At 43.5% G+C, this 1,153,433-nt stretch overlaps 1 protein-coding gene, 1 long non-coding RNA gene, 1 other non-coding gene and 1 pseudogene across 3 annotated transcripts; all 4 read left to right on the top strand.

The window, feature by feature from the left end:
- Positions 1 to 10,154: 10,154 nt before the first annotated feature.
- Positions 10,155 to 34,661, top strand: LOC126412109 (uncharacterized). The gene is made up of 3 exons (XR_007575230.1): positions 10,155 to 10,236; positions 10,870 to 11,081; positions 34,624 to 34,661. It is a non-coding gene; the product is annotated as an uncharacterized LOC126412109 (long non-coding RNA).
- Positions 34,662 to 126,793: 92,132 nt separating this feature from the next.
- On the top strand, positions 126,794 to 126,868 carry Trnas-cga (transfer RNA serine (anticodon CGA)). Its single transcript has one exon. It is a non-coding gene; the product is annotated as a tRNA-Ser (tRNA).
- Positions 126,869 to 302,972: 176,104 nt separating this feature from the next.
- LOC126413042 (dendritic arbor reduction protein 1-like) lies at positions 302,973 to 1,055,746 on the top strand. Its single transcript, XM_050082938.1, has 8 exons — positions 302,973 to 303,279; positions 566,723 to 566,798; positions 695,551 to 695,605; positions 794,866 to 794,914; positions 875,851 to 875,992; positions 1,020,117 to 1,020,399; positions 1,041,092 to 1,041,111; positions 1,055,634 to 1,055,746. The coding sequence occupies exons 5-8, from the start codon at positions 875,893 to 875,895 to the stop codon at positions 1,055,744 to 1,055,746; spliced, it is 516 nt and encodes a 171-aa protein (XP_049938895.1). The 5' UTR covers positions 302,973 to 303,279; positions 566,723 to 566,798; positions 695,551 to 695,605; positions 794,866 to 794,914; positions 875,851 to 875,892.
- Positions 550,711 to 550,828, top strand: LOC126413563 (5S ribosomal RNA; annotated as a pseudogene).
- Positions 1,055,747 to 1,153,433: the final 97,687 nt, after the last annotated feature.

Raw genomic sequence — 1,153,433 nt, 5'->3', positions numbered from 1 at the left:
ACAATGTATTTACCTTAATAGTCATAATATATGCAGCAGTTCATGACAAGTTACAAAACTCCGCCATCTCTCTCACCACATCCACCACTGCTGGCGGCTCACCTCCAACTGCGCAACGCTACGCGCTGTTCACAGCCAGCTGCCTAACACTACAATGGCGAGTATTACAACAATGCAAAGCAGCCACAGACTGCACACAGCACAGCTAGTGATTTTCATACAGAGGTGGCGTTACCAATAAAAAAACCCAAACAGCCTACTTACAACAGAGAAGTTGCAGCATTAGAAAATTACAGCGAAATGCAGGAAGATCTGCAGCGGATAGGCACCTGGTGCAGGGAGTGGCAACTGACCCTGAACATAAACAAATGTAATGTATTACGAATACATAGAAAGAAGGATCCTTTATTGTATAATTATATGATAGTGGAACAAACACTGGTAGCAGTTACTTCTGTAAAATATCTGGGAGTATGCGTACGGAACGATTTGAAGTGGAACGATCATATAAAATTAATTGTTGGTAAGGCGGGTGCCAGGTTGAGATTCATTGGGAGAGTCCTTAGAAAATGTAGTGCATCAACAAATAAGGTGGCTTACAAAACATCCGTTCGACCTATACTTGAGTATTGCTCATCAGTGTGGGATCCGTACCAGATCGGTCTGACGGAGGAGATAGAGAAGACCCAAAGAAGAGCGGCGCGTTTCGTCACAGGGTTATTTGGTAACCGTGATAGCGTTACGGAGATGTATAGCAAACTCAAGTGGGAGAGACTGCAAGAGAGGCGCTCTGCATCGCGGTGTAGCTTGCTGTCCAGGTTTCGAGAGGGTGCGTTTCTGGATGAGGTATCGAATATATTGCTTCCCCCTACTTATACCTGCCGAGGATATCACGAACGTAAAATTAGAGAGATTCGAGCGCGCACGGAGACTTTCCGGCAGTCGTTCTTCCCGCGAACCAGACGCGACTGGAACAGGAAAGGGAGGTAATGACAGTGGCACGTAAAGTGCCCTCCGCCACACAATGTTGCGTGGCTTGCGGAGTATAAATGTAGATGTAGATGTAGAAATAACGAGAAGAGTAGATACGATATTGGAGTGCCTGCGTTGTTCAGAAGTACGATGCTATGTTTCTTCCGACATGCATGCACTGGCAGAGCTGCGACTACAGTCGTGAAATGCATGAAATATTTTCGCAGTTGTGAATATGGCCAACCATCAGCTGTATAACAGAATGACGACAATGAAAGTTTGTGCTGGCCCGGGATTCGGACACAGATTTCTCGCTTAATGTGAGCGATCGCCTTACCATTATGCATGCATGTGCGAAGGAACAATGCCTCGTATTTCTGAACAACGCAGGCACTGCAATAACGTATTTATCCGCCGACACCGGTCAGGAAACTTTCAGTTAAAATGTCTCCCCCGTACGGGAATGTACACAATACATGTACGAGTGCCGGTTTTAGACACATTGTTAACGACATATGGAAATTTGGAAGTGGCCTTGAGGCGTGCTTGGACATCCTGAAGGTAAGGTGACTGCTCGCAATAAGAGAGAAGTTCGGGATCGAGTGCTGGTCCTCCATAAATCTTCATTGTCGTCATTGTATTATTCAACTGATGGTTGTCCATATTCGCAAAACGATTAGGCTCCAAAAACACTTTAAAAAACAAAATACATATGCGACAACAATGTATTACTTTAAATTGCAAAAACTAAAAATTTTAAATCGAGAGAGTTTTTCACTTTAAATATTTAAGCGAAACAATCCAGCAGACATTCGCGGAAAAGATGAGCTATGGAACCCATTGCCACAGCATGGGAATAGCGTTCAAACCTACAAAATACATCTACAACAAAGACTGCATCTCAAAATACACAAAACTGAGACAACAGCATAGTCTTCACACTAGACTGTCTTTATGGGATTGAAACACTAATTTAAAACAGAAAAAGGAGCAATGAAGAAATCCAAAAGAGAGAACGAAATGTAATTAGGAAAAATAAGGTCCAAATTACACAGGAGAAGGAACTCAAGAGCAAATGAAGAAACTGAAAACCATGCCTATATTTACTCAGATGTGAAAATTGGAGGCTCATCTCTATAGGCGTATTAAAAGAATGGAACAAATATAATTAACTAGACACGTTGTGGAATTGATGGACAGGCGCAGCAAAGCTAAAATACATAGTAAAATGCACTGGTGCAGTGAAAGAGAATCTGAAGAAAACCAAACAGAAAAATTTTTAGGCAGAAAATTAATAACTGGATAGTTGGCCTAGCAGAAAACCGGTACAGCTTGGTGTGATGAAAGAGGAAGAGGCCGTAATGAAGGAATGAAAGTAATACGAGCACAAAGAAACTTCGAAATGTCCCTTGTTCAAAAATGGTTCAAATGGCTCTGAGCACTATGGGACTTAACATCTGAGGTCATCAGTCCCCTAGAACTTAGAACTACTTAAACCTAACTAACCTAAGGACATCACACACATCCATGCCCGAGGCAGGATTCGAACCTGCGACCGTAGCGTTCGGCGCGGTTCCAGACTGAAGCGCCTAGAACCGCGAAATGCCAATTAATTTAAACAGAACTACAGCCCATGATCAGGAATCTGAAAGGGTATAATAAACAAAATTAGACGGTTATAACCAAAGCCGTTACCCCCACATTATAAAAGGAAACGCAAAAACTAAACACTAGCACTAATCGTACCCAAGCTGGCATCAACTACACTGCGTTTCCTTTATGAGGGAGAAAACTAGAACAACATAAACTGACAAGCAAAATAAAAAAAAATAATTAAAAATACGATACTTGGCCGTCAGAAACGCACTCATAGGCAATTAAGTTACCCTGAAAAACTGCGTTTGATTGTTAAGGCTTGTTTGCTATCATGCCGTGCATATTGGTTGTTCATTTTAACTGAAGACACTGAAATATCTCGAAAACTACGCATCGGTTACAATCCCAGTTTGTATGTCTCGAAACGGAACATCTAATGATACAACACTAGACCCACCACACAATTCCGTGCGTGGGCGGCATGGGACAATTTCAAATCTTCAGTCCGGAACCGCGTTGCTGTTACGGTCGCAGGTTCGAATCCTGCCTTGGGCATGGATGTGTGTGATGTCCTTAGGTTAGTTAGGTTAACAGCGGGAGAGACAGGAGCATAGAAGAAGACAGCCCAGTTACATTCCGAACAAAAGATGTAAGAAAATGTCCAATTATAAGTGACAACAAGTGAAAAACAATAGGCGAGCTGAGTCAATTCTGGAATTCCACCTTTAGAAGAAGTGACCTGACTGCTATAAATAGCGCTACATATTTCTACAGGATTGGGCACTTTTTAGCAGGCAAGTTACTCCCCTATGTTCCAGCATATTCGATTCTGACATCTCACAGATGCGCCAGTAACCATTTAGGGAATTGAACAATACCCACGCATTTATCCCAGCCAAATCCAGCAAGTTGTAAAAATTGTGACCAGGCCAACGTCTCGATGGTGCTTTGACAGGGTATTTGCGAGCCATTTGGTCGACCACGTCCAGTATATATTTAGAGCAGTTATAAAACGTAACTGTATCTGGCTTCTTTTTTATACCATCCTCAATCGTCACATAAGGATGCATAGTGCTCAGAATTAGGACATTCTTGTTGCTCTTACCCTGATAAACAGTCAATGTGGTATCATCTTTTTTCAACGATACTGTGCTGTATAACTGCTCTCTTGCCTTCTTGATACAGACTGGTATTTCCCTGCGAGATCGATTTATTGTGCCCACAAGTCTCATAGAATTAGCTTTCAATGTCTCAGAGAGCGCTAAGGAGGTGAAAAAACTGTCACATGTGACATTTATTCCTTTGTTGAGGTAAGATTGCATCAATTTTTTTGCAACAGAGTCACCAAGACGCTCATCACTCCGCCTGGTGTCATCCTTTCCTAGACAAGGGATAGCATTCACAATATATTTTGAGTCTTTATCCACCGCCATACAATACTTTTGCCCGTATTTGTCCGGTTTTGCGGCCGTAAACTGCGTGAATCTGCAACGGCACTTTGAAGGAAAAAGCTGTTCGCCGATTGTTAATATGGACCCGGTGTATAGCTAGACTGTGCATTCGCAATGAACTCATTCCAGATTTCTGATACCAAAGCAAACTTGTCTTTTCTTAGTGGTTCTGATCTTGTGGATCTAATGTCAAATCTGAGATAACGCATTATCTCTCTGAATCTGTCACGAGCTATTGTTGATTTCACAAAATTATTTCCCCACTTCACTGACCACAATGTGTCTAGTTCTAAGCTCTTAGCTCCAATAGCACCACGGCCGTACAATATAGCTATAAAAGCTTACAGTTCTTCAATTTTTATAGTCCTCTGATCTGAGCTTGTAACAACAACGACGCTGTACTATTGTGCATATAAGTAAAATTTTTTCCATCTGATTTTTCGATAAATTAGTGATTGATGTTCTGATTTCATTTGTTTTTTTTTTTTTTGTTTCATGTCATTGTGTTAAGAAAACTGTAAACAAATTTCAATGTGAATATTAATGTTTTATGTCAAATGTCAAGCAATATTGCAATAGAATTGAAAGGTAACAAATGTTGAAACTGTTGTAACATGTTTAAAATTGTAACTGTGCGTCTGGTCCATACGTAGGCAATGTGTTAGGATATGTAGAATGCAAAACCTCGGATGAATACCCGGCTTGTAAGGGAGCGGTAAAAGGTGAATGGCAGGCGAGCGCGGGAAAATGCACGCGGGCACTGCACGGCACAACGGGCTCAGCAGTTGTAGTTGGAGTTTGGCATTGGTCTGAGCAACACGTTCTGGAGCGAGGAGGCTCTCCTGGAAGACGTAGTTTCATTGAGCCTCGGGTATGTTGTTCCAACGTCTATACAGCATGGCAAAATTCCATAGGCACTAAATGGAGAAGTATTGCGACGCTAAGAAGAAGTAAAGTGCCGATATATCAAGAGCCATAGCTGTGGTTGTATGTGTGCTCTGTGCCTCGCCATCTCGCCGCCCGCCAACCGCCGCATCGATACGAACAGGTTGAAACTTTTAATACTGTATTCGTCTGGACCAGTGTTACTTTTGTTCCATACTATTCAATAACAACTTAATAACAACTTAAATTTTACCAGAACTTTCCTATCATTTAATTATCCTCACAACTAACCTAGACAGGGTCCTTTCCAAATGTTATGCAATCCGAGTGTCCCGAGATGAAAAATTAAAGTTTGTGTTAATAATAATTACCTGCAGACCTAACTATGTTAGAATGGTGTTTAAAGAATTGTTTTGTTAATGAACCAGTAAATGAATAACGAAGGTCTGACAAAGTTGGAAGATAACTTTAATATTGAGTTAGTAATGAAGTTTAATTATTTCGAGACAGATATAAAGGCATTTAAATGAGTAGGAAATAAGATAAAGAGAGTAGTACTTATATATTGGAAATCTTGAGCGCATAATGGTGTCAGTAATTAATTTTTTAAATACAGTGATCATAACAGTTTCAAGGTCCCCCCCTTTTTTTTTATTCATTTGAATTCTGAAGTGTTCTAAATTGATTTGACCAGCAAAAGTTAAAGTCAATATAAAAGCCAAAATTTATCAGTGTTTTATCTTTATTAAAATTGACATTGTGTGTGTGACTCGAAAGTGCTGTTTCTAGGGTAACCTATGCCTGATTTTAATCAGTTCAATAGATTTTCTGGTTCTAAAATTCTACTATATTATGCAGTGTTACTACTTGCTGCTTTGCACGAATATCTGCCAGCTTGTACAGGGAAGAAACTCAGTTAATGCCCAATTAGGCTGGCGACCGTATTATTAGCAAATTGGTAGCATCTTCTGTGTTGTTTTTTTTTGTCCGTCCTGACGTGTAGTTGCATTTCGGACTTACTTGACGTATCGTTGTTATTACCGAGTGGGTGTAAGTCTGATTTGCCACCATTCAGGTACACGCGGTCAATATCTATACAAAAATCCTGTCTCGTAAGGTGAACCCCACTCACTTACCATAGCACAGGCTTTAATGAGTATTGTGTGCCTCGCGCGCACGTTACAAGCTCAGTACACGACGTGCTTCAGTTTCTGTACATTTTACAATATGTTTCAAAATTTTTTCCGTTATCATTAGATGCCATGCACTGTAACAAGTCGCATTCACGTTTCGTTTTGCATGCGGAGATGGTCCTGTCCTATCTTTGAAAACATTCTGTTGTCCGTATCTTCCAGCTGAACAGTCACCTACTACTCCAACGTTCCAGGTTGTTCCATCGGGTGCTACAGTATCGCTACCTGGAGGAAACTGAAGTAGTCCAGAACCCTGGGCATTTTGTTGTCCACGCCGACCTTGAGGACGTCCACTTCCTCGAGTTGACTTAGTCTTTGTGACAGCTGTTCCTGTAATAGTAATTATACGTATTAGAACGCGATTTAATATTGAATATATTGTCTAATATTAGAACAAAAAAACACCTTCATAAATGTAATATACAACTTGTAAAAATTCAACACGAAACAAAGTATAAACATAAGTGTTGCAATTGAAATTAGTGTCTATGCAACACATACATAAACAAAAATTATTACAAAACAAAGCCGGCCGGTGTGGCCGAGCGGTTCTAGGCGCTTCAATCTGGAACCGCGCGACCGCTACGGTCGCAGGTTCGAATCCTGCCTCGAGCATGGATGTGTGTGATGTCCTTAGGTTAGTTAGGTTTAATTAGTTCTAAGTTCTCGAATCCTGCCTCGGGCATGGACGTGTGTGATGTCCTTAGGTTAGTTAGGTTTAAGTAGTTCTAAGTTCTCGAATCCTGCCTCGGGCATGGACGTGTGTGATGTCCTTAGGTTAGTTAGGTTTAAGTAGTTCTAAGTTCTAGGGGACTGATGGCCACAGATGTTAAGTCCCATAGTGCTCAGAACCATTTCATTTCTAAGTTCTCGGGGACTGATGACCACAGATGTTAAGTTCCACAGTGCTCAGAGCCATTTGAAACAGCCGGCCGCGGTGGTCTAGCGGTTCTAGACGCTCAGTCGGGAACCGCGCGACTGCTACGGTCGCAGGTTCGAATCCTGCCTTGGGCATGGATGTGCGTGATGTCCTTAGATTAGTTAGGTTTAAGTAGTTCTAAGTTCTAGGGGACTGATGACCATAGATGTTAAGTCCCTTAGTGCTCAGAGCCATTTGAAACATTTTTATAAAACAAACACATAAACAAGCATACCTTTCTCATCAGCATTCAGTAGAACCTTCTCAGGAGTAACATCGTCTTCTGATGAAGAATCCGGAACTATTGGCGATGGAAATTCTTCCTCAGATGAAGACTCCAGCGGTTCGCCCTCAGATTCATTATCTAAAATCTCATTTAGAGCATTTATAATGTCCTCTTCTGTGCGTAGAAATTTGGCCATAATATATTCATAAGTTACAAGCACTATCTACACAGACAGAATGCACTACTAAACCCGTTTTCGTGCTACAAAACTCTGGGTGCGCAATATCTGCATACAAGGTCAGACTTGTCTGAACCTCTCTCCCTCTCGTCCCCTGCTGAAAGTTGGAACGTCAGCCGGAAGTGAAGGAAAAACGAGTTTTGCAATTGTTGACCAAACACACACTAACAATAGGCATGAATCTACATGAAAAATGCGATTGTTATAGCGACTGCGCCGGGCGGGTCAGAACTGACTCTTCCGAAATTCTTGGTAAATCTTCATATTTCTCTTTAATGTTTTCGCCATAAAATGTGAAATGAAGTATAATCACTAATTACCTTATTTCACAAAAAGTCACAGAAATGTAACACTCTAGGCAATAATACAAAAGACTGACAAACAAAAGAATTATCAAGTGGGTCACGAGTGACCCAGCCGCGGTTCTAGTGTTACGGTAAATACCGCGTGCAGAGGCGTGGTTCACCAGCTTCCATCCACTGTAAACTCGACCGACCTTGGGTAATCTTTAGCTCAGTTTGTCACGTAACTAACCATTCGCCGCGCAGGATTAGCCGAGCGGTCTAGGGCGCTACAGTCATTGACTGTGCGGCTGGTCCCGGCAGAGGTTCGAGTCCTCCCTCCGACATGGGTGTGTGTGTTTGTCCTTAGGATAATTTAGGTTAAGTAGCGTGTAAGCTTAGTTCCATAAGATTTCACACACATCTGAACATTTTTTTGAACCAACCATTCACTGTAGACTTGGTTGTCATCCTAAAAATAGTACCGAACTTTGAACCGGAATTGGATGATTTATTCATCTACATCTACATCTACATTTATACTCCGCAAGCCACCCAACGGTGTGTAGTACTGACCAACATCATTACGAAATCGTAAGAATAATTTTGTAAAGAAACATTTAGTTAATCTTTAATATTGTCGTGTTTAGGATAATTTAACTTTCTGAGAGTTAATATTTAATACCGTTGTGTTTAGGGTTATTTCACTTTTTGATGTTGACGAGATAAGTTATCCTGACAACTGCTTTAACATTGTCACATTGTAAACTGTGTAAAAGCGTGTATTTCTATGTAAATATTGCGACATTAAACGAGTCAGTACAACTTTCACAGTTGTCCTCAGTCATAGAATAAGAAAAAACGAATATATCACCTTACATATTCATAGAGAAGGCGAATCCTGAAGACACCGTCCTGCCCAGAAGATTTTCGGGTTGCAGAAGATAGGCCATGACACAGAGAGCAGTTAATTTCTTGGAAAATGTAACTCAAATTTCACATACTTTTGTTGTTATTGTTGTGGTCTTCAGTCCTGAGACTGGTATGATGCAGCTCTCCATGCTACTCTATCCTGTGGAAGCTTCATCATCTCCCAGTACTTACTGCAACCTACAGCCTTCTGAATCTGCTTAGTGTATTCATTTCTTGGTCTCCCTCTATGATTTTTACCCTCCACACTGCCCTCCAATGCTAAATTTGTGATCCTCTGATGCCTCAGAACATGCCCTACCAACCGGTCCCTTCTTCTTGTCAAGGTGCGCCACAAGCTCCCCTTCTCCCCAATTCTATTCAATACCTCCTCATTAGTTATGTGATCTACCCTTTTAATCTTCAGCACTCTTCTGCAGCACCACATTTCGAAACCTTCTATTCTCTTCTTGTCCAGACTATTTATCGTCCATGTTTCACTTCCATACATGGCTACACTCCATACAAACACTTTCAGAAACGACTTCCTGACACTTAAATCTATACTCGATGTTAACAAATTTCTCTTCTTCAGAAACGCCTTCCTTGTCATTGCCAGTCTACATTTTATATCCTCTCTGCTTCGACCATCATCTGTTATTTTGCTGCTTTAAGTGTCTCATTTCCTAATCTAATTCCCTCAACATCACCCGACTTAATTCGACTACATTCCATTACGCTCGTTTTACTTTTGTAGATGTTGATCTTATATTCTCCTTTCAAGACGCTGTCCATTCCGTTCAACTGCTCTTCCAAGTCCTTTGCCGTCTCTGACAGAATTACAATGTCATCGGCGAACCTCAAAGTTTTTATTTCTTCTCCATGGATTTTAATACCTATTCCGAATTTTTCTTTTGCTTCCTTTACTGCTAGCTCAATATACAGATTGAATAACATCGAGGAGAGGCCACAACCCTGTCTCTCTCCCCTCCCAACCACTGCTTTTGTATGGGCGCAAATTTCACTGGACGCAGTTTTCGTGCATCCCGCCAGATACCCCACTGCAAATAGCCGCTCCCGGAAGTGCAGACATTGGTGCCGGGCTGAGCAGCTACGGGAGCTGCCGATAACCGCGGCTGCTGCTGCAGTGTCTGGGCGACTTTTTGTGGCTGCGCTCGCGGGGCGGGCAGGCAGGAAGAGACGGAGTGGAGTGGAGGAATGCGGAGTAAAAATACCGCCACTCGCCAGCGCGCGCCGCCGCGCCCAAACAGCACGGCGCAGCGCCCCTCTCAACTGCTCACCCCGGGCAGGGCGAGAGCGTCGCACCCCCTCGCAAAGGTACAGTTTACTCCACCGACCTATAGACTGGCCAAACCGCCGCCATAATTGAAACCAAATGGATTCTTAGCCAACTTGTTCTGCTACGTCATGTTGAGTGATGCTAGTAGTCTTCTAGCACGGAATTACATGGTTTTGTTTGTTGCAGAAGAACATCTTCTTCTGGCGGTCCCGATTTCACTTCGTGATGTGCCAGCGGCTGAATTATTCTGGCGTCATTAACCTAAAGTAAACATAATTAATTTTGTAATTATCTATATATCTTTCCTTATAGATAATAGTGAATTTACCTATAATTTTTACCTATGACACGAAACATATTTCGTGTGCCTCACACTAGGAAGTGACAACTACCTACATGAACAACATCTTTAAAATATGCTTCTATCCCTGCTTGGCTTTTGGTGTTTATAGAGAAGGCAAACGATAATAGAAGTAAATAAACATTTAAAGACGTGACTCTTCAAGCTTTCCCGGCGGATGTGTCGTAAATAGTCTTCAAGGGGTTTGCCACCGCAAGACGTTGTGCAAATTCCACAAAATTTCTTCAAAGCAACTGTCCGACATCCTCAGGTGGTTAAACCTTACTGGTGGCTAGGTACAGCTGACGGTCGTATTTAAAGACGTGATTCGAAGGTTTAATTACCGTTAACTTTTGACATCAGTATGCACCAACAGCGGTCATACTTAATATTTTATAAAAATAAACAAATATATATAAAAAAAATTTATTACAAAAATTCGTTGCGTTGCTATCCAGAATACTTCCAGATGTGTTGACATTATGTTACATGAATGATAGTTAAATCTATCTATTAACTGGCCCCCAAAATCACCTGACCTTACACATTTAAATTTCAGTTTATGAGGTTAGATGAAATCAGAGGAGCACAAAGTGAAGGCAAATACACGAGATGAATTGCTTCGCCGCATCATGGACGCTGCAGAATTGGTTAGCAACCAACCACAGACAATTGAACAGGCAACACATGTTGTCGCTAGAGCGCAAAAGTGCATCGACGTTCATGGTGGGATATTCGAACCTGTTGTGTGAACTGTACAACATCTGTACGGTAAGTGTTAAAGCCGTTTGTAAAAGACGTGGTACGTCTTTTTCAACTTAATATATGTAACACGCATGTTGTAATGCATTATGAACTAAATATAAATAAACGTTATGTAAAAATGTGTAACATGACTGTACTTCTCTGTAACATTGCTTTCAAGAAAATCACGTTACCGTCCAGTTGTATTGCGTATACGTTCACGTTGTGCACATCAATTTTGCAGAATTAATGTTCCTTTCAATACCCATACCTCCCTAACGAAGCATTTGCGAACCTACGTTCATATAACATTTTTTGTTTGGAATTACTTATACTATCAGTGTGTAAAATATTGACCTTAACTCCCTCCCCCCCCCCCCCCCCGAAACACCCTGTATGACTATACTGAGTAGGTTACCACTTATCCCGTTTTATATTGGCTACCCATCGTTGTTAGCTCCTTGTTTTTCAGAGAAATAATAATAAAAAACCACTAGCCTAACTTCAGTATACATAAATGTAGTTTTAATCTGGACCCAGATATACCACCCATACATGAGACACATTAAATCACTAACTTTAGTAGAAAGTTAAGGGATGCGTTAATAAAATCATCTGCCTATCATTCCAGATGACAATGAAGACCCGGAAAATAAAATATAGAAATTTGTAAATACAAGAGTTACATACGAAAAATTATAAAAATGAAAACATCTTGACACGTGAAATATGATACTCGATCCGTCTCGTTAGTACAGTTTTACGCTGAACGTATACTGCGCATTATTTACGACGATAAAAGTACTTTTAAGTTATATTTTAATCACAAAAACGTAGGATTTTCCACCATCTGTTGCATCCTCCCAGCTTATATGTTCAGCACGCCCGACTTAACTAAATATGTTGACCAGTGTTACCTGTTGCTGCCACCCAGACCATTGTAAGGCATGTTGATTATATACCTCTGTGGTTTACTTCCTCCTTCCGGTCGGTCAGTCTTTTAGCGGCGCTAACCGGGCTCTTAACGCTAACAGAGAGATCTTTAATACCTTTCACAAAACCAAGTTGCAGTCTTTTGGCTGTCCTTACACTGGACGTGTTTCGCATAACGAAGCACACCTAACGGTACACGCTCAGAAAAGAGCAGAGACATTACACGGAACATGCTCTTTATCGTAATTTACGATTAACCGCTCTGCAGTGGCAGTTGTCTGCGATAACTTGTACGCATACCACACAGTTTGCTTACGAAAATGGACGCTCTTAAAGCTGCTACGAAAATAGAAACGCACATTTTTTCTGTGTCCATATGCTAGACATTTTATTCTGTGTTTAGTATGCATAAATAAAAACCCCAATATCCACGAAAATGGTACAAGGCGAAAAGGGAAGTTTCATGTCCAGTCAGCAAGGACATCAGCGTTTAAGACTTCCATTGCATGTAGTGCGATTCAAATTTACAATTCTATCCCACGTAAGGTAAAAATTATTTCAACACACCCACTTTTTAGTGAAACCCTAACATCATTCTTATTAGATAATTGTTTCTATTCAGTATCAGAATATTTAGAACACGTGCAATACAGAACTTTAAACAAGGAAGTGCAAAATATCGTGCTGTAGGTAGTGCAAACTCTTTTCTGGATAAAGAAAAACAGCTCATTTATTTACTGCCATATTACTGTCATATTTTCTGTGAGTCATGTAAACAATGCGTGCGTGAGTGCACGTGTGCGTGTGCGTGTGTGTGTGTGTGTGTGTGTGTGTGTGTGTGTGTGTGTGTGTGTGCGCGCGCGCGCGTTTATGTGTGTGTGTGTGTGTGTGTGTGTGTGTGTGTATGTGCTTGTGTTTGTGTGTATACAAGCATACACTATATTTATAAACGAATTTGTATTCCACAGTCTGGAAAGCTTTTGGGGAATAAATAAATAAACACTTATTTGCGATTGAGCCAGACAGAGGCTTAGAAAGCCGTCATGTAATTCATTGGTGCAATTTCACAAAATCGAGCAAAGTCTTACCTGAGAGAGAGCGCTCTTACACTCCTGGAAATTGAAATAAGAACACCGTGAATTCATTGTCCCAGGAAGGGGAAACTTTATTGACACATTCCTGGGGTCAGATACATCACATGATCACACTGACAGAACCACAGGAACATAGACACAGGCAACAGAGCAAGCACAATGTCGGCACTGGTACAGTGTATATCCACCTTTCGCAGCAATGCAGGCTGCTATTCTCCCATGGAGACGATCGTAGAGATGCTGGATGTAGTCCTGTGGAACGGCTTGCCATGCCATTTCCACCTGGCGCCTCAGTTGGACCAGCGTTCGTGCTGGACGTGCAGACCACGTGAGACGACGCTTCATCCAGTCCCAAACATGCTCAATGGGGGACAGATCCGGAGATCTTGCTGGCCAGGGTAGTTGACTTACACCTTCTAGAGCACGTTGGGTGGCACGGGATACATGCGGACGTGCATTGTCCTGTTGGAACAGCAAGTTCCCTTGCCGGTCTAGGAATGGTAGAACGATGGGTTCGATGACGGTTTGGATGTACCGTGCACTATTCAGTGTCCCCTCGACGATCACCAGTGGTGTACGGCCAGTGTAGGAGATCGCTCCCCACACCACGCTGCCGGGTGTTGGCCCTGTGTGCCTCGGTCGTATGCAGTCCTGATTGTGGCGCTCACCTGCACGGCGCCAAACACGCTTACGACCATCATTGGCACCAAGGCAGAAGCGACTCTCATCGCTGAAGACGACACGTCTCCATTCGTCCCTCCATTCACGCCTGTCGCGACACCACTGGAGGCGGGCTGCACGATGTTGGGGCGTGAGCGGAAGACGGCCTAACGGTGTGCGGGACCGTAGCCCAGCTTCATGGAGACGGTTGCGAATGGTCCTCGCCGATACCCCAGGAGCAACAGTGTCCCTAATTTGCTGGGAAGTGGCGGTGCGGTCCCCTACGGCACTGCGTAGGATCCTACGGTCTTGGCGTGCATCCGTGCGTCGCTGCGGTCCGGTCCCAGGTCGACGGGCACGTGCACCTTCCGCCGACCACTGGCGACAACATCGATGTACTGTGGAGACCTCACGCCCCACGTGTTGAGCAATTCGGCGGTACGTCCACCCGGCCTCCCGCATGCCCACTATTCGCCCTCGCTCAAAGTCACATACGGTTCACGTCCACGCTGCCGCGGCATGCTACCAGTGTTAAAGACTGCGATGGAGCTCCGTATGCCACGGCAAACTGGCTGACACTGACGGCGGCGGTGCACAAATGCTGCGCAGCTAGCGCCATTCGACGGCCAACACCGCGGTTCCTGGTGTGTCCGCTGTGCCGTGCGTGTGATCATTGCTTGTACAGCCCTCTCGCAGTGTCCGGAGCAAGTATGGTGGGTCTGACACACCGGTGTCAATGTGTTCTTTTTTCCATTTCCTGGAGTGTATATATACACATCATCACGTATTACAGTACATGCTTCTGCTAAAGTGCGTTTACAGGAGCCGTGCCGGCCGGAGTGGCCGTGCGGTTCTAAATAGGCGCTACAGTCTGGAACCGAGCGACCGCTACGGTCGCAGGTCCGAATTCTGCCTTGGGCATGGATGTGTGTGATGTCCTTAGGTTAGTTAGGTTTAATTAGTTCTAAGTTCTAGGCGACCTTAGGAGTAGGACGACAAAGTGTTTTGTTTCAAAGGAACGCCGGCCGATGTGGCCGAGCGGTTCTAGGCGCTACAGTCTTGCACCGCGTTACCGCTGCGGTCGGAGGTTCGAATCCTGCATCGGGCATGGATGTGTGTGATGTCCTTAGGTTAGTTAGGTTTAAGTAGTTCTAAGTTCTAGGGGACTGATGACCTCAGATGTTAAGTCCCATATTGCTCAGAGCCATTTGAACCTTTTTTTCTTTTTTTTTTTTTTTTCAAAGGAACTATCCGATTTTGCAATGGATATCTTTTACTCACATTCAACTGCGACATTTGCGTACTCCATACAAATATGTTAGCATCGAAGTTTTCATTTAAATCTCCCAGATATTTGATGTGCCTTCCATTTGACGCACGAGGAACATCCTGACGACAGTCAAACTCTTCCCATAGCTCATACAGCATGTCTGCTGTTGCTCCCACCCTTGTAGCGTCGCAGTTCACGCAAAACTGTTGGAAGAAGAGACACAAGGACTGAACTTTCAGAAATCCCCATAAAAAGTCACATATCGAGAGGTGAAGCAACCTTGAAGGTAAATGGTGCAGTGCGAAACCCATACGCGTATTACGGCCGATCCACGATTGAGGCAAGTCTTATTAAGAAATCGCTTTACAAGCAGAGCCAGTGCAGTAGTGCTCCGTCCTGTTGGAGAACGCCATTTTCGGCATGTTCTCGCAGTTGTGGAAAAAGCCTGATCTCCCACTTGTCCAGGTATGTAATTACTGTAACCGTCTTGTCTGCAGAAAGAAAAACGAATGGCTCATAAATCATTTCCCTGGAAACGGAGCTAAAAGCAATAGCTTTGGAGAGACTCACTTGTGTTCGACTATAGTATGTGACTGCTGTGTTCGCCATATTCTTGCGTTGCAGTGAATCACTTGTGACGTGACTGTTATATATCGCTACCATATTGTTTCATTTTCTGCCACTATTTCCAGGTTATTTTATTGAGTGCCTAGGAAGAAAGCTTTGCGTTTTTCTCACTAGGACGGTGCGCTCTCGGTGTGGTCTCAGTTCGTATTTGTCGTCAGGAGACTGCCAATGAGTCTTATTAGAAGAATGAGCATCACCGGATAGTTTTGTGGTTTTCGCAGAAGTTGGGCTGCGGCCTGCTCATTGCTTTTGTTGGCAGTGGAAGCCGTTCGCTACTGCTGTGCGCAGAGAATAATTGAGCATAACTTGTTTGCCTTTTCCATATGTACATCAAAGGATAGGACCGTGTGGCGCAACCAGACCAGTGCAGGAAGTCTGTTGCTTTCGCTGCAACATTTTTGTGTATCCAATACCGGGTTCGATTCCCGGCGGGGTCAGGGATTTTCTCTGCCTCGTGATGACTGGGTGTTGTGTGATGTCCTTAGGTTAGTTAGGTTTAAGTAGTTCTAAGTTCTAGGGGACTGATGACCATATATGTTAAGTCCCATAGTGCTCAGAGCCATTTGAACCATTTTTTGTGTGTATCCAATCAAATGAGTCACTCCCACCATCATGGTTGGCTTGAAGGAACTGACCTATCGAGGAGACTCTGTTTCAGAGGAATACCAAACTCATGTTTGTTAATGTGCGTTTTGTGCCCGCAACACTTAGTCGTCTCCTTCATGAAGACATTTTTTAAAGTTATCAGTTGAGTAATTACTAATGAGTAATTTTTGGAACACTTATCTTCAAGAACAGTGACCTAGCAAAAAGTAGCTTAAAAATGAACACAAACAGTATCGGACCGCAAAAAACCTTTATTTTGTGGTAACCGGTTACAACAAAATAAAGGTTTTCTGCTGTCGAGACTGTTCGTGTTCATTCTAAAGTTTTGGACTAATAGTCTGAGTAATTTGTCTCCCAGCTGCCGTCTGGTGCTGATCGGTGCAAACCAGCTGATTTATGGGGAAATGTGTGCCAGTTGCGGTAGCTCGAACCATATAGTGAGCAGCACGCTACTTACTTACTTTGCTATACAACTTCTGTTGCTTCATTGGTTACAATTTGTGACCTCCTTGCCTCGATAACTCTGAATTCAACAGTTCCCCAGATGAGGAGATATTGATGTGTTTTCTCTGTAAAGTCTGCCATATAATTTTCACCTGTCACAGTGTTAGCATCGTTTTGTAATTTTCATTTGGACTTTTAGAAAACTTTACTGGGTGTTGATTTCACGTGAAATTACAGGGGTCCAGTCCAAGACAACTACGGGTTATCACGATTGTGTCGAGCTGGGTACGACGAGGAGGATGTACTCACGCTCGGGAGTATGAAGTAAACATTAATCACATTGCAACATTTACATACATCAAAAAAGTTTTGCATCACCCCGTTTCCCAGAACTCCTGAAGATAGACGTTGACTGTGGATGTTGTATCACTGACACAGTGTCTTTGACTGTTCAGAGATGTCAGTAAACTCGCCCAAAGATGTAAAGAACCATGCATGAGCAGCGTCTATTAGACGGAGGGGGGTCGACAGCCGATCAGTTCCAGGAAGGATGTACGCGGTTCGTGTACTTCAACCATGCCTAGACGGTCAATACCGCCGTTCCATCGCGTCCGCATTGTTACTTTGTGCCAGGAAAGGCTCTCAACAAGGGAAGTGGCCAGGAATGAATCAAAGCGATGTTGCTCGGACGTGGAGGAGATACAGAGAGACAGAAACTGTATTACATGCCTCGCTCAGGACGGCCAAGGGCTACTACTGCAGTGGTTGATCGCTACCTACGGATTATGGCTCGGAGGAACCCTGACAGCAACGCCACAGTGTTGAATAATGCTTTTCGTGCAGACATACGACATCGTGTTACGAAATAAACTGTGCGCAATATTCTTCATGATGCGCAACTTCACTCCCAATGTCCATGGTGAGCTCCATCTTTGCAACCACGACACGATGCAGTGCGTTACAGATGGGCCCTGCAAGATGCCGAATAGACAGCTCAGGATTGGCATCACGTTGTCTTCACCGATGAGTGTCGCATGACAATCGTCGGCGACGTGTTTGGAGGTAACCCGGTCAGGCTGAACGCCTTAGACACACTGTCCAGGGAGTGCAGCAAGGTGGATGTTCCCTGCTGTTTTGGGGTGGCATTATGTGGGGCCAACGTACCGATAGTGCAATCATATCGACAGCATATTGAGGAGGAATTCGTCTTCATGGATGACAATTCGCGCCCCATCGTACACATATTGTGAATGACTTCCTTCAGGGTAACCACATCGCTCGACTGCAGTGGCGAGCATGTTCTCCAGACATGAAGCCTATCGAACATGCCTGGGATAGACTGAAAAGGGCTGTTTAAGGACAACATGACCCACCAACCACTTTGAGGGATCTACGCCGAATAGCCGTTGAGGAGTGAGACAATGTGGACCAACAGTGCCTTGATGAACTTGTGAATAGTATGCCACGACGAATACAGGCATGCATCAATGCAAGAGGACGTGCTATTGGATATTAGAGGTACCCGTTTGTACAGCAATCTGGACCACCACTTCTGAAGGTCTCACTGTGTGGCGGTACAACATGCAATGTGTGGGTTTTATGAGCATTAAAAAGGGCGGAAATAATGTTTGTGTTGATCTCTTTTCCAGTTTTCCGTGCAAAACATTTTTTATGTGTGTGTGAATCAGAAATACAGGATTGTCTTCCCCAGGCTCTGGAAGTTCAGTCGGGGTAGTAGTGTGCGAACCGAGTCAGCAATAGCGGGCGCGCATCGCTCAGCAGTTCTGCTACATCGTAGAACGCTAACATGGCAGCCATTACGTCACTGGTGGTTGATGGTCTCCCAGCTGTCACATCTGGCGGGACCTCCATGGACGGCGACGCAGCCGATCTCCGAAGCCCTCTCGCCGAGGACGTGCCCCAGGAGACTCGCCCTCCAGCCCAGCCTGCAGTAGTCGTCGTCATGTAGGGTTGGACCCACGGTCTCCACTTAGGAGTCTGGGGACGGAAGCATCAGTGTCGGCTATATCAATGGGGCGATCAGCAACAGTGGCTCTCCCTCATGATGGCCGATGCTGTACAGCTTCTTGGCTTGGTTGGTCAAGCCTCCAGTAGGTCTGCACAATGATTGTGGTCTCTGCACCACATCAGTGATGACTGGGAAGTAGGCGCTGCAGCTTACAGTGGCAGAGTCTTTCCAGCGAGACCTGTGACTCCATAGATGACCGTAAATGAGTAACCAAGCACAGGGTCGACTAACATAGTCTCCTCTGTACCAAGAGACAGCTGCAGCTGAGAATGAGATTAAGAGAGCCATAACCTGGCACTTGCCGTGCGCTCTGCTGCAGTGGCGGTAGCACTGACTTCATGTGTACTAGTTTTCTCATGTGATCAGCTCTCCCAGTGGCTTCTGGACCTTTGTCTTTCAGAGGCTCTCTTCTGCTGCAAATGTGCCTGAGTTGTTACTGTTGCTTTGTAACTGTACTTTCTTGCGACACACTGCTCTGTCACCAGTATAAATGTTAACATGACGTCATTGGGCTTCGTTTGCGGACTGGGGCGCTCGGTCAGTCCCGCTCGCCGCAATCACTTCCGTGTTTACCTCGGGCTGCTCAGCATATCCTCCAAGCCTGCAGTTTGCTGGTCATTGACTCAGGCATGTGACTTCTGTTGTCACCAGCAAAGAATTTTAACAAATTTTTAGTGTTAGCCTGCGGTACTATTTCGGGGTGCAACAGAAAATTACGTCAATCATTAAGAGCAAATAAATATCTATGACCCTCAGTTTTGACTTAGACTTCAAAATACGTTACTCTTCAAGTTTTCCATGGTTAGGTGACTAGAAATAATGAATCTTACCCATTGTGTTTCTAAGCTATTGATCTCACTATGATGGTGTCTTCGTTGTGCACAGGAGCCAAACTGAGCGACCACTTATTTAAAAATCAAGGAGATAGGGATGAGCGCGGCCCTCTTTCGTCCTGTATGATTATACATTTCTGTAGTGATCGCATGCATTTACCTGCAGGGGAACAGTGGCCATTGGCAGTTAAAATTCTAAAGCAGCCACAAGTCGCATTTCAGTTTTTTTTAAACATTTCACTCGATTGACACGAGCATCTCCAGAGCTGTTGGAATACAATGTGTTTCACCCCCAAACAATAAGATAAATTCAATTCAACATAGTGTGATACAGCACGTAGCCGAGGCCACACGCTACAAATTCGGGCTCTGTATAGTGCAGCCATCACATATACAATGGAATAAGTTGGTTGTGTACAGTTAATGTAAACTCTCTGGCCAAGTACATTCTAAGATTAAACAGCAAGACATATCACTTCTTGTTGAGTGAGTCAAAGCCATATCGATATGCGCTTTTGGTTTGAAACTACCTCATGAAGCCTGATGTGAAACGGTCTAATACACTAAACTATGGCAAATATCCGCCGGTCTTTCGGGCGTTCACACATACGGATCTAAAAAACATACCTGTTTATTAAAATAATTATAAAAGACTGTAAAATCAAAAATTCAAATTGTAATTGCCACTTTTACAGAAGTTAATATCCATACGCTTTTAGTATAACAGGTTGTTAATGCCGTTAAAAGTAACCCATGCTAACGTAGATTGAACATATCGTTCAGATATTGTGACATGATTATCGTAACGTCTACAACTATTAAAGTGGAGAGGAAGGTGTTTACAACATACATATTTATTTACATTACACAAATTTGGCACTTATACGTATTTGCGTATGGTCATGAAGGTAACGAATTTCAAATTGCATCTAATTTTGGTAGTTAAACCGGACGGTAATTAGAAAGATCATTCATGCTGACCCTGCTAATCTCATAAAGATGATAAAGAGTCGTTCCTTTTATGGGAATGAAAGAAAATTGCATGTGAAACTGTTCTACAATTTTAATCGATTTGTATAGTGACCAGAGAGTGGTTTCGGTTATCCCTTGGTCTGTAACAGCGATTTGGGTTGTTTCATGATACTACCACTAATGAACTTCAAGGAGATCATAGCTTTCACACGCTTCTGCCCAAATCGAATGTGGACTCATCCATCAACACTTAACGTGACCAGAATGAAATTTTGACTCTTCAGTGGAGTGTGCGCTGATATGGAACACCCTAGCGGGTTTAAACTGGGTGCTGCACCGAGACTCGGGCTCGGGACCTTTGCCTTTCGCAGGCAAGTGTTCTGCCGACTGAACTACCCAACAACGACTCACGACCCCTTCTGGCCACCCTACTTCCCCCAGTACCTCATCTCCTCCATTTCAAATGTCACAGACCTTCACCTGCGAAACTTGCAGGACGAGCACTCCTGGTTCAAAATGGTTCAAATGGTTCTGAGCGCTATGGGACTTAACCTCTGAGGTCATCAGTCCCCTAGAACTTAGAACTACTTAAACCTAACTAACCTAAGGACATCACACACATCCATGCCCGAGGCAGGATTCGAATCTGCGACCGTAGCGGTCGCGCGGTTCCAGACTGTAGCGCCTAGAACCGCTCGGCCACCCCGGCCGGAAGCACTCCTGGTAGAGCACTTTCCCGCATAAGGCAAAGGTCTCGAGTGCGAGTCTCAGGCTGGCACGCATTTTTAATCTGCCAGGAAGTGCAACAGTTAACGTAATTGAAACTGCTGTCTTCCGTCTGAAGCCGAGAACGAGTTACAGAGCTCTACATGTTCGTATTATCATAATAATGAAGGGCTTGTAGGAAATTAACTTTTACGACTTAATGTCCTTAGTGATTCTTTTTTTTGCATTAGGACGCGCTGCAATGCATATTTCTCTGTCTGTCGTTTCATCTTCCAATAGTGTTGTGCCTTAGACCAGGCCAAATGCCCCCCCCCCCCCCCCCCCCCAAAAAAAAGAAACACCAACGAGGCAAATAACGCACTTGAAAACTTGCATTGTATGACTGAATCATTTGTGGTGTGAAACACAACTGTCATCGCAGACCACGCCAGACAGACGCTTGAGGAATGGCTAACTCTCGGCAGACTTCTACGTACTGTGTGTGTTGAATGTGCTCTAAGTCCGGCGAGAGCACACGAGGGCGACTGACAGATTTCCTCTTAAATAAACGTCTAGTAGAACTGCTAGTACTCTCGCACCATGCTTTGAGCTATAGGAGGCGCCTGCACTCTCGATGAAAATCACGCTGCAACGGTCGTAAATGAATCGCTCCTGTTCAAATGCAGAACTCAAGGCGCCTTGTGTTGCTGTGCTGTCGTCCTCTAGACTCGACACAGACTAGGTAATGAGCGAAAGTGTGAGTTTTGTAGCTGTACCAGGTAGACTCCTATCGGTATCTTCCAGATGGCACCTAGATAAACATTGAGTATGGGTGCATAAGTAAAAATACACCCGAAGCACCTTTCTTCACTCATGTAGCTGCAGTCTTGTGAAATCAGATGAATCTTTTACGAACTTCCTGTAATATGCATATTCTATTGGGTGGAGTCCGCCTTTAGCAAAACACAATTTTTTCCTCATCTTCTTGACTGTCAAATTCTGTGTGACAGTGACAACTCACTACACAGAACTCGACAGTCAATAAGATAAGGAAAAAGAAAACATGACAAAATATAAAGGAAAACAGACAGTGTAAAAACGTAATACAGCAGGAAAACCGCACCATGTGGTAAGAAGCCACAAAATTCAAAATGTTCGAATGTGTGTGAAATCTTATGGGACTTAACTGCTAAGGCCATCAGTCCCTAAGCTTACACACTACTTAACGTAAATTATCCTAACGACAAACAGACACGCCCATGCCCGAGGGAGGCCTCGAACCTCCGCCGGGACCAGCCGCACAGTCCATGACTGCAGCGTTTCAGACCGCTCGGCTAATCCCGCGCGGCCACACAAAATAAAAAATCCACTGATGATGCTGCATCTTCAGTGAAACACTTCTGGGACAAAAAACAAAATTGTGTTTTGCTAAAGGTGGACCTCACCCAAAAACATATGCATCGTTAAAGCAAACGCAGACAAAAGAACTTCAACCTCAAGATGATTTCCTGTAATATGCATTGATCTGGCGAGGTTAAGGAGACCGAAAGGACGACCGGCTTAGTTAATTCTTCTTAGACTGTCCCATGGTCTAAGTAAAACTGGGGGCTGGTAGCTTACTCTTTGTGATGCGGCTCTGACTACTGAAAAAAAAACGGTTCAAACGGCTCTGAGCACTAAGGGACTCAACAGCTGTGGTCATAAACCCCCTAGAACTTAGAACTACTTAAACCTAACTAACCTAAGGACATCACACACATCCATGCCCGATGCAGGATTCGAACCTCCGACCGCAGCGGTAACGCGGTGCAAGACTGTAGCGCCTAGAACCGCTCGGCCACATCGACCGGCGTTCCTTTGAAACAAAACACTTTGTCGTCCTACTCCTAAGTTAAAATACAAACCAAGTTCCTGTCTTCATTCATGCAGAACACATAGTTGTGTGAAATCGGCTTAAACATTTTCAAAATCCGTGTCCTTTATTCGAGAAAGATTATTTCAGTACAACAAATATTCTTAACGTATCTCACAGAGGAGAAAGTCTTGCTTCCTTTTGTAAGAAAAAAAGGTCAAGCCAATCAAAGAACTACTATGCCACCGACAGTACACCAGAAAATAGTCGTTTAACTTTTTAATGGGTGCACATTTTTCTCCTAGACAAAAAATTCTGGAGACTCAAGTTGGCTGTAATTTTCCCCTGAAAATGAGTCGACATGTAGTTTAACGACATACCTTTCAATCGAGGAAAAGAACTGCATGGCTTTGAAGAAGGCAAAGAAATGCGGAAGGTACTTTCGCTTATGTAGTATCGAAAATATTGTTAGACTTGAAAATAATTTATTCTTTAATTTACGAGTCCTTGGGAGATACGAAAATACTTGCTATGGATACAATCAAACCCACTTCTCTGTGCTTCTTAATTTTTAATTATCATTAGTAGTGGGCTAGTTTAGTATTGCACATTCTTCCCTTTCAATATTTCAGCCCTTCCTGTCAGTCCGTTACAGTTCTGCAATTTATTATTTATTCCCATTTGAAGCTTTTCTCACATTTAGCGCAACGAATTTGCACTTAATGTTGATTTTAACATTACTTCTACAATAAGGGTGCATGCGATCGTATCAGCGACATGATGTTCTTAATCTTCATGTTTCTCATCTGTTTTTCCTCACTGGAAATCTCAGTACCTCTCCTGTCATAACATACGCCAGTGTCTGTATATTGACTGTGCCTATGAATAACTTTCAGTCTTACTGTACCTACCTAGCCATTTTAACTATACGTCTGTGAAAGAAACTATCAAAACATTCTGTATTGAGGACTTCAGCATTTCGTATTGTCATTCCCACTGCTTTCCTCTCGTTAGATCCAAACTCTCTTCCACTGCCAAACAAGCCACTATAAGCATCCCCATGCCACAACATGCTTCCAACTTTGCTCTTCCCGTTACCATCTGTCTCTTCCTGCCTTTTTTCCGTTCTCATTCTTCTTTATTGATTAACTCTTTAGCTGATTTATATCAAATCTGTCGGTTAACCTAAGATACCACTGCAATCAATTACATGTTATCCATCTCAAATAAATCTGTTTTAAATTCATCAAAAATTATAGAAGCGCACTGTAAGTTTGGATTGGCGGTATTTGTGCTCAAAAACGTCAATAAATAAATGAATAAAAATAAAGTTAGTCTATTACTTCTCGTTCTATGGCAGTGTAATTAATTTCTTCACCAAATTTTTTTCTTGCGTAATTTCTCTTATGCCTTTACTGCTGCCTGACAGATAGATGTATTAATCACAACATTAATAGACTTGGCATTATTGTAATAATTATGCCTATTGCTAAGTTATATTATTCTTATTGTATATAACTAATTCTATACTGCGCTTCACGAAACCTGATGAAAAAAAAATCTTTGTGGATAACAGATAAGATGTAAGAGACTAGCTAAATTTCATACCTTGTCAGATAAAACAATTGCAGAAACTAATAAACAACTTCTAGCAATGACAACAGATGATTTGTAGCGCTTTTTCGTCAATTTTATTGTTTTCTGATGACGTACACACCAAAAAAATGGCTCTGAGCACTATTGGACTTAACATCTATAGTCATCAGTCCCCTAGAACTTAGAACTACGTAAACCTAACTAACCTAAGGACATCACACAACACCCAGTCATCACGAGGCAGAGAAAATCCCTGACCCCGCCGGGACGTACACACCAATTTTCGCATAAAAAGAGTTAAAATCAGTAAACTCTGTGATGTAAGGAACTGATACTATACACACTATGCATGTAGCAGATATTAGTTGATTTTATAAAATCTGGCTGCAGCGTTTGTAAAATTACACTACGTGTCAGAGGATTTCCATTTCCTCTCATCCTCTCACAACTATGGATTTTGTTTTGAGTGTTCTATCGTACCCCGTTCTGAGTGTATACATTGTGCGCATAGACCGGGGCGGGGGGAGGGGGGGGGGGGTGATGAGCATCCACAAGAACACTGAAGTGTCTTTGCCTAAACGGTTCCATTCGAATAGGCCTCAGTCCTTCAGCTGTTTGTGTAGCAATCAGTTCGCATTAGTTTACAGTACATTGTGTGCATCTGATAGTGTGTTTGTGTCTCTCATCAGGTTCATATCTTATTACCTCCTAATGGGACGGAAGCAGGAGACTGGCATTGGCAAACGCGCTGTAATAATATTGTTGCTCAGCATCAGGAAGGCTCTTCCACTACAACAATAGCAACAAACACATCAAATGAATTCGGAATTGCGAATAAGGACTTGCATCAGCTGTACAATGGATTGACGACAATGAAAATTTGTGCCAGACCGGGACTCGAACACGGTTTTTCCGCTTACTGCGAGCGGTCGCCTTACATTCCGTATTACAGCTGACGGTAGTCCTTATTAGCAACTGCGAATTCACTTGATGTGTTTCGCAACGGCTGTGGTCGCCGCAGTGGCTGTTCCTTTGGACATGCATACATGCCCAAAAGAACTTTGTATCATAAACAGAATAACACAGGCACTTCAATATCGCAATAGCAACAAAAGCTGGCGTAGCCCAATCTACAGTGATGTGTTTCGCAACGGCTGTGGTCGCCGCAGTGGCTGTTCCTTTGGACATGCATACATGCCCAAAAGAACTTTGTATCATAAACAGAATAACACAGGCACTTCAATATCGCAATAGCAACAAAAGCTGGCGTAGCCCAATCTACAGTGGTATACACATTGCAGCAGTTCAATCAAACTGGTGCCGATGCAAGTGCTACGCGGTCTGGAAGATCCCGAGTAGCATCGTACATGCAAGATCAGTTCACATGAGTACATAGTAAACATCAGAGGACTTGTATTGCACCTGAAGTTCGCGAGGAAGTACAGGGTGGCGCACGAAATGTGTTACCATTTTGTTTTTGAATATAAACTTTATTGTCAATACAATCTGAAAGGAACGTATAACACAATGAAGAGCCGTCCATGGAGATTTGTTCTAACTCAGCACATGCTCAATATGTCCACCATTTCGCTTCCTAACGTCCTTCAAACGAACACTGAAGTTAGTGATTACTCTACGGCACATGTCTTCCGTAATTTCACTGCAAGCTTGAAGAATAAGTCTTCTGAGCTCCATTAAATCACGTGGACGTTTCGGGAAAATTTTTTCCTTTAGGTACACCCAAAGAAAAAAGTCACATGGATTGAGGTCTGGACTATTGGGGGGGGGGGGGGGCAATTTTGTCTTTCATTGAAGCGACCTGGAAAACTGAGTGAAATGATCCGCATGTCGAAATGCTCGTGTAAAAACTCCAACACAGTGTTTGCAGTATGTGGCCTTGCTCCATCTTGCATGAACCAGTGCGTGTTGAAGGGCAAGGCAATAGCAAGAAGCTGTCGAATGAAGGTAATTGCGAAGCATGTTCAGATAACGCTCGCTGTTCACAGTTTCTTCAAAGAAAAAGGGTCCAATAAGTCAGTGACTGGAAATTGCTGCCCTCGCTCCACGGAGCGTAATGTTGTCGTTCATGAAGCACTTGTAGGTTTTCAGTGGCCCAAAAGCGTACATTTTGTTTGTTAACCACACCGTCTAAAAGAAAATGCGCCTCATCTGAAAACCAACCGTTGTTGAGAGTTTTTTCCCTATTCTTCGCCCACTGAGCAAACAGTAGTCTGCTGCTTGTGTTCTTCAGTGAACGTCTGTGCAAAGGTCATCTTGTATGGGTACATATGGAGGTCACTTTTAAGAATGCGTTGAACGGAGCGTCTGGATATTCCCAGTTGCACTGCTGCCTTTCTACACAATTTCCCGGGACTTCTCTGTACAGCAACTCGTACCGCTTCAATAATCTCTGGCGAACAACCATGCTTAGGTCGAGGTCGCTTCGCTTCCAATACTGTTCCTTCCTGTAAAAATTTATCGCACAACCTGAGGATGGTCTTCTTGCAAGGGACCCATCGTGTGTTAAACTGTTGTCGAAAACGCCTCTGAGTCACAAGGCTTTTCGTTTCATGAAAAAGTAACACAATTGCCGATCGTTGCTGTGTCGTCAGTCTTCCATTGTCAGCCATTGCTGCTTACTAGTCTCCTAGCGGCAGTATCGTGAATTACACGTTATTTCGCAACTCATTTGTTTTTCCAAGCTCTGCTGGTACTCAAAAAAATGGTTCAAATGGCTCTGAGCACTATGGGACTCAACTGCCGAGGTCATTAGTCCCCTAGAACTTAGAACTAGTTAAACCTAACTAACCTAAGGACATCACAAACATCCATGCCCGAGGCAGGATTCGAACCTGCGACCGTAGCGGTCTTGCGGTTCCAGACTGCAGCGCCTTTAACCGCACGGCCACTTCGGCCGGCTCTGCTGGTACTGCTGCAGAGATCCCAACGGGATATCTAATGTGCGTCGTAAATTGTGAAAGAAACAATTGGTAACACATTTCGTGCGCCACCCTGTAGAAAGTATGCGAGCAGCTCCAATCTCTTGTCTCAACAGTGCAACACCGTCTTCATGAACACAGTTTAAAGAGGTGCAAAGCGGCCAAAAAGCCTTTATTAAGCAAACAGAGTAAGATGAAAAGATTGTAGTCGGTACTGCAACATAAAAACAGGAGCGTGCAACAGTGGTCCAATGTGTTATCCACGGACGAATCTAAGTCTGAAGTATTTGGAAGACATCGTCGAATGTTTGTTCGTCGACGTCATGGTTCTGAGTCAGTGTGTGACGCCAACGGTGAAGCATGGTGGAGGGTCTGTCTTGGTATGGGGATGTTTTGCGGGTGATGAGGCGGTGATCTACACAGAATTCGTGGAAGATTAAATAAGGAAGGATAGCACAGAATACTGATCAACAATGCGTTCCATCTAGCAGGAGACTTATTGCACCTGGGTTTGTTCTGCAACAGGACAATGATCGCTAACATGCTTCTAAATTGTGCAGAGGGTGTTTCAATATAAAAAAAAGAAAGTGGGAGAATATTATTTGGCTAAGTCAGTCACAGGACTTAAATCCCACTGAACTCTTATGGGATGAACATGACAGGGAGGTCAGAAGACTGAGGTCATCTAATGTTGAAGGTCTGTGGAATAATTTACAGATGTATTGGACTGCAATACCCGCAAAAACGCTACAAAATCTTATTCCCAGAATGCCAAGAGTTTATGCAGCTGTTCTGAGGGCAAAGTGTAAATTCTTTGATGAGCCTAAAATTTAAACCATATTGTATTGTACTTAATGATAGAGAGGTAAAATATCTATTTTGTTGGTCTGTTTACTTTTTGCTGTGTGTTTATACACTGAAATAAAGTATATACCTTTTATCATGGGTGATCGAAAACTTTTGACCGGTAGTGTATATCATTTTCAAAATACAGACTAAGCTGTTAGACTGATATGAAGTGGCACAAATTTCCTGCGGACTGTCACAAGAGGATCTGGAGACAGATCATACTTATCCTAAAAATCAAAAAGTGGCGCACAGCTCGTTTCGTCGGTAATGGTAAGCCAGGAGCAAGACGATCACCAGTCATTATGAAGTGGCAAGAAACTTCAGAGCCGCTCTGTGATAGATACGCCGTTGTATAATATTAACAGAATTGGTAATTGCCTTAAAGTATTTCTTCTGGAATAACCCCTGTATCCCACTTACTCATACACACACATTTTGACTATGTAACCCAGCATCACAGAACGGCGTAGGTATTATTTTCTACAGAAAATCACATTGTAATATTAAAATTACAGTTTTTACTTTTTATCACCAAATGATAGCAGTGCTATGCAATTTGGTGCATATAGTAACCCTCTCGAAAAGTACCAAATGGATCGCCGAAGTTAACGTTCCTATCCGATGGACGAATCGCCGTCAACAGTGTCACATGCCCTAACTTCATCATGCGCGACGGTGAGGACTGTAATGTAAAACAGGACACTGGCGCGAATTCTGATGGTAGGGAACTCCACATCATCAGACTGCTGAAGCTTTCTTCCAGCACCGGGATACGAACCGACTGCTCTTCTGAGTCTATTGCCTTCACGTAGGCAATTTTTAATAACCTGAACTGCACAGGCGGGTCAGTGCGTTCGGAAAAGATATGTTGCATGCTACCCTACCCTCTTCACCACCAACAACAGTATTCTTCCCAGAGACGGACAATGAAAACGACCAAGCCTATTTCCTTCGGTTATAGCTGCGAGCGTAAAACCCCTTTCGAGGGGCTCACACATGAGCACTAAGCCACATACGTCCGCTTCTTCTCCTCTTTTTGTGTGGTCCCTCACTCTTGCGTTATAAAACCAATGATTTACGATACACAGCCGTCAGCGTGTCGCCTCCTCAACGACAGCATTAGCGTAGTTCGTCGCCGTAAAGTAACACAAAGGACATATGTATATAAGGAGTCCCGTTTTACTGCTGCGCGACGTGAAGGAACGCAGTAGATAGGTAGGTGGGTTTATGCATAGCGAATGCGCTGGCGCCACTACTGCTAGCCATTCACGAAATCTTACTTCCTGGTGCGAAGTCTTTCCGGCGTTAAGCACAATGACGAAGTGAATCCAGTAGAACAAGAAAGAACGAAATTTACACTCCAGCTTTTAGAGAGACCAGCACTTCACCATCAGTGGTGGCGGATGAATTGATATGCTTCATCTGACTCATCACTGCTGCACCGTAATTATATTAAGCACCAACGTCACTGTTGATTACAGAGCCACACGACAGTAAGGTAAAACTATGATAGGATCAGAGCCATGATACTTTTCTGGAAGAAATTGCTATGCTATGAAGCAAAGAGTTATTTATTTATTTAGTTAGTTACCTATCTTGGCAATTAGGGACGTAAGACCGTCCATTACATCCAACCAGACATTGTTAATATGGCTGATATTTGATACATGGGCATGAAGGCCGTGGTCCAAGACATAATTCCCCACCTAACGTTTCGTCTTCCACCGCTCGAGACATCATCAGAAGCTCTAAGCCTCAGAAAGCTGTTACAGCCAAAACAAGCTCAGCAAGCCGAAATGTTTATATTTATCCACGCCACGGTCGTTTCGTGACGTCATCAGACCACCAAATTCGTTTCCCTGACATTGTAGTTTTAGCAAGAGCTAATAATTACTGCGCTAGGATGTACAGAGAGGCCACAGGAATTCAAATGTACGAAAACAGTATCAACAGAACAGAAGGACTGAAATTAGTCAAGTTGTGAGCCATAGTGCTAAATGAAACCAACAGTGCCAACTCATCCATACTACTAGCTCGACGCGACTCTGCCATCTTAGGCAGCGTTCTGATGACGTCACCAACGGACCGTTGTGTGAATACATTTAAACAGTTCGGCTTGCTGAGCTTGTTTTACATCTGCAACAGATTTCTACGTCTTTTAAGCATCTGATGAAGTGTCGATCAGTGTAAGACGAAACATTAGGCAGGGAATTGTGCCTTGGAACACAGCCTTATGCCCATAAATCAATTATCAGCAACAGCATAAACCTACGTAACCCCATGACATACTTTATTTCGCGCCAGCAGATGCATTCTTTGTCCTTGAATAAGACAGGCCTTCTGCACACGTCCTTTAACAATGGCAGGAATGTCTTAACACGGAAAGACATATTGGGGGGAATGAACGCTGTGTGCGGAACAGGTAGTTTATTGTTTGTTGTGTAGAGGGAAATATATCGTTTGCTGTGCTGATCCTGTAATATAAGTTCATTAACGCAACTTGTTCAAGTAATCAAACAATTACATGGAGTTGTATTACCAAGGGAACATACTAGTAATCTTAGTCATCGTAACTCGATTTAAATGCCTTGTTACTAAATCATTCGCTTAGGAAAACAACAACCACTCTTAAGTTTTATGTCAATTTCAGAGACAATGCTCCGTCTCTAAGAAAAGTGCGAATAAGCAGAAACCAAAAATGGGTTATGTGAGCAAGTGGAAGACAATCCTATTCAGCTGATGCCCTTCGTGGAGCGCTTCAGAAGATTTTGGAATAAAAGTAGTCGATAACACAAAACTGTTAAACGTTTCTTCATTCCATGCAGTACTTTAAAGGGCTACTCAGACCGCAGTGGCAATGACAGTGTTGTCGTTGTCAAAGTGGGTAGATCGTTCGCCGTTACGAGTGAAATGGAAATTAACAGTAGTTAACTTCATAATGCGAATGCAGGAAATAGGGTTCGCCCTGAACGTTAACCGAATAATCCACTAACCACTGTATCAGAGTGAAATCAGTGTCCAAGGGAACACAGAAGTCAAAGAACAAATGAAATAATGACACTTGCGCCACTTGTAACGAGAGCTGCAAGCGTGCAGAGAATAATAGTGCCTGGATTCTGTGTTGTTTTTGTCTGCGATGGTTCCATGAAAACTGTTGCAATTGTTAGCCCATCGATTTGCCTGGTGCTACGGTATTTAAGAGCAATATTTGTGTAAATGTTAATGACAGCGACACCGACGCTGAAAATGAATGAAAAGTGCCTTAAGTGAACTTTAACAACGCAAAAGAAAAATATAACGGAATTATGCACATTATCACGAAGTAAAGTACGCAGTGGCACAGAATTAGGTACGCTTTAACGAAATTAGGTAGCATGCCCAGTTTGTTTACTACATTTCATAACTTCAACAGTTTTTAATTTCTTAATTGTCTTGGACTGAATATTTCTTTTTTTTTATTGTACAATCTTTAATATCATGAAGTTGGATAGTTTTACTCTCCCAAATACCGGCCGTGAAAGCCTACATTGCATGACTGTTAATATTATTCATTGTAGTCATCATTACACATGCGTTATAAGAGATCGGACAATTCTTGTGATAAGTAAAACTTAGCAATAGGAGTGGTAAACATAATAAAGACAGTAACGACTAGAGTAGAAGAAAACTAATATTTGTATTTGTTTTTGAAAAATAGTGGAACAGAAGTAATTTACAGGCAGAAGATCTCGACTGTGGGCCATGATAGAAATGATCGTGATCAAAGAGATAGGAAAGAAATTAAGAGGAACCTGATGTGGTGATGGAACACAAGAAACAAATACAGGAGAAAAATATGACGGAACTGACAAATTAAAAAGAGAAAGGAACTTACGTGAGTTTTCATTTTGCTGTCGTACTGATCACTAATTTCGCTCTGTACAAAAGCAGCGTAGTGGCTATGTGGAGTGGGGCCAGGCTGTGGACTGTGCTGACATGAGGCTCAATTTGACGATTATTTTATTTAACATCAAAATACTTTTTTTACTCTAAATGCGAACATTTTAGGTTAGGCTTTACCGTGACTGTTATTGACATTACATGAAAGAACAAGTTTACTGTTACCAGTCACTGTTTGTTTATCTCCACGACGTGTTTCAAAGGTTTAAACCTCCGACATCAGGTGCATACACATTTGTTAGTGTGACATTTGTGTGTGTGTTTGCGTTTTGTGTTACGATTTTTGGAGTAAGTTGTGGCACTGTCTAGTGGAGAAACAAAACACTATTTCAGAACATGGTATTGGGTTTCTTTTGGGAAAAAGTGAAACGAATATCTAACGGCAAACGTAAAATAAGTACAATAGACTACCTCCAGTGGTCACAGGTTCATTTCAATGTCGTAACACATCACATGTCTACTGTCATATTTTGTAAACAAATATGGCGTCTGGAAACTACTGGGTGCAAGGATCGTATAACAAAAGAGAAAACATTATCACAAAGTACAAAGAATATACACTGTAACAACATTATTACAGAATAAATTTTAAAGGGCTTGGAAACGTTTGTTTTGAGGTGTCTAATACATGCAATGGAATAAATACTTCAGGTGGTATATAAATCCGATCTTCACAAGTTAAAATAGCTTAAATTTCATACTCGTTTATACAATCAGGTGAAATGCTACAGACTTAAAGTACAATAATCATATTGGCTACAGTGGTAAAATTCTGCACAAATAACAATTTTTGTTTGGATCCACAGATAAATATGAAAGGCTGGAGGCAGAGGGAGAGGAAGAGAAAGAGAAAGTGAGAGAGAGGCAGAGGGTGAAAAGAGTGATTGTATGAGAGCAAACTTTACAAAGTAGGAGATCTTAAGATTATATCTGTTACGTGTAATAACTGCCTAAACGTTTGGGTAATACATTGGTCAATGCTTTAAAGTATGCAGATGGATTTACAATTTGTGCCAGTAGTTGATGTACATATAGTTTCAAGCTGACAGGGGGTACAAGCTGTTGGTGTGATGATATATCTGTAAATAAGGTTAATCTCTTGTACATTTTGCGGCTGTCATGGTAACATTGCTAAATATTTATGGTAAATATTTGTGTGTGTGTGTTTGTGTGTGTGTTTGAGTGTGTGTGCATTGCAGTTTTAATGACGTAGGCTGTTGCTGAAAACAGAGATGACACTATTGTAAATATTGTAATTTTTGTCATTTAAGATGGATTCAGGTTGTTTTGTTTGGTGTTTGTATACTTGGAGTGTTTCGAGGATGTCTAGTTTTCTGCTTTTTGGTTGGATGTTTAGGATGCTGGTACTTGTGTTCTTAACATGGTATTTTGTTTCATGCAGGTGGGTGGCTATTGCTCATGTGTGGTATTTTTTGTTTTTCAGTGCTGCCATGTGTTTTTTGAATCTAATCTCAAATGATCTGCCTGTTTGGCCTATGCAGCAGCAGTCACAGACCAAACATTCGATTTTGTACACACTTGTGGGATGAAGTGGGTTTCGTGTGCTTCTGTTGTGGGGTAACTTCTGTCCAATCTTGTTGTCTGTGGTAAAGCGTATGCGTACGCCTTTTCGTTTGAAGACACTGGAAATCTGATATGAAATGTCACCTAGAAATGGGATTGTATGGAAGATGTTATTTTCTTCTTGTTTTTTGTGTTGTGATTGCTTTGTCATTATCGAGTGTTTTAGGGTGTCTACTATGGAGTTGTTATAATCATTTGCAGTAGCTGTTTGTCTTATTACTCCAATTTCTTGTTCACATTTGTCTTCAGAGAGTGGTAGTTGGATAGCTCTATTGATCATGTACCGGAATGCTGCCACTTTGTGGGCTATGGGGCGACAAGAGGAGTTGTGGATTGTAGTATGTGTTATGGTAGGCGTCCGATAAATTTTGATTACAGAACAGAAATGCACTTTTAATAAAACAAGTAGTATAGTGAAGTCCGGGAAAATCCTAAAACAGGGCTCCACACGATCAAAACTACGAAATGTCTATAAGGAATTAGATCCAATCTAACATACAAAGAGCGTTCAAAAAGTTTTGCACAGTCGTCTCTAATTTTTTTTATTTTTTGCAGGAGGAGGATGAAATTTTTTGTGAACATTCTTGGAACATTTAGCTATAAGTTGGAATATAAAAGTATTTTCTTTTATTTACAGGTGAGCCAAAATGGACCGTGAAGTAGATGTCAGGTTGCGACAACGGTTGGCGAAGGAGTTCTTCTTCAAGACCGGCGATGAGTCTGTCGCATCGATTCACAGGAAGTTGCTCCCTGTTTATGGGGAGGACACAGTGAATCGCAGCAGTATCCAGAGGTGGTTGAAGAGGTTTAAAGAAGGTGATTTGTCTCTACTGTACAATCCACGATGCACTAGACCACCGACGGCAGTGAGTGATATGGATAAGAGACCATTGATCAAATCATCTTAAATGACAGATGTGTGACGACACGACAGCTTGCTGAAGTGACGTGTTTGTCCTTGGGTAGCGTGGTATCACTGGTACAGTCACTAGAGTACAGAAAAATCTGTGCACATTGGGTGCCTAGATTACTGATTAGAGAAATGAAAACGATGAGGAAGAATGTGTGCGATGGTCTCATGAAGACTTTTACTGAAGAGTGGAAACAGTGTTTTGACGGGGTCATTACCCAGAATGAAACATGGTTGTTCTTGTCCGAACCTGAGAGCAAAACCCAATCCATGGAGTGGCGTCATCCAGGTTCCCCTTGGAAGAAGAAATCAAGATTTTCACGAACAGCAGGCTGAAAGGTTTTGGTCTCCTTCTTCTGGGATCAGTGTGGTGTCACTTTCATTGACTTTTTGGAACCTGGCTCCACAATTAACCGGGACCATTACTGTTTGTCATTGGACAAGCTGCGACGTGACATCACAACCCACAGACCACAGCTTCAGGGTCAGCCCATCAGACTACACAGTGACAATGCCAAACCCCATACAGCCCTTATGACGCAGGAGAAAATCAGGAAAATGGGTCGGAAAATTGTTCCTCATCCTCCCTACAGTCCGGACTTGGCTCTGTCTGATTTTTACCTGTTTGGTCGTCTGAAGGCCCACCTGCGAGGTAAAAAATTTGATAGTGACCTTATTTCGTGTGTCAAGCGATGGTGTAAAAATCAATCCCCTAAATTTTATCGAAGTGCATTTACATTGCGGAATGGACGTTGGGCCAGATGCGTCACAGCCGATGGAGTAGGCTCGATGTATAGCTAAATGATCCAAGTATGTTCACAAAAAATTTCATTCTTCTCTTGCAAAAAATAAAAAAAATAGAGACGACTGTGCAAAACTTTTTGAACGCCCTATATACACAAATGGGCAGCGATATTAACAAATTACAAGGCTTGGTCTTTGGCCACAACCAGTACTTATATCTGAGACAACTTCAGCAGTAAAACATTAGACGGAAAACAACTCTTAGACTTCACTAGGATCACATTTTACAACTAGGCACTGGTCTACTAATGCCACTATCTCCAGATAGCTACAGCGACAAGTTACACACAACGCTCTACACTGTACATACTCGAATATCATAAAAAAATTCTTGTACAATAATACAAAGAAGTGATTATTCACGTAGAACAAGCAAACAAGATGAATTTTTGGCAATCATGCATGTAATCTAGTTGAAACAAAGCACTTTATGATTAACAGCATTAATCACACTCACAGCGTGTAGTTAACGAGTAGAACTCTTCTCTCTCACGGCGGACACACCCGCACTCCTATGTGCCATCAACAAACAATCACAACTTATCACTCGACAAACAGAGAGATCTGTGCAGGGTGTTGTCGCTAGCAAATATACCCAATGCAACGCTCATGTACAATACAGTGCACTGGATCAATCCCAAAAAAAAAAAAAAGAAAAAAAAAAAAATGTTCAAATGTGCGTGAAATCTTATGGGACTTAACTGCTTAGGTCATAAGTCCCTAAGCTTACCCACTACTTAACCTAAATTATCACCAGGACAAACATACACACCCATGCCCGAGAGAGGACTCGGACCTCCGCCGGGACCAGCCGCACAAACTATGACTGCAGCGCCCTAGACCGCTCGGCTAATCCCGCGCGGCAATCACGAACTCTGCAGCGCGAAACTTAGGTAGTGCTCCTCTTGACAAGCAGAAGCACCTTTCTCTGCCTACAGTAGGATGGCTTTCTGTCCAGCCGGTATAACACACCAACTGCTCCAACAGGCTGTTGTGGCAACTCAGTAGCCACAACTCGCACAGTTCGTGATGACAGTACCGTAGAACATCAGTTTCTCGAGGCCCTCGTTGTCGGCTGTGACCACAAGTCGCTCGTTCGCCCCCGTGTAGCAACTGACTAGTCCTTTGCCATAGTTATGAACACCTCTACCGCCACTCCATCTGGTCTCTGGCGACGCGCCTTACGCTTGAGGGACGGCGCAAGCCACCAGAAAACGTTACTAGCTCCACTTCCTGCAGCTGAGCGACTGCACTGTTGTTCCGTCCTCGCCACCAGCCCAGCCTAGGCGGCGCTCATGGCAGTTCAAGTCTTTGCGCTGTCAGCCCTGTCACGCCACCCGCTTGATATTCCGCTCAAAATGGATCTCTGGAGGTGCAGAAATCAATCGTGCCATTCGAAAAGGCACACAAACTATCTCAATATCAAATGTAGTGTTAGAGACAAACTATTCGGTTTCAACTGCTTTACACAGCCGTCCGTGAAACACTTAATGAGAAAGATGGAAAATGCACTCAGAGACAAAAAAAGGAAAGAAAGAAAAGACGCACCGTGAAGGAGTTATGGAAACTGGGTCCCAAATTGATATTCACACGAGTATCGACCGAAAATGCAAAATTGTAAACTTTCCCGGCCGATAGATGAATGTGTAACGCTGCATCGCAATTTCACCGTGCAGCTGTCAAGGATAGTAAATGGGGTCATGCACACTGAAGAGCCAAAGAAACTGGTACACCTGCCAAATATTGCATAGGGCCCCCGCAGAAGTGCCGCGACAAGACGTGGCATGGACTCGACTACTGTCTGAAGTACTGCTGGAGGGAACCGAAATCATGAATACTGCAGGGCTGTCCATAAATCCGTAAGATTTCTTTTGAACTGAACGTTGCAAGGCATCCCAGATATGCTCAACAATGTTCATGTCTGGGCAGTTTGGTGGCCGGCGGGAGCGTTTAAACTCAGAAAAGTGTTCATGGAGCCACTTTGTAGCAACTCTGGACGTGTGGGGTGTCGCATTATCTTACTGAAATTGTCCAAATCCGGCGGTGTGCACATGTGTGGACTTGAATAGATGCAGGTGATCAGACAGGATGCTTAAGTACGTGTCGCCGGCCGGTGTGGCCGAGCGGTTCTAGGCGCTTCAGTCTGGAACCGCGTGACCGCTACGGCCGCAGGTTCGAATTCTGCCTCGGGCATGGATGTGTGTGATGTCCTTAGGTTAGTTAGGTTTAAGTAGTTCTAATTTCTAGGTGACTGATGACCTGAGATGTTAAGTCCCATAGTGCTCAGAGCCATTTGAACCACTTTACGTAGGTGTCAACTGTCAGAGTCGTCCCATATCACTCCAACTTACGTGCCCGACAGAATTGCAAGGCGTCCACCAGTTTGAACAGTTTCCTGCTGACATGCAGGGTCCAGGGATTCATGAGGTTGTCTCCATACCCGCACACGTCCATCCACTCAGTACAATTAAACGAGACACGTCCGACCAGTCACATGTTTCCAGTCATCAATACGCCAATGTCGGTGTTGACGGGCCCAGGCTAGGCGTAAAGCTTTCTGTCGTGCAGTCATCAAGTTTATACGAGTGGGCCTTCGGTTACGAAAGCCCATATCAATTATGTTTCGTTGAATGGTTCGCACGCTGACACTAGTTGATAGCCCAGCATGGAAGTCTGCAACAATTTGCGCAAGGTTTGCACTTCTGTCACGTTGAACGATTCTCTTCAGTCATCGTTGGTCCCGTTTTTGCAGGATCTTTTTCCTGCCGCAGAGATGTTGGAGATTTGATGTCTTACCAGATTCCTGGTATTCACGGTACACACCTGAAAAGATCGTACGTGAAAATTCCCACTTCACCTCTACCTCGGAAGTGCTGTGTCCCACCACTCGTGCGCCGACTATAACACCACGTTCAAGCTCACTTAAATCTTGATAACCTGCCATTGTAGCAGCAGTAACCGATCTAACAACTGCGCCAGACACTTGTCTTACATAGGCGTTGCCGACCACGCGCCTTGTTCTGCCTGAAATTGGAAATTTGTGGTAAGGTCTTACGGGATCAAACTGCTGAGGTCATCGGTCCCTAGGCTTACGCACTACTTAATCTAACTTAAACTAATTTATGCTAAGGACAACACGCACACCCATGCCTGAGGGAGGACTCGAATCTCCGAGGGGGGGAGCCGCGCGGTCCGGCGCCTCAGACTGCACGGCTACCCCGTGCGGCGATCTGTATTTGAATACGCATGCCTATACCAGTTTCTTTGGCGCTTTAGTTTAGATGCCAGGGTTAACATTATTGCGAATTTCATTCCGTGTACTCAGCTGGACAGTAATTACGCCTTGCAGACAGACGCATGAATAATGTACGTAGATGTCAGCAATGGGGAGTGAACGTCGTGTTGGGTTCAAAGAAGCCGATTGGAGTGATCGGCCAATCGCTCGGTATTTGAATAGGAGCGATGCTACTTTTCGATAATCTTGTCAGGAATGGGTGAACCATGGGCGAAAACGACCGCTAAGAAGGAGGTGGGCGACCTAGAGAGACGACAGAATGTGAGGACCGAGCAATCGTCAGAGAGGCATTCAGAGCCCTGCATTGATCATTATCATCCATCCGACGTGCATCTGGTGCCTCAGTGACCACAAGGACCATTAACAGCCAGCTCACAGAAAGAGGACTAATCTCACGGCAGTCCTTGCGCCGACTTCCATTGACATCTGTACGCTAACAGCCTCGACTGCAATGGTGTCGGGTACATTCGGCCTGAAATCTCATTGGATAGGATAGAAAATGCCTTGAGTGACGTGCCTTGAGCGATGTGTGTCCGCTTCGAATTGTGTCCAGATGACCAGCAAAGATTAGGCAGGAGACGCTCTATATAGTGGTGCGATACCAACCTGACTGTCGCACACCATATAGCCCGAGAAACATCATAGTGATACGCTGATGGTATTCTACGCTCCGTTTTGTTGCCCTTATGGCAAGCCATCCTGGGCTTACATGTCAACAAGATAATACCAGCCCGCAGTCGGCGAGAGTTTCTGCTGATTATATAGTGCTTGCCAAACGGTACCTTGGCCAGAAAGGTCGCTGTATCTCTCCCCAACTGAGAACGTTTGTAGTATTATGGGCAGGACCCTCCAAATCTGCTCGGGATTTTGACAGTCTAAGGCGCCAATTGGACAGAATTTGGCTCGCTGTCCTTCAAGAGGACATCCAGCAACTCTGCCACCCAATACCAAGGCGAATAACAACTGCTTGCATAAGAGCCAGAGGTGGACCAACGCATTTTATGCATGTCACGAACAATAGTTGGTTGGCGACGGTCAGTGGAAGCAGTCGCGTGTGCGATCGACGAGCTGATGGACCCGCCGTTTTGACGTACAACGCAATCTCGACTGGGATCTTGTGCGCGAAGCGACAGAGAGGAAGCGGCGGTGGCCGTCACAGTCAGGAAGTGCAATTAGGTTGATGCGGCATGACCCTGGCCCAACACACTTCGAGCCGAGGACAGCGGGTGATATATAAAGTTGTGTATCTTTCACTGTCCAGTTTAAAGCTGGCTGCAAGGTTCGGAGGCTTCTCATGGTTGTCCGTTGGTTTGTCTCCTTGTTTTTGGTTTAGTAAATGTCACAGTGTTTAATGTCCAAAAATTTTATTTGAACAGCCAGTACAAAACTGCATCGGTTTGAGAGTAACTGCCATAGTGTGTTAGCGAACGTAAATAAATTTGAACGTTTCTTACAAGTTAAAGAATAAATGTCACATTGTGTTAGTGGCTAGAAATGTCTTTTGAATAGGCGGTGTAAGGCTGTATCTGTTTTGAGAGTAACTGTCACAGTGTGTTAGTGTAAGTAAATACATATGAACATTTCTTGCAAGTTAAAGAATCGATGTCACAGTGTGTTAGTGGCCGGAAATGTCAGTTGGATAGCCAATAGAAAACTGTATCTGTTCTGAGAGCTACAGTCTGGTACCGCGCGACCGCTACGGTCGCAGGTTCGAATCCTGCCTCGGGCATAGATCTGTGTGATGTCCTTAGGTTAGTTAGGTTTAAGTAGTTCTAAGTTTTAGAGGACTGATATCCTCAGAAGTTAAGTCCCATACTGCTCAGAGCCATTTGAACCATTTTTTGTTCTGAGAGTAACTGCTACGGTGTGTTAGCGCACGTCAGTGCATTTGAACACTTGTTTCAAATTAGAGTATAAATGTCACACTGTGTTAATAGCGGAAAAGTTCACTGGAACGGCTAGCGCAAGCCGTTTCTAGTTGAAGTAGTTGTCACCGGGTGTTAGCGCCCGTAAATGCATTTGAATGTTTGTCTCTACTTAGAGAATACGGGCTGCTACTGTTTTTTTTCGGTTGAAACGTGTACGTTTCATATGTATTCATTACCAGCGATGGCGAGGCATGACAGAATCTCTGACCAGAGAGTTATTTATCGTTGCTAGTCTGCGCTTGACCACGCGAGAGTTCAGTTGCGTGTTGTACTCTGTCTGTAGTAGAAGTCAGTCGGCAGTAGTTGTACCGAGCGGACGGTTGTACTGAGCAGTCGTCGCCATGCGTCGACGGCGTGCTGTTATTCCGAATCTGGTCAGGATTGTGGTGGACGATGTGTATTATTATTGAAGGTAATGAAGCAGCATTGCGCTCAGCTAATAACGTGTGTTAATTGTAATTAATCTGTTCAAGAAATGCCCCTATAATAATTTTTTTATGAAGTAAATCTTTTAAAGAAAAGTAATCATTTCAACTTAAAGAATTTTTCCATTTTTTAAAGAAAAAGATTCATTTCTATTTAAAGAATATTTCCTATGCATTCCCTCCAAAAATCAAAATTAAATGTAGGCCAGCATTGCACGGAGCTGTGCCGAAAAATAAGAGCAGATATAGACGCAGTTTTACTGAGGTAAGAATTTATCAGGTTTAATTATTTCACAGGGCCGAAGGTCAGCGTTGCTGCCCTTATAAGATTTATCAGGTTTAATTATTTGTGTTGAGATGTTACATTCAGTTCATGGTTCATTATTTAATTAACATTATTGTGGGTTTAATGAGCAATCTTCATTCCTTAACTTTTGTGTGGAGTTTACGTTTGGGGCATTATTATTCTTTAATTTTGCAAGCAGGTTACGCTTGGCTCATTTTATTATTCAGTTAATATTGACTAACTTTAGTGCGGGAAAGTTACACTTGGCTCCATTTTCTTATTTTTTAAACATTAACATATCTGCGGGGAGGTTACACTTGGCGACATCCGGACCAGGATCGTATTTCTTTGAGAATCTTCTGAGAGGTAGTCAGATATCTGCTCTTATTTACTTAAATATAATTAGCATTTGGCGCAACGCTTTTACTAATTTTGTCACTTTCTTTCACAGATCATCGGCAATTGGTTGCTCTTTGTTGTAATAGTGTTTGTTGGATCTTGCATTGTCTTTGTTTCATTATTGAATAATTGTGATTTGTGTAAAAATGCCGCGAAAAACTGTTAATAGTACATCGCGAGGTATAGTGAGTGAAATAACCGAGTTAAACAACTTGACCGATAGTACTTGCGACATGCAGCATAATGATGACAATCCTCCGTTTACTGACAATCAGTGCGTACCGATCACTAATAGTGATTTTGATCCCAGTGATGAACAGACGAATTTAAGTGTGTCCTCTGATAATTTAACGACAATTGATGACGGGGGAATGACGGGGGACGTTCTATTGCAATGAGCGCTGCCCGGCTTAACACACCCGGTTTGCATGATTTAAGTAATGAACAGACAAATTTGTCTAATGAAAACGAACAGTGTAATCAGAATGCGTCGGATTTATTTAATTCCGATTTAGTGACCAACAGTATACATCCGATTAGCAAACATTTTCAAGAATCACAGAATGACCAAATGGTCACACAAAACGTGACAATTGCAGGTACAACATCAAACAGCACAAAGAATACAGTAGCTAATTTTGACATTGGTCGAATTATAGCATTAATGCTACAAACTAATGAAAATGTCAAACAAATTAGTGAACAGAACAAACAACTTAATGAAAAACAAGACAACCTTAATGAAGATTTCAAACAACTTATTAAAGAACAAGACGACTTTTTCAAAAAACTTGATGAACAGAACAAACAACTTAGTGAACAGAACAAACAGTTTAATGAAAGTTTTAAACAGCCGAACGAAAAACACGACAACGTTAATGAACAAAACAAACAACTTAGTGAACAGATTACAGCCGTTGCCGCGCAGTGTCGTGATACTAAAGTACAATTACGTGAGGATACTAAGGCTTGTGCTAGTAACAGTAATGAAGAAGTTGGAACTGTTGCACAAGAATTAGATAATAGACATTCAGCCACGACAGAGTCACATATAGATGAAATTAGTGCAGTCGCTGAACAATGTCCAGAAAACGCAACACAGATACGCGACGAGTTTAATTTAAAGCCTCCAGAAGTTTCACGCACTGTGGATATGGAAGTGGATAAGAAATGTGAACAACAGAACAATCAAATTGACGAACGTATTGTAGTGACAGAAATGAGAAATGTTTCAGTCACTAACACGTCACAGCGTACGGCACATCCCGATCGTTTCTCACACTCGTACAGCCAGTGTAACTTAAGCAATTTACAGAGACTACGCGACTTAAAATCCGAAAAGCTACGCGACTTAAAATCCGAAGTGACACAGACAAACAGATTCTTATGCAATCGTGAATCTGTTCACACATTCAGTGACGAGAACGTCGATTATAAGCAATTTTTATCTGTAAAAAAGTCTAAGGTATTTAATAATGACAGAGCACAGGTACACGCTTTGAACTGGATACGTCAATTTATTTTTGTATTTTTAACACCATTGCCTGTAATACAGAAACAACAATTAGCATGGATACAGCAATTTGCTTCCGAATTTTCACTAGCATTTCCTGTAACGCAAAAGCTAAAGTTTATCTGCAGCGCGTAATAGACCTCAGGGGATTCATTACGCTTTAATGAGTATGTGCCGTAGCGTGCACAGGGCCCCGAGCTGTAGTAGTGCTGTTTCATCTTTAGTTTTCTGCACTGCTGCCTTCTCTTCCACTATTCTTTATATCTATCAAAACAGCTCTTTAACTATTGCTCTATCTAGTATTAAGAATGTATAATGAAAACCCGATAAGACAAGTTTTTACCGAAAGTGACAATTTTTCATTAGACGCTCCAGAAATGACAAACACGAGAACTTTAATGACAAAAAATTTTTAATCATCAGTATGTGTAAAATTATCAGCAATAGCGAACGCATTTTGGTAACAATACACGTTTTTCACCACAACAGCATGAAAGCCAGCCGGTTAGCATACCTAACCAACAACGCAGTCTACAAGGTCAACCAAACGTTAATGTTTCGCCGCGTGCACGTATAGTCTCCGCTCCAACAAATAGTAACGCACATCAGCAAGGAAATGACTACGTGCAGAAAACACGGTACTTCAATTCCTATCGCAATGCACCGTATAGAAATGGCTATCACGACAGAGATAAAAATAATGAGCACAATTTGCAGCGTACATTTAATAACAGTCGATCTCATCAGCAGCAAGAACATCAGCAACAACATATTATCATGAATGAACCAGACAGTAGGTATCATCCATAGCGTAATACGTCAGGAAGAAATAACAGAACAGTACAAATAGTGGAACTGCCACAGCATCCTCCCGAAAATAATAACACGTCAGATAGAATTTGACTAAATACAGTACAGGTTGTATATTCCAGTAACGTAAGCAATACTTATGATACGCAGAATCTTGTTCACGAGAATGTTATTTGAAACATGCTTTGTTGAATGCACCACTTTTATCGCACCCAGATCGTACCAGAATTTTTTCCATTGCTACCGACAGTTCTAACACCGCTTTAGGCGTACACATTTTTCAGGAAATTGAAGAAGATGGTTGTACTGTAATTAAAAACATCGCATTTGCAAGTCGCATTCTGTCACCTGCTGAACGAAATTATTCTGTTACAGAACTGGAAACATTATGTGTTGTTTGGGCTTTTACGAGATTTCGACATTTTCTTTATGGAAGACATACCACCGTTTACACAGACCACAGAGCGATACAATTTTTACTTTCGGCTAAATTTACACACGACAGATTAAGCAGATGGAAACTTTATCTACAGGAATTTAATTTTACAATAGTTCACATTCCCGGCACACAAAATGTTGTAGCAGACGCACTATCTCGTTCTCTCGGCAACAATCAGCAAGACATCGCAACCAACTTCTGCAAAGCAAATTTCAGCGTCATGTACATTCAACAAGTTGCATTTGATAATTTCATTTCGTCGTCATTACAAGACATAGCACAAGAGCAAAGTAAAGACAACGTGTGGAAAGAGATTAAACACCTCTGGCAAGATAGGAATAATGTTACGATTAGAAACCATTACACTGTACGCAATGACATTCTGTTTCGCCGCTCTCATCCAGACAGCAACAATTGGTTATTATGCATTCCTGATGAACTTGTTAACAAATTAATCTGGTATACTCATTTAAGTTACGCACATTACGGAGCCAGAAAATGTTTTCTTATACTGAGACAGAACTGTTATTTTACGAACATGGAGAAACGTATACGACGAGTTTTAGCGTCATGTAAAATCTGCCAGAAAGCTAAATCAGATACGACTTCACATGTTCCTCCATTACATCTCATTGTACCTGTTAAATTAACACACATGGCCACTGTAGACATTTTTGGTCCGATTCCCAGAACTAATAGAGGTTTTTGTTACATCTTTGTCGCTGTTGAACTCACTTCGAAATTTGTAACCTTCACTCCGTTATGCAAAGCTACTGCTAAAACTGTTTCGAAAGCGTTTGTAAAACATTTTCTATTTCATGTAGGGCATGTGTTGAAAGTAATTTCTGACAATGGATCACAGTTTCGATCTGCTATATGGACACGTATGTTACGAGCTAGAAACATTTCTCCGATCTATATATCCAGGTACCATGCTTCTTCGAACCCTTGTGAACGATTAATGAAAGAAATTGGTAAACTGTGTAGAATTTACTGCCATAAAAAACATATTGATAGGGACACACACATACACTCATTCCAGGATGTAATTAATTCCATACCAAATGAATCCACTATGCTATCTCCGTCTGTTATACTGAAAAATGTTGAACCACATAACAAAATTAAAGAATTAGTAAACTTTCCTACATCTCGTCGACTATGACACCATGAAATAATTGACATTGCGCTGAACAACATCAAACGTGCCGCAGAGCTTCGGAGAAGACAACATAAACAGGTTTGTATACGCCGCGTCTTTCACGGTGTACAGAAGATATTAGTACGTACACACTATTTATCCAACAAAATAAAAGGTAGGTGCAGTAAATTTGAACTTCTACACGCAGGTCCATATCGGATTCCCAGCATTCCTCACCCCAATGTTGTACACGTCGAAACTTTGAGAACCAGAAAATCGAAAGGAAACCACCACATATCGAATATTAAACCTTTTATTGAATGAAAATACTTTATGATTTAACATGCTGTAGTGCCATGTCGTAATTTTTATGACTACTTATACAATTATATTCATGTGAATACTTACTGATGATTGTCGAATTTTTCTTGGCAAGTGCCCGGCAAGGTAAGGTTAGCAGGTCGCTTTTCTTGTCGTTACACATCAGACCGTGCACATTTTCCATTTTTTATGTATGTATGATTGTTTTCCTGTTTGTTTGTATGCATTATGAAATAGTTAAGATACAGCAAACACCAGTTGACGTTGACATTTTTGCCCTATGATATCTCAACATCGTGACTATTTTTACATTTTTTGCTGCTGCATTATGATATTCTGTGTACATTTTTGCATCTGGACACTGTCTATATTTTTTGACATAATACGTTTTCTGTCATGCTATGCTGTATGCTTAATTATATCACTATAAACCAGTTTTTATCTAATGGGTATATGAATTAAATGCAAGACATTAATCTTTGTTCATCATTTCCAGAAATAAATAACGTGTAAAGGAAATAAATTAAACAGAAATGGGAATTTCACCTACGGAATAAACGAAAGAAGAGGCAAAAACCTTATGAGGAAGAGTAAATGGATCAGAATTAACAAGCATTAACAAGAATATACTATACACATCGTAGAACAGCAGTCGTAACTAGTTTTTTCTTTCGGAATACGAAGTGATTGATGCAGGCTGTCAGACAGAACTTCACATCTTAGTTTTAGTGATAAAATATGCTAGGAATAAGGAATAATTGTATAATGAATAATGAAGTGATTTTTCCTTTTGCAGATGATAATGAATGATGATAAATAATGATGAAGAATATGCTAGTATGAATAATGAAGTTTTTCTTTACAGGTGATGATAATAATGGAGTTATGGTAATGAAGTGATGGATAATGAAGTTTTTTCTTTACAGATGAGGATGATGTTGAAGTTTATGTATTTATGGTATGTAGTTATTTAAGTATTTTTTGCAGTTCGTTTTGACAGTATGTGTTATATTGCATAGTAGGATGACTGAAGGTTTTGGAAAGGACAGCTAGGGAACACATTTTATACACATTTCACTACCTGTTAATTCGAAGTTCACTACTTTTCAGCATAAAATGCGTTTCTTCTTTCAGTCTAATAATCCATTTTTGTATATTTTGCAGGAGAAATTATTTATGAAATTAATGTGCTATAAGCAGTTGTTTATTAAACCCATGTCATTTATGAATGTGATTACATATACTCTACTTGTTTCATAATCTTGCTACAGCTGACTCATGGCGTATGACGTTACACATCTTCATTTGCAGCAATAACTCAAAAGCAAATATTGTTCTTAATTATCGAGCCCAACGCAATGCATTGCTAGCACAAAAGAATGCTTTGTAACTGGCAAATGAATGCCACTGATTAATGTAATAAGATGAACTATGAGGACAATGTTTACTATAATTAGATTAATTATGCCATTTATTAACTCATTTTCAATGATGACTTCTGATGGTTTATAATTAGGCAGTGAACGCCAATGTTCTCTGTAAATGACTTCTGATGATTTGTAATTAGGCAATGAGTGCCAATGTTCTCTGTAAATGACTTCTGATGGTTTGTGATTAGTCAATGAATGCCAATGTTCTCTGTAAATGACTTCTGATGGTTTGTAATTAGGCAATGAGTGCCAATGTTCTCTGTAAATGACTTCTGATGGTTTGTAATTAGGCAATGAGTGCCAATGTTCTCTGTAAAGTTACTCATGAACATAATTCTGTAATACTATGTACATGGTACAGAAATATTCAATGACTGGGCAATGAGTGCCACCCATTACTAGTGTAATTCTCAATGAAGACTAGTATGTGACTTAATGTCCTTCACCTTGTAACCTAATTACCTGGAATTATTGCAAAATCCGTTTGTCCTGTATATCCTCATGATCATGGAGCACTATATTTGGTTTCTGCACTAATTCTACGTTGCTGTAACAGACAAGAACGTGGTGTTGACACGACATGCTGTCCACCACAATGAGCGAGGAGATGTTATTATGGTCCCACTGTTTGGTGTACCTAATGTACTACCATAAGGATAACATGGAATATTACTACGGCACTTCAGTGTTTTGGCTACGCTGATTAATACTTCTGGGAAAAGAACTTTAGATTGCCTCACTTGGTGTTGTGCTTCTGTAGAAAGATATGGACTTTCAGTGGAGCTGCGTGCAACCTAAAGTGCTACAACTATTACGCAATCCTTCCCTTTCCTATCCTAATTCTTGTGACATAGTGAAAAAATCATTTTGTATTCATGATTTGTATTTATGGCCTATACATTTTTGTGATTTGTAAATATGTTCTGAACTACAGTGCATGTGCACTCTTGTCATTTGTGATTTCTACTCATTGCATATACATTTTTGTGATTTGCTCTCAACTACTGTGCGTGTGCACTTTTGCTATTTGTGAATATGTTTTGTACTTATTGTATATATTTTGTCTTTGCCTGATACGTTCTGTACTCAGTGCATGTGCACTATATTTACTTCATGTTCTACACCTATATATATCTGTATATATTCTGTAATTGTAAAGTTAATTAGTTAAGAAAAATTTTGTTGCTCATGGCAAGTCCAAATGGCTCACCATCGCTGCCAAATTTTTGCCCCCCCAGTGGAGGGTTATGAAACGCGTACGTTTCATATGTATTCATTACCAGCGATGGCGAGGCATGACAGAATCTCTGACCAGAGAGTTATTTATCGTTGCTAGTCTGCGCTTGACCACGCGAGAGTTCAGTTGCGTGTTGTACTCTGTCTGTAGTAGAAGTCAGTCGGCAGTAGTTGTACCGAGCGGACGGTTGTACTGAGCAGTCGTCGCCATGCGTCGACGGCGTGCTGTTATTCCGAATCTGGTCAGGATTGTGGTGGACGATGTGTATTATTATTGAAGGTAATGAAGCAGCATTGCGCTCAGCTAATAACGTGTGTTAGTTGTAATTAATCTGTTCAAGAAATGCCCCTATAATAATTTTTTTATAAAGTAAATCTTTTAAAGAAAAGTAATCATTTCAACTTAAAGAATTTTTCCATTTTTTAAAGAAAAAGATTCATTTCAATTTAAAGAATATTTCCTATGCATTCCCTCCAAAAATCAAAATTAAATGTAGGCCAGCATTGCACGGAGCTGTGCCGAAAAATAAGAGCAGATATAGACGCAGTTTTACTGAGGTAAGAATTTATCAGGTTTAATTATTTCACAGGGCCGAAGGTCAGCGTTGCTGCCCTTATAAGATTTATCAGGTTTAATTATTTGTGTTGAGATGTTACATTCAGTTCATGGTTCATTATTTAATTAACATTATTGTGGGTTTAATGAGCAATCTTCATTCCTTAACTTTTGTGTGGAGTTTACGTTTGGGGCATTATTATTCTTTAATTTTGCAAGCAGGTTACGCTTGGCTCATTTTATTATTCAGTTAATATTGACTAACTTTAGTGCGGGAAAGTTACACTTGGCTCCATTTTCTTATTTTTTAAACATTAACATTTTTGCGGGGAGGTTACACGGCCATCAGTCTTCTGACTGGTTAGACGCTGCCCGCCAAGGATTTCTCTTCGGTGCCAACCTCTTCATCTCAGAATAGCACTTGCAACCTACGTCCTCAATTATTTGCTGGATTTCTTCCTAACCTAGTCATCCTCTACAGTTTTTGCCCTCTACAGCTCCCTCTAGTACCATGGAAGTCATTCCCTGATGTCTTAACAGATGTCCTAACATCCTGCCCCTTCTCCTTGTAAGTGTTTTCTATATATTCATTTCCTCTCCGACTCTGCGCAGAACCTCCTCATTCCTTACCTTAACAGTCCACCTAATTTTCAACATTCGTCTCTAGCATCACATCTCAAATGCTTCGATTCTCTTCTGTTCCGGTTTTCTCACAGCCCATGTTTCACTACCATACAATGCTGTACTCCAGACGTACATTCTCAGAAATTTCTTCCTCAAATTAAGGCCTACATTTGATACTAGTAGACTTCTCTTGGCCAGGAATGCCCTTTTTGCCGAGTGCTAGCCTGATTTTGATGTCCTCCTTCCTTCGTCCGTCATTGGTTATTTTGCTGCTTAGGTAGCAAAATTCCTTAACTTTATCTACTTCGTGACCATTAATTCTGATGTTAAGTTTCTCACTATTCTCATTTCTGATTTTCTCATTACTTTCGTCTTTCTTCGGTTTACTCTCAATCATCAGATTGTTGATTCCATTCCGCGGATCATGTAATTCTTCTTCTCTTTCAGTCAGTATAGCAACGTAATCATCGAATCGTATCATTAATAGCCTTTCACCTTCAATTTTAATTCCACTCCTAAACTCTTATTGTATTTCCGTCATTGCTTCTTCGATGTGCAGATTGAACAGTAGGGGCGAAAGATTACATACCTGTCCTATACCCATTTTAATCCGAGCACTTTGTTCTCGGTCGTCCACTCACACTATTCCCTCTTGGCTCGTGTACATATTGTCTATTACCCGTCTCTCCTTATAGCTTATCACTATTTTTCGCAGAATTTCCAACATCTTGGCCGGCCGAAGTGGCCGCGCGGTTCTGACGCTGCAGTCTGGAACCGCGAGACCGCTACGGTCGCAGGTTCGAATCCTGCCTCAGGCATGGATGTGTGTGATGTCCTTAGGTTAGTTAGGTTTAACTAGTTCTAAGTTCTAGGGGACTAATGACCTTAGCAGTTGAGTCCCATAGTGCTCAGAGCCATTTTTTTCCAACATCTTGCACCATTTTACATTGTCGAACGCTTTTTCTAGGTCGACAAATCTATGAACGCGTCTTGATTTTTCTTTAGTCTTGCTTCCATTATCAACCGCAGCGCCGTAATTGCCTCTCTGGTGCCTTTACCTTTTCTAAAGTCGAACTGATGTCATCTAGCACATCCTCAATTTTCTTTTCCTTTCATCTGCACATTATTCTTGTCAGCATCTTGGATGCATGAGCTGTTAAACTGATTGTGCGATAATTCTCCCTCTTGTCAGCTCTTGCAGTCTTCGGAATGATGTGGATGATATTTTTCCGTAAGTCAGATGGTAAGTCGCCAGACTCATATACTCTACACACCAACGTGAATAGTCGTTTTGTTGCCGCATCCCCTAATGATTTTAGAAATTCTGATAGAATGTTATCCATCCCACCCACCTTATTTGATCTTAAGTCCTCCAAAGCTCTTTTAAATTCTGGTTCTAATACTGGATCCCCTACCTCTTCTAAGTCAACTCTTTTTTCTTCTTCTATCACATCAGACAAATATTGCCCCTCATAGAGATTTTCAATATACCCTTTCCACCTCTCCGCTCTTTCCTCTGCATTTAAGAGGGGAATTCCTATTGCACTCTTAATGTTACCACCCTTGCTTTTAATGTCACTGAAGGTTGTCTGACTTTCCTATATGCCAAGTCAGTCCTTCCGACAATCATTTCTTTTTCGATTTATTCACATTTTTCATGCAGCCTTTTCGGGTTAGCTTCCCTGCACTTCTTATTTATTTCATTTCTTAGCGTCCTGTATTTCTGTATTCCTCCTGAATTTCCATGAACATTTTTGTACTTCGTCCTTTCATCGATCAACTGAAGTGTTTCTTTTGTTACCCATAGTTTCTTCGCAGCTACCTTCTTTGTATCTATGTTTTTTTTACAACTTCTGTGATTGCCCTTTTTAGAGATGTCCGTTCCTCTTCAACTGTACCGCCTACTGAGCTAGTTATTATTGCTGAATCTATAGCCTTGGAAGCATATCTCTCATTCCTTAGTACTTCCGTATCCCACTTCTTTCCATATTGATTCTTCCTGACTAAGTCTTAAACTTCAGCGTACTCTTCATCACTACTACATTGTGATCTGGGTCTATATCTGCTCCTGGGTACGCCTTACAATCCAGTATCTGATTTCGGAATCTCTGTCTGACCATGATGTAATCTAACTGAAATCTTCCCGTACCACCCGACCTTTTCCAAGTATACCTCCTCCTCATGTGATTCTTGAACGGAATATTTGCTATTACTAGCTGAACTTTACTACAGAACTCAATTTGTCTTTCTTCTCTCTCATTCCTTGCCCCAAGCCCATATTCGCCTGTAACCTCTTAGTCTACTCCTTCGTCTACAACTGCATTTCAGTCACCCATCACTATTAGATTTTCATCTCCTTTTATATACTGTATTACCTTTTCAGTATCTTCATATACTTTCTCTGTCTCTTCATCTTCAGCTTGCAACGTCGGCATGTATACCTGAAGTTGTCGGTGTTGGTTTGCTGTCGATTCTGATAAGAAGAATCCTATGATTGAACTGATCACAGTAACACACTCTTTGCCCTACATTCCTATTCATAACGAATCCTACTCCTCCCGTTACGTGTTAAGGCAGTGGTTTCCATTGCCTTCTGCATACTTATGCCGTTACTGGTTAGTAGTGGTTGAATCATTTGACAAGCGCTGTGTGAAACTGTTACTGCTTTGGTAGTAACTGCTCCAGGCTTCAGCGTTCATATGTTGTTGTTGTTGTCTTCAGTCCTGAGACTGGTTTGTTGCAGCTCTGCATGCTACTCTATCCTATGCAAGCTTCTTCATCTCCCAGTACTTACTGAAACCTACATCCTTCTGAATCTGCTTAGTGTATTCATTTCTTGGTCTCCCTCTACGATTTTTACCCTCCACGCTGCCCTCCAATGCTAAATTTGTGATCCCTTGATGCCTCAGAACATGTCCTACCAACCGGTCCCTTCTTCTTGTCAAGTTGTGCCACAAACTCCTCTTCTCCCCAATTCTATTCAGTACCTCCTCATTAGTTATGTGACCTACCCACCTAATTTTCAGCATTCTTCTGTAGCACCATATTTCGAAAGCTTCTATTCTCTTCTTGTCCAAACTATTTATCGCTCATGTTTCACTTCCATACATGGCTACACTCCATACAAATACTTTCAGAAACGACTTCCTGACACTTAAATCTATACTCGATGTTAACAAATTTCTCTTCTTCAGAAACGCTTTCCTTGCCATTGCCAGTCTACATTTTATATCCTCTCTACTTCGACCATCATCAGTTATTTTGTTCCCCAAATAGCAAAACTCCTTTACTACTTTAAGTGTCTCATTTCCTAATCTAATTCCCGCAGCATCACCCGACTTAATTCGTCTACATTCCATTATCCTCGTTTTGCTTTTGTTGATGTCCATCTTATATCCTCCTTTCAAGACACTGTCCATTCCGTTCAACTGCTCTTCCAAGTCCTTTGCTGTCTCTGACAGAATTACAATGTCATCGGCAAACCTCAACGTTTTTATTTCTTCTCCATGGATTTTAATACCTACTCCAAATTTTTCTTTTGTTTCCTTTACTGCTTGCTCAGTATACAGATTGAATAACATCGAGGAGAGACTACAACCCTGTCTCACTCCCTTCCCAACCGCTGCTTCCCTTTAATGCCCCTCGACTCTTATAACTGCGATCTGGTTTCTGTACAAATTGTAAATAGCCTTTCGCTCTCTGTATTTTACCCCTACCACCTTCAGAATTTGAAAGAGAGTATTACAATCAACATTGTCGAAAGCTTTCTCTAAGTCTACAAATGCTAGAATCATAGGTTTGCTTTTCCTTAATCTAGCTTCTAAGACAAGTCGTAGGGTCAGTATTGCCTCACGTGTTCCAACATTTCTGCGGAATCCAAACTGATCTTCCCCGAGGTCGGCTTCTACCAGTTTTTCCATTCGTCTGTACAGAATTCGGATTAGTATTTTGCAGCTGTGACTTATTAAACTAATAGTTCGGTAATTTTCACATCTGTCAACACCTGCTTTCTTTGGGATTGGAATAATTATATTCTTCTTGAAGTCTGAGGGTATTTCACCTGTCTCATACATCTTGCTCAGCAGATGGTAGAGTTTTGTCAGGACTGGCTCTCCCAAGGCCGTCAGTAGTTCCAATGGAATTTTGTCTACTCCTGGGGCCTTGTTTCGACTCAGGTCTTTCAGTGCTCTGTCAAACTCTTCACGCATTATCGTATCTCCCAATTCATCTTCGTCTACATGCTCTTCCGTTTCTATAATATTGTCCTCAAGTACATCGCCCTTGTATAGACCCTCTATATACTCCTTCCACCTTTCTGCTTTCCCTTCTTTGCTTAGAAGTGGGTTTCCATCTGAGCTCTTGATATTCATACAAGTGGCTCTCTTTTCTCCAAAGGTCTCTTTAATTTTCCTGTAGGCAGTATCTATCTTACCCCTAGTGAAATAAGTCTCTACATCCTTACATTTCTCCTATGGCCATCCCTGCTTAGCCATTTTGCACTTCCTGTCGATCTCATTTTTGAGACGTTTGTATTCCTTTTCGCCTGCTTCATTTACTACATTTTTATATTTTCTCCTTTCATCAGTTAAATTCAATATTTCTTCTGTTACCCAAGGATTTCTACTAGCCCTCGTCTTTTTACCTACTTGATCCTCTGCTGCCTTCACTACTTCATCCCTCAAAGCTACCCATTCTTCTTCTACTGTATTTATTTCCCTCATTCCTGTCAATTGTTCCCTTATGCTCTCCCTGAAACACTGTACAACCTCTGGTTCTTTCAGTTTATCCAGGTCCCATCTCCTTAAATTCCCACCTTTTTGCAGTTTCTTCCGTTTTAATCTACAGTTCATAACCAATAGATTGTGGTCAGAGTCCACATCCGCCCCTGGAAGTGTCTTACAATTTAAAACCTGGTTCCTAAATCTCTGTCTTACCATTATAAAATCTATCTGATACCTTCTAGTATCTCCAGGATTCTTCCACGTATAGAACCTTTCTTTATGATTCATGAACCAAGTGTTAGCTATGATTGCTCTGTGCAAAATTCTACCAGATGGCTTCCTCTTTCATTTCTCTCCCCCAATCCATATTCACCCACTATGTTTCCTTCTCTCCCTTTTCCTACTCTCGAATTTCAGTCACCCGTGACTACTAAATTTTCGTCTCCCTTCACTACCTGAATAATTTCTCTTATTTCATCATACATTTCATCAATTTTTTCATCTACTGTAGTAGGCATGGGCTTCGTGTCTATCTTGGCAACAATAATGCGTTCACTATGCAGTTTGTAGTAGCTTACCCGCACTCCTATTTTTTGTTCATGATTAAACCTACTCCTGCATTACCCCTATTTGACTTTGTGTTTATAACCCTGTAGTCACTTGACCAGAAGTCTTGTTCCTCCTGCCAACGAACTTCACTAATTCCCACTATATCTAACTTTAACCTATCCATTTCCCTTTTTAAATTTTCTAACCTACCTGCCCGATTAAGGGATCTGACATTCCACGCTCCGATCCGTAGAACGCCAGCTTTCTTTCTCCTGATAACGACATCCTCTTGCGTAGTCCCCGCCCGGAGATCCGAATGGGGGACTATTTTACCTCCGGAATATTTTACCCAAGAGGACGCCATCATCATTTAACCATACAGTAAAGCTGCATGCCCTCAGGAAAAATTACGGCTGTAGTTTCCCCTTGCTTTCAGCCGTTCGCAGTACCAGCACAGCAAGGCCGTTTTGGTTAGGTTACAAGGCCAGATCAGTCAATCGTCCAGACTGTTGCTCCTGCAACTACTGAAAAGGTTGCTGCCCATCTTCAGGAACCACACGTTTGTCTGGCCTCTCAACAGATACCCCTCCGTTGTGGTTGCACCTACGGTACGGCCATCTGTATCGTTGAGGCACGCAAAGCCTCCCCACCAACGGCAAGGTCCATGGTTCATATGGGTAGCGTTCATAAGTGGAGTTGAATTCTGCGTCTTGTCAAAGTATGTCACACATGGTTAACGATCGGAAAGTTTGCACGGGTGTTTACACTGGTTCATTCTTTAAAGGCAACTGCTCCATTGTACCACTGACTTTAAGATCATTGGAAATTCAATACATTCTTTTCAAGGACGAGACGGAAGTTGGACCTCATACAGCGACCACCAGAGATGTGGACATGGGGGAATTCTGCACGCAGGAGCTACGTGAAACGCCCTGCTTAAGTCCGGAGGACAGAACAGGTAGTTGGAATTGTGGAACGGGGCCAAAAGCGGGCTGTCAGTTACACTCAAACACTTATAACTTTATTTAGTTGTCCAAACAATACAGCAAAATTTTTGAACTTAGTTACCGGCTGAATATGCCACACAACCACTTAAATTTAAAAAGGGCTGAAAGTCATTAACTTAAAATTCAGACTCAAAATAGAATATTTAGAAGGCAGAAGGCCTTACGTAAGTAAGTTCTATAACTTGACTGAAGGCCCAACAAATCCAACATTTGAAAACAAACAAGTTTAATTTAAAGACGGCTGAAGGCCCATGATTTAGGACTGCAGGTAAAATTAATCTTTAAAAAAAGCACAAGGCACAAGGCCTTACCTTCAATTAGGCTGAAGGCCCCACACAATCTGATACTTGAAAGACAAGAACTTTAATTTAAAGACGGCTGAAGGCCGACTACTTAAAACAACTAAAATAATTTTTAGTAGGCAGAAGGCCCAAAGCTTTATCTTTAAACAATGTTTTACACAGGCTGAAGGCCCAAACAATCTAAGATTTAACAAGTAAGGAATTTAAATTTTAAAGCGGTTGAAGTCCCATTATTGAAAAACACAACTACAATAAATCTTCAAAAGGCAGAAGGCCCAAAGCTTTATAAAAAAAAAAAAATATTTCAAATGATGCTGAAGGCCCAAACAATGCAAGACCTGACGAGGAAGGAAAGTTCAATTTTAAAGCGGCTGCAGGCCCATTATTTAAAACCCAACTAAAAGCATACAAATTCAAACCATCGGCTATAAGCTATTAAAGTACACAATCAAACGTCAATAAGAAAAGCCAGTACAGCCAGCGGCGCTCATAAGTTTCCGGGGATCGGTCTGCACTTGAAATATTAACGTTCGCTTAGGGGAGACAGGTAGTCGGCCCAACTATATCCGATCCGCCGGCAAACCAACCGACCGACGGTCAACGGACCCACCGACAAGATAACATGTCCCAACAGCCGACAACGGAATCCAAACGACACAATGGGAACAGTCGTGACTTGCTGGTAGACTAAGTCAAACTTAACTTTCGTGTCCAGGATCGGTGAGCCACGGACCTCGTAGCAATGGAACAGCAGCATACACTCCGACCACGCGCCGGCCGGGTGGCCGTGCGGTTCTAGGCGCAACAGTCTGGAACCGCGTGACCGCTACGGTCGCAGGTTCGAATCCTGCCTCGGGCATGGATGTGTGTGATCTCCTTAGGTTAGTTAGGTTTAAGTAGTTCTAAGTTCTAGGAGACTGATGACCTTAGACGTTAAGTCTCATAGTGCTCAGAGCCATTTGAGTCATTTTTTTCCGACCGCGTGTGGAGGCGGCCAGCGGGCTCGGCCAAAACACGCGCCGAGGTTTCCTCGCTGCTCCACGCCAACCGATCAACTGCCTGCTGGTCCGTCCGCGACTGCTGCCCCGTCGCGACTGCATTGCTGACACGTCTCCCACTCACTTCCAGACACACGACGGCGAAAATACTGGCTCGGACCCAACCATGCAGAGGAAACACGCCCACTGGCTAAGCGACATCCCTGCACCAGGAAAGGACCGACACAAGTTCCACAAGCTGGTAACTGAAGGGGCCCAGAAGCGCTCAGAGAACCAGTTACACGTCACCCGATGAGACGACCGACCTTTCAGAGCCAGTACGCCGACAACATTTAGAATAACTTGCCAATCAAACTCACACAAACTACACACAGTTTCACGAACACTTGCACGAAGAACTAGACAGTGCTAACGGCAGTGAGTGTACAATAACAGGGACGAATCACGAGTCGGCACACACAGCCAGCCGCGCGGGATTAGGGCGGTGCAGTCATGGACTGTGCGGCTGATCGCAGTGGAGGTTCGAGTCCTCCCTTGGGCATGGGTGTGTGTGTTTGTTCTTAGGATAATTTAGGTTAAGTAGTATGTAAGCTTAGGGACTGATGACCTCAGAAATTCAGTCCCATAAGATTTCACACACATTTGAACAACCCATAAGTAATCGCCGGCCAAATGCACGTCGTCCGGCAAGACGACCAACCGACGACCAATCAAAGTCTTCCCCACTCCAATCATGTGTGTCGGCAATAGTCGGGTGAGTCATGGCGGTCCAGACCTCACTGCCGCCGCGCCCTGGCTGAACTTGTGCCGCGTGCCAACTCAAACGCCGGCCAGAGTGGCCGAGCGGTTCTAGGCGCTACAGTCTGGAGCCGCGCGACCGCTACGTCGCAGGTTCGAATCCTCCCTCGGGCATGGATGTGTGTGATGTCCTTAGGTTAGTTAGGTTTAAGTAGTTCTAAGTTCTAGGGGACTCATGACCTCAGAAGTTAAGTCCCATAGTGTTCAGAGCCATTTGAACCATTTTTGAACCAACTCAAGCACTGCCAGGTCCGAACTGCACTGCTAGCGCCATGGCTCATATCGATAAGCGCTGCTGCTGCCGCTCACGGGTAGGCAAGGCGACAAATCAGTGACACCAGTATTTGAAATTAACATAACGAGGTGGTAGTACAGTAAAAACAGGATGTCAAATGAGATATGGCCCGAACACGAGCCACGCACGGCTCACTACGCTAGCGGATGCCCTCAGTTTGCTTAAGACTAGACACCAATCATTCGTCGACCCCAGCAAGCACGGTCACAGAACGCATACACAAAAGCGTAAAGAATGCACACATAGAGGCGCGTGAAACTACGGGACTGCAGGTGAAGAATCAGCCTGCTTAAAAAAATGGTTGCCTGACAGTAAGAAGGTTGTTTATAAATCACGAATACCACTACATTCTCAGATGAAGCACAATCATATGACACATGAGGTCGCAGATAGAGGCAGCCATTATAAATAACTATTGTGTGGCTGCGTTTGTCAGCTTCTAAGGAATGCCGAGAAACATCGAAACAATGTACTGGATTGAGTGAAACAAACACTGGGATCGGCCTCGACAGTGAAACGCGAGGAAAACGTCAGTTTCGGAGTCACACACCAGTCCATGCAACATAGAACATTTCCAACCTACTCTGGTCACGAAACAGCAATCAGTGTCTGGGTGGCAATGAGAATTTAGTCCGCCAATGACAACGCCGAGAGGAGGAAAAACTATAGGAGTATGCGAGATAAGTAGTCATGAGAAGTAAAGCGACAGACGGTGAGATGCTCTAAGGCAAGGCGACATGGAGGCTCGCTCTTCCACCCTTCACCTACTTAGTGCGCTTACTTTGATTCTGATCCTTACTCCCAACTGAATGTTGATCTCCTCTTTGTGACTTATTCTTATCCTGTTTGTGTTAAATGGCCGTATTCTTACTGTCCAGTGCTTGACAATGAAGCCCTCGAATGAACATTGCAATCGCTTTGCTAACAGTCCTCTCCCGACACCGTGATAACGGTGCTTTGGCTACGATAACCGCCTGTGAGCCGTCAACACGGAGACCACTCCAGGGCCTCAGCGGTAAGCCGCGGAACGCGGATGAGAGCTGCCGATTCGCCGCTACACAGCTACGATGCGACACGCCGTACCGACCAGTTGTCTGGCGCTGGCACCATCACACGACCAGTGACTACGAAGAAGAGTGAGGTGATTCATTTCCTTCTCCTTACTCTTAATAACTTAGTCATGGCCACGTCCAGTCAAATCGACCCTCAGATTTGTGATTTGTGTAAAGGGTACTGTAGTAATAACAAGCAGTTCACGTTTTAATCCTCTAATTCATCTGTTGGATTCGCATTTCAATCTCTTAAACTCATAATCTGTTGCTGTTTGAGTTCACTCATGACCATAGTAGTTAAATAACCGTTTCAGAAACTCTGACTACAAAAATGGTTCAAATGGCTCTAAGCACTAAGGGACTTAGCTTCTGAGGTTATCCGTCCCCTAGACTTAGAACTACTTAAACCATGCCCGAGGCAGGATTCCAACCTGCAACCGTAGCAGCAGCGCGGTTCCAGACTTAAGCTCCTAGAACCGCTCGGCCACGGCTGCCGGCCTTCTCTGGCTACAATTGTCTACATTAAATTGTCTCTCAGCTGTAACAGAAGTATTTTCTTTTTTTCAGTGGAAACAGGAGGTACACGTTTTTGAATGTTCAGCTTCTTCATCGTGGCAAGTGGTGCCAACTGTTAGGCAACAGTACGAAAATACAAGTCACTGTAGCTGTGCACAGCAACTCGTGACCACCAGAATACACGGATGTGGCCGGTTCCCTATACTCAACTGTATAACTAAATGTTGTTATTGTTATTTCGCATGATAATTATTGAATGATCATTTTACATTTATTACAATAGAGAATATTTCGTGATTGGTTATTTTAGTCCACAAAATGAAGCCAACTGTAAAAAGTATGTTTTGAAAAGGGCACATATTTTTGTATAAATCTAGCATCTAAAATCATTAAAAATCACCTAAGAGCATTAACACATAAATAAAAGTTTTTCTTCCTCCAGAAAAAAACTCAAGTCTGAAAGGGTTAATTATTGGCTCCCTGTAGGCGGACGATCTCTTTGGTAATCTGCATGTCATATCATGTTAGAGGTGAGAGTTTTGTGTTCGCTACACTACATAAAAACCAAGAGCACCACATAAACAAGGAGGAAATTGCGCTCTAGCAAACTATGACACAATTGTGTATATATAAATATTTACTCGTAATTCCTTGTTGTAGAAGTTGTTCGTAATGGTATCGTATTGTGTTTCTGATTATATTTACTGTAATATTTTTGTTAGAATGTTTTGTGACATGGATAAGTAACCAACATTAGGAGACGCTCATTTCAGTACGTTTAGTGTAAGAAAACAATGTACAGGGTGAGCTCAAAGTCTTGCCCTGATTATAACAACTTATTACAGAATAACCATCAGACATAATTATTTACATTTGTTGCCGTTACATAGGTTAGTGTTACCAATTTTTTTAAGACCACTTGCGTTAGTAAACATCAACGTGTGCTCCCTTGCTAGCTCGGAGAATGTCGGGGCCGTATTCCAGTTCCCGCCAGGTGTTCCGTAACATGTGTTCTGTCGCAGTACCCACAGCAGCTTGTATCCTAGCCTTCAGTTCTTTGACGTCAGCAACTGGTGTGACGAAAACTCTGTCCTTGATATAGCCCCAGAAAAAAAGTCAAGGGGTGCAATGTCTGGAGAGGGGAGTAATGTCCGGATCGGTGGATTGGAAGGAACGGTCCAACGACCTGGCCACCCCACTCTCCAGACATTACGCCCCTTGACTTTTTTTCTGGGGCTATATCAAGGACAGAGTCTTCGTCACACCAGTTGCTGACGTCGACGAACTGAAGTCTAGGATACAAGCTGCTGTGGGTACTGTGACAGAACACATGTTACGAAACAGTTGGCAAGAAGTGGAATACCGCCGTGACATTCTCCGAGCTACCAAGGGAGCACACTTTGATGTTTACTAACGTAAGTGCTCTTAAAAAAACTAGTAACACTAACCTATGTAACGGCAACAAATGTAAATTATTATGTCTAATGGTTATTCTGTAATAAGTTGTTATAATCGGGGCAAGACTTTGTGCTCACCCTGAATTTCCAATTATTGTCATTTTGGCATAACTTATTTAGAAGCTACGAACATGAATAGTGTAGTCTCGTTTCCGTGGTGTTACATATGAATCACTGCTGCGCCTTGTGGTCTTTTGTTCGCAGTCTTTTTCGTTACAGTCTGTTCCAGGCAGCCAGTTTGTTACGTTGGCATTGATTGGTGAGCCTGGGCAGTTTTCGGCAGGAGTTGAACGTAGTTTCTGGGCAGCATGTCAGCCGCGCCGTTTCAAAGCTTTGAATTTTTACATGCGACGAAGTTTGAACAGCGCTTGGGGATTTTGACGATTCTTTAAAGTGATGTATGCTTTTGCAATTGGGAAACTTTAATGTTGTGCGAGTGTTAATTTATTTCATGATGAAGTGCAGCTAATAGTAAAGCAGGATAACTCGTGAACTTCTACAATAATATGCAATCAGGACTAAGACTTTGTTTGGTTCCCAGGTAGCAGACTGAACTGGGGAAGCTGCCAAATATTACTAGCTATTCCACGCCGTCTTACCTACGCTATGCTACGATTTCAATTCTTAGACTTAAAGTGGAATTAATAATTAATTAATGGATTACTTGTAAGCAGGCTTACCTTATATCTTTTTGTATAGGAGATCGATGTGTCGATTCTTCTTGGTAGCAAAGGGGATAACAGAATGAGGTGGTGACAGGTAGGCCATCCGGCCGCCCTTTAAATTAACCGCACCAAATCCGCTTACAGCCGTGCTGAACTGCGCCGATGCGGGACAAAAGCACAAGAAAAAAAAGTATACACTGACTTTATCATTGTATTTAACTTATTTTATTATTTATTAATTATTGTTATACAAGTTAGACTTCATGTACGCTATCAATGCTTGTCTGTCAAAAGCTATTACAAACAGCTGGGGCTGTTATTACGGCAGCACAGCGGTTGATCACCCACACCTGTTGAAACGTCCCCTTTGAAAAATTAATGAATTACTGTGCTGGTAAACTTCTACGTTATTTGATTTTCAAACAGCTAAGCAAACCTGAACGTGCTCAAACATTACTGCCTTTACTTATTCTGATCAACACTAAACTGACACAACATTTTTAGCGCAACGCAATCTGACTTTCAATAATCCCTACAAAAGAATGGCCCTGACTAACAATAACCTATACCTTTCATGAATCACTTACCTCACAAAAATCTTCGTTACTCGAACTACTGCAATAGAGCGAGCGCCACTACTGCCAGCTAAATAAAAGATTCTAACTACTGAAGGCACTAACTACTGATAGGCATACTTAGCAAATGAAAAATTTTGATGGAAAGCAAACAATGTATTTACCTTAATAATGTTCAAAAGTCATCATATATATACAGGGTGATTCAAAAAGAATACCACAACTTTAGGAATTTAAAACTCTTCAACGACAAAAGGCAGAGCTAAGCACTATCTGTCGGCGAATTAAGGGAGCTATAAAGTTTCATTTAGTTGTACATTTGTTCGCTTGAGGCGCTGTTGACTAGGCTGAAAACCAAACTACCCGAGGCAGCCCGTGACAGAGCACTTCATCACTGGCCTCCAAGAAGCCCTGATCTTACCCCCTGCGATTTTTTCTTATGGGGGTATGTTAAGGATATGGTGTTTCGGCCACCTCTCCCAGCCACCATTGATGATTTGAAACGAGAAATAACAGCAGCTATCCAAACTGTTACGCCTGATATGCTACAGAGAGTGTGGAACGAGTTGGAGTATCGGGTTGATATTGCTCGTGTGTCTGGAGGGGGCCATATTGAACATCTCTGAACTTGTTTTTGAGCGAAAAAAAACCTTTTTAAATACTCTTTGTAATGATGTATAACAGAAGGTTATATTATGTTTCTTTCATTAAATACACATTTTTAAAGTTGTGGTATTCTTTTTGAATCACCCTGTATATCAGTTCATGATATACAGTATTACAAATTTACTGTTTCTGATGAACACACCTCCAGATCGTCCGCTCTCAAAATTCTGCCATTTCTCTCTCCACATCCACCACTGCTGGCCGCTCACCTCCAACTGCGCAACACTACGCCCTGTTCACACCCAACTGCCCAACACTACAACAGCGAATATTCCAACGATGCAAACCAGCCACAGACCGCACACAGCACAGTCAGTGATTTTCATACAGAGCGCTACTTGGCGTTACTAACATAAAAACCGAAACAGCCTACTTACACTGTGACTGTAGAGACAAACTTTGTCGTCAGGGTCGTTCACTCACCCACATTCGAATAAATACTAGAATCAATTTAGGACATAGGTGCACATCTTCGTGATTGTTTTCTCAACCAAGAAGGATCGACTTGCAACCAGCCAACACGTTGAAACGTGGTCGCTTCGTAGCGAGCTCCTTTCATGCGGTTCCCACTCGCACTACGCGTTAAATCACTTATTGATTCACAATCATTCTCTAGCCGTCCCTGTTCGAGAGATCGAAACATTTCCTCAGAAGCAGGAAGCAGGAGGATCTCTTGCTCCAAGGCTACAGCTCTGACAATGCCGTCCAATCACAGTTCTAGGAGCCCATATTTCGGTAGGTCCCCATAGGCAGTTTGAAACGTGAAGTCACTCTCGTCTTGTCTCTAAATATGGGTAGCATGCCGATGCATAGGGAAGGAAGATTAGAGTTCAACGTCCCGTCGACGTCGAGGTCATTAGAGACGGAGCACAAGCTCGTATTGTTTCAAGGATGGGGAAAGAGATCGGAAAGAGATCATCATGACATGCTCCTCGAACGTTTTAGGGAAACCACGGAAAACCTAAATCAGGATGGCCGGACGCCATTGCGCCACCTCGCTCTGTGACAGACACTTGTCTCATGTTTTTGACAGGGACGCATTAGACCAACGATTTTCAACATTAAGGAGTGATAGCAGTAAGCTGCGCGTGTTTGAGACGTATTCGCATGACTGGAAGGTGCAAAAGCATTTAAATTAGATAAAATTGTGTCCTTTCCGCGTTGCCTTTTACTTGTGGACTTTCGATGCATAATGCTGGGTCTTTGTTCAGGTTCTCAGCTGCTTCGCAACACAGTGTATAAAGTTATTTTTACTAACTGTTGTGCCATGATGTTCGGAAGAGATGTTAAACTTTCTGACTCGACGTTTGTTCGCTGCCACTCTTTTACATCAGATTTGTACATGTTTTTTATGCTGCATTTTTCATACATTTGGGTTTCACTAATACCCATGTCTTACAACTCTTTTTTTTTTTTTTTTTTTTTTTTTTTTTTTTTTTTTTTTTTTTTTGCAAAGTATACCGCGTTTACAATACCTCCATTTTCGAGTGTTTAATCATGGTTGCACACAAAAATGAAATCCATTCACTTGCACTGCATTTTCCTCACCGCTTACGCCACACACATTTGCAGTGTTAGCATTTATTTTCAGCGAGACAGTTTAGAATTCCAGGTAAGAAGACGCTGAATTATACGGCGGCGGAAGCGACATCACGGTAAATTATTGCTTTCATCACACCAGCTTTCTGTTTTCTGGTCTTTAGGTAATGTAGGCAACAAATGAGAAATATGTTTGTCCTGCACACGTCGAGCCTATAATACACCCTTTATTACCCTTTGAGGCAATATCGAATGAGTTTTGCAGATAATCTTCTAGTTCCATGTTCAGTCGTATTGCTTCTGGGTGACGCCCCTTTTCCTTGCGCTTTGCCATCTCCGAGCTGAACGGTCGAAGTGCTACGTCATTATACGCGAAAGAAGTGATTAAATATTTTCCATTCCAAGGCCGTGCCGTCCGGAATCGGTGTCCCAGACAAGCGAAATCGCGCTCAGCACTGAGGCAATCCTTCTACTGGCGTACCTGGTTGAAGATGTCCATTTGGGAAAACACCGCGTCCTGCTGCGTAACCGCCTGTTGCACATCCTCGTCAGACAGAAATAATCGACCCTTCAAGGCCTCCTTTCTTAATGGACTGAAGTCATGATAATCACATGGGTAGAATTCAGGACTGTAGGGCGCGTCTTCGAGTGTCTCCAACCTGTCTCCCAGCTGAGGCTGGCCTCCCAGATCGACGGGCGTCATCTGTCAAATCGCGATCAGCATGGACATACCGCCTCTTATACATTCTTGTCCGCCCCGACAGCTGATTGGCCAGCGTGACGGATTGCCGTCCTACGGGCCCGGGTTCGATTCCCGGCTGTGTCGGGAATTTTCTCCGCTCAGGGACTGGATGTTGTGTTTTCTTCATCATCATTTCATCCCCATCCGGCGCGCAGGTCGCCCAATGTGGCGTCGAATGTAATACGACCTGCACCACGGCGGCCGGACTTGCCCCGCAAAGGGACTCTCTACCAGTGACGCCAAAAGCTCATTTCCATATACATTCTTTATTCTCCAGTGGTTGTCTACCGGTGTTTGACCTTCGGCAACCAAGAAAAGAATAACAGCATGTTGGTCTTGTTTGGACAATTTTGCTAGAAAAGTCACCGTAGTTCACGTTTCCACATTTACCATACTCACATAGCAAAGACACGAATGCCATGCTAATCTTTTGCCTACATGTTGGTGCTTATGTACCCGCATCGGAGTTGCGTTACGCTGCATGTACGCTACAGCGACGACTTCAAACGGAGACTTTTTGATCGCGCCTTATAGTTCCTGTTGTAAGGTGTCAGGCAAATCCAACACCTTCCATGAAAACCCTGACATGATAGCAAATCCGGCAATATGTCACATAGCTCCGAATAAATCCTGACATTAAATTAACCAAAGCAATACGATCAACGAGTGAGCAAATGGAATACCACAGACTAACACAAGAACGTCTAAATGCATGTCATACCTTCCCACTGTGAAACACGCAGTTCTGAGGGGAGAAACTAGAACAGAAGCCGAGAGCAGAGCCGTGTGGGCTAGAAGGCCCTACGATAAGAGCGGGACAATGGGACACCCACATTGCCAGCCGACTGCCAAGAGGTCCATCCCCCAGCCCATGTTAAAAGATAGAGCTCTCCAGAAGAACAATATAAATCTTACGATAACACTAAAAGGGCTACAACAGCTGCAAGTTCTAGCATGAGACTATACATGTCTCTGTTACATAGCAATCATTAAAAACATTGCCCCACCATGAACAGTATAACGTTTCTCATTGGATAGACAGAACTTCTGTAGGCGGAGCTTATGTTTAAAACTGAGACACTGATTGGTCAGTTGAAAACACAGCCAGATACCTTTTTCTTAAACCAACTTCGGTAAACAGTAGTAAGGATAAGTTCAAGAGAGTTGCTACTGAGACGGTGAGGTGCGTGGAGCTGCGGCGCCAACTGCCCCTCACGCTGCCTAACCACCGACAAGGTAATGAACGCACGAGATGCCGCATTTTTGAGCGCATAAGGCTTCACTCAGAACTGCAGAAGTCTCATCTGTTACATCCCCTTTTTACGTAATACTACTGTCGATCATCAATTAAACTTCGTGGTATTCACATTTGCTACTTGAAGTTAAAATCTGAAATGCGATGATTTTTCTCTTGTATAATTATTGAGAAGCCACATCAGCCACTGTAATTTACAAGTTAAATAAGTAATTAAAGATAATTGAGGGTCACTGTAGACCATTTTTGGTAGTTTTCTCTTTTATGAAACTTAATTTAAACCTAGATTATAGATGTGATATGGCATAGGTCATCCTTCGATCCATTATAGAACTTGGAAACCCATTCCGGGAATATTCGTTCACATTTTTGTTGAACGCAGTTGGTTTTTATCATCCTGTATTAAAATATTTCCTTTTATGAATAGTACAATTAATAAACAATGTTTTGTGAGTAGAATAAAAATTCCAATGGTAAACTTAACTGCTTTTTCGACGTTATTTTACCATCTAACTAAAAATAGGAAAGCTTTGAACCCCTTCCACTACATTTAGTTAGTATTAAGATTCTTTTACAGGGAGTGCAGTGGAGCTGACCCTGAAATCAATAACTATTTGATTATATCATCACTAGTCTCACTGAACTCTTCTGAACTCTACAAGTCATGGGCGGTCTAGCGTCTCCTTACCAGCAACAGGTCCCAAGTTCAAACTAGTCAGTTCCCTAAAAAAACACGCTCAGAGCGTCGTTGCGCAAAAGTGGTAGGGAGACACGACGTGGAAGAAACAGACACCATGCAGAATGTTAGACTGTATCACATATCACTCGACACTTGCCAAATCTGCGTATAAAACTGCCTGGAAGGTAATTATACGGGTAGTGGAGTTACAGGACGCACCTTCAGCAATTCTGTCAGGGGTGGATTCCCTCGGTATGGCTCTGGTTACTTATTGGACGACATCACGCTGTAGAATTGTTACTGCAGCACCAGCTTGCGCTCAGAGCCGTGGGTCGAGAGAAAGGCGTCTTATCGTAGATATGAAAGATATAAGAACTCACATACATCTTCCTGATTTCTCTGTTAATTCCGACACCATCTGCCCTGTTCCGTTTCTTTCGGCCAGTTTTTGCGCCTCTAAGTGCCTGGGCCCTTGTCGAGTGCCTGTCTCGCTACCCCCTGTAATGGTACCATTACGGCACTCCTACCCCAGTTCACGATGACAGTAATATCGTACTACTTTTCTGCGAAGTAATAGACATATTTTTGTGACAATATTAACATTTGGTTTTATTAATGTATAGATACTCCGATGTATCGATATATTACAGTGATATGGTTCTTGTGTGTATTCATTTCTGTGAGACTGTCATCATCTTTGACTTACTTGTAACCGTTTTGGCGCGAATGCTCACAGAGCAGTCTTTGTTTCACTTTGGCAGAAGTTAAGTTGTTATTTCGCTTTGTAAAAGAACAGTCAAGTCTTGTGTTTGGTTAAAGTGGAAATTAAATATATGAAGATTGATACAAAACTGTTTTCTTGATGATTGTTCTGATGGGATTGTTTCCTGAAAAACGCATTTGTTAGGTCTTCAAATATTGCTAAAATACAGATCTGGACCTTCTAGCAGTTAAAGTGGAATCACCCTAGAATCAACAAGATGAGCCATAACAACTTCGACGAAATCTACGTGGGAATCCATTCAAGATATGTGCCAAAATTAATGACTTTTTTACAGTGACTTCATTATTTTCATTCTGACGATACCATCCACAGTCAATAACTTTGTTGTTGCCCGATACGTGAGCAACATTATTAATCTGATTTCTGATCTACTTTGAAAGTGGTGGTATTGTTAGACCCCTCAGTACAGCCTTGTCCCACAGTACCTGATGATAGCAACAAGTTACTGAAACACGTTGTACCTCGCATATAGAAAGCAACGTAGTGCAATAATTTGATTCTATACTTCACTTGCTCTACTGTACCGTCTGCTTGTCACTACCAAAGTGAGTGAGGCGAGGATAATCACATCATCTGAGCTGCAAGACGGACAGACTCTGATCAGATTGCGGGCAGGCGCCACCTGTGCCGCTCTGCCCATCAGTGATTGATCGCGGCGCCTTCTCCTGGAAGACTGCCAGCCTGCTGGAGCGACGCCTTCATAAATAATACGGATCGTCGCTCGCGCCCGTCGCTCCCGCAGTTCAATTCCACGCGTCAGACCTGCGCCCAGGAGGGGGCGTCCATTTCCGTGTCAGGTAACCGGATATCCCTGAGCGCCTCCAGCGTCACTTCGGTTCCGCTGAGATATTTATGGTTCAACTTCCTGGACTGTGGCATGCACCGTCAGCGAAGAAGTCGTACGATACTGTTATATGGGAGAGACTCTCACAAATGGTTTTCTTCCTCACCCACATACACAACTTTCTAAGGTAAATTGACGGAAAAAATCGCAACACCAAGAAGGAATAGAGCGACATAAACAGAAGTTGCTAAGCCTGTTTCTACATCTGTTTCTACACTATTGGCCATTAAAATTGCTACACCACGAAGATGACGTGCTACAGACGCGAAATTTAACCGACAGAAAGAAAATGCTGTGATATGCAAATGATCAGCTTTTCAGAGCATTCACACAGGGTTGGCGCCGGTGGCGACACCTACAACGTGATGACATGAGGAAAGTTTCCAACCGATTTCTCACACACAAACAGCAGGTGACTGGCGTTGCCTGATGAAACGTTGTTGTGATGCCTCGTGTCAGGACTTTGATAAACGTCGGATTGTAGCCTATCGCGATTTCGGTTTATCGTATCGCGACATTGCTGCTCGCGTTGGTCGAGATCCAATCACTGTTAGCAGAATATGGAATCGATGGGTTCAGAAGGGTAATACGGAACGCCATGCTGGATCCCAACGGCCTCGTACCACTAGCAGTCGAGATGACAGGCATCTTATCTACATGGCTGTAATGGATCGTGTAGCCACGTCTCGATCCCCGAGTCAACAGATAAGGCCGTTTGCAAGACAAGAACCATCTGCACGATCAGTTCGACAACGTTTGCAACAGCTTGGACTATCAACTCGGAGACCATGACTGCGGTTATTCTTGACGCTGCATCACAGACTGGAGCGCCTGCAATTGTGTACTCAACGACAAACCTGGGTGCACGAATGGCAAAACGTCATTTTTTCGGATGAATCCAGTTTCTGCTTACAGCGCCATAATGGCCGCATCCGTCTTTGGCGACATCGCGGTGAACACACATTGGAAGCGTGTATTCGTCATCGCCATACTGGCATATCACCCGGCGTGATGGTATGGGTTGCCGTTGATTACACGTCTCGGCCACTTCTTATTCGCATTGACGGTACTTTGAACAGTGGGCGTTACATTTCAGATGTGTTACGACCCGTGGCTATACTCTTCATTCGATCCCTGCGAAACCCTACATTTCAGCAGGATAATGCACGATGGCATGATGCAGGTCCTGTACTGGCCTTTCTGGATACAGAAAATGTTCGACTGCTGCCCTGGCCAGCACATTCTCCAGAGCTCTCACCAATTGAAAACGTCTGGTCAATGGTGCCCGAGGAACTGCCTCGTCACAATACGCCAGTCACTGCTCTAGATGAACTGTGGTATCGCGTTGAAGCTGCATGGGCAGCTGTACCTGTACACGCCATCCAAGCTCTGTTTGACTCAATGCTCAGGCATATCAAGGCCGTTATTACGGCCAGAGATGGTTGTTCTGATCTCAGGATCTATGCACCCAAATTGCGTGAAAATGTAATCACATGTCAGTTCTAGTATAGTATATTTGTCCAATTAATACCCGTTTATCATCTGCATTTCTTCTTGGTGTAGCAATTTTAATGGCCAGTAGTGTCATTTCTGCTCAAATTTTGCAAAAGAGTGGCGCTAGTAGAGCCACTATGAGGATGCATATCACATAGCTTTAAATTCACGCTGTAACGGTTGTAAGAGTTAGTTTCCTTTGATACTGGACGTGGCGATTTGTTGTTGGTCAAGAATGCCTTTAAGACGACAAAGCCACCATTATCAACATCTCACTAAGTTTGAACGAGGTGGTGTAATAGGACTACGAGAAGCTGGGTGTTTCTTCTACTATAACGCAGAAAGACTTGGTAGTGATGCAGCCACTGCACATGATTGCTGTCAGCGGTGGTCACAGGAATTTACGGCCGCAAGAAGACTGGGCTCCGGACTGTCACGTAGCACTGTCGAGTGGGAACACCTTTCTGTTTGGAGTATGGATCTGGCGCATCGTACTGCATCTGCAACAGCAATTTGAGCAGCAGTTGGCACCACAATAACACAACTATTACAAATTAATTATTTCAGGGACAGCTCTGAGCCGGACGCCCAACTGACCCCAACCACCGCCACTTGCGAGCCCACTGGTGTCAAGCGAGAGCTCATTGGAGGACTGGGTGGAGGTCTGTAGCGTTTTCTTATGAAAGTTAGTTCTTCCTCGATGCCAATGATGGCTGTGTATTGGTTAGAAGTAGGCCAATTGAAGGCTTGCAGCCGACCTGTCTGCGTGCTTGGCACACTGAAACTGCACCTGGAGCTGTAGTCTGGGATGCGCTTTCGTACGACAGCAGGAGCACTCTCGTGGTTATCCCACGACCCATGACTGCAAATTTGTACGTCAGTCAGGTGATTCCACCTGTTGGGCTGCCATTCATGAGAAGTATTGGTTCAAATGGCTCTAAGCACTCTGGGACTTTAACATCTGAGGTCATCATGAGCTCTGTCAGATCTTCACGAGATTTGGCAAGGTTTTGAAGATCGTCGCGTTCACCAAAAAAAAATACGTTCCAAGCTTTGATTCAGTATCCAGATGTAATCACAGCTCAAGCTGCCAAGCTGTCTTTGGATGGTCAGAACATCTACAACTCATGCTGCACTCTTCGGATTGAATACTCGAAGCTAACAAGTTCAAAAGTGAACTACAACAATGACAAAAGTCGTGACTACACTAATCCAAGCTTACCTAATGGTGATCCTGGCCTTGATGCAACACTGGCAGTTGGAGGTGAGCCGCCAGCAATGGTGGATGTGGGAAGAGAGATGGCGGCGTTTTGAGAGTGGATGATCTGGACGTGTGTCCATCAGAGACAGTAAATTTGTAGACTGGATGTCATGAACTTATACATATATTATGACTTTTGAACACTGCTAAGGTAAATACATTGTTTGTTCTCTATCAAAATCTTTCATTTGCTAACTATGCCCATCAGTAGTTAGTGCCTTCAGTAGTTTTATTTAGCTGGCAGTATTGGCGCTCGCTGTATTGCAGTAGTTCGAGTAACGAAGATTTTTGTGAGGTAAGTGATTCATGAAAGGTATAAGTTATTGTCAGTCAGGGCAATTCTTTTGTAGGGATTATTGAAAGTCAGACTGTGTTGCGCTAAAAATATTGTGTGTCAATTTAGTGTTGATCAGAATAAGTAGAGAGAGGAATGTCTGAGTACGTTCAGTTCTGCTCATCTGTTTGAAAATCAAATAACGTAAGGGGTTTACCAGCACAGTAATTCATTATTTTTCTAAGGGGACGTTTCATATGGTGACCCTGCCAGGATACCTCACTGGAATCTGCTGATTTTTTCTTGTAGTTTGTGTAATTAGTGTAGCTATTGCTTATTGCTAGTGCATAATTATAGGGAGAATTTCCTTTGTAGTTGTAGTTTTTCATTTTTGTACAGTAAAACAGTTGTGGCATGCATGTAGATTTGCAACAAGTATTTTGCAGCTGCACTTGCAATTAACTAGATATTATTTTCAGTGCAATGTAAATGTGTTTTTTTATTTTTGCTCTTCGAATTGTGCTTTTCTTGTTATCGTGTGGAATACGTGATAATTATAGCGTGTGAAAAACCTAACGCTAGGCTCCAAAGTAAATTGAGAAATGATATTGACGACGAGTGTAGCTTATCAGCACCACCGTGTAATGAATTAACAGGCATTCAATATAGTAATTTGGTAATTGTGCATAGGGAAATGGAGCGGGTGGCAAATAATGGTGTATACAGTGAAACAATTAGTGAACATGGAAGCATTATCGATCGATCGGTCGGCAACAGCTCGTCTCAGGAATCCGAATGACAGGACACAATCTTGCAAATACTGTAGATTCAGGTTTTGGGTCCTTACCGTTTTCTCAAATAAGTCAAGACACATTTTCCGCTTGTCAAAATGTGAATTTCTGGTGCAAATGCACTGCCGAAAAGAATAGAGGAACAGATTCCAGACACTAATACCATTATTATTGCAATTAATGCAACAAATGAAACAAAATCAGAGACAAACACAGGAAAAGTTAGACACAATGGAACAAAATCTTCAAAAGTTAGACACAATGGAACAACACCAGAGACAAACACAGCTACAGCTTCAAAAGTTAGACTCAATGGAACAAACGCTTGAACAAACACGTGAAGATTTAACTGCAGAGTTACTTAAAATCGAACATAAATGTCAAAAAGTCTGTAATGACGTAAAAACACAAATCTGTGAGCATTTTCAACCTATTTTTTCACGTCGTGAAAATGCATTACAGAATCGCGAAGCAGCCATAAAAGAACTGCAAACTATTGTTCATGAAAATCACGACACCTTGCAAGCCAAAATTGACTCAATTGCATCTACCGATTCGGTTACGCAACTTGCAAAAACTCAGGAAAACTTGAAGGACACAGTAGGTACGATTTCAACACAAATGGACACTGATGCTTGGTTCAGAAAAACACACTGACGAAATCAGTTCACTATCGGAGAAAGTAGCCGAACTTTCGGATCAGTTCACTAACTTATCTACAAGGGTAGATGATGATGTGAATGACGCAAGACCCATAGCCTTCACTGACACAGAAGAGTATGAACAAATTAGAAAATTCAAACAAAACCAAAATCAAATCAATACACAGTACAAAAGAGAAATCCGGGAAGTACAAGATCAGTTGACACAGGTAATACAAGAATTACATATTTCATAGGACACTCGCGCTCCAATACGGCAAGAGGGACATAGAAGTACGGAACAGGCACAAAATAATAACACAGGTCACTTCGGCAATTATGAAAGAAATTGGCAAGGTACACCGAAAATTGAGATGGAACCATCCGAAACGAAGTAACAATGACTGATATGCGACTCGCTGACATAATGATTTTGACTATAAGCTGTTCATTACTACACGTAAATTCAAAACATTTAAGAATTCTGGCAACGACATTCATCCACAAGCATGGCTTCTTCTATTCTATCATTGTTTTCCTCCCAACTGGTCATTGGAGCACAAGTTATAATTTGTGTGGCTACTTAGAGAATGAACCAGCTGTAAGAATGCGATCGGTCATTTACGATTGTCACAGTGAAGGAGGACTTTATCATGCCTTCCTCTCAGCATATTGGTCTCAAGCTACCCAAGACCGAGTAAAATATAACATCATAATGATGAAAGATTTCGAACAATCTGAATTTTCCAGTCTTGTCAAATATTTTGAAGACATGTTGCATAAGAATCAGTATCTTTAAAACCCATACAGCCCCTCAGAACTCATCCGCATTTGCTTAATCAAATTGCCTGAACATTTATGACATATTATTTTGGCATGATGTTGTAAAGACGACATTGAAGCTTTTCAGGAACTGTTACAAGAATTGGAAATTGACACTGACGATCGCGGGACGTGAAAACAGGAACACAACAATTACAGGTCACATCTGTCACAATTCCGCGATGAAAGAAATAATAACTGGACACGACAAGACTATTCTTACAACGCAAATCGTGACAAAACAGACACCACCCCATGACAACCGTTGGCAGAGTAGTAATAATTACAGGGAAAGATCACCTCTCCCCGTTCATGACTATGACAGAGACAATCAGAGAATCAGACATTATGGGAACCAAAATAATTATTATCAAGGGACACAGTATAATTTCAGACGCAACGGTCCACCGCGCAGTTACGATTCCGGGAGAAATCCTCCACCACATGACCGACAAACAAGAAACTATTGAAACTACCGACGTAACGACAGACCCGAATTTCATCAGAACTGGCGGGATTCAAACAGGGCACTGCCCTCTCGGCAAGGTGAATTTGTAGAAGTTAGGTCTCCTAATCCCAATACCGACGTACGCCAACAAAGAGACAGTAGACAATGACACACTGCTGGCAGCCGCAAAACGTACTTATGAAGCTGACGACGTAGCTGCCGTGGTTAGTAATTACGTAAAAATGGAAGCCATTAGGGACATCTTACTCCAGGAACACGACGTAAAACATAAGGAAATTGCATATCCTGTAATTCACATTACAGTAAATGACGTAAAATTTACAGCTGTACTAGACTCTGGCAGTCCCATTTCAGTAATTAGTGAAACAGCCTTTAGCAAATGCAACAAATCGAACGATTGCCCCACACTTCCGTTAGGTAAGATTAAATTAAAAGGTGCAATCGTTGGAAAAAGTGTAGATGTACGCTAACAAACCAACTTAGAATTCCTTTGTCAAAGCCACAGCTTCTCTATGAACTTCCTTATTGTTCCATTATTGTTGACGGAAATTATATTGGGAGTAGACTTTTTGAATGAATACAAAGTAATCTTAAACTTTCACGATGCTGAAATAAGTTTAGAGAAAGAAGGTAAGTCAATAGCTTTGAAATTTGAAGATTGGGTCTCAAACCATGACGAGGAAATTAATCGGCTTTTCCTCGTGTTAGACAACGCTTCGGAATTTTCGAAGGAACTTGGCGCTAACAATCACTCTGCAAGTATTGACAGGGATGATATCGACGGCGTATTTGATACTAATGAGTTAATTCAGAATAAAATTCAAACAATTGAGAATTGTAATGTCACTGATAGGCAGGACCTTTTTGAGATTTTTCAAGCACATTCCACAGTTTTTACTCACAAAACAAGAACAATCAAAGGATTTCAATACCAATTTCGTGTTCGTGAGCATACTAAATTTTGTGTTAGACTATACGTAATTCCGGCGCATTATAGGGACCGTGTTAGAACAGAAATACAATCTATGCTTGACGAGGGCATTATTGAACCTGCAGTAAGCTCAGACAACAATCCATTACATGTTGATGAGAAGAAAAATGGATCGATCAGACTTGTCTTAGATTCGAGACAAATCAATACTATCATAATTCCTGAAACAGACAGGCCGCAAACGTTGGACGAACTAAGTCAAAATTTTAATGGTGTAAAAGTGTTGTCTTCTATTGATCTCAGATCCAGCTTTTATCAGATCGAACTTCATCCAGGATTTAGAAAATACACAGCTTTTCTTTGTTTCGGCGTTTGTTATCAGTTTCGGAAGCTTCCTTTTGGTTTGAACATTTCACCGGCAGCATTCATTCGTGGGCTAAATTTCATATTACCTGAGTTCTTAACATGTCACATCACCTTATACGTGGACGATATTCTGACAGCAGAAGCCTCATGGGAATAACATAATCGCATCCTCAACAGTGTGTTACGTATTTTTGCAGAATCTGGAATTACAGTTAAATAGGAAAAGTCTGAATTCGGTAGGACAGAGGTGAAGTTTTTGGGACACACTATTTCTTCTGAAGGCATTCAGCCGGATCCTGAAAAGTTAGAAGCAATCAGAGCCATTCCAGTTCCATCCATGAAAAAACAAGTCGCAGTTTTCTAGGTCTCGTAAATTTTTACCGTCGTTTTCTGAATATGCAGATTCTAGTTACACCAAAACTTTGTTCTCTCACTGGAAAAAATACTATTTGGAACTGGGACGAACAGGCACAGTTGGAATTCAATTCTTTGAAAGAAGCGCTACTTACTGCGACAACACTAGCTCATCCAGATCTGTCACAAGATTTCTGCCTTAGCGCGGATTCTTCTAACGTCGGTCTTTGTGCCCATTTATTTCAAGAAGCCATAGAAAATGACACTACTGTTCAGAAAACCACTGCCTTTGCTAGCTGAGTGTTAACAAAATCTGAAAAAAATTTATTCCGTTACTGAATTAGAAGCTTTAGCTATCGTTTGGGCATTTAACAAATTCCGTTTCTTTCTTTCTGGTAAGCACGTAAAAGTATACAGTGGTCATCGTGCATTACAATTTGTTATGTCTTCAAAATTAAATAATGACAGGTTAAAACGTTGGGCATTGTTTCTGCAAGAATTCCACTTCACAATAGTCAACATTCCCGGCAAGGAGAACATTGCTGCGGACGCACTGTCACGCGCACCGGCTGGGCTTGAGAAAAGTAACACAGAAGGCAACCTCGAGAAAAATTTCAGTATTCTTTACATTGAGAAAGTCGCCTTTGAAAACTTCATCAGCACATCTTTAAAGGACATTACTCATGAACAAGATAAAGATCCGATTTGGAAAGACATCAAAAGCAAATGGCATGAAAAGACACACACACAGATTTGGCATTAATATCTGGTTAGAAACAACATACTCTTCAAACGCTGCACTGTTGATGACAAGCTATGGGTACTTTGCATTCCAGACGATTTTGTTAATAAGCTCATCTGGTTCATTCATTTCAGCTACGCACATTTTGGTCCAAGAAAATGTTATATATTCTTCGGACGACTTGTTATTTTAACAATATGGAAAAGAGAATTCGAAGAGTCTTGTCTATTTGTAAACTCTGTCAAAAGGCTAAACCATCTACTATCTCACATCGTGCTTCGTTGTTTCCCATCATTCCTTCTAAATTACAAGAATTTGCTGCCGTTGATCTCTTGGGACCGCTTGTCCGAACATCTAATGGATTTTCGTACATTCTAGTCGCTGTTGAACTTACTTCAAAATTTATTTCTTTCACTCCGTTACGTAAAGCCACTGGACAGACTGTATCCAACGCCTTTGTTAAAAATATCTTACGTGAAGTTGGCCACGTTAGTAAAGTGATTTCAGATAACGGACCGCAATTCAGATCTGCTGTTTGCTCACGCATGCTTGGGAATCATAAAATCACACCTGTTTTTATTTCACTGTACTCACCACGTTGTAACCTGTATGAACGGATTATGAAAGAAATCAATAAGCTTTGCAGACTTTATTGTCACAGAAAGCATCAGTATTGGGACATATATTTAAACTTATTTCAAAACGTGCTGAATGAAATGCCTCATGACTCCACTGCTTTACCAACTATTTTTGACAGAAGAATGAAGGACCATCGAACAGAACCAGAGAGCTTGTACCTTTTCCGAATACACGTAAACTTCGACGCAAAGACATAATTGATTTGGCTATTAAAAATATAATATCTACAGCAGACAAAAGGAGAAAATTACACGGTAAAGCAAATGCAAAGAAATTATATACTGGTCAGTAAGTTCTTATTTAAGCTCATTCATTGTCACTTAAGAAGAAACACTTGAGTCACAAGTTCTTTTTGATTTACAGTGGACCTTACAGAATCCGACCTATACCACATGATAATTGCGTTGAAGTTGAAACTCTGCATACTAGGAAGAGTAAAGGATTGCACTACATTTCACATGTAAAACCGTTTATTGAGAGATAATCGGCTTTTTAACTTAGTCTTTGATATAAAATTTATCACTTCACATTACTAGTACTCTTTGTCACACTTAGAAACTGTTAATATGCAACAATGTTTGAAGTTAACTATCCAGTCAAGAACCTAGGCAATTTATTTAGACAGTAATTACTAACGCATTTTTAAAGTGAACAGACGACACAGTGTTGTTATGTGTACATTCTTCCTTGTACACTGCATGATTACGTAACGACTATAAGGCTTACATACTTAGAATATATACCGGTTCTGCTAATGACATTGTAATGCAACATTTTGGTTTACTTGAAAATTCATTATGGATTTAAAGTACGTTCTGAGATATACCAGATGACACAGTGGTTAGTTTATTTGACAGCTACAAGATTATATCACGACGCTACTAACGAGTGACACAATTTATATTATTGCTTTTGCGCTGTATCTGTTTTACATCTGCACAGTTTTTCTGAAATCTTCTGGAAAGTAAAACACGTTTTAGTAGTAACTTTTGTGGTATAGCTACAATGAGACAGCCTTTTCATAGCACAACAATACATTACAGTATACTACTTTCATGATCACAGTAATGTACGTAATAACTACGATATCTATACACATAGCATTTCACTTTTGTTTATTACGAGGTAAGTACATTGACTTCTGCAGAACTTAGCTTACGGAGGACGATAACTATGACACTTCCACAGAACTATCTTACAGCAAGACGGACATTTAGCGCTAAAGGACACGCATTTGAGTGATTAATTTTAGTATTTAAAACATTTATTTTTAAAGATTTTTGAATCACAAAGGTACAAACAAAGTTTACGGGGATACATTTCATTCGATTGATGTAATCTGTAACACCTGAGGGAATAATTACATTAATCCTCAGGGGGGTACACGCTTACTTTGTATACCATGTGTGTGGCAAGCACAAGGAGCCCTAGCTAACATGGTATTTGCTTATACAACTTTACACATCGGTACCATATTTCTCTAACACACAATTACACAGCTATCTAATCACTTAACTGAGAGAGACAAACATTTTTTTTACTACATCAGTGACACATGTTTATGCAATTACACAGTTGGGTAACTTCACACTTATGAAATTGTATTTTGTCTGTATTTTGTGAACTGTTCGTATCTTTTCGGAACCATTGTGATACTATGAGAGCTTTGAATGCCGTATTTGGTAAGGGATCATGATTTTTGAAGTACGTTTGAGGTAGATGACTTTATTGAAGGTTTTGAAATTATTGAAAGAAGCTGAGACGATTTTGAGATGTGACTGATCTGTTATGATATTATTATTACGATGACGATGTGTATTATGCAGCTGAGGTATGTTTATGATCAATAAGCTGATGCTAACTGAGGAATATGATTATGCTATGCATTTATTATGATGAAATATTGAAGAAGTGTTGACGAATATGTATATGTGTAATAAGGCAAGGAATAATGAGTAGTGGTTAGGAACTCTGATTTGTGAAAGAGGATGCTGGAAGCCAAGAATCGTACTTTGTTATGAAATGTGTGTACATGTGTGAATGTATCACAATGCTGGCGAAAATTTTTTGGACACTGTTATATTTATAGCATTTTGTTTCTACACATTTGTAAAGCAAATTCTTGACCTGTGAAATTTTTTTATATGAGACTGTCACTGTAGTGGACACTGCTGTCATATATTTTTGGGTAAGGAAGCTAAGTGACCTTGACGTAATGCGTTGTTGGCACCCAGCTGCTCCAGTCACCTGGAGAAAAAGCCATTAGGTGGAGAAAAAAGAGGCCATTAACCTTGCTACTGACATTCTTTTGTAGAAAGCGTCACAAATACGACATGCTCATTACTTGGAAACATATGATTTTACTGTGGACCTCGTACTTTGTGCTGCTTACTGAAATGCTTATGAACTGATGGGAAATATTCTTACATCTGCACACCTGATTATCACAAGTGTCTTTCGACAAGAGTTGAGAGAACTTCTACTGACTTATGAAATGCCACATGGCTATTGAATGATGTTTTTATCCTTTGCTTTGTACATAGTTGCTTATTTCATTTGATATCTGGTTTCCAGCTGTGTTACAGCATTGGTTTTCTTCTTCTTCTTCTGCTTTTACGGCCTCATTGGACCACTTCAGTCAATCATTTCTGGTCCTCTTCTTTGCTATTTTCCCCTTCCGAGTGGCCCAGTATCTCTTCATTCGTTCCGATGCTTTTCGTCGTTCCTCATCTGTAAATACCCTTCTCATTGTATGTCGTTTGTCAATTTTTGGTTTAAATCTTATTTCTGTGTCCCTCAAGTTCTTTAAATTTGGTGTTTTGTTCTGCAAATCATCCAGAGTTATTTCCAGTTCTTCCATATCCTCTCTTATTTCCTTAAGCCATCCTCCTTGTTGTTTCAAATTCCAGAGTTTCTCAATTATTTTCCTTGATAATCTGGTTTCTGGTGTCCTCAGAATGTGACCACAAAAAGAGATCCTTTTCTTTCGTATAGTATCGGTGATGGGCTCCAGTTCTCTGTATACCACTTCATTTGGAACTATCCGCCATTGCCCAGCTTTTTGATATTTCTAATTTATGCATGTTCTAGCAATTCTTCTCTCTACTTTTAAAATTTTGTCAATTCTGTTTTTCTGGGTGACTTTAAAAAGAGTTTCACTTCCGTATGTAACCTCTGGTTGAACCACCGTTTTGTAATGTTTTAATTTTGTTTTAATTGATAGACATTTTTTATTGTACGTAGACCATGTTAGTTTTTGAGCTTTTATCATTTTATTAGTTCTTGCTTGCCATGCAGGTTTCTCGTCCAATTTATGTGTTATAATTTCACCCAGGTATTTAAATTGTTTCACTATTTTAATTTCCCTATTGTTCACTGTGATGTGATCAATTACAAGTGGATCCGTTACCATTATTTCAGTCTTTTCAATTGGTTTTATAAAATAAAATTAAATGCATTTACTAATGTGAACACTTTCTGTCAACAGATCTGTTAAGTAAAAATTTTATGATCCACATTCTTGGAAAAAGGAGCACTCAGAAAGGAAAGAACAATAAGAATGGACTAATAACAGTAACTGCATACATAATTTTCTTTTCAAGTACTTGGTAATTGTTTTTTAGAATTAGTTGTTGTGGTGCACCGCTTTATTGACATAGACATTAAGATGTGAATAGACATTTCCTTTATCTGCATTGTTGTCTTTTGTGTACTATTTTTTCTGCTTGAGCTATGTCATATTTAGGTATAAGTTATTGCATTTACTGCTGCTGTTTGCCAGGCATAGTGCTACTGAATTTCACTTTGTATTACTCTGTTAAGCCAGTTTTACTACTGATTTATTTTTCTTGTTGCTGCACATTGGCTCATATTAGTTGTAATGTTGCATTTGCGTTGCTAATTTAGATATACTGCTGCTTGCTTTGACAATTTGCATTTTTTTGTCATTGCTGTTAGTGTTAATTTTTTTGCTGCTGCATTGCTTCATCCCTTAGTATATATGTCTGAGCTCAGTAGATTTAAGTTAAGAAGGGGTAGGCTATATAAGAGAATGAGTTGTGATGAATAGAAAAGCAACTGGAATCACTCAATAGAGGAAAGTCCACTGGACCTGACGGGATACCAATTCGATTCTACACAGAGTACGCGAAAGAACTTGCCCCCCTTCTAACAGCCGTGTACCGCAAGTCTCTAGAGGAACGGAGGGTTCCAAATGATTGGAAAAGAGCACAGATAGTTCCAGTCTTCAAGAAGGGTCGTCGAGCAGATGCGCAAAACTATAGACCTATATCTCTTATGTCGATCTCTAGTAGAATTTTAGATCATGTTTTTTGCTCGCGTATCATGTCATTTCTGGAAACCCAGAATCTACTATGTAGGAATCAACATGGATTCCGGAAACAGCGATCGTGTGAGACCCAACTCGCCTTATTTGTTCATGAGACCCAGAAAATATTAGATACAGGCTCCCAGGTAGATGCTATTTTTCTTGTCTTCCGGAAGGCGTTCGATACAGTTCCGCACTGTCGCCTGATAAACAAAGTAAGAGCCTACGGAATATCAGACCAGCTGTGTGGCTGGATTGAAGAGTTTTTAGCAAACAGAACACAGCATGTTATTATCAATGGAGAGACGTCTACAGACGTTAAAGTAACCTCTGGCGTGCCACAGGGGAGTGTTATGGGACCATTGCTTTTCACAATATATATAAATGACTTAGTAGATAGTGTCGGAAGTTCCATGTGGCTTTTCGCGGATGATGCTGTAGTATACAGAGAAGTTGCAGCATTAGAAAATTGTAGCGAAATGCAGGAAGATCTGCAGCGGATAGGCACTTGGTGCAGGGAGTGGCAACTGACCCTTAACATAGACAAATGTAATGTATTGCGAATACATAGATAGAAGGATCCTTTATTGTATGATTATATGATAGCGGAACAAACACTGGTAGCAGTTACTTCTGTAAAATATCTGGGAGTATGCGTGCGGAACGATTTGAAGTGGAATGATCATATAAAATTAATTGTTGGTAAGGCGGGTACCAGGTTGAGATTCATTGGGAGAGTGCTTAGAAAATGTAGTCCATCAACAAAGGTGGTGGCTTACAAAACACTCGTTCGACCTATACTTGAGTATTGCTCATCAGTGTGGGATCCGTACCAGATCGGTTTGACGGAGGAGATAGAGAAGATCCAAAGAACAGCGGCGCGTTTCGTCACAGGGTTATTTGGTAACCGTGATAGCGTTACGGAGATGTTTAATAAACTCAAGTGGCAGACTCTGCAAGAGAGGCGCTCTGCATCGCGGTGTAGCTTGCTCGCCAGGTTTCGAGAGGGTGCGTTTCTGGATGAGGTATCGAATATATTGCTTCCCCCTACTTATACCTCCCGAGGAGATCACGAATGTAAAATTAGAGAGATTAGAGCGCGCACGGAGGCTTTCAGACAGTCGTTCTTCCCGCGAACCATACGCGACTGGAACAGGAAAGGGAGGTAATGACAGTGGCACGTAAAGTGCCCTCCGCCACACACCGTTGGGTGGCTTGCGGAGTATCAATGTAGATGTAGATGTAGATGTAGAATTGGAAGAAATGCATTGAGAAGCTATAAGAAAATGGTTTGGCCAAAAAAGTAGTGTACAGTGGAGAATAATTATTTTGAAAGAGGATATGAACAAAACAATATGCTTTAGTGGCAGCAGGTTTGGATAGGATTTTTTTGTGGGACAAATGTTGAAATAAGAGGAAAGATTTATGAAATGAAGTTTTGGGTTGGACTGCAGTACCAGACGTCTCACTGAAAACAAACCCTGTCCTTTCCTTTTGTGTTATTCTGCTATGTGTTTGTGTGCCCTTGTGTATTTGTGTTCTTCCTGTCTTTATGTGTTTTCTGATAAGAGTTATGTTGTACAATTTTTCTAATACTATGTTATTTACTTTGTAGAGATTTTTAGACGTTGTTAATTCTGTTCTGTTTCAATGCTCATGTGTGAAATTAATGTTTCAAAAACTATTCTCTTTATTTTATTTATTACTTATGTCATAATTCCTATAACACTGATGTATATGTTTATTTCTATTCATTTGTAAAGCCTGTACTACTACAAACGTTATCTGCATTGTTATGTTCTTTAATTATGTATTTTGTACCTTTCTAATTGTATTCTTGTGTTGTAAATTTATAATTGTATAGACACCAGTTCTTCAAATTAACTTTCATTTCACTGCACACATTTTTGTTGGTCATAGTATATGCGCAATATGTGAGAAGTTGGGACTGTTAGTGTTTGCACGTGTGTTAATAATTCAGCAATGGGCTGGTTATCAGCATTGCTGGATCTAAGGACAATTCCAAAAACTTTGTGAGTGCACAAGTGGTGGTTTATGGACTTGCTATATCGTCCACAAGACTCTTCGATGGTGATTGTGCACCTACACAGTCGCAACAGATGGCTGCTGGCTGTCTCTACAATGACTACAATGGGTCTGCTCCTTTTATGGCCCACCAGTACGATACTCTCTACCAGGACTACAGTGGGTCTTCTCTGTGATGACCTACCAACCAATATTCTTCAAACCTGCGACTGACTATGCTGTGGGTTTGCTCTGTTGTGGCCCATTACCTGTCTGCATGTCAAGAGAGAGCACTGTCTTTGCATTGGAAGGACAATACTACTTCTTCAACATAGCATGGAAATCCACTACTTCCGTGTGCATTTTCTTTTACGGCTCAGACTTTGAGAAAAAAAAGAAAACTGTAATTACTATCGTGATGAATGATCAGTACTGTCTTTATGAGAACAATTTTTGCTTTTGACTAGCAGTGTATCAATAAATGTGTGCATTTGATATCTTTGTTATTGTAATTACGAAAAATTTTATCAAATCATTATTGGCCACTGCCCAAAACGATTTGTAAAATTTTTTGTGGGGGCCATGGGGGCTATGTAAGTAGGCTGTTTAGGTTTTTATGTTGCTAACGCCACGTAACGCTATATGTGAAAATCACTGTCTGTGCTGTGTGAAGTCTGTGGGTGGTTTGCATTGTTGGAATATTTGCTATTGTAGTGTTGGGCAGTTGGATGTGAACAACGCGTAGCGTTACGAAGTTGGAGGTGAGCCGCCAGCAGTGGTGGATGTGGGGAGAGAGATGGCAAAATTTTGAGAACGGACGATCTGGACGTGTGTCCATCAGAAAGAGCGAATTTGTTATACTGGATATATATACACTCCTGGAAATTGAAATAAGAACACCGTGAATTCATTGTCCCAGGAAGGGGAAACTTTATTGACACATTCCTGGGGTCAGATACATCACATGATCACACTGACAGAACCACAGGCACATAGACACAGGCAACAGAGCATGCACAATATCGGCACTAGTACAGTGTATATCCACCTTTCGCAGCAATGCAGGCTGCTATTCTCCCATGTAGACGATCGTAGAGATGCTGGATGTAATCCTGTGGAACGGCTTGCCATGCCATTTCCACCTGGCGCCTCAGTTGGACCAGCGTTCGTGCTGGACGTGCAGACCGCGTGAGACGACGCTTCATCCAGTCCCAAACATGCTCAATGGGGGACAGATCCGGAGATCTTGCTGGCCAGGGTAGTTGACTTACACCTTCTAGAGCACGTTGGGTGGCACGGGATACATGCGGACGTGCATTGTCCTGTTGGAACAGCAAGTTCCCTTGCCGGTCTAGGAATGGTAGAACGATGGGTTCGATGACGGTTTGGATGTACCGTGCACTATTCAGTGTACCCTCGACGATCACCAGTGGTGTACGGCCAGTGTAGGAGATCGCTCCCCACACCATGATGCCGGGTGTTGGCCCTGTGTGCCTCGGTCGTATGCAGTCCTGATTGTGGCGCTCACCTGCACGGCGCCAAACACGCATACGACCATCATTGGCACCAAGGCAGAAGCGACTCTCATCGCTGAAGACGACACGTCTCCATTCGTCCCTCCATTCACGCCTGTCGCGACACCACTGGAGGCGGGCTGCACGATGTTGGGGCGTGAGCGGAAGACGGCCTAACGGTATGCGGAACCGTAGCCCAGTTTCATGGAGACGGTTGCGAATGGTCCTCGCCGATACCCCAGGAGCAACAGTGTCCCTAATTTGCTGGGAAGTGGCGGTGCGGTCCCCTACGGCACTGCGTAGGATCCTACGGTCTTGGCGTGCATCCGTGCGTCGCTGCGGTCCGGTCCCAGGTCGACGGGCACGTGCACCTTCCGCCGACCACTGGCGACAACATCGATGTACTGTGGAGACCTCACGCCCCACGTGTTGAGCAATTCGGCGGTACGTCCACCCGGCCTCCCGCATGCCCACTATACGCCCTCGCTCAAAGTCCGTCAACTGCACATCCGGTTCACGTCCATGCTGTCGCGGCATGCTACCAGTGTTAAAGACTGCGATGGAGCTCCGTATGCCACGACCAACCGGCTGACACTGACGGCGGCGGTGCACAAATGCTGCGCAGCTAGCGCCATTCGACGGCCAACACCGCGGTTCCTGGTGTGTCCGCTGTGCCGTGCGTGTGATCATTGCTTGTACAGCCCTCTCGCAGTGTCCGGAGCAAGTATGGTGGGTCTGACACACCGGTGTCAATGTGTTCTTTTTTCCATTTCCAGGAGTGTATATCAAAATCTTTCATTTGCTAACTATGCCTATCAGTAGTTCGTGCCTTCAGTAGTTAGAATCTTTTATTTAGCTGGCAGTATTGGCGCTCGTTGTATTGCAGTAGTTCGAGCAACGAAGATTTTTGTGAGGTAAGTGATTCATGAAAGGTATAGGTTATTGTTAGTCAGAGCCATTCTTTCGTATGGATTATTGAAAGTCAGACTGCGTTGCGCTAAAAATATTGTGTGTCAGTTTAGTGTTGATCAGAATAAGTAAAGAGAGAAATGTCTGAGTACGTTCAGTTCTGCTCATCTGTTTGAAAATCAAATAACGTATTGGGTTTACCAGCACAGTAATTCATTATTTTTCAAAGGGAATGTTTCAACCTAACTAACCTATGGACATCACACACATCCATGTATGAGGCAGGATTCGAACCCGCGACCTTAGCAGCATCTCGGTTCCGGACTTAAGCGCCTAGAACTGCTCGGCGAAGCAGCTGGTTCATGAGAAGTATTCCAGGAGGTGTTTTCCAACAGCATAAAGCTCCGTCACATACCGCTGTTGTAACCCATCATGCTCTACGAAGTACTGAAATGTTGCTTCAGCCTGCTTGATCAGCAGATCTGTCTCCAATCGAGCTCAAATGGGTATCATCGGACGACAACTCCAGCGCCATCCACAAACAGCATTAACTGTTCCTCTATTGAATGACGGGGTGCAACAGGCATGGAACTCAATCCCACAAACTGACATCCGGCATCTGTGCAGCACAATCCATGCATGGTTGCATGCTTACATTCAACAATTTGGTGGTTATTAATGTATCAGCATTTCACATTGGAATGGCTTATCTAGCACTTACATTAACATGTGATCTTGCAGTGTTAATTGGTTTAATATGTTACCTAGACAAATGTATTTCCGAAGCTCCATTACTCTACATTAATTATTTTTTAGTTTTGCTATTTTTTCTCCGTTATTGTATATTTTATGAGGCTCATACACAGTCTTGAGCAACTCATTTTCATGAACATTTTTTTTTACCTGGTATGTACTGTCCGATCCTGGGGACAGAGTGCGTAACCAGTTCAGTGTGCACTGTAGCTTAGTCTAGAGTAAAATACATTTCCTCCCCAAAAAAGTGAAGCAACCACATGGGGAGGACGAAACAAATTGAAATATCATAGAATGTCGAATCAAACACCTTTCAGCCGTCTAAATTTCCAATTGTTATTTCATTTGAGCAACCAGTTTCGGCGCTACGTTACGCCATTTACAGACCCTCCTGCCAAACGTGTAGGAAGATGCCCACCTCTGATCCAGTCAAAATGTGGGCTGGCTAGCATTCAGTGACTGGTATTCGTAGATTCTTGGCACAGCGATCCGTTCGATCATTACTCCCGCAACCATCTGTATATAGATGAACTTACAGAGAGTTGAGGTTGAGCGGGTAAGTGATGTGATTTCATTGATCACAAAATCGAGTCAAATTTACAAACAACTGGGTAGTACGATCCCACTTATCAGTATGACGATCACCCCCCCCCCCCCCTCTGCCAGTGATGTATGCACTGATTCGATTCGGCAGTGTGTGATAAGACCGTTGTATCCTCTCATGAGGCAAACTGGCCCACAACTGTAGTACCTGGTCCTTGATATCCTGGATAATGGCACTAGGACAGAGTTGACGTCCTTGATCCCACACATGTCCTATCAGGGAGAGTTCTGCGGATCTTGCTGGCCACAGTACTACCTGAACACGACGAACATTGTTCACAGAGCAATGTCATGCTGAAAAATGGGACCACTATGCCGTCGCATGAAAGGTAGGACATGAGGACGCAGGATGTCCGTGACCTACCGTTGTGGTGCCATTGTTCCCTCAATCACTACCACACATTACCTAAACTCATACCCGATGGCTCCCCACAACATTCACCATTACTCCAGCTGTAAGACCACTGTGCCTCTCGAAAACATTGAGAATGCGACCTCCAGTCCCCCTGCCCGTCCTTTCACCGCTATACCAGCCAACGATGGACATCCAGGGTAGTGCAGAAACGCGATTCCTTGCCGGAAACCATGTGACACCCTTCATCAGCAACGCATCCATTCGTGTTGTGGTATTAACGCAGTCTACGCACGGGACAGGAATTCCCTAGTCTGACTGCTACTAGTCTCCCTCCAGTACTACGGCATGAGACAGTATGTTGCAGAGAGTCCATTACTTATTCTCAGATTGCAGGCATAGATTGAAGGGGCTTATGATGTGCTTGGTGCACAATACGGCGATGCTACCACGTGGTGGCCAGATAGGGTTGACTGTAACGTAAGCGACGAGTTTGTACGCCCTCACTTTCCCATGTGATTCACATCCGAATACGCCACAAATGTGAACGTTGCGCGATTCGACCAGCGATGAAAAAGGAGACCCATAATTAGGCCCCTTCCGAACTCCATCAGCTGCTGATAACGCTGTTTCACACGAGTACGCGGTATCCTCATGTCCTTTACAGTGATCACTCAAGATCTGACGCAGTTCATGCTTTTTATATAACCTACCAGCCTGGTAACAACACTAATCACGAACATTACTATTGTAGTCTGGTGACCATTCTACCTTCCTAGATATTTGTCGATGGTTTGTACATCTACAAAGTTACAATGACATCTGACCGTATGTTCCGGGTGCCTGACTTATTTTGTCTGGCGGTGTACATTCAGACCCAATTCACAACCCACTCTCCCAACTTTACTTCCGCTGGTACTCATCTGTTACCTTCCAAACCCCACAGAAGTTCTCGTGAATACGTTGTGTTACTGTCACTCATGGAAGGAAGGATATTGCGGAGAAATGCCTTACCCACAGTATAAGCTTTTCTCTCCGCAGTGGAGTGTCCACTATCTGGAAACTTACTGGCAACATTGTCAGCAATGAGCAAGGTACCGGGTCGAGCCCCAGTCCAGAAAATAGTTTTACTCCGCCAGGAAACAATGCACACTCTGGGGTAGAGTGAAAGACTCATTCTAGAGCAGCTGACCCTGAAGGTAAATGAAAGTAATGTCATTGTTGTAGTTATCTTCAGTCAAAAGACTGATCTGATGCAACAGTCGACACTACTTTAACCTGTGCAAGCCTCTTCATCTCTGCACAACCGTCACAACCTACGTCTATTTGAACCTGCTTACTACACTGAAGCCTTTATATCCCTCTACAGTTTTACCCCCTCCCCCTGTGAGCGGCGGCGGCGGGTGCTATTCTGTTATTTTGCGCAACAGATTAATCTGAGATGTACCCTTTACCTTGTGGCTCCTGCAAGATGCAATTCCTCCCCCCCCCCCCCCCCCCCACACTACTACAGAAGTCAGACAGATGCTCCTAACGTTCTAAAGGGAAATTCCTGAAAAACTTTCAGCAATAAATATCTTCTAGAGTCGTCCGCTGAGAGGGAAATGACACAAAAATTCACAAAATTTCTTACGTAACTAGTGGGATACTTGGGTACTGGAATAGTGCTAGTTAGTGTAAGAAAAACATGAAACTAACGAAAATTATTATTTATTTTGCAAAAATTGTGAGAAATCACAATGGAACTTTTAGTTACGAATTGAACAAGTTATATCCTGGTTCTTTTCGGAATGTGAAGTTACCTCTCCAGGATAGGATTCGCTAATGAAATTTCTATACAAAGTTTAAAATTGTTATTGACTTGGCAGAATGGCTGAGAGCCGCGCCTACTCAACTTGAATACTTATCCGTTAGAATGTTGCTAAGTACGGTCAAGGCTGTCGCGTGTGAAATGCAATGAAGTGTACTGTTGTGGAGGAAATATGGGGCTCACAAGAGCTGTAGCGCACAATAGCGTAAGCTGCTATGACTGCTGTCTGCGCCGCTCGTTTCTGACAAATAAGATAACTCTCATCCTATCTAGATTGACCTTCGCCAATCAAACTCTCCCTACGCCTTGATGAAGTCAAGGACTCCTATTCGCCCTTAGTCTAACTATTGGTGTGGTACACTGGTCAGATAACCAGTCCACCACGATGCCACTCAAAATTCGCTCGCAGGTGTTTAACTATAACTCTGTCCGTTCACACCGCACAATAAGTGTGTCCGCCAACAATGTGAACAACACTTAATCGCAAGGACTCAATATAGAGTCGCACTTCAATTCGCTCTTGACAGAGGTGCTCTCCCAGTGAAGTACTGAGGAGAGACTTGTTCCTCGCTCTTTGAGTACACGTATGAGCGCACACGCTCTCGTTACGTGATCTCGCTGCAAGAGCGACAACGGAATGGCCCCTCTCCACACCAGACGTGAAGGGGTATATCTTTCGGGCTCTTCCATTATTCCTTCAGCTCAAGGCGTCAGAAATATTGTCTGCCAATCAGCGTTGCTCTTCTAAAACAGGAGAATGACGTTTTGTTTAAGGCGACCAATCCAGAAATCCATAGTATCAGCATTTGGCGTTTGCTGTCTCCCTGTGAAAATCTCTGAAACTGCGTGGTATGTGTAAAGAATGTGTATGCTGGCCGCTCCCACACAATGTAGCGGAATTTGTTTTTAAGCTGAACATGGGGTCGTCGTTTCACTCGGGCAAACGCTGTCTGCTCTATGGGCAGTCACCAGCCGACGTAGATGGATTGGGACCGGTCTCCAGGCGTGCGGTTGCCTCTCTCGAACTAAAAGCTGCTGTGACCGTCGTGTCTGGAATGTATGTGTGTACGCGAGCCTCGATTATTTCAACTACGGTGCATACTTGCGATTTATTAGTTATTTGCATATCGTTTACATGAATTTATACAACACTGACTTTATCTTATCGAGTTTGGGTTCGAATGAAGTGTCTTGATGTGCGGAATATGATTGTGAGGGAGGAATATGTAAGCAATGAAGGTCAGGAGACCACGACGTCTTACACCCCTACACACACTTCCTTGCATTGCCAATCTGACAATTTCTTAAGCCTCGGGATGAGCCTCATCAACTTGATCACTTTTCTTGGTGAAATTGTGCCATAAATTTCTTTTTGCCAATTTCGATTCAGTACGTCCCCATTTGTTATTATTGTGCATAAACAGGCGAATGAATCCACTGCTATACGATTACACTATTGGCGGCAACTCAGTGGAATAATCACGTAAAACAAATAGTAGGAAAAGCTTATGCCAGGCTGAGATTCATAGGAAGAGTCGTAAGGAAGTGGAACTCGTCCACGAAAGGCGTGGCTTACAAAACACTTTTTTTGGCCGATTCCTGGGCATTGCTCATCAATCTTAGACCTCACCAAACAGGATTAATGAAAGTGGTAGCGAACATCTAACGAAGAGCGGAGCATTCGTGACGAGATCGTTTAGTCGGCGCGAGAGCGTTACGGAGACACTGAACAAACTCCAGTGGCAGACGCTACAGGAGAGGCGTTGTGTATCGTGGAGACATTTACTATTACAATTCCGAGAGAAAATGTCTCGCAAAATGAGCACAACGAGAAAACCCGAGAAATTAGAGATATACGGCGGTTTACTAATAATCATTTTCCCCATGCGCCATTGGTGAATGAAACAGAGAGGAGGAGGGATGAAACAGATAGTGATCCAGCTCACATGAGATCGAATATTATGCGATCTCGTGGAAAGGTGGAACCGTGTTGCCAGATGTACGACTTGGAAACAAGCACAAAATACCTTCCTCCCTGTCCTGACCGAACCCAAGGCATCAAATTCATTTTCTTCTACATTTCCTACTATACCTTGTATACACGATCATAAGGAAGTTTACCTACGCGATGGTAGGATAAGGACAGAAGGTGGTAGCAGAACTCCCCAGATGTACGGGAAGAGAGTCAGTGAGGTTTCGTAAAGTACAGACAGGGATGTGAAGCCATGCCGAAACCAGTGAAGAGGCCAGCTGGGCTAGGCTTCTCAGTTGCAGGTCTACGACGAGTACAGCCCTATCGAAGTGGACCCACAGGTACACAGTTGTGTTTAAACACGGGTGCTCTTCGAACCATGCACGTAAACTGTGAGCTGTGTGACACGTTCTACATCTACATCTACATACATACTCCGCATTCCACCATACGGTGCCTGGCGGAGGGTACCTCGTACCACAACTAGCATCTTTTCTGCCTGTTCCACTCCCAAACAGAACGAGGGAAAAATGACTGCCTATATGCCTCTGTACGAGCCCTAATCTCTCTTATCTTATCTTTATGGCGGCAGTAAAATTGTACTGCAGTCAGCCTCAAATGCTGGTTCTCGAAGTTTCCTCAGTAGCGATTCACGAAAAGAACGCCCCCTTTCCTCTAGAGACTTCCACCCGAGTTCCTGAAGAATTTCCGTAACACTCGCGTGATGATCAAACCTACCAGTAACAAATCTAGCAGCACGCCGCTGAATTGCTTCTATGTCCTCCCTCAATCCGACATGATAGGGATCCCAAACGCTCGAGCAGTACTCAACAATAGGTCGTAGTAGTGTTTTATAAGCGGTCTCCGTTACAGATGAACCACATCTTCCAAAAATTCTACCAATGAACCGAAGATGACTATCCGCCTTACCCACAACTGCCATTACATGCTTGTCCCACTTCATATCGCTCTGCAATGTTACGCCCAAATATTTAATCGACGTGACTGTGTCAAGCGCTACACTACTAATGGAGTATTCAAACATTACGGGATTCTTTTTCCTATTTATCTGCATTAATTTACATTTATCTATATTTAGAGTTAGCTGCCATTCTTTATACCAATCGCAAATCCTATCCAAGTCATCTTGTATCCTCCTACAGTCACTCAACGACGACACCTTCCCGTACACCACAGCATCATCAGCAAACAGCCGCACATTGAAACTTCCTGGCAGATTAAAACTGTGTGCCCGACCGAGACTCGAACTCGGGACCTTTGCCTTTCGCGGGCAAATGCTCTACCATCTGAGCTACCGAAGCACGACTCACGCCCGGTACTCACAGCTTTACTTCTGCCAGTATCTCGTCTCCTACCTTCCAAACTTTACAGAAGCTCTCCTGCGAACCTAGCAGAACTAGCACTCCTGAAAGAAAGGATACTTCGGAGACATGGCTTAGCCACAGCCTAGGGGATGTTTCCAGAATGAGATTTTTACTCTGCAGCGGAGTGTGCGCTGATTTGAAACTTCCTGGCAGATTAAGGTCCCGATTTCGAGTCTCGGTCGGGCACACAGTTTTAATCTACCAGGAAGTTTCAAATCAGTGCACACTCCGCTGCAGTGTGAAAATCTCATTCAGCCGCACATTGCTAACCACCCTATCCAAAAGATCATTTATGTAGGTAGAAAACAACAGCGGACCTACCACACTTCCCTGGGGCACTCCAGATGATACCCTCACCTCCTATGAACACTCTCCATCGAGGATTACGTACTGGGTTGTATTACTTAAGAAGTCTTCGAGCCACTCACATTTTGGGAACCAATCCCATATGCTCATACCTTAGTTAGAAGTCTGCAGTGTGGCACCGAGTCAAACGCTTTCTGGAAGTCAAGGAATATGGCATCCGTCTGATACCCTTCATCCATGGTTCGCAAGATATCATGTGAAAAAACAGCGAGTTGCGTTTCGCAGGAGCGATACTCTCTAAAGCAGTGCTGATGCATGGACAGCAACTTCTCTGTCTCAAGGAAATTCATTATATACGAACTGAGAATATGTTCGAGAATCCAGCAACAAACCGATGTTAAGGATATTGGTTTGTAATTTTGAGGATCCGTCCTTCTACCTTTCTTATATACAGGCGTCACCTGCGCTTTTTTCCAGTCGCTCGGGACTTTACGTTGGGCAAGAGATTCGCAATAAATGCGAGCTAAGCAAGGAACCAATGCAGTAGAGTACTCTCTGTGAAACCGAATTGGAATCCCATCAGGACTTGGCGATTTATTTATTTTCGACCCATTCAGCTGCTTCCCAACCCCAGGGATGTCTATCACTATGTCCTCCATACGGGAATCTGTACGAGACTCAAACGGCGGTATGTTTGTACGATCCTCCTGCGTGAAAGATTTCTCAAATGCTAAATTTAAAATTTCAGCTTTCGTTTTGCTGTCTGCCGTTGCCAGGCCAGACTGATCAGTGAGTGACTGGATGGAAGCCTTCGACCTGCTTACCGATTTTACGCAAGACCAGAATTTCCTTGGGTTTTCAACAAGATCTTTTGCTAAGGTATGACGGTGGTAGTTGTTGTGTGCTTCGTGCATCGCTCTTTTTACAGCAGCACGAATCTCTACTAACTTTTGCCTGTCCTCATTCTCCCGATCTTTCTTGTACCACGAGTGCAACTGCCTTTACTTCCTGAGCATTCTCCGAATTGATCTGTTAAACCACGGTGGGTCTTTTCCGTCCGTAACCCACTTTTTCGGCACATACTTGTCCAACGCGTGATTTACAATGCGTTTAAAATTTGCCCATAATTCTTCCACGTCCATCGTACCGGAAGTAAATGAAGTCGATTTATTTACTAAGCTGATGACAGACGCCAACGTGCTGAGGAAAAACAGTCTGCATGTAGGGGTGGACGTGGTCCTCAAGTACCGATATATACTCGCGGTGATCCATTGTGCCATCTATAATGACGAGATCTCCTTTTCCATGACTTTGACACATGCAGTGTGTTTGTTTTCAGACTTTTCACTCCATACACGCCAACAGCCATCTGTCCGATGGAGCATAAAATGTTTTTCACCTGAAAATCCCGTCTGTTGTCATTCAATGGACGCCCAGTTGCGGTATTGGAGCGCAAATTCCAGCCTTCGTCGCCGATGAGCAACGTTCATCATGGGCGCTTGCTTTGGAGGTCCATACGCAGCAACGGTCACAGAGTAGGTACTGTTGGTAGCCCCCTTGGTTCGCCTGTACGGTCAGTTGCTCAGTAATTGCACGTCTAATCTCCCGTATACATCTCCATAGCTGTCGTTCATCCCTGTTATCTGTAGCCCGTACTGCACTACAGTTGCCTCAGCGTCATTTTTGGGTAGCGTCATTTTGCCATGCACGGTATACGTTAACCACGGCGCACGCTTTAGCCATTTCTACGCGCTCACCCCCACCTCTCCCGCCCGCCAACGCATTTTATATACCCTTCACTGCTAGTGCTGGCGCCTGCCGTCTGAGATCGGTTACTGCATGTTGACACCGAACGTAGTTGGTGCTCACTATAATGTGAGTGGCCTGTGTAATAGTTGACTACGGACTATTTTAAGCAGCTACAATTTGGAAAGAAATTACCACAGTTGCATGAATAATGGAGATACACAAAGTTAGAAGGTATTGAAATCGGCGGAGGAGTGCATGGATGCAAAACAATGTTTGTAGGACTGGGAGACGACTCTCGGTCAGTCAAGAAAAACTGCACACATAAATTATTGAAAGAACACATGTATAAGAAAAAGAAAAAGACGTAACGGCGAGCAGGAGATTTACAGTCTATGAGGGTATACGACAGCAAACGAGGCAGATTACCTTAAGAGCGGCCAGTCACTGTGGCCGAGCGGTTCTAGGCGCTTCAGTCTGGAACCGCGCGACTGCTACGGTCGCAGGTTCGAATCCTGCCTCGGGCATGGATGTGTGTGATGTCCTTAGGTTAGTTAGGTTTAAGTAGTTCTAAGTTCTGGGGGACTGATGACCTCAGATGTTATGTCCTATAGTGCTCCGAGCCATTTGAATCTTAAGGGCGGGATGGTGGTGTCGTTGGTCGAGCTGCGATCGTAATTACGAGCGGACATCGTAATTTGAGATGGTCAGCAAACGGGCAACAAGATTCTCCGACTAACCTGTAATATTTCTTCGACTCATGATGCCTCTAGCACGCAGTTGAACTATCTGCACCTGAACGGTGGGGAAATGTTGTCTGGAGACTGTCTTTACCAACCACAAAACACGTCTTGACTGGAGGAAACGTCAGGTTCTAGTGAGGCAGAGAACTTGCAGTGGGAGTTATTTAACACCACAGATTTCGCAGAAACCGTCCGTCTGTGCGGAGGGCTCTGCTTTTCATACCGATCCCAACTGTGCTCATCGGCACAGTTTTGGGCCAGTTACAAAATAGGCTGGCAAGCGTTGCCCTCCGCTAACCTCAGGATCGCTTCTGTGGTGCCTCTGTGGTATATCCATGCGCGAAGGACCGTTCAAACTAGGGCGCAGAGGGCTCTTTTATAACCGACAACGCCACCTTGGCGAATATTAGCAACTTCTGAATTAATGGCAATCACGACATGCAAAATTTACGGATAATACTTCATTAATTTCTGTTGGTATCTCTCGTTGCCATCGCTACATACATAAAATCACAAAATAAATTAAGTTAATATCAATTATTTTATATAGGGATATCTTTAATAGTCTCAAAGATTTATTAAGCTGTAATCAGACTACTTCAGATTATGTGACATCAGTTTGCTAGCGCTGGGGAGTGCGGCATCACAGCTTAGGGCAGTGGAAACAGGAGTACTCTCCGCCACATACTGTAAAATGTCAAGTAGAGTATAAATGTAGATGTAGAAATACTAGGCACTGCCCTAAAAAGATTATTGTTAAAGCTACTGCGACAGTATTGAGTAACTGGTTTGTTTATGTACTAGTGACGCATCATCACATTTTTTTGGTGTACTGATACATTTTTTTACATTTTTTGTAGATGCTCATAGCTCGTATACCGGGTGTCCCTGCAGGAATGGTCAGTATTTGGAGGATATGACAGGAACACTCATTTGAAGCAGTAAACTTCTTTATTAAAAATCCTTTTCTGCTTCTATTTCTTAATGAAATGGGAAGTTGAAGCTTCTACGTTATTTAATTCTGAAACAGCTGAGTAAAACTGAACGTACTGAGCCTACTTTCTCTTTTCTTTTCATATCATCTCAACACTGACCCACAATATTCTAGCGCAACACAAACTGTCTGCTAAAAAAAAGAGATAACTTGACTTCAAATAATTAATTCAAAAGAATGGCTCTGACTAAAAATAAATCCTAACAATAATCTATACATTTCATTAAGCACTTACCTCATTCTCTTCATTAAGCGAACTACTGAAAAACAGCGAGCGTAAATACTGCCAGCTAAATAAAAGATTCGAACTACTAAAGCCATTAACTACTAATAGGCATGTGGTTAGCAAAGGAAAGATTTTGTTGCAAACCAAAGAATGTATTTTTTACCTTAATAATGTGACATCAATCAAAGATATATAATCATGAATAATATTCCGTCTCTATGTCGAACAAGTACAGATCGTTAGCCTACGCTAACACTTCTGACCTCTACCCTCCATCAATGCTAACTTCTCACATGTAACATCTATCACTGCTGGCTGTTCACCTCCAACTGCTCAACAGTACTTCCATCAGTGCTGGCATCTAACTTCCAACTGCCCAGCACTACTGGTTATTAACCTGCAACAATGAGTCCAACCAGCTCAGAGTCTCTTACAAAGAAAGCGCAGTCAGAGATCCAATGTAAAGCGTTACACAGCGCTGCCAACACAGCAGCAGCCCACTTACAGCAGAAACCTCTATATAGTCATATACCCTACTCCGAATTGTTTCTGATATACAACACATTTAATTTACATTTGTTTTTGGTGTGGTGGTGCGCACTTACGTGTCTTACCCACCCAGTCTCTTTGACGTTTTACTCTAGCCCAATCTACCTCATTGCTTTCAACCTCTTTGCTGTCATTAAATTAGCCCGTTGTACGTACAGTTGTCCGTGGTGGTGGTGTGTTGTGACTGAAGTTGTACGAGAGGAAGAGGGTGTATTAGAGAGAAACATCGGTTAACTGCAATTGTACACACGCTGCCTACAATACGACACACCTACACTAATGGGGAATAGGTAGGTATGGTGTAAGTTTACGACTTCTGCGATGGGAGTGATGCTGTCGAAGAAAACCGTCGGCGCTTTCCTGCACCTCCAATACCTGACCGCAGATTGTTTACCATAGTTTTCACCACATTGCGTGGAACAGGTATTCTTCCAAGTTGCCATTTTTCTAATGAACGTGTATTTCAACAACCTGGGATCGAACAGCGACGTACTGTTGAAGTGGTACAGCGTAGTTCTACTACCAGCACATGGTGACTTTCTGTGCATGTAATGTAAGTTGCACATTGTTGTTGCGGTCTTCGTCCAAGAACCAGTTTGATGCAGCTCTCTATGCTACTATATCCTGCGGAAGCCTCTTCATCTCCGAGAAAATACTGCAACCTACATCCTCCTGGATATGCTTAGTGTATTTATCTCTTGGTCTTCTACGATTTTTACTCTCTGCGCTTCCCTCTAACACTGAAATGGTAATCCCTTGATGCTTCAGAACCTTTCCTACAAACCAATCTCTTCTTCTGGTCAGGTTGTGCCACAAATTACTCTTCTCCTCAATTCTATTCAGTGCCTCCTCATTAGTTACTTGATCGACCCATATAATCTTCAGTATTCTTCCGTAGCAACACATTTCAAAAACTTTTATTCTCTTCTTATCTAAACTGTCTATCGTCCATGTTTCATTTCCATACACTCCATACAAATACTTTCCGAAAATACTTCCTGACAGTTAAATATATACCTTATGTTAACAAATTTCTCTTCTTCAGAAACGCTTTCCTTTCTATCATTTTCTTTCCTCTCTACTTCGACCACCATCAATTACTTTGCTGCGCAATTAGCAAATCTTATCTAATACATTAAGTGTCTCATTTCATAATTTAATTCCCTCCACATCATCTGATTTAATTCGGGTACATTCCATTATCTTTGTTTTGCTTTTGTTGATGTTCATCTTATATCCTCCTTTCAAGACACTGTCCATTCCATTCAACTGCTCCTCGAAGACCTTTGCTGTCTCTTACACAATTACGATGTCATCAGCAAACCTCAAAGTTTTTATTTCTTTTCCCTGGATTTTAATCCCTACTCCGAATTTTTCTTTTGTTTCCATTACTGCTTGCTCGATATACAGATTGAATAACATTAGGGATAGGCTACAAATATGTCTCATTTCCTTTTCAACCACAGCTTCCCTTTCATGCCCTCGACTCTTATAACTGCCGTCTGGTTTCTGTAAAAATTGTGAATAGCGATTCACTCACAGTGTTTTACCCCCGCCATCTTTAGAATTTGAAAAAGAGTATTCCAGTCAACATTGTCAAAGGCTTTCTCTAAGTCTACAAATGCTAGAAACGTAGTTTTGCCTTTCCTTAACCTATCTTCTTATATAAATCGTAAGATTAGTATTGCGTCGAGTGTTCCCACATGTCTATGGAATCCAAACTTACCTTCCCTGATGTCGGCTTCTACCAGTTTTTCCATTCGTCTGTAAAGAATTCGTGTTCTATTCCATTTCCATAATATTGCCCTCAAGTACACCGCCCTTGTATAGACGCTCTATATACTCCTGTTTTCTGCTTTCTTTTCTTTGCGTAGAACTGGTTTTCCAACTGAGCTCTTCACATTCATACAGGTATTTCTCTTTTCTCCAAAGGTCTTATTAATTTTCCTGTAGACTGCATCTATCTTACCTCTAGTGATATATGCTTCTAATCCTTACATTTGTCCTCTAGCCATTCCTGTTTAGCCATTTTGCACTTCTTGTCGATCTCAGTTTTGAGACGTTTGTATTACTTTTCGCCTGCTTCATATACCGCATTTTTGTATTTTCTCCATTCATCAATTAAGTTCAATATCTCTTGTGTTACTCGAGGATTTCCACTAGCCCTCGTTTTTTTGCCTACTTGATCCTCTGCTGCCATCACTATTTTATCTCTCAAAGCTACCCATTCTTCTTCTAATGTATTCTTTTCCCCTTCCTTGTCAATCGTTCCCTATTGCTCCTTCTGAAACGCTCTACAGCCTCTGGTTCTTTCGATTTATCTAGGTCCCATGTCCTTAAATTCCTACTTTTTTGCAGTTTCTTCAATTTTAATCTACAGTTCATAACCAACAAATTATGGTCAGAGTCCATATCTGTCCCTCGAAGTGTCTTACAATTTAAACCTGGTTCCTAAATCTCTGTCTTAGGGTTATATAGTCTATCTGAAGCGTTCTGCTGTCTCCACGCCCCTTCCACGTATGCAACCCCCATTCATGATCCGTAAGGGGGAATGTAATAGATTTTGATCCAAAAGATCGATTTTTAAAAAATATTATTTTGTTAATCGACAAAGTGTATGTTGTATGTGAATTTTATGGTGATAGCAGCTTTAGAAATGCCTTTAAATTGTTAAGCTGATTAACTCTCCACTGGCAGCCACTCCCACCATTTCCGACATTTGGGAAACTGCTTGCTTCAACGGTATTTTTGTCGGTGTGAAGGCTATTTTCTTTCGATATCTTTGGTTGCCATCTATATCTCTGGCTAACATCTATATCTTTGCCTGAAAACTTTCTTGCATGCGATAATTTATGTTTTGACCATACTAACACATATTAGTAGGTGGAAGGTTGAATTCCTAATCTCTATGTGGAATTCAAGACTTATGCATAATGGGTGGTGGAAAAACTGTGTTTAGGAAGAGGAGGTTTCATGGAAATCGGTTTACCAACAAAAAAGGAAGTAGCTCGAAATGAAGAACATACGCTCTGACCTTCAGCATAGAAACTTGGATCAGGAGAATTGTACAGGTGCGTGAATGATGTTGATTTACATTCCACTGGATTCAGACTTATTGATTTAGAGCTTCTCTGCCAGGTTATAAAGTTTTCATGTTCATGTGTTAGCTGTAAAAAAAAAAACAGAATGCAAGATTATTGTTGAAGAAAGAAAAGTGGGAATAGCTTGTGATGTTAAATTAATCTGTAATTCTTGTGGCTCTGAAATTTCATTTTCTTCCTCCAAAAAAATTGACACTGGTACCTATGAAAGCAATTTTAGGTTAGCGTATGCTGTGAGATGCTTTGGACAGGGCACGGAAGGAGTTAATTTATTGTTTGGTTTTCTGAACATGGCTCCACCTTGTGCAGGGTTTGAAAAAATAAATAAAGAAATGTCTGATATTGTATGTCATACTGCCAAAGTTTCTATGAAGAAAGCAGTGGAAATAAACCAAAAAGAAATAGATCCTTTGGTAGATATTCATGACAGTGAATCTCCGACAAATGTGACTGAGCTGTATGTGTCTGCAGATGCGACCTGGATTAAAAGGGGTCACATATCTCTGTATGGAGTTGCATCTGTTATTGGTATTGACTCAGGTAAGGTTTTAGATGTAGAAATTATGTCTAAATACTGCCACCAATATGCAACGAGGAAAATGTCCAACAATGAAGACAGTGAGAAACTGTGGCAAGAAAAGCATGCAGTAGCTTGCTCTAGAAATTATAGTGGCTCAAGTGGAGGCATGGAGGCTGCTGCAGTTGTGAGGATGTTCTCCAGATCTGAGGACCAATATGGTGTTAGATATACTAAATACCTTGGTGATGAGGACTCCCGTTCATTCAAAGCTGTAACAGGTAAGAATCCGTACAATACAACAATAGAAAAGTTGGAATGTGTTGGCCACATCCAAACGAGGCTTGGTGGTAAGCATCGTCACATGCTGAAGGAGAAGAAATGTGAAGTACTTGAGGATGGAAAACCAGTAGGAGGAAAAGGCAGGCTTACTCTGAAAGAAACTGATTCTCTTCAGTTATTTTATGGGAGAGCTATCAGGAAAACCACACAGAATTTAGTGGCAATGAGGCGTGCTGTGTGGGCAATTTTTTCCACGAACTATCCACTGACCAAACACCAATGCACAATCTGTGTTGGTAAGACGATTGGTGTAAGCCCAACAACAGAGATGAGACGTCTTCACATAAACACTCATTACCAGAACCTGTTATGAACGTAATTAAGCCCACATTCATGTTTCTTGCAAACCCTGATTTATTGAGGAAGTGTCTTCATGGAAAGACACAAAATGCACAAGAAATAATTTAACTTGGATTAGATGCTCAAAAAGGACATTCTGTGGACTTGAAGTACTCAAAATAGGCGTCCATGATGCAGTTTTATGTTACAATAACGGAAATAATGGCAGAGGTGAAGTGCAGAAGAGGGTTGGTATAGATCCTGGTGTGTTTACAACAAAACCATTTTACACCATCGACGAGGGCAGGGACAAAAAACCTATCAGTGTATTACCTGCAAATACAGGCCAGGCAGATTTGAAGAGGAGAGACTGGGAGGATGAGGGGTATCAGTGTGGAGGATTTTAAAATTGAGGTAAGCTTATTACATATAGAAGTATAAGAAGAAAATCTTTGAACCTCATTTTCTCTGTTTTACATTTTTTACGTTATTAGAAGACTTTTCTCAAAAAGTATATGTGCTAATGCTATGAAATGTTCAAGAACTGTTCGAAGCCTGTTTGCTGTCTCCCTGGAACAAATAAAAACGAAATGCATCAATTACATTCTGATTTTTAGATGATTGGATGTGCAGAATTAAAAACTCTGTTAATGATATGCTTTGTGCCATAAATTAATAACTGTAGTTCAGTGGTCTTATAATCTTCTCAGGACACTGCAATAAAATTTTCATATTAATTGCGTGACTAGAATTTGAGTTATGGCTTTTCATATAAAAAACATTAAAAAAAATAAAAATTCAAATTTATGGAAAAATATAAATCCTACATATTTTATTATATTTTTCCGTTAAAACACAGTTATTTTGCTTTACACATGCAAAATTTTAGATTTGTATATTAATAAATCTGGCCATAATGATTTTTCAAATGTTTACATTTCCGTTGCATCCCCCGTTAAAGTAAAGCTATGATTAAGTTATGCTTTGTGCAGAATTGTAATAGGCGGCTTCCTCTTTCATTCCTTACCCAAGGTCCATGTTCACCTACTACTTTCCTTCCCTTCCTTTTCCTACTGTTGAGTTACAGTCCCCCATGACTATTAAATTTTCGTTTCCCTTAACTGTCCGAATAATTTCTTTTATCGCATCATACATTTCTTCATCTCTTCATCATCTGCGGAGCTAGCTGACATTCAAACTTGTACTACTGTGGCGTGGGCTTCGTGTCTATCTTAGCTATAATAATGCGTTCACTATGCTGTTCGTAGTGGCTTATCCGCGTTCCTATTATTTTTATTGATTACTAAACCTACTCCTGCGTTACCCATGTCTGATTTTGTATTTATAACCCTCTATTCACCTGGCCAGATGTCTTGTTCCTTCTGCCACGATCGTCACTGTATCTAACTTTAACCTATCCATTTCCCTTTTTAAGTTTTCTATTCTAGCTGTCCGATTAAGTGCTGTGACATTCTACGCTCTGATCCATAGAACGCCAGTTTTGTTCCTCCTGATAACGACGTCCTTCTGAATAGTCCTCACCAGGACTTCCGAATGGGGGACTATTTTACCTGCGGAATATTTTACCCAAGAGGACTCCATCATCATTTAACCATACAGTAAAGTTGATTGCCGTCAGGAAAAATTACACGTGTTCACAGCCGTTCACAGTACCAGGCCGCAATGGTGTTTTGGTTGATGTTGCAAGGCCAGTTCAATCAATCATCCAGACTCTTGCCCCGGGAACTGCTGAAAAGGCTGCTGCGGAAAACTATAGCCATTTCACATACAGCGTGTCCACAATTTTTGCATTAGCGGCAAAGCCCATTACTTCAGTTTTCTCACTGATTAAATGACAGTCGTTATTTATTTCCATTAATACTATTCACCAATGAAGCCACATTTACATGGAATGGAATCATCAACACACGTAATAACCATCGGTGATTTCAAATGGGTCAAATGGTTCTGAGCACTATGGGGCTTAACATCTGAGGTCATCAGTCCCCTAGAACTTAAAACTACTTAAACCTAACTAACCTGAGGACATCACACACATCCATGCCCGAGGCAGGATTCGAACCTGCGGCCGTAGCGGTCGCGCGGACTGAAGCGCCTAGAATCGCTCGGCCACCGCGGCCGTCTCATCGGTGATTGCAGGAAAATTTATACACTACAGTGGAAAGCAACTTCCAAGTTCGGTTTTCGATCGGTGTTTGATGCGGCGTAATCAATAACATGTTGATAGGTTGTAATCTCCCAACAGTGAATATATATAATTATATCATTGACATTCAGCGTAACCTCCCAATAAAAACTTTGACTCGTATATAACCATTCAATAATTATATGACTGTGAATCTAAACTGATAAATTTGGACGTCAGCAGTGCTGCGTCATGGCTCTGAAAGATCATACTGAATAAATTGAAAATTCTTACCTCAATGAAGTCGGCGGATAACGCGTATATATCTGCTCCTATAAGAAATTTTTCTGGCGCAACCCAATGCAATGCTGGCCGATAGACTTGTCATGTATAAAAAGAAACAACTGATTTTTCTTTACAATAATCGGGTTGACCATGGATTGGAGAAATTAGTTGTTGTTGTTGTTGTTGTTGTGGTCTTCAGTCCTGAGACTGGTTTGATGCAGCTCTCCATGCTACTCTATCCTGTGCAAGCTTTTCCATCTCCCAGTACCTACTGCAACCTACATCCTTCTGAATCTGCTTAGTGTATTCATCTCTTGGTCTCCCTTCTTCTCGTCAAGTTGTGCCACAAACTTCTCTTCTCCCCAATCCTATTCAATACTTCCTCATTAGTTATGTGATCTACCCATCTAATCTTCAGCATTCTTCTGTAGCACCACATTTCGAAAGCTTCTATTCTCTTCTTGTCCAAACTATTTATCGTCCATGTTTCACTTCCATACATGGATACACTCCGTACGAATACTTTCAGAAATGACTTCCTGACACTTAAATCAATACTGGATGTTAACAGATTTCTCTTCTTCAGAAACGCTTTCCTTGCTATTGCCAGCCTACATTTTATATGCTCTCTACTTCGACCATCATCAGTTATTTTGCTCCCCAAATAGCAAAACTCCTTTACTACTTTGAGTGCCTCATTTCCTAATCTAACTCCCTCAGCATCACCAGACTTAATTAGACTACATTCCATTATCCTTGTTTTGCTTTTGTTGATGTTCATCTTATATCCTCCTTTCAAGACTGTCCATTCCATTCAACTGCTCTTCCAAGTCCTTTGCTGTCTCTGACAGAATTACAATGTCATCGTCGAACCTCAAAGTTTTTACTTCTTCTCCATGAATTTTAATACCTACTCCGAATTTTTCTTTTGTTTCCTTTACTGCTTGCTCAATATACAGATTGAACAACATCGGGGAGAGGCTACAACCCTGTCTTACTCCCTTCCCAACCACTGCTTCCGTTTCATGTCCCTCGACTCTTATAACTGCCATCTGGTTTCGGTACAAATTGTAAATAGCCTTTCGCTCCCTGTATTTTACCCCTGCCACCTTTAGAATTTGAAAGAGAGTATTCCAGTCAACATTGTCAAAAGCTTTCTCTAAGTCTACAAATGCTAGAAACGTAGGTTTGCCTTTCCTTAATCTTTCTTCTAAGATAAGTCGTAAGGTCAGTATTGCCTCACGTGTTCCAGTGTTTCTACGGAATCCAAACTGATCTTCCCCGAGGTTGGCTTCTACTAGTTTTTCCATTCGTCTGTAAAGAATTCGTGTTAGTATTTTGCAGCTGTGACTTATTAAACTGATAGTTCGGTAATTTTCACATCTGTCAACACCTGCTTTCTTTGGGATTGGAATTATTATATTCTTCTTGAAGTCTGAGGGTATTTCGCCTGTTTCATACATCTTGCTCACCAGATGGTAGAGTTTTGTCAGGACTGGCTCTCCCAAGGCCGTCAGTACTTCCAATGGAATGTTGTCTACTCCGGGGGCCTTATTTCGACTCAGGTCTTTCAGTGCTCTGTCGAACTCTTCACGCTGTATCACATCTCCAATTTCATCTTCATCTACATCCTCTTCCATTTCCATAATATTGTCCTCAAGTACATCGCCTTTGTATAGACCCTCCATATACTCCTTCCACCTTTCTGCTTTCCCTTCTTTGGTTAGAACTGGGTTTCCATCTGAGCTCTTGATATTCATACAAGTGGTTCTCTTATCTCCAAAGGTCTCTTTAATTTTCCTGTAGGCAGTATCTATCTTACCCCTAGTGAGACAAGCCTCTACATCCTTACATTTGTCCTCTAGCCATCCCTGCTTAGCCATTTTGCACTTGCTGTCGATCTCATTTTTGAGACGTTTGTACTCCTTTTTGCCTGCTTCATTTACTGCATTTTTATATTTTCTCCTTTCATCAATTAAATTCAATATTTCTCCTGTTACCCAAGGATTTCTACTAGCCCTCGTCTTTTTACCTACTTGATTCCCTGCTGCCTTCGCTACTTCATTCCTCAAAGCTACCCATTCTTCTTCTACTGTGTTTCTTTCCCCCATTCCTGTCAGGTGTTCCCTTATGCTCTCCCTGAAACTCTGTACAACCTCTGGTTCTTTCAGTTCATCCAGGTCCCATCTCATTAAATTCCCACCTTTTTGCAGTTTCTTCAGTTTTAATCTACAGGTCATAACCAATAGATTGTGGTCAGAGTCCACATCTGCCCCTGGAAATGTCTTACAATTTAATACCTGGTTCCTAAATCTCTGTCTTACCATTATATAATCTATCTGATAACTTCTAGTATTTCCAGGATTCTTCCATGTGTACAACCTTCTTTTATGATTCTTGAACCAAGTGTTAGCTATGATTAAGTTACGCTCTGTGCAAAATTCTACTAGACAGCTTCCTCTTTCACTCCTTTCCCTCAGTCCATATTCACCTACTATGTTTCCTTCTCTCCCTTCTCCTACTCTCGAATTTCAGTCACCCATGACTAGTAAATTTTCGTCTCCCTTCACTACCTGAATAATTTCTTTTATCTCATCATACATTTCATCAATTTCTTCATCATCTGCAGAGGTAGTTGGCATATAAACTTGTACTATTGTAGTAGTTGTGGGCTTCGTATTTATCTTGGCCACAATAATGCATTCACTATGCTGTTTGTAGTAGCTTACCCGCATTCCTATTTTCCTATTCATTATTAAACCTACTCCTGCATTACCCCTATTTGATTTTGTGTTTATAACCCTGTAGTCACCTGACCACAAGTCTTGTTCCTCTTGCCACCGAACTTCACTAATTCCCACTATATCTAACTTTAACCTATCCATTTCCCTTTTTAAATTTTCTAACCTACCTACCCGATTAAGGGATCTGACATTCCACGCTCCGATCCGTAGAACGCCAGTTTTCTTTCTCCTGTTAACGACATCCTATTGAGTAGTCCCCGCCCGGAGATCCGAATGGGGGACTATTTTACCTCCGGAATATTTTACCCAAGAGGACGCCATCATCATTTAATCATACAGTAAAGCTGCACACCCTCGGGAAAAATTGCAGCTGTAGTTTCCCCTTGCTTTCAGCCGTTCGCAGTACCAGCACAGCAAGGCCGTTTTGGTTATTATTACAAGGCCAGATCAGTCAATCATCCAGACTGTTGCCCTTGCAACTACTGTAAAGGCTGCTGCCCCTCTTCAGAAACCACACGTTTGTTTGTCCTCTCCGTTGTGGTTGCACCTACGGTACGGCTATCTGTATCGCTGAGGCACACAAGCCTCCCCACCAACGGCAAGGTCCATGGTTCATGGGGGGGGGGGAGAAATGGTGAAATTGAGATGAATGATTGTCAAAAGTTAATTTTTATAAGAAGATAATAATTAAGAGGTTTTTTTTTAAAACATTTACATGAGACTTGATATAACAATAGTACATATGCGCGAGGCCGCTTTTACCTTATACTACACTGCTCAGGCACCGCCATCGCTCCCCACGACCGGCTCAGCCAACTCCATACACACGGCTCCTAGCTACTACTTACATATCGCAGGCAGTGCGTGAGCAATCCATCGAAATTACATCTGCTCGAGTGCGCTAGCAAAAAATTCCTTAGTCATGGATCTCTTACATAAACCTCCACTGGGGGGGAGGGGGGCAAAAATTTGGCAGCGATGGTGAGTCAATTGAACTTGCCATACGCAACAAAAATTTTTCTATAATCTATTTAGTTTACTAAGTCTACAGTCACAGAGTATATACATGTATATAAGATTATTGATAACTAATATAAGTACAGAACATATAAAGAAATGAAATAGGGTGTACATGCAATGAGTACAGAACATATTAAGAAATGAAATAGAGTGCACACGCACTGAGTACAGAACATACTAAGAAGTGACAAAGTGTATACGCAGTGAGTCAAAATATATTAACAAATGACATAAAGTGCACACGCACTGTATAAGTCTTTAGCATATTTAGGAGAACTGATCATATTAACAAATTAAATGAAGTGCACTTGCGCTGTATAAGCCTTTAGCATTTTTTTACATGAATCAAACATATCAAGGAGTGAAATAAAGTGCACATGCACTGTAGATGTCTTTAACATCTTTATATGAACTAATCACATTAAGAGATGAAACAAAGTGCATACGCACTGTATAAGTCTCTAACATTTTACAAGAACTAGGAAAGGAATGGGAAGGATAGCATCATGGTTGTAGCACAGTGGGTTGCACGTAGCTGCACTGAAAGTCCATAGCTTTCTACAGAAGCACAACACCAAGTGAGACAATCTGAAGTTCTCTTCCCTGAAATATTTATCAGTGTAGCCGAGACACTGAAATGTTGCGTTAATATTGTATGTTATCATTTTGGTAGTACATAAGGTACACGAAACAATATGACCATAATAACATCTCCATCGTTCTAGGTGGTGGACAGCTTGATATGTCAACACCACATTCTTGTAGAATCCATACTCTTACACCAACACAGAATTAGCGCAAAAACCAAATAGAGTGCTCCCTGATCATGTGGATGGACAGGACATACAGATATCGCAGTAATTGCTGGAAATTAGGTCGGAAGGTGAAGGACATTAAGTCTTATGTTAATCATCATTCAGAATTACACTAGTGTATCAACCGGTTTGAATAATTATTGGCACTCATTGGCTAGTTACTAAACATTTATGTCGTATATATGGAGTATTACAGAACATTATTCATAAGTCATTACAGTAATTATTGACATAGCATTTACACATAAGTCATCTCATTACAGTAATCATTGGCATAGCATTTATGCATAAGTCATCTCATTATAGTAATCATTGGCATTCATTTATGCAGTATTATAAACCATCATTCAATGTTATTCAGAAGTCATCATTCAAAACACGAGTTATTGTGCATAGCATCAAGCTGCTAGTGTTTATATATGATATCATGCAAGTGACAGAAGACGTACTTAAAATGTAAGACATTGGAACAAGTATTCAAGGTGTTAGTCCAATAATATATAAACATAATGGAATCAATACATCAGAAAAATCTGCATTGTATTTAGGACTAGAAATATATCTTAAACTGGTAGTATTATTTAGTTGTATACTGGTAATAATTGGGACTGATAATAATTTTTTTGTGCTTGCAATGCATTGTATTGGGATCGATAGTCAATTGCTGGAGCATGAAAATATGTGCTTTTGACTTATTGCTGGAAATAAGGATTAATAACGTCATTCGTCATGAGTCAGCTGTAGCAAGGTTATGAAACAAGTAGAGTATATGTGATAACATTCATGAATGATACACAACTGGGTAAAAAAAATGCAAGTACTAGAACAGGTTTCATAACTAAGTGCTTATAGTATATTAATATCACGAAAAGCTTCTCCTGGAAAAAATACAAAGTGAATTATTGACCTGAAAGAAAAAAAATGTATATTATGTTGAAAAGTAGTAAACATCGAATTAACTGGTAATGAAACGTGTACTTAGTATGTGTGTACTCTAGCTGTCTTTCCCAAAAGATTCAGTTATTATACTATGTGACATAAGACATACTGTCAAAAGGAACTGCAACAAATACTTAAATAACTACATAGCATTTCTTAACTAATAGAAAATATATAAACTTCATCATTATCATCATCTGAAAAGAAAAATGTCATTATTCATATTACCATAACTTCATCATTATCATCATCTGCAAAGAAAAACTTCATTATTCGTATTACTATATTCTTAATATAACTATTCATCATCATTTATTATCATCTGCAAAAAAATAAACACTTCATTATTCATATTACCAATTTTCTCATACAACTATTCATTATCATTCACTATTTCATATATTATAGAGTTTCTTACTTCTAGCATATTTCATCACTAAAATTAACATGTGTAGTTTTGTCTGACAGCCTGCATCAATCGCCTCATATTCTGAAAGAAAAATAATCAGTTAAGACTGCTATTATACAGGGTGTATAATATATTCTTGTTAATGTTTATTAATTCTGATCCATTTACTCTTCATGACAAGGTATTGCATTTTCTTTCTTTCATTTTGATGGTAAAATTTCCATTTCATAGTAAACCACTGTGGTTTGTTTAATTTATTTCTTTTACAGGTTATTGCTTTCTGAAAATGATGAATATGGATTAATATCTTGCATTTAAATCATATACCCATTAAATGAAAACTTGTTTCTAGTGTTATAACTAAGCATGCAGCACAGTATGACAGAAAATGTATTACGTCAAAACCATAGACAATTTTCAAGTGCCTAAAATGTACACACAGTATCGTAATGTGGTAGCAAAAAATGTAGAATAGTCAAGATATTGAGATATCATAAGGCAAAAATGTCAAAGTCAACTTGTTTGTTATGTCTTGAAGATTTCATAGTGCATACAGACAAAAATTCTACTTTCGATAGGAAAACCATCATATATATACAAAAAATGGAAAATGTGCACAGTCTGATATACAGTGACAAGAAAAGCGACCTGCTAACCTTACCTTGCCGGGCACTTGCCAAGAAAAATTATAATCGTCATCAGTAAGTGGTCATATAAATATCTGGAAATGGCATTACTGTGTGATAAATCATAAAGTATGTTCATTCAATAAAGGGTTTAATATTGGAAATATGGTGATTGCCCTTGGTTTTTCTTGTTCTCAAAGTTTCGACGTGTACTACATGGAGATGAGGAATGCTGCGAATTCTATATGGACCTGGCGTATAGAAGCTCAAATTTACTGCATCTACTCTTTCCTCTGCTGGATAAATAGTGTGTGCGTACTAATATCTTCTGTCCAATGTGGAAGTCACGGCGTGTACAAACCTGTTTTTGCTATCTTCTCGGCACGTTTGATGTTGTTGAGAGCAATGTCAATTATTTCATGGTGGTGTAGTCGACGAGATGTAGGAAAAGATACCAATTCTTTAATTTTTTTGGGTAGTTCGACATTTTTCAATATAACAGTCGGAGATCGCATAGTAGATTCATTTGGTGTGGAGTTAATTACATCCTGGAATGAGAGTATGTGTGTATCCCAATCAAAATGTTTTTTATGGCAGTGTATTCTACATAGTTTACCAATTTCTTTCATCAGTCGTTCAGAAGGGTTCGAAGAAGCGTAATACCTGGATATATAAATCGGAGAAATGTTTCTTGCTCGTAAGATACGTTTCCACATCGCAGATCGAAATTGTGGTCAGTTGTCGGAAATTACTTTCAATACATGCCCTACATGAAATAAAAAATGTTTTACAAATGCATTCGAAATAGATTTAGCAACAGCTTTGCGTAAGGGAGTGAAGGTAACAAATTTCGAAGTGAGTTCAACAGCGACAAAGATGTAACAAAAACCTCTACTAGATCTGGGAAACGGACCAAAAATGTCTACAGCGGCCATGTGTCTCAATTTAACGGGTACAATGGGATGTAACGGAGGAATATGTGAGGTCGTGTCTGATTTAGCTTTCTGGGAGATTTTACATGACGCTAAAACTCGTCGCATACGTTTATCCATGTTGGCAAACTAACAGTTCTGTCTCAGTATAAGAAAACATTTTCTGGCTCCATAATGTGCGTAACTTAAATGAGTATACCAAATTAATTTGTTAACAAGTTCGTTAGGAATACATAATAACCAGTAGTTGCTGTCAGGGTGAGAGCGGCGAAACAGAATGTTCTTGCGTACAGTGTAATGGTTTCTAATGGTAACGTTATTCCTATCTTGCGAAAGGTGTTTAATTTCTTTCCGTACGTTGTCTTTGCTCTGCTCTTGTGCTGTCTCGTAATGACGACGAAATGAAATTTTCAAATGCAACTCGTTGAATCTACAAGACGCTAGAATTTGCTTGGCAGAAGTTGGTTGCGATGTCTTGCTGATCGTTGCTGAGAGAACGGGATAGTGCGTCTGCTACAATATTTTGTGGACGGATATTCAGAATAGGATAACGTTTAGCTTTAAATGTGTCGTGCTGTTTAACTTGAAATTTATACATAAAACCGGACATAGTACCAGGGATGTTGTGAAAAACTGGAGCTTGCTGTAAAAGAATTTTGCGTAGCTCTGTACGTTCATCATCTGTATTTGCACTACTCTGTTTACCTTCTGAGAAATCATTTGCATAACGTCATAGTCGGCTTCGTCTAGTGTATTGTAGTTGTGTACGTACGTACCAGTGAACAATGTGGAATGACAGTCCGTGTTACGCGATGTAGAAATGACCTCTGTTCGATTAATTGCCCGTTCATCTGCAGATAAAGCGTGCTGAAATTCTAATGCGAGTTTTACTTTTTCATCCTTTAACATTAAATGGGAATTTTGAAAGTCAATAATTGTGTCATGTTGTACCAAAAACTTCGTACCTAAAATAACGTCTGTTGTCAATAAGGGAACAATCCAAAAATTTCAGTGGAACGTATGATCTGCAATACAAAATGATAAGTGTGTCTGTAATTTTACATCTACTCCTTTACCAGATACTGCTCCTTTTACTTTAGTTTTGCCTAATGGTAACGTAGGATAAGAATTCTCTTTGTTACATTTGTTGAAAGTTTCTTCATTTATAACTGACATAGGTGATCTACAATAAATTACTGCTGATAATGTGGATGATCCAATCTTTACTTCAATAATAGGGTGGGAAATGGTTTTTTGAATAACTGGTTTTTCATGTAAAAGTGTGTCTCGGATGTCGTCAAAACTAATAACATTTCCGTGAACAAGATTCTGTGTGTCAAAAGTATTGCGTGCGTTGCTGGAAGATGCAACCTGTACTGTATCTAGTCAAATTCTTTCTGACATGCTGTTATTTGCGGGAGGATGCTGTGGCATTTCGGCTATTTGTACTGTTCTGTTACTTCGTCCTGACGTATTAGGTTCGGGATGATACCGACTGTCTGGTTCATTCATGATAATCTGTTGTTGCGGATGATTCTGCTGCTGGTAAGGCCGACTGTTACGCTGAAAACTGTACTCATTACTATTACGCCTGTCATAATAATCATTGCTATACTGCGCATTGCGATAGGAATTGAAATGATGTGTCTTTTGTACGTACTGATTTCCTTGTTGCTGTGCGTTACTATTTGGTGGAGCCGGCGCTATATGTGTAGGCGGCGAAACATTAAAGCTTGGTTGACCTTGCACATTATATTGTTGGTTAGGTTTGCCAACTGGCTGGTGTTGTTGCTGTTGTGGTGAAAACCCTCTATTGTTGCCAAAATGTGTCTGCGATTGCTGAAAATTTTGTACATACTGATGATTAAAATTGCGTCTGTTATTAAAATTATGCTGGTATTTCTTGTCAATTCGGGAGAGTCTAATGAAAACTGTCACGTTCGGTGAAACTTTTCATATCAGGTTTTCTTTACTCATTCATAATCCTAGATAGATCGATAGTTGAAGAGCTGTTTTGATAGATATAAAGGATAGTAAAAGAGTAGGCAGCAGTGCAGAAAACTAAAGACGAAATAGCACTACTATGGCTCGGGGTCCTGTGCGCGCTACGGCACATATTCATCGAAGTTTAATGAATCCCCTGAGGTCTCTTACGCGCTGCAAATAAATTTTAGTTTCTGGCTTACAGGCCAAGCCAGTGGAAATGCAAAAGCAAATCGTTGTATCCAATCCAAAGGGTGTATTTGTGTTCTGTCATTCTTAAATGCATTAAATTTTTTCAGGGATAGAAAGTGCTTCTAATCAAAACTATCGTCTCTGAATGTCTGAAATGGTTGAGGATTATATGATAATCCGTTTGTCTGTGTCTGCCCGGAATCCAAGTCACGTACTCTCTGTAAATTACCTAAGTTGCACTGGCTGTGTGAGTGTGACAAATGCTCAAGATGTGGTATATGCTGTGACGTGTTAGAGACTCAAACATTTTTCATTTCTGTCACTTTAAAACGTTCGTCAATTTGGCTGTTCTGTTGTTCAAATTTCTTATCGACTTTCGCATCCAGAGTGCGTGAAAGTTCTGCTGACATTAATTTAAACTCGTCGCGTAACTGTGTTGCGTTTTCAGAACATTGTTTAGCAACTGCAATGATTTCATCTCTAAGTAATTTCGTTGTGGCTGCATGTGTATTACTCACTTCTTGTGCAACGGATCTAATTTCTTCACTACCATTCCTAGCACTAGCCATAATTTCCTCACGTAACTGTGTTTTAATTTCGTTACATTGCTCGGCAACGGCTGTAATCTGTTCAGTAGGCTGTTTGTAACTGTTGTCTTGTTTTTAATTAAGTTGTCTATAATGATTGTTTTTCGTTAAGTTGTTTGAAATTGTTGTTTTGTTTTTCATTCGACTGTTTGAGATTTTCATTAAGTTGTTTGTACGATTCATTAAGTTACTTGAAATTGTCTTGTTTTTCATTCGACTGTTTGAGAGTTTCATTAAGTTGTTTGTACGATTCATCAAGTTGTTTGTACGACTCATCAAGATGTTTGTACGATTCATCAAGTTGTTTGTACGATTCATCAAGTTGTTTGTACCGTTCATTAAGCTGTTTGTTCGATTCATTAAGTTATAGCAATAATACCACAACTTGATCCATGCCAAAATTACCGACTCTGTTTTCTGTGCTGTGTGATGGTGTATCTGCATGTGTCACGTTTTGTGTAACCATTTGTTCATTGTCTGACTCACGAAAACATTTGCTAATTGGATGTGCCCTGTGGGCCACTACATCGGAATCAAATAAATCTAGGCGCTACAGTCTGGAACCGAGCGACCGCTATGGTCGTAGGTTCGAATCCTGCCTCGGGCATGGATGTGTGTGATGTACTTAGGTTAGTTTTAATTAGTTCTAAGTTCTAGGCGACTGATGACCCCAGAAGTTAAGTCGCATAGTGCTCAGAGCCAGCCAAATAAATCTGACGTATTTTGACTACATTGTTACTACATTGTTCATTTTCGTCAGAAATATTTATCTGTTCACTGCGTAAATTTTCCAAATCAGGCGTGTCAAACTGGGTAGCGTTCATTGTCACGGAACGTGTCGCGTCATCAATTGTCGTTAAATTTAGTGTGGGCATAATTGAATTTGTTTGTTCATGATTTGAAACAAAATCATTACTGGTGGTCGGCACCCACTGATTATCTATAATTGGAGGCTTATCATTATGGCACTGAGTGTCGTTAGTATTATCAGTGAAATTATTCAAGTCGGCTTTTTCACTCATTGCGCATCGCGATGTACTGTTAGCAGTTTTTCGCGGCATTTTCACAAGTCAAAGGTAAGCACAAAAGCGAAGACAAAGCAAAAATGGAACAAATACAATAACAACAAAGAGCAACAAATTGCCGATGATCTGCGAAAGAAGGAGTGACAAGTTAGTAAATGCGTTGCGCCAGATGCAAACTACATTTAACATTAAATAAATAAGAGCAGATATATCACTGACTACTTCTCAGAAATTCACAAAAATACGATCCTGGCCGATTGTCACCAAGTGTAACCTCCCAACAGTAAATATATATAATTATATCATTGACATCCAGCGTAACCTCCCAATAAAAAATGTGACTCATAAATTGAAAATTCTGACCTCAATGAAGTCGCCGGATAACGCGTATATATCTGCTCCTATAAGAAATTTTTCTGGCGCAGCCCAGTGCAATGCTGGCCGATAGACTTGTCGTGTATAAAAAGAAACAACTGATTTTTCTTTACAATAATCGGGATGACCATGGATTGGAGAAATTAGTAAATTCTTTAAATTGAGATGAATGATTGTCAAAGTTGATTTTTATAAGAAAGATTATTAATAGGAGATTTTTTTTAAAACATTTACATGGGACTTGGTATAACAATAGTACAGATGTGCGAGGCTTCTTTTGCCTTATACTACATCGCTCAGGCACCGCCGTCGCTCCCCACAACCGGCCCAGCCAACTCCATACACACGACTCCTAGCTACTACTTACTCCTACTGCCACACAGTTCTTCCTGCAGCTATGGTCTGAGATTCTGTTATAGCTTACATATCGCAGGCAGCGCTTGAACAATCCATCGAAATTACATCTGCTCGAGTGTGCTAGCATCAAATTCCTTAGTCATGGACCCCTTACAAGGTCCAGTCATTTTAGAAGAGCGAATGACGGGACAGAATTACTTGCATTGTTTGGGAAGATTGTTGAATGGGACTGGACGAAGTGTGTGATTTGCAAACGATGAATACGCGAGATAAACTGCTTGGTAATAGCATGGACGCTGCTTCCTTCAATCGGAACTTGCAGGTTCATTCAAACAACACGAAATGTTCTCCCAAGAGTACACAAATGCATTTAGTTGACGGTAGGGCATTCGAACATTTATTGTGGTCCGTAGAACGCCTGTGATGTAACGAGTAAAATAATTCTTAGATGTTAATACACTCCTGGAAATGGAAAAAAGAACACACTGACCCGGTGTGTCAGACCCACCATACTTGCTCCGGACACTGCGAGAGGGCTGTACAAGCAATGATCACACGCACGGCACAGCGGACACACCAGGAACCGCGGTGTTGGCCGTCGAATGGCGCTAGCTGCGCAGCATTTGTGCACCGCCGCCGTCAGTGTCAGCCAGTTTGCCGTGGCATACGGAGCTCCATCGCAGTCTTTAACACTGGTAGCATGCCGCGACAGCGTGGACGTGAACCGTATGTGCAGTTGACGGACTTTGAGCGAGGGCGTATAGTGGGCATGCGGGAGGCCGGGTGGACGTACCGCCGAATTGCTCAACACGTGGGGTGTTGAGGTCTCCACAGTACATCGATGTTGTCGCCAGTGGTCGGCGGAAGGTGCACGTGCCCGTCGACCTGGGACCGGACCGCAGCGACGCACGGATGCACGCCAAGACCGTAGGATCCTACGCAGTGCCGTAGGGGACCGCACCGCCACTTCCCAGCAAATTAGGGACACTGTTGCTCCTGGGCTACGGTCCCGCACACCGTTAGGCCGTCTTCCGCTCACGCCCCAACATCGTGCAGCCCGCCTCCAGTGGTGTCGCGACAGGCGTGAATGGAGGGACGAATGGAGACGTGTCGTCTTCAGCGATGAGAGTCGCTTCTGCCTTGGTGCCAATGATGGTCGTATGCGTGTTTGGCGCCGTGCAGGTGAGCACCACAATCAGGACTGCATACGACCGAGGCACACAGGGCCAACACCCGGCATCATGGTGTGGGGAGCGATCTCCTAGACTGGCCGTACACCACTGGTGATCGTCGAGGGGACACTGAATAGTGCACGGTACATCCAAACCGTCATCGAACCCATCGTTCTACCATTCCTAGACCGGCAAGGGACCTTGCTGTTCCAACAGGACAATGCACGTCCGCATGTATCCCGTGCCACCCAACGTGCTCTAGAAGGTGTAAGTCAACTACCCTGGCCAGTAAGATCTCCGGATCTGTCCCCCATTGAGCATGTTTGGGACTGGATGAAGCGTCGTCTCACGCGGTCTGCACGTCTAGCACGAACGCTGGTCCAACTGAGGCGCCAGGTGGAAATGGCATGGCAAGCCGTTCCGCAGGACTACATCCAGCATCTCTACGATCGTCTCCATGGGAGAATAGCAGCCTGCATTGCTGCGAAAGGTGGATATACACTGTACTAGTGCCGACATTGTGCATGCTCTGTTGCCTGTGTCTATGTGCCTGTGGTTCTGTCAGTGTGATCATGTGATGTATCTGACCCCAGGAATGTGTCAATAAAGTTTCCCCTTCCTGGGACAATGAATTCACGGTGTTCTTATTTCAATTTCCAGGAGTGTATATTAAAAATACGTATTTTTCAACCTATACTTTGTGAAACGCGTGTTGTATTGTTTGCTAGCTACTGTACAAGATGTAGGCGTTTAAACTATGAGGTGTTTCTTTAGAAAATATACGTCTTTTTTCTTGTTGATATTAAGACTAGAGTCCGCATGCATACTATGAAAGATACCAGCGATCGGTATTTCAAGTCAGAACTTTCTGGATGTTCACAGATGTACGGAATTCGTTTGATAAAACAAAAAAATGCAAAGTTTTTTTGACAATTTTCGGAGCGCTGGCTTCCTTGCGGTCTTCGATATTCGGCTCAGCAGAGTTAACTTATTCAGTAAGTGTCTGACCGTGTACCCATTTTTCGATGGCTTCAAATAGGATTAAACTTGTGTATGTGATTTGCTCTATTTTCATAATTATAGAAAAATTTCCTTTCCCCGAAGTTTGACTTGTACTGGTATTTATTCACTATGTTTTTGGAATATTCAACGGCTGAAACAGGGAAGTCGGTAGCGAACTGTTGGGAAATGAAACGTTCAAAAGGTCATCAATTTCTTTGAAAAGAATACAAAGCGGTAGCTTACTGAGAATTATTTTTGTTATTGGACTCTAATCAACGATGTTGGCCGACCGTTGTGGCCGAGCGGTTATTGGCGCTTTAGTCCGGAACCGCGCTGCTGCTACTGTCGCAGGTTCGAATCCTGCCTCGGGCATATATGCGTGTGTGATCTCCTTAGGTTAGTTAGGTTTAAGTAATTCTAAGTCTAGGGGACTGATGACCTCAGATGTTAAGTCCCATAGTGCTCAGAGCCATATGAACCATCAACGATGTTGTCGACTTGCAGTACCAGTCAGACATAGACCCCGCTGTACTAAGAGCAGCGCTCAGTAAGTTATCCAACACTTTTTTTCTGAAGGAAAGTTGGTTTTATCCAGTATTCCAATACATAATATTATTCCCCACTCTTTTGGCAGCAAAACCCTGTTTTTCAACATAATCTCTGTTCAATGTGACAGCCTTAGGCCACCTTACTGAGAGGGCCTGTATGTCCAAATGGTGCCACTCAAATGGTCGATGTTGGAGCAAACGTCTTGCTGCACCAATGACTTCCCCATCATCCACGTACTGCTTGCTTTGGAGTGCATACTTCATTGGGGCAAACGCATGGAAGTGGGAAGATGCGAGATCCGGATCCGGACTGTAGGGTGGATGAGGAAGAACAATCTAATTAAGTTCTGTGAGCTCCTTCTCGGGTGCGCAGACCTATGCGAGGTCATGCGTTGCTACGCAGAAGAAGAAGAAGTTCGTTTGCATATTTTCTTCAGTTTCTTGAAGGTAGCACAATACACTTTTTCCAAAGCTGTTTCACAGAGGAAGACTGCACTGCAGTTCCTTCTCCAGACTGTCGCACAGATGACAAAATGGTAGATATCAAAATAGACGACAGAGGGACAGAGAAACAATTAAAATCGCTCAAAAGAGGAAAGGCCGCTGGACCTGATGGGATACCAGTTCGATTTTACACAGAGTACGCAAAGGAACTTGCCCACCTTCTTGCAGCGGTGTATCGTAGGTCTCTAGAAGAGAAGACGTTCCAAAGGATTGGAAAAGGGCACAGGTTATCCCCGTTTTCAAGAAGGAACGTCGAACAGATGTGCAGAACTATAGACCTATACCTCTAACGTCGATCATTTGAAGAATTTTGGAACGCGTATTATGTTCGAGTATAATGACTTTTCTGGAAACGAGAAATCTACTCTGTAGGAATCAGCATGGGTTTCGAAAAAGGCGATCGTGTAAAACCGAGCTCGCGCTGTTCGTCCACGAGACTCAGAGGGCCTTAGACACGGGTTCCCAGGTAGATGCCGTGTTTCTTGGCTTCCGCAAGGCGTTCGCTACAGTTCCCCACAGTCGTTTAATGAACAAAGTAAGAGCAATTGTGTGATTGAAGAGTTCCTAGATAACAGAACGCAGCATGTCATTCTCAATGGAGAGAAGTCTTCCGAAGTAAGAGTGATTTCAGGTTTGCCGCAGGGGAGTGTCGTCGGACCGTTGCTATTCACAATATACATAAATGACCTTGTGGATGACATCGGAAGTTCACTGAGGCTTCTAGCGGATGATGCTGTTGTATATCGAGAGGTTGTAACAATGGAAAATTGTACTGAAATGCAGGAGGATCTGCAACGAATTGACGCATGGTGCACGGAATGGCAATCGAATCTCAATGTAGACAAGTGTAATGTGCTGCGAATACATAGAAAGAAAGATCTCATATCATTTAGCTACAATACAGCAGGTCAGCAACTGGAAGCAGTTAATTCCATAAATTATATAGGAGTACGCATTAGGAGTGATTTAAAATGGAGTGATCATATAGAGTTGATCGTCGGTAAAGCAGATGCCAGACTGAGATTCATTGGAAGAATCCTAAGGAAATGCAATCCGAAAACAAAGAAAGTATGTTACAGTACACTTATTCGCCCACTGCTTGAATACTGCTCAGCAGTGTGGGATCCGTACCAGATAGGTTTGATAGAAGAGATAGAGATGATCCAACGGAGAGCAGCGCGCTTCATTACAGGATAATTTAGTAATCGCGAAAGCGTTACGGAGATGATAGATAAACTCCAGTGGAAGACTCTGCAGGAGAGACGCTCAGTAGCGCGGTACGGGCTTTTTTTGAAGTTTCGAGAACATACCTTCACCGAGGAGTCAAACAGTATATTGCTCCCTCCTACGTATATCTCGCGAAGAGACCATGAGGATAAAATCAGAGAGATTAGATCCCACACGCATGCCGAAAATCCTTCTTTCCACGAACAACTCGAGACTGGAATAGAAGGGAGAACCGATAGAGGTACTCAAGGTACCCTCCGCCACACACCGTCAGGTGGCTTGCGGAGTATGGATGTAGATGTAGAACTGATAGGACAACAAACATCACAACCCCTTCAGAGCCCCAGAAGACCTGTTGAGGATATGGCTTTGAATTTTATCTTCAGAGGAGAGATGCTGTGGCGCCAGCCCATGGATTTCCCGTTTTCTTTCGTGTTCGAAACGACGAACCGGTGTATCATCGCCTGTGAAGATGTTCAACAAGAAACTGTCACGATCAGCCTCGTAAGCGGCGAGGAACACACTGGGCGCCCACCGTTGAGTACCCCAAATGGTGACGACTCGCTAGGACTACCAACAGCGATGCCCAGTCGAGCAGCAAGGAGTTTGATTGTGATCCGTCGATCACCTCGAAAGAGAGAGTCCGCACTTTCCAACAACGTTGGACCCACAGCTGTGTGCGGCCGGCTGGTACCGGCAGATCAGACAGGTTTACGTGATGTTGCTGCGATGATGAAGACGCCTCACCCAACGATTCACCGTACTTTGTTCATCGCCAGGTATCCGTAGACATTCTGTAAGCATTTATGAATATCTGTGGTGCTCTGGTTTTCTGCCAAAAGAAACTCAGTGACAGTTCTCTACTTGCAACGCACCTCCAATGTTGTTTGTTGTTATGGTCTTCAGTCCTGAGACTGGTTTGATGCAGCTCTCCATGCTACTGTATCCTGTGCAAGCTTCTTCATCTCCCAGTACCTACTAAGCCTACATCCTTCTGAATCTGCTTAGTGTATTCATCTCTTGGTCTCCCTCTACGATTTTTACCCTCCACGCTGCCCTCCAATGCTAAATTTGTGATCCCTTGATGCCTCAGAACATGTCCTACCAACCGGTCCCGTCTTCTTGTCAAGTTGTGCCACAAACTCCTCTTCTCCCCAATTCTATTCAGTACCTCCTCATTAGTTATGTGATCTACCCACCTAATTTTCAGCATTCTTCTGTAGCACCACGTTTCGAAAGCTTCTATTCTCTTCTTGTCCAAACTATTTATCGTTCATATTTCACTTCCATTCATGGCTACACTCCATACAAATACTTTCAGAAACGACTTCCTGACACTTAAATCTATACTCGATGTTAACAAATTTCTCTTCTTCAGAAACGCTTTCTTGCCATTGCCAGTCTACATTTTATATCCTCTTTACTTCGACCATGGCAACGGCCTTGCCGCAGTGGATACACCGGTTCCCTTGAGATCACCGAATTTAAGCAGTGTCGGGCGTGGCCGGCGCTTGGATGGGTGACCATCCAGCCGCCATGCGCTTTGCTATTTTTCGGGGTGCACTCAGCCTCGTGATGCCAATTGAGGAGCTACTCGACCGAATAGTAGCGGCTCCGGCCGAAGAAAACCATCATAACGACCGGGAGAGCGGTGTGCTGACCACACGCCCCTCCTATCCGCATCCTCATCTGAGGATGATACGGCGGTCGGATGGTCCCGATGGGCCACTTGTGGCCTGAAGACGGAGTGTTACTTCGACCATCATCAGTTATTTTGCTCCCCAAATAGCAAAATTAATCTACCACTTTAAGTGTTTCATTTCCTAATCTGATTCCCTCAGCAGCACCTGAATCAATTCGACTACATTCCATTATCCTCGTTTTGCTGTTGTTAATGTTCATCTTATATCCTCCTTCCAAGACACTGTCCATTCCGTTCAACTGTACTTCCAAGTCCTTTGCTATCTCTGACAGAATTACAGTCATTACAAAACCTCCACGTTTTTATTTCTTCTCCCTGGATTTTAATACCTACTACAAATTTTTCTTTTGTTTCCTTCACTGCTTGCTCAATATACAGATTGAATAACATCGGGGAGAGGCTACAACCCATTCTCACTCCCTTCCCAACCACTGCTTCCCTTTCGTGTCCCTCGACTCTTATAACTGCCATCTGGTTTCTGTACAAATTGTAAATAGCCTTTCGCTCCCTGTATTTTACCCCTGCCACCTTCAGAATTTGAAAGAGAGTATACCAGTCAACGTTGTCAAAAGCTTTCTCTAAGTCTACAAATGCTAGAAACATAGGTTTGCCTTTCCTTAATCTAGCTTCTAAGATAAGTCGTTGGGTGAAACGGTTCAAATGGCTCTGAGCACTATGGGACTTAACATCTGTGGTCATCAGTCGCCTAGAACTTAGGACTACTTAAACCTAACTAACCTAAGGACATTACACACTTCCATGCCCGAGGCAGGATTCGAACCTACGACCGTAGCGGTCACGCGGTTCCAGACTGAAGCGCCACACCGGCCGGCTTCGTAGGGTCAGTATTGCCTCACGTGTTCCAATATTTCTACGGAATCCAAACTGATCTCCCTTGAGGTCGGTTTCTTCCAGTTTTTCCATTCCTCTGTAAAAGAATTCGAGTTAGTATTTTGCAGCCGTGACTTATTAAACTGATAGTTCGGTAATTTTCACTTCTGTCAACACCTGCTTTCTTTGGGATTGGAATTATTATATTCCTCTTGAAGTCTGGGCGTATATCGCCTGTCTCATATATCTTGCTCACCAGATGGTAGAGTTTTGTCAGGACTGGCTCTCCCAAGGCTGTCAGTAGTTCTAATGGAATGTTGTCTACTCCTGGGGCACCTCCGACACAGAGGCAAATTTGAAGGTTACGATAGCACCGCCACCTGTGGGAACTTCTTGAAACTATAGTGGCTGAAGCGGGAATATTATACAATGTCCCACAACAAATTCCGTATTTTTTTCCACCGTAACTGGCCGAGAAAGAAATGTGTTGCATTTCTTATTGGACGTAACCTCTTACGTAAAAATGAAGAACAAAAGTGATGATCCAGATTTTTCGCGAGAAGGTGCGCAGCAGAGGATAATTCAGACCAGCCAGGGGTGTGACGTGAGACGAGCGTCGGCGCGGCCAGTAAACTTTGGCATCGGCGCCGCCGCCGGCGACTGCCGATGAGGTGTGCGCTCATCTGTATGGCCCCCGCGCTGCCCAGGCGCACGTGACCCGCATGGGGTCCAGCCCTAACTGGGCGCGCCCAACACGGCCGAGGGCTGGAGTTGCTGCAGCACCGGGGGCAGAGGTAACGGACGCAGATGGCTGCCGTCTGGCGCTGACGACGGGGAACCAGCCTGTCTGTCGCCGGGCCCTTTCCCTCCAAGGTCAGGTTGGCAAAGTGAAGCCCTATCCCATCCCCCGTCTTCTCACTAGCTTCGCTGTGTTGCGGAAGGGTTTCAAATCGCCTTCCTCCCAGTCCGGCTACATCTACATCCATTCTCTCCTTTCCGCTGTGATGTGTACTGCACAAGGTACTTCCTGTTGTAGCACGAACTGCTATTTCTTCCACTTCCTTTCACGTACGGAGCGCGGGAAGATTGCCCGGTTAAATGCCTGCAATTAGTCTAGTCTTCTCTTCGCTGACCCTACGGTAACGATTTTACAAAGATTAAACCAAACAACTTTCTCCCCTTGTAGCAGCAGAATATCGTAGATCCCCGGAGTAATGAAAGGTAACTAGCGACTGGAAAAAAGGTCAGGTCATTCCCGCTTTCAAGAAGGGCCGTAGGGCGCATAGTTGTAGGACTGTATCGTTCACTTCGATCGGTTGCAGAATTATGAAACGTGTTTTATGCTGAAGAATCATGACTTTTTGGAGAGCAAAAATCAACGTGGTTCCGCAAACAAGTGTCTTGCGAAACTCAGCACGCTCTGTTCCTCCATGGGGGCCATAGCGCTGTAGACAACGGCACTCGTGTTTATGTCGTGTTCATTGACTTCAAGAAGGCATTTGACAGCGTTCTGCGCTGTTCTTTAGTGCAAAAAGTACGAAATTACTGAGTATCGGACCAGATTTGCGAATGGATTCAAGACTTCCTTGCAGACAGAACTCAGCACGTCGCTCTTAACGGAATAAAATCGACAGTTGTAAATATAATTTCCGGAGTATCCCAAGAAAGTGTGATAGGACCGTTACTGTTTACAATGTATATAAATGATGTAGTTGATAGTGTTGGAATCAGACTGTTTGCAGAGCGTGCTGTTGTCTGTAAGGAAGTAGCTACTCCAGAAGACAGTACTGATTTGCGGAATGACATGCAGAGAACTGATGAATAGTGCAGGCTCTGGCAGTTGACCCTTACCGTAAATAAAAGAACATATTGCGGATTGCATGAAGGAAGGAACAATATTGCTAAAGAACCAACCTTAAGAGAAGAATGAATCTAAAAAAATTTGTATTATTAAAGATTGGCAGAGAAAATAAAAGAGAAACCCTGCAATGTAGAGGACAATGTAGTTCATGTTTGAGAGAAAATGAAAAAAAGTATTGAAATAGCGGCTCAAGAAGCACTAGGTATCTATTTGAAACATAAAACTCTCTAAACACAAGAGGCTTATGAATATTACAAAAGATCTCGAAATGAGAGAAGAGGACGAGTGAATTGTTTTAAACAGCAACACAGATAAATATTTTCTAAAAATTTAGGAGTTATATGAGTTGCACACGACGCCAGAGGATAGAATTAAATGAAATTTTGAAAGTGGAAGACGTTAATTATGAATCATGGATTAAATATTTAACTGTGTTGTATAAAGCCAAAAAAACACTAGAGAACAAAGAGATCACAGATCAGGATACAGGTAAATGATGGTGTAACTGCCGGCCGGAGTGGCCGAGCGGTTCTAGGCGCTACAGTCTGGAACCACGTGACCGCTACGGTCGCAGGTTCGAATTCTGCCTCGGGCATGAATGTGTGTGATGTCCTTAGGTTAGTTAGGTTTAAGTTCTGCAAGGTTCGCAGGAGAGCTTCTGTAAAGTTTGGAAGGTAGGAGACGAGGTACTGGCGGAAGTAAAGCTGGGAGTACCGGGCGTGAGTCGTGCTTCGATAGCTCAGTTGGTAGAGCACTTGTCCGCGAAAGGCAAAGGTCCCGAGTTCGAGTCTCGGTCGGGCACACAGTTTTAATCTGCCAGGAAGTTTCATATCAGCGCACACTCCGCTGCAGAGTGAAAATCTCATTCTTGAAACATCCCCCAGGCTGTGGCTACGCTATGTCTCCGCAATATCCTTTCTTTCAGGAGTGCTAGTTCTGCATGGTTCGCAGGAGAGCTTCTGTAAAGTTTGGAAGGTAGGAGACGAGGTACTGGCAGAAGTAAAGCTGTGAGTACCGGCCGTGAGTCGTGCTTCGGTAGTTCAGTTGGTAGAGCACTTGCCCGCGAAAGGCAAAGGTCCCGAGCTCGAGTCTCGGTCGGGCACACAGTTTTAATCTGCCAGGAAGTTTCATATCAGCGCACACTCCGCTGCAGAGTGAAAATCTCATTCTGGCAACAGTGGAAATGTTGAGAAGGAAATTAGAGAACAAGTATCGAAAGCAAACAAAGTGCCAGGATGTTTACATGATAGTATATGGGAAAACAGCCATACAGGAAAAGACCGAAAGGCAGACTACACAAAACAACAGCTAGACCAACAAAGAGATACACAGCTGAGACAAGACCAGATACATCAAAAAGAGAAAGACTTTTTTTGCGAAGGATTACAGGGAAAACATTGAGAGATACAGAGAGAAGTGAAAGCTTTAGAATAGGATCTAAAGTGGACTCTCTTAATGAGTGGGTATATAAGACGATGATACTGTTTGGTTTGTGGGGCACTTAAAGACATGGTTATTAGAGCCCGTATAAATTCCGAATACTTACTATGTCCAGTCTCGTCATTTTCCCGAATGATGATTAAATGATGAGGAAATGACAAATATCCAGCCCCGGGCGGATAAAATCGTCGATCCGGCCTGGAATCGAACTCGGGACCCTGTGATCCAGGGGTACATAAGATAAAACATGAGTGAAATATTGTGAAAATCGTAAGAAATAAATCAGCAGCTTGTAAAAGAAAGATTGGCTTTCTAAGGGAAAGATGGCGTGACAACATCAAGGTTGACTGTGCGACACTGAAGGAAACAGGCTTTAGCCTCTGAAGAAAGGAAAAAGTGGAAGAGAAGAGAGAGAAGACTGATTTAATACTTACAATCCAGTTTGTGGTTAGTTTCTTCTACCTGGAGGTGCTAGATCTCTGATGATGCTTCATCATGATGATCAACTTTCCGCTATGGAATATGGAGCAGAAGTGGTGGGTCTCCTTAATGGTTAGTAAACCTGTACAATGAGGATGAGAGATGGGCGGCAGACGACTGCAGCGCTACGGAAACTGCAAATACTACTTTGGACTTAACCCGTATCTCCAGGTAGCCATCTTCAATTATGACGTCATTGAAGACGTTAGGGATTGTAAGCGTAGAACCGTGCAGATTAGTAATGTATGTGTGAAATCTTATGGGACTTAACTGCTAAGGTCATCAGTCCCTAAGCTTACACACTACTTAACCTAAATTATCCTAAGGACAAACATACACACCCATGCCCGAGGGAGGACTCGAACCTCCGCCGGGACCAGCCTCACAGTCCATGACTTCAGCGGCAGGTTAGTACCTGTAGGGCGACAGCATCGAAATACTAGTCCTCTGCTCAGTGGTTTACTGTGTAAGAATGTCACATGTGAATAACACGCTAGAAATTCAGAGCAGATACTTCTTCCTCTTCTGAAGTGTACTGATAAATACGAAATGTTTCGGGTGAAGTTAAGTTTAGACTTTTAGGAATTTATATTAAGCAGGAAACTGATTAATGGTGACCAATAACATTTTACCACATACATGTTACATCAAAGTACATTGTATCAAGATGTTACCAAACTGTCACGAAAATGTACAGTAAAATACGCTCCATCTGTAGCAGAATGCTTCCCAAGCTACAGCTACCGTCATCATTATTAGCATCCTCAGTACTCGAGCATCCAATACTTTAGAGTGCCAGTTGATGATCTGTGAGTACCACCAGTGCAATGGAGTCTTATATCAGGGTGGTCAAGTTGCCCGATATATTCTTGATGGGTAGTACGCCTGGTGAGTAGTGGACAGAAAACTGATAGAAATATTAGAAGTCTTATGTAAAAAGTAAGTGAGGAATCACTTAAAAATGCAGCGTTAGGCAGAACATTAGATCCCATTCTGTTTATAGGATTGATGGTTGGAGCTCAACGTTTCATCTACATCGATATCAAATTTCCATCACACCAATGCGTACTTAAGACGAAAATTGGTATCAGTTAAAAAAAGCGTACTGCCACTCTTCAGAAGAGTGTGTGAGGCGTTATGGTATGGATGGTTGCGAACATATTGCAATCTGAATTCGCCTTGATCTGTTGTTTGAATCTATAGAAACCTGTAGTAGTTGCAGACTATAAAATATACTCAGAATTACTGAGGAACATTATATTTTAAAGAATCAAGGAACATGCACATACTGTCAGAAATCAGTAGTTTCAATGACAGACTTAAGGCTACATGGAATGTAGTGAAATGGGAGATGGGGCGACCAGCTACAGAACAGGATAACATCACTACTGAATTGAATGGAAGAGCTGTAAATGATGAGTCACAGGTAGCAAACGTACGTAACAAAAATTTTTAAACAGGGTAAACAGAATAGGGGCAGACATCTAAAGACCAAAATCACAGAAGTGTGTTGAAAAAGTAGTCTCATAAAATTTAATCATATGAATGTTTCAAAAACTTTTTTTGAAATTAAGAAAATTATACATTCTTTCCAAGCTCATATGGTTTTGGGAGTGTTTCCAGTACAGTACTAAAGACCTGTTTCCATATAACAGGCCCAGTCTTATCTGAAATACGCGTACGTAATGCATTACTACAACAAAGCATTTTTCCAGAGAAACTGAAATACACCGTTGTTAAATCCCTCTTTAAGAAAGGCAGTAAGAGAGATGATAGTAACTACCAATCTGTTTCATTGCTGACATCATTTTCCAAAATTTTTGAGAAAGCGATGCTTTCTAGAATAGCAACTCACCTTAGCAGCAATATTACCCACAGCAAATCACAGTTTGGGTTTCAGAAGATTTTCTCTACTTGGAATGCTATTTACGTGTTCACTCAACAAATTTTACAAGCATTAAATAATAAAATGGCGCCAGTAGGTATTTTCTGCAACCTGTGTGGGACATTTGAATGTGTGATTCACAGTATTCTCCAAGATAAATTGAAGTTTTATGAGACTGATAGTATAGACAACCAACTTCTGTCAGATCTAAGCAGAAGAATGCAGAAAGTTGTGCTTAGAATTCAACAAATACAGTCCGGGAATAAATCACATATGTGATTCCCTAAGGCTCAATCATAGATCCACCATTGTTCCTCAAATACGTAAACGCTATTTCATCTAATATACAACAAGCAAAATTAGTTCTTTTCTCAAGCGACACTAGTGTTGTAATCAGTCCAAAAAAAAAAGGCAGAAACAGAAGAAATGGTAAACAATGTTCTTAAAAGTATCATTGACTGTTTCTGATGAATGGTCTCACCCTCAATTTTAAAAATACACCTTTTCAGTTCTACACATCTAGAGGCTCTACGCCAGTGACAAGTGTAACACGTGGTGAGGAAGCAATAAATAATGTGAAAACTTCAAAATTCTTAGGTGTCCATATTGATGAGAATTTAAACTGGAAAAAGCTCGTTTTGGAATTACTGAAACAACTTAGTTCAGCCATATTTACACTTAGAAGCATTTCAGATTTTGGGGAAACACAAATCAATAGGTAGACATACTTTGCATATTTTCATTCAATAATGTAGTATGGATTAATCTTCTGGAGTAGCTGATTTTTAAGAAAGAAACTCATCGTTGTTCAAAAACATGCAGTAAAAACAATATGCGGTGCTCACCCACGATCATCTTGTAGACAGTTGTTAGAGGAGTTGGGTATTCTGATTACTGCTCCACAGTATACTTATTCCCTCACAAAGTTGTAAATAATTCGCTACAGTTCAAAAGGAACAATGCTGTACATAATTACAATACCACAAGAATAAATGACATTAATTACACCACATTAAGGTAGTCTTTACCACAAAAGGGGTGCACAATCCAGCAACTAAAAATTTTAATCACTTACCCAGGGATACAAAATGACTGACAGACAGCAAAGTGAAATACGAAAAGAAATTGGAAGTTTCTCCTTGACAACTTCTTGTATTCTGTGGAGGAGTTTCTACTATTATTAGTGTAAAATGTGATGGTTAGACTTACTAAGTCACACCCGTATGTTGAAAAAATTAGTAAGTTTATACACTAAAGAGTCACAGAACAGGTACACCGGCACAATATCGTGTAGGGCCCCTGCGGGCACGCAGAAGTGCCGTAACACGACGTGGCATGGACTAAAATCTGAAGTAGTGCTGGAGGGAACCTGACACCATGAATTCTGCAGGTCTCTCCATAAATCCGTAAGAGTACGAGGAGGTGGAGATCTCTTCTGAACAGCACCTTGCAAGGCATCCCAGATGTGCTCAATAATGTTCATGTCTGCGGACTTTCGTGGCCAGCGGAAGTGTATAAACTCAGAAGAGTGTTCCTGGAGCCACTCTCTAGCAATTCTGGATGTGTGGGATGTCGCATTGTCCTGCTGGAATAGCCTACGTCCGTCGGAATGGTCTACGGACATGAATGGATGCAGGATGCTTACGTACATGTCACTGTCAGAGTAGTATCTAGACGTATCAGTGGTCCCTTATCACTGCAACTGCACAAGTACCAACAGTATTACAAAGCTTCCACCAGCTTCAACAGTCCCCTGCTGACATTTAGGGTCCATAGATTCATGAGGTTGTCTCCATACCCGTACACGTCCATCCGGTCGATACAATTTGAAACGAGACTCGTCCGATCAGACAACATGTTCCCAGTCATCAACAGTCCAATGTTGGTGTTAACGGGCCCGAGCGAGGCGTAATCCTTTGTGTTGTGCAGTCATCAAGGGTACACAATGGTCCTTAGGCTCCAAAATCCCATAACGATGTAGGCTTGCAAAGTGTTGAGAATATTTCACAAGTTCCGTTCGTGGTCAAATACAGTAGCGTTAACCTGCAGGCTTGGCTAAAATCTGCATTTATGTTCAAACATGCATATCTCGCAGCGTTTCCATACATTTGTCCAACCCCTGTATCTCGCCTTGACTGTTTACGATGTATTGCTGGCAATGTGCCTGATGTCGCAACATTCCGCAGTCGTGTATACTGATTTATCGCCTACCGTTTCAGTTTCAGATGATAATGCCGGCGTTTTGTTCCAGTCCTGTAGAATGATTACTATACTTCCTGTTTCCTCGTCCGCCTAAGTATCTGTACACCATTAGTTATGACACACGATTTATTCTGCATCTTATAGAACTTCGCTGGTCCGCTAATTTCACAGCGGCAAAAGCTGATGTGACGGCAAATACAACGAACTTAGTGCGAGGCCCTGAGGTTTACGTTATTGACTGCTGGAGTCGTAGGTCCTGTGTTTGATTTCTGGCGACCACCTCAAATTCTTCTCTGGTGTAAACGTCTAGACGAAGGTCGATGTAGTCTTATGAGGCTGAATGAGACAATTTTTGAAAGTAAAAGCAGCGTAGCTTGTAACCTCCCCACCGTAATTTAAAAGAAAAAAGACAATACTTAATACAAATGGGAGCCGAGTGTAACCTCCCCACAAAAATTTGAAAGAAAGAAACACGACAATATTTAATTATGAATGCTAATGGACACTGCTCTAAGCGTAACCTGCCCACAATGAAATGTACTGACAATGGCAACAAAATGTGAAATTCGCAATCTGACTCAAATATAAATTCTTCACCCAAAATTAAAGTCCATTCAGTGATAAGAAAATTCAATTAAACCGAAATATCGGTCTTTGGCCCTGTGCAAAAATCAAAATTAAATTCTTACCTCATTGCAACACCTAGTCAAATTTCTGCTCTTGTTGTTGCGCACCGCTTGGAGGAACTGCATTGCAAATAATAATATTCCTTTTTTTTTTTTGTAATCTAATTGAAAACTGAAACTTTTGTTTAAGGGAAGTGGAACGAAATAGTTCCTTCAATAAAAAATGAAAATTTTATGTAAAATTGCTTTTGAAACAAAGTTATTATTGGGGGCACTTGTTGAAAATTAGTTACAATAGTTAAACTCTACATTATCCGATGATTATCTTAATTAACAGTATACCTCATTCAGTAGCTTGACCAGTGTTGTCGCCAGACCACATCACGCAATCCCACTGGACTGCTACCACTGACCGACCGCTCTGCATGACGACTGCTAGCGTACTGCACGCGACGACTACTGACAGAGTACTGCCCTCAACTAGACAGAGCTACAGACTCGCAACGACTGAATGACAGACTGAGAACCGCTCGCAACACTCGCGCGGTCAAGCGCATACTCTCTGGTCACAGATGCTACAATGCCTCGCCATCGCTGCTATGTTACATACGTGTTTCATAACCCTCCACTGGGGGGGCAAAAATTTGGCAGCGATGGTGAGTCATTTGGACTTGCCAAGCGCGGCAAAATTTTTCTTTAATTAACAAAATTCTACAACTTACAGAATATTTAAATGTTGTGCACACGCACTAAGTACAAAATATATCAGACAAAGACAAAATGTGAGTACAAAACATAGTAGCAAATCAGAAAAATGTATATACAAATTATTTGACAGATAACAAAGTGCACAGGCACTGAAAAAAAAAATTCTTTAGCATATTCAGAACAAATAAACAGACTGGCAAAATATTATGTTGACAAGTGACATGAGTGCACATGCACTGCAGTTGAGAACATATCAGTAATTGATGAAATGTATGTACAATTAGTAACAAATGACATAAGTGCATTCGCATTAAAGTATTGAATATACAGAATAGTAGAAATCATATTGAAAAATGAGAAAAGTGTACAGGGACTGAAGTTCAGTAGAAAACATATTAACACCTAACAGAAGTGCTCATGCACTGTAGTTCAGAAAATAAAAAATGTATATACAATATAAAAGACAAAAGTGCACATATACTGTACTTCAGAACAAATCAAAAAAATGTCTTTAGCATTTTGGCAATAAATAAACATAATAGCAAAAAAATCATGTCGACCAGCGACATAAGTGTACTCGCACTGGAGTTTAGCGAATTGAAAAAATGTATAGCCATGAACATAAATGATGTTACCAAAAGATGATTTTCACTATGTGACAAGAATTAGGATAGGAAAGGGAAGGATTGCATCATGGTTGTAGCACTTTAGATTGCACATAGCTGTTCTGAAAGTCCATATCTTTCCACAGTAGTACAACACCAAGTGACACAACTTGAAGTTCTTTTCCCATCAGAATTTATCAGTGTAGCCAAGACACTGAACTGTCGTAGTAATGTTCCATGTTTTCATTTTGGCAGTACATTACGTACACCAAACAGTGGGACCATAATAATGTCTTCATCGCTCACGGTGGTGGACAGCATGTCGTGTCAACACCACGCTCTTACAAGGCACACCCACGTAGAATTAGTGCAAAACCAAAGATAGTGCTCCATGATCACTAGGATAAACAGGACAAATGGACATTGCAGTAATTCAGGGTAGTCAGCTTATGAGGTGAAGGACATCAAGTCACATAATATTGACAATTACAGTCTTCATGAGTAGTTTGTGGCATTCATAGCCTAGTTATTGAACATTTCTGTACCAAGTATGTAGTATTACAGAAAAATGTTCATTAATTGTTTTACATAGAATCAGTAGCCTTCTTTTCCTGGTTACAAAGTATTATGAAATAATCGCATTCTTTTCAGTTACAGAGTATAATTAAGAATCATTAACCTTCTCCTAATTACAGTTAATTAATCATTTGTCATTCCAATAATAATCATTAGCCTTTTCCTAATTACAGTTAATTAATCATTTGTCGTTAATTAATCATTTGTCTAATTACAGTTAATTAATCATTTGTCGTTAATTAATCATTTGTCATTCCAAAAGTAAGAATCATTAGTCTTCTCCTAATTACAAAGCATTATTAAACAGTCACATTCCTTTCTGGTTACAAAGTATCAACATTGGAAACAAGAGCTAATCAATGGCATAATTAATAACAATTCGTGGAGTGACATTAATTATTGGCACTCAGTGGCCAGCAAGTATTGAATATAATAAAACATAGTTCATCATTCAATATTATTCAGATCATTACGAAGTCATTATTAAAAATCAGTTAATTAGTCATAGCATTAATAATCGTGGGCATTATAAGTAGTCTCATTACAATAAACAGTGTTTCTCATTCAGTAGTATTCAGATCATTACAAAGTCATTATTAAAATCAGTAAATTACAGTCATAGCATTAATAATCATGGGCATTATAAGTAGTCTCATTACAATAAACAGTGGCAGTTATTAGCTAGTGACAAAGCGTTATTTTAAATTTATACATTTTTTTGTCTCATTAAGAAGTCATTACTCAAGTGACATACTATTCAGAGCTAATCAGTATTATTCAGAATTTTCTCAAACTGGTATCACTACTTGGGACTGGTAATACATTTTTTTTTTGTTAGCAACGCATTGCGTTGGGATCGTTAATTAATTGCTGAGGCATAACACTATTTGTTTTTGACCTATTGCTGCAAATGAGGATAGATAACGTCATTCAGCATGAGTCAGCTGTAGCAAGGTTATGTAACAAGGCAGTATATGTGATCACATTTATAAGTGATAAACACAAATGGGTAAAAAATAAAAAATGCAAGTACTAGGACAGGTATAATAACTAACAGGTTTAGTAAGTATCATGAAAAGCTTCTCCTGGAAAAAATACAAAAACGGATTATTGACCTGAAAGAAGAAACGCACACTATGCTGAAAAGTAGTGAACTTCGAATTAACAGGTAGTGAAATGTGTATAAAATGTGTTCCATAGCTGTCCTTTCCAAAACTTTCTGTCATCCTACTATGCAATGTAACACCTGCTGTCAAAGCAAACTGCAACAAATACTTAAATAACTACGTAGCATAAATACATAACTTCAACATTATCCTCATCTGCAAAGAAAAAACTTCATTATCCACCACTTCATTATCCATATTATCATAACTTCATTATTATCATCACCTGTAAAGAAAAACTTCACTTCATTACTCATTATACAACTATTCCTTATCTCTAGCATATTTCATCACTAAAACTAAGATGTGTAGTTCAGTCTGACAGCCTGCATCAATCACTTTGTATTCTGAAAGAAAAAATTAGTTAAGACTGCTATTCTATGATGAGTATAGTATATTCTTGTTAATGCTTGTTAATCCTGATCCATTTACTCTTCCTCATAAAGTTATCGCATCTCCTTTCGTTTATTCCGTAGGTGAAATTCCCATTTCTGTTGAATTTATTTCTTACATACATCATTTCTTTCTGAAATTGATGAACAAAGATTAATGTCCTGCATTTAAATCATATACCCACCAAATAATGACTGGTTTATGGTAACATACTTAAGCATACAGCATAACATGACAGAAAACGTAATATGTCAAAGACATTGACAGTGTTCAGATGCAAAAATGTACACAGAATAATACGATGCAGCAGCAAAAATGTAAAACAGTCACGATCTTGAGATGTCATTGGGCAAAAAGAATGTCAAAATCAACTGGTGTGTGTTATATCTTAACTATTTCACAGTGCATACAAACAAAACTCGAGTACAATCATACACACAAAAAATGGAAAATGTGCACGGTCTGAAGTGTAACGACAAGAAAAGCGACCTGCTAACCTTACCTTGCCGGGCACTTGCCAAGAAAAAATACGATAATCATCAGTAATTAGTCAGGTGAAATAATTGCGTTAGTAAATGGCATCATAGTGTGTTGAATCATACAGTGGTTTCACTCAATAAACGGTTTAATGTTTGATATATGGTGATTGCCTTTCGATTTTCTAGTTCTCAAAGTTTCGACATGTACAACATTGGGGTGAGGGATGCTGCGAATCCGATATGGACCTGCGTATAGAAGTTCAAATTTACTGCACTTACCTTTTAATTTGCTGGATAAATAGTGTGTACGTACTAGTATCTTCTGTCCAACGTGAAAGTCACGGCGTGTACAAACCTGTTTTTGCTGTCTTCTCCGGCGCTCTGCGGCACGTTTGATGTTGTTCAGCGCAATGTCAATTATTTCGTGGTGTCGTAATCGACGAGATGTAGGAAATGTTATTAATTCTTTAATTTTGTTAGGTGGTTCAGCATTTTTCAGTATAACAGACGGAGATAGCATAGTGGATTCATTTGGAATGGAATTAATTACATCTTGGAATGAGAATATGTGTGTGTCCCAATCAATATGTCTTTTGTGGCAGTATATTCGGCACAGTTTACCAATTTCTTTCATTAATCTTTCACAAGGGTTCGAAGAAGCGTGGTACTTGGATATATATAGATCGGAGAAACGTTTCTGGCTCGTAACATGCGTGTCCATACGCTACTACGAAATTGAGATCCATTGTCAGAAATTACTTTCATTACATGCCCTACATGAGATAGAAAATGTTTTACAAATGCTTTCGAAACAGTTTTAGCAGTAGCTTTGCGTAATGGAGTGAAAGTAACAAATTTTGAAGTAAGCTCAACAGCGACAAATATGTAGCAAAAACCTCTGTTAGTTCTGGGAATCGGACCAAAAATATCTACAGCGGCCATATGTCTTAATTTAACAGGTATAATGGGATATAATGGAGGAATATGTGAAGTGGTGTCTGATTTAGCTTTCTGGCAAATTTTACAAGACGCTAAAACTCGTCGTATACGTTTCTCCATGTTGGTAAAATAACAGTTCTGTCTCAGTATAAGAAAACATTTTCTTGCTCCGTAATGTGCGTAACTTAAATGAGTGTACCAAATTAGTTTGTTAACCAGTTCGTCAGGAATGCATAATAACCAATTGTTGCTGTCAGGATGAGAGCGGCGAAACAGAATGTCATTGCGTACAGTGTAATGGTTTCTAATCGTAACATTATTCCTATCTTGCCAAAGGTGTTTAATTTCTTTCCACACGTTGTCTTTATTTTGCTCTTTTGCTATGTCCTGTAATGACGACGAAATAAAATTTTCAAATGCTACTTGTTGAATGTACATGACACTGAAATTTGCTTTGCAGAAGTTGGTTGCTACGTCTTGCTGATTGTTGCCGAGAGAACGCGATAGTGCGTCTGCTATAACATTTTGTGTGCCGGGAATGTGAACAATCGTAAAATTAAATTCCTGTAAATACAGTTTCCATCTGCTTAATCTATCGTGAGTGAATTTGGCCGAAAGTAAAAATTGTATCGCTCTGTGGTCAGTGTAAACAGTGGTATGTCTGCCATAAAGAAAGTGCCTAAATCTCGTGAAAGCCCATACAACACATAATGTTTCAAGTTCTGTAACAGAATAATTTCGTTCAGCGGGTGACAAAATGCGGCTTGCAAATGCGATGTTTTTAATTACTGTAGAACCATCTTCTTCAATTTCCTGGAAAATGTGTACGCCTAAAGCGGTGTTAGAACTGTCGGTGGCAATGGAAAAATTTCTGGTAAGATCTGGGTGCGATAAAAGTGGAGCATTCAACAAAGCATGTTTCAAATAACATTCTCGTGAACAAAATTCTGCGTGTCAAAAGTAATGTTTGCGTTACTGTAATATGCAATCTGTGCTGTATCTGGTTAAAATCTATCGTACGTGTTATTATTTACGGGAGAATGTTGTGGCATATCCACTATATGAACTGTTCTGTTATTTCTTACTGACGTGTTACGCTATGGATGACACCTATTGTCTGTTTCATTCATGATTATTTGTTGTTGCTGATGTTGTTGCTGCTGATAAGATCGACTGTTATTAAATGTACGCTGAAAATTGTGCTCATCATTTTTTTTTTTTTTTTTTTTTTTTTTTACGTCTGTCATGATAGTAATTTCTATACGGCGCATTGCGATACGAGTTGAAATAGTGTGTTATCTGTACGTAGTTATTTCTTTGCTGCCATGCGTTACTATTTGTTGGAGCTGGGACTATACGTGCACGCGGCGAAACATTAAAAGTTTGGTTGACCTTGTAGACTGCATTGTTGGTTAGGTATGCTAAGCGGTTGACTTTCATGCTATTGTATTGAAAAACATCTATTGTTACAAAAATGTGGTCCTGTTACTAATAATTTTACACATACTGATGATTACGATTTTATCTGTAATTAAAATTACGCTGGTTTTGGAGTGCCTAAAGAATGTTGTCACTTTCCGTAAAAATTTGTCTTATCGGGTTTTCATTACATATTCTTAATTCTAGATAGAGCAATAGTTAAAGAGCTATTTTAGATAGATATAAAGGATAGTAGAAGAAAAGGCAGCAGTGCAGAAAACTAAAGATGAAACAGCACTACTACAGCTCGGGGCCCTATGCTCGCTACGGCACATATTCATTAAAGCGTAATGAATCCCCTGAGGTCAATTACGCACTGAGAATAAATTTTAGTTTTTGCGTTACAGGCAATGGCGGTAAAATTCCAAAGGCAAATTGTTGTATCCGTGCTAATTCAAATTTGTGCATTATAGGCAATGCTGTTGTAAATACAAAAATAAATTGTCGCATCTGGTTCAAAGCTAGTTTCTGCATTACAGGTAACAGCGGTGAAAGTACAAAGATAAATTGTCGTATACAGTGCAAAGCGTGTATCTGTGTTCTGCCATTATTAAATTCCTTAGATTTTCTTACAAATGCAAATTGCTCGAAATCTACATTCTCGTCACTCAGTTTGAGACCACGTTCAGGTTTGTGTGTGAATATGTTCGTCTGTGTCATTTCGGATTTCAAGTTGCGTAGCTTTTCAGATTTTAAGTCGCGTGGCTTTTCGGATTTTAAGTCTCGTAGTCTCTGTAAATTGCTCACATTATACGCGCTGCGTAAGTCTGACAAATGTTCACTAAGTGGTGTCTGTTGTGGTACGTTATTAACCGAAATGTTTTTCATCTCTGTTACTTCTTGTTGTAAACTTGACAACTTCCTACGTAACGTATTGTTAGATGAATCGATCTCATTAATTGTCTGTTGTGAGTTTTGAAATTCAGGTGTTTGGTTAAATGAAATCGGTGCAGTATCGTCTGATTTATTGTCATGAGTATTTTCGATAACATCAATGCGACTGGCCAATTCATCATATTTTTCAGTCAGTATTTTTGCCTGATCGTCAGTTTTAGTGTCAGTAGCATTAATCCGTTTTTGCAATTTACGCGTAGTTTCATTCAGTTTTTTAACGTCAGATTTGACGACATCGGAATTCTGTGCTAGTTCTAATTGTTCTAGTCTGTCGGTCACTGTTTGAAAATCGGTTGTGTATGTGTCTGTATTCGACTTAAGATTGGAAATTTCGTCACGTAATTCTGTGTTCGACTGTTTGATGGAATTAATTTCGTCGGACACTGTAGCAATATTATTGTCTACATACGTTTTTGCCTTCGCAAACATTTTACGTTTGTCTTCTTGTCTCTGAGCCGTGATTGTTTCCATGACTTGTCGTTTTACTTTGTTTTGATCCTGAATAAATTTGTGGAAGCGCGTATCACTGTTCTGTATGTGTTGATTAAAGCGCTCGTTAATCTGAGTGTTCTGTTGGTCGAATTTCGCGTCGATCTTTTCATCCATTGTGCGCGAAAGTTCTGCTGTCATTGCTTTAAACTCGTCGCGTAATTGTGTAGCTTTTTCAGAGCATTGTTTAGCGACTCCGCTAATTTCGTCTCTGAGTGTTTCTGTTGCGGCTGTTTGCATTTCCCTTAATTCTTGCGCAACAGACTTAATTTCTTCGCTATTTTTTCGTGAACAAGCCTCAATTTCCGTGCGCAACTGTTCCTTAGTGTCATGACACTGCGCGGCAACGGCTCTAATTTGTTCACTAAGCTGTCTGGAATTGTCGTCTAATTTTTCATTTAACTGTCTGGAATTGTCGTCTAATTTTTTATTAAGCTGTTTGTTCTGTTCCCTAAGTTGTTTGAAATTTTCGTCATTATTGTCAAGTTTTTCATTTAAGTGTTTGGCCTGTTCACTAAGTTGTTGTTTGAGATCTTTACTACTGTTGTCTATTTTCTCACTTTGCTGTTGTAGCAAACTTCTCATAATTCGTACCAAGTCAAAACTAGCGTTTATATTCTCAGTGCTGTTTAGTGGTGGATCTGGAATTTTCTCGTTTTGCGTGACCATTTGGTCATTCTGTAATTTACAGAAAGGTTTATCAGTCAAACATACACTGTCAGTCCCTATTTCGGAATTAAATAAATCCGTCGTACTTTGAGTATCCTGTTCATTTTCATTAGACAAATTTGTCTGTACGTTATCTGAATTTTCCAAATCGGGTATGTTAAGCTGGGTAGCGCGCATTACAATAGAGCGTTCTGCGTCATCAATTGTCGTTAAATTAACAGACGAGACAATTGGATTCGTTTGTTCATCATTAAGGTAAAAGTCATCATTAGTGGTTGTAATGCACTGATTGTTGGTGAACGCAGGATTGTCATCATTACACTGCGTGTCACAATTACTATCGGTCACGCTGTTCAAGTCGGTAATTTCATTCAAAATACCTCGCGATACACTATTCATAGTCTTTCGCGGCATTTTCACAATAGTCACAAATATTCACAAAACAATTAAGCACATATGCAAAAGCAACACACAAATACAATAGAGCAAACGAATTGTCGTTGATCTGTGGAAAGAAAGTCACAAAATTAGTAAAAGCGTAGCGCCAAATCCTAATTATACTTAAGCAAATAAGAGCAGATATCTGACTGTTTTTCAAAAGATTCTCAACGAAATACGATCCTGGACTGGGTGTCGCCAAGTGTAACCTCCCCACCGTAATTTAAAAGAAAAAAGACAATACTTAATACAAATGGGAGCCGAGTGTAACCTCCCCACAAAAATTTGAAAGAAAGAAACACGACAATATTTAATTATGAATGCTAATGGACACTGCTCTAAGCGTAACCTGCCCACAATGAAATGTACTGACAATGGCAACAAAATGTGAAATTCGCAATCTGACTCAAATATAAATTCTTCACCCAAAATTAAAGTCCATTCAGTGATAAGAAAATTCAATTAAACCGAAATATCGGTCTTTGGCCCTGTGCAAAAATCAAAATTAAATTCTTACCTCATTGCAACACCTAGTCAAATTTCTGCTCTTGTTGTTGCGCACCGCTTGGAGGAACTGCATTGCAAATAATAATATTCCTTTTTTTTTTTTTGTAATCTAATTGAAAACTGAAACTTTTGTTTAAGGGAAGTGGAACGAAATAGTTCCTTCAATAAAAAATGAAAATTTTATGTAAAATTGCTTTTGAAACAAAGTTATTATTGGGGGCACTTGTTGAAAATTAGTTACAATAGTTAAACTCTACATTATCCGATGATTATCTTAATTAACAGTATACCTCATTCAGTAGCTTGACCAGTGTTGTCGCCAGACCACATCACGCAATCCCACTGGACTGCTACCACTGACCGACCGCTCTGCATGACGACTGCTAGCGTACTGCACGCGACGACTACTGACAGAGTACTGCCCTCAACTAGACAGAGCTACAGACTCGCAACGACTGAATGACAGACTGAGAACCGCTCGCAACACTCGCGCGGTCAAGCGCATACTCTCTGGTCACAGATGCTACAATGCCTCGCCATCGCTGCTATGTTACATACGTGTTTCAAGCTGACACACAAATCATGGACGTGGCGTTACGTCGAAACGCTTATACCAGGCTGCTTTACACACTAAGATCATTTTTTAGCAGCAGTAATGTGAGCTGTTATTTGTTTCAGGTTAGAGAGCAAGATGCTTCACGTATTATCACTACAGATCCTATTCTCTTCAAGATTACAGACCAGATGTATGGCATTTCGGTCTAAATGATAACGCGGCAGCAGTACGGGAACAAGTTTGTTAGGAACTTTCGTCGATGGAGTAAATAGGAGACGGTTGGTGCTCATTGATTAATGCCAAAGGTTCGGCTTTCCTTGTCTACAAATTGTTAACTTTCTTCTGTGAATTTTTGAAAACCAGTCTAAAATTTTGCTGATACAGCCGCTCAGAAGAAGTGAACAGGGAACGAATCTCGTATCATTTCATGCACTCACAAGATGGCCGAAACAACAGATACCACGCGAAATCCACACATAATTAAACGTTAACTGGCACTGATGTTTGACAACATTACTCTCCACATGCTGACACTTTAGTAACATTTATTCACAATGTAATATGTATGAATCCACGTGTTGTCTGAATATATCACTGGTCGCTTTAATTCTGATGCTTTGTTTTTTCGAAAAAAACCTAATATAATTTAAAAAGTCTAATCTTGTGTTTATTTCGTTCACACAAGATCACTACTTTATTTAAGCACATTTTAAAACCAATCCCACTACTGAAATAGTTTTTCTTAGAATCTTTTGCTAGCCTGTGTGCTATGTCGAACTATCTCAGCTCCTCTTCTTTATTTGTTTGTGTTTCTTTCCTTCCGTCTCAACTGCTAACTTCAGTTTTTTTCTGTTTCTTCCCCGAACCAGTCGACTTGCACATTTGATACCTTCTGTACTGTTTCTACTTGATTTTTGTTAGTATGTCATTGTTCCAATTCTACAGGAGCGTTATGTTACACGAAAATTGGTTAATAGAATGCTAATGGGACTGATATTATTGCGATACCATTTATTCATAAATATAAATATTACTACGGCAATTTTTGGTAGTAGTTTACGTAGAGATCACGTACTGTGGCAATGCGGTATTAACTGCCTAAGGATATTTACTTAGACACTAGAGAGGACCTGAAGACTCTATGCTTGCTACATGACTTAAATGTAAAATAAATAAAAATATGCCGGCTCGGGTGGCCGAGCGGTTCTAGGCGCTACAGTCTGGAACCGCGCGACCGCTACTGTCGCAGGTTCGAATCCTGCCTCGGGCATGGATGTGTGTGATGTCCTTAGGTTAGTTAGGTTTAAGTAGTTCTAAGTTCTAGGGGACTGATGACCTTAGAAGTTAAGTCCCATAGTGCTCAGAGTCATTTGAACCAAATAGAAATATTACAATACACGACAGGGGCATTTAAAGTGTCGCTGTGTGTTGTTTACCTCCAGAATCACATACAACCCGGGACCAACAGAACAACATAGCAAAGTGAACTGTCGACACACTCTCGGTGATACTTCAAACATTATTTTTGGCCGTTCCGCTTGCAGCCAGAAGATTATACGATATTGCGCGTAGCGAATACATAGAAAGAAGGATCCTTTATTGTATGATTATATGATAGCGGAACAAACACTGGTAGCAGTTACTTCTGTAAAATATCTGGGAGTATGCGTACGGAACGATTTGAAGTGGAATGATCATATAAAACTAATTGTTGGTAAGGCGGGTACCAGGTTGAGATTCATTGGGAGAGTGCTTAGAAAATGTAGTCCATCAACAAAGGAGGTGGCTTACAAAACACTCGTTCGACCTATACTTGAGTATTGCTCATCAGTGTGGGATCCGTACCAGATCGGTCTGACGGAGGAGATAGAGAAGATCCAAAGAAGAGCGGCGCGTTTCGTCACAGGGTTATTTGGTAACCGTGATAGCGTTACGGAGATGTTTAATAAACTCAAGTGGCAGACTCTGCAAGAGAGGCGCTCTGCATCGCGGTGTAGCTTGCTCGCCAGGTTTCGAGAGGATGCGTTTCTGGATGAGGTATCGAATATATTGCTTCCCCCTACTTATACTTCCCGAGGAGATCACGAATGTAAAATTAGAGAGATTAGAGCGCGCACGGAGGCTTTCAGACAGTCGTTCTTCCCGCGAACCATACGCGACTGGAACAGGAAAGGGAGGTAATGACAGTGGCACGTAAGGTGCCCTCCGCCACACACCGTTGGGTGGCTTGCGGAGTATCAATGTAGATGTAGATGTAGATGTCTATAAATTCAGCTGTTTCAAAACTGGAAGCGATCCTTGAGGTGATCCACTTTTTAAGAGCGTCCATTGTATTGATTTTGTGTTCATACAGTAAAATGCCTATTGGTCAACAGTTCTTCAGGTGGATGGCTGGTTTCTGTGATGGTACTACTTCTCAATGCATCCAGTAGCTCGCCAATATAGGGGTACCCATAGTGCTGAATCGAGGATCATGATGCGTTGTTGGCACAGGCGTAACACTGACTCCGTGTCCACTACCCTCTCCTCTCCCGCTCGGAGGGGGCAGCAACTGTTTGCCTTCTGCCCAGCCCCCACCTGCCGTATCGATCTCCGCAGGTCTGTGACGTCACGATACGACGCACGGTGCCAGGCACGGATCCCAGTGCCTTTCTGGTGTCTGGCAACGGAAGCCTTGAACCTGATGGCAGTGCTGCTGGCTGTCAAGTTCGCTCGTCGCTACCTACCCCACGCGACGGATCCAGGTCAACGCCATCGCGGTTCGTAGAATCCGGGATTTCTGAAAATTAGGTTTTTGCTGTTGTTTTGTTGATGCTGTTGTCGTTGGCCTTCAGTCCGAAGCCTCATTTGATGCACCTCTCGGTGCTAGTCTATCATGGGACCTTCTTGAAATCTGCGTAACAAGTGCAATGTGCACTGAGATGACTAGTCATGTCATAGCGATATACACAAAAACAAGATGGCAGTAGTATCGCCTACACTAGGTATAAAAGGGCAGTGCATCGGTGGAACTGCCATTTGTACTCAGGTGATTCATGTGAAAAAGTGTCCGACGTAATTATGGCCGAATGACAGGAATTAACAGACTTTGAACGAGGGATGATAGTTAGATCCCCGTGGCTTGGTCAGGTGAGTCCCGATTTCATCTGGTAAGAGCTGATGGCAGAAACTTCCTGGCAGATTAAAACTGTGTGCAGGACAGAGACTCGAACTCTGGACCTTTAACTTTCGCGGGCAAATGCTATACCATTTTTTTCTTCTTTTCATCAGAATGGCTTGGTACTATCATGACACTTCAGTAGACCACAGTCAAATCATCATGTAATATAAGCTGCAAATGGAAGAAAAATTAATTATTATAAGAGAATAATAAGTAAAAGAGAAAGGAAAAAAAACGAGACTTGGCTGACAAGCAACCGACAAGCTCTCATATACGTATCAACAATTGTTTTTATATAGTTTTTTTAGATTTTAGTATTTTTTAATTTTATATTTTGTATTTTTTTATTTTTAGTTTTTATGTAGAATCTAGAAGCAGAAGGACAAGGAAATCAGATTACATTCTAAATAGCGAACTAGGAAAGATTCCTATTTGACTGCAAGGATTGTATATGCTTATGTGTATATGTACTTCAGATATACACATTTTACAATAGAACTGCAGCGACGCTGAGTCAAAACACAAAACAGAACGAACAGGAAAACCAGGAGGAAAAAAGCCGAAGTAAATCAGATGGGAATATACATGACAAAGCAAAACACCTATCGTCAGAAAAATGAAATTAAACAACACCTTGCGGACGGAAAACAAGATTCAACATATTGGCATGTCCAATAGGCAGTGATCATGTACTGAATGAAGTTCATGTGATCTTCCCCATCGCCTTCTACAACATAATGAACGAAGTGCCCTAGCAACCACATGACGGTATAGGTTTTCGACCGTGGAAAGAAGGGCGCCATGTGATGTCCATAGTGTATACAGTCTCAGAAGGTCGAGTAAGGAAGGCCAATTGCGTCCTAATCCAAGATCAATTTGTCATATGACCTCCACAAGTAAAAAGATGTATCGTATCTGTGAACGTACAACGACTACATAAATCCATGTCGCTATTTCCAATACGGAAAAGTCGCTCATTCGTTGGAATCAAATTATTTGGTACATTATACCACGAACACGCTACGCGAATCGGCAAAATCAGGAGACTGATATTGAACCAAACTGTCGTCCAAGTTGTATGCGGCGATTCTCTTTCAACGAGGTTCGGGCAAGGGACTGCTTCACATCGAGTCTTTAGGAATTTCGTCGTGAGGACGGGTCTCCATAAAATGTCAGCCCCTAAATAGCTCACCACAAGATAGAAGTCACGAATGTGTTTTAACATATAATTTATGCTACCAACATCAATAGGGGTTCATGACTAGCAGGACGGACACAGATAATTAAACGAGACGTGAATGTGTGAGTTTCTTCAGCCATTGTCAAAACAGCACGACGCACATACAGCATCTGCGTCTTCCTTCGTTTATCAGTCAGGCCCAACCCCCAAAGGAACAAGGCCTCGTGATCACCTTATACCGTAAGCGAAATATATGTCTTTTCCATAAGAAACGACCAGTTTCTTCGCCATCATCGAGGGAAGCGGATAAACTTGGACCAAATAATAATCTTTGCATAAGACATGTGTATCGAGTGTTCGGACCTTCTGGAGTAGAGTAATAGCACGCCTTTCATGCTCTAGTGTAGCTCCCTGAATTTTTTCCGTAACAGACTTCCAGTTGAGCACCCCCATTTTGAGTGGACAATGATCAATGATGTTACCGAGAGACGTATGCCGACCCAACGCAGTAGCCCACGGAACAACCGCGTCATCAAAACCTCGCAAGGTAAGAAGCCTGCATTTACCTTCATTACGTAGTCCACCTGCTCCTACAAAAATCATCAAGTACAGCCTTTAGTCGAGGTATCTCCGAGGGGTTGCGAAGCAGAACCATCCGAGTATGCACGAACAGCTATAGCCCCCCGGAAAGCGTCCAACCTGTCAGCTGCGATGCTAACATCCCAAGTAGGGTCTCCAGAGGCAAGACAAACAAAGTCACTGACAGCGGGCTTCCTTGAGTCACTCCCCTAAGGGTATTTATCGGGAGCGTCAGTTGGCCATTAACAACCACCGAAGCCGAAATACCCGTAAATAGATTTGAGAGCACTCGCCGTGTGTCAGCAGTAAAACAAACTGTCCCCAGAATTCGAAAGAAAAAGTCGTGATTAACACGATCAAATGTCTTATCGAAGTCTAGAAAACCAAGGGCACAAGGGACGGACGTTACAGCAGCTACCGAAAGCACGTCACGACATCCGACTTTAGGAGTAAGAATGGTGCGACAACATGCGCAGCCTTATTGTTTTGCGACAATCGTCTCCGTCAAAGCCGACATCGTACTATTAACTGCCCTCGCCACAGTCTTATAATCAAAGTTTAACAAAGAAACTGGGCGAAAGTTCACAGGGGCAGCCGGCCCAGGACGTTTCGGGATTAAAACAATTTTTCCCACTTTGAACGATGTCGGTACTACTCTACCCTGTAACACTCCTTCAAACGGGACGTAAAGGGAGCAACCAACAACGGACAAAACCGCACGTAAAATTCCATGGGACGTCCATCCAGACCCGGGGACTCTTGTGAAGGCGATCCCACAATAAGTTTGTAAACTTCCTCAGGCTGAAAGCCAGCTAAAAGCGTTGCATTATATTTGGGTGTAATTGTCGTATCCAAGATGCTGATTAGTGGGTCGTAAAATGTTTCACTGGACACATCGATGTCGTAGGTATCTACATAGTACTGGTGTAAGATACACACTATCTCAGCTTTCGCCATTACGATACGTCCATTATTTGTCGTGAGAGAATGAATACAAGCGCGTCAGCGACACGTCTGATGCCGAAGTAAATGATATAAGGAAGTCAGTTCTTACGTTACCAATGAACGCGGCTTCGATCGGATTTTCAAACCTTCCATTTGTATTTTCTTCGAGGTCAACAATTTGCACGTCTAACATCCGCAATTCGCAGAGGGGCGTGATCCGAAGCAGCATAAAATTCACGCAGGAATTTTCGTAAGTTCTCCGAAAGTCTCGCGCTTTGGTAGCATAGAAAAGTATCAAAGTTTGCCCTAGCCTCGGTTTTGCCAGTTGTGTCCACCAGTGAGGCGTGGAAGAGTATTTCTCAGTGGGCCGTAGAGTACGCTGCCACATGGCTCGCATCACGTCATCGAGAGTGGGGTCAGCTACGTGTGCGACATCTAATATCAACGAAGGGCGAAACAATTTCACTGGTTGCCGTTCAGGGTTGAGGGTTGTAGTAACAGCACAGTGATCCGTAAAGGAATCTGGGATGACTTAAACATTAAGAATACTATCGCTCAGGCAGTCTGATAAGTAAAACCTATCCAACCTGCTACTAGAAGTCGCAATAAAGTGGGTAAATTTAACTAAAGTCGGGTATTGATATATCCAGACGTCTTTCAGGCGTAAGGTGCGGACCAATTTATGTAACTGACGAGAGAAATTAAAATTTGGAGATAGATCTGCAAGACGCAACACACGGTTAAAATCACCACCCACCAGAATACCCAGAGGATTCTTGCGCACCAGATAAACAATTTCCTATTTGTAAAAACGCGAACGATATACCATGCGACCAGTGCCAGAAGGGGCATATAAAAGAACAAAGGTAAGATTAAAAAGTTGACAACAGCCGGCCGGAGTGGCCGCGCGGTTAAAGGCGCTTCAGTCTGGAACCGGACGACCGCTACGTCGCAGGTTCGAATCCTGCCTCGGGCATAGATGTGTGTGACGTCCTTAGGTTAGTTAGGTTTAAGTAGTTCTAAGTTCTAGGGGACTGATGACCTCAGAAGTTGAGTCCCATAGTACTCAGAGCCATTTTTGAGTTGACAACACATGCCCCTCCCAGAATTCAACATTTCCACCTCAGCAATAGGTATGCCTTCGTGAAAGAATAAGGCGGGCCCCGTAGAATATTCGGGTGTTACATTAAAGATCATACGAAAACCAGGAAAGGAGAAATTCCTAAATAACACCTCCTGTAAGAACACTATGTCCGCACATGAATTATAAATGAACTGACGCAGCAAAGCCAATCCCAGTTTTGATTCCACGCGATTAACATTTAAGGAAAGGAACGTGTAGGCTTGGGTCATTGAACACAGCTATACCGGGATATACGGAACGTATCGAGCAGAATTAGGTAGAGAGCTGAGGATCAAGGTCCATTGCGGAGTCCACAGATGAATCAGACGTCGGGAGACCAGAACCCCCGTCATCATAACCTTTTTTCATAGATTCATTCGCCGCCGCACGGTCAGGTTGTATACGCTGTTTCTGTCGGCTATTTGGCATGGCGGCCTCTGCAGACGGAAGTGTGGGAGGGGATATAGGCACAGCTTCCTGCCCCTCAGAACAAGGGACTTGTAATGCAGGTCCAGTCACTAGGGCGGAAGCATTCTGTGGAACTACTGATGCAATAGGTGATACTTGGTCGCTAACTTTATTCTCCTCGGGAGTTGGTGTAGGCGGCAAATTTGGGAAAACGTCGGTGGCTGAGGACGAAGAAGCAGGAAGATATTGCATTGTGTCAGACTGTAACGGAGGACACAAAGACGCAGGGGGAGACTCCGCTCCCTCTACACACACAGGCAGCTCAGAAGGAGCCACTTCGCGAGCAGGAGAATTGTTGGAGATAACTTCTTCGCCACTCATCGTGCCACGGACGGGAGGCATCGTAACATCGAGAGGAGCAGGGGGCACAATCGATGTGGAGGAGGTTGGGACAGAAGGCACAGTCGAATCCTCACCGTCACCATCTTGATAGCGATGAACCTTGTTTGTTACTGTTACAGGCTGTATCCTGGAGGCAATAGGATTCTGAACCTGTCGCGGAGGTAAAGGTGGTATTCATTTAAACTGTTATCAGAACTGACTTTTTGTTAATTATGCTCTGAAGCAGAAGTAGGTCTGACGTCGGAAGTGGAAGGAACCAAATCAGTAAAAGTCAGTTTGCTGCATTAATGACGGCTTTATTAAATGTTCAAATGTGTGTGAATTCCTAAGGGACGAAACTGCGGAGGTCATCGGTCCCTAGACTTACACACTACTTAAACAAACTTAAACTAAATTACGCTAAGAACAACACACACACTCATGCCCGGAGGGCTCGAACCTCCTGCGCGAGGGGACGCTCAATCCGTGTCATTGCGCCTCAAACCGCGCGGTCACTACTCGCGGCGGCTTTAATACAAAAATTCCTCCGTCGGCAGTTAGACCGAAGATGTCCACTTTCATTACTTAAGCAGCAAGTTCTCTCTTGACCAGTATACATGACAGGAACGGGGTAACCACACACTCGTAAATGTGACGGAATATTGAATTTCCACGGAACGAATTCCACTAAAACACTGTAATCTGTGTTGAGCAGACCGGTGTTCACGACGGACGTTTTTCACGTTACCATAAGCAGTCAATATGTCATTTAGAAGGTTGTCATCAACCTCCGGGAAGAGGTTGAACACTCGAACATAAGTATAGTGAATTTTAGCATCTACGAGTGAGATGCTTGAACGGAAGTTGTGAACCACGTCGCGACAGTAATCTTTCAATGTGAAGGGGATTTGACGTAAAACATTTACTCGTCTGCGCCATATAAGCAGTGTGGACCTGAGCAGAGTTCACATGAATTTTATCGACAAGCCAATACTGGATTTCTATAGACCCGAACTGCACATGTCGTACTGTTTTATCGAAAGTAAAGGTCACAATACCTTCTCGTGGAATACACACGGAAACCATGGTTGCCATAGCGGAGCGTCGACGCCGCTGTAAGTAGTCAAACACAAACAGACAGTAAGGCGAAGCGTAGGCGCTATGACGCACTCGGCGGACTGATCAACACTAACGAGGAAATCTTCACACAAGCGACGCTGCGGCAAGTGAAGTAAACAAGAACCTTCCTGTTCGGCGCTCGAAGCGGAATGTCTCGAAAGATATCGATCTCTCGAAAAACACCTATGCTTCAATAAATATCGATGTCTCGCAAAATGTAGACATCCAAAAAATTATCGATTTCTAAAACTATTAACATTTTGATGTTTTTCATGATATCGATAGTATGCAGATACCAAATATTTCGAGGTACTATATTTTCGAGAGATCAATATCTCACTATGTACCGATATCTCTCAAGGTAAAGATATCCCTTGATTTCTCGACAGCATTCGTGTTATATGTATCTTTCGAGATATCGATATGTTCCGAGAGATTAACCACATTCTAGGTAACGAAATCTTACGAGGTATCGATATCTGTCGAGAGAACAACAACTTTAGTGAAATACCAATCCCTCTCGAAATGTATCGATTGCTCGAAACATAACTGCACGATAACAAACGTCGATACCTAGAAAGATATCGATACATGAGAGGAAAACGCTTAAAAGGATATCGATACCTCGAAAGATATCATTACCTTCAAAGTTTTACGTATCTCGAAATATAATGATAACTCGACCGATATCAAACTAATAAACTATATCGATCTCCTGAAAGATATCGATCTATCTAAAGGCATGGATCTCCAGAAACTTATCGATCTCCTAATAAGCATACTTCTCCCAAAAAACACTGATACCTCGAAAATAACGATACCTCGAAAACTATCGGTACCTTGATAAAAACTCTCTCTAAAAATATCTCTCTCGAAATATATCTATCTCTCAAGAAAAATCTAACTCTCGAGAAATATCTATCTCTCGAAAAATTTTGACGCCTCGAAAAACTCCGATAGCTCCAAAAATATCGATACCGGATGTAATATCTCTCTAGAGACATATCGACTTCTCGAAAACTATCGATAATTCGAAATACGCAGCCTCCTGAAAATAACGATCGTACGAAGATAACCGATAACTAGACAGATATCGACAACTCTGAATATTCTGGTACAGCGCAAAATATCGATACCTCGAAAAGTGTCGAAATCTCTGAGAATATGGGGACGTCGCAAAATATCGGGATCCCGGAAAATATCGAGGTTTCCGAAAATATGGGTACCTTGGAAAATATCGGTACCTCGATAAATAACTGTATATCAGACAATAACGATACCTCGGAATATACCAGCCCCTCGAAAGATATCGATATCTTGAAAGATATCGTTTCCAGGGGGATATCGATCCACCGAATAACGTTCTCATGAAAGATATCGATCTGTCAAAAGACACAGATCATACAAACGATCTATAAACTACGAAATATATCGACACCGTGCACAATAGCGATACATCGAAAGTTACCTATCTATCGGCAATATACACTCCTGGAAATGGAAAAAAGAACACATTGACACCGGTGTGTCAGACCCACCATACTTGCTCCGGACACTGCGAGAGGGCTGTACAAGCAATGATCACACGCACGGCACAGCGGACACACCAGGAACCGCGGTGTTGGCCGTCGAATGGCACTAGCTGCGCAGCATTTGTGCACCGCCGCCGTCAGTGTCAGCCAGTTTGCCGTGGCATACGGAGCTCCATCGCAGTCTTTAACACTGGTAGCATGCCGCGACAGCGTGGACGTGAACCGTATGTGCAGTTGACGGACTTTGAGCGAGGGCGTATAGTGGGCATGCGGGAGGCCGGGTGGACGTACCGCCGAATTGCTCAACACGTGGGGCGTGAGGTCTCCACAGTACATCGATGTTGTCGCCAGTGGTCGGCGGTAGGTGCACGTGCCCGTCGACCTGGGACCGGACCGCAGCGACGCACGGATGCACGCCAAGACCGTAGGATCCTACGCAGTGCCGTAGGGGACCGCACCGCCACTTTCCAGCAAATTAGGGACACTGTTGCTCCTGGGGTATCGGCGAGGACCATTCGCAACCGTCTCCATGAAGCTGGGCTACGGTCCTGCACACCGTTAGGCCGTCTTCCGCTCACGCCCCAACATCGTGCAGCCCGCCTCCAGTGGTGTCGCGACAGGCGTGAATGGAGGGACGAATGGAGACGTGTCGTCTTCAGCGATGAGAGTCGCTTCTGCCTTGGTGCCAGTGATGGTCGTATGCGTGTTTGGCGCCGTGCAGGTGAGCGCCACAATCAGGACTGCATACGACCGAGGCACACAGGGCCAACACCCGGCATCATGGTGTGGGGAGCGATCTCCTACACTGGCCGTACACCACTGGTGATCGTCGAGGGGACACTGAATAGTGCACGGTGCATCCAAACCGTCATCGAACCCATCGTTCTACCATTCCTAGACCGGCATGGGAACTTGCTGTTCCAACAGGACAATGCACGTCCGCATGTATTCCGTGCCACCCAACGTGCTCTAGAAGGTGTAAGTCAACTACCCTGGCCAGCATCTCCGGATCTGTCCCCCATTGAGCATGTTTGGGACTGGATGAAGCGTCGTCTCACGCGGTCTGCACGTCCAGCACGAACGCTGGTCCAACTGAGGCGCCAGGTGGAAATGGCATGGCAAGCCGTTCCACAGGACTACATCCAGCATCTCTACGATCGTCTCCATGGGAGAATAGCAGCCTGCATTGCTGCGAAAGGTGGATATACACTGTACTAGTGCCGACATTGTGGATGCTCTGTTGCCTGTGTCTATGTGCCTGTGGTTCTGTCAGTGTGATCATGTGATGTATCTGACCCCAGGAATGTATCAATAAAGTTTCCCCTTCCTGGGACAATGAATTCACGGTGTTCTTATTTCAATTTCCGGGAGTGTAGATTTCCGAAAAAATTTCGATCTCTCCAAAAATTTCATGTTTTGAAAAATATACGATGACTCGCAGGATATCGATATCTCTAGAGATATAGATGCATTGGCATATATCGATTATCGATATCTTTCGAGGGGAAGGTATATTCGTGGTATCAATATATTTCGAGGTATCTCTATATCTGAGTGAAACGTTACCTTTAGATGTAACGATATTCTTCGATCTATCCATATCTGTAGAAGTACCTTTTGAAGTATCAATTATCTCTTAGGTATCGATATTTATCGTATGTCGATATTTTAGAAGTTCTCGATATCTTACGATGTTTATATATCTCTCGTTGTGTTGATATATCTTTATGTTCGATACCTATCGAGGTATCGATATCTAAGGATGGGACAGTATCCTTAAATATCGACATCTTTCGAGTGCTCTATATCTTGTGACGTATCAATATCTTTCGTGGTATTAATTTCTTATGTGTATCGTTATATTTCGATATATCGATAATTATCTATTTCTCAGTCGCCATAGTGGTATTGATATTATTTGAGGTATCAATGTCTCTAAGGTTTCGATATATTTTTAGGTATGTGTGTATCGATATATCTGTTTTTTCTTGAGGTCGATATTTTTCGTAGGTGTGTTTTTCGGGGTATATTCTTTACTATTTATCGATATATTTCGATTTATCGAACCTCTTCGAGGTGTCGATATTTTTCGGGAGATCCTGGGGAGGAGGAGATGGACAGAGAGAGGGAGATGTGGAGGTGATGGAGTGAGACAGAGGGATGGTGGATGGAAAGAACAGGGAGGAGATGTGGATAAGGAGGTGATAGGTCGAGAGAGGGGAGAGGAGGAGATGGTTGGAGAGAAGGGGAGGTAAGAGATAGACAGAGAGAACAGACAAGAGGGATGAAGAGAGAGAGAGAGAGAGAGAGAGAGAGAGAGAGAGAGGGAGAGAGAGGTGAGGAGGAGATTGACTAAGAGAAGAGTAAGTAAATAACCAGGCATCACTGTGTTTTGCAGCTAGTTTATCTATAAAAATACAGGAGGTACTGACCGAGCTGCAGGTACGAGGGTTGTTTTTTAAGTAAGGGCCGTTCGCGCGTATAGTCCCGCAGTTCGCGCGGACACCGCAACAAGCCACCGCGCCACTTGCCGGCATCCTTCCCGTTCACACTGATGCAAGTTGCAGCTCTGTAGCTGACGTGTACGCATCGCTGTGCTACTTTATAATGTTTACGATTATTGAATCGCCCGCCGTGTGTGAGATACGGTCAGTGATACGTTTTTTGACCGCGAGAAGCCTATCAGCTGCAGAAATTCATCGTCAGTTAACAGAAGTTTATGGCTTGAATGCAATGAGTGAAGGTAAAGTGCGTCAATGGGCTAGAGAGTTTAAAAATGGCCGTCAAAACGTCCATGACGAAGAACGCTCAGGCCGGCCCTCTGTGATCACTGATGATTTGGTGGCTGCAGTCGAAACAAAGATTCGTCAGGACAGAAGATCCACAGTTTCCACTCTTTCTTTGGAATTTCCACAAGTTTCAAGATCGGTTTTGTACAAAATTGCGTCTGAAAACCTAAACCTTAAGAAGCTATGTTTTCGGTAGGTACCCAGACTCCTCACAGAGGACCACAAAGGGAAGAGATTGGCCACGTCATTGGACTTTTTGATTCGTTACGAGGAAGAAGGGGATGACATGTTGAGTCAAATTGTCACTGGAGATGAAACATGGGTATCCCATATCACTCCCGAAAGCAAGCGACAATCGATGGAATGGCGACACACAACCTCATCCGTCAAAGTGCAAGATTATGGCAACTGCCTTCTGGGACCGGCGCGGTGTTTTGCTAGTGGACTTTATGCCACGAGGAACGACAATCAACTCAGATGCCTACTGTGCAACTCTAAAGAAGCTCCGCAGAGCAATTCAAAACAAAAGGCGCGTCATGCTGACAAAAGGAGTTTTGCTCCTGCACGATAACGCTAGGCCTCACACCTCTCAAAAGACTCGGGATTTGATTGATTCTTTTGGCTGGGAAGTTTTGGACCATGCACCATACAGCCCCGACCTTGCTCCTAGCGATTTTCACCTTTTCCGGTACCTGAAACACCATCTTGGCGGGCAGCGCTTCAATGACGACGATGAAGTGAAAGCGGCCGTGAACTCTTGGCTGTCGGAGCAGGCGGCCGAATTCTTTGAAGAGGGAATTAAAAACTTAGTTGTACGGCATGACAAGTGCTTAAATAAACAAGGCAACTATGTAGAAAAATAGGTAAAAGTGTGTAGAATCATAAAATAAAAGTTTTTTTACAAAAGTATTTGTATCTTTTTTTAAAAATAAAAACGGCCCTTACTTAAAAAACAACAGTCGTACGTTTGTGATCAATCATACCCAAACCATTCATTAATCCTATCACGAGTGGTGGTTTTGTAGGGCTGGATCATTATTCCCTGCGCACAAGATGTTACATACACTATGTGACCAAAAGTATCCGGACATCCCCAAAAATATACGTCTTTCATATTACGTGCATTGTGCTGTCATCTACCGCCAGGTACTCCATATCAGCGACCTACCTCAATAGCCATTACACAACATGAGAGAGCAGAATGGGGCGCTCCGCGAAACTCACGGACTTCGAACGTGGTCAGGTGATTGGGTGTCACTTGTGTCATACGTCTGTACGCGAGATTTCCACACTTCCAAACATCCCTAGGTCCATTGTTTCCGATGTGATAGTGAAGTGGAAACATGAAGGGACACGTACAGCACAAAAGCGTACAAGCCGACCTCGTCTGTTGACTGACAGAGAGCGCCGTTGAAGGGGATCGTAAAATGTAATAGGCAGAGATCTATCCAATCAGAGAGGAATTCCAAACTGCATCAGGATCCACTGCAAGTATTATGGCAGGCGGCAGGTGAGAAAACTTGGATTTCATGGTAGAACGGCTGCTCATAAGCCACACATCACACCTGTAAAAACCAAACGAAACCTCGCTTGGTGTAAGGAGGGTAAACATTGAACGATTGAACAGTGGAAAACGTTATGTGGAGTGACGAATCACGGTACACAATGCGGCGATCCGATGGCAGGATGTGCGTATGGCAAATGGCCGGTGAACGTCACCTGTCAACGTGTATAGTGCCAACAGTAAAATTCGGAGGCGGTGGTGTTATAGTGTGGCCGTGTTTTTCATGGAGGGGGCTCGGACCCCTTGTTGTCTTGCATGGCACCACCACATCACAGGCCTACACTGACGTTTTAAGCACCTTCTTGTTTCCCATTGTTGAAGAGCTATTCGGGGATGGCAACTGCGTCTTTCAACACGATCGAGCATCTGTTCATAAGGCACGGCCTGTGGCGGAGTGGTTACACGACAGTAATGGACGGGCCTGCAGCTGAATCCTATAGAACATCTTTGGAATGTTTTGGAACGCCGACTTCGTACCAGGCCTCACCGGCTGACATAGATACCTCTCCTCAGTGCAGCACTCCGTGAAGAATGGGCTGCAATTCCCTAAGAAACCTTCCAGCACCTGATTGAACGTATGCCTGCGAGAGTGGAAGCTATGATCAGGATTAAGGGTGGGCCAACACTGTGTTGAATTCCAACAGTACCGATGGAGGGCGCCACAAACTTGTTAGTCATTTCCAGCCAGGTGTCCGGATACTTTTGATCACATAGTGTACTGTTACCCAACTTCTGGGTTTTAATACACTCCAGATCATTTCATGTCAAGGAGACACTCTAAATGTTACGCAGAAATCTTATGATTAGTTGCTACACACCAATCAGTACAGTAAAATACACAGATACAATTCTTCGCAGAAGCACAGGAGAACAAAATACCAAACTAAATCGTGTAGATAAAGAGAAAATGCAGCTGCTGCAGGCGCTTCATCTCGACTCCGCGGCTGCTGCTACACGGTTACAAGGAATGAGCGCGACGGTGACTAATTTTTGATCCCGTGTGCTTACGCGGGTACAATGAGAAGTCTGCCTTTCACTTCACAGTAGTTTGCAGGGTATGGATGTAGGTGCAGATTTAGAAATGAATGACTGGGTGATAAGGCTTGCTCGGGCAATTTTCCCCGTCCTCGGAGACTGAAGTGAGGACGCGTCTCGGACTTTAATACTGTAGCACCGCGAAGTGGCAGGATTTGAGAAGTGCTGGCGTGGCAGGCGTGGAGTGGAGGGTCGCTGGCAGCGCAGAGCGGAGCAGAGATCACAGGGCCCTGAGGGGCCGCCACCGGAAAAGGGCAAGCCCTTGTCTCTCCCTCGCCCCGCGACGAGAGCAGCCATTGCGTCGAAAGGCGGAAGGGGGGAGGGGCGGTAGCTGTTTCTGGAGCAGTGGGCCGCGCCGCACCCTCTGCCCGCCGGCAGCTGGCATTTCACAGAGGGGCAGCCGAGCTCGATGTGCTGGATTGCAACAAGTAGTCTCCCCTTCCACTTCAAGGACGCGGCCGAACGTCTCACTACGCTTCATTTTGGTGCATCCAAACCATCTTTCCAAGGAGGAACTCGAAGCATTTAAATCTCGGTACGAGCATGTAAATGAAGGAACTGGGACGCAAGTTTTAAAGAGGAAATGCTTGGGATTCAAGCACCCCTCCTACTTTTTTAACTCTTTCGTGGGCAAAATTATTGAGCAGTTTTTTTTAAGGAATGGAGAGCAGATAGTAGTTAACAGATAGGTATATTTATTATACAGAATATCAAATTTGCTCCAACTGTGAAAGTGACGTCACACAACAAGGTGGGAAGTGTTGTTCCCAGTGCCCTTCCTTGGAGTTAAATGAGAAAAACAACTTTTTCAGTATATGTCATATTTTGATAAATTTGTTTCTCTTGTTACAATAATTGTTCACCATTACTTGCCATGAAATTTTCTGAAACATGGGCCTATGAAAAGTGGTATTTGACAATATGTACAAACACAGCGAGTGCTCTTTTCCGTAGCTTTGGTACTACAATGACGGCACGTCCAGTAGGTTTCTCCTAAAATGGGTTGATGCTCCCCTACAGCCACATGACGAAAATCTTCAGGTACATTACCCCTTTTTGCCAGAGGCACAGGTTTTTGTCCGCGCCTTTTTTGGGATGAGAAGCCAGCGATCAATTGTCTGGCTAGACGGATCCTGTATGTGAGCCGATCATGCTGTGCACTTTCTCTTTTACTTATTTTCCGCAGGATAAAAGTGTTCACTGCAGCAACGTCCACCAGGAAATAAAATATTCTGTGCCACCATTTTACAGAATGTCCGCCAATAGCATACCTTTCTCCTAATTGATCAAACTTATCGACACCACACATTATTTTGTTGTATTCTGCCACAACGTCAGGACAAGAAATCTCTGTACTAGCACCATCCTTGTTTTTCCTTTTCACTGTGGCTGTTTCACACGGGTCATGAATTGAGGACGGTTATCCATCCGTTTTACTGCAGAAATGGCTCCTCGTTCCAATTTTACGTTTTCCTTCATAAATTTGGGTAAATACGAGGGCAGTTCAATAAGTAATGCAACACATTTTTTTTCTCGGCCAATTTTGGTTGAAAAAACCGGAAATTTCTTGTGGAATATTTTCAAACATTCCCGCTTCGTCTCGTATAGTTTCATTGACTTCCGACAGGTGGCAGCGCTGTACGGAGCTGTTAAAATGGCGTCTGTAACGGATGTGCGTTGCAAACAACGGGCAGTGATCGAGTTTCTTTTGGCGGAAAACCAGGGCATCTCAGATATTCATAGGCGCTTGCAGAATGTCTACGGTGATCTGGCAGTGGACAAAAGCACGGTGAGTCGTTGGGCAAAGCGTGTGTCATCATCGCCGCAAGGTCAAGCAAGACTGTCTGATCTCCCGCGTGCGGGCCGGCCGTGCACAGCTGTGACTCCTGCAATGGCGGAGCGTGCGAACACACTCGTTCGAGATGATCGACGGATCACCATCAAACAACTCAGTGCTCAACTTGACATCTCTGTTGGTAGTGCTGTCACAATTGTTCACCAGTTGGGATATTCAACGGTTTGTTCCCGCTGGGTCCCTCGTTGTCTAACCGAACACCATAAAGAGCAAAGGAGAACCATCTGTGCGGAATTGCTTGCTCGTCATGTGGCTGAGGGTGACAATTTCTTGTCAAAGATTGTTACAGGTGATGAAACATGGGTTCATCACTTCGAACCTGAAACAAAACGGCAATCAATGGAGTGGCGCCACACCCACTCCCCTACCAAGAAAAAGTTTAAAGCCATACCCTCAGCCGGTAAAGTCATGGTTACAGTCTTCTGGGACGCTGAAGGGGTTATACTGTTCGATGTCCTTCCCCTGGTCAAACGATCAACTCTGAAGTGTATTGTGCTACTCTTCAGAAATTGAAAAAAACGACTTCAGCGTGTTCGTAGGCACAAAAATCTGAACGAACTTCTCCTTCTTCATGACAACGCAAGACCTCACACAAGTCTTCGTACCCGAGAGGAGCTCACAAAACTTCAGTGGACTGTTCTTCCTCATGCACCCTACAGCCCCGATCTCGCACCGTCGGATTTCCATATGTTTGGCCCAATGAAGGACGCAATCCATGGGAGGCACTACGCGGATGATGAAGAAGTTATTGATGCAGTACGACGTTGGCTCCGACATCGACCAGTGGAATGGTACCGTGCAGGCATACAGACCCTCATTTCAAGGTGGCGTAAGGCCGTAGCATTGAATGGAGATTACGTTGAAAAATAGTGTTGTGTAGGTAAAAGATTGGGGAATAACCTGGTGTATTTCAATGCTGAATAAAACAACCCCTGTTTCAGAAAAAAAAATGTGTTGCATTACTTATTGAACTGCCCTCGTACTATAGCTTTGAGGAAAAAATCACAAAATGTCACGCAAACAGCACTGAAAGGCTCCTCTACAGAGCAACACTCAGTTATACAATGCCTCTGCGCGAAGGTACAGCAAAAACGGCGGGAACTTCCGATTGGAAGTAGTACCCTATACTGTTCACTAGGTGGTAGCACCGTACAGAGGTGGGAACTGTGAATCCCACTTGACTAGGAGCGAGTTCATCGTAGTGGGAAGCAAGTTTCCCACGGCTCACGAAAGGGTTAATACTACCCCGTGATATTGTGTGTGTTGTCGTGGTCTTCAGTCCAAAGACTGCTTACCATGCTACTCTCTCTCTCTCCTGCACGAGCCCCTTCATCTCTGAATAATTGCTGCAATCCACAGCCTCCTGAATCTGCTTATTGTATTCATGTCTTGGTCTCTCTCAAAAATTTTTACACCCTGCTTTTTCCTCCACTACTAAAAGATGACCCTCAGGTGCCCGAGAACGTCTCCTATTTAGTCAAATTGTGCCACAAATTTCTTGCGTCCCTAATTCTGTTCTCCTAATAGAGTACATTGAAGGCTCCTATGACGAAGGAGACGTGTCAGATGACGCGACAGAACAAGAGACAGAAGTCGATAGACAAGAGATAAGGAATTTAGTATTAGAATCAAAATTTAAAAGAACTTTTGAAGATTTAAGATCAAATAAGGCACAATAATATTTTCTCAAAAAAATGTTCAAATGTGTGGGAAATCTTATGGGACTTAACTGCTAAGGTCATCAGTCCCTAAGCTTACACACTACTTAATTTATCCTAAGGATAAACACACTCACCCATGCCCGAGGGAGGACTCGAACCTCCGCCGGGATCAGCCGCACAATCCATGACTGAAGCGCCTTAGACCGCTCAGCTAAATATTTTATCAGAATTCCTAAACTCATTGGGGAAAGTAGCAATAAAACGACATTTACGTTGGTGTGTAGAACGTTTGAGTCTGGCGATATACCATCTGACGATATACCATCTGACTTTCGGAAAAACATCATCCACACAATTCCGGAAATACAGGGAGTGGCGGGTGACGAACAATATGTACAAGAACAAAGAGGGAACAATAAGAGTGCGAAACGAATAAAGAAGTGATCGGATTAAAAAGACTGTAAGACAGGGATTTAGGCTTTTGTACCTCTTGTCCAATCTATACAGGGTGTTACAAAAAGCTACGGCCAAACTTTCAGGAAACATTCCTCACACACAAATAAAGGAAAGATGTTATGTGGACATGTGTCCGGAAACGCTTAATTTCCATGTTAGAGCTCATTTTAGTTTCGTCTACCTACGCTCAATGGAGCACGTTATCATAATTTCGTACAGGATACTCTATCTGTGCTGCTAGAACATGTGCCTTTACATGTAAGACACAACATGTGGTTCGTGCGCGATGGAGCTCCTGCACATTTCAGTCGAAGTGTTCGTACGCTTCTCAACAACAGATTCGGTGACCGATGGATTGGTAGAGGCGGACCAGTTCCATGGCCTCCACGCTCTCTTGACCTCAACCCTCTTGACTTTCATTTATGGGGGCATTTGAAAGCTCTTGTCTACGCAACCTCGGTACCGAATGCAAAGACTCTTCGTGCTCGTATTGTGGACGGCTGTGATACAATACGCCATTCTCCAGGGCTGCATCAGGGCATCAGGGATTCCATGCGACGGAAGGTGGATGCGTGTATCCTCGCTAACGGAGAACATTTTGAACATTTCCTGTGACAAAGTGTTTGAAGTCACGCTGGTACGTTCTGTTGCTGTGTGTTTCCATTCCACGATTAATGTGATTTGAAGAGAAGTAATAAAATGAGCTGTAACATGGAAAGTAAGCGTTTCCGGACACATGTCCACGTAACATATTTTCTTTCTTTGTGTGTGAGGAATGTTTCCTGAAAGTTTGGCCGTACCTTTTTGTAACACCCTGTACATCTAAAAAGCAATGACGGAAGTAAAAGATAAGATTTGCTGATGGCTTTGTTATCCTCAGTGAAAGTAAGGAAGAGTTACGGGATCTGCTGAATGGAATGAACAGTCTAATGAGTACAGAATATGGATTGAGAATAAAGCGCAAAACACGAAAGTACCGAGAAGTACCAGAAATGAGAACAGCAAGAAACTTAACTTCAGAATTGGCGATCATGAAGCAGATGAAGTTAATAAATCATGGTACGTAAGCAGCAAACTAATCCATGACATTCGGAGCAAAGAGAACATCAAAAGCAGATTATCACTGGCAAAAAGAGCATTCCTGCCCAAGAGAAGTCTACTGATATTAAACATAGACCTTAATTTGAGGAAGAAATTTCTGAGAATGTAATTTGGAGTACGCCATTGTGTGGTAGTGGAAACGAGAACAGAAGAGAATCGAATCATTTGATACGTGGTGCTACAGAAGGATGTTGATACTTAGATGGACTGATAAAGTAAGCAATGAGGAGGTCCTGCAGAGAATCGGTGAGGAAAGGAATATATGAGAAACATTGGCAAGTAAAAGGGCAGGATGGTAGGACACCTCTTACGATATAATGGAGTAATTTCCATGGTGGTAGAGGGAGATGTAGAGGGCAAAAATTGTAGAAGAAAACGGAGATTGGAATACATGCAGCAAATTACTGAGAACATAGGTTGAAAGTGCTACTCTTAGACAAAGACGTTGGCACAGGTGAAAAATTCATGGCGGCGGACTGTAGCAAACGAGTCAGAAAACTGATGACTCAGAAAAATGCAGCACCACATTTCAAAAACTTATGATCTATTCTTGTCTAAACTGTTTATTGTCCACGTTTCAATTCCATACAAGGCTACACTTTCAGAAAAGATTTCCTAACACATTTACATTCTATGTTAACAAATTTCTCTTCTTCAGAACGTTTTTCTTGCCATTTCCAGTCTACATTTTATATCCTCTCTACTTCCACCATCATCAGTTACTTTGCTGCCTAAATAGCAAAACACATCTACTACTTTAAGTGTGTCGTTTCCTAATCTAATTTCCTCATCATCACGTAACTTTATTTGATGACATTCCATTGTCCTTATTTTACTTCTGTTGATGTTAATCTTAAATCCTTGTTTCAAGATGCTGTCCATTGCGTTCAAGTGGTCTCCCAAATGTCATCGGCAAACCTCAAAGTTTCTATTTCTTCTCCCAGAACTTTAACTCCTACTCCAAATTTTTCTTTGGTTTCCTTTACTGCTTGCCCAACGTACAGAATGAATAACATCGTGGATAGGCTGCAATCCTGTCTCACTCCTGTTCCAATGGTATCATCGTCGCCTGTTTCTCCCTTTATTGTTATTTCATGCCTCAGCTGAGGTGGGCCAGCAGCGGCCTACATGTGCCACTCTTCGGCCAAGAGATACACCATATAGACACGGAAGACAGAGAAAACATAAAAAGCATGGTAAACATATGAGGAAAACTGCACAATAAATTAGAAGTTGTTCGATGGAAGACAATGTGCATGAAGGGTGGCACCAGTTGAACAGACAAAGACATCCAGGTGGAGACGCGAACGTAGTAGAAAACACTGATGAAAGCACTGTACACAAACAGAGAGTCACTGACGCACGGAAGACACCGGCGATGATCATCGGCGAAGCACTCACACTGACTATGGAGGGAGGGGGGGGGAACTGCCTCCAGGTCAAAGGGAGAGATAGGAGGGTGGGAAGGAGGGGGGTGGAGCCAGTGGAAGAAAGAAGGGAGAGTGGGAGGAGGAGAGAGGGGAGGGTTTGGAAGCCCAGGGAGAGGGGTGGAAGTGGGATATGTGGGAGAGAGGAGTGGGGAAGGAAGGTGAGGAGGGGGAGAGGGAGCCCCAGGGGAAAAGGGGAGAATGGAAGAGTCAGAGCTGGTAGGAGAGGTAGATGGATGGGACAAGGACATCATCAGGGGGGGGGGGGAGTTGACGGAAGCCACCTTGGGAAAGGATATGGAGGGTGTGAAGATGGAGAGCAGGGGGTACAAGAATAAAGGTGTGGCAGTGGGCTGGGATGGTTGAGGATTGGAGAAGCAAGTGGGTGTGGGTGATCGAGCTTGTGGGAGGTGTAAAGAATCTGTATCCATTCGAGGAAAAGGAAAAGGTGTGGGAAGGGAATCAAGTTGTATAGCATCCACATGGGGGTTGGGAGACAAATGTGATAGGCGAGGCAGAGCACGTGGCATTCAAGGATTTGGAGGGACTTATAGTAGGCGGAAGGGGTGGAGATCGAGGTGGGATGGGCATAGCAGAGGATGAGGTGGATAAGGGATTTATAAGTGTGGAGGATAGTGGAGGGGTCCAGACCCCATGCTTGTCCAGAAAGGAGTTTGAGGAGGCAGAGTCAGGAACATGCCTTGGCTTGGATCGTCCGGAGACGGGGGGTCCAAGAAAGGCGACAGTCAAAGGTGACACCAAGGTACTTGAGGGTGGGGGTGAGGTGAATAAGACGGCCGTAGGTGGTGACATAAAAATCAAGGAGGCGGAAGGAAGGAGTCGTTTTGCCTAGAATCATTGCATGGGTTTTGGAAGGATTGACCTTGAGCAATCACTGTTTACACACAAGTGGTGAAGCAGGCAAGATGGGATTGGAGAAGGTGCTGGGAGCGTTGCAGTGTGGGGGCAATGGCAAGGAAGGCAGTATCATCAGCATACTGGAGAAGATGGAATGGGGCGTGAAGGCAGCAGCATGTCCACCATATAGAGAAGGTAGAGAAGAGGGAAGAGGACGGAATCTTGGGGCACACTGGCAGAAGGTGTAGGAATCCGTGTTATGGATGGTGACACAGGAAGGACGGTGGGAAAGATAGGAGGCAATCAGACGGACGTTGTTAATAGGAAGGGCGAAGGTTTGGAGCTTGCAGAGGAGACTGGGATGCCATACATGGTCGTAGGCCCATTCAAGATCGAGGGAGAGAAAGATGGTGGAGTGACAGCAGTTGAGTAGTTCAGAGAGGAGGGGAGTGAGGTGAAAGAGGTCATCAGCAGAGAAGGATGGCCAAAAACCACATTGGGTAGTGGGAAGGAGGTGATGCTGGTGGAGATGCTGGTGGATGCATCAGGTGAGGATGGATTCCAGGACCTTGCTGAAGACCGAGGTAAGGCTGATGGGATGGTAGGAGGAGACAGCAGATGATGGTTTGTCAGGTTTGAGGAACATCAGGATCCAGAAGGTTTTCCACAGGTCGGGGTAGAAGCCGGTGGACAAGACCATATTATAAAGTCTGGCCAGGGTGGAGAGGTAGGAGCTTCACGGAGGTGACAATAGGTAAAACGGTTGTGACTGGGAGCGGTGTTGCATTTCGTGTGGAGTGTAGATATGATACCTTGAGTAGTGATTGGGGCATTGAGTTCAGTGTGTGTAATGTCCAAGTACTGGAAGCCAGGAGCGATTGCCGGCCAGGATGGCCAAGCAGTTCTAGGCGCTACGGTCGCAGGTTCGAATCTTGCCCCGGGCGTGGATGTGTGAGATGTCCTTAGGTTAGTTAGGTTTAAACAGTTCTAAGTTCCAGAGGACTGATGACCTCAGAAGTTAAGTCCCATAGTGCTCAGAGCCATTTGAACCAGGAGCAATTGGAGGGGCAGAGGTGTCAGTTCGATCGTGGACGTAAGGGAAGTGGGAGTAATCGAACTGGGGATCATCAGGGAGGATAAAAACATTGGAGAGGTAAGAAGCAAAATGGTTGGCCTTACTAACGTTATCAGAAAAGGAGTGGTCATCATGAAGTAGAGGGTAGTAGTGGGGTTTAGATCCAGTAAGGTGACAGAAGGTTGACCAGTACCTAGACGAGTTGACAGGTAGGGTAGCATTAAGACGGAGGCATGTCTGTTGCCAGTGCTGGCGTTTCTTGGCTGCAAGCAAGTTTTGGACATGTCATTGGAGTTGCCGGTGGCGTCGTTGTGTGTCCCGGTGATGCTTGTGAAGGAAGGTGTGGTAGAGACAGCAGGATTCATGGAGGAGGAGGACGGCCTGTGGGGGTGAAGTGGGACGGTGCTGGTGTATGGTGAGGGTAGGGATGTGAACCTCCATGGCCTCAGACAAGGTCTGCTGGAGAAAGGAGGCAGCACGGGTAGCATCATCAGAGTGGTGGTAGGCCAGGGGGTGGCTATTGATCTGGGTTGTGAGGGTATCCCGGTAGGCATTCCAGTTGGCACAGGAATAATCGTGGAAATACTTCGGGGGGGGGGGGGGGGGGGGGTTGACGCAAGGGTCGGGATGGGGCGACGACCGTCCAGTATGGTGAGGAGGACAGGGAGATGTTCACTGCCAATAGGGTCGAGGAAGTCCACTGCTACGCGGCCAAGGAGGTTAGGGGAAGCCAGGACGACAACGTGAGTGGTATTGGATTGAGGGCAGGTGTGTTGGGAAATGGGAATGAGGTTACCTTGGAGGGTGAAGAGGAGCCAATGCCACCGCCATAGCTGGGCAGCAGAACGACTATGGAGGTCGGTGGCAATCACGTAGAGGGAGAAGGCACGATCAATGTGGGAAAGGAAGTTGAAAGGTATAGGAGCATAGAGGCTGACAGATGGTGGTGCAGGTAATGGTAAGGCCGGGGAAGAAGAAACTGAGGATCAGGTGTTCCATGGGGTTGGGAAGGAGGGGTTGGAGTGGAACAGGGATTTCGTGGTGGTGGCCGATGGCTACCCCACCATGCACTATCGGGAGGGGATTATCAGAGTGGTGAAGGAGGTAAGGCCACATGTGTTCAGGATGTTGGGGCTGGAGAAAGTTTTCGTTCAGGAGGAAGGTCATGAGGGTATACATAAGGAGGTTCTTGTTAACGGGAGGGAAGCAGATGTTGTTGAACAAGATATGGTGCTGTCACGCCATGGTGGGGTTTAAACGAGAGTTTCAGGATGGGAGAAAGTAAAGTCGGCTAGGTTGTGGGAGTAGGTGGCGAAGGTGTTGAGTTGAAAGACAAAATGGGCAGCTAGTGAGATCTGTTGGAGGGTATGGGGGCGCTGAAAGGGGTGGATATTTTGAAGAACGATGGTTACGAATCTGATGATGTCCTCGGCTGTGGGGTGGGGGTGAAGGGTGTTACCAGGAGGGATGGGATCATCAATGGGATGGACGAGGACTGAGTTTGGGAGAGACTGGAAGGGACCGGGCCTTACATTTTTGGGAGTAGGTGGGCTGAGGAAGGCTACAGGTGTTGCACATGGGGGGGATTTGGGGTTAGGACACTGCCAGAGGAAATGTGCATTTGCAGTGAGGGCAGACGGGGCCCTCGTGACACTTAGATGTATGGTGCACATTGTACTGGAGGCACCTCTGGCAGCAAACAAACTGGGGAGGGAAAAGGGAAGGGTTGACTTTGTAGCGGCAGTTGAACAACAGGGCGCCCTCTTTGAGGAGATGGTCAATGGAGGGGGCAGCCTCAGAGAAGAGCCGCAAGAGGAAGGTGGGGCCAGCGGAATTATAGATGTGGCGGGCCACACGGATTTCAAGGTGGGGATGAGTGTTAAGCTCTGCCAACACCTCCTCCTCCGTGATCACCAGGCTAAGCAGAGTGATCACAGTGGTGAGGATCTGCGGGCAGTGCGGGGGTTGGGGTTAGTAGGAGGAGGGGAAGGTTGGAGCAGGGGTGAGGGATGCACTGGGGCCAAAGTGGATATGAGGGATTCTGGCGGGGATATCAGTATGGAGGGTGGGGCTGGGAGAGGAGATAAGGATAGTGTCCCTACGAGGGGTAAGGAGGGAGATAGAGGCACTAGGGTAGTACTTCCAGAGAAGCATGGTAAGGTTACAGGCTTCCAGGAGGGATGGGTCACGATTGGATAGGACAAACCAGTAGGTAGAGGTAGGGAAGGAGGCTGAGGGGAGGAGAGGGGAGGAGGAGGCGGGAGGCATGACGTCCATGGCGTCAGGGGATGGGGGAGGAGGGAGAGGCTGCGATTTTTTAGGTTTGGAGGCGGTGGGGGCTGCGTTAGGGTGCTTAACCGCAGTGGAGGGGTGAGAGGAGGTTTGGGGGACAGGAGCAACTGGGAGATAGCAGGAGGAGGCAGGTCCCGGTGATGGTGTGATGGCAGCGTGGGTCGTGGCCCATCGAGTGACGATCCTGGTGGGGCCCGTAATAGCTGACATAGTGGCGGGGGACGGGGGGAAGTGGAAGGAAGGGACCAGAAGAGGGTGAAGCGGTTTGCTGAGCTGGAGCAGGAGCAGGAGCGGTATCAAATTGTTCAAATGGCTCTGAGCACTATGGGACGTAACATCTGTGGTCATCAGTCCCCTAGAACTTAGAACTACTTAAACCTAACCAACCTAAGGACATCACACACATCCATGCCCGAGGCAGGATTCGAACCTGCAACTGTAGCAGTCGCGCGGTTCCGGACTGAGCGCCTAGAACCGATAGACTACCGCGGCCGGCCGGAACGGGATCAGGAGCAGGAGACAGGGCAAGAAAGGTCGTAGGGGTTGTAAGGGTGAGGAGGGGCAGATGTATTGGGGAGGGTGCGACTGTGTGCAACAAGTAATGGTGGTGGCGGTGGCTGATGGGGAGGTGTATACTATTGCGGCTGTGGTGGTGGTGAGGGTAGCCATTGTGAGGGATTACCAGGGGAAAAACAGCATGGGAGAACCGGAACAATAAGGGACGAAAACAGTAACGAATCACACACGAAGATGAGGACTACGAAGACAAGGACATGGGCTGCTGGGCTGCTGGGCTACTGGAACTGGTGAGGGCTGCTGGCGTAAACTGGCTGTCACGGCTGTCACAAGTGGCACGGCTGGAAACTGGCTGGGTTGCTGGCCCTACCGGAGCTCGAAACTGGACGTGGTACTGGCGTCACTGCTGGGCTGCTGGATGCGATGATGGCTGCTGCACCTGCGACAAGTTCTAGCACTTCAACGATTGTGGCCAACAATCCTTGAAGGACGAAACTCTCTCGAGCTCAGCCGAAGATGTATCATCACCACATGTCTGATGCTTTTGAATGCCGCGCGCAACCTTCCTACTCCGGTAGTACAGTGTGGCGCGACCAGCGCCACTCGGGTGTCGCCACGAGGGATGGCTGGAGTCAGCTACGAGGAGAATGGTTGCAACTAGGAAGAGAGACAGAAGAGTGGAGCCCTGGACTGCGTCAACATGCTAAATGTCGTGTTCTGGACAGAAGATGCGTTTGGTTGGTATCGGTGACACCATGGATAGTACCGATCGTAAACCTTTTAGAGTTATAGTGAGCTGCGGTGATTGGAACGGTTGTCGCCCAGGGGTCTGAATATTGGGCGTGTTCTATGTGGCTCAGCTGTGACGTATATTTAACAAAGAGAACTCTGCGGGAGGAGGAGTCCGAAAATTTGTTATGCTACTCATATGTAATGTATTCAGATGGTTATTTTTGTGTCCCTTCCAGAGACACATTCTGATAGTTATTTTCTTTTGTAACAGTTTGCATTGAGCAAAGGTAGACGAATGAGGAACGGCAGTAAATTTTGATAGGATGAGCGCATGTGTTATATTCACTTCTGGTTGTAAAGATTTTCTTGGCCAAGGTACCACATTAAACGTTTCATTGTAAAGTTTTTTACCATATTGTTTTAGATCAATTATTTCGTGCTTTTAAAAGTTTGGTTTTAAAAGTATCAGTGGATTATACTGGATGGTTAGTTACAATAAAATTATGCTTATAACTGTTGTATTACACCTACCTCCTCACCCCCCGCCGTACCACATAATGATCTGATAAATCGTGGTAGCAGAGAGTGGTTGTGGTGTGAGGACTTAGGGGTGGTACGAAGTACATTTTTGTGAATGACGGTTCCCTAAGATTTACATGAACGCGCGAGGTATTATAACGAGTGTACAGACCTCCGATTAGTCAGTCTGCACCAGTCTGTACCAGTCTGCATTTGGCTGCACCAGTCTGTAGCAGTCTGCATTAGTCTGTACCAGTCTATAGTCAAGTTTCAGTCTGCACCTAATAAGATTACCATATTCCTGTACATAGTCTTGAAGATAAATGAATAGACACTTTGTCAAGTATCAGAGATATGTGAGAATAAGATTAACGTACCAAGACCAAAGGAACTTCAGATTGTCAATTGTAAATAGCATCCAGAATCAAGTTACGTAAGGTTTATGCATGTTACTACTTTAATAAATGTGTGTGAAAATTAATCAAGTTCTGTTTAAAGTTGGTCACCGTCAGTCTGCTACTCTAACAGTGTTATATTTTGTTTCAGCATGGCAGCCAGGGAGGTGATTGGGGTGTTGGAGTTGCGGAAGAAAGAACTGTTTTACGAAGTAAGTGTACGGGCTACCATTACATCGGGCAGTGTGGCCGAGTTACAAGTTGTTGACCGTCCGGTTGTACCATCGCAGCTGGAGGAAAGCGAGGTGAGTGACGCCGTATCCAGCATTAAGTGTGCGCTAGGCGAGTTACAGTCAATCGTTTCCTTCTTTGAGTTCAGTGAGGCGTCACGGTCACAGATTAATAGTGAGAGCTCGGATTACACACTGTATTGGTAGTGCGCACGATCTGTGTACCGTCAACCCGTCCAACACCCAGTGTAAAGAATTGTCTGAATAGTTAACCGCATTTTTAAGAAGTACCCAGGTGATGTTAGTACGTGGAGAACCCATGGGCGGAGAATTATCATCCTACCTTAGGACAAAGTTGCGAGCGAGGCCCCGTATATTCCTTCTATAAAAGGTACTGATATTTTCGCTAAGATGCCCAACTCTTTAGAAAAATTACTGTGGGTGGCAAGTATGTTATTAGATTCAATTGATCAGGTACTTAGCGCTTTGCATTTTCTGTCAAGGTTTAAGGATAGAGAGGAATTTTTTGACTTGTCTGTCATCTTTACCAGTTATTGAGTCCAATAGTGAGTGGGCGTCTTGAACAACTGTTAACGGAAGCTAGGCGTTGTGGGTTGTCGTTTAGTGCATTTCGGGAGTTAATCTGCCTTAATTATTTGTGTTTCCCCCCCCCCCCCCTCCGGAATGTGACATGAAGCTATTGGCAGAGGATATCTTGAAGTCCAGCACAACGAGCTATTAGAGAAGTACGTAAGGCTTATGTCTTAATTGTAGTGAAGCGGAGGAAGTCGAGAATATTCTCTAAGGGATGCGTCCTAGTGACCGTTGCAGGGCTCTGTTTTGTGAACGCCCACAGAGCTTTAGGCAGTTAGATGAATTGATCAATAGGGTAAAAATAGGGTAAAAGTTCTCGTTTACGCCGACTGACAACGGGGAAATGGAAAAGGTTCTCAACAGTAAGAGCTGGATAATTTTTAGCCTCATACGACAGGCGAGTTCCATGTGTAAGTAGGCTGTTTAGGTTTTTATGTTGGTAACGCCACGTAGCGCTCTATATGAAAATCACTGACTGTGCTGTGTGAAGGATGTGGTTGGTTTGCATTGTTGTAATATTCGCTATTGTAGTGTTGGGCAGTTGGATGTGAACAGCGCATAGCGTTGCGCAGTTGGAGGTGAGCCACCAGCAGTGGTGGATGTGGGGAGAGAGATGGCGGAATTTTGAGAGCGAACGATCTGGACGTGTGTCCATCAGAGACAGTAAATTTGTAAGACTGGATTTCATGACCTGATATATATATATTATGACTTTTGAACACTATTAAGGTAAATACATTGTTTGTTCTCTATCAAAATCTTTCATTTGCTAACTATGCCTATCAGTAGTTAGTGCCTTCAGTAGTTTGAATCTTTTATTTAGCTGGCAGTATTGGCGCTCGCTGTATTGCAGTAGTTCGAGTAAGGAAGATTTTTGTGAGGTAAGTGATTTGTGAAACGTATAGGTTAATGTCAGTCAGGGCCATTCTTTTGTAGAGATTATTGAAAGTCAGATTGCGTTGCGATAAAAATATTGTGTCAGTTTAGTGTTGATCAGAATAGTAAAGAGAGAAATGTCTGAATATGTTCAGTTCTGCTCAGCTGTTTTAAAATCAAATAACGTAAGGGGCTTACCAGCACAGTAATTCATTAATTTTTCTAAGGGGACGTTTCACATGTGACTCAGATGGTTTGAGTGTAAGAGCAGTGGGCATGTTGTTAGGAACTGTCTTACAGTAGGGTTTCAAGTGCAAGAACAGGGAGATATTGTCGAGAATTGTCCTTAAAAGGGGGAGAAGAAAAATTTATGACGGCATTGTAAGTGGGGATTACGTGATGGGGGTTCTGTTGGAGAACTGAAGGGGTTCTCAAAGACAGTTTTGTTTGCGCAGCACTAAATGAGGAACCTGTATGCTCTGCTGGACACAGGTTGTTCCACATCTTTAATGGATAAAGATGGGTGCCCGTACATCATGGACACGGCAAGTTGCAGGACGTATCAGCAAAATTGGCTATTGCCTACTAGCCAACTCAGAGCAAATGCAAATTTTGGGGACAATTAAGGTTAAAATCCGAATCGGTGAGTTCACGTGGAAATTTCCTGTCCAAGTGGCTCGTAGTCTCTCGGTACCGGCTATACTGGATAGGCCTAACGGTTCGACAAGTAATGAACGCAGTGGAAACCGTTTCTGTGAATGACCTGGAGCATTTGTTGCCAGAGCAGAGACAGCAGATTGTCGAGTTGTGTACCGATTTCGGTGATGTGCTAACCGATCAGTTAGGTGAGATTAAAGAAACCGAGTATAAGATAGAATTAACGGATAACGTTCCCGTAACGTGCCCACCATATAGATTATCCCCACCTCGTATGAAACCGTTAAGGCAAACTATTAGGAAAATGTTGCAGGACGGAGTGATTAGACCATCTAAATCTCCATCCTCTTCACCTATATTTGCTGTGCCCAAACTACAGGTAGTGGATTATAGGGCTCTTAATAAAAATATTTGTGCCACGGTCTATACCTCTCGCTGATTTGTATTCGTGGTTTTTCTGGTTCCACAAGGCAAATGTTTTCAGTACCTTCGACTTGAACCAGGAGTATTCTCAAGTGCCTCTATCGGAACCGGTGACAGTCTTTGCGACCGACTGGACACTTGAGTACAATAGTTCCACTTGGGTCATCGACAGGTACAGCTGTGTTGGCCGATATCCTCGACAGTTTTTTCGGGTGTTAAGTTGGAGTGTGTATCATTATTTGAATCATTTGGTGAAAAGCATGGTGTGCATGTTCGCGAGGTACTACAAAAGTTGCGAAAAGCCGGATGTACTGTCAGACCATTTAAATTTGCGCAGCCTGAAATATCCTTTCTGGGGCATATTGTCTCCCAGAACGGAGTGCGAATTGACCAAAGTCGTACTGTTGAATGATTCCTGTACATAATTGACAGTTTCCTGTTACGAGGAAGGTTCGTTTCATGAAACTATCTTTGACAATGAAACAAGTAGAACGATTCCTGGTCATGTGGAGGGTTAATAAAAGGTTTCTCCTTCTAATGCTTCTACACTAATGGCCATTAAAATTGCTACACCAAGAAGAAATGCAGATGATAAACGGGTATTCATTGGAAAAGTATAATATACTAGAACTGACATGTGATTTCATTTTTTTGTAATTTGGGTGCATAGATCCTGATAAATCAGTACCCAGAACAACCACCTCTGGCCGTAATAACGGCCTTGACACGCCTGGGCATTGAGTCAAACAGAGCTTGGATGGCGTGTACAGGTACAGCTGTCCATGCAGCTTCAACACATACCACATTTCATCAAGAGTAGTGACTGGCGTATTGTAACGATCCAGTTGCTCCCCCACCATTGACCAGACTTTGCAATTGGTGAGAGATGTGGAGAAGGTGCTGGCCAGGGTAGCAGTCGAACATTTTCTGTATCCAGAAAGGCCCATACAGGACCTGCAACATGAGGTCGTGCATTATCCTGCTGAAATGTAGTTTCGCAGGGATCGAATGAAGGGTAGAGCCACGGGTCGTAACACATCTGAAATGTAACGTTCACTGTTCAAAGTGCAGTCAATGCGAACAAGAGGTGACCGAGACGTGTAACCAATGGCACCCCATACCATCACGCCTGGTGGCCATTATGGCGATGACGAATACACGCTTCCAACGTGCGTTCACTGCGATGTCACCAAACACGGATGCGACCATCATGATGCTCTAAACAGAACCTGGATTCATCAGAAAAAATGACGTTTTGCCATTCGTGCACCCAGGTTCGTTGCTGAGTACACCATCGCAGGCGCTCTGCGATGCAGCGTCAAGGGTAACTGCAGCCACGGTCTCCGAGCTGATAGTCCATGCTGCTGCATGCGTCGTCGAACTGTTCGGGCAGATGGTTGTTGTCTTGCAAACGTCCCCATCTGTTGACTCGGGGATCGAGACGTGGCTGCACGATCCGTTACAGCCATGCAGATAAGATGCCTGTCATCTCGACTGCTAGTGATAGGAGGCCGTTGGGATCTAGCACGGCCTTCCGTATTACCCTCCTAAACCCACCGATCCATATTCTGTTAACAGTCATTGAATCTCGACCAACGCGAGCAGCAATGTCGCGATACGATAAACCGCAATCGGGGTAGGCTACAATTAGACCTTCATCAAAGTCGGAAACGTGATGGTACGCATTTCTCCTCCTTACACGACGCATCACAACAACGTTTCACCAGGCAACGCCGGTCAACTGCTGTTTGTGTACGAGAAATCGGTTGGAAACGTTCCTCATGTCAGCACGTTGTAGATGTTGCCACCGGCGCCAACCTTGCGTGAATGCTCTGAAAAGCTAATCATTTGCATATCAGAGCATCTTATTCCTGTCCGTTGTATTTCACGTCTGTAGCACGTCATCTTCGTGGTGTAGCAGTTTTAATATACAGTAGTGTAGCTTATTTATCATTCTCTCTTTTTCTGATAATTACTTCTGATTTTCATTCTCGTTATAAATACGGGATTCTATTTTAATTGTTTGGAACACTAGCAATCCAATGAATTAAACATTAATTTATTTTACTGATTGCAACATTTAACATCTCGATAATAATGTCAATCTCCTGGGTGCCTTTACAATTATAAGCCAAAGGATAATTTACTCAGGTAATGGATGAGAACTGGATGTATTCACATTCATGCTAGTACTGGTGTGCTACTCATACAGTTACTGCACACCGGATTTTATTTCATGCATCACGTTTAGTATGGTGCCACAAGTTACAAGTAATGCAGCACAGTCGAACGCTATCTGGACTTGATTATGAAGTTCCGAGCTAATGTGCGTTCCGCGATTCTAAATTAGCAGAGGTCTGGCCGAAAGCTGCGCACACTAACGAGCCGCTGCACATCGCTTAGCGGGCCCCCTTTTGCTCGATTCCAAGACGTCGGATTTCCCCAGAACGACCAGAATTCGGGCCAGCGCAGCCTCTGTCCCTTCTGCAGAACGCGGTACTTTACCTCGCAGCCTAACTCCTTTCAGACTCCAACGCTAAGAGGGTTCCTTAAGCAAACTGCCGACTAGGGTCTGTTCCTGCGGTGAAGCCGCACGTGTACCTTAACTAGGAGAAACTGTCCAAGAATGGAATATGCTTTCGCTACTCACAACGCTAATAAGACAGTCTAATTCACGTACGGCACGTGGCATTTCCTGGACTATAAGATCGAACCCACGCGTTACTTGGAAGCTTTATAAACATTACTCACATGATTATTATTAAAATCGCCTTACAGTATATTAATTCTAGCATCCTAACTAATTCACTGTATTAAGCAAACGGTGGATCAACAAATTGCCTACCACGTGGCCACCAAGTCCACGTGTTCTACATCTACTTCTACATACATACTCTTCAATCCACCATACGATGCGTGGCGGTGGGTACTTCATACCACAACTAGCATCTTCTCTCCCTGTTCCACTCCCAAACAGAACGAGGGAAAAATGACTGCCTATATGCTTCTGTACGAGCCCTAATCTCTTTTTGGTCTTTCCGCGAAATATAAGTTGGCGACAGTAAAATTGTACTGCAGTCAGCCTCAAATGCTGGTTCTCTAAATTTCCTCAGTAGCGATTCACGAAAAGAACGCCTCCTTTCCTCTAGAGAATCCCACCCGAGTTCCTGAAGCACTTCCGTAATACTCGCGTGATGATCAAACCTACCAGTAACAGATCTAGCAGCCCGCCTCTGAATTGCTTCTATGTCCTCCCTCAATCCGACCTGTTAGGTATCCCAAACGCTCGAGCAGCACTCAAGAATAGGTCGTATTAGTGTTTTATAAGCGGTCTCCTTTACAGATGAACCACATCTTCCCAAAATTCTACCAATGAACCGAAGACGACTATCCGCCTTCCCCACAACTGCCATTACATGCTTGCCCCACTTCATATCGCTCTGCAATGTTACGCCCAAATATTTAATCGACGTGACTGTGTCAAGCGCTACACTACTAATGGAGTATTCAAACATTACGTGATTCTTTTTCTTATTCATTTGCATTAATTTACACTTATCTATATTTAGAGTTAGCTGCCATTTTTTACACCAATCACAAATCCTGTCCAAGTCATCTTGTATCCTCCTACAGTCACTCAACGACGACACCTTCCCGTACACCACAGCATCATCAGCAAACAGCCGCACATTGCTATCCACCCTATCCAAAAGATCTTTTATGTAGATAGAAAACAACAGCGGACCTACCACATTTCCCTGGGGCACTCCAGATGATACCCTCACCTCCGATGAACACTCACCATCGAGGACAACGTACTGGATTCTATTACTTAAGAAGTGTTCGAGCCACTCACATATTTGGGAACCAATCCCATATGCTCGTACCTTAGTTAGGAGTCTGCAGTGGGGCACCGAGTCAAACGCTTTCCGGAAGTCAAGGAATATGGCATCCGTTTGATACCCTTCATTCATGGTTCGCAAGATATCATGTGAAAAAAGGGCGAGTTGCGTTTCACAGGAGCGATGCTTTCTAAAGCCGTTCTGATGCATGGACAGCAACTTCTCTGTCTCAAGGAAATTCATTATATTCGAACTGAGAATATGTTCGAGAATCCTGCAGCAAACTGATGTTAAGGATATTGGTCTGTAATTTTGAGGATCCTTCCTTCTACCCTTCTTATATACAGGCGTCACCTGTGCTTTTTTCCAGTCGCTCGGGACTTTACGTTGGGCAAGAGATTCGCGATAAATGCAAGCTAAGTAAGGAGCCAATGCAGTAGAGTACTCTCTGTGAAACCGAATTGTAATCCCATCATGACCTGGCGATTTATGTATTTTCAACCCATTCAGCTGCTTCACAACCCCAAGGATGTCTATCACTATGTCCTCCATACGGGAATCTGTACAAGACTCAAACGGCGGTATGTTGTAGCCTTCGTGTTAGCCTACTATTCAAATTAAATCTCGGGATCGAGATTACTGTTCCCTTCTTTCGCGATACACAAATTCCCAGAACACATAACCATTTCACAAACATGGAAACACATTACACACGTCTTGTTGTCGCCACTGGGGCGCTCGTGCACAATGAATCTATAAGTCACTCGTGTTATTCTATTCAGTCTCAAAACACGAACGGTATCTCACACAAGCATCTTAATTTAAGGTATATCCTGACCTTAAGCTTTACCAGCTGTGTTTTACCGTTTCATCGTCCTCTTGTGCAACACGACTCAGAGATTTAGCATTACAAAGCTTCACACTCTGTCTTAAAATAGTCAAAAGATTCTTAAATATTTCACACACGCATCTTAATTGAAAACCTATCCTGATTTCTTAACACTGAAATAAGAGTTAGTATCGTTATGGATCGCTTAAGGTGAACTCACCAACCATGCCACGCTTTCTTAGCGGAGCTACCCAACACGTCCACTCACCATGAAGTCCGCTGCCAGAGTGCTTTAGAACAGCACATTACCCAGAATTCTTTGTTCGCCCTGGAAGTCCTCCAAAGCAACTTAAAAGAACCTCCCCTCTTACTGCCAACCTTACTCATCTCTGCTTGACCAAGACCTGAAGTTTCGACTAGCTGTTGCTCTCTTTGGAGCACCCTTACATCTCTGTCCAGCAGACGCTATCAATTCCTGTAATACTGAAATCCTGCAAATCTCTCTCTCTCTCTCTCTCTCTCACATACACACACACGCAAACACACACACACAAAAATGGGATATTGATTTAGCGAATTACACAGGAAATGTGGGCTTTACAAGGTATAACATTAATAAATGACCATTGGTTTTGCCTTCCTTGAGTTTGCTATTACATTTTCTGTTCCAACTGAGTATACTTTTATAATTGTCATTACAAACTGAGTTTATTTGAATGAGAGGGTCCAAGGAGGGACGTCTGAGGCCATTCATTCGTTCGCAACCCCTAAAAATGTGAAGACCGTGGCTCGTTTTATAGGGATGATTAATTTCTTTCGCAAATTCATTGTTATTTTTACCCAGTTAGGTGCCCCCTTAAACGAGCTTCGGAAGAAGAAGAGAAAATTTGAGTGTGGACCTTCGCAGTAGGCATCATTCGAGGCTTTAAAGAAAGTGTTGGCCACCGTCGCTGTTAGCGATGGCCAATTTCAACAAGGAGTTTATAGTTCCCATGTCGGGAGTTGCTGCAGTTCTTTTGCAAGACGACGACTCGAGAAGACGCCCTATAGCTTACGCTTGTAACCTTCCCACAAAAATGAAAGATAATTTTTAAATGTGAATATTCATTCTGCTAAGTGTAACCTTCCCGTAAAAATGAAAGATAGTTTTTAAATGTGAATATTCATTCTGCTAAGTGTAACCTTCCCGTAATTATTATTAAATGATATGAATTGAATGAAAATGCAATTGGACCCAAATGTTAGGTTCCCACAGTAATAAAACTCAATGATAATAAAAATGTGCAAAAATGTAAAGTCCCTACAAAATTAACGTTAAGATCAACCTGCTAAATTAAATCTGGGAGGAAAAGCAAAGGAAATATTATTTCATATTGTAATGATTATTTTCTTAAAAGATTGCTTTCAGAACAAAATTATTATTGGGGCATTTCTAGAACAAATTAATTACAATTGACATACATTACATTATCAGATGTGCGCAATGCTGCTTCATTACCTTATTTAACAATATACCTCGTCCTGAACCTTGACCAGAGACCCATGTCGACGCCCGCCGACTCCTCACACACATCTCCGACTCGTAACTGAGTCCAACACGCAACAGCGTCCAACTCGGAACTGCTAACTCGCAACTACATGCTCTCGCGACTCGCTACGTACAACAACTGCCTCGCAACAGAACTACCAACTACCTACATGCAACTCAACTCTCGCGCGGTCAAGCGCAGACTAACCACGATAAATAACTCTCTGGTCAAAGATTCTGTCATGCCTCGCCATCGCTGGTACTGAATACATGAATACGTACGCGCTTCATAACCCTCCACTGCGGGGGCAAAAATTTGGCAGCGATGGTGAGTCATTTGGACTTGCCATGTGCAACAAATTTTATCTTAATTAATTAACTTTTACAATTTACAGATTATTCAGATGTAGAACATGAATTAAATGTGATGCACATACGCCGAGTACAAAACATTTCAGACAATGACAAAAAATATATACAATGAGTACAGAATATATCAGCAAATCAGAAAAATGTATATACAGATCATATTGATAAATGACAAAAGTACACACTTGCTGACATGCAGCATAAAACATATTAACACATGACATAAGTGCACATGCACTGAAAAATTCTTCAACGTTTTCACAACAAATAAATGTAATGGCAAAAAATCATCAAATCCCAAAATGTATATACAATATAAATGACAAGAGTGCACATATACTGTACTTCAACAAATCGAAAAAAAATGTCTTTAGCATTTTCACAACAAATAAACATAATGGCAAAAAAAATCATGTTGACAAGTGACATAAGTGCACTCGCACTGGAGTTCAGCAAATCGAAAAAATGTATAGGCCATGAATATAAATGATGTTAGCAAAAAAGATTTTCACTATGTTACAAGAATTAGGATAGGAAAGGGAAGGATTGCATCATGGTTGTAGCACTTTAGGCTGCACACAGCTGCTCTGAAAGTCCATATCTTTCCACAGAAGTACAACACCAAGTGACACAATTTGAAGTTCTTTTCCCAGAAGTATTTATCAGCGTAGCCAAGACACTGAAATGTCGTAGTAATATTCCATGTTATCATTTCGGCAGTACATCAGGTACACCAAACAGTGGGACCATAATAACGTCTCCATCGCTCATGGTGGTGGACAGCATGTCGTGTCAACACCACGCTCTTACAAGGCACACCAACGTAGAATTAGTGCAAAACCAAATATAGTGCTCCATGATCATGAGGATAGACAGGACAAATGGATATTGCAGTAATTTCTGGTAATTAGGTCAGAAGGTGAAGGACATTAAGTCACATACTAGTCTTCATTGAGAATTACATTAGTCTAACAGCTGATTTAAGTAGTTGGTGGAACTCATTGCCCAGTTACTGAACATTTCTGTACCATGTGTGAAGTATTACAGAATAATGTTGATAAATCATCTGATTATATTGAACATCATAAGTCATAATTGAAAATGAGAGTCAATTATTGGCATAGCATTAACATAATTCATTTAGTTATACTAATTATTGGCACTCATTGGCCAGCAAGTATTGAATAGTACAAAACTTTTTAATTATTGGCACTCATTGGCCAGTTACAAAACATGAGAAGTCATCATTGAAAACAGGAGCTAATGAATGACATAGTATTAACATAATTCATTTAGTTATACTAATTATTGGCACTCATTGGCCAGCAAGTATTGAATAGTACAAAACATTTTTAATTATTGGCACTCATTGGCCAGTTACAAAACATGAGAAGTCATCATTGAAAACAGGAGCTAATGAATGGCATAGTATTAACATAATTCATTTAGTTATACTAATTATTGGCACTCATTGGCCAGCAAGTATTGAATAGTACAAAACATTTTTAATTATTGACAGTCATTGGCCAGCAAGTATTGAACAGTACAAAACATTTTTAATTATTGGCAGTCATTGGCCAGTTACAAAACATAAGAAGTCATCATTGAAAACAGGAGCTAATGAATGGCATAGTATTAACATAATTCATTTAGTTATACTAATTATTGGCACTCATTGGCCAGTTACCAAAACATCAGAAGTCATAATTGAAAACAGGAGCTAATGAATGGCATAGTATTAATATAATTCATTTAGTTATACTAATTATTGGCACTCATTGGCCAGCAAGTATTGAATAGTACAAAACATTTTTCATCATTCAGTATTATCAGAACTCTCTTAAATGGGTAGCATTATTTGGACCTGGTGATACATTTTTTTTTGTTAGCAATGCATTGCTTTGGGTAATTATAAGGGAAAGCAAGAAAAGAAAAAGAAAAAAAATTTGCTTCTGGGTTGTTCCTGTAAATGAAAATGTGTAACGTCATTTGCCATGAGTCAGCAGTAACAAGGTTATGAAACAAGCAGAGTATATGTAATGACATACATTTAATGAACAACTGCTTATAGCACATTAATTTCACAAATAATGTCTCCTGCAAAATATATATAAAAAATGGATTATTAAGCTGAAAGAAGAAATGCATTTTGTGCTGAAAAATAGTGAACTTCGAATTAACAGGTAGTGAAATGTGTATAAAAATGTGTTTCATAGCTGTCCTTTCCAAAACCTTCAGTCATTATACTATGCAATATAACACCTGCTGTCAAAGCGAACTGCAACAAATACTTAAATAACTACATAGCATAAATACATAACTTCAATATTATCCTCATCTGCAAAGAAAACTTCATTATCCACATCATCATAACTCCATTATCATCACCACCTGTAAAGAAAAACTTCATTATTCATAGTAGCATATTCTTCATCATTATTCATCAGCATTCATTATCATCTGCAAAAAATCACATCATTACTCATTATACAACTATTCCTTGTCTCTAGCATATTCCATCACTAAAAACTAAGAAGTGTAGTTCTGTCTGACAGCCTGCATCAATCGCTTCGTATTCTGAAAGAAAAAATTAGTTAAGACTGCTATTCTATGATGTATAATATATTCTTGTTAATGCTTGTTAATGCTGATCCATTTACTCTTCCTCATAAGGTTTTTGCATCTTCTTTCGTCTATTCCGTAGTTGATATTCCCATTTCTGTTTAATCTATTTCCTTTACGCATCATTTCTTTCTGAAATCGATGAACAAAGATTAATGTCTTGCATTTAAATCATATACCCACTAAACAATGACTGGTTTATAGTGACATAATTAAGCATACAGCATAACATGACAGAAAACGCAATATGTCAAAAGCATAGACAGTGTTCAAAGGCAAAAAGGTACAGAGAATATCACAATGCAGCCGCAAAAAAAGAAAAATGTAAAACAGTCACGATGTTGAGATATCATCGGGCAAAAAATGTCAAAGTCAACTCGTGTGTGTTATACCTTAACTATTTCACAGTGCATACAAACAAAACGTGAAAACAATCGTACATACATAAGAAAGACAAAATGTGACGTTCGTTGTGTTCAGCTTGTATGTAGTGTAGTTAATAGAGGCGAGAATTAAAGACTTTAATGGAGAGAGAATTTGATAAAATTAATACGTCACTACATAGAATTGCATAATTATTCATAAAATACGTAAGTTTGTCTGGAAAAATATGCACGGTCTGATGTGTAACGACAAGAAGAGCGACCTGCTAACCTTACCTTGCCGGGCACTTGCCAAAAAAAATACGATAATCATCAGTAACTGTTCATGTGAATATAATTTCAGAAATGATCATAAAAATTAGTAAATACCATTACAGTGTGATAAATCATAAAGTATGTTCACTCAATAAAGGGTTTTATGTTGGATAAGTGGTGGTTTTCTTTCGATTTTCTGGTTCTCAGAGTTTCGACATGTACAACATTGGGGTGAGGAATGCTGCGAATCCGATATGGACCTGCGTATAGAAGTTCAAATTTACTGCACTTACCTTTTATTCTACTGGATAAATAGTGTGCACGTACTAATATCTTCTGTCCAATGTGAAAGTCACGGCGTATACAAACCTGTTTTTGCTGTCTTCTCCGACGCTCTGCGGCACGTTTGATGTTGTTCAGCGCAATGTTAATTATTTCATGGCGTCGTAGTCGACGAGATGTAGGAAAGTTTACTAATTCTGTAATTTTGTTAGGTGGTTCAACATTTTTCAGTATAACAGACGGAGATAGCATAGTGGATTCATTTGGTATGGAATTAATTACTTCTTGGAATCAAAAATGGCTCTGAGCACTATGGGACTCAACTGCTGTGGTCATAAGTCCCTTAGAACTTAGAACTACTTAAACCTAACTAACCTAAGGACAGCACACAACACCCAGCCATCACGAGGCAGAGAAAATTCCTGACCCCGCCGGGAATCGAACCCGGGAACCCGGGCGTGGGAAGCGAGAACGCTGCCGCACGACCACGAGATGCGGGCACTTCTTGGAATGAGAATATGTGTGTGTCCCAATCAATATGTCTTTTGTGGCAGTATATTCTACACAGTTTACCAATTTCTTTCATTAATCGTTCACAAGGGTTCGAAGAAGCATGGTACCTGGATATATAGATCGGAGAAATGTTTCTAGTTCATAACATACGTGTCCATATAGCAGAACGAAATTGTGATCCATTGTCAGAAATTACTTTCAACACATGCCCTACATGAAATAGAAAATGCTTTACAAATGCTTTCGAAACGGTTTTAGCAGTAGCTTTGCGTAACGGAGTGAAAGTAACAAATTTTGAAGTGAGTTCAACAGCGACAAAGATGTAGCAAAAACCTCTATTAGTTCTGGGAATCGGACCAAAAATGTCTACAGTGGCCATATGTCTTAATTTAACAGGTACAATGGGATATAATGGAGGAATATGTGAAGTCGTGTCTGACTTAGCTTTCTGGCAAATTTTACATGACGCTAAAACTCGTCGAATACGTTTCTCCATGTTGGTAAAATAACAGTTCTGTCTCAGTATAAGAAAACATTTTCTGGCTCCGTAATGTGCGTAACTTAAATGAGTATACCAGATCAATTTGTTAACCAGTTCGTCAGGAATGCATAATAACCAAATGTTGCTGTCTGAATGAGAGCGGCGAAACAGAATGTCATTGCGTACAGTGTAGTGATTTCTAATCGTAACATTATTCTTATCTTGCCAAAGGTGTTTAATTTCTTTCCACACATTGTCTTTATTCTGCTCTTTTGCCATGTCCTGTAATGACGATGAAACAAAATTTTCAAATGCAACTTGCTGAATGTACATGACCTGAAATTTGCTTTGCAGAAGTTGGTTGCGACGTCTTGCTGATAGAACGAGATAGTGCGTCTGCTACAACATTTTGTGTGCCGGGAATGTGAACTATTGTAAAATTAAATTCTTGCAAGTAAAGTTTCCATCTGCTTAATCTGTCATGAGTGAATTTAGCCGAAAGTAAGAATTGTATAGCTCTATGGTCTGTGTAAACGGTAGTATGTCTGCCATAATGAAAATGTCTAAATCCCGTGAAAGCCCATACAACACATAACGTTTCCAGTTCTGTAACAGAATAATTTCGTTCAGCAGGTGACAGAATGCGACTTGCAAATGCGATGTTTTTAATTACTGTTGAGCCGTCTTCTTCAATTTCCTGAAAAATATGTACGCCTAAAGCGGTGTTAGAACTATCGGTGGCAACGGAAAAATTTCTGGTAAGGTCTGGGTGCGATAAAAGTGGTGCATTCAACAGAGCATGTTTCAGGTTCATAAATTCAGAATGTGCTTGCTTATCCCAGGACCAAATAGTGTTTTTACCTGTCATTTGGCATAATCTAGGTGTGTCTAAAGCAGAGTGATGAATAAATTTACGAAAAAAGTTAATTAAGCCCAAAAAACTGCGTAATTGCTTTTTCGTTGTAGGAACAGTAATGTCACGCAAAGCCTGAAGTTTTTCCGGGTCAGGCGCAATGCCTTCTGCTGAAATTATGTGTCCAAGAAATTTTATAGAAGTTTTACCAAAATGCGATTTACTGAGATTAATTGTGAGTCCTTGTGCATGAAAAGTTTGCAACAGTTGTTCTAGAATCAGATTGTGTTCAGACCAGTTAGCTTCTGCAATAAGAATGTCGTCTACGTACGTCGTGATAATATTTTTCACGTGTGTCGGATGGCGTCAAAATTAATAACATTTTTCGTGAACAAGATTCTGCGTGTCAAAATTATTGCTTACGTTACTGGAATATGCAACCTGTACTGTACGTGGTCAAATTCTATCGTACGTGCTGTTATTTATTTTACGGGAGGATGCTGTGGCATATCCACTATTTGAACTGCTCTGTTATTTCTTACTGACGTGTTACGCTATAGATGACACCTATTGTCTGGTTCATTCATCAGAATGTGTTGTTGCTGATCATTTTGCTACTGATAGGACCGACTGTTATTAAATGTACGCTGAAAATTGTGCTCATTATTTTTACGTTGGTCATGATAGTCACTTCTATACGGTGCATTGCGACAGGAATTGAAATACTGTGTTTTCTATACGTAGTTATTTCCTTGCTGCTGTGCGTTACTATTTGTTGTAGCTGAGACTATACGTGCACGCGGCGAAACATCAAAGTTTGGTTGACCTTGTGTATTACCTTGTTGGTCACGTATGCTAAGCGGCTGACTTTCATGCTGTTGTGGTGAAAAACGTCTATTGTTATTAAAATGTGGTCCCTGTTACTAATAATTTTACAGATACTGATGATTATGATTTTATCTGTTATCAAAATTACGGCGGTAGTTGTCATTACGCAAGTGCCTAATAAAAATTGTCACATTCGGTAAAAATTTGTCATATCCGGTTTTCATTACATATTCTTAATCCTAGATAGAGCAATAGTTAATGAGTGTTTTGATAGATATAAAGGATAGTAGAAGAGAAGGCAGCAGTGCAGAAAACTAAAGATGAAACAGCACTACTACAGCTCGGGGCCCTATGCACGCTACGGCACATATTCATTAAAGCGTAATGAATCCCCTGAGGTCTATTACGCACTACAAATAAATTTTAGCTTTTGCGTTACAGGCAATAGGGGTGAAAGTACAAAAATAAATTGTCTTATACAGTGCAAATCGTGTATCTGTGCTCTGTCATTATTAAATTCCTTTGATTTTATTACGGATAAAAACTGCTCATAATCTACGTTCTCGTCACTGAATTTGAGAACACGTTCAGGTTTGTGTGAGAATCTATTTGTCTGTGTCCGTTCTGAATCCAAGCCCCGTACTCTTTGTAGATTGCCCAAATTATACGCGCTGCGTGAGTCTGACAAATGTTCGCAAAGTGGCATCTGCTGTGATGTGTTATTAACTGAAATATTTTTCATCTCAGTTATCTCTTGCTGTAAACTTGACAATTTTCTACGCAATGTGTTATTAGATGAATCTATCTCATTAATTGTCTGCTGTAAATTTTGAAATTCTGGTGTTTGGTTAAACGAAATCGGTGCAGTATCATCTGATTTATTGTCATTACTACTTTCAATAACATCAATACGACTGGCCAATTCATCACATTTTTCAGTCAGTATTTTTACCTGATCATCGGTCTTAGTGTCAGAAGTATTAATCTGCTTTTGTAATTTACGTGTGGTTTCGTTCAATTTTTTAACGTCAGCTTTGACGACATCGGAATCCTGTGTTAGTTCTAATTGTTCGAATCTGTCTGTCACGGTCTGAATATCTGCTGTGTGTGTATCTGTTTTTGATTTAAGATCGGAAATTTAATCACGTAATTCTGTGTTCAACTGTTTGATGGTATTAATTTCGTCGGACACTGTAGCAATATTGTTGTCTACGTATGTCTTTGCTTTCGCGAACAATTTACGTTTGTCTTCCTGTCTTTGTGCTGTGATTGTTTCCATTACTTGTCGTTTTACTTTATTCTGATCCTGTATAAATTTGCGGAAACGCGTATCACTATTTTATAGGTGAAGATTAAAACGTTCGTCAATTTGAGTGTTCTGTTGGTCGAATTTCGCGTCAATCTTTTCATCCATTGCGCGCGAAAGTTGTGCTGTCATTGCTTTAAACTCGTCGCGTAATTGTGTAGCCTTTTCAGAGCATTGTTTAGCGACTCCGCTAATTTCGTTTCTAAGTGTTTCTGTTGTAGCTGTTTGCATTTCCCTTAATTCTTGCACAACAGATCTAATTTCTTCGCTACTTTTTCTTGAACAAGCTTCAATTTCCTCGCGTAACTGTTCCTTAGTGTCATGACACTGCGCAGCAACGGCTGTAATCTGCTCGCTAATCTGTCTAGAATTGTTGTCTAATTTTTCATTAAGGCTGTCATGTTTTTCATTAAGCTATTTGATCTGTTCGCTAAGCTGTCTGGAATTGTTGTCTAATTTTTCATTTAAGTGTTGTTTGAGATTTTCGTTATATTGTTTGTTCTGTTCTCTAAGTTGTCTGAAATCTTCACTCTGTTGTCTGACCTGTTCACTAAGTTGTTTGAAATCTTCTTTAAATTGTTTGTTATTTTCACTAAATTGTTGTTGTAGCAACCTTGCCATAATTTGTTCAAAGTCAATATTAGCTTTTCTATTCTCCGTGCTGTTTAGTGGTGTACCTGCAATTGTCACATTTTGTGTGACCATTTGGTCATTCTGTGATTCTCGAAAAGGTCTGCTTATCGAATGTGCACTGTGCGTCGGTATTTCGGAATTAAATGTATCCGTCGTACTTTCCGTACACTGTCCATTTTCATTAGACAAATTTGTCTGTTCGTCACTTGAATTTAGTAAACCGGTTTTGTTAAGCTGGGCAGCGCTCAGTACAATAGAGCGCCCCGCGTCATCGATTGTCGTCAAATCAACAGAGGACATAACCGAGTTCGTTTGTTCATTATTAAGACAAAAATCATCATTAGTGGTTGGAACGCACTGATTGTCAGTGAACGCAGGATTGTCATCATTACACTGCGTGTCACAAGTCCTATCGGTGAAGTTGTTTAAGTTTGTAATTTCATTCATAATACCTCGCGATACACTATTCACAGTCCTTCGAGGCATTATTACAATAGTCACAATTATTCACAAATGAAATAAGCACAATGCAAAACGCAACAAACATAAATACAACAGAGCAACGAATTGCCGATGATCTGAGGAAAGAAAGTCATAAAATTAGTAAAAGTGTTGCGCCAAATGCTAATTATATTAAGTAAATAAGAGCAAATATCTGACTACTTCTCAGAAGATTCTCAACGAAATACGATCCTGGACCGGATGTCGCCAAGTGTAACCTTCCCGCAAAAATGAAAGATAATTTTTAAATGTGAGTATTCATTCTGCTAAGTGTAACCTTCCCATAATTATTATTAAATGATATGAATTGAATGAAAATGCAATTGGACCCAAATGTTAGGTTCCCACAGTAATAAAACTCAATGATAATAAAAATGTCCAAAAATGTTAAGTCCCTACAAAATTAACGTTAAGATCAACCTGCTAAATTAAATCTGGGAGGAAAAGCAAAGGAAATATTATTTCATATTGTAATGATTATTTTCTTAAAAGATTGCTTTCAGAACAAAATTATTATTGGGGCATTTCTTGAACAAATTAATTACAATTGACATACATTACATTATCAGATGTGCGCAATGCTGTTTCATTACCTTATTTAACAATATACCTCGTCCCGAACCTTGACCAGAGACCCATGTCGACGCCCGCCAACTCCTCACACACATGTCCGACTCGTAACGGAGTCCAACACGCAACAGCGTCCAACTCGGAACTGCTAACTCGCAACTACATGCTCTCGCGACTCGCTACGTACAACAACTGCCTCGCAACAGAACTACCGACTACCTACATGCAACTCAACTCTCGCGCGGTCAAGCGCAGACTAACCACGATAAATAACTCTCTGGTCAAAGATTCTGTCATGCCTCGCCATCGCTGGTACTGAATACATGAATACGTACGCGTTTCACGCTTCACGCTGTCTTTCTCCGTTAGAAGCAGAGTATTCTGTATACGAAATTGAGGCCTTATCAGCCCTGTTCGCGCTCAAAAAATTTAAGTTATATCTGGAACACTAACCATTTCTGTTGAAAACGGACAATCAAGCGCTTAGTTTGGTGCTTGCAAGACCGAGACGGACAGAATAGCGAGGTGGGCGATACGAATTTCGGCGTTCAAGTTCAGGGTTAAGAATATTAGGGGCTTGCAGAAAGTTGTGGCTGAAAACTTAAGCCGAGTATTCGAGACGGAGTTAGAGGAGCAGCATGACCAAGAGGAAGGTTTCGGAGAGGCCAGCGGTTGGGATAACAGCAACTGTGTGGTTCTGGATGATGGGGTTCTGTCGCGAGAGTTCAGTGAGCTCCGTTGTGCCATTTTGCTGTTCAAAGATGTCGCTTTGCAGCAGCAAGAAGACCCCGTACTCCACAAGCTTAAACAGAGTACACAGCGCGGGGAGGTTGTTAGGCCCTGTTGCCTAAAGGGAAACGTTTTGTTGTGTGATTTCGCCGGCTCTACTATTTGCTTTGTTTCATTATTACTCGCGTAACAACTAATATATGAGATAAAACATGTTGCTACGAAAAGAGCCCCGAAATACCTTTTAGTGAGGCTATGGTGTGACTTTCTTTGGATCATTAATTTTCAACAAAACAAAATATATTATGTTCTTATTATTCTGGATCTGGCTTTGTATTAAAGGAACATTTTTTCGTTACTGTAACTCGCCTTAAAGCTCAGCATATCTTCCTTATAGTTATTGAAAAGGTTAACGAAAATTACTTCGTTATCAATACTGATGTTACAGTACGCAATGATTGTTCAACATCAAAATTTTGCAGTGGATTTTTGTTAACAGTAAAACACCAATAAATACCACGACTAACACGAGAACATGAGACTATTATCATATAAAAAGATATTTTTGCTATAAGGTTTGACAGACCAGAACTACGCACAGCAAGATTTCTTTTATGTTATGAAGGTTAATTATCTTTTTGCACTGTTAGTAATATATCATCAGCAGCCCGCGTCAACCTGTAAAACACATCATAAAATCTGCTGCTCTGCTCTGCAATTCCGAAAGCTGAAAGAAATAATTTTAGTTCACTATTACCTGCCCACTTCTTTGCGGTAAGATTGATTTCATTTAATGCAGTTTGAATGCGCCGCGGCAGCGGCTCGTTCGTTCGTAGCGCAGCTCTGCACAACGAATAATATTTAAATAACTGAAAATGTCTTAAAGGGATGGGATAAAATGCCAGGCAAGCTTATTACAAATCATAACGAAAGTTTTCACTAAGTAACTCTATTCAAAACATTTAAACAGATTAAGTTATTACACACCTTTACAAATCAATGTCTAATGGCGTCCCTCTCACAATCTTGACAAAAGAATGCCACGCAAGCGTACAATATAACGTCACAGACTCTTCCTACTCACGTAACTCCAAGAAGAAGACGGAGAAATTAATGTTCGGTCTTTACTATTTATAGTAGTCACATATTCTCATCTTTGTTTGATATTTAATAAGTATAATCTATGGCGGTTTCAGTACTCGCCGACACAGATATTATTAAAAAGAAAAACAGTACATAATTCTATACAAGAACAAAACATGACACATAATGCTTTCTCTTTATTACACAAGGTTCACACAATCGTTGTCCATGCAATTACAATCATCCAGTTCAATTATTCTTTTCTTCTTTTCTTTTTTACCACCTATAATATGTCTTTTCCTAAGAGACGTTAGTGACGCGTGAGAAGGGTGACCACAAGGTAGTGCTGCCTCAAACTTCACCCCTATGGTCTTCAAATGCTATCATGAAACACCAGTTGGTGGACACTTGGGGTTTTTTAAGACTCGCATGAAAAGTAACAAGCATTTTACTTGTAAAAGCATGGAGTAGCAGATTAAGCAAATGGTATCAGAGGGTAAAACGTGTGGGCTTAGCAAGCCAGTGGGGAGCGCCAAGCAGGGGTTCTTAGCTCCGGAAGAGGCGAGGGAGCCCGTGGAGAGGTTGTATATTGGTTATGCAGGAGCCTTTTCGCGTTCGAAAGTTGGAAATCGTTATATCTTTGTTTGTGTGGATGCGTTCACGCGTTTTTGCTGGCAGATGCCTACCCGCAATGTAAGCTCGCAAGCCTCAATACGGTGCTTACAGAGTATGTTTGGGGGTCCTTGGACCCTGTCCTGTGTTGGCTTCAGACAGTGCAACGTGCTTTAAGTCCAGTTTTGTTTCGAAGTGGGAGTGGCTCATACTACCACACCATATTATCCGAACCCGTCTATGACAGAACAGGTGAACCGGAACTTGAGGACAGGACTGATCGCATTCCACCATGATTAGGCTCTCTGCGATAGTTCCTTGTCATGGTGAGGGTGTGCCTTCAGTACTGCTACCCATAAGGCCACCTGCGCGAGGTTAATGTTTACTTCTAAACCTAATTCGCCCCTGGCGAATTTGTTGTCACTTTGTGATCTGTTGCCAGAAAGTGTGGACGGTGCACAAATACGCGCAAACTGGAAGCGTACAAGCGAGAATTTGCGTAAGAGTCAAGAGCAAATGGAAAGGCGTTATAATACTGTTAGACGGCCGATCACACTGAAGGCGGGCGACCTGGCTTGGGTAAATAATTTTGATGCAGAAAGTCGGGCGGCGGATGAAAACACGGGGAATCTGTTGCCCCGGTTCGTCAGTCCTGTACAAATCTTGCGCTTCGTCACCCCAGTCACCTTGCTGGTGCAAAATAATTTTTCGTGTCACATATTGCAAGTTAAGCCGTACGCTAAGGGCTGGGCACATCCATATAGTTTTGTTACGTTTCTGTGCTGAAAATTGTGTATCTTGAATGTGTGGATACCTTAGAGTCTATTAGTCTCTTAAAACATAACGTTCGTGGGGATACACAATATTATGTGTTGTACTGGACTGAGTCATGCTTTTCTGCGCAAAGTGAATTTAAACATTGCTATCATTGACCCTCAATCACATACCCGGGGAGATTCTCTATACACCTTGTCTCCATGTGAATAATTTCATGTGGAGTCACTTGATCGTGCTCTTCGCCTGCTCAGACTACTCTCAGAATATCTTAGCAATCAGGCCGGTAAGGCTAATGCATGGTCCAAGTTGCAGAGGTGGACTTGGTATTGGCGGGGGAGGATGTGCCGATGGCATCAACGCCCCATGTCCGACGCCTTAGAATGCCGCGCGCAACCTTCTCGCGCCGGTACTACAGCGCCGCTGAGGTGTCGCCCTCTGCCGACTGCCATGAGGGACGGCCGGAGTCAGCTACGAGGAGAACGGTTGCAACCAGGAAGCGAGATGGAAGAGCGGAGCCCCGGACTGCGTCAACCTGCTACATGACTTGTTCCGGACGGAAGATGCCTTTGGTCGGTGTCGGTGACACCATGGATAGTACTGATCATTAACGTTTTTGAGTTATTGAGCTGTGGAGATTGAAATGGTCGTCGCCCAGGGATCTGAATACCGGGAGTGTTCTATGTGACATATATTTAACTAAAAGAACTCTGCGGGAAGGGGAATCCGAAAACTTGTTATGCTACTCATATGTATACAGGGTGTTACAAAAAGGTACGGCCAAACTTTCAGGAAACATTCCTCACACACAAAGAAAGAAAATATGTTACGTGGACATGTGTCCGGAAAGGCTTACTTTCCATGTTACAGCTCATTTTATTACTTCTCTTCAAATCACATTAATCATGGAATGGAAACACACAGCAACAGAACGTACCAGCGTGACTTCAAACACTTTGTTACAGGAAATGTTCAAAATGTCCTCCGTTAGCGAGGATACATGCATCCACCCTCCGTCGCATGGAATCCCTGATGCGCTGATGCAGCCGTGGGAATGGCGTATTGTATCACAGCCGTCCACAATACGAGCACGAAGGGTCTCTACATTTGGTACCGGGGTTGCGTAGAATAGAGCTTTCAAATGCCCCACTAATGAAAGTCAGGAGGGTTGAGGTCAGGGAAGCGTGGAAGCCATGAAATTGGTCCGCCTCTACCAATCCATCGGTCACCGAATCTGTTGTTAAGCGTACGAACACTTCGACTGAAATGTGCAGGAGCTCCATCGTGCATGAACCACATGTTGTGTCGTACTTGTAAAGGCACATGTTCTAGAGGAGGAGGAGGATATTAGTGTTTAACGTCCCGTCGACAACGAGGTCATTAGAGACGGAGCACAAGCTCGGATTAAGGAAGGATGGGGAAGGAAATCGGCCGTGCCCTTTCAAAGGAACCATCCCGGCATTCGCCTGAAGCGATTTTAGGGAAATCACGGAAAACCTAAATCAGGATGGCCGGAGACGGGATTGAACCGTCGTCCTCCCGCATGTTCTAGAAGCACAGGTAGAGTATCCCGTATGAAATGATGATAACGTGCTCCACTGAGCGTACGTGGAAGAACATAGGGCCCAATCAAGACATCACCAACGATGCCTGCCCAAACGTTCACAGAAAATCTGTTTTGGTGACGTGATTGCACAATTGCGTGCGGATTCTCGTCAGCCCACACATGTTGATTGTGAAAATTCACAATTTGAACCCGTTGGAATGAAGCCTCGTCCGTAAAGAGAACATTTGCACTGAAATGAGGATTGACACATTGTTGGATGAACCATTCGCAGAAGTGTACCCGTGGAGGCCCATCAGCTGCTATAGTGCCTGCACACGCTGTACATGGTACGGAAACAACTGGTTCTCCCGTAGCACTCTGCATACAGTGACGTCGTTAACGTTACCTTGTACAGCAGCAACTTCTCTGACGCTGACATTAGGGTTATCGTCAACTGCACGAAGAATTGCCTCGTCCATTGCAGGTGTCCTCGTCGTTCTAGGTCTTCCCCTGTCGCGAGTCATAGGCTGGAATGTTCCGTGCATCCTAAGACGCCGATCAATTGCTTCGAACGTCTTCCTGTCGGGACACCTTCGTTCTGGAAATCTGTCTCGATACAAACGTACCACGCCACGGCTATTGCCCCGTGCTAATCCATACATCAAATGGGCATCTGCCAATTCCGCGTTTGTAAACATTGCACTGACTGCAAAACCACGTTCGTGATGAACACTAAGCTATTGATGCTACGTACTGATGTGCTTGATGCTAGTACTGTAGAGCATTGAGTCGCATGTCAACACAAGCACCGAAGTCTACATTACCTTCCTTCAATTGTGCCAACTGGTGGTGAATCGAGGAAGTACAGTACATACTGACGAAACTAAAATGAGCTCTAACATGGAAATTGAGCGTTTCCGGACACATGTTCACATAACATCTTTTCTTTATTTGTGTGTGAGAAATGTTTCCAGAAAGTTTGGCCGTACCTTTTTGTAACACCCTGTATGTATCCTGATGGTTATTTTCGTGTCCCTTCCAGAGACACATTCTGATAGTTGTGTTTTCTTTTGTAACTGTTTGTATTGAGCAAAGATAGACGAATGAGGAACGGCAGTAAATTTTGGTAGGATGAGCCCATGTGTTATATTCACTTCTGGTTGTAAAGTTTTTCTTTGCCAAGGTACCACATTAAATTAAATTAAACGTTTCATTGTAAAGTTTTTTGACATATTGTTTTAAATCAATTATTTCGTGTTTTTAAAAGTTTGGTTTTAAGAGTATCAGTAGATTTTGCTGGATGGTTAGTTACAATAAAATTATGCATAGAACTGTTGTATTACGCCTACCTCCTCACCCCCAGCCCTTCCGCTTAATGCTGTTACACTCTCCTGTCAACCGCTGGTCTTTTTTTTTTAATTATTTTACAACGTTCATCATTCACCAATAACCCACTACCTAACTAGTTAGTGGATCCTGCAATATACTACAATGTCACATGCAGCAACGATAGGGCTTGATTAATTCTAATGGGCAAGCTAACAACCTTATTTACTCTACTGGGAACTACAACTTAGACAACTGTTCTACTGCACTACACTACCTGTAGCGTTACGTGTGTGCCAGTAAAACTATTAACCTACTCTTGTGATCGTGCCTCCGAGCTAATCCCAGTGGGCATGCACCTGGTACTGGGCTGGCCCTAAGACTGTACTATCGCTGCAGGATCACAATCACTGGTTTCAAAAACCTATTTCTATTAAGCTACCTATATTACTATCTTAATAACCTAGTGCTATGTTAATCGCTGTGACACGCACCATCCTCCCAATCCGTGACGTAGCGGTTTCCGACCACAACGGCGGTCGGCCAGTCCTCTTTCTAACAATACCACCACTTGCAAAGTAGGTTAGAAATCAGATTAATAATGTTGCTGAAGCAGCATATGTTCGCTTTATCGGGCAACAACAAAGTTATTGACTGTGGTTGGTATCGTCCGAATGGAAATAATGAAGTCACTGTAAAAAAAGTCATTAATTTTGGCACTTATCTTGAATGGATTCCTACGTAGATTTCGTCGAAGTTGTTATGGCTCATCTTTTGATTCTAGGGTGATTCCACTTTGACTGCTAGAAGGTCCAGATCTGAATTTTAGCAACATTTGAAGACCTAACAAATGAGTTTTTCAGGAAATTCTTAATGATCAAACAATCCCAGATCAGAACAATGGTATGGTAGAAATAATTTTTGACTTGGTGTTCACGATCCACATTTTCATTAAACTTCTTGTAAATTCACATATACACTCCTGGAAATGGAAAATAGAACATATTGACACCGGTGTGTCAGACCCACCATACTTGCTCCGGACACTGCGAGAGGGCTGTACAAGCAATGATCACACGCACGGCACAGCGGACACACCAGGAACCGCGGTGTTGGCCGTCGAATGGCGCTGGCTGCGCAGCATTTGTGCACCGCCGCCGTCAGTGTCAGCCAGTTTGCCGTGGCATACGGAGCTCCATCGCAGTCTTTAACACTGGTAGCATGCCGCGACAGCGTGGACGTGAACCGTATGTGCAGTTGACGGACATTGAGCGAGGACGTATAGTGGGCATGCGGGAGGCCGGGGGGACGTACCGCCGAATTGCTCAACACGTGGGGCGTGAGGTCTCCACAGTACATCGATGTTGTCGCCAGTGGTCGGCGGAAGGTGCACGTGCCCGTCGACCTGGGACCGGACCGCAGCGACGCACGGATGCACGCCAAGACCGTAGGATCCTACGCAGTGTTGTAGGGGACCGCACCGCCACTTCCCAGCAAATTAGGGACACTGTTGCTCCTGAGGTATCGGCGAGGACCATTCGCAACCGTCTCCATGAAGCTGGGCTACGGTCCCGAACACCGTTAAGCCGTCTTCCGCTCACGCCCCAACATCGTGCAGCCCGCCTCCAGTGGTGTCGCGACAGGCGTGAATGGAGGGACGAATGGAGACGTGTCGTCTTCAGCGATGAGAGTCGCTTCTGCCTTGGTGCCAATGATGGTCGTATGCGTGTTTGGCGCCGTGCAGGTGAGCGCCACAATCAGGACTGCATACGACCGAGGCACACAGGGCCAACACCCGGCATCATGGTGTGGGGAGCGATCTCCTACACTGGCCGTACACCACTGGTGATCGTCGAGGGGACACTGAATAGTGCACGGTACATCCAAACCGTCATCGAACCCATCGTTCTACCATTCCTAGACCGGCAAGGGAACTTGCTGTTCTAACAGGACAATGCACGTCCGCATGTATCCCGTGCCACCCAACGAGCTCTAGAAGGTGTAAGTCAACTACCCTGGCCAACAAGATCTCCGGATCTGTCCCCCATTGAGCATGTTTGGGACTGGATGAAGCGTCGTCTCACGCGGTCTGCACGTCCAGCACGAACGCTGGTCCAACTGAGGCGCCAGGTGGAAATGGCATGGCAAGCCGTTCCACAGGACTACATCCAGCATCTCTACGATCGTCTCCATGGGAGAATAGCAGCCTGCATTGCTGCGAAAGGGGGATATACACTGTACTAGTGCCGACATTGTGCATGCTCTGTTGCCTGTGTCTATGTGCCTGTGGTTCTGTCAGTGTGATCATGTGATGTATCTGACCCCAGGAATGTGTCAATAAAGTTTCCCCTTCCTGGGACAATGAATTCACGGTGTTCTTATTTCAATTTCCAGGAGTGTACTTCTTAAATGTCACATCATCAAGAAAACAGTTTTGTATCAATCTTCATATATTTAATTTCCACTTTAAGCAAACACAAGACTTGCCTGTTCTTTTAGAAAGCGAAATAACAACTTAACTTCTGCAAAGTGAAACAAAGACCGCTCTGTGAGTCTCAAAGAAATGAATACATACAAGAGCCATATCACTATAATATATCGATACATCGGAGTACCTGTACATTAATAAAACCGAATGTGAATATTGTCACAAAAATATGTCTGTTACTTCGCAGAAAAGTAGTACTATATTACTGTCATCGTGAACTGGGGTTGGAGTGCTGTAATGGTCACGTAAATAAAGAACCATTACAACTTCCCGGCAGTTTAGGCAGGTGCGTAGTTACTTCTTCCAACAATTCTTTACCTCCATAGAGTATCCCTCAGATATTCCCTTAATATCTTGGTGTAAACCTCGTCAGCCAAGCTGTTGAGGATCTCAAAGGTGTTCTGATGTCTTACTATGTGATATGTGTCGTGATTTGACACTCGGCTGCTGCATAGTCTTGTATGGGGCACTCATAGATCACGTGGTCCGTGTGCCCTCGTAGATTTCACAGTCGCAAAAAGACGTTGTCCGCTTTTCAAACTGACACAAGTATGCCGGATAGTGCCCATGACCTGTGAGAAAGTGCAACAGATCTTTCCTAGGTTGAAGATACTTAAGTTTCAGTCGTTCTGAAATGCTTGGTAAAAATTGATATATCCTGAATCCAGTCTCTCAGGTCTCATGCCATAATACCAACCCCCATCGTTGTCTGAAACTTTTTCCCGTATCTGAACCCCCATAATCTGTTGTCTTTTCAATATTCCCCCTCTTTACCCAGTACCAGGCTGCCTGCTCCCGTGTTTTAATGTCATTGGGTAGAGCCCCATTACAACTAGCAGGGCCCCACCTAGATTTGTTCTGTATGCCCCACTTGACGTCATCAGCATGTTCCGCTTCACTCTTCACACGGCCGTGGGAGGCACAACCCTGGTGAGTCTGTGAGCCCACACTCCAGAGCCGTAACCCACTATCGAGGTAAGGATAATGTTGTGACACAGTCGAATTAAATTCGCTGGCATGTTAATTCTTGTGTCCAGTTCTAATGAGATCTTTCAGTACCTCAATCGATCTCTAGGTCACCTTCTCGATATGTGTGACGAAGTTCCGTCTCTCGTCTACGATGACGCTCTTCGCTGAAGAAATGAGGAGCCATCGGTTCTGACGATTGGGTTTATAACTGTCCTAACAGTACATACGTAGACTTATTCGGGGCAATCATCTTAGCTTTCCAACACCACTCAGATAGCAGAGCTATTGCATGTTCTGTATTTTGTTCCAGGTTCTTGCGGCTACGGCCGCCTACCAGCGGGAGGTGGACGTCTACATACGCTGTCACCTCTAGCACATCATAACTGCTGTTTAATCCGTCCAATAGAGGTTCCATATTGATATCCCATCGTCACTCCCTGAGAATAGCTCCTTAGACAGCCATATAGTGGCACTGGACACTTGTCCCGCAAGCAGAAGAGCAAAGGCCACCACAGGTAATCAAAGGCGACGCTGATACCCACCATGATGCCGAAAATACACTTGTGCGGAGATGAGCCACAGACCTCGGCCGCCAGGGCAATAGACACTGATCGCCCCGGCCAAACGCCGAGTTGCCTGTCGCTCATCCCGCACAGCACTCTGCGTGTTGCCAGTCTGTCAGCTAACAGATTTCCAAACACTTTTCCAAGAATATCTAACAGGCAAATAGGCCTGTACGGTTCTGCCAGCGTCGGATCCTTGTCGGGACATTTTTCTTACCATACTACTAGCCATTACAATTTTTATACCAAGAAGAAATGCACATGATAAACGGGTATTCATATATTATACTAGAACTGACATATGGTTACATTTTCAAGCAATTTGGGTGCATAGATGCTGAGAAATCAGTACCCAGAACAACTACCTCTGGCCATAATAACGGCCTTGATACGCCTGGGCATTGAGTCGAACAGAGCTTGGATGGCGTGTACAGGTACAACTGCCCATGCAGCTTCAACACTATACCACAGTTCATCAGGAGTAGTGACTGGCGTATTGTGACGATCCAGTTGCTCGGCCACCATTGACCAGACGTTTTCAATTGGTGAGAGATCTGGAGAATGTGCTGGCCAGGGCAGCAGTCGAACATTTACTGTATCCAGAAAGGCCCGTACAGGACCTGCAACATGCGGTCGTGCATTAGCCTGCTGAAATGTAGGGTTTCGCAGGGATCGAATGAAGTGTAGAGCCACGGGTCGTAACACATCTGAAATGTAACGTCCACTGTTCAAAGTGCCGTCAATGCGAACAAGAGGTGACCGAGACGTGTAACTAATGGCACCCCATACCATCACACCAGGTGATACGCCAGTATGACGAATACACGCTTACAATGTGCGTTTACCGCGATGTCGCCAAACACGGATGCGACCATCATGATGCTGTAAACAGAACCTGGATTCATCAGAAAAAATGACGTTTTGCCATTCGTGCACCCAGGTTTGTCATTGAGTATACCATCGCAGGCGCTGCTGTCTGTGATGCAGCGTCAAGGGTAACCGCAGCCACGGTCTCCGAGCTGATAATCCATGCTGCTGCAAACGTTGTCGAACTGTTCGTGCAGACGGTTGTTGTCTTGCAAACGTCCCCATCTGTTGACTCAGGGATCAAGACGTGCCTGCACGATCCGTTACATCCATGCGGATAAGATGCCTGTCATCTCAACTGCTAGTGATACGAGGCCGTTGGGATCCAGCACGGCATTCCGAATTACTCTCCTGAACCCACCGATTCCATATTCTGCTAACAGTCATTGGATCTCGACCAACGCGAGCAGCAATGTCGCGATACGATAAACCGCAATCGCGATAGGCTACAATCCAACCTTTATCAAAGTCGGAAATGTGATGGTACGCATTTCTTCTCCTTACACGAGGCATCACAAAAGCGTTTCACCAAGCAACGCTAGTCAACTGCTGTTTGTGTATGAGAAATCGGTTGTGAACTTTCCTCATGCCAGCACGTTGTAGGTGTCGCCACCGGCGCCAACCTTGTGTGAATGCTCTGAAAAGCTAATCATTTGCATATCACAGCATCTTCTTCCTGTCGGTTAAATTTCGCATCTGTAGCACGTCATCTTCGTGGTGTAGCAATTTTAGTGGCCAGCAGTGTACGTTTACTTCCTTCCAGAGGGTCGGGAGTTTGTGTAGCCTTTGGCATTCGTTGTACTGCCTTATTAGGGGCGCAACGAGCTGTGGGACGAGGAACGGCACCATCTCCATTATGATGCCGTCTGGCTCTGGGGCTTTACCTCTTTAAGGATTTGATTTACGCGGCCACCTCCTCTTCCGCAAAGTGGTATACCACACCTTCGCTAACATATTCTGTTTGACCTTCTCTGCGACGTTGGTTATCCGTATCTACTTCCGCATCGTCAGGCAACAAGGACCGGAACAGAACCTCAGCAGTTTCCCGCCAGGACTCCGTCATCGTGTCCCCGTCCCTGTCGGTGGACAGCACTATGGGCGACTTAATTTTTTCTCTCACTAATTTGTAAGGAACGCCCCAAGAGTCAATAGCCAGCTGGTCAAGCACATACCGCTCCCAGCTGCGCATGTGTATGTCGGCTGAGGTTCGGGTTGTCTAGACTTTTCTTGGGACTTCTCGCAAATTCTCTGTACACCACGCCATTTTATCTAGCATTATAGTGCGGCAGTTTGCTGTGTGTACTAATTTCTTCAGTCGTCAGAATCGTGGTGTCAACGCTGTTTAACTTTCGCTATTTGTTTGTAGCATGAAAATTCTCAGGTCCAATAGCTCTTCGTACGAAACAGGAAGTCTAGCAACCTTTCGCCAGAAGCCTTCAAAAATGAATGGGAATGACTGAAGAGGACAAAAATTTTCAATATTTATTAGGCGATGTACAGTCGCATAATGGACACGCACCGAAAATTTGCTACGGAACATTAGAACACAACGCTGAAATAATTTATAGATTTAGTTGACGATGAAAGAGCAAAAAACTGCAAGGCCGATAGCCAGGATTCCGCGTTCTTTACATCAAGAAACACTTTGTACTAAATTTGCTGGCGTGGAGCTCGTGATGTAATTGTTGGTACGAATAGTATATTTTCTGAAGTCACACGCATTATTCCACTGGCAGATGCATCAGTTTTCGATGCAACTGACAAGAGCATGAGGACTTGATGTATTACTGTAGAGTACGTTGGTTAAGTCAAGAGGTTTGCTCGGAATGACCTTTCTGATATGAAGCTCGCTATTGTTGAAATTACGAAAGATAAAGAAGAACAGAAACGAGAATTAAAGCATCTAGAATGGATTGTAGACCTCACATTTTATATGGATTTAAGTGCACAGTGCCCACAGTAAACCCCTGCACGGTGAGAGAAAAATTACGTCTGGTTTGATGCGGACACATTTAAAAATAAAATCGCATTGTAGAAGGGACAAATTCTGACAGTCAGGTTCCTTAAGCTCACTGGCGTTATAGGAAACACGAGATCTGACGATTTCATTGTGGACTTCAAATAATTGCACGAATAGTTTTCTAAACTTTTTGGGGACACTGCTAACCTTACATATGTTTCTGAGCTATTTTCGAGACTTTCAGGTGAAAGTGCCCCTGTGCATGTGCAGATGGAATTGATTGATGTGGAATGTAACTCCCGTTTAAAAGTCAAATTCTTTAGGTTAAAAATGTCCAGAACGTCTATTTTGTTTTCTTAGGGAACAGTTACCACGTCTCCAAAATCAGGTTTCAAATATTTTGATCTACATATGTGTGTGAAAGGCTTTTTTCCATTATGAAACTGAGTAAGTCATGATTACGTGGTACACTGCAAGTGAAAAATCTGCGTCTGTCCGTAGGCAGACAGAGTGTACATCTAAGAAAAATGTTTAACTTAATGCCCTTCATTATTTCAGAAAACTAGAAATAGTTATGTTGCACTACAAGCAAAATTATTTGTAACGTAGTAAAACAAAAAGTAGTCATAAACCATGTCTCCAATTTCCCACATTGGTTTTGAAAGAACTAACACACCAATCGGATTGATTTTGAATGAGTGTGCAAAGCTTAAACATGTCGAGAAAGAATAACTGCGTCACGCCACTTTCATGGAGTAGGAGACTGAAAGTACAGTAATTTGAAGAGTAGTGATGAAGTTGGGTATCACGAACCCAAGACTGGCACAACTGGGAACCGGATGACAGCTCGGCCGAGACCTCTACACGGTGAGAAACACCACTGATAGGACTGACGAATTACAAGTTCGACTTTGGATGCTACTTAGTAATGAAATGTTGTAAAATGTATGTATGTACAGTTTAATTTTATTTTTTAAACTATATATTTTACTTTCACTTCACTTTAAAACAAAGATATTGTACTGATATGTACACTGATGAAATTTCTGTTGCCAGTAACACTGCGATGTAGAGTCTTCTTTCCGCGTTCATTCCCTGGCGTGCCCAGACATTTTCCAATAAATAAACATCAGCTCGCTTCAATGTAACTACAGTGGGCCATACACTTGAAAGGTCTCTGTTGAATTCTTTTCATGTTAATTTCTTAAATCTGTTGTCATTTACGGCATACATTCCACTTCTAAATTTACTGTGGTGTTTCTGACTCTATCTGGGAGGAGACTGAGCAGTGGAACGTGTTACTTTTACACATAAACAAGAACGATCTGTCACACTGCTACACTTTAAAACACAGTTTGTAGGTAATTCATGCCACACAGTCTCATATGGAACCTACGTCCGCTTTCTTTTATATAGTGTATATGAGAAGATACTGTCATCCCCCTTCCCCTCTGTGTGAAATGATGAATGAGTAAATGTATTTCTAGTTGCATGCTTGTTGGCAGCAGACAAGCCTGTCTGCTAGAGAACAGTAGGACCAACATCAGAACAGGTAGCTACGCTTTCTAAAACCAAAGAGGTTTCTATTCTTGGTATGGTCCTGTCTGTCCCTTGTCATGTTGGTATAGGAAGCTGCCTCTCTGGTCACTTCCGTTTGTACCTGTGAGGCACCCTCGGTAGGGGCCCACACCAGTCGGTCCGCAGCCAGCGTTTGAAGTGGTAAGATCTCCAGCTAAGCATGTCTCTGCTAAGTCTGTAGGACAATGGATTTCTTAAGTTCAGCCTAACTGAAAATTTAATCACTTTTGTTTCAGGTTTAGATCTAAAATATCTTATGTTATCTTAAATTGCAACGCAGTGTAATTCGAGTGTGAAGTTCAGAATATCTTCCAGTAGTTGCTTTGTCACTACTTCGTGAACAAAGTGGAACCACGTGTTGATGATCCGTAACTCTAACTAAGATCATCAATCTTGAATGGGAATGTGCGTGAGATTATAACGTCTCGTCTTGACAATATTTTTCAATATAGCAACTTTTCTTTATGTTCAACCCATATGGGGTGTCCTTTGTGAGACCAGTACCACATGCTTATATCATTGTTTGACCCATCAGGTTAATAGTATGACGACAGTAACCAATTGGAGGTTTTTCTTTTGTAAATTGTGTTTCGAAGTAATTTATTTTAATTATCAAAATTATTGTGGAGTAACACTCTTTGTGTAAACCAAGTTGACCACGTGAAGCATGTGGTGTAATCATCAAAGTAGCCCTCAGCTATTCTTTTCGAGAAGATTTCACAGATAATTAGTATGAATTTAGTATACCAGTTCGTGGTAATTTCATGACAGACAGGATTGCACTGCGACCGTAACTTCTTTGGGTGAAAATTGGATCGGTTGTGGTTAATTTCCTCTTGCATATGTTTCAACGTTCTTCGTGTGTTATTTTATGAATGCAGTGTTGTATGCAGTCTCCCAATCTTGGCTCCATATTTGATGTGTTCTGTAAGATTACAAACTCACATTTTCACAATCCTAAATAAGGCACCAGTTTAGTTGTGAATCAAGTTTAATATGCTGAAATTCTAACGGAACAATGATCAACGTTAAAATAAATGTCCAAATATAAACTGATTTATTTCTATTTATTTAAATTCTCTTTATATATATATATATATATATATATATATATATATATATATATATATATATATATATCAACGGTTGTCGTAAGATGACTATTAAAAGATTATAATTAATGTCAGTCTGGTTGGCAATTTGGTAAACTAGACTGAATACCTGGTGAAACAGTTGCTCAGTAATGCCAGGATAACTTCCCCAGATAACTCACAGCTTTTAACGGGCTTTTATTATCTTGAATATCAGTACCGCTTTCAGAACAACTTAATGCATCAACTTTACACACTGAAGAGCCAAAGGAATTGGTTACCTGCCTCATATCATGTAGGGCCGTCGTGATCACGAAGAGCCGCAGCACGAGGTGACACAGACTCGAGAACAACAGAGGTCCTGTCACACTTCCCTGGGGTACTCCTTGTCAAATAATATTCAGTTGCCAAGGTCCTCAAATCTGAGAGACGTTATTGATGTGTAGTTGATCTGAGACAGTTTTTAACATGAGCCATAGTACTTAATGACCTTTCTGCGTTAGCTACGTCGCTGGAATAGTATTAAAGAAGCGAGTAGCTACATATATAGTCGGAAGTAAGCTCTAAATGTGAAGATTTTAATGTATTCAAAGTTTGGAGTATGGATTGTTTTCAAATGTTTCATTTCCTCTTCTAAAACTGTTGTGACGTAATTATGCTATTCAATGGTAAATAAGATGCATGTCGCAGAGACCTGACATCAGCCATCTTTGAGTATTTCCATAAAAATCGAAACGTTTCATCTAAAATCCTTTGTTTCATATCTGTTTTTCCAGTTACGCACTAGACTGTCAATAATGACATAAAGATATATCTTCTGAATTAAAATCTGTCATTTCATTCGTGGTTTCATCATGAAATGATTTCCTATTCCTAGTGCGCACATCTAGAAATTCAGAATCGAAATTAATTGCACTAGCAACAACTTTTGATTCAGCGAGCAGGGTGTCTCAATTTCCGCTAAAATAGTTTTAATCATTTAATAAGCTCTGTGTCCTACCTCAGTGTCAGTGTTAATACTTCGAACTTGTAGTACACTACTGGCCATTAAAATTGCTACACCACGAAGATGACGGTCTACAAACGCGAAATTTAACCGACAGGAAGAAGATGCTGCGATATGCAAATGATTAGCTTTTCAGAGCATTCACACAAGGTTGGCGCCGGTGGCGACACCTACAACGTGCTGACATGAGGAAAGTTTCCAACCGATTTCTCACACACAAACAGCAGTTGACCGGCGTTGCCTGGTGAAACGTTGTTGTGATACCTCGTGTAAGGAGGAGAAATGCGTACGATCACGTTTCCGACTTTGATAAAGGTCGGATTGTAGCCTATCGCGATTGCGGTTTATCGTATCGCTACATTGCTGCTCACGTTGGTGGAGATCCATTGACTGTTAGCAGAATACGGAATCGGTGGGTTCAGGAGGGTATTACGGAACGCCGTGCTGGATCCCAACGGCCTCGTATCACCTGCAGTCGAGATGACAAGTATCTTATCCGCCTGGTTGTAACAGATCGTGCAGCCACGTCTCGATTCCTGAGTCAACAGAGCAAGAGAACAACCATCTGCACCAACAGTTCGACGACGTTTGCAGCAGCATGGACTATCAGCTCCGAGACCGTGGCTGCGGTTACCCTTGACGCTGCATCACAGACAGGAGCGCCTGCTATGGTGTACTCAGCAACGAACCTGTGTGCACGAATGGCAAAACGTCCTTTTTTTCTGATGAATCCAGGTTTTGTTTACAGCATCCCGATGGTCGCATCCGTGTTTGGTGACATCGCGGTGAACGCACGTTGGAAGCGTGTATTCGTCATCGTCATACTGGCGTATCACCCGGCGAGATTTTATGGGGTGCCATTGGTTACACGTCTCGGTCACCTCTTGTCCGCACTAACGGCACTTTGAACAGTGAACTTTACATTTCAGATTTGTTACGACCCGTAGCTGTAACCTTCATTCGATCCCTGCGAAACCCTACATTTCAGCAGGATAACGCACGACCGCATGTTGCAGGTCCTGTACGGGCCATTCTGGATAAAGAAAATGTTCGACTGCTGCCTGGCCAGCACATTCTCCAGATCTCTCACAAACTGAAAACGTCTGGTCAATGGTGCCTGAGCAACTGGCTCGTCACAATACGCCAGTCACTACTATTGATGAACTGTGGTATCGTGTTGAAGCTGCATGGGCAGCTGTACCTGTACACGCCATCCAAGCTCTTTTTGACTCAATGCCCAGGCTTATCAAGGCCGTTATTACGGCCAGAGATGGTTGCTTTGGGTACAAATTGCTCAGGATCTATGCACCCAAATTGCGTGAAAATGTAAACACATGTAAGTTCTAGTATAATATATTAGTCCAATGAATACCTGTTTATCATCTGCATTTCTTCTTCTTGGTGTAGCGATTTTAACGGCCAGTAGTGAGGAACAAGACTTTTGGTCAAGTGAATACAGGGTTATAAATACAAAATCAAAAAGGGGTAATGCAGGAGTAGGTTTAATAATGAATAAAAAAATAGGAGTGCGGGTAAGATACTACGAAGAGCATAGTGAACGCTTTATTGTGGCCAAGATGCACACGAAACCCACGCCTACTACAGTAGTACAAGTTTATATGCCAACTAGCTCTGCAGATGACGAAGAAATTGATGAAATTTATGATGAGATAAAATAAATTATTCAGGTAGTGAAGGGAGATCATAATTTAATAGTCATGGGTGACTGGAATTCGAGAGTAGGAAAAGGGAGAGAAGGAAACGTAGTAGGTGAATATGGATTGGGGCTAAGAAATGAAAGAGGAAGCCGCCTGGTACAATTTTGCGCAGAGCATAACTTAATCATAGCTAATACTTGGTTCAAGTATCATGAAAGAAGGTTGTATACATTGAATAACCCTGGAGATACTAAAAGGTATCAGATAGATTATATAATGGTAAGGCAGAGATTTAGGAACTAGATTTTAAACTGTAAGACATATTCAGGAGCAGATGTGGACTCTGACCACAATCTATTGGTTATGAACTGTAGATTAAAACTGAAGAAACTGCAAAAAAGTGGGAATTTAAGGAGATGGGACCTGGATAAACTGAAAGAACCAGAGGTTGTACAGTGTTTCAGGGAGAGCATAAGGGAACAATTGACAGGAATGGGGGAAAGAAATACAGTAGAAGAAGAATGGGTAGCTTTGAGGGATGAAATAGTGAAGGCAGCAGAAGAGCAAATAGGTAAAAAAACGAGGGATAGTAGAAACCCTTGGGTAACAGAAGAAGTATTGAATGTAATTGATAAAAGGAGAAAATATATTAATGCAGTAAATGAAGCAGGAAAAAAGGAATACAAACGTCTCAAAAATGAGATCGACAGGAAGTGCAAAGTTGCTAAGCAGACATGGCTAGAGGACAAGTGTAAGGATGTAGAGGCTTATCTCACTAGGGATATGATAGATACAGCCTACAGGAAAATTAAGGAGACCTTTGGAGAAAAGAGAACCACTTGCACAAATATCAAGAGCTCAGATGGAAAACCAGTTCTAAGCAATGAAGGGAAAGCAGAAAGGTGGAAGGAGTATATAGAAGGTCTATACAAGGGCGAAGTACTTGAGGACAATATTATGGAAATGGAAGAGGATGTAGATGAAGATGAAATGGGAGATATGATACTGCGTAAAGAGTTTGACAGAGCACTGAAAGACCCAAGTCGAAACAAGGCCCGGGAGTAGACAACATTCCATTAGAACTACAGACAGCAATGGGAGAGCCAGTCCTGACAAATCTCTACCATCTGGTGAGCAAGATGTATGAGACAGGCGAAATACCCTCAGACTTCAAGAAGAATATAGTAATTCCAATTCCAAAGAAAGCAGGTGTCGACAGATGTGATAATTACCGAACTATCAGTTTAATAAGTCACAGCTGCAAAATACTAACGCGAATTCTTCACAGACGAATGGAGAAACTGGTAGAAGCCGACCTCGGGGAAGATCAGTTTGGATTCCGTAGAAATGTTGGAACACGTGAGGCAATACTGACCTTACGACTTATCTTAGAAGAAAGATGAAGGATAGGAAAACCTACGTTTCTAGCATTTGTAGACTTAGAGAAAGCTTTTGTCGATGTTAACTGGAATACTCTCTTTCAAAATCTGAAGGTGGCAGGGGTAATATACAGGGAGCGAAAGGCTATTTACAATTTGTACAGAAACCAGATGGCAGTTATAAGAGTCGAGGGGCATGAGAGGGAAGCAGTGGTTGGGGAGGGAGTGAGACAGGGTTGTAACCTCTCCCCGATGTTATTCAATCTCTATATTGAGCAAGCAATGAAGGAAACAAAAGAAAAATTCGGAGTAGGTATTAAAATCCATGGAGAAGAAATAAATACATTGAGGTCCGCCGATGACTTTGTAATTCTGTCAGAGACAGCAAGGGACTTGGAAGAGCAGTTGAACGGAATGGACAGTGTCTTGAAAGGAGGGTATAAGATGAACATCAACAAAAGCAAAACGAGGATAATGGAATGTAGTCGAATTAAGTCGGGTGATGCTGAGGGAATTAGATTAGGAAATGAGACACTTAAAGTAGTAAAGGAGTTTTGCTATTTGGGGAGCAAAATAACTGATGATGGTCAAAATAGAGAGGATATAAAATGTAGACTGGCAATGGCAAGGAAAGCGTTTCTGAAGAAGAAAAATTTGTTAACATCGAGTATAGATTTAAATGTCAGGAAGTCGTTTCTGAAAGTATTTGTATGGAGTGTAGCCATGTATGGAAGTGAAACGTGGACGATAAATAGTTTAGACAAGAAGAAAATAGAAGCTTTCGAAATGTAGTGCTACAGAAGGATGCTGAAGATTAGTTGGGTAGATCACATAACTGAAGAGGAGGTACTGAATAGGATTGGGGAGAAGAGGAGTTTGTGGCACAACTTGAGTAGAAGAAGGGATCGTTTGGTAGGACATGTTCTGAGACATCGAGGGATCACCAATTTAGTATTTGAGGGCAGTGTGGAGAGTAAAAATCGTAGAGGGAGACCAAGAGGTGAATACACTAAGCAGATTCAGAAGGATGTGGGCTGCAGTAGGTACCGGGAGATGAAGAAGCTTGCACAGGATAGAGGAACATGGAGAACTGCATCAAACCAGTCTCAGGACTGAAGACCACAACAACAACAGTGTAATTTTATTCTGTTGTCTGTTTGGTACTAACAACTGCAGCCTAACTGACGTCATGATTAAATACTTGAAAGATATCACGTAATCCAAAACACCCCTTACCGTGGAACGTGTTTCAGATAACGTGTTTAACTTACTGATAGCTTCTAGAGCAATGGCAATCTCATCCAAGTGAGCTGCAACTGGTCTTGCAGCGTTAACTCTCACCGCAGCTGATGCCAGACGTGGAAAATAATTTCTCATCGTTGTGGACTGAAACCGAACAAGTTGTGAAGAAGACGAAGCACTCAAAAAAAAGAAAGAAAAAAAACTGCTTCATGACAACTGTCAGCTGCATGTCCTCTGCAGAAGTTAAGGCTCTGACGAGTACACGTAGAAAACGTTACAAGCGTACTTAGCTCTTTCATAAGACCCCTCCCACATTACCTTGACCGCAGTATTCAATGATGGGAGCACAGGGTTTCACAATCATTGATCGAATTAAATGCTGAACGGCGACTCCTGTCTTATGATCACTTTCTACGAGTTCCACAGACCATTCATTTATTCCATATTTATTTCATATTAATTTCCATATTGAAGTAAATACTACGTAGGATGCATGTTGTTTGTTCTACATGATTTGAATCAGGAATTGAATAATTCCTCTCATTTTCCGTTTCAAGATGTCACTCCTGACATGATGGGTACAATTATAAATAAAATCATTCGCTCATTTGAGAAATAATATACTCGTAAACGCTTTCCAGCATTTGTCCGTCTCTGACCTTGCTAATGTGTTTTGCAAAAACTGGGTCGTAGAGACCAAAGAGCTCTAATATCCCGAGGAAATTTCCATTATTTGGATCTACAGTTTTCCGGTATGAACCTCTAAAGGCCAAGTCTATGACTAAGAAATAATCTCACATCAAGTAATATGAGAGTTCCCGTGTAATTTGGCTATTCTACGAACAAAAGAACATTACCCCTTTACTTGCGAGCATGAGCGAGGCCAGTGTACCTTTTTCATGTCATTTTATTTCTTCACTTTTACTATTCTTCCAGGACAACTACATAGTAATATATTTTATTTTGTGCTTACTTTTCAATGCAAAATATTTTCTGCATATTTCGTATAAGATCACCTTATGACGGAATTATAAGTGCCTTATCTTTGAGTGTTGCTGACAATCCTAAAAAATTTGACTTTTCAGAGCCGTTGCCGTGTACGTTTGTTGGAGAAATGTTTTGGTAGGATTTCCAACATCATTTAAGGAAAGCGCATTTTCGACACCATCACAATGTGGTTAGCACACCATGTCTAAAGAAAATATTGTGCATTCAAGGTTAAACACGAAATAGAATTGTATGCCGCTGACCTGTAAGAATCAAAGAATTGATAAGTAATGCTGTAATGCTGGCTATGCTGGTGCTGGTGACGGGGTGGGGAGGGGGGGGGGGGGGAGGGAGGGTTCCACGGATATAAGATTGGGGTGGCCGTCATTAGAACAAAGACGTTTTCTTTGCGGCCGCATCTTCTCATGAAATTTCAATCACTAGTTTTTTCTTCCGCATGCGAAAATATTTCGTTGACGCCTAACTGCATAGGAAGAAACGATCATCGTAATAAAATAAGAAATACTAGAGCTTGCACGGAAAGATTCAAGTGTTCGTCGCTAGGAACAATGGATAAACTGTGGCGCGCCTAGTTACTCTTTATCTCTCAAGCAGAGAAATTACTGACTTATTTACGGCTAGAAATTTATTGAAAGGCTACGTCGTAAGTTTGTGTAGTAAAAAAGAAAGTTAATGTTTTTAGATGGTTGTAAATGGTTCAAATGAACAACTTACGTTAAAAGGTAGAAAACGTATCATTTGTCTGAAGACCGATGGAGTGTCTAAGAATCTACACGTACATCTACATCTACATCCACACTCCGCAAGCCACCTGACGGTGTGTGGCGGAGGGTACCTTGAGTACCTCTATCGGTTCTCCCTTCTATTCCAGTCTCGTATTGTTCGTGGAAAGAAGGATTGTCGGTATGCCTCTGTGTGGGCTCTAATCTCTCTGATTTTATCCTCATGGTCTCTTCGCGAGATATACGTAGGAGGGAGCAATATACTGCTTGACTCCTCGGTGAAGGTATGTTCTCAATGTTGTGTCTAGAGAGCCAAAGCTTCTTTCTCTATCTGTGAATAATTTCTTTGCGCAGATGAGAGCAATTTGGACACAAAGGCAATAGGGCGATCATGCGATCCATCTTTGTGCGCAAGCACAGCACCGATCCCGAAATCCGATGCATCTACCATCAACAAAAGGGGTTTCTGGGGATCGAATGGCGTAAGTATTTGAAAGCAACGCCGATTTCAACTGGCGAAAGGCGCGTTCGCATTCCGTCGTCCAGACGAACGGAACACCTTTACGGCGTAAGCGATGAAGCGGAGCTGAAATGGAAGAGGCATGCGCACATTCACTCACGCCTTGTGATTCTAAATCGTGAAATGTTCTTGCGACCCCATCACGCAATGCGTGGGGAACATTGCGCGCTCTGAAAAATTTCGGTTGCGCGTTTACTTTCAGTTCCAAATGTGCTTCATAGTTCTTAGCGCAACCAAGGCCCGGTGCAAAAATGTCTGCAAATTCGTCACATAGACGAGAAACTCTGGCTGAAGGCACAGTCTGGTTCACTGATAGGACCTGATTTACAATAGACATGTTAAACAATTGAAATAAATCTAAACCAAACAAGTTCACTGCAGTAGAAGAACGAAGAACGTAAAATGACACAAGTTTTGTTTGTCCCTTGTATGTTGCAAGAAGAGTGCACTATCCTAACACAGGGATATTCTGACCTGAATAACTATTTAACTGAACATTTGCGGCACGCAACGGAGGTTTGCCCAGTTGTTTGTACGTGTCATGATTGAGCAATGAAACTGCAGCTCCGGTATCGAGCTGGAATGGTATGACCTTGCCATTAAAGTCCAAATCTACAAAAAGTTTATTGTCCTACCGACGACAAGAGCGACTGTCTTGTGCAATTTGAACTGACACTGGTACAGAAGCACTTGCGACTTGACGCGATTTCCGGCGACGTCGACGCACAGTATTTGTGGGACGAACACAGTCACTGTTAGAGACAGTGGCACTGGATGAAGTGGAATTAACTACATGAATGTCAATGGGCGAAGGTCCACGAGCCTGAGTGTCCTTGGTTCGATTCCGGCGCGAAGCAAAGGGCCTGGAATGATGAAGAGTGTCTGATCTGAGCTTTTTCTGGCAAACACTTTGAAAATGTCCTTTCTTATTACAGAAAAAGCAAATAGCTTGGCGTGACGGGCAATTGTCACGCGAATGTCTAGTTGCACACCGGGGGCATGATTTCACTGCATTTGTATGCTGGGGCGGCACACCTGGTTTAGAGCGTTTCGGCAGCTGCATGGACGTGCGCGAGGGTAGTCGACCGTTCTGTGCAGCGCGCCCGGCGGGCCGGTTAACTTGACACACGGCTGGCGAAGTTGCAAATGATTCCTGAGCAAATTCAAGCGTGTCTTGTCTATCTAATATGTCTACCACTTGTTGAAGGGAGGGATTGACTAGTTTCAAAATCTGCTCCCGTATACGAACATCAGAAACGTTCTGTGCTATTGCATCACGTACCATTGTATCTGAATAAGGGAGTCCACATTCACACTCAAAAGCACAATCCCGAGTAAGGCCTTGCAATGTTGCAACCCACTCCCTATTAGTTTGACCGGCCGTACGTTTTGTACGAAAAAACGTATACCGTTTGACAACGACATTGACTGTTTCTTTGAAATAGGCGTCCAATGCCGACAAAATTTCTTCGTAGGACAGAGTTGCTACGTCGCGTCGGGGAAATAATTTCACTATCACACGGTACGGTTGCACCCCTACACACGCCAATAAATGAGGCAGCCGCTCGTTACCTTGAATTCTGTAGGCGGCGAGATGAAATCCAAACTGGCGTGACCACTCCGTCCATGTTTCCCTAGCTGGTTCATATTGCCGGAACGTGGGTGCAACAGCATGTTGTGGCTGCGGTAGCGGTGAAGCGGCGGCGGCCGCATCGTTTTGCAGTGCACGTTGACCCTGGACGAGCTGTCTAAGGGCATCCAATAATGCCTGCGTCTGCTGATTCTGCAAGCGATAAAATTCGGACAGTACATCTGGCGAAGCCATGACACAAGTAAATGTAAGCAATTAGAAAGAACAAGACCCTTTCCGTTGACTCGTTGCTAAAAATGTTGTGTCTAGACAAGACAGCCTAGACACAATGAGAGGAAGCCGAAAGGCACGCGTTTAGCAGGCAAGAGATAGGTCTGTAACAGGATACGTAATGAATGCTATAAAGAAAAGTACCTAGCTTCTGTAATACTTAACTTTAATCCATCCTTTTGGTACATCTGGAGATTGTGGCGATACAAGTGAGACTCTTTAGATACATGGAATGTTACTAATGGCGTCTTGCTAGGTCATAGCCATTGACTTAGCTGAAGGCTATTCTAACTATCGGCTCGGCAAAGGAGCGAGGCTTCGTCAGTATAGTCGCTAGCTACGTCGTCCGTACAACTGGGGCGAGTGCTAGTCCGTATCTCGAGACCTGCCTTGTGGTGGCGCTCGGTCTGCGATCACACAGTGGCGACACGCGGGTCCGACATGTACTAATGGACCGCGGCCGATTTAAAACTACCACCTAGCAAGTGTGGTGTCTGGCGGTGACACCACACTCGAAACTTCAACAAAAGCCCGTACCGAGCTACTGAGCGTCTCTCCTGCAGAGTCTTCCACTGGAGTTTATCTATCATCTCCGTAACGCTTTCGCGACTACTAAATCTTCCTGTAACGAAGAGCTCTGCTCTCCGTTGGATCTTCTCTATCTCTTCTATCAACCCTATCTGGTACAGGTCCCACACTGCTGAGCAGTATTCAAGCAGTGGGCGAACAAACGTACTGTAACCTACTTCCTTTGTTTTCGGATTGCATTTCCTTAGGATTCTTCCAATGAATCTCAGTCTGGCATCTGCTTTACCGACGATCAACTTTATATGATCATTCCATTTTAATTCACTCCTAATGCGTACTCCCAGATAATTTATGGAATTAACTGCTTCCAGTTTCTGACCTGCTATATTGTAGCTAAATGATAAGGGATCTTTCTTTCTATGTATTCACAGCACGTTACACTTGTCTACATTGAGATTCAATTGCCACTCCCTGCACCATGCGTCAATTTGCTGCAGATCCTCCTGCATTTCAGTACAATTTTCCATTGTTACAACCTCTCGATACACCACAGCATCATCTGCAAAAAGCCTCAGTGAACTTCCAATGTCATCCACAAGGTCATTTATGTATATTATGAATAGCAACGGTCCTATGACACTCCCCTGCGGCACACCTGAAATCACTCTTACTTCGGAAGACTTCTCTCCATTGAGAATGACATGCTGCGTTCTGTTATCTAGGAACTCTTCAATCCAATCACACAATTAGTCTGATAGTCCATATGCTCTTACTTTGTTCATTAAACGACTGTGGGGAAGTGTATCGAATGCCTTGCGGAAGTCAAGAAACACGGCATCTATCTGGGAACCCCTGTCTATGGCCCTCTGAGTCTCGTGGACGAATAGCGCGAGCTGGGTTTCACACGATCGTCTTTTTCGAAACCCATGCTGATTCCTACAGAGTAGATTTCTAGTCTCCAGAAAAGTCATTATACTCGAACATAATAGTTGTTCCAAAATTCTGCAACTGCATACATGCATGGACAGTTGCCTCCAATGAAGACTGATTGTCAGTTCGAGCCTGCACACGGTCCAGTTCCAACGAATTAGATCCCTTTTCAACGGGACTATCTTCAAATAGTGAAGCTTTCTCTCAGTCGGAAGCCAACTTTCAATTTTCACTGGAGGGCACTACATTGCATCTACTCCTTGCATCTACTCCCGCAGTCTGCGAATTGTCTAGCGTAAATCTTGAATAACGAGAACTTGAGTTACAGATATCTACGGAGTTCAGCAGCAACGACAGTGCTGTGCCGAAGAGAATCCTCGAGTTGTACAATTTTTTGCTCTCAGCTCTACAAATCTACGGCGACTGTGATATTCAAGTCTTATAAATTTACTATAAAAAGGGGCTAGTCCAACTCAAGAGTTTAGATCTTATGCTTCTTTCTTTAGGTCAGGTAAATAGCAATAAAATTAACTGAACCCATACTTCCATGTTGTTAAGTAATATTTTAAGTCAGTTAACGAAATCAGCCTCTTCATTTTTTTGCAAAGAACATTTAAATTACACATTCCAAGCAAATACTTTTTCGTAAATAGAAACCATTGCTAAGATCTTTTTTAAACGGTAGAGAAATAGTTTGAAGGTGATTCGACGAACACTCTGCCACTTACTTCAATGTGAATTGCAAAATAGTCATGTAGATGGAGATCAGGCCATTCCAGCTTTCAAGAAGAGTCTCCGGACACATGTGTCTATTCACAGGCCTATAGTGCTGACGTCAGTCTGTTACAAAATTGTTGACGACGCTTCATGTACGCTCATGACATTTTTGGAGAACAAAGACTGCCTCTATAATGATCAACAAGGATTCCGCAAACAGAAATCGTGCGAACCTTAGTCTGCCCTCTGCTCGTCCCTGAGATTCAGAGCTTCGACCATAGATACTAGTAGACTGACCTTGCTGTGCAGAAGCTATAGGGCTGGCGTGGCTCCAACATAAACCACGTGACTGTTGGCAAAATGTGGCGGGATTTCAAATCAGCGGTCTACCATCCTATGTTTGTATCGTTTTTTACCCACATTTCTCAGTTGACTGTCAAACCCTTCCAACAAAAATTACTTTTGTATTTGCGAAAAATTATGTCAGAACTACATTTGACCTGGATTTGTTCACCGTACCATTTATAAAGTCTAACAAATACATCGAACGCCCTTCTGGTGGGCAGCGGGACGAAATTACTATAAACTATCAATTAAAGTAAAATGTCGCTAAAATTCTTTTAAACAGTAAGAGTGGGCTCATGCCAAAACTTTAAACATTGGATTCGCCGCGTTTTGAGCTCTAGGCACTTATAAAAGAAAATGGGATATGGGAATTATGTCAACTATAGGTGCCAAAATTGTCGACTTTAGGAGCAGGTCAATTTTAGAGTATCAATTTTAGATGCACTTCAAAGGTTCAGTTCCTACTATTTTTACAAAAGTTTAAACTATCAGTTTAAAAAAAAATGATATTTTAGATGAAAGGTGAGACTTTGAAGTTTCAGAAAATAATTTTGGAGCCTACGTTTATTCAATAGTATTTAATAGTATTCTCTTCATATGTCGACTATTGGTGCTCGTACCTTATTATAATTTCACTTATATATACGAAAAGGCGTGTATGTGCAGATGGCTTAAAGTTTTTCCGTTTCAGGGCCTGTATCCAAAGCTGCCTTCGGTTTTCATCCTTAGGGAACCTATGAGTGGGAACGAGAAACAGTTATACTTACTTCTGTAACCGAATTATCACAGATACTTTCCAAAATATAATATGAGTCTGACTTTACAGGCATCACTTTCAACACTTTAATTTACGTGATACTCTATTTGAAGTGTAAAAAACATATAAAAGTTACGTCAGCAGATTTCAATAAACGCACCTGCACTATCATAGAAACACTTACACGTGAAATGTAATGCCATTTCCCCCGAAAAAACGCTGAGTACAGCCATAACCACAACACGAAACAACCATGTTTTGCCAACATTCACTTGACTTTAGCCCAGTGATGTTGGAGCCACGAAAATGACGTCAGGGCCAGTCTATTATATTTATGGTCGAAGATTCAGAGCGCCTTAGGCATCGGCGCACAAGTTACCGCTGTGATCCTTGACTTCAGGTAGACCCTTTGTGCAGTCCCGCACTGTTGTTTATTGAACAAAGTAAGAGCGGGAAGACCTGCAGACGTTCCAAGATTGGTGCAGGAACTGGCAGTTGATCCTGAACGTAAATAAATGTAACGTATTGCACATAAATAGGCGAAGAGATACATTGCTGTTTGTCAATGGTGACAAATCACTTGAAACGATAACTATCGTTGAATACCAACTGGAGCAACTGCATGGGGGCTTAATTATATAAATATGAAATGCAAATACTTTTAATTTTTTTAGTCGCTGTCTGTCCGATTACGAAGTCTCGTAAACGGTTGGCCCTGACTAGTTTTAGTACGCAATCTGACTGCATAGAATAACAACAAAGAATGAAAGAAAATTTCCGTTAACACAATTAATTAATTTAGTCCCCAGCAACTATAAAACGTACGAAACCAAAGCACAAGTGTAACTGTTCTGTGTGTGGAAGTGTGATTCAACGTACACGTCTGGCACGGTTCTTCTTCAATAAGACAAGAAATTTTAAATACCATTTATACTGAAGTAATTAAAAAAAATAGAAATACTATAATTGCGCAAGAAAACCAGAATTACACTCTAATACAAGAACACAAGCCAGATGCTTTGTTGACTGAACCTGTAATGACGCATTATTTAAGACATTGAAATAATGAAAAAAAAGGGAATTTTTTTACCTTCATATATATTGACGAAAAGAACTCTGATCATTACAATATCTCCATTCGAACAACATCTGTTGTCTAGCCCATCAAACAACTGCATAAAACATGGCCTCAAATAGTACAGCTATGAATATCCTCTCAGCAAGATCTGCACAACCACTCACTACGACGACATCTCAACAACGACTGACTCCTACTACTTCTCAACAAGCACTGACTACTGCCACATCTCGACAAGCACTGCCAGTGGAGGCGGCGGAATAAAACTCTTTGGCGCAATCTCTGGCGCTGTGGCTCAGTGCAGCCACCTTTCACAACCTAAAGTGATATGACCACATAATACACTTTAATGTGACCACACACAGTCGGCAGGTTCAGCAGTAGGAGTGGAGGGTGCATTAAGCTTGTCAGGGGGGACACACAAAAGTTAGTCGTTGTGTATTGCGGAAATGGATAGGTTTATGTGATGTTCAATATGACATCGTCATTAGCTTTCGGGCCAAGGATAGAATAATTTGTGAAATGACTAAGTTTGTAAACTGTTCGCGTACTGCCGTGGTTAACCCTCGCATTACCAAGAGGAGTATTCTGACTACCCCAGGTTGATTTTTTCCCTATAATAATGTTATCTGAAGGGCCACATGCCTGTGGTTTCATGATTTTGTACTAAAATGATTGACGTTGAATTCACACTCATGACTGTCTAATTTTTTTGGCTTTATCATTGCTAGTCAAGTCATTTATTGGTGGGATTGTGAGATTACCCCGCTTGGTATGAAACGTCTTATTTTCTTATTTGTAGAAAACGAAGATTTTGGGAAATATATCTGTCATTCATCTTCTTTGTTGAGTTTTGCCATAGATTCAATGTTTCTTATTGTTGCTGGTTACTATTGTTGAGTTGAATTTGACGTTCACTGTTGCGCTGACATTACGCGAGTCAGTATTTCATTTGCAAGTAAGGATGTCCAAAGGACTTTCTAGCGAAGAGATATGGAAATTCTATACAATTCTGATGTCAGTGACGATGAAAATGAATGGGACATTGATAATGAACTGAATGAACATACGGAACCTTGTGACAAAGACCATATCATAGCATCAGATGAAGCTGATGATAAAATATCAGAAGACACTACACATTCACGTAAACAAGTAGAAGAAGAAGAAGAGGATGATGATGAAGAAGAAGAAGAAGACAAAGACACTGGAGATTTGTTTGATTCTAGAAGTGGACTACAACTTTTTAGTGGATCACCAAAAAGTGGGCGGCGTCGACGTTGTAACATTTTGAACGTAACACCTGGCCCAGTGAATGATGGAAAAACACTCAAAACAATAACAGTCATTTTTATTATTTATCTCGCCAGAAATCGTGAGCATCATTCTAGAAGAAACGAACAGGGAAGCCAAACGAGTAATTTCTTCGTGAAATGCAGCTCATTCTTTGAACAAAACGACATGGAGAGATACAAATGCAACTGAAGTGTACGCTGTATTAGCAATTCTAATAGAAGCTGATCGAACTCATGGGCATCGCACAAGTGCTTCCGATCTGTGGGTAGGTAATGTTGCCTTTCGGCAACCATTCTTTTCTGCTGCCATGTCAAGAAACCGATTTTTATCTATACTGAAATTCTTGCGATTTGACAACAGAGACACAAGAGCACAGAGAATTGAAGAAACCAAGGACAAGCTACCAGCCATCAGGCTAGTGTTCGACAAATTTCAATTTAACTTGTGCAAGAACTTCTATCCTTATGAACTCGTGACTATTGATGAACGATTAGCAACGTACCGAGGAAACTGCCCTTTTACGGTTTATATGAAGAGCAAGCCTGGCAAGTAGGGCATTCAAATTTGGGTTTGTGCTGATGTGAAGACATCTTACTTATTACGGATCCAAATTTACACAGGAGTGGTGGACAATACTCGGGAAGAGAATGAAGGACAGAGAGTTGTTTTGGATCTGATGGAACCATTTCTGAATAACGGTCATGGTATAACAACCGATAATTTTTTCACCAGTTTTCCATTGGTTGTTGAACAACTAAAACGAAACACGACGTTAGTTGGTGCCTTGCGTTCCAGTAAGAAAGAGATTTCGAAGGAATTCTTGCCAAACAGAAAGAGAGAAGTTCACTCTTCAGTGTTTGGTTTCATAAATAAGTTGACCCTAGTTTCCTATGTTCCAAAGAAGGGAAAGGCAGTAATACTACTCTCTACTCAGCATAATGAGAGACAAGTGAGTGGTGAAGAAAGTGCACACAAACCCGAAATCATACTGCACTACAACAAAACCAAAGGTGCTGTAGATAAAATGACAAGAGAATACAGTTGTGTTAGAGGAACGAGGCGGTGGCCACTAAGAATCTTCATGGAAATGATAGATATTGCAGCACTGATTGCATATATTCTGTACACTCAAAGATTTCCTCAATGGGAGAAGAATAACGGAAGCCGACGTAAACTCTTCACGACTGAACTGGCATTTGGACTCTGGAAAGGCAACATGGAAGAAAGAGCCAAAAATGTCAACGGTCTTCATAAAGATGTACAAGATGCACTGAAAGCTTGTGGTATTGCAGTTCCTACAGCAGTGATCCAGACCCAGTGTTCTAAGTTACCAACACCACAATGATGTCAAGATTGCAAGAGAAACGAAGAACGGAAAACAAGATTCTGGTGTGTAACGTGCAAGAAACCTGTTTGTAATACACACAGAGGAGAAACTATCACTGTGAAGTGCATGCAGTGCAAAAATGTGCTTGACTGAAAAGTTGAAAAAAGTCTTGTGTTATTTTACTGCAGCGACTGTTGAGGTACATAGATTATTAATTTTCTGTTCGTTGATCACTGAATTTAATGAAAGATATAAAAAAATTTTTGTACTTTGTATCTGTGATCTGATTAAATACTTCTAATAACCTGAAAAGCTGTTTTTCAATACTAAATAAACCCATTCAATGTAAATAACGAAATCTGAGAACAAATATTAAAATAAAACATAACTCTTTTGGGGTAGTCCAAATACCACAAAGACCACAAAGACAAGATAAGAGAGATTAGGGCTCGTACAGAGGCATATATGCAGTCATTTTTCCCTCGTTCTGTTTGGGAGTGGAACAGGGAGAGAAGATGCTAGTTGTGGTATGAGGTACCCTCCGCCACGCACCGTATGGTGGATTGCGGAGTATGTATGTAGATGTAGAGGGCATCATTCCCTGGGTGATCTCGTGATTCTGGAAGGGGCACTGGATCAACATAGGTATGCATCTATCCTTTTAAATCATGTTCATACCTACCTGCAGCTTGCTCTTCCTCGGCATGATGGCATCTACGAGCAGGTCAATGCAACGTGCCACGCTGTTGTTAGTTTATGTGCGTGGTTCGAGGGGTCCCCTGGCCGTCAAACTTTCCGCATTCAAACCCAATGGAGAATTTGTGGGACCACCTCGATCGGGCTGTTCGCGCCATGGATTCTCAATCAAGAAACTTGGCACAGCTGGCTACAGCACCGGTGTCGGTATGGCTTTAACACCATGGCTCTACTGATTTACTGATTTATTTTGCCTTTTTGTTTTATTTAATATTACATCATTGAGTTTCTGTAAATGTTGTTGGATTGAATCCATACTATGGGAGTGTTTATTCTATTCTCTGTTACAAACTTGATGTCTTTTGGAATGTGAGAAGTTTGACCTATGTAATATATGTACGATATGAGCAAATGATATGTTTGTCTTTCTCACTTAATGTCTTTGGTTATCTTTTAGATTGAATAATTTTGTTTAAATAATGTTTTTTAGAAATACCAATGTATGCAAATGTTCTGTTTTAGTTAATATGTTTGGCTGTTGTTATGTATTTGCTGATCCTCACTTAGGGTTCTTAGTTATTTTGTATGTAAAAGGTGTTGTGGTTCCTCTCGGGAACGGAACTATGTAGCACGCGGAAATTGTGGTTGGCCTAGGTAGAAAAGGTGGAACCAAGAGTCAGTCGGGAACGAGCTACCAAACTGTGAACTGCCCATGTAAAAGTTATATATTGTGCTGGTTCCGAGAGAGGCTTTTCCTGACGCTTTCCAGTGCCTTGGTTGGATGGATAAAGAGCTGGAACTATTCTGAAATTGGTGTCTATCATCGCCACCAAGAAATGACAGAGTCCAACATTTCTACCTGCAACTTCACCTACCAACATGCAATCGCCAACACATTGCGCAACCACTGTAACGGAACACTATAGTAATGTACAGTGAAGGACCAGCGCATTGGATGTTTAGTATACTCAAATACAAGGTAAATTTTAACTGAACTCTTGTACCTACCGTGTTTTATCCTCAGTCACATATCCACGTAGGGTCCCTCCCACGCTAAAGTGCTTACCGAGTGTCCTTTATTGAAAGAAAGTTAAAGTTACTGTGGCACGAGAGTGAGCTAAAGTACATGATGCTTGTTGAAAATAATTATCCTATTAAGACTGCTTATTAATATGTTGTTGCCAACTTCAAAATTAAAAGTTCTTAAAACTGGGGCTTATAAAGTTTTGCTTAGTAAATGATCACATTTATGCCTGTTGTAAGTGGCAAAAGGTCAGTCACTATCTTACAAATATGTTAATTTTGTGTCTCACTGTAGTAAAAGTGGAAAACTGCAATAGTGAAAAGTTATATACTCATGATTGCTAAGCACTTGTTTCTTTTGGGTATTGAAAGAACATATTATTAGTGTAATAGAATCCACAGGTTATTCTTTATGCTCATGATAAATAACAATTAATAGAAAGACCACTATTTATGAAAACAATAATTTCTTTATTCAAAAGACAGTAAGAAGTAACCTGTTAGTGAATTCCAATTAACTTTCATTCTAAATAGAATAGTAGTTAGTTGAGAGAGACGTAACCTGTGATCAGTTCATAATTTTGCAGTGAACTACATTTACAATTTTATGTCAGCTAGGAAAATGTGTGAAAAGTAATACCGAACCTATGTCCAATTTACGATTCTACAGTGAATATTAATAGTAATGTTATAAAGACCATTCAGTTTGAATAAGCCCTGTAGGTAATAGTGTGCAGTGTTATAAGGTTATATTTATGCAAATAGTTTGTTCTGATCTGTTAGCTCCAACCTTAACCTGAACATACTGTATTCAGGTGCCAGGGTTCATTGCACTCGCGTGTGGCGAAGTGTAGGTTGTGTTTGTCCGTTAAAGTTACTCATACCTGTTTTCTTGAACAAGAATGTCAATCATTCTCTTGCCTAATTAGGCTGGCGGCCGTTTTCATTATTCTTTGAACAGTGTAGATAGGTAACATATTGTTTGTTACTGTTTAAATACGTACATAATTCTGACTTCCACTTCCGATAAGGCACCTCCGTTAGGTACAACACGGTTTACATAACAAAATTTCTCTCAGAGGGTAACACTGCTCTGCTTCTTTATACTATAATTGCTTGAATAAAAATAATTTAACTATACGAACTGCCGCCAGCTTTGAGGTTAGAGTATAACAGTAGCAGACGGTAGTGTTATAGGCTCCATATCCCTGTCAGCACCTTCCAAAACCTCAATGACTTCCTTCCCGCACGTTTTGCGCTGCTTTTGACAGGTAGTCACATAAACGTGAATGAACAGTGTATACTCACAAGTGAAACTAAAAAAATAGCAGATTATTTAAGTAGTCTTTACCGCTGTCGTGGATGCTAAAATCTCATTCATTCATCAGAACACTGCGAAGTGGAACCCGTTGTGAAAAACGACTGCAATACCACTGAATTTCAGAAGTGTACAACTGTACCTTATACACAATTTAATACGGATTCGCACTGTTTGGAATATGTCCAGTGTATGTAAACAGTTGTGCTTCTGTGTACCGTGTTTGTATGATGCAACAAGCAACTGTGGGCAATACGTATTTGGGTGTAGCCTGTTGCACAAGGTGCTTCATGTGTTTTAAACGTTTTAACGATAGCAAACTTTTTATAATGTGCTATTTTTATCCACTTGACATCACGTGCGCGAAGTCCGCTCAAAAGGAACATGATTTACAACAAAGAGATTTCAAGACCTTAAGATGACAGCACTGTCTGTTGAAACCGGTTGTCTTAAATTTAAAAACATATTTTATGCGATCTTCGCTGTTGAATGGTTTTTAACAATTAAACAGATCGCCCTTCAGCTCTCGCAGAATGAGAAAACTGAATCAATTTCAGAATGGCAAAAACCCAGAGAATCTCCAGCCCCTACGCATTAGTTGAGTCAGAAGCCATCCTGCATCTTGAAAAAATCGAGTTTTCTGTCGGTAATTTTGACGTTATAGTTTGCGTTATTCATTTTTATATTGTTACAGTGTCATTGTTCATTCCGACATAATTTACATCTTGTACAATTACAATACAAAAATGTTACACAGTACATATAGCGTTAGATATTAGTTTGAAGAGGAGGGAGGGCAATAGGAAGAGAGAAGGTGGGACTAAACTTACGCCTAGTGAGGGAGGTGAGAGTAGCAGAAGGTACTTACAAGTAAAGGTACATGCGAATATCTAGGATATCTAGGGATAGTGGCCCCTTAGTTGACTTTGTGTTGCCATCAGTATGTACAGTACTTACATCATAACGTTTGAGTTTATATTTATGAAATGATGGCAGGTAATATTGTGTGATACAGATTGAAGACACTTAGCTATTATTTACAACTTGTAATTACTTAGAGCTAGTGGAAGCACCTTGAGAGGGTCATCGTAGTGTGTTGGTTTTTGGTGGTGGTGGTGGTGTGTGTGTGTGTGTGTGTGTGTGAGAGAGAGAGAGAGAGAGAGAGAGAGAGAGAGAGAGAGAGAGAGAATGTGTGTGAATTATCTGTTCTATCATCTAGGTGAGATGGGATAGCAGTGTTGTTCCACGATGGTGACTAGGTTTTGGCAGTGCTCTGGGCTGTTGTGCTGGAAGAGGTGATGTGCTTGACATTGGGTTTTCGTCGGGTCATGTTGTCGGTGGAGACGAGGTCTCACATATCAGGTTTTATGTTCAATGTTTGTCTATGTAAAGTGCTCTTAGCTTGAGCAGGCTGTTTTAAAAGGGTCTATGTTGGATGTTCGGTAGACTTAGCTGCTTAGTGTAACGTACGAGAGTTTCGATGTTAGGTAGATCAGGTAGACCTCGTTGCTTGGTGTGAGATACGAGAGTATTGCACAGGAGTCTCCTCTCCCTGCTCGCTATTTGGGAGTGTATGTCTCCCAGGGGGGCTGTTGATGCTCCATTACCGGTCGTTTGAATGTAATATAGATGTGGACTGCAGTTTGTGTGCTGGAGCCGTCGAAGCGCCCTTGTACCTGCCGGATTAGGTTTTGTCTTAGTCTGGTTGGTTGGTTGGTTGCTTTGGTGAAGGAGACCAGACAGCGAGGTCATCGGTCTCATCGGATTAGGGAAGGACGGGGAAGGAAGTCGGCCGTGCCCTTTTAAAGGAACCATCCCGGCATTTGCCTGGAGCGATTTAGGGAAATCACGGAAAACCTAAATCAGGATGGCCGGACGCGGGATTGAACCGTCGTCCTTCCGAATGCGAGTCCAGTGTCTAACTCTTAGTCTGGTCCTCTTCAGGAGTGGGTCAGGTGCGTCTTGCAGATTAGCTGTTAGTCCAGATAGACCATTTGTTACCTGTGTGATTTTGGGTTAAGGGGTGTCCCATAACGTAAGTCTGATGTCGTCTTCGTTTTGTTGTCTTTTTTATATCGATGTCTGAAAAAGACTGTCTGAGTTTTACTCGGGTTTGGTCGTATCTTCCATTTCGCCATCCATATTTCTAGGTGTTCGAGGTACGAGTGTTGAATGGTTGTTGTTGGTAGCATTGTGACACAGTAGGTGTATACTCCTGTCGGTTCGTTTTGATCCAAAAATGGTTCAAATGGCTCTGAGCACTATGGGACTTAACATCTATGGTCATCAGTCCCCTAGAACTTAGAACTACTTAAACCTAACTGACCTAAGGACAGCACACAACACCCAGTCATCACGAGGTAGAGAAAATCCCTGACCCCGCCGGGAATCGAACCCGGGAACCCGGGCGCGGGAAGCGAGAACGCTACCGCACGAACACGAGCTGCGGACCATTTTAATCCGTTATGGTAGGTACGTCAGCTTTGTATAAGGTGTATAGGAAGAGGGGGGGGGCAGATATAATCCTGAGGGACGCCAGCTCGTGGGGTGTAGGTTACAGAAGCTTGGTTAGCTACACACACTTTGTAGGTCTGCTGGGTAACGGAGGCCTTGATCAACAATAATAGCTGGGATACCGATGTTAGTCGGTAATGGCTTTTATGTAATCAATAGTTGAAAATGAAGGACAGGATGGGAAGGAGCTTTTTGAAGATGTATAAGGTCTAATGTGTTTTTGTCTTGTGGCTTCGTTGCGTTCAGAGTACACTGCGTCCTCAGTTTCTCCGTCTGATACGTCTTTGGTGACAGCTTGCTGCTCTTCGGCTTCAGTGGTTGGGGCATCTAGCAGCAGTGACAGCTGGGTGTCTACTTCGAACCTAAAACGACCATCGAATTTATTAACGTGGGGGAAGGAGAATACTTCCTGGAGGACTTGCTTAAAGACTTCTGCCTGTTCGAGTGAGTTTGTTGTGGGTTCGTCGTTTACGATTAGGGTGTTGGTGGCTGATTGGCGTTACCCTGCTAACGTTCTCAATCACCTCAAAAAATTTCCCCCATTTCTGTAGTCAAGTCTACCGCAAGTATCGCCCCATTATTGTTGTCTATGTTCGGAAATCATTCTTATAATCCTGGCATTGAGTCTGTTCCATTGTCTTTTAAGTCAGGGTTGTCATTTCGGCTCATTTGTCGTTGTAGTTGCTTCTTTTGTCGAATTAGGACTAGTGCTGCTTGGAGGATAGATGGTCTCCACTCTTCTGCGCTCCTTTTTTGATTGCTGTTTCGAGTCTGTGGGTCATTTGCTGCAAGTCGTTGTCCTCAGTGATGGTCATGGGGACGGAATGTTCTTCGATCAGTCCTGATATCTGTTCCAGTCCGCACTGGCTTGTTTTAGGACGGTTCGTCTGTTGGGGTGTGGGGGAGGGGGGCCTACATTGGTGTTTTTGCAGTTTGGTCGCAGTTTTGTCTCCTTCCCAAATCAACCCAACCCGTGTCAGCCTCAGCCTTTAGGCGTCACTGGATGCAGAAATGGAGGAGCGCGTAGTCAGCACACCACTCTCCCGGCCGTAGTCAGTTTTCTTGACCGGAGCCGCTACTTCTCAGTCAAATAGCTCCTCAATTTGCCTCACAAGGGATGAGTGTCAACACCGCGCGGCAGACAGGACGGTCACCCATTCAGATGCTAGCCAAGCCTAACAGTGCTTAACTTCGGTGATCTTATAACACCCCCCTGCTTCCCGGGATTTGCGAAATTACAAGTTAACAATGACCGTCAATTATGAATTTTGACCCGTGTCGGGACAAGGCATCCGAATCCGAAGTAAATAATGATTATTCCGCGGGAAACAGGAGACGTTATGACTTGATCGTTACTGAATCAGTAATTTCATTCAATAACGATCGGTAAATGAAATAATGGAAATAATTTGGAAATAAATTTGCCAGTGGAAATTTTGTCGAAAGAAATGATTAAGCTGTAAAAGCTATTAAAAAATTGGTTACCAGCTCAACTGATGAGCGACAGTACTGTTAAGTACGTGAATAATTGTGTCAAAAATGAAGTTTACCTGTTTGTAGCGCAGCAGGTGGAACGGGAACTTTTACGTAAATGCTGTGTCAGGCTCAGTAGTCATATAAAATAATGTCATAACAATCTAACTACACTTAAACATTAGTGGTTAACTTTCAATAAGCATTTTGATAGTTATTTTGTTCATAATTTGTCAGCTAAGTGCAATGCTGACAACACAGATAATTATCTATCGAGATTTTGAATAATGGACTGTCATTCTGTCTTGAAAATTAAGTACTCTGCACAGTTTAATCTACTGACAATGAAATACATTGCCAATAATTGATTAACTATGTTTTGAATGATAATGATTCATTAATTGGGCGATTGTCAGGTGGAATAAGCTTTACAGTTTCATGAAATATCCTTGAACTAACTTCAGCTGAATATGCATTGAAATAAATCTTAATGAACAAATTTATTGGTTCAAATGGCTCTGAGCACTATGGGACTTAACATCTGTGGTCATCAGTCCCCTAGAACTTAGAACTACTTAAACCTAACTAACCTAAGGACATCACACACATCCATGCCCGAGGCAGGATTCGAACCTGCGACCGTAGCGGTCACGCGGTTCCAGACTGAAGCGCCTAGAACCGCACGGCCACACCGTCCGGCAAACAAATTTATTACTTCAGTCTATTATTAAGTTACTACGGTTGGCGTAAGCTTATTAAGTGCAACAATTAACTACGATAACCAATCATTCAAAACAGTCTGAAATTTACTCTTCACCGTCTATGCAAATAATTTGATAATTAACATATTTTCTCTTGATAACAGCGTGACACACTCGGTTCAATAAGGTAAGGATCGGAAGGAACCTACCTGGTGTTATTGTCGGGTGGAATGTAACTGCAACACTTCGATTATAAAGTGCTTGTTATTAATTGTTCAACTTCAGAGAAAAGCACAGTCACTGGCAAGACTTCTACAATTTTATCCTACGAAAATTACGTAGATCTTACTTCCCTCGTTGTCGGTGGATCGACGGAAGTCCACGGCGGCGACACAATGTAGCAGCGGGCTTTTACTGTTGCGACTTGGGCCCACAGTGCGCTTCACATTTAAGCCCTCGTTTCTTCAGCACTATGCCCATTAATCCATAATAACTTGCCCGGCCATGCTTCCAGATATGCCGACCATTACTTTCCCGTCGTACTTAGATCCACACAATAGCTGTTAGATGTAACACAGCAGTCGACTGTACGTCTTACTCCGAGCACGGCGTCACTGCTACTACTGCCCGCTGGCACGCTCACGCACCCAGCGGCACGACAAAACAATGTCTCTGACTTCAACGTTAACTAAATATGCCCTGACTTGCCAGTGTTAAATACTGCATAATTTAAACATAGTATTTACAATACATATTTACACAAGACAATACATCGAATACAAACAGTTTTATGTGTTAAATAAGCGCAAAAATTCATAGCAAGAACTGTGTTGTAGCGTCACAATCTGACGGGAACCGGGAACCGGTGTTACCACTGTGCCAAGGCCGTTGTCACTAAGGCTTAGAGTAAACAAAAAATTATACGACGCAGTGTCACTTCACGGCATCGTTCACGAGTGGAGTGCACTCAGCCCTTGTGAGGCCGGCCAGTTAGCTACTTGAACGAGAAGTAGGGACTCCAGTCGCGACAGCTAATAATGGCTGGGTGATCGGGTGTGGTGACCACAGGCCCCTCCACATCCGCATCCAATGACGCCTATCGGCGGAGGATGACACGGTGATCGATCGGTACCGTTTGGCCTTCAGACGGAGAGTCGGTTGAATGGTACTTTATGTAACTCTCTTAAGAGATTCTGAAAATTTCAGAAAATCACGATTTAAGTGTTAACGCAGAGATGCGAAAGTTAAACAAGGCATGACAGGCCAAACCTACTGAACAGAGGATTAGATTAGATTAGATTAGATTTACTTTCATTCCAATTGATCCTTAGTGAGGAGGTCCTGCAGGATGTAGAACATGTCAGAAAAACAATACATGACAAATATTTACAACTAAAACAAATAAGCTAATGTACCATACAACAGGTCCCAAGTGGAATGATCGTCATTTTTTAATGAACACTGTATGAAAGAGTCATTTTACATATACTAATGCACTGAATGTAAAATAAAAAGGTTTTTTATTTATAAGGTAATAAACATGCAATACAACTACTATAATACTTACTTACAATGAACACATTACTGCACTGAAATGGTGCAGAAGTTAGATTTTACTTACACACACACACACACACACACACACACACACACACACACACACACACATTAACAATGAGCACATTACTGCACTGAAATTGTGCAGAAGTTTATATATATATATATATATATATATATATATATATATATATATATATATATATAAATCAGTTGGTTTTACTGAGAAATTCATCAGTGGAGTAGAAGGAGTTGGCCACCAATAAATCCTTTAGGCTTCTCTTAAACTGAATTTAATTGGTTGTTACGCTTTTTATGGCGGCTGTCAAGTTATTGAAAATGTGTATTCCTGAATAATGCACACCTTTTTGTACAAGACTAAATACCTTTAAATCTTTGTGAAGATTATTCTTATTTCTAGTATTGATTTCATGAATTGAGCTGTTGGTTTGAAAAAGTGATATATTTTTAATGACAAATTTCATTAAGAAATAAATATATTGGGAAGCAGTAGTTAGTATCCTTAGATCCCTAAACAGGCTTCTGTAGGATGTTCTTGAGTTCACACCACATATAACTCTTACTGGACGTTTTTGTGCCCGAAAAAATTTAACTTTGCTTGATGAATCAGTCCAAAATATAATCCCAAATGACATTATGGGATGAAAGTAAGCATAGTATGCCAGCTTTTTCATTTTTATATTCCCTATGTGCTACACAATTCGCTTTGCAAATAGAGATTTGTTAAGACGCTTCAGCAGTTCTGTGGTGTGCTCCTCCTAGTTGAATTTATTATTCCACTTTGCTCTGGCCATGAAGGTAAGTATGTGTGATGGTGATGTAACATTGAGTGCCCCGATGAAAACTACTACTGGGGCGTGAGATAGTGACGCCCACTATTGTTGTGATGTTGGGTAGCATGTTTTTGATGGTGGAACTGCGATTCCAATCTTAATATTCACATTTTCGTGGTAAAACCTGTGAGCTGGCTTCCACCTCCACTCACTCAAATGTTTCAAATAAAACTTCACCAGAATGAAGTTTGTAAGTGTCGCACATGGGTTTTGGGAGCGGCACAACGGAGGATGCGGACCGATGAAATTTTAGAAAATGTAAACTGCGTATCGCGATTTGATAACAGCTCCATGATGTATGATTGAAAAAAAAGACCTACGATTTTTTCTCGGAATGACTGGAGGCTCTGGTCGTACGATAAGCAAAAATTAACACTGTAAATTTGTAACCACTGCAAAGTGCCACATGAAAGTGTTGTCCTCCCCGCGAGAAAAGCTGAAAAATAAAACTCGTATCACAATGAATATTGAGATAAACACATGATCTAGCGTATTACTGAAGATACAACACGTTGCAAAGTCTTATCAGTTCCTTACATTAAATACCATTTATAGCTACAGGCCACGATGCATTCTGATGGCGTAGCTTAGAAAGACGACTGCCAACAGCCAGGCTTCTCCTAAGCGCTTTCTAAAAACTCTGAAGGCTGCATCTTATTTAGTTGCGCATGAAATCTCTGACTGTTAATCGACACATCGGATTTTTTACACGTATTAAAAAATAATTTTGTAGGAAAGGTCATTACAAACCATTACTGTACATTGCAGAATCACGTCACATTATTAGCAATAAGCACTGAACAAGAAGCAGCGCCGGCTGGAGTGGCCGAGCGGTCCTAGGCGCTACAGTCTGGAACCGCGCGACCGCTAAGGTCGCAGGTTCGAATCCTGCCTCGGGCATGGATGTGTGTGATGTCCTTAGGTTAGTTAGGTTTAAGTAGTTCTAAGTTCTAGGGGACTGATGACCTCAGAAGTTAAGTCCGATAGTGCCCAGAGCCATTTGAATCAAGAAGCAGCTTTCTGCTGTATTTTCGGATTTTTTCACTGCACGTGGCTATAATTTCGCACCTTACAAACACCCATCCACATACTTTGTCGTGATCTACAAATGCAATTAGGTATCATGTGATAAAAATTACAATGAAATGAACACCCTTAGCTGCTTACAGGCGTTGACATACGTCAACAGGTACAGAGGTTTGTTTTTCCGCTTTTTTTTATTTTTATACAAATGGATAAAAGGAAGGCCGTTCCTCTTCGGCTACATAAACAGAATAATAGGAAGTCGTCCCGTTACGACAAAGGATGCTCCATACTATAGCCCGCTGCGAATTTTTCAGTGACTGTCCCCTCGTTGCTGTGTTGTTTCTGTTGTTTGTTCAATCTCATAAAAAAAGGAACTGGGAAGAGGTGCTATGGTTATCTTCTCATGTCATCGATAATCCAGCTGCGAGGCGGATTATGGAATCGCTCCAAAGAAAATTAGAAAAATATTGCCTATATTTAGGGTTCTTGACGATCGCACAATGTCATTCGTTGAGGTAATACCAAAAATCGGGCACTGTATTTTCGCCATTACCGAATAGGTAGTGAACAGCGTGGCCGCTGATCCACGTCACAGAGTTCATTTTTGCTCTTGGGAAATACATCTCATCGGGGAAAAGAAGTGATCGGGTAGTTATCCTGTCGGGAGTATTGCGCGTGAGAAAAGCCATTATCTGACGCACCAAATACCAAACGTCCTTTGCCGACCCGCATTCGAAACAATGGCTGGTTCAAATGGCTCTGAGCACTATGGGGCTCAACATCTGTGGTCATCAGTCCCCTAGAACTTAGAACTACTTAAACCTAACTAACCTAAGGACATCACATACATCCATGCCCGAGGCAGGATTCGAACCTGCGACCGTAGCAGTCGCGCTCGAAACGATGTTCATCCGTGTCAATCACTTGGCATGTGGCACACAAGGGTGAATCATCGTGGTGGATGTGATGTAGGCGGGACTGGCACAACTATTTCCCATTAACAGTTACGTACCATGCAGATTGCACGTCAGTGCCTGCCACACAGCGCGCCACTTTGTAGTGGGGTGTTTGCTTTCAATCACATTCGGCGTCCTGTTCATTTGCATGGCAGCATATATCGACCTCGTCATCATCAAGCGTGTGGGTAGTAGTGCGGTGCGTATGTAGCTTAATTCAAGAAGAATTGGCTAATGTAGAAGAAAGGTGCTGGGATGTCCGATATCATCACAGGGGGTGCGAGTGAGATTGGTTGGTTGTTGGTTGTTTTGGGGAAGGAGACCAGACAGCGAGGTCATCGGTCTCATCGGATTAGGGAAGGACGGGGAAGAAAGTCGGCCGTGCCCTTTGAAAGGAACCATCCCGGCATTTGCCTGAAGCGATTTAGGGAAATCACGGAAAACCTAAATCAGGATGGCCGGACGCGGGATTGAACCGTCGTCCTCCCGAATGCGAGTCCAGTGTCTAACCACTGCGCCACCTCGCTTGGTGAGATTGGTCGTAAGGCTTCCAGTAAGAGACTTGTGAGGCACGTCGAACTTCGTCGCCACAGTTGCAGGTGACAGCTGACGAACAGGGCCTTCACTCTGTTCTGAACATGACAAAGGCCTAAACCTCCTCTGCTCCTCGGGAGGGTTAGGGTCCATCTGAGCCACCGAGGATGTAGAGGATAGCGCGACTGCAGGGATTTATCTCTGGCACGCCTCCCGCGAAACCCACATTCTCAACGTATTGTCCTTCACTACATTCGTAGTGCACCCGCCCATTATAGTCATTACTCGCGGCGCATTGCCGATTCCCGTAAGAGTTCGGGCACTGTTTGTGCATTCGCACAGAAGAAGAAGATGGTCAAGTGGCCGGTGAACCTTAACTATATATACATACACTAAGATGGTATGTCCGAAAGAACAGATACCATCTTAGTACATATCACGTGATAGGTTGTACATCGTATATATGAATATATAAAGGAGACTGACATTGTCATGTACGCCTTGTAAATAATTGTTAACGCTTATTGCATGGAAGGTGACAGAGTGTCTTTATTATCATATTAGTAGAGGTTGGAGTGACAGTGGAAATGAAACAGCAGGCAGAACTCAAGCCCTGGGTGAAAGGCCCACACAGTGTGTTGGTGCTGCTTAAACACAGGAAGTAGCAAGACGAACGTTGGGACACCTGAGTGCTTGAGGACAATAGAGTCGCAACCGGCCGTGTTTGTAGTAGGGCCGAAAGGATAATCGGATAATACTCCCGAACTCCGTAAATCTTGGACGCAGGTGAGAGGAACGAAGAAGCGGCACCTCGAAAACCATGAAGGCTGGTTTATTTCCGCTGATTTTTACTGAGAAGCGTACCATTGTACGAGTATAGGTTTCTCCTCGCAAGCTTTCCGCGCTGGACGACAAAAGAGTAAAATGTGGTTGGTCGGCGTAAGGAAGAATCTATAGAGAGGGAGAATATTCAGTGGTTTCGGGAATCTGATTCGTTTCCGGAATTATGATGGTTGGGAGCCGAGCCTTGCTGGGAGGCCAGCGGTGGAGAGACGAGGTTTCCCGATGTGAGCGCCCGTGTGTGACGGTCGCTCGATAAAAATGGTTCAAATGGCTCTGAGCACTATGGGACTTAACTTCTGAGGTCATCAGTCCCCTAGAACTTAGAACTACTTAAACCTAACCAACCTAAGGACAGCACAATACCACAGGTGGAAACACAAGCGGCCAAAGACACTGCTAGCTAGGGCATAACCACCTATGGTAAACTAACATACACAAACAGCGACGAACGCCGGTAAGCCCCTGCATATCAGCAACACTGACTGGCAACTACCAGCTGCTATTAGAGCCAACCAACAGGCCACAGCAGGGACACCGACGAGCTCGCCCACAGACGCACGAACAATCTGCCAACTCTCCCTCACACTGTGCCTCCGGTATATGACCTATCGGACACAAGACCGATAACAAACCTAACTGTTGCAGGTTGCAGGACGCTGAACGAGGACTCTGTACCAGCACCCAGCGCCAGCCGCCGAGCAGCACAAACGCACAACGTCAAGGTATCGACATGCATGATACCCACTACTAACAAAGCCTATCCTTACACAACCTATCGCAGGCAGCAAGACAACCGCTACTGCTCTTGCCGCCCGACCTAACTTTCGCAGAGGTTTTTTTCCCTTGGCTCTTGCTTTGGCCCTTTTTTTCCTCTGCCCTTCAAACCGCTACCCTTCGTCAGATTTCGACCAATCTATCTCCAGATGAGCGCGTATTAATGGTTAATCCTAATCAGACGTACGCAGACATCGCAGTACCCACATCCTGCGACACCTCACTTTAGTGAATACTAACCCTTATGCAGAGATGGCAGTAGACCTTTTGTGTTGGCCATCATGCCGTTGTGGGCGTGGAGGGGCTCCACCTCTCATAAAAAAAAAAAAAGGACAGCACACACATCCATGCCCGAGGCAGGATTCGAACCTGCGACCGTAGCGGTCGTGCGGTTCCAGACTGTAGCGCCTAGAACCGCTCGGCCACTCTGGCCGGCGGTCGCTCGATATCAGCTTTATTTGTTACAGACACACTTGCTGTCTTTGCACTCAGGAGAGTTTATAGTTCGAACAGTTAGGCACTGTACCGTTGCGAACCTATACGATTCTGGACTTCACCTCTGGGTTGAAATTCGTCGTTGAGTCCGCAGCGTTCAGTAATTGAGAGCACTTCCTCTGCCTATACTTACGTTGAGACGTTATCTGAACTCCGTCCTTGTGGCTGGGAGTTGGCGTTTCTCGTCTGTAGAACACAGAGAGGAGAGGACAGTATTAGAGTGTATTAGAGGACCACCTTCTGCCGTCCTAGTGTTTGAAAGAGTTTATTTGTGACTGACTGTTACAGGAAAAAATAATTTCTGAAAATCATACACTCCATTGCCACACGTTTGTGCGGCTCCTCTGGCAGTTATTTTCCATCCTCTCAAATTTTATTCTGGCGGCTGTCACTGAAATTCCCGGGCCGCTCGTACGTTCCGGCTGACCCTGCTCCGCCTGCTGTCAGCTGGCAGCCCGCCGTCGTGAGCCGCCTACGCCAGAGTCCCGCGGGAGGAAAATGGGAAGGAGGTGGAGGAGCGCGGGCGTCTTCGATCGCTGGAGCCATCTTCACTGCCTGCGAAAGGCCACAGTCTCCAGTCAGGGGGTCACAGTGTGCGGCTGGCGCCGATCACGCGCAGACGCAGGTGACCAAACCGACATTCCGTTGCACTGGCCTTTCAATTATAATATCAACTTTTCTTGTCTGATCTGACAGGTCAATATGTTTACGTAAAACTATTAACCTTGGTAGTTATGTATACTAGTGGTGCGCCACTGGTTGACCAACTATTATACCAGGTGGTCGGAAATTCCCGTTACAAAGTTCTTGGACGTGTAGAGGATAGTGAGTACATAACATTCTGAATAGGAACCCATGTCCGGAAACGTATCGTTTCCGTTCTTCGACAGTTTCAATGTAGATGATTATCTCATACATATCCACGTGAGGATTGTACTTAGGCGTGACCCAGTACAATTGTTGCTATCCATTTGGAAAGAGTACTGACTCGTTTCGTTTTTACTTTGCATTACAACTTAAACCTTATGGTTTACATAAGTCGACAACAACAAGAACCCGGCATCTACGGCACCAGCCGCAACGTACCGAAGCATTACGACAGCGGCTCGATGTGGCGATTACGATCGTTGTTACACACATTATACCTCCGAAGCATCTTCTACTACACTCTCTCCATCCCACCTGGTGTCTCTTCAATGTCTTGTGCAGAGGCGAGAACTCGTGCCAGCAAATCTTCCTCTGTCTCTACAGGTGTCTCTCAAATTAGGCTCTTCATACGACCCCACAAGAAGAAGTCCATAGGGGTTAAATCCTGCGATCGTTGCGGCCACGCAGTTGGACTCCCACGGCCTATCCATCTTTCACCATACCGTCTGTTGCGATGTGTCCAGACAGCCAGTGAAAAGTGATGTTGTGGTCCATCATGCTGAAACCACATTTCCTGACGGACATTCAATGGCACAGCTTCCATGAACGGGTCCATTGCGTGTCGTAGGAAGACTAAGCATGCGGGCCCCGTGAAGTTGGACGGATGGAGGTATGGTACAATCACATGACCGTCCAGAATACCTGCCCACACGTTAATTGCAAACCTGTCTTGAAATCCCTGAACATGCGTGGCATGAGGGTTTTCGTATGCCCAGACATGGCTATTTCGAGCATTCACAACACAATCCCTTGTGAACCTACATTCATCTGTGAAGAGAACTCGAAGTGGAAACAGGGGCGCGTCGATGCAACGGTGCAAAAACCTTGTGCAGAAGGCGACGCGTTGTGGAAAGTCTGCTGGACCCATAGCGTGTACCCTCTGTAAGTGGTGCGGATGTAATTGTTGCTCATGCGGGAAGTCCAAGACGGTACTGTGACTAACAAGTTCAACCATTGCACGCGCAATTATACGTGATCTCGTTGGCGGGCTGTCTTCAATGCGACGCAGTACACCTTCTTCAAATTCGGGAGTGCGGCGTCGCCGTGGAGCACCACAGTCCTGCCTCCTCGCGGTGAAGGTACCCGATTCTCGTAGCCGTTGTGTAACTTGACCAAACAGTTTGTGCGATGGAGTGTGACGGAGTGGAAAACGTTCGTGATACAGCCGACTAGCAGCTCTTCCGTTACCTCCAGCTTCGGCATACACAAGGAACATGTCTGCGTATTCCGCAAATGTGTTCTGCACGATGTTTCCTCTATCGGTGATGCACAGGTATTGACTCGGTCTCACAGCAAAGCGGACAATAAGCGACATCTGGGGATCGTTTGACGTAGTACACGTCATCGTGTCTACCCTGTTCCATACCAGGACAGGGAACTCTGAGACGTTTCTCTTGCCCTAAGCAGACGTTGACGAGGTACACATCTGAACTGAAACTGTCGTAGAATGGAAAGATACGATTCCGGACATGGGTTCCTATTCAAAATGTTATGTACTCACTACCCTGTATATGTCCTAAAATTTTGTAACGGGAATTTCCGACCACCCTGTGTGAGTACTATGTCGCAACTGTAATATGCGCTTTGTGCGCTAGTTATTCTTTAATACAAAGTATTGTGACATATCCACGTACGGAATGGAGTGGTAGCTTTTGCATCTCCTTGGTATGGATAACTGTAAATGGAGTTGTTAACGAGCGATCGAAAGTATTTTGCTATTACATATTAACTGAATGGAAATGAGTTGTCAAGAGAGAGGAGTAAAATAAACGATCGATGGCGAGAGACAAATTAAATTATATCGGCTACTTATTTTACTAAAAAGTCGTTATGGCTTCACTTACATCAATTTAAACTCATTAATAATCAAGCAAAAAATATCGTATGAGATAATTCAACTATACTTGTGATACTACTAAAAATTGTGCAAATGCAGGATATGTTAGAATAATTACTGCAGTTTGCAGACAGTTCCTTTCCTGCAAGATTTAACTCTAGGCCCCCTCACAAATTGCATCTAGTAATAATCTAGAAGGAATGCGCAAGGCATGTTATCTTCCACATTCAATATGTTAACCATGAAGACAGAATAGGATGTCTATTGATGAGGTTTTAAACTCTTTCTTCCAAAAATATACTAGGCATGAGGGATCGGGCTGTAACACAGAAATCGTGAATTACTTTTCAACATGTGGTTCGAATGGTTTGTAACACAATTTGATTCCACGAACACCAAGAACAGACAAAACAACAGCACGTACAAAAATAAAGTTTAGTGGGGGCTTCCACTCTACACGAGGTTTCAACGAAATACACCATTGCACCACGTCCCAACAATATTGTGGGGTGATTCGAATATCGAAGGAATTAGGTAAGCGAATCTAGCTCTCGTTTACTCTCTCATACCACAACAACCGAAATAAACTCCGGATTATTACCACCAAAATTACCACAAAACCTGATGGATACTCATCAGAGAGTATATTGGCTAGAGAAGTGAGACAGGGCATGGGCTGATCAATGGCACAATACATACAAAGTCCCGAGCGACTGGAAAAAAGCGCCTGTATATAAGAAGGGTAGAAGGACGGATCCTCAAAATTACGGACCAATATCCTTAACATCGGTATGTTGCAGGATTCTCGAACATATTCTCAGTTCGAGTATAATGAATTTCCTTGAGACAGAGAAGTTGCTGTCCATGCATCAGCACGGCTTTAGAAAGCATCTCTCCTGCTAAACGCAACTCGCCCTTTTTTCACATGATATCTTGCGACCCATGGATGAAGGGTATCAGACGGATGCCATATTCCTTGACTTCCGGAAAGCGTTTGACTCGGTGCCCCACTGCAGACTCCTAACTAAGGTACGAGCATACGGGATTGGTTCCCAAATGTGTGAGTGGCTCGAAGATTTCTTAAGTAATACAACCTAGTACGTTGTCCTCGATGGTGAGTGTTCATCGGAGGTGAGGGTATCATCTGGAGTGCCCCAGGGAAGTGTGGTAGGTCCACTGTTATACCTACATAAATGATCTTTTTGATAGGGTGGATAGCAATGTGCAGCTGTTTGCTGATGATGCTGTGGTGTACGGGAAGGTGTCGTCGTTGAGTGACTGTAGGAGGATACAAGATGACTTGGACAGGATTTGTGATTGGTGTAAAAAATGGCAGCTAACTCTAAATATAGATAAATGTAAATTAATGCAGATGAATAGGAAAAAGAATCCTGTAATGTTTGAATACTCCATTAGGAGTGTAGCGCTTGACACAGTTACGTTGATTAAATATTTGGACGTAACATTGCGGAGCGATGTGAAGTGGGACAAGCATGTAATGGCAGTTGTGGGGAAGGCGGATAGTCGTCTTCGGTTCATTGGTGGAATTTTGGGAAGATGTGGTTCATCTGTAAAGCAGACCGCTTATAAAACACTAATACGACCTATTCTTGAGTACTGCTCGAGCGTTTGGGATCCGTATCAGGTCGGATAGAGGGAGGACATAGAAGCAATTGGTTTTGTTACTGCTGCGTTTGATCATCACGCGAGTGCTACGGATATGCTTCAGGAACTCGGGTGGGAGTCTCTGGAGGAAAGGAGGCGTTCTTTTCGTGAATCGTTACTGAGGAAATTTAGAGAACCTGCATTTGAGGCTGACTGCAGTACAATTTTATTGCCACCAACGTATATTTCGCGCAAAGACCACAACGATAGGGTAAGAGAGATTAGGGCTCGTACAGAGGCATATAGGCAGTCATTTTTCGCTCGTTCTGTTTGGGAGTGGAACAAGGAGAGAAGATGCTAGTTGTGGTACGAGGTACCCTCCGCCACGCACCGTATGGTGGATTGCGGAGTATATATGTAGATGTAGATGTTAGAAGAAAAGCCCCGGTTAGAGCTTTGAGTATCATAAAGCGCACAAACGATCCACGAACGCTAAAGAAGAGAATTTTTTTTAAATTAATGAAGCAACCAATTAAATGCGACTAAACTGCGCTAACCGCGAAAGTATTTATTCCAGACTACAGATTGAGTTCAGTCGACTGATTGACTGTAAAGACGCAATTCACATTGCTATGCCCTTATCTGGTTGAGAAACCCAGATTCCCACAGTGAAAAAGCATTGATTTACCACAAAAAAAAAATCAATAAAAGCTTGGAATGCACTTCATACAACACTCAAACACTGATGGAGCACACATTTGCTGTAGGTCAACAACGAAAGGGGTTAGACTCTACCACTGAACACGTTCCACAGTGGCTCCACAAAGCAACCGACTTTCGAGTTAGGAACACTCACGAACGACCTAAAATTCAGTCTCGCATCTCTCATAAGATATTTACCCCATGCATTGGTAATGAGTCCATTACACTACTGGTCTGGAAAGCCAAAGTCTGTTTGTCCTACCCTACACATGGAGCCTAGTTCATTCATACGCGAAGCAGTCGTACTAAAAAGCAAAAAACTCAAGAACAATGTTAAACCTTCGCATGACATTATTCCCACGATATCTAGCTTGACTGTTCCTGACTACCAAAAGAAATGAAAAAAAGATTGAAATTCACACACTAAGTCAAATATCTCCACACATGAAGCGTCCAGAGATCAGCTCCTACTCCCCAAGCTCCTGCAGAACAGCAATCGCACAAAAGCCTAACCGCTTGCGCTCCTCTATGGTGGAGGAGTCCCCCAAAGATGCGAACGTCATTAGCTTCCAACTTAGCTCTTTGACTTGATACTGTAACAGCTCTGTTGGACCAGCTAGACTTCTCTGCCTTTCTGTTTGCACTAAAACTAGCGGCGTAACCGGAGCAGCAGACGACACTGCAGCAGCAGACATTCAGCTAATCTACCCGTTTCAATCAAGCACAACAGTTTAAGTTCAAACGGCTCTAAGCACTACGGGACTTAACATCTGAGGTCATCAGTCCCCTACACTTAGAACTACTTAAACCTAACTAACCTAAGGACATCACACACATCCACGCCCGAGGCAGGATTCCAACCTGCGACCGTAGCAGTAGCGCGGTTCCGGACTGTAGCGCCTAGAACCGCTCGGCCACAGTGGCCGGCACAGTTTAAGTGATGAAACAAGAATATGGGACTAATTCAGGTGCCCCATTTGCGGTAACATAAAATAAAGAATGGAAACAACACACATCTCTCCGAGAGGCTAGTGGCACAGAAAGATAACAGATACAAGAAATACTCACAAGCGGAAATATGTTTTTATACATGAGATGGATCTGAAGGATCTCTCTCACTCGTTGCTGATCCCAAGGATATCCGAATCCTATTATGGAAAAAATGAAACAGATAAAGACATAAGTTACACATAATATAATCATCCCTAATAATTATTAATAATATATGTGTGAAATCTTATGGGACTTAACTGCTAAGGTCATCAGTCCCTAAGCTTACACACTACTTAACCTAAATGATCCTAAGGACAAACACACACACACACACCGATGCCCGAGGGAGGACTCGAACCTCCGCCGGGACCAGCCGCACAGTCCATCACTGCAGCGCCCTAGACCGCTCGGCTAATCCCGCGCGGCAATAAGTATTAAGAAACTTCGAAAAACCACCTATGACAAAACTATCTCCCTTGTTATGCAAGATTTATGAGACAAGGGAAATACCTTCTAATTATAAGAAAGTATTATAACCTCAGTTACAAAGGAGATAGGTGACAACATGTGTGAATTTTACTGTACAACGGCTGCAGAATACTGGCATGAATTATTTACAGAATAATGGAAAGAACTTGTAGAAGACGACCTCGGGAAGGATCCGATAAGGTTCTGGAGGCTACACTGACACTATGACTTATCTTAGACCTACATTTGTAGCATTTAAAATAACCAGCGGCCTTGCCGCAGTAATGGCACCGGTTCTCGTCATACCACCGCTATCGGGCTGGGCTAGTGCTTGAATGGGTGACCATCCGGTCTGCCGAGCGCTGTTGAGAAGCGGGGTGCACTCAGCCCTTGTGAGGCAAACTGAGGAGCTACCTGATTGAGAAGTAGCGCCTCCGGTCTCGTAAACTGACACGCGGCCGAGAGAGCGGTGTGCTGACCACATGGCCCCACATCTCCGCATCTAGTGACGCCTGGGGGCTGAGGATGACACGGCGGTCGGTTGGAACCGTTCGGCCTTCATGGCCTGTTCGGGAGGAGTTTAGTTTCTAGATTTAGAATAAGCTTCCAACGGTGTTGACTGGAATACACACATTGAAAGAATTTGACTTAACAATTATTTCGGAGTTATAATTGGCCGCCGTCTTCAGTTGCGAAATGGAACTGGTGAGAAGATAGAGCCGTCACCACTTTACAGGGTTATTCGTAAGTAGCTCTGGGGTATCAGAAGACGACTGAGTGAACGCTACAAGACGTACGTAAAATACGCACATACCAGTTGACAGAGTATCTCTCCAAGCTTTTAACTCACATTGCAGGTGCCAGATGCGTGTACTGTTTGTGTGTGCCACATGTGTGTGTGTGTGTGTCTGTGTGTGTGTGTGTGTAACGAGAGCTGCCCGCTTGGACTGTCTACCTGCAGGCGCGAACTAATTAGATGCAACAGTGCGCAGCAGATGATTTGGCAAAGTGTTCTGACACGCCTGCCCCCTAGTGGCACGCTCTACAACTGCGCCATGGACCGCATTACGAATCGAAACTTTGACAGATGATGTGTTCACTGATACGCATGGGTATCTGCCGAAGTTTATCCATGAACGGGGCAGCTTCCAATAGTGTCACTTTTGATATAACTGAATAGTTGAATTTGAGGATGCGTCGTGCCCCAAAAATAAATTTGACAGGAAGTACACAAGGCTTATTCCCAACCGGCTAGCCACGCGGTCTCACGCGCTGCTTCCCGAGCGGATAGGCGTACCGGTCCCCGGCACAAATCCGCCCGGCGTATTAATGTCGACGTCCGTTTTGCCAGCCAGCCTGTGGATAGTTTGTACGCCGTTTCCCATTTGCCTCGGCGCTTGCGGGCTCGGTCCCCTTATTCCGCTTCATTCACACTATGTCGGCGATTGCTGCGTAAACACTGTCTCCATCTACGCATACACCATCATTACTCTACCACGCAAACATTTGGGGTACACTCATCTGGTATGAGACGCTCCCGGGAGGAGAGGGTGGGCCCACTGGGGGCCGAACCGCACAATAACCCTGGGTTCGGTGTAGGGCGGCGGTGGAGTGAGTGGCTGCTGTAGCCTGCTGTTGGGTTGTGAACCACTGAGGACAACGGCGGGACGAAGCCTCTCCGTCGTCTCTAGATCCCCGGTTCAATACACACAACACACAATACACACACAAAGCTTCTTACCATATCTCAAACATTGGAAATTATCCATTAAATTCTTTTTGGATTCAGATCGCTGTTATACCTTAAAAGCAAGCATAGTTCATTAGTACATCAAAAGTACATTTTATTATATTATTAATATGCTCTTTTTCTTAAAGTTTGAAGCTCATCTTTATGTTGTTCCGTGTCTGCGATTTAAAAACTGGATTGTTTTGAAAATCAGCCTTATGCAAACACAATTAGTTTATTTTTTACATTTACCTAGACATATTTCGACAGCTACGTGTCATCTTCTGTGGGCCAAATTTTTTACCGCAAATTTTTAATGTATCGTCAGAACTAGAGTAGTGTGTCTCCAGTTCTGACGAAACATTCAAAATTCGCGCTAAAAAATTTGATCCACAGAAGATAACATCCATGTGTCGAAACATGTCTGGGTAAATATAAAAATAAACTAATTGTGTTTGCATAAGGCTGATTTTCAAAACAACCAAGTTATTAATATGATATTGGATGTAGGAAACCATCGAAAACTACTACTAAATTGGTCGGTATAAACAAGTATTAAGAGCGTAGTACTGACCCAAAATGGTCCTCGTCTCCCTGCTTAGCCACGTAATTGTGTAGCCATGGCAACTAGACTACAGAACCATAACTCTCTTTATGGTTGTCGCACTGGTTTGCATAGCTTAAGAACCATATCGTTTAAGATGGCCCCTGACACCTGTTCGACCCTCATATATCATCTTTTCCGATCTGCAGCGCAGAAACTCATATTACTTCGGCCTTTGAGTCCATAGATGTATAGGTAAACAAACCTACAGTATACCATGGGCTTGTTCTTCAAACTCTACTATAGTCGCTCTACAGTCTAAAACTGAATGAAGTCTCGGCAAGCCTTGACAGTTCAAATGGAAATCCACTCTTGACGATAAGATTTGAGGCAGGCGTAGGGGAAGTTCTTGGGGCATTTGGTGACGGGTCCGGAAGGTACATTGCTGCTATTTTTATACTGAGCTGGGTGTTGGAAGCGTCCCTGTATATGGCTTCTTATGGGCTGTACAGGGGAGCGACTGAGAAAAGATAGATACTCTATTTCGGCAATGTTCTGTAAAGTTTCAAATCTGCCAGGACTGCAGCCACCGACCAGAGAACAAATCGGTATATTTTGCGTGAACAACGAGAGCGCCAAATAATCTAATGTTTACAAAAATTACAGTTTCCCTTATCATCTGGTTGTTCTGAATCTGCTGTTGAGTGGAATCTGAGACAATCTTTTCTAGATGTTTGTGGTGAGAATTCTTAAATTAATAAAAAGGGGGAAAGTGCCCAGTATGTCCACACCCCTCATCCCACTCCCATTGTGAATGCCTATCGGACATGTGCTGCTTTTCTGTATGTCTTGCAGTTTTCGTGTAGTAGTGTTCTGAAAGCCCAGAAAGTTTCTTTACAAAACTATTAGTTTAATCCATAGTTTCTATTTACTGATTTAATATTGGCAATAGCTTTGCTTGGATTGTCTGAAAGGTTGTTTGCGAAGTTGCATCTACTGTAAACAATGAATCGAAACAGAAGTTAATCTGACTGCGTGATTTCCAAAAAACTGTACTCAGTCGGCTAATAAAGAAAACCAGGTTCTACCTAAGTTCCGTTCATAAATCGTAACATTGTTTCATACTTCTTTACTTCTCTGACAGGAAATTTGACAGAACCTTAACTAAGTTCGAGTCGTACGAAAGAAGTCCCTCGAAATCTGTAGTGTATTTTTTTTTCTTTTGGCTTACTTGTGGCAACGAGTAACGGTCAGGCAAGTGCTCTCTGGAAACTTCTGCTACGGCTGCTGCTGCTGCCATTGAAAGCCACTAAAAGGCGCGTGTCATTTACTGGGCGGCAAACTATCTACAGGTGAACTCCACCTAATGTGTCTGCATTTTAAATTGCGCTTCTAAAAGACTGGCAAATGAATGATAACGTGGTAAATTACGTTAATGCTGATTCCTTCAAAAGGTGTGTTAGCAAATTTAGAAAAGTCACTTTACAAAATTATAATCGAGAATCGCAAAGAAACGACAAACTCTGAAAATACTTTAACGTGGCTCGCTCAACAGCGTCACGTTCAAAGAATTATTGAAAAATGCGTATGTTTATCATAGATTACATAAGGTTGTATTAACTGAGTTAATTTTCCCTGAACTGTCACTAATGTTACCTAATTAAGAAGAGGGGAATGTTCTACGTTGGATACTTAAGTGTTATCTTGGTACGTAGGCAGCATCTCGCGCGCAATTAAGACAAACAAAATTAATATTACCTTATTATGAAGTCTTCATCAAATCAATCAAAAAATCTTCTCTCTTGTGGTAAAGATGTTAGCATCATTCTTGTCATGCCGCTTTGTTGGCCGGCACTTCACTGTTACACAATGCGGAATGTCTGTTTCTGTGATCAGCACCCGTGAGAAGCGGCCGACGCAGAATGTTATTGTAGACGCGCAATGTCACAGATGATATTGCGTGCTGTCTGTGTCCAAGTTATAAGGGAAGCTAATATAGAACAAATATCAACACCCCTTTCACAATCCCCTGGCCTCTCCGGCCAGAATTTTGCAGAATAAGTTTTGAACACGACGAGGCTTAGTCTGCAAAATTCGCAAACGGAGTTACGGAAAAAAAACTTCTATTGCGTACAGAATTGAACTGATACAATTGTTCAAATAAAGCTACAGAGTGGCAGAAAAAGTTCTCAAATTACAAGTAACCTTGGAAGATAGACAATGGAAGCACATGCTTCAAGAACTGTAACGTATAAAAGGTCTTTATGACTGTAGCACATCACATTGAAACGTATGGTGCTTTTTTGTTTTCACAGGAATTACAAAATGTATAATTATGAATGTTTACAATGTTGTTGTTGTGGTCTTGAGTCCAGAGACTGGTTTGATGGAGCTCTCCATGCTACTCTGTCCTGTGCAAACTTCATCATCTCCCAGTACCTACTGCAACCTACATTCTTCTGAATATGCTTAGTGTATTCATCTCTTGGTCTCCCTCTACGATTTTTATTCTCCATGCTGCCCTCAAATGGTAAATTGGTGATCCCTTGATGCTTCAGAACATGTCCTACCAACCGATCCCTTCTACTAGTCAAGTTGTGCCACAAACTCCTCCCCAATTCTGTTCAATACTTCCTCATTAGTTATGTGATATACCCACCTAATCTTCAGCATTCTTTTGTAGCACCACATTTCGGAAGCTTCCATCCTCTTCTTGTCGAAACTATTTATCGTCCGTGTGTCACTTCCGCACATCGCTACACTCCATACAAATACTTTCAGAAACGACTTCCTGACACTTAAATCTATATTCGATGTTAACAAATTTCTCTTCTTCAGAAACGCTTTCGTTGCCGTTGCCAGTCCTCTCTACTTTGACCATCATCAGTTATTTTGCTCCCCATACAGCAAAACCCATTTACTACTTTAAGTGTCTCATTTCCTTACCTAATTCTCTCAGCATCACCCGACTAAATTCGATTACATTCCATTATCCTCGTTTTCTACTGTATTTCTTTCCCCCATTCCTGTCAATTGTTCCCTTATGCTCTCCCTGAAACTCTGTAGAACCTCCGGTTCTTTCAGTTTATCCAGGTCCCATCTCCTTAAACTCCTACCTTTTTGCAGTTTCTTCAGTTTTAATCGACAGTTCATAACCAATAGACTGTGGTCAGTGTCCACATCTGCCCCTGAAAATGTCTTACAATTTAAAATCTGGTTCCTAAATCTCTGTCTTACCATTATATAATCTACCTGATACCTTCAGGTATTTCCAGGCTTCTTCCATCTATACAACCTTCTTTCATGATTCTTGAACCAAGTGATAGCTGTGAATAAGTTATGCTCTGTGCAAAATTCTACCAGGCGGCTTCCTCTTTCATTTCTTAACCCCAATCCATATTCACCTGCTACGTTTCCTTTTCTTCCTTTTCCTACCTTCGTATTCCAGTCGCCCATGACTATTAAATTTTCGTCTCCCTTCACTACCTGAATAATTTCTTTTATCTCCTCATACATTTCATCAATTTCTTCGTCATCTACAGAGATAGTTGGCATATAAACTTGTATTACTGTAATAGGCGTGGGCTTCGTGTCTATCTTGGCCACGATAAGGCGTTCACGATGCTGTTTTTAGTAGCTTACCTGCACTCCTATTTTTTTATTCATTATTAAACCTACTCCTGCCTTACCCCTATTTGATTTTGTATTTATAACCCTGTATTCACCTGACCAAGAGTCTTGTTCCTCCTGCTACCGAACTTCACTAATTCCCACTACATCTAACTTTAACCTATCCATTTCCCTTTCTAAATTTTGTAACTTACTTGCCCGATTAAGGGATCTGACATTCCACGCTCCGATCCGTAGAACGCCAGTTTTCTTTCTCCTGATAACGACGTCCTCTTGAGTAGTCCCTGTCCGGAGTTCCGAATGGGGGAATTTTACCTCCGGAATAGTTTAACCAAGAGAATTCCATCATCATTTAACCATACAGTAAAGCTGTAGTTTCCCCTTGCTTTCAGCCGTTCGCAGTACCAGCACAGCACATAGTTTTGGTTAGTGTTTCAAGGCCAGATCAGTCAATCATCCAGACTGTTGCCCCTGCAACTACTGAAAAGGCTGCTGCCCCTCTTCAGGAACCACACGTTTGTCTGGCCTCTCAACAGATACCCCTCCGTTGTGGTTGCACCTACGACACGGCTATCTGTATAGCTGAGGCACGGAAGCCTCCCCACCAACGGCAAGGTCCATGGTTCATGGGGGAGGACTATATAGGTGTATAGTGTATATATATACTATGTTCTGCTAACAGAATTGAAGTTCATAGAACAACACGAAAGGGCGTAGCGCATTATCATCATAGTAACCTTCGCCGGAAGATTCAGTGTGCGATTGAATTCTAGACGTGCTCCACTGACATCCACAAAGAATCGTTTGTAAACTTGGTCCATAGATGAATTGAGTAAGAGAAGGCTCAGAGGATGTTAAAAATATCAGTTCATGTATGCATCTTTCTGAAAACTCAGACATCCAAATTATTGTTACGTGGTGTGGGTCCAACCGAAGTAAAAAATTGTAGATCCAGTCCATCAAGCGTCTTGTAATAATTGGTAGATATGTTATACAACCTTTCTAAGAGCAGACTCAGAGGATGAGGTACCAGTCTCTAGATCTCCGCTGATAGCTCAAAACTCAAATGTTTATCAGTTAGACAGCATGGTGTAAACAAACATTGAGAACTAGACGATCTGCCAGTCCACTAAATGTTCGCGTGCAATTATTAAAGTAGTCGTAGCATTTTGCTATAAACGTGACAATTTCTTCGGTAAAAGTGTGTTACTTGCTTACACTGTGTCTTATAGCTATGTCACTTTGATAATGCCCCAAATTATTGAAAGGAGGCTACAAATAGTATTAAAATGTGTAGACAAGTGATTCCAAAAAAAAAAAAAAATCTTAATTACAGAAAATGTATAATGTATGGTCATTATGCACAGCAGTGCGGCAAAACGTAGACTTAGAAATTACGTGTTATGACGTAGAAATTACATGTTATATACATATTCACAAACTAATACAAACCTTCTGCGTGGCAATAATTTATGACAAAATTATTTCTTACATACAAACGTGTAGAGGAAAATGGGCACAAAATTCCACAAAACATTGTGGCTTTAGTCATGTTCAAAATTTTCTTTGCTGGATAGGAAAATGTTGATTCATAAAACAGCGTTCAAGTTGTATTTGCGTGTGTGAAAGTCTGTTGTGTGAAGCTAAATACATCAATAATGACGACAATTCAGAGTATTACTTTCTACAGTATGCTCGAGTTCAAGTTATTACTTAAGTATACAGGATCAGTTCTGGGAAAGAAAGGCTTTGTGCAGAAATTGTTTATGGTAGAAGAATGCAGTAATCATTAAGGTTAGTCAGTTGTGTGTCACATATGCAGTACAGCTGTAACAAAATTAAATTCTTAACCTCTCCGCCTGCCTACTAGAAATAGTAAACTGTCATTAACATCCTTATTCAACCCCACAAAATAGAAGTTTAGAAGGTCAAACATGCCTTAACGTTACAGACAGAGTTAAATATTTGTGAACCTGAATGACTATAAACTTAATTCACTAACAGTAAGCAGACAATAACAGAAAATGTGGGAAAGGACAATAACTTATGGGATAACACACCTAAAATTTTCATGTTACACATTACCTGACGTTATGTGGTAAAATTACCGCCCTCTGTAAGGAAAGACTAAGTTGTCTTCTGTCACATTATTTCATGTTATTTATCTAGTCTTACATTCTCTGCTATAATTACCGAGGAGAAGGAGGTGTAAGAACAAACAGAAATAAATTCTCAAAAGTTATCATCGCAGGTAAACTCCTTCACATCAATCTGTGTGTCTGTCTACTAGAAAGCTGTCTTGCACAGAGAATAAATACTTATTACTGAAGTACAACACCAAAGAATATTATTACACATCGAATGCATAGAGCAAATAGCAAGTCTGTGAAAAGAAACATCATCGCATAACTAAAGGAAACTCCTTTGTACCTATGAAGAATATTGCTTAATTGTATTTCAAAGTATTTACTACACTACTGGTCATTAAAATTGCTACACCAAGAAGAAATGCAGATGATAAACGGGTATTCGTTGGACAAATATATTATACTAGAACTGACATGTGATTACATTTTCACGCAATTTGGGTGCATAGATCCTGAGAAATCAGTACCCTGAACAACCACCTCTGGCCGTACTAACGGCCTTGATACGCCTGGGCATTGAGTCAAACAGAGATTGGGTGGCGTGTACAGGTACAGCTGCCCATGCAGCTTCAACACGATACCACAGTTCATCAAGAGTAGTGAGGGACCTGCAACATGCGGTCGTGCATTATCCTGCTGAAATGTAGGTTTACGCAGGGGTCGGATGAAGGGGAGAGCCACGGGTCGTAACACATCTGAAATGTAACGTCCACTATTCAAGGTGCCGTCAATGCGAACAAGAGGAGACCGAGACGTGTAACCAATGGCACCCCATACCATCACGCCGGGTGATAACGCCAGTATGGCGATGACGAATATACGCTTCCAATGTGCGTTCACCGCGATGTCGCCAAACACGGATGCGACCATCATGTTGCTGTAAACAGAAACCTGGATTCATCCGAAAAAATGACGTTTTACCATTCGTGCACCCAGGTTTGTTGTTGAGTACACCATCGCAGGCGCTCCTGCCAGTGATGCAGCGTCAAGGGTAACCGCAGCCATGGTCTCCTAGCTGATAGTCCATGCTGCTTCAAACGTCGTTGAACTGTTCGTGCAGATGGTTGTTGTCTTGCAAACATCCCCATCTGTTGACTCAGGGATCGAGACGTGGCTGCACGATCCGTTGCAGCCATGCGGATAAGATGCCTGTCATCTCGACTGCTAGTGATACGAGGCCGTTGGAATCCAGCACGGCGTTCCGTACCACCCTCCTGAACTCACCGATTCCATATTCTGCTAACAGTCATTGGATCTCGACGAACGCGAGCAGCAATGTCGCGATACGATAAACCGCAATCGTGATAGGCTACAATCCGACCTTTATCAAAGTCGGAAACGTGATGGTACGCATTTCTTCTCCTTACAGGAGGCGTCACAACCAAGTTTCACTAGGCAACGCCGGTCAACTGCTGTTTGTGTATCAGAAATCGGTTGGAAACTTTCCTAATGTCAGCACGTTGCTGCTGTCGCCATCGGCACCAGCCTTGTGTGAATGCTCTGAAAAGCTTATCATTTGCAAATCACAGCATTTTCTTCCTGGCGGTTAAATTTCGCGTCTGTAGCACGTCATCTTCGTGGTGTAGCAATTTTAATGACCAGTAGTGTACAAAACAATCATCATAAGATCCCTATAGTACCTAACTCAGCTTCTTATCTCTCATCATCTTCGTCAGGAACATATCGTAGGATGACTTCGTAATTATGTAACATTTTCTTGGCAAAATCTTTAGTCATGGATTCATCATAATCACGATCATTGTCTCTATCCGTAATATACCTATTTCAACATCGTCAATTCCACCTAGCAAAAAAATTCCTTATTTCTCTCAGCTTGTAGCCTCGACCTTGTCCTACCCTGTTACAAGATCTTTCATCCAATAGAAAATTACCTCCTTCAATCATCCATCCAATTCTAAACAAAGCAAACGCTGTACATCCACACAGGCTCACGTGATAGAAAAAGCTATGATTCTTCCCACATCTGCCAAATATTAGATGTTATCTCTCCCTGGAAAGAAAACTTCATTAGTAGATAGCATTCCTGTTTGAAGAAGTCTTCAGTTAAAATGGTACAAAAATGTGCATTTCTAGCAAAATTATGGTAGTATGGTCATTCTCTGCAGTAGTAAAAGTACATATGTGATTATGAGTTCCTGATGTGAAAAAGAGTACAGAATCTAACATTCTCTCATAGTAATACATGTAAGAATAGGACAATTTTACCGAACTTTACTTAAGCCTACAAATAAAAATCCATAAAATACTGTTTACTAAAATACAAGTAAAATACTTTATGGCAAATCATGTGTGAGAGCTTACAGTTTCTCCATAATAATGAAATTCCATTGCATAAGAAGCAAATGTGGTAAAACATGTATAAATCTTTCTGTTTTCTTCAATAAGATTTCCTCGTCTGACATGCCTGTAAAATCTTGTCTCAATCGACAAAAGTCTTAACGTTGGAAATGTGGTTCGCAACGTTTCTGCGTGAACTGCATTGGGATGGGCAATCAGTCGAATCCAAAAAAGGTCATCGTACAACAGAAAGAATTTCTGACACTGGCCTGTAGCTTTGTGAAATAGACGATGCAAGCGAACGTTTTGACGTACTTGAAGTACTTTATTGTTCATTTTTTATCTTTGAGAACTTTTCCTCTTTTCTGCTGCTTTATTAATGTCCTTGATAGCAATGTCACTGATTTCGTGATGTCGTAAACGTTGTTACTGAGGAAAATGAATAATGGTGGCAGCTTGTTTTTCAACACTAAATGAAGAGACAGCAGTGTGCAGTCGTTTGGCAAAGAATTTATTATTTCCTGGAATATATATCCCATTCAGTATGTTTCCTGTGACAATACATTCTACACAATTTCTTTAATTCCTTCATTAAACGTCTTTGCGATTTGATTGTGTGTGGTACTGGGAAATAAAGATGGATTGAGTTTTTCTGTTTTTCAAAATGTTGTAACCTCTCCACACAAAAAAATGTTATATTAAAAAATGGAAATGGAGCCAAGTGTAACCTCTCCGCAAAATATGTTAAATTAAAAAATGGAAATGGAGCCAAGTGTAACCTCTCCGCAAAATATGTTAAATAATTAAATGAAATGGGAGCCTTGCGTAACCTCCCCACAGAAATCAAAGATTGCAAATTGACCAAAAACCAATAACAATATTATTAATTAAATAATGAACCATGAACGAAATATAACCTCTTAACAGAAATAATAATATCTGGTAAATTTTATAAGGACAGCATCGCTGACCTTCGGCCCTGTGAAATAATTAAACCTGATAAATTTTTATAAGGACAGCAGCACTGACCTTCGGCCCTGTATTCTGAATAACAAAAGCAAAATTCTTACCTCAATAAACTGCAACTATATCTGCTCTTATCTATCGACACAGCTTTGTGCAATGCTGGCGTATATTTAATTTTTTGATTCTTGGAGGAAATGCATAGGAAATATTCTTTAAATTGAAATGAGTGTTTTTCTTTAAAAGAGTTACTTTATAAAAAAATTATTATTGGTGTATTTTTTGAACAAATTAATTACAATTAACATACATTACTAGATGTGCGCAATGCTGCTTCATTACCTTCTACAACAATACTCATCGTCCACCACAATCCTGACCAGAGTCGCAAGAAGAGCACGCCGCCGACGCATGCCGACGTCTGCTACCGTATCCAACTGACTACTACTACAGACAGAGTACAACTTAACTCTCGCGCGGTCAAGCGCAGACTAGCAACGATAAATAACTCTCTGGTCAGAGATTCTGTCATGCCTCGCCATCGCTGGTAATGAATACATACGTGTTTCATAACCCTCCACTGGGGGGGGGGGGGGGGGGGGGGGCAAAAATTTGACAGCGATGGTGAGCCATTTGGACTTGCCATGAGCAACAAGTTTTTGTTAACTAACTAACTTTACAATCACAGTATATACAGATATATAGGTGTAGAACATGAAGTAAATATAGTGTACATGCACCGAGTACAGAACGTATCAGGTAATGACAAAGTATATATACAATGAGTACAAAACAAATTAACAAATGACATAAGTGCACATGCACTGTAGTTCAGAACATATCAGCAAATCAAAAAATGTATAGGCAATTAGTAGAAATCATGTTAACAAATGACAAAAATGCACACGCACTGTAGTTCAGAACATATCAGCAAATCAAAAAATGTATAGATCATGAATACAAATCATGTTAGCAAAAATGATTTTCACTATGTTACAAGAATTAGGATAGGAAAGGGAAGGATTGCATCATGGTTGTAGCACTTTAGGTTGCACGCAGCTGCACTGAAAGTCCATATCTTTCTACAGAAGCGCAACGCCAAGTGAGACAATCTGAAGTTCTTTTCCCAGAAGTACTAATCAGCGAAGCCAAGACACTGAAATGTCGTAGTAATATTCCATGTTATTTTTTTGGTAGTACATTAGGTACACCAAACAGTGGGACCATAATAGCATCTCCATCGCTCAAGGTAGTGGACAGCATGTCGTGTCAACACCACGTTCTTGTAAGGTACACCAACGTAGAATTAGTGCAAAAACCAAATATAGTGCTCCATGATCATGAGGATATACAGGACAAACGGATATTGCAGTAATTCCAGGTAATTAGGTCAGAAGGTGAAGGACATTAAGTCACATACTAGTCTTCATTGAGAATTACACTAATAGTTGGTGGCACTCATTGCCCAGTTATTGAACATTTCTGTACCATGTATGTAGTATTACAGAATAATGTTCGTGAGTTGTTTTACAGAGAACATTGGCACTCATTGCCTAATTATAAACCATCAGAAGTCATCACTGAAAACAGGAGCTAATAAGCGGCATAGTATTACAGAATAATGTTCATGAGTCGTTTGACAGAGAATATTGGCACTCATTGCCTAATTATAAACCATCAGAGGTCATCATAGAAAACAGGAGCTCATAAATGACATAGTATTACAGAATAATGTATATAAATCGTTTTACAGAGAACATTGGCACTCATTGCCTAATTACAAACCATCAAAGTCATTATTGAAAACAGGAGCTAATAAGTGGCATAGTATTACAGAATAATGTTCATGAGTCGTTTTACTGAGAACATTGGCACTCATTGCCTAATTATAAACCATCACAGGTCATCATTGAAAACAGGAGCTAATAAATGACGTAGTATTACAGAATAATATACATAAATCGTTTTACAGAGAACATTGGCACTCATTGTCTAATTATAAACCATCAGAAGTCATCACTGAAAACAGGAGCTAATAAGCGGCATAGTATTACAGAATAATGTTCATGAGTCGTTTGACAGAGAATATTGGCACTCATTGCCTAATTATAAACCATCAGAGGTCATCATAGAAAACAGGAGCTCATAAATGACATAGTATTACAGAATAATGTACATAAATCGTTTTACAGAGAACATTGGCACTCATTGCCTAATTACAAACCATCAGAAGTCATTATTGAAAACAGGAGCTAATAAATGACATAGCATTACAGAATAATGTTCATGAGTCGTTTTACAGAGAACATTGGCACTCATTGCCTAATTACAAACCATCAGAAGTCATAATTGAAAACAGGAGCTAATAAGTGGCATAGTATTACAGAATAATGCTCATGAGTCGTTTTACTGAGAACATTGGCACTCATTGCCTAATTATAAACCATCACAAGTCATCATTGAAAACAGGAGCTAATAAATGACATAGCATTACAGAATAATGTTCATGAGTCGTTTTACAGAGAACATTGGCACTCATTGCCTAATTACAAACCATCAGAAGTCATCATTGAAAACAGGAGGTAATAAACAACATAGTATTACAGAATAATGTACATAAATCGTTTTACAGAGAACATTGGCACTCATTGCCTAATTGCAAAGCAATATATATATATATAAGCAATCCATTGCATTGGGTAATTACTGAAGAATGAAAATATTTGCTTTTGAGTTGTTGCTGCAAATGAAGATGTGTAACGTCATTCGTCATGAGTCAGCTGTAGCAAGATTATGAAACAAGTAGAGTACATGTAATCACATTCATAAATGACATAGGTTTAATGAACAACTGCTTATAGCACATTAATTTCATAAATAATTTCTCCTGCAAAATACAAAAATGGATTATTAAACTGAAAGAAGAAACGCATTTTATGCTGAAAAGTAGTGAACTTCGAATTAACAGGTAGTGAAATGTGTATTAAAAAAAATGTGTTCCCTAGCTGTCCTTTCCAAAACCTTCAGTCATCATACTGTGCAATATAACACATACTGTCAAAACGAACTGCAACAAATACTTACATAACTACATAGCATCTCTTAACTAACAGCAAATATGTAAACTTCATCATTATTTTCATCTGCAAAGAAAAACTTCATTATCCATATCACCATAACTCCATTATTATCATCACCTGTAAAGAAAAACTTCATTATCCATAGTAGCATATTCTTCATCATTATTCATCACCATTCATTATCATCTGCAAAAAAGGTCACTTCATTACTCATTACACAACTATTCCTTATTTCTAGCATATTTCATCACTAAAACTAAGATGTGCAGTTCTGTCTGACAGCCTGCATCAATCGCCTTGTATACTGAAAGAAAAAATTAGTTAAGACTGCTATTCTACGATGTGTATAGTATATTCTTGTTAATGCTTGTTAATCCTGATCCATTTACTCTTCCTCATGAGGTTTTTTTGCATCTTCTTTCGTTCATTCCGAAAGTGAAGTTCCCATTTCTGTTTAATTTATTTCTTTTACACGTTATTTCTTTCTGAAAATGATGAACAAAGATTAATGTCTTGCATTTAAATCATATACTCATTAAATAAAAACTGGTTTATAGTAGCATAATTGAGCATACAGCATACCATGAGAGAAAACGTAATACGTCAAAAACATAGATAGTGTTCAGAGGCAAAAATGTACACAGTGTATCACAATGTAGCAGCAAAAAAAAAAAAGAAGTAAAGTAGTCACGATGTTGATATATAATAAGGCAAAATGTCAAAATCAAGTGGTGTTTGCTATATCTTAACTATTTCATAGTGAATACAAACAAAACAGGAAAACAATCGTACATACATAAAAAATGATGACAAGAAATGTGACTTTCTTTGTGTTCAGCTTGTATGTTGTGTAGTTAATAGAGGCGAGAATTAAAGACTTTAATGGAGAGAGAATTTAATAAAATTAATATGTCACTAGATAAAATTGCATAATTATTCATAAGATACGCAAGTTTATCTGGAAAAATGTGCACGGTCTGATGTGTAACGACAAGAAGAGCGACCTGCTAACCTTACCTTGCCGGGCACTTGCCAAGAAAAAATACGACAATCATCAGTAAGTAGTCACATGAATATTATTGCATAAATGGTCATAAAATGTGTAAGTTCATCTGGAAAAATATGCACAGTCTGATGTGTAACGACAAGAAGAGCAACCTGCTAACTTTACCTTGCTGGGCACTTGCCAAGAAAAAATACGACAATCATCAGTAAGTATTCATGTGAATATAATTGCATAAGTGGTCATAAAAATTTGCAAATGGCATTACAGCATGTTAAATCATAAAGTATCTTCATTCAATAAAAGGTTTGATATTCGATATGTGGTGGTTTCCTTTCGTTTTTCTGGTTCTCAAAGTTAAGACGTGTACAACATTGGGGTGAGGAATGCTGCGAATCCGATATGGACCTGCGTATAGAAGTTCAAATTTACTGCACCTACCTTTTACTCTATTGGATAAATAGTGTGTACGTACTAATATCTTCTGTCCAATGTGAAAGTCACGGCATGTACAAACCTGTTTCTGCTGTCTTCTCCGGCGCTCTGCGGCACGTTTGATGTTGTTCAGCGCAATGTCAATTATTTCATGGTGTCGTAGTCGACGAGATGTAGGAAATATTACTAATTCTTTAATTTTGTTAGGTGGTTCAACATTTTTCAGTATAACAGACGGAGATAGCATAGTGGATTCATTTGGTATGGAATTAATTACATCCTGGAATGAGAGTGTGTGTGTGTCCGAATCAATATGTCTTTTATGGCAGTATATTCTACATAGTTTACCAATTTCCTTCATTAATCGTTCACAAGGGTTCGAATAAGCATGGTACCTGGATATATAGATCGGAGAAATGTTTCTAGCTCCTAACATACGTGTCCATATAGCAGATCGAAACTGTGATCCATTTCCGGAAATTACTTTCAACACATGCCCTACATGAAATAGAAAATGTTTTACAAATGCTTTCGAAACAGTTTTAGCAGTAGCTTTGCGTAACGGAGTGAAGGTAACAAATTTTGAAGTGAGTTCAACAGCAACAAAGATGTAGCAAAATGGCTCTGAGCACTAAGGGACCCAGCATCCTAGGTCATCAGTCCCCTAGAACTTAGAACTAGTTAAACCTAACTAACCTAAGGACATCACACACGTCCATGCCCGCGGCAGGATTCGAACCTGCGACCGTAGCAGTCGCGCGGTTCCGGACTGCGCGCCTAGAACCGCGAGACCACCGCGGTCGGCAAAGATGTAGCAAAAACCTCTATTAGTTCTGGGAATCGGACCAAAAATGTCTACAGCGGCAATATGTCTCAATTTAACAGGTACAATGGGATGTAATGGAGGAATATGTGAAGTCGTATCTGATTTAGCTTTCTGACAGATTTTACATGACGCTAAAACTCGTCGAATACGTTTCTCCATGTTCGTAAAATAACAGTTCTGTCTCAGTATAAGAAAACATTTTTTGGCTCCGTAATGTGCGTAACTTAAATGAGTATACCAGATTAATTTGTTAACAAGTTCGTCAGAAATGCATAATAACCAATTGTTGCTGTCAGGATGAGAGCGGCGAAACAGAATGTCATTGCGTACAGTGTAATGGTTTCTAATGGTAACATTATTCCTATCTTGCCAAAGGTGTTTAATCTCTTTCCATACGTTGTCTTTATTCTGCTGTTGTGCTATGTCTTGTAATGACGACGAAATGAAATTTTCAAATGCAACTTGTTGAATGTACATGACGCTGAAATTTGTTTTGCAGACGTTGGTTGCGATGCCTTGCTGATTGTTGCTAAGAGAACGAGAAAGTGCGTCTGCTACAACATTTTGTGTGCCGGGAATGTGAACAATTGTAAAATTAAATTCCTGCAAGTAAAGTTTCCATCTGCTTAATCTGTCGTGTGTAAATTTAGCCGAAAGTAAAAATTGTATCGCTCTGTGGTCTGTGTAAACGGTCGTATGTCTTCCATAAAGAAAATGCCGAAATCTCGTAAAAGCCCATACAACACATAATGTTTCAAGTTCTGTAACACAACAATTTCGTTCAGCAGGTGACAGAATGCGACTTGCAAAAGCGATGTTTTTAATTACTGTACAACCATCTTCTTCAATTTCCTGAAAAATATGTACGCCTAAAGCGGTGTTAGAACTGTCGGTGGCAACAGAAAAATTTGTGGTAAGATCTGGGTGCGATAAAAGTGGTGCATTCAACAAAGCGTGTTTCAAATAACGTTTTCGTGAACAAGATTCTGCGTGTCAAAAGTATTGCTCGCGTTACTGGAATATACAACCTGCACTGTATTTAATCAAATTCTATCTGGCGTGTTATTATTTTCAGGAGGATGCTGTGCCACTTCCTCTATTTGTACTGTTCTGTTATTTCTTCCTAACGTCTTACGTTCTGGATGATATCTACTGTCTGGTACATTCATGATTATTTGTTGTTGCTAATGTTCTTGCTGCTGATAAGATAGACTGTTATTAAATGTACGCTGAAAATTGTGCTCATTAATTTTACATCTGTCATGATAGTCATTTCTATACGGTGCATTGCGATAGGAACTGAAATACTGTGTTTTCTGTACGTAGTTATTTCTTTGCTGCCGTGCGTTACTATTTGTTGGACCTGAGACTATACGTGCATGCGGCGAGAGATTAAAGCTTGGTTGACCTTGTAGACTACATCGTTGGTTAGGTATGCTAACCGGCTGGTTTTGTTGCTGTTGTTGGGAAAAACCTCTATTGTTATTAAAATGCGTTTGCTGTTGCTGATAATTTTGACGATACTGATGATTAAAATTTTCTTTGATATTAATGTTACGGCGATAGTTGTCATTTTGGGAGTGGCTAAAGAGAACTGTCTTATTGGGTTTTCTTTACTCATTTTTAATCCTAGATAGGGCAATAGTTAAAGAGCTGTTTTAATAGATATAAAGGATAGTAGAAGAGAAGGCAGCAGTGCAGAAAACTAAAGATGAAACAGCACTACTACGGCTCGGGGCCCTGTGCACGCTACGGCACATACTCATTAAAGCGTAATGAATCCCCTGAGGTCTATTACGCGCTACAAATAAATTTCAGATTTTGCGTTACAGGCAATGGCGGTAAAAATTCAGAAGTAAATTGCTGTATCCAATCCAAGGAGTGAATCTGTGTTCTGTCATTTTTAAATACTTTAAATTTTCTCACTGATAGAAAATGTTTGTAATCAAAATTATCGTCTCTGTATGTCTGAACAGGTTCAGGATTGTATGAGAATCTATTTGCCTGTGATTGTTCGAAATCTAAGTCACATATTCTCTGTAAATTACTCAAATTATACTGGCTGTATGATTGTGAGAAATGTTCGGAATGTGCTGTACGCTGTGACGTGTTATTAACTGAAATATTTTTTATCTCTGTCACTTCTTGCTGTAAAGTTGACAATTTTCTACGCAATGTATTATTAGACGAATCTATCTCACTGATCGTCTGCTGTAAATTTTGGAGTTCAGGTGTTTGATTAAACGAAATCGGCGAAGTGTCGTCTGATTTGCTGTCATTATTACATTCAATAGCGTCAATACGACTGGCCAATTCATCATATTTTTCAGTCAGTATTTTTACCTGATCTTCGTTTTTAGTGTCAGAAGCATTAATCTGTTTTTGTATTTTATGTGTGGTTTCGCTCAATTTTTTAATGTCTGGTTTAATGACATCGGAATCCTGTGTTAGTTCTAATTGTTCGAGTCTGTCTGTCACTGTCTGAAAGTCTGCTGTGTGTGTGTCTGTTTTCGATTTAAGTTCGGAAATTTCATCACGTAATTCTGTGTTCAGCTGTTTAATGGTATTAATTTCGTCCGATACTGTAGCAATATTATTGTCTACATATGTTTTAGCTTTCGCAAACAATTTACGTTTATCTTCCTGTCTCTGTGCGGTGATTGTTTCCATGATTTGTCGTTTTACTTTATTCTGTTCCTGTATAAATTTACGGAAACGCGTATCACTGTTTTGTAGGTGGTGATTAAAACGCTCGTCAATTTGACTATTCTGTTGGTCGAATTTCGCGTCTACTTTTGCATCCAGTGTACGCGAAAGTTCTGCTGTCATTAACTTAAACTCGTCCCGTAACTGTGTTGCTTTTTCAGAGCATTGTTTACCGACTGCACTAATTTCGTCTCTAAGTATTTCTGTTGTAGCTGTTTGCATATCCCTTAATTCTTAGGCAACAGATCTAATTTCTTCACTACTTTTCCTAGCACAAGCCTCAATTTCCTCACGTAATTGTTCTTTGGTATCATGACATTGTGCGGCAACGGCTGTAATCTGTTCACTAAGCTGTCTGGAATTGTTGTCTAATTTTTCATGAAGGTTGTCTTGTTTTTCATTAAGTTGTTTGAAATTTTCTTTAAATTGTTTGTTCTGTTCACTAAGTTGTTTGAGATTTTCATTAAGGTTGTCTTGTTTTTCATTAAATTGTTTGTTCTGTTCACTAAATTGTTGTTTGAAATTTTCATTCTGTTGTTGTTTGAGATCTTCACTAAGTTGTTTGGACTTGTTGTCCTGTTTTTCATCCATTTGTCGTAAAAATGCCATAACTTGATCCCAGCCAAAATTATCGGCTCTATTCTCCGTGCTGTGTGATGGCGTACCTGCAATTGTCACGTTTTGTGTGACCATTTGGTCATTCTGTGATTCACCAAAAGGTTTGCCCATCGGATGCGCACTGTTAGTCACTACCTCGGAATTAAATAAATCCGACTCATTCTGATTACACTGTTCGTTTTCATTAAAAAAATCTGTCCTTTCGTCACGTAAATCCTGCAAACCGGGTGTGTTAAGCTGGGCAGCGCTCATTGCAACAGAACGTCCCGCGTCATCAATTGTCGTCAAATTAACAGAGGACACAACTGAATTTATTTGCATATCATTAGCAATAAAATCAGGACCGGTGATTAGTACGCATTGATTGTCTGTAAATGGAGGATTGTCATCATTACACTGCGTGTCGCAAGTACTATCGGTCAAGTTGTTTAAGTCGGTTATTTCACTCATTATACATCGCAATGTACTGTTGACAGTTTTTCGCGGCATTTTTACACTAATCAAAATTATTCACAAATGAAACAGAGACAATACAAAATGCAACAAACACAAATACAACAGAGAGCAAGAAATTGCCGATGATGTGTAGAAGAAAGAGTGACAAATTAGAAAATGCGTTGCGCCAAGTGCTAATTACATTTAAGCAAATAAGAGCAGATATTTGACTACTTCTCAGAACATTCACAAAGAAATACGATCCTGGCCGGATGTCGCCAAGTGTAACCTCTCCACACAAAAAATGTTAAATTAAAAAATGGAAATGGAGCCAAGTGTAACCTCTCCGCAAAATATGTTAAATTAAAAAATGGAACTGGAGCCAAGTGTAACCTCTCCGCAAAATATGTTAAATAATTAAATGAAATGGGAGCCAGGCGTAACCTCCCCACAGAAATCAAAGAATGCAAATTGACCAAAAACCAATAACAATATTATTAATTAAATAATGAACCATGAACGAAATATAACCTCCTAACAGAAATAATAATATCTGGTAAATTTTATAAGGACAGCATCGCTGACCTTCGGCCCTGTGAAATAATTAAACCTTACAAATTTTTATAAGGACAGCTGCGCTGACCTTCGGCCCTGTATTCTGAATAACAAAAGCAAAATTCTTACCTCAATAAACTGCAACTATATCTGCTCTTATCTATCGACACAGCTTTGTGCAATGCTGGCGTATATTTAATTTTTTGATTCTTGGAGGAAATGTATAGGAAATATTCTTTAAATTGAAATGAATGTTTTTCTTTAAAAGAGTTACTTTATAAAAAAATTATTATTGGGGCATTTTTTGAACAAATTAATTACAATTAACATACATTACTAGATGTGCGCAATGCTGCTTCATTACCTTCTACAACAATACTCATCGTCCACCACAATCCTGACCAGAGTCGCAAGAAGAGCACGCCGCCGACGCATGCCGACGTCTGCTACCGTATCCGACTGACTACTACTACAGACAGAGTACAACTTAACTCTCGCGCGGTCAAGCGCAGACTAGCAACGATAAATAACTCTCTGGTCAGAGATTCTGTCATGCCTCGCCATCGCTGGCAATGAATACATACGTGTTTCAATGTGAATCCGAAAACTAGATCGAAATTGTGATTCATTCTCAGTAATTACTTTGTCTACACGACCTGCTTCTCGTAAGAAATTTTTAACAAAGACTACAGATATTGTTTTGGCTGTTGATTTTCGTAAAGGTGTGAAAGAAATAAATTTACAAGTTAACTCTAATGCAATGAAATTGGAAGAAAATCCTTGTTTTGTCATTGGGACTGGTCCGTATATCAACTGCGGCTAGATGACGTAAAAATGCGAGCGAAATGTGAGACTGAATGGTTTAGCTTTCTGACAAAGTTTGGATTTAGCAGGATAACGATGAATACGCTTTTCAATGTTGAAGTAATAAGAAGTTTGACTCAGTATGAGGAAACATTTTCTTGCACCATAATCAGTATAGCACACTAGATAGTTTATTAGATTTTCTGGAATGCTTGACTAATGTTGTTGCTGTTGTGGTCTTCAGTCCTGAGACTGGTTTGATGCAGCTCTCCGTGCTACTCTATCCTGTGCAAGCTTCTTCATCTCCCAGTACCTACTTCAACCTACATCCTTCTGAATCTGCTTAGTGTATTCATACCTTGGTCTCCCTCTACGATTTTTACCCTCCACGCTGCCCTCCAATGCTAAATTTGTGATCCCTTGATGCCTCAGAACATGTCCTACCAACCGGTCCCTTCTTCTCGTCAAGTTGTGCCACAAACTCCTTTTCTCCCCGATTCTATTCAATACCTCCTCATTAGTTATGTGATCTACCCATCTAATCTTCAGCATTCTTCTGTAGCACCACATTTCGAAAGCTTCTATTCTCCTCCTGTTCGAACTATTTATCGTCCATGTTTCACTTCCATACATGGCTACACTCCATACAAATAATTTCAGAAACGACTTCCTGACACTTAAATCTATACTCGATGTTAACAAATTTTTCTTCTTCAGAAACGATTTCCTTGCCATTGCCAGTCTCCATTTTATATCCTCTCTACTTCGACCATCATCAGTTATTTTACTCCCTTAATAGCAAAACTCCTTTACTACTTTAAGTGTCTCATTTCCTTACCTAATTCCCTCAGCATCACCCGATTTAATTTGACTACTTTCCCTTATCCTCGTTTTGCTTTTGTTGATGTTCATCTTACATCCTCCTTTCAAGACACTGTCCATTCCGTTCAACTGCTCTTCCAAGTCCTTTGCTGTCTCTGACAGAATTACAATGTCATCGGCGAACCTCAAAGTTTTTACTTCTTCTCCATGAATTTTAATACCTACTCCGAATTTTTCTTTTGTTTCCTTTACTGCTTGCTCAATATACAGATTGAATAACATCGGGGAGAGGCTACAACCCTGTCTCACTGCTTTCCCAACCACTGCTTCCCTTTCATGCCCCTCGACTCTTATAACTGCCATCTGGTTCCTGTACAAATTGTAAATAGCCTTTCGCTCCCTGTATTTTACCCCTGCCACCTTCAGAATTTGAAAGAGAGTATTCCAGTTAACATTGTCAAAAGCTTTCTCTAAGTCTACAAATGATAGGAACGTAGGTTTGCCTTTTCTTAATCTTTCTTCTAAGATAAGTCGTAAGGTTAGTATTGCCTCACGTGTTCCAACATTTCTACGGAATCCAAACTGATCTTCCCCGAGGTCCGCTTCTACCAGTTTTTCCATTCATCTGTAAAGAATTCGCGTTAGTATTTTGCAGCTGTGACTTATTAAACTGATAGTTCGGTAATTTTCACATATGTTAACACCTGCTTTCTTTGGGATTGGAATTATTATATTCTTCTTGAAGTCTGAGGGTATTTCGCCTGTTTCATACGTCTTGCTCACCAGATGGTAGAGTTTTGCCATGACTGGCTCTCCCAAGGCCATCAGTAGTTCTAATGGAATGTTGTCTACTCTTGGGGCCTTGTTTCGATTCAGATCTATCAGTGCTCTGTCAAACTCTTCACGCAGTACCTTATCTCCCATTTCGTCTTCATCTACATCCTCTTCCATTTCCATAATATTGTCCTCAAGTACACTGCCCTTGTATAAACCCTCTATATACTCCTTCCACCTTTCTGCCTTCCCTTCTTTGCTCAGAACTGGGTTGGCATCTGAGCTCTTGATATTCATATAAGTGGTTCTCTTCTCTCCAAAGGTCTCTTTAATTTTCCTGTAGGCAGTATCTATCTTACCCCTAGTGAGACAAGCCTCTACATCTCTACATTTGTCCTCTAGCCATCCCTGCTTAGCCGTTTTGCACTTGCTGTCGATCTCATTTTTGAGACGTTTGTATTCCTTTTTGCCTGCTTCATTTACTGCATTTTTATATTTTCTCCTTTCATCAATTAAATTCCATATTTCTTCTGTTACTCAAGGATTATTATTAGCCCTCGTCTTTTTACCTACTTGATCGTGTGCTGCCTTCACTACTTCATCCCTCAGAGCTACCCATTCTTCTTCTACTGTATTTCTTTCCCCCATTCCTGTCAATTGTTCCCTTATGCTCTCCCTGAAACTCTCTACAACCTCTGATTCTTTCAGTTTATCCAGGTCCCATTTCCTTAAATTCCTTGACTAATACTTGAACTGAATTTTCTTCTTATCGGAACTTGTAATTTGCATTCCACTGAGTGTAACGTATTGTCTCCCGCCCCCCTCCCTCCCCCTTTTCCTTGGGGAGTGGGTGTCATCAGTCCTTTGACTCGTTTTATGCGGTCCGCCTCTTTTTTGCCCAGCGTCTCCTTCTCAGAGTAGGACATGTGGTATCAATAGCTACGATGCCACAACGTAGGTGCGCTTTGCTAGGTTGGCACTACCACAGACTCCGACTACAGCGCACTGTAACCGGAGCGGGAGAGCTCTACGAGCTCCGCTCCAGATTCTTCCCATTTGATGAAGAGCAGACGGCCGGGACACTTCGCTTGCTATTGAGACTATGTACTACTTACGACGGGTCTAAGGCTGCACACCTCAGTGCAAAGTTATGTATTCAGTTAATATTGTGATCTAGTAAAACCATCTCTAAGAGCAGTACCGAGAGATTTTCACCTTTTCCTGCTCGTACTCACTTCCCACGTTCGGCCTACCCTTCAGTTCAGAGCAGCAGACCCACGCGCCGCCTTCCAGGCGGGATACAAAAGGACATACACCCAACGTCCTCAATTTTGTATTGAATGTATTCCAATCTCGGTCTTCCCCTACAGTTTTTAACCTCTACAGCTTCTTATGTTACCGTGAAAATTATTTCCTCATGTCTTAACACATGACCTATCATCACGTCTCTTCTTCTTGTCAGCGTTCTCCATACGTTCCTTTCTTCGTCGATTCTGTAGAGAACTTCTTCGTTCTTTATCTTATCATCCCAGCTAATTTTCAGCATCCTTGTACAGACAACTTCTCAAATGCTTCGCTTCTCTTCTTTTCCACTCATCCCGTAATCCATGATTCACTGTGATACGTACATTCTCAGAAATTGCTTCCTCAAATTAAAGCCTATGATAGCTGCTAGCAGACTTCTGTTGGCCAGTAATGCACTCTTCGCCTCTACTAGTATACTCCTCACATCCATCTTGCATCGTTTGTAATGCATTATTTTGCTTTCAACGCAACAGAATTTCTTAAACTGGTCTGCTTCGTAGTTCAATTTTGAATAAAAGTTTATCGTTAGTTTCATTTAGAGCACTCCTTATTACTGTCATCTTTCTTCGGGATGCTCTTAATCTATATTCTGCAGACATTAGATTCAATTATTCAAAATGACAGTCACAATCGCATTATTTATTTTGCCACCAACCGGTTTCAACTCGCGCTGGGGTCATCTTCAGGGCAATTTGCACTGTAAAGTTATAATACTAGTAAGTAATCATGTACGTAATGTACAAGCAATTTGTCAAAGTTACATAAATAAGCAGATTTTTATACCCATTTGGTCGCTCGCTGGAGTTGTCACCCTGCCTGTGCACGGTTGGTGACTATGCATGGTTGGCTCCCTGCATGAGCTTAAATAACGGCCAACAATACTTGGACAGACCATAACGCCCTCCACGGTGACCAACGGTAGTTACATGCTTAAGCAAGAAATCGTAAATTTTAAACTTTGTTCCAGTTGTAATACAAAACATAATAAATATAACTAATTAAACCTCGAGAAATTCACAATTATTTAAAATTCAGGTAACTGTTGTCCCATTCATTTTTCACATCATTTGTGGATAGAGCATAGCCGTCTATCTTTTGTGGTAGGGACGCTGTTACCAAGGGCGACAGTATATATCAAGCGCCCCCTAGCCTGTGTGGTTGGGACGCTTCGTCAAAGTCGTGTGCTGTAATACCATCTTTGCGTGGCGTTCGTTGTTATGGTAACGGCGTACCATAACCATTCTTCCGCCATGTTGTTAATCCATGTGGTCTTCTGCTGCCCACGTGTTGTTGGCCGTTATTTAAGCTCATGCAGAGAGCCAACCATACATAGTTACCAACCGTGCACGGGCAGGGTGACGACACCAGCGAGCGACCAAATGGGTATAAAAATCTGTTTATTTATGTAACTTCGACAAATTGCTTATAGATTACGTACATGATTACTTACTAATATTATAACTTTACAGTGTAAATTGCCCTGAAGATGAACCCATTGCGGGTTGAAACCGGTTGGCGGCAAAATAAGTAATGCGATTGTGACTGTCATTTTGAATAATTGATTATAAGTAAATTAATCGCTGTTTATCTCAATGCAACTATGTTGTCTAAAAATTTAGACATTAGACTGTTCACTCTTCTTCACTTTCAAATGGTTCAAATGGGTCTGAGCACTATGGGACTCAACATCTTAGGTCGTAAGTCCCCTAGAACTTAGAACTACTTAAACCTAACTAACTTAAGAACATCACACACACCCATGCCCGAGGCAGGATTCGAACCTGCGACCGTAGCAGCCCCGCGGTTCCGGACTGCAGCGCCAGAACCGCACGGCCACCGCGGCCGGCTCTTCACTTTCACCGAGAACAGCAATGTCATCAGCGAATCTTATCACTGTTATTTTTTCACCTTGAATTTTAGTGCCGCTCTTGAATCTTTCTTTTATTTCTGTTATTACTTCTTCGACGTGTGCAGTGAGCAGTGGGGGAGAAAGAATGCACGGTGTCTTACAACCTTTTTCATCTGATCACTTCGCTCTTGGCCTGTCAGGCTTATTGTTTCCTCTTGGTTCTTGTACATAATGTATATCATCGTCTTTTCCCTTGCTCATATCTTTCTCAGAATTTTGAACTGTTTCCACCATTTTACGTTGTCGATCGAGTTTTCCATGCAGAGGAACCTAATAGTTGTCTATAGATGTCAAAAGAGCTGAACTAGTTTCCTCTCGCTTATTTTGGCGGGATTACAGACTAGGGCGTCTTGTGAAGGAGTTTCAGGATATGCCAGTGCGGAATATCAAAAGCGGAAGTAGAAAGGTTACTTGTGAATAGTGATAGTGATGATGAATCTGATTTTTCTGTCGACCTAGAATGACGATACCGTCGCTATCGTCGAGCCTGTTATTCTCAAGACCAAGATAATCGTTCTTCACTTTTCCTACGGTCGCCTTCCCGAGAGTAGGAAATCGACAGAGAAAGTTGGCCTATGGTCTTTGGACAATTTTCAGCGCCAGGCAAAGAACAGAATTGGCCAGCAGAGCGGGAAATGGCGTGATACACGCCGCAGCAACAAGCGTACCGCTAGTACCGACGCAGCAGCGAAAGAGTTAATACTACAGGGCCTGTCATATTTCTGATACGCCCGATAACTTTTAGTCTTCTCTCATAATTACTGAAAGAGATTTTATGGATTTTCCTATCGAGCAATGGGAAATCAAATGAAATTATCACATACTGGGTACGGTCAAATGTTAATCATGTACTTCGCTCATGAAATGTACGTTAGTTCACTACACGCTGACAAAAGTCGTGGGATACCTCCTAATATCGTTTCAGGCCTTCTTTTTGTCGGCGTAGTACAGAAACTCGACGTGGCAGGGACTCAACAAGTCGCTGGAAGTCCCCTGCAGATATACTGAGCCTTGCTGGCTATACAGGGTGAAAAGCATTTAAACCGACAAACTGTGGGAGGTTGTAGGGGACATCAAAACAAATATTTTTCCCTAATGTCATTTTTTCCTATGAGGATTATTTAAATCAGTGGAGGCCGTCCTCTTCAGTTGTTAGAAGCTGCATTACGATATTCAGTTGTTAGAGGGCGTGTTACGCTCTTCAGTTGTAGGCAACTGCTGACCACCAGTGCAGTAGTGCATTGTCTCTGTTTACTAATGTAGCGACACACCTGGAGTGAGTACACTGATATGGTTGGTGCGTACTACGTAGCGCACCACAATGGACGAGCTGCACAGCGGGTTTATCAACAACAATATCGTAACCGACGTATCCCGCATCATACGACCTTTGCTGCTGTGTACCAACGTCTGCGTGAGACCAGGTCAATTAGCAGATTACCTGGACAGGGACGCCGTCACACTGTAAGAACGTTGCAATTTGAGGAACATGTCTCGCAGCATGTGGAGCGGGATCCTTCAATCAGCATTCGTGCAATTGCACGTAACATCGGGACGAATCAGGCGAATGTAAGAACAGTACTTCGAGAGCAATTGTTACGTCCATTTCGCTTACAGCGTGTCCACAACCTGAATCAGTTGATTGTCCACCCACAGCACAGTTTTCGCAGTAGTATCTGGAACAGTGTGAAATGCATGCTACATTTGCATCCTCTGTGTTGTATAACGATGAAGCAACGTTCGGGCGTGATGGAGTCTTCAACATCCATAATTCGCATGTTTGGAGTGAGGATAACTCACATGCCACAGTTACTAGCACTCATCAAGTGCGGTTCTTCGTTAATGCGTGGGGCGGTGTTGTTGGGGACTGTTTAATTGGGCCGTATCTGCTACCTAGGCCATTAAATGGCAGGCACTATTACAATTTTCTCGCCAGAGCATTGCCAGAATTGCTGGAAGACGTCACGCTCCTTACAAGACAACGCATGCGGTTCCAACATGGCGGGGCGTCGGCACATTTCAGTTGTCGTGTGCGTAGATTCCTGGACCGACGGTTCCCAGAAGAGTGGATTGGCAGAGGTGGTCCTGTACCATAGCTTGCTCGATAGCCAGATATGACCCCTCTGGGCTTTTTTTGTGTGAGGAGAGATGCGCAACATTGTTTACGTAACTCCTGTTGCATCAGAAGAGGTTCTGGTTGTCCGGATAGTAGCAGCAGCAGAAACAATTCAGGATACTCCTGGGGTTTTTGCCCGTGTCAGACAGAACATGATCCGACGGTGTAACCTTTATTTACGTGTCAGTGGAGGCATTTTTGAAAATCTACTGTAATTGAAATTGGGTTGTGTTAATGTGTTGTGTCTTGGTCATAAAAAATGGAAAAGTGTTTGTTGGTTTAATTAATTTGCCACCAGAGAAATCTTCCTCTGCCGGTTTAAATACTCCTCATAGGAGAAAATGACATTAGGGAAAAATATTTGTTTTGATGTCCCCTACAACCTCCCAGAGTTTGTCAGTTTAAATACTTTTCACCCTGTACAGCCGTCTACAATTGCGCAAGTGTTGCCGGTGCGGGACTAACCTATCAATTATGTCCCATAAATGTTCGACGCGATTCATATCGGGCGATCTGAATGGCCAACAATTCGCTCGAACTGTCCAGAATGTTCTTCAAACAAATCACGAACAACTGTGGTCCGGTGACATAGCGCATTGTCGTCACCCATAGAAATCCCTTCGTTGTTTGGATGTATGACGTCCATGAAATGCTGAAAATGGTCTCCAAGTAGCCGAACATAACCAGAACCCAGTCAATCCCATGTAAACACAGCCCAACACCATTATGGAGCCGCCACCAGCTTGCACGATGCCTTGTTAACAACTTGCGTCCATGCCTTCGAGGGTCTTGCGCTACATTGGAACCCAACCATCGGCTCTTACCATCTGAAATGGGGACTCATCTGACCAGGTCACGGTTTTGCAGTAGTCTAGGGTCCAACCAATAGGATCACGAACCCGAGAGAGGCCCTGAAGGTGATGTCGTGCTGTTAGAAAAGACGCTCTCGTCGGTCGACTACTGCCATAGCCCATTAAAGCCAAATCTGCCACACTGTTCTAATTGTCACGCTCGTCGTGCGTCCCATAATGATTTCTGCTGTCATTTCACGCAGTGTTGCTTGTCTGTTAGCACTGACAACCCTGCGCAAACGCCGCAGCAGATGGTAGTCGTGAGGTGTAATGCCTGAAAATTGGTATTCGAAACGGAATACCCCATGTGTCTAGGTCCAACTGCCTTTCCGAAATCCGAATCCGTTAATTCGTGTTGTGCGGTCATAATCACTTGGGGAACCTTTCACATGAATCAACTAAGTACAAATGACAGCATCGTCAATGCACTGCCCTTCTATACCTCGTGGACGTTATACTACCGGCATCTGTATATGTGCATGTCGCTGTGCCATGACGTTTCTACCCTCAGTTTAATATTAAATCGTGTTAACGAGTATCACTTCTCAATTTAATAAATCTTACAAATAAGTACTTGCAAATATAGTAAGAAAAAAGTTGAGAGATTTTATAACCTACATTGTTTATGTCGTATGTGAAATACAAACAGCAGTCAGAATGAGGAATAAGCTCAGAATGATAGATTGCTTGAAGCATCTTTAAAGTTACTTTGTGGCAGCTTTCGGTAACTGAATAAGTGACAGCTGTTAAGTGCAAACAAAACAGGAATGAGTCAGGTTTATGGCAGCTGTTGGTATGACGGAAATACGATGTGCTGGAAATCAGGAAGAATTCCATATCGCCATCTTCAGCTCTTGCCTATATCAACAACGGGTCTACCCTCTCCAGGACACTGCACTTTGCAGCCACCGTAGTGGCATTCTGTCGCGAATCAGTGGTAATAGTGTAACGTCCCCTTAAAAAAATTGTATAAATGACTGTGCTGGTAAACCTCTACGTTATTTGATTTTCAAACAGCTGAGGAAAACTGATCGTACTCAGACATTTCTCTCTTTACTTAATCTGATCATCACTAAACTGACACACAATATTTTTAGCGCAACGCAGTCTGACTTTCAATAATCCCTACAAAAGAATTGCCCTGACTAACAATAACCTATACAGGGTGATTCAAAAAGAATACCACAACTTTAGGAATTTAAAACTCTGCAACGACAAAAGGCAGAGCTAAGCACTATCTGTCGGCGAATTAAGGGAGCTATAAAGTTTCATTTAGTTGTACATTTGTTCGCCATTTCAGCCAATAAAGTTTTTGGTCCCTTTTTCTTCGAAGGTGCTACTGTAACTGGACTACAGTATCTGGAGATGTTAGAGAATTGGCTGTTCCCTCAGCTCGAACAAGAAGCACAACAATTCATATTTCAGCAGGATGGAGCGCCACCACATTGGCACTTATCTGTCCGTAACTACCTGAACGTCAACTACCCGAGGCGATGGATCGGCCGCCAGGCAGCCCGTGACAGAGCACTTCATCACTGGCCTCCAAGAAGCCCTGATCTTACCCCCTGCGATTTTTTCTTATGGGGGTATGTTAAGGATATGGTGTTTCGGCCACCTCTCCCAGCCACCATTGATGATTTGAAACGAGAAATAACAGCAGCTATCCAAACTGTTACGCCTGATACGCTACAGAGAGTGTGGAACGAGTTGGAGTATCGGGTTGATATTGCTCGTGTGTCTGAAGGGGGCCATATTGAACATCTCTGAACTTGTTTTTGAGTGAAAAAAAAACTTTTTTAAATACTCTTTGTAATGATGTATAACAGAAGGTTATATTATGTTTCTTTCATTAAATACACATTTTTAAAGTTGTGGTATTCTTTTTGAATCACCCTGTACTTTTCATGACTCACTTACCTCACAAAAATCTTCGTTACGCGAACTACTGCAATATAGCGAGCGCCAATACTGCCAGCTAAATAAAGATTCTAACTACTGAAGGCACTAACTACTGATAGGCATAGTTAGCAAATGAAAGATTTTGATGGAGAACAAACAATGTATTTACATTAATAATGTTCAAAAGTCATCACGATATCCAGTATTACAAATTTACTATTTCTGATGGACACACGTCCAGATCGTCCGCTCTCAAAATTCTGCCATCTCTCTCCCCACATCCACCACTGCTGGCGGCTCACCTCCAACTGCGCAACGCTACGCGATGTTCACATCCAGCTGCCCAACATTACAATAGCCAATAATCTAACAATGCAAACCAGCCACAGACTGCACACAGCACAGTCAGTGATTTTCATACAGAGCGCTACGTGACGTTACCAACTTAAACACCTAAACAGCCTACTCACAATAGTAGTGACTTGAAACATAATAACTATTGCACTGCTGGCCACTAAAATAACCACAGTATGAAGATGGCATAAAAAAAACATCAAACTGGCATGCAGTATACAACATGCCCTGTTGTGCAAATAATTAGCATTTCAGTGCCACCACACAAGGTAGATACATTCTGTACATAAGGAACAATGATACAGCAGATTTCTCGTGGTGCGTCGGCCATTGTGGTTTATAAAATTACAATTAAAGCAACTGTCCCCGTAGGTGTATATCAACGCCTGTCAACAGCTAATGGTATTGCTTTAATTGTAATTTCATTCTGGAGAGCTGCACGGTCACCAATATCTTCATATTGTGATTTATTGTTCCGTGACGTTGCTGCTTGCGTTAGTCGAGAACCCCCAACTGCCATACCAATGTGGAACCGATGGGTTAAGGAGCGTCAGTCTCAACGCCTTGCTGCTTCTCATGGTGCCACGCAACCAGAATCCTATTGGAAAGACCTACTGTACGCATGCGACAGCGTGTGCTACCTAATATGTTCCAAAACACCGCTTACAAAAACTGGATTTTATTGGGTCGTATAGCTGGGGGTCTGTTGGTGATAGGAAGTCAGGGTCTAGTGTCTTGGACAGCCGTTGGGCAAGGGACCATTTGTATACCCAACAGAAGGATCGTCTAACGGTAACTATCCTTCAGTACAGCATCAGCGTTTGAATATTAGCGGCGCGGAGTGACTTCACGATTAGAGGCGCCATGGCACTGACCGCGAGGCCCCTTTCTCCGGAAGTTCGAGTCCTCCCTCGGGCATGGGTGTGTGTGTTATTCTTAGCATAAGTTAGTTTAAGTAGTGTGTAAGTCTAGGGATCGATGACCTCAGCAGTTTGGTCCCTTAGGAATTCACACGCATTTAGTTTGAATATTGCACACTTCCTCCACCTTAGGCAAATGGAGAATATAGGCTGGTTCTTTTCGTCTCAAGGGGCTTATGGAGCCACCATTTAGTTCATGGGTGGGTCCAGAGAAAACCCGAAAAACATAGTTTTTGGCTAAAAAAAAATTGGTTCAATTGGCTCTGAGCACTATGGGAATTAACATCTGAGGTCATCAGTCCCCTAGAACTTAGAACTACTTAAACCTAACTAATCTAAGGACATCACACACATCCATGACCGAGGCAGGATTCGAACCTGCGACCGTAGCGGTCACGCGGTTCCAAACTGAAGCGCCTAGAACCGCACGGCCACACCGGCCGGCTGGCTACCAAAACAGAGCCGTGGATTTCAAGGCGGGTATGCATAGCAAATGGCTGAAATTTTTATGATATGTTCCTAATATCCATATCTCCAACTGTCTTGAAAGTTTTCTTGATATCTTTATACTCGCTTCCCAGGTACAGAAGCTCAACGTTACCCTACTTCGACACTTTCCTTCGTAACTGTCCCGAGTTTCTTTTCCGAAAAATTTTCGAAGACTATAACGAACAAAACGAGAAAAGAATTATGCATTTCCATCGTTCGAATCGTGAGTTATGTTCATCACGTCATACAAAAAAAAAAAAAAAAAAAAAAAAAAAAGAAAGAAAAAACCAGAATGAAAGTACTTTCTAATTTTCCCAATTTTTCGTGCAACTTTTCCAACTTTTATTTCACTAAAAAGCTTAATCGCATTACTACGAACATTTAAAAAAATCCAAATAGATCCAGCCGTTCTCAACTGAAGCGTTTACCAAATAACAGCATTTAATTTTTGTTTGTATACATAATAAATACAACAAAATAATAGGCTAACAGAAAAAATATTTATTTGTGTCCTGCAGAGCTAAACTTTACATGTCAGCACGGGTATCATTGTTGTGGTTTCCCTGGGCGCGGCCGGAGACAAGAGTCGCTCCGACGGCAGTGCAGCCATAGGAGTGGGAGGCACCACGTCGTCTTTTCAGAGGAGTTCCACTTCAACGTACCGCATTACAATTAACGTACCCATCTGTGGAGACTCTGAGGAGAAAGAGTGCCACTAAACTGCACTACTCTTCCCCACAGGGCACCAGCAACTGGCGCGATTATACGGGGTACCTTTAGGTTCACAACACACTCGTTACTGCTGGTTACTGTAGTCGGCAATGTGGAAGGCAGGCGTTACGTTTCTAATGCGTGTTCTATCATCAAAGTCTCCGAAAATCCATCTTTGAACAAGATAACGCAAGTGTTACAGTGCTATGCTGAGCTACTTCTATGCAGAAATGTTCAACTGTTGGACTGGTCGGTGCGTTTTCCAATCTCTCACCCACTGAATGCAACTGGTCATTGCTTGCTGAGGGACAGGTGCACCATCACTCACCATCCAAAACCATTGACGAAGTCTGAGCTGAAGAATCATGAAACGACTTTCTCGTATCTGTCATCCAGGCACATTTCGAACCAGTGCTCAACAGGCTTAGAGCCATTCTTACTGCCTGAGGTGCCTGGTCTGTGTACACCTTGTATACCCAAATCACCTACAAATGTTGCGGCAGTACTGTCAAGTATCGCTTTGCAATATGTATTCATTTCGGAGTCAGCATATTTTTCCATTTTTCGCTGTTGGTCTGAGGACTTATGTTGATGTTTCCTCTTAGTTCACATTCTATTAGAAAACAGAGGGGAATGTAAAATTCTGAGATCAAGATCAAGGATCAAATCTTCCGCCATTTGATTTCGGTGCTTGGAGCAGCTGCAGACCCTCCTGAACTGATGTATTGGGGGCTTAGAACCATTCTGGGCTAATTTGAACAACGCCACTGACGAGGGTCGTTGGTTCTACCAATGATCTATTCCGCAGCCCTTGAATCATCACCTGCAATGCTATGGTGAGGTCGTACTACAGATGCGAGATGAAGTGTAGTGAAATTAAAGTCGCTTTTTCATGATCAGATTATTTCAAGATTCGCTCAGAAGACTTGCATTTTGTAAATAATAAACACTTTCCTTTCGGCTTCCCCGACTGGTGTGACGCTTTTTCCTTCTGTAGTACGACTCCCATTAACCTTAGGACAATCACTAGGCTTCCGCGATTATAAGTAAATTTCTTGCTAGGTATTAGCTTTTCCCCACGACTTGCACGTCGGATATGCCAAGAATATTAAAGTTGCCACAGTTTACCATTCAACTGTTTATTTGTTTATGATGTTGTCTTGTTAATATTAAGACAGGTTGTACGAGGGTCGGTCAAAAAGTAATGCCTCCCATTTTTTTTCTACTTAAAGAAATTAAGTTAAGTGAAAAATTTGAATTTGGCGCCATTCCTCAAACCTTCTTCTGCAATCCACTGCAGTAGTAACTTTCTGTGTCAACAGGTGGCAGCACAGCAGAAGTTTGTAAGATGGCCGACATCGATGTTCGTTTGAGACAGCGTTGTGTGATTGAATTCTTGAATGCAGAAGGTGAAACGCCCATACGCATTCATGAAAGACTGAAGAAGGTGTATGGTGTTGTGACAGTGGATGTCAGCACTGTTAGACGATGGGTTCGTCGTTGTAAGGAAGCTGAAGGGCAAACACCGTTGACTGACGAAAAGCGGAGCGGCAGGCCGGTGAGTGCAGTGACTCCACACAACATTCAGCAAGTTGATGACATCATTCGTGGTGACCGTCGGGTGACTGCAGATGAAGTGTGTCGCATTATTTCTCTTAGTAAAGGCAGTGTGATCACGATTATTAAACGATTGGGGTACTCAAAAGTTTGTGCACGGTGGGTTCCAAGAATGTTAACCGATCAGAATAAAGAGGCAAGGAAAACAATAGCCTCCCAACACTTGCAGCGCTTCCGTTTGGAGGGAGATGAGTTTCTGAAAAAAATTGTGACCGGGGACGAAACATGGGTGCATTTTTTTGAACCCGAATCAAAGAGGCAGTCAATGGAGTGGCGTCACACAAGCTCGCCGAGGAAGAAAAAATTCAAAACTGTGCGATCGGCAGGGAAAGTTATGGCAACAGTTTTCTGGGATACAGAGGGTGTGATTCTGGTTGATTTTTTGGAGCAGGGATGCACAATAAATTCTGTTCAATACGTCACAACCCTCAACAAACTTAAAGCACGTCTTCAGCGAGTTCGCCCAACAAAATCAATGGCAGATGTTCTTCTTTTGCATGACAATGCAAGACCACACACCAGTCGTCACACCTCTGACGAGATTGTCAAAATTGGATGGGAAGTTTTGCCTCATCCCCATACAGCCCTGACCTGGCACCATCAGACTTCCATCTGTTCGGGCCACTAAAAGAAGCTCATCGTGGGATTCATTTTGAAGATGAGGAGGCCGTCAAAACATCCGTGCGTCAATGGCTTAGGAAGCAGAGCTGAGATTTTTACCGTGCTGGGATACATGCCCTTGTTCAAAGATGGACCAAAACTGTAGAGATGGGCGGAGATTACATTGAAAAATGACAAAATGATCCTCAATGTTGTGGTTTTCAACCTATGTAATTGCATTTAAATTTCCTGACAATTAAACGTAGAAAAAAAAATAGGAGGCATTACTTTTTGACTGACCCTCGTAATATTTAATATTCATTCGTCATTCATTTAATATTCGTAAGTTCCCGAGTGACAGTTTTGGAGGGGACATTTCCATTGGTTTTATCGATGTCTACGAAAATTCAATTCATTAACGTGGAACGTCAGCTCCCCCTCCCCCCCCCCCTTCGAGTAGACGGAAGAATAAAAAATAATAAGATCTATCAAAAAGTTAGCTGTCTTTTCCCAGATTATTTGAAATTTTTGTAGCATATCGCCGCTATCACGTTGGCAATATTACAGAATTAGCTCCTCCTCCTGTGAGTTTTGAGAAGTGGGAAATTGGGCAGGAGCAACGAATTTTTTGGGAGTTGGGAACAGAGGCGCCGTCTGTAGCTTTCTGTGCAGGACTCTGCTCATTGGAGCAGAGGTTAGTTTTCACAGTCCGTGGTAGCACTTTTCATACACTCAGAAACGCCAGAGAAACTGGTATAGGCATTCGTATTCAACACGCAGCATTTCGGCGCTGCGGTCGGCAACGCCTATGTAGACAAGTGTCTGGGGCAGTTGTTAGATCGATTACTGCTGCTACAATGGCAGGTTATCAAGATTTAAGTGAATTCGAACGTGGCGTTATAGTCGGCGCACGAGCGATAGGACACAGCATCTCCCAGGTAGCGACGAAGTTGGGATTTTCCCGTACGACCATTCCACGAGTGTACCGTGAATATTAGGAATCCGGTATAGCAAATCTCCGACATTGCTGCGGCCGCAGGAAGATCCTACAAGAACGGGACCATTGACGACTGAAGAGAATCGTTCAACGTGACAGAAATGCAACCCTACCGCAAGTTGCTGCAGATTTCAGTGCTGGACCATCAACAGGAGTCAGCGTGCGACCCATTCAATGAAACGTCATCGATAAGGGCTTTAGAAGCTGAAGGCTCACTCGTGTACACTTGACGACTGCACGATACAAAGCTTTACGCCTCGTCTGCCCCGTCAACACCGACGTTGGACTGTTGATGACTGGAAACAAGCTGTGCCTGTCTGTGCCGAGTCTCGTTTCAAATTGTATCTAGCGGATGGACGTGTACCGGTATGGAGACGGCCTCGTGAATCCATGGACCCTGCATGTCAGCAGGGGACTGTTCAAGCTGATGGAAGCTCCGTGATGGTGTGAGGCGTGTGCAGTTGGAGTGATATGGGACCCCTGATGCATCTAGATACGACTCTGACAGGTGACACGTACGTAACCATTATGTCTGATCACCTGCATCCATTCATGTTCATTGTTCCGACGGACTTTGGCAATTCCAGCAGGACAATGCGACACCCTACACGTCCAGAATTGCTACTGAGTGGCTCCAGGAACACTCATCTGAGTTTAAACACTTCCCCTGGCCGCCAAACTCCTTGGACATGAACATTACTGAGCATGTCTGGGATGCCTTGCAACGTGCTGTTCAGAAGAGATCTCCACCCCATCGTACTCTTACTGATTTACGGACAGCCCTGCAGGATTCATGGCGTCAGTTCTCTCCAACTCTACGTCAGACATTAGTCGAATCCATGCCAAGTCCTTTGGCGGCACTTCTGCGCGCTCGCGGGGACTAAACGACATTAGGCAGGAGTACCAGTTTCTTTGCTTATTGAATCTTTACGTACTAAACAAATATATATGTATGTGATGTATAAAGAGGAAACTTTGTTACCAAAAGTCTTGAGAAGTTTTTTTTTATTTACTTCGCATTTTTCCACGATACGATATTAAACTTACATACGGGCATAGGCTACATTTTTTCTTCTTTTAATTTACGGGTTTCCTCTTAATAACGATTTCTATCGGAATCTGAACCTTCCGGGACTACGGAATCCTACCCATTCGCAGATCAGAAGTATGCAAAATATCATCATTGAAGCTACTGTCCCCACTGGTCCAGCTGCAGGGAGATATGTCTCATATCCCGTGTACCAATGACCCCAACCGATCTGCCCATTTATTTTAAACGATTTCAATTCCCAATTAAGGATTAGTTTGCAATAACAATAAAGAAGGCTCAAGATCAGAGAGAGGGATAGACAGAAAGGTTGGGGAGGTGAGGAAGAGGGGATGGACAAGAGACGAGGCTGGACGAGACAGACAGAGAGAAGGGAAGGAGTCTAAGACGTACATCCAATTGGCCAGTTTTCAAGTATACTCACGGATATCCGAATCGGCTTTGATGTTTATCCACGAAGTAATTATTACTGTGGGTATCGGCTGACTTTGGCATCAGGCAGCAGTTACATCGCCGAGCGCAGAGCTCGACGGGCTCGGTCGGGTATGGCTGGCTGATAACGGGCGCCGGTAGGGGTGTCCTCGGAAGGCGTGGGATGAGTCACGGGGGCGAAGGAGACGTGCGGGAAGACGGCGACAGGTGCCGTCTCTGTCGGCCGGCGCTTCTATTTCTGTCAGCAGCTGGCAGCTGGCAGCTGGCGGGCCACGGGCGATAACTCTCTCCTCTCCGGTCTGCCACACACCCGCCAACCCGAGCGGAGCGTGTCGGTGGAGCACCAAACCAGACAACTGCACGGTCGCGTGCTTTTCCGATACTCGCTGTGAAACTTACTTTGGCGTCCTTGGTAGAGAAATCACCACTTCGGTGTCTTTTTAGGTCTCAGTAGAGTGCTTACGTCTGATGCCTGAAAGTGACACTGACAATGGGACCATCAGAGCCTCAATCACCGATTCTGAGGAGTCTTAGGTATGTTGTAGAAAGTAGCTATCTAGCGGATTTCCATGTAACCCCTTACAGATTCTAACAACCCTACCACAACAAAGGTCAAAAATTAATTCTGATTGTAGTGCTGCTCACGCTGCTAAATATTGCATTTTCGAGCAACAACAAAGTTCTATTATATGCCAGGTGTCATTAGAGCACAGTTAATAAAGTCATTTCTTGAAATAATGGATAAACTAGGCACTCATCTTTTCGTGTTTCCCACGCTGGTCTCGTTGTGAACTCATGGCTCAGTCGCCGAAACTCTAGGTAGTGATGCTCCAAGCTCGGATGCAAAGAGGCCTAGGTGTTATTCTGCGATATTCAAAAGTTTTATAGATGTGTTTCTAAACCATTCTTGAAGATTAAACTTTTGCAGGTTAGGACAATGATGATGTAAAAAAGTAATCAGCACTCCGATTTTAAGTTACACTTCTTTTTTATTACTTTTGTTGCAATATCACGTGACTCGTTCCAAAACATCACTTCACAATATAAAACATACTTGAAAATATCTTCCTCACTGTTAAAGTTCACATTTCATAAACTGACTACAATTTGCGTCTTTTTAACATGACTACCAAAGCTTGGCTCTCTAATAATCGCTTTCGCGCCCAAAGATCAGAGTTACAAGCACGTCAAAGATCATAGTGACAAAAGAAAGAATACACATAAGAATAATATCATTGCTATATATACATATCGATGTATCGAAGTACCTCTACATTAATGAAATCCAATCTGAATGTTGTCACACAAATATGTTAACTATTTTACAGAAACACAGTAGAATATTGCTGGTATCGAGAGGTTGAGGTGAGGTGCCGTAATGGTTACGTAATTCAAGTACCATTACAAGCTGTAATATTACTCATGTTTGACCAGCGAGTGTAGCGCTGCGGCTAAGGTTCACGACTACCATGTTGGTGGTCCGGGTTCAAATCTACATCTACATCTACATTGATACTCCGCAAGCCACCCAACGGTGTGTGGCGGAGGGCACTTTACGTGCCACTGTCATTACCTCCCGTTCCTGTTCCAGTCGCGTATGGTTCGCGGGAAGAACGACTGTCTGAAAGCCTCCGTGCGCGCTCTAATCTCTCTAATTTTACATTCGTGATCTCCTCGGGAGGTATAAGTAGGGGGAAGCAATATATTCGATACCTCATCCAGAAACGCACCCTCTCGAAACCTGGCGAGCAAGCTACACCGCGATGCAGAGCGCCTCTCTTGCAGAGTCTGCCACTTGAGTTTATTAAACATCTCCGTAACGCTATCACGGTTACCAAATAACTCTGTGACGAAACGCGCCGCTCTTCTTTGGATCTTCTCTATCTCCTCCGTCAGACCGATCTGGTACGGATCCCACACTGATGAGCAATACTCAAGCATAGGTCGAACGAGTGTTTTGTAAGCCACCTCCTTTGTTGATGGACTACATTTTCTAAGCACTCTCCCAATGAATCTCAACCTGGCACCCGCCTTACCAACAATTAATTTTATATGATCATTCCACTTCAAATCGTGCCCAAGTAGTTTTTTATCGTATAGAATATTATTAAAAGCATGGTATAAGTCATGCAGAATTATTCAAAAACAGTCGTTTTCGCCGTAGTAATTTCGTTAATATCTCAAGCATCACAGTAAACTTTCCTCAAATGTACACTACTGGCCATTAAAATTGCTACACCACGAAAATGACGTGCTACAGACGCGAAATTTAACCGACAGGAAGAAGATGCTGTGATATGCAAATGATTATCTTTTCAGAGCGTTCACACAAGATGGACGCCGGTGGTGACACCTACGACGTGCTAACATGAGGAAAGTTTCCAACCGATTTCTCATACACAAACAGCAGTTGACCGGCGTTGCCTGGTGAAACGTTGTTGTGATGCCTCGTGTAAGGAGGAGAAATGCGTACCATCACGTTTCCGACTTTGATAAAGGTCGGATTGTAGCCTATCGCGATTGCGGTTTATCGTATCGCGACATTGCTGCTCGCGTTGGTCGAGATCCAATGACTGTTAGAAGAATATGGAATCGGTGGGTTCAGGAGGGTAATACGGAACGCCGTGCTGGATCCCAACGGCCTCGTATCACTAGCAGTCGAGATGACAGGCATCAGGCATCTTATCCGCATGGCTGTAACGGATCGTGCAGCCACGTCTCGATCCCTGAGTCAACAGATGGGGACGTTTGCAAGACAAAAACCATCTGCACGAACAGTTCGACGACGTTTGCAGCAGCATGGACTATCAGCTCTGAGACCATGGCTGCGGTTACCCTTGACGCTGCCTCAAAGACAGGAGCGCCTGCGTTGGTGTACTCAACGACGAACCTGGGTGCAAGAATAGCAAAACGTCATTTTTTCGGATGAATTAAGGTTCAGTTTACAGCATCATGATGGTCGCATCCGTGTTTGGCGACATCGCGGTGAACGCACATTGGAAGCGTGTATTTGTTATCGCCATACTGGCGTATCATCCAGCGTGATGGTATGGGGTGCCATTGGTCACACGTCCCGGTCACCTCTTGTTCGCACTGACGGTACTTTGAACAGTGGATGTTACATTTCAGGTGTGTTCCACCCGTGGCTACCCTTCATTCGATCCCTGTGAAACCCTAAATCTCAGCAGGATAATGCACGACCGCATGTTGCCGGTCCTGTACGGGTCTTTCTGGATACAGAAAATGTTCGACTGCTGCCCTGGCCAGCACATTCTCCAGATCTCTCACCAATTGAAACCGTTTGGTCAATGGTGGCCGAGCAACTGGCTCGTCTTAATACGCCAGTCACTACTCTTGATGAACTATGGTATCGTGTTGAAGCTGCATGGGCAGCTGTACCTGTACACGCCATCCCAGCTCTGTTTGACTCAATGCCCAGGCGCATCAAGGCCGTTCTTACGGCCAGAGGTTATTGTTCTGGGTACTGATTTCTCAGGATCTATGCACCCAAATTGCGTGAAAATGTAATCACATGTCAGTTCTAGTATAATATATTTGTCCAATGAATACCCGTTTATCATCTGCATTTGTTCTTGGTGTAGCAATTTTAATGGCCAGTAGTGTATATTTCGTTTGTTACAGAATACGTCCATTAAATCACCCGAAATCATTATCCGTCTTTCGCGCAATAGACCTTGCATTGCCCTCGATGTCGCATCTCAAATTGCAACGGAATTAGCGGAAATCCTGCTCGGATATGTATTTCCAAGAATATTCAAATCGTGAAACAATCTTCTGCTGCATCTGATGCTGTTAATGAGTTCTTCCTTCGATTGCTCATAAGAGTCCTCTACTTCTGACGGGTCTTCTTTTGGCTGCCCTCCTGTAGAAACGCTTGCTTCTTCCATTTCCTCCCTATTTTTGACACACACTGCATCGAAGACACGTTTCGAATAACGGTGCAGTGTTACAGAAGCCACAGACAACCAACGAGCGCAGTGTAGGAGTGCCAAGCGAAGACTACTCTACGTCGTCAGGACTGTGTTGGTAACCTCTACGGGGCGATCCTAATTAGATATGGGCGGCATGGAGGAAACGGGATTCTTTTGGGCGAATGAGAGTCACACTAAATGAACATCTCTGCATTTTCTGAAGATTCACAATGTAATGCGACTCCTCAGGACGGATTTCAGTTACCTCATCTGCCAGTCACCAGGCAACAAGGGCACAACAATTAAAAGATACTAGAAAGGAACAGAGTTGTTATAGGGTGAATGCAGAACAATGCAAGGAGAGTGAGGCAGGTGCACGTTACAGCAGGGACAGGGGAAGAGCTAAAACACAGAGAGCGAGTCTCAGAAGCGTTTCTGTGCAGGCAGACGTGGGAGGCAGTCACATGCGTTCTCTCCCACGCCTTCTGGTTGGTTATTAAGGAGAACGAAAACCTCCCTTATAAAAATCAAAACAGATTGCGCAAACAAAGCTCTTGCGAAACGCCGGCCGTTGTGGCCGAGCGGTTCTAGGCGGTTCAGTCCGGAACTGCGCTGCTGCTACGGTCGCAGGTTCGAATCCTGCCTCGGGCATGGATGTATGTGATGTCCTTAGGTTAGTTAGGTTTAAGTAGTTCTAAGTCTACGGGACTGATGACCTCAGATGTTAAGTTCCATAGTGCTTAAAGCCATTTGAATTTTCTGGATTTCCATGGTGCTGACACAGGTAACAAGACCGTAACTTGGGGCAACCTACAAGCTTCACTTCATCAAAATCAGGTTACGAAATAAAATATCGTGATTTAAAGTTTTATATAAAACTGTCGAGTATGTCTATGTGTCTGAATACATTAATATCCAAAACTACTAAACGAATTTTCATATGATTTCCGCAAGTAACTCTAGCTTAGCTTGGAGCAACATATATGCTTTATTTAATCAAAATGGGGTCCCGGAAAAAAGATATTGTTATTTAAATTTGATCTAAAATCGTCTGCTCAGTTTAGATGATGTTTAATCAACAATTCATAGTGCACCAAAGAATCGATAGATGGCGCTGTTAGTTTCGAAGTACCCAGAGAAACAATAGATGGAGGTGTTAGTCTCATAGTACACCAAAGTACCATAGATGCCACCGACAGTTTTACTCATTGCATTTTTGAACTCGGTGACAGCTGTATTTTCGGAAGTTTAGGTCATCGGCAGAATTAAGCACCGCAATCTTCTTTTTACCTACACGAACCATCATTAATTTACTTGGGTATATGAATTTACCGATTTCGCTTTGCATATCACAAAATTAACGATATTCCTTTGCTTCCTTCGATAGATTTTCTTCATATTCTTTGCCAGGAAACGCGGATTTATTGTGTTTGCGTTGTGATGTTGGTCCCTGGTCATTACATTTAGTTTTGTTTACGAATAAAACTGCCTAGAAACGGTCGAGACTTTGTGAATACACTAGAACGGCTAAATGACTGAGGAATGTGCAGTCTCCAGGATCTAACGAAGATCGTGAGATGAGACTTGCTGCAGCTCAAGAACGTCAGGCTTTATCTTGCTCTTTGAGAACTTCTTCCGAAATCAAGGAAAAACTTAATTCATTAACATTATCTCACTCCTCAAAACCCATAACTCACAGAAGCTTTAAGCTGCTTGTCTCCTATGTAACATGAAAACTCTGACGAGAAGTGGCACAAGTGAGTGAGTTTTAAATCCCGAATGCCACTTATTCCTAACAATTTACCGTTTGGCTTTAAATGGGTGGAACTCCCCGTGAGCTTGTGTTATGCCGTGATCATAAACAAAACACAAGGCCAGACACGGCATGCTGTGGGCGAGGATCTTATTGTCAGTTCTTTCCGCATGACTGGCTTTAAGTAGCTCTCCCCGTCTAAATGAAGCAAACAAACTCTTCATTGATGCCCTCAATCATAAATACTACTGAAATGTTGTGTAAAAAGAAGATTTATAAGTAAAAAATAAATTCCACAGTTACGAAATGGTGGGTGTAGCTATAAAGAAATGCCCTGGCAACGCTGGGTTTCTCTGCTAGCCATTGAATATGTTACAATGTGGCGAATGAGAGGATTCGCCATTCGTCTATGTTCTGCTTGTGTTCTTTCCTTACACGTGCCTGCAGCACGACCAGGCGGCATGCAACCTCTTAGTGGGCTTTGTTGGCTCATCAGTGTACATTCCCACTGGAAGGAGAAAGGTTAAGGTTTACCTTTCTGTCGATGTTGGTGTCATTACAGTACTTTCCCACTAGTCTGTTTGCAGGTGAAATGATTGCTCACAGAAAATTACCACCGCTGAGAAACTGTAGGAAATTACATGATATGCTTTCCGTGGAGGAAGATAAGGTTAGGGTGAAACACAGCAAGCCCTTTGGCAAGCGTCTTGTCATTCTCTTTGGGCTCCTTTAACTACGCAAATCTAGGATAGTTAAATTAGGCAGACGGGATATATATTATCATAGTAATGGGATGTTATAAATTCACTTCCCATTCTTAATTTTCTTATAATCTAACTCGTTGCTGGGTATTTTCAATTGCTTTCTGGGTTTATTTTAGAAGTGAGGAGTTCTGCGAAGATGAGACTGTCATCATTTTCCGAGGTCCGGTGAAATGAGCCATTGGGGGCGCGGGGCAGCTCTGGCCCTTTGCAGAAACAGGGAAGAATGGCAGGTGGGACACCCGCCTCGTGCCCAGGGATGAAAGTCGCTTGAACGGACGGAGCGCTGGCGGGCAAGCCGTTGTCCATTTATAACGGTCAGCGGGGAGCCGAGATAAAAAGGCCTTCATTCCAAAAAACTCGAAAATGGCTCTGACCTACTTTACAGATGGGCCCTGTAGCAGCGTCAGCTACTAGCCTCTTTCTAAGCTTTTTACGTTTTCACAGGGACCTGTAATACGAAAATAGCTGGTGGCAGAATGAGCGCCGATTAGCGTGTTAGTTGTCACGTCATGTGGACATAATACACGACAGCAAGTTTTTTGGAAAAGAGGGAAATAAATGTGATTCATTGGCCTGTTGCCGTTCCGGGTTTTTTGGGCGCGAAATCATGCCTATGAAACAATTAGCCGCTGTGCGCCGCTGGCAACATTTTAGAGAACTGGTGGATGCGCAGTGTTGGTGGAAAGACAGCAGGAAGCTTCACTTTTAGAGACGCAAGAAAGGGTATCGGTGGGAAGACGAGACCGAAGAGAGTCGACAGGAAGACATGGATGAGGAAAGTCATTTTCTGGACACGGAAGAGTAGAATCGATCGAGAGACGTGACGGCCAGATTGCGGCTTCGATCATGAGTCACAGAGTTGCTGTGTTTCCACTATGGTCACAGTTCAGTGAAACTCCGACATAGTAGGGAACCGAGAGTACTGTAGTTTAATTGCAAGTCAGCTGCTTCTGACTCATTTATCAGCACTTCACAGTTCTGTGGGATCTTTAAGTATTGGTTCCAGACAATCTACAACTGTGATCATCATAGGCTGGCTACTGTGCCGATTTCACAGAATTAGATCCGAGATTTGATGCAGTTCCACCTCTTTCAGTATCTTTGCCAACTCAGAGTCATAGTTAGCAATACATTAGTACAGTACAGCTTTGTAACGTTCCCGTCATCATAACTGTGTTTTAGTGCATTAATACTTAAATGTTTTTGATGACAAACTATACTGTTATTTCAGTCTTCAGTTCATTATCATAACAAATTCCTTTCATGATGATATTATGTCAGTTCCCCACTTTCAGATATTTCGCTGGCGCCATCAATTAAAGCGTTAGTAAATGCGCACACTAACTTTAGAACTGGGTCTCAAAGGTGTGCCTGATTTTCCGTTAATCTCAGGTTCAGACAGATGTGGCATTTCTCTCACACGCTGGGTTCTGTAATGTTAAGTTGAGAGAGTGAGGTAAGATGAGATAGGATGCTTGAAATATTTAGGATCATAAAATTAAGAATCATAAACAGAAGTTACTGCAAAAATTAAGTGGTAACTATACGCTAGTACAGTTTGTAGTGAAGTACAAACAATTTGGTATACGTGTTCAGTTATGTACAAAGCTGTCTTTTTTAATAAAACGACGATACTTCATCTTGCCCACCATACTGAGGGAAAACCGCTGGGAGCAAGATGGGGTGAGTCTTTGCGTAGCCCACAAACGTAGCCTGCCTCATCGTCTATATCTTCGTCTCCTGCACAGGAGCAATGAGCCGATTTTTTTAATATCCAGCACAGAATCCATCCTTCAGTAGCGTGTGACTAAAAGTAGCAACAGTAAAGAGAGTGTTAAAATTCTGATGAAGATATTACCCGCTTACATTTACAGTTAGTTCTGTAAGTTTCTTTGCCTTTTCTCTGCACTTCCTTCTCACTACTCAACTTCTTTTGCAATGCTCGTTTGGCATTAGTATCATTTCCCTTAGTTAAAACAAATCTCTGGTAGAGTTTAGCTTAGCTTTTCCATTTTCTTCATTTATTTTTCTTTTTTAATTTATTTCTACTTGCAAATCATTTATCTAGGGGGATACGATAGAAACGTGTTTTGGCATGCTTTCAGCTCTTCTTTATCAAATGGAGGCCACTTCAAGAGGAAATCGTCAGAATGGCCTCTGCTGTTGGAAAAGGTTACGGTCTTTCAAGTGCTTGGAGTGACATTAATTTGTGTAGAAACAGGCTGAAGATGCTCTATCGGAGCAACAAACTGAAGTGTTTTATGTGCACCATCAACATGGAGAATGTAATTTCTTAGACTTCCCGGCGATTCGTTGTCTTCTCGTGGAATCGGGTGTGCTGCCGGGAGTCTGCGTATTCCCGACGCAATATTTTTCGACGTCGTAACTCGGCGCCTTCGTCGGGTTTTTCCTGCGAGTCTCAAGAAACACCCGATGAAGACGACGAGTCACGACGTCGAAATATTGTGTTGGCAAGATGCAGACCACCGGCACTACACCTGATTCCACGAGATAATAAAATGGAGGATGCTGGAGGCAACAGCTGGAGTGATATTGAATTCAGTACGGGATCTTCTCATGAAATTTCAATCACCAGTATTCTCCTCCGATTGCGAAAACATTCTGTTGCCACCCACCTACATAGGGAGAAATGATCATCACGATAAAATAAGAGAAATCAGGGCTCGCAAGAAAAATTTAAGTGCTCGTTTCTCCCACGTGCCGTTCGAGAGAACGGTAGAGGGACAGCTTGAAGGTGGTTCATTGAACCCTCAGCCAGGGTATTTATTGTGAATAACAGAGTAATCACGTAGATGTAGCAGCGGACTGAGGTGAACAGGAGGCAACAGCGGGCTGAGTTGAGTTAAAGCAGCAGGAGCTGGTGTTTGTTCGTAGCCCCAAACGTTGAGTGTTCATTATCTATCACAGATAGTGGCCTGTCTGTGTTCCAAATGGAGTGTAATCATGGTCACTGAACTCGTTCCGAACAGACTTTGGAAGGCCCAAGGGTACCCACCGACCGCCGTGTCATCCTTATCCGATAGACGTCACTGGATGCGGATGTGGAAGGGCAGGTTGTCAGCACACTGCTTTTTTAGCTGTTGACAGTTTTCTTGACCCAAGCTGTTACTTCTTGATCAAATAGCTCCTCAATTGGCCCCCCAAGTGCTGAGTGCACCCCGCTTACCAACAGCCCTCGTCAGGCACAGATGATTACCCATCCAAGTGTTGGCCAAGCCCGACAGTGCTTAACTTCGGTGATCTGACAGGGACTGGTGTAACCACTGCGGTAGGTCGTAGGCATGGTCTAGGAAAATTCTTTGCTAAACGGACCAAACGCTAGTATTGCAAAATCGTTTAGTCCCCCTGAACATAGCCATTCCATGTATCTCAGCTGTTTAGAATACAGACACAACACGGCCGGATTTGACTTTATCCAGCGTGAGACTTCCTGGTCGCAAAATACACCCACAGGTTTCATAAAGCTTACATCGAGAGGCTGTAAACGATGAGAGCAAAGAGATGCGAATCAAATGAACACTACATCATTTTTCCCTAACATCCACGTCTTTGTTGTGGATATAATGCTCATCGAGAAGCAGAACTGGCCTAACGTTAGTACCAGGGCTCCATTCAATAAAATTTCTTAAACCATTAATATATATATATATATATATATATATATATATATATATATATATATATATATATATATTGGATTGCATTTAACAGCTTGGGTGATATACCGCCCAGGATCCATGATGACTGTCACTCATTAACTGATCGTTACTTTGAACTGGTGGCAAGCTGAATAGATGAAGCATATATGACCCAGCAGCACTGAAACGTATTTCTGTTGTTATAGAATTGTCTGTTTCAGCGGATGATAAAACCCAATTTATTTCCTACCTTTCAAAGACAGGATTTTTAACCATTGCTTCGATACTATGGTTAACCCTGTCTCATCACAATTATGTATTCCGTCATGGGTAAATTTGTGTGCATCAACAAGTCGAGTTAGCAAATCGAAAAGTTATATAGGTTAATTACTGTCATTTGTAGCTGCAATGAAAGTCTTATGAAGACCAAACGTGTTTATTTTTATGCTAAATTATCTACAGTGGTCACCGTAACAGCAAGGCTTTTTCCTCTTACAGAATGAACTTTCTAAATAAGGTGTAAGGAACACAAAAGAGAATGGAAGTATGAAACCAGCCATTCAACATTTGCAGAGCACTACCTGTAAGAAAACCAGCACCCTACCACAGTAGAAAAGAACGTGAAAATAGTCAGTTTCAGCAACAAGAAACTTCTCTTAAATCTACAAGAGACCCTCGAAATGTAAAAAGCAATAACAAAAAAGAAATTTCAGAAAATGACCAGACGAACATTAGCAACTTTATCCTGTTCAAACTAATAAAACATATTGAAGAGAAAGAACAAACCCTCTAGACACCACAAAGTAATATTGGAAACTACGCCTTCCCCACCCAACATCGTCCATCACCGTCCCACAGTAAAGCAATAACCTAAACACACAGTAATTAGGACTCTCTTCAAATACACACACACACACACACACACACACACACACAAACAAGGTTAACAACCCTCTTATTAAGGCAACCTGGGATATATTTACCAAAACAATCAAAAGACCAACACATTCCACAACAAAAAAACAAAACGCACGAAATAGTAAGATGACCGTGATTCTTCACAACACAGAAACGTGAATGTATTTAGTGCAGAGAAAGTGGTGTGTGCTAAAATCCAACACATACGCGTGGAAGAACAGGAAGAATGAAGTAAACAACAAAAAATCGTGACTAACGATAAGAATTAGTAACGACGATAAGAATTAGTAACGATAAGAACTAACACTGCTTATTGTAGTAAGTAAAGCATGGGACTGTTCACGATCGTAGCAAACAAAATATTAACAGAAAAAACCATATTGTTAAAGTGGCCACTGAAGATGCTTTAGAAGAATGCGAAATGCGTTTGGTCTTAGTAACACATTCACTACAGTTGCAAGTGACGGTAATTAACTTATACATCTAAATAAATGTTCAAAACAACAAGTTCACACACTTCATAAAAACAACAAACTAAAAATGATGTAGTGTGATCTCGTCTTGAATTAAAATAGATACACTACTGGCCATTAAAATTGCTACACCACGAAGATGACGTGCTACAGACGCGAAATTTAACCGACAGGAAGAAGATGCTGTGATATGCAAATGATTAACTTTTCAGAGCGTTCAAACAAGATGGACGCCGGTGGTGACACCTACAACGTGCTAACATGAGGAAAGTTTCCAACCGATTTCTCATACACAAACAGCAGTTGACCGGCGTTGCCTGGTGAAACGTTGTTGTGATGCCTCGTGTAAGGAGGAGAAATGCGTACCATCACGTTTCCGACTTTGATAAAGGTCGGATTGTAGCCTATCGCGATTGCGGTTTATCGTATCGCGACATTGCTGCTCGCGTTGGTCGAGATCCAATGACTGTTAGAAGAATATGGAATCGGTGGGTTCAGGAGGGTAATACGGAACGCCGTGCTGGATCCCAACGGCCTCGTATCACTAGCAGTCGAGATGACAGGCATCAGGCATCTTATCCGCATGGCTGTAACGGATCATGAAGCCACGTCTCGATCCCTGAGTCAACAGATGGGGACGTTTGCAAGACAACAACCATCTGCACGAACAGTTCACGACGTTTGCAGGAGCATGGACGATCAGCTCGGAGACCATGGCTGCGGTTACCCTTGACGCTGCATCACAGACAGGAGCGCCTGCGATGGTGTACTCAACGACGAGCCTGGGTGCACGAATGGCAAAACGTCATTTTTTCGGATGAATCCAGGTTCTGTTTATAGCATCATGATGGTCGCATCCGTGTTCGGCGACATCGCGGTGAACGCATGTTGGAAGCGTGTATCCGTCTTCGCCATACTGGCGTATCACCCAGCGTGATGGTATGGGGTGCCATTGGTACACGTCTCGGTCACCTCTTGTTCGCATTGACGGCACTTTGAACAGTGGACATTACATTTGAGATGTGTTACAACCCGTGGCTCTACCCATCATTCGATCCGATCCCTGCGAAACCCTAAATCTCAGCAGGATAATGCACGACCGCATGTTGCAGGTCCTGTACGGGCCTTTCTGGATACAGAAAATGTTCGACTGTTGCCCTGGCAAGCACATTCTCCAGATTTCTCACCAACTGAAAACGTCTTGTCAATGGTGGCTGAGCAACTGGCTCGTCACAATACGCCAGTCACTACTCTTGATGAACTGTGGTATCGTGTTGAAGCTGCCTGGGCAGTTGTACCTGTACACGCCATGCAAGCTCTGTTTGACTCAATGCCCAGGCGTATCAAGGCCGTTATTACGGCCAGAGGTGATTGTTCTGGGTGCTGATTTCTCAGGATCTATGCACCCAAATTGCGTGAAAATATAATAACATGTCAGTTCTAGTATAATACACTTGTCCAATGAATACCCGTTTATCATTTGCATTTGTTCTTGGTGTAGCAATTTTAATGGCCAGTAGTTTATATTTAAGTAAACTAAATAATCTTGGAAAACAACTTACCAATAAACTGCATAATGACACCATATTAACATAAGTACTGCACGAAGTCGTTTACAGTTTACGAAATCAACGTATGTCACACGAACTTACAAGTCAGGCGTCCTGGGAGAACACCGAAAGACTTCTGAGACCCGCCAGAGTAGAGGTAAATTACAGGGGCGGCCTGTAGAGGGCTGGTAGACAAGCAGGCAGAGGCAAGTGATGAAGTAAAAGTTAAAAAAATGCTTTGGATGTAAAATAAAATACAGAACTTAATGGTATTTAAAAGACTGACGTGGAGATATAAAAAGTATTATTACGAAAAGAAAAAGGACAACAGACGACGCTCATAGGTCCTATGATGAACGAAAAATTCATCTACGAAACAAACGATGGCAAACAACAGGAAGTAACGAAAGGTATGTCTGCATACAAACTCGATGTTAACGCGACATGCGTCGTGAAGGGAGGGGGGAGGGGGTGGAGGGAAAGGAGATGAGCAAGAGAAAAATATTGAATAATCAACAAAACGGTAGCACCTGGCTGGGGAATGTCAGAAATCTTGAAGTTACACGGAAGCTACAAAATCTGAAAAGAAAAATGCGAAGGCTCATATTGGAAATAGTAGATGAATATGGTGTAACATCAACAGCAGCAGAAAACAGTACAGGATGTTTCAAAAAGTATGATATGATTTCAAAACTCCATATTGATTGATAAAAACATTGTACAAGCATGGGACAGATTGAAAATATACCCACAAAATCTTAAAATTTTAGCTGTGCTGTTATAAATCCTCTATGAGTCCAGCAGCAGCACGAACAACATCTGGACGACACCTAATTTCATCATGAAGTTTACCCAATGAATCTAGCTTTACAGAAATTATGGCGGCTGTTATTGTGTTCTTCATTTCTTCTACGTCAAGAGGTAAAGGGAAAATGAACATACTTTCCTTCACATATACCAACAAGAAAAAATCGGATGGGGTCATGTCTGGTTCTCTTGGAGGCCAAGAATGCAGGACCGTGTTTCGGGATCTCGTGCTCCCTACCCAGTGTTGAGACAGAGTGTCATTAGAAACTAAGGTACGTTGTTGGTCAACGTGGTGGTGCTCCATCCTGTTGGAAAACGAAGTCATCGGAGTCCTCCTGAAATTGTGGGAAAACCCAGTTCTGCAGTATTTGAAGATAACTTATTCCAGTTACTGTGTTTTCCTCTTGGAGGTACCGTACACTTTTTCACGAGAAGTGGCACCAACAACGGTCACTTAGGTGAGTCTTTTTCGTGCTCAGTAATGTCATGAAGGTTCTGGAGGCCCAATATGCGCAAGTTATGTCGGTTTACTTTATCGCTAAGATGAAATGTTTCTTTATCACTGAAAATTAACTACGGTACACATGTATCGGCTTCCATGTCCTCTAGTAGAACGCTGCTGAAGTCAACCCGTGTCCTTTTATCATCAGCCCGAAGAGCCTGCACTAATTGTAGTCTGTACAGTTTAGAGACCAAACGAGGCCTTAATACTCGCCAGATAGTCGTATGAGGCACTGCCAGTTCTTTGCTTGCACGGAAAGTAGGCTTTTGTGGACTCCGCTCAAACGTTTGCCGAATTCTTTCCACCACTTCATCAGATGTGTGAGGTCGACCTGGACTCTTACCTTTCCACAAGCATCCTGTCTCTTCAAATTCGCGATACCAACGACGAATGTTTTTGGGTGCAGGCGGATCAATGCCAAAACGACGATGAAAAGCACGCTGGAGCGAAATCACTGACTCACTCTTTGCAAACTGCAGCACACAAAACGCCTTCTATTGAGCGGATCCTATCTTACTTCTGACTGATTGCATACTGAGAAGGAGCATCTAACGGCGATTTTTTAGGCCAAGTCCATTCAAACAACTCACATTTCTCGCTGGTACGTCTCATGTTTCGCTAATTATTACCGTCCAGAATCAGATGATTCTTTTTGAAACATCCTTGTAAAGGGAGTATGACTAGTTGTGAAACTGAGCAAAAGAGAAAGAGAGAGAGAGAGAGAGAGAGAGAGAGAGTTACTGTGAACAGTTCAACGATAGGATTATTCTCATCAAAACCGACACCAAACGGGTGTCAACAAAATTAGTGCAGGCACACAAGCCGATATGACAAGCAGAAAATGAAAGAAATGGAAGTCTTTCAGAACACTGAACAGGTAATTTAGTATGTCAAGCAACGTGAATATCATGGGCCATTGGAACGCTGTAGTAGAGGACAAAATAGAAAACAAAGCTATGGGAAACTATAGGCTCGGTAACAGGACTGAGATAGGAGAAAAACTGACTGAGTTCTGTAATAAATTTCGGCTACTAATTCTAAACACACTGTTCAAAAATTACGAGAGGTGGCTTTATACTTGGAAAAGGTTAAGTTGAAACAGAGATTTCGGTGTCAGAGATTGGTCTGTACAGAGTTCCCAGGAGCAGATCTTGACTCAGAAAACTATTCAGCATCGATATCTCTCAGAGACTTATCGAAAAGTCCATATATCGATAATTTTGTCATCTCTGTTCTCTATACATGATAGCGGCTTCTTGCACCCCCACAGGAAGGATGTGGGTCTGATGTTCTGATCATCGGTTGTTGTTGTTGTTGTTGTTGTTGTCCAGAACTCAGACTGTTTCGTTTCGCTTTGGACCATCTACCCGCTGTTGTAGTCACGCGAAAATCAACGACGACTCTTGTCACTTACACATTGCTGGCCAACACAGGTGATTATGGCGGGGTCAGTTTCCTCTGAATCGACGATACTCGCGGTAGATCCTAGCACGTGGTTGTATTTGATTCTGGCTGTCAAAGAACTCAGGTGCTTCGAGATTGAGTGGAAAAGTAATTACTTAGACTGAGGAATCATTGTATGTATTATTGCACTGGTCTTTGTGTCTTGCTGTCTGTTCCCGTTCTCAGTTACCAGTCCTCTGTTCATTACCACCTTCTTCTGCACGTATTACACTTTGTCTCGTACGACTACTTAAAGAGATTAGTTCAACTCCTTTCATCCGGTTTTTGGTTTTCCTGTGTTTCCTTGCTCTGTGAGTTTGCATTTTGTGTGGTGTTTTTGATAGCCTGACATCCCTCTTCCTACTACCATGGTCTTTCCGTTTCCTTCTGTGTTCTTTTCTTAATTGCATGTGGAATTAAACTTAATTCTGCTCTTATTTCTGTATTTCACTTTCCTCTTGCCTAGTGAATCCCGCTACATATCTGGGAAATCTCATTTCCGCACTTTGGATTCTTAGTGTGTCCTTTTTTGTTATTAATGTCTCGTTTCGATACATCCTCTACAATCATCAGGAAAGACGAGACACTTACATTTCCACCCTGAAAGACACTACATCGGTACCAGAGCACATCTAACATAGTATCGGGACATCTTAAAAGTCTGGTAACGATTCTTGACAGTATGAGGACAACAATGGTTAGCATACTGTAACGATTTGCGGGGGAAGAAGTAAGAGCAAATAGAGAATAAAATGTAGTGAGTAACATACAGCAGGACGAAGTTGTACAATAAAACAGTGCACTATTATGCCTCTAAATATTCTTTCGTGGGATTATTGTTAAAAGTACGGTCCCCGCTGCAACATATTTAGCGAAGAACTGAAAAATGCATTTTGTCTCCTACGTCGTCTTAAAGTAAGTCAGGTCACAATTTAGCATGAGTATTGCTTTTATCTATGAAATGACACAATTTCAGAGACTTTACTGGCCTCATACAGATACCATTTTATGTATATACACCGAAGCAGCGAATGAAAATTTGTACCCAGGCCGGGAATCGAACCTCTGTCTCCCGCTTACTAGACAGTTGCGTTGTAATTGTGTCATTTCATTTGTGTAAGTACCCACACCTGGGTTTGAGGCTGGCTCCCCCATTTACTTCGAGGCTGAGGTGCTATTACAAAACATGGAGAGCCTCGGCAATTCTGTTCGTGTGTAAGGGGCAATGCAAAGTAGACTCTTATGGTACAGTGCGATATCGGGAACAACAGTACTACCAGCTGGGATGTTAAGAGGCAGTTTCTCTTCTTACAATTTGTGATAATTATCCTGATTCATATCATCGTGATAATCTCGGAATTTAGACTGCCAACCATAAACTAAGTATACTCCCACTGTGAAACTTATTGCTGCTCCAACGTGGACAGCAATAGCTCGTTGGCCTGCACTGCTGTCAGTCATTACACCAGGAACATATTCATACAGCCAGCCCTTTTTCATGGTGTAATGCGTATGCACCCAAGTTTCGTCTGTGAATACCATTGGTTTATTTGCCCCCTTTTATTATTTCTGATTGCTCTCCAGTATTCCACACGTTTTATTCCGCATGCTTTGCAGCAATATCGAAAGGTTCTGTTAGGACAGTTCTCTTATTTTTACATTGTTTAAAAGGAAATCCCACCTGTTTCAAGACTTTCCGCAATGTTTCTCTTTCCCCCCGAAAATTTATCTCAGTTTTTGAAAATATAAACAGCTTTCGCAACATTGGGATTTCCTTCTTCTGTTCATTCCATTCCAAAAACATTCATCAAATAAATGTTTTATCGAAGTGTTCTGGAGAAGCTATTTTTCTAGAACGCCTTTTGTTTGCTAGGAATTGTAACTGGCTCTAAGCACTAAGGGACTTAACATCTGATGTCATCAGTCCCTTAGACTTAGAACTACTTAAACCTAACTAACCTAAGGACATCACACACATCCATGCCCGAGGCAGGATTCGAACCTGCGACCGTAACAGCCGCGTGGTTCTGGACTGAAGCGCCTAGAACCGCTCATCCACAGCGGCCGGCGGAGTTGTAACTACTTTCCCGGTTTCTTACGCTTTCCAAAAATCTATCAAAATCTATTTTACTGTTCTTTCTGACTTCTTACCACTTTTGCTGCCCACAAGATTGCTTTCTGTTGAGGTATCATTACAGAGCCTCCTCTTTTTTTTCTGGCGAAATTATGCAATTTTGAATATATGCTCTTTCTAACCTGAGTGTGTCCATCTTCGCGCAATCTTTCTCTGTTTACCTTCCCAGGAGGGTTCGTGATTTTGGATAACACCACACTGCACTGCACTGCTTGCAATATTTCACGATGATACGCTTATAACTGCTGTAACGTAATATTTGCGGCAGTTCCCAAAAGATGTTACTTGACGATATTTAGTCTAATTTTAAATCACCAAGAACACACGCCACTTTGCCTGCTTAAGACTTCTTTATTGACGTTTTACGTAGCAGCTATCCCAGAATCATCACATCTTTGCTACCAAAGAAGAAACAAACAAACAAAATTTAAAGATATTACATCGTGTTATCAGTAACGAAATATAACTATTAACGGTCTTGGCAACTTCAAAAATGGTTCAAATGGCTCTGAGCACTATGGGACTTAACAGCTGAGGTCATCAGTCCCCTAGAACTTAGAACTACTTAAACCTAACTAACCTAAGGACATCACACACATCCATGCCCGAGGCAAGATTCGAACCTGCGACGTAGTGGTCGCGCAGTTTCAGGCTGAAGCGCCTAGAACCGCTCGGCCACCACGGCCGGCCCTTGGCAACTTCATAAAATATAAAAATTCTATTTAGATTTCATCACTGTTGCCTTTACACTACTCCCCCACCAGTAACATGGTTACGAATTAATACATGGTGATGAAGGAATTTTCTTAAAAAAAAAATCTGCACAATATTAACATAAAACAATAAAACAAACATATTGGAATGACAAAAGATATGATTCAAAATAATTACAAAAACTTTTTACAATGTCTGGTATGATATTTGATTAATTCTCCGCAGAGACAACTGCTCTAAGAATTGAGGTGGGAACTTTAAAATCCGTCCTGACTTTGATACTCTGATATTTGGAGATGGTTCCTCTGTGGGATGTTGTGATTCAGTATCCTTGGAAAAGTTTGGAAGTTCCTTCTTTAATTCCCATTTTTCTTGCAGGAGGTAAGCTGGTTTAAGTCTGTCCACTGACACATTTATGTGTTTGCACTTCCTTTTAATAGCGAAATATTTTTCATGTCTTGAAATAACAGGAAAGGGACCATCATATGTAGGTTCTGATGGTTTTATAACCCTGTCACATCTCAGGAAGACATGGGAACGGGTTTGCAGATCTTTTGGAACAAATACTGATCTTGATTTGCTTTGTGTAGGCCTACTAGGTTTCAGATGAAGCATTTGCTTTTGCAAATTAGATGCAAATGAATCAAGGTCAATCTTTGTAGTGGGCTCTTCAAAAAATTCACCAGGAAGTCTTATAGTTTTTCCATATACCATCTGTGCCATGGAGTGGTTCGATGTTTCTCGCACTGCAGTGCGCAACCCCAATAGAACAGTAGGCAGAATTTCTGCCCAATTAGAACTGTTATGGGCCTTGATTGCAGACTTCAGAGTTCTATGTAGTCGCTCAATTTTACCATTGCATTGAGGATGATATGGCGTTGTGTGCTGAATTTTCATTCCACATACTATGCCCAAATTATTAAACAACTGCGATCGAAACTGTGTTCCTTGGTCAGTGATTACCTGTGATGGTACACCAAATCTTGCAAACCAGTGCTGGTAGAAGGCTGTTGCCACTTTTTCAGCTGAAATATCTTCAAGTGGTATGACTTCCATCCAAGATGTGAAACGGTCAATAGAAGTTAAACAATAAGTCATGCCATTAGGAGGAGGAAAGGGTCCGATGAGGTCAATGTGTACAACACTGAAACGTTCGTCAGGTTCTTCAAACTTCTCTAGCAGTGATTTTGTTTGGCGAGTGACCTTGGTTTTCTGACAACTGACACAGGATTTAGTCCACCTTTTCGAGTCCCTCATCACTGACAATTAAAATGTTCCTTATAGAATCCGGAAGTTTTTCTAGCCAAAGTGTCTTTAGGACTTTTTCTGACACATCTACACCTGCCAAGGCCTGCATTTTGCGTAATAACTGACTAGGTTTTTGGTCTCCCAAATCAATTCCAGTAACTAATCTCTTAATACGCTTATCTTCACTTTCTTTGAAAATATTCAGTAGACATTCCTTAGCCAAAGAATATTTATTCGCATCTGTGCCGCAAATAATGTCCCAAATATTCTCGATGTATTTTGGTTCTAATTGTGACACTAGGTGGTTAAATTTACTTTCTTCTGTAACAATTTTGCAAATGCTGAGCAGTGCTTCTGCTTGATAGAACCAAATTTCGGGTTTTTCACTCCAAAAAGGCGGAATTTTGATGCTAACTTTGTTTGCTTCCAGGCGATCTTCGGAAACGCTCCCGTTTGTCGTCATATCTTCTTATTATCACGTCGGCGTCACCAAATATAACTGCTGTAACGTAATATTTGCCGCAGTTCCCAAAGGAAGTTGCTTGACGATATTTAGTCTAATTTTAAATCACCAAGAACACACGCCACTTGGCCTCTTTAAGACTTTTTCATTGACTTTTTGCTTAGCAGCTATCCCAGAATCATCACAGCTTTGCTACCAAAGAATAAACAAAAAAAATTTAAAGATATTACATCATGTTATCAGTAATGAACTTTAACTATTAACGGTCTTGGCAACTTCATAAAGTATAAAAATTCTATTTAGATTTCATCACTGTTGCCTTTACGCGCTGAGCCACTTGACAGCGGGCGCACTACTGAGCTGACAGCATTGGCATTGCGATACGTTTCCTTTACTCACCACTGAACTTGGTTACCATATGTCACCACGTGTTCCCGTTAAAGCAAAGCGCAATAATTGCGTGGTCGGGTAGTATTAAGAAAAACTGATGTTAGTAACACCCCTGTTTTAGTGGTCATGTAAGGCTGTATTCAATGAACACTGCGGTAGGAGTACTGCTGGATCGTAACTAGTTCATACATAGCAGTTCACACTTTGCCCTATACACAGATTTAATAGTGCTGAATTAACTGCATTCTGGCGCTGTTATGTTTCCATGGTAACGTAGCTGGAGGCCTGCCATCTGTCGGCATACGCGGCAACTGCGTGGGACAGGTCATCGGCAGCTGCTGTGGTGGGGTACGCGCCGCTGATCCTTGGGTGGGGAGTAAGGATAAGTGGGTGGTGGGGATGGGGGGAGGGGAGGGGCTGAACTTTCCCTGCCAGCAGCCGCGAGTCCTGGGGCTCCACATTCCGCGACCGTCCGTCGGCCGTGCGGTGGTGTGACGTCGCAGGTTTAGTTCGCGTTATCAGCCTCCCGGTCTGTGCCGCGTCGCCGTTCGAATTTTTTTTACCACTTGTTGGGTGGCGGTTGTTCCCAAGCCGGCGCCGAGTGTAGTGATCCAGTGCTGTTCAGTGTCTGTCCCGCATTTCTTCGCGCCCAGTGACTGGAAGCTGTATATATACATATCTCTCTGTCCCTTTGTTTTTGTTTTTCTCCACTTCCGTCGAGCGTAATCCGGCAGCGCAGGCTACGAAGCACACCTGCGTCTGGGAGCGAGCATCGGCTATCGGTGAGTGCAGTTAAAGCAGTACCTGTCTGATTACTTAGAGGAAAAGAGCTCTCGGTCGTCTCGCCTTTAATTGGAAGGATGCGAGCGCAGAGCTACCTGTAGCGTGACTGACGTGTTCTCGATGTGCCGTGGCCATGACGTGCTTCTCGGCTAACGGCTTTCAGGGCGACGGAAAACAGCCTACTGCTCCCTAGTAGTACCACACTGGGAAACGGAAAAGGAACAACGCAGAGTAGTGTGTGGCTTCAATAGTGCCTCGCAAGTACGGTAAAGATTTTTAGTGGCGGTCTCCGGTACACACGGCTCCAGATCCAACCACTGCATAGCTAAACGCGTCGGATGTTTATGCTCCACGTAGAGCTTTTTGCGCAACAAAATGTCGTAATGGTGTTCCGTAAATCAAAGTTAGGTTGTGACATTTTACACAGTTTTCACCGTCTGACATTTCACCTTACAGCGGCTGGGTAACGGGGCTGTAAATGCCAATGTATTGCATAAAACACTACAGCATGCTGTATTTACTTTTTGTGGGTTCGTTCGCTCATAAACTTTCAGTACCCCGGACAGCATTTCTGATGAAGCAGCAACTAATTCTCCTCAATAAGCGATGCGCTATTATACACCTTCTATCAGTGCAGAAGAATGTTACTATTGAGCTGTGAACTTGTTTACAAACTTCATGAAAAAGTATAGCATTAAGATTATTCTCTATATTAACTGCTGTTTTATATAGCCAAAATTTTTGGCATGTATATTCGCGGACGAAAGAAGACAGACGTTGCAGCTATGGGCCATAACACCAGCAACTTCAAAAAATAAAGGAATAAGAAAAAAAAAACATACGATGAAGTAATAGGGGTCATATGTTAGGTCCAAATAGGTATGTAATTTGTTGATTTACGAAGAGGATGTGTAGGTTGCTACATGGTTCCAATTATTCTATAAGTTGTAAAAAATCAAATTGCAAATGCAGAATGCTTGTGTGTGTTTATTTCTGTAAAATGCTGGGGTTCGTTGTCTTCAGAATAAAACCAATAGAAAGATTTTTCTGTAAGCGGACTAACGAAACTGAGTTTTTCTGTTGCTCTTCCTTTTCCGTTGAATTACTGACCGTAAGTGACTCTCTACGAAATTGAGCTGTTTGTGGTAAATTACTGGTGAACGACAACAAACAGCCTACGTCATTATACAATAACGTTGTAGAGTATTTCGTTTTAATTGCTGCATAAAGCGTTTTCTTTAGCTTTATTTCGCTCTACATATTATCCTAGAACACATTTATTATGTGATCTGTGATATTGCTTACTAAAGCTTCATTTCCTAGTTTAAAGTCCCAAACAAGCAAATGTTTTCAACGACTTACTTTCCTTCCACGTTCTCGGATCTCAAACAAGATACCTATTCAGTCGTGGATGATTCGAAGTTGTAGCAGTATCTTATGCAGCTTATCCTATGCGCTTCAATACTTACAACTTTTTCTATCGGCACACTTTTTTCCTGATATAGTACGCCATAGTACTACAAACTAGTGAAAGTCCATCTGGAAACCATAGATCGTAAATAACTGAACGATTGAGAAGCCGGCATTTGTCTTGTTATCCCGAACCTGCTGTGGAACTCTATGGAATGATTTTGCGGAACCGTAAATATGAGGTCTTGGATTACAATTGAAAAGTCGACCCCCGCGTCAATAGAACGAAAGTGGTCTATTAAAACTGCCTGTTCGACATCCTTTAGGAATATGCTACTGAAGTTAGCGAATGTGTGTCAGAGAGTGCGCCTTATAACAACATAACAAACGCAATCTTCGTCACAGATAAAACAGAATACACTGTATCTATCCGTCTGTTTCCTTGATTACGAATCTGACTGCAGATACAGACGGTATAGATTATGCAGTCCTGCAATTGCATATTTATCAACTAAATTCAAAACTATTTTTTATTATAACTGTTTCATTATTTATGCGGAAAGAAACGAAATTAGTGCGTGACTGCTGTGCGTATTAATGTAAAAATAATTCAATGAAAACTGGTTTTGTAATTTTCTATAAACAATCGTGCAGGACGCATTGAAGCTCTATTTTCATGAGTATGCTGAACACAGCTATTAAGCATTTCAATAATACTCTGGACAAACTGATGTTTATCTGTGCTTTCTCTTCCTCCAAGCATATTCGATACTGCTATTTCAATACACTAGCAATATTCCATAAAAGACCGCAGAAAATCTTTGCAAGCAGATTGCGTCGAAGACGAGCTACAATTGGCCAGTACTTTATCCATGAGCTGGAATGCAATTCTGCGACGTAAACACAGAAAAAGACTCAGAATCCTCTAAAGAGGTGCTTGCGCTAAAGCAGTTAACTAGTCCACCTTTTACGTGAATTCTCAGAACACTGCGCTTTACTTTAATGCTAACGAAGTGAGACTGTCATCGGCATGTAGTAAATGTTCTTGAACGTAGGCCAGGGAATGACGTGCACTTCCACGAGAGATACAGAAAGTCGACCGTATGTTACATATGTTACAAGATGTTATCGTGTGTGTTACGCAAGATGTGGCCTTGCTGGGCGTCATTCACTGCGGAGAAAGTGCTTGACAGTTGCCGAGACATTAGACATGTGGGGTTGGAGAGTATCAGCGTCTACTGTAAACACACTAATTGCACACTTTCGATTCTGATGCCTTCTCAAGACGTTACGTTCTTATCATCAAGTAATTTGCTATACATGTTGCAAGATCGCTGCAATTCAGAATCTAAAATCCTTATTTTGTGATTAAATCATTCTATCCGACACGTTTACATCTTCCAGCACGTAATGAGACATTAAAAAACACACATAAAATTCTCAGTTTTAATTTTATTACACTTAACAATTCCATAAGTTGTTTGAAGTTCTTACAAATGAAATAGAACTCAAGCTGTGACTTACGTTTTAACAATTTCATATTAATTATTACAGGATTTTGTTGTGCATAATAATAAGCAGCCAATTTGGCCAGAATTAGCTCAACATTTTTCTTTAAGAATGACTTTGATACGTGTTTCGTCATGATAATATGACTTTTTAGACTGTGTGTTTGTATCCAGAAAACTGAAATCGAAAAAATTTTAGTTCTTGATTGATCTGATAGTTTATCACCGTACGTCGCCTAGCATGGGTTTGCTCTGAGAATAAAAATTGTGGGATGGCCGTGACAGAACAGTCGCATCCTCGAGGAAGTTGAAGAAATGTTTACATCGTAATTCCAAGTGACAATACATTTTGCTGAAGAGAAGTTGTAACTTCCTGTCGTTTATTGCTCCGGTCAGACATAAACATAAATACAGCGAAAAGAAAATATAAAAAGTGCCGATACTATTCAAATGAAAACAGTCTTCGGACGTTACTGGTCCTCTTGCATTTTGTATTAGTGAATTCCAGTAAGTGGATAACTCTGAAAGCTGTAGATACGGAAATAATAACCAGAATACCCAAGTTCTTGTGTTTTTATGTGTCTGAAGATGATAGCTTGTTCTTCTGAAATGTGAGAGTTTTAATGTGACTAACCGTATAAATGTGATTTAGTCGAATTATTCTCTTAAGCTGTCGAATTACGAACGCGACATCGCCTCTGTCGATCTGTTGATAAAGTACACGTGCAGTAAAACAAATGGCTCATGAATAAAGCTGGATTGTGATACAAGTGTAACGAAAGTAAAGAGATTAAACTGGTGTAACGTACTTCACAGATTAAACTGGTGTAACGCACTTTTTAATATGCTGTGGTATTTTCTGCTACTTATTGCCCCGTCTAAGTTGAATATCTTTTTAAATGATCGTTTTGTAAGACTTTTTTGCATAAATTCTATCTGTGATCTAGAAATCTTGAATGGCAGCGTTGCTCACCACAACTTCGACATTTGCTGAACCGTAACTTCTTTGGTGATAAATCGGCATTTCCGTACCGAAAAACAATCACTCTTTATGGCCATTGGCTGAAACATGCTCACAATACCTTAATTTGTAACCGTATATTGTAAAGTATCATCACCTAAATATAATCTGAAATAAAGGCAATATGTACCGAATCTAAAGTAGTCAGTTTACACTGCAATGTTTTAAAAGCGCTATTTTAACGTGGATATGAACCATTTTCTCTAACCACTCTGGGAAAAAATAGTACTTCAATCGTGGATGTTAACTTTAACATGTGCATCAACTTCGTTGCACGTTAACCAGTCACTTCAAAACGTTGATCGTTACAAAAGCCAGGAACATTAAGTAACCCGTGAGGCAGGAAATAAATTTTTTACGATCATTTAACTTAGTACAGCTGGATGTTTCAGTGGTTAAGTGCCCAACTAAGGATCCAAACGTCAAGGTTTCGATGTCTGGCAGTCCTGAAACTTTTATCTCTGTTATCATTTCCATCACGTCTCGCATTGTTTCTTGATGTGGAAATGCTGAGTTGCACCGAGGTCTGGAGCCCACTGTGAACTGTAGATTCCACTATAACTGGCTGGGTAAGTCAAGGATAGAAGAAGGCAACGGAGCCGGCCGCAGTGGGCGAGCGGTTCTAGGCGCTTCAGTCCGGAACCACGCGGCTACTATGGTCGCAGGTTTGAATCCTGCCTCAGGCATTGATGTGTGTGATGTCCTTGGCTTAGTTAGGTTTAAGTAGTTCTAAGTTTAGGGGACTGATGACCTCAGCTGTTAAGTCCCATAGTGCTTAGAGCCATTTGAACCATTTTTTGAAAGCAACAGATTGCCATTTCCAATAGGACCATGCCTAGTAAAGCAACTATGACGTTCAAACCAACCACTGGGCCGATGACAACGTTACCTTTAAGGTCTCTGCAAACGATAAAATGAGTCTGTGAAATGCGCTGTTTCGCTGTTTCCTTTCCAAGTGCTTGTCAAACAAGTGCACGGTTATAAAAACAAAATTTGTCAAATTTCATCTCATTCTTAAAGTAGCTGTCAAGCCGTGCATATCATATCGAGAAGTATTTGACAGGAGTGGAGATGGCTACCAAGGCAGGCAAAGCATTTCTTGCTCTGGCTTCAGCGCTGTGAGTAAAGAAGAAAAAGAAAGTAAGATGCTGGTCTATGGATTGGTTGAAATCTCTTCTCTATATACGCAAACTGAAGTCACTTTCTCGCATCTTTCTTTATATCCAGGCTAGGAATTTTGATCCGGTTTTGACTGATAGGTGCACTAACTCATACTGTCTGAAGTACGATGAATTAAAGTTAAATTGTGAAAACGACGCCAATGCCACCTAGTGAAGATCTGCCAAAACTCGAGAGAGCAGCAGTATTGCGAGTATACAGCAAGTGGGATGTAATTTAACATCTGCTGCGGTCGTCTAGCGGTAGAGTTCACGGCTGGTAACCGAAAGGTTGTGAGGTCCAATCCTGGCTTGGTCACCTACTTTCACTCTGCATTTTAACCTGGCATTCACCTTTTCACCTCCCAATGATATGGAAATACGTATTTCGAAATAGGACGGATTTTCAGACTTCCAGTTTCTGCTTCCCTCACATTATCAATCACATTTCATTCTTCATATTCTCCAACCAATGGGCAGTGAGTAACTTTGAAGTATCGTAATGAAAAGTCTAGTACCTGCTAGGTAATCTTCCCTGCAATCGTTTCAGAACAGGCGAATCCAAAATAGTGCTGCAGCAACTTTGCTTTGTTTACGTATAGTACGTACTTTCATCCGAGCAGCAAAAGATTCAAGTTTTAGCTTTCTGCCCTCCTTGAATGAAACTTACATTTGGCTACGATTCTCCGAGCGGCATTGCGAAGAAGTCTGCGATAAATAGTCCACGACAAAAAGTCTCAACAATGCTTCCCAGTGCGTACTAAGCTTCTCCAAGAGGAGTGCTGTAACACGAGCTAAACGTTAACATCATGCGTGTCTTTTCTTTTATTTGTGCCACCTCAGCCAGTCTCCGCTACGTACTGAGTCACTCACAGACACACACACGTCCATGATTCGCATACAATATTTACATTGGTTGTATTCATATAACTTAAATCACGATGAGCTACGATCGTTGTCATGACGTCACTCCAAACGCCAATTTAATGTTCAACACATAAGTCATGCCGTCAGGCAACTTTCCTGCTGAGCGCTGCTTACAACGTGTGAGTTATGTGACAGTGATGATATTCAGTTACATAACGTTGTTCTCTGAAATTTATTCATAACTCTACCCACTGGCCGGCAGATAAAACAACGCTGTGCTACACTAATCGTCTGGCCGTTGATACTTAATGCAGCCTGTGTGAAGCCAGACTGAGCTACTAGTTGAGAGGTAAATGAAAATGAAAATCTGCCAAAGGAAAAATTGCACTTAGAACCTGATGATTACATTAACTATCTCCCAATGGGCAATAACACTTTTAATGACTTATTCGCGTTATTTCACACTTACATTGGAAAAGAAGACATAATTATGCGAAAATACAGAGGGGTCCAAAAAAAAAAAATATATCCACTGTTTAGAAGTCCATAACTAGCAGACTAATTGATGGAGTTGTCTCATCTTTGGTAGTGTGATAGTTTGAAGTTCCAGCAATCGCCAGACAAGCGTTGTATTGCGTTTTTCTGTTTTGTCAGATGACAGTCGCTAGATAGTCAGTATTTTGTTCTTAGTTGCACCTAGTTACTCGAGTAAACATGGCTGACGCAAGGCTTACATTCGATGAAAGGAAGTTAGTTCTGAAGTGGTATTTTAAGTACGAAAACATTAATGAGGTTCAACGGCAATGGCGAAATAAGTATCAGATAGAGCCACCGACACGTTTAACGATACGTCGCATTCGAGAAAAATTTGAACCCGAAGGCTGTGTTAAAGATGTACACAAAGAACGATCTGGATGACCTGTAACAGTAACAAGTCCAGCTAATGCCCGTCGCGTGTTATAACAATTCACTCGCTCACCACAGAAGTCTGTGAGACAGTGCGCCCGTGAAACTGGAGTGAGTCGCTCAAGTGTTCGGCGAATTTTAAAGAGAGCAAAGTGGAAGTGCTACATCCCAAAATTGCTACACGCAATGAACGAGGTCGACCCAGATCGTAGAATGGAGTACTGAGAGTGGTTTACTTAACATGGTGCGCAATGACGAAGAGTTTGCAGAGATGATTGTGTGGTCTGATGAGGCACAGTTCAAACTCAATGGTACGGTAAATAGCCACAATTGCATCTACTGGGCCGCCGAAAATCCGAAAGTCCATGTAGCCAGGAGTAAATGTGTGGTGTGGGTTGTCTTAGGGGGCTTGATTGGGCCATTCTTCTTTGACGGCACAGTTACCGGTGAGGTGTATCTTCAGAAGCTTCAGACATCCATTTTACCTGCCATCCGAGACTTGTATGGAGACGGAATAGTTTACTTTCAACAAGATGGTGCCCCAGCCCACTACCAAAATCGTGTTAGGGCGTATCTCGACAAAAATCTACCAGGAAGATGGATAGGCCGTAGAGGTGCTGTGGAGTATCTCCACCACGTTACCCAGACATAAATCCCCTGGATTTTTACCTGTGGGGAACACTAAAGGTCGTCGTTTATCGACAAAAGCCACGTACATTGGATGAACTTCGAGAATCCATCGTACATTCATGTGCAAATATCCAACTGAACACGTGCAGTCAGTAGTTCGTGCTGCAGTTCGGCGGCATCGTTTGTGTGTAGATGTTAATGGTGACCATGTCGAATACCTACAGTGATATCTTTAAGTTGGACTTTAAGCTACACTTTTACCAAAAATGAGACAACTCCGTCAATTAGTTTGCAAGCTATGGACTTTTAAATAGTGGATGCATTTTTTTGGACCCCTCTGTATATTCTTTTACGTATCACAGCCTGGAAACATATATGGACCCTCTAAAATCTCCTGTATTTTTCGGTATATAGGAGAAAAATAATTTGCAGATGGAAACCTGTGTCTGAAACGGTCATCCACCAAGGCAACAGAGCACTGCACTCGTAGGAGACAAGGCCTGGCTATGAAGCAGATAGCTCCATTTTCTCCACTGCCGATCGTGGAAATCGGCCGTGTTCACTGAAAAACAAACAACATTGCGAGACGTTCCGCCTACGGTCTGTTAGTGCGCGAAGTCACTTTTACCGCCAAACTCAGTAACAACAATGATACGTCAAGCAAGTCTGAAGTGCAACTACACGTTAGGACGGACAAGAAACAACACATCAGATGCTACCAAATTGTTAATAATACGGTCGCCAGCCTAATTAGGCATTAACTGAGTTTCTTTCCAGTACAAGTAGAAGTACGTTCATACAAAACAACACGTAATAACACTGCATACTATGGTAAATTTTAGAACCAGAAAATTTACTAAACTAATGATTTCACTTTCTGTACTAATATGGACAAGCCATAAATACACAACAATACACTATAATGTTTACTACAGACTTCGTACTGTCTATTGATCTGATTAAAATCGGACATAGGTTACCCTAGAAATAGCACTTTCGAAACACACATACAATACAGGTAAAACACTAATAAATTTTGGTTTTGTATCGACTTTAACTTTGCTGGTCAAATCAGTTCAGGACACTTCAGAATTTAAATGAATAGAAAAGAAAAAGGGGGGGGGGGTGACCCTGAAACTGTTATGATCACTGTATTGAAACTATTAACTATTGAAAGCATTAAGCATTCAAGATTTCCAATATATGAATTACCACTCTTTTTATCATATTTCCTGCTCATTTAACTACCATTATTTTTGTCTCAAATTAATTAAACTTCATTACTAAACCAATTTCAACATTATCTTCCAACTTTGTCAGATCTACATTATTTGTCTATTGTTTCATTAACAACAAAGTTCTTTAAACATCATTCTAACATAGCTAGGTCTGCAGGTAATTATTATTAACATAAATTTTAATTCTTCATCTCGGGACACTCGGATTGCACAACATGTGGAAAGGACCCTGTCTAGGTTAGTGATGAGGATAATTAAATGATAGGACAGTTCTGGTAAAAAGTTAAGTTGTTATTGAACAGTCAGGAACAAAAGTAACACTGGTCCACACGAATACAGTACTAAAAGTTTCAACCTGTTCGTATCGCAGCGGCGGTTGGCGGGCGGCGAGATGACTAGGCGCAGAGCACACATACAAGCACAGCTATGGCTCTTGATGTATCGGCACTTTGCTTCTTCTTAGCGTCGCAATACCTTTCCGTTTAGTGCTTATGGAATATAGCCATGCTGTATAGTCGTCGGAAACGGCACATCCGAGGCTCAATGAAATCACGTTTTCCAGGAGAGCCTCCTCGATCCAGAGCGTGTTTCTCAGACCAATGCCCAACTCCGACTACCACTGCTGAGCCCGTTATGCCGTGCCGCGCCCGCGTGCATTTTCACGCGCTCGCCTGCCATCCACCTTTTACCGCTCCCCTACAGACAGGGTATTCACCAAAGGTTTTGCATTCTACATATCTTAATACATTGCCTACGTATGGACCAGGCGCACAATTACAACTTTAACATCTTACAACAGTTTCAACATTTCTTACATTTCAATTTTGTTATAATATTACTTGCAATTTGACATAAACATTAATATTCACATCGAAAGTTGTTTATAGCTTCCTCAACACAATGACATGAAAAGAAAAAGAAATGAAAACAGAACATCGATTACACTAATTTATCGAAAATCAGAAGAAAATATTATTGTATGTACAGTTGTTGTTGTTACAAACTGTCAGTGCTCGTTTGATTTTTATCCTCGATCGGTATTTCCAAATTGTAGAAATTCACAACACAGTAGGGTAAATTGTTGGTAGGGTAATTCTAAAAACCTTTTCTCACTAGACATCAACATAAAAGAAGTCCACCTTTCTGTGAAACTGTCCGTCAAACGCGTGAAATACAGTATACGTTTGACAAGCACATCATACAAAGCCGTACACTGCCAAATAATTTAACCAACAAGTGAAGTTTGACAAATCGTTTGATTACTTGCAGGTGTCTTTAATCTAACGTCTACTAAAGTGTGTTGATTTGGCACTGTGCCTTAATTCTTTCGTGGCTGTAACTATATCCATGTTTAATTTATTATTTTGTCATTCGAAACTTTATTATAGTATCATGCATGATTAGGCTCGCGAGGTTGGACAGTTGTACCGAGGAGTAAGCTTTCCAGACGCCAATTTTAAAAACTGGAGTTTTCATGCATGATTAGGCTCGCGAGGTTGGACAGTTGTACCGAGGAGTAAGCTTTCCAGACGCCAATTTTAAAAATTGGAGACCGAGTATCGTATCCAGTGGTATGTTTTGCAGGTTTCCTTATACTGCTTCATCATGACACGCCAAACGTCGCAGCAGCACATGAAGTGCCTTTTCACGGTTCCTACACAGCGGAAGCGTAACAGTAAATCTCAGTTCTTTTAGGAGTGCGGTGAATGCAACGGGCGACCGACATTCCTTCCGCGCGTTCGTTTCTGACCTCAGCCGACAGTTATTTGACAGGAACACGGCCGCGGTACAGAAATAAATCATGTCCGGCGAGTTATTAAGGCGAGATTTACGGGCCATTGTGGCGTCGAACTCAGGATACATTGCTGCGGAGGCGTCTGGCACAACACAGTGCCTAATGGGCAACCAGTGAATGGACGAAGCATGAATGAGTGTGGGCTTCGGCTTGTCGGCGGGAAGTATGCGAAGCACTTTATATACGTGACAGCGATTAGTTAGGTATATGTACCGTAGACCACTTGAGCGACAACATATGAGGCAAGTCACTTTAAAGGCTTTTATCATAATTCTGTTTTATACGAAGACACATTGTGTATATTTTGAAGTGAGTAAGCCGAACAGTGAAACTACAACAAGCATGCATGTTATTTTTTGTACACCCTATATACTGTACAATGTGTTCGGAAAATATTCATCCTATTTAACAAGACTGCACCTTTTACTTGGACGAAAGTAGAGACTTGAGGTGAATTTTAACTTATGCAAAGAAACTAAAAGTTTACCTTGGAGCCAGTTGTAAGTTTCCGGTTCTTCTGGTTCCCTGTAAAGGGTCTCTCTGGCGGAGCTAGCTCGCCTACAGTAATTACCTATGTGGATACGTTGAAGATCTGGCTTTTTTCCATAATTGCAAGAATATATCGAAGACTTTTTTTTCAACAAGACTGAACATCAACATGGCATTTGCGTGTAGAACATGTCTTAACAACAACTCTGACTCTTTAAGGAATAAGACTCACATCTATAAAACAGCTTCAGACATCTGATTACTTTACAAATGAGTAAGTATTTGACGTTAAGCTGTAAACGAGCAAAAGTTAAAACATTGTTTGAAGTTATATTGAAAGTTTGTTGGAAGCCCCTAAGTAATTATCAAACACCAGATGAATACAGTCTGGGTAATTCGCACTCCATTTTCAGCAAAAACTACGAGGGCTATTCGGAAAGTAAGGAACGATAGGTGCCGAAATGGAAACCACAGTGAAAATCAAAACTGTTTTATTTGCAACAGTTAGCTACAACTTTCAGCTACTTCTCTCCATAGTCGCCGGACCGACTAAGACGTCTGTCGTAGCGTTGTACCAACTTTCCAATACCCTGGTTGCAGAAGGCAGCCGCCAGTGCTTTCCGCCAATTCTCTACGCTGGCCTACAGCTCGTTGTCTGTGCCAAAATGTTGTCCTCATAGCCAGCGGTTCATGTGAGCAGAGATGAAATTCAGAGGGAGACAATTACGGGCTATATTGTGGGTAATGAAACATTTCTATTTTGAAACGGTGCAGGAGCATCCCCACTGCCCCCGCAGAATGCGGCTGAGAATTGTCTTGAAGAAGAAAGCGCACGACAGTTATGTAATGTTGGCTGCATAGCTTCAGGCGAAATTTCTCACCAAGCCCTCGTGCTTGGCGGGAGACACTATTCTTCTAGGTATCTTTATGTGCTCCCTGTGTGCTCAGAACTAAAAAGAACGATCTAACGCGATCGATGGACGTACTAGAGACACTGCCCAACACACCTGTGCAAAACTTCATCAGATTTTCACTGTGGTTTGCATTGCGCGACCTATCGTTCCCTACTTTCCGAATAACCCTCGTAATTTTTCACAAATCACATTGTTTATGACGTCATATCTCCTGAACTATGGACTGTACAATGATACAATTTTACTGGTGCATTCAGTGGTGATCACTATTCAGTCGCATTAATGTGACCACCTGTAAACCCATGAGTAACCATTTTTCGCAGCGCAGACCCCTGCGACAAGTGCAGGACGAGAGTCATTGTGGTTTTGTAAAGTGTCGACTGACATCTGGAACCATGCCGACTCAAGTGCCATAGCAAGCTGCGTTAAGTTTCTCGGTTGACTATGCAAGGCGCCAATAGCCTAACCGAGGTGGTCCCACAAGTTTGCGACTGTGATTTAATACGAGTCTGGTGGCCAGGGGTGTACGGTAAATTCATCCTGGTGCGTTTCGAATCACGTACGTATACTGCGAGCTGCATGTCACGTAGCCGGCCGGTGTAGCCGAGCGGTCCTAGGCACTTCAGTCTGGAACCGCGCGACCGCTACGGTCGCAGGTTCGAATCCTGCCTCGGGCATGGATGTGTGTGATGTCCTTAGGTTAGTTAGGTTTAAGTAGTTATAAGTTCTAGGGGACTGATGACCTTAGATGTTAAGTCCCATAGTGCTCAGAGCCATTTGAACCATTTTTTGCATGTCACGTAGAACTGCCTTCGCAGTAGATTCCATCGTGCCAAGGAAAAACCAAACTGCGTGTGGGATTGGACATGGCCCACAGAATAGATGCGGTACTTGTGTTGATGCATTGTACCTTCCAGAATGACAAGATCATCCAGGAAATGCCACGAAAACAATCAAATGGTTGAAATGGCTCTGAGCAGTATGGGACTTAACATCTGAGGTCATCAGTCCCCTAGAACTTAGAACTACGTAAACCTAACTAACCTAAGGACATCACACACAACCATGCCCGAGGCAGGATTCGAACCTGCGACCGTAGCAGTCGCGCGGTTCCGGACTGAGCGCCTAGAACCGCACGGCCACCGCGGCCGGTGAAAATAATCCCAAGACCATAACGCTCCGATGGCTGTTGCAGAATGTTTCTTTCCAAACTTTTCACGCCGTACAAACGAACAGCCATCTGTTCAATTGAGTCTAAAACGTGATTCGTCTGAAAAAGGCCACCTGTCGGCACTCAGTGAACGTCCAGACGCGTTACTGGAGTGCAAATTCCAGCCTTCGTCGCCGTGAGCAGCAGTCAGCATAAGTGTATGAACCAGATGCCTGCAGCAGAGGCGCATACTCGGGAACGGTCGTTGGGGAGACGCTGTTGGTAGTTCGTTGGTTCATTTGGGCGATCAGCTGCCCAACACTTGCCCGTACACGTCTCCGCTGCCGTTGTTCACCCTGCCATCTACACTCCGTGCTGCACCACACTTGCCTCAGCACTGATTTTGGATTTCGCCATATTGCCATTCACGGTATACAGTACTTTAAACACGACGGAAAGCGAGCAGTTTACAAACTTAGCCATTTCGGAAATGCTTGTACCATTGGCCCGAAAATCAGTGCTCAAGCTTTTTGAAAGTCAGATAAATCACTCCGTTTCCGTCTTACTACTACGACTGCACAGTTTTCTGCGTTTCCTCGAAACGTTTTGTATACCTTCCACCTGCCATAGTGAGTGGTTATTTCATGTCGACGGCGAACGTAGGCGGTAGTCACATTAATCTGATTGACCCATGTGTGTAGATACTGTCCGAAAAGTGTGTTGCGAATAGAGTTGGTGGCAAAGAAAAAATAAATTAAAACGTCATAACTGAAACTGAAATTTTACTGCATCAACAGCTAAAATGTAGTAAGCGGCAAACTCTTTTCCGATTCATCATTTTTGCGGATTGTCAGCGGTGAATTGTGTGTAATGTTTTTTGGATAACGCAAAGAGCTTTTATTATCGAATACCGTATGAATATAGTCTGGATAATTTGCACATTGTCAGTTACGCAGCCTCGAGACAGGCCTGTGCATCAGGTTAGCCGTTTAGTAAAATGGATGAGCTACCCCGATGATGGATCAGCCGGAGCGGGCGTAAGGATCTCGCAGTGAACTACTGGCTCGTCTCAGCTCACACTAACTCATATTTTTGTTTGTAAGGGTGTGTGAAATTGTCTATCTCTGTGCCTCCTCTTCCAACAGCTTTAGGTGATTACTGTTAAATGTGCGGTGTCTGTTCTTTCGAACATGTCAGACATACACCGAAGAGCCAAAGAAACTCGTACACCTGCACAATACCATATAGGGCCCCCGCGAGTATGCAGAAGTGCCGGAACACGACGTGGCACGGACTCGACTAATGTCTGAAGTAGTGCTGGAGGGAAGTGACACCGTGAATCCTTAAGGGCTGTCACTAAATTCGTGAGGTACGAGGGGGTGGAGATCTCTTCCGAACAGTACTTTCCAGGGCATCCCAGATATGTTCAATAACGTCATAACTGAAACCGAAATTTTACTGCATCAACAGCTAAAATGTAGTAAGCGGCAAACTCTTTTCCGATTCATCATTTTTGCGGATTGTCAGCGGTGAATTGTGTGTAATGTTTTTTGGATAACGCCAAGAGCTTTTATTATCGAATACCGTATGAATATAGTCTGGGGAGTTTGGTGGCCAGTGGAAGTGTTTAAACTCAGAAGAGTATTCCTGAAGCAAGTCCGCAGCAGGTTTGGACGTGTGGGGTGTCGCATTGTCCTGCTATAATTTCCGAAATACGTCGAATGCACAATGGAGATGAATGAATGCAGGTGTCAGACAGGATGCTTACGTACGTGTCACATGTCAGAGTCGTATCTAGATGCATCAGGGGTCTCGTATCACTTCCACTGCACGTGCCCCACACCGATGCAGAGCCTCCACCAGCTTGAGCAGTCTCCTGCTGACATCCAAGACCAATGGATTCATGAGGTTGTTTCCACACCCTTAGACGTCCATCCGTTTGACACAATTTGAAACTAGACTCGTTGGACTAGACAACATGTTTCTAGTCATCAACAGTCCAATTCAGTGTTGACGGGACCAGGCGAGGCGTAAGGCTTCGTGTCTTGCAGTCATCAAGGGTACACGAGATGGCCTTCGGCTCCGAAAGCACATATCGTCGATGTTTCGTTGAATGGTTCGTACGCTAACACTTGTAGATGGCCCGGTACTGAAATCTGCAGCAGTTTGCGGAAGGGTTGCACTTATGCCACGTTGAACGATTCTCTTCGGTCGTCGTTGGTCCCGTTCTTTCAGGGCCTTTTTCCGGCCGCAGCCATATCGGAGATTTAATGTCTTACCGGATTTATGATATTCACGGTGCACTCGTCAAATGGTCGGACGGGAAAATTTCCACTACATCTCTACCTCAGAGATGCTGGGTCCCATCGCACGTGCGCCGACTATAACACCAAGTGCAAACTCACTTAAATTTTGACAAACTGCATCAACAGTGTGGCCGCGCCCAAGTTCTGATCTCTTGTGCGGGAGAGGGGGGGGGGGGGAGGGGGCATACAGAAGCAAGTTGTAAATTTCAATTTGAAGAGAAGCGCGCTTGGATAGCCGAAGCGCTTAAGGCAAGCTATCGCGTGAAACAGGAAATCCGGTTTCAGGTCCCGGTCCGGCGTAAATTTTCACTCCTTGCCGTTGGAATATTCCAGTGTCCTCCTGTGGCTGTCCTCGGTATTTCTCTTTCATCGAGTTTGGGTGCAATATGCCATCGCTCAACAAGAGCAGTGAATGTATACAAGATTGAGAAACAAGAATGAGATTTTTACTCTGCAGTGGAGTGTGCGCTGATATGAAACTTCCTGGCAGATTAAAACTGTGTGCCAGGCCGACACTCGAACTCGGGACCTTTGCCTTTCGCGGGCAAGTGCTCTACCATCTGAGCTACCCAAGCATGAGTCGTCCCGTCCTCACAGCTTTACTTCTGCCAGTACCTCGTCTCCTATTCCAAACTTTACAGAAGCTCTCCTGCGAACCTTGCAGAACGAGCACTCCTGAAAGAAAGGATATTGCGGAGATATGGCTTAGTCACAGCCTGGGGGATGTTTCCAGAATGAGAAACTGGCAGAAGTAAAGCTGTGAGGGGGAGGGGGGGGGGGGGCGTGAGTCGTGCTTGGGTAGCTCAGATGGTAGAGCGCTTGCCCGCGAAAGGCAAAGGTCCCTAGTTCGAGTCTCGGCCTGGCACACAGTTTTAATGTGCCAGGAAGTTTCAAGATTGCGAAAGTATGGGACGAGGCTGACTACCATCTGGATGTTTCAAAATTCAAATGGTTCAAATGGCTCTGAGCACTATGGGACTTAACATCTATGGTCATCAGTCCCCTAGAACTTAGAACTACTTAAACCTAACTAACCTAAGGACAGCACACAACACCCAGTCATCACGAGGCACAGAAAATCCCTGACCCCGCCGGGAATCGAACCCGGGAACCCGGGGGTGGGACGCGAGAACGCTACCGCACGACCACGAGATGCGGGCCATCTGGATGTTTGTCTAGCATCTGGTGGAAGGCACATTGAACATCTGTGAAAGGAGAATACCAAATCTTGTTGTAACTGTAATAACAAGAATTACCCCAATAATGTAGGCATGCACGTAGAACATTTATATCCCTGTGAAATCAGATGATCCTTTGCAAAATAAAAACTTACTAGCCTTATGCATAAGTTAAAATTTATAGCAAATTTCTATCTTCTTCGTGTGAAAGATCTAGTCTTGTGATATCAGACGGATGTTTAGCAAACACCCTGGTGCTACAAATGTCTAAATAAAAATTAGCGTATGTGACGGTAAGAGGTGTCAAACAGATATTAAGTGTAGCTTTTCCAGCCAGCAAGCCACTGCAGAATCTTCACGGGACGCACTTTAGTTGTCAGTTGGTGAGTCAAGCAAAATGGAAAGGAAATGAGAGCAGTTCAATAACTGTTTCGGGTAAGACTGGCCTGTGTCGCAGCTGACTATGTAGTGTGAGAACAGCTGCAGATACTCAGCGCCCCACAGTCCACGTATGCTCTCCCAGTGTGGAGAACGAGGCGCGTAACATGATGCAGCTGTGGGCGGCCGTCTCGTCTTTTTCTGGTGTAACCCGGAACCTCCGCGGTTGAGTTTTTCTGGAGCGCGGGGCTGCGGATAATGAGAGAAACGGCGCGGCTGGGACCGCCACTTTCAGCCGATCACTGGAGGGAGGTGGGGAGGGGGGGAGGGGGGGGGTGCGTCGAAGATCGGGCAAGCGAAAGTGGCTGCCGCAGGAAGCACTCGTAACCCGCAGAGGCGACGCCGCTTTGTTCCGGACGCTGACAGTGCAGACGCGCGCTCGCTGCCTCCGCCTGAGTGACGTCATCGCACTCTTTTTCCTGCCGTCCGGAAGTGTCTCGTACAGACTGCGATGTTACGCTGCTAACTAATAATGAAATCCAGTAACGGAAAGAGAAAATGTACCGAGAAACCGCCAGTAACGGCGTGTTATTTACTGCTGCACTGCTGTGCAGAACTCAAGGGCGAAAGTAACTTATGCATGATGTCAGTGCCCAGTAACAAAGCTCGATGAAATGGGACCCTACACAAAAGGAACTTCTACAGTATAGTGCGGCAGCTAACTGAAAGAAATATGCGCTGGGATGAATAGCTAGCTGCTGTGTAGAAGGGCCTCGTCTTTTATGTACATGATGTTTTGTTGCCTGGATGGATCACTGTTTAGGACATGGTTTACATCTGCAATTTATTTTTTGGTCTGGAACTCTCTAACATCTCCAGTGTTATCAGTAATACAGCAGAAAAATAGACTGTGATAGAAACCCAAGTCCAGAAGCGTCATCCACCAACGCTTTCGCAGGAGACAAGGCCATTCTACACGGCAGTTAGCTCGATCTTCTCCACTGGCGATCATGGCAATCAGTCGCGATCATCGAATAACAAACAACATTGTGAGGTGTTTCGCCTACGGTCCGTCAGCGACAAAGTCAGTTTTGGTGCGAAAGGGCTGGTCTATTCTAAGGGCAGGCTCCAGCCCCTGTAACTTCGAAGCTCTGTGGTGTCGTTGGATGACATACCTGTCCTCGATTTGTTCCTCAAGACGCTTTCTACAACCGCTTAAGGATTGTCGCAAAATTTCCAGAACACCCTGTGTATATCTCTTTTTTTTATAAGGAGATAACCTTTTGAAATGTGGTACTACAGAAGAATGCTGAAGATCAGACGGGTAGATCACGTAGCTAATGAGGAGGTACTGAACAGAATTGGGGAGAAGAGGAATTTGTGGCACAACTTGACTAGAAGAAGGGATCGCTTAGTAGAACACGTTCTGAGGCTTCAAGGGATCACCAATTTAGTATTGGAGGGAAGCGTGGAGGGTAAAAATCGTAGAGGGAGACTAAGTGATGAATACACCAAGCAGATTCAGAGGGATGTAGGTTGCAGTAGTTACTTGGAGATGAAGAAGCTTGCACAGGATAAAGTCACATGGAGAGCTGCATCAAACCAGTCTCTGGACTGAAGACTACAAGTGTGTGTGTGTGTGTGTGTGTGTGTGTGTGTGTGTGTGTGTGTTAGCAGAGCTAGTATAACTCCCGTTTATATAAATTACTGCTTTACTGTGGTACAGTGGTGGGTAATCTAGGGTGGGTGTAGTGCCTTGTTGATGAGATACAATTTTTGTTGTGTCTAAGGGGTGCTGCTCTTTGTTTACTACATCAGTTTAAATAGCATTTGGTTGCTAATGTTTATTTGGCAATTTATTAAATGTTTCTATTCTATTATTGCCTTTTGGATTTGGAAGTTCTGTTGTGGTGTCAGGAGATATTTGTCGTTACTGAACCTGACTATTTTTATGTCTTTACTGATGTGGTAGTGTGATGGTTTTCTTGTTGAAGGTGTTATGTAAATTTAGAAAGGCAAAGGCTGGTGCCACATTCCCCTGTTCTTTAATGTCCTTTATAGCCTATTTCGAATGTTCTACGGTCTGGCCTAACTATAGAGCATCACAACTGTTACACTAGGGTTGGTAAATGCCATATTTTTGCTGTATGTCAGTGTCATCTTCCTTATCTAGACAGTTCTGTATTGAACAATTGCTTTAGTATGCTATTTATTTCCTTGTTTCTTGAGGATAGTCCCAATTCTGCGTGTCAGTCCGTTTCTGTATGTGAGTCTGTACCAAGAGTAGTGTTACAATAACGCTGACCACTGTGTTTACCGTGAGTGGTCGAAGATTTGGAGATAAGTTTCTGTGCTGTGATCTTGTCGTGTTATGGTATTGTTGTTGGTGTGCGTGTTTCATCTACATCTACATCTACATGGTTACTCTCCAATTCACACTCAAGTTCCTGGCAGAGAGTTCATGGAACTATTTTCATACTACTTCTCTGCCATTCCACTCTCGAACAACGCGTGGGCAAAAGGAACATCTAAGTCTTTCCGTTCGAGCTCTGATTTCTCTTATTTTATTATGATGATCATTTCTCCCTACATAGGTGGGTGTCAACAAAATATTTTTTCGCATTCGGAAGAGAAAGTTGGTGATTGAAATTTCGTAAATAGATATCGCCGCAAATAAAACCGCCTTTAGAATGGAATTTTCACTCTACAGCGGAGTGTTCGCTGATATGAAACTTCCTGGCAGATTAAAACTGTGTGCCGAACCGAGACTCAAAACTCGGGACCTTTGCCTTGCGCGGGCAAGTGCTCTACCAACTGAGCTGCCCAAGCTCTAGAAACAACCCCCAGGCTGTGGCTAAGCCATGTCTCCGCAATATCCTTTCTTCCAGGAGTGCTAGTTCTGCAAGGTTCGCAGGAGAGCTTCTGTGAAGTTTGGAAAGTAGGAGGCGAGGTACAGGCGGAATTAAAGCTGTGAGGACGGGTCGTTAGTCGTGCTTGGGTAGCTCAGTTGGTAAAGCTCTTTCCCACGCAAGGCAGAGGTCCCGAGTTCGAGTCTCGGTCCGGCACACAGTTTTAATCTGCCAGGAAGTTTGAAAACCGCCTTTGTTTCAGTGATTGCCACCCCAACTCGCATATCTCATCAGTGACACTCTCATCCCTATTGCGCGAAAACACGAAACGAGCTGCCCTTCTTTGCACTTTTTCGATGTCCTCCGTCAGTCCTACCTGGTAAAGATCCCACACCGCGCAGCAAATTCCAGCAGAGAACGGACAGGTGTAACGTAGGCTGTCTCTTTAGCGGGTCTGTTGCATCTTCTAAGTGTTCTGCCAGCAAAGCGGAGTCTTTGTTTAACCTTTCCCACAATTTGTGGTGAGTGTTGTGGGTCTTTGGACTCATGCAGTGTTTTGTGAAACTCCATTCATGTTTGTAAAACAAAGAAGACATCAACAGTCAAACTGAAATCGTCGCGATTTACGATGGTCCCCTGGACACTACAAAAAGGGGGAAATAGTTCTGAATGGGATGTGTGATCACCACGGACGGCTGTGCATGATGTGCAACGTGCTCCCATGCTGATCACAACGTGGGTACTGAGTTTTTGCGGTCATATGTTCCATTCCTCCACCATCGCGGTTTCGCGGTTGACAGCTGTTGGATGGTCACTGGTGCATGTGAACGTGCTGCAATTCGTCTCCCAACGCACCCTACTCGTGTTCAATGGCGATTTAAGTCTGGAGGGGGGGGGGGGGGGGGCGGGGAGGCAGGCCAGTGCATTATTCGCCGAATACACTCCTGGAAATTGAAATAAGAACACCGTGAATTCATTGTCCCAGGAAGGGGAAACTTTATTGATACATTCCTGGGGTCAGATACATCACATGATCACACTGACAGAACCACAGGCACATAGACACAGGCAACAGAGCATGCACAATGTCGGCACTAGTACAGTGTATATCCACCTTTCGCAGCAATGCAGGCTGCTATTCTCCCATGGAGACGATCGTAGAGATGCTGGATGTAGTCCTGTGGAACGGCTTGCCATGCCATTTCCACCTGGCGCCTCAGTTGGACCAGCGTTCGTGCTGGACGTGCAGACCGCGTGAGACGACGCTTCATCCAGTCCCAAACATGCTCCATGGGGGACAGATCCGGAGATCTTGCTGGCCAGGGTAGTTGACTTACACCTTCTAGAGCGCGTTGGGTGGCACGGGATAGATGCGGACGTGCATTGTCCTGCTGGAACAGCAAGTTCCCTTGCCGGTCTAGGAATGGTAGAACGATGGGTTCGATGACGGTTTGGATGTACCGTGCACTATTCAGTGTCCCCTTACGATCACCAGTGGTGTACGGCCAGTGTAGGAGATCGCTCCCCACACCATGATGCCGGGTGTTGGCCCTGTGTGCCTCGGTCGTGTGCAGTCCTGATTGTGGCGCTCACCTGCACGGCGCCAAACACGCATACGACCATCATTGGCACCAAGGCAGAAGCGACTCTCATCGCTGAAGACGACACGTCTCCATTCGTCCCCTCCATTCACGCCTGTCGCGACACCACTGGAGGCGGGCTGCACGATGTTGGGGCGTGAGCGGAAGACGGCCTAACGGTGTGCGGGACCATAGCCCAGCTTCATGGAGACGGTTGCGAATGGTCCTCGCCGATACCCCAGGAGCAACAGTGTCCCTAATTTGCTGGGAAGTGGCGGTGCGGTCCCCTACGACACTGCGTAGGATCCTACGGTCTTGGCGTGCATCCGTGCGTCGCTGCGGTCCGGTCCCAGGTCGACGGGCACGTGCGCCTTCCGCCGACCACTGGCGACAACATCGATGTACTGTGGAGACCTCACGCCCCACGTGTTGAGCAATTCGGCGGTACGTCCACCCGGCCTCCCGCATGCCCACTATACGCCCTCGCTCAAAGTCCGTGAACTGCACATACGGTTCACGTCCACGCTGTCGCGGCATGCTACCAGTGTTAAAGACTGCGATGGAGCTCCGTATGCCACGGCAAACTGGCTGACACTGACGGCGGTGGTGCACAAATGCTGCGCAGCTAGCGCCATTCGACGGCCAACACCGCGGTTCCTGGTGTGTCCGCTGTGCCGTGCGCGTGATCATTGCTTGTACAGCCCTCTCGCAGTGTCCGGAGCAAGTATGGTGGGTCTGACACACCGGTGTCAATGTGTTCTTTTTTCCATTTCCAGGAGTGTATTTTCTCGTTCCAGGAGCTCTTCCACCAGCGCTGTTCGATGCGGTCGCGCAGTGGCATCCATAAAAATGAAGGTGCGGGATAATGCAGTGCTCAATAGATGCAAATGGGGAAAGAGTACAGTGTCACAGTAGCGTTGGTTAGTGAGTAAACCGTGAATGTTCAAAGATTTGGGGACCAGTACGCCTATGCAACATAATGCCACCCCACGGCATAACGTCTGGGCCACCAAAACGATCACACTCGACAGTGTTTCTGAGTGCATTACGTATTTGCACCTCTCACCATACTAAGGTACGTCCCGAATCACTGCTCAGTCTGACCCTGCTCTCGTTCGAGAAGAGTACGCGATATTACTCCCCTCTGGTCAAGTCCCTTCGCTTTTGTGCACCGTCGCAAACGGTGCCTCCAATTTTCAGACGTCAACTGAATACAGACCAATCCTGTGTAGTCGCCGTATCACTGTGGAGGGGGAGAGTGAGTGTCTTGCAATCCTGTGCCGGCCGCTGTGGCCGAGCGGTTCTAGGCGTTTCAGTCCGGAACCGCACTGCTGCTACGGTCGTAGGTTCGAATCCTGCCTCGGGCATGGATGTGTGTGATCTCCTTACGTTAGTTAGGTTTAAGTAGTTCTAAGTCTAGGGGACTGATGACCTCAGATGTTAAGTCCCACAGTGCTTAGAGCCATTTCAACCATTTGCAATCGTGTCAGATGTGGTTGCAATGCCACCCGCCATCTGACTTGGGTTCCGTCTTACCTGTTGCACGATGCATCGTTCGTCTGCTGTTGCAGTTGATCGTGGTCGACCACCTCCTCTCCTTCGGGCAGCAATGCATGTGGTTTGGAACGCTCCACAACCTCAGAAAACAATGCTGCGAGCAATACCAAAATCCTGGGCTTCGCTCTGCACACGTCGTCTGTGTTCCAGTTTCTCTGTTATTCTTCACTGCATGAAGTCATCCTAATGTTGTCTCTCGGCCCCGTTGTACTGAACAAGACCACGACACTGCCCCGTAACTGCTCGCTGACTGACACAGGTTGACTTTTGTCGTTTCTTCAACTGCCTCCTGTTGTGGGGCCAGCCCCATTTGGTGCTACAGTCACGCTGACCTCACGCCATGCGGCGTCCAACTTTCTGTGCACGAATGCGAGACCTCTGGCAACATTCTCCCGCACTTTGTTCCAGTTCCACCGAGTAGTTAATATCAGGATTTCACGAAGTACATGAAGTTAAGGAATTCTCCTGCCTAGGCAGTAAAATAACGGATAACGGACGGAGCAAGAAGGCCATCAAAAGCAGACTAGCAATGGAAAAAAGGGCACTTCTGACCAAGAGAAGTCTGCTAGTATCAAATATAGGCCTTAATTTGAGGGAGAAATTTCTGGGAATGTACGTCTGGAGTACGTCATTGTATGGTAGTGAAATATGGATTGCAGGAAAACCGGAACAGAAGGGAATCTAAGCATTTGAGATGTGGTGCTAAAGACGAATGTTGAAAATTAAGTGGACTGATAAGGTAAGGAATGAGGAGGTTCTGAGCAGAATCGGAGAGGAATGGAATATATGGAAAACACTGATAAGGAGAAGGGACAGTATGATAGGACATCGGTTAAGACATGATGGCATGAATTCCATTATACTAGAAGGAGCTGTAGAGGGCGAAAACCGTAGAGGAAGACAGAGACTGGAATACATCCACCAAATTATAGAGGACGTAGATTACAACTGTTACTCTGAGATGAAGAGGTTGGCGCAGGAGAGGAATTCGTGGCGGGCCGCATCAAACCAGTCAGAAGACTGATGACCCCCCCCCCCCCCCCCCCCCCAAAAAAAAGTTAGTATGTTACTCTACCTTATTTATATAGAGCTTAAGTTTTGCAGATCAGTGTAGTTCGACTCAGAAGACGCGAGCATCTCCAGATGTCAAGGGTGGATCCAGGGTGAGGAGCGCGGGGGGGGGGGGGGGGGGGGGGCAGGGCGAAAATCATGTCATTTTATTAAATTTGTTTGTATTTTTACATATAACAGTTTTCAAATTATTCATCTAATTTTTGGAGAGTAGCCCGCATGAAAACTCGAAAATGGCAAGAAGTTCTGCAAAACTGAATGCTGCTTTTAGTGCAGGATACTTTTCAGCTGCTTGCCTGACGTATTCCCCATGTGGAATGGCTCGCGGCCTGACCTCCACGAAACAGAAACCACTCACTTTCCCAAGTGATAAACGTCGTAACATTCGTGCTCAACTCGGTTCATCTGTAAACTATATTACAACAGATATGAATTGACACGATGCACTAAGGTATTTTATTAGGTATTCTGATGACGATTTATGCCCGAAACGCACAAATAGTTTCAATAACAAGTGGACTGTTGTTATTATCGACCGAAAAGAAGTGATAAAGACTTGTGCTCATACACTGAGAAGAGGACTCCTATATATTGAAACCTGCGCATTGCAGTAGAGCTGCTCTGTCACAGCCCATTGGAGCTATATACTAATGGAGTGAAGAGTGAAGCACTGAAGAAGCGGATGACGGTACTGCAAGCATTCTTACAGAGCGCCGACTGAACCCACAGCAGTGAGTCGCTGGGCTTGCTGGGCTAGCAGTATTGTGCTGGCAAGGCCATAGCGCCTCCTGAGAGTGCGGACAGCCATTACCGCAGGCCGCCAGGCGCCCGGCCTAAATTGGACCTGACCGGTGCGTGACAGCACTGAAATTGCTAACCGGCTGCCGTTGGGCGCCCCGGCAGCCACAAGAGCCTTGCTTCTTGAAACTCAATGGTGTCCTGCATGTCATTTTTCTGCCTTTGTGAATGGTGCAGGGGTGTTCCTTTGTAGCCTTCCACACTTAACAGTACACGGTAATGGGAACATATAACTCGTATGAAAATAAAATCACACAAAGTGGGATGCCTGCTGAAACTGTTCGTTGCACCATTTCTGTTATCTTTATTTATCACTAACCTTTTCCCAATTGCTTTGTCCGTGTATGTGTTTGATATATACACTGAAGAGCCAAAGAAACTGGAACACATGCCTAATATCATGTAGCGCGCCAGCGAGCACGCAGAAATGCCTCAACACGACGTGGCATGGACTCGACTAATGTCTGAAGTAGAGCTGGAGGGAAATGACGCCATGAATCCTGCAGGGCTGTCTATAAATTCGTAAGACTACGACAGGGTGGAGATCTCTTCCGAACAGCACGTTGCAACACTTCCCAGATATGATCAATAATGTTCATCTCTGGGGAGTTTAGTCGCCATCAGAAGTGTTTAATCTCAGAAGAGTGTTTCTGGAACCACTGTGTAGTAGTTCTGGACGTGTGGGTTGTCTCACTGTCCTGCTGGATTTGCACAATGGACACGAATGGATGCAGGTGATCAGGCAGGATGCTTACCTAAGTGTCGCCTGTCAGAGTCGTATCTCGACGTATCAGGGGCCCACATCACTCCAACTGCATACGTCCCACACAATTACAGAGCGTCCACCAGGTTCAACAGTCCTCTGCTGGTATTCAGGCCCCATTGTATCATGAGGTTGTTACCATACCCGTACACGACCATCCACTCGATGCAATTTGAAACGAGACTCGTCCGATCAGGCAACATATCTCCAGTAAAAAAAAAATGGTTCAAGTGGCTATGAGCACTATGGGACTCAACTGCTGTGGTTATTAGTCCCCTAGAACTTAGAACTACTTAAACCTAACTAATCTAAGGACATCACACACATCCATGCCCGAGGCAGGATTCGAACCTGCGACCGTAGCGGTCGCACGGTTCCGGACTGCGCGCCTAGAACCGCGAGACCACCGTGGCCGGCTCTCCAGTCATCAACAGTCCTTTTGACAGGCACAGGCAAAGCGTAGAGCTTTGTGTCGTGCTGTCAGTCATCAAGGGTACACGAGTGGGGCTTCGGCTCCGAAAGCCCGTATCGATGATGTTTCGTTGAATGGTTCGCACGCTGACACTTGTTGATGGCTCAGTATTGAAATCTGCAGCAGTTTGCGGAAGGATTGCACTTCTGTCACGTTGAACGATTCAAAACGGTTCAAATAGCTCTGAGCACTATGGGACTTAACATCTATGGTCGTCAGTCCTCTAGAACTTAGAACTACTTAAACCTAACTAACCTAAGGACATCACACAACACCCAGTCATCACGAGGCAGAGAAAATCCTTTAACGATTCCCTTCAGTCGCTGTTGGTCCTGTTCTTGCAGGATCTTTTTCCCGGTCCATTATGTCGGAGATGTGTTGTGTTACCGGATTCCTGATATTCACGGCACACTCGCGAAATGGTCGTACGGGAAAATCCCCACGTATTGCTACGTCGTAGCTGCTGTCTCCTATCGCTCGTGCGCTGACTTAAACACAACGTCCAAACTCACTTAAATCTTGCTAATTTGCCATTGTAGAAGCAATACCCGATCTAACAAGTGCGACAGTCACTTGTTGCCGACCGCAAGGCCGTATTGTGCCTCTTTAAATATCTCTGTATTTAAATACGCATGCATATACCAGTTTCTCTGGCGCTTCAGTGTGTATTGAACACACCTACTCCTTCCCCATTCTATGTCCACCTCTTCTTCTCTGTGTCTGACCACCTCATCCACCGACCTCTACCTGTCTGCATCTCCCCATTCTGTCTGTATATCTCCTCCAACCCTTCACCTTGACCATACTTTCCTCCACCCACCCCCTGACCATACACGTCTCCTACCCTCTCTTTCTGTCTCAACATTCCCCTCTTCCTTTTCCATCTGCTCACCTCCCATTTGCGCCAGCAGTGGCCAAGATTTCGACTCACGGGCCATATCTGGGAGCGAGTGCCAAAGCTCTTACAAGGGAACCTCCCCATCGCACCCCCCTCAGATTTAGTTATAAGTTGGCACAGTGGATAGGCCTTGAAAAACTGAACACAGATCAATCAAGAAAACAGGAAGAAGTTGTGTGGAACTATGAATGAAAAAGCAAAATATTCAAACTGAGTAGTCTATGTGCAAGATAGGCAAGTTTAAGAAGAGTGTGAGATCAGGAGCGCCGTGGTCCCGTGGTTAGCGTGAGCAGCTATGGAGCGAGAGGTCCTTGGTTCAAGTCCTCCCTCGAGCGAAAAGTTTAATTTCTTTATTTTCGCAGTTATGATCTGTCCGTTCGTTCATTGACGTCTCTGTTCACTGTAATAAGTTTAGTGTCTGTGTTTCGCGACCGCACCGCAAAACCTCGCGATTAGTAGACGAAAGGACGTGCTTCTCCAATGGGAACAGAAAACATTTGATCGCAAAGTCATAGGTCAACCGATTCCTCCACAGGAAAACACGTCTGATATGTTCTATACGACACTGGTGACGGCATGTGCGTCACATGACAGGAATATGTTGTCGACCCACCTAACTTGTACACTTGGCGAATGGGTAAAAAGATTCTTGTACCTTGCCCGATTTAGGTTTTCTTGTGGATGTGATAATCACTCCCAAAAAAGTGATGAAAACATAAGAGTTTGTCACATAAACTGCAACAAATGAATGCAACAGTTTCACAGTCGCACAGTTTTCCCTGTGCTCTGTCAAAACATATATTTTTAACGTTTTCAAATTTTTCCGTGTGTAGACCGTCAAATCCTGCATATATCCAAGCAAATCTGAACATGTCCTGGAATTTTGGAGAGTGAAGTTGATTATGTGTGTGTGCCTGAACTTTGATAATTGTCTGAAAATAAAAAATAAAAATTTCCACTCAAGGGAAGACTTGAACCAAGCATCTCTCGTGCCACAGCTGCTCACGCTAACCACAGGACCACGGCGCTACTGAGCTAGTATTCTCCTTAATGTTGCCTATCTTGAGCATGGACTACTCAGTTTGAATATTTTGCTTATTTTTTCATAGTTACACACAACTTCTTCCTGTTTTCTCGTTTGGTCTGTGTTCAGATTTTCAAGGCCTATCCACTGTGCCAACTTATAACTAAATCTAAGGGGGGTGCGATGGGGAGGTTCCCTTGTTAGCTTTTCTTCACATTTCCCCAACGCCACGCTGCGCTGTCTGAGCTTGAGGAGGGGCAAGAGGGGAAAACAGCGAACGCGCCACATTTTAACGGCAGTGCAGTATGTATCCACTATTAATTAATTAATTATTTTTGGCACGCTGAAGACATATTATAATTTTTAAATAGTACAAAATGTCGCCAAATGGCATATGCAAACAATTTCAATGAGTTTCTCACTCATGTTGCCACGTAATCGTGACTTATTTAGTTTCATAAACGAAAACAGGTCTTTCACAGAAACATTTCCATCGGACTACTGTAGCACTTTTGCAACCTCGTTATGGAGACAGAAAATCTACCCGAGAAAACTAATGTAGACGTCCTGGACAATTTTAATGTAAAAAGATTTGTAATAATACTGCAATTATCTTGCTGGTCAGTCAGTTATATCTGCACATGCACAGGAATGATTTCAACTGAAACAGCAAACGGTCTCGAAAACAGATGTAAGATTGACAGCGTCTACAAAACCTTTATAAAACTAACGTTGCAATTCTTGCAAGGGCACACTGAATAATTCAGACCTCGCGCATTCCTCAACGCCAGTGAGTTTAGGGAACTGAATTGTCTTTGTGGGAATATGTCCCTTCTAAAACAGCAATTTTCTTTTTAAATGGATCCACATCATATCAGAAGGAAGTCTTACTGTGAGCAGTGTGCAGTCAAGTCCACTTAAAATGCGAGGTCTGCATCCGTTCTTGATATTCTAATTTTCTTTCCTGCATTCCTTTTTCCGTCATAAATTCAACAACAGCAATATTTAAATCGAAAAATGATTTCAGACGTGCCCCTTCACTTAACCAACGCACTTTGCAATAGTATACGAAGTCTCCACACTCTTCGTTCATTTCAGTTGACAACTGTTGCAAATGAAAATGCAATATAGGTGCGACATCAAAACTTTTACTATTTGTTCCACCAACTTCTTCGCATGCTCCATAACTGCAAATTTAGCACAAAGTGCTTCAATGATGTACAGAACAATGAATCCCGTCTGTCATCTAAAAGTCTCAGTTCTTTCTGCATTGCAGTATAATGGTCGTTTCGTAGTAAATAATCGGTACCCATCACTTATGCGAACTGAGAATTCTCGTCTCTCTCTTCTGTCATTCTCATTCATTTTAGAGTATTGTAATGATAGATTGTTAGACTGCCTCTTTTTGTGCAAACAGCCACTGGACCTGTGAACGTCCTTCATAAAACCCCGAATGTACCGTATTTCCGAACAGGGGCAAAACTTGATAGTGGCACCCTGCCCCTTCGAGCGTTTGACATAGGACGTCAAAAACAGTTCATTTTGTAGTGCACATCTTTCTGAAGAGTTTCATGTATAAAAATATATGTTCGAGGAAACGTGAGACCTGTTATTCGGTCTTTGGCACGCCTCTTGACGCAGCATTCTTCTATGGCACGTCACTGTATTTCGCTCAGTGGAATTGAAACGTGTATATTTTGCAACGAAAGCCATCAAACCTATATTTAGCACAGTGGAAATTAAAATGTCCTGTTGTGTCTCTCCTGCTCCCTGTCGGCCTGTTTGACCTTCCCCCCCCCCCCCTTAAAAAAAACTCACTATTAATGCTGGGTGAGATTATTTGTGGCCAGGAAAGAAGAACTCTTCAGAAAATTTGCACTCTTTATTGCCCATTGGCTAATAACGTTCTCTTTTGTCGTACAAAATTAAGTATAGGAAACGTAAAACCAGTAAAGACAAGTGGCAAGCAAGACAGTACACATTTCTTCAGTCCATAATACCCAGCATTCTTTACTCTCTACTTCTACTCTTGCTACAGCTTTACACGGCGTACTTTCCTTTCTGTGAAAGAATCTATTACCTCATCAAAGTTCGTCAAAGGTTTTGCTACATGAAAAATCAAAATTTCGTTGTCTGAAACTGACAAAACTGTTAATTCGAATAGTACCCAAGACCGACGTGGTTTCTCGATTTGATTACATCTATTTTGTCACTATCAGCTAGATAAAACGAAATACGCCTTTTTAACATTGCAGCAATTGTGACACACACGCCAAATAAACGAGACTGTTTGGCACAAATAGTCATTTTTGTGTACCTCACATACATAAATAGCACGACAGAACGTAATTCGCGATGTACCAATATCAAATGCCTGTTAGGCCTAATGCAAGCAGAAAGTTTAATGTTGGGAAATAGTTTCACATTTCATTCATAAGCTCCAGTTTCTCAACCATGAGATCGAAAAGTAGCAGTAAGAAATTCTTATATATATATTTGGGATCGTCATACTCTTCCGTATAATTTGTATGACGTCCTCGTTTCTTCTCCTTCCTCGTTTAACAAACAATCTTGTCATCACTAATTTGTAACTATTCCTGCCATTGTCAAAACGTATTCTCCGGTTAGCTTCATTAGCCCTGCCAGAATCACAGGTTCAGTTATACCGCGTTTATTCTCTGGTTAGGCGTTATTACGTGTTCGTACAACGCGTTTTCCGCGTTATTCCGAGAATAGAAGTTAAAGCGGCTGCTAACTGGTGAGTGTACAATTGGTAGCGTAGCGATCTGGCAAAAATTTTCTATCAAAATTTCATTTTCTTGAATACACCGAGATGATAATATGTAACCTTTACTATCCGCTACTCTTGTTAGTCGTTTATTTCCACTCGGTAGTCTGAATCTGTGGATTTCGCTAATAATTGCAGCAACGCTGATCATTCGCGCATCCAATTAATCACACAAACAAACAGCGATTGGCATTCACCAATTCGGGTTTATTCGGCACAGCTCGTATAGCCCCTTCACCTTTTGTCTACAGGAAAGCTTTTTTATTTCTAGATGCGACAGGGATTTCCCTGGCAGAGACATCACGTACACTACGCACACAGTCAAAAATCAACTTACAGATCGTTCAGAAATCAGCGTAGAATGTGTTGAAAAATGATCAGAAACCAACTGCGATTCGGTTTAAAATCATATCAATAATCGATAGACCAATGTGCGGTGAATGTTAGGCGATTTGTGAAATAAGGTTTTTTTCTTGGAGAATATGAATTTGGCGTGATTCTGCCGAACTCAGATGATTGTACCGGCCGCGAAATGCCGCACTGCAATGCTAAACGAAATGTCACGCCATTCCGGCACCGAGCAAAGCCAAGTGCCATGCCAGGCCTTGGACCACATGTGGCCCGCACACACTGCATACATGAAGTTTGTCATGTTGGGGCCAGCCCTGCTCTACACCTTCCACCTGCCTCATGCATTTTCCCCTCCTTCCCTCATCTGTCATTTTTTTTCCTCCTCCTTATACTGTGCATCCCCTTCTCTATCACAACTTGTCCCCAGTAATGATCATTGGCACATATAGCCCAGCAATACAATTCGGTAAGTCAGGCCAATATTATTCCAACAGAACATACAGGGCAGGCTACATGTCAGGGCCTGGAGAACTGTTCTGTGCCTCTGACATATAGGCTGCCCTGGAAAGCAGGTTGATTTGGCAGATCAATAATTTTCCCAGACAATACACCTGTCATTCAGGTTGGCCTACACACTAGGGGCTGGGAAAAAACATGTTTTGCCTGTACCTCGCCTCCTACTGAAGCTGGGAGGTTATATACCCTACAGTGCTGATATTTGTGGGGTGAGTAGTTTCTGTGCCAAATTTGGTTCAAATCACCCAGGGGGTTTGGGAGGAGATCTCAGACACACACACACACACACACACACACACACACACACACACACACACAAACTTCTTTATAGTTACAAGTTTTGTACACTTGGAGAGTTCGGCATACAACGCAATCTTCTGGCTGGCTGTGGCTGCATGAAGAATGAATGCTGTGAAATACTAAAAGTCTATGAACAAGCCCAAGTGTATTGTATTGCTATGAGAAATGCAGCCAGTCAGACACCAAAAAAAAGCTCAAGCTCACGCTGTAGGCTGTCAGCAAGAACATAGCAAGAATGTATGCTGCAAGTGTGTACACCGAAAATGACACTGGATTGTTGTGTTTGCATGGGTACTTTTATCCTGCTTCAGAAATCACTACATGTATCCAATTATGGAGATCACTGGATCATGCCATGTGATTTGATGTGGCATAGGAATGCGTGTCTCCAGGTTGTTCCAGTGTACTTACTGCCTGTTACGATATAATTTCAGAATCGGTTGTCAGTTATTGTAGCTCAACTATGGAAAAACAACAAGGACCATAGAAATCTGGTATTGCACTGTTTCTCTCCAACACGCCTCACGTTATGCGATTTTGATCATTTATTTTGGCCCTAAATGTAATTGTAAAAGATATCCCGAAGTTATATATGCACACATTTAAATGTATACCCTTGTGAAATTCGATAGTCCTGTGCTTAAGGTAACGTTTACCTTACGTATCTAGTTTCGTGTATGCGCATAGGGATTTACGAAAGTAAATTATACATGTAGTTACACACTAAGATCGTTGCGCAACAAGATTCCTGCGTGGGCAGCAGTGAGTAAATTTTCTGGATTCCTGCAATACAGATCTATTGCCGTTTCGATAATGGATGCTTCCCAGCGCGACTGAAATGGCGAGACAATTGGAAACGTATTCCAAAGTCGAAGTACGTGGGACAATAAGATTCTTGAGGGCAAATCGTTTCAACTGTACACAGCTGAACAGAAAATTCTGGCGGTATGTGGCATGTGGACTAAATGAAATGTCGTAATGAAATGTTAACTACAATTTGACCAAGACCGCACACACGTCGATGATGGTGATTGGGCACGACCAGGCTGAAAGAAAAGAACATCTGCGGGGTGTTGAGGGGGGGGGGCAGAGGGAGGGGAAGACGTTTTCCAATGATGAAGGTGTTTACACACAGGTACTCGAATGTCCCCGTGAGGAAGGTGCGGATTTCTAGCGTCTAGGAACTGAACAACTGGTAAAAAGAACTCTGGCAGTTGTTTTAACTGTGCTGAAAAGTAGTGCAATATATGTCTGTCATACTCAAGTGTAGTGCAGCAAACTGTACAAGTTACTTGACATGCAATAAGGATGTGTAACGTACTTTCTGAAGTCCCCTCGTGCCGCGCAGGATAGCCGATCGGTCTAGGGCGCCTTGTCACGGTCCGCGCGGTTCCCCCCGTCGGAGGTTCGAATCCTCCCTCGGGCACGGGTGTGTGTTGTCCATAGCGTAAGTTAGTGTAAGTTAGATTAAGTAGTGAGTAAGCTTAGGGACCGATGACCTCAGCAGTTTGGTCTCATAAGACCTTACCACAATTTCCAATTTCCAGTCCCCTCGTGGAAGATATCGTCTTGCGAAACAGGATGAATCTTTCAAAAAAATCATACACACGGCTACTATAAATTATTCGTTTGTTTTCAGAGTTACGTATTTTTCAAAAGTTTTACATGTACAAATATGGCTCCAAGCTCATATTCAGCGACGAAACTACCTTCCGTTTATCTGGAAAGAATAATCGCCGCTACGTGACAGTCTGGGGTACTGAAAATCCCAAACTAAATGTGGTGTAAGAACGAAATTCGCCGAAGGTTAATGTTTTCTGCGCGACGTCACAAAAGAAGCTATAGGGGCTGTTTTTCTTCTGTGAGAGGGCTGTGACGGGTATCTTCGATATGTTGTAGTTGTCGTTGTTTCCACAACTGGCCGCTGATTCAAACAAGACGGGTTACCCCCTCATTGGAGCATCGATGTTTGTTGCTACCTAAATGGCGAACTTCCGCATCGCTGGATTGGGCGTAGAGGTGAAGATGATGTGGCTGTGTTTCTTTGACCCCTAACGCCTTGTGATTTTTTTTTTTTTTTTTTTTTTTTTTAGGTTCATTAAGGACCGTGTTTACGTATCCCCACCACCCGGACGGTGTAACAGCTCACAGATCGCATCAATGATGCTATGCGGACCATTGACTGGATGTTGCTACATACGGTATGGAACGAACTTGACTACAGCTTGAACGCGTGACGGGTTACCAGAGGGGCAGTCATAGAATACTTGTAAGGTGCAAAATGAAAACTCGGTTAGTTAACGGCTCTGTTCAGGCGTCAACCACATTTGTCCATGTAACACTTCCGAAAATATAGAAACTTGAAAACGAATGAACCATTTATACGTACATGCATCGGATTTTATCCGAGTTGGTAATAAACTTCCGCATTCCAAACTCTACATACTATCCATCATCTCCACAGATATGTACTATTGATATGGAAACTCACAGCAACCATCACTAACGAGCTTTAGTACGCAGCAAGCGATGAATACAGTAAGGTTAGAGCGCAGAGCTAAAAGCACTGAACGGCGTTCAACGTTAACGTACGAGTCGCGGCTTCTTGGAAGGCCGGCTGCGCACGGCTTGCTTGTTACGGCTCGGCACTGGCTCGTAATCTATGCGGAGGCGACGTTGCTTGCCTAGGGAGTTGGAGCGACGTCTTTAATTGCAGAGTTCACGACCCGCCGCAAGCACGCTCGCTTAAATTGGAGTTGACCTACTGACACTGGCGCAGCTATTACCCGTTTACTGCACTTTCCGCGAATTCACACGGATCTGAAACACTTTGCCGTTGCGAAACTCCGCGGTGTAATACCCCGTAGGAATCAGCACGACAGCGGCTGGATTTTTTCCTTTGTTGGATTCTCCAAACCTTCCTAGACATGTCCGACCCGTATACATTACTCCAACTGCAGATTTAAAAATTAACTTTCTGGCGCTGTTTTTGTTTCGCAATATTTCTGCACTGTCTCGTTTTGTTACGCAATTAGCGTGGTAGACTTCTGCAGATGACAAGGCAGACGTCTAAGGTTTACACGATCCAGTCACATTAATAAGACCGCACACTACGTTCGGCGTTAACGTGCGGTAACCACTCACAGTCGCCAGGTGGCAGCACTAGCTGTGGAGGGTATATACAATGTGTAGGAGGCGACGCGGAAAACAGCGCAGTCGTTGTCAGAAACGCAACGATTTATCTGACGTCCAAAAGGGCACGATCATTCACTTTCGGGCCAAGGGTCAAAGCATTTCCGAAACGGCTGAGTTAGTAAACTGTTCACGTGCCGCCGTGGTTGAAGTGTACCATGCATGGCAAAATGGCACTATCCAAAACCGGCGCCAAGGTAGCTGTGGTGCACTGGCTAATAGACGTGCAACTGTTGAGCAAATGACCGCCTAGATGAACCAACAGTGTCACCTCAACGACCGTTCCGCAAACTTTCCTGTGTGTGGATCAACAGAAGTATGGGTCTATCCTTCGGGAACGTGTCCACATCTGTATGCAATATGTTTTTCCTTGGCACGATGGCATTTACCAGCAGGATAATGCAACGTGTCACACAGGTCGCACTACGTGCGTGGTTCGAAGAGTGCCAGCCATGATTTTACTGTACTCGCCAGCTCACCAAACTCCCTGCATTCAAACATCATCGAGGATCTGTGTGACCACTTCGATTGGTGATCGGACAGTGTGCTTCACCCATAGTTTTCCAATTACGAGCTTGTACGCCCTCTGTGACGATCTTAATCTTCCTTCCATTTCTATGGTTGGCGTTAGAAATGCATCCAGATCTTTCGGAGGTGGTAAGCTGCTTAGCTCACTTTTCGTTTACTGTAACAGTTTCTCGCTGTGTCTGAGATATCACATGTTTTGGGAGACTCATTATATAAATACTACACATCCACATGAAAAGAGCCATGCATGTAAACTGTAGCTATTGTCGCATGATCATCCTTTACCCTGTAAGTGCGGCTAACAATAACCCTCTTTACGCTTATTAATGCAGGCTTCGTGATTCTGAACCTCCTGCCGTACGACGGCGGGTTCTTCCAGTTTATCCATGAGTCATTTCCGAGGCAGAAGACTGGCTCTTTCATCGCCTATTTTATTATTCCGTTGGCTGATCTCTGGCTTTGTCCCTCCTCGATCAATCATTCCTCGCCTCTACACTGGTGTTCACTTATCTCATCAGTCATTCTCTAGTCCCTTTTATTCCACTTCATTGTCTGCGTACTTCTCCTCTCCTATAATTTGTTGTAATTTTTTCGTCTTTTGTTCTCTTGAAGAGAGGGAACCCCGAAATCCATAGCACCATAGACAAAGGCTCCCAAATTGGAGTAGCGCTGGGTCATTGGAACGCGCTAGGTGGTGATATGTTACTGTATTCTAGTGCACTCTAGTGAAACGTTTGCAGAGTTAGCATGTCTTATATGTTGGATAGTATTACCAACACCAGAAACAAAAACATCTTTAATACTATCAAAACATTAATATTAAACTCTGGTTAATGACCGATCAAAGCACAGAACAGACACACACAGGGAGAGGAATTTGAGACTGAGGGTTCAGCTGCTCTATTGATTCCCCTTCTTTGTAAACAGTAGAACCTAAAAATGGTGTATAGTTTGTACGACGCCTTTAGGCTTGTTCACAGTTGTGGAACATATTCGAAATCATTCTTGATAATTTAAATTCTGTAAAATATTATTGAAAATATATTTTAAAATATCTTTTGGGGTAGCTCGAACAAGCAAATTCCGTATTATCAAAACTTCGGGAATTCATACTTAAAATATGAGGCAGGCAAGGAAATTCTGTATTATCAAAATTTTTAACAGTAGTCTTAGAACAGATTACCAGATCTCTATAAAAGCGAAAACAAGGAAGAAGTACATGTAGGTGGTAGATATTTGATCCACCTAAGTGTTACTGATCTCAAATTTTTTGTCTGGAGTACAGGTGAACTTCAAGAAGGAATAGAAAACCTGAATGGAGAAAAGTTCGAGAGTCGGCCTGAAAATCGATGATAATAAGATTAAAATGGACGGTGCAGCGTTTTCCAAATAAATACTCTGGAAGATGCGCGGTTTAGTGGCGAAAAAGCTTTAGTGCCAAAACAGTTGACTCTCTTGCGAACGAGTGGTACTGCACTGTGCGGAGCAGCTGCCCGTCATCATTGGGAGAGATCTACGGGCTGTCGCTCTTCATAGCGGACCTGTCTGCGAACACTGGTCAATCTGATTTTGCGGTGGGTCGTAAATACCTGTCGTAGTATAGTGAATACTCCCGTTACTCTTTCTGCATGAACTTCTTTTATTGAACCTGAACGTGCTATTAACTAGATAGAGTGTAATTATCTCTTTGCTAAAATGGCAAACGCTCCGTGGATCAACATACATGAAGAAAGTCTCAACACAGACGTGTGGCAACATACGGTCTTTCCCACAGATATATCCTCCACGCTCCCCAAACTTCTATGTTTGGAGCTATGGTTTTGGAACTACTTGATGTGTTGTTGCTGTGGTCTCCAGACCAAAGACTAATCTGATGCAGCTCTCCCGGGTAATCTATTCTGTACAAGATTTTTCATTTTTGGGTAGTTGCAACAACCTGCCTCAGCTTCTACCTGTATATTGCAATCAATATTTCACAGATACACTAGGTACACTATACATGTGAAGAAACTCATCGACGTTTATCTGTGTACACATAAACAAACACAATTAGACGTACAATAATCTTTCATGTTTTTTTGTTTGGGAGATACTGCCCCACGATTAACTTAATCATAGGCCCCATTTCCTAGTTCTGATCAAGGCTTTCGGGAGATTTCCCTTGCTATTAATGTAACTGCCGAAACTAAGAATCCACTTACAAAATATTCCCAATTGGGGCTGCCTCTTCCCGACTAAAAGGCCATCTAATACTTGTCCGGAAAAAGATTGACTCTGTGTGTCAGAACTGGAGCAGTCCACGCTACCGTTAAGGGTAAAAAGTGAAAAATATAGGAAAACGCCAGTACCATTCACAGTTTTCTACAGAATGTGATTCCATGATGATGTTACAAGCTTTGAGGAACGATGGAGAAGGGTAAATGTCTCAATTTGAGGTCCGGAAACGACGAAAATCGGTCTGAAACTTTTGAAGGTGGAACTGTTCTACTACAGGCTCTTCTTGCTTTCCATGTTTTGAAGGAGATAGTATGGACCAAAACAAGAAAATGTGTCCAGTTAAAACGGACTCTAAAGTGCTGCTACGAGCAGTTGTAGATCTTAGCTACTGTGAAGCACATCTCTTCTACTCATAATTCTTATTGTATGCACTTTAGAGTCCATTTCTATTGGACTTTTTTCGTATTTGTCCGTAGTATCTCCTCGCAAAATACGGAGCTTGCAGTGGAAGGGGTCCACTGTCAGAATTATCGGAACGATTTTCGCTTTCGACTCGATCGTTTCCGGACTAGTGTCTCTGACCTCAAATTTGCACATTTAACCTTCTCCATCATCCCTGAAACTTCGTGACGTCATCACTGCATCACCCTGTACATACATATCTGCCCCTCTTTATTTCTGTCGTAATATTCTTTATTCTTTATCTGTCACAGACAGTGCTTCTTTTTCTGCTACTTCTTCATCATCACTCCTGCCCAGTCCCGTTCGATTACAGGCTCGGCTTCTTACACAGGTTAAAGCAATGTCAGTGACAATGAATATTCGGATGCCCTTCCGGACGCCCGCTCCTACCCCTGCCCTCACCAGGGGCCCGGAATCTGTGTGACCGTGAGTCTGCGTAGTGTAAAGCACATTTTCAAGTGGGAGATCGTTCAATTGATAATGGCGCATCGCGTGTTTGAGGCGGGGTACTTGGGAACCGATCCGGTACTTACATATTCGGATGTGGGAAACCGACTAAAAACTAAATTAAGGCTGGTCAACACAAAAAACGCTCGTCGTTTATTCGCCGGGCGTATTCAGTCCGGGGCCGGTGCGTCTTCTCGAATCCCGGAAGCGATATCTTAACGAGCTCGACTATCCGCGCTTGTCAGCGACGGTTCTTGCTCAGTTTTTTTATAACGTCTTCCAAGAATCCGAACGCTTTATGAAATTCATTTACAATAAATCCGATGACAGCAGACAGCTACAACCAGAGTTCGTATAAAACGTCGCAGCCTTTTGAGGATGAGCGCACACACGGGTAGCAAAAAGTTTCCAGGTTTCGCTATTGCGCCAATATTGTAGCTGGATTACTCCCAAGCTTTCAGAAAAGGTTCACTACTTGGTACGTTCAGTTTACAATCCGAGCAACACCTGTACGTAGGTGTAGCGTATTTTACTTTTAGATCACCCTATGTACAACGTATATCAAAAACAATGGGACATGCTGTAAGACATATAAATATGGCTCAACGTGAAGGGAATACGTCATGCAAACATAAGCATAATCCTCAGCTGTTTCTGACTTAATATTCTAAGGATCTGTAGGGATTTTGTTTATTTTCGCGTCACAAAAGTACATATTATTTTTCCTCAAAACCTGGCCGCTTCCAGTACATCTTTTGTTTCTTTGTGAAGTTCATCTTCTGTGCATGACAGTGGACACAGCAGGCATTGAAGCGTGTAGTTTGGTCTTCTCCACAGTTACACTGAGTATCAGCTTGATCAGTGTAGCACCATCTTGCCAAACTAACCTTCTACCTGCCAATTCCAGATTTCACTCGTCCATTTCTCATCACAGCCAGTAGGTAGAGTTTCTGAAACTCGTTTCCAGCCAGAGGGAAGGTAGGTAGTAGCTCTCCATGATTGCAACCTAGATTTTTCTCCAGTGGTTCTGAGTGCCGTCGATTTTCTAAGGAAACTTCTCCATCATTCGTTGCGGCTGCGATTCGTTCCCATACAGAGGATGCGTTCTTTCCTGCCCCACTCTCTTTCTTCGAATAGGAAGTGGTGCTATTCCTGCGAGGTGGTAAAGCCATTCGACTGGAGTAGATTTCGAGATCGCTGTAAGCTTGTTGACACCAGTGCCTACCAATTTAAATTATATATTACAGCACTGACGATGGTCACTAAGTGACCGAAAATCGATTTTGCGTTTAATAAAACAAAAAAATACGACCAATGCTGTCTCTCCTTCCAAGATTTCGAGAAACCCCATACGATTCTGCAGGTGTCATTAAGAGCTGTATGTAGATCTGTTTGGCATGTGTTGAATTGTACCAAACATGACACGCATACTCTAGCGCAGAGTTGCATCGTGCCATTGCAGAGGTTCGTAGAGTTTCAGGTTGACTTCTCCACTGTGATCTGATCAGTTTTCATAGAAGAGTGTTCCCTGTGGAAACTTCTGATTTGCAGTTCATGCAGTGCGTCTTGAAACTAAGAGATCGAGCAAGATGTTTTGATATCTTATAGTCTCACAGTGTTCCACTTCGACACTGTCTTTTGGGGACTGGAAAGACACACGTGAGAGAAAGTCAAAATATTGTTATTTACTGTATTTTATTGGCATTTCCATTGACTACGTGTGCTTAAGTTTCTGAACGCCAATTTAAATTGATTTTGCAACTCATGTACACGAGACTTTGGTGCTAAATCAGTTTTGGTGTCACACAATCTGACAATTTCATATCACAGCCTATTCAGGAACGTCCAACTTCTCCATTTCTCATCACATCCACGAGACAGCATTTCTATAACTTTTTTCCAGCCAGTAGGGAGATAGGTCGTAGACGTTCATAATTGCACCCTAGTCTTTTCTGCAGTGGCTACAAGCGCCGTCGATGTTCTAAGGGAAAGAAAGGAAGAAAGAATAAAATATTTTTGTGCAGACGTTAGGTAAACTTGTGGGCGTGGACACAGGCACATTATTTGTGCGGTTTCTTGAAGGTCAAGAACTACAGGTAGAAAGAAGACACGAAAAGTTAGTCTCCCTCGAGATACATCGCGCTATTCCCGTGTAACACTGGCTCTTGCCTTCATAATAATCTGAATGTAGCGAACACAGTAGCCCGTTCGACAGGAGATTCGTAGCTAAAGATAACGAATTTGCACATGCCAACCAGCACTCAAGAAAAGAAATAGAAGTAATGCGCAGAAATACAGACCCATATCAGCAACGTCGATTTGCTGAAGGATAGTGAAGACGGATTCAGAAAATATCGTTCTCGTAAAACATAACTATCTCTTTATTCACGTAAAGTAATGAGTGCTGTTGGCAGGTGAACTCAAACTGATTCCGTATTTCTAGATTTACAGCAGGCTGTTCACAAGCGGCATCTAATCAAATTGCGTGCCTACCGAGCATCAGAGCTGTTGCGCAACTGAATTCGCGATTTCCTGCCAGAAAGGTCATAATTCGTAGTAACTGACGGAAAACCATCGAGTAAAACAGAAGTGAAATCTGGCGTTCCCCAAGGAAGTTTTATAGGCCCCCTGCTCTTCCTAATCTGTATAAATGACAATATGAACAGCCCAGTTAAATTGTTTGCAGAAGACGCTGTCATTTATTGTTGCTTAAAGTGATCAGATAATGAAAACTAAATTGAAAAATGATTTAGACAAGATCTTTGTGTGGTGCGAAAAGTGGCAATTTTCCCTAAATAATTAAAAGTGTGAAGCCATCCACAGTACTAAAGAAATTTGCCAAATTTCGGCTAGACGATAAATCACACAAATCAAAAGTCTGTGAATTCAGCTAAATACTTAGGTATTACAGTTACGAATAACTTAAACTGGAACGATCACACAGATAAAATGTGGCAGAAAGTAACCAAAGGCTGCGATTTATTGGCATAACACTCAGAAGATGCTACAGATCTACTACAGAGACTGTCTACACTATGCTTTTCCGTTCTCCTCTTGAGTATTGCTAGGTGCTGTGGGATCCGCGTCGGATAGTAGGCTACTGACGGAAAACATGGAACAAAGTTTAAAGAAGGACAGCTCGTTTTGCATTATCGTGAAATAGAGGAGAGAGTGTCACGGACATGATACGTGTATTGTGTAGTGATAAGTTCCTATGGGACCAAACTGCTGAGGTAATCGGTAACGTGTATTGGTATGGCAATAATTAAAATAAAGGCATTTTTCGTCGCGGCGATATCTTTTCACGAAATTTCGGTCAGTAGTTTTTCCTCCAAATGCGAAAATATTATACTAGCTTCCACCAACACAGGAACAAATGATCATTGTAATAAAATAAGAGAAATCGGAGCTCGCACAGAAAGATTTAACTGTTCATTTTCCCAGCGTACTGTTGGAGAGTAGAACGGTAGAGAAATAGCTTGAAGGTGGTTCAAATGGCTCTAAGCACTATGGGACTTAACATCTGAGGTCATCAATCCCCTAAAACTTAGAGCTACTTAAACCTAAATAACCTAAGGACATCACACACATCCATGCTCGAGGCAGGATTCGAAGCTGCGACCGTAGCAGCAGGGTGGTTCTGGACTGAAGCGCCTAGAACCGCTCGGTCACAGCAGCCGGCCGAAGGTGGTTCAAATGGTTCAAATGGCTCTGAGCACTATGGGACTTAACATCTATGGTCATCAGTCCCCTAGAACTTAGAACTACTTAAACCTAACTAACCTAAAGACAGCACACAACACCCAGCCATCACGAGGCAGAGAAAATCCCTGACCCCGCCGGGAATCGAACCCGGGAACCCGGGCGTGGGAAGCGAGAACGCTACCGCACGACCACGAGATGCGGGCAAAGGTGGTTCAATCAGCCCTGTGCCACGCACTTCATTGCGAATTCCAGACTAGTCATATTGATGATGTATGTTGTGCCGGACGAAATAACACTCGTCAGCACAATGGTGGGTTCTTAGAGTTAGTTCTGAAGGAGGCCGAGCTGATACTATAACCTAAACAAAATATTGGGTCACTTTGTTATAACATGAACAAGATGGAATATTGCATTGGTACAGGAATGTAACGTCCATTTATTACAGTCACTGAACACTAACGTATCACTTGATACAGATATTTCTGTCTATTTGAACTCTCGTTCTGCTGGCTGCAGAGAGACGATACTGTCGTCTTCGGCAATTATAGCAAAGTGGGGCTGAGCGGTAATCCGCTCTCACTTAAGGGGGAACGACAGGATGACGGACGAGAATATTGCTCAGATTCAGGATTTTTTTCTGCGTACTGGGGAATGTGGTAGAGAAATGAGGTTTGGAGCAATGAACAAAGCAGACATTCAAGTTTTATTGTTATTTTTATTGACAAATATTAATATCTACACTGTGTAATTGGGATTTTCCCGAGGCAGCTCTGACAGGAGGCAGACCGACGGTTGTCGCTGTAACTACTGTTGTGGTTATCTGAAACACGAAATTAACATATCACCCTGATCCTTACAGATGTGATTTTGGTTCGTCGTAGGGACCTGCAAAAAAAAAAAAATTTTTTTTGACGGAATTATAGAATTTGAAAAAAATTGCCATTTTTGGAACTTGTTTTGGCCGAAATAGGTACCATCAACAATAAACGGCTACAATGAACTGAAGAGAATTAAATCTACTTCAAGGGAGACCAAAAATCATTAAAATAGGATTAAAATTGTAGCGTGGACGACGGTAACCATGCCGAAAAACATGGTTTAGAGGAATGCGTTTAAAGTCTGACAAGTGTTTATCGTATAAAAAGAAAGGGGCAAAGCTTGAAACTTACAGGGGTTTTATCGATGCCTGCCTCGTTCATAATAACTGTCGCCCTGCCTGGTGAATGGCCACATTCTGCTACTTTGATTTGATAAACTCTCACTTTCCCCCTCAAAGCCCTTTTCGTCGCTGAGCGCGTCGCCGTTGGCGTGTCTATCTTCACACAATCGGCGCATTTCATTGCCGATTTTGATTTGAACGGCATTTACCACGTGCAGTAATGCAGTATGGCCTAAATTAAATAGACATGCGGCCAAATTTGAAGCAACGTTGACAATTTCGCGAAGGTCCGAGTCCTCCCTCGGGCATGGGTGTGTGTTTGTCCTTAGGATAATTTAGGTTAAGTAGTGTGTAAGCTTAGGGACTGATGACCTTAGCAGTTAAGTCCCATAAGATTTCACACACATTTCAACATTTTTTTTGACAATTTCGCAGCGAATGGATGTCAGTTTTGGATCATATCTCCAAGTGAAATTATATTGAAACTTCCGTTCACATTTTGAGTAAACCTGCCCAAAGAACTCTCCAGCAAATCAAGTGTACTCAAATCGATGTAGATGGGGGTGATGGCAGCGACTACGACTTGTGGCAATTGCGTTTTGTATTGTGCACGCTCGGTTTCAAACGCTCACATAATCATTACTCTTTGGAGTTAGCGCATAATATTTTGGGGAATAATTCTTCAATGTATATACATTCAAATTCCGTAATAAAAGAATTTCGAGTATTTTGTAACGTCAGCCTGTCGTTCCTCTTTAAGCAAGCATGCTGCAGAGGCGGCGTATCGAATTCTTGAGAGCGTGACGACGCCGACGTCTGCCATCCGTCTCTGCGTCTGGCAGCGACTGAGCTTACCTGTCGTTCCTTTGTTAGGTACCAATTTTGCCACTGCACTTAGTTCTTCCGACGGCACAACCATGTAAACGTAGTTAGGTCGCTATATCCAGTTGCTCCCTCCTTCACGCCCATCTCCACATACCGTTGCCCGTGTCCCGTCAAGTGGAGACGGTCGATTTTTATTTTTCTCTTTTTTTTTTTGTTGCTTTTTCTAGAGCGTTTTGTAAACTAGGTAGTTGAACATAAAATTTGAAACGGAAATAGATTTTTTGCTGACGTGACTCCTACAGAATGAGAACATCACGCTGCCCAGGGAAGAGGCTGCAACTCGTCTGCGCGCGTGCGGACTGAGGCGGAAGCGCCGCTGGCGAGGCACGTAACAGGCGGAGCTTCTGCCTGGCGGCGAGACGGCGCGCGCGACACAGCTGCTTGTTGGGGCGCGGTAAACACCGTGTCGGCTCCGGCCTTCCGCCGCCCCCGCCTGGCCTGTTTACTCCGTTTCCAGGACAGGGCGGCCAATGTCAGGGTCTGCAGACACGCCCAGCCGCGCGGCTTCCGCCACTATTTCAGGCTCCGCCTCGCCCACCACACCGCGCCTGTCGAACGCGGCGCCGTTACTCGAACCCCGCCGACCTCGGCCAGAGGGAGGCGTAGGAGGCCTTTAAAAGCCGCCATCACACGGGACGTCAAAGCGCTCTAGGACGCGCGGAGTTCGTCGAGCTTTTGTTACGCCACAACACGGAATATCGCGTTCCACAGCATTTCAGCATTTCGAAGTGTAAAATCTGGCCGGCCGGTGTGGCCAAGCGGTTCTAGGCGCTTCAGTGTGGAACCGCACGACCGCTACGGTCGTAGGTTCGAATCCTACCTAGGGCATGGATGTGTGTGATGTCCTAAGGTTAGTTAGGTTTAAGCAGTTCTAAGTTCTGTGGGACTGATGACTTCAGATGTTAAGTATCATAGTGCTCAGAGCCATTTGAACCATTTCTAAAATCTGGCTAATACAAGTGAGATTTTCTGCTTCGTGAAGAGGAGCGTGGCCTACTAGATGCAAGAAGGCGTTCAAAGTCACTAGCAGTCTACATCTACATGGATACTCTGCAAATCACATTTAAGTGCCTGGCAGAGGGTTTATCGAACCACCTTCACAATTGTCTATTATTCCAATCTCGTATAACGCGCGGAAAGAACGAACACCCATATCTTCCCGTACGGGCTCTGATTTCCCTTATTTTATCGTGGTGATCGTTTCTTCCTATGTACGTCGGTGACAACAAAATATTTTCGCATTGGGAGTAGGAAGTTGGTGACTGAAATTACGTGAGAAGATTTCGTTGCAACGAAAAACGCCATGGTTTTAATGATGTCCAGCCCAAATCCTGTATCATTTCAGTGATACTCTCTCCCATATTTCGCGATAATAATGCAGTTCCGACCCACACGGAATGGAGTCTTAGATTGGCCCCTTGGACAGTTAAGGCACAACTAAACTGGGTGTATTACAAAATTGTCAAGGCTTTCGTGTCCACTTGTTGACAAACTATCTGTTGGCTTCTGTCTCGGGTTCTTCGGCCGACGTTTGATTGATGACTATTTCTGGTGTTTCGCCAGCACGCGTGGCTCGCATTGTCAAAGCTTCACCCTCCATTGCTGGTGGTGGTCTGCAGCCGAGCTCGCGGCCACATACTATACGTACATTTCGCACCAATGTCCAAGGGCATCTCCGCGGTCATTTCCGGTGTGTTTCTCCTCTTGCTACCTGCAAGGGTCGTTTGTTGCAGCACGTGAATCCAGGATCCGTGCACCTTTAGGCTTTCTTCTTTCTTGCTGAAGCTATTCTCATGTTTGCGTATTTCTGTAGCTTCTCTGAACAAGCGGGTGTGACAGCCAGAACTTCTGTGCCGGCGAATTTTACTATGTGGTCGGCCTCACATAGCGCGTGGTCTGCCACGGCCGAATTCTCCACCTGCCCCAACCTGCAATGCCACTCCTATTACGTAATCCTGACGTTGATTGACTGTCCAGTCATTCCAATATAAACTTTTCCTCGCCCGCATCTCGTGGTCGTGCGGTAGCGTTCTCGCTTCCCACGCCCGGGTTCCCGGGTTCGATTCCCGGCGGGGTCAGGGATTTTCTCTGCCTCGTGATGGCTGGGTGTTGTGTGATGTCCTTAGGTTAGTTAGGTTTAAGTAGTTCTAAGTTCTAGGGGACTGATGACCTAAGATGTTAAGTCCCATAGTGCTCAGAGCCAGCCATAAACTTTTCCTCATGTGCATGATATGCGGTGTATTTCCGACATTGCAAGTGTATAAGATCGGCAAAGGAGGAAAGGGACCCAGCTTTGATAATGCCAGCCATCTCGTGCTGGCGTAGCGTCAGAAAAATCATCAGTCAAACGTCGGATGAAGAACCCGAGGCAGAAACCAGCAGGCAGTTTCTCAGAAGGTACATTGTAAAATCTCAAGGGCAGCCAGAATTGGCCACAAATAACCTACATAGCGGAATTTTAAGGATCCCTTTTAACAACTGAGCAACAATACCTTAAATAATGAAACCTTTAAAGTTTAACTCTGCTCAATAAAAAACTTTTTAAAACAAGGAACCTAAAAAAACTAAGCAACAAGTGAAATTTGAGACTTGCTATCTTAATTGTAGGTAACAAACTCCTTAAGAACATTTAAATAATACATACTTACTGGAAAATCTGGTGAGCAAGATGTATGAGACAGGCGAAATACCCTCAGACTTTAAGAAGAATATAATAATTCCAGTCACAAAGAAAGCAGGTGTTGACAGATGTGAAAATTACCGAACTATCAGTTTAATGAGCCACGGCTGCAAAATACTAACACGAATTCTTTACAGACGAATGGAAGAACTGATAGAAGCCGACCTCGGGGAAGATCATTTTGTATTCCGTAGAAATGTTGGAACACGTGAGGCAATACTGACCCTACGACTTCTCTTAGAAGAAAGATTAAGGAAAGGCAAACCTACGTTTCTAGCATTTGTAGACTTAGAGGAAGCTTTTGACAATGTTGACTGGAATACTCTCTTTCAAATTCAGAAGGTGGCAGGGATAAAATACAGGGAGCGACAGGCTATTTACAATTTGTGCAGAAACCAAATGGCAGTTATAAGAATCGAGGGACATGAAAGGGAAGCAGTGGCTGGGAAGAGAGTGAGACAGAGTTGTTGCCTATCCCCGATGTTATTTAATCTGTATATTGAGCAAGCAGTGAAGGAAACAAAAGAAAAATTCGGAGTAGGTATTAAAATCCATGGAGAAGAAATAAAAACTTTGAGGTTCGCCGATGACATTGTAATTCTGTCAGAGACAGCAAAGGACTTGGAAGAGCAGTTGAATGGAATGGACAGTGTCTTGAAACGAGGATATAAGATGAACATAATCAAAAGCAAAACGAGGATAATGGAATGTAGTCGAATTAAATCGGGTGGTGCTGAGGGAATTAGATTAGGAAATGAGACACTTAATGTAGTAAATGAGTTTTGCTATTTTGGGCGCAAAATAACTGATGATGGTCGAAGTAGAGAGGATATAAAACGTAGACTGGCAATGGCAAGGAAAGCGTTTCTGAAGAAGAGAAATTTTTGTTAACATCGAGCATAGATTTAAGTGTCAGGAAGTCGTTTCTGAAAGTATTTGTGTGGAGTGTAGCCATGTATGGAAGTGAAACATGGACGATAAATAGTTTAGACAAGAAGAAAATAGAAGCTTTCGAAATGTGGTGCTACAGAGGAATGCTGAAGGCTAGATGGGTGGTAGATCACGTAACTAATGAGGAGGTACTGAATAGAATTGGGGAGAAGAGGAGTTTGTGGCACAACTTGACTAGGAGAAGGGACCGGTCGGTAGGACATGTTCTGAGGCATGAAGTGATCACCAATTTAGTATTGGAGGGCAGCATGGAGGTAAAAATCGTAGAGGGAGACCAAGAGATGAATCACTAAACGGATTCAGAAGGATGTAGGTTGTAGTAGGTACTGGGAGATGAAGAAGCTTGCACAGGATAGAGTAGCATGGAGGGCTGCATCAAACCAGTCTCAGGACCGAAGACCACAACAACAACAACTGGAAAACTACATCTTCATGAATTTATCCGAGTTAAACTTTACAGCAAACTCAATAATTATGTTGTTGAATCACAACAGAGAAATGATTTATGGCAAACAGCTTACGTACATGCGATAGCGCACAACAGTTCACAACTAGGTAAGCAAGAAATTTGGGTTCCAAAACTTACAGACATTGGTAAGACTGGTGTCCGACAACTCAGAAGTTAAACAGAGAACACTTGGAAATCAGAAACCGATAGTTAAAACCACAATAAAATATACCAATGGTATTCAAGGAGATTCATTACGACAATAACATGCGGAGAAAGTGGCCCAGGCAAACAGTTTATTTTCAAGGGAACAGCTCAAGCGTCGAACTAAAGCTATGTTCATCTTTTGCTAACAGCACCCTGCCAAACGATGCATCCAGCGGTACGAATCAACAGTTTCCACAAATGACTCCTTGATCTGCGGCCACCATACTGCACAGTGTACCAGCTCTCACCTCGTCCCAAAATAACAAAGTACGTTCGAGTCTAACAAACGGCTCAGCTCTACCAAGACAGCATCACGACACGTAAAATCACAAGTTATGCCGGACACGAGGAGACACAAGCTGTCCGTAGCAGAGTGAGAATGAGGTTTGCTCCTTGCATCTACCAGACTCGGACATGAGTGTTACCACGGCTGCGCATGTATTCTTTACGACACTGCGCGCAACTCCACAGATACAGATTCACTGATGCCGACAAAAAGTCAGTCTTGGGGCAGAACTTGAATGTATCGCTTCCCTGGCCGACTCCAAGCGAGCACCTCAGCTCACAGCTAGAAGAACCTCGCCAAAACCCACGGCTACGTCACCAGAGCTGCCGCTGCCAACTTTAAGCGAATGATAGGACATATGAAGTCAAATCGAGCTATCGCACTCGAGATCGAGAGCACCAAACTGACTCATTTAGAAAAATTAATTCTTACTGCACAAGAGCTTTTAGTAAACACTGATCGGCGAGAACAGTATGACAACCGACCTAGTATCGATGTAAACCCAGCAATAGCAGCGTCACCTGGCAAGGAAAGACTGTTAATCAGACACACGCACAGTGCATGTAGTAGCAGTGAGTGACTGTGCTGTCCGAGAGTAGAATGGGTAAGACGCGCGATGTGTCTGAGATTAAACGAGGGCAAATTAACATGGCCCGGAGGCTCGGCACGAACATTTCGAAAACTGGACAACTTGACGGATGTTCGAGGTGTGCTATGATGAGTGTCTTCAACACGTGGCGAAACCAAGGTGAAACAACGTTCTAACGTCGTGGCATTGGGTGGCCAGCCCTCATTACAGATGTCGAACGTCGTAGGTTGGGCAGATTGGTAAAGAAGGACAGGCGGTGAACTGTGGTGGAACTAACATCAGACTATAATACTGGGCAGAGTACAAGTTTGTCTGAACACACAGTGCACCTAACACTCCTAACGATGGGTCTTCGCAGCCGACAGCCCACGCATGTGTCCATGGTAACACCACAACATCGGCAACTTCAACTGAAATGGGCACATGACCATCGGCACTGGATGTTGGCACAGTAGCAGAGCGTTGCTTGGTTTGATGAAACTCGATACCTTCTTCATCACGCCGATGGGAGGGCACGAATCCGTCGTCTTCCAGAGGAACAGTTCTTTGACAATTGTATTGCAGGTTCGCAACAAGCTAGTGGCGGCTCCATTATGCTTTGGGGGACATTCACGTGGACATCCATGGGTCCAGTGGAGACATTCAAGGAGTATCATACACTAGTCTCAGATCATTTACACCCTTTCATGGCGAACATGTTTCCCGACGGCAGTGGCATTTTTCAACAAGATAATGCGCCATGTCACAAGGCCAGAAGTATGATGAAATGGTTAGAGGAACACAGTGGCGAGTTTTATTTGATGTGCTAGGCCCTCAGCTTGCCAGATCTGAACCCAATCGAACACATCTGTGTAAATGAACGTATTGTCAGAGCTCAACGCCCCCCTCCCCGGAATTTAGGGGAATTGTGACTTGTGTCTACAGATGTGGTGCCAACTGCCCCCACAGACCTTCCAAGGTCTCATTGCTTCCATTCCACGACGCATCGCCGCTGTTATCCGCACCAAAGGTGGACACTCGTGCTGATCGATAGGTGGCCACAATTTTCTGGCTGATCATTGTGTATAATTAGTTACCCTTGTATATATTCGTTCAGTGGTGTCATTTTTTATTAACCAAGACCCAAAAAAATTGAAAGTTCTTTTCAAAAAATGATGGAGGTGAATGTTCCCCCGGTCTCCTCCCAGCGGTGACTCCCGTGGTCAAGGTGCATCTCCGGTCACAAGACCGTAAAAAGCTGCTAGAGATGGTCAAACAAGATGGCGCAGCCCGTTGATGACGTAGAGTAGCGTGCAGTTATTGGTTTTCGGCAGCAGCGGATGTGTCGCAGCTGCGCCGGGCCAGTGACTTCTTTAGCCATCTGGAACGGCCCGCCTGACGTCATTGCGGCATTATGCTGCTGCTACACGGGACGCCACACTTTGTCAACGAGTTGCGCCGTTTTTGTTTCCGTTCCCGTTCATCTTAAGGCGCGCTACTGAACTGCACTCGGGAATTTCTCTGTGTGCCAGGTCTGAAAAGTGTACCTCCAACGAAACAAAAAATTGAATGCCGGTACATAACTTTATTTTTTTGAGGTAATGATTGAAACGCCATGACTACTCCTCGTACCCAATTATAAGGGTCATTCGGAAAGTGTCTTCCGTTTTCAATTACGACGTGAAATAGTGGGGAAAACGGAACAGTCGCTACAGTGACTCAAGCCGTATGTCACTGCGCTTAGAGCTGGGATAGCTAGAAAGTCACATCGCTTCTCGTTTGTTTACGCTGTGGTTCCTGCTGCTCTGTCTTCAGTCTGAAGACAATAATTTGTTATACCTCTCCACACCAGTGTATCTTGTGCAAGCCTCTTCTTCTCTGCATAACAACTGCATTGCAAAAGAAAATGGTTCAAATGGCTCTGAGCACTATGGGACTTAACATCTGAGGTCATCAGTCCCTTAGAACTTAGAACTACTTAAACCTAACTAACCTAAGGACATCACACACATCCATATCCGAGACAGGATTCGAACCTGCGACCGTAGCAGTCGCGCGGTTCCGGACTGAAGCGCCTAGAACCGGCAGCTGCATTCCACATCCATTTCAACCTACTTATTATAGTCATGCCTTGGCCTTCCTCTATAGATTTTTTCATTGCAGTCCCCCCCAGCCACACCGTCCTCCAATTTCCACCCCACACACTTCCCTTCGTTATTAAAATAATGATTCTTTGCTGCCTTAGGATGCGTCCTGCCAAGCGATCACTTCTTTTAGTAAAGTTGTGTCGGAAATTTCTTATCTGTTCATTTCGATTCAGCACCTCTTCATTAATTAGCCAATCTGCCCATCTAATATTCATTATTCTTCTGTAACACCACTTTTCAAAACCTTGTGTAGTCTTCCTGTCTGAACCGTTTATCGTCCACGTTTCACTTCTGTATAAGGCTGTACTCCAGTCAAATACCTTCAGTACAGATTTCCTAACAAGTAAATTTATATTCGACGTTAACAAATTCTGCTTTTAAGAAATACTTTCCTTACTGTTGGAAGTCTGATTTTATACAATGTCTACGTCGTCCATTATCACTTATTCTGGTGTCCGACTAGCAAAACTCATCTACCGATAAAATGTTTTTTACTGTCTCATTTCTTAGTCTAATTCCCTCAGCATCGTCTGATTTTAATCAACTACATTTCATTGCACTGATTCTGCATCTGCAGATATTCATACTGCAAACTCTCTTCAAGACACTTTCCATTCCTTTGAGCTCATCTTCGAATTCCTATGGTATCTCTGACAGAATTACGTCATCTTCAAGCCTCAGGGTTATTACTTCTTCTCCCTGAACTTCGATTCTCTTTCCAAATTTCTCATTTGTTTTCCTTATCACTTCCTCAACGTACAGAATGGATAATATTGGGGATAAGCTACAACTGTGTCTCATTCCCTTCTCAACTTCTGCTTTCCTTTCACGTCCTTCGACTCTTGTAACGACAGTCTGATTGATTTCTACACAAGGTGTAGAAAACATTACACTCTGTGCATTTTATCCCTCCTATCTTCACAATTTCAAACAGTGTGTCCTTACAGAAAGTACCCAGAATCACGGTTCCAATTGAAAATCCCATGAAAAGTGAAATTCATTATCCCTACAGGAAGTACCCACAATGAGGGTTCCAACTGAGAATCAGCAGTCGGACGTTCGAGTCCTCCCTCGGGTGTGGGTGTGTGTGTTGTACTCAGCGTAAGTAAGTTTGAGTTTCATTAAGTAGTTTGTATGCTTAGGGACCGTTGACTCAGCAGTTTGGTCCCATAGGAATTCACACACATTTGAACTTTTTTTTTAAGTCCCACGAAAAGTGAAATCCATTGAGTAATACGATATTTAGTGCCACTAAATCTCAAAGTTGTTAGCACTGATCTCGAAATTTGCGTTTTATGAGGACCGAATGTGACGAGTGTAGTTGGACGTCAATGTTATTGTTTGTTTGAAAGTGGATGGGCAAGTGTTCGTGGTTTCTATGCTAAAGAGTAGACAAACCAGCAGTCATCTGGTGGTGGGGGGAGATACTGTCTCGTCAAACAAACAAAGTAAGCACGGCAAACTCTTTTCTTTTACGGTAAAGGAATTTTGTTTGTGGATTTCATGGAGCGTGAAAGAACTACCAATTCCGAAGCTACTGTGAGACATTATGAAAATTTAGAAGAGCTATTGAAAATGAACGACCTTTTCTCTTGGCTACCGGTCTAGTGCTTTGCACAACGATGCTTGATTACACACTGACCAGCAAGCACAATAATTATCGAGTCACTTTAAGTGAGTCGTTTTTAACATCCGCTCTACAGCCCATAGTTGCATCCTCTTCATGCACACAGAAAAGTAGCTTGCTTTCCAACGCTCTGACTACGGCTAAGAACTTAAATATGCTACCACATGCTGGTTCCAGTCAAATGGGGGCAGAATTTTATCCCCAGGGAATACGTCATTTCTTAAAACTTACGATAAATACTTATATTCGATTATTATGATGAGTAATATCAACTTGTAATTGTGGGATTTTACTAGTACTCGTATATTTGCTTTTAACTATTCCAGTTTTATTTACACCAGCGGAAAAAGCTCCTATCGAGTACAGAAATAGCGAATATGATCCTGTTTATTTAAAGGACTCTGACTGAAACGTAGGGCACCAACTGCCTCTTCTACCATCCTCAGCATCTTTAAAAAAATTCACAAAAATTTTGGCATGCGAAAATATTCGCGCTTTTTTAACGTGAAACTCATATCAAACTCCCAAAAGTTACCATAACTGTAACTCAATCACAGTCACTTGTCCATCGCTGCAAGTCGCTCATATCCATCCAATCCCAGTTGCCCTTTCTCATAAATTCAGGCCTGCTCATTGCCATTAATTCTTTGTGTCTCTCTGTCATTGTCTCCAGTCTCTACTATTGCTGTCTTCTCCCGCTGTCACTGTGTCTCTCTTGCTCTCTCTCACTGCTAATATCTCAATCCTTCCTTCTTGCTGTCTGTTCTCACTGTCACTGCCTCTCTCTGCCTTGTGGTCACTGTCATATAGTCTGTGTCTTATTATCACTGGCTCTCACCCACTTCCACTTTCACTTTCTGTTTATACCTCCGCCTCTCCTCACTGCACTGTCTTCTTCACTCTTTTTGTAGCTCTGTTCTGCCACTGTCAACTGTGTTTCACTACCACTGTACCTATCTTTTTCTCTCACACTGCCTTTATCTCCTTCGCTCTTTCTACAGCGCAACCAATGTCTACTATCTTCCATTATTTATCTTTGCTTCTCTTTGGCACTGCCACGGTGTTCTTCTCTCTCAGCATAGTAAAGCGAGAATATGTTCGCAGGAAGGTATAATGAGGCAGCTGGTACCCCACTTTTCAGTTAGAATCTTTTAAATAAATAGAAACATATTCGCATTTTTTGTGCTCCGATAGCAGTACTTTTCCGCTGGTTCAATTCCCTGAACTCATATGAAAAGAAATGTATTGGTCGATAAGGTTTAGATTATTTCCTTAAGTGAAACTGAAATAACACAAAACTAATTTTACACCTCAGACGGATTTTACGTGGAAAGAAGTTTGCGTGTGCTTCCGTACTGCAACATATGGTTCCCAGATGATAATGAAGACACTTAACAGCATGTAAATCTGAAGAAGAATCTGAAAAGATTCGAAAACTGGTTCATGGAATAATAAATAACTATTCAAAAAAGTGACTGGTTGCAGTTTTGTGTATTTACATTCAATTAACAGTCACGGGTTCTAAGGTATCCGTAATGGATAAGCTTGATACTTTACAGCATGTTTTCCGTACTGCGTCACTTTATAAATTACGTTTTCGTCTCATACCGGATTTTACGTGCGCATTTCATGTGTACAAGCAGGGTAACTTTGAACCTCTGTATCTCGGAAACGGATAATTATATGCAGAGAAGTTTCAAGATTGTTTGAGATTGGGATCTTAGGAATACAACAAGTTTTTGGAGTTTTTCTCGATAACAGATAGAGATATTTGAAAATGAGGAGGTCACTCTTCTATATAAATGTCTGGAGAATATACCGTTAAAATCTGAACAATATGCTGTGGTTATTTATTATTTAAATTTCGCCTCATACCGGATTTTACGTGAAAAAGTAGGACAATTTTGAACCTCTGTATCTTGGAAACTGATTAAGATATCAAGAAAATTTTGAAGGTTGTTGGAGATCGGGATCTTAGGAACGCTGCGTAAAAATTTCAGCCGCTTTCTGTTCATAGCCCTCTTGGAATCCTCTGTTGGGTTTTGGTACCATGATGACGACGAAAATATAGTAAAAAGTCTTTTTTGGGATCCGCCGAGAATTTTCCCGTGAACTAATAGTGCCTCCGTAAGTCCCATCGAGCCCATGGTAGACCACATCAAACGAAAAAAAAAAAAAAAAAACGATTTGCTCCATTTCCCTAAGCGGAGGAAGTGTGTAATATTCATATTTCGTCTCTGTACTGTAGGACAGTGACACCAAGATAATCTTTTTCTTGAGTATACAAATGATGCCTAGCCCAAGGGCCAACCAAATCACTTGACCCTACCTTTTCGTCACCTATAGAAACCGAGGTAAGAGCACAGGAAAATCCCGTTTTCAAGTGAGGCGTTTTGGAACATATTAGGTGTGCATGCTATCGCATGCATACCTATAGCGCAATTATTTTTCAGTTAGCGCTCGTAGTTTCTCCAGATTTGGTTCCATGGGGATCCACAATATCTTCAAATTGTTTGAAGAATGACATTATTTCCACCAAGACAATATATTTGTCGAGAATAGTATTTGTCTATATCATTATTGGGCAGTTTTGACTACAGAGCCATTTTCAGGTAGGCATGACGGAGACCACTAGTAGAAGCCATATTACGCCGCAAGAGCACACATTTACCACTATAGGTCAATCACAGCGGTATCAAACCATGCGGGGTTTCACAGCAGCGATATTTCGAGTATGAAGCTGATAAAACCAATCACAGTACATGTTCTTCCTCGAGCTTCTGAAAAAACAACTCTTTCTTAGTACTAAAACATGCAGAGACATTATTTAACAATCAACCCTCGTATTGTAAGATTAACATTCTTCAGCTGTTTAGTCGCTGTCTGTTATGAGCAATGCTTTTCTGTTCCCTATTAATGAACCAGTGACAAGTTATAATTCAAAAGATTTCTATTCAACAGTTGGATAGTGTGGGTCGTAAAACACGTCTTAGCATCTAAGTCAAGCTTATTCAGTGTAAAATGCGCGTCACCATACACAATTATACTCTGTAAGTAAATAGTGCCAGACGTGGTAGAAGGCATTTCGTAGTTTTGTTTTCGTTCACGAGCGCTCTCAGCGAAGAATGAGTACGCAGTATGCATCCGCAAGCGCTCTAATCTTCCTTACCTTGCAGGAACACCCTTGCATATAATATGCGATGTAGACTCAACAATCGTTTCTCACTGTCTACCGAGTACTTATTTTCTTTCTTTTATTATTTTCTTCATGACAGCAGCACCGGCAACCATTACGAAATTGTCTCGAATGAAAAACAGCCCACAGTTGAACTAATTATGTTAATTCTAAATCTTGACCATAGTTTCATCTATAATAATACAGCGTTCTTCAGAAGTCCTAAAAGTGAACAAAATAATATCTAGACCAGTAATACAATCTATACATAAACTTCTAAAATTACATATGTGATAACATATTACTTACACAATCCTTTAAAAATGAAAATCGTCTTAGCCCAGCGGCTGCTTCAAGATAAATACAATAAAATAATTCAACAGACATAAGCCTGCTACGATCATAAGTGAAACTACATAAGGCACCGTATGTCCTCCGCTACTACGTTTGTCACACTAGGTGCACGTTCGTCAAATGCGCTACATCCTGCGCGCCATAGGTGGCGCTCCCCACATTGAGCTACAACGCACCGTTTATCAGGAAACTAGTTGATATCTACGATTAAATAGTAAACACAAGCCTACAAATGAAACTGAAGGACCATATACTTATTAATACGACTACCCAACAGTTAAAATGCTGTTGCATACGATCATTAAAGTGGTCCAACATTAACAAATTCATATAACAAAGTTTGAATCACTATCTGAAGCATCATTCAAAAACGGACCCATATTGGGCATAGCAGATAGCCGCTAGTGGTGACTCGATTGTGCCATATTATTATATGAGATAATGCTCCAGTAGGAAATTGTCGTAAAGAGGCATGAGCTATTATTATGTTAACAGTAGTTTGTGTTGAGACAGTTATGTTAACGTGCCTTTCATTGTCTTGTGCCATGTCACCGCACTTATGCACTAGACTGCTATTCGTAGAACTATCGTCATTCATTAGTGGAGTGCCTATGTACAACGACTAAGGTCGGCTGGTAGAATTAGCCCTATAAGCCGTTAGAGCGTATGATGTAAGCTGGAGTTTTATTTGCATATAATAGCACCGTTTTTGAATGATGCTTCAAATATTGATGCAGACTTTATTATATGAATTTGTTAATGTTTGACCACTTTAATGATCGTATGCAGCAGCATTTTAACTATGGGGCAGTCGTATTAATAAGTATGTGGTCCTTCAGTTGCACTTGTAGGCTTGAGATTACTATTTAATCGTAGATATCAACTAGTTTCCTGATCAACGGTGCATTGTAGCACCTATGGCGCGCAGGATGTAGCGCATTTGACGAACGTGCGCCTAGTATAACAGACAGTGGCGGAGGACATACGGTGCCATATGTAGTTTTTCTTATGATCGAAACAGGCTTATGTCTGTTGAAGGTATTTTTATTTCATTGATCTTGACGCAGTCGCTGGGCTAAGAAGTTTTTCATTTTTAAAGGCTTGTGTAAGTAGTATGTTATCACATATGTAATTTTAGAAGTTTATGTAGAGATTGTATTACTGGTCTAGATATTATTTTGTTCACTTTTAGGACTTCTGAAGAAGGCTATATTATTATAGTTGAAACCATGGTCCAGATTTAGAATTAACATAATTAGTGCAACTGTGGGCTGTTTTTTATTCGAGACTACTTATTTTCTCACTTTATGCAATAGCCGCTCTTGAGATTCGCTTCATTTTTTTTTTCAAACAGTAGGATTCGTAAGTTACTCCTTTGTTTAACGACTTTCTCTCCCCTCCTTAGATTATAAGAGTTCGAATTTAAAGTTGTCATAAACGACGGATAAATCACGCAGAAGGAAGAAAAGGTTTGTTGATGTAAAGTAAGACACAATGACAAATTTTTGCAGATGATTTGTGGGAACCGTTTTTAGTAGCGTTGTTGAGGACGTCATCTTTCTGATACTCCAGATCATTACGCGCCGCAGTTCTTCGCCAGCAAAGAAAATTTGAGACATGTTCTACTCGCTCAAAAGATTTTACAAAGTAACTCGATTCTGCGACACGACTCTCATTCTGCATTTCTCCTATCATACCTCTCGAGCAAACTGCCAAAGAGAACAATTGATGTTTTATTACAGAAGAAGTGAATCTCTAGTTTAAACAGCGTATTATGATTCTTGACGGAAGGAAGGGAAATTACATAGTGTTTAATATACCACTGACGTCACAAGCCAGAAGTGGGCAAGGATAGGGAAGAAAAATGTTCACGAAACGATTATAACAAATGCCGGTGAGGGTGGGACGTCGGGTGGAATTAAACAGGAACACTACGTGTCTTCCTTCGGACACTGTACAATGATTTGTGAAATACATACGTAGAACTGAAAACCTACGAATGTATGTCAGTCAAAAGACTACAAGTGTACTCACATACATGTGCGTTGTATTTTGCTCAAATTCATGTACATCCTGTGCATCTCTTTTAGCGATGCTGTTAGAAGTGCCCCTCGTTTGTAGAACTGTGTAGCCTATATGTTTCGATTACTGCCGCGTAAGAACCTTCATAAGTGGTTCGTATACATGGCGCGACTAGACTACCGCGTTGCACTGCTGTGGCAATGTGTTCTGTAGTCAGCGAATTTTTTCAGAAGGCAGCGACGGTTCCCGGTGTCAGCTTTGGTCTGCCCGCAATAATGTGCGTCAGAATGGCGCCAATTTCGCTACTGTATATGTGTACTGTTAGCAGTTTACGTCATTCAGAAAGAAATTAGCCTTCTGCAGAAATGTAGCATCGAAATGCATATGTATAGGTTAGCTTCTTTAACGCTTACCGTAGACATAACAGTCGGACTCACGGCGTTATCATAAATAGACGTAATGCATCATTGCTGTCTGGTTACACTAGTGGCGATTTATTCAATGACAACAACAACCATTACATATTTACGGACATGCGACCGCAGGCACTGAAAATGGGACGATCGCGTAAAACTAGTTCTACGATGGGCACTACCAGGTATGACATTCAGTGGAAGAAATTCAAAGAAAATTCATTTAATCTGCGGAGAGGTGACTTGCAAAATCCTCATTCGAATGGTTCTTGCGACTTGCTTGTCAGTCTTGGTGCCGTACCAGGAAGTATTAATAAACGATACCTGGACTATCCGAAGAAGATTGATGCTTTCCGTCATGAGCGCGCTCAATAAGCGCGAAATCCTCAGGCTCATGCCCACATAACTCCTATGGTAGACGCGACCTTGAATACACAGAGATGTAAGTACCCGGCAGAATCCGAGGTACAATAGAGGCATTGTGCACCACGGAGAGGTTTACTGTTGAAATTCCTCACTGCACGTGCGGAGAAGATATACGCAGCAGTTTACTCCCTCTCGTTATATGAACGTGACGGTGAACTCAGAGAACTTGAAGTTCGGATGGAGGGCTACAGACAGTCGTTCTAGCCTCGAATTAATTATTCGAACGAGCGACGTGGCTCAGTGGTAAGGTACTCACCAGGGACACCTTCAGCTTCTAACGTTCGGAACCGCACGAAGCCATGCTTAGAATAACCCTTGATCATTTGCATGCAAAACGTTGTTTTCTACCACAAGTGACAGTTTAATAGATAGAAACAAAGTGACAAGATATCAATACCGTAGGAGGGAAATTATGCGTGATTCAATAACGTCAGTGCATCATTAAATTTTCATTCAACAGTGCCAAAAACCCTCTGTTTATAGCAATCAAAATGCGGCACACACGCTTCCTGTAAGATCTTTGAAGTTAATACTGCATGGAAACCATCGTCTGGGGTGTTACTGTTGCTCAAATGTATCAATCACAACATTCTGGATGCATCACTAACCTGTCCAAGTTTCTCTTACTACACTCATGTCGCAACCACTGCATTGATGTTTTTCATGGTTGCCACGTGAGCGTAATAAAAGAAACTTGGACAGGTTAGTGATACATGTAGAACGTTGTGATTGACATATCTGACGAACAGTAATGTCTCAGTAACAGTATTAATAGAATCAACTTCACAGGGTTTACAAAAAAGTGTATAGGCCGCATTTTTAGTAAGTATTCACATGCATCCAATTATAAAAAGTGTGTTAGTAACAAGCAACATAAATGATGTTTGCCTCAATACTAAGGCATCACGCAGCAAAATGTTATAACCAGAAACCACATTTGCCAGCATGCAAAACATTTAAAAAATTGTATAATTTTCATAAACTTTTTTACAACTTGACACTGATATCTGTCGGTATTGTTCATAATTATGAGGCACCAGAAAATGCACCATATACCGACATATACCGAAACTAATAGGAGATTTTAGTAAAGTTTATACTGTAGTTGACGATATAGCTACATAATTATATCCTTCATTAAACATACAGAAAGTGAACAAAATATGGAACCATAGAAAAACAACCCATTACCATGGCGATTAGGGAAAACGGCTGGCATTCGAAAGAACTTCCAGTCGTCTCGAAATGGATAACTGCAAGTCCTGTATGGCTTTTAGGGAAATCGCGATCGCGCACCTTCTCTCCAAAATAGACTACAAAGTACAAAATTGTTAAGGCTTTCGTGGCCACTTGTTGACAAACTGCCTATTGGCTTCTGTCTCGGGTTCTTCGGCCGACGTTCATCTAATGATTTTACTGACGTTTCGTCAACACGAGTGGCTGGCGATACGTCAGTAAAATCATTAGATGAACGTCGGCCGAAGAACCCGACACAGAAGCCAATAGGCAGTTTGTCAGACTACAAATTCTCAATAATATCAAGGTCTGGTGACTATGGTAGCCAGGGGAAATGCGACAATTCATCCTCGTGCTCACAAAACCAGTCTAGACGATGCAAGCTGTGTAAAGAGCCGTCCTGTCGGCTTAGAACACAGCCTTGCCATTGGAGAACAGATATTGAACCAAGGGATGGACCTGATCGGCCAGGACACTCACATATTCCTATTTTCTTAGGCGGTCGTATTCATATTCACATGCTTCTTCCTCGAAATGCCCCAACTTTTTCTCTAACAGTCCATTCACCCTGACTGCGGTCTCTTTCTCTGGCTCTTATTCAGTTCGCACATCTCTACAGATCTGCAGTAGTACACTCGAATAAGTTATTAAACACTACGAGTATTTTTAAATTCTTTAAAACCGGTTTTTACGTGTGTTTAGACAGGGACCACAGTGCTGTTATGATAGGCAGTCTAACATACACACCAGTAGTTATTTCATCGTAGTTACTTCATCGTGCTTGTTGATTATGGCTTAATAAAGAAGATTATTGTAGGCTGAGAGTATTTTGTGCACTGTTTTATTACCAAAAATGGTTCAAATGGCTCTGAGGACTATGGGACTTAACATCTGTGGTCATCAGTCCCCTAGAACTTAGAACTACTTAAACCTAACTAACCTAAGGACATCACACACATCCATGCCCGAGGCAGGATTCGAACCTGCGACCGTAGCAGTCGCGCGGTTCCGGACTGAGCGCCTAGAACCGCGAGACCACCGCGGCCGGCTTTCATTACCAGTTGCTTTCGCATCTCTTTTGGTGTAATACTTTTGGTATGCATGTAATGCTTTTGATAAGTGTATCGTAATTTTCCGTCGCCTTTGACAGTTTGATCTATTACCTTACATTGTCTGATATCAACGACATCTCATTCTTCGCTGGAAACTTCTTGTGCCTGGCCCGTCATTTTGCCAGCTCAAAATTTGATGGCGAAAAACTTGATCTTTTCACTCAGTTAGCTAAGTGGCGTTTCAGTTCGCAGTACCAAATTGCCGTGAAACTCGAACTAGTGAAGTCTCGTTTGGTTAAAGTTTACTGTACTTGGGGGAATGAAGCTACCGAGTGAGGTGGCGTAGTGGTTAGCATACTGGACTGCCATTCGGGAATACAATGGTTCAAACACGCGTCCGGCCATCCTGATTTAGGTTTTGCGTGATTTCTCTAAATCGCTTCATGCAAATGTTGGGATGGTTCCTTTGAAAGGGCCAAGACGTCTTAATTCCTCTCCCTAATCCGATGGGAACGATGACCTCGCTCGTTGGATCCCACCCCAAGATCAACTAACCAACCAAATGAAGCTGCGAGGGGTGTTGAGAGTCGTGAGAGCCGGCCGCTGTGGCCGAGTGGTTCTAGGTGCTTCAGCCCGGAATCGCGCTGCTGCTACGGTAGCAGTTTCGAATCCTGGCTCGGGTATAGATGTGTGTGATGTCCTTAAGTTGGTTAGGTTTAAGTAGTTCTAAGTCTAGGGGACTGATGATCTCAGTTGATAAGTCCCATAATAGATTAAAACTGTGTGCCCGACCGAGACTCGAACTCGGGACCTTTGCCTTTCGCGGGCAAGTGCTCTACCGTCTGAGCTACCGAAGCACGACTCACGCCCGGTCCTCACAGCTGTACTTCTGCCAGTATCTCGTCTCCTAATTTCCAAACTTTACAGAAGCTCTCCTGCGAACCTTGCAGGAGTGCTAGTTCTGCAAGGTTCGCAGGAGAGCTTCTGTAAAGTTTGTAAGGTAGGAGGCGAGATACTGGCAGAAGTAAAGCTGTCAGGACCGGGTGTGAGTCGTGCTTCGGTAGCTCAGATGATAAAGCACTTGCCCGCGAAAGGCAAAGGTCCCGAGTTCGAGTCTCCGTCGGGCACACAGTTTTAATCTGCCAGGAAGTTTCATATCAGCGCACACTCCGCTGCAGAGTGAAAATCTCATTCAAGTCCCATAGTGCTTAGAGCCATTTGAGACTCGCGAGAGCTTTGTTCGCGAAAGGCGAGGTTTCCACTTCGAGTCTAGGTACGGGTTACAGTTTTAATATGCCAAGAAATGTCACCGATGGAAAGTGTTCCGCTTGATGCGCACTGTCTTTACCGGCGCAGCGTTCAGTCGGTGTTCGCGAGACGTCAGCGGACTGCCTGGCCCGCGTCGTCCTGTCCGCCTGTTCCGGCGGCAGCCACGGCGCCTCACCTGCTGCCAGTAACGGGACCGCACGGCGAGCAGCAAGTGCAAAAACGCAGAACCGTGCCGCGAGCGCAACAGACCTCCAGCGAGGCGGGCGAGGGAGGTCACCCGACGAGCGGAGACGTCTCCGCTAGGTTTCCTGCTCTGGCAGGATTTCCTCGGGCTCTGCGCTCATCCTTCGCTCAAACGCTGTTGTAGGAAGACGAAGAGGTAGGCGACCTCCACAACGGCCTCTGCTTTCATGGCGCTTCCTCCTCCGGCGAATCGAATTCTCTCCTCCTCCTTGAAATATCCTCAAATAAGCGAAGGTGGTGCTCTACAGCTTTAATAAGAAAAAGCCGTGATGAATCCACTCTCGAACACAAATACAAATGCTAGCTAGGCTTGCAGGTTGCGCTGTTGTATTTGACCACGAATGGCAACCGTGGAGTACCCTAAATTAGGTTAAATAAATGGCTCTGAGCACTATGGGACTTAACATCTGAGGTCATCAGTCCCCTAGAACTTAGAACTACTTAAACCTAACTAACCTAAGGACATCACACACATCCATGCCCTTGGCAGGATTCGAACCTGCGACCGTAGCAGTCGCGCGGTTTCAGACTGATGAGCCTAGAACCGCTCGGCCACTCCGGCCGGCTAAATAAGGTTACAAGTGTCAGTCGTGCTCAGAACAGAGTTCCGATTAGCTGTGAGTGCATTATGTCGGAGTTAAGAGAATTCGAATGTGGACAAATTGTTGGTGTTCAAATGGTGGGCATTTCCGTAACCAAGGGAGTAGTATCGAAGATTTATGCAGCATAAAGGGCAAACTGGTAGAAGCCGATCTCGGGGTAGATCAATTTGGATTCCGCAGACATGTTTGAACACGTGAGGCAATACTGACACTACGACTTATCTTAGAAAATAGATCAATGAAAGGCAAACCTACGTTTCTAGCATTTATAGACTTAGAGAAAGCTTTTGACAATGTTGACTAGAATACTCTCAAATTCTGAAGCTGTCAGGGGTAAAATACAGGGAGCGAAAGGCTATTTACCATTTGTACAGAAACCAGATGGCCGTTATAAAAGTCGAGGGGCATGAAAGGGAAGCAGTGCTTCGGAAGGGAATGAGACAGGGTTGTAGCCTCTCCCCGATGTTGTTCAATCAGTGTATTGAGCAAGCAGTAAAGGAAACAAAAGAAAAATACGGAGTAGGTATTAAAATCCATGGAGAAGAAATAAAAACTTTGAGGTTCGCCGATGACATTGTAATTCTGTCAGAGGCAGCAAAGGACCTGGAAGAGCAGTTGAATGGAATGGACAATGTCTTGAAAGGACGATATAAGATGAACATCAGCAAAAGCAAAACGAGGATAATGGAATGTAGTCGAATTAAATCGGGTGATGCTGCCGGAATTAGATTAGGAAATGAGACACTTAAAGTAGTAAAGGAGTTTTGCTATTTGGGGAGCAAAATAACTGATGATGGTCGAAGTAGAGAGGATACAAAATGTAGATTGGCAATGGCAAGGAAAGCGTTTCTGAAGAAGAGAAATTTGTTAACATCGAGTATAGATTTAAGTGTCACGAAGTCGTTTCTGAAAGTATTTGTATGGTGTGTAGCCATGTATGGAAGTGAACCTTGGACGACAAATAGTTTAGACAAGAAGAGAATAGAAGCTTTCGAAATCTGGTGCTACAGAAGAATGCTGAAGATTAGATGGGTAGACCACATAACTAATGAGGAGGTACTGAACAGAATTGGCGAGAAGAGAAATTTGTGGCACAACGTGACTAGAAGAAGTGATCGGTTGGTAGGGGATATTGTGAGGCATCAAGGGATCACCAATTTAGTATTGGAGGGCAGCGTGGAGGGTAAAAATCGTAGAGGGAGACCAAGGGATGAGTACACTAAACAGATTCAAAAGGATGTTGGGTGCAGTAGGTACTGGGAGATGAAGAAGCTTGCACAGGATAGAGTAGCATGGATAGCTGCATCAAACCAGTGTCTGGACTGAAGACCACATAAACAACGAAGGGGAAACGAAAAAAAAGAACACCGTAGTCACAACCTGTACGCAAGTGGGTGTTGAGTTATCGTCAAAGACGGTCATTGAAGAGAATGGCGACGAAAAATAACACGACAGCCGCAAAAGTCACTGCAGAACTGAGTGTCGCATTCGCAAACCCTATCAGTAAAAAAAAATAAATAAAAAAAAGAGGCTAGAGAAGCGTGCAATCATGTCCCCGAAGGAACATTACACCGTACTTTTTAATAACACAGGCAGCGTTATGTCGTACTTATTCGGCTATACCAGGCGCTCGACTCTCAATAAATAGGTCCTTCCTGGACCGTAATATACACTCACGCTCATAAATTAAGGATAATGCTGACACATGGTGAAACAACGCTCTGGTGAGCTTAAATCACCTCGCGGTATGACCATGCTCTGCATTTGACCTGCGGTCGTCTCACGGTGGCGCTGGCAGCAGTCGACATACGCAGAGGTGTGTTGGTGTATGTCAGAGTACGGTGCAGCGAGTAAGTGTACAGACGTTTTCAGACGTCCTAATGGTGACTGTGTGTTGAAATGGGCCGGCCGCAGTGGCCGTGCGGTTCTCGGCGCTGCAGTCCGGAACCGCGGGACTGCTACGGTCGCAGGTTCGAATCCTGCCTCGGGCATGGATGTGTGTGATGTCCATAGGTTAGTTAGGTTTAAGTAGTTCTAAGTTGTAGGGGACTGATGACCTAAGATTTTAAGTCCCATAGTGCTCAGAGCCATTTGAACCATTTTTGTTGAAATGGCTCAAAGAACACACATTGTTGACGTTATGAGGGGTAGAATACTAGGACGACTAGAGGCTGGTCAAACACAGCAGGTCGCAGCACCGGCCCTCCGTGTGCCACAAAGTGTGATCTCAAGATTAGGGCAACGGTTCCAGCAGACAGGAAACGTGTCCAGGTGCTACAGTACGGGATGTCCACAACACCACAAGAAGACCGATATCTCACCATCAGTGCCCTCAGACGGTCACAGACTATTGCAGGTAGCCTTGCACGGTACCTTACCGCAGCCACTGGAACAGTTGTCTCCAGACATACAGTCTACAGAAGAATCAACAGAGACCTGCAAGGTGCATTCCACTGACCCTTGGCGACAAGAGAGCTCGTAAAGCTTGGTGTCAAAAGCACAGTACTTGGTCATTGGAACAGTGGTCCCAGGTTCTGTTCACGGACGAGTCCAGGTATAGTCTGAACAGTGATTCCCGCTGGGTTTTCATCTGACGTGAACCAGGAACCAGATACGAACCCCTTAATGTCCTTGAAAGGGACCGGTATGGAGGTCGTGGTTTGATAGTGTGGGGTGGGATTATGATTGGTGCATATCTTTGACAGAGGAACTGTAACAGGTCAGGTGTATCGGGACGTCATTCTGCACCAGTATGGCCGCCTTTTCAAGGGTGCAGTGGGTCCCAACTTCCTCCTGATGGATGATGACGCACGACCCCACCGATCTGCCATCGTGGAGGAGTACCTTGAAACAGAATCAGGCGAATGGAGTGACCTGCCTGTTCTCCAGACCTAAACCCCATCTGGCACGGCTGGGATATTCTCGGTCGACGTATCACTGCACGTCTTCAAACCCCTACGACACTTCAGGAGCTCCGACAGCCACTGGACCAAGAATGGGAGGCTATACCCCAGCACCTGCTCGACCATCTGATACAGAGTATGCCAATCCGTTGTGCGGCCTGTGTACGTGTGAATAGTGATCTTATCCCAGACAGATGTCGGGTACATGCGCAGGAAACTGTGGCGTTTTTGTAGCACATGTGTTTCGGGACGGTTTTCTCAACTTATCACAAATGCCGTGGACTTAGAGATCTGTGTCGTGTGTGTTCCCTATGTGCCTATGCTATTAGCGCCAGTTTTGTGTAGTGCCACGTTGTGTGGCATCACATTCTGCAATTATCCTTAATTTATGAGCATGAGTGTACGTAACGTACGAGTGCAGATTGTGACACATGGACGACGACATATGGAAGTTTGGGTCTGGCTGTGATTCGTGCTCGGTTGGAAGAACCGGTTAAGGCGACCGCTCGCGTGAAGCGGAAAATCCGGGTTCGAGTCTAAGGCCGGCGCACATTTTTACTGTTGTCATTCCAATATACAGCCGAAGATGGTTCATATATCCTGTACTTCAGGAAAGAGACTGTATCAATAGAAGAGGACGGAAAAATGGAAGGCGAGAGGGGCGACAGGCACAAATAACACTCGCGATATGATACTATAACGACGGGACATTCAGCTTGAGGAGCAGCGTCTTATAATGCAACGGCCAAGGTCTTTGACTTTGAAGTCAGCGGAAACAACAATAGTCATGTCTTGCGAGAGAGAGTGCTCATGTTATGCGTGAAAGAAAATATTTGCTCTTGAGAGACTGTTGAAGCCCGGTGTGGGTCTCTGCACTGCACATCATTCTGACTGTGCCCTTTCTAGTGTTGGAAGTTCCTAAGGTCTTCTGTCTGTCGGAGGAAAACGGCTTTGCTATAACGGGATAGCGTGTTCGTCTCTGGCCGCACATTTTGCTCCCATGATTGTGCCAGTCTCCTTGTCGCATACGTTAGTGTGTAGATTTTCACACGGATAGCTCAAGTGGAGCTGCAAACGCCCGGAAAGCTGAGCCCATTCGTAGGGGCACCAGAATCCCACGAGAGCGCTCTCCAAAACTCTTCCGCATTGTTTCAAGGCTGTTGTGTTGCTAATCTCCGGGGACCATCGCGAAGGCCTGGAATGTCTTGTTTCCAGTGGACCACTAACTCTAGCGGTATTGTGGCGAACTGCGGACGCTAAGACGTTCTCTGTAAGGAGCGCAGCAGATACTTCCTGATATATCTGTTTGAATAATTCTGTTGATGTTACCTCGGTTTCCCTATTTTCAAACCTTTATAAGCGTACCATCCATTTCCGAAGAATTTCTTTCTTCCATTTCTTGAATATCATTTCTTTTCACGTTTTTGATTCAGGCTATTGTGTATTTATTTTTCCAGAGATATTTTAATATCGTTTGGTTAATCTACCTCACTCGTTCCTCGAAGATGTTCAAACTCCATTTTCTCAAAAATTCTGACATCTCTGAATACTGCGATAGATTTCTTCATTACTTCTAATTTCCTTCCATCCTTTGTTTGTACTACACCCATTATTTTTCTTGAAATTCATCTTTCTAGATGATCCAGTCAGTCAAGCATGTAAATAACTTTTAAATTTTCGCACACACATGAGCATTCTGTTCTAAGTACTGGGTCATAATCACTTAGATTCACATTTCTGGTGACAGTTTCCTTATTTTCCAAATTCTTTCTTAGTTGACCCTTTATTTTGTGATAGCAGGGGACTGTTGTACGTGGAGGGTGATGTTCCTAGGAACACATGTTTCCTGGTCGATGTTTCAATGTGGTGACTTATTTAATAATCATTGAAGGAATGAGGACTGTAAACCGCCACACGCAGATTCGTGCATTATCTACTTGTGAGGCATGAGGTTGTGTTTGTGCAGAGTTTATAAGTATTATGTGTTCTGCATATGTAAGTGCTGTACAGCTATTTTGGAATATTTCAGAATGAAAATGATCTCGGTTGTAAAATTATTTAATATCAGTGGCGCGTTCCATCCTTTTGGGGCATCATCAGATTGTGTAAAAGTAGTTGAATATAAAACCAATATTTCATAGAGACACATAAAATGAAAAATGGAGGCAACAGTAACGGGATATCCAGTTACTGTTGCTCCCATTTTCCATTTTGTACATCTTTAGGATGGATGGGTTACACATCCCGCTAAATCTGATGATGCTCCAAAGGTGTGAAACGCGTCACTGACATTAAATAATTTCGCAAGCGAGACTATTTTCATTCCGAAATAATTCGAAACTGGTTGCTGTAGCACTCTGCCATAATGGAATGAAATAATATTTATGTTCGGAGAATATCGTTAATTCTTCAATGGCTGAATTTTTGTGGGAAGAAAAATTCGATATATTTTTAAAACTGGTTGCATAACGTGTGAATCTTTAAGCCATACATCGTCGTTCGTGCACCATCTTGTATCCCGGAAAGGAAGAAGGTCTTCTTCTATGGAACAGTTGATATTTGCAAATGACTTGAGTTTCTTTAACGCCTTGACAATTCTCCCTGTCTTCGAAATGGAAATTTGTCTCAGTAACCAATAGCTTCTATGTTTTTAACTTATAACTGGTTTTTAATGATAGTTCTTCTGAATGTATTTTCTCTTACTAGTTACTGATGTGTAGTAGATTAATAAAGTAATACATAGACTATTAAATACAGTTCTAACAAGACTTTTTCGAGTGCATCACTTTCGAATTTGAATGAAATATTTGTTCCGTACAGGACCACGTTGTACCTTGGAGGAGGTTTTCAAATCTGGAAGAGTCTTAATTCTGCCGAATAATTTTTGTCATTTCACAAAAATACTGCAGCACACCTACAGTGATTGCTATCATTTCAAAATGGAAGAAGAAAATATATGAAATTCACATTACAAGGCTGACATTGTGCGGAAGTTTGAAACGTGGTTTAACCCTTTGACTACCATTTTTATTTCAAAAACATTAATGTATAGTTATTTTACTTACTGTGTTAGTCAGAAGTAACAATATGAAACGAATGTATTCCGCTTTTTCGTTTCCCAGTAGGATTGGGGAATACACTATACAGCATTATTCATAAGTACCTCGAAGATTTCAGAAGATTACCGCGCAAAAAATACAAGACATACTGAAAAGAGACACGTTACAGGTACTTAGTGCCAGCTTCGTTTGAGATGTGGCAAGCGTCAGTTTGTGGGAACAAGTCGTTGACGTGATGTTTCCGGGAAGGCGAGAGGGCAGTCCACTTTGCGAATGTGGTAATTAGGTTGCCTATCTGTGGGTGCGAACTAGTTCGCTCTGACAATACGGAGAATAGGGTCAATAATGGAATTAGACAAAGCACACCCCATAGGTGCAATCTGTAATCATAACAACTCTGATAAACGACAGTACGCTTCCCTTTACCAGTGGGACACTGATACATGGTAATAACATGCATGATAACCTATCGCGGGACACACGCTCCCTGTGGTAGTCAAAGAGTTAAGGTAGAAGACTCTCCCCTAGTTAAAAGTGATAATTTTTAATACATCCCTATTTTCAACGTCAGTTCCTTATCGAAGTGGTACACCAAGTCTCTGACTTTCGAGGGACAGCAGACGCAGTCAGTAACAACTGATAGATTACTCACAACAGTGTGCTGCGCACTCCACTGTTTTCAGCGAGTGTGGTTCAACGTTTGTTTGTTTCGCATGATAAAGTATTTGTATTTTAGTTCAAGAGAAATTTCACGCACGGGTTAGTGCACAGTTCCCTCCATTATGAAATTAACGATTCCTTGGTCTCTTAGGATGTGTTCTATCAAGTGATCCGTTCGTTTCGTCAATTTATGCCATAAAACTGTCATTCCCCGATTCAGTTCAGCTCCTTACATAGTTATCCCATGCATCTATCCAATCTTCACTTCCTTCTGAACTCCACATTTCAAAAGCTTCTCTGTCTTCTTTTCTGCACCGCTATCGTCGACGTTTCTCTTCTACAAAAGGTTATACTTTCAGAATACGTAAATGTATATCAGAGATTGTATTTCTTCAAAAACGACTATCAGGTTCGCTCGGCTTTAACAGCTGTCTGCCCATCCGGATACTGAACTTTCAAACATCTATTATTGTTTCTTTTTTCTATAAATAAAGCGAAAGTTGTCATCAGACGGATGCTTGGTCTGACCACCAAAGAGCTCTTAGTCGTACTAGCTACGATGCTGTTGGAGAGGCTATGTCACTACCTTTGTGCTGGGTTAGAATGCTAGAGAGTGTGGAATATTCGAAAATTTTCATTGTTTTGAACTGTTTTGTTTTTCTTTGCCAAGATCCCAGGGAGGATAGCTTAATTGCCATCGTGCCTGTGATTATGTCCGCTCAAGGTTCGAATTCCTGCAGTATTTAACGCATGGCTGTCTGGGAACAATTTCAAGCCTGAGGACACTTGAGATGTAACCAACACGAAGAAATTCTTCAGAGGAACGGACAGGGACATGGAGGATTGTGCCAAAAACATCTTGTTTTAGTGTTCATGGTCTACTGTCGTTCAAAATTTCTTACACAACAAGTATCGAAGCGGACATCTCTGCGTGAGGTGGAGTGTGCCCGACAAGAGCTAACGACTTCGGCTGCACTTGTGAGAAGATGGAGTCTAAATCTCTTTTTACAAGCATATAGCTTCCATTAAAGCATCCATCAACTTGTACAGCCCCTTAAAGGCCATCACTTTTTGTAAACGAGAGTGGCCAGGTCACACCCGAGGTGACCGAGTTTGTCACAAGGCGCAGTGCCTGGTGACCGCTTCTGCTCTACAGCTTGGTGCGTGTTGGTAATTGAGGGCACTTGCGAGAGGTGTCATCGCCATTAGCGGCCATTATCTGACGTCACGCTAGCCGGGTGCTGTCGGACTCGTAAATGTTATAAGCCCGTGAAACCGGAAGTAGGATTTACAGTAAATGCACTTGATGGCTCCCAAGCGGACACCGTTGAAGCTATGCTGTTTGGCTGCAAATAACTTCATATGTTTCCGGGTCGAACTCCGGTGTTATGTCTCTGCATTGCTCTATAGGAAGTATGCCAGAGTATGATGTTACAACCTTTAAGTCGGTGGCACGCCACAAGCAACCACGCTAGAGAGGCGCTACAGCTGCATCTAGCCTACATACACTAACGAAAAATAAAATTGCAACACCAAGAAGGGTTGTGCGGCATAAACGAAAATTGGCAGGCGTGTTTCTGCAGCTGAAATATGACGTCCATTCAAATTTCGCGCCAGTCACGTAAGAGTGGCGCCAGTAACACCACTATGAGGATGCAAATCAGATAAGCTTTAAATTCACGCTGTAACGGTCCTGAGTGTTAGTTACCTTTGAGATTGGCCATGGAGAGTTGATGTTAGTCAAGAATGCTTTTGAGGCGACGAAGACGCCATTATTACGCCATTATCGAGATCTCACTTTGTTTTAATGAGGTCGTGTAATAGGGCCACGAGAAACTGGATGTCCCTACTTCGATATTTCATAAAGAAATGGCAGGAATGTAGCCATTGTACATGACTGGTGCCAGCGTTGCTCACAAGAACTTACGATCGCAAGAAGACCAGGTTTTGGACGGTCACATGGCACTACCGAGAGTGAAGACCATCGTGTTCGGAGTATGGATCTGGCGCCTCGTACTGCATCTGCAGCTGCAACTTCAGCGGCAGTTGGCACCACAGTGACACAACAAACTGTTACAAAACGGTTACTTCTTTAAGGACAAATCCGAGCCAGCCGCCCTGTAGCGTGTGTTCCACTGACCCCAAAGCACCACCATTTGAGACTTCAAGCGACAGATCATTGGAGGGCGGGGTGGAGGTCTGTTGCGTTTTCTGACGAAAGGTGGTTATGCCACAGTGCCAGCGATGGCAGTGTGTTGGTTAGGAGGAGACCAGTTGAGGAGCTGCCCCAACATGTCTGCGTGCTGGACGCACTGTACCCATACCTTGAATTATGGTCTGGGTTTCGGTTTCGTATGACAGCGGGAGCGCTCTTGTCGTTACCCCATGTACCCTGACTGCAGATATGTACGTCAGTCTGGTGATTCGACCTGATGCGCTGCCATTCATGAACAGCATCCCAGGGGGCGTTTTCCAATAGGATAACGCTCGCTCTGATACCGCTGTTGTAAGCCCACATACTCTACAGAGTGTCACCATATTGCCTTGGCCTGCTCGACCACCAGATCTGTCTGAAATCGAGCTCATATGGGACTTCAATGGACAACAACTTTTGCGCCATCAACAAACCGCATTAACCGTCCCTGTACTGATCGACCAAGTGCAACAGGCATGGAACTCCTTCCCACAAACTGACATCTGGCAACCGTACAACAAAACGCATGCACGTTTGCATGCTTGAATTCTAAATTCTGGAGGTTACACCGTTTTTAATGCCCCAGCATTGGTATATTGCAATGGCTTATCTCGCGCTTGCATGTACCTGTGATTTTGGAACGTTAATCACTTAAATATGTTACCTAGACAAATGCATTCCCGGAATTCCATTTCTCTGCATTAATTATTATTTCCTCTGTTACGACCTTTTTTCCGTCATTGTATACACTCCTAAAGTAAACTTATGCTGCATGGCGGAGGGTACTTCGTGTAGCACTGTTACTTCCAGCATTTTCTGATTCAGCCACAAATGGTGGCCAGGAAGAACGATTGTCGGTAGGTCTCTCTCATTTTACCACCCATGGTCCTTTCGCGAGATATACGTTAGAGAAACCAATCAACTGTTTGGCTCTTCTAGAGGCGTAATTATCTCGTCGAAAGTATCCGGACAGCTATTAGTGGACTTTAATATGAGATGTGTTACCCGTTTGCCTTTATGACAAGTTGATCTGTGCAGGAGACACTTCGGGGGAAGTGTCTGAATGGCTGTTGAGGATAGCAGCCCATTTTTTCCTCAATGATCGAAACCATAGAGGTAGTGATGTTGGACGCTAGGGATCTAACTCATCCCAAAGATTTTCCATTGGTTCAGGTCGGGACTCTGGGCAGGCCAGTCCATTTTAGGAATGTTATTGTTCGCCAGATGCTGCCTCACAGATGCTGCTATTATGACAAGGTCCACTGTCATGCTGATACAACACAGTCATTGTCCCCGAACTGTACATCAACTATACGCAATAAACAACGCTGTAAAATGTGTTCATATTCTTCGGCATTTGGCGTTTTCTTAAGCTCATAAGAGGACCATACCCTAACCTCGAAAAATACCCCATCGCGTAATCCTAACCCCTTTGTACTTTACTACTGGTGCGACCGATTATGGCACGTAGAGTTTTCCAGGCATTCGCCAAACCCAAAGCCGTCCATCGGAGTGACTCAGTGTATAGCGTGATTCATCACTTTAAATTTCTCGTTTCCAGTCATCCACTGCCCAGCGGCGTCACCCGTTACGCCTAGTCCGCCCCGGTAGCTGAGTGGTCAGCGTGACAGACTGTCAATCCTAAGGGCCCGGGTTCGATTCCCGGCTGGGTCGGAAATTTTCTCCGCTCAGGGACTGGGTGTTGTGTTGTCCTAATCATCATCATTTCATCCCCATCGACACGCAGGTCGCCGAAGTGGCGTCAAATCGAAAGACCTGCACCAGGCGAACGGTCTACCCGACGGGAGGCCCTAGCCACACGACATTTCCATTTATTACCCGTTACGCCACCTTAAGCGTCGCTTAGCACTGAATACAGACACGTCTGACTTACGTGATGCTGCCAGACCATTGTCAGGAGTGGTCCAATGATAGGATCATTGTTGCTGTCTACACATAAACTGTCTGGCGGGCAGGGTGAACAGCAATCTGTGGCTGTTTGCTGCTGATGCAGTCGTGTACGGGAAGGCGTTATCGTTGAGTGACTGTAGGAGGATACAGGATGACTTAGACAAAATTTCTATTTAGTGTGATGAATGGAAAAATGTAAGTAAATGTAATGGAAAAATGTAAGTAAATGAGGCTGCGTAGGAAAAAAACCGTAATATTTGAATACGCCATTAGTAGTGTGCTGCTTGACATGGTCTCGTGGATTAAATGTCTGGAGGTAACGTTGCCAAGCGATACGAAATGGAACGAACACGTAAGGACTGTAGTAGGGAAGGGGAATGGTCGATTTTGGTTTATTGGGAGACTTTTAGGGAAGTCTGGTTTATAAGTAAAGTAGACCGCATGTAGGACACCAATGCGACCCATTCTTGATTACTGTAAGAGTGTTTGGGATCCACACCAGGTCGGATTGAAGGAAGACACCGAAGCATTTCAGAGGCGAACTGCCTGATTTATTACCGGTAGGTTCTAACAACAGGCAAGTATTATGGAAATGCTTCGGGAACTGAAATGGGAATCCCTGGAGGAAAGGCGACGTTCTTTTCGAGGAACACTGTTGAGAAAATTTAGAGAACCGGCATTTGAAACTGCCTGCAGAACGGTTCTACTGCCGCCAAGGTAAATTTCGCTTAAGAGCCACAAAGATAAGATTTGAGAAATCAGGGGTCTTACGGAGACATATAGACAGTCCTTTTCTTTCGCTCTATTTGCGTGTGGAACAGGAAGGGAAATCACTAGTAGTGGCATAGCTTGCCTTACCCCACGCACCGCACGGTGGCTTGAGAAGTATATGTGTAGACGTGGATGTAGATGTAGGTCATACGCAGCATACTGTTTGAAGAAGTATCGTTTGTCATTGCAGACCACCCACCGAACGAAGCTTCGGCAGGCCAGCTAGTCATCCACGCTGCCTGCTACAGTCAACTGTCGTGTGTGCTCTCAAGCAAACGAAGGTCAAAACTTGCTCGAAGCAATGGCGAAGCGGGCGGGGCACGCGCCTGGCCAGTACGTTGCGACCCTATTGCCACTTGACGCCTGCTGGGCGATGACGTGGCGCTCGCGAGAAACTGGAGACTTAGGGGAAACTCGAGACCCGCGGAAAACGTTACTCCTCTCTGACCCTCCTGTTCTTCCCACCTAGGTCAACCAGTTCGGGCTGCGAAGCGTGGAAATAATCAGACTTCTCGGTCTCGTGGGATGTAATTACAGTAATTGTTTTATCCAAATGCCATTTCTTTCGTGAAACTTTGTACATAAACAATTTATTACTCAAGCGATGAACTGAAGGAAAGTAATTAATTCTCATTTTTTACTTCGAAGGAAGGAAGTAATACTTTGATTTGACGTTCCTTCGAAGACTGTCTCTTCAGGGACGGAACAGAAACAAGACCTGGACTAATATTAAAGGTGTATCCGGTCCGTATTTTTAACGTGAAATATCTTGTAGTTGGCTTAGTTGATTTCTCGAACGCAGTAGCATAGTTAATCTGCCACGTCGTTCGGTTGCTTTGATACAAATATCTGGGAATTTGGTTACGGTATCCATTGTTGTTTCATCAGCAAGACCTTAATACTCGTCGATATCTATAACGATTAGCTTTTAGACAAGTCTTTCACGTGTCAGGTGCTAATCCCTCCTCAACCATTCTGTTCTGCTCTTTCTTTGAGCTTGTATATTCAAAGTTGTTTTCATGTTGCTGGAGTTTACAGCTCAAACACTGGTATGATGGATGTCTCCGTGCAAGCCTACCGTGATGAAAGTCTCATTATTTCTTCACAACAACTATGTTCACTTGAATCTGTTTGCTGTATTCAGACCTTAATCTCTCGCTGCAAACTTTACCACTTCAACTTCCTTCCATTACCAAATTAATGTCCACAGCTCGTGGTCGTGCGGTAGCGTTCTCGCTTCCCACGCCCGGGTTCACGGGTTCGATTCCCGGCGGGGTCAAGGATTTTTTCTGCCTCGTGATGACTAGGTGTTGTGTGCCGTCCTTAGGTTAGTTAGGTTTAAGTAGTTCTAAGTTCTAGGGGACTGATGACCATAGATGTTAAGTCCCATAGTGCTCAGAGCCATTTGAACCAAATTAACTGTTCCTTGAATCCCCATAACGTGTGCTATCAAGCTACAGCAGCTTTTAGTCGCTTTATGCCCAAAAACTGCCTTTCCCCGATTCATTTCAGTACCTCTTCATTGGTAACCCTGTGTATCTAATCATCGCATTCTTATGTAACACCACATTTCAAAGGTTCTATTCTTATCTGTACCGCTTCTCGACGACTTTTCACTTCAATATTAGACTACACTGAAGAAAAATACTTTCAGAAACGACTTCCTCATTCATAGATATACACTGGTGTCCAAAAGTAAACTAACAAACGGAAATTTTGCAAGGCTGCGTTTATGTTGCCACAAAACAGTATAAACAGGTGATAGTAAAGTAGAAAGAATGCATAGAATTCAGAACTTAAACAATAGCAACATGCATAACGGTAGACAAAAGTGTTATTCATTTTTTCCAACTTAACGGATTTGGACACAGATTCCGACAAGTTAATGTGCTTAGTAAGGGGTGGCACCACCTCTGCAAGCAATACCGGCCCATCAACGATGAGGCATGCTGTGAATGATGTGATCAAAATGGTTCAAATGGCTCTGAGCACTATAGGACTTAATATCTAAGGACATCAGTCCCCTAGACTTAGAACTACTTAAACCTAACTAAGGACATCACACACATCCATGCCCGAGGCAGGATTCGAACCTGCGACCGTAGCAGCAGCGCGGTTCCGGACTGGAGTGCCTAGAACAGCTCGGCTGACGTCCATTCTTCCTGGATCCTGACGTGATGCAAGCCATCTCCCTAGAGCATAACGGACATGCTCTATGGGATTCAAATCGGGAGAGCGAGCTGGCCACACTATGTGGGCAATATCTTCCGTTTCCAGGAAGAAGCACATACGTAGGAAGAAGCACTGGTTAACTATTTTAGGAACGTTGCACTTTCGAAACATTCAACAGAAAATCACATAAGGATGGAGGGGGCACGTCTTGCGGCATCTGGCACTGGAGTTGGCTGAATATTTCCATGACGCTTTTGCGCTCACTAAATGAACTTGGAACGATACGTGCTGCTATCGTTTCTACTTCCGCTATCAATCCAATCTGGTACGGATCTCACATTGGCGAGCAATATTCAAGTATCGGTCGAAGCTCCTTTGTGGGTCGACTATACTTCCTGCAGATTCTTCTAATGAATGTCTAGCATCTGGTTTTCCTGAAATTACTTTCATGTGTCACTCCTCGCATACTGCTAGAATGTCTTCATTTATCATTTTATTTATTGCAGTGTCTGGCTGAGTTTCAGCCAGAATGACATAGTTATATGGAACACCGTCGCCGATATTTCTTTCACCTTCAGCCCTACTACTAAATACACTGATCGTCTCTTCCGCTGTTTGTACGACGTAAAAATTTGAAAGCATCAGTGAATATCTTCATTCTCGCTATATGACTTTTAGCAAAAGAGTATCTTTTTTACGCTGCAGTTCTCATTCTCTCAGCTTTGTCTTGGTAGACAAAGTATATCATTCGTCTACCTCTACGCTTCACTTCTGTCCTCCGTAGAAACCCATAAATGTTAATTTATTTTTACGATGTACGCAATTTTCACTAAACTGTCGCAGGTTTTCTTTTTTCTGCCAACATCTGCCCCCCCCCCCCCCCCCACCTCAACCATTTCCCATATCGCTATAATCTATTACGAAAGGTTCCACAAGAGTTGCTTTTCGGGTATCCTAGCTTTCCCGAAGCTGACCTAGTCAACGTTACCGCAGTTTTTTCCCTTTCTCTTTTATATACTCTGATGGAGAAAAAACGCAACACCATAAGGAGTTGTGCAACCCAAACGAAAGTTGGTAGGCTTGTTTAAACATCTGAAAGATGAAGTCTCTTCAAATAAGCGTGGCCCTAACAGTGCCACAATGAGGATGCAAATCAGGTTTGCTTAAAATACACACTGTAACCGGCCGTGGGCGTCAGTTACCATTGGGATTGGACGTGGTGAGCTGATGTTAGTCAAGAATGTCTATAAGACGACAAAGATGCCACTTTCAACACTTCAATGAGTTTGAACGAGGTCATATAGTAGTCCTATGACAAGCTGGGTTGTTCCGTCTGCGATATTGCAGAAAGACTTGGCAGGATTGTAGCCACCATACACGACTGGGGGCGGCTGTGGTCACGAGAATGTACGATCGCAGCAAGACCGGGCTACCGACGGCCACGTGACACGACCAAGAGGGAAGACCATCATGCTCGGCGTATGGCTAAGTACCACACCTACAACAGCAATTTCAACAGCAGTGATGCAACGAACTGATACAAATCATTTACCTCAAGGACAGCTCCGAGCTAATCGCGCTGTAGCGTGCCTTCCACTGCTCCCAGACCACCGCCATTTGCGACCTCGGTAGTATCAAGCGAGAGCTCATTGGAGGCCTGTTGTGTTTCCTAATGAGAGATGGTTCTTCCTCGGTGCCAGTGAAGTCAGTATGTTAGTTGGAAGAAGACTAATTGACGACCTCCAACCAACCTGTCTGCGTGATGGACGCACTGGACCTAAACCTGGAGTTATGTTCTGGGATGCTATTTCGTATGACTGTAGGAACACTCTCGTGGTTATCCCGCGGTCTTTGAGTGTAAATCTGTACGTCAGTCTGATGATATGACCTGCTGTCATTCATGAACACCACTTCAGAGGGTGTTTTCCAACAGGATAACGGTCGTCAGTATACCGCTGTTGTAACCCAACATGCTGTACAGGGTTTCGAAATGTTGCCCTGGTCTGCTCGGTCACCAGATCTGCCTTCCATTGAGCCCATATTGGACATCATCGGACGATAACTCCAGTGTCATCCACAAACAGCATCAACCGTTCCTGTACTGGCCGACCAAGTGCAACAGGCATACCACTCCATCCCACAAACTGACGTCCGGAAGCTGTACAATACAATGCATGCTTGCATTCAACATTCTGGTGGTTGCACCGGTGATTAAAGTACCAGAATTTCACATCTTCGATGGCTTACCTCGCCCTTATATTAACTTGTGGTCTTTCAGTGTTAGTCACTTAAATACTGTATGTTACCTAGACAAATGTATTCCCGATTTTTCATTGCTCTACATTAATTACTTTTTCTTTTTGCGTTTTTTTTTCGTTAGTGCATTTTTCTTATGAACAGTCTAGTTCTCACTTGTACCTGCTGTGTTTTCTCCGGCGAAGCAGGACTACTGTTCTTGTGGAAATCTGAAGTATTCTCTCCTACTTCAAAGATTATCGATCTCAAACTAAATTACGTTCCAGCACTTTCCCTCACTTCGAATGTGTTTCGTAAACTCCTTCCTAGCTTGAGCTTATGTCTTTGGTTATCGATTTCAGACTGCAAGGCTATCTAATTTTCAACCTGTCCAATTCTTTCTGTAGAAAAAAGTCTTGTGAATTTTCACAGGCGAGGAAGATTGCCTCAGTTAAATGTCAGCATTTATTCAGATAGTTCAGAAACATAGCGTTTTCACTCGATGTCGTAAGCTTTCCAGGTATTTCATGTCCTTGTCGTTGAGAGTGGAGATCCTACGTCAGTTACTTTCACTAGCTCCTATCTGAACTGGCAGTTTAAGAAAATCTCACAAGTTTGCCTCTGAGAGCGTGTGTGTTCGACATTAACTTCGTTCAATAGCAATTCATGTTTCTTGGTATTTATCAACTTCATCAGGCATTGGACATACTCTGCAGAATTTTCCATGCATTAAGGTGTTCAGCATCCAACCATGTTGCTCCAGTGTGTTTCCAGCGTTACCTACCTTCGCTGCATTAGGTCGTACCTTCGTTCTCATCCTATTTCTTGGAATCCAGGCAGGATTATGTGGCAGCCATAGTGATACTGAAAGTATCTTTCGCCACACACCGTATGTCACTTGGAAATGTAGGCTAATAGAAGAACTGAGCAAAGTGGAAGCGCATAAAGGTGTAGTTTGAATGATTAGATCATCTGTATACAGTAAAGAGTTTGTTACAAAAATGTGTTTTACATTTTCTGAGGTGGCGTCAGCGTACATCTTTTTAGGAACATCAGATGCCTGTTGGAACAGCGACCAATGCATAAAATAGTATTTTAGCCTATACTCTCAGTTTTTTTTATTTTGCCTACTGCCTACCGGTTTCCATAGTACCAAATTTATGGCAGCCTATGATCAAAATATCACTGTACATAGTCAAAATAACAATGTGAGACACATTTACATAATGTTTTCTCTCTATAACAGCAAATGAATGGTATTAACTGCAACCATGAAATACACTCCTGGAAATTGAAATAAGAACACCGTGAATTCATTGTCCCAGGAAGGGGAAACTTTATTGACACATTCCTGGGGTCAGATACATCACATGATCACACTGACAGAACCACAGGCACATAGACACAGGCAACAGAGCATGCACAATGTCGGCACTAGTACAGTGTATATCCACCTTTCGCAGCAATGCAGGCTGCTATTCTCCCATGGAGACGATCGTACAGATGCTGGATGTAGTCCTGTGGAACGGCTTGCCATGCCATTTCCACCTGGCGCCTCAGTTGGACCAGCGTTCGTGCTGGACGTGCAGACCGCGTGAGACGACGCTTCATCCAGTCACAAACATGCTCAATGGGGGACAGATCCGGAGATCTTGCTGGCCAGGGTAGTTGACTTACACCTTCTAGAGCACGTTGGGTGGCACGGGATACATGCGGACGTGCGTTGTCCTGTTGGAACAGCAAGTTCCCTTCCCGGTCTAGGAATGGTAGAACGATGGGTTCGATGACGGTTTGGATGTACCGTGCACTATTCAGTGTCCCCTCGACGATCACCAGTGGTGTACGGCCAGTGTAGGAGATCGCTCCCCACACCATGATGCCGGGTGTTGGCCCAGTGTGCCTCGGTCGTATGCAGTCCTGATTGTGGCGCTCACCTGCACGGCGCCAAACACGCATACGATCATCATTGGCACCAAGGCAGAAGCGACTCTCATCGCTGAAGACGACACGTCTCCATTCGTCCCTCCATTCACGCCTGTCGCGACACCACTGGAGGCGGGCTGCACGATGTTGGGGCGTGAGCGGAAGACGGCCTAACGGTGTGCGGGACCGTAGCCCAGCTTCATGGAGACGGTTGCGAATGGTCCTCGCCGATACCCCAGGAGCAACAGTGTCCCTAATTTGCTGGGAAGTGGCGGTGCGGTCCTCTACGGCACTGAGTAGGATCCTACGGTCTTGGCGTGCATCCGTGCGTCGCTGCGGTCCGGTCCCAGGTCGACGGGCACGTGCACCTTCCGCCGACCACTGGCGACAACATCGATGTACTGTGGAGACCTCATGCCCCACGTGTTGAGCAATTCGGCGATACGTCCACCCGGCCTCCCGCATGCCCACTATACGCCCTCGCTCAAAGTCCGTCAACTGCACATACGGTTCACGTCCACGCTGTCGCGGCATGCTACCAGTGTTAAAGACTGCGATGGAGCTCCGTATGCCACGGCAAACTGGCTGACACTGACGGCGGCGGTGCACAAATGCTGCGCAGCTAGCGCCATTCGACGGCCAACACCGCGGTTCCTGGTGTGTCCGCTGTGCCGTGCGTGTGATCATTGCTTGTACAGCCCTCTCGCAGTGTCCGGAGCAAGTATGGTGGGTCTGACACACCGGTGTCAATGTGTTCTTTTTTCCATTTCCAGGAGTGTATATAGGCATCCCCTTAACACTGGCACTTAGTCGTCACACATACTTTCCAAGTAATTGTGTCGAATACTAAAAGTCAGTGTTAAGCTTTAAATAGATGCAGACTGAGGCCAGCATGATAAGAGTGCCTTCTATGTAAAGAGTTTGTTTGTCTTTCTTCGTAAAACTAATGAAACTGGAACAAAATCTAAAGAATAAAAGTAGGACAAAATACGAATTTAACAAAATCACATAATAAAATAAAGAATTGTTTGAAGGTTTTATTGGCGGTAGCTGCATTTGGGCATTCAAATGTATCAGCGGTAACAGATGAAAATTTGTGCTGTACGACGACTGCAACTCAGATCTAGAGTTTTACGCTAGCAGTCGCCTTATCTGCCTCAGCCATCTGAGCACACTTCCTTTCAGGCCACAATTCCCAGCCTGTTATCACTACTGACGTGGCGACACCTACCCGTGAACCTCTTACTCGCAGTTCCTGATTCCCTTAAGAGATCGGGCATGATTTATTTTGTGTCGTCATTGCCACTGTACAGTCTTGTACCAGGAGAAGGTAAGGGAGAGGATGTTTGATGGCCGATACCCTCTCTCTACAACACAACTGCACACCTGTATTAACAGGGTTCTTTATTGACAAGAAGCTACTTATCTTTAAGCAAGTTGTTGTGGTACAAGCTCTTCCATAACAGTCCATTTTAGCCTCACTGCTGGTGAAGTATAAGTCCCGCTATAACCAGTACATTCTCGTAGCCAGTGATGTAAACTGACAGATGCTAACTAGAATAGTGACTGAGCTAGTAACTGAGCTGACTGCGACTGTGACTTACTCTGCCTGCGACTGGGCTGACTGTCTGTGACTGACTGGGCCTCCAGTCTGCAACGGTGATCTGAATACTGGAGGTCGAGAGTGCGTTGGCGGATCGTTGCTTGCGAGTTTGTCTTTGTCTCTCGCCTGATAGGTGCGCCTATTACCGATCTTCTTGCAACCTCTTTGCCAACCGGTGTGCAGGCGACTGCTTAGCCAGCACAGTGTACATGTGCACTGAAAGAGAGGATCATTGGTCGTCGTCAGATTTGATGTAAAACATTTACAGCACGACGTGGTTGCATGAATTAGTGTTGTGACCTTTCCTCATACGAAAGTTCATAGATGAAACCTGTCACAACAGCACAGTACATATATACATACATGTGGGCAGTGGTCATTACTGTAGTGGCGAGTTGATGAGCTGCAGCACAGTGTGGAGGAAGCACAATGCGGCGACACCAAGAGTGACATCCCAGGGTGCACGAGGGCCTGCTGAGATAAACAGGGGACTGGGAATGCGACCAAAGATCGTCAGTTGATGGTTGCAGAGTAGTAAATTCCGGGTTTTCGGTGTGTAATGCTGTTATTGTGATGATACTTCATTAGATGATTTATGGTCTTTCTGATGTTTTGTAGTGATTTAAGCTGTATCAAGACGGTGAATGTAAATATGGCTAACGAGATTTTCTATTTTGCGTTTAATGTTTTATTACAGTGGGAACTATTTTATTCTTTGTTTTATTACGTCAAAACGTAAATTTCGTATTTTGTGATATTTTTATTCTTTAGACATTTTTTTACAGTGCTACTCTTTTTGAAGACGAGAAACAACTCTGTTCATAGGGGGCATTCCTTGTAACTTCTGGCCGCAGTTTGCATTTGTTTAAAGCTTAGAACTGACTTTTACTATTTGACACACATACTTGGGAAGCCAGAATGACGACTGTGTGTCAAGGGTAATGGACTACCTATATATTTTGAGGTTGTCCTTAATGCCATACTTTTGTTATTACAGAGAGAAAATGTTTTGTGTTTCTCACATTATTATTTTAACTACATACTACGGTTTTTTGATCATAGGATTGCCTGAAGATGCTACTCTGTACCGAATCGTTAGACAGAACGCAAAATAAAAATTGCAGCTACAGACTAAAACAAATACTTTTCTCAAAAATTGGTTTTCTAGAATCATTTTGTAACCCTGATTCTGAAAATTACTTTCATTTTTTTCCATCACATCAAGATTTTCACCAAAATAAGATCTCGCGTTTCAATATTAAAGGGTTTGAAGCATAAATATTTAAAAATATATTACAATCAAGCTCAATATTTTTATAATTTTTTGGCATATAGTAAAAGTACTACAAACAGTTGTCTTAGCAACATTATGAATGCTCTGTTACATTTAATTTTCAAATGTTCTCTTTTTTTTATTTCCTCGCTCCGCCTTAATCCTTACTGCCCCTCGTCAACATCCAACAATACGTAGACATTATACTTTCATTCCACCTTCGCTGATTGCTGTACTCCACCTCGTTAATTTCCTGATGGAAGCGCTTTCCTTGCTCCACACCATTTGGTCCTATATTTTCAGGGAAGCTGTCGATGTGTGAATGTAGGAAGTGGACTATTACGCTTGTATTACAAACTGACTTCCTGAAATTTTCCAACATATTTGTGACAACGTTCTTGTAATCTGGATGTTTATTATCACTAAGAAAAACTTTTAGTACAATAGTTGAAGGTAGTGGATGCAGCTTTTTCTCTAACATTCAATGTGTTCTCACATTCGTCGACATACATCGGTTTCTGAAATTAAGGACTAGTAGAAATAGTAGCTTTAATTCTGATTGACTGATGATGGTAAATTTCAAAGAAAGGTACTTTAAACAGTATTTGTGTTGTAGTAGAGCCCTTAGGAACTGCTTCATCAAGGCGAATTTGATATGCAGTGATGAAAGTAATATTTTTTGTGGTTTTCAAGAGGTTCATGGAAGATATTTGAAGTTTCCTACACAAAATGTCTCAGATTTGGGGCGAAAATATTGCTTTACTCCTTTACACGACTCTCATTAAAAGCAGGGCATTTTTATGCAACCAGATTACCGTACTAATAAAATTCTCATCACTAAAAGTAAAATAAATTTAATTATATTGTGAAAAATACTGAACATATTAGAAGAGAACCAAAACAGTTTTGAAGTCAACGTAAAAATGTTAACTGAGTGTAAATATAATGTCATCTGATATCATGCAAAAGAGTGTATTTAAGAAGAAACAGGGTATTTCTGATTGTTTCTGCAGTGAGAGTTCGGTCTGTATTTGCTGTGAAACGAACATCCAGCTCGAGACACCTAGCCCATCTATTGAAGGACTGGCAGACAAGTAAAAGCTAATTTAACAGCAAATGCGGCGCTCATAAAGATATATGACAATCGTATTCACCTTGGCGTGGGCATTGTTCTATTGAAAGCTGCACCCACTCTCTTGTGAACCGTTTCACTGCAGCAGCTAAAGTGTTCCTGCAGTCGATGGCACTTTCTAACAGGTGTAAACCGTTGCGGAAAAAAGCCCTCTGGGAATTAAATCTTGACATTTTTTGAACGACTGAGCCACGAGACTATAGTCAGAAATGATACAAAACGAACATTTTTATGCAGAAGAAGACTGTGCGTCTATCACTCTGTCATTTTTAAGGTATCTTCCTCGCTAAACGAGTAAGGTAGTTGCGAAAGTCAAGATTCTCTACCTCGTCTCACAAGCCCTAAGCGGATTTATTAAAAGTCACTTGCGGTTTATTGATCCGTAGATATCGTTATCTTATAAGGATTCCATTACGCTCGTCTTCAAAGTCTTCCTTTCTGTGACGTCATTGTTAATCCTATAGGTCGCGGTAGCCTTTGTAGACGAGAAGAATATCGTTGCGATATACCTACGCTTCCATCTCTGAATCGTTGAGATTCAAAAAAATGGTTCAAATGGCTCTGAGCACTATGGGACTTAACATCTGTGGTCATCAGTCCCCTAGAACTTAGAACTACTTAAACCTAACTAACCTAAGGACATCACACACATCCATGCCCGAGGCAGGATTCGAACCTGCGACCGTAGCAGTCGCGCGGCTCCGGACTGAGCGCCTAGAACCGCGAGACCACCGCGGCCGGAATCGTTGAGGAAGTTAAACTATTTGGGAGATTTTCAGATGCGTAACTTCCGTCACTGATGGACCTACTACACGCGGACCAGTCTCATTAATGTCACCACAACTTATGTCCGACGTCAACGTGTAGAAACCACTCAGAGACGGCAGGTGGAAACAACAGCAGTGGAGGGTTTATAAAGCGTGTCAGGGACGCGGACAACAGTGCAGTCGTTGTCGTAATGCGGAAATGGAGCGATTTATTTGACGTCGAAAAGGGCATGGTCATTTGCTTTTGGGCCAAAGGTGGAAGCATTTTCGAAACGGCTAAGTTTTTGAACAGTTCGCGTGCCGACCTGATTAAAGAATACCGTGCATGGCGAAATGGCGCTATATAAATTCGGCATCGAGGCAGTTGCGGTGGACGACGAACCATAGATGACAGGGGTGAAACGACAACTGCGTGCATGTGTACAGGCGAACATACATGAAACTCGAACAGTCCACGGATGTGTCCAACGGGCTCAATATTTCGGCGATCAGACATGTCGCCATCGTCAGGTGCGCTGACGAATTGGGCTCCTGAGAGAGGGCGGCCGTCTTAAATCCCCAGCCCCTGCAAGACGTTCTCTCCGCGGGCCGCTGGGTACGTCACTAAGAAAGAGAATACAGCATTTTCAGTTGTTAAACGACTTTCAAAGCCGAACTGTACATTTGATAGCAAATTATGTGATATAAAATGATCAATTATCCTCGCACACCCAGCCATTTCAATAACCTTAGTAAGCGCTGATGGCATAGAACTAGGTCTAAAATTGTCTAAATTATCCCTTTCTCCCTTTTCATAAAGCGGCTTTACTACTAAGTACTTTAATCGTTCGGGAAACTGACCATTCCTGAAGGAAAAATTACAAATATGGCTAAGTTCAAGGCTAACATGTGCAGCACAGTACTTTAATATTCTGCTAGGCACTCCACCGTAATCATGACATTCTTTAGTCTTCAGTGATTTAATTATTGACTCAATCTCCCCTTTGTCTGTATCACAGAGGAATATTTCAAACATCAATCAAAGGCATTTGCCACGAGAGTTATATGATTCCCTGTAGAGACTAAATTTTTATTTAATTCAGCAGCAATGCTCAGAAAATATTAGTTAAATACTGAACATGTATCTGATTTATCAATAACATAAATATTTTTACTACGAACTACCTTTATATCGTCGACCTTTTGCTGCTGACCAGACACTTCCTTCAAAACTGACCATATGGTTTTAATTTTATCCTGTGAACTAGCTATTTTATTTGCGTATCACATACTCATTGCATTCCTTATAACATTTTTAATCACCTTACAATACTGTTTGTAACGGGCTACTGTAGCTTGATTGTGACAACTTCTAACATTTTGAAATAATTTCCGCTTTGTTCTACATGATATCCTTATCCCACTAGTCAGCCATCCAGGCTGCCTTTTATTGATAGTACACCGTTTAGAACGTTCGCTCTGCAAAAGGTAGCTATTCAGGCTTTTGAAAGGTTGTCACATTAATGTGACTGGGCACTGTATAAAAGGTGCTTCTTTTCTTGGGATAATGTGTTGCGCTTTTGCGATTTCCATGTTCGGCAGTAAAACTACCGTCAAGTCGTCGATGCTTCCGCAGCAATAGTGCACTCTGGCCGTAAACTGTCATCCCGTGAGGCGCCAGACTTGCCGAGTAATAATTTTACTCCAACCTCTACATTTGCCGACTGTCTGACTGCAAGGCTAGCGAGATGGCGCTACATTCGCATCCGCGGGGAACGAGGACTGCTTGCCCTTTCGCAGTAGTGCTTAATGCTATCACAACTGCCTATGCTCATGATGGTTAAAGAGTCGCAGCAGTAACAACACTTTCTGTTTACCTATTACCTTCAATAGGATTTCAGTGTTTTTCGCCGTTTCCAGTACAGAATTATAAGGTTGCAGAAGAAATAAAATAATAGACTTGTTTCGAGTTTCAAGTAGTCCTAAAACTAAAAAACTAAACTCCGTCCAAACAGGCCTTGGAAGCCCCAGAGGTACCGACCGGCCGCCGTATCATCCTCAACCCACAGGCGTCACTGGATGCTGATACGGAGGGGTATATGGTCAGCACACCTCTTCCCTGCCGTATGTCAGTTTACGAGACCGGAGCCACTTAGGAGTCAAGGAAGCGAGAACTTACAGCATTTTGCGGTGGAGACCTATCGTTCTTAAACTGTTTCGAATTGGTGTTTGAAGCCGAACTGCGGTACTGTGCTAAATCAGATTACTTGGACAGCTCCATATAATGTTTTTCAAAGCAAGTATTTTCAGTATGGCAGAGTTGCAGTCCACTTTGTATAATGCGCATGTGAGTTGTTAACCCGAGATACGGCTGAGAAGAGAATGTGAACGGAGATCCTCCACCTAAGATAGTTGTTTCACCTCAGCTTGTTGGAAATTGTACTTTTGTACGAAGTCAATAATAAAGTCATGTTTGTGACATAGAGATACCACGGGCGGCGAAAGCCAATACCCTGTGCTGTGGTTATAGTGGACATTCGTCTGGCTACGACAGTTTCTGTACCTGGATCATAGTTGTGGAGTCGTTTGAACTAATCTTACAGTCTGTAGAGGCTGGATGCCATTCTATTATCGTATATACGAAGAAGAGACTTCTAGTTTCCTGATTCTTCTTAAATGCATTCAGTACTCTATCCTTTTGGGTAGGAGTACCTTGTCTCTCAAGGAACCCCTGGAGCGCCAGGTCACAAGTTCAATCTTTATTAATGCTCATTTGAAAGCGTTGAGTTAACTATTATGACAGCATGAATATTAGTTGCTATTGACTCTCCATATCGGTCGCTGGTTCGAATCCTGCCTCGGGCATGGATGCGTGTGATGTCCTTAGGTTAGTTAGGTTTAAGTAGTTCTAAGTTCTAGGGGACTGATGACCTTAGAAGTTAAGTCCCATAGTGCTCAGCGCCATTTGAATCATTTTGAACTCTCCATGTGCATCAGGAAGACGACAGAAAAGGAGTGTCCGGTAGGTACAGAGATCTACCTTCTATTGGATATATGTATTATACTTCACAAAATGGGCCTCGTCGACATTCAAGAAATTGATCTAGGTGTTCCAGGCGGTATGAATTGCAATGTCACACACTTTTGAGGAGGATAGTTTGCTCTAAAAGAGTGCGATTTTCATACGCGGACCTGGAATCAAGCAAAAGCAGGTTATTTTGACCACCTATTGGCCAAAATCAGTGCTCATGCCATAGCTGTAGTTCTCTTAGGGTCATTTACCCCTATTTCTTGCTGTGACGTAAGTATTCTCTACTGCTATGGAAGATCACGCAAGCGAGAAAGAATCGTATGGGGCAGAGCACCTCCAGCTTCTCGCAACGCAAAAAATAACTTTCCAGCTAATTTACCATCCACATTAACAGTCCACCCAATTGTATACGAATGCTTTAAGACACTGATGTTAGTTAATCTTGATACGACTCTCTTGGAATTAACAGTAATACCTTAATGAAGTGGCGCTCTCTAGGCTCCCATTGGTCCTTACACAGATGTGAAGGTTCCGCCTTTGTACTTAACGCTCACGATTGCGCTTGCCGGATGCCACACTGATTACGCTGTTGTTCGTCTATGGCATATAAGTAAACATCAGCGCTATTAATCGTCATTTCCTCCCGTTTCGTTTCACCCTTCCCTTCCTCTGTCGCCTCTTTACCCCCATAAATTTCTCTCTTATCACTTATCAGCCAATTGAGTTTAACGGAACTGGAACACGAGTTGTTGTAGTAACTAACACTTCCCGTTTTAAAATGTCTGGAGTTCCGCTACTAATCTCAGTGCTGCTCGTGAACGGCCCGTCCCGTTTCCCCTGCTTCACTGGATGGAGAGCTTTAACAGCTCGTAAAACAAATCCTTACGATCACGCTGGATAAACGTTTACTGGCCCACATTCCAGGATTTCACATCCTATTAACTCACATGACCTACTTGCCTTCGTCAGAGTCGGCTTGGGGGTGAAAAGGCATTTGAATTTTTCTGGTGCGCCAGCTAATTGTAACAGAGTCTTAATAGTATAGGCGCAGGATGCGACTAGGATTATCTACACTGTACGCCGTACGAGTGAACAATGCGGAAACGTTGCGCGGTCTCTTGGCAACAATCTTCTAGGCGTGACTTGCTGACGCCATTTTCAGACTTGTACTGAAAGGTGCGACCGAGGTTACGTGGTTGTTATGGGGGCATGCCAAGTGTAACGATACGCTTGCCTGGTTTAAGCGGACCGTGGAATCAGGGGCAGTAAGTACTTAACCATCTTTTTCAATATTGTAGTTCTTTTGAGGTATATACATGCGAAAAAATGGAGAAATCTATATCGCACATTCGTCTTATCTAAGATCTTGTTAATTTTCCGTCCATCCATCTATGTGGTGGCATACCATAAGCTGTCTTCATTGAGTTGTCAATTTACTTTTTTGGCCTTGAAATTTTATCGAAGCTTAACAATTTGTGAAGAAGTAAAAACTGTCTTACATGGTTTTAAGTAAAATGCCAGGATAACCATTTTTGCATAGAGTGCCATTCACAGGCTGTTTCCGAAATACTTTTACATACTCTGAGGACAGGTTACGCCACAACAAAAAAAAAAAGTTCATATGGACATTTGTACGGACATTCTTCGTTTTCACACTCTTGATGAAAGTTGACGTTCAACGGCTTTCAGGGTAAAGTCCAACACCTGCACTTTGCTATGCACCCGCTTGACTCATTGTATTCAGATGGCGTTGTGTTGCCAAGGACTTGTTTACATTTGTCACTCGTCCGTCGTCAACATACCCCATTGTGTACTTGTACTACAGGTAATGCATTAACTGGAATTGCTCCGTTCAAACATGGCAGGATATTCATTTAGTGAGCAGGCAGATATTCATTATTTTTATGTACGGTGGCGCGAATGGTAATGGACACGTGGTTGCACAGCTTTATCAGACAGTGTTTCCAGACCGAAGACAGCCGCGTCAGCCACCCTTGGGTGCTGAGTATCGTCACTTTGTCGACAGGGAATTCGTAGCACCACAGACTATTGATCGAGGAAGACCACGTGTTTCTCGTACGCTTGCACGTGCAGTTTTGACGAAGAAGAGCCAGGTATCAGTGCAAGACAAGTGGCCCTGGCATGTTGTACATCTACAAATTCAACATGGAGGATATCTCACGAACAATCATGTATCCATATCGTCTTCAAGGTGTGCAGGGCCTTGCGCCTGCCGATCATACATCGCGGGTGAACTTTTGCCGATGGTTTGTTAAACAAACTGCCAATCCACTGCTTGTTTCTTCAGTTTTGTTTACAGACGAAGCAGAGTTTAGAAGAGATGGAATAACAAATTTCCACAACCAGCACATTAGGTCCGATGCATCAGTTTAACGTGTGGGCTGGAACTGTAGGTGACTGTCTTGTAGGATCATAAATTCTCCCAGCTTGCATTACAGGTACTGCCTACAAGGACATCCTCCAAGACCTATTAGAACAGTGGTTCCCAACCTGAGGTGTAAAATAAAATTTCGTGAGGGGTAGAAACTAAACGATTTGTTTCTGTTTCATTCACGATACTGAATTATTTTCAAAAGGTCACTACTATTATCACAATTTTGTGAGATTCTAATATTGATTGTATAAGTTATAAATAATTATTTTTTCTCAATTAGTAGCATTAATGTGTTAGAAGTTACGTTTCTTCACATAGTCCACCTACTTCATACGTATGTTGTGCTTTGTTTCGTACATCACTCATGATAAAAGTGAGGCATATACAGGGTGTTTCAAAAATGACCGGTATATTTGAAACGGCAATAAAAATTAAACGAGCAGCGATAGAAATACACCGTTTGTTGCAATATGCTTGGGACAACAGTACATTTTCAGGCGGACAAACTTTCGAAATTACAGTAGTTACAATTTTCAACAACAGATGGCGCTGCAAGTGATGTGAAAGATAAAGAAGACAACGCAGTCTATGGGTGCGCCATTCTGTACGTCGTCTTTCTGCTGTAAGCGTGTGCTGTTCACAACGTGCAAGTGTGCGGTAGACAACATGGTTTATTCCTTAGAACAGAGGATTTTTCTGGTGTTGGAATTCCACCGCCTAGAACACAGTGTTGTTGCAACAAGACGAAGTTTTCAACGGAGGTTTAATGTAACCAAAGGACCGAAAAGCGATACAATAAAGGATCTGTTTGAAAAATTTCAACGGACTAGGAACGTGACGGATGAACGTGCTGGAAAGGTAGGGCGACCGCGTACGGCAACCACAGAGGGCAACACGCAGCTAGTGCAGCAGGTGATCCAACAGCGGCCTCGGGTTTCCGTTCGCCGTGTTGCAGCTGCGGTCCAAATGACGCCAACGTCCACGTATCGTCTCATGCGCCAGAGTTTACACCTCTATCCATACAAAATTCAAACGCGGCAACCCCTCAGCGCCGCTACCATCGCCGCACGAGAGACATTCGCTAACGATATAGTGCACAGGATTGATGACGGCGATATGCATGTGGGCAGCATTTGGTTTACTGACGAAGCTTATTTTTACCTGGACGGCTTCGTCAATAAACAGAACTGGCGCATATGGGGGACCGAAAAGCCCCATGTTGCAGTCCCATCGTCCCTGCATCCTCAAAAAGTACTGGTCTGGGCCGCCATTTCTTCCAAAGGAATCATTGGCCCATTTTTCAGATCCGAAACGATTACTGCATCACGCTATCTGGACATTCTTCGTGAATTTGTGGCGGTACAAACTGCCTTAGACGACACTGCGAACACCTCGTGGTTTATGCAAGATGGTGCCCGGCCACATCGCACGGCCGACGTCTTTAATTTCCTGAATGAATATTTCGATGATCGTGTGATTGCTTTGGGCTATCCGAAACATACTGGAGGCGGCGTGGATTGGCCTCCTTATTCGCCAGACATGAACCCCTGTGACTTCTTTCTGTGGGGACACTTGAAAGACCAGGTGTACCGCCAGAATCCAGAAACAATTGAACAGCTGAAGCAGTACATCTCATCTGCATGTGAAGCCATTCCGCCAGACACGTTGTCAAAGGTTTCGGGTAATTTCATTCAGAGACTACGCCATATTATTGCTACGCATGTTGGATATGTGGAAAATATCGCACTATAGAGTTTCCCAGACCGCAGCGCCATCTGTTGTTGAAAATTGTAACTACTGTAATTTCGAAAGTTTGTCTGCCTGAAAATGTACTGTTGTCCCAAGCATATTGCAACAAACGGTGTATTTCTATCGCTGCTCGTTTAGTTTTTGTTGCCGTTTCAAATATACCGGTCATTTTTGAAACACCCTGTATGTAACAAATGCTAAATGTCTCGAGAAAATGCCTTCTCCAGTACTCCAGAAATTGCTTCATTACTCGCTTCGAACTGGTAAATGAATTACTTGACAGCACGACATAGCAATAACTGTATAAGGGCCACTGTAGTGCTGTACACAGTTTTGTTATCAATAATGATAATAATAGAGTAGTTAGACACAAAGCATTAACATCCTGAAGTCGTCCTATTTCCGCCAGTTCAGAAGTAACGAGTGGAGCAATGAAATGATTTACGAACAGCAAGTATAGTGCACAGATAAGAAATTGTTTGATTTTAAATGGAGTTGCAGTGTGCAGTCAAGTAAGTGCCGCTATGGAGAGGAGTAATGCAGGGGAGTAGTAGTAGTAGTAGTAGTAGAGGGGTTTTTGGGCGCACGACAGCAAGGTCTTCAGCGCCCGTTCAGTAACATAGGGAGACGGGTGTCAAGAAAAATCCCAGAACAGGAATATAAAACGGAACATAAAACACGGGTAACAATCGTTGAAAAATATGTGCTCATCCACACCGAAGCCTGGGACGAAGCAGGGTGTCAACAGTAAAACATGGACAACACAGGAAGAAAATGATAGAGGGAGCTAAAACAATGTAGCAGATGGAAGTGGCTGGCTGACCACAAGGAAAAAAGGGGAGGAGTCAGCCACTCAGCAATACACTAAAACCTCCAGTCTAAAAGTTTAGGCCAGAGTCCAGACACGTCACAAAACTTAAAAATCCTAGACACACACGTCTCATCATTAGCTAAAACAGAAGGCAGATCCCATCAACTTGTGCTTCTGCCCGTGCATCACGGTATAAAATGCAGTCTTCTAAAATGTGCCGGACAGAGATGTGCACACCACAAGCATCACAAAACGGAGGATCCTCCCGCCGTAATAAAAAGCTATATGTGAGAGGACAGTGCCCGATCCGAAGACGTGTGAGGGCCACCTCTTCCCGCCTGAGCAACCGGCAGGAGGAACGCCACGGCCGAGTTGTTGACTTCACCAACCGTAGTTTATTGGCCGTCACCGCCAGCCATTCGTCCTCCCACAACTCCATGCACTTCCTGTGGAGTGCAGAGATGACAGACTGCAAGGGGATAGGACACTGGACCACATCCTGCTCTCTGCAGGCCTCCTTGGCAGCCCGATCGGCCTGTTCATTGCCCCATATGCCGACATGACCAGGCACCCAGCAGAAGGATACCTCTTTACCCCGCCGTTGGAGCAAGTACAGTTGGTCATATATCAGCTGGACCATCTCCTCAGTCGGGTATAAGTTCTGCAGTGATTGTAAGGCACTAAGAGAATCGGAGCAGAGAAGAAATCCATCGCCCCGAACACGATGCATCAGCTCCAGTGCCTTCAGAATCGCGTGGAGCTCCGCTGCGAAAACGGTATATTCAGCAGGGAGGCGAATCCGGGTGACATGATCAGGGAACACCACAGAACAGCCAAGGATATTCTCCTGTTTGGAGCCATCAGTGTAAACGACAGTGAAACCGTGATGCACATCTAAAATGTTAAAAAACAGTGACTGGAATGTAAAATCTGGCGTGCCATCCTTCTTAAAACGAGTCAAATCTAAAATAAGTTTGGGTCTCCGGAGGAGCCAAGGTGGAGATGTGCTCCAACCGCGACGTAAAACACGAAGACCAGCCATAGACATCGCAGCGAGGCAATCCTGTGCGCGAATCCCATAGGGCTGCGTCGCACGTTGCCGGTTATGAAATAACCGTGACAGAGGAGGCTGAGCAACTGTATGGTACGCAGGTGTGTATGGCGTGGACAAAGTTTTATACGCCTGGCGTACCGTAAGTAGCCGTCGCCGCATATGAAGTGGCGGTTCACCTGCCTCTGCACGGGGAAGCATGTTTTGTGACAGGTGTATGTTCCCTCACTGTGGACAGTTAGCTTTCTCTTCTGAGAAGGAGTTGTGCTTAGCACTTGCAATGTACCGAAAATTCCTTCGTCATTCGATCTAAAACACACACACAAAAACTAAATGTCTTCTATCTTTCATCATTTTAAAAATGAAAGTGTTCCAAGAAGAACCTATAATTCTACAGTTTAATAAAAGAGCTAAGGTTGGTGATAATGTGGGGGAGTGAACGGGGCAACGTGGGGGAGGGGAGGGGAAGGCGAGGGTATTAGCTAATGTCTGATTGCACTCAGGAATAACGGTATAAGAAAGGTTGTGAACAACTCTACGACAAGATGTGCCCCAGCAAATAAGAAGGTGATGAAGCTCCAGCACATTTCCTTCTCAGTGTTCGAGTTGCACTGGTTGGTGTCTACCATGACAGATAGATAGGTAGAAGAGGACCACTTCCATGGCCTGCACGTTCCCCCACCCCAGTCCTTTGGATTCTGATCTCTGGGGGCACCTTAAACAATAGGACTGTGCAGCAGACCATCCGGATCCAGAAACTCTCCGTCGACGTGTCATGGAAGCTTGCGAAACCGTTAGAAACCGTCATCAAGTATTTGAAATGGTGCGACAGTCCACGATTCGACGCGTGCATGCACGTTTAGAAGCAAAAGAACATTTCGAGCTTTTATTGTAAATTTACGTGTCGATAAGCCCCAATCACCAAAATTATAAACTTTCATTAATAACTCGAAAGCGAAGGATTTTCGGGCATATGTTTATCTGGAAATTTTTCTTTGTTTTGGTGTAAGAAACCTGTACCCAAAGTTTGTAAAAGTAGTTTTGATATACCCTGTATAATAATGCAGACATTGTTCAGCGCCAGCCGTAGGATCTATAGATGTTCTCAGTAAAGACTAGGATAAATTAAGACGTGAAAGCGTGCCCAATGGCAGACTGTATCAGACAGGCATTGTGCATCACGAAGAAAATTATTGTCAAAATTCCGAGAGCATACTTTCAGAGAATGTTCGACCAATATATTATTGCTCCCTCCTACATATACTTCGCCGTAAGACCATGAAGGTATCATCACAGAAAGTCGATCTTACACGGAGACTTGTTAGTTCTTAGCAATCATCTTTCCGCACCCCGACTGGAACAGGAAAAGAGGGAAGTGAAAATCATCGTATGGAATTATTCGCTGCAATGACTCTGTTGCGCAAAGTACCCTTCGTCACACACCGGAATGTGACTTGCGGAATATAGTTGTAGATTTAGATATAGAACTGAATTCTAGGCATCGCTAAGTAACAGATTCTCAATTAAAAGGACGACAGGTCTTTCTCTGGTAGCCAAGGTTCTGAGAAAGGCAATGCTACTAATAGCCTTTTAATTGTACAGCCTGTTTATGGAGTGTGGTGTCACCGCCAGACACCACACTTGCTAGGTGGTAGCCTTTAAATCGGCCGCGGTCCGGTAGTATACGTCGGACCCGCGTATCGCCACTATCAGTGATTGCAGACCGAGCGCCGCCACACGGCAGGTCTAGAGAGACTTCCTAGCACTCGCCCCAGTTGTACAACCGACTTTGCTAGCGATGGTTCACTGCCTATTTACGTTCTCATTTGCCGAGACGATAGTTTAGCATAGCCTTCAGCTACGTCATTTCCTACAACCTAGCAAGGCGCCATTATCAGTTACTATTGATATTGTGAATCATGTACCGTCAAAACCGACGTTCATCATTAATGGATTAAAGTTAAGTATTCCACCAGCTACGTCCGTTTTTCTAAATTCTAATTTCCTTGTCCTGTTCCAGACCTCACGCCAGCCTGCGTGAGATAAAACGCGTGCATTTCGGCCTCCTCTAGTAACACGGTGTTGGCTCTCCTGCCAACCACAACATGAAGTCCCTTTACACCTGTAACAAATACGTTTAACAGTGTAAGACGGGAGATATTCCAGATTTGAACGTCGGATCCTGATCACTGACATGCCAAAAGTGCTGCTCACATGAATTGCAATGTCATTGCCGCTTAACTCCCGGAGAGGAGGACAAAGTCTGTGCGTTGACCAGTTCATGAATCGTGTTTTCGTGTTTGGTGAGGAAGAATGACAAATACCAGCAATTTCACTTCGTAGGAGCGCTTAGTGGAACATGTGTGTGAGCGGAAGCACGAAAACGAAAGTTTTTACACAAGTGGTGGATAGGTTTCGTCAGCGATTCGGTAAGGAGCCATCAAATTGTCAGACTCTCTTTAGGTGGGAGAAGAAAGCTCTTCGCCGCGGCGCGGATGTGTTTTTAGGATGTCCCCCCCTCCCCCCCCCCCCCTACCAACCACTCACTCACCCAGCCGCTCTGGTCTTCCATCAATCCGAAGGGATACGTGTGCTGAAGTTAACGCGTCGATGGTTACTGATGCGTTCACACTACGGAGCCGGCTAGAATGCAAGCTGCAGAAGGTGGAATTAAAAGGACCACAAGGCAATTTCACACGCAAATGGACACTGCACTGCTAAAGTGGACATGGAAGCATTATGAAGCTATGCAAGGATAATGGCGGTGAACACACGGTTGTCTTGAACACGCGCAGAGGGACTGTCTTGTCATCCTGTATGACGATTCTTGTTATCATTTTCATATACTTGTTACGAAAATCGGTAAATGGTAGTCCACGTTCATCAGTTGGCCCTCCGAACTTGAATCCTCCTTCCTGAATATGAAATACTTCGTTCGACAGCGTACCAATGAGAAGTCGCGACCAGTTTCTTTAATAAAGCGAGACACGTTCTCTTTCGCACATTCAAACTTTCCCCGTTTCCTTATACAAATTGTGGGTCTTAGCAAATTCGCCGGAGCAGATTTCACTTGCAACTTAAGTGTCGCAGTGGGCGACCCGGCCCTGCTCATAAAAGCCATTGAGAGATTCCGGCTCTGGTTCCCCTGATTCGATCCTTTTGCAAGGATGTAGGCGTGGAGGTGGCCCCGTTAGATCCACCACGCAGAGGCGTCAAATATTGAGGAAAAACTGCTCACTATCGACAAGATGGGTGTCCTGCCTACTTTCTTGGCCATTGCCCATACATCCACTTCGTTAACGAGATATAATGTGTATTGTGTGGCCGGCCGGAGTGGCCGTGCGGTTCTAGGCGCTACAGTCTGGAACCGAGCGACCGCTACGGTCGCAGGTTCGAATCCTGCCTCGGGCATGGATATGTGATGTCCTTAGGTTAGTTAGGTTTAATTAGTTCCAAGTTCTAGGCGACCGATGACCTCAGAAGTTAAGTCGCATAGTGCTCAGAGCTATTTTTTTGTATTGTGTGCTACAACACTAGTTCGCTAGTAATACCATTTCATCTTGGATTAGAAAGTAGGAAATTTTTATACATTTACGATGGAAAATCAAAAATGGACCAGCTTCAAGTTTTTTGACAGCTACATTTGGCAATAAATACCCTCATCTGCAGAGTTTCGAAAAGAACTTCTAACACACTACAATGCAGTTACACGGTCCAAACACGTTAACATGACCAGCAGGACGAAAGTGCAAGTAGAGTGTCAGTGAGTTCCTGGAAGGAACCGACAGATATGTGGAGCCATGCTGGCTCCTTTTGCGGTGGCCAGCTACGTTAGGTTCCCCGGTTCAGAATCCATGACGTGAACTTCCCGATCGAGGTGGTCTCACAGATTCTCGATTAGGTTTAAATGCGGTGGGTTTGGTGGCCAGGGGAGTGCAGTAGACTCCTACTGTTGCTCCTAGAACTACGTACGTACACTGCAAGCTGTGTGACTCACTGCATTGTCCTGCTGGTAGATGCGATCTTGACGAGGAAAAACAAACTGCATGTAGGGGTGGACATGGTGCCCAAGGATACTTCCATGTTTGTGTTGGTGTACCGGGTGATCAAAAAGTCAGCATAAATTTGAAAACGGAATAAATCACGGAATAATGTAGATAGAGAGCTACAATTTGACACACATGCTTGGAATGACATGGGGTTTTATTAGAACAAAAAAAATACTCAAGTTCAAAAAATGTCCGACAGATGGCGCTTCATCTGATCAGAATATCAATAATTAGCATAACAAAGTAAGACAAAGCAAAGATGATGTTCTTTACAGGAAATGCTCAATATGTCCACCTTCATTCCTCAACAATAGCTGTAGTCGAGGAATAATGTTGTGAACAGCACTTTAAAGCATGTCCGGAGTTATGGTGAGGCATTGGCGTCGGATGTTGTCTTTCAACATCCTTAGAGATGTCGGTCGATCACGATACACTTCAGGTAACCACAAAGCCAAAAATCGCGTGGATTGAGGTCTGGGGACCTGGGAGGCCAAGCACGACGAAAGTGGCGCTTGAGCACACGATCATCACCAAACGACGCGCGCTAGAGATCTTTCACGCGTCTAGCAATATGGGGTGGAGCGCCATCCTGCATAAACATCGTACGTTCCAGCAGGTGTTTATTAGCCAGGATGGGGATGATGCGATTCAGTAACATATCGGCGTACCTCTCACCCGTCACGGTAGCAGTTACAAAACCATAATCACTCATTTCCTCGAAGAAAAAAGGCCCGATAACGGTAGATATGGTAAATACAACCCATACCGTGACTTTCTCGTCGTGTAATGGAGTTTCCCCCACAGTTCTAGGATTTTCGGTAGCCCAAATTCTGCAGTTGTGGGCGTTGACAGATCCTCGAAGCGTAAAATGAGCTTCGTTTGTCCACAACACGTTACTCAGCCAATCGTCATCTTCCGCCATCTTTTGAAACGCCCACACCGCAAATGCCCTCCGCATCACTAAATCGCCAGGTAACAGTTCATGATGCCGATTGATTTTGTACGGATAGCATCGGAGGGTACGCCTCAGTGCCAACAAAACAGTAGTGTATGGAATGCCGGTGCGACGTACGACTGCACAAGCGCTGACTTCCCCGTGCATAGACGAAGCCGCTACAGTCTCCATTTCTTCCTGAACTGTCTCAGCAGCATTACGCCTTGTGCTCGGTCGGCCACTACGGGGTCTATCGTCTAAAAAACCCGTGGCTTCGAACTTCGAAATCATTCTCGCCACAGCTGCATTTGTCAATGGACCTTTACCCGTTCGAATTCCTTTCGTATGGCGATAGGATCGTAACGCTGAACTAGCACATTCCCCTTTCTGATAATACAGCTTCACTAAAAGCGCCTTTTCTGGTAACGTCAACATGCTGCGACTGCTGGTGCATCTGATTCTCTCTCTCATTACAGCTCCTTTTATAAACAATTGTCATGCGCAGTCACTAACGTTTTGCTGTCCAGCGCCATCTGTCGGACATTTTGTGAACTTTGTTTTTTTTCTAGCAAAACCCCACGTCATTCCAAGCATTTGTGTCAATTTTTATCTCTCTACCTACATTATTCCGTGGTTTATTAAGTTTTCAAATTTATACTGACTTTCTGATCACCCGGTATTATGCCTTCTAGAATGACGAGATCAGTTAGGGAACGCCACGGAAACAGACCATAAAACTGTTTCCTCCAGCCGACGGTTGTTTCAGTGTGTTCGCTTTCAGACGTTTCACGCCGTACACGGCAACGACAGTGTTTCTGATGGAGCATAAAAGGCGTTTCATCTGAAAACGTCTCCAGTCGCCACTCAGTTACAGTATTGGCGCGCAAATTCCAGCCTTCGTCGCCGATGAACAGCAGTCACGTGGGTGCATAAAACAGGCGCCTGCTGCCATATGCATTAACGTTCTTTGAACGGTTGTTGAGGAGACGCTGTTGGTGGCCTCTTGGTTCATCTGGACGGACAGTTGCTCAACAGTTGCACGTCTGTACACCAGTACATTTCTCCACAGCCGTCCTTCACCCCTATCATGTAAGAACAAACTTGCACCGTCGCCGGTTTTTGATAGCGCCATTTTGCCATACACGATGTATTATAACCATGGCGGACGCAAGCTGTTTGTAAACTTACCCGTTTCGGAAATACCTCCAACCTTGTCCCGAAAGCCAATGATCATGACCTTATGGACGTCCGATAAATCGCTCCGTTTCCACATAATGATGACGACTCCACCTTTTACCTTTACAGTTTAGGGTCTAAAATCCAAACCAATGTTGTATTTCTGTGACCTCTTCATTATCTGATGAGTTACTTTTTTAATAAAAGGGAGAGAAATTATGTACTTCCATCACTGAGATAGTCCTTGACCCTGCGCCCCAAGATCTTCGAAGACAAAATGCCCTTCCCAAGGAATATGAAAAATGAATTAAGATTTCTCAGCTCCCAATCCACTCTGATGTGCCTGCACTTAGAGCGAGCCGATTAAACCCGGGCAGCACCTATCATATTCACAGAATCAATGCAAGCCGTGGATTTCAGCTGGAGCGGAAAGTGGTCAGAAACGTGGAATAATATAGGCCTTGAGGAATATCAGACTCTCGTAATACTTGGCACAACACCAGCTGGCATGGAGTTACCACTATGCACATGGAAAACAATTAACAGGAGTAGTACAGGCCATAGCATCTATTCGGAAAGCCTCCACCGTTGGGGAAAGGTTCTTCTTCCCAGTGTCACTTTGGCAGTTAATTCCATAAGTTATCTGGGAGTATGCATTAGGAGTGATTTAAAATGGAATGATCATATAAAGTTGATCGTCGGTAAAGCAGATGCCACACTGAGATTCATTGGAAGAATCCTAAGGAAATGCAACCCGAAAACAAAGGAATTAGGTTACAGTACGCTTGTTCGCCCACTGCTTGAATACTGCTCAGCAGTGTGGGATCCGTACCAGATAGGATTGATAGAAGAAATAGAGAAGATCCAAAGGAGAGCAGCGCGCTTCGTTACAGGACCATTTAGTAATCGCGAAAGCGTTACGGAGATGATAGATAAACTCCAGTGGAAGACTCTGCAGCAGAGACGCTCAGTAGCTCGGTGCGGGCTTTTGTTGAAGTTCGAGAACATACCTTCACCGAGGAGTCAAGCAGTATATTGCTCCCTCCTACGTATATCTCGCGAAGAGACCATGAGGATAAAATCAGAGAGATTAGAGCCCACACAGAGGCATACCGACAATCCTTCTTTCCACGAACAATACGAGACTGGAATAGAAGGGAGAACCGATAGAGGTACTCAAGGTACCCTCCGCCACACACCGTCAGGTGGCTTGCAGAGTATGGATGTAGATGTAGATCAGACCATCAAACACATTGTAACAAGCTGCAGCAGATGGAAATTTATGAGATTTCTTTGAAGTGACAGAGGCAACCCTTGAAATAATAGAAAATTTAGATATTAATTTATAGATTTAGTTGTTTAACTATATTTTGTAAAATAAAGCAATTCATGAATTTTAGTTTCAGGTCAGTTTGTATTGCCATACGCTAGTTAAATAAATAATTCTTGTCCTTCTGCCTGCTGTTATTTCGTCCTATAACTCTCCTTGTTTTCCCGAATAGCCATTTTTCTCGCTCTCGACGTGTTCCGGCGTGAAATTCTTTTAGCTGTCGATAAGACTTTTAATAATAACCCTCTTATGTCGTGAATGATGGTTGGAGTTCATGCGTAAATATCTATACGTATGTGTGATTTTCCGATGAACTTTATGTTCGAACCTTCCCTCGGTCTGCCTCCTAACTAAAACATTCTAGAAGGACGAAAGGCTAGGAACGATCAAGTTTCATGGGCGATGACCATATTACTTAGAAGCTTTGGCAGCAACTATGGCATCCGGTCGTGATAGTCTACAGTGTAAGGTCCCAGAGAAATGTGCAACTGCGGGCATGTTGACTGCTGCGTTTCAGTACTGAGAATGTTACGCCACCAGTTGTCAAATGTGTGATATTTTTTCGCACAAAATGTTTCAAGACTTCGTTATCCCATTATTAAATGCTATAAAACAAGGAAACCAGTCAATAAATAGCTATGCGACACGTGCTAACCACTACAAATACTTATATCGTTCTGTAGTATAAGATACGTTGAAGCTTCTGTGTCATCAGGCACCGTCAAAAGTAAAAATCCAGCAGCGAACATGCATTCTCAAACGTAAAATTCTTCTTAGAAGATCTCATGTTCGGTTGTTATACTCTCAAAGCACAGTTGTAAACTAAAGGCAGCCGCTATCACCTACCAAAAATAGTACTGTTCCACAGCGCATATCAGAACCCTCAGCTTGCTACTTTCTATCATAAAATCTATCACCATTATATGTCTAGCCCTAGTAAGTTTAAATAGCGTCGGTATGTTAAATGAGAAGACGGAAGTGTCAAAGGGGTGTTTCTGGCCCACTTTAGCGATATGCTCCTTGGGAAGCAACCACCAACTTTGTCGGATTAGTTGCGTTAGGTTTTATGGTTTTCAGTTGGCTATTCTATATGGATGCACAAGATGCAACATAGGTGTAGTATTGTTATTTAGACTTTGTTAGGACTTGGCGTATAATGGTCGTAGTTTTTCTGATAGAAAGTAACTGTGACATGCGTTGCAGGATAGTGTTTCCTTGGCGGGTGAAAGTGGCTGCCTTTAGTTTACAACTGTACCTGGAGTGTATAGCGCGCAAACATGAGAAGTTGTGGGAAGAATTTTATGTCTGACAATGCATGTTTACCGCTGGATTTTACTTTTGACGGTGCCTAATGGCATAGAAACTTTAAGGCGTGTTGTACTACAGGACGATATGAATATTTTTATATGGTTGTTCAGTACGCGTCGTATTGCCATTTATTTATTGGTTTCCTCGTTTTATAGCATTTGACAATGGGATAACGTAGTCTAGAAACATGTTGTGCAAAAAGTATCACACATTTAACAGCTGGTGGCGTAAAGTTCTCAGTATCAATTCATGAGACAGCTGGATGGTGGCTTCACAACAGATAATCTGCTACGTTTCACTTGCTGTTTAAAATAGTCCGAGACATTTTCTAATGGATTAAGCTCAAATGGTTCAAATGGCTCTGAGCACTATGCGACTTAACTTCTGAGGTCATCAGTCGCCTAGAACTTAGAACTACTTAAACCTAACTAGCCTAAGGACATCACACACATCCATGCCCGAGGCAGGATTCGAACCTGCGACCGTAGCGGTCACCAGGTTCCAGACTGTAGCGCCTAGAAACGCACGGCCACTCCGGCCAGCAATGGATTAAGATCGTAGGATTTATGACGTAACGAAACTACAATCGTCTGAACACGACTGTGGATTCTTTGTTTGCTCTGAGAGACAACTGATCGGAACTACAACATATGAAACATTAGTTCACTTTATCGCAAGAATAATAAAAAGATGTACTTCACTTTTTGCAATCCATTGGCGCAGGAGTATCTCGAATATTTACAGCTGTCTTTGAAGAGTGAAGCATAACCTGATGCACCCAACTGCAAACTCTTCTCTTGAGGCACAAGTTCAACAGTCAAAAAAGTGCAATTCCATCTCAGATTTGAAAAACACTGGCGTCCCAGTTATCGGAGATTACGAACTGGGCGAAGCACTTCCATGCTCGACTTCCGAGCGATGGTTCAAATGGTTCAAATGGCTCTGAGCACTATGGGCCTTAACATCTGAGGTCTTCAGTCCCCTAGAACTTAGAACTACTTAAACCTAACTAATCTAAGGACATCACACACATCCATGCCCGAGGCAGGATTCGAACCTGCGACCGTAGCGGTCGCGCGGTTCCAGACTGAAGCGCCTAAAACCGCTCGAGTGATGGTGCTATGGTGTTTAGAAAGAGGGCGTGTCTTCAGAAACGTGTCCCACTTGTCGTTGCGGACTGCAGCGATATCGCGAATGTATGTGGTATCGATGCAAGTAACGACTTTGGTGCGGCACTGCGTTCTTTGGACGATTCTACGACTCCCAAGTCATGGTATAAAATATACTGCATAAACATCACAAAACCACCTTCAACTTTAAGTACGCCCTCTACAACACTCCAGGTTAAGTGCCTCAGTTGGGAGTCATTGTACTCGGCGCTCATCATTTAAAAAGAGGCAAAATCGCGACGCGCTGAACTACACTACCCATCTCCAGTCAGGTACTGTACAATTTGTGTGTTGCTCGGAACACTCAAGGGAGGTAGGTTTATATGAGGAAAGGTCTTTTTTTAGGTACCCGACTCCACATGTCCAGTGGAAAGTGGTTGTGATGGATGTTGATTCTCCGACAGCAGCAATTGTTGTCGAGTTTGAAACCAGCTGTCATTGACTGGAGATGACAGTCGTCACTGACATCTGTTTGTTAGGATCTTACTGTCGATCCATCTTGCTGTGCTGTTTTCTACAAGCGACTGCCACATACGTACCACTTCAGTGCCAAGACTTACGATAGCAGTTACATGACCACCTCGTACCAGTTCTACATCACCTACAGCGTTCCAGAGCAACCAATGAGCTGAACGGAAACAGCCCATATATACAAGAAACCTGCAGGGAGGTGGACAGAAATATGGAAACACAAAAGACACATCACATGCCCATGTCTAATACGGCGTAGGAGACTGGTTGGCGCTCGAAACAGCTTCCAGTCGTCCCGCAACAGATGATTACAGGTCTAGTATGGTTTTCAAGGGAATATTACACCATTCTTCCTGCAGAATAATGGAACGTTCAGGTCACGATGGACGTGGATGGCGATCAAGGACCCTTCTCTCCAAAGTACATCACAAAGGCTCAATAGCATTAAGATCTGGTGACTAATGGTCGTCGAAGATGCGACAATCAACCTCGTGGTCAGAAAACCAATCCTGCACAATGCAAGTTGTATGCCCAGCGGCCCCGTCGTTTTGGAACACAGCATAATCACTGGGGAAGAAACATTGTACCAGGGGATGGACTGCATCAGCCAAAATGGTCTCGTAATCCTTAGCAGTAATGCGACCTTTCAGAATAACCATAGAGTACCAAGATACGCCTGCCAAAATCATCACCAAACCCCCGCTGTGTTTCTCTCTTCGGACGTAAACTTGGCTCAAAATTGTGAACACTGTGAAACAAGACTCATACGACCAAATGACTTTCCACAGTCCGGCTTTCGTGGCTACGGCTCCAGGTTTTCCTGTTTCTGGCATCTACATCGTTGATGACTGGTTCTGGAAAACCAGCATTTCCTGCCATACTCTGCTTATGGATCTGACTTCGTGTTGTTTCGGTGCAGAGGGGGTTCGCGAATGCGACATTCAGTTTTGCAGTGACTTTTGCAGATGTTGTCCACTTATTTTATGTCACAGTCCTCTCCAGTGAACATCAGTCACGATCGCTCAGCATTCCCTTTCGTCCTCGTTGTGACTTAGCGGATGATGTTTTCACACTTCCCTTTATGCGGTATAAATCTTCCATACTGTGCCTGTTGAAAAACAAAACACTTCGGGTACCTCGGTTACGGAAAGGTCCACCATGAAAGCACCAACAAATTACCCACGTTCGAAGTCAGACAGCTCCGGCATACGTACCCATAACTACACAGAACTCTGTTCTGTCCACGACGGACACTTGCAACGTTATTACGTCATTGCACCGGTGCCGTTCGTGGTCAAATACAACAGCGCAACCTGCCGCTTGTCTATCAGCTCCATTTATGTTCAAGCATACGTTTCTCGCACTGTTTCAATATTTTTGTCCAACCCCTGTATATGAGCAAGTCACAGAAACAGTGCCACACACACTGGAAAGTATTCAAAGACACAAGATTCGTACCTTCCAAATAAAAACCTATATCTGAAGGCGGAACAACGAATTACTTTATTAGCAGCGTCCCGATAACGTCCACGTCAGCCAAACCGTTTCTTCCAGAGAGCAATGGCAATAAAACGATAGTCATCCACATTGTATGAAGGTCTTTGGCGAATTCCTGCCGCTCATCGCAACAATTAACCTCACGCTACACAAATATTCCTTACCTCACACAGCCAACGGGCTCCATTTGTCGTTTTCCAAGTCTTTCGTCGCAGTTCTAAAAAAAAAATTGTTGGGCGTTAGATAGCTTTTCACAGATTTTAAATTTCACTGATATTTACATCTACATCTACATCTACATTTATACTCCGCAAGCCACCCAACGGTGTGTGGCGGAGGGCCGAACGAGTGTTTTGTAAGCCACCTCCTTTGTTGACAGACTACATTTTCTAAGGACTCTCCCAATGAATCTCAACCTGGCACCCGCCTTACCAACAATTAATTTTATATGATCATTGCACTTCAAATCGTACCGTACGCATGCTCCCAGATATTTTACAGAAGTAACTGCTACCAGTATTTGTTCCGCTATCATATGATCATACAATAAAGGATCCTTCTTTGTATGTATTCGCAATACATTTCATTTGTCTATGTTAAGGGTCAGTTGCCACTCCCTGCACTAAGTGCCTATTCGCTGCAGATCTTCCTGCATTTCGCTGCAATTTTGTAATGCTGCATTTTCTCTGTATACTACAGCATCATCCACGAAAAGCCGCATAGAACTTCCGACACTATCTACTAGGTCATTTAAATTTAATTTCATTAGCAATAGTAATGGAAACGAGAAAGTTGTTAACAAATAAATTATCTGTTAGGAAGTCATTTCTGAAGGTATTTGTCTGGAGCAGAGGCTTCTACGGAAGGGAAACGTGGGCGATAAATAGTTCAGACAAAAGAGAATAAAAGTTTTTGAAATATGGTGCTAGAGAAGAATGCCGGAGATTAGATGAATAGATCTAATGAAGTGGTACTGAATCGAATTGGGAAGAAATTGAATTTATGGCACAACTTGATTAAAAGAATGGAGCGTTTGATACAGCACGTCCTGAGCATCAAGAAATCCGTAATTTGGTAATGAAGTGAAATGTGTATTGGAGGGGAGGGGGGTGTAAACTATAGAGTGAGACTGAATAATTCAGTAAGCAGCTTTAAATGAATGAAGGTTGCAGTAGTTATGCAGAAATGAAGTATAGCATACACATGGCGCGGAGAACTGCATCCCAATAGTCTTCGGACTGAAGATCACAACAACAATTTCCTTGAAATAATTGTTTTTCGTATGTACGAGTAAACTCCCTTAATCATTTCAGTAATTCAGTACTCTGTCACACACGTATTTTGAATCGCGTTGCCTGGAAACCTTGCAGCCCATTTGTACACTCCTGTTTCTCACACTGCAACGCGGGAACTCAGCTGCCCGCACGCACATACTGTTCGCACCCCCCAGATCTCTTTTCAAGAGGCCGGCTGGTCTGTCCGACATTATTCTCTCCCGCATGCGGCAACAAAGGCCATCCTCTCCCACCAACTATTCCGTTCTTTGCAAAGGCTGTCGCATTACCGATACAGTAGAGGCGAAAGCGGTTCGAGCTGGGAGCTATGCACTCCGGCTGCAGCAGCCTTTTCTATTATACATGCACTCTACATAGAGACACGCATTGAATGTGTATAGGCAGGGCTTTCTCGAGGCCATACGACGCTCCCAATAGTTGTACGTGTTCCTGCATAGCTCATTCCTCGAGTATGGCAGATAAATACGTAAATCATTATCAGGTTGCGGTTTCTTTCGTTGTTACTGTTGGTAGCTTTGTTTTATTTAACAATGTATATTGTAAGTAGGCTGTTTTAGGTTTTTATATTGGTAACGCCACGTAGCGCTCTGTATGAAAATCACTGGCTGTGCTGTGTGCAGTCTGTGGCTGGTTAGCATTGTTGTAATATTCGCTATTGTAGTGTTGGGCAGTTGGCTGTTAACAGCGCGTAGCGTTGCGCAGTTGGAGGTGAGCCGCCAGTAGTGGTGGATGTGGGGGGGGGGGGGGGGGGGGGGGGAGAGATGGCGAATTTTGAGAGCGGATAATCTGGACGTGTGTCCATCAGTGACAGTAAATTTTTAAGACTGGATGTCATGAGCTGATATATATATTATGACTTTTGAACACTATTAAGGTAAATACATTGTTTGTTCTCTATTAAAATCTTTCATTTGCTAACTATGCCTATCAGTAGTTAGTGCCTTCCGTAGTTTGAATCTTTTATTTAGCTGGCAGTAGTGGCGCTCGCTGTATAGCAGTAGTTCGAGTAACGAAGATTTTTGTGAGGTAAGTGACTTGTGAAACGTATAGGTTAATGTTAGTCAGGGTCATTCTTTTGTAGGGATTATTGAAAGTCAGATTGCGTTGCGCTAAAAACATTGTGTGTCAGTTTAGTGATGATCAGAATAAGTAAAGAGAGAAATGTCTGAGTACGTTCAGTTCTGCTCAGCTGTTTGAAAATCAAATAACGTAAGGGGTTTACCAGGACAATCATTCATAAATTTTTCTAAGGGGACGTTTCGATGTAAAACTTTAACTGTTTACATATGCTATTAAACGTTGTGAGGTATGGAGGCGCATGGGATCAGCACACCGGACTCCGGGCCGTCGCCAAATTTCCAGGACTTGGAGCCGCCACTTACTACTCAAGTAGCTCCACAGTTGTCCTCACGAGGCTGAGGACAACCAACACCGACAAGGCCAAACAACCGTATCGTGACGTCAAAGCCAAGCGGCGATCGTAATATAAAGCAACCAACACAAAAAGAATTGTGTGGCTCGTAAATTTAGCGATTTTTGAGTTGATACTTGAATGAGGTTAGTTAACAGAGAAAACACATGTAGTCGTTTATATGGAAATGAGGCAAAAACAATTAAGAACGCGTAACACTGATTAAGTTAGTGCATATCATATACAATGTGACAAGCAGATCTGTAAACAAAGCGGCTGACGTCCTTGGAAAAAAAAAATGCGTTGTTAACGTGTGTAGTAACTGTGATGAGTATCTGGAGAATTTGTAAGTGTACAGCAGTTGTTTAGTAAAACATTCACATATTTACAAATAAAATTTTTATGTAAAACACTGAGGCATGTACATCACAGTCGGCTGTATTCACACAATTTTCTGTTACCAGCACAACTTCAAGAACAAATTCAGTGACTGCAATTTTGTTTGAATTGACCTCCACTTTCAAAAGATTATCAGTCACAAAGTAGACTAAGTAATTGGACTTCACAGATAGGTCTACACACCTAAAAACAATACAAACTTTCTCTTTTCACATAGTTCTTCTGTTAAGATATTACATTAACTATATGGAATAAAACAGCCAACAGTTGCGGAAGGTAGTACTCTTGACCCAGGTTTCAATTATAATTGTCAATTATGATTATGACTAAGCCTATTAGCGTCGCATTATGGTCAGCTTGTAAAACGTAATAAGACTTTTGAAGAAGGCCCATTTAAATGGGTTGATACCTAGGTCAACAGCTTTTTACTACAACCTTCCGCAACTGGTGGTTGTTTCTATTTCATACACTCCTGGAAATTGAAATAAGAACACCGTGAATTCATTGTCCCAGGAAGGGGAAACTTTATTGACACATTCCTGGGGTCGATACATCACATGATCACACTGACAGAACCACAGGCACATAGACACAGGCAACAGAGCATGCACAGTGTCGGCACTAGTACAGTGTATATCCACCTTTCGCAGCAATGCAGGCTGCTATTCTCCCATGGAGACGATCGTAGAGATGCTGGATGTAGTCCTGTGGAACGGCTTGCCATGCCATTTCCACCTGGCGCCTCAGTTGGACCAGCGTTCGTGCTGGACGTGCAGACCGCGTGAGACGACGCTTCATCTAGTCCCAAACATGCTCAATGGGGGACAGATCCGGAGATCTTGCTGGCCAGGGTAGTTGACTTACATCTTCTAGAGCACGTTGGGTGGCACGGGATACATGCGGACGTGCATTGTCCTGTTGGAACAGCAAGTTCCCTTGCCGGTCTAGGAATGGTAGAACGATGGGTTCGATGACGGTTTGGATGTACCGTGCACTATTCAGTGTCCCCTCGACGATCACCAGTGGTGTACGGCCAGTGTAGGTGATCGCTCCCCACACCATGATGCCGGGTGCTGGCCCTGTGTGCCTCGGTCGTATGCAGTCCTGATTGTGGCGCTCACCTGCACGGCGCCAAACACGCATACGACCATCATTGGCACCAAGGCAGAAGCGACTCTCATCGCTGAAGACGACACGTCTCCATTCGTCCCTCCATTCACGCCTGTCGCGACACCACTGGAGGCGGGCTGCACGATGTTGGGGCGTGAACGGAAGACGGCCTAACGGTGTGCGGGACCGTAGCCCAGCTTCATGGAGACGGTTGCGAATGGTCCTCGCCGATACCCCAGGAGCAACAGTGTCCCTAATTTGCTGGGAAATGGCGGTGCGGTCCCCTACGGCACTGCGTAGGATCCTACGGTCTTGGCGTGCATCCGTGCGTCGCTGCGGTCCGGTCCCAGGTCGACGGGCACGTGCACCTTCCGCCGACCACTGGCGACAACATCGATGTACTGTGGAGACCTCACGCCCCACGTGTTGAGCAATTCGGCGGTACGTCCACCCGGCCTCCCGCATGCCCACTATACGCCCTCGCTCAAAGTCCGTCAACTGCACATACGGTTCACGTCCACGTTATCGCGGCATGCTACCAGTGTTAAAGACTGCGATGGAGCTCCGTATGCCACGGCAAACTGGCTGACACTGACGGCGGCGGTGCACAAATGCTGCGCAGCTAGCGCCATTCGACGGCCAACACCGCGGTTCCTGGTGTGTCCGCTGTGCCGTGCGTGTGATCATTGCTTGTACAGCCCTCTCGCAGTGTCCGGAGCAAGTATGGTGGGTCTGACACACCGGTGTCAATGTGTTCTTTTTTCCATTTCCAGGAGTGTATATTACATTTGCGGAATTGCTGCTGCAACCATGCTTACGATTCTAGTATTACATTAACATTATCTTTCAGTTTCTAAAGGCTGCTATATAAAATTCTTTTTAAATACTCTTTATGGCTGGATACACTAATATCGATGGCTAACCATAATATTGATGCCTCCAATGTGCTAATTTTTTCTTCTGGTTCCTAAGTGGATCGTCGTGCGGCTGAAGATAGACAAGCTGGATAGATCGGAAAAATGCCTAGCGCGGCATTTGAATCAAACCGTGGTTTTGAAAGTGGAGCAATTATGGTTGTTCCATCTGTGGCAGATACTTCCTTACAGTCGCTAGCTTTGAAATGCCTGTGACACACCTGAAAAATAACCACTACAGTACATGAATCGTAACATACTCGAGCCAAGTGATACGCCAAACAACAATAAACTGTAGTCTGAAAATGCACTACTAAATTGTGTTCAAAACAAAACTTACCACGGGATAATTAATAACTGCCAAATCCTGCCTTGGAATTGAATGGAACCAATTCTGTCTTATTACAGCGTTTTTAGGAAACTTGAACACTTGAACCTTGTGTCCTGCTGTGTAACTTCCATAACGTTTTAGTAAACAACACTTCATAACTTTAATGAAGATGAAAATGCATAAAAGCTTACGATGTTGCGTTAAGCTCACGCAAACACCACTTAGTAACACATAATATGATTTCTGTGTACTTAAATAACGATCTCGTAACGGTCACATAGCACAACGATTTTTTTTACATCCAACACGTTGTTGATGTAACACAAGACAGTTTTGGACTTTCACCGCTTCTCGCTGACGTCGCATCTTCGAGTTCTCGCACTTGCTCTGCGTTTCCACCTGAGTGGTGTCGATAGAACCTGCTCCGGTCCTCACACGAGCAGAAATTCCTGACAGTACAGTGCCAGGAACTGAAACCGGGTCTTCTACATGGCAGTCAGACACGCAGACTGCTCAACTGTAGTGTCTTACCATAACCGATTTTCAAGCGTACTTTGACACATGCTCTATCAACCTCTTCAGTCCTTCACGCTTATCTGCACTAGACAAGTGTGGTAGCACGTGACTGTTTTCCGACGTTGGCCTGTGTCCCCCTATTGTGGCAGATTTCGTCGAAATGAAATCAACTCCGTGGCAGTGGCTCATATTTATACTACAAGCGTGTCCTTACCCTCTGCGGGAAGGCAAGAACGCCAGATGTCTTGCTCAACAGAATCCGCTTGCTTCCTGGAATCCCACATCCTCCGGTGTCCAGCGGGATGATACTTCTCCGATTGTCGTTGGACATGTGTAGGGTATCCTGTATGTTTTGGACCTCTTTGTCTGCTGGTTGCATTTGCTGAATGGGCTTTAGGACATTTAGTGATTGAGATGAGACGATAAAATAAACACATCGATTGCACTTCATGCAGACCAGTGCCTACTGCAGAAAAGCGTGCTTGCCATGGCGATCATTCTTCGAGTCACGCAGAACGAAAGAAGTGACATTAACACGATTGACAATACGGCCCCGTCCTTTGATACAGAAACCTTCCCCGGTGAGAGGGCATGACCTGTAAATGCATTGTGTGTTCATATGCGTACATTCTGGAATGACATTGATTACAATATTAATAGCAGTGAAACATTGAGTAGATAGAAATTAGAGGACTGGCGTTATGTGGAACAGTGCTGAATATATTAGCTAAGCAACTAATGTAGACGACATGCAAAGTAGGAGGAATGTGGTGAGATAAGGATTATTAATTAGTTATAAGAATGAAAAGATTGTGAACAGCGAGTTATTAAAAAAGTAAACGTGACTCAAGAGGTTAAAGTTGTTAAAAGCGCATCACATACGATGTTTCAGCTAAAGTTTCGTGGTTTTCACGGAGAATAGACCAGAATGATATTAACTATGGTGAAAGTGGTAGAGGATATTCGTGTGACGTTGGTGCCTGGAGCTACCACAGGGGTGCGTTCAGCGATCTATGCTAACAATGATAAGTGTGTCTGCTTTGGGTCTTAAGTATGTCTGTTGGGTGTAGGCTACCGTACTGGATGTCCTGTGTTGTCACGTTCGTTATGATGATGATGATGATGAGAAGGGAGAGAGTGAAAACAGGTGCCGTTACACAGTGTACACCACTTGAATAGCACCAAGCGCGTCGCCCAGCTTACCTCCCCATCCGACGGACCCCATCAACACTGTCACATGCCCTCACTTCATGAGACACTGCAGAAGGATTTTCACTTTGACCGAGGACATCTGCGCAAAAGATTAATGATCAGGAACTTGATACCACCAACTTTCCTCTTCTTGCAGTCAGTTGCTCGCGGTGAAACTAATAAAGGTGGTACTGGACCGTAATAGTATAACGAGTGTAAGTACCAATTTGAAATGTTAGAATACAAAGTCTCGTCAAATATACACCGTGTCTCTCCTAAGAGTCGTCAGGAGCCCTTTCTCTGGTGTTTCAGCAGGTGCTTGTCATTTCTTTCGTGCATTGTGTAGCTGGAGTCAGCCTAACCAATCACGCCTTCAGTTGCCGAGAATTCTTCCGGGTTGTATGGCCGCGGTCCATGGAACTCTTCTATCCCTGACGTTTCGTCCAAAGCTACGTTGGTCATCTTCGAAGGTGCTCCTGGTTGTGCGGAGTCTTGCCGACTGAAGAGTCGGGCGTCGAAGAGCGGCCTAAATGCCGCGGAAAGTGGGCGTGGTCTGGATTTCACGTGTTAGCAGAATAAACCTTGTCAAAGATAAAATATGACTGTCGATCATAGTACGTCAAAGATAAAAACTTCTCATCGATTCTGTAGCGCCACTGTCCATATATCGCTGAGTTTCATGGCTTCTTTTCTGTTAAAATTATCCCCGTGTTTATACAGAGTGTTACAAAAAGGTACGGCCAAACTTTCAGGAAACACTCCTCACACACAAATAAAGAAAAGATGTTATGTGGACATGTGTCCGGAAACGCTTAATGTCCATGTTAGAGCTCATTTTAGTTTCGTCAGTATGTACTGTACTTCCTCGATTCACCGCCAGTTGGCCCAATTGAAGGAAGGTAATGTTGACTTCGGTGCTTGTGTTGACATGCGACTCATTGCTCTACAGTACTAGCATCAAGCACATCAGTACGTAACATCAACAGGTTAGTGTTCATCACGAACGTGGTTTTGCAGTCAGTGCAATGTTTACAAATGCGGAGTTGGCAGATGCCCATTGATGTATGGATTAGCACGGGGCAATAGCCGTGGCGCGGTACGTTTGTATTCAGAACGAAGGTGTCGAGACAGGAAGACGTTCGAAGCAATTGATCGGCGTCTTAGGGAGCACGGAACATTCCAGCCTATGACTCGCGACTGGGGAAGACCTAGAACGACGAGGACACCTGCAATGGACGAGGCAATTCTTCGTGCAGTTGACGATAACCCTAATGTCAGCGTCAGAGAAGTTGCTGCTGTACAACGTAACGTTGACTACGTCACTGTATGGAGAGTGCTACGAGAGAACCAGTTGTTCCCGTACCATGTGCAGCGTGTGCAGGTACTATCAGCAGCTGATTGGTCTCCACGGGTACACTTCTGCGAATGGTTCATCCAACCATGTGTCAGTCCTCATTTCAGTGCAAATGTTCTCTTCACGGACGAGGCTTCATTCCAACGTGATCAAATTGTAAATTTTCACAATCAACATGTGTGGGCTGACAAGAATCCGCATGCAATTGTGCAATCACGTCATCAACACAGATTTTCTGTGAAGGTTTGGGCTGGCATCGTTGGTGATGTCTTGATTGGGCCCCATGTTCTTCCACCTACGCTCAATGGAGCACGTTATCATGATTTCATACGGGATACTCTACCTGTGCTGCTAGAATATGTGCCTTTACAAGTACGACGCAACATGTGGTTCATGCACGATGGAGCTCCTGCACATTTCAGTCGAAGTGTTCGTACGCTTCTCAACAACAGATTTGGTGACCGATGGATTGGTAGAGGCGGACCAATTCCATGGCCTCCACGCTCTCCTGACCTCAACCCTCTTGACTTTCATTTATGGGGGCATTTGAAAGCTCTTGTCTACGCAACCCCGGCACCAAATATAGAGACTCTTCGTGCTCGTATCGTGGACGGCTGTGATACAATACGCCATTCTCCAGGGCTGCATCAGCGCATCAGGGATTCCATGCGACGGAGGGTGGATGCATGTATTCTCGCTAACGGAGGACATTTTGAACATTTCCTGTAACAAAGTGTTTGAAGTCACGCTGGTACGTTCTGTTGCTGTGTGTTTCCATTCCATGATTAATGTGATTTGAAGAGAAGTAATAAAATGAGCTGTAACATGCAAAGTAAGCGTTTCCGGACACATGTAGACATAACATATTTTCTTTCTTTGTGTGTGAGAAATGTTTCCTGAAAGTTTGGCCGTACCTTTTTGTAACACCCTGTATATTTCGATGGCTTCTCTATATAGCCGTGGAAGCCCAGTGTCGATGGAAAGCATCCTTTTCTTTTCTCGTTACAAGTAAAATTATTTTAAAAGTGATATTTTAAGTTCCCAGAGCAGCCCCAAATTACTGTAGTACGACATTCCCTTCATCGATGTGTATTAACAGGGAGAGTAAAACACAAAGAACAAACCAGTACTCCAGCAGTGAGAGCACCGCCCCCGTCCGCGCTGACTGCTACCGCCATGCACAAGCGGTGCTCAGTCATCCACAGAATGAATAACGAACTAGACTGGTTTGGGACCGCTCTATCGACTGGGCACATCGAACTCCAATTTAGAAATCATTTTGTTTGTAATGGATGAGAGACATCATGAGCAAGATATCTTTGGTATGACTATAGCTACACATTGCAAAAACTGAACTGCAAATATCTGCCGAAACGCAACCGAAAATGCGTCTGAAGGACCCATAGGAGAGACACCTGCCATACTTATTTCCGTAGTCTGCTTGTTCTGGGGTAAACAGTACTAACCATTCTCGTACTATAGACTTTTTCAATTAAAAAGACTAATGATCAAACTGTATTTAAATCGAAACAATGACAGGTCAGGGACGCTAGCCACAGGGCAACAGTTCTTAACATTCCGCTGTTTACCAGTATGCGAGCTCTACCCTCCAACTAAATTAGGTTCGAATGCCTACAATTAAATTTGTGACCGATTATATGCTGGAAATATTGGTTCCAAATAGGATCGTCCAAGACACGCATAAAACTATACACCTTTATCTCCGATGTCAGTCCGTTGTAAACTTTTGGAACACAGTTTTTTCAATTGTATTATGACCTGTCAAGAAGGGATCAACATGGATTCCACCAAAAAGATCGTGTGACACTCAGATTCCTCTGTTCGTACACGACTCCCACAAGCCAGAAGGTACTGGTGCCTGTCTTCTGGAAGGCGTTAGATCCAGTTTCTCGTTACCGCCTAGAGAACAAAATACGATCGTTCGGAGTATCAGGCAAGTTTTGTCATTGGACTGAAGAATTCCTAAGAATAGAACACAACGTGTTATTCGCAACAGAGAGAGGGAGACATCTTCAGACGTAAAAGTAACTTCAGGCGTACACCAGGAAAGTGATACCTGAGCTTTACTGTTCGCAATATATGTAAGTCACCTACTGAGGAACTTCGGAAGCCCCATGACACGTTCTCACATACAATTGGTTCAAATGGCTCTGAGTACTATGGGACTCAGCTTCTGAGGTCATCAGTCCCCTAGATCTTAGAACTACTTAAACCTAACTAACCTAAGGACATCACACACATCCATGCCCGAGGCAGGATTCGAACCTGCGACCGTAGCGGTCGCGCGGTTCCAGGCTATACCGCCTAGAACCGCTCGGCCACTCCGGCAGGCTCTCATATACAGGTGTTGCATATAGCGAGAGAACTTGCGAAACACTCGTTCGACCGATACTTGACTGTTGACAGTCAGTTTAGTAGCCATACTGGATAGTTTTCGTAAACAGAGAGGATCCAAAGAAAAGCAGCACGTTTCGTCGCAAGTTAATCTAGTACCCGCGAAAGCGTCACGGAAATGCTCAGTAAACTCCAGAACTCCAGTGGCAGACGCTATAAGAGAGATGTTGTGCATCACTGTGTGATTCAATGTTGGCACTCCAGAGTGCTACGTTGCTAGACGAGTCAACGAATATATTTCTCACTCCAGTGTACATCTCACGAAAAAACTATGTAGGTAGAATTAGAGAGTAATTTGAAGACATAGTGACTATTAATCGACCGTGATTGATTCAAAAATAAGAAAAGATTTGCAAATAGCGCAACCAGTCACAAAATTTGTACAAATAAATTGTTCATTTAGCGACATGTTTCGAGATGAAACCTCGTCATGAGGCTATAGTGGCATCCCAAAAACATTTAATACACGTTTATGCAGCTACTACAGCTTCTTTATATGACTGCTGTGATCATCCTGTGGAGAGAGAGAGAAGGGTAACCAAGTAAGAGGCGATGTCACTTAGTGTATTGGTCTTCTGTCCACATCAGAATTTTGTAAAACAGTCTCGTGGCTTGGCAATTTTCTTCTGATGTATTGAGGCATCACAATTGCCATGGCTCTTTTGGACTTCTTCACCACTGTTCACTGATTTCACAACTCTGCGATACACTGCAAGGTGACTTGCGGAGCGTAGATGTAGATGTAAGCAGAGATGTACGTGAAGGTGTAGTACTAGAGTTGGGGTGAAAATTTAAATGTTCCACAGTTTAAGAAGACAGTTGAAGGTCCAATGCAGAGTCGTACTATTACGTCGCGACAAGTAGTTCCGTTGTAATGCGGCCAGTGTTGAGTCGAAGTAGTATTTAACCAACCACATTCACAGTGTACCTGTGGCTGTAATCGTTTACGTGTCATGTCCGCTTTGAAAGTCTCTCTGCAGCCGCATGTTCCAATCTCGGCGCGCTTACCAGTAGCGGGCTGGCCGTAACGACTTGTGCACGCGGCATGCGCGGGCAGCGTCGAGTCTTATTTACTAGCGGCATAGCTGAGGTAGCGTACACAGAGGCAGGCAGCGGTGGGCGTCGGCCAGACGCAGCTAGTGGAAGGGGTCGGTGTGGGGGGGGGGGGGGGAGGGAGGGAGAAGGTCACGGTTGCCAGAGACCGGTCGCCGGCACTTTCTCCTCCGCTGCCTGGAACCTCGAGCCTGGAGCCTGCCCCCTCGCGCTTCCAGCCGCTGACACGTCGCTCCACAAGACACTCACTGACACCGCGTAGCTGCCTCTCATCTGACTGGTGGCAAATACCACTCATTCCATGACTCCACAGTTGCGCCACACCTACGTTTCGTGGTTGAAAACTGGACTCTACTGGACTCTCAGGACTCCCGTCTCTCATTTGGGTGCCTACAGGGGGCGGGGGGGGGGGGGGGGGGGGGGGGAAGAGGACTCATTCGGCAATCCAGTAAGAAGTTTTCAATGATTTGCCAAAACGTTTGACGTGAAATTCCTCGAGGGATTCTTTGAAAAAAGCACCTTCTTCTTGTTGACTTCAGAAGTAGCAGCTTAGCTCTTAATTTAATCGAGGGCGGGGGGAGGGATGATGGGAGGAATTCACGCACCCATTAGGCCATTGAGGTTAAGGTTTTCTGCCGGCCGCTGTAGCCGAGCGGTTCTAGGCGCTTCAGTCCGGAACCGCGCTGCTGCTACGGTCGCAGGTTCGAATCCTGCCTCGGGCATGGATGTGTGTGATGTTCTTAGATTAGTTAGATTTAAGTAGGCTAAGTTTAGGGGACTGATGACCTCAGATGTTATCTCCCATAGTCCTTAGAGCCATTTGAACCATAAGGTTTTCTATCATTCCTTAAATGTCTTACGTTAGGCGTGAGGAATCCTTTGCAAAGAATATTTTGATGCGGTAGTAGTCTTTGGTCCAAGACTGGCTTTAAAGTACATTCTTTTTTATTTTAAGAATTATTATTTAAAGTACTTTTGTTTGGTTTATAGTTTAGAACTAGAAGTTATGTAGATCTCTCGTTACATATTAGTTAAAGAGCATTAACTTAACTAACGAACGACGATACCTGTAGAAAGCTCACTAACAGCTCAAAATGCCATGAGTCGTCGACATGCTTTCAGTCGAGTCTCGTGGTTCCTCAGCGACGATGCTAGGAAAGCTTGTGCACCTGTGATCTAAAGTGTCAGTTTTATCCGTCCTCATAAAGTGATAGGAGTCTACAAGTGCTAGTACAGCTGTTTGATGAGATTTGGATGACATATTTCGGCACGCATAGGATTTCATACATCAGAAACGGGATAACAATAATTCGCAAAGAATTAATTACCGTGTATGCATGTTCGACCGTTCTATGCATCCAGTAATCATCAATACTAACAGACTCATTATCCACGATAATGGTTCTGGCTAAAGTAAACTATACTGTATCTTTTCAAACTGACAACTATAGTATTCTGCAACTGCCTTTACATTGGCTCGTAGACAGACAAATATCTGCCGCCATTTGCGTCGACGAGAATCAAGTTAGATAACTTCCAACAACTCGAAAAATTATCAATGGCTGCTGCCCTGCACCAATGCTTTCCTTACGTAAAATAAAACTAATCGCGATACACGTACTTTTCGCTCCAAGCTCAAGACGAAAGTGTTTCTTTTAGCATTGTGAATAATGATAACCTCTACGGAGTACCTCAACAGTCCAAAGAGTATCTAACACTCTTAGTTTTCTTTGTTGATTTATTAATGCCGATGTTAAACGCATCACAAGAAAAATTTTAAAATAAAATAATGGTTTTTTAGACAAAAATTGCGTGTTTTGCGGAATAATGCATGTTGTCGATGTTTATTGTGCTCCCTTTGTAAGACTAATTTTAGAACCATCGCAATACATCCAATTTTAGAATGTTTTCGGTTGTAAGTTTTTGTTTTTTGAATGTCTTACTGAATTCTGACCAGCTTTAAACTGTCATAAGTCGGATACATGTTTCACATGATTAAACTTGTTTTAAACTATTCATATGAGAATATTTTAATGAACTGTACTTTTAAATGAACTCCATTGTAACTACTTTGTATAATTATCTGCGCTGTATGCATGCATCAACTACCTCTAGGGTAGCTTGGCACCGTATATAACTGGTTCAGTCATGCATAGCAGTTTTGACTAGTGTTATTTTTACATATAGTTACAATGCGGCAGAATGAGAGGTATATCGTGTTTTAGTTGTAACTTCTGTCAGTTCTTTTAATGTTACTTCCATTGCAGAGTCTGACGATGGCTACTGCGTAGCCGAAACCGGTAATTCCATTGAAAAAACTTCGCAATCCAGACAGTTATTTAAAATTATGGATATTCAAATACTGGAACTGATACGAGAATCACTGTTAAATAAACGAAGCGGCGTGAAAATCTTCTTTCTAAAGGTAGGATTGGTCTACAATGACAGGGTTGATCAACTGGAGAAGGAGGCCAGTATCTCTGGTTCTGTAATGAACGTCAGTCTACCAACCTCCGATTTCAAGTTATGGATGCGGCAAGAAAATGGGCAGAGGACTGGTGGCTTTCATTGTGCCATGACGGTCAATACTACACTGCGATCGAACCAGTAACTAGAAACACCCTATAGTTCGAAAATATCAGTCGACTATGAAGCTGATAACGACATTGATACGAATGGCTAACAACAGTGGTTCAACTCCTTCCCAGTTATATCGTTTAAGGATCAAGGGTAGTCATTTTGCGACTGTCAGAAGAAAGAAGAATTGTTTTGTATGCCCATCCTTCTGATTAGAGGTTTGAGGGACTTCGGCCGTTCACTTATGTAATGAAACAACAGCTACAGCCGTCCTTACGATATTATTTATTACGAGGATTGCCCAGAAAGTAATGCACCGCAGTTTTTTCTTCAACAATTCTTTATTGAACATAATGAGAATTAAACACCCGAAAGAATGGTGTTTTATCTACACACCCTATTTTTCCACGTAATCTCCATCCCGTTCTGTGGCCTTCCTGCAACACGAAACAAGAACTTGTATGCCCTGTCGGTGCCAATCCTCACCCTGGTAGAGGAGCCAGTGCTTCACTGTGTGAATCACCTCCTCATCGTCCTCAAAATGTCTTCCACAAATGGCTTCCTTTAATGGCCCCAACAAGTGAAAGTCCGAGGGGCTAGGTCGGGACTGTCACGTGTGACAGCCGTGGATGGTCTACTCGGCCGCTGCAAGTCGTCGAATTCCGCCGAACCGCCTTTGATGACCTCACCCTCCGTGCCCAGAGACTAACTGTACTTCTGTCGACAGCAGATGCTCCATAGACTTTGCACAAGTGTTTATGAATATTCCCCCCAGTTTCTTTCTCTGGCATTCAGTGACGGCACGTTGCTTGTAACGTACATCACCAACAGACACCATTTTCAAACTGTCCTGCAGCTACGCTATCTGTCGAAAGAGACGGAAACTAGGAGACTTCAAATAATACATACGTAACGCTTCGCATTCATAGCATTGTTTTCGGGAGAAAAACAAAATGCGCTGCATTACTTTCAGAGTAACCGTCGTATATAGCTACTAGTTACGCTGCTTCAGTACACCATCTCCAACATTAACTGACACTCAGGGGGTTAACTCCAGTTGTATACACGGTCCATAAGTGGCCAACATCTATGAACTTGTAGTCGCAGACTACGTATAACAACAGTGTTATGTCTCCAACCATCAAGTACCAGTAGTTGGTACTTGATAGTTGGAAACACAACATAGTTGTTGTAGGTAGTCTGCGACAACCAGTTCAAAGATGTTGGCCACTGATGAATTGTCCGCCCCCGGTAGCTGAATGGTCAGCGTGACGGATTCATAATCCTATGGGCCCGGGTTCGATTCCCGGCTGGGTCGGGCAATTTTCTCCGCCAGGGACTGGGTGTTGTGCTGTCCCCATCATCATCCTTTCACACTCATCGACTGCAGGTTACCGAAATGGCGTCAAGTTGAAAGACCGGTACCCGGCGAACGGTCTGCCCTTAGGTGGGCCCTAGCCATACGATAAAATAAAAATAAAACTGATGAATTGTGTATACGATTGAAGTTAAGTCGTCAGTTAAGGCCTGAAGATGGTGTACTGAAGCACCGAAACTGGTAGCCATTTAAGAAATAACATCGTAAGGACGGCTGTAGGTGTTCCATATTATTACACGAAAGAAGAAGGAAATATCAACCACTTGCTCTTTTCCCGGAGTTTCTTCGAAACACAGCAAAATTGCTGACTGCAGTTCCAGCATAAGATGCGACTTAGTGATGGCGGTGTTGATAAAAAGCCATCCACCCCTGTGGACGGCCCGCTGGGGCGGTGGCTTTCACGGGAACAAAACGGCGGAAGGGATGGGTCTGGGGATGGAGAGCAGTCGACCATCCGCCGAGGGTCGGCGCCGGCGATTGTTCTGAACAGCGGCGCCGGGGGGCGACACAATGGGAACTTCCCTCCAGTGACACGTTCCCAGAGCCGTACGAAAGCCACGCACGTGCGGCGAGCCTCCGCCGCTTCCCGGCACACACGTGCGTCGCTCAGCCGGTAGTAGCAGATATGACACGCTAAAAGCCGACAGTGTTTGACAAGAGTCCCAGATTAAACACTAAGATGACGTGTAATCAACGGCCTCGTGCCGATGTTACGACACGGGTGAGCGGGAGACAAGAAACACTGTCAGATTCAGTGGATTCGCGCACTACGTTCTATTGTCTGGTCCATCTTTCACCGTTAATACTTTCCCTAGCCTAGAGGTACATTAGACAGTGCCGTAAATGAAGTATGAAGGGCCAACAGGAAGTATTGATCCCTAGCAATGTACTGACTGACTCGAAAAGTCACAAATACTTCAGTAGATACCAGTAATCCACCGATTCTTTAAAGAATCGAACTCTCATCCATCAATCAGCTTCAAACGTCTGATTACTTCACAAATCAGTTGATGTGTTAAATACGAGGCGTGTTTTAAGTAAGTACCGTTTTGAAATTAAAAAACTCGTGCTAAGATATCTGACTACTTTTATTTTTACATGAAAAACTGTACCTCAATCTACTTTTCTACATGTTTCCGTCAATATTGAGGCACTTGTCATAACGTTGTACCAATTTTTGAATACCCTCTTCACAGAAGTCTGCCACCTGACTTGTTAATCACTGCATCACCACTGTTTTGACTTCGTCATCGTCTTGAAGGCGCTGACCGACAAGGTGTTTCTTCAAGTGCAGGAACAGATGGTAGTTACTGGCCGCAAGATCGGGGCTGTACGGAGGATGATCTAGAGTTTCACATCGAAAAGATGTGATGAGATCTTTGGTCGGATTCGCCGCATGCAGACGGGCATTGCCTTGCAGCAAGAGAATGCCCTTGCTCAACTTCCATGGACTGTTGCTTTGATTCTGGTGTGACGTAGGCCACCCATGTTTCTTCACGCGTAGCAGTCTGGCTTAAGAAATCATCACCGTCGTTGTGGTACCGCTCAAGGAAAGTCAATGCACTGTTTAAACGTTTGGTTTTGTGCACATCCGTCAACATTTTACGTGCGCACAATTTTCGGTAATTCAAGTGCCCTGTCACAATGCCATACAAAACACTACGAGAAACATAAGGAAAGTCATCCCGCAAGGAGGAAATAGTAAAGCCTCTGTTTTCTCTCACCTTATTGTCCACTTCCTGCACCAAACTTTCATTAACGATCGAAGGACGCCCATCATGCACATTTGTGCGGCCATCTTTAAATGCTCTCACCCACTTTCTTACCATTCCATCACTCATAATATTTTCTCCGTAAACGGCACCGATTTCATGATGAATATCGATTGCTTTTAGGCCTTTAGCACTAAGAAATCTTATAACAGCTCGTACTTCACAGTCGGCGGGCCGCGTGGGATCAGCCGAGCGGTCTAGGGCGCAGCAGTCATGGACTGTGCGGCTGGTCCCGGCGGAGGTTCGAGCATGGGTGTGTGTATGTGTGTGTGTGTGTGTGTGTTTGTGTTTGTCCTTAGGATAATTTAGGTTAAGTAGTGTGTAAGCTTAGGGACTGATGATGACCTTAGCAGTTAAGTCCCATAAGATTTCACACACATTGGAACAGTCGGCGGGACTCACGATTATCGGAGGCATCTTAAACACTCAGTACACAACGTAAACAAAGAAGAATCAGGCTGTAATGTCGTCAGTGCGTACATTAAGGTACAGGCTTTCATGTAAAAATAAAATTATTGAGATATCTTAGCACGTCTTTTTTTAATTTCAAAACGGTACTTACTTAAAAAACACGCCTCGCATTTGACGTTAAGCATGTAAGCAAGATAACATTTAGAAGAGGTCTGAAATTATCTTTAAAGTTTTTTGGATGTTTCTAAATACTTTCATTATCAAATACAGGTTGAATATACCAGGTGATTCAAAAAGATGGACACAGTTTCAGTTGGCTGTATTTCCTGAACTGTAGACTGTATTTTCATTTGGTAAATTACGTTTGGTAATACATACATAAAAGTTTTCAGATAGTTAATATGTCCCCCTCCATCTGCAAAGTAAGACACGGACGGTAGCTGAATTCATCCCACACTCTATGACAAATGTGTTGTGTCACTCTGTTCACCGCAGCTGTGATGGGCTTTCTTTGGTCATTTAAATGCGTAGAAATAAATGGTATGCAAACTGTATCTTTCACGGGCCCCCATCATTGAGGTAGAGACCCATTCAAAAAATGTGGAACATTCAGGTGCCAGTGGGGTGTAGGTACGTCTTGGTGGTAAATGTAATCTTCTGAATCTTCATTCATCTGGGGAAAAAGCTACGTTCAAAGCTCACTCGAATCCTCTCCACATGATCTTCCGATACACACGTTTGGCCTGGGCTTATATCTATACAGACGGAGCCAGTTCCGTGAAATAATTTGTTCCAGGGATTCATGTACTTCCTCGTTGGAGGCTCGACGTTAAACTTACCCTGAAATGCACGCTGCATCGCAGTCGCAGATGAGCTTTTACTAAATTCAGGACTGCAAAAAACCTCGTACTGCATAGGAGACATCTCGCTTACGACTGAAGCCATATACGCTACAGGCAGTGCGGTGCTGGAGCGCTCTGGCGGTAGTACTCGAAACTTTAAAACATCCTCTTTCAAATATATTCGACAGAATCCAAGTACACTCGTATAAGGTGTGCCCAGTTAGAAAGCAGACTACAGATATATGTTAAGAAGTTTTAATAACAATACTACAGTTACAGTCCACATCGAATGGTGAACAACACACAACTGTCATTGAGACTGATACACCGATCCCACCAGGTACGTTGGTAGTGGATGGTTTGAAGAAACTCCTGGGTTGCTGATAGTTCCACCCCCACACTGAGATACCTTGGCCTCACCCTCGACTGTAACCTCACCTGGACCCCTCACCTCCTGACCATCCAGCAGAAAGCCCATTCCCACCTCCACATCCTGAAACTCCTGTCTGGCCAGACAAGGGGATTGCAACCTTCCACCATCCTCCACACCTACAAATTCCTTATCCATCCTATCCTCTGTTATGCCAGCGTTGCCTGGATCTCTGCACCCACCTGCTTTTACAAGGCTCTCCAAATCCTCGAATGCCATGCACTCCGCCTTCCTTGCCTTCCGTATCCACCTTCCTTCCCGCACATGGCTCCTGTATGACCTCATCCCCTTCCTCCACCTCCTCCTTTCCCTCCACATCCTTTACACTGTTCGCAGGCTTGATCCCCCTCCCACCCCCTGGTTTTATCCTTCCTCTCCACCACCCGCCTGTTGCCGCGCCTCTATCGCCGTATTCCTCACTCTCTCCATTTCCGCACCCTTCACCTACTTCATCACAGCAATTTCCAGCATCTCCCTCTTCCAGATGATGAACTTCGCCGTTACGTATACCCTTCCTTCCAACTGTAACCTGGCCTTGTTGCCCCCCTCTTCTCAGGGCCCCACTTTTTCCTCTCCCCTCCTTCTCCCAGAGCGGATTTTCCTCCTTCCGTCCCTGAGTCCCTGCAATCCCTCCTCGGCTGTTTTCCTCTCCCGTCCCTTCCCTTCGGAGCTCTCCTTTGGCGCGCCCCCACCTCATCCCCCTTTCTCTCCCCTCCTCCTCGCCTCCTTCCCCCTTCTTCCCATTTCCCTTGTCCCCTCCCCCCCCCCTCACTTGCAGATTCTCCCAGGTTTTTATTCGTTATCAGTGTGCTACGTTAGTGTTGTGTTTCGGTGCCGTTATACAGTTTCATCTAGCGATGTGGGTTTTAATTGTGTGCTCGACCTGTTTCTCGTCCATGACAGTTCCTTGCTACGCCGTCCGTCATGTGGCTGATTTACTCGTTCTATGAACTTTTATGCTCCAGCTGTACTTTGCCTGGTGCCTTTTAATGGAGTGTGTGGTTTTTTTGTGTAACATACTTTTTTAGTTTTTATCTCCGATTTACAGTCACCGCTTAGTATGTCTTCTTTGCTTCTGTTCACCCTTTTTTTCTATATTTCGCCATGTTATCTCCATTACATTGTTTTTAAATGTCTTCCGTCTATTTATGTCTCTTGGCTGAAGAGTAGCGCTTTTGCTGCTGCCAGCCCGCTCCTGATGGGGAATGGAAATGACAATAAAGGGAAAAAAAACAGATAGTTCCAGTTTTCCACGGTGTCCTGCACTTCTTGTGTCAGAAGTGAGTCTCTGACCTTTCAGAGATTAATTTAAGGGGCTGGAGATACGCGAGTCACGTGGGGAACTGGAGGGTCTTCTTGGCCAAATGTTCCACCTCATAACGGTGACACCGCAGGAATATTGTGCACTGTGCGGGACGCTGCTCCCCATACACCCCTTTCATCTTGACATAAATCTGTGAACCTTACTTCCCTCTTGCGCGAAGACGTTGGATAACAGTTCTTTTTGCTGATCAGGAGGAATCCATAGTACATGAACTGGGAGAACAACTCTCTGGAAATAGGAAATTGCTGGGAAACCGTTAACAGCACTTGTACAACTGAGAACACCACCAAACCATCTCCTGGTAAAAACATTCACCCACTGGGATAATATACGTACAATGCCGTTACAGCGAAAGTTTCCTTTTCAATTGGGCATACCTTACGGAAAAAACAATGAACGAAAAATTCCCAGAGGACATCACGCTAACTCCATGTAAAACCGCATAAACTCTTGATAACAACCTTAATTCGGCGAGGAAGAGAGTTTACAAGTCCCCCGTTTTTTTTTCGGACATGCTATATCCAGCCGAAGCCAGCTTCGAGGGTAAGCGGAAAAACAGTGCAATAGTTGTCGTAATGTGGAAACTGAAGGATTTATCTACATCCGAAAGCGCACGATCATTGGTTCTCGTGCCAAAGGTGGAAGCATTTCCGAAATGGCAAAGTTTGTGCAGTATTCTCCCGCCACCTCGGTTAAAAAATACCGAGCATGGCAAATTGGCGCTATCAAAAACCATCGTCACAGTAACTGTAGTGTACCACGGGCAATAGATGACAGGGGTGAATGACGGTGCGAAAATTTGTGCGGGTGTATAGACGTGCAACTGTTGAGCAACTGACCGCCCAGATCAACGCTACCGACATCGTCATATCAACCACCGTTCCGTGAACATTGTTGTGTATGGACCGCCGCAGCACGGGCCTGGTTCATGCACCTACGCTGACTGCTGTTCGTCGGCAACGATTGCTGGAATTGGTATGCCAGTCCTGCATCTGGACGTCCACTGAGCGGCAACTCGTTGCCTTTTCAGATGACTGATGGCAGTTGCCAGGTGCGGCATGAAACTTCCGAAAGCGATCGTCCTGTAGTAATCATCGGAAGGGGCCAGGCTGGAGGACTGAGCCTTATGGTCTGGGGAATGTTTTCGTGGTATTCCCCAGTGATCTCCTCATTCTGGAAGACACAGTGGATCATCAAAAATACGCACCTATCCTTGAGGACAGTGTCCATCCGTACATGCAGTTTGTTTTTCTTTGGCCCGATGGGATCTACCAGCAGGACGATGCAGTGTGTCTCAGAGCTCGCAGTATTCGACCGTCGTTCGAAGAGCACCAGGATGAGGTGACTGTACCCCCCTAGCCATCAAACTTTCCCGATTTAAACCCAATCGAGAATCTGTCGGACAACCTCGATCGGACTGTTCACGCCATGTCCTCAACCGAGAAATCTATCGCAGCTGTTCACAGCGCTGGACCCACATCCTTGACGGCATCTTTCAGAACCTCACTGACACTCCTCCTGCACCTTTCGCAGCGGTCTGCGCTGCAAATGGTGGTTAGTTGGGCTTTTGACAGGTGGTCACATTAATCTGGCCGGGCACTGAGAGATGAATGGTATAGTATTACTAGTGATCTGCTTGACCCAGTCAAGTCCTTTCAATATCTGGGCGTAACGTTGTAAAGCGATATAAAATGGAACGGGCATGTGAGAACTGTGGTTGGGGAGGCGAGTGGTAGACTTTAGTGTATTGGGAGAATTTTAGGAAAGACTGAAACCTGCAAAGGAGACCGCATATAGGATACTGGCGGAAGTTATTCGTGAGTACTGCTCGAGTATTTGGGACCCGTACCAGACCGGATTGTTGGCAGATATCGAAGCAATTCAGAAGCGCGTTGCTGGATTTGTTACGGGCAGTTTCGAACAACACGCAAGCGTTCGCACATGCTTCGGGAACTCAAATAGGAATCCCTGGAGGGAAAGCGACGTTCCTTTCTAGAAACACTATTGAGAAAATTTAGAGAACTGCCATTTGAAGCTGGCTGCCATACGATTCTACTGCCGCCAACATAAATCGTGCATAAGGACCGCGAAGATAAGATAGGAGAAATTAGGGCTCATAAGAGGCTTATAGATAGTCGTTTTTCCCTCGATCTATTTGTGAGTGGAACAGGAAAGGAAATTACATCTACATCTACATTTATACTCCGCAAGCCACCCAAAGGTGTGTGGCGGAGGGCATTTTACGTGCCACTGTCATTACCTCCCTTTCCTGTTCCAGTCGCGTATGGTTCGCGGGAAGAACGACTGTCTGAAAGCCTCCGTGCGCACTCTAATCTCTCTAATTTTACATTCGTGATCTCCTCGCGAGGTATAAGTAGGGGGGGGAGCAATATATTCGATACCTCATCCAGAAACGCACCCTCTCGAAACCTGGCGAGCAATCTACACCGCGATGCAGAGCGCCTCTCTTGCAGAGTCTGCCACTTGAGTTTATTAAACATCTCCGTAACGCTATCACGGTTACCAAATAACCCTGTGACGAAACGCGCCGCTCTTCTTTGGATCTTCTCTATCTCCTCCGTCAAACCGATCTGGTACGGATCCCACACTGATAAGCAATACTCAAGTATAGGTCGAACGAGAGTTTTGTAAGCCACCTCCTTTGTTGATGGACTACATTTTCTAAGCACTCTCCCAATGAATCTCAACCTGGTACCCGCCTTACCAACAATTAATTTTATATGATCATTCCACTTCAAATCGTTCCGCACACATACTCCCAGATATTTTACAGAACTAACTGCTACCAGTGTTTGTTCCGCTATCATATAATCATACAATAAAGGATCCTTCTTTCTATGTATTCGCAATACATTACATTTGTCTATGTTAAGGGACAGTTGCCACTCCCTGCACCAAGTGCCTATCTGCTGCAGATCTTCCTGCATTTCGCTACAATTCTCTAATGCTGCAACTTCTCTGTATACTACAGCATCATCCGCGAAAAGCCACATGGAACTTCCGACACTATCTACTAGGTCATTTATATATATTGTGAAAAGCAACGGTCCCATAACACTCCCCTGTGGCACGCCAGAGGTTACTTTAACGTCTGTAGACGTCTCTCCATTGATAACAACATGCTGTGTTCTGTTTGCTAAAAACTCTTCAATCCAGCCACACAGCTGGTCTGATATTCCGTAGGCTCTTACTTTGTTTATCAGGCGACAGTGCGGAACTGTATCGAACGCCTTCCGGAAGTCAAGAAAAATAGCATCTACCTGGGAGCCTGTATCTAATATTTTCTGGGTCTCATGAACAAATAAAGCGAGTTGGGTCTCACACGATCGCTGTTTCCGGAATCCATGTTGATTCCTACATAGTAGATTCTGGGTTTCCAGAAACGACATGATACTCGAGCAAAAAACATGTTCTAAAATTCTACAACATCTAAAATTCTACAACAAATTACTAGTAGTGGTACACGGTCCTCTCCGCCACGCACCGTACTGTGGCTTTGGAGTATCTATGTAAATGTAGACCCCCTAGACCTACTTCGCTGCGGGGTGATGAGTGTTAGGTTGACCCGCTGTTGCAAATAGCCCTAGACAACTCTTACGTTTTTGAGATCGGGCTCTTTGCTGAGCCAGTGTAGGTGCGACAGCATGCCTGAGCGTTCGTGAAACCAGAAACGTGTATATGCAGCCCTGTGACCAAAGCGTAGTTCTTATCTTGGTAGAAGAAGGGGCAACACATGGTATCCGAGAATGTTAAAAAAAACATCTCACCTCATGTTCACGGTAACCTGATGAGTGGACCCAGGACATGGCACGAAAGCACCCTCAAAACATCGCACAGCTACCTCAGGCATGAATTAATTATACACTCGACATACTGTGGACCTAACACGTCATTGGTCCGTCGGGTCATTCGACGCCTTCCATCGTTTGAAAAGAGGCAAAACGACAACTCTTCGATCCACACTTTGCGCCTCCACCCAACTTATCATCCAGTTTCTGTGTTGTCTAGCCTATTGAAGTTTTACAGCTTAATGTGTCACTGTGAGCTTTGACCTTCGGTCTGGTACTCGACTCCAAATGTCTACTGCATATAGTTCCCCTCGCAGTGTGAATACTAAGCAAACAATGATAAAAATGACCATGCTAGTTTACAAGGACGAGGCTATTAAAATTGGGGAACAAGATTTTGAATTGTGTACCGACACTATTTGCCAAATAACTAACTGTTTCTGAATACAATCGTTACGTGTGTCTGTGCGATTTAGGCTTCACGTGCTGTGGGGTATTGCCCACTCGTCTCGTTTAGGGCTCCTAAAGAATGCTGCATTCTCGGAATACTAGCCAATAATTCAAGCAAGTAACAGTAGTAATTTTATTTCAGTAAAGTAGATTTGACAATACTTTGGGATTTGCAAGGAGTAGTCGCAAGTGATGGGCGACATACAAACAGTATACAGAAACTGTCGAAGTAAGCAACTGATACGAATCACTACTAACTGCTTTCGTAGCACTCTCTGCTAGGCCGTGCTAATACTCGGCGAATACTGTCCAGCCGAGGCTGGCAGGAGAGGCGCTTACAATCTCTTCGGGTAGACGCCGCTCCTATCGTGGTGACGTCCTGATCAGTTCGCTATTGGCCGACTCGCCCCACCGCCTTCTCTGGTCTTGCTTTCTTCTTCTTCGTTCGGGTGCTTGTGGTTACGCCAGAACACATACCATTATGCGTTGTTTATAAAATTTTAACTTACAACTGCACTACACACTGTCATAGTGTTTCAGCGCAGTTTCTTCCTCCTGTAGACAAAGTTATTCCTAACAACAACCAAATAAACATGTTAAGAATTAACGATTGTAAACAGCATACCCAACGTAATTTGAGCTAAACTACTTTCTTATCTTGTTTCAGGTGAGTTACTGCTGCAACGTAAAGTAAACAAACTGTGAGTATTTGTATGTCTTATATGAATGATGCATGAAGTTATAGGGACGCCGATAACGGCACTGTTGGATGCAACACTACGTACTACAAATGAAAAAGTGTTGAAAGTATCTGTTTATTAACTATTGTTTAGGGTAACTAGTCTTCTACCAGACAGGAGAAAGAATCAAATCTACCCATCATGCAAAATAAAAGCAGTTTTTTTATGTTTTAAGAGTATAGACGAAAAAAGACAACAGCCAGTAATTGGCTGTAAACAGTTTAACTTTCACCGTGGACACATCATGGGCAATTGTTTTTTGTTTTTTAAGAGTGGTGACCAAAGCAGGAAAATTTTTTAAGAATAAAAGAAGTTTCAGTTGAAGAAGCAAAAGAATTTATTAAAAATGTTACTCCATAAAACTTTAAGTACTGGAACTAGCAGAAACATCCTTCACTGAAATTAATATAATTATAAAAATTCCAAAAAAACAAGTGCTCATATGGTTATGATGACATTTCCAACAAAATTCTGGAAAGTTGTTCTAAATAAGTAACATCCTTAGTGATATATATATATAATGTATTACTGGCACAGAGAATCATTCCAGACAGATGAAAATATGCACCTGTTGAACTTCTTCAAAAACAAAAAATAAAATTTAAAAAACCAAAATAAGGTGACAAGAGGGACAAGGAAGACTTAAATAATTATCGTCCGGTTTCCTTACTGACGTCTTTTTCCAAAAACATTCTAAAAACTAACGTAGTCAAGAACAGTCCCACAGAAACAGGTTACTTAAAATATCACAGTATGGGTTTCAGAAGGGTTGCTGGACTCATAATTTCAATTATACACTCACTCATCAAATATTGCAAGCTTCAGACAATAGAATATCGTCACCTGGATTTTTTTTATGATGTTGCCAGGGCATTAGATAGTGTAGATCATGTTACACATTTGCAAAAACTCAAGTTTTACGGAACGGATGGCATTACACACAACTGATTGGTATCATACTTCACAAACATAATATAAAAATTTGTGATGAATACTTCAATCAATGTTGGAAGGGTAGAAAATTTTAGTGACTGAGGAGAAATCACAAAGGGAGCCCCACGGGGCTCAATTTTGGATCCATTCATATTCCTTGCAGATGTGAATGTCCTTACACTTACCATTCACCAAGCAGAATTGGTACATTTTGCTGATGTTACTAGTGTTATAATATATCCTGTTAGAGAGATAGCAACAAAAGAGCTGGTAAATGATATTTTCCAAAGAATTTTCAAGTGGTTTTCAAACAATGAACTCTCTTAATTGTGAAAAAAAGCAAACTGTATTTAGCTCTGTACAACAAATAGTCATGCTAACAATTGATCAGCACATGAGCAGGTGTCACTAAAAAGGGTAGACCGCTCCAAGCTTTTGGGTGTACATACTGATGAAAGTAGAAGAAGCATGGTAAAAAGCTTCTCAACCAATTAAGCTCAACTACTTTTGCTCTTCGTATAATTACTAGTCCTGGAAACAAACGAATCATTCTCCAGAGTTGTTTCGCGTGATTCTGCTTAGTGCTATGGAATATCTTTCTGTGGTAACTCACCATTTAAAAGCAAGTATTGTACGCTCGAAAGCGAGGTGCAAGATTAATGTGTGGTGTTTACGAGTGGTCGTCATGTTGGTACCGCTTCAATAGGTATGTTAACTGCAGCATCACAGTACATATATTCGTCGATGAAATTTATCGTAAATAGTCCATCGCAATTTGAGAAAAACAATGCCCATACCTACGTCACTACAAGAAAAAGTGCCCTTTATTACCTGTTGTTAAAGCCAACAGTGGCTGAGAAGGAGCTCAATACATAGCAACACCAATTTCTGTTCATTTGTCAGTGACATAAAATGTCTGACAGGCATCAAAGCAAGTGTAAATGTTACATAAATCATTTCTCCTGGAAAACTTGTTCCATTCCATGGATGTACCTGCATTTCTATTTAAAAACCGGTAGCCTCAAAAAGCACGTTTTTATGTGTAGCTGCATGAGCAAGAGTAAACATTAATGTGATATTTCAAAAATGGTTCAAATGGCTCTGAGCACTATGGGACTTAACATCTGTGGTCATCAGTCCCCTAGAACTTAGAACTACTTAAACCTAACTAACCTAAGGACATCACACACATCCATGCCCGAGGCAGGATTCGAATCTGCAACCGTAGCGGCCACGCGGTTCCAGACTGAAGCGCCTAGAACCGCAAGGCCACACCGGCCGGCAATGTGATCTTTAATGTTAACATTCGCCATGTATACATATCCTGTAAACTGACTTGTTCCACATCACTTCGATAAAAGAATCGTTCAGATGATCTAAGGAACATGTAAGTAACTAACTTTGTAAACAAGGACCTCACTCTCGTAACTCATTTAATATCTCGCAGAGCCTGACACATTTATAGCTATACTCCGGAAGCTGACTTACTTTGTATAGCGGAGGGTACTGTCACTTACGTACCCGATGATTTCCTATTCCAGATGCGAAGGGTGCGCAGGGCGAACAATGATTGTTAGTAAGTGTGACAGTAGAGGAAGAAGATGGAGTGGTGGTGCTGTGTTCGAGAGGTTTGCATAACATTATTCCACAAACAACCATTTTTTATTTCAACACACTAAACAAAGCATTATGGTGTATACCTAATCAAGAGGCGAGCCACAGAATTACAGTTTTACAATCAGCATATACAGTGGTTCCCGAAATGTACAACCATTTAAAACAATACAATTAGCACAACTCAGGAATTTATAATAACTTCACATAGTGACCCCAAAATTTACAATAATTTAAACAACAGCAAATACTATTACGCAAGAAGTTGTGCAACCCTTTCAAGGCAAGAACCAAATTAAAGACATAACCTGATGCCCACACTCCCTTACAACAATAACAGTACATAACACTCTGATATAATTTAAATACCAAGTTGACATTAAACCAATCACTTCAAATCGGCCTCCACGTTATATGTGATAGAACCTCGCTTTAAATAAAGGGGGCACAGGAAAATATACAGCTACCAAAACGAATCTTAGAAGCAACTGATATTGCTGAATGATCTTGAATTAACACACAGTGCAGGTTGCCACTGTAGCGACTTTCTATCAAGCCTATCGTCACTTGTAGAGGAGCAGAGCAAGCTCATGTCCCGACATGCATTCCAGGTTGTCACAAATTGGACTGCATGGATCGTCTTGCTGGATATACCAACCTGACGAGAACTGGGAATCGTTAACAAATCTTCCATCCAGGATATCATGTCAGGACATGAGCTTGCTCAGTTTCTCTTGACTATATGCAGTGTCTGGCTAGCTGGAAAGTTAGTACACTGCTCTGGTTCACTGACGCTGGCCGTTAATCACACAAGATGAATGTGTGCATTACGTCTTAGTTGACATTAAGATACTTGTGTTATCTTGTGTTGCCCGTTGGACGGCCGTCACTGAACGTCAATTCAACATCATTCAGCAGTATCAGTTGTTTCAAATCCCTGCTCGAAGCATCGATCCTGTGCAGATCTTCCTGCGTTCCACTGCAATTTTCTATCGTTGCCTAGTTACGACTTCTTCATATACGAGTCTATCATCCGCAAACAGCTCCATGAAGCTTCCGACATTATCCATTAAGACATCTACATACACATGGTGGTTATAATTAGACTTTCGCTACTTGAGAACGCCCCCATAAAGAGTAAGTGACCGTAGGACAATGATACTTAGTGGAAACATTGTAAGGACATGTAGAAGAGAAATTACGAACAAACCATCGAAAGAAACACATTTTAATTTCCACATTAGAGTGTTCAAATCTGGTGACATTCGTGGTTACACAGTTCGTAACGATTGGCCGTTTTGTTTCCCGATATCTTAACAGATGTCCTATTATCCTGTCCCTTCTTCTTGCGAGCGTTTTCCAAATATTTCTTTCCTCGACAATTCTGCGCAGAATCTCTTCATTCCTTACTTTATCAGTGCACCTCATTTTCAACATTCTTCTGTAGCACCACATCTCAAATTGTACGATTCTCTTCTGTTCTGGCTTTCCCACAGTCCATGTCTCACTACCAAACAAATTGTGCTCCAAAATTACATTCTCAAAAATTTGATCCTCAAACTAAGACATACGTTTGATACTAGTAGACATCTCTTTTGTCCAAAGACTGCCCTTTTTTTCTAGTTCTGGTCTGCTTTCCCCTTCTTCCTTGCTCCGTCCGCCATGGATTATTATGCTGCCTAGGTAGCACAGCCAATGGCCTAGCCGCAGTGGTAACACCGGTTCCCGTCAGATCACCGAAGTTAAGCACTGTCGGGTCGGGCTAGCACTTGGATGTGTGACCAACCGGTCTGCCGGCCGCTTTTGGCGAGCGAGATGCACTCAGCCGTTGTGAGGCAAACTGAGGAGCTATTTGATTGAGAAGTAGCGGCTCCGGTCACGTAAACTGACAAACGTCCGGGAGAGCGGTGTGCTGACCACATACCCCTCCATATCCGCGTCCAATGACGCCTGTAGTCTGAGGATGACACGGTGGCCGGTCGGTACCGTTGGGCCTTCCAAGGCTTGTTCTGACGGAGTTAGGCAACAGAATTCAACTTACTTCATAATCACCAACCCTGATGTTAAGTTTCACGCTGTTCTAGTTTCTGATACATCTCCTTACTTTCGCCTCTCTTCGATTTACTATCATTCCATATTCTATCCGTCCCCGGTAGTTGATTGGTCAGCGCGAAAGAACGTCAATCCTAAGGGCCTGGGTTCGATTCCCGGCTGGGTCGGAGATTTTCTCCGATCAGGGACCGGGTGTTGTGTTGTCCTAATCGTCATCATTTCATCCCCATCGACGTGCAAGTCGCCGAAGTGGCGTCAAATCGAAAGACTTGCACCCGGCGAACGGTCTGCCCGACGGGAGGCCCTAGTCACACGACATTTTAGTTATTCCATATTCTATACTTCATTCATTCCTTCCTACAGATCATGTAATTCTTCTTCACTTTGACTGAGGATAGCAATATCATCAGCGACTCTTATCGCTGTTATCCTTTCACCTTGAATTTAATCCCCCCTTTGAACCTCTCTTGTATTTCCGCCATTGCTTCTTCAATGTAGAGATTGACCAGTAGGGGCGAAATACTACATCCCTGTCCTTTTTAATCCGAGCACTTCGTTCTCGGTTTTCCAATTCCCTCTTGGTTCTTGTACATATTGTATATTACCCGACCTTCCGATAGCTTACTCCTACATTTCTCAGAATTTCGAACATCGTGCACCATTTTACGTTGCTGAACGCTTTTTCCAGAACCTATGAACGTGTCTTGATTTTTTGTCAGTCTTGCTTACATTCTCAACCGCAAACGCCTGCCTCTCTGATGCTTATACCTTTCCTAAGGCCAAACTGATCGACATCTCACTGTTCCTCAGACTTCTATGTCATTCTTCTGTATATTAATTGCAAGGTACCCACACTAGAAATCCGTTTTGGTTTTTAAAACTGCCAAAAAGAGAAAATTGAGAAGTTCGGTTACATAAACGGCATCGTTAGAAGACCCCTTTGAAATGAAGTAAATACAGAAACGTATTTTAAATTGTCGATACCGACATTGTTGTACCGGAATGCTTCTTGGGTAATGGGAAAAAAAGATTAAATATGACTACAGGGGAATGAAATGTATTATATCAGGAAAATAGAAGGATACACAATGTGACGTTAAAAAAGAAATATAGAATTAAAAATATAAGGGGTGATAAAAAAGAATGTATTATATCAGGAAAATAGAAGGATACACAATGTGACGTTAAAAAAGAAATATAGAATTAAAAATATAAGGGGTGATCAAAAAGTTTCGGTTCGAAGACCGTATAGTTCAGAATCGGTATGCCAGTCAAACAAAATTGCCGTCATCACTAATGCAATCATCCTACCAACGTATCAAGTTGAAGATACCTGTTCCGTTCAAAAATGTTTCAAACGGCTCTGAGCATTATGCGACTTAACTTCTGAGGTCATCAGTCGCCTAGAACTTAGAACTAATTAAACCTAACTAACCTAAGGACATCACACACCTGTTTAGTAAAACCCAGTGTCCTGTTGCGTGCTGCACATCCTAGTACAGCAGGAATAATCAACCCTTCGGGCCGAGCGAGGTGGCGCAGTGGTTAGCACACTGGACTCGCATTCGGGACGACGTCGGTACAATCCCGCTTACGGCCAGCCTGACTTAGGTTTTTTTTTTTTTTTTTAAAAAAAAATTCTTTATTAAGATAACCATTATAATTTATACAAGTTAACCCACTTCCTTAGCTCATTAGTGGGTCCTAACAGTTATACATTTATATTAAATTGTGCAGCTAGTTTTTTAGTTTTATGGTGAACTACAGTTATTAACAACAATGGGCATTTAATATCTACATCTACTGTTAATACCTAATTCCTATAGCTAATTGAATTTATATATATGTTCTGCAGCGTCACATGTGTGCCAGTAAGAATATAAACCTACTATAATATGCCTTGTTCTTCGAGCTAATCCCGAAGAACATGCCCCTGGCACTGGGCAGGCCTCGACGTTATAATTCGCTGCAGTACCTATCCTAATTTCCTATGTCTAAGTCCTACAAACTAACTTATCCTACGTCATGTCTGGTGTGTGTCATAATCGGTGGTTGATCCCTACTCCCCCTAGTCCTGCACATGGCGGATTCCAACTCGGATGAAGTCGGCCAGTCCACGCACAGGCGGCATGGGAATAGGGCTCTTGGTCGAAATCGGTGATTATTGTCCTTGTTATTTACTGTATCTCTCTTAGATATTCAATTAGAACTTTTCGAGATACCTCGTTTGCCAAGGTGTATAGGGTCTGAAAAGTTTCCTCTCGTCTGAGCAGTTGATACGTGTCATGGTTGGGAAGTCTGTCTCGTAGTGTGTTTGCGACATCATTAAAGAGGGGACATTCGTAAACAACATGCTCGGGGGTACCCTCTGGATCGCCACAGTCACACGCTGGTGTTGCCCTTTTCCCAAATCGACATAAGTACGTCGGGCAGGGTCCATGGCCAGTGAGAAAGTGAATCAGACCTCGTGTAGGCTCGAAGTACTTCATTCCCAGGCGTTCCCTCACATCAGGTAGAAACTGGAAGGTTCGTCGTCCAGCCTCTTCTATCACCCAAGTCTCCTGCCAGAGCTCCTCCCCTCTTTTCCTTATTTCTCTTTTATCCCCCACCCTAATACCCATAATATCTACAATCTTCTCGTAATTACCCTTTTTGGCCCAATACCAGGCCGCCCGTTCCCTTATCTTTATGTCCAGAGGGCAGAGCCCCATTATGACTAATAGGGCCCCCCCTGGAGATGTTCTGTAGGCACCCACAGCTCTTAGTATCATGCTTCTCTGGACCCTTCTCACTGCCATGGCGGGTACCACCCTCGTGAGCCTGTGCGCCCAGACTCCCGAGCCGTAGCCCACAACTGAGGTTAGGATACTGTTATGATAAAGTCTAATTAGGTGTGGAGGAAGATGGAATCTTTTATGGCCTATTGAGATGAGGTTGTTCAGTATCTGAAGGGCTCTCTGGGTGACGGTTTCAATGTGTTTTCCGAAACTCCACCTCTCGTCAATGATGACTCCTAGGTAGCGTGTCTCACGTCGTCTGAGAACTGGTGAACCATCTATTCTGACAGTCGGATTTCTAATGAGATGTCCTTTTAGCAGTAGGTAAGTAGATTTGCTGGGTGATATCGTCATTTTAGTCGCGTGGCACCACTGTTGGAGTTTATCTAATGCAGTCTCTATTTTCGGTTCGATGTCTTCGCGGCTGCGGCCGCCAACCAACAGGAGGAGGTCATCCGCATAGGCTATCACCTCTAGCACCTCTTCACTCTGTTGTAAACTATCTAACAAAGGCTCCATATGGATGTCCCAGAAGAGGGGTCCTAAGACGGAACCTTGGGGACATCCTTTAGTAATTGTCTTTCCAACTCTTTCGCTAGAGGATGATAGCCAGACCTCCCGATCCTCGCAATAGCTCCTCAGGCAACCATATAGCAGCCCTGGACACTCTTTCTCCCGCAGGCAGGAGAAGAGCGAAGGCCACTACAGGTTGTCGAAGGCGCCACTGATGTCAACCATGATGCCAACCACGTATTTGTGCGGGGTCGAGCCACAGACCTCGGCCGCCAGGGCGATTGCATCAGATGCCGACCGCCCCGGCCTGAACCCGAACTGCCTGTCACTCATCCCGCACAACACTCGTTGTGCTGTCAATCTGTCAGCCAGCAATTTCTCCAATATTTTGCCAAATATATCCAGCAGGCAAATCGGCCTGTAAGATTTCACTTCTGCAGGATCCTTATCTGGACCTTTCTTTATGACAACTACATGTGCCATATTCCATTTCTTTGGGAATTTTCTCTGTCTGAGGCATTCATTGTACAGATGTGTTAGTGGCGCAGTCAGCTGAGGCGCCAGAAACTGCACCACCTCCGCCACAATGCCGTCTGGCCCAGGTGCTTTTCCTCTTTGCAGAGATCTTATATGGGTTGCTACCTCCTCCTCTGAGAAGGGGTAGACAGCCGTCTCATTGGTGTATATTTCTTGGTCTTGATCTCTGAGTTGCTGCTGCCCCTCTGTCTCCCCATCCGCATTGTCGTCAGGCAGCAGGGAGTGGAGGAGGACCCCCGCAGTCTCCTGCCAGGACTCCGTCATCCTATCCCCGTACCTGACTGTTGATAGCTCCAGAGGAGAGCGGATTTTTTCTCTCACCAACTTATATGGGAGCCCCCACGGGTCTGTGACTAGCAGTTTGAGCACAAAGTTTTCCCAACTTCTCATTCTAACTTCCCGCAGTTCCTTTTGGAATTTCTGCTTTTCCTCCCTGTACAGCAACTGCCACCTTTGTCGTTCCTGCCAGACGACACTGCGCTGATAATACCTCCGTAGCCTTCTGACAGACTGACGCAGTTCTCCTAGTTCGGCAGACCATGGTGACGGGGAGGCCGCCATGGCCCTCCTCCTAGTAGGTACGGCTGCCCACACCGCACTTGTCACTGCAGTCATCAGTTCCTCTGCCCTCTGGTCTACGTCCATGTCCAAGTGCACGTCATCTTCCGGTGATGGAGGAATGTCACACTCCCTCGCTAAGCGTTCCCAGTCGGCTCTTCTATAATTTAGTTGTACTTCCCATCCTGTGGCCCAGCGGCACTCTCTTTCTCCTATGGTGAAAGTTATCAGATTGTGGTCGCTTGTGGTGGCATTCTCAGTGACTCTCCAGTTTTGAAGATTGTTAGCTGTGTTCGGAGTTACTAGGGTGACATCGATGTTTGTGCCCTGTCCTCCACCTGCAGCGTCGGTGGGAGGATTGCCGGGTCTGTTAGCCACCACAAGTTGTGATGCCATAATAAGTTCTGCAACCTTTTCGCCATTAGCATCTCTTGTGCCACTGTACCACAGGGGGGATTTTGCGTTAATGTCGGCAGGTTTTCCGTGATTTCCCTAAAATTGCGCCAGCCGGGGTGGCGAGCGGTTCTAGGCGCTACAGTCTGGAACCGCGCGACCGCTATGGTCGCAGGTTCGAATCCTGCCTCGGGCATGGATGTGTGTGATGTCCTTAGGTAAGTTAGGTTTAAGTAGTTCTAAGTTCTCGGGGACTGATGACCTCAGGTGTTAAGTCCCATAGTGCTCAGAGCCATTTTTGAACCCTAAAATCGCTCCAGTCAAATGCCGGGATGGTTCCTTTGAAAGGACACGGCCGACTTCCTTCCCCGTCCTTTCCTACTCCGATGAGACCGATGACCTCGCTTTTTGGTCTCTTTACCCAAACAACCCAATCCGATCCTTCGGGTCCAAAGGCGTAATAATAGATATTTGCGATACGGGGAGGTGGGTTCCCGTGAAGCAGCAACCCCCTTGTTGCAGTTTTTCATGTTATCAGTGCCTTTGAAATCAATAAGCAATGGGCCCCAGTAATCAAAGAACAGGGTGAGCATCACATTTTCAACAGATAGCTGGCTCTTGAATCTCTTGGGACGGTTACCTTGATCATACGTAGAAAAGGATCATGTGTTTCAGGCAAAGAGCCATCCGGTTTCTTTTTTGTTCGGCTTTCAACGCCCAGGGCAGCCATTGGCTACAGACTTTACGGCAGCCTAACTCCTGCCAAATAACATACTGCACGCTACCGAAACTGATGCCGAGATCCTTTGCTAGTGTACTAATGGTTTTACGCCGGTCTGCCCTAATCGCATCATCAACCACCCGCTTGTTGTCCGTAATTGGTGAAGCTGGCTGGCCTCCCAGGTCGAGAATCGCGACCAGCGTGGAACTTGGCGACCCATTCCACAATAGTGGTTTCGACAGACATGCTGCCCCACACGCATTCTTCATCCTCCGATGGATGTCCACTGGCGTTTGTCCTTCGGACACCAATAAAAGAATAACAGCAGTTGGTCCGTCTGGACACATGTGGTAATAACGTTGTCATAGATCACGTTTCCGCATTTACCGCACGCACGTTGGTATGACATGAATGCCACCCTAATCCCTGCCTCTATCTCCCTCAAACGGAAACTTTTTGATCGACTCTTATGTTTGATGTAAACGAAAAGGTTGAAGGAAACAGACAAAAACAGATACGCCGTTTTTTGCGGCATCTGTTGCGAATGGAGGAGCCAAGACTAGCAGCACATATGTGGCAGTACCTTCCTCAAGGTAAAAGATGCACTGGAAAACCAGCAAAAAGATGGAAGGACCAAATGTAGCTGCAACAGATCAAGAAACTGATTGTCATTGACAAAGTCTCTTTCAGTTAGCATCTTTCGAAGGCCATTGTGCGTTTGCTGTGCTACACAAGTATGAGTGGTACAGCATTTCTTATAGACACGTTGAACCATAATGAGAGTCCTGCTAGCAGTTAGCGTTAAGGAATGCAATTTATGCATTGAAAAAAGATGTATTCATCGTCCACTCAAACAGACATTAATTCTCTACACAAAAATGCTGATTATGCTGACTGTGATTGTTAGAAAAGCCGACCACGAGGAGGTAGTCTCTCTTCGTTCGAGGTAGTCTCTCTTCATTCCCCATTATATTTATTTACAATATTTACAGGATGATTATTTCTTTACAATTTTTACAATAGGGCGATCGGCGTGAACTGGACCCCTTTTCAGTATTTACAAGTGGTGTTGTAGCTTCAGCAATTTCCTTTTCATTGTAATTTCTGTGCATAGGCCACGCAAGTAAGAAATGATTTTATATTGCCGTCAACTTGGATTCTTGTAAGGGCCTTAGAAACTATCTGATCTGTCTTAATTGCGGACTTCTTTCTTCTTCTCACACCTAGATTTAAAACTAGTCAGTCAAATTGGTGCCCATGATATTCTGCGTCCTCTCTGAGAATTTTTACTAAGGAGTAAAAATTTGGATGAACCTTCGAAATTAATGTATTTATTCTCAGATTCCATCCATCTGGAACATTGTTGGTGCGGTGACGCCTTCCTGCGCAGTTCCAAATATCTCTTGGCATGTCTTCATTATCCAGCCATTGTTCATCAAAATAGTCGTAAAAATCCCGCAGTTTTTCGTTATCTGGCGTGCTCTCCTGAATGCATAGCCACCCGTCATCTAATATGTCCAGGGGAATGTGAGCCAAAGCGGAACACAATCTTATGTGAAAACGAATTTCTTCTTTTTCCTTGTAGGCAGCAACAAGGCCGCAATTCTGCCCTTGTCTCCACAAGCACTGATTGAAATGGTAGTTGCAGCCATTAATCTTTGCATCAGGAAACAAATGTGTTACTGATTGGATGACTGCAGCTTCAAAATCCGTCATGATAGCTATAGGATTCCATCTATGTACGTTGCTCTTAACAGCTGTAAAAAACCGATCGTACGTTTCTCGCTTTTTATTGGGTAGCGAGGCGTACACGGTTGGAATTGTGTTTGCTTCCTCCTCAGAACTAGAAATATAGTCATGAACAATAAAATAACTGTCCAAACTGTTTGCTGGAGCTTTTGAACGTTCCATCGACAAAGAACGAATTGCAGTGTGTTGAACAGGATTTTCCCCTTTCGCTGGCGAACACCAATATCCTATCATTTGGTCCTCTGTCGTCATCTGCAAGTAAAAATTTGCTCCCATCATTCATTAGCAAATGATGTTCTTGCAGAAATATTCCTGCAGCATGGGTCGGATCTTGTGTAGATCCAATGCTTTTTTGCCTGATGCGTTGCAGCGATCGTTTTGTACTCCTGTGTGACGGCAGTGATGTGACGATGTCGTATCCTTGATTGAACAGCGGCCCTACTTCTTCGGCGTAAATAGAAGAAATTGAAGTGTCCGTTTCTTTTGTAGGCCTTTTGGCGTTTGCCACAGTTAATGAAGTGCTTCATTAGCCGCAACGTCCGGAATACATGTATGGCAGCCTTCGCCTAAAACTAAGTTGTTTCTGGTGGACAGTCTTCCTTTACCTGTTTGGTGTCCACAGCAGTACTGAACTGCGGTGCGCTACCTGTTTGGTGTCCCTGTAGACCGCCTGCTACCTGTTCGGCCGGGTCTCCTCACAAGTGTCGCTCCTCACAATTGTCTCTCCTCACAAATGTCCCAACCCCGACCAAACACGATAGCTACTTTGTGCCGTTCTATCAAGTCTCTATGTCGACCCATATTACTACGCCGATTCAATTCAACCAACCGGCACATACCCATCACTCCACTGTCATGGCTTGCATCAGCTGTGCAAGCCCACATAACCGCTTGGTACCAGCTGTAAACCATCTAGAGTGCTTGAAAGCGATCAGAGAGTCCGTGCGTGGGGCTAACTGATATTTTATTCCACGAGGCTGTCTCAGTATGGAAAACACGAACGCACTGTAACGGTATTCTGCTTCCCCCTCGCCCCTCGTCCCCTTTCTCTCTGGCTGGAGAGCATCAGTCCCTCGACCCTTGCCTTGTAATGTAGTAAGCCCGCCTAGGCGGCGGCCGGCCCCTGCAGTTTTCGCTTTCAGACAGCTCCGCCAGGAACCTGTCTGACGTGGATCTTTTCACCACTGCCTGGGGCGACCGAATCGCCTCCCAGGAGAACTGCTGGCTGTCAGCTACAAAGGACGCCGTCGCTTTCCAGAACGAAATACGAACCCGTCACCAGCTGAAATAACGGGTGAAAGCGAAAGGCGGGGAAATTATTGTAGAAGAAAGGGAAAATACAGCTGGCAACATCTCGTAATACAGCGAAAGCAGTTGTGGAGATATTTGCGATTCGGCGAGATAGCATAGCAATGTGGACCTCTGAACAGGATTTCCATATTCCATGCATTGAATATCTTTGAGTTCACTCGGGCAAACGTCCTACCTTCAAAGAAGATATACAGTTAAGGCGTGGACGGCCAATGGTCTCTCCAGTGCAGATGCGCACCAAGCTCTAACTCTTACGGAAATCGCCGAAATGCCGCGAATAATGAGGATAATGAAACTTCCTGGCAGATTAAAACTTGTGCCGGACCGAGACTCGAACTCGGAACCTTTGCCTTTCGCGGGCAAGTGCTCTACCATCTGAGCTACCCAAGCACGACTCAAGACCCGTTCCCACAGCTTCAATTCTGCCAATACCTCGTCTCGTACCTTCCAAACTTCACAGAAACTCTTCTGCGAACCTTGCAGAACTAGCACTCCTGTAGGAAAGTATATTGCGGAGACATGGCTTAGCCACAGCCTGGGGGATGTCTCCAGACTGAGATTTTCACTCTGCAACGGAGTGTGCGCTGATATGAATCTTCCTGGCAGATTAAAACTATGTGCCAGAACGAGGCTCGAACTCGGGAACTGTTCCTTTCGCGGGTAAGTGCTTTACCATCTGAGCTACCCAAGCACGACTCACGACCCGTCCCCATAGCTTCAATTCTGCCAGTACCTCGCTTCCTACCTTCTAAACTTCACAGAAGCTCTTCTGCGAACCTTGCAGAACTAGCACTCCTGGAAGAAAGGATATTGCGGAGACATGGCTTAGCCACAGCCTGGGGGATGTTTCCAGATCTCCATGAGGATAATGGTCAAGGGGCACTACATTGGCAGTGTGCGGATAAGTTGAGAATTTGTGTGTAATGAGAGGCGTGCTAGGGAAGCCTGTGGAGTTGTGATGCTCACTATGCTCGGATGGCGTGACGGTCAGTGAATCTCCTTAGTAAGCAGGAGGCCCGGTTTCAGATCCCGATCGTGTGCAATTTTTCAACTTTTCCCTCTGATTTAAATCAATTCCCACTGGCAGCTAATGCCTTTCATTCCTTTGTGTCGTTACATAACAGATAATTAATACACTGCCCAGTCACATTAATGTGCCCATCTGTCAAAAGCCGAAATAACCATCTTGGTGCCGACGTGGGTGGGAAGCCGAGCCGACTTCAGCGCCGTTGCCGGCTGCTCTGGGTCTCTCAGTTGAGGATCCACAGCACAAACTGCCCGATCGAGCTGGTCCCACAGATGATCAAATGATTCAAATGGCTCTAAGCACTATGGGACTCAACATCTGAGGCCAGCAGGCCCCTAGAACTTGGAACTACTTAAACCTAACTAACCTAAGGACATGACACACATCCATGCCCGAGGCAGGGTTCGAACCTGCGACCGTAACAAAAAAAATGGTTCAAATGGCTCTGAGCACTATGGGACTCAACTGCTGAGGTCATTAGTCCCCTAGAACTTAGAACTAGTTAAACCTAACTAACCTAAGGACATCACAAACATCCATGCCCAAGGCAGGATTCGAACCTGCGACCGTAGCGGTCTTGCGGTTCCAGACTGCAGCGCCTTTAACCGCACGGCCACTTCGGCCGGCCGACCGTAACAGCAGCGCGGTTCCGGACTGAAGCGCCTAGAACCGTTCGGCCCGAGCTGCCGGCCACAGATTATCCATTGGATTTTAATCAGGGAAGTTTGGTGGTCATGGGAGTACGGTAAACTCATAGTGGCGCCTACCTAATCAAGCACGCACATTTCGAGCTGTGTGACACGTTGCATTGCCCTGCTGGTACACGCCATCGTGCTGAGAAACAACAAACTGCATGTAGCGTTGCACATGGTCCCCACGTACAGATGTATGCTTTTGTTGATCCATTGTGCTTTCCAAAATGACGAGGTCATGCAGGGAATGCCCTGAAATTATTCCCCAGACCATAATACTCGTTCCTACGGCCTGGACCCTCCCGAATATTATTGCAGGAAGTCTGCTTTCAGATGTTTAACTCCGATGGAGCATAAAACGTGATTCATCTGAAAGGACTACTAATCGCCACTCAGTGGACGTCCAGTTGCGATATTGGCGTGCAAATTCCAGCCTTCATTGGCGATGAACAGCAGCCAGTCTGGATGCGTGAACAAGACGTCGGCTGCGGTGGCCCACACGCAACAACGTTCGCTGAACGGTCGTTGAGGAGACACTGTTGGTAGCCCCTTGGGACATCTGGGTTGTCAGTTGCTCAACAGCTGCCCGTCTCTTCTCCCGAACACATCTCCGCGGCCGTCGTTCACCCCTGTCATCTATGATCCGTGGTGCATCACAGTTGCATAGGCGCCGGTTTTGAATAGCACCATTTTTTCACCCACAGTAGGGGACTGATGACCTCAGGTGTTACGTCCCATGGTTCTCAGAGCCATTTCAACCATTTGAACCACCCAAAGTATATTTTAACCATGGCGACACGCGAATTGTTTACAGGCTTAATCTTTTCGGAATTTTTCCACCCTTGGCCCGAAAGACAATGATCACGCCCTTTGGACGTCAGATAAATCATCCCTTTTTAATATTATGGCAAAGACTGCTCTCTTTTTCTGAGTCCTCCCCAACCCGCCCCACAACTCCCCAACAGGCTTTACATGCCATCCACTGCCAGTGCTGCCACGTGCGATCTGTGAGTGGTTATTGCACGTTGACGTCGAATACAGGTCAACTGTCCAATTCTGATAAGTTTCGCTTTAAAGATTGCAGTATATACGTCGTAATTTATAACTCAAGAAAAGCATTTTATTTAACATTTTTGATGACTTAAGATCACATTCAATTATAAACAAATACATTTCAGTTTCAAATAATATCTTTGCCAAGAGCCACATCTTTTTTCATTTAATAAAACTGAATTTCCAAGGAGAAGACGGTATGGCTAACAATAAAAACAGGTATTTTTTCCGAAATATTTAAAATTATCAAATTAATTTACAGATGCATGTCATTCACGTGCATTATGCTTATTTCCGGCAGTGAAACTTCCTGTGATGAATGTTCGTGAAGTGAATATTGCTGTAATATGGCTATATTAATTAATTCAATTTCAATTAAAATATAGCCTTGTACTCGCATTCCATCGCCTGTAATAATGTTGTCCGACATCTTGCGTCTCTTACAGTAGCACTGACATGTAATGTTATCAAAAGTATGTAATTCGATCAACACTAATCGCCACATATGAAGTATGACGGATCATCTGAGCCTGTTGTGTCATCTTGAACTATGTTTATTGATATTTTACAATATTGTTATTATATTTTTGTCGGTACATACAACAAAGAACAAAACGGTTATGTTGGATTCAATCATGGACACCCACACGAGAAAGTGTATTCACTGTGTTCGGTATCGAACCAATTAGAAACTAACAAGTTAAGTTAATCTGTTATCAGAACAGAACTATAAGTTGTGCGAAATAAAAACTGAAATGAAATATTATTTAAATGTAATTTTAAGTAAAAGTCTGAGAGAAAAGAGTTTCGCATCGGGAATCGTTTATCCGAATTCACATGTATTAAAATTTTGCAAATCATTTCTATTCGCCAGAACTGTGGTGGGATGTTTATTCGTGACCTAAATTCTCGTCAGCGATAATCAGACATCGTTATTTACTTTCAGGTGTCTCAATGATATTTTAACCACCGCAGGCTGTCAGTTTTATTCCTTTAGTGCACCGTGCATATATATTATGTTACTGGCTAGTTTCGGCCTTATTATCACTTGGCTGCAAATAATACCAAAAGCACTGTACATAAGTGAATAACTTTACGCTTGCGCATTGCAATTGATTTTAGTGGATAACATTAAGCATGCTCATTATAATTGTTGTTCAGATCGTTTACATGATATTGACAATGTGTGAATTACATTTTAAAAATTTGTTTCGTGTTACGTGGGCGCAGACGGGTTCCGAAATGTACACATGTCGAATGTTACAGATATGGTCTTGCACATATCAGTCAGCGTACAAGGGCAACTTTCACAACACGTCATATAGGCAAAAACCTTAATCACAGGTAACTTATTCACTCTTGCACATTCGTTTTGCAGCATACCATGTACTTTTCCGCACTCATACATACACGTAACTGTTACAAATTGCTCGAAACATGTATCAATCAAAGAGCATGCTGAGGCCTGTCGTTTTGCAGAGACAAAGCTCTCGTCAGGAGGAGCTACAGTCACGTGATCACCGTCTTGCGTACAAGTTAATTCTCATTCAACTTCTTAGATTATGGACTTTGACAATGCTTATAATAATTACAGGTATAATTAAACTTCTGTTATTGTTGCAGTAATATTACGTTGTCTTACTACATCTTTTTAAAAATGGTCTCAGTTTTATATTCTATTGCTGAAAATAGCCTTTGTACTTGTTGTCATTACACAAATTATAAAGTGTCACAACGTTACTGTCCCTCGCTACCGTAGTAAAACTGTCCTTACAGTTGATCACAGTCTAATGTCACGTTGATCTGTAAACTTACAAAATTATTCACAATAATGTTAAAATTCTTTACACTACTATCGAATACTAAAACGATGTACATTCGTTATTGCTGTATGAAAATAAGAGTCTTTCTGGCTATATCTTTCGCTGAAGTAGTCTCACGTATTTGTACTCTTAAATTAATGTATTTAGATTAACAGTTTTCGTCTTTAGTAAAATTACAAATCAGTGATACGGTACTGCTCTGCAACCACCAATCAAATTTCACGGCGGTGAGATCAGTCACTCCTGTTACCTAATTCTCATAGTTCGTAGAATTCGATTAAAATTGTCTAAAAATCTTCTATTACGCAAGTCTGTATGCTCATTTGACATTTCTATTGGCTTTATGAGGTGCTCATATATCTCAATCTCTTCCAGGATATCCATGGTTTTTCTCTTATCTGCTCTGCGTAATATTTTTGATGTTTTGTTTACGTCTAATGTAGAGTGGCTGCTTTCTGTCAAATGGATAATAATATTTACTGTGCTTTCGGTATTATTTGCAGGCATCTGATAATGGCCTAAGGCTGAAACTGGCCCGTAATGTGATTTAAATGCACAATGCACTGAAGGAATAAAACTGACACCCTACAATGGTTAAAATGGTTCCATCATTTAGACGATACATTGAGGCTGTAGAACGAGATATGAAGAAATTATGTCCAGTTGACTAAGAAAGTAGAGACCGATCACAACCATATTTTGATACAGCACAGCCTGTCATATTCTTGATATGTTCCATAAGTTACAGTCCGTCGTAATTTATGAAATGGATTTTGTAAATTTTCTGCGCAATGTTCCCGTGACATTGAGAAGTGAAATTATGTCATGTCCCATCACTTACTGTATACTGCGAAAATTTAGTCATATAGTTTATTTATCAAATTACGTCATTCAGTGCTGTGTTAATCATATTAACGTAGCTACATTTCTCAGTGTTACAAGCATGTCATTGTGTTCTTGTAAATAATATTATAGAGGAAGTGTGCAGATACACGATTTTGTACCAAAAATTACTTATGTCGTATGTGGTACATACAATCAGGAGTCAACGGTGAAACGCAGATTGTAAACACTGGCTTGTCGTATAGCAGCCTAAGTATCGCTTTGTGGCTGCTTTCAGTAACTGCGAACCTGAGCTGTGTTAACTGCAAAAGAAACAGGAATCATTCTAATGCAAGACAGCTGCTGGACCTACGGGAACAGAACAAACTTGTAATAGCTCGGAAAGCCAGGAAGAAGGGCATGTCACCATCTGTAGCCCTTGTAGACATCAACAATGTAACTACCGTTTCCAGTACATTGCGCGCTGAAGTCAATGTAGTGGCACTCCGCCCCAAAAGGGTAACAACAGTGACGTGAAAACGATAATTGTAACCATCCATCGCATGTAATGGAAACAGACGACAATAGTAATGTTTACTCTGTCCTTTAACTCGGGTATCCGCAGATACACCCGCATATATGAGCATCGGTACAGGCTTTCATTCGCAAAGTATTTATTGCTGCGGATATCCACACCTGCACAAGCCTCTATTTACAAGTCAAAGATATTTCAATCCGGAGCGTCCAATCAGTTATCGACCTTCCATACGCAGTCGATCTTTCATGCACGCAAGTCACAGATAACTGGAATTACATGATAACATTTACAGGGTGGTCCAAAAGTCCGGATACACCCTGATAAAATTCTAATGGAGTGGCAAACAAGGAAACAGAGTCCCTACACTCGAGAAACGGGAAGGGGGAAACTTTATAGGCTATGCCACCAACATGGCGGCCGTCTTGAAAGCCGCCATCTTAGAATCAACTCCAAAATTTTAAATGGGAATGTGGTCATGTGACATATCAAACAGATAGAGAATTTCACCAGAAAAACAATGCCGTTGTTATTTTAAACGTAGCTTTATTCGTTCTCGGGTTATAGCCAGTTACATGTGGCAGCGGTGGGACGCTCGGCAGCATGTGTGTTATGTGCCGAAGAGACATTACGCCGATGTTACACAGTCCCGAGAGACCACCAACAGCCATAGGAATGGCTCGATATGTTGCCCACTATGTTGGATTGTTAATGCTATCCTGATGAACTTTCACCAACACATCTGGCTGAATTTGACCACACGCATCAACAATGCGCTGCTTCAGACGATGCAAATCCCGTATTTTCACAGAATAAACCAGTGCTTTGGCATGACCCCAAAGATAAAAATCCAAGGGAGTCAAATCTGGTGAACGTGGTGGCCACTCCACAGCACCCCTACGACCAATCCACTTTTGAGGGAACTGCACATCCAGGTATGCTCGCACATTGTGTCCATAATGTGGTGGGGCTCCATGCTGGAAGAATTCCGGAAATGTCCCATCCTCCGTTAACAACGAGGGAAACACTTCTTCATCCAGTACCCTCAGATAACCGTTGGCTATTAACGTACCATCAATAAAAAAAGGTCCAACGACTTTGGTACACCACACACCACACCAGACCATCACTTTTTGTGAGTCGACCATTTTGGAAGCATCAATCCAGTGCGGATTTGTGTCGAACCAGTGTCCGGGATTCTGCTTGTTCACTTCACCATTGATAAAGAAATTCGCTTCATCACTGAACAGCACCTGACAGGAGAAACGTAGGTTTATCTGCAGCTGCTGTGTCACCCATTCTGCGAACTGTACCCGACGGTCTGGGTCATCCTCGTTCAGGTGTTGGAGCAGCTGAATTTTGTACGGGTGCCATTTGTGTTGCGAAAAAATTCGCAGTATGGAAGTACGGCTAACCTCACATTCTTGTGACAGGCGACGAGTACTCCGGTGCGGACTCTTGCTAAATGATGCCAACGCGCTCACTATTGTTGTTTCATCGGTGGCGGATTTTGGTCTTCCAGCCTTAGGTTTATCTGCGACAGAACCTGTAGCTCGGAATTTGGTCAAGTTTGGCAACTGTGCTGTGAGTGATGGGCTGTCTGGTTGGGTGACGACTCTTGAAATCCTCAGCAATGACCCGTGTGCTTCTTTCTCCTGATATCAAGGTGATTTCAATGCGTTCTTCATGTGTTAAGGACATTTTGTAACCTGTAAATAAGGAAACAATGATTAAAACGTTAGCATGACTAAATGATACCTAACAGTTAAACACATGTAACATATCAGGCATGGGATAGTCAGTGCACCGTTTCAGACTCCATTTCATGACTTCTCAGTACGTAATACTCACGCTGCCGAGCGTCCCACTGCTGCCGCGAATAATTGGCTCTAACCAGAGAATGAATAAAGCTATGTTTAAAATAACAACGGCATTGTTTCTCTGGTGAAATTCTCTATCTGTTTGATATGTCGCATGGCCACATTCGCATTTGAAATTTTGGAGTTGAATCCAAGATGGCAGCTTTCAAGATGGCCGCCATGTCGGTGGCATAGCCTATAAAGTTTCCCCCTTCCCGTTCCTCCTGTGTAGGGACTCTGTTTCCTTGTTTGCTACTCCATTTAGATTTTATCAGAGTGTTTCCCAACTTTTGGACCACCCTGTACTTCCAGAAGTCGTTCACGGATATTTTTTCTGATTTGTTGGCCACAAAGAGCCTGTTGGTTTTCTATTCATCTTTATATAATCATTTTATCAGGTGTGTTAGACGTGTTTCAGCGATCGCGTTACACCGAAATCCAAGTAAATCGATCAGTTAGGACTGTGTGGCCAAAAAGAACGTAATGAGTTCGTAAGTAAGGTAACAGCCTGCAGACAAAACCCTGTACACTGTTGCTACAGCACTGTTCACTGTTTGTCCTGTCACTGGTGAAGAGGACGGTAAAGCAATCGTCTAGTGACGCATTGGGAGGAAGTATATAGAATACTGATAGGCTGAAAACCAGACTCTTAGTACGTAGAGCGAAAGTGTTCTTTAGAGAGAACACAAATGTCACGCCGGAAACTGTTTATCCTAACCCTCGAAGTGGGTTAAGGCCGTATCTCACATGCTGCGCAGCGGGTACATGGCTCATGACAACCACGTGTTCACATGTGGGGCGCGTCTTTCATCTTTCATGCGGATACACAAATACCGTTCTGGTTTTTGTCGTTTTTCAGGGAAGATGCACTCAGCCAGATGTTTTGTCTGTCACAGTGTCCCCATTGATACAGTATAAAACTGTTTGTCACTGAAACATGTAGCGAAGTACTTACAAGAACGGAGCAAAGCATAAAACGTTGCCGGCCGGAGTGGCCGAGCGGTTCTGGTCGCTATAGTTTGGAACGGCGCGATCGCTACGGTCACAGGTTCGAATCCTGCCTCGGGCATGGATGTGTGTGATGTCCTTAGGTTAGTTAGATTTAAGTAGTTCTACGTTCTAGGGGACTGATGACTTCAGAAGTTAAGTCCCATAGTGCTCAGAGCCATTTGAACCATAAAACGTTGTTAATTATAACCATTGTTTACTAATGTTTGTGAATAATGGGACAGCAAGGAAAAAGCACATGACTGAAATGAACTTTCAAATGGTTCAAATGGCTCTGAGCACTATGGGACTCAACTGCTGAGGTCATTAGTCCCCTAGAACTTAGAACTAGTGAAACCTAACTAATCTAAGGACATCACAAACATCCACGCCCGAGGCAGGATTCGAACCTGCGACCGTAGCGGTCTTGCGGTTCCAGACTGCAGCGCCTTTAACCGCACGGCCACTTCGGCCGGCGAAATGAACTTTATACCACATTTTATGAACGCCACAATGGATAAACTATTAAGATTATGGAACTGTGTGTGATAAGCATAAGTAAAATTACTCCACTACTCTGTAATACGTAGAAATAAGTCACCAAACACTCATTCAAATTCCCTCATCACATACTGTAAATGAAAACCAATGAAATTATGAACAGTAAATACGTTTTTCCAGACCAAAGCCGGACGCTGTGGTCGAGCGGTTCTATGCGCTTCATTCCGGAACCACGCGGCTGCTGCGATCGCAGCTTCGAATCCTGCCTCGGGCATGAATGTGTGTGATGTCCTTAGGTTAGTTAGGTTTACGTAATTCTAAGTCTAGGGGACTGATGACCTCAGATGTTAAGTCCCATAGTGCTTAGTCATTTGAACCATTTTTGAACCAGATCAAAGCACCTTGGTTGCTCAACGTAATATGTGACTTCCTTTAAGTGAAAATCAAACAATCTCAGGTTATAATATTCTTACAAAGCTGTAATATGCATGCATGGTAATCGAGAATTCGCAGGATCGAATCCCCGTTGGACCACGGATTGCCGAGTCTGCATTTTAACCTAGTGTTCGCCTCTCAATGATGTGGAGTTTCGCAAGAAACGACGTATGTTTTGGATTCCACGTTAAACTGTAGGCCCTCTTTCCCTGGGGTAGGTTAGGGACACGCAGGTCAGCGAAGTGATGTCCAATTGAAAGACTTCTACCACGCCATTGAGCCACACGAAATTATTTTTATATTCTGACCTACCGCAATTAATTACACTCCATCACATAAAGAAAACTACGCACCACGAAGGAGTTACCCGAATGGCATGGAAATCGGTAGTTGTGATTAACATTTACAAATAAACAAATGATTTGAACGAAAACGTTTAGCTCTGGTTTGCAGGAGGTTTAAGGGAAAACATAGTTACGATAATGTAGCTGAACAGATTGTTGACATTCATTCTGAATTAGATTTGAAACTGGCAAAAATCATGAAAACTATAATCGGCAATGAATGAAATATGGTCAAAGCTTTAAAATAAATAGGAAAGATCATATACAGAATCAAGTGAAAGAGATTGAACACATATTCATAGTATTACAATTTCAGGAAAACTGGCTAAATTATTCAAGAGAAGTAGCTTAACAAATTGAGGAAATCGGTAACGCGCTGGTCCACATATGGCCTTTATGCAAGCAGTTATTCGGCTTGACATTGATTGATAACAGTTGCTGGATGTCCTCGTGAGGGATATCGTGCCAAATTCTCTTTAGCTGGCGTGTCAGATCGTCTAAAACCCGAGCTGGTTGGGGAGCCCTGCTGAAAATCTCATCTTTCACGGGGCCCGCATCGAGTGGCGGTCCAATGTCCAGTGAACACGTGTCTGGACACGCCCCCGGCAGTGGAGGTATACCGATCTACTGACGCCCGCTATACGGTCCGAGAACCATGAGTGACGGTATGGGCTGCCATTTCACTTCGTAGCAGGACCCCTTTGATTGCCTTCCACGGCACCCTTCCAGCACAGCAGTACGTCGATGATATTCTGTCCCGTTTTCCCACCCCTCAAGACAAGCCATCCTGGGCTTACATTTCAGCAAGACAATCCCCGTCCGCACACAATGAAAGTTTCTGTTACTTGTCTCGATGCTTACCAAACCCTATTTTGGCCAGCAAAGTCTTCGGGTCTTTCCCCAAAAGAGAACATGTGGAGCATTATGGGCGGGGTCTTTCAGCCAGCTCGGGATTTTGACGATCTCACGCGTTAGTTGGACAGAATTTGGAACGATAACCCCAGGACATCCAACAGCCCTATCAGTGCCAAACCGAGTAACTGCTAGCGTAAATCAATTATCCAAAAACAGTCTTAATTGAATTTATTATTATTATACCGCCAACCGGTTTCAACCCGACGTAGGGGTCATCTTCTGGGAGTTTACACTGTGAAAGTGTAGATATCCGTCAGAAAGACTCCATTATACAACAGCTAAAATAATGTAAATTTTAAAATATGTTACCCATTGGTCGACTGCTGGTGGTGTCACTCCTGTCTACATAAAGGAAGGAAATTATGCGAGACTAACCCTTCGTAAGGGCTTAAATAGTGTGCTGAGATCACGTGAATAGACGGCAACACCCCCAGCGGCGATCAACGGCATTTAATACAGTTTCTTGTATGTAATTACTAGTCACCTTGGTTTAACATAAATTTAAGTGACAGTAAATAAAAGAAAACGTGATCTCAGCACGCTATTTAAGCCAATACGAAGTGTTAGTCTCGCATAGTTTCCTGCCGTTATGTAGACAGGAGTGACATCACCAGCAGTCGACCAATGGGTAACATATTTTAAAATTTACGTAATTTTAGCTGTTGTATAATGGAGTCTTTCTGACGGATATCTATAATTTCACAGTGTAAACGCCCAGAAGATGACCCCTACGTCGGGTTGAAACCGGTTGGCGGTATAATAATAATAAATGCGATTAAGACTGTTTTTGAATAATTGATTAATCACACTAATCGCTGCTTCATCTCCACAACCATGTTGTCCAAAAATGCTAGCATAAAGGCCAGAGGTGGACCAACGCGTTGTTTAAAAATGTTCAAATGTGTGTGAAATCTTATGGGACTTAACTGCTAAGGTCATCACTCCCTTAGCTTACACACTACTTAACCTAAATTATCCTAAGGACGAACACACACACCCATGCCCAAGGGAGGACTCGAACCTCCGCCGGGACCAGCCGCCCAGTCCAGGACTGAAGCGCCTGAGACCGCTCGGCTAATCCCTCGCGGCCGCGTTTTTTACTTACCCAATTTGTACAGCTCTATTTCTTGAATAAGTCTTCCATTTTTTCCGAAATTGCAATCATTTGTTTCTGTGTACATGTACACCACATCTACCGAATTCCATCCCCTTCGGGTAATTATCTCTTGGTGCGTCGTTTTTTATGTGATAGTGTTGTCGACGACATGCAACAAAAATGGTTCATATGGCTCTGAGCACTATGGGACTTAACATCTGAGGTCATCAGTCCCCTAGAACTTAGAACTACTTAAACCTAACTAACACAAGGACATCACAAACATCCATGCCCGAGGCAGGATTCTAACCTGCGATCGTAGCGGTCGCGCAGTTCCAGACTGAAGCGCATAGAACCGCTCGACCACCCAACGACCAGCTGACATGCAACTTTTTTTTCCAGGAAACAATTAATAATAGAATATTAACAGAACTTTTTCTTTCTGGCAGTCTTTATTCCATCACTTGAAGAACATTTTGAATGCACCTTTCCAATAACACGTTTTAGGATAATAATGTGATGGGGAATAAAAAACCCATATGTACAGCGCATGTAGTCAGCCAGTTACACACTGATCACTGCGACATATGCACGTAATTTGGGAATAATTAGCCTAGAGCTGGAACAAGCAGTATTGGGAAGAAACAATAAGGACATATAAGATTATAGTACGTGAAACAGACTACAGCGGATGCTGAGTGTTTGATAGTTACGTAGAGGTGGAAATGTAAGCACAAAATAGGAGAAAGATGGAATATACCGTGAAACCGTTTGGAAGACTGGTGATTTTATAAAGATAAAAAATTACGTGATCTGCCACCAGAGCACCTGAAGTACATAGCTGATTACAAACAGTTCGATCTGACATCACTACGAAGGCTTTCGTGCCAACTTTCTTTACGTTTGGCCGGCCGGGGTGGCCGGGCGGTTCTAGGCGCAACAGTCTGGAACCGCGTGACCGCTACGGTCGCAGGTTCGAATCCTGCCTCGAGCATGGATGTGTGTGATGTCCTTAGGTTAGTTAGGTTTCAGTAGTTCTAAGTTCCAGGGGACTGATGACCTCAGAAGTCAAGTCCCATAGTGCTCAGAGTCATTTGAACCATTTTTTCTTTACGTTTGGTTCACGACGCCGACTGGAGCCTTTCCAGACTTTTCAACCACAAAAGAAAAAAAGACCATGACGTGCTCACTGAGAATGGATCCCGCAACCTGCGCGTTCGGGCGAATCCCACCCATCATGAAGACACTCGGCTCGGGGACAAGCAGGATTAGTAACAGCCGCAAGACAGAATACGGCTGATACTGGCTTATTTTTGGATGACTGCCAACATTAGCCCAGCGTACCATGAAGTCATTGTACATTGATACTGCTGTCACCATTCTCTATTGTCTTCGCTGTTCTGCATTTTATTTATTTATTTATTTTTTTGCTTGTCGTTAGCTCCACTTATCCCATCTGCTTTCGTATACAAAAGATATATTTTAAACGCTGTTTGTCACTGATTCTTCGTCACAAGGAGGATTTCATACCCGCATGCGTTTTTTACAAGGATTTTCTCCTTACCCAATAGTGCTGTATTTAAAAAGTGGGCAATAAAACCGGAATCGATGGTAAAATTCTTGGAAAATTGAGAAACGGAAGCTAGAACATCTCCACTGCCAAGCTTTAAGTGAATAAGTTGAAAATGGTTTGCTGATAAAAATTCATTTATTAGTTGCATACACAGTTATTACTGCTAGTAAGATAGCCATCTTCATCAGTGTACACTACACACGTCTCTTATGGGGACAGCGAAAGACGACACAGCAAGCTGACAATGAAGTCTGTTAGTAGGGCAGTATTTTTTGGACGGTCGTTAGCACTGACTGTAGGCAGCCGCGGCACGGAAGTGGGCGATGGGAAAAATTGTTTTCCCGAATACTAACTTATCCACAGCAGGCACTTTCCTGCGTACCTACTTTTCATATGGTTGTAGAACGTCTCCGAGGTGGTGATTTCTGTTTATAGTGCCCTTAGTGCGTACGAGTTAAGGTCATACGTCGTATCTGTTAGCTTCCCAAATGCATAACACTTGGCGTTTCTTCTCTATACGGCTTGAACAACTCAGCTGTCAGATAGGGGTCACAATGTGGAGCGAAATGTGTATTAGCCTTCACTGTCTCACAGGTTGAAGAAGACCACTACACGCTGCCACTCATGACACGAAGGCTATGTTCAACGTTGCCTACAGCATTTTGAGGCGTTCTGTTTCTGAACGGTGTAAGACGAGATAATGGTATGAGTGCTACCAGTCCATCCCACAGCTGATAGCTCCGAATCGCCTTATCAGACGGGTCCACATCCGCTGCAGGGCTCCAACGTCGAGCCAACACTGTGGACGGAGCTGTATGGGCCGTTAACGCCATACTGTGACGTCCGATGCTCCATGGGGCTGTTTGCTTCCAGTGATTGTTCGCAGTCACATTCTTTAATTATGTGCACAGAGCGATTTAAAATGAAACTATCACACAAAAGTAATCGTAGGAAAGGCAGACGCCAGGCTTGACATTCATTGAAAGTATCCTCAGAGGATGAAAGCCATTGGCTAACGAGGTCGCTTATGAACACCTCGTTCGCCCGATTCTTGAATATCGCTCCTCATGGGACAGTTTTCAGGCAGGATTCATAGAGGAAATAGAGGAAATTCAAGCGCGTTTCGTCACAGGTTTGTTCACTAAAAGCGAAAGGGTCACAGAGATGGTCATCTAACTCCAGTGAGAGACCCTGCAAATGAAAGGTTTTGCGCATCGCGCTATGATTTACTGAAATTCCGATAGCATATTTCTTATGTGCACAACGCTGTGGGACACTTTCTGCCCAGTGGTAAAGACAGCACTCCAGCTTTGGAAAAGAGTGGAATACACAAAATTGTTACTGTCGACGATTTATAGCGGGAACACAGTAAATTCAAGCGCATTTCGTCACAGGTTCGTTCACTATAAGCGAAAGGGTCACAGAAATGATCATCTTACTCCAGTGAGAGACCCAGCAAATGAGAGGTGTTGCGCATCGCGCTATGGTTTACTGAAATTCCGATAGCATATATCTTATATGCATAACGCTGTAGGACACTTTCTGCCCAATGGTAAAGACAGCACTCCAGCTTTGGAAAAGAGTAGAACACACAAAATCAGTTGTAATTGTGGCAAATTATATATAGAAATTCTGGCGGGGCAGCATGCATGCGTTTGAAGGAACGCGTCAGAAACTTAGAAAATGAGACTCTACTTTTGCAGACCACCTGCTTAAAGAAGGCCAGAGATACAAAGTGAACATGAAATATAACACCACATACATAAAGGAAAGAAGATGAACTATCCTGAAATAATGGAAATTAATAAACTTTTTTCCGTAAGGCCAAGCTTGGTACTGAACGACCAGACACAGTTCTCCAGTTCTCTTAGTCGCCACGTCTAACGGAAGATACCATGGAAAATCCAATCCTGGTCAGGTTGTAAGTTACCCGTCTTACTCACATGCTCCGTTTTCCTTTACTTCAGTAACTATAATTTCTCATGTTGTCTAAAAAAAAATTACTTTGTATAGTTACAACTACTTCACTTACCTGCTTAATCTCGCTAGTATATAACTTACGTGTTTGTAATTTAGATCCTATTAAAGACAATATTGTTTTGTTCAGTAACACCTTTGGATCATGTCACCAAAGTTTGTGTTCAGTTTAGTTTCTTCTATGAACAACGGTTGTAAAGTGTACATTGTTCATTAGTTAATGTGTCATATTTTATCTTAGTTAAATAATTTTACATCACATTTACAACTGAAATAATACCCCTTGTTTTACTCCTAAACGTAACTTTAACATTTTACATCTCTGTAAACAGAGATACTCTATAGATACACTAGTTTAAAATCTTTGATGCAACAAAATTTCACTGCACCACATATTATTTTGTACCTGATGGTGACGTAATAGCCGAAAGATATTGCAGAATATTACACTAGCGTAGTGTTTCAAAAAACAGTTCAAATGTGTGTTAATTCCTAAACTACCTTAAACTAGCTCATACCCGAGGGAGGACTCTGAATCTCCAGCAGGAGGGGCCGTGCAATCCGTGACATGGCGCCTCAAACCACGCGACCACTCCGCGCGGCGCGTAGTGTTTGTTTTTATTCATAATGTATAAATATTCTATCAGCAATCTACAGACAGTTAGCAATGTATTGCTTTCGCTCAAGTGTGGCTCGCTAGATCATCAAGATAAAATTACAGATATTCGAGCTCACACACAGGCGTACCAACTATAGTTCGTCTCGCACACCCTTCACGACTGGAACAGGAAAGCGGAGAAATGGCAGTGATGTAGAAAGTGCATTTCGTCACAGGCTCGCTTATACCGCTAAAATTTTGATAGCGTATTGTCCTAGAACAGTCAACCAATATATTGCTTCCTCCTTCATATATCTCGCAAGAAGAGCATGAAGGTAAAACTAGGGAGAATCAAGGTCACACGTTGGCTTACATCCAACTATTTTTTCCGTGCACTAATAGCGACAGGAACAGGAAAGGAGGGATGGCGGTACGGAAGGTACGCTCCGTCACACACCCAAAGGTGGCTTGCAAATATATAGTGTGTTAATGAAGTATTCTATATTTTGAGAGGGCCAAACCAAGAAAAAAAATCCAGTAAACAGGGGCTCTAAAGTGCATACTTTAAGGGGGGTACCTATGAGAGAAACCACAGGCTAATGTAACCTATCCTATGTGAGAGATAAGCACTTATTGTCATTATGTTATTGATTATAATCTGCATTTTTCAATTTATTGTCAAATAATTTAATCAGTACCTTGCTGGATACTTTTAAAACACATATTACCACACGAGGAACATTTTCTCGGAAGTTACCTTACTCATCACGTTCAAAATGGAGTAGGTTATTCTCAGCAATTCCATAGACATATATGTATACCAGTCTTTTAGTATCAGTCTTAGAATTCCCGCACCGGTTTTTTAACTTTGTGTGTGTGATACATAGCAACTTTTATTTCGCAAAAATTTAAATATATTTGACAATAAAACGTTCTGAAAAATTTCGTACCACAGGAAGTTCAGCAGAAAATGTTACTTGTACACGGAAAAATGGAAGCTGGAAAGAAAAAAGATATTCTGAGCCTGTAGCTTTTTTCTTCCACTCTGATCCTTCTAGCCGGCCGTGGTGGCCGAGCGGTTAAAGGCGCTACAGTCTGGAACCGCACGACCGCTACGGTCGCAGGTTCGAATCCTGCCTCGGGCATGGATGTGTGTGATGTCCTTAGGTTAGTTAGGTTTAAGTAGTTCTAAGTTCTAGGGGACTTATGACCACAGCAGTTGAGTCCCATAGTGCTCAGAGCCATTTGAACCATTTTTTTCTGATCCTTCTGGCGTGCCTTTTTGGCAGTATCCTTCATACATTTCAGAACTAGCAATGCGCACGTCAACAACCTTCTTTAATAGGTTTTCAAGGAAGCGAACTACATTAAAAACTTGTCTCATAATCATTCTGATTCTTCCAGTGTTACCGTCACTGAACACCAGACAAGCGTCGTATGTGAAAATCTTAACAACAGTAGATGGGAAAAATGTTTTCTTTGGATGTCTCATCTAATTGAGGTTATTAACGTATTGATTAGGGTTTTGTGTCTACCATTTCTTTAATAAATCGGAAGTAACTGCATCGTAAATGAGCTCAAAAACTCCTATATTCTACAGATGATTTTTCTGATGTCAGGAAATAATAAAATATCTCAAACAAGGACAGAGTGCTAGAGAAAATGTGGCGTGATACTGCGCATGGGTTGAAACAAGGTCATTTTAACATCAATTTTAGCTCGACTTAAACTTTGAAAATTATAGACAATGTCTCTGATACTCTGCAGAACTATATGGTGGCCAATGACCATATTTAACCAATTTTACATACATCCGCCCTTAAGAGCGCTTGTTCATCTTCGCAGATGCAAAATACATCTCTTCTGCTGTAGGGTCTTTGCTTTCCGTACTTTGAGAGGCGGTAGTAAGTACCAATCAAAAAACGTCTACTAAATATGGACACTAAACGCAAGCCGTAAGATATAAGAACAGTGGTTCAATTGAAGAGATGTATTTCACAGTAGCGAAGATGAACAAGTGTTTACAGCTCTTAAGGTATGCATTTTAGAGCTCATGTTTACTGGACGTTTTTATCTTGTTTTGGTGGGTACTGCCACCTTGAAAAATGTGGTATGGTGTTTTATTAACACTCTGTATAGATGTAGCTGCAGAAATTCTACGGTATGACAATACACTTCCTGGAGACTGATCATTCAGTCACATTCGTACGCACACGCGAAATGGTGATGCATACTTTTTCCTGCGTCGATGAACTATGTGGTTAATTTAGAAAATTGGGATTTAACGTCTTTTACGCGACGTGGTCATTAGAGAGGGTGCACATCCTCGTTTTGAAGAAGGAAATCGGCCATGCCCATTTGAAGGAACCATTCCAACATTTGTCTTAAACAACGTAGAGAAATCCTGGAAAAGCTACTCTCCTGGAAATTGAAATAAGAACACCGTGAATTCATTGTCCCAGGAAGGGGAAACTTTATTGACACATTCCTGGGGTCAGATACATCACATGATCACACTGACAGAACCACAGGCACATAGACACAGGCAACAGAGCATGCACAATGTCGGCACTAGTACAATGTATATCCACCTTTCGCAGCAATGCAGGCTGCTATTCTCCCATGGAGACGATCGTAGAGATGCTGGATGTAGTCCTGTGGAACGGCTTGCCATGCCATTTCCACCTGGCGCCTCAGTTGGACCAGCGTTCGTGCTGGACGTGCAGACCGCGTGAGACGACGCTTCATCCAGTCCCAAACATGCTCAATGGGGGACAGATCCGGAGATCTTGCTGGCCAGGGTAGTTGACTTACACCTTCTAGAGCACGTTGGGTGGCACGGGATACATGCGGACGTGCATTGTCCTGTTGGAACAGCAAGTTCCCTTGCCGGTCTAGGAATGGTAGAACGATGGGTTCGATGACGGTTTGGATGTACCGTGCACTATTCAGTGTCCCCTCGACGATCACCAGTGGTAGGAGATCGCTCCCCACACCATGATGCCGGGTGTTGGCCCTGTGTGCCTCGGTCGTATGCAGTCCTGATTGTGGCGCTCACCTGCACGGCGCCAAACACGCATACGACCATCATTGGCACCAAGGCAGAAGCGACTCTCATCGCTGAAGACGACACGTCTCCATTCGTCCCTCCATTCACGCCTGTCGCGACACCACTGGAGGCGGGCTGCACGATGTTGGGGCGTGAGCGGAAGACGGCCTAACGGTGTGCGGGACCGTAGCCCAGCTTCATGGAGACGGTTGCGAATGGTCCTCGCCGATACCCCAGGAGCAACAGTGTCCCTAATTTGCTGGGAAGTGGCGGTGCGGTCCCCTACGGCACTGCGTAGGATCCTACGGTCTTGGCGTGCATCCGTGCGTCGCTGCGGTCCGGTCCCAGGTCGACGGGCACGTGCACCTTCCGCCGACCACTGGCGATAACATGATGTACTGTGGAGACCTCACGCCCCACGTGTTGAGCAATTCGGCGGTACGTCCACCCGGCCTCCCGCATGCCCACTATACGCCCTCGCTCAAAGTCCGTCAACTGCACATACGGTTCACGTCCACGCTGTCGCGGCATGCTACCAGTGTTAAAGACTGCGATGGAGCTCCGTATGCCACGGCAAACTGGCTGACACTGACGGCGGCGGTGCACAAATGCTGCGCAGCTAGCGCCATTCGACGGCCAACACCGCGGTTCCTGGTGTGTCCGCTGTGCCGTGCGTGTGATCATTGGTTGTACAGCCCTCTCGCAGTGTCCGGAGCAAGTATGGTGGGTCTGACACACCGGTGTCAATGTGTTCTTTTTTCCATTTCCAGGAGTGTATTTGTAGAAGGACGTGTGGAGATTTAAACCGCCCTCCTCTCGAATACCAGTGCTCCACCTCGCTCGGTTTGCATTCATTTGAGCAGTTCGTTCAGCAACCCTTCATACCCGGGACGGTATAAAAACGGCTTGCACATTATAGATACGGCACTGGGCTTCTTTTACCAGTCTTGCAATTGTGATGATAGTGCCAAAAATTATCCTAATACAATTTTCGAAGTAGGACTGCATGTTCTGCCTTATTATTTGGGCGTGTAGCTGAGAAAGCGTTTAATTCCGTTGCCTTATTAGCAGATGTCAGGCGGCTGTCGCTTATCGCTAGGTAGACGTTGCAGGCAGGTGGACGGTGCTCTTAAAGCGAGACAGCCCAGCAGCAATTTCCTGGCGGCGTCTGCATCCGCCTGCAAGCGTCGCCTTTTTGAAATGCCAGCTCCCTGCGGTTATGTGCGGGTAGGGGCGGCTGCGTGTTTTTAGTGGTCTGCCGCGAACGACTCGTGGCAATTCGCGCTACGACGGGCGTCACTTCAGCTCCACCACAACACATGGAAGAAATGACGGCCTGGCAATATCGTTGTTCCACAGTACCACTCCACTTTCTGGCACGAGCAAAAGAGTCGTCCACGTCGTAACCCGGTAGTGGGTGCTACAGCACCAAAAACGGCAAACATGACTGAAATGAATGTTATACATCCATGTATAAGCCATTTCAGAATATATCTTTTCACTTCTTCGTGCTCTTGTATTTAACAGCGCGGGAGACACGTTTGGACGACCAAACACAGAAAGTTCAGACAGTGTAAGATTCTCAGGAATAAGGAGAATATGATAAGGCACCCGCTTGAGATCTAAACTATCTGATAAAAAGTATCCGGGCATGTATTAATGGACATTAATATCCGGTGTGTCCATTCCTCGCCTTTATGGCATTTATAGTGATGTATCTTAATGCCCGTGGAGGAGTGAAACTCCATTCGTCGTCAAGATCTGTTAGACTGCGGGGTCTGGAGCGAAATCGATGTTCTAATCATCCCATAGGATCCCATTGGGTTCAGGTCGGGACTCTGGGGAGGCCAGTTCATTTCAGGAGTATTATCCGCAATCCATTGCCTTACGCTGCTTTATGACAAGGTTGATTGCCATCATCACCGAAGTGCTCGTCTACTGTACACAGTACATGTGTTCATATCCCTCCGCATTTAGCGTTTTCTCAAGCGCAGTAAGATGACCACACCCTAACTACGAAACACACACCCATAGCGTAACACCAGTTCATCTATCCCTCACTGTTCGGCAGTACACATGACGGCTTTTGTAAACCCTGGTCACCAGTTTTGTAAAGCCCTCGTCGCTATTGCTGTGGAGGCCGAGTCGCCACTGTTGTTTCGGTAATCCGAGTTTGTGAGTTCGCGAAACGGCTTATGGTGCAGTACACCGTTAAGACAATTTCTCCCTGCTACACAGCTATGCGCCAGGGTCAGGTAACAGGATAGGAGAACGAAGGTTGTACAACACTCCAACAAATTAGTAACGAAGTCGCACTAATGAGTTAAAAGGTTTACTTATCTTTGTAATTAGTTGAATAATCAAGTCCGCATCGCTGCTTGGCCGGACGCTGTGGCCGAGCGGTTCTAGGCGCTTCAGTCCGGAACCGCACTGCTATTACAGTTGCAGGTTCGAATCCTGCCTCGGGCATGGATGTGTGTGATGTCCTTAGGTTAGTTAGCTTTAAGTAGTTCTAAGTCTAGGGGACTGATGACCTCAGATGTTAAGTGTGGTGTCACCGCCAGACACAACACTTGCTAGGTGGTAGCCTTTAAATCGGCCGCGGTCCGTTAGTATACGTCGGACCCGCGTGTCGCCACTATCAGTGATTGCAGACCGAGCGCCGCCACACGGCAGGTCTAGTCTGGAGAGACTCCCTAGCACTCGCCCCAGTTGTACGGCCGACTTTGCTAGCTATGGTTCACTGACTACATACGCTCTCATTTGCAGAGACGACAGTTTAGCATAGCCTTCAGCTACGTCATTTGCTACGACCTAGCAAGGCGCCATATTCAGTTACTATGTATCCTGAACAGATAATATTGTGAATCATGTACCGTCAAGAGCGACGTGCATCATTAATGGATTAAAGTTAAGTATCAAACTAATTATGTCCTCTTTCTGAATTCTCATTCCTTGTCATGTTCCAGACCTCACGTCAGTATATTTCTTCCCTCTTCACGCCAGCCTGCGTGAGCTAAAACGCGTGCATTTCGGCCTCCACTAGTAACACGGTGTTGGCTATTCTGCCAACACAACATTAAGTCCCATAGTGCTTAGAGCCATTTGAACCATTTGAACACTGCTTGTAATATAGGCCTAACACAAAAATGCACTCAATGGCTAAGTGAAAGTTATCATAGGTAAACTTCACAGTACGTAGCAAATGGAATTTACAACAACTGTCTGTTCACTTCTAAGGGTTCATTAAATGACGTTCGCAGTCTAAGTCAGTCCTGGACGATGATCTATAGCCAAGTGGGTGAGAGCTGCTCTCCTGTCTTCCGAGTAGGCTTCTGTCCATTGTCGTCTCGTCATTGGCGGATAGTGCTCGGCCGGCAGTTGGCCGATGCGAAGTCGATATCTTCATCATCAGCGCCGCCCGTGGCGCTGGAGGAACTCGCGCAAGTGACGAGTCTCTATTGCACTGGCACCAGCTCTCATCTTTGCGGCTGTGGTGCTTTTTCCCAGGCTGTGTCTTGTTCGGATGCCACAACAACGGCAAGTAACGTTGTCCAGGCGTGCGCCAGACCCAGACCCTTCCATCGCATTGCCCTAGAGTATAGCGCGACTGGATCACTTGTCAACTGTCCAGTAGCGTCTCACTCTGCATCACCTTAAGCGTCAATTAGCACTGACTACAGAAATGTGTCGTTTATGAGGAGCTACCCGACCATTGCACTCCATTTTTGTAACTCTCTACGCACAATAATTGTGCTATATGGACTGCTGGTGGCAGTTTGGAACTCACGAGTTATTCCTTCCGCTGATTTCATTCGATTTTTTTACAATTACCCTGTGCAATCTACATCTACATCAACATGCATACTCCGCAATCCACCATACGGTGCGTGGCGGAGGGTACCTCGTACCACAACTAGCATCTTCTCTCCCTGTTCCACTCCCAAACAGAATGAGGGAAAAATGACTGCCTATATGCCTGTGTACGAGCCCTAATCTCTCTTATCTTATCTTTGTGGTCTTTCCGCGAAATGTAAGTTGGCGGCAGTAAAATTGTACTGCAGTCAGCCTCAAATGCTGGTTCTCTAAATTTCCTCAGTAGCGATTCACGAAAAGAACGCCTCCTTTCCTCTAGAGACTCCCACTCGAGTTCCTGTAGCATTTCCGTAACACTGGCGTGATGATCAAACCTACCAGTAACAAATCTAGCAGCCCGCCTCTGAATTGCTTCTATGTCCTCCCTCAATCCGACCTGATATGGATCCCAAACGCTCGAGCAGTACTCAAAAATAGGTCGTATTAGTATTTTATAAGCCGTCTCCTTTACAGATGGACCACATCTTCCCAAAATTCTACCAATGAACCGAAGACGACTATCCACCTTCCCCATAATTGCCATTACATGCGTGTCCCACTTCATATCTCTCTGCAATGTTACGCACAAACATTTAATCGACGTGACTGTGTCAAGCGCTACACTACTAATGGAGTATTCAAACATTACAGGATTCTTTTTCCTATTCACCTGCATTAATTTACATTTATCTATATTTAGAGTTAGCTGCCATTCTTTACACAAATCACAAATCCTGTCCAAGTCATCTTGTATCCTCCTACAGTCATTCAACGACGACACATTCCCATACACCACAGCATCATCAGCAAACAGCCGCACATTGCTATCCACCCTATCCAAAAGATCATTTATGTAGATAGAAAACAACAGCGTACCTACCACACTTCCCTGGGGCACTCCAGATGATACCCTCACCTCCGATGAACACTCACCATCGAGGACAACGTACTGGGTTCTATTACTTAAGAAATCTTCGAGCCACTCACATACTTGGGAACCAATCCCATATGCTCGTTCCTTAGTTAGGAGTCTGCAGTGGGGCACCGAGTCAAACGCTTTCCGAAAGTCAAGGAATATGGCATCCGTCTGATACCCCTTCATACTCAACGGTCCTCGGCTGTCGGTACATGTGATCTGCCTGGTGTTGGGTTAGCTCTGTTAGTTTCGCAATGACGACACCAACACTTGACATTGGCAAGTTTAGAAGGGCTGAAGTGTCCCTGATGGATTTGTTACTCAGGTGACGTCGAAAGTAGTTCACGTTCGAAGTTGATGAGGTCTCCTGAATGAACCGTTCTGCTGCTACTGCTACTCCACTGACAACACAACATTACCCCGCTCCTTTCATACTGGCAGACGTTTCCGCACTACGTAGGGCTGCCTGAATACTTTTGAACAGATTGTGTATAAAATAAAAGCAGAAACTTGAGAGGAAATGGTTGATAAGTTCCTAGTTGCTCGTCTCATTGCGTAACAAACAGGGAAATTTGAGAGAGTGACACAGAGTTTATGCGTCGTTGTAATGCATATATTGAGACTTGCGATCATCATTCTGGAAAGTTAATTAGGTTGTTACTTAAAGGTACAGCAGGAAACTAAATATTCATTTCTGACCATTGGTTTCCTATCTCGAAAACATCGCCCATCTTCACAATTCTGACCGTTAAGGCTTTAGAAATTCTGTATTTTTCGTCAATATGTGTTCATCATCTGCGTTTCGAACCCTGCGTCCCACCTCATGTTACACGGAGTAACTAGTGGATGAGAAAATACGGATTTGGTCGGCAGCGCACTGCGACTGACTCGTTGCAGGTTGCTGCATAGACAATGCAGTGAGCGCACTCGGTGGCCCAGATTCGAGCTCGGGACCTCGGAGAACGGAGGCTAACCCGTCTGACCGCTTCGCCAAGGACAGCGGGTGAGCTGTACCTACGGAGCGCGCAGCTCCGCAGAAGCGGGCAAATGTTTACCTTCCTCGTGGTCCCTTCAGTGTGGTCGGCGGTAGCACCATCAGTCCAAACTCAACTGCGTCCTCCGAGGTAAAAAAAAAAAAAAAAAGAATACTTTTGTTTACTATTATTTTTCACCCAAGAGAGAGGTGACCCGACACTTGCATAACATTTCGATATCAGGACAACTGTAGGATTGATGGCTTAGATTGGTTCGAGTCCCAAGCAGAGTGATCGAGAATCTGTTTCCATACTTATGCATGCAGTGTTACCCGCTATCGAGACCGGGAAATGGGCCAAACCTGGGCCGAGTCCGTGAGATGGATTAATGACTTTTAGTCCTATTTCATCATTACGTAGGAGTTGCTTAGCACATTTTAAAAATTCGATAATGATAGTCTCCTCTTTTAATCTGAAGATGACCACTGGTTCGCCGAAATGATTACGGTATTATGAAATACCCAACTGGAATAAACAAGCTGGAACTAGCATACCAGCTGACCAAGAGCATGTATAGCGAAAAGTGTCTCTCCCGTAACAGAAAAATGAAGCACTACCAGATAGTCATTCTCCCTGAAGCCCTGTATGCTTCAGATTTCTAGTACTCAACAAGAAGCGTCTCACAGGCAGACTTGAAATCCAGGAGAGAAAGATAATGAGGAGATTCTGGGACCAGTGAAGAAAGGAAACGACTGTAAAAACGATAACACCAGAAATTCTGAAAGAATCACGGACGAGGCTAGGAAGATACGTCTTGCCTTATACCAATATATCTGTATGATTCATCGTAGACTGAACAGTCAGCTTCTCACATACTCGCACAGGAATAAGTCACCACGGTTGATGGATGTGATAAAAGATCTAGAGGTACTGGGAGGTACAGAAAGGGACTTAAAAGACCAGACATTTCTCAGGAGAACGCTTAAGCAAGTTAAGTTCCAGGACAGACCACCAAGAAAGAAGACAGATGCCTTGTGGACAAAGGAGAGGAAGGAACAACACAACCAGAGGATGCACAACTAATGGGATTACACCAAAACCTACTTCAAACACAGTAGTTGAATGTTGTGATCCTCAGGTGGCCTACACGAAATACGAAGAAGTAAAGAAGAGGTTTAATGACACTTGGTCTGATACACCGACCATACCAACCATAAGTTTCTTTTTAGGTGGTTTTCCCCACTCGTTCAGGCAAGGGCTGGGTGGGTCTCCAATCATCGCTTCAGAAAATGGATAAATGAACAGTTAAAATACGCACACACTCAGAACAAAGTGTACATGATTCTCACACTAATGTTGAACACGGCTTCCTTTCTTAGGTTAACTGAGCTCTGTGCCGCCAGAAAAGACATTACAGTCACCAAGTTAAAAGCCCTCCCGGTTGGCCGTGTGGTCTAACGCACGGCTTTCCAGGCGGGAAGGAGCGCCTGGTCCCCGGCACGAATCCGCCCGGCGCATTTGTATCGAGGTCCGGTGAACCGGCCAGTCTGTGGATGTTTTTAGGCGGTTTTCCATCTGCCTCGGCAAATGTGGGCTGGTTCCCCTTATTCCGCCTCAGTTACACTACGTCGGCGATTGCTGCGCAAACAAGTTCCCCACGTACGCGTCCACCACCATTACTCTACCACGCAAACATAGTGGTTACACTCGTCTGGTGTGAGACGTTCCCTGGGGGGTCCACCGGGGACCGAACCGCACAATAACCGTGGGTTCGGTGTGGGGCGGCGGAGGGGCGAAGTGGACTGCGGCCACTGCGGCTACGGCTGCGGCGGGGACGGAGCCTCTCCGTCGTTTCTAGATCCCCGGTTAACATACAATACAATACAATACACCAAGCTAAAACAAAATAAGTTTTTCATATCATGGAAACAACGCACAGATTACGATGAGATAAACGCTAGGAAGGAAATGGGGACTGATGGTGGTGCCATATGTGGTATAAAGCATGGCGAGCCTCGACGTGCCAAATCGGACGTGGGCCGAGTCTGCGGGCCACGGGTGGGCCAAGGCTCGGCGTGTCCTGGCTTTGTTTGTTTCTTCCCGTAAGTATTCGGTACAGCGTAACAGTTTATTTGGTACTACGCTATGGCATTTTTCGGTCGATACAACTCTTTTCCATTCGGCAGAATGTTGGTGTCAGCTCTGTTTTCCCTTTACTGTTTGTTTGTGGTATGAAGGAGTACCAAGGAGCAATGGCTGTTCACATAAAAAGAGGCAGTCTAGCCTTTAAAACTGAACGGAAATGGCAGAACAGACGGATGAGAATTCTCAACATGTATTATGCGGTCGCATAATCGACGAGTACTGCAAATTTGCTACGAAACGGTAGTACAGTACTGTGCAGAAACGATTTAAAAGTTTAGTTGTCAATGAGGAAGCAAAAAATCACAACCATAGACAGACGAGATTTATTGCTCTGCACATCAAGAAGCCCTCGTACTAAATTTGAAGGTATGGAGCACATGAAGAATTGGAGGTACGAATATTAAAATTTCTGAAGTTGCACGCCTTGTTCCACTGTCAGTTCGAACAGCTTTCGATGGAACTGAAGGAGTAGTACGGAGAATTTATATGTTACTGCAAAGTACGTTAGATAAGTCAAGGGGCATGCCTGGAATGATTTTTTGATTTAAAACCCACAGTTGTTGAATTTGTGAAGGAAAAAAGAGTTCAAGGACGAAAATTACACTACTGGCCATTAAAATTGCTACACCACGAAGAAATGCAGATGATAAACGGGTATTCGTTGGACAGATATATTATACTAGAACTGACATGTGATTACATTTTCACGCAATATGGCTGCATAGATCCTGAGAAATCAGCACACAGAACAACCATCTCTGGCCGTAATAAAGGACTTGATACGCCTGGGCATTAGGTCAAACAGAGCTTGAATGGCGTGTACAGGTACAGCTGCCCACGCAGCTTCAACACGATACCACAGTTCATCAAGAGAAGTGTCTGGCGTATTGTGACGAGCCAGTTGCTCGACCACCATTGACCAGACGTTTTCAATTGGTGAGAGATCTGGAGAATTTGCTGGCCAGGGCAGCAGTCGAACTTTTTCTGTATCCAGAAAGGCCCGTACAGGACCAGCAACATGCGGTCGCGCATTATCCTGCTGAAATGTAGGGTTTCGCAGGGATCGAATGAAGGGTAGAGGGCCGGCCGGAGTGGCCGTGCGGTTCTAGGCGCTACAGTCTGTAACCGAGCGCCGCTACGGTCGTAGGTTCGAATCCTGCATCTGGCATGGATGTGTATGATGTCCTTAGGTTAGTTAGGTTTAATTAGTCCTAAATTTTAGGCGACTGATGACCTCAGAAGTTAAGTCGCATATTGCTCGGAGCCGTTTGAACCATTTTGAAGGGCAGAGCCATGGGTCTAACAAATCTGAAATGTGACGTCCACTGTTCAAAGTGCCGTCAGTGCGAACAAGAGGTGACCGAGACGTGTAAACAATGGCACCCCATACCATCACGCTGGGTGATACGCCAGTATGGCGATGACGAATACACGCTTCCAATGTGCCTTCACCGCGATGTCGCCAAACACTGATGCGACCATCATGATGCTGTAAACAGAACCTGGATTCATCCGAAAAAATGACGTTTTGCCATTCGTGCACCCAGGTTCGTCGTTGAGTGCACCATCGCAGGCGTTCCTGTCTGTGATGCAGCGTCAAGGGTAACCGCAGTCATGGTCTCCGAGCTGATACTCCATGCTGCTGCAAGCGTCGTCGAACTGTTCGTGCAGATGGTTGTTGTCTTGTAAACGTTCCCATCTGTTGACTCAGGGATCGAGACGTGGCTGGACTATCCGTTACAGCCATGCAGATAAGATGCCTGTCATCTCGACTGCTAGTGATACGAGGCCGTTGGGATCCAGCACGGCGTTCCGTATTACCCTCCTAAACCCACCGCTTCCATATTCTGCTAACAGTCATTGGATCTCGACCATCGCCAGCAGCAATGTCGCGATGCGATAAACCGCAATCGCGATAGGCTATAATCCGACCTTTATCAAAGTCGGAAACGTGATGGTACGCATTTCTCCTCCTTACACGAGGCATCGCAACAACGTTTCACCAGGGAACGCCGGTCAACTGGTGTTTGTGTATGAGAAATCGGTTGGAAACTTTCCTCATGTCAGCACGTTGTAGGTGTCGCCACCGGCGCCAACCTTGTGTGAATGCTCTGGAAAGCTAATCATTTGCATATCACAGCATCTTCTTCCTGTCGGTTAAATGTAGCGCCTGTAGCACGTCTTGATCGTGGTGTAGCAATTTTAATGGCCGATAGTGTAGAACATCTGGAATGGATTTCAAATCTCACATTTTAAGTGGACTTGAGTGCACACTGCCCACTGTAAGATACTGCAAGGCGAGAAACAGCGTATTTATGACTTGATGGGGATGCATTTAAAATTAATATCGCATGTTAGAAGTGAGAAATTCTGACATACACAATCCAGTTCCCCAAGCTCAGTGGCATTAAAGAAAACTCGAGGTTTGAAGAGTTCGTTGAGGCCTTGAAACAATTACAAGTCTAGTTTTCTAAAATTTTGAGGACACTGCCAGTCTTACATCTGTTTCAGAGACCGTTTGACGTGTAAATCGAAAGTGACCCTGTGCATGTGCAGCTCTAACTGACTGGTCTGTAACGTGATCCCCGTTTTAAAGACAAATCTTTTTACGTTAAAACTGTGCAGGATGTTGTTTTCCTCAGGTATAGTTTCGAAGTCTCCATAACGAGGTTGCAAAAGTGCTACAATATTTCGCGTGTGTGAAATACCTTATTCGATTACAAAACTAAATAAGTCACGATGGCATGGGAAGCTGAGTGCAAAAATCTGCGATACTGTGTGCTTTTGACTGTATGTCGAGAGTTTGCAGCAGATAAAAATTATATTATGCCTTCACCACATCAAAAATAAATAATAATGAAAGTCTGTTTTTATTTGTGATGTTCTAGAGAAATGTGAAATATAAAACCAAGTCATATGCAGTGTAACTGGATTACCATTTAAACGCAGTGCATTCGCATTTCCCCCTCTGCCCCGTCCTCTCGTCCAGACAGCGTGCCGTGTCGGTGCGGGAAGGAAGCAGATAGGCTGAGCACTACGGCACTCGTGCCAGGCCGTGTTTCGCTATCTGAATTCTTGGCAGCCTCTGTTGTAAAGGATACTGAAAGGACTGAGCTGAGATGGCTGGTGTGTAGTTCTAAGTCATGGGGAAATCATATCAAAGCAAAATGTGTTGAGAGAAAAAAGTTGTTCTCTATTACAAATCGGAAAGTCCGAGGTTCGATATCTGTTAGGCCCCGAGATATTTTTTCTGTCTGTACCCCTTTTTTACCCTCTGACGTCCATTTGTGAAAGTGAGAAGTGTCAAACTGCACCTTGTTTCGAAGTCCAGATTAAACTGTAAATGCCAATAATTCTCCAAAGCTCAAAGGAAGGCAGAGATATATCGCCTCCAATGCGACCACTTACAATAATGAAATGTAGCGTTCAACCGAACCGTCAGCATGTGGAGGTCTTTAATTATTTATTCAGGGCGGACCCCGTCCTGTTCTGTAGGAATCTTTTTTCATCAATGGGGACATAAAAATTTTCCCACAACGGATAACATGAAAATATTGGTTTTTAGCAAAAGAGTGCGAATTCGATGATTTTTACATGTTATCGCGGTATTTGTAATTTAACCATATAAAAATGTTATAATTCTGCCAAGAGTAGTTTACTAATATTTATAACTGATATTTATTGAAAGTTAAAATTGCATTTTGTCTACTAATCTCCTCAAACCTGAGTTTCCTGTATCTTAAAATAGTGGTTCATTTCCTGTGGACAAATTTTGACGTGGCGACGAAAACAGCACCGAATTTAGCAAAAAGTAACGCCGAATTCGACAAAAAGGGAACATCAACAATTTTAGCCAGATATAATGTCAAATTTGGCAAAACACACGAAATCTGGCAAAATACCAAATTTAGCAAAAACTGACGAAAAGAAAACACCAAATTTGGCAAAACACTGGATCTAGTGAAAACTTCGAATTTGGCGAAAAAGCCGAATCTTGCAAAAATAAAACCGAATTTGGCAAAAAATTAAACAGAATTCGGCAGAACGATAACACCAAATTTGGCAAAACGAAAACATCGTCGATATTAGCAAAATATATCATCGAATTTGAGAAAAATGTGAAATTTGTGAGAAATTTGAAATTTTGCAAAAATACTAAATTTAGCAAAAACTGGCGAAAAACTCACACAAAATTTGGCGAAAAACACCAAATTTGGCAAAAAGCCGAATTTGGCAAAAAATTAGACTGAATTTAGCAAAAAATTAGATCGAATTTGCTAAAAATACACTGAATTCGACAAAAGAATGACACGAACTTTGCCAAAAAGCACTGAAGTTGACAAAAAATAACACCGAATTTCGAAATAAATTCACGGAATTTGGCAAAAAAATAACACTGCTTTTGGTAAAAAATTACAATGAGTGTGACAAAAAATATCACACAATTTGACAAAAAATAGAACCGAATATCTCAAAAACACGTAATTTGGCAAAAAGAAGACTGAATTTCACAAAATCATCGAATTTGGCAAAAAATAACAAAAATTTCTGAATAATAACAACGAATCTAGACAAAATAGCACCGAATTTGACAAGAAATGCCACTATATTTGGCAAAAAATAACAGCGACTTTCGCCTCAAATTAAAACGAATCTTTCCTGTCAGACTGATGACTTTCATACCGCTCTCCACGACTTCCTCTTTCGTTCCAACCTCCTCATCTCAGATTAGCAACTACACCCAGCTTCTTCTTATTTCTTTTCTCTATCGTTTGTCCTGTCAAGTAATGGAACCGTCTTGCACGATGTGACAAATTTTATTATATTATTTAATTTTGCGACCGGATAAGCTTCCAGACGACACCGTCGTGAATGGTGAAAAATTTTGTTTGGGTGTTGCCATATTTTAACTGTTCGTGTATCAGAGGCGGAGTTTGGTGACCAGCCAGTATTTGCCTAACAGTGATTATGAAACCACCTTAAAAACCACTCTCGTGGTGGCCGATATACCAGCGCACGGTCACTAATCCGACACGGATTCGATACGTGTCTGACTCACCACCCTCTCTCGCAAGGTAGCGCGCTGCGAATGACGCTGTACGAGCACGTCGAGTAGCAGTTACACCCAGCTTCCGCGGCTATCTGAGTGACACCTTCTGGTCTCTATTTTCTTCTACAGTTTTTCCCCTCTACCGTTCCCAGTAGTAACATGGAAGCTATTCCTTGACGTCTTAACAAATGTCCTAGCACCTGTCTCATATCGAGTCAGTGTTTTTCAAACGTTTCTTTCCTCGACGATTCTGCGGAGAACTTAATTTTTTATCTTTTCAGTATATTCACCACATCTCAGACGCTTCGATTCTCTTTTATTCCGGTTCGCGAAAAGACACGGTTCACTTCCATACAAAGCCATGCTCCAGACGTCCATTCTAAGACATTTCTTCCTCAAATTAAGATTTATGTAGACTACTTTTAGCGAGAATAGCCCTCTTTGCCTGCACTGATCTGCTTTTTATCTCCTCCTTACTTAGCCAGTCGTACGTTATTTTGCTTCTTAGGTAACAGAATTCCTACACTTCAATCTATTACATAACACCCAATTCTGGTCTTAAGAGTATCGCTAATGTCACTTCCCTTTCCATTCATTCTTTTTTATCTTTCTTTGGATCACGCTCAATCCGTATTCTGTGCTCATTAATAGTGTGAGCGTATGTTGAAACGAACACTTCTGGAAGATTACAATCTTGTGTCTGCCACAATAGAATTACTCATTTGCTTGAGTACAGGGACAGGAAAATCGCCAAGAAATGTCAAAATAAAGCCACCCTGCTGCTTCACTTTTCTTTTCAAGGTGCATCTGGCTAGAGCAGTAATATATTTTTCAAATTTTCACAACTATCTTCCGTCGAAAGGCGAGACAGTGCGCACAGTAAATGTCCTGACTTTTTCACCAGTACTCGTAAAACATTACTCAAGGAATTATTTCCCGATCCTCACTGTCAGTGAGAGATGAAATCAAGCGGTTAAAATTTATGTTACGCTTATTTATCATCATAATGCAGTTTATGTCTATGGAGGAGGTTCGCAGCTTCAGTAAAACATGATCTTCGCATTAAATTTCATTCCATTGCTTTCTGCAAACATACGTTTCTGTTGTATCATACAAAATCATAAGAGCGTTAAGGTTTTCGAAAGAAAATGGCGCTTTGGGACAATAAAAATTTTAGGACAATTTACGCATGAGCTGTTTATCCATAACGCGCATTAAATGTAAGAAAGAAGTTTGTAGCTATATGGTACTCTGAAGGGAATTGTTAACGCTAAAGACTTCGAACACCTTTCACATACCAGAGGTTTCTAAAATTTATTCTATCTGTATGTATAATTTCAGAAGCTTTTACATTTTTGGACACGATTTCCTTGTACAGTAACCCACGTCATCCAGCGATGCTCAGTGCCGTCACCACTTGATTAACGTCTGCAAAGTATTCTTTACAGCCGGCTTCATGGATTCCAGGGAAAAGTAAACCACCGACAGATTGGCTGATTCTGAGAATGACCTGGAAATTCGAAAGATTCAAGCTTAGCTGATAGGACGTATGCTCGAGGTGTCATATTATAGAGCACCATTTTCACTGCGTCAAAACATGCCTGTGGATATGTGCACTGCCTGTTAAACAGTAAGATTTTTCTTTGTGAAGTTGGCTTCTTCTCATAGATAAGGAGAAGAAGAACGTATGGTTGCCCTAAAAAGCTACTCATTTGAATAGCCAAAATATCGTTCGATGTACCGCTGCGCTGTAAGGGCACAGAGGATGGCTACCAAAGCGATCCTCCTATGAAACACAATGATCCCACATCCACCGCTTCTGGGGTTGTCGGACCGTACAAGCGACAATCGGGTTGGTATCCCATCGCTGTCCAGGGCTTCTCCAGACACATCTTCGGCCTAGAATCTCATTGACTGGAGTAGAATTGTCTTCAGTGATGAGCCCCGATGACCAGCAGAGACGTGGGATGCCAACCTGTCTGTCGCCAGCTATACGGCCCGACAACCAGGTGTGATGGTCTGGGGCGTCAGTTCATTTCATAGCAGGACCCCTTTCGTTGTCATCCGCGGCACCTTTACCGTACAAGGGTACGCTGACGTTATTCTACGCCCCATTCAGGTCTATTCGTAGCAACCCATGCTGGGCTTACATTTCAGCAAGATAATGGCCGCCCGCACACGGTGAGAGTTTCTACCGCTTGTCTTCGTGCTTGCCAAACCCTACCATGACCAGCAAGGTTGCCAGATCTCCCCACAGTTAGACAGTTTGGAAAATATGGGCAGGGTCCTCCAATCAGTTCAGGATTTTGATGATCTAACGCTCCAACTGGGCAGAATTTGTCACGATATCTCTTAGGGGGTCATCCAACAACTCTGTCAAACAATGCCAAGCCGAATAACTGCCTGCATAAGGGTCAGAATTAGACCTGACCTAACTGACTTGTATTGTATTGTATTGTATGTTAACCGGGGACCTAGAAACGACGGAGAGGCTCCGACCCCGCCGCCGCCGCAGTGGTCCACAACCCCACGACGACTACCGCAGTCCACTTCACCCCTCTGCCGCCCCACATCGAACCCAGGGTTATTGTGCGGTTTGATCCCCGGTGGACCCCCCAGGGAACGTCTCACACCAGACGAGTGTAGCCCCTATGTTTGCGTGGTAGAGTAATGGTGGTGTACGCGTACGTGGAGAACTTGTTTGCGCAGCAATCGCCGACATAGTGTAAGTGAGGCGGAATAAGGGGAACCAGCCCACATTTGCCGAGGCAGATGGAAAACCGCCTAGAACCATCCACAGACTGGCCGGTTCACCGGACCTCGATACAAATGCGCCGGGCGGATTCGTGCCGGGGACCAGGCGCTCCTTCCCGCCTGGAAAGCCGTGCGTTAGACCACACGGCCAACCGGGCGGGGCCTACTGACTTGCTCAATTTGTAAAGCTTTTTCTCTTGAATAAATCATACGATTTTTCTGAAATGGTAATTATTTGCTTATGTGTGCATGGACATCACATCTACCGCTTTCCGTCTCATTCGGAAGTTTCCTTCGAGGTGCGTCGGTTTCCTTTGTCTTAGAGTGTGTTAGTTGTATTAGTAATAGTAGTAGCAGTAACGATAGAAGATGTTGATGATGATGATGATGATGATGATGATGCGGATTGTGTCGGTAATGATGAATGAGTAGTAGAGTGGTGGAAAGAAAAGAGGAACTAAAGGAATGTGAAAGAACAGTAAAAAAAAAAAAAAAAAAAAAAGAGTGGCCAGTAAATAAGAAAAATAAGAAATAGTAGAGGGAGAGGTTTGCGTTGAGGAAGATAGCGGACATTAAGGAAGAAAAAGAATAAAGAAGAAAGGGAGAAAATAAGTGAAAATAGAACCTAGTAAAGTTAGAAAGTGCATTGATATAGTACACTCCTGGAAATGGAAAAAAGAACACATTGACACCGGTGTGTCAGACCTACCATACTTGCTCCGGACACTGCGAGAGGGCTGTACAAGCAATGATCACACGCACGGCACAGCGGACACACCAGGAACCGCGGTGTTGGCCGTCGAATGGCGCTAGCTGCGCAGCATTTATGCACCACCGCCGTCAGTGTCAGCCAGTTTGCCGTGGCATACGGAGCTCCATCGCAGTCTTTAACACTGGTAGCATGCCGCGACAGCGTGGACGTGAACCGTATGTGCAGTTGACGGACTTTGAGCGAGGGCGTATAGTGGGCATGTGGGAGGCCGGGTGGACGTACCGCCGAATTGCTCAACACGTGGGTCGTGAGGTCTCCACAGTACATCGATGTTGTCGCCAGTGGTCGGCGGAAGGTGCACGTGCCCGTCGACCAGGGACCGGACCGCAGCGACGCACGGATGCACGCCAAGACCGTAGGATCCTACGCAGTGCCGTAGGGGACCGCACCGCCACTTCCCAGCAAATTAGGGACACTGTTGCTCCTGGGGTATCGGCGAGGACCACTCGCAACCGTCTCCATGAAGCTGGGCTACGGTCCCGCACACCGTTAGGCCGTCTTCCGCTCACGCCCCAACATCGTGCAGCCCGCCTCCAGTGGTGTCGCGACAGGCGTGAATGGAGGGACGAATGGAGACGTGTCGTCTTCAGCGATGACAGTCGCTTCTGCCTTGGTGCCAATGATGGTCGTATGCGTGTTTGGCGCCGTGCAGGTGAGCGCCGCAATCAGGACTGCATACGACCGAGGCACACAGGGCCAACACCCGGCATCATGGTGTGGGGAGCGATCTCCTACACTGGCCGTACACCACTGGTGATCGTCGAGGGGACACTGAATAGTGCACGGTACATCCAAACCGTCATCGAACCCATCGTTCTACCATTCCTAGACCGGCAAGGGAACTTGCTGTTCCAACAGGACAATGCACGTCCGCATGTATCCCGTGCCACCCAACGTGCTCTAGAAGGTGTAAGTTAACTACCCTGGCCAGCAAGATCTCCGGATCTGTCCCCCATTGAGCATGTTTGGGACTGGATGAAGCGTCGTCTCACGCGGTCTGCACGTCCAGCACGAACGCTGGTCCAACTGAGGCGCCAGGTGGAAATGGCATGGCAAGCCGTTCCACAGGACTACATCCAGCATCTCTACGATCGTCTCCATGGGAGAATAGCAGCCTGCATTGCTGCGAAAGGTGGATATACACTGTACTAGTGCCGACATTGTGCATGCTCTGTTGCCTGTGTCTATGTGCCTGTGGTTCTGTCAGTGTGATCATGTGATGTATCTGACCCCAGGAATGTGTCAATAAAGTTTCCCCTTCCTGGGACAATGAATTCACGGTGTTCTTATTTCAATTTCCAGGAGTGTAGAATGCAATAGGAGAAGAACTTAGAAGAAGAAAGCCAAAGGAGAAGAAGGAGATGAATGTGGTACTGGAGACTGGAAGATGTGGGTGAAGGGTGTACAACAGCCTACATCGACGCTGCAGAGCTACCACAAGCCAGCCGCAGCCTCCACGCAGGCGCTGAAGCATTCCCAGGCCGCAGACGTGTCCTGGTGACACAGGCAGCCAGTCCGTATCTCGTCGCTCATATCTGTCGGCGGAAGCGCGGGCGGATCGCCGCAAAGGGCCCACTATCGCCGCCCTGCTGTCCCCAGTGGCAGGACGTCCGCCCAGGAAGCGAGGGCGGTCTGGCAGGCAGCAGCAACAACAGCAGCAGCAGCACCAGCCCTTCACGGCCATCCAGCCACTCCAGTGGCAGGGGCGTTTCTACTGTGTCTCCTGTTGCTTGCTACCGAATACTGGATTATGTTGTTGCGCCAACTCATAACCGATTTCTTTCCTAACCCTGCCATAATCTGGCCGACTGCTCAGGGCACAGCGATCAATTCAAGTGCTCAACCGCGCACATACTGCCTCTACGTGAGCATAAGGAAATAGCGATCAGAGCGCCATTTATGTTTCAAACGGGAAGCGTACGTAAATGTAGATTAACATAAGGACGTGACAGAGTGGCAAAAAGGGACAATCGTGTTTGGCCGTGCCAATGGCTATACAGTGCTTGAAGTAGCTGGATTTATTGGTGTTTCGCGGCGGCCTGTTGTACGTGCGTACAAACGTGGCCACGAAACACGACGTCAGAATTGTGGTGGCAAAAGGTCTTGGCTGAGGGGAACAGGAGACTCGTTACACGGCTTGTGATCAAAATCGCTTCCAAACCCAATTGTAACTCCGGTGGGCAATGAATGAAGGTCTATCTCAACCTGTTAGCGAGAGAAAATTGCGACGGGAACTGCATGTTACGAACGTTTATAGTCAGTTTGTACAGTAAGAGACCATTGCTCGCTCAGGCACATAAAGCTGCGCGTCTCCAAGGAGCTAGAAATCCTCGAACGTGGACTATAGCTGACTGGCGGAACATAATGTGGTCTGACGAATCATGCTTTTTTCTGTATTCAAATGTCCATATTCCAAATGAAGCATTTCGTCCTGAATGTGTGCGAGGTCATGTTCAAGTCACAGATCGGTCTGTGACTTTTTGGGAGTGGTGATCACTAACATGAACCATCATATTTCTTTAAACATACTGAATGAACAGCTGTTGCCTTACAGTCAACATCTTCGTGATGATTGTGTGCTACTGATACACCTATTACATCGTGACTGGCCAGCGAAATCGCCTAACTTGAACCGCATAGAAAATCTGTGGGACATCTTGCAACAGCAGGTAAAACCCAGACATGAGCACCCCAGCAATTTGGTGGAATTGCGTGACCAAATCCTGAAAGTGGATGCGGCAAACCTGCACAACACTGCGGGATTAACTTAATTCAGGTGGTTATCACGTCCAGGGGCGGAACTAAATGATCAGTGTAATTATTTCTCTAGGGGTTACTAATTTTTTATCCAATGGGCTTAGGTGAACTCTGCTGATTATAATGATCAGGAATAAAACAGACTGCGACTTTCCTGTGTGTCATATCTATTTGTTATGACCCATTGCTGTAGGCCATTACGTCAATTACATGACTAAATTAATAAAAAGCAGGGAACGCACGTCTAACGTTTTCATTTGGGAGAACTTATCGATTTAAGGAATTTAGTGAAGTGCCAGATAGTGTATTTCGCTATAGTTATACCCCCCCCCCCCCCCGCCCTAAGCGCCCAGTGGAGGCTAATTACTGGGGATAAGGCACATTATCTACACGCACCATTGTCAACATAACAGCTCGTCGATGAAGGGGCTATTAAGTCTATTAGAGATAGAATACAATTGCGGATTGACAAGAATCAGTGCGAAACTTATGCGTTTCCATTTAAAACGAGTCGTCTCGGCATGGACCTCAGTCGCTATGGGGAAACCATGGAAATCCTGTATCTGGATGTTCAGGTGAAGATTTCGACCTCTTTCCTCCCTAAAGCAAGTCCATTACCGTACTACTGCGTCAATACTCTCCCGCGCGTACTCGGTAAATGTTGCTACTCATGTCCATTGCTGTGCACAAACAACTCTGCCTTTCACCGTGAGACATCCGTATAGATTACTCCTAGATTGGAATGTACGAGGGCTGAAAAGTAATTCCTTGGAATGCTTTATGTGAAAAACTAGAGCTTTCTACATAAATCAACTTTATTTTACTCTAAATTTTTATTCTTCATGACTACATATTTATTTCTCAAAATAGTCAGGCTGGCGACGAACACATATCTCCCAACGAGAAACCAGTTTGTGTACACTCTCACTGTAGAATGTTTGATTTTGTTGACAAATGGTTCAAATGGCTCTGAGAACTATGGGACTTAACATCTGAAGTCATCAGTCCCCTAGAACTTAGAACTACTTAAACCTAATTAACCTAAGGACATCACACACATCCATGCCCGAGGCAAGATTCGAACCTGCGACCGTAGTGGTCGCGCGGTTCCAGACTGTAGCGCCTACAACCGCTCGGCCAGTCCGGCCGGCTTTTGTTGACAGAGTCCCAACCTCACCTCTGCTTGCACCGCTACGTTCTTTAAGTTTTGTAAACAGATGAAAATTAGATGTGGCCAAGTTGGGACTGTATGGAGGATGATCGATGACAGTGAACTCAGGGTTTCGGATTGTTGTAGATGTCGCAGCGCTCTTATGTGGTCTGGTATTGTAATGCTAAAGGAGAGGGTGCTCCACTAGCGACAACTCGACTACAGCACGCTGTTTGTCACGCAACCACTTAGTTACGTTCACACCCCCCACGTTACCCGTTGCAATTCTGTGCTCTCTACCGGCGGATGGCTACAGATGTGTACACATGATTCAAAAGCTTTTAGAGTTAACACATAAAAAATTCGGAGGCACTATTTTTCCAGCGCACCCTCATACATTAATTATTACTGAAAGCAGTAGCTGTGTCTACTCGAAGAGATTTGGCCACCGGAACAGGCGGAAACATGCTACACGCAGCTCCGCCTGCCAAGGAGGTACCTACGAGTGGACTATATGGATCGATTTTAGTGGAAGACGTATTAACACTTGCGGCCACATTCGCCGTCGGTTTTTCAGCCTTGAGACTGTTTGTAGAGATTATTTTGTCACGTTTTACGAGTTCTAGTCTCTAATGAACTCATCATTGACGAGACGTTCAACTCTATCTTTCATGCTCTTTTTTCCTCTTAATGATTTGGAGTAACAAATATATTAATGAGTAACGAGAAGTGTGAACGAAGATAACTACTAAATTTTCCTTGAATGTATGCTCCCATAACTCCTGAAAAATTTCTTGTTAGTACTTGATAGTCGTATGTGGTTTCAAGAAGCGAGAGCGCCTCTGTTGCAGTTCGTCCACTATCTTAAGACCACCTCGTTGTAACAACTGTATTTGTGAAGAGTTGAATAAGAAAACAGACTTCGCAGTCTATAAGCACGCTACGCCATTACGCAGTTAAATCACGAACTAGTCTAAATGTTGTAGGGCAAAAAGGAAAAAGATTGAATCAAGATAATTTACAATCGAAATTACGTAAAATCCTTAGCAGAAACGAGCACAGATTGGTAGGACGTGCACTGATGCCTCTGGAATAGCTAACGTGACTCTAGAGGGAAGACCTGAGGATGGTAAAAATTGCAGAGTGACAAATATAAAACAAATTCAATGCACAGCAGAAATTACCAGGAACATTGCCTGAACAGCGTTTGGTGAAAGTATCCGAACACCCATTGGTGGACATCAATATGGAGTGTGCTCATTGGTTCAAATGGCTCTGAGCACTATGGGACTTAACTTCTGAGGTCATCAGCCCCTAGAACTTAGAACTACTTAAACCTAACTAACCTAAGGACATCACACACACCCATACCCCGAGGCAGGATTCGAACCTGCGACCGTAGCGTTCTCGCGGTTCCAGATTGTAGCGCCTAGAACCGCTCGGCCACCCCGGCCGGCAGTGTGTTCATTCTTTGCCTGTGTGACGACTTGACTGGGGACACTTTCAATGAGGTGTCTGCATGTCTGTAGAAATATGGCAGCCCATTCGTCCTGAAGAGCCGAAACTAGAGATGGTAGCATTGTTGGACGACAGGGTCTGAATCGTTCGACGTTCTAACTTATCCCAAAAATATTCCATTAGCTTCATGTCAGGCCCCTGGTCACGGCAGTTCGTTTCAGGAATCTTACTATCTACAAACCATTCCCTCATAAATGATGCTTTATGAAAGGTGCACTGTCACGCTGATAGAAACTATTACCGTCTCCGAACGGTTCCTCTACTGTACGCAACACACAGTGCTGTAGAAGGTGTTCATCTCTTTCCGGAATTAGTATTTTCTTGTGCATAATAAGAGGGCCACACAACCTAACCACCCACAACGTAACTCCACCTAGCTAGCTGGGCCGCTGCCACTTCGATTCCTTCCGCTGATTTCATGCGATTTTTTTACAACCACCTTCTGCAGCGGGCGATGATACGTGTCCGTGAGTACTGACGTCTGGTTGGCATTTGATTAGCTGTGGTCGTTTCTTCTCAATGATTTTACCGACAGTCGACATGAGCAGGTTTAGAAGGGTTCAAAAGCCCCTGCCGGATTAGTTACTCATGTGACATCCAATGACTGAGCTGTCCTGCTCTATTGCTTCTCTACTGACAACACAATACTCCACACCTCTATTTAGCCAGTCAGTCTGTCGCTCGTAACGTCTCTTGGTGCCGCTCGGAGTGGCCGCGCCGTTTGAGGCGCCATGTCACGGATTGCGCGGCCCCTCCCGCCGGAGGTTCGAGTCCTCCCTCGGGCATGGGTGTGTGTGTGTGTTGTTCTTAGCATAACTTAGTTTAAGTAGGGTATAAGTCTAGGGACCGATGACCTTAGCAGTTTGGTCGCTTAGGAATTCTCACACATCTGAACATTTCGAACGTCTCTTGGTTAATCCCGCATTATGTAGGGTTTTCCGGATGCTTTTGACCAGGTAGCGTACGTGAACGGAGATATTGGTCTAGTACCAAAGCAAAGGAAGGAGAAGGTAAAGCTAGCCGAAACACTGTTTTACATAGTAGCCTTTCTCTCTTTCAAATGTAGTTGTGCTGTGCGTTGTTAAACCTCACTAATGTATGACGCTTATTGCAGCAAATCTAAGACTGCCGCAGTTTCCTGGAGGTTCCACTGTTTTCGTTGCCTCGTTTCCCACAGGGCAGAATTCCGTTCACGCTGCCAGAATCTGATTACATGCGTAACGAATTACGTGGAGCTTTGCCAGATGGCGAGTGAATCGTGAAGCACGGTGGTCCAGGGCACCACAACGTCCACTGTGGCGGCTACGGGCTAGTTTTCCTATTAATTTCCTTCCGACTGCATCACGCGAGATGCGAGGGGTGGCGCGTTTGTCGCTGGTATCCTGGTGATAACTTTTTCTCGTTAACTTCAAAATACACTGCTGGCCACCGTAAATGCAACACCAAGAAAGACAAGAGGTAGCACAACAAAATTTATTTTGTAGGTAACATGTTGACCAAGTATCAAATGATTACGTTTACAGACGTCTGTGACATGTGGTTCCTGCCAGAATCAGTAGCCAGAGTAGCCGCCATTGTTGGAGATCACCGCTGCCACACGTCTCGGCATTGAGTCAAAGAGACGTTGGATGTGTTCCTGGGGTACAGCAGCCCAAGCAGCTTCCACACGTTGCCAAAGATCATCTGGTGTGACAGCTGGGGATGTAATCTGGGTCTCTCGTTGAGCAACCGTGGACCACATGTTTTCTATCGGCGAAAGATCCGGAGAGCGAGCCGGCCAGGGAAACAATTCAATCTGGTTATTGACGAAGAACCTTTGGACAATGCGTGCCACGGGTGGTCGCGCATTATCCTGTTGAAATATGGCTGTGGCCGAGCCCTGAAGGTAAAGAAGGACAACTGGCTCCAGCACCTCGGATATGTAGCGCCGGCTATTTAAAGTACCGGCAATGCGTACTAGAGGCGTGCGAGAGTAATATCCAACACCGCCCCATACCATAATACCCGGTGCAAGACCAGTGTGGCGGTGCATAATGCTGCTGTCCAGCATCCTCTCTCCACGGTGTCTCCACACTCGAATCCGACCATCGTGGTGCTGCAGACAGAAGCGTGCCTCGTCAGTAAAGATAACATCATTCCATTCTGCCGTCCACATCCGTCTGTCATCACACCATTGGCGACGGAGACGTCTGTGGTTCTGCGTCAATGGTAGACGAAGCAATGGACGTCTTGCGGACAGACCACTCTGCTGTAAACGGCGTCGAATGGTACGCGCAGACACTGGATGATGCGTTACAGACGCAATGTGCTGTGCTATGGTTCGGGATGTCACTGAGCGATCCGTCACTGCCATGCGCACAATTTGCCTATCAGCACGTGCAGTGGTGCACCGAGGTGAATGCGATCGACCACGTCGGTCCGTCGTACCCTCCTGCATCCAACGGTCACATATCCGCATTACAGTTGTTTGGTTTCGTCCAACACGACTAGCGATTTCTCTGTATGATAATCCACAATCTCGGTAAGCCACTATCCTTCCTCTGTCGAACTCGGATACTTGATCAAAAGATGTTCGCTGTTGTCTACGAGGCATAACTGATCGTCTTGTGAAACAACCACAAGGTAAACACACGTGCCGAACGTACACTCGTCGAAATCGCCAACCCTTAAATGGCGCATGAGGTGGCACCACAGGCGCGCGTGATGTGCGTCTGCGCTGAAATTGTAATCAGTTGCATATCTCATCGCTGCAAACTCATGGTGTAAATTTCACTTGATTCGGATGCTTCCTTCAGGGTGTTGCATTTACGGTGGCCAGCAGTGTATTATGAGATTTTATAACTAGACACGTTCCCTTATACTTACGTGGGTGTGCTGAAAAGTAATGCTTCCATACTTTTTTATACGAAAACTCTTAAAAACTTTTCAAATAAAACGAACTTTATTAACTTTCTAGATCTTTATTGTTCATGTCTACATATTTATTTTTGGACGTAGTCGCCCTGGCGACGAACACATTTCTCCCAATGAGAGACCAGGTTTTTGATACCGTCACTGTAAGATGTTTTACTTTGCACCCAGGGCGTCGGATTGGTGCAGATGTCGCAGCGATCGTCTGTAGTCCGGCATTGTCATCCTGAAGGGTACGGTGCTCCATGTGCGGACGAACTCTCCGAATTTGAAACTCGATTACAGCACACTCTTTCTCATGCACCGATATAATTTTGTTACACGTTACAGTTCGGAGTCCTCTAGCGGCACAGGGCTGAAAACAGACGTGAAGAGTATAGATGTAGAATATTAATAAGGTGTGTTTGATTTAAAAATTATTAAGGTATTTTATATAAAAAATTCAGGGACATTTCTTCTCAGCACGCCATCGTATTTGAACTCTTTCACACGCTTCTACCTGGTACAGTTCTCCGTTAGATCTTGGCAGTTACGGATCTTCTTCCGTGTGGTCATATACTCCGTCTTTTCGGTACTAATTTGTAACTCGAACCTGGATGCCAATAATTCAAGGATCTGAATACTCATTTTGAAACATCCCCTTAGAAAAATTACTGAATTACTGTGCTGATAAACCTCTTACGTTATTTGATTTTCAAACAGCTGAGCTGAACTGAACGTACTCAGTCATTTCTCTCTTTACTTATTCTGATCAACACTAAACTGACACACAATATTTTTAGCGCAACGCAATCTTAATTTCAATAATCCCTACAAAAGAATGGCCCTGACTAACAATAACCTATACGTTTCATGAATCACTTACCGCACAAAAATCTTCGTTACTTGAACTACTGCAATACAGCGAGCGCCAATACTGCTAGCTAAATAAAAGATTCTAACTACTGAACGCACTAACTACTGATAGTCATAGTTATCAAATGAAAGATTTTGATAGAGAACAAACAATGCATTTACCTTAATAATATTAAAAAGTTGTCATATATATATATATATATATATATATATCAGTTCATGAGTTCATGATATGCAGTATTACAAATTTACTCTTTCTCATGGACACACGTCCAGATCGTCCGCTCTCAAAATTCTGCCATCTCTCTCCCCACATCCACCACTGCCGGCGGCTCACCTCCAACTCCGCAACGCTACGCTCTGTTAACAGCCAACTGGCCGACACTACAATAGCAAAAATTCCAGCAATGCAAACCAGCCACAGACTGCACACAGCACAATCTGTGATTTTCATACAGAGCGCTACGTGGCTTACCAACATGAAAACCTAAACTTCCTACTTACAATTTTCGGGTCTTCTTGTGTAAATGCTTGTGGAGCAATGACATCTGCGTAAGCCAGATATGTAATATTTTTACTGTCGACTTGAAAATTCTCCTTGTTGAACTCCCGCATTACATTTTCGTGTGGCAGATTGAAAACGACAGCGGATAACCCATGTCCTTGTCTTAATCATGTTTCCACTAGGAAACCTTGTCATTTTATTATCTGTGTCAGCCTATGGTATCGAGTCACTTAAGTGTATCTCTACAGTACATTAGTGCAGAGTCTGTATTTTACAGTGTCAGTTTAGTTCGATGAAAAGGTCCCTCGGACATGCATATATGCCCGAAGGAACAGAGATTGCGAAGATTGACAAGTGTATTGAATTATGAAATGGATATGTTACCGGTAAAATCAGTAAAATTTATAGCAGTCGTACAATCGTGTTCGCAATTTTCGAATGCATTTCATATTTTAATACGTTTGTCAACCATCAATAGGACCATTACATCAACCGAAACCGACACTATAAAATGCGAACACTGCACTACTGCATTTCCTGCCAAACCATGATCTAACGTTTAAAATAATTTCTTCCCCATTAGTTTATTCACATTGAGTTCGTAGGGGCGATCTGTAGTGATTACGTAGGAGAAGAGGAATGTCTTAGTCAATATCACTATAAAAAAACTTTATTGTAGATAACTGATTTCGGTAAAACTAAGTGTTCATCTTTGGATCTTGATACACGTTATGAACATCTTGTGCCAGCTACACACAAAATCTTCCCATTGAATTTCCAGGAACATAAAACATGAAATGAGCGATGCGTCGCCACCTCGAAATTAAAATTACTATATACGTCACAATTCGCCAAAACATCGTTCCCGTAACGCAACACATGGCAATTCAATGGAAAGATTTCGTATGTAGATGGCACAAGATGTTTGTAATAACCCTTAGAAAGATCTGAAGATGGTAACTTAGTTTTACCGAAACCGGTTATCTACACAACTGGACATTAAAACTGCTACACCACGAAGATGACGTGCTATAGGCGCAAAATTTAACCGACAGGAAGAAGATGCTGCGACATGCAAATGACTAGCATTTCAGAGCAGTCACACAAGGTTGGCGCCGGTGGCGACACCTACAACGTGCTGACATGAGGAAAGTTTCCAACCGATTTCTCATACACAAACAGCAGTTGACCACCGTTGCCTGGTGAAACGTTGTTGTGATGCCTCGTGTAAGGAGGAGAAATCCGTACCATCACGTTTCCGACTTTGATAAAGGTCGGATTGTAGCCTATCGCGATTGCGGTTTATCGTATCGCAACATTGCTGCTCGCGCGGTGGAGATCTAACGACTGCTAGCAGAATATGGAATCGGTGTGTTCAGGAGGGTAATATGGAACGCCGTGCTGGATCCCAACGGCCTCGTATCACTAGCAGTCGAGATGACAGGCATCTATCTGCATGGCTGTAACGGATGGTGCAGCCAAGTCTCGATCCCTGAGTCAACAGATGGGGACGTTTGCAAGACAACAACCACCTGCGCGAATAGTTCGACGACGTTTGCAGCAGCATGGACTATCAAGTCGGAGGCCATGGCTGCGGTTACCCTTGACGCTGCATTGCAGACAGGAGCACCTGCGATGGTGTACTCAACGACGAACCTGGGTGCACGAATGGCAAAACGTCATTTTTTCGGATGAATCCAGGTTCTGTTTACAGCATCATGTTGGTCGCATCCGTGTTTGGCGACATCGCGGTGAAGGCATATTGGAAGCGTGTATTCGTCATCGCCATACTGGCGTATCACCCGGCGTGATGGTATGGGGTGCCATTTGTTATACCTGTTGGTCACCTCTTATTCGCATTGACGGCACTTTTGAACAGTGGACGTTACATTTCAGATGTGTTACGACCCGTGGCTCTACCCTTCATTAGATCCCTGCGAAACGGTACATTTCAGCAGGATAATGCACGACCGCATGTTGCAGGTCCTGTACGGGCCTTTTTGGATACAGAAAATGTTCGACTGCTGCCCTGGCCAGCAGTTTCTCCAGATCTCTCACCAACTGAAAACGTCTGATCAATGGTGGTCGAGCAACTGGCTCGTCACAATACGCCAGTCACTACTCTTGATGAACTGTGGTATCGTGTTGAAGCTTCATGGGCAACTGTACCTGTACACGCCATCCAAGCTCTGTTTGACTCAATGCCCAGGCGTATCAAGGCCGTTATTTCGGCCAGAGGTGGTTGTTCTGGATACTGATTTCTCAGGATCTATGCTCCCATATTGCATGAAAATTTAATCACATGTCAGTTCTAGTATAATATATTTGTGCAATGAATACCCATTTATCATCTGCATTTCTTCTTGGTATAGCAATTTTAATGGCCAGTAGTGTACAATAAAGTTTTTATAGCGATACGGGCTAAGTAGTTCTTCTTGTTCTAAGCAATTTCTCCTTCTGCAGGAATCATACGATTTTTGTGCGGGCGCTATGGGTCGTAGGCGCTATGACACATGGGGGTTTAAGTCGGTCCTGGAAGCGAGCTCGGATAGCTTAAGTCTTTAAGGCGACTGCTGGCGTAAAAGTGTGAAATCCGGGTTCGACTCTCGCTCCGGCACAAATTTTCACATGTTACTAGTAAATCGTATCGCTATTGTACAATCCTATTCACAATTTGGGAATGCATTTCATATTATCTCCATGAGTCTAAACAGTTTGTTTCCAAATGTTTCTTCAGTTTTCATGACGGTTGCTGTACCGTAGCGCGTTAAGTCTACACGGCAACGGGGCGAGAGAGTGTCTAGCCGGCTGAAATGTCAGCGGCGACATAATTGGGGAGCGGGCGCAGCTAGTCAGCGGCGGCACCTGCAGCTATGCGATGCCCGCTGCGGATTACGACGCAGCCGGCAGCCGGCTGCTGGACGCTCAGTGCTGGCATTTGGAGCGGGCGCCGTGGAATGCCGGCGCGGCGCATTCCCGCCCCGTTATTGGCAGCGCCGACAGGGAGGGGGCGTGGCCAGCGAGCGCCCACAGCTGAGCTGGGCGTCGACTCCTTATACACAGCGCGTCAGCCGCCGGCCGGTCCGCTCCACATTCCAGTCGCCGCGAGAAAAGTGTCGAGCGGGAGAAAGTGCGGCCTGGAAAGAGAAGAGTGCGAGGCGCGAGGGGACTTAACAACAGAATGTCGCCACTGACGCGAGTACCAAAGGCATCGCCCGGGAGGTCAGAGCAGCTGGCGGGGGACCAACGGAGGAGCCGGTAGCAGATGCCCTGAGATGTGAGGGAAAGAGTGCTGTTAAGCACAAGTACGTATCATGAAATACGTGGATTGTCGAAATATGCTGTTATCACACGTTGGAGTTGCGCTTTATAAACAACGTGGTGGAACAGTGCAGGCGAGAAGTTAAAAATACACTCCTGGAAATGGAAAAAAGAACACATTGACACCGGTGTGTCAGACCCACCATACTTGCTCCGGACACTGCGAGAGGGCTGTACAAGCAATGATCACACGCACGGCACAGCGGACACACCAGGAACCGCGGTGTTGGCCGTCGAATGGCGCTAGCTGCGCAGCATTTGTGCACCGCCGCCGTCAGTGTCAGCCAGTTTGCCGTGGCATACGGAGCTCCATCGCAGTCTTTAACACTGGTAGCATGCCGCGACAGCGTGGACGTGAACCGTATGTGCAGTTGACGGACTTTGAGCGAGGGCGTATAGTGGGCATGCGGGAGGCCGGGTGGACGTACCGCCGAATTGCTCAACACGTGGGGCGTGAGGTCTCCACAGTACATCGATGTTGTCGCCAGTGGTCGGCGGAAGGTGCACGTGCCCGTCGACCTGGGACCGGACCGCAGCGACGCACGGATGCACGCCAAGACCGTAGGATCCTACGCAGTGCCATAGGGGACCGCACCGCCACTTCCCAGCAAATTAGGGACACTGTTGCTCCTGGGTTATCGGCGAGGACCATTCGCAACCGTCTCCATGAAGCTGGGCTACGGTCCCGCACACCGTTAGGCCGTCTTCCGCTCACGCCCCAACATCGTGCAGCCCGCCTCCAGTGGTGTCGCGACAGGCGTGAATGGAGGGACGAATGGAGACGTGTCGTCTTCAGCGATGAGAGTCGCTTCTGCCTTGGTGCCAGTGATGGTCGTATGCGTGTTTGGCGCCGTGCAGGTGAGCGCCACAATCAGGACTGCATACGACCGAGGCACACAGGGCCAACACCCGGCATCATGGTGTGGGGAGCGATCTCCTACACTGGCCGTACACCACTGGTGATCGTCGAGGGGACACTGAATAGTGCACGGTACATCCAAACCGTCATCGAACCCATCGTTCTACCATTCCTAGACCGGCAAGGGAACTTGCTGTTCCAACAGGACAATGCACGTCCGCATGTATCCCGTGCCACCCAACGTGCTCTAGAAGGTGTAAGTCAACTACCCTGGCCAGCAAGATCTCCGGATCTGTCCCCCATTGAGCATGTTTGGGACTGGATGAAGCGTCGTCTCACGCGGTCTGCACGTCCAGCACGAACGCTGGTCCAACTGAGGCGCCAGGTGGAAATGGCATGGCAAGCCGTTCCACAGGACTACATCCAGCATCTCTACGATCGTCTCCATGGGAGAATAGCAGCCTGCATTGCTGCGAAAGGTGGATATACACTGTACTAGTGCCGACATTGTGCATGCTCTGTTGCCTGTGTCTATGTGCCTGTGGTTCTGTCAGTGTGATCATGTGATGCATCTGACCCCAGGAATGTGTCAATAAAGTTTCCCCTTCCTGGGACAATGAATTCACGGTGTTCTTATTTCAATTTCCAGGAGTGTAAATTTCCAGCAGAAAACAGCAGCGGAACGTGAGAGAATGAAGCTAGGAAGCGGAATTTTTGATAAATGAGGGGTTCGAGTATTTTTTTTTTGTAAAGGAGTGCGTTTGTTTTGTTCTAGGTCAAAAATGAACTTTGAGAAATACACACTAACTGTAAAAAAGGCTGGAAACTTGATATAGGAACACAAACTTAATTGAAAATCTTGTATGCTTGGTACTCCACAGCTTGTAAGTATTTGTTAAATAAGGCCTTGCTAATACCTGCTGTTAATAAGGTGTCTTAACAGAAACGTTATTGGTAATAAAACAGTAAACTGGCAGCCTAGATCGCAGGAATTCTTTTTATTCTAAGATTACCGGTTTCGGCAAAACTAAAGCCGCCATCGTCGCATCTTAGGACACATATAGGTTACAAGATCAAGGAAAACAATGGTGATATTAATAGTTGCCTATAACACGCAGGCCTTACAAAATTGTTGTGAGTAGCACATAGGCGTCCGAGTGAGATCATTATAAATGTTAATTGTCTCCACCACATACAAGCGCAAGCTAGGCACTACCTAGTATTTTAATACTTGCGCTTGGTGTGGCCCATCTGTCCGCTGTTACAGCCCGTGGTAGCTGACACAAACCCATCTCAGCAACACGACGCGTTGGTGTGTAATCCTCGGGATATGACCGATGGACATCGTGGTACGATTCAGGGCAGCGCTGTAATAGTAGAGGCCTATGTCCTATAATGCTCGCACAATTGTGTGATTTCCACACAGCGAAAGACTTATTACTCGTCAGTTTGTCTTAGCTTTGGCATGAAATTTATTAGTACAGTGTCTGTATAGTTCGATGCAATGTTCATCTGGACATACATGCATACACATACACTGCTGACGATTTATAGGCATACTTAATACTGAAATGTATTCGCAAATTTCGAATATGTTCTCGTTACAGCTATTCAATTTAATGGAAACAAATGAAAATTTGTTCGGGACTGGGATTCAAGCCAGGATTTCCCACTTTACGCGAGCTTTGCTTTAAGATTTTCGGCTAACCAAGCACGCTTTACAGACAGACCACAATGTATTTCATGCCAAAGCCAAGACAACCTGACGAGAAAACTGAACGAGTGTCTACCTGTGCTGGAATCACGTAATTGTGGGAGCACTATGGGAAGGAGACATTGGCACATATAGAAGTTTGGGCCTGTATATGAAGCTTGCTACGATAGCCGAAGAAGTTAAGGAGACTGCTCGTGGAAAGCGAGAAATCTGGGTTCGAGTCGCGGTCCAACACAAATTTCCATTTGTTTCCGGTAAATAGTGTAGTCATGGTGAAACCGTATTCTCGATTTGCGAATGCATTTCAAGATTTAATACGGCTCTCAATTGTCAGCAGTGTCCGTTCTGCGGACATACTTGGAAGTCCGAAGGGACGTCGGATCGAATTTTACAGTGTCTGCTCTAATGGTCGCACCAGCATCTAGTTTGGAAGCAGCAGGACTCCTATGTGCAATCTGCGCTCTGAATCGTAAGCTCAATAGACAAGTAATTAGTCACCGCCTTAAAAGAACGCAGTGGTAGCTTTGGAGCGCTGAAGATGTTGGAGAACTGGTACCAGGCGGTCTTGTGACCTTATCACGCGTCAACCGAATTTATGATAAATTCGGAACAGTTTTAGCCGTTACGTAGTGCGCCCGTCCATCGCAGCTAGCGAAAACACTAGTGAAGTAACGTAGCGACACTCTGAGTTTCTGTTAACTCTGGACTCTCAGATTTAGCCGTAAACATCAAATCAGCACTGTCCCATCATCCAACTGGGAACTAATTACATTTGGGGTCCCACAAGGTTCCATTTTAGGGCCCTTACTTTTTCTTGTGTATATCAATGACCTTTCATCAGTAACATTACCAGACGCCAAGTTCGTTTTATTTGCCGATCATACAAACATTGCAACAAATAGCAAATCAAGTGTAGTCTTAGAGAGATCGGCTAGTAAAATAGTTGTGCACATTAATCACTGGTTCCTAGCCAATCCTTTGTCACTAAGCTTAGAAAAAACACACTATATGCAGTTCTGAACTTGTAAGGTGAGTCCCCCCCCCCCTAACATACGATGACAGGCAGATACAGGAAGTGCACAGTGTTAAATTCCTGGGATTACAGCTTGATAATAAATTCAACTGGGAGGAGCACCACACCACAGAACTGCTGAAGCGTCTTAACAAATCTCTATTTGCAATGCGAATTGTGTCAGACATAGGGGATATGGAAATGAAAAAGCTGGTATACCATGCTTACTTTCATTCCATAATGTCATATGGGATTATTTTTTGGGGTGATTCATCAAGCCAAGCTAAAGTTTTCCGGACGCAAAAACGTGAAGTAAGAGTTATATGTGATGTGAACTGAAGAACATCCTGCAGAAGCCTGTTTAGGGAGCTAGGGACACTAACTACTGCTTCCCAATATATTTATTCCTTAATGAAATTTGTCATTAAAAATATGTCACTTTTTCAAACCAACAGCTCAATTCATGGAATCAATACTAGAAATAAGAATAATCTTCACAGGGATTTGAATTCACATACTCTTGTACAAAAAAATGTGCATTATTCAGGAACACACATTTTTAATAACTTGCCAGCAGCCATGAAATGCTTAACAACCAATGAAATTCAGTTTAAGAGAAGCCTAAAGGATTTATTGGTGGCCAACTCCTTCTACTCCATTGATGAATTTCTCAGTAGAACCAACTGAATATACCTTCTGCACAATTTCAGTGCAGTAATGTGTTCATTGTAAATGTGTGTGTGTGTGTGTGTGTGTGTGTGTGTGTAAGTACAATCTAACTTCTGCACCATTTCATGTAAATAAGTGTTACAGTACTTCTATTACATGTTTTTACCTTATAAATAAAAAAACTTTATTTTAAATTTAGTGCATTAATGTTTGTAAAATGATTCTTTCATATTGTGTTTATTAAAAAAATGGCGATTATTCCACTTGGGACCTGTGGAATGGTACATTAGCTTATTTGTTTGAGTTGTAAATATTTGTCATGTATTATTGTTTTCTGATATTTTCTACATCCTTAGAGGACCTCCTCACTACGGATCGATCGGAATGAAAGTAAATCTAATCTAATCAAAATTTCTTGAGCCCCTAGTACTGCGTGAAGTCAAAAATTCCACTTCCCAGATTCATTCTCTCAGGTTCCACTGTTGCTTTCTGCTGGAAATTTGTTTTTAACACCTCGTCTGCACTGTTTCATTACATTAGTTATAGAGCGCAACTCCATCGTCTGATAACAGCATATTTCGACAATCCATGCTCAAGCAGTTACATACCAAGGAAAAAATTTTTTTTTTGAATCTTAAAATATTTTATAATATTCATTCATAACTCATTCCCATTACGTTAATAAATCTGCTGAAGGATAGAAAAATGAAAGAAGAAAAATATTATGTTTCGTCCAGTTATGTCAGGGGGACGGTATGCACTGTCATGACCTTCCACTGCTGGCATACGTCTTGGCAGTGAAATGATTGGTATCAGACAGTCGGTTGCACGGAATCAATGCAGTTAGATATGTAGACCTCGGGACAACAGGGAATCGCACAAAGGAGCCATACCATCGCTTGTGCCCACGACTACACGGCGAATGAAGATAACACGAGTTGCCGAAACTGTCTAACAAGAAATGTTACACCACTCGCAGCCTTGTAACATGATGTGTCAACAGTGGTCGTAAAAAATCCTAATCGACAGGCTGTTGCCGGTGATAATCGGTTCCACTCCCGACAGGAGCTGCTATTTTCAGTGAATCCATGTCCATCCCAAACAGTTTCCAACCGATCTTTGCGAAGGGGACTGCACTCCAAGAGACAGTAGAAGTCGAGTGATTCGCGAAAGTCCGTTGCTCACAGTGACACTTACAGCAGCACGACTTCGATGGACCAAATTACCCAGAAGTTCGATAGTAGCTGATTGAAGGTTATAGTTGTATCCGACTGGTCGCCTTTTTGCCTCTTTTTCAAATGCTACAAGGCATCGTGTGCAGCGACAGCACAATGAGGCGTATAAACTGCAGTGTGTGGAGAGTGTATTGCACGTCGGAGGTGATTTTGTGAGCTGTAGGGGATGCTTTTCGTCCGATGACTTGGGCCTGCTCCTTTAGGTCTATTTCAACATTCTTTGTGCGATGTCGTCCAAAACTCGCGGTGCCACGCCGCAGTCGGCAACACGCGTCGATACCACAGACATTAGCGTTGTCCCGCTGCAATCCTCAATGACGAATGGAAGGCGCTCCAGAAGAAAAGCCCTCTCTCTCAACACAACAGCGCCCTCGCACAGATGTCAATATACGGCCGAACATGGAAGCGTTCTGCCCAGTTCGTAACCTCAATTGACGCAGTCAACATCATCGTGTAGGGCTAAAGAGCTATTTAAGTCTCAGATGGGACTGTGCTTTTCTGAATGTTGAACACTGCACTTCTAGAAAAGATTTGTATTTCTATGCATCAGCTGATGCTGAATAGTCAATGACAGTTGTAGCTTATCAAGCACTCCTGTGGCGAAGGACTACATCAAGTTAAGTAATTTCTTTTATTCTTTCATGTAATAAATTGAACCAATATTACATGTGTTATAGTTCCAATGAGCCATCTCCTAGACCAATCAATGAACGCACAGTTCTGGCTGCACGATTGTAGTTTTGCTAGTCATAACGCTTACTGAGTATGAGAGCACAAAGCAACCTAACACATTATTTCTAACCCTTTCGAAACATTTTCTCGCAAACCCTTCTCCCACCCGCTCACAAAAAATGAGAGAAAAAAAGAGTTTATCGCTTACTACATATTCATTACTCATGCAGCAAAACTGTACCGTCAAGCATAACATTCACAACACATTTTGCAGATAGTATCCACATATACCGCTGAGAGTTTCGCATCTTCAAAAAAATGGCTCAAATGGCTCTGAGCACTATGGGACTTAACATCTATGGTCATCAGTCCCCTAGAACTTAGAACTACTTAAACCTAACTAACCTAAGGACAGCACACAACACCCAGCCATCACGAGGCAGAGAAAATCCCTGACCCCTCCGGGAATCGAACCCGGGAACCCGGGCGTGGGAAGCGAGAACGCTACCGCACGACCACGAGATGCGGGCTCGCATCTTCAACTATAATTGTTTTACATGCTTAACGCCAAATATTTAGCATATTAACTCATTTGTAAATTAATCAGACGTTTGAAGCTGTTTTATACATGAGAGATCGATTCTTTAAGGAATCGTGGTGGGAGCTATTGATGTCATTACTAACATCTCTTTTCACAAAAATAATCTTACAAAAATTTCAAGGATTTAACAGTAGTGCAGGAAGAAGTCATATTAATGGCGACAAAGGGGTTCGATAACCTGTCAGAACTTATTGTTGTATTTTGGGAAATACAGTGAAGTTTAAGAGAGCTTCATTCAGTTCGAGTTCAACACTACAGTAACATGCCACTTAGAGGCATACAACATTTCGATAGAGTCAGGATAGTGCCTTTACTTTCAGCACATCATAAACAACAAGATGTTGTAGATCGTTTACATATCACTCAAAGCTGTGTGTCTAAGGTGTGAAGAAAGTGCAGAGAGATGGGAAATGTCAACGATAAACCTCACAGTGGTCGTCCTCGAATGACAACACCAATACTGGATCGTTTCCCTTTAACTGTCGGCTTGCAGGGGCCGAACAGCAGCTGCCAGAAAAATTGGAAATGGCATCTCTCGGACAACAGGGATTCGTATCTCAAACTAAACAGTGCGTAGAAGGGTGGTCTTCATTCCAGAAGACCCATGAGAAGTTTTGTACTGAACCAACGGAACCGACGTAATCGAAGGACCTAGGCTTTTGCACATCAACATCGGAACGTTGCAAAATGGAGTAATGTCATGTTTGCTGACGAGACCAGGATTGGTTTACGACCGGACAGAAGACGTGTTAGGGTCTGAAGAACCGCTGCGACGCCAGGAACGCCGACACGTTCAGGAAGTCCATACGTTTGCAGGTGGAAGTGTCATGTTCTGGACGTCAAAAATTATGGGACGGTGGGCCAGTCTAATTCTGACAACTTCTTCCCAGTCAATGACAATGAAAGACTGCACCGCACTCTAGCAGTATCTCTGTACCTTCGGAGATGCAACATCAAACTAATGCATTGGCCAGAACAGTCCCCGGACGTGAATGCAATTGAGCAATCATAGGACCTGTTGAAAGTGGCCATTTCACGGCGTCCGAATCCACCTGACAATCTTTAGGACCTAACTGAAATTGCCATTGAGTAGTGGAACCTCGTGCCCCAAGACAAACTTGATAGTTTCATCCAGAGCATGCCTCGCAGAGTGGAAGAACTCATCCGCGTGCGGTGATGGCATACTCAATGCTAAAGACTGATGGAAAATGAAAATGAGCATGTGGCGTCATTGGCCGGGAGGCCCCTTACGAGGCAGGTCTGGCCGCCTTGGTGCAGGTCTTATTACATAAACGGAGAAAATCCCCGACCCAGTCGAGAATCGAACCCGGGCCCTTAGGACGGCAATCCGTCATTCTGACCACTCAGCTATCGGGGCGGACGCTAAAGACTGATAATCATCATGATGAGAGAAAGATTTTCACTGTTTTTGTTTTCAAGGTGCACACTTAGGAGAGCGCCTGAATTGTTTTGTAATTTTTTTTTTTGTAACTAACCAAAATCGTTCTTTTTGTGAAGGAATTATGTTTATTTAGTTAATAAGGTAATGTACAAACCTCAATGGGTGCACATTACCTTCTATAAGAAGTCATTGTAGTAAACTCTGTGGTATTCCAAACTTTTGTTGAGGTGTGTAATTCTCTACTGGTTAACTTCTTTTAGCTACACTGAGGACCATCTTCACATGGATTCTTACAATTTGTGTACTGGATTATAAATTAATTTATGCCAACACCGTAATACGAGTATCATAATATTTCACAAAGTTAAGACAAGCCGTTTTATTGCACTTAAACAAAATGAACATCGTTCAATTCTTTCCACATCCCAAAGACCTCTCTCCACAAGTTCTAGGGAATACCATTCAAGCAAAATTTTCCACTTGTACATCCAAGTGCACATCAAGGTTCAAGAGTGGGATTAAAATTAAGGATGAAAAGATATCTATGAAAAGATTCGCCGATGACATTGCTATCCTCAGCGAAGGTGAAGAAGAATTATAGGACCTCTTCAATAGAATGGTCTGTTCAGTACAGGATATGGATAGAAAGTAAATTGAAGTAAGACGACAGTAACGATAAGCAGCAGAAATGAGAATACTGAGAAACTTAACATCAGAATTGGGGATCACGAAGTACACGAAATCAACGAATTCTGTTATCTAGGCAGGAAAATAACCCTTGACGGATGGAGCAAGCCCAAGAGAAGTCTATTAGTATCAGACACAGGCCTTCATTTGAGGAAGAAATGTCTGAGAATGTACGTTTGGAGCATAGCATTGTATGGTAGTGAGATGCGGACTTTGAGGAAACCGAAACAGGAGAGAGTCGAGGCGTTTGAGATGTAATGCTACGGAAGAATGTTGAAAATTAAATGGACTGATAAGGTAGGAACTGAGTAGGTTCTCCGCAGTATAAGCAGGGAAAGGAATACATGGGAAACACTGACAAGAAAAAGAGAGAGGGTGGTAGCATATCCGCTAAGACATTAGGGAATAACTTTCATCGTCCAGTCAGAAGAGTGATGACAACAAGACACATCACGTGACATGTAACCATTCTATTTAGAAGGCGATCTTCATAATGAGATTCCATGGTGAAGTTCACATCTGTAAGGTACCTATGGACACTGCGAGGTACGTAACCGTATGTATAACTGAGTTAATGAAAACATTTTAAGGTGTCAAACACTTCCGATTGACACTATTCGATTGGCACGACGCATTTAAAAGATACACTCCTCTTATTGGGTGTCTTCGTGTTATATTGTTTCTCCTCGTTTTTTTTCCCAAAACTATTCCGTGTTTAGAATGGCATCGTGGAACCTAAATTAGAAAACAGGAAAATAAAAAAATACAATAAAAACTGCGTGTAGCAGTCACTACGTGGTCATTATTGTGTAGGCACCTGATAACGCCATGCTCTCGAAACGCATTGTGACAATAAAAAATTCGTAACAGAGGAAAAAAAGAAGCGTAAGATATTTTTGTAGGAGATCCTCAGTGATAGATTCAGCCATGTAATAGGGAAGCACACGTGGTCCCATTCCACACAATGTGTGACATCTGTGTCTTACGTGTAACTGTTGAGTGTGGGCCACTGTAAAGGATGCGTGCACAGTATGGTGTGGTATTTGAGTACTATGGTGATGAGAGAAGGGAGACGGTGGAGCTTGGTTTCGGCACTTAGGCTATTTTCCTCGAACTGCACCAAGGGGGTCGCCATCCGACGGATGGATCACAAGCAACAATGTCATTATGAAATACATGTGATTTGAAATTATACTATGTTTAAAAATTAATAATTCAATAATACTAAAAGGAGAACATTTAAACTAGGACTGTTAATTAAAATAGTTACGTTGAATCAAAATCCAACGTCTAGTGAATGTAGCCAGCTGATGGCAGAGCAAGCCGCATGGTCCTCGATACTTTTTCAGAGGACAGCTTCTGTTAATATGCTGAATGGTTTATTCTTGGGGCCCACAATCACAGGCTGGACAGTTTCGGAGTCCCCACTTGTGCATCATAGCATTGCACCTGGCGTGACCGCTTCATATGTTGTTCAACCTTGTCCACTCACTTCTCTTCAGATCAAATCCTTGAAAGCTGACAGATGGCTCTTTAACACATTGATGTTTTATTGTTGCAGCATTTCATCTCTTGCACCACTCTTCTTTCATGTCAAACTTCTTGTTGTTTCTTCCATTATGCACAGTGAAGTGCGTGATATAAAGCGGTCTGGAGGAGGCTCATTTAAGACTGTATGTATTGGAAGACCTCGGAGGTAGTCGGAGTGACGCAGCTTCCTCCATCCTCGATTGGCTGCTTCTTGTCATCGCAGTTCAGGTGGTGGATTGTTACTGATGGTGTGCAACCAAGTGGTCGGTGTCGATTTTAGTGCACCCGCAATAATTCTCATTGATTCAGTCAGATGGATGTCCAGTTTCTTTGTATGAGCACCGGACTGCCGTACTAGGGCACAGTATACAGCTGCTGGGCATACTAATGTCAAAGCTGTAGTCCGTAGAGTGGAAATTTGTGCAAGTCAGTTTATGTTGTCATTTCGGGTTCTTAGCTTTTGGCTAATGTTATCCAAATGTCGTATGTGTCAAAAACTGACTGACAAGGGGAGGCCGTCAATTGTGAAATTCAGATTCGATTCATGCTGCGCATAATAAAAGCTCATGGCCAAAGGTGTAATGTGGCAAAGCACCAAGATGCACTTCTCAGCCGTTGTCGAGAAAATCGACAGTTAAAAGAAACCGTTGCAGAGAAATGCTCTCTACGATTAATAATTTTCTACAGCGTCGTGGCGCAGCGGAAAGCGCTCGGGTTCGTAATCCGAAGGTCGCCGGATCGAATCTCGCACCATGCAACTTTTTTTATTATTAGTTTTTGTAATTCATATATATGAATTGCTTATGCATGTTGGTGAAGGCGGATCGCTCTCCAATTGTACCGCCTCCATTTTTCCCTTTTTTTTAACAGGGTGTACCAAAGCTCTCCCGTCCGCACTGATTTTCGACGATGTTATAAGTTGCGCTAGGGACCGCATCTACCTTCTTTCGAAGTTAGCACGCAACTACGCTGTTATGCGGCGGCTCGTTTCGGCCCATTCAACATCTGTCCTTCAAGTGTAACGAGCGAGTAACGGAGTTTATATTTCATACCTGCCACAGCAAATTTGTGTTCGTGGTGTCTCTATTCTAATTCGAACGTTTGACTTACGCTATACGTATTCGTTTCGGAATATCGTTTCTACGTCTTCCGTTAACTATACGTGGATAACATTATGAAGATAATTAATAACATTTGTGAAATACAACTTTGTTTGCGGAAAACATAATGATGTTCGAAGTCGCCAGTTTTTCCACGACAAACGACTTCCAACATCTTATTATACGCATAATTGTTGCAACTGATTGTCGGGAATTATATATATATATATATATATATATATATATATATTAATTACAACAAACAAATACAAAAAAAACCGTTACATGGCGCGAGATTCGATCCGGCGACCTTCGGATTACGAACCCGAGCGCTTACCGCTGCGCCACGACGCTGCAGAAATTTTTTTGATCGTAGAGAGTATTTCACCGCAACGGTTTATATTAACTGTCGATTTTCTCTACAACGGCTGAGAAGTGCATCTTGGTGCTTTGCCACATTACACCTCTGGCCATGGGCTTTTATTACGCGCAGTATGAATCGAATCTGAATTTCACAATTGGCGGCCTCCCCTTGTGAGTGTGACACCAAGGTATTGATCAAACAGTACTTGTAGTGGAAATTTCTTCAACCACCAAGGTACTACCTGGCTACCTCGGAGTGGATGTCACCGCACAGGCCTCCGATAGTGACCTCGCCAAAGGAAGCGAGAAGTAATCACAACATAGTGACAAACGCAGCAAAACCATTGTTCCTGAAACGTAATGAGGCTATACCGACTGCTTACCATTCGGTGCCAAAGTCTTGCTGTTCTCTCTCTCTCTCTCTCTCTCTCTCTCTCTCTCTCTCTCTCTCTCTCTCTCACACACACACACACACACACACATACACACACACAAGCTTTCCGCCGGGGCTGAACACGCTTGCTACGGCTCGCGCAACATGCCAACTGCAACCCTGTAGCGGGGACAGCAAACCGCTACCGAAGGCGCCACTTGTCGGGCTGGCCTTTTCACATGGACGTGGAGGCTCGCGTGATAGAGATCGTGCGTGACGCAGCCCTACAGAGCGGCCGACCCGACGGTAAACAGTGTGCTGTGTGACGGCTCCTTCTTGCTTTCTACACATCATACGCTCTATCACTTAGCGTAATCTGCATGCCTGCAACGCAGCAAAATGCCGCAGAGTCCCGACTTCCTCGTAAAATACCGGAACTCAGAGGCCTCCAGACGCTGCTGGGCTGATGCTAGATTACGCCAGGCGAGTATAATGTGAAGGGGTCACAATAAACAGAAATACCGATATCAGTCGACGGCATCAGATGTTTAGGTGATAATAGCGTTGAGCCCACTACAGTAGCGGACGATGCCACCATTGTTTCATACATTAGCGGTGATCAAAATGTTTCTGTTCGAAGGCCGTACAGTCCAGAATCGGTGTACCAATCAGACAAAATAGCCGTGAGCACTGAGGCAAGCCTCCCACCGACGCACCGGGTTGAAGATAGCTGGTTGGCAGAACACCGTGTCCTGCTGCATGAAAGTGTCCGTAACTGCCTGCTGTCATGCCCTACCGACAGGAATCACCGACATTTGAAGGCATTTTTTAAGAGACCGATGGCGTGATAATCGCATCGGTAAAGATCAGGCCTATAGGGCGAGTGGCCTAGTGTCTCCCACTTAGGTTGGCATCATCCTTAATGTATGAGGCTGGCCTTCCAGATAGACTGGCGTATTGTGTCGAGTTCCGACCAGAAGGGAACTTGGCGCACCATTTCACAGCGGTGGTTTTCGAGAGACATACTGCCCCATACACATTCTTCATTCTCTAATGCGTATCTACCGGTGTTTGTCCTTCGGCAGCCCAGAAAATAGTAACAGCGCGTTGGTCCTGTTTTTTCACATTATTGCATTTACTGCACGCATGTCAGAAAGACACGAATGCCTCACTAATCCCCTGCCTACATACCGCTGCTTATATACCTACATAGGAGTCGCACTACTACAGCAACACCCTCAAACGGAAAATGTTTGATAGTCCTTTACGTAAGGTAAATTCTAGATACTGTTAGTAAATCAGTCGATGCGATTTTTCATATTTGAAAGGTACTAGGTTTGGAACTCTTGACACTATAGCTGTGGACAGTTTTCATTCTTATGTGCTCTTTGAATATACACTCCTGGAAATGGAAAAAAGAACACATTGACACCGGTGTGTCAGACCCACCATACTTGCTCCGGACACTGCGAGAGGGCTGTACAAGCAATGATCACACGCACGGCACAGCGGATACACCAGGAACCGCGGTGTTGGCCGTCGAATGGCGCTAGCTGCGCAGCATTTGTGCACCGCCGCCGTCAGTGTCAGCCAGTTTGCCGTGGCATACGGAGCTCCATCGCAGTCTTTAACACTGGTAGCATGCCGCGACAGCGTGGACGTGAACCGTATGTGCAGTTGACGGACTTTGAGCGAGGGCGTATAGTGGGTATGCGGGAGGCCGGGTGGACGTACCGCCGAATTGCTCAACACGTGGGGCGTGAGGTCTCCACAGTACATCGATGTTGTCGCCAGTGGTCGGCGGAAGGTGCACGTGCCCGTCGACCTGGGACCGGACCGCAGCGACGCACGGATGCACGCCAAGACCGTAGGATCCTACGCAGTGCCGTAGGGGACCGCACCGCCACTTCCCAGCAAATTAGGGACACTGTTGCTCCTGGGGTATCGGCGAGGACCATTCGCAACCGTCTCCATGAAGCTGGGCTCCGGTCCCGCACACCGTTAGGCCGTCTTCCGCTCACGCCCCAACATCGTGCAGCCCGCCTCCAGTGGTGTCGCGACAGGCGTGAATGGAGGGACGAATGGAGACGTGTCGTCTTCAGCGATGAGAGTCGCTTCTGCCTTGGTGCCATTGATGGTCGTATGCGTGTTTGGCGCCGTGCAGTTGAGCGCCACAATCAGGACTGCATACGACCGAGGCACACAGGGCCAACACCCGGCATCATGGTGTGGGGAGCGATCTCCTACACTGGCCGTACACCACTGGTGATCGTCGAGGGGACACTGAATAGTGCACGGTACATCCAAACCGTCATCGAACCCATCGTTCTACCATTCCTAGACCGGCAAGGGAACTTGCTGTTCCAACAGGACAATGCACGTCCGCATGTATCCCGTGCCACCCAACGTGCTCTAGAAGGTGTAAGTCAACTACCCTGGCCAGCAAGAGCTCCGGATCTGTCCCCCATTGAGCATGTTTGGGACTGGATGAAGCGTCGTCTCACGCGGTCTGCACGTCCAGCACGAACGCTGGTCCAACTGAGGAGCCAGGTGGAAATGGCATGGCAAGCCGTTCCACAGGACTACATCCAGCATCTCTACGATCGTCTCCATGGGAGAATAGCAGCCTGCATTGCTGCGAAAGGTGGATATACACTGTACTAGTGCCGACATTGTGCATGCTCTGTTGCCTGTGTCTATGTGCCTGTGGTTCTGTCAGTGTGATCATGTGATGTATCTGACCCCAGGAATGTGTCAATAAAGTTTCCCCTTCCTGGGACAATAAATTCACGGTGTTCTTATTTCAATTTCCAGGAGTGTAAATAGTATAAAGATAAATTCTCAGTTGTTTGGCACGTGGTTAACGTGAAATCACTTTAGATCAACATATTAGGGTTTAATTCCTTTTTTTATATTTTTATCAATGACCACTTCACGCCACCGCATATGAGGCGTATGTACGGACATAAATAGTTTAATGGGCCACATGATATTTCCGAGAGCAAACTGACACTTGGCTTTAACATTGCTGAATCTCTCTGGCAAGTTATTTATCTTCTGCAACTGAAACGTAGTTTCCATGCGAGCTACAGTATGTGCCTCGTGTAGTGGCGGTATTAAATGGTAGTGCAACTACTATTGAGATATGCTCTTTGTGCAAAGTCACGATCCTAGCCGTACTAACTACTCGACTCTGAATGTAAGGTAAGGAGACTGGAGCTCGAAGTCTTATTGATGGCGTGATAATACAAGACTGAACATTCCTTTGGGGAAGGCTGAAGGGAAATGATCGTCATAGTGTTCGACTAAGCTGAGATAGAAATGCAGTTTCAGCGGTCACGGGAAACTGGAAGCGCTGCTGTACGTATAGGATAAGGTGGTGTTACGTTCACATTTGCAGCGTAGATGGATAATACACGGTTCAAATACGGTGCAGTCATTTTAATGTGTCCACCACCTATAGGGTGACAATTATTGAACTACATGAAAAAACCTAAATTAGTTAAAAACTACGGCGTGCACACATTTTATTCAACACAAAATCGTCACTATTCAAGTTTGGGTTATGAAATGTGTGATATGCCTGCCATCATTGACGATGATATGGCACAGCGAAATTCTGCATCTGGTGAAGTGTCGGAACATCGATGGAGTCGATGACCTCCTGAATGGCTGTTTTCAGCCCAGAAATGGTTGTGGTACTATTTCTGTACACATCGTCTTTAACATAGCCCCACAAAAAAGAGTTGCATGCTTTCAGACCCGGAGAATACGGCGGCCAATCGAGGCCCATGCCAATGGCCTCTGAGAACCCAGAGCCAGAATACGGTCCCCAAAGCGCTCCTCCAGAGCATCAAACACTCTTCTGTTTCGATGGTGTCGAGCTCCGCCTTACATGAACCGCATCTTCTCGATGCCAGGATCACTTTGGGTAATGGGGATGAAATCGTCTTGCAATACCTTCACGTACCGTTCCGTGTCACCGTGCCATTAAGGAATATCCTACCGACTATTCCGTGACTGGACATTGTACAACATACAGTCACCCGTTGAGGGTGAAGAGACTTCTCAATCGCGAAATGAGGATCCTCAGTCCCCCAAATGAGCCAATTTTGGTTATTGACGAATCCATCCAAATGAAAGTGGGCTTCATCGTTAAACCAAATCATACAGCCCATATTAATTGCCGTCATGCTCCGCGGCCAACCGTGCAGTTTGAACGTCCCAACGCAAACAGTTCAGAAGTTATGACGACTTTATTTCACATGGTCAAATAATTGTCACTTTGTAAGTTCGACGTCCAACGTGCAATAACCACTCAAACATGGCAGGTGGCAACACTAGCAGTGGAAAGCATATAAAGCGTGCTGGAGGGACGCCCAAAACAGTGCAGTCCGTTGTAATGCGGAAACAGGTGCGATTTATCCGATGTGCAGAATGGCATTCGGGGCAAAGGTGAAAGCACTTCCGAAACGGCTGAGGTCGTAAACTGTTCATACCCCACCGTGGTTAAAGTATACCGTGCATGAAAAAGTGGCGGTATACAAACCGGCGCACACGCTACAGTGGTGCAACACGGGCCAGGGATCACAGAGGTGAACGACGGCTGCGGAGGTGTGTATGGGTAAATAGACGTGTAACTGTTGAGCAACTGACCAGCCTGATGAACGAACGGGCTACCAACAGTGTCTCCTCAACGACCGTTCTACGACCGTTCTACGACCGTTCTACGACCCTTCAACGACCCTTCAACGACCGTTGCTGTGTACGGGCTTCCACAACAGGTGCCTGGTTCACGCACCGCTGGTGACCGCTATTCTTCGCGGCAAAGGCTGCAGTTTGCACGCCAGTAACTGGACGTCCACTGGATTGCGACAGGTGACTTTTTCACAAGAATCACATTCTATGCTCCATCGGACAGATGGTCGTTAGTGTGTACTGCGTGAAACATCTAAAAGCGAACACTCTGCAATCACAAGGAAACGCTATGGTTTGGGTAATGTTTTCATGGCATTCACAGTGATTCAACACAAGTATGCACCTATCCTTGGGGACCACGTCCACCTCTAAATTCATATTGTTTCTCCTGGGCACGATGGCATCTACCAGGAGAACAACATGTCACATATCTCGCGGCGTACGTGCTTGTTTCGAAGAGCCACAGAATGAGTTTACCATACTCCACTGCCCACCAAATTCCCTGGATTTAAATCCAACCTGAAATCTGTGGAACCACCTCGATCGGGCTGTTCGCGCTGTGGATCCTCAACCGAGAAACCTGGAACACTTGGCCACGCTCCTGGAGTCGGCATGGCTTCGTATCAGTACCTTCCACAGCCTTATTTACTCTCTTCCTGTACGTCTCACGGCGGTTCTCGCTGGAAAAACTTTGTTATTCAGGCTTTTGATGGGTGGTCACATTAACGTGACTGGAGTCTACTTTTTGTAAGAAAATTTTTCCAAATTGCTGTTTATTTATGTACAAGATACCTCAAAAATGCAGTACAGTAGGGTAACGAAATTAACGTGTACGAAAGGTTTTTGGCTTGCACCATTCACAAACTGGAACAGTTCTTTTTTAGACTACACTGATGGGCCATAACATTATTATTGGCGCCGGCCGCGAAATTTAATGATGTCGTTACTGGCGTGGAAGCGTAAAGAAAGAGTATCGACGGAACAGAGACGAAACGGGAATCATTCCAGCGACTGTGCGAGCGGCAAAAGGGGAAATTCACTGATATAAGCGACTGAGACAAAAATTTTATGCCCCGACGCCTGGGGACGAGAATCACGGATACGGTGAAGTTGCTCCGCTAATCGCGTGCTGTAGAAGCGAGCAACTATGAAAAGTGGTTGAAGGACGGTGAAAGCCGAATGGGCGACAAGGTATTGGGATTTCACGCTCCATTACAGGACGTGGAGGACGGAGCATTGCCCATTCTGTAAAGCAGGAGAGGTGGAGATCTGTGTCAGATCTCACGACTGATCGCAGTGCTGCTGCAGGCACGAGTGTTTTGGCGCACTTCGTTCACCGCACATTGTCGAAAGTGAGCTCCGCGGCAGTAGATACCTACGTGCCCCCTGTTAGCTCAACTATATCGTCAGTTACGAGCTCGGGACCATAGAAACTTGAGCATACGTCAGTGGAAACGTGTCGCTTGAACAGATGAAACATGTTTGTTACTAAGATCGTGTCCATATTCGCCGTCATCCACGCGAACGGTCGCTCGGAAGATGCACCGAGCCACAGACGCAGGGCGGAAGGGACAGTATTAAGCTATGGGACACATTATCTGAGCTTCCAAAGGACCTGCCATAGTAATCTAAGACACCGTGAGAGCTGTGGGCTCCGTGAGCGTTACTGCGCATCCCTTCATGCAACTCTACATGCTTTTGACGTCTTCTCCGACGACGATGGGAACTTCTATCAGGGTAACAGTTGGTGTCACAAGGCCGCAATCGTGCTACAGTGGTTCTAGGATCACAAAATGGAACTCATGTCGATGTGCTTTATTTATATGTAACATTAGGCGAGCAAAATGTACAACTTTTTGTTGTTCTGTTTTCTACAGAAACATGTCATCATAAACATGCTGTAACAAGTTAGAATATTTTTAATTTAGTTGGTGAGTAACCTGAAGTCTTAAAAATGAGCAAATGAAATCAGATGTTCATGAAAAACACCAGAATTTCACAATATTCAGCTGTAGCGTCTGCGATGACTGGTTAACTGTTTGTCAGCATCACTATTGTTAGAAAAGGAGTACAAGTTCGTTTATTTTTAACACTTGTCATTGTCTTCCCCGACTAGTAGAGCGAGCTGCGTGAAATTCGGTGGTCTATAGAGCCTCGATTTTTCTCAGCCAAACACTAGACGGTCTGATTATGGGGCGGAGGGATCACATATACATATTTTTTGGGAGGGGCTGGGCTTGGGGAAGCGGGCATTACCATTTGCGGCGGTAGCTTTATACCCAAGAGAAACCACCCGAAAACCTTGGTCGGAAAAGGGTATTAGACTGCTTTTATCAGAGACAAGAATACGAAAGTCTGGCATGTGTTAGTATATCTGTTTCTGTATCTGGAAAACTGTGAAGCTGATGACTTTCTCACGTATGCAGTGTAGAAAAGAGCCGCGCAAAGATGGCCGGCAAAGCGGCCACTGGGGTTTTGTGAGCTATAAGTTTCTGACATGCTGCGTAAAATTCTTTAATTATTATTCCTGGAGGGCCCAATCACACCATGAGGTCTAACCCGACTGCTATGCCGGTCCTCAGAGTTATACTAATATTTGTGGATTTTAATTATCCTAACGTAAGGCAAGTGGTCAGTTTGTGTATTTATTGCGGAAAGGGAACGTGACTTACGTACTTGTATGCAATTTTTTTGAAAGCGCCATATCTTAACTGCATAATACACTTTAGTTATTGATAGTTCGCCGGCCGTTGTGGCCGAGCGGTTCTAGGCGCTTCAGTCTGGAACCGCGTGACCGCTACGGACGCAGGTTCGAATCCTTCCTCTTGCATGGATGAGTGTGATGTCCTTAGGTTAGTTAGGTTTAAGTAGTTCTAAGTTCTAGGGGACTGATGACGTCAGATGTTAAGTCCCATAGTGCTCACAGCAATTTGAACCATTTTGAAAGTTCGGTCATGCTATTTGAGGTTATACACCTTTTGTGTAATGGCGTCAATGCGAGTAAAGTGACCATCTTGGAGGTGGCTTCTGACCACTTTGTGTGTGCGTGTGTGTGTGTGTGTGGGGGGGGGGGGGGGGGGGGGGAGGATAACGTAAGAGCAGCGGGCGAAAGAAGGTCTTCGTTGCGATACTTACACCAAGTCCTTATACGGGTCAACTAGAGGAGGCAAATAAAAAAAGAAATTAAAAAGAAAGGAAAACAGAAGTTACCGAAGGGAAGAAAGGCAGTAAAAGGAAGAGTACGAAGACTAGAAAACCTAACTGTAGAGGAGTTGTTTTTGACAACGATGAAGACAGAGAGTGCGTGTACTGCGAAGAAAAATTTTTCGAATTCTATTCCAGATGTGCTCCCTACGGGTCCTTGAACACTCTACAGGAGTTGAGGAAAGCAGTTTGACTTTTATTTAGGAAAAGTGTAAATAATTTAGTTCGGACCATGTTTTACAATGAAATACGTGTAGTGCTTGTTTAAAGCAATTTTTATCTCTTATTTCTGAGTTAAAATGTGTGAAAATTGAATTGTTTAAAGTACTTAATTTGATCCTAAGGTAATTGAACCATTCGACATTATACGTCAGTAGTTACACATTATAGTCGCTTATTTCGAGGCATTTCCGGTTTGTTGCTACTGGGCCTAAAAATAGGAATATCTCAGCCTGGCCACAATAGCCGGCTATCCCCTACCTAGCGCCGTGATGATGGAAGTAAGTCTTGCTACAAGAACAATATAAATATTCGCCTGAAATGTTTCACGCTAATTATAGAAATCCAAAATCCGGATACTCTCCCGAAGCCACATCCAGACTCTTAAGGTACGATTCCGACCACGGTGACAGCGACCGACCATATCTACAATCCCTGCACAATTTGTTAGGGTCCTAGAGTTTACTTGTTCATAAATCATTAATAGGTTCTTCTAAATATATAAAAACTGTACGAGTACCTAAAATAAATTTTAAAGGGTTCGTGGACGGAAGTGCTAACCCTGAATTCAGCTGGGATTTCTCTGATCACGGTATCTGTTTTGTTTTCGAATGCGCCATACGGTACTAGAGAGTACGAAGGTGGTTTGAAATATTCTCGGAATCACCACGAGAGATCAGCGCTATTTGTTCACGTGATATTTATTGGAGTGTTGCCTGTAAACACGCGCTCTTGGAAGAGAGCTGTGGCGGTAACGTGGCTCTGTTGTTGTTCCCGCATAATGATCTGCGAAGATGGAAAAAAATCGAGATTCGAGCAGTAATTAAGTACTTGGTGAAGAAAGGCATGAAAGCAAAGGACATTCATGCTGATTTTCAGAATACACTGGGGAACTCTGCTCCTTCATATTCAGCTGTTGCCAAGTGGACAAATGAATTTAAATTTGGTTGGGAGAGCTTAGATGATGATCCGCGCAGTGGTCGGCCAAGATGTGTCACTGCTTCAGAAATCATTGCAAAACTGCACAAAATGGTCATGCAGGATCGCCGATTGAAAGTGCGTGAAATTGCTCGCGCTTGCCAGATGTTGCTCGCGCTTGCCAGATGTCATCTGAAATGGTACATCATTTTAACTGAAGAATTAGAAATGAGAAAGTTATCTGCAAGGTTTGTGCCGCGAGTCTTGACGCTGGATCAAAAACGCATGAGAATGGACATATAGGAGCAATGTTTGGCCCATTTTAGGAGAAACGAACAGGATTTTTTGCGCCGGTTTGTGACCGCAGATGAAACTTGGATACATTACTGTACCCCAGAGACAAAACAGTCAAAGCAGTGGAAACATGTTGATTCTCCGCCACCAAAGAAAGCAAAGACAATTCCTTCGGCGGGAAAGGCCATGGGATCAGTGTTCTGGGATCAGAAAGGGATTGCGTTTGTACATTATCTCCCCACTGGGAAAATAATTACTGGAGAATACTATGCTAGCCTCCTGGACAAATTGCATCAAAAGATACGCGAAAAAATGCCAGGTTTAGCAAGGAAGAAAGTTGGGTTGGATTGTTTGGGGGAAGAGACCAAACTGCGAGGTCATCGGTCTCATCGGTTTAGGGAAGGACGGGGAGGGATGTCGCCCGTGCCCTTTCAAAGGAACCATCCCGGCATTTGCCTGGAGCGATTTAAGGAAATCACGGAAAACCTAAATCAGGATGGCCGGACGCGGGATTGAACCGTCGTCCTCCCGAATGCGAGTTTAGTGTGCTAACCACTGCGCCACCTCGCTCGGTAAGGAAGAAAGTCATCCTCCATCAAGACAATGGGCGCCCGCACACATGTGTCGTCGCCATGGCAAAATTACACGATCTAAGGTATGAATTGCTGCCACACGCGCCTTATTCACCTGATATGGCTCCGTCAGACTTCCATCTCTTCCCAAAAAAATTTTCTTGGCGGGCAAAGATTCACTTCAAACGAAGAATTGATAGCCGGAGTTGACAACTGTTTTGCAGGCTGGGGGAAACTTAGTTTCGAGATGGGATCAAGGCACTGGAACATCTTTGGACCAAGTGCCTTAATCTACATGGAGACTACATTGAAAAATAAAAAAGTTTCAGTGTTGTAAGTACTTTTTTTCTATTCCGTTCCGAGAACTTTTCAAACCACCCTCGTAGTTCTACTTGAACCGTTCGAACGAACTGTCTGCTATATGAAATGATCTGTTTTATTGTGTTACTGTTATTGTATTTGGATTTAACTGACATATAACACTGAATAATTCAGTATTATGCTCTCGTGAGCAGCCGACCCCTTCATTTATTCTCCATTGTTGAGAGAAATTGATGGTATGGGAAATGATGAGGGTGACTCCCGCATGTGGTCAGAGGTCACTAAACACTACTTGTGCGCCTGCTTCCGCGCACAGATGCGTCATCGTGCACACTCAGGACCGGTGTATTGAGTTGAGGCCCTCGGTTTATCGGAGGGTGGGCCCGCAGAGTAAGCGACGTATCGGTGGGCAGGCGCAGATGGGCACCCATTGTGTCGTCACTGGGAGAGGGGCCGACAGCTGCCCTGCTGCGAGGTGCTGTGTTTTGTGTGCCGACTCGTCCGTCACACATGTTACAACGCTGCGCCGAGCCGCCATTCCAGGAAGACCTCCGAGTGGCCACGAAGGCGCGTGTCGCGGTCCCTCTGAAGAACATGCTGCCAGCCCGTAGCGCACAAAGTGCTGTTCGTAAGGATCCGGCGCCCTTGTCCAACGGTAATGTCATAGCCTGTGACACGGGCTAATAGTTCCGTGTAGGGACATTCCAACCCCCAATTCGACACGTATTTGATGTCGATACCAATAGCTAAAATTGTATAGGTATCTTGATAAAATGGGAATGAAAGTATCCATCCCGACACAATCGCAGCAAGCTCTTGGTATATATTACTGAAATCTATTGTTTAATTATAGCTTGAAGATGCTATGTAATTTTTACGTCTGCACAAGTCCCGTGTGTACTACATAGACACAGCAAACATGTACATTGTCAGTAAACTAGAAGTAAGAAGTAACATATTTAGCAATGCCGTTCAATATTTCTGATACCATAAACCAGATAATTGTTAATAAGCTGTGAAACTATCGACTACTAGGGATCACTACTGACATTTTAGGTATTAACATAAAAGAACCAGTATTTAATCCTGTACTAATACTAGTCTATTTGGGAGTGGTGGGAGGGGCATCTGAAAATGTGAGAGTTGTGTTAAATATAGTTCTTATAGAAAGAAGCCTGAAAACACCTTAGTTCAGTACTGCCAGGACGGAAATTTCGAACCGTAAAAATCACAACAGAGAAAAAAGTCATAAGAATTAGCTTACTAAATGCATAAAATTGAATAATACATAAGTGAACATAAAAACTCTATTTTCCGTTTACACTGCCATGTCAATAACTTGCTGTTTAGCTATTCTCAACGTGAAAGTAGGTATGGTGGTATTGCCACTGTCTTTCTTTGACTCATGTAGCAAGTTATAGCGTAACGCACAGGTTAACATGAACCACTAACAATGCAACTTGGGACATTTTAAATTACATAATCATTGTCAGTGGTGATGAAAAAGCGACAATTAATAGAAGAAATTCCTAGAATTGACTAAGGCTGAAAGTCTGGATATTCGAGCCTGGAACTTCAACCACATAACAGATGACTGTAATTACAACGTGTGCAGTCAAGCTAGACATTCATCGTAACTCCTCGTTAAACAGGATACATGAGAGCAGAAGACAACAATTACACCATTCACTCCAACTGCAGATACATATTCGGAGAGTGCCTGCCATACTACCGTATTTGTTTGGCACATAGTTTCGTTTTCGGTTGACGCAATTCCGCTGGTGGCTGCCCTTGTGGCTAGATTGGTCTCCCAGACCATGAACTCACTATTGTAGTATATCCTTCCTTCCAACTACAGCCCAGCCAATCCCAAATGCCAGCTTGAACCTATCATTTCCGTGACCAGTTACCATCGCATTCACCCCGTAACACCTAAATTCCATCTACCTGTTTGTTCACAGATCCCAAAACCCTACGAACAGTTAACAGGAGCTCTCATCGTTAGCACGTTCACAATAAAGAGAACGCCATCACATTACTATCGTCTTGTCAATATCATCATCTATTTTCCTTCTGACATTTTTATATGCAAATTGCAACTTTGTATAGTTAACGTCTGAAGAGCCGCAGTTTGAACACCGTCAGCTCGCTCCCCAGTAGGAAGAATGTAAATAATCGTGTAAGATAAAACTAAAGGGTGGATCGGCAGTTTGTATCTCGTTACGGAAGCCTCTGCACGCCACTTGCCGAATACAGCTTTATGTAGCTTTCAGAATCTGATGGTTAAATGGCTCTGAGCACTATGGGACTTAACTTCTGAGGCCATCAGTCCCCTAGAACTTAGAACTACTTAAACCTAACTAACCTAAGGACATCACACACATCCATGCCCGAGGCAGGACTCGAACCTGCGACCGTATCGGTCGCGCGGTTCCAGACTGTAGCACCTAGAAACGCTCGACCGCACCGGCCGGCTCAGAATCTGAACTTTGACGTGGAAATCATGATTGTACATTGCTGTTAGAGAGGATTCTATCTGTCGTATTACTTGCAGTCGTAATCTTGTTACTGTACTGCGTTCTCGGTCATCAACTTTGTATCGATCTCAGTGTCCACACGGTACGCGTTTCGTAGCGTAATGTCGTGCCTCTTTTGTATTAGGGACCGACACGCGGACATGCATCGGCCGAATGTGCAGTGGGGCCCACATCGCTGTCTTCATTCACTGCATCCAGAACACACACATGATTCACCGTCTGAGTTAGTGACACCTATCTACACTGTCCAATCACATTAATACGACCACCTGTCAAAAGCGTGAAGAACCACAGTTTGCAGCGCGGACTGCTCCAGGAGTGCGGGAAGAGTCAGTGATATGCTGGAAGGTACCGACAGGATGTGGAGCCATGCCGACTCCAGTGCGTGGCGACCTGTGCTAGGTTTCTCATTTGAGGATTCATCACACGTACAACCCGTTAGAGATTGTTACACAGATTGTTGACTGGGTATTAATCCAGGGAATTTTGTGACCAGATTTATTTAGCGTATGGCTAACACAGACATATCATGAAATTAAATTACATTTACATATGTACGTATTGACACACAAGAAACTTAAGTTCGTCTTTACAACGGAATATCCAGTCCTTCAGTCCAGCGCACTGCATCTGGAGTTGCTAGCAGGAAGTCCTCTTTGGCGCCGTGATAGGCTCGAATCCTGCATTCACTGACAATGTGGTGAACAGTCTGGTATGGAGCCCCGCAGTCACAGGCTGGATCAGGCAGCTTCTTCCACTTAAAGAGAGCATCGCAGCATCGGCCATGGCCGGTACGAAGAGAAGCACGGTAAACTCGTCACGGTGCCCTTCAGACCACACAAGTACACTACGGGCTGCGTGACGCGTTGTCCTGCTGGTAGATGCTGTCGAGCCAAGGAAAAAAAGTTGCATGTAGGGGTTGACATGGTCCCCAATGATAGATGCGTCCACGAAAACATTCCCGATAACACAACTCTCCTTCCTCTGGTCTCGACTGTTCAGACGAGTGTTGCAAGCTGTTTGCTCTGAGAGATTTCACGGCTTACACGACAATGGCCATCTGTCGGATAGAGCATAAAACCCGATTCCACCACCTGTCGCCACTCGGTGGACGTCCACTTGCATCACTAGCGTGCAAATTCCAGCCCTCGTCGCCAACGAACAGCTGTTAGCTTGGGCGCATAAACCAGGCGCCTGCAGCGGAGGCCCATGCGTAGCAAGCTTGCTGAACTGTTGTTAAGGAGACATTGTCGCTAGCACCGTGGTTCGCCTGGGCGGTCAGTTGCCAATCAGTAGCGGTAAACATCTCCGCAGCCCTCGTTCGCCCCTATCATTCTACATCTACATCTACATCCATACTCCGCAAGCCACCTGACGGTGTGTGGCGGAGGGTACCTTGAGTACCTCTATCGGTTCTCCCTTCTATTCCAGTCTCGTATTGTTCGTGGAAAGAAGGATTGTCGGTATGACTCTGTGTGGGCTCTAATCTCTCTGATTTTATCCTCATGGTCTCTTCGCGAGATATACGTAGGAGGGAGCAATATACTGCTGGACTCTTCGGTGAAGGTATGTTCTCGAAACTTTAACAAAAGCTCATACCGAGCTACTGAGCGTCTCCCCTGCAGAGTCTTCCACTGGAGTTTATCTATCATCTCCATAACGCTTTTGCGGTTACTAAATGATCCTGTAACGAAGCGCACTGCTCTCCGTTGGATATTCTCTATCTCTTCTATCAACCCTATCTGGTACGGATCCCACACTGCTGAGCAGTATTCAAGCAGTGGGCAAACAAGCGTACTGTAACCTACTTCCTTTGTTTTCGGATTGCATTTCCTTAGGATTCTTCCAATGAATCTCAGTCTGGCATCTGCTTTACCGACGATCAACATTATATGATCATTCCATTTTAAATCACTCCTAATGCGTACTCCCAGATAATTCATGGAATTAACTGCTTCCAGTTGCTGACCTGCTATTTTGTAGCTAAATGATAAAGGATCTATCTTTCTGTGTATTCGCAGCACATTACACTTGTCTACATTGAGATTCAATTGCCATTCCCTGCACCATGCGTCAATTCGCTGAAGATCCTCCTGCATTTCAGTACAATTTTCCATTGTTACAACCTCTCGATACACCACAGCATCATCTGCAAAAAGCCTCAGTGAACTTCCGATGTCATCCACCATGTCATTTATGTATATTGTGAATAGCAACGGTCCTATGACACTCCCCTGCGGCACACCTGAAATCACTCTTACTTCGGAAGACTTCTCTCCATTGAGAATGACATGCTGCGTTCTGTTATCTAGAAACTCTGCAATCCAATCACACAATTGGTCTGATAGTCCATATGCTCTTACTTTGTTCATTAAACGACTGTGGGGAACTGTATCGAAAGCCTTTCGGAAGTCAAGAAACACGGCATCTACCTGTGAACCCTTGTCTATGACCCTCTGAGTCTCGTGGACGAATAGCGCGAGCTGGGTTTCACATGACCGTCTTTTTCGAAACCCATGCTGATTCCTACAGAGTAGATTTGTAGTCTCCAGAAAAGTCATTATACTCGAACACAATACGTGTTCCAAAATTCTACAACTGATCGACGTTAGAGATATAGGTCTATAGTTCTGCACATCTGTTCGACGTCCCTTCTTGAAAACGGGGATGACCTGTGCCCTTTTCCAATCCTTTGGAACGCTACGCTCTTCTAGAGACCTACGGTACACCGCTGCAAGAAGGGGGGCAAGTTCCTTCGCGTACTCTGTGTAAAATCGAACTGGTATCCCATCAGGTCCAGAGGCCTTTCCTCCTTTGAGCGATTTTAATTGTTTCTCTATCCCGCTGTCGTCTATTTCAATATCTACCATTTTGTCATCGTGTCATCAATGGCACCGCAGCTCCCTCGACACCGGTGAAATGCCTGGGCTAGCAGGACAGAGCGGATTAGGTTGTGGAAAGGGGCCAAAATAAGTTGCTGCCAGTTGCACTCAACATACGAACTTTATTTATCAACACACATTATTACAACAAGGATGCAAAACACTCAAAACTTTGATCGAACTCCTTTGATTAACTTTAGATCGGCTGAAGGCCACAATCAAAATCCAAGACACAAGGCCTAAGCAAGAAATTGAAATACAAGGTTCTTCCGGAGGTTTCACCCAAAGATATTTCCTAAATCTTCAATCTAAACAGGCTGAGGCCTTAGCAATTTAATTTTAATGGAACTTGGCTGGAGGCCGCATATTAAGCAATAAGAAGAGCTTCAATCAAAAGGCAGAAGGCCTTATCTTAAAACATTTCATGCAAGATTTGGCTGAAGACCCCATACAACAGCGTAACAATCTTATGTCTTAAGGGCAAGACAAGAACATTAATTTAAGAGATATTGATACTCGGCTGAAGGCCACACATCAACCAAATAACTAAAACCCAAACAGGGAAATTACTATGAAACACACAAGGAACTGCGCTCAGAAGTTTCCAAGGGTCGGCCTGGGATTGTAACATTAACGCTTGTGCAGGTGAGACAGGCAGCCTGTCCAACGACTTCTTAATCTGAAGGCAACCCAATCGACAGACAGCCGACCAACCAATCAACAAAATCAGTTTCGCTCCACGCAACCAGCAAAACGACCACAAGATTTCAATACTACTACACACAGAATATTGGCGCCCACAACGACCAACAACACCTCAGCTGTCAAACTACACGCCGCGCTGGACAGCGACAACACGATCAGGAAAACACACTGCCGAAAATCACGTCAACGACCAACGTCAACGGTCACAAAACAGAAGATACCGCTGGTCAACTTCAATAAAAGGGAATAAATTAAGCTAAATTAAACTCCACAGGAAGACGACTGCAATCTTAGACAACGTGAATGCACACACGTTGTTGCTCGCGGGAATGTCCCAAAAGCGACAACCAGGATCAAACGAAGAAATGTTAACAGTTGAGGCTCGATAGTATGTTAAGTGAGGACTCAACTTTCATGTCCAAGATCGGTGGGCGACGAACTTCGTAGCACTCGCAAGCAGCACCTCACACTCCAACCGCGCGTGCACACCGCCAGCGGCCCCGGCCAGAGTACGCGCGACAGAGACTTCCTTGCTGCTCCACACCAACCGACCGACTGCCTGCCTGCCCAGGCCCGGAAACGGTGAAAGGACCAAATATACGTCGGGCGATGAAACGACCAGCCGAACGTCCAACCAACGGTCGTCCCACTCCAGTCTCCCTCCGTCGGACAGTCCATGTGTGTCGCCAGCGGTCGGCGGGCACTGGCTGTCTGCGCCTCACCGGCGCTGTCACCCGACTACACTGCTGCTCCGTCTCCAACTGACTGCCAGACACACGACGACCCGGAAAACTATCGGTCGCCCCAGAGATGGTACGACAGTGCACTTATCGATATGCGCTGCTGCTGCTGCTGCTGCTGCCACTCATGGACAAGTAAGATAGGAAGTTAGTGGCGCCACTAAATGGAATAAGAAAACGAGGCGGCAGTACCGTAATAGAAGATGACAAACAATAAATGGCATGAAAACGAGATTTTTGATAACATAATTTTTCCATGCTTAGTATATTTTTACCACAACGGCAGGCAAAGTTTACGAACTTAGCGTTTTGGAAATGCTTCCACTCTTGGAACAAAAGCAAATGATCATGATCTCTTTTGGACGTCAGATAAATCGCTCCGTTTCCATCTTGGGAAAACTGCACATTTTCCTCGTCTTTCCCCGAAACGCTTTGTATGCCCTCCACTGCTAATGCCGCCACCTGCAGTCTGTGAGTGTTCGACGTCGAACATACGTGTAGTAGCGTGTAACATTACTTTTGATCCAATTATGGCGGCAACAAACGTGGTGTATAGTGTAGCGAGACTGTTACCTACTGAGAAAAATTGTAAAAGCCTCGAACGGGTGTCTACCGAGCTCTGACGCAAAAATAAAACGCCGCTTCTAAAATAAAGAGCGCAATTGGCAGACAAGCTTCAAAACGGCATCAGATCGAAGGTCTCGTACCAAGCTGGAAGTGCGAAAGTCGTCACTGTTTGTCGGAATCGCTGTACGAGGTGCATTCAAGTTCTAAGGCCTCCGATTTTTTTTCTAATTAACTACTCACCCGAAATCGATGAAACTGGCGTTACTTCTCGACGTAATCGCCCTGCAGACGTACACATTTTTCACAACGCTGACGCCATGATTTCATGGCAGCGGCGAAGGCTTCTTTAGGAGTCTGTTTTGACGACTGGAAAATCGCTGAGGCAATGGCAGCACGGCTGGTGAATGTGCGGCCACGGAGAGTGTCTTTCATTGTTGGAAAAAGACAAAAGTCACTAGGATCCAGGTCAGGTGAGTAGGGAGCATGAGGAATCACTTCAAAGTTGTTATCACGAAGAAACTGTTGCGTAACGTTAGCTCGATGTGCGGGTGCGTTGTCTTGGTGAAACAGCACACGCGCAGCCCTTCCCGGACGTTTCTGTTGTAGTGCAGGAATGATTTTGTTCATCAAAACATTTTCGTAGGCTGCACTTGTTACCGTAGTGCCCTTTGGAACGCAATGGGTAAGGATTACGCCCTCGCTGTCCCAGAACATGGACACCATCATTTTTTCAGCACTGGCGGTTACCCGAAATTTTTTTGGTGGCGTCTGTGTGCTTCCATTGAGCTGACTGGCGCTTTGTTTCTGGATTGAAAAATGGCATCCACGTCTCATCCATTGTCACAACCGACGAAAAGAAAGTCCCATTCATGCTGTCGTTGCGCGTCAACATTGCTTGGCAACATGCCACACGGGCAGCCATGTGGTCGTCCGTCAGCATTCGTGGCACCCACCTGGATGACACTTTTCGCATTTTCAGGTCGTCATGCAGGATTGTGTGCACAGAACCCACAGAAATGCCAACTCTGGAGGCGATCTGTTCAACATTCATTCGGCGATCCCCCAAAGCAATTCTCTCCACTTTCTCGATCATGTCGTCAGACCAGCTTTTGCGAGCCCGAGGTTTTTTCGGTTTGTTGTCACACGATTTTCTGCCTTCATTAAACTGTCGCACCCACGAACGCACTTTCGACACATCCATAGCTCCATCACCACATGTCTCCTTCAACTGTCGATGAATTTCAATTGGTTTGACACCACGCAAATTCAGAAAACGAATGATTGCACGCTGTTCAAGTAAGGAAAACGTCGCCGTTTTAAGTATTTAAAACAGTTCTCATTCTCGCCGCTGGCGGTAAAATTCCATCTGCCGTACGATGCTGCCATCTCTGGGACGTATTGACAATGAACGGGGCCTCATTTTAAAACAATACGCATGTTTCTATCTCTTTCCAGTCCGGAGAAAAAAATTGGAGGCCTTAGGACTTGATTGCACCTCGTAGTGGCAAGCGGGCAGCAACAGCAGTGCGTCGTTCACAGACACCGCCGCTCGCCTCCGCAGCGCCCGAGAGCAGCTTGCCGTAAAAGGCAGAAACTAGACGCAGTAGCGGCGGCGGACGGCGGGGGGAGATGAAAAGCGGCGCGTCGAGGAGTTACGGCCGCGTGTGGTATGCGGCGGTGTGTCTCAGCACAATACGGGCGTTCATCAGCAGCGTGCGCGCCCCCTTAATGAAAAATCACAGTCGGCGCCGGGCGCCTGTTTCCCGGACTAACTTATTTCACGGTCTCTTCGCTCGGACACTGCGTTCTCCGCCTGGTCGGAGCGGCGTCTCTGTATGCTCACAGCTCTCCCGTTATGTCTGCCCAGTCGGCGGGAATCCGTCCGTTTTCTGGAACAACATTTAAGAGTAGTAGTTGTTCGCCGTCTTCTGAGGAGAAGACTCGAATTGTTAATTCAATTCGGCATCTGTCCTCTGCAAATATTTATGAAGTGATTACGAATATGACTACGAGGTCTTTCGCGACGGAGTCCTTGCATAAAAAGTTCTCGGTTTACTTGCCGCGTCAAATTTGGATAAAATCCCAAGCTTTCGATGACTACCTCCGTCATTTTCTTCAGGGGTAAAACTGACTGTCGTGGACCAGTGAGGTTTCCGCTTTAATAAGCAGTGGACGGCTTCTCATTGGCTGGATGACGTCACGGTGAAAACGGCGCGTACGGAGGTGGCGGCCTCTATGTCCATAGATTTTGTTTGCTTGCTTAACCCAGCGTTGCATGCAGCGCCATCCATCGCAACAGGCGGAGAACTGCGAGGAAGGTAAGAAGTCTCGCTCTGCGCTCTTTCTTTATCAACTGCGCGCTTCCATGCATTGCTGAGTGCATAACCGGAGTCTCTGTTGAAATTATGTCCACAGAGTCTAATTTCAACTGCTTCCCTGATGACAGAGTCCCAATAGTTTGAAGCGTGATCAAGTAGTCTTGTTTCATCGAATAAAATCTTATGTTTTTTTAACAAACTGTGCTCAGCCACCGCTGATTTGTCAACATACCTGTATTTCAGGTGACGCTGATGTTCGACACAGCGATCGGCATCAGTTCTTATAGACTGGTCCACATAATTTTTGCCACACTCGCAAGGAATGCTGTTAATTCCCGGTACTCTCAGGCCGAGATTATGTTTCACGGGTCGCAACATTTCCTTAATCTTCCTGGGTGGCCGGAAGACTGGTCTGATTCCCTGCCGGCTGAGGACTCTGCTGATACTTGCTGGTCGTTACACCACAGAATGGTAGCCCCGCGATGTGTTGGTCCTCTTGATTTGTTCGAACAGCGTCCTTCTTAGGTTTCTTCGCCAGAGTAGATCTGATATCACGATCAGAATATCTAGTTTTTCTGAATACCGTAGTCAGATGGTTAATGTCGGAGCCGAGATGATCCTTGTCCGAAATAGTCCTTGCTATGTGTACGAAGGTATTTAGCATAGCTCTCTTCTGAGCTGGGTGGTGAAAACTACGCGCGTTTAGATATAAATCTGTATGCGTCGGTTTTCTGTACACAGAATGTCCGAGACGTCCATCTGATTTTCGCTCCACCAGCACATCTAAGAAGGGTAACTTCCCATCCTTTCCCATCTCCACTGTAAATCTTATGTTCTGATGTATACCATTCAAATGATCAACAAACTGCTGCAGTGCCTCATTGCCATGTGGCCAGATTAAAAATGAATCGTCAACATACCTGAAGAAGCAGGATCGACGTAAGGGAGCACTGTTCAATACTCGTTCTTCGAAATCCTCCATGAAAAAGTTCGCTATGGCTGGAGACAGCGGCGAACTCTTGGTTGTTCAGTCAGTTCATTGCAAGGGGTTCCTCCCTAATGAGGGTTTCAACCCATTCCATTCGCGTATGGATCACTTGAATGATTGCTTAGATACCATTGTGCATCTTTTAATTAGTCTAACACTGTATTCGCGGTGCCGGAGCAATACGTAGAGACCGTAGTACATTCCTAGATGCTTAAAACTAATTCGTTAAACGCTACCCCCTAATCAACAAAATACTTGCGTTCGGGAAATCAGACCAGGTTTGAGAGTGGACTGAAGAGTTCTTACCAGACAGGACATTAGCATGTCGTACTTAACAAAGCTATACGGAGTGATCAAAAAGTTTCCGTTTGAGGCGTTGCTACAGCGTGTATCCAGCATAGCGCGACTCCGATACGCGAACATAAGCACCGCCATGTAGCCAAGGGCTCAGTGTGACATTCATCTCTTTCCGACGTGCGTGCGGTAAATGCGGACTTATGAACTATGGCGATACTATTACCAAATGCGTTCAGAAAGGACCAACGTGCTGTTATTCTGTCCTTGGTTGCTGAATAACAGACACCGCTAGATATGTATCAAAGAGTGAAGGATGTGAATGGGACAGCACGTCTGTCAAAAGCGCGTTTGTGGAATGGGGCGCCAAGCTCATGATAACACACGTCCCCATAGCGGAAATGGTTCAAATGGCTCTGAGCACTGTGGGACTTAACATCCGAGGTCATCAGTCTCCTAGACTTACAACTACTGAAACCTGGCTAACCTAAGGGCATCACACACATCCATGCCCGAGACAGGATTCGAACCTGCGACCGTAGCAGCATCGCGATTCCGGATTGAAGCGCCTAGAACCGCTCGACCACAGCGGCCGGTTTCGCTGAAGGGAGGAAAAGAGAGGGAAGGGAGCTAAAGAACGATGACACCATACATGTCCTGTAGAATCCATGGGAGCTCCGTCAGGGTAATCTAGTGCCGGAATGGGTCTGCAAGAATGTCCACATGATGTGGAACTGGTACTGGTTTCTGCAACCAGGAAATGGGGCGCAATTACGACCACGTGAATATAGCCTCCACCTGTTAGGATGCAACCTTGTGATGTATACGGCACATCCTCGCGCACCAATCAGCTGCAAGCAGCTGAAACCGATCCGCGTCGGACCACGGACCAGGGACGGTGTTCGCGGGCCCCCATACAGATGTTGAGCTCTGTGTTGAGCAAAGGAATGCGTGTCAGTGGTCGCATTTGGTTTAGTACACTAGTAGCAGAAATGGATTCCTGACGCTCCACGTTCAAACCGGTGGTGATCTACTCACAGCAGACAGCCGACTGACCGCTACGGCTCTGTGGAGGTAACGTGACTTGTGTTCGTTAAACGCTTGAGGCCGTCCTGTGCGACGTTTTACGAGTGTGGAGTCATTGTCTCGGCGATATTAGGAATCAACCCTAGACACTGTTGATCTTGCAAATCCAAATTCTTTTATAAACTTCGATGTCCTACGACCTATGTTTCTTGCACTGATTATCACTAGACAACAAGTTTTAACTTCTCTGTTTTTTCGATGGCCAAATAGTTAATACATATGGATTTTATCACGGTATAACTATATAAATATGGGTGTGGGTCCACTTATCACGTGATAATTACACATTTTTATTTTTATGATTATATATTTTATGATTTTGGTTGGGATGGCTTTAAATATTGTGGGCTAGCATGAGACTTTTAATTAACTGATAGCGCGATAACACTCGTACGGACATCGGCTGCCCCGAAGTACGTACGATATAATATTTTTGAAACACAACGCGCGACTCACCGTCTTCTAATAAATAGTTCGCGTGAGCGCTGCTATTTAGAAAAGTAAATATGCATATTCTTACGCAAACTGTAATTATTAATATGGGTCTCAGGGGCTACTGGTTATTTATGTGCCAAACTACATAAAAATTAACTGAGATATTACGGAGCCTATTGAATGAAAATATTTTCAATATTTCTTGTTCATTATTTGCAAGGCAAAACTGAAGAGAATCTCATCTGCCGTTAGGCGACCAAACTCGAAACATACTGAACTCATTCGGTATTCTAAATATTAAGAAACGAAATCTATTTTTACTCTGTTAACTCTGAGACTACTGTAAGATCGAGGTAGAGAAACCTCTCACATTTACAATTAATATTATGACATGAATTTTTAATTAAATAATACAGTCAGCGTAATGGCCGACTATATTCTGCTAGGGGACATGAGCTCCCTGCACTACGAAGTTCTGTAAAAAACTTGTTTAATGAAAATTAATGGTTGCGACCATGAGAGGTGACAACTAAGTCAATAATACACACTTTCTAATAATTTCTGTTATATTTTGCAAAAAAATACAGAAAAATTTACATTAATTACTATCTAGCGCTACAATAGCGGCCTACCGCTAGCCAAAACAAAAAAAAAAAGGAGCACTTCCAATAAAGCAATAGTCTGTGGTCATGTTCATTTTCATTACACAGATAAAAAGAATGTTCTTTTATTTTTACATCACATCGCTGTTTGTGATTTTTGGTGATATTATTTAACTTTTTTAATCTTTGGCTGGTTCAAATGGCTCTGAGCACTATGGGACGTAACTTCTAAGGTCAGCACTCCCCTAGAACTTAGAACTACTTAAACCTAACTAACCTAAGGACATCACACACATCCATGCCCGAGGCAGGATTCGAACCTGCGACCGTAGCGGTCGCGCGGTTCCAGACTGTAGCGCCTTTAACCGCTTGGCCACCCCGGCCGGCTTTTAATCTTTCTTACACATCGCGCACACGTACACAGTCTTGAAATAATTTATAATTCACAAGCCGCACAACAAAAAATTCCTTTCCCTTTCTCCAAATGTCCATTTATGTGACGTACCGTCACAATTTGAGTGCGTTCAAGACGAAAATGACAGTTAAAAATCCCTGTTATTTCATGTATCGAAGCTATTGGAGTTTCGGTCTCTTCACATGTTACAGGGTCCAGTCATATTAAATTGACAACCGCCTACGATCGACGTCAACCGGCCTATACGGCACGTGGCAGCACTAGCCGTGAAGCCGGCCGCGGTGGTCTCGCAGTTCTAGGCGCGCAGTCCGGAACCGCGCGACTGCTACGGTCGCAGGTTCGAATCCTGCCTCGGGCATGGATGTGTATGATGTCCTTAGGTTAGTTAGGTTTAAGTAGTTCTAAGTTCTAGGGGACTGATGACCACTGCTGTTAAGTCCCGTAGTGCTCAGAGCCATTTGAATTTGAACTAGCCGTGAAAGGTAAATAAAGCGCGTCGAGAGGGACCCGGAAGGAAGTCCAGTCGTCGTCTTAATGCGGAAACAAAATGACTTATCTGATGTCCAAAAGGGCATGATTATTAGCCTTCGTGCGAAAGGTGGAGGCAGTTACGAAACGGCTAAGTCTGTAAACCGTTCGCATGCGGCCATACAGCGTATGACAAAATGGCGCTATCCAAAACTGGCGCTGAAGCATCTATGGCGCACCACGGGCCATATATGACAGGGGTGAACGACGGCTATGGAAATGTGTACCGGCGAATAGTTGTGAAGCTGAAACTTCCTGGCAGATTAAAACTGTGTGCCGGACCGAGACTCGAACTCGGGACCTTTGCCTTTCGCGGGGAAGTGCTCTACCAACTGAGCTACCCAAGCACGACTCACGCCCCGTCTTCACAGCTTTACTTCTGCCAGTACCTCGTCTCCTACCTTCCAAATTTAACAGAAGCTCTCCTGCGAACCTTGCAGAACCAGCACTCCTGAAAGAAAGGATATTGCGAAGACATCGCTTAGCCATAGCCTGGGGGATGTTTCCAGAATGTTTCTATTATATTTTTCAAAAAATACAGAGAAACTTACATTAATTATTATCCAGCGCCACAATGGCAGCCTACCGCTGGACGAAACAAAAAAAAGCGCTCATTCTGGAAACATCCCTCAGGCTGTGGCTAAGCCATGTCTCCGCAGTATCCTTTCTTTCAGGAGTGCTGGTTCTGCAAGGTTCGCAGGAGAGCTGTTAAATTTGGAAGGTAGGAGACGAGGTACTGGCAGAAGTAAAGCTGTGAGGAAGGGGCGTGAGTCGTGCTTGGGTAGCTCAGTTGGCAGAGCACTTGCCCGCGAAAGGCAAAGGTCCCGAGTTCGAGTCTCGGTCCGCCACACAGTTTTAATCTGCCAGGAAGTTTCATATCAGCGCACACTCCGCTGCAGAGTGAAAATCTCATTCAGTTGTGCAGCTGTTGAGCAGCTGACGGCGCTTATGAACCACGACGCTACCAACAGGGTCTTCAACGATAGGTCAGCGAACACTGCTACGTTTGGGCCTCTGCAGCAGACTCTTGCTTCATGCACCTATGCTGATTGCTGTTCTTCGGCGTGGAAGGCTGGTATTTGAACGGTAATATGACAACTGCACGTCCACTGAGTGGCGACAGTTGGCCTTTGCAGGCCAGTCACGTTTTATGCTCCATACTACAGATGGGTTTTTTCATGTACGGCCCTGCAGCGTTCGTCGGAAGGTTACAGGCCGGAGGAGTATTATGGTCTGCGGAATATTTTCGTGACATTCCGTGGTTGTTTCGTCACTATGGAAGGCACAGTGGATCACCACAAGTATGTATATATCCTTGGGAACCATTTTCAACCCTACATCCTGTTTGTTCACGGCACGATAGCATCTACCAGCAGGACAATGCAACGTGTTACAGAATTCGCGTTGTACGTGCGTGGGTCGAATAACACCAGGATCAGTTTACCGCATCCCCTTGGCCATTAAACTCGCCGAATTTAAACTCATTTGGTAATTTGTGGGTCCACCTCTATCGGTCTCTTCGCGTCATGGAACCTCATTGACTCTCTTTCTGCACGTCCGCAATGCAAAACATCGTTTCTCGGGCTTTTAACAGATGGTCATATTAACACTTTGCCGTCCGCATGTCTCGTACAGTATCATTCGCTTGGCTCCGGCAGCACTAATTCGGATTACTTGGCTTGTCGTCGGCCGCTTGTCCCCTTTCCGTTGACGACAAACTTCAAACAAATTGACTTTTACGCGTTTAATTTTTCCGGAAATCCTCTATTTTGCCGTATCGTTGCACAAACTCGAATTTTCTTTTCACTGGTATAATAATTATCCATGTAGAGGTGATGCCACTTTCCATAAGAAGGTATCAGTAGTTCCATCACTGTTTTTGCTAAGGTTGTCCAGGGCTGCAATATATCTTGAATGAGGAAATGTATCCCGTACTCGAATCATACAGCATCCGAATGAATATGCCGTGTTTCGTAATTTTCGACGGATTGTAAACTATAAAATTTAACTGTCCATGCCACGGTATCATTCCTTCGTCAATTGAGACATTTTGACTTAGATTAAACGTTTCTTTAAACTTTTTGGAAAAATAATCAGTCACAAATTGCACTCTGAAAAGCCGGTCGGCATTATCCGGTTTATTGTTGTTGTCGAAAAAATGAAAAATTATAATATTTCTCTGAATCGGTTGCGGGACATCGTTTCGCGAAATATCTGTGTGTCTATTAACGGATTCGTTGACCAGTAATCATCGATCCTTGTTTTCTTTACAGTTCATTTAAGGATAACAAGCCCAAATCATTTTCTAAGTTCCGGTCCCGTAACGTCGACAAATTCGGTACTTTTTTTATCCAGTTTCCTTCTATTGCAATTTTGACTGTAATACTTGTTGGTTTCGTTGCTAATATATTTAAATAGATCGTTCCCACTGTATAACTCTACGATGTCCACGACGCTCTATGTATCTTTGGGAAATATGTGTCGACCCGGAGATTCTTCAAATTTATTATTGATCTACAGTAAATCATAGTCTGTCTTCTTCGTCAGATTCATCCGAATCAGTTGGCTACTGTAGCGTTCGCTGAACTCTTTTTGGACGATTTCACTATCTTCCGACGATTCTGCTTCACTTTCTTTTTTTCATATCCAATGTCTTCTTCCCAGTCGGCCAAGTCGTCCGGAATGACAGACAAGACGTCCGCGCATTCATCGTAAATAATCGTATCGTCTCTTTCGTCTGCCATAATGAAACGGCACAAGTACTTATAAAAACAAAAAACTTGATGTGTGTAACTTATTGTTACCTAAACAAAACACCAGCAGAATGAAAAAGATACTAAAGTGCTGTCACCGGCCACTGATCGATGCTATGCTCACGACACCACTGTGGTGTCGCCGGCCGTTGACCGCTATTTCGCGCACGACACCACTGGTGTCGGCGGACGGCACAGTGTTAATGTGACTGGACCATACTGTATCTTCAAGCTTCTCCCACTTCACTTCTTTCAGCATCTCCGTGGCACTCTCCGATAGATCAAACATATGACCTTTCTTGCTGGTCTGTGCGTACGTTCAGTATTCCCTGTTAGCCCATTTCGCGAGCTGCGAGCATCTCCATGAAATTATTTAACATTTTGTGCCTTCAGCCAATCAGAAACAGGAGCAGAACAGATACATTTTCGTTGGCCGTTTCCTGTTTCCAATTTTAATTCTTCTGTAGTTGCTATTCCCAGCGAGGGTTTCCCTAAGTTTTCAACTACGGGGAAATCGGTTCATATGCCCAGACTACTGCAACCTGTCGTAGACAATATCCACCGGCAGAGAAAAATGACCCAGTCCAGAAACGAAATGGCAGTTTTCACGAGTAGACAGAGATTCTACCTTTTCTCTTCCGCGAATGGAGGACGAAGCGAAATGACTGAGGCTGTAAAGCGTCTGACTTACGAAGCATCAGTGTCGATGTAGTCGCAGATGGACTGCGTATCTTCGTTTAAGCGAAAGAGGCGTACTTACTGCAAATCGTATTGCAACAGCGTTGCGAGACACCATGTCCCGCACAGGGCCGGCGGAGATACGGCAAGCGCCGCTATCTCGTCGGCAGGCAAACACGGCGTCACTCAGTGTTTGTACTTCTGATGTTCAGAGGATACGCTGCTATAGCTTTACTTCAAAGGAAGGAAGTAATAGTGCTAGAAGTGGTCTGTGATAAGTTATTCTCACGAGGAAGTTGCGGTAATTCTGTCTAACGCGGAAGATCGAAGTCCTGATTCACGGATACACTTTTAAATACGAACGACATTTTTGGGACAGAAAGCAATAAGCATCCAACGCTGCATCTGTCTTCGGGACTCTCTGTGACTAAATCAACAGCGATTACTTCGTGTCTGCTCTACAGAGCGTAAGTTAAACATTTAAACTGTTACCTGTCTAACACTATAGTCACGATGTAGAGATGCAGTGCTGTTTCTGATTTCAATAATTACCCGGTGCAAAACCTTTAGTATAAAATTAGCATGCTGCCTCTTGAACTCATGGTATAACCTGTAGTGCCTGTTACTTTGTTCAATGCGTACCTGATTTCGTCAACCTTTCCAGAAGTTTTCCCGCTGTCACAGAATTTATTCTGAACCGCCATTTCATTTATTGACTGTAGGTGTCATTACAGATGCTCTGTTGTTCATCTCCCTGGGCAGCGATTCACATTTAAGCATACTGCGGGTTCCCTTAAACCTTTATAGGCTAACGATGAGTTGATATTTTTTAAAAGAATAACCTTCTCATCTATGTCTAACTGAACCTTATGTCCCTCCTATAATGCTCTCGTCATATTTTTCTTGTACATTACGTGGCTATTACTGACACCCGTCGAATGACTCATTCTCTGCATAAATTCTAAACTCTAATATCGATGATATTCAGTCCATTATTTTAAAATATTTTGTTTAGTTCTTATTCTTACAGAGGACTGTAATATAAAGCGCTGTTTTGAGTTGATTGTTTGTTGGCTCATTATATCTTTTTCTGAAGTGAAATATTACGTGACTGCAATAAGCATAATTCTACTGCGTGATTAATACCTTTACTGTAGGTCTTACCTTCTTGGGTTCCGGAGTAATGTAGAAACACGAAAACCAATACTGACTATCATTTATCTCAGAATAAGGACTGAAAATAGGCAAACCTATATGCACAGTATTTGTAGATTTAGAGAAAGCTTTCGACAATGTTCACTACAATACTCTTTGAATTTCTAAAGATGGCAGCGATGAAATACAGTGACTGAAAGGTTATACAGAACTTACATAGAAGTTAGGATGCGGTTATAAGAGTGGAAGAATAAGAAAGAGAATCAGTACTTCGGAAGTAAATGAGACAGTCTTATTGTCTATCTCTGATGTTATTCGATCTGTACATTGAGCACATGGTAAAGGAAGCCAAAGATAAATTTGAAAAGGGGGTTAAAGTTCATGGAGAAGTAATAAATGTTTTTAAATTCGCTGATGACGGATTAATGCTGTCAGGGACGGCAAAGAGTGGAAAGATCATGTGAATAGAGCCGATGAATATCATCAATAAACATAAAAGCGTAGGTAAGAAAATTTAGTCCACATAAATCGGGCGATGCTGAGGAAACTAGATTAAGAACTGAGACACTAAAAGTAGTAAATGAGTTTTACTATTTAAGTAGCAAAATAACTGACGATGGCCAGAGAGAAGATACAGAATGTAGTCTGGCAACAGCAACAAAATCGTTTCAGCAAAAGAGGAACTGATTAACATCGAATATACGCTAACCAATCATATTAGTGTGACAAGTGTCAAAAGCTTGAATAACCACATCCTGAAGCGCGGGCCGCTGCGAGACGTGAAGAAGGAGAGTCAGCGAGGCTCTGGCAGGTGCCGAAAGCAATATTGAGTCACGCAGACTCCAGTACCGTGTCCAACTGCGTTAGGTGTTTTGGTTGGCGATCCATGGCTCGAACAGGCCGATCGAGGTCGTCCTACAGATTCTCGAGTGGGTTTAAATCCGGTATATAATTATATATATATATATATATATATATATATATATATATATATATATATATAACTTGCATCGAACAGGTATGAAACTTAAAAACTTAAAAACAATTTTGCAAATGAGAAGATGTAGAAATACCTTGGTAACTCGTCGATTTTAAAAAGTCTTACGATTCAATAGAAAGACAAACATTGTTCCACACTTTAGAGGAGTTCAGGATTGACAGGAAAACAAGGTCAGTTATTCAACAGGCATTAACAGATACAACCACCAAAGTTAAATTCTTGGGAGAAACATCAGAAGCATTTCATATCCCTACTTGTGTTCGCCAAGGAGATGGAATGTCACCCTTTCTATTTAACATGGTTCTGGAAAAAAAACTGTGAGGACATGGGAAAAGGAAATAAAAGGAATTCAGCTTGGGATTAAAAAAGAGCACAGAATCAGGGTGAAGTGTCTGGCTTTCGCGGACGATCTTGTTATTCTAACGAACAAAAGACAGGAAGCCAAACTTGCACTGGAAAAACTACACGAAATCTCACAGAAAACTGGGCTACAAATCTCGTACGAGAAAACACAATATATGGAAAACAAACCTGTAGATAATCTCCCCATTACTACTCAATACGCAACAGTGGCACAAGTTGCTCACTTCAGATACCTGGGAGAGATAATCCAACCATCAGGACTACTGATCTCAATAGCCAATAAAGATAGACTCCCTACTTTACAAAAATCATATAAGCTCACTTGGAATCACTATAATAAGAAATCTATTTCTGTCAATGCAAAACTAAAGCATTACATCACAGTAGTCCTACCAGAAGCACTTTATGCTGCAGAAACTACAGTGATTCATGGTCATCACAGAGATTGAAAAGCAGGAAAGAAAAATTGTGAGGAAAATATATGGACCAGTGTTTCGGGAAGGAATTTGGATGAAGAGGCCAACTAGAGAGATTTACAAACACATAGAAACAACAACAGACACCATTAGAAAGACAAGGATGAAATTTTATGGACGTATCAGCAGGATGAATAAAAGTAGGTTCACAAGGCAAATCTTTGAGATAGTAAACAAAAGCAAAAACAAGACAAAGTGAATCACTGAAACAGAATAAGACGTTAAAGAACTGGGGATCACACAAGACAACATGAACAACACAGAACAGTTTAGAAACATCATAAAGAAAAACACACTTAAACAAGAACACACGGAGAACAGAACGTCCGCAGCTCGTGGTCGTGCGGTAGCGTTCTCGCTTCCCACGCCCGGGTTCCCGGGTTCGATTCCCGGCGGGGTCAGGGATTTTCTCTGCCTCGTGATGACTGGGTGTTGTGTGATGTCCTTAGATTAGTTAGGTTTAAGTAGTACTAAGTTCTAGGGGCTGATGACCATAGATGTTAAGTCCCATAGTGCTCAGAGCCATTTGAGAACAGAACGGGAAATAAAATGGTCGGAAGAACACAAGAGAGAACACAGTGAACGTATGAAGAGGATTTGGGAAGAACGAAGAAAGAAAAAGAAATCTTGACTACTCAAGTTCAATCGCTCTCTTAAAAGGGAATAATCGAAAATAATAATAATAATAGTGAACTTAACATAACCGAAAAACTACAGGGAAGGATTCCTGACTGGAAATGAAGGAAAAAAGCTCCTAGGAACATGGGTCCGAAATGGTCGGTGTACCAGCAACGATAACAAATCGTCCCGGAACACAGTGCAGAGCTGCATCGCATCCATGAAATGAAATGTCGTGTGGCTAAGGCCTCCCGTCGGGTAGACCGTTCGCCTGGTGCAGGTCTTTCGATTTGACGCCACGTCGGCGACCTGCGCGTCGATAGGGATGAAATGATGATGATTAGGACAACACAACACTCAGTTCCTGAGCGGAGAAAATCTCCAACCCAGCCGGGAATCGAAGCCGGGACCTTAGGATTGACATTCCGTCACGCTGACCACTCAGCTACCGGGGCCGGACATCGCATCCATGTCACGACAGATGTTCAAATTGGCCGCCAGGGGAATCTATAACGTCGCATCATGGACTGCTGCTCTTCAAAGAGAGTCACAGGCGTCATGAAGACGCTGATGAAGTGTCTGAATGTCAGGAACTGGTTCAGCATTCACAGCGCTTTTCAGATGCCCCCAGAGGTAAAATTGTAGGAGATTTAAGTCCAATGATCTGGCAGGTCATGCTACAGGTCCTCTTCGTCCTATCCGAGAAGATGTTGTCAAGGTGTCTTCGAACTATACTGTGGAAGTGGAGTGGTGCACCGGTATGCAGAACCCACATAAACTGTAGTATTTGCCAAATGCATGTTCTCAAGTAGCCCAGGCAGAGTTTTCTGCAGGAAGTACAGGTATGTTCCTCCGTCGAGGAGTTGTTTGATAATGGCCGGTCCAAATATGTGGTATCCCAAGACTCCCTGCCCGCTCATTGATACTGATGAGACGCCGTAACTATTCCCTGAGGATTGTCTGTAGCCCACAGATGCCGACTATGCAGACTGATGTTGCCAGTTCTGGTAAAGGTTGGTTCACTGGTAAAGAGGAATGAGGACGGAAATCTCATAATTGTGTTGGTCTGGTGCAAAAAGCATCGAAAAAATCCTTCCCGTAAATGGAAATCCGCTGCTGAAAATCCCCACACTCGTTGCTGGTGATAGGGCTAGTAGCGGTTATAATGCGGGATAAATATAAACTTACTCTGGCTTACACGATGTTGGCTGGCCACTCCGCTTGTACTTTGGTTCGTCTCAATACGCTGTAGAACTCGGTACTCCAAATCCGGTGTAAGCACAGAACGCCACCTCCCTATACGTTCGTATGTCTGAAAGGAATAATGATCACACAAACGCCCGAAAAGGTCTTGAAATATTGTGTGATGTGGTTGGTGTCAGAGAGAGTACTTTTTTAGGTATGGCCGTGCTGCCTCTCGACCGTTTCCATCTTCTTGGACGTACACAAACACCATCTCGGCTTCTTCCCAACATCAATACCGGTCCACTCTGTTGCTTACAGTGCGTTGCGTCAATCACACAGCTTGCAACGTAGAAGAAACCATGGCACATGGGCAGAGGAACTTCCGGACCCATATTCATAGGACTTTTTTTCTTCCTTTTCCTTTCAGGAATCCGTCCCAGTTTGTCGGTTTTATTAATGTTCACCCTATAAATACTCGTACATTTTTATTTCCAATAGAAATCAAATAATCTTACTTAAATTGTTATAAAATCTTATTTTTAGAAAGGAATGTATAACGTAACACTGATAATTAAGCAGTACAAAACAGTAAAAATTAATTAAGAAATATCTGTACCTAGCCACAAATTGGTAACCAAATAATTTTTTAAAAGCCATTATTTTCGAAATAAAACAAGGTAACAACTACGCTAAAATGCTAAAATCACAAAAGCGTTTTATTTTCTTTCAGTTCTGCAAACTTTATTACATCTTTTATACTTACTTGATCAGCAATTTTATGCTAAACTACCTAAATGGCCAAACCATTAAGATGGTTTTCTGTAATCGAACTTAAAATGGTTTTAATTAATTTTAACTTAGAGAAACTACCTTAGGTGCTTGCAACAGTTGTTGGTATCGTTGGCAGTTTTCTCAAAGCACTAGTAAGATTTGGGGCAAGATTTAGCTTCACAATTAAACTCGGTACACTGGTTAGGTTTTCTTTTTTGCTCAAGAGCGCAGATATGCCGAATCCTACCCCATTTATGCCAACAGAATCAACATCAGTTAAAATACGTTCTTAATGCTTGCAGTGTTTTGGAAGCATTTCTTTGGACATGATATACAGGAAGGTCGGATTTCCCGTTACAGGCTTCTGAGACTTGTAGAGGGGAGTGAGTACATCGTATTTTGAATCTGAACCCATGTCCGGAAACGTTATCTAACGAGACTACAGAGCGTCACAGTTATAGGCGCCGGCGTATGTAAATGTATGTATACACGGGGTGATTCCGTGATGATGTTACGGACTTTTTAATTTGAAGTAAGGATCCCTGTACCGGAAACGAACCAGTCGAAAGTTATAAACGAAAACCGTTCTGATACCTCTGACAGTTGAATATATGTACCGGTTCTTGTGTTACGAAGAGTGTAGGGCTGGTAACTTTCAGTGGTGGCAGTGTGGACAAAAACGAGCAAAAATGTCCAGTAAACGTGGGCTCTAAAGTGCTTACCTTAACAGCTATGAACACTTGCTCAGTAGAGGAGATGTGTTTCACTTTATCGAAGATGAACGATTGGTCATAGCTCCTCAGGATAATTCCAGCAAGACAATGCGACACCCCACATATCCAGAATTGCTACAGAGTGACTTCAAGAACCCTCTTCCACTGGCTACCAAACTCCCCAGACATGAACATTATTGAGCACATCTGGGAGCCTTGCAACATGCTGTTCGGAAGAGATCTCCACTCCCTACTACTCTTACGGATTTATGGACAGCCTTGCAGGATCCATGGTGTTAGTTCCCTCCAGCACTACTTCAGAAGTTAGTTGAGTCCATGCTACGTCTTGTGGCACTTCTGCGTGCTCGTGGGGGTCCTACACGGTATTAGGCAGGTCTACCAGTTTCTTTGGCTTTTCAGTGTACATGACCCAAGGTGCACCACAGTTGCTTCAGCGCCAGTTTTGGACGGCGCCGTTTTGCCGTGCAGGATATACTTTAACCACGGCGGCACGCGAACAGTTTACAGACTCAGCGGTTTCGGATGTGTTTCTACCCTTGGCTCGAAAGCCAATGATCATGCCGTTTTGGACGTCAGATAAATCGCTCTTTTTCCGCATTATGACGACGAACGGACTGTTCACCACGTCCCTACAGTGTGCTTCATATACCGCCTACCGTCTGCGAGTGGTTATTCAACGCTGACGATGAACATGCGCGATGGTCACATTAATGTGACTGGATCGTGTAAATATAAGGGTTACAAAGTCTTTTCTGAACGTGTTTGTCGGGACTGTAGCCTCATTCCGAAAGGAAACGTGGATAGTAGACATTTCGGACAGTATAAGAATAGATGCTTTTGAAATATTTTGCTACAGAAAAATGGTGAGGATTAATAGGGTAAATCGGTTAACCAATGAAGAGGTACAGAATAAAATTGGAAAGAAGAGGAATTCATGGCACAACGTGACTAAAAGGTGTCGGTTGATGGGACACATCCTGAGTGATGAAGGAGTCGTCTAAAAAGGTAATTGAGTTAAGTATGGGATGTAAGAAATCGTAGAACGAGAAGAAGTCTTGATGCAGTAAGAGAGTACAATAGTTGTCCATACATGAAGAGGCATGCAGAAGATAGCCTTCGAAGTGAAGTCCTCAATCACAGTACCGACTAGGTCACCCGAAAATAACGAAGTGAATGATTGAAGAAATATTGCTTTCAGACCACGGATGCTTTCTCAAAATATTATAAGCCATATTTTCATTTACATAGTTATGTGCGTTAACACACACATTAAATCAAATGTGGCCCTCGGCAGCCACGGTAGGATTAGTACCCAGTTAGCATTATTTTTCCCAACTTTAAATCAGTTTAAATAACGATCTGCTTTGGTCGTGGAACAGAAGCAGCGCTAGTTGACGCTGTAAAAATTAATTGTTCATGTAACAAACTATGATCATTGTTAAGTCGATAGCGCCAAAGTATTTTCTTCCAGTCACATCGGAAATACATTGTGTTTCATTACTTTTCTCGCTATGCCTTTTCCTGAAACGTTTTTCAGTTTACATGTTGACTGCCTGTTAATTGTTGAAGGAAGCCTAAATATCATGTTTAAAATCTTAAATAAATCTTAAATGAAAATGATTTCTTCAGCCACATAAAACACTTAGAAGCACATCACAACAGTACTGTGAATTTTTACGTCGGTTGCAGCGTACTTCACGGTCCACATGAAAAGTATTAGACTATTAATAGGCTTCTAGAACATATTACCTAGTTGAAACTGGGATTTTGTAACCTATTACTCGTAATAAGTTTTTCCCAGTAATTTGCAGTTTGGGCATTATCGCCCCCGTAGGAGACATTTTCACTTCTCGAGGGAATGATGAGTATAAAAAGGGATAGGAAGGTGAGCGCTGCAGAGAGAAGTGGATCCTGGGGGAGGCTTTCTTTGCTTTGTTCTCTTACACACTAAATGACAAAAATGAACGCGAATTTAATGTCCTAATTAATTGCCACGATAATAACTTAGTTGTATGTTTCGTGGATCGTAATGGCGACCTCTCGTTGTGATATGGAACAAGATAGTTATACAGTTATAGCACATCTTCAGAAATTCTTCTGTGGAGTAAAAGGAGTTGTCAAGCAGGTATGATGTCAGTTTGCGTTTGAAGTTAATTTAATCATCCATTACATTCTTTGCATCACAGAGAAGTGGTCAAAGATTTTATGGTTGAATACCTCACTCCTTTGTGTGCCACACTATGGCTAAGTGATGCTTAGTGTAAATCGTTTCTCCTTCTGACATTATATATGTATGTGTTACTGTTTTCGTATTGTGATTGATTGTCGACAATAAACTGAAACACTTGTCAGTGTGCCCAGCTGCTTGAAGAACTATCTAAAATAGTTTCCATAGTGGACACCACATATTATCCTCTGAATGCTTCTGCAAAATAAACATTTTTCTCCTCAATGCCGATTCACATCAGAAAATCAAGCTATAAGACAATAGTGACTTAAAATAGGAAATGTAAGTCAACTTTTTAACATTTTCATCTAAAAAATCTGATGTTATCCGATAAGAAAATTTTGTAGAGCTCTGACTTTTAAGAAGATCTGTAACATTGTAATACTAGTTTAGATTCGTATCATTCTGTATTTCTCTCAATACGGCATTGAATATACAATATTAAACATATGCAGCTAAAACCTAAGGCCTTATTAACAGAAAAATGTAAAAATGAAAGAAAAAAAGAACAGGAAGTAGTTGCAAAAGAAAACCTACGACCACACGGCTCTCTATCCCTATTCTGTTACAATGGTACCACTCTTGGAATGGCTCAAGATAGCTGAGCATGCAGTTCTCTACATGTATATTTATCCGTATACTAAGCTACTGCTGAATGATTCTGCGTGGCTGCAGAGAACTTTAGCTGTCTCATTACTATTTGGGTTCCTATGTCTGATGTGTATTGTGTGCGATTTATCCTACTATTTACTAGTATTAGATGGACCACGGTGAAAATCTGCGGTGTCTAGTTAGTGACAAAACCAATGAATTTTGTAATAATTTTCTCAACATGGCTGAAAACAAAGAAGAGCCGAAAAATGTGAACTTTGGAAATGTTCTACTGTCAGTGGATGATCTTATAGCAGTACAATAAAAGAGAGGATGAACTTCGAAGATCTGTACAGACTTGAACAAATTGTCAAAGAATATAACTTCGAAATTTCGGTACCTGTAACTAGAGTAATGACATTTCAGCGAAAAGGCCTTATTAACAGAACCGAACAGTGGTGTACCGTAGGTCTCTAGAAGAGCGTAGCGTTCCAAAGCATTGGAAAAGGTCACAGGTCATCCCCGTTTTCAAGAAGGGACGTCGAACAGATGTGCAGAACTATAGACCTCTCTCTCTAACGTCGATCAGTTGTAGAATTTTGGAACACGTGTTATGTTCGAATATAATGACTTTTCTGGAGACTAGAAATCTACTCTGTAGGAATCAGCATGGGTTTCGAAAAAGACGATCGTGTGAAACCCAGCTCGCGCTATTCGTCCACGAGACTCAGAGGGCCATAGAAACGGGTTCACAGGTAGATGACGTGTTTCTTTACTTCCGCAAGGCGTTCGATACAGTTTCCCACAGTCGTTTAATGAACAAAGTAAGAGCATATGGACTATCAGACCAATTGTGTGATTGGATTGAAGAGTTCCTATATAACAGAACGCAGCATGTCATTCTCAATGGAGAGAAGTCTTCCGAAGTAAGAGTGATTTCAGGTGTGCCGCAGGGGAGTGTCGTAAAGACCGTTGCTATTCACAATATACATAAATGACCTTGTGGATGACATCGGAAGTTCACTGAGGCTTTTTGCAGATGATGCTGTGGTGTATCGATAGGTTTTAACAAAGGAAAATTGTACTGAAATGCAGGAGGATCTGCAGCGAATTGACGCATGGTGCAGGGAATGGCAATTGAATCTCAATGTAGACAAGTGTAATGTGCTGAGAATACATACAAAGAAAGATCCCTTATCATTTAGCTACAAAATAGCAGGTCAGCAACTGGAAGCAGTTAATTCCATGAATTATCTGGGAGTACGCATTAGGAGTGATTTAAAATGGAATGATCATATAAAGTTGATTGTCGGTAAAGCAGATGCCAGACAGATTCATTGGAAGAATCCTAAGGAAATGCAATCCGAAAACAAAGGAAGTAGGTTACAGTACGCTTGTTTGCCCACTGCTTGAATACTGCTCAGCAGTGTGGGATCCGTACCAGATAGGGTTGATAGAAGAGATAGAGAAGATCCAACGGAGAGCAGCGCGCTTCGTTACAGGATCATTTAGTAATCGCGAAAGCGTTACGGAGATAATAGATAAACTCCAGTGGAAGACTCTGCAGGAGAGACGCTCAGTAGCTCGGTACGGGCTTTTGTTAAAGTTTCGAGAACATACCTTCACCGAAGAGTCAAGCAGTATAAGACCATGAGGATAAAATCAGAGAGATTAGAGCCCACACAGAAGCATACCGACAATCCTTCTTTCCACGAACAATACGAGACTGGAATAGAAGGGAGAACCGATAGAGGTACTCAGGGTACCCTCCGCCATACACCGTCAGGTGGCTTGCGGAGTATGGATGTAGATGTAGAAAATACGCATTCCATTCATAGATAGTTATCAACTGAAGACCCATAGAACAAATCTTTTATTTCTGCTGTCTAAGTGCATATACCATTTACATTAAAGATCGAGACATAGAAACTACAATTCAACTTTTTTAACGCGTAAGTGGTACATATGACGCTATGAACGTTAAATAACAAGACAAGGAAGACCACCAGAATCAAAATTTATAAAGCAGTGTCAACAGTATGATATGACCGATAGTACTTTCTATATACCTAAATGATCTTGTGATGAATGGCAGCTAGTTCTAAATGTAGAAAAAATATAAGTTAATGCCAATGAGAAGGAAAAACAAAGCCATAATGTTCGAATGCAACATTATTGACACAGTCAAGTCGTTTAAATATCTGGGTGTAACGTTGCAGAGCGATATGACATGGAACGAGCATGTTAGGGTTGTGGTAACGAAGGGGAATGGTCGACTTCGGTTTATTGGAAGAATCTTAGGAAAGTGCGGTTCATCAGTAAAGGAGAGAGCATATAGGACGCTAATGCCTATTCTTGAGTACTGGTCGAATGTTTGTATGCGCACCAGGTCGAATTAAAGGAAGACATAGAAGTAATTCGGAGGCCGGCTGCCATATTTGTTAAAGGTACCTTCGAACAAGAGGCAAGTGTTACAGGATGCTTCGGAAACTCAAACGGGAATCCTTGGAGGGGAAGCGCCATTTTTTCCGAGGAGTGCTATTGAGAAAATTTAGAAAAGCGCCATTTGAAGGTCACTGCCGAACGATTCTACTGCCGTCAACAAACATTTCGCGTCAGGACCACGTAGAGAAGATACGAGAAATTAGGGCTCATACTGAGATATATACACGGCCGTCTTTTTCTCACTATTGGCAACTGGAACAGGAGAGGAAATGACATGTAGTGGTATAGGGTGCCCTCAGCCGGGCACCATACGGTGGCTTGTGGAGTTTTTATGTAGATGTAGATGTAAAAAAGAATTTGAAGTCGGAACAGGCATTTTGCCTAGAACATGAAGTGCAGAAGAAGAAGTAGACGAAAAATATTTTTGTACATCTTAATTTAATTTACACTAATATGAAGCTGTTACATATAAAAACTACGCAACGGCCTTGCCGCAGTGGCTACACCGGTTCCCGTGAGATCACCGAAGTTAAGCGCTGTCGGGCGTGGTCGGCACTTGGATGGGTGACCATCCAGGCCGCCATGCGCTGTTGCCATTTTTTCCGGAATGCACTCAGCCTCGTGATGCCAATTGAGGAGCTACTCGACCGAATAGTAGCGGCCTCGGTCTAGAATACCATAATAACGACCGGGAGAGCGTTGTGCTGATCCCACGCCCCCTCCTATCCGCATCCTCTACTGAAGATGAGACGGCGGTCGGATGGTCCCTGTGGGCCACTCGTGGCCTGAAGACGGAGTGCTTTTGTTATGTATAAAAACTATCCAAGTTTTTCAGCTGTGTGTACGGAAATACCTTTTACCTAGCAAGAGTTTTGTAGAAGGTAAAGTTCGACTGTGTTTAAATCAGGAAGACTTGAGGTCAAGAGGGAGATGTGTTGGGAGCTCTTTGGCACAATTCTAAGGCACAGTGGCGCGCTTAGCTGAAAATCATTGAAAGCCACTGCTTTAGCCCATTCCCAGTGTAAACCAGTAGGAAACACCGAGTAGATTCGAGGTCAGTGATTGGGCGACAGCCGGCAGGTGTGGTGACACGGACGGCGGCCACCTGTTGCTGAGCTGCAGTAGCTGTTCAGACAGGCGGTGAGCATGTCGGAGCCTGGTGTGCCCCCGTCAGGTGTCGATCGCGTGGGCAGGAATGAGGGCGCGGTCCTGTGCAGCGCGGTGCTCAGGCCGTGTCGATGCCGCTCGGGATAAGAGAACCGGCCGGCGACGGACACGCCCCCTGGCTGCAGGTGGCAAAGCTGCCATCCGTGCAAGTGGAGCACGCGAACCCGCCGCCAGGAACCACTTGCTGTTATTTCGGCAGCAACTGCGGAACAGCGATGAACACTTCCTGCAAGCGAACCGGTAGATTCTGTGGCATTTTCAACAAAAGATCAAACACATTTGACAGATATAACTGCAGATGAACGTCATCTTGAGGAAATTTAAAAGTGGACATGTTCAAGTCAATTTTTGTATCTGGTCCTTGGAAGGTTTTACATGCTGCCTACATTGCTTTCTGTGGTGTGCGTACTGTAAGACCTTCGGTACACACACCATCAGATTATTTGACTTGTCAGCAACATGTCTCGTGGTCTTATCGTGGCGTGTTTATCTTCTGCCGTTAGGTCAGACGATAGAAATGCCACTTGCACGCTTAGAGTAGCAGATTGACGGTGACCAACTTTAAACAGAACTTGATTAATTTTCACACACATTTATTAAAATAATAAAAAGCATAGACATTACGTAACTTTATTCTGGATGCTGTTTACAATTGACAATCTGAAGTTCCTTTGGTCTTGGTACGTTAATCTTATTCTCACATTTCTCTGATACTTAAAGTGTCTATACATTTATCTTCATGGCTATGTACAAGAATATGGTAATCTTATTATGCGCAGACTGAAACGTGACTATAGACTGGTACAGACTAATGCAAACTGGTACAGACTGGTGCAGACAAATGCAGACTGACTAATCGGAGGTCTGTACACTCGTTATAATGCCTCACGCGTCCAGGTATCACTGTGCGAGTGTGATCTGCGAGGAGAAAAGGTTCTACGTTAGCAACAATCTCATTGACTGCGTTACGTATTAATACACGGATCGACGGAAGCAGAATTTGGTCCATCTCTAAGGCAGCGCCATCTCGTAGTGCGGAGACAGAGCGCTGCGCCTGTGCTGTTGTGCTTAGCGGGGCGCTCTAGTGAGAAAGTTGTGTACGCGCTGACTACGCGGAACTATGTACACAACACTTTCGGAACACGACTCTTTTCTCCGGGTTCTCCTAAACGAAGAAAACTAAAATTTTCCGGATTGTAAAATTGTTGTGGGTGACTGTCATAACATATGTTCACATTCTTAACTTCTGTATTCTTAAACACTTCCGACAAATGGTTGACAATCACCTTAGTTCTGTTCCCACTACTTGCAATCTCAAAGTGCACACAAAATATATCCACCCTTACAAATGACTTCTTGTGACACCCTCACACAGCTGCTCTTCCCACCAAATGTTTGACGGAAAAAATCTAACTACTTACATCGCTGGCAGGGACAGTATTTGAAATAACTGCCAAATATTCTCTGCGTGAAAGTTGACAAAATTAATTGGAAATACTGTAAATAACTATATAAAATAAACAATTACGTTTCCATTCACGCCGAATGCAAGCAGTGATGCACAAAATATAAAATAATTCATATAAAAAAGTTTTGAATGAGATTGTTGTACAAATGAAATTATCGATATCCAACGGTATCAGAGAATTCTTCATTATATCGCAGACACAAGAGAGCGTATTAAGACCTCCAGTGTTCTTAATAGACACTGCTGGCCGTTAAAATTGCAACATCAGGACAAACAGCAAATAACGAAATTTTAATAACATTTCGTATATAGTTCACTAGGGAGAATAGATGATAAAATTTCTAGTAGAAATCTAGTAGATTTGAGAGTATAGATGGTGCATAATTTAGTATACAAGGCAGCCACAAAACAACGCCAGTTGGTATTTTTTGTGATTTTTCGCAAGCGTTTGATTGTGTAGATCCTCTTTGAAAAACACAAGTTATATGGAATTGATGGTTTTACACATATCTGATTTGAACCATACCTAACAAACACAATGCAGCCATCTATAGACCATCACACAGGAATTCCAAACGGCATCAGGATCAACTGCAAGTACTATGATAATTAGGCGGGAGGTGAGAAAACTGATTTCATGGTCGAGCGGCTGCTCATAAGCCACACATCATGCCGTAAAAGCCAAATGACGCCTCGCTTGTTGTAAGGAGCGTAAAGATTGGACGATTCAACAGTGGAAAAACGTTGTGTGGAGTGACGAATCACGGTACACAATGTGGTTATCGGAGAGCAGGGTGTGGGTATGACGAATGCCTGGTAAACGTCATCTGCCAGCGTGTGTAGTGCCAACAGTAGCATTCGGAGGCGGTGGTGTTATGGTGTGGTGTTTTTCATGGAGGGGGCTTGCACCCCTTGTTGTTTTGCGTGGCACTATCACAGCACACGCCTACATTGATGTTTTAAGCATCTTCTTGCTTCTCACTGTTGAGCGATTCGGGAATGGCGACTGCATCTTTCAACACGATCGAGCACCTGTTCATAATGGACAGCCTGTGGCGGAATGGTTACACGACAGTAACATTCCTGTAATGGACTGGCCTGCACAGAGTCCTGACCTGAATCCTAGAGAACACCTTTGGGATGTTTTGGAACGCCGACTTTGTGCCAGGCCTCACCGACCGACATTGATACCTCTCTGCAGTGCAGCACTCCATGAAGAACGCGCTGCTATTCCCTAAGAAACCTTCCAGTACCTGATTGAACATATGCCTGAGAGAGTGGAAGCTGTCACCAACGCTAAGGGTGGGACAACTCCATATTGAATTCTAGCATTACCGATGGAGAGCTCCACGAACTTTTAAGTCATTTTCAGCCAGGTGTCTGGATACTTTTGATCACATAGTGTATTATCTGGAAAGGTGTACAGTGGGGTGTCACATAGATCCCATAGGGGTGAAAAGCTGTTGGTAATTCCTGTCATCTTGGCTGCCCTGCACGACTATCGAGTTACATGAGGAGCTTCAGAACGTGTTCCATGGGCTAAAAGTGTAGAAGAGCATGGCTGAGCAGAGAGAAGGACAAGGTGGAAAGAGAGGAGTGGGGGAGGAGGAAGGGGAGGAGGAGGAAAGGGATAGGGGATGAAGGAGTTGGGCAAATAGATGGGGAAGAAGAGGATGGAAAGAGAGAGGAGGAGATGGGCAGAGAGAGGGAGGAGGAGGAGATGTGGGCAATACATGCGCTGTATGTGAACATGGTTGAAGATCTGGGTAAAAGGGTAGGACATAATACAGGTGATGTTGCTCCTTCCTACTTCACGCCGTTGCGCTGAAATGTTTACTACTTACATATCCAAGTATGTCTTACACTTCATGCCAATTTGACGTTCGTTCTAAGCCACCATAATAGTGTTGCTACTTTAACAGCTAAAATTATAATATGGTTAAATTTCTTCAATATACAGTTTAAACTTTCTGCTCAAATGACCTGTGTATTACGTTATTACCATTCTGGTGCTATTGTATCCCACGGACATGAAGTAAAGCGTTTTGTTGCCTTCACATTATCTGCGAAGAGACGTTGCGCCTCTGTCCATCATCCAGCTCCAGAGGCGTGTGGGTATTGAAGTGCCTGAAGAGTCTGCGTGGTACTGTGGTGGAGCTTGGCGAGTCGGGAGGAGGGGGATGGGACACCCCACCCCTGCTCGCAAAAGAGGATTGGCCGACGTGCTATCGCATGACGGCCCTCCTTGGCCGTAGCTTTCTCATTAAACGTTCAATTAGCATGAGTGAGGCTGATTGAGATATCCTGCACAGAGGGTACATTAGAGCTGTTCTGTAGGCCCCAAGGGTTCGTCTAGTGAGCCGCATGTTTGTGCCAGGCAAGACAGTAAACGTGCATAGGAACAAACAACTGGGTCTTACCAACGGTAGAGCGGACGGGATTTAAGAGACTACACACTTGTTTGCTATTATATAATACAACGACAATCGACAATAAATAATCACATTTCTTATTGTTCTGTTTTTGTTATAATGTTTGGCTTGTATTCAGGTCTTTTGGTAAAGACTTTCTTCAAACTACGAATAATTCTGAATACAAATAAACAGTATTAGCATACAGTTTCTTACGTATTATTAGTAAAAGGAGGGGGGGAGGGGTTGTGGAAAGTACGAAATAAGATTTGTATGGCACTATATGTACTACGTATAATCAAAAAGTAAGAGATTTTTGTGATTTTGCATGTTGAATGAGTCCGATTTGCGGGAGTTTTTCGTTGTTGGTTTTGTAGGTGAGCATGCCTGACTATTTGTGCTGTGTTAGCGATGTCGGGTATTCAGTTTGGTGTCAACTGTCAAGAAGATTACATGTGCTTTGCTAGTATCTGCGATTGTTTATTTTGTTTAAAAATGGATCAAAAAACTTGTGTTAAATTTTGCCATACGAATGGAACAAAGTAAAGCGAAGTTTTAAAAATGTTAAATATTCCTCTTGCTGAGCCTTCTGTAAGTAAAACACGGCTTGAGGAGTGGTATAAGCGTTTAGAAGAAGGCCGTGAAGACGTTAAAGACGACGAGCTCCCTTGGACGCCCAGCATATCGTCAGGTGGCGGAATTGTGGACAAAAACTAATGAACGATTGCCGAAACAGTGTTGGCAAATCATTTAGTTCTTTACACGAATCTTTTTCCAGACTTTGTGGGTTAAATATGTAAGGGAAAAGCTGTTGAATTTCGAATGAAAACAGCGGCAAAATCAAAAAGGTCTGGAGTCGCTAAGTGAACCGCGATGCAGAACTACTGACACGTATTGTAACAGATGCTAAAAAATTGGTTTACAGGTATGACGTTGAAGCTAAGGCACAGTCTGTATCCCAAGACCGGAAAAAGCTCGGCAAATGCGGTCAAATGTAATCTTAAGTTATAATGACATAGTGCGCCATAAGCTTTTGCCACAAGGTCGAACGATCAATAAGGAGTACTACTTACAAGTTCAAAGTCTTTGCGTGAAGCAGTCAGAAAAAAACAACATCCGGATTTGTGGCGAAACAGTTCACGGCTTTCGCACTACAATAATGCACTTGCTCAGACTTCGTCGCATAATCGCGAATTTTTGGCGAAAGCAGTACTGTAATGAGACCCCATATAAAAGTGGTCCCATGTGACTTTACTTTTACCAAAAATAAAGAAAACCTTAAAGCAATTTCGTTTTTTAAGCATAGACGTGATTAAAACCACATCGCTAACAGAGGTAGAAGCCATCTGGAAGATCGAGTTCTTAAAGTGTCTCGGACACCGGAAAGAGCACTGACATGTGTATAATATGTAATTGGGACTATTTTTGAGGGGACGAGATTGGTGTAGACGGATAATTAAAATTCTCCGAACACACATTTCATAGATGGGAAAAAGGAGATCCCAGTCTGTGACCAGGTTACTCGTTCCATTTCAGATGTAAAAAACCGTTTGTTTGTAATATTTCTGTAAAGAAACATGGAATAATCTGCGTAAATTTAGCACGAGCGAGAGGAAAATGAGACTAGGATTTAGCATCCCGTAGATGACGAAGTCATTACAGACGGACTGAGGGAAGATTGTGGAGGATAGTCTTTTTCAAGGTATGATCCCTGCATTTATCTGCACCTAATCTAACCAAAAGTATCTAGATGCGATCTATGTAATGCGGAGTCGACCGCTACACACCGCGAGAGGCGCACCCCTCAGTATAAAAGGATGCAGGAATTATTGTGTTGTCAGCAGAGAAGTACTAACGGCAGAGTGGGTTGATCAGGAGAGCTCAGTGACTTCGAACGGGGATGCCACCACAGTAACAACCATCAGGGACATTTCGACCCTTCTAAAGCTGTCAAAGCCAACAGCTGTGATTGTGAAGTGAAAGCGCGAAGGAACAGCCACAGCTAAATCAAAACCAGGCCGTACTCATGTACTGACTGACGAGAAGCGTTGAACGTGGCACACCTTCGTTCCGCAGTCTGGCTTTCGCGGCCCGTCCTCTACGAGCCCGATGGCTGTCCCCGGCTTCTCCGTATGACTGCCTTGAGACGCACAAAACACCTGAATGGATAAAATACGTCAAACTGTGGTTCGTTGTAGAAAAACAAGAAAAGCCTTAGTCCCTCTTTAAAAGGATCGTTCTTAGTAGGGAACTGTAGTATTAAAACCAACATTCAAGTAAAATTATTTCTTTACCCGCAGTACTCACATTGGCGGGAAGTGAATTTCCAAGTGGCAGCCTTATCAATTCATTACAGATTTTTCATTATGTATCTCGTTGATTTCGAGGATCAAATGGTTAATGAATGGAAGCATTTCAGAAATTGCAAAGAACAAGTGAAAAGCACGTACAGCTTTGTTATCCTGTCCAACCGTTCCACTTAGTTTTGAGACCCAAAAGAAGGATCATGATTAATTTAAGAAAAACACGTGAAAGGGTGGCCCAACTTGATGCGTCGTTTCTTGGTCCCAAACAATTATTTTTATTTAATAACAATTCAATCACTGAGTCAACAGACAGTTACCAAAATTCTTATGAAGTTCATACAAATGGTTAACATTTTTAAAATAAACTTACGATGATAAGGACATTTGCAGTATACGTAAAATTAAGAACTATAAATGGTGCTCAAAAATGTCAACTGTGCAACACAATGGAGGTCCGACTACAAACAGTTAATTAAATAAACCTGCTGCAGCGCTCTGTTCCCGCAACTAGATTACGACTGGTTTAACCCACAACAGGTTCAGCAAACATTGAATAAAAAACAACGAAATGCATACATCTCCACTGGTTATTTTGCGCTTATACAGACGAATACGGCCAAGTTGCCCACAGGGTACCGCATGTAAAATCGAAGCAACAGTAGTACTTCACTGATAGGCCACATAAATCACGTTAAGAACTTAAATGAACTACCGGGCCCCCTAAAACAATTAAAACGATAATGACAATTAAACCATCAATTTATTAAAGACATCAAGAAACACAATACTCAGTTTGTCCAAAAACTTTCACCACACGCTCACAAGGGTCTTACAATAACAGAATTATCCGCATCTCGTGGTCGTGCGGTAGCGTTCTAGCTTCCCGCGCCCGGGTTCGATTCCCGGCGGGGTCAGGGATTTTCTCTGCCTCTTGATGACTGGGTGTTGTGTGATGTCCTTAGGTTAGTTAGGTTTAAGTAGTTCTAAGTTCAAGGGGACTGATGACCATAGATGTTACGTCCCATAGTGCTCAGAGCCATTTGAACAACATAGTTACTGAGTCAATTACTTCCTAATCCGGCTACAGAAAAGAACAACAAAAGACTACTCAAATTTAGGCTGAAACGGGAGATCCGCAGAATCGCGTGTGACCTGCCAACACTTAGGCAGAAGGAAAACGTGTCCCTGCCCCGGACCAGCAGAGCAGCAACGCGTCAACCGCTTCCGATGCAACGTTTCTAACGTACACCAAACAACAAACAGCGAAACAAATTTGATAAAAATTAACGTACACAGTAACACTTAAATGGGCAACTGAAAATTCATCTATTAAAACATCAGCATGGGAGCGACCCGCTCATAACATCGTAAGTTAACTTTCCCAGCAATAACAAGAAGCCATGTACAAGGTCATTTAAAGACGAATTACGTAATAATTGAAGCAAGATTTTTAAAACAATCAAGGTATGCCTTTACTTGGGACTCTTAGAGGCTAATAGACACTGTAATTGGAATACGCACCAAATGGCAGATGGCCGGTTAAATTGTACCCTACAACCCGAAGGGCTTCTCAAGACGGTGTAAGAGTGTGTGCAAGTACAAGTACACACACACACACACACACACACACACACACACACACACACACACGACCCATAAGTGCGTACCTTTAGGCTGAGCGCACAAAACATTAGTCACTGACCAAATCCAATAACTCGCCCCAGGAAGGGCCATAAGGTCTGCAACAAACAGAAATTACAATCAGTAGTATCAAATACTGAGTAAGAATAAATCGTGATTTAAAGTATAAGATTAATTTTGCCACATACTAGCCTGGCGCATACAGTACCCTCCAGACTGAGACACACAGCCACAAAGCGGTCACCGAAAGGCACAAGAAACTGGATTCCTGGCCAGCTCACACCGGGCAGAGTTCACAATCTTTAAGTACAGTGCTTACTAGACATCTTCGTAGATAATTTCAAACAAATGCCAAGGAGGCCATTAGCTTCGGGACGCCAGTTAGGCCCCGGATAATACTGCCCTGCTGCTCGTGGCCGCTAACAAGTTGTTCAATACATCTCTGCGTGTTTAGCACACCACGACTGACTGATGCACGTCGTAACCGGGTTGCACGCGACGAGAGCCGCTCCTTGTCCACTAAACTCGCCGGTAGCATCAGTCAACGCTGCAGGAAAACGCGGGCCCCATAGCCCAACGGACAACGGTGTTAACTCGTTGCAATCGCCAGGACGACGAATACTCAGGCACACCGGGTCAGCACGGCACTCATTACCTCACAGCCGCAAAGGAAACACGTGACCCAGCAAAGACGATACGGTTAAAGGCGCTGCAGTCTGGAACCGCAAGACCGCTACGGTCGCAGGTTCGAATCCTGCCTCGGGCATGGATGTGTGTGATGTCCTTGGGTTAGTTAGGTTTAACTAGTTCTAAGTTCTAGGGGACTAATGACCTCAGCAGTTGAGTCCCATAGTGCTCAGAGCCATTTGAACCAAAGACGATACGGCGAAGGCCAGAGTCGATGGTATGCGCGCATAAGTGGCGCCAGTACGATGACGCGGAAGCCGAAATGGCTCAAATTTAATAAAAATATCGACAAAGTTCCCTCTGTTCCAGCCGAAATTAAATTTTTAAGTTCGCTACGTGACACGCTACTTCCAGATTTTATTTTCACAGCCACCCATGGCGACTTGGAAGATAATGTTTAGTAGTAACGGCGAACACAGCTTAATACGTCTGGGACGGACCACATTGTTATTAAAATGGGACTATATTGTTATTAAAACGTTGAAGCTGGAACATTCAGAATAAAAATGCCAACTAAACTGACTGACAAAAAAAGTGTATCACCCAGAAGATACCCAATGGTGGAACGTAAATGATTAGTGTTGTATTTCCTTACGCAAGGGGCAACGGCCTTGCCGCAGTGGATACACCGGTTCCCGTCAGTTAAGCGCTGTCGGGCGTGTCTAGCACTTGGATGGGTGACCATCCGGGCCGCCATGCGCTGTTGCCATTTTTCGGGGTGCACTCAGCGTCGTGATGCCAATTGAGGAGCTACTCGATCGAATAGTAGCGGCTCCGGTCAAAGAAAACCATCATAACGACCGGAAGAGCGGTGTGCTGACCACACGCCCCTCCTATCCGCATCCTGAGCTGAAGATGACACGGCTGTCCCGCTGGGCCAATTGTGGCCTGAAGACGGAGTGCTCTTTACGCTAGGTGCACCATAGTGTATTAGGTTTTTTCGTGTTTAGATTTGTTACCAGGCCTGACAGGGCATATAACGGGCGTAAGCAGTGTCAAAGGATGAGTTATTACTGTCAAGAGCACGGAGATCCAGCGTCCTCCCATGAGACAGCATTGTCAGTGCGTAACGGAATTTGATAGGGGTATCGCTGTGTGTGTCTGTATGGACGGTTGGTCGAATCGTGCACTATCCAGATTTGTGGGGCATTCGTGTCTGACAGTCACCCGATACCGAGCACCGCGGGACTGTCAAGTCACGGCATACTCGTCGTCAAGTTACCTGTCGAACACATCTGACCACCACTTCACGTCTGCGTCTGCCACACGACAACCAATAATGGACTGAATGCAACGTTCTGTCATTCCGCACCGTTGGTAAGAGACTAGCTGCAGCCGGACTAGGAAATTACCGACCCCTGCGTAGGCTGCTGTTAACATAGGTGGCTGCATTTGGAATGGTGCCGTGACATACGGGTCTCGATCGCGATACCTCGCATTCGGACGTCACGCATCTTACCGCTAGACCACGTACACAGGCGGAACAAACTCGCCCGAACTGGAGGCAAGACCCTCCTGCAGGAAGTTCCGCAGCATACAGTGTTGCCAGATCGTGCAGATGGCCGAACTTTGTGAAGAGTGGATTTTTGATGAATAATGTCGCGTTGTGTTGAGCAGAGAATCACGATTCTGAACTACCTCGGATAACCATCGTCAGCTGGTATGGCGGCAATCTGAACAGAGGTCCTCTTATTCCACTGTCTCTGGGAGGGTCAGCGATGGTACTCCTGCGGTCATGGTGAGGAGAGCCAGGGCTGGTAGTGACTGAGGATGAGTCCAACGGGACAACGGAACGTGACGCACATCCTGGATCCTCACGTGTTACCTCTCATGCGACGGTAAAGTAGGCCATTTTTCAACATGACAATCCCCTTCCAGACACGGCACCTGTCCCTCTGATCTGTCTAATTAATATTGACGTACTCCTGTGGGGCAGTGAGATCCTAGGAACTACCCGCGATAGAACATGTGTGGGACCAGCTCGGATGTCAGCACTGTCCCAGTGTCAATATCCAGGATATCAAGGGCCACTTACAACAGTTGCGGGCCGTCTTGCCTCATGTGAGTATATAATAGCCTTATGACACCCTTCCCAATTCAATCACTGCACGCATCGAAGCCAGAATAGGTGTAACACCAAACTAATAAATGTGGTCATATGCTTAATTCTTTGTAAATTTCAGTTGATTTTGTAGTCGCTGGAATGACATCACACACCTTCTCAGCCCGTGAAGCTTCATTTCGTTTCTCCGTCCCCTTCCAGATGCTTCACTTTTTCTGTCGTGCAGTGTATTATCACCTTCAATTTACAGCGTGACAGTTATTGAACTATATGAAATAAAATCGTCATAACTTCTGAGAAGTTTGCGTTAGGGCGTTGAAACTGCACGATTGGCCGCGGGGCATGATGGGAATTAGTATACGCAGGCACTTTTGGTTTAGCGATGAAGCCCACTTTCAATTGGATGGTTTCGTCAATAAGCAAAACTGGTTCATTTGGGGGGACTGGAAAACCGCATTTCGCGATCGAGAAGTCTCTTTACCCTCAACGGGTGATTGTGTGGTATGAAATGTCCAGTCACGGAATAATTGGTGCCATATTCCTTGATGGCACGGTGACTACCGAACGGTACGTGGAGGTTTTGGAAGATGATATCATCCACATTTTCCAAAGTGACCCTGATTTCGACAAGATGTAATTCATGCAGGACTGAGCTCGACCCCATCGAAGCAGGAGAGTGCTTGATGTCCTGGAGGACCACTTTGGGGACCGCACTCTGGCACTGGGGTACCCTGAGGCTACTGGCATGGTCCTCGATTGGTCACCATATTCTCCGGATCTAAACACACGCGACTCCTTTTTGTGGGGCTATATTAAAGACAAGGTGTACAGCTATAACCCCAAAACCATTTCTGAACTGAAAACAGGCATTCAGGAGGCCATCGATATCATCGATGTTCCGACACTTCAGCGGGTCATGCAGAATTTCGCTATTCGTCTGCACCACGTCAACGACAATGGTGGCAGGCATATCGAACATGTCATAACCTAAATCCGAATATCTGTAATGAGGTTTACGTGTTGAATAAAGTGTGTGCACGTCGCAGTTTGTGACTAATTTACGTTTATTTTCATATAGCTCAACAGTTGTCACCCTCTATCAATGTCAGTATTCACTAATAGAAAATAAGTGTCTAATTTGCTTGCGAATAGACGGACTAAAATCAATGTAGAATACTGAGTAATGTTTTGCCTGCAATTTCAAAATCGCCGTAGTGAGAGGTAGAAGACGAAATATTTACGCTATTGGAAGAAGTTTTATCTAAAATTATCTTTCAAGGATACAGCTTGGCACCTTTACTCTGCAAACAGGCGATGCCTTTGTAGGCATCAAGCTAAAATGTTACCACAAGGGATGGGTCCGAGTTATCTCGGCAGGCGGGTGGGTACTTTTGTTGAGATAACTGAAGGTGAATCGCGTGTGATGCCGGTAAGTCAACATGGACTGTGTGAGTCGACTTCTACCTCTGCTCACTAAATAAGTGCCGAAGCTGTTTAATAATGTACGATGTAACTGTCCAGGATTGGTGTTGGGAGCAGCGTAACTGAAGATGTGAACCGGTGTAATTACTGAAATGTAAGTTGCGTATCACGATCTGGTAATGGCTCTGAGCTGTGTAATTAGTGAAAATTCTCGGACGGCAGGTTCAGGCCGTGCAATAAGTGGAAAAGAGATACTGGAAATTCGTAAGAAAGTCACACCAATGGCTGATCGGTGCCACATCGAAATGTGTCGTCTGCCCCACAAAAGGCTGAAAAATGAAACTGTTAGTACATTGATAGTTAACTTAAATATGTGTACTGTTATTGTAATAAAGTACTCGAACGCATTTTGATTGATAATTAGCTTAATATATCATAAATTATTCAGAGCTACGTGGGCTCACGCGCACCGAGGGCTGCTTGACGGGAGTGAGGTAGTCATGCTGTTTACATGGCGAGATCAAGTTGGCAAAAGACACAAGTGAACATCCAGGTAACTCTTAGCTGGCCTGGAAAGAGGTGAAGGCCGCGCCTTCGTTTATTTGTACAGATAACGTAAATGCTAACGTCTGGACTCTTTGGTCCGGAATCGTTACACAAAATTTTACACACAACTATTTTTAGAAAGGGGTATCACAACTGCTTTTCAAATCATGGATCACAATGTTGAACCGAATGTTCAATATTAAACTTCAGTTAATGACGCGTCAAAGCATAAGAGAGAGAGAAAGAGAGAGAGAGAGAGAGAGAGAGAGAGAGAGTGGAGGTTCAGGAACTGGTTATTCGAGGTCTGGATTTATTTGGGGAAGAGACCAAACAGCGAGGTCATCGGTCTCATTAGATTAAGGAAGTATTGGGTAGGTAGTCGGTCGTGCTCTGTCAAAGGAACCATCTAGACATGTGCCTGAAGCGATTTAGGGAAATCACGGAAAACCTACATCAGGATGACTGGACGCGGGATTGAACCGTCGTCCTCCCGAATGCGAGTCCAGTGTGCTAACCACTGCGCCACCTCGCTCGGTTTATTCTCCTTAGGTGTAGTAAAATAGGGGTAAGCTATAGGGAAAGACGCGTAACATGTAATATGTACAAGAACCAAGAGGAAACAATGCGAGTGGAAGACCAAGAACGAAGTGGTCGGATTGGAAAGGGTGTAAGAAAGGGATTTAGTCTTTTACCCTTACTGTTGAGTATATCCATCGAAGAAGCAATGATGGAAATAAAAGAAAGTTTCAAGAATGGGATTAAAATTCAGGATGAAGGGATATGAATGATATGATTGGCTGACTACATTTCTATCCTCAATAAAAGTGAAGAGGAATTACAGGATCTGCTAAATGGAATGAACAGACCAATGAGTACAGAATGTAGATTTAGAGTAAATCGAAGAAAGATGAAAGTAATGAGAAGTAGCAGAAATGAGAAAAGCGAGAAACTTAACATCGGGATTGGTGATCACAAAGTAGATGAAGGAATTCTGCTACCTAGGCAGCAAAATGACCCTTGACCGACGGAGCAAGAGGGTCACGAAAAGTAGATTAGCCTGTCAAAAAGTGCATTGCTGGACAAGAGGTGAGGTGAGGAAGGAACTTCTGAGGATGTAAGTTTGGAGCACAGCGTCGTATGGTAGTGATACATGGACTGTGGGAAAGCCAGAACAGTAGAGAATCGAAGCTTTTGAGACGTGGTGCTACGGAAGAATGTTGAAAATTAGGTGGGCTGATAAGGTAATGAATGAGGAGGTTCTTCGCGGAATGGGAGAGGAAAAAAATAAATGAAAAATGAAGAAGGGACAGGATGATAGGACATTTTCTAAGTCATCATGGAATAACTTCCACGGTACTAGAGGGAACTGTAGAGGGTAAAAAATGAAGACTGAGATTGGGATACATCCTGCAAATAATTGAGGACGTAGGCTGCAAGTGCTGCTTTGAGTTGAAAAGGTTGGCACACGAGAGGAATCCGTTGAGCGCCACATCAAATCAGTCAGAAAACTGATGACTCAGAGAAGAAAAAGTTGTTCTAGTGTAACGTGAAAATCACGTAGAGGCTTGTGCGACTCTGTTAGGCTCAGCTAGTTAGGCCGTCTAGAAGCTAGTAAGACCAGTACTCCGAAGAATCCACGCTCCAGACATATGGCATTTTAAGGCGCAGCTTTGGAACATACAGTGTGGTCAGAAACAGTCTGAAAACTTGAAGGGTGTTGTTTCTGAGGCGAAACAATTGTTAAGAAAAAACTTCGACACGTTGCAGTATTTCCGAATTAATTAGCGCTGAAGTTAGCCATCAGGCCGTTTCGCGCAAATTCAAGGGGCCCACCAGATACAGATTGTGTCAATTGTTCTCATGTTGTAGAAACTGCTCAGCCTGAGGCCCGGGTTCGATCCTTAACACCGTCCCAGGTCAAATTTTTGTGTCGCTGTCTTGTTCGGTTTTACGAAATCAGTCGAACACGTTTGGCAACACTGATTCCAAAAATGGTTCAAATGGCTCTGAGCACTATGGGACTTAACATCTGAGGTCATCAGTCCCCTAGAACTTAGAACTACTTAAACCTAACTAACCTAAGGACTTCACACACATCCATGCCCGAGGCAGGATTCGAACCTGCGACCGTAGCGGTCGCGCGGTTCCAGACTGAAGCGCCTAGAACCGCTCGTCCACACAGGCCGGCGACACTGATTCTGAAGGGCCTCTTGAACTGTCACGTTCTTGACTAACGTTAGGTCACTACCTCCAATTCCGAAGGTAGCTAAAGCTCACGACCCTTACAGTGCATATTTAAAGCAAACCTGATTTGCATCCTCATATCGGTGGTTCTAGCGCCACTGGTAAGTGACTGTCGCGGTATTTGAATGGACGTCATCTTTCATGTGTGTAAACAAGCTAACCAACTTTCGTTCATCTCGCGAGCTCCTTCTTGGTGCTGGAATTTTCTTTTTCGTCAGTATGTAGGCACAAGCCCAAGGACTCGAAAGCAGACTAATTAGACAAGATACACCAAACTGTAGTCGTTAACGTAGTTAATAGAATACTTAATAATATTTTCGTATTACGTACTTACATTTTCCCGCCTTATGCGAATGACATAATTCTGCAGGTGTTTCTTTATGTATCTGAAATTCTATGTTAGAACTCGAAGTAACAACACGACTGATGAAATATCGTTCATGAGATACAACGATAGATTACTACCAATAGGCAAGTATTATAGCACACTCACATATTGTTACATTCAGATTGTTTGACAAATTTTTCTTTTTCAGGCATTCCCCATCGGTTATTCCAACTGTCGTCGTCGAGCATAGAAGAATAAGTGACAAGAGTTCTGTGCAGCATAAGGTACAATTAGTCTTCTGCTTATTTACTTGGTTCACTGGAATCGAGAGTTCCACATTTACACTCGTAAGCAATTGAATTATATACAGGCACCTTCCTAGCAGTGTAATGCTGTTCGTTAAATTAAGTAGTTAAAATTACGAATCCAGAGGTCCAGAGTTCAAGTCTTAGTTGGTCCTAGGTGTTTTTAAGTCACTTATTACTTTTTCGACTTCGGAAATGATTAGTGTGTATAAAAATGCAAAGCTGTACTATAGTTCTCTGTCCACATTGATCTGTAGGCCACCTGTTATCTTGATGGGTAAGTCAGTTCGTGTGTCGAAGAAAGGCAGCGGCATATCACCTTCAGTAGCACCATTGCCGTTAAAGCACTGAGATATTCAAACTAAATTTCGAGTTGACGAGAGCTCAATAACACACTTTGTGTGTAAGGAAAGATAAACGTTTTCATCTTCATATATTCCCCATTCAGTGTTCTGCACATATAAGTGTAGCTTTTGGTATGATACTTTCTCTGCATTAGTATCGCTTTTGATTTTTTTGCTTGAGTTTTCTCTGCTGTAACTGAATTATATTCTTTTTTCTTTATTATGGGACTTGCAGCATGTATTATGTCACAGTAGGAGATTATGCAGAGAATTAGTAGACAGTATGCTTCTTGATATTTTATAACGTTTTATAATATACATGCAACATCATATCATCGAACAACGGTAAAACATTACTGAAAAATATTACATCCAACGAATACGGACGGCAGTAACAGTTTACTCAAAGATGATAAATGTCCATCTACAATGTCAGAACATGTACTGATGAGGGCAATAAAGCCGTAATAAGCTTACACACTAAAATAAAATTCTCTAGCAGCATAATGTTCACTAATTCTTTGCATAAATTATCTTCGTTCTACCTTTTATCAGGGCTGATTTCACTGACCACTTCTATCTACGAAATTGCTTTCCCACGATGAACAATTGCCCTTTGTTATACACTACTAAACACCAAGGTTGGACGTGAGCGCCGAGATAAATGTTACATTCGGCGCTTCGGGTACTCTGGGCTTTTACCACTGTCTTTCGTTACATTATTAGTATTGCATTCAGGCAAAGCCTACTTGATCAGATATGATAATGTGACATAATGATGCAAACAGATCTACCAAAATACTCAGAGTACGGATAGTTTTATCGGGTTCGAAATTTGAGTAGGACGATGCGCAATTGTTTTATCGGAGTCGGAGGTGGTATTTATGTAATTTTCCCATCTGAGTAACAATAGAAGCGTGTACATTATCAGTTTCTTCATATATGCAAAGTAACGAGTTTCCTCGCACATTGCTTGTAAAAGAAGAAGTAACGTGTACAAAATATACACTACTGTGCTTTACAAAAAAACTTGAAGCATCCACGAAACATGGTTGGATACCGATGTAACTTCGTATACGTACAAAACATCGGAGAATATGTGAATGATTAGAATTGCAATTCTCTGGGACAGGACGATTACTGTTATTCGTGTTGAGTGTTGTCACCAAGCCTCGTACGGTATACAGGGGGGAGGGGGGGGGGTGAAGAACGCCAGGTGCTGAGTGATCGCTGTGAACGACCGGGGATGCCGCGTACTCATGTGAGACAACGTAATCAGCACCTGACAGTTTCAAAGGAATTTCACTGTGGGTCTGCATTTGGCCGACTGGCTGAATCGTACAACATACGGATTTAAGGAGCAGTGATAGTGGCCCGATGTCGGACTGTATGGGAACGTCATGGCAGCCTTACTCATGGTCAAGGACTCTTTGCAACATTCTTAGAGTTGATATTGGCGTCATGGTGTGGGGAGCCATTTGGTATGACTTAGGTCCCAGCTGGTAGTGTTTGGCGGAACAGTGACGGCACAACGATAGGTCGCAGGAATGCTGCTTTCTCGTTTGTTACCTCTCCTGCGACAGTATAGCGGTGCCATTTTTCAACAGGACAATGCTTCCTATGGCACGTATCTCTATGAACGGTATGTGTGATGAGGTACACCCGTGGCCAGCAGGATTCCAAGATCTGTGCCCGTTAGGACATATGTGGCACCAGTTCTGAAGTCAACTGCGTAGGATATCAAGGAACGGTTTGGGGTTGCGCTATTTGGGGGGGGAGGCCAGACAGCGAGGTCATCGGTCTCATCGGATTAGGGAAGGATGGGGAAGAAAGTCGGCCGTGCCCTTTCAGAGGAACCATCCCGGCATTTGCCTGGAGCGATTTAGGGAAATCCCGGAAAAACGAAATCAGGATGACTGGACGCGGTATCAAGGACCGTTACAACAGTTGCGAACGATCTTGCTTCAGGAGAGGATACAAAGACTTTATGGTACTCTTCCTAACTGAATCAGTGTACGCATCCAGTCAAGAGTGGATGAAACATCACACTGATAGTGGGCTCATACTGTCAAGTTATTTGTAAATTTATCTCAGTAATCACCGAAGTATCGTGACGTACGCTTTCAACCCCTTAAGTTTCATATCTTTTCCTTTCTGGGTGATTTATTTATCAGGCTACGACGGAGTTACTCTGATCATTATCATTAATAATAGTTACTGAAGCAGGACACCAAGTGAAGCAGAAAACATCAGCTGCTTTCGTTGACGGAAGTGGGGCATATGATACGGCTTGGAGGCAAGGGTCTTTTTTATAAATTATTACAACTTACTCCATGCAGACGAACACCATAAGTAGTTGACAACATATTAGTTGGAAGGAGATTTGCTATAACGACAGCAAAAGACACTAGCTGCCCAAAAGTAATGAATAATGGCTTACCGCAGTGATCTGTCCTCGCATCTCTCTTGTTTACGTCATATGATATTTCTCCTATACAGTGACTATGTGGATGAGTGGGCAATAGCCACCCAACACAAAACGTTCGTAACACCTGGAGAAATCCCTACCTCTGTTCTAGATATCTTAAGCCTATATTTCCATAAATTGAGGTTACAGTCTAACTCACACACAACATAAGTTACATTTTGGAAAAATAATTTTGGGTATTGGCTGCGTCATTGTGAACTACTGAAAGAGCTAAACTATTTTATCCGAAATGACACCGGCCGCGGAAGCCTACGAACTTATACCAGAAGTTGGATGTTTCCATCTGCCTATTAAATGGCGTATAGAGCATTAATGTTGATTTTGAGGGAGACAAACTTTTTCATAATATACACTGGACGTACCTTAGGATCGCGTTATACAGAATACTTTCTCTTAAGGAGCAGTTTTAATTATTTTGTAGAATTTTTAGTCCGGTAGTTCTGTGTGTTAAAATGGCAAGTCGCATATTGTGACGTCACGCACAGTAGTGCTGTTCAATGTACTGCACAATACAAGAGTTTCACTGCAGAGCTTATCTACTACAAAGTTTTGTTTTCTGATTATTTTGGTAATTATTCAAATAGATTTTCACAGTTTTTGACTGATTCGGCGACTCTTATCATCTGATGGTGTTTACGTGATTACACCATCGTTCAGGCGTACAACACAAACACGGACGAAGTTAAAGAGTAGGAAACCAGGTCAGTTGAAGCTTTCGTTCACAACATGAAAACAAACAAGTTACTTTTTAACACAAGTCACAATCTGCACGATGAGTGTGCTGTACACACTCCCGTCTCCTAAGATAATAACAGTCGTGTTCACACGCCCACGCTTCCCATCGCATTCGAGTGCCCTCCATATCACCAGGTACTTACCCCGAAAATGTCTGGACTATGTGGAACTGCGGATGAGACGTATCAGTCTATATACCCTCAGTTTGGTAGGTTGCGGTATCTAACAATCAATTAGTGGCTTCAGCCGAACGTGACGTGCCTGAAGCATCTTCTGGACGCTCGTCCTCGCCGAATCGAGGTCATCCTCAAGTCTACAGGCGGTGTTACACGGTACTAGCGTGACGTCTTCTGAGGCTGACAAGTTTTTTGTTCAGTGTGCTTCAGTAAAAGCCGACCGCCCAGGATAATGAGCTGTATTGACTGGGAAGTAGGACCTACCTAGTAGACGAGCGTTACGGAGTGTCCGGGGAGAAAGGCGAAGTGTTCCGGACAATGCGGGCGGGCGTCCATTGTTCGCGCCGGCCCGGAGACTTGTCTCAGTCTGTTTCCAGGGCCGTTAGGCGGTGCCGGGTCGCCGCAGATGCCGCCTGGCCACCGTGGGGTCATTAAGGTCGCTGGCGCTCAACAGTCCTAAGGAAGAAGGTCGACCGTGGCGCCAGAACACTTTATATGCTCAATTTACACACTAGAATATGGTCGCTGCCATCTAGAGACAATGCTGACGTTAATTACCTCCTCTTACTGAGGTCAGACGCTTTTGTTACCATTTTTAGGGTCCCTTTCCCCAACCAATATAACGGAGCCTTTATAGGATCACTCTGTTTCCTTCTTTCCTCCGACTGTTAAGGAGGGTAGGACGTCAAACAGGACTACTTGGAGCAGGAGAGGCACCACAGAACAATTTAATTTCCAGTGCCTATACTTCTACAAATAAATTCATAAAACTTTATCAGCATGACTAGCAAGGATTCAGGATTCACACTCATAGCAGTGGAAGTTCAAAAACATTACAAAATAAATTTTTTTTACATGTGAAATTTCATCATTTTTTCAGTTACTATTGGCTGCATTTGTTGCTATAGGTACTCTTTTCTTCATAAGTAAGAGAGACTGTTCGATGAATTTTGTACAGCATACAAACCATACTTAGAGGTGTCTGAAACTCTAGAATCTATTTAATTTATGAAACAATGAATGGGCTGTTACATTTTAAACTTTATGTTTAGAAAAAAATCAAATTTTGTAGTTAATTATCTCAGTTTTTAGCACAGTTTTTAATAGATTTAGAAAATTCTAGAGTTTCATACACCTGTAAGTATACTTTGTATGCTGTGCAATATTCATCGAAGAATCTCTCTTACTTGTGAAGAAAAATGTACCTATAGCAACAAATGCAGCCCATAGTAAGTGAAAAAATGATGAAATTTCACACGTAAAAAAATTTATTTTGTTATGTTTTTGAACTTCCATTGCTATGATTGTGAATCCCGAATTCTTCCTGGTCATGCTGACAAAGTTTTATGAATTTGTCTGTAAAAGTATAGACAGTGGAAATTAAAATGTCCTGTGGTGCCTCTCCTGCTCCAAGTCGGCCCGTTTGACGTCCTACCCCCCCCCCCCCCCCTTAAGACATCTTTTCTCAGGAAGGGGTTGAGGAATCAAGTTGAAATTTGTCTCACATGCTAAAGTATACGGTCCCATGTCAGCGAGAAAATTTTAAGCTTGTAAGTTAAAGCAGACAAAAGATACGCTATTTACGTCACTTATTTCGATACAACCTCACTCATCAAAACTTGTAAAGGTACTTTCCGTTGATCTAGAATCATAAAATTTTGCAAGAGGTTTCACAGAAAACTAAAGGGAAAAATCCTAATTGTTAATTTGTAATTATACAATTTTTTTAGCATTTGCTGTCCATCTGTCTCCACTCCACTTGCACATGCCCCACACCATTACAGAGCCTCCACCAGCTTGAACAGTCCCCTGCTGATGGGTTCATGAGGTTCATGAGGTTGTCTCCATACCCGTACACGACCATTCGCTCGATACAATCTGAAACGAGACTCGTCCGAACAGGCGACATGTTTCCGGTCATCAACTGTTCAAAAATGGTTCAAATGGCTCTGAGCACTATGGGACTCAACTGCTGGGGTCATAAGTCCCCTAGAACTTAGAACTACTTAAACCTAACTAACCTAAGGACAGCACACAACACCCAGCCATCACGAGGCAGAGAAAATCCCTGACCCCGCCGGGAATCGAACCCGGGAACCCGGGCGTGGGAAGCGAGAACGCTACCGCACGACCACGAGATGCGGGCATCATCAACTGTCCATTGTCGGTGCTGACGGGCCCAAGCGAGACGTAGAGCTCAAGGGTACACGAGTGGGCCTTCGGCTCCGAAAGCCTGTATCGATGATGTTTCGTTGAATGGTTCGCACGCTGACATTTGTTGATGGTGCAGCATTGAAATCTGCAGCAATTTGCGTAAGTGTTGCACTTCTGTCACTTTGAACGATCCTCTTCAGTCATCGTTGGTCCCGTTCTTGCAAGATGTTTTTCCAGCCACAGCGATGTCGGAGATTTGATGTTTTACCGGATTCCTGATATTCAGGGTACACTCGTGAAATGGTCGTACGGGAAAATTCGCATTTCAGCACTATCTGGAGGTGCTGTGTGCCATCGCTCGTGCACCGACTATGACACCACGTTCAAACTCATTTAAATCTTGATAACCTGCCATGGTAGGATCAATAACCGATCTAACAGCAGCGCCAGACACTTGTTGTCTCATGTAGGCCCGCAGCGCCGTATTCTGCCTGTTTACATATCTCTGTATTTCAATACGGATCCGTATATCGGTTTCTTTGGCGCTTCAGTGTATGTCATTCCACAGAATATTTTCCGTAAATAGTGCTGCACAATTTCAATGTCGTAAAACAACGGCATCAGGAAACCATCAAAAGCTTCTGTAACGTGCATTTCGGTACGAATAACCACTTGCGGTCAAGCGACCATCTTCAAGCCACGGATACCATTACACTAGGTTAAAGAAAGGTTGTTTGGTATCCAATAGATAGTTATGATCGGTTGCAGCATTTTCAAGTGTGATCCGCCAAATTAGAGACCCATATCACTGACATCAATATGCAGTAACATTCGTGAACGTATACGGCGTTTGAGCGTCATGAAATGTCAGGAAGAATGAGTGCTGTCGACAGGGCATCTAGAGTTGATTCCATATTTACAGATTTCGAGAAGGCTTCTGCCATCCTTGCTCACAACCAGCGGCTTCTAATCAAACTGCATGTCTATCGAGCATCGATTCAGTTGTGTGAGTTGATTGGTGATTTCCTGTTAGAAAGGGCATAGGTCTTGGTAACTGACGGGAATTTGAGTGTAACAAAAGTGGCATCTGGCTTTCTCCAAGCAAGTGTTATAGCCCCACTGCTGTTCCTAATCTGTAAAATAGGTGTAAAAGATCTGAGCAGCCCTCTCAGATTGTTTGCAGATGATGCTGTCGTTTACCTTCTAGTAAAATCATCGCAAATCAAACCCATATGCAAAATGATTTAGAAAAGATATCTGTTTGATGTGAAAAGTGGCGATTACCCTAAATAATCCCGGCCGCTGTGGCCGAGCGGTTCTAGGCGCTTCAGTCCGGAACCGCGCTGCTGCAACGGTAACAGGTTCGAATCCTGCCTCGGGCATTGATGTGTGTGATGTCCTTCGGTTAGTTAGGCTTAAGTAGTTCTAAGTCTAGGGGAGTGATGACCTCAGATGTTAAGTCCCATAGTGCTTAGAGCCATTTGAGCCTAAATAATGGATGTTGTGAGGTCTTCTAATAGAGTAATTACAAAAATTTCTTTAATTTTCGGTTCCACCCTACATCACACGAATTTAAATGTTGTTCATTCAACTAAATACCTAGGGATTACGATTACGAAAAACTTAAATCGGAACGATCACACAGAAAATGTTGTGGGGAAGGCGAATCAAAGACTGCATGTCACTGGCAGAGCAATAAATCAAGTAAAGAGACTGCCTGCACTACGCTTGTCCGTCCCTTTTCTGAAGTACTGCTGCGCGGTATGCGACTCCTACCAGGTAGGAATGACGGATTATATCGAAAAATTTCAAAGAAGGGCAGCACGGTTCGTATTAATGCGAAATAGGGGAGAGAGTGTCAGGGATACGATAAGCACGCTTTGTTGTTCCCTACTGACTCGTCAAATATGGGGGGGGGGGGGGGGGGCTAGGAAACCTGCTTTGTTGGATCGCTAGACAACAATTCAAGCAAATCGTATTAATGAAGTTTATTACAAAAGGAAATTATTACAATATTTAACTTTGTGAAATAAAGATGTGTCGCACGCAAAGGGCGACAGACAAAATAAGATAGACAACGCTACAAAGTACAAGCACCACGGCTAGTCTTGATGCATTTATTGAACTCGCTGCTGTAGAAATTGTAGAACCCGCAGAACTGGGCCGCGGCCAGGCGGCGCGGCGCTTATGTCCTCTTCATGTAAATTGAACCTAATACATACCGTTACATAGTTAGTGACAAGTGGCGGCTTTTTAAAACTTGCATGGGAGAATCCAGACATTTCTTCAGTGAACACAGGTATATATCGAGGATAAAGTGCAGCGTACACCCTATCAAGAAATTTTCAGTCCATCTGCAAACCTGGCGCTTGACTACACGCCGGAACACGTTTGATGTTTTAATCATTACAACAAAAGCGGTTTTCGTCGTGGAAAGATCTTTTCACAAAATTACAGTTACTAACTTTCCTCTCCGAATGCGAAAGTATTTTGTTGGCTCCCACCTACATTGGGAAAAATAACTATCTTAATGAAGTAAGAGAAATCAGAGTTTGCACGGCACGATTTAGGCGTTCATTTTGCCCATAAGCTATTCGAGAGTGGACCGATCGAGAAACAATTTGTAAGTGGTTCTGTGAACCCTCTGCAATCACTTGGGTGTGAATTGCAGAGTAGTAATGTACATGGAGGTTGTCGTAAATCATATGTTTTATTTGCAAGATTAGAGTCTGTTCGATGCTTTTAGTTTTAATTTCCAAGTTATTCCGCTCTGTCATCTTTTCTGCGGCCATGTTTGGCGATGTTGCCTACAGGGAGGTGGCAACAGCAGAAGACCGTAGCGAAATGCGTTTGGCGAAACATGACCGTCTAAGCTTTTTTGGTATGCAGTCAAGTTCCAAGGAACTTCCTATTGACTCTTTAGCAATATAGCCTTTCCATTTCATATCGCTACACATTGTTACTCTCATACACTGTTTTTATTTGTGACTAATTGTTTCAGTGCTCCAAGGGCAAATGTTTTGCCTTGAAATGCGCAACTTTTCATATCACGAGCGTCAAGAGTTCGCTGGCAGTTATTATTGAACTCTGTCAATACTGCGTCATCTACAACTAAATTGAACCTAATACTTACCGTTACATAGTTAGTGACAAGTAGTGGCATTTTAAAACTTGCATGGGAGAACCCAGACATTTCTTCAGTGAACACAGGTACATACCGAGGATGAAGTGCAGCGTACACCCTATCAAGAAATTTTCAGTCCATCTGCAAACCTGGCGCCAAATTCCTTAGAATACATGAAGTGCGTTAATTCAATATAATGGTTCTGAAATATTTTTTCTGCGTAGTTTACTTTATTACTTTCCGGACAACCTTCGTATGCACGACATACGATGAAGTCTCGGAATCCGTTTATTGAGTGCTCGCTGTTTAAAATCAGGCTATGCTATAACTTAGACACATTTTCCGTTACAGGATGTAGAAAACTGAGTAAGACTTAAGGTACCTTTAGTTCGGCATTCCGTCTCAAAATTAATTTCTTGGATAGTTTTAGAACCTTAAGTCTAACTACCACAATTCAGGATTATTACAAATGATTGAAGCGATTACACAGCTCTACAATAACTTTATTATTTGAGATATTTTCACAATGCTTTGCACACACATACAAAAACTCAAAAAGTTTTTTTAGGCATTCACAAATGTTCGATATGTGCCCCTTTAGCGATTCGGCAGACATCAAGCCGATAATCAAGTTCCTTCCACACTCGGCGCAGCATGTCCCCATCAATGAGTTTGAAAGCATCGTTGATGCGAGCTCGCAGTTCTGGCACGTTTCTTGGTAGAGGAGATTTAAACACTGAATCTTTCACATAACCCCACAGAAAGAAATCGCATGGGGTTAAGTCGGGAGAGCGTGGAGGCCATGACATGAATTGCTGATCATGATCTCCACCACGACCGATCCATCGGTTTTCCAATCTCCTGTTTAAGAAATGCCGAACATCATGATGGAAGTGCGGTGGAGCACCATCCTATGGCACGTTTAGCTCCCTGCTTGCTTTATTCGTCGACTTCCACGGGCTACGCGTGAAACTTGCCCGCACGCGTTCAACCGTTTCTTCGGTCACTACAGGCCGACCCGTTGATTTCCCCTTACAGAGGTATCCAGAAGCTTTAAACTGCGCATACCATCGCCGAATGGAGTTAGCAAGTGGTGGATCTTTGTTGAACTTCGTCCTGAAGTGTCGTTGCACTGTTATGACTGACTGGTGTGAGTGCATTTCAAGCACGACATACGCTTTCTCGGCTCCTGTCGCCATTTTGTCTCACTGCGCTCTCGAGCGCTCTGGCGGCAGAAACGTGAAGTGCGGCTTCAGCCGAACAAAACTTTATGAGTTTTTCTACGTATCTGTAGTGTGTCGTGACCATATGTCAATGAATGGAGCTACAGTGAATTTATGAAATCGCTTCAATCATTTGTAATAGCCCTGTATTAGTGTCGCAATCTAGTCGTCTTCGTTAGTGTTCAGATTTTAATCGTATGGCTAGGGCCCCCCGTCGGGCAGGTCGTTCGCCGGGTGTCGGTCTTTCAATTTGACGCCACTTCGGCGATCTGCAGTCGATGAGGATGATGGGATGATGATGAGGACAGCACAACACCCTGGGAGGAGAAAATTCCCCGAACCAGCCGGGAATCGAACCCGGGCCCAGAGGATTGACGATCCGTCACGCTGACCATTCAGCTACTGGGGGCGTTGTCATGAGTGACCTTAGTGGTCTTTGAATATAGCCGTCACACACATAGTAGATTTCCTCATTATCATTAATTTTCGTGTCTTACACTACATTTGAGTAGGACACCAACAGCAGTAATTCGCTTAAATTGTCACTGTAGATTTTCCCCTGATATTTAGCCAAAAATAGTTCAAATGGCTCTGAGCACTATGGGACTTAACTTCTGAGGTCATCAGTCCCCTAGAACTTAGAATTACTTAAACCTAACTAACCTAAGGACATCACACGCATCCATACCCGAGGCAGGATTCGAACCTGCGACCGTAGCGGTCGCGCGGTTCCATACTGTAGCGCCTAGAACCGCTCGGACACACCGATAATTTAGTCCATCACATTATAACTTTCGTATTACGGAAGTATTTCTTTATCATTTAACTGCAAAGTCTCTTTTCTGTCGTCAGGTGATGTACTAAGTAGCTACAACCTCTCGTTAGCTGTCTCGTAAGTATTCTGCTGTTCAAATCGCAGTCGCAATAGAAAAACTAGGAAGACATGAGACCAAAATTTGTGCGACGAATAATAATGAAACTGGTGTGAAAATTTAGTTCTTATGTATTATATAATACACAAGCAGCTTCATTCAACCAGTGTGACAACTTGAGAGACGAGAAAGTGGACTTGATGTGCGCCGCATTTGCGCAATTGATGAACAGTCGTTGCGTGGGAGTCTACTCACTATCGCGCAAAAACCGAACTGCACGTCAGAAAGGTTTTCTGAACTACTTATTGTTTTGTGCAGGTGGTGCTCCATTGTTCGAACGTATTTGAAGATAGCAATATTTAACAAACAACAAACGCGGCCGATAAAATAACCTTTTAATCACCATCAGTTTTTATCAATAACTTAAAATCATTTACATCGGCCTGTGAGATATCGCTGTAAGTGCGACGTCAACAGTAAAATGCATTAATACAGTAAACAGTAAAACGCATAAGAATATTGTATTAACGAATTTTTCTGGTAATACTTAGCGTTGCGAAGATAGCTGCATGGTGAGCTAGCTACCAAAGGCACTAAAAAGAAGAACGTTCTGTTTTTGAAGGAGATACGCTGGTGAGTGTAAGACGAAGAGGAAGCCTGAATCAAAGCAGAGAGAAGTAGGTAATTATAGAGAGGGTTTAGAGGGGGACAGAGCAATGGGGACGGGCAAAAAAGAAAGGGCAGAGATTAAGAGAATTTACGTTCTGTAGGATCTTAAATGTGAGGCTTCGCTGCCGAGTTTAAAAAGCGCACGTAGACGCAGCTTGTTACAGACGCCGCCTATGTCGGTAAAACCTCATCATATTCTTTTGAGCAAAGTGAAAAACTCAGCTAAAAACCAAATGCTCTCTCTCTCTCTCTCTGGTATCAGCGCTGAAAAGTGTGAGCCTCGTCTGGTTTTGTGGGACACGGAGAGCGGGAAGAGTCACGTGACACACCGGAAATTAAATCCCCCTCTCCTTTCCTCCTCTCCACTACTCTCCTCACAGCCACTTTTTCTCTCGTTCGTTGCGAGATGTTTTACGCATGCGCGCTGGTTGGCGTCAGCGTAGTGGTGAAAGTGGTACAACGAAACGCTGTGGCCACAAAATGCCTAAGTAGCTATAAACTAGTACTGAAGGACCACGTGTTAAGTTACTGGCGGAAACCATTTGCATACGGGTAAGGTTACACAGCCGACTGTTTACAGGTCGGCCGTTGTGGCCGAGTGGTTCTAGGCGCTTCAGTCTGGAACCGAGCGATCGCTACGGTCGCAGGTTCGAATCCTGCCTCGGGCGTGGATGTGTGTGATATCCTTAGGTTAGTTACGTTTATGTAGTTCTAAGCTCTAGGGGCCTGACGATCTCAGATGTTAAGTCCCATAGTGCTCAGAGCCATCTGAACCATTTTTTTGATGTTTACAAACCTTCGTAAACAATGCGTGTTTACGTTGTCACGTGCATACAAAAAAATGGTTCAAATGGCTCTGAGCACTATGGAACTCAACTGCTGAGGTCATTAGTCCCCTAGAACTTAGAACTAGTTAAACCTAACTAACCTAAGGACATCACAAACATCCATGCCCGAGGCAGCATTCGAACCTGCGACCGTAGCGGTCTCACGTGCATACAGAATGGGGTTGTAGTTTCCACGTGGTATTGTTTATCCGTGATACGTTTTCAATCAGTGTCACTCGTTAAAGGTAAAGCAATGTCTAAGTGTGTATAATTTTAGGGTTGTAGGTTTAAAGACGCAGAAAAATGTAGTTGTATATGAATTTTATCCATGGTGGAGGCTGTCGAACTCCGTGACTGTTCCCTTATGGGGTTGTAGAAAAATAGTGACTGGTAGTTGTATATATTTTCAGTAACAATACTTTTAGCTGTACATTTTGAAAGCTTTCACCACTTTATGCTTTAACCTGTGAGTTCATAAGAAACTCTGACCCCTCTTTTCAGTGACTTTAAGCAATCACCTTTATACGAAATCTCACCCACAAGAGAACAAACGCAATCCTGCTTTGTTTTAAATTTCGTAGTGACAAGGAACTTTTGTCAACGAGCAAAATAATATTCAAAATGGGATTTAACGTTAGCTAAACAGAGACGACAATGAAACCATAATCCTTACAATACAACTGCTGTAGCTACTCGCTATCTGTGTATATGAACACATAGTATGTAGGTGTAATTCGTGCAGTGCAAATATGCTTGCTCCCTGTGTCGTACAACGTCTAATACCTTGAAAAGATGCGTGCTGGTGTGATAGCTAAATATCGAAGTATCTGTCACTGCGTCCATTTTCCATGAAGTTACACTGCAACACCAACTTACCTGGCTACCTGAAAAATTTCATTTAAAAACAAGAAAGTGCCGTTACCGCTAAAGGCAGTTTGTTCTCTCTCTGTTGAAATCTAATGAAAGCAGAACGTAATTCGTTCGAAAACGTAGTTCTTAAGTGAACCCATCTAATGATTTGAACGAAGCTCAGAACGGTGAGAAATAAGTTCGTAAGAATCCCATATTGTATGAGGTCTGAATAACCTGTATATTGTCCAGAAAATTTATATAAAATCTCTTGTTGTACAACCAAGAAACCTTCAACGCACCACGCGACTTTATGTGGTCATACATATACAAACGAGAGGAAAATCACCCTATATTGGAATTAACGCCAGTGAGTGGAAAAGCAACGAGATAATCAACTTCCAAGCCCGAATGACTGGAAAGAAATTGAATATTGGTTCCCATGCATTGTATCGAAACTATGAATCCGAACAGAGAACTAATTAGTTAGCTACATGTTCCTTAGACCATTAAATCATTTGAACAATCCTTTTATCAAAATATGTGCTGACATTAATGAATACTTATTTTTCGTCCTGCTCTTGCAACTACACTTAAAAACATAGTTTTTACTTATGTTTTTATTGGCTAACAGTTTTAAGAAAATATTTGTCAATGGAACAGAAGGAGTTGTCCAGGAGAAGTGGAGTTAAGTTAGATTTGAAACTTGCTTTGCTGCCCGCCAGACATTTTATTTTATAGGGCAGGGGACCAAAAAAGTTTTTGTTGCTCCATATGGAACTCCTTTATGAGCTACTGACAGCTTTAATAATGAGTAATGAAGGTCATTATTCCCCTCTAGTATTGCAGATGTGGACATCATTGTTCTTCTCAAACTGGGATGAACTATTTGCGCTGAATTTCATTAACGTTCTAGGCGCTCAGTCCGGAACCGCGGGACTGCTACGGTCGCAGGTTCGAATCCTGCCTCGGGCATGGATGTGTGTGATGTCCTTAGGTTAGTTAGGTTTAAGTAGTTCTAAGTTCTAGGGGACTGATGACCACAGATGTTAAGTCCCATAGTGCTCAGAGCCATTTGAACCATTTTTTCCATTAACGAATATATGTACAATGACGGCACAGCTAAAATGCCCAGCCCCTCTTAATAGAAGAGGTACCTATACGGTATTCGGGAGTGAACACCACATATTATTCTTACTGAACATGTTTGTGCAAGTGTATAAGGCTGTACTGCGTGGAAATATGCAAAATATGTCAGAAGGTCAATTCGTTTTTTTTTCGAAGACTAGAAATTACACGAAGAGCAAGAGTGGCTGAGCTTAATTTTTTGAGAAGCTCAGTAGTATGCTTCTTCCAATTCAAGTTTCCATCAATATGTAATCCCAAAAATTTTGAGCATTCTGCCCTATTTACTGGTCCCTGACCATGTGCTACATCAGTAGTTGTTATTTGTTACAGAGAACTGAATATAATGCGTGTTTTTTTTTTCAATATTTATGGAAAGTCTATTTTCTTAGAACCACGTTATAATTCTTTGGATACTATCATATACAACCTCTTGTATTGCTTTCTGTTTAATGGAATTTAGTAGAACACTAGTATCGTCTGCAAAAAGTAGAAATTCTGCTTGTTGAGTGTTAAGTGGAAGATCATTCACATATGCAAGGAATAGGGTTGGACTCAGAATTGAATCCCGTAGGACTCACTGTGTGATTTCTCCTCAGTCACTAAAATTTTCTACCCTTCCAACATAGCATGAATCACTCAGCACAAATTTTGAATTCTGTTTGCCAAGTATGACTGAAACCAACTACACACATAACGATCAATTCCATAAACTTGAGTTTTTATAAGACAGTACTGTGATCTGCATAATGAAACGCCTTGGAAAGATCACAGAAAATACCAACTGGCCATATATTATTATTTAAGGCTTGTACTATTTGATGAGTGAACGTATAAATAGCATACTCAGTCGAGCAGCCCTTCTGGAATCCGAGTTGTGATATGTTAAGTAAACTATTTATACTTCACTGTGAGACTTCCCTTGGGTTCATTACATTCTCGATTTCTTGAGGAAGATGTTATCGCCGCCGGGGAAGATATCAAACATGAATGGATGCTTGTGTTCCCCAATGATGTTCACGTAGTCCACAGTTGTCAGGGCACCTTCGATTACTACCAGAGGTTCCATGGAATCCCAGACGAATGTGCCCCATAACATGATACTGTCGCCACCGACCTGCGTCCATGGGGTGGTGCCTGTTCCGAGCAGTCATTGACTGGGTGACGCCGTATCCGGACACGGCCACCGCACTGCTGCTGTAAGAAATGTGATCTATCCAAACAGTGATACATTTCCATTTAACTTCTTTCTAACCTCCACAATACCGTGCCTAATGTAATCGTATTTGAAAACGCAGCTGCAGTCTGCTGCGAAATCTCATGTTCAACAATTTGCGCTGAACTGCGAGCTCCAGAAGAGTTGTGCATGCATCAGCACTGTATCCCTACTTTGTTGTCAGTCCTGTCAGCAAGCTCCGATCTCCATGTTCTGTGATGAGGTCGGACGTCAAACACCTTATTTCCTGCTTGTTACTTCTCCGACCTTCAACCTCTTTGCAATTGACGCTCACGTTAGTAGCACGCGAACGGCCGTCGAATGCCTTTTCTGAGATGCCCATTCCCAGATGCCGGACCACGAATTTCTGTCCCCTGCTACAATAGCTGATATCACTATCATCGCTAGAATGATTCCCCATTTGTCTGCGTCCGCGTATATTATTTCCTTACCGCGTCACCTGCCCACAACGGTCCAGGTGGCATTCAATCTCGAAATTGACAGTGATCATAATGTTTCGGCTCATCCACGTCGATTTATTACTCATTACTAAGGACTACTCAAGAGGACGTCGTTTCAGGAGAAAGAAAACTGGCGTTCTACAGATCCCTTAATCGGGCAGGTAGGTTAGAAAATTTAAAAAGGGAAATGGATAGGTTAAAGTTAGATATAGTGGGAATTAGTGAAGTTCAGTAGCAGGAGGAACAAGACTTTTGGTCAGGTGATTACAGGGTTATAAATACAAAATCAAATAGGGGTAATGCAGGAGTAGGTTTAATAATGAATAAAAAAATAGGAGTGCGGGTTAGCTACTACAAACAGCATACTGAACGCATTATTGTGGCCAAGATAGACACAAAGCCCATGCCTACTACAGTAGTACAAGTTTATATGCCAACTAGCTCTGCAGATGATGAAGAAATAGATGAAATGTATGACGAGATAAAAGAAATTATTCAGGTAGTGAAGGGAGACGAAAATTTAATAGTCATGGGTGACTGGAATTCATCAGTAGGAAAAGGGAGAGAAGGAAACATAGTAGGTGAATATGGATTGGGGGGAAGAAATGAAAGAGGAAGCCGCCTTGTAGAATTTTGCACAGAGCATAACTTAATCATAGCTAACACTTGGTTCAAGAATCATAAAAGAAGGTTGTATACATGGAAGAATCCTGGAGATACTAAAAGGTATCAGATAGATTATATAATGGTAAGACAGAGATTTAGGAACCAGGTATTAAATTGTAAGACATTTCCAGGGGCAGATGTGGATTCTGACCACAATCTATTGGTTATGAACTGCAGATTGAAACTGAAGAAACTGCAAAAAGGTGGGAATTTAAGGAGATGGGACCTGGGTAAACTGAAAGAACCAGAGGTTGTAGAGAGTTTCAGGGAGAGCATAAGGGAACAATTGACAGGAATGGGGGAAAGAAATACAGTAGAAGAAGAATGGGTAGCTCTGAGGGATGAAGTAGTGAAGGCAGCAGAGGATCAAGTAGGTAAAAAGACGAGGGCTGATAGAAATCCTTGGGTAACAGAAGAAATATTGAATTTAATTGATGAAAGGAGAAAATATAAAAATGCAGTAAATGAAGCAGGCAAAAAGGAATAGAAACGTCTCAAAAATGAGATCGATAGGAAGTGCAAAATAGCTAAGCAGGGATGGCTAGAGGACAAATGTAAGGATGTAGGGGCTTGTCTCACTAGGGGTAAGATAGATATTGCCTACAGGAAAATTAAAGAGAACTTTGGAGAGAAGAGAACCACTTGTATGAATATCAAGAGCTCAGATGGCAACCCAGTTCTAAGCAAAGAAGGGAAGGCAGAAAGGTGGAAGGAGTATATAGAGGGTTTATACAAGGGCGATGTACTTGAAGACAATATTATGGAAATGGAAGAGGATGTAGATGAAGATGAAATGGGAGATAAAAATTCTGCGTGAAGAGTTTGACAGAGCACTGAAAGACCTGAGTCGAAACAAGGCCCCGGGAGTAGACAACATTCCATTAAAACTACTGATGGCCTTGGGAGAGCCAGTCATGACAAAACTCTACCATCTGGTGGGCAAGATGTATGAGACAGGCGAAATACCCACAGACTTCAAGAAGAATATAATAATTCCAATCCCAAAGAAAGCAGGTGTTGACAGATGTGAAAATTACCGAACTATCAGTTTAATAAGTCAGAGCTGCAAAATACTAACGCGAATTCTTTACAGACGAATGGAAAAACTGGTAGAAGCGGACCTCGGGAAAGATCAGTTTGGATTCCGTAGAAATGTTGGAACACATGAGGCAATACTAACCTTACGACTTATCTTAGAAGAAAGATTAAGAAAAGGCAAACCTACGTTTCTAGCATTTGTAGACTTAGAAAAAGCTTTTGACAACGTTAACTGGAATACTCTCTTTCAAATTCTGAAGTTGACAGGGGTAAAATACAAGGAGCGAAAGGCTATTTACAATTTGTACAGAAACCAGATGGCAGTTATAAGAGTCGAGGGACATGAAAGGGAAGCAGTGGTTGGGAAAGGAGTGAGACAGGGTTGTAGTCTCTCCCCGATGTTATTCAATCTGTATATTGAGCAACCAGTAAAGGAAACAAAAGAAAAATTCGGAGTAGGTATTAAAATTCATGGAGAAGAAGTAAAAACTTTGAGGTTCGCCGATGACATTGTAATTCTGTCAGAGACAGCAAAGGACTTGGAAGAGCAGTTGAACGGAATGGACAGTGTCTTGAAAGGAGGATATAAGAGGAACATCAACAAAAGCAAAACGAGGATAATGGAATGTAGTCAAATCAAATCGGGTGATGCTGAAGGGATAAGATTAGGAAATGAGACACTTAAAGTAGTAAAGGAGTTTTGCTATTTAGGGAGTAAAATAACTGATGATGGTCAAAGTAGAGAGGATATAAAATGTAGACTGGCAATGGCAAGGAAATCGTTTCTGAAGAAGAGAAATTTGTTAACATCGAGTATAGATTTAAGTGTCAGGAAGGCGTTTCTGAAAGTATTTGTATGGAGTGTAGCCATGTATGGAAGTGAAACATGGACGATAACCAGTTTGGACAAGAAGAGAATAGAAGCTTTCGAAATGTGGTGCTACAGAAGAATGCTGAAGATAAGGTGGGTAGATCACGTAACTAATGAGGAGGTATTGAATCGGATTGGGGAGAAGAGAAGTTTGTGGCACAACTTGACTAGAAGAAGGGATCGGTTGGTAGGACATGTTTTGAGGCATCAAGGGATCACAAATTTAGCATTGGAGGGCAGCGTGGAGGGTAAAAATCGTAGAGGGAGACCAAGAGATGAATACACTAAGCAGATTCAGAAGGATGTAGGTTGCAGTAGGTACTGGGAGATGAAGAAGCTTGCACTGGATAGAGTAGCATGGAGAGCTGCATCAAACCAGTCTCAGGACTGAAGACCACAACAACAACAACAAACTAAGGACTTTGGGTGCAACGAGTATGCAAGAATGAAGACTTTCTTACAGGACGGAGAAACACTGTGGAAGACGTTGAACTAGTCTCGAAGACTAAAATAAAGGAACTGTCATTATTTAGAAATGTGTTATTTACCGTAGACATATCTCGCAAATGCTTCGTCTCTTGACTATGAATTGTAAAATGGTTAAAAAAAATCCTTAGCGAGGGCTCTGTAAGTAAAGCGGTGCACACGTTTAACTTCAGTCTTGCCTTTATTTCTCTAAACTAGAAGAAACGTCATGTTCCTACCCGCCTGGCGCCAGGCTTTCGATCTGATACCACATCGGCGATTTGTGTGCCAGTTACGCTACCAGATTCTCATTTGACATCACATAGTTGAGTTGACCTTTATACTACAGAAGCAGTTTTGGGCCTGCGTCATAGCGCCTTGTCACCCACATCGACGTTCCATAAGGTAATCTACTTTAGCGATAATTTGTTTAGACGGTATAAATGCAATAAAAAACAAAAAAAGCATGAAAACCTGGAAACTTCTTGTCATTACTCTTTCTCTGGAATACTCTTAAGTGAAACGTTCAGCAGCACAGTTGAACGTGGAAGACTCTGCGACTCAGTCACGCGAACGTGTCTGATGTTAACATACAAAAAGAAAACCGCTTCACGCGAAACTTCACGCAGCGAGTTAAAGGAGATGTGTCCGCCGTGCGGCGAAGAGGCGCACGCATTTCGCACTTGGGGCAGGCGCGGACGAGCTGGTGACGTCAGAGTCGCGAGCGACTCGTCTCACCTGGCGTGCTGGGTGACTCGATCGCGAAGGAGCCAGCCAGTGGAGCTGATGGCAAAGCTACAGTCTTCCAGAGCGTCCGAGTGGTACACTTAAGCACCGCACCCAATGTCGAACTATTGGAAGTCATGTACACCTTGGGTCTGTCATTCCCGAGCAGGCCCAACGTCTTTTCCTAGGTACGTACACGTCGAAATGCAGTGAGTTTCCTCAAGGCTATATCTTCTTAACTGATGAAGAAAGAAATTTGCGGTAAATTTTAACATACGCATAGAACTACAACGATTTTTTTTCTTTTCAAACGAACCATCTGATATCACAACGGTATACCTGCCCATAAAACCATGTGGTAATTTTTAAAATTGCATTCAAGATCTATATTTTCGTTTAGTTTTCATAGATTCCCAATGTTCACTCCACTGAACGCACAACGAACATAGAGACAATATTTAAACTCGTTCCACACTACTGCGAACATATCTGGTTGCTACGCAACTGCTATGCGGCTTCCCGCGTTTCATTTTTTTATTTTTATTTATTTATTTTTTACTGGTCAAGTGTGAGTGTAGGACTTGCGCTTTGAGGATTGCGTACTAACTTAATTGTCTATATACGAGGGTTGGAACTTAAATAGTGGCAACTATTTAATCACAACCGATACAAAAGAGTTACATTTTTGCACCTGTTACTGTCCTTCAGAGTAGTTACCAGCGATGTGCAGAACCTGTTGCGAGCGATGTGGAAGGCGTAGTATACCGTTAGCAGAGCCTGTTCTGTTGATGGTGTGAACAAAGCGGTCTACTACTTGCGGAATCTCTGGAACAGTTCTGAAGCGAATGCCACGAAGTGGTTCCTTCATATTCGGAATTAAATCAAATTCACAAGGACGTAAGTCCAGGGAATATGGTGGATGGTACAGTACTTCCCAGTCCCATCGACCGAACAGAGCAGTTACAGCTTGAGCTGTATGCGTCCGCGCATTGTCGTGCAAAATTATGGGTGGGTTGCGCACAAAGTGTCGCCACTTCTTTCGCAAAGATGGTCTCAGGTGATGCTCCAAAAACGAACAGTAATACTGTGCATTGACGGGCTGCCGTGGAGGAACGTAATGCGTTAGGATAACACCATCACTGTCGTACACAATAATCACCATCACTTTCACCATACTGGGGCTCTGACGCACTTTCGACTTTCGCGGTGACCCCTAATGACGCCATTCGTTGGACTGGGGTTTCGGTTTTGGGTTCGTGGCATTCGCTTCAGATAACGGTATACTACGCCTTCCACATCGCTGGCAGCGTGTTCTGCACATCTCTGGTAACTACTCTGAAGGACAGTAACAGGTGCAAAAATGTAACTCTTTTGTATCGGTTATGAATAAATAGTTGCCATTATTTAAGTTCCAACCCTCGAATTTTGTCGATTCCTCTACCTGTTCCTGGCAAAATGGGTCTTAAGAGACGGGTAGAGGAGCAGATAATAAAGTGATCCGACAGAGGTACAGAACCCTAAAAAAGAGACCTTGGCAGCCAACGGTGCAATGGTACATGCGTATTCTGCTTAAGGCCAATCCACCGTTGAAACAATTTACTTTTGCGGATTACATCCGGGTGATGCTGCATCCTATCACAATATGAAATTTCTGGCATGTTTTCGCCATTGTGGGAGAATCCAGATGTTGAATATCTACGGGTACGTGATTTCTGTAACCATCTTTCTGCAAAAAAGAATGGGCCACCAGTTTTTCCTCGGGAAACGATGCAAAACACACGAAGCTTTGGGGACTCTCTCTCGTGATGTCTGGCTACTGGGTAAACAACATTCTTACGTGTAGTCAATATTCTTATTCTCTCTCTCGTGGTGTCCGGCTACTGTTGAAACTACTTCTTTAATTATTTTTTATTAAACACTTATCTAGAGAATTTTCCCTGACAAAGACAACTCAAACTTTACCTATTCATTTATTACCTACAATATACAAGCACAACGTCATCTGATTGCTATATATTGACAACATGACTTCCAATAACTAGCAAAAGAATGGTCCTGAATTACAAGAAATTCTAACAATAATACAAATCTAAAAAATATGAAATTAAAGAAATGTGGAACTATCTCCATTTCTGTTAATTGCCTAAACTCATTTCAGTTACGAATCCCAAAAGCGCAAATCCCATTCTTTTTCATAAGTCACTCACCTCACAAATCTCCTTAACATGAACTACAGATACAAAAGCAAGTAGCAACTACAGCCAGCTAAATAAAAGATTCTAACTACTAAAGACTAACTACTAGAAGACATATGATTAGGGAAAGAAAGATTTTGTTGAAGAGCAAACAATGCACTGTATTTAGATAATTTTACCTTATTCGTGTGACATCCAGTTACAAAAATTATATCGTTGTCAACAATTCCACTGACCAAACATTATCAACCAAATATCCATCATCATGCATTTGCTTACGTATTTTCTTATAAATGTCATCTCACTTTACAATGTATGACCTACCAACACACAGCTTCCACTAAGAACATCATGTCCATACACTTCCCTATCCACACGTTAACTGCTCGTCTGTCCAACCACTGTCTCTCTTGCCGAGGGCGCAGAGCGCTGTCAGCGATATTAACACAGTCTCTAGCGGTGCCAACATACAAACAATATTCTTATGTTGTGGAGTTGTACTTTTCCGTTTCAATCGAAATCAGCCTCATCGTTGCACACTAAATGAGAAAGGAAATTGTTATCTTCCATCTATATTGCCTGAGTGAGTTCACGAAAGCCTACACGCTGCTGTTTATTACCACCATGAAGGGTTCGTAAGCAGCTGGGATCTGAATGGTTTGAAACACAAACGTTGCTGCAGAAGACGTCTGGCAGAGACATGGCTAACTCTCGGCTGCAATGGCGTGCAAACTTACATTAACAACCAGTGTCTTAATTCTGGTGGTGCCACCGTCGAAGCTGTAGGAGGTCCAGTGACGTTTTACCGACGAAAATCACACGGCATGGTGGAAAGGACGATTGCAAAATGTCTCGTGCTGGTGTGTTATTACCATGTCTTCTTGACGCACTTTGGTTAGTGAACGTTTGAGCAAGCGAGCTACACTAGGGAGACTTCCACCGACGGCTTAAAACAGGCGCCAAGGTAAACTTTTAGTGCCGGTGACTAAGTTAAAATTTATCGCAGGTTTCTGTCGTTAAAGAAAAGGAGCCGTGTATTTCTGCCAAGCAGACCTATGCCTCTTTCTTTTTGTATCGAATTAGTCTACAAGTAGTCGATGTCTCAGTTACATGCTCCCTTTTCAATTTGATTACTAGTTTAGGCTTTGCAGTCATCATAATATCTAATGGAAATGGAAATAAGCGTTTGGCGTCATTTGCTGGGAGGCCCCTTGCGGGGCAGGTTCGGCCGCCTTGGTGCAGGTCTTATTACTTTCGACGCCACATTGGGCGACCTGCGCGCCGCATGGGAATGAAATGATGATGAAGACAGCACAACACCCAGTCTCTGAGCGGAGAAAATCCCCGACCCAACCAGGAATCGAACCGGGCCCGTAGGACGGCAATCCGTCATGCTGACCACTCAGCTATCGGGGCGGACATAATATCTAATGACGACTGGAGAGGAGAAATGGCAGTCAAATTTTAATGAACTATCATGTGACTAAGATATCTTATTCCATCGTTATTCATGTAAAAGATATACTCTTGTGAAATCAGGTTAGTCTTTTTGAAATGCCTTTTCTTCATTCTTACGTGATAGGTCGAACGAATTATTTTTGAAGTGAATTCGAAATGCTGCATCATAATAGTCGATCGACTAAGTATCTTTGCTTTCCTTTGTGCAAAAGAAATGATTGGTTCAGTGTATTTACTTGTGACACATATTACTTATAGATCAAAAAAACAAAAATCTGACTAGTGTGACATGACAGTGCATTTAACGAAAAAAAGTCGCTTCACAATGAATGCGGTATGTTGCTAGCAGGTCTAAAGGCTGCGAGGAGTGAAAGGACCAAGTCCGTAGAGGATTCCCAACGACAAACTTTATTCACCAGACATCGAAACAAACAGCTCTGGTAACAGCACAAAGACACAATGATACTAAAATTTACAATTTGTTCAAGTAATACATAAAGTGGAAAATTCAGATAAATTCTTGCAGAGCAACAAGGTTAACGTTTAAGAATATATATTTCATTTTAAGACAAATGGCAGTGACTTTTTTTTTAAACTTGGAACTTATACTTTTGCTTGTGATTAAACATAGATGCAAAATACAGCTTTCTTTTTTAAAAAAAAAAGTTGTAAGAAAAGACATTACTGATGCTTTACTTGTTCAATACAAATTATTCAGACAAAATTATTTTACAGAGGACTAACAAGCTTGGCGGTCTGAAATATTTTGAATAGTTTAAAACATCAAAAACATTATTTACAAACTACAATTTTAAATCAGAAAAAATTTCTTAAAGGTAGAATACATGCATCAGTGCCGGCCGGTGTGGCCGAGTCGTTCTAGTCGCTTCCGTCTGGAACCGCGCGACGGCTACGGTCGCAGGTTCGAATCCTGCCTCGGGCATGGATGTGTGTGATGTCCTTAGGTTAGTTAGGTTTAAGTAGTTCTAAGTTCTAGGGGACTGATGACCTCAGTGATTTGACTGACTCACAGTTAAGACTACACAACATACTTGAAACAACATAACTGACTTTACCACACTCGAGCTTATAGAACTTGTCAGGCACTGGGCTATAAATAAACAGATATTGCTCCAGCAAAATTTCCCGGACGCAAGCTCTATACAGTGCTCAGAGCCATTTGAACCATTTGAACATGCATCAGTCTCAGTACTGTTCAAACGTAATAGCCTACCCACCTACTTTTAATGGTCACGCGGCAACGCGTGGGGCTCAGCCCAGCCGGCTTAGAAAACAATAACTTCCTTCTATAACACATCAAACAAACTATTAGAACATGGCTCGTTTTACGCCCACTGTGAAGCCAGGCAACCTTTTGCACGCAAGATGGTAAATCAGATATTAACATACAGCCTTTCAAACAGTCAATAAGCCCGAAGTTCTCAATTGAAACTGCAATATTTTAAAGCACGTAAGACATTTTCACTGCAATTTTATCTATCAAATGATTTAAGTAGGTGGCCTATTGAAATACTCTATCAGTGCCCAAAGCAGTAAAAGCATAGCTCATTATACGGTTAAGATAAAATTACACCTTTCAGATTACAACTAAAACGGCTTTGCATAATTTGAGCTGCTTGGCCACACAGTTGAGCAGAGGTAACCAGTACGTAATCAAGTACTGCAAGAGCCAACGTTACCAGTGATTTGACTGACTCACAGTTAAGACTACACACGCTGCTGATCAATACAACATACTTGAAACAACATAACAGACTTTATCACAATCGAGCTTATAGAACTTGTCAGGCACTGGGCTATAAACAAACAGATATTACTCCAGCAAAATTTCCCGGACTCAAGCTCTATACAGTTTGAACAATTTGCACAGCTTTCGTAAGTTAGACCCAGTAAATTACGCAGTAGACGCAGGTGATACTCGTAAGCGAAACAGTACCTACAGGGCGAGGAACTCCAACACATACAACGTGACAGCACATCTGAGGTATCACAGCTCAACGCGAAAGCCGTAAAGGGCCAACCAACAGTTAATCGTACAAGAACGATCCTGGATGGGAAAACAGCTTACCCACCAGAAATGACACAGCTGAAGGTGGCAGCGGCAGACGGAAGTCTAGGCATGGTGATAGGACACAGACAACCGTGTTGAGGCCTCTGCACGTCTGCACTGTGCTCCAGACGTAGCGAGGCCTCAGTTCCACTATTAGCGTGAAACCTCACGCCACGACGTTCACTCACAAGCGCTGCTTCCGTACTCGGCCAAAACAACCTCCGGGTGCGTACGGCCCACCACCGGCCCACGGCACGACCAGCACCGCAGCGACGACGACGACGGACACAGTCATTGCCCTCTCGCGGTAACCATCGTAGCTTCCACCGCGTCTCGCTGCTACGCCGACTCCCTTCGCATCGTTCCTTGCGCGCTTATACATGCGATCGCGACCAATCGCTCCGCGGCAAAGCGCGGGCACATGAAAGAGCCGACACACTAACCGCCCCAAAGATAAGTTACGGCTCAGAACGTAGAGGCCGCTTCTTAATGAATTTAGAGAATATGCTCTGCAGAGTTCTTACTATACGGTTCCAAATACACCGAAGCACCAAAGAAACTGGTATAGGCATGCGTATTCAAATACGGCGCTACGGTAAGACAGCAAGTGTCTGGCACAGTTGTTAGATTGGCTACTGCTGCTACAATGGCAGGTTATCAAGATTTAAGTGAGTCTGAACGTGGTCTTATAGTCGGCGTACGAGCGATGACACACACCATCTCCGAGGTAGCGGTGAAGTGGGGATGTTCCCATACGACCATTTCACGAGTGTACCGTGAATATCAGGAATTCGGTAAACATCAAATCTCCGACATCGCTGCGGCTGGTAAAGGATCCTGTAAGAACTGGACCAACGACAATTGAAGAGAAACGTTCAACCTGACAGAAGTGCGACCCTTCCGCAAATTGCTGCAGATTTCAATGCTGGGCCACCAGCAACTGTCAGCGTGCGAACCACTCAACGAAACGTCGACGACTACACAACACAAAGCTTTACGCCTCTCCTGGGCCCTTCAACATCGACATAGGACTGTTGATGACTGGAAACAAGATGCCTGCTCGGACGAGTCTAGTTTCAAATTGTATCTAGCGGATGGACGTGTACCGATATGGAGACAATCTCATGAATCCATGTCAGCAGCAGACTGTTGAAGCTGGTGGAGGCTCGGTAATGGTGTGGAGCGTGTGCAGTTGGAGTATTATGGGACCCCTGATACGTCTAGACACGTCTCTGACAGGTGACACGGACGTAAGCATCCTGTCTGATCACCTGCAGCCATTCATGTCCATTGTGCATTCCGACGGACTTGGGCAGTTCCAGAATTGCTACAAATCGGTTCCAGGAACACTTTTCAGAGTTTAAACACTTCCGCTGGCCACCAGATTGCCCAGACATGAACATTATTGAGCATATCTTGGATGCCTTGCAAACATGCTGTTCAGAAGAGATATCCACCCCTTCGTACTCTTACGGATTTATGGACAGCCCTGTATGATTCACGGTGTCAGTTTCCTCCAGCACTACTTCAGACATTGGTCGAGTCCACGCCACGTTATGTTGCGGCACTTCTGCTTGCTCGCGTGGGCCCTACACGATATTAGGTAGGTATACCAGTTTCTTTGGTTATTCAGTATAATTAGAAATAATAGTCACCTGAGAATGACAAGGAAAGACGGTAAAGCGATAAACATCAGAATGTGTTTTTTATGATTATTGTTATACTATAGCGCTGACGGAGTATCCGTTAATGTTATCTAACATGTTAGGCAGGACTCGAGTAATTCTGCGTAATTTGCACGTGATAACTAGCAGCGGCGACTGTTTTCCAAAAGACTACTAACTCTAGTATGTTAAAACGAGTTATTGATGATACTGTGTGTTTCAAAATGAGTAGCTGAGGTTTTAAGGCTTTGTAGCATTAATTATACTCAACTTGCAATTATAATGTGATATTGCAGTGCCTTTGTCGTTCGGAAGAGTGATGCAAAGTTCTTTCGGGTATGCATGTATGTCCGAAGGAAGAGGTCCTGTGGCGACTACAGCCGTTATGAAATACGTGTAAGGTATTCGCATTTGCAAATATATTCTACCTCAGCTGTGTAATGGAACGACGATAGTGAAAATCTGTACTGGACCGAGACTCGAACCCAGATTTACTGCTTTACGCGAGCGGTAGCCTTCCCATTAGGCTATCCGAATACGACGCACGGCTAGACTCAAACTTCCGTATGTTGTCAACAATGTGACTGCAACCTACACTCGTACACTCATTACCTTTATTCCCGTTCAGGGAAGACATTTCAGTTAAAATATCTCTCCTGTACAGAAATATGCGTAGTGAATGTACGAGTGCAAGTTGAGACACATTCTTGACAACACGTGGAAGTTTGCGTCTGGTCATGAGTGTGCTCCGTTAGCCTAATGGGAAGGCAATCACTAGCGTAAAGCGGTAAACATGGGTTCGATTCTCGACCCGGTACAGATTTTCATTGTCGTCATTCCGTTATACAGCAGATGGATGTCCATATTCGCAAATGCGAGTACATTTCATTGTTACGACTGTAAACGATATACATCAAATGGAAGTCCAACTCAAACAGTGTTGTTTGTATACTTTTGCACGTGCGCATGCATTCTGTCATCTCTATTCCCAGACTGAAGGACGTGTTGAATGAGTGACAAAGGCTCACGTGTAGCCCCAAGAAATCAGTTCGCAATGACAGTGAATTAGATATTCCAGTGTCGTTGTGTAGACACTTTTAACGAGACGCTTACCACCACGTCCTTATCGTTTGCAGTCGTTAGCTCTAAAGCTTACAGACTACAGCCTAAGTGCCAACTTTGAAAACGAATTGTTTCTGCATGACGATGAAGATTTTCTGGATCGTGTCGTCGTCAATGATAAATGAGCATTTCACCTAAGTTCAAATGATTCAAATGGCTCTAAGCACTATGGGACTTACCATCATCAGTCATCAGTCCCCTAGACTTAGAACTACGTAAACCTAACTAAGCTGAGGACATCACACACATCCATGTCCGAGGCAGGATTCGAACCTGCGACCGTAGCAGCAGCGCGGTTCCAGACTGAAGCGCCTAGACCCGCTCGGTCACAGCGGTCGGCTTCACGTAAGTGTAAATGTGAACACATAAAACGGGTATAAGTGCAGATATTTTTATTTGTGTACCTTAATACGTAAACACGTGTGTTAATTGTTTTTTCTCTGTGTGAACAGTCTTCCGACAAAAACGTCACGAACTTTACGACCTGACGCTTTCTACCCGGTCGTAACTGCTCTACTAAGTGGACTACGCCTGTCAGTATAGGCTAACCATTATACATCCACGTGTCCACACATAAACACCTGACCAGCAGCTCATAGGAAAATAAGCTTTAATGGCTTGCCCTTGCCACATGCACTTGGAGGTAATAACGAACCCAAAAACAGAATACTTGTAGCAGCTATAATTATTAGCCTACAAATGACGTAAATACTGACTTAATGGTGTCCAGTACACCGTCCTAAGTCACCAATTGAAAAATTTGCACTTACACCCATTACGCCCTGTCTGTGCGTTACACACCAACGAAGGTGAAAGTGTACAGAGAAAGAGGCAGGAAATACATTACGATGTCCTGTCAGAGGAACGTATGAATAATGTACCCAGCGACAAATGTAGGACGTGAGAAGCGGAAAACACGAGTCGGAAAGAACTGTCGTGAAGCGGAATGAGCTATGAGCCTGACAGGCTTTTGTTGTGCGTTGCGTGCTCGCGCGCCCGATCTCCCTCGTTTCTCCAGTGCAGAGACTGTCGGCAATTATGCACAGTAGTATGTTAAGAGCGTCTTGTAGAGGTAATTGCTTGTCACTAGACGGCGGAAACTGCAGTTGTGCTCCGTGAGGAGCTAAGTGCGCGTGTTGTGCAAACCAACCGTGACGGTTACACCTCTTCGTGCTGGGAGAGGATTTGATCTATATATACGAAGGAGTTCGACAAGTGATGCAACACATTTATTTCTGAAAGCAGGTTGATTTTATTCCCAACTGTTTTGGCTTTAAAACTTCCATTTTTCAACAACATCTCTGTTCAGTGCAGTGGATTACTCCATCTTACAGGGAGGGCCTATTTGCCCACATGGTAACACTCTACTGGTCGACGTCGGAGCGAGCGTCTTGCTGCTTCAATAAGATGCTCATCATCCACGAACTGTTTCCTGCAGAGTGCATCTTTCATTGGACCAAACAGACAGAAGTCGGAAAGTGCGAAATCTGGACTATAGGGCGGTTGAGGAAGAATAGTCCAATGAAGTTTTGTGAGCTCCTCTCGAGTGCGCAGCCTTGCGCTAGGTCTTGGTTGTTATGGAGAAGGAGAAGCTCGTTTGCGTTTTTGTGGCGGCGAACACGCTCACGTCCTTTCTGCAGTTTACTAGGGTGGCGCAATACACTTTAGAGTTGATCGTTGCACCATGAGGGAGGACGTCAAACAGAATAACCCCTTGAGATACCCAGAAGGCCGCCTCCATGACTTTATCGGCTGAGGATGCGGCGTTGAACTTCTTCAGAGAAGAGGCAGTATAACACCGTTCCATGGACTGCCGTTTTGTTTCCGGTTCGCAGTGATGAACCGATGTTCCGTCGCCTGTGGGGACATTCGACAAAAAATAGTGACGATCAGCCTGGTAACGCGCAATTAATACCGCACGCATGGTCCTTCGATGCTCTTTATGTACGTTTATTAGGCGGAGAGGAACCCAGCGGATTGCAACACTGCACGAGTCACAGAAGTGTGCGGCCGCCCGGCACGCGGGAGATCCGACAGGTTTGCGCGACCTTGTTCTGATGAAGACAGACGTCTCGCTCAACGACTCACCAAGCTTTTATCCATGCAAGGTCTCCGTGGACATTCTGCAAGCCTCTATGAATGTCTAAGATGCTCTAGTTTTCCGCCAAAAGAAACTCAACGACAGCTTTCTGTTTGGAAAGAACATCAATTACAGACGCCATTTTGAAGGCTACGTATAGCGCCGCCGTCTGTCGTAACTTCATGAAACTAAAAGGGCTGAGGTGGAAATACTCCACTATGTCGCTCTACAAATTCTGCATTTTTCCGACCAAAACTTGCTGAGAAAAAACAAAAAAAAGAAAAACAAAAAAAAAAAAACACGTTACTTAGTGAACGCCCCTCGTAGAAAGTCTGCTGTTTTCCGTCAGTTGAATGTTAATGAGTGTGCGGAATAAATATTTTCGTTCACATAATTAAATTTGACTACGTTTATGAATGAAATACGAATGTAAGGAAAGTTACTGAACGAGACTGCTCCATGCGAACGATACTGCCATTCCCAAGCAGTTCTCTTGTGAATGTGTCTTCTTCTTCGTTTCACGAACTGTGCTGCAGGTCTTGTAATAAAAATCTGTTCTTTATTACGTTAATAAGAGTTTGAGTTATGATAGAGTGCGTCGATCCTTTCCTGAGGTAAACTTTTATATCAATAATTTATTGAAATAGGAGAGACAGACACTCGTTCCTTTCGCATCATCACTTATTATAAGGGACAATCAGAAAGGCCGTACAGTCCAGAACTGGTACACCAGTCAGGCAAAATCGCTGTCAGCATTGAGGCAATGATTCCAAGGACGCACTAGGTTGACGATACCTCTTTCGTAAAATATCGTGGCTACCTGCGCGAAGATGTTCGTTACTGCCTGCTACATATTCTCGTCCAGCAAGAATCGTCGAGCCTACAATGCCTTTTTTAAACAACTGCAGTGTGATAATAACATGAGGAGAGACCATAACTGTATGACAGGTGCTTGAGTATTTCCCACTGTAGTTGGTGTAACGTCTGCATTACGACATCTGCGATATGGGGAAGTGCGGTATCATCAAGCAGCGACACCCCTGTCGCAGTTTTCCCCAACATTTCAACCGAATTGCCGATAGATATTCTTCTTTCTTAGATGGATGTCTTTCGATATTTGTCCATCGGCAATAAAAAAAAAATGGTTCAAAAGGCTCTGAGCACTATGGGACTTAACGTCTGAGGTCATCAGTCCCCTAGAACTTAGAACTACTTAAACCTAACTAACCTAAGGATATCACACACATCCATGCCCGAGGCAGGATTCGAACCTGCGACCGTAGCAGTCGTGCGGTTCCGGACTGCGCGCCTAGAACCGCTAGAGCACCGCGGCCGGCATCGGCAATCAAGAAAAATGTAACAGCGCTTTGGCCCTTTTTGGACGCATTTGGTAATAACGTCACTTAAGGTCACGTTTCCTCATTTATCGCACACACGTCGAAAAGACACGAATGCCTCACTAATGCCTTGCCTACATGTCGGTGTTTATATACCCGCCTCGGAGTCGCGCAACGTTGCACATAAGCCCACGCTGCAGCAAAGTACTCAAACGGAATCTTTTTAATTGTTCCTTGCATTTTCACTGTTATATCACAACTGTAACTGTTACCAGATACTGTATGTTACCTGTCGCACTACATTTTTCCATAAGTTGCTCTTTGTCAAAATTAAAGTAGTTCGAGTTGTTTTATACTCAATACTTAGCAGTACCTTCCGCCCAGCACTACCTTCCGCCCTCAGTACTCTATCTCGAAACTGTTAATTACCTCACCGTTTCTTCGCATGATTCTACCTCACTCGCCAACGTTCACTCGCACTCAGCTGCTATCTGTCTCCAACTCTCTGGCTTAGGTATCACTCTCCAGGGTTAATCTTTCCTCGGCTGACGCCACTGGTGAGCGCCTGTGTGTCATATGTGATGGTTTACACTTATTACTACAACATATGGCTTCACAAATTTCACGATAAATTCAATACTCTTTCAATAATTTAATTTTTTGAGTGGTGTTTTATTCTAATCAAACTGCATCATATTCTGACGGCTTTAGCCCAGGTATAATAACATGTTATTTAATTACATGTTACTTTACATATACAAAGTTTTGTTGTTTGTCACTGAATGAAACGTAAAGTGATATCGGAGGTTTCCGTAGATATGCTCACCTTACGGGACGTGGTAGTCGCCGTAGCAATCTGATCCTGGCAAAAGGAGACTCAGCCCATGACAATAGTACCCGTAGGACACTGATCGGCTCAGTTATCGTGCAAAGAGTTAAGTCCATTCCACAGGAACGACATCCTGGTCGGTATAGACTACCCGCGGTGCGTGCGCAACACGTGCTCGCGTGTGAATCTGCCGCTAATGACATCGCCATTAGGTAAGTGATCAACTGATTAAGCCGACGTTCTGAAATCCTGCTTGTACTGAAGAGCGCATATACATGGAAGCAGGAGAAAGCGGCAGCGTCGTATGCTAACGTCAGAAGTCAACAAATACGTTCAATATATCGGTATGTTCCCCACCTTGCTGTAAACACATTGCCAAACGCCTCCATATTTTCTTGACATATTTTCGAGCATGTTCGGTGTCACACTGCGAAATGCATCCTCAGCAACTTAATGAGTTACCATAACGAGTTGTCAGGTGTGGTGCGGTCAGGACTTCATGGCGGCCGTTTCAAGCGAGTTGGTGTTGCTGATGAACCACAAGCTATCCACCGTCCTGCAAAGTGATCACTTAGAAACTCGTGGACTCCAAAAGCATAGAGAGAAGACGCTCCGTCTCGCTGCAACCATCCGCGTTCTATTATACCCCTTTCCTCAAGGTGAGGTATTAATCGGTTTCATAACATGTGTAAATAATATTAGCCATTCACAGTCCCTTCAAAACAGTGCGGTACAGGCATACGTCGTGATGTCAACGGTGCCCATGTCATTGCGTAAGAGGGGTTTCTTCCTTACTCGACTGTGTAATGAGGATTCTCTTTGGTCTAGGCGATACTATTTCTAGCACGTGAGCTGCGATAAATGGCGTGATCATATGAAAATATGATCTTGGCACGGTTCACTGCATTTGGAAATTGAATTAACAAAGCGCGACATGCTGAAATGCGCTCATTCCCGTCTGTGTCCGACAACTCATTTACGAACGACAGTCGAAAAGGTCCGACCTTCAGATATTGTTTCATGAGATCTCGCATTGTTTCTTACGTGTACCGAGTTCGGAAGCAAGTTTATGCGTCGACTTCACAGGTGATTGTTCAACCGCTGCTGAGACACAAGCATATGTTTCTTCTAGCGTCTTCTTCCTATCACTCTGCGACATGTCTCTAATACTGCCAAAAGCAAGAGTACGTCTTTGGCGACCCACAAATGTTGCCTTTCGAGTGGAGCTCTAATTATTCTTTCGTGGAAAGCTCTCATAATGTTTCTCATGGTCTGCCTTTGTGTGTTGCTCGTGCACCCACAGCCTTGTCACTAAGCGCTTCTCTATGGTATAATTATGGCCGGCCGATGTGGCCGAGCGGTTCTAGGCGCTTCAGTCTGGAACCGCGCGACCGCTACGGTCGCAGGTTCGAATCCTGCCTCGGGCATGGATGTGTGTGATGTCCTTAGGTTGGTTAGGTTTAAGTATTTCTAAGTTCTAGGGGACTGATGACCTCAGATGTTAACTCCCATAGTGCTCAGAGCCATTTGTATAACTATGACCGCTCACATCTGCCGTAGCTACGTATTAAAGCTCGAATGCCACTGGGAAAACATGTAAACATGAATTCCAACTATGGATTCGAACAACTGATAAGAAGCAACATAGCTATTTACCTGCACAAGAACATTTGATAGATAATTGGGTTTACAGGGGTACAGGGAGTTCTCGCCACCCTGTAGTATTGTTGAGTAACAATGGGAATTGCGCAGGAGAAGCAGGTAGTTGTCGCCGTGACGCGGTCTGAGCTCAGTGGACCTATCCAGGCTATCCAGTCTCAACGTTACCGCGATCTACCGGAAGTGCGCCCGCTAGCTATTAGTTGGTCGCGACCGACTGTTTGGCGATAGCTGCTCTAGATCTACAAATGCAATAAGCGTAGGTTAGCCTTTAGTAAGTCTGTATTCTAAGGTAAGGCCAGTATTGACTACTGTGTTCCTACATTTCTCAAATGGTTCAAATGGCTCTGAGCACTATGGGACTTAACAGCTGTGGTCATCAGTCCCCGAGAACTTAGAACTACTTAAACCTAACTAACCTAAGGACATCACACACATCCATGCCCGAGGCAGGATTCGAACCCGCGACCGTAGCAGTCGCGCGGTTCCGGACTGCGCGCCTAGAACCGCGAGACCACCGCGGCCGGCCTACATTTCTCCGGAACCCAAACTGATATTCCCCAAGATCGAACTATACCAATTTTTCCATTATTCTAAAAGTAGTCAGCTTTTTGCAACCATGACTCATTGATTGGGTAGTTCGTAATATTCACACTTGCGAGTACGTGCTTATTTTTGGAATTGGTTTTACGAAGCCGTGAATAGAGGACTAAAAATGGCCCCAACGCACGGTCCCAGCCGCACCGCGCGTCGGCCGCGCGCCCGTGATCTGCTGCCAAGTCGACCCGTGGCCGGCGATGACGCAACCGGTCACGTGACGACGCCGCTGCTCTGGTAACTGCGGCCAGCGCGCTTTCCCCTGCGGAGCCACGGCCAACCGGCACCTCAGAGTTCGCTCGGTGAGCGGCGACTGCCTCCAGCGCTCGTCTGACCTCGACGCCACCTTTCCGATACCAGTGCCTCCAGCGTCTCGCTGTAGCTTGGCTCCGTGCATGCTGCGCGTAAACAGGCGGAATGACCCGTTATCGTTTGACTGCGCCGAGTGTGCGTTCAGAGCAGCCTAAAGTAGTCGTAAGGGAATTAGGTGCCAAATAATTATTTGTTGCACCAATCTCAAGGGGATGTTTCAGAAACGACTCCTCGTGTCCATACACAGACCATAGACAACATAGACTGCTACCGTTTTGAGGTCTGAAGCCAACATGTAAGTCACGTGACTCGCGGCAGAAAGCCGAGATCCTGTCATTAAGTGAGGCAAAAGCGTAAACCATTATTCTCTCATAATCAAATAAAACAGGTCTGTAAAGTAGTTGTTTTGGAGGTCGGCGAGTCAAATGTTAATTGATCGAACAGGTTCGATATTGTATCGAACGCTGCGACGTATCGGGAAAACTGTGTCGTTTGCCCAATCCTAAACCACACTGTGATGTGCAGGGTATCCGTTGAGTTCTTCTACGTTTTGAAAAAAATCATAACTTGTATCTTTTAGAGATAGAGATCGTGGTATGTCGTAAACGTTTAGCAGCTCTCAAAGCTTTTTTTTTTTTTTCCTTCTTCCAGAATGTCAAAGTGTCACCTCACTCGCCGCTCGTAGACCATCAAGGTGATATTCGAGCTCTGCCTATGTGTGTGGAATCAACAGTTCGAGTACTTCATTGAGTCGATAGGAATCTCACAGATTTGGACGTAACCTGACAAAAGGAAATCTAATGGCGTGACATCGAAAGAGCGCGAGGGCCATGCGATGGGACCATCGCGACCCCTCCAGCCTCTCATGTAATATGTCGTTCAGAACATCCCCCACGTCCGAAGTTCAGTGTGAAGATGCACCATCATACTGGAACTGCTGCAGCTGTTCGATCTGTGCCTAGCAGGAACCGTTCGGTGATGACTGGGTGATGTGTGATGTCCTTAGGTTAGTTAGGTTTAAGTAGTTCTAAGTGTTCTAGTGCTCAGAGCCATGGTGCTCAGAGCCAGGAACCGTTCGAGCATGTCCAGGTAAAAATTTCCCGTTAAGGATTTTTCTGCGAAGGAAGAAGGGCCTACATCGTGCATTAGGCCACACCAAACATTAACCTTCGGGCTATCGGCGATAAGCTCAAGTGTGTTGTGTTGGTTTTCGGAGCCCCAAATCCTAACCGTTTTGCCGTTCACATACCCAGAAATGCAGAGCGTTGCTTCATCTAAAAACAGGCACTTTTTCAGAGAGTCATTGTTAGCATTTACGGAGGCCACAATGGAATGGGCAAATGCATGGCGCAGAGGACACTCGTAAGGATACAATGCTTGGGAAATTTGCACTTTGTACGCAAAAAGAGGTAACCGTTCACTTAACAGCTTCCCGCAATTCGTGTGATGCGCGACGAATTGACTTTTGGGGACTGCGTTGAAATGCAGCTCGCAGTCTGTTAACATGTGCTTGAGACACAAGCGGACGCCCACTTCGTTGCCTGTCTCTTTAAAGTTCTGAATCACTTCATTATACTTGTTTTCAAAAAATGGTGCAAATGGCTCTAAGCGCTTTGGGACTTAAAATCGGGGGTCATCAGTCCCCTACACTTAGAACTACTTAAACCTAACTAACCTAAGGACATCACACACACCCATGCCCGAGGCAGGATTCGAACCCGCGACCGTAGGAGCAGCGCGGTTCCGGACTGAAGTGCCTAGAACCGTTCGGCCACAACAGCCGGCTATACTTGTTTTTGCCAATGGTTCCCTCCCACAGTGGAGTCGATAATTCCGAAGTACCGTTGTCACAGATCTCGGTTTTACATACCAGATAAAAAATTGCGCTTTCTCCCGATCTTTGAAATGTAAGTGACTTAATGGAGACCCTGTTCAACCCCTCTCTTATAGCATCTGCCACTAGAATTGGATGAGCATCTCCGTGATGCTTTCATGCTTGCTAAACACGAACCTGTAACGAAGTTTGCTGCTCTACTTTGGATCTTCTCCTTTTTATTTATCAATCCTATACGGGAAGGGTCTCAGACTTGTGGGAAATACTCGAGTGTTGGCGAACGAGGATTCCGTAACCTGTCTCCTTCGTGGGGAGGCTACACTTACTAAGGGTTCTTCCAACTAATCCCGCTTTTGTTACGACTAGTTTTACGTGCTCTTTGTGCTTTAAACAGCTCCGTACGCGTACCCCAGGGTATTTGATGGTGATGAAGTCCCATACTCCTTGACAGAGCATAGGAGAATGATGCGGGAGACCTGCACCGCCGTACCAGGCAAGGTCCTAGTGGAAGTAGTTTGCCATTGCCTTCCTACGGCCGTAATGGGGATGAATGATGATGACGATGAAGACTACATAACAACACCCAGTCATCTCGAGGCAGGTGAAAATCCCTGAACCCGACGGGAATCGATCCTGGGACCCTGTGCTCGGGAGGTGAGAAAGCTACCCTGAGACCACGAGCTGCGAACCCAACGTATTTAATGTGTGGTATCACATACCGATACCACTCAACTAGCTTCTTCAAGTTAGCAATAGAAGTGCAAATTTCCGTCAGACGCTGATAGCTGTCGTGTGGGACTGGGTGGACCCAGTGGAGCGTTCCCGCTGAGCCACGCCTGCTGAGCGACTCCTCGAGCAGCTCGGTACCACGAACGCTCTCCGCCATGTAGGACGGACGGCAGCAACCAGACTGCCCACTCACACTTGAAGCCTCTTCACCACAGATGCTACGCAGTCGCCATCTTATCGCAGCTCCGACGCCATCACTCACGCATAGTTCAGAAGGCCTCTCCCTTGTTGAAATTGTGATAACCGGATTCTGTTTCTTGCTGCATTATGTGTAACGAGTCCTCGTACATTTGGAGAAATGCAAGTTAAGTAAATCTTCTGTTTACTGTGTTAACTTGTTCGCTTATCATTTCTGATCCTGTCCAGCTTTCTTACGACAGTTGCCACACCACTCTGTAGCCCACCTCTCCTTACCGTTGTGTGCGAAGTCGTAAACAACATAATGGACCAGATTTCTTTCACTGATTGTTCGGCGATGGATTTATGCGCAGTACGTTACATTTGTTGATGTTGAGAGTGAGCTGCCAACCCCAGTACGAAGTGTCAACATTCTGTAGGTCCTCCAACATTTCGCTACAATTTTCCATTTTTGTTTCGTCTCCATACTGAACACAATCATCCACGAACAGCCTCATGGACCTTTCGATACTATCCACTATGTGATATACGAGGTGGAATCCAAAATTTTCGGGAGTGGTGCTGCCATCTGGAAAGTAGGAGCAGTAAATCTTTGCACCGCTAGGTGGCGAGAGCTGCACATCTGATGACTCAGTGTGCGAAGTGTCCTCCGCCGATAGTAGAGTGGTCAGCTCGACAGAACGTCAATCCTAAGGGCCCGGGTTCGATTCCCGGATGGGTCGGAGATTTTCTCCTCTCTGGGAGTGGGTGTTGTGTTGTCCTAATCATCACCATTTCATCCCCATCGACTGGCGAGTCGCCGAAGTGGCGTTAAATCGAAATACTTGCATCCGGCGAACGGTCTACCCGACGGGAAGCCCTAGCCACACGACATTTACATTTAGTGTGCGGAGTGGCATTCAGCTGGGAGGACGTGTTGCTTGTCAACAGTGATTTCCGTAATACTTTGTATTTGGCGTGTGGCGATTTTACGATGAATCCGCAAATAGAACGGCGCGTCAGACCGCATCTGATGATCCAACCTTCTTGTCACGGGTTATCACCGGCGACGAGACGTGGATTTACGGTTTTGACCAGAGACAAAGCAGCAATCGTCCCAATGGAAGAGTCTGGGCTCCCCAAGACCCAAAATAAGTAAGACAGGTGAAGAGCAAAGTGAAGAGCATGATCATCGTTTTCTTTGATACAGAGGGAATTGTGCACAAAGAGTTCGTTCGACCCAACCAAATAGTGAATTCTGCGTACTACTGTGACGTTTTGCGACTGCTCCGTGTAAACGTGCGGCGACGACGGCCCGAAATTTGGCGTCAAGGGAACTGGCTGCTGCATCACGAGAACGCGCCCTATCACACGTCCTTGCTCACCGGTAGCTTTTTGGAAAAAAAAAGCAACATGGCGGTTGTACCCCACCCACTGTACTCGCCAGATTTGGCACCTTGCGACTTACGCGCTTTTCCCAAAACTGAAACTCATGTTGAAAGGCCCTCGGTTCGACAATCTAGAGAGGATTCAAGAAGCATCGCTGGCGGTGATAAACACCTTCAAAGAACAGGACTTCCAGAAAACTTTGACCAGTGGCAGAAGCGCTGAGACCGGTGTGTACGTGCGGATGGGAACTACTTCGAGGGTGATTGTGACCATTAGTTCAAAGGTAAGGTTTTCAACAGATGGCAGGACCAGTCCAGAAAATTTTGGATAGCACCTCGTATATATATTGTGAATAGTAATGGTCCTGTAATACTCCCTTGGTGTACGTCCGAAACGACTTTTATGTATGAATATTACTCCCCCTTAAGAGTGACATGTACAGTTCTGCTAGAAACTCTTGAATCCAATAAGGAAGTTTGTCTGATATTCTACAAGTTCGTATTTTTTTAATTGAAGAACAGTACGTAATTGTGTCGAATGCCTTCCGGAAACCAAGGAACACGATTTCAGCCTGAGCGCTGGTAATTACTACATTCTGGCTCTACTGTACCAACAGAGCAGAAGGGTCGTAAACAACATTCCTGCAGAGGAGATACCCGGTCTCCAGATACAGCGGTGGGAAAAAAATGGAAAAACCGCGAGAAAAGGATGCTTGAAACATAAATGCAGATGGTAACCAAATGTGCAGGTTGCACTGTTGTGTTTGATCATCAGCAGCATGAATGTAATGTTCTCAATACGCTGCAAATGTCAGTCGTGATCAAAACATTGTTTTGTGTAGTTGTGAGTGCATTACGTCAGAGCTAAACGAATTCGAAATTGGGAAAATTGTTCGTGTTCGTATCATGGATGCTTATGTAACCAATTGAGGCTAAGTTTTTGGGATTTGAAGAGGTACCGTATCGCAGTTTTCTACCAATTACAGGGAAAGCGGGAAAACATCAGCCTCTACGTCACACCGCGCGCGAAAGTGTGTGTTGACTGACAGTGACAGGCGGCCATTGAAGAGAACTGTGACGAAAAATAAGTGGACGGCAGCTGCAAAAGTCGCTGCAGAACTGTACATCGCACTCGTGAAAACTGTTGGACCGCGCGACTGCTACGGTCGCAGGTTCTAATCCTGCCTCGGGCATGGATGTGTGTGATGTCCTTAGGTTAGTTAGGTTTAGGTAGTTCTAAGTTCTAGGGGACTGATGACCGTAGAAGTTAAGTCCCATAGTGCTCAGAGCCATTTGAACCATTTTTGAACCAAACGTGTTGGGGCCAAAACAAAACGAAGGGACCTCCAGAAGCAAGGAATTGCATTGCGAGCTGGAATTTCAAAAACACTCATTAGTGACGTAAATGCCAGTAACAGGAAAATGTGGGGACGAAGCTATAAAGCCGGGAATATGAAGCAATGAAAGGAACTTATTTGGTTGGACGGGTGTCGTTTTAAACTGTTTTCATCTTGTGGTCGAGTTTACGTCCCAAGAGTAAAATATGGCGAGTGTTCGGTGACGACTTGTGCAGCACGGTACGCCATGGGCTCCTTGGTTACTCCCCAAGGTCGTATTACTGCCAACGACTGTGTGACAATTTGCCTGATCGGGTCCAGCCCATGGTACAATGTTTGCTCTCCGGTGGTACCGAGAGAGGTGTCGCAGTGGTTAGCACACTGGACTCGCGTTCGGGAGGACGATGGTTCAAACTCGCGTCCGGCCATCCTGATTTAGGTTTTCCGCGATTTCCCTAAATTGCTTGAGGGAAATACCGGGATGGTTCCTTTGAAAGGCACGGCCGGCTTCAAAAATGGCTCTGAGCCCTATGGGACTTAAATGCTATGATCGTCAGTCCCCTAGAACTTAGAACTACTTAAACCTAACTAACCTAAGGACATCACACACTTCCATGCCCGAGGCAGGATTCGAACCTGCGACAGTAGCGGTCACGCGGTTCCAGACTGTAGCGCCTAGAACCCACGCCCGGCTTCCTTCCCCATACTGCCCTAATCCGATGGGACCGATGACCTCGCTGTTTGGCCCCCTGCCCCAAATCAAGCAACCAATCCCCGGTGGTGATGCTGTATTCCAAGACGACAGGACCTCTTTTCATGCAGCTCACATCGCCCACGACTGGTTTCGTGAGCACGAAGACGAATTGTCGCTTCTTCTCTTCCACCACAGTTACCAGATCTCAATATTATTGAGCCACAGTGCTCTGCTTTGGAGACAAAGCTGCGTGATTGCTATCCGAACTCCATAATCACTATCTGAAATTGCCATTATTTCACACGAAAAATGGTATAAGATCCACTTGAAAGCCTTAGAGGACTGGTATTTACCCATTCCGAGATGCTGAAAGCTGTTTTAAATGCCAGTGGTCTTCCTACACCGTATTAGACATCGTATGTGTTGTGTTTTAGTGTTTCCGTATTTTTGTCCTCCTACTGTACTTTGAAAGTGATGGTGCTAAAAAAGATATACACTCATGCTCATAAATTAAGGGTAATGCTGATACATGGTGAAACAACGCTCTGGTGACCGGTTTGCGGGTTTAAATGACCTCGGGGTATGGCCATGTGGTGCATTTGACCTGCGGTCGTCGCACGGTGGCGCTGGCAGCAGTCCACATACGCAGAGGTGTGTTGGTGCATGTCAGAGTACGCTGTAGTGAGTAAATGTGCAGACGTTTTCAGACGTGCTAATGGTGACTGTGTGTTGAAAATGGGTCAAAGAACACATTTTGATGACGTTGTGAGGGGTAGAATACTAGGGCGACTGAAGGCTGGTCAAACACAGCAGGTCGTAGCATAGGCCCTCCGTGTGCCACAAAGTGTGATCTCAAGAGTTTGGCAACAATTCCAGCAGACAGAAAATCCGTCCAGGCGCTACCGTACGGAACGTCCATAGTGTGCAACACCACAAGAAGACCGATATCTAATCATCAGTGTCCACAGACGGCGACGGAGTATTGCAGGTAGCCTTGCTCTGGACCTTACCGCAGCCACTGGAACAGTTGTCTCCAGACACAGTCTACAGACGACAGAACAGACATGGTTTATTCGCCCGGAGACCTGCAAGTTCCATTCCACTGACCCCTGGTCACAGGAGAGGCTGTAAAGCATAGTGTCAAGAACACAGTCATTGAAACAGTGGTCCCAGGTTATGTTTATGGCCGAGTCCAGATATAGTCTGAACAGTGATTCTCGCCGGGTTTTCATCTGGCGTGAACCAGGAACCAGATACCAAACCCTTAATGTCCTTGAAAGGAATCTGTATGGAGGTCGTGGTTTGATGGTGTGGGGTGGGATTATGATTGGTGCACGTCCACCCGGGCATGACTTTGACAGAGGAACTGTAACAGGTCAGTTGTATCGGGACGCTATTTGCACCAGGGGTGCAGTGCGTCCCACCTTCCTCCTGATGGATGGTAACGCACGGCCCCACCGATCTGCCATCGTGGAGTAGTACCTTGAAACAGAATATATCAGGTGAATGGAGTGGCCTGCCTGTTCTCCATACTTAAACCCCATAGAGCATGTCTGGGATGCTCTCGGTCGACGAATCGCTGCACGTCTTCAAACCCCTACGACACTTCAGGAGCTCCGACAGGCACTGGTGCAAGAACGGGAGGCTATACCCCAGCAGCTGCTCGACCGCCTGATCCAGAGTATGCTAACCCGTTGTGCGGCCTCTGTACGTGTGCATACTGATCATATCCCAAATGGTTCAAATGGCTCTGAGCACTATGGGACTCAACTGCTGTGGTCATAAGTCCCCTAGAACTTAGAACTACTTAAACCTAACTAACCTAAGGACAGCACACAACACCCAGCCATCACGAGGCAGAGAAAATCCCTGACCCCGCCGGGAATCGAACCCGGGAACCCGGGCGTGGGAAGCGAGAACGCTACCGCACGACCACGAGATGCGGGCGATCATATCCCATATTGATGTCGGGGTACATGTGCAGGAAATAGTTGCGTTTTGTAGCACATGTGTCTCTGGACGTTTTCTGAAGTTATCACCAATACCGTGGACTTACAGATCTGTGTCTTGCGTGTTCCCTATGTGCCTATGCTATTAGTGCCAGTTTTGTGTAGTGCCACGTTGTGTGGCACCACATTCTACAATTATCCTTAATTTACGATTATGAGTGTATGTAAGACGTAATAGTTTTAATGAAGACGCGTCTGCAACATGTAGATGCAACCACGTATTTTCAGTGGGCGCTTGCGTCCTTCGGCGGGCCGACGCAGAACACAGCAGTGCTGGCAGCTGCCGGCTTCGGAGCTGCGTCGTGGCGAGGCGGTGTGTGCTTCGCGCTGTGTTTCGTGCCGTACCGCGCTGCGCTGCGCTGCGCCGCCCTCGAACGAGGCCGCGTTGCAAAACTGGACTGGCCGAAACGGGGCCTGGCTGCGCCAGCGATCACGCTCCGCCGGCCGATCTAGGGCTCTGCCACCCACCCACTGCCGCCGCGCACTGCGCGAGCCAATGAGTTTGACAATATGTTGCAAGGTGTTCGAAATTTTAAGAAAAAAAGGTGTAAGCTGCAGGAAAAGACGGCTAATACACAGGGTGACTTTTCCATCGTGTGCAAACTCTAGAGACTGACTGATGATAGGATACGGAACAAAACATGTCTGCTGAACTTACGTCCGGTAACCCATGGTTTTAATGCGAGAGACCACTTGTTCAATCATACATTGTTATAGGTTCAAATGGCTCTAACCACTATGGGACTTAACATCTGAGGTCATCAGTCCCCTAGACTCAGAACTACTTAAACTTAATTAACCTAAGAACATCACACACATCCAAGCCCGAGGCAGGATTCGAACCTGCGACCGAGCAGCAGCTCGGTTCTGGACTGAAGCGCCAAGAACCTCTCGGCCACATGGTCCGGCGGTGGTGTTATGGTGTAATCGTGTTTTTCACGGAGGGGGCTATCACCCCTTGTTGTCTTGCTTGGCACTATCACAGCACAGGCTTACATTAATGTTCTAAGCACCTTCTTGCCTCCCACAGTTGAAGAGCAATTCGGGGATGGCGATTGCATCTTTCAACACGATCGAACACCTGTTCATAATGCACATCTTGTAGCGGAGTGTTTACACGACAATAACACCCCTGTAATAGACTGTCCTACACAGAGTGCTGACCTGAATCCTATAGAACACCTTTGGGATGTTTTGGAACGGCAACTTCGTGCCAGGCGTCACTGACCGACATCGATACCTCTCCTCAGTGCAGCACTCCGTGAAGAATGGGTTGCCATTCCCCAAGAAACCTTCCAGCACCCGATTGAACGTCTGTCTGCGAGAGTGGAAGCCGTCTTCAAGGCCAAGGGTGGGCCAACACCATATTGAATTCCAGCATTACCGATGTAGGGCGCCACGAACTTGTAAGTGATTTTGAGCCAGGTGTCCGGATACTTTTGATCACAATATGTATGTAGGTAGACCAACAACGAAGTTTTCGGATGAAAAAGGATATAAGGCAGCGATGTAGCCTTAGATACCTAATGTTCAATTTATACACTGAAGGAGCAATGACGGCAGTAAAAGAAAGGGATTAAAATTCAACGTGCAAGTGCGGTGCCGTCGAGTTTCGAGAGCGCTGAAAGAAGTATCGACCACCACAGTGATGCTGCACAGCAAAACGGTATCACGAAGACCCCATGAGACGCTGGGAAAAACCCGTACCTGCCGTAGTTCCGAGGCACCACCGCTGCGCCACTGCCGTAGAATAACATCGCCAGAGGCCAGAAGCTACCTATGCAGCTAACTATCCCATGATGGACAGAGCAAGGAAGGTATAAAAAGCAGACTAGCTCAGGCAAAAAGGGCATTCCTGGCCAAGGGAAGTATGCTGATATCAAACATAGGCCTAAATTTGTGGAAAAAATTTCTGAGAATGTACGTTAGGAGTATGTATGGTAGTGAAACACAGACTGTGGAGAAACCGGAAAGAAAGAGGGTCGAAGAAGCATCTGATATGTGGTGCTACAGAAACATGTCTCCGCGGAATCGGCGAGGAAAGGAATATATGGAAAACACTGACAAGAAGAAGGGACAGGATGGCAGGACACCTGTTTAAGACATCAGGGAATGACTTCCATGGTACTAAGAGGGAGCTGTAGAGGCCAAAAACTGTAGAGGAAGACAGAGACTGGAATACATCCAGCCGGCCGTTGTGGCAGAGCGGTTCTAGGCGCTTCAGTCCGGAACCACGCGACTGCTACGGTCGCAGGTTCGAATCGTGCCTCGGGCATGGATGTGTGTGATGTCCTTAGGTTAGTTAGCTTTAAGTGGTTCTAAGTTTAAGGGGACTAATGACCTCAGATGTTAAGTCCCATAGTGCTCAGAGCCATTTGAACCATTTTTGAATACATCCAATAGAGAACTGAGGACGTAGGTTGCAACTGCTACAGTGAGATGAATAGGTTGGCGGGAATTCTTGGGGGGCTCACCAGACCACTCAAAAGACTTATGGCCCTCCAAAAAAAATTGAAATATGGTGTGACGAATTATTTAACAGGGCTTAAACTTTGTAAAGAAAATACTGAAATCAAAATAATAGGTTTCCTTATATTTATTTAATGCACATTTACACACATCACAACCACCGATCCAGCTACATTCAACACACAAAGTAAAAATTCTTCCAAAGCTTAGCTGAAAGTAAGTGATCCAATAACAAATCCATCTGTAGATTATGAATGCCGATTGTAAACCTCTGGCGTGCGCTGGTATCGACCGTGATTTTGTGTGCAAGCAATCGGGTTCAAATGGCTCTGAGCACTATGGGACTTAACATCTGAGGTCATCAGTCCCCTAGAACTTAAAACTACTTAAACCTAACTAACCTAAGGACATCACACACATCCACGCCCGAGGCAGGATTCGAACCTGCGACCGTAGCGGTCGCGCGGCTCCGGACTGAAGCGCCTAGAACCGCACGGCCACCGCGGCCGGCCAAGCAATCGGAAATACATTGATTCCGAATAAGATAAACGGAAATGACGTGGAAGGGAGTACAACTAATCGTTAATGTGACAACTGGGTACACTGGCTTTTTAACAAATGAGTGCAAACGCAATTAACTACAAAGATTATTTCTTAATAGTTAGTCGAGTTTGACATCAATGAAAAAACTACAGTCCAATGGAAGTTTAATCACATAAAGAAATTGCACAGTCGTCAGCTGTAAAGTGGAAAACTTATACCTGAAATTAATTAGTTTTAATTGAATTTAAGTATACGAAACGATCAGTAATACATGTAAGCGTGATAACTGTAGTTGCTCACGCGAGAGCTACTCTGTGTGGGCAAGTAATTGCAAAATTAATCAAATCCAGTTACATAATCAAAACTTCACTGTTCGTTAAAGTATTTATATAAAAAAAGAATTCTTTATTGCACTACGCAACGCTGTAATAATTACGTGACATAGCCTTATGGTACTATGTATTGTTATTAATTCTGATTGAGCAACCCTTCCAGATAATTCACTCTCAAATATGTGACAGTTAAATGAAAATCACTAAAATTAAAAACAACATACCACTGCAGCTCTTACAAGACTACATCCAAAACATTTATATATAAAAGTAGTCGATATAGTTGTGAGAAAGATAAAATTCATCATACAGGAAATGTATTCGCAACTGCTAATGTGAACCACCGACGGCTGTATATCGGAATGACGACAAATAAAAATTTGTGCCAGACCGGGACTCGAACCCGAATATCCCACTTCACGAGAGTGGTCACCCTAATCGCTTCGGCTATCCGTGCACGAATGACCACCAGACGCAAACTTCCATAGGTTGTCGTCGATGTGTTACAACTTGCATTCGTATGTTATGCATATTCCCGTCCAGAAAGGAGATATCTATTGAGAGTCGAGCTCCTGGTATTGGCGAATAAATAGGAAATAGCAGTGCCTGTTTTGTTAAGAATAACGATGCAGTGTTCCTTCGGACATGCATGAATCTCCGAAAGGAACACTGACTGCATCGTACTTCTCAATAACACAGGCACTGCTATTTCGTAAAATCCATTATGATATGCTGGGATCAACAGTTTTCTGTGGATATTACAAATACTACATTCAAAACTTAATCATGATTGTTACAGTTCAGTATTTACATAATGACTGATTAATTTTCAAGAAATGAGCTTTTAGTTCAAGAGGAAATTTAACTATACGGCTTAGCAAAATTACGATATTTCACACTACCATATTTCCTTTTCATTCGCAAAAAAGTGATTTTTGCAATTTAGATAACTGAGATTGGATCCTATTTATGGCGACAGTGCTTCGTTCTATAACAGGCAGACTGAGAGTTCCGTCTTGTAACCGTTACGCACACGGGTGGCGCAGTGGCTAGCACACTGGACTCGCATTCGGGAGGACGACGGTTCAATCCCGTGTCCGGCCATCCTGATTTAGGTTTTCCGTGATTTCCCTAAATCGCTCCAGGCAAATGCCGGGATGGTTCCTTCGAAAGGGCACGGCCGACTTCCTTTCCTAATTCGATGAGACCGTTACGCACACGGGTTATCTTACGGTCAGGCTCATACCGGCGCTCCTTGAACGTCTCGTATGCGGGACTGAAAAGTATGCAGGAGCACTTCATTTGGGTTTGGAAGATAGGACAGAGGTGCTGGCGAAAGTAAAGATTTGGCGGCGAGGCGTGAGAAGTGGATTGGTTAATCGGTAAGAGCATTGCCTGCCAAAAGCAAGGTACTAAGCGCAAATCCTGGTCCGGTAAACTTAACCAGCGAAGTGAGTTTCAGGCGAATCCTCGTGATAATTAAAAAATTTTGGAGTTACGTACTTTTAACTGGAAACTGCCCTTGCGTCAGTTCTCGGAGTACTGTGACTTCTGAATGAAACAGGTAATGTGCCTTGTGGTTATAATTAAAGTGCAGCTACTGACGGAGATCGAGTGTGGGCCGTAATTATTGTATGGCTGTCCGCCCAGATAGCTGAGTGGTCAGCGTGACAGATTGCCGTCCTACGGGCCTGGGTTCGATACCCGGCTGGGTCGGGGACTTTTCTCCGCTCAGGGACTGGGTGTTGTGCCGTCTTCATCATCATTTCATCCCCATCCGGCGCGCAGGTCGCCCAATGTGGTGTCGCATGTAATAAGACCTTCACCAAGGCGGCCGGACCTGCCCCGTAAGGGGCCTCCCGATCAATGACGCCAAACGCTCATTTCCATTTCCATCGTATGGCTTCTCAAATGACAGCGTGGATGTCATACCGTAATACAAACAGTTTACAGCGCCAAATTTGCACCTGGTGGCCAAAATTCAAACTTTTTTTTTCAGCGTAAATCGGTTGCCCTTTGAGGCGTTAGCGTATTTACACTACTGGTTCAAATGGCTCTGAGCACTATGGCACTTAACTTTTGAGGTCATCAGTCCCCTAGAACTTAGAACTACTTAAACCTAACTAACCTAAGGACATCACACACACCGATGCCCGAGGCAGGATTCGAACCTGCGACCGTAGCGGTCGCGCGGTTCCAGACTGTAGTGCCTAGAACCACAGGGCCACCACGGCCGGCGGCTAACCGCAGCCACGGTCTCCGAGCTGATAGTCCATGCTGCTGCAAACGTCGTCGAACTGTTCGTGCAGATGGTTGTTGTCTTGCAAACGTCCCCTTCGGTTGACTCAGGGATCGAGACGTGGCTGCACGATCCGTTACAGCCATGCGGATAAGATGCCTGTCATCTCGACTGCTAGTGATGCGAGGCCGTTGGGATCCAGCACGGCATTCCGTATTACCCTCGTGAACTCACAGATTCCATATTCTGCTAACAGTCATTGGATCTCGACCAACGCGAGCAGCAATGTCGCGGTACGATAAACCGCAATCGCGATAGTCTACAATCCGACCTTTATCAAAGTCGGAAACGTGATGGTACGCATTTCTCCTCCTTAAACGAGGCATCACAACAACGCTTCACCAGGCAACGCCGGTCAACTGCTGTTTGTGTATGAGAAATCGGTTGGAAACTTTTCTCATGTCAGCACGTTGTAGGTGTCGCCACCGGCGCCAGCCTTGTGTGAATGCTCTGAAAAGCTAATCATTTGCATATCACAGCATCTTTTTTCTGTCGGTTATATTTCGCGACTGTAGCACGTCATCTTCGTGGTGTAGCAATTTTAATGGCCAGTGGTGTACCAAGTTTCCCTGCCATACCATAATTACAGCCCACCAAGGATCTCCCTGAGTTGCTGCACTTTAGTCACGACCACGGGGTACTACTGCGTCCGCTGAGTGGCGAAGTGTCTGAGGACATGCGCGGTGGCGGCGGAAACGCGGACCACGCAGCCGCGTCTAAAGTTAGCGGTGCCTTTTATCTACACGCGGTGGGCGGCAGTCGCAGAAGCAGGCCACGGCCCGCCAGGCTGTTACACGGCCGGCGGACCTTGGAGGGCAGACAAGCAGGCAGGCGCCGCCGCCGCCGTGTTGCACACCGGAAGGTTTCGCCCGGCCGCTGACATAACTGCCGGCGGCATTCTGCGGTACACTGCGGCGTTCCCGTCTGCGTCCGCGCGGGCCTCCACCGAAGCTCAAATTCTGCTTCACGTCTCTCTTCTTCTTGCCGTTTTCCTACCGTTTCACGTCGTCCTACAAACGTTGCGGATGTCAGTAGCTACAATCTCGTCGAGTTTAATGCACCCAGCTGAAACAAAACACTACTTTAAGGCGGGTGTACTTTGATCATTCATACAACAGAAGTTTACAGCCCCTCTGCTGGCTCGCAGTTGATTGTTTAATATACTATGCTGTCTGGTGGTAAAGTTCCACTAATATACGCTAAATGGGGCGATATAGTGCCGATTTTCTTGCGGAGTAGTTGGCGAACATGTTACGACCTTTAACTGTGTATGAAAAAAAAATGGTTAAAAAGGCTCTGAGCACTACGGGACTTTTCATGCTTGATCTGCGTTCAGTTTTTGACGGGCTATCCACTGGGTCATCTTACCACTAAATATGATCTGTACTTACATTGATATGGTGTCTGTTCTTTCGGACAAGTCCTAAAGAACAGACATCATATCTATATAAGTATATAGTTCTGGCAATACCGGCCATGACCTTCTTCTTCTGTGCGGATGCACATATACACTCCTGGAAATGGAAAAAAGAACACATTGACACCGGTGTGTCAGACCCACCATACTTGCTCCGGACACTGCGAGAGGGCTGCACAAGCGATGATCACACGCACGGCACAGCGGACACACCAGGAACCGCGGTGTTGGCCGTCGAATGGCGCTAGCTGCGCAGCATTTGTGCACCGCCGCCGTCAGTGTCAGCCAGTTTGCCGTGGCATACGGAGCTCCATCGCAGTCTTTAACACTGGTAGCATGCCGCGACAGCGTGGACGTGAACCGTATGTGCAGTTGACGGACTTTGAGCGAGGGCGTATAGTGGGCATGCGGGAGGCCGGGTGGACGTACCGCCGAATTGCTCAACACGTGGGGCGTGAGGTCTCCACAGTACATCGATGTTGTCGCCAGTGGTCGGCGGAAGGTGCACGTGCCCGTCGACCTGGGACCGGACCGCAGCGACGCACGGATGCACGCCAAGACCTTAGGATCCTACGCAGTGCCGTAGGAGACCGCACCGCCACTTCCCAGCAAATTAGGGACACTGCTGCTCCTGGGGTATCGGCGAGGACCATTCACAACCGTCTCCATGAAGCTGGGCTACGGCCCCGCACACCGTTAGGCCGTCTTCCGCTCACGCCCCAACATCGTGCAGCCCGCCTCCAGTGGTGTCGCGACAGGCGTGAATGGAGGGACGAATGGAGACGTGTCGTCTTCAGCGATGAGAGTCGCTTCTGCCTTGGTGCCAATGATGGTCGTATGCGTGTTTGGCGCCGTGCAGGTGAGCGCCACAATCAGGACTGCATACGACCGAGGCACACAGGGCCAACACCCGGCATCATGGTGTGGGGAGCGATCTCCTACACTGGCCGTACACCACTGGTGGTCGTCGAGGGGACACTGAATAGTGCACGGTACATCCAAACCGTCATCGAACCCATCGTTCTACCATTCCTAGACCGGCAAGGGAACTTGCTGTTCCAACAGGACAATGCACGTCCGCATGTATCCCGTGCCACCCAACGTGCTCTAGAAGGTGTAAGTCAACTACCCTGGCCAGCAAGATCTCCGGATCTGTCCCCCATTGAGCATGTTTGGGACTGGATGAAGCGTCGTCTCACGCGGTCTGCACGTCCAGCACGAACGCTGGTCCAACTGAGGCGCCAGGTGGAAATGGCATGGCAAGCCGTTCCACAGGACTACATCCAGCATCTCTACGATCGTCTCCATGGGAGAATAGCAGCCTGCATTGCTGCGAAAGGTGGATATACACTGTACTAGTGCCGACATTGTGCATGCTCTGTTGCCTGTGTCTATGTGCCTGTGGTTCTGTCAGTGTGATCATGTGATGTATCTGACCCCAGGAATGTGTCAATAAAGTTTCCCCTTCCTGGGACAATGAATTCACGGTGTTCTTATTTCAATTTCCAGGAGTGTATTACGGGACTTGGTAAGAATGTCTCCCACGAGTAATGAGTGTGTTGGGTAGGGACACTAAGAACGTAGTGTGTGGACATATAAGGTGAGAATGGGGGTCTCATGCGAGGCGTGCGCGAGATAGTCCTTGCAGTCGCACTATCCTATGTGCCCTCGGTGGCACAGCTGGACGCCGGTACGGTAGCTCAGCGTGTTGGGTCAGAGAGATGCCTGGCCTCTGTAATAAAAAACTGAGTGGAAGAATCAACAAACGAATATGAACGGATGTCATGTGACGTCCGCAACGACCAAACACAACGATCAATAACGGACAAAATGCAAGAAAATAAGTAAATAAATAATAAAAACAGATAGATAGAGCCTCTGCCATGTAAGCACGAGATCCCGGGTTCGAGTCCCGGTTGGGGCACACATTTTAACCTGTCCCCGTTGATATATATCAACGCTCGCCAGCAGCTGAAGGTATTAATATATAATTCTAAATATGATGAGGGTGAGACTGGGACTTTCCCTTGTTATCATTTTTAGGCTTAGTAGAGATATTCGGGAATCGATATATGTAAAAATACAGGGTCCAATCTCATTAATATGTATGTTCGACGTCAAAATGCAATAACCACACACAGACGGCAGATATCAGCACTAGCAGTGGAGAGGGTACAAAGCGTTTCGAGGGACACGGAAACCAGTGCAGTCGTTGTCATAATGCGAAACGGAGTGATTAATCTGATGCCCAAAAGGGCATCATCATTTGTTTTCGGGCCAAGGGTGGAATCATTTCCGAAACGGCTGAGTTTGTAAACTGTTCGCGTGCAGCCATGGTAAAAGTATACCGTGCATGGCAAAACGGCGCTATCCAAAACAGGCTCTGAGGCAACTGTGCTGCACCACAGGCCATAGATGTTGGGTGAAAAACAGCTGTGGAGATGTTTACGGGCCAATAGACATACAATGGCTGAGCAACTGACCGCCCTAATAACCCAAGGATCTACAAACAGTGTCTTTTCAAAGACCGTTCAGCAAACGTTGCTGTGTATGGTCTTCGCAGCAGGCGCCTGGTTCGTACACACATGCTGACTTGCCGATGAAGGCAGGACCGCAGCTGCACATCCATTGAGTTGCAACAGGTGGCCGTTTCGGATGAATGACGTTTTATGCTCCATCTGACAGATGGCCGTTGACGGGTATGGTGTGAAATATCTGATGGCTAACACTCTGCAATAATCATTGAAAGGGTCCGGCCTGGAGGAGGTAGCGTTATGGTATGGGATATGCTTTCGTTGCATTCACTGGGTGATCCCGTCATTCTGAAAGGTACAGTCGATCAACACAAGTTCGGATACATCTTTTGGAGATCATGTCCTCCCCTACACGAGCAACTGACCGCCGTAAAGAACCAAGGGGCAACAAACAGTGTCTTCTCAAACACCGTTCAGCAAAAGTTGCTGCGTACAAATCTCAGCAGCAGGCACCTGGTTTATGTACACATCCTTACTGCTGTAATCGGCAATCAAGGCTGGTTCAAAAATGGTTCAAATGGCTCTGAGCACTATGGGACTTAACTTCTGCGGTCATCAGTCCCCTAGAACTTAGAACTACTTAAACCTAACTAACCTAAGGACATCACACACATCCATACCCAAGGCAGGATTCGAACCTGCGACCGTAGCGGTCGCGCGGTTCCAGACTGAAGCGCCCAGATCCGCTCGGCTACTCCGGCCGGCCAATCAAGGCTGGAATTTTCATGCCAGTACCTCAACTGGACGTCCACTGAGTTGCAACAGATGACTGTTTCAGATTAATGATGTTTTATGCTTTATGAAACAGATGGCCAAGGGTGGGTATGGCGTGAAACATCTGATGGCTAACACCCTGCAGCATCCGTTGAAAAGGTCTTTGCTGGAGGAAGAAGTGTTATGGTTTGGGGAATGTTTTCGTGGCATTCACTAGGTGATCTCGTCATTCTGGAAGTTACAGTGGATTAACACAAGTGTGGATACGTCGATGGAGGGGACTGATGACCTCAGATGTTGAGTCTCATAGTGCTTAGAGCCATTTGAGCTATTTTTGCCATTTTTGATACGTCGATGGAGACTATGCCCACCCCTACACGAAATTCGTTTTTTATTGGCACGATGGGATCTACCAGCAGGACGATGCAACGTGTCACACAACTCAGTGTCTGTGCATGTTTCAGAGATCGCAAGGATAAGTTTACCATTGTATTGTATATATTGTATATTAACCGGAGACCTAGAAACGACGGAGAGGCTCCGTCCCCGTCGCAGCCGCAGTGGTCCACTCCCCCACGACGACTACCGCAGTCCACTTTACCCTTCCGCCGCCCCACACCGAACCCAGGGTTATTGTGCGGTTCGGCCCCCGGCGGACCCCCCAGGGAACTCACACCAAACGAGTGTAACCCCTATGATTGCGTGGTAGAGTAATGGTGGTGTACGCGTACGTGGAGAACTTGTTTGCACAGCAATCGCTGTAACTGAGGCGGAATAAGGGGAAACAGCCTGCATTCGCCGAGGCAGATGGAAAACCACCTAAAAACCATCCACAGACTGGCTGGTTCATCGGACCTCGACACAAATCCGCCGGGCGGATTCGTGCCGGGGACCAAGACCTCCTTCCCTCCCGGAAAGTCGTGCGTTAGACCGCGCGGCCAACCGGGCGGGCTAAGTTTACCATACTCCCTTGGCTACTAAACTCCCCAGATTTAAAGCCAATCGAGAATCCGTGGGACCACTCGATTGGGCTCTATACGCTATGTTTCCTCAGCTGTGAAACGTAGCGCAGCTGGTCACGGCACTGAAGTCAGCATGGTCCCACATTCCTGTCAGCATCTTCCAGAACCTGCATGACAGTCCCGCAGCGATCTGAACTGCAAAAGGTGGTTATTGATGCTTTTGACAGGTGGTTAGCGTATAAATAGTTTTAGTAAAATGTCTTTTACTTAGAACTGCCTCCACAGACGAAGACCAGCGTCGTTGTGTGCAATTCCCAGTGCCTCCCCAGGTTTATTCTGAGGTAGGGGGATCGGGAACAGGGTCCCGTCGGGTTCGCGATGCCAAATGAGGAACTGGTTGAAGAAAGAAACAGCGGCAGCAACAACATTCAAGTACTGCAATAATGACTGGACGGGTATGATGATCACATGTCGCACAGTCATAGATTGCTCCTTGTACTGCGTTATAGGCAGAAGTCTGCCACTCTGAACGGGTTCAAATGGCTCTAAGCACTATGGGACTTAACTGCTGAGGTCATCAGTCCCCTAGAACTTAGAACTACTTAAACCTAACTAACCTAAGGAGATCACACACATCCATGCCCCAGGCAGGATTCGAACCTGTGACCGTAGCGGTTTCGCGGTTCCGGACTGAAGTGCCTAGAACCGCTCGGCCACTAAAACCAGATCCCTGAAAGGGTTTTACATATTTTTTATTTTGGACGAGAGGTGACATGCCTATAAAAGGTGCAGGATTTCGCATTCTTTGTCTCTTTTTGCCCTGTTTGGGGAGTGAGGCAGCAACAGGAGGAAGTGGTGTCCCGCGAGAAGCAGAGCGCTTCTGCGGAGCTCGACGTGAGTGCCGCATCCATCAATGGGCGACACTCCAGCACGAGAGCAGAGCGCGGCGCCCCGGCGGCGCCTTTGTGCTGGTGGGCGGCCGGGCAACGCCCAGTTAGCCCCTCACAGCTGGCTGGCTGGCTGGCTGGCTGCGCGCTTTTCAAAGCTCTCCACGGCCCGGACGCTCCATTAAACCGAGGCAAACACGCCGTCGCCTATTGAAGGCCCACGCCCTGCCCTGCCTATAGCATCGATCCCCATTCTGTGGGCCAGGCAGACCATCCAAGGGCGGAGATAGGCGCTCGTTTATTGCGACGAGGTCGCTGGAGCTAATCCACGAGCCGCTCTAATTAGAGTGGAGTTTACAGTGGAAACTTGTCGTTTCGTCTTACGACCGCAGATTTCGATGATTCACCAACAGGATCTGTGCGACCATAGCATCATCGTCGTCGTTAGCCGTTTGATAAATGTTTGTATCTTCACGGATTGAGACCTTCAACTCTCTCTAAGCAAGCATAAAACGTAAGCTATCTGGGTCGTCAACAGTGGAGATTAAAGGAAATTCACAATCATGGTCTAGACAGAAGATACCAGGCATTCACGCGTCGTCATCTAGTAGAACAACAGTTCTACGAGGGTTGCCCAGAAAGTAATGCACCGCATTTGTTTTCTTCAACAATTCTTTACTGAACATAATGACAATTACACACACGAAAGAATAGTGCTTTATCTACACACCCTATTTTTCCATATAATCTCCATGTATGACCTCCTCATCGTCCTCAAAATGCCTTACAGGAATGGCATCCTTTAATGGCCCAAGCAAGTGGGCGTCCGAAGGGGCTAGGTCAGGGCTGTCAGGTGTGACAGCCGTGGATGGTCTCCCCGACCGCTGAAAATCGTGGAGCTCCGTCGAACCGCCTTCTGATGACCTCACCCTACGTTCCCAGCGACTAACTATACTTCTGTCGACAGCAGATGCTCCATAGATTTTCCACAAGCGTATGTGAATATTCCCCACGGTTTCTTTCTCTGCAGAGAGAAATTCAATGGCGATACATCACCTACAGACACCACTTTGAAACTGTCCTGCAGCTACGCTGTCTGTCAGAAGTGACGGAAACTTGGCGCGCTCACTCATGAGACTTCAAGTAATATATACGTAACGTTTTTTTTTCGTAGCATTGTTTGCTGCTGAGAAAAAAAAAGGCGGTCCATTACTTTCTGGGCAACCTTCGTAACATCCAAGTCCGTAGCCAGGCGTATGTTGATGTTACGTGGAGCATGTGTAATGGTCGGCAGAACAAACGACGAATCATCAGAAAAGCTTCCGATAACAGCTGATCTGGCGTTAGCAGCGGCTGCGCCTATACTGTCTGATCGTAAGAATACGGACAGCCCCGTGTAATGTGGAATGGACCACCAGATGCCACGAGACGCTGCCGTGGAAGTATAAAAGGAGGCCGGGACTGTTGTGTTACCAATACGGCAGCAATGAGAACAGGATGGGTCGGTCAGGCAAGGTCAGTGACTTAGAACGGACGGCCGCAGTGGCCGAGCGGCTCTACGCTCTTCAGTCTGGAACCGCGCGACCGCTACGGTCGCAGGTTCGAATCCTGCCTCGTGCATGGATGTGTGTGATGTCCTTAGGTTAGTTAGGTTTAAGCAGTTCTAAGTTCTAGGGGACTGATGACCTCAGATGTTAAATCCCATAGTGCTCGGAGCCATTTGAACCATTTTTTGACTTCGAACGAGGACTAGTGATTGGATGTCACTTGAGTAACAAATCCACCAGCGACGTTTTCGGTCTTCTGAAGGTGCCCTAGTCGACTGCTGGTTATGTGGCTGTGCAGCGGAAACGCGAAATAACCACCACAGTAAACCAAGACCAGGAAGATCTCATGTACTAACCTAAGGACATCACATACATCCATGCCCGAGGTCGGATTCGAACCTGCGACCGTAGTAGTCACGCGGTTCCGGACTGAAGTGCCTAGAACTGCACGGCCACCGCAGCCGGCTCGCACCAGATCCCAGCGTCCAACATCACTGCCTGATCTGGTTTTGGCTCTTGAGGAAGAATGGGATGCCATTCTTTCAGAGACTTACAAAACCTTCGTTGAAAGAATCCCCAGCGGAATTCGTCACAAAGACGACGGACGGACACATATATTAAAGTCCACTAATATGTGTCCGGATAGTTTTGATAGTATGTGCTATGCAACATCCTTAACCGCAAACAGCAAGACGTTATGTGAGCAGCGCGTTGATCTCCTCAGTGCTAATTCCCAGTCACATCTAAACCCACACTCACTACTTATTGGTTACTGTAACGCCAGAAAAGGCATTATGGGCAATCAAGAGACACTCTGTGAAAGAAAGCTTTTTTTTTTTTTTTAATTCGACCTGCTTTTTATTTCACTCTCTTCTATGAGGTATATGAAGATGGTATGTGTTCTTTCGAACATGTCCGAAAGAACAGGTACCATCGGTGACCATGCAGCTTGTTAAAATGAAATTACAATGAAATGAATACACCTAGCTGCATACAGGCGTTGATGTAAATCGACGGGGACAGTTGAAAATGTGTGCCCCGACCGGGACTGGAACCCGGGATCTCCTGCTTACATGGCAGACGCTCTATCCATCTTTTTTTTCGTGTTTGGTCGTTGCGGACGTCAAATGACACCCGGTCAAGTTCGTTTGTTGATCCTTCTACTCAGTTTTGTATTACAGAGACCAACCAGCTCTCTGACCAAACACGTTGAGCTACCGGGCCGGCATCCATCTGGGCCACCGAGGACACAGAGGATAGTGCGACTGCAGGGACTTATCTCTGGCACGCCTCCCGTGAGACCCACATTTCCAACTTATTGTCCCGCACTATATTCATAGTGCCGCTGCCCATTATACTCATTACTGTGTCCTCGGTGGCTCCTATGGATAGTGCGCCTGCCATGTAAGCAGGAGATCCCGGGTTCCAGTCCTGGTCGGGGCAAACATTTTCAACTGTCCCCATTGATTTATATCAACTCCTGTATGCAGCTAGGGGTATTCATTTCATTGTAACTTCTTTTCTACGAGATCACTGGTATAGCCACGTCTGAAGCCCCGCTGCCATCCAAATACTTATTCTTCCAACTATCCACGCATCGGTGAGACAGAGCAAGCTTTGACTCAGCAGTTAATTTCCGTGGCAGGCTATCGATATGGGGGCCGTGGGAAGGGACGCAGTGGCGGATCAGCGCTGGTCGATGAGCGGGGTGACTGAACTCGAGCGGTGTTGGTAAACATGGCTTACGCAACAGCCTGCATTTCGCTTTGCTTTGTGCCACGAGCATTCAGCCGCTGCCCCCTCTCACTGATTAACTGCCTCCCACTGACTTCGCACACGTACAAAAGGGAGCGCTGTAGCCAATGCAGTACTTTACGAACTGTCGGGTAACACTCAGTGCACAACACCTGAGGCGAACGTGGCATCATTTTGACCTGACACGCTGTGTCGAGGACCACAGGAGCTGCTATCGTGTTTCGTAATTTGGTGTTGTCTGCACACTCTGGACCGCACGGTCTAGTTTATTTATAATGGAAGACACTGCTTTTCATTTTTTCACCTAAACATCGAATTTTACGTCATTACTCACAATAATAAAAGGAGTTATCCAAGTAATTCGCTTATCCAGTCCTGGAAGAAAGATATGTAATATCCCACCTGTTCAATATACGAACTCCTGAAAATTATTTTTCCGTTGCTCTAAAAATACACTTACGTTGTTGATACATGTTAACAAACACTGTTGAATATATATGTTGTTGGATTCAATGGTGACCGGCTCCAACTCGCTTTTTGGTTGTAAGTCAGCAATGCGTCTCACTTTCGCGGTTGATGAAGGACTCTTAGGAAAACCTGATAATACAGCATTTTCAGTACGTTTCGCAATTATTCTTGCGAATACTTCAACTTCTGTCTTAAATCCGCAATTCTGTCTACGTGAATGTAGAACTTAACAAATGTATAAACAACTGAAGTTCGAGCTAAACTTACTCAGCGGTGAAGGAAAAGCGTAACCTCCACTTCAGTCCGACGCGAATGTTTTGAACGTCACGTCCATCTCACGCGTTGTGGAGCGAACGATCACGAACGTGTGACGTCAATCTATTAGAAACTCAAAGGTGAATAAAAAAAGGATTTGGCAGTAATGGGACGCGAACATGTTTTTATCCATTACACTACGGTGGTTTCATGCAACTGGCGATTGTGACTTAAATCTCATGAAGGCTTGAACTGAGCATATGTCATTATCTGACGTTTAATTATAACAAATAGTACGAAAAACAACGTTTTTTGATAATTCTTCAATGTGCCGTTGCTTGAAACAATTTACATATATTCATAACACACTGGTTATAATAAGAAAACAATCAAAGACGAAAATTCTTTATCCACTAATAAGGCGTTTTCTCCAATGTATTAAAGAAAATTTCACCAATACCGGCATGTCTGCGGGAGATTCTCATTTTTCTGGTGTTCTGAAAATTTTATTCATAGGACACAAGTTACTATACAAAACTCACCTAAAACGAACTTCAATTAAAAACGACGAAATCCAGTAAGGAGTCTCCCAAATTCCGAAGGACCGTGAAAGTCGGGGCCTCAGGAGTTGCGAATTCTTACCCCGAAATGTCTCTCCAGACACTACAAGGGATACTCAAAATAGCAACAACGGTGTAGGTAGGTGATACTGTGGTCAATAGGGCAATAAATTCGCAGATAAAAGTGGAAATGCGGCTATAACAAGGGTTTTTCTAGAACACTACTGTACCTAATATCGCTGACTAATTGCTGTTTTCAGAAGGTATCAGTCAACAAGAAGGATTGAGAATGGAAACTATCACCCCACTTTTTTATTTTCATTCTCTGTTCCAAAGTGTATAGCATGCTCTTTGGGATCCGCCCTATTATGGAGTCTCACTTCCTCTCAGGAGCCAAATACCAGATGAGTTAGAAGTATGGCAGAGGAATTTGAAATGGTAATGAATAAGTCGAATTACCATCTCTGACATTTTCCGTACATCCAAGGGAAACCTACCGATAACCTTGGTCGGGACTGATAGTGATTGAACTTATTTTATTTCCGGGTCAGTGTTGACCATTGCCTCAGACAAAATTCAAAACTGTGTGTATGTGCGTCTAAAATTTGTTGCTGTTGTTTTCTCATTCCCCACCCTCAAAGGTAGAGTGGGCTATTTGAGTAATGACCCGTTGGAGGCTCAGAAACTTTGCTACCAAGTAGCAGACTAGCTGATTGTGGGGCAAAGGAAGTCCCAAATGGGAACATTTGGAAGGGTTATCAGTTTCTGCATGTGTCTTTCAAACAAGAGAAACCTTCTGAACTCCGTGGTCAGAACCAGGCGATAGGGTCTACTTTTAATTTCATTCCGGTACAATATGCCTCAAGTAAAAAATGTGACAGCCTAGTGTATGAATAGGTGTTAATGTTTTTGCGTGAAAAGGGTGAAGTTGATAGTGAAGTTGTGAGTGAGAATGACTTTTCTTGTTGCAAACAAACAGGACCAACCTCCTTAAGCAGCTCTATAGTTTGGATGTCGAGAGCTCCTTGTACCAACTAAACTGGCTGAACATTGAGCGTAGCGTGAAATTATCAAAGTCGACCTGTACATTTTCCGAGAATGGACTGAATGAAGGTCATGACTACCGGACACATTATAGTATCCGCCAATCAGGATACAAATTATGAAAGTCATTGGGATCTACAAGCCTATTATTTATTTTCTTCTAAACTTAATCAAATTCTCTGAAACATTACACTACACTTCCCATAATATCCAAAATATTTTACTCAATCATTTTTAAAACAATCTTTTTTGGTTTTCAGCGTATTTTAATCTGCCAAATACACTCCTGGAAATGGAAAAAAGAACACATTGACACCGGTGTGTCAGACCCACCATACTTGCTCCGGACACTGCGAGAGGGCTGTACAAGCAATGATCACACGGACGGCACAGCGGACACACCAGGAACCGCGGTGTTGGCCGTCGAATGGCGCTAGCTGCGCAGCATGTGTGCACCGCCGCCGTCAGTGTCAGCCAGTTTGCCGTGGCATACGGAGCTCCATCGCAGTCTTTAACACTGGTAGCATGCCGCGACAGCGTGGATGTGAACCGTATGTGCAGTTGACGGACTTTGAGCGAGGGCGTATAGTGGGCATGTGGGAGGCCGGGTGGACGTACCGCCGAATTGCTCAACACGTGGGGCGTGAGGTCTCCACAGTACATCGATGTTGTCGCCAGTGGTCGGCGGAAGGTGCACGTGCCCGTCGACCTGGGACCGGACCGCAGCGACGCACGGATGCACGCCAAGACCGTAGGATCCTACGCAGTGCCGTAGGGGACCGCACCGACACTTCCCAGCAAATTAGGGACACTGTTGCTCCTGGGGTATCGGCGAGGACCATTCGCAACCGTCTCCATGAAGCTGGGCTACGGTCCCGCACACCGTTAGGCCGTCTTCCGCTCACGCCCCAACATCGTGCAGCCCGCCTCCAGTGGTGTCGCGACAGGCGTGAATGGAGGGACGAATGGAGACGTGTTGTCTTCAGCGATGAGAGTCGCTTCTGCCTTGGTGCCAATGATGGTCGTATGCGTGTTTGGCGCCGTGCAGGTGAGCGCCACAATCAGGACTGCATACGACCGAGGCACACAGGGCCAACACCCGGCATCATGGTGTGGGGAGCGATCTCCTACACTGGCCGTACACCACTGGTGATCGTCGAGGGGACACTGAATAGTGCACAGTACATCCAAACCGTCATCGAACCCATCGTTCTACCATTCCTAGACAGGCAAGGGAACTTGCTGTTCCAACAGGACAATGCACGTCCGCATGTATCCCGTGCCACCCAACGTGCTCTAGAAGGTGTAAGTCAACTACCCTGGCCAGCAAGATCTCCGGATCTGTCCCCCATTGAGCATGTTTGGGACTGGATGAAGCGTCGTCTCACGCGGTCTGCACGTCCAGCACGAACGCTGGTCCAACTGAGGCGCCAGGTGGAAATGGCATGGCAAGCCGTTCCACAGGACTACATCCAGCATCTCTACGACCGTCTCCATGGGAGAATAGCAGCCTGCATTGCTGCGAAAGGTGGATATACACTGTACTAGTGCCGACATTGTGCATGCTCTGTTGCCTGTGTCTATGTGCCTGTGGTTCTGTCAGTGTGATCATGTGATGTATCTGACCCCAGGAATGTGTCAATAAAGTTTCCCCTTCCTGGGACAATGAATTCACGGTGTTCTTATTTCAATTTCCAGGAGTGTAGTATGATGCTTTACCTTCAGCCCCTGTTTCGTCTTGAATTATGCCATTTGTCACTCGTTCGACCTATGTCTGTCTTTCCTGTTGGTTTCTAATTGATTACTTGTTTAATAATTCTGTCTTCCCCAAATATGTTGACATTTTGTTTCCTTTCTATATATTGTGCCATTGCTTGTTCATTCACACAGTATTAAGTCCTTGTCTTATAATATTGTTATGTGTTTACCTTCTAGGATTACATCTTCCTACTTCTTTACAAGTGTCGTTTCAGCCAACTGTATTCTTCTTTTTTAATCATAAGTCATCTTCACGTCTGTGTGCTGTTATGGAGAAAGCTATTGGGTTATAAAATTTTAAATTTGTACCTTTTAATGTCGTGCCACCTAACGTTCTGTGCGTTATTGGACATGTTATTTTAAACTTATTCAGTTTATTAGTGCCATCGTTTTCACATGTAATATGAAATCCGAACAGCTGAAAGTGTACGATTTTTCTATCAGTTGGTTGTCTGTTACTGTTTTTGAAAGTTTTGAAAATTTCTTCTTACAGGCGTTTAGTTTACTTTTAACAAAATTTTTAGATGGTATTTCTTATTTATATAGACCTGCCATTTATTTATGAGTTATTACAGTTAATTAATCAGTTACAAATTTCTGTTTAGTTGAAAAGTATTTTATACTATAGTCCAAATCTGATACCTCTGTTCATTACACCCTACCTTTTTATTTATTCAGTAATAGCAATTAGCGTTGTATGCTACTACTCCGTTGCACTTCTCAAGACTCCTGTTACTTGGAAAAAGATGTTAAATTTAAAACGTCATTTTGGGAAAATATCAAAGTTGTTCACCAACATGCTGTTGTTTCTGAGGATGATACTGCTTAAAAAATTTATTGCTACTGTAGAACATCCGTAGTTTGTATTAAAAAAATTTAGTCAATATTTATATTGTAGGACAATTCACGTAGAAGACTAGGTGTCCAAATTATCGCAGCGTACGCAACTGCCTCGTATCTTGTTAGTTTGCTATCTGGAGCCTAATCTCTAGAAACCTATTTGCTTTTTCTGTTACGACTGCCATTTCACGACCGTTAACACAAGAATTTGTGTAATATTTCGCTTTTCAAGAAAAAAATGTTGAAATAATCTTATTGGTAGCTAGTTACATGTCGGTTTTTAGGAGTAAAAAGAGACGCTTTCAAATAGGGAATTCGTGGAAAGATTGGGTGAAAAAACGGAGAAAAGGCTATAGTTTAGGTGCATCAAGCAGTAGTTATGCTAGGCATAACCCTATTCAAGGCATCGACGTGATATTTGCCTGAAATGGTTCAGGAAGAATTATTCTAGCCAGGCAAGAAGTCTCGCCTCACAACCACCTAAGTCTTTGTATGAGGACCAACTTATCCAATTTTTAAAACGAAGCAGGATTAACACCTAACGTTCCGTCGACTGTGTGACCATTCAGGGACGGAGGCAGCTTTGGGACGATACCTCTCTTCTGGGACAACGTAGTAAGCTCCCATCTAAAAGAACTGTTTAACTCACCTCTTGCAATGTCTGCTGGTAGCGGGAGCTACGTTCACTGTTTTGTTTCTAAATCCAGCACCCACCCTCTCACAAACTGTCTCTTGGACTCTGTCTCTTCATAGAATGTTGAACGTACACACTGGCTGGGGAATACGCTGATCCAGCTTTCGGGTGACCATTAGTGTTTCCCTAGTGCCTGGCACCCCATGTACTTGTGCGGGCAGCGCCAGCCGCAAGCTGGAACGGTCGTTGCCCCCGCACTTCTTGTCTGATCTGAGTAGAGCGAGCCAACCGCGAGGGTTCTTTGCTGTTTGGCGAAAGTCTTCCGGTGTCACTCTGAGGGAGCTGAGGTGCTTTACGCCCATTTCTGCCGATCTTCGTGCAACATTTCATTAATTGAACCGTTTATTACAGCTGCCAGAACAAAAACAGCTTCCTGCATTTGTAATGATGAATACTCACGAGTGTGGAATTACGACTTTTTTGACTAACTACGAGGGTAATCCCAAAACTAAGGTCTCCTATTTTTTTGTAAGTGCATAGACCTGTTTATTTCTAAAATGGTTTACATCAGTTTACAGCTTGAACATTTAACTATTTTTCGAGATAATCGCCACTTCTGTCGATGCAATTTTGTAGACGCTGTGACAGTTTTTGTATGCCCATGTTATACCAGCTCGCCGCCTTGCTGATCAGAAAGTTATGAACCTCTTCTTTCACCTCGTCGTCGGAGCTGAATCGCTTTCCGGTGAAATGTTCTTTTAACCTAGGGAACAGTTGATAGTCACTGAGCGCCAAGTCAGGACTACAGGGTGAGTGGGTGATTACGTTCCACTGAAACTGTTGCAGGAGAACAACGGTTTGCCGAGCGATCTGTGGGCGAGCGTTTTCATGGAGAATGTGTACGCCCTTGCTTCCTCTTCTCCGGTTCTGGATTGTCAGTTTGAGTTTTTTCAGAGTCTCACAGTACCAGTCAGCGTTAATTGTGGTCCCAGCGATTCAGCTCCGACGACGAGGTGAAAAAAGAGGTTCATAACTTTCTGAATAGCATGGCGGCGAGCTGGTATGACATGGGCATACAAAAACTGCCACAGCGTCTACAAAAATGCATCGACAGAAATGGTGATTATGTCGAAAAGTAGCTAAATGTTCAAGCTGTAAACTGATGTAAGCCATTGTAAAATTAAACAGGTATGTGTATTTATAAAAAAATAGGCCTTACTTTTGGGATTACCCTCGTATGGTTGACCGCTAATGTTTATCTTTAATATTAAGCATATTTGCCATTCTGTCACTCAATATGCCCTTGGCAGACGGTTTCCGAGTATGCCTCACAGATAATTATACTAAAAATCCACTGTTTACAGCTGCTTAGTACACTTTATATACATTTGTGAAGTCGCTGACGTTAAGACATGCGTTCTTGATAAGAACTTCAAACAATGCAACAATAATTTAGAATTAGTTGCACTAGGAAGTGTGATTTCCTTTGCAGATACGTTGCCTTTTCTCACAATACTTCCAACGTATTAAAGTGCTATATTCGCCTTCCCTAATACTGGTGATACGTGATCGTCTCATTTCATATTTCTTCTTAGCATTATCCCAAAATACACTCTAAGATGAAAAAAAATTGCACCACGAAGAAATTATCCGAATGGGACGGAAATCGGAAGATATCATGTACATATACAGACAGGAAAATAAGTACAATTTCAGAAAAATTGGATGATTTATTCAAGAGAAAGAGCCTCATAAGTTGAGCAAGTCAGTAAAGTGTTGGTCCACCGCTGGCCCTTATGAAAGCAATTATTCGGCTTTCAATTGATTAACACTGTTATTGGATGTTCTACTAAGGGATCTATTATCTATCTATATCCGGACCCCGTTCCACCTACTGCCGGGTCTGGGTGCTGACGAGTCCTCTCCATTTGGCTCGGTCCTCCCACCACTTTTCCTCCTCTACTTGCTGCCAGGTCACACCTCTCCTTTCCACAGATATTCTCACCCCCATTTTCCATCGTGTTCTTGGGCGCCCTCTAGGTCTTTTCCCATCCATATTTAGTTCTTCCATAATTTTGGGGAGTTTCTGCCCATGCATTCTCTTAACATGCCCATCAATCCTAATCTCTTTTTTTTTTCAATTTCTTTTCTCCTACTTTCTTGTTTAAGGCCCTTTCTAATCTCTATATTCCTTACTCTGTCCGTTCTTGTTTTTTCCTTAACTGCTCTGAGAAATTTCATTTCCCCTGCTTGCAGTCTGCTCCGGGCCCTTCCTGTCATTGTCCATGTTTCTCCACCATATGTGACAATAGGGAACTAATAATTCGTATACATAATGAGTTTTGCCTTTTCTGAAACTTCCTTATTCCGTGTCAGGTGTTTTATTGTTTGGTAGAAATTGCCTCCCTTCTGTAACCTCCTATTAATTTCGTTGGTTATTCTTCCATCCTTAGATATTTGACTCCCTAAATAAGTGAAACTTTCTGCCACTTTGACAGGTTCTCCATTCAAGGTAATATTTCCGTTGATCCCTTTCTCTCTTCCAAATACCATTAATTCACTCTTATCTTTATTTATTTTTAATCCATACCTTTCCATTATTTCCTTCCACGCATCAAGTTGTAACTGTACATCTACCTCTTATCACCCCATAATACTATATCATCTGCAAAAATAATCTTTTCGTCCTTTTCTTTTACTATATCTTTAACTGCCCTATTCATTCCCTCCACCACAACATTAAAAAGTGCAGTAGATAGAAGAGCTATTGTGCCAAATTGTGCCCAACTGGCGCTTTACATCGCCAAAATCCCGACTGGTTGGAGGGTGCTGCCCATAATACTCCAAACGTTCTCAGTTGGGGAGAGATCCACCGATCTATCCAGCTAAGGAAAGGTTTACAAGCAAGAAAGCAAACCGTAGAAACTCCCGCCGTGTGTGGGTGAGCATTGTCTGGCTGAAGTGTAAGTCCAGGATGGCTTGCTACGAAGGGCGTTAAAACGGCGCATAGAGTATCGTCGACGTACCGTTGTGCTGTAAATGCCGCGGATGACAACCAATGACGCCCTGCCATGAAAGGAAGTGACACCCCGGCCCATCACTCCTGTTTATCAGATCGTATAACGGGCGACAGTCAGTTTGGTATCCCACCGCCGTCTGGGGCGTCTCTAGAAATATTTTCGCTGTTCATCGGGGCTCTGTTCGAAGTGGAACTGATCACTGACGAGAATTCTACTACAGTCAATGAGGTTCCAAGCCGAAGACGCGTCTAAGAACGCCCTGAACAGCGATGGGGTACCAGCCTGACTGTTGCCCACCAGACGACTCGACAGCCGGGAGTGATGATGCTCTGGGGTGCCATTTCATTTCATAGCAGGACCCGGTTGCTTGTCATCCATCGCACCCTTTCAGCAGAGTGGTAAGTCGACGATATTCTACGTCCCGTTCTATTGCCCTGAATAACAAGCCATCCTTGGCTTACATTTCAGCAAGATAACGCCTGCCCCACACGACGATAGTTTCTACTGCTCGCCTTCTTCCTTGCCAAACCCTACTTTGATCAACAAGATCGCCCTTGTTGAGAACGTCTGGACCATTATAGACAGGGTCCTCCATGAAGCTCAGTATTTTGACGAGGTAACTCGCCAACTGGACACGGTTTCGCACTATATCCCTCAGAAGTAGATCCAACAGCCCTATCAATCAGTGCCAATCCGAATAACTGGACCAACACTTCATTGACATTTGTGAAGCTCGTTCTCTCGAGTAAATCATTTAATTTTTCTGGAATTGTGATCATTTGTTTGTCTGTACATGTACATCACATCTACCGATTTACGTCCCATTCGGACAATTTCTTCGTGGTGTGTCATCTTTGTTTTTTTTCTGTCTCAGAGTGTATTTAACACATTAATTCATCTGTAAACAAATCAGTCGTCTGAAGCTGTTTTATTCATGAAAGCTAGATTCTTTCAGGAATTGGGAGCTTAAAGGTTGGTGTATGTTGTGAAAAGTCATGGTCCTATAGCACTTCTTTGTGGTTCGCTCGACGTTTGTTTTTCGTCTGTCGACATCTCTCCGTTGAAAATCAAATGCTATGTTCTGTTTGCTACAAACTCTTCAGTCCAGTCGCGCAATTGCTCTGATACTCCATGTCCCCGTATTTTATTCAAGAGGCAACAGTGTGAAACTGTCAAGAAACGAGGCACCTACCTGGCGGCCAGTTATGCTGTGTTCCTAGAGCTCTGGAAGAAATTCGCAGTCGTCAAAGAAACATTTATTATGAAACTATTTTTTGTAAGTGGTAATGAAAACTTTACGACTATACCTCTTATTACACTCCTGGTCATTAAAATTGCTACACCACGAAGATGACGTGCTACAGACGCGAAATTTAATCGACAGGAAGAAGATGCTGTGATATGCAAATGATTAGCTTTTCAGAGCATTCACACACGGCGCGCTGACATGAGGAAAGGTTCCAACCGATTTCTCATACGCAAACAGCAGTTGACCGGCGTTGCCTGGTGAAACGTTGTTTGATGCCTCGTGTAAGGAGGAGAAATGCGTACCATCACGTTTCCGACTTTGATAAAGGTCGGATTGTAGCCTATCGCGATTGCAGTTTATCGTATCGCGACATTGCTGCTCGCGTTGGTCGAGATCCAATGACTGTTAACAGAATATGGAATCGGTGGATTCAGGAGGGTAATACGGAAGGCCGTGCTGGATCCCAACGGCCTCGTATCACTAGCAGTCGATCCGCGTCTGATCCGCATGGCTGTAACGGATCGTGCAGCCACGTCTCGATTCCTGAGTTAACAGATGGGGACGTTTGCAAGACAACAACCATCTGCACGAACAGTTCGACGACGTTTGCAGCAGCATGGACTATATCAGCTCGGAGACCATTGCTTCGGTTACCCTTGACGCTGCATCACAGACAGGAGCGCCTGCGATGGTGTACTCAACGACGAACCTGGGTGCATGAATGGCAAAACGTCATTTTTTCGGATGAATCCAGGTTCTGTATACAGCATCATGATGGTCGCATTCGTGTTTGGCGATATCGCGGTGAACGCACATTGGAAGCGTGTATTCGTCATCGCCATACTGGCGTATCACGCGGCGTGATGGTATGGGGTGCCATTGGTTACACGTCTCGGTCACCTCTTGTTCGCACTGACGGCACTTTGAACAGTGAACGTTACATTTCAGATGTGTTACGACCCGTGGCTCTACCCTTCATTCGATCCCTGCGAAACCCTACATTTTAGCAGGATAATGCACGACCGCATGTTGCAGGTCCTGCACGGGCCTTTCTGCATACAGAAAATGTTGTGGACTGGCAAGACAGCCAATCCACAGTGACGGGTAACCGAAAGGCACGCGCTTAAACTCACGCAGGCTGGCGTGAGGTCTGAAACAGGATACGTAATGAATGCTGTAAAGAAAAGTACGTAGCTGCTGGAATACTTTAATCGACAATTGGTGAACGTTGGTCTTGTTCATACAGTATATGCGTCATTAGATACATAGCAAAGGATAATTGGCGCCTTGCTAGGTCGTAGCAATTGACTTAGCTGAAGGCTATGCTAACTATCGTCTCGGCAAATGAGAGCGTAATTCTCAGTGAACCTTTCAAAGCAACGTCGGCTGTACAACTGAGGCGAGTGCTAGGACGTCTCTCTAGACCTGCCGTGTGCTGGCGCTCGGTCTGCTATCACTGACAGTGGCGACACGCGGGTGACGTATACTACCGGACCGCGGCCGATTTAAAAGCTACCACCTAGCAAGTGTGGTGTCTGGCGGTGACGCCACAGAAAATGTTCGACTGCTGTCCTGGCCAGCACATTCTCCAGATCTCTCCCCAATTGAAAACGTGTGGTTTATGGTGGCCGAGCAACTGGCTCGTCACAATACGGCAGTCACTACTCTTGATGAACTGTGGTATCGTGTTGAAGCTGCATGGGCAGCTGTACCTGTACACGGCATCCAAGCTCTGTTTGACTCAATGCCCAGGCGTATCAAGGCCGTTATTACGGCCAGAGGTGATTGTTCTGGGTACTGATTTCTCAAGATCTGTGCACCCAAATTTCGTGAAAATGTAATCACATGTCAGTTCTAGTATAGTATATTTGTCCAATGAATACTCGTTTATCATCTGCATTTCTTCTTGGTGTAGCAATTTTAATGGCTGGTAGTGTACAATTACTCCGCTGATAGAAGTAGCCTCTTAACTACTCGTAGCAGGGTCGCGTTAGTCGCGGACACCTGTAGTGCGTATGCCACGGTACGAACGTGCTTCCGCGCTGCTAGGGGAAGCGCTCCAGCGGGAGGCGGCGCCTCCAGCTGGAGAGGATGGTTCTCCAGCGGAGTCGCGCACCGGCGGAGCGAGGCCGGCGCCTCGGAGCAGAACAGTCACCTTGCGGGGCCATTCGCATTCCGAGCCGCAGACACCGCAACAGCTGGTAGCCGGCGAGTGCAGAGGCTGCACAGGACGCGCACTGAAGTCCTCGCCATCTCACGAGGTGGAGAGAGACATTACCTATATCGTGATAGACGGTAAGGTAAAGCGCCCATTAACACGAAATTTGGACTGCAGACAGCAGTTGTCCCTATTGGAAGCACTACGCAGAACTTTGAACTGTTTTCTTGTGCTGTGATCAGTCCGAGGTCTGGTGAATGCAACTCTTCTTAAGCCTGAGGGTTTAGTATCCTTTCACAACAGTTTGTGTAGATAACCAGTTTCAGCCAGTTCAAAATGGTTCAAATGGCTCTTAGAACTACTTAAACCTAACTAACCTAAGGACATCACACACATCCATGCCCGAGGCAGGATTCGAACCTGCGACCGTAGCAGTTCCGGACAGCAGCGCCTAGAACCGCACGGCCACCGCGGCCGGCTCAGCCAGTTCAGTGGCCCCCTTCAGATCAATAATCAATGAACTTTCAACTACCAGACATTGTGTAGAGTGCTGAGCACTCTCCTTAAGCCTGTTTTTCTCTGTGCAGCTACTTGTAAATGTATACAAGACTTGGGAAAGGGGCGAGGTGGTTGTTACATATGCCTCGTGGCGGCAGTGTGCAGGAGGTCGAGCGATTAGAATTTGATAGTGGGCATCCAGGGCTGCCGTTAAATGACAAAACAGGGAATTAGGTACAATAAATAGGATGTATTTCAATGTACGGTGTACAAGGGTCGTGCCTAGGGTCGGAAGTTACCAAGTTTAGGCCAGTCTAGGAGGTCGAACAATTAATTGAAATGTGCAACGAAAGAGGAAGCGGTTCATGTTAACTTACGTTGGTGGCCGGCTGTGATAAGCAGAGCCAGAGGCTCTGCCTTCCAAAAAGACGTCTGTTCTGCTCGAGGTCTGGATTACAAGAGAGAGAAGCAACTGCGTTCGGCTCCGCAAAACACTCCAGAGTCCACATACGTGATCAGTAGGCCGCGCACGCTATTGGCTAAAACAAATGGCAGCTAGCAGTTTCAGCAGAGGACTCAAGGCGTCACTTGTCAGCAGCTTTAACTGTACAGAACTGCCTCGGTTTTGAAGGCGTAAGTTACTCGGGGAGAACACTTGTAAAGATTTGACTAGACCTTTGAAATAAATTTCTTAAACCAATTCCCTAAAATATTTCTTGACTGGCTGCCAGACGATTTTTTGTGCCTCGAGTGTTTATCAGAGACAAGAAGATCGTCAGGAGTGCCCCAGGGATGTATGGCTGGTCCGCTCTTGTTCTCTGCATACAAAAATGATCTGATTGACAGGGTCAATAGCAATCTGCGACGCTTTGCTGATGACACTGTAGTACACGGGAAAGTATCGTTGTTGAGTGACTGTAGCAGGATACAGGAAAGTTAGACAGAACTTATATTTGGTGTGAAGAATGGCAGCTTCTCCTGTTCAAAATGTTCAGATGTGTGTGAAACCTTATGGCACTTAACTGCTAAGGTCTTCAGTCCCTAAGCTTACACACTACTTAACCTAAATTATCCTAAGGACAAACACACATACCCATGCCAGAGGGAGGACTCGAACCTCCGCCGGGACCAGCTTCTCCTGGATAAAAAAGTAAGTAGTGGTGCGCTGCTTGACATAGTCATATCCGTTAAATATGTAGACGTAATGTTACAAATTGACAAGAAAGTGAACGAGCGCGAAACGTCAGTTGTTGGGAAGGCGAATGGCCGACTCCAGTTTATTGGGGGAGCACTAGCAAGGTGTTGCTCATCTGTAAATAAGACCGCGCACAGAACACTTGTCCGACCCATTCCTGAGTGCTGCTCGAGTGTTTGGGATCCCCATGTCGGATTAAAGGAAGACAAAAAATAAAAATGTTTCAATTGGCTCTGAGCACTATGGGACTTCACATCTGAGGTCATCAGTCCCATAGACCTTAGAACTACTTAAACCTAACTAATCTAAGGACATCACACACATCCATGCCCGAGGTAGGATTCGAACCTGCGACCGTAGCGGTAGCGCGGGTCCAGACTGAATCGCCTAGAACCACTCGGCCACACCGGCCAGCTTAAAGGAAGACATCGAAGCAGTTCAGAAGCGTGTTGCTAGGTTTTTGATCGGTATGATCAACACGGGAGTTTTACGGAGATACTTTGTGAAATCTGATGGAAATCCATGAAGGGAAGACGACGTTCTTTTCGAGAAGAACTGTTCATAAAATTTAGAGAATCGGCGCAATGATTCTGCTGCCGTTAATGTACATTTAGCTTAAGGACCTCGAAACCAAGATAGGTGGCATAAAGATAGTCCTTCTTCTCTCGCTCGCATTTCAGAGTGGGACAACAAAGGAAATTACCAGTAGTGTTATAAAGTACCCTCTGTCGTGGACCGTTAGGCGGCTTGCGGAATATATAGACGTGTCGTATCGGCCGAGCTCTTATTTTAGTCGCGTTGTGAGATAAATTTCCTTTTCCCCATTCAATGCGGTGCCTCTTGATTAGTTCACTAGTTATTCGATCTACGCATCACACCATCAGCATTCTTCTGTAGCACAACATTTCGAAAACTTCTACACTTCTCTTGTCCGAACTGTTTGTCGACAATGTTTCGTTTTCATACAGTCCTACACTCAGACAAATGTCATCGCAAAAGACCTGCTAACACTTATATTAATATTCGATGATCAAAAATTCTTCTTTTTCAGGAATGCTTTTCCTCTTATTGCCAGTCTGCATTTTTGTTTTACATTAATAATCACCAGTGATTTTGCTGGCCAAATATCAAAACTCTTTTATTACTTTTAATGTCTAATTCCCTCAGCGTTCCATGATTTAATTCGACTAGTTTCCATTATTCCTTTTTTTTCTTTTGTTGATGTTCATCCTATTACCACTTTTCAGACCATTATCTATTCTGTTCATTTGCTTTTTTAAATCCTCAACCTTCTCTAACAGAATTACAAAGTTTTCAGCAGATCTCAAACTTTCTATTTCTTCTCCCTGAATTTTAATCCCCTTTTCCGAATTTCTTCCCAGTTTCCTTCACAGCATACCCATTGAACAGACTGAATGACGTCAGAGATTGGATACAACATTGTCTCACCACCTTCTCTCTAGTGCTGTTCTTTCACGTCCTTCAACCTTTAACTCAACTTTGGTTCTTGTATAATTTGTATATTTATCCCGACTTACTGAGCAAGCTACGGCGGCACCCTCAGTTCTTCTTGTGCTCAGAATCACGTCAGAATCACGGGGCAAGCAGTATATTCCCCAACTGCTAATCAGTAAGTAACAGAAAAGACTCTTAGTGCATACTAGAGTAGAGCCCTTGATACCTGTATTTATGCTCGAATCTTACCTTCAGATACACCGAGGAAGTCTGTTTGGGAATAATTGTAATCTATAAGCAACAGAAAGTGAAAATCTAGCTCATGATCACCATCCAGCACTAGATTTCCGCACCACCCAATTTGGTCTTTCATCAGAAGGAACTCAACCACCGAAACTTATAGCAAAATATTGAATCTTAGTCTCTATTATTAATTTTCTTACGCTGCAATTAAATTATAATTGATAAATTCAAAATTCCATCACAACGTAACTGGTGCCCAATATGGACCTATTATTAAAATCCATTTATTTCATAACTGGGACCCAAAGGGGAGTCTAGCATAGCAGACTCACTACACGATTGGTGCCGAGTTGCGGCCATAATAAATTTCATAATAAGCACCTAAAACCAGTTTTTATGAGATTATTACGTTTCTGTAGGCAGGAAACTTTCAGATACGTGTGAATGCTTCGTGTGTTCCCAGTTTTCGTAGATTTTGGCATTGGTTCATAACGCAAAAAGAAACATCGCTAACTGAAGGTACAGCTCTTATGGAAGCTTTTAGACTCCAGAGGCATCTCCTATTTTGAGCTGCAATGAGAACAGAGACGAATGCAAAACAGTTTTAGTCAGATTTCACCGTAATAGCTCTCCTTACACTTTCCATTACACGTAATTGCTTTCTTGAAACTGATATTGAGTTTGGAATAAATTTTTTTCGACATTAGGACGCGCTGTTTTGATACTTTTCAAATCGACGTTTCGACTGTCTTTGCTGCGATCTTCTCTTCAGGGCGACTAAACTGCTGGTTCCTGCAGATGTTCTTCGCTATTCTGATTGTCACGTGACAGCCTACGGCGTTTTCTTGGACGTCGTTGGACAGTTCAGAGTCGTGATACGCCTGTTTCGTGGCGACTGTAAGGAAGGCCGTTGCCTCGGCTAACCTAGCAGGTGACTGGCAGGCAACAGTGATTCAGCAGCTTGTGACCGGGGACGGCGTTTCGCGGCGACGAGACGTCGGTGCCAACGGCAGTTCTGTCGTGACCGCTTGTTTATGCTAGCGTACCCAGGTTTTGGGAGGCTGCTGGCTAGGATTGCTGGCAGCCATGCTGTCGGCAACTTGTGGCCAACCACTCTGTGCATTCTGCTGGGGCACTGGATGCACCCGTTATTAGTAACAGTCCATTATGTATTCCTTCTTTCTCCAAAGTGAAACTGAATTGTTATGTCTGACTGTGTGGGGGAAACGATACAAAATCGACTTGCGAAATTGGGAGGGGGTGGGGAAGGGGAGCTGGGAGCCAGCTACTCACCCGTTCCCCTCGCTGGGCTCGCCCTTCCGCACGTGGACATTTCGGCGGCGGAAGCAGGCGAAGCCGTGGTTTGTGATTCGGAACGATTGTGGAGCATGATGGGAAGGGCGTCCTTGGTTTTGTGGTCGCCGCGACTATCGTCCGGCAACCAGAATAGCGCGGAGCAAGGTCGCCGCTGATGGCCGGTCGACCTTGGTGTGCTCTGGGCGGCAATGGCTGCGTCCACCCGTGGCTGCCATCAGTAACGGGCAGCCCTGCGCGCAGCCCTTTCACAACACCGCTCTGCCGCTCAATAGCGACCTCAACAGCAGGTGTACTACGCCGTAACGCCAAATTCCCCCGTCAAACTGTTTCGCATTCGCCTACGATTCAGCAGCTTCCCAGGGTTTACAAATGCGACAGTTCAGTTCGACAGCCGTCACACAGACTTTTGTGTCCACTTTGTTGTACGATAGAGTGCTGATAACTCCTCGGCTTTTCCTAGTTAAAACTGATGCCGATGAAATATGGTGTTTTGACATGAAACCTGGTTGTTTACATTGTATGTGATTGTAATTGCTTAGCGGTAACAATGGTTTTTATTTTTCTTCTTCCGGAAGAAGCGGAAGCTTTTGACATGCATGGCTTACGTTAAACCGTCGCGTAACATGCAACTTGCGTTAGTGTCCGATTACACTCAGAACTAACGAACAAATTAAAACAGTTGAGACAGTTCATGTGACAGTTAAGTGGACATCGTGAACCGCAAGAATGGGCAGCCAGCACAGCAATTACCGGCATCGTGGTTTTATTTAAATAATTCTTAAAATGTGGAGTAAAATTAGCATTCAATCACTTCGAAAATATTTAACTATGTTTAGAACGATATCGTTCATAATCGAGTGGCGCACAGTTTTCTATATACAAATGAATTTACGTGTTGCTGGAGAGTGTCAGTACTGGACATGAGGTCTATTTAAGTGCACATTGACGTACTTTACTGTGATGGTTGAATATTCACATGTTAGTTAAACATACGATAATATGACAGAGAATGACTGCCTCGCTGATTTCTGCGTGTTGCATGATTGAAATTCCGTAAATGTATGTGTGGCTTTTCGCCCTGAATAGCATATTGAGGCTCAACACTGATGGAAAAAAACCACAACACCAAAAAGCAATTAATGTAGAGTAATGAAATTTCGGGAACACGTTTGTCTAGGAAACATGTTGAAGTGATTAACGTTAGAAGATCACAGGTTAATGCAAGCGAGAGATAAGCCTTTGAAAATGTGAAGTTCTGGTACAATAATAACCGGTATACCTGCATTCATGCAAACGTGCATGCATTGTGCCCTATGTCAGGTTGTGGGATGAAGTCCCACGTGCCGGCCGTAGTGGCCGAGCGGTTCTAGGCACTTCAGTATGGAACCGCCTGACCGCTACGGCAGCAGGTTCGAATCCTGCATCCTGCATGGATGTGTGTGATGTCCTTAGGTTAGTTAAGTTTAAGCAGTTCTAAGTTCTGGGGGGCTGATGACTTCAGATGTTAAGTCCCATAGTGCTCAGAGCCAAGTTCCACGTCTGTTGCACTTGGTCGGTCAATACAGCGACGGTTGACGCTGGTTGTGGATGTCGCTGGAGTTGTCGTCCGATAATGCCCCATATGTGCTCAACTGGTGACAGGCCAAGGCAACACGTAGAGCTCTGCAGGGCATATTGGGTTGCAACAGCGAAATGTGGGCCAGCGTTATCCTGTTGGAAAACACCCTCTGGAATACTGTTCGTGAATGGCAGCACAACAGGTCGAATCGCCAGATCGACGTACAAATCTGCAGTCAGAGTGCGTGGCAAAACCACGATAGTGTTCCTGAAGTCATACGAAACCGCACTCCAGACAACTCCAGGTGTAGGTCCAGCGTGTGCAGCTCGCGGGCAGGTTGGTTGCAGGCCCCCAACAGGCCTCCTTCTGACCAACACACGGCTGTCATTGGCACCGAGGCAAAAACAGCTTTCATCAGAAACCACAACAGACCTTCACCCTGTCCTCCAGTGAGCTCTCGCTTGACACCAATGAAGTCGCAAATCGTGGTGGTGGTGTGGTGGTGGTGCTGCTGCTGGTGGTGGTGGTGGTGGTGGTGGTGGTGGTGGTGGTGGTGGTGGTCGTGGTTTGGGTTCAGCAGAATGCATGTTACAGAGCGTCTATTCGGAGCTGCCATTGAACGATCTGTAACAGTTCTTTGTGTCACTGTGGTGGCAATTGCTGCTCAAATTGCTGCTGCAGATGCAGTACGATGCGCCACAGCCGTTCATGGAACACGATGGTCTTCTCTCTCGTTAATGCCTCGTGGTCGTCCGGAGATCGGCATTCTTGCGATCGTACAGTCCCGTGATCACCATTGCCAGCACAGTGGCCACATTCCTGCCAAGTCTTTCTGCAGTATCGCAGAAGGAACATCCAGCTTCTCTTAGCCCTATTACACGACCTCGTTCAAATTCAGTGAGGTGTTGGTAATGCCTTCTTTGGCGCCCTAAAGGCACTCTCGAGTAACATCAGCTAACCACGTCTAATTGTAACAAACGCTCACCACCGTTACAGCGTCTATTGAAAGCAAAGCTGATTTGTATCTTCATAGTGGCGCTTCTAACGTCACTCTTGTGCGACTGGCGTGAAATCTGAATAGACTTCTTCTTTCAGATTGTAATATCTCTGTATATTCGATGAATTATTCTGATACAATTCTACCCTTCAATGACGTTTACTAATTTTATATCTTCATACTCGCAGAATCCATGCGCAAAGTAGATTCATACAATAGTTATGCCATGAGCGCACAATTATTCTTTGTAGTACTCTCTCTTGTGGTTGTTAGAAAAAAGCTTCCGAAATTGTCTTCGTGTCGATTAGCCTGAGCATTGTTTGAAGAATTGTAATCCGAATATTGAGATTTATGACAAAAGATAACTGATACGAAATTGTACGATTAAAAGGGAAATATATATATATTGCTCCTTCATACAAAAGGTGTGTAACAATTTACATTACTTGACATTTGAGAATTAATGATATTCATCGATATATTGCGTAGTTGTTAATCAGAAGGGAACTTCCGAAAGACTGGGTACGAAACTGCATTTAATAATCCAAGAGCTCCATTACTTCTTCGGAAGGTTGAACTTCATCAAAGCCAAATATCCGCTTGATCTGAGGTTTCCCGACTGATTATACAACGCTCCCAAAAATACGAGGCATTTTATTTGTACAGATTAGCAGACTGCCTCAAAGCACGAGCCTGCAGAGAAGAAGAATCATCGCCTGATTTCATTCTAACAAGTAAAATTTCTGAATCATTTTGAGTGACTGAGTTATGACTATGTTTCCTATTATGAATGATTGATTGCTCGAACGAATTGAGAACTACATAACTACATAATTACATAGATAGGAGGAAAAATTACGAGATGTAGAAACACGCCTACCAACTTCCGATTATGTCACACAATTCCTCCCTGGAGTTGCGATGTTTTTCCGTCAGTATGTTTGCCACGCTCTCGATTTCTGCACATTTTAATGGTTCTTATAGCGTCCAGGAAGTTAGATGTAACTCCAGCGTATCTCTTCCTGCTGTTACAGTTGAGGACTGCATGATCGCAGGGTATATACAGGGTGTTTCAAAAATGACCGGTATATTTGAAACGGCAATAAAAACTAAACGAGCAGCGATAGAAATACACCGTTTGTTGCAATATGCTTGGGACAACAGTACATTTTCACGCAGACAAACTTTCGAAATTACAGTAGTTACAATTTTCAACAACAGATGGCGCTGCGGTCTGGGAAACTCTATAGTACGATATTTTCCACATATCCACCATGCGTAGCAATAATATGGCGTAGTCTCTGAATGAAATTACCCGAAACCTTCGACAACGTGTCTGGCGGAATGGCTTCACATGCAGATGAGATGTACTGCTTCAGCTGTTCAATTGTTTCTGGATTCTGGTGGTACACCTGGTCTTTCACGTGTCCCCACAGAAAGAAGTCACAGGGGTTCATGTCTGGCGAATAGGGAGGCCAATCCACGCCGCCTCCTGTGTGTTTCGGATAGCCCAAAGCAATCACACGATCATCGAAATATTCATTCAGGAAATTAAAGACGTCGGCCGTGCGATGTGGCCGGGCACCATCTTGCATAAACCACGAGGTGTTCGCAGTGTCGTCTAAGGCAGTTTGTACCGCCACAAATTCACGAAGAATGTCCAGATAGCGTGATGCAGTAATAGTTTCGGATCTGAAAAATGGGCCAATGATTCCTTTGGAAGAAATGGCGGCCCAGACCAGTACTTTTTGAGGATGCAGGGACGATGGGACTGCAACATGGGGCTTTTCGGTTCCCCATATGCGCCAGTTCTCTTTATTGACGAAGCCGTCCAGGTAAAAATACGCTTCGTCAGTAAACCAAATGCTGCCCACATGCATATCGCCGTCATCAGTCCTGTGCACTATATCGTTAGCGAATGTCTCTCGTGCAGCAATGGTAGCGGCGCTGAGGGGTTGCCGCGTTTGAATTTTGTATGGATAGAGGTGTAAACTTTGGCGCATGAGACGATACGTGGACGTTGGCGTCATTTGGACCGCAGCTGCAACACGGCGAACGGAAACCCGAGGCCGCTGTTGGATCACCTGCTGCACTAGCTGCGCGGTGCCCTCTGTGGTTGCCATACGCGGTCGCCCTACCTTTCCAGCACGTTCATCCGTCACGTTCCCAGTCCGTTGAAATTTTTCAAACAGATCCTTTATTGTATCGCTTTTCGGTCCTTTGGTTACATTAAACCTCAGTTGAAAACTTCGTCTTGTTGCAACAACACTGTGTTCTAGGCGGTGGAATTCCAACACCAGAAAAATCCTCTGTTCTAAGGAATAAACCATGTTGTCTACAGCACACTTGCACGTTGTAAACAGCACACGCTTACAGCAGAAGGACGACGTACAGAATGGCGCACCCACAGACTGCGTTGTCTTCTATATCTTTCACATCACTTGCAGCGCCATCTGTTGTTGAAAATTGTAACTACTGTAATTTCGAAAGTTTGTCCGCCTGAAAATGTACTGTTGTCCCAAGCATATTGCAACAAACGGTGTATTTCTATCGCTGCTCGTTTAGTTTTTATTGCCGTTTCAAATATACCGGTCATTTTTGAAACACCCTGTACTCCCGTAGCTACGCATCATACTTTTTAAATCTATAGGACGCGGTTCGCTTTCCGGTAAGAAGTCCACAATGCCCTAACTGAAATCGACATGGTAAATTTTGAACCACTTGCTGTTGTTGAAGAATAATCAGTCTATTCTCCTTCCTTTAACGATTTGCCCCACATCCTTTGCCATGATTCGTTATCCAATTTTTAAGTTCGAACTTGTTAGCTATGCTTCAGTGACACTCCAGGCTTGGTTACCCATTATCAGCAATACACATACTCCGAGACGAATGCAGATTGTCTCAGAAATGTTGCGATAAACTTCTAGGGGAGGTGGCGATCATCATAAAGATTGAGAATTACGTAGCAACCCATAGGCACAACCGTCAGGTATAAGTGGTAGCAGCGGTCGACGATCGGAAGGAAAGCAAGAGAGTGTTTCATTTGGACATAATGGGTACACATGGTGCACGACATGAATATAGCCCTAACGGTACAGCAGATGCTCGACGTCTGCAACAACAAATGAAACGCATGCCTCTCACCGACTGAGCGCTGACTGCCGCACACACTCGAACACAGCGGCAGGTTCTTTGGTTGTAGCAGCCTGATGCACCGAGAGGTTCTTTGATTGTAGCAGCTGCTCGGACTGCCCTTGCGACGAGATACATTGCTGGCTCCATAGGATCGCGATACGTGAGAGATTTCCTGGCGCCCCACAGAAAGAAATCAAGGCTCCATATATATCTGGTGAGCATGAGGATCAAGGAACTGGTCCGCCACGCCCACTCCATCCATGTGGGAATGACGTGTTGAAGTGCCTACGAACGGCCAGTGCGAAATTAGCAGGCTCCCCATCTTGTTGGAACAACATGCTGCACGTCACATTTGCTAAAACATCTTCATGCAAGCCAGGAAGAACCTGTTCTAGAAAGGTCTGTTAATTTGCGGCAGTCAAGAGGGATCGTAAAACGTACGGCCCGACTAAGCAGTCGCCGATAAAACCCTCTCACAGATTGACTGTGAAGCGATGTTGCGCCGCGTGGTGGCACGCACCGAGGGTGATTTCTGGTACCCACAAGTGCTCACTGTGGTGGCTGAATACCCCATCCGTAGTAAATGTGGCCTTATCAGTGAACAACACATAAGCTGGGAAATGCATATCCCGGCCAATTTGTTGCAGAAACCACTGTACGAAACGCACTCGTGCAAGATGGTCATCAGGGTGCAAGAACTGCACCCTATGGAAATGAAGGGCGTGTGAGGACACTGCGTCCAAAGCATGCCAGACGCTGCTACGGTACAGTCTTAAGTCAGAACTACCGGCATGTATGCTGGAACCTGGATTAGTCTCTACGGCATTGAACACACTTTCTTCCCTAACGGCAGAACGTGCCTTCGTGGCTTGCTCTCACTAGCCATGCCACTTCTTAATGGCCCGTAATCGCACAAATTTCGATCTAGATGTACAAACAAACTGTGGCGCCGTTCATGTCTGCCTGATAACTGTTCTCCATAAATACATGCAGCGGCTCGTCCATTGCATTCACAAGGAACCACTTGAGCGCGAGATCACAAGTTCAGTCTTTAGTAAGGCTTACTTGAAAATGTTGTGTTTACAAATATTAGCTGCTAGTGACTCACCATGTGATTCAGGAGGGCGACAAAAAATGAGTCTCCGGGAGGCACAGAGATCAACCTTCTATGGGCTGATGCATTATAATTCACAAAATGGACATCATCGACATTCAGGAAGTGATCAAAACAAAAAACACCGAATGAAAAATGGCGCGCCACACAGATTATAGAGTTTCGCACCGTCAAGATCGAAGGCGAACTCCTTGGGACTTATAAACGAACAGGACGTTCAGCTAGATATCCACTCTTAAGAAATGCCCAGAAAATCATGTTAGTGTAACGGGGTGATGCGAACTGCTGGAATGTAATGGCATACAATCGAATGCGAATCAGTACGTCGTGGAGCTTATTGTGAAACCGGCTATCCTTTGAGGCGCAGCTGCAGATAGTGCGATGATATGTTTTCTAGACACGGAAAAAACAAACATTCAGAGGCTAAATTTGTCCAGTGGTTCCAGGTGGTATGAACTACAATGTCACAAACTTTTCAGTAGTACGATTTTTATACGCAGGCCAGGAATCAAGCGAAAGCAAGTTATTTTAACCAGCTATTGGCCAAAAGCAGTGCGCGTACCATAGTTGCAGTTCACTTTGGCCCATTTTCCCACTCCCACTGCACTAGCAAGATCACGCTCACGAGAAAGAATCGTAGGTGGGACAGCACCTCCAACTTCTCGCAGCATAGTAAATAACTTTCCAGACAATTTGCCATCCAGATTAACAGTAGGCACAATAGTATACAGATGCGTTATGGCATTGATGTCTGTTGACCTTGATACAACTCTCTTGGTACCTCTAATTTCCAGGGTTCCTTTCATACGCATTTCCTCTTTAAATCCCGACTGGCCGGTGTTAAAAACAAATTCCGTACAAAACGATGTGATAAGTTTGTTTATCTCATCTACAAATTTTCGGGCCGATTCCGCAGTTTGCTGTCCATCGTCAACTTGACGATTTGTTCGAAAGTTCGTTACCCTAAGTCTTCCAATTCTGTAACACTGTCTGAAGTTACGCAGCCGTCCACTGCTTCCCTTGAAATCACTGTATTCTATGTCGTGCGCAATATGTTGTGAATAACATAGGAGGTCACTAAAAAGCACATCCTGTAAAATGTATCGAGCAGCTTTGAAACGCGCAAACATCAGTTTTGTAACAAATGCGCCTTGTTCTCTCTTGAATATCAGTAATTTTTCTTATGCAATACACGGCCATATTGCTGCTGGCTTCTTCGAAATATATTCATAATTGTTTTTTTACTATGCTGCGGATGAAAAAAATGGCTCTGAGCACTATGGGACTTAACTTCTAAGGTCATCAGTCCCCTAGAACTTAGAACTACTTAAACCTAACCAACCTAAGGACATCACACACATCCATGGCCGAGGCAGGATTCGAACCTGAGACCGTAGCAGTCGCGCGGTTCCAGACTGTAGCGCCTAGAACCGCTCGGCCACCCTGGCCGGCGCTGCGGATGATCTTACGTGTACGTAATTATGTTTAGTACCCGCTCCTTTGACGACGACTGTCCCTTAATACATTTAATTGGAGACTGAATTTGGGGCTCCCTGTCCGCCGAGGACGTTGAACGACATGTGTCGACACCTGTTTCAGCATCATTTTCACTTGTTAATCACGTATAGTCATCATTGTACTCCTCGTGTACATTCCCCGCACGGTCGATCGTATACGACACATATTCCATTGAAACGCTTGCAGAAACTCTAACTTTTCATATGCGAAATTCCTTGGGTTCCTTTCTGACGAAATATCAATTCGTCAACTGTTTCAGATATGATGCAATGTTTGCTTTCTTTATCCTTGCCATTGCTCTGCTTTCTATCAATACCACTATCACCGTAGCACTGTTGTGAGTTACTCGTCGACTAAGCAGTTCAGCTACGCTCCGCAGTCTGATGCTGTTGTCACCACTGGATACCTTCAGCCCCGACCCATACTGCCATCAGCAGCAAACATTGCGGTTGCATGGTACACAATAGGTGGGGAGTCGAATGCTGTAAACATCATTGGCCTTTTGGCCTTTTTACGACCTCACATTCAATGGGTTCCTTGTCAGCCATTCAACACATTAAGTGCATGTCTGGAACCGAGTCCTCGAATGAGGATGTACTCACATTCCTCACAAGTACTCTCGCGTACAACACTATCTAACGGCGCTCCCTGCCAATACTCTCGTCCACAGCGCCACGTACCGGCGTACGACGACATTCGCGGCCGTGGATTGCTATGCAGTTCTCAATCCTTATCATGTGCCCCACCTCTCCTAGAAGTTTGTCGCAACATTTCTGGGACACAGCGTATATTTGGTGTGAGAGCAGTGGATGCAAGAGAGAGAGTGTGTTCACACGACGGTACTTTCCACTGTCCGGCGAGTGCTGCGTAACGCACGTGGGCTGGCGAGCAACGCGCGAAAGTAGACACTGCGTGCGAGAGCAACGAAATCTCTGGCAGCATTCCCAAAAAAATCGACAAATGCGAGTTTTCACACTTTTACTTCTCGGAGTCAGCTAAACCGTTCGGAATAATGCTTCCAGTGGACATTAAGTACTGTTAATTCTTCGACTCTTGTCCACAAAAGGTGCGAATTAAGAGTGTATCGTCACGTCGACATCCAGATTGTTAGAGACAGGCCAATGGCAGCGTTGGAAGCTACAGGTGATCTGATTTTCCCGTGGTTCTCCTAAGTCACTTGAAACGAACGTTAGGATTATGTTTTAAACAAGACCAGTACAGAATTCATTTACCAACCACGTTCAAATGGTCTTCATTTCTAATGTCATTGATGTCGACGGTCTGGTACACTCAAACATTATTTCCTGTTGCCCTGTCGGAGCTCCAGAGCGAGATTCTCTTTCGGTTCGTATTATTAGTGACTGATGGTGTAATATTCATCATCGTAATAACATGTATAACGTCACATAAGTCTTCTGATATTCGTAAAGGGTATGTACTGACATTTGCAATCCGTAATAATGAGACGCATATCTTAAATGCGCTAGCCACTCAAAAACAGGGAGTTGCTCTACGAATTGTGGAGAAAAGTGTGTTGAGATTATTGAGAAAATACTGAAACACTATTTTTTTTTGGAAAAGAACAGTGACAAGAGTTTACGTTGTAATAGTAACCGTTCGAAGCTGAAATGGAGATGAGCGGAGACCATCATCAGATGCACGGACCTAGAAAATTCTTTGCTAGATTCCTCCTGGTATGACGCGACTAGGGTAAGACAATAATGCAGGATGAACAGACAGAAAGACAGAAGTCAAACTTGGAATCGTAAACTTGAAAATAGCACTGTGCACTCCTGACTATACCTAACGCTGATGAACACCCGTCGTCAAGGACAACGTACTGGGTTCTGTTACTTCAGAAGTCTTCGAGACATATATCTGGGAACCTAGTCCAAATGTTCCTACCTTCGCTAACAATCTGCAGTTGGGCACCGTTTCAAATGATGTCCTCAAATCTAGGAACATGGAACCTGCGTGTAGTTTTCCATTTTCTTTTTCCTTGGTCTCATTCTTGAATTTCCGTAATCTGACGATCGCTCCAGCGGCAGCTTTCAGCTGACCTATAAGCGACAGAAGAAACTGCTGTGACAGAATCCTTCACGATTTTCATTCTTCCTGTATGGTAACTAAAGGTAATGCAACTGTTTGTTACAGACGCGGGGGAGTAGCTATTCGTTTATCGCTTTCAACTTACAACTTATTATTATTATTATTATTGTTATAGGTTGTTTGGCCCTATTGGATCAAGAAAAGCTGTATAATTGATTTTTTCTTAATTGTCACGAAAATTTCATTTTTTTCTCCGTGAATTCTCTGTCTTTCGTCAGTCAGTTTTGTTACTGCTTCGTTCACTGCTTAGCTCTAAGACTGAACTCCCACCTGTCAGTTTTTTGCTGTACGAGCTTCTGTCTAAAACTTCCGACGGATCCAGGATATAGTCTTCAGAGTTAAGTGTATAATAAATATTCTTTGTTGTGCAGTATCTTCTTGCTGCGAGTTTACGGATGTTCCACAAAATTTTAATTTCTATCTGCCGCGAGGCTGAATAATTTTCCTGTTGTTTTCGGGAATTTTATTCTGTAGCCGTCTTCCGTTCTGTTTGGGCCGAGAATGTTCTTGTAATTTTGCATTCCACTTTCAGGATGTTTTTCGTGTTACATTTTATGTGAAGTACTCGTATGTTTTTGTCTGGTACACAGGGCGTCTGGTTTGATAACTACATTGTAATGTCATATTTTTTTACGTGTAGAGGGACATTGTTTGTTGTAGCTTTCGGGAATTCTTCCGTAGGCTCTCCTGAGTTCCTGTAGGCGAATATTCTGCACTATTTTTTTCTCCCCCAGTTGGTTCACGGATCGTGTTTTATTATTAGTGTCACTACCATATTTTAAACGTTTCGGTAACAGCCAGGTCACTGAGAATGTGTATTAGATCAGTTTATTTGAATAATCAATCTTACCTTTTTATAGAGTGACCTACAGACCCCCAGAATCTTCAGCCCGAAAGACCTTTTTGATATATTAGTGACACTTTTTTATGCTTAATTTTTTGGATCATCAGTCTTCTGGATGGCATGATGTGGCCCTCCACTCTTTTTCTTAGAGTTGCAATTGCACCATATGCTCTCAGTTATTTGTTGAATGTATTCCAATATCTGTCTTTACCTACAGTTTTTATTCTCTACAGCTCTCATTATAACCGTGCAAGCCCTTTAAAACATGTTCCACTATCCTGTCCCTTCATCTTGTTAGCATTCTCCACATAATCCTTTCCTCGTTTTTTCTACGGAGAACTTCCTAATTCCTCATCATATCTTTCAGTAGCAGAATATCTCAGAAACTTCGATTCTCTTCTTTTCCTGTTTGCCTATAGCCTGTCGTTCACGACCACACAATGCTGAGCTCAAGACGTATATTCTCAGAAATTTTTTCTTCAAATTAAGGTCTATGTTTGGTAAATAGTCGAAAAATGTGTGTAAATTCCTAAGCGACTAAACTGCTGAGGTCATCCATCCCGAGACTTACGCACTATTTAAACTAACTTTTGCTAGGAACAACAAACACACACACACACACACGCATGCCCGAGGGTGTACTCGAACCTTCGGCGGGAGGGGATGCACAGTCCGTAACATGGCGCCTCTAACCACGCAGCCACTCCGCGCGTCACTCAGTAGATTTCTTTTGGCCAGGAATACCCTCTTTGCCTGGACTAGTCTGCTTTTTGTGTTCTCCTTGCTTCGTACGTCATGTGTTACTACTCTTCCAAGGTAGCAGAAGAATTCCCTCACTTCGTCTACATATTCGCCTCTAAGTTTGATGTTTAACGTAAATCTCATTTCCACTACCCCTCATTACTTTTATCTTTCTTCGGTTTGCTCTCATTTCATTCAACGGGTCGTGCAGCTCTACTTCAGTTTCGCTGAGGATAGCAAGTCATCAGCTAAACTTATCACCGATATCTTTTCATACTAAATTTTAATCCCACTCTTGAGCCTTAACTGGAATTCATGTCACATAGCATAAAGAATCGTTACTTAAGAACATGCTGCTGCGTGCGTCTCACGGGCAACTCGCGAGTAGAACGGAACTAACTGGGAGCTGGCTATACAAAGTCAGTACTGAGTCACCGCCAGCGCAAAGTGCAGAAGTGTTGGCGCACTGCCGAGAACGACCTATGACGATTGCAGCGGTTTTGTTTATTTGGAAGAGCTGATATAACTTATCAAACACACGACTGACTTATTTTAAAACAAGTCGTTGAACTATAAGGAAAAGCGAACGTTTGCGATGATGTTATTTTCAGTTTCAGAATGTCCTCACAGTTTGAGAAGTTGTATAGTCGATGAAGAGCGTCTAGGTTGTCTGTCTCTCTCTCTCTCTCTCTCTCTCTCTCTCTCTCTCTCTCTCTCTCCCTCTCTCCCTCCCTTCCTCACATTTGAGTAACTACATACAAGGGCTGTGTTGCCTTCAACGCGAACATCACATGAACACTGAAGACGCATACTGGAGATTGTTCAACATCTGAGGTAATTCTGATTATCAGCAGAGAAGTATTTGCCTTGCTTGTATTCTTTGACTCATAAAGACGTAACTGTGTGATCAGTTATTTCCTTCAAATGTCGAGTGAAAAAGAAGAACATTCCTTAAGGCTATATCGGAGATTGTACCAGTAAATAGGAGACGACCTTCGTCTACGGATGACAGTGTTAGTTCATTTAATGACTGTTTCATTTAAGGTCAGAGTAAAATATCTAACATCAATAAATCAGACTGTTTCATTGGCTTAAGGCTAAAATGATTTAATAGCATTTAATTCAACGACAACGAACCTGCTGCGACCTGACAAAGTCAACGTATTATTCTCACTGGTCAGGTCAGAAGAAGATGTGGGCTTTGTAGTAATAAAAGTTTCAAAATGTGCCGCGAATATAACGTAAATTTGCAAAACAAATGCTTTGCAGAGTTTCATGCCTAATGATACTATGTTTTACGTTCCTTATCTACCTAATATGATAGTTCATAACTTGTAACAATAAACACTGACTATCGAACTCCTAATAATGAAGAGTGATTGGTGTAAAGTAAGTTTTATTTTGATTATTTCCTGTTCCGTAGCAGTGTACGACCTTACGTGCTCGAGAGGTCATCGTAGATCTACTGCGAGAAACCTCCTTAGGGAACTGACTACTACAAATTACTGTTACGTACTCCGTGGTTACTAATAAGTGACAAACCTGAAAGTTATAAGACTCGGTATTAAAAAAGTTATGGGCATTTATGGCTTAACCCAACAATAAAATTTCAAAGAGCCTTATTACAATTTTTGAGAAGTCTCAAGGATCTTTCAGTAAAACCTAATGCGTCCAATATTCAAGAGAAGAAATTTAAGTTCGTATACCACTACATTAATTTTTGAATAGTTTTAAATCTCTTTAAAATTCATGTACTTGTCCATTTTTTCTTTTTACAATTTCTCTGTTATGACTTGTACAATAGGTAACGAGAATTTAGCGCTTCCCAGTAGGAGCGTTCGTTTTACGGAAGTCACTTGTAGTTCCAGTCGATAGCCAACATTGGGAAAACTTGAAAATGTTTTTCAAAATGTAAATTAAAAACGAAGTAATGGATGTTACAGTTACTTCGAGTGGTTTTGCAGTAACTCATACGTTACATGGATGGGAGAAGATATTGAGAATGGGCTTTGGAAACATTACAGCTTCTATCTGATGTGGTCTAGGGAAATCGTAGAAAGCTTAACACAGTGTCTAGACAAAGTTTTGAACGTTGCTCCTATCAAATACTCATTTTGTGTGTTGGGCTGTTCTTTTTCTATATAAGATCTTAGTTACTGATGATGTGTAAGGTTGGTATTATAAAACCTTGGATGTTGTACTAAGGAAATTGGAATGTGGTTGTAGCGTTTATGAAGTTCTGTCAACGATTTTTGGCACTGTAATAACAACCTTAGTACCCTGCGCCACATTAATGAGAAGTTACGAGAATCCTTCCAGGTGATATTTTATTCCTGCTGGTCAACATTCTTTTCCAGTAGCTATTGTGCTGTATCCACATATTGTTGTTCCTCAACTTGTCATAGAAAATCTTTTCGCTGGGCTGAAAGACTGTCGAGAACCGATTTATTGGATGACAGATTCACATAGGTACTATCTCATCTCTGACAATCTGATACTGTTAATCATAGTCTGCTGACGGCTTTTTAAGATGAAAACTGTCCAATGAAATAAATAACCACAGTAGAACATGCACATTTTTAGGATTTTGACTTTTAATTTGAGACTGCAGCTAGTACTGTCTGCTAAATCATTAATATGAAATTTTAGTGGTGATGGGGCAAACAATTCCTTGGGCGCATACTAAATGTGTATCTGAGGATTTCTCTCCGTCGCAGATAGTTTGCTCGCAGCACAAAATCACCAAAACAGCCACAAACGTCCCCAGGTAACCCATGTGAGATTATGTTTTTTGTCACTTGGCACGTGACTCGAGCTTCTCGAAAATTTAACACATAGAATCCATGTAGGTACATATTTTCTCGGCTTTGTGTGATTTAATGCTCAACCTAAGCTATAATGGTAGATCTAGACTCAATAGTGTCGAGCTGGAAGTTAGTTAGAAATGCTAGACAGGAGAGAGACCTATGCCCTAATTGGTCCTTAAGAAATTTTTATTATCTGTCCGCTCAATGATGGCTGTAAAGTTTCGCTGGACCAAATGTCGATAAATTAAGTTGAAAAACTGAAGAAAAATTAGATTCTAGGCCGTAAGAGCAAGGACATGAAAATTATTATCCCCTTTCTCTCACCTCCTCCCACTTACTTTAACAAAAGGTGGAAACGGTATGTTCCAAAATGCAAAGAAGCGGATCCTGCTAAAGCGAATGACGATAGGATGATCAAGATGCATGAATAGCTTTGTATCAGAAAATCGTGTTGCATAGAGTTGGTAGTGTCAATCGCAACCCCATCTGTAGTAGTAATAGAGGCAGTAGTAGCTTTATTCATCCGTAGATGTCTTTTTACAAAGATATAGGATATGTCAAAGTATTTACAAGTTTAGACCAATTTAAAATAAGCTAATTCGTATACACATACATTTACAGACTTCTAGTTAGAGACAATCATTATATTTACTCCTAGTATACAATACTTTTTTACAAATAGCGTAATGCCATACTGTTCACTCTTATCTCACTATTAGTCACTGCACACACTATACACACATTGTTTCATAACACTTCACTCACTACACACACACACACACACACACACACACACACACACACACACTGGTGATCTCTGGGCCATTTTCTGTACCACAACTTCCCATTTGCTATCCTGAAAAACTGAGTCAGCATCCCTCTATAATGAGCTCAGAAACAGGAAGAGGTGTTAGTATTGTGCAATGCATAGCTTGGGGGTAAGTTTTTCTAGAAAAGGAAAAGAAACGTAATGTGAAGGTTTTATGTGGAATGCTGAATGTTTTATAATCATGATTATTATTTATTTGTGAAACATTTTATTTTACCAAACCCCTACTCTGTTTTATCTATGTAATTCTTCAGGGCTACTGCAGGTGACTGGTCTAACGTAATATTAAGCATAATGGACGGCAGAACTGTCGAAAGTTAGAAGGACTGTGCTAATTCTGGGTGTTCTTGTCACGCAAGTCGATAAATTGACGAAGTTGAAACCTGTAATCGCCGATTTTTCTTCTTCGAATTTGCATTAATTTGCGTAGGAAACGCATAGCTGGCACGAATGAGAAATAGTCTGCTGACATTCCATGACTGCGCAGAAAGGAGGGCGTTCATTCGTGTTTTGAGGCATCGTCGGCAGTATTGCACACACGCAACATTTTGCAATTGGTGTCATAGAACAGCATCAGTCGAAGCACTGTGCTCTGCGTTGCTACCTGTATCGCTTGGCCAGATTGCCGACGGCACGTCACTGTAATGACTGACAGGCCTACACTCATCCGCAGCTGAGACTACAGCGCCGTGGCTACAGAGTTCTAGAGAACCGATCTGAAACACGGGTCATCCCCGTTTAAAAAAAAAAAAAAAGTTGAGATGGCTCTAAGCACTATGGGACTTAACATCTGAGGTCATCAGTCCCCTAGACTTAGAACTACTTAAAGCTAACTAACCTAAGGACATCACACACATTCGTGCCCGAGGCAGGATTCGAACCTGTGACCGCAGCAGCAGTGCGGTTCTGGACTGAAGCGCCTAGAACCGCTCGGCCTCCCCATTTTTAAGAAAGCTCGTAGAACAGATATATACACTGGTGTCCAAAATTAAAGCAACAAACCGCTATTTTCCCGTCCTGTGCCTAATTCATGGTTTAATAATACAAATTGTCAACCGATGTTCATACGGTCGTGTTCTCCACGAAAGATGGCATTCCGGTCAACGGACAACGACGCCAGCGATGACGTCAGGGTACCTTCAAACGAGGTAGTGTTTGCCGGGTAGTCCGACATCCACAATCTCTGTGTACACAGTCACAGACGGTGCAGTATGGCACAGAAAAGATGCCTACAAACTCTCTACTGTGGAGGGCCACAGGAAGAATGGAAGCAGGACAGTCGCAAACTGATGTGACCCGATGGCTTGATGTGAATCGTTCTGTTGTTTCTCGTATGTGGCAACAGTTTATAGAGACCGAAACTGTATCCCGAAGACTAGTACAGGGCCGACCACGAGTGACCTCAGAAAGGGAGGACAGTTATTTGGCTGCAAGGGCATGACGGTGCCGCCTTAGTACCGAACGCCGATTGGCATCTGACCTCGCAGCGTCAGTTGGACGTGTCGTATCGAGGCAAGCGATGTACATAGGGCTTCAGGAGAGTGACCTTTACTGTCGGAGAGCTGCTGTATGTGTACCTCTGACGCGTCTCCACAGAAGGAAACGTCTCAAGTGGAGTCGTCAACATGCCTCCTGGACTGTCGAACAGTGTACCAATGTTCTTTTTACAGATGAATCTCTATTTTGTCTAAAGAGAGATTGTCGATGGATTCGCGTCTGGGGGGAATGTGGAACACGGTTTAAGGACCCAGACATTGTGGACAGAGACTGGTATTGAGGGGGCTCCCGTGTGGTATGACCCAAACACCTCTTCATGAAATGGTACGGGAGAATCGGCAAGGTATCGTGACGAGATCTCGGAACCTCATGAGCGGTTGTTGCGAGGTGCTGTGGGCCCAGATTTCTCACTGCTGGACGGTAATGCTCGACTTTATAGAGCGCGGGTGGTTGATGTTTCCTTGGAAACGGAAGGTATTGCACGCATGGCGTGGCCTGCTCGCTCTCCCGATTTGAATCCCATAGAGCACGTCTGCGATGCACTAGGAAGAAGGCTCGCATCACGTCAACATCCACAAACCACTTTCCAAGACTTGCGAGCATCTCTGCAGAAAGAATGGGCGTTATTGCCTGAACATGAGATTGATGATATCATTCACAGCATGCCCCATCTTTATCAGGCGTGTATTGCTCCCAGAAGTGGTTACACCCCATACAGAGCACATTAACCAGTTGTCGGAAAGTGTGTGCAAATCCGTTATGTTGGAAAAAAATGAAAAACATTTATGTCTACCGTTATGCATGTTGCTATTGTTTACATTTTGAATTCTATGCATTCCTTCTACTTTACTATCACCTGTTTATACTGTTTTGTGACAACATAAACGCAGCCTTGCAAAATTTACGTTTGTTGCTTTAATTCTGGACAACAGTGTATATTTATGAATTAGGAAGTAGTTTCTGAAAGTCTATTTCTCGAGTGTAGTCTAATATGTAAGTGAGAAGTCGTCGAGAAGCGGTACAGATAAGAAGAGAATAGAAACCTTTGAAATGTGGTGTTACATAAGAATTCGATGATTAGCTAGACACATAGGGTTACCAAAGAAGAGGTGCTGAAATGAATCGGGGAAATGCAGTTTTAGGGCATAAATCGACTAAAAGATGATATAGGTTGGTAGGACACGTTATGAGGATTCAAGGAGTAGTTAATTTGGCAATGGAGGGAAGTTGAAGGGATAAAATTTGCAGCGGGAGATTAAGGCTTGAATACAACAAACAGATTCAAATGAACATAATTGTTGTGAAGAAACGATTAGCCTTTCATCACGGTAGACGTGCACGAAGAGATCCATCAGACCAGTGTTTGAGCTGCAAACTCCAGCAACATGAAAACAACTTTGAATATACGAGCACAGAGAAAGAACAGAACAGAATGTTTGAGGAGGGATTAGCACCTGAGACGCGAAAGACTTGTCTAATAGCTAATCGTTATGCATGTTGCAGTTGTTTACGCTCTGTATTCTTTACATTCTTCCTACTTTATCACCTGTTTATATTGTTTTGCAGCAACATAAACGCAGCCTTGCAAAATTTCCAGTTTTTGCTTTAATTTTCGACACCAGTGTATAATTATAGGCCTATATTACCGTCTTCTATTTTGGCGACAGGAAGGGCATCCGGCCACCCCTTAAAATTAACACGCCAAATCCGGTTAACCATAACAGCAGACCCCGCAAGTCGGGATAAATGCTTGGAACATGTTTTACGCTCACAAATTATGATGTTTTGGGAGAACGAAGATTTCCTCAGCACGCTTCGTTCGTGTAAGGGATCGAGAGTGCCATAGGCAACAGGGTCCAGGCCGATATCGCGTTCTTTGACTTCACGGAGGCAATTGATACTGTTCACTGTAAAATACGAGCTTACCGACTATCCATCGGTTTTCTAAGTGGATGCAGATAGAACACAACACATCGCTCTTTATGGAAAAGAATCGTCAGATGTGGAGGTAATTTGAGGAGTATAGCAACGAAGTGTGGAAGGACCGTTACCATTTACAATATACGAGGTCAATTCAAGAAATAACCGGTCCGCAGCTCGTGGTCTTGCGGTAGCATTCTCGCTTCCCACGCCCGGGTTCCCGGGTTCGATTCCCGTCGGGGTCAGGGATTTTCTATGCCTCGTGATGACTGGGTGTTGTGTGATGTCCTTAGGCTAGTTAGGTTTAAGTAGTTCAAAGTGCTAGGGGACTGATGACCATAGATGTTAAGTCTCATAGTGCTCAGAGCCATTTGAACCAAATAACCGGAAAAGTTGTGTAAAAATACGGAAGTTTTCCCTTCTTTGTTGTTTTTGTTGGTTTCCTAGAACTATTGTCAAATGGGGCTGGCACGCCTACCTCGCGAACAGAATGCGGGGAATCATTGAACCAAAATGGCGACACGCTTGCTGGTTTGCACCATCCTGGAGCAATTGAGTGTCGTTAGATTTCTGTTAACTCAAGGGCTGGAACCTGTCGAAATTCACCGTAGTATGGCACTGCAACACGGTGAAAGTTCTGTAAGTGATCGGATAAGTTCGTGCGGTGTGTAACAAGTGTTGAATATTCGCCACAACCAGGTCGCTCTGCCTGCGCGGTTACGGAAAACAACAATGCCTGAGTTCATGAGTTTACACGGGAAACCGAGAGTATTAAGGTGAGTGGTATAGCAACGACGATGAACATTAGTGTCGGATCAGCCCACCATATTGTTCATGATGCACTGTTGTTGAAGAAAGTGTACGCGAGATGGGTCCCAAGATATCTGACATCAGAAATGAAAGAAAAGCGCAAGGATATGTGCGGGGACATTTGAAGTTCGTCTGCTTACCTCAACCCTCGTATTCCCCTCATCTGACACCTTCCGGCCGGCCGTAGTGGCCGAGCGGTTCTAGGCGCTACAGTCTGGAACCGCGCGACTGCTGCGGTCGCAGGTTCGAATCCTGCCTCGGGCATGGATGTGTGTGTTGTCCTTAGGTTAGTTACGTTTAAGTAGTTCTAAGTTCTAGGGGACTGATGACCTCAGAAGTTAAGTCCCATAGTGCTCAGAGCCATTTGACACCTTCCAAATGGTTCAAATGGCTCTGAGACTTAACATCTGAGGTCATCACTCCCCTAGAACTTAGAACTACTTAAACCTAACTAATCTAAAAACATCACACACATCTATGCCTTAGGCAGGATTCGAACCTGCGACCGTAGCGGTCGCGCGGTTCCAGGCTGAAGCGCCTAGAACCGCTCGGTCACAATGGTGGCCTGCCACCTTCGGATTATCGCAATTTTAACCTAGTGAAAGAACCTTTTAGTGGGTCGAAGTTCGCTGATGATGAGGAAATCCAGGCAGTAGTGCGTAACTGGTTACTTACACACACGCCCCCAAGAACTCCTTACACATGGAATTGAGGGGCTTGCCAGTGCTGGCATAAGAGCATAGAATTCGAGGGAAATTACGTTGAAAATTAAATAATTGTTATATTCCATTCTTGTAATATATATATATTTTTAAAAAATCCTTTTTTATTGACTGACCATCTATATAAATAAAAATGCAAATGTTCGTCTGTTCAAAATTGTGTATCTCCTAAAGTTCTTGACTGATTGCTTTGAAATTTTGACACATCGTTGACGCCAAATACGCGCGTGCTTTTAGATAGCTAATCATTCAATATATATATATATATATATATATATATATATATATATATATATATATATATATATAATATAAAAGTATTTATATTTAATGTATGAAGCGGAAATATTGTTACCAAAAATTTCAATAAATACGAGTACCTTTCCTATTTACTTCAAGTTTTTACACGATACCATAATAAACGTTTAGACACATATAGAATATATGCTTTTCAATACGTAAATTATACAATAGTGAAACGTTGTTAGCAAACAAGAAAGTGTATTTAGGGATTATGGGTTTATGATTAGAATACTACTAAAGAATCTGAATTTGCAATAACAATAAGCAACCCTCAGGCTCCGAGAGAGAGGACAAGAGGAGGTGGACTGAATGGTGGCACGAAATGGACATAGAAAACGGGAAGTAGGAAGTGGACAGAGAGAGGGGGGAAGACGAGATGGGGAGAGAGTGGTGGTGGGGTAAAGGAGGAAGGAGGTGACAGACCGAAAAAGGGGGAGGGAGAGGAGCAGAAGGAGATGGAGAGGGGGAGAAGTTGGACAGAGAGAGGCTGAGGAGGTGGTGGGCAGAGAAACGGGGAAGGAGGAGGAGATGGAGAGAGAGGGGGGGGGGGGGAGGGAGAGATGGATAGAGATAGAGGAGTGAACGAGATTAGGACATACAGTAGGACTTATGTCTAATTCTCATACATGTTAGAACGTGTGTATTCTCTTTTCTTTCTTTTCCACTTAAGCAAAGAGAGCCGCAGCGAAGCATGGCCGGGTACAGATAGTTGTACGTAAGTTGTCTAGTAGATAAAATCGGAAGCTCCTTAAGGCTGTTCGCAGACAATGCAGTTGACTATAGGGAGGAAGCAAATCTGAAATGATCTAAAGTGGAATGACCACATAAAATAAACTATAGTAAAAGAGGGCGGCTGGCGGATTTCATTAAAGGCATCTTAAGAAAATTTAATTTATTTACGAAAGAAGAGTCTTACATAACATTTTTTCGAACGATTCGCTAGTATTTCTCATTAGTCTATGACCTTTACCAGGTTGAAATTACAGAAGAGATAGACAAAATCCAACGTACGGAAATGCTCAACTAACTCTAGTGGCAGAATAAGTTTTAGATGGCATTGATCCACCGTCACACAACAGTTTTTAAAAGAGTAAACCGCCATTTGGCTGTGCATTATTATTATTATTATTTTTTTTTTAACTGTCATATTTCGGCTTTTCTGCCCCTATCAAGTACGATGCTAGAAGACTTAGACCATTATTAAGTCATTTATGTTAAGGCAGTCTAAAGCAGATAAACAAGGCTAACACATCTCTTTAAGATGCATATATCAAAGAATGGCATAAAAATTGAAATCTGGATAGTAAAAAAGATAAATATAATAGGCAGTGAAATGGATGTTTACTCTTTTTGTTTTAAAAAAAAAAAAAAGAATCCAGTGGTAGTCGCTGCAAGAGAGGCGTTGTGCATCACTGGGGGTGGGGAGGTCTACTGTTGAAGTTTCGAGAGAGTAGGTTCAGAGAAGAGGCGGGCAACATCTTACTCTCGCCCTTACGCGTCTCGCGAAATGATCACTACAAGAAAATTCGAGAAATTAGAGCTCATATGGAGATCGTTCTTGCTACGCGCCATTCGTGAATGGAAGAGGGAAGGGGGACAGTGCTTACCAGAAATACAGTGCGCCGAACACATTCGGTGGATCGCTTAGTGTGTATGTGGATCCTGTTGGCGGAAAAAATGGCGCTGCTCGTTCACACTCAGTAATTCATCCTCAGCAGTAGCTGTTTGTATAACAGTTATTATCGACCTTTCCTGTCTTAAGCGTATTGTAAATTAGGAAACATTCTCACGAGACGTGTTTTGCTTTATTGGTAAAGCATCATCAGTGGTGATTCCGTAATTGTTTTACATACATAATGCTTTTCACATTTCGGTTCCTTTAGAGTTAAAACCATAAGTATGTGATGTTTTACGTGCGCACTTGCGACACTGATTGCTCCTTTCTACTTGAGAAGACAACTGCTTTCTCTTCTTGTTGACGGAAGAGTTCAGTCGACAAATGTTTGATTTCCTTTCCTCCATTCGCTTTTTTCGGCTTTTGAAAATGCGCTTTTCCGTTATCTGCATTTGTTTTTTCCTGCACCCTTCTTTAGTTTCGTAAAAATTCACAAATACTGACCTCATATAAACTGAAGGGCTTATTTCAATAGTGGTACAAGTCCATTTTTGTTCATTTTGAGATACAGAGTGTTGAAGTTAAATGAGCGCTGAAAAATCTGCAGTTGAGATACCAGAAATATTCAAGCGCATGGCTTCTTGCTAGAGATGAACCTTTCTTTCTGTTTGTTTGGATCATTAATTTCAGGTGCATTATAGGCAGAAAAGTGGAGGTAATGGACTTGCACCACTATTAAAATAAGCCCTTCAACTGTACTGTGTCTGCAGACATTTTGTTCTCGGGTTTGTGTCAAACATACATTTGGTTTTCGTGTATGTTGTTGGTTTGCCAAGCTTCTGACTTCTCAAGAAAGTGCACTAACTTGAATTTAACAGCCCAGCGGTGTTCTGTAGGGAAACTGGGCGGTAAAATTTTAACTGGCGAATGCCACAGTGACATATTATTGCTTTACAATGCAGTGCGTGGAGTTACTCTTCATTGTTTCTCCGATAAGACGAACTTTACGACTGACCCGAAATGTGCACGACTAATTCGAATTACTGCACTTTTCTGAAAGAGCAGTTTAGATTGTGGTCACAATCCAAGTCTGTTAGCCGGCCGGGTGGCCGAGTGGTTCTAGGCGCTACAGTCTGGAACCGCGCGACCGCTACGGCCGCAGGTTCGAATCCCGCCTCTGGCCCGGCGGGATCAGGGATTTCTCTGCCTCGAGATGACTGGGTGTTGTGTGATGTCCTTAGGTTAGTTAGGTTTAAGTAGTTCTAAGTTATAGGGAACTGATGACCACACTGAATTAGTATACTGATAGAATAACTGCACTGTAATAGTATTTTTCATATTGCTTTATTGTGTTTGGTGTGTTCGACATTGAAATAAGCACTCCATCTTCAGGCCACAAATGACCCATCGGGACCATCCGACCGCCCTGTCATCCTCATGGAGGATGCGGATAGGAGGGGCGTGTGGTCGTTATGATGGTTTTCTTTGACCGGAGCCGCTACTATTCGGTCGAGTAGCTCCTCAATTGGCATCACGAGGCTGAGTGCACCCCGAAAAATGGCAACAGTGCATGGCGGCTGGATGGTCACCCATCCAAGTGCCGGCCACGCCCGACAGCGCTTAACTTCGGTGATATCACGGGAACCGGTGTATCCACTGCGGCAAGGCAGTATACTGATAGAATAACTGCACTGTAATAGTATTTTTCATATTGCTTTATTGTGTTTGGTGTGTTCGACATTGAAATAAGCACTCCATCTTCAGGCCACAAATGACCCATCGGGACCATCCGACCGCCCTGTCATCCTCATGGAGGATGCGGATAGGAGGGGCGTGTGGTCGTTATGATGGTTTTCTTTCACCGGAGCCGCTACTATTCGGTCGAGTAGCTCCTCAATTGGCATCACGAGGCTGAGTGCACCCCGAAAAATGGCAACAGTGCATGGCGGCTGGATGGTCACCCATCCAAGTGCCGGCCACGCCCGACAGCGCTTAACTTCGGTGATATCACGGGAACCGGTGTATCCACTGCGGCAAGGCCGTTGCCTTCGACATTGAAATGGTGACTTGCTATTTGTGATGTAGCGTGTGCCATACTGCAAGCAAGATAAAAAAAATTCTGTATTTTTGTGAACATACGAGGGGTACTCAATAAGTGATGCAACATATCTATTTCTAGGCCAGTTTCGGTACAAAAAATGCGGAATTTGCTGTGGAACATCGCGATATATTCTCCGTTCAGTCACTATAGTTTCATGGGGTTCCGGATAGGTGGCAGCACTATTTGTAGCCTTCAAAATGGCGTCTTTAGTGGAGGTGCATTCCAAGAAGAGAGCTCTCATTAAGTTTCTTTTGGCGGAAAACCAGAGTATCACAGATACTCAGAGGCGATTGCAGAGTGTCTACGGAGGCCTGGCAGCGAACAAAAGCGTGGTGGGTCGTTGGGCGAGGTGTCTGTCATCATTGCAACTAGGTCGCGCAAACCTGTCCGATCTACGAAGTATGTTGTGCTACTCTCAAGAAATTGTAAAAACGAATCCAGTGTGTCCGAAATGGAAAGATTTCTAATCACTAACAGTATTCAACATTATACTGACTGCAACTGTAGTTTTGGAAGAAAGGGGTACAACGTTTGGGTACACAGGAACGTGACGCCTGTGCTGTAGAAACAGCTGCGCACGCAAAGTACCTCGATTTCACGGTCGATTTGGCTACCGATCATTCGTCGAGTACGTGACGCGATGGTCGTGATCCGATATGATGTGGTGGCCAGTTGAAAGATAATACATCGGGGACGAAAATGTAACATGGGATGCTATCTGAACGTCAGCCGTGTAGAAGCTATCAACGGTATAGCCTCAGAAACGCCCAGTAAGGCAGGAGTTCGTGTCGGTATTGCCGCTTGGCCGGAGAAGTCAATGCCCACCTTAACGAAGAGGGCGAGGAGTGCATGAGGGCGATTGTCACTCCTTTAGATCAACGTCTGACGTTTCAGGCGAGTATGCCCAGAAGAGCAAAAAGCGAACGCTATTCTGTGAAATGGATTATCGGCTTTGAGTACGAATTGAGGAAGTATTCTCTTCCTGCTGCTTGATAATTGACCCTTTCGTTTCAGTGTACTCTTGTATCACACATCACAGACGATCCGGCTTATGCGGGGTATCCCAGGAGGAAAGGTCGGTATCCAGAGATATGACCGAAATACTGATATGAAGCAGAAAACTTCGTATGGACATGTGGCATATTTCGAGTGGTTTCTGAGGTAGAACACATTTAATGTACTTTGTTGTTTGCGGAACTGATGGCGTTACACACAACTGACTTGAATCTTACTTAACGAACAGAATGCAAGAAGGTGTGCTGAATAATTCGAGCAATACTGGACGGGTAGAAAATTTTAGTGACTGGGGAGATATCTCAAACAGAGTCCCACAGGGTTTAGCTTTGGGTCCACTCCTATTTCTACTGCAGAAAGTCATCAGCAGCAAACAGGTTGAAAGCAACGAGCTAGGTTGGACTAGAAGAAAACGTCAAAGACGTTAGGTGGGATGGACATGCACACTACTAGCCCAAAAACAAATGAGCATTAAATGTGGTCTATCTCGGAAGCAATTCGGAATAGGGCATCTGCCCGTCATGGTTCGTGGACACATTCCTGGAATGGACTTCCCTGCGCAGCGTCCCGACTTGACCCCAGTGGAACACCTTTGGGTTGGCTTAGAATGGCGACTTCGTTCCAGACCCCATCGTCCAACATCATTACCCGTGGTTTCGGCTGTTCAGTAAGAATGGGTAGCCATTCCCCCACAGACGTTCAGGCACCTCGTTGAAAGTGTCCGCAGCAGAGTTCAAGACCTCACTAAGACTAAGCCTCGACACACTCCATATTAAAGCTCATAAACAAGTGTTCGGATACTTCTGATCAGACAGTGTATTTAGGTTTAGAGTCATTTTTCATGCGCTGTATCAGGCGCTAATCGTCTACTGGTCTCTGCTTTTCGTAGCTGTTTCCTAACGATGTAACCGCTGTGCACAAAACTCCTCATGTGCAAACGCCCTCACAGGCCTACGTACGTTATTCACCAGTAGATACGTATATTGTACATCGCGAACCCTCCCGGTCACAATTTTGTCGTTTAGAAGCACCCTCAATCAATCACGCTTATGTAAGGTGCACCGGACGATAGTCGGTTTCCTTTTATGACCGTTCCCCTCCATTTCACGTACTGCCTTTTATCTGCTAGCAAGACTTTAGTCCAGTCGCAAATCTTTTCAGTTATTCCGTATACACTTATTTTGTCTAATATATGGAAGTGCTGGATTGAGTCGAAAGTCTTTTTGAAAGTCTGGAAACATAAGACCCGCAACCTACTGCCTACTGGCCCTCGAGAATGAAGAGACAAAAATTAGAGATTACACTTCTTTTCACGCACAGCTTTCCTTCCTTTGAGTTCTTACTTAATGAAACAATTTTTTGAGAGGCAAACCTCTATTGTATACAGTAATTATGAGTTTCTCGCGTCTGGAGTGACATCTTGACGTCTCATACCAATGATGGGAACCACGACTTGATCATCGACAGAGGAGACGGTACCTGTCGGGCTGTAGCGTAAACTGTCGCCGTTATCTTCATAGTGGAGCGAATCTGGACCAGAATATTGAGTAAATCATAAATAGATATGGCCACAATTTGCGCATTATTCGTACGGAGGAACAATGAAATGTAGTTTTGGAAGGAGATCAAAGACGTGTTCAAATTCAGATTTTAGTTTGAGAGAGTTGTCTATTGTCTGACCTCTAGAGGAGACATGGGTTAAACGAAGAGTCACACATCCGTAACATTTTGTCGTAACGTATAGCGAAGTAAAACACTTCGTCTGTCAGAAGTTTGAGCCGGAAGCATGTAATTTGTGATATATGTTTTGGGGATAAATTAGAGTAATCGCGCCAGATGTAGAAAAGTGAAATTTAGTTTGGTAGGTGAAAACTGACGCCTACGATCAAAGATCACATTTGTAATAATACTCGTATTTTGTAGGGCAGGTACGAGGAAAAAGGCAGTAGGTAGAACTGAAAATTGAATTATTTTATCGCTCAGGATACTACTCCGGCTGTAAATGAAACAAATAAGTAAAGTATAACGAGCAGTCAAATCAAAACGAAGCAGATGGGAAAAGTAAGTAAACTGTTCATTGTCTCAAAATTAATCACCATACCTGTTAATACATCTCTCTGAGACAAGACAGATAATGCCTTCATGGAAAATAGTTCGCTGTTGCCTATGGAACCACGATTCTACCCAGACGTGCACCTCCTCGTCCGAAGAAAATCTACAACGAATGTCTTTCTACAGGGCTCCAAAAATATGGAAGTTGCATGGGGAGAAGTCGGGGCTCTTATGGAACATGTGTAAGGGCTTCCCAGCGAAATTTCTGCAGCTTGGGTCCGCCAATATTTTGCCAAGAGTGTTTGGAATTCGCTGCAGAAGTTTTACTGGGAAGCCTTCACACATCTTTAATACAGTCCCGATTTCTCCCCATGCCATTTCCATATTTTTGGAGCCCTGCAGAAAGACATTCGTTGCCGTCGATTTGCTTAAGACGAAGAACTGCATGTCTGGGTACAGTCGTGGTTCCATAGACAACCGCAAACTTTTTCCGTGAAGGCATTCACCGTCTTGTCTCACAGTGGGATAAATGTACTAACAATTATTGCTGTTATTTTTGAAGTTCCACTGGGAGCCTTTACACATCTTTCATACAATCCCGATTTCTCCCCATTTTTCCCATGTGTCTCCTCTTCATTTGACTGCCCCTTATAGCAAAACTGAATTTTCAATAGTAGAGAGGACCCATCAACATTTCTGTCACTGATTTTTTTAAGCAATCTGCGCTGATAGATATGTATTTGGCTCAGTCTCATATTCTGATCTGAAATAAAGAGCATATTCATTACTGTAATGTGTGGGATTAAATATTAATGAACGTAATTGAATCTGCGCTTTAAAAACTGGTTTAATTTAAAAGAAAAGAAGACCCAAGATGGTGACTTTTTATTCAGGGTATCATTATTACTGATATGTAAGATAAAAGTTCATAAAAAATTATTCCTGGTAAAGAATCTCCAAACATATTTGAAGTTCTGACAGTAGAATGACTTTCATTTAAAAATCAGTAACAAGTTTCCAACATTCTGCGTGGTGTCTGTTTGTTCTATATCGTGTCTCCCTACCACTTTCGCGCAACGACGCTCTGAGCGTGTTTTTTTAGGGAATTGACTAGTTTGAACCTGGGACCTGTTGCTGGTAAGGAGACGCCAGACCACACATGACATGTAGAGTTCAGAAGAGTTCAATGAGACTAGCGATGATATAACCAAATACTTAATGATTTCAGCGTCAGCTCCACTGCACTCCCTGTAAAAGAATCTTAGTACGAACTAAATTTAGTGGAAGGGGTTCAAGGCTTTCCTATTTTTATTTAGCTGGTAAAATAACGTCGAAAAAGCAGTTAAGTTTACCGTTGGAAATTTTATTCTACTCACAAAACATTGTTTATAAATTGCACTATTGATAAAAGGAAATGTTTTAATACAGGATGGTAAAACCAACTGCGTTCAACAAAAATGTGAACGAATATTCCCTGAATGGGTTTCCAAGTTGTACAATGGATCGAAGGATGACCTATGCCATATCACATCTATAATCTAGGTTTAAATTAAGTTTCACAAAAGAGAAAACTATCAAAATGGTCTACAGTGACCCTCAATTATCTTTAATTACTTATCTAACTTGTCGTAAATTACAGTGGCTGATGTGGCTTCTCAATAACTATATAACAGAAAAATCATCGCGTTTCAGATTTTTACTTCAAGTGGCAAATGTGAACACCATGAGCTTTAATTGACGATCGACACTAGTATTACGCAAAAAGGGGTGTAACTAATGAGACTTCTTCAGTTCTGAGTGAAGCTTTATGCGCTGTTATGCGGCATCGCGTGCGTTCATTACCTTGTCGGTGTTCGTCAGGGGGCGACGGGCAGCACACCTCCGCTCACCTCGCCGTCTCGGAAGCAACTCTCTCCTAACTTCTCCTTACTACAATTTACCGAAGTTGGTTTAAAAAAAACTATCTGGCTGTGTTTTCATCTGACCAATCAGGGTCTCAATGTTAACCTTAAGCTCTGCCTACAAAAATTCTGTCCATCCAATGAGAAACGTTATACTTTTTGTGGTGGGGGAATGTTTTTAAAGTTTGCAACGTAAGGAGACGCGAAAAAGTCTCACGCTAAAACTTGCAGCTAGTGTGGTCCTTTTAGCGTTATCGTAAGATCTATACTGTTCTTCTGGAGGGCTCTGTCTTTTAACATGGGCTGGGGGGTGGTCCTGAAGTAACAGAAATGCGAAAAAGTCTCACGCTAAAACTTGCGGGTGGTGTGGCCCTTTTTGTGTTATCGTAAGATCTATACTGTTCTTCTGGAGGGATCTATCTTTTAACATGGGCTGGGGGGTGGTCCTGACGTAAAAGAGACGCGAAAAAGTCTCACGCTAAAACTTGCGGCTGGGGTGTGGTCCTAGCGGTTAGCTGGCCACGTGGGTGTCCGTCCCTTATCGTAGGGCCTTCCAGCTTAATACGGTTCTGCTCTCGGATTCTGTTCTCGTTTCTCCCCTCGGAACTGCGTCTGTCTCACGGTGGGAAGGTATGACATGCATTTAGGCATTCTTGTGTTAGTCTGTGGTATTCCATTTGCTCACTCGTTACTCGTATTACTTTGGTTAATTTAATGTCACGATTTATTCGGAGCTATGTGACATACTACTGGATTTGCTTATCATGTCAGGGTTTTCATGGAAGGTGTTGGATTTGCCTGACACCTTACAAGTTCTACAAAAATATCAGGTGGATGCGTTTTTCCAGGCTAAGCGGTTTAAAAGAACCGGCGTGCATAAAAGTGAAGTTAGATGGGTTCGCTGGTGCTGTCTTTTAATAACATGAACACAGTGAATCGGAATCATAGAAGCACAAAGTGGAACTCAGATGATGTCACAGACACGAAGCCGACGTATACCATGTAGACTGCCCCAAACATTATATTCTGGTGGAAGTGATTTGATTAAAAATGCTTGCTTGCGTCATTTACTGGTTCACTAAACGTTCTGATTAAAGTCTAAAATGTAAAGTAATCACATTTCATTCGTAATTTGACTCGTTCAAACGCTATTTTCTTTTATATACATGAATTTTGATTGCGCTGATAACTTTCACTCTAGCGGTTTATTTCTGTCATTCGACTTGATGCTTCCTGACAGTCCAACTTTAAAAGCTCTTTGGGTGAGCGCTGTGAGAATGAAAGTTTCTAAACTGACCAAAACATAGCAAGATGTGTTGTCAATGCTTTCAGAAAAACATATACACCGAACAAAAGTTTCGTCAGTCCATATTAAGGAAAATGCTAGACTAAGAAAGAAGCCAAGTTAAATTACATGTTTTTTCCACTGTTTATTCGAAACAACGTTGTGGAGTGTATCATAATAACTGCTACCTGTCACAATAAAAGGTTATTTTATTTAACAGACGACCGGTTTCGGGCTTGTACTGATCTTCAGTTTGTTTACATTCATTTACATGTTTCAGTGTTCAGTGTCGAAGGTCACTGTTTAAACAAAAAGCGAGTAATATGATGATGACTAAACATACCCAACTGAAACAGTTGGAAGCGACATGTGTTGTAAAGTATTATGCTACTTACATACAGCTGGATATCCATGTCGTCTCCGCATACATTCATTATATTTTTAGAAGAATACTCGTTGTTTTGCACATTGACTGTATATTACGCATTAATATATTAATGTGTAAAAATCGAAATTTTTTTTAACAATGTGATGAATGTAACGTGGGAACGACTTGGATACTCCAGGTGTATGCAAGCACTACAATACCTTACAACACATGCCACTTAGAAACTTATAGTTGCTCCAGTTGGGTCGATTTAGTCATCAGTTATTAATTGTTTTTTATTTAAACAGTAATCTCCAACATTGAGCACAGAAACATATAATTCAGTGTAAACAATCTGAAGATGGGCACAAGCCCGTGATGGGCCATACAATAAATAAAATCACTTTCTATTGAGTCCGCCTCTGGTAACTGAGTGGTTAGCGCGACGGAATGTCATACCTAACGGCCAAGATTCGATTCCCGGCTTGATGGGAGATTTTCTCCGTTCAAGGACTCGGTGTTGCGTTGTCCTTATCATCATCATTTCATCCCCATCGACACGCAAGTCGCCGAAGTGGCGTCGGCTCGAAAGACTTCCACCAGGCGAACGGTCTACCTGACGGGAGGCCCTAGCCACACGGCATTTACATTTTACTTTCTATTGTGACTGGTAGCGCTCATTACTCTACACCCTACAACAGAACAGTCACGGAGTTCAACTGCATACATTATGGATAAAACTCGCAAAAAACAAAGTTACACTAACGAGACTAAATGCGCCGTATTACTGGATCAAATAGACATTTAAACCGGAAAAAGTCTTAAAATTTCTTGTTGATGCTGTGTTATTTACCAGAGCACTGGAACATTTACTATTTGAAACAACTGTTGCGTGCAAATGACAAAAATTAAGAACAAGAAGCAATCGTAGTCTGCTAATGCTTGGTGGCATCCAATATGAAGGCACCGGCTTCAAAGCAACGTATAGTGTTAGTCTGTAGCTCTTCATAATACACACATCAAAAAAAATTTGGCATCAGCCCGTTCCCAGAACTCCTGGAGATAGACATTGGCTGTGGATATTGGATCACAGACACAGTCCCTTTGACTGTTCAGAGATGTCACTAAACCCTCCCAAAGATGTAAACAACCATGCATGAACAGCGCCTATTAAATGGAGGGGGTCCAACAGCCGATCAGTGCCACTCATTCCACCAGGATGGAGGTACACGGCTAGTGTTGTCTGTACTTCAACTATGCCTAGACGGTCAATACCGTGGTTCGATCGCTTCCATATTGGTGCTTTGTGCCAGTAAGGGCTCTCAACAAGCGAAGTGTCCAGCCGTCTCGGAATGAAACAAAACGATGTTGTTCGGACATGGAGGAGATACAGAGAGACAGGAACTGTCGATGACATGCCTCGCTCAGGCCGTCCAAGGGCTACTCAAAATGGCTCTGAGCCCTATGGGACGTAACTTCTGTGGTCATCAGTCCCCTAGAACTTAGAACTACTTAAACCTAACTAACCTAAGGACATCACACACATCCATGCCCGAGGCAGGATTCGAACCTGCGACCGTAGCGGTCGCGTGGCTCCAGACTGTAGCGCCTAGAACCGCTCGGCAACACCGGCCGGCCCCAAGTGGATGACCTCTACCTACGGATTATGGCTCGGAGGAACCCTGGCAGCAACGCTACCATTTTGAATAATGCTTTTCGTGCAGCCACAGGACGTCGTGTCGCGACTCAAACTGTGTGAAATAGGCTGCATGACGCGCAACTTCACTCCCGACGTCCATGGCGAGGTCCATCTTTGCAACCACGGCACCATGCAGCGCTGTGCAGATGGGGCCAACAACATGCCGAATGGACCGCTGAGGACTGGCATGACGTTCTCTTCACCGATGAGTGGCGCATATGCCTTCAACCAGACAATTATCGGAGGCGTGTTTGGAGGTAGATCGGTGAGGCTGAACGCATTAGACAAACTGTGCAGCGAGTGCAGCAAGGTGAAAGTTTGCTACTGTTTTGCGGTGGCATTATGTGGGGCCGACGTACACCGCTGGTGGTCATGGAAGGCGCCGTAACGGCAGTACGACACGTGAATGCCATCCTCCGACCGATAGTGCAACCATATCGGCAGCATATTGGCGAGGTATTCGTCTTCATGGACGACAATTCGCACCCCCATTGTGTACATCTTGTGAATGACTTCCTTCAGGATAACGACATCGCTCGACTAGAGTGACCAGCATGTTCTTCAGACATGAAACCTATCGAACATACCTGGGATAGATGGAAAAGAGTTGTCTGTCGACGACGTGACTCACCAACCATCCTAAGGGATCTATGCCGAATCATTGTTGAGGAGCGGAACAATTTGGACCAACAGTGCCTTCGTGAACTTGTGGATAGTATGCCACGACGAATACAGGCATGCATCAATGCAAGATGACGTGCTACTGGATATTAGAGGTGCCGGTGTGTACAGCAGTCTGGACCACCACCTCTGAGGATCTCACTGTATTGTGGTACAACATGCAATGTGTGGTTTTCATGAGCAATAAAAAGGGCGGAAATGATGTTTATGTTGATCTCTACTCCAGTTTTCTGTACAGGTTCCGGAACTATCGGAACCGAGGTGATGTAAAACTTTTTTTATGTGTGTATATCTCCATGATCGGAATATTTTTGCCACTCGACGCAATAATATCGCCGGGGTATGTGATAGTGTAAAATTACGCGATGTAGCTATAGCGACGATTAAAGAGACAAATATCCAGCAATCTTTACTCAATAACCAGCATTTACGCTCCCCGACGTGTTTTTTTAACGTTATCAAAGAAATATTTTCAGTGATAACCGTTTGTACTTGTTTCTGACATTCAGTTGCAGAGTAAATCCATGAAGTTTAGCCCCCGTGCCATGTTGGGTTAACGTTGCGCACTAAAAAATAAAACTGTGAAGAGAGAACCCAACTTACAGCCCTGCAGTAGTTTTCAGGTACACACTTAGAAACGCCAGTTTTAATATCCTCTGCGGAAGTGTTGGAAACCAGATTACACTTGTAAGGGACGCTTTCAAAGAGAAGACTGTAGAGAGCTCAGTGTTCTTTGAAGAAATGAGGCTCTTACTGGAGCAGAATAAGAGGCTGGGTATTTAGGACGAACGATTACCGCAGCAGGCGAAGAGCACACAGCGCTTTGGACTCTCCGAGTGTCGGGTAATCACAGAGTGCCCTTACAGCTACACAGGACGCAGACTGCGCAGTTACTACGATCGCTCTGTGGTGCGCGAGGTTTCCTGCTTTAGTCTCAGCGCGCTTTGCTCTTGTGCGCATACACTGTTAATCGCAGACCATTGGGCGCTTAGCTCAGTGTGTTTCTCCACTGCCGGGACGGATCTGTAGCCTGTGTCTGCGAACGGGACATGTCTGGCGAACAGGGAGCGATGTTCAAGTGCCTACTCTCCGGCACAAAGGCCACGACTACTAACAATATCTTGGTTGGTGTTGAGTATATCTTGTCCACCTCAAACATCTTTTTTCCAGAAGCAAAATAAAAAAAAGTACCAAACAAATGTTGTTTATCTGCCAGGGCTACAGCCAGCGTAATCGCCATTCTTGTATGAGGAGCGCTCAATAACTAATGCAACACATGTTTTTCTCGGACAGTTCGGTTGAAGGAAAAGTATTTGTTGCGGGACTTCGTGGATTATTTCCGTTTCAGCTCCTGGCAATACTGACCATACGACTTATCTTAGAAGAAAGATTAAGGAAAGGCAAGGCTACGTTTCTAGCATGTGTAGACTTAGAGAAAGCTTTTGACAATGTTGACTGGAATACTCTCTTTCAAATTCTAAAGGTGGCAAGGATAAAATACAGGGAGCGAAAGGCTATTTACAGTTTGTACAGAAACCATATGCCATTTATAAGAGTCCCCCCCCCCCCCCCATGGACCATGGACCTTGCCGTTGGTGGGGAGGCTTGCGGGCCTCAGCGATACAGATGGCCGTACCGTAGGTGCAACCACAACGGAGGGGCATCTGTTGAGAGGCCAGACAAACGTGTGGTTCCTGAAGAGGGGCAGCAGCCTTTTCAGTAGTTGCAGGGGCAACAGTCTGGATGATTGACTGATCTGGCCTTGCAACACTAATCAAAACGGCCTTGCTGTGCTGGTACTGCGAACGGCTGAAAGCAAGGGGAAACTACAGCCGTAATTTTTCCCGAGGGCATGCAGCTTTACTGTATGGTTAAATGATGATGGCGTTCTCTTGGGTAAAATATTCCGGAGGTAAAATAGTCCCCCATTCGGATCTCCGGGCGGGGACTACTCAAGAGGACGTCGTTATGAGGAGAAGGAAAACTGGCGTTCTACGGATCGGAGCGTGGAACGTCAGCTCCTTTAATCGGGCAGGTAGGTTAGAAAATTTAAAAAAGGAAATGGATAGGTTGAAGTTAGATATAGTGGGAATTAGTGAAGTTCGGTGGCAGGAGAAAAAGACTTTTGGTCGGGTGAATAGAGGGTTATAAATATAAAATCAAATAGAGGTAATGCAGGAGTAGGTTTAATAATGAATAAAAAAATAGGAGTGCGTGTAGGCTACTACCAACAGCACAGTGAACGCATTATTGTGGCCACGATAGACACGAAGCCCATGCCTACTACAGTAGTACAAGTTTATATGCCAACTGGCACTGCAGATGATGAAGAAATTGATGAAATGTATGATGAGATAAAAGAAATTATTCAGGTAGTGAAGGGAGACAAAAATTTAATAGTCATGAGTGACTGGAATTCGAGAGTAGGAAAAGGGAGAGAAGGAAACATAGTGGGTGAATATGGATTGGGGGAGAGAAATGAGAGAGGAAGCCGTCTGGTAGAATTTTGCACAGAGCATAACTTAATCATAGCTAACACTTGGTTCAAGAATCATAAAAGAAGGTTGTATACATGGAAGAATCCTGGAGATACTAGAAGGTATCAGACAGATTATATAATGGTAAGACAGAGATTTAGGAATCAGGTTTTAAATTGTAAGACATTTTCAGGGGCAGGTGTGGACTTTGACCACAATCTATTGGTTATGCACTGTAGATTAAAACTGAAGAAACTGCAAAAAGGTGGGAATTTAAGGAGACGGGACCTGGATAAACTGACTAAACCAGAGGTTGTACAGAGTTTCAGGGAGAGCATAAGGAAACAATTGACGAGAATGGGGGAAAGAAATACAGTAGAAAAGGAATGGGTAGCTCTGAGGTATGAAGTAATGAAGGCAGCATAGGATCAAGTAGGTAAAAAGATGAGGGCCAGTAGAAATCCTTGGGTAACAGAAGAAATATTGCATTTAATTGATGAAAGCAGAAAATATAAAACCGCAGTAAATGAAGCAGGCAAAAAGGAATACAAACGTCTCAAAAATGAGATCGACAGGAAGTGCAAAATGGCTAAGCAGGGATGGCTAGAGGACAAATGTAAGGATGTAGAGGCTTACCTCACTAGGGGTAAGATAGATACTGCCTACAGGAAAATTAAAGAGACCTTTGGAGAAAAGAGAGCCACTTGTGTGAATATCAAGAGCTCAGATGGAAACCCAGTTCTAAGCAAAGAAGGGAAAGCAGAAAGGTGGAAGGAGTTTATAGAGGGTCTATACAAGGGCGATGTACTTGAGGACAATATTTTGGAAATGGAAGAGGATGTAGATGAAGATGAAGATGAAATGGGAGATACAGTACTGCGTGAAGAGTTTGACAGAGCACTGAAAGACCTAAGTCGAAACAAGGCCCTGGGAGTAGACAACATTCCATTAGAACTACTGACGGCCTTTTGAGAGCCACTCCTGACAAAACTCTACCATCTGGTGAGCAAGATGTATGAGACAGGCGAAATACCCTCAGACTTCAAGAAGAATATAATAATTCCAATCCCAAAGAAAGCAGGTGTTGACAGATGTGAAAATTACCGAACTATCAGTTCAATAAGTCACAGCTGCAAAATACTAACCCGAATTCTTTACAGAGGAATGGAAATCTAGTAGAAGCCGAACTCGGCGAAGATCAGTTTGGATTCCGCAGAAATGTTGGAACACATGAGGCAATACTGACCCTACGACTTATCTTAGAAGAAAGATTAAGGAAAGGCAAACCTACGTTTCTAGCATTTGTAGACTTAGAGAAAGCTTTTGACAATGTTGACTGGAATACTCTCTTTCAAATTCTAAAGGTGGCAGGGGTAAAATACTGGGAGCGAAAGGCTATTTACAATTTGTACAGAAACCAGATGGCAGTTATAAGAGTCGAGGGACATGAAAGGAAAGCAGTGGTTGAGAAGGGAGTGAGACAAGGTTGTAGCCTGTCCCCGTTGTTATTCAATTTGTATATTGAGCAAGCAGTAAAGGAAACAAAAGAAAAATTCGGAGTAGGTATTAAAGTCCATGGAGAAGAAGTAAAAACGTTGAGGTTCGCTGATGACATTGTAGTTCTGTCAGAGACAGCAAAGGACTTGGAAGAGCAGTTGAACGGAATGGACAGTGTCTTGAAAGGAGGGTATAAAATGAACATCAACAAAAGCAAAACGAGGATAATGGAATGTAGTCGAATTAAATCGGGTGATGTCGAGGGAATTAGATTAGGAAATGAGACACTTAAAGTAGTAAAGGAGTTCTGTTATTTGGGGAGCAAAATAACTGATGATGGTCGAAGTAGAGAGGATATAAAATGTAGACTGGCAATGGCAAGGAAAGCGTTTCTGAAGAAGAGAAATTTGTTAACATCGAGTATAGATTTAAGTGTCAGGAAGTCGTTTCTGAAAGTACACTCCTGGAAATGGAAAAAAGAACACAATGACACCGGTGTGTCAGACCCACCATACTTGCTCCGGACACTGCGAGAGGGCTGTACAAGCAATGATCACACGCACGGTACAGCGGACACACCAGGAACCGCGGTGTTGGCCGTCGAATGGCGCTAGCTGCGCAGCATTTGTGCACCGCCGCCGTCAGTGTCAGCCAGTTTGCCGTGGCATACGGAGCTCCATCGCAGTCTTTAACACTGGTAGCATGCCGCGACAGCGTGGACGTGAACCGTATGTGCAATTGACGGACTTTGAGCGAGGGCGTATAGTGGGCATGCGGGAGGCCGGGTGGACGTACCGCCGAATTGCTCAACACGTGGGGCGTGAGGTCTCCACAGTACATCGATGTTGTCGCCAGTGGTCGGCGGAAGGTGCACGTGCCCGTCGACCTGGGACCGGACCGCAGCGACGCACGGATGCACGCCAAGACCGTAGGATCCTACGCGGTGCCGTAGGGGACCGCACCGCCACTTTCCAGCAAATTAGGGACACTGTTGCTCCTGGGGTATCGGCGAGGACCATTCGCAACCGTCTCCATGAAGCTGGGCTACGGTCCCGCACACCGTTAGGCCGTCTTCCGCTCACGCCCCAACATCGTGCAGCCCGCCTCCAGTGGTGTCGCGACAGGCGTGAATGGAGGGACGAATGGAGACGTGTCGTCTTCAGCGATGGGAGTCGCTTCTGCCTTGGTGCCAATGATGGTCGTATGCGTGTTTGGCGCCGTGCAGGTGAGCGCCACAATCAGGACTGCATACGACCGAGGCACACAGGGCCAACACCCGGCATCATGGTGTGGGGAGCGATCTCCTACACTGGCCGTACACCACTGGTGATCGTCGAGGGGACACTGAATAGTGCACGGTACATCCAAACCGTCATCGAACCCATCGTTCTACCATTCCTAGACCGGCAAGGGAACTTGCTGTTCCAACAGGACAATGCACGTCCGCATGTATCCCGTGCCACCCAACGTGCTCTAGAAGGTGTAAGTCAACTACCCTGCCCAGCAAGATCTCCGGATCTGTCCCCCATTGAGCATGTTTGGGACTGGATGAAGCGTCGTCTCACGCGGTCAGCACGTCCAGCACGAACGCTGGTCCAACTGAGGCGCCAGGTGGAAATGGCATGGCAAGCCGTTCCACAGGACTACATCCAGCATCTCTACGATCGTCTCCATGGGAGAATAGCAGCCTGCATTGCTGCGAAAGGTGGATATACACTGTACTAGTGCCGACATTGTGCATGCTCTGTTGCCTGTGTCTATGTGCCTGTGGTTCTGTCAGTGTGATCATGTGATGTATCTGACCCCAGGAATGTGTCAATAAAGTTTCCCCTTCCTGGGACAATGAATTCACGGTGTTCTTATTTCAATTTCCAGGAGTGTATTTGTATGGAGTGTAGCCATGTATGGAAGTGAAACATGGACGATAAATAGTTTGGATAGAAGCTTTCGAAATGTGGTGCTACAGAAGAATGCTGAAGATTAGATGGGTAGATCACATAACTAATGAGGAGGTACTGAATAGAATGGGGGAGAAGAGGAGCTTGTGGCACAACTTGACAAGAAGAAGGGACCGGTTGGTAGGACATGTTCTGAGGCATCAAGGGATCACAAATTTAGCAGCGTGTAGGGTAAAAATCGTAGAGGGAGACCAGGAGATGAATACACTAAGCAGATTCAGAAGGATGTAGGTTGCAGTAAGTACTGGGAGATGAAAAAGCTTGCACGGGATAGAGTAGCATGCAGAGCTGCATCAAACCAGCCTCAGGACTGCTGAAGACCACAACAACAACTCCTATAGTTTCTTAAACTTCCGATAGCTGGTGGCACTACGCGTAGCCTTCAAAATGGAGTCTGTAACGGAGGTACCTTCGGAACAGAGAGCTATCTCTGAATATCTTTTGGAGGAAAACCTGAGCATTGCAGATATTTACGGGTCTACGGAAATCTGGCCGAGAAGAAAAGCACGGAGAGTCGTTGGGCGAGACGCCGGTCATCATCGCACAAACCTGTCCGATCTCTTTTGTGCCGGTCGGCCGCACACAACTGTGACTACTATGGTGTTGGAACGTGCAGACATTCTGATTCAGTCGAGGTGAACGACGGATCACAAACATCTCGTAGCAGAACTGGACGTCTCTGTTGTTAGTGCTGACTCACTCGTCCACCAGTTGGGGTACTCAAAGGTGATACCCACTAGGTTCCTCGCCAACTAACAGAAGCCCATAAAGAGCAACGAAGGACCATCAGTGCGGAGTTGCTTGCGCTTTGCGAGGCTGATCGTGACAATTTCTTATCGAACATCGTCACAGGTGATGAAACATGGGTTCATCACTTCTAACCGGAAGCAAAACGGAAATCCATGGAATGGCACCGCACCACCTTTCTTCTGAAGAAAAAGTTCAAAGCCGCGCCCTCAGCCAGCCACTGTGGCCTGGCGGTTCTAGGCGCTTCAGTCTGGAACCGCGTTGCTGCTACGGTCGCAGGTTCGAATCCTGCCTCGGGCATGGATGTGTGTGATGTCCTTAGGTTATTTAGGTTTAAGTAGTTCTAAGTCTAGGGGACTGATGGCCTCAGATGTTAAGTCCCATAGTGCTTAGAGCCATTTGAACCATTTTGAACCGCGCTCTCATCTGGTAAAGTCACGGCTACCGCCTTCTGCGACCCTGAAGGCGTTATTCTGTTTGTTGTCCTCCCTCATGGTGCAAAGATCAGCTCGGAAGTGTATTGCGCTACCCTCAGCAAACTGAAGAAACGACTTCAGCAGTTGCCACAAAAATGCGAACGAACTTCTTCGTGACAAAGCAAGGTCTCACCCAAGCCTGTGCACCCGGGAGGAGCCCACAAAACTTCGTTGGCCTCCTCTTTGTCATCCACCTTACAGCTTGGATCTCGCACTTTCTGATTTCCAGGAGTTTGGCCCAATGAAGGGTGCACTCCGCAGGAAGCAGTACGAAGATGATGGGGAGGTCACTGATGCAGCAGGACGTTGGCTCCGACGTCGGCCAGTCGAGGTGTATCATTTGGGCGTACAGCCCCTCCCAGTAAGATGGCGTAACACCGGCACATTGAAGAGAGGTGACGGTAAAAACAGGGTTTTGCTGCCAAAAGAGTGGGGAATAATATGGTGTATTGCATTCCTGAAATAAACCAACCTGCTTTCGCAATAAATGTGGAGCATTAATTATTGGACGCCCCTCGCATCTTTGTTCATTATGAAGATATGAACAGAAGAACGCATTTTTAAAAATACAATCCTACATCTTTTTGACAAACTGCCTATTGGCTTCTGACTCGGGTTCTTCAGCCGACGTTCATCTAATGATTTTTCTGACGTTTCGCCAGCACGAGTGGCTGGCATTGTCAAAGCTTCACCCTTCATTGCCGGTGGTGAACTGGAGCCGAGCTCGCGGGCGCAGACTATATGTACCTGGCGCGCCAACGTCCGAGGGCTTCTCCGCGGTCATTTCCGATGCGATTCTCCTCTTGCTACCTGCGACGGTCGTTCGCTGCAGTACGGGAAGCCAGGATCCGTTTACCTTAAGGCTTTCATCTTTCTTGTTCAAACTGTTCGCGTGTTTTTGTATTTCTACAGCTTCTCTGAACAAGCGCCTGTGATAGTGCTTCTCTACAGCCAGAACTTCCGTGTCGGCGAATTTTATTACGTGGTCGGTCTCATTCAGTGCGTGTTCTGCCACGGCCGATTTCTCCACCTGCCCCAACCTGCAATATCGCTTATGCTCTTTGATCCTGGCGTTAATTGATCGTCCAGTCATTCCGACATAAACTTTTCCGCATGTGTATGGTATGCGATATATTCCCGACATTGCAAATGGGTCTCTTTTCTCCTTCGCCGATCTAAGACAGTCTTTGATCTTCCTTGTCAGTTTGAAAATCGTCTTTACGCCATGTTTGCGCAATATACGGCCGATTCTGTCCGTCACTCTGGGAATGTACGGCAGAAAGGCCGTACCCGACATTTCTTTTTCTGGTTCCTTACTTCGCCGAGTGTGTGGCTCTGTTACACTTCTAATATAATTTGTGGAGTACCCATTGCTCCTCAGGACAGTTTCCAGGTGTTGCATTTCTCGTTTGAGGTGTTATGGCTCACATATTCGTCCTGCTCTGGTTACGAGCGTACTAATCATGCCTCTTTTCTGGTTCGGGTGGTGGTTTGACAGTTTGTGCAGGTATCAGTCCGTGTGAGTCGGTTTTCGATACACGCTGTGTCCCAGGTTTTCGCCGTCCCTTGTGACCAGCACATCTAGAAATCGCAGTTTCTTGTCCTTTTCTACTTCCATGGTAAATGTTATGTTGGCATGGAGGCTGTTCAAGTGTCTTAGGAAGTCACCGAGCTGTTCTTCACCATGGCTCCACACCACGAAAGTATCATCGACGTACCTGTACCACATCTTAGGTTTACAAGTCGCCGAGTCCAGTGCCTGTGCTTCGAATTGTTCCATGAAGAAGTTGGCCACCACTGGACTGAGAGGACTATCCATGGCGACGCCTTCCAGCTGTTCGTAGAAATCGCCATTCCACGTGAAATAGCTCGTGGTGACACATGCATGGAAGAGCTTTCTGATGTCTAACGGAAAAATGGAACCGATGTGCTCCAGAGCGTCACTGAGTGGCACTTTCGTAAATAACGAAACAACATCAAAGCTGACCAGGATGTCGTTTGCTGCAAGTTTCAGTTTCTTCAGCTTCTCAATGAAATGTCCTAAGTCCTTAATGTATGTGTCGGTCTTCCCCACATGTGGCTATTATATTAGAAGTGTAACAGAGCCAAACACTCGGCGAAGTAAGGAACCAGAAAAAGAAATGTCGGGTACGGCCTTTCTGCCGTACATTCCCAGGGTGACGGACAGAATCGGCCGTATATTGCGCAAACATGGCGTAAAGACGATTTTCAAACCGACAAGGAAGATCAAAGAGTGTCTTAGATCAGCGAAGGAGAAAAGAGACCCACTTGCAATGTCGGGAATATACCGCATACCATGCACATGCGGAAAAGTTTATGTCGGAATGACTGGACGATCAATTAACAAAATGGTTCAAATGGCTCTGAGCCCTACGGGACTCAACTGCTGAGGTCATTAGTCCCCTAGAACTTAGAACTAGTTAAACCTAACTAACCTAAGGACATCACAAACATCCATGCCCGAGGCAGGATTCGAACCTGCGACCGTAGCGGTCTTGCGGTTCCAGACTGCAGCGCCTTTAACCGCACGGCCACTTCGATCAATTAACACCAGGATCAAAGAGCATAAGCGACATTGCAGGTTGGGGCAGGTGGAGAAATCGGCCGTGGCAGAGCACGCACTGAATGAGACCGACCACGTAATAAAATTCGCCGACACGGAAGTTCTGGCTGTAGAGAACCACTATCACACGCGGTTGTTCAGAGAAGCTGTAGAAATACAAAAACACGCGAACAGTTTGAACAAGAAAGATGAAAGCCTTAAGGTAAACGGATCCTGGCTTCCCGTACTGCAGCGAACGACCGTCGCAGGTAGCAAGAGGAGAACCGCACCGGAAATGACCGCGGAGAAGCCCTCGGACGTTGGCGCTCCAGGTACATATAGTCTGTAACGCCCCCGAGCTCGGCTCCAGTTCACCACCGGCAATGGAGGGTGAAGCTTTGACAATGCCAGCCACTCGTGCTGGCGAAACGTCAGAAAAATCATTAGATGAGTGTCGGCGAAAAACCCGAGACAGAAGCCAATAGGCAGTTTGTCAACAAGTGGCCACGAAAGCCTCAACAATTTTGTACTACATCTTTTTCTTCGGTAATCCACTTCCCCTCTTCAAAGGCACTTCAGAAGCGTAGCACAGTGGGCCACTCATGTGAACATGACGTCATTAAAAAGTAACACAAAACTGACTTCGACACTTCTGAATTAACACACACTACAGGTACCCACACAACAAATACCCATCGTAACGTAAGTTATCTGCTGGCTGGAGCTGACGGTAAACAAGTCGAAACACAAGGACAATCCACTCCGATGATTGCTGTTCTCTTAACCTAAATTCACTATAGAAGAGTAGCAATATTTACTGTCTTTTCCTTGGTTTATGGGGGTGAGACAGTAATATGGAAACATCGAGAGGAATGCATGTTTGAGCATAGACTAGCCAAGCTGGCAAGTAACGCCGCTGTATTGGACCACGAACGGCGCCTGTCCAATACCCTCATTACGTTGCAAGTGTCAGTCGTGATCAGAACAATATTCTGTGTAGTTGTGGGTGCATTATGCCGGAGCTGAGTGAATTCGTCCGTGGGCAAATTGTCGCTGGGTTTTCCGTTAATCAAGGGAGCCGAAGTATTTGGTGTTTCAAGCGGCACCGCATACGTGGAAGGCAGAAAAACATCATTCGCTAAATCAAAACTCGAAAGGAAGTGACAGACGGTCATTGAAGAGGATTGTGTGGAAAGTATGAGAACGATAGTTGTATCAGCGATGCAAATGCCCATGACAATGCAAGAATGTGATTTGGTCGGATGAGTGTTGTTTCACACTCTCCATCTCCTGGTCAATTTCGCGTCCCAAAAAAGAAACGTGGCAGGGTTCAGTGATCATTTAGGCAGCCATATCGTGGTATTTCGTGCACCCCTTGAGTACTCTGCAAGGTTGCATTACTACCAATGATTATTTGACCATTTTGGCCGATCAAGTCCATCACATCGTACAATGTTTATTCCCCAGTTGTGAATCTGTGTTCCAAGACGACAGGACCCTGTTCACACAGCTCTCATCGTCCAGGACTGGTTTTGTGACCACGAGGATGAATAGTCAGATCTTCTCTATCCACACAGTCGGTCGGTCTCAGTATCATTGAGCCTTTGTGGAATTTTTTTTGGAAATTTGTGGTAAGGTCTTATGGGACCAAACCGCTGAGGTGATCGGTCCCTAAGCCTACACATTATTCAATCTAACTTTAACTAACTTACGCTAAGGACAACACACACACCCATGCCCGAGGGAGGACTCGAACCTCCGACGCGGGGAGCCGCACGGACCGTGACAAGGGCCTAAGACTGCGCGGCTACTCCGCGCGGTGAGCTTTTATGGTCTGCTTTGAAAAGAAGGGGGCATGATCGGTACCCACCTCCATCGTCTTTACCTGAACCTTCCACTATTTTGCAGCAAGAATGGTACGAGGCACCGTTGAATACCATACGGGATACTTATTCACTCCGAGACGATTGGAAGCTGTTCTGAATGCCAACGGTTTTCTGCATTCTATTAAGACCGGTAATGTGTTGTGTTCTGGTGTTTCCATATTTTTATCCTTAAAGTAGTCACCAGCTCTCCTGCGAACCGCAGGAGAGCTTCTATAAAGTTTGAAAGGTAGGAGGCGAGATACTGGCAGAAGTAAAGCTGTGAGGACGGGGTGTGAGTCGTGCTTGGGTAGCTCAGTTGGTAGAGCACTTGCCCACGAAAGGCAAAGTTCCCGAGTTCGTGTCTCGGTCCGGTACACAGTTTTAATCTGCCAGGAAGTTTCATATCAGCGCACACTCCGCTGCAGAGTGAAAATCTCGTTCTGGAAGAGAAATTTGTTAACATCGAGTATAGATTTAAGTGTCAGGAAATCGTTTCTTAAAGTATTTGTATGGAGTGTGGCCGCGTATGAAAGTGTAACGTGGGTGATAAATAGTTTGGACAAGAAGAGAATAGAAGCTTTCGAAATGTGGTGCTACAGAAGAATGCTGAAGATTAGGAGGTATTGAATAGAATTAGGGAGAAGAGAAATTTGTGGCACACCTTGACTAGAAGAAGGGTTTGGTCGGTAGGACATGTTCTGAGGCATCAAGGGATCACCAATTTAGTATTGAAGGGCAGCGTGGAGGGTAAAAATTGTAGATGGAGACCAAGAGATGAATACGCAAAGCAGATTCAGAAGGATGTAGTTTGGAGTAGGTACTGGGAGATGAAGAAGCTTGCACAGGATAGAGTAGCATGGAGAGCTGCACGAAACCATTCTTTGGACTGAAGACCACAACAACAACAACAACAACAACAACTTCCTGGCAATGCAATTCTGTATCTTCAGCGAAATTATTCCTCTACACATATAGTCCACACGAAGCGAACGTTCGGCTGCATGGACTTTACGCCGCATTGAGTTCTGAGGTCTTTGAACTGGTCGCATGATCGAAGTTGATCGATCGAACAGCTGACGGTCGTCGCGTGAGTGCCAGCTGCAGTTGCGTGCGTAGTCCATCAAGAACGGGGCGCGTGGCTTGTCGCTGGTGCGTGCTCTGCTGGCGTGGGTTGGAGCAGGCCTCCCACTCTCCATCCCTCCCTGCCCCTTCCACCCCCAATATACCACCGGCTGTCCTCCCGCTAAGAGGGTGGACCGGTACTGCAGTCGCCATCATTTATGCAGCAACGGCACCTAGCCCGTGGCCTCCTTCATGAAATATTTTACGGCCTGAAACCCGTGACCTGCAAGTTCCACTCCACAGCGGCACACAGGCGTCTGTCATTGTCGCGCCAGTCACACGAGAATAAACTACTGGCGCCAGTACTCGCAAAAATTGCCAGGTAGGTAGCCATACTACTACGGGCCGTAGGGCACTCGAAATTAATATTTCATAGCTATGAGCTCCCACGTATCTCTCTAACAGCAATGCCCTACATCCTCATCCTTCTCTCTCTCTCTCTCTCTCTCCTCTCTGCCTCTGCATCCCTACGGAAATCTCTTTTCTTCCGAGAACTCTTAATAAAACCGACTTTCATACTTTTTACACAGAATATAAATTATCTTTTCCAGTTTTGTGTGGTAGTACATAAAATAAAATAAGGCAAATGCCAGGATGATTTCTTTGAAAAGAACATAGCACGTGTCCCACCCTTCCACAGTCCAATCTTCTTTTCTGTCACTAACCGTCTCGTCGTTAAACTCAAAGCTTTCTTTCTACCTTGCTTCCGCGGGACCTCTGTGTTCTTGTATGTTCTCTTCAACCTTCCATAGGATAAATGGAAACTCGTCGAATGATTTGAAGCATTATCAGAGCTAAATCCAAACATAGTGGCCCATTCAGACACCTGTCGTTTTATACATTCGTGATTTATCCATCCACCAATCGGCGTTTATTTCTGGCAATAACGGCGCAACTTGGCGATTTCTGTTTCCCAGAAAAGCAAACTGAGCAATTTTTCCTACCAGAGTAAATGAAAAACGACTATATATCACTTTTTTACAGTCCATCTTAATGTCCACCTCAGAGAAGGAACATGGTATGTTTGTTATTAAGTTCCACAACAGCACACTGTCTTTCCTGGACCACTTCCTGCAGCCACGCTATATCAGTGTCATTATTATGATCTGCTTCTTGGATTAAACCTGCGGGCCTGTAACAGTGTATTGCACTTTTTATTTTGTCTTCGGAAAAATCTTTTAGCGTTTTTGGTATTCTGGTACGTCCTCTCTTAGAAGGTACACACGTATAAAAAAATATGAATATGTAAAGATCTAGATTCACTGGCAATGTGGTAGACACTTTTTATTTTCGTGCTAAATTCTCGAGCGAGGTGACCTACCATTGACTTCCTGTGCAGAGTCGTCTTTGTACTGTGATGCATAAATCTGGAATGACAAGGAAAAGGATGGGTGGTATGCATTTTCATTCTTCTGATAACTGAAGTTGTAAGAAAATTGTACTACATTTAGACTAACAACCTATTGCAATTTAGTTCACCTAAGTCCTTATATTATAGTAAATTATCAGCTAGTGAATATAATTAATAGAATACTTTCAACTACAGTTGATATAAATCTACGATATTCTTCACATACAGCTCTCCGTTTTGCAGAGAACAAGCCAGGACGGTTTTTATAATCCTTCATTAAGACGGTAGTCCTGTATCCTGAGGATCACAGTGCCGAAGGGACTTTCGACTGAATACTAAAGAACAGAAGCTACCAGAGCTTGCAATTCAATATTTCAAGGAGATAATTCAAAAAAGTTTGGAGCTATGACGCTAAATATAGGTCAGTTGAACGGATACTGACACGGAAGTTTCACTTCGTCCTCTTATTTCAATACATACTGAATAACACTTGAGCAGAGCGATAAGACGTTACATTCTTGAAAAAGCTTGTAAACGTCCGGGTCTCCCGTGCTCGCTTTCATATTCTCGCTTAATAAGCTCACCTCAAGCAAGCCTACATCAGTTACGATATTCACTTTTGGAAAGTTTTACATGTTCTTTAGGCTCATCTTCATCCTCCAGGTGCGTTTCCTCCTTGAGAATCCCTAACGATACACCGTATTTCGTGTTTCCAGGTGCTTCATACAGGCATTAATTTCAAGATTCAGAGCCTCTCAATGACGTGGGATACCGGTTCAACTGTAGCTCCATAAAAATGATTTTAACGTCTACTTTCGAATAGCTTCCTCCTCGAATACTGCTACCTCCAACTGCACATTAGATCCGGCACTTTATTTCGAAATCAATGTAGAAATGTACCTGAGAATAAATTGTCTTGGTAATGGGACTTAGCTGCTGCTTCCCTTTCATATCATTCAACTCTTGTAACTGTAGTCTTGTTTTTGTACAAGTTGTAGATTATTTTTAACTTCCCATATTTTATCTTCGCTGCCTTCAGAATACCGACATCTACAATTAGTATAAATAGGTTTGCCTTTCTTTATCCTACCTTTTAAGATAAGTCGTACGGTCAGTAATAATTTCTATCGACCTCAAACTGATCTCCGAGGTCGGCCTTATCAGTTTCTCCTTTCTTCTGTAAGTGATTCGTATAAGAATTTTGTAGTCATTATTTATTAAACTGATAGCTCGGGAACATTCACACCTGTCCGCACTGTTTGAATCTATTTCACCTGTGTCAGATATCTTGCCAACCACGTGCAATAGGTTTCTCAAGGCTGGTTTTCCGAAGTATCTCAATACTTCCGATGGAGCATTGTGCACTCTATGGTCTTGTTGCGACTTGGATCTGTAAGTGCTCTGTCAAAATATTCTCGCAATATCATGTCTATCAGGTCACTTTCAACTACTACCTCCTCCCTTTCTATAATATTATCTTTATTTTCATTCCACTTGTATAATCCTTCTACACATTCTTCTCAGCCTTCTTTCAGCTTTTTCTTCTTTGCTTAGTTCTGGCTTGCTATCAGAACTCTTGATAATCATACAGCTGCTTCTTTTTTCTCCAAAGGACTCTTTAATTTTCCTGTAGGTGGTCTTCATCTTTCCTCTTTATTTATCCTCTGGCCACAGGGTAACAGATTAAATTATAAGAGGCGATCAAATAGTTTCAATTTGAGGATGTTGCTCCAGTATATATGCAACTTAGACCTATCGGCAAGGGAATAGTGTGGCATTCGTGTCCTTCCGGAGTGCTTGCGGTAAATACGGACATGTAAACTACGGCGACGTCATTACTAAGTGTTTCCAAACAGGACCAACGTGCGGTTATTCTTTTCTTGGCTGCCGAAGGACAAACACAGGTAGACATCCGTCGAACAATGAAGAATGTGTTTGAGCAATTAAGGCGAATTTCTGGGAAAACTGCCACAAAGATAGCTGCTGCTTCTTCATAGCGCACGTCCCCATATTGCAAATGCTGGAACGCAGAAGCGGCCCCAATTCAAGTAGGAGGCATTCGAGCATTCGCCCTATAGTTCTGATCTCTGCGCTTGCGACCATCAAGCCTTCACTCCCTTGGAAAAGGGCCTTGGAGGGTCAACGACTGCTGTTAAAATGGTTCTGAGCATTATGGGACTTAACATCTGAGGTCATCAGTTCCCTAGACTTAGAACTACTTAAACCTAACTAACCGAAGGGCATCACACACACCCACGCCCGAGGCAGGATTCGACGACTCCTGTCGGACGACAGCTTGCAGTTGGGGAATCTTCAGGTAGCAGGACACGGTGTTTTGCCAAGCTGGTATCTTCAACATGGTGAGTCGATCGGATGATTTCCTCAGTGCTCACGGAACTTTTGTCTGTTCGGGACACCGATCCTATACTACACGACCTCCGAACGAGAACTTTTAAATCGCCGTCTATATAAAGCTGTCTTCAGTGAATTACGGTGTGAAGGAATAGGACACTTCTGTAAGCATCCATTCGAATGTTCTTCATTGCCACTTCCCAAGGTGAATAGATGTTAACAAATATCGAAAAAAGAGGATGAAAACCCATAGTTAATCTCGGTTTGGAACTGCCCTGTTCGATAGGGCTGAAGGCAATGTGAAACAACCTACATCTCCTAGATTCTTCGCATTGTCAGTCGTATAGCACTGATATGTTTTCTCTCTCTGGTGATTTTTTTTATATACAGTGGGATCTCCAAAAGGAATAAGTCCCAGACCAAAGATTCTTAACCGGGGGCATGAGCGAGACAGTTGTATAAGGGGTTAGCAACTGCATCTAGAAAGGTTTAGGCCAAAAAGTTTCTCAGCGAATACGTTCAAATGTTTGGATTAGATTCACGTAGCATACAGTCAGAACATATCTTGAAGGAGGAAACGTGTCTTGACTTCGATGGTTTTGTTGTTTCGCTGTTCTGCGAGATGAGCTGACCACGTAGATGTCGGCAAGTGAAACGTTGTTGGTTTTGCGGGGACAGAAAACGTGCCATTTAGATTCACGATCTGTCGATAGATTAACTCCCAGCAACTTTTAGAATAACAGCAGCTTTCAGAATATCTGAAGCGGAAGACCAAATTGAATTTATGTAAATGAATTAGAAGTATGGGAAGAATGTTTCTCAAACAACAATTACAATGCATTTTCCAGTTCCAAGAATGAGCCTAAATGTACGAAAACAACGAAGTTGCAGTTAGCTCCCTCTAGTAGGCATCTGCCACACCATTTTACCGATTTAGGAGAAAGTTTCGTGAATACCACCTACGACAGGTGTTAGTCGATGCGGGTTGGGTAGTCTATAAGTGTGCTAATTCGCTCTGTTATCTGACAGAGATTAATTACAAACCCTCTGAAATGTAGAATTAGGAATTGAATGGCTACTAAATGAAACAAAAAGCACAATTATTACATCAAAGTGAGTCATAAATAGTGGGACGATCAGTAGCATTTCTAAAGTAAAACCTTGACTCATCTGATGGAAGAGAATGAGATAAAATAATATAATCGTATATCAAAATCAAACAATTGTATCGGTGAAGTAGTACCGTGATGGTCGTAATGTTAGTGTAAAAGATGGATAGCGCTAGAGAAGGGAATGCGTTGCACCTGTGGCCGGAGGTAAAAGCATATTTGTCATACAAATCTGAAAGCAAATCTTCAGAGTGAAGCCTGAAGTTCTATAAAAAGACTTTACTGTCCGTATGAATCACCTAGGTGTCACCGTTCAAACTTACCATATCAGTACGTACGTGAAGGCTGAAGCGGCTGCAGAATCAGTAATTGGCGGCCCACCAGTGATCCGTGCTTGTGGCTAAGTTTAAGTCAGCTCGAAATCTTTGTGGATCCCTTAGCTAATCTACTTGAAGATGGACCCCGTTGGCTATGGAGGCCGAAGATGAACCAACTGCTCTTAAAAAGGGAGACACATATTTCTGTGATTTGCATTATTTACTTTGTTCGGATTGGTTGGACTGCAGGTATTCTGAGTGCTGACCAGTAAAAAGATTCCTTAAAAGATACTGGTCCTCTTTCCTGTGTTTTACTTCAGGCGGTTAATCAGCAACGTGCTTCCTACCATTTTGTACTGCAAAAAGGCCTTTCACTCTCTTTCTATCTCTTCCTATGGCTAATGAAGTTGGATCTCAGTAAAACAGTCAAGTTTCCTTCTCTCACGTCTAGTTTATTTACATTCGTCAATCCCGACAAATCTTATAATGCTTAAGCATTTAGTTGTTGTGGACCCAATCTTCGGCAGAGTCCCATTCTTACAAAGATATTCCGAACTGCAGGCTCTCACTCAATTTTCTAGATGTTATACGAGGATTGGAACTTTGATACTGACAACTATTTATTTACAGCTCGTAAAAATAGATACGTGTTCAAAGTTTTACTGACCTTCAAAGTAGTCACCAGCATTGTGTATAACCCGTTGCCAGCGATATGGAAGTCGTAGGATACTCTTAGCAGTGCCAGTTGTGTTGACAGTTCGCGCGGCGCGGTCTATTGCCCGACGATTTGTAGCAGTTATGAAGTGAATGCAATGAAGTGTTTCCTTCAGTTTAGAAATTGAGTTGAACTCACGAGGGCGTAAGTCAGGGGAGTGCAGTAGGTGGTATAGCACTTAGCAGCCCCATCAGTCAAACAAATCAGTAAAAAATAACAGCTTGCACTGTATGTGCTTGAGCACTGTCTTGCAAAATGATGGTGAGGTCCTGCAGAAAGTGTCATCACTTCTGTCTTTAGGCCGTTCACTTATGGAACACAACCTACGACCAGCTTAGAGACAGAAGTGATGACACTTTCTGCAGGACCTGACCATTATTTCCGTGATTTCCCTAAATCGCTCCAGGCAAATACTGGGATGGTTCCTTTGAAAGGGCACGGCCCACTTCCTTCCCCGTCCTTCCCTACTCCGATGACACCGGAGACCTCGCTGTTTGGTCTTCTCCCCCCAAACAACCCAACTCATCCAAATGACCACTGATTGACTGCAAAAACATTAAGCATTTTAAGAATAATAGTTTCAATGACCATTTTATTACATTCAAGCCATGAGCCAAGGCATTCCTGTCGTTTCAGTGAAATTAAGAGAATACATAGGTACTGTAGTTGCGATTGGCTGGTCAAAGATATGTATCCCGCTTCTCCAAACTGTTACTCCAGTGCTTTGAGCACTACATCAACTCTCTTGCTGGTTCACAATGTGTCTTTTGAAATAGATGAACCACCTATGTGGTCTGCCACTACCGAAAAGAAAGGAGAATTTAGAGTTAGGGCAGTATACGACCGCCTAATTTTACTGTACACTAATACATTTCTTCTTCATGTGCAGGTTGCTGTGCTGAAGGATATGCCCAGACAGCAATTGGGATCTTAAGCAGGCCAAGGTGAGTACCCTCAAAGAGCTTACAATCACATGTAAACTTCTTCAACCTGTAGTATGGAAGGTACAAACAAGGAAACAGTGCAGCTTAATTCACACGAGTACGACCTAAAAAATGGCGCTGTTAGCTTACTACTTGATGGCGCTGTTTTCGGTGACATAGAAAACAGCTTCATTTTAAAAATCGAAAGCATCTATTTTTTAATAAAATATTCGTGTGCTACGAGAAAAAGTAACTTTATACAGAATCTTCTTCTACGACTCTTTCCCTCTTCACATGCGGTTTAAAATGAAAATTAAAAAGGAATAATACTTGTAAGTAGGGACTTCCGAAAATAAGTTAGACATGTCGTCCCACGCTAAGACCAATGCGCAACAAGAGTGACGCATTGTCTGAAGAGTGCACCTGTTCCGGGTTTCCTACAGACACATTCTGCTGGGTTACGGACAACAGTTGTGTCACAGTGTGGGGATGAAGTTGCGCGGCAACTGGAAAAGTGCTCCAAAGCTGAAGTAAGTGACCCAGTACGATTCTCGTGGGCAAAGAATCTAAATTGCACACATATTCAACATGAAATTCTGGCAGTATATGGACAAAATGAAATGTCCACATCCAGGAGGATCCCCTCTTTTGTGGGTCTATGGAATTAATAATTAATCTAATCTAATCTAATCTAATCTAAACGGTACCAATAATTTGTCTTATGACGCACAGACGTGGATGATGCGAACGATTGGTAAAAGATTCTTACCTTTGTTTGCAGACACTTGGTGATTGTCTTGAAAATAGTGACATGTATCTGTATCAGTCTACCGTGTAGTACAGCACTCAGTAACATATGCTTGGCCTGTCATAATAAGGTGTAATTTACGTTCTGAAGGCCGCCATTCCCGAAGCCTCCTCTGATTTGTTCAGTGGTAGGGAGGTGTCGAACGGGTTCCTCCCAGCCTCGTAACGAAAAAAAAAAAGAGCTGCATGAATAAAGAAGTAACGGCATCACCAAGATGCTACTTAAACCTAACTAACCTAAGGACAGCACACAACACCCAGCCATCACGAGGCAGAGAAAATCCCTGACCCCACCGGGAATCGAACCCGGGAACCCGGGCGTGGGAAACGAGAACGCTACCGCACGACCACGAGATGCGGGCGTTGGATTTATTTCTCCGCTGCTCTGAGCCTTGCCGTCATTGTTGGGAGGAAGGTTTCGCTTAGCGCCCGTTGTCGTCTGAGTTGTTTGTCCTCCTCCTGGTCTGTTGTCCGCTGTCTGTCCGTCGCATTTCGCTCGAATACTGTTAGTCACTCTATCGCAGACGCCTCTCCCTCCTCCGTTTCTCCCTTTTCTTCCGGAGCTCCGACACGCACACCGATTTTCAGCTACCCGTTACAACAATAGATCACTGCTCGCACTTCCTTGTAGGCAGCAGTCGGCCACGCCTAATCCGTGAGAGATATTTATGTTTACTTTTTGAAGTCTCAAAAAAATGGTTCAAATGGCTCTGAGCACTATGGGACTCAACTGCTGAGGTCATTAGTCCCCTAGAACTTAGAACTAGTTAAACCTAACTAACCTAAGGACATCATACACATCCATGCCCGAGGCAGGATTCGAACCTGCGACCGTAGCGGTCTCGCGGTTCCAGACTGCGGCGCCAGAACCGCGCGGTCACTTCGGCCGGCTTTGAAGTCTCCTCCTACAAAGTTTGTGTGAAAGGTTATAACGACTCTACCACAATACTGATGGTGAGGAGATTGTGTGTTAAATTCTATTTCTGATAAAAATGTTACTGAGGATTAGTTCTGTAACGTTTTTTATTCATTCTGCCTTGTGCTACACTCTCATGTTGTTGGTAGGCTTTCATTATAGACCCTCCGGGTATAAATCACTTAAAGTCGAAACGATTTTTCTCTTTTACCGTTAGTCCATGTTATGGACTACCATAGCAATACAAGACTTTCATTAGAACTGTTGTTAGCAGGTATCAGTACTTTTAGGAGGAAGGGAGAGGTAATATTATGTTGAAGAACAAATTAAAATGATTTTAATTTATGGTGGATCCGAAAGAGACATTACAAATTCTTTCACAGTTTATGCTGGACGGTATGTGCTTCTTTTTAAAGCTCTATGAAACAAGCTGTAAACAATGGAAACAGCTGAAGAAATGGATACGTGGTGTAACTGTAGCGGGAGGAAGTAGTGAGGCTGTCGTTAGATGTTGTTGATATAAACCATCGTATATGTTGAACCTGATTCTTGAACCTACCACTTTTTTGCTTGAATTTTAACTTTTGTTTTGTGTCTCATAATAAAAAATGTTTCGGTGCAGTCTCAAGGAGTAATTTTTTCTTCTCGTGGTTGAACACAAGGGCTCCCATAAAAAAAAAGGAAAAAAAGAGTGACAATACGAGTCGCAGGTTCGTCTTCAGTACAATAAATACACTACTCTGAGTTCAATGGCAGCAGGGTATAATACATATGTGCATGGTGAGGGATTGTAGCGGTAGATTCATTCGTCGCCGGCCAGTGTAGCCGAGCGGTTCTAGGCGCTTCAGTCTGGAACCGTGCGACCGCTACGGTCGCAGGTTCGAATCCTGCCTCGGGCATGGATGTGTGTGATGTCCTTAGGTTAGTTAGGTTTAAGTAGTTCTACGTTCTAGGGGACTGATGACCTCAGATGTTACGTCCCATAGTGCTCAGAGCCATTCATTCGTCACAGTGTCAGGGATCAGATGTCGCTCAGGAGTCCTGCCTCTGAGCCCACAGTTTTGACTCTGCAGGCAATAAGTGTGTTAAGAGCAGATCAGTGTTCGCAACATTCATTCTACAGAACAATCAATTCTTACCGACGAGTTCGTACTCCTTTTGAAGAACCTTAGCTATCTGAACGACGTCGCATTGTGGAGCAATGGGAAACTAGATGAACGTATCGACTGATTGCTGCACATGTTGGGCACTCTGTATCGGTTGGTGTGTCACTGCTTTCAACAGTGGTTTATGGAACATTCCCACACCTGTAGAGCAGTTTCTGGACTCCCACTTGGTATAGATGCACGTCTAGGCCAACACATTGTGTGAGCGGAAGTGGCTGATTGAATATCATCCAGGGAAGACATGCTGCCACATATTGCATCTCTTGTATTACCAATGACAATTGGAAGCCGTCTGCTTGCAGCAGAACTAAGATCACGTGTGCCTCTGGCCACGCTACACTGATTCCACGACACCGCCACGTACAGCTACTCTGGTGCCACGGAAGAGTCGACTGGAGTGGAATGATACTCTGTTGTCTTTAGTGACGAGAATACGTTCTATCCATACACTAGTGATGGACGTATACGTGTACGGCGTAAACCTGCTGAGCGGCGTGTTCCAGATTGCAGTCTCTCAGTACACGTATGTCCCACTCCAGGTTTGATGGTGTACAGGGTGGTCGGAAATTCCCGTTACAAACTTGTAGGACATGTAGAGGGTAGTGAGTACATAACATTTTGAATAGGAACCCATGTCCGGAAACGTATCGTTTCCGATTTACGACAGTTTCAATACAGATGGTTATCTCATCCACACCCACGTGAGGAATGTGCTTAGGCGTGACCCAGTACAATTATTGCAATCCTTTTGAAAAGAATACTGAATCGTTCCGTTATTACTTACGCATTTGCATTACAACTTACACCTAATGGTTTACATTAGTCGACAATAACAAGAACCCAGCATCTAAGGCACCAGCCGCAACGTACCGATGCATTATAACAGCGGCTCGATGTGGCGACCACCAACGTTGTTACACACATTGTACCTCCGAAGCGTGTTCTGGTACGCTCTCTCCATCCCACCTGGTGGCTCTTCAATGTCTTGTGCAGCCTCCAGAACTCGTGCCAGCAGATCTTCCTCTGTCTCTACAGGTGTCTCATAAATTAGGCTCTTCATACGACCCGACAAGAAGTAGTCCATAGGGGTTAAATCCGGCGATCGTGGCGGCGACGCGGTTGAACCACCACGGCCTGTCCACCGTCTTTTGAGATGTCTCCGGACAGCCAGTGAAAAGTGAGGTGGTGCTCCATCATGCTGAAACCACATTTCCTGACGGACATTCAATGGCACAGCTTCCAAGAACGGGTCCATTATGTGAGGTAGGAAGGCATAGTATGCGAGACCCGTGAGCTTGGATGGAATGGGTATGGTCCAATCACATGGCGTTCCAGTATATCTGCCCACACGTTAATTCCAAACCTGTCTTGAAATCCCTGAACATGAGGGTTTTCGTCTGCCCAGACATAGCTATTTCTAGCATTCAGAACACAATCCCTTGTGAACCATTTCGAGCATTCAGAACACAATCCCTTGTGAACCTACCTTCATCTGTGAAGAGAACTCGACGTAGAAACAGGGACGCTTCGATGCAACGGTGCAGGAACCATGTACAGAAGGCGACGCGTTTAGGAAAGTCAGCTGGGCCCATAGCGTGTAACCTTTGTAAGTGGTACGGATGTAATTGTTGCTCATGCAGGACGTCCAAGACGGTACTGTGACTAACAGCCATTGCACGCGCAATTGTTCGCCAACTCTTTGGCGGACTACCTTCAATGCGACGCAGTACACCTTCTTCACATTCGGGAGGGCGGCGTCGCCGTGGAGCACCACAGTCCTGCCTCCTCCCGGTGAAGGTAGCCGTTGTGTAACTTGCGCAAACAGTTTGTGCGATGGAGTGTGACGGTGTGGAAAACGTTCGTGATAGAGCCGACTAGCAGCTCTTCCGTTACCTCCAGCTTCGGCATACACAAGGAACATGTCTGTGTATTCCGCAAACGTGTCCTGCACGATGTTTCCTCTATCGGTGATGCACAGGTATTGACTCGGTCTCACAGCAAAGCGGACAATAAGTGACATCTGGGGATCGTTTGACGTAGTACACGTCATCGTGTCTACCCTGTTGCACACCAGGATAGGGAACTCTGAGACGTTTCTCTTGCTCTAAGCAGACGTTGACGAGGTACACATCTCAATTGAAGCTGTCTTAGAATGGAAACTATACGATTCCGGACATTGGTTCTTTTTCAAAATGTTCTGTACTCACTACCCTGTATATGTCCTAGAAGTTTGTAACGGAAATTTCCGACCACCCTGTGTACGTGTGGGATTGGGGGGGGGGGGGGGGGTGGCATCAGTTACAACTCGCGGTCACATTTGTGTTTCTGCAGGGCTGAGTAACCAGTGCCTACTAAATTGGACAGTGACTACTGCCATTTTCTTCTACAGGAACATTACATCCTTTTCCAGTGGAACAATGCACGCCCACATACGGCTGCCGCAACCCAACGCGCTCTTTGTGGTGTACAACTGCCATGATCAGCAAGATTACCTGATCTCTCGCCAATTGAACTTTTCGATCTCCAGAGGCTACAGAACCATTGCTGACTTGCAACAAAAGGTGCCACATGCTTGGGATGCAGAACGTCATTTGGCACCTTTATGACCGTTTGCATGCGAGAATACACACTGTGTTGTCGCTGTGTGTTGAAGCGACTGTTTTGGCACCCTTTACCGCGATATCTATATTTAGTTTGGTTAGAATTCTGTCACATACTTCTATAATGACGAATTTACCTCTCATGTCACTTCTCAATAAAATGATCTTGACCTTGAGCGTGATGCTTTCTTCCGTCAGTCTAGTTACATTCAGGATGGTTCGGCTGCCTCTCTCTATGAGTTGTATGCAACCTGCAACACCTTCAAAAACCATGCTTCATTTTCTCTCGTTCAGTACCAATAAGTGAGAGATCTACAGAAAAGAAGGGCAGGTGCTTTTCGTAGGAAATTTAATGCAGTGAAATTTTGTACTGGGATACGTTTTCACTGGAGGCAACAGATTTCGAATTATTAAAGAAAAACGTACTTAAGTGACCTTCAGACACGTTTTTCTTGAACAACTCGAACTCGTGGCCTCCAGGGAAAACATATCCGAGTACAAAATTGAACTAAATTAAATTTGCTACAAAAAGTCCTGTTCATTTTACCTGCAGGACTAATAGTCTGCGCATAGCGAGTGAAAGAATCTGAAAAACTTGTACGTGTTATTCGAAGGCGTTGTGGGTTGCTAAAACCCATTGGTAACAGCAGCTGAATCAACGTGTGGATGTTATGTTGCAATGGTGCAAAGAGCGCACCCTATGTAGCTGGCGGATGTGGCATCAGGCAAGTGGTGTGAGAGGGAGTCTCAAAGGGCTGGACAGTAACTCTGTTGTTGACAGCCATGAGTGTAACATGTTGTATACTGTGAGACTAGCCATTGTGTTTAATAAATATGTTTCCATTATTCCGGCTTTTATTTGACCTATTGCGACAAACATTCAAATATTTAACAGTTAGTATTTTAAAAACTGTACGAGAACTTCGTAATTTGTAATGTCCATACAGGATTTGTCTGACGAAATCGCAGGCTAGTCCAGATTAATGAACGAGTCAGAACTAGATGCAGATGTCGGTAAATTCAAGAGGGTCGTTTTGAATTTCAAACGACTTATGAAGCGACATCGTGGAACATCATGATATGAGTTGCCCTCTGTTTAGCCGACAACAGTGCTATCTAGTAGGATCTGGATGGTATCATGTTCAGACTCCCGTCCTTCACACTGATTTCGCCTTTACCACTTTTTTTTTTGGGAGGAAAATTTCTCGAGATATTTGATGTGTCAACTTAAATAACCCGCTCTGTATATGTGTAACAAATCATTACATCTCACTAAAGTAAGAACCTAGTTAGTAGTGGAGTGCTCATGCTTTGTTTAACTTTAAGTCTTTTGTAAACCCTCGTCGCCATTTTTGTAAAGGCCTCGTCGTTACTGCTGTGGAGGCTGAGTTTGTGAGTTCGTGAAACGGTCTGTTGTCGTACACCGCTAATACAATTTCTCCCTGTCACTGTTACACAGCTATGTCCCAGGGTCAGGTAACAGAATAGGAGAACCAAGGTTGTACAACACTCCAACAAATTAGAACAAAGTGACACAAATGAGTCAAAAATGTTTACTTATCTTTGTGGCTTGTTGAATGATTAAATCTGCAACACTGCATGTAATGTAACACAAAAAAGGTCCTCAATGGCTAAGTGCAAATAATCGTAGGTAAACTTCACAGTACATAGCAAATGCAGTTACAACAACTGTCTGTTCACTTCTAAGTGTTCACTAAACGACGTTCCGTGTCTAAGTCAGCCCTGGACGGGAGCTACCCTTCTGTCTTCCGAGCAGGGTTCTGTCCGTTGTCGTTCGGTCATTGGCGGATTACACTCGGCCTGCAATTGGCCGAGGCGAAGTCAACATCTTCATCCTCGGCGCTGGTGGAACTCGCGCAATTGGCGAGTCTCTATGTCACTGGCACCAGCCCGCATCTTTGCCCCTGAAGTGCTTTTGACCTGGCTGCCTCTCCCTCAGACTACACAGCAATATCAAACTGTTAAGTTCGAATTTAGGAGGAAGAGTATCCACGGATCAATAAAAAGTTGTAGGCCTAAAAATGAAACGATATTTCATGCTTTGTAACGTTCAAAGATAGTGACACTATTAAACTGTGGAGCGATTTCCAAGCCGTCAATGGGCACTGCTTTTCCTGTGCGAGTCCGCAGCTCGTGGTCGTGCGGTAGCGTTCTCGCTTCCCACGCCCGGGTTCCCGGGTTCGATTCCCGGCGGGGTCAGGGATTTTCTCTGCCTCGTGATGACTGGGTGTTGTGTGCTGTCCTTAGGTTAGTTAGGTTTAAGTAGTTCTAGGGGACTGATGACCATAGATGTTAAGTCCCATAGTGCTCAGAGCCATTTGAACAATTTCCTGTGCGACAAAGTAAACATATTTTACGGACAGACTCAAAGGCTTTTTCTTGACACTCTTCTCTTTGGAGAAGTATTCGTTATGTGATATTTGCCACAAGCTGACACTGTGAGTTGGTCCGAAAGGCCATTGTTTGCGGAATGCTGCTTGGTCATGGACTGCAATACTGGATCAGTTTTAACGTGGGTTAAATATTCAGTTGTGGTTTATTATTTTTGTGAAGCAAGCATGAAACGTTTTGAGTGAGCTTTACTCCTTATTTGGAACATTTCTGAAGTGACATGTACAGAAAATAAACGTACTAAATGGAAAATTAATCAGAGTGTTCTTATGAATTTGTGTTAAGGTTTGCACGGACAGTTGTACAGTGCGATAGATTGTATAGATCTGCTACCGTCAAATTCTCAGAGATGATCACCAACAAAAACGTGTTGTCATTGCGATTGAAGAATTGTAGTGTTATGAGAACGTCTGTTTTAGGTGTACCATTGTGATTTTTTTTATCTTACCAAACAGAAGATGTTGGTGTTGTGGTCTCCAGTCCAGAGACTGGTTTGATGCAGATCTCCATCCTAGTCTGCCTCAACATTTTTGCATAACGACTTGCAATCTACATCCATTTGAACCTGATTACTGTATTCAACATCTCGGTCTCTCCCTCAACAATCTATGCCCCCCTCACCCGCCCCCCTTCCAACTTCCCTCTATCACCAAATTAACGAGACCTTGACGTCTCAGGAAGCATCCTATCAACTGATTCCTTCTTTTAGTCACGTTGTCCCATAAACTCCTATACTCCTCTGTTCGATTCAGTGCCATTTCATTAGTTACTCTATTTACTTATATAATCTCCGGAATTCTTCTATTCTAACACAATTCGAAACCTTCTATTCTTTTCTTGTCTGAACTGTTTACTGCCCACGTTTCACTTCCTTACAAGGCTACGCTCCAGGCAAATACTTCCAGTAAACGCAATACTTAAATTTGTATTAAACTTTAAAATATTTGTGTTTCTCAGAAATGCTTTTTTTGCTATTGTCAGTCAGAATTGTATATCTCCGCCACTGACCAAATAGCAGAAGTCATTTACTACTTCTAGTGTCTAATTTCCTAATATAATTACCCCCCCATCGCCTGACTTAATTCTACTACACTCTAGTCCCCTTTGTTATTTTTGTTGGTATTCACCTGAAAACCTCTGTTCAGGGCACTGTCCCGTCCTTTCAGAGGTGCTGATGTGACAGAATTACAACATCGTTGGCAACCTTTACATTTTTATTTATTCTCCTGGTACATTAATTCCCTTTCCGACCTTATCTTTGGTTCAGTTTTCTGCATGCTCAGTGTACTGATTGAATAGCAGGGGAAGAGGTGGGGGGCGTAAGATAAAACCCTTTGTCACACCTTTCTCAATCACTCCTTCCATTTCGCGTCTTCGACTTCTATGTTTGGTTTCTGTACAAGTAGTGCATAACCTTTCGCCTTCTGTATTTTATCGGTACTGCCTCAGGATTTCAAATAGTGTATAATAGTCAACACTCTCAAGAGCTTTCCCTAAATCTAAAAATGCTATAAATGCAGGTTTGTCCTTGTTAAACTACTCCTCAGCGACACGTCGTAGGATCAGTTTTGCCTGACTTGATCCTACATTTCTGCGAAATTTGATATGATGTTTACCGAGCTCGGCTTCCACAAGTCCTTCAATTGCTCTACAAATAATTCGTGTTCGTATTTCGCAGCCAATCATGTGCATTAAACCGATGGTGACATAATACTGACACCTGTCTTGCTTCAGATTTGGATTATTATATTCCACTTGAAGACTAAGCTATCTTAAAACCAGAAAAGCGTCAAGGAGCATTACTGCTTTTCCACCAATGGCGACTGTCAGTGTCGTATATGTTGATGATGAAGTACTGGTAAGCATTAAAAATTCTTTCCCTTTAAATTAAACACACGCGGGCTGAAACGAAGCTGGTCCAAAGTGCTGGTGTGAAAATTCCGCACTTAGATAAAGATGCTTAAAAAAAACACGGTATTTGTTTCTAAGTCCTAAAGGTTAGTTAGTTTTTCGCTTTTGCTACTAAATTGACCAGCGTCCCTCAAGTTAGTAGTCGCCCGCAAAGTAATTAAGCACCGCAGACTTGAAATTTATTACTTTTTTCTTTATTTCTCACTTGCGCGGGAATTTCATCTCTTCGTTGACTTTTCTAAAGAGCTTCTCTTTTCCGCTTCCGATTCCGAGCAGCGAAATTCTCAACGTAATGGGAAATTATCGAGGCGGCACTAAGCTCGTTTCAGTCAATCTCTCGAGCTTAACCCGCATCCATTTGAGTGCCGCACAAAGGGCTGGACGGAAGAGACGAGCATTCCTGCACCCGACACTCACTGCTATTTCCCTAACCGAAGCGAAGAGCCGAGTACTTCTATACCCACATCCGTTCTCTAAAAACCCACTGCGAAATGCATGGCAGACGGTGCCCCCACTGTACGAGGACTTGCTGAAAAGTAATCTACGAATCTCTTAAGGTTTTTTAAAACAAACAAACAATACTAACATTGTAACATCTTTCTTCTTCATGTTTACATATTTACAGCCGTCTGCCGCTAGAGGGCTCTGAATTACAGCGTGTAACATGGCTGTGTGTGGCGTAACTATCGTCCTCCGTACAATCCCATCGGCTTTTCACCTGTTTGCAGGACTTAAAGAACATCTTCGAGGACTTCACTTTGATAGTGATACGGCGGTGCATGCAGAGGTGAGAGGTTGTGGCTCCGTCAAGAAATTCAAATATTCTTCAGTAACGGTATTAACAAACTGATCTCTTAGTGGGAGAAGAGTGTTCGTCGCCAAGGTGACTATGCTGAGAAATAGATACGTAGACATGAAGAATAGAGATGTAGAATATTAAGAACATTTGTTTTATTTAAAAAGCTTTAAGAGTTTTCACATAAAAAATTTTGGGGCAGCACTTTCCAGCACGCCTTCGTACGTGACGAACAGCTGTGCCCTGTTATGTACAAAGTCTGGAAGTTCTCGTCAAGCCTGGCTCTCTATCCCACATTGCCTGCTGCCCTTGGATGTGTTACTCACCAAATAATGGTCCTCGATGATTTCTAAATACGTTACGAGGAATCGTTGACGTCTATTTTCAAGCGTCAGCCAGTCCTACATCTACAAATATACTCCACAAGTCACTGTACAGTGCATGGCCGAGGGTACATCGTACCAAAATTATTCATCCTCTATTTTATCACATTGCGTGTTGAAGCAGGGCAAAGTGGCTGTGTATATGCTTCGTTGTATATCTCGTGTAAGGTTCATGAGAATAAGGATAAGCTATCGTGGAGAACTACATAAATCATTTCTTTCTACTGAAGACCAGAGTAATGATTAACAGGATACCACCGTTTTGCGTTTTGTAAAGTTCGCAGTTTTATATTTCTGAACATTAAAGCAAGCTGTCAAGCTTTGTCCCACTCTGAAATCTTATCAAGATCTAAATGAATTTCTTGCAGCATTTTTCCGATAGTACTTCATTATACAGCGTGATTTTTTCCACCGTGTGCAAACTCTAGGGATTGGTCGATGAGAGGATAGGGAACAAAAAAAGGACTAATTAACCATGTCCGGAAATGCATGGTTTCCATGCCAGAGACCATTTATTCAGTCATACTTTGTTACAGAGACTGCGGTCTAATACGCGCTGTACCATGCTGCCACAGTTACAGTAAGCATGGTTTCCTCCTAGAGGGGGGTACTGTTCCTCATACTTCATGCCCTAGCGCCCTCTCCTGCCGTAGTAACAGGTAATGTATCCGATTCACTTCTCTTGCTGACTCACCCTGTAGTGTATGTGATGTAGCGTTGTACATAATGGTTCCGTATTCGAATCGAGAGCTTGCCGACATTATATTTACTTATGGAAAGACAAATGGCAACGGGTGGCCGGGATGATTGGCGACCGTATTTTGGGATCAGCCTTCCTTCCACGTCGCCTAACTGGCCGGAACTATTGGCGTTTCTTGCAGGTGACTTTGCCTTGCCTGGTCGAAGAAGTGCCACTGATGATTCGAAGTGTTATGAGGCTGCTACGTGGTGGTGCTCCAGCCCGCTTCGCCATGAACGTCGGGACGCAACTCAATCGTGTCTTCCCTGGTCGATGGATCGGACGTGGGGGTCCAGTTGCATGGCCTGTTCGTTCACCGGATCTCACTCGGTGAGATTTTTGTTTATGGGGTCATCTCAAAAGCATCGTGTATGGAGAGCCCATTCCAGATGTGGAGACACTGGAGCAACGTATTCATGCTGCCTTTGGAACTGTCCGGATGCAGCCTAGCCGATGTCAACGTGTGAGACAGAACATGCTACGGCGCGTACCCGCATGCGTCGAGGCACATGGAAACCATTTTCAACACATAATGCAACAATGGCTACATCGTACAGCACGTATTAGAACGAAGTCTCTGCAATTACGTATGATACTGTGCCATTTCTGTATCTTCTGTACAACTAAGATCTGTGCAAGGCCGCACGTCATGTTTATCTCTGTTCGCGACAGTCAGTTGTCACCTGAAGATGGCCTGAGAAGCCGAAAGCCGGTTCGAGACCAAATGAAAATAATTTTGCAGAACATTATGAGGTGTTTTCGTTTCTAATTTGAAATTAGTAGTTTACTCCGCTGACGTTCCCTTTGATACGAGTAAGCTGGAGAGTTGCGACAGGTAGCGAGGCAGTCAGCTCGGCCCTCCCTGGAGACTGGACGGCGCGATAGCTTGGCAGACGGGCCGGTGCTGCCGCTGCTCGCACGGCACAGCGCGTCGCGTGGGAGGCGGCCCGCATTCCTGCGAGTCAGCTGAGCGTCCGCGACGTGGCGTCGAGCCGGCGGCCGGGAAGGGCCGTGTGCGGCGCGGCGCAGTGCGTTGCCGCGCCGGCTTACGTAACCGAGGAATGCGCGCAGCTGGTGACGCCTTTTCTGACCCGAGCCACACTTCCTCCTCTGCGCCCCTCTCTCACTGGGGCCACGGCAATTCACGTCTACTGCACGCTTTCCCCTAGTAGCGTGCTGCAGCTTCTGTAGACCGTACTTGAAATGTGTCACTGAAGCACGTCTCGGCGGCCAGTTGCTACTCAACCACGATATCATTGATCTTCATCATTGTAGGAAACACGCTGTGACGTTACTACAATAAACAAGTACAGTATTGACAAAGGAAAACTCATTGCACTATCAACGCTTTCAGGCCAGTTCTGCATTTACATCTACATCTACATCTACGTGATTACTCTGCTATTCACAATAAAGTTCCTGGCAGAGGGTTCAATGAACCACCTTCACGCTGTCTCTCTACCGTTCCACTCTCGAACGGCACGCGGGAAAAAAGAGCACTTAAATTTTTCCGTGCGAACCCTTATATCTCTTATTTTATCGTGATGATCATTTCTCCCTATGTAGGTGGGTGCCAACAGAATGTTTTCGCAATCGGAGGAGAAAACTGGTGATTGAAATTTCATGAGAAGATCCCGTCGCAACGGGAAACGCCTTTGTTTTAGTGATTGCCACTCCAATTCACTTATCATGTCTGTGACACTATCTCCCCTATTTCGCGATAATACAAAACGAGCTCCTCGTCTCTGTACTTTTTCGATGTCATCCGTCAGTCCCACCTGATGCGGATCTCACACCGCACAGCACTTCTCTTTAGTAGACCTGTAGCACCTTCTAAGTGTTCTGCCAATGAATCGCAGTCTTTTGTTTGCTCTACCCACAATATTATCTATGTGATCGTTCCAATTTAGGTTATTTGTAATTGTAACCCCAAAGTATTTAGTTTAATTTACAGCCTTCACATTTGTGTGACTTATCACGTAATCGAAATTTAGCTGATTTCTTTTAGTACTGATGTGAATAACTTCGCACTTTTCTTTATTCATGGTCAGTTGCCACTTTCCGCACCATACAGATATCTTATCTAAATCATATTGCAAGTCGTTTTGATCGTCTGATGACTTAACAAGACGGTAAATGACAGCATCATCTGCAAACAATCTAAGAGGGCTACTCAGATTGTCTCCTACGTCATTAATACAGGTCAGGAACAATAGAGGGCCTATAACACTTAGTCGTTGGGGAACGCCGGATATTACTTCTGTTTTACTCGATGACTTTGCCTCTATTACTACGAACTGTGACCTTTCTGACAGGGAAACACGAATCCAGTCGCACAACTGAGGCGATACTCCGTAGGCACGCAGTTTGATTAGAAGACGCTTGTGAGGAACGGTGTCGAAAGCCTTCTGGAAATCTAAAAATATGGAATGAATTTGACACTCCCTGTCGATAGCACTTATTACTTCATGAGTATAAAGAGCTAGTTGTGTTTCACAAGAACGATATTTTCTGAATCCGTGCTGACTATGTGTCAATAAATCGTTTTCTTCGAGGTACTTCATAATGTTCGAATACAGTATATGTTCTAAAAGCCTACTGCAAATCGACGTTAGTGATATAGGCCTGTAGTTCAGCGGATTACTCCTACTTCCATTTTTGGGTATTGATGTGACTTGAGCAATTTTCCGGTCTTTAGGTAAGTGTCGTTCTGTGAGCGAGTTGTTGTATATAAGTGCTAAATATGGAGCTATTTCATCAGCATACTCTGAGAGGAACCTATCGAATTCGGTCACTCGCTCACTCGCGATAAGCCGACCGGAGCGTCTTCACTCCCAGGAGCAGTAATATTTTACTCGACTAATAGAACGAAACAGAATGTTGCGTAAACAAAACGCTTTATCGTAACCAGCCTTCGTAGCCGGCCGCCGCGGTAGCTCAGCGCGTCCTTTCAGGGTGCAGCCCCACACACTGTAATAAAATGAATGGTCAGGTGTTAGTAAGACTGGCGCTCTGAGGGTTCAGTACAAACGTAATTATTTATGTAGAGACAGGTCATCCATTCAGGGAATCGAGAATCTCGACGATTTTTTTCCTGTTGTCGACATGGATACTAGCAAGATATCAATCCGGGGAATTCCAAGATTTTCGAGAACGTTTTAAGTTTAAAGTCGGATAACAAATGAAAAACAAATATTTTTCCCGTGTGATAGAATTACAGATTATTGATTCTCTGATTTTTATTTCTTTACTTGTATTGTGAAACCTTGCTCTCTGCCACATTTCATGATTCTAGGTCTCGTAAAGTATTATATAGTTTTTGATAAGTGAGTTAGCGATTTTCAAAATATGTGACATAAGTGGCAGTATCTTTTGATTGAATTGACTTAGACCAGTGGTTCTCAACCTTTCTTAGAACATTACCCCTGAGTACATTACAATCAGACATTAGTTAGTACCCCTCTTCCCTTACTATTTGTTCCTCTCCTTCCACAGCATCAACTTTAGCACCCAACTAAACTGTAGAATGAAAGACTTTTCTTCTTGGAACACTTTTATTTTTAAAATGATGAAAGATGAATGACATTTAGTTTGTGTGTGTGTGACGGGGAAGCGTTAGATTGAATGATGAAAGATAGCGCTACCCACATTTTTTTCTCAGATTAGAAAGCTAAATGCCCACAGTTTGTGCTACAAAACATACTTCTCCTGCATTACTCTTCTTCATTTCAGCATTTGCTTGACCTGTATACTGCAACCCTATTTAACATCAACCAAGTTCAAATGTGTGCACTATACTTACCGTTTGTCAATCACATGTTTGCTGGACTTCTTACTTCTGACGTGTCACAAACTGGAGGACTTCAGGCTGTTAATGCTGTGTGTCTAACCAGTCTAATAACAATAATAATAATAATAATACTATGTACAGCCTTACGTAGTTATTGTTGTGTCGTGCTGTCAATTTTTTTTGGTAAGCACTATAGGACTTAACATCGGAGGTCATCAGTCCCATACACTTAGAAATACTTACACCTAACTAACCTCAGGACATCACACACATCCATGCCCAAGGCAGGATTCGAACGTGCCATCGTAGCAGCAGCGCGGTTTCGGACTGAATCGCCTACAACCGCTCAGCCATAGCGGCCGTCGTCAATTATTTCATTTATCTGCTTCGAAGACAGTAATGAAGCAATTTCTGGACTACTGCAGGTTCTACCTACAATTTAGCATTTGTCACGTGTGCGTCTTACTTTTAAAATGGTTCAAATGGCTCTGAGCACTATCGGACTTAACTTCTTAGGTCACCAGTCCCCTAGAACTTAGAACTACTTAAACCTAACTAACCTAAGGACATCACACACATCCATGCCCGAGGCAGGATTCGAACCTGCGACCGTAGCGGACGCGCGGTTCCAGACTGAAGCGCCTAGAACCGCATGGCCACCCCACCCAGCTGTCTTACTTTTATCATCAGCAATGTACAAGACAAAGCACAACATATATGTGTAGTGGGTGGACTATGTGAGGAACCTGTAACCTGCAGAGGATTAATGCTGCTAATGAAGAAAAAGTGTTTATTGATAACTTATATAATCAATATGAGTCTTACAAAATTGTGATAACACTAGTGATCTTTTGAAAATAATTTAGTTCCGTGACCGAAACAGAATCGAATCTTTCAGTTTTTATACGTCGTAAAGTTTTATTTTACCCATCGGGAGGTAATTACACCTAGGTTGGGAACCACTGACTTAGACTCTTCAATTTCGCACACCACCAACGGACCGTAGAGCTTAGTGTGCGACATAGTTTTCAACTTCATACCTCTATCCGTTCAGAAGAAACGGACGGACAGACAGTTGGTTAGCAAATGATAAAAAAAATTAGTGTGTTATAATTATAGATTTCCAATTTTCGAATTTTCCCTTTAGTTGTACACTGAAACCTTCGTTCTCGCCAAATTTCATGATTCTGGATCAGAGGGTTTTGATGAGTGAGTTTGCGAATATCAAAATGTGTGACATAAATGGCCGTATCTTTAGATTGCACTGACTTACAAGGAACCATAGCCTTGGTGTGCGGCATAAATTTCAACTTGGTACGTCTTCCCGTTTCTAAAAAAAAGGGGTTTGTAGCAGTCCGACAGAGAAACAGATGGACAGTAAAGTGATCTTACAAGGTTTCCGTTTTTTTTTGTTTTTTTGTTGTTTTTTTTGTTTTTTTTTTTTTTTTTAGCCCGCATCTCGTGGTCGTGCGGTAGCGTTCTCGCTTCCCACGCCCGGGTTCCCGGGTTCGATTCCCGACGGGGTCAGGGATTTTCTCTGCCTCGTGATGGCTGGGTGTTGTGTGCTGTCCTTAGGTTAGTTAGGTTTAAGTAGTTCTAAGTTCTAGGGGACTTATGACCACAGCAGTTGAGTCCCATAGTGCTCAGAGCCATTTGAACCATTTTTCCGTTTTTACCGATTGATGTACGGAAAACTAAAAACTGAGAAATGTTTTGATAGATTGGCTGTCAGAAACGTCTTGTGACAATTCTACAGAACCGATCTCTCCCAGACGACGAAAGACGACGAGGAAACAGAGGAAGAAGCTTAGCTAAGGTCACTAAAACCTGTGCGGTGGCGCGCGACTCGGAAATAAGCTCGTTCAATTCCTGGTGATGGATGGAATTTTCTCTGCCAGTACCTGGCCAGCAAGGAGAGGAGAGAAGATGGTGTAAAGTTCCTGACCATCTTTACGCCAATGTCCTGGATTACATTCCAAACCTCTCTGCACGATCTCGTGAAGTGATGACATGTGACGCTCAAGTTTGTTGTGTGGCCATCCTCCGGAGCAAGCATATAAATACTTGTTTTGTAAATAAAACTGCCTTTTCCTGCTGCTAGTTACTTTATTTATCCCATACGCGTTTCGCCTTCTCCTGTTCTAAGGCATCATCAGTGAGATCTATAGCGATACAGTTTTGTTAGTTATAGATTATCAAACAGTTCACTTCGCGATTTTTTGTAAAAAAAGTAATTACTTACGATTTGCTGATCGGCGTTCCCTCACATCTGGTCTGGAGGTCGCACTACCACTTTTACCACTGCACTGGTAGTGCGACCTCCAGACCAGATGTGAGGGAACGCCGATCAGCAAATCGTAAGTAATTATTTTTTTACAAAAAATCGCGAAGTGAACTGTTTGATAATCTGTAACTAACAAAACTGTATCGTTATAGATTCCACTGATGATGCCTTAGAACAGGAGAAGGCGAAACGTGTGTGGGATAAATAAAGTAAGTAGCAGCAGGAAAAGGCAGTTTTATTTACAAAACAAGTATTTACATGTGACGCTGTTGCTAGTGATCCGCCAGTCGGATGCGGACGTTAAGCTCGAAGGCCCCCTGGTCCTATTCGAGAAGAGCAGCCATGTGCCGACATCAGGTTTCACCTTGATCCCCTCCTTCTCATCATCATACAACACAAACATATTTGTGTCCTTTACACACGTCCATAATACCCAGCTACACTCTGACTAAGTGTGATACAATTCAGTTACATCCTGAAGGACAGGAGTCGGCGTGTGAGGAGGAAGGACACCCTGACCCACAGGCCGCTGAATCCACTGTGCGAGATATCCTAGACAACAATTCCGTATGCGACTTACATTTTCTTTTTTTAATTTATCATAAACTTGATTAATGGCCGTGGACTATGTTTATACATAGCGTCCGTCTCTGATGAGATAAAAGCAACACGAAAAATTATACGAAATTCTTGGAGAACCAACGACAAATCCATCAGTAATTCGGAATGTAATCAAATCTGAACATATTTATTACAGGGAGTTATCCGCGATATTTATAAAAATAGGCTTATTTTCTGTCTGTCGATCGCTGATTGTATTTAAAAGTCACTGGTTTCGCCAATGTCACCCATTTTCAGGTCATATTTCGTAGTTACAGAGTATTATAGTTACCTACGTAAAATGAGACAATACTTTCGTTAATGGAGACTTCAAATGATCCCAAACAAAACTGAATCCACTTGCTTTTATCAGAGTAATAGTACAGCCAACCAAGAATTGGACATAAAGACTGCAGCTAAATTGAGCTCAAGAAATAATATTCTGCAAAAAATTACGTGGTACCGCAGCTTCGACCTAATGATCATCCGCCCTCGGCCTTGTGTACTCAAAGGCAGAGTGTTGCAGCCGGTCTGGATAAATAACAGCCTCACTTAGCTGGTATACAGGGTGGTCCATTGACAGTGACCAGGCCAAATATCTCACGAAATAAGCGTCAAACGGAAAAACTACAAAGAACGAAACTCGTCTATCTTGAAGGGGGAGACCAGATGGCGCTATGGTTGGCCCGTTAGATGGCGCTGCCGTAGGTCAAACGGATATCAACTGCGTTTTTTAAAAATAGGAACCCCCATTTTTATTACATATTCGTGTAGTACGTAAAGAAATATGAATGTTTTAGTTGGACCACTTTTTTCGCTTTGTGAAAGATGGCGCTGTAATAGTCACAAACGTAAGTACGTGGTATCACGTAACATCCCGCCAGTACGGACGGTATTTGCTTCGTGATGCATTACCCGTGTTAAAATAGACCGTTTACCAATTGCGGAAAAGGTCGATATTGTGTTGATGTATGGCTATTGTGATCAAAACGTCCAACGAGCGTGTGCTATGTATGGTGCTCGGTATCCTGGACGACATCATTGAAGTGTCCGGACCGTTCGTCGGATAGTTACGATATTTGAGGAAGGAGAAAGTGTTCAGCCACTATCTGCAACAAACGATGATGTTTTAGCTGCTGTCGCGGCTAATCCGCACATCAGTAGCAGACAAACTGCACGAGAATCGGGAATCCCAAAAACGTCGGTGTTGAGAATGCTACATCAACATCGATTGCACCCATACCATATTTCTATGCACCAGGAATTACATGGCGACAGCTTTGAACGTCGTGTACAGTTCTGCCACTGGGTACATGAGAAATTACGGGACGATGACATACTTTTTGCACGCGTTCTATTTAGCGACGAAGCGTCATTCACCAACAGCGGTTACGTAAACCGGCATAATATGCACTATTGGGCAACGGAAAATCCACAATGGCTGCGACAAGTGGAACATCAGCGATCTTGGCGGGTTAATGTGTGGTGCGGCATTATGGGAGGATGGATAATTGGCCCCCATTTTATCGATGCCAATCTAAATGGTGCAATGTATGCTGATTTCCTACGTAATGATCTACCGATGTTACTACAAGATGTTTCACTGCATGACAGAATGGCGATGTACTTCATACATGATGGATGTCCGGTACATAGGTCGCGTGCGGTTGAAGCGTTATTGAATAGCATATTTCATGACAGGTGGATTGGTCGTCGAAGCACCATACCAAGGCCCGCACGTTCACCGGATCTGCCGGTCGGAGTGGCCGAGTGGTTCTAGGCGCTACAGTCTGGAACCGCGCGACCGCTACGGTCGCAGGTTCGAATCCTGCCTCGGGCGTGGATGTGTGTGATGTCCTTAGGTTAGTTAGGTTTAAGTAGTTCTAAGTCCTAGGGGACTGATGACCTCAGCAGTTAAGTCCCATAGTGCTCAGAGCCATTTGAACCATTTCACCGGATCTGACGCCCCCGGATTTCTTTCTGTGGGTAAAGTTGAAGGATATTTGCTATCGTGATCCACCGACAACGCCTGACAGCATGCGTCAGCGCATTGTCAATACATGTGCGAACATTACTCAAGGCGAACTACTCGCTGTTGAGAGGAATGTCGTTACACGTATTGCCAAATGCATTGAGGTTGACGGTCATCATTTTGAACATTTATTGCATTAATGTGGTATTTACAGGTAATCATGCTGTAACAGCATGCGTTCTCAAAAAATTATAAGTTCACAAAGGTACATGTATCACATTGGAACAACCGAAATAAAATGTTCAAACTTTCTGTATTTTAATTTAAAAAACCTACCTGTTACCAACTGTTCGCCTAAAATTGTGAGGCTAATGTTTGTGACTATTACAGCGCCATCTATCACAAGGTGAAAAAAGTGGTCCAACTAAAACATTCATATTTTTATTTACGTACTACACGAATATGTAATAAAAAATGGGGGTTCCTATTTAGAAAAACGAAGTTGATATCCGTTTGACCTATGGCAGCGCCATCTAGCGGGACAACCATAGCGCCATCTGGTTTACCCCTTCAAGCTAGAGAAGTTTCGTTCTTTTTAGTTTTTTCGTTTGACGCTTATTTCGTGAGATATTTGTCCCGGTCACGATCAATGGACCACCCTGTATACTCAACTCAGTCAAACAATGCAGATTGTTACTGGCAAATCCAAGATTATCGTCCGTAACGTCTATGGAAGACGGCTCAGGAAACGTTGCACATGCTAAATATTGAAATAGATAAATTTCATGGATATCCCGATTATCTTCCTTTTATCATTCACTCTGTAAGGGTGTGGTGGTCTATATTTTAAACTTAATATACTTCTGCGTAATTTATGTTATGTCGATTGCAGACAACCCTGTGTTTTATAGAGATTTTACGTTGTTGTAGATTATCGAGGCTAACACTTTATTACTCTGTTCTGAACAGCTGTAGCATTTTATACTAATTATCGACAATATAAGTGTAATGCTTAACAACATCGACGGATGTAATCCAATGCTGCCACAGAGAGAACTCCGCAGTCACAGACAATCCATCAGCTTTTTCGCAACTCAGCTCCCCATTGTTCTCTATGCCATCAGCAAGGAAAACAGTGATATCCTGGACAAGCAGTTGTGTTTGCTGTTTACACGAATCACAGACCGCTGACGACAAGGCAGACACTCTGCTGTGAGCGATAAGGTCACACAACACTCCACGCTAAATTCGGCGCAAACGATAGGAAGATTCCTGTAGAACGTGTTTCCGTAACTCTGTGGCACTTGTAAGTGCATTTACTATAGTGTATGTCTCACAAGCAGTCGATTTATTCTTTGTAGATGCAATTTAGTATAAACATAACCCCGTTAAGTCATCATAAACTCGCCCTAGTTTAGACAGAGCTGTTGTACACCATCGTTGTACGAATAAATTTACACCTGAAAATTCCGCAAGACGGCAATATACAAGGTGCTTGAAGATGAAAAGGACAAAAATAAATTATACTTGTGACTACAGTAATGACTTTATTTCATAAATACACATATAGACTGAAACAATTAAAAGTTGCCGCTGTTGGTCATCACCGGCGTTAGTGATCTAAATGCATGCTTTCACAATAGAAAAGGAGCTTTGTCACAGAATTCGCAAAACATCATCAATAATCGTTGTTCAAAGACATTTGGGACCAAGTTTGGTAAAGTGGCACCACACAGTCAGAAGATTCACAGATAGGCAAAGCAAACCGAGGAGACAGCATATGTATGCATGAAGAAAACCATAGGACGGCCATCTGTCAGGAGTGAAGTGGTGGGGAACATTCGTACGATATACGAAAGCAGCTCCAGAAAATCCACGCGAACTGCCAGCACAGAAGTGAATGCGTCGCAGTCAAAAGTATGGCGCGTGTTGCACAAGCGTCTGAATTTCAAAGCCTGTTGTTGGTGTTGCAGTAGTGGTCTTCAGTTCGAAGGCTAGTTTGATGCAGCTCTCCATGCTACTCTAACCTGTGCAAGCCTCTTATTTTATTTTATTTCATTTTATTTTATTATTTAACACGTCTAGTTCCGTAGAACCAAATTGAAGAGCAAGCCTCCAAGGTCATGGAACGTGTCAGTACATGAAATTACAACATAAACGAAATTACAACATAAACGTAATAACAGTTAAAATAAAATGTTTATGAACCCAAATGTCATAAGTTTATGTAAACGTAATCATCAATATAGCATAGGAATCAGCTTTATTTTTCAAGGATCTCCCCAACAGGATAAAGGCAGTGACCAATGTGGAAACTCTTCAGTTTCGATTTGAAAACTAAGATTTTTGAATTCTTGTGGTAGCTTACTGAAAATGGATGCAGCAGTATACTACACGCCTTTCTGCACAAGAGTCAAGAAAGTGCGATCCAAATGCAGGTTGGATTTCTGCCTAGTATTAACTGAGTGAAAGCTGCTAATTCTTGGGAGTCAGCTGATATTGTTAACAAGAAACGACAATAAAGAATGTGTGTATTGAGAGACCAATGTCAGAATACCAAGACTAGTGAACAGGGGTCTACAAGAGATTCGCAAACTTACGCCATCTACGAATAATTACTCCAACCTACATATTTCTGAATCTGCTTGCTATCTTCATCTCTTGGTCTCCCTCTTCAATTTTTACCGTCCACACCTCCCTCCAACACTAAAATGGTGATCCTTTGATGTCCCACAACGTGTCTTATCAACCGATCCCTTCTTTTGGTCATGTTGTGCCACAAATTTGTCTCCCCATTTCTATTCAGTATCTCCTCGTTAGTTCGTGATGGACCCGTTCAGCATTCTTCAGTAACACAACATTTCAAAAGTTTCTATTCTATTTTTATCTAAATTATATGTCGTCCACGTTTCAGAAAATACTTGCTTACGCTTAAATCTGTATTCGTTGTTAACAATTTTTTCTTCTTCAGAAGTGGTTTTCTTGCCATTGTCAGTCTACAGTTTCTATCCTCTCTACTTCGGCCATCATCAGTTATTTTGCTGCCCAAATAGCAAAACTACTTAAAGTACTTTCCTAATCCGATTCCCTTAGCATCGCCTGATTTAATTCGACTACATTCTATTGTCGTTGTTTTGCTTTTGTTGATGTTCATCTTATATCCTTCTTTCAACATACTGTCCACTCCGTTCAGGTGCCCTTCCAAGCCCTTTGCTGTCTTTGGCAGAAGTACTGTGCCATTAGCAAACTTCAAAGTTTTTATTTCTTCTACCTCAACTTTAATTCCCACTCCAAATTATTCTTTAGTTCCTTTACTGCTTGTTCAATGTAGACCTACCTATTGAATAAAATCGGGGATCGGCTAAAACACTATTTCACCCCCTCTTCAACCACTGCTTTCCTTCCATGGCTCTCGGCTCTTGTAACTGCTGTCTGTTTTCTGCGCAAGTTGTAAATAGCGTTTAGCTTCCTATATTTTACCACCGCTACCTCCAGAATTTCTAAGAGAGTATTCCAGTTAATATTATCAAACGTTAATCTAGGTCTACAGATGCTAAAAATGCAGGCTTGTCTTTCCTTGAACTATCTTCTAAGATAAGTTGAAGGTTAGTATTACCTCGCTTGTTCCTATATTTTTTCGGAATCCAAACTGATCTTCCCCGCGGTCGGCTTCTGTAAAGAATTCGTGTTCGTATTTTTCAACCATGACTTATTATACTAATAATTCGGTAATTTTCTCATCTTTCAGCAACTGCTTTCTTTGCAGGCTTAATTACCGCATTCTTCTTGAAGTCTGAAGGTATTTCGCCTGACTCATACATACTTCACACCAAATGGAAGAGCTATGTCATGACTGGCTCTCCCAAGGCTATCAGTAGTTCTGAAGGAATATCCTCTACTCTCAGAACCTTGTTTCAACTTAGATCTTTCAGAGCCTTGTCAAATTCTTCTCGCAGTATCATATCTCCCATCTCATCTACATCTACATCCACTTCCCTTTCTATTATATTTCTTTTAAGTTCATCTCACTTGTATAAATATTCCTTGCACTCTTCACTCTTCCATTCTTTACTCAGAATCGGTTTACCATCTGTGCTCCTGATATTCTTAAAGCTGCTTCTGTTTTCCTCAATGGTCTCTCTATTTTTTCCTGTAAACCTAACTAAGCTAAGGACATCACACACATCCATGCCCGAGGCAGGATTCGAACCTGCGACCGTAGCGGTCGCGCGGTTCCGGACTGAAGCGCCTAGAACCGCTCGGCCACAAACATCAACAGCAAAAGCGATTAATTAATAGTACTAAATAGACAAAGAAACATGTTCAAAATCAGAGAACTATGAAATAAACAAATAATTGAAACCCCTATTTGCAGAGGGGCACAACTTACCAAATTGGGACCGAGCAGTCAGTCAGGTTTGGTAGTATCAGGAAGTGTTGAGCAGCTGAAGCCTGTTCAGTTGTTGTCCATGATGGCTCTGGTGTCATTGACAGTTTCTGCCCATTGTGCCCAGAGTGCAATGTTTCTGCGAACAAGATACTTTTACTTAGATAAACATTTCAGCCCTAACAGTTTCAGTTCCCACTGGCATTCGTCACAATTGTTTAGTACTGTTTTCACACTAATTAGTGTCATTCTAGAATGTTACCCGTGAAAACTACAAAATTTTGGATGAAACGGTGTCATTCTGGAAAATTACTATAAAAAACACGAAAATTTGGATGAAATATGGTACAATAATAATTATCTCTTGTATTTCATATCGATTATTACCTTAAATCACAAGAACCACTTAAATCTGAGCATTACATCCTGAACAACTCCTTATTACTATCTTTCTCATCAATATTAAAGATTGATATTCCTCCTCTCGTTTCACCCACTAATCAATCTTCTGCATTAATTTCACACTTTATATTCATTAAAATTCCATGTAACGTCGGTCCTCAAAAATTGGCTGCCTCCACTACTCTCCAGCGACCCGCCAACTAAATGGAATCATTTGCACAATCAAATCAAAATAATTCACACATCCACATTGTCAGCACTCTAATACCAAACGAAATGCTTAACGGAATAAAGTTGGTAGAGAGCTACAAATTGACACACGTGCTTGAAGTGACATGGGGTTTTATCGAATCCGTCGCGAGGTTTGAGGCATCATGTCACGGACTGCGTGGCCCCTCCCGCCGGAGGTTCGAGTCCTCCCTAGGGCGTGTGTGTGTGTGTTGTTCTTAGCATAGGTTAGTTTAACTTACTTTAAGTAGTATGTAAGTCTAGGAACCGATAACCTAAGCAGTTTGGTCCCTTAGGAATTCACACACATTTTAAAATTTTTTTTATAGAATCCAAAAAATTGCGCAAAATTACGAACAGATGGCAGTCATATGCTAATTATCGCTTTTGTATCATTAAAATTGATTTTTAGCAAAGACTATGTTCTATATAACAGCTCCATCATTCATCAATAATACCTGTAATCAAGGGGCAATGTTGTGAATAGCACTATACAACATATCAGTAGGCATGGTGAGAAATTGCCGTCGGATATCTTTTAGCATTCCTAATTAAGTCAGATGATCGTGGTAGATTAGCGTCTTCACGTAATATCACGTCTAGAGTTGTAAAACTACCGTAGGCTACAATAGACCATATAAGCAAGTCTGCAGTACGATAGTTTTCCTAGTGGCCCTGGTCAGTTAAGATCTTGCCCTCGTTACCTGTATCTTAGATGTCTGTGCTGCATACCTGTCGGACTGTTCGTCATATCGATCACTTTGTTTACGTATGTGATCAGTGTCTAACTAGATTTTCCTAGTAACCGGAAGCGGTGAACCGTCTAGAAACTGAGTGAGGATATACAAAGGGCAGCGTAACCTATGGAACATTTTTGTTCTACATCGTTATCGTCCTGTCTATTACTTGAAAATAAACAGTTTTTGTCGCAAAATTGAAATCATCGATGTTCAATTCTGGTTTCATTCGAAAGCTGTTGATTAGTAACATGAAACCGAGGGATCCTGTAGAAAAAATACAGATTTATCGTATAGCACTAAAAACTAAATTTCCTCAAAATATAGAAAATTAAAAAAACTAAAAACAAAAATATATCAAACATCGTTTCAATACTTCGTCGAGTTTATATAAAACGTGTTTCTGTTACTCATAAACAACTTTCGCATTTATCAATAATAACAGGAAACTCTTGCCTTTGAACATGATGAAGAACGTTCCACTGAGCCCACAAGAATTGTAAAGATTTTTTAAAATATATTTATGCATGTAAACTGTACTTGTAACCGCTTTAGTATCATAAAAGCGCAGAAGTTATGCGATCAACTAATTTGTATTACTTATAAAATGCGATTTATTCTCTATAAGGACATGAAGTACGCAGTGGACTATCACTGAATATGTGCGGTTCTAGCTATGTGCAAAACAAACGACTAAACAAAAAACAAAGAAAAATGGTCGACGCTCCGTTCTTCACAATCACATTTACTTATCTTTCTTTCCCTAGCAGTACTACCGGTATTCTTAACATTAACTGCGTCATTTATGTACGGCACCAAAAGTACCGAACCGTAGTTTTGGTAGAGCGCAACTCTACCCACAATCATTAATTACACAGACTGAAGTCTGGGGACCTGGAAGGCCAATCATGACGGAAGTGGCGGCCCAACACGCGATACTCACCAAACGGTGTGCGCAAGAGATCTCTCCAAGTGTAGCAATACGGGGTGGACCGCCATCCTCCATAAAGGTCGTACTTTCAAGCAGGTGGCCGTCAGCTAGGTTAGAGATGATGCGATTCTGTCACATAGTGGTGTACCTCGCACTCTTCACGCTGACAGTCTGAGAACCAGCACCCCGTATTCGCTCGAAGAAATAAGGTCCTGTCACGATTGATGTGATAAATCCACGTCACATCGTAACTATCTCGCCATGCAGTGCGGTTTCCACGACAGTTCTAGGACTTTCGGTATCTTAAATTTTGCAGTGTGAGCGTTCTCATACGGCTTCACTGACGTGTTGCTGTCCAGCGCCATCTGTTAGCTATTTTTTGCTCTCGTTTCTGGTTTCAGTCAAACTTATTGTCATTTCAGGCATGTGTGTCAAGTTTTATCCGTCTACCTACTTTATGACGTGAATCAGTGTATTTTCAAATGTTAACGGATTTTTGGGTCACCCTGTACTTTTTATGGCCTCTTATTGGCAGAACTTTAAGCCCCAATCTTCCTAATATTCTCGAGTCTAGGGGCTACCAAGCACATAAAAGGACAATAGAGCACGTACGGTGTTGGGCGATGCGAATACTATCGACTCAGACAACCAACAGGTGTCCGTCCTACCCCGTCCTCGTAACAGCCACCTGGAGCCAGCACTGCGCTGCTACCCACGAGATAAGGTTTCCATTTCAGTTCCCGTGTTTATCCCAGGGACATCCGCTGTACACGCAACAACGTCCCAGTGACAATCGCGCATCTGGATGCTTCACTACAAGAACAGAGGATACGAGCCAACTATCCGCAAACAACTTCCATCGGATAAACTTGATTAGTTTAGTTGGTCCAGCAAGTGTGACAGGATAATTTCAAAACTTCGGCTCTACCACTGGCCCGTATCTTAGGCGTGTCAGCTGTAGCACTTGGTGTTTGAGTATCCGTTGTGCACAGAATGGGAAAAACTTCAACTCAAAAATCATTCCGCTACAAAAATGTGAATACATTGTGAATCTACGAACTTAATTGTTGATTTTTGTACCTCGTGAACTTTTATTTCGTACTAGGTGGCGGGGGTATTCATTCTTCCACTTTTCTATTAGAAACGAAAACAAAAAATGAACTGTGTTCGCAGTGTGCTATGGAAAAAAATTCATGTCCATTTATTCCTGAAAATACGTTTAGAATTATGAAGCAGTCATAAAAAAATTGCATAATGTACAGATGTCTAATCAGAGTACGCAAATTAAGAAATATAGTGTTTCTGTGAGCTGGAAGCTGCTATTCCGCATGTCTAGAACGCGATTTTATGAACTTTTCTATGGCAACGCTTCTTCATAGTTCCATAGGCGGTTATTTTTTTCGTATACATCAGTTTGCGCTTCGCAGTTGAAAGCTGTCAGAAGCCCTGCCACGTGTGAGGGATTTCGTTATGTTGACGCGTCTGTAAGAATGTCATGGTGCTACACAATAGATGTATTAAAACTTCATGCATGACGCGGCATATTTTTCTCTCATCTCCGTATTTATGACGTCATATCTCCCGATCGATGAGTCATGCAGTGACACAATTTTTTAGGTGCGTTTAGCGTCGTATGTAAATACCGTCTGCGAAATTTATTGCGAATACAATTTGTAGTACAGAAGTAAAAAAATTTTAACTTCGTGCATGATGCAGCAGTTTTTCACGTGTCTCATTCCTTATGGCGTCGTATCTCCTGAACTATGATGGGTAAAGGATTCTTACTCGCACTGCGATTGTTGCCTGACAGTACGGGATATGTGTACCACGTTTGGCTGAAATCGGTCCACTTATTTAGGAGGAGAAGAGGAACATACGTACTTACTTACATACATACGTTTGTATAGATTCACAGCTTTCATTCGTTGGCTTTTCTAAATACACATTAAACAACAACCGAAATGAAGTGCAATTCGGAATTAATCGTTCATCAAAGGCCTTTTTGAAAGTTGTTCAGGTGTATTTTTCTGAGCATTTTGGCATAATTTACCTTTGGTCTCCCGTGGTTGTTTATACAGAGTAACTGGATTTCGTTTGATTTCTCCCTCTCCCTTCCCCCCTCTTTCCTTTGCATCTGTTTTACACTGCAAGTATCTGGACAACAGTGTGAGCATGCCAGCTTTGTTCTTAGCAGCAGGGATGGTCAAGGTTTTAGGCTTTTCCTGGTTGGAATGTTTTTGCAGCGCAGAAGGTCGCTAACGAATTCACGTGGACTGCCCAGTGAGAATCAACTGAAAAGTAAACTGTTTTAAAGAATCCTGTAACATTTCAGAATTTCTTGCGTTTTCAGTACTCTTAATTCTTACTATACAGTACTCTTCGAAAGTTATCTGAAAAACGTAGAAATAAATATGTGTAAAAATATAAAAACCCAATCTACTTTTACCAACGGCATGGGTGCGACAAGTTATGGTCAAGAGACTGTCCGTCTAAAAAGTTGCGAGATTAATTTTATTCCTGGCGTATAAGCAACGGTAGCGCAATACATACGGTGGCAGTTTGAACTATCAACTTTAAACAACAGATCTGCTTTCAGACCAGTCATTTATGAGCAGGCAGCCGGCCGATGTGGCCGTGCGGTTAAAGGCGCTGCAGTCTAGAACCGCAAGACCGCTACGGTCGCAGGTTCGAATCCTGCCTCGGGCATGGATGTTTGTGATGTCCTTAGGTTAGTTAGGTTTAACTAGTTCTAAGTTCTAGGGGACTAATGACCTCCGCAGTTGAGTCCCACAGTGCTCAGAGCCATTTGAACCATATTTATGAGCAGGCAGTCCTAAATAGAAGATGTGCGGCCACAGTGTGTCAACGTTCTTGTGTCACAGACCGCAACTGAAGAACACCTGTACATCAAGTGTTCATGACATTCTCCAGAATGTTCTGAAGAAGGGAAAAGTGTGTGCAAAGTTTGTCCTATACAACCTTCACCCTACAACAAAAGCAACGTCAATATGAACGCCAGCAGTGACTTGATTGAAATGCAAAAGGCAGACAATTTCTTTTTCCTTAGAAAAAATCACCACAGGTGACTAGATTTTGTGTTATCAGTACGAATCTATCAGTAAACGGTGTAGTCAATACGAACCTACCACAAAACGACAGTGTAGGGTCAACGCCTTGATGACATAACCGATATTGGAGCCATTGAGACGAGCGACCTGAATAACATCCCGAAGAAACATTTTTCTGACGGCTTCACAAGATTGTATGAATGTTCTACGCACTGTACTCAAGTGAGGGGAGCCTGCGTAGAGTACCTGTAGCAGTAAGACAACTGTCTTAACTTTCCTTTTTTTTTTTTTTTTTTTTTTTTTTATTAATCCAGTCTCGAAATTTTGAATTGACGGGGCATACAGTAGAGAAGCTGACAGGGTCTCCAATTGGATCTAAGGTCTTAATGAGTCTTAGTTGTTTAAGCTGCTTCCCAGATTCAATTTTCGTGGTTAATAAGGTGTGAATGACAGCTATCGTGTGGGCTAGCTCGAATTGTGAAAACTTTTGGACAGACCAACGTCTAACAATCCATTCGCCAGTTCAGGGCTGTATGATAACATGGTACAAGTCGTGTCAGTGTGAGGTGCAGCAGCTGCGATCCTGCGCAATCATCATATTTATCCGACAGTAAAACGAACCTGGAAGTAAGAAGAAAAAGAAAAAAAAATACACTTTGAGAAGGCTTCAACTTTATCTACATTTCACGAACTCTCATCAATCAATCCGACAACTTGTCTCATTGATATATAATATTTAAGACACCCTAAAAGGGTAACAATATTACTTTTAAACTATCGCTAATCATTAGTTGCTTGAGTTATCGTTATATAAGAAGAAACAATGTCCATATGGGCAACGCCCGTCAAACAGCCGTTTATTTTGATTTGACGGGAATGGTTACAGTCGAGATAAATGACTGAGCGTTCTTTGTCGGAAGCCACGGTATTTTTCATTAGACTGATTAGTTGATGCTGAAAATCAGTTAGCTCCCCCATACAACACCGCGGGAAGTAGCTGGGCTACCATTGTACTTGGCCGCTAGGCAAGCCCCTCCCTCTTCGTCATCCCGGCACAATAGCCATTACTCGCTTTGAATTCCTCGCCTGCTGATGGAAAATTCTTCTTTACCACCAGCGCCTTCATTCTGATAACACCTCGAGGAATTTGGGAGCCTTGCTACGTTTCTCTCGCACGCATTTCAAAACCTGCTGCTCAATACAAGCAACTTTTCCTGCTAAGACCGCTTGAAATTCTTGTGAACGGAGTTGACGTTCACGAATGTACTCTTCAAATAATGCCATCGACGAACATATACCTGTGCGTCGCAATATTTTCTTCCTGCTCCAGCATTAACTGTCCAGCAATGAAACGCCACGGTAAATATTCGAAAGCAATAAAAGTAGAAGGGTTGGTGCACGGTTGAACATAAATGCAGATGCTAGCTAAGCGTGATGTTTGTGCTGTTGTATTTGAACACTGTTGTATTTGACCACGAACGGCATCTGTGCAATGTGCTCCATACGTCTCAAGTGTCAATCGTGCTCAGAACAGTGTTTTGTGTAGTTGTGAGTGGCGTCAGTACAGAAGAAGCACAATAGGTCGATTACTATGAAGCGTGGACTAGTCATTGGATGACACCTGACCACAAATGCAAGATGGGCATTTTAACTCTTCTGAAACTCCTCAAGTCGACTGTTGGTGATTTTATTGTAAGGTGGAAACGTGAAGCAACAAACGCAGCTAAACCAAGAACAGGCAGACTTCATGCAATGCCGGACAACGACAGTCGATCACTATGGAGGATGGTTCTAAAAAAAGGCACGAAGTCAGCGGAAGGAATCACTCGTGTCTGGCAAATTCTACCAGCAATTCTGCTAGCACAGTGAATTTGCGCAGGGAATTAAGAGATTGTGTTATAGTGATCGAGCAGCTCCTCATAATGCACACATTTCTGTAGTCAAAGCTACACGACCGTTTACACAGTGTAGAGCGCCGCCACTGTACAGTAGATGACTGCAAACGAGTGATTTGGAGTGATAAATCACGTTATACCCTGTGGTATACCGATAGTAGGGTTTGGGTTTGAGGAATGACTAGAGTACGTTACCTGCCAGCATGTGTAGTAGCCGGCCGGTGTGGCCGTGCGGTTAAAGGCGCTTCAGTCTGGAACCGCGTGACCGCTACGGTCGCAGGTTCGAATCCTGCCTCGGGCATGGATGTGTGTGATGTCCTTAGGTTTGTTAGGTTTAAGTAGTTCTAAGTTCTAGGCGACTGATGACCTCAGAAGTTAAGTCGCATAGTGCTCAGAGCCATTTGAACCAAGCATGTGTAGTGCCAACAGCCAAGTTCGGAGGAGGCGGTGTTACGGTATGGGGGTGTTTTGCGTGTTTAACGTATGGTATCATTATTGCCCTTTAGAAAACGCTAAATCAGGAAGGACGTGAACACGTCTTACAGAACTGTGCTCTGCATACAGTAGAGGATCAGTTCGAAGACGATGATCGTGTCAGTATGACAACGCACACTGTCATAAAGTAGCGTACGTCAGGCAACGTTTTGTAGGCAATAACAGTCCTGACTCGCCTGCCCGGAGTGCTGATGTCAACGCGATGGAACACCTTTAAGATGAGTAAGAACGTCGAATTTGCTCCAGACCCCAGCGTCAATCACCACTACATTCTCTGGCTTTGGCTCTTGAGGAAGAATAGCCTTCGATTCTTCCACAGGCATCCAGACACCCCATTGAAAGTCTCCCCACCAGAATTTACGTCGTTATAAAGGTGAAGTGTAGACACAACCCATATTAATGGACATCAGCCGCGGTGGTAACACCGGTTTCTGTCAAATCGCGGAAGTTAGGCGCTGTCGGGCTGGGCTAGCACTTGGATAGGTGACCATCCGGTCTGCCGAGCACTATTGGCAAGCAGGGTGCACTCAGCCCGTGTGAGTCAGACGGAGGAGCTACTTAATTGAGAAGTAGCGTCCCCGGTCTCGTAAGCTGACTTACGGCCGGGAGACCGATGTGCTGACCACATGTGTCTCCATATTAGCATCCAGTGACGCCTTTGGGCCGAAGATGACACGGTGGCCGGTCAGTACCGTTGGGCCTCCGTGGCCTGTTTGGGTGGAGTTTAGTTCTTTTAATTTTAACGCTACTAACAAGTGCCCGGATACTGTTGATCAGATTGCATAAATGACAAATCGGAAGGACATAAAACTAGCGAGTTTATAGTTATAAGAATCACATTACAATGATTTCATGGTCACAAAACGCACAAGAAGTATCAGTAGTGGACCAAGCGGAGACGGATCGTAATTTTGTAAATACGATACTTCCTCCAGGCTCGGCTGGCAGAGTTATTTGCTTAGCGTCGTCGAGCGAATTGAGCATATTTTAACTTGTACGCAACCATCGCGTGTTGTTAACACGAACCAGGAAGTGCCGCATGCGGCTGATTGTTCCGACATCCACTCCCCACTGACTTGCGATCACAATCATTTTCCGAAGGTCATTCCTACACACAAAAAACTCTGACCTAAGTTTTTGACTGAAAAGCTGGTCAAATACAACTGAAAGAGGCATTTTAGGTAGCAAATTATATGTTCTTTGAGCAGGCGATGTTTCCGTAGTTGTCCCAAAGTCGGCCTGAGGGTATACGTAAGTGGTTCCACAGAGTTATGAGACAAACAATTATCCATCTGAGATAGAGTAATTAGGTTGTAATCTTCATCAAGGAGATCCAGCCCTCTGGGAAGTGAGTCCCACTCGGTAGATTAGCTTTTCTCCTTCGCTTAGTGTCCGAACATAATCTCATTTACCAGCGCGACCTATACAGGGACCAGGCATGTAAAAGGATTAAGAGGACAAAGGAGGGCGGCATTCGAAGCGACGGCCGTCCTGCTACGCGCAGCATTCTCCTCGCGAAAGAGCCGGGTTAAAAACAGCAGAAGTTTCCTCATTACTGTAATAGACGGGAAACTATATCATTCCAGTAGCTGTCGTCACAGAGGCTCCATTATTTCTTCGCGAAGGAAGCAGACATAGGAATGAGCTTCACAATAAAAGCGTGTTAATGCAAAGTAGACGTTTTATTCGTGTCATAGAATTTAGTACACGACAATATGCCACGATGCATTCCTTTACCAGAATGATTTTGCTGTCAGAATAGTACGAGACAATGCACCACTATTTAGTGTCACGTAATTGCACTCGTATGCTGCTTCAAGCACTCCTAGCCAAGTATGATGGAAGCATTGTATTCTGATGCGCGGGTAATACCACATATAACGACAGGAAATGCGATTACGAAGTAATATTACCTCTAATGAAAGCCTCACTTTTATTATTATGTATTTATTATGAGGTTGAACACCACTCTTATGTAACAGTTCGCTGTTAAGTACATTTTCTCACCTTTCCGGTTAGTTGTTCGAGTTCAATAACCTCGTGTCTACATCTGTCTCACTTCATGCTGCTAGCCTTTCCGACGTCTGTTAACGAAGAGCAGCAGTAAATCCGCAGTAACGGAAATGAGAAAATTTTTAATGTTGCGTCACTGCACTACAAGAAGACAAGCGCAAAAAGGACATACTTTAAACGGAAGGAGCCTCTGAATACCTAGTTCAGTCTTAAATTAAGTTGCTGTATGCTTGAACAATAAAAAAAATTTAATATCGGACAAGTAAGATAATATGTCGGGGAAACAAATTATCGAGTTCTCAAACGGAGGTTAGCAGCGCATCCACACACACGTGCATAATGACTAACGTCATTTTGTCTCCCCTCTTTGTCGAAGTGATAGTGTATAACAGGAAGTCAAACCGCAGAAATGAACATCAGAACAAGTACAGGGTGTACATTAAGTCCGGGAACACTTTCAATTATTTATTGCACAAGAACTAAACATTGTACAGATGTCATACATATTGCATTTTGAAGAGAAACTCTGAAAGGTTTTTTTCACAAACATTCGATATGCGAACCATGAGTGACCCGGCGGACGTCAACACGGTAATCGAATTCTTGCCTTACCCGTCCCAGCACGGCATCGTCGACTGTGGCCGTCGCTTCCCGTATTCTCTTCCGGAGCTCTGCTACAACATGTGGTAGAGACGGTACATACAGCAGATCTTTAATGTGTCCCCACAGAAAAAAATCACACAGAAAGAGATCTCGTGATCGGAAACGTCATTTCATGAAACAGCCCTCCCCTTCTGTAGCACGGCTTGCTCCGCACCTGAACTCGTCATGTTTTTGCGACTAGCACTGACTATAGACAAATTACCAAACTACGCTGTGGCGGTATACATGAAAAAAAAAACTTTCAGGTTTTCTCCTCAAAATGACATTGTATGATATCTGTACAATGTTTCGTTCTTGTGCGATAAATAACTGAAAGTGTTCCCGGACTTTATGTACACCCTGCATTAACTAATGCACCATGTATGGCCTTCGAAAAAGCAAAAAGAATGTCAAGAAGAAGAGCGAAATGAAACGAACAATGAAGGTGGTCATTTCAGGTCTCGTCGACGGCTAGGTTGCTGCAAAAGGAGCTCAAGGGCGGGCTGAATTAGAATAAGGCGATCAATCGGCTGTGACCCGATCGACGGGAACCAATTCCACATTCCGGAAACTGATTTAGAGGAAACCATGTAAAACTTAAATCTGGATGGTCGGATCGGCTATTTTGGCAATATTCGTCACAAAGCGTCTTAACTGCTGCCCTACATCACTCTGTAAGAATAAGGAGAAGAAGAAGCACCTTAGGCCTCGGGCATCTACACACTTATTATCTTTATTAACCATACTTCGATAAACGCAACCGGTTGTAAACGTAAACCTATATGACCCACAAGTCCTGTACCTACATCAGTCTTGTTGCTCCACAGGCTTCCAATATAATAACACTTAAAAAAAAATAAAAAAATTAAAAAAAATCCGTTTCTGATCTTGAATTACGTGTTACTGTGTATTTGCGTCATGATTCCAACATATTATTAACGAGAATAATGATAAATACTCTGATGACTCGAACAGTCCACGGGTATACTGCCGGTTCATAGTGTCCAATGGGCACAATATTTCGGCGATCAGACATGTCGCCATCGTCAGGTGCGCTGACGAACTGAGCTCCTGAGGGTGAGCGGCCGATTTAAATCCCCTCCCCCCGCGGGCCGCTCTCTTCGCCGTCCGCGCCCCCGCGCCGGCGGTCGCGAAGACGTGGCCGTCAGAATCTGTCGTAGCGTCGATGTGGTTGCTACGCCCGCCCTGGTCGCCAGTTCGTACTTCTTGCTGAGAGTCTTCTTAATTACATTCAATGCCGCGGCCCAAGCCTTGCTGAGATTGTAGCCGCAATCTCGGTTCATAAGATCTTCTCTGGTGCGAATTTCGATAGCCTCCCTTATATCGCTGTCCCAATATTTAGATGTCTGAGCCAGGATCTTGGTATGCTCATAATCCATCTCGTGTTTCTCGGACAAACAGTGCTCTGCTGCCGGCCGCGGTGGTCTCGCGGTTCTAGGCGCGCAGTCCGGAACCGCGCGACTGCTACGGTCGCAGGTTCGAATCCTGCCTCGGGCATGGATGTGTGTGATGTCCTTAGGTTAGTTATGTTTAAGTAGTTCTAAGTTCTAGGGGACTGATGACCACAGCTGTTAAGTTCCATAGTGCTCAGAGACATTTTTGAAGTGCTCTGCTGCCGCCGACTTATTTGGATATTTCAGTCGAGTGTGCCTTTGATGTTCTCGGCAACGATCTTCGATGGTGCGTACTGTTTGTCCGATATAAGTCTTCCCACACTCACAGGGAATTTGGTATATGCCGGCCTTCCTCAAACCGAGGTCATCTTTCACACATCCCAGTAATGCCCGTGTTTTATTGGGCGGGCAGAAGACGGTTTTAACTCGGTGTTTCTTTTATATACGGCCGATTTTTCGGATAGTGCGCTATTGTACGGAATAAAGGCAGTGGCTACCTCTTCTTCCGTGACTTCATCCGGCTCCACAGGTTGTGCTGTGGTGGTGTGACGGAGAGCGCGTCTAATCTGCCATGTGTCGGAAGTCCCATGCGGCTTTTCGCGGATGATGCTGTAGTATACAGAGAAGTTGCAGCATTAGAAAATTGTAGCGAAATGCAGGAAGATCTGCAGCGGATAGGCCTTTGATGCAGGGAGTGGCAACTGACCCTTAACATAGACAAATGTAATGTATTGCGAATACATACAAATTAGGATCCTTTATTGTATGATTATATGATAGCGGAACAAACACTGGTAGCAGTTACTTCTGTAAAATATCTGGGAGTATGCGTGCGGAACAATTTGAAGTGGAATGATCATATAAAATTAATTGTTGGTAAGGCGGGTACCAGGTTGAGATTCATTGGGAGAGTCCTTAGAAAATGCAGTCCATCAATAAAGGAGGTGGCTTACAAAACACTCGTTCGACCTATACTTGAGTATTGCTCATCAGTGTGGGATCCGTACCAGATCGGGTTGACGGAGGAGATAGAGAAGATCCAAAGAAGAGCGGCGCGTTTCGTCACAGGGTTATTTGGTAATCGTGATAGCGTTACGGAGATGTTTAACAAACTCAAGTGGCATACTCTGCAAGAGAGGCGCTCTGCATCGCGGTGTAGCTTGCTCGCCAGGTTTCGAGAGGGTGCGTTTCTGGATGAGGTATCGAATATATTGCTTCCCCCTACTTATACCTCCCGAGGAGATCACGAATGTAAAATTAGAGAGATTAGAGCGCGCACGGAGGCTTTCAGACAGTCGTTCTTCCTGCGAACCATACGCGACTGGAACAGGAAAGGGAGGTAATGACAGTGGCACGTAAAGTGCCCTCCGCCACACACCGTTGGGTGGCTTGCGGAGTATAAATGTAGATGTAGATGTAGATTCCGAGTACCCGTTTTTTCGGAACAAGGTTTTGATGTGTTCCAATTCCTGGGGCATATTCTCTGCGTCTGAGATGCTGCGCGCCCTGTGTACTAGTGTTTTTAGTACTCCATTCCTCTGAGAAGGGTGGTGGCAGCTGTCTGCGTGCAGGTGCAGGTCGGTGTGCGTTTTCTTCCTGAACACACCGTGGCTCAGGGTACCATCAGCTCTTCTCTTGACCATCACGTCCAGGAATGGTAATCTTCCTTCTGCTTCGATCTCCATAGTGAATTTGATGTTTGGATGTATGGAGTTTAGGTGGGTAAGGAAATCCAGGAGCTTGTCCCTACCATGGGGTCAGATGACGAACGTGTCATCGACATAACGGAAGAAACAAGTAGGTTTCCAATTGGATGACGCCAAGGCTTCCTCCTCGAAGTGCTCTATGTACAAATTCGCGACCACCGGCGAGAGTGGGCTGCCCATTGCGACTCCATCCGCTTGCTCATAGTATTCCCCATTAAACAGAAAGCCGGTCGGGGTGGCCGAGCGGTTCTCGGCGCTACAGTCTGGAACCGCGCGACCGCTACGGTCGCAGGTTCGAATCCTGCCTCGGGCATGGATGTGTGTGATGTCCTTAGGTTAGTTAGGTTTAAGTAGTTCTAAGTTCTAGGGGACTGATGACCTCAGAAGTTAAGTCCCATAGTGCTCAGAGTCATTTGAACCATTTTTTTTTTCAAACAGAAAATGCGTTGAGGTCAAGACATGCCTAAAGAGTTCGGTGGTCTTCTCGTCAAATTTCTGCCCAATAAGCTCGACTGACTCTCGTAGAATCTTCTCAATGTAGCCCGCACACGGAAAGAGTTTCTACGCTTGCTTCCGTGATGAGCAAACCCTACCTTAGCCAGCAAGGTCACCAGATCTCTCCCCAGTTGAGAACGTCTGGAGCGTTATACGCAAGGCACCCCAACCAGTCCGGGATTTTGACAATCTAAGGCTCCAATTAGACAGAATTTGACACGATATCCCTCAGTACGCATTATTGACTTGCACAGTTTGTGAAGCTCTCTCTTGAATAAATCATCCAATGTTTCTGAAATTCTAATCATTTGCTTGTCTGCACATGTACATCACATGTACCGATTCCTTCGTTGTGTGACGTCTTTTTCTTCCCTTAGAAGATATGTCTCCAAACGCACATACCCTACAAATCAGCTTGAGCACTCATTTGGCTGGGTAACAAATCAACAACAGATTGTCAATGAAGAGATATGGTTGATCGGAGGACTCACTCAGCATATACCTCTGACAATCCTTTGGGTAGGAGCCTGGAAACCTCGAATTTATCGTTCGTGTTACAATTATACGAGGTATGTCCACAAACTAAGTTCCATTTGGTTATATAAAACAAATACAAAAAAATATTTATTGTAGAAGAATCTACAACTGTTAAACTACTTTTCTACATATCTTCCGAAATTTTGTAGGCACTTGTCGTAGCGTGGCACAAGTTTTTGTACGCCTTCTTCATAGAAGGTTGCCGCTTGTGTATTCAACCATGTGGTAACATGTTCTTTCAGCTCATCTTCATCGAAGTGCTGACCACCAAGGACAGATTTTAGGTGTGAGAAGAGATGAAAGTCGCTAGGAGCGAGGTTCGGACTGTAAGGAGGATGATCAAACGCGTCCCAGTGAAATTCCTGTAAGAGTTGTTTGGTCACAATTCGCTTTGTGAGGTCCGGTATTATCATGAAAAAAAAGACAACACCTTTTGACATTAATCCACGGTGGTGTTCTGTATTGCGTGGCGCAATTTCTTAATGGTCTCGCAGTAACCAAGTGCACTGATTGTTTCGTCTCTTGGTAAGAAATTAATCAGCAAAATGCCTTTTCTGTCCCAAAAATCGGTGCACATGAATTTTCGAGGTGTGAAGATTTGCTTGGATTTGCTCATGCTTAACTTTTGTTGGGGATGAAGTGTGCCTCCATTCCATTGATTGCCGTTTTGTTTCAGGGGTGCTGCGCGATACCCTAGTTTCATCACCCGCGACTATCTGGGAAAAGTAAACCGTCGCCTTCTTCATTGCAGGGTGTCAAAATCTGAAGTGCACTGCCCATCCGTCGTTTTTGTGTCGTTCAGTAAGGATTTTGGGTACCCAACCTGAGCAAAGTTTTCGAAACTTCAGTTTTTCAATAACAATTTCATGAATGAGTGATCGTGAGATTTGCGGAACTTCCATAGCAAGGTAACTAGGTGTAAACTTACGGTTGTGCTTGATCTTCTCTTCAATTGTGCGAACCAGTTCATCAGTAACCACAGACGGCCGTCCACTTCGTTCTTCATCGTGCACTTGATCACGTCCAGTGAACAGTCTGACCCATCTTGTAGCCATTGATTAACTGATAGCATTTTGTCCGTAAACCTCGCAGATTTGCCGATGAATTTCCTTTGGTTTAACTGTCTTTGCATTTAGAAAACGAATCACAGATCTGATTTCACACGCGGCGGCATTTTCAATTACGGCTAACATTATAAAGAAGCACTACAAAGGACGCGTCGGTAGCAGCGATCTAAAAATGGCGTACATGTCTTCTCCTTGAGTCAGAGTAACTGCTGCGCATGCTCGGAACTGCGATCGTAGCGCTGCCGCGGATAGAAATAGAAACGGAACTTACTTTGTGGACGACCCTCGTATATGCATCATCTCTACTACTCTGTGAGTGAAAGAGAAATTTGAGGAAGATCCAAGTCGGGATGCAGTGTTGGCAGTTTTCCCACGTTGTGAATGCTACAGAAACGTCAATGTTTGTGAGGCAGGAGGAGGTCGCCTCCTGAGGTATGGGTCTCACGCCGCCCCACAGGGGCTGTGAGCGACATCAAAGTGTGTCGGTAGGTACTGTACAGGGCTGAGCACAGCACAGCACAAGGCCAGCGGCTCGGGCTGTCGCCGTCTAATGAGCGGCGCGCTGATTAAAACCTCGCACTCCGCGAGATAAAAGAGATTGGCCGCATGCCTGCCGCGCGACCGCCTGTTAGTCCGGCCACTGCAGCGGACGAGAGATCCTCCAAGCTAACGAAGCCCACAATGGCGCACGAGCCGCCCCGGCAAGCCCCAGGCGCCCAGCCTGCAGGGGTAGGCGCTTACACCTCTGTTGCTACTGTTGGTCGACTCCCGCGACTGTAGTGGCAGCTCGTGACGGGTGTAAGTTCTTTCACATGGGTGCCAGAGCCACAAGTTTATTAAAAGACACATTTTCCTCCTTTGCTGGGCTCTTTGGACTGCTGTTTACTCTAGACTGGACAGTGTCAGTGCAGCCCGAGGATACAGTATTCTGTGCAGTGTATCGAGAGATTCATACATACGTTGTTGACATATCATTTCCTGACCGCATCTGTTTGCAAGTCCTGCGCGCTAGTGTGGATGCCAGGGCCGATTTTCCAGTTGCAGGTGGAAGGGATTTTTCTTTCGACCTGAAGTGGATGGGTCGGTCTTTCACTAATCGTCCTAAATTGGTGACGATAGGGGCCGAGTACGCTGATTCCAGGGGCATTCCAGTGACGGCCGATGTTTTTTAACAGAAGTAGTGGCAGGAAGTAGCACTGAAACTTTTGTGTAAGCAGAAGAGCCAACACCGTGTTACGAGTGGAGGCCGAAGTGCACGCGTTTTAGCTCACGCAGGCTGGCGTGAGGAGGGAAGAACTATACTGACGTGAGGTCTGGGACATGACAAGGAATGAGAATTCAGAAAGCGGACATAATTAGTTTGATAGTTAACTTTAATCCATTAATGATGAACGTCGCTCTTGACGGTACATGAGTCACAATATTATCTGTTCAGAAGACATTCTTGAAGATATACTTATGGTAACTGAATATGGCGTCTTGCTAGGTCGTAGCAAATGACGTAGCTGAAGACTATGCTAAACTGTCGTCTCTGCAAATGAGAGCGTATGTAGAAAGCGAACCATCGCTAGCAAAGTCGGCTGTACAACTGGGCGAGTGCTAGGGAGTCTCTGTAGACTAGACCTGCCGTGTGGCGGCGCTCGGTCTGCAATCACTGATAGTGGCGACACGCGGGTCCGACGAATACTAACGGACCGCGGGCGATGTAAAGGCTACCACCTAGCAAGTGTGGTGTCTGGCGCTGACGCCACAGAAACAAGTACGTTTGAAATAGGAATGACATGTGAACGTGTATTTTATCTCGTCGCTTATACGCTTTGCCCCGTACGGAACTTTTCTGACTGCGAAATGTAAATTGTCAATAACTTTAAGCCAAACCAAAACTGCATGGAGTTAACGTAAACAAAACTGAATCTGATGCAACACTATTGATTTGAAATTGGCCCTGGTAATATAACAAAACTTGATCAATTTGTAAATAATGGTCCCTGTGCTCAGTGAATCCTATCCCTGGACTAAACCTTTATAAGCGCAATGATAAAACTGTTCCCACTGATCTCTGTTAGTGGTTTAAATTGTATAGTTAGCAAACAGCTATTGTGCAATTGTTGCTTGGCATACATTTAAATTAAATCGAATGTGACTGGGACAATAATTTATTGAGAAAAATAGTTAATCTTAAACGACATGGATCTGGGAACTGGTGTTGACTTGTGGTATATAACAATGTGGCACTAACTTTAAAACTTGTACTCTAACTCTTTGAAAATTAATAATGCTCACAATTAACATACACATTAACTGATTATAAATTAACAATTAGCTTTACAAAATCATTGCATGTGAGTGCTGTATACTGTCTCAATCATCACTTATGAATACGCGCATTGCATTAGTAACAAAAAAACTTTCTTTGCCTTAATTATTTCCAGTATAGTATCTTGCAAATAAAAAAAAATCATTACTGCCTGTAGCGAGTAAGAATGTATCGAGCAAACATCAGATACAACACGACTTTACACTTGAGAGTCCCCCATACATCTCTCGATCTAAAGTTATTCTAACTCATTACCGTAACACCAATCAGCGATACATTAGATCATCTCTGGTTCAATACAATCTTTTCTTAAACAACTTTACTCTGTGTACATACTTTTCATCGTCTTACAGGGGAGCTGTAAGTGGGAGCAGGAAAGGAGCACTGAAAAGTCTACATTCTGGTCCCGGAAGATCTAAATGCAAAATAATTTCGACAGTTGGTCTGAAAGAACAGAGATATGTTGTTTCGACGAACAAATGTCAGAGACAGGTCGGACATATCTTAACATTTCAGCACGCACGCTACAAAGCCGAAATCATGATTGCGTAAAATAAGTGAACAATTAACAGTCAAATAGCGAAAATTTCTTTCAAAAAATATCTTTGGGTGTTTTGGGATCTCGCCAGGTCGAGTAGTCGTCCGGTAGACCTCGTGGTGGGTAGACGTCGTGTGCCATCTGTTTTTTCTTTCAGAATTGATTTACATTTAACACTTGCACATAACCACATCACATAGCACGACGTAATGGAAAACAAACTCTTTTTATAAATAATTACACAGGGTGACACACCTGCCCCTACCGATGTCATTTCATGCAGCCCTCACTACGTCTTTATCAGGAACGGCATAAAGACAGGCATCGGCAATGTAATCGATTTAAGTTGTTCCTCAGAGCTGTGGGCGACTGTATCAAGCGGAATTATACTGTAAAAAATACAAGTGAGCACTGACGATGAGTCACATGTGAAACGTCCCCTTCGAAAATTAAGAATGACTGTGCTGGCAAACTTATACGTTATTTGATACTGAAATAGCTGAGTAAAACTGAACGTACTCAGATAGTTTTCTCTTTACTTATTCTGATCATCACTAAACTGACACACAATTTTTTAGCGCAACGCAATCTGACTTTCAATAATCCCTACAAAAGAATAGCCCTGACTAACAATAACCTATACCCTTCATGAATGACTTACCTCACGAAAATCTTCGTTACTCGAACTACTGCTATACAGCGAGCGCCAATACTGGCAGCTAAATAAAAGATTCTAACTAGTGAAGGCACTAACTACTGATGGGGCCCGCCCGGTTGGCCATGCGGTCTAACGCACGGCTTTCCGGGCGGGAAGGAGCGCCTGGTCCCCGGCACGAATCCGCCCGGCGGATTTGTGTCGAGGTCCGGTGAACCGGCCAGTCTGTGGATAGTTTTTAGGCGGTTTTCCATCTACCTCGGCGAATGCGGGCTGGTTCCCCTTATTCCGCTTCAGTTACACTATGTCGGCGATTGCTGCGTGAACAAGTTCTCCACGTACGCGTACACCACCATTACTATAGTGGTTACACTCGTCTGGTGTGAGACGTTCCCTTGGGGGGGGGGGGGGGTCCACCGGGGGCCGAACCGCACGATAACCCTGGGGTCCACCGGGGGCCGAACCGCACGATAACCCTGGGTTCGGTGTGGGGCGGCGGAGGGGTGAAGTGGACTGCGGTAGTCATCGTGGGGTTGTGGACCACTGCGGCTGCGGCGGGGACGGAGCCTCTCCTTCGTTTCTAGGTCCCCGGTTAACATACAAGACAACTGCTGATAGGCATGTAGTTAGCAAATGAAAGATTTTGATAGAGAGCACACAATGTATATACCTTAATAGTGTTCAGAATTCATTATATATATAATCAGTGTAGTCGCACAGGTTTTGGATGTCTCTTAATTTATTCCATTTATAGTACTTAATCTTTCGTAAATGGTTGGGAACTTGCCTTATAATTCGTGTTCCACCAGCGGAAACAACGAGAGTAGCAGGAGGTACCAAAAAGGGAAGTGTGGAAGTAAAAACTTTCTGGTATATAACCCAATGAAAAGACTAATACATGACTCGCCCTTCTTCATACACTTTATCAGTAACTGTACAACATTCTGACAACGTGTTTCACATCTCCAGTTCGAACAGGCCAATAACATTGTTCTGTCGTGTGGTGTTGCATAAGACGACATCGGTAGGGGGAGTTGAATCGTACTGTATATTCTATCACAGACACAGAAAAAATAGCAGGTAAAATCCTCAGAAAATGCTTTGGAGCAGTATGCGGAGATGGTTTATGAATGGAGAAATCAACAAAAGAATTATACGAACACAAAGACAGACTAACAGACATGATCAGAAACCATATTAACATTCTATCGACACATAGATAGAATGAACAAAAAAAGACACGAAGAGGAGTTTTGTGTAGTTAACAATTGAGGGAAATAAGGAAAAAATCAAGTGGTTTTAAGAAAACGAAGCAGACGTAAAACAAAGATCAGGTGGGAAATGACAAATGAAAGAGAAATTCAGAACCAAATCTATAAATACGAAATCTAAAGTAAAAATAGGAAGGAAACAGGGAAAATATGGACAGGGCAAAGGAAACAGGAACATTGTCAAAGAATGAAGGGATTTGGGGAAGAGAAAAAGAAGAAACAAAGAATAAGAAAGTGTAACGTTCAACGGAAACACTGTCTGAAGAGCAAAAATCTATAATAATAATAAGAATAAGAATAATATATTCTTCAACACATTCACATTTCAGTCTACAATATGGAAACCTGTAAGAAATTGTCCATTGAGTCATTTCTTAGGTGATACTGTTTCGGAATTGACTTTGCAGTCCTTACGAGGAAGAATGCCTATTTTTCAAGGTTACCATTAATTTGTTGTAGTTTGGGGTATTGCGTTGCTAGGTATAACCATAAATCTTCTTCACTTCTGTCCCTTATTGCGAATATGTAAAATATTGTATGTCCCTTTAGTTGACGGCATTTTTCTTCATTTTCGGGGGAAGGTTATTCATCTGGACGTAGAAGGCTCCTAAGTGTTATCGTGCTGGGCGATGTCCTTTAGATACCAGTTATTTTTTTCTGGTGTACAACGGAGTGAAGGTGGTGTATTCGTTGTTTATTTCAGAAATCGGGAGAAGATGGTCCTTTTCGTGACCAGCGGAGTCATTTCTTACTGCACGGGAAACTGAGAGAGTGCGAAAGTGCGTCTCCGTGAGCGGGCGTGGATTTTGGGTTGAACCACTCCAGTTTTCTGGGCGAGTGTGCCGTTTAGCAAATGTGTAGACGCTTGATGGGCACGGACATCAAATTAGGTTGTTGAGCCAAGTAGCTAGCTGGCTGTGATGTTCCGTGGACTAAGCAGATTTGGAGAGGTTTTCAATCAAGCCAGGAAATTATATGGGTTCCATGGAAATTCGAGTGTGGCGTAGTGTCAATATTCCGATTTAAGTAAAAATTTTTTAATAGTCTTTATAGCAACTTAGTAACGATGTTACTACGGCCAACAGTGTACTTATATGGTGATTATTTAGTAAGTATGGTATAGAAGTTAACTTAGTAACGATGGTATTGTTGCTAACATTGTACATGCATACTGATTCTTTAGTAAGCTTGATCTAAAGATGGTTTTTAATCTAATGAAACTGGTAATCAGTATATTGTAATTTTATTGTTTATTATCAAGACAACTAATGGTTTGAACAAGTAATACAGATCTGTGATCTCCTTCACGCGACGATGGGGTCTTACTTCGTCATTGATTTTGAATTGTATTCCTGTTTAGCTGTTCTGATTACCGGGGAGCGTTGTTAGTAGCCCGCTGGAGGCGGTTTGCTGAACTGTTAGCAGTGAAAATAATCCAGTCCAGTGGTCGTAATAGGAATAGTTCCTGAAAATAGCTAGATAGCTACAGGGCTTTAATTATTGAATTGAAGTTTATCCCTGTCTCCAGGGTCAAAGCGAGGCTGGCGATCCTTATTTAAATTGGTTTGATAGTGCAGCAGAGCGAAGAATTAATCCGGATCTGCTTATAAAGTTTTTAGCTTTTCAGTGTTTAGTAAACATTGTGAACTGAAACTGGAGCAAATTGAACTGTTATTCTTTATTACTCGTGTACCTGTGTTGTTGCCTTGAACAACACAAGTGGTGTAATTACGGGAACGCTATTTGAGACGCCAAAACTGAAACTGAATAAATGAATTTTTAATTAGCTTTGCCAAAGTCGTTAGAAAACGTAACAAGATATTAAATAAGCTGTTCTGTGAAATTTTGTTATGCAGTATAGCGATCTTCACAAATCGGGACTTGCAATTCCAACACACAAGTTAACAGACTGAAAATGCTACATAAAATCATGAATCATATTTGTGAAGGAACAGATCACAAAAACAATTCCGTAAAAATGGCCTGTAAATTTTCGTACTCATAACTGACTAACAGATTTCTAACACTGAATAATACACACGCCAATGTAACACTGCACTGTGATAGTAACACTCTGAGAAGAAATTCAGTCCTATCTGAACTTTGCCTCTGCTGAACCAGATAACAATTTCTGAAAGCAATGCTTAACACTGAATGTTCTCACTGTATCCTGATTGTAATGTAACTGGCCCTAACAATCTTTTATGACTTACGTGTAGCAACGGAAGCTTGGTACTGCTCGAAGTGACGAACATAAAGTATGCAGCGCAGCAGCAAGCAAACTACAATGAAAGAAAAGCCTTGCGTAGTGCAGTGCAATGATACGTAACTATTCTAGAAAGATCTTATGAGTCAATCTTAACAGTGCTCCGCAAAGAGCAATGCAGCGACACAAATAGTGAGAAAATATGAAATTCTTTCATGAGAGAATGGTAACGGAATCTGAATGTGCTAAATGATTGACAGCAATTTAGCCTTTAAAAAACCCTCTTACGAAAACTGATAGTCATTCTTTAACAATTACTATGATCTTTACAAAAATTATCCATCGTAACAAAAATTTCTCTGCCATGAAATCAATTATTGAAAATGGTAAAGGAGCGGTAAAACTAACTTCTGAGTGAAAACCATGTGAAGTAATAACTTATTCTTGGTCGAGTGCGAACAATGAATCTAACTAACTCAAACGAATAAATAATTATTCCATTAAAATCTTCAGTAATTCAGACACATCATAACTATATGCAGGCAGCAGTGCAGCGAAATCATTACCTCATAATCTTCACTTGTCCAATTAATCTTTACCAAATCACAATTCACGATTCATCATTCTCTGTATCTTTATCTCTGTGCTCTACTAGCTATGTCCATGCCCTCAGTAGCATAGCCAACACCCAACTCTCTTACTGGCTTCTCTTGGAATGCACAAAGAAACGACAATCCTACTGACAACTAAACGTCACACTGCTGGTACTCAGATCCTCCCTGGCATGACTTTATCAACAGTCGAAAACTGCTGCTCGAAAAATAAACTAGAAACTTTACAACTTTTCTGATTGAAGCGGCTGAGCTGTACGTCGCGAAATTCGTCTGGCACCCCACACATCGCCGCGACTACACCCGCACGCATATCCGTTTCCGGGACGTCGTGCCGCGCCGGACCAGCTTCGATTCCGCCCGGCGGATTAACGCTGAGGGCCGGTGTGCCGGGCAGCCTGGATGTGGTTTTTTAGGCGATTTCCCACACCCATCTTGCTGAAGGCAGGGATAATACCCACGTCCCGCCTAAGCTACACGCTACGCAAACATTTAGAAACCTTTCTCATCCTCGTACAAAGAATTAATTTACTCTAACAAGGAGAGGTCCCAGCGGTGCGATCGACTTTTTTAAAATCTGCAGCCATTCACCATGGTGGGCTCTCGTTTGCAAGTGATTGACGAAAAAATATTCAGAACTTTATGTGATACTCAATAACGTTAAAAAACGGGTATTGTATAGTGTGCTTTCTTGGTGTAATGGGTAGGATGACAGCTTCACCTATTGGACGTAGAGGCTTCGAATCTCATTAGGTCAGAAGCTTTTCTTTCTACCTTTATCTAAATTACTTCGATCATTATTTTTATTCAAGTAATTGGTTGAAATGTAATTTTTTTATTTCTCTTCCCTTGTCACATCTTTTTAACCGCCATATGAACTTCTTCATTTGTTTCTACAGGGTGAAGTGAAATTCGCTCACTCGGGCTTCGCAGCGCGACTCCTCACACGCCAGCGATAAAAGAAAATTGTCTCTCACAAAATTTCGTCTGACGAGTACATCCGGCAGAAAAAGGACGTTGAAGATTGGCAGCCAGGCAACACGGTAATCACATGTGTGCTAACTACTTCTGTCAGCACAGCTGAGTCGTGCTTTATTTTTTTTTTTTTTTTTAATGTAGTCCAGGTGGTACGGTATCTGGCATCTTAATCGTCAACAGCGATTGCAGCGAGTCCTCTAGAAAACATTTGCATTTACGTACTACAGTCGTAGAAATGGAAGATTGGTCAGCTTTGAAAGAAGCCGTTTACACGTCGTGGGCGTGAATTTGTTCGCACCACTTCATCTGCTAGACGCGAAACCTGTTTTCTTTGCACCCTCCTCCAATGGTCCCTTAGATTAGTACCAACTATTAATTTTGCCTCGTTCAGATCCATTACGTTTCGTTAGGGCCTTACCAGTAGGACTAGCAACGTCCTTTGGGAATAATGTCCGAACTCGGTCACTGTTTGTATGTGTTATCTCCACGGTCCCACTAATCATGCCGTTCAACGTTGAGTCTGGTAACTGCATGCTGTTTAGTACGTATCTCAATGCATTATTATTATTACTATTATTATTATTATTCTATTGATAGGATTGTGGAAACATCATGTCTATTACCGTTAGGGAAACAACGTAATTCGAAACCGAACGTTTCACAAGTAGCTGTATCGGGATGAATCATGAAGAACAACATCTGTCATAGGGGTAATACGCGTTAGGTGGAACAGCGCATAGGAGTGACGGCGTGTTTATGCTGTATGCGCTGTCCACCAGACAGCGAATAGTTGCTAGCGGAGTAACGCGCCCGTGAGAGACTCCAGTGTACGTGCATACATGTATCGAATTTTCTCATTGTAAATCTCTAAACCAGTATGGCAGACGTATGAAATACACAAACGATGAATATGTGGATATGCTTCTGGTCCTTGTTCATATGGTAACCGGGCTAGTGTTGCTGCTCGTGAATATGCTGCTAGGTCCTCGTCGTCGCCATTTACATAAAAATGTGTTTCGTCGTCTGGAGCTGCGCCTTCAGCAGTCAGGTTCTCTCCTTCCACCATCGCGTGACAGAGGTCGTCCACGGACTTGTCGTACTCCGGCTACTAAGGAAGCCATTTGGAGGTCATACACCAAGAACCTCAGTGAAGTACACGCAGCGTAGCAAATGGTTCAAATGGCTCTGAGCACTATGGGACTTAACTTCTAAGGTCATCAGTCCCCTAGAACTTAGAACTACTTAAACCTAACTAACCTAAGGACATCACAAACATCCATGTCCGAGGCAGGATTCGAACCTGCGACCGTAGCGGTCGCGCAGTTCCAGACTGAAGCGCCTAGAACCGCTCGGCCACTTTCGCCGGCGCAACGTAGCAAGGCAGGTGCGTGTCTCGCAACGCACTGCACGAGCATGGGCTGCACCCCTATCATTATGCTTTCACGCAACACCTGCACCCTGCAGATCGCCATCAGTAGGTGCAATTCTGTGAATGGTTCCAACAAGAACAGGAAGCCAACGGTGACTTCGTGAACACCGTAATAAGGTCGGATGAAGCAGCATTCAATCGTGAGTGTGTCTTCAACATGCACAATGCCCACAATTGGTGTGAGGTTAACCCGCATATCACCCGCAACCGTGGAGATCAAGTTCACTTTGGTATCAACGTGTGGATCGGAATATTGGGCGACAGGTGTTTGGATCCCTACATCCACGACTATCACACTTGACACACCTGACCTGATCTTCTCGGATTTCACTTGTTTGAGCCATTAAATGATGTCATTTGTGGAAGACACTTTGAGGACGATGAGGAGGTGATTCACACAGCGATTCACTGGTTCCGCCACCAGGTCAAGGATTGGTACCGACAGAGCATACACGCCCTTGTTTCGCGTTTGAGGAAGGCCATAGAACTGGATGGGGATTACGTGGAAAAACAGGGTATGTCGATAAAACATCATTCTTTCGTGTGTGTAATTGTCTTTCTGTTCAATAAAGAATAGCTGAAGAAAAAATGCGGTGCATTACTTTCTGGGTAACCCTTCTACTTCCGATAAATTGAACGGTCTATTAAAAGAGTGCTTCAGGATAATCAGCTGAGTTGTTGTTTGCATTTTTTGTCTTAAGGTTGTGCGAGGTATGAAGTCGTGTGTACTCGATGCCGGGACTCCAACCTGTACCCTTCGGTAACATGCTGCGATCTTGAAAGTTGCTGATGGTGTTATACGTTCCCCAAATATTCACCCTTCAAAGAGGCATACGTTTAGCGACGATGACTGAGTTGACGGAGATCTTTATCGTAAAAATGTGTATTTTGTCTGTTCACGGTATTTTCTACCTCTAAAAGAACTCGCCGCCGTTATTCGGGAAATGCCTGTCACGCACCGATTTGTCCATATGAGGAAAGAGGAAGAATCTCTGATCCCCATTCAGGAGTATAGTGGGAATGGGGGTGGGGGAGGAGGAGGGAGTGAAGCAAAATTTGATAGTTCAAAGAAGCAACTAGTACGACTCAGTCAGCAGCAAAACGAACTGGGACGTTGTTGTGAAGCAAAAACCCGTGCTTGGACAGCTTCCTGTGCCGCTTCGTCATGACAAGCCTCCCATAGCCCCGTCAGAAGCTTGCGGTTGATTGCTCCTGTAACAGTTGGCCCCTTACGATCTTAATCTGTTAGTATCACAGCAAGGCATTTCCAAATCAGCCCCTCACGATCACAATTTACTAGCACCACACCATGGCAGTCCCAAGTAACACTCCGCATCACCTTGCCCGCTCATTGTTGGACCTTCGCCTTTTTCGTCTGTGGTAAATCCAAATTTTTAAACTCCTTGCGTTACTGTTTTGTATCAGGGTCATAGCGATACATCCAGCACTAATTTCTGGTGATTAAGTGGCTGAAGAAGTCATCTGGGTTTGCCGACTAGTCTCTCTGACAGGGCGTGTGCAGTCACAGAACCCGGTGGGCGGTGACCTCTTTCATGTTCGTAATGTCGTGCAAGACGTTGAAAAGTGGATCAGGACTGAATTTTCACTTTTTCCACTCTATCGTTTTTATGATACGTCGGTTTTCGAGCACGAGAACCACCGCTTCTCTTTGGATTCCCGGTTCTTCAGAGACAGGGAGATGGTTTGCCAAATTGTTCTTCCACATTCAGGCCCTCTAACCTCTGTGTCATTTGATGTTGCGCTGTTGCCGTACACTTCCACGAACTCAGACTGAATTATTGCAGCGATTTTCCCCTTGATGTGCTGAAAACGAATAGCCGCACAGTTCTCAACTTTATCAATGGGCTGCAGCATTTTGTATTGGTTTGTGTAGCGGCTTTCTACGGTACTGCGGTGTGATGATATCAATGTACCTGCACGTACCTGCAAAAACAATACAAAGCTACCGAAATTTATTATTTCGAGTGATAATTAAAAAAAACCTTTACTTATTTCTTGAGACAGTCACTGTCGAAAAATAGTCAAAATGGCTTCAAATTCTGATAATTAAGAGTTTGATTACTGTTAGTATTTTTTAGTGGATCTACACTTTAGAGCAATGGCTCCCAAAAATTAAGGTTTTTGAGGGGGTGAAAACCAAAACGGTTTGGTTGTTATTATTTTTAAAAGATCATCACCGTTATCACAATTTTATAAGAGTCTAATACTGATTATATAAGTTATCATCGATTACTTTTTTGTCAATTACTAGCATCAATACGTCAGACTATGTGGCGGAAGTTACAGGTTCGTCCACTACACATATACTATTGAGCTCCGTAATTCACTTTGTAAGTAGGCTGTTTAGGTTTTTATGTTGCTAACGCCATGTAGCGCTCTATATGAAAATCACTGAATGTGCTGTGTGCACTCTGTGGCTGGTTTGCATTGTTGGAATTTGCTATTGTAGTGTTGGGCAGTTGGCTGTTAACAGCGCGTGGCGTTGCGCAGTTGGAGGTGAGCCGCCAGCAGTGGCGGATATGGTGAGAGAGATGGCGGAGTTTTGAGAGCGGATGATCTGGACGTGTGTCCATCAGAGACAGTAAATTTGTGAGACTGGATGTCATGAACTGATATATATATATATATATATATATATATATATATATATATATATATATATATATATAATGACTTTTGAACACTATTAAGGTAAATACATTGTTTGTTCTCTATCAAAATCTTTCATTTGGTAACTATGCCTTCAGTGGTTAGAATCTTTTATTCAGCTGGCAGTATTGGCGCACGCTGTTTTGCAGTAGTTTGAGTAACGAAGATTTTTGTGAGGTAATTCATGAAAGGTATAAGTTATTATTAGTTAAGGCCATTCTGTTGTAGGGATTTTTGAAAGTCAGATTGCGTTGCGCTAAAAGTATGGTATGTCACTGTAGTGTTGATTAAAATAGGTAAAGAGCGAAATGTCTGAGTACGTTCAGTTCTGCTCAGCTGTTTGAAAATCAAATAATGTAAGAGGTTTATCAGCACAGTCATTCATAAATTTTTCTAAGGGGACGTTTCAACTTGCCACTAAGTGCCACCTAGCGGCATTTTGCAAACCGGGCAGGACAGTCTGTCCAGCATAATCCGTTCCCTGTCGGGAAATATTGTGACTTTGTGCGTGCGGAACTGCAAGTTCCAGATCCTTTGTTCACGCAGTAAGTAGGCTGTTTAGGCTTTTATGTCAGTAAGTAGGCTGTTTAGGCTTTTATGTTGCTAACGACACCGTTGAGATGGTGGTGGTGGTGGTTAGTGTTTAACGTCCCGTCGACAACGAGGTTGCCGGCCGAAGTGGCCGTGCGGTTAAAGGCGCTGCATTCTGGAACCGCAAGACCGCTACGGTCGCAGGTTCGAATCCTGCTTCGGGCATGGATGTTTGTGATGTCCTTAGGTTAATTAGGTTTAACTAGTTCTAAGTTCTAGGGGACTAATGACCTCAGCAGTTGAGTCCCATAGTGCTCAGAGCCATTTGAACAACGAGGTCATTAGAGACGGAGCGCAAGCTCGGGTTAGGGAAGGATTGGGACGGAAATCGGCCGTGCCCTTTCAAAGGAACCATCCCGGCATTTGCCTGAAACGATTTAGGGAAATCACGGAAAACCTAAATCAGGATGGCTGGAGACGGGATTGAACCGTCGTCCTCCCGAATGCATCCGTTGAGAGCGGAAGCCTCGGGTAGCCTGGAAACACTGAAGCCAGCAGACGAAAGTCTCGATCAGTCAGCGTCGCAGCTCGCGTGCAACTTTTGATGTATTATTGAATACCACTTTGTGGACTTGTAAGGTAGTACGGAATAAAATATTTTCGCGCAAAAGTTGTGTTCCGTCTCATCATTGGGGAATGGATATAAGGGAAGGGCAGTGAGTCCTCTCGTATTACACACACCAAACTTAAATTTACCAGTACAGACCAGAGGCTTGCAAGTGACCCGCGTACACATAGTTTGTGTTATATAAGATACATCGATGATGGTTGGAATACGAGGGGTTCTCGACAAGTAATGCAACACATTTTTCTTATCAGGCAATTTCGGCTGAAAAAATTTGTAGTAGGACACCGTGGAATATTCCTGCTTCACCCTTAACAGTTTCATGAAGTTCCGGTCGGTGGCGGCGCTGTACGTAGCGTTCAAAATGGCGTCTGTAAAGGAGGTGAGTAGGTTCTAGGCGCAGTCCGGAACCGCGCGACTGCTACGGTCGCAGGTTCGAATCCTGCCTCGGGCATGGATGTGTGTGATGTCCTTAGGTTAGTTAGGTTTAAGTAATTCTAAGTTCTAGGGGACTGATGACAACAAATGTTAAGTCCCATAGTGCTCAGAGCCAAAGGAGGTGAGTACCAGCCAGATCACTGTCAATGAGTTTCTTTGGCGCAAAACCAGAACATCACAAATATTCACAGGCGCTTGCCGAGTGTCTACAGAGACCTGACAGTGAACAAAGTCACGGTGAGTCTTTGGGCGAGGCTTCTGTCATTATTTCAACAATGTCGCTCTACAGCCCGGATCTCACACGTCCCAACTTTCAACTGCTTGGCCCAATGATTGGTCGGTTGGTTGGTATGTTGATTTGGGGGAGGGGACCAAACAGCGAGGTGATCGGCCCCATCGGATTAGAGAAGGATGGGGAAGGAAATCTGTCATGCCTTATCAAAGGAACCATCACGGAATTTGACTGAGGTTTCCAGAATGAGATTTTCACTCTGCAGCGGAGTGTGCGCTGATATGAAACTTCCTAGCAGATAAAAACTGTGTTCCCGACCGAGACTCGAACTCGGGACCTTTGCCTTTCGCGGGCAAGTGCTCTACCATCTGAGCTACCGAAGCACGACTCACGCCCGGTCCTCACAGCTTTACTTCTGCCAGTGTCTCGTCTCCTACCTTCCAAACTTTACAGAAGCTCTGCCGGCCGAAGTGGCCGCGCGGTTCTGGCGCTGCAGTCTGGAACCGCGAGACCGCTACGGTCGCAGGTTCGAATCCTGCCTCGGGCATGGATGTGTGTGATGTCCTTAGGTTAGTTAGGTTTAACTAGTTCTAAGTTCTAGGGGACTAATGACCTCAGCAGTTGAGTCCCATAGTGCTCAGAGCCATTTGAACCATTTTTGAACAGAAGCTCTCCTGCGAACCTTGCAGGACTAGCACTCCTGAAAGAAAGGATATTGCGGAGACATGGCTTAGCCACAGCCTGGGGGATGTTTCCAGAATGAGATTTTCACTCTGCAGCGGAGTGTGCGCTGATATGAAACTTCCTAGCAGATTAAAACTGTGTTTCCGACCGATACTCGAACTCGGGACCTTTGCCTTTCGCGGGCAAGTGCTCTACCATCTGAGCTACCGAAGCACGAATCACGCCCGGTCCTCACAGCTTTACTTCTGCCAGTATCTCGTCTCCTACCTTCCAAACTTTACAGAAGCTCTCCTGCGCAGGAGAGCTTCTGTAAAGTTTGGAAGGTAGGAGACGAGATATTGACTGAGGTGTTTTAGGGAAAACACGGAAAACCTATACCAGCAGGGCCGGACGCTGGTCTGAACCGTCGTCTTCCCGAATGCGAGTCCAGTTTGCTAACCATTGGGCCACCTCGCTCTGTTTAGCCCAATGAAGGAGATACTCCGCGGGAAGCAGTACGTGGGTGATGGGAAGATCATTGATGCAGCAAGACGATGGTTCCTACGCCGAACAGTAGAATGGTACTACGCTGGCATACAGGGCCTTCCAGAACGGTGGAGTAAGACCGTCGCACTGAGCTGAGATTATGTTCAAAACTTTAATTCTTTAGACAGAAGTGTGGGGAATAATGTGGTGTATTGGATTCCTGAATAAAACCCACGTGCTTTCAGAAACAATGAGTTCTACATCTACATTTATACTCCGCAAGCCACCCAACGGTGTGTGGCGGAGCGCACTTTACGTGCCACTATCATTACCTCCCTTTCCTGTTCCAGTCGCGTATGGTTCGCGGGAAGAACGACTGCCGGAAAGCCTCCGTGCACGCTCAAATCTCTCTGATTTTACATTCGTGATCTCCTCCTTTGTTGATGGACTACATTTTCTAAGGACTCTCCCAATGAATCTTAACCCGGCACCCGCCTTACCAACAATTAATTTTATATGATCATTCCACTTCAAATCGTTCCGTACGCATACTGTTCAAAATGTTCAAACGTGTGTGAAATCTTATGAGACTTAACTGCTAAGGTCATCAGTCCCTAAGCTTACACACTACTTAACCTGAATAATCCTAAGGACAAACACACACACCCATGCCCGAGGGAGGACTCGAACCTCCGCCGGGACCAGCCGTACGCATTCTCCCAGATATTTTACAGAAGTAACTCTTACCATGTTCCGCTATCATATAATCATACAATAAAGGATCCTTCTTTCTATGTATTCTCAATACATTACATTTGTCTATGTTAAGGGTCAATTGCCACTCCTTGCACCAAGTGCCTATCCGCTGCAGATCTTCCTGCATTTCGCTGCAATTTTCTAATGATGCAGCTTCTCTGTATACTACAGCATCATCCGCGAAAAGCCGCATGGAACTACCGACACTATCTACTAGCTCATTTATGTATATTGTGAAAAGCAATGGTCCCATAACACTCCCCTGTGGCACGCCAGAGGTTACTTTGACTTCTGTAGACGTCTCTCCATTGAGAACAACATGCTGTGTTCTGTTTGCTAAAAACTCTTCAATCCGGCCACACAGCTGGTCTGATATTTCGTAGGCTCTTACTTTGTTTATCAGGCGACAGTGCGGAACTGTATCGAACGCCTTCCGGAAGTCAAGGAAAATGGCATCTATCTGGGAGCTAGTATCTAATATTTTCTGGGTCTCATGACCAACACCCCTCATATACACGTAAGAGATATCGCATGAAAATGTCTTTCCAAATTATAGATTGATCCTGCAATAGAGCGGAATCGACAGCATGACACAGGAGTAACTACATAAGGGATAATAGAGTGGTGCATACGTATTATTATTATTAGAATGGTCAGGCACAAAGCTTTAACTGTCTTCCAATTTCTGCCTTTTCAGCAACAAGGAGTCCAGCAGTCGAGTGACTAACAAATAATAATTACAGAGCACACTTCTTAACTTGGTTGATTTTAAATCGGGGATACGGGGTGCAAGTGAAACACATTCCGCCAGCGAGAGTAGTAGTGCAGGGGTAACATGTTTGGCAACAAGTGTCTGCCCTCACTGTGAGGTAGCTGGGTAGTTACTTTTCTTATCTGAGAAGGTGCTGTAGGTAGCAGTCATGATGTATCGGGAATTGCGTCATCATTCATTCTGACACACACACACACACACACACACACACAAATTGGTTCAAATGGCTCTGAACACTATGGGACTTAACTTCTGAGGTCATCAGTCCCCTAGAACTTAGAACTAATTATAGCTAACTAACCTAAGGACATCACACACATCCATGCCCGAGGCAGGATTCGAACCTGCGACTGTAGCGGTCGCGCGGTTCCATCCTGTAGCGCCACGAACCGTTCGGCCACCTCGGCCGGTGACACACACACACACACACACACACACACACACACACACACACACACATACACACACACGCCGGCCGGTGTGGCCGAGCGGTTCTAGGCACTTCAGTCTACGGTCGCAGGTTCGAATCCTGCCTCGGGCATGGATGTGTGTGATGTCCTTAGGTTAGTAAGGTTTAAGTAGTTCTAAGGTGTAGGGAACTGATGACCTCAGATGTTAAGTCCCATAGTGCTCAAAGCCATTTGAACACACACACACACACACATATATATATATATATATATATATATATATATATATATATATATATTCTCTCTCCCTTTCTTTCTCTCTTTCTACACGAACACAACATACGACACGGAAAGGAAATGTGGCAGTCAAGATAAAACACCCTCAAATACTTAATAGCATTCATCTTTCATCAGTTTATTTTAAAGCTAAAAGTGTTAAAAAAATTCTTTTTTCATTCCAAAGGTTAGGTAGTCACTAAAGTTCGTGATGTGAGGGGAGTGAAAAGAGGGAGGGGCGATTGCACTTAGGGGTAACGGCCTAGAGAAGGTTGGGAACCACTGCTCTAGATTCTAGAGGTATTATGTGAGCACGTGAGTTTCTTCTTGTCGAATTGTGCAGCTGCTTTACCTGGGAAGTCCTCGCAGCAGACAGGAACGAGAGCGGGTCACGCCGCGTCTGGGAAGAAGCGACTCGCGAGGCGCGACGGCGGAGCGCCGCTAATTGCCGAGAACGGGTTGCACTGCTGGCGGAGCTAACGGCTCTCGCAGACCGACCGAGCGACCGAGCGGGCTACACCAGTCCTGTCCCGTCTGCCTGCCTGCCGCTAACCGCGACCGCAAAAACTGTCGCTCGGAATGGCGTCCCTCAAGACACTGTCTTCCACAGTCACGACAGCAGTGGCGAAGAGGGACACGACAGCGCGTCTGCGGGTCTGACCCGCGCCTCAAGAGACTGGCTGTGGACGGCGTACTACCGGAGGCACCGATAGGTGTCTCTGCGGTCGGCCAGGCTGTCGTGATCCTACACGCCGGTAGCCATTCTAGCAGACGAAGTAAAGAACTTGCTCGTTAAATCTTCAAGTGTTACTTTCGTTGCAATCTTGGAGGCTATTGCTGGTTTTTTATTACTTCGTAACTGATAATCTGCCAGCTACATTCTCGCGACTTCCTTGAGTTTTATAAAAAGAAATTTTCCTCCCACAGGTAAACGACTGTATGCCTGATAATACCTGTGGAGTTGGGTCGCTCCACTAGTAAATATTGTAATGTGAAACGAAAGTTCTGGGCATTGTCTTGCTGAAAAATGGCGTCTGGGGTGTCGTGCATAAAGTGTATAGCTACGAGTCGTAGGATGTCTTCCACGTAGGTCACACTGATCACAGTGCAGTGCTGTGCACATGCAAAAACTGTGAGCTATAGTTGTACCTAATATCGACCTACACCACAAGGCCTTGAGTTGGCACAGTACGTCCTGTGCGAATGCCGTCACTGTGATGCCGCTCCCCCTGCCTGAGGCGAACCAAAATGAGGCCATCATTTTGAAACAAACGTAACTTGAATTCGTCCGAAAACACTGTCTAATGCCATTCCCGTTGCCAGTCACGTCGTTCCGTACACCACTGCCGTCCAGCTTGTTTCAGCGCATTCGTCAAAGATAGGTTGGGAAGTGGACGACGCGCACATAAGCCATGCCGTAATAAACGGCGACGGACTGTCACCCCTCATAGTGTACGATGTGTTACACAGTTTCACTAGAGCAGAGGAAGACTCAGACCTGTCCTGAAAAGCCATTCGGATGAGGTGATGATCTTCTAGGAAGGAAGGGGTAGGGGGGTGGGGCCGGGTGGTGCGAACTGACAAATTTCGTCGTGGTCTACGGTGTTCTGTGAACCATTCTGCACACACCCGTTGCAATGCCGCAACATTTCGTCCCACACGAGCAGCAATTGCCCGTATGCATGCATCACATTATCTCATGCCAGTTCAAACTCACTGATTTGACGGTACAGCCGGCCGCTGTGGTCGAGCGGTTCTAGGCGCTTCAGCCCTGAACCGCACTGCTGCTACGGTTGCAGGTTCAAATCCTGCCTCGGGCATGGATGTTTGTGATGTCCGTAGGTTAGTTAGGTTTAAGTAGTTCTAAGTCTAGGGGACTGATGACCTCAGATGTTAAGTTCCTTAGTGCTTGGAGCCATTTGAAACATTTTTGAACGATACGGTTCGCGCGTACTTCTTCGAGGCGTCCTGCGCGTCTGGTCAAATCACACTGATCCATTGTCTTCGATTTATGGCGACAACGAGAGACACAAGCACATTTTACCGGTAGGTGGTGTTGCGCCGCGATATCGATGTTGTCCTTGAACCTGCGAGCCGACACGGTTCAAATGCTAATCAGCTGTGCAGAACGTACTAATGTACACGTCCTGTGAACACGAACATCCTATCTCTAGTGGTTCAAGGTGTTCTGTTTCTTTTTATGAATATGAATGTAGTTCGGAAACGGCCTCATGTTGGACCTGTGTATGATCGACTGGTAGAGCCGTTCAGTATTCAGATTTGTGGGGTATTCAGATGTGAAAGAGCCCAATGTTGGACTGCATAGGAAATGGGGATAGGCATGCTCCGGTCGACCACGTCTGACCACCGCTAGGAACGACTGCCGTATTGTGCACCACCCAAATCGCAACCCCCTTCACAAATGCGTCTGCCGTCAGAGAACAAGTAAAGAAATCCCTGCAACATTCTGTGTCACTCACAACATTGGTCGAAGGCTAACAGCAGTCCGACTAGAGAATTACCGTCCCAGGCGTAGGTTGCTGTTAACACCCAACACAATGGCTGCGTGGTACCATGACTGGGAAGCATCGACTACTGATGTGTTGAGCAGCGAATCGTGGTTCTGCACTGCCTCGGACCTCCATCATCGGTGAATGTGGCGGCGACCTGGAAAGGAATCTCATTCTTGGAGACGCACGGAAGTGTTACACCTGGCGTCATGGTGCGGGTAGCCATCAGGTGTGACTTCTGGTCACGGCTTGTAGTGACTGAGGCAACTCCCACGAGACAACGCTACGTCACAGACTTCCTGCGTCCACATGTCTTCAGCACTCAGGCGACTGTAACAAAGTGTTCGCAGCTCATGGTTTAGTGGCTAGCATTGCTGCTTTTGGATCACAAGATTGGGGTTCGATTCCCGGCCGCATCGGGCATTTTGTCCGTCGGGGGAATGGCGTTTGTATTGTCCTCATCATTTCATCTTCATTCGGGTAGTGGCGATACTGGACAATGAAAAGATTGGGTATTTCTGCGGGCTAATAACCACACAGTTGAGCGCTCCCCAAACCAGATATCATCAGTATGATGGTGCCATTTTTCAACAGGACACTGCTCGTCCACACAAGGCTCGTGACTCTATGAACTGTGTGTGATTTTGATGTACTCCCATGGCCCCGACAGAACTCGTGTGGTGCCACCTCGTAGCTCAACATCCCAGTGCCTCTATCCAGGATATCAGGAATCAGTTACCACTGTTGTGGTACAGTTTGCCTCAGGAGAAGATAACGACGGCTTAATGATACACTTCGCAAACGAATTAGCGCAAGCGATGCAACGTCACACTAATATGTAGACTCATACTGCTATATTCTTAGTAAATTTGACTCCATATTGTAATCACTGAAATAACATCACACACCCTCTCAACCTCTTGAAGTTATCATTTCATTTTCACCTCCTTTGTTGAGTGCTTCACTTTCTTGCCAGGCAATGTGTCAGACTGCCGTAATGACTAGTAACTCAACTCATAACTTGAATGATAACTAAGTTATGCAATTCACGAATGTTACCCTCTGACACGGCATTAATGAGTACAGCATTGGTCACTTGACATAAAATTTTCTGCGTACCAGTGAGTGGTGGTATGAGGTGGAACGTTCACATTGGCTTGGTTTTAGATAAAGCAAATGGTAAGCTATGGCTTTCTAAGGATACTGAGAAACTGCAGTTTGTCTATGAACGAGACTGCATACGAAACACTTGTACCGCCTATCGAACCACATTCGAATGCTGCTCACATTTTGATTGGCTAAACATGGAACATCGAGCATGCGGATGGTAACAGCAGTGTCTCACAGGGGAGAGTGTAACATAAATGATGAAAACTTTGTGGCAGACTCCCTAAGAAATATGCCGCGCGGGATTAGCCGAGCGGTCTAGGGAGCTGCAGTCATGGACTGTGCGGCTGGTCCCGACGGAGGTTCGAGTCCTCCCTCGGGCATGGATGTGTGTGTTTGTCCTTAGGATAATTTAGGTTAAGTAGTGTGTAAGCTTAGGGACTGATGACCTTAGCAGTTAAGACCCATAAGATTTCACACACATTTGATTCCCTAAGAAATACACTTTCGTGAGTGACCTTGTAAGCCCCCTATTCTTTCTTGTAACTGAACTAAGTACATGAGAACATGGGACTTACAGTAAAATTCCCTGAATATGTGCCACATTTATACAAACTTTTGACTCAAGAAATAATTTATAACGCTATCTGAGTACCGTTTTATAAACATACTGAAGAGTAGGTGATGCTTACATTGCGAACGGAAAGAAATGGAGCATGTATGAACGTCTGAATGAATTTAAAATCACCATTATTTCTCGAAGTTCAATAACCTGATTAGGAGGACGTATAATTGATGTGTCCTGGAAGTAAATCAAGTCCTATGGGAATGTGACCCTCAGTCTGATAGCTTAACACCTTCCCCTCTCGAGAATGTGTAATATAATAATCACACCGAACATAACCTGTTAAACAGCAGAGTTTCTCAACCACTACTTAGCTGTAAATACGTGTAAATAAATGGAAAAAGGCTTCTGCTGTATGCAGTTTGATTTTGCACTGATCGATATGGAACATTAACATGGTCATCATTAAGTGACGGGGGTAGGAAAACAAGTAATTATTTTGGCTGAATTCTGATTATTGAGACTCAAAGGTAACAACAGAAGAGATTATACTTGTCCTGTGATAGACCACGTGGTATAACGGAATACTATACATAAAAATTGAACCAAGTAAAATTCTAGACACGTCACCAAATCCTGAACACATATCAGTTAATGGTAATATGCAGCCAGCACGCATACCGTACGGATGAACGAACAAAAAATCGAAACTGTACTACGTGCATTAACAGCGATCTGTCTCTTTGAACAACGGAAGTCTGAACACGAGTGATAGCACGTTTAAAATGCTGCAAATAAAGTATTACGCTCAGCTGCAAGTGCAAGCCGCCGCTTCACTGTAATCCACAAGCAAGCTGCCACACCAATCGTCCATAGCAAAATGTGGAAGTGCCGAGACGAGCAAACAGCCAAGATAACCACCCGAAGCAGAATCAGAAAACAGAATGCAGAGTGCTTCGTTCATGCTCAACGGGCTTCACAAATACGTTATTCTTGGTAGGGAGGATAATATTAATAGTAACCTCAGATTTTTCGCAGTTGATGCAGTTATTTACAAGGAAGTATAGTCTGAACGAAGCTGTAAGATTTTCAGTCAGACCTCGATAAGACTTCAAAGTGGTGAAAAGATTGGTCACTTGCTTTAAGTTCTCAGGAATGTAAAATTGGGAAGGAAAAAACATAATATTCTACGAACATAATATCAGTGAGACGGTGAGAATCTGTAAACTCCTACAAATATCTGGGTGTACCAGGAGTGCTTAGTAGGGACATAAAATGGGACTACCGCATAGATTCAGTCGTGGGTAAAGTAGGTTTACTGGTAGAATACACTCGTGCGACCCATCCTAAGATATTGCTCAAATGTGTAGGATCCGTACCAAAGAGGACTAGCAGATGGTATTGAATGTTTACAGAGGAGGACAGCATGAATTATTACAGGTTTATCTTACACGTGGGAGAGCGTCACGAAGATGACGAAAGAACTAAATGGACAGACTCTTGAAGACAGACGGAAATCGTACCGAGAAAGTCTGCTAACAAAGTCTCAAGAACCGGCTTTCAATGATCAGTCTAAGAATATACTGCAACCCCTTGCATATCGCTCCCACAGGGATCGTGAAGATGAGATAGATTAACTACAGCGCGCCTAGACGCATTTAAACAGTCTTTCTTCCCTCACTCGATGAGTGAATGGAACGCGAAAAAGCCCTAATAACTCTGCAATGCACTTCGCAGTGGTTCGCAGAGTATAGTTGTAAATGTAGATAAATCTAACGCAGATCTATGAACAGACCGTACACAATGCCGCCTCCCAAGTATATATTAGCAGGCGTACCTTTATTCGAGTAATCTACGTCTGTAACATATTAGGCAATCGATAACCTGGTACTTGACGCCTTTACAGGAGAGTTGCGATTTGGAAGTCGCGTAAGAATGGCTTGATAAATGACAAATTAATGAACGACTTTGAACCTGCTTAGGAAACTTCAAGCATCATCTCTCTGCCCCATATGTGTCAGTGTCGGAGAGATCGTGCAGAAAAATTTAGGGGGAGAAAGGTATTGCCAGAATAGAAGCTGAGAAGGTGCTGTGAGATGTAACGGGATAGAGCAACCGGTAGGACCATTGCCTGTGAAAGGTTAGACTCCACGCTCGAATCGTGGCGCAGCATACAGTTTTAATCCGTCAGAAAATTTCAAAATTTGCCCATTAAGAGCTCGGGCGGAGGCGTACTGTCAGACATTCGCACCATTTACCATTCAATGGAACGAGCTGGATCTTTAATACATGGTAAAATGAAAAGTAACAGCTAACATACTCTTCACAGTGATTCGGAAAGTATAGATGTAGCCATGTCTCATGCTCTTGAAGCTGTACAGCAAGCAGTCCAACGGATTACTTTAGTTGGCAGTCAAACAAGTCTCCATTCAATTTAGTAAAACGTGCACCACTCGATTCACGTTGTCTGCCTACACGTCGACTCTGAAATATGTACTACGCGCAGCGTTAGTGGTCATGTTTAAAGACATGCCTGCTGACGTCATTACAAAACTGCCAGGTCAGATCGCTGCTGAGCCCGAGGGACGGGGCGGTATACTTTGGCAGAGTGACTCTCAGAAGAAACCTGTCGTCCTCTTCGGCGATCGTCGTCTTCGCCGGTGCGGGTGCAGCCACCGCGAGCCGCTCTGGATAAGAAACGTACGCATCGCGTGTTCAGTGGCAGGCGGGTTCCGGCACACGGCGCATTCCGTAGCGGTAGCCAGGTTCAAGGACAGCCACGATACATAGCCGAGTCTCGCGCTCAGTCGCTCTCTTAGCGTCTCGCCAAACCTACTTCATCCCATTTTCCGCTCAGCCCTCTACTACATATATCACCGGCGGATACTTAAAATGAAATATTGCTACATTCTCCAAACACCTTAAGCATAGCACAAGCAAGTATTGTAACATATCATTCCTGGCCGCAACCATAGACCCTTCCTCTGTCCTTTTGTGGATGCCTGAGTTTGTTATCAGTATCCCTGAGAGAGGAGTCTATGTCCAGCCTTGAGATGAAGGGTCGATTTTGCGACTTTCCCACAGGGAAGGCGTTTTGTACCACCTGTTCCAAAGAAACTTTTTAAAGTTCCTTGAGGAAAGCAATACAATCCAGAGAATCTATTAGCAGAAGTAAGAATTCGCCAATGACAGTGCTTATATCCTGCTCCAAAGGCTGATTGGCTGAAAGTCCGGGATGCTGAAGAAATTACGCGGAGCTGGTGGGAGATCGCGAAAACAGGACGCCGGCCGACAGCTCTGGCGAGTGTGGGAAGCCCCTATGGGGAGGAGGTGATGGTGTGAGAGTCTTGTTTGTATCGAGTAGCTACTGAGGGATCCTCGGCGATGTGTGAAGCTGTTCTGCGACTACAGAAAGCTTTGGAATACACGATCCAATCACATTACGGTGACCACCGCCTATGTTCGACATCATCGTGCAGTAACCACTCACAGACAGCAGGTGGCAGCACTAGCAGCGGAGGGTATATAAAGCGTGTCGGGAACACGCGAAAAAAGTGCAGTCTTTGTCGTAAGGGCATGATCATTGGCTTTCAGGATGAGGGTGGAAGTATTTCCAACCAGCTAAGTATGTATACAGTTCGTGTGCCACAGTGGTTGAAGTATACAGCGAATGGCAAAATAGCGCCGAGGCAAATGTGATGCACCACGGTCCAGAAATGACAGGCGTGAATAACGGCTGCGGAGCATACTCTACACCTCCCGCCGCCTTGATCCCCCTTATCCCTTGGTTGCTCCTCTCCTCTCCAACCCCCACTCTCTTCCACGCCTTCACTGTTGTGTCCCCCCTACCCTCCATCTCTACACCCTTCATCTCCTTTCCCAAGGTGGCTTCCATCAACTAACCCTCCCAGATGATGCCCTCTCTCCCTCCATTTATCCCTCCTATCAACTCTGATCCTCATCTCCCCTTCCTTTCCTCTGTCCTTTCCTCAGGCTCCCTCTTCCCCCTCTTCCATCCTGTTTTTTACCTGCCATCCTCTCTCTGCTTCCCTTCTCCCCCCCCCCCCCCCCTCCCAGAGTCCTCTTGCATTCCCCTCCTCTGCCTTTTCCCACTCCCTCTCGCGTCTGCCCAGCCCCCCTCCCATCTTATGTGTCTTCGTCCTCCGGCTGCTCCTTCCCCCCCCCCCTCTCCCCCAACTTCCTTTTTCCTCTCCTTCCCCCCTTTTCTTTCCCATCATCTGTCCAAATTCCCCCCGTCTGCCCTCGGCTGTGTTGTGACATATTTGTGCCAACTTTTTAGTGCAGTGTTCAAGTGAGTTTTCAGTGTTGTGCTTCTTTCCAAAGTGTTGCGAAAAGAAATCATATTGTCGCTGGGTGTGATTTTTATCCTTCTTGCGAACAGAAACCAGACTGTCGCCGTGTTTTTAATTGTCTGTCTATTATCATACCTGTCTCCTTCCTGTGTATTTCATTAGCATCACCAACCGTTTGTTTTATGTATTAAGTTCCACAGTTTTCGTCCATTTTATCATTTAAGTCATCGATTTTATCGCCTGCTTTTATTATTTATTATCTTCATTTTTTTTATAACAAAGTCTGTAGGCTGAAGAGCGGCGTACTAAGCTGCTGCCAGCCCGCCCCCTTCAGGGGGAATTGAAACTCAATAAATAAATTTAAAAAAAAGGAACGGCCGTAGAGATGTGTATGGGCGAATAGACGTGCAACTGTTGGGCGACTGACCGCCCAGATGAACCAAGGGAATACCAACAGAATCTCCTCAACGACCGTTCAAGAAACGTTGCTGCATATGGGCCTCCGCAGAAGGCGCATGGTTCATGCACCTATGATGACTGCTCTTCATCAGCGACGTAGGCTGAAATTTGCACGCCAGTATCGCACCTGGGCGTACACTGAGTGGCGACAGTTGTCTTTTTCAAATGAATTACGATTTATGCTCATCGGACAGATTGCCGGTGGCGTGTGCGGCGCGAAACGTCTAATAGCAAACACGGTGCAACAATCGTCGTAAGCGTTCAGGTCGCAGGAGGGAGCATTGTAATTTGGGGAATTTTCTCTGGCATCTCTTGGGTGAGATATCATTCTCGATGGCACAACGGATCAACACAAGTTTGCATCTATCCTTGGGGACCATGTACACCCTAACATGCAATTTGTTTTTCCCCAGCACGATGGCATTTACCAGCAGGACAATGGAACGTGTTACAGTCTTTAAGTCTACATGAGTGCTTCGTAGAGCACCAGGATGACTTTACCGTACTCTCCTGGCCACCAAACTGCCCGTATTTAATCTTACTCCAGAATCTATGGGATCACCTCGATCAGGCTGTTCTCGCCGTGGATCCTCAGCAGAAACCTAGCGGAGCTGTCACTGGAGTCAACATAGCTCCACATCCATGTCCATACTTTCAGGAGCCTCCCTGACATTCTTCCTGCACACCTCACAGTGGTTCGGAGAGCAGAAGGTGGCTATTTAGGCTTTTGACTGGTGGTCATACTAGTGTGGGTAGACAGCGTAATTAAAAAGTCTGGTCATGCGTGGGAGCAGAGAAATTCCGCTTTTCTAATTTTCTGGACGAGTGTATCGATTTAGTGAGCGAGCAAGTGTTCACCAGTCACAAGCCTCCTATCAGACACAGAGCCAGCAGCTAGCTGGATGTGGCGTTTGATAGAAGTGGCGGACCTGGCGTGCTGTAATTGAAGACAAACAATTTCAGTTCCCTGGAAACTATTATGCATGGGGCTTTTGTGTGACTTTTTTCTCTACTGCCTTTCAACTGTTATCCTACCTTTTTTATGGATATTATTGGTGGATGCTGCTAGTAGCAGCTCCAGATCGCGTGTGAAGTGTTAGCGGTGCTCATTTACCAGAATTGGCTTGCGGAGTCTTTCTGAAAGCAGCTGGATGGCTGCAGGGTATCTCGTGGGTCAAAGTGAGGCTAGCGAAGCATTCTTATTTTACAAAATGCATTACAAAATGGTTCAAATGGCTCTGAGCACTATGGGACTTAACATCTTAGGTCATCAGTCCCCTAGAACTTAGAACTACCTAAACCTAACCAACCTAAAGACATCAAACACATCCATGCCCGAGGCAGGATTCGAACCTGCGACCGTAGCAGTCCCGCCGTTCCGGACTGCAGCGCCTAGAACCGCAAGACCACCGCGGCCGGCAAAATGCATTACACTATGCTGTCTGTGATAATGATATTTATTCTGCTACTGGTCTCTGTCTTAAAACATCTTCGGCGGCAAAAAGCTTATCGCAGATTTAACACATGTCATAAGTGCTTTGACATACATTACTTCTGAAAAGCATTCGCTGAAAACCTATGTGTGGGGTTTTTGTATGATTTCTTTCTCTACTGCCTTTCAACTGTTACCCTGTCTTTTCTTTTTGGTGGATATTATCGGCGGATGCTGCTAGTAGCAGCTGCAGGTCGTGTGTGATGTGTTAGCAGTGCTCATTTTGCAGCATTTGTAACCAGTTTTAAGAATGTTGCAGTAATGGAAATTAATCCGAATCCAGGCACCGCACGTCCTTAAGGCAGAGTGTTTCCAGTCGTGGCTGTGGGTCACGCTACCTCACTGGAGCTCAGAGTAAGAAATAGAATCAATGTTTCATGATAACGAGATTGAAGATACATTACCTGTGCATAAGGCAAACGCCTTTACGGGCGACTGGATACCAGTGTATGAGATAAAAACAGTACTGATCTAGGTACCTGTTATTATCATTGTAATTATGTTAGTGACAGTGTTACAAGGTGACAGGAGTTGTGTATGATTTTGTATACAACGGTAAGGAGAGGTGGGCTACAGGGTAGCGCGGCAGCTGTTGTTATAGGAAAGCTGGGCAGGAGCAGAAATGATTAGCGGACAAGTTAATGACAGTAAACAGAAGATTTATTTCACTTATGTTTCTCCAAGCGAACAAAGACTGATTACAAATGATGCAGCAAGATAGTGTCCAGCTCATCAACATCCACAAGTAGGAGGCTCCCTGCATTGAAGCACAAACGATGGCGTCGGAGTGGCGACTAGACGGCGTCTGCATAGCGAAGTGGCTCCGATCGTGAGTGGACTGAGTAGCTGTCTTTGGTCGTCTTATACTGCGGCGGCAGAGTGCGCACGTGGGAGCGAGCTGCTGCAGGCTTGGCGCAGCGGGCGCGCACCATTGGATCCACCTGATCCCGCGCGACCGCTATCGGCATCTAACGGCAACTTGCAATTCCGTTGATATGAACCTGCTGGGTAGTATCGATACGTGATACCACAATCGGAATTGTCAAAAAGTATAATGAGACAAATGAGTAATTTACAGTTTTTTATACAACAGTGAAGACTGATAAAGATGAGAAGATTTGAAAAACGCCAGCATGTACACTAATCGATCAAAACTGTTCAGACACCCGTTATAATAAGACACGAGGAGCACCGTCCGCCAATATAATGTAAATGTAATATGACTAGGGCCTCCCGTTGGGTAGACCATTTGCTGGGTGCGAGTCTTTCGATTTGACGCCACTTCGGCGATTTGCGCGTCGATGGCGATGAAATGATGATGATTAGGACAACACAGCACCCAGTCCCGGAGCGGAGAAAATCTACGACCCAACCGGAAATCGAACCTGGTCCCTTAGGATTGACAGTCTGTCGCGCTGACCACTCAGCTACCGGGGGTGGACCGCCAATATAGACACAAGAAGTATTGTGCTATTAGGAGAGAGGCAGTAACAGCAGAATTGGTAGGTTAGCAGAGCTCAGTGACATCGAAAGTGCGCAAGTCGTTAGATGAGACCTGAGTAGCACATCCAACAGAAACATTTCAACCCTTCTAAGGCTGCCCAAGTCGACAAACACAGCTAAACAAAGACCAGGCAGACATCCTGCACTGACAGACAGGGACTATCGAGGCTAGCAGTGGGTGTGGTTTGAAAAAAATGCATGAAACCAGCGGAAGGAATCACTCAAGAGTTCCAAAGCGCTTCCATCAGTCCAGCTAGCACAATGTGCATAGAGACTTAAAAAGAATGGGGACCAACGGTCGAACACTTCTTTATAAGTGACACTTGAGATGGTGTAAACAGCGACATCACTGGAAATTGGATGCGTGAAAACCAATGATTTGGCGTGATGACTCACCTATACATTGTGGCAGTCCGATGAAGTGGTTTATGTTTTGGAACATTCAGTACCTAAAGGACGATGCTTGCTATCATGCGTAGGTAGTGCCATCAGTGAAGTACGGATCAGTGGTGTTACAGTATAGGGGTATTTTTCGTGGTTAGGATGTTGTCTCCTTAGTGCACTTAAGAAGATGTTAAATGTGGAAGGATCTGAATACATGTTACAGCGTTTTGTACTGCATGTTGCAGAAGAATACTTCAATGACTGTGACAGATTTATCGGTATGACAATCCATCCTGTCATAAAGCAACACCTGTGAGGCAATAGTTGTGGTTAATAACATTCCCGAAATGGACTGACCTGAGCAGAAGCCCGACTTGAAACCAATGGATCACCTTTGGAACGAATTAGAATGTCGATTTTGCCCCAGGCGCCATACATTCTCTCGTTTCAGGTCTTCAGGAAGAATGAGCTGCCATTCCAGCACAGACATTCGGACACCTGACTGAAAGCGTTCTCACCAGAGTTCAACCTGTCACAAAGGCGAAGGGTCACACACCCCCATATAAATGTCCGCTAGTAGGTGTCCGGATACTTTTGATCAGATAGCATACTACAGATTGTGTAAGAGAGGGATTATGTTTACCTTCCTTCTTCTGTGTAGAATACGTCAAGCATAAACTGGGAAATATGTGAAAAAGACATAGACGCCAAGGAATTTAATACTGCTTCGCTATCCTCAAGGCAACGCCTTTGTCAGTTGAAACAAGGTAACAAACCTCCGAAATGGCATAAACAGGTTGCCAGGCACTGGTTTCTACTTAAGAACATAAAAGAAGAATAACTGTAGAACGAAAAATTACAAAAGATACCCAAAATGAGAGATTAATTCAGACGAAGTATGCTTTCTCCTTAACAAACACTACAGTTCTTAGAGAATGGGCTGCAACTTAGAAAATTTTTTCGATCTGTAAGCCTATAACACAGAACAACACGGAAGAGTAACTTTGAAAATTGCACGACGAAAATGTAGAAACCCAAGGTTTCTAAAACTTAGTGCTGCCCAAGGAAGTTATAAAGCCAAGTGAACAAATAAAATACAATGTTAAAAGTCGTTGAACAGAATTAGTGCTGCTAGAAATCTGCAGAAGTTTAGTAAAGGTAGGGACGTATTCCCTTACAGAATTTCACAATAAAGCGTTGATATGATCGGTGGGGGAGAAGGTGTGACATATTTCAAATAGACTCCAGTCTACCTACATACAAATTATACAAAGAGTATTATACTCCAGTATACGTTGAGCTAGTTTTCCTCGTTATACGGAAACGCAAATATAACTGTAACTACGTGCAAGGGAAGTTAGTTACTTAATTTTAACTAGAGTAGTATTCTTCCAGCAATAAATTACAATAGATCGAACTCCTCCCCCCACCCTCCCCCGCTTTAGATACCAAGGAAACTCTGAAACACCCTAAAAACCCTTGCCTTATTGCCAACGTATTGGGATGTACCTGGAAGGAACCCAGAGCTGTAGAAGAGCTTGCTCTACACATTCGTTATGGAATTAAATATGCACAAAACTCTGTACAAGATGCATATTAGGCGCAGTTTCTTATTTCTGACACCATTGTACTTAAAGAACTAAACCAGCTGTATTAGTAATCAATTTATTTTAGTGTGGTGACGGGTCAGCTTCATAGTGATGTTCGCATATGTTATCGCGGAAATCGCATGAGATATTTCTGGTGGTACTGTGTTCATAGATACGGATCACAAACAGGAGCGGAGTCTGCCATCCACTATACTTGCACTCCCTGAGGTAGTTAACACTTTGCATGTTTATAGCAACAATATTTGTCTTGGTTTGTGTTTCCAGATACCTGTTGTAGCTCCTAATTAACGAGAGAGCTCTGAAACAATCACACCGCAATTTGTTCCCCTTTGTGGAAAACTCTAAAGCTTGAGTTACTAACTTTGCTAAATCTCATTCTTCAGCCCTATCCTCAAGAACTCAGCTTTATTACGTAATCTCTGTCAAATCCTGCAGTATTCCATTCTTCCGGAGAATTCATTTGTAGTTTTGTCAGGACTGTCTCTAAAGGAACGCCCTTAATTGACTTTCGCTCGTTATGAATGTCTACTTCTATTACTCAAGAAACAGAGAAATTCTTAACCTGTGTTTCCACAAATTTAGTTTGTTCGCAAAGCCACGCAGTGTCAGAGTATCTGTTGTTCTTGTGGCATTATCGCTGGGCTTTCCGAGCTTCATTATTCTGAGAATTACTTTTTAGCCTCACTATAACTGTGCGAAGCGGTCTTTTAATTTAATATGAATTGTAATGAAAAGTGTAAACCTCTAACGAGTTTTCGGTAACAACCAGAAGTTTCATCTCCCGGGACGTTCCTGTTCTCTGCGCCTGACTCCACAGCAGAGAAAGGTTTGCTGTGCGGTATTCTGTGTGAGTAAACTTCACGTTTTCGTGGTCTCCCTAAATCATTTTAATTTCATACTGTAATGGTTTCTCCACACGGACCGTAACTACATTCGTTCCACTTTTTTTCCCTGCATAAGCTAGTGTTCCGTCTTTTGTGATTTCTGCGTCGTGGGGATAGTTAAATTTTTAACATTCAAGTCACGAAATCTTTAGGTACGGAATGTGATCTGGAACAAATGAAAAGGAAGTAAGTAGAATGAGATTTTCACTCTGCAGCGGAGTGTGCGCTGATATGAAACTTCCTGGAAGATTAAAACTGTGTGCCCGACCGAGACTCGAACTCGGGAACTTGCTAAGCCATGTCTCCGCAATATCCTTTCTTTCAGGAGCGCTAGTTCTGCAAGGTTCGCAGGAGAGCTTCTGTAAAGTTTGGAAGGTACGAGACGAGGTACTGGCAGGAGTAAAGCTGTGAGTACCGGGCGTGGGTCGTGCTTCGGTAGCTCTGTTGGTAGAGCACTTGCCCGCGAAAGGCAAAGGTCCCGAGTTCGAGTCTCGGTCGGGCACACAGTTTTAATCTGCCAGGAAGTTTCAGGAAGTAAGTAAGTGATATTTTCGAAAAGGTGAGACAAGAATAGAACCACTCAACTAAAACGCTGTGGAATGTTACTAAACCTGGAATGCACAGATAAAATTCTAAATAAAAATATCATGAAAAGAATTTTGAAAGACATGTATGATAACCAGTAGCACAAGTTGCTTGAAGGTAAATGTTCTAAGGGACCAAGAAATTTGTTTTACTCTGCTGGAATAAACGGAACAAAGCTTTTAGGCACACGCCAGATTAAGATATAACTATACAACGTAGATATTAAGGACCTACAGGTGTACTTATATTCAGAGATTATTTTCTACAACAGACTTCGACTGGAGGCTAACCGTCTTCGTGTTTCCATGAAGTGTCGTACATAGATTATAAATGCATCTGCTGCACCTCATATTGAAAGTAGCTAAATAATGTCAGAACACAGAAGTACACATCACGTCCAATTTCTATATGCACGTTATAGGAAAAACAAGTGCATGTTGACGAATTTCCAACATGCTGGAGTAATTGCTCGGCATCAGTTTGTGTTGATCAATACAACGGAGAAGACAGACAAAATTGCAAATTTCACTTTTATTTACTTGATGACTCGTTTCTGGTCGATACCCATTTTCATGTCATCCAGTAATCAAAATGATATTTCCCAAAATATAAGAACCATGTCAAGATAAACACACGTATAACAATGTGCAAATGAACAGTGACAGATCACACAGATATGCTGTAAATGTTGCAGAGGTGCTTCGGGAATTCAAATGGGAATCCCTGGAGGGAAGGCGACGTTCTTTACGAGAAACACTATGGAGAAACTTTGAGAACGGGCGGTTGAGGCTGACTGACGAACGAGTCTACTGCCGCCAACATACATTGAGCATAAGGATCACGAAGATAAGGCTCGAGAAATTAGGGCTCATACGGAGGCATATAGACAGTCGTTTCTCCCTCGCTCTATTTGCGTGTGGAACAGGAAATGACTAGTAGTGGTACCGGGAAACCTCCGCCACGCACCGCGATGTACAGTGGCTTGCGGAGTATCTATGCAGATGTGGAGGACACAGGCACTGGACGGTAATTGACTGAAGACGGGTACTGTTATTCTCTTTGCCTCTTTTCGACTGACAGTACGCCGAGTACACGGGCCTCTCAATGAGGCGTTTAACCTCGATGTGTGGAGAGTAGAACTCAGACCGAAGGTGGCGATGAGGAGGTGTTTTTAGTACAGAGCCTTGGGCCTACTCTTTTAGGTTACCGCTAACATCAACCAGGGTGTTAATTTAAACGTTCTTATAGTTACCCTTTCTTCTGCATCTTCACTATGAGCATGCTGTGGACACTCCTGTCTTACCACATGACGTCAGCCGTTGTCACAGGGCTGCACACTCGCATTCAAGGTTTGACAAACACTCAGGTACGCTAGTCCATTGGCTCTTTAAATCACTCTGTCCTAACCCACATTAAAGTCTGAATCTATTTGGAAGAGCACGTGGAACATAGTAGTCGACATCCCTTCAAGCTTAGCACCACAGAACCGGTCAGACAATGAGTGGCTTCAGCTGGACAGGGATCACTCAAAGAAGCCTGTGGACACCCTTAATCGCTGAATTCAGGCCATGATGATGATGATGATGATGATGATGATGTCTGGATTTGCTGGGCGCTCAACTGCGCGGTCATCAACGCCCATGCAAAGTCCCAATTTTTCACGCAGTTCAGTTTCTTTACTCAGTCCAATTTAGCCATTGTCAAGAACGATGATGAGCATGAAATGATGAGCACAACACACACACCCAGTCCCCGGGCAGAGAAAATCCCCAGCTCGGTCGGGAATCGAACCTGGGACCCCGCGATCCAAGGGCAGCAACGCTAGCCATTAGACCACGAGCTGCCGACGAATTGAGGCCATGATTAGATCTAGAGGCGATGTTACACAGTATTAGCGTGCCGTCTCCTAGAGGCGACTAGTATTTCGTTCTTTGGTGCAAAAAGAAGTCCCGGTCGTAAACAGTGAAAAAGGGGAGTGCTACCGAAAATGTAAACGTTTCTCTAAAAACTCTTTGGAGTCACAGTTGCTAGGGTAGAGATCTTAAATTTTGCACCTACAAAGAAAAACAGCTATATTTTAATCGGAAAATATAGTAAAATATCCTGGATTAGTATTTTACCACAAATACTGTATTCTAAATTTTAGATTGCCTTTTTATAAAAATCCATAATTGAATTTATAATCATGAAATCAATTTGAAAATTTTACTGTACTGTCCTAAAACTGTTATAATATCCTTGAAATACTGTAATGAATCTCTGTTTAAAATTTTATTATTTACAATGTTTTGAATTTTGCACAATCAAAATCAAGTTATTTTTCTAACCTGCCAGCCTTTAAATCAGGATTTAATTAAAGGATATTATATTCTTTAATTCCAATGAGACAGCGATATGCTTTAAACAGCTCCCGAAAATTTCATTGCTTTAGTTAATAAATTTTGTGAGAAAAGGTTTCTAATAACGAAAAAATATAAAACAGAAGAAGTAGTGTAAAGGTTTAGTTCATATACAATATTTCAACATATAATAGACTTATCTATATTTTAAAATCTTCTATACTGATACGCCTGATCCCCGAGGTTTCTCTGCTCTCCCCTTGTAATCTATATGGCCGGTATTTGCACATCAGACAGTGCTCTGTCAGCTCTGTTGATCCTGCGGTGATCGATGGTGCAAAACTCTTCTACAGTAAACTTTAACTCCACACAGCATTTCATATTTGCCATCATTTCCCTCACTGAAATATAAAACTTCATTTTACAGATATATTTTTAGTTTATTTAGTCCACAGAATGTCCTCTTTGAGCATCTGATCCAACTGAAATTATTTAGGCGTACGTTTGCATTATGTGTTTACCCGTGAAAGCAGTTTCTCAGTATATGAAGATTCGCAAGAAAGTGAATGTGAGCTTAATTTTATTTATAACACGTTGCTGTAGTGAATGCTTGTGTGAATAGGTTCCACTTCTTATGTTGTGCTTACACAAATCATCTGCGCATAAATTATGCGCCGGCGTTTAGGCGGTGCATAGTTTTTGTAAATAAATTACCCACGAAACACGTCTTTTTGCCTCTAAACTGTTTCCATTGAACCTGCATTTCTTATACGCAGTTTACCACATCCCATTGTGAAGACCTGCATCTGTTCACCTCCACGTAAAGGTTCAAATGCCTCTGAGTACTATGGGACTTAACTTTTGAGGTCATCACTCCTCTAGAACTTAGAACTACTTAAATCTAACGACATCACGCACATCCATGCCCGAGGCAGGATTCGAACCTGCGACCGTAGCGGTCGCGCGGTTCCAGACTGTAGCGCCTAGAACCGCACGGCCACTCTGGCCGGCTCCACGTAAAGGTTTTGCATATTTGTTCACCATATACGTATAAATACGTGTTCGTATTATCGAAACGTACGCAAACAACACGCATGGAAGTTGTCAGCCAAAGATATAGATTTCAGCGAAAGATGTAGTTGTGAACCAAAGATATCGGAAGGAAAAAGCATTTACACTCATAAAAAAACTGCTTGAAACAATGAGTTTCCCAAATGTCTGAAAAGGTGGGCTTGGCTACAAATGCAGAGAAAAAAATTTTAATATTTTAAAGGTATTTCTATTGCTACTCCCAGACAATTTTTACACAACATAAAATAAACTCTATATTAACAGAATCTTCCGTCGGTTCTTGGCATAACAACATTATAATAAATGAAAAGCACCAGTTTGCTTTTGTTCTACAATATTACTTTTATTGTTAACCGGTTTTCGGCTTACAAGGCCATCTTCAGACATTTACTGAGTATTATCACCAAAGAAGTTAAATGTTAGCAAACAACATTGGAAGAGAAGTAACACATCTAGACTGAGTAGAAACATACAGTAAGTAACATCTTTGCAATGAAAAAGTAAAAACTGAGCAGTACATAAATAACAATGGAGTAGACAGGAAAACCTTTAGTTCAAAATAGGAATAGCATGCCTACATAACAGTTTCTATTAATAAACAAAACTAATAAAATAAAATAAAATTAGTACTAGACAAGGCTGCATCATGAGGTATGAAACATGGAGAGTGATACACAACCAATTAAAATAAGATAGTTATCAATGTAAATACAGAATACATAAGGAACTTAAGCAATATCAATACGATAAACAGAAATAATCAAATGCAGGAAAATGGAGGTGTTTGAGAGAACCTACAATTTGAGAGTGTGGTGGTACTGCATTTTAACATTAACATTATAATCAAAGCAGTGGATATGTAACAGTTTTCATTAAATAAATGAGCAAAGTAAAATCTGAACAGTATTTGATGAGACAACTACAAGGGGTGTTAAACATGGACAGTAATACAAGTACCAGTTAAAAGAAAGCCTTAACTATTGAAACTACAGTCTATGTCGAATACAAAGACAACTTCAACAAAACAAAACCACTTAATGAATACAGGAAAATGGGAATATGTAGGAAGAGAGACTGTGGGAAGTAATGAACAACAAAGATGATTATATGAAGTTTAGGAGAGGGGAAGTGTTGAGCTGTGTCTGGTCATTTAGGATGAGATCAGGACTGTGAGCAAGATGTTAACTTCCAGGGCTTCCAGCAGGTTGGGTTTATGGCCTTTGTTTGCTAAGTGGAGTACATGGGACACTGGCTGGTAGTTGTGACCCTCACTCAGTACATGCTTAGCAAATGCAGAATCTGAATTCTGCAACCTCCAGCTGCGTTCATGTTCAGCCACCCTAGTTGATATGTCTCTGCCTGACTGACCAATATAAAATTTGTCACAATCAGAACAGGTGATTTTTGTATACCGCACTGTTGGCTAATAACTAGATCTTGTCTTTGCTATTAAAAACACACTGGGCTGTAGTGTTCCTGACATGGTAGGAAATTCTATACTTGCAGGAATTCAGTGCTTTGGCTACAATCTAAAGTTGAAGATAAAACATTTTTGAGAAATGGACTTTTAAAACCCAAATCCGTCACATCCCCCCCTTCAATAAAAAAATGAGTAGTAGACATCGTAACGTCCTTAGATGGTCAGCTCTCGTAAGCGGAGCCGGTGTGGTACTTCCCACGGCGTTCCCTTGCATTCCGCCAGGCCGCTGACAGGCCCTTGGTGCAGCGCCGCGGCGGTAATCAGGAAGTGACGACCCTCCGGTCAATTGTCTACGCAGGCCATCTCACCCAGTGCTGCTGCTGTTGTCGCCCGACATCTAGAGGCCTGTGACACAAGCACGAGTACAGTCTGTACTTTTAGCGAACACAAAGAAGCTTCCTGTAAATGGCGTACGGATGAAAGAACATCTAACAAACTAATTAACGCGATACATCGAAACTCAGGAATATTGACTCTCCCTCGTACATCTCTGAGTAATTAACTTCCCCGCTTCTACAGGGCGTTTGAATAAGTAAAACGAAAGGGGCGGGCAGAAGAAGTAAATAATCCTAATAAATGTAAGTCCTGAACCAAAGTGATACGACCTTTGCAAGTGTGTAATCATGCCACAGTTGCAACATTGTTAATTTCTATGTTTTATGTACCAGTTCCCAAACTGAACAGCAAACTCTGTGCACGTGTAGCATTTGAAGCGGTTGCCTTGGCTCCATTCGCATTTTCAAATGAAATGGCTGACATCCACTTCATGTGTAGGCATGCTGATGCAATGCGAGGTAGGCAGCGCGATATTATCACGAAGCGTACCCTCAGAGAAGACAGCCTGACAGCGTAGTGCTCACTAAGTAACACCTGCGTTTCTGTTAAAACCCTACAAGCAGCATGCAGGCAGACCACGAACGGTGTCGACATTTCGAATGGACGAGCGTGTATTACAAGCCGAGCAGTGCCGTGCACTTGTCCTACAAGGTCCAATCACGTTAATGGGGCCACCTCGCAAAAGCCTGAATAGAAACCTATTGCAGCGCGGACCGTTGCGACACGTACAGGAGGAGAGTGAGGCTCTGGAAGGTCCTGGCACGCTTGTGGAGCTATGGCGACTCCAGTGCAGTGGCCAGCACCGCTTAGTTGAGAGTCCATGGCGAGATTTCGTGTCCACGAATGTACGGTAAGTTCTGGTGCTCTTGGAAGCACGCAACTATTCTGCAAGCCGTGCTGACCATGGCCATGCTGGTAGATGCAATCGTGCCGAGAAAAAAAAAATACTGTATACAGAGCTGGACATGGTCGCCAATTATAGATGTACACTACTGGCCATTGAAATTCCTACACCAAGAAAAATGCAGATGATAAATGGGTATTCATTGGACAAATATATTGTACTAGAACTGACATGTGATTACATTTTCACGAAATTTGGGTGCATAGATCCTGAGAAATCAGCACCCAGAACAACCATCTATGGCCGTAATAACGCCCTTGATACGCCAGGGCATTGAGTCAAACAGAGCTTAGATGGCGAGTACAGGTACAGCTGCCCATGCAGCTTCAACACGATACCACAGTTCATCAAGAGTAGTGACTGGCGTATTGCGACGAGCCAGTTGCTCGGCCACCATTGACCAGACGTTTTTAGTTGGTGAGATATCTGGAGAATGCGCTGGCCAGGGCAGCAGTCGAACATTTTTTGTGTCCAGAAAGGCCCGTACAGGACCTGTAACATGCGGTCCTGCATTATCCTGCTGAAATGTAGGGTTTCGCAGGGATCGAATGATAGGTCGTAACACATCTGAAATGTAACGTCCACTGTTCAAAGTGCCGTCAATGCGAACAATAGGTGACCGAGACGTGTAACCAATGGCACCCCATACCATCACGCCGGGTGATACGCCAGTATGGCGATGACGAATACTCGCTTCCAAAGTGCGTTCACCGCGATGACGCCAAACACGGATGCGACCATCATGATGCTGTAAACAGAACCTGGATTCATCCGAAAAAATTACGTTTTGTCATTCGTGCACCCAGGTTCGTCGTTGAGTACGCCATCGCAGGCGCTCCTGTCTGTGATGCAGCGTCAGTTGGTAGCCGCAGCCATGGTCTCCGAGCTGATGGTCCATGCTGTTGCAAACGTCGTCGAACTGTTCGTGCAGATGGTTGTTGTCTTGCAAACGTCTCCATGTTGACTCAGGGATCAAGACGTGGCTGCACGATCCGTTACAGCCATGCGGATAAGATGCTTGTCATCTCGACTGCTAGTGATACGAGGCCGTTGGGATCCAGCACGGCGTTCCGTATTACCCTCCTGAACCCACCGATTCCGTATTCTGCTAACAGTCATTGGGTCTCGACCAACGCGAGCAGCAATGTCGCGATACGATAAACCGCAATCGCGATAGGCTACAATCCGACCTTTATCAAAGTCGGAAACGTGATGGTACGCATTTCTCCTCCTTACACGAGGCATCACAACAACGTTTCACCAGGAAACGCCGGTCAACTGCTGTTTGTTTATGAGAAATCGTTTGGAAACTTTCCTCATGTCAGCACGTTGAAGGTGTCGCCACCGGCGCCAACCTTGTGTGAATTCTCTAAAAGCTAATCATTTGCATATCACAGTATCTTCTTCCTGTCGGTTAAATTTCGCGTCTGTAGCACGTCATCTTCGTGGTGTAGCAATTTTAATGGCCAGTAGTGTATATTTGTGTTTGTATGCTGTGCCTTCCAGAGCATCGAGCCCACCCATGGAGTGCCACGAAAATATTCTCCACATAATAGCGCTCCCTCCTCCGGCCTAGACGTTCCACAATTGTTGCAGTGTGTTCGCTTTCAGACGTTTCACGCCGTTCACGCCAGTGGCAACCGGTCCGATGAGCTTAAAACATTCATCCGAAAACGCCACCTGTCGCCTCTCAGTGGGGCCCAGGTGTGGTACTAGCGTGCAAATTCCAGTCTTCGTCGCGGATGAACGTCAGCATGGATGCGTGAACCAGGCGCGTGATGCTGAAGTCCATATGCGGCAACGTTCACTGAACGGACGTTGAGAATATACTGTTGGTAGCCGCTTGGTTAATGTGGACGGTCAGATGTTCAACAGTTGCGTGTCTATTCTTCCGTACACATCCCCGCAGCCGTCGTTCACCCCTGTCATCTATGGGCCATGGTGCACTACAGTTGCCTCGGTGCCGGTTTTGATAGCGCCATTTTGCCATACACGGCATGCTTTAAACACGACATCACGGCAATAATCTTCAAAATTAGCCGTTTCGGAAATACTTCCACACTTGGCCAGAAATCCAGTAATCGTGACCTTTCGGACGTCAGATAAATTACCCGTTTCCGCCTTACGACAGTGACTGTACTGTTTTCAGTTAACCCCCGACTCGTTTTATATATCCTCCACCGCTTATGCTTCCATCTGTTGTCTCTGAGTGGTTATCGCGTTCCCGTCGAACATAGGTGATGGCCGGACCGTGTAGAAGTACTGCTGTAGCAGAACGCGTTTCGTCCTCCGCCATATGGCGGATACTACATGAGGAACACGCGGTTGGATGGTTGGCTGATTTGAGGAAGGGGACCAAACAGCGAGGTCATCGGTCCCATCGGATTAGGGAAGGATGGGGAAGGAAGTCGGTCGTGGCATTCAAAGGATCTATCCCAGATTTGCCTGAAGCGATTTAGGGAAATCACAGAAAGTCTAAATCAGGATGGCCGGACGCGGATTTGAACCATCGTCCTATGTGGTAACCACTGCGCCACCTCGCTCGGTCGGGAACACTTGTGCCTATGTTATGTACAAAGTGTGCAAGCCCTTATCGCGAGCGACTTTCCAGCTCGCGTTGCTTCTTGTCGGTGGGTCCTTACACAATGTGGACAGGACTCAGAGTTCCTTGTGCACGTGTAATTTATAAACGAAGTATGTTTCGCCCGAATATACACATTTGGATCCAAAAATGGCCATTTTTCACGATATCTGTAATATCGCCTTTTTTTTAATTTTCAAATCCCTACGATGAACTAAAATTACGCGTACAAGGAACAGTGATCACAACAAACGGAGTTACAGCGACAACAGTCGATCTACCTCCTTTCAGAGCTGCCTCGGGAAAATAGCAATTACACAGTGAAGACATTAATATTTCTCAATAAAAATAACAATAAAAACTTCAAAAAGTTCAAATAGCTCTGAGCACTATGGGACTTAACATCTGAGGTCGTCAGTCCCATAGAACGTGAAACTACTGAAGCCCCTAGAACCGCACGGCCACACCGGCCGGCAATAAAACTTCAATGTATGCTTTATTCATTTCAGGAAACCCCATTTGTCTGCTACATTGCAGTACAGAGAAAAAAAGCCTGAATTCCAGCAATATTTTCGTCCTGCCACGTTTTCCTAGGTTCCCTATCCTCTTTGAGTTACCAGTTTGTACTGCCAAACTGTCTTACCTACCCTATATTCAAGCGTGCGCTAGAAATTTTGTAACCAGCTTTTCCTGTATTTCCTTATTTTATCGACGATGCTATCAACTCCCAGCTCTTCTCGTATGCCTTCACTTCTTTTGTGAACGAGCAGTGAACCCCCGCTACGAATCGCAGAGATTTAACTCAAATGACTGTACAGGGCGAATCACCTATATAGAACTTGCCCCGCAAATATTACGGAAATGGAAAGCGCTATCGATGTGCGAGTTTCACAGAATGAATTGGCAGTCTGCCGCTCGTATTGTTAGGCAATCAACAGATTGTCATAATTCTTACAAATCGAATTTTTGGGCAAATATACACTTTGTAATTGAACCATGACTGTTGAAATTAACAAGCAAAAAGTAAGGTAAATCAGAACGTCAATGGTGTATGTTGCAAGATTGTAGAGGGAGTTGTTTACGTAGTATCGTATTTTGAAAAGTTCCAACACCGACAGTTGTACAATATATGTGTGAGCATACGCTATAGAGCAACACAAGTGCATACACTAGTTATGTGGATTCTGACCAGTAACGATACAACTGACCGTCACAGTTTGTGTTTAGAATGACAACCGGCAGTGGCGATACTCGCTTCCAGCCTGGTGTGGAACGACTGTTGCACACGTGCTAGCATTTTAGCGGAGATTCCCGAGTAAGCTGCCGCAATACGTCGTTGCATATCAGGCTGTAGCTGGTATCTCCTTACAGACAACGTCTTTCAGCTTTCCCCACAGGAAAAAGTCTACTGGCGTCAAACCCGGGCAAAGGTTCCGCCAAGCCACAGGTTCTCTGTGTTCAGTCCTACGATTTGGAAACAATTCGTTAAGACATGCTGTAGTTCTTCATGGGGACTGGGCAGCCATCTTGTTGGCACCACAGGTTCCTCCTAGTCTGCGGATGTACGTCTCTTAGCATCCGTGGAAGATGTTACGTTAGGAGGCTCCGATACTTGTGCACGTTCGGTACTCCGTCCATGAAACATGGGCCTGTGAGCTGATGGTTCACCATCCCACACCAGACGTTTACACTCCTTGGACGCCGACGGTCCGCCTGACAAAGCCAATAGGGATTGCAACAGACCAATAATGTATGTTTAGGCGGTTTACCTGACCATGATTGGTGTATGTGGCTTATCGCTAAACAAGATACATGATAGATTTGGAGTATTCTGTATTAATGCCCAGGTACAGAAGCTAACACTATTTTCACATTCGTTTCCGTGCAGATCTTGATGGAGAGATATGTGATAGGGATGGAGAGTGTGTAGGACACTTGCCTAACTCACGCCGCTTCCTCGTGCCATTGCGCGTGAGCTAATGTGCGGATGAACTGCAACAGCAGCAAGGACGTTAATTTCCCCCTCTTCGTCGTCAGTTGTTTCCTTCTGTTACGTTGTGTAGCTGTTACTCTACCATTTTTACGTAACCGGTTGTAGATGTTGATAAAAAATTTGCGACGTCTGTTGTGATATCCTGCCGTATTCTATGTACAAGAACGAATTGCATTATTCCCACATTCTCCACACAACATGAGCAATGGTAAATCCCGTCGTCCATTCAAGAGCTGCTGCTTAAAGTGCCAGGCACTAACTGACTACCAAGTCACAATGCTCTCAAGGAACATACAACTTACAGCTGTAAGCAAACAAAACACATCGTACTTAGTGACTACGCAGGTTGGATTGCACAGATGTGTTTCAAATTACAATATCCCGTAAACGATCCGCACTAGAATCCTGCAAAAAACACCACTGACTTTCTAATTTACCCTGCTTTTAGTTTGTTAATACGGTCTTGCCGCAGTGGATACACCGGTTCCCGTGAGATCACCGAGGTTAAGCGCTCTCGGCCGTGGTCGGCACTTGGATGGGTGACCATCCAGGCCGCAATGAGCTGTTGCTATGTTTCGGGGTGCACTCAGCCTCGTGATGCCAATTGAGGAGCTGCTCGACCGAATAGTAGCGCCTTCGGTCAAGAATACCATCATAAAGACCGGGAGAGCGGTGTGCTGACCCCACGCCCTCCTATCCGCATCCTCCTCTGAGGATGACACGGCGGTCGGATGGTCCCGGTAGGCCACTCGTGGCCTGAACACGGAGTGCTTTTTTTTAGTTGGTTAATGTCAGTAGGTATTTTTCCAATTAAAAAGTTACGTGTTTGCGCAATAAATGCATTTTCAAAGTATTACAACGATCTGTTGACTGGCTAACGATAAGTCTGTTGATTGGCAGTCGATTTCAGCCCCTGATTATCCATTCTGTGAAAACCGCACATCAGTAGCACTTTCCATTTCCGCAATTTGGCGGTGCAATTTTTAGATGGTTCACCCTGTTTATAGCTGATGGTACAGTCCACAGTGTGATAATGTCAGAATAAAGCTGGCAATTCCGCCTGAGATCTCCTTTAAAAAATTTTTTTTGAAACTTGTTGTCAGATTAAAAATCTCGCCGCCCCTTGAGTTGATCTCAGACGTAAGAGATATGCGGTCACAGCTTAAACGTCGAGAATCCAGGTGAATGCATCACTGTCAGTGACTCCTCGGTATGACTTTCCGCTGGTTACCAGGATAAATGGAATATGGAACAAGGAACTGGTGGATGCAGCAGCCAAAGACGCCTGCACTGTACGTACAGTGGTGTAATATAAGGCTCCTTGTCCCACTGCTACCTGCCTAGGGGAGAGCTGAATCGCGCATCACTGGGAAGAGGACTGCCTGGAAAGGCGGAAGAACAAACTGTGGGTGGTCAAGTCAACTGCCCGACTGTGACGTAGTTCTTTCCGGTCAGTGAGGAGAAAGTAAATCCTGTTAACTCGCCTCTGTATAGGCCATTTTCTCTGGTGCATTCTCGTAGTTTCTTATTCACAAATAGGACCCAGAAACTTTCTTTACGCCATATTTTAACTGAATATATTTTATATTACGGCAAGAGGGCAAAAGTTAGTTTAACAGCTGACCACTCCATGTTAGGTAGCACTGTGACGAACATGATACAGGTTTTGAGACGATGTGTTATCTATGATCTCCTCCCTAAATTATGACGTAGGGGAAATTACATAACAGTTCAATGTAGAAAACATTAATCGGCGGTCTAGGTTCACCATTCTGCACTTCCACATTTGTGATTCAGTTTTCGTAAGGGTCATCATACGAGGTGCGGCTAGAAAAAAACCGGACTGATGCTGGAAAAAACATTTATTTACAATTATTTACAATTTCATGTTATCTCCTTCAATGTACTCTCCTCCTCAGTCTCTACACCGCTCCATACGAATTTTCCACTGTTCATAGCAATGCTACAGATCATTTTCGGTAAGTCCATACATTACTTCCGTCGCTTTTTCTTTTACTGCTTCAACAGTCTCAAATCTAGTTCCTTTCAAAGCTGACTTGACTTTAGGGAAAAGAAAAAAGTCACAGGGGGCCAAATCAGGTGAGTAGGGTGGATGATCTAAGATGGGAATGTGTTTTGCCAAAAACGTCTTCACTGACAACGCACTGTAAGCTGGGCCATTGTCTTGGTAAAGGATCCATGACTTTTTTCTCCACAAATCGTTCCGTTTTCTCCGTACTCGCTCACGTAGGGTAGCCAGGACGCTAATGTAGTAATGCTGATTCACTGTTTGTCCCTCTGATTGTTAAACGGCGATCTTGTCGAACAAGTTTACCGATTTTTTCAATGTTTGCATCAGTTTTTGCTGACAATGATCTGCCAGTGCGAGTGTCATCACTGGTGTCTTCGCGGCCATCTTTAAATCGTTTAAACCACTCAAACACTTGCGTTCGCGATAAACAATCATCGCCGTACACTTGTTGTAACATTACAAACGTTTCACTTGCAGATTTTCCTAGTTTGAAACAAAATTTGATGTTAACACGCTGTTCTTTCTGTACACTCAACATTTTCCGACGCACAGACAAAACGTCAACTACTTAAAACAGACGCCACGGGCAGACTGAGTGCAGGAGGCAGATGAAACTCGAGCAGTAGGCGGAGCGAGAGTCACGTGACAGGCCACGCGACTTTCAGCCTTATTGCATTCGTTTTATTGTTTCACCAGTACTAGTCCGGTTTTTTTCTAGCGACACCTCGTACATGTTCTGATCAGCCGGCCGCGGTGGGCGAGCGGTTCTAGACGCTTCAGTCCGGAACCGCGCTGCTGTTACGGTCGCAGGTTCTAATCTTGCCTCGGGCATGGATGTGTGTGATGTCCTTAGGTTAGTTAGGTTTAAGTAGTTCTAAGTCTAGGGGACTGATGACCTCAGATGTTAAGTCCCATAGTGCTTAGAGCCATTTGAACCATTTTTTTTTCTGATCTACGACATGCAGTACCCTAACAGTGGAATAGTTTCTGGGTGATTTCACGACGTAGATAACTATATACAAAGTACAGTAATCTCATAAACAACATCTTTCGCGATTTTTCTATACCTTTCCGTGAACTGAAACTTTCCAGTTTCCTTTACCCCGATTATATACGTGAAACATCATTTTCCTTTCCCCCGATTATATACGTGAAACAATGGTTACATTTCTACGTTTTGTCCTCCACAGCTCACATTTATTTGCATTTACAATTAGCTGTCAATCTCTGCGACAGGTTAAAGTAATGGCAACATTTAACTTTATATAAAAGTACGTAGGCCTTCGCGGCCGATATCGATAACGTTACTTTGTCGCACTTGCAAAATTTTCCGATCCGACGTTCCAGTCTTCTTGCTGAGGCCTTCTTCCGGGAACTAACTACTCACTTGGGTGCTCTGTGAAACTTGCACTGATTGCAGTATTTCATGATTTTTCGTGATTTATGTCGTTCATTAGCTGTTGAATCCCGTTTCCGTGACTGCTGGAAGCGTTCACCAAGTGGCACCTTGTTTGAGTTTACTTTTGCATACGCAGACAACGTCCGCTGTAGAACTGAGGCCAGGTAGCCATGCCGCCGGTATTTTAAAGACCTCATCATTAATAGTACTGTTCGGGCGTTTAGCAATCTCGACTGTCTCTTTAACTTTTGGTTTACATTCATATGGTGGTTTTGCTGAAACGCAACCATTAACGAAGTCCAAAGGGTAACACCTACACTCCTGGAAATTGAAATAAGAACACCGTGAATTCATTGTCCCAGGAAGGGGAAACTTTATTGACACATTCCTGGGGTCAGATACATCACATGATCACACTGACAGAACCACAGGCACATACTAACAGGCAACAGAGCATGCACAATGTCGGCACTAGTACAGTGTATATCCACCTTTCGCAGCAATGCAGGTTGCTATTCTTCCATGGAGACGATCGTAGAGATGCTGGATGTAGTCCTGTGGAACGGCTTGCCATGCCATTTCCACCTGGCGCCTCAGTTGGACCAGCGTTCGTGCTGGACGTGCAGACCGCGTGAGACGACGCTTCATCCAGTCCCAAACATGCTCAATGGGGGACAGATCCGGAGATCTTGCTGGCCAGGGTAGTTGACTTACACCTTCTAGAGCACGTTGGGTGGCACGGGATACATGCGGACGTGCATTGTCCTGTTGGAACAGCAAGTTCCCTTGCCGGTCTAGGAATGGTAGAACGATGGGTTCGATGACGGTTTGGATGTACCGTGCACTATTCAGTGTCCCCTCGACGATCACCAGTGGTGTACGGCCAGTGTAGGAGATCGCTCCCCACACCATGATGCCGGGTGTTGGCCCTGTGTGCCTCGGTCGTATGCAGTCCTGATTGTGGCGCTCACCTGCACGGCGCCAAACACGCATACGACCATCATTGGCACCAAGGCAGAAGCGACTCTCATCGCTGAAGACGACACGTCTCCATTCGTCCCTCCATTCACGCCTGTCGCGACACCACTGGAGGCGGGCTGCACGATGTTGGGGCGTGAGCGGAAGACGGCCTAACGGTGTGCGGGACCGTAGCCCAGCTTCATGGAGACGGTTGCGAATGGTCCTCGCCGATACCCCAGGAGCAACAGTGTCCCTAATTTGCTGGGAAGTGGCGGTGCGGTCCCCTACGGCACTGCGTAGGATCCTACGGTCTTGGCGTGCATCCGTGCGTCGCTGCGGTCCGGTCCCAGGTCGACGGGCACGTGCACCTTCCGCCGACCACTGGCGACAACTTCGATGTACTGTGGAGACCTCACGCCCCACGTGTTGAGCATTTCGGCGGTACGTCGACCCGGCCTCCCGCATGCCCACTATACGCCCTCGCTCAAAGTCCGTCAACTGCACATACGGTTCACGTCCACGCTGTCGCGGCATGCTACCAGTGTTAAAGACTGCGATGGAGCTCCGTATGCCACGGCAAACTGGCTGACACTGACGGCGGCGGTGCACAAATGCTGCGCAGCTAGCGCCATTCGACGGCCAACACCGCGGTTCCTGGTGTGTCCGCTGTGCCGTGCGTGTGATCATTGCTTGTACAGCCCTCTCGCAGTGTCCGGAGCAAGTATGGTGGGTCTGACACACCGGTGTCAATGTGTTCTTTTTTCCATTTCCAGGAGTGTATTTCGTTCGCTCTAGCAACCTGTAGTGGTTGTGTTTCGTCTCAAGGTCAATGTAAAATCAAGCAAAACCGTTACAGTCTGCTGGTGTGTACGATTGGCAGTTACTTTGGGTCTGTACCTTCGTTATAAGCGATAGCAAATTGTACTCACTACCATGACACATGACGCTGTCGCAAGAATACAATGACAATAACTAACATACAGAAACACTAAATACGCATAAAACAGAAAATAATGCCTCAGAAAAGTCAGAAAACGTACAACGTGATATTAAGTAACTGGAAAAACTTCAGGAGTTGATTTCTGACAGGACATTGAACAAAATTTTATATCTAAATACGCTCGGAGGTAGAATAAAGCACTTGTTAGCGTTGTTGCATGTGACTCACGTGCAGGAGACTGTGTTTTTTCGTAATACGACAGGTAATGTGGCTGATGCATAATGGAGTACTACCCCATTTCCGAATCATTGCTCGCCAAGACCTCAAAAACATCTTCCCCAGGAAATAGTTAGGACGAGGAGGTGCTTGTGCCTAGCCACCTCTATCACCGTACTTAAATCTCGATTTTTTACTTGTGAGGGCATCGGAAAAATTATTTGTGTACCGAACCAGTCACTGATATAGAGACCCTCGAACAACATCTCCGTGTAGCATGTGATGCTATACGGCAGCAGCCTCGGCGTTCGCAATGGTGAGCAGTCCATGATGTGACGTGTGGACGCTTGCATTGCATCCAATGGCGGTCACTAACTTTTTTGTAAGGTGGAAGAAATTAATACCACGTAATGTGTAATGTAATGTACTAATTGCTTCACTGCAGACTCACCTTCCATTTCGGGACACATGAACTTTTTTATTCCCGTTACTGTCAGGAATCACCGTTTGTAACTTGTTTCCTCACTCCGTACTCATCCTGTGTGTGGCTTAACCATTGAACTGCTTCTTGCAAGGCACGGCTGTGAAAGACAAATCGAGACGTCGCTTGTATCAGACGGTCGCTTTAGCTGATGTCGCGAACCACCCTTACGATTCCCAAACGGTAATTAGAAACGTTTCACAATGAGTCGGACAATTTTTTTAATGTTATTTAAATACTTTTTACACTCATACAGCAGAACCACTCTTACTTTGCCCTGAGTGTTATTTTTAAACGATGTTCGTTTCCTTTGGTCTGCCATTTGAACTGCAAAAAACCTGGACTTTGCTAGCCATATGCAACTTAACGGCACTGCTGGCGACATAAAATTGTCAGGGAATAATAAGTGTTCAGGTGTGTGTTAAATCCTAAGGACCCAAACTGCTGAGGTCATCGGTCCCTAGACTCACACACTACTTGCACTAATTTAAACAAACTTATACTGAGAACAACACATACACCCATGCCCGAGGGGGGACTCGAACCTCCGGCGGGAGGGGCCGCGCAATCCGTGACAAGGCTCCTCAAACCGCGCGGCCAGGACCTAAATTCCCGTACTACCGTTTTAAAGGAAACTTAAGTTAAGGCTATGGTAAAGTACTCACTCTTTTTCTTTTAAAGAGAAACTATACAACATCTTTTTTGCGGAATCTCGTGATGCAATGAGAGTTCGGCTACATTTACTCACCATTCTATGTTGCGCCAGCTCGCATAAGAAAGTGAGACATCAGGGTTCAGAGTGATTCGAAGTTAAATGATAATTACACAGATTGTTTCTTGTGACATTCTGTAAAAATTTCGTCATGGCATAAATAATTTTGAAAGAGCTTTGGTAAACCGTTCAATAGGCTGCACGTTTTCTTCAAGAAATAATCAGATAAGAAAAGATAAAAAATTTTCAGTTAATTATGATCACATTCTCGTTAAAAGAAAGAAAAATTATTTCTTTCACTCTTTAGATCATAATAGTTCCTTTGTAACTTTAAAGGCGACAGACCGCTCTGTTTTTTGTCGAAAAATGGTTACTAATTTAAACAAACTGAAAAATAAGGGATTAATTATCGTCATGTTTAAATAACAATACTGATTCAAACCATTAGAATTATAATTAATTACATTTTACTCTACAGACCACAAAAATGATAGTTGCCTCACAGTTGCTTGACACACACCAAAACGCTAATCAGCGTAATTATTTCCATAGGAACTACATAAGTAAAACATGAATAGTATCCTTCACGGGATAAAGCAAATACTTAAATACTATGAGCTCAGCAATATATAAGCAGTTGTATTTTACGAGATACACATAACCTATTAGGATCATTTAGAAGACACGAGGAAAGAATAGCTAGTTAATAATATCTTATTCCAAATTACAGTTCTCAGCATTAATGAAAACAGTGGAGCTTATCTGTAACCTGTAAGACAAAAGTTAACAGGTGTGAAATGTGTATCTTCTTTTTTCTTTTTATTCGGTAACATAATGTAAGATCCATATTGTGTAGCAGTTCCATTTGGTGGTAAACATGCTAGACATAGTTCGACTGGTCTCTTCCAAATGTCACCAACGGTGAAGTATCCCTTTCCACAAATGGAAAAAAAATAGTGTTTGTAACATGTTATTAGTTTAAAAATTCTACACTGTAAATTGATAGTAGCCAATATTATTAAGTAGTACAATGAAGAATGTATTCCACAGCATACGAGGAAGAAAGGCGATGATACTAATGCAATGAACTCACACACGCTGTCCTCATTGGAAATGAAGAGAATCGACACATTGTCATTGAATCACTAGACCACATGTCCTCGCAATGTGTCTCTCTCGCCGGCTGATTCATAACAATGAGCAGAGAGGAAGGACAGGTTACAGACAAGTAAGTAACGTAGGAACTACCGACAAAATGTAATATTTACCATCCGAATTCAGGCTATCGCTGTGAAAAGCAGCATTGGACTCGAGCATTGAGTTCGCCCTCCTCTTTCCCAAGCTTTATCTGTTCCTTTTGCCATGAATGTGTCTTCCTCCATGGTAAGTCTCGCATTACCTCAGTGCCCGTTCGTCGCTTTCCGCGGCAGAGAAAGCTCGCCTTGCGAACGACAGGGCCGCACTGAAAGGGTTTTGTGAGAAAGTGAAAGGGAGCGAGGACCTGAGGCGAGGCAGAATGCTTGTCTGCTGGTTCTAGCGACGTGTTCCGCTCGCTTCCTTGCGCCGTATGAAATCGCAATTGTTTCACAGCAGAATTCCGCCTCTTCGATTTGTATGCGCGTTTTATAGACATCTGGAGTGTCTTCGTAATGCGCTCGACAAAGAGGGGGAGTGAGAATGAGTTTCTAACACAATACCGGTATCGGCATCCGGCCTGTTTGATGCAAGCGGCACTCTTTCGTCGTCGAACCCTTTTAGCATTAGAAAAGAGAGTGGAACTGCGGTTCCACGGAGTCTTTTGTTAGCACAGGAACCTTACGTGATCTATTATTTTATTCGCTGTTTACTTCAGGCTTCTCAATAACGTAAATTATGAACTGAACACCACTGTATACCACTACTGGTAGAACTAACTGAAAAGAACTCGGGATACCCATTAGCACCTTTTAAGACTGTCTCAACTCGGGGATAATTTAACGTGCCTGTTCTTTCCCAGCTCATTTTCTTACTCCAACACCGCATTCACTCGTTAACAACAGAGTAGCTGGGAGCATTGTAGAGAACAACTGTTGACGGTGTGGGCGCGTAGCGTGCAAACCATTCCTCTCAACTGACCTTGCACGCCAATCCCCTGGCCAAGAGAGCAACGTCAAACTTTCCAGCTGGAGAACATTTGAAGAACGGAAATGGAAAATCTCACATTTGTAGGGAGAATAGAAAAACAATATATCTCTGTTTGTACATAACTGAGCTGTATCCAAAAACGTTGCGAAGGTATTCTGATATCACAGAATTATGCTGGTCACCACACCTCCACAAAGGAAATAATTAAGAAAATAAATACTTCATTAAGAACGTTCTAGATGTTGTACCAGGAACCTAACTGGTTATACGTACCAATAAGAAAGTTTTTACAAGTTGATTCTTCAAAAGAAGAAAAAAGCAACCAGCCACGATTAATCGTCATCATCATCATCATCAACAACAACATCATCTTGAACCATTTCTAGTCCAAGGCTGGGTCTGTTAGGAACATAGGTCTCACCATATTTCTGTGTTCACTCTTTTCCAATCCTCGCCTCTTTTTTCAACACACTCCTGCAAACCTTCAGCCGTGCATCCCTTAGTCTTCCTCTTGGTTCGAATCTTCATTTCGTGTATCTTCTTTATCATTTTCTTAACGTGCCAATACCATCTTCGCCTTGATGTTTTTATCCTTCTCTGCAAGGGTTCCTCTTTCAGTATTTCCCTTACCCTTTAATTCCTCATCGTATCTCTCTTTGTTGCTCAAACCCTTCTTCTGAGGAACTTCATTTCCCATGCCTGTTGTCTGCTTACATCTCTTTTCTTCATTACCCACGTTTCATATGCTAGGTCAGTATTGAAATGTAACTTTTGTATATCACTTAATTGCTTTTTTTGTGACATCTTTGTTGCAAACCAGGTTCCTAACACTTCGCACGAATGATTCTGCCTGTCGGCCACGTTTGCTGATCACTTTTCCATTTCTTCCATTCTCCTCTATAGCACTTCCCGTCTTCTTCAACAGTTCACCTCCAAGTACGTGATACTTCCCGTCTTCTACAATGGCTCACCTCCTGTCCTTATTGCACTAGTTGGTCTATCTTTATTTCCAGTTGTAACTGTTAATAACAATATTTACTTACACGGAGCTCCATTACTCGTATGTAACAGACAGGTTAACTTCAGGCAACTGTTGACGTTTATATTACATCTGTTGTAGTTTACATGAGCTGTTGCTATTTTTTCCAACAACTAATGTCAACAACGAAAGTAATATGAATGCGAACAGCAGTCTGAAGATGAGCTTGTCGGTTCGAAATCGGTAACGGCTCTATTTGTGTAAATAAACAGCGTTATTAATAGCGATTGTTTTCTTCTACATAACAATCACCTTGTATTTTACGTATACATGGTCTCAAAAAACCTCAGTTCTCCGTAAAGTAGCAGTAAGAATGTTTTCGTTCTAAGTGAAAATTTTTGTGACAATGTATGAACAGAAGTGAAGCATTAACTTTTAATTAGTGGAACTGTGCCGGTCGGAGTGGCCGTGCGGTTCTAGGCGCTACTGTCTGGAGCCGAGCGACCGCTACGGTCGCAGGTTCGAATTCTGCCTCGGGCATGGATGTATGTGATGTCCTTAGGTTCGTTAGGTTTAATTAGTTCTATGTTATAGGCGACTGATGACCTCAGAAGTTAAGTCGCATAGTGCTCAGAGCCATTTGAACCATTTAGTGGAACTGTAATGAACAAAAACCACTTCTGGTATCTTTTAAACTTTGGGAATCTGGAGGGAATCTGGACTTTCTCTATAGTTTGGCATCTGGATCAAGTCTAAGGATGTGCAACTGGTTACCGACAACGCAGTAGCACGGTGCATGGGGGCTTAATTAAAATGTCCGGTTACGAACCCTGCATAAAGACAAGAAATTTCCGTTAACACAATTGATTAATTAAGTCCCCTGCAACTATAAAAGCTACGAAACAACAAAGCACAAGTGTAACTGTTTGTGGTAGTGTGATTCAGCGTACATGTATCTGGCACGTTTCTTCCTCAATATGACAAGATAATTCAAACACCATTTACAATGAACTAATTGAAAAACCAGAAATACTATAATTGCACAGAGAAGCCAGAATTGCAAGTCTAATACATGAACACGAGCCAGATGCTTTGTTGACTGAACCTGTGACCAAGAGGCACTGTCATTAAAGAAATGTGAAATAATTTTTTTTACCTCATTATACAGTGACGAAAAATACACTGTGATCATTGCAACATCTTCCATCTATACATTACACCAACCGAACAGCATCTACTCTCTCGCCCAACAGAAGAACAGCTGCACTCGACATCCTCTGAACTAGTATTGCTCTCGACATTCTCTCAACAAGTACTGCCCACGGCAACCTCTGAACTACTACTGCACCAGTGGAGGCGGCGGAATAATAATCTTTGGCGCAATCTCTGGCGCTGTGACCCAGTGTAGCCACCTTTCAACGGAAAACACGTTTTTGAAAAAGTTGCACTTAAAAGTCTTACATTTCCATTCTACATTTGATCAGCTTGGTTTCGACATTGGTCAGTATCACATAGGAAACAATAGCAACAACAGATAAAATATTAATGCCGGAAATTAAGAATAGAAACGAAAGAAAATCCAGATTCGCAAAGAACGACCCCACAGCGTAACAAGGTACCTAAAGCGTAGTGCAAGAGGCAAGTGTTGTTGTGGTGGGGAAGAAGATTTGACAACAGTGGTCGCTTGCTGTCGACTGGCCGAATTTGTGTCCTGAGTCCCGCGTGAGCTTCCCCTCACTACATCTTTCCCAGTTGCCAATGTTAAAGTAATTTTGAATGGAGTATAGCAATGAATAAAAGTACTTAGCAGCGGCAATATCCTTGGATGTCCTGGCGCCTATTGTTTAAGAAGCATCATCTGTTAGTGATTAGTGATGTACTCTTTTAATAATACACACATCAAAAACAGTTTCGCACCACCTCGGTTTCGAGAGGTTCGGAACCTGTACAGAAAATTGGAATAGAGATCATCATAAACATCATTTCCGACCTTTTTATTGCCCGTGAAAACCACACATTGCATGTTGTACCACCATACAGCGTGACCTTCAGAGGTGGTGCTCCAGATTGCTGTACATACCGGTAACTCTAATACCCAGTAGCACGTCTTCTTGCACTGATGCGCGCCTGTAGCCGTCGTAGCGTACTATCCACAAGTTCATCAAGACACTGTTGGTCCAGGTTGTCCCACTCCTCAACAGCGACTCGGCGTAGATCCCTCATAGTGGTTGGTGGGTCACGTCGTCCATAAAGAGTCCTTTGCAATCCATCCCAGGCATGTTCGATTGGGTTCATGTCTGGAGAACATGTTAGCCACTCTAGTCGAGAGATGTCGTTATCCTAAAGGAAGTCATTCACAAGATGCGCACGTGAATTATCGTCCATGAAGAAGAATGGCTCGCCAACATGCTGCCGATATGGTTGCACTATGGGTCGGAGGATGGCATTCACGTATCGTACAGCCATTACGGCGCCTTCCATGTCCACCAGTGGCGTACGTCAGCCCCACAGAATGCCACACCAAAACAACAGGGAACCTCCGCCCTGCTGCACTCGCTGGACAGTGTGTCTTAGGCGTTCAGCCTCACCGGGTTGCCTCCAAACACGTCTCCGACGGTTGTCTGGTTGAAAATATATGCGACAATCGTCGGTGAAGAGAACGTGATGCCAATCCTGAGCGGCGCATTCAGCATGTTGTTGGGCCCACCTGTACCGCGCTGCATGGTGTCGTGTTGCAAAGATGGACCTTGCCATGGACATGGGTAGTGAAGTTGCGGATGATACAGCCTATTGCGCACAGTGTGAGTCGTAACACGACGTCCTGGGGCTGCAAGACAAGCATTATTCAACATGGTGGCGTTGTTGTCAGGGTTCCTCCGAGCCTCCGTAGGTAGCGGTCATCCACTGCAGTAATAGCCCTTGGGCGGCCTGAGCGAGGCATGTCATCGACAGTTCCTCTCTGTATCTCCTCCATGTCCGAACAACATCGCTTTGGTTCAGACGAGATGCCTGGACAGTTCCGTTGTTAAGAGCTCTTCCTGACAGAAAGTAACAATGCGGACTTGATCGAACCGCAATGTTGACCGTCTAGGCATGGTTGAGACGACACGAGCCGTGTACCTCCTTCCTGGTGGAATGACTGGAACTGGTTGGATGTCGGACCCCCTCCGTTTAATATGCGCTGCTCATACATGCTTATTTACACCTTTGGGCGCGCTTAGTGACATCTCTGAACGTTCAAAGGGACACTGCCTGTGATACAATATCCACAGTCAACGTATTTTTTCAGGAGTTCTGGGAACTGGCCTGATGCAAAACTTTTTCTCGAAATTCTGTTTCGCGGAGTAAAGAAGTGTGTTTTTGAATTTGATTTCTATAAAACTGCGAACGAAAGAAAAAAAAAAACAACAGCGTGTATTATTCAGAGTAATACTGCTACTTCATTCATTAGTCGATTTTCCCCTTTAGACAATCTATATTTATTTTCATCCCTATTAAATTAAAAATACCACTGAAATCACCACAAGTGGGTAATAAATTAAAAGAGTGCAAAAATTCTATTTTTTTTATTGCAGCTCCGACTACACGTTTACAGTATTGCTGAAAATGTCTGGGAGTTTTGATTAAGATCTCGTGGATCAGAACGTTTCTGAAAACAATTCAACTGTAATAGCAACATCTTTTACATATGCTTTTATTCCAATATGTGGCCTGCGGCCTTGCCACAGTGGTAACACCGGTTTCCGTCAGATCACTGTATTTTAGCACTGTCAGGGTTGACTAGCACTTGGATGGGTCACCGTCCGGGTTTGCTGAGTGCTGTTGGCAAGTGGGGTGCATTCAATCCCTGTGAGCCCAATTGAGGAGCTGCTTGACTGAGAGGTAGCGGCACCGGTCACGAAAACTGACAACGGCCAGCCAGTTGAGTGGTGTGCTGAGGACATGTTCCTCCGTATACCCATCCAGTTATACCTAAAGCCTGAAAATGACACGAGGCCGGTCGGTATCGTTGGGCCTTCAGGGCTTGTTCTGACGTCTGACGGTGTTTGTTTTTTGTTTATATTTAAATATGTTGCTGTATTTTTGGTCGTAATTACAAGATACACTCCAAGAATATTTTAAGGAGCGCTCCACTAGTTATTTCAGCATTAAGATTCTTACTTCTCCTCGCTCAGATTTAATTATCTCTCAGTTTTTTTCCCATCGTCAAAAAAGAAGGAAGGTAGGAGGGAAAAAATCACGCTGTAATCTTTGTTGGCTTTGGAGTGCCATCTTGTCAGATGAGACAGTCATCAGCCGGGACGAGACAGCTTCTTCATATGTAGCAAATGCTTGAGTACAGCCCACACAAGATATCCGAAAGTTGGGCGGGGAGGGGGTGGGGTCTGGAGGGGGGGCCCTTGGGTCACGCCGACCCTACATCGAATCCACCCTGCACGTTAACAACGAGGACCATTGTGCCGCCCACACTGGATGTGGTTTTTAGGCTGTGTATCACATCTAATTAGGTGAATACTGGGCTGGTACCCTAGACCCGCCTCTGTTACACGATACGCGAACATTTCGAAAAAGTTCTCATATTTCACGTGGCTTACACTGGATGCAGACAGATGGGGTAGACGAATGCCATAGCGGGAAAGGGTGTAGCGGGGGGAGGGGGGGGGGGGCTTGGGAAGACCTGGCGACTGGTCGATCCAGATTAATATTAACTCTATGAAGATGTGGGGTAAAGGCCAAGTAAAAGGTAAAAGAGGAAGATATTGCACAAATATAAACCTGCTAACCCAAATAATGGCAGACCTTAACAAGTTTTTAATTTTTGCCTGTAACTGCAACTAATTTAATTATTTTAAGTTCCACTCCCTTGACACTTCTATATTATTCCACCTCCGTCATCCTCTCTATTATCTATTTTGTTTTGTGCTTGCGAAGTGCTGTACATCAACATGCAGAAATCGTTCCTCTAAGTGATTTCATCCATAGCAGATGTTAGAATTAATGAACCATAACTGCAGGAAAATATGTAACAATTTATATCATAGCATTTGCTTACTTTTGTTTCAGGGGAATGTGTCTCTACGTGCTGGCTGCACAAGATGAGCTAAGCCGGGAGGTGAGTAGGCCAACTGTAAGTTCAAACTTCTCAGCATTTTATTTTCGATATGTCTGGAACCGCGAGACCTCTACGGTCGCAGGTTCGAATCCTGCCTCGGGCATGGATGTGTGTGATGTCCTTAGATTGGTCAGGTTTAAGTAGTTCTAAGTTCTAGGGGACTGATTACCTCAGAAGTTGAGTCCCATAGTGCTCAGTGCCATTTGAACCATTTTTTTATTTTCGATATGGAAACAATTGTAAACAGATTGTCTTGTTTGATGAACTGAGGTAACAGTGGAAGTTCTTGATTGTTGTTGTTTCATTACTAATGGTTGAAGAGATGACCTACTCATCGGCAGGCTTTTGCTCTATAGGGGTAATAGGTCGTTAATATTTTATCAGGAGTTAAATTTGAGTTTTGTCTCATGTGAAAACTGAGTGTTCAGCAGAGTTTCAATGTTTTGTTGATATAGGATACTAAAAACCGTATGTTCATTAAAATCGTTCACAGCAAAAAATCTTTTTCTATATTATTATCGCTGTTATTAAAAACCACGCTGCAGATATTGGTTTATGTCCATGCTATTGTAAGATAGTTTTCCACGAAATACGAGTACATCTATGTGTTTCATGTTCTGCACAACATTTATTGGCGCAAAATATTGCGTTCATCTGGATGTTTGCAAAGGCCTCAACCGAGAAAGAAATCTTTATATCTTTGTATAATTTCTTCCATAGCTACTCAGTGGCACGTCGAATTCTCGCAGTAAACATTAAGAACTGGGACATAATTCAAACCATCTTGAATATCTGCAACTGGTCTCACAGCTTCGCGGTACTCACTTAAAGATTTGTCGGAGATAAGAAAGATACAATTTTTCTCCATCAACAGACAAATACCTTTTGCCACTGCTGTGACATCGTCAATAATGCCTTCGTGATCGATTGTGAAATTAACGTTAATAGCGCTTACAAGTGTTACCAATATCAGAATAAATCGTAGAAAACCCACAAACGGTGCTGCAGCTGGTATTAAACATGTTTGATTGAAGACGTAAAGGAGCTATATTTTTATAAGATGAATTAATTTAAAGGACAAAGAGAAAAAATACTAATAAAATACATATTTAATAAAACGGTATCTGTTTCACTTGCTTCAATCTGCTAATGTAACACTATTTGGAGATAAGCTCCAAAGTAAGAACGTAAGTTGATATACTTCGTGACCTTTTTAATATTCCTCATTATATGCAATAAAAGTTGCAGCAAGGAATTTTTCGTGTTTTAATACTTCGGGTCCTCGTCCGCTCACATCTATTCAAATTGCGTATGGTTTCTTGAAGTTAACGATGGAAAGGTTCCTAGCTTACAGCTGCATTGGTTATATACCCTGCCTCCCGCAATCCCGCCGAACTGGTCAAATGTTCTGCCTCTAAAGCGATCGGAAAATCGTGACTCTCTAAGTTTTTCCTCGAATTAACAAAATAAATAAATAACTTACGACGTTATAGGAGCCTAAGTAGAATAGAAGGATCATGTTGTATATATCAGAGACAGAAACTATGAGCACGAAGAGGTTTACTCAGCCAGTTGTGACAGATGAGAATGCAGGGTATTGATGCAACTATGTGGGCAACTAATGTGTTGACGGGGATTAAGATCTAACTAAGAGCTGTGCAAGAGCCAATGAAATCATCAGTTAGAAACAGAAGGCCGCTATTCTACAAGCATATGTACAGAATGAACATATACCAGATGATTCAAAGGATCTGTAAAATTCCAACATTAAAGAAAATAAAATTGATATGTTTTCAGGAATACGGATAAGGTCTACAATAAGTATGAATTCCAGGAAAAACAGTAGGAAACTGAGACAAAATCAGGGAGATGCTACACAATTACCATGGATTTAGAACCGCAAAAGAATCTAGGACGCGTAGAGAGCCTCTGTCAACTGAAAAGACGCTTTGATCGAAAGGCTCAAGAGATAACGGCAGTGTGTCAAGACTCGCACGAAAACGTGACTTAAGCATGGAAGATGATTTTGATTGTTTTACGCTGGTGTGTGAAACTCAAGGACGCAACCAACTTCCGCATGACGTGACACTACTAAGTAACATAGCTCGATGAATCTTGGATCATACATAGGAAGAACTGATAAGTGTACTACATAAGGTAACTGAAATAAATAAGCTGAACACGAAGACAAATGGCACTTTTATTCAAAGACAATAATTACTCTGAAACTTCCTGGCAGATTAAAACCGTGTGCCGGACCGAGACTCGAACTCGGGACCTTTGCCTTTCGCGGGCAAGTGCTGTACCAACTGAGCTACCCAAGCACGACTCACGACCCGTCCTCAGAGTTTTACTTCTGCCAGTACCTCGTCTTCTACCTACCAAACGTGTGAGGACGGGTCGTGAGTCGTGCTTGGGTAGCTCAGTTGGTAGAGGACTTGCACGCGAAAAGCAAAAATCCTGAGTTCGAGTCTCGGTCCGACATACAGTTTTAATCTGCCAGGAAGTTTCATATCAGCGCACAATCGGCTGCAGAGTGAAAATCTCTTTCTGGAATAATTGCACTGGATTCAACGTGAATCATGGTGATCCCCTCGACATTGCAGAAGGCAGGATATGATTCTCAAACGGATGTGTGAGCGCCAGGAACGGTAGTGTGTGCTTTGCAACGTGCTGCAATGCTGGCCACAACGTTGGTAAGGAGTTCTCGTGGTAAGGGGTTCCATTTCCTCCATCAGCGCGGTTGACAACCGCTGGATGATCGATGGTGTATGTGGACGTGGTGCAGTACGTCTGCCCAACGCATCCCACACGAGCTCGATGGAATTTAGAATGGAACGGGGAGGCCAGTCCATTCAACTAATGTCCTCTCGTTCCAAGAGCCTCACTGCGCAGTTTGACGCGGTCGAGCATTGTCATCCATAAGAAAGGAGTCAGGGCCAAATGCACCCCTGAAAAGACGCAAGTGGGGAAGAAGTACAGTGTCACAATCACGTTGACCAGTGGCTGTACCATGTTCAAAGATTTGGATATTAGTACGACCATGCAACATTATGCCTCTCCACAGCATAACACCTGGTCCACCAACCCGATTATGTTCGGCAGTGCTCCCCGGTGCATCACGTACTCTCGAACGACGAGAGGCGGGAACACGCAATGCACCAAGGAACACTGTCGAGAATGAACTGGTAGTCCATGTGTTATGGTGTGAGGAGACAATGTCGCCTGGATGTACTCTCATCTCCAAATCTTCGAACATGGTTCACTCCCCCCTCGACCTTATTGTGACATTGTACTCCTTTCTCATCTTCTTTCAGCCATGGCTTCGTTTATATGGACCACAACGCGCGACCACATCGAACTGCCTGCCCAGGTGGAGGAGCTCTTGGAACGAGAGGATAGTCGGCGAATGGATTGACCCACCCATTCCGCCCACTTAAATCCCACCCAGTACATGTGGAATGCATCGGGGAGACCTATTGGAGCACGTCCACATGCACCAACGCCCTTCCAGCATTTTTCAACCACTCTGGTGCAAGAATAGAACGCCCTATCACAAGATCTTCAATCAACTTAGTGGCCAGCCTGTGAGCATGTTGTAGAGCATAGACTGCCGTCCGTGGTGATCACACGTCCTATTAAGAATGTAATGTGCAGGGGATGATTATAAATCGCGGTGACTTTATTGTAATCATTTTCTTTGAGTAAAAAATCATTAGTGTTCATCTCACTGTGTATTTCTTTGAATCTCCTTTTATGTGACAGCTTGCTGAAAAGTAATACCTCCGTGATTTTTGTGTCAAAACTCTAAACTCATTTTAAATAAAACGATTATTATTAACACTGTACATATTATTCTCGGTGTCTACATATTTGGGCCCTCTGCCGCTAGAGGGCTTCGAATTCTAGTCTGTGGCATGGTGGTGTATAAATTAACTATGTCGGTGCTTCAGAAACAGCGTGCTGTAATCGGGTTTCGTATTCGCAGACTCCTTCCACATATCTGAGCACCCTCTCATTCAGCATGTCAATGCCAGACATCACACGAACGCTGCGACCTCTGGAACAGTCCGATGCTTTGTAGTCACTGTCTCGAGCAGCCTCCATACAGTCCCGACTGGCACCATCCAGTTTTCATCTGTTTCCAGAACTTAAGGAACACCTTCGAGGATTTCATTTTAATACTGATGAAGCTGCGCAGACAGAGGTAGGCTTGTGGCCCCGTCAAAGAAGTTCAAATGGTTCAAATGGCTCTGAGCACTATGCGACTTAACTTCTGAGGTCATCAGTCGCCTAGAACTTAGAACTAATTAAACCTAACTAACCTGACGACATCACACACATCCATGCCCGAGGCAGGATTCGAACCTGCGATCGTAGCGGTCGCTCGGTTCCAGACTGTAGCGCCTAGAACCGCACGGTCACTCCGACCGGCTGTCAAAGAAGTCAGACATTCTACAGTGACGGTATCAACAAACTGGTCTCTCGTTGGGAGAAATGTGTCCGATGCCAGGGTGACTACAGAAATAACAATGTAGACATGAAGAATAAAAATGTAGAATGTTAATAACGTTTGTTATATTTTAAAAATTCGGAAGCTTTACTTTTCAGTACACACTCGTATTGTACTGTAGCAGTTGTTTCTGTGAATGGTCGAAGCTTGGCTGAGGCACATTTCGTGTAAGTTTTGCACACCAACGTACGGAATCCTCAGTGCCCGAGTCCTATTCGCATTTGGCTTATTTTTTTATGAAATTCAGATTGTGCGTTATAGCGGGCCATTCAAGGTAGCACAAGGTGCCTAAGTGTTTGTCAAACCAGGAATGTATGCGTTCAGACCCGCAAATATGGCTGTTGTCATCGCAGAAGTGACTAGCGTCCACAGTATACTCATCACGCTGATTTAGAAGTCAGGGCAACATTTGATTACCGATAATACTGAAACAAATAACCTGTATCATGGTCACGTGTATCTTACGGTGTCTTTCAAAGTCATTGTACGAAATGCAGTCCCAAAAGATCACACAGCCTCCTGTGGCTTGAGTCATATCCTCCACAACGCGGACTCAAGGGTATCTAATCACCAATGAGCATCTTCAGCTGGATATAGTATATCCGAAGAAACTTGTTGACTCTGTTCCTCGATGTCATGGAGACTAGAGATAGTGTCACAAGGCATTATATTGATGTCCTCTGTGTGTAATTCCTTTTTTTTTTTTTTTTGCATCGTGTTTATTTCTTGATATTATGAAGTTCGCTATTTTTCTCTTGGTCACTGTATTGGGAACAAATAGAACAACATTTGCATTTGTTTTGTAACACAACACAGCAGTGTACTGAGGAGGGCAGAATTTTGCCGCTTGCGTGCATGCACCTGCTACCCAGCTGTCAGATCCGGCGCAGTGGGGGATGCCCAGTACCTCGCGTGCTGCTAACTGCCGTCAGATCGAGCACAGCTACGTCTGAGATTACGCTGTCTCTCTCTATCGTTATCGCGCTGGATTAAGCGGCGCATTTTAGGGGCACGGTCGGTCATTACAGAGTTAACGGTACATTGGGGATAAGTAATTCAGTAACCGTTTTAATTTTGTAGCACAAACACTGACGAAAAGCGAAGAAAAGGGGCATTCTGCAAGCAATACACAATCAGTCTGCGGTCCAACAAATACAGACCTCACATTTATTTCTCTGGAAGTTTATACGACAACAGTAAGTTCAATGCAACGATATACACTCCTGGAAATTGAAATAAGAACACCGTGAATTCATTGTCCCAGGAAGGGGAAACTTTATTGACACATTCCTGGGGTCAGATACATCACATGATCACACTGACAGAACCACAGGCACATAGACACAGGCAACAGAGCATGCACAATGTCGCCACTAGTACAGTGTATATCCACCTTTCGCAGCAATGCAGGCTGCTATTCTCCCATGGAGACGATCGTAGAGATGCTGGATGTAGTCCTGTGGAACGGCTTGCCATGCCATTTCCACCTGGCGCCTCAGTTGGACCAGCGTTCGTGCTGGACGTACAGACCGCGTGAGACGACGCTTCATCCAGTCCCAAACATGCTCAATGGGGGACAGATCCGGAGATCTTGCTGGCCAGGGTAGTTGACTTACACCTTCTAGAGCACCTTGGGTGGTACGGGATACATGCGGACGTGCATTGTCCTGTTGGAACAGCAAGTTCCCTTGCCGGTCTAGGAATGGTAGAACGATGGGTTCGATGACGGTTTGGATGTACCGTGCACTATTCAGTATCCCCTCGACGATCACCAGTGGTGTACGGCCAGTGTAGGAGATCACTCCCCACACCATGATGCCGGGTGTTGGCCCTGTGTGCCTCGGTCGTATGCAGTCCTGATTGTGGCGCTCACCTGCACGGCGCCAAACACGCATACGACCATCATTGGCACCAAGGCAGAAGCGACTCTCATCGCTGAAGACGACACGTATCCATTCGTCCCTCCATTCACGCCTGTCGCGACACCACTGGAGGCGGGCTGCACGATGTTGGGGCGTGAGCGGAAGACGGCCTAACGGTGTGCGGGACCGTAGCCCAGCTTCATGGAGACGGTTGCGAATGGTCCTCGCCGATACCCCAGGAGCAACAGTGTCCCTAATTTGCTGGGAAGTGGCGGTGCGGTCCCCTACGGCACTGCGTAGGATCCTACGGTCTTGGCGTGCATCAGTGCGTCGCTGCGGTCCAGTCCCAGGTCGACGGGCACGTGCACCTTCCGCCGACCACTGGCGACAACATCGATGTACTGTGGAGACCTCATGCCCCACGTGTTGAGCAATTCGGCGGTACGTCCACCCGGCCTCCCGCATGCCCACTATACGCCCTCGCTCAAAGTCCGTCAACTGCACATACGGTTCACGTCCACGCTGTCGCGGCATGCTACCAGTGTTAAAGACTGCGATGGAGCTCCGTATGCCACGGCAAACTGGCTGACACTGACGGCGGTGGTGCACAAATGCTGCGCAGCTAGCGCCATTCGACGGCCAACACCGCGGTTCCTGGTGTGTCCGCTGTGCCGTGCGTGTGATCATTGCTTGTACAGCCCTCTCGCAGTGTCCGGAGCAAGTATGGTGGGTCTGACACACCGGTGTCAATGTGTTCTTTTTTCCATTTCCAGGAGTGTATTTGCTTTTTCTTGAGACAAAAAACCTTTCATTTATTCAGATAAAATGAGAAAAGTGGCACGCGACTGGTTGCTCATAAGAAAGAAATGAGATTCAGTTCTTTATCTTGTCATTCCGGTTTTCTTCCCCCTTCAGTGACAGATGGTAGTGACTTAATAAATATGAACTTTGTTGCGTCATCTTCCCAACGCTTCGGAGCTACCACAAAAGTAAACCTCAAGGATTATTTTCGACTGGTAATTTTGTGCACACTGACATAAAGTCTACTTTGTTAGCTTACAAAGGCAAGTTTTTCGTGCAGAGGACAGTCGAGAGAACAACCAGAAGAAAGATCCTGAAGTGGTCCCGAAACGTTGAGAAGACTGTTACTGAAGCTATTTTTAAGCACATTATGATATTTACACAGCTACTACGACTGTTTCCCGATTTTTACCAAAATTACATCGTTATTACGTTCTGTTTATCAGAAATTTTAATAAATAAGCATTTTCTCCTCTTGCAGAAGAAATCCCAACAATCAAAATTTCTTAAACTACTGGAATTCGATTAACATCGGGATGGGTGCAGCACCGTATAAGATAATGTAGCGATCTTGGCCACAGATGCACGAAAAAGCAGACAGAAGTAGTGAATAACTCCTGCTAAACAATGGACAAAATTGCTGGAAAGCACGCGTTGTAGCTGTGGAGTAGAAAGGAGATAGCTATGAGAAATGTTATGGTTCTTTAACAAATGAAAATTTCCCACGTTATCATAGTTACAGGCAATGAAATGGCTTTCTAACAAAAGAAAGTTTCTTACATTATTCTACAATTAGACATGAAGTCTGCCCGTATGTGCTTCGGATAACAGCATTGCATGAACGTGGCACTTCAACATGTGGAAGGCTGATGACGATCCAACTAGAGGAATGTAACGTCAATGTTACGGAAGAGCGATAAGTAAAGAAGTTCCCAGGACGGAATTCGAGCTCAGAAACAGTTATCACCAGACGAAACTGCAAATCGTACGGTCGTAACTGTGGGTTCTTTGATTGCTTAGGAAGATGGCTCATCTGAACATATGGTGTACTAGTTAACTTTGTTACATGAACGATAAAAAGATTCACTTAATTTGATATAATCTTTCGCCACAGGTGTGCTTAATAATTTACAACTGTCATTGACTAATAAAGTATCACTTCTAGCACTAATTAGCAAATTGTTCTCTCGAAGTAAAAAGTTCAACATTTACAAATATACATTTTCATTTGAGACTTGAATAACTCTCTAGTCCTACTCATTGATGTTCACTGCTTCAGCTGAGGTCACGAACTGGGGCAGAATGCTTCCATGCGCGGCTCTGTACTGACTTCCATGTGAGGGCGACTCTGTGCTGAGAGAGAGGATGTGTCTTCTTTACCTTCTCCCACACGTCGTTTCGGACTTAAACGAGACATCGCTAATGCCTGTGGTATCAATGTGCGTTGCCGAATTTGCTGTGGCACCGCTCTCTGGACGATAACACAGAAACCACTTTTATAAAAATGGTTCAAATGGCTCTGAGCACTATGGGACTCAACTGCTGAGGTCATAAGTCCCCTAGAACGTAGAACTATTTAAACCTAATTAACCTAAGGACATCACACACATCCATGCTCGAGGCAGGATTTGACCCTGCGACCGTAGCGGTCGCGCGGTTCCAGACTGTAGCGCCTAGAACCGCTCGGCCACTCCGGCCGGCCCACTTTTATAGCGCAATGCTTCCCATTCCATTAGAGATAAATTAAATGTCAGGCGATACTTCTGTGAGCCTGGATGTGAAAATAAATTTAAAAAATTTTGCTCCACAAGAAAGAGCAGTTTCTCGTTATTCCAGAAATATTGCGTTTGAAATCAGGAATCCAGTCGCACACCTGCGAATGGTACTCCATATGCACGCTACGGAAGAGCAATCTGGAACAGCTGATTAGATAAGTTTCCGCATTCGCCTGTCACGAATCGCTGCCCATTCACAGACCATAAGAAACTGGACTTTGCAGTAAGAAGCCTGTGTCACGACTCGCCAACATAGCTCTAGAACTTCTGTTGCTGCGCAAATAGCTCGGTTAAATTGCTTTTTCGCGTTCTGGTAATTAACAGGAGGCTGCTCTGCAAAACGGGGCTGGCGGTTCTCGCGCCTGCGTAATGCGTTACGCACTGTGGCGAGAGCGAAACTCGCTTCTTTAGTACAGGGCGCTGCGGCGAGGAAAAGCGAAAGTCGCCGGACCGGCTGGGGCCGGACACTGGACGGGTGCGTAAAACGTGAGCAGCGCAGGGCCCAGGTGCGTGCAGCCGCCCAGTTGCCGAGCTGGACAACTACCAAGGCGTCGGCTGCCGAGGCGAAAGTCAGCGCTGTAAGCGCGCCGGACGAAATATCACTGACCCCAGGAGACATCACGTCTTGATAATGGACTCAGTTCGACGACAAAAGAGAGTCCACAAGTTCCTTCAGGTATGCCATATCCAGCAGAAGCCACTTACTGATGATTAGATCTCGTTGGGCTAAAAACTTGCAGCAATGTTGATTCGCTAAGTTTCATCTGCTGTTTCAAATACAAACACCAACAAAAGTTTTCCATCGCTCCGATATGTCGTGCAGGTATGTTGCTATTGTGACCCTATACCGATCGTAAGGTCAGATTATGAGGCAACAGAAGCCATTTAGGCGAGCTATCGTTACTCCTGACGGACCTATCTTCGACGCTGTGCTTCAAGTGCAACTCTTCACCGACGCCTACACTCAGCACATGACGAACCCCAACAACGACCAACAGGACCATGGTGGTGGCGGTAATGAAGATGATGAAAGGATTCGGGAGTTCGCTACACGGTTCCGGTTACAGCCCATACAGGACCAACCTCAGCTTACGACACTTAGAGAAGTGGCCACATTTATCCGTAAGACGAGTAACTCGGCGCTAGGAAATGACCAAATCAGCAATGTGGACTTACGACACCTCTCACGGACGACGGTGGTCCTCCCGACAGGAATCATAAATGACTCTCTGGTCAACGCATACTTCCCACCCTGACTGGGAAGATCGTCTCAATTCCGTAGCCTCACCACGACCTTGAACAACCGATAAATAACCGCGCAGTCTGACTGCTACCTCGCTCAGGAAGATACTTCTGAGGATATTGCCTGCAAAATTGACTCAGTGCCTCCGGGACCATTGAATTATTCAGCTAGAAGAATTCAGTTTCCAGCAGAAGGCTGAGAAGACGGTCATCCCCATTTCGTGGCCTGGCCAAAAAAATGGTCCAAATGGCTCTGAGCACTATGGGACTTAACATCTATGGTCATCAGTCCCCTAGAACTTAGAACTACTGAAACCTAACTAACCTAAGGACATCACACAACACCCAGCCATCACGAGGCAGAGAAAATCCCTGACCCCGCCGGGAATCGAACCCGGGAACCCGGGCGTGGGAAGCGAGAACGCTACCGCACGACCACGAGATGCGGGCGTCGCCCGGCCATAACCTTGTACAGCCAACAAATCGCCGCGCCATCTGCCTGCTACCGACGCTCGGGAAAATACTTGAGAGGGTGCTGCTTGCTAAACTGACTCACTGCCACCGGGACCATGAAACTATTCGACCGGAACAATTAGGCTTTCAGCAGAAAATAATCACCGAGTTGCAGCTCATTCGCCTCCATAAGGAAGAACTTTCTACGTCACTGTTGATGCCAATAGATCTCCACTGAAACCTCCGGCTGAAGCTATTACACAGGGTTCCGTTATTTCGCCTCTGCCCTTCAACCTATACATCAATGACCTCCCGACTAAGCCTCATATAGTCTGCAGCCTTTACGCAAATATTACTGCGTTTTTTACATCGGGCATACACATTGGTGAATTGCTCATCAAGGGACTTGTAAGTTATCGTCAACCACACAAAGACGGCGGTAGTCTTCTTCACACGGAGAACATTTCATATGTACACCCTTCACCTAAAAAGAAAATTCTCTCAAAGAGAGTCAGTCATGCGTCCATAAAGAAAAAGATACAACTGTCATAATGTTGGGCCGGCCGGTGTGGTCGAGCGGTTCTAGGCGCGTCAGTCCGCTACGGTCGCAGGTTCGAATCCTGCCTCGGGCATGGATGTGTGTGATGTCCTTAGGTTAGTTAGGTTTAAGTAGTTCTAGGGGACTGATGCCCTCAGATGTTAAGTCCCATAGTGCTCAGAGCCATTTGAATTTGTCATCATGTTGATGTTCAGCATCAGTTGATCCACTAATCAACAAATTGCTCTCTTGAAGTACAATCATCAACATTCATCTGAGATTTGAATAACATTCTATATCCCTAATTGATAATGATGATTGCTTCAGCTGAGGTCACGAACTGGGATAGGGCGCTTCCATGTTCGGCTCCACATTGACCTCCATTTGAGCGCGCTGGTGCGCATTCGTTGTTTCAGACTGCAGCGAGCCATTGCAAATCTGTGTGGTATCGATCTCCGTTGTCGACTTTGATCGATCTGTTAATGATATCACAGAATCGATATTGAAGAGTGGGGCAATTGGGACCAGGGCTGGCTTGATGATATAATTGATGGTATGCCACGACGGATTGAAGCCTGCATCCGAGCAAGAGACATTCTACGACCTACTGACGTGACTCTGGTGTGCTGTGAAAAACCTCCCACCAGAAGCAAACCATTTTGTCGTTACACGTTTTTTGTGATCTGGACTCATTGCAAATGAATACGTATACAGGTCTCAGAGCTTTTTTTTTTGTTTTCTGTGCCATTTATTCCGAAATAAATGGGCGGTGCAAAACTTTTGTTGATATGTTTAGTGCCAGAAGTGTTCTGCGACATTAATCTCGGATGATTTGCCACGCTAGTCGAATTGCGGTAGGGTGCCTGAATCTTCATGAAACCAGGAGTGGCCATAGTATACTAATCATGAAGACGTAGAAGAAGAACAACACTTGGTCATCGATAATGTTGAAACAAACATCCCTGTTTCGGCTACCATAATCTGAATGAATGGGCCCCCAAACCATCACAGAATGCCCTCCATTCTGAATTACACCCGACTCACATAATGCGGATCAGTCGCCTCATTGGGGCGCTAGTGCGCTCGACATTCGCATCGTGTGAAAATAGGTCAAATCGCGAATCGCCGGACAACACTACACACCTTTACTCAGCCACTGCCCAGTGTGTGTGGTGTTAGGCCTATTCATGAGGTACAGCTTTGTGTGCCACTGGGAGCAATGGCCTTTTGCGAGGCACAAGACTCCAGATGTCCATTGTATGCAATTAGCTTCACGATGTTCGCTAGGAACTTGTTGATATGTATCTGCATTCATTGACAGCAGCAATCTCCTCGCATCTGAAGCCTGTTATCAAAGGCAAAGCGTGACAGTCGTCTCTGACGCCCATCTCTTTCACCTCGTCGTCGGAGCTGAATCGCTTTCCGGCCAAATCTTCTTTTAACCTAGGAAACAGGTGATAGTCAGTGGGCGCCAAGTGAGGACTACAGGGTGGGTGGGTGATTATGTTCCACTGAAACTGTTGCAAGAGAGCAATGGTTTGCCGAGAGATGTGTGGACGAGCGTTGTCATGGAAAATGTGTACGTCCTTGCTCAACTTTCCTCTTCTCCGGTTCTGAATTGCCCGTTTGAGTTTTTTCAGAGTCTCACAGGACCTTTCAGCGTTAATAGTGGTCCCAGCGATTCAGCTCCGATTACGAGTTGAAAGAAGAGGTTCACAACTTTCTGACAGCTTTTCGGCGAGCTGGCATGACATGGGCATACAAAAACTGCCACAGCGTCTACAAAAATGCGTCGACAGAAATGGTAATTATGTCGAAAAATAGCTAAATGTTTAAGCTGTAAACTAATGTAAACCATTGTAGAAATAAACGGGTCTATGTACTTATAAAAAAATAGATCTTACTTTTGGGATTACCCTCGTATGTATATAGACAGTTCATCTATTTCAGGATTCGAGAGTCTCGACGATTTTCCATATAATCGATATCTAAACCGGCAAGCTATCGATCCCAGGATTTCCAACACCGTATCGAAATCTCGACGGTAGTTCCTGAGACTAACCCGGACATACTAAAAGAGGCGAGCAGGGGAGTACAATTTATATATGTAGAGAGAGAAGTTTTAATGAAATGTTTTTATTTACTTACTGAAACACGACTACCAGTTAACAGTTTATAGAATGAAAATTTCAGTCTGCAGCGGGGTGTGTGCTGATATGAAACTTCCTGGCAGATTAAAACTATGTGCCAGACCGAGACTCGAACCCGGGAACTTTGCCTTTCGTAGGCAAGTTCTCTACCATTTTTTAAATTTTTTCTAGTGTATCTCATTATCCGGTTCTATAAAACAAGAAAACACGAACCATTGCGTCGCATTACCACACATCGTAGCACACATATACTTTGAATCTGAAACTTCCTGGCAGATTAAAACTGTTTGTGGACCGAGAATCGAACTCGGGACATTTACCTTTCGCGAGCATGTGCTCTACCAAACCTTCTTTTTTTTACCTTTGGCGGGCAAGTGCCCTACCAACTTTTTTATATAATGTTTTTCATTTCGTCTACCTCTTGTATGCGGAAACGGAACAGTAAAGTAAAAACAAATGCATCCCCCGGGAATCGCAATGTTGCTTGTTATTCAGTGACCGCGAGTGGTTGCGACGATCGCCAGTGGAGAAGATTGAGCTAGTTGCTGCATGGAAACGCCTTGTCTCCTATGGATGCGATGCTCTGTTGCCTCGCTGCTTGACGCTTTCAGACACAGGTTTCTATCAGCAGAATATTTTTCTACTGGAATCCTCTAAAATCTCCATTGTTTATCGGCACACACGAGAAAAATAAGTTGCAGACTGAAAGTAGTGCCTAAAACTGTCATCCACCAAGGCAACAGACCATCTCATTCACAGGAGACAAGGCCTCTGTACATAGCAGGTAGCTTTATCTTCTCTACTGGTGACGTGGCAATCAGTTGCGATCACTGAATAACAAACAACAGTGCCAGACGTTCCTCCTACGGTCCATCAGCAGACAAAGTTATATTTGCTGTCAAATGGGTTAGCTAATGGCAGGGGCCAGCGTCTATAACTCCGACGCTCTGCAGTGCCGTTGGATGACGTTTCTGGACATTGGTTACCATCCTCCATTTGTTCTTCAAAACCACCTCTACAATCCCTCGAAGTTTGTCGCAACATTTCTGGGACACCCTGCACACAATCATACGCCTGTTCACGAGGATGATTTACGTCAGTGATAGGTGGTCACATGACCACGTGGTACCAGTTCTATACCATCTACTGCGGGTCAGTGCAACCAGTGCGCTCTTTTAAATGGGTGAATAATATGTTATTTTTAGAGCTTATTGTTGTATCTCTCTTTTACTCTCAAAAGGAACACCTTGAGTGCGAGGTCGCAAGTTCAGTCTTTAGTAAGACTTATTTGAAGCGCTGTGTTAACAGTTATGACAGGAAAATACTAACTGCTAATGACTCATAATATGCATCCAGAGGGCGTCAGAAAGTTAGTTTCCGGGAGTTGCAGAGAGCAACCTTATATGGGCTGTACGTATTACAGGTCACAAAATAGGCGTCTTCGACATCCAAGGCACGTGCAAAACGTGCCTTACCCCTTTCCAACAGGTACGGGGTGCTTCCTAGTGGTGATGACATCGTTTCCGAGCCACCACAGGATGCCTCGCCTGTTGGGCCAGTGGCCGATTCTCCGGCAAGGTCCCGACAGTCACAGAGGGCGGGCCTATTAGTTATAGGGAGCTCCAACGTTAGGCGGGTTATGGAGCCCCTCAGGAAAATAGCGGGTAGGTCGGGGAAGAATGCCAGTGTGCACTCGGTGTGCTTGCCGGGGGGGTCTCGTCCGTAATGTGGAGGAGGCCCTTCCGGCAGCTATTGAACGCACTGGGTGTGACCGGCTGCAGATAGTAGCACATGTCGGAACGAATGACGCCTGCCGCTTGGGTTCTGAGGCCATCCTTGGTTCCTTCCGGCGGCTGGCTGATTTGGTGAAGACAACCAGCATCGCACGCGGAGTGCAAGCTGAGCTTAATATCTGCGGCATAGTGCCCAGAGTCGATCGCGGTCCTCTGGTTTGGAGCCGTGTGGAGGGTCTAAACCAGAGGCTCAGACGACTCTGCGACTATAATGGTTGCAAATTCATCGACCTCCGTTATTGGGTGGAGAACTGTAGGGCCCCCCTAGACAGGTCAGGCGTGCACTACACACCGGAAGCAGCTACTAGGGTAGCAGAGTACGTGTGGCGTGCACACGGGGGTTTTTTAGGTTAGAGGGACCCCCCCTTGGGCGAAACGATAAAATACCTGACGGCTTACCAGAGAGGACATTATCATCGTTGATAAAGAACGTCCGTCCTCAGAGACCAAAAACAGGAAAAGTTAACGTAATATTGGTAAACTGCAGGAGTATCCAGGGCAAGGTTCCTGAATTAGTATCTCTTATTGAAGGAAATAGTGCGCATATAGTATTAGGAACGGAAAGTTGGTTAAAACCGGAAGTGAACAGTAACGAAATCCTAGACACAGAATGGAATATATACCGCAAGGATAGGATAAACGCCAATGGTGGAGGAGTATTTATAGCAGTAAAGAATTCAATAATATCCAGTGAAGTTATTAGCGAATGCGAATGTGAAATAATCTGGGTTAAGTTAAGTATCAAAGGTGGGTCAGATATGATAGTCGGATGCTTCTATAGACCACCTGCATCAGCAACCGTAGTAGTTGAGCGCCTCAGAGAGAACCTGCAGAACGTCGTGAAGAAGTTTCGTGATCATACTATTGTAATAGGGGGAGACTTCAATCTACCAGGTATAGAATGGGATAGTCACACAATCAGAACTGGAGCCAGGGACAGAGACTCTTGTGACATTATCCTGACTGCCTTGTCCGAGAATTACTTCGAGCAGATAGTTAGAGAACCAACTCGTGAAGCTAACGTTTTAGACCTCATAGCAACAAATAGACCGGAACTTTTCGACTCCGTGAATGTAGAAGAGGGTATCAGTGATCATAAGTCAGTGGTTGCATCAATGACTACAAGTGTAATAAGAAATACCAAGAAAGGAAGGAAAATATATTTGCTTAACAAGAGTGATAGGGCACAAATCGCAGAATATCTGAGTGACCACCATCAAACGTTCATTTCTGAGGAAGAGGATGTGGAACAAAAATGGAAAAAATTCAGAAACATCGTCCAGTACGCCTTAGATAAGTTCGTACCGACTAAGGTCCAAAGCGAGGGGAAAGATCCACCGTGGTATAACAATCATGTACGAAAGGTACTACGGAAACAAAGAAAGCTTCATCATAGGTTTAAGAGTAGTCGAATCATAGCTGATAAGGAAAAGCTGAACGAAGCGAAAAAGAGCGTAAAGAGAGCAATGAGAGAAGCATTCAACGAATTCGAACATAAAACATTGGCAAACAATCTAAACAAGAACCCTAAAAAGTTTTGGTCATATGTAAAATCGGTAAGCGGATCTAAATCCCCTATTCAGTCACTCGTTGACCACGATGGCACCGAAACAGAGGACGACCGAAGAAAGGCAGAAATACTGAATTCAGTGTTCCGAAACTGTTTCACTGCGGAAAATCGTAACACGGTCCCTGACTTCAGCCGTCGCACGGACGCCAAAATGGAAAATATTGAAATAAACGATATCGGAATTGAAAAACAACTGCTATCACTTAGTAGCGGAAAAGCATCCGGACCAGACGAGATACCCTTAAGATTCTACAGTGATTATGCTAAAGAACTTGCCCCCTTTCTATCAGCAATTTATCGTAGATCGCTGGAAGAACGTAAAGTACCTAGCGACTGGAAGAAAGCGCAGGTCGTTCCCATTTTCAAGAAGGGTCATAAATCAGATGCGAATAATTATAGGCCTATTTCGCTTACGTCAATCTGTTGTAGAATAATGGAACATGTTTTGTGTTCTCGTATTATGACGTTCTTAGATAATATAAATCTCCTTCATCATAACCAACATGGATTCCGCAAACAGAGATCATGTGAAACTCAGCTCGCCCTATTTGCCCAAGAAATTCACAGTGCCGTAGACACTGGCGAGCAGATTGATGCCGTATTCCTGGACTTCAGGAAGCCATTTGATACGGTTCCGCACTTACGTTTAGTGAAAAAAATACGAGCTTACGGAATATCGGACCAGGTTTGTGATTGGGTTCAGGATTTCCTAGAAGAAAGAACACAACATGTCATTCTTAACGGTTCAAAATCTGCAGATGTAGAGGTAATTTCGGGAGTACCGCAGGGAAGCGTGATAGGACCTTTATTGTTTACAATATACATAAATGACTTAGTTGACAACATCGGTAGCTCCGTGAGGCTATTTGCAGATGACACGGTTGTCTACAAGAAAGTAGCAACATCAGAAGACTCGTACGTACTCCAGGAGGACCTGCAGAGGATTAATGCATGGTGCGACAGCTGGCAGCTTTCCCTAAACGTAGATAAATGTAATATAATGCGCATACATAGGGGCAGAAATCCATTCCAGTACGATTATGCCATAGGTGGTAAATCATTGGAAGCGGTAACGACCGTAAAATACTTAGGAGTTACTATTCGGAGCGATCTGAAGTGGAATGATCACATAAAACAAATAGTGGGAAAAGCAGGCGCCAGGTTGAGATTCATAGGAAGAATTCTAAGAAAATGTGACTCATCGACGAAAGAAGTAGCTTACAAAACGCTTGTTCGTCCGATTCTTGAGTATTGCTCATCAGTATGGGACCCTTACCAGGTTGGATTAATAGAAGAGATAGACATGATCCAGCGAAAAGCAGCGCGATTCGTCATGGGGACATTTAGTCAGCGCGAGAGCGTTACGGAGATGCTGAACAAGCTCCAGTGGCGGACACTTCAAGAAAGGCGTTACGCAATACGGAGAGGTTTATTATCGAAATTACGAGAGAGCACATTCCGGGAAGAGATGGGCAACATATTACTACCGCCCACATATATCTCGCGTAATGATCACAACGAAAAGATCCGAGAAATTAGAGCAAATACGGAGACTTACAAGCAGTCGTTCTTCCCACGCACAATTCGTGAATGGAACAGGGAAGGGGGGATCAGATAGTGGTACAATAAGTACCCTCCGCCACACACCGTAAGGTGGCTCGCGGAGTATAGATGTAGATGTAGATGTAGATTAAATTTCACCATGAACACTCAGTGAAAAATGGCGCGCCACTGTGACCACAAATGTGCCCACCATCTAGATATAAGACGAACTCTCTTGGGAGTTAAAAGTGTGCAGTTCGTTCAGCTAGGTATCCACTCTTAAAGAATACATATAGAATCATATTGTTGTAACGGGGTAAGGAGAACCGACGCAATGTGATGGCATGTAACCGAATGCGAAGCAGTCAATCGCGGAGCTTATCGTGCAACTGGCTATCCTTTAAGGCATAGCTGCAGATAGTGCGATAGTATGTTTTATAGGCATGGAAAAAAACAAACATCCAGAATCTGAATTTGTCCAGTCACACACATGACGGGCGGGATAGTCTGTTCTAAAGGAGCACGATTTTTATACGCAGACGAGGAATCAAGCAAAAGCATTTTGTGCAGCTGTTGACCAAAAGTTGTGCTCATACCATTTTTGTAGTTCTCTTACGCCCATTTTCACACTCTTGCTTGCTGTGACTTAAATATTCCCTTGCAAGATCACGCACACACGAAAGAATGGTAGGTGGCAGAGTACCTCCAACTTCTCGCAGCACAGTCAATAGCTTTCCAGACAGTTTACCATCCAGGTTAACAGTCACCATGATTGTGTACGGACGCGTTAAGGCAATGATGTTAGTCGATCTTGATACATCTCCCTTGGTACCTCTAATTTCCAGGGTTCCTTTGATGTGCATGTCCTCCTGAAATCCCGATTCGTCGAATTTGAAAACAGATTCCTCACTGAATGATAGGATAAGTTTGCTTATCCCATCTACAAATTTTCGGGCCGATTCGGCAGTTTGCTGTGCATCGTCAAGTTGACACTTTGTTTGAAATTTCGCTAGCTTACGTCTTCCAATTCCGAAGCACTGTCTGAAGTTATGCAACCATCCACTGCTTCTCTTGAAATTACAGTAATCTATGTTGCGCGCAATCTGATATGCATAACATAGTAAGTTACTATCATGCACATCCTGTAAATTGTATCGAGCATCCTTGAAACGAGCAATCATCAGTTTTTGTAACAAGTGCGCCTTGTCCTCCGTTGAATATCCGTCCTTTTTTATCATGCACTACACAGTTACACTGTTGCGGGCTTATTCGAAACCTATTTTTTCTATTTTCTTTCTTTTTTTTACAATGCTAGCAATGATTTTCCACTTATGTAATGATGTTTAGTACCCGCTCCATGGACAACAATTGCCCTTTACTGCATTTCACTGGCGACGAGATTTGTGGTTTCCTGTTCGACGTGGATGATGAACTACATGGCTCGATACCTGTTTCAGTATTACTTTCACTTGTTGAGCACGTACCATCATCAGTGTACTCCTCACGCACATTGTCCAAGGAGTCGAACTTATACGATACCATGCATTCCACTGACTGATCTTGCTGAAGCGCTAATATTTCATCTTCCTTTTTTTCCCCACGCAGCGAATTTCTTTGGGTTCCTTTCTGACGAAATGTCAACCCCGGAAATTGTTGCTGTAGATATAATGCAATGTTTGCTTTGTTTATCATTGCCATTGCTATACTGTGTATCAACACCCTCTAGCACTGTAGCACTCTTGTGAGTTACTCGTCGAATAGACACTTCAACTAAGCTCCGTAGCCTCATTCTGTGCTCACCATCTGATACCTCCAGTTCCGCCCCCTTTTTGCCATTAGCAGTCAATATTGTGGTTGCGTGGTAGACAATATGAGTGGCATCGAATGCCTAAACATCATTGGCATTTTGCGACGTCGCACTCGAGGGATTCCGTGTCGGCAGTTAACGTCTGCAAAAGCAAGTATCAAACGTACGAAGCGCGTACTACGAGCCTGCCCTTCAAGCTTGATTCCGTGGTAACATACGTTTTTATGTTTGACCATATTACTGTAGCTGACTTTGTTTTGTTTCGAAAACACTTCGTTTGCAAGTCACATCCCTTCGTTTCCTTGGCACTTTTTTGATGTCGCAGCTATTCTAACCATTCAGATAACGGCTCCACAATGCAGAAATTAAACAACTGAAGTAGTTGACACTAGAGAATAACATTTCATTGTAGTCTTTAGACAGTGTGAAATCTGATAGTTACATGCTGAAAGCTATATTTTCATGATGGGCGCCGCAAATAGCAAACTGAAATCAAGGACTGTACGTAAATTAATTTTGTCGATTGAAATGTAAGTAAATTAACAGTGCTTATGAGACGAGTGATTCCCCTATGAATTATAAACCTAAACCACATTATGAGTCTTAAATTTTCTTTTTCCAAAAGATTTCATTCATTATTGTTTCTTTGTTCGTATTGTTGTCAAACGTATCCCTCTTTTGCGTTTTGAGGTTCGTAGCATTTTTAACTATTATTTCTGCGTTTGAAGCTTCACACGTCTTTCAAAATGGCTCTGAGCACTATGGGACTAAACATCTGAGGTCATCAGTCCCCTAGAACTTAGAACTACTTAAACCTAACTAACCTAAGGACATCACACGCATCCATACCCGAGGCAGGATTCGAACCTGCGACCGTAGCGGTCGCGCGGTTCCAGACTGTAGCGCCTAGAACCGCTCGACCATTCCGGCCGGCTTCACACGTCTTTCCGTTCGATTTAGTTCCTACGTGCTGTGTGTTTTAGGGTGACATTATTCGTTTTTGTTCCTCCATTTTTTTTTAAAAAAAAAGGCTATAGTTTCCTAATTACGAACTGCCTATTCGTTGTAACACTGAACACAAAATGTGAATTTTTCGTTAGGTGGACTTGTACAGGCGAGATGCGTAACTGTGATCGCATTTCTTCTTCTTTTTTTTATTTTTTTAATTAAGTATTAAGTCAGAGTGATTAGAGCTACTCTTCGCAGAGAGGGAACGGTTTGCATATATGTGGTCGGTTTCCACTGTTAATTGTGATACAGCCTGAATATTATCTGTAACTTTTACGTAGAATTTTGTTTCAGATTTAAATTGTTAGGCTTGTTTGTATCTCGTACGTAATACAGTGATCTGACAGCCGTAAATAACAATGGGAGAGCGTTCCCTCTACGTCAGTTGGATTAGATATTTGTACTCGATCGTTACTGACACGTGCTGCGAAGCGCATGTGGGACGCAGGCGATTGCTGTATAGAACTCCTGGTACGGCACTGAGGCCATAGCACGTCATGTGGAGATAGGAGCAGGCATCAAGGCGCCGGGTAAATGAACTTCCAGTGAGGCGTGCGCAGATAGCGACGGGCGAGTGAGCCGCCGTTCTGATAAATGACTCTCACCACATCGTGGCGCCGCATGCGGCTCTGTCAAGGGCATTTCGAATATCAAAAGAAGAATTTTCAAAACACTGATGTGGCTAACTCTGAAATATTTTATTTGTCACTCTTGTTTCCTACATGTCACACAGACTGACATGTTGGAATTTTAAGATACTTGAGGCGTATAGGGAGTGGAACGGAAAGGGACGTGGAAGTGGGAAAGTTCGCTAATCCCGTCTGAGACATTCGGACGCATCTCTAATTTGGTTAAGGGGAATGCGCCTATCAGTGAAGAATACCACGAACATAAGGTTTCCCGTGCGAACGAAACCGACCTTTCGGTGCTGTTGTGGCTGTTAGTCATCAGCATGACTTGGGAGGGACATTTTTCACTGCCAAATCGTCTTGACGAATATTCTTTGTGTTTTTGTTACGAAAGCTAGTAGATACAGCTGTATTAGTACAGCAGATTCCATCCTCTGGTCTGGGCCATCTGTAACTTAAGTTGGGATGAACTATTTTGGCACATGTGACAGATTAGCCTCACATTCGGCAGCAACACCAGTCACGTTGGAATAACAATTTATAGAAAAATAATTAGGTTAAATTATTATCACTGTGTGGAGGGGGGAGGGGGGAAGACCTGACTTACGATAGCTACTTTAATGGAACATTGGAAATGCTGTAACGAGCCAATTTATGAAGCGAGAGACTGCCAAATCAGTCATATATCGTAGTTTGAATGTGTAGAAAATCTGAGGAGAAGACATAATTGTTGCAGCATATTACAAATGCCATGAACTTGCTAGTCTATTAAACAACAGACTGTCGAATTATTTGAAACCAGCTGATAACTTCTGAAGTGTACAAGGACGTACTTACTGCTGCGGACTGTAGCGTCAGTTTTCTCTAGCACTGACTCGCAGATCTCGTTTAAGTCGTGTCCTTATGTAAAATGTAGTAAACATCTTATGAAGCTGATTTGGCTGGTAAAGCGTATGGGACTGCAGGGTGCAAAAAAATGTTCAAATGTGTGTGAAATCTTGTGGGACTTAACTGCTAAGGTCATCAGTCCCTAAGCTTACACACTACTTAACCTAAATTATATCAAGGACAAACACACACACACACCCATGCCAGAGGGAGAACTCGAACCTCCTCCGGGACCAGCCGCACAGTCCACGACTGCAGCGCCTGAGACCGCTCGGCTAATCCCGCGCGGTCTGCAGGGTGCGGGCAAAGGACTGGTAATATTAAAGCATAAAAAACCCGCGTCCAGCAATCCTGATTTAGGTTTTCCGTGATTTCCCTAAATCGCTTCAGGCAAATGTCGGGATGATTCCTTTGAAAGTGCACAGCCGACTTCCTTCCCCATCTTTCCCTAATCCAGTGGGACCGATGGCCACGCTGTTTGGTCCCCAACCATTCTTAAAACGACCTAATTTTCAGACTATAGCAAAGCAATTAATCTTAATAAAATTTCGAAGTGGCATCCCGAACTTAATTAATCAATGCGACTCACGATGCATTCAATAGCCACCTGTTTCTGCTACGATTTCCGACGGGCCGTACCCATCAGTAGTGCCGAAGAGAGAAGAAGACAAATGCGGACTAGAAAGAATTTTTCAAGAATTTGTGGATTTATTAAATTCTCACGTTGGACGTTGTTACTGTGGAATACTGAACAAGCTTCCGTCATTTAACGCTAGCTTTTCATTTCCTAGATCTACCAGTGCTTCTTGTTCCTCCCCTATTATACAAGTCACACATATTTTAAATACTACACAGAGGCCTATGTGTATATTTTTTTCTGAACATGCCTTTGAAACGGGCAATTTATTATGTAAATAATTTGTGTGATGACTAAACAGTTTGCGTGAGGACATCATAATAAAGCATCATGGTAACTGGCAACAAAAACAAGTAGTTTAGAATATTGACGGAAAAACGTAAAGAATGGTACAAATATACTAATTTTTTATGTAGTGACATTGCGACATCATCTTCTGGTTCTATTAGAGCTTTCTCCGTCAACTACCGTTTTAAAGTAGTTTTCGTTCGTTCTTCACTTAACTTAGCAAAACGAGTCATCTTGCCTATTTTTTACTTTATTCTGAAACAAAAAATTATAAGCATGAAACGAGTCAATGTAACTTTAAAGACGACGGATGGCAGCTTAAACCTACATATAGTTGTGAGATTGACAACTGATTTGTCAGTCAAATAAGTAGTATAGAAATGTCGTCAATCATAGATTTCTTTATTTTGACATTATGTTGATGCGTGCAAGAAGTCTTAAGATGATCTTGTTTTCAAAGTAAGCTCTATCTATGGACACAGCTCTAGAGGCTTTACTTATTTCTAAGTACTGTAGCAAGAGATCTAGGTGCGGATTTTAGTTCACATACATTGAAACCTCTCCTTAGAAAAATTAATGAATTACTGTGCTGATAAACCTCTTACGTTATTTGATTTTCAAACAGTTCAAACAGCTGAGCAGAACTGAACGTACTCAGACATTTCTCTCTTTACTTATTCTGATCAACACTAAACTGACACATAATATTTTCAGCGCAACGCAATCTGACTTTCAATAATCCCTACTAAAGAATCGTCCTGACTAACAATAACCTATACTTTTCATGAATCACTTACCACGCAAAAATCTTCGTTACTCGAACTACTGCAATATAGCGAGCGCTAATACTGCCAGCTAAATAAAGGATTCTAACTACTGAAGGCATAGTTAGCAAATTAAAGATTTTGATAGAGAACAAACAATGTATTTACCTTAATAGTGATCAAAAGTCATAATATATATATCAGTTCATGACATCCAGTCTTACAAACTTCGTTTTTGTGACGGACACAGGTCCAGATCGTCCGCTCTCAAAACTCCACCACCTCTCTCCTCACATCCACCACTGCTTGCGGCTCATTTCCAACTGCACAATACTACGCACTGTTCACATCCAACTGACCAACACTACAATAGCAAATATTCCAACAATGCAAACCAGCCACAGACTGGATCACAGCACAGTCAGTGATTTTCATACAGAGCGCTACGTGGCGTTACCAACGTAAAAACCTATACAGCCTACTTACAACATGAACAGCTTACTTACGTAACAATCCCACCTTCAGACGAAATAAATCTCGGGTTAACAGCCTGGTATGAGTGTGCATAGGACACAATATTTCGGCAATCGGCCACGTTGCCATGATCAGGTGCGCACCTGATGATGGCAACGTGGTCGATTGCCGAAATATTGTGTTCTATGGACACTCATACCAGGCTGTTCACCCGAGATTTATTTCGTCATAAAATACGCCTGGAGAAATTGAAGAATCACATCCCGCCTTCAGATGATCAGAACAGTTAAAAAGATTTATGAGGTAATTTAGAAACCAGCATAATAAAAGGGAATGAAGTGAGGCGCCTCACATAACAAGAGATGCACGCCGTTGCCTGGAGGTTGGGGAGTGCATTGGCCGCTGAGCAGTACGGTCTGTGGCGAGGTGGCGTGCCGCAGGGCTCCGCTCTGGTGCCGCAGCCGCTTCCGGTCGGCCCATGCTAATACACGAGCATTAGCATTCTGCCGCCAGCCGCGCTGGCGAACCGTTAACTGCGGAACAGCGGCGAATCTCTTCACTATCCGGCCTGCGCTTGCAGTAATTCCGCGCTGAAACATGGTTAAATCATAGTTGTTGCAAAAATGTAATCGAATTCGGAGCAAGAATGCATCCACTATCTGTAAGTGCAGTGGGTTTCAAAGTTGGGATCACTTGAAAAACTTTATTGTAACCGAAGGAGTAGCATTACAAAGTAACAATAAGTATCAATATACATAATTTGCAAGAGTAAACTTGTAAGTTTTTCAACAACATTTACGTGACATACACTCCATGAGGGGACCGTATTTGATCCTAAAAATGTCGACACTATAATCTAACAATTGCTACACCCGGCCAACATATCTTCGGAGTCTGTGGCTTTTGCTTGTTCAGTTCTCCTTTCCCGTTCCACAGCATTAGCTGGAAAAGGGGCATAATCAAGATCCCTTAGATAGCCCCTTAAAGAGAAGAAAAGGAAATCTATAACATTCCATCTGTTTCAGTTATGAAAGGAATGAAATCTCATATACAAAATGTCAAATTAATTCCAATTTGCATTTTTAGAATAAAGAATCGTAAATTAATAAATTCTAAATTAGTTAATTTAGCTATGTAACTCCTCTCTCTTTTCTTTCTTCAGCAGTTATTATTCGTGTTAAGTGCTTTATGTGTGGCCCAAAATACTCGTCTTTTTCCAGTGTGGCCCAGGTAAGTGAAGGGTTGGACATCCATGGCCTGCACCCTGCCGCCTCTCAGCGGTATAACTTTATTTTCGTTCATTAGGGACTACTTGCCTTTGTGGTTAAATGTCTCTATGGTATTTTGAGTCACAGTAGATTCTTGTTTGTTCAAAATATTGCGTATTTGGTTGACACTCTACCAACAAATTGTAATTTACATTTTTTTGACAAGCGATAGAGTATTTCGGGGTTTAAATTATATTTAAAGTTTGCCGGAAGTCACTATGTGCTCTTGTTCTCAAATACTGAGTGAATGTCATCTGGGTAATTAGCGCCTCGTGCGTTATGCTGCCTCAAAACATGCACGCAGCTTCTAAGTTTAATGCTTGACTTATTGCGTTAAACCTTTAACGCTTTCCGACGACGTGGTTTCTTTGGAAACCACCTACGATTTTCTTATTTCTGGCAGCCGTACAGTAGCTTCATCTGCAGTCAAACTTTACGTTTCCAGTAGATTCTGCCCCGTAACGGCTGCAGCTTGAGCAACTTCATATGTTACGAACCTTCGCAGTTAGACGAACAAACGTAGGAGCCGTTTTTGTATGCAGTGCACGATTGTCTTTGTTTTCAAATTGTGGTTGAATTTGTCTCTATAAGGTGCGTCCTGTTCAAATTTACACTCTGTGTATTGCGATAATAATTAAATTTATGTATTTATTTTCATAACTGTCCAATAATGGCAGTTCTTACGCCATTAAAGGCAAAAGTGTTGCTGCAGAAGGCAGTTAACGAAATTTTGAAGCTTTTGTTATTACTTGTACCGTATTCGAAGGCTAGAACGCTGCACCCTCTGTGCGCAACGCACATCCGGTGCTTGTTGGACAGTGATAAGGGACTCGTATCGATTTCTCTATCGAAGAGCAAATATTTGACGTTATTATCATGCCAGTACCTCTCGCCACGGGACGCCCAACGTTAAATTTCCTGTCTAGCCGCTGTAGATGTATCGCAGAATACTTAACTTTTATCAATTTTTAGTACTGAATCGGGGTAGCACAATAATAAGTAGTGTACAGACTCGTTGCCGTGTAATATTAATTTTTATTGCTTTCATTTTCACAGAAGTGCCACTACTGAGTGATCTCCGGTATAATGTGGCTGACATTATAAAATAATTATGTTATAATAGAACATTGAGCATGGATTGCAAGTTTCGTATATGTCGTCTAGATGGATCTACATACATATAACATCGTCGGTAAATGAATTTTGACTTCTTTCTATGTTTGTTGAATTAAAGTAGTAATTAATTAGTTATGATAGTAATTTGACAGTTTTAGAGCTACGATGTCATACGTTTACAAAGTATAAGCACTTACTTGGTTACACGTATACCAATGGCTTCTGTATGTTTGTAGTAATTTATGTTTATAGCGATCGTAAGTGCTGTTAATTTATAGGTGTTTTTTGGGAGGATTTTTTTTATTTGATGTATATGCAAGAAACTACCCAACAAACATCTATAAATTAATAGTACCTACGATCGCTATAAACATAGACTACTACAAACATAGAACTACCATAGATATAAGTGCAACTAAATAACGTATATATTACCTGTATAACAGTGCTTATACTTTGTAAACATGTGACACTGTAGTCAAATAAAGCCATAACAAATTAATTACTGTCTTAATTCAACGAATGTGGAACGACAATCAAAATACAGTTGCCAGTGATGTTATATATGGCGATCCATCGAGACAAAATATATGTGAGTAGCAATCCATGCTCAATGTTCTACCATAACATAAATATCTATAATGAAAATAATGTCACCCTCATTGTACAGCAGGTCGCTCGATAATGCCAATTTAGCCGAAGCAGATCTGTAGTGAAAGTGGAAGAAATGAAAATTAATATTACATGGCAGGGAGTCTGGACACTCTTCATAAATATGTCACTTGTTGACTTATAGTACGCCCTCGGAACGTACAGCGAGAAGGGTATGTAGGAAAATCTTAAACGAATCCGCTTCATAATTCATACAGACTACTGACAAACAATTTAAAATTTAAAAATAAACTATAAGAAAATAAAAAACAAGGAGAAAGGTCTTTGCGATTGCATATAACAAGAACTAATTCATTATGCGGAAGAGTATACTGAAATTCGAGGGACTCTTGTACAGAATAAGAGTGTCTACCATGATTTGAAAAGCTACAGTTTATCACTTAGGCTTTCCTGATATGCGAGAAGCCTATTGAAATTAGTATCTGTGAAATACAATACACCATTCTGTACAATGTTTAACGAAGTCTACTCCAGATGTAAACAGCTTTTCCGTACAACTGAGTGAATGCTGTAGGTCCTCTTGAATGTGTTCGCATTTTAACCGTACATACCGTGAGAAAGTAACTACGAGTATGCACAGACGGATTCCGAGACATTTCAGACCGGCCTACACAACGTTTACGAACTAGAGCCGCAATTCTTCATGCGGCCATTTCTAGGATGTTGTTCTCTTTGTGAATGCGCAGAGCAATCACTGGAATTTGATACTGTAGGAGAGAGTATAGGGGAAATAGCCAAAGGAAAGGAACTTTCGTGGTTAATTGTCAGTGACAGGAGAGATTATTGTTGTAGTGAAGACGACAGCATTCAGTTTGTGCACAACATCCCTATTGTATTAATCTCAATAAAGCTTCTGATCTCCCTTGAATCTGATGAATTTGAAACGTTCTATTTCCCTGGTTATTTGATCGCTGTGTAGTAGTGACATTTCTCCGTTCATGTCAGAAACTGTACACAATTTGTTTCGTTAAGCTACTGTCTGTATCTCTTAAGCGACAAGTACCAACTTAACTATTTCCTAAAAAATTTACAGTCTTTTTCCTGTCTTTCACAATGACAAGTGACTAACAAGGAGAAAAAAATAAGTAGTGTGTCACGTTTAGTGGCAGATCCTAGCCGTCTATTAAGAGAAGCAGTGGATCTCAAAAGTACACTATTCCACCTGCTGTAAGACGACCTTCTGTACTGTGTTTACTAGACATAAAAGGAATCATTGGTGGGCTTCTTCCCAACTTCTATAAGGACCAAACCAGAGTGAAAACAGTACCAATGACGCGTTCCTACAGCATCCCAAGAGATTACGTGATGGGTTAATAAACTAAATCTTTAGATATCTGCTTACTTCTAAGTATTTTTTTTCTTTTTTTTTTTGTTATTGACTTTGAACTCTGTAGCCAGTGGTGTACAGAAAAAACAAAACGGCAAACTCCTGTAACAGTCGTTTCTAAGGCAGGGGCGTATCGCTGGTGTGAACGCTATCAAATTGTTCAAATGGCTCTGAGCACTATGGGACTTAACATCTGAGGTCGTCAGTCCCCTAGAACTTAGAAATACTTAAACCTAACTAACCTAAGGACATCACACACATCCATACCCGAGGCAGGATTCGAACCTGCGACTGTAGCGTAATTCTACAACAGGGGTACATTTTAAAAACGGGACGCAAATCGATTTCGGAAGATGATACGCTGTATCAGGAACCCCATTTCTAAACTCTGCGTTAAGAATGTTTACAAGACAGCCAGAAGCAGTAATGGGAAAGTCGCATTTGGGATCCCCATGTAAACGTACGACTATTATCTGTCTTTGTAACGCACAGATTGCTCCGGTGTCCTCACTGAAAGCCCTCGGGCGTGGATACACCGCTCCTGCTACTGTCTGTTTCCTTTGTTCTCCCTCCCTCCCTCCCTCCCTCTCCTCTCTCTCTCTCTCTCTCTCTTTCTCGGAAAGTTTGAAGGATGGAACAATATCACATCCAGCTCATCTTGGAGTACACGCCACGTTTCCTGTGTGTCACCGGTAACGGACGCTAAGGTGGCTAAACAGCCATCAAATCAGCTTTAAATGTACAACACACAGTCCGAAGCGCACGCCACAGACAGATGCAACATAATTACTTTCCTGGCTAGAATGTCATGTGAAACTACAGTTGTTCCACAGCATTCCATCGCTGCACTGTCGTCTATGAGTGGTTTTTTCCCTGTGAGTAATTCCCACTTCACATCAGCTCATGACTAGGAAGCTTAGTATTATCATGTCGGAATTTCGGTCCGCAGCTCGTGGTCTCGCGGTTGCGTTCTCGTTTCCTGAGCACGGGGTCCCGGGTTCGATTCCCTGCGGGTTCAGGGAGTTTCACCTGCCGCGAGATGACTGGGTGTTTGTGTTGTCCATTTCATCATCATTCATGAAAGTGGCGAGTTTGGACCGAGCAACGGTTGGGAATTTGTACGGGCGGTGATAACCACGCAGTAGAGCGCCCCACAAACCAAACATCATCATCATCATCATCATCGGAGTTTTGAGCGCTGTTCACGTGCTTGTAGAAAAATGGCAATGAGCTAAGGATGGGAACGACTTTTTCAAATGTACCTGTTGCATCCTCAGTGGTTTTTTAAATTATTTTCCTTTTATTTTACAGTGTGTTTGTCCTGTGGTTGCCAACCATAATCAACCACACACACTGTAAAATAAAAGGAAAATAATTAAAAAAACACTGAGGATGCCACAGCTATGCTGAAACGGGTTTGGGTGATAAAACAAAACAATAATTTGTATACTTGCATCTGCGGTTCATTATTTGCTCAGTATTTGTTACATTCGTTTCCGTAAGCAAATACGTAAATCTCTTTTCTGCGTAGCACGTCTAGTTCCATTATCAAAGCGCTTGTCGGACGCAAATCCTTTTCCTTGATTAAATACGTAAATCTCTGTTTTCTTCTGCGTAGCACATCTGGACCCATTATCAGGGCAGTTGACGGACGCAAATCCTTTTACTAGTTCAGTCAGATAACTGCTGAGTATGACTAAAAACCTTACAAGAGACACTTCAATTTGTGGAACATGACCTACACAGCAAGTGAAGACGGAATAAATTTTCTGCTTCATACAGTCGCGGCGAATACTTCGTATCAAAGGTAAGTGCAGACTTCTGCGATAAATGAAGCTCGGAATCACAGACATAGTGAGAAAGCACTTCCGTTCCACGGAGCATAGAGGCTAGTAACCCTCGGAGCGGGGGATGCCACAGCGGTATTTGCGACTCAGCGGAAATGTCGTGCCATTACGAAATCGCCAAGGCGGCATTTTCACGCTCCCCTGGAAATACCGCGCCTGATTCGCGACCTAATGACTTTCAGTTTGCGAGCGGGCCCGTTCTACTTCTGGAAGACGTGTTCACAATCCAAGATCTCTTCTCATCCACCATTTCCTTAAGGTTCTGTAGGATACAGGCTTGCCTGCTCTTGCGATTCTTCCACCATCAACCGTATCTTTCAGAAGCGACTTACATTTTATGTGCCTAATCTTTCTATTTCTTTGATTCATTACGTGTTTTTTCCTGTTTTACTTCTTACAGGATCGTCTTCATTCTTTATCTCGATGAATCCACCCTGATTTTCAATCGTCTTGTGTAACACCACAATTTAAAAGTTTCTGTTCTTTTCGAGAGCACTTCCTACATCACTGCTGAATGGATCGGTTGAAGTGAGCAGGTCACTTGTTGTTCAACGGGGTGAATCAGCTGATAATAAGCTGTCGTTTGATGCAACCGGCAATGTTGTAACTGGCCTTCAAAAGCAACGCGTGAGGTTTACAAATTCTCTTGCTCGCTACGCTCAAACTATTAGTCCTAGAGAAAAAATGGACAGGCCCTTTTAATGTAGTTAAATTTTGTACTGGGAGACTTTTCCGTTAGAGGCTGTAGTTTTCGATTTATTCAGAAAAAACTTACGAAATTGACTTTCAAACACTTCCCCACTCCCACACTCTGCCCTCAACAGTCAGGATTCCTGATATGTTGTTCAAGGCACTTCCTCCTACAGCTGTACCACAATTTGCGGCTGCACAAATTATTTCTCACATGCAACCATTTTTGTCTTCACTGATCGGCTTAGGCAAGCACTTCCAAATTGTAAAAGCGACTTTGTGTAAATTTTACTTAACAGTGTTGTGAATTTTGACAGCATGAAATAAACAATTACTTCGTCATATTCGTCGGAGCTCCTGACTACGAAACTACTGTGCTTGCAATGGTTAAGCCTGGATAGAATTGCAACGTAATTAGTTTTAGCGTAACGTTTACAAGAGTCGTTTGTAGTTCATTACCCTCACAGGCAGGATTAAATTAATAATCAGTAGATAGCAAAAATGGCCGAATATCGACAGCCGTTCATATATTTCTAAATTTTTGTACAGTTGTAAAGGGAGTGCCAAGTACAACATAGCAAATAACCTGGGTAGTGGGGGATGAATGTGAGATGTACGTGCGTTTGAAGGTCAGTTTTGGAAGTTTTTCTTGAATAACTGGGAAATCGTGGCATCCAGCGAAAACGTATCCCAGACTGAAGAGCCTAGAACCGCTCAGCCACTCCAGCCGTCTTGTATCCCAGTACAAAATTTAATTACATTAAATTTCCTACAGAAAGATCCTGCTCATTTTTACTATAGGACTAATAGTTTACGCGCAGCGAGGGAGAGAATACGAAAATCTCGTGCGTTGTTTGCGAAGGCCAAATGTAACATTGCGGGGTACATAAAACGACAGTGGTAGGGGTAGCTGAATCATACTGTATCTGACGTGTCTCGGGTGTAACTCATCGTCAGAATGTCTGTCATACGAAATACAAAGTGATGAGACAACTATCGTGTGGTAGAATAATCATTAAGAGTAAAGATATTGAGGGTGCCATAAAAACTTTCAAAATAAAAATACGTCTACCATACTAAATGTCTTCATACAAAGTGTAGCCTTATAAGCGTACGTCCTCACCATTAGTCCGCAACTAACGATGAGTCGCCGTTACAAAATATGACTATCGAAACCTGCCACTTGGTGGCATGGTTGTACGACAGCAGTGGCGTTAATAGCGTTCACAGTGGTAAGTGAACAAATTGACACCAACATGAAATTGTAATTGTACACGCAAAAATACAGTAACAAATCGCATAATTCATTCGAGGGCGGTAGGAAAGGGCATGAAATAACAGGAGGACAAGAGAGGAGAGCAGCATATTGAGACAATAGTAAACCAAAAGTAATTAACACAGGTAAGAACCAATAACATAAAGCCCCCAAAAATGTTCCACAAGAAATATACGTACACCCAAGCAAGTGGAGAAAGGGGGGACCAGGAACGGGGAGAAACGTCTTTGTCACAACTTGACTTCTGTCGTTTGATTCTATCTTCCACGCTGTACATGTTTTGTAATCATACAGATCTCTGCTCAAAACATAAGCTTTTACGACTAGAATCAAGATTTGTGTTTCGAGCACAGCTCTGCATGGATGCGCTACATTCACAGTGATGATTACAGCAATAAGACGAGTAGAACGCTTTGAAATGTGAAGTTCAGTACAGTGAAAGATTGATAGGTTCTCATTGACTCGTTACAGTACATTCTCGTTTCTCACTCGATTAGACCGCGGCAAAACCACATTTAACGCGCTTTGAATAGGAAGGAGAAAACATTCTTAGTCCCATAGTAACAGTTGATGAGACGCAGGTCTACTATTACGTGCTACAGAGAAAGCGGCAATGCATGGAGTGCAGACGTCTATCTTAACCTACAGTAAAAACGTTCACAAATCATGCTTCTGCAGTGCAAGTTGATGATGGCAGTATTTTACGATATGATACGCCCACTGCTGATTCGTTAAACTCCTACAGGTCAAACAATGGGTAATGACAACTACAGCGGGATCTAAAACCCAAAACCAAAATGAGGAGGAGAGTGGAACTTCCAAAACGATTGATTTTGCATCGGGAAAATACCATAATACAGCTAAGAAAACTATTAAGTGCATTGAAACCTTGATTTTGAGCTGCTAGAGCTACCATCGAAAGATTAGACCTACCTCGAAGTGATTTTCACGAGTTTAGCCCGATGGAATACATGCTCGAGTTCAAAAATATAAAATTGTTGTTTTCTATGACTACAATATCAATAAGTGGCAACTGGGAACAGTCAAATCATACAAGTAAGTGGCTGTAACAATTTGTAGGGATCTGAAATGGAACGATCACTTAGGCTCAGTTGTAGGTATGGCTGATTTCATTTCATTGATAGGATACTAGGAATCCGTCCACGAAGGAGACTGCTTACGAAGCATCCATCCTAGACTGTTGTTCACATGTGTAGGAACTGTATCAAACAGGAAAAACAAATTGACCTGAATATACGAAGATGAGCAGCACAAAAGGTTCGTTAGACCCGTGGGAGGGTGTTACAGAGGTGTTGAACTGGCAGAGAGTTGAAGATGGATTACAACTGTTCGGCGAAAATCTACTTTAGAAGTTCCAGGAACCATCATTAACTGAGGAATCTAGAAATGTACTACAACCGTGTACGCTCGTTCCTGTCGATATCACGAAGACTAGATTAGACTAATTACAGCTCACAGAGAGGCATTTAAGCACTCTAAGATGTATATTGCAGAGTGAAGCGATGAATGAAAATTTGTACCAAGGCCGGAGCTCGAACCCAGGTCTCCTGCTCACTAGACAGGTGCGCTAACATCAACCTGGCACAGTGGCTTTGCACAACCACACGGACTAACTTATTACCTAGAGTTGCTATTCCAGTACGTTCGGAGAGCCTCTGCAATGCTGTTCAGCGTCGTGGTTGGCGCATCTGCCCAGTGAGCAGGAGACCTGGGTTCGAATTCTGGCCTTGGTATAAATTGACATTGGTCGCTTCATTCTGCATATAGACATCATAGATGTTTGAGACTTAAAAAGATCTCTGGAGCCATATAGTTCCATTCGTTTTAAGCAATCATTCTTCCCCCTTTCCATATATGAATGAAACGGGGAGAATCCCCAACAACTTATTTACTGAGAAGTACCCCTGCCATGAACTTCGGAATGGCTTGCAGCCTTTTGATGTTGTGTAGGCCTCCATGTAAATGTAAATTCAAGTTTTCGTCCGATGGCGAGGTAGTGGAGGCGTCACAAGAGTAGCAGTAGGCCAACAAGATGCCAGAAAATTTTGGAAGCTTGTCAAAAAATGGACCAAGTGCACAGAGGTTCAACGAAATTTCGTAGAACATCGGAAATACTTGCAAGGTTTTCTCCCAATAAAAAGTTTCTTAGTTAAAAATATGACTTTCCTTATTGACTTGAACTGTAATTTACAAAGGCTAGTCAGAAAGAAAGCGGTAGTAAGGAACTTTTTCCAACTCATATCGGGCATGGTACAGCAACCAGTAATATACAATGAAGAAACAAACACATTTTCGAAAAATAATTCGGAAAAAAGGCAATCAATTTTCATAATTATACCTACAAAAAGTCTAGATCGTATTAACCGCATTTATTCGTTGAAGAAGCGAACAGGCTTGGTTGCAGCGACGTTTCGTGTGCTCGGTATTCCATCTGCCTAAAACCATCTGATGCCAGCCAATATGAAGATGCCTTAATGAGGCGAAGCGCGCAACGGTAAAAAAATAGTAATTACAATCTTGCAACCAGGACTGTTTGTTTCTTCATCTTCAGTAAAGAGGTGCTGACATTATGTATCTTCGAATCTTACAACGGTGTTACCCGATAAAGCGAACTGCAGATTTCGCCAGGGTAGTAGCACTGTCTTGTTTACGCCCTAGAGACATGGCACATGGCCCTACACACGGATCTTCTTACAAGAGAACCTCGGCCAGACCCTCTACGTCTATACGCCAGTGCCCTACACAACACAACAAAACACTGACTGGTGCTGCTGTTTGTCCATATACCTCATGCAGTATCACTTTGCAAATATCTATTCACAGTGCGACATTTGTGAGGTCGGTCTCAGTATCTTAGTGGTCAGCAGGAGACCTGGTTTCGAGTGCTGGTCTTGGTATAAAATTTAATTCTTCTCTTCAGTCCGAATACATACATAATATGTATTTGAGACTTGAAAGGGTCTCTGGAACTGTATAGTTTCATTTGGTTTAAGCAGTCGTTCTTCCCACACTCCATGTATGAATGAAACAGAAAGTATCCCCAATAAGGCTCGATTCTCGACACTGCTAGGGATTTCCTCTTCATGAGAGGACTGGATCGATGTGCACTCAGCCTCGTGATGATAGTTGAAGAGCTACTTGGCCGGGTAGTAGTACTCCAGGTCACGAAAACTGACAATGGCCGGGAGAGTGGTATGCTGACCTCACGCCCCTACATAACGCATCCAATGATGCTATTGGTAGAGAACGACACAGAGGTCGGTCCGTACCGGTGCAGCAGCCGGGGCCTGTAGACGGGTTTTAAGTTTACGTAATGTTTATGAATCCATGTTTCGTCGCGATCTGCGTTCATTCAGATACTATTTTCTTAAAATGTAATGTGGAATGCTTTTTTTGTGTTAAGTTGTGTCATATTGTTCACACACGTCGATTTGTTTATTCTGGCAATTTATCCCATAAAGAAAACATTTTTCTCTGAGCTACCTTGCTAATTTTCAAGTCCAGTTCTGTGCGGCAACATCTATTAAGGTTTGAAATGTTGGTGTGTTGTTCGCGAAATGACAGAAATGCGTAAAAACACATTTGGCAATGTCGTCAATGGGTTGTTAATTGTGTGTACTCTGCTACTAGATATTTTAATACAGCTCCACTCAGAATTTGCACACCATCAACTTCGTCATCTTTAGCATTTGGATGCAGGGCAACAGGCGGGTTCCATATTCCTAGATTTCCGTAAAGCATCTGACACGGTATCACAATGGCGACAGTTAACGAAAGTTCAGTATAAGCATACGGAATAGGTTCCCAGGTATGTGAAGGGCTCGAAGACTTCTTAAGTAACGGAACTCAGTATATTTTGGATAAATGTCAGCATTGGTCGTAAAGACAAATCCTGTATTTTACAGATCGATTTCGGTCAGTGTGTGACCATCTTTAGTGCAAACTATTCGAACCTTGTAGGCCCATATCATAATAACTCAACATATTCTGTTAGGTGAAACATGTCCTGTGATGATAACTTACAACAGATATCTTCACTTTTACTGCGTGCAATAGTTTTGACATTACAGAAGAACCTATCTTGTGACCTAAGCAGTTGCCGATACAACGAACAGTCCCAATGGGGTTAGACATCAGGCAACTCAGTACGTTGTCCACATCGGCGAGTATTCGTTAGAGGCAAGGGTATTGTCAGGAGTACCCCAGGGAAGTATGACAAGAATACTGTTGTTTTCTGTACACATAAGTAATCTGGCGACACGCCGCAGTGGCCGAGTGGTTCTAGGCGCTTCAGTCCGGAACCGCGCGACTGCTACGGTCGCAGGTTCGAATCCTGCCTCGGACATGGATATGTGTGATGTCCTTAAGTTAGTTAGGTTTAAGTAGTTCTAAGTTCTAGGGGACTGATGACCACAGTAGTTAAGTCCCATAGTGCTCAGAGTAATCTGGCAGACAGGGTAAGCAGCAGTCTCACACAGGTTAGTGATGATGCTGCGGATGTTGGGAAGATTGCGTCGTTGAGTGGCTGTAGGAGCATACAGCATGACTTACACAGAATTTCTAGTTGGTGTCGTGAACGTCAGCTTGCTCTATATGTAAAAAAATGAAATTTAATGCAGATAGGTATGAAAAACAAACCCATATTGTTCGAACACAGCATTAGTAGTGGGCTGTTTTAACACGCTCACGTCGATTAAAGATTTAGGCGTAACGCTACAGAGCGATATGAAATGGAATGTGCATGTAAGGATTGTAGTAGTGAAGATGAATGATCGACTTCCCTTTATTGGGAGAATTTTAGGAAAATATGGTTCATCTGTATAGAAGACGGATATAGGAGTCTAGTGAGACCCATTGTTGAGTACTGTTAGAGTGCTTGATATCCATACCACGTCGGATTAAAGGAAGACATCGGAGTAGTTCAGAGGCGGGCTCGTAGGATTGTTACCGGTTTATTGTTCGAGCAACACGGGAGTATTACTGCGATGCTTCCGGAACTCAAATGGAAATTAGAATGAAATTAATACCCCTGGCTGCATACAGGCGTTGAGACAAGTTAACAGGGGACAGTTGAAAATGTGTGCCCCGACCGGGACTCGAACCCGGGATCTCATGCGTACATGGCAGACACTCTATCCATCTGAGCCACCGAGGACACAGAGCATAATGCGACTGCAGGAACTTATCTCTGGCACGCCTCCCGTGGGACCCACATTCGCAACTTATTGTCCCGCACTATATTCATAGTGCTCCTGCCCATTATACTCATTACACACACACACACACACACACACACACACACATATATATATATATATATATATATATATATATATATATATATATATATTATATATAATGGAAATCACTGGAGGCAAGGCGACGTTCTTCTGAGGAAATTTAGAGAACTGGCATTTGAGGCTGACTGCAGAACTATACTATTGCCGTCAGCTTACATTTCGCGTAAGTACCCTGAAGAAAAGATTAGGGAGATTAGGGGTCGTACGGAGGGATACAGACAGCCGTATTTCCGTCGCTCTATTTGCGAGTGGAACAGGAAAGGAAAGGGCTAGTCGTGGTACAGAGTACGTGCACTCGTATACAGTGGCTTGCCCTGTATGTATGTAGATGTATGAAGATATCCTATTAGTTTCTCTGTCAGCACTGCCACTCTTTTTTTCCTTGTATTGATAAACAAATTTAACTACGTTAACAAAAAGCCGTCACGGCTGCACGTAACAGTATTTTCTGCGATCACTTTCCATCCTTTCACTGCAAAGTAGCGATGCCCGTTGCTATGAACTGGATCGTGGCTGTACCTAGTCACGTGATCGGCTTATTTCCGCTTGGCCGGGTCTACGGTTCGCTTTATCGAGTAATAACTGTTGTCGCAGAGGAACGACAAGATACAAACAAAACAGGGTACCGGTCAGTGATCTCCGTAGCGTCCTCGTCACCCTTTCCCATCGTCTCTTGCCTCCGTTTGTGTTCGATCTAGTGGCGTACAGAAGTGTAGAAGGTTTGCGGCAGCCGGTAGGCGGGCCGCGGCGAGAAGAGCGGGGCTGTGACGGATGTGGGCGGGTTGCGGGTTGCGGGTTGCCTAGCGACGCAGCCTCCGGCGAGTGCAGCATCGATCCGGCGCGGCCGCGACCTTGAGGGTGCAGCCGGGGCGCCGGCCTTGACCCCGTGGCCTGGTTACGGCCACGTGGCGTCCCAGCGCACACTGCCCCTCTCTAGATTGCACTCTCCTTTGTCAACGGCAGGACGCCAGGGGTTCCAAAGCGTATACGGCTCGCAATCATTCTGTGCAAAGTGCTGTGAACTGTGGAACACTTCACATTTTATCTCATTTTAAAAGTTCCTTTTCGGGTCATTCGCACGTGGAGCGCGGGAAGGACGTCTGCTTAAAAGTCTGTGTGTGCGCTGTACAGTCCAATTAGTTGTCACTAGTAAACTGCGTGAAGAGTTCGACAGAGCACTGAAAAACCTAAGTCGAAACAAGGCCCCCGGAGTAGACAACATTCCATTAGAACTACTGACTGCCTTGGGAGAGCCAGTCCTGACAAAACTCTACCATCTGGTGAGCAAGATGTATGAGACAGGTGAAATTCAAATGTTTCAAATGGCTCTGAGCACTATGGGACTCAACTGCTGAGGTCATAAGTCCCCTAGAACTTAGAACTACTTAAACCTAACTAACCTAAGGACAACACGCACATCCATGCCCGAGGCAGGATTCGAACCGGCGACCATAGCGGTCGCGCGGTTCCAGACTGTAGCGCCAGAACCGCTCGGCCACCAGCGGCCGGCAGGCGAAATTCGCTCAGACTTCAAGAAGAATATAATAATTTCAATCCCAAAGAAAGCAGTTGTTGACAGATGTGAAAATTACCGAACTATCAGTTTAATAACTCACGGCTGCAAAATACTAACGCGAATTTTTTACAGACGAATGGAAAAACTGGCAGAAGCCGACCTCGGGGAAGATCAGTTTGGATTCCGTACAAATTTTGGAACACGTGAGGCAATGCTGACCCTACGACTTATCTTAGAAGAAAGATTAAGGAAAGGCAAACCTACGTTTCTAGCATCTGTAGACTTAGAGCAAGCTTTTGACAATGTTGACTGGAATACTCTCTTTCAAATTCTGAAGCTGGCAGGGGTAAAATACAGGGAGCGAAAGGTTATTTACAATTTGTACAGAAACCAGATGGCAGTTATAAGAGTCGAGGGACATGAAAGGGAAGCAGTGATTGGGAAGGGAGTGAGACGGGCTTGTAGCCTCTCCCCGATGGTATTCAATCTGTATATTGAGCAAGCAGTAAAGGAAACGAAAGAAAAGTTCGGAGTAGGTATTACAATCCATGGAGAAGAAATAAAAACTTTGAGGTTCGCCGATGACATTGTAATTCTGTCAGAGACAGCAAAGGACTTGGAAGAGCAGTTGAACGGAATGGACAGTGTCTTGAAAGGAGGATATAAGATGAACATCAACAAAAGCAAAACGAGGATAATGGAATGTAGTCGAATTAAGTTCGGTGACGCTGAGGGAATTAGATTAGGAAATGAGACACTTAAAGTAGTAAAGGAGTTTTGCTATTTGGGGAGCAAAATAACTGATGATGGTCGAAGTAGAGAGGATATAAAATGTAGACTGGCAATGGCAAGGAAAGCGTTTCTGAAGAAGAGAAATTTGTTAACATCGAGTATAGATTTAAATGTCAGGAAGTCGTTTGTGAAAGTATTTGTATGGAGTGTAGCCATGTATGGAAGTGAAACATGGACGATAAATAGTTTAGACCAGAAGAGAATAGAAGCTTTCGAAATGTGGTGCTACAGAAGAATGCTGAAGATTAGATGGGTAGATCACATAACTAATGAGGAGGTATTGAATAGAATTGGGGAGAAGAGGAGTTTGTGGCACATCGTGACTAGAAGAAGGGATCGGTTGGTAGGACATGTTCTGAGACATCAAGGGATCACCAATTTAGTAATGGAGGGCAGCGTGGAGGGTAAAAATCCTAGAGGGAGGCCAAGAGATGAATACACTAAGCAGATGCAGAAGGATGTAGGCTGCAGTAGGTACTGGGAGATGAAGAAGCTTGCACAGGGTAGAGTAACATGGAGAGCTGCATCAAACCAGTCTCAGGACTGAAGACCACAACAACAACATAGTAACCCTCTCCCACGATTATTTAATAACTCTCCACTGGTCGCGCCCGCCGTTGTACTTTTTACACCACCTGGCTTATTTTAACTGCCCATCGCTGCCCCTAAAGTTTCTCGGAATATTGGCGCCAGTTACTCCTCGTGACTAATCTCTTCTTGCCACCTGTTCCACTCCCCCTTTGTTGCGGCACGTTTCTGCCCATAAACAACTTAGTCAGTACTTGTGTGTATCCGTACACACAAGTACTGACTAACGTACCAGCACTCTAGTTCTGTTATTGGTCATGTTTATTCTTCATTAAGCTGTTCTATGCATAATGTAGGTACAATTCTTTTTCTCTTATTTTTAATTGTAGTCAGTAGAGTAGTACACATTCGGGATATTTTTATAAACTAGAGGCCTGTAAAAATTGAAGATATTCTTAGACTTCGTAAGAACTAGAACGAGAAGAGAATAAAAGAAAAGGTCAAAATCTATCAACTCTGAATTTTGAGAAAAGCGATTGCGATTTTAGTAAGGAAGAAATATCATTCTGACCACTATTCAGAAACTGAAGATGAAGGTAGTGACGGAGAGGACGAAGATGAAACAACACATCAATATTTTTGTGTTGGGAAGAATGAATTTACGAAATGGTGCAAATCAAGTTTACCGAAATCTTCAAAAATTTAGAAAAATACAGAGAAAATTTTACTTGCTCAAAAAAGAATGGTAAGAGATTACGTGCTTCCAATTCATGTATTTGCGAAACTTTTCGATGTAAACATGATTGATGAAATTCTAGGACACACTAATTCAAAAATCGAAAATTTACGTCCGGTATATGCTCGATGCTGAGATTGCACTGCCCTAAGCAGTGAAGGGCTATTGAACACTATCGGTACCCCTATTCAAATCGGCTTGAGAAAGGGACTAATGATAAATGTGGTAGTGTTGTGGGCAAAGGATGGACAGCAACAATACTTATGAAAGCGGCCACTAGTTCTCGCATGTTTCTAGTAATATATAGGAGCGTTCGATTTGATGATAGCATAACCCAGTAGGAAAGAAGGAAGTTTCATAAACTTGCCGTCATAAGATACATAAAATCCTTTCAATCCTGTTTATTTAATATTATTATACACCCAAAACACATTATATTTTGATCAAAATGGTTAAAATATGCTAATTAATAATTTAATCCGAAGTAATTATGGAAGAAAAACAACGGGTTGTACGTTGTGCAACATGCGACCACTTAATAGACACATATAGGCGCGACCTGTAGAAAGTTACAGAATCGTACTCCCATGTAGAAAATGTCATAACTTCTGAATTACATGTCGAATAATTCCATAATACTGTAGGCAGATTAAGTGTTATAAAAGATGTACCAGGAGAAATTGTCAATATTCAGCGGTTTGGAAGGAACGACGATTCGAAGCATAAAAGTCCGGTAAACATGGGCTCTAAAAGGCGTACGTTAAGAGCTATGAGCACTTCATCTTCGGTACTGTAAAACAAATCTCTTCTACAGCTAGTTCAGGTGGTAGTATGTATCATAATAAGCAAAAAAGTCCAGAGAAGTTGGCTCTGATGTGCATAATTCAACAACTGCGAACACTTTCCCTTCCCTACTGCGAAACACATCTATTCTACTGAATAAGTGGTTATAGATGGTAAGGTACGCATTTCAGAGTCTATGTTTACTAGACAATTTTTTCTTGATTTGGTCCATCCTACGTCCTCCCAAAATGTGGAGAGCAAATGGTTCAAATGACTCTGAGCACTATGGGACTTAACATCTTACGTCATCAGTCCCCTAGAACTTAGAACTACTTAAACCTAACTAACCTAAGGACATCACACACATCCATGCCCGAGGCAGGATTCGAACCTGCGACCGTAGCAGTCCCGCGGTTCCGGACTGCAGCGCTAGAACCGCACGACCACCGCGGCCGGCAATGTGGAGAGCAGTTAGGTGCTTCTAGCTCCTAAGGTATGCAATTTAGAGTCCACTGCTAGTAGACCTTTTTGCTTCTAATCATCGTTCCTGTCAAAGCCTTGAATACTGACCATTTTCCTGCGACACACTTTGTAGGTGTTGCGAATAAGGCTAATACTATAGAAGCAGTACTTCAAATGTCATGCCTGATTAAGTTTCACTGCATGTACAGCGAAACTGTAGTAAGCGAGTAACTCTTTTCCTTTCATTATTTTTGGTGGCGTCAGCGTGAAAAAAGTTTACTTGTTAAGTTTGTTGGAAGTCGCGAAGTGCTCTCCTTCTCAAATACTGGGTGAACAGAATCTCGATAATCTGAGCGCCGTGAGTTAAGCTGCCTCGAGATATATACACAGTTTCTACCTTAACTGCTTGACTTATTGTGTTAAAACTTGTAACGTCCCCTTTGAAAAATTATGAATGACTGTGCTGGTGAAACTGTTACGTTATTTGATACAGAAACAACTGAGTAAAACTCAACCTACTCAGACATTTCTCTCTTTACTTTTTCTGATCATCACTAAACTGACACACAATATTTTTAGCGCAACGCAATGTGACTTTCAATAATCCCCACAAAAGAATGGCCCTGACTAACAATAACCTATACCTTTCATGAATCACTTACCTCACAAAAATTGTCGTTACTCGGACTACTGCAATACAGCGAGCGCCAATACTGCCAGCTGAATAAAAGATTATAACTACTGAAGGCACTAACTTCTGATAGGCATAGTTAGCAAATGAAAGATTTTGATGGAGAACAAACAATGTATTTACTTTAGTGTTCAAAACGCATCATATATATATCTATCAATTCACGACATCCATCTTTACAAATTTCCTTTTTCTGGCAGACACACGTCCAGAACGTCCGCTTATAGTAACCTCACAAAACTCTGGCATCTCTCTCCACATCCACCACTGCTGGCGGCTCACCTCCAGGTGCCCAACGCTACGCGCTGTTCACATCCAACTGCCCAACACTACACAAGCAAATATTCCAACAATGAGTCCAACCAGCCACAGACTTCACACAGCGCAGTCAGCGATTTTCATACAGTGCACTACGTGGCGTTACCAACATAAAAACCGGAACAGCCTGCTTACAAACTTTAACGTAGAATTATATACTGTCCAGCTACATTAATATGAGCATCTGTCGAAAGCCTGAATAACCACCTATTGTAGCCCGGACCACTGCAGTGAGACGTGCAGAAAGAGAGACATTGAGGTTGTGGAAAGTACTGGCCGCGAGGTGAAGCCATGCCGACTCCAGTACTGCGTCCAGCGGCGCTAGATTTCTTGCATGAGTATCCGTGGCTAGTACAGCCCGATCGAGGTGGCCCCAAGATCATCGGTTGAGTGCCAGGCGAGTCTGATGTCCGGTAGGGTACAGCAAAATCATCCTGGTGCTCTTCGAACTATGCGAGTTGTGTGACACGTTCCACTGTCCTGCTAGTAGATGTCATCATGCCGAAGAAAAGCAAACTGCTTTGGAGGAGGGGGAGGGAGGCGTGGTGCCAAATGGCAGATGTACAGATGCACACTTGAGTTGATTCATTGTGGCTTCCAGAATAACGACGTCACCCAGGGTGATTTTTGTATAGTGGTTGCTTTCAGACGTTTCACGCCGTGTACGCCATCTATCCGACGGAGTATAAAACGTGATTCATCTGAAAAGGCCACCTAGCTCCACTCCGTGGACGTCCAGTTGCGGTGTTGGCGTGCAAATTCTAGCTTTCATCGCCGAGGAAAAGCAGTCAGCGTTGGTGCATGAATGAGGAGTCTGCTGCAGAGGCCCATACGCAGCTATTTTCGATGAACGGTCGTTGAGGAGAGACTGTTGGCATCCCTGTGCTTCATCTGGGCCGTCAGTTGGTCAGCAACTGCACGGCGATTCCCCATACAAATCTCTGCACCTGTCGCTCGCCCCTCTCGTCTATGTCCAGTGGTGCACCACAGTTGCATTAGTGCTGTTTTCGGGTAGCGCCTGTTCACCATGCACAGTATGCTTTAATCACGGCAACACGCGAACGGTTTATAGATGTAGGCATTTCACAAATGCTTCGACCCTTGGCCTGAAAGGCAATGATCATGCACTTTTGTACTTGAGATAAATTGCTCTATTTACACATTACGGCAACGACTGCGCTACATCCTGCATCCCCCGGGCATGCTTATGTACCCTCCACTGCTAGTGATGACACTTGCCGTATGTGAATGGTTACTGCGCGTTGAAGTCGAACATAGGCGGTGGCCACATTAATGTCTGTGGGCAGCGTATACAGACTGATTCAGTGGCTCCTACCGCTGTCATTTTATGCAGCCCGCAGTGTTACATCCGATCACACGGGAGATTTTCATATTTTCTCGCCCGCTACGCGCACGCTATTAGTCCTACAGGGAAAAAAACATTACAACCCCTGTTTTGTGGGAAATTTTATTTATTTAAATTTTGTACTGAGATCCATTTTCAGTGGAGGCCATAGTTTACTAGTAAGGTACAAATGTACAAAACTGACCTTCAGACACATCTCCACCCCTACGCTCATGCCTCATCAATCAGAATTTATACTACATTGTTCGTGGCACTCCCTTCTACCACTGTACAAAAATTTGCAACTGCAAGAATTATTTCAAACATTCGACCGTTCTTGGTCTTCATCTACTCGCTTACCGTCTTAGTGGAGCAATTACAAATTGTAAAATGGACTTTTCTGTAAGTTTTGTGAATTTTAACAGCATAAAACAGTTACATCGCTGTATTCGTCAGGCCTGCTGGCTTCGAAACTACTGTGCTTGTCAGGGCTAAGTTTGGATCGGACTGTCGACGTAATTAGCTTTAGCGTAACGTTTACAGAAGTCGTTTGTCTTTCACTATCCTCAAAGGCACATTCAAATTAATAATGTTATTGAAATAGCCGACTATGCAGGTGGCGTAATAGCCCAATCAATAGAGACCAAAGAAGATCGAATATCTGGAATAGGTCATGTAGAAGGAAATTTTTGTACTGTACTGTACTCCTGACTGATGAGGGACGACTGTAGGGGTGGAGGTGAATTTGAAGGTCTTTTTTGTTCGTTTTACTTGAATAACTCGGAAACCGTGGCCTCCAGCGAAAACGTGTCACAGTACACAATTTAACTACATTGAATTTCCTGCAGAAAGGTCCTGGTCATTTTTTCCTGTTAGACTAATTGTTTGCGCTTAGCAAACAAGAGAATGTGAAAATCTCGCACTTGGTCAGATATAACACTGTGGCTTGCATAAAACAAAGCGGTATGGCCAGATGAATCACCCTGAATAATTAAATGTTCAGCAAAAGGTGAATTTCGTACTTTGTCTGCAATAGCCTGATTATCCCTTCTAGAACTCAGAAGGCAAACCTACTGAGTCCACAGAGCGTTGATTAGTGAACTGCCTCACAGAAATATAGACCTAACGCCCCCCCCCCCCCAAATTATTTAAACTGAGAAGTCAAAATGGTTGTCTCGTTTGAAGAAATGCCGCATATGACACCGGAATGATGCAGCTTGGTGCGGTTATGGCTCCGATGTAGACACAGTATCCACCCAGTCTGTTACACAAAAACATTAGTGAACATGTTAGAGGGTTGCGAGTTAACTGATTTTGAACATGGGATGGTACTCGGTGGGAGACGCATGGGTCGTAGCCTATCGGAGATTACACAAGAATTCAGGTTTCCGAGAACAACAATGTCATGGGCGCTACTTCAGAATTGCAGAGAAAATGTTTCTGTAGTCGTAAATCGACACACAGGGCAACCACAAATATTTGCTGATAGGGCATCACGTCGCCTCCCGAAGTGCCACGCGGGGGCGATTGACGATCTAATGTGAGACATATCTTCACCGATGTGAACATGTTGCGCCAGGAACCCATATCTAGAAGGACTGTACAGAGACAAACGTACCGCATAGGCTTCAACAGCCGACGACCGACACGTGTCCTTGTGCCTTTCTCTGACTTTTGGCCGCTCAGCGTATAAATCTTGAAATGCAGCTGCGCTTTCGTGCTACCTTGAGCTACGCCAGATATAGCTTTCGTCTCTCCTCTCTGTACATTTTGTGTTCGTTTAGCCTTGTACTGCGACTTATAGCGCTTACTTACTTGCCTCTAGCCGGCCGGAGTGGCCAAGCGGTTCTAGGCGCTACAGTCTGGAACCGCGCGACCGCTACGGCCGCAGGTTTGAATCCTGCCTCGGGCATAGATGTGTGTGATGTCCTTAGGATAGTTAGGTTTAAGTAGTTCTGAGTTCTGTGGGACTGATAACCTCAGATCTTACGCCCCATAGTGCTCAGAGCCATATGAACCATTTTTACTTGCCTCTAACAGCTATCAACAATCACCGCTCGTCGATGTCAACACAATAGCATTATGTTGCTGTGTGATCCAGACGACACCATGGATTTGTATGCACGTCGAGGACAGGCTGCCTGGTGCCTCACAACGCACGCACAGACACGTAGTTCCGGGGCACAGCGGTCTGCCGCTGCCATACTCGGATGCGTATACCAGGGCCGCGCCGCCTGGACGCAGTGCGTCGTTCTTAGTGCACGGAGCACTCGCCGCCATATTGGGAGGGACGGTCCGTTATGCACCAGCTCTCTTTCTGCCCGTCTCTCTCTCTCTCTTCTGTCTTCCGCAGGCAATCCCCTTCCGCGTTACCACGCTGTCTGACTACCAATGCTGAAGAGGCAGCGGCAACAAACGACCGCTATGACAGATTTTTATTTTTTTATTTTTCTTGCGTTCAGCGTTTGTAGACTATTTAGCCATCAGAAATTAGAGTATTGAGCTTTCAACAATTATGCTGTTTAGCCATCAACAATTAGAAAAACTGGTTCTTCAAAAACATACAAATTAAATGATGAAGTCACATACCCTTTGACAGAGCGTAGCGGACTATGCGGGAGACCCGCACCGCTGTACTAGGCAAGGTCCTAATCAAGAAGGTTTGCCATTGCCTTCCTCCGACCGGAATGGGGATAATGATGATGAAGACGCCACAACAACACCCAGTCATTTCGACGCAGGTGAAAATCCCTGACCCCGCCGGGAGTCGAACCCGGGACCCCGTGCTCGGGCAGCGAGAACGCTACCGCGAGACCACGAGCTGCGGACACGAATTAAACAAAAACTTTAAAATAACTAAATAATATTTCTTAATTACGGAAAAAAGAAAAAGCTTTTTTTAATTTATAAACACAATACTCACAACTACTTCCTAAAACAAAAAAAACGAGCGAGGTGCCGCAGTGGTTAGCACACTGGACTCGCCATCCTAATTTAGGTTTTCCGTGATTTCCCTAAATAGTTTCAGGCAAATGCCGGGATGGTTCCTTTGAAAGGGCACGGCCGATTTCCTTCCCAATCATTCCCTAACCCGAGCTTGCGCTCCGTCTTTAATGACCCCGTTGTCGACGGGACGTTAAACGCTAACCACCACCACCACCTAAAAAAAAGTGTTTATAAATATAAGATGATTATAACAGGGGCGTTCAATAAGTCTTTTTCTCGGCCAATTTCTGTTGAAAAAATGCGGAATTTGTTGTGGGACATCGTGGGATATTCCCGTCTCAGCTCCTGTAGTTTCATGAAGTTCCTATATGCGCACGGTCTAAGCGTAGCCTTCAAGTGGCTCCTGTAACGGAAATTCCTGCCAAGCAGAGAGTTGTCACTGAAGTTGTTTTGACGGAAAACCAAAGCATCGCAGATATTCATAGGCGCTTGCAAAATGCCTGCAGAGACCTGTCAGTGAACAAAAGCACGAGGGCGAGACGTTTGTCATCATCAGAAGGTCGCGCAAACCTGTCCGCTCTCCCGCGTCCCGAGCGGCCGCATGCAGCTGTGACTTCTGGCAATGCTGGAACGTGCGGACACTCTTATTCGAGGCGATCGACGGATCACAATCAAATACCTCGCTGCTCAACCGGACATCTCTGTTCGTAGTGCTGACACACTCGTCCACCAGTTGGGGTACTCAAAAGTGTGTGCCCTCTGGTTTCAAAATGCTTCAAATGGCTCTGAGCACTATGGGACTTAACAGCTGAGGTCATCAGTCCCCTAGAACTTAGAACTACTTAAACCTAACTAACCTAAGAACATCACACACATCCATGCCCGAGGCAGGATTCGAACCTGCGACCGTGGCGGTCGCAGGGTTCCAGACTGAAGTGCCTAGAACCGCTCGGTCACTCGGGCCTGCCTCTGGTTTCTTCTCCGTCTAACAGAAGACCATAAAGAGCAACGAAGGACCGTCTGCGCGGAATTGGAGGCTGGTCGTGACAATTTTTTGTCGAATATAGACACAGACGATGAAACATCGATCCATCACCTCGAACCGGAAACAAAATAGCAATCCACTGAATGGCACCACACCACCGAAGAAAAAGTTTAAGCTTCACACTAAGCCGGTAAAGCAATGACGACGGCCTTCTGGGACTCTGAAGGGGTTATGCTGTTTCATATCGTCCCTCATGGTGCAACGATAAACTCTGAAGCATATTGTGACACCCTTAGGAAATCGAAGAAACGAATTCAGCGTGTTTGTTGACACAAAGAAAGGTAAACGAACTTCTCCATGGCAACAGAAGGTCTCACAAAAGCCTGCACACCCGAGAGGAGCTTATAAAACGTCATTGGACTCTTCTTCTTCACCTACCACACAGCCCGATTATCGACCACCTGTTTGGTCCAATGACGGATGAACTATGCGGGAAACAGTACGTGGGTAACGGAGAGGTTATTGATGAAGGAAGACGTTCGCACACATGCAGTCCACCCCAGTAAGATGGTGTTAAGGCCGTCGCAATGAGAAAATGGTTCAAATGCCTCTGAGCACTATGGGACTCAACTTCTGAGGTCATCAGTCATCTAGAACTTAGAACTAATTAAACCTAACTAACCTAAGGACATCACACACATCCATGCCCGAGGCAGGATTCGAACCTGCGACCGCAGCGGTCGAGCGGTTCCAGACTGTAGCGCCTAGACCCGCTCGGCCACCAAGGCCGACCGTCGCTATGAACTAAATGATGCTGAAAAGTAGGGTTTTGTAGCTAAAAGCGTGGTGAATAATATCGTGTATTGGAATCTTGAATAAAACCAACCGCCGGCCGCTGTGGCCGAGCGGTTCAAGGCGCTTCAGTCCGGAACCGCGCTGCTACTACGGTCGAATCCTGCCTCGGGCATGGATGTGTGTGATGTCCTTAGGTTCAAGTCGTTCTAAGTCTAGGGGACTGATGATCTCAGCTGTTAAGTCCCATAGTGCTTAGAGCCATTTGAACCATTTTTAAAACCAACTTGCCTTCAGGAAAAGATTACTTATTGTTGCATTACTTATTCAACGCCCCTCGTACTTTATTCAAAGATTGTGGTCAGATTTTATTATTACTACCTAAAATAAATCGTTCTGTAGTAGCAGTGCTTGTAGGGACTGATACTCTAAAATATTTCATTCTTAGAGGACAGCTCTCTATGTTGCTGGAACTTGGAACAACCGAAGATTATATTATTAATATCTCCAACATCTGAGTTATTGCAATGGCATATGCCTGAATGTGTTAGTTGTGGGCTATATAAATCAGAAGGGAAGCTGTCGTGATTGAAACTCGTCAGAATGATTGTAGAGAAAGCTCCGCGGTGAACTGATGTGTTATGAGGCAAAGTTACGCGAGATCTGTGCAGTTTTTAATCTTCATTTGGAATGATCCAAGGCATATTTACGGTGTCGCTTCGTCACAACTTCTGACAAAATCGACAAGCGAAAAAGTGTGGTGCGACATTTAATAAGAGGACTCTAAATTTATGTGTTGATTCCTACCGACGGACGCAATCTTACGTCCAACTCTGCCATTCCTTCCTGCAGTTTTTCAGATATATATTGAGACTCGAAATATCTGCCTGTCTCCTTGACCGTTCAGCATTGGAGCTTGCAACCTACAACCGGTGTTTCAACAGAAGTGCGTTAAATTTTTTATTATAGACCACTCACAGAGGAAAAATGTTCCCATCGGAGTAAAAAAGGTTAATATACTCCTGTATATTTAAAGGCTCTGACTGAAGAGTGGGGTACCAGCTGCCTCATTCTACCTTCCTCAGCACCTTTAAAATTTTTCACAAAATGTTGGCATGCGAGCGTATTCGGACACTTTCTAACATGCAATTCACCTCTCAAACCCACAAGCCCCCCTAACAGTAACTCAGTCACAACCACTAGTCCACCGTTGTAAGTCGTTCATGCCCATCAACTCCCACTAATCCATTCTAATCAGTCATTCAGCCCAACTCACTGTCTTTAACTTTTTGTGTCTCTCTAACTGTCACTGCCTCCTGTCTTACAGTCAAAATGGTTCAAATGGCTCTGAGCACTATGGGACTTAACAGCTGTGGTCATCAGTCCCCTAGAACTTAGGACTACTTAAACCTAACTAACCTAAGGACATCACACACATCCATGCCCGAGGCAGGATTCGAACCTGCGACCGTAGCAATCGCGCGGTTCCGGACTGCGCGCCTAGAACCGCGAGACCACCGCGGCCGGCGTCTTACAGTCACTGTCTCGTTCGTTCTGCCCTACTACTACAGACTTCCCTCATTGTTACTGCACTCTCTTGTTCCCTCTTGCTGCTACTACTTTATTCTTTTCTTCCCTCTGCTGCTGTCTCTTCTCTTTGTGACTCTCTCTTTCCTCCTTGCTGTTAGTGTCATAGAACTCTATCTCACATTATTCCTGGTTATCACCCATTTCCACTTTCTCTTTCATTTTATTCCTCCCCTCCACCCCCCCCCCCCCCCCCCTCCCTTTGGCTCTGTCTCCTTCACTCTTTTCCTAGCACAACTCTGTCACTGTCAGTATATTCCACCACTGTCACTGTGTACCTCTCTCACTCCCACACTGCCATTGTATCCTTCTCCCTCTCTATAACAGAAACACTGACTGCTATCTTCCAGTAATTATTACTTTTCCGTCTCTTCGCCGCTGCCACCATCTTCTACTCTCTTAGCATAAAAAAATGCGAATATGTTCGCATGCCAAAATATTTTGGAAAATTTTAAAGGTGCTGAAGAAGGTAGAATGAGGTAGCTGGTACTCCACTTTTCAGTCAGAGCCTTTTAATAAACAGGAGCATATTCGCCTATTTTGTGCTCTGATTCGAGCAGTTTTCCTCTGGTTCCCTTCTTTTCCCTGCTACAGCATGATATATGACTCATATGAAAAGAAGTTTATACTTCAGTGAAATTTTGATACTTGACTTACCTGCAACTGAGATAAGGCAAAACTAATTTTACACCTCTGCCCGGATTTTAAGTACATAAAAATTATGCATATGTTTCAGTAGTACAACTTGTGGTTACCTAGAACCCTTATGATGATAACGGAGACACTTTACAGCATATTTCTCCGTGCTACGTCACTTCACAAACTACATTTTCGCCTCACACCGGATATCACGTGAGTATCGTACGTGTACAAGTAAGGTAGCTTTGAACGTCTGGCCGCGCGGGATTAGCCGAGCGGTCTTAGGCGCTGCAGTCATGGACTGGGCGGCTGGTCCCGGCGGAGGTTCGAGTCCTCCCTCGGGCATGGGTGTGTGTGTTTGTCCTTAGGATAATTTAGGTTAAGTAGTGTGTACGCTTAGGGACTGATGACCTTAGCAGTTAAGTCCCATAAGATTTCACACATACTTTTTTTTTTAACCTCTGTACATCGGAAACGGATATAGAGAGTATTTCCAAGATCGTTCGAGATCAGAATCTTAGGAATATACCGTAAAAATTACAGCCATTTGCTATGCATAGCCGTCTTGGAATCCGAGGCTCGATTTTGGTGTCCAAGAGTCATGTCTTCTGGGTTTTCCCAGGAACTGCTCCTATTGGCCACTTAAGGCGCACCGTAGAACGCACCTAGTGCAAATAGAACCAAACGATTTGCTCCAGTTGCCTAAGCTGAAGAATGTGCGTAATATTTTCTGACCTTGTACCGCAGGATAATTACAGTAAGACGATTCTTCTGTCGATTGTACAAATGATCTCTAGCCCAAGGGCTAATCAAACCACTTGACTCTATATTTCTGTCACCAACAGTACCCGAAGTATGCACCCGTTTTTATGCGCGTCGATTTGGAACATATTAGTTAGTGCGTGCAGTCGCTGGCGTACATTTGGCACAAGCAAGATATCCACGGGAAAATAATACATAGTAGCATACAAAGCGGGGAGAGTTCGTCCCTCTACTTAGCGAAAATTGCTAGATGTATCGAGAGAGAGACCAGTCTGAAGAAAATAAATAACAAGTTAATGACCCATGAGAGTTCCAGAAACGAGAACGAGGACGCGGGCCCATGTACGAGTCGCTTACCACTGAAGCATCGGCGTGCTGGTGGTAGGCTGTTTGCAGAACCGGATGCGAGTGTACGTTGTTATAGCGATCGCAGAAATCGGGTGCATCTTGTAGGGATACAACTCGATACCTACCGTGAGCTTCCAGTACACGTCTTACTTCGAGGTAATGAGTTCAGCACGTGTTGCAGCTTGCACGCCAATCTTCATGATGAAACGAAACCGACCGACCGCGACTAGATGCTGCTTCAGAGTGGCTCGAGAGCATGTAATCATCGGTTTTATTTCATTATTCGGCGAGTCTTCCCTGCAAAATATAGTGCTTGCTGCCACCCATACAGGGGAAGCGGTGCTAACATCATCTGCTATTTTGTTCTTGAGCGGAAGGTGGACATTTCTTACGTTGACTAAGTCATAGAGGCACCAAACCAGAGAAAAAAAAAGTATCGCTCTGCGGAGGTGTGCCCAGGAAGCGAATGTAAAGGCAACGCTTCCTTTCTTCCTTCTTAACGAACACACAGTCTTGCGACTGCCGCGCGGGATTAGCCGAGCGGTCTCAGGCGCTGCAGTCATGGACTGTGCGGCTGGTCCCGGCGGAGGTTCGAGTCCTCCCTCGGCCATGGGTGTGTGTGTTTGTCCTTAGGATAATTTAGGTTAAGTAGTGTGTAAGCTTAGGGACTGATGACCTTAGTAGTTACGTCCCATAAGATTTCACACACATTTTTTTCGACTATTTAAAAAAAATTTGATTTTCAGCAATCTCAAAATTATCAGGATCTTCTCATACTGTTGTCCTCATCCCTGGCAACACTTTAGTGCCTTCGGAATCGCGGAGAAAATTTCTTTTGTTTGGGGAAAACTGCCTATAAAATCTGCCATCTCACTGATTATGCACACAGTCGACTCGTGGCTGCGGTCATTTGCTTCGTTATCTCTTCCACAGTTCGAATCTGCACTTGGATATCATATTAATTAAATTCGATGGCGTTCTGAAAAGCCGCGGTGGCCAATAGGTTCTAGGCGCTTCAGCCCGGAACCACGCGACTGCTACGGTCGCAGGTTCGATTCCCGCCTCGGGCATGGATGTGTGTGATGTACTTAGGTTAGTTAGGTTTAAGTAGTTCTAAGTTCTGGGGGACTCATGACCTCAGATGTTATGTCCCTTAGTGATCAGAGCCATTTGAGCCGTACTGAAAAGTAATGCTTCCGAATTTTTTGTTGAAAAGTGTTAAAGCTTTTTAAATAAAACAGACGTAATTAACATTGCACGTCTTCAGTCTTCATGTCTACATATTTATTTGTCAACATGTAACGTTGGCGACGAGCATATTTTTCCTAACGAGAACGAGTTTGTTGATACCGTCACTATAGAATGTTTGACTTTGTTGACGGTGCCACAACCTCGAGTCTCCTTGCACCATTTTGTCACTATTAAAGTGAAGTCGTTGAAGATGTTCTTTAAATTTTGGAAACAGATGAAAATCGAAAGGAGCCGAGTCGGGACTGTATGGAGGGTGATCGATGACAGTGAACCCAAGGAGTCGGAAAGTTGTGTAGATGTCGCAGCTCTCGTGTGTGGTCTAGCACTGACACGCTGAGGGAGAGGGGGCCCCATGTGTGGACGAACTCTTCGAGTTCTACACTCGGTTACAGCATGCTTTTCTCACGCACCGACGGAATTACGTTACACAGCGCCATGTTACATGCTACAGTTCGGAGCCCTGCAGAGGCAGAGGGCTGAAAACCTGTAGACATGAAGAGTAAAGGTGTAGAACGTTAATAAAGTCCGTTTTATTTGAACAGCTATTACAAGTTTTACATAAAAAATTTCGAGACACTAGTTTTAGCACGCCCTCGCATTTCGTAACTCCTTGTTAGTAATGGCTAGACGAAATGCCCGTTGGAACCTCTCTACATGTGTGTTAGACTTGAACTCCGTTATAACATTTTTCTTTGTGTTTGATGCTTGCATTCGTCTTCCCACTAGCGCCTGAAATCCAGTTCTACTTAATTTAAGAAATAGGTGAAAGATAACTGGATCTATGGTAATATCTGGATATAGCAGCTTTCTTGGCCAACTGGTCTACCGTTTCGTTATACAAAATGCTAATGTGAACGTTTATACAAAGCATATCAATGTATTTATTTCTCTTTGAGCATTCCTTTACCTCATGGGCTATGTTGATAACAAGTTTGCTATTGCGTTTTGCCCTGTTCCCGCCCTCTATAGCACTCAAATTGCTTTTTCAATCACAAATAATCAAAATATTCTCGTCTTTCCGAATGGCCTTCAGTGGTTTAAGCAATACAGTTGAAGCACTCACTGATGAAACATCAGGTTACGTATGCGCAAATGTAACCTCAAACAGCTGTCACGGAAATGGCGCACAGAACAGTACTAACAATGGCAAAAGGCGATTGAAATCATCCATTCAAAATTGAAACCTTTCACCACTATAAAACTTCTGCAATTAGTCATAATTTACATTTACCACATAGCTGCAACACGTTACAGAAAGGTTAAGCCCCCGTCCGATGCCTGGTTCTTCTGCATATGTAGCCGAACCGCAGATATAGAAAGATGAATGCACTTTGTGTAAATGACCTAATGATTTTTAAAGGATGAACAAATGAGCAGATTGCACCTGTAATTAGTTTAAAAAAAACAGTGAAGCTCCAAAAATGTGTTTCTCTAAAAATCTTTCTAGTATATGGCAAGTTGAAACAGTGTGCCGGACTGAGACTTGAACCTGATCTCTGGCTTACAGAGAGCCGCCAATCTTCAGCTGCATACTTACTCCGCAAGCCATCAACTATTGCTTAGCAGAGGTTACTTTGTAGTACTGCTGGTAATTCCTTCTCCTGACATAATTACACTCTGCAGCGGAATGTGCGCTGATATGAAACTTCCTCACAGATTAAAACTGTGTGTTGGACAGAGACTCGAACTCGGGACCTTTGCTTTTCGCGTGCAAGTGCTCTTAGAGCACTTAGAATTCGACTCTTGGCCCGGCACACAGTTTTAATCTGTCAGGAAGCTTCAGTTCCTTCTCCTGTTCCACTGGATGAAGGGATGGAAAAAATATTGCCTGTATTCCTCTGTACGCGCCATTATCTCCCTGTCTTTGTCTTTACGTGAGATGAACGTTGGCGACTAGTAAGGCGATCCTATCATCGGAGACCTCAGACGTCCCCTCACAGCTTAATTAATGCACAAATTATTAAGATCTTTTCCATGTAGATGAATATGTAAACTCATCTCTTAACTAAGTGGCCCCTCTGATGAGGCTGTTTGCTGGTAGAAATGTCGAAAATGACAGGAACTGTCCAGCAGAGTATACTACTGCTCTGACGATCACAGGAAAGGCGCATATTTTGTTGATATCATCCCCGGTGGACTGTTCATGGAATCACAGTATACGAACAGAGTGGAAGGACGTCTAAGTCAGTGTTCGTCGGGCGGTAGCACTGAAGCGGGCGGTGACGTATGATGTGGAAGTGCATACAAAGTATCGATAAAATCAACATTTAGGACAGAATGTCGAACAACCATGAAAGATGCGAGTACTGAAAGTAAAATTATGAAACAAGTACGGGAATGATGTCAGTATTCGACAAAATATCAAACATGATTAATCAATGTTGCACAATTGGTAGTAGTTTTGTACAGAAATAGTTGGTGCCGAGAATGCAAAGTTAAAAATAGCTATTTGCAACTCTAAGGACTAAGTGTGTGTTTCTTCAGTAATTAAATTACCTACCCACGTCTCCATGAAAGTAGTGGCCCACTCAACCAGAAGTGGCTGCGATATTGCGGGTAAAACCGAGCAGATAATTCGTAAGCTCCAGAAACCGTCCCTTATACACTTGAAGACAGATTACTACGCTCTTTTTAACACAAAGAGTACGAGGTTCAGTGCTCAATAAAAAGTATTGCTTGTCGCAGATTCTCTCACTAACATTTTCTTTTGCAGTCAGTTTAGATCATGCAAAAATATAACTGTTGCTTAAATTAAAGATAACTAACTGGATCACAGCTGAATCTTTACTCTATAGTGTAAGAACTTTCTATTAATGCTTATGCCCTATAAATAGATCTGTGTGTATACAAGGTGGTCCACTTAAACATTTCAGCGCAAATATCTGTGGAGCGACAATAGATATTGAAAAACACTTTTAACAGGTATGAATGAAAGATAGGAGCTCATGAAAGTAAACATTATGAGATATTCTAAAACGACAGCAAATATATTTTCAACGTAAAGTTACATTTTTTAAAGTAGACACTACGTATTATTTATTACGCAATCAGTAATGCGAAAAATCGCAAAGAGAACGGCGGTGATTGCACCGCGATACGTCAATTACATCCCGAGAAATTGCAGACTGAAGTTGGCTCTTCAAATAAACGGAATCCGCCGCTGTTGCACATCCCGCGATCCAGGCGTGAACACCACGTTGTCGTAAGCGCGATGTTATTGACATACTACGATGCAACAAACGCTGTAGTTGTTGCGATTTACAAAGTTATTGAGTGGACTGGAAAAAATACAGATGTTCAGTCACACAACTACGAACAACTGCCATTTACGTGTCTTTTAGATCTTTGGTCAGCCATTAATTATGTTTACCGTGGCCGGAAATATTCGGTTTTTAGTTACTGTTAGGTCCATTCTAGTACTGTAATAAAGATCAATAAAGCATGAACCAGAAACCCCTTTCCTTATTTTTCATTGTCTGTGACTGGACATCTGTATTGTTTCCAGACCAATTAATAACACTGTCAAAAGCAATAACTACAGAGTTTGTTGCATCGTAGTACGTTAGCCACATCGCGATTACGAGCAGCGTGGGGTTCACGCCTGCACCTCGGAATGTGCAACAGCGGTGTATTCTGTTTATTTGAAGCGTCATCTTCACATCGCAATTTCCCAGGATGTAGTTGACGTATGGCGATGCACCAACGCCATTCTTTTAGTGATTTTTCTTGTTTGCGTAACACATAACATGGGATGTGTATTTAAAAAAAACATAAGTTTCAGTTGAAAATACTATTTGCTTATGTTTTAGAATGTCTCATAGTATTTACTTTCATGACCCCTGCCTTACATTCATACCTGCAGAAGTCGTTTTTCAATATCTATTGCTGTTCCAGAGATATTTGCGCAGAAACGCTTGAGTGAGCCACCCAGTATATTAATAGACACTTCTTTTACTACAAAGTAAAGATTCAAAAGTGATGCAATTAACTAACTGTTCACAAATTACAGTAACAATTTGACGTCGCAGAACTGCAGTCGTAGTATAGAATCGTTACGCAGTATGTTACAAATAATGGTTCGCTGAACATCTTTTTCTTCTTCTACTTCCTCTTCTTCTTTTTCTGCTGCTGACTAGAACTTTCCCTGTTTGCCTCAACCGCTGTTCCACCACTTGCGTGGTCGTCTCGGTAGTCGATTCGCTTGCGGTCGTCCTTGGTTACAGATTTTAGCTAGTCTTGTGGGGTCCATCCTTTTTGCATGCTGTTTCCAATTCTATTCCTTGTCTTCATCCATTTATGTTATTGAGTATTCAGCGCTGTTCCCTTATCGATCCATTTGTTCTTTTGTACCACATGCTTACGCCTTGGATCTGTCTTAGTACCTTCATTTCCGCTGGCGTTAACTTTTGTTTTATCTCTTTCGTTTCTGCTCTAGTTTCTGCACCATATATGCACCATTGTTTTATATATTTTCGTTTTCCCCTCAGTTGTCAAATTTGTTTACCCCATGGAGTATTCCGCACGCATCTGGGAACCAAAACTGTCTTTCTTTCTTCGTTTTTCACTTCTGTGGTTAAGTCTTTACAGCCGGTGATAACAGTCCCTATATTATTAAATCTCATCACTTGTTCAGTTGACATACCATTTACTTCCAATTTATATCTTACATGTGATTTGGTATTATCACACTCTTAGTTATTTTTAGATGAGATTTCCATTTTATATTGCTTAGCTGTTTTATTTAGTTCGTAAGGTGACCTTTGTAAATAATCATCGTTATTTGCTATCAGTATAACATCATCAGTGTAACATATAGTAGTTGGCACTTTATTTCCGAGTTTATATAGTGTGGTTTCTTTCTTAGGGCGTCAGTGATTTGGTCCATAATTAAGATGAACAGGAGTGGGCTTAATGAGTAACCTTGTCTAATTCCTTTATCTTTTATAATTTCGTCTGTTAATCCTTAGTGTGTTTTAATAATAAACTTCGGGAATAGCGTTTCGCTGCAAGTATTCCTCTTCCCTCCAAGGATCCCCATCTAAGTTCACGGAACATGTAGGTAACTCGTACTTATCTAACAAATCGGTAACAAATGTATCAGCAGGCCTCTGAACTGGTTCAACACCTTACTTTAATCGAGCCTGTGAGAATTCTCAACTCTCGAGCAACACTCATAAGTGTGTCAGGCAAGTGCTCAATTCCCGGGCCCGTTTTTAAGTGCGCTACACTTTCCTAGAACTCTCTCTCAAAAAACTGGAGTCGGTCAGTCGCCTTTTCTGCAACTGGAAAAGAGAAATACCCCGTTTGTTAGGAACATATTCCACGTTGTTTTCGCTCCAGAATTTAGGAATCTAATGCGTTCAGGGCGCTATTTGGAAAGATATCGTACTATCGTCTTTCGTTAATTATCCGTCTCGCTAATAACACATCATTCTGTCGTGTACGCACTGGAACTTTTTAAAAAGTAGTTGAAAAAAAATTTGTAGCTACGGATAAAGATAACAAATGGTTCAAATAGGTCTGAGCTCTATGGGGCTTAACATCTGAGGTCATCAGTCCCCTAGAACTTAGAACTACTTAAACCTAACTAACCTAAGGACATCACACATCCATGCTCGAGGCAGGATTCGAACCTGCGACCATAGCGGTCGCGCGGTTCCAGACTGTAGCGCCTAGAACCGCTCGGCCACCCCGGCCGGCTAAAGATAACAAAGCGCCTAAGAAATAAACTCTTCAAAAACCAACCACACGCAATCTCACGAGCGCACAGAAGTACAAGAGGTTTGTAATTAAACTTTCATTACTTAAGAGGGCCCCATGACAAACGAGTGATGATAGAACACTGAAATTTCGTGGAAACATTTGTGAGGACATGCGGAGGAGAAACAACAAATAAATCATTAAAAGAAACTCATTTTAATTTCCGAATGAGATGGTAACATTATTTGTTATTTGCGTACCATGTGTACGTTCCAGATTACGAATGTTGCTCAATGTGACGACCGTCTGCGTCCACGACAGCCTGGAACCGCGCTAGAGGTACCCTTTCACAACCGTTCGCTGTGCTTTACGAATGATGGATCATGGTGTGTTCAGCTGTCGCGACACAGCTTGTGCACTGCTTGAAGATCGCGTACTGAGTCCAGCATTCTCAGCCATGTGGTAGCCGTGTGGCGCAATTAGCGGTCGGCCTCATCCACAAGCAATTCCCAGATCTCCTGTTACTTCGAACTTCTGCATCACGTCCTTCAACCCCAGTGCAGAAAGAGGATCTCTCCGTACTCCATTAATACGTCTATATTCGCGAAGAGCAGCAGCACTGTTATTGTTTCGATGAAATAGCATTACAAGTAAAGCCCTGCTCACCTTGTCCAGACCTATCGTGATTGTCTGCAACCGTAATGCACACTGCTGCTTGTGTTCCGACCCTTCTTCGCCGTACCAGTACCGGTGCTTAACGGTAAGTCATAACACTGACACTACTAACAACGCACATCCTGCAGAGAACAGTCTGAACATCGTTCCTGAAACTTGGGTAACCATGCGTTACATACTTATCCATCTACACTGGCTCAAATAGCGAAAGTTTAATTACAAACCACCCTGTAGACAGGTTCAAGTGTCTCTGAGCACTATGGGACTTATATGAGGTCATCAGTCCCCTAGAACTTAGAACTACTTAAACCTAACTAACCTAAGGACATCACACACATCCATGCCCGAGGCATGATTCGAACCTGCGGTCGTAGCGGTCGCGCGGTTCCAGACTGAAGCGCCCTGTAGACAGGGCCGCTCGTAAGATAACCCACTGTCAACTCTTGTGTACAATGATCTGATTTTTTTTTTCAGTCCGCATGAAATTGTTTCGAACCAGTGACCATTGTTTGTTGAATTATATCCACTGGGAACGTGGAAAAATTGCTGTAGGGCTGTTTCCTAGTAAAAATAAAACAATGCTTTTCGATCTGCTTATAGTCTGTTAGCCCTCCTCGGTAACTGTAGCCACCGATACCTCTTTGCGGTGGTGCTTGCCTCTGATGACGGCTGGAATCCCGGTGACGAAAGAAATATCCCGTCAGTATTTGGCCGGTGAGAGTAGAGATGATGGTGCTACGTTCTTGGTGACCAGACTTTGTTCCAATATCCTGGATTAAATTCCAGACGTTTCTGCAATGTCTCAGAGCGAGGTCATGTGACACAGTTGATGATGCGTCTTTCACATGGACGGCCATCATTGCACCATTCCAGATAATTCATCATCAACAATACGAACCAAAAGTCGACATGCGTTCATCACAGCACACGCACTCCAGCTCCCACATTTTCTGATGTAAAGGTGGCATTGTGTGTGAAGAAAAAAAAAATCTTTAAAATTAGGCGACTGAATCCAGTCACTCCGGATCTCCCCGATAACAGTACAATGTTTTTAACTGTAAGTTACCGTTAATAAATTATATAAAACTATCTTCGTGGAAGAAACAACGATCGAGGTGTCGCAGTGGTTTATACATTCTTCTCTCATTGTCGAGTACGGCGGTTCAAATTCCTGTACGGACCTCCAAATTAAACCCTTAAGGGATGATTCCTTTGATTTCCTTCTCGATCCTTCCCTAACACGAACTTGTACTCCTTTTCTAATGACTTCGTTCTTTATGAGACTTAAACACCAATCTTCCTTTCTCTCTATCTTCCTTTTTTTATTAAAAAAATTAAAAACTAATATATGTAGATCCATATTCTTTCTTAAACTGATATACTTTCATTTTCAGGTAAACCAGCTGCTGTCTGTAGATCATTGTATTCAGATCTCTTTGGAACTAACTATAAGACAGTACGGCGAAAACACAATTTAGTGTTGTCCATTTTCACAACAGATATTACGTTTCATTTTAAGTTTAGCCTTTCTTCGCGAAGTAGAAACAAACCCCAATCATTTTCTGTGATGTGTACGGAGGCCGAGCTGAACGTTGAGGGTCAGAAACAGAAATTTTCAACATTATATCTTGAAGCATATTCTCAGAGATATCTATACTAAGACCTCCCTTTATATGGTAGGCATTAACTTCACTTGATGATATGGACAGCCATTTCCCAGTCGTGCCAGTAAATACCTAGCTCAAAAAAATGGAATTGATCATAATAGGCGCACAGTTTTCTCCACTGCAGATACTGGAGAATAAGAAGCAGGAGAAACTAACATTACGTGTTGTCTGTCGTAGCTTTTTCTGCTGTGACCAAACGGCACCTCAGGTCATCTGAAAAACCTCGCTGCACCTTGCCGGAACGACCAGTTACTTTCTATAAAACGGGAAGCAACAGGATGAACCGAAAGGTTTTTTGCTATTTGTGAAAGTCGTGGCGTGTTGGAGCTGTGGTCCAACACAAGGATTTTTGGGTTACACTTTTCTTATTCTCTCAGAGAGACGTTATCTTGTCCTTTCCGGTTTTTGCTTATCGCTCGCTTAACTATTCTCTGAAGATGACGTTATTTTCTGAAACAAATGCCATTATTATATTCCTTAACAAAGATTAGCCAGTAGTATTGCTCTTCTGTAGTTTGTAATTAAATAACTCTCAACTGTTAAATCCATTATATTAATTATGTGCACTGTTGCTGTCGTGTGTGTGTGTGTGTGTGTGTGTGTGTGTGTGTGTGTGTGAGAGAGAGAGAGAGAGAGAGAGAGAGAGAGAGAGAGAGAGAGAGAGAGAGAGAGAGAGAGAGAGATAGAGAGAGACAAATAGAGTGTTGGGGGCTCTCAACTACGAGATTAGCAGCCCCATACGAAATTAGTAGAATCATTGCAGTCATTAAGAGAACTATAATTTTGTTGTGTACTATTGTAAGCTCATATATGTTACTCACGCCAGTAAAATCATTCAACATACAAATAGGTTCAAAAAAGAACATAAAAAAATAAATGAATTGGTAGAGCCGTACATTGCGTGAACAGAAGAATAATCGTTCTGCAGTCTTTTGCACACGCTGGTTCTCTAAACCTCCTCAACAGCGCTCGTCTTCCCACCAAGTATCCCCATCTGTACTCATAGAATACTTCCGTAAAACTCTAGTAGTGGTCGAACCAACTGGATCAAATCTGTCTGGACTCCTCTGAATGGCTTCGCTCTCTTTAACTCGACCTGATGGAGATTTCAAACACTCGAGCAGTTTTGAAGAATGGATCGCACATGCGTTCTGCATGCGATCTTCATAACAGATGCTCTACACTTTCCTTATTTCTCTCAACAAACCGCAGTAAGCCTTCCGCTTTCCCTACGACTGGTGTCATACACTTTTTCCATCTCGAGTCGTTTAACAACGTTATGTCCGATTGAAGCAGAGTACATTTGTACTGTATACGGACACTGCAGGAGTGTTTCCTTACCCACCCTAATGAACATAAATAAGAACACCGTCGACATGCTGCTGTGCTTAAGGATGCTGCGGATGACAACCAAAGGGATCCCGTTATGGAATGAAAGTACAACCCAGACCATCACTCCTGGTTGTCGGACCGTATGGCGGCGACTCTGAGGTTAGTATCCGTCCGCTCTTCGGGGTGTCTCCAGGTACATCTTCGGCCTGAAATCTCAATGACTGGAATAGAATTGTCTTCAGTGATGAACCTCAATGACCAGTGAGAACATACAGTACTGGCCATTAAAATTGCTACAGCAAGAAGATGACGTGCTACAGACGCGAAATTTAAACAACAGGAAGAAGACGCTGCGATATACAAATTATTAGCTTTTCAGAGCATTCACACAAGGTTGGCGCCGGTGCCGACACCTACAACGTGCTGATATGAGGAACGTTTCCAAGCGATTTCTCATACACAAACAGCAGTTGGCCCGCGTTGCCTGGTAATACGTTGTTGTGATGCCTCGTGTAAGGAGGAGAACTGCGTACCATCACGTTTCCGACTTTGATAAAGGTCGGATTGTAGACTATCGCGATTGCTGTTTATCGTATCGCGACACTGCTGCTCGCGTTGGTCGAGATCCAATGACTGTTAGCAGAATATGGAATTGGTGGGTTCAGGAGGGTAATACAGAACGCCGTGCTGGATCCAAACGGCCTCGTATCACTAGCAGTCGAAACGACAGGCATCTTATCCACATGCAGCCACGTCTCGATCCCTCAGTCAACAGATAGGGATGTTTGCAAGACAACAACCATCTGCACGAACAGTTCTACGACGTTTGCAGCAGCATGGACTATCAGCTCGGAGACCGTGGCTGCGGTTACCCTTGACGCTGCATCACAGACAGGAGCGCCTGCGATGGTGTACTCAACGGCGAACCTGGGTGCACGAATGGCAAAACGTCATTTTTCGGATGAGTCCAGGTTCTGTTTACAGCATCATGATTGTCGCATCCTTGTTTGGCGACATCGCGGTGAACGCACATTGAAAGCGTGTATTCGTCATCGCCATACTGGCGTATCACTCGGCGTGATGGTATGGGGTGCCATTGTTTACACGTCTCGGTCACCTCTTGTTCGCATTTGGCTGCACTTTGAACAGTGGACGTTACATTTGAGATGTGTTACGACCCGTGGCTCTCCCCTTCATTCGATTCCTCCGAAACCCTACATTTCAGCAGGATAATGCACGTTGGCATGTTGCAGGCCCTGTACTGGTCGTTCTGGATACAGAAAATATACGACTGCTGCCCTGGCCAGCACATTCTCCAGATCTCTCACCAATTGAAAACCTCTGGTCAATGGTGGCCGAGCAACTGGCTCGTCACAATACGCCAGTCACTACTCTTGATGAACTGTGGTATCGTGTTAAAGCTGCATGGGCAGCTGTACCTGGACACGGCATCCAAGCTCTGTTTGACTCAATGCCCAGGCGTATCAAGGCCGTTATTACGGCCAGAGGTGGCTGTTCTGGGTACTGATTTCTCAGGATCTATGCACCCAAATTGCGTGAAAATGTAATGGCATGTCAATTCTAGTATAATATATTTGTTCAATGAATACTCGTTTATCATCTGTATTTCTTCTTGGTGTAGCAATTTTAATGGCCAGTAGTGTATCTAGAGACGCCCCGGACAGCGCCAGGATACCACCTCAGTGTGGCCCACAGTACGACAGCCAGGAATGATGCGCTGGCGTGACACTTCTTTTCATAACAGAATCTCTTTGGATGTCGTCTGGCGCACCCTTACAGCACTGCGATACGTCGACGATATGCTCCACCCCGTTTGGTTGTCCCTGATGGCAAGCCATCGTGGGCTTACTTTTCAGCAAGGTAATGCCCGCCCTCGAGAATTTCTACTGCTTGCCAAAACCTACATTGGCAAGCAAGGCCGCCGGATCTCTCTACAACCGAGGACGTATGGAGCATTATGGGCCAGGCCCTCCAAACAGCTCGGAATTTTGATAACCGAACGCCCCAACTGGACAGAATTTGGCATGATATCCCTCAGGAGGACAGACAATAAATTTATGAATCATTGTCAAACCGATACCTGCTTGCGTAAAGGTCACAAGTGGATCAACATGTTATTGGCTTGCTAAATTTGTGAAGCTTTTTCTGTCGAAGAAATCATCCAATTGTTCTGAAACTGTAGTCTTTTGTTTGTCTGTACATGTAGGCCCTACATCACATCTACCGACTTTTACCCCATTCAGATAATTCCTTTGCAGTGCATCGTTTTGTGTACATTCACAACATCGAAAACACAAAAAGCATGCAGTCAGTAATTGTCATTATAAAACAGAAGTATTATGATTTTGTAGGAGTCTACGTGCAGACGCCGAAGTAATCTAACGTGGTTGCCGTTGCTATGGAAACAACTCACGATAGCGTCGCGGTGTCGCTCTTCCGCAGCATTCAGTGAACCTATACACGACCAAAGCTTCACCAGTAAACCCTTCCATACTCCTGTGTATCGCTGTTAATGTCAAGTCACACTAACGCGAGACAGAACAGAGAAGTAGTGAATGCAAGCTTTAGGGCGAGGAGTAGAGTGGGCATTACTTGTTATCAACAGCAAGAACCGTTAGTGAACGAGAAAAAAGCCGATAGTTGCGCTGATGTACCGATATTTTTGGTGCAGCGCAGGTACAAAGATACACGAGGATCAAAATCATACCAAAGGCAATTGCTCTACCAAAATACTCAAGAAATATCCGTAAAAAAGCTGCTAAATGTTGTCGGCTTAGTACTGGTTCACCTTGTGCATGCTCATTCGTACCATAAGTTGTTGGTGGAGGAAAACGCAGAGCTCATGGAGGACAAACTCGCTACTGGCAGTACATCAGTGAAGGAGAAAGCATGAGAGAGATCGTCCGGGAAGCATTAAGTAAAAGTGAAGCGTCTTCGCCGTTCGGGTAGACACTCTCTTATCCCAGCCGAACCACTGCAGTCGCTATATGAGTGGTCAGAAGCAAGCGTCCGTCATCACCTTAATCGCGCGCGCATCCTGCACTTTCGCTGCAGTATGGTTCGCGGAGTCCATTCCCGCCTTTCACAATGCTGATTCCACGGTACATGAAATCAAAATACGGAGTACGAATGCAGTTCTTCAGCTGCTGGAAAATGTGGTGCGTCTTAGACAGGTTGAGGCAGGTAAGAGGAGCCACGCAAATACATCCCCAGCGAGTAAATGTGTAGAGGTGACGTCATCGGATAGCCTCGCGCTTTAGTATGGCGATTGCCGCGCGGTATTAGCCTAGCGGCCTAAGACGCTGCGGTCGTGGACTGTGAGGCTGGTCCCGGCAGAGGTTCGAGTCCTCCTTCGGGCATGGGTGCATGTGTTTGTCCTTAGGATAATTTAGGTTAAGTATTGTGTGAGCTTAGGGACTGATGGCCTTACCAGTTAAGCCCCATAAGATTTCACACATTTGAGTACGCCGATTCTGGGGGTTCGGGGACGTGTGACGGTCTTAGATCGAATCCTCCCGACAGATTAACAAGCGATAGTATGCTGGTCAACTTGGATGTAGTTTTTAGATGGTTTCACACGTGCCTCCTCAGTTGCACGATTCGGAAACAGTCGAAAACGTCTTCATACTTTCACATGGATAACACTAGACGCAAGATTGAGCGGATACACAAAAGGGGGAGGGCGACAGAAAGGGTATCTGGCCACCAGGTCCCTTTCAGACTCTTTGGCTGCAATTGGGCACATTAAATCTTACTGTGTCTTGGCTGCAACAAAAGTATTTTTTCCCAGTGGAAACCTGAGATACACCTTTGTGAATATTCAATCTTTTCATCATGCGCACGTGCTGCCAACTGTTGGACATCACTGTGAAAATACGAGCAAGACAACGTACCTCTGCGTGGTAGCTCTTAACAGTGCGTAGCAGGACGTGACCACTAGAATACATGGATGTGGTTGGTTCGCTATGTTCCAATGTATAATTGAATATCGTTGTAGTTATTTTACGTTGCAATTATTTACTGATTATTTTACTATTTATTACTATAGAGTATATTTCGTAATTAGTTCTTTTAGTCCATGAAATGAAGCCAAGTGTACATATTTCTGTATAAATCTTACTTCTAAAGTCATTAAAAACTCACCTAGGAGCATTACCACATGAGTAAAAATTTTCCTCCTTCCAGAAATAAAATTCAGGTCTGAAAGAGATATATCACTCACTATTTTACTATCTTTGCTAAATTCAGAATAACATGCCGATCCCGTGAAGGCAAAGGATAATCCCAAAAGAAAGAAGAGTCAATATACCGAGATGCGAATTTCGCTAACTTATAGCTATGGATGTGTGGCATTTTCTGAGGTATGCCAGTAATTTTTAACGTTCATACTTGCCGAATTATGATACGGATTTTGTTGAACTTCTTCCCCTGCAACATTTGGTAGACTAGGGCAAACTTTTGTGGTACATCTTCTTCTTTGCAGCGTAGTTATCTTAAATGATCTGATCAGTGCCGTACGTATTACGCCGCTGAAGTCCTCTTCGAATGCTGTTTCTAAAGCCATGGGATGGTCAGAAACAGTCTGATTTGTCCCAGTCAGTGGTATCTCCCCTCATTACACAGGTTGAATTACTAAGTAAAACTTACTTCTTTCTTTTGATTAGGAAAGACATTATCCATTGGTTGGCTGTACCATCAACTATACAAACCCACAGAGTATCTAGGAGGATATAGTGGTTCACACAGTCAAATGCCCCAGACAGGTAACAGAAAATACCGACAGGTGCTCTTTTGTTATTTAAAGCGTGTAAAATTTTGTGAATGAATATGTAAATGGCGTTGTTAGTAGAACAACTACTCTGAAATCCAAACTGTTATTTTCTGAGGATATTATTGTTGCTGTGGGATACTGTCACACCAATCTACCGAAAATTTTGGAAAATGTTTTCAGTAGTGAAACTGATCGATCGTTATTGACATCTCTCCTGTCACCTTTCTTATTGAGAGGGTTAACAATCCACATTTCATTCTCTCTCGAAAAATGCCTTGAGTAAATGATGCACTACATGTTTCAGATAAGACAGGCCTTATTATATGAAAACAAATCTTTTGTACTATGTTGGAAACACCACAAAATCCATGTAAGCTTTTATATTCGAAGGCATACGTAATTTTTTTAATTTCCTAGGGAGAAGTCGGTGATACATTCACATCATTGAATTTTAAGAGATTAACTTTTTCAACATACTGCAGTGCTTTTCTCTTGAACTGTTTGTCCCTGTCCGCAGCTCGTAGTCGTGCGGTAGCGTTCCGGGTTCGATTCCCGGCGGGGTCAGGGATTTTCTCTGCCTCGTGATGACTGGGTGTTGTGTGATGTCCTTAGGTTAGGTAGGTTTAAGTAGTTCTAAGTTCTAGGGGACTGATGACCATAGATGTTCAGTCCCATAGTGCTCAGAGCCATCTGAATTTTGTTTGTCCCTATATGTTCTACCATATTTGATAAATTGTTATTAAACGAATTTGCTACGTGTGACTCGTCATTTATCGCTCTTCCACTTAAATCAACAGTGATACTGTCCTGTTCTTTGGCCAGTTATCCTTTCTGTCGTTTCACTATAGCTTTAGGCTATATAAGAACGGAAACAGCACAATTCCATTCGCTTAACGGAATGTCTTTCCTCTCAAAGAAGTCAGCGAAAACAAGTCTCTGGCAAAACTAAAAGAAACTTCACAGCAAAAATTTTGCCTGCACTCGGGAGGGAAACTATGCTTTCACCGGACCTGGACGATCCATAAATCTTGAAGCACATTGCGACAACAGCGCTACGATCTGCAGATTGTGGAACTCTTTCCGAGAATCTCTGCAGCGGAATTTCCTGATAAGACGCAGAGCAAAGAATGTGTGCTATGTGAAACGAGCGGCATCGTAAACATAGATCCATGAAGGTCGTGGCCTGTAGTTTGTTGCAGCGGTGACCGATGTAAAATAATTACGGTATTAAGTTTCTTCTTTAACTATACTCTTAGTCTGTCTTGGCTACGAATGCCCCTTTGTTAGTGTTAGTCTGCTTTTTATGTCCTCCTCATTATGGTTATTTTGCTTCCAAGGTAGCAGAATTCCTAAACTTCATCTACTTCGTGACCACCAACCCTGATGATAAATTTCTCGCTGTTCTCATTTCTGGCACTTCTCTTTACTTTCGTCTTTCTTCGATTTGCTCTCAACCCAAGTTCTGTAACCATGTTCCATTCAACATACCCTATAATTCTTCTTCACTTTCTTATCATTGATATCCTTTAACCTTGAATTTTAATCCCACTGTTGAACTTTTCTTTTATTTCCGGTATTGCTGTTTGGATGTATAAATTGAACATAAGGGCAGAATGACTGTCTTACGCCCTTTTTAATCCGAGCACGTCGTTCTTGTCTTCCAGTCTTATCGTCCTCTCTTGATTCTTGTACATATTGTACATAACCCGTCTCTCCCTATAGCTTACCCGTGTTTTTCTCGGAATTTCAAACATATTGCACTTTTTCCAGGTCGACGTGTTTTGTTCTCCTCAGTCTTATTTCCATTATCAACCGCAACATTAGAACTGCCTCTCCGGTGCCTTCACCTTTCCTAAGGCCAAATGATCGTCATATAACAGATCCACAGTTTTCTTTTCCATCCTTCTGTATATTATTGTTGTCAGATACCTGGATACATGAGCTGTTAAGCTGAATGTGCGATAATTCTCACAGTTGTCGGCTATCTATTACCACTTCTTTCAATGATTTTAGAAACTCGATGAATTGTTACCTACCCCTTCTACCTTATTTGATCTTAAGTCTTCCAAAGCTCCTTTAAATTCTGATTGTAGTACTGGATACCCTATCTTATATCTGTCGACTCCTGCTTCTTCTTCTACTACGTTATCAGACAAATCCTTCCCCTCAAAGAGGCCTTCAGCGTCTCTTTCCACCTTTTCGCTCTCTCCTCTGCATTTACAGTGGAATTCCCATTGCACTCTTAATGTTCCAACCCTTTTTTCTAATTTCACCGAAGATTGGCTTTGACTTCTCTATATTCTGGGTCCCTGTTTCTGACAATCATTTCTTTTTCGATTTGTTCAGACTTATCAAGCAGCCATTTCGCCTTAGCTTCCCTTTACTTCCTATTTATTTCATTATTAAGTGACTTGTATTTCTGTATTCCTTAGTTTATATTAACATTTTTGTACTTCCTTCTGTTTTCCATCGGCTGAAGTATTACTTCTGTTACCTATGACTTCTTGGCAGTTACCTTTCTCGTACATAAATTTTTCTTTTCAGCTTCTGTGGTTGCCCCTTTTAGAGACGTCCATTCCTCTTCAACTGAATTGCCTGCTGAACTATTTATTGCAGCATTATAGCCTCATAAAACTTCAAGCGTGTCTCTTCATTCCTTAGTATTCCATATCCCATTTCTTTGCGCATCACCGAGTGAGATGGGGCAGTGGTTAGCACACTGGACTCGCATTCGGGAGGACGACGGTTTAAACCTACGTCCGGCCATCCACATTTAGGTTTTCTCTGATTTCCCTAAACAGCTCCAGGCAAATGCTGGGATGGTTCCCTTGAAATGGCACGGCCTTGACACATTCCGATCTTGTGCTCCGTCTGTAATGACCTCTATGTCAACGGTACATTAAACCCAATCTTCTTCCTTTCTTCCTTCTTACCCACTGATTCTTCCAGACCAGTCTCTTAAACGTCAGCCTACTCTTAATCACTACTAAATTGTGATTTGAGTCTATACTGCTCCTGGATACGACTTACAATCAAATATCTGATTTCGGAATCTCTGTCTGACAATGATGTAGTCTAACTGAAATCTTTCCGTGTCTCCCTGTGTTTTCCAAGTATATGTCCTCTTCTTGTGATTCTTGAACAGAGTATTCTCTATTACTAGCTGAAAATTATTGCAGAACTCAGTCAGTCTTTCTTCTCTCTCATTCCTCTCTCCTGAAACTGTTTCTTGTACTCTTTCAGCTACAACCACATTCCAGTCACGCATATCTATTAGATTTTCATCTCTCTTCACTTACTGAATTACCTGTTCAATATCCTCATGTACTTTATCTCTGCATCTTCTGTTTGCGACTTCGGCAAGTATACTTGAACTATCGTTGTTGGTACTGGTTTGCTGTCGGTCCTGATGAGAACAACCCTGTCACTGAGTGTTCACTGTTTCCTTCTGGCTACCAAATGAACCGGCAAATTAAAGCTGGCGCCGAGATAAACTTATAGTTTCGATGAGTGAGTTAAAATACACCACTAGTTGCTATCTTCATTCAAGTAGAAAATGTAGTGTATTGTGTATTGTGCTAATCTTTTCATTTTTAAATATTTTAATATTTATTTATTTCCACGGTTTTTCTCCTGAACGAGGAATGAGATCTACCACATCGGCTTTTCCTGGATATCGCTTCAGGTGTCGCACTAACCCGTTCATTCTTCTGCCTGCCTGTTGTTTCTAGTACCTCGTCGCTATCCAGTTCCTCTAACGTAATTGTGACATCTTTTCCAATAGATCAATGCACATACTCTTTTATGTTAAAACGAGGGTTGGAACTTTAATAGTGGCAACTATATATTTAGAACTTATCATAAATGAATACACGTTTCAGATTTTACTGTCCTTCAGTTTAGTCACCAGCACTGCGTATAGTCCGTTTGGCGGACCTAGCTGTGGTGATAGTTCGAGTGGAGGGGTGTATTGCCCGACGAATCTTTGTAGCTGTTCTGAAGCGAGTGGCATGAAGTACTTTCTTCATCTTAGGAATGACGATGAATTACAAGGGCTTATGGCAGGTGAGTATGATGGATGATACAACACTTCCCACCCCCACTGAACGAAGAAATAACTCACAATTTGCGTTATATGCCCCCGAGCATTGTCCTGCAAAATGATGGGCGGTTCCTGCAGAAAGCGTTGCCACTTCTTTATCTAAGCTGTTTATTTTTGGAAAACATGCTGCAACCAGCTTAAAGAAAGAAGTGATGGCAGTGCAGGGCCCACACATAATTTTGCGGGACAGTGCTAGGATACATATGGCATGAGTTGTGACAATTTTTTTCGATCAGTGGGGCTGGGTTGTATTGTACGACCCACCACACTCTCCGGACTTAGTCCTTTGTGCCTAGAAGTTGATTCCTAAGTTGAAGGAAGCACTTCACGGCATTCACTTCATAATTGTTACAGAGATCGTTGGGTAATAGATAGCTTCATTCGAACTATAAACACAACTGGCGCTGCTTCCAAATAGCTGGCAATGAGTTATATACAATTCTGATGACTACTTCGAATGACAGTAAAAATTTGACACATGTATCTGTTTTGTATAAGTTGTAACTAAATAGTTGCCACTATTAAGTTACAAATTTCGTAATTATGGTACATTATTCGTGGCTGTGCATCAGATCTCAAATTTTCTGTTACTATTTTCTGTATATACCTCCATTAATATTTCATTAGATAATTTCATTTAATTGGATGCAGAGCGGGCAGCATATCTGATGTCCATGCGGAATACCAAGTTTAGGTTCTCGATACCGGTATGACCTTTTTCCTTGTTGGGAGGGTTGGATTGGTGTTCACTCAGGCTCTAGAAGTAATGAATGACGATGATGAACTAGCTTTATGTATAACAATTATTTTAGGAGGTTTCTCAACGATTTTCCCTCCCGGTCTCACAGCTAAAACAGACAGTGCATTGCTTCACTTTTGTTAAGCTGGTGCAACGACATGGTGTAGTTAGTAAAGGCATGTTTACATTTTCCTGAGTGCCGTGGGAAATGAGATTACCACGAAACAGAGAGAGGAGCGGTAATTACGCCCTGTTTTGCATGTATTAAAACAAAGCTACGTTTTCACTGCCACATGTTGCCTCAAATAGCGACAGTGGAAGCGAGGTCCAGTGTTTTAGCCGGTACCAGCTTAAGCGCGTCCGAGTCATCGCCATAGTTTTCAACTCAGTCGTGATGAAGCCTCAGAGAATGGTGCACATCCAACCATTTGGCCACATTCCATATTCCGACGAGTTTGATCATACAGGACAAGTTTCAGCTCTAGGGCGTAAACATTTAATTATTTGCTCATGTGCTTATTAATTGCTTGTTCATATTATGTCGAAAAATGGAACGTAGGCTCCAAAATTCTGATAACTTGAGGGTGAGGGCTAATGTGTTACCGCTAGTGATGTAACCTCTGAAAATTTACGTTTTGTGAGGATTGCCTGAGACTCAGTCGCAATGATGACTAAACTGCAGAAAGCGTTATGAAGTTTCTCGGCAATTTATCCCACCTGATTCTGCTGTACGAGTAGCAGCCTTATATGTAAATAAATGTATCACTCATACAAATGTTAGCGCCGTCACAGACCGGTGCAGCTTACTTTGGGAGGCTGTGAAACTATATCACAATCCAACGTGATTGCCATTATTTGGATAAAGAACGAGATATAACAGGTCCCAGAATAAATAAAAAGTAAAAATATTCGATACTGGGTAGCTGATGAATGAGAGCAGGACTGAAACAGTGGAAACACGGGACGCTAGGTCTTTTCTGCTATCGGTTGACTATGGATACTCTCGATTTTTCTGATACAGCTTCAGCTGGAAGATTAAGAATATAAAAATTCTCTTTTACTCTACATCGTAAGTATATTAGCATCTTAAAACGTACCTAGCGACCCTTGATATGTCATAAACTAAAGGATGTGGTATGGCTCGTCCATTTCGCTACATTCACAGCTGATTGTTGCCCTCATGCCAATTCCGGTTAGATTCAGGGTGTTTCAGGTAAAAGGTTTTCTCCTGTAACCTATAAAATAATAAGTGAAAGGAATATTTATATAGTTAGTCAAACATAAGAAAAGATAGTCTTTCAGCAAAATTAGGAAACTAAATTGTTTAATTATTTTACAGAAAGTTATAGCTACGAAATGCAATTTTTAAGCAAAATTTTACTTTTTCCCAACATGTAACTGAGGTATTTAAACTAACTATGTACAAATTAATTTAAACCAAATTTCTATCAGTTTCAGTTACGGAGCTAGAAACGTTGAAAGTATGAGGGACGGGTGCAACCAAGATGCTGTACATAACTCATCAAATGGATGTTCTGGTAGGGACTTGCTCCTTTAAGTGAGGTACTCGAACGAGTGTACATTTTGCTGAATACACAACTCGGTGCGCCTTTTAACCGACATGTAGGCGAGGTATAAAATTGTTAGGGACACGGAGCGACAAGCCTCCAAAATGCGGAGGTCGTTTAGGAAACGCATTCATTTGTGCATTCGGGAAAACGAGCACTCGTTTGAACATCTCACTTAAATGAACTATTCGCCAGTAGAACTCCCATCTGAACTAAGCCATTTATGTATAGCATGTTGCATCCACGGCTCAAACTGTGAACGTTTCTAGCTCTCTAAAACTGATAGAAATTTGATTTAAACTGAGTTCATATTTTTATTATGAAACCAGTCACGGGCAACAGATCTTTATTAATCATGCTGTTAACTCGATCAACGATGACCTTCTTCAGACCTGAGTAAATGCAGTATTCAACACAATTCGTGTCATTGCATATTTTGATGTCAGAGTAACATTAATTAGCCAGACAAACTTCTTAATATTTGTAATTTTTTGACGAATCTTGTACGGACAATTAATGTGACTCTACTATCAAAATACGCAATGACAAGAATTGTGTAGTGTACTGCATTTACTCAGATCTGAAGATGTTCACCGTTGACCGAAATTAATAACCTGATTAATAAACATTTGTAGTCCATGACTGTATTTATAATAAAATAAATAACTCCTGGATTGCTGGAGAACCTTAAAATGACTATGTCGCAACTATTTAAACTGAAATGTAGAAATTTGGTTTAAACATATCAGTTACATGACGGAAGAAAAGTAATGTTCTGTTTAAAAATTTGTAACTTGTCACTTTTTATGTTTTCCGTCGTTTCTTAGCTGCTTCTATGTTTTTGCAATGTGGTTCGTCTAATGCAACTAATTAAAGGCTGTTTGTATCGTGGAAATGCGTTCCGTTTCATTTAACTATCGAAGGATCTTCAGTGGCCATTCGTGACATTATTACTCCAGGACGGCATATATGCAGTAATAACATCACAAATCGCCACTGAAGTCGCTTCACAAAAAAAAAAAAAAAAGAAAAGGAAATAGCCTTTCTTCATTTAGTTGAGTGAGACAAACCACATCCCAAGAACTATAACTTATTTCTCTTACTCCCTGGAAAATAACTGAGGAGATTATTTTCATAACTCAGCAGAAAGAGCAACATTTCTTACCTTTATCTTTTTAAATAAATATTCCTTGCACTTACTATTTTGTAAGTTACGCAGGAAAATACCTGTTCTGAAGCCTTTTATACACAGTGTAAGGAAGAAAATGAAAAGTGAATAGGTTTTTCAGACACCAGTAACAGTAATAAAATTTGTTGACTATTAAATGAAACAACAAGTTTACTGTTACCAGTCACCGTTTTATTTATATCCACGACGCGTTTCAAAGGTTTAAACCTCAATCATCGGGTGGATTTACATTAGATAGGAACATGCACTCATACTAATGTAAATGCACCCGATGATGGAGGTTTAAACCTTTGAAACGCGTCGTGGAAATAAATAAAACGGTGACTGGTAACAGTAAACTTGTTGTTTCATTTAATGTCAATAACAGTCACGGTAAAGCCCAACCTAAAATGTTCGTATTTAAAATTTGTTGACTACTTAATTTATTTTAGTCCGCAGCTCGTGGTCGTGCGGTAGCGATCTCGCTTCCCGCGCCCGGGTTCCCGGGTTCGATTCCCGGCGGGGTCAGGGATTTTCTCTGCCTCTTGATGACTGGGTGTTGTGTGATGTCCTTAGGTTAGTTAGGTTTAAGTAGTTCTAAGTTCTAGGGGACTGATGACCATAGATGTTAAGTCCCATAGTGCTCAGAGCCATTTGAACCATTTAATTTATTTAATGAAGCAACGTGATCGAGGACAAACCTCATCTTTAGGCTACAAAGGTAATACAAAAACATTTAACAAAAGTAAGCCTAGATACTAAAATTGTAAAGTCTTGTCATGTGCTGTGGTTATTCTGTGGAGAAAGACAAGGAGAACTTAATGTGAGGGATATTCACTTCGTTTGTTAGTATGATGTTCACAAAAAATTTAAAAAATCGCTCACATTGTTCACGCGGAACAATTATCTTCTTGTGGTATGTTCAGTTCCCTCCATTGCTACAGCTCCTTGTATCTTTTTTAACCACTGTCCTCACACTTGCAAAGGATACATAAAACACAACGAGAATCATCTCTCCTGTGCATTAGAAACAAGAAGGCTGTCAAAACAAAGCTTGCCGGCCGTTGTGGCCAAACGGTTCTAGGCGCTACAGTATGGAACCGCGCGACCGCTACGGTCACAGGTTCGAATCCTGCCTCGGACATGGATGTGTTGATGTCCTTAGGTTAGTTAGATTTAAGTAGTTCTAACTTCTAGGGGACTGATGACCTCAGAAGTTAAGTCCCATAGTGCTCAGAGCCATTTGAACCAAAACAAAGCTTGTTTCCATTAAACTATATGCGAGTGACTTGTAATGTTTTCTGCGCATTTTGCTGCCGCATCTGCGATGTTGGTCTACAAAATATACTACAGTAACAGAGACGCCGTCAGTTTGCTTTCTCAGTGACTGTATAAACATTATTTTAAAGAGTTATAAAGAGATTGCAGGAACTCATGTTTGTATACACGGTGAACTATATCTCCACCGACAACCTTTCAGAGGTGGTAGGGTAGTACTAACGAAAGAAAAAGAGTCTAGCAAAAATGCTCTCTAAAATGCGTACCTCAAGAGCCACGAGGAGCTCTTCGACTTTGATACTGTGAAACGCATCTCTTCCTCTAAAAGCTCTTTCCTTCCCTTTTTTTTTTTTTTGTCAAGGTGAGGGGGAAATAGTATGGATCAAAACAAGAAAAATGTCTTGTCTTGTAAACATGCACTCTAAAATGCGTTCTTTGCGACCTATTAACACTTGTTCGCAAGGGGGGATGTTTCACAGTAGCGAAGATGAGCAAGTGCTTATAGCTCTTAATGTATGCACTTTAGAGCCCATTTTTGCTAGACTTTTTCTTGTTTTCGCCCATGCTAACATCTCCGAATGATTGTCTGTGAAGTTCAGCCAACCTTTTTATCTCAGACTAGCAATTGCAACCAACGTCCTCAATTATTTGCTGCATGTATTTTAATTTGTGTCTCCTTGTACAGTTTTTACTCTCTACAGTCCCCACTAGTACTATGGAAGTTATTTCCTGGTGTCTGAACAGATGTCTTATTATCCTGCCTCTTCTTCTTGTCAGTGTTTCCCACATTTTTCTTTCCTCTCTGATTCTTCACAGAACTTCCTCATTTCTTACCATAGCAGACCACCAAATTTTGGTGTGTAGCACCACTTTTTAAATGCTTCGGTTCTATTCTGTTCGGTTTCTATCTTACACCCTTTCAATCCGAGCACTTCGTTTATGGTCTTCCACATCATTCCCTCTTGGCTCTTGCACATATTGTATATTACCCGTCTTTCTCTATAGCTTACCCCTGTTTCCCAAAGGATTTCGAACATCTTGCACCATTTTAAATTGTTGAACGCTTTTTCCACGTCCACAAATCCTATGAACGTGTCTTGATTTTTCTTCAGCCTTGCTTCAATTATCAGCTGAAACGTCAGAATTGCCTCTCTGGTTCATTTACCTTTACTAAAGTCAAACTGGTCGTCATCTAGCACATCCTCAATTTTCTTTTTCATTCTGTATATTCATCTTGTTAACAACTTGTATGCATAAACTGTTAAGCTGTTTGTGCGACTCTTCTCTCACTTGTCGGCTCCTTCAGTCGTCGGAGCTATGAGGACGATATTTTTCGAAAATTCAGATGGTATATCGGCAGAATCATACATTCTACAACCGACGTGAACAATCGTTTTGTTGCACCTACCCCAGTGATTTTAGAAATTCTGATGATATGTTGTCTATCCCTTATGCCTTATTTGATCGTAAGTCTTCCAAAGCTTAAGTCTTGATCTTAAGTCGATCTCTTTTAAGTTCTGATTTTTATAGTGGATTCCCTATATCTTCTATATCAACTCCTGCTTCTTCTCATATCCTGTCATCAGCCAAGTCTTCCCCCTCACAGAGGCCTTCAATATACTCTTTCCACCTACCCGCTCTCTCCTCTGCATTTAACAGTGACATTCGGACTGCACTCTTAATATTACCACCCTTGCTTTTAATTGCACAGAAAGCTGGTTTGACCTACCTATCTAATGAGTCAGTCCTTCTGGCAATCATTTCTTTTTTGAATTCCTTACATTTTACTTGTGGCCATTCGTCTTAGCTTCTCTGCACCTCCTATTCGTTTCAGTCCTAAGTGATTTGTATTTCTGTACTCCCGAATTTCCCTGTACATTTTGTACTTACTTTTCTCATCGATCAGCTGAAGTATTCCTTCTGTTACCCATTGTTTATTCGTAGTTAAATTCTTTGTGTGTATGGTTTCGTTTCCAACTTCTGTAACTGCCATTGTTAGAGAAGCCTGTTCCTCTTCAGCTGTACTGCCTACTGAGCTATTCCTTATTTCAGTACCTATCACGTTAGAGCACATCAAGCATCTCTCTTCATCTCTTAGCACTTCTGTATCCCACTTCTTTTCACACCGATTATTGCTGTGTAATCTCTTAAACTTCAGCCTACTCTTCATCACTACTATATTTTTTCGTGAGTCTATATCTGCTGGTGGGTATGCCTTAATCCAGTATCTGATTTTGGAATCTCTGCCTAATCATGATGTAATCCTAAATATGCAGTATTTTAAGACTGTCTTTTATTGTGGTACTGTGTCCTGTTTCGTCTACATGTTTTGCTGTAATTGATTGATAGCTCTGCCTACTCTGGAACAGCTAATATGTTCTTTAAAATGGGTTTTAACATTGCTGTCCATTTGGCCATTGGAGCATTTGCTGCAGTGACTGCATGTTACTTCATAACCCATTACTGGCTCAGTAATGCAGAGACCCATAAACCAGTTATTTATATATATATAAATTAGAGTGTATGTGTGTACATGTGTATGTCTGGGAGCTCCTCTCAGACCCCTGGATCGATTTCAACCAAATCTGGCACAGAAGTAATAGGCCTTGTGAGTATCAGCACTGTAGGGTTTATATGCTCCTCGCTCCAATAGGCTTGATGATAGGAGCAAATACGTATTTTTTGCAAATGCTGGTGCATAGACTGTCTTGCACGACGGGGATGTTGTGTGGAAATAATGTTGGCCTGCCAAATCAACCTGCTTCGCAGGTCAGCCTGTATGTCAGGGGCAAATAAATAATTTTTCAAGCCCCTGATGTGTAGTCTGCTGTGCATGACACACATGTTGTGGGAGTAGTATCAGTCTGGTATTGAAATGTATTTCAGGGGCTACACTTGCTGTTGAGCATGGCTGGGGATATGTTGAGATAGACAGAACAAGCTATGGACAGAGTGAGGGGAAGGAGGAAATGGACAAAGAGATGTGAAGGAGTAAATGGAGGAACAGAGAGGTTGGAAAGAGACAAACATATAGAGGTGGGAAGATGAGGTGGACAGAGAGAGGGAGGAAGGGGTGGACACAGAGTGCAGGAGAGTAGATGCATTCTATAGGCGCACATAGGCGAAGCCGCGGGGAATAGACTAGTAACTAAAGAAGTGACAGGACAACTGTCTTGCCCACAGGTGTAGCAGTGATCGCGGCACAGAGCAGAAGACAGAGGGGCCATGTCTGCAGCGACGGGCCACTCGCTGAACCTGATGGCGTGCGTGCGAGAGTCGTCGCCGCAGGAGCCGCCGGCCGACGCCGACCAGACCAGCCGCCAGGGTGAGTGACGTCACACACTTCCTTACTGACCGATGGCGTGTTTTCAGGAGACTTGACGATTCCATTTTTGCACTCAACATTTCGGCTACTGGCGTTGCTGCCTTCGTCAGGTGCTGTGAACTGTAATCGAATGTACGCTCGTTTCCTGGGCCCCAGCTTGCCTTCTCGTGCATGTTTCAAGCTTTAGATAAGAACTCAGGCCACGCGTTATTAAACTCTCGGTTCTTTTCTGCTAAAATTCCAGTGAACTGGAAGTGAGGCAAGGAATATTTGGAAGATACATTCCAATTCTGAAATTGCAGTGTGTGTGTGTGTGTGTGTGTGTGTGTGTGTGTGTGACAGAGAAGGAGATTTTCTTGTCAAGTACTTGGCATAATTCACGTCTATTTGACGTTTGTTGCATGCCACCTTCAAGATGTTGCAGCTTTTATGGGAATCAGTGCAATGAGACTATTTTTATCTTCGTCAACAGATGAACGATTTTACGGGCGTCCAGCATGCTGCAGGTGAAATAGATCAACAACTTTTCCTTCGACAGTTGCTTTAACAACGTTCATTTGTGTATTGGTGATAAGTATCTTCTGACATGAAACTTCCTGGCAGATTAAAACTGTGTGCCGAACCGAGACTCGAACTCGGGACCTTTGCCTTTCACGGGCAAGTGCTCTACCAACTGAGCTACCCAAGCACGACTCACGCCCCGTCCTCACAGCATTACTTCCACCAGTACATTGCTGTACAGATAACGATGGCGAAGCACCAAGTGGAACCAGTTGCATTTATTGAAGAACCTTTTAGTTGGAATTGCATCAGTGATTTACATTTTTATTTTTTGATTACTCTTTTATGCCACTTTTGTTGTTGTAACACTTACTTGTAACACTTAATTACTAGAATTCTCATTTGTACACGTTTTCTAAATGTAATCATGTACATAGATAAATAAATGAATTTAAAAAAAAGTTGGTAGAGCACTTGCCCGCGAAAGGCAAAGGTCCCGAGTTCGAGTCTCGGTCCGGCACACAGTTTTAATCTGCCCAGGAAGTTTCATATCAACGCACATTCCGCTGCAGAGTGAAAATCTCATTCCCATTTTCGGACATTATATCAATTTTCATTCTTCATAACTATTTAAAATACATTAAAACACAGTAAATGATTGTATTTTAAGTAGTTAGGAAGACAGATTGTTTGAAGATGGACACAATATCCGAAACTAGTCACCACCAATAAATTAAGGATACTACTTAAATCGACTTTCGATGAAATTTCAGCCATTTATTTCACGATGAAAGATTTCACATTATCTCATGTATGTGTACAATTTGTAATTTTTCCTCCTATCTATGTAATTATGTAGTTATGTAGTTCTCAATTCGTTCGAGCAATCAATCATTCATAATAGGAAACACAGTCATAACTCAGTCACTCAAAATGATTCAGAAATTTTACTTGTTAGAATGAAATCAGGCGATGATTCTTCTTCTCTGCAGGCTCGTGCTTTGCGGCAGTCTGCTAATCTGTACATCTGTACAAATAAAATGCCTCGTATTTTTGGGAGCGTTGTATAATCTGTCGGGAAACCTCAGATCAAGCGGATATTTGTCTTTGATGAAGTTTAACCTTCCGAAGAAGTAATGGAGCTCTTGGATTATTAAATGCAGGTTCGTATCCAGTCTTTCGGAAGTTCCCTTCTGATTAACAACTACGCAATATATCGATGAATATCATTAATTCTCAAATGTCAAATAATGTAAATTGTTACACACCTTTTGTATGAAGGAGCAATATATATATTTTTCCCATTTAATCATACAATTTCTTATCAGTTATCTTTTGTCATAAATCTCAATATTCAGATTACAATTCTTCAAACAATGCTCAGGCTAATCGGCACGAAGACAATCTCGGAAGCTTTTTTTCTAACAACCACCAGAGAGAGTACTACAAAGAATAATTATGCGCTCATGGCATAGCTATTGTATGAAATTACTTTGCGCATCGATTCAGCGAGTATGAAGATAGAAAATTAGTAAACGTCATTCAAGGGTAGAATTGTATCAGAATAATTCATTGAATATAAAGAGATATTACAAATTTTCCACACACTGTTTACGGCACCATGGTTCCTTACCCCCAACTGCTACAACTGCCGCTCCCCATTCCCCCAACATCTTTGGAAGCTCGTATAGTTATCACTTTAACTCTCTGTAACGCTTCAGATTTTTTATCGAAAATTCATATAATTTTATCTACGTAATGACTGATATAGGACAGCATTGAGAAACATACTCTCTTACACTTCATCAGTTATCGTCACAAGCCCTCCAGCATTTTTACCGTTTGCTCTACCTGGGCGGTGAACTATCCAAACTCTCTAGTTTCTTTCTCTGCCTCGTGATGACTGGGTGTTGTGTGCTGTCCTTAGGTTAGTTCGGTTTAAGTAGTTCTAAGTTCTAGGGGACTGATGACCATAGACGTTAAGTCCCATAGTGCTCAGAGCCATTTGAACCATCTCTAGTTTCACAGTGAACCAAATCACCAGGTGAGCACCCAGTAATGCTGTCGTAATCTGTCGCTGGGCTACTGGGTCACCGTGTGCTATGTTGTACAGGAGACACGACGGCCGTAATTCGTCATTGGGGGTGCCTGGCATGCGGCGAGTCGCGCGGACACGTGGCACGTATTACTACGTGTGGCAGCAGGCCATTAACTCTGTGCGCAGGCCTTGTTTACACCTGAGCACGTGTGAGGAGAATGCGAATACTGCGCATAGCGGCGCGGCACGATAAAAGCATCGCGCGCACACACACACACACACACACACACACACACAAACACACACACACACACACTTCCGCACTCACGCACGCACTAGCACACGCAGCCATGCAAACTCACGCACACTAAGTGAGGAGTGCGGTAGGGGGAGGGGGGCGGTAGAATGGGGATCTTTTCCTCCTTCCCATTAGAGACAACACCAACACGCGAAAGCACTCACGCTTAAATGCCGAATTATGAGCCACTATAAGTGAAAATTCTCTGCGAGCGCGCGTAAGAGGTCAACACACGCACAAGCACGTTCCTTACTCCACTGGCGTTACCTCACGGTCATTATTATTACTTCATGAAGTACAGGAGCAAATTCTTTGCGTAGTTAAGGATTTATTAATACAAATGAGACGTTACTAAAAGTCTTTTCATGCATGTACGATGTAAGTAGGCTGTTTAGGTTTTTATGTTGCTAACGTCACGTAGCGCTCTATATGAAAATCACTGACTGTGCTGTGTGAAGTCTGTGGCTGGTTGGCATTGTTGGAATATTCGCTTTTGTAGTGCTGGGCAGTTGGATGTGAACAGCGCGTAGCGTTGCGCAGTTGGAGGTGGGAAGTGAGATGGCAGAGTTTTGAGAGCGGATGATCTGGACGTGTGTCCATCAGAGAGAGTAAATTTGTAAGACTGGATGTCATGAACTGATATATATATATTATGACTTTTGAACACTATTAAGGTAAATACATTGTTTGTTCTCTACCAAAATCTTTCATTTGCTAACTATGCCTATCAGTAGTTAGTGACTTCAGTACTTAGAATCTTTTATTTAGCTGGCAGTATTGGCGCTCGCTGTATTGCAGTACTTCGAGTAACGAAGATTTTTGTGAGGTAAGTGAATCATGAAAGGTATAGGTTATTGTTAGTCAGGGCCATTCTTTTGTAGGGATTATTGAAAGTCAGATTGCGTTGTCCTAAAAATATTGTTTGTCAGTTTATTGATGATCTGAATAAGTAAAGAGAGAAATATCTGTGCACGTTCAGTTTTGCTCAGCTGTTTGAAAATCAAATAACGTGATGAGTTTCTCAAAACAATCATTCATAAATTTTTCTAAGGGGAGGTTTCAAAGAAAACGCACCTGCGTCAACACTGTGAAGTTCCCTCTACCAATTCACATGCGGGATATGTTCCTATATTTTATAGTTTGTTTAAAATAAATAACTGAAATCTGTTCTTTCTTTTTGAGTCATCCGGTGTTTGTTTAAAGGTTCAAATGGCTCTAAGCACTATGGGACTTAACATCTGAGGTCATCAGTCCCCTAGAACGTAGAACTTCTTAAAGCTAACTAACCTAAGGACATCACACACATCCATGCCCGAGGCAGGATTCGAACCTGCGAACGTGACAGCAGCGCGGTTCCGAACTGAAGCGCCTAGAACCGCTCGGCCACAGCGGCCGGCTTGTTTAAAGGAACAAGAAAGAATAGACGACAAAAGTCGTAAACACTGTCATAGCCACGGCCTTACGCAGCCGCGTGGAAGTCATTAGGATCGGACTGTAAACGCTTTAAACTTAAGTTCGTCTATATTACAACAAACAAGTTCACGAACTGAGTTACGTACGTCACCCACCTTTACTATATATCAAACAGTTCGCTGCTTTTACTGTCTCATCGTAAAAGTGATATCTTTTGCGTATAATGAATTGAAGAGGGGTTAACGCACCTACACGTAGGGAGAAAGTAGAAGCCGCCAGCCACCTGGAACTAAGCGCTAGCCGAGCCCGCGAGTACGTCTCCCACCGGAGGAGTAGCCTTGCTTTCACTCTCGCTGCCCACATGGCAGCCACACAGCCACCTTTCTGGTCACACCAGTCTTTCAACCGACTGCATCTGCCGTATCCACATTTATCACGCCTCAACCAGTCTCACCTGCGTCTTCATAATTACCCTTTCTCTCAGCCAGCGCTGATCAGAACCCGCCGACGTTTTACATGCAGCATAATGGACGATTAAGGAAACCAGGTTTTATTATTACGCGTAATTAGGACCGTGAAGCACTTTATTAGCCTTTACTGTGTTTCATAGAATTCAGAGATCAAAAACAATTAAAGTAGTTGAACGTTATTTACTTTATATGAAGATGGTATCTGTTCTTTCGGACATGTCCGAAAGAACAGATAACATCTTCATATACTAACCGGCCATTGACCTTCTTCTTCTGTGCTGGATCCACACGCATTGCACGAACTCTTACGGGACTCTGTAAGATTGTCTGCCGCGAGTAATGAGTGTAACGGGCAGCGGCACTGCGAATGTAGTGTCTGGACATTAAGATGGGGATGTGGGTCTCACGGGGAGCGTGCAAGGGATAAATCCCTGCAGTCGCACTATCCTCTGTGCCCTCAGTAGCTCAGATGGATTCGCCGGCATGGTAGCTCAGCGTGTTCGGTCAGAGGGCTGCGTACTCTCTGTAATAAAAAAATTGAGTCAATGAATCAACGATCAACTTGAACGGATGTTTTGTGATGTCCGCCCAGACCAAACGCAACGAACTATTGTAACCTCCCCGCAAAAATTTAAAGATATTATTTTAAATGCTAATGCATATTGAGCTAAGTGTAAGCTCCCCAGAGAAATTTTGAAACACAATAGTTGAATGTTAACAAGGATACAACCTAACGTAACCTCCCAGCAAATAAATTCAATGACAATGACAGTTAAACAAAAATTAGCAATCTGACCCAAGTATAAGTTCCTCACAAAAATGAAAGTCAATTCAGTGATAATAAAATCTCAGTAACAATGAAAACACGAACAGATCGAAATGTCGATCTTAGGCCCTGTGCAAAAAAATCATAATTAATTTCTTACCTCATTGAAATTGCATGTCAAAGTTCTGCTCTTATTGTTGGCCACAGCTTGGAGGAAATGCATTGCAAGTATTATTTTTTTTATTTTTTTTTATTTTGAAATTTAACTGAAACTTTTCTTTAAAGGAAATGGAAGGAAATCGTTCGTTCAATTAAATAGTTCTTTTGTTAAAAATATTGCTTTGAAATCAAAATTATTATTGGGGCGATTGTTGCACAAATTAGTTACAGTTAATTTACATTATTAGCTGAGCGCATTTAAAAATAATATACCTCATCCTGAATCTTGACCAGAGTGCCATGTCGACGCCCGCCGACTCCTCACACACAACTGCACTAGGCTGCTACTACCGACATACTGCTCTGCCCTACTGCTACTGACAGACTGCCCACTGACTACTGCTCGCAACTGTACTGCACGACTACTACTGACAGAGTACCGCTCGCAACTCTCGCGCGGTCAAGCGCAGACTAGCCACGATAAATGGCTCTCTGGTCAGAGACTCTGCAATGCCTCGCCATCGCCGCCACACAACATACGTGTTTCACTATATCGAACAAAATGAAAAAAATAGAGCGTCTGCCATGCAAGCAGGAGATCCCGGGTTCGAGTCCTGGTTGGGGCACACATTTTCAACTGTCCCCGTTGATGTATATCAACGCCTGTCGACAGCTTAGGGTTTTGATTTGATTATCATTTCGTTATTTACTTTAGTTTCCTGCTAAGCATAAGTGTTTTTGCGTAAATTGTGCTGAAGGACGTTTTCTGCAGACTGCTTTCGACCTAGGCTTTCATTTTTCACCACAACCAAAGAATTTTTTTACATGCACAGACAAATGATCACAGTTTCACAAAAATTGGATGATTTATTCAAGAGAAAGAGCCTCACAATCTGAGCAAGTCAGTAACGCGTTGGTCCATATCTACCCCTTATCCAAGCTGTTACTCGGCTTGGCATTGATTGATAGAGCTACTGGATGTCCTCCTGAGGGATATCGTGCCAGATTCTGTCCAACTGGCAGGTTAGATCGTCAAAACTCCGAGATGGTTGGAGGGCTTTTCCTACCAAGCTCCAAAGATTCTCGGGGAGAGGTCCGGTGACGTTGCTCGCCAAGTTAGGAATTGGGAAGCTCGAAGACGAGCAGTAGAAATTCTCGCCTTGAGCGGGCGAGCATTATCCTGCTGAAATGTAAGCCCAGGTTGGCTTGCCGGTAAGGACATCAAAACGGGGCGCAGAATATCGTCAGTGTACCACTGTACTGTAAGCATGAGTGTATATTACAATATACACTCGTGCTCATAAATTAGGGATAATTGCAGAACGTGGTGCCACACAACGTGACACTACACAAAACTGGCGTTAATAGCATAGGCACATAGGGAACACACACGACACAGATCTGTAAGTCAACGGTACTGGTGATAAGTTGAGAAAACCGTCCCGAAACACGAGTGCTACAAAACGCCACTGTTCCCTGCGCATGTACCCCGACATCAATATGGGAGGTGATCACCATGCACACGTGCAAAATGACGTCCCAATACACCTGACCTGTTACAGTTCCTCTGTCAAAGACACGCAGGGGTGTACGTGCACCAGTCATAATCCCAGACCCACACCATCAAACCACGACCTCCAAACAGGTCCCTATCAAGGACATTAAGGGGTTGGTATCTGGTTCCTGGTTCACGCCAGATGAAAACCCGGCGAGGATCACTGTTCAGACTATACCTTGACTCGTCCGTGAACATAACCTGGGACCACTGTTCCAATGACCATGTACTGTGTTCTTGACACCAGGCTTTACGGGCTCTCCTGTGACCAGGGGTCAGTGGAATGCACCTTGCAGGTCTCCGGGCGAATAAACCATGTCTGTTCAGTCGTCTGTAGACTGTGTGTCTGGAAACAACTTTTCCAGTGGCTGCGGTAAGGTCCCGAGCAAGGCTACCTGCAGTATTCCGTGGCCGTCTGTCGGCACTGATGGTGAGATATCGGTCCTCTTGTGGTGTTGTACGCTGTGGACGTCCCGTACTGTAGCGCCTGGACACGTTTCCTGTCTGCTGGAATCATTGCCATGATCTTGACATCACACCTCGTGGCACGCGGAGGGCCCGTGCTACGACCTGCTGTGTTTGGCCAGCGTCCAGTCGCCCTAGTATTCTACCCCTCATAACGTCATCAATAGGTGTTCTCTGAGCCATTTTCAACACACAGTCACCATTAGTACGTCTGAAAACGTCCGCACACTTACTCCCTGCAACGTACTCTGACATGCACCAACACGCCTTGAAAGGTGGCTACACTGAGTCACAGGCCAGAGAATGCGCCAAAGATTATTATTCCGCCGCCTCCACAGGTGCAGTGGTAGTTCAGAGGTTGTCGAGGGCAGTAGTAGTTCAGAGGATGTCGAGTGCAGTTGTTGTTCTGTTGGGCGAGAGAGTAGATGCCGTTCGGTTGGTGTAATGTATAGATGGAAGAAGTTGCAATGATCACAGTGTATTTTTCGTCAATATATATTGAGGGAAAAAAAAGTATTACAGATTTCTTTAATGACAATGCCTCTTGGTCACAGGTTCAGTCAACAAAGCATCTGGCTCGTGTTAATGTATTAGACTTGTAATTCTGGTTTCTATGTGCAATTATAGAATTTCTGGTTTTTCAATTAGTTCATTGTAAATGGTGTTTAAAATATCTTGTCGTACTGAGGAAGAACCGAGCCAGATACATGTACGTTGATTCACACTACCACACACAGAACAGTTACACTTGTGCTTTGTTGTTTCGTAGCTTTTATAGTTGCAGGGGACTTAATTAATCAATTGTGTTAATGGAAATTTCTTGTCATTCTTTATTTTTATTTTATGCAGTCAGATTGCGTGCTAATACTACTCAGGGCCAACCGGTTACGAGACTTCATAACCGGACACACAGCTACTAAAGTTATTGCATTTATTCATTATTCTTTTTAATTAAGCCCCCATGCAACCTTTGCATATGTGGACTGCTACCAGCGCCACCGTACGACGACCGCAGGTCAAATGCACCCCATGGTCATATCCCGAGGTGATTTAAACCCGCAAACCGCCCACCAGAGCGTTGTTTCACCATGTATCAGCATTATCCTTAACTTATGAGCACGAGTGTAAGACACCCCAGACCGTCTCTCATGGATGTCAGGCCATATGGCGAGCAACAGTCAGGTTGGTATCCCACTGCTGCCCAGGACGTCTCCACACACGTCTTTTGCCTGAAATCACGTTGACTGGAGTAGAACTGCCTTCAGTCATGAGTTATGCTCCGAACTGATCCACGATGACTAGCGAAGACTTGCATGTGACCTGTGGCACTAATAAAAGGCGCCATGACAGTTGTGGACTATGTGAACCTTACGAATGCACACTTTCGCAACGATATTCATTAAAAAAACATTGTCGGCAGCGGATTTCACACTGCCGAAAGCTCGTGGGCAGTTAACCACTGCTTGAAATCCGAGAATATTTTATTATGTGAACAATATTGGGGACAACCTTCCTCGATGGCGATGGCGTATTCCAGAAGGATACGTGCCCCTGTAACAAGCTCAGAATCGTGTTATAGAGGTTGATAGTGAAATCACGTTGACGTCTTGGCCGTCGCATTCGCCGCATCTGAATCTGATGAACACATCCGGCGGACACTAGGAGGCGCCAGCTTCGAGCCTGCAAACCAGTGGCCGGTAATTTACAGAACTTGCGAGATCTGTATGTAGACATTGGGTGCCACTTACCTCGGGAACCTATCAAGAACTCAGAATCGCCTCTGCGTTGCGTCAGAATGGTGGACGAACTCGTTATGAAGCAGATGATCATTATGTTCTGCCTCAGTGTAGCAACACAAGGAGAAGATGGTGACATCTGGATGCATAGATAGTACACACTCTCACCGCTTAGTCTGCGGTCACAATAGTACCGATATCGGTGGATTCCGCCGACGACCGACATTGGCCGAAGGCGACGGATCTTATCAATACGGCACTAAACGTTGTCACTCAGTAGCCGAGCTCATCACTCAAACGTACTGACTTCGGACACCAATCGATGAAATTGAGATCAATTTTTTTCTTCGGTGACATCAGCCGAAATTCTCACACACGGATATGGACTGTGAGAAGCTGACACGTGTACTCTAAGAAAGAATCAGGTTCTGGCATCCTGAGGATGAAAAACATCATAATCGCGATATACTTTGGATTCTATGGACTGAAATGGCACGTTCATTGGAAAAAATAAGCACGCAAAATCTTCATCGGATATTTTAGGAGCAAATTATAATCTCATTTTAAGTGAAAAGGGTGACATATCTTATGCTTCAGGTAATGTAACTGATCTTTTTTGGGCTGTGATAGGTGGGTGTTAACTGTCTACAAATTATTATTAATGCTGACCGGCGTTTTTGTGTCAGTGGGGTGGTGATTCTGTTATATAAAGTGGTTTGAAATCTGTGTCTGGTTCTAGTTTCAGTATTTTCAGTCCAGAGTAATTTATACCAAACTTTATGCTTTTCTTATTCATTTGTGCTGAAGAACGGTCATTGAAGGTTAACTGACGTATGGTGCACAAATTCAAATAGATACAGCTAAACAGAATGTTTGTAATCGCTTTTCAAGGACACCAATAATCACCTTGAGTATGTAACAGAACGTTTCTCCATTCATCTTATATATTTGTAACACTTGTCTGGTTATTCCGATAACTAAGGACGGAATGTACAGTACTCGCTACGCTCTTTTCGAGACAGGCAGACCTCGTTCACGTGAATTCGGCGTCTTTTTAATTGCAGAAATCGCATTGTAGCACTCGTCTCCAACCACAGAAGCGTCGCGGTATCCATTCAAATTCAAATGGTTCTAAACACTATGGGTCTTAATATCTGAGGTCATCAGTCCCCTAGACTTAGAACTACTTAAACCTAACTAACCTAAGGACATCACACACTTCCATGCCAGAGGCAAGATTCGTACCTGCGGCCGCAGCAGCAGCGTGGTTCTGGACTAAAACGCCTAGAACCGGTCGGCCACAACGGCCGGCTTGGTATCCATTCCACCCTAGGTTAAAATCTAACCCACTCAGACATAAAGGATGTTTCAAGATGAATATGGTGCTTTTAAGGTTTTGTACCGTTCATTATGTTCAACTTACAATTATAAATAATTCATCAAATGGAAGAGCAACTGCAACTTCTGTTTCTATATCTTATCGTTTCCAGCTGTTGCTAGCCCTGAAGCCTACCGACTATGGTTTACGTGCCAGTTTTGTAGACGAAATGTTGCTGCAAGGCGACGAAGATTTTCTGGATCGTGTCTTCGTGAAGAATCGACATTTTACCCAAGTGGAAATATGAACACACATAACGTGCGCATGTGGAGATCAGCGAATCTCCTCGAAATGGTACTGTTTCATAAAGACTCCTCTAAATCGGAGGTTTTTTGTGCCCGGTGCTGGCGGAAAGTATATGGGACTTTCTTTTTCGGTGAGCAAACGTAAATGGTGTTTCTCATCTTGAGGCACTAGAACCTCAATTGGAAGAAGCTGAACCACAGAACTTTCTTTGGCAGGGGCATAACTCGGTACGCGATTGGTTAAACGACGTTGTACCCGACCCCCTGGATTGGTCCCAGGGGGCCGGATCACAGAGCTTCTTTCGCATTGTCTCCACGATCGCCCGATCTGACGCCATGCGATCTTCTCCTTTGGGGGTTCATAAAGTATCACGTGCATGCGCTTCCGCTACCAGCCGATTTGCCCGACTTAAGAAACAGGACTGAAGCAGTTGTTGGAACAATTACTGCAGACACAGTAATCAAGGTTTGGGGAGCGCTCGCATGTCGAGTCGATAATACTTCGAAGAAAAACTGTTGCATGTTCTCTTTCATTTGACGTTCTACTGAATGTCATAAGAACCACAAAGCCTAAAAACCCCGATTTATTTTTTAAAAAACACGGTAGAATAGATTCTAAACTAACTTAACCCCCTAGATCTCGCCAAAAATTGACGAAGAGGATCGGACGCACTGTGACCAAGCTGTCGGCCGATTGTTATCGGGCGACCTCTGGCGACGGCGTCTGGCGACTGTTGTCGGTGCCGCTGCGAATTCAGGCAGCCTTAGCTGTCTTCCAGCTGCCACCTCGTGAAAGGATCAGCAACAGCTGGTCGCTACGCAGTGCGGGCGTGCAGATCGATTGCGGCGTGTGACGTCATGCAACGCGCGGCGCGCGGGCGCTCTCGCATTCGGCGCACGCCTTTCATTCATCCCACCCACGCCGCGCTGTCGCAGCGCAGACGGCACGCGGTCCGCCGCCCCTACAGACCGCATAAGCCCACAGGGATCACAGCGCTGTCAGAGATAAACCTAGTTCCACGATAGCAGTCGTAGGCGGTATTTAGCTCCGGATGGCAATTTCTGTGGTCTTCGATCACTCGTCATCAACATCAGTTCCATTTTCTGCATTGAGCGTTTGAACAATCCACCGTTACTGCTCTAATGGAAGCGACTTGCCGTTGCCTTCCTTTGACGAGTTTTTGTTGTTGCGGTCTTCAGTTCAAACACTGATTTGACCCATGTCTCTGGCCGAGCGGTTCTAGGCGCTACAGTCTGGCACCGCGCGACCGCTACGGTCGCAGGTTCGAATCCTGCCTCGGGCATGGGTGTGTGTGATGTCCTTAGGTTAGTTAGGTTTAAGTTCAAATGGTTCAAATGGCTCTGAGCACTATGGGACTTAACTGCTACGGTCATCAGTCCCCTAGAACTTAGAACTACTTAAACCTAACTAACCTAAGGACAGCACACAACACCCAGCCATCACGAGGCAGAGAAAATCCCTGACCCCGCCGGGAATCGAACCCGGGAACCCGGGCGTGGGAAGCGATAACGCTACCGCACGACCACGAGATGCGGGCTAGGTTTAAGTAGTTCTAAGTTCTAGGGGACTGGTGACCTCAGATGTTAAGTCCCATAGTGCTCAGAGCCATTTGAACCATTTTTTTGATCCATGTCTCTGCGATCGTCTATCCTGTAATAGCCTTTTCTTGTCTATATAGCTATTGTAAGCTATGAATGGCAGTCAAATGAAAACCTGACACCCGCCACACGACGACCATGTAATGGTTCCACTCGAAAGTAATCACCACATATGTAAAGACATTCACCCCATTGGGTGATGAAAAGCTCAGTTCCCGTTTCGTAGAACGCGGTCGGCCGCTGACGGTTCCACATCCGCACTCAGTCTTGCATTTCCTCGTCCGACTGGAACCGACGGCTACGCGTACCTTTCTTCAGGTAGTTAAAGAAGTTAAAATCACACAGTGTAAGATCCAGGCTGTACGGAGTATGTCGCAGGGTTTCCCAGCCAATCCTCTTAAGGGCAACATTCGACTGATTGACAGTGTGGTGGCGGGCGTTATCCACTGCTCTGAGCACTACGGGACTTAACATATGAGGTCATCAGTCCCCTAGACGTAGAACTACTTAAACCAACTAACATAAGGACATCACACACATCCATGCCCCAGGTAGGATTCGAACCTGCAACCGTAGCGGTCACGCGGTTCCAGACTGAAGCGCCTAGAACCGCTCGGCCACGCCGGCCAGCGCCGAAGAAATCCACCGAGCGAGGTGGCGCAGTGGCTAGCACACTGGACTCGCATTAGGGAGGACGAGGGTTCAATCCCGCGTCCGACCATCCTGATTTAGGTTTTCCGTGATTTCCCTAAATCGATACACGCAAATGCCGGGATGGTTCCTTTGAAAGGGCACGGCCGAGTTCCTTCCCCGTCCTTCCCTAATCCGATGAGACCGATGACCTCGCTGTCTGGTCTCCTCCCCCAAACAACCCAACCCAACCCCGAAGAAAGCAACAGGTGTTCACACAGGTTGCGGTAAGATCTTGATGACCTTCTTCGACTACAGAGGCCCTTTCCTCGTCGAGTTCCTCGAGCGTGGAACCGCAATCAGTACGCAGTGCCATGAAGACGCTTTGCAGAAAATACGACGCGCTGCACGATAATGCCTGCCCCCACACTACAATGAGATGATGATACACTTCAGAGACTTGGTTGGGGAACACTGCATCATTCTCCGTACTGCATGGTTCTTTCAACGTGTGATTTTCACATCTATGGCGACCTGAAGATAGACATGCACGAATCTCGGTTTCAGTCGGACGAGAATATGAAAGAGTTGGGTGCGGTTGTGGATCCATCAGTGGCCAACCCCCTTCTACAAAGCAGGGATCTCAATTCTTGAAACTTCCTGGCAGATTAAAACTGCGTGCCGGACCGAGACTCGAACTCGGGACCTTTGCCTTTTGCAGGCAAGTGTTCTACCAACTGAGCTACCCAAGCACGACTCACGACCCGTCCTCACAGCTTTACTTCTGCCAGTACCTCGTCTCCTACCTTCCAAACTTTACAGAAGCTCTCCTGCGAACATTGCAGAACTAGCCATCCTGAAAGAAAGGATAGTGCGGAGACGTGACGACGGGGCGTGAGTCGTGCTTGGGTAGCTCAGTTGGCGCAGTCTGCTTTAGGCGGTGGTGCGGCACGGACCTGCTGTCCCGGCCGCGGGCGCGCGTGGACGAGGAAGTGTTTACACCGTCGGTACTCGCGCGTGTTGTCTGACTCGATCGCCATGGCACACAATTTTCGAAAGACTACGCTCCAATTTACGTTCGACAACGAATTTGCCAGACCCAAAGCTTTCGAAATAGAGCGTTTTTTGAGGGAAGAAGTTCGTTTACCTGCTACGGACATCATTGGAATACACCTGTCCATTGTAAGCAGTACAATGTACGTAAAGATGACCGATGAAGCTGCGTGTGAAAGAACTCTCACCGCTGCTCAAAGAGGATTTAAATTTCGACACTCTGATGGCCATATCAGCGATGTAACAGTAGCTCCTTCAGGATTGGGTGTGAGGATGATTCGGATCTTTGAACTGCCGTTTGAGGTGCCAGAATCGATGGTTACTGAATCGCTGCGACCATATGGAACGGTACTTAGTCATACGCCTGAACGCTGGGCAAGTTTTAGTACCTATCCTGTGCTAAACGGCGTGCGACAGGTGCGGATCGTCCTTACTAAACATATCCCGTCTTATTTATACATTGGCGGGTGTCGAGCTATTGTGATCTACGATGGCCAGCCACGCACTTGTTCTGGCTGTGGTGGAGAAGGACATATCCGCTCGGAGTGCGTACAACGCCGCGTCGTGCAACTGCCACATGGAGACGCGTCACAGCGAGAAGTTCCCACGCAACTGCCGATGACGTACGTGTCGGTGGCTCGCCGGGAGGTGTTGCCCAGTTCGGAGCGTGACAAGGACGTGTATATGCAAGAGTCGACCGAGTTACGGGAGCATGGAGGTGACTCGGAGAATGTCCCTACGCCCACGTCACGTCGGTTGAGGGAGGAACCTTCCGACAACTCACATGAAGCACGCGACTTGGAAGTAGAGGTCGAGACAGTGGCGCCGGCAACGGACCAACGAACGATCGACGAACACAGTGAGGCAGCAGAGGGCAGGGCACGCAAACAGCGATCGCCGAAGCGTCGCAAAAAGCGTCGCCATAATTCGGGTGACACGTCCCCCCCTCGCCTAGGGGATACGGAAGTTACCATAGCCGAAGAACTGTCTGACACAGAACACGTGCCTTTAGAGGACGCTGACAGGATTCCGTCAGATGGAGACCGGATGTCCTGCCTTTCAGATGGTCCCTCTTCATTGACACCGACTGACCCAGAGCTGCCGACGAAGGAGTCAGGGATACCAATGTCCCAGCAGCCTCGTCGAAATACATCAGAGGACGTTTCTCGGATGGATGACCACTGCGACTGGGCGGAACCAGTCGAGGACATACAGGAATTGCCACCCCCTAATGATGACCACTCACCTACAGGATGCACACCACGGAACGACAACAAAAGAGGGCAGCCCGTTGGCGGGCACCCCTCTGAGCACGAATAGTGGACTAACGCCCTTGGAGTTCTCAGTGACATGACACGAGCATGACAACGACAACGAACCAAGCATATAAGGTGGGCACAGTGAACATTAACACCGCACGTTCGCTTGCAAAGATGCAACTTCTCCGGGACATGATTTACGCCACTGACGTTGATATTCTGCTGATGCAGGAAACCTGCAATGCTGCTTTTCCCGACGTGCACGGATACAACACTTACCTAGCGCCGACTCCAGATGGAGGACGTGGCACAGCGATACTAGTCCGGGAAGGGATTCCGATGTGTGACCTCGTTTACCTTCCTTCGGCTCGGGGTTTGGCTATGACCGTGAACGGCATTCGTATCGTCAACATCTATGCACCCTCCGGATCTGACAATCGACAGGCGCGTGCACGATTCTACTCGGAGGAGATTGCCCCCCTATTCCATGGACGGTATGACCACATCTTGGTAGGGGGGGATTTTAACTGTGTACTCGCCCCGAAGGATCAAACTCCTAATTTCAGCTCATGCCACGCATTGAACACGATCTGCCGGGACATGGCCCTTATGGACACGTGGGAAAAGATCCATGGGCAGCGGGAGGGCTACACGTATTTTACTAGCCATTCGGCGAGCAGGCTGGATCGGATTTATGTTTCTGACGGATTAAGAGATCACGTGTTGGCTGCTGAACGTTGGCCCACAGCTTTTACGGATCACCTTGCATATTTATGCACGTTAACCCTCCCACGGCAGAGGGTCTGGCGGAGTCGTAGTTCCTGGAAACTCAATTCATCCTTATTGGTGGATCTCGAATGTCGCCAGCGGATCGAAGAAACATGGCAGACTTGCACTCGCCGTCTGCCGCTGCACCGTACGGTTCTTTCGTGGTGGCTGCAGTGTGCAAAACCGGCGATACGAAGAGCTCTCATCACGTATGGCAAGGAAAAAGCGAAATGGCTCCGAGATACACTTGACTATTTCTACATGGTGCTCCGCGACCTGTCCTCCATGGCCCCATCGCTCGAGCGTCAAGCGGAAGTCCATCGCATTCAGGCCTGTATTTTATCGATCACGAGACGTCGACTGGAGGGACTTTCGATCCGTGCTCGGTGCTTGGACAACGTCGATGGAGAACGTATCGGCATGCATCATGTGTCCAAGGGAAATGGGCGTAATCGCCGATCCCTAATCACAGTCCTCCATGATGACGATGGTCGGCCCTTGACGTCGCAACGGGACATTGCTGCTGAGTTTCTGGAGCATTATCGCCTCCTTTTCACTGGGACGCCGACGGACAATCGGACAGGAGAAGAACTTTTGCGACAGATGCAAACGGAGGTGGATAGTTCAGATGCAGAGGCGCTATTGGAACCCCTAACGGAAGATGACATCCGGGGCGCACTCGCGAAGGGTGCGGTGCATAAATCCCCTGGGCCAGATGGGTTGACACTCGAATTTTACCGCGCATTTGCGGATTTAATGATGTCCCAGTTGGTATTGATGTATAATGAGTTATTGAGCCCTGACACGGACGTTCCGTCGCAGTTCATGGCGGGACTGCTTATACCAATACCGAAATCGACAGCGAGTGTCAGCGCCCATCAATTTAGACCGCTCACGATGCTCAATACTGATTATAAGCTCTTTGCGCGAATGTTGGCGGCAAGGCTCAAGACTGTAATATCCAAGACAATACCACCAGACCAGGCTTGTCTAGGGGTTCGGAGCAACATACATACTATCCTCGGCGAATACCGCGACGTAATTTCACTGACGGAAGCTTGTCGCATGCGAGCGGCGTTCGTATCGGTGGACTTTGATCGTGCCTTTGACAGGATCAACCATGATTTCCTTGACTCGACAATGCGACGCATGGCGATACCACAGGATTTTATTACCGTCCTCATGCGCCTCCTTCGCGGCGCTTCTTCGACGGTGAGAGTCAATGGCAGGGAGGTAGGACCGATTCCTGTTTGCAGCTCAGTTAGGCAGGGATGTCCCTTGTCGATGTTACTGTTTACAATAGCGCTCGAACCATTGATGCAGACTCTTAGACGGACTCTAACAGGCGTCCGACTCCGTGCGAGCTCCTTCACGTGTCGTGCATATGCCGACGACTTGATGATACTCGTCCGGTCGGAGAACGAAGTAAGTCAGGTGGTTACCCTTCTTACTACGTACGGAGTAGCTGCGGGAAGCAGGGTCAACATGAATAAAACCAAGATCATGCACATCGGTCGAGGGCTGGACGATCTGCACAGTCCGTTTACGACGGTGGACATCTTGCGATGCTTAGGTGTATTGTTCACCCGATCGCTACGGCAATCAGCGGCGGCGAGCTATCGACGTCTCCTCCAGAACGTCCGACTGCACATACGCAACAATTCACTCCGAACGCACGACCTGCTCCAAAGGGTGGACTACACTAATGTTCACCTGGCCTCGCGACTGCCGCACCTGGCACAGGTACTGCCAATGCCACATGGTATTGCTGACAGATTAATGGCGGCCTTTGGATACTATGTCAGCCAAGGAATGTTGTTTAAGGTCAAATACAAGACTTTAACTCTCCCACACCATGCTGGAGGACTTAACCTCACGGATGTGCGGAACAAGGCTCTCGCTCTATACCTGCGAGCGACGCTACGCACTTGGAACCAACGGCAACACGCCATCACGTCGGCCATCCTGGATGTGCTTCATCCCACGTCCTTTGAACCACCGGTCGCTGTAGGCACCATCTCGCCCCCTTTTTCTCACGTCGCGCGATTTTTTGTTGATTTTAGTTATGTTCAGTTACAGATACCTTCTACAAGAATCCCCACTACCCGTGAGATATATCGATACTTGCGGCGTCATCATGGCAGCAATGTTGTCGAACTTAAATACCCAACACGAAACTGGCGACAGATTTGGCGAGCTGTCCATACACCTCTCCTCACCACAGCAGCGCGATCGTCATGGTATACACTAATCAACCGCAAGACAGTCAACCGCCAACGTTTATACGACATTCGCATGGTAGATTCCCCGCTCTGCCTTATATGTGGCATGCAGGACACCGACGAACATTCTCTGCAGTGCGGTGAGGCAAAGGATGTTTGGCGGCTGACGCAACGCATCATGGCCCTCCTCAGACGCACCGATGAATCAACGATCACGACGGACGCTTTATTTTTCCCTGACGCGGTATTTTTCCCCTCACAAAAAACTTCGGCAATCCGATGGATTTGTGGACACGCATCGCACTACGTGCTCTCGCGGACATTGATATCGGGCATGGACTATTGGCATTATCTACTAGAACAACACGAAATCATCCGACGCCACTCTAAATATAAAACGAATTTTGCGAACTTTCTAGGCAGCATGTTTCATAACCCCCCGAAGCGGTGGGGAGTCCCAGGTTTACGTTGTTTCGAGGGATAGAATGTACTCCCAGTGAAGTGACGAGGATGTCACTTCAGTCCTATATTTCTTTTCCTTCTTGTTTATATATGATTTTTCTTTTGGGACACTAAAATAAAATAAAAACAAAAAAAACAAAAAAAAGTAAAATAGATGAGGCAATGCCACAGGGAGTGGATCCATCAACGTGACAGACTGTCAATCCTAAGGGCCCGGGTTCGATTCCCGGCTGGGTCGGAAATTTTCTCCGCTCAGGGTTTTTAAAAAAAAAAAAAAAAAAAAAAAAAAAAGTTGGTAGAGCACTTGCCCGCGAAAGGCAAAGGTCCCGAGTTCGAGTCTCGGTCCGGCACACAGTTTTAATCTGCCAGGAAGTTTCATATCAGCGCACACTCCGCTGCAGAGTAAAAATGTCATTCTGGAATCATCTCAATTCTTGTCTCCCATTTGGGTAAATGTCTTAAAGAATGTGGTGATTACCTTTGAATGGACCTATTGCATGGTTCCATTGTGGTAGGTGTTCAATTTTCATTTGACTGTCCTTATACATCCAACTGAACCTGCTTACTGCAGTCAAGTCTTCGTTTTCCTCTTCAGATTTTACGCCCCATATTATCAAACTGATGATTCCCTTAGGCCTCAGAATGTGTCCTATCAATCGACCCCTACTCTTAGTCAAGTCGTGTCATAAATTTATTTTTTCCCCGAATTAGCATTAGTACGTCCTTGCTAACCATCCGATGTACTCACTTAATCTTCAGCATTTTTCTGAAGCGTCACATTTCAAAAGCGATTGTCTTCTTGCCTAAACAGATTATCGTTCATGCCACCAGAAAAGACTTTCTAAGAATTAAATTTATATTAGACATTAAAAAAATTCTTTTTCAGAAACGCGTTTTTTTTATTCCACTTATTTGTTCAACGTGATGACTGGGGTATACCAACTGTCAAATTTATCGTGTGGTTTTGGCTACCTGTTCAGTGCCTGAGCTGTGTGGAGTTTGTTATGGGCGATTATGGATTGAAAGGAAGAGAGAGGGCGAATCTTGGCACTGCGACGTAACTTACTTCTGATCCCAAACCGCAAGATCGTGAAGTTGTATAGACATTCACAAGCAGTATCTCCGATCCTACGAGATCCTTAAGAACCGATGAGGAGATCAAAGCTTTACTCCATCATCTCCCCACCCCTTAACGGCACATACTCTGTTTCCATGTGCCCATGTGTAATATCTTTATTGCGATCAGGCCAAATGAAATGAAAGTGACAAGTTTAAAGGTGCTATAAGGAGGCATTCCCCTCTCCACTTTTACATATGTTGCATCCGAACATTGCATAATGCAGTCACAACACGTTATTTGTACTGTTTATTCCAGAGATCTAACGTTTTCCTCAAAATCACATTCGCGTCAGTTTGGATTGGTGTGGGTTCACATAAAATAATTCATTGTTGATGTACTCATGACTTCCTTTTCAGACAAAAGAAATTTTCGAAAAAGTTGCGCAGGCCTTTTATACGTCTTTATTTAGCAGCAGATCAGTGATTTGTCTGCCATTTGTTGTTTAATTTAAGGTAATGCATGTTTTTGCTGTCTTCAACCCAGAAACTTGTGTTTTCCTTCGGCTGATAGGTCACTTATTAATATTTGTTGTCGATCACGTTGAAAGATCCGCAGCAGGCTGTCAGTACCTCGGTCACGGGATCCTATCAGAGTTAGCAACTACGTGCTCAGAGAGAGAAACGTGGGGGATTTCGTCGGCCGATCCGACCAAGGATAGCGTCTCAGCACAGGTGATAAGACAGAAAAACGTGGTGGTTTCTTGTAATTTCTTCGCTTCGTAGCATGTTCTGCATCTTTCAGGTGTCTTCGCATTTCTATTGTCTTCCGCTAAAAAGTACGACGCACAAATTATTTTTGCTGAGTTTGTTGTCAGAGCAAACCTACTGTCTAATACTTCCAAAAAATTAATTTATGTATTTCCATTTAATGAACTTTAACATATCACGAGTCCACAGCTACATCTTAATTATTCCTACTCATTACGTGTAACCGATCGCTGAGGTTCATTGCATATGCATGCAAGCTTAACAACAGCGTCTAACACTTCCTGTTGGGTTTCTGTTCTGGAGACACTAATTTGTGAATCGCTATGAACGCTCGCCGCATATAAGGAATTATCATTTGAAAGTTAATGTGTAAAACTTACAATAAGTGGTTTTACAATAATTGCTAGATAAACAAAAAACACTTTTGCTGTATTATAAGGTTGTGCATATTCAGTAACTGTGATGTCCGCTATTCATGAAGTGAAAATGAAATAGCTTTTACTATGGGTGATTATGAACACTACTGACAGACTAAGATAATCAGGGTTACTTACTGGTTAACTTGATACAGACGACATTGGCGTCTAATGAGTAATTCGATAACAATGTTTTAAGAAATGTTTTCAGAAACAGATCACATCGATTTTGATCTTCAAAATAAATGATTCAATTGGCGAGTATAATACGGTATGCACTGGAACAGAGAAGCTATACTTACAACAGAAAAGTGTATTTCTAAGGCCAGTGACAAATACATATTTCTTAAATAAGTTGGAATCCATTGAATGTCATATAAAAACTACTGTAATTTTGTCATTTTTTCTGTTCTGACACCGTGGGAATGCCCTGATGATGACGATGTTGTAGTTGAAATCTAGATCTGAAATAAACTACGGATTTTGCGACTGACTACTTTCTTGCCTTCAGATTGACCATACGTTTTAGCTATAGTTGTATTCAACATCTATTTTGTTCTTACACAAACATGTTCCATCAGTTGTTGAGATTTTTGCCTGCTTCTATCACGACGGACTGTATAATAACATACTCCTGGATCAATTAGTTGTTTAGAGTGGAATATCCCCAGTTTAATTTAGATTCAAGAAATGCTGTTAGTTTCGTGGATACATTGATAATGTATGTTGTCTGTTAAGTAGATGGCAGACTTAACCTCTGCTTCGGTTGCAGAATGTTTACTTCTATACATATTGGATTGCTACATTAACATCTTTGGTAGTTATGTTATTGTTCTAGGACATGGGGTAACAACCTGGTACCCAAAAATAAAAAAGTAAGTTTTCTGGAACATACCAAAGCTATAGATAGGCTATACAAATATGTGTGTTAGTCTAACTATTGCAGTGTTTCGCTATGTTTCTACATTTAAATCAGTTAAAAACATTAGGATTACGACAATAAAAAGATGAATTACGTCGGCGTGATTAATTTTACTATTGTGTGAATACTTTAGTAGCAACTACCCTTGTTAATGTCAATTACTAGACTCAACTGCGTACGATAATTACATCAATTTCAAGTAAAGTATAATGTTGAACACGATAATTATTCCTGCAATTGAAGTACGTGCAAATTATTAATTCGACTAGTTTACATTCGATTGCTAATTTGATTAATTAAATGGTGACTGGGATGTAGTACTTTTGTTAACCTATGGCTGGTTTCAACATATGAGGGAACTTCATTAGACCGAAAATACCTGGATGTGAGTACATTGTCAGTGTGAACTGCAGTGGCTATTGAAACGAAAATAAATTATTATGTTAGTAAATTGAATGGAGTGAATTTGACAGTCGATTTTAAAGCTGAATTACAAACTACGTGTGCGAAATGCATCGTATAAGCAGGATTTGGCATTAGTTGTAATGAAGTGGATCGTGTTGGATCGAACACACTACAGCGTTTACTCCCTGCCAGGCACTTAACAGTAAATTGCAGAGTGGTCGCGTAGATGTATACCAATAACAATTTTGGATCGAGTTGAAATAACAGGAATTGTGAAAACGCACTTAAAGAATGGAATCCATTATCTAAAGCTCATAAACTACGAACATTGTCAGACGATGGCTTGCAGGCATGAGATAAACTTAAACTTAAAGGATCGCTTGCTCTTAGTCGAACACATATCTGAAGATCCCCAGAATCTCCTTGTCTACAGTAACATCACGTTATTTATTAAGAACTCTTTTTTAAAAAGAGTTTCTTGGGACACTAAATAGTTTGGTTGCTCTAAAAAAAAAAAAAAAAAAAAAGCATCTTTTTTTACGTCATCCAGTGTGTGTCGCGTAGCTTGGGAATCCCACGATTGACGTTATTTTCTTAAATATTTTGATGACATCGTAACATATGAGGGCATCCTTAGAAGCAACGCCTCCGAATTTTTTATGTGAAAACTACTAAGCTTTTTAAATAAGACATTCTACATGTTTGTTTTTCATGTCTACGTATTCATTTCTCAACATAGTCACCCTGGAGACGAACACATTTCTCCCAACGAGCGAGAGACCAGTTTGTTGATGCCGTCACTGTAGAACGTTTGCTTTCGTTGACTGAGCCACATCACCACCTCTGTTTGCACCGCTTTGTCGCCATAAAGTGAAGTCCTCGTACGTGTTCCTTAAGTTTTGGAAACAGATTAAAACTGGATGGCGCCAAGTCGGGAATGTATGAAGAATGATCGATGACAGTGAACTCAAAGCGTTGGATTGTTGCAGATGTCCACCGCTCGCGTGTGGTACGGCGTTGTCATGCTGAAGGAGAGAGTGTGCCGTGCGTGAACGAACTCTTCGAATTCGGAACTCAATTACAACACACCGTCTCTCACGCACCCAGGTAGTTACATTACACGCCACCATGTTATGCACTACAATTCGGAGCCCTCTAGCGGCAGAGCGTTGCAACTTACCTCAGCGAAGCGGGAAAGTCGGCCGAGTAATGTGCATGACATGTAATGTCTCAACCGATATTGAGAACAGAATAAAAAGTCTGGGCGCATTGCTTTTTCAGCACGCTCTTGTACAACTCTAGTAAGAGAAAGTAACCGTTCACTAAGTTTTCAATACAGGAATGCCTTAGTATATTTATTTTATGATCTACTTTTGTCTTATTATCAGTTCCGTTGTTTTGACACAGAGTAAATGCATTACAGTGGCGACTGGCGACTACGTCCTTGCCGCGCGGAGTGGCCGCGCGGTTTGAGGCGCAATGTCACGGATTGCGCTGCCCCTCCCGCCGGAGGTTCGAGTCCTCCCTCGGGCATGGGTGTGCGTGTTGTTCTGAGCATAAGTTAGCTGTCGGCACGGTAGCGCGGCGTGTACGGTCAGAGAACGGGCTGGGCTCTGTAATATAAATCTGAGTGAAGGGATCAACAACGAACTTCAACGGATGTCCTGCGACGTCCGCTACGACCAGATAAAACGAACAATAACGAACGAAATGAAAAAAAAGTGAAAGAAACTGTACACCATTACGCTAAATGTTGTCTGAATATGAAATTACGTTACCTAGGCAATTCATAAATACGTGGTTTAGAAGGCTAAAATTTAACATTTTACCAGTATCGTAACAACTGACTGTCACTATTTACATGTTTTTTTTTTTTTTTAATACGCGCAAACAGATGTGTCAGTTGTCTAAGATCAGTTGTAGAGAAACATATTTCAGTTCAGAGGAGCGTCCACATACGACTACGAAACTCGCTGACAAAACCGAAGAAGTATCGTCCAATAGTTTCAAATGATTTCTACTAGGCTGCAGCAGTCTCCAAGACAATGAAACGAAGTGGCTACTTCACCCACCCTGGTCGCTACAGCCGTTCTTATGCTACTGGCTCGTCGGATCCCACGGAACATAATAAAAAAATAAACAAATAAGTGAATAAATAAATGTGTCCTGAACCGGCAGACGCTTGAAGGAAGACGGAATCTGTTGCGCAAAACCCTAGTTACAAAGTTTTAAGAGCCAGTATTAAGTGAGGAATCTGGAAATATCCTACCACCTGTTATGTATCCCTCCCATAGGAACCAGCAGGACAAGATTAGACTAATTACAGCGTGCTTAGTGGCATTTAAGCAATCATTCATCCCTACAGGACGCCACAAAATATGACCGGAGATCTACAGATAAATCTACACTGTCCAAACCACTGTGAAGTGCATATCAGAGGGTACTTCCGTTTTCACCACATATGAAAGGTTCTTCCTTTTCCTTTCGATTTGTGATTCGCTTTTATGTGGTTCTAAGTTCATATTTAATTAAATGATTTTTTTTTTAATTTCTTCTGTCAAATAGCGTCGTATTGTGCGAGGTTTATGACAATTTCCCGATGTTTTATTCATAAACGAATGATTTCTAGTGGTTATTTTTAATTTCATGGTAATATGATCTCTGATAAATTTGTATATTTTATTTAACTACTTATATCGTGTTTGGGAGGATAATTTCGATAAAACTTTCTGTGTGATCTTTATGTTTCAAATCGATTTGTTCATTTAGAATTTATTGAGAGTAATTTTGCGTGTGTGAATATATTTCGATCTCTTCAAGAATATTCATTAGTGGCCCTTTTTGTTCAATGTGTAAACCTTCGACAGCCCGTTCTATATCGTCCGCTGTGTGTCGTTCTGTCTCCAAGTGGTGGAAGATAGTTGATCGGTTACCGTTGCTCTCTCTTCTGTGTTCTCGTTATTGAATATTAAAATTCCGTCCACTTTGAGCTATGTAGAATGAATCATATCCTTTACAATGAATTTTATATAAGACTGGATTTGAATATTTGTTTTTTTTTCCGTAGTGTAGTAGCGTTTCAAGATCGTGTTGTGGCTGGTATGAAAAAATTATGTCAGTGTGTTTTAGTAACGCTGTAATTTCGTGAGATATCAATCCTACACACGTAGCGGATATATATTTTTGATAATTCTCTTGTTAGCGTTATTTCCTTACGTATCGTGGATTGAATTACATATGCACGTACAGCGACATAAACACGAATCATATAAGCAAATATGGTAAGAAGAAAGATATGGACTACAGGATACCGTAGAAGCAAATAGCCTTTAACCATATAACTTCGTTGACTAAACTGCGAATGCAGCTATCAAGTAACGTCATTGTGAAATAAACTTCCATAATTAGATAAATTCACAAGCAACTAAACCAGCAAAGGTTTAACACCGTCAGCATCAAAGAAGCAAACTTATATAGTAATGTGGCAGCAAATGAGACATCGATGTCATATGGCTATCAAGACCACCTGATGTACGTAGCAAACGATAATTTTATAGTACGTTAAATTATCTACTTCAAAATTTGAAATATTGTCGTAACAGACTACGTACTTTTCACAGATAACCTGGAGATGGCAATCACACTGGAAAAGGCCTATAGTGATAAACAACATAAATGAACACAGCAGAGTCTTGGTCTCATAGCAAAATGTATAATGTCCTTACATGACGTACACGACGCAACGGACGCAGATGAGTATAAAGAAGTTATAAATTAAAACGTCATGCTTGACGCTGAAATTCTGCTGCATGAATGACGAAAGTTAACTTAGGAGAAGAAGAACTTCTTAGCCGAGGTCGCTGTAAAAAAACCTTTACTTGGTTCGGTAAAACTAGGTTACCATCTTCAGCTCTTCATAAAGGTTATTACAAACCACCGTTGTGCCAGCTACACATAAAATTTTTCCATTGAATTTCCATGTACAGGGTGATCAAAAACTCAGTATAAATTTGAAAACTGAATAAATCACGGAATAATGTAGATAGAGAGGTACATATTGACAAACATGCTTGGAATGACATGGGGTTTTATTAGAACCAAAAAAATACAAAAGTTCAAAAAATGTCCGACAGATTGCGCTTCATCTGATCAGACTAGCAATAATTAGCATAACAAAGTAAGACAAAGCAAAGATGATGTTCTGTACAGGAAATGCTCAATATGTCCACCATCATTCCTCAACAGTAGCTGTAGTCGAGGAATAATGTTGTGAACAGCACTGTAAAACATGTCCAGAGTTATGGTGAGGCATTGGCGTCAGATGTTGTCTTTCAGCATCCCTAGAGATGTCGGTCGATCACGATACACTTGCGGCTTCAGGTAACCCCAAAGCCAATAATCGCACGGACCGAGGTCTGGGGACCTGGGAGGCCAAGCATGACGAAAGTAGCTGCTGAGCACACGATCATCACCAAACGACGCGCGCAAGAGATCTTTCACGCGTCTAGCAATATGGGGTGGTTCTAATAAAATCCCATGCCATTCAAGCATGTGTGTCAATTTTTGCATCTCTATCTACATTATTCCGTGGTTTATTACGTTTTCAAATTTATACTGACTTTTTGGTCACCCGGTATATAAAACATGAAATGAGCAAGCGTTAGCACGTCAAAATTAAAATTACTATGTACATCACAATTCGCCAAAACATTGTTTCCATAACATAACACGTCATGCCTACCAGGGCGCCACATAACTAACTTCTGCTCCCTTCGAGCTCAACATGAGTAAACTTGGGCGCTGATGACCCCGCTGTTTAGCGCCCGTAAACCTCAAACACACACACACACACATGAGTAAACTAACAGTGAACGTGTAGTAAACGATAATTTTTTTCCCTTTCGTCATTTTGTCAGCAATAAAAAGTTTCGTACAGGTTTGAAATCATGGTTAAAGTTTGTCGAAGTCGCTAAGTTATCTAATTCTTAAACAATAGACGAACGAAATCAGCGTATTTTGGCGCCATCGGCTACGTTACCTCAATACAAACAGGCAGTTCCAGCTGCAATACGTGTCTTATTGCATTAATCTTTTAACATAAGATTAAACCGCTTAATGAGTGGATTATGAAATCATTTTTAATTTTTTAATTTGGTCAATAATTACGCGAAATTTTGAAAATCAAGTATTTGTTGGCACTACACTACAACTGGTACAGGGTCCGGGATGGCCTTTCTAGTAGTATACATGTCTCGTCACGTAGGCATTCTTCTCCGAGCAGAGGAAGCTCTTGTCTAGAGTACGCTAGTATGCAGAAGATCAGGGTCTCATGTCCCGTCTACAGCAAGGTTATTGGAACGGAAGCTCCGTCTGAGGAAGGAAGTCCGTCTGCTGATTTCGAATGAATTCTCTGGGCATTTGTCTTAATGTATGTGGGAAACCTAGATCTGAATGGCTAGACCGCCCTATTACTGAATACGAATCGTGTGCCTTACCGTTCCCTTCCTTCGCGCTATCGAGGTCTTGGTCTACCTACATTCAAGTTTTGTGATAACTGAGAGGGTATTTTTATTGTTGAATATTTCACCTCGGTAGTGGAAAGTAAGAGGAATAATTTGCTTCTGTGTTAATTATTATTAGGCTGCTACAGCTACATCTACATGCCTACTCTTCACGATTCCCATGAAGCGACATTTCTAAATGTATAAGGGACAGTCAGATGAAAACGAGAGAGATGGAAAAAGTAAGTAAACTGTTTATTATTTCAATAGTAATCGCCGTAATTGCTTATACATTTTTACCACGGTAAGACAAGACGACAAAGCTTTCACGCAAAAATGTTTCCGGTTGCCCACGGAACTATGATTGTACATAGCCGTGCTCTTCTTCGTCCGAAGCAAATCCAAGAATGTCTTTCTTCACGGCTCCAAAAATATTTAAATCGCACGGGCCTGTAAGGAGACGGGTTCACATGTTGCCAAGGTTGTTTCTAGTAAGCTACAGAAGTTTCGCTGGCAAGCCCTTACTCATCCTCCTTACAGTTCCTATCTTGTGATTACCATTTTTTTTTTATTACGCCGTCGTTTTAAGTCGGACAAAGTGAACAGATGGGTACAATCTGGTTCTGTAGGTATCCGCAAACATTTTCCCATGAAGGCATTGACCGTCTTGTCTCACGTTGAAAAATAAAGAATAAACGGTTACGGCGATTATTTTTTAAATAAAAACTTTTTTGCCATCTGTCTCGTTTTCATTTGAAGTTCTTCTGGACGGTTCAAGAGTGTGGTTTGAGAAAAGTCATAACAGTAAGCTTGTCCAGTAAATTCCTCAAAAGCAGAAAATCCGCGAACGCGAGAGACGTTTATATTGCCAGTCTACGGGGGAAGACCATAAGCCTTAATGCCGGCAGCCGGACAAAATTAAACCTCACTCCACTGCGCGGGAAGGCGGTGAACTGGTACTGTGTAACAGACGCGAGCAGATGGCTCGACAGTGCAGGCGCAGCGTTGACGTAGTTCAAAAGCTCTCTCACAGATGGCGTGAGCTACGGAGCGGCACGCAGTCGTCGCATGCAGATAGCGTTAGCAGTAGTCGTGCAGTCGTGGGAATGTTGGTATACAAATTACACCGACAATACTTGAAACGTCGACAAAAAGAGAAATAGGGTATAAAAGGCTTGAAATTACATCAAGACAGGGAATGCAGAAGATAAAAGATTTATTTAATAGCTTATGCCCAGAAACGTCAGATAATCCTACTGACAACGTATTTTCCTAGCCCAGTATACACAGTGTTAAATAGCTATAATTTCTATGTCCCACGGAAGTGTAATAAGGTGATATGGCGCTACATACTTATGCTGTAGGTTGATTTGAAGCCGGCGCCGCCGTATTTGATGCACCAAAACATTAGTAGACTGCTGTTTACGATTGTTTCTTGTTCTTAATTAATATCATGCGCACACAACAGTTGTTTTAGGTAGTAAGCGTTGCAGTGCTTTCGTGGATAACGCATTGTCAAGAAAACGTGTTCAGACGTTTCTCTGGTCTTAAATGTGTATTCCATCTAGTAGTACGACCGATTTAGCCTAGTTAATGTAACTGTTTTTGTTATACATTTCGAATAAACAATAAGAGAAATATGTTACACGACAAGGTTGCTTTCATAATGCAGCATTTTCCTTAATAGGGACTGACGAAATTCATAGTCGATCTATGTCGTCTTCCCGAAAATACTGAGAACGTATTTTGCTTGTTACGTTTGGTCCGTTCCCAAACTTTCCTTCTCAGAGCGTGCAGCCAGAGAGCTTTTTGAGTTCGACTGATAGGAAATTACTCAAATGATAAAAATACAACCAATACAGTATAATTAACTTTAAATGCGAAAATTTTTAGGTTAGGCTTTACCGTGACTGTGATTGACAGTAAATGAAACAACAAGTTTACTGTTACCAGTCACCGTTTTATTTATTTCCACGACGCGTTTCAAAGGTTTAAACCTCCATCATTTCTTACTAGATTGCCAATGTGTTCAAACGAAAAGGCAAAAGCATATCCTTTACAACAGACAACAAGATTGGACAGAAGTTACACCACAACATCCGCTCACGAAACCCACTTCATCACACGGGTGTGTACAAAATTGAGTGTTTGGACTGTGACTGCTTCTACATAGGCCAAACAGCCAGATCATTTGAGATTAGATTCAAGGAACACATGGCAGCACTAAGAAACAAAAAATACCACACATCAGCAATAGCTACCCACCTGCATGAAACAAAACACCATGTTAACAACACAAGTATTAGCATCCTACACATCCAACCAAAAGGCACAAAACTAGACATCCTCGAAGCACTCCAAATATACAAACACCAAACGAAACAACCAGAATCCATCTTAAATGACAAAAATGACAATATTTACAATACTATCATTTCTGTTTTCAGCAACTGCCTACACTCTTAAAAATGCACACACACACACACACACACACACACACACACACACACACACACACCTTAATATTTACCATAAATATTGACAGCCGCCAAGAGTACAAGAGATTGACCTCATTTACAGATAATTCATCACACCAACAGCTTGTAGCCCTTGTCAGCTTGAAACTGTATGTACATCAACTACTGGCACAAATTGTATATCTATCTGCATATTTTATAGCATTAACCAATGTATTACCCCAACCTTTAGGCAGCTAATATATGTAACATTTAATCTTAAGACCCCTTGCCATGTAAATGTTTGCTCTCATATAATCACTCTTTCCACGCTCCCCCCCCCCCCCCTCTCTCCCTCTCTCTCACTCTCTCTCTCTCTCTCTCTCTCTCTCTCTCTCTCTTCCTCTCCTTCTGCCTCCAGCCTCTCGCATCTGTCTATTAATCAAATAGGGTCATCTATGTATGATTTTACTGCTGTAGCCTATATGATTATTGTACTTCAAGTCTGTAACATTTCACCTGATTGTTATTGACAATTATGAAGTTTAGGCCATTTTAACATTTCACTTGATTGTATAAACGAGTACGAATGTTAAGCTGTTTTAACCTGTCAAAATTGGATTTATACACACACATATTGGACACCTCAAAACAAACTCCTCCAAATGCTTTAAACAATTGTTCTGTAAAAATGTTGTTACAATGTATATTCTTTGCACTTTGCCATTATGTCTTCTCTTCTGCTATACGAACCTTACACCCAGCAGATTCCAGACGCCATATTTATTTACAAATGTGACAGTATGTGATGTGTTACGACAGCGAAAGGAAACTGTGACCACTGGAGGTACTCTAGTTTACTTATTTTATGTTTACCATTAGATATTAGTTTAATTTTTTGTCAGAAGAAATCCAACATCATGTTCTGAAATAGTATCTTGTTTCTCCATTAGGCAGTGCCATAAGTTCCTCCAAAAATCGTAACACAACACACACACAAATGTCATTCTAACTAATGTAAATCCGCCCGATAATGGAGGTTTAAACCTTTGAAACGCGCCGTGGAAATAAATAAAACGGTGACTGCTAACAGTAAACTTGTTGTTTCATTTAATAACAGTATAATTAATAAGCGCACTCAACGTTCTTGAATATAAAAGAAAATATGTCTTGAACGATTTCAGTTACGAATGAAATGTTATTCCCGTACACTTTAGACGATAATTAAAATGATTGGTACATCCATAAAGGAAGCAAGCTGGCAGGTTTTGATCAAAATACTTCCAGCAGAAGGTAATGTTTAGGGTATCCAACATGGCGGACGTCGGCCTCAGGTTTCTGGCGTCATGACGATTCCCCTTATTATACCTCCGTGATATAGTCTTTACTTTGCTTATTCTTGGGAACTCAGTGGGTTATTGTCAGAAAACAAATAGAAAGGTCTGGGGTTCAATTCTGAGTCGGTTTTGGGATTTTTTTTTTTTAGTCACCTTCACTTCTTTCATCTCTCTCACGGATATGTACGTTGGAACTACTAAGGCGCACTGTGATTCGAAGTCCAGTATTAAAGGTAACTGACTGGGTAGGTCAGGTCAACGTTCGGAGATGTGCAATGGCTTTTCGGGTATCACAGGAATGAGCAATGTTCACATCGAACTTTGAGTTCGGGCGCTAATGACCGCGCAGCCCGCATCTCGTGGTCGTGCGGTAGCTTTCTCGCTTCCCGCACCCGGGTTCCCGGGTTCGATTCCCGGCGGGGTCAGGGATTTTCTCTGCCTCGTGATGGCTGGGTGTTGTGTCATGTCCTTCGGTTAGTTAGGTTTAAGTAGTTCTAAGTTCTAGGGAACTGATGACCATAGATGTTAAGTCCCATAGTGCTCAGAGCCATTTTTTTGACCGCGCAGTTGAGCGCCCCACAGACCAAACATCATCATCGAACTTCGAGTTGGAAACAGATTTATTTACTGCCTGTATGTCGGAACAACAGTTTACCTCTGTATTTTCTTTACGCTGCTCCAGCTACAAAGATATTGTTGCGAAAGTACGGTGCACCTGAACACAAGACTGTTGAGAACAGACAAAACGAGTAGGCCTACCCAAGGAAACAGCCCATGACAAATGCAACCAAATTTTTGTGGACTTCAATACTAGTATTGCAAATATAATTGAGAAGAACATTAAGAATAGCTAACTAGAACTACTTGTATACGCAGCCATGAGTGATCTGATGACGTACGGAGTGACAACTTTTCACTACAGTAGAACGATCTACGAACATTTTTTTTAAAAAAAGAAAACATCGTTTACGTTTACATCGAGGGCTTTAAGAGAGGAAACTCGCATTCCCTGTTCCAAACTCTTTCCTTCTGCTGTTTTTGTAACATTAGCCGTACATTACATGGAAAGGAGCCGCAGTTTAGCTTCTGCTCTCTACCAGTGGTCTCAATATCGAGCTGGAAATCTATGAAAAATATAGTTTACTTCCACAAGAGATGACAGTGTCAATTTGGAGTCTTTAGACATGAGTGTATTAAGTCAAATTTCCACGTTATTGGTGATATTCTGATTAATCGCCCCACACTGGCAGGAAAAACGAAGATTCAGTTTTGTCATTCATTGCAATTTCTCTTAAATATCAGGCTCTTATGATTTCATGCACTGCCGTTGTCCACTAATAATGGAAAACGACCCTAAAACTTTTCTTTCATAAGGCCAGACCGTCTTTATTCTCGCGACAAACAACAAATCATAATGTGTGTGGGCGGCCTGTTTGCATATGACATCGTAGCTTAGCACAAATCCAAGGAAATGGTTCAAACGGCTCTGAGCACTATAGGACTTAACTTCTGAGGTCATCAGCCCCTAGAACTTAGAACTACTTAAACCTAACCAACCTAAGGACATCACACACATCCATGCCCGAGGCAGGATTCGAACCAGCGACCGTAGCGGTCGCGCGGTTCCAGACTGAAGCGCCTAGAACCGCTCGGCCACAACGGCTGGCCAAATCCTGGCGAGTAGCGTGACTTGCATTTTATTCAACGTTTTCGGTTGCTTTTTCTGTTACTTCTTATTCTTCTTTCTCCTCTACTTCCCTTCGAGAGATATGTCGCAGTGGCTGAGATACTGGCTCCGCATTCGAAAGGATCACGGTTTAAATCCCTCTACGAGCATTCTGATTTAGGTTTTCCATGCTTTCCCTAGTCCACCTCCGTATCCGAGAGGTCAGTGCCGATGGCTCCGATGCGGAGGACACGGGTTCGATTCCCCAGTATTGCCAAGGATTTTTGCTTGGTGGAAGGACTGGAATAGGGCCCACTCAGCTTCGTTATGCTGAGAAGCTGCTTGGCCGAAGAGCAGCGGCTGCAAGTCTGCTAGCCTGACAACGGCCGGGAGAGTGGTGTGCTGACCACACACGCCTCCACCCCGCACCGAAGGGACGGAATTGGCTGATGGATGACATGGCGGTCGGTTGGCACGATTGACCTGTCTGTGGCCAGAGCGGCGAAGCATTCCACCATGGTTTCCCTAAATCGATTAAGGCGAAAAGCGGAATGCAATCAACATGAATTTTACAAACAGCAGATTGGTAAAATTCAAGTCATTATTCGTTAATGAGATAAGGGAAGCACAAAATCGAAGCTCCCAGGATGGTGCAATGTTTCTTGACTTTCGGAAGGCGTTCAATACACTTCCACCTTGTAGCCTAGTGAGCTTATGGTATGTCGGACAAGCTTGGTGATTCATCGAGTACTAAATAGAAAATAGAACTCAACAGGTCGTTCTTGAAGGGAACAAATTATATGATGTGAAAATAATGCCTGAAGGGGTCGTTATAGGACCATTACTGTTCGTATATATTGCCTGAAGCTCCGTGAAACTGTTCGCGGATACTTCTGTTGTATATAGGGAAGTCACAACGCCAGTAAACTGCAGTGGAATGCAGGAAAATCTGAAGAGGATCGACGCTTTACGAAGAAATTTGCAGTCGACTCTCCGTACGAACAAAGGTGGCGTATTATGTACGAACGGAAAGAAAGATACATTACTGTCCGATTCCATAATTGGCTATTAATCACTGGGAAAAGTTTTAACCGCGAAATTTCTTAGTTATATTCATACGAGCGACCTTTTTTAGCGTTTTATTTGCAACTCCGCGGAGTAGAGCGCGCCGTTTGAGATACGGTCCGACGCAAACCTCTGTTATTTTCCCGGCCAAACATTAGGCAAGCTGGTCATGAGGCAGAAGTGTTTCCAATTAGTAATAAGTTGGAGAGAGGGGGGCGGGATGCGTGCGTGCGTTAATGTCTGTGTGTGTGTGTGTGTGTGTGTAATTTGTTGTATGGAAGCTACATAAAATGGAACAATCATAACAAGGTTTGGTGTAGAATTCTTGAACTCATTCTGATTTCGAATATAATAAATTTCCTTGAGACAGAAAAACTTCTGACCATAAATCAGCACGGATTTAGAAAACATCGTTCGTGCAAAACTCAGCTTGTTCTGTTCTCACATATCATCTCACAAACCATGGATGGAGCGCAACAGGCAGGTTCCTTATTCCCAGGTTTCCGGAATGGGTTTTACACGGTCCCAGCTACGTCAGTGGCTCGAAGGCCTTTCACGTAGCAAAACCGAGTACGTTGTCCTCGATGTCGAGTGCTCATCAGAGAAAACGATCTCATCAGGAATGTCCTAGGGGTAGTGTAATAAGACCGCTTTTAATCTCTACATACGTAGGTGATCTTGCGGACAGGGTGAGCAGCAATTTAGGGTTGTTTGCTGATGACGCTGTGATGTACGGGAAGGGGTCGTCCTTGAGTGACTGTAGGGGTATACAAGATTACTTAGGTTGAACTTCTTGTTGATGTGACGAATGGTAGCTTATTCTAAATGTAGAAAAATGTAAGTTAATGCGGATAGGTAAGAAAAATAATCCTGTGACGTTCGAATACAGCATTAGCAATGTGCTGCTTGACACAGTCACACCGATTAAATATCTAGGCGTAACACTGCAAAGCGATTTGAAATAGAATGAGCACGTCAGGTTAGTAGGCAGGAAGGCGAATACTCAACTTCGTTTTACTGGGAGAATTTTTGGAAACTGTAGCTAATCCATAAACGAGACTGCGTATAGAAAAGTAGAGCAACCTATTCCTTACTACTGCTCGAATGTTTTGAATCCTCACCTGGTCGGATTAAAGAAAAACATCGAAGCAATTCAGAGGCGGGCTGTTGGATGTGTTACTAGTTAGGTTCGATCATCACTCGAGTATGCGTGGAAATGGTTCGTGAATTCAAATGGTAATCCCTGAACGGAAGACGACGCTGTTTTCGCGAGGCACTGTTGCGGAAATGCATAGAACCGGCATTCGAGGTTTTGAGCTTATTTGCGAGTGGAACAGGAAAGAAAAAAAAAATGGTTCAAATGGCTCTGAGCACTATGGGACTCAACTGCTGAGGTCATTAGTCCCCTAGAACTTAGAACTAGTTAAACCTAACTAACCTAAGGACATCACAAACATCTATACCCGAGGCAGGATTCGAACCTGCGACCGTAGCGGTCTTGCGGTTCCAGACTGCAGCGCCTTTAACCGCACGGCCACTTCGGCCGGCGGAAAGAAAATGACTAGTGGTGCTATGTAGTAACCTCCACCATATACCGTACTGTGTCTGGCAAAGTATGTATTTAGATGTAGAAATGTAACGGACTCACGAAATAGGCAGCTTAACAGAACCTTCGTACAGCCAGTTCTTGAGTATTGCTTGCTAGTTTGGTACACGTACCACGTAGAATTGGGAAAGTGTAGCTGATCTCTAAGGCGCTGCAGTCATGGACTGTGCGGCTGGTCCCGGCGGAGGTTCGAGTCCTCCCTCGGGCATGGGTGTGTGTGTTTGTCCTTAGGATAATTTAGGTTAAGTAGTGTGTAAGCTTAGGGACTGATGACCTTAGCAGTTAAGTCCAATAAGATTTCACACGCATTTGAACATTTTGAATAGCTGATCTCTAAAGGAGACGGCGTGTAGAACACTAGTGCAATTCATTCTTGAGAACTGCTAGAATATTTGGAATCCTCATCAGATACAAAGAACAATAGAGTATTACGTCACAGATTCAGTCTGTAATCGTTAGAGCATTATGAATATACTCATCTATCTCAAGTGTCACGTGGTACAAGAGAGGCGTTGTAAACCATGTTTGTTTACTGTTTAAATGCCAAGAGAGTACATTGCAAGAAGAAATTATAGTCTTGTTCTCATTTTTGGCGAGTTGAACGTAAATGATTTTCTACGGTTGCCGCCCAGATTACTTCGTCGAAATGCCGCGACGTTGTAATGAATGTATTCTGGCGTTGATGATGGGAGTGACAGTGATCGGCATGTCGCGCCATTTAAGTGACCTCACGCGGCTTTATTAGGTAAAGATTTACTTCCTGCTACATATATCTCGCTAAATATCGATGGCGGGAACGACTGGGAAATCAAATTACCGAGAGTCGTTCTTCTCATAATGTATTCGTGAATGGAAAGGGAGTGGGGCAATGATAGCGTGAGCCGATGTACCCTCTCCCACACACCTAAGGTGGCTTAGGGAGTTTGGAAGTAGAGTAGCTTAGGTCGAAGTGAGTTCTTTTCCATCCTGGGCCTCACGGGGTGACTGTGCGGTCTAGGAGCCTTGTCACGGTTCGTGCGGCTTCCCCCGTCGGAGGTTCGAGTCCTCCCTTGGGCATGGGTATGTATGTGTTATCCTTAGCGTAAGTTAATTTAAGGTAGATTAAGTAGTGTGTAAGCCTAGGGACCAATGACCCCAGCAGTTTCGTCCCATAGACCTTACTACAAATTTCCAATTGCCCATCCTGGACGTACCTGAGCTAATGTTCCCTCTGTGATGGTGGTTGTCATTTACATGTTAAACCTTTATCTCCCGCCTACTTTTCCTTAATACTTTCAAGAATAGATATTGGACCTGTTGTTGATCTCTAGCATACACATCACGTGCCTCTCGAACGTCTGATATCAGTGAGTTTTCGCTGTCATTGATAACAGAAGATATACAGTTCCGTCTGGACGGTGTTCCCTTTTTTTTTATTGGCTGCTCTGCCACTGAAAAAGTTTCCGGGCTGATTTTATTCCTAGCTTGAACTAACAATTTTAACAGTACATGTGCGCGCTTTCGACCAACTGCGAGCAAGGAATGTTGAGTAGTGGACGTGCGCCCGTAGTGTGCCAACGTTGTTGTTGCACAAATCCCAGTAGAGCAACATCTCTGAATCATGTGTTCAAGACATTTTCCAAAATGTTTTGAAAACCAGTGTGTGTAAAGTCTGTCTGGCACACCTTTACTCCCGAACAAAATTAACGATACGTGAACGCATACCGCGACTTGATTAAAATGAAATACGCGGACACTTCTCTTCTAGAAAAAAACCACCACGGGTGACGAATCTACCACAAAACGACAATATGCATATACTGACATGAATGTCAACCATATGACGACATAACTGACATTCGAGCCAATGTGACGCAGGACCTTCTCAAACAAGGACTTCACCGAAAGTCTCACTTTATGTATGTTCTACTTACGTGCGGGGAGACTGAAGCTTTAAACCCAGCGTTTAAACTGTTATCTATTTTTTTACTAATCCACTCTCGAAACTTTTTGGATGTACGGGAGTTTATATTGTCTCTAGGTTTTTATCTTAACCTGCCTGTTATATTGTAACATGTACTATAAATTTCGTTTCTGCGTCTGTTATTTTCTATCGTCGTGATCTTCGTCGTCGTGCTTTCTTTCCCGTTATCCAAAGTTCACTTACATTCAATATAGGTGTTTCTAACAATTTTCCAGAACATTTACAGGACGTATCTCGAAGATTAGTTTACCAAATTCCTTCATGGTTCTGTATTTAGCGAAATGTGTTATTTTAATTGGCTAGGACAGTAATTCGTCAGGTCGGAGGCCATAGACGTCATTAGAGGCGTTGTTGGGTCTGGTGGTCGAGGAGGTATAGTGCGTTACTGGAAAATGAGAGGTCGCGCGATTGATTCCAGCCGGACCACGGCATATTCGTTTTGCTTTTAACCTAGCCTTCACCTCTCTGATTCGTCAAGATTCGCTAGGAATGACAAGTGGTTCGGATTTCACGTTAAACTGTAGCTTCCTTTCTCCTGTTGGATTACGGAGGTAGGCTTGAGACACTAAAGACGGCAAAGTGACGTCGAGTTTAAAGACTTGCACCGAGTCACGAGAAACAGGGGTTTTCACAGGCCTAGGATCTAGGGAGGGGAGTGGAGGGGCAAACCGGTGTATTTGCCCCGGGTGGCAATTTCAGGGGGCGCCAAATTCATATTATCGAAGAAAAAAAACCTCATTTCACAAAGCGCCTAGCATTCAGCGCACGTCGGTCTATTCATTATTCATATGATTTTGTAACCCATCCCAGTTTGTTGTTGAACATTTTGAACACATTCTAAGTTGAATCATAAGTTGATTTTTGAATGCATGCATAGTATACGTGATATCTCTGCCGTGGGAACCCCCGTCGCATCTAGAAATAAACTTTCCCGCAGACAAAAGGGGACGCAGCTGTACGGACTGAGCCGAATAAACCCGAAAGGGCGAATGCCAAACGCTGTTTGTTTATGTGGTTGATTGGATGTGCGAATGATCAGCGTTGTTATGATTATTAGTTAAATCCATACGTTCAGGCTATCAGAGTGGAAATAAACGACGAATGGAAATAACAGATAAGCAAGATTATATATGCTTTCTCGGTGTATCCAATAAAATGAAATTTTGACGGAAAATTTTTGCCGGAGCGCCACACTACCAAGGACCAGTTATACAGTCCCCGGATGGGAGCCGCTTATATTCTATTCTCGAAATAGCTCGGAAAACGCGTTGTACGAACAGGTAATAACGACTAACCGGAGAATGGACGCGGGATAACTAAACCGGTGATTCTGGCGGCGCTAGTGAAATTAACCGGAGAGTGAGTTTCGACAAAGTCACGAATAGTTGCAGAATTGGTGATGACAAGATTGTTTGCTAGAACGAGGACGGAGAAGAAACGGAAACATCACACAAGTTATATGGAAAAATGACGATTCAAAATTTACATAAAAATTTCGTACTACTGATTTTCGATCTCATGCTTGAGGAACTGGATCTTATGAATGAAATGTAAAACTATTTCCTAACCTAAAATTTTTTGCTTGTAGTAGGACTAATAGGCATTTGATACTGCTACTTCGTGAATGAGATTCTGTCGTGTTATTTATGTAAATGAGGTACAAAAAAACAGTCTCGCGTCTGTCGTTTGTTAAAACTGCTGCAATATCAGAAAGACCTACTTTGTTTTATGTAGCAGACAGTGACAAAATAGACGTAATCAAATCGAGAAACCACACCAGTCTAACGTACTAACAGCTTTTTCAATACTAGACAAGGACATTTTGATTTTTCATGTAGCAAAACCTTTGACGAACTATAATGAGGTAATAGATTCTTTCGCAGAGAGGAAATCACGGTGTGTAAAGATGTAGCAAGATTAGAGAGAAAAAATGCTGGTACTTAATGATTGCAGAAATGTGTACTGTCTTTCTTGTCTCTTGTCTTCACTTGTTTTATGTTTCCTATAGTCAATTTTATGCCAAACGAAAGAGAAAGTTACTAGGTCACATTCAGTAAAGACCGCAAATTTTCTGAAGCGTTCTTATTCTCCCGGTTATAAATAATCTCACCCAGTATTAATTGAGAGTTTTTTTATGGAGGCGGGGGGGGGGGGGGGGGGGGGGGAGGGGTGTAAGGTGTCAAACGGGCAACCGGCTAACTGGGAGGAAGAGAGGCACCACATGAAATTCTAATTTCCACTGCCCTGAATATAGCTTTGATGGCCTCCATTACAAAACATACACGTCTGAATTCCACAGAGCAAAGTACAGTGTTATGCAATAGAAAAATGCTGGGTGAAGAGGCGTGAAACTGTACTTTCACACTAAGACCCAATAACATGTCCCAAATTTCCTCGAACATATGTTTTATATATCAAACTCTTCAGAAAGATGTGCGCTACAGAATGAACATACTTTTGAAGGATCGATTTTTTTTTTCAAATTTTTGACATCCTATCTCAAACGATCGAGGAGATGGGGGGGAAAGGGGGTCTGTCAGGTTATTTCCCCGGTTCGGAAATATCGTAGATCCGGGGCTGGAATTTTATCATCATTACAGATGATGCAGTACCCCAAATGTGTACAAAACAGATCGCGATCTTTTTTGAACGACCCATACTTGTTCTGAGCTTGAATAATTCACAGGAACGGCAGCAAATCTAAATGTTTGACCGCGCAGAGAGCTGAATGCTGCTCTTCAGAATTCTATTCCTCCAGACGAACTGCTAGGTAAAGCTTTACGATGCTCACGGGCACTCTTTCTTGTAGGCTGCTTCGCTGCTCTTAAACCTTATCTTAGTAATGCTTTTCATTGGCATTCCGAGCAAAAGGTATTTCTTCGGAAAATGTCACAATGTATCAGAAACGAAAACGTTTTGCGTACCGCAGTACATTTCATGAGCAACACTGTGTTGCAGTAAGAGGCTTGGGGTCAGTGACACGCATTCGGGCGCTAGTTGGCGTATGTTTACAAAGTTCGTCGCACCCAAGAGGTGAGCTGGACTTTGCCTACGCAACTCGCGGGCGCTAGTGGGTGTAGGCACCGCTATACGTCGGTAGCAGTCAAGACCAGCAAGTTGGACCAGTTGCAAAACTTCCCACGAATGTCTCTCATGAATTCCTACTTCCGGGAAAAGCCGAGACATGAGATACAAAATTCGCTGCAAAACGAAACAATATTTTTCTCCGCGGATATTAGACATAGCGAAATTAAGCGATTCTTTTCTTTCCTTTCCGATTTGAAACTAGTGCACTGTGAAGTAAATAAAAGATTTCTCACAGCCTCTGACTTCATTATATTAATTTCTTGACTCAGATAGTTCAAAAACGTTGATGCAGTTCAGTTGCACCTGTAGGCTGATTAAAGCGATATTCTTGCTATTATTACACAGGTTTCACGCAGATTCAAGTAAGAAAAGAAACTACTCGAACACAGTTCTTAAATAACAACATATTTCAGTCCACGCCGTTCGCAACAGTGGTGAAGCCTGACAACACTGGAAATAGTAACACCAAACGATAATTTAACCTCACGAAATTTGTGCTACAAAAGTTGTTCTTAATCTCAAAACCAAGAAAATGTCTCTGCAAGCCTTATTCCTTACTACGTCGTGTTAGACAGAATTCCATGCATCACTGTCAGTCCCTCCCTTCCCCCCCCCCCTTCCCCCCCCTCTTCGTAGCCAGTCTTGAATGGTGCGCGGGAAGAACGACTATTGGTCTCCAATCACTCTAATTTGAACTTTATGATCTTTTAGTAAGATATATGTAGGTGGAAGCAATACCTTGGCTGACTCTTCCTTGAATGTGCACTCTCGCAGTTTCATCTCCTGCTATTAGAATTGAAGGACCACCACCCTGACGCTTTCGCACTTTCTAAACGAACCCTTAACGAAACGCGTTGTTCTTCATTGCGTTTCTGTTGCTTCTGTCATTCCTTTCTTTTGGAAACTTGTGGTAAGGTCTAACGGGCCCAAACTGCTGAAGTTCAAATGGCTCTGAGCACTATGTCACTTAACTTCTGAGGTCATCAGTCCCCTAGAACTTAGAACTACTTAAACCTAACTAACCTAAGGACATGACACACATCCACGCCCGAGTCAGGATTCGAACCTGCGACCGTAGCGGTCGCGCGGTCCCAGACTGTAGCGCCTAGAACCGCTCGGCCACATCGGCCGAAACTGCTGAGGTCATCGGTCCCTAAGCCCACATATTACTTAATCTAACATATACTAACTGACGCTATGTACAGCACACACACACACACACACACACACACACACACACACACACACACACATGCCCGAGGGAGGAGTCGAACCTCCGACGGGGGGAACCACACGGGCCGTGACAAGGCGCTCCAGACCGCGCGGTTACCCCGCGTGGCATTTCTTTCTTCTCCTCATCCATCATGCTAATGGAAAGAAACAGAAATGCGGTAATGTTGCTACGAAGTAACCTACGCCGTTGGTGTGGATAAAGTACGCCGATCGAGAGGGGTGGGTGTTAGCAAATTCTATTTGCGGGTGGGGGAAGGGGAAGGGAGAGAAACAGGGGACAAACTGCAACCTATCACCCATGTAACTAAGATTTTAAAAATAATATCAATAAAAAATAAAATATAAAATATTTTACTGCTGTCATAATAATAATGATAGTGTCGGAAGTTCCACGCGGCTTTTCGGTTATGATGCTGTAGTATACAGTTGCAGCATTAGAAAATTGTAGCGAAATGCAGGAAGATCTGCAGCGGATAGGCACTTGGTGCAGGGAGTGGCAACTGTCCCTTAACATAAACATATGTAATGTATTGCGAATACACAGAAAGAAGGATCCTTTATTGTATGATTATATGATAGCGGAACGAACACTGGTAGCAGTTACTTCTGTAAAATATCTGGGAGTATGCATGCGGAACGATTTGAAGTGGAATGATCATATAAAATTAATTGTTGGTAAGGCGGGTACCAGGTTGAGATTCATTGGGAGAGTGCTTAGAAAATGTAGTCCATCAACAAAGGAGGTGGCTTACAAAACTCTCGTTCGACCTATACTTGAGTATTGCTCATCAGTGTGGGATCCGTACCAGATCGGTTTGACGGAGGAGATAGAGAAGATCCAAAGAAGAGCGGCGCGTTTCGTCACAGGGTTATTTGGTAACCGTGATAGCGTTACGGAGATGTTTAATAAACTCAAGTGACAGACTCTGCAAGAGAGGCGCTCTGCATCGCGGTGTAGATTGCTCGCCAGGTTTCGAGAGGGTGCGTTTCTGGATGAGGTATCGAATATATTGCTTCCCCCTACTTATACCTCCCGAGGAGATCACGAATGTAAAATTAGAGAGATTAGAGCGCGCACGGAGGCTTTCAGACAGTCGTTCTTCCCGCGAACCATACGCGACTGGAACAGGAAAGGGAGGTAATGACAGTGGCACGTAAAATGCCCTCCGCCACACACCTTTGGGTGGCTTGCGGAGTATAAATGTAGATGTAAATGTAGATAGAATGATTAGTTTACGTATTTACATAGTGCTTACAAGGGAAGGTCACGTTATGTTATCGAGCAAATTATATTCATAATAACGCAGTTAATATAGCAACAAAATATACACTGTCCACCCAGAACATTATGACCACCTACCTAACAGCCGGTATGTCCACTTTCGTCACTGACATCAGCTGCGACGGGTCGTGGCCTGGAAGCAGTGCGGCCCTGGTAGGGAGTTGGCGCCCCATCTGCACACACAAGCCATGTAATTCCCGTAAATTCCACGAAAAGGAGCGATGTGCACTGATGCCACGTTGAATCACATCCCAGATTTGTTCGAACGGGTTCAAATCTGGCGAGTTGCGGGCCAGCACATCAATTGGAATTCGCCACTGTGTACCTGGAACCACTCCATCACACTCCTGGCCTTGTGACATGGTGCATTATACTGTTTAAAAATTGCCACTGCCGTCGGGGAACGTGATCGTCATGAAGGTGTGTAAGTGCTCTGTAACCAGTGCACGATACTCCTTGGCCGTCGTGGTGCCTTGCACGAGCTCCACTGGACCACAGATGCCCACATGAATGTTTCTCGGAGCATAATAGAGCCACCGCTTTGTCTCCGTCCCGCAGCACAGGTGTCAAGGAGCTGTTCCCCTGGAAGACGACGGATTCGTGCCCTCCCATCGGTATTATGATGAAGGTATCGGGATTAATCACACTTTGCAAAGCTTTGCCACTGCGCCAACGTCCAGTGCCGATGGTCACGTGCCGATTTCAGTTATGGTTGCCGATGTCGTTATGTTAACATTGGTACATGCATGGGTCATCGGTTGCGGAGAGACATCGTTAGGAGTTTTTATACACACCTATACTCTTCCCAGCATTAAAGTCTGATGTTAGATCCACCACAGCTCGCCGACTGTCCTGTCTTTCCAGTCTGCCCATCCTACAACTTCCGACATCTGTAGTGAGGGGTGAGGGGTAGCCTCCAAAACCCACGACGTCTGGACGTGATTTCAGCTTGGTTTCGCCGCATGCTGAAGACACTGACTACAGCTCTCCTCGAAGACCCGACAGTTTTTGAAATGCTTGTATCGAGCCTTCAGGCCACACATTCTCCTCTTGGTAAGCAATATCGGCATGGTCGGTGCATAGACAGTTCTCGCACTGTGCGCATTTGATGAAAGTGGCTTGGTCAAAGTTCGCGTGGAAAGAATCTTCCGCTAATCCTTCTTCGAAACAGTACTCCGAAGATGTTTGAAGTACGCCAGGAAAGACTTCTGTTCAGCCGCATTGAAAAAATGGAATTTTCATAAATTTGGAGAATCACGTAGCTGAGAACTGGAAATACATAAAAGATTGAAGGCATGGTCTGTATACCATATGTTAATGTCATTGCCAGAAGATACCATAGTTGTATCTGCGGTAAATTTCACAAAATTTCTGTATGGACGGAAGAAAGAAACGTTGACAGTTTGCACAATGCCTGTGCACTTTGATGGAATCAGTTTCTTGCGTGAATTCAACGCTTTCAAGAAAAGTGTGGTTGTATAGTTCGCCATCTCTACTGGCTGTCCAGGAGTGAACCAAAAGAAGGTCTTTAGTTTTTTCGTGTATGTTTGGCCACATTAGTTGTTGCACGAAGACTTTAAATTCCTCGTCGGCATATTACCAGATTTTCTAGCAAACGTCTTCATGTTTCGTAAATTGATATTCATATTTGCAGGAAAATGGCCGGTGGGCTCCGATACAAGGGCATGCAAATGGGATTGCAACGTTCTATTCATCACAGTCCCAGACATTGTCATATAAGAATGAGTGGTTGACGCAATGGACCCAACCGCACAAAAGACATTCTTGCTTCTCTTCACTGCGAGAGTGCGTCCAAATCATAACTTTTTATTAAATCTTGATTGGTCGGCATTAATTACTTGATCTGGTGACAGACTTGTCTTTCAATGAGAGACCTGATTTGTCTCGCGAACGGATAAGCTTTTTATTGAATTTCAACGTTTCCTTCAACCAACCACTTGCTAGCTTTGACGCTTATTTTGCGACTGACAATCTCATTCTTACATTTAAATTTCTTCACTCAAGATCTGGAAGCTCTGAACTGCAGTGAATTGTGAGCGTCAGTTCTCTTCTTTATATTCAGTGCACAAAGTTTCAGAGTGCGGTCTTGTATTATTGCATTTTCGTTTCTCTTTGCTATAAAATGATAACACAATTCACGGTTTATCATATCCAGCAGAATGTTTGGGTTTGACGAATGACCTTATTTTAGGCTGTTTTCAAAGTTTTGTAACATAGTCTTCCTGTTTATTTTCCCTTTTCTGTGCCAAGCCTGTTGTAATTTTCAGGCACGATGTCATATCAGTTGCTAATCCAGGACGACACAGACAAGGAGGATAAACTTTTCAATTTTTTTATTTTGGTTGTTTTGTTCGTATCTTGCAAGCACCAGCAAGATATCCTTCTGGGAACTTAGTTCGTTTTCTTAGATGTGATGGCTGATAAGGTGAGCCGCTGCTTCCCTTGAAATTCGCCACTGGTGACATTGCTTCAGCCCTCACTGCAAAGGCAGTATAATTTTCTTCATCTGATGCCTCTTCGTCTATTGAAAATGTATTAACCTGTGCTATTACAACATCCTCTTCTGTCAACTGTTGCTTTATTTGTTCATAAATAAGACGCTCTTCTCCTGGGTACATGTTCTGCAGTACCGTAGAACACCATCAACTGTTTCTCTATTACTGCATGCCTCATTGTCCAGGGTGAAAAACTTATTAATGCTGTAATCATCCTCTTACACAACAAATATAATATGATGGACTGTAATAGCAAACACAAACTCATGTGACCACTGCACTGACTGCAGAGCGATACTAAATGGAAGGCTCTGGTAGGGAGGAGAAACCTATTACTGCTTCAAATATTCGTCCGTCTCCTGTCAATACTGTTGCAGCATAGCAGCTTAAACTGTATAAAGAGATTTTCTTTCTAGTTAATAGTTTTGTTCTATTCTCCGCGACAATTACCGTAACTTTCCCTTGTTAGTATATCTGTGCAGAATATCTTCCAAGAAATTACAGTTTTGATGTGCACACATCACACAGTTGATTTAATACTTATAATACACTGAAGAGCCAAAAAACTGGTACACTTGCCTAATATGGTGCAGGACCCCCGCGAGCACGCAGACGTGCCGCAACACGGAGAATCTGGTGACCAGCGGAAGTGTTTAAATTCAGAAGAGTGTTCCTGGAGCCACTCTGTAGCAATTCTGGACGTGTGGGGTGTCGCGTTGTCCTGCTGAAGTTGCCCAAGTCCGTCGGAATGCACAATGGACACGAATGAGAGCAGTTGATCAGACAGGATGCTTACGTACGTGTCATCTATCAGAATCGTATCTGGACGTATCTCTCCAACTGTACACGCCCCACACCATTACGGAGCCTCCATCAGCTTGAACAGTCCCCTGATGACATGCAGGGTCCATGGACTCATGAGGTTGTCTCCATTGGCTCAATACAATTTGAAACGAGACTCGTCCGACCAGGCAACGTGTTACCAGTCATCAACAGTCCAATGTCGGTGCTAATGGGCACAAGGGAGGCGTAAAGCGTTGTGTCGTGCAGTCATCAACGGTGCACGAATGGGCCTTCGGCTCCGAAAGCCCATATCGATGGTGTTCCATTGAACTGTCCGTACGCTGACACTTGTTTATGGCCCAGCATTAACATCTGCAGCAATTTGCGGAAGTGTTGCACTTCTGTCACATTGAACGATTCTCTTCAGTCATCGTTGGCCCCGTTCTTGCAGGATCTTTTTCCGGCCGCAACGATGTCGGAAATTAGATGTTCTACCGGATTCCTGATAATTATGGTACACTCGTGAAATGGTCGTACGGGAAAATCCCCACATCATTGCTACCTCAGAGATGCTGCGTCCCATCGCTCGTGCGCCAACTCTAACGCCACGTTCAAACTCACTTAAATCTTGGTGACCCGCCATTGTAGCAGCAATAACCGCTCTAACAACTGCGCCAAGGACTTGTTGTCTTATATCGCCGCCGTATTCTGCCTGTTTGCATATCTCTGTATTTGAATACGCATGCCTATATCAGCTTCTTTGGCGCTTCAGTGTAGAATCAAAAGTTGGGTTTGGCGGACTAGCGGGTAAAACACTAGACTTCGGCCATGGAGGTTAGGGATTCGATGCTGGATAGGAGCAAGGATTTTTTCTCGTTCCTCTCCATCTAAGACGACTATAGGTCCATTCTGCCGACTGTCAGTATGAGTACCTTGGATCTTTCTCGGGGATAAAAGGCAATCGAGCCGAGGGTACAGTGCCGCCATAGATAGAAGCACTGCATTCTGCCTGCAGCCAGGCCGGTAGTCCGGTCATGAGCTTGCACCACAGACCTTACCTTTTAATAACAGCAAACTATGCTGTCCAGTAATACTGACGTGACCACCAGCCAAGTCCCCGAATAACCACTTTCTGCAGCTCGGACCGCTGCGAGACATGCACGAAGAGAGTCAGTGAGGTTCTGAAAGGTACCGACAGATATGTGGAGCTATGCTAGCGATTGTTACAGGGCGTTTGCTTTCAGACTTTTCACGCCGCTGTGCGCGCTAACGCCCAGATGTCCGAAGGAGCAGAAAACGTGATTCATCTGATAAGACAACCTGTCGCCACTCAGAAGATGTCCAGTTTCGGTACTGGCGTGCAAATTCCATGCTTCGTCGCCGACGAACAGCAGTGAGCATGCGTGCATAAACCAGGCGCCGGCCGCGGACGCATATTCGCTGCGGTGTTCACTGAACGGTCGCTCAGGAGGCACTGTTGGTAGCTTCTTGGCTTAGTTGGGCGGTCAATTGCTCAACAGATACATGTCTATTCGCGCATACACTTCTCTGCAGCCGTTCACCTCTGTCATCTATGGCCCATGGTGCACCACAGTGCCCTCGGTGCCGGTTTTGGACAGTGCCATATTGCCTAGCACGGTGTAATTTTAACCACGGCGGCACGCGAACCGTTTAGAAATATTTGTTTCGAAAATGCTTCCACCCTTGGCTCGAAAGCTAGTGATCGTGCCCTTTTGGACGTCATATAAATAGCTCCGATCCCTCATTACGACAACGACCGCACTGTTTTCCGTGTCCCTGCACCGCTAGTGCTGCCAATTGTCGTCTGTGAGTGGTTATTGCACTTGACGTTCAACACTGACGTTGGTCGCATTTATGTGTCAAAACCGTGTACGTAAAATTCAACAACATCACAATTTTCGCAATGTAATCAATATTTCACATAGCGCCACTATTGCACACACATGTTTGCAGACTGTAGCTATGTGTGTGTGTGTGTATGTGTGTGTGTGTGTGTGTGTGTGTGTGTGTGTGTGTGCGCGTGTGTCTGTGTGTGCGCGCGCGCGTAAATGAATGCAATGCTGTTTCTTTCAGCAGTTTCCGCGTCTTTTGGGAAAGTGGTTCTGTAATTTTAGGATTTTGTTCCTCAGTCGGTGAAAATGTAACCCTTACAGGATCTCTTCGTTATCCGTATGTTAAAACCCCTTTTTCGCAGGAACAAGTTTAAGTATCAAGGTGAAACTTAGGTCATATACTACAGTCTACTGTCCCTTGGCGGTGTAAAAAAAAGTTAAGCTTCCACGTCAGTAGAATGAAATTTTCACTCTGCAGAGGAGTGTGTGCTGAATTTCATTCTGGAAACATCCCCCAGGTCGTGGCAAAGCCATGTCTCCGCAATAGCCTTTCTTCCAGGAGTGCTAGTTGCGCAAGGTTCGCAGGAAAGCTTCTGTGAAGCCTGGAAGGTAGGAGACGAGGTACTGACGGAATTAAGGCTGTGAAGACGGGTTGTGAGTTGTCCTTGGGTAGCTCAGTGGCAGAGCACTTGATCGCGAAAGGCATAGGTCCCGAGTTCGAGTCTCGGTCCGGCACACATAAAAAGTACAGTAATTTATGTCACGTCTTTCGATGCTCGCAAACTGGCCCATCAGAACCTGTACGATTTTTCCCTAGACATAGAATCGTGAAATTCGACAAGAAGCACTATTTCACAGTACAAGTAAAGAAAAAAATCCGAAAATTGTTAGTTCGTCATTACATCACAACAAAGAAAACTCTTTTGCAATTTTCGTCCGTCTGTCTGTCTGTCCATCTGTTAAGGTGGGACGTTTATGAAACTGACAGAAAACGTCAATTTTCAAATTTTTATCTGTTTTTAATAGAAATCATGGATAATAAATTTCCAAAGTTTCAATGATGAAATCGCATTCGAAGTGCCTGAATGATAATTAAATATCTGACGCGACCTTCCTGCTATGCCCTCTTTTTGATGCAACACGTCAGTACTTGTAATGCCGATATAGCCTTATGATGAGGTATCACCTCGAAACATGTTGCTACGTAAATCATTTAATTCTCACCAAAGTTTGTACCTGGTAGTGGTATTTAAATTTTTTCATGTTTAAATACTAGCTCTTGCTCTTTGAACAACGATTCCATGGAATACTTGCAAACTAACTTGCACCGGATGGATCTCGAAGGCTGTGATACATACTCTTTCATTTCATAGATCATCTGTGACTCCGTTCCGTATCTTAGAAACAATAACAAACTAGCTGCTTTGTTTATGAAGAAGCAATTCTTGTTTTGCGACATTTTCGTCTGCTATAGTTGTCAGAACTGCAACTTATGATGGGAACGGAGGGAGGATGATGGTGTGGAAGAGAATAGGCTTTAAGATGCGAAATTTCTCTCAAGACATTTCTGGAAAAAGGTACATAAATTATTATTTGATGATAAAATTTTTAAATTCCATAAAAAAGTTAAATATATATCATTCAAGAAACTTAACAGTAAATGTATTAATTTCATGAAAAGCAGGGTAAAAAATTATATTGCCTTATCTTCAAAATTGTGGATTTGGTGTGTCTTTTAAACAGTATGTGTTTCTCATGAACATCTTTCCTTAAGGCTCCCTTTTCTCAGGAACGGATTGAGGTACCAAGTTGAAATTGATGTCAGGTACTAAAATCTACGGTTCGTTAGCAGTGTAAGAAATGTAAGCTTCTAAGACAATTCTACCAAACGATACGGCCATTTATGTCACATATTTTGATACTCGCAAACTCGCGCATCAAAACCTGTACATGAACTATCTGTATACATAATTAACTCTGTATGGTACCTTCAGAGCCTGAGTCCTACTCGCTCATGTCCGTTCTTTATTTTTTTTTAAGTAGAGGTTGTTTCCTTCATCTCTTTCCTTATTCAAAAACTTGCTGTGGTTTGCAGTACCTGCCCGTGGGCTCATGGGTCATTTTGGATGTGCTGTTAACAGCAGGTATGCTCAGCCTGGAATGAGCACCCTTCTTGTCTGAAGTATTACCTGTTGGCGGTTAGGCCACAAGCCCATCCACGTGGGCAGGCCCTCACGCAAACAATTTCTAGAATTTCTTAGCATTTTGGAGACTAGAAGTGTCCATTCTACTTTATTCCCCGGAAATTAGATGAGAAATTATGAAATTTATATACGTAGAAATATAAACGCTTTTAATCTTTCTGGGAGGGGGGAGGGGGGGGGGCGGGATATCGTCACCCTAATCACACCCGTCCCTTCCCCTCATTGGAACCGCGTCAGACCACCGGAGACTGCAGAGTGATTTGTCGAGTAAACATGTAAGTGTACATATCTTCCGACTACGATTAAATTTGTATTATGACTGACGGTCAGTACTTCATAAACTAAGACCAGCTCACACTATAAACTACGCCGGCTTTCTAGCTACTAATGAAGTTGGCCTTCGTTAAACAGAAGGTGAGAGTGATGTAGCAATTTTCGTGTCTGTTTTATTTACGTCATGATGCGATTATTGGCCCAGAAGAGTTTTATTCAAAATTTCAAACTACCAGGTATACCGGTATGAAATGAGCGTTTTTGTTGTGAAAATGAAACACTAATTTTGAATTGAAAAGTAAAAACATTTTATTCAAAGTACTGACCACTGCTTTCTCTACATTTTGACCACCTTTCTGGCAATTTGTGGACACCACGCCAATAGAAATGTTCGTCATTTGAAGCAAACCAATCAGACACCCAATTTTCGACTTCTTCGTAGGAATCGAAGTGTTCCTCAGCCAATGCGTGTCCCATTGATGAAAACAAATGGTAGTCGGAAGGGGCCAAGTCTGGTGAATACGGCGGGTGGGATAGCAGCTCCCAGCCAAGTGTTTTGATTGTATCCTGAACCAGTTTTGTTTTGTGTGCAGGTGCATTGTCGTGTAAAAAAATTGCTTTGCCATGTCTTTTGGTCCATTCTGGTCTTTTTTCGAGCAATGCATAGTTCAAATTGATCATTTGTTGTCTGTAGCGATTAGTATTCACAGTTTCACCAGGTTTTATAAGCTCATAATACACCACACCTTTCTGTTCCCACCAAACACAGAGCATTGTCTTCTTGCCGAATCGATCTGGTTTTGCAGTCGATGTTGATGTATGTCCCGGATTAACCCATGATTTTTCCCGTTTAGGATTCTTAAAATAAATCCATTTTTCATCGCCAGTAACAATTCGATGCAAAATTGATTTTCTTTCATGTCTTTGAAGCAAAATTTGACATATGGTTTTTCGGTTTTCCATCTGTCTTTCATTCAATTCATGTGGCACCCATTTTCCACACTTTTGGATCTTTCCCATAGCTTTCAAACTGTCAGATTTTGTTTGTTGTGCAACATTTAGCATTGCTGCCGTTTGCTTCTGACTCAAAGTATCATCTTCATCCAATATTGCTTGCAATTCGGTGTCTTCGAACATTTTTGATGGTCTTCCACGTTCTTCATTTCTTACATCAAAATCATTATTTCTGAACCGTTGAAACCATCTTTTGGATGTTGCTTCTGATAGAGCATGATCACCATATGCCTCGACAAGCATTCGATGCGACTCTGCAGCACTTTTTTTCAAATGAAAACAAAAAATTAATGCTTTCCGCAAATCATCACTTTCTGGTACAAAATTCGACATTGTTAACACGATGAAAACATATGATGTTGTTTTTCCATGACTTGACGTATACTAAACATCTTTGACAGATGTCATACCAACCAAACAAAAAAAGTTAAGGCTCGTTCACAAAAAATGTTCCCTATCGACACATTTGTATCTTAACGCTCATTTCATACCGGTACACCTGGTACATTCGAGCCAACAAAGGGAAATTAAAAGGAACTATAGAAACATTCCGCAACTTATTGCTGAATAGCAAATCGAATCTATAATTTTGATCCTTGTCAATACTCTATGTGCATACTGTTAATGAGGTATTCCCACTGGCATTATGAGCGTTCCGAAAGCGTGGCACAAGAACGCTGCCGTCACTCGGATGATAAATAATGGATGCAAGTTCCGTGTAGGCCTCTGAGTCGTTGGCACCTGCCACAGTCGGAGCAGCGGTCGGAGGCACAGAGGTCTGGGAAAGGTCAGCGGGTCAGAGAGCGCCGGAACGAAATTACTGGCACGCTCCGTGCAGAGCAACGCGATACCGCACTCTGGTTTCACGATGTTTTTCAGATTTGCGTTCGTCGAGCGCGGCTGCCTGACACACGAACCGGAAAACGCCGTCGAACCGAAAAACGCCGTCGATTGTGAAACCTGCGTAGCTCAGGGGCATAGTCGCTAGAACTGCATTAGGTCACGGACAGCTGTCACGGACAGCTGCTGTAGCTACATGCTACGAGATACGGTTGCTTCTCGGCAGCAATTTATAGACCTCGCAGTAAGCTGCTACTTCAAAGATTAGGTCCTCCTGTCATTGAGATAATGTTTATCATACTGAAACTAGCGCATTTACACGATCTTGTCATTCTGAGGACATTTACTCGAAACCTGCGCTACTTACTGGAGAACGTATGTGTAATCATACACCAAGAGAGTGGATATATAGGACCCGTACGAACGGATAAAGACTGCCCCATAGTTCTGTTTTATCGCCCTTGCTGCCTATTATGTATGCTTCAGATCTATTATAACTGCTATGCTGCACAGCAGACTAAATTGAAGTAACAGGTGGGAGATTGATGTTTTTAAACCACGAATGAGAGCCTAAAACGACGCCAGTTTCAAACGGCTGCAACCAAGACAGCGTTCCGTGATTGGTCGCACCGAAATACCTTCAAATATCTCCAGCATTTTCGGCTTTGTTATGTAGCGTTTCAGGCGGAATCCATGCATACTATAAAAATGGATGTACGTATTTACACTGATAAGCCCAAACATTATGACCACTACCCACCGCGAGGTTGGACGCCACCTAGTGGCGTTGAGGACACATCACGCGGTAACCAAAGTATGTAAGCGGAGCAGACACGGACGCGGAAACACCTTGCGAAAATTTGGGATGCGAATGGGGAAATCCACTGAGATAAGCGACTTTGTCAAAGGAAAGATTATTATTATGCAGAGCCTATGAACGAGCATCTCGAAAATGGAGAAGCTGGTTGAATGTTCACGTGCTACTGTCGTGAGCATTTACGAAAAGAGGTGGAAAAACACTGAAACTTACCACTAGGCGCTAAATGGTTGAACGACGTGGTTCTTCACAGTACGTGAGGTTAGGAGGCTTGTCTGGTCTGTAAAGAAGGACAGATACTCATCTATAGCATCTCTGACGAAAGAGCATGATGCTGGTGCACGTTCAAGTGTTTTGGAGCACACGTTCTTCGTGTATTGTTGAACCTCGAGTTCCGCAGCAGAGCACTCCTATGTGTTCACACGTTGAGCCAACGACTTCGTCAGTTACGATTGCAGTGGGCACGGGACCATCAGGATTCTACCGTCCACCGGTGGAAAAGTGTCAGCTCTTCGGGTGAATCACATTTTTGCTACTCGAGGTCGATGTCCGTCTCCAGAAGGGCCGCCATCGAAGTGAACGGCGGCTCGAAACGTGCAGCGCGCCACGGACGCAGGCTGATAGGAACAGTATTCTGCTACAGGAGACATTCTCCTGCGCTTGCATGAGACCTGTCGTAGTAATCGAAGACAGGCTGACAGCTGCGAACCACTTGCATCCCTTTACGCTTGATGTATTCCCCGACGATGATGTCATCTTTCAGCAGTATAATTATCCTTGTCTCAGAGCCAGAAGCGTGCTACAGTGATCTGAGGAGCATTATAGCGAACGCACGTTGATACGTTGATGTCTCGGCGACCAAATTCGCCTGATGTAAATCTGGGTAGCTAGCGGGCGCCACCACCACGTACCCAAATCAGCGCCCCGTTATTTACGCGAATCACATGACCTGAGCGTAGACATCTAATGCCATACGAGGTGTGGCTAGAAAAAAAAACCGGACTAGTACTGGTGAAACAATAAAACGAATGCAATAAGGCTGAAAGTCGCGTGGCCTGTCACGTGACTCTCGCTCCGCCTACTGCTCGAGTTTCATCTGCCTCCTGCACTCAGTCTGCCCGTGGCGTTTGTTTTAAGTAGTTGACGTTTTGTCTGTGCGTCGGAAAATGTTGAGTGTACAGAAAGAACAGCGTGTTAACATCAAATTTTGTTTCAGACTAGGAAAATCTGCAAGTGAAACGTTTGTAATGTTACAACAAGTGTACAGCGATGATTGTTTATCGCGAACACAAGTGTTTGAGTGGTTTAAACGATTTAAAGATGGCCGCGAAGACACCAGTGATGACACTCGCACTGGCAGACCATTGTCAGCAAAAACTGATGCAAACATTGAAAAAATCGGTAAACTTGTTCGACAAGATCGCCGTTTAACAATCAGAGCAGTGTCTGAGTTAACAGGAGTTGACAAGGAAAGTGTTAGGCAGATTCTTCATGAAAGTTTCAACATGATCAAAGTGTGTTCAAAAATGGTTCCAAAGTGTCTCACAATTGAACAGAAGGAACGCCGAAGAATGATTTGTTCTGACATTCTGGAAAACATTGAAAGTGATCCCACCTTCGTACAAAATGTTATTACTTGCGATGAATCGTGGTTTTTTACTTACGATCCCGAAACTAAACGCCAATCGATGCATTGGAAAACTCCTGGTTCTCCACGACAAAAAAAAAGCACGAATGTCAAAATCGAAATTCAAGGCAATGATGATTGTTTTTTTTTTTACATCAAAGGGATTGTGCACATTGATTGGGTACCAGAGGGACAAACAGTGAATCAGCATTACTACATTAGCGTCCTGGCTACCCTACGTGAGCGAGTACGGAGAAAACGGAACGATTTGTGGAGAAAAAAGTCATGGATCCTTCACCAAGACAATGCCCCAGCTCACAGTGCATTGTCAGTGAAGACGTTTTTGGCAAAACACAACATTCCCATCTTAGATCATCCACCCTACTCACCTGATTTGGCCCCCTGTGACTTTTTTCTTTTCCCTAAAGTCAAGTCAGCTTTGAAAGGAACTAGATTTGAGACTGTTGAAGCAGTAAAAGAAAAAGCGACGGAAGTAATGTATGGACTTACCGAAAATGATCTGCAGCATTGCTATGAACAGTGGAAAATTCGTATGGAGCGGTGTAGAGACCGAGGAGGAGACTACATTGAAGGAGATAACATGAAATTGTAAATAATTGTAAATAAATGTTTTTTCCAGCATCAGTCCGGTTTTTTTCTAGCCGCACCTCGTATACCTCCACGAGTTGCAAGTTTTCTGCAGGCCTCGGATCTATTGGCACCTGCCAGAGTCGGAACGGGATTAGTGATTTACTTCGTTCCAAAGATGGACAGATAAGCTATTAGGCAGGTGATCATAAGATTTTGGCTCATCAGTGTATGTATGTGTGTGCATACACAGTCCGGAACCGCGCGACCGCTACGGTCGCAGGTTCGAATCCTGCCTCGGGCATGGATGTGTGTGATGTCCTTAGGTCAGTTAGGTTGAAGTAGTTCTAAGTTCTAGGGGACTGATGACCTCAGAAGTTAAGTCCCATAGTGCTCAGAGCCATTTGAACCATTTTGTGTGCATACACTATGTGATCAAAAGTATCCGGATACCCGCTAAAACATACGTTTTTCATATTAGGTGCGCCACCTACGGCCAGGTACTCCGTATCAGCGACCTCAGTAGTCATTACACATCGTGAGAGAGTAGAATGGGACGTCCTCGGAACTCACGGACTTCGAACGTGGTCACGTGATTGGTGTCGTTCGTGTCATACGTCTGTACGCGAGATTTCCACACTCCCAAACATCCCTAGGTCCACTGTTTCCGATGTGATAATGAAGTGGAAACATGAAGGGACACGTACAGCACAAAAGCGTACTGGCCGACCTCATCTGTTGACTGACAGAGGCCGCCGACAGCTGAAGAGGGTCATAACGTGTAATAGGCAGATATCTATCCAGACCATCACACAGGAATTCCAAACTGCAACAGGATCTACTGCAATTACTATGACGGTTAGGCGGGAGGCGAGAAAACTTGGATTTCATGGTCGAGCGGCTGTTCATAAGCCACACATCACGCCGGTAAAAGCCAAACGACGCCTCGCTTGGTGTAAGGAGCGTAAATATTGGACGATTTAAGTGGAAAAACGTTGGGTGGAGTGACGAATCACGGTACACAATGTGGCGGTCCGATGGCAGGGTGTAGGTATAGCGAATGCCCGGTGAATCGTCATTTGTCAGCGTGTGTAGTGCCAACAGTAAAATTCGGAGGCAGTGGTGTTGTGGTGTGGTCGTGTTTTTCGTGGAGGGAGCTTGCACTCCTTGTTGTTTTGCGTGGCACTATCACAGCACAGGCCTACATTGATGTTTTAAGCACCTTCTTGCTTCCTACTGTTGAAGAGCAATTCGGGGATGGCGACTGCATCTTTCAACACGATCTAGCACCTCTTCACAATGCACAGCCTGTCGCGGGGTGGTTACACGACAATAACATTCTTGCAATGGACTGGCCTGCATAGGGTCCTGACCTGAATCCTCCATAACATCTTTGGGATGTTTTGGAAGGCCGACTTCGTGCCAGGCCTCACCGACCGACATCGATTCCCCTCCTCAGTGCAGCACTCCATGAAGAATGAGCTGGCATTCCCCAAGAAACCTTCCAGCACCTGACTGAACGTATGCGTGCGAGAGTGGAGGCTATCATCAAGGCTAAGGGTGGGCCAACACCGTATTGAATTCCAGCATTACCGATAGAGGGCGCCACGAACTTATAAGTCATTTTCAGCCAGGTGTCCGGATACTTTTGATCACATAGTGTATGTACGTATGTGTGTATGTTTTACGTCTCCATGTAAATCACTGGGTCGATTTGGACCAAACATGCTACACATATCCTCCAACATCAGAGAACAATCGCTGTGGTGGCAAGAACCACTCACCTATCATAGTTCAGGAGGTATGACGTTATAAACAATGATATGAGAGAAAAACTGCCGCATCATCCGTGGTATTTAAATTTATTACTTCTGTGCTACGGACTCTATTCGCAGTAAATTTCGCAGACGGTATCCACGTATGCCGCTAATGCACGTACACAATTGTATCTTGGTACCATACACACTTCAAGAGATATGACGTCACAAACACTGAAATACGTGAAAAACGGCCGCGTCAAGCATGACTTTTAAATTTATTACTTTTTTTGCTACTAGCTCTATTTGCAACATATTTCGCGAAGAGTATACAAATATACTACTGAATATGCCCTCACAAGTATACTATAGTACGACACATAGTTCAAGAGACAAAACACTGAGATGCGAGGAAAAAATCCACAAGATGCTTGAAGTTACAATACTTACATTCTTTACTACTAAGACACTCCTAAAGTCGAGTCAGCTAAAGGAAATCCCTGACACCTGGCAGTTCTTTTGACAGCTTTGAACTGCGAAACACAAACGGATGTAGATGGAAGCAATAGCCGCCTCTAGAGCTACTTTAGTGACATTGCCATAGAGACGTTTTATCTAGAATATTGTACTTCCACATCTGAACATTATTCACATATCTTTGTACGACTGTTGCATAATTTCAGGGGTGTTTTCAAGAATATATGGAACTGAAATTTTTTCGATGTTACACTACAAACACAGTTCATTTTTCCTTTTAGTTTCTACAAGAAAACTGGAAGAATAAATATCCAGGCAGTGCCGAGTTTGTCAGACAGTACTAAATATTTCAGGAGGTGGTAGTACAGACGGGTTGTAACAAAATATTCCAAATAACGTGAGCCCAATTTTTAATGGTTACTGAGGTACAGCAATTAGAATGTAATCCACACAAGCACTGACAGAATGTGTTAAGCAAAGGCTAATGATTAACACTGAACTTGATTTTCAAAAATTTTGTCACCGGCTTGAGCGCACTTTCGAATACACTTGATAACACCACATGTAGCTCTTCTGTACTCGCCTTGGCGTTCTTTATGAGGGCAGTGCAAGTCATAATTCGAAAGATCAATCCACCTGTTTCATTGTCGCCTACTCCAAGACACGTTCCTCGAAACCTTCCATAAGTAAATTGGCAATAACATACTGAGGTGACAAAAACTATGGCATAGCGATATGTACATATACAGATGGCGGTGGTATTGCGTACACAAGATGTGAAAGGGCAGTGCGTTGGTGGAGCTGTCATTTGTACTCAGCTGATTACGGCCGCGCTGCGGGGATTAACAGACTCTGAACGCGGAATGGTAGGTGGAGCTAGATACATGGGACATTCCATTTCGGAAATCGTTAGGGAATTCAATATTCTGAGATCTGCAGCGTCAAAACTGTGTCGACAATACCACGTTCCAAGCATTACCTCTCACCACGGACAACGCAGTGGCCGACGGCCATTACTTAACGACCGACAGCAGCGGCGTTTGCGTAAGGTTGTCTGTGCTAACAGGCAAGCAACACTGCGTGAAAGTACCGCAGACATTAATGTGGGACGCTCGACGAACGAATCCGTTAGAACAGTGCGGCGAAATTTGGCGTTAATGGTCTATGGCAGCAGACGAAAGACACGAGTGCCTTTGCTAACAGCACGGCATCGCCAGCAGCGCCTCTCCTGAGCTCGTGGCCGTATCAGTTGGACCCTAGACGACTGGAAAACCGTGGCACGGTCAAATGGGTCCCGCTTTCAACTGGTAAGCGCTGATGGTAGTGTTGGAATGTGGCGGAGACTGCACGAAGGCGTGGACCCAAGTTGCTAACAAGGCACTGTGCAATCTGGTGGTGGCTCCATATTGGTTAGGTTCTGTTTACTTGCAAAGGACTGGGCGCTGCGGTCCAATTGAACCAATTATTGACTTTAAATGGTTACGTTCGGCTACTTGGACACCATCTGCAGCCATTCATGAACTTCGTGTTCCCATACCGCAATGTCATGTCACTGGGCCACAATTGTTCGCAAATGGTTTGAGGAACATTCAAGACAATTGAAGCGAGTGATTTCGCCACCCAGATATTTCGACTTAAATCCCATCGAACAGTTATGGAACATAATCGAGAGATCAGTTCGTGCACAAAATCCCGCAACACTTTCGCCATTATGGACGGCTGTAGAAGCAGTGTCCCTCAGTATTTCTGTAAGGGACTTGCAACGAGTTGAGTCCACGCCATGTAGAGTTTCTGCACTACGCTCGGCGAGAGAATGCCCGACACGATATTGGGGGGTATCCCATGACATTTTTCACCTCAGTGTAGGTGACAAAAGCCCGCCCATCGCAACTTCATACTGTGTTGCTGTTCGGTCTCTTGAAAGAGAGAATTTAAACAGTTTTTTTGGAATATCTGAATTAAATCTGTCCGAAGATGCCCTGCATTATGGATGTGCTGATCAGAGAGAAGACTGATGGTACGGTGGGACATACCACTTACAGGAAGCCAACTCATACTGATTTGTACCTTCAGGATGATAGTTGTCACCATCCGGCGCAGTAATGTCCTTCGTAGCTTGGTTCACAGGATCCATGTCATCACAGACCCTGAAAGTTTGCCAACTAAATTAGCCCATCTCGAAGCTACTTTCGTCACAATGGTTATAGTGAAAGACAGATCAGAGGCACGTTGCGCTATCGACCAACATTTAATCGGGTGAGTGATCGAAGTAAACAGATGGTACTGAATATAAGGTCTCTTTGCGTTATACATATAGCATTTTCAATAGGATTAGTTGTATCCTACGGTAACAAGGTGTGAAATGTTTTTTCGATCATGTCCGACAGAACGGACACTATATTTTGTGACAGCGTGACGGCTCCAAAAACTTTCCTTCAGTGCGAATGTACTAATATCGTCCGAATTCTTGCAATAATCAATAATTTGTGAGTAGGGGGTTAATGGACGAGAGACGCTGCATTGCAGCGTGCTATAAGTTGGAAATTTGTGTAGAGAAGGCAAGAATCGTGAATACGACTGCCAGCCTTCCTCAAGACATAATTTAAAGGACCTGGAAACCACTTCAGAAACATGCATTATTTTGACAGTTGATTGCATGATACCTGTAGCTACCGCTGACCCTGGCAGAAGTCAACCTGTCCTTTAAAACAGTAGGAAGTACGCAAAAACGTAGAGCGCGTTACAGTTGAACGAACTGAACATGTAGACATGTAAGGTTTTACAATACATCAAAAGGAAACACACCTCAAAATCCCTAGAAAGATAGTTCACATCACGTACACGTCTAATAAATGAAAACTGCAGAGCTCGGTCCGGGCTACCAGCCAAGCCACCGAAATGGTTGACGGACTACAAAAGAAAATCAATGAGAAGATTACCAAGAAATGTTTCTGAACTTTGAAGAGGATCTTTATGCGAAGCCTGCCCAATTTCAGTGGAAACGGTATGTCTGTTTTGCTTTGTAGGAAGAGAAAATAATGGACTTTGTGAAAGAACGAGGTGTAATTTAATTTTTTTGCCATGCACTGATTATAGTGGCGCCCTAAACGAATCCATTGTGTCTGTACCTAGAGCCTGTAGCAAATTTATATGTCTTTTTCATATTTTGTAAACTTTTTCATGCGTATGAACGATACTCATTGCCCATGTGAATGCTCACTTACGTTAGTGAAGAGTCGCCCGTGAATAGTTCTCCATTTGGGTTTGGGCAGAAATGCGTCATTGTACAATAATTTCAATATTGAACAATAAAAAAAAAATCAACGCTGGATACTCTCTTGCAGTTGAAATTTCACATAATTACTTTTAATAAAGCCCTGTTACGGAAACGTGCAAGAATGTTGCTTCAATTACCGTGAGCTGTAAATATTTTCTGTGTCAACGTAATTGTTGGTGCTCTTCACGATCATCAGTATATGACCTATCCTGCTATCCTAGCCAGCAGAAAGTACCATGGTTACGTATACCTATAACGTGTGTAATGATAAACGGCTGAGTATCGTGATTCGATAATTCATATACATACATAAAGTAGCTTCATATTGATTTAAATATTTAGCAGTAGTTTACAACTGATAGAGGTATGCAAACTCTGTGCCTGTAATAACAACGGACGGACAACTCAGTCTACATCCCAAACGTTGCTCCCACGCCCTATCACTCTCGGTGTTGAGGGAATGTGGAAAGACATAAAACGCGCAATATCAAGGCCCTTGATCTTTGGCATAGCTGCTTTCTTGAATTCATTTTTGTACCTGTAAAGAGGGTTGAAGCAAGGAAGTGATGCTTTGTTGGTACTGACATGAAAGTTCCTGGCATAATACAGTTGTAACACAGCATGTACGCTGATCAGCAAAAACATTATGACCAATTGGTTAATTGCTTTCTTGTCCGTCTTTGGAACGAAATACATCACTGATTCTGCGATCGGTTGACTTGCGTACGCGGTGATGACTCTCGATATCGACGCACTTGGATTCCATATGATTTACGTCAGGCGAATTTGGTCGCCGAGACATCAACGTGAGTTCACTACAATGCTCCTCAAACCACTGCAGCATGGTTCTGGCTCCGAGACACGGACAAAATGTTCAAATGTGTGTGAAATCTTAAGGGACTTAACTATTAAGGTCATCAGTCCCTAAGCTTACACACTACTTAACCTAAATTATCCTAAGGACAAACACACACACACTCACACCCATACCCGAGACAGGACTCGAACCTCCGCCGGGACCAGCCGCACAGTCCATGACTGCATCGCCTAAGACCGCTCGTCTAGCCCCGAGCGGCAGACGTGGACAATATATTGCCGAATGTCGGCATCACCGTCGGGAAAGACATCAAACATGAAGGGATACAGATTGTTCGCAGCAATGTGTCCCATAGCGTAATACTGCTCCCTTTAGCCTGCGTCCGTGGCACGCTGCGCATTTCGAGCCGCCGTGCACATCGATGACGGGGTTTGTGGAGACGACCATAGACCTAGTGTAGCGAAAATGTGATTCACCCGAAGAGCCGACACGTTTCCATTGATCAACGGTCGAATCCCGATCGTCCCGTGCCCACTGCAATCGTAATTGACGATGTCGTTTTGTCAACATGAGAACACGTAGGGGTCGTCTGCTGCAGAGCTCCATGTTCAGTGTGTTCCGAAACACTAGTGCATGCTTCAGCGTTGTGCTCTTTCGGCAGAGATGGCACAGATCTATCTTTTTTTTTTCTTTATTGAATTTCGATTCCCCCCGAAGGGCAAGGGCTGGCAGCAGCTTAGTATGCCGGCCTTCAGCCTACAGACTTTGTTTAAAAAAAGGAGAAGATAATATATAACAAAAAACAGGCGGCAAAATTGGAGACAAAGGGTAACATGACGAAAAAATCGTGGAACTTAAAACAGAGAACAAAGGGATGATTATGCTAATAAAGTACATATGAAGCAGACAGGTAAAATAATAGACAGACAATTAAAAAACACGGCGACAGTCTGGTTTCTGTTCGCAAAAGACATAAAATTCAGACCCAGCGACAGCATGGTGTCTGTTCGCAACACGGGAAAAGGCGAAACAAACACTGGACACTGCACTAAAATATACCACAGCCGAGAGCAGGTGGGGGGAAACTGGTCACATGATGGGAAAATAAAAAAGGGGGGATGGTGAGGAAAAGCGAGGGGGGGGAGGGGGGAAAGGAGCCAATGGAGGATGAGGACCCATAAGAGGGTTGGGGGGTGCTGGGCAGACGCGACAGGGAATGGGGAAGGCAGAGGACGGGAAGACAAAAGGACTCGGGGGGGGGGGGGGGAGAAGGGAGGTAGGGAGAGGTTAGGTTGGGAGCACCATCTATCCTACTTCACAGAGCAGATAAGCCTCCGAACTCCCCGTTCTGAGAAGAGCTAAACGTCCCTATTGGTAGTTTCGCTGTCCTACCTCTTTCCGTGGATGCTCAAGATAGTAGCACGTGAACGTTCGACCAGTGTCGCCGTTTTCGAGATACTCGTTCACATGCTCTGCGTAATAATAATCTTTCCTTTGTCAAAGTCGTTTATCTCAATGCATTTACCCATTCGCAGCCCGTACCTTCGCTAGGATGATCCCCCGAACGCGACTGCTCCGCTTAACTTACTTTTGTCACCGCGTCACGTGACCGCAACGCCACCAGGTGGCATCCGATGTCGCGGTGGGCAGTGGTCATAATGCTTTGGCTGGTATGTGTTTATGGAAGTGGGGCATGGATTATGCGAAAATCAAAAGGGAGAAAATGGAAGAATATTTAAAGTTGTGCTTTTAATCATGTTAAAAATTAAGTAAATACTCTTATTATGATAACGATTAACGGCGATGGCGTCTAAATTAACATTCATAACGACAACATGCTCTCACACTTGAAGAATTATATACAGGGTGATTAAAGAAGATATGCAAATATTTTAATATGTTATTCTACAAGTAAAATTAAAGAAAAAACTCACATAAACATAGGTCCGCAAATGTTTAGTTACGGAGTTACGGTTAACAAAAGATTTAGCCTGAAATTTAGCGACTTCGCTAATGTGAAGCCATCGCAAAACTGCACGAGGTTAAATCAAAGCACGATTTCCGTTTATTTTGTTGTTATTGATCTAGTGAACCCAATAAAACATGTCCCAGACGTGTATCTGCAGTAGTTTTCCAGAACATCTAGAGAAGCAAAGAAGTAATTTCGTAATTTTTTTTATTTATTAACTAGTTGGCCCAATTTGTTTTTTAAATTCCGGACAATTAATTGTACAAAGTTTTCAAGACGAGCTGTAGACAATTTAATTTTGGAAAAATGATGGTAATAATGTTAACTGGAACTGTATGAATGTGGCAGATAATCTGATTTCATTAATACGAGTACCATAGCACACGTAAATTCATGTTAAACCGGGAAAACAAAACTCAGTGTTAAGCAAGTTGTGCAGTGTACGTACAATAACTCGTTCAAGGTTAGTAGGAAGCAAGTGAAAAAACTCACTAACGGTTGCCAACAATGACGTAAACGTTTCTATTTGCTTAACGGAAAGTAAAGACGTTTACTTGTATAATAACCTTTGCTTCTCTGGATGTTTTGGAAAACTACTGCAGATACACGTCTGGGAAATGTTTTACTAGATTCACAAGACCAATAACAACAGAATAAATGGAAATCGTGCTTTAGTTTAACCTTGCACAGATTTGCGATAGCTTCATATTATCGAAGTTGCTAAATTTCAGGTAAAATCTTTTATTAGCTGTAACTCTGTAACTAATGCGGAGCTATGTTTGTATGAACCTCTTTTTAGTTTTACTTGTAGAATAACATATTAAAATCTTTGCATATCTTCGTTACTCACCCTGTATATAAACGAATCTGGAAGCCTACACCAGTGTAAAAACTGAGTGCACAGATATGGTATTAAACGAACAGGTTATCAAAATATTAAAGGAAAGAAGTCTTAAGACGTTATTTATAGATGAAAGGATAGTTACGTGAGGGTTTTCTGTGTACGCAGTGTGACTTTCGGGGGAGGGAGGGAGAGCTTACGGACTGGTACAGTCATTCACATTAGAACACTAAAGGACGGTACTAAGCCAAATTCCTATCTTCTGTACAGCCTTGCCTTTGAGCGGTTGACACCAGCAGGTAACAACATATTTCCAACCATTAAACTTAATAGAAGAAACAATATAAATCAAAACAAGACGAAATATTGGAGCTAAATGGCAATATAACACAAAACAAACATACAGAACGACACGGAAGGACAAAAACAGATGTTTCCGCTGGTGACTACAAGGGCAGTCACCATTATTAAACTCTAGCACTAACTCCATTTGTGAGCATCAAAGCTATAGTTTTCTATTAAAGAGAGCAAGTACTGCCTGGTCCCAAACCACTTACTCGTCAATGACAACATTTTGTTTTTCACAATTACAGTTCTTTCTCTCTCTCTCTCTCACACACACACACACAAAAACACACACACTTACCTGTATTCGTATTTTGATTCAATTTCGTTTCTTACTATAAAATAAAAAATTCAACACTATGTTTGCAACCACACTACCTCATCAAAAGGTACCCGGACACCGCTATGTAATGCGGAACTGACCACCCAATCTCACGAGAGGTGGACTTGCCAATATGAAAGAAATCAGGGAGCACTGTCAGTAGAGAAGCAGTAACATGAGGGTTGTTAAGATAGAGTGTCTAGTAGAATATTAAAGTACTGTGCTAAACATGTTATGCCCTGTATTTAGCCATGTTTGTAATTTTTCCTTTAGGAATGGTCGGTTTCCTGAGCGATTAAAGTACTCAGTAGTGTAGCCGCTTTATAAAAGGGGAGAAAGGGATGACGCAGATAATTTTAGGCCTATTTCTACGCCATCAGTTTTTGCAAAAGTTATTGAAAAGGCAGTGTATGTAAGGATAATTGATCATTTTATATCACGATTTGCTCTCAAATCTACAGTTCGGCTTCAGGAGTCGTTTAACAACTGAAAATGCTATATTCTCTTTTCTCTGTGAGGTACTGGGTAGGTTAAACAAAAGGTTTAGAACGTTTGGCATATTTTTTTGATTTAACTAAGGCATTTGATTGTGTTGATCACAAGATAGTGCTCCAGAAGTAGAACCATTACAGAATACGGGGAGTAGCTCACAATTGGTTCACCTCTTACTTTAGCGACAGGCAGCAAAAGGTCATTATTCACAATATTGATAATGGCTGTGATGTGGGGTCTGAGTGGCTTACTGTTAAGTGGGGGGGGGGGGGGGGGGGTTGCCCCAGGAATCAGTGTTGGGGCCACTCCTGCTTCTTATTTATATAAATGATATGCCCTCTAGTATTACGGGTAACTCTAAAATATTTCTATTTGCTGACGACACTAGCCTGGTAGTAAAGGATTTTTTGTGCAGCATTGGTTCTGTTTCAAATAGTGCAGTATATGACCTAAGTTCATGGCTTCTAGAAAAAAAAAACTAACGCTAAATCACAGTAAGACTCAGTTTTTACAGTTTCTAACACACAATTCAAAAGAATCTGACGTTTTAATTTCACAGAATGGTCATATGATTAGTGAAACTGTACAGTTCAAATTTTTAGGTGTTCAGATATATAGTAAGCTGTCGTTGAAATCCCACGTTCAGGATCTTGTTCAACAACTTAATACTACCACTTTTACTTCTTTTCATTCGCTTTTGTCGTATGGTATTATTTTTTGGGGTAAATCTTCCGATTCTGTAAGGATATATGGGCGATTCGGGTAATAAGTGGTGTAACTTCACGAACCTCTTGTCGACCCCTGTTAACGAGCCTGGGTATATATTGAGGATTATCATCTCGCACTTTTTTGTAAGATTAGGAAATTTTAATTTGAATCGTGACTGTTATTATTACGCATGACTATCTCAGAAGAAAAGCGTAGCCCATTTCTGCATCTAAATCTGTCAGGACTGACTTCATGTGATACCTAACCACCCTCCCCAACATCTGCAAAAATCAGACAGCTAAATGTAAAAGCGTTACTCCATGAAATCTCTCATCTTTTAACATAGTGATTGCGTATGATTAGCGCATAGCATATGCTCCATTCGCACCTCTTGAAGTACAGTAATATATCCTAAAGCAAACGTAATCGGTGCCATTGGCATTTCATTCCGCTGTTTGGTGTGATTGATTATGAAGGATGAGGCAACTGTATATATATCAAGTAAGTATGAATGACGCAGAGCGATAGTTTCAAACGGGAACGGCGACACTTGATAACCCCGTAATAATTCATTCTCTGCTCAGCAGCCCAGTTCACTAAAAGAATGCTTATTTTGCGCTACAGTTTCTGTTGGGTGCAGTCCTTTCGTAAATTTATGAATAATTACACTGACGAGCCAAAATATTTTGATCACATTCTTAATAGCTTGTTTGTCCGCCTTTAGAACGAAATATATGACTGATTCTGCGTATCACCCTTCCGACCGTTTGTGGCAGGTTTTTGGGAGTATGTGGCATTAGATGTCTACGCAAAGGTTATGTAATTCACGTAAATAACGGGCCGCTGATATCGTACGCGGTAATGGCGTCCGATAGCGACCCAGATGGGTTCCATAGGATTTACATAGGGGGAATCTAGTCGCCGAGGCATCAACGTATCAACGTGCGTTAACTGTAATGATCATCAAACCACTGCAGACGCTTCTGGCTCCGAGACACGGGTAATTATACTGTTGAAAGGTGACATAGTCTTCGGAGAAGACATCAGGCATGAAGGGATGCAGGTGGTTCACAGCTGTCAACCTGTGTTCGATTAATACGACAGGTGCCATACAAGCCGCCGGCCGCGGTGGTCTCGCGGTTCTAGGCGCGCAGTCCGGAACCGCGCGACTGCTACGGTCGCAGGTTCGAATCCTGCCTCGGGCATGGATGTGTGTGATGTCCTTAGGTTAGTTAGGTTTAAGTAGTTCTAAGTTCTAGGGGACTGATGACCACAGCTGTTAAGTCCCATAGTGCTCAGAGACATTTGAACCATTTTGAACCATACAAGCCCAGTGCCCTCCATAGCATAATACTGCTCCCACCAACCTGCGTCTGTGGCGCGCTGCACTTTTCGAGTCGACTTTCACGTCGATCTCGGCGTTTGTGGAGACGACCAGCGACGTAGTGTAGCAAAAATGTGATTCATCCGAAGAGCCGACACGTTTCCACTGATCGACGGTCAAATCCAGATGATCCCGTGTCCACTGCAATCGTAACTGACAATGCTGTTGGGTCAACATGTGAACACGTAAGGGTGGTCTACTGCGGAGTTTCGTGTTCAACAATGTATGATGAATGGTGTGTTCCGAAACATTTGTGCATGTATCAGCATGATGCTCTTTCGGCAGAGATGCTACAGATCGCCGTATATCCTACTGTACAGAGCAGACAAGCCTCCGACCCCCACTTTCTGTGAAGAGTCGTGGAGGTCCAACCATTTAGCGCCTAATCGTAGTTTCATTGTAGTTCTACCTCTTTCCGTAGATGCTCACGATAGTGGTACGTGAACATTCGATCAGTTTCGCTGTTTTCGAGATACTCTTTCACAAGTTTTGCATAATAATAACCTGTCCTTTGTCAATGTCGCTTATCTCAGTGGGTTTCCCCATTCTCTTTCTACATCTCCGCCAGCACCCCCAACGGTACGAGGCGGCATCCAACCTCTCAGTTGGCAGTGGTCGTAATGTTTTGACTCATCAACGCAGGTGTTAGTGCAACACATAAGAGTATGCTCCGCGAACGTCTTCCTATACACGTACGGGCAAAGAGAAAAACAAGAAATTTTCTTTAATTCTAGGATTCTTCAAAGAACACAATTATTGCTCAAGAAAATACAGACACGAGTAGTGATGTTTCTGAAGAAAAATGTTAGTTAAAAATACATAAAAGATTATGATGATTTTCTGTAATATAATGGTGGTGCCGGTGATCAACGAAATGGGACCATAAATAAGTACAGGACGTATACAGAAAGTATCATAATTAAACGAGAAAACTCACGCGAGTGAAAATGTGCGGTAAATAAAAACAAATACGTTCCAGTAAACATGGATCCGCAAGCGAACGATGTGCGAGATAATCCGAAATTGTGGTTACGAGTCACCACTGATTTCAGTAAGAAGTATTGCCCACGTTAGTAAAAATGTGAAAAGCCTTTCAATAGCCAAGATTACATAAATTAGTGTTAACTACTGAAAACCGGTTACGACAGTTGTAACTGTCAAAAAAATGGTTCAAATGGCTCTGAGCACTATGGGACTTAACTGCTGTGGTCATCAGTCCCCTAGAACTTACAACTACTTAAACCTAACTAACATAAGGACATCACACACATCCATGCCCAAGGCAGGCTTCCAACCTGCGACCGTAGCGGTCACGCGGTTCCAGACTGAAGCGCCGAGAACCGCACGGCCACTCAGGGCGGCTGTAACTGTCACCTTCTGGTCTACAATATGATGTATATTACTGAAAATATCTACCACCATGATTTATGAAAAAATGTTTGAAAAAGAATGTTTTGTTTGGCAATACAAAACACGGTACGGGAAACAGTACATGTAGCTTTTTCTACGCTTTCCGTTTCCGCATACATGTGACAGTCGATCGAAGGAGAACTAAGGCCTCCTTTGGAGAAATAAATTAGAATCGGAGAATTTTATCCGTATTTTCGCAATTACCCATTTCACTTGTGACGCAAATGTTTTCTGACAAATGTGCTCCGAATTTTAAGGCTATCTAATGTCTTCTTGGGAAAAATTATTTCGAAATGGCAGATTTTCTCCATGCTTCCGCTGTTATTGATTTCACTTGCGATCTCTTAACGTACTGAGTTTTCCTGCTAGCATTGTAGACAGAAATGTGCTCTCTCAGTTCGAGGACATATTTTCGTATAACCCTTACAGTCATTCGGTGCGTATGTTCACACAATAACGTATACATCTTGAGGAATTTCCTTCGTTAAATTGTCAAACACAGCAGAAGTCAGCAAAATTCACGGATAGATGTTCCTAGAGTGTTGATATCGCAGTGAAGGTCCTTCGATAATCAGCTGAACCCATGATAATGAAGCTGTATTCCGAAATGTACATTGATGAAAGGAATACGCTTTTAAAAAGACAACAGACCGAAAGTATTATTAAGTCTTCCAATTCTTTTTTTATAGTCACATAAGGCTTTTTCTTTCATTCCCTGCTTTCTTTCGGTCAAAGGCAATACGCGGAATGCACTGGTGGAAAACATTTTTAAAGAAATTTTGTTAACAGGTCCGCTAAAATGAATCACGATGGTTGGCTACAAGTTTTCATTGTCTCGGCTGCTGGCTGTAGCCAATATACGGGCACACAAGGCTCTCTAGGCTTGACCGCCACCGGAAACGGCGGGGTATAGAATGTAGCTCCCTCCCATTACGTCAATCCAGTAAAATTAAAACATAAATTGCAACCAACAAAGATCCGTAGCACCTCCCCAATCCAGGCGTCCGATCACACGACGAGTTTGACAGTTTTATTGGGAGTGGGTGATAGGGACAGGAAGAGAAGTCAGCACTGATGATGGCGCTCCAATAGTGGCCGAAACTTTGGTTCCTCTTGTAATATGATGCTGCATACAGCCCTGAAGGACTTGGTGGAAACGAGAAACTTTGATCATTGCACTAAAGCTAGCGATAAGTGGGCAATAAACTGGTTATCCAGCCGAGCCACAATCTTGGGCATTAAAAGCAACTGAAGCGGTACAAGGAAATGTTTTGCTGTGACCTCGAAAGCACTTGAATGACAAAGTGACAATCTTGCAACGATATCATTTCCATTAAATTGAACTTAAAAGTCAGTCAATCTGACAACGCCTAAAACTTAACGCCGCACCTTCTGTAAATGACACGCTCGAAAAGGTTTTGGTCATGGTAGCGCCTTCTTCGTTCTGTATACATTTACTGGTGCCTTGAATGGGTGGTGACAAGGAGCAGGACCAGTATACCTCGGCGTCTAAAGTGCCCATCGGTTTTCTCTACAAGTTGTATTCTACTGCTCCCACGCTATATGCTGGAAGGTATTCTTCTGGTAATGGGTACTTTATTTACTAATGAGATGACGCTCATTGCCACGCTTGCACCTTTAAAAACGTTGGTGACACTTCGTTGTGCCTCAAACCGTCTACCTCCCACCGATCGCGCGCTAATAATCCACCAGGATTAGTCGCTGCACAGTGCAATGCGACTGACTGTGGGCCTTCGATAGTCCCGCGTGGCTGATATTGTGAAAACAGTTAATTATGATGCGACCCGAAAATGATACGCATCATCAATATTAGCACGAGGCGTCTCCCCCGCGAACACGAATGTAGTCGTGCATTCGCTGTGGCATGGAAGTAGACAGTCTCCGAGTGCTATCACGAGGAATGTTTTACCATGCTAGAAACACAGACTATGTCATTTCGTGAAGATTGATGGCTGGAGATGGAAACGAAAGTATACGTCTTTTCAGCGCAACCCAGACACGCTCTATCAGTAAGAATTCAGAAGAGTGGGGACGCCGGCCAACGATCAAGGCGTTTTTGATATCGTCAAGTAATGGATATTGAATTTAACTGCTGAAAGAGGCCATGTGTTACCTTGGTCATGGAGGCTCTTAAAACAAGTTTTACCATGCTTGCCACATACTGGCTAGCATTCATCCTCCCATCGACAGTTACCACTTTACTCCTGTTGTCATATCCATTTACCAAGTCTTCAGGAGCAGGAGAGATACCATTCTCAAGCATTGCTGCTTCCAGTCACTTTTCACCAGGTCATTGTACTAACTGACTGGTAGCACTATGAAAGTCACGATTTATCCCTCTGCGGCACTCCGTTCACCTAGTATAGAGTGCTTTACATATTTAGTCCGTTTTCGTACGTTGTACGCATAATTCTTGTATTTTTCTTGTTCCTTTTCGGTTCGTGTAATATACTGCATTAACTAGACAATGTTGATCATGCATTGCTTCGGAATTTTATCATTCTTTTCTTGCAACGGAGTGCCGCAGAGTACGAGGGACATTCTGGCGGTCACGTTCCTCTAACCACTTCTCGCCTATGCGTAACTCTGGCGTTAGCGCTAACAGAGCGCGCTGATTACGTGCAGGACTATGTTTTCTTTCATTGTGGCTTCTTCAGCTATTTGTTTTATAGTTTTTGTATTATTTTCTACACTATTAACGATGTTCATTACGTATGTCATAATCTAAAATATTGGCACTTGAGCATATGTCAATTACTGTCTCGTAACTGTTCCTCTTTTTAATAATCTGACTTTTGTCGTGCTTTGTTTCATTGCTTTTTATTACTGTAATGCCTTTCATACCTTATAAGCTCATTACAGACTTCAGCGATTGTATCCCCCCCCCTTTATTTTACGCTGTCCAATTAATCACTGAAAACTAGTGTATGCCTACAGTAGCGACATCTGGTGAACTTCCAACACAAACATCATGTGCCTACTGTACGGCAGCTTGTTTTGAACAGTAGTGCTACTGACAACATGACTCGTGCATATGCTGTTATTTATATATATTTGACGATGCTGATGCTGATTTTGCTTTTAACATTTGACGATGCCACTGTGGTTGCAGCACATTTTCTTCATACTTAAAGCGCACAAATGCATATGTATGTCAGTAGTACTTTTCATCATGGTCTATAAATTGTTTTTAAGCTGTAGACAATCTGCGAGTGTATTTATGTTTTTTCCATATTTTTTGCTGCAGATCTGAAGATGGTCATTATACACCGAAACCGTTAATCGGTGAACAAAAAGTTTGTGACCATAGACGTAAATTAAAGGAAATTTATTCTATATACGGGTCACTGTTTTATTCGCGACAATGTCACAACTTGTGAAACTTTAGAATAGTTGTAATGTCCCTAAAGGGTCTGATGATTATTTAAAACCCTCAGCTGCCGACAGGTATTGTTGATACACCTCGATGTGGACAGCTGAAAATGTGTGCCCCGACCGAGGTATATCAACAACACCTGTCGGCAGCTGAGGGTTTCAGTTAGTCATCATTTATTCCAGGGAAAAGCTGCACGGTCATCTACAGTATCTGTTCTCCGACCCAGGCAGGAATCGAAGCCGGGCCCTTAGGAGTGACATTCTGTCGTGCTGACCACTTTTTTTTTCTTTTTTTCATTTTCTTCGTTATTGATCGTTGTGTTTGGTCGTTGCGTACGTCGCAAGACATCCTGTTCAAGTTCCGTGGTTGAACCTTCCATTCAGTTTTTAATTACAGAGGCCAACCAGCTCTCTGGCCGAACACGCTGAGCTACCGTGCCCGCGTCACTCAGCTACTGGGGGTGGACTGTTACTCAGCTGACGTCCAGTGACTGATCCACGTCCGAAATCACTCAGCGCTCCCACAGACCGATTCCCCTATTACTCTTTCTCTGCTGCCAACATACAAGGTCTAGTCACATTAATTTGACCACTACCTAAGTTCGAAGTCAGCGTGCAGTAACCACTCTAAGGCGCCCGGTGACAACGCTAGCAGTGGGAAGTGTATAAAGCATGTTGGGGGACTGGGAAAACAGTGTAGTCGTCGTCGTAATGCGGAAACGGAAGGATTTATCTAACGTCCAAAAAGGCATGATCATTGGCTTTTGGGCATGGGTGGAAGGATTTCCGAAACGGCTAAGTTTGTAAACAATTCGTGTGTCGTTGTGCTTAAGGAACTCTGTGCATAGCAAAATGGCGCTATCTAAACCTGGCGCCGAGGTAACTGTGGTGGATGACATGCCATAGATGACAGGGCTGAACGACGTGTGCGGAGATGTATACGGGCGAATAGACGTGCAGGTTGTTCCATTAAGTTTCGGGTGTGCAGCCGCAAGAAATCTCCTTCTTCTTCTAATATTTCGGCTATATAACGTTCAGCCATCTTCAGTATAAAGGTACGAAGCGAGCACTGGAGCGGCAGTCTTGCGGCTCACTCTGAAGATGGCTGAACGTTTACACTGGACTCGCATTCGGGAGGACGACGGTTCAATCCCGCGTCCGGCCATCCTGATTTCGGTTTTCCGTGATTTCCCTAAATCACTCGAGGCAAATGCCGGGATGGTTCCTCTGAAAGGGCACGGCCGACATCCTTCCCCATCCTTCCCTAATCCGATGAGACCGATGACCACGCTGCTGGTCTCCTTCCCCAAACAACCAAACCAAACCAAATCATGGCTGAACGTTATACAGCCGAAATATTAGAAGAAGAAGGAGATTTCTTGCGGCTGCACACCCGAAACTTAATGGGACAGTCTTTGCGCCGCCAAAACCTGAAGATTCACAGACGTGCAGGTGTTGAGCAATTTACAGCCCAGATGAACCAAGGGCTACCAACAGTGTCTCCTCAATGACCATTTAGCTAAAGTTGTTGCGTATGGGTCCCTGGTTCATGCACCCATTCTGACTGCCCTTTATCGGCGACGAAGACTGGAATTTGCACGCTAATACCGTAACAGGATGCCCATTGAGCGGCGACGTGTCATTTTCAGATGAATCACGTTTAATGCTCCATCAGACAGATGGCCGTTGGCGTGTATGGCGTGAACCATCTGAAACCAAATACCCATTTACAATAGTCAGATGGGTCTAGGCCGGAAGTGGGAGCATTATGGTCTGGGGAATGTTTTGTGGCATTCCCTGGGTGATCTCGTCGTGGCAGTGGATCAACGCAAGTGTGCTCCCAAACCTAAGGACCATGTCTAGCCCTACATGCAGTTTGTTTTTCTTTGTCATTATGGCATCCACCTGCAGGGAACAGAGCAAAGCAACGTGTCTCATAGCTCGCCGTGTCTGAGTGTGGTTTGGAGAGCACCAGGACGAGTTAACCACACACCCCTCGCCACGAGACATCCCTGATTTAAACACAATCAAGAATCTATGGGGGTCACCTCGATCGTGCTGTACGTACCGTGGACCCTCAACTGAGAAGGCTATCGCCACGGACTGGAGTCGTCATGAGTCTACGTCCTTGTTGGCACCTTCCAGAACCTTGCACCGACTCTCTTCCTACGTGTCTCGCAGTGGTCCGCGTTGCGAAGGTGGTTATTCAGGATTTTGGCAGATGGTCAGATTAATGTGACTGGACAATGTTATATATCCTGCATCTTTTTGTACGGTATTGTCGTGACGTGTAGAGGTCATTGTTAATATTCGTCAGTGCTGGGGCCATCACGTTGCAAGTACACTGGCCACTACCTAGCTGAGGCAGTTGTTGCATAAACAGCAGCGGGCAGCGGACTCGCTCGCTCGCTAATCCAATAAGGGCGGGGATCCCATTAGAGCGGCTACGCGGTGCGTCGGCTTCGGCGGCAGTAGGAGGGAGGGCGATGCGGCGTGCCGTCACGCCGGAGCCCTGGTTCCTGCACCCCGCCTGGCTGCCCTCAGGGCTATCCCTGCCAGGTGAGTAGCCCTTCCCTACCCTACCTTATCGAGTGCCTCGCGCAGTGCAGCACGACCCACCGCGCAATGGTCTTGGCTATCCGCGTCGTGCGCTGGGTCACCCAAGTGGTCTGCTCTATCGTCTCCGACAAAAGAGATACAGCGTCTTCCGGTACGTTGATTCAGTCTTCTTTTATTTTTTCACTCCGAATGATTCATGTCCGAAAAATGATGTATAACGAAAACTACCTTCTCTTTACTCGTTTCCTCCTGGCGTTTGTGATACGTAAGGGTTTTAATATGTTAAGTAGTGCGTCTCGCTAAATCAGCAGATTACCATCTTCGTTTCAGAGCGACGTTCCTACAAGTTCCGTAATTTTGCTCTTCGTCCAAAGATGAAAAGTAAGAAACTTGTCGAAACTTCGCTCCGCAACTAAGATACTATTCGCCTGATTTCCCGAGAAAATTTTACCGGTGCAATTTTATGAGAAAGCCTCTATTCACATACATTTTAATTTTTTTTTAGCTTACGCTATACGATGAATTTGTTTCTTATTAATAACCTTTGATGCTCCCAGCCATGATTTGCTTTTATTTATTTCTTGCACGACACGTTCCGGGACATAATTTCTATTCTCATTATGCTTTATTTGGCAAAATGTTTGATCGGAGCGGAAAAAACTCTAGAAATCAGGCATTGGATTTTTGTCTGAATTATCATAGCCAAACGAAGTGTGAGAAATGGAGAAATTTGGTCTCAAAATGGCCACCATGAGTTCTGGTTTCGTAAACAAGTTTTAATGGCTTAAGAAAATCGGGGTACTTAAGAACAAAACTTGAGGCTAAGAAAAATTTAAAGAAAACGGTCAGATGATTTGTGAAATTATTTGTCTAAAAGTAAAAAATAAAACAGATTAGAGAATCATTTGACACGCCTTTGAAAGATGCTCGAAATCACGTACAGCAAATGAGGTGCCGACTGAGAATTTGAAGTTCAATGTTTGACGTATAACTTAGAGTTTTGAGGAGTAATAGACGATATTTGTCCATTGACATAATATTGCTGTACATGATTTCGAGCATCATTCAAAAAGATGTGAAATGTTGCTCAAATGTATTTCATTTTTTACTTTTAGATAAGTCATTTCGAAAAACGTTTGACCTTTTTGTCAATTTTTCCTTGTACTACAGCCTTTATGCATGATGTTTTCGATGTGTGCGGTAACATTATTCCGTTACCCTTAGGTTTTTTTTAAATAATGCAGAATAAGCTGAAATGTGCCTTAAAGTTAATGTAAATTACGCCAAATGAGACATTCTCCACCTAAGTGAATTTAAATATGCGAGTGATTCGAAAATTTCACATACGTTTTGCAGTGTCATGAGAGCATATTCCAACAGCGATGGGATTGATTCTCATTATGATTAGTAGGGTCTTAAATAACTTCATTCTTTTTCTTCCACCGCTGGATGTCCAGGTCAGTGCGTCAACGCATCAATTGTTCATCGACTTTTTGTGCGTGAAATTTCGATACAATTTCTACACCGTGAAATTGTAAGAAAAGCAAGGAAACTGAAGTTAGACGTCGTCCCTACAAAGGTAGGTTCTTTCTTTGATAAATTTTCAATGAAAGAGCGAACATGAAGCTCAGATCGTTGCGTCACTGAACAATGGTGATTACAGTCCTGTTTAAATCGGCATACTGTGAAATAATAACTTACAGCTGTGATTAATTGAGGGTATATAAAAGTGTGTGTTTCGAATATATCTACTAAATACAACATATCTGCACAGTTAATTACTATTCATAAAATGCTTCTGTATTACCAAGTAAGATAGAAGATCAAGTGACACCAATCTTATAGTGGCAGATGCACAGTAGCTCTTTTTTGTTTGTTTTAAAAGATAAATGATAAAACAGCATCTTGGAACGTGGAAACTTATCTTTGCATTACAATTGCTTGTCATTACGTAAATGATGGGTTCTTTACATATTTTTTTTATTTTATACATACAGAAGAATATAGTGTTGTAATGCAGCAGCTCACACATCGAAAACATCACACATAAATGCCATAGTACAAGAGGAAAAGTCCACTATGCAATGGTAATTATTTCCTGAAATGAATCTTGCAAGGAATAAACAACGAAAACCTTGACTGGCAACAACACAAGTTTTTAATATCACACTAACCCATTTTTACAGACAGAGCGTTGCACCAACCACTTATAATGGATAAAATGATGGATAAAATAAAATTACACTACACAATTAACGGAATGTCGTAACTGATCCTCTGCGAGAGGAGGCGATTTCAATGCTTGTGAAGTAACAAAAGAACTCGCGTACAAGAATATTTGTGCGGTGGGTGCTCCACATCTCCCATGGTCTTCAAAAGAGAAGACAAGGGGTGCAAGATGCTACGATATGCATTTATTTATTCACGACTAATCTCAATAACACTGTCTTCTTCTAGTCGAACTCATAGTAGGTTCTGTTGCCTACATGGCCGCGGGGAATACAAATATAACGTAAGTGACAGTATCCATATGCATACACAGGGGACTTCATTGAGAAACTTAATGTCGTTTAGTTCACCAGCGTTTTCCGCCTGCTTAGCTGGGCGGCAGCGTGCAGGGTTGGAGGTTTTCCCCGCTAGGGGACTGGGTGTTGCCTTGTCCTCATTATCATTTCATCCTAATCACCGGCGCGCAAGTCGCCCAATGTGGCGTCGACTGAAATAAAACTTGCACTTGGCGGCCGAAATTAACCGAATAGGGGCATCCCGGCCAACGATGCCATATGCTCATTCATTTTTTCACCAGCATTATAGTATTATCGGAGTACGCCAGTTGTAAGGTAAATGTGGTGGACATTAAATTACAGATACAAATTTGCAACATATTTGTGTAGATACATCTTTTATTTCCTAAATCATTAAGCTTTACGGTTCCAGAATACAGGTACTTTCGCAAATGATTTGTATAACTGTTAATACCTCTCGGTGTACGATGAAAATGGCTGGCCTTAGAAAGTCAGAATGAGTTGATTACGTAAGCTTTTCTATCAAACCTTGTGTATTTGTTGAGATGTCGACCATTACACATTTCCACATTTTTCGAGACAAGGCATTACGTTAACAGACTGGCCGTAATTTGGTAACATTATCGATGTTGTTGTTGTTGTTGTTGTTGTGGTCTTCAGTCCTGAGACTGGTTTGATGCAGCTGTCCATGATACTCTATCCTGTGCAAGCTTCTTCATCTCCCAGTACTTACTGCGACCTACATCCTTTTGAATCTGCTTAGTGTATTCATCTCTTGGTGTCTCTCCACGATTTTTACCCTCCACGTTGCCCTCCAATGCTAAATTGGTGATCCCTTGATACCTCAGAATATGCCCTACCAACCGATCCCTCCTCCTAGTCATGTTGCGCCACAAATTTCTCTTCTCTCCAATTCTATTCAATACCTCCTCATTTGTTATGTGATCTACCCATCTAATCTTCAGCATTCTTCTGTAGCACCACATTTCGAAAGCTTCTATTCTCTTTTTGTCCAAACTAGATATCGTCCATGTTTCACTTCCATACATGGCTACACTCCATACAAATACTTTCAGAAACGACTTTCTAACACTTAAATCTATACTCGATGTTAACAAATTTCTCTTCTTCAGAAACGCTTTTCTTGGCGTTGCCAGTCTACATTTTATATCCTCTCTACTTCGACCATCATCAGTTATTTTGCTCCCCATATAGCAAAACTCCTTTACTACTTTAAGTGTCTCATTTCCTAATCTAATTCCCTCAGCATCACCCGACTTAATTCGACTACATTCCATTATCCTCGTTTTGCTTTTGTTGATGTTCATCTTATACCCTCCTTTCAAGACACTGTCCATTCCGTTCAACTGCTCTTCCAAACCTTTTGCTGTCTCTGACAGAATTACAATGCCATCGGCGAACCTCAAAGTTTTTATTTCTTCTCCATGGATTTTAGTACCTACTCCGAATTTTTCTTTTGTTTCCTTTACTGCTTGCTCAATATACAGATTGAATAACATAGTGGAGAGGCTACAACCCTGTCTCACTCCCTTCCCAACCACTGCTTCCCTTTCATGTCTCTCGACTCTTATAACTGCCATCTGGTTTGTGCACAAATTGTAAATAGCCTTTCGCTCCCTGTAGTTTACCCCTGCCACCTTTAGAATTTGAAAGAGAGTATTTCAGTCAACATTGTCAAAAGTTTTCTCTAAGTCTACAAACGCTAGAAACGTAGGATTGCCTGTCCTTAATCTATTTTCTAAGATAAGTCGTAGGGTCAGTATTGCCTCACGTGTTCCCACATTTCTACGGAATCCAAACTGATATTCCCCGAGGTCGGCTTCTACCAGTTTTTCCATTCGTCTGTAAAGAATTCGCGTTAGTATTTTGCAGCTGTGACTTATTAAACTGATAGTTCGGTAGTTTTCACATCTGTCAACACCTGCTTTCTTTGGGATTGGAATTATTATATTCTTATTGAAATCTGAGGGTATTTCGCCTGTCTCATACATCTTGCTCACCAGATGGTTGAGTTTTGTCAGGACTGGCTCTCCCAAGGCCTCCAGTTGTTCAAATGGATTGTTGTCTACTCCCGGGGCCTTGTTTCGACTCAGGTACTTGTTAATAAAGAAAGTCGTATTGCAACCTCTTGGCTGTAACGTGCTTTCTTTTTTCCCTTTTTTATCCTTTCAAAACCGGGTTATTAGTTCATGTTGACTCGCCAAAACAAATGGGCGCAGTAAAAAAGACGATAACAATTACAGCAATAACACTACTTACCAAAAACTAACTACGTGGGGCGTTCAATAAGTTATGCAACAGTTTTTATTCTTGTCAATTTCGATTGAAAAATGCGAAATTTGTTGTGGAACGTCGTTGAATATTTTCGCTTCAGCTCCTATGGATCCGACAGGGGACGGTGCTATACGTAGCCTTAAAAATGGCGCATTTCCAGTAGAGAGCTGTCACTGAGTTCCCTTTGGCCGAAAATCAGAGCATCGCAGATATTCGTAGGCGCTTGCAGAATTTCTTCACAGCTGTGACTCCTGCAGTGTTCGAATGTGCGAGCACCCACTCTCATTCGGGGTTGATCGACGGATCACAATCAAACACCTCGCTGCTCACCTGGACGTCGCTCTTGGTAGTGTTGACACACTCGTCCACCAGTTGGGGTACCGAAAGGTGTGCACTCGCTGGGTTTCTCGCCGCCCAACAAAAGACAATAAAGACCTTCCATCTGTTTGGCCCAATGAAGGAACCATTCCGTGGAAAGTAGTAAATTGAGATACGGATGTTACTCATGCAGCAAGATGTCGGCTCTGACGTTGACCACTAGAATGATGCCACGCGCGCACACAGGCCCTCCCAGTAAGGTGGCGTAAGACCGTCGCATTGAACGGAGATTATGTTGAAAAATAGGGTTTTGTAGCTGAAAGAGTGAGGAGTAATGTGGCATATTGGAAACCTGAATAAAATCAACCTGCTTTCGGAAAAAAAGAGTGTTGCATTACTTACTGAACGCGCCTTGTACAACAGAGATGACGACTGGGCAGGACGAAATTTTGTCATAAGAGAAATAAGGATCTTTAATAACTTACGCATGTACCATCAGCTTCTAAAGAAATGTCATTTATATCAGAAAAAAAGAAACCAGCATGTTACTAAATTAATGAGTAAATACGCCCACTCTCGACAAGAGGCAAAGCTCGGAGGTCAAATCAGATCGCTCAAGAGCGCATTTGAAAGCTTCATTACTTGACTGCCTGCTTACATGGAAGTACTCAGCATGCGATAAGTTATCGCTTGATGAGGACTTGACACGACTGGCAGATAAATAACCCGTAATCACTAAAATGACTTTTTATTTCCTTGATCCCGTAGAGACGTTTCCACGACTAAAATCCTCGCACCTGTGTGGAAGACATAACCCCCAATGTCTTCTTTTATTTATTTTTTACTCGATGATCAATTACTTTACCGTGTGTGACAGAAACAGTATTCGGCTGCTTCCTAATGATGCATTGGTTATGGCATGACATGAGTGCAGGAAATTAATTTATATTTAGGATGTGGGCAAGATCCCAGCTAGGAAATAACTCTCAAGGAATTTATGTTCGCGCGACCGCTACGGTCGCAGGTTCGAATCCTGTCTCGGGCATGGATGTGTGTGATGTCCTTAGGTTAGTTAGGTTTAAGTAGTTCTAAGTTCTAGGGGCTGATGACCTTAGAAGTTAAGTCCCATAGTGCTCAGAGCCATATGAGCCATTTGTGAATTTATGTTCGAATATGTCGCGACACTCGTGAAGGACAAGAAAAAATTACAATCGTGTGGGTCGCAGCAAGTTTGTGGTAGGATGGAAATGTAGAAAGAAGAAGGAAATGAAAGTTCAAAATGTCTAAGTACATAGTGAATCATAGCAACAACGCAGTACACTGTTTCGTCTACACAGCCACGGTGGTTTTAGGTATGACGAATCTATCAGGGACGTATGAAATTAAAATAATTTTATTTGGTACTATATAAATGTCACACATTGATCTTAGTGTAAAATATGAATATAACTTCAGTCAGTTTGTGAAATAGGAATGTTTCTTTATGTAGGACAGTGATGTGAGAGATGCTACATATGTTATGGCGAGGTGACATGCGAATGTAAAGTCGAGTCAAGTACTCAGAGTGTGGAAGAAGCCCGCGTAACACATACAATGAAAATCAGACGTTGGTTTTGGTGACCTGAATGCATTATAAATTTTCAGTTCTTTGTTTCGTTTACAATTTCCTCCATTACACTCTATTTGTAATACTACATATACGTACTGTGTGCGTGTATGTTTGTGTGTGTGGCATACTGTCCGTGTTTGATGATGATGATGATGATGAGGAGGAGGAAGAGGAGGAGGAGGAGAAAAGGAAGAGTGTGAAGCCCAGTGCCGGCATATAGCCTACTCTTCGCGAATAGCACCAAGGGGGTCGCCATGCTTAAGGTCCCTAAACGGCGGGCGGATCATCATCAAGCCGTCACTTTAAGAGACACTATGGAGAGGTTTCGTATTTAAAACAGGACGTTGGCGCAACATTTGGTGATCAGTAACCTTATGTCACCACTTCTCCTCCCCTTGCTGGCCAAATACTGTCAGTGAAAATTGGTAGTTATGTTTCTGCTAAAATAACCACACAACATCAAAATACTTACGACAGTGTTAATGAGTGGTGGATCTCTTGGAAAAAAAAGAGAAACTAAACCACAATTATCAACGGCAACAACAAAAATTATTGACAGATTTTCTTATGTCACATAAATAATGACCTGCCTCTGTATCCGAGGTAGCTAATGCACGCCTGAGTGATGGCCCTCAATTCAGATGAAAGCTGGTTCGAATCCAGGTGGTGGGTAAAATTTTCACTGCCAGTATTTGGCCAGCAAGGGGGAAGAAATGGTGGCGTATAGTTCCTGATCATCAGTCTTTGAGCCAATATCCTGGATTAACTTCCAAACCTCTCCATCTGCACGCTCTCCGTTCTCTCAATATCACCATCATCATCATCATCATCATCATCATCATCATCATGCAACACACATAACGCTACACTACACACGCATCCATTAAGCTCACCTTCACTCTACATACGACATAACTCACATACATCCACAAGGAAAGGAGCTATAGCGAGCGAAGAAAGAATAGCCTTTCCTACAACTGGCTGACACCTTCCTGCGGATTTCTAACAGCCTAGACGCTATAAATTTTCGCTACCGAACTGAATACAAGAGAATCCCCATTCATTCAGATATCGCTAGTGATAATCAGCTATTTCCGTTTCAGTCGCGTATATCGGAAACATACGTGTTAAATGCAGGCAGATATAGTACCATTTTTTTTTTTTTTTTTTTTTTTTTTTTTTTTTTTTTTTTTTTTTTTTTTTTTTTGACTGGCTTGATACGGTCATCCACAAATTCCTCCTCTGTGCCAACCTTTTCATCTCAAGAGTAGCAATTGCAACCTATGTACACAATTATTTGCTGGATGTATTCCAGTCTCTGCCTTTCTCCCCAGTTGCTACCCTCCACAGTTCCCTCTAGTACCATGGAAGTATTTCCCTAATGTCTCAACAGATGTTCCATCAACCTGTCCCTTTTTATTTTCAGTGTTTTTCATATATTCCTTCCCTTGCCGTTTCTGCGCAGAACCTCCTCATGCCATACCTTATCAGTCCACCTAATTTTTAACGTTTGTCTGTAGCACCACATCTCAAATGTTTTTTTTCTCTACTGTTCCGGTTTTCCCACGCTCCATGTTTCACTACCAAACTATGCTGTGCTCCAAATGTACATTCTAAGAAATTTCTTCCTCGTTTTAAGGCCTATGTTTCACACTAGTAGACTTATCTTGGCCAGGAAAGCCCTTTTTGGCGGTGCTAGTCTGCTTTTGATGTCCTCCTTGCTCTGTCAATCATTAGTTATTTCCCTGTCTAGGTAGCAGAATTCCTGAACTTCATCTACTTCGTGACCATCAATCCTAATGTTCCTTCCTTGCTGTTCTCATTTCTTTCACTTCTTATTACGTTCGTGTTTCTTCGATTTACTCTTAGTCCACCTTCTGTAATCATTAGACTGTCCATTCCATTCAACATATCCTGTAATTCTTCTTCGCTTTACTGAGGACAGCAAAGTCACCAGAGAATCGTATCATCGAGATCCTTTGACCTTGAATTTAAATTCCACTCTTGAACTTTTCTTTTATTTCCGCCATCGCTTCTTCGATGTTAAGATTGAACGTTCGGAGTGGACGACTACATCCCTCTCTTACATCCTTTTTAATCCGAGCACTTCGTTCTTATTGTTCCCTTTTCGTTCCTGTACATATTATATATTGCCAGTCTTTTCATATAACTTACACCTAGTTTTCTCAGAATTTCGAACATTTTGCTTTTTCCAGGTCAACAAATCCTATGGCCGTGTCTTGATTTTTCTTCAACCTTACTTCCATTATCAACCACAACGTCAGAATTGCCTCTCTGTTGGCATTACTTTCCTAAAGTTAAACTAATCGTCATCTAACAAGTCGTAAATTTTCTTTTCCATTATGCTCTACATTATTCTTTTCAGCAACTTGGATGCATGAGCTGTTAAGTTGATTGTGGGTTAACTCTCGCACTTGTCGGCTCTTGCTAACTTCGGAATTGCGTGGATGATGTTTTCCCGAATGTCTGATGATATATCGCCAGATTAACACATTTTACACATCAGTATGAATAGTCGTATTGTTGTCCCTTCCCCCCACTGATTTTAGAAATTCCGATGGAATGCTGTGTATCCCTTCTGCCTTGTTTGAGCTTCAGTCTTCCACAGTTCTTTTAAATTCTGATTCTGGCTCTCTTATCTCTTCCCTGTCGACTCTTGTTTCTTCTTAAAATTATTAATCACATATTATAACAGCTTTTGTTTTGTGTTCCGTGAAATTATTGACAAATATGAGAATACACTATAAACTTTGACACTTCTCATCATTATGTGACAAGTGAGTCAAATGTCACTTGTCAGTTGGAAAGATTGAGATATTTCTAAGATATATAGCGTTAAGACAAGAAATCTTTGGGCTTGATTACAGCAATAATATCGTCTTATACGAACTATTTAACTCGATACTGTTCATCTCGCTACTGCTCATGTCGTTACCTCCTGAAATACTTTCCAGTGAAAAAGTTACTTCAGCTGCGTGGTCAGGATGCAGCCACTGCATTCTCAACAAAGGGATCTCAGTGTGCCGGGGTGTTTACTGCCGCTTCGCAGTTGATGCTGACTGACCATCGCCATGCCACTACAAGTTTATTAGCTCTAGCCAGACTGTAAACGAAGAAGGTGGTCTCACCAACACATCAGTGATATCGTTCGTTCTCTCTCTCTCCATCTCCCTCTCTCTTTTGCTGTCTCTCTCCTCTCCAATCCTCTCATATCTAGGGTGATTCTTGTTAACATTTAAAAACATCCGCAACGTCTTAGATGACGCTGAGACAAGTAATTTAATATAAGTCAAAAATGGCTCTGAGCACTATGGGACTTAACATCTGAGGTCATCAGTCCCCTAGTACGTAGAACTACTTAAACATAACTAGCCTAAGGATATCACACACATCCATGCCCGAGGCGGGATTCGAACCTGCGACCGTAGCGGTCACGCGGTTCCACACTGAAGCGTCTAGAACCGCACGGCCACACCGGCCGGCAATATAAGACACATGGGACCGCAAAAGTAGGGGAAAAACCCCAGAAGTGGATGACAAATGTTAAACTGTGCTGTCAGTAGATGACGTACCTCGCCGCACGGGCAGCGGTTGAGCGTATGTATCTGTCGCACCTGATCATTTCAACCCAAAGCAAGTATTCGTTTTGGCTTCGCGCCTATGTTCGCACCTTCAGAGCGTGGGCTCAGGGTCCGACTCATGCGTCTAGCAGGCAATATTTTTTTCATTCCGTGAGATAGGTGTTTACACTGAGGTATTAATTTATTTACCGGTCTCATAGTCTCAGTCGGTTTATTGCAAGTACAGTACGACGAAAACCTACCGTATTGTGTCACAAGTAAATAAGTATAAACCTCCGAGCTGCGTCGCTACAAGTAAATGATCCATGTTTTCTTTACTACATAATGTCAGTAAATATAAAAAGAAGGGAGAAATCGAAAGAAACACAAAATAAGAACAACTTTTGCTCGGTTACAGCGAGGACAATAATTTTGTAAGTTCTACGTTTGCGACATATTACATTTACAAAAGGTGTTCGAAATTTGCTCAGTTAGTTTGAATGCAATTACTGCATCGTTCAGTTATCCCTTCACGTTTGGGCTCGAAAATACCCTCCTACATCGGATGTGACGTCATATATTCAACACTTGTCACGTATTTTTAAGATATTTCCTAACATGTGCGGGCCGGCCGAAGTGGCCGTGCGGTTCTAGGCGCTGCAGTCTGGAACCGCGAAACCGCTACGGTCGCAGGTTCGAATCCTGCCTCGGGCATGGATGTGTGTGATGTCCTTAGGTTAGTTAGGTTTAACTAGTTCTAAGTTCTAGGGGACTAATGACCTCAGCAGTTGAGTCCCATGGTGCTCAGAGCCATTTTTAACATTTGTGGTCCGATGTGTTATATTAAACTGCTTGTTTCAGCTTCATCTTCGTCGCTATGGCGTTCTTAAACGTTAATAACAATCACCCTCTATATAGGGGGTGTCTTTCCTTAGAGTCGTCAGGCGCTTATCCTCTGGTGTTTCGACAGGTATCTGCAATTTCGCTTTTCCCTTGGAGCGGCCCCAGACTAGTCTAGTCCGATATTTCTTTTAGCGATATGTATTTACAGCGACAGTTAACCACAAAGAATAACCAGTACCCAAGCGGCAACAGCACCGCTCTGGCCTGTCCTGACAGTAGCGCCCATCAGTCGCGCTGGAGTGCTGGCTGTTCATCGCATTTAACTGATATTGTTAGTATTTACTGGTAAAATAAATGTTCCGATAGACTAATTTTGGGACCGCAGATAAAATTGCCCTTTAAAAAACACACTCTTTGTAGCTGGCAACAAATCGATGCTTTGTGTCAACACCGCATGTCGTATGAAAGGCATGATGAGTGGTGTTTGGGCTTACGCCAGCAACACATAGCAAACACGAAATTAAAGCTATCTGCCGCGCGGGATTAGCCCAGCGGTCTTAGGCGCTGCAGCCATGGACTGTGCGGCTGGTCGCGGCGGAGGTTCGAGTCCTCCCTCGGGCATGGGTGTGTCTGTTTGTCCTTAGGATAATTTAGGTTACGTAGTGTGTAAGCTCAGGGGTGATGACCTTAGCAGTTAAGTCCCATAAGATTTCACACATATCATTAAAGCTATCTGCCGAAACACCAGAGAAAATGCGCCTGACGTCTCTTCTAATAGACACCCTACGTAGGAGGGAGTACACACCCCCCTCCCCTCCCCACAAAAAAAAATCCGGAATTATTTTTTTAAAAGCTTTATATTTTCAAACTGTTTGCAAAACCTTATCCCCTTCAAAATACACTCCATTACAATTAATGCATTTGTCCCACCAGTTCGAAACATTTTTGTAGCCTTCTTTAGAAATAGCTGACAGCTGCTCCCTCGGTTTTTCCTTGACTTCTTCAATGCTGTCAGATTGGTGTCCTTTCATGCGCGAAACGGAGTCGCACGGAGTCAGGTCAGGCGAGTAAGGCGCGTGGAGCAGCGGAACCACGCCATTTTTAGCCAGAAACTGTCTAACAGAGGTGACTGTGTGGGCAGGTGCGTTATCGTGGTGGAAGAACCGGTCTCCTGTCTGCCACAAATCGGGTCTTTTTTGACGAACACTGTTGCGCAATCTCTAACAGACGATCAGTTTTCTGTCGAAAGTCGACTCTCGAATTTTTTCAACATTTTCGTTAATTCAGGCAGTTGATGGACGTGCAGAACGAGGTTTGCCATCAATCGACATGTCGCCATTTTTAAATCGAGCAAACCACTCGTACGCTTGATTTTTTTCCCATAGTGCCATCTTGGTAAGTTGTTTTCAACAGTAAAACAGTTTCAGAAGCATAGAAAGCAAAATTTCACAGCTGCACGACGTTCACTTAAGCTTGCCATCATAAAAAACGAAACAAGAACAAAACAGCGCTAGTAAAAACAACCACTGCAGATGAACAGAACAAGTCAGGTCGACAACACAGACAGCACTGAACTGGAAATGAGTTGGGCTAAACACGTCTAGCGGCAGAAATGTGTACTACACAAGCAGCGCCCACAGTAGTGTTATTCCAGTTTTTTCTTCTTTTTTTTGGGGGGGGGGGGGAGGGTACCACTCGTATATGTGTGTGTGTGTGTGTGTGTGTGTGTGTGTGTGTGTCTCCTTCTTCGACTGTTTCATGAAAATGTGTAATAAATGTGTAATGATTTTAAATTCATATTTACGCTCTCTACCGTGTATTGGCCTAACGTTGGCTCGAAGAGGTTACTGCGGTAATCAAGGCCAAAAATTTCTCGTTTTAACGCCATATTTCTGCGGCACACTTGTCTTATCATCACGGAAATTGTACCTGTTTATAGTCTCTTCCCATATCTGTCAATAATTTCACCGAACAGAAATCAAAAGTAATTATAATGTGTGCTTACTCATCTCATCTACAACCTTAATACAAGATTGGCGAAATAAAACTAACCCGGAAGATAATTACAAAATGGTTCAAATGGCTCTGAGAACTATGGGACTTAACATCTGAGGTCATCAGTCCCCTAGAACTTAGAACTACTTAAACCTAACTAACCTAAGGACATCACACACATCCATGTCCAAGGCAGGATTCGAACCTGCGACCGTAGTGGTCGCGCTGTTCCAGACTGAAGCGTCTAGAACCGCTCGGCCGTATAGTTACAGTAAGACTGATGCTAGATGGGCTGTTGTTAATGAACATCACAGAAGATGTTGGAAATGGCTACTATTCACGTCGATGCAGTGCAGTGCTCGATTTATCAAACTGTGAGGGACACATAGCATCTCTGCTTGTCGGACAGCAGCAATAGCGTTTTCAGTGTTCAGCGGGAGCTCTTCCAGGGTGGTAGGATTATTTAAGTTTTACTTCAAAGGTAAAATCACAGGAAAAGAGATCACACGATCGAAGTGGCTAGGAGATTGCTCTGCCTCTGCCGATTGTTCTCTCGTCGCCGAAAACCGCATGTACCAGTGAAAACGTTGTCAAGACGTTGTGTGCTTATGCTCTGTCTTGTTGAAAATATCCACATGTGGATTCAACAGATTCTACACATGCCGTTAGCATTAACAGTTTTGTGACAGAATCGTGTTACGATGTGGACATGGCACTGCGCATCAAACGCCGATCTTGAGATTGTGCAACGGCTCTACGAAGTACTGATAGGGGGATTTCCTTATGCATAATGCCACGTGTTCTGTGAGTTCTCTTATCATGACAGGCTGAACCGGGCCTCATCTTCAGAAATGAAAAACTGAAGATTCAAAGCTCCTGATTCCATTTTGCTCAGAAATCGCCGGCAGAACTCAACATGCGAAAGTTCGTCTGGAAGTTTTCAACTCATGCGTAGCGGTAGTTTTGCTACAGTACATAAATGGTTTAGTAAATAGGAGGATTACCGATCCTATTGGTAGGGATAGAATCATAAATGAATGTGTAGGAGAGGAACTGGAAGCCGACGATTTTTCTCTTTTCTTTTCTTTTTTGTTTGCTTTGCATATAATTGGGGCCGCACATCGTTCATTGTCACTAAATTTTGTATGATATATTCTCACAGAGTATAAATTGTATTTTGTAAGTAATAAAAAATTAGCTGATTGCGTAACTTTTGCGCTTTTGTGTGACCATAGCAGTTATTTTCGGTGCAAGTATAGTCTAAATGCACAAAAATAAAAAGCTCTATATAATTGTTGTTGTTATTCTGTATTCTATATTCATCATGATGAGAGGCATGATTTTCCTGTTATTGTCGATAAATGCGCAAATTGTTTATGAATAACAGGAAAATGTTTTATGTAAACTCGACAAAGTATTGAAGCGGTGTTTGATGTGCTTCTTTCCATTGATTTGTTTATTTTATCTTTTAATTTATCATTTCCCTGAGGAAATCGCGTTTTCTAGCGCTGCGTGACAAATCTGTACTGTTATTTAATTTTTTAGTTGAACATCCCTCCTTTTCACATTGCGAATCAACAATTTTAGAATAAAACCTGAATTAAACACTGAGCGAGGTAGCGCAGTGGCTAGCACACTGGACTTGCATTCGGGAGGACGACGGTTCAATCCCGCGTCCGGCCATCCTGATTTAGGTTTTCCGTGATTTCCCTAAATAACTCCAGGCAAATTCCGGGATGGTTCCTTTGAAAGGTCACGGCCGACTTCCTTCCCAGTCTTTCCCTAATCCAATGAGACCGATGACCTAGCTGTTTGGTCTCTTACCCCAAACAACCCAACCCAACCTCTGAATTAAACATTGGTAGTTTCACTTTTGCTATGGTTCAAATGGCTCTGAGCACTATGGGACTTAACATCTGTGGTCATCAGTCCCCTAGAACTTAGAACTACTTAAACCTAACTAACCTAAGGACATCACACACATCCATGCCCGAGGCAGGATTCGAACCTGCGACCGTAGCAGTCGCGCGGTTCCGGACTGAGCGCCTGAACCGCTAGACCACCGCGGCCGGCTCACTTTTGCTATAAATAATATTTATTTTTAGGTAACAGACAGAAGGATATGTATGTTGAACAAAAATGTTCCGTAGGTTATGTGGCCCTTTGTATATCCTTATTCAGTTTCTAGTCGATTCGCCGTTTCCAGTTTCTAGGGAAATCTAGCAAGACACTAATCACGTACGTAAACAAAGCGATCGCTACGTGTTAAAGCTCGATAGGTATGCAAGTCACCTAACATACAGGAAACGCGGGTATGATCTTAACTGGCCAAGGCTACTAGGAAAACAACCGGAGTCTACCCTCACTTATGGTAGTGTATGATAGCCAAAGGTAGTAGAACTCTAACAGTAAATATGTAAGGATACAATTGTACGTCATTTTTAATAATGTTTTGACACGACGATATCTTAATTGCCACTTGCACGGATAAAGATCCTTCAGATTTCGTCGGACTTCGATCTAGGCTTTCCTCACTCGAGCAATGTTTCTTGCTGTTTAAACTGTTTTCAGACCGTTACGGTTTTTATTCCCTATGTTGCCAGTTCCGCCTCATTCTGTCGCTGCATTATTTTGTGTTCCATTCAACTGGTCACTAAACACGTCTGCTTTCCTCGCTCCTTCACACTTACTGACACAGCGAAGTATTCGGAACACGGTATGCAGGAGACGCGCATGCGAAGTCATTTGACAGCAACCGGTTGGTGCACCGAATTCACGGAATCCAACATCTTTTTGTGATGGACAGTTCTCATCTTTATTAACAATAGTCGATTCCAAATATTTTCTGGGTCACTTTTATTTTGCCTACGCTGTATATTCCGCAACCAGAGAGCTGCAACTTCAAGGAGGATATGTTACGCTTTCAATACAGAAGCAACTGGAGCCGTTTATTTTATTTTTTTCTTTTTCCATCAGCTGTCTTGAAATTTTGTGTGCTTTTAAAAAGTTCATGTAACTTTCAGCAGTGTAATGCTTCATTTTACATACTGAATTCCTTATGTCGATTACGTTATTTGCAGTACGCAAGTAGAATCCCATATTAGTCGGAAATATTTCATTGTTCTTCTAATCCAGCCTGTATTAATTCCGTATTCTTTGTAAAGTAATTTTTTCCCGTCTGCATTCTATCAGCTCAATGTGTGTTTACAGCCTATTAATATCCGCGTCGGTAGACTCAATGAGGAGAGTTTTCGTGTTAAGTGGCATTGGACCACAAGATAAGTGGTTCGAGTTCTCACACAAGAGGATAATTTCGTGAAAGGGAAGGGATTGAGAAAGACAGTGATCACATTGGTTGTTCTCCAGGCGAGTTGTCAATATCTTCGGTTAAGTACAGACTGAAAAGTGCCATGGAACGATTACATTCGATACTGTTGACAAGACAGTTCAGCTATTCGAAAGGAATAGGCTATTCGAAGACGACGGCCTTAAGCATCTACTTCTTATATTCCCATATCCATCATAAACAGGAACACGACACTAAATTGCAGAAGCGTTTCATAAGATACAGGCACGCACTTTCCACTTCGTAGAAGATCGGAGGAAGAATATAAGGACATATTATTGGTAAGCATTCCATTGTTTTGATCCGTACCATGTGACTTCCATGAATGAATTCCGAACGAAGCTTGATTTGTAGTAAGGTATGCAGATGAAGCCTTCTACATCTTCATTTCTTGTTTTTCTGCGCGCTTAACTTGCCTTTATTGTCTGTCAAATTTAGAGGTATGGTGTCCGGGACTCGATATGGGGATTGTTTGGTTTGTTGCATGAGAAATCAGAAAAAGAGAAACGCTCGAATGCTATGCTGACATGATAAAAGAAGGAGTCATTGTTGCTGACTACTTCAAAATTAAGAGCGAATAAAAAAATTAAAAAAACCTTCACCTCTGACGTTCATTGTTTACCAGATCACCACTGGAAAAATGAAGTATTGCCATTTATTTCAGATATTTGTCACAGAAAACAACGCTCGTTTTACACACTCGTTCCATCTTTTGTACCAGTACCTTTAAACTGTACGTCAATTAGGTGTTCATATGATGATGCAAAGCATGTAGCCACTAGTATAATATTTGGCCTCAGTCGTTGATTTACTTTTGCTATTATTATTTCCATATTGTTCTGAGGCCGTCGATACAGAATGACAGTATGACTACTTGATCATTGCCTTTGCTGTTGCATTGTAAGCTTGTGGAAACCAGAGTCATCTGCTGGATTTCCAGAGACCATATAAGGATGGGCAACCAGCATGAAAGTCTTTTCTCGTAGCACTTAAAAAAGTGCTTTCTTTGACGCAAGGTACCAGGTCATTGCGTTTTCCTATATTCCTATAAAATTTCAAAGCCGTGTGCCACATTATTGCCTAATAGGAAAAAGAAACAAATATGTAGAATGTGGCACAAAGTAAGTGGTTGACTGGAAAAATGGTTAACCGGAAGAATGGTTGGCACAGAACTCATTTTGTTATCCGATTGGTATCCCTTAGTCTGACTAAACGGTAAGTAAGATGTTACCGAAAACAATATAGAACAAACATTCGTCTTGCATCAGACGAAAAAGCCAGCACATCACTGCCTACTAGTGATTCTCTAACGTGCACGCAGGTACTGTCGGAAAGTAACTGTAAGGAATTTAGGTATACTCAGACAGTATTCCTGATTTATGTATAGATTCAAATGTCACTGAGCGCTATGAGCCGCGCGGGATTAGCCGAGCGGTCTTAGGCGATGCAGTCATGGACTGTGCGGCTGGTCCCGGCGGAGGTTCGAGTCATCCTTCGGGCATGGGTGTGTGTGTTTGTCCTTAGGATAATTTAGGTTAAGTAGTGTGTAAGCTTAGGGACTGATGACCTTAGCAGTTAAGTCCCATAAGATTTCACACACATTTGAACGTTTTTCTGAGCGCTATGAGACTTAACATCTGAGGTCATCACTACTTTAACTTAATTAACCTAAGGACATCACACACATCCATGCCCGAGGCAGGATTCGAACCTGCGACTGTAGCAACAGCTCGATTCCCGACTGAAGCGCCTAGAACCGCTCGGCCACAACGGCCAGGATATATATAAACTGCCAGCCCGCTTTAAACTCCGGTAAGTATAAGCCAATGAAAATAAATTGGAGGAAAAAAATGTAGTCTTCTGGGTAACACAAAGCCTGGGTAATTACAAATGCTATGACCAGCCAAATAACCTCTCATTTAAGATCTGTAGAACCGTACCTATGACTTTTAAAGACGACATAAATCGTCTACGTCATGTCTTGAGTCCTTCTGATAGCGTACATGCTTAATGCTAGCCATATACCCTTCGAGTATTTCGATAGCCGCGTGGTTAGCGCGGTGGATGGTTTACCAAAGGGCCCGGGCTTGATTCCCAGTCATTATATTGGTATCTTCATAATTAACATTCCGCTGTAGAGATTGCTGCATGAAAGCCAATAAATTATAAAAAATACCAGTCGTTCCCTTCGAACGATAGTGTACAAAAAGTAACGAAGTTAAGCTTGTATAAATATGTTAAAACTTTCGTCGAATGTCTTTATAAACATGTTTTATAAATTCTTTGTCGGTAAAATGGGGTACTTTTATCATATCCTAGTTTTTATATTTGTCAATGAACTGAAAGAAAATATTCAATTCGGTATCATCGTCAGCAGTAAGTATGGTTCTTATGAAAAACCGACGGGCCATTTTCTGCTCTAAGCTTTCCAAACTACTTTTGAAACATCCCAATCATCGACTGCATTTTAAACTTTAATCTTCCTTTCTTTTAAATATTCGTCGGTAGCGTCGGAAAACATGATACGGAACTAAGATACATAACCAGTTACCTGGAGGGAGAACGAAAGATTTGTAGTTATTGGAAGATTTCTACAAGATACATAGTGCGACCCACATTGAGTTTCCGTGAGTGGTGCGGATACTTATCAAATCATTTTGAAGGGTGAAATCGAAGTAATCGTGCTGCTACGGATGAATCTGACCATTGTCTGCAAGAGAGTGTTACTAAGACGTTCAACGAATTCAGGTGGAAATCTTTGAGAGAAATGAGACATCCTGTTCGTAAAATTCTGTTGGAGAAATTCAAGGAATCATTTTGTACTAAGACACAAATGATTCGACTGCTTCCATCATACATTTCGAATAGAACAGGGCTGGGGAAAATCATTTCTTATACACCATGCACCCATCAGCACACAATTTATAGTGATTTCTGGATATAAATATACTTACTTAAGGACAACTATATTGCTGATTATTTCTGTACTGAAAGAAAAATTACATGACGACACTATGAGCATTGACGACGCAGATGTATTCACGACATTCTTCTTACCTCATGAAATGGGACAGAAATTTTTAGGCCCTCCTTGAAATATTGCTATGTCGAACTATAAGGCTGAATTGACCACCGCAAGCGCATCTCTAGATATGATCCCACGTGATGCCATATGCGCTCGCCTTACTAATTTATCGCGCTAGCTCTTTTTGGTTGAAGTATTTTTTTATTCAATTTCCATTATACGATCTTATATTATCGAGACTTTGGCACTAAGTCAGCGCTCTTGGTACGCCGCTACATAAAGTGATAAAGCCATCATCATCCGACCTGTAAACTCATAGACTCTGCTTTTAATAGTGGTAAGTACAGTTTAGCGTGGAATACGATCTATGGCTGAAGTTTAGCATTTTGACACGCACACGACATTGCGAAGTAACAGAAAAAAGTTCTAACCGGAGGTATGATTAAGAAATATTGACATCATTTGCTGCTATTTTCGAAAATATGACCACAGAATTACACCGCATCCACATTCCGTCGTATGACATCACGTCTCTTGATAAATATTATCGGTATTGATAATGAAAAACTAAGATGATTAAAACCATTTCTAGCACAGTGTACAGCTAAAATAATTGTCGTGGGACTGAATTATGAACATTGTCTCAACTGTGCTACAGCTGACTTGTAATGTAACGTCTGTTTATCTGTTCTCAGTCTGGACATTATTGTGGAAGCTCTGACAAAATGCTTTCTCATTATTAGCGTACTTGATGGGGCGATTGCCATGTTAGCAATACTCAAACATCGGTAAATTGTTCGCTGTAATCTGCGAGCAGTCTCAAACTTTTACGCCTGCTATGATAATGACGAGACTGTAGACAACAGCAAATGTATTACGTGCCAGGCTGTAACACCAGTAAGACATGATAAATGAATGGTACATTCAGATTACGTAAACTAAAGTGCTCCGTGGTGAATTAACAAAACAAAATAGGAGTTTCCCTCATTCTAATCAGCTGCCAGCTTATCAAAAAAATCGATACAATTTTTGCCCTGACAGTTCAAAGAGATAAGCTCTTGAAGGAAAAAAAAGAAGAAAAAAACAGACTCGTCAGGGAACTTGACCTGCTCTCGCGATACATCATTTTGCATCGAGTTCCTTGTGTGTTTGCGAGACTTTTGTCAAGGTTCGAGAAACAAAATTTATTTATGATGGGGAGATTAACAAGACGTCAAATAAAATTTGTCTGAGGTCGCAGAAATCGAAATAGTGAATTAAATAAAGATTATATCTGGAATATAAGCTCAATATACACTCTAACACAAAAAGTAAAAAAAAGACCAGCATGTAGGAGTCATCCGAATGGGTTTGAAATCGGTAGATGTGATGTACAAGTGGAGACAAACGATGGAGATTTATTCAAGACTAAGAGCTTCACAAACTGAAAAAGTCAATAACTCGTTGGTCCACCTCTGGCCCATATGCAAGCAGTTTTTCGACTTGGCATTGATTTATAGAGTTGTTGGATGTCCTCCTAAGGGATATGGTGCCAAATTCTGTCCAACAGGTGTGATAGATCATCAAAATCGTGAGCTATTTGGAGAGCCCGGCCCACGATGCTCCAGACGTTCCCTGTTGGGGAGAGATCCAGCGATCTTGCTGGCCAAGGTAGGGTTTGGCAAGCACGAAGACAAGCGGTAGAAACTTTCGCGCTATACGGGTGGGCATCATCTCACTGAAATATAAGCCCAGGATGGCTTGCCATGAAGGGCAATAAAACGGAGCGTATAATATCGTCGACCTGCGGCTGTGCTGTACGGATGCAGCGGATGGCAGCCCAAACATTCTCTCCTGGTTGGCGGGCAGTATAGCGGCGTTGGTTGGTATCCCACCTCTGTCCGGACCGGCTCCAGACACATCATCGCAGGTAATCGAGGCTCAATTCGAAGTGAGACTCGCTACTGGAAACAGTTCTACTCCAGTCAATGAGATTCCAGGACGAAGACGTGTCCCTGGACGCCCCAGACAGCAGTGGCATAGCAACCAGGCTGTCGCCCAACACACGACCCGACAACCTGGAGTAGCGGTCTTTTCATAGCCGTACCCCTTTAGTTGTCATCAGCGGCACCCTTACGGCACAGTGGTACGTCTACGATATTCTAGGCCTGTCTTGTTGTCCTTCATGGCAAGCCATCCTAGGCTTACATGTCTACAAGAAAATGTCAGCCCGGCACGGTGAGAGTTCCTGCTGCTTGCGCTCGTGATTGGAAAACCCTACCTTGGCCAGCAAGATAGCCCGATCTCTCCCCAACCGAAAACTTTTGGAGCATTTGTGCAGAGCTCTCCAACCATCTCGGGATTTCGATTATCTAACGCGCCAGCAGGACAGAATTTGGTACGATATTCCTCAGGAGGTCATCCAGTAACTCTATCAGTCAGTGGCAAGCGAACAGCTACTTGCATAAGGATCAGAGGTGGACCAACGCGTTATTGACTTGCTCAATTTGGGAAGCTCTCCCTCTTGAATAAACCAGCCAATTTTTCTGAAATTGTAATCTTTTTCTTTTTGTCTGTACATGCACATCACATCTACCGATCTCCGTTCCATTTTGATAATTCCTTTATGGTAGAAGTTCTTTTTTCTTTGACTCAGGGTGTATGTAAACTTTCGTAAACTGTCTCGTGTAGAACCGTTCGTGGAGATATGGCCCGCCCGCAGTAAATAAATAAGTGCGTGTATGACCCAACTGTTGCAGCTGTTAATAGCCGTGATGTTGCAGAAAGATCCAGAACTCCACAAACTGGAAACATAGGAGACCAAAATTCCCTATTACACATGACCAGAGCGAACACGTTCTACTGGCTGTCGCAGAATATCTACGTATTAGCAAAGGGATCTTTGCGACAGAACGTGATACCTCTCTTAATATTACCGATTTTTAAACAGTTTTTTCGCTGTCATAAAAAATGGATGGAAGAAATTGTGAAGGCATAGATAAAATATTCCGCTCATGGCACTTACGACGCGTGGGAATCAATCGATATTCCACCGATTATCTCGCTACATTGCGGTCTGCTCTTATCACCTTTTACTGAACAAGGACGGTGTTCGGCATTTTTCCTCTGGCTGGAAGGTACCTGATGTAAAATTTGATTAATGTCTTATTAGACTGTTGTATCTGTATATTTGCACTTCGCAAGAGCACATTTGAATGCAATTGTGTGTATATCGGACTATATGTTTTTGTTCGTTACATTTTATGTCAAGTTCGGCTTTTGGTACCTGGCTGCAGTATGTCACTCCCTTGTTCGCACTGTTCACTTTTGTTTACTGTAGTTTCGTTTCTGTCTCGCGTAGAAATGCTGGAGGTCTGGCCCGCCGTCAATAAATTCTAGGAATAGTATGAAATCTGCGCTACATCTGGACAATGTTTCATACCTACGCAAAGGTACAGGTCTGATCAGAAAAGGACAGGGCTGTGTAAATCTGATTTCGTCTTTACTAAAATATCATTTCCGATTCATAATTTTATGAAATGACACACAGTTTTCATAGATTTCTCCTGTTTTGTCGAGAACTGGCTTGCAGAGACCGTACTGTATACAAATACAAGTTAATTCTTACAAAAAGTAAAAACAGTATCCAGCCATTGTTAACCAAGTTTCGAGCTGATACTTCAGAAAAATGCTTAGTGTTTATTACTATTCCATGAAATACAAACTTCTTCAAAAGCGCACACTGGACTCGCATTCGGGAGGACGACGGTTCAATCCCGTCTCCGGCCATCCTGATTTAGGTTTTCCGTGATTTCCCTAAATCGTTTCAGGCGAATGCCGAGATGGTTCCTTTGAAAGGGCACGGCCGATTTCCTTCCCCATCCTTCCCTAACCCGAGCTTGCGCTCCGTCTCTAATGACCTCGTTGTCGACGGGACGTTAAACACTAACCACCACCACCACCATCTTCAAAAGCGGTCAACAGCGCTGTATAATGACAACAGGATTTTCATTTTTAGTAACAGAAAACTAATTCTGCTGTTGGTTCTCTTGTTTTAGTTCATTGTTAAGTCTATTTACAGTAAAGTAGTCGTTTCACTTGTATCGTAATTTTGCTGTAGGTTACCATCACCCTGTCTGCCTGCTTAACTGGCTGGTAACGTGCTCGACTCCCATGCAAGCAGGCCGGGGTTTGATTCCCGGTTGGGTGGGAGATTTTCTCCGCTTGGGGACTGGGCGTTGTGTTGTCCTCATTATCGTTCCATCTTCATCACCGGAGCGCAAGTCGCCGAATGTGGGGTCGACCTGCACTTGATGGCCAAAGTTCCCCGGATGGGGCCTCCCGGCCAACGATGCCATACGCTCATTTCCTTTCATTTTACCATCACCCTAAAGAACTTTCGCCACAATGAAAAACCGCAAACGTCGCTTCTACAGCATGAGCTAAATGTAAATTTAAACGTGAAGAGCCGTCTCACGATGATCCTGTCGTTTCTGAGCCGGTGACGGAGCTACTTTTTTCTTAATAAAGAGCATTTAAACCGATTGATAGTTAGTGTTTTTACTTTTTTGTAGGAATTAATGTATCACAGTTTCGTTGTCTGTGAGTCAAAGCTCTGTCTGTGCAGTTCGCATAACTACTTTTGATGAATCATACTCTTGTGCCATAAAAACACGGTGGTTTACTGTGTTCCATATCCTAAATGACTATAATGAATCTTCCTGGTTACCTGGAATGTTTCCTCATCACTGAACACCAATGTACCAGTGGATCCACCATCTTACAACCAATTTTACATTTTGGTGCAGAATGCATTTTGGCTTGCCTGTTTGTCAGCTTCTGGGCGAGCTGCAGAACAGAACAGAACAGAACAGAAGCTTTCGTAAAGTACGCTGTACAGTACTTTCGCACGTCCGCACTGTCAACTTTTTTTGTACCCCTTACACTTGCTGACAGGGTATTTTCCACAGTGTCCTTAGGTGTTTGTGAGAGAAGATCACTTTTCACTGCGGACAAACTTGCAATGCGTTTGAAGTATTGCACCCATGCATCTCTTAAATTGTTTATGTGTCCTTGCACTGATACTATAGTCTTTGTCCAGGCAAGTTTCAGGACTGTTTTTAACTACGCAGATTAGCATGAAACTTTTGCACCATTAACTATCTAACTTGGAACAATAGGCAGATGCTTGACAAACAAAACACGGAAGGAGATAGGATTGAAATATTATATTAACAGAATTGTTCCTTAATTATTATATTATGAAACTAACGTATGAGTCAAGCGTAAAAAATCAAAGAGTAGGTTTCAGCCAGCAGAAATGTGATTTATCAGAGCAGTGAAATCATTTACTAGAGGAGATAGGATCAGGCATGAAGGAACGAACTTAACATCTAGAGATTAGTAAATAAAATCAGGGAAAACAGATCAAAGTGAAATAATCACAGTAGAAGAATAAATAGGCAAAGACTACCTCTCAAAATCCAACAAAGATATGACATTAAACAGAGAAAGTGTTAAGAAATACCGAGGAAAAGGTAGTGCCCAAACAAGGAAATGGCTGTTGCTTGAAGTCCAGAAGAAGAACAGGATTTAACTCCCCATGTAGTTATGTCTATGGCGTACCCTGTGTTTCAGGACTTCGGCTAGAACCTTTGAGAGATGTTAGTCACACACATGAGTTTATTGTGTGCTGAAGAAGTTTTCTTTTTTAAATCACCCTTCACGAGTTAAGTTGGGAAAGTACAATCTGATTTGCGATGAAATTATCTGCGCGTATATATTTTCATTTTCTTTAATTATTCCCTTTCAATTCATTTTCAAAACGATATAGAACACATTATTGTACCACTTCTCTGAGATGTTTCAGCAGATTTCTCTCTTGACTGCTGTGGCTTCTTTTTCTGTAATTTGATGAGATTCACTTTCCACTGTTCAGTTTGTTTGGCCTCAGAGAAATTCTGAATTAATAATGTATGTTCCATATATTCCAATTAGTTGTCTTTATTTTTGCTGTTTAATGTGTAGGGCTGTGTTATCCATTGCAGAGTTACATATATCTTTCTTCAGACATCCCTATGAATGTCCAATAAAATGACTGTGGAAGACAGACACCAGATCAAATAGCGTACAAATAGACGGTATACTGTGCAGTCCTACTTCATGTGCACGTATTTAAAAAAGATGCTAATAACTGATATATTGATCTGGAGATAGATAAACATTTTTGACAAACTCACAGTGTTATGATGCATTTAAATGAAGTCAAATTAATTCAAAAAACTACGAGAATATACGTACACATCTCTGAGTTTGTGAGAAAGTACAAACATGTACAAGATAATAATGTTAATCACTTGCAAATGATCCTCCAAGGCTCTAAATGTGTCATACATTTAAAAACTAAAACACAAAATTAATTGTAAAAAAAAGGACATATTTTGTGAATATAACTCATTCACAGCTTCAGCACGAACTGCAATGAACTAAATTTAGGGACTTCCACAGCATTTAAGTAGACTAATACAAAGTATTCATGAAAGGAGATATACAAAAATATTGAATGAAATGCATAGAGAAACCAAGTATTTAGACACTGATGCTCTCTATAACAGACTCTCCTTAATTTATATGTTGTCTCATGTATATAGCAAAAATTACTGCTAAAACATATTAAAACAAATAACGCTACGCTAGACACAAACTATTTTGCAGCCAAGCAAGTGATTTTAGTTTGGACTGGAGATGATCTATTACACTGGGCTGTGCCTTTTCGTGAAAGTAGCAGACGAATGTAATTTAAATACCCTCACATCAGAAACGAAAATGTTATTATTTAGAGGGTGTCAACCAGTCTGGGTCAAAATAGGCATTCATATCGGCACAACGTAGGAAGTTAACAAATCATTTTCTTGGGTGTGTTTTTATGTACATATCAGACGGTGATGTAGGCTAAAATTCCAGTATTTATGTGCCATAACCAGAAGGCAGTTTAAAAGTAACAGAAGGGTAACATTACTTGAAGTATATAGAGTAGTGAAGTAGCAACGTTGCAGTATCGATATGAGTGTTGAACACTCACTAGACTACAGATCAAAAGCATAGGTTTCTGAGCGTGGTAGCTGGTGAAATATTACTTGATAGGAGGAGAAATTAAGATATCAGGAAAGAGTTAAACGTGTATAATTTTAATGAGGAAAAGTTAATTACAAAAACAGATGGAAAGAGCTTGCAACAAGGATGCTAGAAACCAGAAAACCAAAAACGCTGTTTAAGTAGTAGCAAATGCCATGAAGGAAGATCGGTAGGCCAAACAAAATATGGACAGAGTTAAGTACTTGAGGGTAGAAATAACCAGAGATGATTTAATCCTTGATGTAGATTATGTTTTATAGTGATATTTAATGATAGTTTAACTAAGTTTTCGTTGAAGGCGATGAAACTAAGACTTACAGATCAGCATCTTCGATGTGAATTTTATTAAGAATATAATGTACCCCACTCCATTGACTACCAGTCCAGTTTATATGATTCATTGCGCTCTTTTGGCCATCTAGGTGTTAGGAACTAAATGGATTTAGGAGGTTTTATTTATTGGTTGGGTTATTTCAGAAGTTATCGTTGTGCAATGTGGTCCTTGCCGCCTGCATGGATATTTGTTGTTGTAGTGGTCTTGAGTCCGACGAATGGCTTGATACAGCTTTCCACGCTGGTGTATCATGTGAAAGCCCCTTCATAACTGCGGAAATACAGCAACTTAAATTCAAACGAACCTTTTTATTGTATTCGATCTTCAGTTTCCTACAATTTTCCCTCCTCCCACCTCCACTTTCCTCCTTTACCAAATTGTCGGTTTCTGGATGTCTCACGACTTGTCCTATCTACAGATAAAGTTTGGTTATTTGTTTCTTTTCACCGAGTTCGTTTAAGTACCTCCTCATTACTTGTATGATCCAAACATAGAATCTTTAGTATTATTCTACAGCAACACATTTCAAAAGCTTACATTCTCTTCTGGCCTGTGCAGTTTATCTACACATTTCACTTCCGTTCACGACTACTCTCCAGAAAAATACCTCCAGAAAAACTGCCTAAAACTTATATTTAGCCGCGCGGAGTGGCCGCGCGGTTCCAGGCGCCATGTCAGGGATTGCGCGGCCCCTCCCGCCGGAGGTTCGAGACCTCCCTGGTGCATGGGTGTGTGTGTTGTTCTTAGCATAAGTTAGTTTAAGTAGTGTGTAAGTCAAGGGACCTCAGCAGTTTGGTCCCTTAGAAATTCACACACATTTCTACATTCAACTTAAATTTATATTCGATCTTAATAAATTTCTCTTTTTCAGAATGGCTTTGACAGTCTGTACTTTATATCCTTCTACATCGACCATTCTCAGAATTTTGCTGTCAGAATGTCAAAGCTCATCTACCACTTTTAATGTCGCATTTCCTAAGCTAGCTCCTTTCTCGTTTCCTGATCTAATTCCCTCACCTCATATATGTCGACTACATTCCATTACCCTTGCTTTACTCTTGTCGATGTTTATTTTATAAAGTGACCCACGCACAAGCGGTGGATCGCAGCGATCCATGGCACGGGCATACTGTCGCTTCGTAGACTGAATGTATGTGAACAAATCGCAGCAATCGGTCGCTGACAGCTGATCGCATGAAAATCAGATGAATCGCATGTGATGTATGGCAATATTGCTGTCTGGTTGCGTCTCGTTCTCTAGATATTAATCGTGTGTGTGTGTGTGTGTGTGTGTGTGTGTGTGTTTTCTTTCTACTTTTCTCATGTTAAGAACGTTCCGTTAGAATTTATATTTGATCGGGAACCCCGTACAACTCTAAGAAGCCGCGCGGGATTAGAAGAGCGGTCTAGGGCGCTGCAGTCAAGGACTGTGCGGCTGCTCCCGGCGGAGGTTCGAGTCTTCCCTCGAGCATGGGTGTGTGTGTTTGTCCTTAGGATAATTTAGGCTAAGTAGTGTGTAAGCTTAGGGACTGATGACCTTAGCTGTTAAGTTCCATAAGATTTCACACACATTAAAATTGAGAGGGTAATAAAAAAGTTGACAATCTCCGATTTTGCAGTCATTTGCATTTTGATGCTTGTGCTGTAGAAGTAGAACAGATGAGAATTTCGTAGTCACAATACACCAAGCTCCATCTGTTTATTTGGAGTTATTTGTGAAACACCTACATGCATTATTAAGGTTTATAATTTCTAAACGAAATTTCTGTACTATTAAGTGGGTATTTTAATTTTGATATTTAAGGAAAATCTGTTATAAAGCTATATTCTAATCCTTTGTCTTTTAATATAATCTAACCCTCCCTTATACGGTTTATAGCAAGAGTTAACAGTAATTGCAGTGCTACGATCGATAATATTTCTGTAGATTCGTGCCGCTTTTAAAATAAATTGTGTAAATACTTGCGGTTAAAGTACATGAATGATGAATGAGAAAGAAATTGAGGTCTAATTAAAAAAAACTCGGTTTTATTTGCGTATTGGGAAAATGTACTCTACTAACTTGGCGTCACTGAAAAATGTAATATGTTCTGGAAAGTATCCCAGAGTTCTCAAGAAAACTGCTCGGAAACCAGTTCAATAAACTACAACGCTTGCTTTTTCAGAACTTGATGACGATGGAACTTGGCGGGTATACTAAGGGGTCAAAAAATGCAATACGCGTTTCTTCCCTTTTTGTCCAGCTTCACTTTTAAGGGGTAAAACACACCCCAAAATCTAATTTGGTAACTAAGCTCTTAATGGTATATCTTCGAAACCGCGATATATAAAAAATGATTGTCTTGTAGAAGTTGAAACGTAATTAACGTTCTTCAAAACTGTATAGTCAACTTTTGTAATAATTTGAAATTTTGCAATATATTCCATCACCATTAATTAATTTTGAAAATTAATTTTTTTTATTGGAACATAAACTAAAGAAGCTTTCGTGCCACAGCCATCCATGTGTAAAAAAAGCTGGTTTCTGGAATACCATTTTTGGACGATATGCTTTCAACATAATTAATGTATCTAAATTTTCAATATTATTGTAATTATGTTTTCATAATTTTTGTTTGATATTTTAAATTGTTGTTTTACGTTTTAAATTCATATTATTTTCAGTCCTGCTGAATTTTATTTCATATTGTGTTGGATCACGTAAGGTTCATTGTATGTACAGATTATCATTATTGTAATGATTTTGTATCATAATAATGATATACATATTATTTTCAGTAAAGAAAATACAAAACGGCAAACTAAAAAAATATGAATTTAAAACGTAAAATAACAGTAAAAATATGAAACAAAAATGAGTAGGAAAAATAATTCGGATAATAATGAGCAACAGCTTTATTACACATGTATGAATGTGGTGTGGAAGATTGCTTAATTTATGTTGTAACAAAAGTTTTCATTTTTCAGAATTAATTAATGGTTGTGGGGTATTAACCAAAATTTCTAATTGTTAGAAAACTTATTAACAGTTTGCAAGAACGTTAATTACGTTTCAACTTCAATATGAAACACATCTTTCATACATCATGGTTTCGAAAATTTCCCTCTAAAACTAACATTCGATATTACCTTTCGGAGTAAGTTTTACCTCTTAAAAGTGGAACGTATTGCATTATTTTGATCCCTCTGCGAATCCGTCAAGTTTCATCAAATTAGTTTATGTACACCTGGGAATGTTCGCTTGTCCGTGGCGATCCCAAAACTGATTAAAATTGCTTGGCAAATCGCTTACATGTGGCGGGTTCACCGCGAGCGACGGAGTGGAGCGATATCGATCCGTCACATATGTATTGGGCACTCACCATTTTTTCATCACCCATTCCAAGTCCTTTCTACCGAGAAGTTTCTTCTATAGAGTCAGCAGCGCTGAGTATTCAACTGTAGGTAGTCGCGTCTCCAGGGAATGATGCCTAGTATGTTTTAGTTACTACTGAACCTCAAGCTCAGCCTTGCTCATTAGCGACGCTGTTTCCTTAATCTGCTTCAAGTACCTGCGCTCGTGCGGCTTCTTTATGCCGAGAACGGCGCAGACAAAGATATGGGCCGTTATCAGCCAATAGGCCACAGCTGCCGCGGTGCTTTATCGAACTCGTCACTGACCACGCCAGTCGACAGTTGGCCCGGTGCCGCAACTTTTGCGTCCGTCGCCAATGGCCGTCCGCCGGTTCTGTTCACCTGCTGGACGTATTTCCTAACGGAACCTCCACCAGATGCCGCTTCCGCCGACGAGGTCGCGATCCTACGAATTTATCGACGTACGTGGAGGTGAGACTGTGCTCTTCGAGCTTAACACTGCCCTTAGCCAATGGCGTAACTAGAATATGGCAGGGGCGCCATTTCTGTTGGGACGCAGTTTCGCGAGAAGTGAAAAAAATATGAAGGGAAAAGGAGAGGGGAAGAACATAAGGAAGTAGAAGGGAAGAAAAAGAAGAAGACGGGAGAGGTGTGGAGGGTGCTATAATGGGAAGGGGACGGATATTTAAGAAAGGGAATCTTGGGGGGATTCGAATTGAGCTGTACTGAGCAACAATTCCACAAGATCTAACTTCTCTTTCTTCAGATACTTTCGTGCCTTATTTTGGGCTACTAGATGGATCCTCCCTCGTTATTCCAAATGGGCCAAAGGAGTGGAAGCACAAAAAAATAAATTTTTCATGTGTTGCTTTGTATTGTACGGTTTTGTATTGATCGAAAATTAAACAATGATAAAAAAAATCGCATTTTAGTTCCAATGTTGGTCTGTTTGCTGTTCCATGTTTTGAATTTAATAAGACAAAGCAGGGTTGCTGAAACATGAAGCTTTTAATCATTTGTAAAGTTGTGTTGAACTCAGTAAACGAATAAACGGGCTAAACAGCTATGAGGATTAAACAAAAATAGGCTGATGTCGGCAGGAAGGGTGGGGTTTAGAGGGAGGGGCGTGAAGTGGAGATTAATCTTGGGCGTCAGTTGTCATAGTTACGCCATTAAAGTTACTTCTGATTTACTAAAAATGTTTTCAAAATCCCTGTGTCAAAGCACTGCTCATATTTACCCCACACGAAGTGTCATAGAAACAGTACTACGTAACCAAAGTACGGTTTATATGCATTTTGGAATGTGTCATGCAATTAAATTTGTTGTTAATTAGTCTGTAACTTACGTATAGACCATTTTCATATTTTATACTCTACATTCTACCATTTTTCGGTGTACGAGTGTTGCGGGCTGTTCTTTTAAACGCAGTGTTGTTGCTGCACGGCTCAAAATGTATGGGAAGTTATTTTTTACGTTATAAATAGCGCAAAATACTCGTCGCTGTTGCACTTCCAGATTTTAACGCATTGATTTAGGAGTGTCACTAAGCAAGTTGTTTATGCACTACGAGTTTTTTGAAAAAAAAAAAACCATTTATACAACATTTATTTCATTTTGTATGGTTTTTCACTATACCCATTCCATGGGTGATAATAAAATCTTGTAAAGCACCTAATGCTTTTCTGATGTTTCCATCATCTGTCTGGAATACCTAATCATAGCCCTAGAATAAATTGTTCACATCTGCCCACCTCTTATAACATTTCATTCTCTACGTTCACTTATGATGCGTGTGACATGCATCTAGCTTCTTGCACGACGTCCGTAGATCATTTTACTGGGAAGCAACGGTACGATTTTTGTGTTGCCACGTACACATTACTAGCTATTAGTCTCTGTAGCGCTGTAATTCATTTACCTGTAGTCAGTCTCAATAAAAGCTAGTAACCTCCAGATAACTATAGTTTCCTGTGATGCAATGAAATCCAGAAATGTGTGGTCTACAATAGCAGCATTTGAACAAGTTTTGGCGTCTGTGACTAAGCAGTGCAGCAACCAATCAAATAAATTGTACATCATGCGTAGCTACTTCTGGAAACACGGTAGCTTAATAAACGGTCGCTTTGCTTCCTTAAACTGACTACTGTGAATGAGTCACTACTTTGGTCTTAACTGTATCACAACGTATCCAAGAGAGACTAAAATACTAATAAATATTTTTTTGGCACAGTGTCCTCAAAATTGTCTGTTCCATGTCAGATCTGGTGGAATACCATCTAAAGTCGACAAATCTATAATTCCTGTGTAGGCATATTTTTATAAATCCACTTCGGGAGCAAAGTATGGTCAGCAAAACACTTGGTATAGATGTTAAGAAAAACTGTGCTTCAAATTCCTAAGAAATATGATATTTTATGACGTTTCCGCTCCGGTAATCTGTAATTTTTATGAATTTATTTTGCTTTACTTTCGTTATGTGGTTTAGGTGCTGCATTTGGACTCTGAGAAGACTGACTAGAAGCGGATTGAAAATAAGAGCTGCGTAATTGGTCCTCTAGCTAAGTAGAGCTACCGAAAATTAAAAGCAGCGTCGTAATTTGCGATGTTGTTTGTTGTTGTGGTCTTCAGTCCATAGACTGGTTTGATGCAGCTCTCCATGCTCCTCTATCCTGTGCAAGCTTCTTCATCTCCCAGTACCTACTGCAACCTACGTCCTTCAGAATCTGCTCAGTGTATTCATCTCTCGGTCTCCAATTTTTACCCTCCACGCTGCCCTCCAATACTAAATTTGTGATCCCTTGATGCCTCAGAACCTGGCCTACCAACCAATCCCTTCTTCTTGTCAGGTTGTGCCACAAATTTCTCTCGTCCCCAATTCTATTCAATACCTCCTCATTAGTTATGTGATCTACCTATCTAATCTTCGGCACTCTTCTGTGGCACCACATTTCGAAAGCTTCTATTCTCTTCTTGTCCAAACTATTTATCGTCCATGTTTCAGTTCCATACATGGCTACACTACATACAAATACTTTCATAAACGACTTCCCGAAACTTAAATCTATACTCGATGTTAACAAATTTCTCTTCTTCAGAAACGCTTTCCTTGCCATTGCCAGTCTACATTTTATATCCTCTCTACTTCGACCATCATTAGTTATTATGCTCTCCAAATAGCAAAACTCCTTTACTATTTTAAGTGTCTCATTTCCTAATCTAATTCCCTCAGCATCATCCGACTAAATTCGGCTACATTCCATTATCCTCGTTTTGCTTTTGTTGATGTTCATCTTATATCCTCCTTTCAAGACACAGTCCGTTCCATTCAACTGCTCTTCCAGGTCCTTTGCTGTCTCTGACAGAATTACAAAGTCATCGGCGAACCTCAAAGTTTTTATTTCTTCTCCATGGATTCTAATTCCTACTCCAAATTTTTCTTTTGTTTCCTTTACTGCTTGCTCAATATACAGATTGAATAACATCGGGGATAGGCAACAACCCTGTCTCACTCCCTTCCCAACCACTGCTTCTCTTTCATGTCCCTCGACTCTTATAACTGCCATCTGGTTTCTGTACAAATTGTAAATAGCCTTTCATTCCCTGTATTTTACCCCTGCCACCTTCAGAATTCCAGTCAACATTGTCAAAAGCTTTCTCTAAGTCTACAAATGCTAGCGTAGGTTTTCCTTTCCTTAATCTATCTTCTAAGATGAGTGGTAGAGTCAGTATTGCCTCACGATACACGCAAAAAATTATCAGTCCTTGTGTGTTTTTGTTTAATGATTAATATTTTATCGCCCTTCGGATAAAAGATAAACGCTTTTTATGAGAGCTGCATAAAGATAACTCTCATAACTCTCATGTGAGGAGGTAGCAAGCCGAACCAAATCTGTGGAAGAAACTTTTATTAAAAGCGTGTGATTAGCAGGGCGAAGAGGATTTCAGGAGTTAGTGTCCAACTCCATTGAACCGAAGAGTGTGGATTGTCTTTGTGGTTTAGGTTGGAAGTTAGTGATGAATACCTTTGTGAAATGAGACAAACAAAATAAGTGTTCACATCAGAAAGAATATATTCAACGAAAATAAAAAAAAGTCACCTCTTCAACCACACACTTAGGAGCCAGCTGCTCAGAGCAGTTTACAGAATACACAGTTGGAGAATTAAACACTTCGAATCAAGAATTAGTGATGTACACCACCCTAAAGACTATTTAATCAATGTCTCCGGCGTAGTGTAACAGTGTAGTCCAATCCTAAGAGAGGAGATGAATATTTGAACTCACTGTCCCGCACCAATGTTTTCAAACGCCAAAAATTCTATCCTCACGGTTAAATATGTTTCGCTGCCCAATTCTCATTCTAATTCATTAAATTCGCAACAGAAGGAAGGAAAACATTACTTCTGAACACCCCGTGTAATGTGTAAAATAAAGTTCTTTACCGAAACTTTCAACAAGGTTCAAATCGACAGTTTAAAACTGTACTATTCAGACCCCCCCTTTTTTAAAAAATTAACTCCCATCACTGTCAAAACAAGGCAACGCAGTGAGAATAAGAGTTCCAACGAAACTAGAGCGCAGTTTTCCCTTTTCTGATGCAGATATGACGGCAAAATCTTTCTTATAAGTGGCTCATTCCAGAATGTTTTCTCTGACTTGAAGATTGTGTTTTGTGCTTTTTATCGGACTATCCTGATACCGCGCTCTTTGCTGTGCAGTCACCGATGCCGATAAAATCTAACGTACAGCTACTATCGGTAAGTTGACAAATTGAAATAAGTGCTCGTGGCAGTAATCAGACGTAAGCTATCAGCTACTGCACATAATGTGCCAACTTTCCCAATTCTCGACGACTGATGTAACAGTTCTCTTTTGTGCACAGGCGACATTGTTGTCTGTTAAATAGAATAACATAAATACACTCCTGGAAATTAAAATAAGAACACCGTGAATTTATTGTCCCAGGAAGGGGAAACTTTATTGACACATTCCTGGGGTCAGATACATCACATGATCACACTGACAGAACCACAGGCACATAGACACAGGCAACAGAGCATGCACAATGTCGGCACTAGTACAGTGTATATCCACCTTTCGCAGCAATGCAGGCTGCTATTCTCCCATGGAGACGATCGTAGAGATGCTGGATGTAGTCCTGTGGAACGGCTTGCCATGCCATTTCCACCTGGCGCCTCAGTTGGACCAGCGTTCGTGCTGGACGTGCAGACCGCGTGAGACGACGCTTCATCCAGTCCCAAACATGCTCAATGGGGGACAGATCCGGAGATCTTGCTGGCCAGGGTAGTTGACTTACACCTTCTAAAGCACGTTGGGTGGCACGGGATACATGCGGACGTGCATTGTCCTGTTGGAACAGCAAGTTCCCTTGCCGGTCTAGGAATGGTAGAACGATGGGTTCGATGACGGTTTGGATGTACCGTGCACTATTCAGTGTCCCCTCGACGATCACCAGTGGTGTACGGCCAGTGTAGGAGATCGCTCCCCACACCATGATGCCGGGTGTTGGCCCTGTGTGCCTCGGTCGTATGCAGTCCTGATTGTGGCGCTCACCTGCACGGCGCCAAACACGCATACGACCATCATTGGCACCAAGGCAGAAGCGACTCTCATCGCTGAAGACGACACGTCTCCATTCGTCCCTCCATTCACGCCTGTCGCGACACCACTGGAGGCGGGCTGCACGATGTTGGGGCGTGAGCGGAAGACGGCCTAACGGTGTGCGGGACCGTAGCCCAGCTTCATGGAGACGGTTGCGAATGGTCCTCGCCGATACCCCAGGAGCAACAGTGTCCCTAATTTGCTGGGAAGTGGCGGTGCGGTCCCCTACGGCACTGCGTAGGATCCTACGGTCTTGGCGTGCATCCGTGCGTCGCTGCGGTCCGGTCCCAGGTCGACGGGCACGTGCACCTTCCGCCGACCACTCGCGACAACATCGATGTACTGTGGAGACCTCACGCCCCACGTGTTGAGCAATTCGGCGGTACATCCACCCGGCCTCCCGCATGCCCACTATACGCCCTCACTCAAAGTCCGTCAACTGCACATACGGTTCACGTCCACGCTGTCGCGGCATGCTACCAGTGTTAAAGACTGCAATGGAGCTCCGTATGCCACGGCAAACTGGCTGACACTGACGGCGGCAGTGCACAAATGCTGCGCAGCTAGCGCCATTCGACGGCCAACACCGCGGTTCCTGGTGTGTCCGCTGTGCCGTGCGTGTGATCATTGCTTGTACAGCCCTCTCGCAGTGTCCGGAGCAAGTATGGTGGGTCTGACACACCGGTGTCAATGTGTTCTTTTTTCCATTTCCAGCAGTGTATTTGACCAAATCACGTTTTTAATATTGACACTTCAGTACAAAGACAACGCTCTTTCCATAGTACCATAAAGATTACGCAAATGATATAGCCATTAATTTAATTTGACACTGCAATATGTAGTACTCTCAGAAATGACACGAAGAAAAATAATGATACAGAATTTTGTAAAACTATGAGATTGATGTGCTTCTCTGCAGAAATGTAGCATAACTGTTAACGAAAAAGAGATACATTTTGCAGCAAATACTATGCAATTCTTAAATAAGATAAACCCCCTCACTCTCAAAGCAGGAAATCTTGGTTTGAAAGCAACGTCATCTACGTTATATTAACCGAAAGATGTCTTTGAGTGACTTCTACCCTACTCACTCTCATCGTCACGATGTACTCTTAATTACTTATACTTAGAAGAGAAATGGTAAAAACTTTGACAGCTAAGCGTCACTGCATCTCTCGCCTACATTGTGATAACAGTATACGGTAATAGAAATAAATGGCGCAAAACCACAGTTGTTTAATTCACTCTGCAACAACTAAAAATACAGCACTGGATCATCCAGATTGTCTAAAGGTGTCGACTTGCCTCCAGAAAGAGCAATGAAGACTTCGTGGCATATTACTAAATCTATTATAGTCCTAGATCGAAAAATCGACACAGATAAGCATGCAAGACAGCAGAATACCTAGACATACAAGTACGTTCTATCGCTCGGAGATATGTGATGAATGTAACATGACTTCTTACAAATCTAAAACTGTCAAACGGCACTTGAATAACTCGTGCATCTTCATTTTTCTATAATGTTCATTCTCCTCTGCATGTCATTCTGCCTCATGCATGTAACTTGATATAAACATCAATAACAGGATGCTCGGATAAAGCCCAAGCAATAGTATCATTTTTTAGACGTAAACTGGAAGATATGTAGCAACATGCAGCCAAGTGTTAAAGCTTAGAATTTAAAATGTTCAGTGCGTCCAAATTACATGTTCTGGTTTAGCAGCTATTGTCGAAAGGAGCTGTATTATGTATACTCTGCTAAACAATGTCAAGCTTTTTACACACCTGTACTGCACTTCTCCTGTCACTGTCGTTTTATATCTGACGGAACAAAGGTTGTTGACGGAGAAACAATGAAATACAGAAACCTTTGATTGTGTGAAGAAATGCAATTACTTTTCGTGCTTTTTGTAGTGGTAGGTGGCGTTTTGCGTAAAGTTAGATTCTTATTCCGTTTATGTGAGAAGCAAAGTGTTACCTTAACAGAAATATTGTTACTTGCAGTTCCCAAAGATTTGCTTATTATGCAGGTAAATTAGAGCGCTGTTTGCCAGAGACATCATTTGAACCAGAAGATTAAACAATTGAACTCAAGACGTGCTTTTGAATTGTGAATAAAAAGTATGTCAGAAAAACAGTTAAAACTGCTTTCTCATAGATGTTACGCCAGACGAACGATCGGAATAACGGCAGGCAAATGATTACATAACTTTTTAACAATTTACCAAAAAATAAATGTTATTTCATGCTGTACCTTAGCTGTTGCGTGAAATGTTATGTAAATGATCACAGAAATTCCTATTTTGTCAAATTTACTGTGTTTGAAAACAAATATACTACTACGTTACTGAAAAATGTAACTGTCATGAAAACAACAACACACCTGGTCCCTTAACCATTAATTTGTTAACGAAACACTAATTACGTCAGATAAGCAAGATTTGATTGTTGTCGAATATTACGCAAAAAAAGCCAATGGAGCGAAAACTTCAACCCATAAATTACTTATTTACACGAAAACTATTGTAAACTTAATCACATTGACATTGATTTACGTATCTTTGTGGTGTCGATAGTCACAGAAACTGTAGCAGAAATATTGTTGACGAAATGAATTTGAAACATATGATTTATCCAGTAAACTGAAAGTAGCATACCAAAGCAGAGCAAGACATGCATTTAATCTTTCCTCTACCCAAAGCTGTGGAAGTTACTTAAGGGCATACAGGCAAATTTTAGCATTACAATTATTAGAATCTTACTTCTTGTCGTTAAGTAAACTAACAGACAATTACAGTTACTTGTTATGGCCAGGAAGCTTATTTATTAATAGCTTCAATACCAACAATACTGCACAAAAGATTGTTGATTGAGATTTGGGGGACGTTAATGAGCAACTGAGGGCTGCAAAAATTTTAAATATTACCATTTTTGCGCTCGCATAATTACTCCAATTATATTCTACAACGAACAGAAATATATAAATGGCTTACGTTTCTCGGTCGTAACATACGGCAGCATCAACATCAATTCACTCGAGTTCTGCGCGTACTTTCAACAACTTTGGCGCCTCCAGCAGCATAGCGAACTGTATTTCTACGATTGAAAAACGTGCTCATCCGCCCCAGTGGAATTTTCTCTCAACTATGAATTAATGTGATTCCTCCAAAAATCACCAATCCTGGGCTACGCTTCACAGTTCAGAACGCTACTATCAAAAATAATCGAACAAAGAGCGCCGATGGTCCGTTGTTTCGTATCATGGAACATAAGACAGTCGTGATACCTACTCTCTGGCGTCAAAGTTAACGTTAAAAGCTTTGGAACAGGTGTGTTCTTTTGTGTATACTAACATTACTTTAATATTCATTTCTGCGTAGATGCCCATCGACAATAAATAATTTACCGTTAACATTATGACAAAACAAATAATTCGCAAGAACAGAATCAGCTTCACCGTTGTTGGCGAGATCACTTGAAAACACCGCCGCCCTACTGTTTTTTTACAGGTCTAATGACGTCACTGTCACCGGAATCGCCCTGAGAATCATAAAAACATTCATTCACACAGTCATCCGAATCTTTATTCCCACTAGGAACATCTGAATACTCATTTCCACTAATATCCGAAAGTATTTCAGCTTCGTTCACACCCTTCCTTTTTCACGAGTAAACTCGGCAGTGTCTTAGCATACAATTTCATACGACAGAGTTTATCTCTCTCTTATAATAGTATGCAGTTACATCATAGCGTGAACACAGGATTTTGTATTCAGCAGACGGAATGCCGTCACGAGGAAAAATTGGCACGTCTCTCTTAGAGCAGTTTACCATTTCAGAAAATGTGATCTTTTAGCGAATTGCTTTGTCGTCTCTCATTATTTAAATTTGCCTTCAACATATCAGTTCATATAATTATCAACAAATGCAATTTAGATGAAGGAAGAGACGAAATGAAATGTACTCAATGCATTCAAATATTTCAGTTGTTTTTAACGCGATTCACACTCTTCGAACGAATGAACGCATGAAAAATAGGTGAATGTCGTAACATTGGTTACCTGCGTCAATCCCGAAGCCCTCCTATTGGATCTGTAACAAAATAAATATGTATAAGTCATTTTCAGTATCTTTCTGTCAGCACATTTAGTATAATTAAAGAAATTAACTTCTATCAAAATGTCGTTTTCTTCTCCCGAAAATTGAAGACAAAAGCGTACACTGAAAGTAAACTTTTGAAGATATCTCAAAACGGCTACGTATGACTGGTAGACAATTCAGTTTAGAATGCCGGCATCAAATTGCGAACAAGACAGTACGTACCGTTCTCAAGTTGTGTGTCCTGCCGATGTGAAAAATACAGCTTTGAGAAGAACATGTAAGTTTTGAATTACACCTTTTGTAGTTAAGTTAAACATATATGTCCTCCTCCATCTTCATCGTGGCCGTGCTGGTCCTGCAGGCCTCTTTGGCAGCTTCTGTCATTCGCTGCTCTGCCCGCTCGATACGCCTTTTGTCTCCTTTTGTGCAGAAGTTGTAAGAGGCTGGTCCCATCTCAATTTCGAGCACGTTGAAATGACATGTTACCACACTGGACATGATGATGACTATTTTTTTCCTCCCTGTGAATGGTTTACGGAGACACTTTTTCGCAAATGGTTTCAGAACTTGATAAAGGAGTTTCTGACCAACTTGGGATGAACACTACAATAAAGTAGACATCTCAGAGAACATTTTAAGCTAACAAATCGCTTTGTTATGTTGAAATTTTCAAACAGGACTACCCCTTTAAGTGACAAGTTTTTCGGGGACAGTACGCTAACAACTGTCTATCGGGACCTGCGGGCCTCTGTGAAGCTTGCAAAGATTGGGAAATAGCCTGTGACAGATAGAACTTTTGAAATTAGGTACTGTGCTATCCAATGAAACACATCTCGTTAGCAATGGTTTCTCAGTCCCGGTCTTGAGCGGAAGAATATTGTCTTCATTAACAGATTAAGAGCAAGCCATATGTTTACCAACAAAATCAAACACCCGTTAAAGTTAATGCCGTCTTTGAACTGCATTTTCTGTACTATTAAAGATGACATCTTGCATCTGTTGTTGGAGTGTGTAAAATTTAAAAAACAAAAGGTGAAAACACTACGAGGAACACAAAATTGATGACTACTTTTTGATTCGGTTGGAGTTATTTTGAACACTCGTATCTGCAAATGTATTTATAAATTTATAAGTCTATGTAAAAGTGATATTTAGTGATACGTTAAGCTTGTGTTTCTAACCTGATTGGTTTCTTAACTCGTTAGTTCATGAAAAAGCTTAATTATAATTGACAAAATGTTCAGTGACTTTATATTCATGAAAACAGCGTGTACAAATATTAATTTTAAAAATTTTCATCTTCATGTCCTATGTATGAGGATAAAGCAACCACAATTTCGTTTTCCCTCGTACGTATGAATTTTATACTTGGTTGTATGGGCCATTACCCGAATCCATTTGAAGTAAAATGAAAAAAAAAAATAAAAGCGCCCGAGCCATACTTTGATGGTACAATTGGTAGAGCACTGCCAGCGAAAGACCGGGGTCTGAGATCAAGCACCAGTCCAGGTTCAAAAATGGCTCTGAGCACTATGTGACTTAACTTCTGAGGTCATCAGTCCCCTACAACTTAGAACTACTTAAACCTAACTAACCTAAGGACATCACCCACATCCATGCCCGAGGCAGGATTTGAACCTGCGACCGTAGCGGGCACGTGGTTCCAGACTGAAGCGCCTAGAACCGCACGGCCACACCGGCCGGCGCAGCAGTCCACAACATAGCTTTAAACTGTCACGTGTAATCGTCGCAGCGTGTGGTAGACACATAGCAATAAAGCCTATACTCGATAAAATAAATATTACAGTTGTACTAGTTATAGAAATTTCTAGGGTTTCAAAGCGGATGAACATCATCGCCGGAAGATGGCGAGAGCGGCACTTGTCGAAACAATGCCTGATTTCAATAAACTCACGCTGGTGAAAACCCGATAACTTTATGTTAGTTCAAATAGGCAGGAAAGACTACGAAATCATTACAGTGTTGTTACTTATATATTATTACTTGTATATTACTGTCCAGATTGGACAGCGCACGATTGTATTATACAACATGTTCCTTGCAAGGCGTACGTATCAAAGACAGGAAGTTCTAATTTTTAATTTTTGACCTGGGCATGTCTGCTCTAAAGTTTAACTATTTCCTTCTCGCAATGTAACTTTACGGCTTCTAAATTTTCATTCTAATGAAGATATCCTTAGAGGTGTCAAAACTTAGGTAAATGTGTGTGTGTGTGTGTGTGTGTGTGTGTGTGTGTGTGTGTGTGTGTGAGTTCCTAAGGGACGAAACTGCTGAGGTCATCGGTCCCTAGACTTACACACTACTTAAACTAACTTATGCTAAGAACAACACACACACTCATGCCCGAGGAAGGACTCGAACCTCCGGCGGGAGAGGCCGCGGAGTCCGTGACATGGCGCCTCAAACCGCACGGCCACTCCGTGCGGCCTTAGGTAAATGTATTAAACAATTATTTGCAACCGGTTGGATGAGTTATTTCTCCACTGAAACTTAAATACGGTTGCTGAAAGACAGCCATGTTCAAAACTGTATTAAGAACTGTCTTATCGTATTTAATATTCTGCTTCAGAATTATTATGGAAAACGCTGTTAGTTTCATCTTGGTAGCGTTCATATTAAGTCCCTTGCTACACTGAAGAGCCGAAACATCATGACCACTTGCCTAATAGCGTGATGTTCACTTTTGGAACTCAATACAGCAGCAGTTTTGCGTCTCGTGGATTCATCTTTTTGTCGTAGGTTTGGGGACGTATGAAACACCAGACACGTACGCACAGGTCACATAACTGCCGTGCACACTGCAATCGTAACTGACTACGTCATTGGGTCAACATAGAGTTCGTTTTATTGCGAAACCCTCTGTTCAACAATGTGCGCTACAGCTCCCTGCATAACGTGCTTTACAGACTGGAGAAGCCCACGAATTTCCATGTTTTATGATGATTTGGACAAGTCCAACATGTCGTTTACTCGTGGCTTTAACTTCAACCACTTTCCATTGGTCCTCAGGGCAGTAGCGCGCGAACAATCTACCACTTTCGCTATTTCTGAGATGCTCGTTACCTGGCGCTCGGTCAGATGTCTCTCTCCTTTGTCAAAGTCGCTTATGGCAGTGGATTTCCTTCTTTGCGGCCCGTATCGTAGCAAGAATATCTCTCGTTTTTTTTTTGTCTTCACTGTTATTTCAACTCCCCAAAAAGGGGCGGACCGGCAGCGGGCAAAAATTGCTCTTCAGCCATCCCTTTCGTGTTGGACAAAAACATGAAAGCAGCACGACAAAAGAACGCTTGAACATAAATTCAAAAGTTAGCCAAACCTGCAAATTTGGCTTATGTATTTGAGCATGAGTGGCATCTGTGCAATACCTCAATAAGTCTCAAGTGTAAGTCGTCGTCAGAGCAGTGTCCTGTTTAGTTGTGGGTCTATCATATTGGAGCTCACAAGATTCGAAGGTGGGCAAATTGCTTGTGCTGGTATGGTGCGTGCTTCTATAACGAAAGTAGCGCAAGTGTTTGGTGTTTCAAATGATTCAAATGACTCTGAGCACTATGGGACGTAACTTCTGAGGTCATCAGTCCCCTAGAAATTAGAACTAGTTAAACCTAACTAACCTAAGGACATCACACACATCCATGCCCGAGGCAGGATTCGAACCTGCGACCGTAGCGGTCGCGCGGTTCCAGACTGCAGCGCCTAGAACCGCTCGGCCACTCCGACCGACGTTTGATATTTCAAGAGGCACCATATCGAAGATCTACAGCGCACATTTACAGCGCTTACAGGAAAAGACTAAAAGTGTCTGAGTGGTCGTGACAGATGGTCATCGAAGAGGATTGAGATGAAAAATAAGACTACGACACCTGTAAAAGTCACTGCAGAACTGAATGCCGTACTCGCAAACTGTCAGCACCGAAACAACACTGAGGGAGCTGCACAAGCAGTGAAGTGCAGGGCGAGCTGGAATTCGAAAACTACTCATCAGTGAAGCAAACGCCCGCAATAATAAAAGAGGTGCTAAAGCTACACATCCTGGACAATGGAGCGAGGGGAGAATGTCATATGGCCAGATGAATTTTGTTTCACACTGTTTCCAACTTGTGGCCGAGTTCAGGTCAAAGTGGGAAACATGGAGGCGTTTTATTGAGAATTTGGGCAGGCATACGGTGGTACTCCACTGGCCCCTTGGTTACTCTGCTAGGTCGCATTACTGCCAAGGTACGCGACAGTTTTGGCTGATCAGGTCCATCCCACGTTACCATGTACGATAGGCAAAAATGTCTCTACCATAAAAGGCCTCTAGTCCTTCAACTTTAGACACTTTCTCTCCTGGGTACCGTACAATTGCTACAGTCACCCATCCTTTGCCAGCTCTATTGGTATTATTGGACCGGACTTAGCCGCTGAACGCGGCTTCGCGGATGCGCACTGCTCATTTCAAGATGGCGGCGCCCATGTCACGTTGCGACCAGTTTGGCTGATCGGATCCATCCCACGTAACAACGTTTGTTCCACAATGGTGATGCTGTGTTCCAAGGTCCCTGTCCACAAAGTTCGCATCGTCCAGGACTGGTTTAGTAAACATGAGGACGAATTGTCGCATCTCCCCTGGCAACCACAAACACCCAATCTCAGTATTATTGAGCCTCTGTGGTCTGCTTCGGAGAAAAGGGTGCGTGATCGCTACCTACCTCCAACATCGTTTCCTTAACCAACCACTATTTTGCAGGAAGAATAAGATTCCTTCAAACCGTACAGGACCTGTATTCATCCATTCCAAGACGACTGGAAGCTGTTCTGAATGTCAAAGGGTTTCCTACACCGTATCAAGCACGGCAATGAGTTGCTTTTTCAGTGCTTCTATATTTTTGTCCACCCCCGTACATTCCTTACCGCTTCACATGCCCGCATCGTCAGCTGGGGGTATTAAATCTCGCTGCGGGCAGCGATCATAATGTTTTCCCTCATCATTGTATGTAACAAATTGTTTCAAGGAGCTAAGCATTCCGCGAGCTCTCTCTAGAACATCATCGCAAACGATATACGTTGCTCTTCAGTCTGGAAGTTACACGCCTATTTTATCATTCCATTTCCCCAAGATCTCTTTTAGACACACCCAGCTCCTGTCAAAGCACTTTATCGCTTCCAGATTACGAGACATGACTGTCAATCACCAGCAAACACATCAACAGCCATAACCGGATTCGTGGAAAATGAAAATGAATGTTTGCCCTTTTCTCGATAGGTACACCCGTAATTTGCAGATAATAGCGTTGGAAATGTCCTCGTGTTAAACGTACGCACATCCACGTTTCCAAAATTCTTATGACCAAAGTAGTATAAAATAGTATTCCCAGAACTATTTACACTGAAGGGGAAAGAAACGATAACACCAAGAAGCAGTTAAGGTGATAAACGAAAGTTGGTATTTCACGGCAGTAGCTTGAGTTACGGTAATAGCGACACTGTGAGGATGGAAATCAGGTTTGCTTTAAATGCATTCTGTAATGGTCGTAAGCGCTAATTACCGTCGAGATTGGACGTAGTGAGTCTTCTATGTTATCCAAAAAAAAAAAAAAAGCCTTTAAGATGACGAAGACGCCATTATGAACAGCTCATTGACTTCTAACAAGGTCGTGTAAAGGCGCTACGAGAAACTGGATGTTCCTTCCGTGATAATGCAGAAAGTTTTGGTAGGAATGTAGCCACGGTACGTGTTGTGTCGGCTACTGTGCGAATCAGCACCGTCACAAACAAAGGAGGACAGAAGTTGCGATGGCCGGTGGCGGGAATCCAAAATGATATGTTCACATTACATGCTGATTAATGTAACACTTTATTTCTCCCGTGCTTCCTGTGCCTCCTACATACAAGTACTTTGCTCTCTATTAGTAATCGCAGAACACAGGCTAAGTAACGTCTTCCTATTACTCAGTACTGATGCATTTGAAGTCTGCGTCCAAACTGGGCCCGACCAGCGATGGGCAGCTGGTTAAATAATAACGTGTGAAGAGGGCCGCCCGTCGGGTAGACCGCTCGCCTTTCGATTTGACGCAACTTCGGCGACTTGCGCGTCGATGGGGATGAAATGATGATGATTAGGACAACACAACACCCAGTCCCTGAGCGGAGAAAATCTCCGGCCCAGCCTGGAATCGAACCCGGGCTCTTAGGGTTGACAGTCTGTCGCGCTGACCACTCAGCTATCGGGGGCGGATGGCTGGTTAAATGAGCGCTGACAGGGGGCGCCGAACTGTCTCCCGGGGGATGTGGCGCTGCCCGCTCTTTCCATTGGCGCGCGGGTCAGCGCCTTCTCGATGCTGATGCAGCTTCGCGGCGCTGCATTGGTCTGTGTGCAGTCGATGCTTTAGAACCGCACAGTACACGACTGCTAGCTGTGGTGGTCACGGGAAGGATCGTCACAAGAAGACCAGGCTACGAATGGCCACGCGGCACTATCGAGAGGCAAGACTGTCGTTGTTGGAGTATGGGTGTGGTGTACCGTATTGCATCTGTAGCAGCAATTCGAGCGACAACTGCCACCACAGTGACAGTAGGAATTTTTAAAAAACGGTTACAAGGACAGTGTCGCGTCAGACGTGCTGTAGTGTGCATTCCACGAACCACAAGCCACTGCCATATGCGGCTTGTGGACGAGTTCAGGCCCCAAAGGGAAACATGGCGGCGTTTCTTTGAGAATTTGGGCAGCAATACGGTGGTATTCCACCGCCCCCATGGTTACTTTGCAAGGTCCCATTACTGCCAGGGGTTTTGCGACCATTTTGGCTGATTGGTGCGTTCCACATTACAACATTTGTTCCCCAATGGTGATGCTGAGCTCCAGGTTCAAATGACTCTGAGCACTATGGGACCCAACTGCTGAGGTCATTAGTCCCCTAGAACTTAGAACTAGTTAAACCTAACTAACCTAAGGACATCACAAACATCCATGCCCGAGGCAAGATTCGAACCTGCGACCGTAGCGGTATTGCGGTTCCAGACTGCAGCGCCTTTAACCGCACGGCCACTTCGGCCGGCTGAGCTCCAGGGCCGCTGTACACACAGTTCGCATCGTCCGGGATTGGTTTTGTGAGAACGAGGATGAATTGTCGCATCTCCTCTGGTCGTCACAGCTCGCTGAAGGGCGGAGTGGATGCTTGTTGTGTTTTGTGCTGAAAAGCGGTTCTGCCTCAGTCCGTTGTGTTCGTTACGAGACCAGTTGAAGACCTGCGACCAACCAACCACACCAGTGTTGTAAACAATCATTCTCTACATGGTGTCGACATGTTGCCTTGGCCTGCTCGATCGCCAGATATGTCTCCAGTCTAGCGCACTGAGACATCATCGGACGATAAGTCCAGCGTCATTCACAAATAGCATTAAGCGCCCCTGTATTGACCGACTAAGAGCAACAGGCACAGTATTCCATCCCACAAACTGACATTCGGCACCTGTGCAACACAATCCATGCACTTTTGCGTACTTGCATTTAACATTCTGGTGGTTACACCGGTTATTAATGTACCAGTATTTCACATCTGCAATGGCTTATGCTCGCTTACATGAAACTGTTATCTCGCAATGTTAATCACCTAATGATGTTACCTGGAAATTTCTTTACTGTACATTAATTATTTTCTAGTGCTGCGATTTTTTTCTGTGAGTGTAATAACTTCAAACGTACACCTAATTCTTCCCATAGATGAAGCCCTCAATGCACCAGGAGCATTGATCAACCACAAAGACGGGAACTGTCACTGTCGGAATCCCAGGATATGTCAGCCGATTTCCTTTAAAAACGGGACATTTTAAAAGACTTTTTTTTCCTTTATTGTACTTCAATTCCCCATCCGGGGAGGGCTGGCACCAGCACATGCGCTGCTCTTCAGCTAAAAGACAATAATGATACAACAGAAGACATTTGAAATTACAAAGGAGAAAATATGGCGGACAAAAATATAAAAAAGAGGGAACATAATGGAAGAGAACAGACAAAAAGGAGGCGACTGTAAAATGGAGATTAAAACCCTAAAAAAATATTGTGCACAGAAAACCTCACACTGGGACAATTAAAAGAACACAAGGCTAAGTATGGCTGCATCATAAAAGCATCGATGGACGGCGTAGCACATAACGATCACTGACAGTAACACTGTGTATAAGTCCAGCACACAATTAAAATCACAGCTCTTGACGCACAGTAGAACAGCACCAAACCAACCCTGACGTAGCACACTGATGACGATAAGCACAACACAGGATCCGCCAGGGGCATGGAGAAGAGGGAGAAGGGTAGAAGGGAGGGAGTTTTTTTTTTTTTTAAATACATTTACGACAGTAATATAAAGGCGTCCGTGCCACCTTACGCATCAGGAATTCTCATTCTATGAAGCGGAGCTGACCGAAACAGCTCTCAGATTGTGTCAGAACTATGAGCAGCAAGTGACTTGTTTTGTTTCACGTTTATTGCTTCACTGCCACCAAAACCGAGGTCGGTAAAACACACCTGTTCGGTAGCGCTCTACTCGGACGTATCCAGATGGAACGCTGGTGGCGAAAGACTTTTTCACTGCCATTATTTGGCCGGCAGGAGGAGAGGTGGTGGCATTAAGTTTCTCTTGAACCACTGTCCTTGGTTAAATTCCGAACCTCTTCGAAGTGGTTCATGGATTGAGAGCCTGCATCCGTGGGATGGGAACGTTAAGCTCGGTGGCTCCCTCGGTGCTATTTGAGACAAGTAAGCCGTGTGCCAGGACCGGGTTTCACCCTCTCCCTTCTCTCATCATAGCACACAAGCAGCACTTCATACTTGCACTCATTACGATCACTACACCCTACAGATACACTTAAGATACAACCCTTACAAACAACGAAGATGTTTATTCTTTCATTAGGTTCTCTGACTATTAGTCCAGATTTGATTAGAAGTTTATTAGGTTGATGTGGTTTAGGTTTGATATCTTATTCTTTAGTTACTTATTATCAGAATGTAAATTCTTATAGTGCGGGTATGTTGACTGCTTTGCCTAATCGGATGGTGATGTTGCTATTTTGATTTCGATTGCAAAAATGGTTCAAATGGATCTGAGCACTATGGGACTTAACATCTGTGGTCATCAGTCCCCTAGAACTTAGAACCACTTAAACCTAACTAACCTAAGGACGTCACACACATCCATGCCCGAGGCAGGATTCGAACCTGTGACAGTAGCAGTCGCGCGGTTCCAGACTGAAGCGCCTAGAACCGCTCGGCCACCGCGGCCGGCCACTGGGCATCATTCATAGATTGTCGGTTCTGGTCGCGTGCACTGTGTGTTTATAATTTCCGACTAAACATCGTTGAAATGTGTGGAAAGGGCTAACAAAAACAAGAATCGCTAGAAAAATGACGAAATAAAAAACTGACGGAATGTTATCATGTACATTAAACTATCCCGTACCATGAAAGGTCTACAGAACTGTTGTTGGATTTTGTTTAAGCAGAGTGTTATAAAAGTTATTGATACGTTTTTCAACATTTTGTTTAATTTAATAATCAAATGAGAAGCGAGGTATTTTGACCTCCTACTTCGACTGAAGTGGCAGCAGTGCTGTCATATCAAGCTTTGCGGAATTACTTATTGTGTCACTGCGAATGAGAACTGGTTCTGAGTTCTAGCGCATCTGAGTAAAGATGGGCATAGTTTCTAAAAGAGAAATCAAAACTTTTGCCATACGTAAAAACCTGAAAAAGTAACTATGATTGAAGGGATCACTATGAAAAGGAACGAAGGATTTCAATCGATTTTTGTATTGGTCGAAAGTGCCTGTTTTGGCACATCGGAACCAACTTTTATTGCGTAGAATTTAGGCTATGATGAACAGAGTAGTTCTCAACTGTAGCGATCGGTCGTAATCGATCTAGGATTTAAGAAAGGTGCGGCAAGTTGAACAGAATTATCCTTCTCTCTCTTCCTCTCTCTCTCTCTCTCTCTCTCTCTCTCTCACACACACACACACACACACACACACACACACACGAAAATGTAAATTGGTTAGAACGGAACAGTTCGCCGTGTCACGGAATTGTCATGTCCTCACACCTTGGCCTGGGCGTTGGCGTGGCAGTCGATTACAGGATGGTCAAGACGCGCGATATTGCTGCATTTGATCACGGTCATATCATGGCCGCGTGTCGCATCGATACTCAGCCAGCAAGATCGTGTAAGTAATGCACTTTTCACCTGTCACCGTGCCACTCGTGTAAGAGTATGCGAATCACAGAAAAAGGGCGCTGCCCTATTCTACAGTAGTGGAAATCAATACACAGCCGTATTTTTAGGATAATTAACGTTGTGGAGTGGATTGTTTGGGGGGAGAGACCAAACAGCGAGGTTATCGGTCTCATAGGATTAGGGAAGGACGGGGAAGGAAGTCAGCCGTGTCCTTTCAAAGGAACGATCCCGGCATTTGCCTTGAGCGATTTATGGAAATCATGGAAACCTAAATCAGGGTGGCCGGACGCGGGATTGAACCGTCGTCCTCCCGAATGCGAGTCCAGTGTGCTAACCACTGCGCCATCTCGTTCGGTTTAACATTGTAGTTGGAATAGTTGTGCACAGTGTATATACAATAGTATGAGATCCAGTATGTCGACAAATGCAGTCAAATGGTATCGCGTTTGATGTCAGTAGTACAGAGCACAGCATGGCAGAGGGTGGAACTCGGCTCTGTGCAGTGTAGTGTGTGTATAAGTGTGTCTACTGCAGATAGGGAAGTGATACCATTACTGACAGTGTGTGTTGTGTACAGAAACCACGATTGCGATAAGGCCACGGGGATAATTGTTTTTGTGTGATGAAGAAACAAAAATCGGTGCATGAAAGGAAATGGGACTGTCTAATCGCCAAGAAGTTTAATCGTTCAAGTACAGTGACTGATAATTTCTTTAGATTGGGCGCACGATATAGACAGAACGGAAAATATGAGCAAAGTATAAAATTATCTGTGACATCGAAACACTTACTTTTGAGCAAATCAAGGACATAAACCGTTATGCCTCTCGACTTGTTCCTGATTTACAGTTGCCAGTAATTCCTAGACATGTACGACAAATTTTGTCACATGACGAACAACTTGCATTCAACAGACCACTCCGGAAATCTTATCTAATAATACCCAAACATAAACAGGATAAACTGAAGTTTCTGAATAACATATGACGTGGAATTCAGCATGGAATAACATGATCTTCTGTGATGAGAAGTTTATTTTAGATGGACTGGGGCGATTTGAACGTTATTGTCACGGTCTGCGAACAGACCAACAGGTAAGAATGAGCAGAAATTTTGTTGGTGGAAGTGTTATGATTTGGGAGGACCTTCTGCATTGCTTGGCTGAACGTTAGAATAATCTCTAACATATACTCTGAGATGCTAGAGACAGAATTGATTAGAATGTATGAGGAATTAGGGAATTAAAGCCTATTGTTTCAGCAATATGATGCGTCTGTAGATGTTTCAGCTACAACCAATAATGGCGCGAAGATAAACATCGACGTAGCCCGGATTTGAACCCCGTGGAAAACCTTTCAGGAATACTTGCAAGGTGTGTTTATCAAAATGTAAGGAAAATTGAGGCCGCATGTGAGCTGAAGAACTACAAACCTAACAAAAGCAATGCTGAAGAACATTTTTGAGGTAGTTAAGAAGAACAGAGGTTGGACAAAGTACTAACAGTGCAATAACACAACAGCATAGTGAGTGCCTTTAAAGTGATTTCCTCAGGAAATGCAAACGTCTTATTTTGTTAACCCTATTATGAAAGAAACTATGTAATTCCTTATTGAATATTTATGTCTTATATGTATATACCACTTTCGTAACAAATTCGATACATGTATTCTTCAGACACTGTACTTTCGTAGGAACTGTCCCATACTGCACTTCCGTGGGCAACAGTTCAGTTTATCGCTACGAATTTTAGACCTGTTATCTGGAAACTCTACATAGGTCGTGCATATTCTATTCGTTTAATCATGGTGGCATCCACTGTTTTATATTACGTGTGTAGTAGTAAATCAGGTTAACAACAACCATTGGTAATATTAATGCAGAAATAAAACAGAACATTTGCAAAGTAAAAATCAGTTTAAAAAATAACCAAAAAAAGGAAATTGACTTACGTTCCAAGAGAATGACTTCTGTCTTACATTAATAGATATGTTACTAGAAGCCGCGGAAGAACTCGACGTTTTGCCAACTAACTACAACTAAACTTGTTGTTGTTACATTACTGAACATCAGCTGCACTGGTATGTGCGTGCCTCGGCGATCCTTGAGTCTACGCATTGGTGGCCATAGCATTCTTTCTTTACTTTTATTTTATTTTATTTGTACATGTATTTGAAGTTTCTCTTAATTAAATGTATATGTGCCTATGGAAATGACCGTTTGGCGTCAATGGCCGAAAGGCCCCTTATGGGGCAGGTCCGGCCGCCTTGGTGCAAGTCTTATTAAATTCGACGCCACATTGGGCGACCTGCGCGCCGGATGGGGATGAAATGATGATGAAGACAACACAACACCCAGTCCCTGAGTGGAGAATATCCCCGAGCCAGCCGGGAACCGAACCCGGGCCCGTAGGATGGCAATCCGTCACGCTGACCACTCAGTTATCGGGACGGACCTATATGTGCCTATCATTATCTATAACTGAGAAAACGCCTCGTGTGACCTGCTGACATTATTTTGATACTCTGAGCATCCTCTTGATCTTATACACTGAAAGTTAAGCAGCTGCCTTTTAGACATCAGATATGCTATCATACTGACTTTAGGCCGCAAGTTTTGGTCACTTGCAATTGTTTGCAGATCGCACTCTAATTAATAGGTGCACTATACCTCGAGTAGAGGCAATGTCGCGGAATTTGAGCCTGTTCCCGATGCTTGGAAATACGCTGTAAACACGTCTTACAGTGCTCTAGTCAGACATTCATTCATCTAACTTCCAGGCACGTAAATGTCTTTTATCAGTAATATCCGTTCCTCTGATCTCGTACACGCGATCATATTGTTCACGCCCCTACTAATACAGCGCTGCCCTGTAACGAACCACAATGTCCATGGGACATATCCCGAGGATTACACACCAAAGCGCCGTGTTGCTGAGATGCGTTTCTGTCAGCTACCACGGGTTGTAACAGCGGACAGATGGGCCACACCAAGCGCAAGTATTAAAATATTAGGTAGTACCTAGCTTGCGCTTGTATGTGATGCAGACACTTAACATTTATGATGTCATCTCTGTTGGACGCCTATGTGCTACTTACGACAATTTTGTAAGGCCTGTGTGTTATGGGCAACTATTAATATCACCATTGTTTGCCTTGATGTTGTAACCTGTATGTGTCGTAAGATCCGATGATGGCGGCTTTAGTTTCGCCGAAACCGGTAATCATGGAATAAAAAGAATTCCTGCGATCTTGGCCACTAGTTTAGTGTTTTCCTAAGCGTATTGATGTGTTATTAAAATATATGATTCAAATGTTTCGAGGGTTAGTTGCTGAAAGATTAACGCGAGGTTTTTCATACAAGCCGGCTGTCTGCTGCCTGAATCGGAGAGATACGCACCTCGCTTCGCACAGTGACCGCCACAGGTTGAGGAGGGGGGCTATGAAGGGACATAGCACAGAATACGCTCCCAATACAGACATCAACGCCCTTGTTTTGAGTTTCTACGAAAGCAGAAGTGACAGAGGTCGCCTCCTGTGTCGGAGCAGAAATTCTTCGCCATGAACCAAGGACGGTCCCTCCAGTTATTTTAAAATGTGGTGGAGATTAAACCACGAAAATATCACACAGTGCAGTTCGCATTATACACCTTTGGCTACTGCAGCTGTGTCGTACACAGAGTTAATTTGAGCTAACTATGTCAGCTACCAGGAACAAGTGAATATCGGCCGCCGTGATCCCTAGACAATCGATACTTATCTGTGCCTCATCTAACTTGGCACATTTCCTCCGCTGTTGGCAACTCCAGCGCAAAAACTCTTCTTATCGTGGACAAACAATACATGGAATTGTGCGTTTGGGTCGCATTGTCACGTAAGGCGAACCATCAGGCCACCGCTGCGGCCACTTCGGGTCTCTGCTTATAAAAGGCACTGCCAAGGGTAACAAGTTTGCTGAGAGAGCAGCCATTGTTACTCCTGTGATGTATATGACAGCTGGCATTTCAGTGTCCCGGCGAACTAGTTTACTTACGTAAGGGAAGTTCACCTTATTGTAACAGATTTACTAGGAGGATAGTCGGTCTTGAGAACAAGTGTGATCCGTTACTAATGTAATGCGGTTGCATTATAAAAGCCGTAAAATTTCAGTGTGTGTTTATTAAATAAACATGGTAAGAAATATTTTTAAAAAGAGAGACTATCTGTTGTCCCCAGATGCTACCCTACATCTGATACTGAACAATAATTTCCTACCGTTCTAGGCAAAAAGAGTTGTGTTACCATTTCGATGTCATTCATCTGCTGATAAACGCAAATATCTGAACATTCCAGAAGAACTAGAACTTTTTACTGACATGAAAAATGGATCCGAGTAGCGTTCTTAAAGATACAGACTGACCTAAAAGGAACTAACATTTTATCAGCAATTTTACAAAATATCCTCGTGCAAAGATGAAGTAATTTTTTAGGCGAAACAAAACAGACTTAATACGTTTAATATTTACAAAAAATGGTTCAAATGGCTCTGAGCACTATGGGACTTAACATGTAAGGTCATCAGTCCCCTAGAACTTAGAACTACTTAAACCTAACTAACCTAAGGACATCACACACATCCATGCCCGAGGCAGGATTCGAACTGAAGCGCCTAGAACTGCTCGGCCACATCGGTCGGCTGACACAAGGGAAAGGGCAGCATTACTGATAACCAACAAAGATATTGGATTCCTTAATGATCAGTCACTTGTCCGATGAAGATGCAGTACTTGTATAAATAGTAAAAAAAAATCCGATTTTTCATATCTATCGTTTACTTAGAAAACCCATCAAAGACGACCTGAGAAAAATTGACAAAATGATATAATACAATAAAGGAGTTGCTTTAGTAATTGCTGTGGAGAGCAATGCAAGATCTAGCACGTGGTATGATAAAACAACAAACTCCAGTTTCTAGCTCCCTGTAACTGACAGAAAATAGATTTAAACTACTTCATACAAAATTGGTTTAAATATATCAGAAAGAAAACGAAGTAATCTTCTGTTTCAAAAATTATAACTTGTACTGTGACTCTCTGAAAAGTAACTAAATGAACTATGTTCATATCTCTGTCGAAACTGTAACGTTTCTTTTGTTTACCTATCTAAATAAATATCCCTTTCAGCTATGATTTTTGTAAGTTACAGGGAAAACCACCATATCTGAAACACTCTGTATATTTTCTGTCACCTTTTTTGGGAAATATAACAATTACAGCATAATTCCAGATTCTGGGATTCGTCACCTTTCCTGAGCATTCCGTAAATAGTTTTACAAGTGCATGTATTTTTCTCCATCTTTAATTTACTGGAGCATCGTTATCTTCCAGTTTCATTCTGTTCTTCATTCCTCCAATGGCTTTAAATTCGTCTGGAAAAATTTCTGCAATGTCATAGCTTTCGCTATTAACTCCTGCATTTCTCAATCATGTCTTGAACGATGTATATAATTTGTTATTAAACTTTCGTTTCATGTTCTTATGTCTTCTCTGAGATTTTCTGAATAGCTTTATTAATTCAGCTTATTAATGTGTACTGGATGCATTTGTCTTCTCTTCAATAGTTACATTGTTCAGTTTGTGACTGGCTTTTCTTTTGACTTCTTTATGCGTGAAATATCTTTTGCTGTTTCCCTAAGTAACTTCCTGATACAACTACCCCTTTCCTCTGTGCTGGTATAATCTTGACACTCTAAGACGCTGATCTTGTTGCCTAACTGTATGTGGCGTAGCTTCCTTTTTGTAATAAATTCTCGGAATCTAAATTTTATCCATGGCTGCAGGTTTCTTTGTTTCTAGCTGTGTCTCTATTTACTGCTGCATCTTATTACTCTATGCTAACTTTAAATTCTAAAATTGTTTAAGATTGCCACACCGAATATAACTTTATTTGTTGATAAATGTAACCAATTTCATTTCCTCTTTTTTAAATCCATTTTCTGTTATTCTATCTGAAATAGTATGTTGTTCCAGTCGACAAATTCTACTACTGTGTGACTCCTTTCACTTTTGTCGTTACATTTATTTTTCTTACTCTAGTGTCTGTCTCTAGTTTTGACATACTTTTGCTCTAAAATTCCTCTTTATCACGTTATATTGGTATCCGCTGTCTTTTATCAGCTTCTGCAGCACTTCGTAGATGTCTAATACCTTTCCTTGAGATGTGACCGTAATAGTGAACAGACTTGGTTGATTTCCATGATGTATTTACAGTTGATTTCTAAAATAAGTATCATTTTTCTTTCTGAGATTCCTTCAATACCATTAAAGATTTTTTAAATCCCTTATTTGCACTAAAGACTATACTTAAGAAGGTAATATGATTGTAAGGACTGGTCACATATGATTTCCACTAACACTCTGACTATGATTAAAAAAAACCTCCCATAAATACGAAATCTAAAGTGAATTTTATTTCTAAATCACTCGAAATTAAAACAGGAGCATAAAGAGAAGGCCGGTTGTCAGCTTAGCTGTTTAGCTAAGTGCTCCAAGAAGTTGGATCCATTCACCAGAACTGTTTTGTTAACTAAGCAGCTGATTTTCCTAAAAAAATTCAATACACTGCATAGAGAAAAATGAGAAAATAAACTTACAGATCTCCACATCCAAACGGGTGTTCATACCCAACATTTCAGACAACCCAAAAAAGATAACAGCAAGACTTTCGAAACATTGGTAACATGGAAACATTTCATATCTTCGAAAAATGGTGCAAACCAATGGCTTGACTAATGACTGAACATGAGACAGGATACATGCTTTCCTGCAGTAAAATATTAATATTCATAAAAGCAAATTTAAGAAACTGTACAGCAATAGCAAAATTGTAAGTATTATGCGTAGCAAGAAGTATAACTGCTCCATAAGTAGAGGCGTATGGGGAGGAAAAAAGCAAGAAATAAAAGTCTTTCAACAATTCTGTGGGTGAGAACAGATGCAAATCGCAGTTACATATTTAAAAAAATAACAACAAGGAATTGTAGAAAAATCTCAAAACTCCAAGTCACAACTCAGAAAAACATCTTACGACAGAAACAACAAAGACAAAAAAAAAAAATAGATCAACAAAAATTCAAAAGACCTAAAAACAGATGGGCATATCTGATGAAACCATTTAAAACGAAGATATCTTGAAAGTATTGAGGGAAAGAAGAAAATTGGGTGCAGCTAAATTCTATATGATGGACAAAGAGAACTGTTGCGTGAAAGAACGGAAAAAATGTGGCAGAAAGGGAGGAAATACCTAGTTAAATGCCGTATGCTTAATGTGAGCAACAAATAACTGATCGCATACGATGGAAAGAAGACAGTTCCGAACATCTAGTTACTAACGATTTATATCTGTTTCATTGTTGCTACTGTTATTATTACTATTATTATTTCTTTATTTATATGCAGGGAAGTGTTACTGAAACTTTTCAGCATGAAGAATATCAACCATGGAACAACTGATTGTAAATACATTACTCGGCGTTATTAAATGGAGAACGATCATAAATAGTAAATTTCCAACAATATTCTCTTATAAGCATATTTTTTTCTTGTTTAAGGGAGTCATCAAATAGCAATAAAAGGATGTACCGACCGTAGCGGAACGAATACAACGGATTTTTGTGTTTTCATTTACAATCTATTAAAGATCGACGCAACATCACAAAATTGCAATTGCTGTAACGTAAATAAATAAAAGGAAAGAAAATTTACTGCCCCATCAGGGCAAAGCAAATAAAAAAAATGTTTATTAAATTCTACATAACTGACGGAATGGAATGTGAACGACGTATGACAACATTTTAGAGTATCGCGATAAGGTCTATGCTACTGGGGGAGTGGTATACTCTTTAAATGATTCTTTTTTTTTCTCTTTTTGCTCGTCGAAAGCTCTATTCTGAGTCTTGGTGTGGCAGATCGATCGGCAGCGAATGCAGAGTCATTACCAGGGCCTGCAGCCGGCGCTATTCAGACGCCAGAACACGGCAAAGATTTTCAATATCGCCAGCAAGTGGCGCGGGACGAGGTGCCACCACTCCCTAATGCTCTCCGTCATTTGGTTGCTCCATAACGTCCTTGAGATATCATTTAGTAATAAACAGGGACGTTAATTACACCAAGCTGCTGAACTTCATTGCACTTCCTTTGACGAGTAGGACCTTCTGTCTGGACACTTTAACGAGTCAGTTTTACATGATCAGTGGTTAAAATTGCAGGGGTTGTCCTAAAATGTGGAGACAACCCGAGAAATCGGCTCTCGAACATTAATGCAGATGCTGGCCAAGCTGGAGGATACGCTGCTGTATTTTAACTACGAGCGGCACCTGTGCAAGTCATCAATACATTGCAATTGCCGTCATGGTCAGAATATAGTTCTGTGTAGTTGTGAGTGCCTTACGTCGCAGCTAAATGGCTTCGAACGTTGGCACTTTGTTGGTGCTTCCGTAGCCACGACAGCCGAAGTGTTTTTTGTCTCAAGAAGCACCAAGAGTGAAGGATGGCGGGCATACGATGATGATTGGGGCAGCTATATAGTGGTGTTCCATTGCTAGTATGGTTACTCGCAAAGTCGCATTACTGCCAAGGATTATGTGACCTTTGTGACCATATGACCATTGTGATCCATCCCAACGTACAATGTTTGTTCTCCTGTGCTGACGCTGCGATCCAAGACAAGACCCGTGTTCACACAGCTCGCATCGTCCGTGACTGGTTTTGTATGTACGATGATGAATTGTCACGTCTTCACTGGCGACCACAGTCACTGGATATCCATATTACTGACTCTTTGTGGTCTACTGCACAGAGAAGGTTGCATGATCATTACTCACTTCCATCATCATTACCTGGACTTGACACTGTTTTGCAGGAAGAATGGTATAAGATTCTCTTGAAAACCATAAAGAACATGTATTTATTCCTTCCTAGACGACTGGAAGCTGTTTTTAATGCCAGTCGCCGTCCTACACCGAATTAGGCATGGTAATGTGTCGTGTCTTCGGTATTTACATATTTGTGTCTACCCCCTGTATTTGATGGCTCAGGCTAATTTCAGTGACCGATCGCCATATTTCCCCTTGTATTACGAGCCACTGAAAACAATTGTTTTTTGCTTAGTGTGACTGAGGCCGTTGCGGAATGAGCTCTATCAGTATTTTATTAATTTGGTCTAGGAAAATCAAGCAATTGTAAATTAATGTGATGGAATAGCAATATAATAAGACTAAAAACAGCCGACCAGTTGCAATGGATAAAGTAATCTTTACCTAGGTTTCGACAGATTTAAACCTGTCTTCTTCAGAAGGCGGCCTAAGGACAATGAACATCGTAGTTTTTATTAAAAGGTATGAAACTTAAGTCAAGAATAGAGTTTAACACATATTAGAGAGCTCTTGTATTACAAAATATGAGAAGGACGCCTGGTACTTACAGTATTACATTAATATGGAATGATGTATCATTGTCGTTTTTACAAATATCTGCATAGATCCATTAGTCCAAAATAAAATATAGCCCTGAAAATAGGGTTTCTCATGTAAATAAAAATTAGTACATGGATGTAGCAGAGCTCATAAGCGACTGAGTATAATCGGCCAGCGTAGTTACACTGCGGCCAGGGCAGGTGGCGCTCATGTCGCGAACTATGTGCCGATTGGTGTACTAAAGCAACGTGTGAAATATCAATATTAATAGCGTCCTTAGATAAAGTGACAGTAAAAAGAAGGAAAGCGTTTAACACTCCCGTTATAACAGTATGGGAGCCTTGGTATCATTAACATAGATATATACATCAAAAAGGCAGGTGGCGCTTACGCCGGGAGTTACATACAGTGGCATATATAGCCAGAATATAAAAGTTACATTACAATATTAGTGAAGCACACACACCGTATATAAGTCAAAACTTTAAAACTATCAGTAATGGCTCTTAAGACAAAATTACGAACCCTGGTCCACAATCCAGTTAATACACATTATCAGGAAGCCAAGGTTTTAGAGTCAGAGAAAATCACATGAGGGCCGATGTAGTGGCAGCCATACATCGTGAGAAAACCACATTATATAAAGGGTAGTGAGCTGAAAGACTTGAAAGTGCATTATAGCTTCCTGAGAAAATAGACTACTGAGGTTACCAGCATTAATGTTATACCATAAACAGTACAGGTTTAAAGCCTTCGAAAAATTGTCTACAAGCAAGGTTCAACTGGTCGTTCAGTATATTACCGTCTTTGAGCTCTAGATGTTTAAAAATTTGTAACTCTTCCCACAGATCTAGTCTCCGCCCTTTGACTTGTCTGTGTAGGATAACCGTATCTTCTAACTGTTTAGGCGTATGGCCGGCTATCATGAGGTGTTCAACAAAAGTAGAGTTGTGAATATTCGCTCCTTTTTTACCTAATAGATGTTCTTTATATCGTGTTTTCACAGCTCTGCCTGTTTGGCCAATATAATATGAGGGGCAGTTATTACAGGTTAGTTTGTAAACACCTGAATTGGAAAGCCAATCACTGGCAATCTCTACTGAATGTACAAGATTTCTTTTTAAACTGTTATCTATGGAGAAGGAAACGTTACAGTTATATTTTTTATTTAGAAGACGTTTAATCCTATACGATATATTACCCAAGAACGGGATAGAAATAAATTTTTTAGTTTCTTTGGTATCCGTGGGAAGGTTATTGCTCAAAGTCGAACAATTTTGGGAAATTTTCTTATTGAGCAAGTAATCGATCATATTCTGATTGTACCCATTATTAGCAGCAATCGCCTTGATGACATTCAATTCCTTTTGTTGATCCGCAGGTGATAAAGGAGTAGTTACCATTCGGTGAATGGCGGAATGAAAAAACGCCAGTTTATGAGCTTTTGGATGAGTTGAGTCAGCAGAAATGCCATTATCTGACTATGTTTCCTTGCGGAAGATATTGAAATTGAAGGAATTATCCTGTATAGAAATTGTTAAATCGAGGAAGTTAAGTTCAAGTTTTTCATTTTGAAGTTCTTTTGTGAAGAAAATTTTTTCATGTAAACCATTGAAAGTATTGAAGAGATGCTCTAACTCATGATCGGTGCCATCAAAAGCAATGATAATGTCGTCAACATAACGTGCATAATAGCGGATTTTGTGGCGTAATTGTGAACTTGAATTGAAGAACGTTATTTCCAGGGCGTTGATGAAAACCTCTGCTAAAATACCGGCGAGGGGGCTACCCATTGCTGGACCATCTGGCTGTACATACATTTTCCCATTAAATGTGAAATAATTGTATTTTAAAACGACCTTAAGCAAACCAATCAGTTCCGCAATCTGAGTTTCACTTAGTTTTTTATGCTTGAGAAGATTCTTTTTTACAAGGTCTATGGTTTCATCAACCCGGACATTTGTATAAAGGCTGACGATGTCAAAGGACACCAGTCTAGTGTCAGGTGTACATCTTACAGATTGAATATTGTTAATTAATTTCTTACTGTTTTTTACAGAAAAATTATTTTCAAATGTGAAAGCATCTTTAATTTTAAAATGGAGGCGCCTAGCAAGTGTGTGATGTGGACTACCTATACCATTCACTACAGGGCGAATCGGGTGATTTTGTTTCTGCAGTTTAAACTGACTTCTGAGCACGGATGGTTTCGGGTTCATATTTATAAGCCCTTTCTTTTGAAAGTTATTAAACAGGCTGACGGAACTAGCTAAAGTACGCCGGATTTCATTTTGCAGTTCCGCGGTTGGATCTACGGTAACCTCAGTGATGTCATTTTCCTCAAAAAACTTTACAGTGTTTTCTATATATTCATTTTTATAAGCCACGACAGCGGTGTTCCCTTTGTCACTCTTAGTGATTAAGGCGTCGTGTTCTCTAAGCTTACGATTAATGCTTTTTACTATACTATATTCGCCCGACTGCCCATTAGGAAATATTTAATTTCTTTTTCTATTATGTTATTACATTCGTAGGCACATTTGAATTGCTCTGTTTTCTCTAATTTCAGGGATTCTAAACCGAAGACAGGTTTAAATCTGTCGAAACCTAGGTAAAGATTACTTTATCCATTGCAACTGGTCGGCTGTTTTTAGTCTTATTACGTGGAACCGTTGCTGTTGCGCAGCTATGTTTAAAATACTGATGGAATAGCGTTATAAAAGCAGCTACTGTAAACTAGAAAAGTAAATAGGTTTTGTTTTACAACAGCGCTGTCTGACCCTGTTCCAAAGACTTATTACACTTTAAGAAGCACCAGGAAACCGTGTTTTTTTTCTGCTGATAACACGTCCAAGCGATAACGTTATCGCACCCTTGAATGCCAAGATCGATAATGACGACAGGCGCTATTCATCGAATAATCTCCTACCGGCGATCGTTAGACGTGTGCATCAGCACGATTATTAAAAAACCGCTGCTCTTTCTTATCACCCGCTTAAAAAAACGCCTCTTCGTATATATGCGTGCATTTTTTGTGCAATTTGGCAAGCAGAAGAAGGAGAACACTAAATTTAGTCTTCCTTTGTTTGTAATCAGCATAGTCCGTTTTCTTTTTTTTTCCATCGGAAAATAAGAACAACGTACGTTCCTGTCATCTCAAATAAAATGCAAGCAGAATGAGTTGAAACTATTTTCGAATCAAACAAAACCCCCGCAGTTAATGAAATTCCATCAGTTTTCTGTTTCAGTCGCCTCAGAGATGTTGCTGAGCATAACTGAAAAAACGAATCACAGGTTTTAATTTCTTTCTTCTTCTGTTGGATTTCTAGTTTCGTTGTTTTTTTTCTTTTTCTTTTTGGAACTTATAGCTTTTTGTGGCACTCTTTAAAATTGTCAGTCAGTTTGCCAGTTTTCTTGAGCGAATGCGTTTCCATATCTACAGTCCAAGCAGTTATCTACCCAGACTGTTTGAGAAACACAGTAGCCAAAGTTTATGAGGACCTCCCCAACGTGCTTTTGTCGTTTTTCTCGGGACTGCTGTTTTGGACTGAGATGCATAGTTACATACATCACCGTTTATTGTATTTATTGATATAACGTGTGAAGTCTGCTTCACGGAATGCTAGAGGTATTTTCAGATGAACATTTATGACAAATCAAGCAGTATTCCGTATCGCGAACGTCACTCCCCGGTTTTCGCAGGCAGTCCACTACCATTTCTGTCATGCAAGCGCTCATTCCAGATCGGCGTCAGCACCAACTTACCACGGTCCAAACGCCGCGACAGGATCTACCATAATGCGCGGGGTCTAACAACCGTCAGAGAAACTATACAGCGGAGAGATTTATGCTTTCCATTTCTCTAAAACGCTCATAGCAAATGCTGAGATGGTTCCGCTGATAAGGACACGCCCATTTCCTTCGCCGTCTTTCTCTCTTCGTCTCCAGAGCTAGTAGTCCGACCCTGACGCCCTCGCCATCGACGACGGGAAATTGAATTCTCCTTCATCCTTATTTACTGGCATTAACTTCAGATATTTTTGTGTCGTGTTTATCGTATCTGTGTTTCTATTTGACACCTAAATCGATTGCTTAAGCGGCATATTTGCAATATCTTTTACATTACTGTAGCAAACATTATTTACTTCGTGGTTGGTATATCTTCTTTGTTCTGATATAATTTTGCTGGATCGTTCTTGACAAATTGTACACCCCCTTGTAATTTAATCCTTTATTGTAACAAGCAATATTTACTGTACTGTGTGATGTTATGGTTTCGTTTCTCCATCAACTATGGATGACACATGCCACTATTGTTCGACTTCCAAAGGCCCTTAAAGAAAACCACAGGAAGAGATAGCAGCAATGCGACACGTGATGTCAGATGGAAAGAAAGAAGTCGTGTCGATGAACATGGGAGAGAGGCGGGTGAACACCAGACACTGATGAATAGATATCGAGGACTAGTATCGTCTGCTGCGTAAAAACAGGCAAGACTTTCAAAATGGCTCTGAGCACTATGGGAGCAACTTCTGAGGTCATCAGTCCCCTAGAACTACTTAAACCCAACTAACCTAAGAACATCACACACATCCATGCCCGAGGCAGGATTCGAACCTGCGACCGTAGCGGTCGCGAAGTTCCAGACTGTAGCGCCTAGAACCGCTCGGCCATTTGGCTGGTGGCAAGACTTTCAAGACCAGGACAAGGGCATCTTTGCTAATTAAACTGTTTCACCTATGGACTGTGGAACTGTGATACAAGCTAATCATACCGATATGTTGAAGATTAAACTACGAGCTACAGGCGAATTTCGCAGATACATACACACACAGGGAGAGAGGGAGAGAGAGAGAGAGAGAGAGAGAGAGAGAGAGAGAGAGAGAGAAAGGTGGACTCTCAAACAAAATATTCCTCAGAACGCAGAGAAGAGATGAGCCTTGGATAGGACTTGGAAGGACTTCCTGAGACCCTGACAATCATCCCAGCAAAAGCTTCTACAGCCTCATAAAGATTACAACACAGTGCGCAAGGGACTTATAGACTGGTATTAAATGTGAAAGAGACGAGACACTATGTTAGTTTGCGATGTCCAGTAAAATACTTTTTGTGGTATAGAATTCTATATTACAAGATCTCTTCTTCGATAATCGGAGATAATGCACTAGCATCTCATGCGTCTTCTGAATATCAGATGTGCACCTACTGTATATCTACACAGCGGAGGGCTGAACCATAATCAGTAATAAGTAATTAGTAATAATGCTGCCCCCCCTCGCCACCTCCATCCCTCTCCCTCCCTCTCTCCCTCCCTCTCTCTCTCTCTCTCTCTCTCTCTCTCTGTGTGTGTGTGTGTGTGTGTGTGTGTGTGTGTTCTTATTTACAGTGAGTTTCACTTTAACTGAAAAAAGTTGTAAACTGAAAAATATTAATACATTTGATATTTAATTAAGAAATATTAAATGTTTCCAAGTTAATTTTTTTGTATATTAAACGGTCTGATTTTATTTATGGATGATATTATTTTATTTCCGCCATAACTTTACATCCATCTTATTAACGGACATAAATTCACGAGATTATATAGGTTTAACCCTCGGAAACTCATATTGGATAAAAAATTAATTTTACCTGATGACAGTAATTTGTAGTTTCTGTGATTTTCATAACAGTCACGGTAAAGATAAACCTAAAATGCGCATAAGTATAGAGTGTTTCAACGTCTTTGCATGAAATGTGTGTGAAAGATCGCGCCATGGGGAACAGTTTTTGTCAGATGCAAAATGTTCACTGAAGCTTTCCGACGGTGCTACGCGTATTTCATTGTTAGTTATAATCCTGAGAGGCGCCATGGTTTAGGCACTCTGACGCGTTCGTATGCAATATGCGTTGCTTATTATCCGGTCACCTGCTCCGCATGCAAGGGGTTAGGCAAAGCTTCTAAAATATGTTTCTCCACTTACAAGGAGAGATCCTCAACGGTGGAATTGACTTTTTGAAACAATCTATGCAGCAATGTTGGTTATAGTCCAAGGAATAACATCCTACAACCATTCACACTGGTGGACCATCGTCTGCAAGTAACCGACGAAAAAAATTCGTAATTGTGTGTGATGCTCTGCATGTTTAAAGATTGTAACAACTCATAGGCTGGTTGTGTAGCGTAATGCTTAAGGCAATGACTTCACAAGCAGAAGATTGTCGGTTAGAATTTTCTAACGTATAGTGATTTTTTTTCATTTTTAAATCCTTATCTAAATGACTTTGATCACTTGTTTTTATTCGAGTAACTGATTTACGCACAATTTCTTTTATTTTTATTCCTTAACACATCATTTTAGTCAGTGGTTTAATTTCTCCAATTGCTCTTATTTTTTATTCCTATCATTCTTTCTCTAGTTGGAATCTTAGCGCGTGTGAATTTAATTATTTTAATTTATCTACTATAATGTTTAAACATTTGAAAATGCCGATCTGCTACTTAAAAAACAAAAGCTGAAATAATCTATTTATATTGACTGTGCAGTAGTGTTAGGACTGTATTTTTCGTTGCAAATGTACATCTTTTTGGATGTCAGTCATCACACAAACATTTAAAAGTAATTTCTTATTGTACTATGGTCAAAACAACATGAATCATAATTTGAGCGAATGAGGGATTGCAAGTAATATGAGACTGAAGCCAAATCAGAACAGAAAAAATGAATGCAGTAACATGGAGCCAGCCGGTGTGGCCGAGCGGTTCTAGGCGCTTCAGTCTGGAACCGCGAGACCGCTACGGTCGCAGGTTCGAATCCTGCCTCTGGCATGGATGTGTGTGATGTCCTCAGGTTAGTTAGGTTTGTTTTTGTTGTGGTCTTCAGTCCTGAGACTGGTTTGATGCAGCTCTCCATGCTACCCTATCCTGTGCAAGCTTCTTCATCTCCCAGTACCTACTGCAACCTACATCCTTCTGAATCTGCTTAGTGTATTCATCTCTTGGTCTCCCTCTACCATTTTTACCCTCCACGCTGCCCTCCAATACTAAATTCGTGATCCCTTGATGACTCAGAACACGTCCTACCAACCGATCACTTCTTCTAGTCAAGTTGTGCCACAAACTTCTCTTCTCCCCAATCCCATTTAATGCCTCCTCATTAGTTATGTGATCTACCCATCTAATCTTCAGCATTCTTCTGTAGCACTACATTTCGAAAGCTTCTATTCTCTTCTTGTCTAAACTATGTATCGTCCATGTTTCACTTCCATACATGGCTACACTTCATACAAATATTTTCAGAAACGGCTTCCTGACCTTAAATCTATACTCGATGTTAACGAATTTCTCTTCTTCAGAAAGGCTTTCCTTGCCATTGCCAGTCTACATTTTATATCCTCTCTACTTCGACCATCATCAGTTATTTTGCTCCCTAAATAGCGAAACTCCTTTACTACTTTAAGTGTCTCATTTCCTAATCTAATTCCCTCAGCATTAACCGACTTAATTCGACTACATTCCATTATCGTCGTTTTGCTTTTTTTGATGTTCATCTTATATCCTCCTTTCAAGACACTGTCCATTCCGTTCAACTGTTCTTCCAATCCTTTGCTGTCTCTGACAGAAATACAATGTCGTCGGCGAACCTCAAAGTTTTTATTTCTTCTCCATGGAAGCATAGTCAACATATAATCTTACGGCGATACTGTCCGGGCCAGATGCCTTCCTGGCGTCTAAGGATCTTAACTGTTTTACAATCCCAGATACACTAACCACTATGTCAGCCATCCTTGCGTTTATTCGATAATTGAAAGGGGGAATGGTGCTGCAGTCCTCTAGCGTAAACGAGTATTTGAAAACCAGTGTTAGAACTTCGGCCTTCTGTTTATCATCATCCGTTACATTACCCGTACTTTCAACAAGAGAAGGTATTGAATTATTTGTAGCGTTCATAGATTTTACGCACTTATGTAACTGTCCATTCATCATTTATACTTTTGTGAAGCATTCATTTACCATTTCATCTATGTCAATATTTTAATTAATCAGCAAATCAGCCTTTTATATTCCAACTTATGAATCTGACGATCTCTCCTTTTATTGTGTCTAACATTCATTTGGTCAATTGCCATATGGGGTGAGGGGGATGAAACAATAAAGGGAAAAATTCACTGCCGTCTACAGTTAATTTCATGGGGCACTTATTTTATGGAGCGCTTCTTGCGCTAACCCCGTTGTTCCCTAGCAGTATCATAGACACGCGATCGCGCATGCGCAGTGTACGCTCATTGCCTTGGTCGTAACGCGACCGGTGACGGTGTGTTGGCAGAGGGCAAGAGGAGGCGGTTCCACCCGCTGCGAGGGCTGCGGCGCATGTTCCGGCGCAAGGCGGCCCCTGCCGGCGGCGGCGCCGCGGGATCGGCGGCCGGCGGCTGCCGCTCCGACGAGGAGGACGCGCACCACCACCACCTGCACGACCACCACCACGCGCACCACCACCACCACCACCACCACGCGGACGGCGCGCCGCTCGACCACCTGCAGCAGGAACAGCTGCGCTGCCGGTCCGCCAGCGAACTGCTGGCGGCCGAGGGGCCCACCGCGCGCCGCAGGTGAGTGACCATGGACTGACTCTGCAGACACGGGACTCTTTCGGCTGTCTTACAGAGCCGAGTAAATGCGGTGTAGTAATTCCAGCAGAAAAATGCTCCTCGCGGAGAACAATAAAAGGCCAGTGGGTTCCTGCTCATATAAAAACGACTGACTGAAAAGTGGGGTACCATCTGCCTCATTTTACCTTCCTCAGCAAATTTAATATTTTCCCAAAAACTGTTGCGTGTGAACACATTCGCGATTTTTTTTAACTTGCAACTCACCTCAAAGGTCACAGTTCGTAGTAATAGTCGTCGCTTCAGTCCGGAGCAGCGCGATTGCTACGGTCGCAGTTTCGAATCCTGCCTCGGGCATGGATGTGTGTGATGTCCTTAGGTTAGTCAGGTTTAACTAGTTCTAAGATCTAGGTGGCTGCTGACCTCTGAGGCTAAGTCCCATAGTGCTCAGAGCCGTTTGAACCACTTCAACGGAACGTCGTCGAGTAAAACAGAAGTAATATTCGACATTCCCCAAGGGCGTGGTATAGGCCCTCTGTTGTTCCTGATCTACCGGGTGATCAAAAAGTCAGTATAAATTTCAAAACTGAATAAATCACGGAATAATGTAGATAGAGAGGTACAAATTGACACACATGCTTGGAATGGCATGGGGTTTTATTAGAACCAAAAAAATACAAAAGTTCAAAAAATGTCCGACAGATTGCGCTTCATCTGATCAGAATAGCAATAATTAGCATAACAAAGTAAGACAAAGCAAAGAAGATGTTCTTCACAGGAAATGCTCAATATGTCCACCATCATTCCTCAACAGTAGCTGTAGTCGAGGAATAATGTTGTGAACAGCACTGTAAAGCATGTCCGCAGTTATGGTGAGGCATTGACGTCGGATGTTGTCTTTCAGCATCCCTAGAGATGTCGGTCGATGACGATACACTTGCGACTTCAGGTAACCCCAAAGCCAATAATCGCACGGACTGAGGTCGGGGGACCTGGGAGGCCAAGCATGAGGAAAGTGGCGGCTGAGCACACGATCATCACCAAACGACACGCGCAAGAGATCTTTGACGCGTCTAGCTATATGGCGTGGAGCGTCATACTGCATAAGCATCGTACGTTCCAGGAGGTGTTTATCAGCCCAAAACAGCAGGGAACCTCCACCTTGCTGCACTTGCTGGACAGTGTGTCTAAGGCGTCCAGCCTGACGGGGTTGCCTCCAAACACGTCTCCGATGATTGTTTGGTTAATGGCATATGCGACACTCAACGGTGAAGAGAACGTAATGTCAATCCTGAGCGCTCCAGTCGGCATGTTGTTGGGTCCATCTTTACCACACTGTATTGTGTCGTGGTTGTAAAGATGGATCTAGCCATGTACGTCAGGAGTGAAGTTACGCATCATGCAGCCTGTTGCGCACAGTTTGAGTTGTAACACGACGTCCTGTGGCTGCAAGAAAAGCATTATTCAGCACGGGGGCGTTGCTGTCAGGGTTCCTCCGAGCCATAATCCGTAGGTAGCGGTCATCCACTGCAGTAGTAGCCCTTGGGGAGCCTGAGAAAGGCATGTCATCGACAGTTTCTGTCTCTCTGTATCTCCTCCACGTCCGAACAGCATCGCTTTGGTTCGCTCCTAGACGCCTGGACACTTCTCTGGTTGAGAGCCCTGCCTGGCACACAGTAATAATGCGGATGAGATCGAACCGCGGTACTGACCGTCTAGGCATCGTTGAACTGCAGACAACACGAGCTGAGTACGTCCTTCCTGGTGGAATGACTGTAACTGATCGGCTGTCGGACCCCCTCCGTTTTATAGTTGTTGCTCATGAATGGTTGTTTACATCTTTGGGCGTGTTTAGTGACATCTAAAAAATGGTTCAAATGGCTCTGAGCACTATGCGACTTAACTTCGGAGGTCATCAGTCGCCTAGAACTTAGAACTAATTAAACCTAACTAACCTAAGGACATCACACACATCCATGCCCGAGGCAGGATTCGAACCTGCGACCGTAGCGGTCACGCGGTTACAGACTGAAGCGCCTAGAGCCGCACGGCCACACCGGCCGGCTTAGTGACATCTCTTAACAGTCAAAGGGACTAAGTCTGTGATGCAATAATATCCACAGTCAACGTCTATCTTCAGGAGTTCTAGGAACCGGGATGATGCAAAACTTTTTTGATGTGTGTATAATACATCTTAAACCTTCCACTGTCCCCAGGTATCCCATGTACACTCCTGGAAATGGAAAAAAGAACACATTGACACCGGTGTGTCAGACCCACCATACTTGCTCCGGACACTGCGAGAGGGCTGTACAAGCAATGATCACACGCACGGCACAGCGGACACACCAGGAACCGCGGTGTTGGCCGTCGAATGGCGCTAGCTGCGCAGCATTTGTGCACCGCCGCCGTCAGTGTCAGCCAGTTTGCCGTGGCATACGGAGCTCCATCGCAGTCTTTAACACTGGTAGCATGCCGCGACAGCGTGGACGTGAACCGTATGTGCAGTTGACGGACTTTGAGCGAGGGCGTATAGTGGGCATGCGGGAGGCCGGGTGGACGTACCGCCGAATTGCTCAACACGTGGGGCGTGAGGTCTCCACAGTACATCGATGTTGTCGCCAGTGGTCGGCGGAAGGTGCACGTGCCCGTCGACCTGGGACCGGACCGCAGCGACGCACGGATGCACGCCAAGACCGTAGGATCCTACGCAGTGCCGTAGGGGACCGCACCGCCACTTCCCAGCAAATTAGGGACACTGTTGCTCCTGGGGTATCGGCGAGGACCATTCGCAACCGTCTCCATGAAGCTGGGCTACGGTCCCGCACACCGTTAGGCCGTCTTCCGCTCACGCCCCAACATCGTGCAGCCCGCCTCCAGTGGTGTCGCGACAGGCGTGAATGGAGGGACGAATGGAGACGTGTCGTCTTCAGCGATGAGAGTCGCTTCTGCCTTGGTGCCAATGATGGTCGTATGCGTGTTTGGCGCCGTGCAGGTGAGCGCCACAATCAGGACTGCATACGACCGAGGCACACAGTGCCAACACCCGGCATCATGGTGTGGGGAGCGATCTCCTACACTGGCCGTACACCACTGGTGATCGTCGAGGGGACACTGAATAGTGCACGGTACATCCAAACCGTCATCGAACCCATCGTTCTACCATTCCTAGACCGGCAAGGGAACTTGCTGTTCCAACAGGACAATGCACGTCCGCATGTATCCCGTGCCACCCAACGTGCTCTAGAAGGTGTAAGTCAACTACCCTGGCCAGCAAGATCTCCGGATCTGTCCCCCATTGAGCATGTTTGGGACTGGATGAAGCGTCGTCTCACGCGGTCTGCACGTCCAGCACGAACGCTGGTCCAACTGAGGCGCCAGGTGGAAATGGCATGGCAAGCCGTTCCACAGGACTACATCCAGCATCTCTACGATCGTCTCCATGGGAGAATAGCAGCCTGCATTGCTGCGAAAGGTGGATATACACTGTACTAGTGCCGACATTGTGCATGCTCTGTTGCCTGTGTCTATGTGCCTGTGGTTCTGTCAGTGTGATCATGTGATGTATCTGACCCCAGGAATGTGTCAATAAAGTTTCCCCTTCCTGGGACAATAAATTCACGGTGTTCTTATTTCAATTTCCAGGAGTGTATATAATTTTCTTTCATTATTTATAAATTTAGCGTTGGCAGTGATTAAATTATGCTTGATCAGATTATAGTCTGTGCGAAATGCTATCAAGCGGTTTCTCCTATCATTCCCCCCCCCCCCCACCCCCACCCCACCCCTCTCCACCGTCCATATTCTACTATTATTTTTCCTTCCTTCCTCATGCATTGCTGCAATTCGTTCATGATCTTCAGGTCTTATAAGCGTACATACTTGTACTATTTTGGTGGGATTGGCTTCCCTAGTTTATCTTGGCTACGATAATGCGTTCACTTTGCTGTTTACATAGCTTATCCGCATTCCTATTTTCTTAATCATTGTTTGACGGGCTTCTGCATTACCGCTGTTTGACTTTGCACTAAAAACATACACTCACTTGGTTAGAAATCTTGTCTTCCTGCCACCGCACTTCACTAATGCCCGCCATATCATACTTCAATCTATCTATTTCCATTTTCAAATTCTCTAACCTACCTATCCGGTTAAGGTATCTAGCATTCCACACTCCGATCCTGAACGCCAGATTTGCTTTTTCTGATTACAACAATCTCCTGAGTAGTTCAGACTGGGAGGTCTGAATGGATGACTAATTTACGTCTGGAATAGTTCAGTCAACGGGATGTCGTTTTCATTAAGCCACACAGAATAGCTTAATGCCTGGTGGCGGGGGGGGGGGCATAACTGTTATTTTCCCTTGGTTTCAGCATTTCTCAGAACCAGCATAGCAAGCTCCTGTTGGCAAGTGTTACAAGGTTAGCGTCATTCAGACTACTACCCTTTAAAGGGAACATATGTCAGGCCCCTGCAAAGAGTACCCACGCCTGTGGATGCACCTACCTCCGTTTGTCTGTATCGTTGAGTCGCACAAGCCATCCACATCGGCAAGATACACGGTTCACACTTGAAGGTTGTAGAAACGACAAGAGTAGAACTACTGAAATACCATACATTATCAAGAACCTGTGACAAAGTGCGAACTCCCCAGAAGAATGTGAAATAGTCTTCATCTGCTTCGGATCAAGGCTTTCAAGAGGGTTTCCCTTCATTGTAAAGCAGATGCAGGACCTGTTAATACCCTCCCAAATATTCTCTATTGGTAATTAGCCACATTCCTGTTGGCTGGGGTTTTCTGAAAAGAACCATGCTCTGCAAGGAACTGTATCTCAAATTGCCAGCTCTTCCCACTGGAGTAGAAAAATAAATATAAATAAATGAAAAAAAATAATTCGCTTGGAGATATAACCGTGAACCCAAGTGTTCTACCTAAAAGAAAAAGTGAAACAATCACGGAGGTTTATACGAGGGTTATTCGGAAAGTAAGGAACAATAGGTCGTGAAATGGAAACCACAGTGCAAATCAAAACTGTTTTATTTGCAACAGTTAGCTACAACTTTCAGCCACTTATCTGCATAGTCGCCGATCCGACTTAGACGTTTGTCGTAGCGTTGTACCTACTTTCCAATATCTCGTTATACAAATCAGCCGCCAGCGCTTTCCGCCACTTCTCTACACTGGCCTACAGCTCGTTGTCTGTGCCAAAATGTTGTCTTCATAGCCAGCGGCTCATGTGAGCCGAGATGAAACTCAGAGGGAGACAATTACGGGCTGTATTGTGGGTAATCAAACATTTCCAATTGAAAACGATACAGGAGCATCTTCATTGCCCCTGCTGATGTTGCTGAGAATTGTCTTGAAGAAGAAAACGCACGACGGTTATGTAGTATTGGCTGCATAGCTTCAGGCGAATTTTCTCACCAGGCCCTCGTGCTTGGCGGGCGACACTATTGTTCTAGGTATCTTTATGTGCTCCCTGTGTGCTCAGAACTAAAAAGAACGACGTAATGCGATCGACGGGCATACTAGAGACATTGCCTAACACACCTGTGCAAAGCTTCATCGGATTTTTACTGTGGTTTCCATTTCGCGACCAATCGTTCCTTACTTTCCGAATAACCGTTGCATACACCCAACATTGCTTTACGAAGAACACGATTTCGGTATCATTAATATAGTAAACTTATTTTTATTTATGCAGTTGTTTTTTATTAGTTGATATGGTATTTCGCATAGAACAATGGGAAAGTTGTTTATTAGTTAGTTTATGTGAGAGCAGTCCTTAAGTCCTCTCTTACATCTATCCTGGGATCCTACTTGACGTTTTCTTTGCTAAGAGATGAAATTAATTTTAGTAATAATCATAATGGAACACTTGGCACCATTCGGTCCTTACACATACCTACTGGCTTTCTTCAATTATTCAAAAGCGGAAAAATGCTCCTGTTGGAGCACAAAGAGCAAAAACGTTTGGTGAGGAAGGTGGAATAAGGATTGAAACAATTGGTTTCCTACTTTTCTGTGAGAGAAATACATTCGCCACTTTTTTGTGCCCTGACAGAAGCATTGTTTCGCTGGTTCCCTTCTTTTCCTTGCTACGGCCGGATCTACAGCTTATAAGAAACGAATTTTACAGGTCAGTAAAGTTTTGATAGTTTATTAATATACTTCGACACGCTTATATACTGTGACACGTACGTATGAAGAATAAATACAAAATCGCTTTCTTTAAGTCATTTCTGGGTACTTTGCTCATCGATCGCAGTTCATGGAAAACGCTCGTCTTTTGATTTTTTTCTGCATAGATACGGTAACTTTGAACGGGTGGAGCTCGGTAACGATAACGAGATCGAAAAAATTTTCGAAGTTCCAGCAGAACATTATCATAAGAAGAAGATATCATGAGAAATTCGACGACCTACCTCGAGCAGAAAAGATAGAAGTAGCCATCCCAACAATTAGTACTTTTTGAGCCGATGAACATATGGTGCTTTTATAAGCCACCTAAGGACTATCCTAGACCACACCTAATGCAAAAGAACCAACCGATTTATTCAGTTCGCCTTGGCGGCAGGAAGTGGGTAATGTTGAAATTTTGACTCTCTCCTGTAGGATAGCTACAGTATGCCCGTTCTTCCGATAGGTATACAAACGGTCAATGCACCAAATCAGTGATCAATGGTCAATGCATGTGATGAATAGAACAACATATTGGTACCGTGCACTGTTGTGTGCTGACCGATGGCTACTAAGGGTATAACAGTAGCTTGAAAAATTTCGATTTATTCGCAGATCAACACCTTCTTTCAGTATTCCAGTTATTAGCTCACAGTTTTTTCTGCTATACGTACTGCATACATTGACAGTCTCTTGTACGTCACTCCGGTTCCCTGGAGGTTTTCAGCAATCACAATTTATCCTGCAATGCGAACAGCTGTTTTGAGATTCTTAAAAGTCAAGCGGTATCCAGCTTTATCTTAGTTTCTCTTTGCATCGATGTACTTGGAATTAAAATTCTCATGATCGCACGTACTTCACTTGACAAATCTCGTGTGTCGTAATAACTTCACAGCATGTCCTTCCTAGGTGCTTTTAACTCTCTTTAACTAATCTTAGAAGGAAATAACTGGAAATAACTGCCCGGAGTCGTAAATTACGGCCATCATCTGTTTGGGGGGAAAGTAAATGCTCTTGCCTTTCTTGTAGCTTTTACGAGTGCATGATTACATTCTAAGACAAAGAACGTTTGATATTGGCTCTTCTACCAATATGTAATCGTTCTATAATTGGTAACTTAAGAGGCCTTATGCACAGGACGATGGAAAACGCGTGTTTTGATCTCATTGGGTGTGGCTTGGGTCATTAAAACACTACGAAAGCTTCTTTTTAGGTGCACGAGAATACACCAGATCACTTGCTCCCCATCACTCACCATATTCCGTAGCTGGCGTTTTCTTCAGTCCAGAGTAACGGAACACAGTACATCTCAATTTTCGACATGGCCCCATTTGTATCTATTTGCTTTGCTCTCCGTTGTCTCTCTAATTTGGCGGCCGTAACAAACCATCATTCTTTGGATATGGCCACTTTTCCGGTAATCTGAGGTAAAAATTTCGCCTTATGTATGACCATTTCTTTTTATTTTATTGATGGAAATTTCCATCATTTACCTGTTAAGTTCAATATATAAAGCATAATGTTTATTTGCTGGAAAAATTTCGAAATGCTGTACCTTTTTAAAAAATTATGTCTTTTAAAAAAATGTGTGTAAGAACAAAAACATCTGGTGCACGTATAGAATGATTTGACAACATTCTGAGAAAATATTACAATAGCGGTGGAAGTATCTTACAAAATTTTCGCTAAGTTTTGAGACTTAAATAGTCGCACTGATGGGCTACTCTGACTAACGTCACAAATATCAGAGTACGGATACGACCCACATACGAGAGAATTGAAATTGTCGAGAGACCATGATTGTATACCAAGAAAAAGTTACCAGGTGGTAAATTTATGAAATATTTAAATCACATCATCGTTTCAGACGAGATGTTCATCATCACTTTAGTGGTTGGAACCTGTTTCACAACCTAGCAATTAATATTCACACACAAAAAGACACTGGTAAGATTTCACGAATGATATAAGTTTAAATACCGTCTTCTATAGTAAATGCATTGCTTGTATTATGTTTCGCTTTCTTTCCCTTTAATCGCTTATTGCGCTTTGGAAAGTTTGGAAATTTGTGTTAAGTTCCTATGGGACCAAACTGCTGAGGTCATCGGTTCCTAGGCTTACACACTAGTTACACTAGTTAATCTAGCTTAACTAACTTACGCTAAGGACGACACACACACCCATGAGCGAGGGAGGACTCGAACGTCCGACGGGAGGAACCGTGCGAACCGTGGCAATGAGCCTGAGACCGCACGCCTTCCCAGCGCTTTTCTCCTGCTTATGCATGACATTTAGTTTTCAGTACGGAATTGCACACCATGTGTGATTGACTGTCTACAATTCCCAAAAATCGTCAGCTCTCGACTTACAAGACTCGATTTAGAATGTTTTGTAGAGTCAAAAATTCTTGTAATGAGGTTCGGTACAGTGAATCACGGGTCTTTCACATATAATCACAGATTCTAGGTTGATAAAGCATTTCAACTACATACGTCAATCGGGTGCACGATAATTTCTTCTCCGAAATCCACTCGAGTTCTATTTCTTCAGGATGTTAAAAACTTTGAAATGAAAATGTTGTGGCGTAACAAGACAGCTACGCCACACTGAAGTAGCCGAAAGGCACGCGTAATCTCACGTAGGCTAGTTAGAGGTCTGAAACAGGATACGTAATGAATGGTAGCAAGAAAAGTACGTAGCTGCTATAATACTTAACTTTTAATCCTTCATTTGAATACAGCATTCCTTGATGATACAAGTGAGACTCTATCTTAAAATGGCTAATGGCGCCTTGCTAGGTCGTAGCCATTGACTTAGCTGAAGGCTATTCTAACTGTCTCTCGGCAAATGAGAGAAAGGCTTCGTCAGTGTAGTCGCTAGCAAAGTCGTCGTACAACTGGGGCGAGTGCTAGTCCGTATCTCGAGACCTGCCTTGTGGTGGCGCTCGGTCTGCGATCACACAGTGGCGACACGCGGGTCCGACATGTACTAAATGGACCGCGGCCGATTTAAGCTACCACCTAGCAAGTGTGGTGTCTGGCGGTGACACCACAGAAAATATTGCGTGTACGGTTCCATTTAAAATCCGACAGCGTGTGTTCCGTAACTTTTATTCATTTGAATATACTAACTTGCTTTCATATTTTAATTACATGCAAATTTGCGAGGAAGGAAGAAGTTTTATCCAGGAAAAACACTGGTCAATCAGCTGAAGATCGTGAAAAATGATAATTTAACAAAGGCAATATCTCTTTCTACATTGTTTTTGTTAATGAATCATAATGAATTGAATAAAGTTCGGTAAGAAGAAGACATTGAGATTGGCCAATGACATTGTGATTCTGTCAGATGCAGCAGACTTGGATGATCAACTCAGCGGAATGGATAGCGTCGTGAAAGGAGGTCATAGGATGAAAATCAACAAATGTGTAAGAGTAGAGAGGAATTAAATCAGATGATACTGAGAGAATTAGATTAGGAAATGGAATACTAAAATTAGTAGAATTGTTTGTTTTTTCATGAGAAAACTAAATGATGATGGCTGAAGTAAAGGGGATATAAAATACGAACTTGAAGTAGCATTCAAAGCGTTTCTAAAAAATACAAATATGTTAAAAACCAATATAATTTTAGGTATCAGGAAATCTTTCTGCAAGTGTTTCTTTGGAGTGTAACTGTAGACAGAAGTCTTTTCGGGATATAAACCTTCGACCGAATTCTTTTCTGAAACATTTATCTGGAAGGTAATGTAATACGGAAATAAAGCGCGAACGATAAACAATACAGATAAGAATAGACACAAACGCTGTGAAACATGGTGCTACAGAAGAATGCTGAGGATTAGACGGTATACTGGATATCTATAAAGAAATTTATGAACTTGATAAAAAGAAGTGATAGGATGAGAGGACACGCGAATTTAAGTGGACGTCAGTTGCAAAAGTTAGGCAGAGAAGAAGAGACTTGCACAGGATAGACTAGTGTGAAGAGCTGCATCAAGCCAGTCTTTGGGCTAAAGAGCAGAACAACAGCAGCAACAGTGATTTTGTAACATGGAGTCGTACGGTGGTCGCGACTATATAGATGCCAAACGCCTTCGAGGCGGGGAAATTGCCGACATAGCAGGAATAGCATAAGAAGTGGAGTACGTGTTGCAGCTCATTTCCTGAGATGTGATAACACTGGGGTGATGCACGATATGGGTACAGCATTCACGATAACACAAACAGGTCAGCCACAAGCTCCTTCATGATTTATTGGTACTTAGTTGAGTCTGTAAAGTTCGCAGAAGAATGCATTGTCCTACGGCTTCGCCAACGTTCATATCTTTCCGCTAAAAGAAACTTGCGATGACTAATACTGACAGCTTCGTAGATTCCGTAAACGGAAGCTAACACACTCCTGACGACGTTATAATTAGAAATTTGTTTTCCACTATCATACTGTGCTCACAGCTGAAGATCAACAGATACCGAGTGTTCCCTGTTCTACATTTATATCGATGTGGGATCGGAGCGATACAATTATAAATGTTGGGAAATCTTTTGCAGCGTGCGGTTATAATTCTTTAACTGAGAGGTAATGTAAGTTGAGACCAGTTTTTGTAATTACGACTTAAGACTGTATTCGCATTACATCCACAGTGTTTCATATGTGGAAGGAGTGCTAAACGGACACTCATCATTTCACTTCTGCCTAAGTTGGCCATGGACTGGAGCAAGATGGCTGCCATTCTCCCAACAAATGAAATAGTATGTGGGTTTTGCAGAACATGGTCTCAAGTAAAAATTACAGCAATTGGACGAACATACTTCACGGATACGGAGTCTTTCTCGATCATCTTCCATTAATGGCATTCTTTTGAAAGTCATTAATTGTCTTCTGCATTTTCCTGTCTTGTACTACGCTTTTCATCTCCATATACTTGCTGCACCAAGCATAATTGAAAATTTTCTCTACTTACTCTAATTTTTGCCTACCCCTACAGTTTCTTCCTTCTACTGCTCCTACCACAGCAAAGTTGTTTGTTTTTGGGCACATTAAGAAGCGTTGTGACAGGGCCAGTTAACGAGCCGCAAGTGCTAACAGCTAGTATATTTACCCAGTATAAATACTGTCGCTAGTCATTTTCCGACTAACTTGGTAGACAACAAGTAGAATCAACTTCCGTCTCCTTTTGCAGCCACGTGGCCGACTTGTAGCTCATTGTCACTGCTTGTAAACATCGAAATACTCAATTTTCAATCAGCAGGGACGCCTCAGGGAAACTTTGAATCTCTGAAACTTCAAACATTCTCATTGTCCCAACAAAAGTAAACACCCTTAGATCACGATGACACTAATGACTGGCTTGTTAACATATATGGTTTGTGTTTAGCATGCTAATATGATACAGAAGATGGTAAAGGGGAAAGTGAAACCTCATTGGCTGGATACAGTAAAAACAAAAAATACTGAAAAAGTGGAGCACATGTTGGTGAATGTATTATATCAGCCAAACATGATGTGAATGTTATACATTTAAGGCCAATTCCATATGGTTTATTTTTTTCAGTCACTATTTGATCAAGTTATCCATTAAGTAGCAGTACAGTAGCACCAACAGATAGGTCAAAGTCAAGCACACTACCCGACAAGCACCAAGAAAAGAGGGTCGGATATAGTTACAATTTCGTGAGTATGTAAGAGTAGCAATTCTCTGTCACACGTAGAACGCCCACCAGAGAGCATTGTGCTGTTGTTGTTTAATGTTGTTACAGGCCTTGGGAGGGCATATCAGGGGCGTAAACATCATCAGATGCTGAGTGATCATAATGAAGGACGGAGAGATGCCGGGTACTCGTGTGAGACATCATTGTCAGCACATGATAGTTTAAAAGGAACCTCATTTTGGGTCTCCATTTGGCCAGCTTGTCGATTAGTGCAATATTCATATTTGTGGAGCATTCGGGTGTGACAGTGACCCGATGTTGAACTGCATAGGAACGTGAGGGCAGGCAATACTCGTCGTCAAAGTTCTGGTCAACCACGTCTCACCACCAAAAGGAAGGATCACCGTGATGGGTACAAAGTACATCGTAACTCATTCACATCTGCGCCTGCCATCCGAGAACAAATACTAGAACATCAAAAAAAGTTCTGCATCATCCAATTACCCAGAAGCCCTGAAGATAGACGGGACTGTCCAGAGATGTCACTAAACCAGCTCACAGATGTAAACAACCATGTACGAACAGCGCCTATTAGACGGAGGGGATCCGACAGCCAATCAGTTCCAGTCATTCCACCAGGATGGAGGTACACGCCTAGGGTAGTCTGTAGTTCAACCATGCCTAGACGGTCAGTATTGCGGTTCGATCGCGTCCGAATTTTTACTTGGTGCCAGGAAGGGCTCTAGACAAGGGAAGTGTCCAGGCGTCACGGAGTGAACCAAAGCGATGTCATTCGGACGTGGAGGAGATACAGGCAGAAAGAAACTGTCTATGACGTGCCTCGCTCAGGCCACCCGAGGGCTACTACTGCAGTGGATCACAGCTACCTACGGATTATGGCTCGGAGGAGCACTGTGAGCAACGCCACCATGTTGAATGATGCTTTTCGTGCAGCCACAGAACGTCGTGTTACGATTCAAACTGTGCGCAATAGGCTGCAGAATACGCAACCTCACTCCCGGTGTCCATGGCGAGGTCCATTTTTTCAGTGCGGTACAGATGGGCCTAACAACATGCCGAATGGACCACTCAGGACTGACATCACGTTCTCTTCACCGATGAGTGTCGCATATGCCTTCAACCAGACGATCGTCGCAGACGTGTTTGGAGGCAACCCGGTCATTCTGAACGCCTAAGACACACTGCTCAACGAGTGCAGCAAGATAGAGGTTCCCTGCTGTATTGGGGTGGCGTCATGTGGGCCCGACGTACGCCGCTGGTGGTCATGGAAGGCGCCGTAACGGCTGTACGATACGTGAATGCCATCCTCCGACTGATAGTGCAACCATATCGGCAGCATAATGGCGAGGCATTCGTATTCATGGACGACAATTCGCACCCCCATCGTGCACATCTTGTGAATGACTAGAGTGGCCAGCATGTTCTCGAGACATGAACCCTATCGAACATGCCTGAAATAGATTTAAAAGGGCTGTTTACGGACAACGTGATCCAGCAACCACTCTGAGGGATCTACGCCGAATCGGCGTTGAGGAGTGGGACAATCTGGACCAACAGTGCCTTGATGAACTTGTGGATAGTATGCCACGACGAATACAGGCCTGCATCAATGCAAGAGGACGTACTACGGGTTATTAGAGGTACCGGTGTGTACAGCAATCTGGACCACCACCTCTGAAGGTGTCGCTGAATGGTGGTACAACATGCAATGTGTGGTTTTCCTGAGCAATAAAAATGGCGGAAATGATGTTTATGTTGATCTCTGTTCCAGTTTTCTGTACAGGTTCCGGAACTCTCGGATCCGAGGTGATCCAAAACTTTTTTGATGTGTGTACATTCCCCGCTACATTCTCTGCCATCCTGCACCAATGATCAGACACTAGCAGCAGCCGGACTACAGAATTACCGTCGCATGCGTAGGCTGCTTTTAACACCGCAACACAAATGGCTGCGTTTGGAGCGGTGAAGTGACCGAAAGCATCGCCTACTTGTGGATGGCGTCACATTGTGTTCAGCGATGAACCGCAGTTCTGTACGACCCTGAATAACCATCGGCAGCGAGTATGGCGACCTCCCGGGAGAGGTCTCATTATTCCAGTGTTTTGGAGCGGCACAGTAGTGTTACTCCTACCGTCACACTGGGCAACCTTCGGGTATGAAAAAAATGGTTCAAATGGCTCTGAGCACTATGGGACTTAACATCTATGGTCATCAGTCCCCTGGAACTGAGAACTACTTAAACCTAACTAACCTAAGGACATCACACAACACCCAGCCATCACGAGGCAGAGAAAATCCCTGACCCCGCCGGGAATCGAACCCGGGATTCGGGTATGACATGAGGTTTTGGCAGGTATTAATTGGGAGGGTTGGAGGAGGCGGGTGACAGGGTGGTAAGGGACTCTGACGGCACAACAGCACGTCGGGAACACTCTACACCTTCGGGTGTTACCTTTCATGTGACAGTACCTAGGTGCCATTTTTCACTAGGCCATTGCTTGTCCACATGTGGCACATGACTCTATGAACTGTCTTTTATGAGGTACTGGCGTGGCCAACAAGATAGCCAGATCTGTTCCCAATAGGACATGTGTGAGACAAGCTCGAAATTAATTCCGTCCCTGGCCGGTACGGGGATATCACAGACCCGTTACATCATTTGTAAGCCATCTTACCTCGTGATAGGATACAATGGCTTTATGACACACTTCCCAATCGAACAGTGCATATATCCGACCTAGAGGGAGTGCAGCGTCATACTGGTAGCTGGGCTCATGCTGCCGAGTATTTAGTAAATCTGATTAGATTCTGTAATCAGTGAAATAACATCGCATGCCCTTTCAACCCGTGAAGTTTCATTTCTTTTCCTCGTCCCCTTCAGCGTGCTTCACTTTTTTTTGACAGTCAATGTGTTACCCTACGATCTTTAGCCGTCCTCACACGTGACTGACCGAGCGAGGTGGCGCAGTGGTTCGCACACTGGACTCGCATGCGGGAGGACGACGGCTCAATCCCGCGTCCGGCCATCCTGATTTAGGTTTTCCGCGATTTCCCTAAATCGCTCCAGGAAAATGCCTGAATGGTTCCTTTGAAAGGGCACGACCGACTTCCTTCCCCCTCCTTCCCTATTCCGATGAGACCGATGACGTCGCTGTTTGGTCTCTTCCCCCAAACAACCCAACCCCACACATGACTGAATCAAATGGTTCAAATGGCTCTGAGCACTATGGGACTTAACATCTGTGGTCATCAGTCCCCTAGAACTTAGAACTACTTAAACCTAACTAAACTAAGGACATCACACACATCCATGCCTGAGGCAGGATTCGAACCTGCGACCGTAGCGGTCACGCGGTTCCAGACTGAAGCACCTAGAACCGCACGGCCACACCGCCGGCGTCGCTGAACCCTTACGCCCTCGACCTGGACGTAGACAACGTCGAGATTTACAACTTCGACGGTTGGCACTCACACGATGACAGTGGTTGCGTTCTGCAGTGTGATCAGCAACGCAGCGCTCTCAAGGCGTTAGACATCTGCTAGACCTGTCACACCATCCATACGAATTTTAGTTGGGAAAATGGACACACGAGAAGGAAGAAGGCTATGATTAAATAGTCCCGACGAGGCGTCATTTATAGATGGAGCACAAGCGTGGATTAGAGAAGTTTAGGGAAGGAAAACGTTCGTGCGTTTTACGGGATCCAACCCAGTATTTGTCTTAAACGATTTAGAGAAATGGTGGTAAACTTTGATCTACATGGCCGGACGTGCCTTTGAACTTCCGTCCTCCAGAAATGAGTCCAATGTGTTAGCACTGTGCCTCATTACTCGGTGACATGCGCAGAACATCTGCGTTAATTTCATTGGAGATTTTCGAAGACGGACTGAGAAAACCTCATGTAACATTTGCGTAATCTCTAAAGCGTTTAAAGGCGCTTGCTGCGTTGAAAATTAAACTTCAACAATATTCAGTTTCCTCCGTGTCAAAATGTACTGTAAGATATCCGAAAACGTTAACAAAGTTCAGAAAATCTGTGAGTGATTTCTTTTTTATATTCCAAGTGGAATGCAGCTAGGGCTTTGAAGTTACGAGAGGATTGCCCCACCAACTACGCCATGCACATGTTGCTATAGTCATCAAAATTTGTACTTCAGCCTTTTTCATTGCAGATGCGTATTATCATTGGTTGAGCATAACGTGTACAGAGATTTTTAATTCCATCAACTTTTTACTTTCGCAGATACGATGGCACTTTCAACCACTAACGCTTCTTAAACATTTTATTGTATCAAATCGTACCCAAAACGACACGTATTTTATGTATCTTTAACGCGCCAGTCCGGTCAGTCCTTGAATTTTTCTTTATCACTTATCACTTCTTTGCACCGTAGTTCAGCGTCCACGTTAAACTGTACGTCGCACTACAGCTATCTGGATAAGCTAGTTGGAAGGTTGGAAGAAGGCAACACTATATTCCAGGCGGATTACCAGTTTTCCGAATTATGGCAGCTTTACTTCAATGCGCCGGTACCTTGAAACAGCGCAGTTCCAGTACTTGGTTTTCCATAATTGAGCTTACGTACTCTGGAACTGGGCTGTTTCAAGGTACCGGCGCATTAAAGTAAAGCCTTACGTCGAATTGATTCACTTTTTGTAGCACTTTACGAAAATTTGTCGTGAGTTATTCCGTTTTTGACGTTAGGGAGTGCTCGAAAATGTAAAATTCTATGTTATGACGTCACAAATATGCCGTTCCACATTTTGACGTCACAAATCTCATGTCATTTCTTCGTGTGGTGTTGCTGGCTAGGACGCCTCTTCGGACATCTGTAAGTACATAGGCCTAGGATGTCAGTCGCCTGTTAATTGTCAGGGGTGCATGTATAATTTATCTAAGCTTCTTAAAAGTTTGTCAGAATCTGATTATGTTGCATTTTATGTTTCACCTTTCCTACATTTGGTATATGGAAGTGTCTTCTATGAGAAACACGCATTTTTAAACCAACAATGTCACTATTTTTTCTTCCAGTTGATGATGGTTGAAACACCAGAAACCCGTCGAATAAATATGTAAAAATAAATTTTCTTGAGACAGGCTAGCTTCTGTCCCCAAATCGGCTCGGATTTTGAAAGCTTAGTACGTGCAAATATCAACTTGCCTTTTTCTCAAATGATACCCTGTGAACCATGGATCAAGGGCAACCGGCAGATACCGTATTCCTAGATTTCCCGAGAGAGTTTCGCACGATGCCACACATATAACAACAAAAGTATGAGCGTATGGAATGGATTCTCAGATATGTGAGTGTCTCGAAGACTTCGTAGGTAATAAAGCCCACTACGTTGAGTGGGCGGCGAGTGTTTATCGGAGACAATGATATTCTCAGGAGTGTCCCACGCAACTGTCATAGGACCGCTCGTGTTCTCCACATACATACACGATTTGGCGAATACGGTGATGACGATTAAGTGTACGCAAAAGTGTTGTCGTGGAGTGGCTGTGGGATGTTACACAACTACTTAGACAGAATTTCTGTTTGTGTGATGAATGGCGGATTGCACTAAATGTGGAAAACTGTAACGTCATGCAGATGAGTAGCTGAGATATCCTCTATTGTTGAAATACGATATTTGTGATGTGCTTCTTGACACAGCCACGTCGATTGAATACGATTATCTATGACAACCCTCCTAACGCGATGTAGAGAACGAGCTTGTAAGGTCAGTTTTAGGAAAGGCGAATGATAGACTTCAGTTAATAGGGATAATTCTAGGAAAGCGTAGCTCGTCTTTTAAAGGAGACCGCGTACATAATACTTATGCGAACGATACTCGGCTACTGCTCTGATGTTCGGGATCTCCACCAGGTCAGATAAAGGGAAGACATCGAAGCTATCGAGAGGTGTGCTGCTAGATTTGTTACCGGTAGCTCCGATTAACTCGCAAATACTACGGAAATTCTCCGTGAACCCAAATGAGAATTCCTGTAGGGGAGAAGAGGTTCTTTTCGCAACACACTTTCGAGAAAGCAATTGACCACACAATGATTCTGATGATAGTAACGTACATCCCGAGTAATGACTGGGAAGGCAAAATCAGAAGAATTAGGGCTGCTTCGGAATCATCTTTCTCCCATCACTTCAGTGGAACAGTAAAGGAATTTGGCAACAGTGGTGAAAGATACCCTCCGCCATGTACCGTAAGGTGGGATGCAGAGTCTGTATGTATGTCTGTATGTAGATTGTGACATGCTCTTTCAATCGGAATTATATTTCCAGAACTATGAAATTTAAAGATATTTGTTATTCTGCGCAAAATTCAATGTAATCATACCCATACTGGTTCATTATAAAATCTGGTGCTTAGCTCTCTATGACTGCACAAACATGTCTCCCTCGTATAACAGACTCCACATGGGTCACTAATACCACATCTCTTCACAAACTGAGCAAGTCAATAACGCGTTGGTCCATCTCCGGCCCGTATGCAAGCAGTTATTCGGCTTGGCGTTGATTGTCGGAGTTGTTGGATGTTCTCCTGAGAAATATAATGGAAATGCTGCCCAACTCACGCTTTAGAGCGTCAAAATCCCAAGATCGTCGGAGGGCTCTGCTCACAATTCTCCAGCGTTGTCAGTAGAGGGAAGATCTAGCGACATTTCTGGCCAAGGTAGTGTTTGGGACGTACGAAGGAACGCAGTAGAAATTCTGGCGGGCATTATATTGCAAAAATGTAGCCCAAGATGGCTTGTCCTGAGGGGCAATAAAACGGGGTGTAGAATATCGTCGATGTACCGCTGTGCTGTAAGGGTGCCGGAGACAACCAATGGGTCGTGCTATGAAATGAAATGGCAGTCCAGACCATCACTCTTTTATTCTATTCTGTCTGGCCTTACTACTGACGACAGCCGAGTAGGCATCGTATCGGTGTCCGGGCGTCTCCAGACATGTCTTCGGTGGTCATCGGGGCTCAGTTCGAAGTGGGACTCATCACTGTAGACAATGCTACTTCAGTCGGTCAGAGTCCAGGCCGAAGATCAGTCGGAAGACACCGTGGACAGCTGTGGGATACCAAACTGGGGTACCCTAACTTGGACAGCAAGGTCGCCGGATGTCTCCCCAAATGAGAACGTTATGGGGGGTACGGGCAGGGCCATCCAACCAGTTCGGGATTTTGGCAATCTAACCCACCAGGTAGACAGAAGTTGGCACGATGTCCCTCAGGAGGACACCTAGCAACTCTATCAATCAATGCCAGACCGAATAACTGCTTGCGTAAGACCCAGATGTGTACGAATGCGTTATTGACTTCCTCAATTTATGAAGCTCTTTCTCTTCAACAAAACATCTGTCCTATACAGATAATTCCTTAGAGTGTATTTAATGTTACTTTTAACATTAAGGTATTTATGTTTTTTTGTTAATTAACAACAGAATTCTTTACAGACGAATGGAAAAACTGGTAAAGCCTACCTCGGGGAAGATCAGTTTGGATTCCGTAGAAATATTGGAACACGTGAGGCAATACTGACCTTACGACTTATCTTAGAAGAAAGATTAAGGAAAGGCAAACCTACATTTCTAGCATTTGTAGACTTAGCTTTTGACAATGTTGACTGGAATACTCTCTTTCAAATTCTAAAGGTGGCAGGAAAAAGTACAGGGAGCGAAAGGCTATTTACAATTTGTACAGAAACCAGATGGCAGTTATTAGAGTCGAGGGGCATGAAAGGGAAGCATTGGTTGGGAAGGGAGTGGGACAGGGTTCTAGCCTCTCCCCGATGTTATTCAATCTGTTTATTAGGCAAGCAGTAAAGGAAACAAAAGAAAAATTTGGAGTAGGTATTAAAATCCATGGAGAAGAAATAAAAATTTTAAGGTTCGCCGATGACATTGTAATTCTGTCAGAGACAACAAAGGACTTGGAAGAACAGTTGAACGGAATGGATAGTGTCTTGAAAGGAGGATATAAGATGAACATCAACAAAAGCAAAACGAGAATAATGGAATGTAGTCGAATTAAGTCGGGTGATACTGTGGGAATTAGATTAGGAAATGAGACAAAGTAGTAAAGTTGTTTTGCTATTTGGGGAGCAAAATAACTGATGATGGTCGAAGTAGAGAGGATATAAAATGTAGACTGGCAATGGCAAGGAAAGCGTTTCTGAAGAAGAGAAATTTGTTAATATCGAGTATAAATTTAAGTGTCAGGAAGTCGTTTCTGAAGGTATTTGTATGGAGTGTAGGCATGTATGGAAGTGAAACATGGACGATAAATAGTTTGGACGAGAAAAGAATAGAAGCTTTTGAACTGTGTTGCTACGGAAGAATGCTGAAGATTAGTTGGGTAGATCACGTAACTTATGAAGAGGTATTGAATAGAATTGGGGATAAGAGGAGTTTGTGGCACAATTTGACAAGAAGAAGGGACCGGTTGGTAGGACATGTTCTGAGGCATCAAGGGATCACAAATTTAGTATTGGAGGGCAGCGTGGAGGGTAAAAATCGTAGAGGGAGACCAAGAGATGAATATACTAAACAGATTCAGAAGGATGTAGGCTGCAGTAGGTACTGGGAGATGAAGAAGCTTGGACAGGATAGAGTAACATGGAGAGCTGCATCAACCCAGTCTCTGGACTGAAGACCACAACAACAACAACAACAGAATTGTTAATTTCATATCCAATGAACGTAATATATGGTTTACACAGAAATCAATTATTGTTGTTTATAAATGAAGTGATCGATACCCGCAGGTATCGGAGGATTCCTAATGAGCTTTAGGCTTGATCGTATGACGAGGCGCGGCGGTGACAGCAGGTGGCGGCGTCTGTTGCAGGAGCGGCGCCGGCGCGCCGGGCGGCGTGGGCGGCGGCCCGCTGGGCGCGGCCGGGCTCAGCGTGTCGCACGACTCGGTGTTCACTGCCGAGCACCACAGCTCGTGCGAGGACATGCGCAGCGCCTCCTCCCTCTCCATACAGCAGCTCGTCAAGGTACGTGCCGCGCTCCTGGCTCACGAGTCACGTGCGCGCAGCTTAATCAGGCGTGCATTGTGCGTTCCATCCTGGGAAACGCTGCGAATCTGTTGTCAGTGTGACGAAATTCTCAAGAGTCCGTGATTCCTAGGATACTTTCGTTACCTTCGCTTATGTCTCAGAATCGTAATTTTGGCAGTTATATCTAGCGCGGTAGCTGCTAACCGCCTCAAAATGCATCTCAGGTGACTTAACGGAACTTGCTAATAACGCACTTCATCAAGCAAACGCCTTTTGCAAGCGAGGAACGTGCTGGACCTACATAGAAAACAGAGAACAAATACGTCTATTTAAGGATCGCAATCGCGTTGTACAGACATGGTTAACCTAAAAGCGTGTATAGACAGATCAAATACTGAAAGAGCAAATACCTTAATTTGGTATTTCTTAGGACAATCCTTTAGACAGGGGCGTCTTCGAGTACATCAGGCCGACATCGCCTTCGTCAACCTCTCTAAATACTAGAAATTTAAAATGTTAACAACGGATAATAGAATTGACCAATGATCGAACACTCAGAATGCAATCATATTGCCGAAGCCTTATGATAAAGCTTTACCTTTCTAGATGGACGTGAGTGACTCCAAGACCGGCATTACGCGTACCCACGTTCACAGGCGCAAATAATAGAACAAGATGGGGCTTAAGTAGTTAGCATAATGCACCACAGCGTCGTGTGCTAGTACTGACGCCTAATACGGAATCACCTTTTTGGATGGCGCTGCCATGCATCTACTATAGTCAGCGACAGTGTTAATGGCCTCTGGCTGCGCAGCTCACAAGGAAACTTGGCGGGATACACACAGACAGCAACTACGCCGCGTTCCTGCATCTTGATAACATCACAGACTCGCATGCCTCAATCCGCCTCACTTTTGAAGAACGAGTACACTTTAAAAATAAGTCCCTTGCCTGTTTTTGAAATACTTGACTGCCTCTAGGTGTTGCCGCCATTATGAGAAACCTCACAGAACACACATAAAACAACAGAAATTAATCAGTCAAAGTTTCGCGCGAGTAAAACACGATAAAAAGCTTAAATATGACTGACGTTTACACAGTAGGGAATGCAGAAAAAGGCTGAGTGCTAACTGGCTAGCTGCACAGCTGTCTAGTGTGCATCCCAGCCCAGAGGCCATAAATGCTGTCGTGGACTATAGTAAGAATGAGAGATCGTAAACCGGATATACGTTGCTACTAAAAACTTTATGAATATAATGCACAGAAAACATTAATAAGATAGAATTACTAGAAGCAACACCTGTGCATTAATTTATCCAAAAATTATGACGGAGTAAAAATACAGAAGAAAGCGGCAAACTTAACACATAATACCAGGGTGTATAACACAACACACAGATGCGGTGCGTAAAAAGGTATTACGTATCATATATCACTAGAACCAGAACATTAGTAACACAGGACCATAATTTCAGACGAAAAGGTCCACCTACAACAAGCAATACTGCGTCATACAGACCAAGAATTTCTAACTAACTAGAAAATTCTTTTTATAAAAATACCGAAGTAAAATTATTACGCTTGAAAGATACACACCAGCGTAGGAAGAAGACGTAATGCGGGTGAACTCTTTCTTCTCATTTCTATTTTACACTTACATTAATATATGTAAGATACGTCGACATTTGAAGCGACAAACACGCAATATCATTTTCTAATCAAAAAACACTAAGGGCTTGGCTAACAAGACGACATAGGGGCAGAGAAGAAAAGGGCTCATATTTAGGCAGAAATGCGAGAGCCCCAGGATTACATTAATAACACCAGTTTCATAACTTCTAAAATGGCCTGATTAGCGCCAAATATTTGGTCGTTAAGAAGGGACACATCTTCGTCCTCCATATACTTAAATATTTCAATTTCTTCCAAAATGTTTAACTTCTTACTCTTTTGCGCAAAATGCAAAATCTTAAGATTTTGTGCTTGCGGAGGACTATGGCCACTGGCTTTAACGTGTTGAGCAAAGGCAGAGTTCTGTTTTATCTGTCCCCATCTGTTGAGGAGATGTTCTTGTAATCTAATTTTAAAGGTTTTGCCTATTTGTCCGTCATATCCTACATTACAATCGCGACACTCCAGCAGATATACCCCCGATGCCAAATGGTTGTTCTTTTTAGGTGATTCATTATGTATGTACATAGACTGGAGATTGGCATATACGAGAGCCCACTCCCCGAGAAAGTTTTGCCAGTTCATAACTAAAATTGCCCATAAATGACAAAGAAATGTAATTGGGCTCCTCGACAGGAGCTGCATTGGGTGTACTCCGAACAGACATTGTTATTTTGTCGTGGTATAACTTTTCAACAAGCGGAACACTGTAACCATTATTATGGGCGATATACTTTAGAGTGTCAAGTTCTCTATTAACGGCGTCTTCAGATAATGGCAATTCGCATAAACGCGTGATCATAGCTCTGAAAAAACTAATTATATGCTGGCGAGGATAGCAGGAGAACGCATGAATAATAGCATCTGTAGTCGTGGGTTTCCTAAAAATATCCGTAGAAACTTTGTTATCACGTAGCTGTAACCGCAGATCTAGGTAATTAAGGACTCTGTCAGTATTCGTATCCTCATGTTTGAAAATCATCTTTGGGTGAAGGACATTAAATTCATCAACTAAACCCGAAATTTCTGATTCATCGCCATTAAACACTATCAGAATGTTGTCAACATAACGCCGATAAAATAGAATTTTTTGGCAAAAATAGGACTTGCGTTTAAACACCTCGAGCTCAATGTAGTTAACGAAAACATTAGCCAAGAAACCAGCCGAAACGCTGCCCATAGCCAGGCCATCTCTCTGACTGTACATGTTGTCGTTAAACGAGAAAAAATTATATGCCGTAAGAATTCGAAGAAGAGAGGTAACCTCAGTAATTTCTTACGTTATCAATCGCTTATTATGAAAGAGATTCTCCTGAATAATCATAATGGTTTCTTCTATCGGCACATTTGTGTATAAATTCTTTATCTCAAGGGATAACAGACGACAGCCTGTCGGGAAGACCTGGTCATGTAACAACGTAACCAGTTCTTTTCGACTTGTCTGCTCGAAAACAAATTCTTTTTTCAGGATCTGCAGAAGAAATCTTTCCGCAGGTTCACCTATATTCCCCCTTGCATTAATTAACGGGCGGATAGGGAAATCTTCCTTATGAGTCTTAATTTGGGCCCTCAATGCAGGAATTTTAAGATTCATGACACGCATTCTTAGCAACCTGTTAGAGGAAATGATAAATATACATACTTCAAGACAAACTTTAAGTTCCCTCGCGTAAGTCACCGATGGATCGTGATCTATTAGGTGAGTGTTATTCTCTTCGAAGAATGACAGGACCTTATCCACATATACTTGTCGATATATAATAACGGCTGAGTTCCCTTTATCTGCGTGAGTAACAAGGGCTTCCTCATCCTCGAGTTTTTTGTTTATAGGTCTCAAAATTGACATCTCATCATTATGGTTTTGCCTTTTTACTGCCTTAGTTATTATATCACTCGCCCTACAGGCCAATTTGACATTTGCTTCTTTAGCAGTCGGATACGAAATGACAAACAATATTTTTTCTTTTGATATGAGTACAAATTAACAATTTCGGTTTTATTTCTTTGATTGTGTCATGCAATCTTGCTTCCTGCAGGTCAATAGGAAGTACCCTATGGGTTTCGATGAGTGAGTTTGAAATAAATCGCCGTATCTTTGACTTAGAAGCGTCAGTTTCTGTCATCGCCTAGGGGCTGTAGACATCCGTGTGTGGTATGAATTTCGACTCGATACGACTACCCGTTGCTGAGAAAGGTGGTTTTCAGCAATCGGACAGACGGACACCAGACGGATAACAAAGTGATCCTGCGAGGGTTCCGTTTTTAGTGACTGGGGTGCGGAACCCTAAAAAAGAAAAGAATGGTTTTCTCCCGTGTTTGAAACGTAGCGCCACATTGACTTCTATGCGTGTCCCAGTGACGGAGAACAGAAGTATGTACGTGAGGTCTGATTTCTGTACAAAATCTAGGCGCACCTGTTCTAGTTCTCGCACGTACTCATCCAGCACTGTTGAGGCCTCCAATCGGAGTATCCCTGGCAATATCTAGAAAGTTGGCAGAAGCGGGAATATAAATGCCTGCCTTCAGGGTCGGCGAAAGCAAGTGGGACAAACCCGCTCCTTGTATCTGCCCGTCTGCTCCCATCGCACTGCAGACAGCGTGACTCGCTCCCATCTAAATAGAGCATCAGGGAAACGGGCTCCCCGCCTCGCAACCAGGCGCCAGCTCAACAGCGGAGTCTGTCGCTTCATCGCCGCTGCTGTACGCAGGAGACTCCGATTCAGTATAACTTGATCTTTTGTATCCCAAGTCTTTCTGGTGCGAATTTTGAAATTTTCTCGGCGTACTGATTTTTCGATTATGTTTCGAGAGTACAGCTGGCCGTCGTTTACAGCGACGAATGATATTTTAACTAAACAGATGCCGTGTGCAGCTGAACCGTCGTAGACTCATGTCGGCTGTCAGCTTCTTCTGAATAGGGCTAATTGGAAGCAAGATTAAATGCACCGTCGATGACGAGGTCATTAGAAAGACAACACAAGCTGTTCTTTAGGATGGCCGGGGAATGAAATCAGCCGCAATCTCTTCTTGTATATACGTGGATACTCTGCAAATCACAGTTAAGTGCCTGGCAGAGGGTTAATCGAACCACCTTCACAATAATTATCTATTATTCCATTCCCGAACAGCGCGCGGAGAAAAACGAACACGTACATATTTCCGTGCGAGCTCTCATATCCCTCGTTTTATTATAATCATCATTTCTGCCTATGTAGATCGGCGTCAACAAAATATTTTCGCATTCGTAGGAGAAACTGGTGATTGAAAATTAGTGATTAGGTCCCGCCGCAATAAGAAACGTCTTTGTTTTAATAATGTTCTCTCCTAATTCTGTATCATGTCCGTGACACTCTCTCCTCTCGATAATATTCTTTTCTTTGTACTTTCTCGATGCATTCCGTTAATCCTGTCTGGTACGGATCCCACTCCGCGCGCCGGCCTTGGTGGCCGAGCGGTTCTAGGCGCTACAGTCTGGAACAGCGCGACTGCTACGGTCGCAGGTTCGAATCCTGCCTCGGGCATGGATGTGTGTGACGTCCTTAGGTTAGTTAGGGGATTGATGACCACATAAGTTAAGTCCCATAGTGCTCAGAGCCATTTGAACCACACCGCGCAACGGTACTCCAAAAGAGGACGCACAAACGTAGTGAAAGCAGTCCCTTTAGCAGATATGTTGCGCCTTCTAAGTATTCTGCCAATAAAACGCAGTCTTTGGTTCATCTTCCCCACAATTTCCTATGTATTCTTCCCAGTTTAAGTTGTTCCTAATAGTAATTCCTAAGAATTTAGTTGCACTTACGGCATTTAGATTTGGTTGATTTATCGGATTCCTTTTAGCAGTCTTGTAAATGACCTCACACTTTTCATTATTGACAATTTTCGCATCATACAGATATTTTGTTTAAATCGTTTTGTAATTGGTTCTGATCTTCTGATGACTTTACTAGACATTAAACGACAGCATCATCTGCAAAGAATCTAAGATTGCTGCTCAGATTGTCTCCTAAATCGTTTATATAGATAAGAAAATACGGAGGGCCTATAACACTACCTATGGGAACACCATAAATCACTTCTGTTTTACTCCATGACTTTCCGTCACTTACTGGGACTTGAAATAACAAATACAGTCACATAACTAAGAGGATATTCCGTAAGCATGCAATTTAATTACAAGCCGCTTGAGTGGTACAGGGTCAAAACCCTTCTGGAAAACTAGAAATACGGAATAAATTTGAAATCCCTTGTCAATAGTACTCAAATTTCGTGTGAGTAAAGAGGTAGTTGTGTTTCACAAGAACGATGTTTTCTAAATCCGTGTTCACTACGTGTCTATAGACCGTTCTCTTAAAGGTAATTCATAGTGTTCGAAACAGTATATGTTCCAAAATGTTTCAAAGCGGAATCGTGGAAAAGCTAAATCTGAATGGCAGGACGCGGATTTGAACCATCGTCCACCCTAATGCGAATCCAGTGTTCTGCCGACTGAGCCACCTCGTCCATTTTGCGGTATCTCTAAACCAGGGGTTTCTAAACTTTTCCTCTGACGGAACACTTTCAGAATCCTAGTACTTTGATGGAACACCTTGTTTATTTTGAACGATAATAATTTTTAAAAAATATGAAAAAAGTTATCTTATTCAGTGATTTCTACAGTTTTAAATCGCAAGCAATGACACGGAAATCATAATAAAATTTTAGAAATACAAGTAGTACCGTCAAAATGTCAAAAAAAACGCCTTGTTTTCGCGGAGCACGTACTCACTTCCACCAGTGTTCCACGGAATACAATTTGGGGAACCCTGTTCGGCATGCATCGTAGAGCCTTTTGTTACTACTGGTCGTCTGAGCCTGCAGGTGAGTGCCGTATCGTCTGGTGTGCATGTATTTCCTAATGCTAGGTGGTGACGGGGACGTCTGCGGTGTAGATAGTGTACAAGAAAGGGATTAGCAGCGAACCTTGAGGCACTCCTGAAAACCGGCAACTACGACTCTGCACATCGATGAGGTGGGAACGGCGTTCTAGGTAGCTGACGAGTATTTCCACTAGAGAGCTGTGTGATAAGTTTATAAATCAGTCCCTGGTGGCAAACACTGTCAGATGCGCGGGAGACATTCAGTAACAGCATTCCGAATTGTTCCATGAAGTTAAACGCTGAGGCTGCTTCTTATACCACTCTGAGCAGCTGGAGAAGGGAGATGTCATTCGTCGAACCCAAAACGTTCACTGATATCAGCTACCGACGTCTCACAATTCACTAGCGGAAATGCGAAAATCGGCTATGCGGTGGGTTGTCGCTCCCCGTGGCTCTTTCTTGTCTTAGAACAAATGCTAGAAATAATGGGATTCAATGCGAAAAACGCAATTCATAGCCCCTTCCCGGTCAATAAGATTTTCCACCACGGACTTTAATAATAGAATCCCTAAACGAGATAGCAGTAGCCCAAAATTGTTGTTTTTCGTATTCCATTTTATTGGTGGTAAATACACAACGCTCAGCAATGGTAGACTTGGTCAAGTTCAAAAGGTGAGTGCACCGTTGTTGTTCTACGCAGCGTTCTGCTACGATGCCTGGACGATCCATACTACTGGGACAGCGGCTATTAGTTGGGTAACGGTTAGACCACAGGTGCATGAGGAGCGCACACGGCTCTGTCTCCGCCGTGTTAAGATTTGAAACCTACATCTAAGTCTCGTGACGGGAGGCTAAAAGTCGAGTTTCTAACATTACGCACTACGCAAAGTGGAGCCAAAAGTATCAGTTTTTCTCGTGTATAGCTGAAATCAAGTACTGATTTTAACAATTGATCGACTTGATATATAGTAGTAGTACACTTAATCTCATTTCTTCGAAATTCCAAATACTTCTGCTATGGTTATCCTTTTTACATTTGGCCACGTGGAAAGGGCAACGAACAGGAGTAGAAGACAAAATGTCAGTTTGTCAGGAAGTATTTAGTTTTCTGACGACTCCTCAACAAAACTTGTGAAACGTTTTTTGACGTTTGTATAAGAAATGGCATATGTTCCAAAATTTCCAGTTTTTACAGACAATAAGCTTTTACGTTTCATTGACTTTTGCTTGATCCCATACAGATACCGAAACAGTATCAAAATGATAAAAATAATATATTAGAAAACGTTGGTTACAGAGAATATTCTTGTAATGAGTTACATATTAATTTTCTGTTGTCTTAAAATGTTCGTCATTCATCATAATTTAAATAAAGAACCAGCGTATTATTGCGAAATACATAAGTGTAATGACCCTATACACTTAATTCGAATTAAACACAAATAAATACTCTCTGATAGCAGACCATTCTCTCCTGCTAGACAACGGTATCACTCCTCACCTTCGGCCTGTAAACTCAGTGACTTAATCTGGAAAAATGTGCACACAACTGTATTCTTTTTTTAAAGCTACTTTACCTGCAACCAAACACTGCACAAGATTTAACCACAGTAAAGAAACCTTTACTAGAAATGCTATTATTATTGAGCAGTAGTCCAAATTCGCCTGTCACTAGTGATAGAGATGTTTGTTTCATTATAATAATGTCATGCGTAGTCTGTATCATGAATGGTCTAAGGCAGTCGTGAGCAAACTTTGGTGACCGCAGGCTTGATTCACATCCTCAATACTATAATGACCATGACGTTAATTTTTACGATGTGACGCACCGACGTCAATGGCACCCCTTTCCCGACACGCCTCGCCAACAAAGTATGCCTCAACACTTACTGTTTTGAGAGTTCATTCATTTTGTGCTCACCCCATCCTCAAATGCTTAAATTTACTTAAGTGTCGTGAACATTCGTTCTTTACTTACAACATTTTGTGGTAGATGTCTTAAAAACTCCCATTGCAAAATTCCGCAACACCTTTAGTAAAGAAACAATGTTCACGACACGTAAATAAACATCTGAAGACGAAGTGTCAAGCATCTAAAGATGTCATCATTGAAAAATAAACTGCTATAAAGGTAACTGGTTGCAGCTTATTCCTAACAAATTACTTTCAGTAGCAACTGTTACAGTGTTCTAATACGTCCAAAGTGGATAAGAGTAACTTACTAATGTTTATACCAGGACGAACAGAAAAACAAAATACGGCAATGAGACAGTCAGTCCCAGTCAACAAGCAATTAGGAGTAATTTTGCGATTTCCGGCCATAGAAATGTCCTTAGAGTTTTTGAATTTTTGGTGTTTTACTATCCACAAGCACTATTAGCAATCATTTTTTTAATAGTTGTCCAAAAATACTTTCGACGACTGTTCGCATAGGCAAGGGTTGTTTCTGTAACACTAAACAAATGATGCCATTATATATTTGTTCATTTTAAAACGTTTAACAGTCTAAATCGCTTGAACTTATCATATAGTGGCTGTATTATACAGACGCCAAACTGGAGAAATGATAACAGGGTGGCGAATTCCGGAAACGTGTCACGGCTGGAGTGCAGTGCGAGCGTCTTGCTTTTTCACGAACCACGGGCCGGGTTGAAACAGGGTCACGGGCCGGACATGCGTGGTCTACGAGAGAAGACACGGAAAGCCACTGCTTCCACGATTTGCCCTCATTGACGACAGTGTACGCCTAGAGTGATAGCGAGCGGCAACCCGCCGCACATCTGAGTTCGCCTTACCGCCGTCGAAGACGCTGCATGCTGAGTGTGAAAGAACGATCTCGCAATTACGATCTTGACGTATGCGCGATACACCAATAAATTTCTCAACCTAACAGCCGAGATCAGTCTTCGACGGCTCACATGAAGAGGTGTGGGGGTGCTGAGTTGCAATATCGTACGTGATACAAAATGACAATTGGCTGCATTCCCGAGCCGGCCAAGGTGGCCGAGCGGTTGTAGGCGCTACAGTCTGGAACCGCGCGACCGCTACGGTCGCAGGTTCGAATCCTGCCTCAGCCATGGATGTGTGTGATGTCCTTAGGTTGTAGTTCTAAGTTCTAGGGGACTGATGACGTCAGAAGTTAAGTCCCATAGTGCTCAGAGCCATTTGAACCATTTTACACTCCCGAAACATCATTGAGTGACACTTTCTTGTCTTTGCATGTGTCTACAGCCTTATATGTTGAGCAAGTTATCGACCATACCATGTTATATACTTTATTAGATTCCCTTACAGACATTAGGCATTCAGATTTTTCTCTGAGGCGTATTGTCACAAAAATTAAAGTAGTTCGAATTCCTGGTTCAGATGAAGGTTTTCTGGAGGTTACTCTTGGTTGTAAGGAAAATTCTAGAACTAGTATTATCCTTTTATATATTTCAAATCAGGAACTCCATTTCCAGTTTTCTGATATTTGGCTAGAAGTATTCGGACTCTGTAATGACCCTAGATCTCAAACACACAGCCCTATCTTCGAATAGGGAAACAAAAGTAATAAATATTGATATAATTTTGTGATGGATGTTGAACACATACACATTCGTTTGTCTGGACCAATGGACAACATTTACAAGACAAAAATAAAATTAGTTGTAACCTACCCCCGTTCCGACTAAGGTATTCTGGATGGTTCTAATCGTTATCAGACGAACGGTCCAGTTTAAACTCGTCCGTATTTTACTTTACAGAGAAAAGTTATAAAACATCTGTAGCTGCTCCCAAGGGTTGCGAAAAAATCAAACTGAGATCAAAATCAATCTCAGCTTGTCGGTATTTTTGGACACGTAATTAGTAATTTTTTTACGAGGGCGAACTGTAAAGTAATGCCTCCGAATTTTTTATTTGATAATTCTTAAAGCTTTTTAAATAAAACAAACGTTATTGACACTATACATCTATGTTCCTCGTGTCTACATATATGCAGCCATCTGTCGCTAGAGGGCTCCCGATTGTGATGTGTAACATGTCAGTGTGTAGCGTAATTATATCGGTGCTTGAGAAACAGCATCCTGTAATCATCTTCCACACAGTCCCGACTTGGCCCCGTCCGATCTTCGTCTGTTTCCAGAACTTAAAGAACGCGTTCTCGGACTTCACTTTGACAGTGACGAAGCGGTGCAAGCTGGGGTGAGGTGTGGGTTCGTCAACAAATATTCTGTAGTAACAGTATCAACAAGCTGGTCTCTCGATGGGAGAAATGTGTTCGTCGCCAGGGTGACTATGGTTCAAATGGCTCTGACCACTATGGGACTTAACATCTGAGGTCATCAGTCCCCTAGAACTTAGAACTACTTAAACCTAAGTACATCACACACATCCATGCCCGAGGCAGGATTCGAACCTGCGACGGTAGCGGTCGCGCGGTTCTAGACTGAGGCGCCTAGAACCACTCGGCCACGGCGGCCGGCTAGGATGACTATGTTGTGAAATAAAAACAGACATGAAGAATAAAGATGTAGAATGGTAGTAACATTTATTTTATTTAAAAAGCTTTAAAAATTTTCACATAAAAAATTTGAAGGCGTTACTTTTCAGCACAGCCTCGTAAAGCGAATAGCAAGTTACAAGAAGATAGTGTTCTTTTCTCAAATTTTATCTATTACAAATGGTAAACGTCGGTGAGTTTCACATAAAAAATTTGAAGGCGTTACTTTTCAGCACAGCCTCGTAAAAGCGAATAACCAGTTACAAGAAGATAGTGTTCTTTTCTCAAATTTTATCCATTACAAATGGTAAACGTCGGTGAGTCCCGCTATAATAAAAACAACTTTTTTAAAAATATAAAATAGCTTTTTCTGTGCCAGTCAGGGTTTTCTTTTCATTTATTTCTCGCACTCCGCGTTTCCGAAAGTCATTCCCATTTTCCGGTACGTTTTTAATGTCTCGTGCAATTTATGCGTGATGTTTTCGATGCGTGAAGTGCTGCATTGTTCCGTTACGTTTACTGTAATACAGAAACACACGCAATATTGTAATTAATGCTGGAAGTTGGTAAATAGTTAATGGCGAATCCGGGAATTAGATTACGAAATTAGACACCCTAAGTAGCCTGTGATTTGCACCATTGCTAAAACCATACAGTATATGTAACTGAAAGTGAGGACATATTATCTGAGCACTGTCATTTTAGTATATTTTTTACCTTTTATTTGTGTTGTTCTCGTTTATCATTTGTACAGGCATTCTTGTCGTCTTTCGTGTGTTACAAATTAAATTTTTCTGAAGCGTCAAGTGCTACGATATGATACCACTAGCGCCATCTACTGGATATTTTGTCATCTCAGGCGTTATGCGTGCCTTGTGCACCTACTTACGTTTTAAATCTATCATATTCACATGGTCCAAAAAAATGTTCAAATGTGTGTGAAATCTTATGGGACTTAACTGCTAAGGTCATCAGTCCCTAAGCTTATACACTACTTAACCTAAATTATCCTAAGGACAAACACACACACACAACCCATGCCCGAGGTACGACTCGAACCTCCGCCGGGACCAGCCGCACAGTCCATGACTGCAGCACCTGAGACCGCTCGGCTAATCCCGCGAGGCACACATGATCCCATACTGCCTGCATGACATTCTTCTCCCTGACTCGGTACGCGTGTTTCATGCACTCTTCATTGTATTGTTTGTCTTTTAGCTACCATCTCTGTGCTACTCCTGATTTTTGCAACCTTTTCCAGATATCCTTAAGATGGGCAGTCGAAAAGCGTCAACAAAGTAGTTGCCTCGCATCTGTTGTTGTTGTGGTCTTCAGTCCTGAGACTGGTTTGATGTAGCTATCCATGCTGCTCTATCCTGTGCAAGCTTCTTCATCTCCCAGTACCTACTGCAACCTACATCCTTCTGTATCTGTTTAGTGAATTCATCTCTTGGTCGCCCTCTACGATTTTTACCCTCCACGCTGCCCTCCAATATCAAATTGGTGATCCCTTAATGCCTCAGAACATGTCCTACCAACCGATCACTTCTTCTAGTCAAGTTGTGCCACACACTTCTCTTCCCCCCTAACCCTATTCAATACCTCCTCATTAGTTATATGATCTACCTATCTAATATTCAGCATTCTTCTGTAGCAACACATTTCGAAAGCTTCTATTCTCTTCTTGTCCAAACTACTTATCGTCCATATTTCACATCCATACACGGCTACACTCCATACAAATACTTTCAGAAATGACTTCCTGACACTTAAAGTTATACTCGATATTAACAAATTTCTCTTCTTCAGAAACGCTTGCCCGCATCTCGTGGTCGTGCGGTAGCGTTCTCGCTTCCCACGCCCGGGTTCCCGGGTTCGATTCCCGGCGGGGTCAGGGATTTTCTCTGCCTCGTGATGGCTGGGTGTTGTGTGCTGTCCTTAGGTTAGTTAGGTTTAAGTAGTTCTAAGTTCTAGGGGACTTATGACCACAGCAGTTGGGTCCCATAGTGCTCAGAGCCATTTTTTCAGAAACGCTTTCCTTGCCATTGCCAGTCTACATTTTATATCCTCTCTACTTCGACCATCATCAGTTATTTTGCTCCCCAAATAGCAAAACTCATCTACTACTTTAAGCGTCTCATTTCCTAATCTAATTCCCTCAGCATCACCCGACTTAATTCGACTACATTGCATTATCCTCGTTTTGCTTTTGTTGATGTTCATCTTTAAAGACACTATCCATTCCGTTCAACTGCTCTTACAAGTCCTTTGCTGTCTCTGACAGAATTACAATGTCATCGGCGAACCTCAAAGTTTTAATACCTACTCCGTATTTTTCTTTTGTTTCCTTCACTGTTTGCCTAATATACAGATTGAATAACATCGGGGAGAGGCTACAACCCTGTCTCACTCCCTTCCCAACCACTGCTTCCCTTTCACGTCCCTCGACTCTAATAACTGCCATCTGGTTTCTGTACAAATTGTAAATAGCCCTTCGCTCCCTGTATTTTACCCCTGCCACCTTCAGAATTTGAAAGAGAGTATTCCAGTCAACATTGTCAAAAACTTTCTCTAAGTCTACAAATGCTACAAACATAGGTTTCCCTTTCCTTAATCTAGCTTCTAAGATAAGTCGTAGGGTCAGTATTGCCTCATGTGTTCCAATATTTCTACGGAATCGAAACTGATCTTCCCCGGGGTCGGCTTCTACAAGTTTTTCCATTCATCTGTAAAGAATTCGCGTTAGTATTTTGTATCCGTGAGTTATTAAACTAATTGTTCAGTAATTTTCACATCTATCAGCACCTGCTTTCTTTGGGATTGGAATTATTATATCCTTCTTGGTGTAGAGGGTATTGCCTCGCATCTAGTGACTATTAAATAGCCGGCCGCTGTGGCCGAGCAGTTCTAGGCGCTTCAGTCTGGAACCGCGCTGCTGCTGCGGTCGCAGGTTCGAATTCTGTCTCGGGTATGGATGTGTGTGATGTCCTTAGGTTAGTTAGGTTTAAGTACTTGTAAGTCTAGGGAACTGATGACTTCAGATGTTAAGTCCCATAGTGCTTAGAGCCATTTGAAACATCCATCCAGCGTCCATATCAGACTGTTCGACTTTTTAAACTTCGTAAAATAGGCGTATACCTCTTGCGTGAGTACGTGTCACATCTTAGGCACGTGAGAAGTTACGAGATAATGACCCAGATATTGGGGAACCAGAACAGGGAATGAATTTTCACCCTCGGTGCAGATATGAGGGTGCTGCGAAGGAGATGAAGATGTACAGCGGAAGTAGCTTAGGGTCAAGAAGAGAGGGGGGAGGGGGGGGGGAGGAGCCCGGGCCCCGTGCCCGGCGCTGAGTCAGCCTGCCGCTGTTGGCAGCCCTGGGGCTGCGCGCGCACGCCGGCTACTCCCACGCCTGGGGCGGCAGCCCTGCCCCGCCGGCTGTCCAGACAACCTGTCGCCGCCCCGTGACTCACCAGGGCGCGTCTTGACTCAGCGGGCCTCCCCGGGGAACAGGTTCCTAGTCCCTGATTACTGACCACTGCCCCAGTCACAGCGTGTAACTCTCCTGTTCGCCGCGCAAAATGCGGGAATGTGTTCTCGGCCGTAAAGGCCGCGTGTGTGGTTTCATCCGTCTGTGCTACGCGCTGCTCCCTGCTGACTGCATCGTAAGTCAGCTGCTGGCGATCAGGCTGAATCATTCACTCTGCGGCGCTGTGTGCACTGTTATGAAACTTCCTCGCAGATTAAAACCCGATTCACACTGGACGGGACGGAATTGAAGGCGACTTCGCCCTCAAATCGTTATGAGTATAAAACCTTCTCTGCCTTAGGGTCGCATAGAATGCGAATACCTGCTCGAGCTTTCGAAGATAAATGACCATCCCCTCCGTCAGAAGATAAGTGTCTGCCGAGAGCTGCTTCCCTTATAGTTACAAGCCTTTTTCTGGTCGGGCAAAGTCGCTTGGAATTCTAACTTCTGTTGGAGGAGTGACGTCACCTGTAACCTGGGATTCGAAAACGCAAATGCAGGACATCTGCAGTGAGGCAGAAAGCCTTCGCTCTCCTAGCGGGCCGCATTTTAGGGGCGTAAGTGGATCGGAGACCACCCGCAGCATCACCTATCCCCTTAAGGGTAACGATTTTTGGTTGTATTTGTTTGAAGCCACACCGTCTCAATTGCTCTTCTGCAGGCACCATCTCAACTACAGTTGTTGGTGCACACGCGAATTTTTACCGCTTCTTTCATTACAGAATCCTACGAAGTCGATGCCTGGGAGACAATCTTCGGGCTCTCGAAGTTGTGTACCCTACCTTAAGGCCGTGTTCGGCTATCGCTGATTTATTAGAATTTCTGTTCTTGACTTGCCGCCTACTTTCAGTACAGCGCTCAGCTATGATTTTCGCCATATTCACATGGCATGTTGTAGACGCCAAATACTCTCTGACACAAGTTCTCTTCCACTGGACGTAGTATGTCCTTAATTTTCCGTGGACGGGGTCTAATATCATAAACCGGTATGCAAAACTGAAGGACGAAAGTAACTTTCGCATGATGAGGCACTGCGAATCAGACGAAGGGTGAAACCTTCCAGTCTCCTTTATATCGCTTTTGCTACGCAAACTTCCCTTTTGCAATAACCTATGAAACCTTCTCTTAGGATTTCTACCTCTTGCTTAGTAATAACAAACGAACTCTTCCCTTTGAAATTAATTCTCTTTCTCAACCTTCGCATACAAATTTAAATGCTGCTTATTAAAAGTTATTTTCTGATTATTACGACGAAACATAGAATGTGTCGTCGTCGTCGTGGCCCTCAGTCGTTACCTGCAATAACCCAAAACTGTTCCTTACCTTTTTTACTGTTACTGGATCGCTATCTGACTGCTACATCGAACTGCGACATGAATATACTTACTCTGTTTTACTATACTTTATTACCTGCTGGTGGGCTGACATAATAAGTGGCTGTATTTATCACCAAAGCTGACGTTATTCTTTAATAGCAAAGCTGACGTTATTCTTTAATTAATTGGACTGACGTTACGTAATTCATAGTTAAACTTTTTATTGACAACAATAAAATTTTGCAAAGTTTTACGTTGATGGTTTTTGGGATGGATTATAATCAGTAATGCAATATTGCTGGCAAAAATTAATTATGTTCTGAATGAAATTATTTTACAAACGTTCAAATGGAACTTACTTTTTACAATAATCTTACAACAAACATTGCGCAAACATACCTTCAGCAGTCTTGCGTTTCTCAAAAAAGTTAATTCTATAATATCAGTTCCTCTTATGACAGTAGTTAGCTGATGTCTCTATACATCCGTTTATAATCTCTTGTAAATCATAGCTAGTGGCTGGCAGGCACACCGCTCCTCTCAACCTCTCGCTTCAGACCTGCTACCGACTCGCTTCACATCTGGCTTACTACTGGCTTCCTATGAACGCTAAAGTGCGGTCTCTGCTGCCAACAATGCTTTATGGTGCAGACATTCCCTGCTACCACAATTATTTCAAACATGACAAATATTAATTATTCGTACTTAATCCTATTAATAAAAATATAAATATCTTTCATAAATTGTGGTTTGACAATAGACAATAGAAATATACACGTTTTACAAATGGCATTTTTTTCAAACACAATATTTATACTGAAGTCATCGCGATTCACGATGGTCCCCTGGACATTACAAAAGGCGGGACATGATTCAGGGTCTGTGATCACCACAGACGGCAATGCTTGGCCCCAATTTTGGTAAGGAGTTCTTGTGGTAGGGTGTTCCATTTCTCCAGCAGCGCGTAGGACAAGTGTTGGACTGTGGTTGGTCATGTGGACTTGCTGCAATACGTCTACCCCATGCATCCCGCATCTGATCCATGTGGTAAAGGCTGAGTAATGGATAGGCCAGTCCATTCACCGAATGTCCTCTCGTTCCAAAAGCTCCTTCAACTGTGCAGTTCGAAGCAGTCGCGCGTTATCGTCCATGAAAACGAAGTAAGACCCGAGTGCACCCCTGAAATGACGCACAGTGGGAACGAGTACGGTGTTACAATAACGTGGGCCAGTGAGTGTGCCCTGTTTAAAGATTTGGATATCTGTACGCCCGTGCAACATTATGCCTCCCCACACCATAACACCTGGGGCACCAAAACGTTCACGTTCGACAATGCCGTACGTATCGTCATTTGGCGACAGGTTGGAATACATAATGCAACGAGGAACATTGTCGAGCAAGCTGATTTTGGTGGTCCAGGTGTTATGGTATGGGGAGACATAATGTTGTATGTGCTTACTGATCTCCAAAACTTTTAACGCAGTACACCCAACGAACAACGCTAATGTGACAATGTACACCTTCCCGATGCGCTCAGTCCTGACTTCATTTTTATATAAGGTGTACAACTTTGCTTCCGCCGGTTGCCGATAAGTCGAAAGAAACAGATCGCAGTCGTTAGGCAGTTAGCTTGGACCTCGGTCAACATAACCCCCTTTCAAACATTAGTCGATCTGTGCCTGCAAAAAAATGGCTCTGAGCACTATAGGACTTAACATCTGAGGTCATCAGTCCCATAGAACTTAGAACTACTTAAACCTAACATGAAACACATCCACGCCCGAGGCAGGATTCGAATCTGCGACCGTAGCGGTCGCGCGGTTCCAGGCTGAAGCGCCTAGAACCGCTCGGCCAAACTGGCCAGCTTTGTGTCTGCATCATAAAGTTGTTCTTGATTGAAAATGTCAGTTTACGAGCCCAATCTCGTCATTTGCGGGAGGTGTTACTATTTTGTTTCAATATGAAGAAAACAGCGGGTGAGTTTCATCGAATGCTCTCAACTACGTATGGTAAGGGCGCTGTTAGTGAAAGAACGTGTCGTGAGTGGTTTCAACGCATCAAGGACGGTGATTTTAACGTCGTAGACCGGCATAGTGGTGGAAGAGAGAATGTTTTCGAAGATGCAGAATTGGAGACATTGCTGTGTGAAGACTCACGTCAGACTCAAGAAGAATTGGCACAATTAGTGGGAGTGACACACAAGCCATTTCGAAACGTCTCAAGGCTATGGGCATGATTCAGAAACAAGGAATTTGGGTCGCGTGTGAGCTGAAACCAAGAGACGTTGAACGACGTTTGTGTGTTTGTGAACAGTTGCTTCAGAGGCAAAAACCGAAGGGATTTCTGTATCGCAATAGGACGAAAACTGGGCCATGCTTCCACGTCGACGACCAAACCGAATATTCACGGCTCCAAGATCATGCTCTGCATTTGGTGGGACCAGCTCGGCGTCGTGTACCATGAGGTGTTAAAACCAAGTGAAACAATCACAGCTGCTCCTTATCGAACGCAATTAATGCATTTGAGCAGAGCATTAAAAGACAAACGGCCACAACACAGCGAGAGGCACGATAAAGTGATTTTGCAGCGCCGGCCGCGGTGGTCTCGCGGTTAAGGCGCTCAGTCCGGAACTGCGCGACTGCTACGGTCGCAGGTTCGAATCCTGCCTCGGGCATGGATGTGTGTGATGTCCTTAGGTTAGTTAGGTTTAAGTAGTTCTAAGTTCTAGGGGACTGATGACCACAGATGTTAAGTCCCATAGTGCTCAGAGCCATTTGAACCATTTTTGATTTTGCAGCACGACAAAGCTCGACCACACGTTGCAAAAGAGGTCAAAACGTGCTTGGAAACGTTAAAATGGGAAGTCCTACCCCACCCGCCGTATTCTCCAGACATTGCTCCCTCTGACTATCACCTGTTTAGATCAATGGTGCATGGCCTGAGTGACCAACACTTCCGATCTCATGAAGAAGTCACAAATTGGATCGATTCGTGGATCGCTTCAAAAGGTGAACAATTTTTTTGACGCGGGATTCGTGCACTGCCCGAAAGATGGAAGAAAGTAGTGGCCAGCAATGGAAAATACTTTGAATGATACACGTGTAACCAGTTTGTTTCATTAAAGCCTCGAATGTTGGGGACAAAACGGTGGAAGCAAAGTTGTACACCTTGTAGAGGAGTATGCGCGACCACATCGAACTGCGCGGGTGGAGGACCTCTTGGAACGAGGGAATGTACCGTGAATTGACTCGCCCGTCCGTTTCCCCGACTTAATCACATCCAACACGTGCGTAATGCGTTGGGCAGCACATTCACATGCAGCGACGACCATCCTGCAGCTGTAAATCGCACTGGTGGAAGAAGGGAACGCCCTGCCACAAGAACTGCTTGCCAACTTGGTGGCCAGCACAGGAGCACGTTGCAGACCATGCACTACCGTTCGTTGTAGTAACACACTCGCAGTGACTTCATTCTAATTATTGTCTTTGAATAAAAGTGTGGTTTCCGTTCCACTCTTTCCGTTTTTCTCTCAGTTACCTTTTGTTCATTACTGAGGCAGGTTTTTCTGTGTATGGTCCAAGTTTCATCGACCTGTGTTACTTGGCAGGGACACATCGTGCGAAACTTGCTTACGGCCTTCAGTTTTGTACACAAGTGTATTTAAATAGTATGAGTCCAATCTTTCTAGAGGTCGCTCCGCGCAGTGGCATGAATGCTGTGGGCTTATCTTCTTCTGTTGGTTGGATAGGTTTGTGCACACGTTTACCAACTAATTTAACTTTAATTTTATGTAATTTGTATCCGTTTTTCCTGAATCCATGCTTAAGGTGTTTTAATTGAGATCGCAGGTGAGCATGATGTGAAGTTGTCGGAGCTCTTTATAGTACAACTCATCACAGAATACCTCTGAGCTAGATGGTGGGAATTGTGCTCGTTTTAATAAAGATCTCTATGTGCTGCCTTTTGTACAGAATGACCCAACTGTCTTTCTAATTTACAATGAACTAGCACATCCAAAAACAGTAGCTTGCCTTCCGTTTTCACTTCCATAAAAAAAAAAACCTTGGTTCACGGATATACGGAACTTATGCGATCCAAGAACTGATATGGTGACGAGATGAAAAACGTGTCGTCCACATAGCTATAACAACAAGTTTGGTGGAGAGCAACACACTGTAAAGCCCGTTCTTCTGAATCCCATATACAGGGATTAATTTTAAGTTGACAAACCAGAACAGCTCGAAAAATAAGCTTCACACAAAAAAATTTGTAGAATCCAAAGTTGATTATTTTAGAGGGTGACATCTGCTGGTGCTAAAATTAGACCGCCACCACAGCCCCCTGGGCGTGGGCTGGGAGGCAACTTTAAAATTTCAAATGGGAACCCCCATTTTTACTGCAGAATCGGATTCTACATAAAAAAAACTACGTACATTTGGTCTTAAACATTTGTTTTGATTCTTGGTAGTTGGCGCTGTAATTCAAGAAAATCCATGTTCTCATTTTTGCGTGGAAAATGGTTACGGACAAATAAAAAATGAGTTCCCTCGTTAGTAAGTAGGCTGTTCGGTTAGTTAGTTAGTTAGTTAGTTAGTTAGCTAGCTAGTCAGGCGATTTGCTTGATAATTAAAAGTTGTGTGGCCTCATGATCACGAAACACACAAAACTTATCTGAATCTGCGCAAAAAATTAATATTTTGGTCAACATTTGTAAAACTCTCTCAAACCCCACCCTACGGGGAGAAAGGGAGAGTTTAAGTTTAAGCGAATCAAAATTTATCTTCCTCGCAAAAATGAGAACATGTATTTTCTTGAATTACAGCGCCAACTACCAAGAATCAAAACAAATGTTTAAGACCAAATGTACGTAGTTTTTTTATGTAGAATCCGATTCTGCAATAAAAATGGGGGTTCCCATTTGAAATTTTAAAGTTGCCTCCCAGCCCACGCCCAGGGGGCTGTGGTGGCGGTCTAATTTTAGCACCAGCAGATGTCCCCCTCTAAAATAATCAACTTTGGATTCCACAAATTTTTTCGTGTGAAGCTTATTTTTTTTTCGAGTTACTCTGATGTGTCACCTTAAAATTTACACCTTGTATATTATCAGGCGTAAATGCGGAAGTTTGTATTTTATTCTTTTGGGCTGAAACGCCTGGACAGATTTGGAAGAACTCTGGAAAAGCATTGGCTTTTTCCTTGAATTAATACGTGCGTAGTACGATATATTTATTGATTTGAAAAATATAACGTAAAATGTGGAACAATAACTACTCTTACAAAAAGCTATTTACTCTTTGACTTTTGAAGTAGGCCGACATCGCATCTGTGAAAGTGTTTTTGTTGTTTAATATGTCCTATAAAATACGATTAATGAATACATAATGAATGTAATCCTCGTAGTGTTTAATCCATAGTTCCACACGTAATGAATATAATCCTCATAGTGTTTAATCCATACTTCCATACGTAATTAATATAATCCTTATAGTCTTTAATCCATACTTCCATACAAACCTGTTACATTCTAGCCGCTGAGCGTCAGGAGTATCTTATGACTTCTAAGATGCTTGAAGATTCACTACAATGGTGTCATTTAAATGCAGTACGACAGAGAGACATCGTGCTTTTACGTGTAGAACGTGGTAGGCTTTTAGTGAGGCTGGATCTAATTAGGATATGCGAGCGTATCCTGTGGTAACAGGCACACACCTGAGAGCAGATGACATCATTGCACGTACAAATATTATAAGATTTGCGCTGCACCGAATCAGAAATTGTTTATTTTCTTCTTATATTCTTAGTCGAATTAGTATGTTTGTAACTCGTTCACGCTGAAGTGGCTGGATCGGTTTGGATGAATTTTGGAAGTAACACATAGGCTACCTTTTATACTGAAAAAGGACGGCTGATTATTATGTGAAAGAGTAATATTAGCGCCAAGAATGAATCGGTGGGAAAATTAAGTAAAACAATTATTGATCAAGTACGTGGCGGGGTGACCACCTACACGTCACTCGACACACTGATGACTAGAGACGACGCTACTACGTACCCTGTAGAGTTTCTAAACTCACTAGAGCTGTCGTGGATGCCGTCCCGCAAGTGTTGACTGAAGATTGTGTGCCTGTCATACCGATGCGTTCCTAGATGCACGAAGATTGTGGAATAGCACCAAGTTACGCATCACGGAGCTGAGAAGGCATATCGAACAGACCACCATCATCACCGGAGACGAGAGACGGTACTGATACCTCAAATTCCATTCATCTCAGAAAACTTACCTTTCCACATCAAACGCCTGCAGATCACTTTGAAAGTGGCTTTCTCGATCACTATCAATAAGACTGAAGGGCAAACGTTGAAAGTGGTAGGTATGCATACAATGTGCATCGCACGGAGAACTCTATGTTGGCTGCACGCCAGGAATCTCTACATATCCTCAGGGAACAAGAAGTATCGGAGCGTTGTTCACGGAGACGTATTACAGTGGATTTCTGGCTCTCCATACACACCAAGACGATAATGATCTATTCCTTGCTTGGCATATCGCAGACAGTTGGTAATTTATTTACTGCCTTTCCTGGTGCATTTTGTAATTCGCTACTCGGTCGCGTAGCAATTTTTTTCCTTAAGGAAACGGTGAGTTGTGAACCACATGTATTCTGTCAGCTTCTCTCACTGTCTCAAAACATGATGACTTTTTAGAATTCCGTACTTAATTCGGTAAAAACTGAGCCCCTTACAGGATCACTTTGCTGTCGATCTGTCCTTCTGCCTGTCTGTCCGACTGCTAAAAACCCTTTTTCTCAGGAAATTTACGTCACATGCTGAGGTGTAAGGTGTCTTTGTGCTGTAAAACATTGAAGGCAATACAATCAAAAGATACAGCCATTTATGTCATATATTTTAATACTCAAACTCACTCATCAAAACCTGTAGGGTATTCCCCGTTAGACGAGAATCAAATGGTTCAAATGGCTCTGAGCACTATGGGGCTTAACATCTGAGGTCATCAGTCCCCTAGAACTTAGAACTACTTAAACCTAACTAACCTAAGGACATCACACACATCCATGCCCGAGGCAGGATTCGAACCTGCGACCTTAGCGGTCGCGCGGTTCCAGACTGAAGCGCCTAGAACCGCTCGGCCACACGGGCCGGCTAGCCGAGAATCACGAACTTCGGCAAAATGGAATCATTCACAGTACAACCAAAGGAAAAAATCCGAGAACTGTAAATTTATAATTACGTTACACGAGAAAAAATTTTTGTCATTTGTTATCAGAATGACTGTCTGTCCGTCCGTCTGTGAAGAACCCTTTCTGTCAGGAACGGATAGACATACAAGGACTGGAACTTTATTAGTGACAACTATTTATTTACTGCTCGTACAAAATAGATAGGTGTTTCAAAGTTTTACTGACCTTCAAAGTAGTCATCAGCATTGTGTATAACCCGTTGCCAGCGATGTGGAAGTCGTAGGATACTCTTAGCAGTGCCAGTTGTGTTGACAGTTCGAGCGGCGCGGTCTATTGCCCGACAAATTTGTAGCAGCTCTGAAGTGTATGACGTGAAGTGTTTCCTTCAGTTTAGAAATCGAGTTGAACTCACGAGGGCTTAAGTCTGGGGAGAGCAGTTAGCAACCCCATCAGTCAAACAAATTAGTAACTGCTAGCACTGTACGTGCTTGAGCATTGTGCTGCAGAATGATCTTCAGGTCCAGCACAAACTGTCATCACTTCTGTCTCTAAGCTGGTCGTAGGTTGTGTTCCAAAAATGAACAACATAGAGGTAGAAGTGATGACACTTTCTGCAGGACCTGACCATCATTTTGCAGGACAATGCTGAAGCACGTACAGTGCAAGCTGTTACTGATTTGTTTGAATGATGGGGCTGCTATGTGCTGTACAACCTACTGCGCTCCCCAGACTTAAGTCCTCGTGAGTTCGATTTCTAAACTGAAGGAAGCACTTCACGGCATTCGCTTCAGAGCTACTACAAATTGGTCGGGCAATAGACCGCGCCGCTCGAACTGTCAGCACAACTGGCACTGCTAAGAGTACCCTACGACTTCCACATCGCTGGCAACGGGTTATGCACAATGCTGGTGACTACTTTGGACCTCAGTAATACTTTGAAACACGTATCTATTTTGTACGAGCTGTAAGTAAATATTTGCCACTATTAAAGTTCCAACCCTCGTATAAAGCTGAAATTTGTGTCATATACTAAGGTCTGCTGTTCCTTGGCGGAGTAATAAATGTTAACTTGTAAATCAGTGCGATCAAAAGATACAGCCATTTATGTCACATATTCGAATACTCGCGAACTCATTCATCAAAACCTATAGTGTACTTCCCGGCCACCTAGTATCATGAAATTTGACAAGAAGCAAGGTTTCACAGTACAAGTAACGGGAAAAAACCGAAAATTGTTAGTTGGTAATGATATCAGACGAAAAAAATTATTTCCTTTGTCGTATGCTATTCGACGTCAAACTTGACATTAAAACAATCATTAGTTCTGCATTCAGGCTGAGTGGGTCGCAATGGTAAAAGCCAAACATCTGGGACAGAATGACTTTATTGCCCATTTGAGTCTGTCAGTCGCACATCTGCGAATGTTTGTTGCATATACATCTTGAAACGCCATATCTACATGCGCAATCGTTCCTGGATATCTGATACTAGATAAATTCCCAACGTGTCATATGAGAAATAAAGTCATTTCTTGCCAGATATTTGACTTTTAACTTTGCGACCGAGTCAGCCTGAGTGGAGAACTGCTGGTTACTATAATGATGGTCGCTTGCATCCTGCATGACTTTATGTCACTTTTTATTATTCAAATTAAAACATTCTCCAAAACCTTGGAATCCGTGGGACGTATATCTTGCCAGTATCAACCTCGATAAGAGGCAAAAATGGTCAAAGTTATCGATTCCCGGAATTGGTGAACTGTCTAAATACATAATTAAGTTTGTACTGAACACTAAGTGCGCGGTTTGCAGGGCCGCAAATGACTAGCGCCTCAGTACCTCCAAGAAATAGCTTTTGTCATGGCGCATACGCGTGGATAGTAAGTTTCGGCATTAACTTTTCTTTAAAAATAACTGTTTAACCGCGGGTAACACCGCCGGGCCATGTTAGTCTTTCATAAGCTACAGTTGGTGATGGTGGAGAATCGGTAACCGTACCACCGGTCGTTTCACAATATGTCTCACTGTACAGAAAGAAAATGGTCGTCAAGACGGTAACTGCCCAGTAACACGCCAACCTAAGCGACGTAATCGCAAGGCAAATAAGTGTGAACTGCTCACGTTGGGACACTAGGCGACCACGAAAGCAGGGGATCAACGGGCATTTGTATGATAAGCGAGTACAGGACTGCAATCAAGAATGCACGACCCACTTGGAACTATAAACGTGTCCCCGGGCAGAGCATTAATGAGTCAACGCTGCTGCTCTAAACAGCTGCGTTAGAAGGCTGGAAGGACTGCATAAGATGCACTGCACCTCTACGCGTAATGCACCGAGGTAACAAAAGTCGTGGTGTACCTCCTAATATAGTGTCGGATCTCGTTTTGCCCGGCGTAGTGCAACAACTCGACGTGAATGGACACAACGAGTCGTTGAAAGCCTCTGTAGAAATATTGGCCCGTGCTGCCCCTATAGCCTTCCATAACTGCGAAAGTGTTGCCTGTGCAGGATTTTCTGCACAAACTGACATCTCGATTATGTCCCGTAAATAATCGATGGGATACTAGTCGGGCTATCTGGGTGGCCAAACGATTCGAACCTCTTTCGAATTGTCTGGAATGTTCTTCAAACCAACCGCGAACAATAGTGGACCGGTGACACGGTGCAGTGGCATTCATAAAAATTACACTGTTGTTGTTTGGGAAGATGAGGTTCAAGAATGGCTGCAGATGGCCTCCAAGTAGCCGAACAAAACCACTTCCAGTCAATGTTCGCTTCATCTACATCTACATCTACATGGTTACTCTGCAATTGACACTTAAGTGCCTGACAGAGGGTTCATCGAACCATTTTCATACTACCTCTCTACCATTCCACTCTTGAATGGCGCGTGGGAAAAGGAACACCTAAATCTTTCCGTTCGAGCTCTGATTTCTCTTATTTTATTATGATGATCATTTCTTCCCACATAGGTGGGTGTCAACAAAATATTTTCGCATTCAGAAGAGAAAATTGGTGATTGAAATTTCGTAAACAGATCTCGCCGCAAAGAAGACCGCCTTTGTTTCAGTGACTGCCACCCCAACTCGCGTATCATATCAGTGACATTCTCACCCCTACTGCGCGATAATATGAAACGAGGTGCCATCATTTGTACTTTTTCAATGTCCTCCGTCAGTCCCACCTAGTAAGGATCGTACAAAGCGCAGCAATATTCCAGCAGAGGACGGACAAGTGCAATGTATGGTGTCTCTGTAGTGGGTTTGTCGCATCTTCTAAGTGTTCTGCCAACAAAACACAGTCCTTCTTTCGCCTTCCCCACAATATTATCTATGTGGTCTTTCCAATTTAAGTCGCTCGTAATTGTAATTCCTCGGTATTTAGTCGAATTGACAGCCCTTAGACTTGTGCGATTTATCGTATACCCAAAATTTATCGGATTTCTTTTAGTACCCATGTGGATGGATGACCTAGAATTTATCTTTGTTTAGTGCTAATTGCCAATTTTCGCACCATACAGAAATTCTCTCCAGATCATTTTGTAATTGGAATTGATCGTCTCATGATTTTACTAGACTGTAAATTAAAGCATCATCTGCAAACAATCTAAGGGGGCTGCTCAGATTATCACCTAGATCATTTATGTAAATCAGGAACAGCAGAGGGCCTGTGACACTACCTTTCGGAACGCCAGATATCACTTCTGTTCTACTCGATGATTTACCGTCCATCACTACGAACTGTCACCTCTCTGAGAGGAAATCACGAATCCAGTCACACAACTGAGACGATACTCCATATGCACCCAATTTGATTAATAGTCGCTTGTGAGGAACGGTATCAAAAGCCTTCTGGAAATGTAGGAATATGGAATCGATCTGAGATCCCTTGTCGATATCACTCATTACTTCATGGGAATAAAGAGCTAGCTGTGTTGCACAAGAACGATATTTTCTGAATCCGTGTTGGTTATGTATGTACTGTATGTACTGTTCGAGTACAATATATGCTCCAAAATCCTACTTCAAATTGAGGTCAGTGATATGGGTTTGTAATTCAATGGGTTACTCCTATTTCCTTTCTTGAATATTGGTTTGACCTGTCCTATTTTCTAGTTTTTAGGAACAGGCCTTTCGTCAAGTAAGCAGTTGTATATGATTTGCTAAGAAAGGTGCTATTGTGTCTGCATACTCTGAAAGGAATCTGATTGGTATAGCATCTGGACCAGAAGACTTGCCTTTCTTAAGTGATTTGAGTTGTTTCACAACACCTAAGATATCTACTTTTTCCGGCCGGAGTGGCCGAGCGGTTCTGGGCGCTACAGTCTAGAACCGCGCGACCGCTACGGTCGCAGGTTCGAATCCTGCCTCGGGCATGGGTGTGTGCGATGTCCTTAGATTAGTTAGGTTTAAGTAGTTCTAAGTTCTAGGGGACCGATGACCTCAAAAGTTAAGTCCCATAGTGCTCAGAGACAATTGAAATTGAATATCTACTTTTATGTCACCCATGCTAAAAGCTGTTCTGGTTTCGAATTCAGGAATATTTACTTAGCCTTCTTTCGTGAAGGAATTACGGAAAACTTGGACCAGAAGGCCCAGTCCATTCCATGTAAACGAAGCCTCACCATGACACAGTGCCTTGTTGACAACTTGATTTCGTGAGGTCTACGCCACGCTCGAACCCCACTATCAGCTCTTACCATCTGAAATCGGGACTCATCTGACCAGGCCACTGTTTTCCAGTCGTCTATGATCCAACCGATTTGGTCACGAGCCCAGTAGAGGCGCTGCAGGCGATGTTGTGCTGATGAACAAGTCACTCATATTGGTCGTAGCCCTTTAACGCCAAGTTTCTCATCACTGTGCTACGTGCTACGCCCCACATTAATTTCTGGGGTTATTTCAAACAGTGTTGCTTGTCTTTTAGAACTGACAACTCCACGCAAACTCCGGTTCCCTCGGTCTTTAAGTGATGGCCATCGGCCACTGCTTTGTCCGTGGTGAGAGGTAAAACCCGAAGTTTTGTATTCTCGCCACACTCTTGACACTGTGGATCTAGGAATATTGAATTCCCTAACGATTTCCTGGAATGTCCCATTCTTCTGGTTCCAACTGCCATTCCTCATTCAAAGTCTGTTAATTCCCTTCGTGCGTCAATAATTACGTCAGAAAACTTTCACCATTAATTACTTGAGTACAAATGACAGCTCTTCCAGCGTACTTCCCTTTTATACCTTGTGCACGCGAAACTATCGTCATCTGTATATGTGCTTATCGCTATCCCACGGCTTTTCCACGTCAGTGTATGTTGCGAGACGGCATTCTGAAGCTGCCTATTACAGTTATTGGTACTGATTTGTTTGGCGATCCCTACGTTGGACGGGGACGTTAAGCCCGCCGTAATTTGTCTCTCGCGCCTCGCACAGTAAAGAGTGCATGGATTCTGGCCTGGCCGCTATTACACCCGTAGTTGAAGTTTGGCGGTCAAGCAACTTGCTGTATGTACTGTGTGGTAGTGCACCGCTGTAAACATGATGATTCAGCAAAACTTCACAGATGCTCAGGGAATTTTCTGCTGAGATTTTTGGGACAGAAAATATGTGGACTTTTTGCCACACTGTCTCGTTTCGTTTCATATGACATCGCTCATTTATTACCGTTCTGCCTTCTTAGCAGAGGTCACAACTGTAATTACTGAACCTGTCGACACAACCCCATCTGCTTTGATCCATGACATTATTAAAATAGTGGACATAAACCACTCACGGAAATCGAAAATGCTTACACTCGCCCCCAGAAGCTAACGAATCTGGTTTCTTGAGAGTAACTATACTTCTTATTCTCTTGAAATCAGATTCGTTAACTTCGTCAACCACATTGTCAGCTTCCAACGTCTCGCGCAATATCATTACATCACGGGTCAAAATCGACCACTAGTACTTGTATTTGTCGCAACAGTTAAAGAAAAGTGTTAGAGTAAAATTTATATTAAAATTTATACTCAAATCAATCACTTTAGTTTCAGCCAGAGAATACACAAATCTTCGAACATCACAAAGACCGTTACTGTTTTGACACGTTCGCTTTCATCCGTCCTCAAAACTTTCATGACCGCCACCCCATCCCCTCCTCTCCCCACCACTCGGCAGCAAGTTGTATGCAGTGGAGTAGACACAGTGTGACCTAGTGACGACATAAGAATAATTTACAATAGAACTCCAATACAATCGCCAAATACGATAAAGTATCCTAATTACCTAAAATAACGAAAATTATGTTAACTGTGTTAGTATTACTGGCTTCCAAAAATTCGTTGAAGGACTGACTCACCAGTCTCATCACTAAAATTCATCTGAAGCTATATATCATTTGCCATGGAATTTTGGAACTAGTAGACAATATATCTCTCTATAATTAACTAAAAACCAGCAGTTGTTTATAAAATATATTTAACGAATTAGTAATTCGTGTTTGTTGAACGTGAGTTTTACCTTGAATACATCCCGCAAATCCCGAAGACGAAAAATAAGTTGATTGTTAAATATAAATAACGAATTACGAATTCATGTCAGTTGTACATGAGTTTTACCTTAAATACTATCCCTCAAACCCTGAAGACGCAAAATAAAATCAAGTCCTGTTACACATTCCAGCTGCTTACTGTCACCAGCACATAGCTGCACTACAGCAAAACGAGAGTAGTTCGAACTTTGTACCACAATTTCCTACTGTCAACAATAGATGGCTGCACTGTACAAAACGTGTGTCTAACAGACGGCTGGACTATAGATAACAGTGTCTGCACTGGTAAAAACGATAACTGTTCCTTTCTAAGAACAACACTTGGTTTAAGGTGCAACGGAGTCCTAAATTAATTACTTTCCACATCCATGGTGCTTCTCAAATACCACGATATTCTTTCCAACTATTCTCCGTATCAATCTGACTGACTGGTGATCCAGTCCTTAAACAAATTATTGAAAGTCAGTAATAGGAGCACAGTTGACAAAATTTTCGTTATTTTAGGCAATCCATATGCTTTATCAAAGTTGGCGTTATATATTAAATTATTCTTGTGACGTCACCAGATCACAGCTTCTCTAGTGCACTGCATGCGATTGGAGTGGGGCGGGGAGAGGGGGGGGGGGGGGGGCTCCCTCTTCCCTTTCATGCCCCTGGCAAGTGACCGGATGCGGTTCCGTGTACGGCCTTGAAGATAAGGATTTACTAATGGTGCCATTAGAGAATGTGGTCCATCACTCTATGTTTAGTCAATCCAGAAGCTGCGGTGACACATTACTTGCGTGCATTGCACATTACTGTCGTACCGGCTTAATGGCACCATCACACTGCGACGTGCTTCTCTGAAATACCGTTCGCAAAGGGAAAACGTTACGGAATTTTGCCGCCATTATTTACTTCCTTGCATCTTGCCGCTGGGTCACATTGCCGCTGCGCACACTGCTTTTTCTTGTCGCCAGAAGTGTCAGAGGCAAACCTCTGCCGGGTGTCGGACACAACGTAATTTGCGAAGCCCTACGTTCACAGGTCGTTAGCCGCAGTGGGTTATGCAAGGCAAAAACTTGCCAGATGTGACGACTGTTTAGAGAACAGTACAAAAATTGAACTTCTTCTTGGAAACGCTCATTGTTTCTTTTTTCCTCAAACATTGCGAGTTGTCGCTGTTTTTGCTTGCATTACTTCATCTGTTGTTGGAAAATATGCAAAAAATGCAAAAATCACGGTAAGATATGTAGTTGCAGCTCACCAACTGTAGGAGTTTCCTCCGAAATTTCAAATTATAAATTTAAGACACTTTGAAAGTTAAATGTAGCTTCAGTGCGTTCACTTTCCTTTCGTTTCAACTACGACATGGCTTACGTGAAAGCTTTCGGTTCGGTATTCCTGTTCGTCCTGGCATTTATTTCTATTTTTTCCCTAGTTCTCGTGATCCTGAAGTATGTCCACGAATTTAGATATGTTCGTTTAGCCGTATTGATAACAACTTTTTTTGTTTCGTGTAATGCTATGTTTTAAGAGCTGCTAATGAAAATTCGCCGTTTGGACTTCATTCTGTCCATTATGCTCTACTGGAGTGTACAAATTATCTTCAAATTGCTAGGCAGCCATGGCAGAAAAATTTGGGGAGCAATTTTTGTTGGAATAATAGTTTCCTAGGTGTTTCAATCTATCAAGGTAAAACGTTTTCGTAACAATTGTTTTTCGAGTATAAATCTTCTAACAACGGATACTTCTAAAAAGTGCTGAAGTATTGGACTACTTTAAAAAAACATAGAGTCCATAAAGTGAATTTGCCTATGGAAGAAAAGATCGTTACGACGCTTGATGCATATTCGATAAAGATACTGCAGTTCTCTGTACCAATAAACTAAGGGGGAATAATACGAGGGAGATTCTGGACGTTTTTATAATGGTTCTGAGAACAAACTGAGTTGGTTTTACACCCTAAGCACAAAAGAAAAGATGCATCACGAAGGATTATCGGTAGATATCACGTACATGTGTAGACAAACACACCATTACAAATTCAGAAAAAGTGGATAATTTATTCAAGAGAAGGAGCTTCAAAATTTGGGCAAGTCAGTAACGCTTTGGTCCACCTCTGGCCTTTCTGCGAGTAGTATTTCAGCTTGGTTTTGATTGACAGAGTTGTTCGATGTTCTCCTGAGGGATATCGCACCAAATCCTGTCCAATCGGAGCGATAGATCAAGAAAATCCCGAGCTAATTGGAGGGCCCTGCCCATGATGCTCCACACATTCTCAGTTGGGGAAACATCCGGCCACCTTGTTCACCAAGGTAGGGTTTGGAAAGGAGGAAGACAAGCGGTATAAACTCTCGCCGTGTCCGGCGGACATTATCTAGCTGGATGGCTTGCCATGAAGGGCAACAAAACGGGGCGTAAAATTTCGTCGACGTACCGCCGCGCAGCAAGGGTGCAGTGGATGACAACCAAAGGAATTCAGCTACGAAATGGAACGCCACCCCAGACCGTCACTCATGGTTGTCGGGCCTTAAGGCGCGCGACAGTCAACTTGAAATCCCACCGCTTCTGAGGCGTCTCCAGGCACGCCTTTGGCCTGGAATCTCACTGACGGGAATAGAATTGTCTTCATTGATGCACCCTGCTCCGAATAGAGCCCCGGTAACCAGCAAGATAATGGCAGCCTGCACACGGTGAGAGTTTCCACTGCTTGTTTTCTTGCTTGCCATACGCTGCCTGGGCCAGCAAGATCGCCGGATCTCTCCCCAGGCGCTATTTCTGATGAAAATATTGCTGTTTGAAGAAGATCGACGTACACCTTACGAATTTATTCCGACGGCATTGAGCGTTGATAAGAGTCGAATCTTAAACATTTTATTTCAACAGTTAGACATGAGAAAGCCTTCCAGAATAAGATTTACACTCTGCAGCGGGGTGTGCGCTGATATGAAACTTCCTGGCAGATTAAAACTGTGTGCCGGACCGAGACTCGAACTCGGGACCTTTGCCTTTCGCGCGCAAGTGCTCTACCGACTGAGCTACCTAGCACAACTCACACCCCCTCCTCACAGCTTCATTTCTGCCAATACCTCGTCTCTTACCTTCCCAACTGTGAGGACGGGGCGTGAGTCGTGCTGAGTAGCTCAGTTGGTAGAGCACTTGCCCGCGAAAGGCAAAGGTCCCGAGTTCGAGTCTCGATCCAGCACACAGTTTTAATCTTCCAGGAAGTTTCATGAGAAAGCCTTGACAATGGATTCCACGCAAACTGACTCCAGATCGAAAACAATAACGCATTGATTTGTGCAGAAAGACTGGAAAAATTCTAACACGCCACTTCAAATATTGTTTCCAACACCATTACTTGGATTTATTATTATGATCCTGAGAAGAAAAGTCAGACGGTACAATGCCCTAAGTCTGCAAAAGTCCGACGAACTCGTAATATTGGTAAGAAGAAGGTTGCTAGCATTTTCTAAAATGGTCTATATTACCACCTTTTCATTAGATGACCGTTACTGCCTATTAGGACATAGCCGGCCGCTGTGGCAGAGCGGTTCTAGGCGCTTCAGGCTGTTACCGCGCGACCGCTACGGTCGCAGGTTCGAATCCTGCCTCTGGCATGGGTGTGTGTGATGTCCTTAGGTTAGTTAGGTTTAAGTAGTTTTAAGTTCTAGGGGACTGATGACCTCAGATGTTAAGTCCCATAGTGCTCAGAGCCAGTTTTGATTGGGGCATAAATGTCTGTTTACCGCAAATTTTTGACAAATTTCGTGGAAAACGCCCAAAAGGAAAAATAGTCTTACATCATGGCAATGCATCGTCGTTTACAGCAAAACTAACAACAGAGTGTCTGGTTGCCCTAAAGATCAGCGCCTTGGACACACCGCCGTACAGCCCTGACCTGACGTCTTGTGATTTCTTTTTGTTTCCAAAAATTAAAGATAAAATGCGTGGAATTACTTTCCATCAGATGAAGCAGTGGTACTTGGTTTCTAAAGTGCTTCAGGAAGCATTGTTTGAAGGACTGGTTTCATTGAATTCAAATACACGTTGATGTTAAAGGGAAATATTTTGAAAAACAATAATATCATTTAAAATAGAATGAGATTTTCACTCTGCAGCGGAGTGTGCGCTGATATGAAACTTCCTGGCAGATTAAAACTGTGTGCCCGACCGAGACTCGAACTCGGGACCTTTGCCTTTCTCGGGCAAGTGCTAGAGCACCTTCCAAACTTTACAGATGCTCTCCTGCGCTCTCCGCTGCAGAGTGAAAATCTCATTCTGGAAACATCCCCCAGGCTGTGGCTAAACCATGTCTCCGCAATATCCTTTCTTTCAGGAGTGCTAGTTCTGCAAGGTTCGCAGGAGAGCTTCTGTAAAGTTTGGAAGGTAGGAGACGGGGTACTGGCAGAAGTAAAGCTGTGAGTACCGGGCGTGAGTCGTGCTTCGGTAGCTCAGTTGGTCAGTCTGCCTTCGGCAGTGACACAGTGCGGACCGTGTTGCTTGCCGGCCGCGCTGTGGTGCGCGCGCCTGTTTGTTTACGCCGGAGCAGCTTCGCGTGTGCGGTGTTGTGAGTCTAGAACGAGATGGCACACTCGTACAGAAAAACGACTTTGAAGTTCAGTTTTGCGCACGACTACACAAGACCAAAGGCACACGAGATTGAACGTTTCTTCAGAGAAGAGGTAAAAATCGATCCACAGGAAATCGTGGGAATCAATTTATCGCTCGTTTCAAGCGTCGTCTATGTCAAGCTTGTTGACGAGGCTGCTTGCGAAAGACTTCTACAACGATCACCGAACGGGTATCGTTTCTGTCATTCCGACGGGAATGTTGGTGCGGTTACAGTCGACCACGCGGGAATGGGGATCCGCACTATACGAGTCTTCGAACTTCCGTTTGAGGTCCCGTCTGAACTTGTTACCGACGCCTTTCGACCATACGGTACAGTTCTATCCCATGTGGCCGAAAAATGGACGAGTTTTACCACGTACCCCGTTTTAAATGGGGTGAGACAAATACGGATAGAACTGCGCAAGCACGTCCCCTCTTATTTGTACATAGGAGGTTGTCGAGCGATTATAATCTATGATGGGCAACCTCGCACTTGCTCGGGGTGCGGGAAAGAAGGTCACGTCCGCTCGGAATGCCTCCAGCGACGTTTAGTGCAAACTCCACGGGATGACGTTCAGGCGCCACAACCGCCGACTGTCTTACCGTTGACCTTCGTGGAAGCCCTGAGAGGCGACGTGAGGGAGACTTCCGGTGGGCACCAGCAGCTGCCCCCTCTAGAGAACATGGACACCAACGGACTGGAACTCCGACCATCGGTTCCACCACAGCAGACACAGGACACCACAGAAGAGATGCAGCTGACGGCCGCTCCAGGCTCATCCGTTGTGGCTGCCAGTGCTTCCACCGAGAGCGTGATATGCCAGGCCCAAGACGGAGGATACGCAACCCCAACAGCCGATGCTGAAGCAAGGCAACGGAAACAGCGTTCGCCGAAGAGAAGAAAGAAGCGTCGACTGACTTCTGCTGACGATAGCCATAGTCCCGAGGGGAAAGAGGACGACAACGACAGTATCGACCTGAGACCAGTGGATTCAACAGATACCGAGATGACGATGCAGGAACTACACAGCGACGATAACTTGAACTCTCCTTCTGGTGACCGGAAGGCGGAAGTGGAGATGGCAACTGTCCAACATCAGAGCGATGACAACGTTACCTTCCATCCTTCGACCAGTTCCGGAAATATGCTGGGGGACTGGGCGCAAGAAATGGACCAACAGGAACAGGATGAAAATACGAACGCGACGATTGAGGACAGTCCTGGCCAGAGGCCGGGAGGGGTCGGGAAATGTTGACCAACTTAGTGTGTTGAGGAGCGCCGGGGGTGCAGATGGACGCTTAATGACACCTCCCTCCAACTGATGAACACAAGCCAGGCGTACCGCATTGCCACGATAAACATTAATGGCATACGGACACCGCTTAAAATTCAAATGCTGAAAGATATGTTACGCGCTGCGGACGTGGATATTGTACTCCTACAAGAAGTGCGTTTCACATCGCCGCCAGAGTTCTACGGTTACGAGGCACATTATTCAGTGCACGATGAAAGTGGATGCGGTGTGGCGATTCTCACCAGGGAAGGAATAGGAGTGGAGGACGTCAGGTCTCTCCCTTCGGCACGCGGCATAGCGATCACTGTCGACGGCGTTCGTTTCATCAATTTATACGCACCATCTGGCTCCACAAAACGAAGAGAAAGGGCGACTTTTTACACCGAAGAGATAGCATCGTTGTTCGCTGGACGCTTTGATAACTATATAGTGGGCGGCGACTTTAATTGTGTCGTCGACAAAAAGGACCAAGTACCTCATTATGTGCCATGCATGGAACTGCGTGCGTTGATTACCGAAATGGCGCTTCTGGATACCTGGGAACTGCAGCATGGTGACAGACCGGGTTATACGTTTGTCACGGGACACTCGGCGAGTAGACTTGATAGAGTGTACGTGACACGAGCTCTACGGACGACGATACTGGATGCCGAAATATGGCCAGCGGCTTTTACGGATCATATGGCGTACGTCTGTACGATTTCACTAACGCGTCAGAAGATATGGCGGAGTAAAGGTCACTGGAAAATGAATTGTGCACTTTTACGTGACACTGAATGTCACCGGTCGATAGAGGCGGCCTGGGAGACCTGCGTTCGCCGCCAACGAGCATACACCTCGGTTCTCCAGTGGTGGATTAAATGCGCAAAACCAACGTTACGGAGAACGTTGATACGATACGGGCAGGACAAATCGCAGTGGAACCGCACAACGGCTGATTTTTATTTTACAGCCCTGAGGGAGCTGATGACCCAACAACCATCGCCGGAAAGGCACACGGCCATGCGCAGGATAAAAGCCAAGTTATTACAGCTGACGAGACTAAGAATGGAAGGTATAACGGTCCGGGCGAGATTGGCGGACACAGTTGCTGCCGAAACCCCCTCCATGCACCACGTGGTACGTGAACGCCAACGACGACGCAGGACATTGATCAGGGAACTAATCTCTGAAACTGGCCAGCAAGTTGTGCACCAGCGTGATATTGTGCATGCGTTTCACGACTATTTCCGCCAGTTATATGGACCTGTACATGTGAACCACGAGACACTACATGATGTCATCTCGGAAATGCCAGATAGAGGACCACCAATGGATGCAGAGACTTTCATCACAGCGATAACAGAGGACGAGCTGACAGACGCAATTGCCAGGGGGGCTCCGAACAAGTCCCCAGGACAGGACGGCTTCCCAATTGAATTTTACCGCGCCTTTGCATACCTCATGGGACAGACCTGGATTCAGATGTACAACGAACTCCTGTTACCGCAGACTGAGATACCTGCCGAATTCACGGAGGGTATCATCATCCCAATACCCAAACCACGCGGTGGCAGAAATCCAGGAGACTATAGACCACTCACTATCTTGAACTGCGACTATAAGATTTTCGCGCGCATCCTTGGGGCTCGCCTGCGGTCTTCACTTTCTGATAGACTCCTCATAGATCAAACTTGCCTCGGCGGTAAGAGCAACGTACATACGGCGCTCAGTGACTACCGAGATATCATCGCATTAGCAGCGGCATGCCGAGTGCGTGGGGCACTCGTCGCTATTGACTTCGATCATGCATTCGACAGAGTGGATCATACCTTTTTGCATGCGGTGATGGGCAGATTGGGAATCCCACAGGCCTTCATCCTAGTGATCATGCGACTGTTACACGGCGTACGATCAAAGGTCTCGGTGAATGGACGGGGCACTGACTACATTGTTATTTCAAGGTCAGTTCGTCAAGGTTGCCCCCTTTCGACATTTTTGTATGCAATGGCTTTGGAACCCTGTCTATATGGTCTCCGAAGACGGTTGGAGGGAGTGACGTTGCCACAACTGACATTTCATTGCCGCGCTTATGCTGACGATATGATGCTGGTGGCACGGACAGGCGAAGAAGTACGTACGGCGTTGGCATGGATACAGCGATATGGGATGGCGGCAGGAAGCGTGCTTAATCTACACAAAACACGCTGCATGAATGTCGGTCGAGGACTACAACCGGGGGAGGAAGGCCCGCTCATCTTGGTTAAGACCATAAAATGCCTAGGTATTACGTTCCACACGGATGTACAGCGGACAGCAGCGGATAACTACCGACGCATATTGAAGCTGATGCGGACAATGGTGCTGTTACAGAAATTAAGAGCGTTGGATATGATTCAGAGGGTGACCTATGTTAACGTATACCTAGCACCGAGACTCACTCACGTAGCGCATGTCCTGCCTTTAACGCGCACAATGGCATCACGGATACAAGCAACTTTCGGAACCTACGTGAGTGTGGGACACCTGTTTAAGATCCGATACACAACGCTTACGCTACCACCTGGAGAGGGTGGACTTGGTCTAGTGAACGTATATGAAAAGGCACGGGCGTTATTCGTCAGTACGATTTTCCGACAGTGGCGCGGTCAATTTCGCAATATCTCGGGTGCGTTGGCCGATGTACTCGCGCCCACTTCAATGCTGCCCCCAGTCGATGTGGGCCATATTTCACCGAAGCTGTCACATTTCAAGTCTTTTTTTTTGGAGCTTAGCTATGTCAAAGATTCCTTCCCAACAACACGACTACCGACGACGCGAGACGTATACCAACTCTTACTGCGCCGGTGCCCCAGGAATACCCTGGAAAAGAAGTACCCAGACAAGAACTGGCGACAGATATGGCGCGTTATACGGAACGTTTACCTCCCAACGTCGGTACGCTCAACATGGTATGTGGTGATAAATAGGAAGTTCGCAACAAATCAACGGCGGCACGCGATTCATTTGGCAGACACTCCACTATGTTTAGGCTGCGCAACAGTGGACACTGATGAACATCGTTTAACATGTAGTGGGACGGCTCCAGTGTGGCACTTGGCACAACAGATATTGGCGTTCCTGTTACGCTCCGCCCCTCACACAATTTCATCAGACACACTTTTTTTCCCCCAAGAATATTATTTCCCGGTCCAAAAAACCAATGCAGTGACATGGGTGCGGGGAATGGTGGTGGGCTACGTGTATAACGAATCGGAAAAGGACAAAATTGATTTTTGGCATTTTCTCCTGGATGGACACACGAAGCTGCAACAGCATAAGAAATATAGACAAGACTTCGCTAATTACTTGCGACTTACATTTACCGACCCGCCGGCCAGATGGGGTGTGACGGGTGAGAGATGAGATAGACGAAGAAGCCGAGACAGACATCGATCACACTTACGGACCCTTAGTTAATTTCGAGAAGACGACCCAGTCTTACACCAACGTCTGGAGAACGAGTCGATAGATGGCTCTCTTGCTCTACCGAACGTCGGGTCGTGAGCAGGTGTCACCCCCGACACGAATTTCATTTCATTGCTACAGGAGCATGTTTCTTTTGTATTTGTACTATCCGCAATGTCTTCATGTCTTTCATTTGGGAATTTTCAGTTTTATTCATTTTCTTAATTAATTAATTTTCTAATTAGCCACTATTTGTCAACATATGGACCTTGTAGACACTATTTATGCGATAGTACAACAACATGTATGTCAGCAAAGGTGGTAAGCCTGACAAAAAAAAAAAAAAAAAAAAAAAAAGAAAAAAAAAAAAAAAAAAAAAAAAAAAAAGTTGGTAGAGCACTTGCCCGCGAAAGGCCAAGGGTCCGAGTTCGAGACTCGGTCGGGCACACAGTTTTAATCTGCCAGGAAGTTATCATTTAAAATATTTTAATACCAATCCTCGTTTGATTTTCTAGAAATCTGCAGTGCCGGCCTGCTAGTGCAGAAGTTCAGGACCGTCGAAGTCAAGTACTAATTAAGTTAATTTAATTTGTGCTAAGTTCCGTGGGACCAAACTGCTGAGGTCATCGGTCCCTAGACCTACGCACTACTTAATCTAACTTAAACTAACTTACGCTAAGTACAATACACACATCCATGCCCAAGGGAGGACTCGAATCTCCGACGGGGAGAGCCGCAGAGCTACCCCGCGCGTCGGAGTAAAGTAGTAAAAGTATCGTTGCAGAGTTCGTCTGTAACGACTAAGGTGATGAAAACCCTACAGCAGAACATTTTGAACTAGCTTACAACTCTAGCTCTTCCTACTGAAACGCTGATGGAAAACGACGCGATGACAATTGAAAATTGTGCCGGGCTGAGACTCAAACTCTGATGTCCTTCTTATCTTGCTAAACTATTTTTAAGACATTCATTTCATGCTGATTAACTATTGGAAACGTTGTGTGTGAAGAAGTTTATTACAGTTACGTTCTCTTTTCTGTAACAATCAGTCACTATCAAAAATCAACTCTATAATCGTAGGATAGTAAATCAGATACGTTACTAAATTATTCACTTGTGTTGCCATATGGCCTGCCGGAGTGGCCATGCGTTTCTAGGCGCTACAGTCTGGAGCCGAGCGACCGCTACGGTCGCAGGTTCGAATCCTGCCTCGGGCATGGATGTGTGTGATGTCCTTAGGTTAGTTAGGTTTACTTAGTTCTAAGTTCTATGCGACTGATGACCTCAGAAGTTAAGTCGCGTAGTGCTCAGAGCCATTTGAACCATTTTTTGCCATATTGTCTGTAGTTGCTTTACAAGTCCCGCGCTATTTTTGTTCCATCGTTAAAACTACAAGAAAATACGTGTTTTTCTCACTAGACGAGTTTCGATTTATTGAAGTAAATCATCATCAGTGGTCTGTAATTGAAGATATTTACAATTTAATTTGTTTTCTAGATCGAAAACCAGTTCGTTAACGAATTGTTGATTTTTACTTTGCGAATTGTTTTTCGATCTAGAAACCAAAACAAACTGTAAATATCTTTAATTACAGACCACTGGTGATGCTTTAATGCAATAAAGCGAAACACTTCTGGTGAGAAAAACACGCATTTTCTTGTCTTTTAACGACGGTACAAGGTATGCCTTCCGGCTGACCTAAGATTTCGTTGTCACTGAATGGGCTGCCAGAGGTTCTTCCGCTAAAACTATTTCATTTCATTGCATCTTCACTGATGTTATCCCCATCGATCTAGTCATTTCATTTCTGTGCACTTAATTCATTTCATAAATGGCTGCTTTTTGGTCACTGCAAGTCCTCACGCACTGTATTCGCACTGTGGTGAAATAAAAAACAATTTTGAAACTGTATGCGTATATTTAGACCACTGATAGATCGACAAGTGTTTCGTATTTCGCAGCAGAAAAACACGCAGCAGCTGCCATGAAAAGCGGATGAAACTCTTGCCAAAAATATAACTGCACGGAGAATCCGTCGCGTCATCTGCCAGACTGACCCTTGAGCTGGTTTATAGTTCAGTTAACTGACTCGGGAGCGCTTTGAGAACTACCATTCGTCTCGCCCGCCGTGAATCTCGGAGAAGGTATGTTTATTTTCGGTGGCTATACCAGGAAAAGCCGCGCGGCAGCTGAGCGCTCGGCGCGACCTCTATCTCCGTCCGTGTAGTTTGCGCTACTGACGACAGGTGGCTCCCGGAGTATTCGCAAACACTGTTGCAAATAGTCTGCTCGTAAGACTGTCAGATTTTCGACGCTGCCGCCAGAAATATGTTCGACGGGTAGGAAGGTCCAAAAAGCAACTCTCCTCCATCCTCCGAGGAATTTAACACCTACGCGTGACGTACACGCATTTCCCAGAAGCAAAAACAACCGAAAAAGCCGATCATTTTATTTGGAAATAATAAAGGATTTAGCTTAAAGAGAGCAGAGACATTACGTGTCATGAGAACGTTGTTCGACTTTTGTTTATGAGTAACAATCGTTCCAACTCTTTCGAGATTATTTTACAATGCGTGTATGGAAAAATAGAACTTCGATGTAGTTCCAAAATTGATTATGGGATCCACAACTACACATTTCCAGATCATTTGTCTGCATACTTTTGCTGTTATTAAAATTCTTTTGCTATCATAAAACAAGCTCCGTTGAAGGTTATAAGCGTAGTATTTGGCTCTCAGGGATTACGGGCAGTCCAGAAATGACGGTTCCATCATTTCATTATCTTCAAAGGCTTGAGTACAAGGTCAGCTCGAAAATGTGAACCATGTGGACCGTGCAGACAGCGGTCTATCGTTATGCGTAAAAAATTGAGTAATTCAGTTCTTAAGTAATATTTCGGAGAGCAGCTGCGTAGCAAGTTGTCTAATTATGAAGTAACGATTGTTCAATACATTCTCGTTTTGTTTTAAAAATTGTACATTTATTTGTTACTATTCCTTCACTCGTTTCTGAACGCTGCTGAATGTCGAAGGCTGCGATGTGTATCAGTAGCATTCGGTTCTTTTGCTCTGAAAAATCGAGTCACATACCGCAATTGACACTCATTGAACTGTTTACTTTTTCTGTCACACGAAAAGCAAGGAGGATCAGTATGAAGAACTATGTTCACTCTTCTGGGATCCATCATGGAATCGGGACAGCTGCTGATCAAACAGTATGCAGAGTAAAAAGCAAACAACAGCTGTATTTCAAACAGTTTTTATTTACTTTCCTTTAAGCTATCAGTTTCGGCACTTTACTGGTGCCATCCTCAGGCACCGTCAACCAGTATACAGTGTAGTGTATAACACAAGCTAGAATATAGAAATAAATCAAGACCGGCAAAGGTTGCTACCCTATACACAAGTAAGGTAAAGTGATAGACAGTAAAGAGTTAAATGTGCGCACAAACCACACTACAAGAGAACGAATTCACATATAGGTTGGCTTCAATAAGCTAATACTTTCCAGGTAAAAAAACACCTAGTAGAAACTGCAAAAGATGTGATATAACCAATGCAATGTATGTGTTCTGATTTATGATAGCCATTTGATGGGTTATGTCACAACTCATGTTTTTTTATAGTTTCTGTTAGATGTATTTTCTGTGTAATGTGTTAGTTTATTGATGGCAACGTGTATGTAAACATCTTCTGTTATAGTGTGGTTTGTGTGCACATTTGTCTCTTTATATTCCTTAATGTTACAATTTGTATAATGTGGCGACTTTTGCCGGTCTTGATTATTTCTGTATTACTGTCTTGTGTTACACATCAGACCTACGCTGCGCTGTATATTTGTTGAAATTCTAATGTACAGTGGACTTAGCATAGCACCAGTGAAGTGCTGAAGCAGATGATTTAAAGCAGAATAAATAAGAAATGTTGTTTGATTTTGCTCCACATATGTTTACTCTGGCCTTCCCTGTTGAAATATGCACCATAGAACAGAACCGTAGTAGCAGGGACCATTAAATTCATCTGTTTTTTTTTTTTTTTCATCACTGCTGGTTTCGTAGTAATTTGCACCTTATCTGCTGCGTAATCGATTGCAAGCGCCAATGTTTGATGGTAACGCTAAGGTAGCTAATGGCCAAATAAATTGATATGCTTGAAGAGAAATTGCGACTGACTCTGTTTCTTCTAAGACAGTCTTCAGTTTACCCAGCGTACAGCAGTGCCAACACAAAACCAGACAAAAGTTAACATCGTCTATCAGACATGAATCTCCTATGGAACGCCTGCAAACTGATCGAAGCGAAGGAAATTTCTCGTAAAAAACATATGAACACTCAGAAATGTTTACCGGTAAAAAAAATGAAGGAAGTGAGAGGATTATGGTTTAATATCCCTTTATTGTGACGTTTAAGGTAATAATGGGCTAAACCGCTGCGTAATCAGTGCCGCTTAGCACCATGTCGACGACAAGGTGATTAGAAACAGAGTAAAAGTTCGAATTGGGGCGGGATGTGGAAGTACGTGTGCCTTTTAGAAGGATCCGTTCCTGTATTTTCCTTGACCGATTTAGGGAAAGCACAAAAACACTGAATCTGAACTGTCGGAAGGGTATTTCTATCACTGTCCTATTAAGCGCGAACACCGTGTCAAAGTCGTCGTCACTCGGGACGTTACAGCTGACGTGGACGTGGAGCTGTACTAGTTTCGTGATGTCACATCCTGTAATTTCACGTTGACGACGCATGGATGTGCGTGAAACACAAAATAACTTACGCGATATTTCGGCAACGTGGAACGAATCGCTTAAGCAATAAGAGGTCAAGAACGCAATCGTAAGCACAATTTGGAAGATGCCTTATTGGATTTCGCGCTGCCAGTTGAAGCCCGTATTTGGTAGGTTTTATATTATAATTTACGTCCTGTGAATATATGCTGTTTCATAGCACCAGCACGCTGAGGATTTCTTGAAAACTCTTCGTTATTGGCGCGATTTGTTATATTTAAATGGCAGCCAATAACAAATCGCCGATTAAATCCTTCAGTAGGTCGCAACACAAAACACATGGTTATATGGCACACAGGTTTACCATAGTATAGTGGACGGAAGTGTCGAGTCATGAACCACTGTGCCGTTAGTTCGTATGTTGCCACATTCAGTTTTTTTATTCATCTTTGTGCTTTCTAAAACGTTGCTTCTTAATTCAGGAGAGGTACGTTCTGTAATATATGATGTAATGTAAATACAGCTGCGATCTCCCTTAGTTGTGAGTTTGTTCGATTCTGCGAACGTGCTATGGACTGTGGACCAATGAACTGCAAGAGTACTTTCTATGTCACTGTCTGATTCGATAGCAATTCAGTATGCATTTATTCATCCAAAAAAGGTACCAGACGTTGGAGTACATAATTTTTTTATAAATATTTTTCATGATTGTGTACGCAAACACAAACACGCACCCATTTTCGTACACAAACTGCGTGGTTTGCGATCAGATACAGCCAACAACTCGACCCTTCGAAATGACGAGGTTCCAACAAACAAAATTGAAGAAAATGAGTTGTTAGTGCGACAAGATTCTGCCTGACTGCAGCTACAAGTAGAACGCACTCGTACCCCAGGCTGTGGAGAAACACCCGAGTTGGAAGAACGACGAAGTTCCAGCTGATATCACTTTGTTTGACTTGTTGTATCGACAAGGTTCAGTTTGACAGATGAAACTTAATTTTTTTGTTATTGAGTAATGATAAATAAAGTTGAATGTATGTAAAATTAGTAGTTTTCATTAGTCAGATCTCATTATCCTAACAAACATTAGGATTTATACGAAGAAGATATCTACCATGCAACAAGTTCATTTTTGGAAGAAGGAAAAAAACGGAAAAAGAACATTGGCGCTTATAAACTGATTGAAGAACCCAGCGCAGAGGTAAGTGACACGTGGAAATCCATGAGATGCTTGAATAGCATAATCAGAAACCAATTTCTTAATTCCTTGTAGTTTTCGGAGGTTGTTTGCAGCAGCGGTTTGATAAAGAATGAGGTAGGGGGAATATTTCACTTTTAATACAACACTTTTGTAAACGTTCGTTGTGACAAGCATTAACCAGTACCATATCAAAATGTTCCTAATGCAGGTGGAGAGGCAACTGAATAATGAGTCAGTGAAACTTTGTCGTCAATTTACGTGAAACGAAAGAATTTTTAGTTGACTCCTTGCCATTCCAAAGGGTCGAACTGCCGTAGAAGAGCAGTGCGTCGCAATCCCTACAAGAAGCACTTTGTGTCCCGCGTGATGCGCCAGATGGATTATAAGCGTGCACCAATAACTATGGTAACCACGTCTGGCGCGCATAAAGATGAGAGACACGTCCCGTGCGAGGATGCCGTAAGAGAGACTTGAAGAAGGCAGAATAACGCCCACCCGTTTCTGGACACACCTCCCTCGCAACGGATAAGATCCAGCGAGGGCCTCCCTACATCATCTAAGCAGCTGAAGTTGCCCCGGGTATGCGCGGCTGACATTGCGGAAGGAGAGAACAACTCGACTCAGCAGATGGTCGACAGCAGCCACCGTCTGGACACAGTGTAAGGTGTCTGATGTGGGAGTCAGTAAACAGATTACAATACGGAACTGAAAAAATCCGAGGACAATATGAAGAAATGGAGCTTTGATGATGATGATGTTTGGTTTGTGGGGCGCTCAACTGCGCGGTTATCAGCGCCCGTACAAATGCCCATCCTTTGCTCAGTCATCTCGCCAATTTCATGAATGAAGATGAAATGATGAGGACCACACAAACACCCAATCATCTTGAGGCAGGTGAAAATTCCTGACCCCGCCGGGAATCGAAGCCGCGACCCTGCGCTCGGGAAGCGAGAATGCGACCGCGAGACCCCGAGCTTCGGACGGAGCTTTGATGTCGATGACACGCATTGTGAAAGAGGACAACATCAAATCACAAGCCGCGTGTTTCAGTGTGTTCTAACGCCCGGCGCAAAGGACGATGTCACTCAACCGACTCCCAACAGCTTTAAGGTTCTGAGGACGTGTATTGTAAAGATACAAATTATATTTTTCCAACAGGTGTATCTATTCAACTATTATCAACTCGAAAAAATTTGGATGCTGCCCTGAAATTTGGTGGTGGGGTACCTTTTATCTTCGTACTCAAAATTCAATGTGATACATTTTTCCCAACGATGGATGAATTGGCAGTGACCTTCGTTGCAGAAGTATGTATGCATTTAGACTATTCTGGAAACGTTTCAGCTCGAAAATCGCCATGTCGTTCTGGAAATGCCTGCCACATAATGGTTTCTTCATCCGACGAAAGAGGAAGCAATCACTTGCGTGCCCTGTCAGGAGAACGCGGGGGCGAAACAAAATTTGGTAGTCGAAAGAAATAGCATGTGTGACTGAGAATTGTGCAAAATGAACTAGATTTTATCGTGGAGCAAATAGAAACTCATTTCCATATTCCAAATCTTGGGGGTGTGATCGTCTAATCTTTTCGAGTACATCTATCAGCCCCACACGATGGCAGTCCCACAAACGGTTCACGTTCATCTGGTAGCTTATTTTCTTTCGTTACGTAGTGCCAAGATACACACATGATGCAGTTTAGTAATACAATATACGTTGACACTATGTCTTTACAATGATTGGTATGTCATTAGGCTACTCCTTGTACTATACATGACTTATGTATACTCCTAAAGACTGTTTAAGTCAATTTACCTAAAGCAGTTTTCTGTTTCTACTTCTTCTTCCAGATCTGACGATGGTTGCATACACAGCAGAAATCAGTTATCAAATTTCATGTTGTACTTGCATTGTTTGCGATTTAGACAGTTATAATATTTTGCAGAAAGAAAAAAATTGTATAAGTTTTCTTTAATAACGTAATCTTCTTACTGGAGAAGTTTATTTTCCCAAATCGCAATCGACTACTAGTTCCGGTAAGTGAAATTTCCATCTTCAGATCTGAAAAAAGTATTACAATTTTTTTTAGTCTAATAGTCGTTACTTGCTGTGAAGAAGAATTTAACACTCGTATCACATACCTCGTATCACATACCATCTACACACATAGACTACTGTGCCGCACTATGTAGTCCACGGTCATTCAGTCACAGACGTATCTGGGAAGTATGTAAGTAAAAATGGTTATCCAAAACGCAGCGTCAAAAATATGATATGCAACATGCTCGAAGTGAACATACCTCATTGAAGAAGACGCTTCTCTGTAACGTTATACATTATACAATAAAATCATAATTGTGCCAAACAAGCATAAAAGTTTCTTATAAAAATATATTTGGCTCATAGGATATTGCTTGTTGTGTCCATGTTGACAGCTGACTTCAGCTGGGCAGTAGGCTCTGAGCACTATGGGACTTAACATCTATGGTCATCAGTCCCCTAGAACTTAGAACTACTTAACCCTAACTAACCTAAGGGCAGCACACAACACCCAGTCATCACGACGCAGAGAAAATCCCTGACCCCGCCGGGAATCGAACCCGGGAACCCGGGCGTGGAAAGCGAGAACGCTACCGCACGACCACGAGCTGCGGACCAGCTGGGCAGTAGTCAAGCGGCTTATACTTAGGGGAACTACAAAGTGGCAGCAGTCTTATACATGATAACTTACAAATCTCATAAATATTTTCCTTGTTTGTGTAATACATAAAAGGACAGCGATAATCTACATTTAAAAAATGAAATGAAATGAGCGTATGGCATCGTTGGCCGGGAGGCCCTATCCGGGGAAGGTCAGCCGCCAAGTGCAGGTCTTATTTCAGCCGACGCCGCAATGGGCGACTTTCGCGCCGGTGATTAGGATTAAATGACGATGAAGACAACACCCTGTCCCCGAGCGGAGAAAATCTCCAACCCGGCTGGGAATCGAACCCGGGCCCGCTTGGTGGGAGGCCAGCATGCTACCACTCAGCTAAGCAGGTGGACTACATTTAAAAATGTTATGGTTATAAACAACAGCTTTATAGTTTCTTTATATTAAAAGGATAAGTGGCAGTGCCAGTCAGCTACAACAGGAATACAGTGTGAAAGTGTGGAACGGGCGGCCCAAGTTACTCTGAACACTGTCAGAGCATCGTAGAAACATTTCCCAAATTCAACGATTAAAATCGCAGGAGCAAGGTGGACTGCACAGGTGAAAACTAGAAACTTGGCAGGAGTTGGCCCGTCTCAATCATCAACAAAACATTATCATACACAACATAGGCAAATATTTACACTGTTTGTGAAATCCATCGAAAGTATAGCGATTAAATAGAAACAGAACTCATGACTGCTGATAGGTGTTTTAGATGTATACTGAATACACTTAGATTACTTAAAACAATCATCAAATGGATGTTACAATCAGCAAAATAACTCAATATGGTTCATAAATGGTAACGAAACGCTACAGCTTTCCGGAGAATACACTTAAACTATTTAAAATAGTCAGCGACTACCTCATCATTAAGTTGCTTGGTTTGCTCCTTAGCCTCGATGTCAAAGTGACACACGAAGCACTCGTCCATGTTCGTCAGGCCGCTAGAGAAGTCATACGGGCTCGCCTGACACTGCCGCAACATATCCGCTGCTACTTCATTGTGGTGGGCTTTCTGAATGTCGTGGGACCCGGCGGGCCGCGCCCTTCATCAGATTCAAAATGTGGACATCAGTTATTGATCAACTCGATCGTGATACGTCGCTAGACCCTCTGTTCCTCTTGTGATTACTAGTTCTTGATAGGCAGACAGTATGTAACTTCGTTCTCCGACGCTCTGACTCGTTTGAACAGACTGGAAGCGTCTGCGCCAATTAACCGCTGCGTCATACCGTCGTTGATAGCTGCCGTGCACTTCCACCTCGTCAGAATGCGTTATTGCACGTTGTTCCCCTACAGATGCAGAAAAAGAACAAACGAATGACATTCCATTTTTTCAATCAGCTGTGCTGTTCGACTCCTCCCGGCAGCATTCTACGGTAGTATGATACAAGGATTTCATTGCGCACCTGCGCTCGAAACATACACCTACAAACAAACAAAAAATCAATTACGTAACTTAATTTTTTCGATGTGGTGGCTAAAACCATATGATTGCCCCTCCTATTTGCATGTTTTAGGCTCGAGTATAAATAAATACTGCGGTCGAGCGGTTTTAGGTGCTTTAGTCCGGAACCACGCGGCTGCTACGGTTGCAGGTTCGAATCCTGCATCGGGCATGGATGTGTGTGATGTCCTTAGGTTAGTTACGTTTAAGTATATCTAAGTCTAGGGGACTGATGGCCTCAGCTGTTAAGTCCCATAGTGCTTAGAGGCATTTGAACCATAAATAGATAATATAGTTCGTTCAGTACTGACTGGGTCCCCCCCCCCCCCTCAAATTCCAGCAAACTAGCAGTTTGAAATGTAAGTCGATGTATGCATGAAGATAAACTACAGCACTGCCTACCGCAACCAGACAGTCTTCCTGCTTCCCAAATGTGATGCAATGTTCCAAATTGAGAGTACTCTGATGGATAATGGTAACACGACATGGGCATCGGGACATCCACAAGAGATTAGTAGCTAAATGTGAGGAAACAGCACCAAGTCGCAGATCCGTGTTTAGTTGGGTTCAAATGGTTCAAATGACCCTGAACACTATAGGACTTAACAGCTGAGGTCATCAGTCCCCTAGAACTTAGAACTACTTAAACCTAACTTACCTAAGGACAACACACACATCCATACCCGAAGCAGGATTCTAACCTGCCACCGTAGAGATCGCGCGGTTCCGGACTGTAGCGCCTACAACCTCTCGGCCACCCCGGCCGGCTTTAGTTGCGTATCAGAGACAAAGGACCGCAAGGACCGTGCTGAAAACCTCGAAAGCGCTGGGTGCCCCGCTACCACACGTAAACCAATGCCCAGCATGAAAATGACTTGACGATGGGACACAAGCGAATCACGTGATGAACTAGAGAAGGCAACAGGTCTATCACGGGGAGCCCTCCACACCACCAGCAATAAGGATTTGAAGATGTATAAGGTGTGTGCATAATGGGCGGCTCATTCCTTCACCCCTGAGCAGAAACAGAAGCTGTAGAGACATGTCAACAGTTGGTGCAACAGAAGAGTGCAGATCCAGGGGACGTTTTTGACCGTCTGGTCACCGTCAACGAAACATGGTTCTTCCACGAGACTCTAGAAAAGAACCGCAAGGAGTGGAAGCATACTGGGAGGTCTAGTCCCAAGGAGTCACCGCCGAAACTATTCGCGGAGAAACAAGTTACTCATACAACTGTGTTCTGGGATCCGACGGGGATAGTGCTGCTGCAGTGTCTCCAGTCTCTCAACAACGATCAGTATTGAAGTTCGCCACCAGCACCACCAGCACCTCCACCATCATAACCATCAACTCCGCCGACGCATTCAACAAAGCCCGCAGGTAGTAGTCTTGCAGCCGCGTTCTCGCTTCCCGAGCATGCGGTCCCGGGTTCAATTCCCGGTGGGGTCAGGGATTTTCACATGCCTCGAAACGCCTGAGGGTTTGTGTTGTCCTCATCATTTCATCCTCATTCATGAAAGTGGCGAGATTGGACAGGGCAAAGGTTGGGAATTTGTACGGGCGCTGATAACCGCGCAGTTGAGGCATCATTCAACAAACCCACCACGGAAAATGAGACCGTGGCATTCTGCTCCAAAACGACAATGCGTGGCCACGTGGCAACCGCCAGACCATTGCCGCCGTGCATGAACTGGGGATTACTTACTAAGCTGCCACGTCTTCCATATTCGCCTGCACTGGCTCCTACCGACTGCGCTATAATAGACGTAATGAAGGAGGCCATGCGGGTTAAGAATTGGACTATCAATGACGAACTTCGCGCAGCGTCCACCAGTCGAGCCAGGATACCCTCAGTCAGTTGTTTACTATTCAAATACGTGCCAGAACGATGGCAAAATTTCATAGACATTGGCGGCGAATACCTTTAATGTAATCTACACTACTGGCCATTAAAATTACTACACCACGAATATGACGTGCTACAGACGCGAAATTTAACCGACAGGAAGAATATGTTGTGATATGCAAATGATTAGCTTTTCAGAGCATTCACACAAGGTTGGCACCGGTGGCGACACCTACAACGAGCTGACATGAGGAAAGTTTCCAACCGATTTCGCATACACAAACGGCAGTTGACCGGCGTTGCCTGGTGAAACGTTGTTGTGATGCCTCGTGTAGGGAGGAGAATTGCATACCATCACGTTTCCGACTTTGATAAAGGTCGGATTGGAGCCTATCGCGATTGCAGTTTATCTTATCGCGACATTGCTGCTCACGTTGGTCGAGATCCAATGACTGTTAGCAGAATATGGAATCGGTGAGTTCAGGACAGTAATACCGAACGCCGTGCTGGATCCCAACGGCCTCGTATCACTAGCAGTCGAGATGACAGGCATCTCATCCGCATGGCTGTAACGGATCGTCCAGCCACGTCTCGATCCCTGAGTCAACAGATGGAGACGTTTGCAAAACAACAACCATCTGCACGAACAGTTCGACGACGTCTACAGCAGCATGGACTATCAGCTCGGAGACCATGGCTGCCGTTACCCTTGATGCTGCATCACAGACAGGAACGCCTGCGATAGTGTACTCAACGATGAACCTGGGTGCAAGAATGGCAAAACATCATTTTTTCGGATGAATCCAGGTTCTGTTTACAGCATCATCATGATCGCATCCGTGTTTGGCGACATCGCGGTGAACGCACATTGGAAGCGTGTGTTCGTCATCGCCATACTGGCGTATCACCCGGCGTGATGGTATAGGGTGACATTGGTTACACGTCTCGGTCACCTCTTGTTCGCATTGACGGCACTTTGAACAGTGGACGTTACATTTCAGATGTGTTACGACCCGTGGCTCTACCCTTCATTCGATCCCTGCGAGGCCCTACATTTCAGCAGGATAATGCACGACCGCATGTTGCAGGTCCTGTACGGGCCTTTCTGGATACAGAAAATGTTCGACTGCTGCCCTGGCCAGCACATTCTTCAGATGTCTCACCAATTGAAAACGTCTGGTCAATGGTGGCCGAGCAACTGGCTCGTCACAATGCGCCAGTCACTGCTCTTGATGAACTGTGGTATCGTGTTGAAGCTGCATGGCCAGCTGTAAATGTACACGCTATCCAAGCTGTGTGTGACTCAATGCCCAGGCGTATCAAGGCCGCTATTACGGCCAGAGGTGGTTGTTCCGGGTACTGATTTCTCAGGATCTATGCACCCAAATTGCGTGAAAATGCAATCACATGTCAGTTCTAGTATAATATATTTGTCCAATGAATAACCGTTTATCATCTGCATTTCTTCTTGGTGTAGCTATTTTAATGACCAGTAGTGTATATTCTTTTGTTCAGTAAGTGTTTCCTGTGAACACAAAAGGTTGTAATGTCACTCAGTCTTGAACGCCCCGAACATAACATACTCGGAGAGACGGGTGTGCTGTTTCGAAATACAGCACACCACACGGATACGCGCTCTCTCCCGGTTTCTCATATCGCACGGCTGAGCGCGTTACACTTCGCGGCCAATCAGCAGAGCGTGTGCCGCGTAGGAAGTAACATGCTTAGCAGCAGCACCGTTAGCCGCAAAAATCCACGACCAACCACCAGCCGCCGTTTCGCGTGGAAGCCGCCTCGAGGCGAAGTTTCCCTTCGCCGCATCGATTACAATATATTAGCTTACCGCGGCGCCGAGCTAATCACGCATTGTGGTCTCCGAGGCAAAAAGGAAGGGGCTCTAAGTAGGGAGCGAGGAGTCTGGGGCGGTTGACGGGCGGCCAATCTGTGAGTCAGACGAGCCGCATAAACACGGCCGCACAATGGACTCCGCGCCTCGAGGTCGGGATAGCATTTTCTCGGTACGGCGGCTCCTAATGACAGAACCGGCGTCGAAATGTCGGGGCGTGGCGAGACGAAGAGGCCGCAAGTCGCGTGCGTTGCTCGCGAGCCACGCTGCCGTACGCTGCTCTGCGCTTGTGCAGCGCTCCGGGATGTCTTCCTCCATCATCATCACCTGCATACACTGATGAGCCACAATACTGTGCTCATCTGCTTAATAGCGCGTTGGCCACTTTCACTACACAATGTAGCAACGATTCTATATAGCATGGATTCGTGCGTCATCGAAGTATGTATCATCTAATGTCTTCGGACAAGCCACGCAATTCGCGTAAATTACGTGCCTGTTGTTTGTGGACCCAGAGCTGGCGCAGGATACTGTGCTACATGTGTTCCATCGGGTTCTGATCAGGTGAACTTGTTGGCCTAGACATCAACGTGAGTCCACTACCACGCTCCTCAAACTACTGTAGCACAATTCTGACTTTCTCGGCCGGCCGAAGTGGCCGCGCGGTTAAAGGCGCTGCAGTCTGGAACCGCAAGACCGCTACGGTCGCAGGTTCGAATCCTGCCTCGGGCATGGATGTTTGTGATGTCCTTAGGTTAGTTAGGTTTAACTAGTTCTAAGTTCTAGGGGACTAATGACCTCAGCAGTTGAGTCCCATAGTGCTCAGAGCCATTTGAACCATTTGACTTTCTCGCAGGCAGCGTTATCCTTCTGGAAAATGCCGTCAGGGGAAGACATCAAGCTTTAAGAGATCCCTGTTGTCCGCAGTAATGTTCACGTAATCCACAATTGTGACGGTGCCTTTGATTAGGTCCTATGGAAGCCCAGGTGAATGTTCCCAAAGCATAATGCTGCCTCCCGCTACCCTGTGTCCGTGGTGCTGTACAAGTTACGGGCAGCAGTTCTTCTGTGGAACCTCATTGTCAACAATAAGTACTGAACGCTGTGCTCTGAAACACTTGTTCCTGCACCAGAACTGATAGACCCACTACGGATGGCTGCCTTTCCTGCTTTAAAGAGCAACTAAGTGTCAACCTCGTTGTTATGTGATGAGGTGTGAACATCAAAGACCTTATTGATGCAACAATTTACCAGCATCCGTTTATATTGTAGAAATTTATTTTATGAACTTCTTATGTGCTACCAGTTTCGGCATTACATTGATGCCATCTTCAGGCCCCACACGTCATAGACGTAGAATCGCTACACACGGAAGGAGCCATATAACTGGATCTGTGAATCAGATCGTTATGCAACAGCTCTTGGTGGCCAGGCGACAATGTAATGCCGAAAGTGGTAGCACATAAGAAGTTCATAAAATAAATTTCTACAATACATACGGCTGTTGGTAAATTATTGCATCAAGAAATATATGCCAGCCGTTGTCCCAAGGTCCATAATGGATCAACGAAGATCCAAGACCATTATTGTCTACTCAGTTTTTTTCTTAGCAGTTGGTTTCTCTGCACAACCAACCTCGAAATACCCTTACAAGCTCTTCAGACTGTTTATGACTATTCTGTAAATATAGGATGACTCGGCTGCCCCTTACCGATGCAATCTGCAACGCCTTCAAATGACAAGCGCAAGATTTTCATATTCTCTCACTCACTAAGCGCAAACATTTAGTCCTCCAAAAAAAATGAACAGACCTTTTTGTAGGAAATTCAGTGTAGTTAAATTTTGTACTTGGATAGGTTTTCATTAGAGCACGTAGTTTCCGGATTATTCAAGAAAAACGTACAAATGTGACCTTCAAAGGCGTTTTCCAGAATAACTCAAAAACAGCAACCTCTAGCGAAAGAGTCTCCCAGTAGAAATTTTAACTACATTAAATTTCCTACAAACAAAGGTCCTGTTCATTTTTTCTGCAGGGCCAGTAGTTTACATGTAGCGAACGGCAGAATATGAAAACCTGATAGCCGGTCGGTGTGACCGAGCGGTTCTCGGTGCTAGAGTCTGGAACCACACGACCGCTACGGTCGCACGTTCGAATCCTGCCTTGGGCATGGATGTGTGTGATGTCCTTAGGTTAGTTAGGTTTAACTAGTTCTAAGTTCTAGGGGACTGGTGACCTCAGAAGATAAGTCCCATAGTGCTCAGAGCCATTTTTTGAAAACCTGATACTTGGTTTTTGTAGGTATTACGGGTTGCATGAAACCTATCGGTAGGGGCAGCTGTACCATCCTGTATTTACAGAATGGTCAAAACCGTTTGAAATGCTTGTAAGGGTGTTTCGGGGTCATTTGTACTGAGAAACAACCGTTAAGAAAAAAATTTGATACGTTATGCCGTTTCCAATTAACACTGATGTTAGCCAATCAGGCCATTGTGTGAGAAAATTCAAGCAGCCCTCCCAGAGACGGTGTCGCCAAACACACGTTTGGTTCCCTAAAACCGATCAAGCGAGCGATACAAAAATTGGACATGGGGCGGTAATATGGATCGAACCCGAGCCAAAGGCTCAGTAGTCTCGTGCGCTATCATATACACTAAGAGAAAAACTGACACTAATTCTAGCTGGGCGGCTGCTTGATACTGCGCGCGTAACTGCCTGGTTGGCTAACTTCATCACTAGTTAATCCAGAAATGGAGTAATAATTATTTCTTAACACAATCTATCCTGCAACACTCTTTCATGCTTCGCAGAATGTTTCTGAGCACCCTGTAGGTATGTATATATACAGTGTGTAAGCGGTATAAGTGCAGATATTTTTGTTGATGACAGAGAAAAGTGTACTGAACAGGATTCCGTTAACTTTATTTGTAGACTAATCGTTGTAGTTATTAGGAGTAGTATGTTTTTAGGTTGGTTAGTACATAAGTACATGTGACAGGAGCAAGCCGACAATGCTCATTGCATCCTGCGCAGCAGACTAGGCGTTGAAGGGTGCACACGTGGACGCAAAACGGCTAGTCTGTAGCAATAGGTGTAGTCCACGTAGTGGTGCAGTTACGACTGTACGTGAAACATCAGGTAGTAAAGTAAGTGATGTATTTGCGGGAGGGCTATAAGACGCAGAGAGAAAACAACTAAACCTCTGAAGTGGGTACATATTAAGTACCAATGATCAAAATATCTGTACTTATATCCGTTCCACCCAATACTTTCGTTACTGTATCACGTAGCCGCAGCAGCCCCAGGTGGAATTCAGTCTTGCACTGGGCAGTGGTCACAGTTTTGTGGCTCATCAGTGTACCTAATCCACAAGAAACAGCAAATGGCATGACGGAGGGTGCTTCATACCAAAACTATTATCCATTTCATGACTGATCGTTGGTGCGAGATTCTCTTAATATTCCAATGTATAACAAGTAGCAACCTTTCTCTAATTGGTGGAAGTGTCTCCTTTCATTTGATATATGAATCCCCTATTTTTGTTGGAAAGCTGGCAACATACGTGCAAATGTTTACGTCGATGTGTGACTTTTTCGGAACCTTTTTTGCAGCTGTCAGTTATGAGGAGCCTCGGATGACAGCTAGTATTTTCGAGACACCGGACAAAAAATTAATTTCCGCGGAAGAGATCACGCTAAGGCCGAGTAACACCGTCTGTAGCGTTTTTCAGTGACCTCAGTACGACGAAGAGGGGAGTCCGCAAGTTACTTCGTGTATGCCATATGCAGCTGAAGCTACTCATTGATCGTCAGATTACAACAATCACGCCGTCGGAATGACGACTGCTTAGTTTCAGCCGCTGTTCCAAATAGTCCTAGACATTTTCTGTGGCATTGAGAGAGATTGATTTAGCGGGCCAGGGGAGATCCGAATGGGTGTCTGAGGAAAACATGCGCGCAGCTCTATGAAAGTGGCTGTGGTAATCTTGGAAAATAAAAAATAGTTCAAATGGCTCTGAGCACTATGGGACTTAACATCTGAGGTCATCAGTCCCCTAGAACTTAGAACTACTTAAACCTAACTAACCTGAGGACATCACACACATCCATGCCCGAGGCAGGACTCGAACCTGCGACCGTAGCGGTCGCGCGGTTCCAGACTTATGCACCTAGAACCGCTCGGCCACACCGGCCGGCTTCTTGGAAAATAGTTGGTGCTTATAACGATGATCTTCGGCAGGCATTCCTACGTTTCGTTACTATCATCTGGCGTTGCAACGTTCTATAGACAACATAGCTATTTGAATAGTAAAACCAGTTGGCGGCAATGATTCAGACACTAGCGTAGCCGTCAGAAAGAGCCATAGAATCATTCAGAGTTTGGGTTTTTGTGTTTTCCCCAAACTGCTTATAACGATTCAATCCGAGCTTGTGTTCCACATGTAATGCAGAGACGTTAAGCGCTAATCTCCTTACTCTCCTTCCTTCTCCAGTTAAAGAATATCACGCATCGATGCTTCGAAGAACATACCGGTTTTAAACAGCTGCATACACCTATCGAAAAATGGCACGTCGTCAGCGCTCAAGCCAGATATGTTTCCTTTCTTTATCGCGCTTCTGGATTTTCTCTTGACTGTCGCCAGCGCTCGTTGGCCCGGTTCCTTGCGAGGAAGTGTGCTTGTCAGAGCTCTTTGTGGCGTCTGACGCTCCCTGGATGCTGTCCTTGTCGCTTCCGGGAATAGCGCCAGCCATCCGGGACACGACTCCGTTCTCTGCTTCTGACAGGCCCTCTCGCTGCGTCGTAACTTCAGATTCATTCGATTCAGATGTCTGCTTTATTTTCACCCCTCGTTTGTAAGAAACTCAGTAAACACGTGCGACTTGTTGTGAAGTCACTGTGTCAACTGTTGATGCCAGCTAAAATATTTCCAGTAAAATATCACAATTTTGGGTCCACCACAAAAAATCGCGATAAGATCGAAATTGGCACGTCGCGTTTCGAACCAGGCACTGACCTTCAGGCGAAATTTACAAAAATCTCAAAAAAGTAAAACAGGAAGAGTAAAACCATCGATTAAATAGTTTCCGTCTTATATTTGGTCGTTTTCGTATTCTGCTGGCACCGTTGAACCCACTCACTTGTTTCCATCTGCATTTACAAGTGGACCGCGACTACGGCTAGTCATCATCACCGATTTCGTTTACATTTATGGTACACGCAGGACTTGGTCAGAAAAGAAAGTGACAGAGGGGGGAGATCCAGATGGCCAAGGGCTTAGAAAATAAATAGCATTTTTTTGTGCAGGTTGCCGAGACATGAGCCTTCTGTGATCACGTCGGATTCAGGCAGCGCTTGGCGCCGATGAAAAGTACAAAACGGTAATCCGATGGTCGTGTGGTCGATTCCCTCTGCTGAAACTTTTTAAATTTTTTTACATTTTTATTTTTTACGTTAGTTTCACTGTAAATAAACCAAATTAAGGGGATATACCCGGATGATGTACGGTTTTGGAACAGATATTCATAATTTTTTCAATAAAATAACAAACAAATTACAAAACTGACTTTAGACTTTTATTGTACACCCTTAAGATTGTGTTATGAATTATTTTAGGTAAAAAATTGCACCCAGAGGATACTACACGACACCAACGAAAAGTCCTCCGCGGACTGCGAGGTCCCCCCCAATTTTCAACCTAGAACAAAATTCCAAAAACTACTTTCAAGCCGATGGTATTGTCAAACTAGTACGTAGGGATAGTTTAAAAAATAGTTTTTAACAAAACTGCGGCACTCTGAAATAAAATCCAGGTTTTTTTCAACAGAAAAGTCGTTATACGAACGTGCACCAAGAATCCTACGTACTATAGTAGAAAAAACGCCGACTTACAAGTTACAAAAATAATAATTACGATTATATTTCTGCCTCGAACGTGAAAAATGTTGTTTTAAAAAACAAGCGTTTAAAGTTTTAACTTGTGTTTACCTTGTGTTTTTTCATACTAAACGTGAAGAAACGTTTTGTCGTTATCTATTCTACTTTTACGCCGGTTGCATTCGAGCGCTCAAAAGTGCCAGACCCCCATGCAGTAAATCGCGGTTTTATTTTAACATTTATGGCACACTTATATCAATGACCCTTAAAAATAATAACATTTTAAGCCAGTAAAAAATTAAGCTACAAAATTTCTCTTCTAGTGTACCACCTTAATGCTCAGTACATTGTGTTTATCACGGTTTTCATACAATGCATGAAAAGGGAAGGCAAAGGAAAATTTGGTGGATGAGTACACCGCAAACCACAGGAATGATGTCATTACTTAATTAAAGTCAGGGAAACTTACAACAACCTTATATTAAGCTTTTGTAACTGATTTGATGAAGCCTTAAGTGCAGGAGAACAACTAATTTCTCGTGTTAATTTACTTGAGGGGATTCACAATTTTACGAGAAGTTTTTTCAAGGTTAAGGAGGATTGCCACCATGCAGAACTAAAGTATTCCATCCTAAAAGCACTCACAAATGCAACCCTGCGATGTCTGTTTTTATCGCCAGGTAAAGAACTTCGTCACAAAGATTCAAAATTACTGTTATCTGATGAAAAGAAAAAAACGAAATCACACCCCCTGGAAAACTGCAGCAAAATATATTCCATTACCAATATTTGGTGAAGTGATGCGTTACTCGTGGTTTCCTGCCACACCGTGCGATGGGAGAGAACCTTTTATGATTGTAAACCAAGTTTGTACTTCTATAGAAACTTTAAAACCGCTATGTAACGTGTGTTAGATGTTATCACGATGTATATCACCCAAGAATGTGTAAATCATCTTTCATACCCTTCCACCGACCTCTTCCTGAAAACTATTCTAATATAAACAGCTCTGCTTCGCCCGACCTGTGCGAAAAATACTATTTTTTCTAAACGTTTTGGCATCTCAAGCTCTCACCTCTGTCACTTCCATTTCTAGCCAAACCCTGCATATACCACAAATGTAAACGAAAAAGGTGATGAGTATAGGCAAAGTCCCCTTGTAAGTGTTCTTCCATTGGCTGTCACAACCACCTCGTATCACATCCTGTGCTACGTGTTCCCTGCGAAACATGGAACGGCGTCCTGATGCATTTGTGGCACGAGACAGCAGTGGTATGGGCTGTTATTATGGCAGCAAAGTAAAAATATGTCACCGACAGCTAGATTCGTTTTCCACGATCGTTTGGTTGTGCAGATGGCGGTTGGACTACCACTTTATATAGTCACCTGCCTCTATTCCTGGACTGCGTCTATGGGTATTATATCGTGGAAAAATTAACCCGCTTTTCCACACAATTCTTTGTAAGGTCATTAATATACAGATTATTTTCGTTTGTTGATCCTTAACGTAAGTTTTCTTCGTATTATTATTATTTATATTAGCTATTTTATGGCCTTCATTGAACTACTGTAGTTACACAAACGTTTATATAAGTTCTTGCTATTCAATAATACAACTCAGTTCAATAATACAGTTTAATAACACAGTGATTACACAAGGATTATTATAGGAACGGTATTTCACTCTTTTTGTCTGCCCAATATGTGTTTATTCTTTCAGATATTTTATTTCTTTCTTCGTCCGAGATCGCACTTTCTGTAGCCCTATTATTGATCTGTTTTTTTTTTTAACTCATATTCTAATGCCAATTTTCCGTATTATTTCTTGTAGTGATTTAACTTGTGTGGTTTCTAGAACATTGTAACCGAAGAGAACAAGATGATCAGCAAATCCAAAAATGTTCAAAAGTGTGTGAATTCCTAAGGGACCAAACTGCTTAGGTCATCGGTCCATAGACTTACACACTACTTCAACTAACTTATGCTAAGAACAACACACACACCCATGCCCGAGGGAGGACTTGAACCTCCGGCGGAGTCAGCAAACCCCCAGTAGTGTAAACTTATATAATTGTTCGCACTTCCAATTCTTATTTTCTTTGGGCTATGGAGTCCTATATCCCTTAAAATTCCAAAACTAAAGCTCTATGGAGGCAACCATATGCATTCTTAAAGTCTACAAACGTTATTGGCAGATGATTCCTGTAGTATAGCACCTCAGCTAGTAATTAGTGATTTGCTCTGCATAGCTTTTCCATGAAACGTCCCTAGTATTCCGCTACCTCCTGTTCTAGTTGTTCCTCGATTCATCCATATAGGATCTTGGATAAAAACTTGTATGTGCGGTCTGTAGTTGCCTTGATTGCTCTTATCCCCAGGCTTGTGTAGCGGGTGGATGACGGCCGTGATCCAGCATTCGAGGAGTTCTTCTGTTATCCAAATTTTTTTAGAGCCATGTGGAAGAAGGTTTTGACTGTGTCACTTGAATATTTCCACATATCAACAAAAACCTGATATTCTGCACATGACTTGTAATGTTTTGTGCTTTGAGTGCTTTTTACGCTTCTTGGAAAGGACTGATGACCTTGCAGTTTAGCCCCTTTCACTCCAAGACACCCAAAAAATCTGCTTCTTGGAAAGTTGGAGGGCCTAATATGTTATCCGGCCGCTGTGGCAAAGCGGTTCTAGGCGCTTCAGTCCGGAACCGCTCTGCTACTACAGTCACAGGTTCGAATCCATCCTCGCGCATGGATGTGTGTGATGTCCTTAGGTTAGTTAGGTTTAAGTATTTCTAAGTCTAGGGTCTGATGACCTCAGATGTTAAGTGCCATAGTGCTTAGAGCCATTTGAACCATTTGAACCTAATATGTTAGGTTCGGTTTTTATTGGGTATTGATGTTGATTTGTAAGCGTTGTTCTACACTGACGGAAAAAAGTCGATACACCAAGAAGAAGCTGTGCGATATCTAAAAGATGTTGTAGATTCAAATTTCACACTGTCGCATAAGAATGGCACTATGGGGATGCAAAACAAGTTTGCTTTAAATACACGCTGTAGTAGTCATAAGCATTAGTTACCGTTGAGATTGGACATCGTGATCAGTTGTTCGTCAAGAATGCCTTTAAGGCTGCAAAGACGCCATTATCAACATCTCACTGGGTTTGAACTAGGTCGTTTAATAGGGCTACAAGGAACTGGATGTTCCTTCTACGATAGTGGAGAAAGACTTGGAAGGACTGTAGACATTGTCCATGATCGCTGGCCGCGGTGGTCACGAGAATGTACGCTCACAAGAAGACCGGGCTCCGGATGGCCATGTGGCACTACCGAAAGGGAAGGCCATTATGTTCGGCATATGGTTGTGACGTACTGCATCTGCAGCAGCCATTTGATCAACAGTTGGCACCACAGTGACAAAATCAACTGTTACAAATCGGTTAGTTCAAGGAGAGCATCGAGCCAGACGCCCTGTAGCATGCGTACCACTGACCCCAAACCACCGCCATTTGCCGCTTCAGTGGTGTCAAGAGAGAGGTCATTGGAGGGCATGGTGGAGGTCTGTTGTGTTTTATGATAAATGCTGGTTCTGCCTCGGTGCCACTGATGGTGGTGTGTTGGTCAGGAGGAGGCCTGCTGAGGACCTGAAACCGACCTGTCTTCGCGCTGGACATAATGGACATCACCTGGAATTATGGTATGGGATGCGATTTCGTATGACATCCCGACAGCAAATTTGTACATCGGTCTGGTGATTCAACCTATTTTGCTGCCATTTATGGACAGAGATCCAGGACCGAGCGATGTTGCGCAATGGTTAGCACACTGCACTCGCATTCTGGGCCGGCCTTTGTGGCCGAGCGGTTCTAGGCGCTTCAGTCCGGAACCGCGCTGATGCTACGCTCGCAGGTTCGAATCCTGCCTAGGGCATGGATGTGTGTGATGTCCTTAGGTTAGTTAGGTTTAAGTAGTTATAAGTCTAGGGGATTGATGACCTCAGACGTCAAGTCCCATAGTGCTTAGAGCCATTTCAACCATTTTTTGCATTCGGGAGGACAACGGTTCAACCGTGCGTCCGGCCCTCCCGACTTAGGTTTTCCTTGATTTCGCTAAAATGCTTAAGGCAAATGCTGGGATGGCTCCTTCGAAAGGCCACAGACGCTTTTCTTCTCCATCCTTTCCTCATCTGAGATTGTGCTCTGTCTTTAATAACCTCGTTGTCGAGATTGTTAAACACTAATCTCCTCCTCCTCCTGCAGGAATCCAGACAACGACTTCCAACAGGATAACGCTCGCCCACGTACCGCTGCTATAACCCAACATGTTCTACTGGGGGTCGATATGCCGCTTTGGCCTGCTCGATCACCAGATCTGTCTCCAATCGAGCACACTTGGTACATCATCGGAGGACAAATGCAGCGTTATCCACAAACAGTAGTAAGCGTCCCTCTAATGACCGACCAAGTGCAGTAGACATGGAACTGCATCCCACAAACTGAAATCCGGCAGCTGCTTTACGTGCACGTTTGGATCCTTGCATTCAGCGTTCTGGTGGTTACACCGGGTATTAATGTGCCAGCATTTCATATTGTCATTGCTTATCTCGCGTTTGCATTAACCTGTGACATCACAGTGTTAATCGCTTAAATATGTTGCCTAGACAAATATATTCCCAGAATTTCATTACTATAATTATTTTTGGCGTTGCGATTTTCTTTTCCGTCAGTGTATTTTGTGTGCTTAAACTTTAACCGTGGTTGGTGTCTTTCTTCATGGAATTTTTTATACTGTAAATAAATTGAATTTTCAATTGTGTACCAACCAGAGAATTTGGGAACAAATATTTAGCTGTTTCTATTGATTTTCTGATCACATCGGGAAGGAAAATCCAGCACGACACTGACGTACGACTTTTGTGCGAATTTCACTTTACGGATGATGTCCCCAGCAACATATGTCGACCAGAGGAAAATTTTACTCGAATTTCCGTAGTCCATCGAGGCGCCCACTAAGTAGGCGGCAGGTGTCAGTCTGCGAGACGGCTGACAGCGGCGCTCAACCCGCTGGCTGCGGATAAATTCGTTATTTAACGGCGGCAGTCGGCAGTCGGCGCTGCCACAATCCCGTTATCTGCTCGTGACACGGCGGCAGCGAGGCAGGCCTCGCGCCGATGCGATGGCCCAAATGCCGCCGCCCACGCTGCCTGTGCAACGTAGTGTGTGTGTGTGTGTGTGTGTGTGTGTGTGTGTGTGTGTGAGAGAGAGAGAGAGAGAGAGAGAGAGAGAGAGACTGTACGCGAGCAGCGGCTCGCCAGCGCATTAAGCAGCCGTCGGAAGAGAAATATTCCGACACCAAAACGTTGTTTCGGTCTGTGCTAGAGGCATCAGATTACTATCACATTGTTGTCCAAACGAACACTTAGCCTGCGAGTCATACATATACAACGTGCAAACACATTAATGTAAGCATCGCCTATGTTTGACGTCAGCGTGCAATAACCACTTACAGACAGCAGGTGGCAGCACTAGCAGTGGAGGGTATACAAAACGTGAAAGGGGGGGGGGGGGGGGGTGCGCGGAAAATAGTGGAATTGTTGTCGTAATGCGAAAAAGAGCGGTTTATTTTACGTCTAAAAGGGACAAGAGCGGAAGCATTTCCGAAACAGCTGTTTGTCGCCGTTATTAAAGTATACATCTACATGGTTACTCTGCAATTGACACTTAAGTGCCTGACAAAGGGTTCATCGAGCCATTTTCAAAGCAGTTCTCTACAATTCCACTCTCGAATGGCGCGTGCCAAAAAGGAACACGTAAATCTTTCCGTTCGAGCTCTGATTTCTCTTATTTTATCATGATGATCATTTCTCCTTACGTAGATGGGTGTCAACAAAATATTTTCGCATTCGGAAGAGAAAGTTGATGATTGAAATTTCGTAAATAGATCTCGCCGCAAAGAAAACCACCTTTGTTTCAGTGACTGCCACCCCAACTCGCGTATCATATCAGTGACACTCTCACCCCTATTGCGCGACAACACGAAACAAGCCGCCCTTTTTTGCACTCCTTCGATGTTCTCCGTCAATCCCACATGGTAAGGATTCCACACTGCGCAGCAATACTCCAACAGAGGACGGACAAGTGTAATGTTGGCCGTCTCTTTAGTGGGTTTGTCGCATCTTCTAAGTGTTCTGCCAATAAAGAGCAGTCTTTGATTCACCTTCCCCACAATATTATCTACGTTGTCTTTGCAATTTAAGTTGCTCGTAATTGTAATTCCTAGGTATTTAGTCAATAATGGTATACCCAAAATTTATCGGATTTCTTTTAGAACCCATGTGGATGACCTCTCACTTTTCTTTGTTTAATGCCAATTGCCACTTTTCACACCATACAGAAATTCTCTCTAGATTACTTTGTAATTGAAATTGATCGTCTGGTGATTTTACTAGACGGTAAATTACAGCGTCATCTGCAAACAATCTAAGGGGGCTGCTCAGATTATCACCTAGATCATTTATGTAAATCAGGAACAGAGGAGGGCCTATGACTCTACTTTGCGGAACGCCAAATATCACTTCTGTTCTACTCCATGATTTACCATCTATCACTACGAACTATGACGTCTCTCAGAGGATCCCGCGTCCGGCCATCCAGATTTAGGTTTTCCGTGATTTCCCTAAATCGCTCCAGGAAAGTGCTGGGATGGTTCCTTTGAAAGGGCACGGACGACTTCTTCCTTCCCTATCCTTTTCTAATCCGATGAGACCGATGACCTCGCTGTTTGGTCTCTTCCCCCAAACAACCAACCGAACCTCTCTCGGAGGGAATCACGAATCCAGTCACACAAGTGTGACGATACTCCAGATGCACACAGTTTGATTAATAGTCGCTTGTGACGAACGGTATGAAAAGCCTTCTGGAAATCTAGGAATATAGAATCGATCTGCATGGCAAAATGGCGCTATCCGAAACCGACGCTGAGGCAGCTGTAATTCACCACGGGCCGATGATAACAGCAGTGAACGACGGCAGCGGAGATGTGTACAGGCGAATAGACTTGAAACGGTTGAGCAACTGACAGCCCAGATGAACCAAGGGGCTACCAACAGTGCCTCCTCAATGACTGTTCAGCGAACATTGCTACGTATGGGCCTCCGCAGCAGGCTCCTGTTTCATGCACCAATACTGACTGCTGTTCATTACTGACGAGGGCTGGAATCTCAAGCCCGTACCGCAACTGGACCTCTCCACTGAATAACAAGTGACCTTCTCAGATGGACAGATAGCCGTTGGCGTGTGTAGCCCTGCAACAATCGCGGGATGGTCCAGCCCTGAGGAGGTAGTTTTATGGTCTGGGGAGTGCTTTCGTGGCATCCCCTCGGTGATCTCGAAGGCACAGTGGATCAGCACAAGCCGGCCGGACTGGCCGAGCGGTTCTAGGCGCTACAGTCTGGAACCGCGTGACCGCTACTGTCGCAGGTTCGAATCCTGCCTCGGGCATGGATATGTGTGGTGTCCTTAGGTTAGTTAGGTTTAAGTAGTTCTAAGTTCTAGGGGACTGGTGACCTCAGAAGTTAAGTCCCATAGTGCTCAGAGCCATTTGAACCATTTGATCAGCACAAGTTTGCATCTATCCTTGGGGACCATGTCCACCCCTGCATGTTTACCCTCGGCACGGTGGCCTCTAGCAACAGGACAATGCAACGTGTCACACAGCGTATTTTTGTCGTTTCTAGTGCACCGGAATGGGTTTAGCGTACTTCCCTGGCTACGAAACTCACCGTATTCAAACGCAATCGAGAATCCGTGGCACTATCTTGATTGAGTTTTTCGCTGTTTTGATTCTTAATCAATAAACCTAGTGCAGCTGGCCACCGCTCTTGAGTTGGTATTGCTCGATATCCCAGTCGATACCATCAGAACCTCGTTACTATCTTCCTACGTGTCCGCACAGCAAAAGATGTTTATTCAGGCTCCTGACGGATGGTCACGTTAACGTGACTGGCCATTACCACTAATGCGGACGGTCTGGCAACGGCCAAACTACCACGCTTCAATCATTGTATTAGAAAATATATAATTTCAACGTTAAAAATTTAAGAAGAAGAGTCGATTGTGATGTTTATGAGAGGACGATGATGATACGATATACGTTGTCTTTATTACAAGTATGATCTTAAGAGGGCTCCTGATTACTGTGGATGGAGGTTGAGACGAGGGAATCGAAAAGAATGTGGGGTGTCCATGTGGGAAGGAAGTGATAGGTGGGGATGTGGGGTGCCAGCTGGTCACGGAAACGATGGGTTGGATAGGATATGTTTCAGGGATGAGCTCATTATCTGGGAGAAGATGGCTGCTGAAATTACGTTGGTAAAAGGAGTATTTGGATGTGAAAGGAAGCGCACAGTAATGTGCCTGTATTCGCAAGATGAGAAAACAGTAGGGTGCTGGGGCTCAATTTGACGGGAGATGTAAGAGAGGTAGAGATATTGTGAACGTTCGAGGAGCTGTGAAAACTTTATGAGCTGGTACAGAATGCGAGTGTTAGAAGGTAGAGAGCGCACGTAATAAGTTCGCCCACACTTGTACAGACGACATGGTAGGGAAGGAAATAATGGCAGTGGTGGTGCTACGTAGCGTGCGGTGACCGCGCGGTACGTTAGGTTCAGTTCAGAAGCTGAAGCATACTCGCGAGAAGAACGTCTAAGCACAACTAGCGAGCTGCAAACGACCGTATTAACAGGTTATGTCAGTACGACAAGTAATTTGACAAGCCAGTAGTTTCTGGCTAGGGTATGGTTCAAGAAAATTAGCTCATAAACAAGTGAGATGGGCACTTCTAACGGACGAAGTGCGCGGCACAGCAGGCGACAGCGAACTATGGAGGCCACCCGTTCAGAACAGAGGAGTTTACTCGCCCAGCTCTGAGAACGAAAAAATGGTTCAAATGGCTCTGAGCACTATGGGACTCAACATCTTAGGTCATAAGTCCCCTAGAACTTAGAACTACTTAAACCTAACTAACCTAAGGACATCACACACACCCATGCCCGAGACAGGATTCGAACCTGCGACCGTAGCAGTCCCGCGGTTCCGGACTGCAGCGCCAGAACCGCTAGACCACCGCGGCCGGCTCTGAGAACGTGAATGAGTTTCTGTGCAAGTGTCAAACTACATAGCACGATCTCTAGAAAAATACAGAAAGTGAGGTGGGACTCACGTCGACCTGGGGTTTGGAGGTAATGATAAAACCTAGAGGGAAATCGAAGTTCATGCTACTTTGCCGCAGGTAGGGAAGGGCAGATGAAGATTTTATATGAATGGATGATGTTCATGGGATTTCATCCCCCTACTCAACCGACTAATAGTTGTGGGCTTTCTTTTGGATGGTGTGTCAATGAGGGCTCCAATTTAGTTTTTAATCCATTGTTAATGGATGGTATTTTGTTGTTTTAGTTAGATGGACAGGATAGTTATGGACAGTCAGGTGAAGGTCACTGGGACAGAATGTTCCGTTGGTTTTTCTATAATTATTTTTAAACTTAATTTGATCCTCATTCTGAGTATTTGTAAGAATACAGAGTCTGAGTATTTGTCAGGTTGATGAATGGTTACACAAGAAAGTGAAATTATAAAGACAGCACTGAAGCGATCGTTTGGATGAGTGGAGGGTGGGATGGGCTGGAAGGAAGGCTTCGTCACCAGCATACTGGAGAAGGTGCACACGAGCGGGTGGTTTTGGGACGTCACTTGTGTAAGTAAATAAAGGAAAGGCGATAAAACGGATCACTGCAGTTAGACGTAAAATTCGGATGTGGGTGTTGTTGATTGTTACATGGGATAGACAGAAGGGATGTTTCTAGCTGGATGTAACTGTTTGGAAGTGCAGGTCATTGAAGTTTTAAATGGATACCAGAATGAATGTAGAGTTTCCGATATTCAGGGAGAGGAAGGGGGAGAGAGACGGCGTTTGTTCTGTTGATGGCACAGAAGTGAGTGACAGGAAATGGGAGGTGTTGTTCAAACTGCTTGTAGATGTGTTTACAGAGGATGGACGCAAGCGTCCCACTGAAGACTGACCCAAGGCTCATGGACCGGTTCGAAGGGGTAACTGGGAGGAAAATAACAGATGGAATAAGTTTTGGGAGCTGGAGTGAGATTATAGGTTGGAGAAGTGAATTTATCAAGTATGTTTGGCGAGGGTTGGGATAATGGAACAGGATCTGGCTATTCTTATGTTTGGGAGTGAATGAAGAAGTATAGTGGTGCTGACAAGGATGAGGTAGCATTTGTATTAGATAAAGGTATGTAAGTGGGAGAATGTGAAATGAGTGTCGTTCTGGGAGTATACTGATGTGGTATTAAGGAACAGGCAGCTAATGTAATTTTTTTGAGGTTATGGAGTCACTCAAAAGAATGGATATTTTGGAGGAGTGTGGTTATGGTACTGATTAGAACTTTTACAGTAAGTGGCTGGCGTAAAAAACAATTTAAGTGGGATGGCGTATCGACGGGACGGAAGGAGATGATTAATGCACATTTGGTGAGAGGAAGCTTGGCCTTGTATTTATAGGAGTAGGCTGGGTGCGAGAGGTCGCAGGTGCTACTAGGGCCGGGGACTGTAGATTTGGACATTGTTTCAATAGACGACTGGCTTTGCAGTGTGGACAAGTGGAAGAGATTTTGCAGTCTTTGGTGAAGTGGTTGCCGTATTTTGGGCATTTGGGGCATCGATATGATTGGGCTCGGTATCTGGAGGTTCGCCTCACGGACTTTGCAACTTCGTCGGCTCCAAGAACAACCGAGTACTTCCTCGTCAGCACGCCAGGATAAATACGAACAACTTCCGCTAAAACTCTGTAGCTGTTCTGCGAAACAAAACGTAGCTTGTCGCCGCCAGCCGCTGACGATCATGTAAGCTGAGACGAGCGCCGCGAGAGTTGGCGCGAGCGAGAAAGCAGCCGGCGGCTCCCAAAAAAACCTTGCGGTCTGGCCAGACGGCGCACAGAGCCCCCGGAGTCGGCCCGTGACGGCTCCACGGGGATCCGTCCCGTCGCTTCCGCAACAGCGACGGCGCAAAACACCAAACACTCCGACTGCTCCCAGAGGTGCCTCACTCCGGCTCCTGGCTCCTCTGCTGTCTCCACGTACTACCTCTGTCTCTGCTGATTTCCTCCCCACCTCTCAGTGACAAAACCAGTGAGTGATCCACCCAGAAGGGGAGGAAGAACTGAAATGAAACTTCACTGGGTGAGATGGTCTTTGATGTTCGGAGATTACAAAATACAGCCAGATTTACAAGTGATCTGGCAGTATGAGTCAATGTACCAGTATGTCATAGCAAACCCTTTGGCCTGGATTTGGTTGGGACGGGCCTCATAAATCCGTCGTATCCTCTCCTGAGGAAAGCTGGCCCACAATTGCTGTAATTCTCTGTTGAGCCGTGGTGGGTACGAAACAGTGGCTAGTCAAATATTTGCCAAGCAAAACCGCCAAATAACCGTATGTTTGGCGATTTACCTTGGTAAACTGTTGTAACTGATCCTCGATATCCCGGATACTGCCATTGGAACACAGTTGATGCCCTAGCTGGTCCCATACAAGTTCTGTCGGGGACAGATCTAGAGATCTTGCTGGCAACGAGACTACCGCAACATCACGGCGACACTTCATACAGACAGTTGAAAAGCATTCAAAAACCAAGATCGCACTTTTTTTCTTATTCAAAACAACCGGTCTTAGCTGTTATAAGTAGGCTGTTTAGGTTTTTATGTTGGTAACGCCACGTAGTACTCTGTATGAAAATCGCTGACTGCGCTGTGTACAATCTGTGGCTGGTTGGACTCATTGTTGGAATATTCGCTAGTGTAGTGTTGGGCAGTGGGATGTGAACAGCGCGTAGCGTTGGGCTGTTGGAGGTGAGCCGCGAACAGTGGTGGATGTGGGGAGAGAGATGCGAGAGTTTTGACAGGTTACTATGAGCGGACTATCTGGACGTGTGTCCGTCAGAAAAAGGAAATTTGTAAGACTGGATGTCATGAGGATACTTTAGAACACTGTTAAGGCAAATACATTGTTTGTTCTCTATCAAAATTTTTCATTTGCTAACTGTGCCTATCAGCGGTTAGTGCCTTCGGTAGTTAGAATCTTTTGTTTTTAGCTGGCAGTATTGGCGCTCGCTGTATTGCAGTAGTTCGAGTAACGAAGATTTTTGTGAGGTAAGTCATTTATGAAAGGTATAGGTCATTGTTAGTAGGGCCTTTCTTTTGTAGGGATTATTGAAAGTCAGATTGCGGTGCGCTAAAAATATTGTGTGTCAGTTTAGTGATGATCAGCATAAGTAAAGAGAGAACTGTCAGAGTCCGTTCACTTTTGCTCAGCTGTTTGAAAATAAAATGACATAACTGTCATTCTTTACATACAAAGGGGAAATTTCAGTGTCATCTTCACGTCTTGAACATTGACGGTTTAGTATCTGTCCAGCATATGTAAACAGATGTGCTATTGTTTACCGTATTTAAGTGACAAGCTTCGGTGAGCAACAGTATATAGACAAAGCCTTTTGGACAAGGTGCTGTGTGTTTCTAAACATTTTAACGATGATAAATTTTGCCGGCCGTAGTGGCCGTGCGGTTCTAGGCGCTACAGTCTAGAGCCGAGCGACCGCTACGGTCGTAGGTTCGAATCCTGCCTCGGGCATGGATGTGTGTGATGTCCTTAGGTTAGTTAGGTTTAATTAGTTCTAGGCGACTGATGACCTCAGAAGTTAAGTCGCATAGTACTCAGAGCCATTTGAACCATGATAAATTTTTATCATGTGCTGAGTTTTATCCACTTGACATCTCGTGCATGAGGTTCAGCATAAAATTAATATATTTTACTACAAAAATATGTTTTAGACCTGATTGTGACAGCTAAGAAAATGGCTCTGAGCACTATGGGACTTAACATCTATGGTCATCATGTTTGGTCTCTTCCCCCAAACCGACCAATCTATGGTCATCAGTCCCCTAGAACTTAGAACTACTTAAACCTAACTAACCTAAGGACATCACACAACACCCAGTCATCACGAGGCAGAGAAAATCCCTGACCCCGCCAGGAATCGAACCCGGGAACGACAGCTAAGACTGTTGAAAACGGCTGTCTTGAGTAAAAAAGTATTTTGGCGATCTTGGTTCTTGAGTGGTTTTTACCTTGAAAAGAGATCGCCCATCATTACTCCCATAATGAGAAAATTCAGTCATAAAGACGAGTGCCATGTGTGGACGAGCTTTGGCCTTTTTGAAAGATGCCACGCAATACTGTCGATAACGTACCACTGTGCCGTCAGAGTTCTGTGAAACACTGCCAGCTGTGATCTGAAGTCATATCGGAAGGCTCCGCATACTACGACGCCAGGAGCACCGCTGTACTCCTCCAGGACACTGGAGGAATGGAACCTGTCCCCATGTCGCCGCTATACTCGCCGACTGTGATTCTCTGGGATAGTGCACAAACACGATTCATCGCTGAACACAGTGATACGCTATTCCATGCTTCCCGGCCACGGCACGACGCCAAAAGCAGCGCTTTCTGTTATGGTCTTAATAGCAGAATACGAATGTTTCGGTAATTCCCTTCCTCGGCTGCTGCTACTCTCAAACCAATGGTGCGGGGAGTCCATTACATGTTCTCGGATGGCAGGCGCAAATGCGAAGAGACTCCTGTCTCCTTGGTGCACAATACGGCGATCGTCTCTTGTGGTGGTCAGACGTGGCTCACCGGTACCTTGTCGAGAAGTGTGTCTGCCCCCGAGTTCCCATGCAGTGCAATATCGGGCCACTGTCACATACGAATGCTCAAAAAATCTGGATATTGCACGATACCACCAGCCAGCCAAATAGACACCCACAGTAAGGCCACTTTCAAACTCTGTCAGGTGCTGATAACGCTATCTCATACCGTTACGCGACCCCACCATATCCTTCACAGTGTTTACTCAGCATCTGTTGTATGCACTACCAGACATGATAAAAACACTAAAAACGAATAACGCGAATGCCTTCTGGTGGCCGTTCTACCTGTCACAGAGAATTGCAACTGTAATCGTTTATGAATCAGCCGATTTTGTATACATGAACGTAGCTACGCTGTCATCCGTTTCTTCTTGGTGCTTCATTGTTTTTGTCAGACAGTGTATTAAGTAGAGAAGGGTTTCAGTTTAGTTTTTGGTCGAATGTTAGTCCCAGATATTTGAGAGTTTTAAGTAGGTGGACTGGACGGTTATGGACTGTCAGGAAAAGATTTCTGACATGGAATGCTCGGATGGTTTTTCCTGTAATTATTGCCTGGGTTTTTGCAGGATCGATGGAAACCTACCACTGGTTACACCAGAAAATGAGTTCGCCCCCGGTAGCTGGTGGTTAGCGCGACAGAATGGTAATTCTAAGGGCGCGGGTTCCATTCCCGGCTGGGTTGGAGATTTTTTCCGCTCAAGGACTGGGTGTTGTGTTGTCCTAATCATCATCACTTCATCCCCATCGACGTGCAAGTAGCCGAGGTGGCGTCAAATCGGAAGACCTGCACGCGGCGAACGGTCTACCCGACGGGAGGCCCTAGCCACACGACACCGCAAGGAAAGGCGGTTATCGATATGGAAGTGAAGGGATCGTTGATATGAATGAAGCAAGGGAGGCGGTGTCATTACAGTTAATATATTTGCAGGGTGTCTGACCCAAAGATTCATTTACGCAGGTCGTATTATATGGCAATGTGTGGCCAAAATAGCGTTATCGTCAACTTTGCTCCATTGTGGCTGGAATAAATGTCTATTTCTCCTTTTGGCCCGGCAGTACTGGTGACAGATTAGGCTGTCGCATTGGCTGCCTAGATGTGTGGCCGATGTGATGCCGCTATTGTCCACCATTATCGGAGAATACTTCGTATATGCGGACCATATCTGCCTTTGTCCCTATCCAAAATGCTTCCCTCACACTTTCACTCCGGCTTCCTCTGTCTCGCCGACAGTTTTGCGGTACTAGTTCACGTAATCCGCACAGTGGAACAATATTGTATAGGCAGTGTAATAAGTTTCTTCATAGTGTCAGCATGCCTGTTACAACTATGCACGTGGTTCTTAAATTTTATGTGTATTCGACGAAGCTTGCTTTGGTCATTATTGTGACTGCACCATTTTCAAATATACTAATCGATATGATTAGCAGACTTTGTGCTCAGGTCTGAAGACGGACATTAGCGACCGAAATTAATAACCTGAATTGTAAAATAATGTTTTTTGGATACGTAACTGCAATAAAAAATGCATAAATTTAATAGAGGAAATAATCCAGGGAAGACTACCAATTATTTTCTCCAAACTTTATTTGTAGATCGGTTTCGGCAAATTCATTTTTCATCCTCAGCGCTGAACAAAGAAAGGAAAGTTATTTCACCAATAAATAAACGTAAAAAACGACGTTTAAAATAAACATACCAACAGATGTCATATCACGCCAGATCCTAAAATAAGTTTCAGTGGCATATCATTATACACAGCTTATACGACATACTCGAGTATCGACGACTAATGTGGAACAGATGCTTCTTTTTTCGGCTTGCTCTTGCCCTGTTTTAGTATACTTTGACATGCTTCTTACAATTTGAATGTAATAAATTCAAAATTTAACCATGTAGGATGTGATTGTATATCGCGATGTGCCACTCTGGACAGTATTCTAAGATTCATCACGTTTGTTGCCGCGTTCATGGAAAGCAAGTTGGCAGTTGTCCATTTCTTGATTTCGTTCTTCGTGTATATTACTTTCAACACCCCAAAACCCTTGTTGTAGATGTATCGTATTTATGAAAGTTATAGCTCTCGCACTGTACTGATGAATCACAATAATATACGGACGCGAACGTTTGATTGTTGTTTTAGATTGTATCGGTGAGAAGTGCGCTTTAGAGGTACCTTAAAATTCTGTGTGAATCATTAGTAGCCAAAATTCAAAGGCCAAATGCCAGCGTGTGAAAGTTGACTCTTGTGAACTTGCGTTGTAACCGCTGTGAAGTCTTTCATATCAGCCTTGGTCTTACCATACTTCGAGCCAGTTGCTTTTACCATGTATTAAAAATAGTGTGCATACATTCTAGTGAAAATCTGGAAAAGGTTCATGAGTTAACGTTTGGTAAGCAGTTCAGCGCTATTCTCTTAGGAACGCAAAATCAGGAGAGCCAGTGCTACTTCCATCAGTTAGCTTTCGTCCATTTCGCGGCAATACTGTGGTTCTGCTCCGGAAATTTATTGCCGCAAACATGGCGGGCAACTGCAGTTGGCAGCGTTACCGAACATGTGTCTGCAATTCGTGTGGCCTGCCACATTGCCAGGCCATATGGTCAGCAATATGAAATCTCTATAGCCCACGTGAACGCACCCTAAGAGACAGATAGAGGCAGGTGGCGCAGTGGAGAGACATCTGACTCTTATTCGGGAGGAATTCATTCAAATCTTCGTCTGGCTGTACTGGCTTAGTTTTTCCGTCATTTCCCTAAATCGCTCAAGATTTTCCTAATCAAAGCTTGCCTTCAGTCAATAATCAAACCAAATTCGTCCAGATATTTTCATTATCTCGATGATCATCTGCACGTAAAATGGTGTTTCATAAAGAATGCTGGGATTTTGAACAAGCGCTACAGAAAAACAGTGTAAGATAATGAAGCGATTTAAAAGTCAAATTGAAGAGAAAAAAAAGTTTTTTATATGTTAATGAGTTTCGCTCTCAACTCCATTTGTTGTTCTACAGAAACCAAAACGATGCTCGATTACACGCCATATGTTTTATAGCATCTCTGGTGTTACAGTCGTGATGGCTGTCGAAATTCGCTGCAGCAGAAGCCTCGAATTCTGAAGTTTTTCTGCGTGGGTAATGTTGTTTAATTATACCCAGAAAAGGAAGTCCAGATGGGCAAGATCAGGACTTCTGACAGACGAGGGAACAGGACCATCCCTCCCTGTCCAATCATTTGGAAATCTGCTGCTTAATGAGAGGAGCGATACTGAAGAATGTTGTCTTAAGAATGTTTAACTGAATGTCGAGCAAGAAATTTTTCGTCGTCTGATACAAAATTGCCGGACTTCTTCAACTTTGTTTTCACTTGCTCTCGGCCGGTAAACAGGTCTCAGTTACTTTCTTTAGTTGAACAGTTTTTCAGTAGCGTTTGTTCAAAATGCAGGGATTCTTTTTGGAACATCCTGTGTGACAATCAACGTACACACAGTTACTTGCTACATTACCTATTCGCCTTGCCAAAAATACTCGCATACTTTTCACGTATGCCAGTTAAACACCGTATTCTGCCCCATTCTCTTTCATCGTAACAGTCGTGATGACTCAGGAGAAGCTGTTATTATTAAGAGGGTTCCAAAGGTATAGAATTTATCAATTCACTCATTTCTTTTGATACGTGAGAAAACTTTCGGCGAATTTCGAAACACCGGAAAAAAGAATTCATGCAACCGAAATGACACCACTGAGATCATTAAGATGTCCCTGAGACAAGATTTGTTAAAAACTGGTCTGGTTTGTGTTATTGTTATCACGAGGAAAATGTTAAAAAGGTTTATTTGTTTAGTTATCATGAATGTAAGCCAGATCGCGGGATTAGGTTTTTCAGTTCAGGCTTTAGACGAAGCAGATTTTTTTTTAAGTTGTTGCACTTCTTTTGAAAAGTATTGTAACATGTAAAACTTATGCACATTCTATTCATTGCTATCTCACAACGATAAAAAAGTTTTCCACCTTGTAGTTAACGTCGAATGTTATCATTTATCTGCCGTGTAGTGATGTGATAAGATCAAGATGCCAAGTGCAGGTGATGAAACATATTTCTTCTGACTGTGCCTATGTTTATCGCTTGTTAACTGGTATAATTTATGGACACAACCACACAAAAGTTACAAATGATGTAGTGTTGTCCAGAGAAACAAGTACACAAATTAACCGCTTCGGCATTCATTATATAGTCATAAGACTACACATTTGCAAGTTGCAATGTACTTTGTTACTTAAATAATTTATTCATTCGATTGTGTCATACTTCATGGTTTCAAAAGTATGTTATTTTTACACTATTCGTTACAACTAAACAAGAGCATCTTCTTAAAATTTTGTTTACTTTATTTTCGTTGTTACTTGCAGAATCCAGATGCAAGTGTCAGTTGTCGAACATTTTATCCCAAAAGACGCTCTTATAATTGCTGTTCAGCTCGGTGGCAGAATGTAACCGTATTCTGATCCGAGAAGTGTGGAATTTCTGCGTACTCTTTCCTTACTTTAGGTGTTCCTCTATAATCAATCCAAGCCAGAAATGAGTCTGGCTTTTCCTTAAAAAGAGGGCAGTTGAGTCTCTAACCAGGTCAGTGACCAATGAGACCCTATGCAAGGTTTTACCTCAGTCTCGTATACATTTGAGTAACTACAAAAATGCGACTCGGTGTTCAGTACGAACGTATCTTTCTGTTGATTGTGCGTCTCGAGATAATAATAAACAGATTAAAATTATAATATCTATTAGTTCGAGATTAATAAAATCTGTAAAAATTCCAAACGTGGCGTACGCAGTGGGACACTTGCCAGATTCATGGTTTAAATGTTCAGGCTACTCTAGAAGTATGCCTGCCTATAAATAGAATTCTACATTCAATTCATCATCATTATATATAAAATTATGGGGAGGGGGGGTGGGTGTGATATAATTTCAGAGACAATTATTGACTATCGAATCATCTTCTTTCGTAAAGGAAGTGGTGAAATATAAACAATGTGATGGTGTAGATTGCCTGAAATTAACACACTACAAACAGCATCACTGGTGACACAAGAATATGAATCATCTCTGAAGAACGGATACATACGTTACTCCCAGTGCTATGCACCCCTTAGTTTGTAAATTAGTTACCTTCGAATTTTCTTTCAGGGAATTTCTTGATGTGTGGCATTGTTAGTATTTATTGAACACTAATGAACATATACACTCACAAAAATCTATAGTACTCAGTCACAAACTTTCAGTAAGACGTAAACAAAACACTTCATCGAAGTGAAAATAAACAGGCGTAAAGATGACAATTGACAGATGCTGAAAACTATCAGTGTTAGCAACATAAACAATACATCCCAAAGAGAAGACCTGGAAGCCAAAATTCTCTATTTCTTATGCATAGTACTAATTGCTTTGTCCAATGTAAATAATGGGGGAATGGTGGCGTACACGACCGTCACTCCAAAATTTGGTGTACATTAGTCATTTCCCATTCTGAACCCTTTAAAGCAGCCGGCCGATGTGGCCGAGCGGTTGAATATCGGATTGTTTCGGAAATCGGTGCATTTTTCATTCTAGATGTAGTTCTCCACAGAAGCCACAGCTTTCATTTCTGTTATTACAGCCTATGTACAAAGAAATATTCGTGGCTACCCTCAGTGTAGCAGGTAAAATATTACTAACTTAATGCTGCATAAGAAGAACTGTAGCGCACACACATCCGTGAGAAAACGGGATTTCTACAACAGAGCCCTAGGTTTAGGTAAGTTTGAAAGGCGAAGCCAACGATTGTGATATCTTGAGAATAACTGTAATTCTTTTTAAGGCGCGTGTTTAACACGTATAGAGTTTCGACGAGTGGTTTACGTCCGCCATTTTAATGACGTCATAGGTCAAAGTAGACGGGCGGTATCGCCAGATCCAATATTTCCAAATGCTCTGTATTGTGAACTTTACTTCGCTTTATTCCCAAGCTAAACAATGTCAAACGCATAATTCTGGGAACTTGGAGATCCGGTTATTTGCTTTACGGAGACCCAAAACACGGACAACAAATTTGAAAGCGCAGTTGTCCTTCCCTGCTGGTGATTTCATACGACCTTGCTCAGACACAACAGCCTTGATTTCTCGCACCCGCGCTTCAGAACAATCGTCGATTCGGCGACGCTAGGGAGCGTATCTGTGCGTAACTAATTCTTTGTAATTCATTGAACTGTTTGATCGCCTATTGCTGACTGTCCTTAGGAGAAGCTGGTGAGCAGACTAAGTGAAGGTGTATTGTGAAAACTGGGGATCTGAAGATTTCGTTCTACGGTATACTGTTCGTTACTACGCTACAATCACTTTCACAGCTTGTAAACAATGCAACCTATAAAAAAATATCACCCAACATGTACTGCGATCAAGCCAGAAATGAACTAGACCGCATAGTGAGATGAGGTGTAAACATCAAAGGACTGAAATAAACGGAAGGCGGCATCAGTCTACCTGAAAGATTGGAACTGTTATTGAAAGGAACTGATTAGACCCCACGAGAATATAGAAAAGCCTAATAAGGGTTCAGCAGAAATTCCATCGTTACGATAGGTGCCATGCAGATAACACATAAGAAGCGAGAAGTTGATGTGACGAAATACTTCAGGTGCGAGCTTATCACACCATAGGTGAAGTGATAAGGTACTGCGACTATGAAGGGACGCCTGCCGCTCAAATGAGACTTCACCTACTTAACAGTCCTGTATAGCGGAATTGCTTCCTTCTGCAACGTATGGTCGACATCAACATCTTCGTTTATCATTTGGGAAATGTACACACCATGCTGTTTTCTGATGATGCAGAAAATGTATACAAATGCAAAATAACTCTGAGCACTATGGGACTCAACTGCTGAGGTCATAAGTCCCCTAGAACTTAGAACTACTTAAACCTAACTAACCTAAGGACATCACAAACATCCATGCCCGAGGCAGGATTCGAACCTGCAACCGTAGCGATCACGCGGTTCCAGACTGTAGCGCCTAGAACCGCACGGCCACCCCTATACAAATGCAGATAACGCTTCAGAGGCAGGTGCTAAATTCAACAGGGAAAGAAGAAACAAACAATTTCAAAGCTTTTTTTTTCTTTTAAGCCATCAGTCTTCTGACTGATTTGCCCGCCACGAATTCCTCTCCAATACCAACCCTTTCGTCTCGGAATAATGCCCTCTGTTATTTGCTGGATGTATGCCAATCTCTCTGCTCCTCTGCAATTTTTGTCCTCTACAGCTCTCTCTAGTACGATGGAAGTTATTCCCTGACGTCTTAACGGTCCTATCATCCTCTCCCTTCTTCTTGAGAATGTTTTCTACACATCCCTTTCCTCGTCGATTCTGCAGAGAATCTCCTCAACCTTATCAGTCCACTTACTTTTCAGCACCCTTCTATACACCACTTCTCAAACGCTTCGATTCTCTTCTTTGCTGCTTTAACACTGCCCACAATTCATTTCCGTACACTGGTGTGCTCAGTAATTCCTTGCCCAAATTAAGCCGATGGCAGATGCTGTTAGGTAGGCTTCTTTTGGCCATGAATGTCTTCTTTGTCTGTGCCGGGCTGTTTATTATGTTCTTCTTGCTTAGTCTGGTAGCAAAATTTCTTGACTTTGTCTGTTCGTGATCCACAATTTTGATGGTAAGTTTCTTACTTATCTCATTTCTGCTATTCCTCATTACTTCCATCTTTCTTGGTTTACTCTCAATCAATATTCTTCGCTCATTAGGCTGTTCTTTCTAATCAACACATCATGTAATTCTTCACATTCACTGGGGATAGAAGTGTCATCAACGAATATTATCATTGACATCTTTCACCCAAAATTTTAATCTCAATCCTGAGCCTTTCTGTCATTTCCGACATTACTTCTTCATTGTAAAGATTCAGTAGTAAAGGAGGAAGCTACGTCCCTCTCATTCACCCTTTACAGCGCGAGCGTTTTGTTTTTCGTCTACAGTGATGAAGTAGCCGTCTTCTTCTATAATTACATCAGTTTTTCTTTCGAACATATTGGGCTATTATACATCGCCAAACACTTTTCATAGATCGACAAATCCTATGAATATGTCTCGATTTTCTTATGTCTTGCTTTCATTATCAAGCGTAATATCAGAACCGTCTCTCTGATGCCTTTACCTTTCTTAAAGCCAAACCGACCGCCACCTAACTGATCCTCAATTTCCAATTGTTCTGTACATTATTCGTGTCAGCACGTTGGATGCATGAGCTGTTAAGCCGATAGTGCGATAGTTCTTGCACTTACCTGACCTAGCTGTTTTCGAGATGATATGGATGATAAATTTTCGGAAGACTGATGATACGTCTGCAGCGTTATAGATTCTACAGATCAGCTTGAATAGTCGTTTGGCTGCAAATTTCTTCAATGGTTTTAGAAATCCCGAATGGATGTTATTTATGCCTTCCCAATATAGGATCCGCTATGTCTTCCATATCGACTCCTATCACCTCTTATATCACGTTGTCTGACAGGTCTTCCCACTTGTAGAGGCCTTTCCACTTAAGTGCTTCCTCAGCTACGTCTGACAGTGGAATTCCCCTTGCACCATAGATGTTGGCGAATTTACTTTTGAACCTCCTACAGGTTGAATCAGTCCTTTCGTCGATCGTTTATATTTCGACTTCTTCAAATTCTCCTGCAGCCATTTGGGCTTGGCTTTCCAGCGCTATCCAGTTATCTCATTCCTTATTGACTTACGTTGTGATATTTCTTTTTTTTTCAACAACATTTTGTACTTCCTTCTTTGATCGATAAATTTTAGTATTACTCCTGTTACCCAATATTTCTTCTCAGTTACCATCCTTTTACCTATATTTTTCTGTTCAACTTCTGCGACTGGCCTTTTTAGAAATGTCCATTCCTATTCAATTGGATTGCCACTTGTGGTATTCATTATCATAGTAGCTTCAGATCTACAGAACTACAAATGCACTCAGCATTCCTTAGAACTACAGCATCCCACTTCTTTCCAGATTCATCTATTCAGACGTTCTCTTCAGCTTCAATCTACTCTTTATCATTACAATAGTGTGATCTGACTCTATATCTGCTCCTGGATACGCCTTACAATCTAATAAATAATCTAGTAACTAACTTGTGACAATGACGTAATCTAGCTGGAATCTTCCCGTGTCTCCAAACCTTTTCGAAGTACACCTCCTCGTTTTGTGGTTTTTAAACAGTGTATTCACTTTTACTCGCTAAAATTTACTGCAGAACTCAATTAGTCTTTCTCTGTCCTGCTACCTAGTCTACATTATCCCGTAACTCTGTTTTCTATTCTTCACCTACTGCAATCATTCGTGAATGTTAAGCTTTTCATCTCCCTTTACATACTGAATTAAATGTTCAATACCCCCTATACTTTGCCGGCCGGGGTGGCCGAGCGGTTCTAGGCACTACAGTCTGGAACCGCGCGACCGCTACGGTCACAGGTTCGAATCCTGCCTCGGGCATGGATGTGTGCGATGTCCTTAGGTTAATTAGGTTTAAGTAGTTCTAAGTTCTAGGGGACTGATGACCTCAGAAGTTCAGTCCCATAGTGCTCAGAGCCATTTGAACCATTTTGAACCCCCTATACTTTCTCTTTCTACTCTACTACTGCTTGAGATGTCCGCATGTATACGTGAACTGTTTCGGCTTTCATCTCCTGTCGGTTATTATGATAATACCCCTATCATTGAACTGTTCACAGTAACGCACTCAACAATTTATCTTCTTAGTCCTGACAAATCTCACTACTGGTACATTATTTTCTCCTACTTATGATATTCCCCTAGATTCGTCTGACTAGAAAACCTTATCATCTTTCTATTTCACTTCACTGATTCCCCCCCCCCCCACCCCTACCCCACCCACCCACACACTATATCTCGACTCAGCAGTTGCGTTTTACTTTTAAGGTTTTCTATCTTTCCTGCCACATTCAGATTACCAACATTTCACACTCCGACTCGTAGAACGTTATCCTTTTGGTAGTCATTCAGTCTTTTCCGCAGCGTCCCTTCCCCCTTAGCAGTTCCCTCCCAGAAATCCGATGGGGGACTAACCCGGAATATTTTGTCAATGGAGAGATCAACCTGGCACTTTTACAATTACATCTCACGCCTCCTGCATACACATTGCGTATCTTTGATGCAGTGGTTTCTAATGCCTTCTGCATCCGTGTCGTTGATCGTTGCTGATTCTTCCGCCTCTCAGAGGCAGTTTCCTACCATAAGGACAAGAGAGTGCCCTGAACGTGTGTCTGCTCTTCTACCCTCTTTGACAAGGCCCTTTGGGGAACGAAGGTAACTTCTTATGCTGGTAACCTTCGGCCGTCATTTCTGATGAGTTTTAATCGGATTTCAAGCAGGGGCTACCTACGAACTCTTTCGTAGACAAATAATCGCATTCACTTATTCGGTTTGTACTACTCGTCGTAACACCTTCGTTTTCTTAACGTTATTTGAGAATACCAAAGAGCAATATTAGCATAGCTGAACCGAATAAGATATACGTTACGTGTAAAGGATCTTTCGAAGAGTGAACTGATGTCCTTCAGACACTCAGTATATACAGCGTACCCGTCATGAAAATATGCGGTGCAATCACATTAATGTGACCACCACCTATGTCCGACATCAACGTGCAATAACTACTCACAGAGGAGACATGGGAGCGCTAGCAGTGGCGGGTATATAAAGCGTGTTGGGAAGAAACAGAGCAGTCGTTGTCATAATGCGGAAACGGAGAAATTTACTGTTGTGGACTGGCAAGGCAGCCAATCCACAATGACGGGTAGCCGAAAGGAACGCGTTTAAGCTCACGCAGGATGGCGTGAGGTCTGGAACAGGTCAGGGATATGTGACTAGCAAAAATAGTACGTATCTGTTGGAATACTTAACTTTAATCCATAATTGGTGAACATCGGTCTGACGGTACATGCATCACAAGATAAATAGCAATTGATAATGGCGCCTTGCTAGGTCGTAGCAAATGACGTAGCTGAAGGCTATGCTAACTATCGTCTCGGCAAATGAGAGCGTAATTTGTCAGTGAACCATCGCTAGCAAAGTCGGCTGTACAACTGGGACGAGTGCTAGGACGTCTCTCTAGACCTGCCGTGTGGCGGCGCTCGGTCTACAATCACTGACAGTGGCGACACGCGGGTCCGACGTATACTAACGGACCGCGGCCGATTTAAAGGCTACCACCTAGCAAGTGTGATGTCTGGCGGTGACACCACATTTACCTCACTTCCAAAAGGGCATCTCTAGCTATCGGGACAGCTGTGGATGCATTTCTGACTCACCTAAGTTTGTAATCTGTTCGCATGTAGCTAAAGCATATCGTGCATTGCAAAATTGTGGAGTACGAAACCAGCGCAGAGACAATGGGCCATAGATGACAGGGGTGGACGACGAGATGTTTGCGGGCGGACAGCTGACCACCCAGGTGAACCAAGAGGCTATCAACAGTGCCTGCTCAATGACCGATCAGCGAACGTTGCTAGCTACGGGCGCCTGGTTCATGCACCCTTGCTGTGCTGTTCATTGACGATGAAGGCTGGTAATTGCAGGCCAATACCGGAACTAGACTTCCGCTGAATGGCAACAGGTGGTCTTTCGAGATGAATTACGTATAACGCTCCATCGGACAGACAGCCGTTGGTGTGTACGGAGTGAAAAGTCTGAAAGCAAAGGATCCAGGCCGGAGGAGAGAGCGTTGTGGTCTGGGGAATATTTTCGTGGGATTCCCTTAGTTATCTCGTCATTCTGGAAAGCGCGCCTTATCAGTCCCGACTGCCGCGACCGGAAGTGAATTATAGCGCAACACGGGCCTAGTAATACTAGGGCCCGTGTTGCCCGGCAGCCTCGCGCAGCGGCTAAGTCCGCTTCAAGGTCACCCGCCTAGCGTGCAACCAAGAGCGGCACGGCCACCAAAACAAAAAGTGAATAGATTTTTTGAATAAAAAAGGGAGGGAGATAAGGAAAGGACATAACACAGTTTATTGTCTATAATAAATCATACAATCACCATTGATCTTTATTTTATAATTGCCATTGCCGACTTTCGCCCATATAAACAGGTACTCATCAGCATTTAATTTCTTCTTCCTTCTCGTAGTCAAAACAAATGGCATGCTTGGAACAAGAGTACCATAAGGCTGTTTAGCCAAGAGTCCTGTTGTCTCAGCAATACTCCATGTCTTCCAAGCCAAAATGTTAGCATCTGGAAATGCTTCAAGGCCACCATAATCTGCTTGATTGCCCCATACAACAGCAAGTGTCAGCCAGGTACTACCTCCAAACACTGCGTGTACATCACAGGTAAAGTTCAGATGCAGTCCACGAAAAACATTTGGACCTCCAATCAATTGCTGTTTACTAAACTGCCCAGCCAAGTCAATATCAATCGCCATCAAACTGCGATACACAGGTACACTGCGCCGCCAGCGACGACGCCATGCACGTCGCAAGTATCTATCCATGGGAACCACATCGACCCTCTTGTGCATCGTCGCGATGACATTTACCAACAGGACAATGCAACTTGTCACACAGTCTGCAGTATACATGCGTGGTCGCTGCAGAGCGAGCTGTTAGCGTTGAACTTCTGTCCAAAAATGTGGATGAAGCGAAAGTAAATATTCAATACAATACATAGGAGACCCGTAGTCAGTTCTACCACTCAACATAGGGCTAAATTAGCAAAAATAGTTGACGATTCTTAATTATCCTAACCTGCCCATGAAACACTATCGCCATCCGGCTAGTTCATTAGGACGCATATGTTTTCATTCGGATAGCGTTATTATTTCAGTTATCTTCGCCTCAAAATTCTGTGTTACAGAAACAACTTCTCTTTTTTTCACAATCTGTAGTTCCTAATGACAGGTTTATGTAATGAGCATTCCTCATTGATACACATCAGGTAAAGACAAGAAAAGCAGTATCTTATCAGTGAAGTGGTGACGAATGACGAAATCGACTGTAATGTCAAATACTTATGACACTACTTTCCATCCATTGCTGAAAACAACTTGACAAGAGGCAGTACAGGAACGTATGAAACTGTAATACGTGTTGTTTCAGCGTTTCAGGAGAAGGAGTGGAATGTAAATTGGGCCGATTTTGCACAGATTGCTAAACAGGTACCGGGCTGTAGACAGCAACCACGCTGCAAGGAAAGTGCTGAAGTCTGCAAAGGCTGGACAAAAATACGGAAACAGAGCGAGAAATGCATCCCTGGACACATATTCAGGTTCTAAGCATGCCTGCAGGTTGGGCTCTTGTATTTGACGACGAACGAAACTTGTGCAATGTACTCAGTACGTTGCAATTTTCAGTCACGGTCAGAACAGTGTTCTGTGGAGCTCAGTGCATTCGAACGTCGGCAAATGGTTGGTGCTTGCATGCTAAGTGATTCCGTAACCAAGGTAGTCGTAGTAGCTTTTGGTGTTTCAAGAGGTGGCCGATGTGGCAGAGCGGTCCTAGGCGCTTCAGTTTGGAACCGCGCGACTGCTACGGTCGCAGGTTCGAATCCTGCCTCGGGCATGGATGTGTGTGATGTCCTTAAGTTAGTTAGGTGTACGTAGTTCTAAGTTCTAGGGGACTGATGAGCTCAGATGTTAAGTCCCATAATGCTCAGAGCCATTTGAACCATATGGACGAAAGTGTCCGTTGAGTGATCGTGACACACGGTCATTGAAGAGGATTGTGACGAAAAATAAAAGGACGGTGCTGTAAAATTCACTACAGAACTGAATGTCGCACTCGCGAATCTAGTCACCTCAAAAAACAACACGAATGGAGACACGAATGGAGTCTCATAAACAAGGAATTGCAGGTTGGGCTGGAATTTCAAAACCTTTCATCAGGAAAACATGGTGCGGAAGCTATAAATACTGGACTAAGAAGGAGTTGAAGGAATTCATTTGGCCGGGTGAGTCTTGCTTCACAGTGTTTCCTACTTCTGGCTAGTTTACGTCCCAAGGAGTGAAACATTGTTCGATGATGTTTTGGGCAGCCATGTCAAAGTATTCCGTGGGCCTCGTGGCTATTCTGCAAGATCGCATTACTGCCAAAGATTTTTTATGCTGATCAGATCCATGCCCCGGTACAATGTTTGTTTTTCATTGGTGGTGCTGTGTTCAAAGACGACATGGCCCCTGTCCATACACGTCACATCGTCCAGGACTAGTCTTGTCCGTACAAGGATGAACTGTCGCATCTTTCCTGGCCACCATTTCTTAAGTTACAAGATATCAATATTATTGAGCGTTTGTGTTGTATTTTGCGGAAGAAGAGTGTATGATCGCTATCCACCTCCATCATCGTTACCCGGATTTGTCACTGTTTTCCAAAAAGGACGGTATAAGATTCTTTTGAAAACCATACAGGGCTTATATTTATCTATTCCGACACGAGTGGAAGCTATTTTGAATGCCAAAGGTTTTCCTACACCGCATTAGTTACGGTCACCTGTTGCGTTTTTGGTGTTCCCACGCTTTTGTTCCACCCTCTGTACTTCTACGGGTAGGCAAGATAAAAGTGGACCAGAAAATACTTTATGCGCCGTCAGACAGGCAACCCACCTTACAACTTCTGCACACGGGGTGGATGATGTTGACTAGCTTAAAGTGCGTGAAATATTTGCGGACCAATTTTATTTCGCCCACCCTGCATATCACTGTGAAGTGCCTTACCTATATGTGTGCCCTGCCATCGTTACGCTTCATATCTCGAATCGTTGTTACAAACAACTAAGCTGCCGAAATAATAATCTGAATAAAAACTTTTTAATATTTCTAATATTTAATATTAATGTCCTTTAATATTTAAAACGAACTAAATGTGTAAAATAATTTCTCCTAGCCCCATAGAGATTGCCAACCCCATACATAGAGTCCTGAAAATTTGTGCTTGTGAATTTTTAATAGCCATGAAAATACTTGCAGGTTTTAAAAAGAATAACGTTGAGGGCGTGCAATACATAATTTACATATGCCCGCAAAGATTTTCGTTTTAAATTCTACAAGTATTTTCATAGCTATTAAAAATTCACAAGCACACACTTTTATGAATATCTCTAGGTGGCTAGGAATATGTATTGGGCTACGAGAAATTATTTAATACTTTTGAGTCCGTTTTAGAAACGTGTTATCTTCAAAAGCTTTTTTAAATAATTATTTTCTGGTTTTTAGTCTTGTGTGTGTCAAATTTTTCAATCGATTTCGGGCATTTTGATGAGGTTCCAAAGGGACATCTGGTAAATATCAGGATGATTTCAGTTTTCTCTTCATCTGAGTTAACCGATACATTGATTTCATCTCCGATTATCTCACGAAAAGCACGCGGAGGTAAAAAAATTAAGGATCTCAAGCACACACAGTGACTTACCAGCAACCGTTCCTACAACGAAACGTTCGCAAGGGGAACAGGAAAATGGGAAAACAGTAGTTGTACTGTGTGCGGTACTCCACTACGCGCCATACACGAAAGTGGGTTAATATTGTATTGTTCTCGATTTCTGAGCTATGACGAATGTTTCAAGTCTGTAAATCATCGAAGAACGATAGTGCTGAATAAAGCAACCACCGCCGCACACGAGGCGAGATAAAGAGTTAATACTGCACTCTCATCCAGTTCTGGGCTATGTTGAAAGTTCCAAATGTCTAACAAATCTATTGCAAAATTTGTACCGTACAAAAAAATAATAGAGCGATCTAATAAAAACGTGTTACAGTGGGTTGAAACACCCTCGTCAATTGCGTAATGTATGTTCTTTTTTATCTGAAATATCTTTCTGAGCTGTTCTGCCCAAAGAAATCGCTACGTGAAACCACCTGTAGAACTGCGATCAGGAAACACTGTGGGTCTCCAGTCGTGATGAGCAGAGGGCAGCTTGTGTTCTCTGGTCAGTCCACCGACAAGCCTCGAAGGGCCATCTCAAGGGTAGACCGAGCGTGTATTGTCACTTCACAGCCAGAAGGTTTTTTCAGCATAGCACAATTTTATTTTCTGGCCTTACGAGAGGATACGCTATTTAGCCGACAACAATGACACTGTTTAGCCTTCATCAATCACACTATTCAGCTATCAACAATAATAAACCTTTTTTATAACATATACATTTACAAATAATTGAAAAATAACGAAACAAGAGAAAAAGAGAAGGAAAAGCTTTTTAATTTATGATATGGAAGTAATAATTAAATTTTTATTTACAAAAATGCTTACAAGCATGTACTTACAGTCAAAATTCATTGAGCCATAAACAGTTGTCTTAATTCCAATAAGTTAGCTGCAGAATCATTCAAGGAAGTTTTGTTAATTAATCACTCTGTAGGTTCGGGGTCAGATTTTAAAATTGCTATAGTTAAAGACCGGTCACGATTTAGGGGATGATACTCTGAGCTTCCTCAGTTCTGTGAGGAATTGTCAGCGTAGTGGCTGGCGCAATTGGCTCTGAGCACTATGGGACTTAACTACTGAGGTCATCAGTCCCCTAGAACTTAGAACTACTTAAACCTAACTAACCTAAGGACATCACACACATCCATGCCCGAGGCAGGATTCGAACCTGCGACCGTAGCGGTCACGCGGTTCCAAACTGACGCGCTTAGAACCGCACGGCCACACCGGCCGGCTTGTCAGCGTAGTACTGACCGTAAACCGCGGGCATTATTCGAAAATTTTGCCGTTATCGCGAGACACCAAATACTGAAGACCTACTGTTGTTGTGATCCCCCGCGATCAACATCACTTGACAACAGCCTCTAACAAATTATGGCTCGTAGGTATTCCGGAGAGAATGCAAGATGTCTTTTTCTAGGCAATTCGGGTGAAACAGGATGACAGCGTCGTCTGCAGTCATATCTCGCACTGATACAAAATCTAGTGGGAGATTATAATAATTTGTAAAAGAGTTGTACTATCAGCAAGACATAAGACCACCCGAACGATGGAAGATGCTTCGATGAATTCTGTCTTCAAGATGATACGTGTGATACCCCAGAGGTTAATGCACCCCATAGACTATCAATAATATTGCGGAATTTTTCCTGATACGCAGGTTGCGGAGTAATACTGAGAACATTAAGAGCTTTTCAAATACATTGTGCGTTGTGCAACCCGGAAATATTGTGCCGCCTGTGGGCAGCATTGACGATATCCGTCACAGTTTCTCGCTTGCTGCACAGACCAAGGAAGTGAGACCTGTTGTAATGTGGAAAACGAATTCAAAACAAGGCGACAGAACATTATTATTTGAGTGCATCGCAATTTATAAATCATTGCAGGTATTGTGGAATGTTAAAGAAGCTGAGTGCAAAAACGGAAGTGTTAAGAATGATGATTCGAATAATTTGTTGCTTAGAAAGTATAGGGACCGACCACGAGGGGAAATGTTTCCAAAAGAATTAATTAGTGCAAAGTTATAAATAATAGTACTATATGGATATGTGACTGTGTATTAATTACTACCCGAATATAATCCTATAGTACACGTATTACTGTAGGACTCATTACCATAGCGATAACTATGTTCAAATACTATAATGTAAAACTGCACCTGTAAATTTCAAGACTTCGAAAGACTTTCCATTGGCAAGGTGTCGTAGCATTATAGAAAGCGCTGACTTCGTGGAACTGGATGGCGATATGGCGTATGCAGAAATTTGTTCGGGCTCAAGTGCCTATGTACTGCGATGCCAATGTCTGGAGAAAACCATTTCCAGCAATGTACGAAATTTTGACCATGAACACCAAAAAAGAAATGATAATCTTTTTTTTAGTTTGATCTCAATTCTCTCAACAAGTTTTTGTAAGTGATCTTTGACGCTCCTTTAACCAACTGTTCAGCTATCTTTTTCTCTGCTTGCATCAAAATGGGCAATTATCACTGCAGTAGCGTCCTCATCGCCTAACATTTTGAACCACAGTATTATAGCACAATGTTATTGACAATATTATTGACCAGTTTTGGGGGAAGACACCGGTAATGTTGCACAATAGTATTTTGCAAGCACTATATAGTACTTATGTAGAATTTCCATTTACAAGGTGTCGTAGCGTAATAGATAAGCTCCGACTTGGTGGACCTGGATGGGTCTATAGCGTCCGCAGAAATTTCTTCGGGCTCAAGTTCCTATGTACTGCGCTGCCAATGTATGGAGAAAACCATTTCCAGCAATGTACGACATTTTGACCATGAACACCAAAACAGAAATGATAATTTTTTTTTTTTAGTTTGATCTCAATTCTCTTAACAAGCTTTTGTGAGTGATCTTTGACTCTCCTTTAACCAGCTGTTCAGCTATCTTTTTTTCTGGTTGCAACAAAATAGGGCAATTGTTACCGCAATAGCGTCCTCATCGCCTAACATTTCGGACCACAGTATTATAGACCGCTACGGTCGCAGGTTCGAATCCTGCCTCGGGCATGGATGAGTGTGTTGTCCTTAGGTTAGTTAGGTTTAAGTAGTTCTAAGTTCTAGGGGACTGATGACGTCAGATGTTAAGTCCCATAGTGCTCAGAGCCATTTGATACATATATATATATATATATATATATATATATATATATATATATATATATAAATTACTGACCGCCTATTGGCCGCTTAACACGAAATGAGGTGAAACAGCAGTTAAGGCATGAGTGTCATATATGAAAGGACCGTGACTCCAATGCGCGTCTAGCTATCCTCCTTGAAACGTTCACTAGTTTACGTAAAGGTGAATATTGTTTGATTCCATGGACAAGATAACTGCCAAATTTTTCGCTGTCATTTCACGAAACGAGCTTTGTTCCTTCTCTAACAGTAGTTACGAGCTTTGTTTCATCCCTAACAGTGGTTACCTTACCTCAAATCTCCTGGGTACGTATGAGACGCTGTTGGGATGGATCCACGTGGTTTACGCGCTGCCCAGACCATGCTCCGTGAAACAGTGACTGTGGTTGAGCGCTTCTCGATAAGAAAGCAGCCCAATTCTTGCGGTTTGTTGTGATGTCGTGCAGCAACTCGTCATTCCCACTAGAGACAAAAGGGGTGATACGCGTTACTGGGGAATCGTGTCGAAGTCGGCCCATGATAAGGTTCTCAGCAACGAAATGCCACAGGAAGTTCGTGAGACGACTGGAGTCCATTATACTACTTGTGGCATTTCGTTGCGTAATGGAAGTAGAAATACTCCTGCTTTGACTGTTACGCAAGGGCACGTAAGGAGATCTGCAGTCGTAATGGAACTCGTTCGCCTATCGGAGTGCTGCGGAGAGCTTCATTGAATAGCAGGAACTGGCCTGCGGTGGCAGCTGTTATTTCATACAACGGCCGCACGTGAGGCTGCCCGCCTGCTCTCACACGAACAGCGAGGTAAGTCAATTGAGCTCCCAGTGACAGGTGTCCAGATTGCCGTAATAATAAACCGCGCCAGGCAACATATCACAAACCTGATGCTGCCAATAATTCAGAGTAATCCTGCCGAGTGTGTTTGACATCGAGAGATACAAACATTAGTGGCCCTTTATCATCTCGAAGATAGAGGTGCCTTTTTTCTTCGTCCGTATGAGGAGTGCGACTTCTATAAGTCATCATCTAAGTTCAGTAGCAATGTCAGTCATTAACTGTGCTCGAAGAAATCTTAGATACGATGAATGAATGCCTTGAAAAAAATGGCGTTACGAACGGGATGACAACACGCGATGTTCCCTGGGCACCGTTTCAGTGTGGGACGCGTTTTTATGACAAGCAAAAAAAATCAAATAAAACAAAAACATTAAAAAATGTAGAAAGACAGCAAACAGGGAAGAGCATGTGTAACGCAGGAGAGAGAAGAAGAAGAAGGCAAAGGATTAGAGGGAACTAAAACAGGAACGGGTGGGGATGTGTGGAAGACAGTAATGAGGAGATTCGGATTGGACAGTGTTGAGCAACAGATCCATAAAATTTACCTCAGTTAGTGGCGGAGCCACACAACGAAAGTGCGAGAGCATATTTTGCGTTGGTTCTTTCCTTTGTTGCTGATTTGCGTTTATCGGCATTGATACAACGAATAAGGAATCGCTTTATCGCTGCAAGGTATACGACTTTGAACCGTGTGATTTCCGTGTTTTGAATCGTATCACACAAAAACGAATTACTGAAACATGTAGATAAACTTGATTATGCAGTTTGCTGCTGTTAATAAACGTAAAAATGGGCTATGCAACTATGAGTAATAAACAAAAATAGGAGACTGGTGATGGGGACAGGAAGTGAGCGCAAAATCGAAATTTCCCATGGGCGCCTGGTATCCTTATATACTTACGCTGGAATGTGACTCAGTACGATCAGAGAATGTCAATGTAGAAGCCACGTCAGGACTGTTCTCTACCGTGTTTTTTCTTATGAAGTTTTTAAGTCTTCTTATTTTCCGTGTCCACAAGCCGTCAAATTTTCACAGCGTTCAGCCCAACACTGAGCTACATCAGAAGAAAACATATGTGCTTCCAATAAATCTTCAAGAGTGCTTTGGAAGAGAGAAGCGCGGCCGTCCAGAATATTTTCCTTTTTCTTATCCATCTTTCCAGATAGATTTCTTGGACGTTCGGCTTTAATCACTTAAAAAATATTGTGTTTTGAATGTCTTCATTTATGATGTTCATATCTGCATTATTCATGTCTCTAAAGTTGGCTTGGTCACTAGATGGCGAGTGTGTACACTAATCGTGTTTTTCCATGCACTCAGTCATCGATTTATTCAGACTGCCATATGGATGTCTAAGAATGAAGTTCATAACCGCAAAAGCGATAACTTACTGTAAATTTGAACATCATGAAAAAATATTCCAAACACATATTAAATATTATATGATGTGATGAATTTTGTCACATCACATCATGAAGTCCCAAGACCTCTAAAGCAGGGTTCGAAGATCTCCTGGTAGCTGACTGGCGGCTCTTTAGGTTTTTGATGAATGTTTACTGCAAATAGGTTCACCCTGTCAAGTACAGGGGTTGGGCAAAAATACGGAAACCGCGAGAAATGCTTGCATGAACCTAAATGCAGACGCTAGTCAAGACTGCAAATTCCGGTGTTGTGTTTTACTACTAGCGGCACCTGGACAATGTCCTCAATACGTTGCACGTATATGTCGTGGTCATAACTGTGTCCTGTGTAGCTGTGAGTGCAGTATCTAGGATCTAAGCGAATCAGAACTTGGGAAAATGGTTGATGCTCGTACGATGTGGTTCCGTAACCAAGATAGCCGAAGTATTTGGTGTTTCATGAAGCACCGAATCGAAAATTGATATCGCATACAGGGTAAGGAAAAAAACATTATGCGCTAAGTCACAACGCGGATGAAAGCGTGTGTGTCGAGTGATCGTGACACGATCATTGAAGAGGATTGTGACTAAAAGTAAGAGGACAACAGCTCCAAAGTCAATGCAGAGTAGAATGTCGCACTCGCGAAACCCGACAGCACCAAAATAGCACGAAGAGAGCATCATAAGCAGGAAATTGTAGCGCGAGTTGGAATTCTAAACCCACTCATCAGCAATGCAAATGCCCCCAAACGAGAATCTGGTGCCTATGACATAAAACCTGAACTATAGAGCAACGGTATAAAGTTGTTTGATCGGATGAGCTTTGTTTATTTTCAGCTTCTAGGCAGGGTAAGATCCCAAAAGGTAAGAATGACACGGCTTCGGTCGTGACTTGGGCAGCCATATCGTGGTATACCGTGGGCTCCACGGGTGCTCTTCAAGATCATAATACTGACAAAAATTGTAGACCATTTTGCCTGATCAGGTCCATCGCGGGGTACAACGTGTGTTCCTTAGTGGTGATGCTGTATTCTAAGACGACAGGCTCCCAGCTCACAAAGGTGACACTGTCCAGGGCTGGATTTGTGAACACGACGATGGACTGTCGCCTCTCTCATCTCAAAGTTATTGAGCCTTTGTGGTCTACTTTGGAGATGAGGGTGCGTAGTCGCTATCCACCTCCATCGCCGTTACCTGGGCTATTTTGCAGAAACATTGGTATAAGATTCTCTTGAAAACCTTACAGGGGCTGTATTTCTCATTCTGAGACGACTGGTAATGTGTTAAGTTTTTGGTGTTTTCGTATTTTTGTCCACTGCCTGTAAGCAGGTCTAGTAGTCTGGAAGTTCCATTGTAAACTTTGGAATGAGTGTGCTCCTTGATAGTAGGCATTGTGGTAAATAGTAAGTGTCCTCTGCTTAGAGTAATACACCTTTTGTTATCAAGCAAAGGGTAGCCCCTTTCACGCTATAACTGACTAAAAGCACGTGTTAGGTGTTTCCGTATTTTTGCTCACCACCTGTAAGCAGGTCTAGTAGCCTGGAATTTCCATTCTAAGCTTTGGAATAAGTGTCCTCCTTGATAGTAGGCATTGTGGTGTATACACTCACGCTCATAAATTAAGAATAATGCTGGTACATGGTGAAACAACGCTCTGGTGGGCGGTTTGCGGGTTTAAATCACCTCGGGTATAACCATGCGGTGCATTTGACCTGCGGTCGTCGCACGGTGGCGCTGGCAACAGTCCACATACGCAGAGGTGTTTTGGTGCATGTCAGTATACGGTGCAGCGAGGAAGCATGCAGACGTTTTCAGACGTGGTAGTGGTGACTGTGTGTTGAAAATAGCTGAGAGAACACCTATTGATGACGTTGTGAGGGGCAAAATACTAGGGCGACAGGAGCCTGGTCAAACACAGCAGGTCGTAGCACGGGCTCTGCGTGTGATACAAAAAAATGGTTCAAATGGCTCTGAGCACTATGGGACTTAACATCCATGGTCATCAGTCCCCTAGAACTTAGAACTACTTAAACCTAACTAACCTAAGGACATCACACAACACCCAGCCATCACGAGGCAGAGAAAATCCCTGACCCCGCCGGGAATCGAACCCGGGAACCCGGGCGTGGGAAGCGAGAACGCTACCGCACGACCACGAGATGCGGGCCGTGTGATACAAAGTGTGATCTCAAGAATATGGCAACGATTCCAGCAGACAGGAAATGTGTCCAGGCGCTACAGTACGGGACGTCCATATTCTACAACACCACAAGAAGGCCAATATCTCACCATCAGTGCCCGCAGACGGCCACAGAGTACTGCAGGTAGCCTTACCCGGGATCTTTCCGCAGCCACTGGAACAGTTTCCTCCAGACACACGGTCTACAGACGACTGAATAGACATGTTTATTCACCCGGATACCTGCAAGGTGCATCCCACTAACTGCTGGTCACAGGAGAGCCCGTAAAGCCTGGTGTCAAGAACACAATACATGGTCATTGGAACAGTGGTCCCAGGTAATGTTCACCAACGAGTCCAGGTATAGTCTGAACAGTGATTCTCGCCGGTTTTTCATCTGGAGTGAACCAGGAACCAGATACCAACCCCTTATTGTCCTTGAAAGGGACCTGTATGGAGGTCGTGGTTTGATGCTGTGGGGTGGGATTATGATGCATGTCTTTGACAGAAGAACTGCAACAGGCCAGGTGTATCGGGACGTCATTTGCACCAGTATGTCCGCCTTTTCACGGGTGCAGTGGGTCCCACCTTCCTCCTGATGGATGATAACGCCCGGCCCTACCGAGCTGCCATCGTGGAGGAGTACCTTGAAACAGAATATGTCAGGCGAATGGAGTGGCCTGCTTGTTCTCCAGACCTAAACCCCATCAAGCACATCTGGGATGCTCTTGGTCGACGTATCGCTGCACGTCTTCAAACCCCTAGGACACTTCAGGGGCTCCGACAGGCAATGGTGCAAGAATGGGAGGCTATACTCCAGCAGCTGCTCGACCACCTGATCCAGAGTATGCCACTCCGTTGTGCGGCCTGTGTACGTGTGCATGGTGATCATATACCACAATGATGTCGGGGTATACACGCATGAAACAGTGGCGTTCTGTAGCACATGTTTCGGGACGGTTTTCTCAACTTATCACCAATATCATGGACTTACAGATCAGTGTCGTGTGTGTTCCCTATGTGCCTATGCTATTAGCGCCAGTTATGTATAGTGCCACGTTGTGTGGCACCACATTCTACAGTTATCCTTCATTTATGAGCATGAGTGTAGTTATACGTTTTTCGTTATCGAGCAAAGCACGGATCCATTCGTAGCAGGCAAATAGTTTCTGACCGACTGGAGCTCAATCCATAAATAAGCAACTGCGGAGCGGTTAGTCCACTACAGACTGAATGAATATCGAAGTTACCTAATAATAAAATGGTTGGTCTTGAAAACGGTTATCCTATTGAAGATTTGCCGTATAAAGCATGTGGTGCGAGTGTAGATACGATGTCTGAGCAGTCTGTACAGAAGTGCAGTGAACGTGACAGCTTGCAGCGAGTTAACCGACTTTGAACGTGGGATGAGAATGGTTGCACATCATAGATTCGGGTTACCGAGGCCGTGTCTAGAGTTCATCTCCATCATCACAGAGGAATGTTCCCACACGCGTAAACCGCCGAATAGGAGAACCAGAAGTGTTTGTCAAACGGAAGTCACGTTGCCTCTGCATGGCCGTAAGGAACGGCCTATGGTGTACTGTGAGTCACATCCCCGCCGGTCTGAATATGGGGTATCTGGAACCCAATTTTTGGAAGGACTGTGCAGAGACAAGTGCACCACAGAAGCCTAAGCACGCGACGATTGACATCCCTTGGTTTATTGCCACTCTGTGTTACGGTACAGAAGTAATGCTCTCCGAGCCTAAAGTGGCCCACTGACTCTTTCGAACACAACACCCCTCTCTTTCATCATCATCTTGTCTGCCCCCAGTGGCTGAGTGGTCAGCGCGACAGGATGTCAATCCTAAGGGCTGGGTTTCGATTCCCGGCTGAGTCGGAGGTTTTCTCCGCTCAGGGACTGGGTGTTGTGTTGTCTTAATGATCATCATTTCATCCCCATCGACGCGCAAGTCGCCGAAGTGGAGTGAAATCAAAAGACTTGCACCCGGCGAACAGTCTACCCGACGGGAGACATTTATTTCTTATCATCATCTTGACGTCTTCTTATCCCTCCAACGCGCGTCGTATACTGTGCATTCATTAAAAATATGGTACAGGAGTAGCATGATTACCATTTAATCTGGAAACACCGAAATGCTTCCATATACTCTAAATTGTTTCCCGTAACTTACGTTCCCTTCCCCTGAGATCAGACGATTTAATAAAATTATCTTTTATGATCATTTTAGAATCTACAGGCTACAGCATATTCAATAATCTTACTCTCGACTAGATATTAAAATCAGGTACAAATGTAATCCCCTATTACGATTAGGTCCCTGAATCTTTGGAGTTCATATCTGGATTTGACAGTGGTTTGTATTACATCTCAGAGTTTTAATTTTCATCGTGCAAAATTTTACGACCTGTTCAAGTTCTTACTGTAATGGCGCAGGTGAGGGCGTTATCTGGGGTGGGGCTGAACTGAGCTGATACAGGAAACAATAAACGGCCTTCGGCGCTCTGCAAAGCTTCGCCGACGCATTACGAAGTTTTAATGGAGTGGAGGCCTAAAGGCTTAAAGGGCTACCAGCATGGCGCAGCTGCTAAGCGGATTCGAGGCGAGTGGCTGCCCTTGCTTCATCTAGCCCTCCCCCATTTCCTACCCCCAATCCCGACCCTCTCAAGAGTGACCTTCGAAGCATGTCGTGATTGTACATGCGTATAGGTCCTTCCATTTCTGTGCATTGCAGCAGGAGCAACTCGGTAGTCTATTCTGTTTCCTGTGTAATTAAATTCGCTGCTAGGACCCATGTGTGTAGCCGAAAGTTTTGCACCGACCTATCAAACTATTTGCAGTAAGTACGAAATACGAGGTCTTCCACAAAAGACTGCTCGTGTTACTAAACAAGTATTTACCATGGCGGATTAGTGGATCAGCGTATCCTACCTTGAGCTGTGTGCTTATGCCGTGCTGCAGCCAACAAGCCTACCGAAGCGTAGTTCCTTCCACCAACACAAGCGGAGTGATGTTTTGTTAACATCCCGCCCATGGGTTTCTGCTCCAGCGAGAGGACCCACCAGTCTGGAGTGCTTGCGATATTCCACTGACAAGCAACACTTTATTTGACTGTATTTTATTTGCTTACAAGAGGGAAACGTTGCAACTGCCTATGGACTTGCGCTCAACTTTAGATGACGACTAGACGAGTGTAGCAAGTTTTGTGAGGTAACAGAACTATTCCCCAAAATCTTATGGCATAGGTTTTAAGTAGCAGAGGGGTGGCTGGTTTTTTTCCCTTATTTTGCAGCAGTGGTCAGCTGCAAGAATTCGAGAAAAGGTTTTAACTACTTTCGTTTCACTACTTCGTTTTATAATATTTCTTCCTTTAACCAATACAGAATTTTTAATGTTTGAGGTTCTGTAACTGACTAAGTGAGGGTGTATGTGTTTATGCGTATGCGTCATCAACCACACACGCATCCACAGTGGATTTTTCATTTTAAATTACTTTATCCTGTAGTTACTGCTATTGTTTTAGCTAATGGATAAGAAAGATTTTATTAGTTCTGTAAGCTCATTCCTCTTACGAAGATATTTGCTGTCGCTGAAATGATCGTATGGTATTGATGGCCACGATTCCCCACCTCGAGAAGTTCGGCTGCCGAATCGCAAGACTTTTCAATTGACGTCACAACGGGCGATGATGTTGAAATGATGATGAGGGCAACACAACATCCAGTCGCCGAGCGAAGAAAATTTCCGACCCAGTCGGGAATCCAATCTGGACCCGTTGTATGGCAGTCAGATGCGCTAACCACTCAGCCAAGGTCGCGGACTTCGCCGTCGCTGGTATCATAGAACTAAATGCTGAGCGCTCAGCACGACAATAACAACAAACTTATGTTGTAACAAGTTACCAAAAAAATTCGACCAGATAAGTGGCAGTGGGCGAGCTGATCACTGTAGGGGTATTTTACTGCTCTGCCGAAAAGCGTCGTGTACGATATCCAACGCAGAACAAAAAAGAAAGGAAGGAAGGTTAGAGTTTAATTATCCGTCGCCGATGTGGTCATTAAGACGCAGCAAAGCTCGGAATACGGAAGGAAAGGGAAGGAAATCAGCCGCGCCATTATTTAAAGGAACCGTCCCGGTAGTTGCCTGCACCGATTTAGGGAAATAACGGAAAACCTAAGTCTGGATGGTCGTACGAAGATTTGAACTGTCGCCCTTCCGAATGCGACTCCATTGTGCTAACCACTGCTCCATTTCTCTCGGTAACGCGAAACGAGTCAGACTAAATTCGCGTGCTTCCAAATATACGTACTTAGTGGCGGTCACCTTCAAATTAGGACATACAAAGACTGATCTTGGTTTCCACCGAAATGCAGAAATGGTTGACCCTCGGAAAGCGAGACGTTTTCGCTAGTGGGAATAATGAATGTAGTCATGTAATTTGGTAAGTTTACAGTTTTGCAGCATCAGGGTGGTTTCTTTTCTGGCGGATACGGTACACAATGTTTTCAAGCAGTGAGCAAGAACACATCTGTAGTATGAGAGCGAAATTCTTCTCACGAAGAACTTGTAATGATATAAAAATAGCTACGATACGTAATTGTCTAGAAATAGCTCTCAAGGACGTGTATACTATAAATTGTTTCCGTAGGCTGGGTTATCAAGCAGTTTCTAACAATACCACCACTTGCAAAGTAGGTTAGAAATCAGATTAATAATGTTGCTCACGCAGCATATGTTCGCTTTACCGGGCAACAACAAAGTTATTGACTGTGGATGGTATCGTCAGAATGGAAATAATGAAGTCACTTTAAAAAGTCATTAATTTTGGCACTTATCTTGAATGGATTCCCACGCAAATTTCGTCGAAGTTGCCATGGCTCATCTTGTTGATTCTAGTGTGATTCCACTTTGACTGCTAGAAGGTCCAGATCTGTATTTTAGCAATATTTGTAGACCTAACAAATGCGTTTTTCAGGAAATTCTTAATGATCAAACAATCCCAGATCAGAACAATGGTATGGTAGAAATTATTTTTGATTTGATGTTCACGATTCACATTTTTATTAAATTTCTTGTAAATTCACATATACTTCTTCTTAATTGTCACATCATCAAGAAAACAGTTTTATATCAATCTTCATATATTTAATTTCCACTTTAACCAAACACAAGACTTGACTGTTCTTTTGCAAAGCGAAATAACAACTTAACTTCTGCAAAGTGAAACAAAGACTGCTCTGTGCGCATTCGCGCCAAAACGGTTACAAGTAAGTCAAAGATTATAACAGTCTCACAGAAATACTAAAGTTCAGTCTGCATCCACAGAAGACAGTAGGTCCATCCAGTAGCGAGTGTGCAGCGAGAGATTTTATTGTATTCTTTTTCTTGTCAGCAGCAGATGTTGTCATTTCAACGTCTTCAATTGTTTTATATATTGTCTGTCTTGCACGACGACGGTATCTTCTGTATGGCATCTTGGCAGCGTTCAATGCAGTTGCCTGTGCAGCAGCAGCAGCGCGAGTGAGCCGCTGCGCGGCGCTACTGGATGGACCTGCTGTCTTCTGTGGATGCAGACTGAACTTTAGTATTGATCTGAATGATACATTTTCGCATGGTAATGGCTGGTTAACAGTCGCAATTGTACGAGGTGGTACAGGCGTACCCAGTGTATCAGGACTGGAAAGCTTCGTCGATCGTGACGTCATAGCCTATCGAACATATCACGTGACTGAATTTGCAAATAAAGACTTTGGAAAATCATGTTATATGTCACCCTCACCCTTCTCCTTGTACACCCGTAATAGACGTAAGATATCTGTTAATGAAACTGTATTTATTTGGATTAAGGGGAAAGGTACTTGTGAATATGTTAAATTTGTTGGAGACTGTACAATGTATTTTCACAAATAAAGTGATCTGTAGCGTAGCTTAGAACCGGAAGTGTACATCTACTATCTGTAGACATAGAACCACATCACTGTAATATATCGATACATCGGAGTACCTATACATTAATAAAACCAAATGTGAATATTGTCACAAAAATATGTCTGTTACTTCGTAGAAAAGTAGTACGATATTACTGGTATCGAGAACTGGGGTTGGAGTGCCGTAATGGTCACGTAAACAAAGAACCATTATAAGTTACATTAGGAAAACGTGGCGAATATATACATCTACTTGTAGTACAAGAATTCTCAAATGAATCATTGTGTCACGCGTCATTGCATCGAAAAGTTGGACTAATTTTTGTCCAAAACGTCTGAAATCATTCCTTCTGATCTGCTTAAAACATTTTTGTGTTTTGTTTCACGCGAGGCTGTGCCGAAGCTCGGATGCTTTTATCTACCAGAAAGTTGATCGCACATTGCTTCTAAGCTAATCGGTTTTTATTCAGTCGAAAAATGGCCGTGGGCTAGTGCAATATGACAAACGTTGCTTAGTAATGTGGTGTACTTTTGCGGCGGATTATCACTGATATTACCCTCTTCTTTAAACAATATAACCACAGGAGAACCAAGTCACGACTTTTGGAAATCAATTCAGCAAGAGACTTAATCATGATATTGACTAACCGCTGAGTATCTCCATACTGATGCAAAAAGTGACTTATCGTTATCTGGTCGTAATAGCAATTGTGTGTAGCGTATAATAATACAAATCAAGAGAAGGTTCATAAGAGTTAGCTAACACCACTCGTTAATTTATTGGTCAGCTGTTGTATTTCCTGTAGTTGGGAAGGGTCGCCATGACTCACGCTCACGATGGAGGGGAAACTCCATGCCACGGCAGATGCCAGACTGGGCGTGGTCTTGACCTGTTTAGCCGTACTCAGTATGCCAAACACTATGTGCACTGGCTTAACGCTTCCATCACGATCACTCGTCTTATACATGCGAATAACAACGGCAAGTCTTTTAAACATATGCGGGTGTCTTATGATACGCAGTGTTGCCTACGCTTTGTAAATTCGAGTCTGACTGCAGTCGTAACAAGTTGTCTTCGATAAAGATAAGGGTAGAGCAGAAGATAAAGGAGAAATAAAACACCACCGCGAGGTACTGACGGAAACACTTGTCAGCGGGAGGTAGTGGTAGTCTTTTGAAGGTACAATTCAGACGTTCTACGGCGTAACGGAGGATGGCGAACAAGATCAAATGCATAATGACGTCAATATTTCGCTTCCCCGTATAGTGAAAAAAGTACGATAGCGATAAAGAAAAACCTAAGAAAGGTTCAGGCGGCCGGAGTGACCGAGCGGTTCTAGGTGCTACAGTCTGGAACCGCGCGACCGCTACGGTCGCAGGTTCGAATCCTGCCTCGGGCATGGATGTATGTGGTGTCCTTAGGTTAGTTAGGTTTAAGTATTTTTAAGTTCTAGGGGACTGATGACGTCAGAAGTTAAGTCCCATAGTGCTCAGAGCCATTTGAACCATTTAAGAAAGGTTCGTCACTACCATTCACACTTCTGGCAAGAACTGGTACAGAAACTGGCAGACAGGAAACTGGCGTGATAATTCTGACGCGTGTCCTACACAAGAAGTTGCAACCTACACCACCCAGATTTTTTCTTCGATTAAATTGACAGGTAATTGTATTAATGTGGTCGACTCTGTCTTATTGCAAAAGTGAAACTGCACGTAACTGCCAAAACACCAGGGAGACCTGATATATATATATATATATATATATATATATATATATATATATATATATATATATATATGTGTGTGTGTGTGTGTGTGTGTGTGTGTGTGTGTGTGTGTGTGCGAGTGTACGGTATCACATTGAATGCGTGCACGAAGCTGGGTAGATCCAGAAAATAGACGCCACAATTGGTGTAGACACGTATTTTGTAGACAACAGAAGAAGACATAATTACGAGCACCCTGAAACGTTTTAAACTAATTGACAATCGCCAAGCTTTTTGAGGCGTATTTGTTGTGTTAAATATTCTTGGTGTACTTGTTGCGTATATCCATACACCCATACATATTATAAAAATGGTTGCACGTACGTGTGTATGTAAGTATGTTCTATATCTCGTCCTAAACCATTGGAGCGATTTCAACCGAACTTGGTACACATATAGTTTACTGTCTGGAAAGATACGCTCTGGGGTCAATAAACTACCTACCACTCACGGGAAGGAATGGAAAAGCAAAGTAGGCCACAATGTGTGAATACCCATACTTTATTCATCCAGTATTTGAGAATGAGAGCACGCAACAAACCTTACACATGATTTCAAACTTTTACCAAACTTTTTCTCACTGGAAACTCCCCAGAAAATGATGAAAGGAAGAACATTTTGTCGCTTAATACATTTTTGCTGCCCATGCACTAAAACTAATACATAAACATGACGTTTTAATTCATTACTCCTTTAGTAGAAACTGTACTTACGACACATTTTGCACACAGTATTATATACCACTGAATGTATCAGCAAAATTATGACATTGTACGACGCGTAGTTCAAGAGATATGACTTCAAAAACATCGAGCTGCGCGATGTTTAAACTGCAGGGCGAAATTCGCTAGAGATGCCGGTGAAATATGTATACAAGTAAGTATGAAATACGTTAATTATATGTATAACATACGTGATACGTGCGTACGCGGGAAAACCTCAAAATATTATGCATGAAATGTACGGTATTTGCAGTTGCGAATATAGACAACCATCAGCTGTGTAATGGAATGAGGAAAATGAAAATTTGTACGATTTTGCAGTGTCTGTTGTTTAGAATACGATGCAAAAAAAAAAAAGCTTGCATGTGCGTAAGAGCATTGTATCGTAATTCTGAACAACACACTGTTATCATTTTTGTTCGCCGACACAGGGAAAGCAACTTTCAATTAAAATGTCTCCCCTGTATGGAAATATACGTAATGAATGTACGAGTGGAGGTTGTAAACACATGGTTGAAGACGTATGGCAGATTGGTGTGGCCGTGGAGGGTGGTCGGATAGCGTAATGGTAAGGCAGCCGCTCGCTTTATGCGGGTAATCCGGGATCAAGCCCGTTCCGGCACAAATTTTCACTGTCGTCATTTCATCATACTACTGATGATTGTCCATATTCGCAACTGTGAATGCATTTCATGTAATTCATAATGGCTACAGTTGGCGCAGTGCCTGCAACAACACGGGCGCTGCAATATCGTACAAAATCTTATTTCAACGGAAACATGCTCTAGCCTGTGCTTGTGTGTGTGTGTGTGTGTGTGTGTGTGTGTGTAAGTACAATCTAACGTCTGCACCATTTCAGTGCAGTAATGTGTTCATTGTAAATAAGTATTATAGTAGTTGTATTACACGTTTATTACCTTATAAATAAATAAATATTTTTTTAAATTTTAAATTCAGTGCATTAGTATTTGTAAAATGATTCTTTCATATAGTGTTCATTAAAAAATGACGATCATTCCACTTGGAACCTGTGGAAAGGTACATTAGCTTAATTGTTTGAGTTGTAAATATTTGTCATGTATTGTTGTTTTTCTGACATGTTCTACATCCTGGAGGACCTCCTCACTACGGATCAATTGGAATGATAGTAAATCTAATCTAATCTGAAACACTGGTTTAAATAATCAAACACCTAGTAGAAAATGGTATGCGTGTCAACAACTTTTAAAGATAGGGGCTACGCACTCAAAAATGCGTGGAAGCGGATATCAAAATAACTAATAGTACTAGCAATATGTCCCGTAGAATCCATCGGAATGCAAATAAGACCAGCTGGAAATTGGGCTTGTCTGTTGAAGCCAGTATATTGCCGTAATGGGCTCTACAAAAGTATTTGTGTGATTCCGTTACTTCTTCAGAGTTACTAGCTCCCCTGATAATGATAGTAGTGTATATATTCCAAAACTCAGATTTGTATGGAGGGTAAATGCGACGAGAGCACAGACAACATTTAACGCAATTGACAGCTACTCAGAAAACTGTCTATCTCACTAAAGTATGCTATTCAGGGAAAATCAGAGGAGGTGTTCGCCGTTGGTGGTTACTTGGACCACGGTCGTCTCTGGAGATGAACAGCCACTAGATGTTTGTTGCCTCTCCTCTCCCGTTGGCTGGCCGGTTCTCAGTAGCAAAGAGAGCGGTCAGCTATCTCACGGACCTGTCGCCGGTGCGGATTGAGCAGTTTGTTTGCAGCTGCCGAGGAAATTCTGCGTAGCCGGTGGCTCGCTGCCCGCCAGCCGGACATTGCTCAGGTGGCGCCAAGGTCGACAGCAGAGCTGACTAATGCCGCCTCCCCCATCTGGCAGGAGGTGGGGAAAGGAGGGGGGGGGGGGAGCAAAAGCAGAGAGAACGAGGGAAGAGGGGGACAACCAACACTGCACGTGCGTGTCCCGCAGTTTTTCTCTCAGCCTCTTATACAGCTATACGGGTATAGTCGCGTGATGGGACTCTGCTTGAAGCTGCGAAGCAGATTTTAATGCCTTATTTTTGTTCAAACGAGTACATACAAGTTTGGTGCTGGTAAGTTTCTATGGGATGAAAATGCTGAGGTCATCGGTCCCTAGGCTTACACACTACTTAATCTAAATTAAACTAACCTGCGCTAGGGACAACACACACACACACCCATGCCCGAGGGAGGCCTCAAACCTCCGACGGGAGGAGCCGCGGGAACAGTGACAAGGCGCCATCGACCGCGCGGCTCATACATACAACACTGAACACATTTTTTCTTTATTTTATTTTATTTACTTTCTTTTTTTGGGTTCGGGCGTACTCGAACTATACTAGTCTTCATAGCTCAATTTTATCCAGTATCCCTCCAAAAATTATTTTTTATCCGCAAGGAGAGACTTTATTGGTCCTGGAATCTACACTACGCGGTAGAATTGAAGGATCACATTTTCTAAACCCAGTAGTTGTTTCCCATTGGTACTGAGAAGTTTGAAAGGTGCTTGCAGCCTTCCTTTGTAATAACCATAACAACACTCAGACCTCATCAAACATTCCAATTGTCATAAAAGGTATAACAAAATGGCTCTCAGCACTATGGGACTTAACTTCTGAGGTCATCAGTCCCCTAGCACTTAGAACTACTTAAACCTAACTAGCCGCGCGGGATTAGCCCAGCGGTCTAGGGCGCTGCAGTCATCGACTGTGCGGCTGATCCCGGCGGAGGTTCGAGTCCTCCCCCGGGCATGGGTGTGTGTGTTTGTGTTTGTCCTTAGGATAATTTAGGTTAGTTAGTGTGTACACTTAGGGACTGAAGACCTTAGCAGTTAGGTCCCATAAGATTTCACACACATTTGAACATTTGAAACCTAACTAAGCTAAGGACATCACAGACACACATGCCCGAGGCAGGATTTGAACCTGCGACCGTAGCGGTCGCGCGGTTCCAGACTGTAGCGCCTAGAACCGCTCGGCCACCTCGGCCGGCGCAAAAGTTATAACAATTAAAGTCAGGAATGATAAGGTGTTTCCAAACCCGCATAGCTGTATGAAGGTGCTTCATTCGCAGCTACCGGTTTCAAGTCAGTATAGACGCATCATCAGGTTCAATGGTTACATTTCCATAACGTAGATGGACAACTAACGAGTCCGCCGGCCAGAGTGGCCGAGCGGTTCTAGGCGCTACAGTCTGAAGCCGTGCGACCGCTACGGTCGCAGGTTCGAATCCTGCCTGGGGCATGGATATGTGTGATGTCCTTAGGTAGGTTAGGTTTAAGTAGTTCTAAGTTCTAGGGGACTGATGACTTTAGAAGTTAGGTCCCATAGTGCTCAGAGCCATGTTTGAACTATCGAGTCCCAGCTTTCGGCAAGTTAGCCACGATAAGAGTAAAATTTCCCGAAAAGTGGGACTCCGTGATTGTCCATCTACATTATGAGACGTAACTATTATAAACCATTAGATGCCTCTATACTGACGTCAAACCGGTAGTTGCGAATACAGCAGCCTCATACAACTAAGCGGCTTTTGGGAACTCATCATCATCATCATTCTCTAATTGTTACAATTTTTATGATAATTTTTTTGGTTGTTGAGTGTTTTTATTGTTGTTGGTGTTTGCTTCCGTAACACTGCTTGGTCGATAGTTACTCGCAGCATATCCGGTGTAATCGGAGTGATATGTTGTCGTACCCTATCGTTCATATTACGAAGTGTCCAGATATATCCCCGATAATTTGTGTCATGGCAGGGACTCGAACTCGGGTCTCCTTGCTTACAAGCAGGAATGCTGACCATTGCACGACCGCAGCACTATGTCCAACATTGCTGCACGGACTACCCAAGTACAGTGCACTCCCCAACACGAACATTCGTATCTTCAGCTTATTTTCCCCCTAAATTGTCACTATTAGCGGGGTTCTCCTGCACTGGGATAGCACCCTGGCGTTGACCGTAATGGGGAAGTTCTCGGGGAAAATTTAATTATAAGGTTTACAAATTATCCTTGTTTAACACGCAGACATGTTTGGACGAATTTTCACCATCGTCACTGGGTTCATTTATATTCTGTCAGGATTCTATCAGGGTTCATTTATATTCTATCAGGATTTTTCAAGATGATATACAGTTCTGAGATTATAAAAATTTATATTTCTGGCATTATTAACTGACAATATACACCTTAGTATCACCTCCTACTGAAGCTCATTTGGGTGTTTGAAATTTGCAGTACAGCTAGTATTTTGTTACATATATTTACAGAAAATTTAGGCCTATAATGAAAGTACATTTTTTTCAGTTTTGCTAATGTTTAATTGTAGTACTATTATTGTAAACTGCTGTCAACACTAATTTATTTTCTTCTTTACCTTCTCTTTCTTACTGTACTTTAATGTAAGAGATTACGAAAATGTTGTAGGGACCTGTTAACTATGCATGGGCTTTGTAAATCCGTGTAGAAAGAATAATATAAAACAATTTTAGTACTATATACAAGATGTGGGCGCTGGAGTCGAATTCTGCTATCGATAGCGGCACGATGCCAACAGTACTTGAGAATACGGTTGGAGATCCGGCAGTACGCGGAATAGCACAGCTCACAGCAGCTGAAGAAGACGACTGGCTCCGTCGTCGAGATACGTGGGGCGTTGAACAAGTAATGCAACACATTTTTTCTCGGCCAGTTTCGGCTGAAAAAATGCAGAACTTGTTGCGGGACGTAGCGGAATATTCCCGCTTCATTCCCTATAATTTGATGAAGTTCCCATAGGTGGCTGCGCTATACGTAGCTTTGAAAATAGCGTCTGTAACGGACGTACATTCCAAGCAAAGAGCTGTCATTGAGTTTCTTTTGGCGGAAAACTAGGGCATCGCTGATATTCACAGGCGCTGGCAGAATGTCTGAGGTGACCTAGCAGTGAACAAAAGCACAATAAGTCGTTGTGCGAAGTGACTGTCATCATCGCAGCAAGATCGTGCAAACCTACCCGATCGCCCGTGTGCCGGTCAGCCGCACACAGCTGTGTCTTCCGCACCATTCCAGCCTGTGGGGACTTTCATTGGAACTGATCGATCGATCGCAATGAAACACCCTGCTGCACAACTGGACGTCCCTGTTGGTAGTGCTGACACACGAGTCTGCGTAACTGAAAGGAGTTCCCAAAACTTCGATGGACAGTTCTTCCTCATCCATTCTACAACCTGAATCTCGCACCTTGCGACTTCCATCTGTTTGGCTCAATGAAGGATGCACTCCGATGCAAGCAGTACGTGGATTATGGGGAGGTTATTGATGCAGCAAGACGTTGGCTCTGACGTCGACCAATAGAGTGGTACCATGCGGGCATACGTGTTGAAAAATAAGGCCATATAGCCAAAAGACGTAAGGAAAAAAGAAAAATTACGAAAGCGGATGATGGACGGTACTCTTGCCTGTAGGGAGGCTACAATGCCAGACGACTGTTGCGAAATTCTGGAGGACCAGCAACGGTTCGATGAATAGTTCAAAAATGGCTCTGAGCACTATGGGACTTAACATCTGTGGTCATCAGTCCCCTAGAACTTAGAACTACTTAAACCTAACTAACCTAAGGACATCACACACATCCATGCCCGAGGCAGGATTCGAACCTGCGACCGTAGCAGTCGCGCGGCTCCGGACTGAGCGCCTAGAACCGCTAGACCACCGCGGCCGGCTCGATGATTAGTGCAGTGGCTAATAGCTGTCTATAACATCCAAAACGAACCTCTACTTTGATACTCTACCTTCAAGTGGACAACGATTTATTTCTCAGTGAGAAGATCGTCTTGTGAAGCGAGGTCCATTTCCATCAAGTGTAGCCTTAAATCGAGAACTGCTTTACAAAATGGAGACATACGTACCAAACAATAATAACCAGATGTGGCTGCGCGTGCTTTTGCATTCAGGTGGCAGGCAGGCACGGAGCCAGTTACCTCAGCTATAGCAGGTGTGGCTGGCACTTTGACATAGCGGCCAGGAGCCGGTGGCCTGAATGTGCCCGGGTGGCTTGCCGCACATTGGGTGCCCCGGAGTGCCGCTAAGCGCGCCATTCCGAATACCTGTCAAAGAGGCGTCGGCGCCGTCGGCGGCAATTACTGGCGTGAGTCACAGCACAGCACAGCACGGAGCGGGCTGACGTGGGAGGCGCCGGCACCACAGACAGCTACGCTCACCTCCCGTCCAAGGCCGGCACAGTTCTCCGCCGGCGAGCCTGCTCACGACGCTCACATCTACTCAAAGTCGTAAGGTGCTGAACCAGCTGCAGTGCTCAAGAAAGAGCGATCTACACTACTGGCCATTAAAACTGCTACACTAAGAAGAAATGCAGATGACAGGTATTCATTGGACAAATATATTATACTAGAACTGATATGTGATTACATTTTCACTCAATTTGGGTGCATAGATCCCGAGAAATCAGTAACCAGCACAACCACCTCTGGCCGTAATAACGACCTTGATATGCCTGCGCATTGAGTCAAACAGAGCTTGGATGGCGTGTACAGGTACAGCTGCCCATCCAACATCAACACGATACCACAGTTCATCATGAGTAGTGACTGGCGTATTGTGACGAGCCAGTTGCTCGGCCACCATTGACCAGACGTTTTCAATTGGTGAGAGATCTGGAGAATGTGCTCGCCAGAACAGCAGTCGAACTTTTTCTGTATCCAGAAAGGCCCGTACAGGACCTGCAACATGCGGTAGTGCATTATCCTGCTGAAATGTTGGGTTTCGCAGGGATCGAATGAAGGATAGAGCCACGGGTCGTAACACATCTGAAATGTAACGTGCACTGTTCAAAGTACCGTCAATGCGAACAAAAGGTGACCGAGACGTGTAACCAATGGCACCCCATACCATCACGCCGGGTGATACGCCAGTATGGCGATGACGAATATACGCTTCCAATGTGCGTTCACCACGATGTCGCCAAACACGGATGCGACCATCATGATGCTGTAAACAGAACATCGATTCATCCGAAAAAATGATGTTTTGCCATTCGTGCACCCAGGTTCGTCGTTGAGTACACCATCGCAGGCGTTCCTGTCTGCGATGCAGCGTGAAGGGTAACCGCTGCCATGGTCTCCGAACTGATGGTCCTTACTGCTGCAAACGTCGTCGAACTGTTCGTGCAGATGGTTGTTGTCTTGCAAACGTCCCCATCTGTTGACTCAGGGATCGAGACGTGGCTGCACGATCCGTTACGCCCATGCGGATAAGATGCCTGTCATCTCGACTGCTAGTCATACGAGGCCTTTGGGGTCCCATGACTTGGTACGGTTGTACACTACTGGCCATTAAAATTGCTACACCACGAAGATGACGTGCTACAGATGCGAAATTTAACCGACAGGAAGAAGATGCTGTGATATGCAAATTATTAGCTTTTCAGAACATTCACACAAGGTTGGCGCCGGTGGCGGCACCTACAACGTGCTGACATGAGCGAAGTTTCCAACCGATTTCTCATACACAAACAGCAGTTGACCGGCGTTGCCTGGTGAAACGTTGTTATGATGCCTCGTGTAAGGAGGAGAAATGCGTACCATCATGTTTCCGACTTTGATAAAGGTCTGATTGTAGCCTATCGCGATTGCGGTTTATCGTATCACGACATTGCTGCTCGCGTTGGTCGAGATCCAATGACTGTTAGCAGCATGTGGAATCGGTGGGTTCAGGAGGGTAATACGGAACGCAGTGCTGGATCCCAACGGCCTCGTATCACTAGCAGTCGAGATGACAGGCATCTTATCCGCATGGCTGTAACGGATCGTGCAGCCACGTCTCGATCCCTGAGTCAACAGATGGGGACGTTTGCAAGACAACAACCATCTGCACGAACAGTTCGACGACGTTTGCAGCAGCATGGACTATCAGCTCGAAGACCATGGCTGCGGTTACCCTTGATGCTGCATCACAAACAGGAGCGCCTGCGATGGTGTACTCAACGGCGAACCAGGGTGCACGAATGGCAAAACGTCATTTTTTTCGGATGAATCCATATTCTGTTTACAGCATCATGATCGTCGCATCCGTGTTTGGCGACATCGCGGTGAACGCACATTGGAAGCGTGTATTGATCATCGCCATAATGGCGTATCACCCGGCGTGATGGTATGGTGTGCCATTGGTTACACGTCTCGGTCACCTCTTGTTCGCATTGACGGCACTTTGAACAGTGGACGTTTAGATGTGTTACGACCCGAGGCTGTACCCTTCATTCGATCCCTGCGAAACCCAACATTTCAGCAGGATAATGCACGACCGCATGTTCTAGGTCCTGTATGGACCTTTCTGGATACAGAAAATGTTAGACTGCTGGCCTGGCCAGCACATTCTCCAGATCTCTCACCAATTGAAAACGTCTGGACAATGGTGGCCGAGCA

This window comes from Schistocerca serialis, chromosome 7 (genome assembly GCF_023864345.2).
Source record: "Schistocerca serialis cubense isolate TAMUIC-IGC-003099 chromosome 7, iqSchSeri2.2, whole genome shotgun sequence".
Taxonomy (NCBI): Eukaryota; Metazoa; Arthropoda; class Insecta; order Orthoptera; family Acrididae; genus Schistocerca; species Schistocerca serialis.
Note: the sequence above shows the minus strand (reverse complement) of the source record. Positions and strands in the feature narration are given on the sequence as shown.

Excerpts from the sequence above, each read along its gene's own strand:
- LOC126413042 (XM_050082938.1), top strand. The coding sequence starts at position 875,893 with ATGTCTGCAGCGACGGGCCACTCGCTGAACCTGATGGCGTGCGTGCGA. Across the intron at positions 875,993-1,020,116 it reads CGACCAGACCAGCCGCCAGG|AGGGCAAGAGGAGGCGGTTC; the intron begins GTGAGTGACGTC and ends GTGTGTTGGCAG. Across the intron at positions 1,041,112-1,055,633 it reads GAGCGGCGCCGGCGCGCCGG|CCCTGGGGCTGCGCGCGCAC; the intron begins GCGGCGTGGGCG and ends CGCTGTTGGCAG.